The sequence below is a fragment of the Pseudopipra pipra genome, chromosome 13, assembly GCF_036250125.1.
Source record: "Pseudopipra pipra isolate bDixPip1 chromosome 13, bDixPip1.hap1, whole genome shotgun sequence".
In the NCBI taxonomy this organism is placed as follows: Eukaryota; Metazoa; Chordata; class Aves; order Passeriformes; family Pipridae; genus Pseudopipra; species Pseudopipra pipra.
In genome coordinates, this window is record NC_087561.1 from 11,770,261 (window position 1) to 12,752,333 (window position 982,073).

Here is a 982,073-nt window from a genome sequence, read left to right on the forward strand (position 1 = left end):
AAAGCAGTGAGGACCCCTCTGTATTTACCCTAAATTATTTTAGTTACATGTACACAAGAATGTCGGATGCCTGAAAAGCTTGGGGGCAGGACCTCACCTCCCTGCTGCCAGCTTGAGAGGGGTAAGGGCATAGAGGGGACAAGCATTGCCCAGAGTTGGTGGTGATACTGGAAGGTCAGCAGCTGACAGGAGTGCCTGTCATCTCCAGCAGCACTTTTCATGCCCCGATATGCAGATATAGGTAACATGGATAAGCAGATGCAGGGACTGAGATGGCTGGTGCCTTTGGGTGCAAGGTGAGCACCTCCCAAAGATACTAAGAAAGCTGCTTAAAACTTGTCTCTCCAAATTGATTTGGAGAGGGAGGTTCAAACTTTGGGCTTCAAAGTCCTACTATCTGTTGAGGATCATGAAAGCTGTGCCCACACTAGGGTCACTAGGGTGCCCATAGAGATGATCCCTCCTCCCAGATCATCCAGCCTCCCCAGGCAGAGACTTCACCCCTGGGGAGCACAAGAGAAGGCAGAAACCAGCACAACCCACCTGCCTCAGCCAAGTGTCTTCACTGCCAAAAATCGTCCTTCTCTTGAAGGAAATGAACAGCAAAAAGCCTTTCTTCCCCTTTTGAGAAACAACCAACTTTCTGAGTGCTTCCTAGCCCCTGGCAGCCCACAGTGCTTCTCAGCAGCTCTCTACCTGTCTTCATTTCTTTGAAGACAACTTGCCACAAAACTTTCATCAGCAACAGGAAAAAAAACCACCAGGGAATAGTTTGGAGTGATTTAAGGGCAAGTATGAATATACAGAATAAGAACCTCTCTCTGTTTCTTGTAGAACAGTAGGAAAAAGGCATGGAAGTGCAACAGAGAGAAGAAAGTCTAAGCAACCTTTTTTTTTTGTTGTTGTGGGAGATGGTAGTGAACAAACCTACCCACTACGAAGAGGTTTTTCCAGGAAGTGTAGGTTGCTGCAACCTGTATCCCTTGAGCAGTGGGCGCTCGCACAACAGTTCTCATGCTACTTGCAAGCAGCTCATTTGAAGGAGCCCCAGCCAAGTGCAAGGAGGATGAATGAACCCTACAGCCCTGAGACACCCCGACCCATCAGCAGCACCTCACCTGGCACCATGAAGATGTTCATGGGCTTCCTCACCGTATTTATTGTCGCACAGATGATCGGGACCGTGCTCTTCTGTTTATATCTTCACATGAAGATGGATAAGGTAAGTGGAGAAAGAAGGTTGCCTGTTTCTGCTGGATTGCTGGCACGGTTTGACTTCAGCTGTGGTGAGGCTGCTCACCAAAAGGATGAACATGGCAGAAGACGATGCTGACCACTGGAGGGATGCAGCAGTAGCATTTATCTCACCCGTGTTCTCATTTCTGCTTTAGTTTGACGTGAAGATGTACACTGGGGAAGGGATCTGTTCCATTTGTTAACAAAAAGAGAATGGATCACTCAAGAAGAGCCGTTAAGAGCAACCCTGGCAGCCCATGGCCAGTCCGGGGACGGGAGAGTGTGGTTTAGGCGTTCAAGTGGATGTTTTAGGCTTGGTGGTGGTTTTTCTGGGTTTGTAGCACTTGGCACGCACTGTGACACTAATTGTGAAGATGAAAGGTCCAGAAATGAAAATTTTTTTAGAGTTTCATGTATGAATTTTACCAACGTCTCACTTCAGATGATATCTTTCGATTCAGGGAAGAGAAGACTGGACCTTAGTAGTTTGTCATTTTTTGAAGAGACGCGGTATCGGTGATCCTGTCCCATACCTGGGACAATATTTACCAAAAAGTTAGAGTCTGAAAAGCTGTTTTTGAGGTTGCCATGATTGCAGCCACACTGCATAATGCTTACAATCACCAATCTAAAGCTACTTTCCTCCAAATCAGAAAAGACTGCCAGCTAAAGAAATATGTGCCTAAAACCCAGACCGAGTTTTTCTTGCCAGATGCACCAATAAGGTCGTCATTACTGATTTTTAAATGTATTATCTCAACTTAAATTGAAATTTAAGTGGGTGATTTCTGATCTTCAAGGATGGAGAACAATCCTGAGCTAGAGGATCTTAAAGGGGGGTGGCAGGGAACTTTGCTGCACAGAGTTTGCAGCTTGGGGCAAAGGAGTGAGTAGAGGGTCCCCAGCAGAGTGAAATGTGACTGCATGGGGTCACCACAGAGGATTAGAGGCAGCTGAAATGCAGTCACAGGTGGCAGGAGGATTTCAGCTGCCTTCAGAGCTTGTGGCAGGACTTCAAACCCAACCCTCCACATCCCAGTGCTGCTTGTGCTGAGCGCTCTGCCCAGCCATCTGTCTTCGTGTCCAGCTGCATTTTCTCTTTGCCATTTAGCTGACTGCTAGGTTTAAAAAGAAAAAAAAAAAGAACAAAACCAGGTATAATTTCACAAATCAGTATTTTGATGCATTTATTTGTTAATTTATTGGTTTCTCATTTTTTTTCAATCTGAAACTCTTGGCGCAATTCAGCCCCAACCCACAAGTAGTTTTGTTTTCTTGGCAGCTCTTTTTAATCAATAAGTGAGTAAAAAAATGTCAAGCCCCCTGTGTGGGCAGGGAAACAAGGGGCTGAGCAAGCAGCCCAGCTGCTGGGGCTGCTGGGGCTACTGGGGAAGCAGCTGCAAACCCTGAGTCCCTGGGCTTTCCTGAGATTTCTGTGCCTTTTGGAAAAGGCAGAGAGAGACATTTAAACTCATTATTAAGGTGATAGAAAAATAGATCCTGAACAATCATCCTCTCACCCAGCATTGCTGATCAGGATGAGCTCTGTGGGTGCAATTCCCAGAGGAGGTGCAGATGCTGTGTTGGGTGGCTGGTGGGAGCTCTCGGTACCCACAGTTTGTCTGCTCAGCTCATCCCAGTGCTGAACGTATGACCCTGAGCTTCCCAGGCTGTAATTTATCCCTGGCAGGAATACAGCATGGCTCTGCTGGCAGCTGTTGCAGGTTTCCCACTAACATTCCATTCACCCTCTCTTCTCTCTCCTGTTGGCAGATGGAAGAGACGTTGAGCTTAGATGAAGATTACATCTTCCTGAGGAAAGTACAGAAATGTCGGACGCCAGAAGGTCAGAAGTCGACATTACTGGACTGTGAACAGATTTTAAAGGGTTTCCAGAATCTCCAGTACAAGGTACGTGCTGCTCTGCGAATAAAGAAAGGGTCTCTGTTTAGGAGTGGCTGTGCTGGCCAAAGCAGGCAGGAAGGGGACATTTCTTCCTCGTTGTCACTGCGTGATGACAACAATGACCTCAGCTAAACCTTCAGGTTTGCATCAGTGCCTGACTGACTACCAAAATTGTGTCTGAGATGAGCCCTGCTCAGCAGCCCTGAAACCCCCTGCTGTAGGGGCAGGGATGTGCCTGGCAGCACTTAAAGCTCTCTGACATGTTTTTAAATGAAAAGATGTTTGTTTGCTTCTTTCTTTTTTTTTTTCAAATAGACTTTGCCCTTGACATAATTTTAATTGCATGAAAACTAAGATCATAAACAAACCCCCTGCTGCAAACAATGATGCTAGGGGAGGAAGGGTTCTGTCATTTTTGACACCTTTGCTAGGAGATGTCAGGGCCAAACAGCACCAACTCGAGCAGTGACCATACAGAAGCTTTCAAAATCATTTATTTGTACATCTTCAAAAAAATATATATGTTTTTACTGTTGTTACAGGACGGAGCCATCGAGGAGCAGCCCAAGTATGACATGCAGAGAGGTGAGTTTCTTGCTGTCACCAGTGCACCCATAGCTTGGTCTGGAAAGGGATTTCCTTCACCCTGCAGCAGCTCAGAGTATGGCATGGAGGCAGGGGACAGATCAGGGTTTGATGCATCCCCATGGGGGTAGGACTGTGCACAGCATGGGGCTGGTGGAGGGGGGCACTGGGCATGGGTGTCTCACCAGGGCAGGCAGTTCTGGGTGGCACAATGGCTGAAGTTGATGAAACTGAACCCAAAACTAAATTCATGGTCTTTCTGCATTGCAGGTCATGAGCACCATGAACATCCCCATTTGACACACAAGAATGAGACGTCTGTGGCAGGTGAGGTGTGGGCACATCCAGATCCTGTCCCAGCAGTGGGAAAGGTGGCACTGTCTCCTCCATGGGCTTTATGCCTCAGAGGCTCTGCCTCAGAGGCAACTGCATGTCTCTGCTGAGTAGAGGCCAGGTCCTGCTTTACTCAGAGCTGGGGTTGGAATCTGGAGACACTGTATCTGAGCTGGAATTGGACTGTAGAGAAACATAATAGTGGGAGGTGCTGCAGTCCCTGTAGAGGAGCTGTGCTGCCCAGGGGGGACAGGGTGCCAAGGCGTTAATAACACTGGCCTTTTGGAATTGCAGCAGAGAAGAGGCAGCCAATTGCAGTCCACCTGGCAGTTCAGCAGAGCAACAATGCAGGCTCAGGTAAGACAGACCCGCTTGGTCTGACCTCGGCCAGGGAGCCAGTGGGACATGGCAGTGTGCATCCCCAGTCCTGCCCTGTGGCTCTCTAGAGGCCAGGGACAAAGCAACTCCAGCATGAAAGTGTGCCCCCAAAGCACAGCAAACCTCTCTGTCACCACCTGCTCCTGTGCCACATGGGGTTCACACATCCCGTGCCAACTGTCCTCAGTAGCTGTATATATGTGCCTTCCTAGCAATGCACCACAACAGCTTAATCTTTACAAGTGGTAAAATTTTTCTCATCATATTTAAGGAAAAAACTTCCCACTTTTCTTTTGTTCTTCAAATTGAGTTCTTTTGCTCTCCTGGCCACACCTAGCTGGGGTGGCTGCTGAAGGAGGGCTCTGCTGGCATATTGTATCTGCTGATTTAGGCAAGCTGCACTTATTCACAGCCATGGCCACGCTAGATTTGCGAGATCTCCCTGAGTCCATTTGCACTTGTGTGTCCCTCTGTATTGACCATGGGGGCTCTCACTGCTCTGTCCCCCAGCATACCTTTAGCTAAGGGACATCCCTCAAGAGCAAGGATTACCAAAGTGAGTATGAGCTTGCAAGGCCACTCTCTCCATCTGGCAAGGCTTTCACAATCTGAGCACTTCTGATTTAATTCTGGAGTAACTGACAGCAATCAGCAACTGCTCTTTCCATCTCTGACGCAGCATTTCACCCAGAGCATAGTTTATCTGTGGAAAGCTAAGATAAGATCAAAGAAGTGAGAAACTTGCTGCATTTTAAAACTCCTTGCTCAAGCACTTGTTGAGTCCATAAAGCAAGTTGAAATAGCCCAGAGAGCAGCAGTTGCCTGGTGCTCAGCTCCGTGTGGGCAAATGTCCCTGTGGGATGCTCAGTCTTGGACTATGGGCTACGTGGCTCCCCCAGGATCACCCAGGTCACCCTGCAACAGGGACTGGGACTCTGGGCTGGGGCAGTTGAACTCATTATTTCTCTTGGAGCCAGGTTGCTCACCCTGGCTGCTCTTGCAGGTGTCTCCGTAGGCTGGGGAAGGCAGAGGTTCAAATTCCCTCCCGGAGGTCAGAGCTGACCTCAGTCCCTATGGTTTCCCCATCTCTTTATTGGCTTACCTGCATCAGCTCTGTGAGCTACCAGGATGACACCAGTAGTGCCCCAAAAGCCACGGCAGCAGCTGGTCTGTGTGAGCCGTGGTCCCGGTGGTGGGAAGCAGCACTCACTGTGCAAAGCCCTTCCAGCTCTGCACCCAGGCAGGGATCAGAATTGTGGGGTGTTCAGTTTTGTGCTTCCTTGGTAAAGTCTTGCCATCTCCAGAGGCCAGGTGGAGGAGGGACTTTGGAGGAAAGGCTGTGTGCCCTGGGATGGGAGGTTCTGAATAATGGAGTTGCAGTATGCTTTGGCAGCGCTCTGAGGGCTTGGAGGTTGTATCCCTGAAATCCATGGAGATAGCAACCCTACAGGAGTTGACACAGGAGTGTGTTTGGTCTGTGGTGGTAACCATGTGCAATCCTCCTCCCTAAGCATTTCCACTTGGCCTGATGAAGGAAGCAAAATGCTCCTCCACTTGCATATCAATTCAAGGGTGTCAAGGACAGTGACCAGCAACATGGGTTAAACCTGCCCTGGCCCTGGGGAAAGGGACCTGCTCCCATGGGCTGGAGTTGGTGTCCTGGGGTGTGAAGGACCCACCCCCACACCCCACAGACAAACAGAGGCTGTGAGGCCAGATGTCTGTGGGGGGTCCCCGCAAAAACTGGATGTCTCCTTCTCCCAGCTCACCTGCAACACTCTCTCCACAGTGCTACAGTGGCAGGAGACCATGTATGGCCCCACAAACATCTTGATATCCAACCACGAGGGGAAACTGAAGGTGAAGGAAGCAGGGCTCTACTACATCTACTCCCAAGTCAGCTTCTGCACCAAGGAACCATCCTCGGCACCCTTCACCCTCTTTATTTACTTGCATCTCCCCAAGGAAGAGGACCGGCTCTTGCTGAAGGGACTAGAGACACAGGGCACCCGGAGTGACTGCGAACTCCGGTCCATCCGGGTGGGAGGTGTCTTCAAGCTCCGGGAAGATGACATGGTCTTTGTCAACGTGACAGACTCCACAAAACTGAACTACAACCATGGCAACAACTACTTTGGCATCTTCAAGCTGTAGTGAGGAACCCAAGCTGGGGTTCCAGCCCAACTTTGTTGAGCAACGTGCCTTTCCCTGTTTCCCTTTATTTATGTTCCTCTGCCTCTTTGTTTTTCTTGTTTCTTAATTTGTATATTTTGTTATTTATTAATGAGGGCCAGGGGGCCCTGAGAACACAAATGGAACAAAGTTTGAGGCTGTTGTTGTTTGCTTTTAGCTTTCTTCTGCCACTGCCAATGATTTGGTACACGATGGTGCTGGGTGTCTGGGTCCACACACCCCACATTCCTGGCAGGGTCACTGTCCCCATTATGTCACAAGAGCTTTGTTTAGCAAACTACCATCAACGTTTCTTTCCTAGCAACTGTAGGATGGCTTGGGGCACCTCAGCCAAGCTGTGTTCATGCATATCTCCCGTACCAATCTGCTTACCAAACATCAACGGAAAAACATAAAAAGGCTTAGGAACGTCTTCTCTAAAGGAATCAGTCAGCCCAGCACTGCCCTTACGTTCTAGCTGCTGGTGATGCATCGTTGCCACCCTGTCTGCTGTATTTTGAGAACCCTCTATTTTCCATCCATGCCTACCTATGAAACTCAACCAGTCTTCCCAGTGTGTCACTGCCTTGGCCGGGTTCATACTTGGTGACAATTGCTCCACATCAGAGGAGTGATTGGTGGCTGAGGTGGGACTGCTGATTTCAAGGCAGAGTGAGGGTAAGGCACCAGTGGTGCTCTGCTCTCGGTGACCTGAACCTGCTCACCAGACTGTCCTTCCTCCTGCCTCTGCAGGTAGAAAACCCTCTGCCTGTGGACTGTTTCACTCCTCTGTGGAAGGGGCATTGGGCAGCGCCTCAAAATTGGACCTGCATCTTCTCCTGAGACCCCTCCTACCCTAAGAGGAGGACCAGAAAAGCACAAGGGTGGCAGGACCAAGCCCTCCCAAGGGGCATGTGCAGAGCATCTTCTGGCTGTCCTCACTGAGGATGTGCCAACAGTGGCACTTTTCCTGAGCTCCAGGAGAGCAGGACCCTGTCTTTGGCAGGGGGTGGGGTACCTGGTGAACACTGCACACTGGGGTCTTCCAACCCTCTTCTGCAGCTTGGCATGTGGGGAAGGTGAGCAGGGCACAAGGATGCTGATGCAGCATTTTATTAAAGTATTTGAAGATTACACAGGTGGCAAGCCCGGGGCATTGTGTTATACTGGTGACACTTGTCAGAGTCACAAAATTTGGAGAGACTCCTAGAAATCAACAGGAAGAGCTTCCAGATTTTGGCAGTCCTTAGGCTTTTCTTTGCTCGAGGCTGCAAGTCTAGTCCTAAGTGCCACCAGTGATGGGATGGACGGGGCAGTCTTTGCACAGCTCATTGCAGTGCTGGGTGCCCAGCACAGCCCCTACCATACAGCTCAGAGACGGTCTGGTTTCACTATAATTTAATATGTATTTTTTGGCTGTTCTCCAAAACTGCCTAACTTCATCAGGGAGTGGACAACTCTTGTCTGACACCATGCAGAAGGAATATTTATTTAACTAAAACGGTCTTATATTTGTAACCAGAGAGAGATTGCATGCTAGGGGACTATGCTGCAGCCTATTTCAATATCCATGGTTTCCCCTTCCCCAGTGTGGGGTTTTGTCCACTGATCACCCAGCTAATACAGTTTATGAATTAAGAGATAGGTGGCCTTGTATGTTTCAAATGCTGCTCAGCCTTCCCCATCCCAGGCTGGGATTTCCTGGGGTCCTGCTTGGAGCCTGGGGACTGAGAGTGGGGCGGCACTGGGGGCACACTGGGGACAGCCAGTCCCAAAAGCCTCCAGGGGCAGCCATCTCACCATGCTCCTTGGGGCATGTTGGGGTGCCAGGGCCAGGCATCACTGGGGACATTTTGGCTGGAGGAGGAAGAAGGGAGCCCCTGCCCTGGGAAGGCAGCAGGGCACTGGAGGTGCAGCACCAGGCACAGCTGTGGAGCAGAGCGGTGGGGAGTAGTTTAACAGGATTGAGGACACCTGACTGGAAGAGGATTATTCCTGCCTGTCCTAAGGTCATGGAGCCTGCACGGATGTCTCTGCTTTGGAGCAGAGGATGGATGCTGCACAAGCTGGGATCCTGTGGCTGCTGTGTGTGGAGCTGGGCAGCTGCTGCCTCCCCTGGCCTCCTGCGGTGTCGAGGGTCTGACCGCATTCCTGCTGCTGCTGAAACACAGCCAGGCAGTGCTGGCACGGCTTGAGAGCCCCAAACCTCCACAGGGGAGGTGGAGTTGCTTGGTCACGGTGGGAGTGTGTGGGAGCCACAGGAGAATCCAAACTGGCGTGGTCTGAGACAGAAAAAGCTGGGAGTGAGCAGATGGGGAGGGGAGGGCCATGAGGAGCATGTGTGTGGCCAAAACCTTCAGGAGCAGAAAAACTGTTCGTCATGAGCCAGGAGAAACTGTGATCAGTGCACAGCCCTGGAGCCCCTGCAGCCCCCAGCCTCAGTGGGTAGGGGCACCTGCTGGAGACTTTGGGCTGGGCTGTGATCCCCAGCCCAAATCACTGACAGGGGATCCAAGAGCTGCAAATCACATGGTTGGGGGACACAATTAAAGAGGGGACAAAAAACAGGCATAAAACAAGTCCATAAACTCTGCAGCAAGGGCAGCAGGTGCCACCTACCCTGCCCGTGGGCTGCCTGCCTGCCCCTGGCCCCTGCCCATGCCGCTGCTTTTCCCAGGGCTTTTGTTTCTTGCTTCTGTTTCTTTGCTTGCCAAAAATAGCCTGTGGGATTCAGATGTGAGGTAGTGTGTGGGAGGGGAGGAGATTCGATTGCTGCCATCCAGCTGTGCCCTTCTCCCGGGTGGTTTGTTCTCCTCCACTGCCCTGCCCGGTGCTGTAGCAGGCACAGGTTTCCTCTCCCCATGGAAAGTTTGAAGGTTGTCGATTCACTGACTGTTCCCTTGACGTCGGGCCTCTATGTCAGTCCTTGGGCTGTGGATTTTACGGTTTCCAAACTGATTTTTGTTCTTCTCTCTGAGTAAAGAAGGGGAAGAGAGGATGATGATTATGTGGGACACATCAGCAGGACTGGCACAGGGGGTGATAGATGAGCAGTGGCAGGAGTAAGCAGCAGCACAGTCATCTGCTGAGAGAGGTGCTTACATGGCTGAAGACACACTGAACTTGCTGGAAATACATATACATATACTGAGTTTTGTACAAGAAACGAGATTTTGGGCTTTCTTTCTTCAAAAAAGATTTGTATGTGATTTTGCAAGCAGGGTCTCTCCAACTTGGGCCACTGAGCTCAGAGCTGACAGGCAGCAGGAAGTGAAGGATGCCTGTCCGGGGCTCTTGGGTCTGGATGTGGTCCTGCTCTGCCTCTGCAACAATTCTCCCGAGTGCCACTTGGGTTCAAGTGGGCTGTCTTGCAGAATCCTACAACAGTTTGACTTGGACAGGATCTTAAGGATCATCTACTTCCAACCCCCTTGCATGGGTAGGGACACCTTTCACTAGACCATGTTACCCCAAGGTTCATCCAACCTGGCCTTGAACACTTCCAGGGATGGAGCATTCACAGCTTCTCTGGGCAACCTGTGCCTCACCATCCTCACAGTAAAGAATTTCTTCCTAATATCCCATCTAAACCTGCCCTCCATCAGTTTCAGACTTGAGTGTTTTTCCATGATGCACCCAAGGCCAGTATTTCTTTTTTTCCATGTTCTATTTTCCACTCCAAGTGCTGTTTGGAGAGGAAGAGCAGGGTCCAGTCCTCTTGCTCTCAATCCTTGTGCTTTGGTTGCACACTGAGAGTGTGGCATGTCCTACCAAAGAGTTAAAAAAAACCCCAGTGTGCAGGAGAGTCTTGTCCAAGTGGTAGACCAAAGGAAATCCTGTCACCACACCTAATCCCCAGAAAAGAACACACTAAACTAAAAAAAAAAAAATAATCTCAAACAGGCAGGAAGTCACTTATCTACAGCAGCTGGCTGGTGCAGCAGAGAGCAGCCTGTTCTCCATAAAGCATCCCTGTGAGCAGAGTGCATGCAGGGCCTGAGGGATGAAAGTGTATCTTCTTCCCCTGGGAGCAGGCGCCCTTCCCTGCTGCAGGTCTGGGTGATGGTGGGAATAAACAGCCCAAGTGCCAGCATCACCCTTTGCTCCTGTATCCCTACCAGCATCCAGTAAATCAGAGGCAGGACAATGCAGCCATGGGCATTTTGAGCAAATCAGCGATGCCCAGAGCAAGTCCTGGCTTTGCTTTCGCAATGGAAACAAAGGAAGCAGCACCGAGGGCTAAGAAGAGACTTTTATCCTTCTTTATTTGTTGAAAATGTCAATTAAAAAACTGTTCAAAATAAAAACATGTTAGAAAAGTTGAACTTGCATAAGTAGTTACAGTAAATAAACCTACATGACAAAGATAAACTGGAAGGCAGCTGACACAACATCCATCTAAAGACAGACTCACTGGAACCTATTTACAAAGCACTGTAAACAAAGTAAATATGGAAACATTGCTGTCCATCCGGCATGGCTTCTTTTCCTTTTTATTTTCTTGTCTTTTTTTGGCTTCTAGCTCTTGACAAAACGCTTGATCCAAAAAGTCCCAGTGTGCCCTCCATCACATAACATCTCACAAACATGCATATGTACACAGCACGGGTTTCAACTAAACCTGGGGGCAGTGAGGACACATTTCTACCCTCTCCTCGGAGTGTAAAGGGTCCTTGGTTTGCTTCCTTGCACTGGCTGCATGTTGCAAGCCCAGTTCCCAGCCCAGCTTTGGCCAGGCAGCAGGACCAGATAGTGCTGAGGTGTCTGGGCATGGCATCCCAGGGCAGCAGAATGTGCAGCAAAGGTCCTTTTCCTGGAAAACGATTAACAGGAACACTAGGGCTCAACTGCTGACCAAACCACTCAACTGTGTGCCTGGGTGGGGATGTGGGGAGCTGCCATCCAGCTGGGATGCTCTGGGCATGGCAAATGAAGCCAGACCTCTGTTTTGTCCTAGAAACAGCTTAAAGAGCATTTCTTATTACACTCCTTATGATCTTCTTGAGTCTATTTCTCCCTAAACACCATTTGCTATGTCCTGGCTGAATTTTAATGGCAAGGAGGGAGTTGTAATTATTGCCTCTGTTATGTCCTTCATGACCAACGTAACGGTGTGACTGTAATGATCTGTGGTGCCTTTGCACACCCTGGGACCATGCTGCCCAGTGAGATAAATAAGACTTATCATTAACTTTAACAGAAGGTTATTTTTATAATGCTGTTAAGGAAGGAAGGAAAACATCAGTTCTAAACTAGGGTATAACACCAAATAAGATGAAGATAGCTGATACATATGCATGTTGCCTGTGTGCTGTGTTCGAGGAGCTGTGCAGGGATCTGGAAGGGTGTTGCACATCCTTTTCCCAGAAGCGTTCCAGCTCTTGTCAAAGCATAAATACCTTTCCTATTCCAAGAGAAAGTTCCTTTTCTCTAGCAGAAAGCCCCTTTGGGGCGATGGGGGGAGAAGTGGCCATTGGCTACATTCCCAGCCTTTGGGAAGGAGTGATGGAGAGCCTAACGTGGGCAGGAGGGAGCAGGAACCAGCACATTTGGGGTTGTTTTGTTGTTGTCAAGCAGTGTTTACATTTCATACAGAGAAAAGCACATCCTGCAAGGGGAAGCGCAGCAAAACTATAATCTCCTAGGATACCTGGACACTCAATGTGAAAACAAAGCAGGGGGGTAGGAGTTTTAGGTCATGCATAAGAAACGGGATGGGGGGCAGAACAGCGGTTACCTGTTGTGCTAATCACGAGCTGTAAGGAGGCAGCACTGTGCAACACACCTTCCCATGCGCTCTGACAGGTGCTCCAGGTCTGACCTCCCCAGGGAGTTCAAATGTCTTCATGTTAATTGCACATTTTAATCAGTATCAAGGCCACACAGGAACCACAGTATTGCTGGGCTCTAGTTCGCTACAGTCAACTAATGGGGAAAAAGAAGGTGAATGGGAAAAGCTTCCCCAGTTGTGATTATCTGAAAAGAGGAGCATGGTGCTTTTTGGTTTCTGCTCAACGCCACCTCAATAATGTTTTCATTCAATAAATAGGTACCGGTGCTTTTGAAAAGAATGAAAGCATTAAAAAGTGCCTTAAGCTTCCTCTAGGAAACTGCTGCCCAAGCCTTTGTGAGCAGTAATCATCAGCAGAGTTTGTATTTGCTCCCAGTAGCAGGTACGATGAGGTATTAGTTGCTGCAGATGAATTGTGAATCATGGACCGCTTGCTTACTGGTTTACTTGTTTGTTTTTACTTGATTGTTTCTGCTTTATTTCCTTACTGGATGGAAGAAAAACTATTTTTTTTCTCTATGACTTTTTTTTTTTTTTTTTTGGTAACAAAATTCCCCAAACCAACAAAATAAGGAGCAAGAAGAGGCAAAGGATCCAGTTCCGCTTCCCAAAAAACACCTGAGGTCACACACCACTGCCAGCAGCTTCTCCCCAAATTCAGGCGATCAGGGACGACTTGCGCCCCGTGTCCTCCCTGCCACACTCGTCTGTCTGCTTCAGCAGCCTTCTAACCAGCTTCTCCAAGTCCTTCCTGGATTTTAGCTCTTCCTCCAAACACTGTTTCATCCTTTTGTTCTCCTGCAAGGTGAGAAATAAAGGAATAAAGACACAGTTAATGCCCAGGCACTTGATGCAATGAGGTCCTTCCACGTGCCTGCCTAGTGCCTCAGAGGTGATGAAATATCAGGGACATTTGGTAGGAGCTTCTGAGGATGAGAATATAAGTGGACTGGACCACAATTAACCCAAACAGATCCTTACTACCTCACAGACCTGCAAAAAAGTCTCCTGACTTTAATCAGGAAGAAACATCCTCCCTAGAAATGTAATTTTAGCCTGGGTTGAAGAACTCTCTTCTCCTGGGGTGGTTTCTCCCACCTCCAGGCTTGGTGCTGGAGGGTGGAGGACATATTTTCTCTGAGTCTGTAAGAACTGGTATTCACCAGACCCCTATATGGACAGTCAAGTTGAAAGAGCTTTTAGAATAGGGGGAAAGTTTCATGTTACCACAAGAGCAGCTACTCCTTCCCTCCTGTGGTTTTTGGTGCTCAAGTAATTGCATGGAGAATGAGAGGAAACAGCCTCTGGTTGTGCCAGAGGAGATTTAGATTGAATATTAGGAAAAATTTCTTCACAGAAAGGGTTGTCAAGCACTGGAACAGGGAGGTGGTGGAGTCACCATTCCTGGAGTTGTTCATAGAATGTGTGGCTGTGGCACTTGTGAACATGGTTTAGTGGTGAACGTGGTTCTGGGTTGACAGTTGCACTAAATGATCCTCAAGGTCTTTTAAAGCCTTGAAGATTCTATGATTCTGTGATTGAAGGAGCTAAATCAGAAGAAAACTAATGTTCATTCAGGGAGCTGCAGGGTGGGACCAGCATCAGCAGGACTTTTCCCGGGCACTGACCAGTCAAGGATGACCCAGCACAGCCTGACTGGCTTTTGCTCAACTCCCAGCACAAACAATCCCACTCAAATTACCTGCTTTAGCTCTTTGACTTCATCTTTCAGTGCATAAACTGTGTCAACAAGGCTCCTGAAAAAAAATGAAAAGAAAAAAAAGAAGAAGAGTTGGTGTGCAGGAAAACAGTGACAGCACAGGAGCTGTCATGACCCAGGCACTGACTGGGAAGGTGCTTCCAGCTTCTGCTTCACAAGCATCAGGTTGCTGCCTGTAAAGGGACTCTGGAAACACAGCCCAGGAGCATTGATAGGCCACTGGTCCAAAACTCAGGGCTCTTTTCTCAAACTTCAATACCTTGTTCTGCTGTCTTTAAGTTATTAACAATGGTCTGTGGTTTTGGCTTCCTTGTTTATGCTACAGCAATAAATAACAATGTCTTTAATCATGGACATGCCTGAGAATCTTTTGTAAAGCAGCTTGATTCCTTGAGGTTATGCTGCAAAAAAACAAACATGAAAGGAATGCACCATCTGGGTTGGAAAGGGAGCAGATCAACAGAGTCACCCAGATGCAGAAGCTCTGGAACAGGCTGGGAGCACTCACAGGCAGGGTGCCAGGCAGGCTCCCCCGGGGCAGCAGCAGCCCAGCATGTCAGTAGTTAAAAAAAAAAAAGAGTCACTTGTTTGGTTCTGTCCTCCCTGACCCCATTAGCTACATCCGGATAAGTCATAAACTGGGGATCCAGACTCCCAGAGGGAGTATCCATAGGGATACAGCCAGGTCAGGGCAGTTGGGAAGGCAGCTCTGCCCTTAAAAGGGACAAAACAGCAACTGAAATTGCCCAGTGGTTCTTTGCCAGAACTAAGGCAGCAGTCAGGGACACCAGCCCTGCTCCTCTGTGGGGACACAGAAGGACAGGGCATTGGTTTTCAATGCCTTTCCGAAAAGTGACATGGAGATCTGCAGGTGGAGGGCAACCACACTTACTTTTCCTCTGTCACTGTCTGGCCATTGCTTCGTGTTTCCTCTATGATGATTTTCTCTTCCTCAGGAAGAAGGACTTGGGGGATGGAGTCTTTACGGGAGCCTGTGTACAAGAATTGTTCATCAGGAAGAAAAAGGGGGAAATTTCCCTGGTGCCCACCCTGCTCTGGAGACAGGAGCCCTCGTTCTCTCTGCTCCGCTGTGAGCCTGGGGCAGCCTGGAGACATCAGCTCCCTGCCATGGCTAAGTGCAGGCTTGTACATCCCCGAGCTACAGCAGCAAGTGGAAAGTTTTCAAGAGTGCTCAATGCATCTAAAGTTACATCATGACTTATAAATGAAACCATTCAATTAGGGGCAAGAGCTCCCAGAAGAACTGTGGCCTCCCTTTTTTAAATGTACCATTATTTGACAGGTCAGTGATTTAATTTGACATCTCAGCAGCAATGATAAATAGTTATATTTCCAGAGTTGAAGATGTTAGGTTCTTATGAAGCTGCTTGTTCTTAAACATGCAGCTGATTGAGAGATAATATTCATGCTTCCTTTCTAAAGCTATAAGCAACCTGAGATTACCATCAGGTAATCACTGGTGAAATAGCAGTGTCTCATCTGCCCTCCTACCTGCTTCTTCTCTGTGTTTAGAAGAAAAACAATGGCAGCTAAACCACCAGGCAGATAAAGCTCCCTTATCTCGAAGACTGAGCACCACACAGTTTCCTAGCATGAGCCTCACTGCTGTATGATGCAACATCTGTTTTTTCCCAGAGGGGTTATCAGTGTTGTGGGCAGAGTATGAACTAAATAATGTGGTTGTGTGCCCACCTGAGCTGAGAGCTTGCTGGAAGCCTGCCCCAGTACAGTATGCCTCGATCACCTTCAGGATCTGAGCATCTTCCTCCAGCGCAGCAGTACCTGTAAAACATTGCAAACAGCAGCTCACACAAAAACCAAGGTGCTCTGGCCTCATCTCTCCCAGCCTTTGCTCCCAAGCCCTTTAAGAGAAGATTGTGTTGTTTCTGTGGCTGACACTCTATCTGGGACTTTGTTCAATTCTCTTTTGAGGTTCTTTGCATTTTTGGGCCTGTGTGGCACTGAGCACCATGACTAACTGGTATGAAAACGCACTTCTGGCTGATCATTTCATCAAAACCCAGGGGGTGATGCCTGACTTTGGGTGCAGGCAGTGCTGGGAGATGGGCAGGCAAAGCAGCCCTGGTATGGGGGCTCTGGTACATCAGCACCAGAGCAGGACTTGGAAACACGAAGACTTAATTTCCAGCTCCCTCTCAGTGCTGTTTTTCGAGGGAGAGCTGCACACTGCAGCTTGACCATGGCCTGGGTGCCCATGGCCCTTCATGTAAAGCCCCGGAAAAATGTCCCAAGTGGGCTTCAGGGAGCTGTCAGGACATCCCTCTTTGCAGGTGAACACCCTGGCAGGATTTGGGCTTTTTTTGTTCCCTGATTCCCCATGTAAACTATTCTAGGACTTGCTGGCGTGGCCAGGTTTGCCCCAGCTCTTAGACATATTTTGGCCACTTCTGATGTGCAGTTTTACTACAGTTTTTAACTACTTGGGAGTAGTTCTCTGGCTTCATACCCAGAACAAGACCACCCACAACCTGTGACCTTGTGGTAGCAATCACGAGGAGGGTGGTGGCATGTGTAGCAGTCATAACTGGGAGGGGAGGAGGGGATCTGTCAGAGGCTGAGGACCAGTGCACCTCCAGAAGCCTCCCCTGCTCAGCAGCATGTGGGCTCATCACAATGAGAGCACCCTGCCTGTAAAGAAAGGGTGTCCTCAAAGTCCCATGGAGATCACTGAAAACACAGAAACCTCCAGAGATAAAAGAAAAATAGAATCATAGAATGATTTGGGTTGGAAGGGACCTTAAAGATCATTCAGTCTGAACCCCTGCCATGGGCAGGGTCACCTTCCACTAGATCAGGTTGCTCCAAGCCCTGTCCAACCTGGCCTTAAACACTGCCAGAGATGGGGCAACCACAGCTTTTCTGGGCAACACTTACTTTTCCGAATAACAAACTCTTCATCAGATGGCTTTCTTTCAGTTTTCCTTTTTGGAAGAAACTTCTTCATTGTTTTTGGGCTTTTGCTGGAATCCTACAGAGAAACAGACACTTGTGTGTACCCAGACCCACAGGCAGCTCGGACAGCGGAGCAGCGCAGCCGGTGCAGTTATCTCTGTTACACACAACATGTTAGAGAACTACAAAGCAGACAACGATAAAGTCGGGGAAAATGATGGGGTTTGCCTTTCCTGTGTGCCAGTTGTGACCCACTGCTTCCTGGAACAGCAGTGGGAATTGTACCTGCAGGGTTGGGCCAGGACAGGCTCCTCTAGCAAATTCAATCTGTGTCTAAAATCCTTTAGCCAAAGAATTCAAACACATACTAAGCACTTTTAGTCTGCTTACCAACTCTGTGGTCTGTGCTAGAAAACCCTAAAGTATTGTTTATTCCATTGACTTGATTTCTAATATAAGAGTAGGCAAATAACACTGTTTCTAAATGCCCACAATTTGTTTGAGATTATAAATCCCCCGAACACATACACAGAGAACGCACAAACACACACAAAGTTAGTGTTTGCTATGACTCCACGAGTAAGAAACACAAGCTTTTATCTCCTTCACTTTCACAAGTCTTGCTGATTTGGAGAGAATTAGTGTATTAGTAGATTACATGCAATAGGGATTTAAAGCAGGAGAAGAGGCATGCCAGGAAGTTTAAGTACCATAATACTAAATCCTTCTTGAGAGTTATCACAAAATATATTTGCCAGTTGCTACTGACTCTCACAATAACTTACTGATACAGCCAGGCAAAATTAGGGTCATGCAAGCATAAGAAGCATGAACAGGAACGAGCATTCTTTGCCACGATAAGCCAAAGAGATGTATCTACCCTTACCTTTAAGATATAAGACATCCTCTACAATGAATATGCAAAGAAAGAGAAGATGAGTGTGAGAGACTGATGATTTTATTGACCAAGTCCATTAAATTCACAATTCTAAAACACATTTAAATGTTAGTCTTGCGATTAATGCGGCAAACCCTCCGTGTACTGGTTTTAGAGCACTATCAACATGCAAAGGAGCACGGTGTCATGCAAAACTGAAAAAAATTACATGTGAAACACATGGTAAGTGGGCATTAATACACTCTAAACACATAGAGAACATGCCTCCTGTTAGTAGTGGGTGTCTGTGGATGTTGGTTGCCTAAAATGATGCTTACAAATGCCAGACCCCCGTGTGTCTGGCTCCATCCAAGCCCTGGGGAGCAGCTTGGGGTCTGGTCCCGTGCTCAACACCAGTCCTGCTGGCCTCAACCCCAGCCAGGATGGCAGGATGCTCTGCCCACCCTGGTGACAGCCTCCCAGGACTGCATCTTCTCAAAGGGGACCTGCCAGCCTCGCTGGAGAACTGACTACATCAGGCATCAGCGCTGCAGCATCTCCCTGCTCTGCTGGAAGGATGGGGAGCTCCCTACACACCCTGTGGAGGGTCCCATCCCTGGGATGTTCTGTCCAGGGAGCCACACAGCTCTCCTGCAGGTCTGACCAGCAAAATCCTGAAGTTATAAATCTTTCACTTAATGCAAAGCAGCCAGTTTAAAAAAAAAAAAAAAGAAGTGGTAGAAGAAATTATTGGTAAATCTTTTTTCCTTTGCTAACTTGAATCCATACACATTGTTTTACCCACAGAACTTACCTGTTCTGTTATTTCAAATGATTACTGGAAACAGAACAGGAAAAATGACCCAATTTCAATGGAAATAACAAGAGTGAGGTGCAGTACGCAAGCAGGGTCTGGGGTTTCCTGAGCACAGCAAGGTATGAGGAAATGCACAAGACTATGCCATCCCATCCTACACTACCAGAAGCCAATTAAAGTAACATGGATGTCTGAAAATCTCTAACCTTTTAATCAAACTCTCCCACTCACTTCCCTGCAAATAATCTTTAAGTTTGTATTTCTTTATTTTATCTTCATTATAGGAAGGTGACTTGCATGGAGCTGTTTGCATAGTTTGTTTTGTGCCCTACTTTAAATTAAAAAAAAATAAAATACAGTGGAATAGGGATTCCCCTTAGTGATTGAGCACCCCAGAGAGAGGGACGAGGCAGATGAGGATCTGCTTGGGACAACAGAACTTATTTCCCATTTGTCATCACAGACTCATGTCCATGAGTCCCTCCCCTGAGAAGGGGCCTCAGATTGGACTGACTGGGTACCAGGCTGTGCCTGCCCAGATCTGCTGGACATGTTGGCCTTTGGTTCTCCACCAACTGGCCAGCACAGCCTGTTCCCATGAAAATGATATTTTTGGTCCTTTGACAACTCACAGGATACCATCCAGCATTCCGCCCCTAGGGGCTCCCCGCCTGCTCGGCCTCTATGGCAAAAACTTCTCCCCTGGTTTCCACACAGAGAGTTTAACTCCTGCTATGTGTGGCAGGGGACAAGAAACTGCAAAGGACTGTAGTATTAATCATATCACTCAATCTGTGGTTTTTCACACAGAAAAATTTCTCCTCTACCTCAAGCCTCTTCATATATTTTAATTCACCGCACAAGCAAGAAACGGTTTAGTCTCTGTTTGGGACTTGGACCATGCAAAGACTACAGGTCATTTTCAGTCTTCTCAGTTGGTATTTGAACAATTTAATTCCCAAACTGAAATGCGTTCCTTTACAAATTTTAAGAAATAAAATGCAACAAAATACGATGAGGCTACCTAAAATCTCTGCCTGAATCAGTGGACCCACAGCCCCCTGGCTACTGGGCTTTCCATCCCTGAGTGCTGGTGGGGTGAGGGGGTCCAAGACCCCATCCCCATCCCCACTGGGAGCACGGGCAGTGACGCTCCCAGGGCTGCTGTACCAAGAAAGGCAGCTGACTCAGATCCAGAGTGCTCACTCAGTACGGGGAACATTACCCAAGTTACTGGTGAGTAATCCCAAAAGTTTAACATGAGGTAGGGAAGAAGAGCACCACATTTGTGGTGTGGGGTGAGAATCAGAGCTGGGCTGTATTTTGGGTTTCCCCACACCTCCTCTGAGCTCCGAGGCTTGGGGTTCCTGCAGGGGAAGTGATCCCTCAGGCTGCTGCCTCCCAGCAGGGCATCGCTGTGTAAAACATCGGGTGGGTGGTGAAGGAGGGTCAAGGCCCATGGCTGCTGCAGAGAGCCTTGTTCCAGCCACCAAAACAAGGTGAAAGACACAAGAAACATGAGCAGGCTTTTTGCCTCTTCCTCTTGGTGCAGCTTTGCTTCTCAGTCCTGCAATGCTGAGCCACTGGTACGGCTAGAGCTGGAACACATCCCGGCAGGGAGACAGTTCCCAACCCACAGCTCAGATCAAGGCAGGAGGAGGAGAGGAGACAGCTCCACCATGGCATTGCCAAAGGACAGCGCTTGATGGGACACCCTGCTGCAGGATTGGTGACATGCAGCAGCTGAGGGCACTGGCTACAGCAGCCAACAGCAAACATCCAACCTGCAAACACACGTGCTCATGAGTCCCTTGTAGCACAAAGCCCAGTGCAGCAACCAGCATCCATTGCAGGACTGGGGCCAAACCTGGCAGTCATTTCTCCCAGCATCCCCAAGAACCCATACTTCTGTGCCCTCGCTGTGGCATAAGAAAACTGGACATAAGCTCTAGGGATTGTGTGAAATCAGGGTCCTGCACAGGCAGGTGAGATGATTACCTCTTTGTAACTCAACGCTGCCGACGGTCTGAGCGGAGGAGCAGGACGGAGGCAGCTCAAGCTCCAGGGCTTGAGGATCTTGGGCGGTTCCAGAGGTCCACGGATCTGCCCAGATGAACTAAATGTCTGAGAAAATAGATGAGAAGCAAACAAAGACTGTTAACCACCAAACAACGTACAGAAGCAGAGTGGAACGGACAAGGATTCACTGTGAACTCTGAGATGTCTAAGTTGCAACAAAAATAGGGCAGGATACATGTAAAATGGTACAAGGGTGACATGGTTACAAACAAAACTGCAGGACGTGTCTTACAGCCGTGATGTTACCTCAGTATCAGAGTGCATTGCTGAAACAGAGAGCTCAGCCTGCACTGAGGAGCCCGGGCAGCAGAGAGGGCGGGGAGGTGACACTCACCGAATGAGGGCTCCAGGACTGCGTCTTGGAGACGGTGCTGCACGTCCCTTTGGTCAGCCTCTGCAGGTGGTCAAGCCATTCGTGCAAGTCCTGGCTGGTGCTGCAGGACACAGTGATCCGCTCTGTCATGTTCCCTGTGGCAGAGGGTTAAATAACTGACTTTATCAAAGGGTAGAGACCCAGGAGGAAACACGGGGTGAGATCAGCTCAGTGCAGCAGCAAGCGGCTCCTCAGTTTGCTCAGCCCAGTGACTGCAAAAAGGCCAGGGCAAAGATAGAAACATAGAATCATAGAAATATTAAGGTTGGAAAAGACCTCTAAGATCATTGAGTCCAACCATTAACCCAGCACTGCCAGGTCCACCACTACATTGTGTCCCTAAGCACCACATCTACAATGATGATGTGACTGCCCATCCTGCTCCAGGCAACCACTGAAAGCCAGAGTGGAAACTGCACAGAAAGGCTAAGGGAACTGGTGAGATGAATGTTTGAGAATTACATTATGTTGAAAGTAAGAAAACATGACATTTCCCTGATTAACAGAACTCTGACACCAAATGCCACCAGCACAGACAGCTGCACTGCAGCTCAGGCACTGAGCATGAATGACTGTGTATAGGAACAAGATACATTGAAGAGTAAAAATGAGGAAAACTAGGAAAGCTTCCTGATGATCAGAGCTGCTAATCTGTCAATAAATGAGGTGCTCAGAGCAGCACAGGACCAATGCTGGACACAGACGGGCACACAGCCCAGAGCAGAGCTACTGGGGTGGGGCATTTGTCCCATACAAAACCCTCCAGTCTCCAGAAGCAGCCAGAGGCAGAGCACAAGGGCACTGGGAGGAGGCTGCTCAGAAACTCAGACAACACATGGTAAAAGAGCAAGAAGAAGATCATGATTCCGGAAGGAGGACCAGTACTTCCAGTAGCAACTGTTGTTTGGACTGGGAGGACGGCTCCAGGCAGGGGCCCTACTGACCTGCAATTTCAAACATGTGCTCGTTCCCTTCAGCATCTTCCAGCTTTGTCAGCGTCATTCCTGTCAAAGGCAGCTTTCCCTGGGAGAATTGAAGAGGAGTCAGTGCCTGCATCTGCTTCCCAGCAGGTGTTGTTCTGCTTGTTCCTGCTGATTCCTTTCTCTTTGGGAATCGCCATTTAAAACTAATTTGTGAAGCCTCAGACTGCAGGAAGAGTCTCCTTTAATGTATGGATCTAGATTTCCCCGCACAACTAGGTCAAACCCCGCAGATGCGGCTCCCATGACAACTGAGTCATCCCGGCTCATCTGCCGCCCTTTCCCTTCACTCAGAGCAAACCCTTTTTACAGTTAAGTCAAAAGGATCAACTTCCCCTGGTTTTTCTGAAAGCCTTCCCTGTCCCTCTGATTTGCATGCTGAACTGCCTGCTCACCTTACTCCCACTAGTGGGTCAAGTCAGAAAACCCAGCGAAATCCTTCCCAAATCTTTCCCATCTCCCTTTCTGTGACAAATGACACATCGACACAAGAACAGCCTTTTCCTGACAGTACTGATGTTTTCAGACAGCTGGAGAAAAGTCAAGCTCCCAACAGCCTGATTCCAGCCATTCAAATGGTAAAACATGAGAAATGCAGTTTTGGGGTACCTCATGGAGTGGAAACTTTGGGCTCTTTACAGGAGGCTTTATAGTAGTGAAATATTCGCTGAGAGTCGGATGGCTGGTTGTGTGGACAGCTGGATTAGGACACTTCGCATTCACAACAGCACAGAGGACAACATGCGGGTTGTTTTTTCCTAATTTCACAGCATTCACTTACCAAATGCTGCTTAACCACTTGGCAGGACAAAGGCACTGAAAGTCCCCATGGTAAAACCAAGCCCTGGTTCCCAGCATTTGCATCACAACAGAGAGTTTGAAGGATGCAGAGGATTTGAATTTGATAAGAGCTATCTGATTTCCTTTTTTTACACCAAATGCCTTGCAACTTCAAATTAAGCATGCCTACCTGATAGATGAACCCACTCATCCGTGGGCTTGCAGACAGCATCAGCAAAACGTTGGAAAACAACAAGAAATACCGCTCTTCTTTCTCCTGCAGGGATAAGAATTTAGGTTAGTCCAGTCTGCAATGCATCACAAGCACCTGCCTCCAGCAAACTGAACCTGTTGCAGCTGGAATCACAGCCTGTCAGATCACCCCCAAACCAATTATTTGGGCTTTTTTTCTTTACAGCATCTTATTTCTGTACTAGTTTTTCCTGCATTAGATTTTTGTCTGCATCCTGCTAATCCCCTTCCCATCATTGCAGAGCATCTCAGAAGACCTTATGTCTCCCAGCATCTCACATCCCAAACCTGTATTACAGGTCTTCCCAGGGAAAAGTTGCTACACCAAGAAATTCAGTGATAACAGGCACTTTCCCACACCAAGCATGCAGCATGCACGGCTTTAACACCACTGGTGAAGGTGGTGGCAAGCACTGGTGCGACACATTAGGATCAGTAGCACAGGAATCCCTTCAGTTAGTTCCAAAGCACATTCAGCTCTGGACTGGGACATCACAGCAGCCACTGTGCTGTGCACAGGATGCTTTCAAGTCACTCTCCTTTCTCAGAATAAGTCATGGGGGAGAAAGAGGGAAATTAATGTGCTTTATGACACTGAGATACTTTTTTTGCTTCAAAAGTGTGACACTAAAGGCCTGAAGCTAAGCTCCCAGGGTGCCTGACTCACTCCAAAGATGTGCACAGTCCCATTGCACAGCTCTTCTCCAGGTAAAATTATTTATCACCATTATTTGTCAGCAGTTTCCTGGCCTGGAGTGAGAGGAGCTGTTGCCCCACGTCACTGATCCTGAGAGCAAGGGGGTATTTGGACACAATGCCTTTAGTCAGGAGAAGGACCTGGCTTCACTCACCTCACTTCCTCCACACTGCACCATAACCTGGGACATGTAGATGATGTTTCCCATTGTTTTTATGTCCTCTCCTTCCCAGCGCTGGATGGATTCAGAAAGGATCTGCAGCTCGAGCTGTTTCCTCTTCCTCAGCTCCTGGCATTGTGACTGGGAATCACAGCAAAGCCTCATTAGCTGAAGGGCAGGCACAAACCCAAACCACTCCAGTTTCAGCAGCAACACTCACACAGCCCTGTGGGCTCAGGGCTGGTCATGTCAGGGATCAGGAAAGCCTCTTTTGGCCCTATTACACAAAGTTTGTTAAAAAAATCACACCCTAGTGATTTATGAAGTAATGACTATATTCAAATGTCAAAGAAATTGCAAACTGCACTGAGTAAACTTTTCTTTCCAAACCAGCCCTACCTATGAGAGTACAGGGTCACATTTTCCAAACCAAGACAGCTGCAGAGTTAAATGTCTCTAATTTTGCTACTGCTTAGAGAGATTTTGCCCATTTTGTCCAAACAGCAGAGTTGTATTTGCAGCAATGCAAAATCCCCAAGAATCAGATGGGTGGATATTTTCTAACCAAAATCTGCAAACCCAAAAGCAGGACTTGGTGGTGCTGTAGAGTCACACAAAAATAATCTACTGAAAGTGCTGTAATTGAAAAGACCACACCAATGCTCTGCAGCTGGGGACTGGAGGAGCTCCATGGAGTGGCCAGTCCCCCAGCAGCTCTCAGCAAGCAGAGGACAATGCTGGCTGAACAAAGACAGTCCTGCAAATCCAAGCAAAACTTCCTTTAACTGACCACTCTGCCAACAGGGAAAACTGCTGCAAAGCCAAAACTAGGCTCAGTTTTCCCCAGCTGATTGTTTTTTTCCAAACCCCTTTTTCTGACAGAGGTTTTCCTCCTTTCCACCTTAGTTTCATACAAACTCTTTGACTATCCAGGTCTTCGAAGAGAGAGGCTGCATTGGGTCTGTTCTGGAAACACACACATTTGAACCAAACTGTGGGGGCTTCCTCTGGTTTTACAACTGTTGCATGTTTTGATGGTGTCTCAAGTGTCCCAATCCAATGTTCCCAGGATGCAAATCCAAATAAAAGCCACAGCAGTTTGTTTCAGGGGCACCACTGTGAATCACGGTGGCTCTGTGGTCCCTCCCTGCCCACGCTTGGGAGCCTCCCTGGTCCTGTAACAGGACCACGTGTCCATGGCAAGGGGCATCTCTGGCTGTGTAACCTCAAATCCACACTGAACCTCTTCAGTTGTGTCATAATGACATTAAATTACTCATCACCCAAGTACACATTTCAAGTAAACCCGTTCATCGCTTACGAGATTTCCTAAAGATTAATGACACCTTGTAATTTAACTGAGTTATTCCCCTGTTAGCTACCAGAATAAATGGAAAGGGAGACGAGTTTTTCTAAGTAAATGCAACATGATCGCCCTTTCCTGTTTTCTATGAACTTTCTCCTCTCCATTTTTCATCTGCACTGCTAAACACTGAAAAATGGCATCTGCTGTGCTAAGGAAGGAAGTTGGACCACATCTGGAGTGGTTATAGTGAAAGGCAGTGGCTACAAAGCTTTAGAGAGAGACTAAAGCTTTTTTAATAACCGAAAAAAGCTTTTCCGGGTAAAACCTTTGTGCACATGGATGGCTTTCCCCCCTCTGTTTCATCTCAGTGCAGCAGGACTTTGAGGGGTGCAGGTAACACAACTCACAGAAATAGGTTTGTCATCTCTGACTCATCCCTGTGCTCTGTTCCCCACCAATGACCATGGCACCCAGAGCCACAAATTACCTGCAATGTGGTCAAAGTATCCCAGTGCCCGTGAGCAAACCTCAACAAAACCAAGAGTTACTCAATGGCCTCAGAGGGGAATTTCCTGCTGCACCAGCAGTTCAGTCAGTCACAGCCGTGTTAACCTTTCCCAGCTCACCTCAATGAGCAAGGGGTGGTCCAGTTTCAGGTGGAAAATGATTAGGGAATGGAGGCAAAAGGAGATGAAAGGGACCCCGCTGCCACCATTGCCCACACATGGCTTTCAGCAGTGGAGAAGAAAGTCAAAGATTTGCCATCTCTGCTCTGGGACCACAGAGCCAGAGTGCAATTGCCAAAACAGACATCCAGAGGAGCAGCTCTAGGCTTGAAAGTTGAAATTAGTATTCTTTATAACCCATCTTTTCCATTCCAAAAGACCTTTCTTTCTAATGAGGAGACAAATGTCAGGCTTGACTCACTCTTTGTGAAATGCAGCCCTGAAATGGAGCGCTCTATTTTAAGAATTGCCACCTACCACAAGGGACTTGAAGGATGTGACAGCTTTCAAAACCTCTTCATGATCTGGATGCGCCTCCTAGTGAAGGGAGAGAAAATACCTCAGCCAGCAGCAGCAGCAGGACCCACTCTGAGCATCAACCCACCCTGAGCATCACATACCCTGAGCATCAACCCACCCTGCGCAGCACCATTGTCCCAGTACACCAGGGCTGTGGGGCTGAGGGTGCAGGCAGCACAGGCTGCAGGAGGGGGCCACAATCCCCCAAGTACCTTCCCCACCATCCACCTCAATGTGACATGGCTGAAAGTAGCTATGCAATTCAGCAATACCAATTTAATGAGTGTAAAGTGGTCAGAGCAAGAGCAGATATTATTTTACTCATAGCAAATTTGACTTGGAAAGAAAATCAATGAAAACGGGCAGAGGTGCAGGGTGGATTTGTGGTTTCACCTTCAGAAAGAAAACCATTGGTGTGCAAGGTATTCCAGCCACTGCCCCATCAAGGGTGGAAATCCATGAGCATCAACGGGAGCTTCACCACCAGGTTTAAGGGAGGGCATGTTTGAGCAGAGAGCTCAGGAAGGGGAAGTGCAGGATGCTGTCCCTTGTCTCTGACCACAGCTGCATGTCCAGGGCCCTATATTCTAAGCTCCTCGCCACCCAGTTCTCATGTCAAGCAAATCCTAAGGTATCTAGGTTGTGATGGAGCAGTCCCGCAGCCTGGAATTGCTCAGCCTGGAACGTGGGACGGGGGCTGCCCTGAGCGTACCTGCCCCATCACCAGCTGTGCAGCAGTGCAGGGAATGCTATGGTACAATACATCCACACTGCATACATCTATACTGCATTCATCCATGCTCTTCCCACGGCATCACAGCTTAAACCTCAGCCCTACTGATTCATGCAACAAAACTCCCACACTCATCTTAGAAACTAAGAGAAACAGGTGATGTGTGTGTCCCCAAATCCACTGCTGATTCCCATACAGCATCCTGCAAAGAGCACACTGTCCCTGCACGGGCATGGTGGCTGCAGCTCAGCTAAGCCAGGTGAGAGTGGGACAGGTAGGTCTGTGTGTGCCTACCCTGCAGGCTCTCATGGCCTCTCCTATGCAGAAATACCCCTGGCTCAAGCACAAAGGTTTTAATCCTTTGGCTGGGTTGTGGATTTGAACGGTCACGGATAAGTGTGCTGAGTAATTAACTGGTAATTAAAACTGGAAGAGGGGGAAAAGCAAACCTGGTTAAAAATAGACTATTACTTCTGTTTTCTTCACCCCCTTGCACCACCCCTGAGATCTGGAGAGCTCCAGCAGCAGAGATCTCTACATTCCCTGGGGGAAGAAATGTCCTGAAGCCAACCTGCCACTTGCCAAGGAAGTCTCTGTGCCCCTCGGCTGCTCTCCCTGCTCCCAGGACTCGCTCCTCCGCCCCCGTGTCTGTGCTGGCTGCCAGATGCACGTCTGTCTGTGCAGCTCTGCCTCCACCCAGGAGCACAAGCCTGAGGCGAGGGGTAGGAATGTGCCTGTGAGCCGCAGGAACGAGTGGCCAGGCTTAGGAATCTCATCAAACGATAATAAAACCCCTGATTTATTACCCGCTGTGCAAACAAATACCAGCTGTAGCCCAGCCCTGAACTCTGCTTTTACTTGTGCTGGAAATGGCCCATCTTTGAGGAAGGGCTGAGGTGAAGAGCAGGCAATGCCTTCCCACAACATCCCCTGACTCCTCCACTGCTTTCCCACTTTTAACCTGAAAGGTGGATAATGTCCCGGGGAAGTGGGACATCTCCTTGGAGAGGTGGTAAGCACTTTTAGCCACATGGTGCTTAAATACCAAAGGGCAGATGTCCCTCTTGCAGCTCAGGGGGCAGCTCTGGCAGCACCAAGGGGCAGAGTCTGCCCAGCAGCCCCACATCCCACCTACCTCCATGTGCCGCTCCAGCTCCTGCAGAAGTGTCACGTATTTATCCAGCCTCAGGAAGGGTTTGCTGAGGCTCGTGGTTAGGATGAGAATGCCTGGGTTGGCCGCACCCTGGCCCTCCATGAACTTCTCCAGCTCATCACTATAAATAGAGACAACAACAACGACAAAGACGAGGAGGGCTCGCACCACTGAGGGCTGTGTTCTGCTGCCTCCCACACTCTCTCCTGATGGCCAGGGCTCTGCTCTGAGCTGTGCCTTTTTAAGGGCAGCCCAGCCTCCCCTTCGAGCACCCCCCATCAACCCAGCAGGGCAGGCAGAGAGCTGTGAGCTTCCAGCCAAGCAAGACCCTGCTCCCCAGGGATGCAGGGGAGGATGCTGTGTGGCTGCAGGTGTTGGAATGCACAGCCCCTGGGATACATCAGTGCCAGCAGCTGGTCCCTAGGCACAGTGAGATGGCACAGGGCCAGGTGTCTGGTGGACAGTGCAGACTGCAGAGGCTGGTGCTGTGCTGGAGGATGCTGCAATAATATGCTGGAACCCTGCTGGGAGCCATGATGCAGGTGTTAGCACATCCATTGCTCCAGAAAACATGGCTTGTGTGTGTCAGCACATTTGCTAAAGCTGATTCTTTGACTGATTTAAGAAAAGGGGTCAGACTGAGGAACTACATGAATGAGTCATTTACTGGAGCCAGGCTTTTCGTTACGCTGAATTAAAGCTGGATTTCACCACCTAAGTTCCCATTACAGAATGGGAAGACTTAAACAGTGTGGATGGGATCCTGGCTTTCTCCTTGCTGCAGGCAGGACAGCTAAACTGCACTAGGCATGACACAGTGGTAGCCTTTTGGCTTGGCACATCACACAAATTTGAGTGTCTACTCAAGTGGGAGAAAGATGCTGTTAAAGTGATCTACCAATGACCATGCATATCAACCATTTGGTTTAAGATCAATTAATAAACTGGGTAACTCTGGGTGACTTGATGACTACCCTCCTTCTCCAATAAAGTGCCCCTCACTGTGGTGCCACAGAGGAGCACCCTCCCACCTGCAAGTGTGTGAGCAGGTGGGAGGACACAGCATGTGGAGGAGCAGGTCTGAAACAGCATCTTGGTCCTTCAGCAAGTAACAATCACAGGAGATGCTACTGCCAGGGCTGGGGTTGCCTGTTTTACCTAAGGTAGGATCCTGTATGTGCAGACAGGACCAGCCCTGAACACAAGTGGCAATGAGTTGTCTCCATGCTGGAGCTGAAAAGCTTTGCTGAAGAGCCCAAAGCCCTAGCAGTTTTCCCAACAGCAGGATCCCATGTTATCCCCTTGCCCTGTTGTCAAAACACATCTCAACATCCGTGGCAGGCCAAGTATCAATAAGAAAAGTAACTTTTTAAAGGAGGGATTTCAGTCTGAAGCTCCTCCTCCACCACTCACCTGTGCTGGGTGAGCACGTTGACGGCCGACGGGTGGTTCGCACAGTACGTCAGGTACAGGGAGCGGAACTGGGGCATCAGGTTGGTGAAACAGCCTCCCACACGCTGCTGGTTCTCGGGGAGCCTACAGACACCAACACACTGCCACACTGAGCCTCTTGATCTGCACCCTGCAGCTATGGCAACCTCAGGGACCTGTCCAGGAACCACCCGCTGCACGGGGACATTCCCAGGGCACTGCAGAACCCAGCAAAATACCCACACCTGCCACTTGGGGAGGAGGAAAAAGGAGACCCTCGGATGGGTCTGGGTTTCTGTGGTACAGACAGTGAGAATCACAACCCGTTATCAGCCTGGGGCAAGGTGTGACCCAGCCTGACCTGTGCCACCAGCAGAGCTGCAGCTGGGATGCTGCAGCCCATTGTGTCTGATGAGGATGCGCTGGAAGGAACTGGGGGCAATGTAGGGATGGTCCCACTCTCTGGGCTGCCCGTGAATATGACAGAGGAGATGAAGAGAGAAAGAGAAGCTACAGCCTGAATATATTTCTAGTATTCAGTTTTTTCTCTGTCTCGTTTCAGCCCTTCCAAAAGACAGGCTGGGCTAAGGCTAAACATGTCTGTCAGCTCCCCTGCAGGAAATTAGCACCTCTAATAATTTGCTCTTTGCTTCCTGGCAATTCCCATCTTCATGTCTGCCAGATCTCCCACCCTGCATGTGCTTGCATCTTTTGTGTCAGGTCTAGTGACATTCTCATTCAGCAGATGCCTTAGCATTAAAAATGTTGGAGTTCCTTCTACCTTCCCTCCTGCCAAAGCATTACCTGCCACCTTTCTTCAATCCTGTTATTTTATTCTATATTTAAGAAGTCTAAGACAGCACCCAGGAGGAAGATTAATGAACATGTCTCTCTATTATTTTTAGCTGCAGTTTAATAGCTTAACAACCTCAGTGCTATGGCAGGAACTTACTTTGCAACTTCTTCCAAGGCTTGGTTCAGCGTTTGCTGGAATGCAGAGATTTCTTCCATGTTTCCCAGCAATGCTGCAATGTCCACGGCGCTGAGCCTGTGAGAGTCAAATCACCAGTCAGCATCAGAGATGTTGCTCTCAGGAGCACCCCCTTCATATTTGTAAGTGGTCCTTCCAAAAAGACCCGAGAATTTCTCTTTCCCCAGATATGGGACACAGGAAAACACAAAATTCATGATCTGTGAGCTACAGACCACAGACTCCTGGAGAAGATGTCTGCTGCCACAGATTATCTTAATTGGATTTTAATCACTTAATCACACTAATCTTCTCAGACGTTTAGCTGTCTAATAGGCACAGACAGATGGGATTTCAGCCAGGGGTGGGGAGGGCTGTGTGTGCACAGACACAGAGACAGCTTTGTCTTCAGGGATTCATTCTGTGGGTTTCCCTATGGGAGGAGGGTCCTATACAGCAGCACCTCAGGTAGGGACTGCTTTGTTCCTCGAGTGAGGCTGGATTTTTCCTAGCCAAAGCTAATGTATTTGCTTCTGTAATCCTCAAAGCCATCCTCATAGTCACCCTCATACCACCCTCATTTAGGCCATTTGCTGCCTACAAGGCTGAGAGCATGAGAAATTTTCCCACATGAAGACTTGGGGAAGGGAGAAGTGATTTAAATACAGAGGCCTTAGGACACCACTCTCCCATCTCCCCAGACTGGATGATGTCTAAACACCAGCTCTCCACCAATGACGCCCCAAGGCTGCCCAGTCCTCCCTCAGAGCACTCAGCCGGAGGGACCCCAGCCCCAGACACAGTTCATGGACAGGGCACCGCTGGGAAGAGACAACTGCAAAGCTGAAGCAGCGAGCAGGAGGTGAAGTCAACTGCACTGGGTCTCCTATGCAAGGTGAAACTATCAAGAGACCTGCTGACAGGCAGCAGTGTGCTGGATGGAAAACACGTGGCCTTATTTCCGCGGGTAAGCCTGGACAAACCCCCCAGTCAGCCCAGTGTTGCTCAGGCCACAAGGGATGGCAGCGTGTTCTTCTCAAGTACAGAGGTACTTGGTGCCAATGGCTGCACAGACAGGGACACAGGGGAGCCACTTTTTGCTGAGCAGCACTTTGGATTCCGTGAGAGGCAGTCTAACCACAGAGGATACCTGTCGTCAGGCATGAAATGAAGAGATGACTGGGGCTGAGAAGTCACAAAAAGGCAAATGACAAGGGGAGAAGCCATGCAAGGCACGCTGCCAGGGAACACACATGCTGGGACAGGCACACATGAGCTTGCAGATGGGTGGGAACAGCCAGCCCTCTCCCAGATGGAAATGCCCATTTCTAACATAGCCCAGTGTCTGCATGACCACTGAGGAATGGGAAAGAGCAGAAACCTGCAGAACATGGGCGGGTTTTCTGGTTCACAGAGAAGTTGTGAAGCTTTGTAACAGCAGCAATAACAGTCCCTAAACATTCAAAGGTAGGAAAGTAATGAACTATGATGGATTTTACGGTGTTCTCTCCACCTCAGATGCCCTTATATCTTACTTATCATAAGACTGGAGGGGTCTTAAGTAAGTTCCCAGAAGTGACTGTAGTTCCTTCGCATAATCTCGTTCTGTTTCCAGAATATTTTGCAACACCTAGGGTGAGAGACAGAGCACTGAGTAGATCTTTGTACTAGAGACCAGTCAAAGGAACATGACATCAGCTTCCAAATGTGGAAGTGCAGGGAAGTGTATTTTAAGTCCAGAAATTACACTTGTTAACGCAGAACCCAGAATGCTCAGCAAAGTCCTGGTGGGCTAATTTTGGGATTTTACTTCGCAAACTCGGCAAGGCCTGGAAAGCAGGTGTTAAAGGCTGCTCCTTGTTCTCTGGCAAAGCATGAAGACAATGTCAGGTCCAACCTGAGTTTAGTATCTGACCCTCAAGAGGCTCATGACCTGGCCCTGCACGCACAACTGGCTGCCAAGGTGTGCAAACAAACAACCTGTGCATGCACTCTGGGAGCACTGTTTGCACCAAGGCAGCACAATTTAAATGCAGGAGTGGCTGCACCAAGGATGGCTCCTGTAGCAGCTCAAGCCAGGGCACAGCTCACTTGCCACTTCAGGGATATGTCAAGTTGGGTTTGCTCCTGCTAATCCACCTCAGCAGCCAATTCACCCCTGGCTTCATGGCAGGAAAACCCAGTGCCTGCACCCTCCCAGTCAGCACTCCAGTTTCTCAGTGTGGATGAGCTTTGGAGACAGTGGAGGTGGTTCCCAGCTCTCTGGACATACTGTTACTGCTTTGCTTTGCTTGAAATATATTTAGACATGCTGATGAGCATGATTTAGCTCCAGCACTGAGAGCCAGGGATGCTCACATGCAGGCATCTTCACTCTCTTACACCACAGGGTTTACTCCAGCCTGGACACAGGGGGAAGGCACCTGCCCCACCTTTACCAGACCTCCTCACTCTGGCAGCAAGATGTAGAGGAGGTGATGTTTCCCCACCCCTTCTATAGCCACAGTTCATGGCCTGGCAGGCTGTGAACCTGCTCCAAAGCTGAGCAAGTTACAACCAGGCTGTGAGCTGCAGTGGCTGCCTGTTCTCCAAGGGCTGCAGCTGCTGGCAGAGGCACAGGGCAGGCAGCTCGGGGTGTAACATCTCCAGCCAAACCCAAGAAAGGGATCAGAGCCCTAATTTGGCTTGCTTACACCATGACACTATCTCCCCATCTTTATCAATGGGAGACAGTCCCAGTCCATGGTAAGGACTGGACCAAAGACACTATGCCTTGTTCCCCCACACTGATCTCAAAGCTGCCACCTCTGCTGAACTATCTCAGTCACCCACTTCAAGTCTCTCCTTTTGACATCTTGCAGCAACTTCCATTTGTGGTTTATTGTCTCGACAGCCTTGAATCAAGGGAATGGAAACAGCTGCATTTAAACACAGAGTCACATCCCCGATTGTTACAAATTGCTTCAATGATTTTTAAGGGAAGAAGCCAGTTCAGAAGATTAATAACATGCTACTTATTAAAATGTATGATCAGCACTTTAAAACTTACCACAGGGTAATAATTCTTTGTCAGCTGAGTGCTTTCAAGTCCTTTTAATGCTTTGGGAGAGAGTGGTTTATCTGTACAAAAAAAAATACATCAATAAATTACAATGCACAGCTCTCATTATTCCAGGAGGAAAAGACACTGCCACATCATGTCCAGCAGACATAACTTCATCCCTGTGAACACAAAACTTCAACTGCAGAGTTTGTTTCCCTGCTTCATAATAGCTAGGATCAAACCAGAGGCACGCATGACGCTGACAGGGGCTGAGCGAGTCACACCAGAAGCTCTGTGCAGCCTCTGCCAACCAACTTACAGGTTTGCTCCAAAATCCCTGGCAGCAGCCCAGCGTCTAGCACTGTTTGGAGCTACAGTGTGACTTCACCTGGCCCACAAAATTTGGGTTTTAAAACTGTGTGTCTGTAAGAAACGACGGTTACCATGCTTTGCTCCAGGTGATTCACAAGGCACTTGAAGCCAACCCCGATCAATATGCTGAACTGTGATCGCTGCAGTCACTGGTGATGCAAAATCCTTCTCTGAATGAAGGTAGATTTCAATGAAAAGCTCCCACAAACCTGGAAGTCAATTCTCATTTGGCATTTGCTAAATCCCTGTGGATGCTTCCAGCACGGTATGTGCGCACGCACACACACACACACACACACACAAGTCCCTGCTCCGTTTTTCCTTCACTAGAGAAGCCCATTCCCTGCCAGCAGCACAGCTTTCCCAGCTCTCCCAGAACCACAGTGGCACCATTATCCCCTCTAGAATAGGCTGCCCAGGTTAGGCAAGGCTGCCCAGCCCTGGCCACACTTCACACCACCTACTGAAACCCCTCTGTGCCCTGCAGAGCAGCCAGGCTCTCCTGTCTCCCTGCAGTCACTCACAGAAGGCAATTACTTTCACACCGATAGCAGGGAGAAGCTTGATATTGATAAATTTAGCCCCTGGAAGCTGCAGTTTGATGTACTGTCTAATTATTGCTCTTGTAGTGCTTCCTGTCACTTCCAGCCAGGAGCTCCGTGCCTCATCTAGAGACTCAGAGGAGCTTTCCTCCACACAGATAGCTAATTCCACCCAAAGGGCACATTTAGGACACAGTGGAGGTACAGATACTGCTGAAAAAGAAGTAACTCCATTTAGAGTGATAAGTCTCACACTGTGGAGGTGAGGAAAGCAGCTCCTCCCCCCTGGCAGTGCTCCTGGGGAGGGTTCACTGATAAGTCTCTGCATATATCACTTGGAATATGGCCACATTTCCTGAGCATGGAGACACCAGGGGAATGAACCCTCCTTCCATGTGAAAAGGATGCTGGAGAGAGGATTTGGAGAGAAAAGCTCTGTAGATGTAAAAATCTGATGGGCTCTCACATCAGGATCTGTGGGAGACTTGCCCTTCAGTGAGGTGCTGTTATCTCATGCAGCTCTCATCTAATTTTCCCCATAGGACTGAAGTTTTCTTTCCTTTGTTTAAAACATCTCTCTTCTCCCTTCACTAAGTTAATTAGCAATTCCTGGGTTGTGCCAGACAAGCCTTCAATCCCTGCTGCAACGTCCTGCTCTAGCTCAGACATCATTTCCCAGAGGGAAACAATGGGAGATGAGATAGTCTAACAATGATTTTTTCATTTAGAATTAAACAAAAACTGACCTAATTCTGAGCACTCAATCATTAATTTTTTTCTTCCCTCCTTTGTCTGTTTTGGGTTTTTTTGCAAGTGTGGGAGCAAGGATGTCTAATGGGGGCTGCACATTTTGCAGTTCTTTGCAGACCACTGCTGGCATCTCAGTGTTTGAGGCCAGGGCTGACCCTGAACCATAAAACCAGCACCAAGCACACAACTGGTCTCTGTCCAGGGTAAGTCCTCAAGGCACATTAAGGAATTAAGTTGCTTTTTGTAAAAAAACAGTTCACTGTCACACCATGGTCTCTGAAGAACAACAGGCTGAGCTACTTGAATGGATGTGTAACACCACGGGGCACTTGGCCAAGGTCTTCATGTCATTCCCCCCCATGCCTGGGTATGATCACATCCCAGAAAATGTTAAGGACACTCAAGACAAAGCTCAATAAAGGCAGATGTCATCAGATGGATCGTACCCTCCCTCTTCCTTTCTCAGTATCGCAGCAGAAGAGGCATCAGGGGCAAAATGTACCCTGAGGAATCAGCCACCACTATGGACAAAAACAGGCACTGTTCCCTGTGGCCATGCAGTTTTTGTTGGATTGCACACCACAATGGTGAGCATCCCTTCCAGTGCTGCCAGAAATGGCAGGATCAAACACAAACACATCGCCTGACCGAGGTCTCTAACAAAATGCTAATTCTGTGCTCAGACACTGGAACGACCTGACAGCTCCTCAGAACAAAGAGGAACCAAGCAACTGGTCAACCTCATCCTCTGGCAACATCCCTGCTTCCGTGCTGATGGGGCTTGGGGGAGCAGCAGAAAGGCACGATGCACTGGGAAGAGGGTGAAGCAGCTCTCAAACAACTCATCCAAAAGGCTTTACCCTTCCGGCCTCATTCATCCTTCCATTAGCCCGGCTGCTGTAAGAACACAAATGGTCCTTAATAAATAGCAGCAATTTCCCAAAGGCACAAGGGTCCTCACTGCATTATACTGCTGTCATTCAATCAGCCCTTGAAAGCAATTTGCTTACCGGTGGATTTGATTTCTCTGACGTAGTTGCTTGGGAACCAGCCTGTTTTTCCATTCAAGGTCCCTTCCCACCAGCCCCCTTCTTCAACCCGGGTGACATAAATAATGTCTCCTTTGTTAACGGAGAGTTCATCCTCATTGGTCTGCTTAAAATTGAACCTGGCCTTTACCACCAGCTGATGACTGCCATTCTCGGTCATCTCCTAAGGAAAGAAGCATGGAAAAACATCAGTAAATCCTCCAAAAAGGCAGAAACCACTAGGACAAGCCATTGTTCTTCTTTGTTGTGACAGCTGTTTTTTCAGTATTGCTCTGTATAACAAGCAATAATGTCTTGCTGTTGTGTAAACACTCCCTCCAGAGGACCACAAGGTCCCTCCCAAGCATTAATTTAGTTTCCCAGTGCAATGGATGGCAGATAAGAATCGCTCTCCTCATGTCACACAGAGGAGCACTGTGGTTTGGAGAAGCTGCAAGACTCCCTCCAGCCGAGGCAGCAAAGCTGTGATGGAGATCAGGGGAGAAAAAGCTCCTCTGCTGTTCTTGACCCAGAGGTACCACTCATACCCCTCTACTCCCACAGCCATCAACCCCATAATCAGATGTTAAATAAGGGATACCACAGGCTTGGATTGCCTCCGTAACACCCTCGCTGACTGTGAAGTTGTGCCGTTGGACTCAGTCTGGGGGTCTCCAGCCGTGGAGCTACGAGACGACAGATGTGAACATGGCCCTTTGGGTGGCTGATCTGGTGAAAGGAAACAACATCTGAGTTTTACCCAACTGTCCACCATCCCTCCACATCACAGCAAAGCAAAGAGTAAAGCCTGTAAAGAAAACAACAGGGCACAACAGCTGAAAGAGCAAGATGGTATCTCCAGCGTGGGTACTGCCAGTCAACAGCGAGGATGTTTTTCTGGGCTGGGATAACCCTTCCATCAGGGAAGAAGTTGAATTCCATCCTGAGGCACTCCTAGGTTGTGCCAGCCACACATCCAATTGCAGGTTTTCTTTTAAATCCCCCTTAAAACTGTAGAAAAGTAGAATAATACTCAGCCCAATGATGCCCAACTGGGACTGCTTCTGGGATCCAAGTAAGCACTGTTGAAGGTGTGTCACAGTTTAGCTCTCAAGTGCTCTTAGGTCACCTCTGCAGCTGCAGCGTGGGCTGTCCCACTGAGTGGGGAAGAATGCTGAACAGCTGGTCAACACAATCGCTCCTCTATTTAGAGGAGTCCTTCTGGGTTCATTATCCAGCTGAAACAGCCTAGGCACTATTTTGATTACTGTTCATGGACTGTTGCCATTAGCCATGTGAGAGAGGGATTCAAGCCACACTGAGGAAGGACAGGAGTGTCACCCCCAGGAGATGGACAGCCCATGGAAAGGCTCAGATTATCTCAGCAGCTCTTGGAGTTGCCTCCTTCACACACTCAAAGCTCCTTGCTTTGCAAACCAGTCTCCAGGCTTGTTCCTGCCCCCACCTGCCTGATGCTGGAGGCAATGCTGCTGCTCTGACACATCTGTTTTTATGATTAGTGATTTGTTTCTATATTAATACATGAAAAGTCGCCAGAGGGTAAAAAATTTCCTGGTCACAACTACGCAGAGGCTGAGTCAGTGTCCTTTGTCACTAAGAGAAGTTTCAGCTCCTGCAGGACCTGGCAGTGCTCAACCCCAGACTCCTGCTTGATGCTGCAGAGGGGTAAAACCACGGCATTCAAGCCACCCAGTAATTTCCAGTACTTCTCTGCTACTGTACCCCACACCACACTGTGGGACACGACTCAGATCACCTTCTTTCTATGTGACATGGTGGTCAAAAAATGCAACAGCAGATATTAGCGTTCCAGTAAACTGTGAAGGACTTTTAAGATGCGCCTTATAGCTTTGCTTCAGATTTTAGAACATTTCTGTGTTCCAGAGCTGCTGGTTTCCACCTGCAGTGTGGACCTACCATGTCCATGGACCTCAAAAGCAGGACAGACAAAAGCAGTCTGCAGGAATCACTGTGCTGGGTGTGCAAGTCCCTGGGTCACGTTTGGAGCTCTTCCTTGAAAATGCTGCAAGAGGAGAGGGTGATCCAGCCACCAAGTGTGCACAGGAATAAGAAAACATAAACTCTAAGGCTGCTGTTCCCCCATTCTCCTCCTGTCTGAATGTCAACATGGAAAACTCATTCCAAAGGGGAAGTTTGGTGGGAGTTACAGGAACTCAGCTGGGCTTTTATTCTCCCCAGAGGATTTTTGTTTCAGTAGGAAAACACCTCATCCTTAGACTGGACCTGGAGCAACACAAACTGTGAGCTCTTGGGGAAAGGACTTGCTTTGTCTCTCTCCAACCCCTTGCACAATGGGGACCAGGTCTGTGACTATGACTTCCAGGTGCTGCTGTCTTACAACTCCCAGCCATGCCATACCCACACTCCAGTCTGCCCAGTCCGTGCTCTAGCGATGGACAACATCCATGATAAATCCTGTGTGCTGTCAGTGAGTCAGTTTTCTCTTTTGCCCTGCTTGTTACACAACTGCCTTATGACCACATGGTGAATTCCCAACTCCCTGGGCTGCAGCAACAGCAAAACCCCTCCACATGGAAAACCCACTTTGCCAACAGAGTGGGTTTTTCTCTCTGAAGCATCCCGGGATTTGAGCAGGAGTGGTTTTGGCTGCTCCTGGCGACTCACTGGCCAGAGGGGTGGCTGGCTGCCAGCCTGAGATGTTCTTCCCCTGATTCCTTCTGGAAAGGGAGGGCGTAAACCACAAGTCCAGACTTCGCTTGTTCAAGTCATCAGCCACAGTCCCACGGAAATGACTCGGTTACTGTAGATTTTATGCTTCTCCCTGCCCCTCCCAATCTTCCAAAGCTTTTATAAATATCTGCAGCAACCTAGAAACAAATGTAAAACTGACTTTGACAGTTTGGCAGGGAAGTGTATCATTTATATTGCATCATGACAGTGTCCTATTTTATGCCTGGTCCAGCTTGGAACACTGCTGCCATATGTTGCTTAAACTATGGTTAAAATAGCTGGGTTTTCTGCTCACATTCCTACACTATTTTTGGCAGATGAGCCTTGTCTGATCCAGCACAGCTGGTTTTCCTCCCCTGCCCTCTCTTGCAGATAAAAGCATCAAGCTCTGTATTGCTGTGTTTTGATGGACAGCTGCTGAACTACGAGTTTATCAGCTACAAACGATGCCTCCAGTTATTTGCATAACAAGATCCACGAACACACAAGGATTTGGACTTCAAATGGATGCTCAGAAACACATTCCCACGGCGTTTCCTTAGCTGACACCTACTCCCCTCTGCCTCTGACGAGGGTGTTGGGATGCAGCAGCGCTTCGAGTGCCGGGATGTGCAGGCATGCCAGAGCCTTGGCCATGGCAGGAACTGCAGTAGCCAGCACCAGGCTTGTCCTGATGCTCCATTCAGCCCTTGGCCTCTGACGAGACGGACAAACCGGACCATCTGCAGTGGCGGTTTGTAGGACACAGACTCCTGCTCCTCAGGAACTCGGCCAAGCCACCAAAAAGCAAACGTTTTAGACATGTATTTATTTTACCCTGTACTTTTCCCAAGGGTGCTCTCTGCCTGAGCAGCTAATTATATCGCAGGCATTGCGCTTTTTAACATTTCAACAGAGAAAGCATATGTTCAAACAGATGTTTGCCATGAAACCAGGAGGATCCCAGCTTCCCTGTAACCCTGTCAGTAACATATGACTGGAACTATTTCCCAGAAGCCCTGTCTCAGGCTGAGCTGGGACATGGGTGGCTGCAGAAATACAGTTGGGGCTGTAAATAAGGGGACTTTCTGAGAATGGCACAGTGGCCTTGCCATCCCATCAGCACACACCCATCACACCCCTCTGGTCCAGCAACAGGCAAGCACAGAGGCAGGAAAGCTGCTCATTCTTTTTGCTTTCAGAATAATAAAGCAACTGTCGATCACAACAGCAGCACTTGCAAAGGTTGCTCCCGGTCGAGGTAACCTACATTTTATATCCCCATCACACTGAACTGCAAGAGCTTCCACACAGGGTCACAGGGTGCTGTGGGAAATGGAGCGGTGGGAGGTTGTGAGAGATGCTGAGGCTGGGAGGAGATGATGTGCTGAGGCCAGATTACCATCCCCAGACTTCTAGGAAATGAGCCGTGGACAGAGCCGAGTGCTGGCTGTAGAATGGCAGCCTAAGAACCTGAATTTCTTCAGAGCAGCATTACACACACTTATCTGTGTGTACAAGTCATATGTGTGTGTGTACATATAAATACTACTATTATTATACATTATATATTATTACTATACACATATTATTACCTATGTTGATGTACAATACATGCATGATAGTTTATACAATAGTTTATATAATGTATAAATATAGTATTTATATATATATGATTTTATAAGGCCTTGCATCAGAACAGAAAAGAGGAAAAAAGCAGGAGAGGGTCTACTCCCAGCAAAGAGTTTGTTTCACTGAACACCTGAGCAGTTTCTGTACTAGCAATAAAGAATCCAAAAGCAAAAACTCAGTTGAAAGAGAAGTAAAATAAGAGAGCAAAACAAACCAAAAGTAGCCAAAATGCAGCAAGCAAAGAGGAAAACCTTCCCATGAGAGGAAAATAATGATTTTAAATTCTCCTCTCTTAAATCACCTAAAATGTGACCTGCAACAGGGAAACTGAACTCTTCTCCTAGGGCTGGACTTCAGTGGGTGCGCAGGACTCTGTCCCAGTCCACCTGTATGACAGGGGGCTATAAATGCTTTCCACCTTCATGCAGATCTGTTCCTCATCCCCTCAGAATGAAGGTATTTTCACCTCTTCCCCAGAGCAGCACACTGCCATTGTCCCCCCCATTGAACTTCTCCTTTCACAGCCTGTGTGACTGAGTATCAGTTTAAAGCAGCCTGCAGGGAACAGTTACACATCTGGGATGGAAACAAGATCAGCTGATTTGTTTTGCTTCAGCAGCCTACTCCTGCTCCCAGGGATGCAGGACAAGCTATCAGCTTGATTTCCAGATCCAGGAGCCTACTCTATGGAACCCGGGAGAGGAGAGAGAGAAAAACATCAATACAATTGACTGAGCAACTGGCAACAACGTTTGTTTTGACATTCAGTAAAGATATTATGCAGATGGAGCTGTTTTTCTCTTCGGCTTTAAAACACACTATTTAAAATCTGATATTTGCATTTTGGGAGGTGCATGCTCATTTACACTGAGGCTCCCTTACAATGACCTACTTTAAAGTCCCTTAATACTGTCAAAACTGAGCAGAGGTCCCGCAGTGCAAAGTGATAATCGAGCTCTGCAGAGTGCACACAGCACCTGTGAAACACCACGTTTAAACACAGAGTTGGTAGAAGCATGAAATGCCAATCCCACCATCCACCATCAGCCATCAGTGCTGGCAGAACAATTTGCCAAGAAATCATCATAAACTAGGAATTAGCAAAAAAATAAAAACCAGCCCTGCACACACACGAGAAAGAATTTGAAAGGATGACAGAAAAAAAAAACCCTTTTCTCTTACCTTCAGTAGCTTTATTTATAGTTGTTAATGTGCTCAGGACCTTGGAGAACTGGTCTCCGGTGTACAAGTCATGTGGATCAAACACCTGTGAAAGAGGAGCTTGGTCAGTTGAGCCCAAAACATCTCACTCTGGCTGCCTGAGCCACCCACGCTGCTGGAGGATGACAGTGAAGATTAGGCAGCCCGTGTGTCTCTGCAGGGAAAGGGTGATTATTCAGGGCTGACAAGTCCCATTTCCTTTACAGCCAGAGAATTCCTGGGGCATCTCTGCGTGGGAAGGGCAGGGGGACCCGGCAGCATTCGGAGTATAACGCCGGGGACAGGGAAGGAAGGAACTGGTGCTGTCTGCAGAGCAGGGACTCCTCTGAAAATCACCGAGAAGGTTATTGCTGGCCTTGGGGGAAGGAAAGATTTTGTTGCTATTTTTGTTATCGAAAGCTGAAGAGATTGAGGCTGTACATACAGATCTATGTATAAACACACACATATTTTCCACAGTAGGATTAACACACAATTTTCTGCTACTGCAATATGGCATATATAGAACACTTACACATTTCTACAGGAAGCCAAAACCAGCTATTTTATATACAAAAATTCCACCCTAAATAATTTGGTGTTGCTAAGCTTCAACAGCAAAACAGAAATACAGAGCTAGCAAGGGCTTATTTTCCATGACTGATAGCCTGGACCTTGTACACTGAGCCCTTCAGAAATCACCACCTGCACAATGAGGGGCATCCTGAGTTTCCAAAACACTGCAATCCCCTCTAACACCTGAGAAATGCCCTCAACTTCACGCAGACTGTACAAATCCTACCATTAAGGAAGCAAATATAAGAGATACAAAAAGTCCCTGTTAATGGTACCACCATAGCACCATCTGCTAATCCCCAAATACATGTTGTCTTGCAGATGGAGACCACAGATACACAAATCCAATGAACACGGAAGATGATTTTAAAGCTGTCCTGGCAGACACCATCTAATTAGAAACATTTCCAATGCACTAAAGAGTGTATCCTGCTAAATAAGGACACAAGTCTTAATTACCTTTAGGGTAATTCAAACTGCCCTTTAAAATGGCCCTTTCTTGCTTTCCACACATAGCTTCTTGAGTACCCTTGTCATATTTCAAACAGGAAAGGGACTGGCCTCTTCCACAGCCCTGGATGCTCACGGCATCTCCTCCTCTCGACAGACACACCAGTGCAGCACCAAAGCCCAACACAGGCAGCACAAACACTGCTCTTTGTTGAGAATATATTCTAAAATTGAGTCAGCCACTCAACACCAGGAAGAAGCCTTTACCCAGAAGAAATTTAATCCACGCTCAGAGGGGGAACAACCTTGTGTCACCACAAACATTAATACCAGTAGCTCCGCAGCTTCGATCATGTCCACTGCTCTGCACACTTTGGGGACACCCCCACCTACCTTGGGCTGTTTTTAAGCTGATCTGTCACCTGCACTTGCTTTGGTTTGCTCCTTTGGACCACGCGGACCCCATCCCCTCTGCCAGCTGGTGCGTGAACTAGTTTTGCTGCCCTGCAATTGCAGGCAGTGCTATCTGAGCATCGCCTCCAGCCCTGAGCAGCAACAAATGTTTGTGTCGCCACGGAAAGGGAGACGGTAATGGAGAGCCCCGGCGTGCACTGACCCGGCTGGCAGCTGCTGGAGGATGCGATGTTACAGTTGCACAGGAGGAAAGTAAACAGCCGGGGTGGGATGTTTGCGTGCATCTCTCTGGTGTGTCATTTTCTCAGTCATACCCTTTTTCTTCCACTTCGGTAATTCCAGAAAAACAAGTCCTGCCTTGAATGAAGGGCTTTTTTTTTTTTCTAAGGACCAAAGTAGTAAAATACATCCTGAATCCTTCACTGCACAGAATAATGCTGTAAGTTCAGAGTCATCAGGCTGACAAAGTCCACAGAGAAACGGTGGAGAGAAAGATATGCAAAAAATTCGAGCACAAAACCAAGCAATAACATGGAGAAACTGTCTGGAACAGCTACTGTGTAACAAAGACAATGTGGAAAACTCTTCTGGATCAGCTACTGTAATGTAAATATATTCTACAGCTTGTTCACAAATAAATTCAGTGTACAGAAAGGTCCTCATTTACGAGCTAAAAATTACTTTTTCCAGCACAATCCATCCATAATTCCATTCCTAACTAAAAAACAAGCTGCACCTAGAAGAGAAATAAAGGGAGAAAAGCCTTTTTTCGCTTTTAACTCGTGGAAGATCTGGTGGATGTAAATAAAACCGCGTTTAAATCTACGTCTGTCATCTGAAGATCTCCATTAAAATGCGTTCCTGACTTTCAGAATCCCAGACCGCAGCTCCCCTCGGTGAAAGGCTCCGGCTGCTCCGTCGGGAATCGCACCGGGAGAGGGAAGCCCTGCACTGCCGCACCGCCAGCGCTCCGCCAAAGGCAGCGGCGGGGCGAGCAGGGGCCGGTGCTCCGCGACCAGAAGAGCACCCGGCTATTCGGGAAGGGCGGAAAACCAGACTCGCGAGCAGCCAGCAAGTTACCAGCACCCAAAATCCTGGTCTCGGCATGGGAGGTGCATAAAAGTTCGGGGAAGCCGGGCTGTGTTTCGAGCCCGAGCCGTCCACAGTCAGACAAAAACCCTGGCAAAGCCCCAGCTGGTGCCAAGCCCGGAGCCCGGCGCGACTGCCCCCGACCCGAGGAAGGAGCCGGAGCCGCTCGTCCCCCACCCGCTCCGGCCGCCGGCGATGCTCAGGGCGCCCGCTGCCCTCGGCTGCTCCCGCCGGACCTGCCCGTGCGTTCCGCGGCCGGAGCTCCGCCAGCCCCGGCCCCGCGGAGCCGGGCACGGGCACGGGAACGCCGCTGCCCCCGCGCCGGCTCCGGACCCCCCGCGCCGGTACCGCGCTGCCTTCACCCCTCCAGCGCGGACACCCGCGGGGATAACACCCCGTGGGAGCTGCCCGGGGACACCCCGGCTGGGGACCCCCGCCCGGGACGGGACGCGCTCGGTACTCACGGCGGCGGGCGGGCGGGCGCGCAGCCCCGGGGCATGGCGGCGGCGGCGGCGGCGGCGGCGGCGGGCGCTGCTGCGGGGCGGCCGCTGCGGCTCTGACCCGGAGCCGGATCGCGGCGCGGGGAAGGGAAGGGAAGAGAAGGGAAGGGGAAGTGACAGGCGGTGCCGCCGCCCCGCTCCGCCCCGCTCCGCCGGGCGATGCGGGACCCGGGCGGGCCGTGCGGCCGCAGCTCCCTCCGCCGGCCGCGGGCGGGAGAGGGGGAAAGTGGAAGGCAAAGGGGAAAGGGAGGTGGGGAAGGGAAGAAGGGAAAGGCCGGGGAAAGGGAAAAGGGTAAAAGTAAATCAGGGAAGAGAAGAGAGGGGAAAAGGGGGAGGAATAGGAGAACAGTGGATTAGGAAAGAGGAGTAAGAGAAAAGAAAGAAAAGAAAATGATAAAAAGGAGAGGAAAAAGGAGAGGAAAAAGGAGAGGAAGAGGAAGAGGGAGAGGAGAAAACGGAAGGAGGAAAGGAAAAAAGAAAGGGAAAAGTAGAAAGGGGGGAAGAAAGGGAAAACAGGAAAAAAAGGAAAGGAAAAGGAAAATTAAAAAGGACAGGGAAAATGAGGGGGAAAGGATGGGACAAGGAAAGAATATCCAGGCTGTTGAAACAGTAATTGCAGCAGGTTTGCAGCACTGGGAAGAGAAAAGCTGCAGAAGGGCCCATGGATGAGGCACAGTTAGTTTGAGGCAGTGAATGTTCGGAGACGGCATGTCCTCGCCGCGGCGAGCACGGCGCCTCTGCTGCCTGTGCCCATCTGTTCGGGGAACATTCTCCTGCAGGGAACATGAAAATCCCCAGACGCCTCAGCACACCAGCGGGCTGCAGCATGAACAGGGAATGGAGCACTGCACTGACATCCCTGGTGAAGCCTGGCCGTAGATCCCAACTCCATGCAGGGACACGGGGGTCAGGCACACACCCCACACCTGGACCTGGGGGTCTCTGGGACACTGCGTCACTCTGAGAGTTCAGACAGACCCATTTCCCAGTGCTTGTGCTGGTCGCTGCTGGCCAGGAGCTCTCGCTTCTGATGTTATCCACCTGGGAAAGGTAATGCTGCTTTGGAGTGAAGCCAAAGGACAGCAGGTTTTGGGAGAGCATGGATGGATGGGGAGCCAAGAGGGTGATGACTTTTTATCTGCTCTCCCACACCCTCAGTCCAGGTACAAACAGTTTGGTGAAGGTTGCAAGCACCTCCAAGAGCAGAAATAGCCTCTGTGCTGCCCACGAAGGCAACAACCCACGGCAGGCTCTATGATCATTTGGGCCAGGTTTAATCCAGCTATTGATTTATCAGGCAGATACCGTTCTTAGCTCACAAAATTCAGCACCTTGCCAGAAGTTTTGTGGTGTTAGCAATAAAATTCTGCTGCTGAATGGAGATCTTGTGCTTCTTCAGCAGCAAATGATGCTTAGCTATTGAGCTGCTGTTACATGCACGCTGATGTCAAGAGCAAAAGCAAACAGTTCTCATTTGTGTCCTCAAGAAAAAGCTAGGCCAGGAGCTTTCTATGATTTTTCTCTCCTCGTGATCTTTTCCCTGTCTTCTACACTAGACTCCACGTGGTCATCAGGACAGAATCTTTTGCCTTCCGCTTTTCCTCAACCCACTTGCATCCAGTTGGCACTGCCTGAGCAGTACTCACTGGACTAGCTCTTGAGTCAGATACACAGCTCAGAGGTTGAAGCCAAAGTGTAAATTAAACACAGATTATCTGCACTGTTCCTCAGTCCAAACCATGGAAGAATCCTCTAAGGACATTTAAACTCCAGAGAGGTGCCCATGTGCTTTGCCTAGTCTTCTGGCTCAGCAGAGCTGGATTAACAGACATTCTCATAATTTAGATTAAATTCTAGCACTGAAAAGCAGTTGGAAAATTTTGGACATGATTTCATTGTTTCATCTCATTACAGCACTTGCCTGGTTAGAAGGAGGTGGTGATTCCCCTGCTTGTCTTCTCTTTTAGGACTAACACAAGCGAAACAGCAAACGTTCGCAGGCTTGGGCTGGACTGAAGCTAAGGAAGAGTTTGGTTATTTACACCCTGCCACAAGATGGATTCTTCCAGCTCACACCACCAGCCTGTACAACTCCTTCAACTTAATGGAGCCAACTCAAAACAGGAAGGTCACACAGTGTCCTTCTTCCCCTATGTCCAAGTGTCCACTATGTCCAAATGTTTCACTGCTCCTGTAAAATGGGAGAAGTTGCTGTTTGCCTCACTGTGTCTTTCTTCCACTTCCTAAGATTGAGTTACCAGGACAACAAAGAAGGGTGGGAGGGAAGTGCATATGTGTACCTCTTTGCATTCCCTCCTACTGGAAGAGACTGGCAAGCAGTATCTGTTCAGTGGAAGGTGAGACTTGGGTTTCAACTAAAAACTGCTGAAAACCTTACTTTCCACACTGACCACCTTCCCTGCATGCCAGCAATGCCTAGTGAAGGGGTGTGTATTCAGTTCCAAACAGCAGCTGCACAAACATCTACTACAAAAAAAAAGTTGAAGGCAGGGTATGAAGGTAGCCACTGCTTTGGCAAAGTACAATAAAGCCACGGGATGATAGGATGGGATGCTGATATCATGTTTGAGATTCCCCAGGATGAGGCTGTTCTGTATAAGTCAGCATCCAGGGGAGAAGTTGTGAGTTCTCAATTTCCTCAGAACATCCTCTTTTGCTCACATCTGCAACAGGAACAGAATCTTTGACCTTAACATGCACTCGTCAGTCTCAAGACAGGAGAAGTGGCTCAGGTCCAGTCCCAGGCTACTTCTTCATATCTGAGGAGTGAGAGTTTCCTGTGGTGTTTGGAGAGGGGCAGAATTGGAGAGAATCAGCAGGGTTTTATTGTCAAATCCAAGGTTTGGGTAAGCAGCAGGATGGCTGTCAGGGAATTCGAATGTATTAAGCCAAGATCTTTCCTGATGCTACTCTTTTCTCAGGCTAGGTTGCTGGAGCAGAAAAGATTCCCTATCTTATGCTCATCATCCTTAGATGTAATACCCAATCTCTGCAACTTCAGTGCTGATAGATCTTGGAAGCAGAAGGTTCCCTGCCTGTTCTGATATTCCAGACTTGCTTCCAGAGTAAATGTGCTGCAGAGAACCCCCCTCTGAAGGACAGTGGCCCTTCCCAAGGCAAACTAGGGATCAGGCATGAGGGAGGAACATCTGTAGGTATGCTGCTTAGAGGCCCCTTGCCAAGGGGGTCCAAACAGGGCAGCTTTTAGAAGGAACAGATGGCAGAGGGTTTTCCTGTCTCCTCCTGCTTTGCCTGCAGAGGACTCAGAAAACCTGGCAATACAGGAGAAGAGTCAGAAGGAAGCACTCTGCCTGTGCCATGTCTTGCCCACCATCTCAGCTGTCCTACCTCAAGCCTTCCTCTGCCTGAGGCTACAGAGAGGAGCCAGGAAAAAGCAAAATTCCTGTCTTCACTTGGCATTCTAATATAACAGTATTTTGGGGGGGGAAAAAAAGATGAAACTGTTTTCATTTCACTGCAAAATTTAAACTTGAGCTCGAGAGATTTGAGCTTTTATTCAGCTTTTGAGGTCTCCTCTGACAGCAAACAAGACAGGGGCAACCACATGAGTGTGAAGGAAAAACTCACTAAGGGCTCAGAATATTTCAAAGATGAAGTAGGTTATAAATCAGAAGAAAAAAAGAAGTCAGAAACCTTTAATTTATTAAAGCCAAGGAAGAAAATGCATGTGGAGGACCAGAGCAACACCTAGAGCTGGACACATAATGCTGCTAGTTCTGTGTATCTGAAAATTGTGGAGTGCAATATTGCAGAATGGACTCTCAAAACTACGAGATGTTACAGCACAGCAGTTGAGGACTGTTCCTTGTCCTATGTTTTAGCTCTTTAAAATTCCTTTTTTAAAAATATTTTCCACCACAGCCATTTTATGATTAGTTTGCAAATAGAAAAATAAACTCTCAGAAAAATGGAGGAAATCACATGGTCAATACCAGAGGACTGGCAACAACTGATTTTGGATGTGATAGGCCTTCAGGGATTCTATATATATCTGCACTTAAAACTGGGCTGCTGCAGCAGGCTCGAGAAATGCATTACTGGGAAACAACAGGCTAGAGAGGCACTCCTGGAATGAGCACATTCCCATGCTGGTTAGCTAAAACCCTCTGAAGAGAAGAAAGGCTCTTTGCTTTAGACCTTCAAAGAAAAAATGCAGGAACAGAGCTACTGTGGGATGGACTTTTCTCACAGTGGTGCATGAGTATTCTATGTAATGCCCAAGGATGCTGTACCTGCTTCTGGCAGAATTTGTATTCAGAATATACTTTTTCCCACAACCTTGAGCATATTTCAAAAAAGACAGTGATGATTCTTAGTTACAGGTTTCTTTTTTACTGCAGGAACTTAAGTGTGATACAAAAGTCTTTAAATTTCAAGTCTATAGGCAAACAGTAAAAAATTTGATGGCAAAATTAGCTGAACTCTGAAGTGATTCATGTAGACTGATCTTGCAAACACGAGCTGTGCTTAAGCATAAGAATCAGCATAGATAGGATTAGGAATAGCCATTGAAAAGGTGTCTTTTCATTTCATTAGGATTGTTTTTACGTGTAAGGAACAATTTATTGTGTGTTTGGCAGAATCTCACACAACAGTTGCAAGGGGATGAAAAAATACTGCAGTATTGAGTATTTCACCCTTCTATTAAAGCAAGGCTAAAATCTGCAATTCCTTCCCTCTAATAATGAAAAAAACCCTACATAAACAGGTCCAGGTTTAAGTCTGTTTAGACAGCCCTCCTGTTATTGCTGCACGTATGTCTGCTTGAGCATTTAGGTTTGTCTCAAAAGACAAGAAGGAATCTGTTAAGCTCACAGTCAATGAACTGTTTCCAAATTCCCTAAGCAGAATATTAAACTACCTATGCTTTGATTTACATTATTAATACAAAAGATGAGGAATGGATACTGACTTAGTCCCTCTGATATCTGGCTCCCTTTCCCAAGGCTGATTAAACAGTCAAGTTAAGACAACAGAAGAAAGGACCCAAGCTGACTTACCTCCACTTTCAGGAGTGCGCAGCCTTTCAAGAACTCTTGAATATTACTGATGCAATCTGCTTCATTTTTAGGCTCCAGGCAATACTAAAGAAAGAAAACCCACTGAGCTCATTGCATTACCTCCCGTGTCTCCTGTGTGGAGAGGGCCTGCATGAATATTGACATGTGCGTTTTATACTGAATTAGGGAAGCTTCTTCAGGGGGCGGGAGGGGGTGGCAGGCAAGCTGTCGAAGCAGGAAGAAAGCCACTGGAGGAAGTGATGAATACATCGAAATGGTCGGCATCTTGTTTTAAATCTCCACATATGACAGTGCCCTGAAGTGACAGTGGGAAATTGATGACCTTTAACAACACACTGCCCCAAACCATCACATGTAAACAGAAGATAAGGAGCTGGCAAAACTGATCTTTGCATAATTTAATAAAGGCTCCTGTTTTATAGGGTGGATAACCTGTTGTGGTGGTGGTTTTTTAAATGAAACAGCTTCTCTTTTGTGTTGCCAGTTCCTATCTGTCATTGGACTCCTTTCCTTTTTTTCTCCTGCAGTTTCTTATCATGCTTTTGGACTGCAAATACACACCTCATGAAACTGTAACAGGAGGCACTCACATGGCTTCAGTACCAATGGATTTGCTGGCTTTGGGACAGATCAAACAGCCCGGATGCAAGGGTTATTGTTTATTCCTGCCCTAATCTGCTTCTCCAGTGTATTTCCTGACTAACAAAGCATTTTGCAGTAAGACTTCTGAAAGAGTGAATATATTTACAGTCAAAATTAACGATATTTACGTAAATACAGACAAACTGCATATCCTTCTATTCAAAGCCAAGATATTCTGATCTCTGGTAGGTCCAGTATTTCCTGCCACTGAACGAACACGTGTAACCTGGCCAAGTGCAACCTCGTGGGGGTTTTTTTCTGGACGTAGAGACAAAATCAAAGAACTAAATCTACAATCACACTTTACTGTGTTAGAAACTTAAATGTAAAACATTTATCCCCCATGAAGCTCCTCTCACCAAAGGAAACCAGACCCGAAATGCCCAGGGCAGTGTTTCTCTGAGCAGGGCTCTGTCTCAGGACAGTGAAATGCATTGGAAAGCATTACCTTTTCTGCAGATCCCGGAAGAAGTCGGTTAATGAGTTTACAAAGCACTGTTCCATCTTTCAGAGAAGTTTTCAGGAACTCCTCTGGATCATCTACTATTTTCTTGGGGGAATTTAAGACTCCCAATGAAATAAGCCACGTTACAGTTTGTTCTTCTGGATTCATGGTGGAGAGTTGTGCCGCTGGCGCCGTCCTGTGCAGCAGCGCACTGGAACCCACATCCGTGATTGCATCTTCCTGCCTCTGCTGCTGCTTGCACAGCTCAAGTGTGAAACTACTTTTTTTTTTTTGGCTCGGCACAGAAACTCACCAAATCTTAGGAACCAGTAGTTCCTCTAAGGTAAGAAACTCTTTTAAAAATAAAATAGTTCTTTGCACTCTGTTAAGAGACAGAGCAGGTAGATTTTTAACTACATTTTCAACATTATTGAGAAGTATTTCATGTGAATACTTATTGCACCAAAAATATCTCATCTCGTGATGTGGCAGCTGGCACCTATCACCTGGTAAACTTGGTCTGAACTTGGGGTTATTACCCAAAGCAGTTTTGTCAATACCGTAAATAATGAGGTATTCATTGTTAAACCTGAATTCACAGTACTGATGATTTGAAGGAATGTCACACTAACCTTAAGTAAACATTTTCAATTTTATGTGGCAGCCCTAGTTAATAAAATTGCCTTTTACAACAATTTTTGATTATCTGGTTTTTAAATTCTGATAATGCACTTTATACACAAAAAATGTTTTTTTTAACTATTGTGTACAAGTGCACAGATAATACAAAATGGTTTCCTTGGAAGATCTTAATCTCTCATAACATCTGGACAACTTCAAAAAGATCAGAAATTTAAGTGATCCAAAGCTGAGAATGAAACTTCCCAACTATTTCACTTGTCCTATGAGGATGTCCCTTTCCACCAGCTCTTCAGGATCCATTGTAGGCAGTACCATCAGTTTTCTACCCTGCTCGGGGCAGTACTAACCATCACTACTTATCACAGCAATTCAGAACAGTCCAGTCATCTCAACTGTCCTTTCACCACAACAGATGGAAAATGAAGCAATTCTGTTGACGATGCCAAAGAAGTTGGAACATCATGGATTGAAGCAATCCAACAGGAACAAATTATCCTGGAGACCAGAATTTCTCGGTGACAATGTTCTGAGCCAATTCCTCACCCTGTTACTTGAACGAACTGTTTTCAAGGCATCAGTGTTCCCAAATTGTTTAGGCCTGTGATTTAAAGGGTAGGGAGAAACGGAAGAGCAAAAGGATAAGCTGTACACCGTGAATGTGCATGGATTTGTGTCTCTGCTTTCCAGGTGTTATGATTGGTACTGGGACCTACCTAAGGGCCATTTTTAACAGCCACCAGTAAATCAGAACTGCCCTTTCAGGGTTAGACACACCTCTGACCTTTTCTAGGACTTGAGATGAATTCCAGTTCTCCATTGTGTGGAAATACTCGTTAGCACAAGGCTGCACCCAGCACAGCATGAACAGTAACACTGGATGCGGCTCAATCACAACTCACTGCTCTCTCCTGAGGCACATCTACAACTATCAGTGTGTGCAAAACACTTCAAAATTATGACTAATTGCAACTTTAGTTGTTTTTTCTTTTTCCAGTTCTGATGAGCACTACTGTTTTCAATGTTTTAGTGTTTTGCAAAATGGAGACATGCAGTTTCAGTTTTCATAGTTTCTTTTTCCAAAGCCGTAGTGGACAAGGTAACTGCTAACGCTCACTGATCAGCTGGGGACAAGCACTTTGATACAGAAGACACTTCAATCACCTCATCAGAACACAGCAGTTTCTTATATAAAGACCAAGAGAGATACTTCCAACACTCAGAAAACTGCACACCGGCTTCATACCTGAACACCAAAGCACCTCACCCACCCCTTCTCTAAAGCAAACTTTTTGTGTTGAAGGGCAGGTTTAGTCTCAAGACTGTTTCACATTCAGCTATCGCAGATGTTAGTGGTTGCAACCACAATTAAATGAAAATACTTCCCACATCTTGAACACTTACCAACTGCTTAAAAGACCTGCAGATAGGCATATTCAGACAGCCCCAAAATTTATGGGGTTTGTGATTAGCCACCTGAAGACCAACCTTCCATCTTCTATAAAGGACTCATCTAAATACATTGCAGCTTGTTCACCAACTTCCACAATGAAATTAATTGTGGCAAACCCAGAGTATGAAGGTAAAGCAACTCGGGAAGGAACAGTGCCTGGTCTGGTCTTTGGGAAGGCTTCAACTTTGGTTATTTGCTGACAGGGACAAATCAGTGAATTGTCAATCATCTCTTGCAGAGTCAACTTAGTTATGTAATTTGCAGCCTGATTTACACCAGTGATGACTAAACAGCACAGTGTTATTTATAAGGTAAAAATAAAAGGGGGCATGTGTCCTATAGCCAATTACCAAGCAACTCTGACAGCACACACATCAGAACAGCACAGCAACGGGACCAAGTTAAGAACAACAGTCACACATTCAAAACCCATTTTGAGTGGTTCTCCTCAAAGTCACTCATGTTTATGTAATTCCCCCTTTTTTTCCCAGCACAGAGAGAAAACACCCAGCACAAAGACCATCACTGGAGTTATCTGTGTGCAGCAGAATCTACTGATACATTTCAACTCGTGGCTTTCAGTGATAAAGTTTGACATGCACCACTAATTTAAATCAGGGGCACATCCTCATTATTTAGCATTTGAATCAGGTATTATTTTTTTTACGATAGCTGCCATGTTGCCATTACATTTTACATAGGATGATCCACCTCAGCATAAACAACAGCATCCAGACTATAAGCTACTGCTGAAATAAGAGTCTCTTAACAGTACAGCATGTTATTCTTTCTTGCAGAAAAGACACAGAGACCACTTTAGAGCAATAATCCTCCAAGATGGAACCCTCGGAATCTTTTCCACCATAAGTCTCTGAGCAATACATATTTTTTTTACTTTAGCAAAAAAAGCAAAACTGATGCTGGGGGTTTTTTTTAAACAGTAAATTTATTAGCCCTGGCAAGTACTGCAATTCTACCCATCTGCTACGTACTTGCAGTCTTATTCCTAAAATCTGCAGCCCATAACTGAAGTATAAAGTGATATCCTCATCCCAAAACCCAAAGACTTAAATCTGTAGACAACGTATGCATGCTTTTTCTTCTTTAGCTACGCGTTATGAACTGAGTATTTCTTAAATGAGATCACTTCATGTCTATCATGAAAGTCAGTATAAACTTTATTATCAGTGATTAAGTACTTCAGTCAATCTGAAGTTAAGAGTTTTCTACGTGAAGTACCAGTGCCTGAGCATTCTTCTCACATACACTGGCACATCAACATGTATCCAAGACAAAAACACATCAAAACCTAGGCAAAGTTTTGAAGAAAGCACCTACTTGCAAGGGATGCAGTGCTGTCTGGAGTACATACACCACACTAATTATTCTGGGGATTTATCACTAACATTGCCTCAGTACATCAACACCTCCTTCCTCTCATCCAGAAGGCCTGGACAGAACTGTTAATGTAATAATATAGAACTTCTAATGGTTTCTTGGTGAAGAAGCACTTGTAACACTTTAGTCCTCTGTGTTTTAGAGGACCAAGACTAATTTCTGTACAACTTGCTCTTTTTTCAGCATTAAATGGCAAGCACACGTGTGAAGGGAACCCGAGTACGTCTCTGCTGCAGAACGTACTGCCGTGTGGGCGCTGACCAGCCCGTGGGCTCCCTCTGGACTCTGGGATGATGTCAGCTATGGCACACAGCAGTTAGCTTCCACCAGAATTTTTCTGTATATCCAAGAGTTTAGTAGTGCTACTTTCAAAGGCAACTCCTGAATGCTAACACAACCCTCTAGAACCAATGGTGGGCAACACCACACTCAAAATCCAGGCTGTAGCAGTTGTGTTTTGTTATCCTTCCATTTTCCAACGCATATCCACTGCTGCACTGCCACCTTCTAGTCACCGTAACTGAAAAAAGGAAACACAAGTTAGTCTCCTCTTGAGAGGCCAGGAGACAAAAAAGCTAAATCATTTTTAAATTATTTTTATATACACAATGAATTCATTTGGTTTGTATTCTAGCTGTCCCAAGAATATGAAAGTACATCAACAGCCATCTCACATCCACAGTTTTAAACCATTCCAGAGATGCCTGAAGTCTAATACAATCCAAAGACCTCTGCAGAGATCAATTCCTGATCCAAAATTATACTCAGTATAACTGCTCACCCTGCACATTTAACCAGACTGATTAAATGTCTATACTGACACCTCTTATTAAAAATTCATATTTTCATGGTCTGCTCTTGCAAAAATTCATAGACTAAGTACTCTCTGCATATGATTTGAAGTGCATTTGTAAATGTTTTTGCTCAGCTGCACTCAAATGGGACCCCTTTCTGCAGATGAGTAGTCTCTCACTGCCATTCCTGACTGGTCAGCTTATAAAGCCTACTTAAACCTCCCCCTGCAAACTTCAAACAGAAGTCAAAAATATTAATTAGACATGAAGATGTTCCATCCAAACCTACAAACACAATCTTTCTTCCAGCTACTACACTGCTGTAATATTTACCTTATGCACTGGCACAGGCACCACTCATCTCTGCCATCATCGCAAATGAACCAGCATTATTCCAGTGGTATCTTCTGGAAGTTATCACCCTGCAACTAAGAGAAGATATAAAAAACTGAGAAAAATACATTTTACAGCATATGTCAACATATAATGCTTCCCCCCATTTCAAAAGATGACAAAAGCTTGGGTTTGCAGATTAGTCTGTTGCAAGTTTTACTACTTCTTTAAGTGGTGGAAGGTTCACTGGCTTGGAATGGACTGGGATGCTTTAGAGATAAGTTGCATGGCTTATGGATTCTCACTCCTTTTCAGTGGTGCACTGCCATGTTAAATCCATAAGTTGAATGACAAAATTTACTGAGGACTAAACAGTAGTACAAAGGTTTTGGGTTTGTGGTTTGGTGGTTTGGTTTTTTTTTTTAGTTGGAGGTCTTCATATTTACTATAGTCAAGAGCATCTTTTGAACTTCATGGCTTTACCAGAGCCATAACAACTTGCCACAGGTTCTGCCACATGTACCGGGTATCCCTGCCACGCAGTGTCAAACTAAACAGAGTCAGGCATCCAACTAAATGTCAAGTTTGCAATGGCTTGATTCAAACTCCCACTAGTCAAGCTGGTTGTCAATCTAAACCAATTTCTGATTTCACAAGGCTTTAATTTTGCTAGAATACTGTATATGCAGCCTCTTTAAGCATCTTCACTGAAACATACTGGGCACAAAATACCCCCTCCCAACCCTACGTGGCAATATTCTTTCTACAGCGAGCTGCATTACACCTTTAGTTTCAAAATTGGTGCCATAAATGCTTTTATCCAAGAAGAAATGTTGAATTTGGAGAATTTCTAACGCACTGGAGCATTTTTTTTAAATCTAGACAGCACTTCCATTGCCATGACATGCAGCTTGTCTTACTGTACTAGAGGAAGGTAAATTGGTTTAATTTTGACTTAGACTGAAAAACTAGTTTGCTTTGCTTACCATCTTTGCTGTTTCACAGGCATTTGATGCTTTAAATCAGCTGTGGAATGCTGAAAGATTCACTTGTTTTTAGGAAGCCATAAGCCTTTGAGAAGTTGGAGAGAAAGACTTCTTTGCTTATCTTATTTTCTCCTTTGGAATCAAAGATGTTCCTTTAAAAGTGAAACACTACAGAGTTGCAAAAATTTGAAACAGTATGAGTAAGCATCGTTTTGCAGCTTCTTTGATGGAATTGGTCAATGGTTTGTGGGGTTTGTTTGTTTTTTAAACAGTAGTCTGTAGCTGACTTACATGTACATGACTTATTTGGAAGGGAGATCTTTTTAAACTCCCTATGAAACAGGAGGAAGGCAGAAAATAGTATTATCCACTTGCTTTTTCAGATTAACTGAATGAAATCCTCTTTTCCTTTACACAAGGATCTGAAGGCATTTAGTACTGGGAACACTGTGACTTCAAATTCTAGGCACAACTGAGCTTTGTGTGGAATCATCCCCACCACCCTCCAAATCACAAGCAATACTTTCAGAATGAGATGCTGAACATGTAGAACAATCCATCTCCATGTCAGATGGCTGGATGTTGTGTGGAAGATCTTAAGAATTGCTTTTTCCATTCATGACGAAAATCAGATGGGAAGTGTGGCATTTCAGGGAAACTTTACTTTGAAAATTACAACACTAGTACACAGCTCAAGTTTATACATTTAACATCTGCTTTCTGAAAGAAATGTTAACAATTTTGAAATGAAATTAAACATTGTTTGAACTTTGCTTCACAAAAGCATAAAGTCATGGAGGGGAAAACTTAACAGGCAACAATAAAAAAAGGTTAAAAACAACTTTTTGTTTTAGTAGTCCTCTGGTAGTAAAGATAGAACAACTTCCACGTTTGAGAAGTAATCTGTCTTGGTCCAAAAGTTTAAGAGTGTTTTTAGTATCTGCTTCTGCCTCCACCCCTATCGGATCTGCTTCCGCCACGGCCACCGCCTCTGGGTGCTCCGCGGCTTGAACTACTGTAAGAATCTCGAGGAGGTGGGTAGCCCCTTTCCATGGAGGGGGGCAGACCCCTGTCTTGTCTTCCGACACGATCACGGCCACTTGAGTAGACATCACTTCTGCTGCTTGAGTAACTTTCTCGGCTTCCATATCCATCTCGTGTGCTGCCGTAATCATCATACCGACTGCTTCCACCATATGATGGCGGGGGCCCTCGTGCAGGTGGAGCACTACGTGAGTTACCTGCAGGGTCAATGGTCAGGTAATACGGCAACACCATGAGTTATATAGAACAATTTCAATCTGAATTTACAGAACTGCTGTATTTAAATGTTTACTGCTACTCTTTTGTATGTATTGAGATGTTCTTAATAGAATCTGCCACATTAATGGTACTTAAAGTGGGGACTGAGTATCAGGCAGTGAGTGGATTTAAAGATTCTGAAGGAATGAAGACGGTGTTTGTTTATTCAGGCAGGCTCTTTACTGGGATTTCCAGAACAGCTTGTTATTTTAGAGAAGAAACTCAGCCATATTTTCCAGAGACAGTTGTAATTCTGAACTGTAGACTTTGCTTCTTTAGCTTACAGCTTATTTAACAAGATGATCAAATGATAACCAACAACTGCACTTTCACTGTAGGGGGAAAAAAGTGTGCCACTTCCCCCTAAAGCAAGCAACCTAGTAAAAATCAGATTTTATGACACCTGTACAATTACATGATCCTCAAAATGGATTCTTACCATAACTCTCATATGAATCTCTGTAGGAGCCTCCACTTGGATGATCCGAGTAGTCTCTGTCACGTCCACCACCGTATCCATCACGATCGCTATAGGAGGAAAGACTACTAAGACTTAGTACAGATCAGTAACATAACAGCAAGAATAAAGTGACAAGGAGAAAAATCCAACAGTAGGTACCTATATCCCCTGGAGGGGTATTCATCACGTGAACTGGAATGACCATAGTCACGGTAAGCATAGTCTCGTGGAGGTGGTGCATAGTCCCGTGTGTCCCTAGAACTGGGGTAATCTCTGCTTGAATAACTACAAAGAACAAGAACTGACACATTAGCCATGTCACATTGCAAAAGATCGGGAATCAACATTCTTCTCTGAATAAAAAAAACCACCCCACCAAAAATAGGAAAAGAATTTACCCATCTTTAGTGCTATAGCCATCATCTCTTGGAGACATGTAGACATCTCTCCGTGATGGCATTGGTTCTCTGCGTGGAGGACCACCATAACCATCTCTTCCACGTGACACAGGAGCTGAAGAGAAGCAGTCCAGATCTTTAAACTTAATTAGCATTTAGTCAGACAAGAGACTCTTGGCAAGTATTAGCAGATTGTTTAGAGCAATTTAAAAGTATCTCTGTAGCCCACATTACAGCACTTTACATTTCTGCTTGTACAGTTTAAAATCAGCACTAAAAGGAGCATACTCAAATCACACCAAGTTGTTCCCAACAGCTACAAAATTATATTGGTATGAAATGAATTAAAAATTAGAAAAATATACCAATCCCACTGTAGGCTGAAGTTAGAATCAGTAATTTGCATCAGCTTCTGAAGGAAAACTGGTGCTACAGCTGACCAAGCAACTAATTAAGTCAAAGTCCTTACCTCTTCCTCCCATGCTACTGCTACGCACTGGTCCCGAAGGTGCCGATCTTTTAGGTGGAGGGCCTCCACTTCGTGGAGGTGGACCTCTCTTCATGGGAAGTGGCCCTCGAGAAGACCCTAGAGGAATAAGCCATGAACCAACTTATTATTTCTGTGATACTCAACTGCATGACCCTAAAGCCTGAACTACAGTAACCTAAGTGCCATTATTACCACTATGTGATCAACAGTAAACCGCTAAAATTAGATCTCTCAAAGCCTTGTCTTCTAGCCCATACTAAATGCTACTGGCAGAATTGAGAGCCAAACTTTCCACAGCCTAAACTCCTGTCAAGAAATTGTCTTTTAGAACTTATCCAAAAGTCACAGGGTGTGACAGAAGGGGAAAAAAGACAGCTGATATCTGTAATCAGTCATAGCTTAAATACTAAACAAGTTACTGTTCTCAGAAGACAAGAGCCACCTGGGAAGATGTACTAGGTAAGAGCCTACAGAGAGGGAACAGAGGCACTACCGAGTCTGTAGAACCTACTACACAGACTCTGCAAGAGAGAAGTTTCACTATTTCCAGGGTTTTTTTCTGCATTACAGCTTTTACTGTTATACCTCAGGCGCTGCTTGCTTGTTCTTAGAGAGCTTTGTTTTGATACTGAAGTCTGAATCAATAGCTATATCTTAAGGAATATCCAGTATCAAGTAATGTACTATTGTTCCACTTCAGAAAGCTTCAACTCAACACACTATTTCGTAACAACAAACAAGGCTTAGCTGCCCTAACTCCCAATATGATTTAGAATGATCAGCCCTAGAATTTTCTAAGTTCAGTCCTCTTGCTAGTAAGAATGAAAGACAGTTCCCTTTCCCTGGTGGAAGAGAATCACTTTTTCAACTTGAATACCAGAAAGCTTCCTTTCTCATGTGCAAGGCAGGAGTTTTGTTTTTCTTTCATAGGCAAAAGTCAAGTGGAGTGTTAGTTGTAGAAAGGAATCTTCATATTTGAAAGCCTTTTCTTAAGGTGTACTTGCCTAATCAAAAATTTTACTAAACTGTTGAAATCATATTTCATCATTTTAATACAGAACAAGGAGTGCACTATTTGGCTGTTTGACTTTTTTTTTTTCCAGTAGGATTATTGTCATCTTCCAATGGGATTGTCTTGTATGTTGTCCAAGTATATAATGAGAGAGGTCAATACATACCCAAGTGACTCCCTCTTGAAGGTGGTCCTCTCGCGCCACTTCCGCCTCTTCCGCCTCTAAGGCCCCTGGGAGGACCTCTGCTTCGGGGAGGGGGTGGCGGCCCACGCCTACCACCACTCTCAAAGGATGGCTTGGTTGCTTGTTCCACTTTAATTGCTTTCCCATCTAATGACTAAAGAAGAAGCTGCTTTACTTACTGCTCAGTCATGTTTGTATTTCTTAAATCAAGCCCCTCTTGCTTCACTATTATAGGGCTTCCATTTTATAAGTTAGAGCAACTCTAGAACTGATTTCAGTCTTCAGTATTAGTACTCAGCAGCATGTTGGGCCTAATTTCAATTTCTACAGTACTTCATTCTTGTTGTATTGATGAAAAAAAAATACAGAGCAGCATCAGAAAGGACTTTCAGTGAAAACACAAGTGTCCAATGATTACGGCAGCCCCACGTCATTTATTCTGTAAATGAAACATGATATATGATCTACAATTTACTTTCAATTGCCACGTACTTTCGTATCAAACTAGGACTGCACCAGTAGTTACAGGATTAAGCTGAACGTAACTTTAGCTTCAGTTGGGATTTCTGGCAATGGGGAGGCCGTTTAGTACATTTTCTTGATGTCCTGATAACACGGTGATCACTGACGCATTTAGAAGTAATTTCAGCATCTACACAGCAGACTGAGTATGACAATTCACCCCTTCTTTCTAGTGTTTCAAGTTGGGTTTTCAAACAAGGTGACTGTCACAATTTACTCTATTACTTGCTTTCCATGTGGTTGGGGTATTTTTGTTTGTGGGTTCTGTTGTGTGGTTGGAGGGCTTTTTTGTAGGACAAAAAAGGGAGCTTTTTCTGGAATACAGATCTGCAATAACAGGACCTCTGCAGCCTGCTGTTATACCTCGAAGGTGAGCAGGTGGTAACACATGTTGAGTAACTCAATTAATCAAATTTCTGTATAATCTTTCAGGCACCACATGTTTGGCAATTACGGTAGAAGTAAGATCACAAGCTCTGCTGAAATTAGGTTACTGCACACCTATCCTGGCAAACGTGGTTTATTTGCCCCTTTTAGCAGTTAAATATTTAACTCTGCCTTAAAAACTAATTAATTATCAGGCAGAAAGTTTTGTTTATTGCACTTCTTTGCTGCAATAAATTAACACAAAGAAATGCTAGTAGTGTCTTAATCTGCTCTGACAGTATTTTATTGAAGCACAGTATCTTTTTTTGTTCTCCACCAAAATCTAGCCCTCTCTGAAACCATCCACTGTAGTAGCTCATGTGTTTTGCCACCACATGTAGTCGTAGCTACTGTTTGAAAAATCTGTGTGTATGTACACAGGTCCAACTTGATCCATTTGAGGGAGAAAAATAAGGAATACTAGCAAAATCATATTGGTCCTGTCTTTGACTTAATGAAAATATTTTACTTACAGAAGGTTCCTCAAAAAGCCTTTTGGCATGGCAAGCTGAAACATTTCAGCAGCATTAGTACCTCTAATCACTGGAACTTCTCAGTTTGTATCATATTGTTTTGCCATCATAATTCATACTGAGAGATGTCTCATTGTTCAGGATGAGACAGGAACAGTGGGCTTGAAGCCTTAAGCTTTGCCATCATGTCCACTGCCATCCTCAATGTCACAGCACATTCTTGACAGCTTGTTTGAAGTTTAGAAAGCAAACACCATCCCCTTCTGCTAGCATGGGTTCTGAAAACCTGCATGCTAGGTTCGAGTTCTTTTTTTTTTTATGTAGGAGGTACAGTTTTACTTATTTCTCCTCCTATTCTCTTCTGCCTTGCACTTATGCATCTGCCTTAGGCAAAGATGGGTTTCTTTGCAGACTGCTTTACACAAGCAGTTTTAAAAGGTATGCCTTAGGTCCAGAAAGACCTTTCATTAGGTCCAAGAATAATTTTTTTGTTAACCAGAAGTTGTCAAAGTTTGTCCTATTTTAAAGCAGAGGGGACAACATTTTACAGGTTCTTAGCTCAAAGACAAAAGGTCTTATCTCACCAAACAGATAAAACACAGTCCATCTCAAAATATGGAATTTTTTTCAATGAGCTGAAAGCAACAGCTGTCAACACGAACACTTATTAATTCCTGTTTAGAACCCTCATTCAGAGTGTTACAGTAGCATTTTTAGTATCATATGAGCACCAGAAAGTTGAGTCACCTTGGTGCTAAAACACATGAAAAATAATTTAAGATACAAATCGTTTAAGGACAGTAATAGATTGGCAATCAAAGTCTCCTATATGTGGCATGAACAATCTGTACAGCTTTGTAAGGTGAGCCAGGGAACCTTAACCAAACACAATTAGAGAACTGTCCTGCAAACTGTTCCACATTCCAACAGAAAAGATGAATGAAATTTGTAAAATTTTGGGAGTGGGGCAGAAATCAAAGTATTTCCAAAAATTTAGATGAAACTGGACCTAACACCACACAGGGCTTTCCTCTCCAATGGATCATTTCATTGTGATGCTGCAGTGACTCCACCATTTCCACATGTTCCTTGATGCCACAGAGTGGGTTTCCTTTCACCATATATATTCAAGAACTGAAGATCATCTCTTATCAGGCTAAGCTTCTACATTGTATATCACTTCTTCTCCAAAGGAAAAGGAAAGTCTGTCCAATTAAAGGAAGACAACCTTCTGTAGTGCTGAGTACATGTTACACTGTTTGGACTGCAGTATTTGCTTCCATCCTTTTAACAAGACCAGCTGGCTTGACAGGTCTGCACTAGAATTAAGTCTTTGGCTTGTCCTGCAGCTTTCCCTTAAGGTCATATCCTCTCTTTACTTATCCATTTCTTCCTAAGGATTTAAAATCAGAAGACTGTGAGGAACAGCCTACTGCACCAAATGACTTGGGAGTATCCAGCACACTTGTGTCCAGGTAAGCACATGCATTTCGTGACATCAGGATGCAGACTGCCACGAATTAAGCTTCTTCTTAAAGAAGGCAGATAATCTGCTGTGATAAAGTACTTGTAGATTTCTTCTGTGCTGCTCAGACATGCTAACATTGATCCAATTCTGCAGACAAAGTAGTTGAAGTGAAAAATCTCCATCACACCTCCAAAATAATTCCGCTGATCTTTTTCAGCAGGACTGAAATGAATTCTTCGACAAGCAAGCTTTGACTAGTCTATGCTTGTCCCAACTGGGAATGAAACACAACCTCCTTCCTTTCCCCCCCACCCGGATAGGTGCAAAATGCTGGCTATACAATTTTCATGAACACTTGCAAAGTTAAAAAAAAAAAAATCAAATGCCAATTCACTCTTGCAGAATCTATTGAGTCAGTCTCTTCGATTGGCTACAACTTTGAATTCCCCTGGGATGACAGATTGAGCACGCAGAACGCTTTCCCCAGGCTGGACAGGTCATCTAATTCCTTATAGACTGCTTGAACTGCAGTCTGCACAGGGCTTCTACTGCTGCTTCTTAAGTGCCTGAAATCCTCAAGACTGCTCCAATCCATCCTTTCCAAATGACCAGAAAAACTTCAAGTTGTGATGTATGACAATGCTCTCTTCCCACAGCAGGCCTCAAACACTACTCCTCCTCAAACTTTGAATGCAGAGTCTTTTTAGATTACAAGCAGTATCTGTTGTCCAGAAGGCTTTCTGAAGATGAGTGTGAGAGACTGAGAGACCACCTCATGAACATCTTTCATATCCATGGCCAAAGCAAGCCGGACCAGAGGACATTCTAGGCCACATGCCAATTGAGAATGTTCTTTTCATACATTATTTGCTGTTCAAACTTCATGCAGATGAAGATACTTCTAGATTTATAGTGTTGAAAACAAAACCACAAGAACCATGATCCACAAGGCAGTCCTTTGTAGCATTTCTTGACAGTGATGCAGATGGTGCATTCCAGAACAAGCAGACATTACCTCAGCCACAAACACTGTCTCATTTAGCTACTTTGCTAAGCATTACTTCCCCGAATGTTTCCAACGTGACCAAACACATGGCACAACATTCAAGAGGTAGAACAGTTGGTGATTATTTTCAAAGGGATTTTCATTTGCAAGCTGCACTCCACAAACACTTAGGATTAGTGACTGAATTCCTTTCAGTCTGACAATTACCTATTGGTGCTTAAAGTTACCTTATGTGAGGATTCAGGGTAATGACTATTTCAGAGGACATTAAGTGTCTGAACACAGCAGTAAACGAGTCTTGAGAATTGCAGCAAAGTACACGACGGAGAAATAAATTCAATAAAAGGAGCACCTTTAAGGATGTTTAGAAAGAACATTATCTGAATTTGTTACTCTCTGCCTTGACAAAAACTACTAACTTGTTTAAAAAGGAAGCAAGTCTTCAAGGAAAGTAACACTGTCATGAGGTTGTCCTAAAGCACCCAGAAACACCAGTACATGGAGCAGAAAGCCTGCTATAACTCAAACCAAAGAAATTTTACTATTTGTGTTCACCATTAACACTACAAGCTCATTTTCTTATTCTTAAAGTTGCTTTACTTACTGACTTCAGTAACGGACATTTTTCTTTCACTTCAATGTCTTATGCTAACCAGACAAACAGATATCAAAATCCCAAGAGTTATTTAATCAGTTGAGGCTTGTTCACCTTACATGAATGTCATCTCAAGAGACACTGCTGAGAAGGCCAATGCAGTCAGACCTCAACACAACCATTCAGATTACGCATGGAGGACCAGAGTCTGAAATTCAAATGAACTAAGATGCCTTTCACTGCCTGAAGAGACAGTACCTCTATGAAGATAAGGAGCTGATGACCTTCAAGTTGCCAGCTTACATCTACCTTTTCAAGCACATGCCACAACAGACACGGATCATAGCAGCCTACAATTCTTTGACAAACTATCCTGGTATTGATCTCAGAACTTTTGCTCCAAATTCCTGTATTTTTAAAAACATTACATGTACATTACGCTTTTACTTCCTTTTAAAGTCATAACATTGCATTTTAGGGTGTAAACAAACAAATATAGTTGCTGGCTAACTGCAAAGCTCTTTCCCATTAACTGGAAAGATGCCCCTCACATGTGCCAAGCAGACTGATGATGCATCTCACAAATCCAGGTTATCCACAGAATACCAGAGAGCTCATCAATGCTCCAGCACAGCAGAAGTCATATTCAACCCATGTTAAGGGAACAATTAACAGTTTTCAGGTAAGTCACTTCCCTGAAGTGTATTTTACAAAGTACTGCATTAAAGTACGATTTAAAACAAACAAACAAACAAACATTAGAAACACACAAAAATGGAGAGCTGACTACTAAAAAGCCCTTTATCAGGGACTAAAAACAATAAACAGTGTAACTGACAGCTAGACTTCACTTTCTACTGTCAAAGCCATGACCAGGAGAAAGCAATTCCAGCATCATAGAGACTGGGACAATTTGCTAAATGTGACATTCTGACTTGTCTCCAAGATCTTCTAATCCATTGTTTTTCCAGCTTTTATTACAAGTTAATTTACCCCAAAGATTTATCCTGCTGGACAGTAGCAACAGCAACGTGTTATTGTAAAAGGTCTTAATTCCTACCTTTCCATTCATATCTCTGGCAGCATCTTTTGCATCTGCTGGACTCTCAAATGTGACAAAGGCAAATCCTCTGGACTTGTTCGTTTCCCGATCTTTCATCAAAAGGACTGCAGAAAGAAAATCACGTTACCCTTTCCCAGAACTAGGCAGGAACATTTCAGCTTTATTTAATTTTTTAAGCTCAGAACTTCTTAGAGGACATGTAAGCGCCATCATTTCAGATGATCAACGCCAAAAAAAGTCATCACAGCTGTGCTGTTGTTCATTTTTATTATCTTAATAAAAAATTTCTCTTTACCTTCCACAATGCGTCCATATTTGCCAAATACAGCCTCGAGAGCTTTCTCATTAGTCTCTGTGTTCAAGCCCCCAATGAACAGCTTCCCAGGACGATCTGCTTCAACCATTTTGATGCCGTAAATGACCTACTAAAAGAGTAATGATGTTATTAACAAAACATCACACTACAACAGAGATTTCCATGCAACTTCATGGAATATAAATGACTTTTTTCCTCAAAAGTACGAGCAAATTTCCTTGAAGGAGATGTTAATTAAGAAGTATGACATATAAAGTACATGAGAAAAATTTAATTTTTTTCTGAAAGTAGTATTGCCCTCAGTTACTTCTTCACATTATACAGTGTCTTTCAAAAATATACAGTTAACTTTGAAAAGTGGAACAAAGTACTGTTAAGATCAAGCAATATTGGTGAATATGAAAACTCTGTTTCAGAGGTGCTGTTCTTTTTACCCTTGATGTCAATCCTACCACTCCTTTCCTTTAAATCTCATCGTGGATTTTTCAAGAAATTTACTTAATCTGTCCAAGTAATATTAAATTATTAACTTTTAAAGGCATCTTGGGCCAGTATTCCCAAATGAAGCCCATCCTTTGTATTATTTCAAGTATTTCGAGCCTAGGTCCCGGCCTACACAACGTATGAGCCTGAACAGACACCAGACGACCACTGCAGTTCTACACAGCAATGCCACGGCTAAACCAAGGCGGGGGCGGGAGGGCTTAAAAAAAAAAAACCAAAAAAACGAGCCGAAGACAAAGCCCAAGCTCTCAGTGCCTGGCAGGGCGCCCGGCGCCTGTGGACCAGAGCTGCGCGCTTGGCTCCAGGCCGATGGAGGGAAGCCCCCGGCACAGGCGCAAGGGGAGCGCGGACAAAGCGCTGCCGGGAGCGGGCGGCCGGCGGGGCCGGGCCGGGCCGGGCCGGGCCGCACGGGGCCCGTGTGGGGCCGCGCTCCGGGACACGGGCCCGGGGGGCCGCCGGACCCTCCGCGGGCTCGGGCACCGCCACAAAATGGCGGCCGCCGTTGGCAGCAGCTTCTCTCCCTCCCCGCGCCCGGCGGCCGCCTCGGCCCTTACCCACCCCACGGCTCGGCCCCGGCCCGAGTCACTGGCCCCGCGCTCCCGCTGTCCCCCACTCGCCCTCCCCGGGGATGCGGAGGGACCCCCGACACCTAAAATGGCGGCCGCCGCGCCTCACGCCGCCGAGACCCCCCTCTCCCGCCGCCGCCGCGCGGACCCCGCCGCCCCACGCGGGGCCGGGCGAGCAGACAAACGGGCGCGGCCGCGCCTCCGTCCCGCAGCGACGGGCGCGCCACGCGGCTCCCTCCACGCGGACCGGGCCTCTCCCCGCGGGTCCCCGCATGGCCCCGCGGTGCCGCCCGCAGAGCCCCCAGCCCGCACTCACCTCCGCCCGCGCCGAGCCGCAACTGCGCAATGGGGACGAACAAAGGCGCTGCGGCGCTTTATAGCGATGACGTCACTCGCCCGCCCGAGCCCCGGATGCGGCGGCGCCGGGCCCGGCAGGGGGCGCGCGCGGGCCAGCGGGGCCGGGGCTGGGTAGGCCGGAGGGGGGGCGCTGAGGGGGGATCTCATCAATGCATGGGAATATCGCCAAGAGGATGGTGCCAGACTCTTCTTAGTGGTGCCCAGCGGCAGGATGAGGAATCGTAAACTAAAACACAACAAGTTTCACCTCAACATGTGGAAGAACCACTGAGAGTGGCAGAGCACTGGAACAAGCTGCCCAGGGAGGGCATGGAGTCTCCCTCTCTGGAGGCGTTCCAAACTCACCTGGACATGTTGCTGTGTCACCTGCTCCAGGTGACCCTGCCTTGGCAGGGGTGTTGAACTGGAGGATCTCCAGAGGTCCCTTCCAACCTCAGTGATTCTGTGAAGGAGCGGATCTGTCACTGCTTTGGAAGCAAAATCACTCACAGTACTGTCAGAAGTGTCTGTGCAGGAGCTTAACCCAGTTCAGCTGAAACAGCCTTAAAGGCATTTTTAATTAGTTTGATCAATACGTGTCCATGTCAGTACCCCTTCCTTGGAGACTTACAGCAAACCAAACCAAGTGTGATTTAAAATGAAATGTGTTTGTTGATAGCACAAAGTTTTGCACTGGTTCAACTAACTCCAGTTTTAAATTATTTATACCTGAAGTTCAGTTGTGGAGATTTTCTTTGGATGGCTAAACCTGATAGCAGAAAAGTTAGGGGGAAATACATGCATGCAAAAATTGGCTAAATTTTCATAATATGAACTTGTAGATTATCTAAACATATTAATAGTTATCAAGGCCTGTTTTCTTGGTCACCCAATCTAATCAACACCCAGTCTTCTAAGTTCTCCCTTGCATGTTCTCTTGATGTTTATTTCTGGGATGTGCCGCAGGGTCTGCACATCCCACAAACACTGCCCAGTGCTGTTACAGTCACAGAACTGCATAATTGCTCCATCCTGATAACAGAACATCAGACTCTATTCCTATCTTCAGTTTTTCAGTCTCCTCTGTCAGCTACTGATACTCAGCTGCTCTTTGTGTTAGGGAAAGCAGGAAGCAACATCGTTTCAGACTCGCTCATAGTTGTGTTGAGAACACAAAGGAAGGGAGCTCTCAAACACTGCTCTAGACTGCAGTACATTCTTGAAGATGATCTCCTTTCCAGCGTGGATGTTCAGAGTTTCTGGATACTGTTACTGTGCATGGGAAAAGGGAAAGATGACCTTCGTAATGAAGTGGGCGAGCACTGCCCGTGATATCAATGCAGTTGCTGAAGAATGGCATTGCCAGATTCTCATCCAATTATCATATGAAAAAAAGCTTCAAATTCTAGTTTCAATACAAAAGAATTTAAACTTCAGAGGCTCCCTGGGATGCACAGTGAAAACTAAAGCGAATTGTTAGTCCTGTAAGAAACACGGTAAAAAAGGTCTCTATGTCTGTGTGGTCTCTGTGTGCTTCTCTGACCCACAGTGTATCTGCTGACTGCCTCACAAGTAACTGGAAAGATAAACATGTGCAAACTGAAGTCTGTTTCTCCTTCTGTGATTACAAGAGTAAAATATTTGGTAACTCCAGGCTTCATTTTATTAACATTCTGTACATGTAGCTCGTGTATTACCACGTACTGTACATGTAGCTCAGTGGGATCAGCATGAACATAATTATGTTTGAAACAGGATTTGCACATTACTGCTGTAATTGTATCAGGGCCTAATTCTTCTGTCCTTTGTCCTAAGAGATATTTTCATCAGGATTTTCATCAAAACCTAGGTGCATCCTCAGTGCAAACTGGAACAGAATTTTACCATGTCTCCCTGCATAGAGCATGTGTAGTCTCACTCCAAATTCAGTGATACAGATCTTTTCCTAGAGGATTAGAGGATACATAACTCTTTAATTCTTACAATTCTTCCCCCTCCTTTCCTTTTTTTTTATTCCCATAAATTGATTTTTTTGTAGAGGAACTACAGAAATCATCAGAGAACAAACTGCAGTCTGAAAGGAAACTAATCCCTCTTTAGTAAGAAGGTCAAGGCTGAAGAGCTATGACAGTTTCTTTTGCAAGTGATTTCTCAACTTTGAATTTTCTAAAACGAAATTAAGGTAGTAATATGAGGTCCTAATACTGGCCCCTATGGAATGGGAAATGGACTCGGATGGGACAACTGGGGAGATAGAGACCCGGAAAATTCCACCAACCTTTACACAGAGGACAGCTGCTCTCTAACTAGCACAGATATACTTGCCCATGCATCATCACAGCTTAGGAAGTTTTCCTTACATTTTCCAAAGCAGAAAAAATGCAATTAAGTATGTTACTTATGTAACCCTAAAAATGAGCCCACTAGATGGGAGGGGTGGACAACAATCCATGAAGGGTAGCATTTGCTGGATTTTCATGGTAGCTTTTGACTAAAATGTCACTTTCTCAAATGAATCCTAGGATGTTTAACAATGTGGTTGATTTTAAACTACAAACTTTTTCATGCAGAGGACAATATTTTGGATTTCCCTTGTAGCATGCTGCGTATTATCATCAAACATTGGCCTTTTACCAAGTTCATCATACTTGTGGTTTAAAATGGATAAAGGGTTTAGGAGAGCTAGATGATGGGGACTAATGAATACATAAATAATCTGATCACACAGGACTCACTCAGAACGAATAAAAAAGGAAATGTAATTCCCTTGAGATATAGTCAAAAACTAATAACTGAAAAGATCAGTTTAATACTTTCGTGACAAGGAGCAATTTTGCAGGCATTGTCAGTTGATTTATAGAAATTCAGCAAAAGTGAGAAAACGCAGACTAGAGTGAATGAGAGCAGCACAAAATAATTGTTTCTGGCACTGACTTTCTCAGCCATTTCTAAACTGGAACTCCCTTATGTACTCCTCCCAAATCATCTGTTTGGGATCTCATTGTGGCCCCTTTCAGTTCATCAGTATGAGGTGGATCACAAGTCCCTAAGACATAGCTGGAGCTGCCTGAAATGACAACACAAATTTTCCAGGCTCATCTGAAGAGGCACAAGATCATCTTGTTCCAAAGCGGCTGCCACGGGCAGGGACACCTTCCACTAGACTAGGATGCTCAGAGGGCCGTCCAACCTGGCCTTGAACATTTCCAGGGATAGGACATCCACGGCCTCTCTAAGCAACCTGTGCCAGGGCCTCACCACTCTGACCGTCAGGAATTTCTCCCCGATATCCCCCCTAACCGCGCTCTCTGCCAGTTTAAAGCCGCTCCCCGCTTGCCCTGTCACTCCCGAACCTCGGGGTGCCCTTCCCCAAGATGGCGCCCAGCGCCTCCCGCCCTCAGCGCGCAGGCGCCGCGGCCCCGACCCGGCCGTGACGCGGCCGCTCCCGCCTTCGCCTGGGCTGGGGCCGCCTCCGCCTGGCGCTGCCCGGGGCTGCAGCCGCCTCATGGTGCCTTGGCCCCTCCAGGCTGCAAGATGAGGCTCTTGGCTGCCGCGCTCTTGACGGTGGCGCCGCTCTGCGCCGCCTTCTACCTGCCCGGGCTAGCGCCCGTCAGCTTCTGCGAGGAGGGCGAGGAGACCGAGAGCTGCAAGGTGAGAGCCCCCACGGGCGGGCCCGGCGCGGGCGGTCCCTCCTCAGCACCCGCTCGGGGCTTCCGCGGCCAGGGGGGACCGCCGGGTGTCCCCCACCCCGCTGCTGGACGCCCCGGGTGTCCTCCCGCAGGGACAGCCTTTGCTCCGGGAAGCCAGACATCCCCAGCGCGTATTTCCTTGGTTCTCTTTCTCCCGCTGAACTTCCCGGGAGGATCCTTGGTTCCTTGTTCCTGGAGTGGCCGGGGCCTGTCAGGAGCCAGGGGTAACTCCGCTGCGGGATAGCAGCACTTGCCACTAAGCTAAGCGTTTCGAATCAGCCACGCGTTTGTTTCTGAAAGTCTGTGTTTTCATACTTTTTCTTCTTTCCTGTTTCAGTCGCTAATTGAGCTCTTCGTGAACAGGCTGGACTCGGTTGAATCAGTTCTGCCATACGAATATGATGCGTAAGTACACTACAGCAGGCTTCCAGGAGTGTTTGGAAAGGCTGTTTTCTGTTCTCGGCTCCTGATACCGTACAGGTGTCAGTATTTTGGCTGTAGGGATGGAAGAGTAAATCCAGGTCTCAGCGGCAGGAATGAAGTACAAGAGAGTGGGAGGGATGAAGGCCACACCTGTGCCACCTGACCATCCTCTGGTGTTGTTAAAATAAGGCTGCAGGGTTTCTCATGGGTGCATTCTTGTGAGCTGAGTACAGGATTAAATGTTGGCAGTTTAATATATTTGAAAGTTCTTCCTGTTATGCAAATCTAAGGAGCTTTGAGTTTCTTTTTTCTGGTAACTAAAGCCCAGAGACTAGTCACTGTTAGTTCTCATTTTTACACCAAAGCTCTATAGCTAATTCTTGGTTTGTTGTTTTGGTTTGGTTTTTTTTTTTATTCTTGTCTGTGAAAATTGTTACCTGCTTTTGCATGTATTTATAGGCCTACAAAGCAGTGATACACATGATTTGCAGTCTTGCTGTTGGGCACACAGAAAAGAGAAACTTGCAGGTTGTTGTAGATCTTACCTTGTGCAGTGCAAGACCAGAGATTAGCTCAAAAAGCCCACAACGTCTCTATTTACATTAAACTCTAGGAAAGCTTGTGAATTTAGGACCACTGATTGAGAAAAAGTACTTATGCACCAAAGATGTGTGGGTTTGTTTTTTGTTTCTCCACAACCTACTGCTGCCTCTGTTTAATGGAAATCCAGATATTTGGCATAATTTAAATACTGAAAACATCTTTCTCATATTCAGCAGTTTTGGGCTGCATGTAATTGAAAAGAATTTGTGAATGACGTTTGACAGGTGATCTCAGAGAAGGCATCTCCCTTCTTTGAAATGTTTCACTTTAAATACTAGTTGTAAAGACTCCTTTAAAAGGGGTGTCGTTTTTCAGAAACTTTTTTTTTTTGCAAGAGAAATGAATAGTCCGTAGCACAGCCTCTTTTTTTTTTCCACCAATATGAAATATTCTATTATTTGTTTAAATTGCCATTTGAAAAGGGTGTGTGGACTGAACATTGTGTATTTTGTTAAAGATACTTCAGCTATGAAATATCTTGGTTGAAACTGATCTTAAAATAGATGCCAGATTTCTTTGCAAAGCCACTAAGATTTTTTACTAGCAGTGGATGAACTGTCAAAAGAATCATGAAAACTGCTATGTTAAGGACATAACTTAAGAATTTGCTTTAGGCTGATATTTACAATTATATGTCAATAAGAAATAAAGGTAACTTTTGCTGCTTTTTTTCTAGTTTTGACTTCTGTCAAGATAAGGAAGAGAAAAGACCCTCAGAAAATCTTGGACAAGTGCTTTTTGGGGAGAGAATAGCATCATCTCCATATAAGGTTATTTTATCCCTTGCAGTTGATCCTATTTAAATTTGATAGCTGTCATTCTGATGGCTGTAATCCATAGACATAGCTCAAGATTGATGACTGTGTAATTATTTTTGTTTATATTTTTAATTTAAGTTTTACCGTGTTTATGTAATAAAAACAAAAGTCCTCCCAGCCCAGAGGCATCTTGGGGTGGTTAATTAAAGTTGGGAAACTGAGCCAGTAATCATCCTTCTTTCCTATTGCTCTGTGGTAGAGAAGTCCAGAAACTGTATCTTAGGCAGTTATTTAATAGCTGGATTGTGGTGTGTTACATGATCTGAAATCATTAGTTTATTGAGTGTAATATTGGAGGCTGTAAAGTGGTGATTCAGGAACTGCTTTATATATGTGATAGTACTATTGTGCAACTTCCAGAGTAGGAAGGGGAAGTCAAGTTGGGGCTCACTTGCAGCTTTTTCCTGCTTGGACACACTTATCATCTGTTGCCTAAAACCGAATTCTTCATTATTGATGCATATCACTTGAAATCTTCTGTAAAATGAGTGTATGCAAATACTTTTTAGATTAAGTATGTGATATTTTTCTGTCTCATGCCCTGCATTAGCAATGATTAAATGTAGCATCTCCAAAAAGCTCTACTATCAACTTGAGACAGCTATTAGCAATGGAGGAGCTGTGGTCAAACAGTGGCTCTTAATGTTTGAAAGCTGGGTACTGTTCAAGTGCAGTTGAGACTGGGATTTGCCAGTGAAGCTGAAAACTGGGCTATGTTTGTGTGTGATGGTTGCTAGATGCTCCAAATCCCTGTGAGGAAAAAGAGACAGCAGTTTCTGAGTCTGCTGCTGCTCAGTCATTAGGGACCTGGTCACATCTCATCAGTCTGCTAAGCAGGTGATGCTCCCTCCCTTGTGTAAACTGCTCCTGGAAGTCTCCTTTGATTCTCTGAGCTAATATAATTTTAAGTTTTTTGGCTGCTGGTCACAAGAATCTTAAATTATGTAGCATGATGGATCATTTGGACTGGATACCTATGGAATAGGTTAGTATTATAACAATTACTTGTTTGAAATGGCTGCACACTACAGCAATTAGGAAATGCTGTTCCTCGTTAGCACTTAGGCCTTGATACCATTACAATTTTCAGTTGTGTTTTAAGTATGTTTGCTCAGTAGCAGGTAAATCCTAACTGGTTTAGAAGTTGAGATGCAAATGCGTGCATGTTTGTGTTAGGTGGTGTCTGTGCTTGAAGCTTAGATGTTGTGCAACTTTTTAGATTTTTGGCAGCCTTGTCTACTAACTTAGTCATGGGGAAAACCAGCTAAAATTAACGTGAAGTGTTCAAAAAGGATGTAGGGAAAGTCTGGTTTAGCAGATGATAAAATAACCAAAATAAAACAAACTGGTAAAAGAAAAAAGCTATAACTTTTCTACTAATTTTACATTTTCAGTCCTCGGGGTTTATCCAAATGTAGTTTATCTGGACTACTGAAGAGATTTTTAGCAATGTAAAATGGGATTGCTGCTGCTGGATATATGTAAATCTTGACATTGAAGTTAAAGGCATTGTATGGGACTTTGATAGTCAGGAAGTGAAGCAACAAAAAAAAAAAAATCAGCTTTACCTGAAAAAAATACTCTAAAATACTTTTGAAGCAAAACTGGAATGACTCTTTTCGTGTGCTTTTTTTAACAGTTCACTTTTAAAAAGCAAGAAACATGCAAGAAAGTTTGTACAAGGTCATATGATCCAGGAAACAGTGCTGATAAAAGCAAACTGGCTTTTTTGAAGAAAGCAATGCAGTTGAATTATCAGCATCACTGGTAAGCTGAGATGTGTCCTTGAGGTTGTTGTTTGGGGTTTTTTTTCTGCTTTTTGACGTTGTTATCTATGTTCTAAGTGGTTGCTTTCTTCCTTCTATGTGATAGTTGTCCTCTGCTATGCATCTTGTGGGCACTGGTGAAAACTGTGTGCGTTACATGAATGTGAAATGTCAGTGGGAAAGCAGGTGCATCCCTTTCTGAGGACGTGTTCTTTGATGATTTCTGTCTAGGATTATCGATAACATGCCTGTAACGTGGTGCTATGATGTGGAAGATGGACAAAAATACTGTAATCCAGGATTTCCAATAGGATGTTTTGTTACTCCAGATGGTAGAGTTAAAGATGCTTGTGTTATAAATGTAAGTGATGGAACTTTTCTTGTTAGTATAGATGTGGCTTAATTTGTGGTTTTATTTTTAAGCTTTCTTTTCCTGAGAAAGAACAGGTATGTTTGTAAACATGGTTAGTGTTCAAAATGTGGGCGTTGACAGTGCTGAGTGCTGCTGCTGTATGCTGTGTCTCGCTGATACAATTGTCCAAATAAAGTGTATATCTAGGTCTTTTGACCTATTTATGTTTTATAACTGGTGTGGGTGTTTAAAAGCCTTATAAAATTGTGGGTTTGTTTTGAAATTTCATGTGTATACATCCTTGTACCTATTCATTCTTTGTCCATGTCAGTGTGCAAGACCTTCTTTTCATCACTTTCAGATGGAAGCTTTCTAGTGAAGACCTAGAAATGAGCACAGTGTTCTAGTTGCAAAAGTTAGGTCTAGCACAGTTTACAAGTTAAATGTGTCAGGGTTTTCCCAGATGGCTGGAAGATAACAAACACAGCTGTGACAGGGAAGATTATATTGACAACAATTGGAAATGTGTCAGTCATCCTGGGAGTTCTGTGGTGAACTAGTACAGTTACAGATAATAGTGATAAAGTTTTATCTGTCCTGGAGGAAGGGACCACACTCCTCAGGGAGGAGGGAGCTCTCTATGACTCTGCTCTGCCACGTCTTGCTGCTTGTGTGCAGTGCAGTCAGTTCATTTGTGTGCAGCAGGTCTGACGCTGCTTTGAAGTGTTGCATTTATCATGCATGCTCAGTGTACTCTGTCTGCAGTCACCTTCCAACTCAGTTACTCCTCAGGCTCCCCAGGCTCTTGAAAGTGATCTGTGGATTGAATAACCTGTTCCAATTTGGTGTTTAACTTCATTATTTTGTATGTGAGGTGTGTGTTAAATTGATACTGGTGTATGTTCTGTTGGGAGCTGTCTGTTACACAGAAAGCAAAGTCAGCAACGTGGATGAAAAGCTGATTTTTTTTTTTTTACTGGGAGGCCTTCATACATTGGTATCAGTGACTGAATTTCCTAGAGAGAGCCTATGGAGCTTTTAATGGGTATCCATGAAGTGCTGTGCAAATTGTGTGTGCTGGCAGTGGTGTGGGGGCTCTGCCAGGGTACCCAGTGTCATTTTGGTCTGTGAATTCTAATTCCAGTGGGAATGTTGCATGGCGTAGTGCCAGAGGGATGGCTGGCCCATGGGCAAATAAGAAGGTAGCCCCATGACTGTCATCTCTGGGATTTATACTTTCACAAGTATACCCAAATACCTCTTCCCACAGATATAATTATCTCTTTAAAATGGGGCCAGGAGAGGGGTTGTTAACATGCAGTGGCACAGCTACAGTTCATCCTTGCAGTTATGCAGCTGCTGAGCTACATTATTACTTCAACTGCTGCTTTGGAAATGGAGGATACAGAGACCTAAAGATGGGGTTATAGAATGACATGGGGATGATTCCAGTCTTCTCCCAATGAGAATCTTGATCACAGTGAAAGAAGAAGAATCCAGATAAATTTAATGCAAGACACCTTCATATTTTGCTGCTAGTGGGCAAAGAATGGAATTTGTATGCCAATTGGAAAATGGCTGATATACACAATAAATATAGGGATTTTTTTACTTGGAAACTCAGCTAGCAGTCTGTCATCCTGGTCCTCTAATTCAAATTAAGGTTTTTTTTTTAAACAGGACAGAACTGAGGAGAAAAGAAAATCCAAGTCAACTTAATTGACTCTGGTATCACCTCATATTTCTGAAATCTGAAAGCACAGGGATGACAAAGTAGAAAAGCTGCTGAAGGTGAAGGGTAGTTTTTTGAAGCAGAACATGATTTGTAAGCTTTGGTAGCTGGAACACAGGTGTAGAAATGGTGAATCTGAATTACTTGTACCTTTGGCAGCTTTTTTGGTAAAGACATTTAAATTTTAGTAGTAACACAGATGTGATAGTTTCTTGTGTGGGCTTTTATTTATAGAACTCAGTATCATATATAGAAAAATATATAAATATTTTATACAGATATATTAATGTTGAAGTGTTTCCTTCATCCAGCATCAGTCTCATTTTAAAGTTCTTGACTGCTTGTGCCCTCTCCTGTTGGAGAAGTTTCTCAATCTCTTGGTAATGTTTTGTAGTCAGAGTTTAACAAGAAGAACACTTTCTACCTCTTCAACCACGTTGACATAACAATCATGTACCACAGCGGGAAGGATGAAAACTGGCCTGGTGCAAGACTGGTGATGGCAAGACTGAGGCCACAAAGGTAATTGTGCATTAAAGCAGCAGCTCCTGGTACTCAGGAGTCCTGACAGCACTTCCAAACTTAGGGATGATATTTGGTGTTAATAAGTTTTGAGGAAGTCGTTATTCCGACTTCTGGTAAAGCTTTCCTTATGCTGCTTCATATCTGGAACTGTAGTTACAAGGACACTTACACAACTGTAAATGTCATTTAACTTTGTTTTTAAAATGTTCCCTAAAGTCCCTCCTGATGGAAAAGCTGCTTATGCAGACTCTTAGAACCTGACACAAACAATAGTCTTGTTCATATGTTGATTGATTCGTGTCTGAGTGTGCATGTTTTCAGATACACTGAGAAACATCCCTTAACTGAATAAGTTTCCCATGTTGTGTCTATGTGTCTCCCAAATGTACTGTATGAATGTACAGTATTTGTGTACAGTACAGGTGTACCTTTTCCTGTGTAAGTTTGGATACTGAGGTATGGGTGAAATACCAAATTTATACTGGTGTTCAGAACAGCAAATGATGACAACTGATATCTTAAGAAGACTAACTGATTTTCTTAAACAGAAGTTTAATGGTTTCTGCATTGACCAGAAAGGAGGTGCAACAACTTAGAGATCAGGAACAGACTGAAGCAATTACTTTGGCCTCTAGTCAGTCTGTTTATGCACAGTTCATACTTCCCTACATTTGAAAACTGCAGTCCAGTTACAAAATTTCAAAGTAGGTTGGTTTTTTTTTAGCTAAGCTATTCCCTCTTTTCCACAGAGGTTAAATACACTCTTAAATTATGCTACCAGAGTTTCTCAGTCATACAGACGTGTGGTACAGCGTGACTCAGATTCACTGGTCTTTTCTGTTGTTATGGTATTGTGTGTTTTTAGTGAATTATAATTGCTATACAGGTTTATTCCTTCCATTTACATTTGCTCTGAGGTGGTGGCAAGAAGAGTCTACCAGCCTTCTCCATTTTTTATTAAAGCTTTATCAGTTGCATCCTAAATGGGGAGGTGAAAGTAGCTGATCTTTGAGGTCCCTTCCAACCCAAACCGTTCTGTGATTCTGTGAGTGATTGAAAAAAGTGAGCATTTGCCTTTTCCCTGGCAGTGCAGACCACAAGGGGGCACAATTAGGTTGCACATAACCTTAATTTTGTCATTCTCTGTCCTGGTGTTTTACTTGGTGCTTTGCTTCAACCTTGAAGCTCTCCTCACGGGGCAATATTTGTGGTTAGAGGACCCTAACCTTGCATGGAAGTTTTTATTATCTTGTGGCTTGGCTTAGTTGTGGACATATAATAATGTATGGTAGAATTGTTAATCTAAATTGGGTAAATACAACTTGCCCAAGAGGGTATGAGAGGAAAGCTATTTTCCAGTGTTAGAGGGGGTTTACAGGAGTGAATTCAAGAAAACCTTCAGGTTTCTTAGCCTTTGTGCTTCTATAGCTGCAGTGTTTCTCAAGTACTGCAGAGAAGGTGTTTCATATTTGAACTTTTAAACCCAAATCCACCAAAATAAAATAAACCCCCTTCTCCCTGTGAAACTTGAGAGGTGAGAAGCTGTGGGAGATGGAGAGATTCTCAGCCTTCCTGGCTGACAAGCACACGCTGAGGTTCAGTTGCCAGTAATGCAGTCTTGTTAAAATGTGCAAGGGGGGTATGATGGCAGAGAAGGGATATTTTGTGTTAAAACCATCTTTCCAGGAAAGGATCTCCAGACTTTGCAGCCCACCATTTTATCTTAGGACCAGGATTCATTCTGATCATGGCAGAAAAGGGGACAGGGTGGAACCACATCTTGTGACCTTTAGAGGTCAGCGGTTCTCATCCCCCACATGTTTAGCAAACAACTTCACCTGTAACCTCAAATTGCATAGGATGGTATATGCAATTTATTTAACTTTTTTCCCCATTAGCTACAAACATACAGATGAAAACAACTTAAGTTGTGAAGGTCCACCTATGGAGATTCCCGGAGAATTCACCAATAAACTGAATTTGATCTACACTTACTCTGTGACATTTGAAGTAAGTATTGAGTCTGTTACATGAATATGTATTTCCCCAAAAGAATGAAATCAAAGGAATTGAATAATTTGCTAATAGCTGTAACTGGATTAGAGCAGTGTAAATTCCATGAGGATGGTCTTGTGAAGTATTTTTCTTAAATTCTTAGTAGGTTTTCCATCACTGTAGTTTAAGTGATGCTTTGAATGTATAAATAATGACTTTGCCCTCCTCCCCCCATTTTATTACTAATAGAAAGGTAGTAGATTGAATAAGTGCAAGTGTTATCTTCCTTGAGGTAAACTCTGCTTTCAGAGTTTAGTCAGGGTGCTGAGAGTCTCATGTTAAAGAACAGTTTGTATTATATGTCTGGGGACACTTTTGTGTTAAACGTTGATTGTAAAGCATTTTTTCTTCTAGTGAAGTTGAAAGGTTTGTCTTATTTTGTGTTGCTTTTATTTTATTCACAAGGGGGTTTTTGGAGTAGGCAGCCATTTATCTTTTAAAATTAATACTCTGATGATTACCAACTTTATTCAGCCTGTAATGACTTAGACAGGAGGAAATTTACTTTCTGGCAAATGGGTGTTTACCCCAGCATGGAAAGTGAACCTTCTCTGGGGGTGACAGTAATTTGATTCAAGGTACTTCAGACCTTGGTACCTTGGTTCCAGTCTGTCCTGAAAGCGTGGTTGTTTCTCTGATGTCAGATGCCAATCTTAGAGGATTTGGCTTGAGACCACCAGCTTGTTTTGTACAGGCAGTCAGGCAGCCATTGCAGGGGAACAGCTTTCATCCTACCAAATTGAATTTGATTTGAACCAGTGACCTTGAGGTGCAAGACTCCATATCCTGTTACTTTTCCCTTGAGACACCCAATCCTCCTTAGACTCTCTTAATTTTCCTACATGAATGAGCCTTCTGTCATTAACATTTGTGTTTAAATCTTGATGGTAAACTGCAGTTTAGAATTTCAATGTGAACTTTGTCTGGTTAGTCACGCAATGTGTTGGGTGTTTGGGTACCTACTCCCTCTTTCTCCAGCATGGAGCAGGTAGAGCTCAGATCCTGTGAGTTTAGATGCTTCCAGCAGATGGCACTTCAAAACTGCTTATTCTGTCGGTTATCCCTTAGCCTTGATTTGAAATAATACCTCACGTTTTACTTTTTATTAGTGGTTTCAGAATAACTTAAAAGGGAGTGTTTATCAGCAAGAAGTGTTTTTAAATAGGAGAACATTAGTTTCAGTGAGCCTGAATACATAAAGCAATTAAATATGTAACTGTTTTGTGGTCCTTTCCAATTCGGCAGCTGACTTCTGGTGAGACAGTGGTGGTGTCTGCTTTAATTAGTTGAAATGGGCAAGGTATGTAGCTCTGTATATGTGAAAAGTATACATCAGCATGGGTCTAATGTTCAGTACACAGGTGCACAAAAATGTAAACATGTAACAAACTTCAGCACCACACTTCTGAAACCCTGGATCAAGTAGCCGTGAACTACTGATCCTCTGCTGATTGGGCTGACAAAGAGCAACTTAGGGCAATTTTGGCCACCTTGTTGTGTTGGTGCACTTCTTCATTGTCATGTTCTTGATCCAGAACTTAAAAATTCTAAGCTGGTGATACAGTCTAAAATTTTGAGAATGAACTGTACCAACTTACCACCTGGTAAATACATGAAAAATTCTGCAGAATATTATGCCAGTCAGGGGATGAAGCTTGGTAGCAGGACAGAAGGTGTGTAAGTCCCATGAGACCAGCTGTGGAGGACAAGGCTTGTGGGTCAGAAAGAGTCCTCACTTGTGCAACTTTCACATAAATTTTAGAGAAGGGAGACAGAAGAGAATAAAAGCATCTTTTAGGGTGAAACTTCTTAAATCCATCACAGCACTGTCTGGAAATGAAAGTTATCTCTCGTGACTCAGGGTGGAAAACAATGTGTATCAGCCAGTGTTATGGCAGAGTGAAGAAGCCTGTGCTAAATGCATTGAAGGTGATGAGAAAGAAAAAGTTCGAGGGAAAACTAGAAATATGTTTATGGAGTATGTTTGACAAAGTTGAAGTTTCAAGATCAGTGTGCTGTACTGAGGGAATCTCGTAGTAACGGCATGATAGTTTTTCAGCCTGTATTTGGGATCTGCAGGCAGCTACATCCTGAATCATAGAAAGATGAGGCTTAGTGAAGCCTCCGTTGAAGGTAGAAGACATGAATAGGGAATTTCAATAACCAAGGTACTCTTTTAGAGGCTTAAGAGATGAATTAATGCAAGAGGGAGGTCTAACATCCAGGATTGATGCCAAGCTTAGATATGAATGCTGACTGGAAGGTTTATGGGAAAGATTTGGTGTGCTTATTCCTTCTTGGAGACTGCAATGAACTTGTACTTCTTTCTATTAATTGCTGTTTCATTTCTTTGTAGGAAAAGAATAATATTAAGTGGGCTTCCAGGTGGGACTACATTTTGGAGTCCATGCCTCATACAAACATCCAGTGGTTTAGGTAAGATCTGCATTTTTTGGGGGGTGAAGTCTTGCTGGGGAGCACAGAGATTTCTTAGTAGTGCTTCTAGGGATTTACAGATATATAAAATGTCTGCTGTGGTAGAACAAAGTCTGTAAGTTTTTAGGCAAGAAAACTTTTGTTTTCATATGTGAAGTAAATTTCCATCTCTTGGGAGCAACTGTCATGTTGAATTTTGTAAAAGGGTTGCATCATTATTGTGTTTTACTCTTATCACCTCCATTCTGGAGAACTTCTGCTCCTTTGCAGTGTTCTTATTGTCACTGTCTGGGTTTCTCTGACTGACAAGTGAGAGGTACATAAGTGTAGTGTGTGTTTTGTACTCAGCTGCTGCTTACAGTAAAAAAGGAGGTCTTTTTTTATGAGTAAAAGATGTATGTGAAAAGCTCTTTTTTATTTCCCTCCTTACCATGCAAAAGTAAGCACATAATTTGTGTTGAAGTGTTAATGTTTTGCAATGGAAGTGTTTGAAAAGGCTAATCTGATTGAATTGATCTCTACAAAATATTAAATGGCATGATGTCAATTTAATTGGTTGATAGATACAAAATCTATGTGACAGTCTGCTTTAAGAGCTGTAGCTGTTTCACCAGGGAAATTACTTCTGAGGTATATAAGGAGGAAAATAGAGAAAAGCAATATGTAACTGTCTTGAGAATTAGCAATGTATCATGAAATACTGTTCTTGTCACTTCTGTCACCTAAGAAATCATACAGGTATACAACTGAGAACAGTTTCTCTTCTCTGGGTGGGAAAACATTGAAAGGTCTGAATATCTAAGACGTTTCATCAGACCTGAGCTGTACATTTGGTGTGAACTGAGTGCATGTCCTGAAACCTGAATAACTGGATTGAAAGTTTGACTTTTTCTTTATTTACAGTATAATGAATTCCCTCGTAATTGTTCTCTTCTTATCCGGCATGGTGGCTATGATCATTCTGAGGACTCTTCATAAAGATATTGCAAGATACAACCAGATTGACTCTTCAGTGAGTAAAATTTACAGCTTTTACATGAGCACATTGCTCTGGTGATAGTGATGCATTCTTTCTTACCCTGCTTTTTTGCATGCTGTAATTCTAGTGGTAAGCAGTCCTTTGACCTGAACTCAGTATTCCTGGGTTGAATGAAACCTGTAGCTTTTAATTTTATGAGGAGGAGAGTGGTCTTGTGGTCGTGTGTTGGTTTTGGTTGGTTTATTGTGTGAGGGGCAGTGTCTGTTTTGAGTGACTCTATTGAAGAGCCTTGTTCTTCAGCAGTGGTTCCTTAGGATCCCCCTGCCCATGCCATCCATCTTTTCACCTCTGGGAGTGGGACAGAGTGTTGGTATTTGTCCCTCATGGTTCCAGGGAGCAAACTTTCTTTTGTAGTACAGAGACAGTTTCATTCTTTCCCAATATTGTCATTGAGACTGATGTGCTTTGAAATGGAAGCAGAAAAAGATAAATGCTTGAACTAGATTGAAGTTGAATTAAATGGAATGCTTTGTTTTAGTTTAAATTTAGAATGATGTTCTGTGGTTTGGCTAATTACATTTGGTTTTTTCTTGCTTTAAGAGATGAGGATTTTCTTGATAAATCCTGCCTTTTTCACTGAACCATTAGGGGGTTATGAAATCAATGAGTGATGAATCAGATGCAATTAGTCTGGCTTTGGATCTTAACTGGAAGTTAATCAAACTTTAAATATGTATTTTGCATCTTGTTTGTGTTAATTCACTACTGCATTATGTATCTTTGCTAAAGACTTTGTTGATTTTATACAGGAAGATGCCCAAGAGGAATTTGGCTGGAAGCTGGTTCATGGAGATGTGTTTAGACCTCCAAGGAAGGGAATGTTACTCTCTGTCTTTTTGGGCCAAGGAACGCAAATTTTCATTATGACATTTATTACTTTATGTAAGTAACTTCATTAAGGTGATGTGTTTGAAGCGTAATAGTGATAAGAAAGATGCAATATTATTAAACAAATGACAGAAGCCTTTAAGTCCTTCCTTTAGTAAAATAAAATATTAATGCAGTTTCATAACACTAATCTGGATAGCTTCAGTAATGCTGTTGTGTTGTCATTGAAAACATTGTGCTATCTGGGCTAATTCAGATTCTTCATGAGTACAGAAATCAAACTTCCTTCTTACAAGTTTCTTTTTAAAAAACAGAAACAATTTGTCATGCTGTAAATTATATAAGGGTCCAGTAATGCAAGTTCAAAGACATGTAATCAAAGCTTTAATATTCTGGGAACACTTTCTATCCAATATGTTTGATATGACAATCTGCAGCCGTGCAGAAATAAGAGCCAGAGTGCACACCAATGAAATGGTGCTGACACAACACTGAGATAATGAGAGCCTACCTCAGATAGCTATAAATGCATATGATGATGTCATCTGTTACAAGATGGTGTTTTCTTATCTGTTATCTGTAAAGTTTATGACCATTCCTTTTCTTACTATATAATTGATTTAGAAGGTACACTGATACTACACAAGAAGCATTTTTCAAATTTTGTTCTCCAAGTTTGATTCAGTTTTCTGATCTTTCATAGAGGAGCTGCTTTTTTTTTTCTATTTATTACATGATGCTTTAAGATTAGTAGAATTTTCTTGATAGGCTTGTCTTTCAGTGTTGGTCATAACTCTGTATCTTAGTTAACTGAGATAGTTTCCTGTGCAACCAGTGTAGCATAGAAAGAAATTGGTGGTGAGAGAAAGTCCTTTATAAAACCAACTGTACACTGGAGATTACTGACAAACTCCTTTTTTGCAAGTATCTGTAGGCTGATCTCTACAATTGGTTCACACTCAGGCAGCCTTCTCTGATTAAAGAGGCTAATTTTCAAGATAGAGTGTTCTTAAGTCAAACATCATGGTCGATGGTGGCATTTTACTTTTCAGCCTTTTGGCTTTGAGAAATTTTCTTCTGAAGAGGCGAGGTGGAAAGAATGCTTTTGAATGAAACGGTGCTGTTAGAGGTATGGTCAAGCTTATGCACACAGTCTTCATTTAAATGTCTGGTAGTGAAAGGGATAAACCTTCACAGTGATTTGTTACAGGGGAATTTTGACATGTGTCCACAAATAACTAAATCTTTTTGTCTCTCCAGTCCTGGCTTGCCTTGGTTTTCTTTCCCCTGCCAACCGTGGTGCTTTGATGACCTGTGCTGTTGTATTGTGGGTCTTGCTGGGAACTCCAGCTGGTTACGTGTCTGCTAGAATGTACAAGAGTAAGTATGTGCATTTATTTAATGTGACACAACATGTTAAATTCAGGATTGCTGGGCTCAATATAAACCTCAGATAGGAGCTGGTGTCTCAGACAACAAATCTGCTTCTTGCTGCCATTCTGTAAAACAGTTGGAAAAAGTCTTGAACTTGAAATTGTTTTTACTTTTTCCCCTCAGCATTCAGAGGTGAGAAGTGGAAGACAAACGTCTTGCTTACAGCTCTACTTTGCCCTGGGTTAGTATTGTTTCCCCTTGTGGGAAGGAGTTGGGGAAAAAAAAGTGAATTGTTATGAAGCTTGTTTGTGTGATTTTGTTTATGGTTCTCCAAACTGCTGTTCCCTTTCTGTACTGCCTATGTGTGAATATGAAGAAAAGAAAATTCTGAGGAGTTGGAGCCTGGTACTCTAGAACACAGGTTCTTAGCATCTTGTTTTGCAGTCAGCTGTGGGGGTAAGAGGAATGATGCAAGGTAATGTCACAGCCTTTGAGAGTCACTGCACCAGAACATTAGACACAGTGATGGGGTAATTCCAGTCTGGTACCATAGCACTTGGTATGTTCCAGGTGATTCTGGTTGTCATCTTCATACATAAATGTAGGTAATGTCCAGTTCCTTGGTTTCAGCTTTGGGCACTGCCAAATGTCCTTGGCAAAAGTGGAGGAAAAGATTATAAATTTCATAAGGTATTTCTTCCCCCCAAGAACCCCAGAATGAATAAAACATGGCTTGGTTTCAAGTAAAGTAGAATTTCATCAAATGAAAGGCAATGTCTTCGATAACAACCGAGTGTAGTATTTCTATAGAAATCTTACTTCTAAACAAAATGTGCTTCAGTCTCCCTGCTGTCATTTAGATATTATCAGGAGGGAGAAGAAAATATATATCGATGGGAAAAAATATTGTGCTGGTCATGTAAACTCCCAAATAAATTGAGTTTCACAGAGGAAGTGAAATGGCTGGGGCTGGTAGAATAGGAACAGATGTCCTGATTACGCTATGCTAGTTCAGTGAATTTGCATAATATCATAAACAGCCCAAGGTCTTTTTAGTCTCAGTAGACTGATGGGAGTTCCTATTTGCAGTAATTTTTTTTCTAACTTTGGAGGGGGTAAGTGGGGTCTGTGTTACGAGCTTGGCTGGATGATAAAGATTAGCAAGACTTCTAAAATGGATTTGATTTCTATTTTTTGTTCAACAAGATGCTTACAGCAGGGGTCGCTTGGGTGTGCTTATTGAACAGGTCTGTTCCCCCAAACTGTTTTGGCAAGTCTCAGGCCTCTCCTAGGAAAAAAAAGGAGGCTGTCTATTGCTCTAATCCTCCTTCCTTCCTTTTTAAATTTCAGTGGAGGATGCATGTTCACTTCAGGGCAGTTGAAATTCTTCCTCTGGAGCACCTTTTTAACAAAACCCAGACAATGGTGCGCTTTGCAGGGGCCCTTCCTGAGGCTCAATTTTCTGTGGTGCATCGTTGAATCTATGAATAATGGCAATTCAAGCAAGCTTTTATTTTATAGGGGGCTCTTTTGCAGTACATTTTGCTTTGTTCTCAGATTGGGATGTTTGGAATCTTCATCATATGTTTCAGAGTTGTTTTCTAGTGTTTTCCTAGGATGTTTAGAAAATGAGGCAGATGTGCTTAACAGGGGAGGAAAGAACAGGTCTGGAGACATGTCATGACTGAAGCAGTGTCTATTTAAATTCTCCAAAGGTGTGGGCTCCTTAATATGTGTAAGTCCATGCTTATACAAAGGTTTCTGTGTAGGGCAGAGCCCTCTCTAATCCCCCTTTTCCGCTTGTGACACAACCTGCAGCAGCACATACATTTATTGTGAGAGTGACATGTGGCTGCCTAAATATGAGATTTTGATATCACTGTATTTATTCAGAAGGAATTTACTATTTACAAAGGACCTAAATAGAGAAAATATATCTGGTAAGAACAGGAAAGGTGGTTCAGATAAGAGGGGTTTTTATTTATTTATTTTCCATTTTTTTATAGATTTTTGCAATGGAATGTTTCTGTTACTTTTTGATTTTGTGTGCAGAGTCTATTTAAATATTGGCTTTGCCATAGATACCTGTATTACAAGCATTGGATGGTGCAGGCATTTTTACTTCAACTACACTGTTGGTGAAAGGAATTAGGACTGTTGGGGGATTGGAAAATTGCTAGAAGCTACATTTTTCTTGTGCAGACTTTCAACTGATTTATGTTTTTTAATACTAACTGATACATATATTCTTTTCCTGAATATTTTAATATCTTTTCTGATCTTTCAGGATTGTCTTTGCTGATTTCTTCATTATGAATCTCATTCTGTGGGTGAAAGGATCCTCAGCTGCCATCCCTTTTGGCACTTTGGTTGCTATCCTAGCTATGTGGTTTGGAATTTCAGTCCCACTAACCTTCGTTGGTGCCTATTTTGGCTTCAAAGAGAAGGTAGGGGTCCAAGTACAGATCTGAAATACACCTGTCCTCTGTAGTTGAGCCACTGAATCTCTAAGCATACAGGAGCTGGTCAAATTGAGACATCTATGGCCCAGTGATTGTAAAATGATGTTTCACTTGGTCATGATTTTGAAATCAAGTATATGCTTGTAATGTCACACTATTTTTTTTTCCTGTCCATTCACTAGAATCAGAATTTCACAGTGCTCTTGGAGGTCTTGCATGCTTTTTTTGCTGCAGCAATACCTCAGTAGTTTCATTTTTGAAATACTACTTCAGAATGTCTTCAGTTTGTACTTCACTAGTTTGAGATAACGCCAGACAACTCAGAAAAAGGTGGTGGTGTTGGATTTTTTTAATTTTAATTAAGGACTGAACAGATTTATTTCCTTCATGTTCTGACTTGCTTACTGGCCAATAGTTGGAATGTCTAAAGCACACGTGTTTTTTCCTAATGACAGGCATCACATTTGTAGGTTTTTTTAATTTGAAAACTTATGATGGCATATGAATGAAAATACAGCTGTGTTTATCAAATCTTTAGATGCCAATATTTGGGAAAAGTAATGTTATTTATGGTGTAACAACGAATCATTTGTTTATGTTGTTTTTCTCTGCAGCCTATTGAACATCCCGTGCGTACCAACCAGATTCCTCGCCAAATCCCGGAGCAGTCCTTTTTCACAAAGCCATTGCCTGGTATCATCATGGGCGGTATCTTGCCCTTTGGCTGTATTTTCATTCAACTGTTTTTCATTCTGAATAGCATTTGGTGAGCATCACTATTTTTTTTTCCTCTGGTTTGATAATACACACAGTGAGTTTGGACATCCTGAACCAATTAGTCTAAGGAATAGTCCAGTTCTAAAAGTTTTGACCATCGTGCAAACTTTTGTGGAATTTCTGGAATCTGTATATTTACTTCTGTGCTTAGACCTTATGAAACTAGTTCTTTTTAATGACAGCTGCAAAGTGTGATGTTAGAATCCTGTTACCTTGTTTTATCTTGCTGGTTCAAACAGCACAAATGTGGTTTCATAATGTTGTGGTTAGGTAGAGCCTAATCCACTGTGTAACTGTATTATGATTTATGAAACTAATACGATCTAGCAGGTTCAGCTGTTAGATCAGAATTGGGTCAAGATCTTGGGATTCCATGTTCTGCAAAACAAAAACTCTGCTCTCCAGGAACCATCCACTCCACTCCAAAATCTTGTCAAAACCTAATCAAGCAGGTGCATGAAAAATTAAACCAGTGCAATCTTTCAAACTTTCACAATGTGAAACATGAAATGTCAGTACATTGTTGTTCAATGGAAAATGTTGTCCTGAAGGTGCCAGGTTTTCATATGGTGTCCTCTGTTTATGTCAAGAGATCTTACAAAACAGTTTTCTAAACCAGCTCTAAATGCAAATATATTAGTTTAGCTTTTCGTATTTGTCTTCAACAAAAATAGAAACGTGTAATATAGCTGTGCTGATAAATGTAATCAGGTGACAAACTCTAGACTTTTGTAGCTGAAATTAGCAAGTTCCCAAATTGTTTCTCATTATTTATCCTACAGAAGGGAAGTATGGAGGGAATGTGCAACTAATACTCCCTCTGTCTAATCCTGTACTGCAGTAATTGTCACCTTCACCCAAGAAAGTTAATTTGGTTATTTCCCTTATCCCTTACCAGATTAAAAATAAATTAACATATTTCCCTCATGTTTATTTTTGTGAGTGATTTTGTATTTGGTTAGCACTGGAATTGGAGCCAGACTTGGCCTGGGGATAGGCTGGGAGGGGAGGAACATCTGATTGGATGTAGTGATGAGATGCAGAGACACCTGGAAAGCTTAGCTGCAGTAGGAGGAAGGAAGTGGGTGTTGGAACTAGGGAAGAGTACAGGTGATGCAGGAGTCAGGGAGGCTAAAGGTCCTCCTAACAAAGAGACCTGAAGTGATAAACATCTCTGGTGGAAATTGTCCTTAACTCTTTTCTGTGAAAGATAGATGCTGATTTCAGGGGAAGTATAATTGAAGACTGTTGCTCTGTAGAGCAGAGGTTTTATAACTGTTACCTTAAATAAATGTGTATTTAGTGAGTACATTTGGGTAAAGAAAACTTTTTATGAATTAGTCAATAAAGTTACCCTAATGGTGTGGGTTTTTTGTGTTTGGATTTTTTAGGGGTTTTGGTTAACTTAGCATCTGGCAATGTGACACTGTCAATTAACTCAGAACTTCAACCAAAAATGGGACTCTTGTTTTCCTTTGTTTTTCATTTTAGGTCTCATCAGATGTATTACATGTTTGGATTCCTGTTCCTAGTTTTTATAATTCTTCTAATTACATGTTCAGAAGCTACAGTTTTGCTGTGCTACTTCCATCTGTGTGCAGAGGTAAAAGTTACAGTTTTGCTGTAGATGCCACTTGTAGCTGGGAGATGTTAGAGGTGAGGTATTCACATGTACTGTGAAGGGCTGGACACTGAATGGATTGCACTGTCAGCCTTGACATGCCTGTCTTAGCCACTCTTCTGAAATGTGCTTTTTGCTTCAAAATCCACCACTGGCAACAGATAAGCAAAAATAAACAGGCTTGATCTTAGAATAATTTCATGTTCATAGTGGAAGCAATCAGGTGACTTGTAGGAAAAAAAAGTACCTAGGTGCTATGTAGGAATTTTTTTTAAGATAAATTTTGCAGAATCAAATGTGTTTCAGAAGACAATGTTATTTTTTAACCAGCTTATTTATATTTTGTTTTCTACGTGGTGACTCTTGGTGACTGGTTTATTGTTTCTTTCAGGATTATCACTGGTGGTGGAGGTCGTTCTTGACCAGCAGCTTTACAGCAGTTTATCTCTTTATCTATGCAGTTCATTACTTCTTCTCCAAACTCCAGATAACAGGAACTGCCAGCACCATTTTATACTTTGGTTACACAATGATCATGGTCTTGATTTTTTTCCTTTTCACAGGTAAGTACGGTGTTCAATCTAAAGCGAATGCAGGGGCTTCTGCTTTTGAAATGAGAAGCACTGGGTGAAATTTAGACTCTCTGAACCATGAGATACAATCTGTGACTCTTCAGTCAGTGTTACTTTTATGGTTTGTGACACCACACATCACAGGAAGGTACTCTTTATGGTTTTTTCCTAACTTGAAATTACATTTATTTATAGCATAATTAATTTTCCTTTATTGAATATTATATTAGCAATGAGTTCAAACCATTATATTTTTCAAAGGGCTGTTCTTGTTCACTTTGATATCAAGTGTTAACTTGATTTTGGATTTCGTAATTGGTTCTAGAAGTTGTGTAGTTAAAGATAATTGCGCTCTGCATATGGCGGATAAAGAATGTTTTCAGCTTTCACTCTCAGCAAGTGAAGGAGGCTGGTGCTGGGGAAGAAGTGGAGTTTGAGAAGAGAAAGTTTTAGTATTGTTAGAAGTGGCCTCACCTGCTCACTAAGCACCACTTCTTAATGGCAGGAATTTACCTTAACTGGAGGAACCTGTTTGAAATAGGGCTCTCCAGTTTTAATTGTCCAACTTCTCTGCTGTTACTCGTGCAGACTACGTGTCTTCTACAGAATTACTCCCTCTAACATTCATAATCACTTGACTGAAACTATAATTTCGAGGTTGATTTGATGAGAAATCTGTGCCAGATTTACCATGTGTTAGAGGAAATTAGAAGCTCTTTGAAGGGTACTGGCCCTTAAAAATAGCCAGGAGCATTTTATCTTGGTGTTCATCGTACTGCTGCTGTTGTATATGTAGATTTAACACATGAAGTCAGATCTTTTAGGTATCACTGCTTGGCATGAAGTACAGCAGTGGCAGAACTGGAGAAAATGCTGGTTCATATGACTGGTTGTTCGTAAAACCAACCTTTGTAGTCACTCCAAAGACTTGTGATAGAGGATTTCACTGTGGATGTCCCGATGGTTTATATTGTTACTTCTTAACTTCTGACTGATTGTTGAAACCTGTTGTAATTGCTTTGTGTTCACATTATGAAATGCATCCCTTAACTCAGTTAAATGCAGTTAAAAAAGAGTGACTAAAATAGGTAATGAAGGTAAGTCTTAGCTTCAGACCAAGTCAGTGCAGCAGTGAGAAAAATCTCTTTCATCTTTCTTTTTTCTAATGCTGGTTGACACGAGAAGAAAAAAGCACTGTTCATGATAAACACTGAAGAAAATTACTGTATGTGTTTGAACAAAGCAGTTACTCTGTAGAAATTGTATCTAATAACATTAACTGGCACTTACTGATAGGTTTTTATTTGTTATTTAGATATGTGTCTCTTCAAAAGAAAGCCAAAAGGAGTTTTTAAAAGAAGTGGGTGGGGAAAAAAGGGGAGGATTTAATTATTCTATTTTTTAATTATTAGAAGACAAACATAGAAGTTGGCATATTGCCAGTTAAAGCCCTGCCTAAATCCTGGTGAAACAGACAAGCTCCAGATGTCTTCTATAATATATCTCTATCTATATGAAAAGAAAAAAAAAACAACCCTCAAACTATAGTCTAAAATGTTTTAATTACTTTTAAACTAAAGCAATATGTTAATATGTGTCTGGATTTTAGCATAGGTTAGTTGCTATCCTGCCAATTTCAATTTCACTTACAAGATGCAAATTGGTAGAATTAAAAATATCCCTTTCATATATAAAATGATAATTGAAATTGTCGTGGCAGCAGCTGAAATGGCATTAAAAGCTTCAGATGTGCTGATCCTGGAGTTCTTGATGTGGAGGCCAGTGAGGCCCTAGAAGTACAATAATAAACTGTGCTGCAGTGTCTTCTTTTTATTTTGAAATAAACCCACAATAGTGCTGACTATGCTGCATTTGTAGTTCATGAGGAAAGCTACTACATGGTCCCTTTTTTTTTTAACATTTAATAGAACAGCTACTCACTAGAAAGGTAATGGGTATAACAGATATGGAGTGTATAATAAACCCTTGATAATGTAAAATGTTGTGATAAAATTTTCCATATTTAGTTTGATGATAGATTTTTGGATCTGAAATGCAAGCTATTCTAGACAGATGGTACAAGCAAAACACAGCTCCCTTTGCTTTGTTTTGTAAAATATTCCTTAATAGCCCTTGCTTTAGAAAATAAGGGTTCAGTCCCTCATGAGTTTCTGGAGGTGAAGGAGTTTGCTAATGTAATTTTACACACTGTTTGCATTAATAGAGTTCCCAAAATGGGACCTTCATCTGTTCCACTTAAGTTAGCACTAGGTATTTTGATTTTCTCTATTCTTGCCTGTTAGGTCTCAGCAACTGTGACAGAAGTATAAAGGGCAGTGTTAATACGTCCTCGGTGGCAGCATGTTGTGTTACCCTGGGCATTACAAAAGAGATCATAGTGAATAAGTAAATAGGAACTGAGTGCTTGTATGGCAACAACGACAATAATACAATCTGACCAGTGAAATCTAATAATTAGTGTGCACCCCCAAACCAGACAATTTTGTTTTAATGTACAAAGTGCAGCTAATCTTTCAAGAAATAATAAGGGTGGGTGAATGGGGATGGCTACATGATTACATGCATTTTATTCTCAGAGACGAAAAAATGCTGAACATAGTCAAAGCATGTTGCTTTACAGTGACCTCTATTTTTGAACATCATTTTCACTTGTGAGTTAATGCCATTTTCAAAATTGAGTTTTGATCTTCTGGGTAGATTGTGTTTAGAATCCGAGATTCTGAAGCACCCACCACTGAGCGGTGATTGAAACCAGTATGATACAGAGAGCTTTTAAGGTACATAAGAAGTATCAGCAAAGTGCAGAGTGCTTTTCTGTTTGCTTTCTTACAATCTGCTCGTGCTTTGAATTCTTTTTTCTTCATTAAACAATAAAGCTAGAAGGGATGAGTAGAGCAGAAGAGTCTGCTTAATGTATTTTGACATTATTCTGTGCAATAATCCTTGGTTTTAATTTTGAATTTAAACCATGTTTACTAATACCTTTCCCTTACCCGGTCAGATGCCAGCTTTCTGTGTGTAACATCATCTTTCTGTGTATCAGAAAGTGGTAGTGTGTATGTTGTGGAGTATTCAGCAGTCTATAAACCTGAGGACAAAAAGATCAAAAAACAGCTGAGCTGTTTTATACTAAGTATAAATGGATTTTTGGACATATCTGGCTTCTTGGCTAGAGAAATTGCTTGAGACATCTTCACAACTGTGTTCCTGAATTTTAAATAGCTCCTGCAAAAGATCTTTTAGCATTACCTCCCTAGGATGATCAGTGGTGTTGGGCAGGCTGCTCTGCACTGAGATAGCAGCATCAGTTTCCTAGAGTAGTAGGGATTATTTGAAAAGGCAGAATCTTAAAATGTGCAGGTCACCCACTTAGGGAAAAATAAAGGTCTACCCCACAACAGTAAGTTCTTCAGTGCAGGCCACCAGGTGCTCTTTCATTCAGTTTAAGCTGGTGAGTGCTTAGGATTTGTTAAAATAAACATGAGCCAAGAAACTAATTTGTTATATTGGATTAAACCAAACAAACAGATTTTATAGGCTCATTAGAGGAATTGGTGTCAGGCTTGGTGCTGGGTCATTTCATAGAAATGTGCATCTGAAAGCTGTAAAAACTTGGCAGTGAAACGGAGTTTAGACCAAGCAGAAAATAATTTTAGAGGTCTCAACTCTTTCAGCCAGTGGTGTCTTTGTATTTATTTGCTTGTGGGGTTGGGGTTTTTTTTGTGGGTTTTTGTTTGTTTGTTTGGGTTTTTGTTGGGGTCTTTGTTGTTATTGGGGGAGAGGTTTAAGTACTTAGTGATAGAATTTTTTTACAGCTTTAACAAAAACACCTTTTAGGTATCTGTCTTCTATCATGTGTTCACTGATGTCTGTCAGAGAGGCTGGGAGCTGCAGAGGTGGCTCCTTGTTGACAGTGCTTCAAAACTTGGATTTCAGTTTGAATGTGTTTTGAAAGAGACAAATAAAAGCAAGATCCTAAGGTGGCTCTTATCTAAAGCTTACCTAAATAGTCCTCCTGTTCTAATGAGAGGCTCATTTTAATACAGGATGATTCTAATTTCAGTGCAAGATGTGCTTAGAAAAATGCTAAAGACTGAAGAGCTGAGAGTGCTCTTCAAGAAAATACGTTTCAAGTCACGCTACATGAGCTGGCAAGGTTGGATTTTAACCAGTGCAACTACTAATGGCAGTTGTATTGGGTAGAGGTGCACGTGTAGGAAACTGATCCTGCATTTAACTGTTTTAATATTGGCCTTAGTCAAGGTAGTTAAAAAGAGGAATCTGGGAACCTGTTACACTTGTAAGCACAAGCCTAAAGATGTAGTATAAAGTGGTTTCCCACATAAAGTGCTGAAATCTGGAGCAAGTGACAGATTTGTGAAACGGGTTAAACGTAGAAAACATTCTGACTAGAATTTTCAAACAAGCCACACTAGTTCAGAGCTATTTTTCTTCCCCAGTTATTATTCATTTGCAGATCACTTCGATTGGGGGATGTACTCCTGTATAGAAAATCTGAAGGTTTTTGACTGCATTACCTTTTGTGGGCCCTGTAGTGGTTCATGGAATCAAAAGCACCCCGAGGTCTGAGGTGGAAAACACTGAATTTCAGTGGAACCAGGCACTGTGCTGTTTATGTTCTTAATAAAAGCAAAAGTTAAGCTTTTCATTTCACTACATAAACAATCATGTAGGTAAAGCAGCTGTACAGGGAAACCTTATAAATAATGTTCCCTTAGCTTACATTCATATCTATCCAATAATAGTGATTTTGTAATAGCAACACGATTCTGTGGTGACCTGAGCCTTAGGAAGCATCTAGTCTGTTTGGCCATGTTATTTTAAAACTAAAAAAAAAGATTAAGTGTCTAGTCTATAGAGCTATACATGTCTGGAGTTTGTAGGTTATATTTGTTCATGTGAGGGAAGAAGAAATTACAATGCTGGTAAGCCCCAATTATTGATGTGGAGGTAACAACTGAAGGAATCTGTACACCAGAGAAGGTTCTGGCCACATAAGGCTGTATCTTGGTGAAGTGTGTTGCTTTTCTCTCCCCAAGTTCATGATTCAAATCTGGTACATTGGCAAAATTCTGATAAAGTTTAAAAAAGGAGCATGGGGTAGTCAGTCTTGGATTTGCTAAACAGACTTTTTTTAGGAGGGGAAGTTGAAAATCAATGTTACTGAAACCTGTGAAAATCTGTTTATAGACGAAATGCTTGTTCACAGTGTGAAGTCTTCAAGTTCTGTTATGACTGAGGCAATGTTTTGTAGAAAACTGATGTATTATAAAGATTCAGACTAACAACGATTGGAGGAAAATACTGTGGATTTAGAGTGTGCTCCCATATTAAGTTGTGACATGCTCACAGAACTGTGGTAATTCTCATTCCTGTGTTAGTTGTACATTTTTGTTATGATACTACACTTTTGTTCTAGAACAGCAGATAAATTTTTAAGTTATCTCATCTGTTAAATATTTAGAAGAAACATTGCTTTCAAAACCATAAAAAGCTTTGAGTGGGCTATATTATAGAAACAACTAGAAAGCAAATGCTGAGAACCATTATTAGGAAAAAATCGTGAGAGTAAGGCTTAGAGTAACAATGCTGATATTGGAGTATTTGACACAGTAGGAAGGAGTGAGAATTGACCATGAACTGCAAAGACTTACTGATGTCAAGCCTACAAAGGAATTATATTCCTTTTGTGGTTGGTGTCTGATCTCCTATCAACAGCCATAAATCTGTTATCTCTTACTGTTTCAGAGGATGATAACTGCAAACTTGGAGAGAAAGGGTAATCTGTGCCATATAATAGTAGGCTGTCAAAAAGCCTTTAACTGCAAATATACATGGTAGCACTAAGAATGTAAGAATTGGCATGTAGATAATAAGCTTCCCAAGATGGGTTTCTCACTTGGGAAATGTGTGGATGTGGTCTGAAAGAAATATAACTGATGTAAAAAAACACAAATGCTTAATAAAGAACCATCTAGTTAGTGAATCAGTCACAATTAAATGGTGAAAAAAACCTGGAGCAGACAGAAAAGGGTGAATGTAAAACTGGAGGAGCTGAGCGCGTGATCTTGCAATTGGCTGCAGTGTAGCTGGTAAGGGCTATCACAGGGCTGGCATGTGGCTGTGTCCTTGAGAGGGAATTCACCTGGAAGTCAGACCTCCCTTTTTTCTAGCTGTTAAGGCTTACCATCTCTGTGGCAGCTGACCCCTAGGTAAAGGTGTGAGGAACAGTGCATCACTTTCCTTAGAGGCTGAAGACTAAATAAAGTGACTGGGTCTCTGTCTCCTTGCATATGAAGTTCTTAAAGTAATTTAAAAATAAATGTGACAGATGATGTCCTTGCACTTACTCTGTTATAAGGACTGTAGGTGAAAACCACAGGCTTGTTCATTAGTTAAAGATAGAAAATTGGTCTGTACTAATCTCACACAGTGTTTTGGTTTGTCCCTGTTAGTCTCACTTGCTGCTTGCTCCCAACTGCTGTGGCACCCAGAGCATTGTTTTAGCAAAAGGAGGTAACAGGATATACAGAGGAAGAAGTTCCCTGTTCTTGAGTATAAATAGAGCACGATGAATATAAAACTGGGCCAGGTGGATTTTTCCAAGGCTTTGTTAAGTGTTTTAATTCACGGGTGGCAGTGAAGTGTCAGACTCAAAAACCCAGGTAGGGGCTGACTGTGTAAAAGTCAGTGTCTTAACAGGTGCCTGTGTGTCTGCTGGTGGTGGTGGCATCACGTTTAGTGGTTTAAATGGATGTCAGCAGCCTGGTCCTAAAAGTCATCTTTGCTCTAAATAAATAACTTAGGGGGATTAATGTGTGTTGTTAAATTTAAGAAGTGCTGTTATTCTGGGTAGTTAGCTGGATTACAATGTTATATTCTGTCCTGCTGGGAAGTACTTGTTAGATTTCTCTCTCAGAACAAACTGTAAAATAAACTAACCTTTTTCACTTTCTCATTTTAGGGACTATTGGATTTTTTGCCTGCTTCTGGTTTGTAAGTAAGATTTACAGTGTTGTGAAAGTGGACTGAAAAGCTTCAAAGTGTCTTTTGAACATATCTCCCTTGCTGTTTGATAATTTTTACCATGTATTGAAAAACATCCTGTGTAATTATTCTAATTTGTAAAAGCTGAAGACCAGACTACAGCATAAAATACGGATTTTAATGGAAGGAAATGGCACCATTGCCATTTTGATAAAAACAAAAATGTTGGTATACTCATTGAACATGTTCATTGTAATAATTCAGAAATTATATCCAGAATTTGATTTAGGACAAATAAAAATTCTGTGAACTGGTTTATTTGAAAAATGTGTGCAGTCCTCCAGCTGAATTTTGTTGTGATTTGGGGGGGGGTTTTGTTACCTCTTTTGGTTACCATTTATATACCATTAAAGCATAGGACTGTCAAGTAAATCTATATAAAATGTGAATTTTTTTAACTTAACTATGATTGTACATATTATCCTGCACCTTTACAACTAGGTATCTTCTTACAAATGTACATGCATTTAGTTTAAGGTAGACTTTATTAAAAATATCGACACTGGTTTTTGTTCAAATAAAACTGCACAACTCTGTCTGACTTGTTTCCTTTCTTGTTAATTAGGCCTTCACTTCTTGGACACAGATCACATTAGTTTGACCAGTTGATACTTTTTGAGATGTGTATTGTTTATAAGCAGTTTGACCGTGGTTTTGGCTGCAGATTGTCCGTGCAAGCAGGACTGGTGGGTCACTTGAATCCATGGCTGGAGGATGGGCAGGGGCCTCTGAACTTACTCAGCTCTGTGGTTACTCTGCTTTCCCCAAAATATTTTTTGCTGGACAAACCATCATTTTCTGTCAAAGATCAAACCCTTTTTCCTTCTTTTAGCCCTCTGAAACATCCATCTCCTTGTTCTTCATCCTGTGAAGATTGATGCAGCTTGTTGGGAAGTTTAGCTGTGAATCTAATGGGTTTGGGGAATGGGTGTTTCATAAAGGTGAAGCCTTTTTCCTGCTCTGCAGAGCTTGTGCTTAAGTGCTGGATTACATGAGATGGAGTATCTTAATAGCCTCTTCAGCTTTAGAATTGCAGGGATTCTTCTCTCAGGAATGTCAAGGCTTTAAAGAGGCTCCCCAAAATCTCGAATTGCACTTGAAGCTGAGCAGAGAGTCACTGCAGACACATAATTCCAATGGCAGTGTCACGGATACCGTTGGAGATGAGTAGGGGGATGTTCACTCGGATTAATGGGTGAGAGACTCGAAGCTTATTAACTGGCATATGGAGACATTCATTGCTGGAAGCTGCTTTGCACCATCTAAGCCTACAATTTAACAGGACCCAGAATGACTCTGTATCTCTTCATAGTCATATAAATCCCAGGTAATTGTAGTTAAATGTTTAATACCCTTTCCAAAATGTAATCTTTGGTATGAGGACTTCAGGTCTCCCCTCTGTGTAGTTATTCCTTCCAGGTTACTGAACGGTTGGGACAGATCACCTAAGCTGGGATGAGTACCAAGCCACATCTTTTGAGCAGTGCCTGTGGCATAAAAGTGAGGCTTTAGGCAATTTAATAAAGAGAACCAAGCACTGGTGTACCAGGAGGAGCTGGTACAGTAGTTTCCAGTGAGGTTCAGGTGTGCTCTCGATGGCAGCTTGGCCTCGCAAATATTTTCCCCTCCTACCAACAGAATCTCCATTTCCCTTCTGTTCTCTCCCAGAGGTGGGAAACAACAGAGTTGCCATTAGAGAAATCAGCTTGCGGTTGGTTATGAGCTGGTTTAAGAGCACCAGTCACTCTATTAGAGGTTTCGTGCTCTTGAAATTGGTGCTGCTGTGTTTATAAAGGTCCTTCCTTATAAATCTTATATTTAAAGTTTGGGGAGATTTTATTGAATACTTAAAAAAATAAATTGTTACATGAAGCTGCTTTTTAATTTTTCATGTTCAAAGGGAAATGAATTCATGAGAGAATTGGAGCTACAGTTGCCATAAACTCCCAGCAGGATATTTTGCCGGATTAATAAATATGCATTTCACAAGAGGCAAAGTAAAATGGGTTGTAAAATTGTATTTATGGTGCTTTTACTGTGACTGCTAGTGAGCTAAAAAGTAGAAAGTGGGTTTAAGAGGTTTCTGAAGCTTGCTAGTAGTCCAGAGTCAAAGCCATGAGGTAAAATTTGGTTGTCAAGCTTTTAGCAGAGAACTTTTGTGTGTGTGTGTAATAGGCCCTATTTGTGTAAACCTGGCATAATTCATTGTTTTAACATTGTTTTCTGATATCTTTTTTTGACCAAGGAAAACCTGCCAACTGTCTTTTGGCTTGGTAGTAATAGAGAAAGCCCCTAGGCTGTAAGTTAAATACAGATGGTTCTGAGCACTTACCAGTTGAAAGGTGGTGTAAGCCCTAACCAGAATGTAGTAGACAAACTTCTTAATTTTAGTTTTATTGAGCACAGGATGAGCATTCTCAGCACCTTTGGGAGGTTTTTAACTATGAGTAAAGGTCTTGTCCACTCTGTTGAGAGTGATGGGTTTTGAAGATGAAATGGTCATTATGGAGACATGAATGTTCTAAGTACATGGATTATCAGTAACTGGTGCCTTGATATCTAATCTGTTTTATATTAATTTATGAATAATAGTTGTCACATGGAAATAACCATTATTTATCTACTCTCATGAGAACAGGCTTAGTAAACATACTCGTTGCAGATACTTGAGCCTTCCTTCTCTCTCTAAAAAAGAAAAAAATTGGGCTAAGTTTCACCTTTTCTGAAGTGTGTGTATAGACATCTACATTGCATTTTTGTGATGCTTCCAGTAATAGATGAGGTAAAACATCTCCCGTGTGAGACTCTCTGGTAATAACCACCCAAATCCAGCAGACTTTGTAGAATGTCACGTTTGTCATATTTTAAGTGAAACTTGACAAGTTACAACAGAACCTCAAAGGCAGGAGGGATTTCTGTGCTGATGTTTTACATTTCATTCCACTTGCTTGATCAGTGTTGAACAGATAGAGCCTCATCGTCATTCCCGAGTGGAAGTGCCAAGAACATGGAGATGTACAGCGAGGAGGGGAGTCAGGTGCAGTGTGTGGGGGGGATCCACGCCCACACCTGTGGGAACCTCCTCGAGGACTGGGAATGGTTCTGCTCTGCGGGAGCTGGGAACATGTGGCACATTCCTGACGAGTTGTGATGGAGGGATGTTTGATGAACAGCAATAAACTCGTCTGCAGTGGCTTGCTTGATGTTCCTTATACCAGTTGTGCTTTTGTGTTTGGTAACACATTCCCAGTTCACATTTAAAATCTGTCTCCTAATTAAGTTATGCTGATAGCTCAACTATTTACAGAGATCTGTTGCAAAGGACGGGGAGAGAGGAAATCTAAATCAAATTTAGATGCAATTAAATGCTGGTGTAGACATGGGATTGCTTCTGGGACCTGTGAGATCTTTAACAACATTCACCACCTGAAGATCCAGCAGTGAAAATCACCCATGAATTTAAAAAAAAAAAAAAAAAGAATGTTAAGTGTTTTGCATTGTAAGATTTGGGACCAAGGTCTGTGACTGCTGAAGTGAATGGGAAAAGTTTTCTCATGTCGGTCACAAGCCATAAGAAAAGGATGATTCTTGGATGTGTGGTGTCCAGTGTAGTCTTACACCAGACGTCCCACTGTCCAGTCCCATTCCCATGAGCTGTATCACCAAAACCAATGAATATGGCATTAAAGTTCAGTATGGGGGTGTTGCTGTTTCTCTGATGACTGTGATATCACTTTGCATTTTCACTTGCAAACAGGACTGAAATCACTGCATTTCTACAGAACAACTGCTGCTGCTTCCAGGCTTAAGAAGGGAGAGATGAAGCTGCTGTGCTCTTCAACTGCAATTGTAACTTTAATTCAACTAAACTTAGATTTAAATCTTAAAAACTTAGAATCTTAAAAATGTTTGCTAAACTCATGTCGTGGAGCTGAGTGATTTCAATATTCCTATTTTTTTATTAAATATGATCTGACCACTAATCATTATTTTTAGAAAATATGTTTTGGGCGGTGTGGGTGGCTTTGAGTTCTGTGGCCTCAATTTTCCCTTTCTCTTTCATGCCTGAGGACACCACTTTGCCCTGAGGAGAGCTCCTTTTGCCAGAAACATGTGAAAAAGAGGGTCTGACCTCATTTCCCAGAGCTCTCCAGTGCACTACTGCAGGAACTGAGCCCAGAACAGATCCTGGGGAGCACAGCCCTTGCTGCAGGTGTCTGAGGGACCATGTACATGAGAAGCAATCAAACTGTTTTAGCCTCTTCATTGAGACCAAAGTCACGATTTGCCCACGGTGTGATTTAGTTGTGGAGGACAGTCAGTTTTATGGCAAAGACTGGCTGGGAAAGGGCTTAACAACAGCCTAGGCTTTCCCTAAGATAATAAGCAGCAATGCAACTCTCCTGGAGACATGGTTCATCCTTCTTAGTATGGCTTCTTTGCACCCGGGTGGGATGTCTTTGACTTTGCTGGGATAAAAGCAGGATGGATTTCTTTGATGTTCTGTTGAGAGATGCTGCAAGCCTGTACCCAAAACTTCAGGTCAGGGTCACCATCTATTTTGGCATCCAAAGTAGCTGTGGTTCAGGAGTTCACAGTTTGGCACTTCATACTCCTAATCTCGGTGCCTCTGAGTTACAGCCTGCACACACTAATTAACTTTGCTCATACAAACTGGGAGCCCTCAGACTTTCTGTGAAGTTATTAGTGCCAGGGTTTTTATAGATAACATTAGCGTCTGCAGAATTTACCCAAGGTAATTTATGTTGTATTTGCAACTTGGGGAAAGCTCTTAGATGTCTGACATCATAAAACAGTAAAACTGGGAGATTTATTACAGGGACAGAGAGAACAGGGCCCTTGAGCTGCTTTGTTAATCATAAAACGTCGAGTTAATCAGACATGCACATGTGCCTCCCATATTTCCTGGTTTTTTTCCCTCCTGTGCTGCTCCTTGGCAATCTCTGCAGTAGATGAAAAGTCCTGGGAGCCCTGGCAGAAGTCCTTTGGACTCCACAGGATGAGAATTACATTTGTATGTTCAGGGGTTGCTTATCTCCCTCTATTAATAGAGAAGAAACATATGCAACTGAGCTCTCCATGAGGCTGAAACTTCTCCTGGAGAAGGGCAATACAGGAAATCCCAGGAGCACAGCTGGGGAGTGGATTGAGAGCTGATGCTCCTGGACTGCATTGGAGCTCTCAGTGAGATGTCAGCACCTCAAAAACACTCATCCCAAAGGACGGTGAACTGCAAGTAAAAAGATATACAGTAAAGAAACCTCACTTTTTAGAAAGGGAACAGGAATGGCTGTGCAAGGAAAGCTGGAGCTTGGTGGCTCACAAAAACCCCAGCAGGTGGGAGCGTTGGGGCATCATGGCCAGAGCCTGGTCAGCAGAAGGGAGCTGGGGAGGACAGCTCAGAGCTGGGTGTCCTGGCTGTCTTAAATTTACTCACTAAGACTCTCTCTCTGCCTGGAAAGCTTTTCCCACCGCTGACCTGAAATCCCTGTGACTGCCACAGCCCTGCCTCATGGGCTTTCTGCAATACTGATCCGAGTGATATCTGGGTATTTTAGAATGGTTTGCAGGGAAACACTGTCACCTCGGAGGTGCTGTGACCAGCAGAGAGAATGGTTTTCCCAAACTCTGCAGAAGCTGCAGCTGCACTTGGCTCGGCTCATCCAGCAGATGCTGCTCATGCCTTTACATTCACAGGTGCTCACTTTGTACAGCCTGGACGTGCTCCCGAGGTTAAACTTAATCCAGATTAGGAGAGAACCCATCAGATTGGAAGGGGCCAATATGTGGTTTTCCCTGCAGGTTAGCATGGGGTACTTTTCCCAGCAAATTTCCTACATTGCTGGCCCTGGGTGTCTCAGGATACTCTCCATCCTGCCTGCTATAGCTACTGTTTCTCGGTCTGCCTTCTATTTGCTGTGAATATGTGAGGTGCAGCAACTAGAGGTTTTCTGATGCTTCCAGGCAGCAGCAGGAGAGACCCTCAGTGGCAGTGGTCTGTGAGCAGAAAGAGAACTACTGTTAGCATTGCAAGGGTCCTGGGATGTTCAAGCAGGGTGAAATGGCTATGTGTGGCCAGGCATCCCTCTGGGAGCAGTGCGGATGGGAAGTGGGGTCACACAGCTGACTGTGAGTCCTCAGGAGCCACACATCCTCAGCTGGCTTCCAGCTTTCTCCTGTCTCTCCAAACACCTCCTTTGGAGGCTGCATCATCGAGGAAGCTTTGGTTAAGAAGGAGGGGGAAAGAAGGCAGATGCTTTATTTGAAACAGCTGCCTGTCATCCTGTGTGTGCTGCAGGGTGAGCTTGTGCTGTGGGGAGTCTTGTGGGAATTAGGGAAGCTGAAGCAGAGGTAGAGTAAAAGCAGGTAAAACGATCTAGCACGTGTCTCGGGGGGCTGTGTGGACAGCCTTGTGCAGGGCAGGCTGGGGGAGCTGTGCTGCTCCAGCCTCCGAGTGGGAAAGCAGAGAACTGGGGGAACTGGTGGTGATTGTGCAGCTGAGGGTGGTTAAACAGCACAGCCCGTAAGACCCTTTAACTTTCCAGGGTCGTTAGGGCTTTCAGGTGTGGTGAGGAGGGGCGTTAAGCAGCAAAACTCATAAGACCCTTTAACTTTCCGGGGTCGTTAGGGTTTTCAGGTGTGGTGAGGAGGGGTGTTGGGGAAGGCTGCGTGTACTGGGCTGTTGGCTGGAGCTTCTGCTGGTCCTCGATCCCAAACTGCAGAACAAAGCGTGAGTTAAACAAACCATAGTTGCTGAACTTCCCCTCTCTGAGGGATGGGGGGGAAGGGGTGTCTGTGGCAGTAACTGCAGTGATATTGCCTTGGGGTAGAAGTTTTTGGGGTAGAAGTTTTCTGGGCAGAAGTGGGCTGTATGGTCATGTGGGAGGTGGGAGCTGGTTTCTGAGGCTCCCTTGGAGCATGGAGTGTCTCTAGGCAGGACAGTGGCTGTGCTGTGGTGTGTCCCAACTGGGTGTTCCACAGGCTGTGATGTCACTGTCACAGCAAGCTGTGACAGACTGGGTCCCTCCAAAGGAGCTGGCAAGTATATGCTGTCTGGAAAACAGCAAGACCCTGGTGCTGCAGGACTCTGAAGTGGGGTAACAACTTTGTCCTGTGCTTAACAGAGATCAAATGATTTCATGGTGAAGTGTCCAAATAGGGAAATTTAAAGCAAGGAATGAAACCCTGTCAGTGTCCCTCATCAGCTGAGTTTTTCTGTTTGGGTGCCTTGGGTATAAAACCAGGAGGATGGCACCTGTCCCATGGCTGCAATGTTTGCCTCTCAGAGGTGGCTGGATGTTGCACTTGGTGCCAGGCTGGGATTGCCCAGGAGAGGCTACTGGGGCATGTGTTCTGTTTATCTTCTCTCCTGTCACCTTGTGGCCTGTGCTGTGTCTGGGGGAGACATGTCTGTATTGTGTTTGGGGCTGGACTTTGTGAAAGGGCTGTGGGCACAGAGACCCCGTAGGACAGTGTTGTGTTGGGTGATGTAGGGAGGAAGATGTCTTTTACCTCCCAAATTTGTGACTCAGCCCCAAACCAGCCTGACTAGAGGTGTTCAGACTTCAGAAACAAGCTCCCTGTGTACAAAACTTGCACGTCAGTGCTGATCCACTTACCCAGCTCCTCGAGATCTTGCCACAGGGAGCGTGGAACCAGGCTTCTTTGCCTTTTCACCTCCCTCTTATTCCAGCTCTGAATGGCTCCCAAGTTTCCTCCCGTTCTTTCCCTTAATGAGTTGTGCTGCACTGGGACAGACGTCTTGGCTGAGAGTGTCTAATTGCTGGAGTAAGGATCAAACACCCATTAGAGTGTTTGCTACTAATTAATTATTGCTTGTCACAGCTGGGAAGTGGAAGGGCTCCACTGTAGTGTAACAGGCTTACTGGAGCTAAATAAGTCCCTGTTATTTACCTGAAGGCTGGTGGTTACTCACTGCTTATAGTGCTGCTCTTCTGGGTACTTGGGGAGGCCTGAGCCTGTGTCTTAGTCTTCCTTTTTTCCCTGGTTGCGTGGGGTTTGTTTTTTTGTTTTTTTTTTGCAAAGTCTTGGTGTTGCTTGCTCATTCTGAATGTTTTTAGTTGGTTTAGAAATGGATGGTGTCTCCCTTACTAATCAAACCTTGCTGTGTAGGATACCTCAAAGAACTAATTAACCTGCCAGACTGCTCAACAACATTGCAAAGAGATTTCTTGTAACTAAATACAGGACATATCTGCTGGCTAGTTTGCTCGGTTTTAATTTAGAAAAGGTGGAAAGCTGGTGGGGAGAAGAGGAGAAATCTGTGCATCCAACGGGAGGGACTGATGGTTGACAACCAAGCAGTGGTGATTTATGGCTGGGTAATTTTCCAGCTGCCATAGTTTGTGTTAGCTCAAATGAGAATTGATGGCAGTTTGAGTTAATAGCTGATGCAGTGAGGGCCTGGCACATGGTAGCTTTGATCTCCTCTGCCACAGGAGCAGACACTTCTCAAACCACCCAGGCTTGGCTGCAAAACCCAGAGGAGTGGGAGGGCTCCAGCTGTGTGGAGGGATGGGTGACTGGGAGAAAGGGAGGAAAGTGTGAGTGGATCCAGACAAGACTCCAGCTCATGCAAACACATCAGTGTGTGGTCCCCAAACTGGGTGTTGCACTCTCTGTAAGGTGTTACTGTTTTCTCACTGAATTAATTTTCACAGTTTTAGCACTGATAAACAGAGGGTTTTATTCCAATGTTGTTTGTTTTCAGTAATTAAGAGGGCAAATAAGACAATTTCTGGGAAAGTGCATTTCTTATAGCATAAATAGTCTTTGTTTTGAGATTTTCCCATGTCAGAGTTCTTCAGTGGCTCTCATTAGGAAATGCAACTCATGCCAGCCTTTGACAAGTGTCAGTGAGAGGAGTGCAGCCTAGCAGGAAGAGCCTAAAATATTTCAATATCAATTATTTACCTCAAAAGTTTACTCTCTGAATGTTTCTTGCCAGGGTACCTGACTAATTACCATGTTATCAAAGGAGTGTGCAAACCTGTAAGCCGTGGTGTTTGGAGTGGCTTGACAGATAAGCCTTTCTGACAGGAATAGCTGTAACTTGCTATTATCAGTCTGGTTCACTTTTGAATTTTGAATTACTTTTTTTTAAAAAACCAATAGTTGGTTTTATGTAAACTGCTCAGAGATTAGGAGTTGATTTCAAAGATCATCCTCTATAAAGTCCCTTGATCATATTTTATGGTTCTTCTGACTCACGGGTGTAATCTTATATCCCTGGGATATTCATGACATGCTCATCTAATTCCCCATGGTTGCTAATCTCACTTCTGTACCTTAAAAAAAAAAATACTAAAATATCTTTAAAGCAGGACTGGTAAAAAGGCAACTTTTACAGCCAATCTTCAGCTCCAATTGCTCCTGCTGGGGAAGTCATAATGATGAATTTGTGACATAATTTCTGTGGCAACATGCTGGGATTTCATAAATGGGGATGGTGATTATAGAGCAGGATCAGGTGAAGCTGGATTGTGATGGAAAAAGCCCCAATTCAAATGCAAATTGTTCAATAATGGCATAGGGGATACCAGAAATTACTGGCAATTTATTTTATTTGGGTTAAGCTCCTCATTCAGTCTTCTGCAGTTGTAAAGTCACTCTTTTAAGGATGTGAGCAAAAGAAATGGCTGGAAAACATATTTTTCTCCTCTCAAGAGAACAAAATTGTCCTAATTTAATAATAATTAATCAGTTAATGTAATTAATAAGGATGTTCTCTATTTCTATGATTTCTCCCATTCAAGACTCTCCAAGTACTTCACAAACCCTAATTGATTCCACCTTACTACTCCCTGTAGCAGGACCACATAATTTACCTCATTTTCTGGAGACAGGGAGGTGTGTGTGCCAGGCAAATTGATTTAACCAGGTTAAATGATTTGCCCAAGGCCCGACAAGGAGCTGAAGTCAGGACAGATCTGTGTTTCAGAGATCAGCCTCTACCCAGTTGGATTTTGTCTGTGGGACAATGGGTGCAGCTCTTGCAAGGCCATGCAAGTGGTGGCCGTGTAGTTGCAGCCTCTGAATAAATCCAGAGGATTTCTGGTGTGTGGTACATGGAGCTGGGAATAAGAACAAGTCCCATGGGCACACATCAGCAATGAAACCAGCTAAATTGGCTTTTCATTAGTTATTCTCACTGAAATTGGAAGCAACTTGGTTTGTTTTTTGGATTTTCTTTTCCCCACCTTTTTTTTTTCCCTTTCTTTTTTTTTTCCTCCAAATCACTTGGAATTTAAACTCTTTAGCTGAGGATTAAACTAATTGCTTCTGCAAAATGCTGTTCCCACACCATCTAGTGTACATCTGTTAACTGGGGAGGGATAACTGAACCAGCTGCCAGATGGTCTCTTGGATTTGGGTGGCTGGGAGCCAGGGAGCTGCCAGTTGGCGGTTTGTGGGGTTCTAGCAAAGAAGTCACGCTACGTGCACATTCCCCTCGGTTACTCTTCTCTGCCTTAATGAAGATACTGACTAATGCAATAAAGCAGCCATTAGCCCCCTCCCTGCACTCCCTCCTCCCCAAAAGGGGTGAGTTTATAAGCCTGATTTGTCTGACTGAGGCAGGCTTTTCCAGGAGCTCGGGTTCTCCGCACGCTATGTGTGCAAAGGCACTTTCTCAGGTACACCAGGTATTCAGTCCTGTGCCTGCCAGCTGCCTCTTTCCATGCCATAGTGGAAAGATGCTCTTGCCACAAAACTGCTGTTTGAAAGGGGGTTTTACCTTGATAGGTAGAAACCCAAAAAATCATTGCTTAGCCTTGAATATTGAATGACACATCTATAATACACATCACACTGACCATTTTAAAAACTTCACCCTGAGGGCTGGATGCTGTGCTTTATCTTTTAAAAGCATGTAATATTTACCTGTGCTTGGAGGAGGACATAGCCCTGCTCTGCTGAAAAGAAATGTTATGTCGTAGTCTGAAGAGACTGTTCATAGTAGGGTAACACTGGTGCCCTTGGCCACAGCTCAGAACATCTTTCCCAGGACTGGGACAGAGCTTGGGATTCCTAGAGGTGACAGCTTGGTGGTGTATTTTGCATGGGACTGCTGCAGTGGGACAGCCATGGCATCCAGAACCCAGCCCAGGCACAGCCATGGCATCCAGAACCCCACCTGGGCATGGACTTTGCTCTGTTTCTGAACATTCAGAGGTAGACAGGGATGGGAATTCTATCTGATAGGTGCTGCAGTCACTCCCATGTGTGGAACAGCCCCAGTCTGAAGCACTTTGGAGTGGGAAGGGGCACCCCATGCTGCAGGTGGCAGAGAGCAGCACCCTGAGCTGGTGGCCAGCTTGGACTGAATTCCACTTAGACTTTGTGCCAGGGAGGTTTCCTCTTTAGGACACATGTCTTTGCCTGATCTCCATGAAAAGCCAAAGCTGCCTGCTGGGGTAGTAAAGGACAGAGCTGGGGGCAAATCCAGTTTCACAGTGATGTTTTCCTTTTGGCAGAGTGTGTATTTACTGAGAAATATTAGGCTTATGTGACTTACACTGAGCACTGCAGTGTACTCAGCTAAATCCCCTGCAGTGTAAGTACTCCCCAAGCCACAATGCCATTACCTTCCTACCTTGGCTGATGAATCCTACCCTCTGCCATATCCTATGCACTTTTCTACTTAGGAGGCTGGGCCATTTGGCTCCATTAATGGTGGGTTTAGATGCATTGCAAAGCAATTGCTGGTGCTTTGAGAGGTGAATTTATTTTTTCTCAAAAGGAGTTCGGCAGGGGGCAGAAGTGGTGTGTGCCCTCAGGGCTGGTCAAACGCAGTTTGCAAACCTCTCCAGGGTGGAGTGGATCCCCTGGCATTGCAAAGCAGTGACTGTTTCCCTGCGTGGTCTGTGCCCACAGGGACAGCTGAGAACGTTGTCTGTGGGGAGCTCGAGCTGCCCTGGGCACGTGGGGGTCACAAAGCCCTTTGCTTTGTGTTGGAGAGATGCTTGGCCGAGCTGTGCACAACCTTTGTAGGGGCCTTGCCCATGTGGGTGTGGCATCACTTAGTGAACGTTTGCACAGCTCCCGGTGGAAGCAGGGCTGGGATCTGTGAGGCACCCTGTGTGGGCATATGAAACAGTCCTGATGCTGTGGAACTTTCTCCCAGCTTGCTGTGGTGCCCTGGGCATGCTGCTGGCGAGCCCCTGACTGTGCCTCTGGTGCAGCATGTGAGCACAGGGCGGGCAGGGGCTGTGTGTGATGGGAACAGCACAGGGCTATATACGGGGATGTCTGTGCTGCTGTTCAAACCCACATCCCGGAGGAACAGGACATTCCCTGCCAAGTACCATTTTCTGGGGGAATGACACCCTGTCCTGAGGGCAGGAGCAGGCAGCTGCCTGGGCCAGAGACTCAGGATATGTGGGGCACCTATGCCTTTTCCTTTGGGTCCAGCTTTGGTGTGAAAGTTCTTCTGGAAAAATACACCTGAACACTTTGGGTTTGGGCAGAGACCTGGGCAGGAGCAAGGAAGGGAGGAAAGGGGTCTGTGATAGATATTTGTTATCAGCTGGGGGTGTTCTTGCTCCCTTCGAGCTCCTTCATCTGCCCCAACCCTGGGAGTGCCACAAAGCTGGTTTATGGATGCAACCATCACGGTGTCCATGTGTCACTGTTGTCTGTTGAGTGCTGCAGCTCTCCTGGGACCACATCAGACTATGTCAAACTTGCTCACAGCCCTCCTGCTGAGCCCCATGTTGCCCGTTTGGCTTTGTGCCTGCTTGGCTTCTCAAGTACTTGCAACGCTGAGGGAGGACAAAATGTGCATGTGGCACTGGAGGAAGGAGATGAACAGAGATTTGGGCTCAGAGGGGAGTTTTGTCTGCTGTCTACACGCAAGGATGCGGTTAAGACCTTGTCTGAAATTCCCAAGGAATATAAAGTAGAAAATAGCATGGTTTTGTGGAAGTGGAGAAAGTAAAGCAAAACATCCAGAACAGGATCCATCAAGAATACAGTGCTGCTGCTTAGATGCTCAAAGGGCAGGGCCCAGAGGCTTTCCTTGGAGCAGTATTAGATATATTACCCAGTGCAGATACAGGGATGTATATGTTCCATTAGTGCAATCACACTCTGCCCATCCCTGAGAAGGGAGCTGGTACATCCCTGTCATTTGGAGCCACTTCTTGGAAATAGAAGATGAAATGTGGTGCAAACCTTTATGGCTGTTTTTAAGGATAAATCAAAGAGATAAAGGTAAACCGAGATGCTGAGAAGGTGCACATATGGAAGAAGCTCCTTTATTGAAATTACAGGCACACAAATCCAGAAAAGCCTTGTGGGTTAGGTCTAGGTGCTGATTTTGGTAAGCTTCTTAATTGGCATGATCCCTCCTTGCCCGGGTTGTGGGGAAACTGACCTTCAGAAACCCAGGTTGGGGATGAGCGTGGCAATCCCTAGGGCTGTGTGGTGGCATGCCAGGGGCCCTGCAGGAGAGCGAAGGAAATGGTCAAGGGCAGATAACAAACCCCAACTCCCCAGAGTCTCAATTTCCCAAGGTAGTGCTGAGCTGTGATGCTTAGAGAGGGCCCTTTGAAAATGACTGGCAGTGAAACATTAGCTTTGGTTTCTGTACCCATCCACTGCGTTTTTAGGAGGGTAGCTGTTTAACCTGGTCCAGCAGCTCAGTTTATTGCAGCCCTTGAGTAGAGGGGATCCTTGAGGGCTGCAAAAGCCATGGGCAGCTTGGAAACACCAGCCTGGCTTCAGGATGGCATGTGGCTTTGCAGGGAGCCATCCTGCTGCGTGGGGCTGCGTCACGTCTTCGCACATCCAAGTCATTAACGTGCGAGGAAATCTGGGAGATCATCATTCACGACTCCGTGTCTCTCATAATGGCCTTGATTTCTCCAAGCTCATTTGGAACGTGATTGGGGGTCGGATGAGAAACGAAGGGAGATCAGAGTCAGCCTGAGGGAAGCTCCCATTTACGTGCATTTCTCTCTTTTCAAGAAGAGTTCTCCAGCATGTGCAGCAGAAAGAGGTCTGGGCAAAGAACGCACCCTCAAAGCAATTCCAGTTCTGCCTTGGGGATGTGCCTTGCATTTCATACAAACTGAACTGGGTCCAATATGCTCTGCATGTTAGATCATGGCTCCGTGAGCACGTTCATATGTGAGACTAGCATTAGTAGGCACTCGTGCTTCAATTTATGCTAAAAGCCAACAGATGGAGAAAGTAAATGCCAGGAAACCAGGCCCCGATCAGGTGGCTTGAGCTGTGCTCATACTGTATTTAGACAATAGGCTGTATTGCATACTTGGAGTCTGATCTTGTGAAAATGAAACCCTGCTGGTGCTAACCCACAGAGGCTTTGCACACTGGGAAAATGGCCAAATTCCTCTGGAAAATGGTGAACCTCCAGCTGGGGGAATTAATGAAAATTCACTTTTGCCAAAAAGCAGAATTTCATCTTTTTGCACGACAAAGATTGGCTCTTGCTGATGGAGATTCCCCCTCTCCTGCCACCCCATCTCACTCACATGCAGGAGGGAACATGTGGCAGTCAAATACCCAAAACTGCTGCAGGAAACACAAGTAATTCGTTCCCTGTATCTGTAAGGGCTAAGGTGAGAAGTCAGGGCTTTAGGCTGCAGCAGCAATGGGTAGGCTTCATCCTCTGAAACCCTTCCTAGATACAAAGAGTCACCAGGGATGTGATTGCCCAGGGCATCTGGGGCTCTGTGGGATGTAAGAGCAGCATGGTATGCAGGCTTATACAGTCTATCTTGAAGTGGGGGCATGGATGAGGGCATCTCTTCTAGCTCCATTTCCTATGATTTCTGGCACCTGCTCCTCAAGCTCAATATTGGGCTACTTGGTCTCAGCTGCTGGAGAAAGTTGCACAGCTCTGCTGCTTGCAGAACTGGCCTTGTCCTGGAGTTTCCTTGCTTTTCAGAAAGCTTCATAATGATTTGGCTGCTATCAGTTGAATCAGGCTTTGCTGGGATGCTTCCTTAAGTGAGACTAGGCTTTTCCTCTTTGTACCACGTGTGTAAGTGAGCTCCCAAAAATCCCCTGCTCTGTCCTATCCCATTGCCCAGGCTGGCTTCAAGGAGACCAAATTCAATGTGCATGAGGCAAGGTCTCTAGAGGCCAACAGCTCCTCAATCCTCCGTGGTTCAAGACTTGCAGAGAAATTTAACCTAATTAACTTTCCCAGGCCACTTTTCTCAAGTTTTCTTCTCTAACTTTCAACACCTGGTTTCTGAGGTAGGTGTGCAGTTCCCCTCCACTAGCTCAGCTCCTCTCCACCCCTGAGGGATCTCTGCTGGTAGTGCAGGCAGAGGTAACCAAGGACCTCAGATGGGCACCAATCCAGGCACTGTTTTAAAGTGTGGTAAAGAGCATTTCAAGAATTTTGCTCTTCTAGCAGAGCTGTCTGCCTGTTTCTGAGCAGTGCTTTTTTAAAGCTCTGATTTTCTTCAGTAGCTCAGTGGTTAAGTTCCTTCACAGTATCTCTTAGTCAAACTGCCTGACAATCACAACTGGACAAAGTGAGGACAGTTTATCTTCAAATACAATAATTATATGCAGAAGAAAAATAACTCAGCATGTTGCTGTGCTGTATCTTGCTGCCCTGATTAAGGAGGGCAGGCAGCAGAATGACCTGGAGGATGGGGTGCTGCTGTACTGGGGAGGAGGGCTCCTTTGAAATCCAGCCTTTGACCTTGACCCACTGGATTTTAGCTTATCCTGGGGAAAAGAGGGAAGTTCAGGATCTTTACTTATTTCTAATGTGAAAGGGAACACAATGATCTGGGATCACTGACCACATATCATTTGAACGACCTTCAAGAGGTTGCATTTAGGGAAATCTGCCTAACTCTGGAAAAAAACCTCCAGTATCTGGCCCTAAACTTACAGCCTCCTTGAACAACATTGCTGAGCTCCCTGAAAAATAACCTGCAGACAGATTTCTTTGCTTTAGGGAAAAGCACACTGCAGTGCTGCTGTAGCTGGGGGTACATGGATTTGTTGCCCTAGTGCAGCTGTGTAGCCATCAGCCTTTCCTTGCATGGCTCCAGCAGGTTGAGTTTGCCCAGCTACACGTTTTTTGCTCACTGTAATGTAAGTTTGTCAGCTCGTCTTTAAAGCTTAAGGATGGGGACTTCTGGCAAGGGATGGAAATGAGTTTTTGGAGCCTGGTGCTGCTGGCATGCAGAGAAATTGAGTGTGGGTGCAACACTTTTGGAGGGTCAGGGTGGTCAGGTGGGAACTCCCTGCATTGTCCCCCTCTGTATGGAAAAGCTTCCCTGCTGCTGCCCGGGTGTAGCACCTTGCCCCGGGGCTCCCCTGCAGATCCCTGGGCACCGAGAGCTTTGCTGGGGTCACAGCCGACCCTGGCTCCAGCTGCCCACACCCCAGGGCCGGACACCCCACTTCCAGCTGAAACACTGGCCTTGGGAACTGCCTTGCTGGATTTAACAAATATGGGCTGTAGGGAGAAATGAGAACTTCTTTAACCACCTGGGAGAGATTTGGGTCGTGCTTATGACTTGAATGTTTACTTGATGAGGAGTGAATTGCTGCAGTCCTCTCGCAGCCCTTGGGAACCACTTGTGAAATGAATAGCAATTGTTCTCTGCTCAATTAGTCATATATAAGCAAATGCCTCGTGGTGGCCGTCCCCAGAATGGTGCATAATTGATGCATTTCACTGATGGTTACACCAGAAGGATCTCACTTTCTTTGCTTGGCAAAGGAGGGGAAAAGATACAATACTGGTGGAGTTGTCCTCGGCCTCTCGAGAGGGAGCGTGCAGTGGCTGTATGGGATGCTATTGAGCCCAGCCCGGTGCTCTTGAAACATATTGAGCTTATTAGAAGTGCATGTTGACTCTGGGACTTCAGTATGACTGCGTGGCAAAACAGTTAGGCCAAGGAATATGTGATAATGTTTTTTATAAATGTGATAATTAGATAAAAGAAGGGGGAGTTGGAGTTTAGACTCGAAGACACTAATTAAATTCACATTGACAAATCAACATATTGGTCTCATATGGATTAAAGCAACTTCTTTTGTTTAGATTACACTAATTAAATTCACACATTTTGCCAATTCATAACAGTTACCTTGAAAAGCAGAAGACTAAAGCAAAGCTTCAACATGCATGTCAGTGAACGTGCTGAAGTCAGAACATTTTTGTAGAGCAAATTGCTGAGGATTTTAAGAAATTTTGGGGCTAGCATTTGTGAGATTTTTATACCCTCACAGCCGAACGCTGTCAGAATGATGCATGCTCTTACTTAAATGCTGAGTGCTTAACTGCAGTTTTAAATTATGCTCAGTGATGAGGTAATAAAGTATTTCAGTAAATATGTCTCAGAGGAGAACTTGGGAAGGAAAGAAACACATCTATTCCCAGTAGCCAGTCTGTTCAGGTCAGTATTTAAAAACCATAGGTCACACGCCAGAGAATTATGAGCTGCTGCTGGCAATATTTTTGGAAGTTAGGACTTCATAAATATATCAAGTACTTGACTCAGGGCTGCCCCACAGCAGCCACCACCGAGCCACAGCCAGGGGATGGGAGTTTTGAAAATTAAACTGATATTTGTGTTCAGCAGTGAGTTTCTATTGGGTTAAATCTTAAAAAACTGAGCTCACTGATGTGCAGGTCACCCAGAAATGGGAGGGGTGGTGTCAAACTGGGCACACCCTGTGCTGGGCTGCTGGGGGCCCTGCTCCTGCAGGGCAGATAGGTGCCTTGGGAAGATGGTTTTTAGGGTTGCAGGCTGCAGCTCCAGCTTCCCCTGGCTGGAGGGGACACCAGCAGCATTGCAGGGTTGTGTTTTGCACTGTACAGTCCGGACAAAGCCTGTCTTTCATCTTTAAAGGACCAAAAATCCCAGCATAAGCGTTACTGCCTCATCTCCAAAGCCTTAGGTGTGAGGCCCCGCAATAATCCTGAGTCATCACCATCTCGCCATTAGTGAATATTCTATTTTCTGTCAGTAAACACAATTTAACCACTTAACAGTTAAGCTTCTTAAGATTCATAGCTGATGAGGGAGCAATTAGGACAGGATTTTAATGAATACACACAAACTGGGGGGTTCCCGCTGGGGGAAAGGAGAGGTTCGAGCTCATCTAGAAAAGCGTTCAGGCACGTGGCAGTAAAATGCACTTAAACAGGGACTCTTTACTTTAGGGCTAATTATACTAATTTTTGCCACGTTATCTGTTTAAAAATCTGCCTGTCAAATGGGCAGCTGGACCCGAAATCCTCTGAACTGGGGAGGTTTCTACTGCAATGGCGTGCTATTGCAATAATTTACTTTACTTCCCTGATTAGAGGAAACCTGCTATCCGTGTTCCTCCCGGAAGGCTTGATAGTTACAGAGTTTGATCACAAGTGCGAGGAAAGTTTTGGGGCTTTATTTTTAAGGTTGCACTTTAAATGTAAGTGTTTCCAGCTGCAGGTGGAAGGTGAGCCTGTGTGGGACAGTGGGAAAGCCAAAGGAAAGGGCTCTGTGAGAAGCGGGGGGCTGTGAGTGGCGACCGCACTTTTCACCAGTGGTTTTTAATCTCTGCTGTTGTGATTTTTTAATATTTTTTTTTTTTAATCAAAGCACTGAGATACTGATGGATGGAGAGTGCTATATAAATGCAAATTTCATTCACTGTCTGCTGTCAGCTGGGGCGCAGGTGAATCGCAGTTCCCAGGCGCTGGAGCAGTGCGGGAGCGTTGGAATGAATGAGCATCGTGGGGGATAAAATCAGCACCTTTGGGGCTCTGCTCTCCCTGTTCTTGTTTAAATAGCCTTGGGGACAGCTAGGCAAAGGCGTGTGCCCAGGTGTGGCCCTGCGCCCCTGGAGCCCTCCCAGCCCTGGTGTGGGTCATATCCGCAGGAATGCCTGCAGAAGGGAAAGGGGATGGCACAGTGGCTTTGACCTTGAGGGCCCACTGGAGTCCAACACGTAACAGCTACAAGCCCTTGTCACCTTCAGACTTCTTTACAGATGTTAATTAATTAATCCCACCTAATTTGACCTCTTTGTCAGTGACTTGATCATCACTAGCCACATTTAAGAGTGCTTGGCTGCTTCCACCTATGTAAAGTGAGGACCAGCAGCAGTCAGGGCTGGTTGCTGGGAATTGTCTGATAGCAGTCTTTATTTTGGGAAAAACATTAGTTTACTGCAATGTAGGGTTTCTGTCACTGGTATTTGCCCAAGGTGGGATTTCTGGGTTGCTCCTGCCCTGCAGCTGGGACGACTGTGCTGGCACGGGGGCAGAGGCATGGAGGTGGCACTGGGTTCCTGACTTGGACCAAGGAAGGGGCAGTGCCTGCACACAGCTCTCGGTTTTCTGGGGCGGGTGAAAGTTTCTATTTGAGCACTGAAAGCTCCTTAAAGCCTCCAGCTTTGTCTCTGTGCACCGCGGGGGCTGCCGCCGGAGCTGCAGTTCTTGCGTAGCTCTGCTGGTGACAGTGTCGACTGAATAAAAACCCACCGCGGCTCTCGAGGGTGGCGAAACGCTGAGTGCCTCTGTCCCAGCCCTGCTGGGATGTCGGGATACAGCTGTGTCCCTGGGGCGTGCGTGGCTGTGGACAGAGGAATGGCAAGGGGAGCGCCTGGGCTGTGGGATTTAGGAGAGCAGGTTGAATTCGGGATGGGAGGAAGGGTAAAGTGTAGGAGATTCAGCTAAGTTTTAGCTAACTATCCAGATGCTAGATTTGCTCCAGCTAGGTGAAACTCAGACTGATACCACTGTGGCTAGTTTAAAAATGCCCATTGTCCTGGAGGATGGGACCTCAGGTCCTTAGCCTGTATCCAGCGAGGTCCCTTGGGAGCTGGGCTGGTTCAGACCTCTGAGTGCAGGGATTTTTGTGAGGCTGCACTGACCAACCACCCTGAGATGGTCATGTGAAATTGGAGGTGGCAACTGGCCAAGGCAGCTGCAGATCTGGAACCATCCAAACTCTGGACAATAGGAATGCATTTTTGTTTTTTCTTTTGGATCACAGTGGATACAGAGCCCTGTACAGAACAAGGGACTCGGGTGGGTCTGCACCTTTCCCAGGGCTTGCTGTGCCTGTGTACCTTGGCAGCGTAATTACATCTTGCAGAGGATCTGTCACCTGCCATGTCCCCAGTCTGCAGACACTCTGTAGGAGACAGCCCACCACTGGAGAAACAAGCTGGGCTTTTACTCCAGTGGTGACCAATGTCCCTGGAAGGAGAAATGCTCAGCTCTGTCTAAGGTGCATCAGAAAATTGCATAATAAGTGAAGTCAAGTGGAAACTTGGATTGGAAGGGATTAGTTGATGAAATAAATAATTGCATACTGCCAGTCTTCCTTCATGTGAGGGTAATGAGTGTGTAATTCAGGTAATGAGCAGAAGCCAAGGGCCCACCCTGCCCACGGGTGGGCTGCAAGAGCAGAGGCCTCCTTGGGACACAGTCTGACCCTGGTGCAATCACTGATGTCACACGGTGCTTCCAGTCCTCTGGAAAATCAGCTACTCTTAATTGTAGCCTGTCCCATCCTATGGCAAGTGCCCCATCCTGCTGGTCACTCCTTCACTTTAAAAATCAAGAGCACCCACTGTCAGACATGAGGATGATGGGCCTCATTGCACCTCCAACCTCTGCTGCCCTTGGTGAACAGCTCGTACATTGCAGGCACCCTCAGCTGGCACCTGTGGTGTCCCCAGACTGTGTGGGTGCCAGGGATGCCACACAAGTCTCTGCTGATGAAGAGGGGCTGGGTGTGCTTACATGCACAACTCATTTTCCCCCAGGCTTTTTAGCTGCAATATGGCTCTACAGATAAGTTTTCCTACCCTAGAGGAGCTTGGCAGGTATCTCAGATGTCTTTTGGGCAACATAGCAATTCTCTTTTTTCGATATTTGCAAGCTTCCAGCCCCAAAGCTTCCTTTCTATTTCAGAACAAGCTATGCTCTGGGAAAAAAAAAAAAAAAGAGACCAACAGAATAATTTGTTTAAGACTCAGATTCACAGCAGCAAGTAAGATATAATTGTACCCTTTGATCTTCAAAGATATCATCCAGTGTCTGCTGAAGTCAGTGAAAGCCACTCTGTTTGACTTCAATGAACATTTATAATATACAACTCAGAAATATCCTTCCATTTTATCTATACATGTCTGATGCCTCTCTGGTGAAAATAAACTTCAGTGTGTAAGTTTGGGTGTTTTAACATAATTTTATGTGGCATGAAAGTGTTTCGTATTTGAACATGAAAGGGATAAAATTTGTTTGCCCTGAAAAACACAACTGCTATTAAAGAAACGTGTGGCATCAAGCCCACATCACCTAATAGGAGTTTATACAACACTTGTAGCTGCATCAGCATTGCTGAAACAAGTGCTCAGTTGCTAATGAGCTGCCAGCCAAGCAGCAGTGCTGCCATCTGAAAACCTTTCTGGTCCTTGGCATCTGCCTGTATGAAAGATCTATGATATATAAGCCCAGAAAAATATCTTCATTATGTCAGATTAATTCTGCACATGGTCCAGTGTTTTAGCCTACTGTAAAACTGGAACTATCTCTATGTAAATGCACTAAATAATTATCTGAGATTTGCCTCGATGTGGGGGTTTGGCATTTTCCATTGTCTTCTTCATCCCTACATCCATCCTCAGCAGCAAGTGTTACAGACTAGTCCGGAGGGGAAGGTTTAGTACCGTGAGGAATTTGTAATAGAAATCAAATATTAGTACAAGCAAGATGATATCTCGCCCAAATGAGACTTGATTACATTATTAATCTTGATAGTTATACATGATTTTGCGTGCATGTGATTTGAATACTGGATTAAAAAGCCAGGAGATGAGCCACTGAGACGATTTGCTTTCTTGGGAGTCCAGGCAGAAAGGTGCATTTACCACTGAGTAAAATTTTCATGGGCTCTGGTGTAAGTTTGGAGGATTTCATCCTGCTTGGATGCTGATGGAGGCCTTTCCCTGCAGGAATCCTGGACCAGAGCTACCCATCATTGAGGCCACACGCAGCAAAGCAATTCGGCACGTGCTTGAGCAGCCCAGTCACTGAGGGGAACTCTCTGGTGCAGTTCAGCACGTGCTTGTGCTTTTGATAAACAGGAATGGTTTCAATGACACATTAATGATTACCAGCATTGTGGTCTCAGTACATGTTCTTCAAACATGTCATCACCTAATGGGATATTCCCTTTTGTGCACAGCCATCGCTGTGGTGTCTCATCTCTTGCTTCCAGCCCAGCTTCTGCTTCATCCTCTTTACCATTATTGTTTGTACACCCCTTTCCACCTCATGGTGTTTTCAGTCAGGGGAGCACCAGGCTGTGGTCTCACTCCTGGGGTGATGCATCCCATGGGGTTGGTGCTGTGGGAAGGTGCCCTCACCAGAGTCAGGCTCTGCAAGCTCAGCCAGGGCTCCCCTGGCACTGGAACCTGGAGCATCTCTGGCCACGGAATGGTCTGTAAATATATATTAAGGATCTTGTAGACTAGATCTCAAACACTTCAAAGACCAAATTATTTCACGTTTGGAGTGTTTGACATCTGATTTATTTTTTTGTAACAGACTTTTTATTCCCTAATTTTTGTATGAACTACTTGTAATGGGAGGGGTGGGGTGTGATAACTCAGTGCTTGATCCTTATATTTACTTTTTAGTAGGATTGCTCTAGTTCTCCCACCTGCTTTTTGAAGGCTGCTCATAGGGCATGCAGTTCAGCAAAGCAGAATGTTGCAAGAAATGATAATTTTTTTCTGTAAAAATCACTGAAACAGCATTTTGAGTGCTGATTTATTTATTTATTTATTTTAATTACACCAGGATAGTTGCCATTCCTCCTTGTGCTCTAGAGACTGTTAGGAATCTGGTGTGATAGAGAAACAGCCACTAGAGAATCTTTGGAAAAGTAAAGACATGCCTGTGTTCGGTGTGTAGGAGTCATGTATAATAGAGAATAATCTGCTTTTGGAATGGGAATTACTGGCATTTCTAAAGAGATTGAAGTTTTGGACCATGTAGAGGGAAGAGCAAGTTGTGATCATAATCACTAGCTCTGAATTTTGCTTTTCAGGCACTTTCTAACTGTTAGGTTTGGGGTGGAATGGTATTAACACAACCATGTCCCTGTATGGGATGTGATGCAGCAACGCTTCCAAGAGCTGAGCCTGAGGCTTTCCACGGGATCATACTTAATAAGGCAATGGCAAGCAATTATTTTAATTTTGATTTAAATCCCTGAGAGTTATTCCACTGTTTCCCTACTCCTTAAGACCGAAGCCCACCTCAGTGCAGCCCACAGTGATGCTGGCCCTCTGACAGCTCCTTCTTTGGTGACAGGCACTGCACGTGTGTTTTCCCCAGCAGAAAGATGCAGGCAGGAGAGGGGATGTAAAAAGTTCACTACATAAAGCTAGTGAGAAACCACAAGCACAGGTGATACTGCAGGTAGCAGTGGAGTATGCACAGCTGAGTGGGTTGGATTTGGTGCTTATGGATAGTTTTGTGATTGGTGTTTCATTCTTGCTGGTTTCAGAGGAATTATTCTGGGTGAGGGATTGTTATCATTTAAAATATAAACTGAGGTGAGGGCAAGGAGAAGAGGATGGAGTAGCAGGCACTGAGGGGAAAGTGCTCTCCATGGTGTGGGAGATTAAGGGGGCAAGGCGAGGAGCCTGTGTGGATGGAGTGCCTTGCAAAGTTTAGGTGCCAGCATGGACATGAGATGTTCTTATGTTAGGAGAAACCTTGGGAACCAGGTACAGCCATGGTGAGAGATGGGCACTGTGATGGAGGCCGGGCCTGTTGGTGTTTCTGGTGTGTCAGTATCAGTTCATGCCACAGAAACCTAACCCAGCATCGAAACCGGAGAGTGTAAATGCCACTGTGTTCCCAGGAATGTTTTGGAGCTCCTGCCGTTAAAGATTACCAGATACAGCTGGGATCAACTGGCCATAGTTCAATTTTAATGGTGCAACAGTGACAACCAGTGGCCAGCTGGGCTAATCCGGGACAAGTGCCATCCCTCCAAACCAGAGCTGGGTACTCTGGGGCTCTTGGCTCCCGGAAGGGACTGTACTCACACTGTAGCTCTGCTCAGGTGGTGGGAGATACCCCACCAGAGAGGCTTCTGAGAGTGGCAGTCTTTGACATTTCCATCTTCAGGGTCACGATCCCAAATTGCTAATGAGTGAAATGTTAGCATAGCAGTTTGGGGCTGAATTTCTGGTACCGGCTACTCAGCTGCTGGAACAAATTTTAGGACAATGTTTGATGTAAATGATTGGATAGGGCAGAGCACGGGTGGGAGAAGGGCTTGGGCTAAGCCTCTGATGGTGCCATTTTACATTTGGAGTTGTGCTTTCCCTTCAAAACCTTTATTTCCATATTGCATCCTTGTGTGTTGCAAATGGACGTGACCTCAGATGCAGCACAAAGAGTACATGGTTGAGCATCTGATGTAAGACTTTGTTTTTCCCTCCTCTTAGCCTCAAAAAAATCACTTAGACCCCAAAGTGCTTGTGTTGCTCTTTGTGGGCAGAGGACCCCATTGTTGGCCAAACACTTTTATCGTGGGAAAAGCAGAAATCCCACAATGTGCCTCCACTTGGACACTGTTGTATCCCACTCACAGCATCCCAAGGACTCAGTGCCGTGACTATCACACCATCTTACTGCAGTCCTTCCCCTCCCAAGAGAAGTTTGGGGCTGTGAGGGAGCTGGCAGGGCTTAAGGTCCTCCTGCTCTACATCTGCCATCTGTTTTGGGCAGGCCTTGGTCCCTTTCCCAGGGAGGTGGCAGCATCCCTTCCCGGGGCCACCACAGGGCAGGCACATGGGGGAGGGCAGCCTTTGCTTCTCCCCTGCACGTTTGGCAGTTCAAAGGCTGCTGCTCCTCATCGCTGCTCTCAAATCAGTGGATGACACCGATGTGAATATCTGGTTATAGCACAGAGGGAACTGCGGCTTCGTAACGTGGGTTTGAACAGCTCAAGGATTGCCAGTAAGGTGCCATTTGCAAGACCTGGATTGATTTTTGAGAATTTAGGATGAAGGTAAGCCCCTTGGGAGCTGGCACATGCGGCCCAAGGGTATTAACCCCTCTTGTGTGGTGGCCGGTGCTGGACCAAGCTGCCCCATGGGCATCTGTGATGCCCCTGAGACACCAGGAACCACCTTGGGCCTTGGTGGGAAAATTTTGCTGAAAACCAAAAAACTCTAGGGAAAATTATTTGATCTTTCTTGTTTCAATGCAAATATGCTGTGTGTCTCAGTTTGGGGCTTCTTGGGTGAGTTGCAGCTACCAGTGATGTGGTGCCGCTGTCAAACTGCAGCGTGGGCCAGCCTAACCAAGAATAACTCATTTGATTGAAGTTTGCAGTTTGTAAGATCCTAAATTCTTTCCTCGTTAGCTGCTTTGACCTCTGGCGCCATTTGAAACAATTCTGTTGCGTGCGTTTTGGATTTTTAAAATTTAATAATTGATTTAAAAGTCCAAGAGTTTGGGGAATAAGAGCACCCGCGCACGACGCTGGGCTGTTCCCTGGCGGGGAGAGTCCAGGCAGAGCCCGGCCGACAGCGCGATGGGGACGCAGAGCCGGGATGGGGCCGGAGAGCCGGGATGGAGCCAATGACCCGGCAGCGATCGCGGTCCTCTGCTCCGGGGTGCCCTGGGTAGGACCCGGCTCTCCTCCTGCGCCTTGTTTCTCTGACCAGATTGGGCTAAAAGTAAAAAGTAAAACAGGAGGTGAAACCCCTTACTTCTGTTTGTTAATCTTTCTTCTTCTATCTTTCTCTTTTCTTTTTTTCCCCCCTTTTCTTTCTTTCTTTTCTTTTTCTTTTTTTTTTTTTTTTTTTTTTTATTAGCAGGGCTCCTTTTTTCTCTCTCTTTTGCCTCAATAGAAAGAAAAAAAGTTTTGTCAGCACTCCTGTTTCTTTTGTTGTTTTCTTTTTCTCAGAAGTCTTTTCTGCTTTTATCCTAATCCCAGGCATGCATGAGGGAACAGTTGTGCTCTGTTGTTTGTCTGTTCTGGTAGTTTTGAACCAGTAGGGCTCCCGCTTTGTTCTCTTTATTTTCTGAACACAGAAAGGTAAAAGAGTAGGAATAGCGATTGAAACTCTTAAGAAGAGAAACCTTCGATATTTATTTAGATTTAATTCATTTTTTGCCATGTTGGTAATAATTAAGGGATGATGACAAATAAAAAAAAAAAAAGAAGGGGAAAAAAAAAAGAACGGAAAGGAAAGAAACCTCTTCTCCCTCCTCTGAGATCAGCATTTTGCTACCCCCAGAGCATTTTTAACTTGTACCCCTCGAGACGCTGTGTTTTTAACTGTGTTGTCCAATTTATTCACTCTCTGGAACAAGACAACAATTTAACATATGCCAGGGTTGTGTTTTTTTTCCCTGCACACAGAATTTCTCCTTTGTAGAGCTGGCTTTATGATTTGAAAAGCAGCGTTAGGCTGGTTTACCTGATGCGATGTCAGCCTGATTTTTCAAGTCAGGTCTGGGTTATAAGCCTTATATTTATGGCTTTACATATGCTCTGGTGCTTCTCATTTTTTTGGGGAGCATGTTGTAGAACTGTCACTAAAGCTTTTTTGTGATTTTGTAGGTATTTCTTTACTAGTTAGGCATACTGGCTGATAAATTGCCTGAAATGTTTTAACAAATTAAACTAAAACTAAGCACAGATCCATCTGTTTCTGTTTCATCCCTGCAAAACAAACCTTTTATGATTTTGGTATCCAACATGTGCTTGTTCTCTGTTGCCATGGAGATGCTGTAGGCCCGAAATTTTTTTTTTTTTCACAGGCTCTTACGATGAAGTTTTTTTTGAGAACTGTTTTGATTAATTTTTCCTCCACTTCAACTTCTCTCTCACTTAAACTGTTTTCCCCTTTTGTTTCCCACTTGATTTATGGCAGGTCACTGTCATTTAAATAGATGCGCGTTTTGAAATTCCTTCTTTCTGTTCGAATGCAAAGAAAAAAAAAAAAGATAAAAAAAAAAATAACCCATGCAAGTCATGCTCAAAGACTTGGTTATTGTTGCTTGTTGGATTTCTGCTCTCTGTGGTTGTCGGGCCTAATTCAAAGTAATTCAGGCTACTCAGTGGGGGCAGTGCATAGCTCCACAGGAAATTATGATAGCAAAAGTCTTCCTGTAGAGCTCTACACTTGGCACTACAAAGTGCCTCGGGCTGCAGTTACCTGAATAGGGTTGAATTAGACCAGACAACCGCATCATCCCACTTCTTAATCTATTAGAGCGATATACAAGTGGCAATTGTTGATTGCAAAAATGGGATTAAGAGGCTCTTCAAGTGAATTGATTTTCTTGTGAGAACAAAAAGAGGAAAGAGAAGGCTCGTTTGAATCACACAGCCAGAAAGTTCGTGAATGGGTTCCACTCCAAATGTTAGAATTAAAGCGACCAGTATTTCCCCATGGAGCACGCAGGTGAGAGGAATAAAGTGCTGAAAAATAGAAAATTATGTCTAAAACTTAAAGTTTGCGGTGCTGTCACCAAATCTCAGCTCTCCCCCTGCCACCCCTCCCTCTCTGCTCCCGGCAACAACAACAAATCCTTGTTTCAGCCAAAGACTTTGTTGCTCTTCACCAGCCTCTGCTTATTATTCTTTAATCTTTATTTTTACCAATGTGTTTCACTTATTTATTTTGCTTTAAGTCAGGGAAGAAAAGGGGAGAACAGCTGCTATGACTCTTCCTGGTTTTCCCTGAAACTTTCTGCTTATTCCTTCCCCCACTAAGATCAAAGCAGTGCTGTGTCTCTCCCAAGGGACCTCCAAAATGTGGTGCCTGCACTGTTCCAGAGTGACTCCTCAGGAGTTTCACCCTGCCCTGCCAGTGCTTGCTTTTCCCCTCAGGGCTGCTGTTTTCCCTACAACCACAAGTTTTTTGTGGACAAGTGTCATAAATCTCCCATTAACCTCCATGTATTATCCACTGGGAAGAGCAGAGCCTGGTGTCTGGTCTCACTGGGATGTCTCCTGCTATTTATTTTTGGATGGCTCTCAGTGATGCTGGAAATCCTTTTACCTGAGCTGAAAGGCAAGTTAATGAGTGTGCATGTGGTGGGTACTGGGCTGCAGGGAACATGGTGGTGAAGGCATGTCCTGCACTGAGTGTAGCAGAGAACAGCACTCAGACAGGGCTCTCTGTCAGCGGTGTGGAGAGTAGAAATGACACCCAGCCAGAAAAAGGAGCTGCTGGAGCAGATGGAGGGAGCCTGGTGCTGTCGTTGGCATTGGGAGGGGATAGAGAGGATGGTCCCCTCTGAGACACAGGGATGAGAAACATCCCCTCCCACCGCAGAAGCATGACAGCTCAACCTGGGAGCTGGCACCAGGGCAGAGGTGCAGGGAATGAGCCACTTAAAAGCGGCTTCAGAGATTCTGGGGAGGGGAAGAAGCAGCTGAACTAGACCTTGCTCTGTGAGTTGGAGGGGATGTGTCCATCCTCATCACGTCAGCGCCAGCACAGCTGTTCAGGCTTGTTGTGGGGTTCATTTGCTCTTTGTTTGAATTTGTTGTCATAGGCTTGTTTACTCACCTGGCCTGGTAAGTGGCTTGATGAGAAGTATCTTGGAGCAGAAAGGGCTGATGGAATCAGTGTTGTGAAGTGGGGGGGGGGGCACGGCCACCAGGGAGGCTCTCACCCCAGTGCTTTGGGAAGGGGTAGAAGCAAATTTGGAGTAATAGCACCATTTCAATATTTTACTTTTATTTCAGAAGATAGTTATATTGTTGCAAAACCTTTCCTTTTGTGTAGGCAGTTGTAGGAAGGGCCTGGGTTTCTATGGCACGAGAGACCCTCTTATACCCAAAGCACCCTATGTGCACGTTCACAAGTGCTGCAAATCCAAATGAAACAAAAGACCAAATGTGTCTCCCACAGGAGGTTGAATTCATACTTCCCTGAAGCCTTCACCATGAGCAGCCACTTTAAGTCTCTTCCCAGCACATTCCAGCCCTTCCCACCTCTCACCCAGCTCTAAGAGTTTTACAGAGTGTCCTTTCCAAACACCCATGAAAAGGTTTCCCCTTTTCATCTCTTCTGCCCCACGAAAGGATTTGCCCCAAAATCCCAGTCACAGGATTCCGGGAGCACCCACCACGTGTCAGCATCCATGGGCAGCAAGCAGGCACGAACTCCTCCTTTGCAACAACATTGCTTTCTCTAACTGCAACGCAGTAATTGCTCCGTATTTAATTACCCGGGATTGCATCAGGTCTGCGTGGCGTATTTGCGTGCGCGCTATCAATTATGTCATAATAAATGAATTTCCTTTTCAGGATTCCCTGCAGCCGATGGCTGGGCTTCTGTTCCTCCTTGACTGTTCTGACTTTGAACAGGTTTATTCAGCTGTTGTCTGCTAAGCCCTACAGAAAAGAACAATAGCTTCTGATCTGCCTTTTATGGGTTATTGGGAACTGGTGGTCCGCACTACAGCTTTGGTCAGTGATTAACCAGAGTGAAAACAAACTACACAAGGCTAAGTTGATGTTGGAGGAGGAATGAACCCACTTCATTAAGGCTTTAAGAGGAAACCTTTTCTTCTTCAATGCTTGTTCACAACTTTTCAGGTCTCTATTTAATCACGTAATTCTCTCTAAGTAGGAAGAGAAGCTTGCCTCACAGCGAGAGGTCTTTTGCCACATGACAACTTAGAAAGATAAATTATATATAAATATCTTCATGGTTTTGTGGAAAGGAAACCAAATTCAGTTTTACTGCATGCAGCTAATTTACCAGTTTCTTAGGTGCTGTGGGCTTCCCAGTGTCCCACTGAAGGAGAGGAAATCTTTGCTGCAATTGCTTTAACTTTTGGCGTGTGTGTGTGTAGGGTGAACAAATCATATCTGATCAGGGCCAGACACTGGTGGCCAACAGGGGCCAAGGGCAGATGAAGAGGCAGCAATAATAGCAACCCTCCTTTACAGCACCAGTGAGCCAAAATGGAAGTGTTCCCCAGGGTGGGATTTTATTCCATCTCCAGAGAAATGACACCCTCCTGTATCTCAGGATCTCTTTTTGGCTAGCACCCCAGGGAGCTGAAAGGGAAGGCAGGAGATTTGGGGTGAATAAATTTGGGGTGAATAAATTTGGTGCTGGTGAACATGATGAGTGACTCCAGTCCATAAGGTCCAGCCCTCGTGCTGTGCTGGGCAAGTGCATCACTTTGGGGTGGCCTGTGGGCTTTTGTTTAGCATAATTTATTTTTAATTTTTTTTTTGAGCATGGCAGTTAATTATGGTTTGGAGAGCATGTGACTTCGACCTAAAGCACAGCAGTAATAAATCAAGCCACTGGCTCCTCTGGGGGTATCCAGCACCAGCAAAGTCCACTATTACTACAGCCTCTGTATTTTCAGCAGTGCAAGGCAGCAGCCCCTCCTGGCTATCAGTGTATACTGGGAGGGATATCATGTGCACTGGGAGGGATAACCCTGGGAAATGCCAGGGAGCTGCTTGCTGGGCACCTTCAGCCTTTTTACCAGTTTCCAGGACAGCAGAGATCTTCATCAGACAGATGCCCGAAATGCAAAGGGATGTGTTAATCTGGTGCTTGTGGGATGGGCATGGCTGATCCAGGCTCCTGCTCATGTGCTGGGATAAACAGGGGTTGGCTTTGGGGTCAGGATGGAGCAGGTTGTTGGTGGATGGGTGCAGGTCACCAGGTCTTCTACTTTTTCCCTCCAAGAGCTCCAGTGGAGCTGTGTAGAAGATCCCTCTGAGCAGAGGAGACTGTACCACTGGGCACTGTGCTGCTGGCAGGGCTGACCCACCTGGGTGCAGCAGTCTGCCTTCTCTGCAGTTCACTCAACACCCTGAAACTCCCCATTCAACATCCCAAATTCAGCATGAATCCTGGATTTGAGTGCTCAAAATCCCCAGCTGTGGCTGTAGGGAGACCAAAGGTGGCTTCCCAAGAGCAGGGGGCACACAGCACAGGGTGAGCCCCTGCATCCACCCCAACACCTACAGCTTTTTGAGGGCTGGTCCCTTCTCCTGCCAGCTCTGAGACATGGTCCTATTCCTAAATATTCTTCCCAGCTACCAGGAGTGGATGTATCATTCCCTCACTACTTGCCCCAAGTGATGTACATTGCTCCTCTGCTCCCTCTTTGTAGGGAAAGCACAGACCTTGATGAAAGGGCATTTGGAGAGAAGCAATCTCTAGTCCCAGTGAGGCAGGAGGGCACCAAGAATGTGAGTCTTGCCTGGGGCTCCCTGTACACTTGGAGAAGCCATGGATAGGGTTTTTCTGTGCTCTTGATTGCAGCAGTGCACCAAGGAAGGATGGACCCACCTGGGGTAGGAACAGGAAAACCATCAGTCCCCTCTTGGGGGAATGGTGGCTGCAACTAAACAGGTTGGAAGATATGGGAACAAAGAGGGTAAAACATCTGTAGAGGAGGTCTCCCACTTCTCATGAAGGCAAGAAAAGTAATGGGTGATGGTTTCCTCCTTAAATTGAACAGCAAGGGCACAGTTTTCCCTCTAGAAAGGCATTGTGAAACACGATTTTCCATAAAACTAGCAGTTTGTTTTCTACAGGTGTTTTGTAAATTGATTAATTTTGGGTACAAAAATGTTTAAATACTTCATTAGTTGAATTCTTTGAACTCGAATTAGAGGAGCTTGTTGAAATAATTTAATGAAGCGCTTTGGTAGGAGTGGAGGGGGAGGAAGGCTGGGGCTCTGGGGTGGGAGCAGCCTGGATTTGCAGCAGGTGAGGATCTGGCCCAGTGCACGGTTTGGCTATTAAATTACAGCACTAAGCTGTCTCAATTAATAATTAAAATCTATGTTTAAATAATTCATCAAAGGAAAATGCTTAAATTGCAAACTTGAGATTTTTGGGGTGAGTTCAGACTCAGGCTTCAAATGTGGGAGAAATTCAGATAGCTAATGCACCAACATGAAAACGGGATTTCAAAAGCTTCAGCTTTTGTGTTAAAATGATGAAAAGAGAGGTAGGAAAAGAGACTGCCGAGCTCCTCAGAGTGTTTGTGAACAAAATAGCACCTTTTTGGGGAAACAAAGGCAACCCCTCAGAGTCTATCAAACAGTTTATGCCCCAACTGCTGCAAAGATTGGGCAGCAAAAAGTATGAGAGATCCTTTAGATGATTCCTCCGGAGGGAAGGCTGAGCTGCAGATCGAAAAGAGAACACGAAAGGCAGATGTGCCTTGGAAAAAAAGGATTATCAGACTAGTGCCCATTTAGGAGTCTGCAGCTGAATGAGGAGGAGAAACTGAAGCCAAGTGAGACTTCCCACAGTGTTTCATATGTGGCAGAGAGGTCTCCTTGGAGACAGTGAAGGGTCTCACGGCACCAACCCAAGCTGTGCAGCATACCTGGAGATGCAGGAAGATGTATGCATCCTTCCCCCAGTGAGGTCCAGTGCCTTCCTGTGCTCATGGCAGCTGCCACTGGTCAGTGTCTGTGTCCCTGTGCAGGGGGGATATCCCACTCCCAAGCAGAAAACCCATCTGTCTGGGCTGAGTGTCAGCTCATCAAAGCCTTGCTCTGGTCTTAGACACCCAGCCCAGTAACAGTGTATCCTCTTTCAGAGCAGTGGAAGCTCCAAGGTTGAGGGAAGTGGGTTCCCCATCCTGAGCATTGCTCCTGTGCCACTGTCCTGGGGAAGGGAGGCTGACAGCAGAGTTCTGATGGACACAGCCACGCTCCTGGCACGAAGCCCTGGGGTGGGAAGGATGAACTGCACTGTCTGAGGCCTTTCTGGATCTTGCAAGGTGGAGAAGATTGTACCAACTCATGGCAAATGGGCTAGTTTGGATCTCCTTAACAAGATCTGCCCTAAGGGAAGCTGGCACTTCACCAAAATAGCAGTGGATCCACATGCTCCTGGGCCGTGTCTGACTGATATCAGGTGATGTCCAGGGTTGGTTTGGGGATCAGAAATTGTGTCGTGCTGGATGACTTTTGCTCTCAGATGTCTCTGCTGTGCCAGGGCAGTGGCAGAGCTGCCTCAAGCTTGCACTGTCTTTGCTTTGGCTGGACAAGCAATGAGGTTGGGCTGTCCCAGTATCTTGTCCCAACGCTGGGGATGGCACAGCCTGGTTTCACCCATCCTGCATGAGCCTGGTGGGCTTCTTTGCCTTTGGATGCTTGCAGGGAGACAAACCTGCCTCCTGCTGCCAAACCCCAAATCCTCCTCTCCTCATGTCCGCCAGGGATGGGGTTAGGTGTCAGTGACATGCTGTCAGCATTGTTTCACTCTCACTGTAGGGCTTGGCCACATGGATGTCTGCCTGGTTTGACTCCAAACATAAACCTCTCCGGGGCTGAATAGAGGAGGTTCCGTGGTGCAAAAGGCTGGCTTTCCCTTCACACATGAGGGGTTCGCTCCAATATGCTTTGATGTCCTGCAAAGAAGCTGCTGCAGCATCAATGGCATCTAACACAGTGACACATGTAGGGCCCGAGGGCCCCGGGAGCAGGTTTAAATAGGACCATTGAATCCATCCGCCCGTGCACACGTGACTGTCGGTGGCAGGAGCCCAGCGATCGATTGAGCTGTCAATGTGTGCCCACGGACCCAGTTTTGGACTTTCTGCCCTGTGCAAAATGATTGGTCTTGGTGCACTGGGCCTGATCCAAGCTTTGGAACAATATCTGGCTGCTCAGGGAGTGACCGGGGGGTGCAGGACCTGTTCAACGAGTGTAATTACTGCAGCGTGGCTTTCTCAAATCTGTTGAAAGGAAATAATTTAAACTGCAAATTGTTTCCCTCCATAGCTGAGCACTGCACAAAGGAAAACGTCTCCGTTCAGGGTTATTATTAGACCCCGGGGCTTTGGAGATGTTGTTCCTAATGGAGAGAGAAGTAGGCAGTGTTTAACCAACAGAGGAAATAGTGTTTAACCATAAGCATGTCTCTCTAATTTCTGCTTGCAGTCCTAATGACGAGTGGGTCTGAGCATCAAAGGCAATTTTGCTGATGCTGAGACCACAGGGATTTCATCCCTTTTACCAGGGGACATGAAAAGGCACTGTTTTCCAAGGATGGGTTTTTCCCCAGATTGCTGCTGATGGTCCAGACTTCTCCAGATGGAGATGGCCTTGGAGGCTGTGGTCCAGCCTGAAGCATGAGGGCTGTGACCAGGCAGCTCTCCCTGCAGCCTGCACACACTGCTGAGCTCTCCAGCAGCTACCCAATGCCATCACAGTCTTTTTGCACAGCGAGTACCTGAGCAAGCCTGGCTGGTCCAAAGCTACCTCCTCCAGGAGGAAATGTGAGTTTGTATATGACACAGTGATGGTGATGGTGCTTTTTCTCCTGTGTGGGGATGTTTGCCCATATGCCAAGTGCCTGTCAGCACTCTTTGGAGCACAGAGAAGAGATATTTGGAAAACTGGACCCATGCACTCAACCCATGAAGTGATGCCCGAGTAGGGGGGCAGGCTCTATGGGGGATGAGGTTATGACCCAGGTTTATTAAGGACATCAGGTGTCTGTTGGTTTTGGATACTCATTGTGGCTGCAGGACCTCACTTTTCACCTGGGAACAGTTGGACAGAGGCTCTCAAAGGAGAAGGGTATTTTACAGCAAGCAGCTCTTTGTGTCTCTGCAGAAAGCATGTACTGGGAGGGTGGTGGAGCTGCTGCTCCTGGGACATCAAGACTCACTGGTATGCAGAAGAGTGAGCATATATCAGCTTTGAACTATGCTGGGTCCATGAGGTAATGTGCCATCTCTGTTTCTTCGTGAGTTGGAGCGCTTTTAATTCAAAGTTTGCCTTTGCAGAACTTCTTTAGCAGATGTACACAGTGGAGTGTGTTCGGGGAGGGGTTTGGATGATGCTTCTCAGAGAGACTATGGATGATGTTGGGCTTTTTCTACACTTGTGGGAGCCTTGAATCTTGCTGGGATGCTGCTGAAGTGAGGCCTGGAAGGTGATGCCAGGGTCTGTGGGACCCCCAAGGGACAGCGTGCTGGCGAGCCTTAGGAGAGATGACCAGGGCAGCTGGGGCAGTGCAGCCAGTTGTGATCCCTGAGATCAGCTACTTGCTGAGTGGGCAATGGTCTTGGGCTGATCCTGACTCCTTGCACAGCCAAGGAGAGCTGTCTTGGGGTGTCAGCACCCTGAGGATGGCCCTGCCTTAGTGTCAGATCTTCATCAAAACCCGCTGCCTGTGCAGAAATTCACAGATCTGATAGTGGGGATGCTGTCGGGAGACCCTGCCCAGAGCTGGATTAACTTCAAGCCCAAGTGGGGGGGTCGAGGGGGTGGGGGGATCACTTCTCTGGCCACGCAAGGCAAGCTTCTGGCTCTGGTAACTCAGGATTAGTGCTCCACAAAGGGAGGGTAGGAGCATTATAGTGAAATGTAGACTCTCCATAGGAGGCACCCATACATCCCAGCGGTGCGGGGAGGGAAGGGGGGGAAGAAAGGCATCTGCCAAGTTTGCCGAGGGAGCCAGATCGCCCTCACCACTGCCCAGATGCAGGTGTCAAACCTGAATAGAACGGGTGGAAAGCACGGCGTGGGTACCTGCAGGTAACACCCCGGGGCATGCCCTGCCTCGGTCCCACAGCACAGAGGAAAGGATGTGTGGGAGGTGGGAAGAGAAAATGTGTTTGCCTCTGTGTGGGTGTATAGGGGTAATGTCTGCTGGGAACTGTAGTTAGAGAATGCACGGTCAAGTGTGAAACAAGAAACGAGGTTAATGCTGCACAGAAGCTGGCACTGGTTATCTCCACACCCCTGTGTGATGAGTACATGCACTGTGATGTGGGCTGGTCCCGTGTCCCATGGGCACAACACCCACCTGCACTCTCCACGTGGGCTGGGGGAGAGGAGTAGGATAAGAGTTTGTCATGAGAGAGTGTTTTTCCCCCTGTTCTCAAAGTTTAATTTCATCATGAGAGTGCTTTTGTTAGAAAACAGGTGGGGAACTTCTGCTGGGTTGAACGCTGTTGTCCTCTTCCACTGCTCCTTGCAGGTTAAGTTTCCATCAGCCTCTGGCATAACAGGTGAAACACGGCATTCCCTGTGGAGATGCTCAGTGCTGGTAATGCCTTGCTTGGGGAGCTGGTGCCTAAATAAAATCTCCAGCTTTCTGGAGGATGCTAAAAGGGTGAGGGCTCTGACTGGATGGGGATATGAAGGGTGCACAACTTTGCAGCTGGGATGGGAGGAAAATGCCTATGAGCACTAGTGAAGTCTCCTCGGGTGCCTCTCTGCACCCGCTGCTTCCTCCCAGGGCTCTGGGGACACTGGGAAGCAGTGGTGGGGCTCTGGGGAATTAGTTAATTGGGTTTAACTGCCTTCATCTTCCATTGGAAAAATGGCACGCACAATCATGTATGTAATTATCTGTATAATTATATAGGTATACATATATGAAGTCAGAAGACTTTTTGTGAATAGGGACCTTGGAGGGTAAATACAGGACTGAAACCCAAGAATCTTAATTTTGCCTCAAATTTTGGCTATACTGTTTCTATAGAGACCAAAAGGAAGCTTTGGCTCCCCCACTCAGCTATTAAAGTTTAGTGCATTGAAAACTGTCTTCATGCTGTGATACCCTTTCACGGAGTAGAATAGGGTCTGAGCTAATCCATGAAAGTTGTCATGCTATGAACTAGTAGTCAAGCTTTTTCCTTTCAATTGAGTCTAAAACTATACTGTACTTCACACTTGATTGGCCCTTCAGATGGCAGGACTCAATATCCCTGCTGGAAATAAGCTCGTCTTCACACAGTGATGTTGAACGTGGAAAGATCTTGTTTCTGTGGCGTAATTACAGGCACTGCAATATGAAAGTCGTCAGGATGAGATTTTTTAAATTTATTTATTTATTTTTCCTGGTCTAATTAATATATTTCAAACTTTGCTTTCTTCTCCTCAAAGACTGGCGAGGTTTGGGTGCGATGCTAGCAGCACGCCGAGAACTGGACCCGAGCAAAGGCTCCCACTTGCTGGGGAGCTTTTCTCTCCTCAGTGTTGCACGTACAAACGTAGCAAGGCAAAGTTATCATCAGCACACCCGCCTCAGCCTTCCCCCATTGAGTGTACTGTAGCAAAGGTAATGAATGGGTCTTTTTTTTTTTTTACTTTCTTCCTTTTTTTTTTCTTTTTTTTTTCTTTTTTAAATATTTTATTTATTTATTTTTCCCTCCCATCTATCAGGATAACTGTATAAAGCAGGGTTTTTGCACTGGGGGAATTTTTCTAATGGAAATCAGCCCTTCCTTTGACCTTAGCTGCTACTTGTGCATGTTCACAGGGGCTAAATCGATCGTGAGGACAGTGGACCGTCATTAAGGTGGAGCAGCCGCAAGACTCTCGATTAAGACTTCACCAGTGAAAAGTTACTGTATTTTTATGATTAAATTTTTTAATGGGGGAAAAAATGCCTTGAACTGTATAGACCAAAAGGGGGCACCAAGGTATTAAAAAAAAAAAAAAAAGTGGTGCTGGTTTTGGTAGTTTACCTATACAAACTGTGATGGTTTCTGCTGTAGCTTTCTTGCTTAGTGTAGTTCCTAAACGACAGCAAAAAAAAAAATCTCCTCAAAGTTTATGTGAATTTCCAGTATTTCCACTCTGCTGCTGTGACCACTTTGATTCAACGGGGGAGGCTGCTTTGGGGATTTCTTCTGGGCTTTTTTTTTTTTTTTTTGGGTTAATCCTCATCAGTTAATTTTTTATGATTTGGAGAGTTTTTTAAATGTAGAGTTGGGTTGTGTGGGCTTTCTTAATTTAGAAGTGATGCTTTAGAGAATAAGCACCAGATTAATTTAGTTACATAAATCTTCAAAGTGCTCTCTGTCTTTTCTGGAGTGTTCAGTGTTGCCTCTCTCACCACTTTTAAACACAAGTCTGCTGTTTGCTTTTGGCTGCATTTAGCCTCTTCCTGGGTGTAAGAGGATTTCTCCTTAGCTGGCTGTGGGATGAAACGGAGGGCACAGGTAGGGACAGCGTTAAGCCCCCTCTCTCCATTTGGGAAGCCAGCTTTAATTACAGCCTCATTTATGGGTGTCTCAGCCCTGCATCGTGGTCAGGACAAGGCAGAGGCACTGGAAGAAATTCTGCCCTGTGACTAACAGGACACCAAAATGTCTCTTCTCCCACCGCTGCGAGAAAGGGATGAAAGAGTAGAACAAACCTATATTTCATCCATTTTCCCTCCCCGTCCCACAGCCAGATTTGGTTAAAAGCTTTCTCGGTGTGAAAGGCTGCGGCGCAGGAAGGGCGCAGAGCAACTGTGCTCTCGAGTCTGGGGGGTTTTCCTCCTCTCCACTACGAGGGGTTTTATGGTGCACGGTGCACATTTATAATCCCCATTTTTTACAAGCATCGAGCACGTAAAATGCCAGTCAGATGGTTGTAGCTATTTTGTAATTGCTGGGGTTTTATTTGTGCCTTTGTAGCTCTGCATATACAAAGTTCTTTCGTAAAATTGTCAGATCCTATTATTTTTCACAACAAATTGGAACAAGTTTGTTTTCCTTTTTTTTATGAAACCACCTTTATTAGTTTTTAAATAATTTAGAAATGAAAGATGGGGTGTTTTCAAGCACTGAATATAATGTTTTATAGTTTAATTTGTACTGAGAGCTAAGCCTTATTTTTAGTTTTGTTGTGTTACCTAATTTATTGGATCGTATATTACATAATGCAAGGCAACTGAATAGCTGAGGTTAATAATTTTGATATATGTGGCTAATTAGTTTGGAGGGATCTCAAATTTTTTTTAAAAAAGCAGAATCTACATATCTAGTTTAGATTTCAGCAATAATGTTAAATGCAGCAGGTATCTAAATTGAACTATTCATACAAAATTGTGAAATTTACTTTTAAAGCATTAGTAACTTGATATTTTTTAAAAAGGGACTTATCCTTTGGTATCTCACAATTTGTTCACAAAAGGATACACTTGTCTTATCTGTCCATCATTTATTAACAACACCTACAAAACTGCAGGGCACGAACCTGGTTTGTTCTGTGGTTTAAGAAATGGCATTTTGATCCCATCAGCTGCCTCCCAAGAAATGCAAAGTTGTTGCTGTTTTGGCTGCAAGTGCTTTGTAAGGAAGTGTGGAAACAAGGAGAGACTTTAAATACCATAAACTAGCCTGAGGAGTTTAGTTGGAAAAGTCATTTGTTGACTATCTAATTTTCCTCTTCCAGTTTTGTTGCAGTTTTAAATTACTCCATGCTTTGAGTCTATTATTACTTTATTCTAATTTAGCTTTTTCAACTAAATGGTTCCAAATAGTTTTTGAATTTAAAAAATTTCCTTCTGTTTTTGCAGTTTACTTTGAAAAATGATCACTAAACAGTGTTAGACTTCAGCTATTCTTTACATGATAATAATAATAATAACAAGAACAATAATAACAACAACAACAATAATAATAATAATAGTCCTCCTACTGAAAGCACTAAAATATTGTGCCTTTACCTTCTTCTGTACTGTTTGGCTGATTGTAAATCTACCTTACACAACTCCAATCATATTTTAAAGGAATGCCATAATTTATTAAACCAGTTAACAAAAATGTGTAGGTAAAGAAAACTCATTCAAATGTGAAAATGAACCACTTCAATCACAAGCTACAGAAAGCTGATTTATCAGGTTAAATTCCCTTTCTGCAATGAAAAGCATTTTGCTCTGGAATAGACTTGCAATCTAAAATATTTTTTTTTCTGAGAAGCAGAGAGGGGAAATAAGAATAAAATAGGAAGCTTTCTTAGATTTGTCTACATATCTTGCTACAACTGCAAAATAAGGTTTTGTCTCTTCATTACAGAGGTAAGCATTGCCTCTTTTGCTCCCGTGCAACTCGGATAAATTGAAAGTGCAGATGTATAAAATGTGCAGGCAGAATTTGAAATCCAATTTCCCCCCCTTAATTTACAACTGTAACCTGTGGAAAAAAAGGTTTGAAAATTGGATACTGCAAATGCTTTCAATTTTATTTTTTTTTCCTATCCCCTGTGTATGTGCTTTTTAAGGGATGGGAGGACCTGCTTTGGGTGCTGCGTTGTCACCTGAATTTTTGTTGCTTGTAGCACAGAGAAAGGAAAAAAAAATCTGCCTTCGTGCTACTCCAGTGGCATTGGCACTTCACTGAATCCAGCTCCCTTGCAGACGGATGTATCAGTGGATGAATTTGCTGCTGATTTCCAGTGTGCTCTGCATGAGCGGGAGCAGCTTTTTGTTTTGTTGAAAAACAAATCAAGAAGCAAAAAAGGCAAGAAAACCATTTCCAACTTCTCGTTTGGTTAAATGCCTAGGATACAAGTTTTCTGTGCCCATGGCTGTGTGTTGGGAGGCTATGAACCCTGCAAAAGCTGGCAAAGCACATCGTTAGAGTCCTAATCCAGCTGTATTTTAATTTTCCGGGCACAGCAGAGCACTTACTTGCCGTGTCTCTCTCCGTCTCCCTCCCTAACGTTCATGCAGAAAGGAAACTTAATCTCTCCAGTGACCCTGCTTCTGTTCTTCAGCTCATAAAAGCCAAAAAAAGTCAAGCCAGAGGCTCCTAAATGTGGCAGATCCTGTAAATTACCCTGTAGCACTGACAGGATAACACCTTCCAGGGAACAGCTTTTTGCCCAGACTCTGAGTTTTATTCCCTTTTGTGAGTTTAAGAGACACTCTCGATACCCAAATGCATGTGTCCGTATGCACAGTATTTGATCTATAACAAATTGTTTTATTATGCACAACGACTGGAGATAATTATGATGGAATACAAATTTTTAAATGAATTCCAGGGTGTTGGATGCCTCATTACCTAGGCAGAGAGGAAAGCTGCTTTATTTCTGGCTGCAGAAGCAGAGACACAATTTGATCAGTACATTTAGAAATAAAATCCTAATGTCTCGTTCCAAAGTGGGCAAATTAAATGCACAACAGAGGAGCAGTTTTAACACTGCCATGTGTAATTAGCGACTCAAATGTAGGCAGATATCGTTAGATTTTTTTTTTTTTTGCTTGCTGCTGATTAACCTAATATTGGTAGGGAACGAGGAAAGAACTGGGTTCTGGCGAGGTGGTTAGGACAGCAGCCTCGAGTACGAGCTGGATTCGGTGGTTTTATAAAAATGTGCAAAGTAAAAAAAAAAAAACCAACGCCATTCCTTTCTGCTCCTTGCTTTGACACCGCCTAAATTAAATGCAGAGTTGCGTTGGCTTTGCACGTTGTTTTTTGCTCGTTTGACATTTAATACTGTTGTATCAGGACCGCTCATCTCAGCCGAGATACTGAGGGGAAAATACGCAATTTAGACCAAATGTGCGAGGGACCCGCCGAAGCCAATGTCTGTGCGAGCAGGGAGGGAGCTCGCGTGGGCTGTAAAAGGCAGATTGCCCCCAGGACGTGGCTGGGCAGTGCTGCTGCCAGCACGGCACTGGGACACGGGCAGGTCTGTGGCACCGCTCCCTGAACAGGCTCTTCCTTCTGTAATTGGTACTTCCTAACGCAGAGGGGTAAAATGCGCTCTCTCCATGAAGCTCCCATTAATCTGGCATATAAAGTATATTTTTAAAGTTTATTGTAAACAGCAGAGTTCTCCGGGCTTTTTTTACTATCCCAAGCGCTGCAACGCTAGCACATTCAATAAATGTCATGTTATTGTATGTCTGAAGTTCAGAAAAAAAAAAAAAAGGGTGAGGGGGGGCGGGTTACTTGCAATCTGTAATTAAATCCAGCGGGAAGTATTTCCTGAATGGCAGAGACCTTTCACACTCTGTTACCTAATTCTTTACAGGTGATTTTTAGCCCCCCCCCCTCCCCAATCCTCCTTCCTTTTTGGCACTGGGAAGTGGTAGTCATAGCAAAACTGGCTGGATTTCGGAGCGAGAAAATGCTCTCTGCTGTCTGATAGTGAAATTGGTTAATGTTATGGTTAGCTCTCAGAGTGAGAAAAAGTAATTTCACATTTATTCTTTCCTCCACAAGAAGTAAAATATGACTGGAAGTACTGGCAGATAATTATTTTTCTTCCCAAATAACCTTCTTTTGGTTCAAAAAGAGCTGGACGCAACACTGTACGTTCCCCTTTTGTGCTAGAAATGATGGAGGGCAGCGTGGGGAAGGGGCTGCTCCCCCGCCTCTGTTTTCCAGCCCTTGGGTACCTCCAGCCCCGTGGGGCAGGGGAGGTTCTGCCACGGCCGTGGTCTCTTGCCCATGTAAACCCTCTCCCCGGCACAACAGGGAGCAGCCCATGCACAGGGCGGCCTTTTCTCTCCCGAGGAAGAGTCCGCCTCTCCCCTTCAACCTGCTTTGCTGGAAGAAGGGCTTTCCCAGGCGAAATAACTCACTTACTTTGGGAGGAGTCTTTTGTGGCCTTGCTCTCATATTGTTCTTTCAAAAAGTGGCCCTTTTTCCCCCCCTCCCCAAAGAATAAAGTGATGCAAAGGAATACAATTGGCACAGCAATGACTTGGGCTGTTACATGCAGGTCTGATTTGATACATGAGATCAGTTGCTATAGTATAATTCTCCTCTGGTTTCCTTCCAAGCTTTGTGCTGAGCTTCTCTCCCAGTGTTTTGATAATATCTTCTGAAAACTGAGCGACTCAAGAGTCAGTTAAAACCATATTTCTTCCAGGCAAATAAATGTATAAATGCTCCCCAAACGCGCTTGCAAGCAGAAATGTCAGCTAGTGTTCTCCAGATATTTTGATGTTGATGAAATAACATTTTGCATTGACAAAGATGGAAATTTAAAGTAATGACTTGGTGCAACAGCCTTCAAAACAGTAGATAAAATTCAGCAAAATTTCTTTACTCTTGATGGGAAAGATTGTTTTAATTTTAAAACATCTAAATTAAAAAAAACAGTTTTACTCAGTTTAGGAATGTTCCTGACCTCTTGGGAGCATCTCTTTTGCCAGGCTTTCACCACCAGATCTTTGAGGCAGTGGTTGCCTCAAATGCTGCTCCTCTTGTTTTGTGTTGGACACCCAAGTCCATCACATGGAGGTTACTGCAGCTCCCTGGCTTGGACGCCTCAAAACCAAATGTGAGAGCAAATCTGCCCTTTGAAGTCAACAGCTCTGGGGGAAACCAAGTCATAACATAATTTTTCATATAAATGGTGCAGAAATTCCTTCTTGCCTCAACATCAGCATTACTACTTGCTCCATGGCTGTATCTGTGGATGGTGCTGCTAAAACAGTACCAGGGGTTTGGAGAAGGAGGAGATCTGGTGTTCTTCACTTCCCACATGGAAACCAGGAAAACTGCCACTCTGGTATTGCCACAGCTGAGTTGATTTGCCTCTTGGGATGCTGGTGAGTCCTAGAGCTTTGTAAGATCATGGGAGGAACAGAATGTCAGTGCTGAGCAAGGAACTGCTTTATATTGACCACTGCAGGAGCAAAACAGTGGCTTGTTCATACCAACCATGGCATGTGTGTGCAGGAGGTCCCAGGGGAGCTGGCACATAGTGGGACAGGGGCAGACACTGCTTTCCCTGCTCTTGCAGCTCTGGGATGTTTATAGTGGTGTGCAGGAGTGAAATCCATAGTGTGTGTCCCTGTCTCTTCCACATGGTTACACGCTTTCTGGAGGGTACATCAGAGCTGTCATGTGGTGTCTTGCCCCACAAATGGTCTGTGGCCTGCAGGAGGCTTTGCCTGCAGGTTGGGCTGAAGATCAGCCAATAACAAACCCCATCGGTGCTGTATGGGTGGAAACAAATGACAGTCACAAAGCCCAAATGAGGGTGACTTCTCTTGACCTGCCCATGATTTGGGTAAACAGTACTTCCTTCTGGTCCCCCAAAATGCATCTGCTTCCCACCCCTTTCCTTGCTGGCTACAAACCAGAGTGCCTGCTATCTTGTGGAGCAACTGATCTCTTTGTTGTCACTGCAGAGCCCGAACAGCCCAACTAACAAATGTAGGACTGGGTTTGGGTACTTTGCTATTATCTGTTCTTAGCACAAAGTGGAAGTACCTTGTCTACACCAAACCTTACTCATTTATACTTGGCTTATCTGCAAATTCCATAATTTACATACACAGAACAGTGATTTTTCCACTTTTATTAGCAGTGACTAATAGCAGAACACTGCAGTGAACCCTCCCCTTACTCCAACTTCATTACTTTTACAAAATAGACTACAGCCCACTTACTCGAAGACGCTTTGCTCAGAAGAATCATTGATGATTAAAACCAAGCTACACTTGTCAAAATAAATTAGTGGAGTGCATTTTGAGAGGCAGCAGCCCTTCCTCCTTACGGTGGTTGCCTGCCTTGCTAATTTGCACCGCGCGGAGACTTGCGGTGGGACGGCGGCACTGGCGGAGGCCGCGCGGTGCCACGTGGCAGCTCTGCAGTGCAGGAGGGGTGTGCAGAGCAATTTGTTTTCTCCTGTGTTTCATCGTACTTTACCAGTGTGACATCAGCTGTGAGTGTAATCAAACTTCATTGATGCAGGAGGTTGATTCACTCATTGATTTGCAGAGCTTGGGTTCCCCCAGGATTGCCTCTGACTCGCGTGGTGTCTCTGGGTTTAGCACATGGATGTGGAGTCAGCTGGGGGCTGGATGGAGATGTGGGGAGCTCCCTGTTGACTGGGAGATGAGGTGGCACAGAAGTGCCTTTATTTTCATCAATGGTGTGGAATGAATTGTACTCATGAAACTTGCTCCAGATCTTCCACAGGGTAATATGTAAACAAATGGTTGCACTCAATGATCTTAGAGGTCTTTTCCAACCTTAATGGTTCTGTGGTTCCATGGAGAAACAGAAAGCAGCTGGAGACAGCTAGTGAGGGGGTGATGCAGGAACATGCCTGGAGGGCTGTATTTGGGACATCCTTCAGTTCCTGTGGGTGCTGTGGGTGTAACTGGCTCACTCACTTTGTTCCCCCATACCTAAGAATATAAAACCCTTTAGGTTGGAAAAGATCTCTAAGACCACTGAGTTCAACATTAACCCAGCATTGCCAAGACCACCATTAAACCATGTCCCCAAGTGGCACATCAACACATCTTTTAAATACCTCCAAGGACAGTGAATCCACCACTGCTCTGGGCAGCCTTTTCCAATGCTTGACAACGCCCCCAGTGAATAAATAACTCCCAACATGCAGTCCAAACCTCCTCACATGCCACCTTTCCTTTATAACATGGCTCATCAGAGTTGTTTTTTGGAGGAGCACTCGTTTTGATTTCCAGGTGCAGTGGTGGTGATACAGAGATAGGTGTGTAAAGGACTTGGTTCTCAACTACTAGCAGTGTGTTCACAGCAGTATATGGGGACAATATTATAGGCAAAGCAGAATTTTCCAGACCAAGCTTCCTTTTTGGACTAAAGCAAGGGAAGATGAATTAACACCTGCAGGTATTAATTATGCTTTCAGTGGCTCTTCTAGGGCACAGGCTGAAAGCACAGAGTATCTCATAACCTGAACTGAGCAGTCAGGAAAGAGGGGCCAAATCTGAAATATCTTTTGACACTTAAGGCTTTAAAGTGTTGGTGAAGGAGGAAAAAGATAAAAATTATCACCACCTTAACTAAAGGAGGTGGAAAAGGTGTAGGCAGAGAGGTATTTTGGCATTTCTTCTGTGTGCATGGAAATGGTAAAATGCTGTGAAAGGCTGCCACGGGATACAGTGAGGGTTTGACTTTCTGCTGTGGATTAGATCCAAAATGCTGTTCCTCATTATCAGGCTCGCAGTAGGTGAGGGTCTGTTTTCCAACTGCCCTAGTAATTTGGGTGGATGGCATTTCTGTGAGAAAGGGTCTGTTGCAGGCAGCGAATCCTCAGCTGTGGGATCATGAGCGACCCCACAATGCCAATCCTTGTGGTGCACACCTTGATAAGAAGACTCTTATTCCCCTGCAGGGAGGCTCCTCTGGAGGAGCATCCTGGATGTACGGGATTCAGCAGCCTCAGTCTTGCTGCAAAAGTGATGCAAACCCTGAGGAATTCAAATTGCCTGTCTTGGAATAGGGCACCTAAAGTGATGGGTTGGGTGTACCAACTCCTAATAGAAAGAAATAGCAGATTGCAAGCGTTTAGAGGAACTGTATTTTATGAGGCAAAATTAAGCCCTTTTTTTAAAAAACAAAAGAGTAGTAAAGCAAACATCATGGGGAATGGAGTAGAGGTAATGCAATAGCTTAATTGAAAAATTAACTCGAATTGGTGGAGATATGACTGCTGCTCTCTGGACTTAAATTGGCTGGAGGAATGTAAACAAAAGACAACGAGAAACAGGATTTGGTTGAGGAGAGGTGCTGCATTGCTGCAGACACAGCAATGGTGTATCCCCTCTGAGGAGCATGCAGACGGTGGTACGGGGTGGAGAGCAGGAGGCACAAAAAATCATTCTCAGGAAAATCCTGGCTAATACATTAAAGAAAACCAGCCCTTCATGTGTGCTCTCTGTAGGAAAAAGGCGATGGAAGAGATGGGAGCCTTTGGGAGTGGTAGACAGGACTTGGAAGCATAAGGTGATGTAGAGTGCAGATGCAAGGGGTGGCCAACGCCCTTCCAAAATCCCCACCCTGGTGAGCCAGCCAGCCACGCCAGGACCCTTCTCTCAGTGAGGTGGGATTTCACTGAAATGCCACTAATGCCCATGAACCACCAGATCAAACAAACCTTTATTTTTCCTCCCTCTCAAACCCCAGTTATCTATTGGAACCAGATGCATTTTTTTCCGCAGGAATTTCCAAGCAGGGAAGGCCAGGCTACCTTGTTGCAGTCAGAGAGGTGACGGTCTCCCCCCGAAATTTTTGCTTTTTCAGGCATATGGAAATGCAGCCTTTTTCCTTGCAATGAGAAAGGTTTGCCAGGAGAAGTGTTCAGCGGACACTTGTTGTTGAGCAGAGCTGGGATCACTTTGAGGGGCTGAGACACAGTGCCCTGTAAACTTCACCCACTGTATTCACTGAGACGTCGCAGCTCCCTACACTGAATTATTATGTTCTCCTTTGTGTACCTTAGTCACGTTTATTTTTTTTAATCACATGGAGTTCGTTTTCAATTTTTTTAAATTTTTTTTTAATAATATTTATTTCATTTAGAGCTGTTTCGAGGTGATAGACACCTTTCTAGGTAGCGGCTTCTTACAACGTATAAGCCCGTTTATCAAAGGCAGGATTTGCTGCTGTTGTTTTTCTATTAGGGAGGAATTACACTAAGCCTGTAGCAGACATTTTGTGTTACCATGGCAGCCCATATTTCCTACAGGGTTGTGACCTCTAATGACTACAGTGGAAAGCTAGGAAAAATGGGGACTCTTTGAAGATTAGTAAATAAATGCATACTTATGCAAACTATCCAAGAGATGGCTAAACTATAAGAGAGAGAATGGCACGATTCTGAACACTGAGTAAATGGGTCTTTGTAAATACCTGTGTTTTTTAAAAATCACCTTTCATTTCTCCATGCTTTTAAAAGGCTGTTTTGTTTCCATCAAAGTGGCACAGTGAACACGTTTTCTGCATAGGGCCTGTATTATTTTTCATGTAATGAAACAGAAATACAGAGTTCAGAATTTCAGCAAAAGATGTTTCCTACAATCTAAATCATTCTTTTTTTATAGCCTTTTCAAATATTATTGCCATCGTGATTGAATTTTCAGTGTTCTTTTAGTTCATCATTGCTAGATAAAATAAGGCAGCAGAATGTACTGAACTTTTAAACAGACGTCTCAGTGGGAGCTGTCTTTATTCTTTTAAAATAGCGTAGTAAAAAAAAAAAAGTCTCTGTTTTTAAAAAGAACAGATTGATTTTTACGTATGGGATTTAGTAAAAAGGAAAAATTGCACCTATCGAGTAGTACACAGTACTTGTTTTGGACCATTAAAATATCTACAAAGGTGTTTTATAGTATTTGTTTGTGAATTTTAAATGATCCTGCATTGTACTCTGCAGTGATCTCCTAAATTGTATAAAGCCTCAGTAGACATGCTGGTACTCTGTGCATCTTCAGTTAATGACCCTTTTCATGTAAGCACAGCTGTTGCAATGTAAAAAAATAAATTAGCAAAATGTGCCTTTTCTCCCTGCATCTTGCCTTTACTTTTCTGTGGATTTCAGCATTTTTCCCGTTCAGTCAGTAACTTTCCAGGCTCTGGCAGCCCAGATATGTGGTACAAAACTCTCTCCCATCGATGCTGTCAGCAGAAAAGGAGCAGATCAAGGTCTTACAAAACAAAACCAACATTGGCCAGATCCTGAATCTCTTCCTCTCCTGCCAGGAATAGTAGGGTTGAGACAATGCTACTGCTCCTTAGGATGGAGGTTGTTTTGACCCTTTTCTCTTCTTTTAGAGAGTAAAACAAGTCCTGCTTCTCTCTCTGCATGGCTGTTAAAGCTTTTCCTGGCAGCTGAGTTCTTCCAACACGAAGGTTTGCCTGCTAACCAGCCTCACCTGAGGTGTGGGGTGTGTGCAGACCTGCCCTCTACTTGATCCCAGGCTATTTGAAAATCCTGCTGTTGGCTTCTTGGGCTCCCACAGGATGTGTTCTACTTTTTAAAGCTCAAAAAAAGTCCTGAAAGACAGGGGCCGAGTGCATGGCCCCCATCTGTGTGTTGTGGGTCGCTTGCCTCAACCATGAAGCAACCCTACACCCCCACCCATCCTTGAAAACGTAGTTTCCAGCCCAAATTATTTGACAAATCTGACCCAGACTAGCTAATAGTTTCAGTGTGACCAAAACCACGTATCTGATGAATTTACAATTCATCTGAAAACTCTTGCTTTAGTGAAGTCCAAACATAGAGGGGAAGCTGGTGGTTAAGGCAGCAGGGAGGAAGAGAGGAAAAGAAAGCTGGGGAGGAATGCTGGGGAGGCTGAAATGGCATACTGACGTGGCAGAGCTCTTTGGAAAGGGGTCTCCCTGGTGGAGGACCTGGTGGAGCTTCAGTTTGCACATTCTGGTTGGGGGCCCCCGTGTCCTGGTTAAGGGGAGACCCCTCCACTCCTTCCAGTGGTCCTGTGAAACTGTTCTGTACTTCCTGTGGTTAATATTTTTCTTTCTGTTTTGTTTTGAAGGGGGTTTTTCACTAGTCCTTGAAAGCAAAATGTTTTTGTCCCTGCTGACGTGAGGTCAGAGAGATGCTTGTGTTAAACGAAAAGGACAGTGGGCACTTCTGAGAACAAAGTGGAGGGATTTTACATCTGGTGGGGTGGAGCAGCACTAAATCACTGCTGGTTTTTTAGTGTGGCAGCTGGGCAGACCATTCTGTGATCTCCCTTCTCCCAAGTCACTGTCACTTAGAGCCACTGCCACCCCCAGCACCCTCGTGGGCTCTCTGCAGCTCACCCTGCAGAGCTGCCTGCTGGGCAGCAGCAATTTGGAGACGTGATGGGACCATCAGGAGGGCAAATTGAGGACCTTTGGGAAATGCAATGGCTTCTGCATGTCCTGCTCCTGGTTTCTGCCAGCTGAGAGCCTGCAGGTAGAACAGATGGGGTTTGGCACAGGCCTGTGCCATTGCTCTAGAAAAGCAAACCATTGCTCTAGGAAACCATACCATTCCAAAAGACAGCAAAGTTACACCTTTAGGAGCCTAAATTTCTGCCTCTCCCAGGGCAAGCCAGTTTGCTGCCAGGCTCCTCCAAGAGAGCTCCTTGAAGTCACCACCTTTACACTAAATGGAGCAGAAAAGCCCTGTGTTGACCTGGAGCTGTGTTGCCCATGTTGTATTTCTCCTATGGAAGCTGGTTGTCATGGAGTCAGTTCCAAATAGGATTAGAAGTTCAGGTGAAGAACAGACAGAATGGTGTTTTGCAAAGTCTTAAATCTAAAGGAAAATGGAGGAGAATGTTGGCTCCAAACAAGGCTACACTCAATGAAAATATTCCTCAGGGCTTTTCCACAGAGCTCTGTGGCAGTGAGAGAAACACTTGGCTGCTGCTGGTGTTCCTGGTCACGACTGGAGCAGTTCTGGAAGTCAGCAAAAGAACCACATTCCTCAGCCCAAATTGAAAGACTGAATGTAACTGCATTATCTTTTATTGCCCAGAGTACAGAGGAGACCACAGTGCAGCTGTGGCAAAGCTTTCTGCTTTCCAGAGTGATGAAGGAGAGCAAGTCTCTGAATGCCAGTGGGATTTAGGTGCTTCGTTGTCATTTCAACCTTTGAAAATCTCACTCTGATTTAGCCAAATAAACTGTGCCAATTATCTCACAGAAGTTTAAAAAGCCTTTCTGAGCCACAGAAAATGCAACATATCCCCCTTGCACTGTTGTGAGGACAATTCTGTAAATCTCTTTAAAAAAAACAAACAAAAGAATTACATCAGAAGAAATAGATAGATAGATATTTTTTATCATATGTTTTATATATATAAAATATATACAAATATATATATATATAATATATACAAATTGTACCCAACAATGGTACATTGTGCATTGCAGTGGCCTTCACTTAGGTCTTGTAGGAAATTGCCGTACTCTCCTGTGCTTCCAGAGTTGAGAAGCATTTAAAAACCCCAAATGCAGTAATTCAAAACGTCCCCAGCCATTTCTATCAAACCATCCTTACACCCACAGTCACCCCACACACCCTTTCCCACCCAGGCTCACCCTAACACCACACCTGGTGCTGCTGCTGGGGGTGACTCGTCTGATTTTCCTTTTTTCTGAGGCTTATGGGTTTGTCACTTCTCCCCAGACTGAAAATCAAATATGTATGTCCAGTGTGCTTTTTATCTAGTTAACTAAACACAAATAATGTGTTCTGCCTCTTCACTTTGAAAGCTTTCAACCTTTTGAAAGCTCTTTTATCTCTGCCTGTATTGTTCTTTAGCAACCTGACAGTTGATTATTAAATGGTTTCTCTCTCTTCTTTATCCTCTGCCCATAGTATTCAGTGATTTTTCACTGGGCATCACTCCCCAAAGTGCCTTTGTATATTCAGAGCTAGGCAGTGTTGGATGTTGATATGATTCTGTGATTCTGAAACAACACAGGTACTTGAGAAGGTGTTTCTTCTTCACTGGGGCAGTTAATTTGATCTGGTGACTTGAGATTTGTCTCCAGCCCTGCTGGAGAGAAGTTTTGGAGAAATGTCATCAAGCTGAAGTGACACATGCTTACTCCCAGCCTGTTTTTTGGCATATTCTACTTTCTGTTCCTACGTCACCAAAACCCCATTGCATGTCTCTGCTGCCTGATGAGATTTTTATTGCTTTAACATGGTTTATTAGCTGCTGTGGGGGGTGTCTTTGCCTGCCTGTCCCCGTGACAGGAGTGTCCCCATTCACAAAGTCACCTTGTGTGTACAGCAGTGCTCTGCTCTGCGCTCCCATACAAGCAGCAGGACACTGTGGAGGGCATTTCTGGAGTTCCACTTTCCAGTGTGGGACTTTTGACCAAAAATGCTGATATTCCTCTTATGCCTTTGTGCCTGGTCACACTGCAGGCTGGTGCATATCTCCTTGCTTATTTGCCCAAATTAGGATAAAGCCAAGCTTTCTGCCTGAAATACTTGTGAATATTAAAAAAAAAAATATTTCTCTATTTTAGATATTTTAGTGATCTTATTTTTCTTTGTACATCTCTGTTGCTGGTCTCCAGCTTTTTCTGTTGTGTTGAGCCCATTCATTTGAACAGTCATTTCTTGCCATTAATTTTCAGTGAATGGTTATTTTGGTTATAATTTTGGTTATTAAGGTTATATATGGTTTGCTGATAAAACTATAACTTTAATGACTAATAGCCTTTTGCATATTAGACCTTGAATTTTAGCTGAATTAGAAGCAAGTCAAAAGAAACAACTTTGCAAATATCAGGCTCTTTTTCAGCCATCTCCTAGCACAGGAGTTGCTAACACAACTACCACCACATAGCTGCATGTCAAATGTGGACAGAAATATTTGTAGCAATGATGGGAGTTGGAATGATGTTATGGAATTCCTGCTATGCTGAGACACTAAAATATGGTTTAAATTAAAACTGAAGCTAAGCGTATTATTTACTTGATGAGGTTTGTTCCACTCCTCCTCTTGGGATACCTAAAAGCAGGCTGCTATTTCTTCTTTTTTTTTTTTTTTTTTTTTTTTTTAAATTCCTCTGAGATGACTGATGTCCTCTGAATCAAAATGACACTCAAGATCTGAGTTGCATTTGGTCATGCAAATAACACAGTGGTTTTGCTTCTGTTCCTTGAATGACCATGGGTTGTTTCTTATAACTGGGAAAGGGCAAGAAGAACCCACAGGGAATTTCAGCCTCTCAAGCAGATGTGGTATCAAGAACAGGGTCTTTTGCAAACACTGGGTTTTCCCCCCTTGTTGGGACAGTGCAGCATTCCTAGAAGCATCGTGAGTGCCAGAAAGGACTGGCAGTTGGAGAGTTCCTAACCTGACGGTGGGATCTGGATTTAATTTGCTCTGCTTTCAAATGTATGCAGTAATTGGGCTCTTGTAAGTGCCTTGGGTAGTAAAAAGTATCATTGCATCTCTGTCTGGCTTCTTTAGGAGATTTTTTTAAGGCTGAGACTAGACCTTCTGACTTTCCAGTCTGTACAGGACACAGCAGAGACTTCGTCCAGGAGACTTCCTCAGCTTCGGCTCCACTGTTGTAAAAGGGAAGTGGTCCTTGGGGAAAGAGTCAATTTTACAAATAATTTTGCATGGTCCCTCCAGAAGCTGATTCACTGCTCAGTTGCCCTCCCTTGCAGATGAGCAGCTTTTTTCCAGTTTACAGCTGCCATGACCTTTGGGGCTGAGCTGTCCGTGCAGGACTGCCCAGGCAGAGATGGGTGGGTGTGCAGGGTGGACTGGGAGTGCAAGGCATCAAGGCAGTTTTGTGCTTTGCTGTGCACTGGTTTTGTGCAGTATGTTCAGCAATGAGTATTCCTGGGTGTCAGATCCAAGAACATCTTGCTGGGTTCACTCTGATGGACTATATCTGCAGGAGCCATCCCTGGGACTTCCTAATGTCTACTGCCCTCCTGTTGTGTTTTAACAAAAATTTGAAGCATGCAAATATGTCACGTGTACAAACTTGGATGCACTGTGCCCTCACTGCCTAACAGAGAGGTAACTTTTTGTTCTGGCTCTTGTAATGTTAAGCATGTGGACACATGGTGTGAAAGGATTTTATGAGCAAGCCTGACCAGCCTGACATTATAGTTCACTTTTCTCAGTCTAGAAATGGTGTGGTTTCTGCCTGCGTGAAGCCATTGTGCAGTGATGGCCATGAACTCGCTGTGCTGAACATCTCCCTGGCACACTGTTAGGCTTTGTTTTGGATGGTACTGAGAATCCTCATTCACTTTCTGGGCTCAGACCAAGCAAGGAAAAAAAATATGGCTTTCTTCTGCCATGTTGTTGGAGAAAAATGTTCCAACAGGTTTGACGTGAAATCACTGGAATCACTTTGTTGAAAAACAAAGTAGAATATTTTGACTGTGCCAAGTCACAGGTCTTGTAAACAGAAATTATTGCTATCTGTCTTATAGGACAAAGAGAAGGCAATCCAAGCTGTAAATAAATTACGACTAACCTGGGGTTTAAGCAGGACTTGATACACAAAGACTCACCATTCTTGGCCAACCCTGAGCCCTGGAGTCAGAGACTCCAAAACAAACCTGCTGGCAAAGCCTGACTGGAGACCTCGGCACTGGCCAGGCCGTCACAAACCGTGGGCTCTGCACTGTGTTGATTTGAGAGCCAGAAAAGGTCACATAAGAGTGTACAAAATGCCTGGCTGATATATTTCTGGGCAAAGGAAGGGCTGGGGTTTGAGGCTGAGCTCTGTTGCCAATGGTGGATTTGGGGTTTCCTGAACCCCCCTGTTACCCCCAGCAAGGAACCCCCCACCCCAAGGTGCTCCCCAGATGGGCTGTGTCACATCAGGGACATCTCCACACTGGGCACTGAGCCCAAAATACCAGTGCTAGACCTGCCAAGAAGCACCAGGGTCTCCTGCTTAGGGTGAATATTTGGTGTGGTTTTATGAAGTGATGGAGCTGTAGCTGCTGGAGATTGTGACACCTTTTGCATGGAATGGGCTGTGTCCATAGTCCTTTGCTTTGTCTGTCTGTCTGCCCTCAGCAGTCCTCCATCAGCAGGTAGACTGAAAACTTAGAATTTATGTTTTAAAACATCCGGGTTGTGATGTATATATTTCTTTCACCTTACAGTGATGTTTCTAATCCTGTGGCTGCTACTTATTGGTTAATAATGAAGTTTTCAGAATTAATTCAGAACAGTGGTACTGTTTTATTACATTCCTTCCCTTTCACACACCATCTTGCTCAGTGGGGCTCTCTGCTGCCTGCACTGCTTGTAGCAAAGGTGACAAACCCACATCTTGAGAAACGTGGAACTGTTGTGGAGGATGGATCTGTGGCAAGGGACAACAGTGCTGACTGCGTGTAACTTGGCCTGGAAAAGATTCAGAACTATCATCACTGAGACCAGGAAGAAGAAAAATAAGTAGAAATCTTTTCCTGTGAAAACTAAAACTTGTTTCCAGGCTTGATAATTTTGCAAGGAGATGCATTTGCAATTCTACCTGGAAGCCAAAAAAGAAGTTAGTGCATGTGCATCACCAAACCCAAAGCTGCAGAAAAAGGAATTGCCGAGATCAAGAAAAATGAATATCAAAGAAACATAAAGGTTATGCTTGGGGTCCTGTTCTAGGTTGGAATATTTGTTCTTTGGGTGCAGGGCACAGTTGGTCTCCTCTCCTCTGCCCTGTGCTGGGTTCCCATGTAGAGCAATCCCTTCTCATGACAGGCAGCAAGGGCAGGATATCCAGCAAAGAGCTGAGTGCAGGCAGGGTGGGGGGATGTTTTGCCCCAAATATAATAGAAAAAGACAAAATTTAAAACAAAGATTTTTTTCTTTTTTTTTTTTGATTCACAACAACTTTTTGTCAATGAGTTCCAGGATGAGAACTGGTTGTGGGAAGCAGGAAGACACAGATACTTGTTTTCTGGAGTGGTTCATTTATTTTCCATAACCTTGTACCATTCACTGTTTTCAGTGGTTGGGGCTTTTAAGTCCATAAAGGTGCTGTGTTATCTGTGTCTCCTTGACTTCCCATCTGGAAGGAAAAGCATCCATCTATGAACTGATGGAGGCTGATTCACATAATTGCCTGAAGACCTGGCAGACCTGACCACTTTGACTAATAGTCATCCTGATTAGATGCCCTTCGTGTTCTCCCAAGAGCTTGTCAACCAGAGTTTTGATGAAGAATCACAGACAGGGCTAAAGCAACACAGAGGTCCTGCAGCAGCCGTGCCCTACTGTGGGCTCCAGAGCAGAGGAACTGAATATGAGACATCTTCACCTCTTTCTTAATCTGTGGTTGGGCAGAGGCTGAGCTTTGGAGGAGATGCCTAAAAATGGGATCATTGCCGTCAGGAGTTTCTACCAACCCCAGCAATAGCCTTCATTCTCATCAGATAAAGTCCTTCACTGTGCTGAAGACAGGTCTTGGTGGGTCACCTTGAACCATTTGCAAGGAGAAATGCATGAAACTTTCTTTTGGACTGTATGGTCTCTCACTCCTTCTCTGCTAGATCTACATGTGTCTTGTGAGAATCTTGTCAGACAGCCTTGACTCTATTTTTGGATCTCTAAGCAATAGCAGAAGCAATGGTGTGTTGTGAACATGCCCAATATACCTTGTCCTGCATGAGAGTCACCTATTTAGTTGAGGGTCTCAGCTAGGAAGGGACTCTCCAGGGAACCATGTGGGACTAACATTCTTCTATTCTCACTGGAAAACTGTAAGGAGGTTTTTTCCATCTACCAAACTGCTTTTTTTATGAACAGAGGAACTGTGGAGAGAAAGGAGCAGCAAGACATCAAGACCATGGAAAACAGAATGGAAATCAAGCAGCCCCTGAGCTTCTGGGGTAGGATTTGTCTGCACAGGTGGGCCCAGGGCTGAGGACCAGTGGTGTCTGTGATACCACCAGAAGTCCCTAACGCTTCCAAAAGTTGTGAGAACTCCACAAAAATAGTACCTCCTCTAAATTTCTTTACACCAAGGCAGCCTGGGGTCCTAGCCTGCCTTTGTTGGGTATTTATGAGATGCTCCCTGCTCTCCCAGGTAGTCTGACTGAGTTCAAAGGCACTGCTGCAGTTGCCCAGGTAAGGATTATTCTCAGGAGTAATCTCCACAGGATCAGACCCTAGGTGTGCATGATAACTTATTTACACTTTGATTTATTTCTATTTTAAATGCCCTCAGTTTAAGCCTGTAGGTACATTTACTCAACAAATTCTGCTTGCTAATGTTTTCTTGGCAAAAGCTATTTTGAAAGGAAAAAAAAAAAAAACAACCCCCTAAAAGCACAAAAATGGATGACTGCCACAATAAAAAGGATCACCTGGAAGGCAACATCTTCAGCCAGAGCTGTCCCAAGAGCCTTGTTTCTGTCCTAGCATGAAATAAAAGCCCCTGTGGACAGATGGGCTCTGGCTGCGCCTGTGAAAGGGAAAAAAGCCTGGGTCTGCTGGATCAAAAGGAACTGGAATCTCTGAGCAGCAGACAGCCTCTAAACCCAACCTTGCTTGTTCTCCAGTGCTGGCACCATGTCATATGCAGCTGTGGGCAACTGATACAACCCTGCCTTGCTGTCCATCCAGGGACGAAGCTCTTTGCAAGGCTCTGTCACCTTTGTTGTCCCTCTGCTCCTGCACAGCAGGGACCTCTTGTCCTGGGAACCCTTCACTCCACTCCAGTGGCAGTTAATCCTATAACTGGGAATTAGGAAAGCTGCTTTCCACGCGTGGGCAGACAGGGACAGGGTGCCCAGGGGTGAGTGGGACTGTCTTGGCACCCCCGGCCTTCTGGCATGGCAGACCAGGGCTCGACACAACCCTACATGGGCCTGCACAGACTAAACCTAAATCGACTCTTTTAGTTTAAAACCATTACCCCATGTCCTGTCACAACAGGCCCTACTGAAATGTTTGTCCCTGTCTTTCTCATAGGCCCCCTTCAGGTACCGAAAGGTTGCAATAAAGTCTTCCTGGAGCCTTCCCTTCTTCAGGCTGAACAACCTCAACTCTCTCATTCTGGTCAAAGGAGAGGGGGAGAGGTGTATGGAAGGTGCTTTGCATGAACCACTGAGATCTAATTTAGCAACATCAAGTGCTGCCCAAATGGCTGAGACACTGTCTTTTAGCTGCACAGGGAACCCAGCACCCAAGTGGAGTGCCCATGTCATAGCCAGGAGGGATATTCCAGTACTAGATGGATCTGTACAGTTCTGAGTCTGTACACAACATCCCCTTCCTGAATGTCTTCAGAAGTTTGTTTCAGAAATGCAGCTCAGATGGCTGCATTTGGAGGATGAGTCCTGGGACAGCTCAGATTTTGGCAGTTAGTGTTGCATGGATGGCTGTAAAACCTTTAGCCTCTTGTCTGGGATTTTGCAATGGGCAAAGGGACAGTGGTAAGAAGAGATACCTCCATTTGATGATGATGATGACAATAGTAATAGATCAGAGAATAAGAATAATATACATAATAATAATGTCTCAAAGTGATATTCAGAAATAATACACAGCAAATTCCAAGTCAGCTTCCCAAAACCCTTGACTGCAGTGACAGCACCCCAGGCAGCCATGCTGGGGACAGCTGGGACAGTGGCATCTGAGAGAGCAAACCTGAGTGTTCACAGGCTCAGGAGAGAAGGCAAAGCACCTGCAGTGCTTGTATTTCTGAGCACTTCCCTCATGATGAGCCAGTAAAATACAGCATATCTTCTCTTTTTCAAGCTGCATTGTGTTCAGTGAAGGAAGAACCTTTTCTTAAAAGGGAGGCTGTGTTTTCTGAAGCCGTTTGTATGTTGGGGTGTGTTGCATCAGCTGAGAACAAATGCTGTGGGTAAGGGCATGTGATGTGGCTGGTGTGACCAACGTAACCGCATGAGCTGGCTGAGGACAGAGACAGAGGCAAAAGAGCACTTTGAAAGCTCAAGGAAGTCAAAAATCATTTTTGAAGGGACACAAAAATAAAGCTGGCATGTATCTGTCTGTCTGGTTTTAATCTACTTCCCAAGATGAGACTCTGGTTGGTGATTTTGGGTTGCTTTTTTCTGCTCAGCACATTTTCTGGGGGATTAAAAAAGCAGTCAGAAAGCGATGTTTCACAATAGTTATTCCTTTTCTTTGTGAGTTAGAGTTTGCTGAGAGTTTATATGCTGCTTTTCATTCAAAAAAATGGTTAAAAAAATCAAACTTTGTTGGTTATTTTGGCAAACAATTATTTTCCAGACAATTCACCTGTGTATTACCTGGACTGGTCAGAAAACTAAATATCTTGAGGGTTTAGAAAAACGATTACGAACTTGATCATTCATAAATACTTTTCTTATAAGAATATAATTTCTGTAGAAAATATTATTGACCAAAAGAAACCCTAAAATCCACATGGATTTTTTTTTTATTTACTCTTCTAATATACATGCAGCTATCTTCTTGCATGTCAAATATACATGATCATTTTGGATGCAGTTGATTTATTTAACATAGGCAACAGAAATGTTAGGGAATTTTTAAAGATGGTACCCACGTCAGTATTTTGGCTTCTAAACAAACGGCCTCACTGTTTGGATGTGCACACATTTTCCACATTTTCTCATCATGTTTTGTCTTCTGTTAATAGTCAGCTTCTGTTATTGATGGGAGGCAACATGGGCAGCACCCTGACAGTCTGGCTCTTTATTTGGTTGTGTAACTCCAGGCACTGCAACTTTGGCCGTGAATGTTTGGCTGTCACCCACGTTATGCAGTGAGCAGGAATCTGAAATTATGATGACGGGTATTTATTGTTTGTGTTCTGACATTTTTTCAGGATCCAGCTGAGTGCTGTGCTTGCTCCTTCCAGGCACAGCTTGTACATATGGGGAAAAAGGGGCTTTGCCCTCTGCATCCTTTAACCAGACGTGGAGCAGGAGGGAAAGGGGAATCAGCTGGACCAGCCGTGTCCTGGCCATCTGCAGAGGATGGCCAGAGAGGTGCATGGATTTTAGGGAATGATTCAAACATTACTCTTTAAAAGGAGGTGCTCAGATTTAAGGGAATGATTCAAACATTACTCTTTAAAAGGAGGTGCTCAGGCAGGGATTTTGGAGAGTTCATTATGGACACAAGGAGAGGAGTTCTGGATGTTGTTAGGGATTTGCAGCAGCCCCCCTTCCTGGGCAGGAATCCCTGCAGGGTTCCCCGGGCGTGGGCTGTGGGGGGAGACCTGTCTTGGTCCATGCTGCTGTCTGATAAGCTCTGTCCCAGCTGGTTGCTTTCACAAGAGTTATTTTCAACCAAGCAAGAGTATTAGGCAGCCAGATTAGGGTCTAAGGTTTGGCTATTGTATCTAGAGCAATTAAAGCAATTTCATTCTGCAGATGTTACGGGAGAACAGCCTGTTGGCTTCATCTGGAGCTGTGCCTGTGTAAGGAATCTCAGACTTTTGTGGGTGAGATTCGGTTTATTGCTTCTCTGTCCTCTACTTAGACACCTCCTCGAATCCTGTGTCTGCAAAGCATTCACAGCTCTAATCTCTTGATGTTGTCCTCTGGCCAGCACTGGTGCTGGCTGTGGAGTTTCCAAGGTTTAGGAGAGTCTTGAATTGGAGTTACACTCTCCTGTCCACTCTCGGGAGAGGACATGTTGTCCACCAGCCATTTGCACATTAATGCTAAAGAATACAAACCTGGAAGACCATTTCCAGGCATTTCTTCTTCTGATTTCCCTCTGAGTTGTAAGTCCTGCTTCTGAGGGGCAAATGGACCTAAATCCTGGTGTAAGTAGATGGTTTTTCTTCTGGGCTGGCAGCCCTCCTAAGAGGGCTTGAATTCCACATGCAATCCCTTGTTTTGGAAGGGTTACCCTGAAAGTCCAGGTTACTTCTAATAGCTGGGCAGCTATGGACCAGGTAGGATGACAGTACTCCTCTAGAAATGTCCCACATTCATGCTTTTATGTGCAGTGCTGTTGCAGAAATGCCTGTGGCTGTTGTGAAAGAGCAGGAGCAGCGATGGGAGACAGGCTAAGCCCATGTGCAGTCTTAACTGTAATGAAGCAGTATCTGGGGCAGAGCATGGCCCAGGCTTGGTCCTGCGTGCCATTCCCATGGTCCTGCGTGCCATCCCTTGGGTCCTGCGTGCCTTCCCTGCTCGCTGCTGCATGACTGCATCAGGGCTTTTGGTACGTGTAAGTGAACCCACAGCCATGGAATATGCCTCTCCTTAAAATTAATCTCAGCATAGGGGTGGTCTCCCTGAACACATCCTGTGCTTTGGATGAAGCCCGATTTTCCCCCTGTTCTGGGATATTTATACCTTTCAAACCACACACTGAAACGCCGCTTAGGCTTTCAAAAGCCGACCGCTGGGGAGGTTGTTTTGGTTTCCCCAGCGCACAGTGCTCTGTCTGCCTCTGCTTTGTCTGCCCCTCTGCCGCCCTCCCCAAACCCAACCCGGCCATGTGGCCGGGGATTCATGCCTTGGTTGGAGTTCTCTCATTTAATTTTCATGCATCATTTATAGCTTTCTGTGGTGATTTCATAAAGTGAATGTATGTGGTTAATGCAGGGGGCTGACTGGGAGCTGGTCGTGCAGCTGTGACAGAATGGTTGCTCCCTGCCTTTGTCATTATTTTCTGTACTTGGAGTGTGTTGGTGAGAAACCACTTCTGGACCAAATATGCAGACTTGAAACTCAATTGCTTTCCTGAGGAAAAAAAAAAAAGAATTGCCTTCCCTTTCCTGGAAATCTGGAAAATTTCCCACACACGACTTCTGCCCTTCAGGCAGACATCATCATGGGCTGAAACCAAGCAGGGAAACCCAGAGGTGACTAATTTAAGAGAAGTGCAGGGCTCTACTCCTGTGAAATGATGACAACTCCTGAAACTAAGCTGAAAAACAACACCCAGCTGCCAGCAGGAGTTTGCACAGGAAACCTGCCTTCTGGTGTGGGCAGCTGCACTCACAGCCCTTGTGTTGTCCCCTCCTTAGGGCACATCGTGTGGCCTTTGATGAGCAAAAGTAGGCCTGAAGGGGACCTGGTAGAGAGATTTTGAAGTATAGTTGAGAGCAGGTGTCCTTCCTTCCCCACTCTTCCCCTTTTCTTGGGTCAGCCCATTAATTTCACACATTTATTTGATATGTTTAATAGATCTGCTTAAGCTGAGTGAGAGCATGCAGCGTCTACATTTCTGGTTGCTTGCATTAAGTTGTTTGCTGGGTTGATGTGTATCATGTCAGGATAGAAATGACTAACGAGGGGAAGAGAACAAGCCTGTCCTTATTGATTTCCATCTGGTTTGACTGGTGGCACTTGGAAATGGCACAAGAACTGTGTCCGATTTGAAATGCCACATGTTCATGGGCTTGTGCCACCACTGGGAAGGTGATGGAGCAGCTGAACAGATGGCCTTGAGTAGGGGTGACCAACCGACCACCATGGACCCCAAAAAAGGTCTATATACAAGTGGACAAGTTTGATTTGTTGTTTTTATTGGGCCAGTTCAGTGCAAGTCCCACCCCTGGGGTCCATGAAGTTGGGCAGCTCTTATGAAAAGGACCTTAATGCTTGCTGGGCTGAAGCTCCAGAGAGGATGTGCAGGGTAAAGTGTGGTGAAGGATGGAGAGCATGAGTCCCTGAGAGCCAGGATGGAAACTGGAAGTGATACTTAGAACGTGGTTTGCACCCAGGACAATGCCTGACTGGAAGGTTTAAACCGAGAAATGCACTAATGGCTTTGAAGATAACTCAGAGGCGATGCTTCAGCCATGAGATTTGGGAATGGGTATCCTTTTGGGAAGGCAAGAGGTTAGCAAGTACATCCAGTCTCTCTGCTGGATGACATGCAGAAAAAGCTGGACTGGGATCCAGAACATAAAGCAGTGATAAGGAGACATGTTATGACCTTGTCTGCTGTTAGCGGCTTACACAGCCTGCCAAGGAAAAACCAGCCTGTGTTACAAGAGCCATATGGTATTTTACTAACTCAGTGTGTAAATCCCTAATACAATTACAAGATCCAACTTCCATGCAGAATTAGAGCCTTTATGCTGCTTTATCTGGAGGAATTTCTGGATCATTCCAGATTGTTGATATAGGGAAGGAATAAAACATATATGGATGGACAAAAGGGCAGGGATCCATCAGCCTCCTGGTCTCTGCTGTGAAAAATCCTCTTTTTGGCTCTGGAGCTGGCCCTTGGCTGTCCAATCTCACAGCAGCAGATGTCTGTTTTATTAGAGAGTTTGTGCAGGAATCCTGAGCAAGGTCAGGATTTCCATAGGATTTCCATCCCCAGGGTAGGGGCCAAAGGGAAGAATCTTTGTACTCTCAGCCTCCTGTTCCCTGTTGGATTTTATCTGGATCAGATGTGAGTGCAGGAGGGAAAGGGGTGCCTGTGGTGTATGGGGGTGGCTCTGAACATGCCAGCACTGAAGGTGCTCAGGCCCAGAGCGTGGGTTGCTGGTGGTGATGGACATTGAGAGAAGGTACTGGAGAAGGTCTTGGGTGAATTTGGGGAGATTCTGGCTGAAGGCAGACGTGTGATGCAATCAGTGGAAGTGCAAGAGCAGGATCCTGCAGGTGGTACAGTCCAGACCTCATCCCGGGGAGTCCTGTGTCCTTGAGTCCCAGCGGGATGGGCTCATCTTGCTGGGATGGGAGACACTGTCTCCACAGGCATATTGGGTCTTCTGGATGTCCATGGTAGCCCATGTCAGGCTGGGGTGAGGGTGATGCTGGACCACTTTCCCCCACTCCCTGCAGCTCTGTGCATGGCAGGCACAGGCACTGGACTGGGGGCAGCGACTTCTTTCTTGCTGTGACCATTTGGCAGCAGGTTTCTGTGCACAACCTGCATTTGTTTTGATGGTTAGAACTGCAGTAATGCATTGGTTACCTGAAGTTTTCATTGAGATAAGACTTTCAGAAGCTTATTTGTTGGTCCCTCGTATAGTAATTACTGCTTGCTCAGAGATTGGCTTCTCTGAGCCCATAGTCAGACTATCTCACTCTTTTATTTTAAAAAACTTGAGAAGTTCTTAAGTGCTCTTACAACCCTGGAGCAATTTTAACATGAGTACAAGTATATACACATACCATCAGGGATGAAATTGTTGAAAGCTCATTCAATGAAATGGCCAAAACGGTGGCAATAAATTCAGAGGAAGTGGACATTATCTGCTGATTGACCTTCTTGGAACGTTAAACAGCTTTTGCTTTTGCCTTGAGGCATCTGGCTGCCTGACATGGCCAATTATCCTATGATAACATCAACTTCATTGGGTCTTATTGCTTCATTATGAAACTGCTTTAGCTGATAATGCATTGCGATTAGCAGGCAAATATTCTTGGGAAGGGAGATTACTCCTCACCCACTGTTTGGCCTCAGAGCAGGGCAGTTTGTCTGCCTGCAGCACAGAAGGCAATGATGTGGGGAAGGTCCTTTCCAGCTCCCAGGAGCTGCTCTGGCAGCAGTGATGCTGCTTCCTCTGCTTCCCTCTCTCAGCTTCCCATTGCCTCCCTGGATGTTTGGATCCCTTTCCTGCCCAAGTGAAATAATTTGTAACTATTTTTATTTATGGCACAAAGAGTGCCAGCACATAGCCATCACTGGGGGAACAAAAATACCAGTAGTTTGTTGTTGTTTGCCTGAAGCATGGACTCCTTTCCTGTCATAATCAGAGATGTGCATAAGACTTTGTGCCACAATCCAATCTGGCACGTTCCTCCTTTTTTGTCCACATCACTAGAAGGAAACAGAGCCTCTTCACAGAAGCTCTTTATCCTTACACCCATCTTCTCCTCCTGACCCGTGGTGGATCAGAACTCATGGCCATGACAATGACTGGTGGCAGTGCAGATCCAGCGCTTGTAGTGTCGCTGTGAACCCACTGTGATTCTGCTCAGTGCCCCATTCCTGGAGTCCTGCGGCTGTGAGAGACTCCCCACTTCCACCGAAAAGGGGAGAATAGTCCCTAGGGAGGGTGAAAGGCATGAAAATACTGATTATCTTTTGCAATTCTTTTTTATTTTCTCTTTGGAGTGGCCAGACATGTGGAGAGATCTGGTGGAGGTGCAGCTTGTCTTGAGGAGCAGTGGGGAGCCCGTCCTCCCTCTGCCCCCCACTGCAAGTGTATCAGCACGTTATGGGTTTCGGTGTCATGTGATAAGTTATAGTGTCTGAAGCGTGCATGCATGGTGCCTGTGGGAGTCAACAGGGAGGTTTTAGGGACACAAACACTCTTACCTGGTGAATATACTGCAAGTGCTTGCGTTTGCTGGGCACCCTTCCTGTGCACCAGCCACTGGGACATGCTGTGGACATGGAGTCACCCAGCAACAGGGTCCTGCCCAGGCTGGAGTCTGCCTGTGCCCCCATCCCTGCGTGCTGCCCAGCTCCTGGCAGCACCCATCCTGCCAGCAGGGCTGGGCTGGAGCCGTTTTGCTGTTGGGGCTTTGTCCGTGGCTGGAGGACAGTGAGGGTCCAGATGGGAGCAGCTGAGGAGGGGAGATCAGAGGCTTAAGGAAGCCAGGGGAAATCAGCAGGCCTGGCACAGCTGAAGAGGGAAGATCAGAGTCCCGGAGCAGCTGTGGGGGAGATTGGATTAGTAGTTGAGAGATCAGAAGCCCGGACTGACTGGGAAGGGTGGAACAGACAGGCGAGGAGTGAGGAGATCAGAAACCCTGCTAACCCGTGGAGCGGTTCAGGTGGGTCATGGCAGCTCACAGGGGTGAGACCAGATGAGGTGAGAGCTTTGCCAATGCTGCCTACATCTGCTGGGCTTTCATATGAGTCAGTGTATTGGATTTGCATCTCCCCACGAGTGCACTGTGTCCCCAGATCAACAGCAGGAGCTCCCACCCTGCTGAATCCACGCAATGCTGAGTGTGACATGGGTGATAACACAGCAGCTCTTCCCAGGGATGCCATCTGGGTGAGTGGCTGTTTGCAGAAGGAAAACACCGTAGCAATTACACTGTATTTCAGTCAAGAGTTCCCAAGAGCTGATAAAATGCTGCAATCCCTGCTAGGACCTCGGCTGCATTGCTATGTAATGCTCCCTCCCACCTTCAGGCACCCTCCACCAAAGGCTATGTTTGGCTAAATAGAGCCTTGACATCCTGCTCCTGCCCATCCAAGCATGGGAACACAGCAATTGTAAGGGAGAAGGAGCTGTTTAAGACAGATAACTGAGGAAACAGCAGCTGTGCTGTAGCAGCCCATGTGCAGCTTCAGAGGTGGCACACTGGTGTCACCGTGCAGGTACCACCACCCCTGGAGCCCACCCCTGGTATCATCTCTGCACCAATTCTTGGAGCACCAGCTCCAGACAGACACAGTACCTGTGCTTGCAGCTGTCTCCCTCCTGCTGTGATCTGGGGGAGCCCCACCCTCGGAGAGCAGCCCCCAGGAGGGTGAGCTGGGGCACAGAGGGGTGAGGCCTGCCTGGCAGAGGAGACAGCCCGGGGGGGAAAGTGGGCTCCTGCCTCTGCTGCTGGTAGTTGGTCAGCACTTGGGAGGTTTGTGCTTCTCTGGCTGGTTTTCCCAAAGGAGAAATAGGAGTGAAGGTGGAAGGAAAAGCTTTCTAGAGAAGAGAGCACTGACCACTTCTCCAGGCATGTGCTGATCTGACATTAACTGCCTATTAATATTCCCTTTCTTGTGCTTCTTCTCCTCCTTCCCTCCAAGCGATGTGGCTTTGCCAGTGCTGCTTGCTTGGTGACAACATCTGAACACAATACAGAGGTGTTGGGTCACCTTCCAGAGCTGTAGAGATACTTGGTGGAGGGGTGACAGGGGGTCACTCAGTGCTGCCCCCAAACCCACTGTCCCCAGTTTTGGGTTTGGTTGCTGGTTAAAGGGACAGAGCTCTGGCTGCCTGGTGCTCCCACCTTTGGAGGTGTCATCTTGGACCTTTGCCATGTGGACCTTTGCTACTGCAGCTGGTGAGGACAGTGTGTCCTGGGCTCCTTCCAGCTCAGACTTTGGTGTCCTCCAGGTGCTGGGCAGAGCCGTGCATGGCTGGATGGAGGCAGATTTATGGAGCATGACTAATCATTTCGTTGAGCCTTTCAGGCCCCGAAGGTGGGCTCAGACTCTGAGGACACAGGGTCTGAAGGAAAGGGAGTGAAACAGGACCATTCAGAGCACTCTTGGGTTTGGTTTTGCGGTCACAGGCAAGACACAGATGAACCTTGTGTGGAACTTCTGGGTATTTTCCTGTCTCCTCACCTGCTTTCTTCTATTTCCAGTTTGAGTTCGTCATTTTGTGATGTTTCACTGACAGGGCAGATGTGCCTGTCTGGGATGGGGGGCACTGCAGCACAAGCTGAGCATCCCTGTGCTGGCACCATCCCCACTGCCATGAGGCACATTGAAGCCGCAAACTCAGTGTCTCCCTACCCTGGAGGCAGACACAGCTCCACTCCACATGCCTGGGGTTCCTAAAGCCTCAGCAGATCCTGCCCCATGAAACCTGCAAGTACCAACTGCTGGGGCTTGGGATGTGCCTGCAGGACAGCTTAAATGGAAAGCTAAGACAAGCTCATGCAAAAAGGTAAAGCAGAGGAAGTGGAAACATGTAAAACCTTTGAGCCATGTTATTTGCTAAGCTGATAAAAGGTAGAGTGCATAAATTTATGAAAAGGGGAAATCCCTGCTGTATTCATATGGGCTGCTCATGGTTTCACAGTTAAGTAAATATAGTTGAGAATAAGACCAGTTTAAAGGGAATCTGAGAACATAATGAATCTCAGAGAATTAACTGAATAGCTTTCTTCTGAGATTGCAAAACCACAGTGTAATGTAATGTTTAAATACCAATGTGGCTTCAGTATTACATAAAATAACCAAACAGAGATAAAACCACTGTTCTGTCCTAACATCAGCTGGTAATCTTATTACTGAGTTAATACAACCACATGTATTATGATTATCATTTTCCCCTAACTTGACAGGCTAGGTGAAGGAATAAAAAATTGTCAGAAAAAGAGCACACACTGGTTTTGAAGCTCACCAAGCTGCAAAGCCTGATGCAAAGCCAAGCCTGGTGACCCGGGCTACACTGTGCTGCCAAAATGTTGCCACCCCAGAACTGGATGGGGCAGGAGGGAGACCTTAATGTTGGGGTGTCTGGAGGAGTTTGGAGGATGCTTCATACTGCTGGTGGCAGCCTTTGTGTAGCATGGAAATGACTGTGTTTCTGGGTAGGGTGGTGAGAGAGGTGAAAGTGTGTAGTGGCTGCTGGTTTTCAGAGGGAAAGCCCAGTGTTTTCAGTCTCCTGGGGTGCACGTGGCTTTTGAACTGAGTCAGGACATCCCAGAGGCAGAGACTGGTGCAGAGATTGCCTTTTGGGACATGGTGTGTCCCATGATGGATCAATTTGACACTCCATTGCATCCTTTTACATGGTCTGAAGGGAAAAAAGTGAAAAATTTACCATGGTTTTGTGGCTTTGGTCTATCAGTCGTATTACTGGGAGACTGACAAATGGCCCTACTTTGGCTGCCAGCTTTCCCTGTGTAATACACCATGCTAACACAGCCTTCCTTGCTGCAGCATCCTGGGAGGATGGAGATGGACATGCAGGAGGAGCAAATGCTCTCCAGACCCATCCACATCCATCCACAGCATCTCTGAGGGCAGCAGAATCCCAGCACGAGGAAGCCAGGAGGAAGCAATGAGCAGGGGGAAATCAGTTATAAATGAGTAACTGTAATCAAAATTAACTACATGCTTTTTCAGTGGAATTTCTGCCCTAATGGTCCCCAGTTATATCTGTGATTTGGGGTAAGAGCCATGTGTTGTGGTCAAACCAGGGGCTGTGTGGCTACAGCTGGCAAAGGGAACAGCACCAGGGATGCTTGTTCATGGCATCTGTAGATGTGGTGTAATCAGGATGCTGCCATGGCTCCTTTGGGACCATTTTTTCATGTTGTGTGGGAACAGTGGCCAGTATTTTCAGTGCTTTGGCAATTTCAAGGTCTCCCACTGGTACAAATCTTGTGGCTGCCTTGGCTGGGGCTCAGTGAGACAGGGGAGCCCCTGGTCACACACCCAGGGGTGTTGCAGATCTCACGGTGTTATTTACAAAAGATGCCAAGATGGCTTGGCCCAGGGAAAACAAACACCTTCACATCCGTGCTCATAGCTGAAATGATTTGCTCAGCTTTGAATTATAGTCCAAATGTTTTGAACTCTGGGATAATGCTGCTCACCAAGCCCAGTACCTGAAAGGCCTCTTTTATGTGGCTATTACTTTGGTGACCAAAGTGCCAGGGTTTTACAAGAGCTGCTTATCCTTTGATAAAACAAAATCAGTGAATTTATGCTGACAGCTTCAGATGCTGTGGAAACCTGAGCAACTTTCACCAGCATATGTTGCTTGCTGGATCCTTCCTTAAGAACAAACCACAGAAGCATCTTTAGTAATTTAATGAGCAATAAAGAAGACTATAAAAACCCAAGGATAATTAAATGCAATGATAGATTTTAGCACCCTAAATGGTTACCAGAAGTGCTTAATCAAAACTAAGGTTTCTGCTAGGCAGAATGAATGGCTCTTTGTTGCCCCATAACAGAAAACATTTAAAAATAAAACGCAGATAAAGATTTGGGATAGCATTGGAATAACAGAATCATTAAAAATCATCATAGACTGATGCCCCTCTGATGCTTGAGTAAAACAAATAAAACAAGGCAAAATTAGGGAGCTGTTTTGTATATTGCTTTGATCTTTGCTTCACCTTTTGAAAATATTTATGAAGGGTACTTTAATAAAATTTGACTTGTCAGTTTTTGATTAGGAAAAGGAACAAATAGATTGACAGCGTTAAAGGTTAGTCAGGGATGTGATTTTTTTTTTTCCCTTCAGCCTCCTGATCTGGGGAGGTAAATCCTAGATCATGAAACATTGGCTACCTAGGCAGAATGAAGGGTGATGTGTGTGTGTGCTGTCAGGATGGAGTGTACTCCAGCCTTGCTGCTGCTCTCGTTTCAACAGCACAAATAGGAAACTAAGAAAGGCACCAGCATTGCCACAAATTCTTTCTTAATACAATAGTCTTTGGGAAAATCAGTGGATTAATTACACATTTTTATGCAATAATGTGATGCTAATTGTTTATACTAAACCACATTTGCTTATGTAAATTATCTTAATTGGAAAATTCCTTAATTTAGAATTGTGATAGAGTGTTAAATGAGGAACTTTGGAGAATGTCGAGGCAATCCTGTGCAGATGATGGTCTGGTGTAATTCAGGGTGACCTAATCATTAACTCTGGCACTAATTTCTCAGATAAATACTAAAGTACTTGAAACACAGGGGCTGTAATTCTAACAGTTCGTGGCCTGATCCTGCCCTCACTTTTTCCCAAGCCTTCCTTGTGACCATGAGGGAAGGAATGAGGAGGGGGGCCTGACCCTGGACCTCTGCTGGTGGTACCTGTGTAAGCACAGCATTTGTCATGAAAACATCTTGTTTGCAAAGAAATCAAGAGGGATCTTTGCACTGGGTTTGGGTTACTGAGGTGTCCTCTGGCCAGGGTGGCCTGTTGTTTGTTGCTGGAAATTTGTAGCACCCAGTGAATAAAAAATTACTTTGGAGAAGTCTTTGAGCAAATTACCAGGATAGAGCTTAGACCCACAAAGCAGGATCGTGAACAGCCTTTCCTGCAGGTACCAATGCTCTCAGCACTGTAGCTGGTGTGAGGTGTGCATCCAGTTGTGTTCCTCAATCAAATACCGTCACTTTCTCATCTTTAGTGAGCAAAAACTCCCAGCAGCAAGGAAACTGCAACCAAATTCTGTGTATGCCACAGGTGAGGTGTTTGGGCTCAGTTCTCCTGATCACCCCTTTACAGCTCACTTTGTACCCAGGCTAATTCCTACAGAGGTACTTTCCCAAGGCTATAGGTTGTCCTGGCTGATTCAGGATAAGATGGGATATGGTCAGAAGACTTCTTGGAGTAAGTTGATATAGTGCTGTTGAAGGTATCAGGAGAGCCTGTTAAATTGAGACACCTAGGGGAAAATAATTTTTCCTGTATGAAAAAATGCAGAGCAGCCTGGCTTGGCTCAGAAAGGGCAGATTGTCACTGGTGGAGGTAATTTTTCTGCAGGGAGTGTCTCTGAGCAGCCACTGGCATGGGCAGCCAATATGGCCCCTCTAATTCCTCCAGAGTATGGCCTCATTGCCCCATGGATGAGGCTGTTTGTCCTCCTTGCTATGCTGCAGACTTATTTGGCTCTCACCCTTAGGATTCTGTCACACAACATGCTCTCACCACACACATAGGATTCGCAAATCTTGTCCCACCACCCCAATGGGGCAGGATCCCTGGCTATGGGACCCTTCTGCTTCCCCAGGGATGCAACAGGACAACAGGACACAGGCTTAAGCTATTCCAGGAAAGGTTTAGCTTGGACATGAGGAGGAATTTCTTCACAGAAGGGGTGATTAGACATTGGAACTGATTGCCCAGGGAGGTGGTGGAGTCACCGTCCCTGGAGGTGTTTAAGGAAGGACTGGATGTGGCACTCAGTGCCATGGTCTAGTTGACATGATGGTGTGAGGTCATAAGTTGGACTCGATGATCTCAGAGGTCTTTTACAACCTAATTGATCCTGTGATTCTGTGAACTTGCAGGAGGTGCATCCCTCCATCCTGGTGCAACGTGCAGGACACCTCAGCAGCCCTGACTTGGCATCTGCTTTCAGCCACCAGCACACGGCATCACCAGGCTGGGGAGGGGTTTGGAGAGCTGGGGACCCTTGTGACCCCAGGGAGGGCTCTCCTGCTGCAGCCCTGACTGCCGTGGGTGCGTGCTTTGGTGCCGGGGTGGGTGCCGTGGGTGCGTGCTTTGGTGCCGGGGTGGGTGCCGGGTGGTGCTGGCACTGGTGCCGGGGTGGGTGCCGGGTGGTGCTGGCACTGGTGCCGGGGTGGGTGCCGGGTGATGCTGCCCGGGTGTGGCGCGGGCAGAGCGTGCCGTGGGGACACATCCACCCGCTTTGTTCGAGGTGCGGGGTGGAACCAATGCTCAGAACTTCAAAGCTCCCCCGTGTCATCCCGCCCGGGGCCGCCGTGCTGCAGCCTTTTTCACCAGCGATTAGACACGTAGGTAGGTAGATAAGCGGAAATGCTGGGCCGTGCCCCCCTCGTCCCCCCCGCCAGCCCCTTTGTGCTCCCTGCCACAACCCCGGCCAGGAGCAGCCCGGCCTTTTTGCCTGTATTATTCTCACCATCTCCCTGACAGGCGTAGTAATATATAGAGCTATCTCAAGCTGGGACTGTTTGCATGAGGAGAGATTGAAAAAAAAAATAAGAATGAGATTTGAAGTGTCTCACCGGAGCTTCATGCTACAAACTGCTGCTTCAGGAGGGTGTGGGGATGGAGGAGCCAAAATTGCAGCCAGGGAGAGGGAGGCTGCCCGGGCTGCCCATAGGAGTAGGGAGAGCTGAGCTGCATCGTTGTGTATGTGTTGTCATCACTTAATACACATTATCCAGGAGAGTGGAGTGTGCTAGTGATCAGATGGGACTCTCCTACTGCTGCATTTAAAATGGTTTTTTTACTTTGACTCAGCAAGTCTTCTGATGGGGGGATGAGCATCACCCTTTAAGAGCTGAGATCTAGTTAAATATTTTCAGCATAAAAACCCCAGGCAATGTCTTTGTAGCCACAGCAGTGATATTTCACTGTATCATATTCCCAGAAGAGTTATGTCCTGGATCACTATCACTGGTCACAGTCTAGCCATAATTAAAGGGGGGTGGGGGGGGGAAGCAAATATTCTTTTTTTGTTCATTTGTTTTAGTTAGACTTTTTTTTCTTCATTTTGCTTGTGGGGATTCACAATGTATTTTCTTAAGAGTGTCTACTCTTACTGCTATGTAAAGATTGTCAGTCTGGAGCATCATAAAGAAAATGTATCTGAAACACTTGCTCAGTGGAGTCTCAGAGGCACTAGGCTGTCCAAAAGTGTTAATGCAGGCAAGCTGCTACTAAAGGAGCTTTTGCAGCTCCATCAGACGTATTAATTTTGAAGGGTGTTTCTTTGAGCATTAAGCCTTTCTCATGCTACATGCTGTTGGCACTCTTTTGTCTTACAAACCTTTTAAAATTTATCCCAGGACACTTCAAGTTGAGGCTTTCTCTTTTTTGGGGGGGCGGGGGTTTTTTTTGACACTGCCTGTTTTCTGTCTTAACTCGGTAAACTAAGAATGGATGAAGGGCTGGGTGAGAATTTCAAACTCCCTACAGGATAGTTTGGGAAAAGATGATATGGAAAGAGGAAAAACAAAAGCACATGTTGCCAAATGTATGCATATTTTACATCGCCCGTTTTGTATGGTAAAAGGGGCTGGTTTGTGTGTATTTTCAAGACGTAGAGGGATTAAAAGTATTCAAATACTTTTGGCAACTCGGGCACACTCTTTTTTTTTTTCTGTCATAAAGCACTTGTTCTGTAACTGATTTGGACAGTTATTAAAGAGTAGTGAGTTTACTAGTTATCATAAACAATTTTCATGGTTACCAAGGTGATGTTACTAGAAAATTCAAAATACATTACAAAGTAAGTTTCTTTGGAATGAAAGCAGAGGTGTATTGGGTAACTGCTGTTTAAATATGTGATTTTTAGGAAGATTAGGACTTGATCTGGAGCTGATGCAAGCCGATCTAGTGACCCTGCAGCCAAGGATGCCCGTGGCACTGCACCTGCTTATGGTCGGGGGGGGGGGGGAAATCTGTCCTTTGGCTCAAACTCATGTCCATTCACAACCCACATCTCAGCACATCCCTCTGAGGATGTGAACATCCATGCAAACCACCCTGGCCTGCTTGTCCTTGTGAATGATTATAAGTCCCCAGTGGAGGACACTGGAGTCAGCTGGAGCTGCTGATTTTGTGGAGCTTTAGATCCAACCCCTGGACCAATGCAAATATTTCTGGTTCGCACCGTCACGAGTCCTGAATGTATTTTCTGGTTCTGCCAACAGCAACAGCAAATATCACAGATATATATAGGTACATATTCAACAAAAGAAAGAAAACTGGTTTCCTATTGTTGTACTTGATAAATGAGTTATGTTATGGTAATTCATACTGGTGATGGCTTTACACTGAAAGAGGGAAGGTTTAGATTGGATATCGGAAAGAAATTATTAACTGTGAGAGTGGTGAGGCCCTGGCACAGATTGCCCAGAGAAGCTGTGGCTGCCCCATCCCTGGAAGTGTTCAAGGCCAGGCTGGATGGGGCTTGGGGAAACCTGTTCTAGTGGAAGTTGTCCCTGCCCATGGCAAGGGATTGGGATGAGATGATCCTTAAGGCCCCTTCCAACCCAACCCATTATATGAGTCTGTGATATTGCCAGTTTTTGAGGTTTGTTGGGGTTATCATAAAGTTCTGGGCCATATATTAGAATCTCCACTTTTGGAGTCAAAAACATGATTTGGAGAAGCAAAAAGTCAGAAACTTTTAGAAGAATTATATACATTCTTCAGAAGGAGCTGTGTGATTTCTAAGCTTAGTTTATCAATCAGGAGATGGGAAATTAACGTTCCCAAGACCTGAACTCCCCAGCCTCCCTAGTGTCTCATGCACATCAGGCCGTGGCTGCTGCAGATGGATGAAGAAGAGGCTGCTTCCACGGGTTGTTCTCTTAGAGGGAAAATCTCAGCCTCCAGTGTAGTGGTTGGTGTCTGAGAGAACCTGGAGGAGCTGACATGGAAAGGCTGCCTGTTCAGTGTCTGCTCTATAAATAGTGCTATTAAATCTGACTTTTAAAAGCACTGAAAAGTCCTGTGGGACGAGACACGCAGCCAGGAAGCACTTATGGCTGGGGCGTGTCCGCCTACCAAGGTGAAATGCTGAAGCATCTGCTCCTCAGCTGCTCTGAGGGTGCTGTAAAGCCCAGAGAAATCACAACCCCTCCCATCCCTGTAACAGGACCTCTCCTGCCTGTCTGCTGCCAGGGTGGTGGGACAGCTCAGGAGGGCTGGCAGGCACCCACTCACATCTGGGCTGTATCTTCAGCATTCAGGTTCTGGCCCCCCAGAAGTTGGTTATCCACACTAATCAGCAACACCTTGGTTTAATATACACTCAGACAGGTTTTCCATGCTTTATATTTAAAATGCAATATGGAGAACATATTAATGTTCTTGAGCAAAGTCTATTTGGGAAGGAAAATGCCAACCAAGTGTGACAGAACCCATGTGAAAAGGAAGTAACTCCTTTTTTTCCATCTCAGCAGAGCTGTCCCAAGGCCAACATGGTGAGGAGCATTGAAGGAATTAAGGCAAATCTAAAATATTCAAGTTCACTAATTAAAAACATTGTTACATCTCTCTGGTGGTAAAATAGCAAGCTGCAATTTCTGCTCCTTTCTTCAGAGGCCCTGCGTTGCCTTGAAGGGATTGAGAGGATTAATGGACTAGAAGGTAACAGACAAGGGGTGCAGAGAGCTTCAGATAGAAGTGTGTGACCGAGTTATCAATTTAAGTAAATATGAAAACATCAGTAGTGCATGAAAGTCATATTTTAACTAGAGACAGACCTGCCTGTTTGGAGTTAGCAGTTTGCTTTCCAGCTTCTTTACACCTTGTTTTTCTCAGACCTGTGTTTTGAGTATTTAGAGCTGCAGGACCCAGTCCTCTGTTGGTTCTTTAGGAAACACCCCTGCATCAGGTGGCAAAAGATATTAGAGGGAGAGAGATGGACTCGTTGATCTTCATACCATCCCCTTTCAAATGGGGAAATTTAGGAGTTTCTTCTGAGGGAAAATGCTCACAGATGGAATGATTGTTAATACACCACTTTCTGAGGGTAAACAGTTTCTTGTTGTTCACCTGGAATTCTCCTTTATCTCACTGTTTTGCTTCTCTCTCCCCCCTGGGGAGCATACACGGTTTCAGTGTTTATAGTCTCTGAGCTGAGCTCCTGAGGGGTTGTTGCAGGCAGGTTTTGCTGCAAAGAGCCCGAGGGGATGAGCGTGGGCTGTGGGTGCTGGAGCAGTCCTGTCCCCAACAGCTGAGCTTCTTGGGAGCAGCGACCAGAGGTGCTGAGGCTCTGGGTTTGGGTGCCCCTGTGGGGAGAGGGACTGGAGAGGGAAGAACTGCCTCCTCAGGGAGCACCACGATGGGGAAAACTTGAGACTGTCTCCAAACCCCCTCACCAGCTCATGCTGGGGGACACGGTGCCTTGTGATGTCCCACTGTAGCTCCGCAGAGGGGCAGCTGTGGAGACAAGGTTTCTCAGGGTGACAGCTCAGCAGAGCTGTCCCAAGGGCAGCATGGTGAGGAGCATTGCTGCTGGGACCCTGCTGCTCCCCTGGGGGACCAGGCACACCTTGGGATGCACAGGCACAGCTGTGGTGGCTTTGGTTGCCACCACATGGTGTTGTCACCTCCTGACTCATCTTTGGTGCAGCTCAGCAAAAAGAAGGAATGAGCCTGGGCTGGTCCCAGCCCTGTTGCCAGCTTCTGCCTGGGAGGTGGCTGTTTCTGTGCTTGCAGGGTCTCATAAACTGAGGGGGCAAAGCCATTTCTTTCCTCTCCATTCCTGTGCTGCTTCCTGAGGCCCATTTCTCCAGCAGTCAGCTCCTCCTGCCCCCCTCTTTCCCTGCTTTCTGGCAACCGTGTGGCCAGAAAAAAGCAGTCCCCAGATAACTATTTGGTATAAGCAAACCATGCGGCTTTAATGGAATTACCTCAGCCCTGCTAGTAAATAATTTATAGGAGGCAGTAAATAAAATATGTTTCTGTGTTCCTAAAAAAAAAGTTGTAAGGCAGCAATGCCCACTGGGGGGGGGTTAACCCAGAACTTGCCCCACCGCAGAGATCCTGGCCAGGAATGGGACCTGGTGGGCAGAGCATCCAAGCACAGAAGAACTGTGGGGAGGGGGGGTTCAGAAAATCTGTGCTCTGGGAAGGGGTCTGGGAGTCAGTTTGCTGAGTCTGTGTGCATCTGTCTGTCTGTCTGTCTGTCTGTCTGTCTCTCCATCCAGTGGGGCACTTCCGAGGTTGCCTCCTGGTAGCCTTGACCGTGAAACCCGAGCCCGCACCGCTTGACCTGAATTTCCGAGGCACCCGCTGCAGCCCCGCAGTGTCACCGAGCCCCGATTGAAAACCGACCTCTGTCACTAATGGCATTAACGGGAGCTGCGGGGCCAAGGCAGGCAGCAGCCTGGGGGTGCCAGGAGGACCTGGGGAGAGATGCTCGGAGGGGGATACAGGATGCCTGGGGGGCGAGGATGAAGGATACTCAGAGGGGGATGGATGGAGGGGTGCAGCGCGGGGATTGTGGGATGCAAAGAGGGAAGGACGAAGGGTGTCTGGATGGAGGGGTGCCCGAGGGGTGCATCAGGGTGATGTGGGATGCCTGGGTTTGAGGATGAAAGGTGCCCAGAGAAGGCTAGATGAAGGGGAGTCTGGAGGGGTGCAACAGGGGGATGGATGGTGGATGAGGGATTCCTGGGTGGGAAGATGAAGGGTACCCAGAGGGTGTTGTACGGAGGGATGCCTAGAGAGGGGTATGAAAGATGCCTGGGTGGGAGGATGAAGGGAGTGGCATGTGTGGAGGGTTGGCTGGAGGGGTACACCGAGGGGGATGAGGAGTGCTTGGTGGGGGAGAATGAAGGGTACCCAGAGGACGGTGACTGTCGGGGTGCCCGGGATGGAAAGGTGTGCACGGGGAGGGGTTCAGGGCTAGCTGCTGTGGCCCGCCCCCCTCCGCGACTGTGTCCCCCCTTGCGGGTGCGGGGCCGCCCCCGGCCCCGGGGATGCTCTGCCCGGCGGCGCCGCGGCCGCGGCTCGTCCCGGTCCCGCCCGGCCCAGCCCGGCCCTGCCCGGAGGGAGCCGCAGCCGGTCCCCCGCTGGCGTGGGGGAGTTCGGGCCGGGGAAGGCGGCAGCAGAGATTTACGATGCGGGAGGACAGAGCGTGAAAGCAGTATATCATCATCAGGTTGGGCTGAAAGAAAGAAAACATATCTTCAACAAAAAGCGGGGCTTCGCAATTCAGCTGCGTTGTTAGGACAACGCAAACTATCCTTGAAATGATTAGTTCCACTTCAAAGGCATTTACATTCAACAGGGGCAGACGCAGCCTCTTTTTATGTCGCCAGAGGAGGAGGAAAAAAAATAATAATAATAAAAAAAAAGGCAAGGAGGAGGTGGGGAGGCTTTGTGCTAAAGAGAGTCATATGTTTGCGTCTTCTATTTATTTTTCCTCATTCAGGGGACACTTGTGTAAGACAAACAGAGTGCTCGCAGCCGCGGGGCTCTGGGGCCTCTGGCCGGGGAGGTGGGCGAGGAGTGGCCGGGCAGACGGCTCGGGGGCTGCACTCGGACTCCCCCAGCCCTTCCAAATGGGAAGCAAAAAGACAACAGGAAAAAAAAAAAAGAGAGAAAAAAAGAAAAAAAAATTCCTTGACCTCAAGAGCTGTCTTTCCTGAGACATCTATTATTAACTTGAGGAAGCGTGACATATGTTTGGTTGGATCACAAAGACTCGGGGTATCCTGGCAGACTTTGGGAAAGATTTGAAGACTGAGATGTCTCCACTCTGCTCGGGAATTGGCTCCCATGTGATGGCCTAGGCTGGGAAGAAGTTTTTGCATCTGAAATCATGTATCTAAACTGCTTCCCAGAGGCCTCTGCATGGGAAAACACATTTGCTGTGTTTCAGGTTATCCTGAATGGCACAGGAAAACATAAAGGAGAAAGATTCTAGGATTAAGGCAGAGGCAACATTTACCATCTGCTTATGGCTTTCCCAAAACCCAACCTATCTCCCTTTCCCCTGATTCTTATATCCAAATGAACTGAGACATCTCTCCTATTTCAAAGCACATCACTTATTATAGCTCCCAAATTACCTGCTGGTAGTGTTCCCATCATGCTCAGTGTTGGAAGTCAAAAAAGCAAGTATAAAAAAAATTAAAATATAAACTATAGGACCTATGTGGAGACTTATCTGTCCTAATGGAGGAATTCCCCATCACCTGAAATGTGTTACACCAACACATGTGCATGTGTTTGTGTGTTTGTGGGGAGGAGGCTTTGCTCTCTCTTTCCATTCCTGTTGCTGGTTTCTGCCTGACATTTTGTAGCTCATCCTTGGGTTAGAACTCATCATTCTGTTGGAGAAGGAAATTGAAATTGTAAAAGATCCTGGGCAACAGTTTTCTAAAATATTTTGTCTCCCACAGCTATCTCAACGCATATGAACTGAATTATTCTCAATACTGGTGCTGATCAAAAATCTTTCTTTCAAGTCACTTTTGTGGGGAGGTTAACACTTTGCACATTTGAAACCTAACAACTCTATCTGTTTGTTTTTTTTTTTTAAAAAAACCACAGATTTTTTAAGGTGTTGTGAACATTTTAATGCCTGCACCCACAAATTCTCTGCTCTAGCTCTCTTGGGAAGCCAGAGATGAAGTTGGCCCCAGCTTTATGAAATAAACAGCAATGTGCAAGTTAATGTTTGAAAATGAAATCCTTATTCCAGTCAAGCTGTAGCTCAAGTCAAGGTTTAACTATTCCATGATCCTTGTTTTAGGTTATGAACATGCATGTGAGTCATTCCTGATCAATCCAAGAAATTCCTTTCCTTCCCCCCCCCCCCTTTCCCCTTTTCCTCTCTTATTTTTCGTCAGCCTTTTTCTCATAGGCATAGGGAGGCTCAAACAAGGAGACTTGGAGATGTCAGCACTCACTTTCAGTTAGTTTCATCCAGGTTTCGGTCATCTCAGATATTTTGTTTGCTCTGGAGAGCTGTGACCCAGAAGGACTAGTTTGGTGCTGGGTCTTTTTTGGACAGTCTGGGTTGAGAAATCATGTGCTGCAGCCACCAGCACACAGAGATTAGAAATGGGCCTTTCTGTGACATCAGCGCTCGTGGTGGTGTTGGTGACCAGGAGAAATGTGGCCAAAAGTGTGGCAGTGGCTTTAGAAAGAAAAATGGTAACATTTTTTTATTTTAGAATGTCAATGCCAGAGACCTGGTGCTTGGGAAAAAGGAAGAAAGAAAAAACTACAAAAATCCTAATAAAAAGAAGATACTCTTGAAAATTAATAAAAAAGAGATGGTCTTGAAAATAATATTGAACTGGGGAGGGAGATGGGAGAAGTGCTGGCTGCTACACTGTGTGAGGGGCACCAGAGCTCTAAGATGAAGCTGCCAGCACTACCAGCTTGAGACACATTAGCCAGTGGTGTTAGTTTTCATTCCTAAAGATAAAGATATGTTTTCAGTCAGAAAAATGCATTTTTATTGAATTCCCTGCAAGCCTCATACTTTTAAAATGTGTTTTCCATTTCTGACTTTCTTGTTTTATGAAACACTGGAAACACGAGAGCTTTTCAAATATCCCCGAGAAATATGGGAGCTTTACATTTGTTCTGTCATTTACTCTGTCATTTATAGAGGCGTTATCAGGAAACGAATGCTGATGTGTGTTTTAGTTCTACAGCATCTTCTGATGTGGACCTTTCCCTTCTTCTGAGTTTTATTGTCATTCTGACACCCTGTCCCTAAAATATTGGTGAGGTTGCTGAGGCTTCTTGGCTCCAGGAGGGAGGGGAGCGTTTCCCCTTGGGACTCCCAGGTTTGGTGGGTGCTTGCAAAGAAAAAATACACCAAGCAGAGAGGGATTTTTGGGAGGCTGGGGGCTCAGCAGGATAAGGCTGAGTGAGCCAGTAACATCTTGTGTTCCCTGAGCTCAGGAGTAGTCATTTTGGCTTGTTTACCTCAGCTGATCCATTCCTGTCCATGGTGTTGACTAGGACCAGCTTTGGTTTCACAGGTGGGTGAAGTGGCTGTGGCATAATCCAAGGTGTGTTTTTGAGGAATAGGAATGAGGCAGTGGGTGAGAAATGTACCTAGTTACTCCAGGTCCCTTTGCAGATCACAGCCTCACTGGTAGCGATGCAAAACTTGGGTGAACAGGAAAATCCTCCTGGATTTGGAGTTCAACCCAAAGGCCTGATGCTGTGCTCTGGTGTCCTTGCACAGGGCAAGCAAAGACTGAGAGGACCAGCGTGGAGGGGGAGTGGGCCAGGTGAGGAACGCCCTTCCCCATGTGGTCTCTTCCCCCCTTGTTATCCCCTTGTCTTTCCCTTTCTCTGATTTTTGTGTGCGTGCGTGTCTCCCTCCCCTCCTTCTTGTCCGCGCTGCTCCTCTCCCATTCTTGTCTCGCTCCACCCTCCGTTTCTCTTGTCTGGCTGCCCTCCACCCCTTTTGTCCTGCTCGGCTGCTCGGCATCGCTTTTGTGTGCTAATAGCAGCCGACTGCCACTGTCTCAAAGGATCCCAACGCCGCTGCCATCGCACCCCGGCTTTTAATTCCTGTGCTGAGGACCAAGGAGGCTCCTCCGTAGCGGCCCCCTCGCCGTACGCCGTGGCCAATGCCCACTCCTGGGATCTGTTTGCGGGTCCCCTCTCGCAGGGTTCAGCATCTCGGCCGTGACTGCCATGCTCTGGAGAGGACAGTCCTGGCGGCCAGTGCTCCATTCCCCCCCCAGTTAGCTTGGAGAGCCGATGGGGAGGGTGGTGGCAAGGTAAACTGGAGATGCAGTAAGGTCTTCCAGGCTGTTTTGGGCCACACTGAGGCTTCCTGGAGGTGCTGGCACTCATGTGGCAGGAGGCATGGGGAGGACTTTTGCCTCCATGGTGATGTAGGTGCCCCTCTCTCCGAGATTCTCCAACCCTTTTGTCTCCATCCCCACCAGAAGTATTTCTTACTTTGTGTAACGTTCTGCTTAAAACATTCTGTGGGAGCTTTTCTTTTGGAAGTATGGAATTTGCTGATTAGTGTTGCAGGAGCTGGTGGCTCAGAGCAGGCTGAGCTGGCTTTTCCTGTCTCTGACCGCATCCCCATGGTGTGCAAGGGGCTCATCCTTGGACTCCTCGGGGCAGGAGCACTCCCCTCCATTTGGGAATTGGGTGTAGGTGGGGCAGCAGGTGACATTGCGCATCGGTGGCTCATTCCTACCACACACTTTGCCCCTCACCTTCCCAGTACCTGCCTGGCAGCAGCTTTGCCAGGTGCTCCTCCCTGAATCCCACAAACCGCAATTCTCACAGGAGCCATAGTTGCCCCTTTTCCCCCGTGGTGACAGCATGCCACATGCTTTATTGCTCCTCTCCCTCCTGGGAAGCCTCTGATTGCTCTCGGGAGCCGCCACGCTCGGCTGAGCACATCCCACATCCATCCCGGTGCGCGGGCGGGCGGGTTCCCCCTCTTGGAGCAGGGACAGGGACGCAGGGCTCTGGTTTGCGTGGCAGCGTTTTCGTGGCTGGATAATGTTTGCTGCAACTCGGTGTCACATTTGTTTTTCTAAGAGCCACATTCTCTGCCCTGCTTTTGTCCCGGAAAGCTCCAGGCTGTGGCTGTGTGTCTGTACCGAGTTTGGCAGAAACCTGCCTCGTCTTCCCAGCCGCAGGAATGGCAGGATGCTGTGTGGGGATGCTGCGTGTCAGCCAGGCAATGCTGAGACCTTTAGTACTGGCTGCGAGGAAGGCAGCAAGGGGTGATGGAACCTGCCTCTGGTAAATGCAAAAGAGTGGCAGAAAATGCTAAGGAGGCTAAAAGAAAGCAGCCAGTTATCAGAATGATTCTTTCTAATGAAATAAACCAGTGTCTCTTCTAAAAGGAAAATCTGGAAACTCAAGTGGTATTTCTCTGTGGCCACATATTTCCTCTGAAACTGTGTAGGGTTATTTGTAAGTAGTCCGTGCACTGCAGCTGCACTTAGATTTAAAGGGGGCAAGAACAAGAGTGAGTAAATGAATTTTTCCTAATCATTCGCCCTTTTCAAGGCTTGTTTGAAACATTTTTCCCTGATACTGTCTTCTTTTCTCTGAAGAGCACAAGTGAAAAAAAAATAGCAGAGATAGAAGGAATAAATGCTAATGAGATGTCAAATTAAGTATTTATATTACACACTAATGGATCACATTTGCACACCTGGGATAAACATAGCTAGAGTAAAAATAAAAATATTTATGTTTATAAATGTATGTATAGAGGTATAGACTGGGATATAGGTTGCTTGAGAGTTTATGGATGTGTGGATGTGCTTTTGCATGTACAGGTAGGTGGAGAGAGAGAGACAGAAATCCACCTGTGTGCTGCTGTAGCTTTTCTTTGCAGATGGGTGGGCTTCAGTGAGCAAGTCCCTCTGTCCCTGATCCACCCTATGGGTTGCTCTTTCTTTAAAAGATAAACAAAGCTCCCTTAAAACCCACTGTAGGTTGAGACAAAACCAGGCAGATGCTAATGAACACCAAGGGGTTTGAGAACCCCGAGGAGGAGCTGTGTGCAGGTTTCCACAGCACGCTGACCTTTTGTGTGAGTGCTTCACCCTGCCACAGAGTCAGCCTGCGTGACCTTCTGGAGCGTGCAGGAGTTGCAATGTCCTGGAGAGAAATCCTGTCCCTGACGAATCCAGCGCAGCATCCCCATGCCAGCCAGAGACAGAATAGGTAGCACTCGCCTTTCTGGAGATCACACACCATCACTGCTGTCAGAGAGGAATATAAAAGCCTGTTTTTATTAATCTAGTACAGCCTTCTACGTATTAAAAAATAGTTGTGCTATTAATAATGAATTTGTCACGTTTCTCTGTCAGTTCCAATTTGTGTTAGTTCCCAGCTGGCAGCAGGCTTTGTCAGCAGTGCAGTGTGAGCTGGCAGACCTCTTACCTGGCACCTTGGCATCTCTGCTCTGGCCCATGCCCTGTGGGCAGCCCCCAGGACACCTGGGTGTTGCCTCCCAGGGGCTCCATCCCTCCCACCTTCTGGAACACTGCCCTGGTTTTAATGCCATAAGGAAGGGGAAACTGGCTTGGCTGGCAAATGCCGTCTGAAGGTGTTTTCTATTCCTTGGGAGAATAAAAACAATCAGAATGGTCAATACGCAGGTTTTTAAATTAAATGACTAAGGGTTTTTTCACTCTGAGCAGTTAAGTAGTTGAGCATGGATGTCACTAAGTAACTGGTAAGGCAGTTACTTAAACATTCCCAAATAAATCTGCTTTTCCTCCACTGAGACCAGATTTGGCTTTGAAGTGATGGAGCACAGGGGATTGCATCAAACACCTGTTATGGCCATCAGCATCTCTTGGCAGCAGCCATACTGGCAGTGGGAATGGTGAGCTCCAGCCTATGACTGAAACATCCCATCATGTTGCCCTCCTTGGAGCAGGTCTGATGGACCTGATGTGTTGTGGGACACTGTCCAGAGTCCTGGGGAGCCCAGAGTGGGTATGTGACTGCTGCTTGTCTTCCTCTGTTTCAGCATTTGCTGTAAGAAATGGCATGTACCTCTGACTTGTCATTTCCAATGAACAGCCCATTAAGTCTAGAGTTGTCTCTTTGGTTGTCTCTTGCCATGAGATTTTTCAGTCTGGTTTCAGAAGGAGGTGAGGCTCTCTCTTCTGAGCCGCTGGTCTGTCCCCGTTCCCCTGCTCTGCTAACTCTGAACCCATAAATCGGAGACTTTCATTAACTGTGCTGATCCCATGAGTGGTTGATATTGCCCTTGAAATCACAATTCAGGCTGTGCAACTTTGTGGGAATGGCTTAAAAACCTTGAAACGGAGAAAAAATATTAAGGAAAAAAAAAGAAACTGGACTGAGGTTTGATTTTCTCTGGATTCATTGAACCCACAGGGATAAAGTGCAAGGGGATATAATAAAGGGGTGATGAGATGGCATGTTCCCTGGTACCTGCTGCGATACAGCCTGGAAAGGCACCTTCAGCTGTGGAGGCAGTGTGAGCTCAGTGGCTGTGCTCTGCTCACACCATTTTGGCTGTGCCATGAGCACCCTCACAGGCACACCTATTACTGCACCCCACCCTTGGCACAGCCAGAGTATGGCAGCACACAAGGCACCATTAAACAGACATTACAGACCCCAGTTCAGTAGAAGATGGGGAAAAACGCTTGAAAGTGACAGTGTGGATACACACTGAGGGTGTTTAGCAGGATGTGACAAAGATTTTGAAGGAAACTTCTGTTATTGAGAGTGTTGGTTTATTTTCTCAACGGTCATTGTTTGCTTGCTTGTCAAAGTCCTAATCAAAACATTTGCTTATCCGGAGAACAGGCTCACGAATGCCTCGATGGGGAGCATGGCATAGGTGAGATGCTGGCAGGGTCCTGTGCCCCTCAGTGTGGGGAGTTGTGGGGCACTGGTGGGTGCTGCTGGGGCAGGTGTCTCCCTGACCATCCAGAGTCCTAGCAGGGAACCCCACAGGGAACCTGATGGATTATGGCTTATCTGGGCAGCTTCAGCCCTTCTGCACTGCTGTTTGCAGCTCTGCTTGGTGAGAGGCTGTGGCTCCCTTCCCAGCAAGGGGGGATAGGGCGATGGCCTGGGGGCTCCGTGTGAAGCTATGGCGGGGGGATTGTTCCTTTCCTTGAGCCTCCCTAGGGCTGGCAGCACCTGGAACACTCATGATGTTGTTGTCCCCCTCCCTGGTGGGGTGAGGATGGAGGAGCTCCCATCTGGCAGGAAGGGGAGGGGTAAAGTCCTCAGAGCTCTCGTTGCTGTGTTTTTCAAAGCACTAAATTCTTTTTGCAATGCTGTTCTGTGTATGAGGTTTCTTTTTCCTTCCTAGCTGTGAGCTTTCTGAGCTTTGCTGCTATTGCCTGTGCCACATGCCTTTAAATCATTGCTCATGCCCCTGTGTTTATAGTTTTTGCTCTCGCTCTGTGCTGTTATAAAATCTTCTTTTGTTTAAGACACCAAAATCTACCTGAGGGCAAGTGCAGGTGCTGAGGCATTGGCTGCACAGCAAACACCCACCCCATTCAGTCCTGTGGGCACAATGGGCAGAGGCAAAATTTCCCCTTGTTTTTAGAGAAAAGCTGCTGGAAAAGGAAGAGGAGACCAGTGAACTGTAATTATAAGTGTATGTTGCTGTACATGTACCTGTGTGTTGAACCATGGGTGCCAGCCAAATTGTTCTCACAAAGTTCAGCACAAGACAGGCCAGTTTGGAGCTGCTTGAAACTGGCATCATCAAAGAGCTGTGGGACTGAATATAAGCAGGAATGGTAGGAAAATATTATTCTGAATTGTTAACCTGAGACAGAGATGGATATGTGGTAGAGGGGTCACGGCCACACCAAGAGGGGATCCCGGCAGTGATGCTGCTGTACCTCTGGGCTCACAGGATATAAACAAAAAAAAAACTTGGAGAATTATTTTTCTTAGACCAACTGTTAAGTGAGACCTGTGTGCTTTTAGTGAGCCATCCATGACAAACCTCTTTGCAAAGATCTAGACAATAACAAAAGATTCTTCTTGAATGACGGTTTCAAAGTTACCTTTGTAGGGAAAAAAAATCTACAAAATATGTGTGTGTCTGTGTACACATATCCATTCACAAAAAGCCCAAAGCTCATCTATAATTTGCTGGAGAAATATAAATGTGATGGTTGATCTTTCTTTTTAACTGAATTGAATATTAGCATTCTGGGCTTGACTTTTCCATCTGTGTCCTGCAAGAGATTATACAGAAACCTTCTCTGACAGCAATGTGAGTGAGCCTAATGAATGTGTGTGTTCAGTCTAATAAATTAATTCCATTTTATTTTTAAAAATATGTGTTTTTTCAAGAGCTTGGACTGAAGCACTCAGAAATTCTTATTAATCTATCACAGTTAGCTTTCTATTTAGTGTATGATTGCTGTTTTATAGGAAATGCCAGTTAAATATTATGGCTTTTTTTTCCCCAAGAATGATTCCTGGGCACCCACAGATGCTTATTCCAAATGTACAGGACTAAATAGGGGAAGAATTTTTCCCCAAAACACCAATTTTCTGAAAAAAAAAAAAAAAAAAAGCAGAGAAGGTTCTGAGAAGCAATGCAAGATGCTGCTTTAAAATTCAGTTATTGTCCCAATGATTGACTGCTCTAACTGTATCCTGCCAGTAATGGCAGGATTTTAAAATATATATTTGTGATTAGTTTAATTCATGGAGCCTTTTTCCTCTGAATTGATTTGATGAAATGAACCAGGCAAATAATAAATTTTTCACTGGAATGAATCTGCTTAATCAATTTAGACAATCAGTTTGTTCTTTGCTTAATAACATTTGCAAAAAGAAAACACAATCTTTCATTAACAAGGATGGCCAGACATTCGTAACGAGAGGTGGCACCTAACATCATGTTATGTCTTCTGTAGGAACAGAAAATGGGATTAAACATCTGGTACAAATACCTGGCTCTAAAATGCCTCTCCTGCTATTCAGTATGGGATTTAACACTGAGTAGCAGGGAAGAAAACCCTGGCACGAGTCCCATTTTCATCCCTGGACATTTTGCCAGGGCAGGAGTTAACGACAGGTACATGGGTCCAGATCTGAACCTGCCTAAAAACCCGTGGAGGTTTCCAGTCTGCTTTCAGTGGAAGCTTAGGGAATAACACAGAGACCAAATGTGGTGTCAAAACCCTGCATTCAATGAAGTTCTCTCGTTTGCTTGTTAGGGAGGGAGCTTAATATGGAGAGTTATTAAATATCTGCTTCTTACAATGGGCTGCAAAGTAACAGCTCGCCTGGGAAGCCTGGGAGTTCAAGGCACCCCTGTTCAGGGAAAACAAACACTACCAGCCAGAGAGTGATTACTCTTGTACTGCAGTGCAGAGAGGACTGTTTGGTCTAGTAATTTTAAAGACATTATCTCCTAATGTTTTATTTTCACTGTGTTCTGGATTTTATGTTGATTTTAATTATACCTCTTAGGAATAATATCTGGTAAACTAATTTTGGTGAATGGCAATGAAAAAGCATTATCCACCTACGGTAATTACACATATTTCTTAGTCCCTAGATAAAATAGTTTTACTTAAACCCCACTACAGAATTTATAAACTCGTTTTTACAGAGTCTGCCAGTGGAGTTTCAGATAATAGAAATCTAAAATACTAATCTCAGCATCCCAGATGGCCGCCTCCAGGAGCAGCATAAACTGTTTCCCCCTACAAATTTCCTTTTGCAGCTTTCTCAGAAAAGCGCAGCAAGCCAAAGCAAAGTTATTCAATATTTTCCCTCATGGTTGTTATTCATTTAGTAACTTCAGTGTTAATCCTCCTGTCTTTTAAATCAGAAAGGGGTTTTTTTGGCACTGAGTTTTGCTGCTGAGTTTTGGCTGTCAGATTGCTCTCCCAGGGTGTGGTGGAAATGCCCAGCTGCATTTTCTGTGATGGGCATTTTCTGAGGCTGCTCAATATACAGGAGAATTTTAATCATCCCTTCTTACATCCAGTATAATAACACACTGACATTTTGCCTTCTCTTTATTAAGCAAAATGTCCCATTTAATAAACCAAATGCTCAAAAACATTATTTCTAATATTTTTTTGTGAAAAACATTGCCAAGTAGCGTCCTCTCCCCATGTTTGCATCACATTTGGAAACAGAAGCTGAGGATGAGCAGTTGATTTCACCTGTGGGTGATGTCTGCTGACTGATAGCCTCCTCCTGGGACAGCCTCCACCTCTCTCCACCATTGCCTTCTCCTTCAAGCCTCTCCTCAAAGCACATCTTTCCCCCAGCACCTTGCAGGTAGATGCATGTGGAAGTTCTAGGCTCAAATGAATAATAAAATGGAAGTAAGTCCTAATGCCTGTATGATGGGACAACCTTTCATGCTTCTGAAGGACTGCTGTGCCTCTCTCAGCTCTTGCTTGCTCCCAAAAGCATCATGTGGGTCTCTGGGGTGAGAGGTAAGGATTTTGGGATGATAACACAGCTGTGTGATGTTTTCTGCAGAAGGATTATTTGTTGCCAGAATTTCCTTTCGTTTGTTTGTTTGTTTTCCTTTTCTTTCCCTGAAACCCTTCAGGAAAGCTGGGTCAGGAAGCCCGAGTTAAGACTCTGGCAGACTCATTTAGGGATGTCATGGAAATGATGTAAAAGATGCACAGCAAAATTAGGGCGAGCCAAAGGCAGCAACACATAAAGGGAAATGAGGGTCTTGTGCTAGCAAGGATATCCCAACTGGTGTAGCTGTGTTAAACCTAGCCTGGGGGAAATCCTGGTGGCTCTTTAGAAATCTGCACCCAGATCTCCACAACTTCTGCTGCGGGTTAAGGTACATTTACATGTTGTCCAACCTGGCATCCTCTAGCTGATCACCTCTATTAAGGATTTTTCCCTTAGCACTGATTAATGCTAAAACCAAAATTCCATTAGTGTCTTTGCATTGTTCTGTGCAAATTCACTTTATGGTCAGATTTTACCCCTCTCTTGCAAACTGTGGCAAATACCTGCAAGCCAGACTCCTACACGGGCACGAGCTGTTCAACTCTGCTGTTTTATTTGGCATCTCTGCTGTGTGTCGGAGAAGGGAAATGCAGGGACACAATACATCAGAAACAGCTTCCCTATTTAGCACTGTGTTAGGCACCATTTATGTTTTAGGCTAAACTTGGACTATTATATGGCAGCAAAGCCTGCCTTTTTGCAAGACTGGGTTTTGTAGTCTGGGAGATCAAGCACTGAGAAAGCACTGCTCCTAATTCTTGCCTCTGAAAAGTCCCCGTCAGCTCACATTGTACCTTCCTCAGGGGAGAGAATGCTCTGAAACAATCCAGCTTGAATCTTTTCCCTCATCTTTTAGCTTTAAGCTCATCTTTACCCCAGAAGTGGCAATGCTGGCAATGGAAACTCCCCTTCTTTGCCCATTCTGATGGTGTTGGGGCTGGGCACACATGGGGGTTTTGGAAAGGTGGGAAGGTGTGTCCGTGCCTGTTTCTGGGGCATACAAAGAGCTTCTCTAAAGCTTGATTTTCACCCTACTGAACCCAGCAAAAGGCTGCTCCTGATTAAATGGGAGAATGACCAGGTCTATGCTTTTAATAGGCATTTTATGTAGTGATTTCTATTAGATAGAAAGCTGAGAAGATGTGACACTACTTGTCACCAGTGATCTGCAGTACCTGATGTCTGAAATAAAATACTGGACTGAAGGCAGTGACTCCTTGCGTGATCTGCTCAGCCAAGGACTTCCAGTAAAGAAAATATGGTGGGATTTTAGGTTTGGTTTTGTTTGGTTGGTTGGTTTTTTTCCTATCAATTCAGTCAGACTTTTCTTGAGCTGTTTCTGCAGTCTTTGGATATATTTTTTGGTAATAGTTGAATTATCAGATGTAAACATATATATGAGATAAAGAAAGATCAAGAAATCTCTAAGACGTAACAGATGTCTTAGAAATTACTGAAATTATCTTTTTATCAGTTTAGTAATTTATTTTGCAATATTTGATTCATAGAATTAATGTAGAAATAAAGGTAACAAGTAATTGTGAAACAATCCAACAGCGAGTGTGTTCCATTACTGAATTATGTAGTTTTAGAAGAGCAGAATGCAGCAAATCTACAGCCTGTACAAATCAAACCAGTCAAAAATTGTAAGCCAAGAAATATTTTGTTCCAGTTGTTGACTGTGAAAGAAAGAAATAAGGAATTTTTAGTGTGCACTGTGCTCTAAAGAGATTATATAAGCTTTAATTTTGAAGGTAATTTGTGCTGTTGGGAAGAATTGCTGTTAGGTGTTACACTGCTTCTTTTTGGTTGAAAAATGAAGTTCTTTGTAATAATCTATTCCTTGTATTCTATAGTGAAATTATTATTTAAACCCAAAGCTGAATACAGAACAAGATTCTCCACAGACAGAAATTAATTTAATTTTGTGGTTGGTCTCTTGTTAAGTGTGAGGAAGCTGTGTCTGTCCCAGTCCAGGGACCTGGGACTTGTTCTGGTGCTTAGGCTCAGCTTTAGGGTAGCTTTGCTGTGTGTATGAGCAGAAGAAATGTGCAAATAACAAAGATAAAAACCAAACCCTCTTCTGCCTGATCTGGATTAACTGTCCTCCCTGGGAACCCAATGTGTGCCTACTTTCCTTTCATCCTCCAGGAATGCCTTTTGAAAAGTCTGTGTATTTAGGCATCAATTTGGTGTAACGTGGGGAAGGGGCTGTTTAAGAGCAGCTAATTGAACACTTCTGCCTTTCTCAGCCAGCGTAACATTTCTCAAAAGGTACTGGAAAAGATATTGAGCCCTTTGCATGTTGAACATGTGTCCAGTTACTCGTTCTTGGGGGCTTTGGGTGAGCCAGTCATGAAAAAACAACAGCATGCAGACTTGCCATTTTGTGGGGGAAATGTAAATTCTAACATCAGTAGTTTGCATCTCGGTACTTCGTGGCTGCAACGTTAATCATCTGTTATAGTATTATATTCTTTTTGTTGTGAGTTTTTTTGTGGTGGGTTTTTTTTTTTTGTGTGTTTGTTTAAGCACCCAGAAATCAAATATTAACCTGATTAAGAATTCAGTGTTACATGTAAGGCGGAGAAGAGCTGCAGGTGGTGACAGGCAACTGGATTGTGTTTGATCTGGCAGTTTTCATCTATGCCACCATTTTATTCCTGCTGTGGGACTGCAGCAAAATGGTGGCCGCTTGTTCCGTACCTCGGTGATGAATAGGGTGTGTGAAATCCCGGCTCCTGCGTGCCAGGGACTGCGCTCACTCTGGAAGAGAGCTTGCTGAAAGATGTACCCTTGCTGCTGTGTGATGTACAAAAGGATCTCCTACTGGGGAGCTCCCGGGATTGGTGCAGAGAAAGAGCTATATTAATTCTTCTCATGGGATGAGGATTTAGGAATTTCATCGTCCAGTGAGTTCCCCCCCCCCCCCCCCCGCCCGTCTCATTTTTTCTTTGGGTAGGGGCACAGAGATAATCTCCTCAGAGCATATGTACAGGGATGTCCTGCCGTGGTGTCTCTAAGACAGCCAAGTGCCAGGGATGGCTCCACCTTCAAGTAGTCCCAGTCCTTCTTCCTATATGCTCTGGAAGGAGTTTTACTTCAGGATTTTGCTTGGAAGAGGATGGCTGTGGAGGGAGATGGCAGGTTGTACAGAGCCTGGCTCCCACAGCAGGTATCCCTGGGATGGCTGTGGTCCTGGCAGGCTGTGAGAGCAGGGACATCCTGGAGCTAACTGGGAACCCAGTTTGAAAAATCTTTTCCAAGCAGAGACTTCTGCAGCTCCTCTGCTGACTCAGGGGTGGGTCAGCCCTTCCTTGTCCCTTCCTGACATCCCCTGAGAAGGTGGCAGCAAGGTTTTGTGTTTCACAGAATCACAGAATGGGTAAGGTTGGAAGGGACCACAGTGGGTTCTCTGGTCCCACTTCCCCGCTCTCATCCTAGAGCACATTGCACGGGATTGCATCCTGATAGTTCTTAAACATCTCCAGGGAGGGAGATTCCAAGCTTCTTTGGGCAAACTGTTCCAGTGTGTGGTAACCTGGACAGTAAAGAAGTTCTTCCTCATGTTCAGGTGGAACTTCTGTGCATTGTTTTCTGCCCATTGCCTCCTGTCTTATTGCTCAGCACCACCAAGAGGAGCCTGGCTCCATCCTTCCTACAGCTGTGCTCCGTGCTAGTTTCTTTGGCTGACCACAGCAATCTCCATCGGCCAGGGGTGTCCAAGAGCATCTCAAAACCATCACCTGGCAACTTCTCCAATGACCTCCAGGACAGAATTGGGGTGCTTTGGGTCTTTTAGGGAGTTAGGCTGGGCTGTGAGGTCATGTAGCCTGCTCTTTTTGTGGCCAAAACCCAAGTTTGTCCTGGCATCTTCTCTGCTGAAAAAGAACCTTTCTCCTGAGTGACTGACTGCACGTGGTAACCCCTGTGTAGAGGGAGGAGCTACGGGATCTCACAGCCATGACTGGAGAAAAGGGGACCTTCTGGTCCAACTGAGGTGTCTCTTGGGGGAATTCTAATTCTTGTTGTGACCCGAGCCAAGTGCAACTATGGGCCAATAATGCTCAGATCCCACTGTGTCCTGTCCAAGCACTTCTGTGGGAGTCATTGGGTGTGTGTTGGGTGTGTTCATTTATACAGTGAGATGGATGGATTGGGGCATGGATTTGCTGTCTTCCAAGCTTAGAAAGTACCAACTCTGAGCTGACTAAAATAATAGTAATCCATTGGGATTGCTGGTTCACTAGTAACTTAAAAAGGGATTTTTGTGCTGGGACGAACTTCAGAAGAGAAGCTATTTCAGCAAGGATTTTTTTTTGACTTCAAGTTTTCTGCATGCCTCAGCCTCACAGTTGTGCTTAAAACTGTTGTGTATCGATAAGAGTTTCCTTCCACCCATAATCTCTTCTCTCCTTCTGTTCCCTGCTGTAAACAAGCCATTAAAAATGTGTTTATGACATCACAGTTGGTGACCATGGAAATGACTTTGATGTTAGAAAGACAAATATAGCATCATGATTTCACGGCAGGATCAAGGCAGGAGAAGACCCTTGTTCAAATGGCGGGTAATTAACAAAGGTGGTAGAGGGGAAGCTCAAAAAAAAAATGTGAAGAGCCAATTGACTTAATATGATACACTTTAAAGTTTTTTCCCAGTGCAAAAAAAAATAAATTTCAAACATCTCTTTCAAATGAAAAAAATTGCAATGCTCTGACTGTACTGTTTTTTAAATAAAAGCCTATAGGGTAAACAGAGAACTGGAGGGGGGAAGCTTTGGAATAAGAATTATACATATGCAAAAACTCCAGAAGGCATCTTTGAAGCTGAAGTGGTCTGTGCTTAAATCAAGCTTGGAGCATAGGGGCCAAACTAGACCAAGAGGCTAACATTCCTCCAGAGTCCTGCAGGTTTTGAGTACAAATGGGTGGAGCTGGGGTCTTTATCTGGTAAAATCCCCCTGCCTTGCTGTGTTATCCTCAGGGTCATACTTGCCTGCAGCCAGACGCCTCAAAGGAGTCAGGGGAGCCAAGTCTGGCAGCCAAACAAAAGTCTTTGGCTTCTGATTTTGCTGTGACTCCAACTCCTCCTCAATCTATTAGGCCAACGCTCCTGGCATAGCTGCATCCATCATTTACACAGGCTGTTGAAAATAAGCCCTTGTTTTCACATAGATTTTATTAAATTGTTAGTGTTACACACTTCAGAGGCAGCAGGACCCAGCCTGCTAGGAAAGTATTGTCAGAATCATTTCTGGGCTCACTTTCTGAGCAGTTGTTCCAATATATGTAATTATGAATAAAATAGCCTCTGAAAAGACCTCCTTGGATTCAGAGAGAGATGAGAACAATAGGGTAGAGATTAAAAAAGATGGTTTTTCTCAGCTAATTGTTTTTAATAAAATGGTAAAAGTGAAGAAAACACCAGGAAACTATAATTAGGATGATAATGCTTTGTTCTGCAGAAATATGTGCCCTGTTGCCTCTTCCATTACAGAGCAACAAAGGGAATGAAGTAGAAGGGAAGGGGAAAATGGGAATGAATGGGGGTTGTTAAATATTGGATTGGAAAGGTCAATAATCTTGTCTTGAAGGTAAAGCTGATATAAAAAGCCCTGCAGCAAGGCTGCCCTGAGTGCTGCCCAGCCTGCTCAAAGGGTTACCCGAGTGCTGGGGCTGGTGGGTCTCCCCGGCTGCCCCATGCCCTATGTCCTGGCTGTGAGCACAGCTTGCAAATGCTGCCCGGGGTTTCCAGGTGCTGCTGCTGAAGTCCATGCTTTCTCCTGTGAAAGGAAACCCCTGAGGGCTGGGGGATTTGTATGTGCTTCACGTCCAACTTCTCTTGCAGCTGGAGGCTCAGCCCAGCAGACAGAGGAGGACGCAACCCCTCCATGGCGGGTCCCAGAGCTGCCGCCTCTCTCAGCTCTGCCTGACTCTATGTGCCCTCTCCACCCCACAAAACATTCCCGATCCTGTTAGATCCTGTTATCACAGAGCTGCCATAACTGTTTACAGCAAACAGTATGTAGGCCTAAAATAGCCCCTTTCTTGGCTTTGAGTGATGTGCAGGCAGACCAGACTTGCCCAGTGATGCCATGTGACAGTCCTGAGCCACCGTCAGCCTCTCCCCGAATCATCAGGGATTCAGTACATTCTTGTGAGCAGATTTGGTGTGTGATTCAGTGTCCAAGCCACTGGAAGATGGTTTTGCTTATGAACCAGGTGGTGTTGTTTTGTCTTTGCTCTAACTGTGGAGATTTTTAGACTGGCCAGCACAGGGCCATTGGAGTGGGTGCTTGTGCCGGTGCTCTTGCAGCTGCTCTTTGCTTTTGGTGAGTTTGCTTGTGAATGAAAACTCACCCGTGTGCAGCTATTAGAAAGGCTTTTTCCTGCTAGTGCTTTGCTGTATTAACTCTTCTTTTACCACTTTGGGGTATGAAACCTGCACTTTTGGGACAGGAGAGAATGACTTTGCCATTTCAGCGTGGACTGGGAGCACTTGGGTCCTGGTGGTGCCACAGCCTTTCCCTGGGCGGGTGCCTCACTGGTGACTCATTTGCCTTTCCCCCACCCTGGGACGGTAGCAAATTGCTACAGAAACCAGTGATTCTGAAAGCCCACGTGTGCGTTTGTGGTCCTCACCTGAAGGATAGAAGCCAGGGCTGTTGTTTTTAATTGGGCTTCCCAGGGGAGGTTGTTATGCCCCCAATTAACCCATTGCATAATAACCTGTGGAAATAAGTGGCCTGGCCTTGGGATGGGAGAAAGGCCCTCCTGGCCAGTGTCTGTCATTTGCTTTAGAAGGGCAGGTTGTGTCTGCCTTTGGGGACATCAACTGTGGTCAAGGTAGCAGGGAAGCAGGGTCACCTCTGGTGCAGTGTGACAAGGAGGGCACAAGGGCAGGGGATCCCCAGAGGGCTTTATATGCAAGTATAGAGAAATTCAGTTTTCCTTGGGCTAAAGGACTCTGTGGTACCTGGGCAGCTTAAATTCATAAGGGAGCAAAAGCTGAGTTACTGAAGGGGAAAGGAAAGCTTTGGACATGTCTGGGGTTCGTTTTTGTTACACTCATGTCTGGTGTCTAATTACCACTCCAGAGCAGGAAAACATTTCTCATCCAACAGCCCCCCTGCTTCATCTCCCCCAGTCAGACCAAATTTCACATCTATGAAATCAGTAAAGTAAATCAGAAAATAGTATCTTTCCCTAAAGAAGAAAGAGAGAATCCTTTCAGCCTCATACCAAGAAGCAAGAAAGGTCATAAAATTGAAACATTCTAAAATACTCCTGGATCACATTTAGCAGCTGTCACAGAGCAGCAGGGAAGTGCAAAGTGTAGTTATTGCTTATTTTAGGTACTTTATGTTGTTTGTTTTGTTTCTTCCAGACTGAATAGAAAATGATGCAAGTTTGCTCTGTGACAAAGGAAGAAAATTTATACTGATAGGTTGCTGAGGTGCACCTGAGAAGCCAAGCTGACAGGGGAGAGCTAAAGTCTTTCCCTATGCTGGCAGACTTTCTTGACTGAGTCATGTAAGAGTATGAAACCTCTCAGTCCTCTGCCAGCAAAGTGCTGGTGATTTCAGATATATTGTTTGAATCCATCCATCAGAGGACAGGCAGAGACCACCAACACTCTCGCCCCAGTCTTTTTCAAAGGGAAAAATGTTGGTGGATTCTCACCACGGTGATTATAGGGGATTATTCTAGGATTCTCAGAAGAATCTGAAAACCAATCTTTCTAAGTTATTTCTGAATAGCTATTGAATGGATAATTTCCATACCCATTATCAAAATGATGTGCTGGCGGTGAAATTTAGCTGTATTGTATTTGATCAGTAATTGGTGAAATGTTTTCCTAGGGTTAAAAGTAGTGTCGGCAACAGCTCTGTGTAGGGATTTACAAGGTGTTTAGATACATTTTTATGTATTCAGTTGCTTTATGCTATCCAAATGCTTTGATGGTGTGGAGAAAGCTAACGGGATTTATCCAAGTATTTAAAGACAAACTGAAAAGACTTTTACCTTCTAAGACCCAAGTTCAGAGTTGCATTGCTTCTGTGAGCTGTTGATGACACAACTAACATTTTAAACAATGTACAATGTTAAAATCTTGATCATTAGTGACTTGCAAGTCTGGAGAAAAGAGCAGGCTCAAAAGCGATCAATTAAATGCACAGATAGTAAAGAAAACATCAAGGATAAAAGAGTAAAAACTTTCCTTATCTTAGATTTTCTTTCAGTCTGTGGCAGTAATGACTAACATTACGACGTATCTTTGGTTTTATCTTGGATCACGTGAAATAAGAATTTGGTAAAATGTCCCCCAGTTTTTCAATTGAAACAAAGAGAATGGACTAAGATAGCAGAGAGTGGGGGGGAAAAAAGTATATAAGGAAGGAAAAAACCCTGTAATTTCCAGTTAAAGGTGAACTGAAAAGCAGAGCTCTCATTTAACCCTGGTTTTTCTTTTCAGTAATGTGACAAGCACAGGGTGGATACCAGTGCATCAAGGCAGGGACAGGCAGGAGACAGGCAGCACATCGGCCTGAGCTTTAAAAATGTTTCTATGTTGCAGTAGGGAGCCGGGGTTGAAAGCAATTTCCTGGAATTACATCTCCCCTGTGAGGTGCTGGCAAAGGGACAGAGCTGAGCTGCTTCAGGACTGAGAAGGGCAGTAAGACAAAATCAACACATCCATCACAGCACAGAGATCCCTCCACGTTCTCAGTGGAAGTAAAATATCTTTCCTTTAATCTCTGCATGGCCAGTGTGTGTTGGTTCACTGCTTTTCTCTCCTGCATTTTGGATCCAACACTGCTGGCTCTTGCTGGTGTGTAAAACCATAATGTGTTGCTGTGTGGATGGAAGGTCAAGGTCCTGGAAATGGCAGAGCACCCCAAGTTCCCCACTTGAGGCATCTCTGTGGCTCTCCTTCTGGAAAGAGCTGATTCTTAGATGAATATTAACTATTTCAGATTTTAAATACCTGCTGAAAAAAAAAAAAAAAAAGCCCCTCTGATTGTTAAATCCGCTACATCCTAGACAAATATTTAAGTGATGTTTGATTTTAGGGCAGTCTGTCTGTCTCTCCTGGGGTCCTGTGGCCCTCTACAAGTTCTGGGTGGCTGAGTCCTACAGCTGGAGGGGGTGATGCACAGAGACTATGTGACTTGCCTGAGGCCAGAAAGTCTGTAGCTGTGGAAGGAATTGGAACCTGGTTGCTCAGTTGTTGGTCTGGCAAAATGGATCTGGGATCGTTCTTCCTCTTTGAGCAATGAGAAAATTTAATACATTTATAAATAACCAAATAAAAAGGAAGACAAATATTATTTTAATATTCCCCATTATAATATATAGCTCTTGCAGCCACTGTAAGCAATGAAGTCAGATATTATAGATTAATGGAAGCTAAGCTACCTAATTTACCACCAGGCTAGATAGTGTAAAACAAAGCTTTGCATTAACTATCTAGTGATTTTAAAAATGTTTCAGACTGATATCAACACTTTTTAATTGCATTTTTGAGGTGAACTCACTTAGATTCAAAACACTGTACCTGCAGATTCTTCATTCTCTTATTTTAAGGTGTATTTAGTGATGACATTTCCTGTGACAATCTCCCTGGTTTTGTCTTTGGTGGCTCTCTCATACTGCTCTGCTTTTCTGGTGTCTGGTGATCCCTGTAGGCATTCCTGTGCCAGGGCTGGCCCCTTCAGAAAATAGTTGGAGAGGGGAAAAAAAATGCAACTCATCCATCTTGGATACCTTGACACACACATAGCTGAGGGGAGCTGCCAAGGAGAAGCATTTCCATACACTCTCCTTGTCAGAAGAGTAAGCAGGCTGAAAAAGTTGGATGTGCACAGTAAGTGGAAGCTGACCCGGGCAGCCTTGATTTACATAGCACACACTTGGGACCTGCTCATTACCACAACATCCCCCTAATCATCACCTCTGCATGATGGGCACAGGGATGTGAATATGCCCCGGGATCCCCAGCGCTTCATTTTTCCAAGCAGCACCCAGCCTTTTGCAGTTATTGTGATATGACAGATGCACATATCATTGAAAGCAGGTCTTGCATGGCATTACACAATGTAAATCAATAATGTGAAAATACAGCCGTTAACACAATGTACAGTTTTGCCTATTACTACAATGCCCTGCTTGTTCCAAAGGAAAAGCAATTTTATGCTCCACTGAAGCATGGTTTGCTTAGCCTTCAACTAGCGGCAAATGCCAGATACTGCAAAATGTTATTGTTACGCAAGCAGTGTCCTGGATTTATTTATACGTATCCATGCAAAGACTAATTTCAACAAGGACTAGGACTGGAGCCCCTCTGAATATGGGCCTGAACTGCTCTGACCCTGCATTTCCAGCTCTGCTGCCTCCTCCTGATCCAGCGAAGCTGCACAGTCCTGTGCACCTCACTGTGCCTGCCCTTCTTTTGAGCTGGGATTAAATTCTCCCGGGTTTTAGGATATCCTAGCACACAATGGCACCTCTCAACCCAAAAATCAGCCACCCCAAATATAGCTCTATGTGCCTGGCTCACACACTGCTCTGGTTGCTTTCCCTTTACCTCCACCATAGTATTCTTTTTCTTGGATATGGGACTTGGCTGCCTCCGTGCATGGCAGGAAAGTCAGCACTTCTTGGGCACTTCTCATCCTTGTTGGCTGAGCTGTGGGGAAACAGTAGCATGAAGCCTCTGAACGCCTAATTATCGATACAGGCCTCATTGGCTGGTCCCGGTAGAAGTTAATTCCCTTTAGCTGAGGACACAAAAAGAAAAGCTGCAACAACAAAAGAAGAGATCTACTCAGATCACTGGGGTAGCAGGGAAGAGGAGCAATGCTGCTGTGTAAAGGTAACCCCTCCTGACCCTCTCTCAAGGCAGAAGTTGCTCCACATTCACTTCTGAGCAAGGAAGCCTTGATGAGTTTAACCTGTGGTAGAAACAAAGATCCCAGAAAGACATGTTGAGGTGGAAAAGCCATAATTCCTGAGCTTATCAACTCAGTGGGGAGTGAAAGGGCACTATCACTTACTCACTGTCTGTGCAGCCATCCTCAGGTATGAAAACTGTCCTGTGCTCAACTTGGGACAGGATTTGGATTGTCCTGTCGTGCTCAAGTGTGATCTCCAGGAGCAAGTGGGCAGGGATATGGCTGCACCTCACAGCTTGCAGCTCATCTTCCACATTTTCTGGTGGAATTGGTTTCCACTGGAAAAAGTCAGATTTGTCAGAGACAGGCTGTTTAGCAGAGTCAGATTCGTTATCCTGAGAGTATGAACAGGAACATGTGGAAAATGAAAATGGGTGGGAATCCTGACGGGCTCATGTTTTACCACCTCTTTACACTCTAGGTCTCCTATGTGGAAGCAGCTGGGTAGCTCTGAGAGAAATTTTCTTGTTCATGTTTGGGGGAATTTCTGGGTCATGACTTATCCCTGAGTTGGATGGAAAGCGTGTCTCAAAATTGTGTTTAACTATTGCACAGAACAGAAATTCTGGCATTGCTCAGTTCTGTCTTCTGCCTATACGGTGAAGCTGGGGAAGGATTAAAAGCTCCTGCCAGTTGCACTGTGCTGGCATCCAGCCATTGCAGGTATGGTTCTTAATGAGAGCTTAATTAGGAATCGAGGGGTTTGCTAGTGATAGAAGGATGCAGATGCCAAGTTCTTTCAATAGAGTGGTGACTGAGGCTCCCCATGCCCATGCTGTGGATGGAGGGGCTGGAGCATGGCATGGCCATGCTGTGTACAGAGAGGGGACAAAGGCACAGCTCCATTCCTCTTCTCAGCAGCACAGTGTGGAAATAACTTGAAAATTAGGGGGGTTTTTATCTGTGGTCTTGCTTGGAGCCTGGCCCACTGATGGGTAGCCTGGCCTGACCTGCTCAAAGGGTGTGTGGCAAGCTCAAGGAGGTTTCATCCAGGAGAAGCCAAGCATTGGGGATCATCCCTGGGTTTTCTAAACCTTTTTCTTTTTCTCATTTGGACTGATGTCAACTTGAAAAGCAAATGCAGCCTTGAAGTGGGAAGTAGGAGTGTCTTTTCTTTGAAATGTCCGCACAAAATATCTCTTTTATTAAAATATACCCTCTATTTTTTTTATCTCTGGAAACGTTTCCATGTTTGGCCTGAATTCAGGAATGTTTTGGTGCCTGTGCCCCTCCCTTTGCCGCTGCATATTGTTTGCTAGGATGAAAACCGTGCCCTTTCTGTTGTGCCTCCTTGGTCCTCCCTCAGCGGGGCTGGGTCAGCAGCCGCTGCCTCTCACCCTCCCCCTGCCTGCCTCTCTGCCGGCTCCAGCACCCTCTCTGATGCTTCCAGGTGGGCTCTGCCTCACCACAACATGAAGGTGCAGGACACTGTGATTGCTCCTGGGATTTGGTCCAGGCCATGGTGTGGTACATCAATGCTGCTGGCAAGCCACAGCTTAGCATACGGAGGGGAAAGGGAATCCTCCTTCCCCTGAGGCTGAAGCTGCCCCTCCATGCCTGGGGGCTCTTGCTTGCAGAGAAGAAGGAAACAGATCCCCTCGACTTTAATATTTCTATTATACAGCCTAGATTAATTTTGATTTTCTCTTTTGACTCCTTTGTTGTGTTTATTTCAAGGGATTTCTGTCACCTCCCTTCTGCACTTCAATGTGCCTGAAAAATTTCTGTCAGGAGTGATTGTATGTGACTTGAAGAAAGTGCAATTTTTAAGACTTGAATTTACTTTAAAATCCCCCCTGCTTTATATTCTTTTTTTTCCCTCCAAATTAGCACATCTCCACACTGAAGCTTCCCCATCTGACAATGCTCTGTATGTTATTACTGCCACAAGACCTTTCCACCACTGGGTTTCTCTCTTTTCCATTTCTTGCTATGAATATGAGATTTGCAGGGGATTGCCTTGTGCTGAATATTTGCATCACGGCCCAGGATGCTTTGAGTAAGACTTCAGGGAACTGAAAGAGCCTTGAGATCAAACCAAAATACTCCAGAGAAAATTCCCCAAAGCCATAGACAAATATTTTCAAACATGAATATTTCCACCCTGGCAATTCTCTTTAAATACATTATTGCAACAGACAGCTAGACAGACAGACAGGCAGACACTTACGGACGGCTGACATTAGCACGTAGCTTCTGCTGTCACCCGCAGACGGGCTGCATGGCTGGAATGATGATTTTTCTGTCCTGACTTTGGGGAGTTTCACATATTAGACAGTACTAAAAGAATTTTTAATTGGACTCATTTTACTTTTTTTTTTTTTTTTTAAATCAGAAATGAGACAATGTGTGTGAACCCCTGTGGTTACTGTAGTCTCAATCAGCTGCCAAATAATATTATAGAAGTTGTGATTGGATTAATGAAAAGCTTGTAACAAAATTATGGTTGTGAGGAAATTATCCTATTGGGGGCTTTAATTTAAACTGGTGGGACAAAATTAGTCCTAAATTAAAGAAAACTACTAATTGTGTAGATATATCACTTGATTGATAAACGCACCAGTAGGATCCTGCTCCCAGGGTGTCACTCTGCTGTTCATAGGGTTTTTGAGGGAAAATGCACTTGGCAGCCTTGCTCCACTTCCTTTTTGCTTTTTCCATGGGTGTCCCGGGCTGCTGTGGGCTGTGAGCTCTTTCTCAGCCCCGTTTCTGAGGTCACCGAGTCCTGGAGGTCCCAAAGGGGAGGAAGGTTTGGACCAGCCCAGGAGTACTCTGTGCTTCCTTGGGGATCCCACCACCTCATCTGGGATGATCCAGCACCTACATGGGTGGGACATACAGACACCACTGGAATATATAGATGAGGTGAGGACTCATTCCTCGTGTCCCAGCAAGTGCTTCTCTTTGGTGATGAGTCATCTAAGCCATGTTCTCCATCAGCTGCTGATTCCTTCCCCATGCCATGGGTTTGGGAAGTTGCCTGCAGGGCACAGGCCCCGTCTCTTGGTGCTGCCCCAGCAAAACGGGATCCCCAGCTCATGGCCATTCTTCATTTCAGGGCAAAAAAGGGTATTGAAGCCCTGTGTCCCTTTTGGGGACACTGTTCTACAGAAAGAGTTTTTTTATTCTGCTGGAATCAAGGCCAGCCACAGATCTGTAAATGCAAAGCCATGGCTGCACCTCATGCTGGGAAAGGGATATATTGTTGCGTAACTGTCTGTATTTCATTCACTAACAGATCTCAGTTTTCCCCATAGCTGGGAAGCCCCGAATTTGCCTTTAAATAACCACAGAGTTGCTAGAGGCAGTGAAGCCCATGGGACACCACTCAGGAGAACCTGGGATGGTTTCCATCACACTTTGTACTGCTGATCTGGACATGGTAAGATTTTTTGGGCCACACAGCATTAACTGTTGTATGCAGCTCCTGAGCTGTAATATTACTGGGAAGTGATATAGTGGGATGTAGCAGGTATTTTGGGTACCAAAACCAGATACATCTTATCAGAAAAATCCCAGGAGGGGAGCCCAATGAGGGCTGAGAAGAGACCCCCCCCCCTCTGATGCAAATGACCTGCAAAGCTGAGTCACTTTGAGACAAGACTCCTGATGCCAGCAAAGGGTGTTATTAAGCAAACATTAACCTCCCTGCACTTGGGGACTGGTTAGACTGAGTTTTCCCTCTGTTTCTGAGCCCTTGTTAGATCCCAGTGTTTTGCCTTTGGATCAGACCACATTGCTGGATCAGTTGCCTAAGAAAAAAAAGCTCAGTTTCCTTCTGAAATTTTTCCTCTCCTTTAGGAAAACATTTCTGTCACTTGCATCTGTCATTGGCTTTCAAGTGGTAAATCCCAGGCAAATAAGTCTGTATTTAAAGCAATAAATTCAGTGCCTTTCCTCCGAGGCTTTATTTTCTCATTTAGTGACCTCTTGTTTCCCATGTCTTTGACACTTCTCCGATGTGCATTAAGCAAATATGCAATCATCCTTTCATTCTCTATCTTTGCTTTCATTATGATTTTTTACACTTCATTACATTTCCCTCTATAATTGCAACTCTTTGTTGTCCCAAAGTTTTATGGCTCTTTCCTCTCTTCTCTCACTTCTTGTGTTTCTTTGTTATTCACGTTAGCTTTTCTTGACACTGTGTTCCTAGTACATTTTCTAGATGTCAAGCAAACTCTTAGGCCTAAACTCATTTATCTTTGAACACTTTCCATTTCCACTTCAGTGCTCTACCCCAATGAATTCCATCCAGAACTTCCTTTTCTTCTAAAATTGGCTGTGCTGCTTTTATTCAGCGTTCTTTCCTTTTTAGGCCTAATTATAAATCCAATTGTTCGGTCCTGAATGCTTCCACGAGCTCCATTCATTTCCGAGCACAGTTCTGCCATAACTGCTGGGGGAAGTTGCGTGACTGCCCTTTCAAAATCCTAATATGATCTAGATGAGAAAGAGATGTTATTTCTAACTTAAATTAAACCCTAGCGCAAGATCAGGCTGTTAAGTCTCTCCTCTCTGCTCTCCTGTCGCCGCGTTTGCCCACCCTGGAGAGTTTAGAGGATGCTCTGTGGTGGGTTTATGGAGTTTTCCCAGCCCCTTGCAGTGCCCGGAGAGCTGCCGGGAGAGCCGGTGGGCACCGCCGTGCCTCCCGCCGGCTTCAAGTGCAGAGGTCTGTTGAAATCCATCAAAAGCAGTTCAAAGTGGCAAATGGCTGATTCCCACAAACATAAGCCACTTCTTTCCTTAGGAATTTTTACTGTCTGCTTGAATAAATGGGTGCTAATTTGTAAGCAAAAAGTGCCAACCTCACTGGCTTAATTTTGAGCATCTTTGGGATAAGTGGTCAACGGGAAACGCTTGGTTTTTTTGCTGCAGCTCTCCATCTGGGATTGATTAGCTGTTTTGGCTGAATTTTGGCTCTGCAGCTGGGCAGGGGTTGGCACAGTGTAGCTAGGGCTTGTGTGGGAACAAACCACCTGTGGTTTGTGAAGCTCACTCTGCTCCCAGACTCTATGGGACACTCAGCTGCTCAATCTCAAGGCAAACCATGCCCACTGCTCCACAACCAAATGCCTAACTCATCTCAAGTCTTACACACTCAGATTTTAGGAGCAGCTAAATGACATGATGGGTTTGATGTATGTCCAGATACCCTCTGTCAACATTTGCCTTTAGGTATGTTCAGATATTTAGATGTTTCTTAGGTAACTTCATCTGGGTTGAATGTTCTCAGGAGGGGAACACACAGGTCTGGGAGCACAGTCTGAAACAGAGAATAAATGGGAACATGATGTTCTTCCAGCGCAATTATTGGCAGGATTTGCTAAGCTTTCAAATGGGCAATAGAACTCTTCTTTCTCCTCCAAAATTGCCCTTGGAGGGAGGTGATGACAAAGAGACTTGCTCTTGTCCACTTACTTACTTATTTAACCTGATTTCTTTCTATTCTTTGAGCATCTGGAAAAACCATGAGTCATGTGATGACAAAGTTCATCCTTTGTTCTGAGATGAAGAGAAGAATGTCAGTGACTTTGCAGACCTGGGGCACTCTGTCAACCCCAGCTAACGTGGGGGCTGCTCTGCTTTGCTCTCTAGGCATCGCTTTCTCTCGAAAGCCTGAGAAAAAGCAACCACTGCTGCCTGTGTGTCTTCTTGTGACCTTTCAGATGGGTGCTCAGGCAGTGTCAGTAGGCTCAGACGATGCACAGTGATGGACCTGCAGGAATGTGGGTGATAGCAGTGACACTGAAGTGTGTATATAGGATCATGAACTCCACTGAGAGTCGGTGATGTGGAGATCTGTCCATGTTGCAGGACCACTGGTGCAGCTGCAAGCAGGTAAACTGTTTGGTCTCTGATTCCCACCTGTAAAGCAGAGCAGATATTGCTGGCTGCAGAGTATGTATGGCGATACAGCTGTATGATTTATAAGCTGTGAAGGTTTTAAGATGCCTCACAAGTTGCTCAGTGTTGAGCTCAGTGGTTCAAGGAGGACTTGCCTTAGTTCAGCTTTGACGGTGCAAAGCAGAACTGCCATGAGTGGAGAGGGGACAGACACTATCAAGATGCACAAACACCCACATCAGGGTTTGGCACATGTCACTGTGTGTCAGTGCCATATAGCACACAGTTATGGAGGGCTTGGGAATAAAGCTCCTTTGGCCTCAGAGGAACCCCATCACCCACCTTGTGGTTCATTGCATTGGGCTCTTGCTTTTTGTGGAAGAGGGGTTCAGACTGCACAGATACCAGATAAAGTCTTACAAATTACCTGACCTTAGAGCCTGAAACCTTTAGAAATCTGTACATTGATTTGTTAAAAAGTTTGGCATTTTGTTAAAGAACTTTCCTAGGTAAAGCTATTGAAATGGTGGCCTTCACCAGCAATTGCTTTGTTATGGTGTGGCAACTATCCCCAGAGGGTGCAGGGGCATGGCTGGGGTATTTAGCTTGTGTCTGAAATTTTGTTTCCAGTTTGCACAACCATTACTTTTTGGAAGCTTTAACACATCCATGTATGATGTCAGGCATCTTTCTCCCCCTAAAATATCTGACAGAGGGAGATAGAAAGATCTCTTGCAGCGACTTCTCTGTATCAGACCAGTCACAGGAGATGACCTGAAAAAACTAGCCATGATATACCATATCATGTAAATAAATAGATCTTGCAGTGTTTCTAAGCATCTACAGTCAGCTGTGTGCCAGAGGGATATGACTGGATTATTATAGTCTGTCATTTCAGCATGAACTCAGACTATGTTAAGTGAGTATTATTTAATAGTCTGGATGAAGCCTTTGGAGCTGTTATTATCTCTCATGTAAAAGCATGCTAAAGCAATTTGAACAGGAAAATCATCTTGGTGATGGGCTGTATCCCTTCAGTGGAAAGGCTGAGGGGTTTGTACTGTGCCACACCAGAGCCACCTGCCCTTTGGAATGGGAACTGGGAGGCATACAGACCCCCAGGATGGCACAGGGAGGGATGTCAGGCTGCTGTGAGGAGTGGCCAAGCTGCTGCCTGGACTGTGGCCATGTGCTTAGGGATGCAAAGCAAACAGCTCTGCTTGGGAGGACCAAAAAGTGAACAAGTTTAACACAAACTTTAGAGCTGCTGTCAGCAAATCTGCACGGGCTGAATTTATCAGTCGCCTCATTGCAGTGTGACACGGCTGTGCTGCCTGCAGGCTGCAGATGTGTGGGGAGCCAGGAGCCCTCTGTGCAGGGAGAAGTTTCAAGGTCCAAAGAGAAACCTCTGGGGAGCCACTGGGTTTGGAGGGTCATGAGCCATGGGGAGGGGCCATACAGCCACACGGTCAACAGGCAGTACAGAGCCGTGGAGAGCGAGCTGGGAGGAGGGATAAAATCCCACACAGCACAAAGCTGCTTGGTGGGGATGCTGCTCCAAGAGATCTTCATGTCAGGGCAAAACAGGCCTTTAAATTTCCATAGAATTAGGTTACGTTTGTGCTCCTTTTCCATCCCTGTATCCTGCACCGTGCCTGGCTCCAGTCACAGCCGACAGGCCACCCTTGGAAGCAGGCAGCAGTCCCCAGCTGCCTCATGATATTATTATTTTTTTATTCACCTCTATAAAAGTCTGTGATTCATTAAGTGCTTGTCATGTTTTGATACGTGGATCAGGAACTAATCAATAGCCAGCCAAATTTAATAAAAAGGAGCTCTATTCTTGGGAAATGAGCTTGTTACCATGCCAACTATCGATCTTTCCTGACAGGTTCTGTAAGTCACAAAATGGGGTCCTGATGGGTAGGTTGGTCTCCCTCCTAGGCTGCCAGGAAGGGCACTGGTTGCAATATCTGTATTTAAAAGACTTTGGGGACAAAGTCTTTTTTAGTACTGTCTCCGTGTAATTCTTTGGCAAAGGTTCTAGATTGCCTGGAGCTAGCAGAAATCATCTAAAGGCTTTATTTTTCTTACTGGCTTTAAGATGGTGGAAATAAAAGACAGAAGGTAGCAGAGCTCTGGTTCTGTGCCCAAGCCTCAGAGAGTGAGGAGGGATGGAGCCCAATGCCAGCCCACGTGCCCTCCTTGCTGATGCATGATGTGCCAACCATCACCTGGTCCGTCTGCAACAACATCCCAGCATTTTTCCTCGCAGTGCTAACAACTTAACATGAGCCAAATGGTGTTAAAGGCACTGAAACGATCCCCTCTCACGTGGATTTCTCCAGATGACCATGGTAAGCAGGACAGATTTACATTCTGAGGAAATGTTCTGCAGAATCCCACAAGTCCCAGAGTCATTCCACTGAGCTTCCCTTACTGATGCTGAGTCCTTAAATTCAAAGTCTTGGCATTGCAGCTATTCTCTGGCATGGATGACGCTGAAAGATTTGGGAGCAAGAGCTGAATATGGACAAGGAGGAAGGGGTTTGTCGAATGGAATTAACGCGTCTCCAGGGTTTTGATTTGCCTGATCTGTTTCCATGTTCCTAGGTTTTTATTTCCACTTTTTTCTCCTTTTATTTCTCAGAGGGAGGGTGGGAAGGGCTGGCTGTGTGGGGACTCTAGTCATGTCCTTACTCCTGCCAGTGACTGCATGCCAGCCTGGCACAAAGAGGCGGCACTCTTCAAGTCCAAAACATGCCATTTTTGTCTCCTACTTCAGGGCTTGGTCCAAAATACACTGGGATCAGTGGAGGCAGATTTCAGTATGATCTGGCCCTTTCCCAGTCCAAGCCGTTTAAATACAGTGGCCCACGTCCTTCTCCAGGACAGCCACTTAGGTCAGTGTTCGAGGTTTTAAGAATGGATGGTGAATTTTACTTGTGGCAGCAAAAGATTTACAGGCTTAGAAAATCCAATTCTGTGCTCAGTACAGTCCCTGAGACTTTCCTAGAACAGTTTATCCAGCCAGAAGTGAGACAAAGATAGAATTTGATGTGGAAGATCTCGCCAAAGTCACCTGGGGAGAGGGAGATCAGTGTAACTCCTTCATGGCTTTTCCAGATTGTGTACTGTAAAAAGCTTATTATGATTTGACCTTGACATTAGCCCTGCTTTGAATGGAGGGCTGGACTCAAGACCTCCAGAGGTCCCTTCCAGCCGACATTTTTCCATGGTTTCATCTCAGAGATGCGACGTAAGGTCTAACCCCAAAACGAATATGCAATTAGCTTTTTTGGATGTTCAGACTCGGAGGGCAATAAGAAGGGACATCAAAACCTGAATATTTCTCTGAATTATTTGTGTATCTGAGGTGCCAGAGCAGTCCTAGTTGCTTGTCTGTGCAAAACAGAGGTTATTGAACAATGCCGTTTTCTGCAGAAAGGTTGCCAGCAGCAAGCTCCTGCCCTTATGTCAGCTCTTGGCATTCCTCCTCCTTGGGTTTAGCTCATCTCAAACTCCCTGTTTCGAGTTTCTTTCCTTCAAAGATTTTTCTCTTGTAAAAATCAGTGGACATCTCCATAGGGTTCATTAACATGAGTCGTTTAATGCAATGTTGTTGTTGTTTAATGTTTGTCCTTTCAATATACAACAAAAGTGAAAGACTTCAGTAAGGTTTGACAGAACCATGGAATTGTTTAGGTTGAAAAAGCCTTCTAAGATCACTGAGTCCAACTGTTAACCCAGCACTGCCAAGCCCACCACAGAACAATATTCCCAAGTGTCACATGTAGGTCTTTTAAATACCTCCAGGAATGGTGATTCCACCACTGCCCTGAGCAGCCTGTGACAGGGATTGGGAACCCTTTCAGTGAAGAAATTTTTGCTAGTATACAACCTAAACCTCCCCTGGCACAATTTGAGGCTATTTCCTCTTGTCCTGTCCCTTGTTATCTGGGAGAAGAGACTGATGCCCACCTGGCTACAACCTCCTTTCAGGTAGTTTTAGAGAGGGATAATGTCCTTGCTGAGCCTCCTTTTGTCGAGGCTGAGCCCACCCCAGCTCCCTTAGCTGCTCCTCATCAGACTTTTGCTCCAGACCTTCCCCAGCTCCGTTGCCCTGCTCTGGACATGCTCCACTGTGAAGCCCCAGCCTCTCTCTGTCCCTGCAGTGTCTGCAGTGCCGTGGCACGGCAGCGAGTGCGGTGCAGGGGCAGGGTGGGGCAGCTCTTTCAGCTAAATGCGTGCGTGCCAGATTGAGCTTGAAATAAAAGTCTTAAAACTGAGTGAAAATTGTTTTGGGGAATGGATTGCCGGATCAGATCCCGGCAGCCTGGGCAGAGCCTGGCAGGATTTAAGCTCAGTACCGATTGTATATGCTGTTTCTCTTGCAGTTTGTACTGGAGCCTTGAAGACAAATGAGACCGGTTGGGTGCCAACAGCAGTGCAAGGCGGATGAGAGAGAAGGGCCCCTCCGAAGCCGCAGGAGGAGGAAGCCGGCAGTGCTCCTGCCGGTTCGCAGAAGCAGAGATGTGATTCGTGCAGCCCCTGCCCCGCTCCACCAGTTCAGCTTCCTCCTCTCCACCAGCAGACACAGAAACAGCAGGCTCAGGAGGAACACAAGCAACGGGATAACCAACTTGGAAAATACCTTTTGCTTCGGAGAGAGGGCTGCCAAAAGCAAAGCCCAGCTGGACAGCGTTAGCTCTGCGGGCAGCTGCCTTCCCCGCCTGCCGGCAGCGAGAGGCTCCGCGTCAGCACGAACCCAGCGAGGGGAGAGAGACCGAGCTCGGGGCTGCCAGAGGGTTTGTGTTTTCCCATACTCGAGGAGCCTGCTCTGCAGTTTTTAAGATGTATCAACAGCCTCACATCACATCGTGATTTGGCTGCGAGTTGAGCCGAATGTGTATTATCTCGGCGGGCTCATGGTGTGCCTCTCCTCCCCGTCTAATATATACGAACGTACAGCGAGAGTTTTACGGACAAGATAATGTGTTTTGGCTGCATGAGATAGTTATGCTATTCCTATAGGAGAAAAATTTAATTTTGCTCTGAATTCCACTATAACCAGACAGCTCCCCATTTATATCCTGGGTAATAAATCAAAGCAACATGAAGTCTCGTGCACAGAACTGAAGTGGTTTCTTAAAGCAAATTTGGCAGGAAATAAGTCATCATCTTAAAAAGCCAGTCAACTCCTCATATCCAGTATATCACCAGCTCTCTGCTAAAATCTGCAAACAGGCACGAAAAGTCATTTTGTAAAAGAGAGAAGTCTGTGAGATAGGCCATATGAGTCTGTTATCAAAATCACACATATTTTTGTCAGAAAAATCACCCCATGAGTTCCCTTTGACTCACGGGTTTGCAGTGCTCAGGTACTCGAATATCACAAGGGCCATTAGTTTGGCTTCCTACAAAAATAAGGTCATGTTGGTATCACATCTTCCCTCTGTGCTTTTCCTCTTTCTTCTTGCCTCCTCAACTGATGTTGTTATTTTTCTCTTAAGTTTTTTTTTTCCAACGTTCCTTTCTAGTTTCTATTTCTATCGTGCAAACATGCCATGGCAAAGCGATGTAAGCAATGCATAATATATTTAGAGTAATGTATGATTCATTTACTAGCTTTCATAATTAATGTGGCTGTGTTTTACATACACAGTATTTCCTGCATGCATTTTATGATGTGAACACTCTTCAAAATCTAATAAAATGTAATCCGTTAAAAACAATAGTACTAGTCCTGTGATGAGATTTGTGTGCAGTTTTGAGGCAGCTGCAGAAAGAACTTGGTGCCAAGTTTCTATTCTAAACACCAATTTTAGCTGCTGTTTTATGCAGCTCCTAATTCTCAAGGTGGAAATTATTATAATTATATATATTATTATAATGATACCACAGTTGGTCTGGGTATCATCTGCTTCCATACCCTGAAAACTTTCCAACCCAAATAATTTTTCTATGTGCTCTCTGGAGTTCAATAACAAACACAAAATGATGCTGAATTTATGAAGAAACCTATAAGAACTATACAGCAGCATCTGTAAAATATCAACTAAATAATACCAACATCTGTACCTCCAAAAAATTCATTCTTGCCTGGGGTTTGGTGAAGCTGTGAGCACACACAGCCTTGTCCTCTGGACCCTGTTTCCAAAGATATTTATACATCTAATTGCCATCAATACCAGCAAGAGTTGGGAACTGTTGGTGAGCTCAGGCCAGGCACTTTCTTTACACATTATTCTCTTCCTAGTTAGGACTTGAGGACCCCATGATTTTACACCCCATGGAGAAGAAAGCCAACATAGCCATTTGTGTGCTGTTCCTTGACACTGTTCCAGGCAGATGGATTTGGGAGCGTTTAGTTTCCTATCTTTGCTCTAAAAATGTGTGTAAAATAATTTCCAACAACAAAATCTACAGTTATGAACAAAGCAATCTCACAAGAATACACTGAAAATTCAAAATTGATATAAAAATGTATATAATTTTCAGTGTAAAGCTAGAAATCCTGTTTCCATCTCTCCAGCTACCACACTGATATTTTGCCTGCTTTCCTCCAGCTGAATCCTCATTAAAGCCAACGGACAAAAATCATCACAGCTCGATGGCAGTGTGGGGTTGGGGGTTTTATTTTTGCCTGGGCTCTGAGCCCCAGGTTGGGTGAGGGCAACCGAGTCAGCCCTGTGCTGCTGGTAAGTCACCACACCTGAACAGGACCTCCCTGCTGCCTCGGCTGCCAGCAGGTGAGGATCATCACTGCTTGAGTACATTAAGCCTGGCCTTGGGACTTATGGGACTTGCAGAGAGTGGTAGTGTGTAGTAGGGGAAATGCAGTGTTTTTTGAATGCTGCTGGTTGGAACAGCAAGGGGACAGCTGAACCTCCTTCACAGCTCCACGCCACTGGCTTTGCTGGACTCACATCAGGCTTTCTCTGAGGTATTTGACATGCAGATTTTCAAAGGTATTTAAGCTCTGCTTTTGGGCTTTTCTGTGTCCCTCCTGGTGGATAGTTCCCTGCTGTGGCAGCTGCCTGTGCTGCATGGGCAGCTTCGGTGTTTCTCCATGAGTGGGATTTGTGCAAACCTACAGGTGATTTGTGCAGTGGCTGGCGCTGCTTCCGGATGGGAAATATGTGTTCTTGGGAATGGCACTTGGCAGGGAATGCTGCTGTGCTGGGAGCCACCTCCCTTCCCCAGTGTGACACTAGAGGAAAGGTGGAACACTTTTCATGTGGAAAAAGGAGCTAAAGACTTTAAGGCCTCAAATCCTACCTTTTAGATAAATCAATAATGCTGTTACTGTTGGGAAACAAAATCCGGTGCTGCAGCAGCACAAGTCTGAAGCACTGTATCCCTGTCTAGGGTGAACCTCTTGCTCCTTGTGTCATCTCTTGGGCTGGGGGGTGACACCCACCCCAGTGCACTCAGCCTCTCATTTGGCCACCTCTTGCCCTGCAGGCTGAAGGGGGGTGTCATGGCAGTGGCAAGGGACACCTGCACTGTGCCCTCCTAGGAGCCTGGGAGGAAGGTGATAAAACTGGTCATTTCTAATGCTTTCCAGCTCTGATTTCTGGAGCCGGATTTTTTCTTCCCCTTGCATTTGAGGAGGTTTATTTTAGTGTTGTGTGTACTGCTTGGATCTCTGGGCTGGAGGCTAGCTTTTATTTTTTTGCCACATCTTGGGGCAGTTTTGTGTGCATATTTTTACTGAGCTGGAATGATTTGTGCTTGTTGGCCTTAATGAAGATTCAGCTGGACAAAAGCAGGAAAAAATATCAGCCTGGTATCTGGAAACAGAATTTCTACCTTTACACTGGAAATTATATCAATTTTTTGTATCAATTTTGAACTTTTAGTTTGGGTTTGGGGTGGTTTTTTTGTTGTTTTCTTCTTTATTTCTGCTAAATTTCTTCTTTTATTTCTGCTAAATTCATTACTTGGAGAAGAAAAGCCATGTAAATATATCTTTGTGCACTATAAAGATTCAAGAAATGTAAAGCTATGGAGGGGGAAGGGATCAAGCAGCAGTACTATTTTGAATCACCAACATTTGAAAACTGTGTTTTAAGTGAATTTTTTTGATATTTGTGACCTGGTAATGACTTCCACCTCTGGGAGGCTTGTGCAGATGATGTTAAAGCTTTCCCGGCACCTGCATCTGTACCTGTTTTGCTGCAATCCCAGCAGGTGCTTCTGCCACAGGGTCCTTTCTCCTTCTGCCAACAAAGCTACAGTGTGGGGGGGGGAGGCTGTTCCCCCCCCCGTAGGCAAAGCCCCTCTGTCATACCTGTGCAGAGCCCCTGGGGGTGGCAATAGTGGCAATATTTCTGACTCAAGGCATGTGACAATGGGAGCTGCACTGTGGCTTATGCTGGCACAAGAGAGGGGCTTGGCCTCGGTGTGGGGAGCTGCCCCTCAACCCTCGCCTGCTAAGTGCCACATCCCTCTCCAGTTTCAGGGCCTCTCACGTCCTAAATGGGTGAGAACCTCCCAGGACACGTGCCTACCCAGGTGGCCTCCTGTCCCCAACAAGTGACCTCCAGCTGGGAGGTCTCTGCCCCTGCAGCCACCTCCTCTCAGCATGGTCCCTACCCAAGCTCCCAGAGGGCACCGGCTCCAATTCTGCCTTCTGGCAGTTGGGTGAAGGGGCAGAAAGTCCCCTTTGGGGGAGGTTTAGGGAGGGAGGAACAGCGATAGTCTGCCAGGAATGCAACAGCAGCACACGTGCATGGTCCCATCGCGTGACCCGACACTGCGGCCAGAAGGGCTGAGGCGTGATCAATGCGTCGGTTTTGAGACGGGTCAAAGACACAAGTTTTGGGGGGAAATGGAGAAATGCAGGAAAAATACTGGACCTGGGAGACCTGTCCTCTGCCTGATGTGGAGGAAAACTCCCAGAGGCATTCAAAGGAAACGGCTAATTACCGCTCGTGTGGAGCGGGGGACACCACACGATGGGTGAGGCTGGAAGCTGCAGCCCCCTTTGCGGGGTGAGGAAGAGCAGAGAGGGGCAGGGGGCTGGGGCACCGCCGGCAGCATCTCCTGCTCGCCCCCCACCTTCACCAAGTGCCGTGCCGGGGGTCCTGGGCTGGGGTGACTCTGGGGCTGTAGGGTGCTCCGGCCACGCTGCGGGGGAGCGGGATGGGCGCAGGGGCTTTCAGAGGGCGCGGAGCGACAGCGGGGATGCCCGAGCGCTTCTTCCTGTAGGGAAAATGGGGCGAGCACGGCGTGACTCCCAGCATCCAAAGTGCCAGGTATTGAAAGGATATAAAATATACATATTTAATTCCCCCCCCTGCACTGGTAAGCCCCTGGTTCATTTGCACCTATAATTCTCGTTTCAGGGCGGCTGCGATGCAGCAGCCGCTGCCACCTCTGAGTTAAACGAGAAATAAAATAGAAATAAATGCCCACATCTGTCCTTTTTTTAAGGCAAACGACAAAATATTTTCGTGTCTTCCGGTCCGACCAGATTCACACAAAGACCGTGGGGAAACCCCAAAGTCTAGGGGAAACTTGCAGCTCTCTCCCGCAAACGAGGGGTGCGAAATCTTGTGAGATAAAATTATGGAGCAAAGTGGAGGATCTCTGTAAACAGGTTGAGCATCGAGAGCCTTTGTGCCCAGGTCGCCTTGGAAGGCGGAGGGGCGTCGGGGATGCCTGTCCCTCCCAGCTCCCCTTTCTGTGGTCTCTGACATGGTCACATCAAAGGACCTGCCGGAGAGATCTGTGCACAACCGAGACACCGAAATTTGCGCCTGGGAATAGAGACAAAACCAGACGATACTGATATATTTGAACGGTGAAATATTGGATGTATCTATATATGCGCGATGCCAGAGGTTTGCACAGTTTGTCTGGAAACGCCCGGAGTTGGAGGCGGAGGAAACGGAGGGGGGTTTAATAAAAACCATTTGCCACTTGTCTTCAATTAGGGTCTAGAAATGTAACAAAAATAAGAAATGCCTATTTTTTTTTTATCACTTGCCGTCGGGAACAAGAGGTAAACGCGGCTCCCCTGCAACGATTGCGGGGCTTCGTGTAGAAGGGAGAGAAGAAATACAGGCAGTGTTGTCGCGATGCAGGTCGGCGTGGCTCGTGTCCCGGCACACACCTCGCCGTGTTCTGCTGCTTCTCCTCCCGGAACCGGACCCCCGACGGGCCGCGGGACCCCCGCGGGGCTCAGGAGCGGCGAGACGGGGAGATCCGGCTCCGGGGGCCTGGGGGCTTTGCTGCGCGGCTCCCCTGAATCGGGCGTCAGAAGGTGGGCACGTTACAAGGTGGGGTGTCCTCATTTTTTTCCCCAGTGCTAGCGGGGTAACCCCAAACCGCCGGGGCTTCTCCCTCTCCGGGGTGGGCAGCCACGGAACATCCTGTCACCCTGTCCCAGGCAGGTGATGGGCACCTTGGAAGCCAATACCACCGCCCGCGCCCCGATATTCCCCTCATCTTCGTGTCCATGACAAATAGAGGCAACATGAGACAGGAAAGAGGGAGGAGGGAGAGAAAGACACGCACACAATAGCCAGGCAAATTGTTAGCAACTCCGGCGTTTGGGGAAGCCGGTACTGTAACTGCGCTCTCATCAGTCACCGCTCCTGAAGTGATAGTAAAAATGCATCTAAACATGCTGCGGTGTGATATATAAAAGCACAGCGGGATGAGCTGCTTTCCAAAAAGGGACCTGGTGATTGGATATGCCTTGGCATGATTGACAAGAGCTTAGTTTGGTAAAGAGAAGACACGCAAGCTTTCACAGCGGGATTTCTTTTCTAAAATATATCACACTAGCCTTTGAAAAGCGCCGCACACTATAAGGGAAATAAGGTTGCTTTATAGTGCGCTGACATTTCTTTAAAACACAACTAAGATCAAAAAAAGAAATAAAATGTGTTCCAAACACAATGTTTTAATTAGTTTATTCTGTGCATTTGCTTTTATCTGGTGTATATATCACGGATCCCCACCCTTTAATTAAAACAACTGGCTGCCTATACAACAGCAGAGACAAATGCTTAACTTTCTCCTTTGTAGCTACAAGCAAACTCAATTTACTACGGCTTTCAGAAGAGTTTTTAAAATAAACGTGGATGCCTTGAAAGCTATCGGGGAACGGGCGAAGGTAGCGGGAAATGGCTGTTTCCTGGCTTTGAAAACTTGAGAGGATGTGGAGTCCCGCGGGCAACCCTGCCCGCAGCCCTGCCCGCAGCGCTCACCCGCCGGCCCTGCGGGCTCACCACCCCACCGAGGGAATTGAAACGCAACGAAGGCACAGAGCTGCCTTCATCTCGGAGCCGCAGCTGAAGGGCTGCGATGAGGCTTTCCGTTTGCTTGGTTGCCTTTTGGATTTCTTTTGGTTTCTCTCTCTTGCTCTCTCTATTTTTCCTTTTTATTTTTTTTTTAAATTTTAATTTTGGTGTGGTCCTCATCGAAAACTAGCTTGCCGCAAGCTCTCTCCCCCCCGGCACTGCCCGCTCCGGGGTTGATCACTTGAGGTAGCTTTTCCACCGCCGTCTCCCCTGCCTTTGCCCGACAAGGTTCTCGTTATGGAACTGATCCTCCGGGTAGAGGAATGAAGGTCCTTTAAAAGGCATCGACTCCTTCACCCCGTGGCAAGCACATCGTTTACAGGCGTGTTAATCGTACCGCCGCTTGTTCCCCGCGCCCGGGGTGCGCTCCCTGCGCGCCCGCGTCCCGCAGCGCGGGGCCTGGGGATGTTCGATAGCAAAAATAGAGAAGTGAGGGTGAGACCCGCCAGGGGTCGTCTATTGGACCGAAATGTGGGGATCTAGGCAGCAAGAGGGGAGCTGGCTCTCCCCGAAGCCCCGCAGTCACAGGCAGGGGGTGAAGCACCCTGGTGCCAATCCGGACACGGGCATGGGGGACATCTGGGCAGAAGCCTTCGCCCTCCCCTCCCCGCAGCTGTGATTCACCCGCTTTGGCCCCAAAGCTTCGAGCGGGTTTTACCGGTGAAAACAACTCCCATTGCGGGGCTGTTTAACCCGGGGAAGCGTGCGAGGGCTGAGCCCGGTTCCTCCCGGGAGCCGCGGCCGCCCAGCCCCTGCCATATCCCGTTGCGCCGGAACGGCCCGAGCCCGTCCGGGCTGCGGGCTGGAGGCGCCGTCGGAGCGCTGCATTGCCGTCGTTCACGAAGGGAATGGGGTAGGGGCGAAAGGAGCGGGAGCGGGTCAGTCCCCGCAGCTCTGCGGCGGCATCGCTTCTCCCGGGGAGGAAATAAGATAAAGGAAAAAGGAACGGGCCTATCACCCCAAGGGGACCGGGGGGGGAGACGTGTCCCGGGTCGGAGGGCGAAGGGGAGCTTGGTTCTCTCCCCGATACCTTGGGGAAAATCCCTGGAGGTTGAGGGGAGAGTCGCTGGGCGATGTGGCCGGAGACAGGGTGGCAAAAGGCGAGCAGTGGAAAATCGTCGTTTTTATTGTTTTAAAAACGTTAAATCGTTCAACACGTTGTTCCAACATATCCTCGGGGCCGGCGAAATCGTGTTCCCGTCTTTATGGGATGGTAGCTGCGGTGGACGCTCTCGGTACCCGCTACCGGTGTGCCGGAGCCGACACTGGGTGCGTGACGCCCCCTGGGCCGGAGCCCACCTGCGGCCCCCCTCTCGGGCCCCTGCCCCACCGGGCCACCCCGCAGGCCGCCGTCGGGGCGGCACTGAGCGGCTCTGTGCCGGGGTGTCCCGGCCGGTCGCAGCTCTCAGCCCGGGGCCGCGGGGAGCGGTGGCTCCCGCTGCCGACCCTCCAGCTCCGGGCTGTGCCCAGTGCTGGGGGAGAAGAACTGGAAGCGAGAGTAAATCCCACGTTCTCCCCTGGGGCTCCCGGCAATGGAAAGAGCCCCGACACAACTCAAGAGTGTCCCCGCAGTCGCCCCAATGACCTGCTGCAGGCTGGAGGGTGTCCCCAGGACGGGCTCCCCTGGAGCTCGGCAGCTCCCCGAAGATGACCCTAGGCAGCTAGAGACCGGTGTTTAGGGCCCGTGGGGGTGCCGGTTCAAACGAGGCGATTTGCCCCCGGGGAGCGCGTTTGTTACGGGAGTTTACACCTGCTGTGAGGTCCCGGGGAGAGAAGGGCGGGCCCGGGGACGGGCTGGGGCCGCGTTGATGACAGGGACAGAGCCCCACGTCCGCCGGCTGCCCCATCCTCCGCCTAATGGGCAGGATCCGGAGGACCCGTCCGTGTCCGGACAGGGGCGCGGGGCAGCTCCGGGGGGTCTCGGCGGCCGTCGGGGCCGGTCCCGGCCGCTCCGCAGCGCCGCCTCGTGCCCGGCCCCGCAACGGGCCCCGCCGGAGCCGCCCCCGGACGGGCAGGGGCGGAGGCGGCTCCCGCAGCCCCGCTCCCGGGGTCGGCAGACTGCCTGGGGGGGCGGACGAACTGGGGCAGGGGCTCCTCCGGGGCTCCAGGGACAACCCCTCCTGCCCTTCCCCTCCCGTTATCCCGATCGGCTCCTCCTGCAAGTCAAATCCCAACTCAGCACGGCGGGGCATCTCCGTCCCACTGGTGCTCGCCCTCGGGTGGGGAGGGTCTGCTCAGCCCCTCCCGGCCGCCGGGGAAAGGCCCAGGGCAGGAGGGGGCCGCGTACTCCGGGTGCGGGCTCGGAAACAGCCGGGGCGCGGGGGCAGCGGCCTCGGCACGCTGGGGAAGGGGCGGCTCTGCCCCGGCAGCTGATGCCGGGCAGGCGGCTCCCGAGGCCGGGATGCCTCCCCGGAGCCCGGGGCTTGCGGTTGCCCCTCAGGGCTCAGTCACGCAGAAAGGCTGACTAAAGTCTGTGTCCCCCGCAAGAGTGGGACAATAGAGCCACCCTCCGGGTCACAGGTCACCTCCTCGCTGATTGAGATATTCGCCACTTCCCCCCCACTCCCTCTGCTCCTCGAGGCGCGGGGGGATATCAAGGGGGCGGCCGGAGGGTGAGGATGCTCTCGGCCGGGCCGGGGTGCCGAGGCCCCGGCTTCCCCCTCTGTCCGCTCCCGGGTCTGCACCGTGTCTCCTACTAATGGCTTTGGGGGGAGGGGGTCAGGGGTGGGCGTTTCCTCCTTCCAGAGGGTGGCCTTCTCGGGATCACTCCGGTGCGTGGCCACCCCAAGGTGCACGGAGCGGCCCCGGTTCCCCTCAGGGCTGCGACCTCCGCTATCTCCTGCCCCTGGGTTTGCCTCGGCCCCATAGGAGCGACAGGAGCTAATTTATTCTGCAGCGCTTCGAACTGGTCCTCGGAGTGTTTTTTTCACTCGCTTCCGAGCCCGACGCGTACTTCCCACGCCGCTGAACGGTGATCTTTATTTTTTGGGGGGGAACTTCTCCCCATCACCACCAAACATGTGACAAACTCTGGTCCGTGGGCGAGGGTGCCAGTGCCGGCCCGGCTCCCCGAGCTGCAGGATGGAGCCTGCTGGCACCTACATTTCCTCGCCACTCAGGTCTTTCTGCCTGCCTCCGTCTGGCCTTTGATATTCCTCGCCCCCTCCCCTTGCCGAAGTTCAGACCTGTTTACTCCAGCCCGTATCTCTGAAGTTCAAATGTACATGTGCTTCCCCCTCCGCTGAGTGACAGCTACAATGGAAATGTCTCGTTCGCTCCTGGTTTGCATATAATTACACCGGAGATGCAATATGTTTATGGCAGGAGAAAAACTACTTGTCTTTACGCTTGTTAGGGATATTCATTTAACCGCGATATAGTGCGCTTTAAAAGCTCTTTAGGGCGGATGGAATATTCCTCTCGCCGCCGCCGGCTCGCAGCTCGGCGCGGGGGATTTCTGTTGCTGTTAGCCCGGGTTTGTTTTGCCTTTTCCTCGCGCCCTCGGTGAAAGGGACGAGGGAAATCCATGGAGCAACCGACCTCCCGCTCCTAGGGCCGCTGCCGAAATTTCACCTGTCCCTGCCCCGCTGAGAATTCCGCTGTAACGAGTGGGCACCCATTGCGGACCTTGTTTTCCTCCTGCGCTGCAGGGCCCAGACCCTGCGGTCTTCTCCGTGGCGAGGCTCCCCGCACCGTGGCGAGGTGCTCGGACGGGGCAGTGTTAAGTCCAGGAGTCCCCGGGCCAGAACAGCACCGGGGGGACCCTGGTCCAGGGAGGTCCGGGTCCACCGCCTTGCGGGACACAGACGGGACCCGAGCACCGGCGGGGCTCTGGGCGCGGAGGGACCCGCACCGCTTTCCAGGGGTTTTACGTTTTTGTAGCTGTTACATTCCCAAATCAACCAAAAGAAAAAAGAAAAAAAGAAAAAAAAAAGGAAAAAATAGGCGGTGGAGGAGAATTACACGATATCTGTTCTTGACGTAAAGCAGGGGGGTCTTTCTCCGCCTTTCTCTCGCGTTGGGAGCACGGCGGGAGAAAGGAGCCTGCGAGACTACTTTTTCGGTTGTTGTTGTTTGCACGTTTGCAATTGAGATAGATTTAAAAAGGGGGAAGATGCGATGTTCTCCATGTTCTGGAAAATAAATTGAGTTCGGCCAGAAATACGCTGAATAAAAATGGAATGTACTGAAGTGGTAAATACTATATATATATATATATATATATATATAAATTCCGAACGCACGGGGGGAGGGGAGTGGAAATCATAGGCTATACCGACAATCCCTTAAAAAAAAAAACCACATTTTATGGAATTTTTGGTCCCCGAGCTGGCAAATTCCAGTCAGGAAGCGATGGGATGTAAGTAGTGCCTGTACACTGGTGCGGATGCTACCGGGTGCACACGCTCAGGCAAAGTTGGCAGAGAAGAAACGGGAAACGTATAAAAAAAGATTTATAGGTTAACTGATGTAGCCCGATCCTCACAGTACACAGCAGGCAAGGCAGGGCTGTAACCACGAAACCCTCCCGATACGGCGAGTCCTAGTCCAAAGCTACGACCACTTCTTTTTATCCCCCCAGCCCCAAGCCCCCGGGATGTTTTTCCCGAAGCCCCGCGGTCCCGCCGTAGCCGGCGCGCGGGGATTTTTCCAGGCGAAAAAACCAACTCAATTTTAAATTTTTTTTTTTTTTTAAATGTTCTCCCGCCGTGGAGCCACGCTCGCTCCTTCTCTCCGAGCTGGAGTGTTTCCTTCCCCAGCACACCCCCCAGCCCGGCCGGGGCAGCCGCAGTCCCGCTTGGTGTGGGCACCTGGGCGGGCACCGCGGCCCCGGCGCCGCCGCCCTCGGCCCGGCCCGGGCCCAGCGCGTCCCATTAGGGACAGAGAACACACAGTGCCACACGTGAGGCCTCTGCACAAGCAGGGGTCAGTCGCCCTCGGTCGCCCCAGGTCGGCGACTTCAGAGGCGCTGCCCTCCCCCGTGCTCAGCTGACGGGATAATTGAATTATGTCCCCCCCCCCTCTTTTTTTCCCCTCCTTTATTTCTATTTCTTTCCCCCCTCCTTTTTTTTTTTTTTTTTTTTTAATTGAGGGGTTTGTTGTTGTCGAGAAAACCCAACACGTGCGGAAGGTAATTAATGACCGCGCCGCAGCCCTCCGGAGATAGGCAGGTAGAGCCTCAGCGGAGCAGCGAGGGGGGTGCGTGGCCTCGCCCCGCCGTCCCCGGGGTCTGTAGGTCGGTGCCCTGGTATCCCCGGCCATGTCCCGGCTTCCCCGCGCCCGAATTCCTGGACGAGCCGCGGAAACGGCTACGATCCTGCAGGGCCCCCCACTCCCGCCTAACAGCCGCGGGGTGTAGCGGGGGGAGCAGCGAAGGCGGCCCCGGCCCCCCCGGCGGGTCCCCCCCGGGCGGGTCCCCGCGCTCCCGCCTCCTGTTGTGCTGCGATCGTGCACTAACGGCAGCGAGGGACTCACCTTCCAACTTTGGGACTGTTCTTGGCGGCTGTGGCCTGGGAAATTTGAGTGTTTGACGGGCACTGGTGTTACCTCTCGGGGAGATTTTATATCGGTGGCTTTTTTTCCCCCCTTTCTTTTTTTTTTTTTCTTTTTTCCTTTTTTTTTTTTTTTTTTTTTTTCCGCTCCCTGCAAACCCTAAAATAAAGAAGGCGAAGCCTTTCCCGGGGCTGATTGGGGGTAAGGATGTGAAAGGGCCGCGGTTATAAAGCGCTGCTTGAAGCGGGCTCTCAATGCGTCTCTGAACTTGATCAGATTTTACGTTTCCTGCAGAGAGCCGGCGGCGAGCCTGAGACCTGCCCAATAGCCAGACTTGGGGGCTCAGCAAACCTCAGGATATTACAATTACAGCCATCTTTCTTTCTGCCTTTTATTTCCACTCTTGCTCCCCATAGTTCTTTGCAAGTGCTTTCCAGAACAGAAAATGAGTGGATTTATAGCGCTGTCTGCAACTGATAATTATTCCAAGGCAGAACGTTGCCTTTGCAAAATAAAATTAAAAAGAAAAGAAAAAGAAAAAAAGGAAGGAAAGGAAAAAAAGGAAAGGGGGAAAAAAAGGAAAGGGAAAAAAAAGCAGAGGAAAAAAAGGAAAGAAATAAAGAGAGAGCGGAGAAAACCGAAAAGATAAATGAGTGTAGAAAAAAAACCGGCTCAGGAGCCGCCGTTCTGGGCACGGCTCGGCGGGTCGGCGGGGAGCGGGGGACGGAGCCCCGCTGTCCGCGGAGCGGGGTGTGACCCCCCTCCCGGTCCTCCGACGGGAGCGAGGGGGGACAGACGGGGCTGGGCTCTGCCGGCGGGGGGACCCCGGCCCGGTCACGCCGCGCCCCCGGGGCTGGGGGGCAGGAGCGGGCTCTCCCCGCGCTCAGCCGGTAAACATAAAAGCAAATAGAAAAATAAAATTAAAAAAATAATAATTAAAATAGAAAATAAACTGGAAACAGCTACGGCTTTATCTCGTGGGGGGTTTTTTAATTTATTATTACTATTATTATTTCGTTTTTGAATCAACGCGGCGGCTTTTCAGAGCGGCTTTTACGCTTCCCCGCCGCGCCGCCCGGGGCAAGCGTCCCGCACGGCGCGGGGCGGCGCTGGGAGGGCACGGGCGGCGGGACGCGGCGGGACACGCGAGGAGGGGGCGGCGGGGCCGGGACGGGGGGACACGTAGGGCGCGGGGGCTCCGCGGGGCTCCCGCCGCCCCCCGGGCCCGTCCCGCGGCCCCCCCTCAGCCGCCCCCGCTCTACCTGCGGGGCGCCCGAGCCCAATCAGCGGCGGCGGCGGCGCGGGGCGCGTGCCAATCAAGCGCGGCGCGGCCAATGGCGCGGCGGGCGGCGGGTCAGGTGACCGGCGGCGCGCGGCTCCCCATTGGCGCGGCGCGGCCTGGCCCCGGAGTTGGTTTTATGTGCGAGGCGCGGGCGGGCGCCCCGTCAGTGCCCCGACGGCGCGGAGCCGGAGTGCGGCCGCGCTGCGCCTCCTCGCCCTGCTGCGCCGCCCTGCCCGGCCCGGCCCGGCCCAGTCCGGCCCGGCGCGGGGGGCGGGCGCCTCTGGGGGCGGGTGGCTGTTTTGGCGCTGGTTGTTGGTTTTTTTTGTTGTTGTTGTTGTTTTGGTTTCGGCCGGGGGGTGCTTGCCTCGCTGCCCGCCCGCGGCCGGGGCCGCGCTTGCCCGCAGCGGGGGGGTGGGGGGGTACGTTTTGGGGTGGTTTTGTACTTTTTTGGGGGCGGGCGGGAGGAGGAGGAGGGGGGGCGGGCAGGCTGCCGCCGCGCCGACGGCCCCGCGCCCATGACGATGCTGCTGGACGGAGGGCCGCAGTTCCCGGCGCTGGGGGTGGGCGGCTTCGCGGCGCCCCGGCACCACGAGATGCCGGGTCGCGACGCCGCCGCTGCCGGTATGGGGCTGGGCCCCTTCGGGGACTCCTCGCACGCCGCCGCCTTCAAGCTGAACGCGGCCCCGCACGACCTCGCCGCCGGGCAGAGCTCGGCGTTCACGCCGCAGGCGCCGGGCTACGCCAGCGCCCTGGGCCACCACCACCACCACCACCACGCCGGCCAGGTGCCCTCGTACGGCGGGGCCGCCGCTTTCAACTCCACACGCGACTTTCTGTTCCGCAACCGCGGCTCCGGCATCGCGGACGCCGCCTCCGGCACGGCGCAGCACGGGCTCTTCGGCGGCTCCCCCGGCGGCTTGCACGGCCCCGGCGGCATCCCGGACACCCCGGGATACCTGCTCTTCCCGGGGCTCCACGAGCAGAGCCCGAGCCACACGTCCCCCAACGGGCATGTGGACAACGGGCAGATGCACCTGGGGCTGCGCGGGGACCTCTTCGGGCGGCCGGATCCCTACCGGGCCGTCTCCAGCCCCCGCACGGACCCTTACGCCGGCGCCCAGTTCCACAACTACAACCACATGAACATGAATATGGGCATGAACGTGGCGGCCCACCACCACCACCATCACCACCACGGCCCCGGGGCTTTCTTTCGGTACATGCGCCAGCCCATCAAGCAAGAATTGTCCTGCAAGTGGCTCGACGAGAGCCAGCTCAGCCGGCCCAAGAAGAGCTGCGACAGGACTTTCAGCACCATGCACGAGCTGGTGACCCATGTCACCATGGAGCATGTCGGAGGGCCGGAGCAGAACAACCACATCTGCTACTGGGACGAGTGTCCGCGGGAAGGCAAGTCCTTCAAGGCGAAATACAAACTGGTGAACCACATTCGGGTGCACACGGGCGAGAAGCCCTTCCCCTGCCCCTTCCCGGGCTGCGGCAAGATCTTTGCCCGCTCCGAGAATCTCAAGATTCACAAGCGGACGCACACAGGTAAGGCCCGTGTCCATGTGTCTTTCCCACCCGGGACGCGGGGCTTTGTGGGGCTCCGCGGGGCTGCGGGGACGGGCCGGCCGAGCGCGGGGTGCGCGGCGCTGCCGCCGCTTTCGGCCTTCTGCGCGCCTCTGCAGAGGGAACCATAGAAATGCTAATGAAATCTCATTTTCGGTGACTTCCGCTCCTTTTTTTATTTTATTTTTAGGCCTGATTGGCATCTATCCTAATTAAATCAGCGATACTTTTGTCAAAGTATTTTTATTTGCAGCCCTGAGTTTCCTTCAGCCCTCCCGCACGGGTGGAGGGGAAGAGAGGGGGAAGGCTGGAAGCAAACGTATTTTGGCTTGTATCCTGGAGTACGTCTTGTAAAGCTGTCCGAGCCGCTGAATTTATCTCGGGTCTTCTCCCTCTCCGAGCTCGCCCAGCCGCCTTCCCTGCCGGAGCCCAGCGTGGGCCTGGCGGGAGGTGAGTTAAAAGTAACGAAGGCTGATCCAAATTTACCCAACACGTAACGAACCTTTCTGTCCATCTTCCCCTTCTTCATTTGTTGTGGTGCTTGTGCATCCCTAAGGCGGGGTGAGCGGGGCAGATGTTGTCCTGGGAGGAGGCAGGTGGGGATGGAGCGGGGAACGGCCCGCCTTCACCCTCTCTAAATTTCACAGGTGAGAAGCCTTTCAAGTGCGAGTTTGAGGGCTGCGACAGGCGCTTCGCCAACAGCAGTGACAGGAAGAAACACATGCACGTCCACACCTCGGACAAGCCCTACATCTGCAAGGTGTGCGACAAATCCTACACCCACCCCAGCTCACTTAGGAAACACATGAAGGTAAATCACCCCAGTGCTCCAGTCCTTTCCTCCCTGAGCAGGGATGCTGAGCCGCTGCTGTGCTCAGGGCTCATTTCCCTGGAGCAGGGCAGAGCTGAGCTCCGTGCTCCTGGCATGGCCCAGGCAGTCCCCAGTGTCTGGGCCGTGGCTGGAGCACAGCCCGGGGAAATGGCGTAGTTTCTTTTTGTGCTCCCACTGGTGCAAGTGCTGCCTGGTTTGCAGAGTGTGGCTTGGTGCTGGAAGGCCGTGCAAGTGCAACCTGGCCTGTGGCTGCAGGCCCCCATGCTGGGACATGGCAGCCCCTGTGCTGGGATGCTGCAGCCCCCCACGCCAGGATGCTGCAGCCAAATGCCCAGGAGCCGAGGCAGGCATTTGCTGCTGGTGCTCAGTGGCCAGCCAGGCATGAACCGCCTGATTGCCGGGCACGACCGAGCTGCTGGACCACATTGTCCCTCTTGCATGGAGGAACACCCCAGCCTGGCTGAGCAAGGTGGTGGGGACCCTGAGCTCGCTCCCATCTCTGCCTCTTGGTTTTAGGTGCACGAATCCCAGGGGTCGGACTCTTCCCCTGCAGCCAGTTCGGGGTACGAGTCCTCCACCCCCCCTGCGGTGGGCTCCGCCGGCAGTAAGGACTCCACTAAAACGCCGCCGGCCGCCCTGCAGAGTAACCCCGGCCACAACCCTGGACTGCCCCCCAATTTTAATGAGTGGTATGTGTGAAGGCAGCTGCTGCCCGGCCACAGACTGGACCAAATGCATTGGGAACGAGGAAAAAAAAAGGACGAACCAAGCCAACTGCAGCTCGCTCCCATGGAAATGGAGTTTCCACACCGACGACCGCATAGGGCTACACCTAGTTAACTGCCAGGATCCAGAGGGGGGTCTTTTATTATTATATTATAATTATTACTATTTTTTTGCAAGCCCAGACGCTGGACTAGCCATGTCCTTTTCTCAGGATTAGATTTCTTTTTTTTGTTGTCATTTTTTTCAGTCGCAATCGTTTCTTTGATTTTTTTTTCCCCCTCCTTGCCCGAGTCCTTCTTCTGCCAATTCCCCACTATTTTTTTATTCCTAATTTGTTTTGTTTTTCCTTCTTTCGGTGGGATGTTGACATGAGGATGAAAATTCTCCTTCGCCTTAGTGGTGATTGTTTAAACTTACAGTCTTAAACCGTGCCAAAGTCCTGTTATGTCTTGAACTTTCCTTTCTAGCTCTCCTGCTGCTTCTTTCTCTGATCTCTTTCTCCTTCTCTCTCTCCAAGCATTACACTTGTGAATGTATTCTCGTCTGATGGGGTCGGTCAGTATTTTTCAGGATGAGGATGTGGTGTTTATTCTGCCCAGATTGTGACGTTTAGTATAACAGTTGCCTTTTTGTAATAACTTTTTTTGTAAATACATACCCATGATGCCATATTTATCGTTCGTAATTTAATTATTGATACAAAGTGCCGGGAACTGAACAATATTTATGGGGGAGAAAAAATTGTTTTCTAACAAAAAAAATACAAACAAAAAAAAATTCCAACTCTGTACAGCTTTTGGTTATAACTGCTTTAGCATTAAAAGTTTATTGTTTTGGAAAGAGCCGTTTTTGACCTCCTCCGGGGGACGGGGCAGCCGCGGGTGCCGTCGCGGGCCCGGTTGGCGCTGCCGCCCGGGCCGGGCCGTTGTTTTCGAGCTGGCGATGCCGGGTGAAGCCGCCTCCTCGCCGCCGCTCTTTTCTCGTGTCCCTTTGTCCCCGCCCTCCGCCGCCCGGCAGTTTCGCTCCCCCGCCACCTTCCCGAGCCGACCGATCTCGGGGCGCGGCGCCGCCGAGGGAGAGCAGCGCCGGGGGCAGCGCGGCCGCCTCGACGGGGAGGTCCCGACGGTGAGTACCGGGGCGGCGCAGTGCCCGGCGCCGCTTGGATGTAGCGCTGGGATGTGGGGGCCGGCCAACCTTGCGGGACCGGCACCGGGCTGCATGCCGGGGGGGGACCGGGGCGACCTCGCGGTGGGCAGGACTTTCTCCGTTATCGTCTGGTTTGTTTTGTTTTCCTTTATTTCTGACTAGGATGCGGAAAAGCCTCCCCGTCCTCAGGAGGAAAAGGGGTCGAGCGGAGACATCTCATCCGAGAAACTTCTCCTCTGGCGCCACACAGGAGCTCCAAGCAACCAGAGAGACGGTGGAAACCGTCCCTCCTCGGCAAACCTCTGTGTCCCGGTGGCCTCGGCGGGCCGGACGGAGGTGCCGCAGGGGATACTCAGGTCCTCCCGCCCCGGCGGAGCGCGGCCGGTGCTCCCCTCCAGCGCGGCCAGCCCGGGCGTGCGGCTCCGCAGCTGCATCTTCCCTCCGATCCGCACCTCCCCTGACCGGGGGAGACCCCAGACAGGCCCCCTCTTGAACTTGACTGGGGGCACAGGGGAAGGCCGGGGTGGCCCCTCCTGCCTGCCGCAGGGGCCGCTCGGGCGAGTAACCCGCGGAGCCTTGCATGCTTTAAAATTCACGTTTGAACAAATCTACCCTCTCCTTTTTCCCAAGGAAAAAAAAAAAGGGGGGAAAAAAAGGTTTCTCGCACAGGAGAAAGGTGAATCGCAGCCTCTGCAGCTGCACATCTAAAAAAAAAAAATAAAAAATAAATCCCTCCAGCTCCTCACTGGCCACTTAAAATAGTTCCCTTCGAGGTGTCCCAGCTGGACATGGATCTCTGCTTCTTTTTTGCTGTGAAGTCTTTCTCTCGCTGTGCGCAGAGCCGAGCCCGGGGCTGGACGCGGAGCGCTGCCGGCCCGGGCCCTTCCCGGGGGGCGAGCGGGGCCACCCCGCCCCGCGGCGGGCGAGGAGCAGCGGAGCCGCCGGGCGCCGTCGGGTTTTCCTCGGACACCCACCTGGGTCGCGTCTGCGTCGCTCCGGACCGCGCCAGGCTTGGAAACGTGCCGGTAGGCTCGGTTTCGTTACTGCTTTGCTCGGACCCGGGGAGGCGCGGGGCGCGCAGGGCTCCGCGGGGGCGCAGGGCTGGCGACGGCTGCTGCTGTCGGTCCCCAAAACGCCGTCCCAGAGTGGGGGGCTCTGCTGTGGCCGGGGTTGTCCTTTCTGGCTCCGCAGTGGCTCTGGCTGGTTCCCGGGGCCCTCGGGCCGTGCTGGCGTACTTGCCCTCCTGCCTGCCCCCGCAGTTGCTTCCTTCCTTTGACTGGCAGCACTGCCCCTGCCATTTTTATTGCCAGGAATTTAAACCAGCATCCTGGCTCATTTGGCTTCCCGTGGGTCGCCAGTCAGTCCCCCACCCTGGGACCTCCCCATCCAGGCAGGGCTTGCTACCAGTATGGGGAAGAGTGGAGCAAACTGTTGATTGTACCCCACTGAGGTCCAGGGTCCCCCCATCCCACTCTGCAGCCCCCCCCAAAATGGGGCATGGATGGGCAGGTGCAGCTGGGGTGGGGGTGTGTGTGGTATGGGATGAAGGAATGGATTTGGGATGGATGCAAAAAGGGCTGAGGACCTCTTTGGCTCTGAAATGCTTGCAGAGCACAGAGTTCAGCACCAGCACCATGAGATGGGGCAGGAAGGCCATGTCCCTCGAGCATGGTACACTGTGCTGGTGGGTGCTGCTGGCCCCGAGACTTTGGGGATGAAGGCCAGGGAAGAGCTGTCTCACCCTGCAGCTGAGTCCTCAGCTCTCATGGTCAAATAAGAAGGGCTTTTCTGTAAAAAGAAGCAAAAAGTCTCTGTTCCTCACCCGTGCTAATTGCAGGGAGATATAGAGAGTCCTGGAGTGGGAAAGGTCCTTTTTCCCAGATTTCTTAGGCTGGTTTTGTGAGCTGGGGAGAGACAGCTCATGATTTTCAAAGCCAGGGCCTGGCAGTAGGGACCTGTGGGCATTCCCTGTGCTCACAGCTTGGACAAAAGCGTTACAGAGCCAGCCAGGGCAGAACAGCGCTGGCAGGGCAGGTGCCATGTTAGCTCAGCTTTTAGTGTGTCATAATAATGGGACTTGTGTCACACCCCAGAAAAATCCCAGGACTGGTCACAAAAAGGGGACGTATTCTGCTGTCCTCTCCCAGACTGGCAGTTCCCTTGAAGTTGCTGTGCTTGCTTGTATGAGCAGGATTAGGTGGATTTGTCCCCACATAAACAGAACTCAGGATGGTTTTCTAAAAGGGGTAATGTTGATTCATTGTGCTATAACGAATCTAAGCAGAGGCAGGCGATGAGCTGGAGCCATTCCTTCTCTACCACGCTTTATGAGCCATGAATATTTTGATTCCTTTGGTGTCATTGTTTTTGCATATCTGTCTCTGTGTCTGGTGTAATCCTCTGAAAAGAATATTTTTTTTTTCAAGCTTTGTGCGTGCCATTAGCAGCTAGTGGTTGCACACAGTGTGAAGGCAGAGTCCTGAAGGCATTTTGATCAGGTTGTGTTCAAGTATCTCAGCGTTATGACACCAGGAATTAAGTTCCTATAGTAACTCTGTTGGCTGTAAAGCTCCAAAGCAGTGGATAGGGTGTAGTATTCTGTGTTTGCATTTTATTTTTTTAATATAATGTTCCCAGATTAAAAGCACCACACACTAACCTTTCTCCTCTTATAGCTGAGCCTAACTTTCACGACTGTTTCATAAACCATCCCTGTTATTTATGCTGTTAGTATGATCAGCTGTAAGGAAAATATTTCTGCAGAGGTGCACTCTGGGTCTGGAAAAGTAAAACTCCAGAGAAAACTAATATTCTTTGAGAAATCTAATTTTATTATAGAGTGTCCAGAAGGAAATAGTTCGTAACGTACTGACTATGACTACTCTGTACATCCCCTGAACTGAAATGTTTGGTTAACCTTTCTATGCCATTTGTATGGGATAAAAATATAATTTATGTCTTGCAAGTGCCTGCTCACCTGAACGTAACTGCAAGCAGTAAAAATACTTTTGTAAGAGCTTACAGTGGTGAGAATGGCAAAGCAAGGACCTGCCCTGCAGACTTGATAGGAGGCTGTTTAGGATGGCTTTGCAGACATCTGTTCTGCAGGAGTCGTGAAAAAACCCTCTGCAGGATCCGGGGGAGGCACTTGACTAAGGAGGCACAGGTATATTTTAATATTAAGATGCTAATTTTATTCTCAGTAAAGAAGGTTGTGTGCTGCTTAGGTTTTCTTTTAGCTGACACTTCAGTAGTGTTTCTCCATTTCAAATGTTCGTGTGAAAAGAAACTTTATTAAAAAGGGCTGGGGGAAAAAAAAAAAAGAGTTTAGCTGAATGATTTTGTTTTGGCAACTTGTTCAATAGTGGCAGCTTTGAAATTGCCAAAGCTCGACTTTGAAATGGTTGAATGGCTGATACGTGAAGTTTCTGTTGAGGGAGACCCAGCCTGCATGCTGGGGATTTTTTCCTGTGCATGCTGAGCGAGGTAGCCTGACCTGGGACATTGGGGAAACTTGGAGAGGGGAAAAGTCACCGGTGGTCCTGCTGGCTGGGAGGAGGCTGGGGAAGCTGCAGACGCTTAATGGCAAGGATCATAAAGGATACATGCAGAATAGGGCTATTCCCTTGTTTTTGCTGTTTTTCAGAGCATCATATAATCCCAGTTTAGGCCTGTGCTAGTCCTGCAGCTACAAAATGGCTCTTGGTGAGGTTTTGGGGCACTTGGTGTGGTGGAGCAAGGGGCTGGGCAGAGATTCCGAAGCTTTCCAGGCGGCTTTGCCCTACCTGGCTTCCAGTACCTCCATCTCTGTTGTTCAGGCAGAAACTGGTCTGTGGGCAGGACGAAAGTGGAACATCGTCAGGGTTTGGTGTGGGGGTAAAAGGTGTGTTGCTCTGCAGCCTGTGCTGGGACTGTGCCCCAGCAGGTGCCGGGTGTCACCGCTCCCTGTGCTCCAGAGGGAGCTGGGTGGGATTTTGGAGCAGAAATGAGTGTTGGGCTTTATTCACAGGCGGATACCTTTAGCTGGGAGGGTCACAGCAGGGGAGAAAACACTGGGATTTTGGTTTCTGCTAGCCATGGGCTCGCTGTATTTGTATGCCACAGAGAATAACCACTTTGGAAAATGTACCTGCAGCCAGAAAGGCTCAAGAGGCAGTGCGTTAGCATATAGTCTTTGCTTTAAATAAAATCACCCACTTATTTATATCATCTTTAAATTCCCCTCAGTTTCAGTAAGACATTATTTCAGTGCAAAATCTGGTGTTTGTATTTTTTTTTAAAGTAATTTTTTTCTGCTTTCTGTAGTTTACATAGCATGATTCTTCTGTTTTGAGCAAGAAGATATTGTTTTTTCATTCACTTTTTTCCTTATTTTAATTTTTTCCTGTTTATTCTTTAGCTGTGTTAATAGAATGACATTGAATTTAAGCTTTCCACCCCTTCAGTGTGTTCTCACTGAAAATAAACATTTTTTTTGTTTGCATTTAGCACCCTATTAAATCCATGGACTTGAACTTCTCAGGGATTATTGATAAACTCAAGAAAAAAGTAAAGCTTGTGTTGAGATTGGTGAAACTCCTTCTTAACTATAGGAAAAATCTTAATTTGGACTTAAATATTATATTTAATTAAAAGAAAAATCTTTGTGCAGCAGATGGTGTGACTAAAGTTTCTCTGACGTATGTTGAGTGCAGAATTTGCAAGGACTGGACTCTGGTCACTCACTTGGTACAAGGGCTCCTGGTGCTGAGGAAGGCAGATGTTCCCCAGAATACTCATTTTCCCCATAATATTTACTTTTACTAGAAAGAAGATGCTGCAAGAATGTGCTGAAACTGCCAATCATAAATATTTAAAAATCATGTTCCAGGCACACTTGTAATGGACTTGCTCAATTTTACAAGATTATGAAAGGAAAAGAAAGTACACAATTTTTTTTCTTTTTCTGCTGTTTTTTTTTCAGTGCTGTGAGCCTCACTGTCCAGATTTTATTTTGCCTCTTTTTTCTTTCTTTTTTTTTTTCTTTTGGTGACACCTACAAGGCTAAAGGGGCATATATTTGTGTTTTAAAGTGGAGCTCAAATTTTTGTGTAATTTCATGATTCTAGAGCTTGACTTACATTTTTTAAAATGAGGCTATTTGCCAGTATTGTAAGAATTGACAAAACTGCAGCAGTAAAATATATATTTAATTTTTAATCTTGCAGAAGTATTTTAAAATAATACAGTAAGTGGAGTGATTTGCCTTAATGGCTTGGCACCACTTATTTTGTTTTTAAAATGAGATACCAATGTATCATTGCAATCTGCTCCTTTTTTTCTGTTTCCTTTTCATTCTTTGCTGATGCAGAAGACAGGCAAAGGACCAAAGGAGTTGAAACTGCCCCTCGAAGACCCTCCCTGTACCTTCAGGAGGACACTGGACTGAAATTAAAATAAAACCTCTCTGTTGCTGAGGACTTGATTTCAGAGGAGTTCCCTGACCCTTTCAAAAACCTTAAGCTGTAAATGTTTAAAAAAAAAAAAAGGAGAAGAAAATTTAAAAAAATTTTAAAACATTAGCTCCTTTTTTAAATTATGAGGTGACATAGGGAATTTTAGGAATTATGATTTGATAAAGAACTTACTGGGTCTCCAGCTGTGGGGCCGAGCTCTGCCAGCCTCGCCTCGCAGCCGTGGTCTCTCTGAATGTTTAATACACCAGAATGAGCCCTGCGAGCTATGCCATGATGTCTGTAGTCAGAGGACAGAGAAGAGTACAGTGGGCTCTTCTAAGCCTAGTAGTCTCAGGCTGTGATCAGTTTTTTAGAAATTTATAACTCAAACTCGAGAAATTTGTAACACAAACTTGAGCAACTGTAGCATTAAAGCAAAGTTCTTTGTTGTAATTGAATTTTCATCCAAGTTAGGAAAAAAAATTGTTCTAGAGAGAACAATAGTTTGTATCAGCACCTTAGTTTTATCACACTTATATTTCTAAATTTCATAATTTTGCTGTAGATTAATAAATAGTTTCTTTCCAGATTGACCATAAATTGCACTGAAAGAATTAAACCAGCATAAATGCCCCCTACAAAGTTTTAAATCACGTATGGATCAGTGAAACATTAATGTCCTGAAAATATATTTTCTTCTTTTCATTAATTTTCTGTTCTTAATCTCAAACAGTCTTTTACAAAAAAAGCTGTTTGTCAGTAGAGCAACACTAGTAAATTGTGCTCTGAGGAGAAGCTGATGCAAGGAAGGGGCATTGGAGAAATACTGCATTTCATAAACAAAATCACTAGAGCATTAGGAGAGCAAACATGTGGTTTTATGAACATAGTTATAAATATTTAAACATGCAAAATGAAAATGTTACTAAATATCTGGTTTTCATTATCTTTCGATGAACATTTTCATTCTTGGAAACATTGCTAGCTGTCTGCACAAAACAATCACCACCCCCCTCCCCAGAATGAATGATGTGTAATGTGAAAACGTGTTAAAATGCACAGTTGTTTGTAATATCTTCTACCAAAGTGGAAGACATTCTACCAAATTTGGTATTCTACTGAATCCCAAAGTATTCTTGCCCAACAAACAGGCAACCATCCTGCTTCTGTCAGCAACTCGCTTGCTAGATGTTATGAAAAATCTGAGGATGGTTTGGAAAATATAAGATGTCACTCAGCGAACTTGGAGTCGCGTCCTGCCATCCTTTCTCCAGTGAAATTCCTACAGAAGTCAACAAAAGATGTGGCTGCTGATTTTATCATTAGCAACGTATTATTTTGAAGTGTCAACAAGTGTGGAAAGCGTTCTGTGTGCCTCTGTGGAAGGGTCGGGAAGTTTGGGGTGGGAAGCCTGAGGTCCACCCCTTGGCCAGGCTTGGCGTGGGTGTGAGGCTGCACCTTTAAACAGGATGGTAGCAGGCAGAGGGAGGCACAGGTTGTGCAATTTAGCTTTTGTGAGTGGAGGCCTGTGAGAAAGCAGAGGCCACGCTGTGCATCACTGTTCATAATAAGGCAGGTGTCTGATTCCTCAGACCCAGCGTAGTCAGCCGTCGCTCTTGGCTTCGGTTCTCCCCCATCCGTGCGTCCCCACCAAGCTCCGACTGTGCCGCGTATGTCATGAAATAGGATGCCAGATGAAATATTTATTTATTTTTTTAAAGCACCGGGAAACCCATTTTATATTAGTCACATATTTAATCTTGACTGTGGTGAGGCTGTGCCATGCTGGGTGGAGGCACGGCCTCCGTGCGCTGGCACATCGGCACGCACGCGCGCGCTGTTTACTATTCCTCCTGCAGTTGCTCCCACCAATAAATCTGCACTTGCTGTAGCCAGGATGGAAATCTTTAAGACAAAGGACTTGAATGGGCAGTTTTTTATTGCTGTGATAGAGTAGAAGGCCCCAAGCTGGGGGCTAGTGCATGCATGAATGCTGCCCCCCTTGGCTTGGTACTGTCTCCTGCGAGCTCTATACCAAGTACCAGAGACTGTAAAGGGGAGAGGGCCCCAAGGCTGGTATTTCCCTATTTCAATTCTTGCTTCTCTGACTGCAGTAAATCCCAAAGAAATGATGGCTGAGAAGCAAACTTGGAGCAAGAGTGTGGAAGGGGAGGCTGTTGGGTAACGCAGGGGATGCCTGAGAGGGCAGCACAAAAACGTGGGAATGAGGAAAGGAGGAACAAAAGAGATGTGGGTTGGCGAAGGAGGAATAGTCTAGTGAAAGGCGGCCGGGCTGGTGCAGCAGCAAGGAGCTGCTCCTTGTCCCTGTGTGTGAATACATCCAGCTGAGCCTTTTGCATTTGCAGGCTGTTCAGGCAGAGCCCCCACAAAAGTGTGTGAGTCTCTGGAGACGTGCACAGGATTTGCCCTGTGGGAAGCAGCGTGTGGTGCTCGGGGTGAGGAACCCTCCACGCTACACAAGTTTTGGCTCCCAGGATGCAGCTGTGCGTGGCTGTTGGCCGGGTGCAGTGCGTGGGCACCGGCGGCGCCATTCCCGTGCCCGGGCTTTGGGATGTGGCTGGTGACGGAGTCCCTTGGCAAGCCAGACCCGAGCTGCGAGTGGGGAGGAACAGGCTGGCTTCACGCAGGCAGCTTTGTGCCCACCAGGCTCAGGACCAGAGGGACCCTTGGGGAGCTGTTGTTGCCCTCCTGCTCCCCCATGGCTCCCACTCCGCTGTGTTCCTGGAGGCCACAATGGGGTCCTGCCACGGGGGAGGGACTGGGGCTGGTTTCTCAGCAGCAGGAGCGATGGTGCTGTGCTCTATCCACTTACGTCAATGCAGACCTTTCCATGGACTCCAGTCTGGGTTGGATCAAGCCTTGCATGATTGTGGCCCTTGTGCATTTCAAAACTGTGTTAATCTATATCTGGATCCCAATGGGGGCACTATGGATGAGCTGAGCTCAAACAATCCTTGGCAGGAGGGACGGACTGGAGTTGGCAAGGATTTTTGTCCCATTATTGGTTACTCGGAGGAAGGAATGTACGCACCATTTTAATATATGACAACTTGAGGTCTGTCATCTTCAGCATATTAGAAAAGCCTCATTTTTAACAAATCCCAGAGTGTTTACTAGGCATCGTGATGCAGCTGGATTGAGACTGCAGGCTGGTCATGGGCAGAGGCGCAGGGTCTGCTCTGTGTCTCTTTAGGCATGGAGCAACTTCTCCTGCTGTTGGGTTGGCCCTGTGGGAGCCAGCAGCAGATCCTGGAGCTGCTCACCTCTTGCTCCCATCAGACCTTGGCAGCAGGAGAAATGGGAATATTGGGGCAGAAAAAAGCAGTTGCAGTGCAGCCTGTAGAGCAAACCATGCTGAAAGCTTTCCCCAACTAGTTAAATCTGCCTGCGTGTTCTCAGCAAGTTTAGCCAGGGGTTATTTACCAAGCTCAGAGGAAACTTGCCTGTCTGCACTAAAATCTCCAAATCATGTCCCAAAGACCCTGAGAGAGATTTTTCACACTCTCAGTCAGTTTGCTCTTTCCTCTAGTGAAAATTCCAGATGGGTGCTTGTGTTGAAAACTGGTTTGTATGAAGTCACACTTTTCGGCTTTCTTGTTCTGGGTTTCTAAAGTAGGAGAATTAAACTCATAAAGGTTTTTCAAGATTATTTAAACTTGTTGTATCAAGACCAAGAAATTAATCCAGATAACTTAGAAATGGCTAGGAGAGATGGAGAAAATATGTTTGGTGTTTTGTGTTGTTTGAACATTTTTTGTGGGTTTTTTTTGGTTTGTTTTTATTTTTGGGTTTTGGGTTTTTGGGGGGTTTTTTTGTTTTGTTTTTGTTTTGAAGGTGGAAGGAGTTTTAAAATATTTTTTTTTTATTTTACCAAGAATTATTTGTATTTTTATCAACCAAGAAACCATCCGAGCACTTAGCAAACTGTTCCTTTCAACAACATCCCCATAAAGTGAGAGTAGAAATAATCAACAAAAAGAATAGGTGTCAGTCTTAGACAGCCAACTGTGTTTCTGGGTAATCTAATGCCTTTTTAATATCTTGCTTTTAATGCAGCTCAGAGAATGGTTTGATGGACAAGGCACTGATGCTCAAGAGCCTGAGTTCAGTTGTTAGGGTTATGTCAAAAATTATTTTTCACAGACAACTGTAGTTGGAGCGTCAGCTTCCATTAAGTATTTTAAGGCCTCTGAGGTTCAGTGCTAGCAGACCATGTTTTGTAGCCTTTGGTTTGCTTCTGTGGCGACAAAAACAGAAGGTCTTTGGTTAACTTCTGACCACTGACATATTAAATGAAGATGAGCATTTGAGCAACATCAGTGATTTCAATTGACTCATCAATTGCCATTGCATAGCAGTCCTCATGTTTCACTTTGGTAACAAGCTGATCTGCCACATCTGATGCCAGCAATTCAGTCCTTCAAACAAATGACATGTTTGATAAAGAAATCTTTTAAAATTCATTATGCACTTTGGCTTTTGTCTTTCCTTTTAATACAGCATCTGTTGCAGCCGGGATACATTCCTTGATCGTTTCTGAGTCTGCAATTATTTTTATGCCTGCCCAGTGTCCCGGAGATGTGAAACGAAGCTGCCATGCTATGCTGCTGAGCCCTGAAACTCTACACAGACATTCAATTTAATCTCTTGGAACAGACTGCATTAAAGTAGTGTCATCAGTGCACACTTGTGATAAAAAGACGACATGAAGAAAGACAGTGAACTAAAAGGCCCTGCTTTTTTTCTGGGAAGAAAATGGGATATCTGTCCCTTCATTTGTTTCACGGATTCCTTGCGCAGCCATTTAAATTCAGCAGAAGTCTCCAAATGTCTAAACTTTATCCTGAGCATTTTTTTCAGTGCTGGAAAGGAATACAGTTAAGTGTTCCAGGGGGAATTTTATAGAAAATGCTATATGCAATGTTAATTACTTGGGATGGGGTCATACATTTTTCCATACAGAGCCAGTAGAGAAACAAATACAGGACTCGACGAGAAGTGATCTGCAGGGATCCACTGATCAGTGGCTCCAAAGGCTGGCAGAAGAATCACAAGGTCTTTAACCCAAAGTGCCCCCATGTGCCTTCATCCTGCTCCATGCCGGAGCTCTGTGAATAGCTGGAGCTGGAAGAAATGACAAACTTCTTGGGTGCCACAAGAGATTGCATCAGCATTACTGATCCTCACTCGGCTCGTTACTGAAAATGCATCAAGCAGCTATTTGGGTCAGACTGCTAAATTTGTAGACACGGAGTGTCAAGAAGCCTTTTTGTCAACTTGGTACCGTTTAGTGTTATTTGTCCTCAAGTTCAAAGCAATCCTGGCCTCAGACTTGTGATATTTTCTGCCCTTTCCCCTTTCTGTTGGCTCAGACCTCTTCCCTTTGAGGTCAACATCAAAATAAAGATGTATGTTTCCTCAGCCTGACCATGGCTCTGACTCTTTAGATCAGCAATCCTATAGTCCATATGTCTTCCCATCTGTCAACTGGCATTTGAAGCCAGCTTGCTCCTCTATTCTTTCAGACAAGTGTGAGAATCAGGAGTTTCTTTAATGACGGTTTCAGGCCTTAAAGCGTTTGCTAAGATACTACCTATTAAGATCCCTTGATGGCACCTTGAATAGAGATCAAAAGCAACTGAGTTCACTCCACAAATCTAATTCCGTCAGTCAGTTTAGGGCATTGAGAGAGGGGTGGGGAGGGCTCGGGAGGGCACCGCGCTCCTGCAGTTAGGAGACAGGCTTGGGAAGTCTGAGCTGGCGCTTCGAGGAGTGACAGAAAGCAGCAAACAAGAGCACTGCTAAATCCCTCCAGTGGTGGCTGCGCTCGAACTGCCAGGGCTCCTCAGGGTTGAAAAGCAGATCTGTACATCATGGGTTCATGGCTTTTCTTGCTCTGTGGTCTGGTGACAGCTTTTAGGATCTGAGCTGTGCCTGATCCAAACAAGCACTTTTTGGTGCTGCATTACTAGTACCTGTCTGTCTACGCCTTTGGCTGGGAGATGATTCAAAATCTGTTTGTCATAGAAACAAAAATCTGAAAGCACAAAATATTCTTCTCATTAATAATTATTACCAGGCTACAATTTGTCTGTTATACTTTGGAGAGCTGCTAATAATGGGGATCTGTGTGCTGCTTCACCACTGGGACTGCATGAAAGGCAGTTGGAGAGACGCTGCCCACACAGCATTATCACAGCTAAGTGGCCACTCTTTCTGAGGGCACAATTTGACTTTCAAACTCCCCTGTTCTTAATGCTTGTCAGGAGATGATGCAACACCCTTGGAATATTTGGGAAAGTGTTTGCTCCGGTGGTGCTTTTCTCCAAGTGAGTAGTACCATAGAGGAATTAGTGGGAAGCTGTGGGCATTAATTCAGGCCCAAAACCTGAAACTCAAAAGTCTTGTCGGCTGTGGGGGCTGGAAAGTGGGAAATGTGGTGGAGAGCATTCCCCAGGGAGCCTCCACAGCTAACAAACGTTTCTGTTTGTTTATGGGACCCAAATGTCTGAGAAGAGTTGGAAAGCCCCAGGATGTGGCTGAGTGCTGGAGGATGGTGTCACACTACTGACTGTCAAGTAAAACTTGACTCATTGGAGTCAAGGACACCATATGTCCTTAGATTTCTGTTGAAACCTGTTGAAGTGTGAGCATGAACCTGAAGTTCAGACACAGTTTTTCTTTGGCCTCAGTGTCTTTAACTGCAGTCATAATGTCACTTCTGCTCCCTGAGGGAAAACAGCTGCTCCGTCTTCTTGCTCTGGAGCCTCACTGCTTTCAAACTAGGTGGTTCATCAAAATTTGGGACATGCAGATTGTTTCCTTTTAAGAAGGGAAACAGAAATTACTTTGATACGATTATATGTTTTCACCAAGAAGATGCACCAGCTTCTGGACACTGCAGAAAGCAAAACATCAAGAGTCAGTTTGTTTTCCCACTCCAAGCCTCTTTCAGCCAGCTCAAAAGTGATCTCAATCTGAGATTGTCATTGGGCTTATTTAAATGCGCTTGGCTTTGTGCTCTTATTCTCTGCCTGTACTCTTGATCACCCACTGTTTTTCTTTTACAACCCCCACACAGTCTATTCTGTCTCTCTTTTACATGATGATACTCTGCCAAATTTGTCTTCATCACAGTCATTTTTAGTGTGAATCCATATCTGCCTTTTTAGGGGGTAGTAGCAACAGTGACGTAAACTTGTGGTTGAAGCAGAAGCTGCTATTGAGTTGGACAAAATAGGATGAATGCTGTATAAAAGCCTTCAGAGAGCTGTGAAATCTCCATCCTCTCTTCCTTGTTCTCCTGGGAACACTTGCACAAAGAGTATTTTTAATGTGAAGCAAAAAGGATTCTGACGAATACTCATTAACATTTTGTTTCTGCAAAGATACATGATTATCACAAGGCTGCAAGGGACATGTATTCAGTAAAGCTCTTAGATGTATGCTTAGTTTTATGTATATGCTTAAATCTTCCTGATGGCCCCTGCTTTGCTGAATAGGCATATTAACCAAGACAAAACCAGGTATTTGATGGAGCTGATTTCTACTGCTCAGGTATGATGCAGTGGGCTGTGATATAGGTCTCCAAACTCACTACATAATTGTGCTCTGTGAACAGTGAATCCTCTCATATATGTTGCAGCGAATTGGTTAAATTACACACCCACGATTCATTTGTATCCTAATTGTGAACAACAAACCATAACAGCAGGATTCAAGAGAGATTGGAAAGGGAAAAAACATCAGAGCCATCATGTGCTGTAGCTTGTTTTCAGCACGTGCCTTTTTCAGTGGGAGCACAGATGGAAAACATCCCGGCAAAGGTATTGCTACTCCATTACCACTTTGGAAGCTACCATGAATAAAGATCTGATATGGGCTGCAGTCCTTGTCAGACACTGGCTATATCCCTCAGGGCATATGCAGGCAGCCCCATTTCCTGCTGCCTGTTCCAAGCTGCTTAAACCCAGAACAGCTTGGTCAGGAAGAATTAATGCAGTAGCATGGTGGTGAGTCTCAGCTATTATCTTGTCTGAGGGCAGGAGAAAGTGTGTCTGCCTGTGCCTCTTCCTGCAGACATGTCACTGATATGTTCGTCTGCTGCTCTGAACGCCCTGTGGAAGGTGAAGTGCTGGGATTGCTTGGCTGTGTCATTAGATACTGCCCTAGATTCACTTAAGAGTAAAGATTTCCCATTTGTGCGAAAGAGGAGCATGTTTTGGCGGACACAATACGCAGCGGAAGTAACCAGACATGACAGAAGGGTTTCCAGACTTGGCTGGAGTTCTCATATCTTGTCACAGGGGGAACCATACACTCATTTTTCATGAGGTCCCCATTCTTCCTTTCAGCGGCTGTAATCCACTTTCTGTGCTGCTCTTTCCATGTGAAACCTTGGGTTCCTTTTAGCAGCTGTTTGGGTGGAATATAATGAAGTCTAACAGTTGGAAACAAAAAAAAAAAAAAAAAAAAGGTGGCATGGTCATAGCTGTTTCTTTCATGAAAATGAAATGGTCTGAAGATGGCTGTGTTTTATGTAGCTGAGTGTCATTTTGAGTCACTTGAAGCATACTGAAGCTTTGACACAATGTCACCAGGGACTGGAGTTTCTGTCACTGTGCAATGGATGGTTTGCTAAGAAGTTCATTAATGTACTACCTCTAAGTACTGCTGGAGCCTCAGGGTGTGATCCAGTGTGGACTTGGAAGTCCAGGTGTCTCTCCTGGAAATGAGAAGCTCCAGGTTCTGGTTCTTAATTACAGGATTTTCTGTTTTACCTACAAAGAGCGTTGAGAAGCAGAGGGCTGGCTCGAGGATGTCCATGACTACAGTGTTTAGGTGCTACAACCAAACAAGCCCATCAGGGTGGTGATTAGGCACTGGTTCTGAACCTCAGGGCAGGAGGGCAACAGAGTCAGGCTCCAATTGCTTCAACACAAATACTAATTCAAGTGGGCCTTTTGTCCCTGGAGGGCAGGGTGAGCAACTTCAGAATATGACAACTACTTAGTAATTGTCACTAAAAATCAGTCACCCAAGAAGAGCACTGTCTTCCTTAGACTAACGGGCCAAAAAAGATCCTGGTTTAACTTCAGGAGGGCCAGGGGAGTTACACTGCTGTTTTTTACATCCCCATTAATTTTGACTGTGCTGCAACAACAGGTTATTTAGTAACCTGTAATTGGGGGTATTTTTTCTAGATGATGGAAAGGTAGCTGTGTAATTAATGGACTGGGTAATATGTTCTAACAATAAGCCATACTGTGACTTGACTGTTAAATAGAATAATACTTCAGCAGAAAAAAACCCCAGAACATTTGCATTTAAGTCTGTTAGCGGAATAGAGCTCAGTATTTCTAAGAAAGCTGCATTTGACCTTTGGTGAAGACTGGAGATGGTAGCACCTGTTAGCAGTGAAGCAAATGAAGATGGTGTATCACTGCTATTTATATGACAGAGGCCGGGCATTATAAACATGTCACTTCTTGCACATCCTCAAGTGCACAGAGCTAGTCTAAAAAATGTGGAACTACAAATGGTTAAATCACACCCAGCATTTGACATAAGTACTATTTCTCAGCACGTAAGTAATGTGAATGTTATGTTGCACAAATACTTAGAGCTTCATTTACCCTCATCTTCTTTTCATTATTTGCAGGAGGTCTTGTTCTCTGATGGTGTCCTGAAAAACACAAAGTGGATATTATTCTTATCTCTGGTGCTGATATTTACTGCAGATAAATAGGCTCAGTAAAATGGGAACAAATGTTTGTTTCATAATCCTCCTGCAACTGCAGACTTCATTATATATGAAGAACACAGAGATTAAGTCTGCCATTTGCCAACAGCATGTTTTCAGTTTCCATTTATATAGTATTCACATGCAATGGTATATTAATATTAACTTGTACCTGGGCTGAAAAATATTTTTTTCCCTTCTTTGGTAAGATATAATGATTAATTATTGGTGTACACCCTCTAGCCTTTCAACCTGGCTGGGATTACCATTTTTTTCCCCATGCTATAGTTTCTAAAGTATTTTTTTCTCCTTAGTGGAGATGATGTTTGTACTGCAGTGAATTGGTCTTTACTTTGCCTCCTTAGAAGTTTTATATTTTTTAAATGTTTTCTGTACATGTGGCTGAGACCCCATTTCTGAAAATGGATTTCTTTTTATCACAAAATGCTATTATATCACATCTTAAGAGTTAAAGTTTTATCATAGTTAGATTCTATTTTCAGATAACATCGTGTGGAGACCATTTTCAAAAGCATTAACTCAAACCACAAGGATGCACACTGTTTTAAAATATGAGAATTCACACATGCTTTTTATTATAATGCACATAAAACTGGAGTATAATACAGTAGGCTTTGGCAATAAAACAGAGTAGTCAATATATAAATTTTATGCCTGGTTCTTTAAATGAATGAACTGCTTTTCTTGATGAATTGAGCATGAATGAGTAAAACCACAATGATATGATTAGATACTAAATCAATGGTTTTCTGGCAATTCAAAAATTGCATATCTAGTTCAGTGTTCCTTTTTTTTTTTGTTCCTGGGACAACTTGATAACCTTCTTGTATTAGCCAAACCACTAAAGAGGCATTGTCAGTCTCTTCAAGTTCACTATTGTTCTCAGAAAATCACTTCCTTAAGAAATATCCATATGTTGAGGGTCTCGTTTGTGCTTTGTGGGAAACAAAGTTATGGGTTAAATTCATTTAGTCTGTAACTCCATTGAAGCTATATTCAGCTGGCACAAATACCTCCTGATGGTTATAGTGTGTGTGTGTGGGTGAGTATGGCTTTGCCTTCTTTCTGCTGGCACAGGAAATGGGGAGCAGTCTGTAGTCAATAGGAAGAGTTGCAGGTCGGGGAGATTCCTCAGGGCTGAGATTTCGAGTTGAACCACTTCATACATTTGAAGCTTGGATTTGCATTTAGGAATATAAATGAGGTCAATGATTTTCTAAATGAGGTGAACAGCCAGATGACCTCCTTATGTAGACAGAGCCCCATATGTGTTTGTGGCAGGGAGAGACCGTTTTGATCTTAGAGGCACTGGGAAGAGAAAACACAGTTGGAGAGCTGGCATAAGCTAGACAAATCTCCAGTGGCTGGCAGGGAAGGAGTTAATCAGTCCCTTGGTACCAACTAGAGCAAGTCCTGTGCAGCAGGTAGTGATTTGTAGGAGAGTAGAGATGGGCCAGCTGGGAGAAATGAACTGATTGCTTTGGGGTGGGTGGGGGCTGTATAAAATACTGCCTTGGGAGAAGGGTTTGCTGCAGGGGCAGCTTTGCTTGGGGAGTTGTGTCTCAGCTGTTGTTACAGATTTAGGCAAGGTAAGCTATGTTTTGCACTTTTCTGTGAAGTCCTGCTGGTGCATCTAAAAGGGCTGAGGTGCTGCTTTTACAGTGAGGAGCTCCCTTATTTAAGGTGAGAGCAGAATGGTGGTGGTCCTCAGGCTCTGTGATATCTCCTTTTGGTGTTGCAATTCCTGTCAGAGAGGGTGGATTAGTTGGCTTGGGTGATGGACTGTGGGAATGGAGCTATGCCAGCAGCTGGCTGAGATAAACTCTCATGGGAAAAGATGTTTGTCCTGATACTCTGTTCTCTGACAATCTTCTGTAGTTGCTGGTCCTGTGCAAAAGTGATGTGAATTACTGATCAAGTGAGTGATTCCTAGAGGGGCAGAGGAATAGCAGCATTTTGTGTCCAGAGGGATGCTCTGGTGGGAGGTACAGCCCCTCCATACAAAGGATGAGTGCTGTGAGGAATGGGAATGTTAGCATTTAAGGCTGCAAGGGGTAAATCTGGCTAAGATGGTGAACCCTCCAAGGTGGAAAGAGCAGCTGCTGTAGAGGTGGTTGGAAAATGCAGAGTATTATGTGAGTCTCTTGCCTGGGCTGCGGGACAGGCTTGCTCTTGCTGTGGCAGAAGGGTCGGGGAAAACAGGGCAGCCCAGGGTGTTCCAGTGTGTGCAGCTGTGTTGTGGCTCACATCAGAGAGGGCTGAAATGAAGGGAGAGAGAAAACAAGCGGTGGAATTGAAGAAGGTGGCAGCACTGCCACAGTGGTGAGCTGGTGAGTGCAAGCTGCAGGCGTGTCTCAGATGGACTGGAAGAAAGAAAAGGAGACATGCGGCGTGTAGGGGAAAAAAAATGAATAAATACAAAAAATTTAAAAAGCTCAGTCAGAGAGGTCAGAGCTTGAAATGAGCCTGCCAGGAGTGGGGGTCCTGTCCCGGGGATCCTTAGCATCCAGAATCTGCCATGGCATGCACAGACCTCTGTCTGGTCCCTTTTCTTCCTCGCTAGCGTCTTCCCCCTCCCCCTCCTCCTTTGTCAGGCAACTCGTTAACACTTATTAGCAAGCATCTTCAAAAGGCCAGGAGGGGGGAAAGGATGGGAGAGGAGCTGAGATGGCTAAAGGAAATGATTAGGAGATTCCTTTTCCTTTCTGCCTATTCAAGCTTTAATGACCAGCCCTTGCTCTGTCTGTGCCCTGCATTGTTATCCAGCCCTACCCCGGGATCGCAGCAGCCCTGCTACCTCCGGCACCGACCCGCTCTGACATCTGGGGCACTGCGAGCGCCCAGAGCAGCTAACCTTTCTCATGCTGAGGGTGCTTACTAGGGCTTTACTCTTCCCTCTGCCCTTGGCATTGGTGCCAGTGCTGTGCCAGCACTGGTTGAGTCTCCTGCTGGTTCAGCCCTCCGAGTGTACCTTCCTAATCAGTGTCATCAGCGCTGGGCTGCCGCGCTGGGTCTGCCCTTCTGTGATCCTGCCTGGAGACTGATCTCTATTTATGTCTAAACATGGCTTGTAAATCCCGGGTATCCAGTGCCAAGGACTAAGAATCTGCTAGGCAGCAAATGGGCTGGTTTAGTGGCCAGGATTGTGTTTGCCTGAGGTGGAGGAGGGAGGATTGACTAAAGGTGACAGAATCCGGCCCATAGCTTTCTATTTCTGCCTCGTAGTGGTTTCCACTTGAGCTAGTTATGTTAGAGCTGAGCCCTAATCCCATCCAAGTGGATGGCAGAGCTCCCATTGGCATTGGTAGGACTAGGCTGGATCAACAGAGGCTGTTTTGGACTGTTCTGTTGTGGAACATGGGTCATGTTTGTTTTGCTCTGTCCATCAGTGTCTTCACCCTTTCCAAGTTACAGTACAGGAACAGAGCCTGGGATGGTTTCTATGCATTACTGAACTCTCCAGAAAAGAATTTTTCTATCAAAAGATTCCTGTAACTTGGTCATGACAAGCACCCCTCCTCACCTCCCACCTAGTAGACAAAAAAAAATTGAGGAATTTCCAGAAGTTGCTCTTCCCCTGAATTACTAGTGTAGATATGTATTTAAAATGACTCCATGGCCACCTACTAGTGACCTGGAAAGAGGTTTTGATGGGGCTTGGTTATACAGATAATAGATATGATTCTTATTAATATAAAGTCATTTGCTCCACAAGATGCTCTGAGGGCTCTGGATCACTCTGTCCAGATGTAAAGTCTTTGGAGCAGTGACTCTGTGTGGAGACAAAGGCTTGCTAAAATCAGATGTTTTACTACTGAACCCAGTCTGTCATGGTTTGGGGCAGCAGGGAACAAAATCTGCCCCACTTGTTGAATTTTGTGTCAGCATTAAAGATGAGTAGAAATTTGCAATGCAAGGGGGGGGGAAGGGAGTGAGTGATTTAGTTTGGTCCCTCATTTAGCTTGTAGAACAAACCTTGGGTAATGTTGAAGAAAACCAGACTGAAGAGATGCTGGTGACTGGGGTGCTCCTCACACACAATCTGTGCAGTGCCTGCTCCAAGTGCCGGGAGCCTGCGTTCACACCAAGGCTCCTTCTTTCAACAACTTGTTATTACAGTCTGCTGAGAGTGTGAGAGAATCTCCTCTGTGTCAATAGCTGAAGGTTTAATTTCAAACACGGGGGAGAACTTGATTTTGGTATGAATACTGGAAAATTAGAAATATGCATGGGGGAGAAAAAAGGACAGAGAAGAGCTGGAAAAAAACAGATGGATATTACAATTTTTTTAGTGTTTTTCAGTGTTTGTTCTTTATCTGGTACTTATTCCATGCAGCATTTTGGAAAGTATTTGGCAAATGTATAAAAGCAATCTGTAGAATACTTTGTAGTCAGATGCCATAACCTAGATTAATTTACTGTGTTCAGAAATAAGTGCTAAAGAAATACACTGGTTTATGTGTCAGTTAAAAACTTGTTTTGGGAAGGAGTTATAGCTGTAGAATACAAGAAATATTGAGGACAGACAGTGCAAAAGTTTTATAGCTTCTTGGTATGAGAAGAGGGGTAAATTTCAATTATGCATTTTATTAACATGGCCCTTTTAGCTCTTATAAAATGGTAACGATGTTAAAATCCCCTCCTGGGAAATAATGTCACATGGCTTGCCACTGATAGAACTTGAGGATATTAGGAAATGCTGATAGAGTTAACCAGTTGTTAATCAGTTTATTTGCAGCTGAGTCTTGAATCTCACTCCACCTGAACTGGAGATAACTGGATGATAATCTTGACTTGGAGGTGGGCTTGTCGTGAACTTGTTGTCTAACTAGATCTGTAAGGAATTGTTTTATTCCTTTGATAAAATCAGGTCAACTCATATTCAACTTTCATGTAGTGGCAGGTCGCCAGGTGGTTGGTGCTGAGATGTTCTGTGTGGGGTCTGAGCGAGCAGCACTGGTTAGTGCTGGGCACCAATGGCTCCTGGTCAGCTTTCTCACAGCTCTGATGCTCTGGAGGGCACTTCCCTGAGCTGAGGCCTCTGGGGAGTGTCTGTAACAGATTTGGAGGATCTGGTGTCCCGGTACAAACTTCTGTGGGGCTGGTTCAAACAAGGAGCTTCTGTAGCTCCTGGAATCTGGACCTGGCCAGCCCTGGTGGGCCGGGAGAGTGTCCCTGCTGTGACATACCTGATGACAAATCCCCCTGGGGAGATGTGGGGGAATATGGGAACACTGTGGGACTCTGAGCCAGTGAGGTCCCAAAGGCTCTGAGGTTTGGCAGTTCTGTAACATCCTGCTGGTAGGGCACCCAGGAAACAGCAGCACCAGGAATGAGTATAAAGAGGCTGTGGTGCCACTCCTGATAGGATATTCCTTCAGAAGTGAGAGAGCCCCACAGGATTTGCTGTGAAGCCTCTTCACTGCAGGTCATATAGTTGACAATTGGTTCATCACAGTCCTGCCTCCTGCTGCTTGTGGTGGAGGCACCTGATGTTGGCTCCCTGTGTCTTTCTCCTCGAAACATGAACTCCCCATAACAACTGGCAGCTGTACTGACTAGCTCAGCTTGTTGTCTTCTTGTAAGTACTAGTTTTCCCCCACTGGAAAAGGAGTTTTGGTGATATAATCCCAATGAATGAAGGGGTTTTCTTAATTAAAGTAATAATCTGAAAGTTGTCATTGATAAGTGTGTAAACAAGCTGATTGCAGTAGGCGCATGAATAGCTCTAATGAGCACGTGTGGGTATTGAATTAACCATGGTTCACAAGCCATGCATAGCTATATGGTTATTTACAAATAACCACTTTCCCCTTGTGCTTGACTTTGCCTGCCACCCCAAAATCCTTGTCTTTTCAATGTTGCATAGCAAAAAGGAACCCGCTTCTCTCACGAGAAGAGAGCTTTAAAGGCAATCACTGATTTTAAGGTGGCTGGGAAGGCAGCCTGTGCTGGTGGTATTTTTTTTTTTTCCACTAAGTGAAGTGCAGCCTGGTGGATACAGCATTGAGTGTTCATCATTGGCCTCTCCTTGCTGGTGGGTTGGAGGAGGCACTCCAGTGCTGGATGTGGTTGGAGTGCCCTGTCTGTGAAATGGAGAACAATGGCTCTGCGAGGCTGTTGTGCTGTTAACGAGCTCCTCAGAGGAAGGGCCCTACAGAAGTGCAAATCATCTTCTTAACTTGCTGTTAATTATTGATATACTTATTCATTGCAATAAGCAGGATGGAAGTAGCAGGGTAATGGTAGGCTCAGCTGATCTGTAAGTGGGTGGAAGTACAGTGGCTTCTTGTGACTGTCCCAAGGAGATGGCCACTGGACCTGCAGCTCTGCTTTGTTGATGCTGGTGAGACTCTGGAGGAATCTTCCCTTTCCAGGCCTAAAAGCATCTCTGATTTGATTTTAAAAAGGGCTCGAGTGTGTAACTTCCATCTACTGAAAGAGAAACAAAGTTCGAGTGCTCAGTGTAATATGGATGATCCTGCCTGCAACTTAAAATAGCAAAAAAAAAAGACACCAGGTGTAGTTTAACTTCGAGAGAGTTTAAATACAGCTGCTTTCCTGATCCAGAGAAGATCAGAGTTTGTGTTGCTGTGTACTAATGGCACTTTGACTTGATCTCCAATTTTAGTAGCAACTCATTTTTCTTTGCTGTCATTTCAGGATATCATATTGTGGAGTGGAAATTCAGCCTCCTGTTAACCACTGTGTTGCTGCAAATAGCCTCCTTCCTTTTGAGTGCCCAGATCTAGCACAGAATTAAGGGAGAGATGCTGAATCAGTGACAAAGACAACTGCTCTTTGTTTAAACAAACTGTGACTTGCAGCATGAAATAAACAAAAAATAGGGATATTTATTGCATGTCTGCTTCTACCCTAAAATTGTGACTTAATGGTTCTCTGTTGGGATAACAGTAAATGGTCCAAGAGGCTGTTTTTAGGAGATGACTTTTGGGGGATCTACTATGGTTGGTTGTGTATCCATCCTTCTGCAAATTCATACATGTTGTGCTTCTGTCATGGGATTTATGCTCTTCTGGGTCTGCATGATCATTAAACAGACAAATGAACCACCAGGGTAACCTTGGCTCTGAAGATATTTGTGTTTATCAGTATCTGCTTTTATCTGCAAAAACTCAGGGAGGAGACTTCTGTGGGGCTAAATGTGTTCCCTTCCACAGCTTGCATTGTCTGATGTGGTGTGTGTGCATATCCCATGTGCAGCCCCTTTCCCATGTCCCTTGGGATTGTACATGCATTCTCTGGTGAATGCTTAGAGCAGCACTCTGGTGTTGCTGGCAATCTTGTTACAGTGTTGGTCCTGCTCTTCCTCTTCCTACCAAACTCTTTTGAAAGAAAAAGAGCAAAACAACACCACAAATTCAAACTCTGGTAGGGCTGTTTGAGCACAGCAGAGTGTGCTTTGTGCACAGTCACTTCCATACACATTTGAGTTAAAATGGGAAGTCCCAGGTGGAATTTCTACAGTGGTGTGTGATCTGCCTGGATCCCTTTGCTTTCCAGACAAAGGAAAGGTGTAAGGCTGCCCTGTTCTCTGTGAAGCTGCCTCCTGGCAGCATCCTGCCTGTTCAATTTTCACAAGTCCAAACTGGCTGTAGGGAGCAAGATGTGTGCTAAGCTTGTTGTCCATTGCCCTGCAGGGTTTGGACTTCAGGAGCTGTGGGGAGTTACAATCTTTGGGTATATTTCTTCTCTCAAGCAGACCGAGGTTTGCTGGAGATTTCTGGTTTCAAGGTTTGTCAGGAATTGTCATTTCACATTGCTAGCAGAGGGTCTGAATATATGCCATATAATTAACACCAGGAAATTCTGACTCCTGAGGCTATAGGGTTAAACAAATATATGTCCCCATTAAACTTGAATAATAAGAGGTTAACTCATTAGGAAAAGAACACTCTTGATGTGTTTAATGGAGAGAGAGAGTATTAACTCTTACAGTTCCTTGTGAACCCTTATCTTAGTTTAAGTTTCCTTTTTGAGCATCAGTTTTTCTACTATAGAGTATTTTATACCTGAAAATTTATGTCCTGTGTATTCTTTATGACTTGTCTTTTGATTCCTGGGTTATTGATGTGCCTGGATCCTTTGGGGTCTTTAAAAATTATGCTTTGGTGCTGGTTGGTGCATAATTAAAAATAATATGCAGTGCAGAACAAAGGCAAATCTTGAAAATCACTTATTTGAATATCCAGTAGCAACAATTCACATGCCTGTGTTTTTCTTATTTAATCCTTACAGTCCCTGAAAAAAAAATACATTGTAGTACCAGGAATGACCTTACAATAAGTCATGAGCAAGTGGCCTGCAAATATAGCATTTTTATTAGAAGTCATTTAATTGTAAAAGCACAAAGAAAATAATTTTTAAGACCTTGTATTTTCCAGTTCCAGACTCCAGTTAATTTCCAAGAGGTGTACCTGGCTTGTAAACCTCTGCTTGGAGTTGTTTTGGGCTAGGGGCTTGCTGGATGTGCTCCCACTGGGCTGATTGCAGAGTTCAGGACTCACTGATGCTTATTATTGTAGAATGGGCTTCTTGGGTCAGGCAAAAGATGTCAAATTTCAGAGGAAAACAGGTGAAATACACATAAATTAATATAGCCACTGCGAAAGCTTGCAAGCCTAATAGCTCTTTGATTGTGGTGTGAGCAAACCTCATCCCAGTGCCCTTGGTGTTCCCCACGTGCAGTTGTACTTTGAAGAGAGCATGTATTCTTGCCTGAAATTATCATTCTGGCAGAGCTGATTGCTCCCTCTACCCTGGACACTGATGGCTCCAGCTGACGATGCACTCCAGGGTACAGTTGCTGGCGGAAGTAAGAGATACATCACTTTCATCATAGAATCACAGAATGATAAAATCAACCAGGTTGGAAATGACTTCTGAGATAATCAAGTCCAACCCTTGATCCAACACTGCTGTGGTTACCAGACCATGACACTGATGCCACATCCAGTCTCACCTCAAACACCTCCAGGGATGGTGAATCCACCACCTCCCTGGGCAGCCCATTCCAATGGCTGATCACTCTCTCTGTAAAGAATTTCTTCCTAATATCCAACTTAAACCTCCCCTGGCAGAGTTTAAGACCACGCCCTCATGTCTTACTCATAGCTGCCTGGGAGAAGAGACTGACCCATCCTTTCAGGGAGTTGTAGAGAGTGATGAGGTCTTCCCTGAGCCTTCTCTTCTCCAGGCTGAACAACTCCAGCTCCCTCAGCCTCTCCTCACAGGACTTGTGCTCAAGTCCTTCCTGAACTGAGGGGCCCAGAACTGGACACAGCACTCGGGGTGTAGCCTCACCAGCGCTGAGTACAGAGGCAGAATCACTTCTCTGGTCCTGCTGCCACACTGTTCCTGATCCAGACCAGGATGCCTTTGGCTGCCTTGGCCACCTGTGCACACTCTGACTCATGTTCAGCTTCCTGTCAATCCAAACTCCCGAGTCACTTTCGGTCCCTTTCTTCATGTTTGAGAGATTCTCCTGAAGAATTTTTCCTCACTCCGGGCTGCTGTAAGTGTTGCTCTTTTAAATGGGCTGAGTCTGGGTCCTTGGGAACTTCAGGCCTATGGTACCAAATCCTATTGCTGGTCATACTTCTGTCAGAATAATTAATCCAAGTGTTGGTCCAACCAAGGACAGAAAAGTGGTCATTTGCACAGATTTTCTTGAACTGAGAGACTGACTTTTTCTTTCCAAGATTATTCTATTAAACAACAGGAACAGATTTAATTAAATAACTGATTTTTGATAAATTGAGCACAGAGATAATCTGATTGTTCTGTAAGCAAATAGGTAATTTTTCTGCATTGTTACTCATATTCTGGATCTTTTGTAAGAAACATCTGGATCTCTCTGCCCATGGATTTCTTCAACCTGGCAGTTAAAAAATTCTAGAGAGGATTTGATGTTAGAGGCCCATGGGGTGAGAAGGAAAACCCAAAATATTATTGACCTTTGGCCCACTTAAGAAATGATATTTGCTTATGGAACAGCTACATGTGTGAAGCAGCTCTAGCTGGGAACAGTTCTAGGCATGGAAAAGACAAAGTGTAGCCTCAGTCTATGTAATAACACTTTTCAAGGCAGAAATAATAATAATTTATAATGCATGCAGCTGTATAAGCTCTCAGCAGAATCAATTATGGAACATTTTATTTTGTGGATCACCTGAGAATAGTCTATCTTCCCAAAGCTTGCAGAGAAGAGATGCAAGAAGTCTGGGAAATGCTTCCAAGCAAGGAGGTTTCCAATAGCAAATAGTAAACCAATGATGTCAGCCCAAGGCAGGAAATCAACATTTTGGCTCCTGCATGCTCCATGGCTCGGCCTCTTTCCTGTATGTGGGAGTGTGCATGTATGTGGAACTGTATAAATAATCAGACTCCACCATGTTTCATGTGGTGAGGGACAGCCTTGGAGTGACTGGCTTCTGGGATGAGTGGGTGCTTAGCATAAACACTTGTGTGTTCTTAAAAAAGCTGAGGAACCTGTTTTTCTTGTGGCATGATCCAGAGATCCAAGCTGTTCCATATGCTGCAGCGGGGTAGAGGAAATTACACCTTTTTTATCTCTTTTGTTCAAAGTAACATACTTTTGTTGAATTTACTGTCTGTTATGTGGGCAAATTAATCTCTATGTTTTTGTCAGGTGTTTCATAGGAGACTTCTGCTGCAGCAGCCCAAGCATTTAGATTTCTGTCTTTATTGGCCTGGTTTCCACTTTAGCAAATTCACAGCTTGTGAGCTATTGCTGGAAAATTCAAATGTGCAAAACATTAAGGGAACACTAAGCACAGCCATCCCTGTAATTTGTGCCCTGTCTTTGCTACTAATAGTGTGTAACATCTGACTACAGTAATGCCTAGAGCATCAGCTCCTGTTGTGCTGGGTGCCATGTGGGTGGGAGGGGGAATTCCTGCCTTTTGGGGTCTTGAGTGGGAACTATATGAGACAGGGGCTTGGGAAATCGCCACAGTGGGGAAAGAGACTTGGTCACACAGCAGCTCAGTGGCAGGACGAGGAATAGAATTAGGTCCCTGCTAGGATATTTAGTCACATCTAAACTCATTTTTCATGCTGCCTCGAGGCAGACTAGGTGACTTCTTACAGTACTTTTTTTGCTCCATTTTGTTACAAGCCCATGGATGAATTAGCTGGTACCTGCTAATTAGTGAATGCAGACAAAGACAAATCCTGCTCAGACTCACCTCAGCTTGCCTGGGGTAAACTTAATGCTGACCATGACTTTTCCTTGTTTCCACTGGCCAGTTAGATGTTGTGCCAATCTTGATTAACTTGGTAGTTTAAAAATTGAATTCAATTAATTTCATCATAGAGACAAGCCCTCTGGCCATGCGAGTTTGCAGGGAGAGGCACAGAAATTAGGCTTGGATCACTACCTGCATTTCTCTGGAGTCTTTGAAATCCTACCGTTAGTTCATAACCTGAAAGTACAAAAGTAAAGCTGATAGACATGGCAAAAGAAATCTCACTACTGTGTTTCATAGAATGTCATGACAGAGAAGCCATGCTTAAAGTGGAAATGCTGAGTTCTTGCTATGAAAGAGAAAACCTCTTCTGCAGATCCAACACGTTAGTAATGACAAACAGATCTTCCAAGGGATATTGATTTAGGAAAAATAAGAGGGATTAATACAGGCATTCATCTTTGCTGTCAGTTTAATATCAAGATAATTTTATTTGATAGTTCAGTGTAATAAGCTCCCCTTTTCCTTAATACATATTTGCAAAAAGTAGGCAATATTGTAATACAGTAATTAGCCATATTTGCCTTTACTATGTGTGAATAAGATTAATATACTAGAGTGTTCAACCTAATTGATCTATTATGTGATAGGGACTCAGAACCAGACTGCAAATTACAGTTTAACCCCCCAAAGGGCTAGACTTGTTTAGAAAATGTGCGAGTCTTTAAGAGATAAAATTAATAGAACTGACGTTGACCTAAATATTCAGTGTTATTAATTGTATCAGTGGATTGTGCTGCTTTTATGTGTAACTAGGAAGGCAGAGTGTTTAGAAAGGAGCAGGTTTATGACAGCAGTGGAAAGGGTGGCTAACAGAACATGACAATTATTGCAAACCAGGTTTCCTGGTTAAAAAAAAAAGTGATTGTCGCAGGCCCTTAAAATTGCTATTCCATGTGGTTGTGATTAAACAAATCATCCGTGCAGCGTGTTTGGAACATAATGGCTCTGTGGGAAAAAAAAATGTAAATCAGGTTTTTGTATTAATGAAAACAGTTTAATATGGTTTTAATGACCCATTTTTCAGTCTTCACCAGAAAGTAATTACCAGTTAGATAGTTAGTGCTCTGGGCTTTGTTCTGGCTCTCAGAACTCCTTCAGCGGGTCACCCGGGGGAGTCCTGCAGTGCTTCACGGGCAGCCCTGGGCTGGTGACCCAGCAGCAACGGGGCCCTGTTCCACCACAGCTCCCTGCCTTCTGCTTCCTGGGGCACGAGGGAGAAGGGGGGGCTGTGACTCAGAGTTCCCCACTCATTGCTGATAAGGCCAGAAGTAAAGCCATAATGAGAGGCAGCAGCTGCCCCTGCAAACCAAAGCGGGGAGAGCTGGCGATGCCTGATTAGTAACTTCTCTCTGGAAGAAGGCCAGGGACTGGCAGCTTCGGGAGAGAACATTTGGGCACGGTGGCAGGATGGGGGGCAGTGCACAGACCTGGATGTGGACAGTTTTGTTCCTGAGGGAGGGTGACATCCAAAGGTGTCCTGACAACATAGCCAGAGGGTTCAAATGGCCATAACTCACTCATCTCCAGGAGAAATGAGAGAAGAAATGCCAGTCACTGAGGAAACTGAGATCGGGACCCAGGATTTGTGTGTTCTGCCAACTCAGTAAACCCCACTGCCTCTCTGGTCTTGTGTATGGAAGCAAAGTTCTGACTTAATGACCGAGGTCTTTGAGTGTTTTTAATGCTTGGAAAGGGTTAGCAGCCAGTGAATGTTTATTACCAATGGGATTACTGGATTAGCTTCTGCTGCAATGCTGCCCAGCACTGGTGTTCTCCCTCCAAGAAAGGCACTGCAGTGGGTCCAGAGCAGCCAGCAGAGCAGGTAAGGCACCCCTGAATCAAGCAAATTAAGACTCTGTTAGATGCTCAGGGTTTGCACCTAGTTACATGGGAGCAGGTATTTCATAATAAAGGGCTCTTTGATCTTCCAAGGAAAGGCACAATACAGAGTCCAGTTCCTCAAGGTAGGAATACACAGGGCCAAAAAGGTACATCTTTGACTTTAGGAGTGGATAACATTGGAACCACTTGCTGAGGAATGTGGTGATTTAATAGTCACTAGAATTTAATATCAAGGCGGAATGTTTTCCTCTAAAAACCTGCTGCACGGGGTCAAAATGTGCTCATCCTGTTGCTATTGGATTTGGAGTAGGATGGGGTTTGGAGAAGTCCTGTGTGCTGCATTAGAGTGAAACCCAGGCTATTGTGATGGTCTGTGTCTTGGTCTGTGCATTCAGAGCTCATCTTTCTGAGCCTCCTGATGGAGAGAAGGCCAATGCTACTCATATTCACATGGACACGAAAATATTTAAGGTCCAGGTGAAATGCAAAAGTTGCAACATTTCTGATTTCTGAATGTTTCTAGGTGAGTGGATTTGAGTGTGCTTGCTGAAGCTTAAACACATCTAAAATGAAGTAAAGGCAGGAATCTTCTGGGTACTGGCTCTGCCACTCCCAGTGAAATATAGGTTTGTTGTGTAATGTCTAGTACCCTACTGGAGGTAGTTCAGGCTGTGGATAAGCTGGATATTTGGGCTGATGCAAAGCTCTGTGTGACAGTATCTGCTGTGCCTGCAGGTCAGTGTGGTGAGACCAGCAGGGCAGCACCTGCACAAGCTGTGCATGTTGTTGCTGCAGGTGGCTGGGCAGGAGATGTCAGAGCTGCTGGCCTTTTAGCTTGTATGTCAAATATAATAGTGGGGGAAATGCTTGGGGGAAAGATGTTCCTAGCATTTATTTCAACTTGGAAAATTCGTAATATGTGTGTGAGACAAGTCAACATAAAGGGGTGAGACTCTATAGCATCCCGATGCTATTGAGAATTAAAGTAGTTTGAGGGCAGTGAGTGAGAACAGAAGGAGATTTTGAGGGAGGTGAGGGTCCTTTAGACTGTATTTATCCATTGTAAAGAAACATATGAAAGTAAACAGGAATCGATTTTTGAAAAACCCCTCCCAGGTCACCTGCAAGGGAAATAATGTGGCACAGCTCAATGCCAGGCACTGCACACTTTGTCAAGGACATAAAGAAACCTGATGCTTTATTTTTATTTTTGAAGTGGAAGTGGTTCACGAGGTATACCAGGGAGATGATTCAGTGCTTACAGTTGTGACATGTCAGAGGCTCATAAGCTCAAAGACGAATGTCTTTATTGTGTTTTCCTTTTCATCTTCCAAACTTTGAGCCCCTATGTTCCTATCATTTTCCCTTTCCAATGTGAAATAAGGAGCATATTCTAAACAATGGTGCTCTTTTGATACATGCCATAATAAAGAAACACTGACTTGGAGAACAGCAGATCATAGCTGTCCACAAAGAAGTACAGAGAGGTGCAAATCCTTTTGGCATGGCACCACAGCAGTTGTTCCTGCTGGCTGATGGAAAGCCAACAATTATTTTTCTCTTCTAACATAACAGGGACAAAGGAGCTTCCCTTAGCAGCCCAGCTCTGCCCTAATTTATGTTGCAGCTTTTTAGGGAAAGGAGCAAAAGTCATTTTAGGAGCTATTGAAAGATGTCTCCCTCTTTTGTAGCTCCTGTATGTTTTTGGCAAGTGAAGTGGAATACATTTGTGGGGCACATCAATGGCAGCAGCCTGCAAAGGGTTCAGTAAGGGCCTAATCACCTCCTCAGTGGTGGCACAGAGGATCCTGCCTCTGAGATCCTGCCAAACGGGGGAAGGTAGGAGACACCTCGGGGACCCAAGGGAAGGCTGCTCAGTGGATGGCTCTGCTGGGCTGGTGGGTTGTTCTCTGCAGAAAGGGAGGTGACAGGGCCGGGTTAGGAAGCTAGAGCCCAGGGCTTGTGGGTCTGCATATGGGATCATGCTTTATGTCAGACTCTTCCTGAGACAACTCTGTTCTCTGCCACTACAGAGACCATGGGGAGCTGGTTACAATGCTGCTATGGAAAGGCCCTGGGGACTTGTCACCCCTGCTCCTGCAGGTTGAATTGTGACTCAAAAAGGGCTCCAGTCTGACCCCTGGGAGCTGTTGCATGGCCTGTCTTTGGAAGCACTTTGTAATTCAGACTTTTGTCTGCCTCAAACAGAATGACTTTTGCTGTTCTGTTGTGTGAATGTGATGGCAGCTCCCTACTGAATGCTGTACTGCGTTGGGGGCCTTAAGATGTGTATCACATGTGAAGCAGAAGCTGTTAAAAGAAGTTTTGTGGGGGATCTTTCACATGGTTAGTAAGAACATGTGGCAAGATCCAAGCTGAATGACCCTAATCAAGCATCAGTACTGCCAGTTGAGATTCCTTGTGAAATCCCTCAAGGGACAGATAATTCACCAAGGGTAGACAATTTGCTTATTTTTCTCCTGCATATGGCTCAGGATGAAGCAAGGACATGCCAACGAATAGCCCTTGATGTAATATAGGGGCAATGAGGGGCTAGAGCCCACAGGTGGCACAGTGTTGTCCTGAGCACTTACAGGGTGAAGAAATCCTGCAAGTGCCCAGCTGGACTGTATTGCTTAAAACTGGATTGATCTGGGAGGCCTATTCTGATTGGGACAAAATATTTAAGAGTTGACTCCTGTGTATCACAAGTTGTGCTGCCTCTGCATTATAACCATGAAATCATCTCGTCTCCTCTTGTTCTCCCTGAGGAATCTCTGGGTTTCAAGAAAGATTTTGTGACTCTCTGTGACTGTCTTACATTAGGGACAGGAGTGCTTGGGTCAAGGGCTGTCTTTTTCCTATGTGAGGGTAAGAATATTCATTGCTTAATGGCTTCAGTTTCCGACTGAAACCTCTTTAGGCATTACTGCACTGTGAATAAAAAGTAATGACCCTGGCTGGACATAAAAAAGCCTCAGAAATTCTGATTTTTCTGCCAGACTGATCTACATAGAGTCCCCTAACCCTGGAAGGCTGGCTGGGAGGGAGTATTTCCATAGCCAGTGAGGTGGCTGAGCGTGAAGCACACGGCAAGCCTTTGCAAAATGAGTGTTTAACTCCTCCATGACCTGCCTGCTAACACTGTGTTTGACACTTGAATAAGCTGCCATAACCAGTGCAATGTCTCAGTCATATTACACCAAATGTGGCACCACTTTCTCAGGCTCTGTTGTTCCTGCTGGCAGTGCTGTGCCCATGACTCCTGATATGCCATCCATTCACACTGCTGGGACTACCAGATTTTGTCAAAGGAACCTAAAATGAATGTGCCAGAGCCTGTGGATGGCTGGTAGATACTGGTATTTGTAAGCTCGTAGTCTGAAAACCTCCTTCAACTTTTTAATTTTTTTCTCCTCCCAATCACAGTGATCCTTTCTTCTCAGGAGGCTGCATTCATCCTTTTATTTGCCCTGTTTAAGGCTGCTTTGTCACTCTCTGACATCTATCCTTCTGTTAGGCTGTTCCTTGTCTCCGCGTTTGATGGCCAGATGGTTGGGATAAGCTCTGTATCTGGAAGACACTTGGGGACACCAAAAAGCGGGATTCTTAATTTTTTGGCTGGACAATACTTGATTTATCTTGTTCCTGTCACTCCAGTTTTAACTGGTTTTTAATGTCTGCTTTCTTTAAAAACAAACACTGAGGGAGGGTCAGGCTCTGAGTTAGGTCCCTGTGCTGTGACTTCACGGGACTGTTGCCGATTGGTGAGCCCAGTGCTGTGTCCTTTGCTGTCCCTCAGGCTCTGGGCCATGCTCACATAGCTCAGTAGTCCTGCCTGTGCCAGGTCTGTGCTCCCCTGACTGTGTCCTGGGAAAATCCAGTGAGCTGCTGTGGGCGGTGACGCACAGAGCTTGAGGGGGAAGGGGTAGGCTAAGTGAACACTATACAAATTAGAGACAACTAAGAGCACCCCATTAGTGGTTCGTTATCTCGCTAGCAATTCTCCAGGAATCACTAGTGAACCCACTAGATCTCATTTAATTGTGTATTTGGGTCTCAGGTTTGAGACAAAGTCTGGAGAGAAAAAAGAAGCTGCTGCTAAATGGCAATGCTTATGTGACAGTAGATAAAATACATATGCTAATAGAATGCTGCCAGGCAATGTAGCATTCCTGCTTTGCAATGCCAAGAAATAGATAATGGCTTTGAGGTAAAGCTTTTGTCTGTTTTTTCAGGTTGCTAATTCCAGGGATGGTCAGGCTGACTCCCTGTTTTACCATACAGTGTGAAGGGCACTGGCTAAGTGGCATAGTGTTTGGCATAATGTTATCTCTGGCAGCCTAAGGAATGGGAAACCTTTCCTAGCACAGCTACTAGTCCAGCTCACAGTGTGAGAGGGCATCTTGTGTGGTCTATAGAGTGGGAGTGCTTAGAGTGGTGTATGGGCTGCATTAGGGCCGTGGAACATCATCACTCTGAATGGAAGAAAGTTTGTTGGCTTTGGGGCAGCAGGCTGGGAGTGGACAGTCCTCTGACAGCAGTGCCAGGGCTCAGATTTTGGTGTGATGTCTAAAAGCACTGCTGCCTGGGCTTGTGCATTCTGTAGAAGATATCATTTTGCTTAACAGTTCTGCTAGTACCTTTTTGCAAATAAAACGTTAATGACTAGAGTGGAAAATACTTTAAATTCTTTTTGATAACTTCAAAAATGTTTTCAGTAGCAGCTGAGTTGTCAGAAAATATTTACATAAGTGCATCTGTGAACCTCGCTACAGTATCTTAAGATCTGCATCAGCTTTGTCACTTCCTTACAAATAGCTGTGAGCGATCTATTATGTAAAAAGGTTCAGTTTAATTTACAGGAAGCCTTACATTTTTCTCCAAGTACTATGTTTAGTTTATTTAAAACTACTGTGGCTTTTTTTTTTAATGCTTCGCTGCAGAAGTCTGAATGATTTGTAGGGAAATGTAATACCTATTTGTTAGGCTGGCTGACTTGGGAGGAGAGATTTGAGCATCTTGTGTAGGTGAGCTGTTCCCAAAGCCTCCCTTGGAACTCCTGGCCCAACACTGAGGTGTTAAGTTAAAACTTCCCCTGCTGATGAGCTCTGAGGTGATACCAACACCAGCAATGCCCAGACAGTGCATGTTTCATCCCACTGCAGAGCTCATGGAAGCCTTCAGGAGTGGGGATGACTGTTCCTGCTCCACACCTGGAATAGGCAATTCTGTTTGCTCTGCTGGAAAGAGTACTAACCCGGCAAATTCCTGCTAACTTCAGTGCAGCTTTTGGAAGTTTACTTTGTCCAAAAAGATTTCGGTCTTTGTGTGGTGACTTTAGTAAAAAGTAACAAGCAGTATCTTTGTTCCAAGGCCTGATGTTGGTGCTGTCTTAATGCTGTTTTCCAAAACTGCTGTTACTAGTTGAAGACTGGGTATTTTGATTCCAAAACAAATGGCTGATGTTAATGTAAATCAGCTAAACTGACTTTTAGTCTCTCCCCTGCTCGTTTAACTTGAAAGATAAAGCTGTCCCTCGGTTGAAGTGGTCCAAAACAACAAAATTGAGTTACATTTGGACCTTACATTGTTCTGAATGTGAGTTTTCTATGGACCCAAACAATTCAATATCTGTAATTGTGTTATGTAAATTTAAGCTATCCAAGTTGCAAAGCTTCCCTCAACAACCAGAGGCTTGTTGGCACATGTCCTTAATCAGCCGAAAACAATCAGGGACACTTCCTGAGGTTTCTTTGTTCTTCCACACTGTAATATGTATTGTGTGTGGTCACGTTCTCTAAGTGTGTGAAGGCTTACTCACACTGTGGGAATTTCTCCTCTATCTGCATTGCTGATGTAACCAGCTATTCAGACATATTTCTCCCTTAAGTGTAAAGCTAGAGACAATGATGATAATGGGAACAATTATTTTTTCCTAACATAGTGTCCCAGATCTGACTTTTCCTGGGAGAATACAATGTTTCTCTCCTATTTTATTTTTTCCCTCCTAAATACTAGATGATATATTACCAAGGAGAAGACTGGGAGAGATGAGTGATCTTTCTCTCAAACTTGGTAATGAAAGAATTACATGTTGCTATCTAGATAATAACTGAAGCAATGCAGCAATGAAGGCAGACTTTGAGCTGGTGCAGCAGTCCCTGGAGAAAGAGAATGTATCAGCAGAAATTTCTGTTAATTTTCATGTGTACTTTCATTCAGTGGGGGATTAAGATCACTCTATGGGCATGCTGATACTGGATAGAAATTTGCATAGGAAGGGTGATTTTCGTAGTACTACTCTCTAGAGTTACTTGAAATTTCTCTGAAAAATGTGTGCTAGTCTTCGAAGGCATTTAACAAGAACATGTTCTAATTTCTGAGGAGGAGAAAACAAACCTATATTAGAGTTTGTGGCTTTGGTGGTGTGTGTGTGTGGGGGTGTGTGTGTGTGTTTGTTTGTTTGTTTGGGTTTTTAATTTTTTTTTAATTTTATTTTTTATTTTTAAAGAGGCCTCTCCAAAGAAAAAATCTGCAAACTTAATCTTCTCGAGGTAGCGTTTGAAAATATTTGGTTTAGGATTTCTTGCTGAAAAGCCAGAAAGTTGTCAGAACAGACCAAGTTGAAATGTCAGACATTAATAGGGAAATTGTCCTGTACAGATTCAGTAATCCAACAGAGTTTTACTATTCCCAATTTTCCAAATACAGCATCTGGCAATGTTAGGTAGCCCTATGTACTTTTTTTATTCCTAAAAATAAGGAAATAAATGCACTTTCAAGACCGAGAAGACAATAGGAAAATATAGAGCTTAGTGATCTAAAACTTAAGAGAGTGGCTCGATGCCACTGGTGAGAAGAGCACTGACACACACTTTTAAAATGTTCAGTGTAATCTCAGTTTCTGTGGCGCTTATTCTACTAGATCCCAAGGGTTGCAGTGGGAGGCACTTCCCAGTCTGCTCCAGAAGGTTTTGCTCTGGTCACTGTGGTGACCTCCAGGTTAAGGCAGTAGCATTCTGCTCTGCTGGGAGAACCCTGCTCCCTCCTCCAACACTTCTGACCTTTTATGACTAGTTCTTTTAAAACATGGCCAAAACCGCATCTCTCGTCACATACTGAGAACAAATCAAATTTGATTGCTGTCTCATGAAACTATGCAAAGCCCACTGGATGGGAATAGAATTCAATCTGCAAGTATTTTTTAAAAAATAGTTGGAAGAACTTGCTGCAATTCAGGCAACTCTTGGATTATGAGAAAGGACATTTTCCAGCCTAGTAGAGCCATCCAGTTTGGCGAGACTGCTGCTCTTCCCCCGTCCCAAAGTGTTGGAACTTCATTATGAGTTTTCATTTTCTTTATCCTGCACAAATTTCACAGTTCCCCAGAGTGCATCTTCCTGTCTAGCCTTGTTGCTGTGCAAATGTCTTCTACCTCAGCTTTTCTATTAGACCCAAGGTTAACTCTTTTAAAGGTCACAGTTCCAGAGTGCTGCTGCTCTTCAGCTGCTCTATGTTAGTGAGTTTGCTCTCATTATTTTTAGGCTTAGAAGTTCTAATATTGTTCTGTGCACCTTCAAAAGATTTTTATCCCTCCTCACTCTGTTTTAAGTCTTAGAGTACTTTTGTCTCTAATTTCCCAAGAGAAGAAAAGATTTTCAAGACTCTTGAAATATTGATTTAGGTTCAGATATTAAATGGATAAATGTTTAGGTAATTTACTATGTGTGTGATTTATCCATTTATTTCATACTGTGAAATTAAGCAGGAATTTCAGCCTACTGGATGGGAGAGCCCTTTTCCCCTATTCCAGATCCTGGGCGAGATCAGTCTGGATTTTCCACCATTCCATATTCTGGCTCTAACCTAGTCCAGATTTTCTCCCATTCCCTGTTCCAGCCCCTGTCTAGTCTGGGTTTTCCCCCATTCCTTATTCTGGGTTTTCCCCAGTCTGGATTCTGTGCCTGATCCAGTCCCTGTTTTCACCCATTCCTGTTTTACTCTACCTCTCCACTACTGATTGCCTCAGTTTACCTCAAAATGTTCATTCTCTCCCCTACAGATTAACTCAGATTATTCCTGCAGAATATTCTTTCTTCCTTACAGATTACGTCAGATTTTACCACCAAAATTTTTACTACCTTTCCCCTACTGATTACCACATTTTTATCTCAAAATGTGCATTCTCTCCCATGCAGATTGGCTCTGAGTTTAGCCATTAGGTTTGGTTTTTTAAGTACCCAACTTGTACTGCCTTGATATTTCCAGAAAGTTTTGAGCAACTCTGTTCTTAATGTTGCGCTCTCGGGCAACATAACAATTGTTCCTCTTCTATTCCCAGTGGTTGCAATAATTTTTTTAAAGTTGTGACCACCTGTGAAGCACACTACTGCTACTGGGTGTACTTCCATGTAATGTTTTGGGGTTTTTTTTAAGTGTCTGTATAAAGATAGATGTCAGTGCTCTCTGAATTTGAATATGTTAAGCGATTTGCTTTTAGTAAGCCCATCCTTTGGCTCATCTTTCTCTTTAGTAAGGCTGCCTTTTTTGGGCACTTGCATTTCTTGGTGCAGTAAGTGCTGTGTAGTCCCAGTCTGGTTCTGTGTGAGCTACTCAGCAGCCAGGTTGTTTTGAGCTCTCCTGTAATAAGTAACTCTTCAAATAGTAATGCAGAAGCCTTTGTATTCCCTTATTCCCTCATGGGGGCTGTCCTGAGACACCTGGCGCCATTAGGTCCATTTTTCTTTACAATTTAGCCTTTCATTTGGCCTCTTTTGGAGAAGAATTCTTTCCCCATTTAATAGTAATTACATGGTAATACACAATTAAACTTGTATTTATGGAATGCAAATTATCAACAAGAACTTTTAAGTACCTCTATCCTCACTTCATGTGTCCTGCACAGCTCAGACCAGGCCTGCTCTGCTTTCTTCTTCCTCCTGAGATTGCTGTTGACTGCCCTTTGGGTGGTCTTTTCATCATTCTTCTTAGCCTCCACACCTCCTGCAGCAGCTTCTCTTCCATCACCTATCAGACACTTTCAGGTTGCTGTTTTGCATGATTTTTTAATCTCTGATATTTTTGAGCCTTCTTGCCTCTTCTGTATTCTATCAGCTAGAATCTCAAGTGTCTCATAATCACGTCCTGTGTTTAGAAACAGCATAAATCTTTTCAACTTAATTCTTTGCAGTGACCTACAAAATTAAATACAAAGGTAGGGCTAAAGTATTCCACTTATGAATGGACTTGGTGTGTCCTAGGAATTGACTGAAGTGAATACTAGGGTTTTTTTTGTGGTTGTGTGGTATCTTTTGAACATCTACTTAAATATGAATCTTATGGGAATCTAAAATGAATGGGGGAATGAACAACAGATCGAGTATTTTGCTGTGTCGTTAAATAAGTAGAAATAATCATGGGTACCAATTTGAAGCTTAGCTGTTGCTGCTTAAAGTGATTTTGAGCAGTGATGTGTGGATTAAATCATGGGATGGAGACTTGGATCTGGGTTCAGTTCTCAGATCTACCACTTCATTGAGTAACTTGTTCAAGTCACTGAACCTTCTGGTGTCCCACTTCCCCTTTGTAAAAAGGGGACGACAGTACTGCTTTTATCTTGGATTGCTAGGCCTCTGGGGCAGGAACTGCCTGTTAGTTTGAGTGTGTGTAGCATTTTAGCACAATGGGATCCTCCTCTTAGAGATAATAACAACAACATGTGCGACATTCCCAGAACACCATTGATCTTTCATCTTCCAATGCACTGGGGTTCCCAGATTGTTTTTTAGATGTGAGAGATATTTTTTTGTCCTGTGAGAATGCAGACATGCTTTTTGTCTTTCTATCTTTTTGCCAACTGAAAGGAGGGAGGTATGTGGGGTAAACATGGTGGTATAGTGCTCAGTTTTCTGAAAGGTCTCCTTGAGTAGGTTTTTAAGATGACTTGCCAGTTTCAAAAAAAATCCATCCCAATAACGGAAACTCCTTGTGATATATGGGGAGAAATGCTTCTTTATTCATGGCTTATGGTGCACTACATGCTGAAGTGCAAGTCAGAAAGACTTTGAGCCTTGCTGTACTGTAAAGTAAACTTAGGTTATATATAATATTCCACAATGTTGAAGACAGTCTCAGAAAATAAAGGCTTTACAATAGGGGGAAAGAAATTATTGTCAAAAATCAGTCAAACCCAGGAGACTAATATCTACAGAATAATATGGCTGTGAAAAGATGCAGTGGGGGGAAATCCTTATTTATTATAAATGGCATTGGGTGGACTGTAAGGAGAAAAATATTTTAAAAGAAAAGTAATGGTAAAAAGTTGTTTTGGCTGTCTGTTACACTCACAAGAAGTGGGAAGCTTCTTGTGGCATAGCTGACTTCAAAAAAGTATCTCAAACTAGGAAGCAGAACTGAGCTAGAGGGATCACATCATTAAAGATTGAGAAATTCAGCTGGTCTGTAGATGTACAACTTCTTTCCACACCCAAATAGTGGACCAGCATGTCTAAAGGGTGTAGGTGGCAAAGCTCCCTTTCAACAGAACTGTTCCTTGTGCTGTACAGACTTCTGCTTTGAAACTAAACTCAGCAGACTATGGAAACATCAGTTATTTTGTTCTGCATCTCTTCAGGACACTGTAAGATTATTAGCTTCTCCTTGAAGCTGAGAAGCTTCTCTGAGCAAAGCAAGTGAAGTTTTTGTAAACTCCATGTTTTGAGCTAATTTAGAAACTTATTCTAACTAGTATTAACACAAGACACTTGGATTCTTTTGAATCAGAGAGGTTTATCAAGAATTGTAAGATGGCTTCAAATAAGGGTTTTTTGTCAAGGAGAGATTCTTCTCCAAAATCTTGCATAGAGGATCAAAAAGAAAATGTTTAATTGCCTAAGTTGCCACTAGCCAAATGCCTTGTTTCTAGCACTGTCCTTTGAAAAATGCTTCTGAGGCAGATGTGAGAGCCCTCTGAAAGATGTGGGGATACTGGCCCTATTTGAATGTCTTTTGTGTTCCAGTAAGAACAGGACAGTGTGAACTTAGAAACATGAGACTTATTAGTTTTTCAGAATACTTGAGTATATATGGGTAGAACTGCTTAACATAGACATAATTCATCTGTCCTGGAAAACCATAAGTCACCATTCTGTAGAATGAGAGAATATAGCTAAACACACTCTGTAGAGGAATCTGTTGCATTGCACAAGTGAGCAAATTAAATTTCTCTAAATTCTCTGTTCTTGGAAATTTCTTTGACTAAACTTACTAGCTGCTCTTAAGCTTTCCTCTAGATTTGTACCCTGGCTGCTTACAAAGCTGCTGGACTCCTAAATCCTGGAACAGTGTGTGCAAATGGAGATGCTCTGAGTGCATCCTCTTTGAAAAGGTAGCTGGCAGCTGTTTGTGTTAATCATGGGCTGAAATATGTGCCAGTGTTGAGGTGCAACTGCCCTAAGAGATGTGCCATTATGCAATATTACTGGAAATGGCTGTGCAAACACAGGGGATGATAAAGCACCATGGCAGAACAGAGCCATGTTTTCATGAAGAAAAACAGATTCCATCACAGTCCCAGACCGCAGTCAGCAAGTGTTAAGACAGTGTGTTGCTATCGGGTAGAGTCGTTCTAGCCAAGATGCAAGATTTAGCAGATGTTTAGCAAAAGGTTCCATTCTTCTTGCCACAGACACATGTGGAGCTGTCAAGAGTCTAGTAAGTATTTTACAAGTTTTATAAGTCATAGTTTATTGAGCTTGGGAAAGAATTTAGTATGGCATTGTGATCTTGGAAGCTGTTTTTCTCTGAAATAATATATTTTAATTTGTTTTTTTAAAAGTAAGCTCTGCTTTTGTGATAACTACTAAAAGAGAAGCTAAGTAAGTTGGGGGTTTTTATTTTTGTTTTAGTTTTTTTAAATGTTGCTTCTCTTCCTCTTCGGAGTGTCCTCCTGTAATATTCTCTTCAGTTACACAGTGTTTTTTTTCCTTTGAGTGATAAACAACCAGAAGGCTGAATCAGCACTTCGAAGCAGCATGGATCTGGCTTAACTTTGCTCTGGAGAAAGTTCTTTACCAAGTCTCATAATGACTATGGAATGGTACAAATAAAGGGAACGTAATTTATCAACCATTGTTGGCCATGGAAAGCGATATATTTAGATTAGCAGTTTATGTAAGTGAAGGATTTCTTAGGACACAAAGCAGTGCTGCACATCCCAGGAGGCATTTGTAGGGAGGGATTTAATTTGGTCAGGGATATGCAGCCATGGAAGTCAGTACTGTTTCTATCTACTGAACACAGAGGCTCCTAATAAATATGAAAAATTAAGTGTGATAATCTTATAATAGTTTGTGAGGTTCAGGCTGTAACTTATGCTACTATTTAAAGCACAGTAACTCAGAAGTGTCTCACTTCCCATTGAAATTCTGTTGATTTGCATAAGTCCTAGGAAGTTTACTGCTCAGCTTGATTGCTGAGGAGCAAGTGCTCTCCATCAGCCTTACTGGTGTGAGTTGAAGTCATGGGAATTTGTGTGTAAAATAAAAGCAAAGGACTGGAGAGACATTGTAAGGAATGACAAAAGGCCTAATGTAGACACATAAGGCTAACAAGCACTTCTGCTTCTTAAATGACCTTCACAAAGACTGACTACCTTCTCAGCATTCCTCTAAACGGTTGAGAAGTAGTGCAATCACTGTTTTGGAGACTGAGACACCAGTGAAAAAGTTTTCATTCCCAGAGGGAAAACCGGATATAGAGCTCAAAGCTCCTGATGGCCATTCCTCTGCTTCAGCATTGACAACACCTTCTCTTGGAGCTTTTGCTGAACTATAAACAGGAATGAGAACATGGAAATGCATTTTCCCCACCAGCATAGCTGCAAACAGCAACTCGATCTGTACTCTACAGTTGTGACAGGGCTGAAGAGGTGGAGGAAAAGAAGGAGTTAAGATACTTGCTTGTACAGTCTCAGTGTGATATGGCTGCCTCACTTGTGTGGAAAAGCATTAGCACTTATGCTCTCCTTTGCATATGTCAGTTCACAAGGCAGTAACACCACAGAGGAGCAAAACCAGCTGGCTGCTGAGCTGCATTTCTTAGTGGGCACAAAATTTGGAAAGGCCAAAGTGAATCCGATCCACTAAGTTGGATTTCAGAAACAGGAAACTTCACTCACTCCCAGTATGGAGGGAATGTGGGGTTGCCTGATGGTGGAACCTGGAGCAGGAGCAAGTCCAGGGAGAGTCTGAGGCAGAGGTGTGCTGTTCAGAAGCATGATGAGTAGCACCACAGCAATGTTTCCTAAGGAGCTGGGGGAGCAATAAGTGATGAGAAATGCTGAGAATCAGGCATGACAGTTTTCAGTGGCCGAATCCTCCTTGATTTAGGGTCTGCCTTTGTTACATTTCTGTTTCCCCAGACAAGGTATGACACATGCAGAGATTCCCAAGAGATCTACTGTCCATCTTGAATATGTGAGTAGCTCTCATTATTGTTAATGGGAGTTGCATGTGCTCAAAAAATGAAGACTCCCTTGTGATGCCTTGAGATGGAAGACTAATATCTAAATGATGTGTAATTATTTGTGCAAATGGTGTAACATGTGATGTCTTTATTAGGTCATTGTTGCTCAGAGAATTGGCCTGATAACATTTTTCTTTAGGAAAATGACCACATACAAAAAGTAACAGACTATTAATTTCTGCTTTGTGTTACTTGAATGCTGTGTGCTCCTTTCTTGTCTTCTAAATGTGTGTGTGTGTATATATATATATATATATAGTTCCCCTCACACAGCAAAGCATCATCTTTTCAGATCACTGGTTCTTAGAGAAGAGTGAAGTATCTGTGTCCTGAACTGCTGGTCTTCAGGGAGCGATTTAGGAAACTGGGAGCTCTGGTGACCTGAGCATAGACTGCAAAGAAAAAATTAACACTTTTACAGACCTGAGCATGGCAAACAGCCATGTGGGAACTGGGGAGGTCCAGGATCATGATTGTACTTCTTCCACCCCATGCCTGATAAAAGGACCATCTTTTTTCTAACTCACCATGTTACTAGGAAAAGGAGCCAGAGGAAGAGGGAAGGGTCACTTTTCTGAGGTAATTGCTCAGCACAGTGGTACCCTGCACATAGCCTATGGCACTGTGAGTTTCTTGAGAGCATGAATGATAAGTAATTGCAGTTAATGTCTGTATAAATTGGGGGGGAAAAACCCTTTGTAAGTTGCATCAAGTGAAAGTACCAATAAAGACATGGAGAACCTTCCATGGAAGAGGCAATTTGTTTTTTGACTACATAAAATCTTTAAAATATCTGAAGCGAAGGCATCAACTGAAGTTGTTGTGCATATTTGTTTTGGACCAAAGGGCACTCCTTATTTTACAAAGTGCATCCTCTTGAGGATGGTCTTAAGAGCAGGGCATCTCACTGAAGTTTGGGTAGTAGCTGGCATTGACAATAGCAAGTTTGGTTCCAGTTAAAACGTTTTTCTAACTTCTAAAACTTGTAAGAGAGGGCAGTCTGACCCTTCAGAAATAATATGGTAACATGCTGGTGATCAGAATTAGCTGCTGGTATAAAACTGAGGAAAATAATGCCATTCTACAGAGTTGAGCATGCAAGGATGGCCCTCACCTCTTTGAATTGAGGCTTCGCAGCTCTCAGAGCATTTCCTTACCCTGTTGGGATGGTACCAGAGACTGTCCCCAATATTAATCAAGTGTTAGGGTTGCCTCAAATGAACTACTGAAGTTTGCCTATGCAACTCTAAGTGAGTTCCCTTATGGGTATGAGTAAGGCTCATGTACTCTTGCTCTGATGTGCAGGATCAGTGCACATGGACAGTGTGAGCACAGTTTGCCACACAAACCCTGGGCTGTGGACAGGGGTACTGATTTTCTCTTTTTAAATGCTTCTGGCTTGTAAACACTTCACAAGTGTAAGTCTTCATGACAACAGGGAGCTGAGAGGGTGACACTGGCACCATGGAGACACTAAGGCAAGGAGGCTGAGTTCAGACATGAGGATGTCAAATTCAGAGAACATAAGACTGCAGAGTTGTGCCAGTGGTAATTATTTTAATTATCTTTTTTAAAAAAATCAGTTAATAAACCTGTATGTTAAAGGCCATCTGTGTTGTGGACAAAGTGGCTCTTTTGGGTAGAGAGAGGGTTTCCTCTAACTCGACTGGTGAAAGCTCTGTGTCTTGCATGAAAATTGGTATAGCCAAAAATAAACTGGTTGGGTGTAGTGAAGAGAGATGCTCTGCATTGCCTTCTGGTTGGTGGGGGTGCTTATGCACCAGACTACTGCAAAGTTCTGGTGTCTCATAAAAACTCTCATCCTTGACTCTGTTTCATGATCTGTACTTGAATGGAGTTGGATTAGTGAAGGATCTCTGCATGGCAAACAACTCTGGAAAGCTCTTCCTCGTGCAGTCAGGCTAAGTAGCAATGTTAAAGTACCACATGTGAAGTATCCCTAAGGAGAAATAAGATAAAATTATCCCTGTTTGGCTATGGCAATGAAGCTGACTTCTGGTGATCTTTAGCTCCATGTGTGCTCTGACTGTGCTCAGGGGGCTGTCAGTTGAAACACAAGACCAATGTGGCCAGAAGGTACAACACACTTTGCAAAGAAGAAACTTCTGGGTTGCAGTGCTGCTGTTTGAGGATAGGACAGGACAGTAAGCAAGCAGAGATTGGAAGGGCTACTGACCCTCATCCTTGGGGATATAAGAACAAATGTCATTAAGTATTGTAGGAAGCTTGTTTGGCAGTGGGGATCCTGGCATCGGCACATTCAATCCCAGTTCGTTTCAGAGATGGGATGCTAAGTAAACCCAATACGGGGTATGGCAAATCCTATACCTTTTGCCAAAACAGGCAAGACAAATGAAGCTGTCATGCCTTGCCTTTCCTTCTTTCTCCTCCAGGAGGCAGATAGGTCCAGCTTTTGGATGGTGTCCTTCCTTACAGCTCGTGCCCCTTGGCCAATCATGCATTGCTGATCACCATTCAGGTAAAGGACAAAGGAGAGAGTTTAGCAGTCAAGAGGATACTGATGAGAGGGGAAAATGCTTATTTCAGAGGCCTTTTTAAGCACTCTTCTCTTTCTTGACAACAACGGAGTTTATCATGCTCTCCTTTTATCCCTCCGTATAGAGTCAGACACTGTCTATTATGAAGAGCTCTTAGGAAATCCTCCTCTCCTCTTTGTTAATCTCTCTTCTGGCTTGTGTGTGCCAGCTAGAGGGGGACTGGGGCATCCGCATGACCAGGTGCTCTGTTTGGCAGAGGAACGAGTGGTGGCCAGCACAGACCTTCTCCCTGGAAATGGTATCAAAGATGTGGGTTTGAAACTTTAATAAAATGGAGATGAGGGTGAAGAAAGGAGACGAAATACCAAAGAAAGCTCACCACTGTGTTTTGAAATGCCGACTGCCCATAATATTGGCTTTCTCTTATTACATAATCCATCCTGGACTCTTCAGCTTTACAGCTGCACAGTTAGCTGGAAAATCACAGAATTTCTTGGAAAGTGGCTCAGTTGTTCTCTCCTTCCACTCCTGCCTGCCTATTGGTGAAGTTTACTGCCGGCAGTTAACATTGCATGCATGCCATTTGTCTGATACCAATGGCAAAGCTTAGACTTAAGGTGATACAGCTGCTTTCAAACTTCTGCTCCCTTCTGAGGGTTGCTAACAGACTTTCACTACATCCTACATACACCGCTTTTATTTGTATTTTTCACTCCTAAAGGCCACCACCCCAAAGTGAGGACTTACCTGCAGTTCTTTTACCCCAAGGAGTTTGCAGTTGCATAGGCAGGTGGGCAAGATATAGGACAGGGATGAAGTTGCTTTTGTTTCACAGTGGGGATTTGAGGCACAGGGAGTTGAGAAGGAGCACTGGGACCAGCCCTTTAGAAATAGGGCTTTGTGGAAGACTTGCAGCTGAACGTAATCAATAGTGTAATATTCTGGCTTCTTTCTTGCAGGGATGAAGGGGCCTTTTTCCAGGTTTCAACTGCTGCCATTTCCCCCTGACTGCTTTGTGACCAGTCTGTCTTGCTGTGTAGCTCTGCCAATTTGTAGCCTTTTAGTCACCCATTGGTTACCTATAAAATTCTTGGCTGTCTTGGAATCAGATCCCAAAAGATTTAAGTTAGGTTAACTGTAAATTCTTGGATTGGGATACTTTTGTTTTCACTGTCAACAGTGCCAGCAACTGTTATTCTGAAAAGACATGACTCAACGGAGTCACAGTACTTAATTCTACAGTCTGAAATGTTTCAATACACTTTTCTAAGTCAACATAAATGTTTTGTTTCTGGGCAGCTCAGCTATTATGTGTAGCTTCTTGTGATTTCTTACTCCATAGGGACATGAGCTGGGAGACAACTGTCCTTGTTCTTTGTGTTTGGTGGGCCCTGGGCAGACTGGCTCACATGAGGCATCACAGATTACCCAAAATCTGGCCATGGGCAGGAACGGGGCATGGATTTTCCTATGTTCCTTGAATTACAGTAGTGAGACTGGTGAGAGAGATGCATTTGCATGTATGCACAGTGCCTGAGCAAAGTATCTTGCATTTTCCAAACACCACCTTTTTTAGTGATCTCCTACAGAAATGGCATTTTTCATTGGAAAATATTCTCTGTACTTCTACATAGTCAATACAAACTTACGGGAATTTGTTCCTGGTAGAGATAATGGTTCTTCCCATTTTGAGAGGAGAAGGAGAATATCAAATGTCATAATTGAAATTCTAGTGTTGGTGCGTTAAGTACAAAAATGTCTTAGGTCAATAAATGTGGGTTTAGAACTGTAACACTCTCAAACTGCTCCGTGCTGTGCACAGAAAGGATGTGAAATGGCATTTTTATCAGTCAGAGAAAGCTTAGTTTAATTGGCGCCAGTCAAGTTTCTGTATTGTTCTGCGTAATCTGAATTAAACATTGGTTTCACTACATATGTGGCTTTATCTTCCTTGAAGACATAGGGTGCTCCGTCAGACAGTAGCATCAGCTTTGAAGTTAAGTTATTCATAGCTCAAGGATTGATTCTGACATTAACACTGTTTCCCTACACTCCTTGAAAATGCATCCCACCACCCCATTCTTTCAGTTCCTGCTTTAGTATTAATGTTAAATATCTGCAATTTCATAGTGAAAAAAAAAGCTCCTCTTCCACTCTATAAATAAAAGACTGAAAAAAACCAAAATTAGAGGGATTAACAGGAAATGGTGGTTTTTAAAGAGTAACTTCTTGCTCATGTTTGTGAGCTACCAGTTATCATACGCCTTCATGTAGAGTTTTGCCATCTCTCTCTGTGAGGAGGTTCAGTCACTTCACTCCAGATCTGGGGCAGAAGTCCATGCAGTGGATAAACTGAAGGCTTAACCATACAAATATTTTGCTTGGACCTTGCAAATCTTTGTTTCTTACTGACATATTTGGCTGATAGCTTAGAGTCACTGACTTAAGTAGCCTTTGCCTTTAGCTGGTAGGTACAATTGGGTTAAGTGACATTTCTTGTCTCTCTCTTTTCTCTTTTTTTTTTTCTTTTCTTTTCTTTCCCTTTTTTTTTTTTTTTTTTTAAGGGGAGGAAGCATGACTTTATTCTGAACTTTCTTCTTCTTCCTTTAAGGAACTTTTTGTGTGAGAAAGACTTGATGTCAGTGCACAAAAAAATGACTCAAGATTTGCATTCTTTTGCCACAGGAATAAATGAACAAAGTTTGCAACTGAAAAGGCATTTTTACACCTTTTGTTGTTTAGTAACATAGAAATCCCATTATGCTTCATGCATAGCCCTGAGGAATGTGCAAACAAGTATTAAATCAATGGCATGTCTTCACAGCTTCTTTTATCATGAGTATTTAAAACTGAATATTCAAACATTCATTCATATTTCAAACATCTGTCTCAAATAGTGAATTTGTGTTGGAGTATGTTTTATTGCCAATAGATAGGTTAAATGTAAAGCTTTTAAATGTTTTATAAGCTGCAGATGCTTAGCTGTGGTCTTGTAACAGTGTTTCCAGGGGTTTTTCTTGATGCAACGGAGTGGAAAATCAGCAATAAGCTTTTAAAGGTAACCAGGGGAAAAAAGGGGGGGAAAAATGTACCCACCTGAAAGAAGGTAGGTGAAAAGTTGGTGTGTAGTTTCAGAGAACCCATCTCTTCAGTCTGTAATAGTGGAGTCTGCATAATTTATGGACGCGGTTAAACATCTCTCTTCCCCAGGTAAGCCACACAAGCATCATGCTCCCATTTAAGGGTACTTACCCCATGAAATTTGACAACAGCCTTATCAGTGCTGAGGTTGTCCAAGATAGATAACCAAGGTCTGATACCATATGGGCTCACCCTTCCCAACACATCCTTTCTCGTTGTTGTGTGGGAGGGTTTTTGAGAGCCTTGGTGGCCCAGCAGGATGTGCAGGTTGTGCTCTCCTGCGTGTCCCTTGTGTTCCCCGTCATTGCTGCGCCTGCCCTCGGCAGCAGTGCCTGTGGACCTTGTATGAAGTTCTCATTCCCACTTCAGCATATTGCTTTCTTTTGGCTCTGCTTAAAAAGTCCTTCAAAAGGACACAGAAAACAGATGTGCTCCACCCATTCTTATGCAGAACATATTAATATACTTCATGTTAGGGGAAGGCAGCGCAAGGCGGTTGCTTCCCTGTCCAAATTAATCAAATTTGACCTTTTTCGAGCTCTACTACCTGTTTTACCTGGACTGATCACAGTTGTGAAAGCCCCTGGTGCAGATGTGCTGCACTGGTGGAAGGTGAAGGTGGCTTTGGTGCTTGAGCAGGGTTACTGTGTGAGAAGTGCATCTGTGCTAAGGGTTCTCTTAGAGGCAAACATCCCCATGTTGGAGAGATGTTCAACATTATAATTAAAAATACATAACTTTTTGTGGTGAAAACATTTTTCAGTAACAGGAAAGCTTTTATTTATTATTAAAGCATTCCTGGTTTTGGTGAGATTTTTGCTGTCTCTCTGGTGTATAGGCTGTAGATTGTATCAAGGAAATACAGGAAGACTCCAGTCCTTTAAAGACTTTTCATATGTTCATATTGTGAATTCTGACTTTCAACCATAAAAAAACCTTCAGAACTATGACTTTAAAAAACAAATTAATATTCAAAGAAACCAAATAAAAAGCAAAGAGGATGCATTCCTTTTTTTTTTTTTTTTTTTAAAAAAAAAAGCACCTCTTTTTTGTTGAGCGCAGTATATCTGGAATTATTATACTGAATACTTTATAGTTCGTTTTGCCAAAATAACAAATTAACAATGTCTTAACAAGGCCTCTCCTCTGGCAGTATTGTCCTGGGAACTAGATTTCTTTTTTCTTTTCTCCCCTTTTTTTTTTTTCATTCTTTTTCTGTCTAGGCACTTAAAACTGTTTTTTTGCACCTCTTTATGTTGTCCACATCTTGTTTGCAGTTAAACTTCAGGAGTTGACTTCCATTTTTATGGTTGCAAGTACTTCAGCATCTGAGCATGTGGCCTGCTTCACTTTACTAAAGGATGTTGGCAAAAAACTGTCTTGCTTGGGGATTTGCCTGCACGTGTATTTCAACTTTCAAACCATAAGGCAGTGTGGAATGGTTCAGCAAGGTTCTTAAATTTAACCTCCTCCTAATTGGTTTAAAGTAGAGTGGAATAAGACTTTAAAGAAAACCGTTGTTTGTTTAGTGTTTAGCTTTTTGTAGGCTGAACTGACTTAAGATGGCACAATTAACAGTTTTAAACCAGTATAATAACTGTATGTATAAATAAGCCATGCATGCAAGATGTGATCCCCAGTGCCCCCTGCCCTTGTCTGACCAACTGTCCCATGTGGCAGTGGATGCAGCATAGGATGTTGTGTACAAGTGTTCATCTGTGGAGCCATGGCCCCCAGAGCAGGATGGAAGCAAACCCTACTAAGATCTTGGTATTGAATGAAACACCTAGATGAATTAAAAAATAAAATAATAATAATAATAATAACAACTTTTAAAAGTCCATTGTTATTTGCATGGAAGTGAAGAAATGGAGAAATTTCGGTGTTGGAAATGTGTAATATTGACATGATCTCTACACGAGGCACTGCAGTAGTTTCTAGGTGATCAGGCTTTGTCTCCCAGGGATCTACTCTTTGATCCAAGTATTTGCACCCATGTATTGCAACTTCGTAGTAATCAAGACTTCAGTGCCCTGACAGATCTGATATGTGTTTCCTGTAATTGAAATGGAACAAATGGAAAAACAGGTAAATGCCTTCAGGTGTGAACTGCTCGAGGAGGACTGAACCCTGATAGGAACATGATATATTTTGATGGAGGAACATCAGTTTCCATCTCAGTCCCTGCAGTTCAGTGGTCTCATTGAACTCCCTGGTTCTTTGAGCATGGCATCTTCCTGGGTTTCTTCTGGTTTTAACCTGTGACAGTCCTGTCCTGTGCTCCATGTATCAGTACCAAGCCCTGCTGCTTCTATCCCTGTCCTCATTACAGCATCCCTGGAAGTGTTCGAGGTCAGGTTGGATGGGGCTCTGAGCAACCTGGTGAAGTGGAAGCTGACCCCGCCCATGGCAGGTGGGGCTAGAACGAGATCCTTTTTAAGACCTCTTCCAACTCAGCCTATTCTGTGACTTTTAGGGACTTCACCATGTCATGGTGGCTCTTCCAGCCATTGCCTGGCTGCATTTCTCTCATGAGTTTCATGCCTCAGTCCTCAGGTAATGCCCCAGCATCACATCCTCATTTGCAGTTTAGCTTCCAACTTCTCCCACTCAGTGTTCCTCTCTGATTTGTTCTCTCCCAGATGTAGTTCTCAATGCCCATATTTTCTGCAGACTGTTCATGTTGTGCTGGTACCAGAAGCAGCAGGATCTTGGGAGTGGTGACATCCTGAGCCTTGGCTCTTCTCTCTGCTGCTTTGGGGAGCAGGGGAGGAGGACATCCTGTTGAGCTAGGCTGGGGTCTGCTCTGTGCACGTGGTGTTTTAAGAGAACTGTGCTGACTCTGTCTTCCCCAAAGATTTACAACCTGGCCAAATGTGATTTTTTTTTCCTGCCTTTTTTTTTTATATTAGTAAAACAACACAGCAAAATCCCCCTGCTGAAGTGTAAGGTACTATTCTGTTGGGAAGCTATCTGTGCCTTGAGGCCATCAGCATGAATTTGTTATAATGCCTGTGGAATGATGTGTATTCCTCAAGTTGTTTTCTTTAAAAGTACGTTAATATCTCTTGCAGAAACTATCAAAGCAGAATGCAAAAATGTAGTCCAAAAAGATACCTGGCATGAAACTTTGTCCAAAGTTTTGCAAAGCTGCAAGTAACTGAAAACAGAACTTGTAATAGCTGTCATTGCTAGCTTTGTCTTTAATAATAGTTAATGCAAACAGAAACTGCTGCAATGTTTTTGGAAAGATACTCAACCTTCTGCTTCAGCTTTTAAAGGATTAGGAAAACACCCATGGTGGGAGGCAGATTATCTCACATCTGTCTACTTCAAGGCTTCTTGTGTCTTTCTCTGAAACATCTGGTACAGGCTGTTGTCAGAAGAACAACATAAACTAATTTATATGTGCATGTGTTTTTTATACCTCGTTAGCATAGGCTGGCACTTTTTTCAGTGAATTTTGGGTGAGTTGGTAGGTTTTCTTGGGTGAATCAAAAACAAAGGCTTGTTGCAGCCCAGAACACTTAAGATCTTTCTTAGCTTTAAAAAGATCTGTCCAAATAGCTGTTCTTATTTTTTGGCAGTTATTTGGCATCTGAAACTGTAATATCTTTTTTTAAGATTACCTAAATCAAGAAAAATTTGTCACAGCAAGCAGTTGTGACTTTTTGTTTTGAAATAAATAAGTTGTTTTTTTTTCTGAGGCTGAAGGGCTTAATTTCTCTCTTGAACATATTTTAAGCATGAAATATGTACTAGAAGGAAACTTTAAGAAATGTAGTGTATTGATGTGTGATTAAGGATCCTGAACACTTTTGTTGCTGGAAAAGCTAATAGTAGGCTGAAGTTGGTTGTGCCAGCATTTTGATTTTCTGAAAACGTCTCAGCTCTAATTTTGCATGTTCCCTGGCCTTAAGTAGTGACCATTAGAGATGCACCTCTGCTGGATGGCCACAAACCCTTTGTTATGCTGAAGTGGAACCATGTCTTCTAAATAAAGGGTCTGACTATGGCTGGACACAAGGGGCAGCTTCAAGAGGCAGAGGGGGCTCTGCAGGTGAGGGTCCAGTTGTGTGGTTTAGTGTTAAAAACACCTGGAATTAGAAATACCATTAATAGACAGGACTCACTGGAGCCCTGCCTGTTGGAATTTGGAGTCTGGTGCTCCTGAGCCCAGTGGAACCAAACAGCATCTCTGCAGAAGTAGAGGAAAACAACACAGTGTCTCAGGTGAAGGCAGAGTTTTCACCTGGAGAGTTTTGTTGCAGGTAATCGTGGAAGCACAATAAAGGGTGGTTTTGCAAACCCAGCTCTTGATACAGACATCATCCTAGTGCTGGGTCCTGTTGGCCTTTGAAACTGGTGCTCTTTTTCCCAAACAGGGTAAAAACCTCAAAATTTTGAATATCTTTAAATAACTTTACTTATAGGCATCCCTGCCATGACTAAATGTACAAATCAAATGTGACAAACAGTGAAGCTAATGAGTTAGCCACTTTTCCACTCTCCTTTTGTGCAGAGAAGTGATAAAGACAAATATGAAAGTACAATCTAAGGTCCTTGAATTTAATAGTAAGAGGTAATTTTTAAAAGTAAAAAATTTGCTCATAGGGGTTTTCTTTCTTCAAGCTTTAGTCTCCTATCTGAAAGGCCAACCTCTATTTGGATGAGGGAATCAAACTCTTTAGTTAATGTAAACGGATGAGCTGAATTTGAAAGGGATTGAGGGAAGGGGTGGAACATCTAAAGGTTACATTGTCATTAGTTTTATTTCAGTTAAAATAATTGTACATGTTTAGTTTAAAATGGAGAGGGAAAAGTACTTTGAAATATAATTACATTTAGCAGTCTTGTAGCTTTGTACTTTGTACTATAAATTGCGTTCCCAGCTGTTTTTCATCTCCTGTAATTTAAATAAGTAAACCTTTTGTTCTTAAACTCACTTAGTTCCTTCTAATTCTGTTGATGGACATCCATTTCTACTGCTTTATTTTATGTTAATATTTAACAATGGCATGCAGTTACCCCCCTGCCGGCCACTGCTCCACCTCCTTTGTTTCTGGAAGGCCTCTTTTTGCCTTGGTCTTTAGTTTTATAGAAGAATCCAAACTTCCTGTCCCTGCACCTAGCAGGAGTAAGGTTTCTGCATAAACTGACACGAAATCCCTCGGAAAGGGCCTAGCCCCCAAGCAGGGAAGGTGGTGCTAGGCTGTCAGCCTCTTTTGTTGGTTGCTCAGATGGAAGTATGGAGTGGATGATGCTTTGTGGGCCAGAGTAAAGCTGTGCCAAGGGAATGCAAATCCACTAGGTGTGCCCAGGTAATTTAAAATGCTCACGCTGGCAGCTTTTCTGCATGAGTAAAGCTGCTTAATTAATGCGTTTTCTCCACTTTCTTTTCTTGACAAGTTGATTCGAATTGAAACGGTCTGTAATAAGCTTGTCACGGGTCTTGGGGACAAATAAACCCTCTCCTACAGGTGGAAAATAAAGAGTCTGTGCACTTTGTGTTTCTCTGTGACCAGAATGGTTGGTGGCAGGTATGGCAGACTGGCTGACAGGGTTAGTCAGACTACAGCCCCCACTGACAACCCACACTGTGGCTTGGCTTCTCACTGGTGCCTAGAAAGTCAGGTGCAGGACTTCAGGCAGGAGAATTGGCATCTGTCGTGGCTTTTCTTCTTCCCCTACTTTTACACAAGGACTTTGAGAGTAGTGTGAACGTAGTGGACACTGTGTTCAGCAGTTCAGTAGTGGGCACAGCAGCTCAGGCACTGCTCCTCTGGTCTCCCCCTCCTCCATCCCTCCAGAGAAAGCTTATTTTTAACTTGCTCAGCCTTGCTGTTTGACAGAAGTGAACATGGAGGAGACCTGAGCCCAGGATCAACAAAGGCAGCACTGGGCATTTCAGCCACTGCCTTTGAAATAGGCCTTGACAATAATGGAGTTGGGAAGCCCCACTGTTCAGCCTTCTTTATAGTGTTAATAACTGTCCAGAAAGAAGAGAAGCAAGAAATTGCTCAGATTTCATCTCTCAGATTTCATCTTGCATCTAGAGTGCCGCAACAAATCAAACTGAAATGGGCCCCTCCATGGCTTCTGCACTGCCATGCCGAGCTGTCCTGGGCCCCTTCTCCCCCCCGCTTCGAGCTGAGTGCTCAAAGCAGGCTGGCTGGGGGCAAACACATGTGCTTCTCAATTGCACAAGTGTCCTGCTAAGGACGGACTCAGAAATGAATTGGTTTATAGAGTTTGCAGTTGGAGGCTGAGGCAGGTAGCAGGTGCCCGGTGACACAGAGCGAGGCCAGAAGAGATGTCTGCTCTGCCTGGTCACCCACCTTGGCTGTCCCCAGGACACATCTTGCTTCCTTTGGATGTGCAGGGGCAGTTCTTGCTAAAGGATCAACATGAAAATGAGACGAGGGCTTGGGGTGGCCATCTCTTCTGGCCCAGGCTTTGGGGGAAGAAGGCCCTGCCAGTGACAGCAATGTTTGGTCAGTGCTGATAGCAAGAAAATATTGCTTATTGTTTAACAAATGCAAGCTCTTTGGTGCCATTGACAAGTGATGCTATTTTTTTTATGCATTATCATATTAGTGGAGTTTGGAGTTGCATGCCTAGTCCTCAGGGATGCGCTGGGAAGAGTGCTCAAAGTCCAGGAGGACAAGCACAGGTATTATGTATTGAGTTACACTTTAATAACTGATAAGAGTTGCAGAAATATTTAGCTTCAGGAAAAAAATCCAGCAGTGAAATATACGAAGGAGCTCATAGTTTTAAAGCAGAACAATGATAATCCAAAGATGTTGCAGCTTTTCACATTCGTTGTCTACGTAGTAGGAAAAACTCTGACACCTGCATTGATTTAAAGGCTGCTTGGACCAATAATCTCCACTCTCTCAATAAATTGAAGCAGCTGGAATGCATTCTCATGTTGCAATAGACAGTGCATGGTCTTCAGCAATTTCCTTATTATCTTTCGTAATTAGCAAATCAAATTTTTGTCTTTAATCCTCTTGCATCCAGGGATATTTTGTGCTCAGAAGGCTGGGAAGTATGTAGGCAGATTGTCTTGCCGGTTGGAATTCCCCAGGGCACTGGGGGAAATACGGAGGAAGAGGGGCTTCTGGCCCCAGGTCTGATGGTAGTTTTTTTGATTGTCTGAGTATTTGGAGCTGCAGTGTTACAGCATCCTTTCCCAAGAAATGAAGCACAGCAGAGAGGGAACACATGCTATTGTGTTCACATCTGGCATTAACATATAAAATTTGAGGCATATGAAGTTTCTTCCCATACAACTAAATTAAAAACCTGTGGCATAAGGTAAACTGACAAGTGCAAAACTGCTTGGGTGGGACATTTTAAATGGTTACAAATGTCTCCTGAAAGCTGTTTCTGGAAGAATGTTACTGAGCAGGCTGTCTCCAGGCTCACTGCTTAGCAATGTCAGAGAGGGCTGCCCTGTTGCCATAATTGATATAATTTTTGGGGAGAAATATCTTGTTCTGGTTGTGAAGACAACACTGCTCCACAGAACCTGGGGCAGAGTCCAAGCTGCAGAGCTGAGTTGTGCCATGTAAAATAAGCACATCTTGGCTCTCTTTGGAGAAGAGGACTGGGCAGGCACAGTTCACTGGGTAAACTGGTGCATGCTGATAGCTATTGACTTGCACACACATTATCTCTGTGTTAGGCAACATGTTTCTCATTTGGATTTGCAGCTCGTGGGATGTCTCAATTGGGGTAACACACTAGACTGTCCGCTCTGGGGAATTCTTTCTTGACTTAATTCAGTGTTTCATATTTCTGCTGAAACAGGACCTGGTCTAAATAACACAGATAGTTTCTGTGTGACACTGAGGCAGGTCCACGGTAATGCTGCTGCACTGTCTGTCCTTAGATGTAGGGACTATGAGCTCTTATGTTTTTTGTCATCTGGACTGTCAAGGGGTGTGGAAAAAAAAGTAGGAAGGAGCTTGACTTCCAAGGAGCTGTCTGCTGACAACATCCCTTCAAGGCAATAGGAGCTGGAGTGCACAGCACTTCTGCAGCAGCAGGTCTCCCGTGACGTGTCAACACCTTCCTTGCTTCAGATCCTGGGTCCTGGGCTACACCAACCCCGACTGCTAATGTAAGCAAAAGTTACGAAGGATGTTGGGAACTACAGATAAACTTGAAGTCACCTAGAAGTACTGTAGCAGGATGAAACCATCTTGGTCTCCCCAGCACTGAAAATCTACTGCTGGGGTAGGGAGAAGTTTGACCAGTCCGTGTCCAGGCCTGGGTTCCTGTTTAGATGAAATTTGCTTGCAGCCCATCTGGTGTTCAAAGAGCAATGCAGTTTGTATCCTAATGGCCATAGTTGTTTCCTCCTGATGCTGGCCTCCACCGGCCCTTGTCTGTGCCGTGTTACTACACAAGTGTTACATCTCTGTTGATATCTTTGCTGATTTCATTAGCAGCCCTGCCGTTTATAGTACTTATGTTGCAAACATGGTCCTACATGAAGGCACTTAGAAAGATATGTTATGGCTGTAGAGACCCAAGTGATCAATAGCTTTTAGATTACTGTGTCACTAAACAGCAGGCTGAGACATGGAAAGGCACTGTTACTTTAGGGATGAGAGATTTTTAGAAAATAAATCAATAGTGAATACAGGCTGATTGGTTTCCAGTTCAAATAATTCCAAGAAACATGGAGCCCAGGGGAAACAGTGCCATTCATACTTGGAAATAAACAACACATGCTTGCTTTCATTTATGTATTTGGGTCAGTACTCTTAGAAATGGAGAGGGAGCCATTGGACAGGGTATTAGTGTGGAAATGGGGAACTTGAGTTCTCCTTTGAGTGCTCCAAGAGACCTCTTCTCCCTGCCTTCCCCAGGTTCTCTTTGATGCCGACAGCCCTCACTCTGGTTTTGCACACAGAAAACCTTCAGCTCGTGGGGACTGGCTGGTGTGATCCCCAGTTGGAACCCTAACAGAAATGTGAGTAATGACATCTCTTCAGGAAGGTGATTTTGCTTTCAAAAGGCTTTCCTTTTTAATGCCCAAGTGGCCATGGGCTAAATGAGGGTTAGTGGCTGTCAGGTGCAGCAGTGTGCTGGATGGCTTATACACAGGTATGACATGAAGCTGCCAGAGAAGTGGATGCTGCTGCCTCTCCAGGAGGCTGCTGTGACATCTTGCACATGCAGGTATGTTTACATGGCATAGGGTGGCTCTGCTGGTGTGCAAGACCACTGCAGCAAACCACTTCCTGCAGTACTACTGCTCATCCCTGCTTCCTGGCCCTGTCCTGGAACACATCCCTGGAGATGTGGGGTGAGACTGTCAGTGGCTGGTGACTAGAGGAGCACAACTGTTCCTTGGGAATGGGGATCTTTCTGAAAGTCTTCCAGCACTTCAGGGATTTTGCAGTATTCACTGCCAGGGAACAGTCCCATGTGAGCTTGAGGTGCCTTCAGTTACTTCTTGTTCTAGTCTAAGACCTGTCTCTTACTCAGTACTGAATCCTCCCAAAAGCTCTCTTGTGGGTGTGCTTCAAGGGCAATTTGCTGACAATGCAGTTACCTGCTACCTCTGGGACACTGGACATAAACTGAAGGTTACTGAAATTTTGCTAGAGTGCTGGTTTTATACATACTGTTTTACTGGAGCACTGCTTTTATCTTGGAGTGGGCTGCCAAGTCCTAGAAAGCTGCCACTGGAGATGTACAAGTTGTGAGGACGTTTCCTAGAGCTGTAGCATATCTCAGCAGCCAAGGACTGTCTCCTGTTCATCCAGTGGTAGCTGAGGAAGCCAATGGCAGAAGACCAGTTGGAAAAACTTATTTGAAGGAAGAAGTGAGAGATACTTGAAAGTTGTCTATGTGGCTTTTTTCTTCCTTGTCCAAACAAGAGAAGGAAACTGTCTACTCTAATCTGACTTGTCCATCTTTGCTTGGAAAAGGTGCTTCATGATGGCGGCAGAGTGGGGGATAGTATTTTTGTCTAATGTTTGTGATACCTGGAGTTAAGACCCTTTCCTGACCTGGATATGCACGTGACACACAACTACATCACCGGGTCGGGCTGTTGTCTGTATGCAAAGTGGGGAAAATGTTATTCCCTAGTCTCAAAAGAATGAAGGATAATTATTTTGAGGGACTGAGATAAGGGAAACTCTGTAAGCATCTAAGACAAATAGATCTGCTCCCACTGAATTCAGTAACAGAACTTTTAATGGGAGCAAGATCCGGGCTCCATCTGATAAAGAATTTCATCTGGATTGCATATGGGGGCAGGCATTAAAGGACCCATCTAAGGATCTCCCCTCTGGAGTACATCTATAAAAGACCCTCTGTAGTTGTGTTCAAAGCTCACAGTAATGCCAGTCTCCTCAGGACCATTCACTTAGATCATTCAGAAACTCTTTCTTGTCTAAGCCCTGATGCTCTCCCCCAGTTGAAGAATGTGGTTGAAACTCCCATGCAGGGAAGACTTAAGATTTGTTTTTTATTTGAACCCAAAACATTAACAAATTGGACACACGTGCTTTGAGACTAGAGCCCGCTCTTATTTAAGCCAATGCAAAAGTCTCCTTGATCCCAGCAGGATCAAGGTCTTGAATATTGCTTGTACCTTTTTAGAATATCTGCCTCTAAATGAAACAGACAGTGACAAACTCATTCTGGGTATATCCTCCTTGACTGATTTGCAGGCAGAGAGGTTTGCAGACCTTCCCTCTTGGGATGGGGAAGTTCATAGTCTAATTGCTGAGTGAAAGACCAAGGGCAGGTATCACTGTGCCTTCTCTTGTGGCACACTCTTTAGCATGTGAAAGTCAATGCTGTCATTTAGCCTTTCTTTTTAGTGCTTAAACATCCTTAATACTCTTGTGAGACTGTTGCTCCAGCTAGCCTAGTGCTTCTGTTCACTATCTGTGATTTTATTCCTCTTCACACTAAAGTACTGACAGGTGAGTATTATATGTGTAGGAAGCTATTCAGCAGAAACATATGCCTTGAATATGTTAAAATTCTTTGTAAGTCACTTGATCAATGTGCAGTATTTGTGTCCTCTCTGTATCTTTGCCCTAAATTCATATTCATCAACAGAGGTTGCTTGGTACTTAATGGGACACTTGGACACTGAGTGAAGGGAAGGGACAATACAAAAACAGGGTGAAGAATGAGGACAAATGTAGATGAACTTCCTCAAACAGGCACAAAATGCTCATTCCTGAATAAAAAATGTGAAAAGGTCAAGTGCCCCCAGAGGTTTCTATTGTGACAGGCACTTAACCCCTTCACTCCTGGTTATCTGCTTCATCTGCTGGGCCACTCAGTGCACAAGTGCCATTAGCATCACTGGAATGTGGGGCTGGGAGTGTCCTCCCTTCCAGGCAGCGGGCACTGGGTGAGCAGGAAATAATCCTTTTGGACACTGACCTTGTCAGTAGCTGTGTCTAGAGATAATTATTTCCTAACATGTAACCTTTTCATGGTCAATTGCTCCAATATATTAGACAGAATTGTGATTTCCTTCTATCTTCAGACACACACAAGGTCTTGTCCTTCCTGCTTCACTTAGTGAGTGTGCAGACAACCCGGTGCTCACTGACCAACGTTGTTTTTATTTTGCTTAAAAGAAAAGGAGTTTTGCTTTTCTTCTTGCCATTGAGCAGAAGGGTATATGCCCATTCCCATTTTTTCTTTTTTGGCAGACAGGCCCTTTAAGAATCTAATACTAATCAGGCAACTGTCAGTGTTTAGCAGTCTCCTGCTCCGTCAGATTTCTTGCTTGCTGACTGATTTTGGTTTACCTTTTCCTAGCTTGTGACGCTTCAGTGTGCGCCCCTTGACACCTCACCAAGGCATCTGAAGAGGCAAGATCAGCAGAGTATGTCAGTACAGCCGCTCAGAAGGCGTCAGGTCTGATACCTCAGGAACATCAGGTTGAGCAGCCAGGAGTGAAGAGTTCTCTTGCACAACCCCGTGAGCCCAGTCTGCTCCCACCTGAAGTGCAATCCACAAAGGCAGCTTTGGTGGTTGGGACTGAAGAGCGTGAGGGAGGACACTGTTCCTCCTCCTTTATTCCAAATACTCCTCCTTGTTTACCTGTGTTGCAGCTTGTTCAGCAGAGACTTGGGCACACTATCCACAATCTTTGTCTGAGACAGTCCCTTTTGGGAACATACTCTTCCTACGCCTTGGAGACAGCTTGTGTGGACTGCACTGAGGAAATGATGACACAAACCCAGCGTGTGCTGCTGAGCATGATTTGTAGCCAATATTTTTACAACCTGCTTCTTGTTTTGTAACAGTATTTAATTGGTTTTTTTAAAAAAAATTCAAAACTAGGTCAATTTGCCATTGGGCCTTGTATGACTCTTTAGCTAAATCTCCAGACTTTACCTAGAAGTTAATTTGAGCCAGACTTAGGAAAAATATATATTAATATACCCAAAGTCTCACGTGAGAAACTTGTAGGCAACGATTTGGGATTCAGAGCCGTATTCAAATTCCTAAGACTAAATTCAAAGCCGTCGTTTAAAAGCAGGCTTGCACGTGCTGTCCTGATCTTTAATTAGGCAAAACTCCCACTGACATCAATAGGAGTTTGACTTGAATAAGAACTGCAGGATCAGGTCCATAATTTGGTACCTGGGATTTGATTAAGCAGCTAAATTACTAGAACAGTTTCCCCATGTGTATAATTGCCTAATTAATTTTTAAAATAGCGAAGTTCAGCACTGAATGTGGTGTACCTCTTGCCACACGAAATGTATGCTGTTTAATCCAAGTTGGTGGAGCTATTTGCTAGAGCCTGTGGAGTTGAGTAGTACTGTTTATTTAAAGTTCCAAAATAGCCACCATTGTGTTAAAATGTCATATTCCAGAAAATATGCTCTTGTAATAGAGTTCACTTGTAGTCTAGTTTGGCTATTAGCATTCCAAATGTTTTTTAAAGAGTAGTGCTCTCTATATCCTAATTCTTGAGTTCTGGCTACTGTGATTCATTTTGCAGGTGAGAAATCACTCTGGAATCTGATGAAGAACTTATTCTCTAGCAGAATTTTTAAATTCAATGCTTTGAAAAGTTTTTTTTTTGTCTTATCAATGTTCTTATTTGTTTTCTTTCTGGTGCCCCAGCATAATGCCTGTGGTAGACTGTATGTATCAGAATAAGTGTGTACTGTTTGCTTTTTGCTGAAACTTCAGTCTAACACTATGGACTCTAGGTGATATATTTGCTGCAAAAGGACTTTCTTTCACAACACAGAAACTTTGTTTGTTTGTTTTTTGTTTGAAGCAGATCTTGTTCTGTAAGAGGAATAGAGAGATTATATAGGGGTTTCCTAAGTGGAAAAATATTGTAGAAGGAATTGCAATGCCAAAAAGTAAAAACTGTTCTCCCTAAAAGTATACGTGCATGTGTGCATGTGTTTGTATGTGTGTGTCTTGTATATAGACATAAACAATTACACTTGTAGTTGGCATAATGCATAATGCCTACTCATGCTGTTGACAGTTACTTAATAATGCACATTCTGCCATTCTCTCCAGCTGAATTCTTAAGGCATTACCATGGGAATTTTCCCTTTTTGGGGATTGCAACAGAGCTCTAGGACTAGCTGTTTTTGTGATGTGCTTCTTGACTGGCTGGAGTAGCCTTTATTCAGGAACTCCATCCAAGCATCGCCTGCAGAGAATGAAACCATCAGCTGTCCTCAAAGAGGAGCTCCACGCTGCAGCAACGCTTAACGGTGAGCCTTGTGCCTTTGAGTCTTTCAGGGTAATGGGATCTTGTATTTTAGCATGCTCAAAGCATGGCTAGGACGTTAAATTCCAGCATATCACTGTATGAAGTGGGATACAGTCAAATGTACTTTTCAGAGAGGTAGCCTTTAGCAACCATTGTGCTCCTTCAAGGATCTAAGAACTCTCGATAGGTAAACAAGGCGAAACTCTGAAACTGCAGCCACTGCAGTCTGAAATTGGCTGAGGTCTGCAGTCTTGCTGTCTTTCCAAATGATAGCTTTTCTTCTGTTCTGACAGTGTCAGAGACTTGCCCACAAAATAAGCAGTCCTGTACCCTTGAAAATTAGCAATTGAGTCCAGTCAAAATAATGAGATGGTCCTAAAAATGGGAAGATTATCTTTCATGTTTAAATTGAAGTCCTTTTAAAGGGACAGACTTTGCTGTATTGGTTTGCCAACTTTGATTTTGCGTTTAGCTCACGTCTTGAAGACTTTCTGTGGGGATTATAGAAAGGAATAGAAAAGGTGGAAACTCAGCTTTTGTTAAAAAACGAAAAATAGATAACTCTGTCTTGCAGCCTCTTGATTTCTGCAGCTAAAATTCTCTGAAACATTTGGTTTAGCATCATTATGATGACTAGAAGTGATGACTATGGGTTTGGAGTCCTTTGTGTTTTAAATAAAATTTGGAGATGTCTTGTGTGTGTGTGTGTCGTGTTGTTCCCCCCCAGCGACTACTGAACCTCATTAAAATTGAGGAGACTCCTCAGTTATGAAAATATAAACGGTAAGAAGGGAGTGCAAAGTCTATTCGTGATCATTTAGGCTGTAATTTGTCTTCCAAAGCTTTGGGAAGCGTCGCCCCCCTTCACTCTGTGGCACTCTGACCTCCTCTAGTGGTGGCTGGGCTGCAGAGAACCTCTGTCAGCCCCGGCTGGGGGACACTGGCTCTGGGATCTGGTCACCTGGAGTGGAATCTCTGCTCTCGGGGATCTACCGGTGCCAGAAGTTTCCAATTCTCCCAGATTCGGCTGTGTTTTCAACTTCTGCCTTGATTTGTTTTCTTTTGGACGAAGCCAGAAACTTCTTGTCTGTGTGTGTCACTGAGAGGAGCTGGAGAGGTGTGATGGTGGAAGTCTGACAGCTCCTATTAGCCATGCTTAATTTTAGTCTGGGTTTCTAAAATATGAAATCAGCAAAGAATAAATACTAAGAGGGTTTTTTTTCTTTCTTTCTTTCCCCTCTCTCTTTTTTATGTGCAAACATGGGGAGAAGAGCCATGTTCCAATTTTCCCTCAAATTTACACTCTTCTTTTTATAACTGTGGATGCTTGAAAAATCAAGAGTAACGCCACAAAGGGGAGATCTCTGTTTGTCTCGTTCTCCTTATTGTCTTGGCTCACTTGACCCTGTTGGGGATGTGCCCTTTCATTGTGTGCTGCTGTTGGGCCTGGGAGAACAAACAAAGGGAAATGAGCTCTGTGTGAGCCCGCGTCTTGATCAGGGAATGGCTGGATTAGCTGGACCAGCCCTTGACTCAGTGTGGCTGCCTAAGGATGCAGCTCTAGTGTGCCAGGGAACTCAGTTTTCCTTTAGCACTGCTTGCCTTCAGTCTGAGTGTTGTGTGGAGGGTGCAGGCAGTGCAGGGGGTGATTTCCAATGGGTGCAGCCTTTTTGAACTTGAGGAGAGAGCAAAGCCGAACTGAAACTTTTAAGAGCTACTGAATCCCACTACAACAGGAGAGCAAGAGATGTTTTCTCCAGTGGTCCCTTCCACGGGACATAAAGCGAAAAGGTTTAGTCCAGTGGTCCTCACTGCTGGCTCTCACGTGCAGTGCTATTACCCCTTTTGCATTCAAGGAGGTGCAGATGTTGGTAACCAAAATTGTGTGGAGCAGAAATGGCAGGACTGGATCTGGGGCAGGGGGGCTCTGCCTCCCATCACACTGGATTCTTACTTTCAACAGAAATAACAAAAGCTCAGCTCCAAAAGGGTGGTATATAGTGTCCTTCTCTTACCCTCCTAATGCCCTTCCAGTTGCTGCCCTGGAGTGGTTTGTTTGTCAAAGGGCTCCTCTCTCACTGGCAGTCCTTTCTCCTGGGTCTTTACAAAACCTCAACACTTAGTGGCTTTAAGCTGAAAGGGAATGTATTTATATTAAATATTAGGAAGAAATCGTTCCCTATGAGGGTGGTGAGGCCCTGGCACAGATTGCCCAGAGAAGCTGTGGCTGTCCCATCCCTGGAAGTGTCCAAGGCCAGGTTGGACAGGGCTCCGAGCAACCTGATCTAGTGGAAAGTGGGGTTAGAAATAGATGTTCTTTAAGGTCCCTTCCAACCCAAACCATTCTATGATTTCCTAGGCAGTGAAGGCATTGTTGTTTTAACACTATAAATGTCTCCTCAGGCTTAAGCAACTATGTGGTTTTTTTTTCTTTTAGCTGAACCTTTTTTGCCTAAGTCTAGGTGAAATATTTGATTTATTGTGTTTTAAAAAGTAATGTTAGCTGCTGATTTTGCTGCTGTACTTTCTTTTACCTCAGATGATTTTTAGATGCAGAAATGCTGGAAATAACAAGAATACAGCAGATTTTAGCTATGTATATGACTGTAGGGAAAACAGTTTAGTATGGGGCATGAAAATAGGGGCCTCACTGTGCTTTTGTTTCTTTGGCCTTGCAGCTCAGGAAAAGATTTAATACAGGAACAGAAGTGAGGTAAAGACCATGAAAGACCCATGGTGTGTTTAAAATCTGCCCTAAAAATAATCACTTGTGGTTTGGTGAGTGTGTGGAGGTATTTGGGTAAAATCCTGTGCCACCACCTAGATCAGCACATCCCAGTGGGGTGGTTAGTTGGGTTAAGGTCATAATTTTTGTAATGTACTACCTTCCCCCCATCCCCCCCCCCCCCAAGTTTCAATTTTTTTGGAGACTTTTATGTGCTTTAGTGTTCTTCTAGAAGTTTAAAAACAAACAAACAAACAAAAGAGAACAAAGGTTTGGACCCAAAATACAGATAGATATAGTTTTCAGAAAATTCATGGTGGTTTTTGGGTATGTGAGATTTGGTCATACTGTCAAATGACTTCAGGTCTTAAAACTACAGTGGTCCTAGGCTTGCTTGTTACTGGTAGTTTTGGTGGATTTTGGACAGAGCTGAGAGCTGATACCTTTGAATCCCTGCAGCCAGCATCTGCAGGCTAAAACTCTGGGTTATCTGGTTCCTAAACTACCTCATCATCCTGCATGGATGTGTGGGGATTTTGGCTTTGCTGCATCAGTCTCTTTGAGAGAAGCAAAAAGGAAGATTAATTCCTCTAGAAAAAGCTTCCTCTGCTTTGCTTCCATATCAATTTCAGTGACTTCAGATCTTTTTCTTTTTTTTTCTGGGAGGGTGGAGGGAGTGTTTAATCTGAAGATTTATGGAGCATGGGAACTTTTCTAAGCCCCAGGCAAAAACTAAACATTAGTATATTGCAGTCTGTTTGTCTGGAATATTTGAGGAACTTCATTTTTATCTTAGAGCAGTTTAAGACTCTGGAGAGATATACAAATCTCTTCCTTCTCACTATGAAATAAACAGGAGCAAATATGTGTTTTGCTGCATTCTAGTACTTTTTTGTGACTCTTTATCCCACTCTTGAATACTTTACAGTTGGATTAATCCTTGGAGTGCAGGGAAATTTGTGTTTAATTCTATTGTGATCACCCTATCTAATCACCCCTCCAAAACAGGCAACAGGATTCTCCTGAAACGAATGAATCTGTTTGAATAAGGATGCTTTTCCACACAATCTGCTTTGTTTTCACTGAAAAACGGTAGTGATGGATCTGCATTGCTGTCACCTGTGGTGAATGACTTCCAACCTGGTCAGACTGTGTTTAACTTTAGTTTCTGTTAGGCCTCTGCTATACTGGGGAACTCTGTTATCACAGTTTGGTTCCCACATAGGTGTGCATAAACCTACGCTTTGATAAGCTAATTTAGACAGTTCTCTTGCTAAAATGTTTCTCCACATCCTTTAATCAGCTGTGTGTCTCTGCTTTCAGCTGCTCCGAATTTAAAGATCTGATTTCTGTTCCTTCTCCTCTGCCTGTCCCCTCTCCCTTGCTATGTTCTCTGGTTTTCCTTTAAATATCTTTGGGGTGGAACTATCTGCATGTTTGTACATTACTGAGGATCTGGGAGGGCCTCTGGGTACTGCCTTAAAAAATGTTAAATAATAAAGCCCAGAAGAGGTGTTGCTTTAGCAGTTGATGGGTGTACCAGTGAAGAAATGGAGAGCAGATCCTAGTTAGTCTCTCCCCTTGCTTAGCCAGCTGGGGACATGGGAGATGCTTTGAAGACTCACTGTGGCAAAATCATCATCATATTTCCTTTATAAATGCATTGATGGTTAGAATCTGTGTCCCTTGGATGTGTTGGGGTTTTTTTTCCCCCTAAAAAATGCTGCCGCTGCCTTCTTGAAAGCTGTGAGAGATCCCCAAAGCTTGCCAGGGAGAAAAGGAGAAAAGCTCAGGGAGCTCTCAAAGGATATAGCTGCTTTTCCCTCTAACCTCTTACAGTCTCTACCTTTCCTCTGTTCTTTTTTCTTTCTTTGCCAGTAAGGCGCTGTGTGCAGTCTTCTGTGAACCTTTGTGGGCCAGATTTCTCCCAGGTGCCTTTTTTCCTCCTCAGTAGCTGCAGAAGAGGCAGTGGATCTAAGGGGGAGATGTGTTTTATGATTTATGTCACTTTATAAAGTGCATTTCACAGCAGGATTGATAGAGCTGGAGACTGAAGTCCACCCAAGATTGGGGATGCAGAGGCAGGTAGGGGATGGATCTGCTCCTGGTGACTATCCCGGTGTCATGGACTGAGTGGGGACACCTCTGCTTGCTCAGTCCTTGCTTCCCTGCTGACTGCAGCAAGAGCTGGGAGGTTAGTATTAGGTGAGCCCAGGACCTCTCTGTGCTGAGAGCTGTTTTGAGAGCAGTGGTGCATTTCACACCTCTGATATCTCTCCAGAAGCCTTATGCATGTGGCCAGGCTGTGTTATCAGCTGGGCTTATTTTGACAACCCCACCTCTTCCTCCATGGGCTGCCTCCTGATGGCAGGGGTGTCAGCACAGTTTCCCAGTATGAGGGAGCTGGGTTTTATTCTGTGTTCCCTTGGCACTCGTGTGCTCCGTTAGAGACTTCACACGGGGCTCTTTCCCACGGTTCTCCCGCGCTGGTCTCTGCCTCTGCCCCTTTCTTGCCTGTAGCCTCAGGGCTGCAGTTTTCCAGCCATCCACTTATATGGCCCTCATTTGTCTTAGTCTCTTTGGCACTTATATGGCTCCCATTGGCCCAGGACCTGAATGCCTCCCAATCTTTAATATATTTATCTTCACACATGCAGACACACACGCATACCTGTGAGGCCAGGAAGTACCATTGCTCCTATTGTACAGATGGAGAACATTAAATGGTAATTGGCTAAACTGGGAGCAGGTGGTGGTGGCCGTGGAGGAAGGCTGCTTACACATAGTACAGAAAATGACATGACATGACAAGAAATGGTTCATCAGCCACAGTGCAGCGCTAGAAGCACAGGTCTCCTCACTCTTACATGAGCCTTGTAGCTGTGGAATATGAAATCCTAGTCATGCCCTATCCCTGTTTTGGCCTCTTCGTTCTTGAATCTTGTTTTTAAGTATTTTTGTCCCAGTGATACAAGTTCAGATGTAAAAGCTTCTGTCAAATTGCCCATCCAGAATGTAGAGGGAGGTTGCAGTCCTCTTAGTCTGACACTGAAAGCAAAGGATCTTTTAATGGCAGGATCCTTCCCTCTTGCTCACTGGGTTTGCTGTCCCTGGAGGGGGTTTGACCTCCCACTCTTTTCAGTGGCTTCAAGGTGGGGACGAGCCCAGCACTCTAGAGCACAGCCATCAGCTCAGGATTTGCTTTGTTTTGCTGGAGCACTCTGAGCAGACTGCTGGGGTAGGAATTTTTGGCAGCTCATATGCCGCAAGGCTGTTCCTTAGCAGTAGCTTTCCGTTCGCATTTCCCAAAGATGGCAATGCTGCCAAGCCTATCTCCAAATGCTTTGCAAACGTGAACCATTAGCAGTGTCTTCAGCACAGAGACAATGCTTGCTGCATTTAGGGAGCTAAACCAAACCCCACTGGGGGTCAGTGGTAACCCCATTTTTTTCAGTCAGTGGTGTCTTCTCCTGTGCTTAAAGCTGAGTGAGTGCAAAGCATCTGGCTGAGCTGGAGCCACATGCCCAGAGCCACTGTGTGGGAATTGTGAGGGGAGAAGTCAGGTGGCTGGTTCCTGGGCCTGTGCCTGGCCCATAGACCACAGTGCCTAATTAGTGTGGCAGCTGTTCTCCGTTAGCAATGCTTTCCTTAGGCGCCTGCACTAATGTTCTTGATAGCAGCTAAGGAGAAAAAGGAGGAGGAAATTGCATCTATATTTAATTAATACTGCATCCATATTTTATTGTGGAGAGCCCTTAGGTGCAAGAAGATTCTCAGTGAGAACAATTGCTTTGGAGTGCTGGAGCTATTGTGTGGTGGCTGAGGAGGCGAACTTTGGTTTTGAAAACTAACCCAAATTTCCTTCCAGGGTAACCTGGGAAAGCCCAGAATCCCTCTGCTGCTCACTTCCCAGCCTCTGTCTGAAAAGCAACTGACAAATTTGCTCATAATTCATATTTGATTAGCTTTAATATCTTCTAATATTGTGAGTGAGCTTTGGGGGGCTACAGACAAATGTCACACTGATTATTTTTTCCTTTTGATAAGCTGCCAGGCTTGGAGAGGTTTCCTTTTCCATTCTCTGAGCTTACTCCCCTCTTCCAGCTGCGTGCTGTGTTCCTTCTCTTCTGGCTCTGAATCCTGGCAAGAAGACACACTGTGTTGTTAAAATGGCTGTCGTGTTCCCATTCGGCCGAGCTGGATCATTGTGGCTGGTGGTGGGTCTGGGGTGGCCCATGAGCCTGGCAGGCTTGGTAGAGCTGAGCATGTGAGAGATGGCTGATTGCTGGAGCAGCCTTGGCTGCTTTTGTGGCCACCTCGAGGCATCGCTGGCCAGTTGTGTGGGTGAGAGGCTGCACCACGTAACACAGAGGGAGCTGGTGATGCTTTGGGGTCAGCGCGAGCGTGGCTGAGCAGGAGGTTTGGTAGCAAAGCCCTTCTCACTGGAGACCTCAATCCTGCACATGGATGGCTCACCACTGCTGTCCTGCTGCAGCAGCAAGGCACAGGCTGACCTGCTGTCAGCACTCGCCCTTGTGTCCTCATTAAGAGCAGACTTGGGCCAGGAAGGAGACATTTTGTAGTCCAGTTAGAGAAACATAAAAACACCCTTTGAAAGACTGTGTTGTAATAGCCTGAGACTCTTAAAATATTATGAACACACCCTTCATGCCCCATTAGTACCATTGTTTCATTCAGTCAGCACGTGGTACAGTCCTGCTTCTACTCTGCAAAACACATTCTCCTAAATGTTGTTGTATGCTGTGGTTTCCAGTATAATAAAAATATGCAAACAATTGTTATCCAAACAAAACTAACTCTGATTTAATTTTTAAATCCTCCTCCTTCTCCTTTCACTGATGCCACAGTTTCTCCTTGGTAGTATTCAAATTTCAGAGAAAGGAAAGCTGAAGTCAGAAGTGTTTACAGAAAGGAGTATTTCTGCCTTTCCACAACTACAAAAGAAACATTTGTTGCCTCAGATAACTCCTAAGCAAACTGCTGTCAAAACAATTAGTGTTATTTTTCTATTATCCTCCTATTTGAGAGCAAATAGCCATTTCATGAATATGTAAATTATCTTGTAGGTGCGGAAGATAAGTGGATGGTGTATCTCGCAAATGATGATAAAGCTTCTATTGTATACAAAAATTTCAAACAATGATTTTTCCCAAGTATTTAGGGTCAGGCGATTGCAGTTAACTGCTCACAACTGGACCCTTTGCTTTGATAACTTAAAGGTTTAGCAAAGATTGAACAGTTGAGTAAATCAACATTTTTTTTCCACTTTTTTTTTTTTTTATGTAAAAGCAGGCGGATGAACAGTCAGAACCAAGTCCCTACAGTAGCTGAACATTTAAATCATATTGTATTTCTGTATTAAGTTTTAAAGGCTAACAGAGAGGTTCTGGAAAAAAAGAAAAGAAAATCACTTCTGTAAGTACTATAGAGTGGTATATCTTTCTGTTATTAAATCCACAGTATTTTTACAGGTAAATTAATACTGCATGATTCCATTTAAATTGGGCTGTCCACAGGACAAAAATTATTTGTGAATTTATCTGTCAGTAGGAACAGCAAGTTACTAGATAGCTGTGTTTATTTATGTTTTAAATCATCCGAATATTTATTTTGGTGAGATTATGCTCCTTTAGGCTCTGGAGAAGCAGCAGAGTGCTGGTTTTCCTTTTGGAGATGTGTACATTTAGGAAAAAAAATTCAATATTCTGCAAAGTTGAATGCACCATTGTGCCAGATAATTAAAATGTAAATTTAAGTATCTATGCCTGCTTTGTGATTTTTTTAATACTTTTAAGTTAGTTGTCTTTTAAAACATGTGGTCAGCTGTTGTATTCACATATGGTCAAATGATCAAAGTCTGAACTCCTCTCTAATTGTCCCCTGCTGCTTGTCTGCTCTGTCCATGATCAAGGCCTCAGCAGGTGATAAGAAAGGCATGAGAACAGGCTGGAAGGAGAATGAACTACTGAGGGGCCCAAGCTGAAAGAAATAAAGACTTCCAGTACATCACCCTGACAGTAAAGAACCAAGAAAAAGTGAAGTCTGGTTAGTTCTTATTTTTTCTTTCTTTCTCGCCTTTTTTTCCCCTTGCTCACCAATCTGCATATATTTTTTTAAAGGCAAAAATGCAAATATGGTAGTCTCTGTGTATTCCCAGCTCATATAAAAGACAGAACCAAACAACCTACTGCAGACATGTTTATTTACTTGCAAGGAGGAGGAAGCTGCTAAGTCACACAGTTTATAGTATTTCACATGTTTGTGGAAATCATTGCAATTCTTTTCACTTGTGCTTGTCATTGTTTGCCTGGAGTTCACTTTGCCAGATGGTTTTTTATTGTCACTGGTGTCCACACCTCACTCTTGCATCACTTCAAGACCAAATGGTGTGAAGAGCTTTAATACTTAGAGGATTTAGTAAAAGTAAATCCACACTTTGTGCGAGGTTCATTCTCAGCTATTCAAGCAGGTCTAGCACTGATTCAGAGAGGGACTAGCTGACTCAAGGAGTGAAGAAAGGGTGAAATAAATGGATTGTCTTTGCCATTCCTATTTGTCTCATGTTCTCTTGCAGTCAAAATGCTAGTGGAAAATTAAGGATCGATATCAGATTTAGAATAAGGAGTTAACAGTTAAAGAAAAGAAGGTGCATTGTCAGATTCTCCTCTCCTCCCCCCAGTCAGTGTAGAAAGCAGTTGGCTGCATTTCTAAAGCTAAATTTCTTAGGCTTGCAGTAATGTATTTGTATGCATCATGTTTTTGGAACCACGTGAGGATTAATTTTTTACATGAATTTGCATGCAAATAGAGTACTCCCTTTTGGCTTCTGTAGAGTCGTTTCTTGATGTTTGCAAACACTGTCACTCAGATGCAAAAAGTGCCATTGCCCCATTTTACAGATGAGGAGGCAGTGGCTGGCTGAGAAAGAAGTGAGTAATGTACAGACTGTCATTCAAACATGTAGGGTTGTGGGGCAATCTATATTTCATTATTAAAACCAGGATTGAGTGCCTATTTCTCTAATTTTGCAGGTAGCTCAAGTCTGTCCAAATGACTGCAGCAATAAGAGTGGACACAGACAATGTGTCTCTGAATGGATAGGGAGTATTTTAGTAGGGGGCAGGTGTGAGAGGATTTAAAGGATATTATAGAAAAATCCTTGTGGTGGTCAGGCTATTATATGGCTGCTGTAAAATAGACAAACAGGTTAATGAGTATAACCACAGAGAAAAGAGCACACATCACAACTGCAGTCCCTGCAAGGAGGCAGAGCTGTGTTCAGTGTCCTAAGTTTTTTTCTGGGTTCTCCACGTGGGCTGTGTGGGTTTTAGGGAGGACATTTCTTGGAGCGGGTTCATGGTAGAAGGGGTGACGTCTCATAACTTTGATGCGCAAGGAGGGTGGTGGAGCAAGAGGATTACAATCATGTCTCTGCACAGGGCAAAGGGTGAGAGAGACTTGAAACAAAGGGTTTGGAGCATTTTGACCGTGAAGATTTGTGGAAGGGAGGGCCCCAGTCCTGCTGGGAGCTCTGCTGGAGAGCGTCTGCCTCAGCAGTGACCCACAGAAGTGAAGTGCCCCATGGAAATCTTGGCGCTTTCCTTCCCTCCCTCCTGCCTTCCCTTCTGGAGTGTGAGCTGGTTCCACTTGGTCATGCTCAAGTGACTTCCTGAGCTGGGGTCGGTGGAAGTGCACTGCTGAGGAGGCAAAGTGCCTACCACAAGCTCTGCCTAACGTGAGAAGGGGCAGAGCTGTTTGCTCCGAGTGCAGCAGCAGAGAGGCTGCTGAGCGAGGGCAGTGAAGCAGGGTGTATAAATGAGCTTAAGAGGCAGCCAGAGGTGTTATGAGTGGTTGGGTGGGGAGGTGAAAGGATGTGGTGACAGACGAGAGAGGAGGGAAGAAACAGAGCAGGCAGGCTTGTTAGGCAGAGTGGTCTTTTCCTATTGCTAATTCTTTGTAGAAAGCTAATAGCTAATGCAGGGAGCTGTATTCCTTAGGCTTCATTTGCATGTTCAGGCTCTGCCTTTTATAAAATGGGTGATGCCAGGCTATCAGCCTATCCAAGTTCCTCTTGCTTGTCCATCCTACACCCAGTGTAAATGGAACCTGGATGCATAATGCTGCATTTCTTGCTATTTGCTTTACAGCCCACAGTGGCTGGAGTAGGTTGAGGAAGGAGCCCAGGCCTGGCTGTTGCACTTTTCCCACTCCACCTTGATGACTGCTGAGTAATTGCAGCTTCTTATCTGGGATGAAAGTAATGAAAGATTTTGTTTTTATGGAGAATTCTTGTATTTGCTCTGCTTCTCTCCAGCATTTCTACCACACACATTCAGCTTGCTGTTAAATACCCCTGCCTAGGGAAGGCTGTATGATACTGTTTGGTCTGTAAGCTGTATGTAGGTATCTGAGGCAGGGAGGTTGTTAGATGGAACAGTTAGTTCCTGCTTGGTGACTTTGAGTTTTTCCTCTCAATGTGGGTTTGACTCCAGCTGCTTCTGTCTCATGCCCTTCTGAATACAATTTCCAAAAAGGAGGGATGTGCACACAGTTGCCTTCCCCTTGTGCTGGTATTTGAGACAATCTGTACATGAAGTGTGACTTAACAGACCTGAGTATTGGGAATTCACCCTTGCCTGCTTAGGGTATCTCACACATCCCGTGTACTATTAGGTGCATCCCTCTGTGGGGTGCTGCTGGCTGAGGGATGATATATAACCCTTCTGTCAGGATTTGCCATGCTCTAATGACCTTCCTGTAAATATTTATTGTCCAGAACATCTAGAAGTAGGAAAGAAGATCTACCGTGATGGTGGACACACAATGGGAACAGAGGCAGTCAAATTTAACCAGTTTACACGTTTTATCTTCTGCCATTTGGTCCTCTGTTTCTTTCAGAATAAAATTGGCAGCATCCAAAGACAGCTGTTGAGAGTCACCTTTGCATCTGGAACTTTCTAAGCTGGTCTACCTTCAACACAGTTGTTTATTTCTCATAAAGAAAACTCAGCCTTGGCTGTAGACATTAATGGGAAGGGAGAAGTGAATTCTGTTTCCTGAATGGTGGTTTTTGTGGAACTAATTGATTTGTTATATATACAACAATAATGTTCAGCAATACATTGAAAATCCTCAAATTGCAGTGGGAATGTTGGGAAGCAACAAATGGAACTGCCTTTTATGTAATACTGCATTAACTTTATGGACATAAATGGTTCACAGAGGAGTTACTGGTCACAGTAGCTGTGAATAAGCTCACACATTCTTGTTTTTATATTGGTTCAGGTTCCTTTCCTGGCAGAAGCTAGTCTTTCTGCAAGCCCATGGAAAGTTCTTGTGCAAAGAGCTTTCCACACCTGCTGCTGATGCTAGGTAGTGTCATGCTATTTTCTTGGAAAATGTTATTGGATGCTATTTTCTAGAATAAACAAGCTAAAGTGGTCAGAGAATAAAATAGATTCCTCCCACTTCTCTCCTTCCCCCATGTGCTCATAGCAAGTGGTTGAGGTAAAAAAATAAAAAAGATAAGTGGTTGGATCCCACTCCTACAAATGATCAAGAAAATGACAGAGCCAACAAAATCAATTTCTAGCTTTAATAATCCACAAGCCCAAGGAATTCTGCACAGTATTCCCCAGGGTCTAGGCAGGCGTTTAATCTCTCAAGTTCTATACAGAGGAGGTATGTTGAAAAAAAGAAGTTTTTGGCAGAGTCACGTGATTCAGGAAGTTTGGGATCAACAGGAGGTGTGTGGTTTGTTTTCTCTCATAGTGGTTTCGGACAGGAGTTCTGAGGAGTGGGTTTGGTGGGAGGGAGTGAGCTGCTCCTGAGGCTGATTTTATGCTACTTTATGGGTAACTGAAGGGGGCAGGTCCCAGCTCCACTTCCTTGGCATCCTTGTGTAGGAAGAAGGGTTTGGGTTATTTGCCAGTCTCCCAGGGGGTGTCCTGAGAGCTCTCTGCAATAACATATTTTTGAGGGAGCATCTTGGGCTAAGCAGGGCAGGCCCTGTGTGCTGTGTGACTTATTTCTTGTAGCATGTGATCCTGTAAGATGCTCCTCCTGGCTGGACTTCGGTGGGAGACAGCGTAAGCCCACCCTGTCCGTGCACAGGGCCTCCAGCTGACCACAGAGAACGGGTGGTCCCTGGTTTGGATTGGATTGTGAGGCAGAGAGAAGCAAGAATCTTTAGCAGAGACTCCCTGGGAGGATTTTGGCTGGTGGAGGGAGGAAGGTGCTTTCTCTGCACTGTGGATCGAGTGGTGGGGGAATGAGGAAAATAGCCCTGATGTGCATAAATGCTGCCTGTCAAAATGAGTTTTTTCCTCTGCAAATCTACTTAAAAATAATTGCCCGTGTGCCACCCTGAAATGCATCTGGCAATTAAATGATAAGGTTAATATGTTACATGCATGGAGGCCAGGAAATTTGGAGGCAATGTTGCCATAGCAACCATATCTTTGCCCTCCTGGGCATAGGCATCCCTGTGGGGTCAGTCAGGGCACGGTGTTGGGGGTGGGAAATGCCGCCAGCGTGGTAGCAAAGGGGTGGGAAAAGTCATAAAATTGTAAAAATAAACCCAACTCTTTCATCTCGTTCTGTGGTGTCGGTGGAAGAGCAGTAAAAGGTGAAGCTCCTCTCCATTATGTGTGTCAGAGGGAACACTGTGGTGCTTGCTGTTGGGATGTGCCAGGGACCCCGTGCCTTTGGGAGGGCAGGGCTCACTGCTGGGTTCAGCCTCCACATATTTCAGCTGCTCTCTGCTCCACAGGGACACCCTATTAAGCGGGAAAAGATGTTTTCAGTATCAGGCCAGTATCCCCCTTTGGCTCCTGCAGCTAAAATCCATAAAGAAGATGTCTGCTCCAAAGAATATGTACTCAAACATTCAAATATTTGAAGAGCAAGATGTTGACTCCAGAAGGGTTCTGCTCTTCCACAAACTTTGAAGCCACTGAAGTCTGGGAATTACAGAACGTTTGCTTTTGTGCATGTGTGTGTTTGTGAGCACTTCCACTGGTGCCAAGTGGCTGTGCATTCCTTCAGGAGCTGGCAGCTGAAGCTCTGCCCTCACCTCTGGGCCTGTGACCAGGAGCAGTGGGGTGCCACCACCATTTGGGACGAGTCCTTCTTCCTCATGTCCACAGTGTCGCTGCCTGTGACTCCACCACTTCCAAGTTTCGTTAGTGCACGAGATTTTAGTCTATCAGAAACCCCAATGGTGAATGATGTGGCTTCTCTCGCCCACAAAATATAAAAGGAATTTGGTGAGGAAATCAGAAATGATGGCTTGCCTTTCCCTGCTTTAATGAACTGAGCGCTTAAACCTCAGTAGTTTTGCAGAGATGATGATTCTTGTTTCAGTATCTGGGACTCCTTAATAATCTCTGAATCTATTGTTTCACCTTTGTGAAATGGTTTGGTTTTCTGTTGCTATCTTCTCAGAACAGATCCATGCTTGGGTATTACCACAAAAAACAGGTAACTTTTTAAAATGAAATAAATGTCAGCTGGTTGCTGGCAGATACTCTCATCTGGAAAAGGCTCTTGGCTCATATGCTGGTTGTCCCTGCTGAGATAAAGTGAGCAACTGGAGCAAATGAAGCACTTGTGAAGTATGTTACAGCTTCTCCCTGTAGTATGCAAATGAACTGCAAATAATCTGTGTTCCTGCAGGAAGTCCTTTATGAAAAGCAGTGGGATGGAGAAGGAAATGGAGGGCCTTGGTGCTGGTGAGATTATTTTCATGGAGGGCAACCTGCATTTGCTGTGTGGGTGGGGTGGGATAATACACGTCTGCTTCCCATGGAATGCTGTGGCTCTTGGAGGCAGGAGATGAAAGACATAGAATGATAAAGTGGTACATCTCAGGGCATTTTATTTTATACTAAAGCATCTTTTTTTTCTTTTTTTTTTTTTTTTTGCAACAAATGCATACCAAATGTCAAAGGGAAAGGCTATTGTGTTACGATGCAGACATCGTGCAATAGTTTCTATTGTACTGTCATCCCAATATCACTTCAGTTTATTTGAATAAATTACACATATTTGGCAATTGTTTCGTATGAATTTGACATGAGAAATCTAGCAAAGGTATGAGATGACTGTACCCTGAAAGGCAAAGTTTATGGAGAAGATATTTTCTATATACCATTGTTCAATGTTGAAACATGTTTCTTCAATTTACATTCCCTTATTTTTAAGAGTGCATAAAAACTTAGTGTAACATTGGGAACTTGGGGCAGATATAACTTAAACAGATTAACTACACACAGTACTTTGTTGTTTGATACAGCAGCAGCTGCCATAGCAACTGCAAGATGCCAAACTGTTATGATACCTCCAAGAAACTGGTTGGCTTTTAAAAGAACAGCATGTGAATTTGCAAGTCAACTTTATTCTACAATAGTCATGACTTTGGGGGATAAATGGTATCTCCAAATGCTTGCTTCTCTCCCTGTTGGATCTTCATGGTTTATTTTGATGATAATATTTTTTCACTTTGCTGTAATTTTTTCATTATAATGTAGGAATAGAATGTATTTTAAACTGCTCATGATTAGTTCTATATACCATGATAGTGTCTAATGACCCTTACAAACTTTGAGATCTTCTTTCTGCCTCCAGTTAAATAGAGAAAAAAAAAACAAGGAGAAGGTCAGAGGCATTTTTTCCTGCTGTTGTTTTGTCATCAAATAATATATCTCAAATGGAGGTGAACCTACCTTCCTAACAGCCATAACCAAGGCATTGTCCCTACTTCACAGGTGGGTGTACTGCTCCACTGAGGAGTTAACAGAATCCTGTGAGACTGAAGATGAATCAGTTGAGAGGTGAGAGTAAGTCTCATGAGAGGTTAGGAAAATTGTAAGTCCCTGCGAGCAAAATTTTTAGCAGTAGGTGACAAAATAAAACATGGTATATTTTGCAGCCAGGTCCTGGTCCTGCCCACAAACCAATATTACAAAAACCCAGCTGTATTATTGGTAGTTCATTTGTGTATAGTATTTGGCCCCCTACACACCCAGATGGTTTAGTTTTGTGACTCCAGATTTATTCTCTTCTGTTTGTTTGTAAGGGTTGTGGTGATGTGTCCCAAATCCCAAAGCTGAGAGAGTTGGAGTTGTTCAGCCTGGAGAAGAAGAGCCTCCAGGGAGCCTGTAGAGCCCTTTCTAGTGCCTGAAGGGGCTCCAAGAGAGCTGGAGAGAGACTTTTTACAAGGGCATGTAGTGACAGGGCAAGGGGGAATGGCTTCAAACTGACAGAGGACAGGGTGAGACTGGATATAGGGAAGAAATTCTTCCCTGTGAGGGTGGTGAGGCCCTGGCACAGGTTGTCCAGAGAAACTGTGGCTCCCCACCCCAGGAAGTGTTCAAGATCAGGTTGGATGGGGATTTGGGCAACCTGATCTGGTGGAAGGTGTCCCTGACAATGGGAAGGGGGCGTGGAACTGGATGATCTTTAAGGTTCCTTCCAAACTAAACTATTCTATGATTCTGTGAAGTCATGTTGGGGAACTACAATGTGTGTGTGCAAATAAGAACAAATCAAGAGACTTTCCTGGTTCCTATTAATAACACATGTAGAGCATCTACAGACATTCATGTTGGCTCTCAATGTGTGCATTTTCTTAGAATTTGTTCCTTGCTTTACGAGGCCAACAAGTCTTAGTTATGGTACAGGACATCAGGGAATGCACTGAAACAAAACAAAATGATTGTGTCCTCAAACCACTTCCAAAGTGAGCCCAAGAAAAAAAGTAATAAAAATAGTCAGATGGGGGTGTGCAAGGGGCTAAAGAGAAGTTTGGTCTATGGATCTCTCTCAGGAAAACAGCTACTGAAGTGATGACAAACTGTTTGTTTGCTTGATGGTTTGGGAGACATTGAAGGCAAATGATGAAGTCACTTTGTAGATGGCTGGGAGCTCTTCCTAGCAGGAGGTGCAGCAGGGGGAAAGCACAAAAGGGATTTTGTTTGAAAATGTAGAATATGGGCTGTGGACATGTTGGGGAACAGAAGCTGTGTGTAAAACAAACTTTTATCAGCTGTTGCTCTTATTCATTGAACTTGCTGTGAGGAGGAATCTATGGGTCTCACCCAAAGGTGGCTGCGTTTTGAAAAAGTCAGAAATATGGTATAGCTGACTTCAGGTGGGTTTTCCCAGTCTTGCTCCCTGGTTAATCCCTGTCTTCTTACATGAATGGCTAGCTCTTTTCCTTCTCCAGGGAAAGGGCTATGATGCCGTGGAGAACTGCCACACCTGCTGGGAATGTATCAACCAGAGACCTGTATCGGGTCTACACTGCCAACAAGTAGTACTTGACAGAAGTAGGAATGAGCTGGGGAAAGAAGGAAGCAGAAAAGCAGCTATGTTCTGGTTACTGGACCTGGGTGGTATCTCTGACTTGGGAATTCTGAGCCCTACTTGCATCTTTACAAGGAGTTTGTATATCTTTGCCAGCCTTAAGTGCTCACAATTCATGAGTTATCCCTTAGAAAGGTCATGAGGATGTTCTTATGTTTGGGCTGGGTGGGAGGCTGATTTCTGATAGGTTTTATTACTGTCTTTGGTAATCTGATTTTCTTTGAGCTTTTACATGTAATTTGCCCATATTTATTGCTAGATTTTTATTTGTCTTGTGGTTGCAGAAGTCTTCAGGTTACACTTAATATTTATGATGGGAAATGGGCTGTTTGCAAACTAGTAACAAACTGTAATAATGACTTTGCTTTCCACTTGAAACACTAATCTGAAGCTTGGATGACCACAAAATTCCCATGTAAAGCCACTTAGATCTTCAGCTGCATTTGTTGGATCTATTTAGATCCCTGCTTGGTTTCTAAAAGTGGCAATAATGTTTGTGAACATCCCTAGCCACTTCCTCCCACACATTGCCTGGTATGGGCTACTGTCTGCTTGGATATCTATATACAGCACAACTGTAGGTGTGACTCTTTGTGGTTTGACCAGTTTCCATAAGTTAAAGTTACAAAGGATGACCACAACGATAATTTAATAGGAAATGCTGAGCTTGTGGTGAATTTTCTAGAGAGATCTGCAAAGAAAATATTGAGCATTTGAAAATTCAGGGGTAAAAATATACATTTTGAGGACTTGAAGCCATGAGAGAAAAAACAGTTTGTAAACTAGGACTAATCTTGGTCAGTGTTGTAGAAATACAAGTTTATTTATTTATGATAAAAAAGTCTGTGGTAATGTGAGAACTCCTGATGTACAGATCTTGAAGTGATTTGGAATCAAATTGTGGACAATCATTCCAACTTTCTTGGATTTGCCTCAATTCTTCCACAAAAATTTTACCTTTATTTTTCTCTATTGGATAACATTTTAACACAGTTGAATTAGGTTGTTTTATTGTGTTTGAAATGTACACTTGATTTTTGAGGCTTTCAGAAAAACTTATGGACAAGGAAGTGTAATTAATTAACTTGGAAGTGCAGCTACCAAACAGAAGCAACATGGTAGAAGTATTTGATGGGCTAGCAGAAGGCAGTGGCTGAAGCAGGGACTTGGATCAGAGCTGAAGAAAGTCAGATGGACTTAATCCTTTCCCTCTGAGCAGCACTAGGAACTGAGTCAGGAGGCATTAACTGCAGCAAAACTTTGTCAATATGTCTTCAGACAATAGGGAGCCTACAGCTATCTTCCCTCCCTGTTCCATCCTGTCCACTCTAAGACCAAGCCTCTGTTTGACTCTTCTTCCTCATGGACTACCCTGGTGTCATTTCTAGAAAGTGATTGGAAGACCTCAGTCCAACTCTGTCTCACAGCATTTCCAAAGATTTTCTCCTCCTCTGATACCAAAGCACAGTACCAGTACAGACAGGCTATGTCTAAGGCATACTTTTCAACAGTCATCAGCCTTTTTCTGTGTGGTGGAGAAAATGTAAGTGAAATGTAGTATGCTGACTTCTCCTGGAGCATGTAAGGCATGCTGGTTATGTGATTCTCCTCTCCTGTCCCTGACTTTTGCAGTTGGTGACTGGATTATCTTTGCTTTCCCCTAATCCCTTTGAAAAATTTGAGTGGATTTGATTTTGACAGCCACTGCTGCTGCTGTTTCTCTAGTAGAAAGCCATTTAAATATCCCTTTTATTGTTTTTTGGGCTCTGCCACCTAGATGGAACTGGTGGAAAAGACATAACTGGGAGGAAGGATGCGCCAGCAAGAGAGCAAAAGGAGAATGCTCATGAGGAAAGCCGTGTCATCCTGTACCCTCATTCATCCCTGGCATGCTTTGGCTGAGGTTGAACAAGTTGCAAGAATGACATGAGAGATGGCAATTGCTCACACAAACATTACTGTGCCAGGGGTTTTCACCCGTTCCTCTGTATTTAACATCTGCTAGTAGGAGAAACAGTTGTGAGGAAGGAGATCCTGATCTGAGAGCCGGTACAAGGGAGACATGGGGGTAGGGATCCTCTAGTATCAGTTACAGCTGGAATCAACCTCCAAGGAAAGCAAACAGTGGGAATAAAGGTCACAGAGGAAAGTAAGGATATCTTCTTAAAGAATGCCTCTGCTGCACAGGATAGTCATGTGCAGTGCTGCTGAGCATCTTGAAAAGCAAGCCAATAGCGTTAGGGTGGGAATTCCCACTGCATCCCCCTCCTCTAGCCCCCTCAACTCTGCCTCAAGATCAAAAAGGCAGCAGCAGTGCAGCCTTCTGTGTGCATGAGAACAGAGCCTGTGGAGGGGAGCTGCTACATGGGAAAGCTTCTCTCTGAAGATGCTTGAAAAATAAACAATGGAATATCAGCACAGTGTGAGGTGGTTACCTGGGTCTGGCAGAGAAGGAGGAGAGGAGAAACCATGTGTGCTTGGAATAGACAAGAGCCTGCCTTCCTCTCCTTTTGAGTGTCACAGTCTTCATTTCCATGAACTTATCAGACCTGTGGCAGCATTTCCAGGGAAGGCAGTTTGGTGGAGGCAGATGCTGCAGGCAATATAGCGTTTGGGGGATTACATTTTGTCAGACTGTGCTTTCTGCTTTTTGAAGGCTAAAACACCCCAGCACAAACCATCTTGCAGTTTGCCCTGGGGAGCAGGACATTAATGGGATGTGCCAGCAGTGCTTTCTCATCTTGAACACATGATGGAAAAGGTTGTGAGAACTCGAGATTATTCTGTCCCCCAATTGTTGGCATTAGCCTGACCTCTTGCTGCACCTGGCAAAATCTCTCTCAGTGGTGCAGTTTTAGTGTAACAAGGTGATAGTTAAGGAGACCAAAGTGGTGAACTGTTCTTGAAAGGCACACTGATGCTGAGTGCCTGTAAGGATATTTACAGGGCTGTTTTTTTCCTCTTTCTCTGTCTAGGTTTCCCGGGAGGCTGTTTTGCTGCACGTCTGGTGTTCCTGACCCACCGCATGGGAAGCCTTGAGTAATCCCACACTGCACTGAGCATGTTTGAGAAGTTTTGTATGACAAGATCGCTAAGTGTCCTGCCCTTTGCTCTGCCCCCTCTCGTGTTTGTCACATCTAATAATGGACAGAAATGTGGTGTGTGCCACTGAACACGGGGAATTTGTTTGTATTCCATGTTTGCCACAGCCTTTTAATTTGAGGAGGGAGCGTGGGAGCAAGGAATGGCTAAAAACACTTCTCTTTGGTACCTCTCTGCCGTAGGCCACATACAGCTCTTAGGGAATGATGGGAACTTGAGCTGAAGCGTTGGTCTTTGCAGTGGCAGTCGTGTCTCAAGGGGCAGTCTTAAGTGCTTTAAAATGCTGTATCTATTTCAGTGGTTGGTCAAGGGTGGATAAGACACACTGCTGTCTGTGCTCTGTTATCTGTGGTGGGGTATTGAGCACTGTAGTTTCCAATGAGGATGTTGTCACATTTTATATTGTAAGGGAACAGCTGTAGAAAGATCAATCAGACTGTCTCCAGCCCTCAGCCTATGTGGGGTGCTCACACACTTTTTGTGGTCTGTGCTTGTGTTACTGCAAGGTACAGGACTGCACTACTGCAATCAAAGCAAGCTTTTGTCTTTAATCTCAATATGGATACATTTTGGGCTTGTTCCTTGGAGAGACCCCATTTAGGCAGCTAAAAATATTAAGGTGTAAAGTACAGGAGAATCCTAACTTGGGAAATCCTGATGATTCTTCCATGCTTACCTATCTCATTGGTTATTGAATGTGTGTATCTGAGCTGAGAGCCAGCCTGAGGGCTTTCCTAGTTTCTGTATATTTGCTCTCTGTTTCTAGATGTAGCAAGTTCACTTGTTCCCATCACCACCTCCCATCTTTTCTCCTTCCTTTTTATTTCCTCCTTGCATGTTCAAAACATGCAAGGAATAAGTGAGTGAATAAGTGCAGCACAACAGGTCTTTGGGGAATGTGAATATTCCAGGGCTCTTTCCTCAAGATGTGTGAAACAAAACAAAAATTAAAGAGGCCTTTAAACTAGTTCTGTCACAGGGGGAAGCCGCTGAAAATATTGGTGGGTTTTTTATGAGGAGGAAAGGGGAAATTAAGATCTACTTGGAAAGGGTGGGAAAGATATGGTGGGGAGATAATTTGTGGGCAGCTTCAATATTAGCCATTTTGGCAGGGTGAGATCAAGATTAGGTTCAAAACTTCAGTTGTCTTTATTGCCTAGTCCAAAAGAAAATGGGGCTGGTTTAGCTGGGATGTTGGCAGGAAAGGGAGACATACATAAGAAATTATTTCTCATATGAGGCCTTTGTTCCCTCCTTAGCCTGTGTAAAAGGGGACAAGGTCTACTTTTGGTTATATATGAGTATGCAGCAATCAGCAGGGAAGCTTCCACAAGGCAAATAAAGTCCCTGACACATCAGAAAGGCATCTGCTTTGTTCTGTAGACTTTGTAAGAAGTATGAGAGCTTAAATGAGACATGGAAATTAGGTGAATTGTACCACTAGGATAACATTTTTGAGAAGCATCTGGTTCAGGATTGTACAACGTCTAGCACGGGTGCTTTCTGGGAAAATTCTCCATCCAAGGCTTGGTTCCATTTGCTTTATGTCTAGCCCCTTCCAGGAGCATATTGCAGAGATTTCTGAAATGGTGGCAATCAGACAAGAGTGGGATTCTGGAGCACGAGAGCTTTGTCAGCATGATATTGCACCCAAGTGGGGGAGCCCTGCTGACAGGATAATTTCAGTGCTTCTGGGACCTGGCTAACATTTCCCAAGGAAGTTTTGTGTATGTACTGGCTCTGAGCACAGGATGGCTGAGGGCAAGAGGGCATACCAGGATTAGTGCTGCCCTTGGGTAAAACCTGATGGTTGCCTATTATTCAGAATATTTTAATAACATCTTTAGGGCATTTTTCTCTGAGATGCACATTTTTGGATGACTCTTCTTATCTTTATTTATGTTTTCCTAAGCTTTCTCAATAACTTTCTCACTTCCAGCCGGGAAATCAAAATACAGTGAGCTTTTATTTATTTGTTTGTTTTTTTATTTTGCCCCAGGTGGTTGTTGTGGTCTAACTTTGTTATCTTTGCTGCACTTCATGTGCCAACAACTTTTGAAATCAAGCTCTTTAATTGCAAAGATGCAGAAACCGAAAGACACCACACAAAAGCACCAAAAATATATGAAAAAACCCACCAGTTTTGTAATGCCCATGAATACCCGATAATGCAGCAAGGATAGCATTTGCCAAATGGCTGGGAAAATTGGTAGGAAAAGGAATGTCATTTCATGGTCCAAGTTGGTATTACAAATAGCCTCCCTTTCAGCTTTATACCTTTGATCATCAGAGCTGTTAGGCTTTGCCCACAAGCTTCTGCAGCGTGCCAGCTTTACTCATGGATAATCTGGCTTCATATCAAACTGAGACTTTTTTTTTTTTTCTGGATGATGCAGATTTTTTTTTTTCTTCATAAATTGGATCACTATTTTGGAATGTAAAGCCTTTCAATAAAGGGGAAGGGGAGGGAAGGTTTAGAACTGTGAGAGTGGTGAGGCACTGGAACAGGCTGGCCAGAGAAGCTGTGGCTGCCCCATCCCTGGATGTGTCCAAGGCCAGGTTGGATGGGATATTGAACAACCTGGCCTAGTGGAAGGTGTCCCTGCCCGTGGCAGGGGTGTTGGGACTAGATGATCTTTAAGATCCCTTCCAACTCAAACCATTCTGTGATTCTAAAAGCAATGTAATGATTCATAAACTTCATAGAATCAACCTTGGCACGTGGGCATTACGTATCAGCACCCTCTGCCAAAGCCTGGGAAGAGGTTTCATTCTGAACTGGCACTACTCTGCATCATGAACCAAATGCCCAGATGTGACTGTGTCCCCAAGAAGTTAAGGGAGTTCTGCTGGCACCCACCAGCTCAGAGTCTGGCACACGGAGCCCTTGTTTGAGGAGAGTGATGAACACAAGGAGAGTAGACAGAAAAAAGGCTGCATCAGTGCATTTAGATAAGAGAAAAACCCTGCTTTAGCCCCAGAAATGTTTTGCTCAGATATTTAGAAGATTTCAACAGCAACTTTCTTCTGGAGGGCCAGTGTGCTGCGACTCAAAGGTGAATATATGTTGCAGCTTGTACAGAGCTGAGCCCTGTGTAACACAGGTCAGTTTGGAGAGGAGGAGAAAGATGGGCCAAATCTGCCCTCTGGTTTGAGTTGCTTGTTGTCCAGTTCTTATAGTAATATCTGCTAAAACTCTCTTTCTTGGTTTTAGTATTATCAGCAAAATGTGCCAGGCATTTTGTGGTAAGATGATGTTGGTTTGACAAAACTCATGGGGATTTTTTCAAATGGTGCTCTTTCTGCTCAGTGTTTCTATGTCCTGTGGATGCACAGGGATTATACTCCATAAAACTATTCTAATGTTGAGCAGAATGTGGATGGGATGAGGAAAGGAAAACTTTGAAGCAATGTGTTTTAAGCTCATCAAAAGCTTGGAGCCTGCTAAAATTTCCATTTTAAAAAATAGGATAAATACTAGACATTTTATTCAAATTTGGGATGAAACTATATCAACATTTTAACATTTCCCATGGTGGTTGGATAATCTTCTTGACCAAAGAAAATGACCTAAGTATTCTGGCACTGTTACTTTGGTAGAAATGGAAAGAAAATTCATATTGGATCAAAATAATTGATAATGCAATCAGCATTGCTGCAAAAAAACCAAAACAAACTTGGAGAAAGACTTCTTACTTAAAATTAACTGTCTGACTCTGTCTTTTACCAGTAGCTTGGGGAATAGCACATAAGGTGGCTGTTAGGCAGCCAATTCCAATGGTCCTGGTTTGGCTGCATTGGTAATTGGGGTGCAAGAATGGGGTGGCCCTTCCCAGGGAGTTGTCTGAGACTTTAGTGCACCATTACACCTTTTTTTATAATACAATTTACCCTTTTGAAAAGTAGATCTATTTTTTTGAGAGGAAATACGGGTTTTTTTGGTTTGCATTTTGTAACTTGTCTTCTCCTCCAAAGGAAAACTTGGCACTGTGAACTTGCTAACTCCAGCAGGCATCCAACACGTGCTTTGGAGAAGGTGATTATTCTCTGTCACTGGGGCAGGTGTCTCTTCCTGTGAAGATTTCTGCTGCCATTAAGGAGTGATGTCCTAAAGGGGTTTGTATTTTTAGCAGCCGTGATTTATGTCCTGGAGGCTCTGTCTTTAAATCATCCCTCAAAAAGGGATAGCTTATTTTACAGAGGAACCCATAAAGTAATATATGCTTCTGGTGTGACTTGCTTTAAAGCTGTGCATTAATTCCTGAGAACTGAGGTCAGCCTGCCTGTGCTGAGATCTGCACAATGACATTTCCATGCTGGGGCTCATTTCATGCTGAGGTGAGAAGCAGGAAGTAATGTTTACCATATGAAATTACACAGTGCTAATAATGATAATAATAATAATAATAACCATTTAACGGTAATGCAGCGTATTTTAAAAATTATTCTTTTTCTTCCTTGATTCTCAGAATACTTAATAAGACTTCCAATTTACAGAAAAGGTAATGGGAATGCTGATGAGAATTTAGATTTTGTAGGAATCATACAAATCCTTGGTTGCAACTAGATGGAAAGCTGCTGTGTTGCTTTGGAGTTCTTGCTCTTGATCTGGAAACACACTTGCTCTGCTGGTCTGGAGACACCTCTGCAGGGTGGGGAACCATCTGAACTTTCCTTCCCCACCTCAGCTTCTGTAAGTAGTAATGCAGATCAAACTGAGAATGGGGAGGAGGTGGCCTGTCTGTGGCTCCACTGTACTATTTCCCTTACTCCTCAGTACTCCCTGCAGTGCCATAATTTACAGCTTTCCACAGTCTGACCAGGACACAAACCTGCTTCCGTGTTGGAGATTTATAGGTAAGTTGTAGGTACCAAAGCTTAGTGCTGTGTACTTTTCAATGGTGTTAGGCTGGTGGTTATGATTCAACAAATAGAATTTAGTTCGTTATGGGTTTAAGAAAATGGTGGTGTATCTCTGATGTATAAGTCATATATGGAGGAGTATGAAAAGGCTGCAATTTTTTTCATGTGTAACTGTGGAGGCACGCTTTGATATCAGAGAATTGCTTTATAAATGAAGTTGTAAGAAGCATTTAAATGTCAAGTATCCTTCATCTCGTTCATTCAAATACAGAATATTTATGAGGATACTGTTAATAAAGCATCTTTGCCTCTCTGACAGAGATTGGACTTAGGCAGAGTCTTTAACAGTGGAAAGGACTAAGAAAGTGAGAAAAGGATGTTTTCAATGAATTACTTTGAATTTCTCTTGCATGCCCTTTTCTTTCAAGGGTTTTGTGAATTGCTCCAGCAATTTGCTAAGTATTAAAGGGAACAATGAACAGGGCCCTCTTTTTAGCAAGACAAAGAAACAAAGGTTCTAAGATTTTTCAGATTGCTTCAAAAATAGCTTGATGAAGATGGACATTATAGCAAATGAAATATTTAACTAGAGTGACCCTCACTGAAGTGATGTCAAGGGTAGTAAGTAATACAATTGTCACATTGTATGTAATCACTCCTTTGTAAACTACTGAGGCACAATTATTTTAAGTAAATTGAAATGTCTAGTATGAACAATGCTGTTTTTCTTTAGCTAAAAATAGTAACATCAAATACTTATTTAATCTTTAAAATGTTGCAGACTTTTAACATGAAGACTGGATAATTTCATTCTTTTGGTTGTATTCTTTCTAGCTAATATCTTTCCTCTGAAGCTTTCTTAGGATACAAGTATTTACCAGTTTCATCTCAAATGATGGAGAGTTGTTATCCACTTAAGTTGATTATCCCACTGAAAAGATTAAAGAGGTTTCATTTTTTGAATGGTACTCTTGAGACTTGGCTCAAGTGTTTGTGATTTGGAGTAGCTGCAAAATTGTTCTGAGAAATGTGATTCAAGAAAAAGCTTCTAAATTACCCGGACATCCAGGAAGCAGCTTTGGGTCCTGAGTTGCTCCTGCTGATGCAGAGAGCAAATATTGCATCCCTTGTCCTGGAGTGGCAGCATGGTTTTCCACATGGCTCCTGGGGTTTTCCTTGCCATCTCCAGGGATATGTCAAGAAAAAGGTCAGGCAGATACCACATGAGTGTTCAGTGCAGTCAGGGCTTCCTGTGAGTCACTGAAATATAATGCTGGTGGTAAAGTCTTCCCCATAGATCTTTTCTTCTTAGGCTGCACTATCTGTAGGCTCTTTGGGTGGGATTTGCAGGTGCTGAGCCTAAACACCTCTTCCCTCAGAACTCTGGACTTCACTGTTATGTGCAGCCTCCCATATCCTTCATCTTTTAGCCCTGATGTTCCACTGGATTATTGCTTTTCAGCCTTTGAAAGATTTTCTTCTTTTCATCAAACATGAACAAAAATATTGTTGAAAGTGCTACACAGAGTCAAGGCTATCAGTGCTTCTATTTCATTGCCAGGTGTGCAGCACAGAACTGTTTAAGATCCATCAAGGAAGATGCACAATTATTAGTAAATCCTCTCCTTGTATTTTCAGAGAGGAATCCTCTTGTAGTATGTCAGCATAATTAAAAGAATATTGTTCTTATTTATTAATTATTCTAGAGCTCTGTTTGCTTATGAAGCTGTTTCTACTCTTTTGAATCAAATTATTCATAAATAACACGTTTAGCACATGCTCTGGAGGAAACCAAGCCCTTTAAGTCAAGAACTGAATAGCGTTTTGGCTTTGGTCTAGTACCCAGTGTCAATGCCTGTGAAATTGCCTGAAAACTCTTACAATAAATTTCCTGAATATATCCACAGCAAGCTGGAAAACAGTGTTGTCTCACAGATAGATTTACCAGGGACTAACTCCTCACACTGCCCTGCTCCCTTTGGCAGCAGGAATCGCAGCTTTGACCTTTGACTGTAAAAGAAAGAAACATCACTGTTTGAGCTTGGAAATAAAGAAAAATCTAAGTGACAACCATCATAGCATTTGATACTTTCTTTTCTCAGAGGCCCCATCATCAGTGGAGAGGTGAAGTACCAGTCTACAGAGCAAGTTCTGTTACCACAGGAGAGGCCCTTGATGTCATTCTGGGGACTCCATCTGAAGGAAGGACATGTAGCTGCTACAGCTGCTCAGTAGAAGAGATTTCCCTTTAAGGATCATGGGGAACATGTGGACCAGCAGCTCTCCCTGAACCTTTGCCCTTGTCTCGTGGACTTTTTGTGATTCCTGTTTTCAAGTTAGCAGGAAATGTGCACTGAAAACACTGCACATCAGCTGGGAAGTCTCTTCCCTGATGAGTACTGAGCTGGCAGCTTCTGAGCTTTCCGTGTCAGAAGCAGAGCTGATGATAAATGACCAAACTTGGAGTGTCTCCTCTCTACCTGTGCATCGCCACTGCCTTTGATAGCCCACACAGAAGGTCTGTGGGCTTTGGATGACTGGCTACAAAGGCCAGTGCCTGACCTTGATGAGCTTAACAAACCCAGATCTTCTGGTGTTTTAGTGTGACCCTGAGTTAGCGGGGCCCTTCTAAGCCCTGCTAGCTTGAGCCTTGCAGTGTCCTGACTAATCAGATTAACCCAAAAAATTGAAGCTTGTTCTTTCTCCTCACAGGTAAAGAATACCTTTTTTTCATGAGAGAGATTATTTTCAAATACCCATTTATGAGCTTGGATTGAATAACTGGAAAACATTTATAGTCTCATTATCAAACAGAGAGATGAGCCATTAAAATGAAAATTTTTAGATAGCAGTGTAATTTGATCGAAGGGCAGTATGTGCTGCTAGATTCTGAGTTTTTTCCAAAGAAGTTGAAAACATGTCAGATCCCAGCCTGGATCTGTATTTATCCAGATGGAAGTCTCAGCCCTATGTTACCAAAGCTTTTGTAAGCTTTTCTTACAAGCATATTAAACCCTAATGTTGCCATATTTCATTTGGCAATAATTATGTCCTTTGCCTCTGTTCTGGATAATATTTAGCTTTATCATCATTATTATTACTTACTATTGTTCTGCTGGGAACACTAGTTTGCATTTAATTAGGGATCACTTGCAAATAACCTTTATGGCCCTGATTCAGCAAACACTTCTAGCAGGTGTGTAATTTCAAAGCAAGTGAATGAGCCCATTTAAATCCCTGTGGCTCATATCCTCAGTTATATTTTGTGCCTAGCATCCACTGATTGCATGAACCCTACACCTAAAAAATGCCTACATGCAGGTTGGGACTGTAAATGTTGTTCCAGCTCCATGACTTACCCTATAGGTGTGATGCTGAGGCCCCAAATTGCCAAGCATGTCATATCTTAGGTTAGCACCTTAAATGAGTCTAAAGCTGCACCTGACAATCCATTAGCATTAGACAGGACTCCAGGACTCAAGACTTCTTAGAGGGGACAACTAAGCTTTTTGTCAGCTTAGCACCAAGTAAAACCCTCTATCTTGCATGCTTCCTTGGCCCTATATAAATTTAGGTAAGGGTCATCTGTACCAGAAGTAAAACTTGGCTAAATGACATGCCATGGAGCAGGGCATGCCAGGCACATTCACAATATTGTATAATTTAGTTGGCTGGTTGGAAATGCGTAATAAAATACAGGGTGTTTGAGTTATTACTTAGCTGCCTATGTAATTACTTCTGTTTAATATTTAATTGTGTTGATCTTTCTGTCTTGTCTTTGTTGCACACAGAAAATAGGTCCCTCTTTTTGTCTGTTCACAGGCACTGGGCTGCTGCATAGTGGGCTCTGCGGATAATCTTCCTGATTGTTCAAATGTCACCGTAAAATATTTGGCGTCTTGATAACTCTAAAGCTATCAAAACAGATTGGATGGTAACAATTAAAATTATGCTAACATCACTAAAACAGATATAACGGAGTGATGCTTGTTAAGCACTTAATGATCCCTTTCTCCAAGGAATTCTATTTCTTTATGCTTCCTGATTGCTTTACTGCATCCTGCAGGTTTTTGTGCACTGCTGCTCTGTGTAATACATATTCAGACCCTTCTCTGCAGCTCTCATCATGCCAATCAAGTATGCAAATGGGGGTCTGTATGACTGTGTGATCAGAATTTCTTGGTTGTTTGCAAGCCTGTAAATAATGGAGTGAATAAGGATCTGATGTGTAACAGTATAAAAGTAATCAGACCTTGTATCTGGCTTCTAGTAAACATCAGTATGGCCCTGATCCAACTGCTGCTGTAATCAATGGGAGGTTTTTATTGACTTTAATGGGAGTTGAATTAGGCCTTGTCTGTGGTTTGAAAATTCAGCTGCAGATACTGGGGCTGATCCTTGGTTGGTGTAACCTTTGTGCTCCTGGCAATCAGACAGACGATCTGACTGACCCTGCTGAGGATGTGGCAGGCACCCTACCCTGAACTCCTGCTTTTGCCCCACACACACTCCAGCTTTCTGGGAGGAACTCTGTGATTCGTTTCATTCAGCTACTCACTTGAGAGCTTAAACGGCTCTGTGAACAGTGTTTAAAATGTGCAATTATCTTTGAAAAAATGTTTCACTTGAAAGGGATTCTGATAATCATTATTTTGAACTTTAGTAGTTTGGCACTTTCGTTGTTTATAAAGGAACAATATCTGTTCCTCTTACTTTGACTGCAAGGGAAAAATAAGCCTAATTAGCAAACCCAAAAATTAACTAAGTTGATCGGGAAAAGCAGTTCTTATGAATTTGCAGATATTTCCCTGCAAATGCTGTTATGAAATTTTTTAAAGGTTTTATGAAGTGTCCTTGCTTTAGAGCTTTGTAGGGATAAATGGGTAGAGAAGATAGTAACTGTGGATGAAAGGATCTTTGAATGTAGCTTTGTGGATCATCTATGCTATGAACCACTTAGAGCTGTGATACCCTTCCTGTTCTTAAGTACTAAAATGAATATAAAAGACCCTGTAAAATTCTTTGTGCTGATTCTTATTCTGGCTTCTCTGTCTTGAATGGATATAGAAAATACATCCTTTGGGAAGTCTTCTGGCCAGGCTTGAAAGCATTCTGGATTGATATTCTGGAGCAGCTCCAAGAATGCTTGGCCAGTATGTGATGGCAACTGCACCTACCCTGAAATTCAGGAAGGGAAATGTGTGCCTACCTCTGAGTTGTGTATGTGTTTATAGGCTTGCTCCTCAGCAGTGACAGTCAGCACAGTGCTGTTTCCTTCAGCGGGGTGATGCTGATTTATGCCAGTGGAAATCTGGGTCTCCAGCTCCTTATGCATCCACAGGATTTCAGTTCATGGTGATATTTAAGAAATAAAGCCAAACTCAGCCAAAACACTGAGAAGAACTGAAGAGGGGTAGAGTATAGCCTGACAGGTCTGCAGAGCAAGTAAGGTCGTAGAGATGTGTTACTTTAATTAAACATCTGTGCATTGTCACCAACTCGTGTTCTGTAACTCTGCTGGTGAGTGGAAGGATTCCCCAGTGATTATGTTTACTTTTTGTTCATTCGTATTTGGGCTTATAAATTGTTTGAAAACAATTTAACTCTTCACATAGACATTTCATACAGATGGAGGCTTCTCTGTGCCAGAGAAAATACAACCAGAATTTACATTGCAATGTTGATTTTAAAGTCCTGAAGTGTGGAAGCCTCCAGAACTGCCTGTTGCTAATGTGTGGAGCAATTCTTCCATTTGTTTACCTCCTCGTTTTCCACATTATTTTTACTAGACAGATATTTTGTTGCCTCACATCTGTTTCCTGGGGAGGAGTTCATTCTCTTTCCTATCAGCTCCCAGTGTCTGTTTGTCTTTTACCTCCTTGTGGGACTCCGCTTAGTACCTCTCCCTGACCCAGTCTGTTTGGTCTTGCTCTGTTACTGTTAAAAGTTCAGACCACAAAGACTTTGCCCTTGTCATCTTCATGTGCAATTAGCACAGACTGCCAGACAGTAGCTGTAACTCCTACTGCTGCTAAGGGCACTGGGAGCCTGGCCATCGAGTTCAGGGGGGTTAGCGTTTGGGCACATTAGAGCCTTTCACTGCAGCGTAGCCTACAAGTAATTTAGAATATTAGATGGACAAACATGTCATGATTAAGTCCTTAGGAGTCTGTAAGAAGCTGTTTTTACACAGCCATTCCTGGTGTGTTGAGATTAAATGTCCTGTCAGACTGGATGTGTGTACACTTCCAGGCGTGGGCTGACCTCTCCAGTAGCTGTAATTAGAAACAATTTTCAGATTTATATGGTGAGTTTTATTTAATAGTCTGCACATACAATCCACCCAGAGAAGATATTTTTTTTCTCAAATAGAACTTGTTCTCTCAAATGCAACTACATCTCCAACTGTCTTTAGAGTGTTCTGCACTGTCTGTGACAGTCATGAAATAAATGCAAAGCTTATAAATTCACCTTTTTCCAGTTATTAAATGTGCTTTACTCATTCCAGCCTGTTGCTGTGGAGATAGGTACAATATAAGAACCTTGGCACTATGACAGGCAATTAAAATACCAAGATGTTTAGCCATGTATGAGTATTTTCACACAGTGAGACCTCTAAGCTTAGGCTGCCGCTGACATTGTTAGTTATTGAATCGATTGCATGAGATGAGGTTGACAGGTGTAATTATATATTTCTATGGTCATTATGTATGGCCTGTCATAGAGACCAACATGCCTGTAAATTTGCACTCATTTAGTAGTCATTTATTGAGAGAAGTATTGAAGTTGGCACGCTGTTTACAAGGGAAGGAAATGTAAAACAAAACAGAAGTCCATTTTGAAATATAATTGATTCATTAAAACATTGACCATTACTTGCTTTTAGTACATGGAAATATGTCTTTCCATATTTCCTACAGATATCTCTGTTATTTAAGCATGTTCTTGCACCCTGATTTTAACAAAAGAATAAAACTCGTGAGTTAATGGGAACCTTGGTCTCAGGTCTTTAGCTGCCATATCCTGGAAGAAGTTATGGAGCTTGCTGGGACCAGCTGAATTTGGGGCCACTTTTAAATATCTGGTTTACTTGTTAAAACAGCAGAAGGTCTTTCAAAATAAACTTTTCTCTGTGCAAACACTTCAGCACCATCTTCTTCTTTGCTATAACTGTTCTTCAAAGTGTGTTAAAAATGATACAGGTATTTTTGGAATATTTCGAGGTGAGACTTGAGCTGTTCCTGAAATTCCTCATTCACTTTTCTAGATAAAAATTTCTCTGTGTAGTGACATCACCTAGAACTTTGCTATATTATTTTCCATATAGTTCTCCCTGGTGTTTTGTGCCACCCTGGTGATATGAATGAAAAACCTCTGGTTTTCTCAAAATGAGAGGAGGCAGAGAGAAAGTAAACCTTGCACTCAGTTTATTAAGAGATCCTTGAACTTTGGCTGAAGTTAAGGCAGAAATTTGACTCATTTTCCTTAGCCACATCTCTCTGCAATAGAACTATTACCTTATTCACAGGAGTTTTGATGTCTGAGATAGATATATGACATGGTGGGTTTTTGGGTGAAGTTTTTGTTCTTTTGTTTCTTGGATTGAGGTTTTTTTTGTTTTCCCTTTCTTTCTGTTGCATGGTCTTCCCCTCATCCCCCACCATCCCTTTGGCCCACCTCACATCTTGAAATCTGGTCCTGTAAAAATAAATTTGGGTTAATACTGTCTTTTGCTTCATTCTAAAGACCAGACTGTCAGCACTTTTTACAATAGCAATAGATGTGAGAATAGCTGCTGCTTCAAGATGGGAGTCTCATTTTCTTTGTTATCGTGGTGGATTAGCCAAATTATGAATATTTAGAAAACTGTCCCTTGGAATCAGTAATTAAACTAGGTTCAAGCTCCAAACAGTGAATGCAAATCCATTTAAAAAGTTTCATCCCAAAATTTAGAAGAATTTTTTTTCCCCAGTCTCATCTGCCTAGCACATATTGGTCATAAGTTTTCCAGTAGGAAGCATTTGGGTTAATATCTGGCTTTCTAATCATGTGCTTGGAAGGACAGCTTTTGTTGCTGTTCCAGAAAACTTCCCAAGCGTGCAGTAAAATGCTTGCTGTTCCAAAAAAAAATATCCTGAATAAAGTGATGTCTGGTGAATTGCGTTTTTGTTGTTCTATCACTAAGCTTGAGTTTGGGGGCTTTTTTCTTTTTTTTTTTTTTTTGGTCTTGCAATGAAATTCCATTCAAGTAGAAGAATATTTGATGTTGGAAGAGGTCTCTGGAGATCTTCTGTTCAATCCCTGCTCAAAAGAGGGTGAATTGGAGCAGGTTACTCAGGACCATATCCAGTTGGGCTTGGAATATCTCCAATGATGAGGAAAGTTCACTTTTTTAGGAGTCCTATTCCAGTGATCAATTACTCTTACATAAAAGTTTTTCAAGTTTAAATTATATTTGCTGTATTCTGGTTTGCGCCCATTGTCTGTCTTTCTTTCACTAGACACCATGGAGAAGAGTCTGGCTCTGTCCTTTCCTCCTCCTATCCATTTATAAAATTGAGTAAGATCCACCTCAAACCTTCTCTCCTCTATGTGGAACAATACCAGCTCTCTCCACTTCTTCTATGACAGATGATCCCTTAAGCACTGTCTGGGAGCCCAGAGCTGGACCCAGCACTCCAAATGTGGCATCACTTGTGCCAAGCAGTAGGGAAGGATGACCTGCTTCTACCAGTCAGAAAGACTCTTCCTCATGCAGCCTGTGCTGTTCTTAGTGCCTTTTCAGCAGTGGAACAGTCTGTTAGCTCAGCAGGGACCAAAGGTAAGGACCTTTCCAACTGACTTTGACTTCTGGTTTGGAGTTTAGGAAAAGACACTTCTGAAAGAATTCCTATTGCCATGATAGGTACCCTGTCTGAGCAAATCAATGCCAGGAACTCCCACTGATTTCAGTGTGGCTGGATGTTAGCTTTCCACTAGTGTTCATTCTTTCTTTTATCATTTTGGGATCCCAGGTAAACACCACCCATAACTTTCAGTTTGATCTGATGATTTTGTTTTAATCCTACATAATTGGCCTTTGTCTGTCTTGAAGTTGAATTCTGTGTCAGTTGAGCATTGCTGCATTTTTTAATCTTATTTTTAAGTGATAGGTGTTTATTTTAAAGTAATTAAAGGTAAGTAATACTTCTACAGAGACTATATAGAGGAAAAATACCCATTTTCTATGTGATTGAGAGACCAGTTATTCAGTAAAGGTATTATAGCTTTGTACAAGGCTCTGTCCTGTCGAGGAGTCTTTCCTTAGTGACCCTCAGTGACAGGGTCTGATTGCAGCAATGGGGTTTTATGAACACTTTGGAACTAAAAACTCACTGTGATGGTGGTGCTGGGTCAGAGCACAGCTGCAATAGCTCCATTTCCAGCCCATGTGCAATTGCAAAGCCTGGAATCTTTTCACTTCCCTGGTTTCACTTGTGCACCAGCCCTTCTCAACCCTACAGTGGAGGATTGCTGTGCTGCTCTTTCTCTTGCCACTCTGTTACAAGTTCTTCTAAACAATGGGAGGAAACAGGATTACTGGGAGGAGCTCATGCGTTTTGCAAAGCAGTAAGTGCATTTCTTCTCCTTGCCTTGCCCTCCTGGCCACACTGGTAGCTCTGTGGGTTTTTTGAGGCTTTTTGTCCCTGAAGCTAATGTTTCACTTCCCGGTGTTGTTCCAGTGCTGCAGTTCAGAGGTGTCCAAGCACCCTTGTCTTGAATTAGCTGTTGGTACAAATGCCACAGCAAATATATATTTTGGATCAGCATAAAGACAACCAGACTTCTTGAACAGCGGTTTCAGGAGGAGACTTACAATGCCTTCAAACAGCTGTAATTGTGATTTCTGTTTTCAAAATATGTTTTGAGAATTTGACTATTATCTAATAGACTACACTCATCCTTCATGAGTTTCAATGAAATTACATCAGGACTAAATATAGTCTAATGTATTATGCTACTCTTTGCCAAGGATGTCTCTAGCAAAAGTACTCTGCAAATCTGGGAAAAGAGGTTCCATCATAATCAATTTGGTTTTTGTCTTCTACTCACAGGATTTGCTTACAAGAACCACTACCTGACACCAAGCTGCTACGTGGGTCCTTCATGCACTGTTTCAGAAGACAGGAATTGCAAACTTGTGGCAGTTTTCTTTAAAAGTCAGGAACTGTATGAATTCTTTCATCTTAGTGGTAAGTGTGACATTGTCAGTAAAGTCAGGGACAGAACTGAGTAAACAGATTCACCAAAGGCAGTGTGTTGAGAAGGGGTAATGCAACAGCTGCTGCTTGGAATTTCCAAATCTGTTAGCTGTGGCAAAATGACTTTAGGGTCAAATCATGCTCAGCAGCAGTGGTCTGAATCCTCATTTTAGGTTATGTTAGGAAGAAGGGAGTAGTAAGGACCTGAGGAGGGGAGCAGCCCCCAAGGAGAAAAGGAAAGGGAAATGGAGTTGTGAATCCAGGGGGGCTCAGAGGTAGGTATTTTGAGTTCAGGCTCCACCAACAGAGCAAGTGGGACATTGTTTTCTATATCAGTGTGATGCTCATGTATCCCTTCTAAAATATGTTCCTAAAATGCTTACAGAATAACATTGGGGGGCTAAACCATTGATGAAGGAGAAAGCCTAAATTCTGAGCCCAACAGCCTAAAAAGATTTATGACCAAGCTTTCATTTCCCCTCTGGAGTTCATGTGCAGCACAAGGGGGCTGTGGAGAGGAGCAGGTTGGAGATCTGTGATAGAGCAGTGGTGGGTGAGGTGCTGATGGGTTTCAGTGGAACCCTTTGGAGGCAGGCTCTGCCTGCAAAGTGCAGGGTGGAATCAGTCATCTTTTGAAAAGAGGTGAGCTGGGAGATCAGGGGCTGATGAATGCCAGTGCCCTAAGGTAGACCTGAAAATTTATAATGAAGAATTGCAATGGACATGAGGGAAAAGGAAGGGTGCATCTAGTGGTGCTTCCTGGCATTGTTTGTTCTGCGTGTTTCATTTGCTCCAACAATGTGCCTCCCTGGTGTTATGACAAACTGCTTCCTCTGGGCAGCTTGGCTGTCTCTTCCCAGATGGACTGCACACCTCATTACCAAAGAGAGGGTACTGTATTTTCCTAATTTGCAGTTTTAATGTCCTCCTGGATAGCCCTAAAACCAGTCAAGCCCTGTGTGGAGGACAGGAAATAGAGCACAAGCCTTCGCAGGCCAGTCAGGGGCACACATCCACTTACTGTCACCACAGTATGGCCAGCTCAGAAGCAGCAAAGATATTTACTCGAGATAGGACATGAGCAAAGGGGAGAATTTGCTTTTCCCATATACACTCACTTTCTGTTTTCATACACTATTTATTTCTGACTTTAAAGCAATTCCTTGGGTTTTGTTCTGGCCTTGGCCATGTGGCCCCAACTGCTCCTGTAACTCCTGTTGCTGATGTTCTAACATGATATGGCCATAAACTGGATCTTTCTTTTCTTTTAATGTACCTCTTTAATTGGTCTAAAGACTAAACTTCTGAATACCATTGCTCATTTGCACACTGAACTCAAGGGTAGAAAGCAAGTTTGCTTATTTAATATTTGCTTTGATTTGGTGATTAGTCATTGCTCTTAATTATTCTTTACCATTTCCACATGAGTAATCAGGAAATGAACTGCTGTCTCACACTTTCAGCAAGTTAAAAAGAGCCTAACTATGGTATTTCCTTATTGACTTTTTACTTGCCCCTGTGCAGAATGTTTTAAGATGTCTCCCCTCTTGAGTCGCCCACCTCACAGCTTGAGTAATGCCACAGCTTTTAAAAATGTTTCCCTTCTGACTTGCCGAGGTGATGAAGACAAGTAAAGTCATCCAGCATAAAAGGTATACATGAACAAAACATGTATTGAAAGTGTGGGTCAAGTTACAATCCAAACAAGAAAAATATTAGAACCAGTTTTGGAGACTGAGGAGACCAGTCTTGTGGTACACATCTGCAATGAGAAATAATACCATCCTGGGATCCTGTGTGATGTTTATACACTGATAGCAAATCCTCTTAAAAAAATAAAAATAAATGGCTTGCTGCCCCTTTTTCTGCTGATGTTTTCCTTTCATCTTTTCATTCCTTTTCAAATCGGTAATGATTGTAAATCGCTCCTCGCCACAGAAAGTGCTGCTTTCCAAGAGCAGTGATTTGATTCTTATAATCTTATTTATTAGTTAAATTCAATAAGTGCCCAGCCTATGCTCTAAATGCTTTTAAAAATACACTAATAAACAGGCCTTGATTGCTTTTTGATTGAATTGCAGATAACTCACTGACGATATATAAATATCATTAAGTTAATCAGCCTTCCCCCAGAGGTGCTTCCACTGCAGACTGTACTGTGTCTGAAGATGAGCATGATGGTGGCCTTCTCTATACTCCTGCAATCTTGGGCTTTGGGGGCTTTAACACACTGGTTGGCTTCACTGCAATTACTTGAGCGATAGGCTGTTGTGATGGAGATTTATTTGTGCAAATAGTAAGTGTTGTCAGAGTTGGACCAGAAACTGCTGGGGCTGGTGTAATCTGTGGTGCTGAGCAAAGAAAAAGGGTATGCAGATTTTTTTTCACTTAATGTACTTTTTCTGCACGTTTTCAGATGTGAATCCTGGTTTCTTTGAAGTCATGGCCATTTTGTCTTTAAGGGTTGGGACCTGGGCACTGCAAAGCTGAACTGGAGTCATCGCTAGACACAACATAGCTGAATTTGCAGCACTTGTATGTGTACCTCGTTTCTGGGGGTTTGAAGAGAGGTTAGTAAAGAACTGAGTGGAACTATGATACTCCTGTCAGGGCTAGGAAAATGCCCAGGGAATATCCTACAAGACTCTTAGCTTAGCCAGCTGTAGAGTGACACAGCAAGAGGGAAGGCCCAGGAATTCCTCTGCATTACACTAGCATGTTTTAAAAGGCTCCTGGGCCTTCTGTAAGGCACAAGGCAGTATTTTCTGTTTGGATGACACAATAGCCACTGACTTCTCCAGAAAGTGACATCGTTTGACCCGTGCTGGAGGTCAAAGCGAATGTAACACAGGCAGACCACATACCACAAAGGTGATAATCGCTGGTGTTCCCAGCATGGGGTGAGGTAATAGGAAAACAACTTCAATGTTGTGTAGCTTTCTAAATCTTATAGCTCCTGAAAGATTACATCACTTCTAAAGGAGAAGAAATAAAGTACTTTGCAAAGGTTGCTGTGGACATATTTTCTTTTAATAGCAAAACCTAGATGCTGTCTTGCGTTTATTGTATTATTTAAGTCGGTGTATTACTGGCATGATATTGCTTCTAAAATCTATTTCTAGTCGGGTTACCTTAGTCTAATAAAGAACTTAAGTAATTTAAAATCAAAGGGAGTCCTTGTTTAACTGGCAAACAGCAGAGGGGTGAACTCTTAACATCACTCTTACATCCCAACTTGAAATGGAAAGGCAGCTTATAAGGCACATGGACTTATGTGTGAGATGAGAGTAGGCTGGTGCTGGAGCTGTGTTCCACTGATAATACCTGTTAATCCATCTTTTGAACTGAGACTTTCCTGGTCATGCATCAAACCCTGTGACTTCCTGTAGGTGACATAATACTATCCTGGCAATTTGTGCTCTGCAGCAAAGGCGACCCCCAGGTAAGACCTTAAAACTTTTTAGTTTTAAGGCTGAAGTTTCAGCTGTGACTCTGACTTGCTGAGAACTGGAAGTGCTGTCTTCCTACTTCTGATTTAAGGGCTGGTGACTTCCACTTCAGATGGTTTGGATGTGATGGCAAAAGGCTAAGACATTCTTACAGCTGCCTTGTCTTGCTGCCGAGGTGGGGTGTAATTGGACTAGTTTTTCAGTGGTTCAGATGCCAGCTGGATGTGGGCTGAAGTTCACTGCTATGATTTATTTCAAAGGTTTCCAGAGCTGGGCTTCTGGGCCTTATTTAGGTATTGAAGTCAGTTCAGTGTTGTTTGGGTTTTTTGTTTGTTTGGTTTTTTGCTGTTTGTTTGTTTTTGTGGGTTTTGTTTGTTTGGTTTTGTTTCTGTTTTTTGTTTTTGTTTTTGTTTTTTTTCCCCAGTGTATTTGTAGTTGATTCAAAGATCTGGGGTGAAATACTGGGAGGTGACTGACCTTTGAAGCCCTAGTTCTGTGTACCTCATGTAGCAGGGCTGGAAGGATTTGTCCTAATGGTTGAGAAGAGTGTTTCTCAGGGCTTGGACTTAATGCTTCTCTCAGCTTCTTACTAGTTTAAAATTAGGAACTTTGAGCACTTTAATTTCTAATGTGTTTTTTTATCTGACTTGAAAATATGACTGCGAACCAGCCACTCTTCTTTTTTTTTTTATTTTTATTTTTCCCTAAAGGAAAAGGGAGCTTTTAACATGCTCTCATGTGGCTCTGATTTACACTAGAATTTGCAAATTAAGGCTGGTGTGCTTCTAATCTGCTGCTGTGCTCCTTTTGGGAGCATGTCTTGTGCACATGTGGCATGGGAAGATCTGGTGGCTCTTTCTGCTTGAGGAAAGCAATGAATGGCAGCAGAGTGCTCATGATCTCCCAGCAGACTCAGAAAGGCAACAGTTTGCCCATTCTTATTTAGAAGTACTCTTTACAACCATTATAATTGCAAAATACTTTTTTTTAAAGAGAGAAACAAATGTTCAAAAGAGAGATAAAACAGTTTAATATAAAACAAAAATGAAACTTAGTTCTATTTTATATCTATCTGTTGAAAATTGTGCTTGCTACTTTTAAATTCTTTTGAAACAGAGAAATCAATATGCCAGGCTAAGAATAATCCAAGAGGCACCCAACTCTGGGGCTTCTCCTGGTGATAACATCTCCCACCTCTTAAACCTGGAGACACATACCATGACTTCTCCCAGCATAAGTTAATTTGGACCTTCCCTGATCAGTACATAAACCTTCCAGTTGGGGAAAAAAAAAAAATCTAAAACTTCAGAGATTTCTATCCACATTGTGTAAATAGAAATGAAATATTTTTCACAGTATTGCTTTTAACTTTTACAGTGAGAAATGCTCCCAGAACCAGAGGGCAGGATCTCACACACAACACAGCTTTTTCTTTTTCTTTCTCATTTTAAAATTACTTAGATAGTTGCAGGGAATAGCTTAAAGAATACAGATTAATGGAAACAATATATATGACATGTGGCTTAACGTACCCATAGGCTCCTTTTTAAGGAGTAAGAGCTAAATAAAATTGGTGTAAAACACCAAGTGGAGAAGCCCTCCGTGCCTCACCTTCCTTCATGTTAACCCAAGCAGCCTGGGGCTCTGATCTAGCTGCACAACTGGGTGGTTTGTCTTGTCCTAATCCTGCCTTACCCAAAATGAGCTTAGTGACATCAGCAGAGCAGTCAGCAAGGTGTTATCCAGTGACTTGGATGTTGGTGTGTGGCTTGTGTAAGGAGTTGGGCTGCTTTGATTTGTTTTTCCAAACAGAAAAAGAATTCCCTTTGAAATGCTGGGGTTTTTTTCAGAAGGACACTGAAATACAGCACTATCTCTGTGTGATCAGCAGCCACAGTAGCTTTGGTACCAAATTCTGATGAAAAACAGATTTTACTGCAACTGATCCACTACTAGAAATGTGAATCGTATCTCTTTCTTCCAACCCTTTTTTCATACCCTTTCTGGCTCTGCATACTATTATCTTGGTTGACAAATACCCTCAGACTGTATAAAATGAATGCTTTATGGGATTTGTGGTGCAGCTTTTGGGAAATAAAAAGCATATTTTTGTATCATCCGTGCAAAGTACGTGCCTAGATATGGACAGATGAGCACGTGACGTTTGCACGTGTTTTAAACATGTACATGAAACTTGATAAAAATTAATTATCTGCCTTGAGTGTGGTGCAGGGGTGTGTTTACACTGCACAGTGATGGAGTCTGTAAGGAGGGTGGTGTTAGGGAGTCTGGAATTCCCTCTGCTCTCCTTATTCCTCTGGAAATGAGTCGGTATTGATGGCAGTCCTACCAGCATAGGGGTAGGGGCCAAGTGCTGCACATCCTCTGCTTCTTTCTGCCCATTTCTGGTCTCTGGATGAAGTCTGTGGTGCTTTCTTTTGCTTCTCTGCCGTGATAGGGAAAGATGACACAAATTCATGGATGAGGATTGTGCATGGCTGTGCTCCAAGTGACCTGGTGGCTTTCCTCACACTGAGATGTTCTGGTGCTGTCTAGGCCAGCCAGTTGGATTTGCTGAGTCCCTTTGGAACTAGTGGTCCTATGCACTATTTTACATAATTATCCATGCTTGAAGAGCCTAAAAGTTGTTTTGTAACTACAAGCTGTAGTGGGTGCAAGTTTTTAAAGATGTGAGTTAACCTGCCTGGTTTTCAGTGTTTTCTAATGAAACAGAAGTCTAAGAGATCTTTGTGGATGACTAGAGCTTATCCAGGTTCTTTATAGCTCCCTGAAAACAGAGGTAAAAATACTTATGTTTTTCAATTTTTTGTTTATTCATTTTATATTTATTATTTAATTTTATTTATTCTCCATATGTAGCTGACTAAACATGTGTTCTTATAAAAAATCAGCATTTTTTGTGGATTTTTTTTTTGTTTTTCTGTTATAAAAATGGTGGGAGTTTCAAATACTTTCTGAGCCAAAGGTCTTATTTGACTTTGTGACCTGGGTGTAATTTAAAGTGAATTATGATATTCTGTGACTTCTTAGATTTTGGCTCATAGTCTTTAGATGCTTTCATTCCTGCACCTGTCATCCATTAGGAGACCTCCTTCTGTGATCTTTCATCATTCAGAATATATGATGATTTTCTTAAACACTTGAGCTAATTGGGAGTGACTCTTGCTTTAAAATATATGACAATATTTGTAAATAGCAGACATTAGCCAGGCTTGAAATAAGTACAGACAATTTGACAAAAAATTGTTAAATTTGACAAAATTGTTAAAAAATGCAAAGGCATTATGGCTCTAAATGACTTAGAAAAGTAACCTGTTGTACACAGGACAGGCTAAGCCCACTGTGTTCTTTGAATAGCTTGGTGGTACAGTGTCAAATGCTCTTCATTACGAGAGAGATCTATTGATGTCAGTCCTTGTCCTTCAACATGCTACCTGCCTTTACACTTTAATGGCAAAGTGCACTGATTATAGTGTTTGATAGTTTGGTAAAAAGAGCATAATTTTAGTATAATATGAATAAATCCCTCCTAATTTGAGATCCCAATTACTGTGTGTACTGCTCTGTGTAATGACATGAAGAGATGGAAACGAGTTTGTCCTTTAAAATCAAGGGAGATGTGAGAATACACAAGTCCCACAAATGTTTTCATTAATTGAAATAGCTGCACATTGCTTCTTGTTGGAAGTCAAGCTCAGTACTTGTTGTTTTTATACTTTCTCATAACCTAGCTTGAATTTCCATAGTCACATCACAAGAGAGTTCCTTCAGAACCTTGAGTAGATGGTTGGAAACCCAGAAACTAAAAGAGAGGCATAGTTTTGGTTAGAGCAGTGATGTCTCACACAATGTGAACTCATACATGGTTTTAAAAAAAAAAAACCATGAAGAGGTGAACCATAACATCTGTCATGCCTAGGTAGAAAATTCTGCGTCAAGCATTGAATTGCATCCTTAAATGTGATGTGGGTTTAGGCCAGAGTTTACATCTCTGATGGGCTGTATTGCTGTGTAGGTATGACCTTTTTCAAATGCCACAGGACACTAAAAATGCCACCATTCCCTGGTGGATTTTCCTTGGAGATTTTTGTTAGCTTTAAGGAGTAAGATGTGAGGATAAAAATCTTATTTAAAGTTTTTGAAGGTGCAGGCCAATCTAAAATAGAATTGTGGAGAGGATCATGTAGCTGGTAACAGAATAGAAATCTTAAAGTTTATTCCCTTGACAGAAATATAGGAAATTTTTTGGAAGGTGATTTTTGACCCAGTAACTACTATGTCTCACTTGTGAAAGAGTATTTATGGACTCTTAAATACTTGTATCACTTGGCTGCTGTACACACAAACTGATTCCTCATGCTAAAAAAAAAAAAATCCTTTCTTGAACTTTCTTCATGGTTAAAGTGCTATTCCCTACTCAGATATTCCTTCAGCCACCATGCCCATGGAGTTCCCTATGAGAAGTCACAGATAGATTTATCATTTGTGGATTTTTTTATGGGAAGAGTCATTAACTTGATTACTAATGAAGCCAAAACATGCAAAACTTTTTCAATTGTGTGAACCAATAACAAAAGTTTTGCAAATAACTAACTTGTGTCCAACCCAGATAAAAAAGAAGCTGAAGACTGAAACCACAAAGCAAAAATTTTTTTATTGGAAAAAATAGCTGATACTACAAAAGAGCTTATTGGAAAAAATTACTTGAGTGGTGATTTGTTGAAGATGACGTGTATGGAATTAGGAAGTGAAGTTGGTAAAGTGAAAAAAGCTGCTAAAACTGATGAAACCCCAAAAGTATTTGCTGCACTATAGCTGATGGTCCAGAGTTTTATCTCCTGTGACTCCAGCTGTGGAAAAAGTCCTTCAGTGAAACACATGGTGCTTTCTACCAGCAAAGGAGGAAATCCATTTTGAGGGCTGAGAGTAATGAAGTCCAGCGATTACTCCATAACAGAAAAAGACTTTAAAGCTTGAGCGATAAACAGCCTTAAATGTGTGTTTTTAGCAGATGTATTTATTTGCTCTGTGTCTTACTGGGGGGCTGGTTTGGCCAGCCCTTTGGCAGCATATGGGTATATGTGCCACAAATGAGATGGTATTCAGGGAAAGGCACCATTCCAGATCAAACCAGCATCCTGGAGGCTCCCCAGAACAATCCCATCATTCCAGGCTAGCTCAACAAGGCCTGGATGCCCTGTGAGTACAGCTGGGATACCTTGAGGGTGCTTCCTGTTTACAAGGTGGTAACCTTGTTCTTGGCTAAATAAACACTTGAGCGTTTGGGTTTATGCAGCCTGAGTTACAGTTGTTAACAAGAGACACCCCCGAGCTATACAGTGGCTTTAGACTGTGATCAGATTTTTTGCTGCTGTTTACAGGGTTACACAGAGCATTGAGATGGCCTCATTGGTAAGGAGCATGGACCCGAGCACAAATCCCTCTGTGCTGCCACAGCTCCCTGAATCGCTGTGCCCAAATCGCTGAAGGCATTTTGGTACCTGATTTTATGAGGAGCTAAATGCAGCATATTGCTGCTTGCAAGGGCTGCAAGAAGATAAATGTGATAAAAAAGTAGGGGATGTCTCAGCTTCAGGTGGCATACCTGAGGCACCCAGATGGTTAGTTTTATTACATTGTGAGATCTGACAAATTTGCTGGAAGATAGTGTAATTTGAAAATGCAGTGTGAAATCATATAAGGTGCCGAAGGCAAGAGCTGATGTGGGTCATTCTGGGTGCATCTCTTGTCTGGTTCTTGCTCAGGTCAGTGCTTCATGCAAGCTCTGTATGAACCCAGAGCCCTGAGCATCCTGAAGCTGTGTGAGCTCAGGGAATCAAAATTTAAGTCTATTTTCAAAAAGTGGCAATTTACATTAATTTTCAGACCAACTTTTGTGTTCTTAAAGGGGCCACTTGGCTTCCAGAAGACAAAAAGAGCAAAAGGCAGGAGGACTGGAATGGGATATGGACACAGAAGAACCAAACAGCTGCATGGAGTTGGGAGAGCAGTTTTCAAAGGCTAATTCTGCAGTCAGGGGAGATGGAGGTGCCAAATCTGTAACCTTTTATGTCATTGGGATGAACTGTAATGAGTTAAGGCCCTTTCATAGCGGGGCAAACTGAGCAGCTCTGGCTTTTGGCGGCTTTTGGCTATGACAGCTTTTAAGACAGCAGCTAACAAATCATCCCTGTAGTGCAGTGGGGCAGCAGGGGAGACTCACTGGGTTTGAAGCTGGGTTTGAAGCTTAAGTGACTCACATATGAAACACTATCTGCATAGCTGAAATCTCTCCTTCTGAGAGTTGTGACATGATCACACTTTAAGCTTGGTACTGTGCAAGAAAAACAGCTGCTCCGTAGTTTGCTGGTACTTTGGCACATATCTGGGATGGATTTTAGCAAATGCAGTACCTGTATTTCATTGCACTGGTTCACGTGTTAACGGTTTTGTTATTCATGTCCCATGTGCTCAACAGACTTAAAAGCAAGGCATGAAAATGAGACATCTTCCCATTTGGCTTGGACATTCATTTTCCAGCAGGATGCTGACCAAGTGATCTTCATTCTGAAACACACTGAGAGGTGCATAATGTGATAGGCACTAAAAGCTGGGGACACTAGGGAGTGGGAAAGCTTGGGACGTCTAGAAAATAATCAGCCTCCTCCAGAGGAGGACACTTACATCAGCAACAGTTGTGCTCTAAGTCTAAACAAAACATGTGCTTCTCTTTCTCTCTGTTTTTCTCTTGCCCTCCCTCTTTGCAGGCTTTAAAAAAAAAGAAAAAAGGAATTGCTAATAGTTTAAAACAGATTTTTAGCCAAAATTTTTAAGAGCTGCAAACAGACTTACTGGCGGGTTTTCAGATCTCTCATGGCAATCGAAAGCAGCTGATGCATGTTTTGCAATGTATTTGCAGGCTGCCAGAACTTATGACTCAATTAATAAAACAAATGTGCCTATCGACTGCAGCATAACACTTTTGACCTTAATAAAGTCCTAAATCTTCAGTGAATCTGTTTCAATATTTCAAATGTACACACAGCTAATATTTGCACTTACTTGCATGATAGTTTATTGCCTTGTCATGCTACTAGAATAGCCTTTGCTAAACTTCTGACCCTTGCCTGCACACACCCTTTCCAGATGACCGACAATTTGGAAAACCTTATCAGACAGAAGGTTACATTTCTGTGCCCTGTTACTTGCTATAACTTCTGTCTGACTAATTGCCACTTAGGACAAGTCAAGATGCTCCCACTCCTTGCACAGTGCAAACACTGGTGACACAGGAGGTTTTGCCATCTCTGTGGCACCCCGTTTGCAGGACCAGTTTCTTTCTAATTCAGTAGAGTAGAGTGCAGCATCCCATCCTCAGGCCTGTGCAGGCTGGCAGACTGGTAGAAGACATCTGGCACTCTTTTAAGGTCAGTATGTTTGATCCTCAGCTTTGCAGGCTTTTCTGGAGCAGGGTGACCATGATATTTTAAGGCACTGTGGGAATATTCCCTGTCAACTCTGTGATGTTTCTGAGTTTGAAGCCCAGTCTCCAAACAATTTCTTTTGCCAGTGGAGAGACGGGATCTAACCACAGATCTAGAGTAATGCTGACTTGTTTTTCCGTGCAGGCAGCTGTTGGCCTTGCGTCTGCTCTGAGAGCACTGAAGGCATTCAAGAAGGGTTTCTTGGCATTTTGAATAGGTACAGAAATGGAGTAAAAAAAGGTACTGCTTGGAAAGACACCTCCATGGTTTTAGGTGATTTGTGTGTTTTTGTTACTTTCTGAAATGAGATTAAAGATTGAGAGGAAGGTACAGCTCTTGTGAGGGGTCCTGTCAGCCTCTTTTGCTCTTTTAAACCTCCTTCTACCTATGAGTGCTCAGCATGTAAAAGGTGAGGAACATCACTGATGTGCTTCTCTGCTGCATCACTTGAGTTCTGAAGTCATGTCAGTGCAAAGTGCTGAGGAAGGGTGGTTGGCCGAGTTGTTTCTCGAGATCCAGACATGCCTGCAGCAGGAGAGGGTACAGAAGTTTGTGCTTCCCCAGCTGCACCTCAGCCTTTCTCTGCTGTGCCCATGGAGCAACAGTGACTGTAGTTTCCCTAGGGATACTGCTGCCAGTCCTCAAGGCAGCAGAGGACATCTGAAGGGGAACACTGATGTGTTTGCTCCACAGCCTCTTCAGATGGAGGGTTTGTATGAACTTCTGGAAGACAACTTAATAACTGAGTAGTCAACATCAACACAGACTATTAAAATCTGAATTGTAGAGTATCCAGTCTCTCAAGGACTTTAATAAATGGAAAGATATTTCTTCCCAGGAGAGCTGAGCAGGCTGGAACAGAAAATTGAGTGTAGCAACGCTGCTGTCTACACTTTCCTTTGTCTCTTTCCGCTCATGGTAAGTGCTCTCCTTACAAATCTTCCACTCTAACTTTTATGCAAATATGTGAAATGGTTCAGCTTTCCAGGGATCCTTACAATGTCAACACAGTCAGACAGTTCACTGGGCTTAGTATATAGTTTTCTTGTTAACTTGTTAGACTGCTTAAAACTACTTCTACAAATATGAATTAGCTTTGTAGTCAGATCCTAAGAACATTTTAATGGTCTGTTAAACGGGAAGGAAGGTGATTTAAGGATTGAAGGAGGAACCTAAATGAGTTGCAATACTGTGAGTTGTTTCACTGTTTTGATTTAAATCTCATTCTTGCCTTTTTCTGCACAGGCTGAATTGAGAGTACAGCTCTCATAGGTTTAAGCTGACTTGGGAAGGTTGGGTGAGTTTGGCTCAGATTTAGTCTTTCAGGCTTGCTAAAACCAACCTCTTGCAATGTCCTTCCCTCCTTTTATTAAGGAAGAAGAGGCTGGGCAGTGTGCCATGGGTTTGTCTTTGGCTGTGCAGGATTTTCTTATGTTACTCTTTTGTCCTAAATTGTAAAAATGGCATGATCAGGAGTGATGGACTCAGCACCCCATAAGGCCAAGGAAATAGGTGGCCTGCAAAGAGTCTGCAAAGAGTTTGTTTCTTTCTGAACAAAGTGGGGCAAAATGGAAAACTGGAAGTTTCAGAAACATCAAAGTGGGTTTTTTTGTTTTTGTTTTTATTATTATTTTAATTTTACTGAAAGAACAGTCTGATTTGAAGACAGGAAGAGAGGGTAGTTTAGGAGGCAAAACAGGGAGATGAACTTACTCTTTTACCTTGTTTTCTAGGAAAATGAGAGTTATGGTTATCCAGTATGTAGGTGAGATCATACCATAATTCAGATCTGACAGGATTTAGTGTGTGTACAAACCCCACTGCTTCCCTATCCTCCTCCTCTGTATATTTTGAATGAGAGAACAGAACCCAGATGCATTTTGACAAGACTGGTTTCAAAAACAATGGATTTCTATATGTTTTGATAAAAGTGATATATAATTTGACATTTTATTAATTTTTTTTAAATTAAAGAAAAAAGAATTAATGCAAAGTTAATTTCCATGTAAATTCTGAACACAGTGTTTCCGCCACGTCTCCACAGGGTCCTTCTTAGGGATAAGGGACATTTGGGTGCCACCTCCCCCTCAAGAGGCAGCTGCCGTATGCAAATATTCGGGAGCCATGAGCAATGCTGCCCTCTCGTGCTGACACCAAAGGGAGCCACGGGAGCGTGCTCCTGACCCTGCTCCCTGTGAGCCTGGTGACCGTGTGGATACAGCCCTGCCGGTGGGGTTGCCATCTCCCTGTACAACAGTCTTTGTTTTACTTACTTTAAATAAAGGCAGAAGCGACCAGAGCAGGATGCTGAATGCTCACTGTGAGGTGTTACAGAGTTCAGTTTGTCCTAATCCCAGATCGTTCTTGCTTGAGGGAAACCTTGGTTCTGAAAAGAGAACAATAACCATTATCTTTTCTCTTTTAGCTCCTTAGCAGCTTCGACTATAAGTCCTTTGGATCTCATAAATAGGTGTACACGACCAAGCACAGTGCATCCAGCTGGGGACTCCTAACAGTCTGGTAATTAAAATACAAACATTTGCAGTGCAATGAATTGATTCTACTGTCTCAGGCAGTTAAAACCTTGAGGTGGTTTAAAGGGAAGGGCTGAAGTATAAAATAAAATTGCTGCTTTTCAGATACAATAAGTCAAATCAGTCCTGCCAGTTGTAAGCTTCCATAGGTGTCTGCCTGGAAACTCCCTGAGCAACTCACTGCTTCATTTTTACAAGTTATGTTTTCCAGTGATCCTGAACTCTTTTTAAAAGTAGGCGTGCAGTAATTTATGTACGTCCATGGAGCTGACAATTATAAATTTTAAATGGTATTTTACAAACTAAACAACTACTTAAAAAATCCCCTGAACTCTGTATTTAAAAAAAAAAAAAAAAGGTAAAAAGTCAAGCTTGATCCATAAGCTGACAATAGTAAGGAAATTCAGACATGAGCAGGGAAGTGTTCCATATGTTCTCCAATACCTAGGCACAACTGGGCGCCTCTTTAATGATGAGCTGAATGCTCCCTGTTGTTCCAAGGTACTGCAGAACATATGGCGTGTTTTCCCCCTTAACTGTGAATTTCCGTGCTTTTGTCAGTAGGTGTCTTAACTCTATTGTGTTTTAATATAGTGTTTGTGCCTCTGAGCACAGTCCAAATTTGATCTTAGGCAAACAGGAAGGTGGATACAGCTGTTGATTATCTCATATTCTTCTTGAAACTGTATTTCAGTATATAATCTATATCTACATAGACACACCTTGTAATTGTTAATCAACCCTCGTAGGGTTTAAAAATCATTTCACTGTGCTCCAAACTTAGCATGGATGATAAATGACCGTTTAGTTGCCAATATAGCACAATATTTCAATTTCCTGCCTTCACAGAGGTATTTCAAAGGTTGAATGGAGTTCATACTCACAGTATGTGTTGCCTAGAACTCTATGATCTCTTGCTGGCAAACTTTAACCAAAACCTTTTCAATTAACTAAACGCATTCCTCGTGGAAGTCAGCCAACCTAAAGCTGGACAAACAGAGTTTCAGCAATGCTTTGCAATAACCTCCCCCTGCTACTGACTCCGGGTAAGGAGAACCAGAGTGAGTTTATTAGTTGATGTGTAAGTTCTGTGATTGATAAAAAGATTCATGTAACATTGAACTAAATTTTGCTCTCTGACAGTTATATAATTCCAGCGTAGCTTCCTTCAGTTCTGTTGGAATCCTGATTTATGTGGTGTAAACGTGAAAAAAGTTTAGCCTGCAATCAGCAGAGCAGAAATCACACTAATGAAAGCACAGGGTACTGAGGTATTAAGTTTAACCATACTGGAACAGAGCCTGAGGTTTGGTTCTGGTCATATTTGGTAATACTCACATGGGGGATTTGTATCAGTAGTTAAGCTGTTGATTGTTGGAACTATAAACAGAAAGGGGACTGAGGAATACTAGTTTCTTATGAAAAGGTAGGAGAAAAACCCTCTCACAGCTTTTTAGGTAAAAGAGAGAGCCTCTGCCACTGGAATTCCCTAAGAATAATCTTGGAGGAATATTCTGCATAAAATACTACTGTGTGCTTGCCTGGTGCCTCTACTCTTGTCTAGCACATCTGTTGTTCACTACTCTTGGAGACAAGTGACTGGGCTGGAGGGACCTTTTGTCTGAACTGGTGCATTTTTGTGCTCAACATGTGCTGCAGTGATAATCAAGAATATTTAAAAAAACAGCTTGTTCTAGAGACACAGACAGAACTCCAAATTTTCTTCATAGAAGTCCTTATTAAACTCGCTTGCATTGATCTGAAAATGTCAGCCCAAACAGCTCCTTATTCAAACAGTATCTCTGTCTGAATATTTGGGTGGAAGAGGACATGAGGATGTTAAATTGTGTGCATCGTTTGAGGACGTGCCTGTGTCTCCCAAATGAACTGCTTATCACTTTTGCTCTCTCTTTTAGTGTCATAACCTGGACCTACCATGGCCTATGGATTCAGAGTCAGATGGTTGATCTCTTTAACCTGGAACTGGACAGGTAACCTGTAGCTCTCTCTAGAGGGCTACCATGCAGCCAGGTTTGCTGTCCTCAGCACCGACTGGTCTCTGTGTCTTTATGCTAAGGCATGTTGTCATTATCCATTGATGCCAGAGGGGTTCCCTGTCCTTGTGTCCCCATGCATATACATGGACAGAAATGGTTTTCATGGAAGGCCACCATTTGGACCATGAAACATTGCTTAACTGTGTGTAGTAGCACCATGCAACCCCTTGTGTAACTATCCCTCATCCCAATGATTAACTATGTCCTGACTAGCAGCTAGCTCAAATGGAAGGTTCTCCAGCTGCCTAGCATCTAATTCAAAACACTGAAAAGGGCTATTTTGCATCTATTTTTCACTTTCTGTACTTTCCTGTTTCATTCCCTGTCTTAACTTGATGCCTCTAGATGCTTCTGGCTTATCCCACCCAACCACAATGATTGTCCTGCATCTTTGTCCCAGGAATGTTACCTGTGCTGGTTACTACAGCACTCGAAACACTTCATTGTGTGCTGCCATCATCTTCCCAGCCTGCAGGCACCGTGGGCTCCTCTCAGCTAGTGGCCACTATGTATTCTACTCCCTTCTTATTTTGTTTCTTTGAGGGCATGTGCCTTTTGAAAAGCAGAAATCACCACAGAAATTGGCCGAGTGCTGCAGCAGGACATGCTGTGAGTCAGTTCTTTAGTATGTGAAGAAATCAATATGTGACACACACACACATGCACACACCAAAATAGGCCTTGTTTTGCCTATGGAAAGATAATTTGCCTATTTTCAGCTGGAGTCTGTATGAGGCACTCTGAGTGAGGGCCACTTCTGATTTTGTGACTGGGTCAGCAAATATATTGCATAAAAGACAGCTACCTAGAACTCACTGGGTTTTTATTTACTACCACCATTCCTGTTTTCTTTTAAAGAACCTTCTTGTGTAGTTTAAAAGTGGAGGAGAAAAGAGAAATATTTGCTTGTTGCTCTGCAGTGGTGCAGCTGGCTCCCAAACCAGTGAGCTGTGTCTTTAAGGCAATACAGACCCAGTAAATACTGTGCTCTCTCATTGAATAATGCAATGAATAATTACTTAAAAGACCACACAAATGACTAAAGCACAACCCTGTGCTGCAGGTTGGATGCAGCTGGGGACAGGGCGCTTTGCTGGAGCCCAACTCAATTAAAGTGAGGAAGGCTCTACTTCTGGCTCATTTAGAAGTGATGCATCATGCTGTTCATGGTCTGGAAGGGTCATGAGGCATTCCCAGGAACTTCAGGTATCCTCATATTTTCAGAGGTCACTCAGGGCTGCATAAGACATCAAGAGGCTTTTGATGCAGCATGTAAGAGATAGGGAGGAGTGTCAGTGCAGGAATTTCTCCACTTTCCATATGGGCTCACTGTAAAATCATAACTTGTGATCAGCCCCCAGCTACACCACCCTAGGGAGCAGTTGCTTGTTCCAGCTGGCTCCAGGGATCTCTTGGGTTTTAATTTTTCTTTTATTTTCCACTCCTTGATTTTAACCCTTCTATTTCTCCAAGACTCCCGCACCCCAGGCAGCTTGTATCCTCATAGTGCCCTCCATGCTGATGAAAAAGAACTTAATTTTCTCTGCAATAAAATTACTCACTGCTATTAGCCATTGAAATATTCTGGAAATCCATTTTTCCAGTTACTCATTTTTACTTACTGTAGTTATTTTGTCCTTCACACACACCACCCTCCCCTCAGCCCAGCTCATTTCTCAGTCACCACAACTTTTGAAACACACCTGCATGATGGGAAGAACCTTCCATGGGTTGTGTTCCTTCCCCTAAGATAGGTTTTCACTTATTTCTGAATTATACCTGTTTGGCTTAAATAACCCCTTGAACCTTGCTGTTTTCCCATGCTAATTTTATTTTTCTTGCCTTCCGTGTTTCTTTGAAAAGCTGCGCATTCCTTCTGGGACTCTATTATGGTTGCTTAAGTAGCCTCCATGCTGAGTTGAAGGATTTTAATTTCCTTACTTCTGACTTCGGGGCCTTTTTGACTAGCTTCCTCATTTTTTTTTCCCCTTTAAATCCCCTTTCTAAAGCTTAATGTCACAGTGCTAGGTTTTGTTGCATTCCCCCTCCCACAAGGACACTGAACTTAATTACACTATGCTCCTTTGTACTTAGTGATTCAGCTAGAGTTAGTTCTTCAACTCTGCACTCATTTTCGCTGCTAAAGGAGAACCTTATTTGTTTTATGTTTTAAGCAAGAAAAGTAACTTTCAGCAGTTATCTTCGTTTACAATCCAAATGGAACATTTCCAAAAAGAGCTCTACAGCCCAATCAATGTTGCTCTCATCCAGTGCACTCCTCTAAGATTACATTTCCTTGTCATTGCTGGACTTGTTGTAGGAGAGCTGCTACTACAGATTTTGGGGGTTGGGTTTGGTAGGGAAGACTAAGAACTAGAATTACTGGGTAATTAATGGAGAAGACTGTCTCTTTCCCAGTTCTGTGTCTTAGTATAGGATCCTTCTCATGGGTCTCTTGACACCTGGAGATAGGACAGTATTTGTTCTGTGGTAGTCTTGGAGTTTAAAACCATTGCCATGACTCTAAGGATAATGTCTGATATTTTGGAAGTGACTGCCCTGTCACACAGTATGAGGTTTATATTATGAACTCCTCACTTTAAATCCTACATTGCCAGTCCTGCTGCCTTCACCTCTATGAATCCCTGGGATGGAATTAGAGATGGGCAGGGTCCCCAAGGCAGTGGTTTCCAAATACTTTGCCTGCACACATTAAAAATGTCAGGAAAATCTCTTACTGCTTGAAAGACTGGTATGTGGCTCATCTGCTTTTGTCCTTCCATCCTACCTCGCCAGTGTGTCCTATTGAAGTCTCTAGACTGTGGATCAAGCTTTTTTTGCTTTAGCTGCCCTTCCCCCTGTGCCCCCAGCAAAGTGCTCCCTCTGTTCTTATTTGGGATGTCCTGGAGTTCAGCTAAATGGCAGTGTAAGGAAGAGCGATTGCTGGCATTTGTTTGACCACTGCTTTCTGTTTTATTGATCACCTTTTGTGATGCTGAGTCGCATCCCTGGATGTCCCCTCGGGAGGGACGCCTGCCTCCTGCAGGGCTCAACTGGAATTTTTGCCCTCTCCTTCACAACCAGATATCTTGTTACCGACACATGGCTGACAGCATGCTGTCACATGCTTTGTTTCCCCCTGTTTTCTAGTTTAAATAACACCCTCGTGCCTTGTAGGTTTTTTTTTTAATAGCAAAAGTCTGATCCTATTTAGCTTTTTTCCTTCCCCAGAAGTCACCCAGTAGGCAACTTGGGGAAATCCTCTCTCTGCACAGTTCATCACCTTCACACACACTGGAAGATTTTCATATTCCTCCACTCTAGCTGGCCCCAGGAGGGTTTTCGAGAAGTCTGTGAAGGTGTCATCTTCTCACTTACTGCACAAACAACTCCCAGATACCTTTGTACAATCACTTCAGCAAACAACCACTTCTGGAAGAGGAGGGTCACTATGGAGCACTTGCAAGGGACCCCTGGCTAAGGGAGTAGAAAGTGTCCAACTTGTTAAGACAGACATTAATACAGGACATCCAGACGATGGTCCTCCTTGGTGTGTTAAGAAAATGTGAGTCTGTCTTATCTGTGTGCAACTGAACACCACAGAAAGGACTCACAGCTAAACCTCAGCATGAGGGAATTGCAAACAGAGAATTTATATAATTTGTTATTTTAGTGAACATTCCTGAGAAAGGTTGGCCATCCACTTAATTGCAATCCAATGAGACCCTATTCCTGGTCTAAGCTAGACTGGAAAAAATAACTTGCCCACTTCATACCAATGATCCAATTAATTTAATGGAAGTTTTGAGCTTATTCAGGTTGAAAACTGGGCAGAGTTGTCTCACACACCAGACAGAAGAATGAAAGCCAGCAGCAGAAATTTCAGTGTATAAGCAGACTCAGAGATCCCACTACAGGTACTTTGGAAGTAATCTCAGGCTGCTGAATTACTTCACTACAACAATTTTCTACAATTGATAATTAGCATGTAAGAAATTACTTTTGCATGTCTTTATGACATTTTAAAGATTTGCCTTCCGGGATGTGAAATATGGTCAAAGTAGCCAGGTTGTAATTTCATCTGCTGTCAGAAAGATATTTTTGCAGAATTTCAGGTGGGAGAAATGCAAATTTAGGGGATGAATAGTAGGAATAAAAAGTTCTGTCTCATATGTGAATTCTGAGAAGCATTATTTTGCTAATGCCTTATATTGCAAGGTAATTATTGTAATAATTTGGTATATGGAAGTGAAGAAAGCTTTAAAACTGGAAGACAAATGTTGCTTAAAGTCACATTCTGACCCTGTTTTCTTGCCAAAATTGTCTTCCCGAATTTTCAAGACAGTGGCAAATGCTTCCAAAATAATTCAACAGAGTAGACATTACCTGCTTTTGGAAGGGAAAAAATGCACTTAGCAGAGCAAACCTTTATTTAATTAGCCACAGTGTAAAGGTTTCTTGTATTCCTTTGCAGTTACACGGCCATGAGAGACTGTGGAGTACCTGAAGGGTAACTCCTACTGGGACTAATTCAGTCCAGACAGCTCCAAGTATGTTCATTAAGCTCTGGCTGGGTTTCACACAGGTGGGGAAGGTTAGAAGGCAACAGATAGAGAATGGTACTGATTGTGTTAAGCATAAAACACCATCTGTTTCACAAGTAAGAAGGGAACAAAATCGACACGTCTTGAGGAATACTATCCCGCTGCTAGAAGTCAACTCTCTTTTTTTATTTATTTTTTTTATTTTCTTGCTACCTTTTAGAGCCTCAGTATAAAGCAGCTCAAATGTAGAAACTGTAAGTTCATAAATCAGGGGGCTGCTGAAAAGATGCCGAAATTTAAACTACCGTGGGGGCTTTCAGACCTGTAATACGTCAGGAAAAGAGGGAATTTTAAATAAGTGTTATGGTTGGCAAGAGAGAGGGAGAGGATAGAATGGGGTTTAAGGCAAGAAGTTTTAAAAGAGAGCACTCCAGGCTTGAAAGTCAATTGGTGTAACAGTGAAAACACTCTACCTTGACTACTGTTTTCCTTTTCAAGAATTGACCAAGGAAAAGGGGAAAAGTGTGTTGGAATGGCACAGTAACTACATCAAAATATTGAGTACTTTATTGCTGAATTAGAAAATTTTCTTGAGGGTTGCTAGTGAAGAAGAAACATTATGAGCAAATGTAAGTGTCTGAATGCAGATGTGTCTGAGTGCTACAGAGCTTTGTGGACACTGTGAGCCTTGACTGTGGCCACATGGGGAAAGAAGAAACTTTCCTCCTTGCCCTGCTTGCAGAAAATTCTGCATGAAATAGCTATGGGGGTGGGAGCAGGCAGCTGCAGTGTTGGAAATGTCTGGTGCCTTGGAACATCAGAATGCAAGACCAAGATTTCTGCAGATCCTGAAGATGATGGTGCCTCAACCCTTCAGAAATCACCTGTCCATGTAAAAGGGCTTTACTTTGAATCCAGGGACTGAATTTGTAAGTTACAGTTTTTTGTAATTTTGGTTTACTGTACGTAATCCCAAAATCTACATTAGTAGTAGTCAAAGTGAAAGAAGCCAAATAAATTGTAAATCTTAAGTGTCACAGATGTATCAAAACTTCAGTGGTATTTGGTATTTTAGTTGAAATCCCAAGTCTTGAAATACAGAACCATATTTCATATAGTTCATATGGAAAAGGAAGTCTCCCCTTTCTCTTTTTCAGCCTCTCTCTCACTCTCCCTTTATCCCTTTTATTTTGTTTTCTGTGATTTTAATATAGTGCCATTACCTGAACAGGGCTAATTTCCTGACCCATTAGATCAGTAATGGTTTTGCCAGTTCTTTAGCTTATAAATGCTGACCTACTTTTGACTTGTACCAACAAATGTTCACATTAGGAACAGGATTTCAAGGATATGAGCCAAAGTTTTTACAGGAGAGAATGAGTGTGGACACATCTCCTGTGCCCAGCAGAGCATTTGTGCAGGTGGAAACAACCTAGACTGGCATGAGTCCCTCTGACACACAGGTGATGGACAGTGGTATAGAAAAATCCCATAACAAATGTTTATTGGTCATTCCATCTTTGCTTTCCTCCCTCCTGAGGAGAAGCAACATAGATATTCACTCCATAACCTTTGCAAAAGCATGTGCTCACCTTGAATGTTAAACACATGTGAGCCCAAGGAAGGATGATGTCCGTGTCCAGCCCTTGTCTGTTCCAGGCCCTCACTTTGTGCTATGGGGATTTCTTCTTCTCTAGCACAATTTCAGAACTCAGCCATCTTTGGATCACTTTGAACCAACCCCCTGTGTCAACTAGAGTATTTCTAAAGCTATCAGGACTATATTTTTCCTTACAAACTGTTTTAGAACTCAGGATTTTTTGGTTTACAGAACATTTTAATGATTTGTGATTCCCCCTCACTGGTCTGCACCTGAACATCCTTTACCATTTACAAGGATCTGTTTGAGGACTCCTAAACCATGGCAGCTAAGGTAGAATCATATGTCCTTATATGGGGAGAGTGGGTGTCTGCTTAGGATGACTGAAGATGAACCTACTGAGAGCAGGACTGCCGTGGTAGGATCTGTCAGGGATGTTTGGATTGGAGTTGCTTCTGTGTAGCAATCATGAGGTGGAAGAAAAGACAGCTCAGCAGCTTTACAGCCACTGAAGAGAATCACCAGGGAGAAGGTTTGTGCTTACTTTTCCAAAAAATACCATCTTATATTTGGTTGAAACCAAGATCTGAATCTTTTTTCCTGCTCCTTCTGCCTGTCTTGGGTGCTTTTAACTAGGGTTGAAGGCATATAAGACTGGACTGAGAGCTGCTGGTGCTTTTGGACCTCCTGACCTCCTGTTCAGGTTTATTAATGTGAACTTTCCTGTACTTCTCAACAGCTTATATTTTCCAGCCCAGACGTGCCTATGCAATTAATAGTAGAGGTGACTCAAAATGCCTCAGTGTCTTCACTGAAGTGGCATGAAGCTTTGGTCACATTCAAAATGCAGTCAGGCATCACCTTTTCCAGTACTCTTGTGTCTCCAGTCAACTTTGTTGGGTCAGTGTTCAGCTGTGGCAGGGGTCACTGATGGGATGAAAGGGGGTGGCCCCAGCCTGTTGGCATAGAGACTGCCACAAGGGTGGAAAAATGTCAACCAGTCCCAAAAGCCTGGACTATGCCACAAAAAGGTCCAGTCAGTTTTGCAGCAGCTTTAGCTTGTAAAACTCCTATGTCATTGTGCAATCAAGCAACCTCTTTGTGACCCCAAGAGTTTATCGCATAAAGTACAAGATATTAAGTTCATTACCAACTGCAAGGAATTTGAGCAAACAATACTTAGCAGCACTTAAAAGATATTCTGTAGCCTAAAACAGTAATCCGTCGGTATATAACAACCAGCCGTGGAACATATGTGTGTGTAACAGTATCAATATTGAAAGCCCCTACTGTGATGAGCCATAGCAAAGCATTTTTAGTCGACATACTTCTGGGATCGCTAATGATTAATTAGTGTGTATCATAATGTAAAGCAAATGTCACCCCTGCTACCTGGGGCTGCTGTCATTTGAGAGGGGAAACTATTTCCAGTTGAAGACTGGCTGGAAAACGCAAACAGCATCTCAGCCTGCCATCTCGTGGGCAGAGTCCCGCCGCTCCCATGGGATGGGAACGCGCTTCTCCCCCGCAGCATTCCCGGCTCCCGGCACCCCTCGGGAATACCTCACAGGTCTCTCCACGGTGCAAAACGATTTAAAAGGAGAAAAATCTGCGACAACAAATGTTTTGTCCTCCATCCCTCTCTGGAGAGTGGCTGCCTGAAAGGGAACGACCTCAGAGGGTTGCTAATAACTAGACAGAGATTTCTGACACTGCGTGGCAGAGCTGTGTAAATAAAAAGCAAGGATTAGGTGCCATATTATTACTGATGATTTCTCCCCTAACTAGCCTCGTTTTTTGGAGGTGTTACAGTTGAAGCAGTTTGCAATATGACCACATAGAAAAGGTTTTGCCATTCACTGAGGGAAGTCTAAGATTTTTCTCTCGTATGAAAATCACATTGTGCTTACACTTGTGTTAATTCAGGGCATTGTTGTATCCCACCCACCTCTTCCTTTTTATTCCTCAAGAGCTACAGGTTTTCAGCATAGATAATACTATTTATAAATATTAGTGGCTCGTTTTTTAAAGTAGCTCCCTGGAAATAGTTGCTAACCAAGAGGAGATACTGCAGGTTTAGTCCCACAGCAAGATCTGCAAAAAGAGATTTTTCTGTTCGTAATGAAGGAACTGCCAGGGTATATTTCTTCGCAGGCTCAGCCTAGAAGTGTTGGCTTACTGATTTTTATTGGAAGCAGTGGTGTCACAACTGAACTAATTGAAGTTTACTATCCGACACCGTTTAATGCAAAGAGCTAAACTGATGATTTCAACTAGTGCGTTTGTCTTCAAAACTGCTGCATTAAATTTTGTAATCGTACTGTCAAAACCAAAAAGCCAATAGAGTATTACAGCTGTGGATCCCTAAATACTGCAATCAGATATCACTAATCTGGACAATTTGTGTAAAGTTAATGCAGTTTCAATTCAACTTCAATTTGAAAAGGGGAAGATTTGTTTGATTTTTTTTTTTGTGCGTGCAAGTTGAAAAGCGTGCTTGATTTCCGCTATAAATTGTATCCATGCCTCATCACTCCATATTTTTAGAGCAATGCTGACATCCTAAGCACAGTAGGATCTATACTTGACATTTTAAAAGAGCTTTTGTAATTTATGTGGATGTTTGATATAACATATTTTTTCAATCTGTATTGTGGGAGCTTTCATTTCTGATACATTCTAGAAGCAGCTAATTTTAAGATGTAAATGGTATAACTTGCATTTATTTTCCAATTCTCTGACTAAACTATATAATGATAATTTATTATGCAATTAATAAATTTATTTTGTAAATAATAATGGCTGCAGTGGACAGAATCTAATTGTCAGAGTGTTACCTAACTAATTGTCAGCATAGGCTTGATTAGTTTTGGTCTTTTGCTACTTACCGTAGCAGATTTAAAAACTTAGATTTCATGTTGCTATTTTTTAGCAAATAAAATTCATGGAAATATTCCATTACATATCAAACGATACCACGGTTGCCTGGTAAATAAATAATGCTAAAATGACAGGCTTGTTACTGAGCTATACACAGAGAATGGCAAGGGCAGGGGGATGGGAATTGGTGCAGCCAAATTATAACCGTCTCTTATCTTACGATCCTGACTATAAACAGTGAAATTTGAAAATTTTTGAGTGGGCTGTTTTTGTGAGCTGGTACAATTTTTATTGTGTTTTTTTTTTGGTCTTTGCTGACATGTGCTAAAGGGTTTCTCTGCCTTAGACTATGGGGCAAAGGGATAAGTCTTTTAGCTTCCCGAGGGACAATTTTTACTGCCTTGTTTACTGGGGCTAGAAATTTCCCCTGTGGGGAAGGCAAAGAAATTCTGAGCCTTGACTTGGACATTTCCTTGCTGAACAAGCACACCTTGGGAAGCCAAACACAGGGGTGCAGTGCCCTCTGAGCCTGGGGATGGTCCTGGAAGGCAGAGATTCCTTGCTGGGCATTCTCACTTTTTTTTTTTTTTTTTTTTTTTTTTTTTTATATATTTTAATTTATTTTATTTAATTTATATTTGTGTTCTGCTTTTACATTCTTATTTTTGTAAGAACTCTGCAACCTAGAAACTGAAAAGTCCAAGAGATCCTTCCCTTCCCCTCATATCTTTTAATCCTTTTATAGAAGGAGAATGTGTGGCTTGTCTAATGTGTTGTTCCACAGCGTAGATTTTTTCCTCTTAAAATATCTGAGATATCTCTAACATTAAAATCTCTCAGAAAGAATGCACAGGGAAGATCAGAGAAGTTTATAACAGTTGTGGACTTTCTAGTTATTCTAACTCTACAGTCTTGACTTTATCTACTGTGCAATTTAGAGGAAGATTTCCAGAATGACAGCCAGGAGTTCAGGAGTGCTTTTGAATTCACAGCACCAGGACGTGAAACTGTTCCCTGATTCTCCTCTAGAATCCAGGCTAGTGCTGGGAGATGCTTTTTTTTGTTATTTGCACGGGGGATGTGGGGTTCTCAGGGGATCCCAGGGCACTGTAGGCTGTGGGAGTGGAGCTGTGATGTGCTCTCCCCTGTGTGCTCTTTGTGTCACTGGTGGGAAAGACTGGGGAGCTGGCAGAGGGAGTTGATCTAACAGGGAATTGCAGTGTTGGTGATCCACAGACAGAACCTCATCCAACAAGACACATTTTGATGGGAACAATCGCTATCAGAGTTACACTCACACTTCAGTATTTTGCTAAGTTGTGGCCTGAGAGCTGCAAGAGAGAAAGCTCAGTATCTGATGATGCAAGTACAGCTCAGCTCTAAGGACAGGGCAGGGCAGGGACAGGGTGATGATTCCTGCCTCTGGAGCCCGTATCACTTCTGCCCTTGTGATGGCCTCATCTGCCTCGAGCACACGTGTGCAGGCTGGGTGTGTGGGGCTGCAGATGGATGTGTCCCACCCACGTGCTTGTAACATGCTGTAATATCTGTCTGGTGGGAATAAAATCTAAGTATTGCTTATATGCACACAGACATACACAGCCTGTGATATGCATCTGTTCAGAGTTATTCAGCATATTCTATTAATATTTAAGGTGTAATTATATTATGAATGCACTACATAAAGAGATTGCAGTGTTAGCTTGTGTTAGTTGGATGTATTCTCCTCCTGTGCATTCAGTCAATCTTCCTGCCATACTCCCAACACGAAAGAATACAGATTTCTCTCTCGAAAGGCCAGCTTTGCAGAGAGTGTGTATGTTTAATAAAGTGCATTCACTGATTTTGTGAAGACACTACACAAGGCTGAATGCTGAGTTTCATAGACATATAGTGGTAAAATTGCCTTGCCTATTATAAAGATAAAAATATCTTTTTGTTCAAATGTTCTGCTTGCTTCTTTACAAATGAAGGAGTTAAATACTGAAAGGCAGGTGGATGCTGTAACTACTTTAGAAAAAGATGAATAGGGCTGATGGCTAAAGCTACAGGGAATCTATTGAAGGTCCAGATGCAGACATGGCTCTTACTCCACACACAGTTCAAAGTGGGGTGAAGCTGCCTGGTTAATTGGCTATGAAATAACTAACCTCTGGGAGAAAATTGCCCTTGTACTTAATTGCTCGTGTTCAGGGTAACATGTAGCCACCTGGCTGATTAGTGCCCTTACCTATATTTACACCCACTCGCCTTTAAATGCAGGCAGTATTGTCAGGGTGGCTGTATGCATTCATCGAGTGGCCCTCGTGGATTAAAGAAAATATGACCACCAAGGTCAGTTTTTTTTTTCATTCTTTTTTTATCTCCTTCTGAATCCCCCATTTCTCACATAAGAAAAGCAAATTCAATCCTAAAGTAAATCTGCTGGCTTTAACAGAACAGTAGTGGAATGAATTTTGTCCCAGTTGTTTGGTTTGGTTATATTAGAGAATCACAGAATCATCAAGGTTGGAGTGGGGAAGTAAAATCTGACAGCCTAATGGAAGTCAGGAGGCAAGGCTGGTGAACGAGTTGAAGGAAAGAAAAATGTTGAAATAGAGAGAGGAGGATGTGGTGTTTTGTCATTGAAAATTCTATGACGTTTAGAGTATGTCATACTCTAAATATAGACCTTTAGAATATAATATAAATAGGTGTTTGTCCAACTTATTAGATGGAAATGGTTTTGTGCTATTCTGAGTGCTCTGAGTACTGTGTTCCCTGGGACCTGGACCTCTTCTAGCCCATTGTGCTGAGTACCTCAGTGTCTAATTGACTTTGGTGCTGGCTGATTAGCATCTCTTGAAATCTGGTCCTCTGCTGCTAAGATGGTCAATTTGCAGGAAGGGGAAGAGCCTATGGCATGAAGGTGTCAAAGGATAGTTTCTTCAGACACCACTTTCCCTGTCAATGCTTTGACAGCCCTGTTTTTACTGTTGCCTTGTTAGTGATTTCCTTTCTCACTTGTCATGAAATCTCTGATGTTTTCCCACTTTTAGAGGAGAAAAATTGTAATTCACCACCTTTACCAAGGTATGATACCCTGGCAACTTTTGAGTCCAGGAGACAACCTGACCAAGAGTGTTACGCAAACCTGAACTGAGAGATTTCTGTGTGGACATACAGTTACTTACTGAGCAGAGTTTAAGGCTGTTCCTTTGTTCTCAAGACATACCTTATTTATTGAGAGGCAGCTGGATGGTATAGATGCCACAGGTGGTCACACAGAAGAAGTGATGGAGTTGTTGATGGAAGCAAACCCATGGGACAAACATTTTTTCCACTTTGCTTAGCCAGCTGAGAGTCTGGCACTTTGTGTAAGTTTGTCATCCAGGGTCTTCACCTGTGAGCCCTCCACCTCCTGAGAGAAATTAATCTCTCCTGCTTTAGGTGGGAAACCTGCTGTCTGTCTACAGGAAAACGGAGAAAGCATAGTCCAATAGCTTAGCTCAGACATCTGGGTTTTCCACAGCCCAGTGTTCATTGAGGTTAATTCATCCTAAATAATTCATCTGTCCTGCAGCTGTCTGACTGGGAGAGACATCTCCTTTTCTGTATCATAGAGAAGGCCTTATAGTCCTGGTTAGATTGACAGTTTTCTAAACACTCTGGTTCTATTTTGGGGAGATCAGAAGGTTTAGGTGAGTGGTTCTGCCTTGTGGATCTAAAGCTCTCATGCTCTAAATCCTGTAGAACAAACTTCAGTTTAAATTTTTTGTCCTTCCTATGTGAGTGACTATTATTTTACTCTTTAATTTACTTATTTGAGAGAAATGTAAACTATGTAAAGAGAAATGTACACTATTTCTTTTATTGATAAAGATCATGGTACAATTGGAGGTATAGGGAAGCTAAAGGTAAGATTTACTGCACTAAAATGCAGCAGATCTGTGAGAATTGTGACAGGAGAGTAGGATTAACACATCACAACTCTAAGTGATAAGGACCTGACAAGGGTAATTTCCTTTACACGTTTGTACAAGAACCTATATATAGAGAACTTGAACTCAAGAGATAACATAGACATGAAAATATACATAAAAATGGTATTACAGGAAAAGATTATGTTAACAACTATTTCCCAGTCCATAAAATGTGAGGAAAGTGCATAAATTCGTGGGCTGGAATGAGAAACTGTCTCCCTTAACTCTATTGTGTTATAATGAGGACCTTCCACTTGTATTAAAAATGGAGCCTTTAGAACCTAGCAACAAAAAGAGTTCATTTGTATTAAAGATTTGTTTAAGGATGGACATTTTAAATCATTTGACCAATCTGTAGAAGATTTTAATATTCCTGGAGCTCAGTTTCCCCGTTTCCTTTGGATAAGACATGCTGTTCTTTGTGAATTAAAAAAAGGTATAGAAATGCAAATGTAACAGATTGAAAAATTGTTGTACAAAGAGACTGTCTCACTAAATTGATTTCAAGGCTATATAGGACATTGTCAGTATCCTTAGTCTAAGGCAAATTGGAAGTTAAAGAGAAAAATGAGAGAGATTTAGGTAAAGAACGTAATACACAAGAATGGAAACAGACAGTTTAATAAAATGGATTTCTATGAAAATAAGATATCAAGTTGTTCAATTTAATTACATCCTATTCAGAGAACCTATTTATGCCCTCTAAAATGGCAGAAATATATAAAGAGATTGTTACTATACTATAATAACAGCAAGATACTGCATAGGGGGTAATGTACATACACTTAGGTATTGTATGGAGATCAAATGTTTTCAGAGAAGGTTTCAGAAATTCTGCTATGCAAAATAAGATCTTTTGGTGTGTTTAGACTGAATTATAAAGACTTGTTGATTACACAAGTGGGAGAGAAATGTTTCTTGATGTGTTTTAAGTGTGTTTAACAATTTCTTTTTGTGTTTAAACATGAAAGCATTAGGTCAGAGGAGAAAGATGGTCTGTGTTCTCTGTGGTAGAATATTTAATTTATCCTATGCCTCAGCATTTTATTATTAAATATCCCACAATGGTGGTGGGCAGAATAAAATAAGTTAAAGCTTGTGAGGCACAAAGGTCAGGTGGAGGTGAAGGTCATATAAACATGCAGGCAATGAAGATGCTGGGATGTGGCCAAGACACAGCACTGACTGTATGAAAAGAAGTGAAAATCTCAAAGCACTGCAATACTATTATTGTGCAATTTCTCAGGGTTTTCATAAAATAAAATAGTAAAGAAGCGCTGAAATAATCAGCAGAGTTGAGAATATCTTGACTCTTCATGGTGAGGAATGGAGTTGGTGCTGTGATTGCTACAGAGTGGTTCACCTGTGTGAGAGCTGGTCAGTCATTCCTGTCACAGATGGGTATCAGCTCACAGGGGCAGAGCAGGTCCTTTCCCCATTGCTGATTATGTGGGGAAGGTGAGCTGAGGTTTCTCCTGGGGATTTTTCCTGTGACAAAGTGTCAGAGTCCCAGAAAGTTTAATGCAGTGATAAACTCCCTCTGAGCCATTCCCTTGTGACTGTGACCTCTGTTGGGTCTCCTTACCTTTTCCAGCGTGGTGGTGGTACGAGTGTGATTAAGTCCTGCAAAGTAAGATTGTCCCTAGTTTCATTTTTCTGTTGACTAAAAGTGGCTGTACCAGTGAGATGACGACAGTGTTGTCAAGCAGGCAGGCCCTGCAGCCTTGTGGAGGGGTGCCACGTTTGTCTTCACTGGATGTGGTAGTTGCAGGTGGTGAAGACATGCAGCTCACACCTTCTACCTACTTTGTGCCAAAACCTTATGTCTTAGCTCTGGGACTGTAAATTGTTCATTCCACACATTCAGTGGGATGTTTTTTGTGCTGAGAATTTGGGTGACTGATCCCTGCAGCGTGTGTAAACAGACAGCAGCAATGTTCCACAAGAGCTGTAAGCAGTCTGGCCCTGTTGCAGGACAGAGGTAGAGCTACACAAGCCAGTGTCTCAGTTCAGCATTTGGAGTTCTCTGTGCAATTCTGAGATCTGTCTGGTGGAAAGCTGAATTTTGCTTTGGTATTTTCTGCTTATAATCTTCTTCCAATGAAATTGCAGCACTGTCAGGCATATGCTTACCTTCCCCCACCTAATTCAGCAGATGACAGTACTATTTCATAAACTCTTTTAAAATAAAAGAAGATATTTTTATGTTCTATAAAGCTTGCTATTCTCCAGTCAAGGTTGGCTCAATTCTCCTCAGTCCTAAATAAATGTATTTTTTTCCTCAAATAAATGGAAGACCAACAGTTTAGAGAAGGAAACAAAAGGGAGGACTTCAAATGTAGTCTTACTAATGAGATAATCAGCATGTTTGAATGCTAATAAGCACAAGTTGATAACTGGATCATCTCCTTTCTATTGTCCACTGGGAAGCTACATTTAGGAAATTAATTCAAAATTCGTATTTAACTCACTTTGCTTATGAATTAATGTGCATATTTAAATCTACCATGCAACACTGTCTTTGACATCTGCTTTTTTTTTCTGTCTCCTTTCTCCATTAATGATTACTATTCTCTAATAAAAATTAGAGGATGGAGGAAATGCTACTGATCATGAATTCTAGCACTGTCATGCAAAGATTGCCATTAGAACCTGCAATAACTTTATTTAAAAATAAAGGCCCGTAATTCCTGCTTTCGCATCTGAAGTATCTGTTGTCCCTCTGTGCCAGCAGTAAAGTGTTTCCCTACTGACTCACATGTCTCTTTTGCGAAAGGACTGGCCTTGGTTTCTGGGAAGGAGTGTCAGTTGCTGGGCTCAGGTGAGAGAGGGGAGCCCAGCTGCTGTCAGCTGTCAGGTATCCTCACAGCCTTTGGAAATGTGAGGCCAGTCATTTCAACTCCTTGCATTTGCAGGAAAATGCTTGATGGTTGTTACTTCAAGTCTTCCACGCAAGGATTGTTCAGGAGGCTCTGGAGAACTCAGCAGAGCAGTCACGGGCAGCAGCCTTGGAGAGCCGGAGGCTGCATCCGCACGGCTGCTTCCAGCCCTCATCTTTCCAGCTTCGGAGCACGGGGATGCTCTTGTCAGCTGCGTGGATAACCGTGAGTAGAACGAGGGATGTGAACCTGAGAAACAGCTCATGCACTACAAATAAGTAAGGTACCTTATTGCAGGAGGTGGAGCAGAAGGAAATGGCCCATGTACAAACGCACAGGATGGATTGACTCGCCCGGAGTGTGATCCCACTAAGCGCATGTCAGCTGAACGCCAAACCTCCTGACAGGTCTCCTGGCTTGTTTTGCCATAGAAAACAATTTGGCTTTTCCTATTAATTTTTGTGGTTACCATTAAAGGCAGTACCCCAACTAACATTATATCAGGCCCAATTACACTAGTGCACTGCTTCTATTTTTTTTTCTTTCATGCTGTGGCATTTCCTTTCCCTTGAAAACACTCTTTCACTCAGTCTAGCAATTAACTGCTTGAACAGTATAATAAGGAAGCAATTAAGAGGTGACAGAGAAAAATTAACACTCCATTTCACATTAAAGGCCAAGTGAGTATCCTGGCCATTGTGAGTTAAATGTGTCTTTGAAAACCTGTAGTTTGGATGTATTTTCCTTTTGAATAAGAAGCCAGTTCCATGTTTTTTAGTCTAGAGTCCCAATCTGAAAATGGATGATAACTAATTGGGTGCTGTCTGCTTAAACAGGCTGTATTAATTGCAGTTTGTTCTCCTGTAAGTGTCAAGGAAAACAAAATCTTTGTAATGTGTAGGCACAATGTACGCAGCCTTAATTTGAATATGCATGTACCAGAGCAAATAAAGCAAACTACTGCATGCAATGTTGCCATGGCAGGCAGTATTTGCATAATAAATAACAGCTATCATGAGACTTTCTTTATGAAGTTCTCTCCTGTGTTGTCAGCTATAAGAGCCGGCAATAAAGGAGCCAATATTGAGAAAGTAAGAGTGTGTTTTGCTTGCAAATGCAACGCCCCGACCACAGTCATTGTTAGGGATCCGTGATCCTGGTGCTGCTGACAGAGCACAGGGAGTTGCATTGCTCTGCACACTCGAGCACATCAGCGATGCAAAATGATGCTCCAAAAGTGTTCTATGCGAGGGAAGAGTTTCCAGATCTGTGCCATGGAGGCTGCAGGGTTGGCACAAGGTTGTTAGCTCAGACTGCCATGCAGCATCAACCCAAGACCCACAGTGGTATTTGGTTGAAAGTTGGACTGGATGATCTTGGAGGACTTTTCCAGCTTTAGTGATTCTGTGTTCTATGATTTGTGACAATCTAGCAAGTGGAACACAGCAGGGAGGGCCCAGTGATGATGCTTTTTATTTTATAAACAGCCTGACACTCCAAACTTTTGTGGAAGTTTTTTATCAGTCAGTAAGATCAAGATGTACTGAAAAAGCTCTCGAACTGGGATGTGACAGAAAAGTCATGTGCATGTTGCTACCAATTCCAGACGAACTGTGGCTGGTCCCCAGCATTAGGACTGAGTGTCTGTTCTGCCTTGCAGAGCTCTGGCTTCAGAGACAGTGGTTTCTGCTCTGTGTCTCCTACATGTGTCTTTCCTGCCAGGTCCTCCATGACAGAACAGATGAGGACAATCCACAGCTATTTGCCTCAGTTCTGTGCCAGGGGAACCCTGCCTTCCTTTGGATCAAGGCCTCTTTGAAGCTCTCGATGCTGTTCTGTTCCTCACTACCTGGAATACAGACCCTTCAAGCAGACCTGGTTAAATGTATATGTATATATTTAATTCCATCTTCAGCTGAAGAGTTTCAAACCTCAGAGCATGGCAAAACTTTCATGATCAAATCATAAAGCTTTGTGAAGCTTCTTTGCTCCAGGAGTTCATTACAAATTGTAAGTACTGGTTCACTGGGGAGTCCCCGAATATTGATAGTCAGCTTGGACCTGGTTTCAAGTGAATGTGTTGTGGAATTTGATATTGAAGTCCATGACTTTGGTGCAATAGCAGCTGAAAGGGAGAGGTTTCAGCTAGATTTTGCTTTGAGTTGTTTATTTTCCTTTTGTTGAAATGAATGGGAAATTCAGGTGAAGGAATTGTTACATTCAAAATATTAGGGAGAGCAACGGGAAGGTCTGAGGTGGAACGTAAGAAGGGACCTTAGGATAGAATTAAAAGTGATAATAAACCCAATGCTGAGACTGTGTGCTTGGAGGGGGATGAGTGTGGAGAAATATGGCTGTTTTGGCACGATGTATGGACATGTGGGGAGCATTATGGAAGTGAAGGAGAGGACCAGCTTGAGGAGGCTTCTGCAAGGCTCACTGCATCTGAGGCAGATGCTGCTGCTGGTAACCAGCCTGTTCAGAGGGAGATTTGGTGAGCAATCCAGTTTGTCATTTAGTTCTTAAAGCAGGGGGAGGATGGTAACTTATACACCAAAATAATCAGACTGAAACCAGGGTAACCCCTCTGTTCCTCTTTGGTTGTGAGTACACAGCCTTCCTGTTCCTGTGCCAGAAAGCTATACTGAGCCATTCCAGGCTCATGGAAAGCAAAGCACCACAGTTCTGGAAAATCTTCAACAAACAAACAAATGCTGTCATGGTTTGTATTCATGGGTTTAATGAGCTTTGATTAGGATTTTAATTGAGCTAGTAGATGTGACTTGACTGAATGCTCTTAGGTGTGGTTTAAATAAGGAATTAACTCTTTCACCCCCTCCAGACCTTTTAGAATAAAATTTAAATGCTGAAGAGGTAGTACTGGGTGATACTGGTCTGGTGTGTGGATTAGAGAATTATTGCTAGTAACTCCTTGACATTTCCCTAACTTATTAAAAAATAATACAATGCTGAGACTTTCAGGAGGCTTTTCAGTGTGTCTATCAGTTACTGATATGAAACATGTCCCTTGATTTAGTTTGACTTTGGAATCTGATAGGGATTTTTGTTTTATTTTTCTATATCAGCTGTATTTACTTACAGATGTAGTCTCTTCCCTTTATTCTTATTCTCTTTAATAAATGGTAAGGAATAAACTGACAGTAGATATATCAGAAGTAAGCAATCAGTTTCAGGTTTTATTTTGCTCTGAATGTCAGAAATTATGCCTTTATCCGGATCTATTTTTTTGCTAATGGATGGATCATGTAATATCTATAGTACCTAATATCTTCTCCTAAACAGAAAAGAAAAATGTCTCTTCAAACAAGTAACCCCAGATCTCATACAACAGCACAGCATGTGTCAATTCACACTGTGTCATGTGACATGAAACTACTTAATACAACCTGACTTGGAGTGACATTTGTATTGCCCATATCATAGAATAAAAAAATAACACTTACTTTCACAAGTGAGTAATTATCTTTTCCAGTTGATGGTATTTTGCTATTTGCAGGTCAAAATGAAACACAGGTAAGGGTTTGTGAGCTACCTTGAAAAGAAATGTTACAGTGGGGAAGAGATTTGATAAGAGCCTAACCATGCTGGCAATGCAAGCAAAAGAAATGGTTCTGTTCATGAAAGGATGGCTCTGTCTTTAGATGTGATTTGAACTGAAGCAGGGGAAAAGCCAGAGAGGAAATCTCAGCTTTTGAACAACAGGCTTGTGAGCTAATTAAGGCCGAAGGACAATTTTAAGGAAGGAAAAGAAAACATTATCTATTGCCAGGGACCGAGGGCACATTCGTGTTCTCCATTCAATCCCACACATCACACCACAGGGGAGGGGTAATGCACAGACACCCCAAAGATGTGCAGATCACTGGGGAAGGAGCCCAATGCTGGGTGCTCTCCTCCCCGTCCCACCACTGTGCTGGAGCTGCTCATGTTGCCTGGTGAGAGGACAATGAGGTCTATTCCTACCCTGAAGACATTGAAATTTATGGTTTATTCGTAAAGATCCTAATTTGGTCCACAGTTAAGAGCTGTAAGTCCTGTAAATGCTGGACAGAGAAGTAGCTTATGAGTGTTGAGAGACATCCACAGCCTCTGATAATTTCTCTGCTCGCAAGAAAATCCCCAATCCTTCAGGAGGCTTTTGTATTTAGACTAGATCTTCTTCATACCCACAGGAGACCCTTTGCAGTAGCATCTCCTGGTGATATGCAGTTGTCCCCCATTACAGTTCATCATCTTCTCATTGATCTTAAAACACCTCCTCATTACTTATTCCTGAAAAAAACATCTGCAACACAGGTGTGTGCCAGCTTGCAGCCCTTATCCATCAATCTCCTTCTGCATGTGATGCTGTAGGACATTTTGCACAAGCCCTTCCCTGTATCCCAGGGTAACATGTGGATGTTGCCTTTCAAAAATGGCCATGGAAATAACCTGACAACTGGGAAGACAGATGGCAAAAATGTCCTGCTGTGGACAGTTTCCCTGCAAGAATTCATGTGAAGGGCAGTGAATGACTCCATTTTGGATGACACTGGCTGATTTTTGACTGTGTTCCTTGGCAAACTCTCCTCCTCTTGTAGTATCTTAAGCCCTGAAAAACAAAAACCACATTCACACTCTGATCCTTTTGGACAAAACCTTGTAACTTCATTGGTTTCCACAAAGTTACGTAGCTCACAGCAAAATTGCACCACACCTATTGTGCTGGTACTCGTGTGTTTCTTTGACTCCAAAGTACGGAGACATTGGAAAGATTAATTGTAAATTTATTCCAGCTGTTTTCACATTTTTTTTTTTTTTAACAAAGCTACAAAAATAAGCTTGCAGTGAATATTTCTTGTTCTCCTGCCATGGCCCCATGCTGCCACTGCCATGGCAACCACCAAATCTCCTCTCCTTCCCTTCCTTCAAGCCTTGTCTGCTTAGCTGGGGAGCCTCTGCCAAGTGATACCCCAGCCATGGCAGTGCCTCTTTCCAGTCCTTCCTATTTCCTGACTGTCCACTGTAAGACCCCCTCTATGGTAATGAGATGGGAGCATGTCTCCCCTCTTCATCCCAGTTTACTCCAGGGGAATAGTCACATTTCTGCTGTGTGAAGTTAAGAAGGAAGGACACAGTAGTTTAGGTCTCCCACTAGTTAGGTCTTCTCCAGACAATGCTTGGGAGAGTCTGGATGATACTTTGTGGACACGTTTATGTGCATGAGCACTACACATCATTCCTCATTGAGAACACAGTTTCAAAACTTATAAATCAAATTTTGAAGCTTTAAAAATATAACACATTTATATAAGGGATATGTCTTTTTTTTTTTACGAAGGGAGGAAAGGATATGTCAAATCTTAGAAATGAAAATAACATGACAATTTTGCAAACCACCATGAAATAAGGATTTATTAGTTTGTTGATCTCCCCCAGGGACTTGAGAGCAATAAAAGCAGGAATTGTGCTGACTTGGGTGGAAGTGAAGAACATGTTCTACTTAAAGGCAAATGGTTTTGTGGCACAATCCAGGGATATAGGCTGGATGAGCTCAGCTGTCACTCAATCCGTTAATCCCTCAAATCTGTAGCGCTTGAGGATTAATTTCTCTAAATATTGTGCCAAATATAATAGTCTCTCTATTGCTCACACTATTAGACGTGTATGAACTACAAGGATCCTTTTGTCTCCATAATAGGATTCATCCCTAATTCCAAAGTCATAAAGCATGAATTTAAAACAAAATAACTTAGAAAAACCCCACAAAACATTTTCCACAGGTAGAAAGATAACAGCAGGACAGCTGTAAAGCCCTAATCCTGGGCTCTGCTCCTGCCCTTTACGCCAGTCCTACAGCAGACATAGACCAGGGATAGTTGCACTTGCTTGCTTCTGCTTTATCTTGGTATAGAAGATTTCCAGGGTGACAGAAAAGGGACAGTGATGCAGGGCCCTTGCATTACCAAAACTCGATTTGGGGATGTGGGGATGAGGGTGCTGGGGTGGAAGTGACACCTGGATGGGGGGCACACAGCGTCCTGAGAGCTCGTGTTCAGGCAGGTGTGTCACCAGGTCCCACAGCCAGCCTTCCAGCCAGAGCTCTTCAGCTCCCAGGTGCTTTCTGTCTAGATGTAAGACCATGTGTCATCATAGAAAATGGCACTTTTTCCCCTTTGTTTTGTTTTTTTTTCCCCTGCATCCAGTTTTCCTTATCCAGATCACCTTCTGCTGGGCTGCCTTATATCCTTTCTGACCTTTGTGATGTCCACATTTTTTTCTGGAACCCATTGATATTCCTTGGTATAGTCAATGGTAAGGTGTTGGGCTAGGAGCTGGTCCCTGTGGGACTCTTGGAAAAACTTTTCTCATTGAGGATGTCCTGCTGTAGTTGGGGTTTCAAACATGCATTTTTGTCAGTTTGGTGTCCTTGTGTGCTAATTTCTACCAGGTTGCCTTGGGGTATTTTCAGTTTCTAAACTAGAAAAATCTTCTATGATACCAAGTCAAACAGCTGATGCAGTATTTTCTTTCAGAAAACTGCATTTCACTGAAGTAAAAGATGTACGTAGAAGTGATTACACTCAAAATAATCTAACCAATGTGAAAACAAAGTAGGGAAATAAATTGGAAGAGGCAATGAACAAGTTTCAGTTTTTAACTCTAAAGGACCTTTTCTTTTGAAATATTAGCTCATTTATACTGTCTGAGAAGCCAGATTTTGAGATAAAGCATCCTGGTATCATGACTCCAAAACATTTTAGGTTGGTGAGTATTATTCTCACTATCTAAACTTTTTCTCCCATTTTGGAATGGCAAGCAATGCAAAAAATAAAAAAAATAAAAAAAATTAGAGTATTGACAGCTTGCTTTCTGGTTAGAACTCCTTAAGTCCAGTATATTAACATTTTCATTATAGCAATTGAATCTGTAATTTTACTCCAAATGATAATTAATTAGCTTTGAAGGTGTGAAGTGAAATCAAAATCCAGAGTGAGTTAAGATTTTCACACTTTTGTTTTTAGGTGAAAGTGAGTTTAAAAATAGAGGAAGATTGGATGCAAATGGCTTCAGTGCTGTAGTTCCTAGCAATCCAAGAATAAAAGGATATCTTTCTATAAAACTGATCTAATGGGATTTGAAAAAAAAAGGTTTTCTTTATTGGAACATTAACTAGGTTCTTTGAAAAAATGGAAAGCTGAAATTTTTGGTCTGTCAGCACCCTAGTAAAGATAGAAAACTTGTTATATGTCTGTTAAAAGTATAACAAGATCCTGTAACTAGAAATGGAAGAAGTCAGCGAAAACTAGAAAGAAAGCAGGATGATTTTAAAGTGAGATTAATTAACCATTGAAGTAGCATCCCAAGGGGCACAGTACCTTTTCTTGCACTTAAAGTTCTTAATTCATGATGGGATATCTTTTTCATGAAAATTCTGTAACAGTGAAAATTGTTCAACAAGATCTAGGAGCCACGGGATGGAAGGCTGGATTGTACAGGAGTTCAGACTGGAGAGGCTCCTGATGTTCTCCTTTGGGTTGCTTGGCACCTCTGGGTTCAGCCTTCATGGAATGGGTAAGAGCTGTGTCTGCAAGCTGGAATCTGTCTGCTCTGGGAAGCAAATGTGGGGTACAGGTGTGCAGAGTACAGATGTGCTGCTCTGTGCAGGTGGAGCACAGTGGTGCGTTGTGAACTCCATCTGGAGTAAAACACATCCAGAGAGGTTGCAGGATGGGGCAGGTTTTGCCCTGTGGTTTGCACTTGTCTAGTTTTCCTCATCCCTTCCCATTGCTCCCACACCTGTGAGCGACTGCTGCTTGCAAACCTGCTGTTAAGCTCTGCTATAGCTGAACCCATGTTAACCTGAAGGCATTAGAGAAATTGGTTGAAATGCTCAAATCTTTCTTGGAGGTCAGGAAAAAGAGTCTTAGGAATGACAAAGAAGAAAATAGGAGTCAATGAGACACACAATGCTAGGGGAAAAATATTCTCTTTTACAAAATCCAGTGACTGAGGAAATTCCCCAGAGGAAGGAGGGTAAGGTGCTTCCTACATGACAGTGAATGACAGCTTTTTTGTGTGCTGTGGCTTGACAGTTACATTTTCTCCCTGAGAAGGAAGTGAGAAAGAAAAGACTCTCTTCTCAGAACATTCTTATATGCCAGCTCTTCTCCATTTCTAATCCATGTCTTCCTCGGCTTCCACTGAATCCTGAACTGGCCTTTGCTGTTTTGAAAGACTAAAAGACCGGGGAAAAGAAGAATGGACCAACTTTCTGCTTCCTGCCCTAAAAACAAGCACTCTCAGTTCCCTCTGTAACACCTGCTGCTGCAGCCCTTGGGTGATGGATCAACAGCAATGGGATATGGAATTCCTGGTGACATCAGGAGCTTCCTCATGGAAACAAATCCATGCACTGTGGTGAAACCAAGAGGTGCCTGGTGCATTTGCTGTTTCATGGGATTATGGGCTGTGGGTCTCTGCAAGCAATCCTGGACAAGGGAAAAGGGAAGACACAAGCTAAAGCAGAGTGTAGGATACTTTTTGAGGAGTGAGGTCCCAGTCACCCCATGGAGTCACAAGCCCTTCTCAGGCTCCTGTGGCTAGCTTTGGTTTTCCAGTGGTAGCCCTGCTCCAGGAGTTTCCTTCTGGTCTTTTCAGTCTGTGTGAGGTGGATGAAGCTGCCCTCAGCAGGAGGACAACACAGACTCTCCACCATCATAACCCAGAGATGGAACAGGGATGTCCCAGGCTCTCCATCCTCCTGTTTCAGGCACAAGGCACTGAAAAGGGAGAATAACTGGATGCAGTGACTGATCCTGGAAATTCTGACTTCCTCTGTGTGCATTTACACGTTTACAGGGTTCAGGCCTTCGTACAGTCTACAACCAGTTCTGCCTGTCCCACTTGATGTCACTCTATCCCATGCAAGTATGGAATTTACCCTGACTAATACCTTCTGCAGTATTTTTATGTTTCCTTCTGATGAATGAAAAATTGATCTAAAAGGTGACTACATGGATTGTAGCAGGCTAAATAGAATGTGCAATTTTGGAGAACATATGAGGCCCCTAAGGGAAAAGTCATGCGATCTCAGAGCGAGGTTTGGTGAAATAGCTTAAATAGTTGGTTTCTTGGAGGTTACAGCTTCTTAGCAGAGAAATCCCTGGACACTCTGCCTCCTTCCCTCAGCTCTCTAGTTTAACATCTTGTTTGCTTTTGTCTTGTATTATTTTTCTTCTCTTTTTTTTCCAATGAGCCTTACTTGTTGACTTTCCTGGTGGGTTTGATGCCTGATTCATGGCTTATGGCTCGTGAGGTGCTGCAATGGGGAGGCTGGTGCAAGTCTTGTTCTTTTAATTCTGTTCTCTAAATTCAGCTTCATGGGGTAACTGATAAAAACCACCAGCCTTCCCTGGTCTCATGATGGCCTTGATCTTTGTGTTATTTCAGTTCCAGCCCCATAAACCTTCGAGCTAACCTTGCAGCTGCATCCTGCTAGGCTCTCCCACACAGGTCAATCTCATTTCTAGTTTTGATTGTTACAGTTTAAAGATAGAATTTCCCTTTCTTGCTTCACAGCATTCAAATGCTAATTAGATCCCTTAAATGTCTAGGAAGTTATCCCAGTTTACACATACATGGTTTATTAACTCATGTTCATTTCAAACCTGTTCTTTGATGTAAGCTAATGGAATTATTCTTTTAGAATCACTTTAAAAGGTGACTTCTCTTTCTTTCCCGATGGATGGTGTTTCTCTGAAGCACATTTGTGAGTGTTTGCCTTTGGAAAAAATACCTGCTTTTCGTGGGCTAACATTGAGCACTTCTGGCTGTGCATGCAACAGATAAACAGTTGCTTTCTATTTGCAGCAACTTACTTTTTGGTGTTCACACTTTTATTCTTTGCTGAAACAAAATTTATTTTACCTCCCTTTCCTTAGCTGCACAGCTAATAGGATGGAGCAGATCAGATTTGCAAAAATACATCTGCCTAGAGAATATGGCCATGTGAGCCAGCATTTGCTTCCAGCTGTTTTCTTGTCATTAGCTTTTAATTTCAACAGCTACCTGCTTGTGCCTCTCCTCTTTTTTCCCCATCTCAGGTATTTTGCGCTGTTATTGTGATTGTCAGTTCTGTTCTGCTTGAAATGTTTCAGTGTATGTTGCCATGGTTACAGGTGCCAGAATTGGAAATAAATGAAGGGGGTATCAAGACACCGTTGTGACTCTGATGGAGGCTTAGCACTAAGATGTTAGCTATTATTTTGCTGGATTCCACGATATTTGATGATGGATCCATTTTAATAGAATATTTAAATGCTTGCGTGAATATAGATTGCATTAAAATGGAATTATGTAGAACTGGATTTAAAATGAATTAATTTTTTATTTTTTTTAATGAGTACAGAGCCTTTGGGACAGTGTGCAAGTGAGTGAATAGAGTGTCTAGAACATCTACTGCATGAATGGTATGAACACGTTTGATTATATCTACCACTGGAGTATGGATGAGTATCGAGTACATTTCTTCAGAAAACTTCAAAGAGATAAGAGAAAAACTTTTTAAGGAAGCAAAAAGCTGCTTCAGAATGGTTTCTTATACCTGGCTGAGGAAAACACTTAGAAATTAGGTGAATGCTCTCTCTCTTTTATGTTCTATGTAGTAGTAACAAGTGCTTATAAAGGCTTGTGGGAATCTGCTGATGGAGGTGATGTGAGAGTTTCTGCAAAACCAGAGTTCCCTCTTCCATTTTTCATTTTATAGGCTTGAAACAATCCAAAGCTCAGCAAAGTCAGTGGAGACATTCTCAGTGACAACAATGAAATCTGAATTGAATCTTAGGTCAGTTTTTTTGGCAACATTTTCCCCATGTTGTTTAAAGTGATTTCAATCTGGTTTAAGTCCTTTTTTTCTTTCAGATTGTCTGCATCAGTCAGTCCCTCTCAGTGTGCATCTGTGTGTAATGTGTTTCATGTGTTCTTTAACCAGGGGGATGGGCAAAATATGAGGGCACTGCTAAAGATCTAAAATAGGCAGTAACATGTCACAATTGTCCCAGAGAAAGTTCCTGCTTTCATTTCCCACTGAAGGGATGGGTTTTTCCTTTATTGGTGATATCTGCCCCCAGTGAAGTAATCTGAAAAGCTCTTGCTCATGTGAAAAGAATTTGTGTACATGTGTGAATATTCATACATATGCCTGTGTGAGTATACACATCCATATATTTATGCACCTGTATAGTTACGAATGTGTAATTAAAATCTTCATATTTTTGAAATAGCTTTAAAATTAAGCTGTGGCTTTCTGTTCTCTGAAACGTTACTTCACGGCCAATTGAAAGAGGGCAAGCAGTGTGGTATTCTTATAGTGTTGATTAGTGATTTTAACAGTAACATGACATTTTACTAAACATTGAGGTTTTTACAGTAACTCCTTTTATCATCTCTCAAATGCAGGAAACTGGAGCAAGTGAAGGCAGTTACTGTATTCATCCTTTCCCTGAATTTGTACCTTCATTTCTTACTAATCTTTCCTCCAGAAAACTCTCACTGAGGGTATTCTGCCTTTATCCAGGCCAGAGCCTTTCAGAGTACATAGGTACTGAGGCTTTCACCAGTGCAACCAGTTAGAAATGTAAAGTTCAACTTCTTAATTATGGCTGTGGTCACCTTTTGTATACCTTTGGCATTTAGGGAAGGACTGGAGACTGTACTGTTTCCCCTGCTTGAAGGAGCTCATGCAGAGTCGCCGGGGTAACTCTGCAAGGCACTGAAATATGCTTTGCAGCCACCCCATGAATGCCTCGCTCATATCTGTGAATTCTGCTCCACCAGCTGGAGACCTGAAAGCTAAACACTTAAAAGCCTCCATCCCTTTGTCAATCTGGGCCAAAATTTCTAACTCTGTATACTGCAGAGACCGTGTCTGGGGGAAGCTGGGGAAACAGCATCTTCTTTGTTTGAACACTTGCTTTGTATAAGCACTCAGCAAACACACCAAACTTCCACAAAACAGGGTGTCATATTTGCCTGTGATTTTGCAATTGCCTGTCATTAGGTTGAGGGACATACGTGTGCAGAGGATAAAAGGAGCTGCATCAAAATCAGTGTTTACACAAACTCTGTAAACAAAGCAGCATCTGCTTGGCTCGCTGCAGCCTTTCCAATTCATTGCGATACCTAATTGTTGTCAAACTGTTGTGTTTTCCTTGACACTGAATATAATTTACAGGAAGAGGTAAATGTAACACCCGTTCATCTCCTGATGAATGAGCAGAGCTATCATTTTATGCTTGACTTTAAAATTTAGACTATGGTTTGTACCTGATGAAAATCAGCTCGCGGGAATTATTTGGCACAAACTCCAGAACTGTTGCTGCACAGGACAACAACGACCACTAGTGGCTAAAGGTATTTTTTCAAAAATTGCTAGAACTGCGAGGGAAAAGCCGTGGATTCAATACATAAATTAATGCAACAGATGCCATTGGATGAATTTAATGCATTAAGACGTAAAAACATGCCAATGTTTCTGTAAGGTGCGCAGACTGTTCACAGCTTTGACTTGCCTCCTTTTCCCAGGACTGCTCCAGGGTATCCCTAAGTTGGCTGCTTGCCCTCTGGTCAGTACTAATGCAGACTGATCCAAGTCTGCTTCTCCCTCCAAATCACTCAGTTCTGCCCCTACTCCATTCGTTTTCAGTTCAGCTCCTATACTGATGCAAGTCTCAAGCACAGCGCAAGGTCTTTGGCAGCAAACAGCAGAGTGGCTTCCAGGTATTGCCCTGACATGGAGAATCCAGGCCTTACCCCTCATTTAGGTGCCCTGCATCCTTGGTACTGCAGTTGTTGCTTCTCCTGTTGGTTAACATCTTCTGTCACTTGTCTTTCATGCACTTTCTAATTGGTTAATTACTTTATCCATATGCTAAGCATGCACAAGAGCACCAGTTATTAGTGATACCACATGTTCAGTTCACTCTATACATTTTCAATTGCTACATTTAGGCATTTCCTGGTCTGCACATCTTCCTGGTGCAATAGCACAGGTGTCTCTTGTAGACCTTTTGTTAATTCTTCAATGGGCTGTAATTAATCTGCTCGTTAGTCTGTTCCCTCATTGCTCATCATTTGTGCTCACAGGCTCCTCAAGCCTTCACTTGTGCAGCCACAATAATTACACATCATCTTTTCCTGGGTAAGGAAATGATGTCCAAGTCTGTAGTGTTTCATGGACAGATGATACAGGTTACAAAATGTTACAAGGGCTTTATCTCCCCAAGCTCGGCACTATTTGATCCTCTCCTGGTTTGCATTTTTAACAACATCTGTGGTGATGCTGAGTCCATCGTGGCACAAAGTCAGCTGTTGAAGAGACCACAAAGCATCCAACCCTTTTTGCCTCTCCTTAAGTGACTGCATGCAGTGCAGTGCAGGGCAGTTACTGTTTATATGTCACCAGCTCAAAATTTAATTTCTGCTGCCCTCCTATGCCCGTTTTTACAGTGTAAACTTAGTCAAAATGAAACAAAGTGGCAAAACAGTAATAGCAGAATAAAATATTACAGAATGGTTTGGATTGGAAGGGACTTTAAAGACTGTCTAGTTCCGACCCTCCTGCCATGGGCAGGGACACATTCCACTAGACCAGGCTGCTCAGAGCCCCATCCAACCTGGCCTTGAACACTCCCAGGGACAGGTAATCCACAGCTTCTCTGGGCACCTGTTCCAGTGCCTCACCATCCTCACAGTAAATGATTTCTTTCTAATAGCTAATCTAAATCTACCATCCTTCAGCTTAAAGACATTATCACTTGTCCTGTCACTCCATGCCCTTGTCACAAGTCCCTCTTCAGCTCTCTTGGAGTCCCTCTAGATACTGGAGCCTTCTCTTCTCCGGGCTGAACAACCCAAACTGTCTCAGCCTGTCTCCACAACAGAGGTTCTCCAGCCCTCTGAGCATGGCCTCCTCTGTGCTTGCTCCAGCAGGTCCATGTCTAGAGTGTATAGAAATGCACAGAGGACCTGAGTTTTCTCTCCCTGTAAGCTCTTTGTGGTTCCTGCTGTTAATCCAAATACTAGACTGCACACTGAGTTTTCCACTGCTTCATTTGGTGTGCTGGGGGTCTTCAACAAGGAGAGGAAAGTCACTTGATCCATAGAGGAGCTGATTTCCCCTACCCATGCAAATGTGTGCAAGTCACATTATTGTTAATGAGCTGCAGGCAGGATTGGAGGGGGAGTGCTCTTCCCAGTTCACTTGACGAGACAGTGTGTAGTTATTCTGAATGGTCTCTGCAATGTATAGTTGAAACCAAGCCAGGGGCATAGTGCCAAAAGAAAGGGGGGAAATACTTAAGGCAGACAGTTTGCCAGTAGCTTAGCAGCTGTCAGCTAGTTGTTCTAGGAAGATATAAATATTTAAGATTAATGATACCTGGCTCTAACTCTTTCTGTGTATATCATATATAGCAGTATGTGTGTCGCTATATGATGAATGTGTTGTATTTAGAGAGATATAATTATTCATTTCAACTGCTCAACAGTGTGAGCAAAAAGATCATCAGCTGAACACCAAATGCAAAAGCTACATCCTGTATTTACAAGAAGTTAATTCTTCCCACTTGGCTATGAGGAAAAGTAAAGATGGTTCTCTGATGGGCTCCAGAGGTCTGCATTGAATTCTCCTGTGGGGAAACTCCTTTCCAGGTAACCCCAAATTCTCCTTTTACAAAAACACTTGCTTTTAAACTCAAAGAATGACTAAGTGTTTAATGCGTAGCTGAGAAGGCTATGATGGAATAAAGTGGGATTTCTTCCTCCTTAAGGAGGCTATTAGGATATATACAGTAAAGTATAGATAGCTATATCTATCAACAGGGTATCATTTCCAACACTAAGAGACAACTAAGGGAATTTCCCCTTATTCTTCTTTGATTTTAATTGAAATATAAATTTTAAACACCTTCCACTAGTTGGTCAGAAGACAGAAAGAAAAGTCACAAAGACCACACAGAAATTTTCTTTACAGCTTTTTTTGACAACAGGGAGAGTACAGGAATGGTTGGGCCCATAGTCTAGTCTCCATCCTTTGATTTATGGGTTGCTTGTTCTTGTGTCTTTCTGGCTAACCAAAATGGGAAAAGTCTAATTCCTCCCTGTGAGAAGTCTCCAAAATCTTGAAATGGACAGTGATTTCTGTTTCTGTGTTAGCAGGGCAAATTTTGGGTAACAGTCCCATTCAAACAGCCACTGGGATGAATGTGATGGTGTTAGCTGGCTCTCCAAATGTCCCACCTAGACTGGAAAAAGTTGATCACTGGTTCTGGCTCAAGGAAAATCACCAGCTTGGGAGCAACTGCAGTGGCCTTTATAGTTCTGCACCTTCAGGAGCTTCTTTTCTCATCCCATTCTTCTTTCTGTCAACTGGTAAAGGGGGTCCAGCTCCTGGATCTGCAGTTAGAGTATCCCTTTGGATGGTGCAGCTGAGTGTAGGAGAGACATGCCCTTGTACAGGCTGACTGGCAGGGGTTAGCTTCTGCTGCAAGACACACTTAGCTATTTTAGATATGTTATAATAACATGTGGGACACAAACAAATGTGTCCTTAGCAGAGAGAATTCAGCTCAGTTTCATTCTTCCGCTAAGGGACAAAATCAGAAAAAGTAATATCTTATTCTAAATCCATTTTCTTTTGAAAGATTTTGCAGGAGAACATTTCACTGCTTCCAGTGATTGTCCCAAATAACTGGCAGCTTGGACATGCATCTGTTTACAGTTTGAATGAGGCTGGATTGTTTCTGTACCAAAACAGGTCTTCACTCCTTGAATTAAAGTGCTTTTACATGTTCTCTCTTATGGTACTGGTTTAATTTGTTCCCTGAAGCTAGTCCTATTAGGGGGCTCTTTGGAGAGCCTGTGTTAATTTGTTCTTAGAAATTTGTAGAGATTTATCTGAAAATCAACCTAATTGGATGCTGATCCTTCCTGTGCCAATGTACTGAGCTCTGATGTGCATTAAACCACTACGTCAAATAAAATATACTTGGGATTGAGTCATGCTAAAGGCAGCCTTTTATCTAATTATGTAAAATTTGATCTGTAGGAACCAGTCCTGATGGCCCATCTAATCACCCAGCAAAAAGGGGGTTGCTTACACCTTAAGGGTAAAGGGATGTGTATCAGTGCTTGGTTTGCCAGAACATCTGAGCAGACATTCACAGGTTACTGGTTATGTCAGGAGCTGCAGGTTACACCACTAAAACTTTTCTGCCTCCTTCTCCCTCATGGTCTGGGAAGGTGCAAAACCACATGGCTTATCCCAGCTGAAGAGAAAAACTTAAATGCCACAGGTATTTCTCCAGAAGTGTCAGTTATTCAGATGGCCTCTTCTAAGAAAGCTTGGTGAGCTTGTGGACATTTTGTATATGGAAAGCAACAGAAAATCAGTTACTTAAGTAAATAATCAGATGAATCTGGGTTAGGTGCTGAGAGCTAGTAGTACAGCCCAGGGAAAGCATCTGCACCCTGAAGCCTTATCATCACATCCACGAAAAGAAAGATGTTTTTCATTTTAAATAACTTTGCACATGTAATTCTTCTAGTTTTCTTTCCTGCTTCTGTTCTGTTGGTTTCTGTCTGGAAATGCAACACGATTTTGGTCATTTCAGCTGCATGTTAGTAGGTGGCAGTCTTGATCAAGTTTTGAAACAGTGAAATTTCTCTCCTTCCTTCCTAGGTGGGCCCTGAAAATGATGCAAACCTTCTCCTGCTCAGGATGGGTTACCTGGGGTTGGTGCTGCTGGTGGTCTCCAGGGAGAAGATATACACACAGGCACATATGTGTGCTCGGGTCACTGGGTTAAATTAGAGTTCCCTAAATTGCCCTTGAGGCAGAATTAAAATGCTTTGAGTAAAGGAGTAGGCAGGAAGAGCAGATGTGTGGTCTGGCAGGGATACCACAAGTGATAAACCCTGTAGTGCTGCCCTTGTCCATGGGATGGAGGAGGGAGGAATGGTGCCTATGCCTGCCCATGCCTCCATGCAAGAGCCCTCAGACACCTGTGGGGCATTTCAGCTCACCTCTGCCTCAGCTGACTCACTTCTCAAGTCTGGAATTTCTGATTTGACCTCTATCTCTGGAGGAAGAAATGGGAGGGCTTTCTGATCTGGGTTAAAAGCCCTTCTGTGTTTCTCCTTGGACTCTTTCCCAGTCTGATTTGTCTGTATCAATAGGCAGGTCACCTTTCTTTACTCTCAAAGTTGATGGCCTTATGTCTATCATCCCAATATGTCTCTCAAAAGTTAGCCAGGAGAGATGACTTGCATGCGATTCTACCAAAGAAAGATATTTTTAATCACCTCTATTACAGATAAATGGAGTAGAATGTAGGTGATGGATAATACATTTCTTTCCGAGAAACTTCATGTAACTGGAATATCACTCCATTAAACTGGACTGAATGTTTTAATAGTCATCTAGTGAGTTGAAGAGAAGTACTATTTTCAGCACAGTATTAATCTAAATGGACACTTTCCCCAAGTTTTAAAATATTTATTCCTTTGCTATCTTTCAAGTTCAAGATATCTGTAGTTTTAAGAACAGCTTTAATCCACTTCATGAAGGAAAGGTTTTGGGCATGGAGAGATCTGTGGTGTACCTGTGGCACAGCAGAGAAGCCAATCCTGCTCTGCAGGGAGGAGGAACCCCAGAGCTGGTTTGTAAAGTGTGTGGCTCCTGTGGTGTGGGGGCAGAAGGCAGCTGGAAGGCAACTGAGACTTTATTTTCATTCCTCTTAACAGAACCTCCTGTTGGAAGCTCTATCAGAAGAAAGGATTGAATCTTATCTATCTACACTCAGGCAATTGCCACAAGGCTGTTAAGAAAGATTTCAAGCCATTAGGGATATGTGGCCTGGCCTTTCCTCCTTGGGCAGCATGAGAGTAGGAGCTGACCTGCTCCTAAATTCCCCTCTCCTAAGCTGGAGTAGCTGCTTTGTGAGTTTTTTTCCTTAACCAGCTCCTGAGAAGTTTTGTGCCATCCTCTGGTTGCTACAAAAACTAGAGTGGGGTACATAGGGTAAAATAATAATGGGCAAATGAACAAAAAATATAGTTATGAATTCCTCCTTGTTGCATAAGCATACACTCGGTTGCTATATTGTTTCTGTGTATTGTTTTTCTGTGTATTCTGCTATATTGTTCTGCTATATTGCACAGCACTGCAAAGCTCTTCTCACTCCAAAAGGGTGATGGGAGTTACTGAATGATGGAGAGAGGCAGATGGCAGAAGTCTTTTGAAAAGGAAGTATCTGCTTCTAAAAATTAAGCAGAAATCGTGAGAATGATAGTTTCTGTTAGTTTCTGTCTTGCTCTCTTTGTTTTGGGAAAGAAGTACAGGAAAGGTTTCCCACAGAAACATTTTAATGAGGGTAGCTTTTGATCCTTCTCAGACTTCAATAGATTTGTGTGTGTGTGTGTGTGTTTGAGCAACATGACTGTTGGTGGCTTTGACAAGCAGGAAAAACTAATTTCAGGTGTGTCTTTTCCTATCCCTGAGAATTTTACTTTAGGATAGAGGGAGGTCCCTTTAGCAAAGCAATCAGGGTGTCAGCCTGGCCCTGCAGAGCAACCAGCAACACTCAGCAGTGGTGCATGTGCCTCTGGGGTACCAGGGATCTGGTAGTACCCCTCCAGTGAGCACTCTATCACAGATTTTTAAAATTATGAGATGAAGAGGTAGGAACAGAAGGACCATTTGTGCAATGAGAGCTTAGCCTGGTGAGCAATGCAGAGAGAGAAACTTCTTGGTGAAGATTACAGCCCTGGGCTGTGGTACTGGATCTGTGTAAACCTGTCGTGTTGATGGCCCCCACTGTACACGAGTAACTTCTGCCTGGCTTTGCAGTCAGTGCCCAGGTTGTGCTGTCTGAGATAAACAGTCAGAATTTATGGTTGTGACGCAAGAACTGGGTGGTTAAAGTTTTATGGACTTCTTGTGGGAGCCAGAGGAACAGGGTAACCATAAATCTTGAAGGCAGTGTCTGTAGCCTTCTGAAGGGAAAGCGTGTCAAGGATTTCAGTGAAGTGATTTCTTTTAATACCAGTAATTATGCCTACAGCATACAAATCAATCCTGCATCTGAGGGCTCCTAAATCCCATCTGTGGCTGTGCCATGCCTGTGCAGTGCCTGTGGATCCACGAGATGGCACTTGGTCCTCATATTACTCTGAATTTGCTTTTTCCTCTGCTCCAACTTGTTATCTGTTGTCAATGCTAACAGTCTGGATGTCTGGGTGTTACTCTTTTCATTCTGAGTTAATCCTTTTCTTTTTTAACTTGCTATTAATTTGGAAATATTGTAATGCTAAAATGCTCTGAAAGCAATTAATAGAATAGATTCTGCTGTGACCCACATCTGGTGTTATAGTTATTTGTAAAAGACACCCCTTTGGGAAAACTTGCACCCAATATATAAATATTGTAATGACATCTAATTGGATTTAAAAAAAAAAACTTCCAAGCATTTAAATTTCCTGCTTTAATATTCAGCATCATGGCATGTGTGTGATTACAAGAATGTATATAAATCCAGAGTGATGGGGAATTATTCCAAACCACTGAAAGCTCCATCAGGAAAACCACAGCAGAGAGTTGCTGCTGACTCTGTTACAGTACAGAGAGCAGCCTGGGGTGATGGGGACTGTTCTCTGTGAACCCTAAAAATGAATCCTATCAGATGTAAGGTGCAAGATAAAAATCAGTGAGAAAACCAATACAAATTGGAGTAATAAATTCAACAACATAGGTTCATCTTCTGATACAGATAATAAAATAGATAAGCTAGAGCAAATGACACAAGTTGTAGAAGAGACAGGAGATTCTATTGGGCCTATCCTAACTGACTAGTCTACATAAAACTACCTTTGAATATTGGATTTTCATCCATTTGGATTTTTTTTCTAAATGTCTTGTTTTTAGCTTTTGGAGGAACAGAGGCTGAAGGTGGGTATTTGCAGCCGAGATTTCAAAATTGTTTTTCTTCACCCTCACAGGGAGTTACAAAGGGGAAAAAACAGTTCCTCTTCTTGGCAGTCCTAGCCTCTTCCAAGCCAGCTTACAGCCCTGTATCTGGCTCCTGTCCCTTAATACGAAGTCCTAGCATCATTTCCTTGCTGTTCATTCCAACTGTTTGGCATCTGCTTCTTCTTCCTGAAAGGCGGCTGTGGCTGAGTCAGTCCTTGCCTTGCTGTTGCTTTGGACTGAGTGTTCCAGATTTACACACTGAGTTCATTCATTGGTAAATTCTCACTACTCTGGTTGTTGCATAAAGGTCTCTTCTCTTTTTCCTTGATTTAGTTTGGCTTTTCATGCAGTCCTCTGTAATTTCAGAATTTCTTTTCAGGAATTTCAGGCTGATGCTGTGGGAAAAATGGACCACAGAACCTTCTATGGAAAAAAAGGTGCTTAAACTTGGTAGATGTTTCTGGAGACATCTGTCTTTACTTTTCCAAATGGCTCCATACTGGTACAGGTTTTTTCCCCACTGCCTGCAGGTCCTCCAGCAGGAATATTATTCTGCTCATATCTTTCCCCACCCGATGAATTTCTCAGTTATAAATGACACTATGTATGTTGGAGACAGTCCACCTCATGTTCCTAGTGACCCTTGTGCCTGTGAGAGGCAATGAAATTACTCTAAATTGAAATCAAAGCTTTCCACCTTGCACAATAGTGTTTTATTGAAACTATATATCTACAAAATGGTTTTGAGTTGCCAAAATGTCTTGTGCTGCTTTTCATTTCAACTCAGACAAACAAGTCCAAATGCCAGGTCTGACTGTACTGCTAAGTTTTAATTTCTAACACTTTCCTTCCATTTTAATTGGGAAATTTCATACTATAGCTTTAAGAAGCCATTATTGAATTTGAAATAGCATAAGTTTTCTGGGAAATTCAACAACCTAACACTTCAGTCTGCCAGAACAATCTTTCTCCTCTTTGGAAACTGCATTTGCCCTTCTCCATATCAAATTTCTGAAAAACTATGCTCCTGCCTGGAATTAGTGTGCTGATTTGAACACAGCTCCAAAATTTGCTCATGCTCCCAGTTCTCCTTGGCATGAGTCAAGGCAGATTTTGCCATTTTGCTGCCATAAGGTGGCCTATGCAGACAGGCTGGTTTGTTTAGCACAGCATTCATACTGAATGGTACCAGCAATGTTAAGTAATGAACTTTGCTAATATGTTGGGATAAGTTTTGAAGACGGATTAAACCAAGAAGAGCACAAAGTAGTGTTGTATAAATATTTAATGTAAACTTATGGATTACACTGTTCTGGAGACTGCTATCAGAGGCACTTTGAAGCCACATGTGGCTTGTGATACTAGACAGAGCCAGTTTCAGCCAGAGATGAGTTCAGGCTCCTCTAATAAACACCCCTCCAGGGATCACTTTGAAGTGGTAAAATTCCATGACTAGCTAAAAAAATCAGAGTTCTGCAGCCAACAATAAGTACTGTTGTATTTCCTCTCTGCCCTATTGAAAAGGACATAATATGTATTTTTAGTACCCTTCTTCTCTAAAATGAAGATAACATAACGTGATTTTGGGACAAAAATGACAAGTGAAACAAAGTGTTCTTGAAGAAAGGGAGCCTTTGGAGCTGGCAGCAGTCTCCAGATGATCGTAGAGCAGTGGGTTTGGAGGGAAGCTCATTGTACCAGCTGCTGGTGGTGACGTGTACCTGGGCTGGAGCAGCCGCTGCTCAGCTCCACGTTACACAAACTGATCAATCCCTGCTGCGAGTGCTGGAGAGTACAGCACGTTCTCTGCTTGGGTTTTATGAGCTTGTGGTGCTGGTACGGCCATGGAGCCCCCACCTGCAGCCAAGTGTGGGAAGTGCCTGCTTATTGTTGCTCCTCTTCCATAACTCTTTACTTACCCCTTCCCATTTTGGCAATTGGATTCAAAGTGAGCTCCAGGGGTAATGGCTGTGTAAAGTGGGAGCCACGGAAGTGATCTGTGAGCAGGAATTTCCCACAGAATAAGGAGAGGCAGGTGAAGACTGAACGGGACAGAGAGCATTGAAGGGGGAGAGGAGAAGATGAAGAATGTATATACCCACTGGAAGAGGGTCTGGGTGGCCTGTCCACTGCACTAAAATCAGCTGTAGAGACTGTTTCTAGCACTCACCACTTTGGCAGAGCTTTTCACCCACCAATGTAGGATTTCTGGAGCTGTGCCAATTTTTCAGGTGGGAACGATGAGGCAGAGAAGGGAGGCGACACTCTGGAAGCCAAGGGTACAGCTCATGCCTGCCAGCTCTTGTTGCATCCTCCCTTATCAACCAGGAAACACAGCCAAGGACAGAAGGTTTCCTGCAAGGAAGTTAGGGCTGTGTGGCTCCCTGATTGAAGTTGTATTTGTGTAACCAGTTAGGAGCACTTTGGGATAGCATCTCTGCCTCTGTAAGCCCTTCCTCAATAAGAAAGAACTCCAATCTTTTTAGGGTCCCAGACCCCTCCCTGCATGGGGGTGCACCCCAAACCAACCTATAGACAAGTCTCCAATGTCACAAGCAGGTTGTCCCAGGTTAGGCTCGCCAGTTCACCACTGGCAATGGATTGCCCAGCTGAATGTTGTGCATCTTGTACAAACCTTTTTTGGGAAAGAGTTAAAAGTAGCAACTTGCAGTTAAAAGAGTCTTAGGTAATTGCCACAATGGCAACTTAGAATCTACATTTCCAGAAAGTTTTATCATGCCAGAGACATCTGTGTTTTGCACTGTACTGGGTTTTATTTTCAATCATTTTTCTCATTTAAAAAATGTGTGTATCTCATTATGTCTTCATATCTGAGCCAGCATTTAATTCTCTGATTACATATGGTTGGTACAGCATGTGCCATTACACCCACCAAAATAATGACATGACAGTTCCCTTTGCAAAGTAGAAGACTAGAAATAACTTTCTGCTGAGAGATGCTATTAATTTTTCTCTCTTTTTTTTCCTAATAAAAGTGAATATATAAGTGGCCATGATTCAGATCTCAGAAAGTGTTTTCTGACTAGTCTGTGACTTGTCATATAAGGGCTGCACTGCAGCTTTGATATTTATGGTATATTGTACCCACGTAAGAGTTATTTTAAAAGGCTACAAGAAATATCTGCTTCTTGTTTTATGTATTATTTATCAGCCTCTTATTCTTTCCTTTACGCCACAGGTTTATTTTTTTTTTAATCTTTCTCCTTGATGTTACAAAGTAATAGGCCTAATATAATTTGCATTGGGAAGATGTTCCCATGCTTGGCTGTGCAGGGAGTCAGGATCCAAGTGGGCTGTGTCAGGCTGGTCCCTGCGGCCAGCCCAGGCTGCTGTGACATGGCCACCGTGCCACCCAGCAACATGAGCTGTAGATGGCTCTGTCAGCTCTTCCTTGGGAAGCCATGGCTTTATTACAGCAACTGGATTTTTCCCAGTCATTTTTCAAACTTTATTGCTGCTGTTCATCTTGCGTTAATTTCTTTTTTTCCCTTTAACGTTTCCTCCACCTCAGGAAAGCTGCCCTTTTCTTCACCCAGAAAATTTCTTGTGGTTTGTGAAAAGGACTCAAGGTCAGTGTGAAAGCAGGGAAAGGCAGCAGCAGCAGGCTTTTTCCCTGCCTGGACAACAGAGCGTGAAACCAGCACTTCTGGCCCAGCAGCATCAGCCGTGAGGGCCAAAGGAGCTCCCATTAGCCCAGGGCAATAAATACCCATCTGCTATACACATGTGCAGCAAACTCCTGGTGATGCTGATGTGCAACAGTCCCAGCTATTGTGGAGGTGGTTTGTGGGTGGGCAATTTCCCTTCACTTAGGGTGGAGGAGGAATATTTAATAGAAACACAGAAATAATTAAAAAAAAGTTAAGTCTCTTATTCCTTCATTTTTCTTGTTAATTATGTCTCCTGGCATGCACTCGTAGGAGAAACCAGTCTGTCAGCTCCTGCATCGGCTGCCTTGTGCCTGATTAAATTCATGGAAGATATTAGTGTTGCTCATCCCAAACATGGGACAGATCCTTTATGGAAAGGGCTGGTGCAGAAGAGCCACAGCACTACTGCTTTGTGCTGGGGAGTCCCAGCAGTGCTCTGGGGCTCAGGTGGGCAAATGGAGCACAAGGGCCCTCTTCTCCATATCACTCTGTTCCCTGCTCTACAGAGTGATCAGTGTGTTTTGTCAAAACTGCAGTGACCTGCTTTGTTGTGTTTGTCTCCCTACTGTAGTCTAAGCATTGAATGTTGCTCCTGGTGATAATAAAGAACCAGCTCTACATTCACCCCAAAGGTATTAGTTACAATTTAATAATATTTTTCCCTTATTGCTTTTCCCCCCCCTCTCTACATGAACTCTGATGACATCCTTTTGAGCAGCTGTTTTCCTCCATCACCATTTTATCAGGTCCCCTGTTGCTTCAGAGCAATTCTTTGCAAACCCATTGCACTGATTACCCAGGGTCTGCATGTGAGCTGGTGATTGCTGTGCCGTTCAGGCAGGGAATGAACTGTTTTCCAAGGGAAAGGCTCAGTCACAAGCATGAATCACGTGGAAAAGACACATGCCAACCAACCCAAAAGTCACTGCAAGTCTCATCAGTGTTGTTTATTCCGATATACTTTGGTGAGTGGATCTCAACACGTAAGACAACTCCAGGAAACAGGTGGGTGTTTGTTCAAAGGAAAGTAAAGGCCAAATGTGCTTTTCAACAAGGTTCACCTTTCAGGTTGTCAGCTGCTGTGATCTGTTTTGTAGACTGTCCCTGCTCTCTGAAGCTGCAATACTCTGGTTTTTTCCCTGATGTCAACAATGTGCCTGGGAACATGGTCCCATATCTACCACTTACCTCATTTGTTACAGTCTGCAGTGAGGCACCCTTTTTACTTTTTCTAGCAGGTATTTTTTAAATAAAAGAAAAGGCAGACTTCTTAGCAGAGCGTTATTCATCAATATTATTAGATTCTCCCTTCCCTCTCCTGAAGCTAGGAATAGAAACCTATGAAATTACTGTGGAGGATGCGCTCTTAAAACAAAGCGCCGAGTAAGGAGGATGGAAAAAACATGTAAGGCTGAAATGCAGAAAGAGATTTTATGCTGCAGTGGAGGGGGAATATTACATTCAATACTTTGTGTATAAGCTGGCAGGACCCTAGCAGGGGAGAAGCATGAGACAGGCAGGGAGGGGATTCCATGCCCTTGCCCCACCACCAGTGCCGAGGGCTTGTTTCTTCCCTGCATGAGGCTGGACATGTAAGGGGAGCACCTGGCTGGACCTGACACAGCATAGCAGGTGCTTTTTAAAAATATATTGGATCTTTTCCTTGCTTTCAAAGCAGAGACTTACAAACACTGAGAGAAAAGACCATGCCTTCTTAAAGTCTTGGAGGAATATTTTTTTGTCACATTGCAGGGACACAGACACCTTGCACCAGTATGGCTGTTTGCAGATGGTGTTGTGTTCCAGCTGGTTTGCCCAGAATGAATCAGGGAGTGCAGGCGGCCACAGAAATCACTGCACTGGAAGAACCTGATGCTAACAGCCCACTCAGTCAGCAGCATCCTTCCCAGTTTGATCCTGGAGGGCGTTTGCCTGCTGGCCCAGCCTTGGGAAAGGAGCTTGGCCCTTGAAAAGTGCTTTTACAGAGTATTCATTGCTCATCCCTCCTGATCAGGTTCACATTCTTCCTCAGTGGGAGACTTGAATAAATTAAATCTATAGTTGAGGGATGTACCCAGGCTACTGGGAGTTTGAGGAAGAGCTAGCTGGAGGGAGAAGTACTTGGGTCTCCATTGCATCTAGTCATGGCTACAGGCAGCTTTCCAGTAAGAACTTATGGCTCCCTCTCTTTGGGATGGGCTTGTTAGCCTTGCTCCAGCCAGAAACAAAGCTGGGAAACTTCTGGCTGTGCAACGACTTGTCTCTCATTTAGCAAGGAGAGAAATAAAAATGCAGACCCCACTCCAAGCCCACCAAAATATACACGCAGATGTGAGGGATTTAACAGTAGGTGTTAAAGCTCCTGTAGTCCCACCTGTGCTGCAGTTACGAACTGATGGGTCTTGGCACGAAGGAAAACTGGAAAAATTACGAGGTGCAAGTGCCATATGTAGCAGAGAGCTGGTACTCCAGACAGCTCAGGGAGAGCAGCTTCCACCCTTCAGCTTTGGCCACTTCGCTTTTTCACCATCTATGACATTGTGGAAACACAGCTGCTGTTATGTTTCTGCTGCAAACACATAGCTTGCAGATGTACTACTGCCTAGAAAAGTCCTGGGCTTCCCAGGAAGTTATTGTGCTGGCTTTTTCCCACCTCTCTGGCACGGGTTAATAAGGCCATGGGGTGCTGGATGAGAAAATTCAGAGCTTTTCTCTTTGCGGTTTTCACAGGCGCAAGGTTCACCTGTGGTTCAGTGTTTAACTAAAATTAAGGCTGACAGCTTTTCCCTATAAATTAAATTAATGAGATGTTTGAACTACTACTAAATCGCTTGTGCAGATCTTTGCTGTTTGATATTGTCTCTGTGCTTTCTTCCCACGGACTCTCTCCACAGCCACGCTCCTGCACATGCTGGGATTAAAGGAGTAGTCATTACTGGTATTGTGTGTGCTGGGAGATATGGCCACACAGAGTTTTCACACAGAGCCGCTCCTGTGGAGGGAAAAAAGTTTATTTACATAAAAAAAATAAAATAACAACAACAAAAAAAGTCTTGCCATTCTAATCTGGCAGAATGCTTTTGTTGGTGCTAGTCTAAGGGCACTGAACAAGAGCAGTGCTACTCCTTGGTGTTCATGTTCTAGGTAGTTCTTTCCACTTGGCCCATTTCCACAAGTTTTTCACTTGGACCTATTTAACTCCTGTTGTGGCTACTCACAGCCACCTCCCTACAGCATCCCTCACACTCTGCATTTGTCATCACTTCCAATCCTTTTCAGTTAAAATGGGCTGGATTAGCAGAGGCAGCTGATTAAACTAACAAGCTCATTTAGGCCGAAATGAGGGATATATGTAGCCAGCAGTAGAAGCCCTCTGTTAGAGCAGTAGTGACTTGGGTCTATTTTCCCATGCCACCAGCTGCAGGAGCTCAGTGGCTCAATCCAGTCTGGAGTCAGCTTGGAGAGGTATCAGGACCTTGATGATTATGGGAAGCTTGATGATTATGGGTAGGTCTGCTCCCTGAGCAGCTCTGGAAGTGTAGGTAAGGTGGGTGATAGTATTTCCATCTTAAAGAAATGCAGTGCATGGAGGAAGAGAACATCTGTTTTGTGGAACAAGCAGAGCAAGTTATTTAATGAATATGAACCTTGCAGGAGACAAGCTTTTTAAGAGCAGAAATTGAAGTTAGTTTGATTTGGTAAAGCTCCCTGAGTGTTTCCTTTGCTATATCTTTGCAGAGAAGGACTTTTCTTCATTATAGCACAGTTCCCTGCAGCAAAGAGGCATCATGACCTGGGAGATGTGGTTGCCCAGCTGAGGAGAGGAGAGAGCATATTAGCTCTTTGTTGCTTGAAAATTATTCTTAGCAAGTATCACTGTCAGAGAAGTTAATAGCTGTAAAACAGATAAGAAAGCAAAATGCAGGTAATGAGGCTATTTTACACATACATCTTCACAGATTTTTAGCTGTGGTCTGATACCTCAAGGAATCAGGCATTTCAGTGCTGTTTGTGGCCAGAATGTGAGGTTTGTAGCTCAAATTATGTTTGTTTTAAAATATATCAAATTTCTTTTAGCTTCATCATTCATACTACTCACGCTGCATGTCCACTGCAGTTCAGGAAGGATGTGGAAAACAGTGTTAAGTTACCCTCTTTTTCGACCACCTGACCCCTGGTTGCATCAGTGCAAAAACCGCCCAAACATGGAGTGAAGGTAGAGAAACATCAGTGTCTCTTGTCATAACTTACCCTCCTTAGCAAGCACTTCTGTCTCGTCAAACTGAGACATTCTCTGCAAATGCCTATGAGTTAAAGCTGGTTACTCCACTCTCTTCCAATAAAGGTAAGATTCTTGTAAGGGGAAAAAAGCCATGAGCATTGCTCAAACAAATACAGAATTTCTTGGACCACTGGCAGCATTACAAAAGTTATGCTGAGCAGTGCATTGCCAAACAAGACTGAAATGTAACCAAGTATAGTCATTTGTCTGATGGAGTGATGTTGTGGCAGAATGATTTAGTGTCCAGGATTCCCCAGCTGCAAGGGGCTGAATTGGACTGAATGTAGAGTTGTGTGAATTTCCTCGCCCCTTTGCCCAACAGATAAATGTTTCCACGGGGAATCCAGATGCTGTTTTATAACTGAAGCATGTGACATTGTTTGGGAAAACTTAGAACTCTCCTTATTTCTGAATTGTCAAACAAATAGTTTAGTCATTAAGTTGTTTCTAAAATAGCAACTATTTCCTTGTCTCTAGTACCATATTCTGTTTAATAAATGCAAGCACAATGCAGGGAGTGTCAAAAGAAGCAGATTAGAGATTATTTAGAGAAAAATATCCATAATGCACTGAACCAGTAATGCTGAAGACAAAAATGAATATATCATATGGACGTGGCACACAAACCTTGCAGCTCTCTGTCTGTCAGGCTGAGAGTGGCAGAGGAGGGAGGAGATGGGCAAGGGGACAGGGACAAGAAGAGAGAGGCTAAGGCAGGGGAGGATGGTTGTGATGGAGGAGCACATGTGGATTAAATTTAAGAATATAGTGCATTTACTTGGGTAACTCTTTGTGTGAGTTGTCTCTACCTGGGATGTCCAGTTTGAATGTCACTCCAGAATTATGAGCTGTCCAGCTGCTGCTTAAATATTTCAGGGTATTTCAGGCAGATTTAGGTAATATTGGCCTTTTGGGCTGATGCAGTGTTTCTTCAGGATTACCAATGAGTTTTGTGTCCTTTCCTGTTTGCGTTTTCATCTGAGATTTACAGCAAACAACAATGAGAGATGCCAGAGGGCAACTTTTCAATTCTTAGCAAAATAAAAATATGCGCCAGGATTCATGCATATATTCATGTGGACACCTGTGTTATTGAAACACATTTCCTTTGCTATTTGTGATCTATTTACTTGAACCATTCTAAAATTCAAGTAATGCATAATACTGAAAAATCTCCTGTGGAGCTGGGTAGGAAACAGGAAACTTTATTTTGTGCATGGAAATTCTGCAGTATATATTACTTACTTTTCCCTTCAAGCACTTCCAGCATGGAGCCTTATTCTTGGCAGGCTCTGATGCAAACCCCTAAGGGTCTCAACGTGCTCTGACCAGAGCAAAGCCTTAGGGGTCAATATTTGTTTATAAACCATATTCCTGGGCAATTCCATTTTCTACCTAGTACTAAATTTATCTTAAGGTCTTGTCTGGTTATTTAATATTTTCCAGTTGGCTAGAGGAGCTTACCCTCCTCACAGGCTCATGTTGTGAGTGGCTAAGTCTTCTAGGGAGATATCAGCCCTCTAAGAACCTTCCCAGCATGACTTAGAGGAGATGATGCTTTACTGCTGTGAATGCCTGACAGACTGTTAAGACAGAGAAATGCAGTGGGGAGGAGAAGACTTTTATTGTGGTGTGATGTTTAGTGGGAAGCGTGGTGAGGTCCTGACTCACTGCTCAGACACCCTTCCATTTATCTCCTCCTATTTAACATATGTCCAAAATGTAGCTCTAAGCACATGTGCAGAACTTACTGCTGCAACACATCATATAAGCCTGAACCCAGTTTGAGATGAAGAACAGGAGTGGAGGCCTTCAAGTCAGAGCCAGGGAGGAATATCAGGGAAGGTTAACAACCCATATCTGGATACATTTCTACTTTGGTATCACTTTGTCACCTGTGTCTTCCTGGCACAGGTCCCTGACATAAGGGTTTCGCTTCAAAACCACATTGCCATGAGGAGCTTGTGGTGCAGCTCAAGCTCAGCTGTTCAGAACTAATGAAGATAATCAAGTTTCCATTCTGTGAAATTGCAGTGCACTGGGCCCTTCCCACTGATGGAATTGAAGCCTATGAAAACTTGCCCTGTTTGCTGCCAGGAGGCTGAGGCAATGGCACTTGATCTCTTCCAGCCAAGCCTAGATTTGAAGTCTCTTACCTGTGAAAAATAATCAAAATATTAGAAGGTTCTGTGCTGATAATTGATTGCTCCAAGAATATTTTTCCCAAAGCTTAGACCAGTTCTAACATCAAGAAGTTATAAGGAAGTCTAAGTGTATTTATGAAGTGAAATCATTAACAATGGATTAGCCAGTGGAATCCAATTTCCTGTTCCATCAGTGATGCTAACACGGACTGAAATTTCTTTGATGTATCGGGCATCATTGTCATTCTCTTAACTGAGAGAAAAATCATATTTGCCATTCTCCAGTGACTGCACTTCACAGCAAAAGCTGCGTCTTATACAAAGGATCAAGCCAGAATCTTAATGGAGAAAGTATTTACAAGAAAATAAATGTGCACATAAATATTTCACAGGTATCTCATATATGCGTTGTGTTTCATCATATTTAATGTATGAATCTAACTATTTTACTTGTGCGGATTTTTCCTCTTAAGCAATGTCTTGAGGAGCTTAATGTAGAGAAATAAATTTATGTGAATGTCAGTAGTGCTTTATAAGAGAATATATGGAAGACATAGAGGAAACCTTCTCCTAGGAGTTATTTTTCTTGAAGGAAATAACAGAAAAATCCTCTCTTTTACCATTTTGAAAGTATTAAGTACTAAAATCCAGGTGTTTGAAGATTTGGTCCCTACTTTTATGCCACTCTTTCAGCCCTGCTGTGGCTTTCCCTGTCCTGTGAGAGGGATTGCATGAGCCTCACAGAAATGGGTTTGACTGGCAATAGCAGGGAAGTGGCTGTAGTTTTGGTTACCCACTTTTACTCCAGTGGACCAAACTACCCCAAGCAAAGTAGGGATCTGAATTAACCTGAACAGCAGTGTCTCCTGTGGGTGTGGCTGCCTTGCTGCTCACAGCTCTCTTGTCCCAGCCCCTCAGGACATACACACAGCAGCAGATGATCTGGTAGGGATCCTTGAGGCTCCTCTCTCTGGGAAAAACTTACAGTTTCATTCTGCTCTTGCTGTTTGAGTGCCCTCCATCCTTCCCACCCCCAGGACCAAATTTTACCATCTTAAGTAGTCTTTAATAGAGGATAGATGTCTGTAGATCATAGATAGAGAAGTCTATATGAAGTGTGTGGTAGTGACTGAGGCAAGATGCCCACTCTTCATAGTTGCTTCTTTAGCTTGCTGAGCACAAAATAAAACCAAACTGCTGTTTGTTAGGTCCTGAGAGGGGCTTTGGTGGCTCATTGTGGTGCACTGCCATCACAAGGTCACTGGTTTATAATGTGATGCTTCAGGGTGTTTTATACCTCTGCAAACAGTGTGCTTATTCACATATGCTGCTGGTTAATTTTTTCCTCTCTAAATTGTTCTCTGCCAGAATAAAATGTTTTGGGAAAAGCCCCAAGAGCTGCTGATGGCCAGGAAAATCAGCTGCTGTGCACTTGGGGGATGTGCTAGTATTATTCCATGTGCAGCCAGATAGGTACTAACTGTACCTCACCAAGGGCTGTTATCAGAGCTCTTTCTGGAAAGAGAACCTTTCTCCAGATATCAGACCATTGTCTCAAAACGAAAATGAAACACTAGATTTTTGATCCCAGTGATATAACAAGACAGTGATTGATACCAAGTGAAAAAGCTCTGACACTTTATTTAGGGAAAAGTAATTTTTGGAAATGTTTTTTTAAAAATAATGTCATGGAAAGTTTAAGTTTAAATATAAAGCAAATGTGACTTTGCTGTAGGCTTTTAATGAAATCTGGTTCTCTTTTTCTGTCAGTTAATAGCTCCCAATCCAATCCATTTCTGAACCAGCTCAAGATACCAAAAGATAATTCAAATAGAATTATAGACCTGATTGCATTTGGACTTCTCTTGAGTTTTAATACATGCAACCATGAAATTTTCTCATCATGTAAACTCTGGAGAGGAAAGATAGGTTGTTGTTTTTTTTTAATGCTGGTGCTAAAATTATCTGCTAATTTTGAACATTTCTGTTATGATAGTTGCAGTGTTACCTCCCACAGCCACGTCTCTCACCGACACAGAAGCTGGGGAACCACGTGGCTGTGTTTGTAGTGCACCAAATCAGCGACAACTGTGCATGAAGGAGACTTTGCTCTAATAAGCCACAGAGTTTGTCTCTGTCACCTCCTCCATGAGTGGGCTGACATCAACAGAGGGCTGGAGGAGATGGTGGTTAGAGGAAAGATTCACTAGAAGATGTCAGTCCTTAGTGCTTCTGCCTTTTAACAGGATGATTAAATAAAAACTGGAGCTCTAAATCAAGTTTAGCAGCCAACATGGGCTTTGTTCCTCACCTTCGCTTAGTATACAGTGTAGACAGCATGTGATGCCAGGTGACTTTATTATCTGCTTGGAATAGCACTCTGGTTTTCTTTTGCAGAAATCCATAAAAATATCACCCGTACACTGACAGGCAGGATTTAGCTTTAAATTCTGCTGTGGAAATAGCTACTCAAATGCAGTTTCTGCAGAGCTTGGGTCTTATACTGCCCTTGTGGTGCTGCTGGACACAAATGCAAAATCATCATCATCAATTATAGCCCTGGTGAAGGTGTTTAAATACTGCGCTGATAGCATGGGGCTGGGTTAACTTCAGCAGTTGAGTCATCGTGTCTCTAATATGAGATCACTGTTCTCGTTTCCAGTGTGAGGCCACAGAGGCCAAAGAAGCGAGGAGGGCCATCCATCAGGCACCCCAGCCTGCTGCTTGTGAAGCTTTTGTGGCCAGCATTCCTCCGGGGCAGCCCGGGAGTGGCTGGGCTGGGCTGGGCTGCAGGTGGCGATGCTCGGCAGGGAATGCTCAGCTCTGTCTCTGGAAGGGAGGATACATTTGGAGTCCTGGTGCTCAGACCTGGGCTGGAGATGTGCAGTCCGGGTCCTTCCTGTTCAGGGAGGGGTGTGGGAGGTGCAGGCATGCACTGCAGAGGGGACAGTGGTGTGGCACAGTTAAAATCAAAAGAATGGAAGAGAAAACTGTGATGAACAAGGAACTAATGAAAGGGAAAGAGGTTGTCAGTGCAGAAGCAGGTGTGTATGAGATGAGCTCAGAGAGCAGTGTGTTTTCCCATCCAGGTGGTGTGGGGACAAGCAAAGAAAGGATGTTTCATAGATGGGATGCATGGGCTGGAAAACCAAAGTGTGCTGGGCATGCTCAGGAGAACAATTGTGAGTCTGCACGAACTTCTGCATTGGAGCAGCACCTTCCCTGTGTTTAATGCCATGCTTTGGGGATTAGGAGTCCTGGATGTGATTCCCCACTTCTCCAAAGGGAACTTGAGAGCCTTAGGTGAAAACAAGTTGCCTTGAAAAGCCCATCTTGTAATTCAAAAAGAAATCTATTCCTTGCCACTAAGGTATTCAAATGAGAACATGCCATATGCAGATTTCCCCATGGGATACAGCCAGCAGATGCATTGGAAGCCCCCCCACAGCCCACATTGGCAAAACAGATGCTCATAAACCCAATAACAACCATTCTTTGGAGTTATCTGAAATTCAGGCCAGTCTCTGCTTTGCCTGTATAACCAATGAGTCTCTGGGATGTGTCTGAGAGGAAATCTCAGATACACAGAAAATCTGCAGCAAGGCAGGGACTTGCATTCATGTCTCTCCAACTTCTGGTGGTGCTGTAATGAGTGGATTGTTCTGGACTAAGAGCAGTGAAGGAGCATAACATTTAAATGTGCACTCCACTGGGCAGGTGGAGTAGAGGTTGAATGTATGTGGTTAGGTATTGAGTTTTAGAAGAGGGTCCCTTGCTGAAGGATGGGGTGGAGGGAGTTGTCTGATTTCTTTTCTTTTCTTCCATCACTTACAGAATATCAGAAGGTCACAGGTAGGAGGAATTCTTCTCAAGGCTGAGACTCAACTCTAAAAGTGATTGTTTTGTTTTGCACATCAACATCAAATACTATGCAGATAAATTATTCTGTCTAGAAAAGCATCTTCAAAGAATAATGCTTCAAGACCATGTGCATGCTCTGGCATTTCTGAAGTTGCCTTCATATTCGTCAGACATTAGCAGTATGACAAGTGACTTTTTGTTTATTCAGTGTTGCAGAAACTTCTAACTTTAAGGACATTGCACATCAGTAATGTCTGGATTTCATAGTCCTCCCAATTGCATTGCATTTTGCTTGTGTACTTTTAAGCCTTTTATTACAGAAAATGAGGACTTTAACTTTTGCTGGGCAAACTCTAATTTACAAATTCTGCAGGCTTTGTTCCTTTACAAATCAAATGAATGAATTAAATTGGATTGAGACAATAAACATACAAGGGATGGGAGAAGACACCATCTTCTGAAGTATAGCCTTCATCTGGCTTAGCTGCATAAATGTGCTGTAACAAATCAGCTCCCAGTGTTTGCTGTGCCACATCCCTAAATGTCATTGCAGTGAAGCATGTGACCTACCCACAGACTCACCAGGCTCAACCTTTAGCTGGTTTTAAGGGAGGTAACAGATTTCTGATTTGAGCAGGTATTTTGTTTCTAAATCAGGAAACTGTCTTCCAAAGTAGATCTTTGATATAAGGCGAGAATAAAGGACATGGAGGTGAAGGGCAGGGCAAACTGATCCCTTCCCCTCCTTTCCTGAGCACCCAGCAGAATAAAGCAATGTTACCAAATCTGTGCTTTTGCTCTTAGCATCCTCCTGCTCTACACAGAGTGTTTTGGCTGTATTTGAAGTATCCCACAGATTTGTGCTGCCATCACCTCCCAAAATGTCACAGAACGCCCATGCTTGTACACGGTGATGAAAGCACAAGCCAGGGTTTATTCTTGCTCCCAAAGAGGCAAAATCAACTCATCTTTGGGACTGAGTGAGAGCCATCAGCAGCTCAGGAACTCTTTCAAGTCTGGTCAGAGTTAGCAGAAATCCTGCCTCTCTGCTTCTTGTCTCTGCACTGGGGAGAGTGTCTTTTCTACAGCTCTGACATTAAGATTTTCTCTCATGTGGAGCTTACATATGAGAGATAGAGGATGCAAGTTACTGATTTCCAGGGAATACTGTACTTTGTGTTCTTTTTTATTATTATTTTTTGAAGTCAGTTTTCTCCATTACTCTGACAGCAAGTTGCAAAATCTTTGCCACCTTTTCCCTCCCTTCTTGCGTACGGGGAATAGGGACACCAACAAAGTTTCTACTCTGTAGTATGATGGGTTCTTTACTGCCTGACCAGGCAAAAGCTGTCCTGGCTGCTTCTCAGCTGGAGATGGCACCTCTGCAGGTAACAAGGGAGCAACCAAGGGAAAAGATTTCCAGTTTTCTAGTTGTGGTAACTGAACTTATTCTTTGTAATCCTGAGCCCTTTGCTGCCTCTTCCCTAAAGTTCAGTGAGATAATTTTGTGAGTTCTCTCAGTTTAGTATGGTGTACTGGTGTAAGCCTGTTGCCCTGGGGTTCTGCCAGCAAAGCTTTATCTACCTGGGTGGGCCTTGTAACGGCAGGGAAGGAGAGCAGCACTGGGGTCTGAAATGCAGCTGACAGCACATCTCTGGATAACATCCTTCTCTTCCCTAGTGAGATGTGGAGCACACAGGTATTGGTAGGTGGGAACAGCTGCAGCGCTTTCTGTGGGAAAAAATTAATACCGTTCAAAATGAGTTGTGTGCTTGAGATAAACTACCTCCTGCAAGTGCCTTGCCTCAGAAATTGTATAGCTTGTATTTAAGAGGATTGACAAGGTGTTCAGTCTTCTGCAAAATAGGGAGAGATTAAAACTTGCAAAGGAACTACAAGTTCTCATCTTTCTTGGCGGTCTGGATTTCTCTAATCCTTGTCTGTATTTGCTTACATTTAATTAGGGACAGGCCCCGAAATGACTTAGTGGGCTGTGTGCATGCTGAATCCACAGCTGAGACAAATTCATTTGTCACGTGTAATTCTTGACCACGACCGACCACCTTGCTCCAAAATGCCGATGTGCAGGACCACCAGCAGGCTAGGGAGGGCTGAGAAAAGTGTGCTTGTCTCTGTGCAGGCTCTGCTGGCTGCCTTTCAGGGATGGTAGAGGGGCTGCTACTGCCTGTGCCATGATGGGGCTGGAGCGGTTAGTGCTTTGCACTCATAAATTTCTGTTCCAGATGTAGAAGTATCAGCCCCATCTCCTCCTGTGTCACAGTAAGCATCAGAGTGGTGCAAACCCCTTCTCAGCATGCTCCTCACTGCCTTTGCACATGCACTTTTTGAAAAACTTGCTGGTTAAGAGATCAGGTTGGAAGTGGTTGTCACTGTAACACCCACTTTGTAAAAATGCTTTTGTCATGAAATCATGTTTGTCAATGAAACTAAGCTGGAATTAAACATTTGAGTTTCTGGAGTAAATATATTGGCAAAATGATATGGAATTAACTGATGGAGACATGGTGATATGGCATTTTTATGTTGTGGTTTCCATAGATACACATGTGATAGTGATTTGCAAACAATATAGACCACCTGAAATATATTAGTCAGGAATAATAATTACATTTAAATGTATTCTGCACAAAACCACTCCTTAAGTATTTGTTGAATGATGGAAACTAAACTGGTTTTCAAGGATCACTGCAGCTTTATCAGTTCTAATCTTAAATTTTTCCTGAACTGGGGGGGAAGGAAAAGGAGGCACAGAAACAGAGAAAGCCCCTGGCCCAATGTCTGTGCCTGTGTATGTGATATGGTCCAGTGGGTGCAGTTCAGTTTGGGGCAAGAGATTGGGTTGTGTACATGTCCCATCAGCAACAGAACTGGTTGTATCCAAGTTGGGTAAGGGAATGACAGATTGGTTGGGGAGATACAGCCTTGAAAGTGTACTGAGAAAGTTCAGCATAAAGCAAATAAGATGAGCAGACAGATCCATCCACATCAAGCTGAGAGTCTGAAGGTGACAGATATGTGAGGTTGGAGGGTGGTTCCCTTCAGCACAGGAAGGTTCCGTAGTAGTAAGAATTTGTAAAGAAAGGGCCATTCGACCTAAAGCAGCACTGTGCTGATGACAAGTTTTCCTTTTCCAGAGACATAGTGTCCAAGTGAGGCCAATGGTTTGGAAGAGTCTGGCTTCATCACTGGGATAAAACCAAGGCAGAGCCCTGCACCCACTCCACACTTGGGCGATGTCCCGATCTCCAGAATGCTCCAGCCCCACGGAGAACAGCGAGTACTGGCCATGGCTCAGATCCAGTACCGACTGTGGAGGCTGAGCTCTTACAGAAATCTGGATCATCTTGTGTAGGAATAATTGAAACAGTCGGTATTATTATTTTCCCTCCCCAGCTCTTCTTCATATCAAATATGTATTTCCCCCCTCTATGTTCTAATTAAAAACCAAAGGAGAGGGAGAGAGGAGGAGGAAACTAATAATGCCAGTTACAGATTTGGCTTACAGAAAAGAAAAGCACACTCTAATGCTTTTGAGGACAATAAGGAGGAAATGATTCATGCTTAATAAACCTCTTTGCTGTTAATCTCTGTTAACCTAAGGGCTCTGTTATTTTATTGAAAAGTCTCCTCACTTTCTCTGGTGTTGTTGAAAAGAATGAACTTTCTTTTTTTTTTTTTTTTTTTTTTGCAGAGGCTATTTATTGAACCTGCTGCCTCTGGAGCAGACTGGGGTGCTGTGCAGACTGGGCAGCCTAGTTGCTGTCGTGGTAGGAATATTTTATCACTGTCATGATCATTCCCCTCACCCACCACAGCACTGGGAGGTCCCAGGGTACACACAAATATCGTGGACAGGTTGGTCACAGATTCCCAGGTCTTGATGCAGGAGGGCTTCTGGGGTCAGCTGCTCATTAAGATGATTGGGAACTGCTGTCAGAGGGATTTCTGGGTGGGTTCCCATCATCTGAAGGGCTGAGGATGAGTCTGTGCTGAAGAGTTCAGGAAAGGACCCCAGAGCTAAGCATCCACCCCCCCTCCTGCCACCTCACTGGGGAGATAAGAGTACAACGGATGGATGTGATTAGCACACTGTGTTTAAACCCCCTATTTTTCCTGTATGATGCACAGTCTTTCACAACGTTCTCATCCCATGGAGTAATGCCCAGAAATTGATGTTATGCTGCTGTAATTGGAAAGGAGTGGGACGCTGCAAGGGGCAGAATGGATATTGCTGAGAATCCCTCAAGCTTAATGTTTTTCTTTCCAGCAGCATCATCTTTTACCCTCTCCTTTATGCCTGGGCTTCAAATATCTGAAGGTTTGGTGGTTTTTTTCAGTTATGATCTGAAACATTAAATTCTGCCACTTTTTTTTTTTTTTGAAGCAGCTGTCTTGGCAGAGGGTGAGTCATCCCAGCTGCAACGGATGGCTCAGGAGGACATGGATGCCATTGTATCATTGGGAGCTGCAGGTGATCCACCAACATCTTCTGATGCTGCTGCACGTGCGTGCAGCTGATTCAAGGTGAGTGAAGGTGTATTTGAAGGTAGGAAAAGAGCAGGAAGAGCAGCACCAGATGTGGCAGAGGATGTGTAAGAAGAGAGAAATTATATTTTGGGGAAGACCTAGTGTCAGGACCAACATCTAACACAGCAGCCAGATGTCCCCTTGGCTCCTGAAGCAATTCCTGAGAAAACTTGTTGCTCTCTCTTAATCTGGATGACAGTGCTTCCCTTCACTGTAACCTGAAGATCTTCCCTTCTGGCCCAGTAGGACCTAAGTGTGTCTCTGACTAAGCTGTCTCCAACCTGTGAAGTTCACGGGAGGCTCAAATCTTGACTTGATGTTAAATCCTCCAAAGGACACTTTCCCATGGTTTTAATATATCATGTTTTACCTCCAGTCAGGAGTTTTATCTTATTATTTCTGCGAATCAAACAGTGTGTCTGAAATCCTTTAATTTTCTTTCTGACAGAAAGATATTTGAAAATCAGAGATAGATAAAAATTAAAGCATGACCAGTATCTGTCTGGATTGTAAGTCCTTTATAAGATATTCAGAGAGAAGTCTGTACAGCTACCCAGCATTGTTCCCTGTTAATGCAATCAGTACCCTCCTCTTGCAGTGTTTCTCTGGGTGTGTTACTCTGGTTCTGACCAGTGAATTTTCAAATAGTGTTTGCATAAATTTGCCTATTTCCCACTATGTTTATTTGATAATTATTGTAGTTATCCCAAAATCAGATTTTCAAATACAGCAGTCTCTCCCCTCTGTGATTGCTATGGAAATTACACCCAGGAAATCAAAGCTTTCAAAGGTAATTTTACTTTCATCTCTTCTTTTTGATGAGGTCCTAATGCATCAAAAATCCACACTCGGAGACATCCCTTTCAAACATTTAAAATACCAGGAGGCCTGCAATGTACAGAAGGAGTGCAACCAAAAGCATCACAGAACAGCACTCCCTAGAGCTTGGAGCGAGTACCCAAATTATGTCAAAACTTGGGATGCTTGGATGGAGTGCTGCCTGTGTGCAGGCACCACTGCGGGGACTGAGCAGAGCAGAAGCATGTCAGGGCTTGATTGAAACTGGACAGAAAAGGTCCTACAGGAGCACATTTTCCACAGGAAAAGCTCTGAGCTGAGAGGATTCAGTGCTGGGTTGCCAGCAGCCAGAGGTTATAACCCTCTAGAGGCTTTCTGTAGCTGGGGGTATTAAATAATGTAGCAGTCTCATGGAAGTTTTTTCATGTGTTGAAAAATTCTCCAGACCACTACTGGTAACTGCAATGATGAGAAAAACCCAGACTTGAGTACTAACACTTGTCATGACAAAGATGAATTAAAAATGTGCATGGAGAATCAGACTTCCTGGCAGAATATGACATTTAAACGTGTTTCCCTCCTTCAATTTAAAGTACAAGAACTAAGGAGATGCAACAAGGCACTCAGCTGAGGTTCAAGGAACTGTTCATACAAAGGATCAATAGATCCAGCACTGTAGTTAGTGTCATAGTAAATGCTGGACCAGGGAATTATTTTGATTCATCACTGTGGTAAGTGAAGCATCAAAGTGTGACAGAAAATTCTTGTATTTTCTTGTTTCTTGTGTAACTGAAATATTTCATTTTTAAAGGCAGTTATGTTATAGATTAATATTCTGTTCTTGACAGGTATTGCAAATGGTTTATTAATTCAGTGTTAGTTTTACAGGTTTTTGGCATTTTGCATTTGCTCAGTCTCTGATCCAAAGGATATCTGTGCCATGGGGACTCTTCCAGTAGTGTCAATGGCCTCTGAGCCATTTGACAGGAGCATTAGGGAGCAAATGTATTTACTGGCATCACAGAGAAAACTACTATTGGCTCCAAAGAACCAGTTGTAGAATTGGATCCATCTTACTTTAACAAACTAAAAGATGTAAGTTTAAATTTACTCAGGGTAACAAATTGGATAACCAACATATTATATATTCTCCGCCACTTGCTTCAAAAGGCTTTAATGGTTCTGTGTTCACTGACAGCAACAGGGGGCTTCAAAAGATCAGCCTGCAGAATGTGGCAGGCAGCTGGAATCTGAATTAGTGAAAGTACCAGTGGAAAGCTCAGAATTTATATCAGATATGATGCATTACAAGTGGGATTTATAAAAGGATTACAGAAAGCAGTTAGTTAAAGCCACTGGCAGTAAACAGGGATAAAAATATTTATCTAGCTGTAAAAATATGAATAATGGAGTAATTTATGTAGTTATGTAAAGAAGCTGCATACTTTTAACTGACAACAAATAACACTCTTAATATCACTAATATTTTACAATGTCCAATGTATCAAAATCCTTCCATGCCTTTTGCTTCCAAGCAAAATCCTCTTGTATCTAATCAGTGAATAATACAAAATTTCCTCAAGCTACAGACATGCTCACAAGGGGGTAGATCACCCAACAGTGCAGCTCTCTGCCTTTCTGCCTCCCTCCTCCCTGGGAGATCAGTTCCTTTCTTCCCTCTGGGAGGGTATGTGATGCCAGTTACTATGCAGCTGGCTGCTAATATTTCCTGCATTTTAATGTTGCTCTTCCAACAATTGCATTTCTTCTAATTTAGCTCTTTGTGAACAGTATTATTTTACAGGAATGTCAGGTTCTTTTTTTTGGAAAGTGGTTGAGATTTTAGACCTCCAAAACCCCCAGACTAATACTTGAAACTTTTTACAGAAAAGCATCCCGCTTTTTGACCCAGACCTCACTGCAGGTACCTGCTGCAATATCCTACCAGTTCAGCAGCTTTGCCACATAATCTAGAAAGCAATTAGTAAATGTAAAGTAAACACTTACTCCCTCAATAAAAACATATTGGTGACCATGACTAGCATTAGAAGTTTCACTTTTTACTCTTTCAACTACCTGCTTGCCAGGAATAGCTTTCAACATGTTGAACATCTACAGTTATGGTTCCAGATGTGCTGTTATATTTTATCATGGAAAAGGTGCAAGTTCCCCTTTTGTAGCTCTGTAAAACTGTGCCTAACTCTGCCTGGACTGACAAAGCCTACTGGTGGGGAACCATCAGCTTGTTTTAGAGGTTCTGTGCCGTCCTCTGAAGTCCAAGGCACAGTCCTGGAGCTAGTTTCTTCCTCATGCAACCTCATGGATTCCAAGTGCCACCAGGTCTCTTCAGCATCCTGCTCCTAATGTGCTGGGTGAGATAAAAATATTGTTCATTCCTTGTTTAGGCCTAAGGAAGGAAAGCTCAGAGGTTTGCTGCTTTCTCCTTTTACTCTCAAGTCAGCTTAAATTTTTAAAATATTCAGCAGAAAGGATAAAGCAGCACAGCTGGCCTTGATCCTGTGTGTTGCTGGATTCCCATGGTAATTGGTCATGCTGTACAGAGTACATACATACGGACTGAGTGTCTCCCAGCAGCTGGTCATTTCCTAAGGTATCCTCTACTGGTAGTAATAAATTTAGCCCTTAGTGGTGGTCCAGGAAATTGGTGTTAACTCTGATTTTTGGGTGGCCAGTTCATTTCCCTCCTGTGTCAGACCACCCCAGTACTCTGATATCTTTACTCCTCTCTCTCCCTCTGCAGCAGCTTGGTCCCACTACACGGCATCAGCAATAATTCTCAGTCAATATTGTGTGAACTCTATCTTTTATGGATCACTTGTGAGTCTTATGTGAGGTGCTTTTGTGTTTTTTGGTATGTGCAATAATTCATCCCCTCCTGACATTCTGTGGGGTTGAAGTTTGCTCTTTGTCCCAAATCTCCAAGAAGGGTTTCAGCCTTTGTGATCAAGGAGCCAGCACAGAGCTGGGCACCTGCTCAGGAAGCAAAGAGCTGCAGAACTCTGATCGCTCTGCCTTTGGAATTGCAAAGTGATTTTAGTGCTTGTAAAAAACGGGTAATTTATAGAACATGAACAGTGGCAATCAAAGAAAGTAAATACAGTATTAAAATAAGGCCAAAATATATAGTATTGAAAAATTGTTTTAGCTCACTAGTTAAAAATTGTGTGTTAGGACTCATGAAAGAGAAATAGAAAAGGGATCTGGGTGTGTAGCGAGGGATGGATAGGGAGTAGTTACCAAGAGGTTTCCCAATTGGTAAAAAGACATGAAATATTCTCATAAAAACACTGGTTGCTAAAATGGGAAGGAACTCTTTCTGTTGCAAAAAGCCTTTTTGCTTCTTCCAAATAGGGGAGGGAAATACAGTGGGGGAAAAAACTGGGATTTATTGTACAATTGTTTTGAAAATAGAGTTGTTTTTCAAGATATGGACAGGAAATAGAGCAGAAGTGAGTTAGAAAACCATGAGATCTCACTCCCCTGGATTCTGTTGGGGAAATTCTTCAAGGTTTCCTATCTCTACAATTATTTTTGATCCTTTGTAACCTGGTGGATTTTGGTTTTATTACAGCTATATTAACATGCATTCTTTAGTCATAATATAATGATTCACATATTCTCAGGGTTTCTTCAGACCGTTACCTAGAACTAGTTTTCCATCGTCATGGGGGTGTATTAAACTTTGTCAAAGTCATCACCCTGCTTTCTCATGAGCAGCAGGGGAGAGAATGTGCCGTGCAGACATCCTGTCCCAGATTAGTGACAGTGTCGACCTGCTCAAAGACTTGTCTTTGTGAATAATTTTAACACAACAAGTAAAATATTGGGTAATTGTTCCTCTTGGGTATGTTTTTTGAAGTGTTTACCCTAAATAGATGCAAAAATACGGCACGATAAGAGATAATGGTGGGGAAAAAAATCCAACCAGAAGTTACTAAGTAACATCTAGTACCCAATAACTTCACCCTATGTTTCTCTTCCAGGTTGCTCGGGAAATCTAGCAGCAGTTCCTGAGCAGGAATTTGCTTTGGATGAAACTTTTCTGGGTTTGCTCCCTAACAGATACCAACTTCAGGTGGTCAAAATGCTTGCTGGTTCACAAAGGGTGAATTCAGGGATTTCTGGACACACAGTTTGAAAGGATTTTGGTAAGACTGAAACTCAGCTTTCCAGAAGATGCTTTTTCACACAGTTTGTGCTTTGCTTATGGATACTATTGCCAAAGCAAGGTGAAAACTCCAAACTCAGCAAGTTGCGAGGAAAAAACCAACTTCTATTCTGAGGAGTGTGTGCATACAGTTAGAGTGAGGCTTTCAGGCATAAATTTAGTTTATAGTGGAGACGTGTTGTTCTCCAAGATTGCTACTGCCTATGAAAAAAACACCTGGCCTTGGCCACTGACTCAACATATGGGCTGGGGACAAATGCCTCTGCAGTCTCATTCACTGAATTTATTCATTAATTCACTCTTATTTTCTTGAGGAATCATGAAATTCATTTGTACTTTCTCATGAAGCAGAGACAGATTTGTCAAAAGAGCGTGAAAGATGCTGAAGTTACTTGTCTTCTGAAGTAAATGTGGTTCCAAAACAAGTTTCTATCAAGCCTTGGGGCACTGCTGATTTCAGTGCAGTCTTTGGACTAATATCTCATGAACCACCATAAGACATTAATGTTTTATGCCTTTGGGAAACTCACAGCCAGCTGGCCTTGGTGCATGTCCAACTTCTCTTGTGCTGGAAGGAAAATCAGGACTGCAAAGTGCTGAGTGCTCCGGGTCTGATCCAGCAAAGGTGACACTATGGGGTCAGCTAGAAGCCTCTGATATGCTGCACTGTGGGTGTGGATTTAGCTGTTTTCCAGCCTTGAAGGAACATGCACCTGGCTGGACTCTCATCTCTTGGCTTGCACCTCGGTTTGGAGCAGCTCCTTCTTTCCTGGGTTCTCCTTCCCAAGCGCCTTGCACCACAGGTAGGACTGCATGAGGAAAGCTGTTTAGGAATTACTGGGGAGAGAGACCCAAAGCAGGGATTTAGACTGGCCTGAAAAACATCTGTATTGTTTTAAGGTTTGATCAGTTTGTTCTGGTTACATTTCTTTTAATGGAGGATGCAATGGCATGCTGGAAAATGATGCATTTTAACAGCAACTGGAAAATTAATGGGAAAATAGAGAAGGGAAATTTGATAAGAATGAAAAAAAAATCACAGCCAACCAAATATCAAAGTATCTTTAATTTTAAGAAGCATAGCACACATGAAATAATAGGGAAGAGAGTATACCTGCAGTGATGGTTGGCTGATGAGTAGCAAACTCTGGAGCTTCCAACTTATTTGCCTCATTATTTCAAAACTCCCTGAGACCTTAGGTCAGACATTTGGCAGGTTTCAGAAGAAGAAAGAGAGTAACTTTAAATATCCCAAGTGTGATACTCAGTCACTATGGGGGTGGAGTCCCTCATATACTTCTCTCTTCAGCCCCTTGGTGATGAAATGTGCTGCACCACCCCAGTCAGCATCATCTGATGTTATTTCTCTCTGCCTGCAAGAGAGGATGGCTGTCCTGCCATTATCTGCCACAGCAGCAGGTTTAAACCATTACAAAGTGCTTTTGAAAATGCTGTTCTCAATAGTAAACAATTTGGAGTTACTACTTAGGCTATTAGATACCCTTGGGCTTTAGGCAGTACAGGGATACCCATGTTTGCTTAGTCTCGCTGCGAGACACTAAGATTTCTGTGAAAGGCACTTCAAACTGTTGAAAGAGTTTTGTTTATAGTTTCTGCTGAGACTGGAAGACAGGGAAAGAAGTTTTACGAAATATCAGTTCTTCAAAACGGAATATGAACTCCCTCTTTGTGGTTTGTGAACTAAAACTTCTAAACAAAATGATAGTGTGTTTTTGTAAGAGAAATAGGAAGTGCATTTTCAAATAATACAATATCTGGGGCTAAAGAGATTAGGTTTCAGTGCTTTTTTTCATTTGTTTTGTTTTTAATCCATGCAGACACTTCATTTCTATACAGTGCCCAGCACTCTGGTCTCTCACAGCAAAGCCACAATGAATGTTGCAGAGCATCAGAGCACTCCTACAGATTTCGTGCTCAGTCACTTTTTTGGATCAGACTGGAGCACTCTGTGCATATTCTGACAAGCTCCTTTTCCATTGAGAGAGAAATGCTTGGGGCACTGTGGGGGCAGATCACCAAATGTCTTTTTTTCCTGGAAACTACAGAATCATCCCATTTGATTCTTAAGGGGCAGCAGTTCCCCCTAGTGTAAATTCCAGTAGGTATATAATCTTGCTTCAGAAATCCCAAGCCAACATCCAGCACTTGGGGGAGAGGGAAAATAGGATGTTGGGTAGGAGGTAACTCCAGCAGAGACAGGGGAGTTGCTTGGGGGAGATGTGGATGTTACAGGCTATGGACATCAACTCTGTGAGAACAGTGGCCCTTGAATTCCATTATGGATCAAGGGAAAAGCCCCTCTCCATGCCTTGACACCTTCATGTTAGCTTTCCAGAGCCTTATCAAGCAAGACACAGATCTCAGAAATGTCTTCTGCTGCTGTGCAAGCCTCAGGGTGACTCAGCAATGCAACACAAGGGCTTGCTCAGTAAGGACAGATTGTTCTCTGTTTCTAAGTACATTACTTCTTCTTTATTTTTTTTTTAAAGATCTTCTAATTTTGTTCTCTTTGGTATTGATCCTTTGCTCTTTTATAAGCTAGATTCATCCTTTGCTTCTTGAGAAGTAGAAAAGAAAACAATTGGAGCCTGAGCTGCTCTGTGGTCCCACAGCCATGTCTGCTGAGCTCGTTCATTGGCTGACAGTTGTTTTGGGACTCTTGATTGCATTTTTTAGGGCTATGATTTTACAGTATGTCAGAATCTTACGTCAATCTACCTTCTCTGCAAACCACTTGTGTACAGTTGGCCAAACAGAAGTTTTATATTTTAAGAAAAAAAAAAAAAATAATTTTTTTAGTGATGAGATTCTGTTGCCAGCTCCCCTGTCATTCTCCTGTCCTATTTACTGCCTAGACTTGAAAAGCATAACGATTTTTGAAGGCTTTGTTTTTAAACTCTGCTCTTGCTTTTCCTTTGTGACTGCTTTGACAGACTTCTCTGATGTATATTTCAGTATAGGTTCATGTGAAGCTAATGAGAAGGCAGACGTTTATTTACAGAAATACAGGCTCTATTTGTAAAATTATTTCCTGGTAAGAAAAACAATGCTTTCCAATTACCTTACATGTTAGGAGGTTTTTTTATATGTTTCTTTACAGCTTGGTCTTTAAATTGTGTATTGTTACAGGCATATAAAACTGCCAGTAAACCCAAATCCCACAACTATAGAGATCATTATAAAACACAAAAAGATTCAACTGTTGTTTTAAGTCAAGAAATGGATTTGCACGTAATAAAATAAGTTTATAAATATCTACACTGATTTACAGATCTGACTAATAAGTAATAAATAGAAAAAGATTAAGTTCATAAATTCTCATGCTACACTTTGAGATGCCTAATTTACATGAAATAAAATTTGAAGCTCTCTTGTTCTTAATTTTACAGTCTCGTCTTCCATACAAGCCCCAACCTTTGTTGCATATGTCCTTATTAGATTTATTCTTATCACTTCATCTTTTTGTTATTACCCTTGACATTGTAAAATAATTGTATAAATAGAAGAACAGCTACTCTGTTGCGTATGGTCACAAATCAATGCTCTATACAAAAGCCTACCTCATCCAAGTTCAGCACAGAACTCTGTTGTGTTTCAAACTGTGACTGAGGCCCCAAGCACTCTGATGTGAGAGATTAAACTGGCTTTTTGGGAATGGGATAAAATACTGCCCCAGAAGCTGTAGATGTGGGATGCTCTTGCTGCAGCTTGTGAGGACTCTCAACCATCTTCAGCACTGCCTACCTGTTCAGAAGGGCAGCAAATACATCAAGATGTAAAATTTACTTAAAAAATGGGCTAAATACCAAGTGAGTGGTAAATTAGTGGTAAATTAGCTTGTAGTGAGAAGTGCATGTCCCAAAATCTCTACAGTGCAGCCACCAGCACAAACACTCCTGTCCCTGATCCTGTCCTGCCTGCACTGGCCTTCTGGCTGGCTGGGAGGGTCCCTCCTGATGGGCACCTGGATAAGTAACAGGTTTTTTCCCAATTTGGGCTTGCAGATCATGTGACAGGACCTTGTGTGAGTCACCTGGTGAGAGAAGATAAGAAGACCTGCAGTGATCTGGGGTCCCTCGAGCTGGTGTGTGGGACCAAGTGGTGGTGGTGGAGAGGAGCCCTGGCAGCACACTGGAGACGAGTGAGTCCTCTGTGCTGGCCCCTGCTTGCTCTCCTTCCTTCTCCTGCTAATTCCATAAAGCTGACAGACTCTGAAAAGTGAGTAGCTTCAGTAACCAATGTACCCTCTCAGAGAACTTACTGGCATAGCAACTGGTGAAACTTGGCTGCGTTCCTGTACAAGACTTTGAATGAAATATGTTATTTTAATTTTTGATTCACTTTGAATGAGAATTACTCAGTCCCATTAATTTTCTTCAGGGAACTGGTTTCTAAGACTTCATCTACTAGTTTATTTCTAAACTAAATTTTATCAGGCTTAGTCTCTACTCGATGCTTTTGAGGAAAGTTCCTTTCCTTGTTGTTTTATCTAAGATGAAAAAATATTTCCCCCTTTTCCTAAGGAAAAATAACCATCCCGACCTGCATTGTGTGATTTTAGTGGGAGAGCAGATAAGTATTTTTAGCAAACAGACCTGGAAATCTGACTTAGAAATGTGTGTAAATCAGGATCCAGCGCAAACCATCTGCAGAGCTGCCCAAGCAGAGCAGCAATTGGTGGGCACAGCCCATCCAGCTCAGCTCCTGCATTTGCATTCTGTTCACAAGAGCCATGCAAAGGAGTCTGTGCTGCTGGAGGGATGCAGATTGCCAAAACATCTTGGAAGCCAAATCCATAGCCTGTCCAAGAGGGGTAAATGAGAGCAGGATTTGGACTTCTTTCTTTCAGTTAATCTCTCCTTTTAGAGGAGCTCTGTGTTTGTCTGGCTGGCACACTGATGTTCAAGAGCTCAGCACTACTTGTTGAGGATGTTACTATTCTGACAGCAGCCTATAATTACTGTATGTCATGCAGGGCTGTGATAGATATAACAGTACTGGAGTCTAGGGGCTGCTGAATTCATGAGCCACTTGAGGGTATCTTAGCAGTAATATGATACTTGGTGTGACTAAAGCAGGGCAAACACTTCAGAACAGGCTTAAATAAAAGCCAGAGAGTTGTCCTGCTGAAGCAAATGGAAATATTAGTGTGCTTATATAAAAATATCCATACATTTGAAGGCTTAAATATCAATCCAGTTTAAGATTTAATTTATATTCACATTGTGGTATGTTAGTGTATGCAATTATCCATGCTCAGGATATCTCTAGCCACATAAGTCAGTGTGCATAATGGTGGTCTGTGTTAATGCAATAAATGCATGTACTTATACCATCAAGTCCTTTTTCCTTTGTTTGTGTAAAGGAAGCTCTGAGAAAGACAGTGGATGTAGTATTAACATGATTTTCGGTTTATCCACTTGCCTTATTTATGTTATTTCTAACTTAATCCAGCTTTTGGACCGTAAAAAAATGTGGATGATGCAGGTCGCTCTAAAGTCTGCTGTGTGTCATTGCATTAGGTCTGTCCCCAACAGCCTCTTCCACATTTTCAGCTCAACGATGCTGTTGCTTTAGGCTGTCATTAGTTGATTAAACCCTGATTTGTCTGGAAAGGTGAGTCACCTGTAATCAGCACAGTAAATGAAAGACCTACCTGATTTGCTATTGAGAAATAATCACAAATTCAATAAATGTTTAATTCCACATTTACAAACCCTGATGCTTTCAGCTCTCTAAACGCTGTTCCCTGTCAACCACAAAAGTATTTTCATTTCCTGGAGTATGAATGCAAACAACTGTGCGAGGAGGTAAGGCAGGCGCCAGGGCTGAATTGCTCTGTGGTAGGACACAGCATTTTTAGATACCATTTCGTTTCGTTAGGAAACCTGGGAATTTCATGTTTCTAAGACATTTTATGGAATACAACAGCTCACAAGCATCATATCAATTGTAGTTGATGTCCTTAGAGATTTGGGCAGACAGTAGGTAAAATAAGTCAGCATCCACCAAGTTTCCAAACTCTAGTGGTCTGTATTTGGTGGTGTCCAGGTGTATTTGAAAGGAACTTTTTAGCCCCTTAGGAAGCTTTGGGGAATGTGCTGCTCTATGAAATTATATGGCTCTCTTGTCATTGAGAGTTTTATCCCCAAAGAAAGACTCATTGTGAAGTCAGGAATGTCGTGGGGCAAGAAAAGCTCTTCACCAGCTCACCCATTTTTGTCTCATGTCTCTGCAGACACTGACCCAGGAAAACAAATGGGAACTGGTCTGCTTTGTGTTGTGCTTTTCTTTCTAGGCAGAATCCACATGTTGGCCAAAGAGGTCTTCTGAATGACTCAAAAAGGAAAAAGACCAGCAAGGTCATTTCACAAGCAAATTCCCTTGAGAGTGTCTCTAGTGTACACCTCTGAAGTTTCAGGAAAAACAACAACCAGACAGTGAATTAGAGAAAGGATTTGGTGTGTGCTTTTCTGTGTAAGTCTGAAGTGGACTAATGGTAGTTCTGAGGTCAGGAAGAAAAGGTGAAATAAGTGACAAAAGTGCTCTGGCTCTGCAGGGGCAGTGGTTCCTTAAGTCTGTTTTATATGCATCAGAAACAAGTTTCAGCCATTGAGGCTGTGCAGTAAAGGAAGAAATGCCTTTGTGTGAGATGTGTTCTCTCCCTTTGTTGTATTGCTTAACACTGTCATGTTTGAGGAGCTTTTTTTTGGGAGGGAAGTAAAGAAGGAGATGGGACTGACAGCTAAAGGATTGATGCTTGTATGTACTTACTAACACACAGCAATATTACCTCCAGTGATATTCCTAGAGCTAGGAAGTCTAGCACTTAAAGGATTTTTGGAACAATGGTTTCTTACAAAGACATAGAGGCAACTTTTATATAAAGCATGCTTGAGATTTTCTTTTCACTTGGCACATGCAGAGCCCATTAAACTCAAATTGATCCAAGGATAATGATAAGAGCACAAACAAAACAAGGAAATTGAGGGATATGCTTTTAACTTCAGTGATCTAAAGTGTCAGAGATAAATAATACATAAATTGGCATGGCTTCCTAAATCTGACGTCTGAGTCTGATGGAGATTTTAATGCTGAGAAATCACATGTGCCCTGTGGAGGATCTGGAGTCAGGTCGGCTGTGCTAGGGAGAGCTGAGGTGATGGGGAGTTCCTCTCCTCCATAAAGCACTGGAGGAGGCTCAGCTGCTCCTCTGGACAACACATCCCTTCAGCATCCTCTTTTGCCAGGTTCTTGTGTTAGCCCAGCTTTAATCATCTACTTGCAAGAATTAGTGGAGTCTCTTGCAGCAGAGGACTCATGTAGCAAAGCAGTGGGGAGGGGATGGTTCCCTTTGATAGGCTGAAATCTCTGTGCTGGAGAAGTAAAACAACTTGAAGGGGAAGGCAGTGTTTTCCTCTGGAGGTTCTCTCTAGATAGAATAACAGGATCCTGTGTCACTTTTCCCAGGCTTGTTGATGGCAGGAACTGATGGGGTGGAATGACTGAATCTAAAGGAGGCAGTGTTGTGGCATTGAGGGGCCAAGGTAGTGTGGAAACGTGCTGGCACCAAGGATGATGAAGGTAAGAAGGATGTGGGAGAGGCAAATGTGATAGAAGCCCCTTGGAGACAATTTGCAAGGAAAAGAAGAAAGGGGAACACCAATGTGTGTGTGGAAAAATGAGGAGTGAGAGAGTGTGTCCAGGATGGGTTGAGCTCCCCTGTATGTGACTGTGGAGCCTAGAGAACCCGGGCCCAGGGTGGCACTGTCCTGGTCATAGGTGTCTCCTCTTGTCACCTGGCCCTGCTTCCCACAGCCTCAGCCTCATCCCATTCACAGCACTGAGGGGACGAGCTCTTCTCGCCGTGCTCTGTGTCCTCAGCTTAGCAGCTCCAGTAGCTGGTCAGGGGCCAAAGTAATTTGAAATGAGTCTTTTCCATTCAGCTTGCTCCAGCAAGGTTTGACGGGTTGCACAGAGACCCTGCTGCTGGCAGCCTCATCCATATTCATAACAATGATAACTTCACACTGGCAAAAATTGAATTGCCTGGTTTTTCAACCTTTGATAGATACAGTATGTGGCTCTGTTTGATTCTAACAAGGGAGATAGCACACATCCTACAAGCTGGTGGCAGTCTTATATTGATTTTGAGTAATTCTGATTTCTCTCTTTTGACCAAATATCACTGTTGTGATAATTAAAGTACATTTTTGCATTCTGTGGCATGAAGCCCTGATTTTCTCTGCACTGATACGCTGAGTTCCCACATCACATGGGAAACTATTGGGAAATCCATAATTGCAGAACTTTGGCAACCTTTAAATATTTCTATGGTTCCTGGGGGGAAGGAGTTTCCCACTGGTTGATGGAGTAATTATTTCAGTGACCAGGGTGAACATGATTTTTGAAGCTGTTTGTTACTGCATTATTTGTATTTAAGTTAATTTTGTAGCTTTTAGAGTACAATTTCCATACTAGCTCTTTGTTGTTTTCCAAAGCTGATTAATGAGAGGCATTAAAACTTTGGCTAATAGTGCTGGTGGAATGATGTGGAAAACTCTGCCACTGCTCTTCTGTGACTTTCAAGTGAATGAGGAAAGCCATATTCTCATGGCTTTCTACCTTCATGGTGGTTTGTGTCTGGCTTTCATTTCTCTGTCAAAAATAGTGTTTTTACTGGTAAAACATCCCTAGAAAAAAAAAAAAATCAGAGTTATAACAGACAGCTGTAGATTTGTGCCTTAGGTATATTTATGTGGAAATGAATGTGCTGAGACTGTAAATGGCCCAGCTGTGATCAGCTGGTGCCCAGCTGATTTTGGGTGTCTCCGTAATGTTCCTCATAGTCAAGATGGGCAAAAGATTGCCTGCGGACAGGCTGGAGGGACAGAGGGAAGGACTGAATACTGGTGTTTATATATGTGTGTAGAAAGATGCTGAGACTTCTCTTCTAGAACTTTTCCATGAACAAAAGAGGACAAAGTTGACTGAATAGGTAGGTTATGAAATACCGCTCAGTTTCCCAGCAGCAAGCACATGACAGTAATTCTGGAGAGAGCCCCAACCTGTAATGCTTGCTCTGAGGCTGCTTGTGCAAGGGATGTGAAATAATGCCAGGTATTGGAACCCACTTTCCTTTTCTGCTTGTTTCTGACTCCTCTTATCTTCTTCAAAGAGTGCCTGTGCAGCACAGGGGGTGGATGTCTCTGTGCCATGTGACTTCTTGGTGCATTTGCCACTTTGACCTGACAGTTATTGGAGTTAAAGATTTAGAGCTTGGTACTAGTGCCAGGTTTTTTTTGCCCATTATAACTCTAACCCAGCTTGATGAACAAACCTCCAAATTTGTATTATACAATGAGTCTCAGCATGTTTGTTTTCTCTAGGGAAATAAAGACAAGTATTAATGTCAGACTGGATTTGAACTGAAAGCATCACACAGGAGCTGTTTTATGGGATAATACTCCAGTGTTTGGTTGTTGGGTGGTTTTTGTTTTTGTTTTTTTTTTTTTTTTTGTTTTGTTTTTTTTTTTTCCTACACCCTTCTGCTGACTACCCACAGAACCAAATTAGGACAGCTAGAAATTTTCTGGTTGAAAAAGTTCAAATACAGTTACCTTCACTATGTCTCTATGCTAATGCCAAAAGCACATGAATAAAAGCAGGAGTTGAGGCATAAACCTGGAGCAATTCACACTGTGGCAGCTGTAAACAAAGAGGCAGACTAAGTGTTGAAAGGCGGACACTTGAAAGTGTGTCAGGTTTAGCCAGGATGCAACCCCATGGGGAAAAGTTACTTCATTTTGGAGGGCTGTGTGCACAGATTGATTTTTTTTTTTTAATTGGGACAGCTTGTGCTGCCAGGGGTTAACTCATTCACAAGTCCATGGCCCACTAAGGAGTGTATTGTTGTGGATTTAGAGGCCAAATGCTCTACATAATCAAACCCATCTTCTCCTTGCTGGCAGCTGCACTGAGGCTAACAGTATATAGACTTCAGTATGGTTGTAAAGAAAAAAAGCCTAATATGGACATGGGAATATTCTTGTTTGTTATGGTCACCTCAAATAAATTTGCCACGTGGAAGTGCTGTGCTGCTCCAGCACTAGCAAGACCAGTCCAACACAATACTTACTCTTGGCCCTCCACAAAGGTAGGGACACACTGGACCCAAAGGTACTTCCTCATCAGTCTTTCTTCATCGGTCACAAAGCAAAATGCTTTCTCACCTGGAAGAAGCTGGGCTAGGCATTAAGTCGCCTTGCCTTTCCCCCACCTAGTTGTGTTGAGGTGTCTGGCCCATCTCCCTCCTTTCTCTCCTCTGACTTTTGTGCTGCTGGATTCATCTTGTCGTGATGCGATTTGGGATGACTCAGAGCAGTGGCATACAAGATTAATGGAAATGTTCTGTAGTCCCTTCAAGTCGTCCTGGTGAGATAATACAGTGCAGATTGATTTGCACCATTCCTCTCGCCTGTCCCTGCTTCCCGAAGGCTTTGACAGGACGGCAGGCTCGCCTGTGTGCTTTATTTATTTATTTTAAATGAGGAAGGAAGGATGTTAAATATCCCAATTAGTATTTGTTATTTGAGAGCTCAGTTATCTCACAGGCCAAAAATGTAATTTTTTTTATTTTAAAAATGTTGTATCCATGTTCTGCTGTGTCTGTGTAAGCATAGATACATATGTAATCACTTAAAATTCACAGTTACTTTTCCGTGGAACATGAAAGGTAGGAAAAGTGCATGCCCTTAGAACCCTGGTTTTCTGCTGTTTCTGTAGCATCCCCAGTCTTGACAACACTGTCCTGGTAGTGAATGTAGCTCTGCTTTCATTTTGTTTATGCATGCATATGTCCATACCTCTCCATCATGATATAATGAGTTCTCTTACACTGTAGCTTCCATACAGTTGCTAAAATAAGGAATGTTTTAACTAAACACTGAGTGTAGACTTGAGAGTCCCCATGCTGCTCTGCTGTGCCCCCTCTGCTCTGCCCACCCTGTGCTTGTTTGACTGGAGACCATTTTGTCTCCTTGAGTGTTTTGTTCCCTCTTGGTCCTTAAAAGCTATGCAACACAGACTCAAATCTAAACATGTCTAGCAGGACCGACTTGAACTCCCCAGACTTCCCTTTGTAGCACCCTGGGGGCCAGGTTTTGTCCCAGGGAACTGAAGAACCATGAAAAGAGAGACAAGAACCACATATTAAAGTTCTTGAATGGACAATTCTGCCTACAATCAACTGTTCCCTTCATTTTTATTTACTACTGGTTTTTCGTTGTTGTTTTTTTTCTTCTTCTTTTTTTTTTTTTTTTTTTTACTTTTAGCTGGCACCACTGATTCTTAACCCTTTGACAGCAGCAGCCATGTCTGTCAACAAATGTGGTGTTGGGCTGCAACAGACAGCCACACTCAGATGTTTTCCTGGATACAAGCCAGGCTTCCCATACTTATCTCAGCCTCTCCATCAGCATCCCTGATGCTTTCTGCTTTTTAGAAACCACTCTGAAAATTATTAGAAAGGTTTCCTTTTTAATTGCCTAATTGTTTGACTGAGATGACTTTTCCACTGGTCAGTATCCCAGTGGCTAAGAGCTCCCACCTCTGGTCTTTTCCTTCTATTTTTTTTTTTTTCCATAAAATAATTTCAGCACCAGCTCCAGGTGACTTTTGTCACAGCCTTATGAGCAGAAAACACCCTGTCAAAATAGGTCTAATCTCGCTCTTGGGGATGATACTCTGCCAGTGCTTCCTTGTGAACGCAAGTTAATTTGTTTTTCCCTTCTTCTCCTGTCAAAAATCTTCTTCCTCACTCTCAAGCCTACATTTAGTGTTTATTTAAAACACCTCTCCTTTAACAGCTATGTGGAAGCTACAGTTTGAGACTCATTATAACGTGATAGAGGGGTATGGACATATATACACACCAGATCCACATATGAACAACTCTAGAAAAGAAATAGTGAGGCAAGAAACAGTACAGCAAAGACAAGTGGGAGAACAAGTGACTATCAAAGGAAGGATTTCAAACCCTGTGGAAAAGATGTGGCACTGCTGTGGTTATTCACAGCTGTGGCCCCCGCACAAGCTCTTAAGGTCAAAGAATCCCCAAGCACACAGAGTGATAGGTGGATAATCAGACAGCTTTGAAGAAGGTGTAGGAGCCAAAAGAGTGACCTGGGCAGCCTCAGAGCAATTCAGAAGGCTTCTGGGAATAGCTCCCCTTTTTTTAACTTACTCTCATGAATTTTGGCTTCAGGAGTTTGATTTGTGGTGGGGAAACTGCTTTTTCAATGATCAATTTAGAAGTCACCTTTCCCTGCTTTAATTCTCCTGGGGAAGCAAGGGAAGGTCTTTGGGTTATAGTTAGAAGCAGGGGAGACCTTTTCACAGGTAGCTGGGGCTACTGGTTTTCACTGCCTTTGAAATGTTCCTTCTTAGGTCTGGAAGCAGTTTTAAGGGCAACATACCTAACACAAGAATAAGTCAGTTCTAGACCTGGTTTAATGTTGGGAAGGTATTTTTTTGCAAGTCTTTTCCTTCAAATGTTCTGCTGCTGTGGGGGTTTGTACCCCCATGAAAGTAATTGATCTGCACAGTAAAGGGGCTTTCCTTAGATGCTGTTTTGCAATAGTAGGGTAAAATCCTTAATTTTTTGACCTGGCGGGTGAGAACAAGCTGTGCTATGCAATGAGTAGTGTTTCTTACAGTTAGAATTGCATGTGCACACATGATTACAGCATGTAATGAGAAAATACTACGTTAAACCCAACTAATGAACCTTAAATTTTCTATGAGGTAAGACTCAGACTAGCAGTCTCTGCATCAGAATTGAAGAATTTTTACAAGTATGAGAATTTAGTATCTTCAAATAAATCCTCATTACAATCTGCATGTTTAAATCAACATCTTCAACATCTTTCTTGGGTCAGTGTACAAAAAAAAAAAAAAAAAAAAAAGAAAAGCAAAGGCAATTGCAAATGACTACCTGAATATCTTTAAAGGATTAAAAGAATTAACTCTTCTATAAATCTACATTTTCTCTTTCTCTGTTGTCCCAGTTTTTTGCTCACATTTCACCAAGACTTAAAGTGGGTCCTGACAGCGTTACCTTGGTGGCACCTCCACATGCATGAGACTCTGAGCTGTTGTTCTGGCAGCCAGAGCCCAAAGTCTTGCCAGCTTTGAGCTGCTGTAGGTGCCTGGGTGATGTCCTGGGGGCTCGTGCAGCCCAGGTTTTGGGGTGCTGCACACATCATTTGTGTCCAGGGAGAGAGGGCAGGGGCAGGAATGGTTCTTGGGGAGGTGGTGCTTCCTGCATCCCCAGGGAGGGGAGCTAGAGCAGAGAGTACAGACGAGCTGCCTGGAGCCCCCAGGGGTGGAGTTTGCCACTGCTGCCGGCCCCGGTGGTGCCCGTGTGTCTCACTAGTAACATGATCTGCACGGTGAAATCTGCCTGTGACCTGCAGATCTCTGACAGAGCAGGGAATTGCAGAGACTGGCCTTGTCAGAGCCCTCCTGCTCAGAGCAGTGGTGCAGTGGAGATGCAGTTCATGATTTTCCTTAAGCTCCCCATGAGCTTATTTATATCACTGGCCATTACAATATTCTGTATCAAAAAGTTGCATGCTTTAATTATAGGCTTTGTCAAATGTCATCTTCTTTTGTTTGCTGTAAACGTGCTGCCAGGACAGGCATCTTCTGAAATAGCAGGTGTTTCAGAGGGGAAGGAATACCCAAAATGTTTTTGATGCTCTGTTTGTGTTTGCATTGGTGATGAGAGTTATGCAGAACTGATAGATCCAACCAAGGTTTTTCCAGTGAGTACAGTGAAGGCTGCAGGAGCAAAGAAGGAAAACACTGGACATGGTGTGAAGACATTTCCCATTCATTGCATGAGGACAGTGGTACCAGTGGGAATGGCTGCCATGGCAACATGATAACTAGCACATCCCCAAGGAGGAGGTTCCCTCTGCAGCATCCCAAGGTTTCCCTTTGCCTCCTGCAAATGTGAGAGCTGCTCTTGAATGCAACTGAAATAGCTGTTGCTACTGCAAGAAAAAGAAAGCAAACTTACCTAAAATGGGAGGCACCTGTGGAATTTGAGCGTGGATTGTGCTTGGAGAAAAGTGGAACCAGCAAGGGGGTGAGGAGCTGCCACTGATTTTGGAAAGTGAGAGCTGAGTGTTGCGTGGGTGTGACAGGACTGAGCCCTTTGGACCTGGAGGTTGAGGTCCTTGTCAGGAAAGTAGACATTGTCCAACAGGACATTGGTACCAGTGACCTGGAGACACAGAGGTGCAGTGGGGTGCAGGCATTTGTGGAAATGCTGGAAGGGTTCAGACCTCCAGCAGTTTTGGGCATGAGGGAGTACTGATCCCCTTCACCCCCAAGCATTCACAGAAAGTGATGCTGCAGTGCTTCTGTCATACAAATAGCTGCACTGGTTGCAGTGTGAGCTGGGTCCTGGTAGGAACTGGTCTTTAAATCATCTGGTGCATAATTGATTGAAATGGAGAACTTTAATTAGTAGACCTAGAAAACTTCCAGAAAACATACAGAGTGCTTGCCAGCAACTGGAGTTGTTCCTGGCAGCCTCCTCACAAGTTTGTACCCTTGTTGAGGCAGCAGCATGGTCCCAAAACTAGGAAAGAGGGCGTAATTCTGTACAGAACTGCAGCTGCCTGTGCCTCCCAGTGTCATGCAGGAAGTGCACGTTTCAGCAGTGCTCTTCTGCCTGATGGGATGTGAGATTGGCAGGGTCCCAGACTGGGAAAGACCCTGTAAGAGGTGGAAGTCATGACATCCTAAGGACATCTCCTAAGCAGGTTTTGGAGGTGCAAACAGTGCCAGATGAGAATATTCCTTCCAGCATCAGATCACGGCAAGCAGTCTGCTCCCTCTCTAGGTTTTGGTGTACAAGTACCTCATGTGGGGAGAGGTGCTTCTGTTCTCAGTTGCTTTCCTCCTTCCCTGCTTCCCAGGGAATCTCAGGGCAAGCTTATATAGAGTGATGTCACAATGGTGTCTGCAAAAATAAGAATTCAGCCAGTTTTCCTTTCCACAATGCATGTTGCTTTCTCTGGGCAAGCAGCTCAAGACTAGTTTGGTGGAGTGTTTCTAGGTGGGTGTATGTGAGAGTGAAGTTTGAACCAAAATTCTTAAGTTAGCCTGAAGTGGGAATCCTGGTGGAGGAGGACAAATGAAGATAACACTTTAGCTTTGCTATAGACAACTGGCTTTTTTTTAATAGATGAAAGAATATATTTCAATTTCTTAACTGAATTTGTTGTTGCAGAAAGTTGAGTTTTGTTTGGAAAGGGGCATTCACCAAATTGTGTTATTATATTGAGCTCACAGGTAGTGACTCACTGGCGTAAGTTATTTCCAGGAAACAAATGGTGGGAATGGGAAAGGTCTGTTTTTTCTTATACTGTGGAATAAAAGAGTAACCTTTCTGCCTGGGGGTACTTTTAGAAAAGCAGATAAAACCTGGTGAGAAACATTTAAATCGATAAGTCGTGTCTTTAAGCTTTCCTTTGGGTTTCTGTGCTGTAGTTTCTGAGGAAGAGTTTGGGCTCTGAGAATCAAATTACTTCCAGCAACAAAGATTTGAAGTCTATTTTAAGTTAACCAAAATGCTTCCTGCATGCCTCTGCTGGAGAGGTCCCTACATATTTGACTCCCTGTGGGAGGAAGCTGCTTAAGCATACGAAGCAAGAAGACTGGAATTAAGCATTGGATGCAAATTTCCAGGATCTTCCTCTAATAGCCAGTGGAAGGAATGAAAAACACTGCTCTGGCATTAGACTGATATTTGGGAAAGGCTGAAGGGTCTGGTCCAATTGTGAAGTATTTCTTCTACTCAGACTTAAAAAAATTACAATGATTTGAAATCACTGACTCATCAAAGAAAAAACAATTCATATTTGCAGATCTCTTTGCAGCATGGAAATCTTTTATAAGAAACACATGAACAGTCCTTACAGCTTATGCTTCCTTGCTAGGACTCAAATAGAACTAAAAATAATTTACAACTTGCAACAAATCCTTTCAGTAAAGGAGACATAATTTTTAAAGATTAGTATTTCTGTTTTGGAACAATTATATAACTTTGTATTATAGGGGATGATGTGATTGTTTTTAATGTGGCAACACCATTTAATTAAGATTTAAATAGATGGTTAACAGGAATGGTATTGTAGACTTCATCAAAGTAACAAAGGGCACAATAATATTTTTATTTCAAAGTGATTTGTTTTGATATCTACCCAAAAAATAATTTCACATGTCAGAGGAAAGCATTTTCACTGTGCACTTACTGTATTACTCCTTGTGTAGTAAAGTGTGGTTCACAGGACAGGGACCTTATTTGTAAACCCAACACAGATACAAATCTACCAAATCAGCAAATTGCTGATTTGTGAGACTTACTGCTAATGCTGGAAATTTGTGAGACTTACTGCTAACCACTGAGAGCTAAAAGAAGAGCAAACCTAATTTTCATAACGTGGAGAATTATAGACATGGATTCAGTGGGAAAGCAGCATCCAGCCCCTCTGCCCTGCAAAGGCTCATGCCTTCCCCTTGACCCTCCACTCTCAGAATGCCAAAGCCAGCTGAGAGAGAGAGGTTGTTCAGCAAGGATGCTCATGAGATAAGGAAGATGAGAGAAGCAGTACTTATCTCTCTTTACTCAGGGAAGCAAAGGAAACATGAGGATTTAACCCAAGAGCAGGACTGCATATGTTTAAACAAAAGTCTACCAAGGAAGCAGCTGTCACCCACACCACCTGCTCTAACCTGTATCCACACTGTGCACATGCTGGGTGAAAACCTGGAGTAGGAGGAAATTGAATGCAGAGTGTTTTCGTAGACGGGGTTTATTTATTTTTCTTCTACAACACAGCTCAGCTAAAGAGGCGCCATCAAAAAACCCCATCAAACTTTTCACATTCAAAAAGGAGAAAGCACCACATCTAAATCACATTGAAATGAAATTTCTGGAACTTCTTAAGGGAAAGAATAATTTTGATAAGAAAACTTGCCTACCAAAAGGGAGAGGCCGTGCTGGCCCCGTGGCTGACCTCCAGAAGAAGGTGAGAGCAGCCCTGCTGAGATAAGTGCCCTATTTCTGGGCATGGCTCAGCAGCAAGGCTGTTCTCAGCCCCAGAAGAAGATTTCCAGGAAGCAAAGGTCACAGAGGATAAAACAGTGGTTTGGGAGCTGTCACTCTCTTCAGTCAATGCGCTTTCTGCCACCACACTCTTCACACTCACATGCAGGTCAAGAGCAAACCTGAGTTCAAAAGTTGCTCTTTTCCAACAGGGGTGCATTGGAAAAATGGGCTGGGATTCATCTTGTCCAGCATTAGCTAAAATCTAGTTTCGTTAATACTCTGCAGGAAGAAATCAGGATTTCAGGAGGGCCAATCAGCCCACACATTTATCCCCACTGACCTTCATGGGAGCGTGAGTAACTTTGCTGAACCCAAAGCCCGAGTACTGCACCCTGGGCACACTGGCATGCTGGTGAGTCTGGAGCTTGCTCCTGCACACTGGGCTTTGCAGAAAGGTAATCTTGGGTCCTGCATGCCATGCTAGGACATGGGTGATAGCATAGCAGCACCTGCAGAGAGATCAAGCGGGCTCTTGGGCTATTTTTGGGGATGCTGGCAATGATTCCCTGCTTGTACTGAAATTCCTATTTGCTCCAGCTATGCTACTGTTTCTTTGTTTTTAGCATGTGATCACTGTTGGTAGAGGGTAGATGGGCAGTGTGTAATAGGTTGCACGCTAACACTGTGCCCACAGCATGGGCTTGGATTGAGAATGGAAAATCCCTGGAAGTGGAGCTGCTTGTCCCAAAACCAGCATGGACTAAAGGTACACCATGGGTAAGTGAGGACCCTGTGATCAACAGCAGAGCTGGGAGCATGAGGCAGCTTTTCAGGAAAATACTCTGTGAAATAAAACAACAGAGGCAAACATCACTTGAGACATGGCATTTATAATTAGCACACTGCAAAAGACAGGAAGGTGTTCCCTGTGCAAGATCTAATATCATTAAACTTTACCCTGGCAATTATCAGGGATGCTGGAAACAAATTCAGCCTTTTCTGGGAATACAAACTCCTACCTTAAGTTCTCATTTCCCCAAACATACAAAAGACATGCTTGGGAAGTGTAATTAGAAAACCCTGCCAGGCTTAAAAGGAAATTCTTTCACCCACAAATGTGCAAGTGCATAAGCTGCTCCATTCGCCACAAGGCTCGGTGTATTGAACAGTTTCATTGCTCAAAGTGATAACCAGACCATGTTGAATTCACTATGGGACCATAGAAATCTGAAGGAAAATTACCAGTATCTAATCCCACCTCAGTCTGTCTTGCTTATTGCTTCTTAAGGTAGCTGGCAATGCTCTTTTCTTGTTTAGTATATGGTCCCAACAATGTTGTCACCTCTTTCTCTTTCCGTGATCTTAGTCTAGCTGATTTTCAATTTTTATTCCTTGCAGAAGAGTTGACTCATAGGATTCTGGTTGTATCAGCATCTCCAAGGTGTTTAACAGCAGGAGCAACTTGAATATGGCATGAAAGTTAATAGCTGATGAAAGCATAATTTAACATAGTGTTAAGAGGCCAGATTCTCCACTGATACAAACTGAGGAGAAAATGAAATTGCACTGATTTTCACCATCTAAAGAGAGGCACAGTTCAAATCTCTAGTTAAAAGTATTTTATGTAGTTATAATTTCACACTCTAAGTTATTTGGAGACAGGGAATTAAGCAACAAGGCCAAGCATTTTCCAGAAATAGATGCATCAGTGGGAGTTGCAACAGGATTTTTAACGTAATTACTGTTCTGCCTGGGGTGTCAGGTTCATCAATAAAAGCAAAGCTTTTCTATTGTATTGGAACACATAAAAGAGAGCAGACCACACATTCTGCACTAATTGGTCGAACTAGACATCTTGCAGAAATACTGAAATTGTGAAGAGTGTGCAGATGGAGGGGGTGAAACCTGCAGGGCAAATCTAAGTAAGGACTGTGTGGTTTGACCCCTTGCTTTTCCTTAGGGGGCACCAAGAATTGATCACTTGTGATGAGGTGCCTCATCCCTCTTCTGACGGCAGCAGATGGCCAGGGTTGCTATATCCCAGGTTAATCAAAACTCCATTTGGAAATGGCAGTGTGTTTGAGGAACAGTCCAGAGATGGGATTGGGCTGACAGAGGAGACAGCAGGACTGAATGTGCCATGAAAATCCACATGGGGTCCATGGAAAAATCAAAGGAAAAAAGTTCTAGGAATGGAGGCTGTGAAATGAAAGAGAGTGGCAATTTCCAGGCATGTTAGTCTGGATTTGGGGCAGGAGGCAGACTGATCCCCTAGGCTTTTTCCAGGGTATGGATATTTCCTGCAGCTTTTGCAGAGATCAGTAATATCACAGAGCAGTGTTGTAATATTTAGGACCTCGAGTTAGGGATGTGACATGTTATTACACTGTAATTACAGAGAGTCACACTCAGGGAGTAACCAAGCCCACAGGCTACCAGGCATTAAGGAGGTGCATATTTTCCTTCTGCTTTTCTCTCCCCTGGGGAAAACTGAGTCCCGGCCAGGTCCTGGTGTGATGGGAGATGAACATGTGTCCGAGTCCTGCTGTCAGTGACACTGCTGATGTTACTGCTCAAACGAGGGCTGCCCCTTCCGGCAGTGATGGGGAGGAGAAGTGGGGGAGGAGGCTGCTGCAGACGCCTGATGCCTTGTCATCCAGAGCATGTGCAAGGCTGTTGCTACTGCAGGTAGCAGCAATGTGGCAGTAAAGTATATTTGGGAATCCTTGCTTTAGTGGGGTGTTTGGGATCCTGCATGGTTGGCTGTGTTTTTTGGGCTGTCCTGGTTTGGCCCTTTGGAAGAGGTGTTTCCCTACAGAAAACCTGGGAATTTTGTGTTTCAAATATTTATACCTCTTCTTCCTTCAGTTCACAGAATCACAGAATATAGTAGAACCTTATTTTGGTCCTTTATTCTTGTGGAGAAATCCTTCCTCCCTCCCTCACCCCCTTTCCATCTTATTAGTTCCCCAGTGGCTCTTAAGGGCTGTGGAAAGGGGAGAGATGAACAAATATCAAGGCAGAGTTTTATATATCTGGGCTTCGTGATACTCTGTGTGTGTTGGTGAGCTGCAGGGGAACGTGCTGCCATCAGCTGCACTCCCAGCACACAGTCCACGCTGCCTGGACATGAAGAAATGTTACCAGGAGACCTGGCTATAGTGCTTGAAGGAGAGTTTTATAGCATGTATAGATGCCTTAGTGGTTTTCAGTAAAGCAGGCGGCCGCATAAGCTTAGTTAATAAGCTCCACTATAGGTATGGATGACTCATTGGTAGCTTGCTGTTAAGTTCTGTGCCTGATTTTAAAGAAAGCTGTTTAATTCTGTGCGTGATACCCCCAGGATCACGGGGTGAGATGGGTTCACGGCTGTGTCCAGTGGGTCTTGCAGCTTGCTCAGAATGTCACTCTCATGTGTGACAGCTTCCCGAGAAAGAAAGGGATTTATAACATCATCTTGACTTTAGAACAGGAAAAATGGCTGAAATCAGGGACAATGCATTCCTGTACTCATCTTGCAGAAAGAAGGATTGGAAACTCAAGAACTAGATCCACCACAGGTTGTGCCTACCAAGCAGTGCAAGACATAATGGGCTCTGGGGAGTTGACTCACAGCATTTAGTATCACATTTAGTAGCAATCAGTGTTTGTGCAGTAATGAAAAGTATTCCAGAACTTTTCCTCTGGGGTGCCTGTCTCATTTTAGGCTGCATAAATCCTCTGCACAGGTTTGCAGTAATACTTTGGTTAACTTTCTGCAGGTGATTTAAAGTGTGTGCTTGACAAGATTCCCTGTACTCTGTTTCCCTTGATGCCTGAATGTCCTTTGGCATTCAATAAAACCTCCGAGTGCTTATGTTAATTTGATTTTCGCAATCAAGCCACCTTAAATTGCATTTACTCCTGTGCAGTGAGTCATGCTGTAATGATCTGATTTGTAGATCAGGTCCAAGTTCTTCAGGGTATTGTGCAAACATGAGACAATTTCCTTCTCAAAAGTCTTGGAGGGCACTTTCTCTCTGTCCCACAGTGAAAAAGAAAGGAAAACATTTTTGACTACCAGTGGAAGCTAAAGCGTCCAAGTGTATTTAAAATTAAAATTTACAGTATTTTAGTCAAAGGAATACAGGCATGAAAAATTGTCAGGGGAAATCTAGGACCCCAAATGGGTGAAAAAAGTCAAGTTCTCACACTACTGATGCCACGGTGGGAGTAGAGATGACAGAAGTTGTCACCATAGTTTGTGGACAAGGAAAAATGCGTGTTAAAAAGCAATCCAGGGAAACTGCATCGTGTCATGTTTACTATGGATATAACACTTGTATTTCATTCTTGCCCCATGTACCTTCTCCGGTGTTAACAGAAAATCTGCCGTTGTTGGTTTGGCGCAGTCCTTCAGTTGACAGCTCCTGAGTGAACAAGAGCAGTAATTCTAGTGTATTAATTATCATTATCGACATTTTGTTTCTAAACTGCAAATGCACATCTAAAATGTAATTCAAATGACTGGATTGGAAGCTGGAGGCAACAGAGCCAGCAGTGCTAAACCCAAGCTAATTAACTCTGCTGCCAGACAGCCCCACTAGCTCAGGCAGTGTTTCCTAACCATGGAGGATCTGGTTCATCTGTGAAGGAGAGGGCTGATAAAAACATGGGAGCTGCAGATCACTTGTGGGCTGTGTAGGAAGAAGACTGAAGAGTTTTTAAGTCCAGGCAGGACCACTGTGGTGCCACATTGGTGTCCTGCTGCCTGCAGGCCATGGAATGCCCAGCCATACAGCACCAGCACTGGCCAGTGCCTCCTTCACTGTGCACAAACACTATCTATGCTTGGCTTGCCTCCTGCCTCCTCAAGGGTATTGGTACACTATGACCTTCTTTTCATGTCCAAATCATTTGGCATGGTTGGAATTTCTGCCTTTCAGATTACTGAAGCAGGGAACAAAGTCCCTGACAGTAAAACCAACATGCTGAGGAGTTGTTGCTCCATTGGGAGTGATGTACACACACATTGGCTGCTCCCAGAAGCTGAGCTGCCAGCAGTGCATCTCATGGCTTCAGGAAATCATGGTGTAAGGTTAGAAATGTTTTTGGTCTGGTGTGTTCCCCCTTTTAGTGCTGTGATTTTGGTCATGGACAGATGAAGTGATATTGCTAGTGGAGACCTGCAGGTCAGGCAAGGACCAGTGAGTGGCACTGGCTCACAGGGGGTTGCTTGTGCTTCTGATGGGAAAGGTCTTCTGTGAGAGCCAGTGACTCTTATGCAAGCCACAGAAATGAAAATTATTTATTTTTGCAGTGAGTTTGAATAGAAATACCACCGCAGGTTCCCTTCTTTCACCTTGCTGAATCGGCAGACTATTCTTCCTAGGAAGACACAGTGAATTTTTCTTTGCCTTATATACGTGAGGATGTGTGATTTGCACTTGGAAAAATATTCTTTTTCTCCTTTCTCTATAGACTTGTTTTTCATAAGCACTGCTCACTTGCAGCTGTATCAGATGAACAGCTGTGGTCCTTTCCAGAATTTGCTGCTTTGGGAGCAGTGACCTTTCGCATTTTTTTCAAGTCACATTGTTCTTTTTCCATGATAAAGCCTTGGAAATTCATCCCATATTGTAGCAGTCCCTTTTGGTTACTTTAATCATAAATGCAGCAATTTCATTAAATTACTCATTCTCCCCCATTTTCTTTGTGATTACCAGCCATGTCAGTCACAGCGACTCTTCAAAGAGGGAGGCTGAGGTCTACATCAGATAGGACTTCTTTGTATTTATAAAGCAAAGCAAAAATTCTAACAGGTCCACTAGTCATACCTATTGATTTGGTACTTAATCATATGAACACAATGAATATTCAGTACCTGCATGATATAAAAAGAACAATCAGAATAAGCTATTATAGGTACTGGAATCTCATTTAAAATCTAATTAGGTCTAGAACAAAACTAGAAGAGTCTTGTCTGAGTATGAAGAAATGGATGTGTCTATATAATGATTGAAGTGCCTTCTTTTTTCACCCCTCTCTTGGCATGTGTTAAGAAACTAGCATTTTTTTTCAGTTCCCACTTAAAACCATTACTCTGGCTGGTACCCTCATGCTTTAACTTACAGATTAAAGTTGATCACTCTATGCTCTATAACTATGCACTGCTTTATGCAGAACATGGTTACAGTCATAGTTTTAGGGGTGGTCAGTGCAACTCAAGCAGCAATTATTTTTTACCTGTCCCTGTTCCACTGCACTGACTGTCCTGAAGCCTTAGGACTAATTGCCCACAGTGCTAAGAGAGCAGCATTCTTACTGGCCACCACCTCTGGTGGGCTCTAGGCTAGACTAGGTGCTTGAAGGAGGTAGAAAGAGTTGTTTCAGCAAATATTGTGTTCATTGAGGTCTGTCTGACTGCAGCACCAGGGTGTCCCTTTCCCCAACAGCATTTGACCTCTCTGTGGGCAGCAGTGCCATGGGGAATTGGAGCATCAAGAGCTAGAACTTGGGCAGGCACTCCTAAACTGAGTCATCAGAGGTCCTTGGTGGGCTCTGAGACCTCTCCTTGTAGGCAGCTGCAGACATGACCACAGTGTGATGTCAAAGTTAGAAAAAAATAGTCATGGAGTAGTTGAAGTTGTTATTGCTCACTGTTAGAGTCAGTGAAGGCCTCTTTCCTGCAGCTTTGCTCCATGAGTCTCACAAACAATCAGCAACAGCAGGAACAGGATGACTTCAGGTACAGATGTACCACGCCAGCAATCCATCTGCCTGTAAGACCTACACAGAGTGGGACTCTACCAATTCCTTTAATAGTAAAAAGAGTGGTAGATAGGAAAATCCTATCCCACATTTGAAAGCCACTTTGGGCACTAAGATGTCCTGTGAGAAATCATGGGGAATAAAAATAGGGTCTTGCAGGCTTTATTTTAAAATATGTCTGCTCAGCCTCAGATTAGGACGGAGCCTGCCTTGCCATTTATAAAAAGAGATGGATGTAGCTCTCTCAGTGTTACACACATGCCTGACTGGTTGCATAAAAATAGATCAAAATTTGGTTCAGCAAATTTATATTTTGTGGGAAAATGGAGTACCACGAGTATATGCTCATACATAGCTATTTGGGCAATGAATAAAAATGTTTTTCAGAACATGTATTGATTGCCTCAGGGGCAGATGAAGAACAGAACAAAGAAAAATAAACAGCTTTTAGCTGTGTTCTGCAAATAGGACATGGCTTTTTGTCTGTAGGGTATATCTTTCTGCTAAAACAGTGCCAGCAAATTGAATCTGTTGTTTAATGCCTGTTCTACTTTCTCTCTTTCTCTTGTGCTTTTCTTGGTGCACTCCTTTGCCTTTTTTTTTTTTTTTTTTTTTTGGCATTGGTGATGCAGGAGGGCAGTCAGAGACCAAGACAGGAAAGGCACTTCAGTTTTTATGTAATGTAAGTCTGTAGTTGTCTCACAGAAAATGTTTTCCCTGCTTTCATTGCAAGAAAAAAAGTTTAAGCTTCAAGTGCTGATTTAACTCAAAACTCCTCTAACTTCGGGTGTCTGTATCTAGTCATTCCTATTGCCAATAATGGGGATCTTGATTCATGAAGGGCTACAGCAAACTGCTTAAATTTAGTATCCTCAGGAAATTAATCAAGAATTAAAAGCTTCTTCAGACGCCTTGAGGGTTTCAGACCTAAAAACAAACCTGACATCTCTGACTTCACTTTCCTGCAGTGAGATTGTCTCTTCTCTCCGGGTCTTTTATGCCTCAGCTCCTGCCCTGTGCCTCTCAAGCATGGCAGCAACAAGGATAGAGAACAGGTCAGCACAGACCAAGAAACCCACCCAAAACCCCCCTCCCCAAACCAGGGGGAGGAGGAGAGTGTGTGGTGGTGTTTCTCCTTGAAAACCACTCGCTATGCTGAGATGCTGCAGTGATGAAGCCATGTAAAAATACCTGTGTGGAGGATGGCAGGAGCAAATGCTGTGGCTGTGGTGTGATCTGTCCCCTTTTGGGGGCTGAGAAGCCCCTTCCTCTCCTGTGCTCACTGTCTGGTTACTCTGCAGACTGGACTGCTTCCAAGCAGTTCTTGTCTTCCTAAATTTTCAGCCTAATTGAATATCTCAGCCTTACTAAAGTATTCCTTCTGAAAGAAATTCTGAGCTTGGAAGCTGTCTGTATTTACCAGGCTAAGATTCTCACCAGAAGCTCAGAAGCTCCTGAATTTACATTGCTTTAATTGACCTCGTAGTTTCCAGATTTTATCATCGTGCCAGATGAGTGCTCTTTGGGCTTTTCTCCCCCTATTAATAACAAAATTGAGGAAAACTTCAGTTACTTCTGTCACTTTTACATAAATACCATGGCTCGGTTCTCACTGGTGTCTTGCATGAAGGCAGATTCGGGCTTGCTCGGCTGGGCAGAGTTGAGCTGGTGAATTATTCACTTCCCTTTAGCAGTTAGGCTGCTCTAATCCATGCTTGACTTCTCATGCTGAGGCAAGCAGAAGATGTGAACGGAGGTCACGCAGTGATGAACTTCTGGCCAGTGTGCCTCTGTGGTTTGCTTGGCATCAGTGAACACAGCTTTGAGTGGCTTCAGACTTTTCTCACCTGGGAGGGGGCAGGATGGACTGCAGTGGTCCTCCAGATCCTTGAGGTGTGACCCAGAAGGCCTCATAAAGTCCATGCAAATCTTTTCTCTGAGTACAGTTAACTTTGGATCTGACACAAATGATGATAAAGGTGCATCATGCACCTACACATTGCTGCAGGGCTCAGCAAAACAACAGTCAGAGCCTGGCAGAGGGGAGTTGAAGGGCTGCAAGGCCTTTCAGCTTTGCCACCCAGTTTGTGGAGGGATAGTTAGATGACTGTGGTCGATGTGCTCAAATTACACTGCTGTCTTTTAATCATCCATTATTCAGTGACTACACACAGGTTTTTCTCCTTCTGTGTCATTTCCAGCCCATACCACAACCCCATGTTCTTCAGGTGACAGTTTCAATGTAATTCTTTAAAGTTCAGGTCATGTAAATCGACTCTCCAGTGAAGTTCATGAATGGTACCATGGGCTAGCAAACCTTGAGGTAGGAGTTTGCCCAAGGAGCTGGCTGAGTGCCTAAATGTACACCATGCTAAGTGGTAGTTTCCTGGAAATACAGGCCTGGATACAGAAATGACCTTCCATTCATGAATTCATCTCGTGGTTGCTGAACATTTATAGCTGGAATGATCTTTATGCTTTGAAAACCTGTTCCTATCCCACCTTCGACATTTTTTGACAATGCAGAAGCCAAGGCAGCTGTTCTAGGAAAAGTGTCATTTACAATAATATAGTTGGGCTGCAAAAGGCTTGGCCTGAGGCAGTGTTGTAATGACTTCAGAGCTGCCAACTGCAAATATCCCTACCCAAATTGGCTGTCTAGAATTGTTATTCCAAATGTAAGGAATTATATTTACATGTATATTACTTCACATGTAAATAGAGAATTAAAAGCAAGTCATGCTGATACTCTGTATAGATACTATATTCACACAGGGACTGACTAGTAAGGACCCCCTCCTTGCTAGACTTTCCGAATATAGTAACATAATTCACTGTCAATATTACCTTACAGAAGTAAAACCCAAGTTGTGCACAACTTTCCCCTGTAGCAGTTGGCTGCTTCCGCTGTTTTAGCACTGCACGTTGAAGTTACCAAGATGTAGTTTAACCTCCATACCGTAGTCAGCCAGAAGTCCCAGGACCTCTCTTTGCCAGGGAAAAATTGCAGTCATGAAAAACATGAGATTTATCCCTGAATTATGGTATAGTCCAACTCATCTGAGATGAATGGGTTTAGTCAGAATCTCTTACACCCGTTTCATTTGATGGTAACCCTTTATAAGATGCTGAGAAATGTACCAGAGACTTGCCGTGGCCAGGCAAGAGGCTAAATGAAGGGAAGAATTTTAGCTTCTAACTAGATTCTAACTATGATGCTTTGAGGCTTTATAAAATTTTCCAGCGATAGCCTTATTTGGCCTCTGTAAGTGGAAGCTAGGCAATCTATCTGTCTGCTCTGAAATGTGCTTATTGATTTCAGCAGTTGTACTGTAATTGTTCTCACAAATCAGCTAATTGAGATCCCTAATGAAAAGTGACTTAAGCAGAAGTAAATTTTGCAGTTGCCTCCCCCGTGGACAGCAGCTGACCAAATCTGGCGTTCCTTTTTAACCAAATACTACTCTTTAAATGCATTTGACCAAGTGACCAGAATTAATGAGGTTTATCACAGTGCTTGATGATCTCATTCATCTCTTGCAAGTCTGTTTTATAAGGCTGAGCTGTGCTGGTGTCATTGTCCTCTTCCAGAGAAGTGCTTTTCATCCTGCCCTGACAAGGGCTCCTCTGGACAAAGGGCAGACCTCAAACATTGTATGTGAAGATGCCAAACATGCTCTGCAGTCATGGTCTCATGACTAGAGCATGGCTGTGTTGTTCTCATGGCTGAAACACGAGATTCTTGATGCCACGGTGTGCACAGTATTGGGCTTGGGGAGGGCTGGGTCTCAGGTCGAGACAGGACCATACCTGAAAAATGCTCCTTCCAGTTCAAGGCATTATTTCCTGATGTTCATGACTCCTCAGTGCATCTCTGCACCTGGAGAATGTTCTTTCTTGATGGACCAGAGGGCATATCCCTGTTGCTTTAGTGTGCGCTCCCCAGGCTGGCACCTGCAGCCAGCCTGTGTGGTGCAGGCACTGGAGGGGAAGGTAGGGGGGAGGCATCATTGGAGCTTTGTGTTCAAAGCCTGAGATGAGGCAGTTCTGTTTTGCAGCCATTTCCAAAGGAATTTAGCATCTCTGTCCTCTAGTTTATATGTTTGTTTTCTGCCTTCGTTTTGCAGCTTTCACTGGTAGGAGAGGACTCTCTGAAGTTCATCTGAAGACTCAAAAAAAAAAAATATATTTTGTCCTCTGAACTTTCAAAATCCAACTAAAGACTTTTAGCTGATTATCTCAAGTCTCTTCTCTCTAATGACTTTCCAGTTTCTTGATGTTGCATGGAAATCAGTGGATAACTCTCTTTATTAGATATAATTACCTAATGATTGTTGAGCTTGGGAAATCACTCAGTAAATTTTGTTCTTTATTCTTCCATTTCGTCTTAGAGATTTGAAATGTAAACCTGCAATTCTCTCATAATTACTGCATCCTGTTGATTTCTCTTCCCATTTTTTTAAAGATAAGCTTGTGCTTAAATGGGAGCCTTTCAAAGAGGGAAATAGCAAGTCCCCACTAAAGATTAAAGTGGGAATTTGAATGCACAAATATTACTGACTAAGGGGAACCCTGATTTTCAATTAAAAATTCACCACTGATTTAGCAATTTTTTTTCAGAGATGGCAAAGGAGTGAGGGGTAGGGCATTGGCTTTAACAGGAAAAGAGTCTTTCTCTTGGTTAGATTTTGATATTGTCTCTTCATCTCATCCTCAAAAGGACGAGTTCTTTTCCAGGTAGGGTTACAGTGATAGGAATTTTCATATCCCATACTTAGCTGCTCTAGATCTTTTTTTAACACTGATTAACTGTTTTGCTAATTATAAAGAGAGAATTAATATGTGAGGACATGCAGAGGAAGAGACCACCTTGTGATTTTATGAGGCTGCCAATGTCTTGCAGCCCTGCCTTCAGTTGCAGTGCAGACACTGGGATCCCTGTCTGTGTCACAGAGCTTTTGCTGCCATATCTTGTCTTTCTAGTGGATGAGGAGAAATCTATCCTATGGCTTTTTAAGGTCCCCAAAATAGTTTTAAGCCATTTTATTTCTCACAGAGAGGGGCATTGCTATTGTGCCCGTGATGTCTTTTATAGTATAGTGTTACTGGGGCAACCACCCGCTGTCTGAGCACCAGATTTTGTCACAGGGCTGTTAAAAGCTGGGTATTTTGTCCTGTCAAGTTGCAGTCCAGTGGGTCTTTTTATCTTTCCTGTAAACAGCAGTTACTTACAATTTAATTCTTTAGTTCCTTAGGATCATAGAATAATATAGGTTGTAAAGGATCTCTGGCTTTGGCTTTTATTCTAGTCTGAACAAAGTATGTTATTTTTTTTATCCCAAACAGAGCATATAACTGCATGTTCATGTTCTCAAATAAGCAAAAAGTTATTCAGTCAACTTGAGTGAGAAAGTAGGTCTGGATCTCAGTGCTGGATTTCCTTCCCTTGTCTATCCTTGATGCCTCTTGTTCCCTTTTGTGAGTGCTAGCTTTATCACATAGCAGTCTGACAGCAGGGACATGCTGAGTCCCTCAGTTTGATGTTTCCATTGCAGTATTAGGCTGAATGGTGGTTGGCAGCAAAATCCATCTGTATTCCTTCAGAAACTCATTAAAACCAAGTAACTCTGAACTGCAGCAAAGTGATTTCTGTTTGGACTACATTGCCAATTTAACAGATGTGTGAAAGGAAAAATGATTAAGTGGTTTCTTGTAAAGAAATTCCTCTAACTAGGCACTTCTAAAAAATTTCCAATACATGTTCATTTATTCAATCAACTTCATAGGCATAACTTCTTATAATCATGTACTGCATGCCTAAAAGAGAGGACATATATTTTTTTTGACATCATATTTTCTTATGTGGCTCATTATAGTTGCAATATTTTGTGTATGTGTTTAAAACAGTGGATTGGGGGTACTATCATTGCAATATTTCAGGACACAGATTGGTTGAGCAATGCAGCTGCTTCTATTGGATCTAGCTGGGAGGGATGAGCTTTGCCTCCTCCACTTTCTCCTGGAGCTACACAGACCTCAGTCTTTCATTCCCCACAAGCAGGGAGACTCCGGCCCGAATTTCTGGATAGCCACATGTGCACGGTGCTTGGTATTGTAACTGCTTTATCCACTGAGAATACACAGTTGTCAGGCAGTGGATTTAGGAATCTTAGTTAAACAAGTAACTTCTTGGCCAGGGTTTGGCCACAGCTACCTATTCCGGTTGAGTTCAGACTCCACTGAAATATTTCAGATATTGAATTTTTTTTCCCCTCAATCTCTAATTATGAGGTTTTTGCTCTCAAGTGATAGAGAGGAAGGAAGAGCTGTTCTGAACTCCCAGGCAAGCCCGCTTCAATCTGGACTCACAATTTTAGCTCTAATCATAAAGGAATATCTACTGTGGTTTTATTTTAAGCCCCCTTTGTGGAGGTGGCAGACTGAAACTGCGTGAGCCCTGACACTGGAAAGGAAACAATACACCTCGTGCAGGCTGCTCTGTCAAACGGATGTGTCAGGCAGGAGGTTAGGACAATCCCACTATCACATTCAGGGCCCAGATCTCCCCTCGGGCAAATTCACAGCTGCCAGCCAGTGTGCCCAAATGTGCTGCCAAAAGGCCAGATGCTGCTAATCAGCATCTGGGCAGTGGGACCCCCTGAGCCGCCCTGGCTGCGGCGGCGGGGACCTCGCCAAGGCCCTGCAGAATGTTTCTGCAGCACCGGCAGGTTTTCCTAATTCGCTCTTCCACGCAAAAAATCAAACAGCAAAATATTTAGTTTGACAGGGCAAACAAATGGTGTTTTACTGGAGAGATGATACTTTAAGCATATGATAGCCATCTGCCTGTTCCTCGCCATGATCGTCGGGGAGTTATAATTGGACACGCGGCTTTGACACCTACAGAGACTTGCTGGCATTGCCACCAGGCAGTTTTAAGTGGGACAGAGCACTTATGAGCATGCATTTTCACTTGGCTGCCAGCCCAACAGCTCCGTTAAGGATCACTGAGTGATCAGGCACAGAAATGGTTAATAAAGATTCAGCTTAGGTTAAAGCTAGACATACAAACTGCACACATTTTGTGTTGAGAGTTAATGAAGATTCTTTCTGGATTAAAACAACATGTATTGTTCTGTATGCAATTTTTTTTTTTTTAATTTCGACTTATTGGTGTTCGTAACTGAGGTCTGACTGCTTTTAGGACCAGGTAACAAACCTTTTGGTGTCAATGGGGGTCTTTTCACCCACTTCATTTTATCACAATCCATCTTAGAAGACATGGGCAGGAGAGTGCAGGCACAGCCATTCATTACTGGTATGTTAATGTACTGTTCATTGTGCTATACAGCCCACTGGTGCTCAAGCTACATCTCCTCTAATTTAAGTTCTTTTCTTAGTAAAAGAAAATAAAGTTTTCACAGCTTTTTTTCCACCCCACCATTTCAAAATATCAATTTTTAGCCCAAACTCGTTGCCAAGCTCTATTTTGATCCTGCGGTTTATTTTTAAACTGGAGATTGGTACATTCGGGAATCACAATTATGTGAAGATAATACCAATAATCTTGTTCTGTGGTTTACCCACAGAAGTTCTACATGTGGTGTTTATCCTCTTGGTATATAACGCTAGTGACAGCAAACAGCCCTGATAAAACCTGCTGTTTTTGCAGGCAGCTCTGCAAAACACAGGTGTGAGCAGGAGCGTGTAATTGATCTGTCATGGGAGTGTGTGGGCGGACAGAGAGGAAGGACAAGGGGTGAATAGAAGCTTGAGTCTGTGCTGCACATTAATGGCTGTAAGAAACAGAATTTAAAATCCTGTTCCAAAGCCCTGGAGGGGCTGCCAGGCTCCTGGGGATCATACACAGGGTGCAGCGTGTATTGTCACATCCCTTCGCTTGTGGGGAGGGTGGCTGGGAGCAGCTGGAGCCAGCAGAGAGAATGCCACACTGGGAGGAGAAGTGGCAGCAGCTGAGTCCCCTCTGCTTCTGCTGGCTGCACAGGGGGAAGAAGCAACTGTGCAACATCCCAGATCTTTCCATGTGGGTTCCCCACTGTGATGCATCTGGACACAGATCTTTGCAGCCCTTTTTCCTCATGCACAAGTGAAGTTTTAAGCTTGGAACACAGCTTGGAACAGATGTTAGTGGCCCAGGGCTTTGTAGTAAATCTTAATTTTCCACAGGCAATTTCTCTCTCTCATTTCAAAAGGTCACATAAGACGGTGAAGGAGCTGACTGGCTGCAAGCAGCACATCAAGGGGTGCAGTGCCATGACAAGGCACTGGTGTGGCTGTGGCATGTGCAACTTATCCCCTTGGATTCTGGATGTGCCTATTCCAACTGGAAAGGCAAGTGGCACTGTAGGTCTGGCATTTGTAGTAGGTTTGGAGGAAATGAGCTTTTAATATGGTGTGCCTGGCTGATCTTCATTTAATATTGACAGGAGCTGCTTTAACAGTGCATGGTGGGCAGTCATTTCCCATCGGGTATTGCTGATAGGTCTGAAATGTGACCACTCTGCTGACAGTCTGTAAGTCAGTGGTTTGTGCCCAGGCAGAGGAGGGTCAGTACAACCTTGGTTTAAATGCTGGATCAAAGCTATGCCAGCATGAAGAGACTCGGAGGTGCTGCCAGGGCTAAGACCCAAGTTCTTTAGTTATTGATGCATTAATTCTTGAAAGCAAAAGAAAGACATAGTCCTGACAGGAACAGACCTGAACTCCTCTGTTTCTCTACCAGCAGTGATGTGAAGCAGGAGCACATCTCTGTCCCTTTTCTGTGGGTGGACACTAGTGGGCCCATGATTTGTCTCCAGCAACTAAGGGTCATGTAGCGTCAACAAGACTGCAGATGCCAGGCTCAGGCTGCAAAGTCTGGTTTTCTTCAGGTTCTGGTTTTGTTTTGTTTTATTTTAATACAGATTAGATGATTCAGGAATGGTTAAGATGCATTTAATTCTATACTCTCCAGAGGACAGTCATCAAGGGCTTTCTCAGGTTTAGGATACCGACTAATCCTAAATCCCAAGCCTGCTATTGATTCCCTCCTTTGCTGTGTTTTGCTGTTTTGTCCCAGACACAATTTAGCAAAGGAATGATCCTGTTCTGATTAGGTACAAAAATGCCAAGCAAACAAAAGTGCAATCACAAAGGTGTATCATGGATTGGTTTTCCTTTGTTGAGGGAACAATGATTTTTGTCCATGCATTTCAAGGCACACTATTGTCTATGAACAATTTCAGAGAGAAATATTTGATACTGCAAGGGGGTTGGTAATGACTTAATCAAAGGCAAAAATACTCCTTTGCTCCAGTTAAATGTTCATATAATTTTGTTCTTATTAGCATTGATTTTCCCCAAACCTTTAGCATTTTATTTATGAAAGGCAGCAGTATTGGGTCTGGCTGATCTGGAGTTCATTTCCCCACGGTAGCCCTCACAGTGCTGTGCTTTGCATTGGTAGCTAGAAGGGTCTTGATAACACACTGGTGTTTTGGCTACTGCTGAGCACAGCACCAGCACTGTAACATTCCTTGCTTAGTTGAGGGCAATATCCTGGGAGGGGACCCAAGTGGCTGACCCAAAGGGATATTCTCTACTGTATGATGTCAGCTCAGATATAAAAGCTAAGGCTTCCATCTACAATCACATGGCAAATTCATTGTGCCCCCATCTCCATCCTTGTGGAGGACAAGAGAAATCAGGAATCACTTGGTATGTGGAATAACCACATCTACCTGAGCAGACAAAAATGCCTCTCCAGCCAATCTACCAACAGCTGTGCAGACCATCCCTTCTGCGCCCCCAGCTCCTCCCAACCCCTAACAAAGAGCTAGGGGTGTTCCTGGTGTTTGCCTGACCTAGTGAGTGTGGTTTGTGCAGGATCCTGTGCCATTCTGACAGTTTTTGTGGCAGATGAGAGATGTGCTGAGTTTCTAGTCAGATGATGGTTTATTTAAGTCAGTTGGGAGTCTCTGACATTCTCAATTACAGCTTGTTTGCACACACTCTTTGCAATTGAAATGCAGTTTGCAGCCAGCACACCTAAGGTCTGCTCTGGGACATGCCACAGTCTCACTGCCAAAGCTATGAAAGTATGTGGCATTTGCAGTGCTAATAGAGAAAGCTTGGAAAAAAATGCCTAAACTTTCTTCAGCCCTTTTAAGTAGTGACTCAGTCACCAATACTTCCCACAGTTCTTCATTGATGTTTTAATTACAAACCAACACCGGCTTAGGCTATCTAAAAATAAACTTCACATTTTCATTTAATTAGTTGGACTATCTGCCTCATTGCCATGAAAATTATATAGGAGAAAATATTTACTTAAAGGGTTTTCCTTGATATGATCTCTCAGATATCCCAAACAGGTAGGCAATAAATCTCTATAAAAATATGTTAAACTATAAAAGGCAATGCGAGAGTGAGTTTGGGGCAGGGGGAGCTGGATGCCTGTGGTTATTTCCTGAGCTCTGACACTCAAAGCCCTGCCTCACCAGTGACATAGCCTGTCTACATCCCAGCCTTTAAGCACGGGATCTCCCTCCTTGTTCTCCAGCCTTCCCTTGACAAAGCTCACATAAAAAAATCAATGACTGTGACATGGAATTCTTGCATTCAGCCTCAAACCAGAGCCTGCCTCAGGGACAGTATTCAGGCAGCAAAGTCTCCCACTTGTGTTTTGAAGCAGAAATGGGACTGCAGGTAGAGAGATCTCTGCCAGATCTGTCTGTGCAGCTCCAGGAAGGCTGAGGAGTTCCCATGCTGCCAGGAGCTGGAAGTGCTGAGCTGTACCAGAGCACTTAGGCTGGCTCAGGACCTTCCTCCATATCCTGAAATTTTTCCCCCAAATCTCTTTGCTATGGCTACAGCTTTGCTTTTCACAGAGAAGGATTAGTATTTGCAATCAGCAGCTCAGACTTGTTTCCTGGTCAGTCTGCTGTAATTTCTTTCTCTATGATGAGATTCTGGCATGTAAATAATATTGTAGGTAATGTCTCTGACAACACTGCATGGGGTGCTGGGCATTGCAATGGACTTGTCATTACAATTTTTCCAATGAGTAGCAGCTTCCTCAACAAAACATTGTTCCCCTCAAGCATCTGAAAAAAAAAGAAAACTGGGACAGTGATGATTTCTTTTTATGCTGAAATATCTATTTTTAATATTTTGGGTTTTTTGAGTGTGTGGTAAGGAGCAGTGATTTGCAGTCACTTGAAGGAATATTGCAAAGCCACTCATGAATAATAGTCTTTCCACTCCTTGTGAAAGGAAAACACTGAAACAATGCAAATGGAATACAGTTCTCAGGGACATTAGGCAGGGTAGAACATGTGGATGGGGATGTGGGGGTGGCATATGGATCAATGGATGTGTCTGAGAGGTGTTGTCTTGAAATCCTTGGAGGGCTGAGACTGTCCAGCCAAGCATCACTGCCTCTGCTGTGCAGTCCAGCTGAAGGCTGGAGACACACACAGTGGCTTGTTGGACTTAGCAGACACCAGGGTGAAGGATTTGCAAGGATAGTTTTTGGCTGCACTATTTTAATGTAAACTGGGAATTTACTTGTTATATTTATGGATAGTAGAATTCCAGGATGTAAATCATGAAGCAAAAAAAAAAAAAAAGGACCTATATTTGATAAGCAAACAGTTCATTGAATATTTTGCCCATCTGAATGATGTTGGACTTGATGATCCTTGTGGGTCCCGTCCAGCTCAGGATATTCTACATTCTATGTTGTTGGCAAAACTAAAAAACCTCGGGTAATTTTTATTTCAGTTTTATGATGAACTATCCCAATAATTGTATTTGACAGCGAAAAATCGATACAGACCCATATAAGTCATTAATGGCAAGGACTGTCTATCTTTACTTAATGCATGTCCAGTCCAGCTCCCTGAAATCCAGCTGGTGGAGACCATTTTGGCAAGATGCTGTAACAGAAGCACAAGCCTTGCCTACCATCAGCCAAGAAGAGATGCTTACCAGAGGGCAGGGATGCTGCACACACCTGTGAGCCCAGGCAGCCCATTAGGATGGAGGGCAATGATGCCACTGTGCCTCGTGTCTTGAGCCACAGCTGTGTGAAGCTGCTCCTTGGAAGAAGAAGCCCTGCGTGGATGACAACCCTGCAATGCACTTTGAGGGAATTACAGACCAGACCTTCAGGTAACACTGCCCCTTGAGTGTTCAGAAATCATGGAACTGGCTAAAAATGATACCTTTACTTTTTAATGTGAGAAGGAATGGCAACTGTTCTACTTCACCTTCTGCTTTCTGAGCCTCTAAAAGTGACTGACCTACTATAATTAATTCTTTTCTTCTGCAGGACTTTATTAATAATAAACACTTCTGTATAGAAGAAAGAAAAAGAAGTAATGTTCTTGGGGCATAACCCAGTATCAGGTTCTACTGTGCAAATTGCCAAATCATCCTGAGATTTTCATTAAAAAGCACAGGGTTAGCTATCCTAAACGCATAATAATGTGACTCCATTGCTTATCCATTGCTCAATTAATCAGCATCCATAATTAAACCTTGAGAGTGGGGGTTTGCATGAAGATCTCCAAGAAAAGCTCTGCAACATCCTCCTGCAGTATGGATGGGTCCTGCACCACCTCCCAGGGCAGGCTGGCTGCTGGAGAAGGAGCAGGTTCACCCCTTATTTCTGATTTCATGCACTCAGTGATCTTGGCTCCTTTGGCATGTTTCAGGCTGTACCTCTTCTTTTCGGTCTTTTCACTCCCATTCCACTTTGCACAGGGCTGCTGAAGCCCAGCAAAAAAGGGAGCATTCTCTGCAACACGTGCAGAGAAAACCCGTTTCTCCTTATCCCCACCAGCACCAACCTAATCATTTTCCTCCCACTTGTTTTTCCTCGGAGCCTGCGGGGTGAGGCGGGGGAGAGGCAGGGAGCCATCCCTGCATTTTCAAAGCGCTGGTGCTATTCCTGCCATCCAACTAATGTGGATGTGACGGGAATGAGAATCACAGAGCTCTGTCCTCACGAAGTGCTTTGTAAATGAATCGCTTTGATCTCAGGCGGATTTCCCTGTGCTATTTTTAGATGCAGTGAGGATAACCGAGGGCTGTCGATTCTAATGCAGACAGAAAGCAGTTTCAGATGCAGTTTTCCTCCTGGGGCAGAAGAGAAGAGCAGAAGGAGGAAAACAAGGCAATCTCCACCAGCATTTCTAAATCTTCTGGAGCAGACAGAGATAGGTCGTTAAGCCCCTGAGGCTAGAGAGGGATGTTCCCCAAATACAAAATTCACTAGATAGCTGGTGATTCTCCTTGCTGCTTTTTGTATAACTCACCACTCTGCTAGAGTCCAAAGTCAGGACCTGTGATGAAATTAATCTTTGCAGCGTTGTGGATAGAGATGGCTAATAGCTAACCTTTGATTTAAAAATAATTGAAAAATCTCTTACTTTCCCTGCTTAAAAGACATATGTGGAGATCTTAGATTGCTCAGTTTTGATCATGCCAATTCCTGCTTTTCATTTCACCTTCAAAAATAATAAAAAACTTTAACAAAGCAACAAAGAGATAAGCAAATCAAGCCTTTCTTCCATAGGGCAGGAGTGTGGCGTTTGTGTGCAGATTTGCACTCAGGCTCCTAAGAAGAGCAAGAGTGAAAATATGTTTACAGGGAAAAAGCACTTCCGCGTGTTTTTTCCTTCTTCTTCTCTCATCTCCCGTTGCTGGGGAAACCGCCATATCCGCGGTGCTCAGAGTGGCTGACTCACCCAGCCCGGTCCTCCACCGCAGCATCGTGCCTTGAGCTACAGCACGGGAACAAAGGAAACAACAGACTTCAGCACTTCAGCGTGAAATACATAAAATTTCCTTTTCCAGTGCCTCCAGGACACGGCCGGTAACAACTGGCTGTAAGTTGTCTCTGGAGGCTGTAGAAAAGGCATGGGAGAGGCTTTTAGTTGGTACCCCAGGGAAGAAGGAGGCAGAGCTACCTGGAGCGATGGGGTTCCAAGCCCTGCAGCAGCTGGCAGACCTGCAGGAGGGCGAATCCACAGGGAATCCCACGGATACAAACGTTGCTGAAACTGTTGGAGAAAACCCCTATTGATTTCCATTGAGCTTACTAACTTCCTACTTTTCCATAAATATTCACAGGAACACTAATAAGCTCTTTTACCCTGCTCCCACAGCTCTCTGCATCTTTTGGAGTGGAGCTCAGTTCTGCCCTGCTGTGAGCTCTGGGGCCTGTAATGGGTGTTGTTTATTTTCAATTGTTATGTCCATAGTGCCTGTGGTTAAAGGATGTTTTTTCCATGGCAAAATGCAATGATCTGTTAGAACAAATCAGGACACTAATATACTTAAGCTTATAAATCCCAACAGCAAGGTCAGTCAAATACACTAAAAAGTCAGAAGCTTAAAAATAAGAAAATTAGGATCTACTTGGGTTTTGTAATGCATTTACTACAATTTTATTCAGTTTTTCTCCTCTGTTTGGAGAGCTAGAATTTTAGCTGCTACTTGGGTGCTTCTGGTTTTCATGCTTTATATCCAGTGCCACAGTTTTGGGGAGGGGGGATCCAGGAAATGTGAAGAGACTGCAGGAGAGCAGTGAACACAGCAGGACTGGCAGCAGCCAGAAATCAAGCTTAGCAGGGTGCCATTAGGCTGGTGTGTTTGGCTCCTGGTCTTGGCAAGCTTTGGGAAACTGAGCAATATCTGGAAATTTTCCCTGCTCAGGTTTCTGGGCAGCCTGAGATTCACAGATGTTTCTAACATCTGCACCTGAGAGCAGAGCCCTGATGTTACAGTTGCTGAAGTTTGAGACAAACACTACCAGCTGTTTACTTCCAGTTCTTTAAACACAACCTTAGCACCCTATCCCCTCTTTTTCCTTCTCAACACTGAAGTACAAACCAGTTTTTCAGACTGTTAACCTAACAGCTGAAACAAAAAAAGATTCTGATTTGGAAAAAGCTCCAAACTTGCTCTCTCTTTAGTTACTAGACCCCACATGTGTGCAGCCAGATAGATCAGTAAACCATCCTTCCCTCCCTACCCCACACTCCACACCTGAGCAATCTTTCCAATGCCTTTTTTAATACCTTTTCCCCTTGTCCTATCAATATCTGCCTGTGGTAAAAAGTTGCTCTCCCTCTTTTATATAACCTCCCTTTAAGTACTTTAAGGCTGCAATGGGGTCCTGCAGGGATGTTGCATTTCACAGGTTTGATGTTGAAGGAGAGACACATTGGGAAGGACAGAAATCCACCCACACAAGCAGAGCAAAAAATTTTACTCTTCAACTCTAAATTTTGCACCTGCAATATTAAATTGGATTTTTGCACCTGCAAGTTGAAGGCTTCTGTCTTTTTGCTGATTCTTGGCAAGTCCTGTTCAGGAAGCTGTGAGGGAGCTTGGGACAGGCACATCCTTGCAGCTCCAACAACCCCCCACCCACACAGTCCCATCCCTTGCTCCTTCCTTCCAACACCTCACATCTCAGCCTCATTTTTAATGTGTCTGCAACAACATTCCACTGCTTACTGTGCTTTGGAGAGCAGATTTTTTTTCCTCCAGTTTCTAGGCAAGGTGCATTAGCTGCACTGAGACACATGTGAGCTGCTGTTCTGGGGCCAGAGCCCCTGCCCGAGCAAGAGCCTTTTGCCATAGCTCAGCATCATCTGCAACACACCATGAAGTGACCGGGTGCAACAAGAGAGATGCCAGAAGTCAGGGCAAGAGAAGGGTGGTTTTAGCTCAAATAATGAAGCAGCATTTAAAGCCTAGTCATAAGCCAATTCTTGGTTTTCACAACAGAAGTTTGGATTTAGAGGGTGGACTGTCTCCTGAATCCTAAAACCCATTTCCTGGTGAATTCTTAATTCTGCAAGTAGGTCACGCCTGCTGTCTCCCTTTGGGAATGGTGGAGACTTGACAGGTTTAAATAATAACTCTTATCTCTTCTCTCTTTGATGTTAGATGTCACTAAGTTGTTCCCTGCCATCCGCTTTTCATTTCTTCTCTTCAATTCCTGCAAAACTCTGCTGAACACACAAGTTAATGAAGGATAAGATATTTCTAGGTCCCACCAATTTTTGTAGCACATGGTCTCTCCCCCACCCCCAGCATGACCCATCGCAGTGGCCTGGCATGGGAGACAGGCTGGAAGAACAATTATGTCCTGTGAAGTTGTGGGCATCCAAAGCTTGTCTTTAAGCTACAGTTTCAGTGCAAAATGGCCAAACTTGACAACTCTCTGCCTATCAAAGAAGCCGCAGTCTATAGGGCATGGCCAGGTGTTGGGCAAGAGCATCTCTGCAGAGTGTGGAGGCCACATCCAGCTGCTGGACACAGAGGCATTGGCACTTCCAGTTCCACCACAATGTAAGTACAATGTCTTACTCTTGTATTTTACCTGTATGCATTCCACTGAGTCTCTGTCACAGAGGTTTCAGCTTCCACAAGGAGCCTTATAAAGACCTTGCCCTAATTATGGAGTAATTCCAGTGACATTTTAAATTACGGGTGAGTTTTACATAATTCTTTTGATACGTGTTGTTATGACATGTAAAATTTTATCTTTGCCAGATGCAGTGAATTATGTAAGATCTTTGTTTTGCATTTGTCAGGATAATTTGAACCACTGCACATTTAACAAATGCACTTTCAAAGGACCCATCCCCTGATGCAACTGCGATAGCACACGTAAGCTTCATAAACTCTATTAAATTTCTATTAAATTATATAAGCTAACAGACAAGTTTATATGACAGTGTTCAAACTCCAAAGTCAAGTGTGCGAGAAGCAGGAAAAGCCTTATCCTGAAATGCAGTGTCTTTCCTGGGCTTCCAGGGATGGCTCATTATATGATCAAATGCTGTTTTTTTCCAAGGCGGCCCTACCTGCCTGTCTGATGCAAATCAGTGGGCAGCAATTCAAGAATCTGTTTTCTTCCCATCATCCAGTGTGTGGCCCCAGCCCTTGTTTACTGCATTCTGTTCAGCCTTGCTGCAAAGATGAAATACTCTTTCCACTTGTTTGGGTTTTTTTCTGTGACACTCATTACTCTTGTCATGTTTGTTTATTCCACATGCAAACTATTAATTAATTTGTCTCTGTGAAGCCCAGTAAGGCAGGGGAGAAACATTATCACTTCATAGATAAGGAACAGAAGCACAGAAAGATTCGGTCAGGAATGTGAATTAATTTGGGGTGTTCAACTTAAGATGCTCAGGAGCTGATATATCTGTGCATTTATGATTTATTTGCTTGCTTTAGTGCCAGTGTGTCGTTGGGCACCGCCAGGGCAGGACTGCAGTGGGCAGCTGGACTGCCTGGTCACAGCAGAGGCCCAAAGCACTTCCCAGGGTACAAGACCAGAAACAGCAGCCAGATGGAGGTGAATGGAGAAAGATCATAGAACCCTGGAATGGTTTATCTTGGAAGGGGCCTTAAAGATCATCTAGTTCCACTCTCTGCCATGAGTAAGGAGACCTTCCACTGGACCAGGTTGCTTGCAATCCCATCCAACCTGGCCTTGAACCCTTCCAGGGATGGAGCATCCACAACTTTTCTGGTAAGGATGGCGGGATAAATGCAATGTCTTCTTGATCAGGCACACAAGGGGAATTTTAAAGAAAGGGGCTGAAGGAAAACAGTGATGTGGCTTTATGGGGACTTCTGACAACCCTTTTAGTGAAAAAAAGTTTTCCTAATATCCAATCTAAATGTCCCCTGGTGCAACTTTAAGCCATTTCCTCTTGTCCTGTCACTCGTTACATGGGAGGAGAGACCTCTTTTCAGGTAGTTGCAGAGATCTCCTGCAGCCTGGTCAAAAGAGCAGCAATTCACCCATCTCCCCTCACTTGGACTGCAGCAAGGACTTTTATCAGGCAGGAAAGCACAGGTAGCCACAGGAGCCCAGCTGCAGGGTCCACGTTGAGCTCACCAGAGTCTTTGGCTTCCTTTAGACTATAATTTGCCAGCTTCCAGCCCATAAACAAGAGACCTGAGAATGACTCTGGAAACTTTCACCTGTCCAAGCTCCAAGAGTATTTATATAATTTAATCGATAAATTGCATTGATGTATTTGCACTAAGTAACTCCTTGAGATCTGGATAATAGATAAGGGTGTCCATGGGGCTGTATAAACACATCATAAATAAATGTAGCTTGCAAATCAATTGCCAGATATGATGATTGATCTCCTTGTAGTAAAATAATGTGATGTCTGCCCATTATGGATTTTTAAAAAAAATCTGACCTAAGAGGTTTCAGAGTAATTTATTTGAGGAAGGTTGCCCTTTAAGCCAGATCCTACACTTTTTAAAAGGTCATGGGGTTTAAATATCATGGTTACTTACAGAGCATGGCTCCCTAAGTGGTCTGACAGCTTCTTCATCAGAATATGTTAAGGTCCTGGTCAAATAAGCGCCTGGCCATTGAGGCTGAAGGCTGGATTCTTTCAGGGAATTTCACTTTACCATCCTCTTTGGCTGCTGGTGATGAATGCATGAAGAACTGTAAAGGTTATCCCAAACACCTGGGTACATTAACACATGTGAAGAACAGCACATTTTCCTTCATCAATTCACTGGCTGGGTCATTTTCTGACATCAGTGAGAGAACTGGGAACAGTATAATGTGTTGTTTTACTGCACTGCATTCCATGCTAGCTTTGTGCAGGCAGGAGACAAATCTTTCTGATTGAGATACCTGTAATCCCAGGTATAGTGAGCCCCTTTTTCAGGCAGCTGAGCCAGATTAGACTGTGGCCATCAGATCCATTACTCAAGCTCAGGGCTCCCAAGCTGTGCACAATTGAGCTGACTTCCAGTGTTATTCATCCCCTGATGCATTATTATATAGGAAGGAGAAAATCCTTATTCTAATTAATTATTCTAATTGATTAACCTGTTCATCAGGTTCTCAAAAAAAGGCCAAATTTCCTTGTCTCTTTATCTTCTTCAGCCCCTCTGAGCACATGCAGTGCAGTAAGTCGGGGCCACATGGTCCAGATGTCTCTCTGTAATCTGCAGTTCCACTGTTCCACATGGTTTTTTAGATTTTACTTTTAATAGGAAAAAGGACTTTAAAAGTAATCCATGTGCAATTGTTTTTCACGCCTAAAATGTTTTGCCTTTGCCTTTTTTACCCATGCTCTCTTTTTCATGCACTTTTAGGCATGCATCACTTTATTTTATCGCACAGCATTCACTTTTAAGAAGGGCAGATAGTACTTGAGTAATTTGGATTAGGATGTTTTTGTTCTAAGAGAATTTATGGGACACTGGAATGTACATATTTGCTGCTAAAGTCTTAGTTGATTCTGCAGATAAATTCACAGTGATGGCCTGAAGTCCGCTTGGGCACAGATGAGGTATTTGGCAGGGCACTGTTATCCAATGCATACGTGAACTAACAAAGCCATCTGATTACAAATTCAGATTACAAATCCAGCTTACAAATCCATGGTTTCCTTCTTGTTATAAAGAAATTACATGGATTTATCCCACGGTTTGGACAAAAATAAAACTGGTTAAAGCCACCGCTGCTCAGCCGCTCCCCTGTTTGTTCCAGGATGCAATATACTTGGGCTTGATGAGCTCATTCGTTTTGGTTGACCTTTCTGTAACTGCAGTGATTTTTCCTCTCAGATCCATTTTGCAGGAGGGCAATCACAGCAGAGATCAGCTTCGGTGGTTCAGAACCTGGTGGCTGGAAGTTTTATTGGCATTTAATGAAGACTTTTGGTACAAGACAAATGCCCAGATCTGTAGGCAGCCCAACTTTCAAAAACTTCTTCACCACTTTTGAGTCATCATTAATGCCATCCCACTCAGTGGTTATTCCTAGGCCTACTCTCTCTTCCCAGCACTTTCTTGCACATATACATTTAATTTCCTTTAACCCTTCTGGTGATTAACCTTTTCCCCACCTCTTGTCTCATCTTGCCTGGCAAGCTCCATCAAGCTCCAGCTCTGTAGTCTTTGTCAGCTGCTTAAACCCTTCTGCATTTCCACGGCAGTCTTCAAATACTTGAGATCTTTGTGCAGCTTTTTGTGAAGTTTTAGCAGCTGTCTCCTCTCCCTGTTGCTGTGGCTGAGGGACTGGAGTCTGCTTTCTTCTTTTATGCCCTTGCTGAGCAATTCTTCACTGTTGCACTTCACCCTGACTGATCAGAATCTTTCCCACTGCAAACTTTGATAAAGAAGTAAAAGGGTTATTCCCTTCCTGCTCACAAGATGAGTCAGCCAGTAACAAGGGGAAGGTTGGCTTGTGAAAGTGCTTGCATGAAAAAGACTAGTAGGGTTTTCATCTCCTAAACATTTTCCAGTTTACTGCCTTGGCAAGGTGGATTGCTGTGTGCTCCAACCTCACTTCACACCACAAGGTGTTCCTTGAGCTTCCTGGTGCTGGCCCCATTCTCACCAGTTCAGGCTGCTTGCCAGGGGACTCTAATATGACAATCATAAACTGATACATATAGATCTATCTATCTATCTCTCTATCTATCTGTATATATGCATGTATTTATATATGTGTCTCTATGTGTGTTTATATTTTTCCTGCATATTTGTGTGTGTGTTTATGGTAATACATTTCAATGTGCTTGTGTGAAGACATTTTCCTCCTCAGCAGAATTTAAACCCTGAGTGGCCTGCTGTCTGTCTGATGGAAGAATTCTGCCTTTGTTTCTGTTGAAAATGACAATGATTTAGAGCTGGCTCAGTAACCTGTCACGGAGGGATGTGCTCTGCTGTGGGTGAGCAGCTGCCAAAGCTCTGCTGGAGCCAGATGTGTAACTGGGGAGGCACAGTCCCCCGCTCTGCAAAGTGCATATTGTGAGGGGCCACACTGAGAAGGACCCTCAGCAAGTGACCTCCTGTGGGGAAACACCAGTGAGACGCTGGCTTTGCCTGGTAGCAGGGATGCCACAGACCTGCCGTGGGAGGCTGACACGTGCCCAGCCTCCATATCGTGCATCTGGAATGTTGATTAAGTTTGCATAAAAGGAAACAAGGACTAAGCATTAGTGACCAGGAAGACAAGATTTGTTATGTGTCCGTAGGCTGAGCCTTGGGGATCATCCAAGCAGAAGAGGACACTAGCTGGTAAGAGCAACATCCATATTTCTGACTGCATTATGATTTCCTTTGCTCTTTGTTTTTCTCAGTCTACCCTGAGTAAGTGATTATAAGACCCACTGATTGAAACTCCCTAGTTAATCTTATTATATTATCTAATGCAAAACCTTTGTGGTTAATGCAAAGTAATATTTTCACCAACTCTGAAGCAGATGAATTACCAAATGTTGCCACTACTTCCAAAGGCAGTAATTGTTCTTTTAAATTAAGAAAGTAAAAGAAAAACACCCCTTTAAAAAACAACAAAAGTTCTGTGTTTGTTTAACAAGAAAAGAAGTTTAATTTTTAAAGATTGCTTTATATTATTAACTCAATTATCAGAAGAGATGGTTGGATGAGCAGACAATTAAAAGAAGGAGAAGCTCAGAAGGAAAAGTTCATGAGTACATTAGGAAGACAATGGAGGAAAGTAAAACTATTTCAAGTACTATTTGAAGGAAATCATTTGAGAAGGAAATAGGATTAATTAAGTTTTGAACCAGTTAATTTTGATATCTAAAAATATTTCATAGATTAACACTGTTACTTATGCATGAGGTAATGTCTGAGGTCCTTCAGCAGTAGAGTGAATTGCTGGTGTAGATAAAGGAACTTCAAACCAGCATGGGACTCCAGACTTACCAGTCCTTGGTGTATTCTGCAACTGAGATTAGGATCAGGCCTTGAGACATCTGCAACAGAGGAATTTGAACTGTGTCTCGTTTTGCTGTACTGTCGTGGGTCAGGGTGTGAGCTCAGTCCTGCTAAACTCAGTGAATGGCAGTAGTTTTGTTGTGTTTCATGTAAAATGTGCCCCACTCTCTGACCCTCAGGCTCCATCCTCTCCTTCACCTCCCTTTATTGGCCTTGTCCTTTTCATCATAAAGGAAGTGAAACTTTTACTTCATTGCTCTAAAAAATCTTTGGTAGAGCATTAGAGTGATCTGGAAGAACATGGGGTGAAGGCACTGTCACCAGAAACCCCCCTGAACAGGAGTATTTCTCCTTCTGGCATTTTATCCCTATAATCCCTTCCCTAGTGCACACAGCACTGGGGATGCTCCAAGTGTCCTTTGCAGGGTTTCTGAGGACAACACTAATTCATGTAAACTCTTTTAAACCCCTTCTTTTCCCTGTTCCTTTTGAGAGGGTGTCTGAAAACTTCTTTCTTCCCCAGATGTGTCTCCCCGAAGTTCTGTTTGTAGGGCTGATCCTGAGCTCACAAAAAAGATAGTTTTCACTGAAAAAGATAGTTTTCACTGACTTTGCCTCAGACCTCAATAGGTTTTCCCTCAAGTTAGATATAATACTGTTTGAAAACACTAAAAGACCTCTGAGTTCTTGTCTGTATGAAACTCACCTGCTGCAAAGGTTTGGACAATGGAGTCTCTACCCTCACTCCAAGTGCTGGGCCCTGCTTTGCATAACCAGGTCCAACAACTGAATTACATCAATATGCAAAGGAAGGGTGAAAGAATGATCTGCTCACCCCACTGCTACAGGGGCTTTTGTTTATGTCTTAGATTTCTTTAAGGTGTGGGTGAAGAATCATGACAAATTACTTTTCAGAGCTTTGCAGTCTATTCACTAATTAATTACTTTTAACAGGTGCCAGCCATGGTCCTCCCAGTGCTGCTGCTGCCACGGCCGTTCAGCCACAAGAAATAGCATTTCACTGTCAGTGCCTGAGCAGTTCTTTTCTCTGCAGAGCCCCCAATATCACCCCAGGCTCCCCTGGGAGCCTGCTTTGAGCTATCTCCACGCAGGAGCAAAGACAGAGTGTAAAAGAGCTGCCAGTCTGCTGTGTGTTCCCCAAAGAATGCCATCGACAGCTCAGATCAGCCCTGATCAACATCTCATCACATCTACCAGCTCTATGTGTAACAAATGCCAGGACAGGGAGAACTCTTCCTCCAAATACAGATGTGATGGCCCTTGGTGGTGGGTGGTGTTCTGACCATGTCCTTGGCAACAGGACAAGCTGAGAAAATGAGTGTGACAGACAACGTGTGATGCTGAGAAACCCGTGGGACATGAAAGCATTCATCCTGCCTTCCAGTTGTTGAATTTAGGTGAGACATGCCAAACATATCTGGGGAAAAAGTTAAGCCTACGAGTGCTTGAAAGTAATTTTCCATATGTGGTATTTAAGAATCTTAAATTTCAAATCATTAATAATGATCTTTGAAGGGAACCCTATAAACTGTCTTCTAGTTCCTGATGAAATGGAATAATTTATTACATCAATTTCTCTGATTAATGTAAAACATGTTTCAAATTTGGGGTTTCCTTTAATATTTAAACTTCCCCTTGAGAGGAGCTGCCTAAGGCGACTGCCCCCCAAACTGATGTGGCATGTCCTCAAAGCAGGGTAAGCTCTGCTACTGGAGCCAATCAGCAATAAAAGCCATTGTACAGCAGAAAACCCAGCTTGTTTCAGGAGGCATGAACCAAAAGGCATTAACCAGGAAAGGACAGGGCCCCACAGCTCGGCTCACTCATGCCAGGGAAGAGAGTTTCTTAAAAATTTACTTGGTGAATGGGGAATTTTATGTTCTCAAGAACATCACCCTTCCAAAGGAGCTGAAAAAAGGCCAAAGCTGGTGTTGTTCAGGTTAAATTGCATGGCAGGTCTTTTCCCTAAGAAATCAAATTATTTTAAATAGGCTTTCTACCATACTCATATGTCATTTTTGCAGAGGCAAAGTCGGACAAAACCATGGAAACTAAGCTCCAACATTTAGAGTAGCCATTCCCTGAGCTGCATCACACTTTCTGTGTGCTTCATGGACCACGTCAAGCATACAGAAAACTGAAGGATCCATCTGTGTTGGTCTTGGCTTGACCACTCAAGTTGCCCCTCTCTGGTTCAGGAAAACAGAGGAAAAATACAATGTCAGAAGGGTCTATATCCCAGGAAATGCTAAGTGATGGTGTAGTGCACTGTAGAGCCCTTAAACATCTGCAGTGATAAAAAAATTAGAGCCAAGACAAGAGGGAGTCTGTTTTAGAGAGAATCATTTATTAGAAGATAGGAGGTTGTTACGTACAGATTCTGTTCTGCAAAAGTGTCCTGGTCAAGGATATGTCAGGGAGACATTTAAACCCATTAGAGCTGGCTCTGGTCTCCACACAGAGATACTCAAGACACAGCAGAGCTCTGCCAGACCTGGCTCTCATGCTGGTGCTCAGCTGGGGAGAGGCCTGGCGTACCACAGCATCCCTGAGCTCATTACACCGTCTTTATCCCACTGGAAAACCTGGCCTGTGGGCTGGAAACCAGTGGTGGGGACACCAGACGGTGCTGCAGAAGGGGCACTGTTCTTCCCTGGGCTAACCTGGAGATATTTTCCCGAAGTAGGGAATTGTCTTCCATCGTGCCAGCGATGAACATGGCTGAGCAAGTGGCTACGGAGGTACAACCATGCTATGAGGTAGCATGAGGTAAATTAAAAGGAAAAAAGAAAGATAGAGAGAAGAGCTCTTCCCACCCTCTCACACCCCAAAACCAGGCCAAGCAGCAGTGCCTGAGCCCCCTGCAGAGGCCTCCAAGAAAGCAGCTCTGACAGGTGGATCACAAAAATGAAGCAATTTTGTCTCATAGTAGTTATGCTCCTAGTAGTATTCCTCCCAATTTCATGGGTGACCTGTTTTCTTTTGGGTTGGCAGGTAGCATTTGTCAGCCTCTCATAATGTCTCTGCACAGCCCCTGTGGAGGCTCAGCACTTTGCCAAGTGAAGCCCAGGTGCATCAGAAAGCTGCTGTGATGGATTTACACCTCCTGAGCCAACTCCAGGACCAAGGTGTGCTGCTTGGATTGTGGGCAGCACTGCTGGAGAGGCAGGGCCAAGTGAAATTGCAGGTGAAAAGTATTAGTCACCTGCTTGGCCATACCAGAAGGGCCTGAGACCATCTTCTGCAGATGGTCAGTGGCTCACAGACAGCCCATGGGCTTTTTCTTATTCCAGGTGTGCATCTCACTGCACTCTGCTGTTGTACCTGTGGCAGAGCAAAGCAGGTTCACCAGTGGGTATAATTTTTCTTTTGTTAGATAACCATCCAAATGGACATCTTCCCAACATCTAGCAGGTTTCTTAAAGGAAAGTATTATCCAGAAGACATCTGTGTAACTTCTTACTTTATGAGTGCTAAAAGATAAATATATATTTTGGAGTCTGACTCCTTAGCCTGGTCCTCTGATGAAGCCACATTCTTTTCTTGTCTTAACTTCACTGGGCTAGAAGGTCACCTTCACTCACTGCCTGTAAAGTCACATTTAACTCTGATTTTCCTTATTAAATCCTAGTTTTGGCTCCAGAGAGTACATGTAAAGCCCTGGGTATAATACCCCACTTTCCTCATAAAGTACATGAGCTTTTGTCTACTATCAGGACTCTATCAAGATTATTGTGCTTTCAGTCCTCAATAACCTGAGGGAAAAACTACTGTTGGAACAGGTTTGAAAGAAATTTAATATAATTGTCAGAAACATTTGTTTATGGCTCATCTGTCACCACATCTCTCTCATCTGTCACCACATCTCTCTTCTCATCTCCATCCAAGAGTGGCCTTTGTTAGCTTGGTATATTAGAGAGCTTTGGAACTAGAGATTTGGCAGTGAATGCTCACAGCTGACACCAATGTCAGTACAAAAGATGGGTCAGACTGCAGACCTCAGAAGGGATGATTTGTGGGACCAACATTTTCCTTTCACTTCAGATGACCTTCAGGGTTGGAAGTACTTGGAATGGAGAATAACAGGAAGACTGCAGCTATAAAGTAAAGCAGCAGAGCTCCAGTTATATTTAGGATAGTAAACACTCAGCACTGAACTAGCTTTGCTACAGATATGCCTGTTTTTAAATCAGGTTTTATGTTCCTAAGGCACTCAGATTCCTTTTTTGGAACATGTAACCCAATAAATTTGATTTTTAGGGGTTGGAGAGTTAAATGTTTCCCAAGGGCATCCCATACTTAAGGAAACAGATGCTCCAGACCCACTGAGTTATCGAAATCTCTGGAGCAATCATGACCACAACTTCAATTTTTTAAGATTTTCTATGGCACTAGTTGTGCTCCCACTTTCTTCACCCTATGGAAAGGGGCAATCTGGGGCCCCCTGGGCCCTCTGAAGGTCAACAGGTGGTATTTGGGGACAGCAACACCCTGCTCCAATATGGGAGCTCAGTAGGCCAGAGCTCTTTACCTCTCTACTATTTGCCACAAAATGATGAATCTGGGGGGTTTGATCTGAAACATAATCTCCTTCCCTCCTCTCTCAGCCCTAACCTTAAAAAAATGCCAAGCACTGACCCAGCTGGTTTAGTTTCAGACTAACATTTCTGGTTCTTCAGCCACCCATGATGAAAACTTGTCCCTACTAGGACTTCTTGAAAAACCTTGGTGAGTGAAACTCACCTGTCAGAGCTTCCTGGATGTTGTAGATGAGAAAAGTTTTCATGGATGCTTTTGGAGAGAAAAGGCAGGAGAGAGGGATGTTTTCTCTCCGGAGCATGTGCACAAAGGCGGAAGGTATGGGAGCTTTTTCCCCTCAAGACCAGATAAAGCTGGCTGATAAATGTACCTGCAGTGATGCACAGCAAACACTGGGCATCATCCAGGTGCAAGCAGGACTGGACTTCCCGGATCTCTTTGGGACCTCTGTGCTGGGGGCTCCGAGGAGGTTTGCTGCGAGGTAGCGCTACGTGGCTGCACTATGGGAAGTCTAACAGGGAGGGCAGACACGGAGAGGCTGGAAAAGCTCAAAGCAGAGAAGTGCAATTCACTGGGGCTCCAGCAGCGCACGGCAGAGGGGTCGTTACCAAGACTTTGTGGCACTTAATTGTCACTGTGTTTTGAGTATCTCAACTGGGCACACAAGACCAGTTCTAAAAATATCCAAAAGAAAGAACATGTTCTAATTTGTATAGTGTATGGCATTACAGGGGAATGACCCATCACACAGAAAGATTTTGAACATTAATTACAGTATCTTTTATAACTTTTTAATTTAATTGCCAACCCTTTTCCCTTTAAATTAATCATGGATGTACAGCATTTAATCAAATAAGCTTTTTAAAAAAGTACATCTTAATATAAATAGTTTATTCAGTGCATGGTTGTGTATACAACAAATAATAAACAACTCTTTTGTACCAGGCAGAGAGCTGCCTGTACAGAACTAATTCAGTTTTGGAGCACAGAATCCAACGATGATTAATGCACAAAATCTTACACATCATGCAACTCTATGCCAATATTCCAACTTTCTCCCATGCAACAGACATGATGACCTAAATGGAAACCTAACTACATTTTTTAAACAATTGTTTCCAATAGCATGTATAAGTATATGTTGTTTAGGGGTAACCTGTCCTAACGCTTCCTCCTACACAATATTCACGTGCCCGTTACAGTGAAAGGACTTTTACAAATAAGACATTTCTTATAAAAAAATTAAGTCACCTTAATTCCACAGTTTCTGTCTTTAGAAAAGAAGCCACAACAATAGTTTAACATGACACACAAAATGGAATTAAGAGAAATCTACACTGGAGGATAATTTTATCCCTTTCTGTTAACTTCCACTTGGGATAACAAAACAATTCAATTCCTACAGACTGGGGTTAGCACAAGAACTTTACCAGAAACTACAAATCTATAAAAATTTATATTTCATTGTGTTTAAAACCACAAGAACACTGTTTGCTTGAGCCTGAGACACCAACTCTCAGTTCCAACCCTGATTTTTTAATTATTATTTTTTAAAGACATAGCTTTAAAGACCCATTGGAGTTCAGAAATCAAAAAGCACTATTCCAAATTAAAGGATACATTTTTTTTTATCAAGCCTTAGATATAAAACGGTAAGCCAAGGAAACAACAGAGTTTACATATTTGTTTTTTGTTTGCCCCTATAAAACATACAAGCATTAAAATTTCCTTTGAAGAGCAAAAGTGGTCTTTTTCTGAGTTGGAAAGCAAATTCTTATCAGCAGTGAATGCTGTGAAATGTTTTTGTTTCGGATTCCACAAAGCATAGGAGAGAGAGAGAAAGAGAGAAAGAAAAAGTGAGAGAGAGAAAGAGCTGGACATTTCTTCTCCGAGATTTATTCCGCAGTTATGTTTGCTGGCTATCCAACTGCCTTGTGATATGCACAAGCATATTCTACATAATTGGGGTATATCCTTTGACAACCAGTAGATCTAATGGCTGATAAACGAGTGACCTATGCAAGTTCAGTGGCTTGTCCTGGGCAATTGAATGTTTGGATGAAAGACTGCTAGTAAGAATTCAACTGCATCCAGAGGTAAGGTTCTGTTTAGAGAGCACTTGGCTTGCCTGAACCTGGCTACGTTGACTCATTTTGGCTCATGGATTTACCCCCATTTAGCACTCCTGAAACACTTCTGCTCTTTGTTGGGGTCCCACTTCCCGATCTTGAGAACTCTGTGAGATCGTGGAGAGAAGGTTCTTTGTACATTGCCACTGCAAAGCAAAAAAGAGGCAACACATCAGCACATGTCATGGGCTACTCAGTCTGTGGGTGCAAAGTCCAGCTGTGAAATGTTGGGATTTTTCATTTGAAAATATGCAATGTAATGAGAGAATGAAAAACCATGGCAAGTAGAACTCTCCATTTCAAACAGTCCCTGAGGGTCTCTGAGGTTGTCTTCAACAGATTGACATTTTAGAGAAGGGAAAAACCACAGCTCCTCCCTCCCTCCCTCTTCCAGTTAAACCACCCACCTACCAGCTGCAATTAGAAAATTCTACAAGATAGACCTAAGCTAATATAAATCAACATTTCCTTATTAATCATGAATTAGCACTGTTGGCAGCTGTGATTTGACCTGTTACCTGTACATGTAGCCTAAGCAGGTAAGCGTGAAAATGGATTTTGAGTCTTTTGTTTCCTTTGTTTTCACACCCATTAGAAGTGAGGATCAACCTTGGCATCAGTTGCCTAGCACCTAGTCCTAAATGTAGAATGCCAGACTAGACCAGCATCCACCCAGGGTGATGTACCTTTGAAATATCCTCTCTGATTTCAAAAGAACACTGCCTTAAAAGGCTACCTAAGAGCATAACCCAGAAATGGAAGGCTTCATTCCTCTTAGGGAAAGAGCATATGGAAGTTAGTTCTTCTGGAGAAAAGGAGGCACTTTTATACATCGACTGAGATCTCCCTCTTGGCATTGACCAAAGAGGGAGCCAAGACTGACCACAAGTCTGATTCAGATCCCTCAGTTAACTGGGATGACTGTATGTCCTGGTTTTTAATACCCAGTGGTATATGTAAGCCACATGCATTATTACCTTTAGTGTCATATGCTGATGCCACTTTAATTGCAGTTAAACAAGCACAGCACATCTGAGCTTTATCCCAGGCAAAACCAGACAAACAAGCTTTCTGTAACAGGAAGCACAAATTGACAAGCTATACAGCAAGTCATTAATGGCCTATGAGCAGATGTTTGGGCCATTTCAGGATGAGCCTTCATTACCTATAACAGGGACAGTGTTGACTTTGGGCACAAAGAAACCAGTAATGTTTCTGGTTACCAGTAACTGTATTTGGTTAAATTAGAGAAATGCTGAGGTAATGCAGAAAAACCTGAAAAAAGCAGCTCTGGTTAGATTAACAGCATGTTACAGAACATTATACTCCTGTTAAATAAGTAGCCAGACCCTGCAAATACAAATACACAGCAATTAAACACCTCTAACACAGGTCAGTGTCAGTTCAGACGGATGGAGTGAACCCAGGCAATTACCTTTTAATGGTTTTGGAAGGAAGTGTGCTGCAGGTTTATTTTTCTTCACGTGGTTTCCTTTCATTATTTCTCCTTCTTTGTTAAGACCCAAATACCAGCCCCGACCAGACTGTTGCTGTCTGTAGATCATTGAAGAATATGTCACGTAGTAGTTTTCAAATACTGATTCTTTGAACTTGCATTCAGGTGTAAAATGTTCCTGTAAGGAAGTAACAGATGTGCTGAATCTCGCATCAGTTAATGAGAAAGCATCCAATAACCATTGTTTTCCCAATAGTTAAAAGACATACCTCTCCAGCTATGAAACATGGGTCCTAAAAGTATTAAAAAATCAGTAACACCATTTGAAACCTGTGAAATGATGCTGTGAGCAGTTCTAAGATCTTTTTGAACGATGAGTATAAAGTCTAAGTGAAGATTTATTGATCGATGCAGCTAATCAATGTTGGGCAGATGTAGCCCTGATGTCAACCCCGTGGGACCAGCTGTGGTCAAGCCTCATGGGCGGGAAGTGAGGCCACGTAATACCTTTGTTAACTGCTGGCCTTCACTGTTTACGAGGAAAGTGAAATAAAAATTCAAAGCCAATATGCCATGAATAAATGGTTGTCTCTTACTAACCCAGCAATATTAAATTAGCTCGTAGCAGCTGCCTTCTTGGTCTAATCTACGCTCTTTCTCTGCCCGGCGTATCATCCATGAAAGCCCAGCTGTCAGAGTCCCACTGCAGACATTAACCTCTGCTCCAGGACTGAGCCACAGCTGGAAGCCTGCAGGATCGAGCCTTAGTCTTCATGTTGAAATGCCCTGCTTCTTTTTGGGAGATGGTATTGGGCTAATAGAGCAATAAACCAGGACAGAGCCTTTTTCTTCCTGCCAGTGGTGTGGCTGGCTTTCCCTGTGCAATGATCCTGACTGAACCAGTGTCATTGCACTATTGCCCAAATTCAAAAAAAGATACAGACATGAAACACGGGTCTTAAAGGGATCTCAGACCAAACCACAAGTCTTGACAGCACTACTCAGCTGTTTCCTAAGGCTTCTAAGTGGTCCAGGTTTTTTAACATTACAAGTTCTGAGAACATCTCACTTATGGAGTCTAGATGTTCATAAAATATGAAAGAGGAAGGGTTGGTCTGGTGATGCAAATGTTAACATCACAGTCCTGCCTGTCATCACACCACAGAGCAGCCAGTTGTTTGCTGGTCTTCCCTTGTGAAGGCAGCCAGCTTCAGAGAACTGCCCTTGTGCTACAGAGGCGTGAAAGAAAGGAGGAAAAATTGTGCTTGTATAATGATTGTCATTTTGATTTTTAAATATTACAGGAAATTAAATGCCTCAGAAGCTTAAGATGTTTTTATCTAGTTCCTCAAATATTCTTATGTGAGAAAAAGACGGTATTAGAAAAAAAAATAGAAACCCACCACTGTGTTTTTTCTGCACATCTTTTGCCATTTTGTCTCCATAGGAGAAAGAAAAAAGCTCTCATACTTTGACTGGCATTTGCTTCAACAAAGAATGTGAAGTAAGCAATTTTCTTCTCTTTTTCCTTCAAGCTAATTGGCTGTTATTTAGTTAATTGACAATTGGTTTCAATTGCTGTCAAATGGGGACAGCCACTGCATTTTTGTAAGATTTCTGCATAAAAGCCTTCCCTCGCTGTTGGTGCCCAGCACCAGCCACAGTAACAAAGACTATTGCAATTAGCAGCAAAATGGAAAAACTACAGTGCTCTCACTGGAAGACTGTGGTTTATGTACAGTAATTTGGAGCTGTTTTGGGTACAAAGGCCTGCTTGTACACAGCAGCAGAGGGTCAGATTGCAAACAGAACCACAACATTTACCCTGGCTCTCTTAGGAAGCAAGTTAACCTCGGTATGAGCAGCAGCTCACAGAGTCCCTTGGAACAGAGGGACAGAAAAAAAGACACTAAAAGCTCCTTCACTCCTGTTTTCTCCCTTGGCCCTGGTGGAAGTACTGTGCAGCTGAGTTTGCAGTTGAGCCCATATACAGCCAGACCAGTCCACATGGTGCAGCTCAGTGTGCCAGATATCCTTGAGAGCATCACAGGCAAAATCCTCACCCTGAAACTCAGCAGGAACTACAAAGGGGTGGATTCTCATGACAAACAGTGGGGCACAGAAACAGACACATCTCTTTACTGTGCTCAGTTATCATGGCAAATTCCCTCCCAGTTTTTCTGGCACTAAAGCAAGACCACCTCATTTCTCTGACTGGCTTGGCACAGAATTGTGCCCCTTTCTCTTAAATGATACCTGCTTAATTCCTTGGCCATGGCTGCAGCTTCAGAAAGGTGCTGCACAGAGGGAAAGGCATCCTTCTTGCCAAATAAACAGCTCCCACAGAGCTCAAGTGCTCTGCCTGCTCCTGAATACTAAGCAGCTGCTCACCTTTTGCAAGAGTTTGTTCCCACCCGTCACTTGCCTTTAGTTTAATCCAACGTGTGTCTTTCCCACTCATTACAAAAAGAGCCAGGGAGGAGAACTGCAGAGTGAAGCTTTGAATAAGGAATGGTAGCATGGGGGCATTACAATTAAAAGGTACTTCCCTAAGCTTGGCAAGTCCACATGCCAACTCAACTGGGTATGGACAGAACTTCTATGAGCACATCAATTTGAAATACAGTGCAGAGCAGTAAGTGCAAATTGGCCATTATGTTATCTCTGCTGCAAATTCTTTATTAATATACTGAGGAAGAGCAAGCTAAAGGTGGGAGAGGGCTGACTGCCCCAATTAACACTTATCTTTTCCAGCTCATATAGTCAATCCTATGGAAAATTTATAAACACAAAGAAGTGTTTAACTCTAAGGTCAGTTTTTTCCTTTCTCTCAGCTGTCACCTTTGTCCATTTTTGCAAGGAAAATAATTCAAATGATTTCCAGGAAGTCCCGTGTTATGAATAAATTGTTACACAAAACAGATGAAATTTAAGTGTTTGTGTGGAACTATTCCAATCTCAGCTTACCTCAGAAGTCAGGGATGAAGGTACCTACACGACAGCAAACTGCGCTCACTCAAGCCCCTCACACATACACCCTAACACTGAATGAATGAATGAATGAATGATAAATAAAAGCTAAAGAAAGTGCTGGATTCACTGTAGTCATGACTCAGCCACGCTTAAGTAAGCAAGAAGATGAACTGTCAGGAGCTGCTGCTTAGTTTTGAGCTCATCAGCTGAACTATTGAAAGGTTCCTTCATGAACAAATCTGCAGCTGCATTAAATATGTGAAAAATAATTTAGAAAGAATAATTTGGTGCATGATAATATGGTAAACAGCCTTGTAGCATATACTTAGTGGCTATACTTCCAGGAAGCTGACTAGATTTTATCTAAAATAATCCAGTCTTCATTACAGGTATGCCAAGCCTGAAAGGTGAAATACCGTAAAAATGAAGCTGGAATTCTTCTTGTTCTAATAGTGCAAAAGCCATGTTTCAAGCCAAAGACCATCCAAATTATCAGCCATCACACCTTGCACACCCATCACACACTGCAGGATTGCCAGTTAATTATCTTGTGCCCCAAATGACTGTGATGCAGGAATTCAGACTCCCCATAAGCAGAAGACAGGAAATCTGCTTTTAAGGAAGGTATTTAGTGTCTTCAAGATTCTGTGATATCATAGGAGCCTCTCATCAGGATGGCTGTATGCACAGGGCAGAGAAGGAGGATGAAGATGTTTGTTCTCTGCTATTTATTGCATACTGTATTTGCATTGTGGATACCATCAGCAGGGGCCATCACCAAATACTTCATTTTAAGTCATTAGGTCAAGATTGAGTTTGTTCAGTGGGTTCAGTGTCCTGCAGCTGCCCTACAGCAGCTGATTAGAGCAATCATAAATTTTATTCAGATGGATTTAGTGCTAGAAGCATGAGTAAACAGCAAGAAAAGAAAAATTAACTTTGAAAAGTATTCAGGAAAAGTATTGAGGACTTGGGAAACTTAGAAAATGTTCTTACATGTTGAGCATGTAATTATACTCCTTGTGATCAATGACTATGTCAGCATATGGGATTTATTCTTTATTTTCTCCACTTAATGAAAATTGGATATTTTTTTCTTCCATATCCCAGTTTCTTTCAGGACTATAATGTAGCCCAGGATTCCATTCTATAATCATGAATTTTTGAAGGAGCCTCGTTAAGGCTCCAGAGTAGTGATTTTCTGTGCCACTGAACCTGCCCTTTTTTATTAACAGAGATTGATTTTCTCCATCTTGGCATGTGAAGTTCCAGGGTGTATCCTCTGGATCATCACCCTGCAATGTGCAGTGATATCAACACTACGAAATGGGAATACTTCAACTTTAATATTATCAAAAATAACAGCTTTTAGATCACCAGTGTGAGAAGACCCACTGAAAAAACTGGTATTTCCTGAAGCCACCAAAAGCTGTTTGCTATAGCAATGGAAACTGCAATTATCTTAAAACAATTTATTTTGGATCAGATATCTCACAGTTTCCACAGACAGGTCCAAATCCCAAAATATTGTCCATTTTGCTTAAATTTAGTTATTTTGAGGAATCCTAGTGATGTTAGTGGGAGCAACTCACAAATTATTAATACGTACAGATCCTGTGGGGATTAGGAAGACTGTTTGACTGTAATTCTGACTGTAATTCTGACAACAGTTGCCAATCACAGCAACAGAAATGCTCTCTAAAAAGCTGTGGGGTTTTGAGGGCAGATGTATCAGCTCAGTGAGGTGGCTGCTCTTCTTCCAGGAGAGTTGTCACAAAGACATTGTAGGTAGCCCCAAGCCCTCAGGAGGTGCTGTAAGGCTGAACTAACTGCTGCCTGAAGAAATTACCTACTGCTGAACAGGAATTTGTGGAAGACTGTAATTCCCCTTAAATTCCCTTCAAGACATGTGCACTGGCTATAAGACCACGGAAGGAAAAAAAAATTAGATCAAAATTTATACAGAGGAGTAACACTAAATTATTTCGTCAGGTAAACAACTTAATGGCAGGAGTGATAGGAAGTCACAGTTTTCCTGGAAGGTGATCCCAAACTACTCCACAGCATGGAACTGCCTTATTGCTAGTGGAATAAACAGGAATATATCAAGTCACACATTGTCAGTGGTGTGAAAACTTATTTAGGACAAAGCTTTCAGAAAGAAAGCTCCCTAAAATGGAGCCCAAGGAAGCAGCTGGATATCCAGCACCTCCAAAGTAAGATTTCAGGTTGTCAGTAGGTATTCTCTGAATCTATGAGAAAAGCATTGAAAAGATCCTGTAATGATTCCCTTGACATTGTTCCTTTGCACAGCAAATCAAATGCACCAACTCAGGGAAAAATGCACACAGTGAACTGAAGTAGAAAACATACTAATTACAAATACAGAGAGCTAGAGGTGTAAGTTTTGTACATTACTCTTTTTCTATCCTTATCAGTGAGTGACTAATTTGTGAAAACGTGTCCAAGCCATCTTTGCTCAGATTTTTAAGTGGCATTTAGGCACATAAATAACCAACTATTTCAAGCCTGGTGCGTCACCTCTCAGTGTGCTCTGCCCAGGGAATGGATGTACTGCCTGATGACCCCAGGGAAAAGACTCAATGACCATAAATATTGAAATTTAATTGAGACAGGAACTATGCATGATCATATTTTTGTTCCCTGTCTTTTGATGATGCTTCACTTCTAAAACTGTGTTGATTAACCAAAGCCTTCCTTCACTGAGGCAAGAGAACTAAGGTATGATACGTACAGAAAGGAGACACTCTTCTGATTACTGCACAGGAAATTAATCCTGTTCAAAAAAGCCTGTAATGTGGTTAAAGCTTCTGCAAGATGCCACCTCACAGATTTCAAACACAGGTCCCTTTTCTAATCTGTTCCACAAAGTTATGAGGTGCAATTTACTTTGCATGAATAAAAAAGGCAGAAGATCCACTTTGCCCCAAAATGCTTGTCTTCTGCTTCATGTGCAGATGATCCTGCAACCACAGTACAGGGAAAACCTCTGCCATTACTTGAATGATCAAGTCTTATTTGAATACTTTCTAGTGCTCGCACCTACCTTTTTTTAATTTCTGCAGCTTTAGGACACCAGACTTGCTAGTCCTAGTTCAAAATCAGAGAAATTCAAATAAAATAAAAGGAGGAAACTAGTCGTTAAACATTGCCTGTTTAGTGAAACTTGGGAATTTTCACTAAGCAGTAAGTGCCCACCAGGTTGTCTGAGGACTCTAAACCAGACTAATGGAGAAGATCAGCAGATGTGTTACAATCCTACTATCACCTAGAAGACATTTTAAAAATCTTATTTAATTTTTATTGTTTCCCACATACAAAAGGCCTGCTTCCAAATCTGTAAAGGAAAGACTATGTGTTAATTTGCAATTAGGCCTCTTTGGAGCGAGATCTTCTTATACCAGAGTAGGCAGAGATTTGTGTTTTTTTGTTTGTTTTTTTTTTTAAAGAAAGATTAGAATAACTTCCTTGATGCCTGGCCAAAAGTTGTTTTGATTCATGGACTACCCTGCCAGGTTTGGTCAAGGACTGGTTAACGCCACTACAGTCTCTGGCTAAGGCACTTCCCAGATGAGAAGTGGGATACGGAAGTATCTTGCATGTTTTCTCTGTATTTCCTCACTCTGATCAAATATTCTTCTCTAGGTATGTGCCACTGAACATTTTTGGGTGGAGAGCTTGCTGGACCTTGGATCTGACCTGCTGCAGCTTCTCATGATCCTTCCACATAACTGAGTCAAGCAGAGGAACTAAATTTTCCTGGCTGAGCAAAGCACCAAGAGCTGCCCCTGTATGAGATCTGCATGGTGAGAAAACAGGGACGCTGGAAAAGATGTGCTCCCTGAAAACATGTTGGGAGAGATCCTGGCTGCTCATCCTGTCTGAGAGATTGAGTGATCACTGGAGGCAGCTGCAGCAGGTCACTGTCTATACACAGCACATAGGTAGCTGTGTGTAATAAATACCCAGAGCCCACTGAAGCTGGCAGATCATTTCATCAGCCTTGGAATCGTGCCAACTGGTGAATCCTGCTTCCATTCAAAGCTACAAGAGAACTCCCTTTTCCTCTCACTAGGCTCACAGTTTTCCCCAGAGCACCCAATCCTTTTCATAATTTTCCTAAGCTCATTATCTCTGTTCCCTGCGACAGAGGCTTCCACAGGTGAAGCTGGCACTGCGGAAAACATATTGAAGATGTGTCTGTTGTTGTTTTTTATCATAAGCACATTTTTGTCTTGTTTTTTTTCACAGCTTTCTTCCCTCAGCTTTTAATTTTGGAAAACGGCACATAAAAGTACCTGGTCTGCCTCTTCTGTGCCATTCATTACCCCACATCTCTTCATCATGTCTCTGCTTATTTATCTCTTGTCTTAACCAAGCAGGCCTAATCTTTTTAAATCTCTTCTCATATGAAAGTTTCTCAGTGCCTCTAATAATTTTCATTACCCTTCACTGAATTCTTTCATTTTTTTTCCCCTCTATCATTTCCAGAACTGAAAAACAACATTTAAAAAGAGGTTTTACCATTGAGTTGCATAATGGAGGTGAGATATTTTCAGTCATTTGTGTTATGACAAAGTAAAATGGTCTTTGCTGCTTAGCCTCACTATTGTGCATTCTTACTAAAGTTCTCTATCTTTTCTGTCTCTGATAAATATGGTCCAATTTTATGGTATTTCTGACCCTCTGGTAAGTCAGTGTACCCAAGCTTAGATATTAAAGGAAGGGAGAAGGAAGCAAAAGGCAGATAGGACATCTTTCTTCCCCAGAACTAGAGCAGAGAGCCCCAAAAATGCTAACCAACCTATACAGCATACCCGTTATTACACAGATAACCTGCCAGACACTGCAATCAGATTTCTAGCAGTTATAATTGACATCAAATCTTGGTATTGTCAATTCTCACAGATACTCTCTGTTGAGCAGAATGTCCTCAGCTTAAGTGCGTCACACATGGCTTTTTTTAAAAGAACAGATCTAAGTTGAAAAACTCCTTCTAAAGTGTGAGGACCATGTTCTACTCCCAGTTACAGACAGCTCTGCATCCCACTCATTTTAATGGCCAAGCCCTGAACCCATTGCCACTCACTTAACATGGCTACTGGCATGAGATGCTGAAGGCCTAAGAGATGCTGGAGCCTTGGCATCACCACAACTGCCTTGTTTTGAGGGAACTACTTGTGGTTTGTTCCTCTGAGTTGCTAATTGCCCTCCAGCTCTCCCTTTGGCTTTGTGTGCTACCACCTCAGCGGGACACATGGACAGAGACACCGTGCAAAGCCTGGCATCTTCCACTGAGCAGCACCAGACTGCAGCAAGAACACACTGAGAAGTCGCTCCATCCGGCAGACAAGTGTGGTGGGAAGAGACATCACTTTGTCACAGCCTGGCCCTGCAAGGGGAAGATGTCTGTGAGCTGGCAGGAGCAGCTGAGAGAGAAAACACATTCCTGTCCCAGTAGCCCTTTTACACAATTACTCTTGTGTTCGTCTACATGACTGCTGTCACAGGGGGAAGCCCACACTGCTGCTGCTGGGGCTGCAGAGCACAGGGCAGCAACCAGGGGTTAATTTGCTCCTGCACAACGTGGCTTGGCCAGCATTTGTTAAAACAACACCTGGGAGCAAGGGGCAAGAAGGGTAGAGCAACCTTTCTACTGCCACACTGAGCACCTTGGCTGTACCATCCCAAAATGCTGCTTGCAGCTGTGTGGGCTGTGAGGGGCTGCAGGAGGCAAGTAAACCTGGGATGGGGTCCAACAGGCAGCAACAGCACCTGTCTCTGGACACTCCCAGCCTCAGAGAGGATGGGCAGTGATGCTGGAGCATTGCATCACCAAATGCTCCCCTGACACTTCTGTAGTCCAGCTTTCCCAGTACCAGGGGGCTCCCCAGACAGGCTCTGTGGAAGCAGTAGGGCTAATTAGAAGAGTGTAGGATTTACTGCTGTATCCTAGATACAGGACATTAGCTCTGGGCTAAGGAGATGGAAGAGATCTCCTTCAGACTGACACCCATGAATTCATGCAGATTTATCTTAAAGGGCTGAAAAACAATAATCTAATCAGTGTTTGCAGCAAGCTCTAAATCTGTCTGTTTAATTACAAGCAGGGACATGACCCCTTTTGCAGTGGATGCTCCTAAAATTCTATGGAGAATCAAGAAAGCACACAAAGGTTTTTCTTTTTGGGGGGAAGAGCAGCTGAATGAACAAAAGTCAGAAAAAGTGCTACCATCCTTCCTGTGGGAATAGGTTATAGCTGGGAATGCTGTTTCTGTGGTAACCTGCAACCTGGCTGAAAGCCTGTCTGTACAACTGCTGTGAGTTCAGGTGGGTAAGTCGATGTGGAACTGATCCCATTGTTCTTTGCTCCTCTGGTGAGGTGCCACTCTATGCTTCTGGTGGCAAATGCTCTTTCACCCACAGGCTGGGCAGGTAGCTCTCCCAAGCACAGTCTCTGCTCAGTTCAGACCTCCCCAAACTACCACCAGCCACTTTGCTGACACTGAAAAAGAAAGATAGGGTCTGCCCCACAGGAAGAGATTAGAGGCTGCTGAACGAGCTCTTTTTCTGCACACAAGAAATTGCCTCTGCTCACTGACTGCGAGAAGCTGCAAGTGGAAGATAAATAACAGCACGAGCTGCAGGAGAAGGAATAATGCCACACTACATCAAACAGGTCCTTGTTTCACTGTCAGCTTAGAGTCTGTTCCACACGAAAGGACAGCCCTGCCATTTGGCCTGGGTATTTTATTAATGTGGATGCACATTTATGGTGCCGTGGATTAGCCGATTACTCTGGCGTTCAATACCGTCCTTTTACACTGGAGTTCTAGGCAAAGAAATTTGTCCTGTTATTCCCTGTGTGCGGTTAACAGCTCTCTCAGATGGCTGCTGCTCTCTCCCCAGACATCTCTGTGCACTGACTGCTCTGGAACCGCTGCTGTAGAGGTGCTTCACCTATACCAATACAGCCAAGCATGTTTTAGGAAGCCACTGTAAAGCATTGTAAATTACTAAATGCAGTATCATCTTTGGACTGGCATTATATACTAAAAATAGTGAGCAGTGACTCTTTCACAACCTGATACAAAATGTATTATGGCCAAGGGAAATACTACCCACACCTTTACTGCATTTTGGTCAGTTCTTAATGTTCAGGTAGTCTGCAAAGAAGCACAGACATCTTGCTTTAAGAAATCTAGGCTATGTGATATTTGTCATTTTACTACAAAGTGTAAATATAAAAGACTGAGTTTAATAATAATAATAATAATTATTATTATTATTATTATTATTATTATTATTATTACAGGTTCAAGAAACTGGTGAGCTCCACCCTGACCAAACCAGTACCTCTGTCTGACCAAACGGTAATAAGACCTTTTCAAATGAGCTTGATTTACTGAAATCCATTTATTCATGAATGCTGTGGATGGATGCTTTTCAAACCGTGGTATTTTGACTGTGCCAGGGCATTACTGGCAGCCAAGCCCTGCTTCTTGATACAGAGCAGCGATGCTCTTCGGAATTCCTCCACCCTCATAGCTCCCTAAATGATGCTATCGACCATATGCTGCTAAGAGGATCTCAGAGGGATGTTTGTATTAGGTGGCAGGCTAATTGTGGCATTTGAGAGATTTCAGATGGCAAAAACTTTTAATAACAAGATAATAAAGATTATACAAGGGAGATGAGATGTAAGAGTGATCCTTTATTTGAAAGCTGATGCTGACTGGTAGAAAACATTTGTTTCAGCAGGTAAAGAACCAGCCGAAGAAAGGATACTTATGCAGAAAACAGGCTCAATTTCTCTCTGTATATGATGTATACACATCTTATAAGCAACATTTTCAGGGTCCAATTCATGAAAATTGTAGTTTGGGGAAGTTTTCCAGCACCTTGCACATGAAGAACTGTGCAGCAGAGCAGAGTCCAGCTCCCCTGCACAGGCACAGGTAACGGGAGTGCAGACATACTGGGTCGTAATTCAGGGAAATCGTGCACTAGCACTTAAATCACTGCATTGCTCAAACAAGCAAGTTGGCACCACGCAGGTTGAGAAATGGGAAGCTTCATGCTACAGTCAGCACTCGAATCACAGTGTGCTCTCCAGTAAAGCCTGAACATGTCCCTGGGAAAAGCTCAGACAAGGAGGCAGCAACCAGTCCCTTCCTCCTCTCATCGTCCCCTTGGAAACCAGCCCAGGCAGAGCCCCAGGAAAACATCACTGAAACATCAGATAGGCCCACAAAGCTGCCTCCAAAGTACACATAATGCAGAAAGAAACAAACCTTTCCAATACCTCACTTTCATTATATGGCTGTGATAACATCTAGAGACTGGACTGAACGTTACATGTGCTCTTAACAGTCCTCCAACCACTGTCCTAATGAAGTTAAGAAAACACGCTGTCCTTTTCGGTGATTTATGGCAAGTTTTCTCTGAAATGAGTACAGAGTCTAATAGAAACCCCTGTCCAAGAGACCCTTCCAAGAGACAGCCTGTGCACACAGAGAAGCTTATAAAGCTCTGTTTTCTTTCCCACACAGTGATAGGGACTTTGTGAGGGTCTGTCATGTGGCTCTTTTATGACTCCCTGCTGCCCCTGGGCTGTGTAACAGATTACTCTGGAGCCAGACTTTTGGGAGACACCATGATGCTGTTGTCTAAGCAGCAGAGGAGAAACAGGTCCTCGGCAAAACACTTGCAAACCTAATTTAAACTTGGAAGACACCCAAATGTCTCTAGGAGGTGCCACTTAAACCCCTAACCTAAGATAGCCTGGACTGCAATCGCAGATTTCTGGGAATACTGTGGAACAGTTGTTTCATGAGCCAAACACTGCAGATCTCTGTATTATAACATTTCAACAGGAGAACTGTTATGAGTTCTCACACAGTGAAAATATCAGCAAAACACTAAGTTCAAACATAAGTATGACCACTCCCTGACTTACACATCAGCACCAGCAAGTCTCTCAGGTTTCCTGAAAATCTGAGTCAAAGAACTCTTTCCATCTCTATCTCCATCTTCATCTCCATCTCCATTTCAATTTCTCTGACTGTGTTAACTGTTGAACAGACAGGGAGCTCCCTGAAAGGATTTAGAAGGTTTCTAGTGAAAACTTTGTTCCTGAATCATACAAAAAGGTGAATGATGTGAGCACTTTGATTTTAAACCCAAAACTTGTATCCCTGCCCCAGAAAGTCCGTTTAAGCACAGTTAAAACAAAGAACATCTGGTACTAGATTAACAGATGCCGTGCACTGTATTACAAGGAGGAATCTGAAAGTCCAAGGCTTAGTTGGAAAACTACTGCCGCCTTTTTTCTTGAGGTATCTAAAGTGCCTTGGATCAGTTCTGCTTCTAAATTCTGGTTATCTACTTCCAAGTCAGCAAATAATATCTGGCTGCAGCCAGCCAGGAAGAGAGCACAGCGAAACCATCCTGCAATTGAAAGTAAAAAGGTGAGTTTGTCCCTCAGAAAAGGTGAACATCTTTCAATTTCACCACTGGTTGAACTTCCATTTCACTGTCCAGAGGACCTGTTGTTACTGTAACCTAACAAGGAGCAAAAAAGGCTGAGGCAAGAAGGCACAGCAGACCAAGGATTTAGGGATTTGCTGACAAATCCTATCACCTGCCTACTGAAGTCTGTACAAAGAATATGGGCTGACAAGTTCAGAAATGCAGTTTTCCTGCAGGCATGGGGGCAATGCTAATGCGGTGTTTTGGTTTAACCCCAGGTGGCAACTGAGTACCACACAGCCACCTGCTCACTTCCCCACCTTCCTGGTGGCACAGGGAGGAGAATCAGAATGAAAAGAGAAAGTCAAACCTATGGATTGAGATGAGAACAGTTTAACAACTGAAAAAAAGTATAACTAATACTAACAAGAAAAAGGAGAGGGTTAGAGAGATTAAACAAGAAAAACAAGTGATGCACAATGCAGTTGCTCATCATCCCCTGACTGATGCCCAGCCCGTCCCCAGGCAGCAAATGTCCCTGTTTCAGGTAACTGCTCCAGGTTTATATACTGAGCATGACATTACATGGTACAGAATATGCCTTGGCTAGTTTGGGTAAGCTATCTCAGCTATGCTCCATCCCAGATTCTGTGCACTTGCTCACTGGCAGAGTATGGGAAACTAGAAAGTCCTTGACTTAGGGTAAGCACTACTGAGCAACAACCAAACCATCAGTGTGTTATCAACATCATTCCCACACTGAATGCAAAACAGCACTGTACCAGCTACTGAGAAGAAAATGAACTCTGTCCCAGCCAAAACCAGGATAGGGGGCCAGGCATTTCCTCCCAAACCCAAAATTGAGCTGAGGAGGTGTTGCCCTGTTCCTCCTTCAGTGTTACTGTGGGGGTGAGTCCAGTCTGTGAGCTCTGCTGGAGACCTCAGCAAGACTGGTCCATCCCAGTACAACACAGCTCAGCAGAGCAGTGCAGGCTGTCCCCAGGTGGCCTCAAGTTGCTGACCCCATCACCACATGACATGGGTTAAGTGAGCTTTAATACCAAGTACTGCACAGCAGAGGATTTTGGTTCTGCTCTTCTCTAAGCCAGGGAAAGTCTGCCTCAGATCAGCCTTTGGCACTGGGAGTCTGACTGCTGAAATGGAAAGAAATTACCTTGGGCACATCTCAGATAGAGTTTTTGCTTTGCAATATTTGCAGGGATTTCTTCCCCCTTCACTGGAATAGCCCCCAAACCTTACAGTCTTATTTTGGCAAAGCTCCCACTGAAATGAATCACGACTTTGCCTGAATTAGTGCTGCAGGACTGAGCTCTAAATTATTAAAAGCGAATGATATGTAAGAATTTATGTCAATTTTCCAAAACTGCTCAGCAAAGGTTGACAAAAATCCTTCTTTGAAACTAGAAGGTATGTGACTGAACTCCATATCTGCTTTGAAATCTCAGACCTAGCTTTTCAGTGAAACACAGTGCCTTTTAAACCTCATACTTTAATCACTGTTCTTCAGTACAATGCTGAAGTCTTGCCTTGTTTCTTTGGTTCAAGTAAAACCTCGACCATTACCAGCTTTACACTCTAAGTTACACCCTTGTATTACAAGCTGACTCCCTCCTTGTGGAGAAAGCTGTATGTTCATTCCTTTTTCTCCCTCTTACAAAATATTCTACAGCCTGAACAGGCAGATGTACCTTCCCAGAGCGACCTGTCGATATCCCAATACCCCTTCTTGTTCCTACACGGCACCTTCAGGGGAGTCAGACTGAACATCACATATTGCTTTAGGCATTCTGTCTGCATTTGTACAATTAGCCACAGGTACAGCAGCATTTGTAGCATAATGGGAATTAACTCTTCCCTGGATTTGGATTTTTTCTCTGTGCCACCCTTGCAGCCCAGTGTGTTTAGCTAAAGTGGAAGAAAGAACACCAGACTGGGGCTGGCAGAGCTCTGGGCCTCCAGATCTGCAGTGACTGATTTCTGGGGTATGTGACTTGCAGGAAACCTTCAAGAGTGACCCACACCCTGCCCCTTGATCCCAGCCTCAGCCCTTTGCCATGTCCCCCAGAGGAATGAGTTACTTGTGTTCACAGCAACACCACTTAAAAATTATCATCTTATCAGGGATTCCTGGACTTTTGTTACAGTGTGGAATGTTTTTATAATTATTCCTAACCGGCTTTGCCTAGGATTAACTGAGTATACAGACTAATTATTTTTTCTTTCTGTAGGACATAACAGTTTGTCTGCTGGTCTCTTCTCTTTTTAAGCTCTGATTGGTGAGATTCAGCTCTTCACTTCAGTGTCTCCCACCACTGGATGTTTGTTATTGAAAGGTGGATTCTGTCAGACCTGCAAACACATCCACACAAGCACAGAATGCAAACTGGAAAATGATGTGGAAGAAAAAGATTAATTTCTTCCCCTAGATTTTGCAAAGCCATTACCTGGTTTTGAATGACATTTCCAATTCAACACTGGGAACTGCTAAAGCATTTACATAAGAATGCAAAAATGCACACATTATCACTGCAGGAAGCACTTAAAATTTAAGATAATTATATAGTATGGAAATGATTTCAAAGGCCTCAAACAAAATAACAACTAATTCTAGAGAGTCACCCTTTAAGATGATTATTACTCTGCACTACGGCTGATCTCCCACTAAAAAAATCCTTCTCTTTACAATTATATGCACATTATAAATTCCTACTTTGTTCTTCCACCATCAAGCTCCTACAGCTGCTGCTGACAAATCTGCATTCTCTGAGAGCTTAACTAGACAACCAAAATATTCACACTGGGAACTGAGGTAAAACACAATCAGATGCAATCCTCCCTTCACCCTTGCCTTACAGTGAGTCCTCTTCTCTGGGCTTCTCCAGTACTGGTTTGCAACAGGGGCACAGGGAGGATTCCTCTGAGGAACTTGGTATTTCTCTGCTATGTAACAAACAGCAGAAGAAACCATCCTACACTGGACTCAGCAACATGGGTTATACCTAAAAACCTCTAGCCAGGAGCTGTAGGGGGAAACCCCCTCTCTCTTTCATCAGCACTGCTGGGTATGCAGTGAGAGAAGCAGCCAGTAAGTGGGGATGCTACTTCTCATCTGTGCAAAGTAATAGAAAGCAGTAAAAATGTATTCAGTCAGCTGCTTTCCAGACAAAAAAAATCACGTTTAAACTGAGGAACCTGACATGGAAAGGGAGAAGCACACTTGTATAGGTGAAAATATTTTGCCCCACCAGCCTCTGTCCACCTTCTGCTTTCACTCCCCACTGTTGCTCTGGTTCCTCCCTTCTGCCCCACTGCTGCCAATCTCTTATGTTTTCCCCAAGTGTTCCAGGGGAAAAAAAAATATTCTGCCTAGATCTATTGCTCAAGGCAAAGTCATCTGGGGAAAAACTTATCTGCCAAACCCTAATATGTTTTTATTGGATATCTGCGAAGAGAGATTTACAGAAGCTCATGCCAAAGTAAACCACTATTTTTTGTTCCCCCACAGCAAGGGCAAAAGTACATACTGAACTCATAGCAAATGAAAAATTCTTGTCTCAGATATTATGGAGACTTAAGAAAATCGCATCACAAGGCTCTGACTGAATGGACAAGAGAAAGTGTTTTCTGAGTCTAATTATTGGAAATAATTGCAGTGATAAGAGCTGAAACTTCCTCACAAACTTCAGCCTGGAAAAGAAAACTGATAGATTTAAAATCTCAAATTCTGACAAAGTACAGAGCAGATGAAAATAGTATCTGGTAATGGGAAGTGCAGCCAACTTACTAATAGGTGTAGCTACCTGGGCTACATGACTATCTCAAACAAACCATAGCATCGGAAGTCTGAACAAACCAGAGATGTTTGATTGGCAGTGGGGTTCCTGTGGAAATTTAATTAGGCTTGGCTAGAAAACATTTCAGTCAATGTTGCCATGAATTCCCATCTATTAAATAACACTTTGCATGAGTAGAATGCTGCCAGCTTTTGCAGAACACCCTAAAGATTTGTGTGAAGAGTTCCTGGGTAACTGAGTGGGCCAGTGTAGGGCAATGGCATTCACCACAGTTATTTAAATCACCCAAGCTACAGCATTTCTTTCTTATGGTCAGTTTGTCTACCCCAATATTGCACTCCAGAGACTGTTTCTGCTAGAAGGAAATGTGCCAATGAAGCCTCTTGCTCTTCAAACATAGACACAGACTTCATAGACAATGAAGTCCTGCTTCCCTAAACAGCAGCTGGCCCCCATGGCAAAAATTGCTCGGGTAGACATCACCTTCCTTCCAGGTTGTCCCCACTGCTTCAGTCTGAGTGTTTGTTTCAAGAAGGCTGAGACTGCTCTGACACCTCTCCTTCCATGAACCTGGTTTTCTGCTCCATTTTTGGGGGCATAGAAACCATCACAAGGAGCAGCCAGAGACACTTTCCTGCCTGCCTGTACCATGGGGAGCAGCCATGTAGGCTGGCACTGAGGTGGCCCCTGCTCTTGGCATGCCTCATCCCATGCAGGAGCACAATTGCCTCTCCCAGTTTTCTCAGATGAGAGAAGACAGGAGTCGCCAGCCTACAATATCACTTCTAAAAACAAGCTTGCCAAACTCACTCAAAAATGAATTATGAAAGTCTAGCTTAAACCAACCAGCTGCCTACCCAACACCTGTCTAGACTGAGAGGGAATTACACAGAAAACAAGATGCTCTGTCTTTACAGCAGAGCGCATATTTCATGTATTGTTGTCACTGAAACATTATCATTATTGAAAAATACAAAAGACCTGTGCCAAAAGATGGTCTAGATGTCATCTTCTGCTGCAGACACAACCTCGTCTGACCTTTCAAATCAGCCAGCACCATTTGGGGTCAGGACACTGCAATTGCCAAATTCAAGCTTGACACTTCCCAGCATTGCCTGGGACAAGTCTCTTGGTGACAGCCTCATTTCTCAGGGACGTACTACGGGGAGCTGAACACATTAAAATGAGCTCTATATGGAATTATGAGCACTATATGGAATTTTCTATTTTGTAAGACAGCAGTGATTACAACTGTTAGAAGTAATGAATGTTTGCGCTCCATTGTGAAAATGAGGACTACTAAATAATATCTGAGTGTAATCACATTTACATAGTTGAAGTGTGCATAGAAAGAAAAAATAATCTTTTAAGACATTCACCTTTCCTGTTCCCAGAAGCTGCAGTCAGTATGATACCAGCCAAGAATGCAAAGGGCTGAATTACTTCTGCAGATAGGAAAAGGATTTATATATTTTTAAATAATTCACGTGAATTATATAAAAAAGCTTATAACCTAATAATCAAATGAGATATAGAGTACCTCATCATTGGAGTTTTAATATGACATATCTCTAAAATACGTATATGGTTCAGTGATTTACTAGTAACCTACTTTTAAAACACAGGTACACCAAGATGCAAAGCACAACAGGTCTAAAACCCCACTTTCCATTCACACTGCTGAAAAAAAGAGGCAACTAAATTGAGTTGTTTTTATCATCCCTTCATAAGTATTAATCTGGTAGTGGGCTGCCTTCTACTGCAGCATATAAAAAAATTAGCCTTTCATTGTCAGAGACCTCTACAGTATTATTGTTGTTAATTTACTTTCTGAGTTTTCTGGGTGTGCTGGGTATATCCCAGACATGCAAGAAGGACCTACTTGCCCTAAGAAACTCCAGATCAAAGAATAAAGATGAAAAATATTCATTAGAGGCAGCAGGAAAGAAGGAGTCTTAGAGATAGGCAGCAACAATGTAATGTTCAAAATTTTTTTTTAAAAAATAAATCCTTAGAGCTGAAGTGCATTTTAGATTCAGTAGCAACTTCAGCACTCAGAGTAAATTCATGGAAGTGCTGCCGTGCTTTAGGAATGTGTTATCCCTATTTATCACGAGGCTTGGCTCCCTGCGTTCACTCCTTGTTTTCAGAAACAGGACTTGTCTGCCAGCAGCACCTCCCAGCGCTCAGATGATATTCCCACATGAGTGATTTCACAAAGAAAAAAATGAAAACCCAGCTCTTACATGTTTTGCCCAAGGCTAATGGGGAGTTTATTGCCCAGCGTGGATTAAAACCCCAGAACACTTCTTGACCACTACTGTTTTTAGTATAGACTTTTCTTGTCTCCGCTGACTCCACCGAGCTCTCCTGCACACTGAGGGCAAGGTAAGTTTGGAGGCTCTTGGTTTATTGATTTTTAAACACATAAAATGTCCTGAAGTAGCCCCAGTATTTGTAGAATCCTTACCATTTCCTGCTACATTGCTAAGCCTGTCTTTCGTCTTTTTCTGTAAATTTTATTACACTTGGAAGATGCAACAGGAATTACTGGGACTAGCAGAAATCCAGTCTCAAGTTCCCACAAGGAGTATGGTCACACCTCTCTTTTACAAAGTCAAAAGGCTCAAGATTAGCTACTAATGAGGGTCTAAGCCTCCTGCCTGCAGAAAAGCAGTGCTCTTTCCAGCAAAGAGGAGACTGCCCCTGTTCACATTCACATTCCATTTACCTCTGTATCATAGATTTCAACTGAAGTAGCTGTATTGTCCTCTGACTTGGAAAAGATACACACCAAGGAATGCAGGGGCGTGGCCCATCCCTGGAAGTGTTCAAGGCCAGGTTGGACAGGGTTTGGAGCAACCCAGTCTAGTGGGAGGTGTCCCAGACCATGGCAGGGGGGTTGGAACTAGATGAGCTTTAAGGCCCTTCCAACTCAGGCCATGCCGTGATTCTATGATGATTCTATGACATCTTCAGACTGACTCCTCTGCAAATTTATTACTCCTTTCTGAAGTGAGAGTTTCCTGTAATAACACTTTGGTGACCTCTACCTGCAGTGCCCAACTGTAAAGGCCAAGTGGGCAGTGAAACTTTTGAGATAATTTTACCTGATAAAGCTTGTTTCACCCTGAGACTGGCTGCACAAACAATGCACAGCTGGAAACAGCACCTGGTTGGCATCAAAAGAAAATTGGGCTACAGCAGCAGCACGGTCCTACCATAGTTTCAAAAATTAATTAGGCACTGTGCACTACAAAGCTTCTCCATCCCTTGACAAAATGAGTCCATGGTATGTTGGGAGGGAAATCAGTGGGAGGATCTGTTGGTGATCACTGTATACCAGTAAAACATGGTTAATGTACATCAACAGTTGCCCACTGCACCAGTTACAAGTAAGCTACAAGTAAGTCAAGTACTTTATTTGTGTAATTACAAGGAGGCAATCCCTGGGGGTCATACAAATAATTCAGTATACTAGCTAAAAATGAGGTTTCTGAGAACATTTACACTAGTATAGTCTGATGGGATGCAGAGTTCTGGAAAATAAATGCCAAAGGGGAAGAGAAAACAGTTAAAGCTAATTTATTTTTTAAATCAAGTGAATATTAGCATTTTTCCCCCTATATTTGCTCAGCTTTAAGAAATAGCTTCTTTGCTTCTTCATTGCTATTTCTTCCATCTTAGGCAATATATCCCCATTTGAGGAACTCTATCTAAGGCTCAGCACAACTGCTAAGGAGTGAAATGCAGTTATAAGAAAGCCCTTAAAATACAGCTACACTGCACTGCATGTGGGAGGCACCTTTGTCCATCACCAGAATGGACAGCCTTTTCAGGGAGCTTCTAAAAAACAACCCTTGTTATTAAATTAATCATCTTCTGTCAAATGGCAGAGCGACAAGAGAGAAAATTTACCTGGGTTATAACTCAGCAATAAAGGTATATAGAGAGGAGGAGGAAATTAGGTTGTTGCACACACAGCAATAACATCGTGAAGCAAAATCCAATATTGGAAGAGATAAAAGTTTTCCATCCCAATATTCCTCCGTGACAACTATGAAAGAGTATTCATAAGAACAAGGGGAAAAGATGAAAGATAGCAGTAAAAAATGCCTTTGAAAAGTGAGCTAACAGGTAATTAATACCTCAAAAGAAAGAAGATCAGAAAACTTGCCCAGATACAGATCTCAGTAACACGCTTTGGGTCCTCCCTCTTTAGTTTTGCTACATGCTCTGCAAAGGTGACTCAAGGGGCTGCCTCTTCCCATGGAAGCCTCCCCCTTTCCACCCACCAAGCAAAATAACAGGTAGATGGGGGCAAGCGGGGTATGAAGGTGGCAATGGCAGTGACAAGCCAAGGCAGAAACAAAATGTGTAACAGTGACATGTTTTGTAACAGCAATGACAGATTTTAATAAGCAAGCTATTCTTCAGTTTTGATTTGAGGTGTATATAATTAGGCAATGTGGGTGTTGAGTGATAAAACCCACAAGAAATACACAAATCAGAAGCAGCAGTTTTTTGAAACCCTGGCCTGTTTCACACTAAATGCCATGACCTATTTTTGTTGTATTATTAAATTTGGAAAATAAAAGGAAAACTTTTTCATCTCTGCTTCAACATGGGAAAGATATATTGGGGACATATGACACTGCTCTTCAAGGTCTCTTCTTTCAAGACCTAAGAACTTCTATTTGTACTTTGATTTCTTTTACTGTTAACTGGCTTCTTCCTTGGAGACATGAGATCTGCATTGTCTTTTCCAGATTTTACAGTGATCACTTTCACAAACTTTACCACAAACTCAGTTAGATATTACCCTGTTCCAGATTTGAATAAGAACAGGGAAAGTTAGAAAAATTCTCTGACTGCTGAGCAAAAGCAAGAATTTACAATGAATTTCAGGAATATCCTTTTGAAGGAAATATGACTGCTGAAAAAATAAGGACTTTCTGATCCTCTCTGAATTTTCAGGCATTTGCAAACATGACAAGATTCTTCCATGGGCTACAAAAGTATCCAAAACAACTCATACTCCTCACTATCATCAGTAATGGGCTGAACATGGAATCAGTAGAGAAACTGCACAATACATGTCTGTATCTATCTCAGGAATTTAATCAATTCCTTTTAAAATAAGCTAAATCATCTTAATTAAATTTATAATGTGAAGTACTTTGGTGTGCAGGACAATGTCTTGTTCTAGTATCTTCACAATCTTTCATATAGGCCTCCACTGGCCCCCAACTCGTGAATTACCTTTTTTAGAGCAAGTTATCATCTCTCAATCATATGAATGTTACGTAATGACACATCTTGATCTACAGTGTTCTCTATGAGCAAAAGCACAGTATTATAATTTCCCAAGAAATCCAGTCCATGTGCAGCAGATGACCAAAGATAGTTGTTATTGAAAACACTATCAAATACAGATCTTGGGAAACATAATTTGCCCAAATCTCTTGTCCTACAGCCCGCATAGAAGCACTGGCCAACCTTCTCCACGTTTTGCTCTATCCAGTGTGTCACACTTACTCAGCACATGCCATCCCCAGCAGGGGCACAGCAGAGCCTGAGCTGCCATGAGACCTGCAAACCCTTCCACAGGCTTCTCTGAAGCCCAAGCATTCCCCAAACACTCAATCATTCAGTTTTGCAACACCTCTATCAAATGATAAGGTATTGTTACAACCAATATAAACAAATCTAGTCCCATGGGAAACGCCAGGACTACAAAATCTGTTCTTATTTCAAATCAACATGAAAAACATCAAAATCTTGGATCTTTTCACAAAACAAAATATCAGAAATCATCTCTTGTAGAAATCTCTTGTAGAAATCATGCTACATTTAGGCTATTATACAACATGAAGACTGGAACTGTAATTTCAAATTTTTTTTCAGCCATAATACAAATTTTAGAAATAAAACTTCTACCTTTTCTTCTGGAAACAGCTATCTCCCAGCTTTCTCTCCTGAACCCTATTTTCCTGAAGTCTTTGTTTATCCTTATGAATGAACAGCCCTGTTTTACAGATGTCTTTATACAGCACCTCATCCAGAGGATCCCTGATCCTGCTTCCCCAAGGATCTTCCTAAAGTTGTCATCCCTTCAAATTCATAATAGCAGTGATTAATAAGAATATAAAACCACCAGCAACAAGAGCTTAGTGGGAATGCTATACTTCTAAGTGAAAGCTGATTAGTCTCAGCTGTTCCTTCTGGCTAACAGTGAGCTGTAATACTTCCTGATTCCATCTGCTTTACTGCTTGGCCTTCTGTAGGGAAAAAAACCCCACTTTTATTTTTATGGCTGGAAAGGCAAAATATCAGCATTTTTAGTGACCCCAAAGCTATAAGGAACTCAGGAGGATGCTACTTTGCCAATAATCTCCACAAAATTTTCCTTTTTATTATGCTGCCTTTTGACTAAACATGCAATTGCCCCTGGGGAATCTGACAAATCCCCATGTCCCTCTGCCAGACTCATTTTCAGACCCAGTATTACCAGGACTGATGTTAGTGGCCCCTCTCAACCTTAGCAACCTTGCAGCTGTCTGTCAAACAGCTCCCACATGGGGATTGCTCCCAGTGCTGCCTCCTGCCTTTGCCATCTATCTCTGTATCCTCTGCACTGGTGTGGGATGAACCCCAGCTCTGCTCCCAGCCTTTCCAGCCCAGGAGGAGTGTGAGGTGGGGATGGGAACCTGACTGCCAAAGAAGGAGGTTTCCTTTCACTGAAGCAAGCAACTCTGCTCTGTTGCATTGAGGACAGCACTAGCTAACCAAATGTTTCAAGGACTTTGCAAGGAAAATGTTATTGCAGGACAGAAGAACTGTTTTGGGGGTAAAAGACCCTTTTAACCCAGTGTGGGAATGCTGCTGTGGGCAGGCACTGGGCTCAAAACGCTGCCATATTCAGACAGGCTTAGTGACCTTCACAGCTATGCCTGTGAGGTGCCGCACGCACGCTGGCAGGAGGATGCTGCAAGCAAAAGCTGGGAGCAGTAGGAAATGGACTGCTAAGTGTCTCATTAAGTTCCATTAAAGGGTCTAACCACTACCCTTGGATTGACTGTCAGATGGAAAACATCTGTTTTATTTAATGATTTCTACTGGTGCTATTCAGATCCTAGCAAGTTTGAAATGTTGCCCCTTATGCACTTAGAGCACATTTCCCAATTAAGAGCAGAGTGGTTCTTTTTATAGTAAAGTGGGGGATTTGCAGTAACTCTTCTAACTCAATTGTAAGGAAGATCTCCAGAGGCTGATCAACTTTTTCATAGCAAAAATTAATCTTGGTAAGAAAAAGCAAAATCTTAACCCACACAGCAGTTTCCCAGATGAGCTCTGTCCTGGGCATGTCTTCTCTTAGTCCTATCCACAGTACCTCACCTGAAGGTTGCAAGATGTGTCCAGAAGAGTAATGTGCAGAAACTGAGGCACTTCTGATTATCACCAGGAAAAACAAGGACAGATTCATGGAATTACTTACGAAGAGACTGACCTGAAAGAGTGAGTGTATTGTCTGATATGCAGGAGACTCTTTCCTGCGGGAAAGCACTTTCAGGGAGGTCGTAACTTAGCCCTTATCACTTCTTGATGTAAAGAGAAAATGCTTTTACCAGTTAATGGCTCAGAAAAGTGCATGACTGGTTACTGTAACCACAACAACATATTCAAAAGCAGCGAGACAGAAAATGAAATGCCCGATAAGCATATGTTGTTTTTAATAAAAAATGATTTAGTGTTAAGTGGACCACACTGTTTCCAAGGTTGCTCGGCAAAAGCAGAACATAGGGGGAACCAGCATTCTCAGAATGCCTATCTCTGCCCCATCCATCACCAAACGCAGCATCTCCTCAGCCTTCTCTCCCCTGTGCATCCTACCCCATGCTGCAAAATACGGCTGATACTTCCCTTTCTCCGCCTTCCCTATATAAACTGTTCAGCTCTCCCAGGCCCAGCACAAGGCTGTACCAAATTCAGTGCTTAATGTACTCCCGGGGTACTTAGAACTAAGATCATTTGGTCAGAATTGAGATTTGGAAAGGCAATTTTGTCCTGGCCTCACATTAACTGATCATTTATTACACTGCAAGATCAGCCGTGTGTTATCAATATTAAGAGGCCTGAAAGCCCCAAGAGCAGACGTACCACAGACTGACAGTAATTTATTGTGTAGAACAGCTGAGATGAGATTGGAGGAGAAGCGCTACCATCCAGGTGGCTTTCTGAGTACAAGCACAATGAATCAGCCATCAGCAATTTAACATCCTTCCTGTGAAATCATGCAAAAGGAGGGGAAGTTGGCCCTCACTCTGCCTGCTGCTCCCCCTGCTCCCTGGGAACCAGAGAGCAACACGTCCATGACACACGCTTCAAAATATCTTTGCCTTCCACAAGGTTCATCCTAAGCAGGGCCTAAAAATACCTTGTTTACAGGCTGCTGCTGAAACAAACAAATTTCCCCTTGTTTCTACAGCAAAACCTTGCTAGATCCTGCTCATGGCACCCTTGCTGTGACACCACATCTAAGCACAGAGAGATTAACTCAGTGGGCAGCCCTGGTCACCCCCAGGTTTTCTGGTCATGATATACGATCTTCCTCCAGTTGCATTTTGTTTTTTCACTTTGGAATAGGTGGGTAAGTTACTCTAATGTGCAAACCTTAGGCAGGAAGCAATGTCCAGAGTAAAAAGCAGTTCTCCTGGCAAGCGAGATCTCAAATAGGTCTGAGTCAACAGTCCAGGAACCACCAAGCCATGAAGATGCTGCTTGTTCTGGTTCAAACAACAACCACCTCCTTAAAGTTTTCCCTGCAGCAGAAATGCAGTTTGTTTCTTTCTGGGAATGATATAAGAAACATTAAGCTCAGGCAAAGGCTTGAATGGGAATGTGAATCCAGGTCCAGAGTGAGGGTTCCTACAGAGCAAATGGGCTGAACGAAGAGCAGAACACAAACAGTGACAAACAAGTATGAGATAGAATTTACAGAGAAAAATATGTTGTTAAATTACCACCTTCTTTAGTGAGAGCTGAGCTGGTTTAACCTCCACCAGTGCCAATATACCAATCCTAAACATACTGCTAATGTAATAAGAAGGGATATAGGACTGTAATAAAGGCTGAGTTTCCCTGAGCACTCCCATCCAGCTGAGAAATGCTAATGCAATGTTTTTACTTAACCCCAGTACTTGGACCCCAATTCTGAGAAGGCGCAAAAGCAACTGCTGCTTTCATAAAATCAAGTCTCTGATAAGATGTTGCAGGTTCCACACCATTTCCTAAAAGGGAGATAAGGACAGAGTTTGGACAACTCACATCCTGGGCAATGGTGACTTGGAAAATTCAACTCTGGGTACAAAAAGCACAAGTTCAGGTAAACTCATCAGTTGATAAGGAAAAGTAATTCTAGTACAGAGATGAAAAGTATTTTAAAGTCTCATAAAAACAATCAGAACAAAAAGCACTTAAAACTTTGTATTGAATCTAGCTATATCTTTGTCATCCTTGCTTTTAGGGCTAGACTTGTACAGCTCAATAGGTCAGACCAAAGGCCAGACAGGAGCACTCTGGGCTCTGAAAGTACCATTACTTTTACAAGCTGCTGGATCATCACTTGTGTGGTCAGGCCAAGGACTGGAGGGATGTCACCCACGCTGGCAGCAGCACAGACCTGCAGAGGAGTTGGCTGTGCTGGCACCAATGATGCAGCACAAGTGGTGGGTGGCTGGAACTTGCTGGGGACAACCTGTGTGTTTGACTGCTCCCCTGTAGACAAGCCCTGGGGCTCGTCCACTTTTGTCTACTTACATCGTCTCTTCTTGGTGAGACCACAAGGTCTGGGTGTACAGAACTCTGGAAACCAGGCTGCAGACTTTGAGAAACACTGCCTACCTTCACTGCAAGATTAAGCCAAGGAGAAGCTCATCTTGGGCAGTCTGGGGCATCATAAGCTGACAGCAGCATTGCTACACTTGGCTCTGTGGTTGCTCCTTTCCAACAGGTAAAAAATAACAGTAATTTTCCTGAAGGTTTAATAACTTTTTTTTTCACAAGCTACAAATGTCGAGACAAAAATCAGCAGGAAAGTCCAAATCCTTTGTTATCATGGACTAACCTTTTGTAAAAGTGTTATAAATGGATCCTTACCATCAAGTGAAACTTGGTTCAAGGGGAAGGTTTGATGGTGTACCTAATTTAGGTTTGAGGAAACTGTCTCTGTGCTAACTCTCTCCTCTCATATTTCACACCACTTTGACAATCTCAAATATTTTCACTTATGCTGATGCTTTTCTCCTTGGTGTCAAAAAATGTTGGGAAAATTTTAACATGAACCTTCAAATTATTTTCAAGTTGAAGATTATTCTGAAAGGTGTCCAGTTGCCCACAAAAACACCCCCAAAATATCTGCCATTACTTCCACAGCTGAAGTGAGGTTAGAAACTTTAGGGGACATCTTTGTTAAGCTTGGTAGGGAAAAAAAAAATCACTACAGTGAAAATCATCTGTCATCAGTGTGTTCAGTGGTAGCTGCTGGGATCTGAGCAGCGCCTGCCGTTTTGGAACTCATCTATTCCCAGCTTGCTTAGCCACCCCACCAGCAGTTTTCTAGCATAAAAAGGGGCTATTAAAGAGTAATTCCTGCCTTTTGGAGGTGCCGAGACTCATGTTCATGGGACAGTTGCTGGTGAGAGCTGCACTCAGCCTGCTGGAAGGGCTGTGCATGCCAAGGGCACACGAGACACTCGCGGACAGATGGAGCAGCTGCCACTGGTCCCTGCCACTTGCTGCTCATCGTGAGCCCTTCCCACTCCTCTTGTTTAACCTCCAGGCCCTCTCAGAAACACAAGTGCTGCCTCACAAGGGGCGGGTTAAACGGTTCTGCAAATAAATAAGTAATGAGTGCCCGTGTTGCAGGGCCGTGGTTTGACTTGGAGGCAGCACCCCCGGCCTGCCTCTGGGACCTGCTGCACGTGGCAGCAGCAGGTTTTTGAGGCTTTAAGAGTAACAAAACCCTGCTGACAGTTCAAACACTCCCTCTTTGGCCCTCCCGTAGAGCTGCAAAGAATTTTGCAAATGTTTCTTTTCAGCAATTCTGCCACTAAGTTGCAGAATTGCATTGGAAAGCAGTGTTGCATTGGAAAGCAGAAGTCTCTCGCTCAAAAGGAACTCATTTTCAGGTAAGAAAATTAATTTATTACTGAAAAGTCAGATGCAGGATTTGCAAGTTTGTTTTTTCTTAGTGGGAGAAAACTATGCAATGGTCTTGCTGCCACAGAATGGTATAAAAAGTAGTTTAAAATTTCCTGTGCAAAACTGTATTGCAGACCAGAAGCAAAAATATACCCATGTGCACCAGGAGGTAATATACATATTTTGGAGAAAGTTTATTTCCTCTGAGGGAAATCACTGAATGTTTTAAACTCATGAAGAAAGAAGACAGAAAATGTGGCCCAACTGAATCCTCATTACTAATGTCTGCATTCACCTGGCTCACCCATGCAGGACTCCATGTCTCAAAGGGTTCAGCCTCCAGCCCAGATACTTTTCCCACCACTAACTAATTCTCTCCCAACACTACTCTTTCCCTGAGTAATTTTCTAGATGAAAAAAAATTTAAATTAATACTTTCCCAGCTATACTTAGTTAAGAATAATCCAATCTCAGATGTGATGGATGGCTGTCTGATCTGTAATATACTTGCTATATCATATGCTATATTATTCTGCCTGCTTTCTTTCCATATTTCTGCTGCTTTATTAAATCCTTCTCTCTCTCTGCCTTTCCCCTTTGGTAATTCTCTGCTTAGTTTCCAGCCTTATTTTTATCCGTGGATTTTTCCATGACTCCTTTTTTTCGCCCCTTGAAGAAAATAACAAACCCAACAGTGTCCAAGACCCAGTCAGACTTTCAGACTTCGAAAGCTCACACACCCTGGCTAGCAAGCAGCACACTTTTTGCCAGTTTTCACATATTTTTTAACAAGCTGGCTTTCAAATAAAACCGACGGCATTTCAGTGATACAACTTCTTTTTGGCAGAGATGATTGCATTCCTAAGCAGTTCATCCAAAGGCTTTGCAAAGGCAATTCAAGCACATCCTTTCACCTGGGAGAAACGGACTGTTATTTCCCAGAGGTAAACACACTCTGATGCTGATTTAAACAGAGCTCATGTAACTGTGTGTTCTGCTGTGAATGGCTAAGGATCACTAGGGCTTACACTACATAGGCTTCCTAGCTATGACAATTTTAAATTATCCAAAGTGTATATAGGAGTTGAGTTGAATATGCATGCCTGCCACCCCCATTTCAAATTGAAAATTGCTTTTTTTATAATAAATGCTTATTTCAAGCAGAGTATTTGGAAAAGAAAAGCCCTTTCAAGCCAGGGTGTCCTCTGAAGCAAGTGGGAGAAGAAACAGGTTTTAGAACCACTCCTTTTGTTCCAAAATGGGAAATGTATTTTGTTATTTTTATAGTCACACACTTGCCATTGGCTCCAGCAGGCTTTGAACCAGGCTTGTAAGGATTCTGGGAATAGGAAGGAAGGGGGAGATGGGATGTAAATCTGTCCTCTCTACTGGCAAAGAGAGGGATGTTATAAATTCTGGGGGGAAAAAAAGGAGAAATGTAATAAATAAAATACTGAGAAAAGTGGATGTTAAAAGAGAGGAAGTGACAGGAAGAAAGGAAAATAGAAGTTAGAGTAAAAACTAACAAACTGTTTGTAAAATAGATGCAATAAGAGAAGAGGGAGCTACTGAAGTTAGGGAAAATCACGTACAGTCTCTGGTACCATCCTGGGAGAGGAAACAGCCTGTTTGGGAGGCAGTAACTCACCCTTTGCTCCCCCTTGCAAGGTGAGGACCACGGCAGGGAAGAGGTTTAGGTATAACCAACAGCCACACCAGCTTTCTGCCCCCTGCTAAGGCTTCAGTGATGCAGGGCAGAGTGTATCCAAAAATCCACCTCACATCCATGGAAACCGGTATGCAAAACCCAGCAGGAGCCCCTGTGATCTGAAACGTGCCTGCAGTCCCACCAAAGCCAGGCCAGTGTCCTGTCCTGTGGGCAGGAGCAGAGCCCAGTGAACCTTCAATGTCACTGGTACAGGACTTTACCTTCTCTCCCCAGTATTAACAAATCCTTAGACAACTTCACACACTTAGTCTCTCCTTTAAATGTCTTTAGGTTTCCTCCTGAGTTAATGAGAAACAATTTCTGAGCTGATCGTCTAAAAAAGGGCCCCTCTTCAAAGCCCTTTCCAGGTGCCATGTGCACACAGTAGCAGATCCAGGTTCCCTCTTTAGATCTCACTTGTCTGCATTGGAGGACTGCTCCTGGGAGCTGTTTCAAAGGCTGAAGTGTCAGCATCAGAAAGAAAAGAGGTGTGTGGGTGTGAAGCTACTAAATGCAAAACTGTCACTCTCCTTTCATTTACAACCCTGAATATGCATGCATACAAAAATGTAGGGCTTATATTATAGTTTTTACTCTTGTAGCAGAAAAAGGAAAAAGAGACTAAAAGATAGGACGAGGCTGTGCAGGTCAGAATTGTTTCTCGGTTAATCTTTTTCATCAATAATAATTCCTGTCAATAAACCCTGCCCTACCTTGAATGTGATTGTCTTTTATCATCTCAGGGAAGGGCACCATCAACAGACAGACACATCTGGGTTGCTGACTGGTCAACCACAGTAACAAACAACAGATTAGTGTCTTTAGTCTTTTACCCAAATAAAAGCTGTATAGAGAATTACTGATGCCCATCCTAGAAGAGCACTAGCTTAAAAAGCACCTCAGGGTAAGAGAGGGGATTCTGAGGTGTCTGGGTGTTCACAGCCTGGGCTCTGCCCTTAGGTCTGGAAGTTCCCTGGGGTGGGACAGGGTACCCAAACAGTTGCCCACTGACAACTGGGAGGGCTGTGTTTACTGGATCTACTGAACTCATGCCCATAGTGGGAATCCTGTGCTAAAGAAACAAGAACACACAAAGGTGCCTGGGACACTCTGCCTGCACCAGCCTTTCATAATGTAAAATTTTTGGGAAAATGCATTGCTGCTCTTTAAGCAAATCCATTCCTTACCTAGTCTGCACTAGCCAAGAAGGATGAAAACTTATCCCATCTGATGGGAAACCTGAATTCTGCCCCTTGGTCACCCTGAGTCTGTGTTTTAGCAAGAACTCTGCTGCCTGCCTGCCATGTCACCTGGTCAGGGGACACCTGCTCACCATCTCAGCAAGACATTTGCTAATGCCCCCAGGAGAGCTCAGATGCCAGACACCACCACCATGTTGCCATAATGCTCTGTGACAGCTGAGGATCACTGAGCTGCTAAAACACTCCTGTCCTTGGATCTAAATGGAAAACAGTGGTGGGGCAGAGGTAAAGCATGAAGGACTGAAGGTGGAATACATCCTTAACAGACACCCCCAACATCTAAATGAAACCTACTACTTTGATACTAGGTTTTACTTATAAAACCTCCAGACACTGCTGAGCGACTAAACTTGCAGGCATTTCTCAAATGAGGCAGGTGTTGAGCTTACCAGCAAGGATGCTGGAGGGTGCAGATGGAGATAGCAAATTTCATTTGGAGGATTTTAAGAGCAGACACATGCCCCCTGGCACGCAAAGCCAGTGCTAAACAAATGGTGTTTGTGCACCTTGATGAATTACATCAGTGCACCTGTGTTAGCAAAGAAACACTTGCTACAACCAACAGACTAATGGTATCATCCAAATCCCTGAAAGATAAAATACACATGGGGTAAATGGTTCCATTTCTTATTCTGCAACACACTGCATTATAAAAGGATTTCTCAGATGAGATTTTTTTCAGTATAATGCAATAGGCTACATGTGGGGGATGGAAATTAATGAGAATGTCTTTCCTATTGCAAAGAACTACAGCACTTTGACTGATCTGCTGGGTTTAAAGGAAAAGCTAAGTGTTTAAAATACACACACAAATACAGGCTTTCCCAGTTTCAAATCCTGGAAACAGAAATGCTGCAGATTGATGCTGTTCTATTGGCCCCCTGCTTGTAGGAGCAGGACCATTGCTGGGAAGATAAAGCACACAAAATGACTTGAAAATGCTTTTATGATTAAAATTCTTGCCTGCCTTACAACAGATCTTTGCTTATGACTGGAATCTAGTCTTTGTAGTAATGGTGAATATTACTAACAGGTTCCTACATGGTTTTTTTTATTACAGACATTGCCCTAATCCTGATTTTATGCCACCTTTGCCTATTACAAGCACCAATACATGTAAATGGAGCTCTGGCATGGCACACAGCCAGAGGAGGGAACAACTTCCAAATAGATCAGCTCGCTAGATGCAGATTGCTTATTAAATATTGTTGTACAGTAGGTAACATAGCCAAGAACACTGATTTACAGAACTCCTGGCCTCTGGACAAACTCAGTATTTCAACAAGACTTCTCTGACTCTGACCCTTCTTCCCACAAGAAACTGCAACACTGTGGCTGCATTACAGACACAGTTCTTGGTTATATGTTTAGTGGCATCCAACACCTTGGAGACAACCAACAACCCTAAAAGCCACAGGACTGGGCCTTAAAAACTGGCACTTTCACAAGCAGTCACTTGAAGTGACCCTCATTTCCCAGGGGCTAAGCACTGCCCTAAGCATTGATGGTTCCCTACCTGAAGGCAGCCCAGTGGTTTCCCCAGTGGCTTCCCCTGGGTTTGGTAAGAGTTGAGTTCCTCTGCAATGTTTCTTTCCTTATGGCCAGGAGCAGGTCAGCTTCTCTTCCTTACTCAGCTGCTTTATTTCATGAAAATTGCAGGAATGTAGTATCTCTGAAAACTGCACTCAGTCTGCTATATATTGTCAGAACTGGTTAATGCATGTTAATGTTATTAGGAGTAGAGGCACATATCAGATGCCCAAACCAGCTCACAAACATAGTATATACACTTCAAGAAAATAAAAGATGAAATGAGGATGTGAAAGTTTTTTTAACTGACTTTTTTAATCTGTGCTTGAATAAACCCACAACTTTTGAATCACCATGGTTTATAAATCATCTACATTTTCTTTCTATACCAATTATTAAATACATGCACACTCCAAGGCCCTGCAGAATATACTTCACTCTTGCACTGCAGTAAAAAAAAAAATCATAATACATCATCTGTTTGTAACAGGATTCCTTACAATTGAAATGTTGTACTCCAAATAATCTCAAAATCTTTTCTTAGGAAGCACTTCATAGGAAAATTGTTTTATTTAAGAGAAGTACACGAACAGGTGAATCTAAATTTGCATCACACCAGATGTCCTTGAGGTCCTATAACCACCCACACTGACAAAATAAAAGCGACTTCTGAAATGTAAATATCCTCTGCCTGCTGCCACTCAAATTCTCCTCAGAAGTTGGAGGAGAGGCATTACATTAATAGAGAAGTTTTAATAACCAAACAAGCTAGCACAAATTTAATAAGGCACAAAAAGACCTGCAGGTTTTCATCTACTACCCATCTTCTTTGCACTGACAGTGTGGAACACAGGATCTCCAGATCTTGGGAGAGGTTTCTTGCCCCATGCCCTGGTGTTAACAGCTCTCTAAGTGTGCATAGGTGGCTGGTCCCTAAAGAGGGATTTTATTTTTTTCCAGGCTTAGATGACTGTAATTTTGAACTGTCCACACATTTGCATGTCAAGGTGTTTGCTGAATGAGATGCTCTGGAGCCCACATAGGACAAAAGCATCATAATACCATCCAGGAAAAGGTCACCTTAAAGAGTAATAGGATTTTTGAGTGGTTGCTTCCCTAACCCATGTGACATGCTCATGGATAATCATAGAGAGCAAAAGAGATCAAGGGGTGATGGAAAGGAGCTGGTGGAGAAGGGCATGCCTCACCTCCTGGCAAAAGCTTACAAACACAGCCCTGCAAGTGAAAATATCGTTGTGAAAACCTGACCTTGCTGGAGTCAGCAGTGACTGTGACACTGACAGGCCCCAGCATGGCCAAGCACAGCATTTCATCCTCCTGTGCAGAGGACATGAAAGTGTTACTACTGCTCTTATCCCTTCCCCAGGATGCAACCAAATCCAACAGGAAGAGTTCAGCTATTTTTAACCAGATTCTCTTTCTGTCCTGCAAGACCTGTGTGGACTTACGTGCATCAGAACGGAGTTGGTCCGTGGACATTTGGGGCTTGCTTTGGCTTGGCATGGAGAAGATTGCTCAGCTGCAGCATTTAGCTCCTAATTTAATCTCAGATCTTTCCCCATCTCCTTTTTCAAAAATGCCTGAGCTGCTGAGATGTCAGATTTTGCTGCAAGCCAATTTCAGAGTTGTTTGCACATTATGCAGAATATAAACCCATATACAGCTATTTCATCAGTTTGGAGAAGAGGCTGAAAATACTGAAGTTTCCTTCACTGAAGCCTCTGTGAGAAAATGTCAGGCCACCAGGGCTCAGTGTGAACCTTTCAGCACTACCTGTGGCCACGCATTTTGGTATATCCCCCTCACCCTCCTCTGCAGCAACACCTCTCTAGGAACAGGCACGAATCAGGGCAGCCTGGCTCACACCCATCCCGTGTAGTGGCAGCATCCTCAGCACCAGCCAGTGCACTGGGCCACCTGAAACCTGGGGACATGGAGGAGGCTCTGTGAGAGGCCAAATACTTCACAAGGGGCAGCTCACACATGCTTGAGAGATGAAATGAGCTCTTTCAAGCTGTACCACCACTCGGTGCAGTGCTCTTTGTATGGTACTTGCTGTAACAGACGGTGTCACACAATACCAGGTGCTGATAAACACTGGGTAAGTGACAGACTGACATGAATAGTGAGAAATGCTGACATGACTTTTCAGGAGAAAAAGCAAGGTGTGTAAAATGAATGCTTGGAGAGGTGGGTACCAGGACTGTGTGAAATGTGCCCCTCCACAGGCTCTCTTTGATGGTTCCAGTTTGGTATTTTCATGTCCCAGTTCAACCCTTCCTGCACCAGCAACATCCTCTGAGGCAGTGTCCAAGGACATTGCTCTGATCAGGAGGCCTTCCCAGAGCTGCTGGAATTAGAAAAGGACTACAGTCACTGCTGAGTGTCTGACCAATGCTATTCCAGCTGCAACCCCATATCCTTTACTACTTGAACATAAAACCACACCATTGGTGAGACTTGGCAGGCAAGGTTATAGCCTTGGAATGAGGTCGACGGATTCTCAGTGTGGGTGTGAATGATCCCTGTCAATGTGAATCACAGAAAGACTGGGTTCTCTAAGCAAAAATACAATTCTTTACTCATAATATCTCAATTTAGAAATACAGCCTGACCACAAGGCCAGCTCTCATAAGAATATCTACTAAACAGTCACGGCAGCTTCTCATATGTGATAAACTGGAAGAAGCTTTCAAGGAGGCTCAGGTATTATCTGGTGACTGCTGGCCTGCTTGCACATGCCTTTTCAAGCAGAACACTCCATTTCTAACCAGCCATAGCAAAGCATTATTCACACCCAGTCTTTCAGAGATGATGCAATCAGCCTTAGGGGCATGATTGCCTCCTAAATCTCACACACCAGTGTGAGCAATGGACTAGTATCTCCACACCAGTAGAAAGTGTCAAGGAAGAGTTGAATGAGTAAGAACAAATAAATCATGAATTGAAATTTAATTCATGCTATGAAGCTAAAACACAGAGCTACCTTTGTGGTGATTTCTATTTGAAAAAGGAAAAGAAAAAAACCAAGTAAGCTGTTTTAAATCCAGATTGAGCCTGAGTCAAAAGTTTTACATCTAGACAGATCTGGACTGGGAAAAAAGCCCTGAGTTCTGGCACGTATCTATTTCTGTTGTTTGTTTGTTGGAAGCTTCCCTGACCCCTGCTCCAAATCTCAGATGAGGTTTTATTCCAGGTTCCAGTATATAACTATAAGGAGCTCCACAACTCTGCTTAGCAAAGGTTTGGATGTTGTTCCCATTTATTCTCTATATATGGATCTTTATCCATATCTTCTGTATAACATATATGTTCCTTATCTTTATACTAAGAAACAAAAAATTGCAGCATCAGGTTGGTAATGATGCAAAAATATTATTTCAGAAGACTACCAAGAAAACAAAATTTAATCAGGGTTTCAGGACCTTTAAGATTAGAGAGAAATTAAATTTTCTGTAGTCTTGCGAACCCACTTTTCAGAAAGGTGGAAGGAAAACATATCTACCCATTTTTGAAGTAATCAGTATTAACTCACAAAACACTGTTTATAAGAGTAATATGGGCTATTTACACATCCCCTGTATTTACTGCTCTCTTACAGAAATGGAAACTTTTACCTCCAGCTTGAAGTGCTTTGATTTTGGTTTAAGAACTATATGACCTGTAAAACCTCACACAACTCTCTACCAGCAGAGCTTTAAAGATGCCAAAACATGAGTCAAAGGAACAAACTCTTCTCTTCATAATGTGTGTGACCTTGCTGCAGCTGACACAGTGATGAGGGTATGTGGAAGGGACAACCTTAGCATGTTCAAGGCATGGGGAGTTTTCTATTCTAAGTTACTTGACATTTGTTTTGAGTAAGAGTAGAGATGTTCGGATTTGGCCTTACTGCAGCAAATAGTCTCCAGAGGCATCAGCATAATGATAACTTAATTTTACCAACATTACTTGACTCAGTAAAAAAGTACAGGTTGAATAATTGCCATATCAAAAAGTAAAGGCCATAACTATCACAATTACCCACATTAACTCCAACTGTTTCATAAGAGAAGCAACTGCTGTTTAGAAGACTGTCAGAGCCAGAGGGAAACAAAACAGCTCAACAACAGAAAGCCTGTTATTAAATGAGAGGTAAAAAAAAAAAATCACTTGTCTTCTTTTACTATCAGTCTTGCAATAATAAAATGAAGAGCTGCAAGTGCAGAGGGTTTGCTGTTGGGTAGCAAATGAAGCTCCATCAGATGATTCCCAGCCAAGCCAGGGTGGCTGTACCCATCTTCTCCCTTAACAACACAAAAGGAGGCTGATTTCCTGAGTACAGGTATTCCCAAGCCACTTGCAGATTAAGAGTGCCTCTTTCTCAGCTGAAAATTCAGGATCCTTCAGGATTCACCATGGGGAAATCACTGTATGGCCTCTAAACACAGCCCTGCCTGAGCTCTGTGATAGAGATGGTGATAAATGCGAGTTTTTAGTGCTATCAGATCAATCTGCTCAGGAACATAAATCATCAGTGCAATGGCTATTGGCTGATGAGCAGGGAATACCCTCTCCCAGCCACTGTTGCTGGACATAATTTTATGAAGAAAAAGATTATTCATTGTTTATTCGTAAGAGCTACAAATTATTTATAATAAATGCTTGCCATTCTTGTACTGTTCCTACAAGCATAATTAAAGGAAATATAAACTGTTAGTGCATCACTTAGAGAGTACAGGTGTTTTCTGGCATCTCACTGATTAGAAATGCAAATTTGGAAAACAATTAACTAACGTGATAGAAATCAACAATGTGTATAAAGCCCTTTCAGGTCTTTTCTACCACAGCTGCAATCATTTCCCCAAGAGAAAGCCTCGGGAAGTCTGTGCTGAACCCCACTGCCCATGGTGCAAGCTGCCAGTCTCTCTGTCTAGAACACACATTAAGTCTTTGTTTCACACAGAGGCAGCTAAAGCATAAATTAAAGTCAAGATTTTCAAAAATAGGTGAGTGATGCTGGCTCTGGTTTCATGATGCCCAACAGAAGTAACACAGTCATCCCTGCTCATCCGTGACACTAGGTATGCACTGCCTTCCACAGAAAGGTGTCAGGAAAAAACAGCCTGTACTGGCTGGTGAACCTTATCAGAGCACTCCTGGTGCTGTGACAGCCCTGCAAAAAGAGCCACTGCCAATGCTCCCCCGCACCTGGAGAACTAGAGATTTTCACAAGGGGCTGCCAAAAAACTTCAAGTTCTAAAAGCAAATGCCCAAAAGCATAAGGCATTTGAAGAGACGAATTATTAGCGAACAAAACAACACCTGGTTCTGCACTTGCTTGACTACTTCGTAGGAAAGCATCAGTCCAGCTACTGCATGGCTCAAAATGAAGCCCTGGGCATTCAGCTCCAGAGAAGGATCCAAGCCAAGGGCTCAAGTCTTGCCCATAACACCAAACAAACCCTCTGGGCATCCAGGACTGACATCTGCTGCTCACCCTATTCCTGATGACCATTCCAGTCTCCAGGCAAGCAGGGACTTTTTTCAGTCATTAAGTTTCACAGACCTCACAAATGCTCTGTTCATTTTTTAATGACACATAAATTTCATACTGCAAATCAATGACTGTCTTGTCCAGATCCCAAAAATTTTACTCACATAAATTAATTCTTCCTCTGGAAGGCAATCAATGGAACTGCTAGCTTGAGTAAGGATTACTTACATGAGAAAGGGTATGCAACATCAAGCCCATTAAACTATTGGTGAAGGTTTCACTTCATCAGGTGAAGGGAACAGATCTGCACTTCAAACTGTATCTGTTTCACTTTATTAGAATTTTTGAGGTTTTTTTGTTCTGTTTCAGATCATTCACTTATTTACTCTGAGCTTATTGTGCCTTCTGTCAGTGTCAATATGGCTCAGCTGGCAGCAGATGATCTGCTAGATCCGAGCACACTGGTGTGAAAGAACGAGAACAGAATGAGAATTGATGTGAACTTTTGCCTGAAACCCAAACTGAAACCTTCATATTTATGAAACTCTGTTTCTAATTTGTGCACCAGCTCCACAAGAGATTCTCATTTTAAAAATACTTGCAGTTTAGACTAGAAGGTCTTCCAGTTTAGCTGGAGGACACGAATACTGGCAGGGTAAGGAACAGCCCACTCTTTGCAGTTTGCTAAGCCCATTTTGTTAAAACATTAGGTTCTGGAGCTGTCATTTAAGGAACCACATGCTCACAAGTCCTTTGAGGTTTGCCCATTCCCAGTCAGCTCAAATGTAAGGTCCTACCAAGACTTGGATTCAATGCTCTCTCATAACAGGATTTTTTTAACATCTGAAAAAGCTCTGGGGATGAGGATGGAGGGTCTAAATTGATCTCTCATTTATGTGCATTCAAAGTAATCAGAATAAGAAAAGGGAAAGACTGCTTTATAAAGCAGACAGCCTCTTGTGCTGTGCTTCTGAAACAAGCTCTCTGATTTTTAGATACCTCCTGAGGCTTTAAATAAACAGAACTGTACTTCACCAATTATTATGCCCGTTTTGCTTAGCTCCCCAGTGGATTTCATTTTAGAAGAACCGTACTGCTCAATATTCAGAGCTCTTTGGGTAAAATTACAAAAATGAAAAACAATGTGATGGCACCTGTAGCATCCACAGAACATAAAATATGAAAGGCTTTATCAGTTCAATTATTTAAACCATCCAATTTCCTGGTAAAAGCTATTCTATTGACATTATATCCAAAGACTCCCTAATTCATTCTAAATTTTGGATTCCTTTGTTAATCCTAGATTGCCTAATGGAAGCAGTTCAATATGGAAATGCAAGTTTCTTGATACAATTTTCATTCAAGGGACTTTTTTCTTTCCCGAGCCCTTTTTCTGTTTTCCATTCAGGAATTCAGCAGCTTTAACTCTGAGAATTAGCTTATCTGTGGAAAAGTTAGTTTCTGAAACCAAGGCTTCAAGGGCATAATTTAAATATGACAACTTTTCCATTTCCTTTCTCCCTGCATAGCTTCTGTACCACACACAAAGTTTATCCTGCTTCCTAGGACTCACACAGGTGTCTCTGGTTTCAGTACCAGGAGTCATGCCAAGAGGATGGCATTTAGGCTGTGATTGAAGTAACTGAGTTCCCTTTGGAAACCCCTCCCCGGCTGTGCTGCAGTTCCCAAAAGCAATCATAAAACTCAGAATCTGGGGTATAACGACTCCTTTTTCCTCCCAACTGACTCCCCATTGTTTTTTCTCAATAGCATTTTCTAAAGAAGCCTTTTGACTGACAAGGTGAACTTTTACAGTCAAGCAGTATTCTCAGTCTTTGCACCTCATCCCATTGTACATACGTCATTGTACTTTGCAGCATTTGGCTTTCAAGAATTTGCCCAGGTGACGTTTGAGCCCACAAAACTGATGGGATCCTCGGGATCCCATAGCAATGAGTTCCCCAGCTGAACAACGCGCTGTGTGGAAAACGCTTTCTGCAGATTTAATAACCGTGATGAGTCCCTGCATTTCAGTGTCACCCTGGGTTAGTTCCTACTCCAGCTCTGAGTTTGTTTTCCAGTGCCAACCCACTCCTGTTGGTTTGGGGAGCCCTTGGAGGCTGTCTTTGATTGCCCCAGCATCCTTGTTTAGACGTTCATCTTCAGATGGGCGTTTGCAGCCGGCAGCAGGCTGCGAGCGCCGTCGGGGTGAGCCATCTTGTTGGCGGGTTACAGAGCGAGCGGAACGAGGCAGAAGCTCTGCTGAGTCACTGTGACAAGAGCTGCTCATTAGCTCAACCTGCAGCACGAGAAGGAGGGGAAAGCCCTTCTGGGCTTCCCAGGGGAGGCAGGCAGCTTTCTAGAAGGAAAGCAAGCTCAGGAAATAAGCTGAGGTTTCACAATGGTATTTTCTTTTAATTAAGCCACATTCTGAAGAAACAGGGTTGGTTTGGAAAGTGATCTTGCTTCTGATCTTGAAGATATTTCACACATATTAGGAAAAATAAACAGCCTCAAAATTCCACATGAATACTAACATCCCTATTTTCCTAGCGAACTGAGCCCAGCTCTACAGGAAGCAGGCACAGATGCTACTGGTGTGCATGGACCTCTGCACCCCACAGGCACCTACACTGCTGCTCACAAGGTGTATCACCTACACCAAATTTAGGAGAGAAAAGTGGAACACTTCTCCTTGGCTCTGCTGAATCATAGCAACGTAATCTGTCGTTTGGCGATCTGAACACACAAACCCAACAGAACACGCCAAGAACCTGGCAGTGCTCTTACTCTCACACTTTGCAACTCATGCTGTCTGCTCAAGTCCTTATCTGCTTACCACTCTTGCTTGCCAAACATGTTTTGCAATGTGACAGTGAGGAGTTGTGAGTATCCTCAAAGTCCTGGAACTCAGTATTCCTTGTTTGCTGGCCTGGGGCCAAAACACAATGCTGGAAGGGCTTGGTGTGATCCAAGGTGCCAAACTACGAGACTTGAGTTCAGCTCCAGATTCTGCCAAGGCTTTATATTTTGGCATCACGGCAGTTTTGTGTCACAGTGACCCCAATCAGCAGAGCAACAGACTGAAAAACTGGGGGTTATAACCTGCACTGCCATTTCATCCACACTTCTGAGCTCACTGAGCCCCAAACTTCTGCTCTGAGCAACACCTGAAGTTTGAGCCTATAAGGACTTTCTGCCTTTTCACCCAAGGATTTTAGCATTGATTAGTAAATGACTAACAAAGAGACTGGATGTAATTTTAGTCTTTTATCTCCTTTGCATGTATATTATTTATCTCATAGGACATTTAAACAGCAGTTTCACTGCTGATTTTTAACGGCGTCTCTGTTAGGAAACCATTGAACAGGTGTCTAACTGCAGGTCTGTAAGGATCTGTGCAGTGGACAGCCCTGAAGCATCACTCTCTCCTGCTTGGGCTCCTCTTATGGAGCCTCATCTGAGGAGGTGCTGAGTCTCCTCAGCTCCCGCCACCTGCAGTGAGAGATGAATTCACATCAGCATCTCTGTGGATTTCAGATGCCTGGGGGGTGACTTGTAGAGAAAAGCAGCATAATAGCTTCAAGACTTTCAGCTTACTGAATCTCCTAATAATTCTCCCATGGGAGGCTTATGCCCTCCGCACTTCTCTGCTGGAGACAGCAGGCAACCTGTCTTCAGAAATCTGGAATCACACTGATCCACGTAGAGACAAGCTCCTGAAAGAAACAGCACACATCTCTTGACCCCACCACTCATCAACAGCACATATCATTTGGACCAGCCAGATCTCATTCAGGGAGACCTGCTGCAGGAAACCACTCTGCTTCCCCAGGGACCTGACCCCCAGGAGTGTCCCACATCACAGAGCGGGGCCAGACAGGCGCAGACAGCTCAGCCACAGGCTACGGGTCTCTTCAGCAAGAGAGACACAAATCCATGAGCAGTGGGCTCTGCAGGCATAGTTCAGCTCACAGCTAACCCCAAAAACTCACGGGTGGACTCCCTGGTAATGCACTGAGCCCATGAGCACAGCCTGAGCCAGGGAGTGTCCATTCAGGAGCAGTATCAGGAGCCTGTGATGCTACATGAAGACCTGCCAAGCTTCCCTGTGCCAGGCACCAGCCAGCATTCACCTCTGTGCTGCAACACTGCTGTAAGACTGAACCAAAGTACACTGTTTGCATCCACTGAGCTTAGCTGCTGGCATCATTTAGAGCAGTGTCCATGGCTGAAGGTGTCAGGAAACATTTATCACCTCAGGCTGGTCCTACAATGCCTGGGAACCTCCTCAGAGCATGCTCCTGTCCCAGTGTTGATCCCACACCTTGCCTGTGGGGCAGTGGGAGCAGTCAGGGCTGTCAGCACACATCAGGTCACAGGAGGGCCAGAGCAGCCCTCCACACTGTGAGGATGTTGCACGTTTATCCAGCACAGAACAAGTTGTTGTGATGAAAAGAAAACGTGCTGTGGCTGTACCTAAGCCCCTGCCATTGAAAAGAATGAATTGTGTTAAAGTGTAGTCTGCATTTGAGCATTCATGGTAAAAAATGATTTATACTGACATGCAAATTTAACTAGATGAAGCTTTTGATTATTTCCCCTATCTCTTGGTTTGTGCTATTTCTCTGAGGTAGAAAAATGCTCTTTTTCAGTAATTCATTATAAATGCCCCAGCCATTCCTATTAGCTACAGCAGGTCTCCACTGCACTGCTCAGTATTAAAATATGCACAAACTTCTCTTCTTTCCAACTCACCAAAACCAATTTTTGAACCACTCTGAGAATTTAATCACATTTCAGTTCTCTTGGCTATAATCAACATGCATGCTTCACACAACATTTACTTTCTGTGCAGGTACCAAACTTATATATGACAATTTATTTTACATAGAGGGGACAATGTTAGCTGAATGCTCTCTTAGGGCAAATTGTATGTAAAACTCTGCACAGGGTATTATACCAAAGTACTCCTTAAACCCATGCTAACTGCATCAAGTGACATCAGACAAGAAATGGTAAAATTAAGCTGCATACAGTAGCACTATTAACTCAAAAATATTGGACATTCTAGAATAGTTAAGAAAGCTAGCACAAACAAAACTTCCTAACAACCATCCTACAAAAGACTGAATGCCCTGAATTTCCAATAAAAGAGTTGAAAGGCTGTAGGACAGACTGGACCCTATCACACACGGTCAGGGCAAAGGACCACTCTTAGCTAAGGGCTCTCTCCAACCTGGGAGAAGCTGTAAGCTTACTTGCCTATGACATTTTTAAATTAAATGCTTTGGTAAAACACAGGAACCCAGAACAAGACAAGATGGGAAACAAACCATCTTAACAAGCTGAGCTGCATAGCTTTTGAGACCGGCCAGAAACATGCAATGAGCAGCACAAATTTTACTGTTTCTGACAATGTATCCAGGCTAAACAAGTGCACAATTACCTTACCTGGGTTGAAATGTTCTACAGGAAAAAGATGCATTTCACTGACAATCATTAAATGATTTTTAAAACTCTAACATGATGGTTCATGGAAAATACACAGCTAGATGTTGGCAGGCTGTTTTTTAAAATTGCTGTATTTTGGGTTATGTTTCAGCCTATGCAGAATCCAAGCAGTACAATCAATTCTCTTCACCTACATACACACCTTCCCCTTAAGGAACTTCACTCAGCTGCTGGTCTGTATCACTGTGAGCCTCCTCTGTCACATCACCACCGCTTTAATGAGAAAGCAATAGCTCTAGGACTACACGTCTGACAAACAGATCCTTAAAATATTTTCCACTCTTTTGTTCAAGACAATGAAAGAACACAAGGAATTCATAGAGGATGAAACCTGAAAACTCAAGTATAGTGTATATGGTGCTCATTTGAAAGATGTGGTCATTCATAGAAAGAAAAATAAGATAAAATAAAAGTCACCCTAAAATACGAAAGGGCATGATTCCTGATGCAGTTACGTAAGACAGCAGTGCCATAACACTGTATAAGTCATCTTGCAGCAGCATGGCACTGGTGTAAGGAGGGATGAATCAAATCCCATGTTTCAATTTTAAATGGCTGCTCAAGCACCAAGAGCTGCAGCTTCAAATTGCTCCGAATAAGGTCCCTGCAAATAAAATTGAGAGGGTGGGTTCAGCTTGGGAGGTGCAGTCACACAACTCCCATGGACTTTGGTATGAAACTGGCTGTAGAAAAAAACCATTTCAAATGTGGTATTCTTCTGTGATATGGAGACACATGTTACAGCCAGTGTGGACAGGATCCACACACTGCTTGGAGCAAAATGGGCTGCTGGGAGGACCAGGGTTGCTTCCCTTCCCTGCAGTCCAGGACTTTCAATGCGCTTCTGTAACAAATGTAGATATTTATATATTTAACATAATATCTTTCTTTTGCTTAGCTGAGTTGCTGCCTTGTCCCCGAGGAGCTTTTATCATTACATTAAAAATCTTATTTTTGCTCTGACAGATGCCACAAACTATCCATAAACTCTGGCAGCCAACTACAGATATCCGTTCTCTGCAGGTTTATTATACATCACTGATCCCCCCCCGGAGCAAATTCACCTCATTCTTGAGTACAGTCACTGGATCAGAAGCAAACCACACCTCAAGCTATCTCTGAGGTTGGATATCTGGATCCTCCTCTGCACAGACACAAGTGATCATGACATAGATCACAATATTCTTTCTCCCTATTATATTGCACCATCAATGCTAATTTCGTTTCTCTCTGGAAATGGTGCATGCAACTATCTGTTATAGTTATTTACAATTTAAGTACATTTCTATTTCCCTTTGTTCTCTTGCTTCAGGAATTTGACAGTGTTTTGGGGGGCTTTTGCACTTGATCAATCCCATGTTGCCATCTGTCTGCTCCTGACAAATCCCATTCAGGAACACATCCCTCTGTGGGCTTGGAAACCCTCAGGATGTGTAGATGGCTGTCACTTACTAGAGCTGATCTGTTCCCCAGACTCCCTGGTGGCATTCCTTGAACAGGTGAGTGTTCAGCTGGTATAAATCAGCCGAGCTCTCCTGGGACTCATTTATACCAACCAAGAATACAGCCCAAAATATAGAGCTCATTTCCCATGCATCAGACTGTCAGACTATATCCCTTGCTGAAAGGACCATTATCAGCAAAAGAAGTGCTAGAAACAATTACAAAATAGTGCTGGAACCGGATTCTGGCAACCTTTTCGCACAGCAGGTGAAGTAGGGGAAAGATGCTCCTCACCAGGCCTTGTTGACACCCTGGGTTCATTGACAGAGACATGAGTTGGTTTTGCCCACCAAGAGTTTCTTGCAATTATTATGAAGGACAAGACAACGAAACCAGAAAGCCTCAGAGGATAAACCCAAAATTATTGAAAACTTGGGTGCCAACTTTCTTTGGAAAAGTAGATTGAAATTCAACAGACACCTGTCTTTGTGAAGAGTATTTAAAATATGAATCTGGGACATAACAACACAACAGAAGTCTGTTTAAGGCCTTGCCAAGCCCATCAAGTTCAAGAATATAAGAATAAATGTAAGAAAATATAGTTGCCTAATAAAAACCCCAAAACGACCACTGTTACTAAGGGGAAAATAGAGATATATCACCAATTAATTTTGCAATGGCATAAACTATTAAATTCACAGATACTAAAGGATTCAAGGAAGACACTATTCATGGTAACATAATCACATGAGGAACTAGCCCTAATCAATGCAAATAATAAAAATTACAACTGAAGTGAATCTCTGAGCTCTAAGATGTTTAGATGCCCATCAAGCAAAAAGTTGGACTTAATCCAAATCAGAGTTATATTCTGTCCCTTCTTCTCATGTCAAGGGATACCAGAAGTGATACTTCATTCTCTCAGTGGTCACGACTCACAGTGAGAAGTTACTGCTATATTGTAGGTTAACAGGGGCAGAATCCACCCTCATCCCATCTTCTTCTTTGCAAAAACAGATCTGGTTTTCCCAGAATGTATGCAGTGAAAGAACTGACCAGCTCAAACTAAGCACGGCAATGAAATTTTGCTTTATGCAGCAACCTCCCTATCCCACCTTGAGACACAACTTGAGGTAGAGCTCCCTGAGGTGGGACTGAGCCCACAGAAGCCAGCACAGCACGACCTGGTGCTCTCTGGGGGAGTGAGCAGCCAGAAAGGACCGTGACTGCAGACACTGATGTGAATAAAACCACAGTGCAGTCAAAGGTACATTTGCAGAGCAAATGTAAATGACACTGAGCAGTCACAGGACTGTGACTACACAGGATTAGCGGACTTTGCACGTTCTGGCTGTGTGGCTACAGCCCTACAAACAGGTCTGTGGATTAACCACACTAAGCAAACAGCCAGACTAAAAAAGAAAGCAGAGTTCGATGCCATTCACTGAAATGTTACTTTGTCCCGCAGCAACGCCAGTTCTAATTTGCTTTGGCTGTGCAGATACAGGAGGAAAAATATGCAAAGCTGCCCCTTGTCCCAGCTGTCAGGATTGCAAAATAAATGAGAGATTTGAATAATTTTACTTAATTTTTATCAGTATTAAGGGAATCATTCATAAAAGAGAATAATTTGCAGAAGATAATAAATTACGTTTTCCTCTATTTTCCTCCTTGGGAAAAATCTATTAAGACTTTATAATTAAAACTCCTGAACATAGTTCAACTAAATGTTTTTAATTGAAAACTGGACTATTTTTTAGAATGTCTTTTTTTCTTCTTCTTTTTTTTTTCACAAAAACACTGTTTGCTCTTGTAAGAAATGTCACTGAAAATTATTTACTGACATTCTTCATCAAAACTCCTAATAAAACAGTTCTTTACTCACTCAGCAACTTGAAATCATAAAATTTCTATTTGAAAATCCTGGCCAAACAAAAAAACCTACTTTCTCTAATCCCTTTTAATAACAGTAACACAGATTATATAGGAGGATATAAAATGTGTTCAGGCATGCATGCGATACATGAGTTGTCCCTTGCCCTCCATAACCTGCTCTAGTTAGCCCAATCAGTTCACAGTGACCAAGAGAGAGGATCCTTTTTGGTTTTGGTTTTGGGTGTGGTTTTTTATATATTTCACACTTCAGGATTATTAGTTTGCATCAAGGGCACCACAGTTTGATTTCATTCATCCATATGTATTCCTAAGGGAAACAGAATAATAAGCTAGAACCAGACCACCACCACTGCACTGAATTTGCTGTCAAATCTCATGTCTACAGATTATAAGCAGATTCCTTGGAATAGTAAATTACATATTTACTAAGTTCTTGACACAATTTCACCGAGAACAGAATTAAAAATGTTTACTTACTGATGTATATAGGTATCCTTCACTGTTCATTGCCAGATATAATTTTGTTTGAACCCCCTGAATCGCCACCACTCGTAAACCCACAGGTATGAGGTTAAACAAAGCTAGGAGAGAAAGGAGATGGAGAGCAAAATTAATCCTTTAGAGTATGCAGATTAGATAGAAAATTAAACCATAATTACCAGAACCAAATAAAAAAATGTCTATTCACGCATATATTAATTTCTGTGGGTGCTACTGTCATGTTCTTCTACAGCAATTTCCACTAATAGCTCAGAAATTACATGAGGGTATCAATGTATCTCCCTCATCCTCAAGATGGTGAATTGAAAGTCCTGACAGCTAAAAGGACTTACCTGTCTCATGAGCAGAATCCAGGGTCTGCTGAGTAGAACTGAACATACTTAATTTGTTTGGGTTTTTTTTGACAGTAAGTGCAAAAAGAAAACAAAAAGAAATCCAGAAGCAAACAAAAAATTTTTCAAGATGATATTTTTCTTTTTTTAAGATCAAATTCAGTAAACATTGTGACCAAAAGGAAGGAGGAAGATGATTAAAAACCATCATTAACATCTCAAAATGCTTCCACTCAAAACTCAGTGGGGTTTTCTTTTTCCTCTTTTTAGAAGAGAATGGGTTTGAAAGAGTTAAATAAATTCAAAATGAAATTATAGCATATTCTTTAGATCAAGCCCTGAATCTGTGCTTTCAAAACTGAACTGCTTCAAATGTTCTGCTTGTGTTTATGCTTGTATACATGGTAATAGTGGCAGTATTTATAAGCAGAGAAGTGTCTCTTCAAAAAAATGAAGATTCTGGTTTGTAAAGTGGCAAATTAAAACAAAAAAAAGCAAAAAAAAAAAAAAAAAAAAAAAGCAAAGCTCTGCCATAGCTTGGATTCATGGATACATTAAAACTGAACACAAGCAATAAAGTGTTGAATACAGTAATCCATGTTCACTGTGTAGGATTAAAAATAAAGGGGAGTTAAGAAAAGTTATCATAACCCAAAACATCTCCTTCCAGTCTGTAGTATAAATGCAGAGATAGGATAAAGTAATGCCAAACTGCCTCTCATTTCCAATGATTTATTACTTGGCTGGAAAACTCTGGTCTGCTTCAGGTTGAAGTCTGATATTTATGGTCACTGTCTGAAGCCAATTTAAAACTGAATTATGAATTTGTAATATTTTTATTCTTTTCAGAAGTATAAGCTAAGAGTTATGACCCCTTATAATCCTTTTTCAGCCCGAAAATCCCCAAATGGCCATATTTTATTAAAAAAGAAATTTACAGTTGGCCAGCATTTAATACAGATCCTAAATTCTGGGTGTGGGATTGCCAAATGCCCTGAAGTTGGGCACTGCATTTCCTACAACGGTCAAATGCAGCAGAAAAGGTGGAAATATCCAGAACTAACAAATTAATGTAGGATTTAATAAAATCTGTGTTTTTCTTTCCCTCTCATATGGGAGAGTGTACATGCAGACACAAACACACACACACACACACACACACATGCAGACCTTCCTCACATTTGTCTCAAGTACAAAATCAACATAAATTACTTTCTCTCTTCACTAAAACAAAACCCTTTAATTCTGTGCAGTATTTTGGAAAAGAATCTTAGATTTTCAGTAAGGGAAATGGATTTTTCATTCGTTCTATCAAATGCTTGAGTTTATTTGGAGGAGAAAATATTCCCTTTCTGACTCATTAAATATTCCCTTGGAGAGCCCTCTTTTGCAGCTCAACCCCAAAAAGCAGCATCTGATCTTTGTGTAGGCTGAAGAGCACAATTTAAAGCTCGGTATCCAGGCAGAACCTGCAGGTCTCTTTTGAAAGATGATTTCCTAATGGCACATTTACAAGTAGGGCAGGTGTTTGGGTATTTTCAGCACAAGGGTCTGAGCACAGATTCCACTACAAACAGTGCTACGAACCTGTCAGTAACCAGCTGAGGACAGGGCAATGCCTGGGACAACTGAGAAGGCACAGCTACCAGGAGCCACAGATAGGCTTTAGTAAGGGATTCCTGGCTGTGCTTTGCTGGGCAAAGTGAGCAGATATGAGTCTGAGTGACTCCTGTCAGAGGAGGGCTGGGGCACCCACTGCAGTGGGTGCTCAGCTGCTTCCCTAAGCAGCAGAAGGTTTTCCTGCCGTAAACGTACACGCTCTATTTTGAGGCAAGACGAGGGTAAGGCACACTCAGAAGCTGGTTTAAACTTCAGTGGGATGAACAGCTGCTGTGGCACAGACTGCTGGAATTTGAGAAAGGGCTGTTGGGGGGGTGATGCTGACTCTGCTGAAGCAGAGAGGGACCGGCTGTTGGAGGGGTGCACACTCTGTCCTGTGCCAGCACAGCCACACATCCCACCCCAGCTGCTGCCTCCAGGGAGAGGGGACATTAGCACTGCACCAGAAAAGGGACTGTCCCCTTTAGCAGCAGCTATTATTCTCACTGTCCCTGCACAGCAGCAAGTCCAAATCTGGCTTCTGGAACAGTGAGTGTTCCAGAAGTGGCCTGTCCATGTCAGCGAATGCTGATGGCACCCACAGCAGAGCCACACAGCCCCGTCTCTCCAAGTCCCCAGCACCACAGACAACAGGATGCAGGTGCTATCACATTTCTAGGGGATGATCCTCATGTGGGCAGGTATGACAGAAAGGGTGGCAAAAAAGCCACAGGAAAATAAATTACTTGCTACTGTAATCAGTTGGTGTCAGCATAAAATAATGCAAAGCTATTTGCATCCTAGTCTTTCCCTATTACATTCGTGCTGTTTAAAATAAGGATTTAATATCCACCCTAATGAAAAACTTAGCGATGCCTTAGGGAGAGATGATCTTTGCCACGGCCCTTGTGCAATACAAGCTGACACAGAAATAAAGCTGCAAAACAAGAGGCAGCAGCCCACAGTTGAATTTATGAACGTATACGTTGTTGTGAAGTCTGTGCCAGTCTTGGCTTGGCCACCTGGACTTTTGTATGCTTTCTGCAGAATATTGTTTCCTATATTTCCTTATTTTATCAGTCTTGAAATCTTTTTGTCTTGCCAAAACTGGGGAATAAATTCTGCCTTTATTTAAACTCTTGCCCTATTTAACATACCTAATGAGTAAAAACCTGTTTCTCAGCCAGGAGATCCTTTCCACACGGCATTTCCTCAAATCACATGGAATCCTGGCTAAAACTGAGGCCTGATGAGTGCTATGGTTCCTTAAATCCGTGCTTCATTTTCTGCCTAAATTTTGCTCCAAACTCTCATCTTTCTTTTAAGCTCCCTGCAGTTGTGGATGCAAACTTGTTTTTGTGAGCCCTGCATGCAGCAGCGGGTCTGCAGAGCTTGAAATAATTGCTCCCAAGTCAGGAGCTGAAGGAGAGTTTCAGGCAACTTCCCACCCAGCTCCAGGTAATAAATGATGGAGAAGGTGGATCCTGGCCCCAGGCTGCTGTCGGGAGCACAAAAGACAGCTGGTTATGGGGGGCTGCAAGTTCTTCCTGTCCTACCATACACAGGGAAGAATAATTGCTTTTGGAGGGGGCTACAAGTCCTGTGACTTCCCTGTAGTGCACAAAAATGGACTAAATGAGAGATATCTCTGCAAACACTGGAAGAAAGGATTTTAGAGGGTCTGATCTGCTAAGTATTCATGTTAGCAAGGGCTGGGGGGAAGCACCTTATGTGGACTCTGACCCGCAGCACAATCAGTCTGTCTGACTAGTTCTATTAAAATATTGCAATTAAAATTAATTCAGGACTGCAGGACACCAAGAGCCATACACTTACCTTACATAAAAGAGGAGTATGATAATTTTTTAATGATAAAACCCTCCTCTGTTCTGTTCAGCTGCAATCAGTTCTGGGATATTTCCATTATATTTAAGTATTCAGCATTTTGGAAGGCTGGTATACAGAAACAAGGAGTTTTTATGATTTGCATAGTAATCTATCAGGTTATGGTCAATTTAAGGACACAGTGAGAACAAAGATATCTTAGAAAAAGACATATTTGTATTTCCATAAATTTTATCTTGTTTCAAATCTCAGAATCCCTATTAGAGGGATACCAAGCCAAGTATTTGGATGAAACAACAACAACAAAAAAATCAATATTTGCAATTTCAGATATTTGCTTTGCTAAATTAAAAGTTTATAGCAATATCACACTTGGACGGAAGGAGGAAGCTTTGCCTATTTCCTCATCTTTTTTTTAAAGATAATTAACAGAATTACCCCAAAATCCTGAACGATCTGCACTGACTTTTAAAATCTTAATATCAGGTCATTTACTTGAAAGTAAAGCACTGTTTAAGGTCCATAAGGACCATTCTTAAGGTAAATTTTGTGGCTGCACTAGGAGAACTGTGTAAGGTGGCAGTAGCCATCAGCATTGCACTGATGTGGTCTCTTTAGGTGATGATGGGACCTGGAGCCAGACCTCAGGTGTCCCCACAGGTCCTCACTGTCCCTTATGGCCAGCACCTCCAGGGGCTCCAGAGGGGACCTCCTCCCACAGGGAAACCAGCCCCCTCCTCTCAGTGAGAAGGTAACACAGGGATGCTAAAAGGATTGAAGAGGGTGTGAGAAAACAATGGGAGCAAGTGATGGGGCAAATAAGATACAATATCTTCTATTGCATCAAGTGCTCACCCTGACACATTGGAGTGCCCTGTAAAATGAAATGATGTTTCACCTGCAAATGCTTTTCATTTGAAATTATGCCACTGAAATCAGTGCTTTTTTATTAATTAACAAGGAAGGTCTGTGTGTGGATTTTTGGTTTGTCATCTGAGTGGCCTGAAATACCTTCTTAAAACTCCTTGCATTCTTTACAAAAATGTAGTTTAAGCTAAACAGTACAACTATGTGAAACCCTTAAATATTTTATTTACACACACCAAATCTATTCTCTAGTCATCTTGTCCTTGTTTTCTATTAATTCTCAAAGTTCTAAAAAATTCCCAACAACCAAAAATGCCCAAGGCTTCTTCACAGAAAAGCTGAGGGAAATCTGGTGGAAAGTTGATGGTATAATTAAGTTTAGAAGAAGTAAAAAATAATAATAATAGAGAAATGTGAACTTTCAAAAGATGATGAACTCTCATTGTGTGAAATAACATGGCTCTGTTTGAATGAGCCCCTGTTTAGGAGTGGAGATAGCGTTATTCTATTTCAGGCACTCTGAGTAGGCGAGCAAATTTTCCCCGTTGGAAAAAAAAAAAATCTAATAAAATCCAAAGGACAGCCATGAAGTTCTCTAGATTACCATGGAGATAACATTTGCTTTGTTTGTCACATGTGTCATCATTACCTCCTCTAGTTCATTATTTCTATAAGTGATTTTTATCTGTATTTCTCTCAGACCCAGTAAGTCTGAAGGGCTTCTGCGCTGCGAGCACAGCGTTAGTGCCACTTTCACTCACTCAGCCATCCCAGGACAACAGTTTTGATCGGACCTACATGGGAGAAATGAGACACCACAATTCACAAACACACCATTTGTTCTTGTGTCACTTACTATAACTACTGTCTTCCTCTTTTGTTCCATCAATTGTTCCATCTGCTTGCAACTGCAAGTGGTATCCTTGCCTGCTGTATAGCTTTGTTACTATACCTTTAAGCTGAGGCTCTGTAAAAGAACAATAGTGAGATTAATGTGGGAAATCCTGATGTGCTGTTCCAAACAAACAGGATGTTAAAAACGAATCTTCAGGTTTCTTCTCAAGGCTGAGATAAGAAAAAGACCCAAAACAAAGGCAGAGAAACCGGCTTTGCAACACTTTTCATTCAGGCTGAGATCAAATTTATGTTTATGAAATCAATTGCCAAAATGATTAAATATCACTTTCAACTGCAATGTAAATAGCACAGTAAAATCTACTTCCAGTGAATACAGATTCCAACAGTGTCCTGCTTGGCCTCAGGAGCTCATCCCTATCTCATTTAAGATTAGAAACGAGCTGGCAAAGAATGTATTCTGTCTTTTAAAAAAGGTGTGAGTTCTTAAATGGAGAGGAAAAAGAAGACTTTATGATAGCACTAATATAAGCCACAGAGACAGTTGAGAGCCTAAATATATAGCAGCAAACGTTTAGCACAGGAACTGCTGCAGCTCTAATAAACAAACCCCATCCCTTGCTGCTCCAAAGAGTATAGAGCCTCCAAAGCGATAAACTACTCAATGAACATATGGAAAATGGAGGGGGAAATCCTGAAATCCAGCAATGTGTGGAGCTGCAAAATAAATATTACCATAAGGGCTGAGGTAATTACCTCCTCAGCTAGAAGAAGAAAGATCAAAACAACACAGAGTTTGGATAGATTTCTTTTTTTCATAACCATCCTCAGATTCACAGTCGGAGAGTGAGATATCTCACAGGGTTTCATATCATTCCAGACCAAAAAGTATACAGCAGCAGGGCATACAGTATGCTGTCAAGTGTGTCATTTAAGATATCTAGGTAATGCATCAGGAGTAATTACAAAGAAAGGTCTACGTCCACTGAATCCCAATGACATCTGCATTGTAGTCGTTTCACACAATTACGTTTCTCAGGAGCTGATGCATCCCTGCAACTCGCTCCACAACATCTTACTTTATTCAGAGATAAACATACTGTGAAGATATGTTGTGTCATTTCCACCAGTCTGGAAAGTGTGTCTGGATAAGACTCCTTATGTTTGTGCTCAAAGACATTAGGGACTCTGCTACTCTACTTCATTTTAGTGGGGGTTGAAGGCAAAAGCTTACAACAGTTTGCATAAGCATATTAGTTCTTGTTAGCAACCTTTAATGAGTGTACTGATGGATGCACAACTCATATCTACCAACTTTTCTGAAAACAAATTATTCCAACCCTCACTTTGGCTTTTTAGTCACAATCCATCCCAAAGCTGTTTGCAAACTGTGAGTAAGGCAGCTCTTCCGTGGCTGCTGAGCAAGGTGGACAGGTGGAGCAGTTAATGGCATTGATGCTCCAGCACAGCAAAGCAACAGCAACATTACCAGAGGGTTTTGCTCCTCCCACATACAAAACAACCCACTCAGATCAGAGACTGTGTCTTTGTGCCTGATCTTTTGCACCTGTGACACAGAGAACATTGTGTCCGCAGGGCAGCTGCAGGTATGGGATTCCTAGAAAGGAACAGGGTGCTGAAGCAGAACTCCGGAAGGTGCCAGTGAAAGCAAAAAGCTTCATCTGCAATCAGGAGATAAAGCACAGCACGGGCATTCTGAGGAGGACAACAAAAACAGATCCCTAAGACCACTAAGTTATTTAACGTACAACTGGAGGAGATGCATGTGTGGGAACTTCCCCACTGGCATCTCCCCCACAGATAAACGACATGTGTATTGCATATGTGTATGTGTAACACAGAGACAGACACCCGAATTACCAATACATGGGTGCACACAGGTGTGCAAGTGAGACAGACAGCAACAGTGGGTGTTACCCGTATAAACCAGACGAACATGACTGGGGAAGGGACTGGCATGGTGTACTATCAGACGATACAAGCCACAACTGGCAATACCTGCACATTGATTTTACCAGCTCTGAGACACCTGTCCCCCCTTTCCCCGCACCTGACACACATCCCGGTTTCCATTAAATTAAACAAACCAACCCCCCAAAGATATACCCCTTGCCAACCTGGTCGCCTTCTTCGCCTTTTCTTGGAGCCAAAGAGTTTGACCCTGGAAAACACATTCAACTTGTTCTTGTCGCAGCTTCCCTTGCTCTTGCTGGGGCTGTTGACACACTTACAGGCATTGGACTTCTCCCGCTCCCTGGCTTGTCTCTTCTGGCGGATCAGGGAGCTGGCGATGGCTGCAGCCATGGCCGCCACCGCCCCGGCAGCACCGGCGGGTCAGGCACGCGGGGTTTGCTGGCCGGCCACGCGTGCCACAGCCAGCATGCTGCTCGGCCCGTCCCCAAGGCTGGGGACGCTGCCGGGCACCTTGGCCAACGCCACCCACCGCCAGTCGGCTTGGGAGCCCAGGAGGTACCGGCGGGATGCTCGCACCAGAGCCCCAGGTCGGGGTGCAACAGTTTAGCTCAAGCGTTTTTGTCCGCTGAGATCTTCCCCTTTTTTTGACTTTCTGATGTTGTTTTATTCCTCTCAACTTCTAGCAGGGGAAAGTTTGCAGGCAGAGGTGAGCGTTTCTACGGAGATCACGCAGATCACTTGTAAGACATCCCTCCGAGCTTCTCCAGACGCACTATTTGCATGCAGACATGGCACATCCACTTGGTGCAAGATCATTGCATCTCTCCTAGCCCCAATTTCTCCAGTTAACTTTTCTCCCCACCCCGTCCCCTCCCCATTCAAATCCCAGCAAACACCTGTTAGACTCCAGCAGGGGCTGTCCAGTTGCAAGGGGGTTTCTGGATCCTTTTCCCTCTTCTCCCTTAAGAAGAGATCCGGAGCAAGTGGTGGTGGAGACACTGGGGTGAGGTGCGGATGCCCAGCCCCTTGGCCGCCGGCTGCTGAACGCCTCGGGAAGCCTCTTCGCCTTCGCTCCTCACAGGTGCCGCCGCCAGCGCAGATTCCCCTCCACGGGCACGTTCGGCTTTTGCATCGCAACACTTCCTACCAGACGGTAAACAGGCAGCGCTCCTCTGACGCCTGGGCGCCGGCAGCCCAGCGCCGGGACTGCAGCAGCAGGAACAGCAGCAGGAGCAGCAGCAGCAGAATCCCTCCGGCAGCGATGCGGGCACCGCGCACACCCCACGAGCCGTGCGCTGGGTACAGAAATGAGGCGACGCAGCAAGCCCCTTATCACCACCCTCCCCTCCTCCTCCTCCTCCTCTCCCTCCTCCTCCTCCTCTCCCAGGCGAGGCAGCGAGCGGGAGCCCTGCCCGGCGGCGCTGCGTGCGGAGCTGCGGAGGGGCCGGGCAGGAGGGGGCTCGGGCCGGGCAGCAGGGGCGCCCCAGCCGCCCCCCGGCCGGACCCGCGGGCCGTGGGTACCTGCTTTGGACGGAGCCGCCTCCTGGGGAGGCGCAGACACCCAAACAGACGTGACTGCGATGAGCAAATAGGTGGCTCCTGGGCTTCGGCAGAGGAGGGAGGATACCTGGCTCAGAGCAGGATGGGGTTCGGGGGGACCAGGCAGGTGGCCTCCATCCACAGCTCTCCCCTGCCTTTGCCTTATCCTTACAGGATGGACCTTCTGATCCACTGATTTATTGGATCTCTTGCCACTCCTTTCCCTCACCTGCTCTCAGCTCCAGTTTTGTAGCAGACTAGAAAATCTTCAGAGAGAGCAATTTCCTTGTCATTGCCACATTCTCCTTCTTCCCTTTGTCCCCCACGGTGCCTCTGTGTTCCCCGAGGCCAGGCTCTCATGTCAGATTGTTTTATTCACCTCCAGATAAGTGTAAGCCAGTTATAGTGGTACCAGGGCAGGGAAAAGCAGCAGTGCCAAGATGCCTGGTCAGAGCCTGGCACTGCACTGTGGTTAATGCTCTGCACAGTGCACACTGAACCCTGCCCACATCCATGCCCCAGGACAGAGGAATCAGAGGTCCTGGAGGTCCCTTTGCAACCCATCTCCTGCTCTTCAGTATGCTTTCAACAGCTGGAGCTAAATCAAAGCCAATTCAGGCTGGAAACAAAACAGAAATCTGCAGCCCTGAAGGCAAACAACTATTGAAAGAATTTATCCCGAGGCTGAAGGAGTTTGCAGCCACTTGCAGGCACTGAGACAGGATAGCATGTCCCTGTGGACTGGTTCCTTGCAGAGTTGAGCTCAGTGGGGACTGCAGTGGCAACAGGCTTTGGTTATCCAAGCCTGAGACCTACATCCTGTTTGCCCTGGGCCAGCTCTCCTGGGGCTACCGAGACAGCATCGATGCAGATGGGTTGGTGTGACAGCACCAGGTTCCTGATGTGCTTTCAAACTCAGCCAGGCTTCTTAGGATACCTGCCCCTTCTTCCTCCTACATGTTCCCTTGGCAAAGGCAGGTCCTCTCTTCCCTCTCTGGGGTCACACACTCTGATCCCAGGCAAGTGCAGCAGAAACCATGCTGCCCAACATCTTCACTTCAGAGAGGTCAGTTCAAAAGAAGTACCTCTTGCTGTACCTCTGCAAACATTACAGTCCTTCTTTCCACTAGAAACAGCTCACAACAGGTCCAAATCTCTTTCTTCCAACTGGGAATTCCTGCCCCAATAAAACACGTTGTATGTCCTGGCCCTAATAACAGAAATGCCCACACTGTACAAGTTTTAAAATGATGTCTGACTGCAAGTACAATGTTTGCCATCACAGCCTGAGACCTCGACAGCTGACATGGTGTATTAAATTGGGCAGCCCCATACACCTACCCACAATACCTCTTTTCTGCAGGAAGTGTGTGTGAGTACATGTACACCGACGTGTTCATGTATATATACACACCTTTGTTTATGAGGCAGTTCATGGCATGCACATATACATATTAAATACTCCTAATTTCTTACTTGAGTTTAACAGTAGGGTAAAAATAGCTGTAATTCACAAGTTCCACCACTATCCTCATCTGCCAGTCCACATAAGACATGTGAAATCCAATTCAGGAGACAGCCAGTTGGATATTATTAGCAATAACTCATCCTACTCAATTCACCGGTAACGTACTATGAATTTTGCCATCTTTCCACTTCCAATACAGTCATGAGTGAGACTTGTTTTTCCTGAGACTCACCAATTACTTCATAAATATTCCCAGTTTGGAAAGCAGCGTTTGATCTTCAGATCAAAGTGAAGCTGCCTTATTGTGATCTGTCCTATAGGTCACATTTCATTTTCACAATGACTAACCAGAACTCAGAATTAGGCTAACCTTGAAAATCCTGGGGAAAAGCAGTATATAAAAGCACTATTTAGGATATCTTTCTGCCAGCATTCCCGCCTGTATGCTTAACATCCATAATGAAAATTCATTTGCACAAATGTTCCTTGACAGATAACTAAAGAGAGGAATAAAAATAGCATATATGCATAATCAGATTTAAGTTTCAAAAAACAGTCCTCCAGTTTTTTTGCATGATCAACCTCTCCAACTATCGGTACTCCTACAAACATGTCTTCATTTACTATAAATGGCACATGAAAATGAAGATCTTGTTGGGAAAACGTTTTTGGTACAGGACAAGTCTTTGGACTACTTCAGCGTTCCAGACACAAAGATCTCAAGGAACAGCTTTATTTTCTTTGAAAAGCAAGAGCTGTTCACTCACCACTGTGCTAAAAAGGTAAAATAAAATAACATTCCAAGTGACTTTTTGAACATAGAAGACAACCCTACTCCTTGAACATACATTCTCTTCCTTTGCTTATGACAATTGTAATGGGGCACATTTAAAGCTAAAGGGTAAATTGCCAGTCCCATTTCAATCAAAAATTAAACACCTCTTAAGAAGTCAGTATGGGGTAGACTTGTACAGTTACTGTCAGAGACAGCGCTGTGATCTCCCTGGAGCTGGGATCTGACCCAGAAGCAATTCCACTGTTTTGAAGTAGACCAAGATCTCATCCACTTTTGATTTACAATTTTTCCTCCCAGATATCTGTTGCCTTTGCTTATGATTATTTCCATGATTCTGATCATTAAAACATACTTGAACCTTTAGGAGTTGCCTGGATTGGGCAAAAGTAAAGCCTGCAATTTGGTACCCAAACCAGGACTGGCCCTTTGACTAATACATGGTTTTCAATCAACATGGTTTTCAACCAACACAAAGTGTGCTGCCCTTGCTTCCCAACTCCTGCATAGAAAGGCATCAAACCCCTGCCATTGGCCCAAACTGCAAGCAGTGGTGGCTCTTTCACCAAATTAGAGGAAAGTGCAAACGTTGTGGGCTTTGCTCCATCCTCCTTGAACCATTTTGTGCTGTGGCAGCAGACCACTGCTGTTTGCCATGAGTTTGAATCTATCCTGAGTGCAAAATATTTATGTCAGGTCTTATCTATACAGCTGCACAAAACAAACGCTACACAAAAATCGAGACCAGATGAAAAATCCCAAGCCAGCTCCAGAGCTCAGTGTCGTGAAACAAGCTGCAAGTATTGACAAACCCCAGAGGCTGTGCAGCATGTCCATAGCCCACTGCAGCCTGCGAGCAGAGAGACTCTTTTCCCCCACTGGTGATGCTATTTCGGCACATGAATGTCAGCAGATGTGATCAGGCTGGAGAAGGGAACGGGTGGAGGAGAGACAGCACTTGCCATCTGCCTGTTCAAGTGCACTGGTGATGGGCATGAGCCCAACATGTGACTCACTGAGGGACCCGAGCTCCTCCGTGCCCTGTTAGAAGCATTAATGATTCTCAGGACATGTTGCCATAAAGTAGGGACTTACTTCCAGCACCTTGGGTCAAAATATCCTATCCTCAGACTAAACAGCATGTTCAATTGTTTTCTCTTCCCCTATAAACAAGTAGGAAAAGATTTATAGTACGTCTTATTTAAACACACAGTTGCTGGGCAAAACAAATGCTGTATGAAAATCAAGGCCAGAAGAAAAAAATCACAAGCAAGCTCCAAACCTCACTCAGTCCAGCATAAGCTTCAAACCACTCCTCTACAGTTACACATTTGAAGTTGCTTTGGTGTGACAAAATAAATTCAGCCTGGCATGGGGTGTCAGGAGTCCCTCCCGAGGCTCCTTTGTTCTTGCTGGGGTAGCACACTGCTGCTGTTACAGAACAAGCAGAAAAAAAATGAATCTTAAGGACTCAAACCTATGGACTATTTTCACTGCCTACACTCTCCAAAAGTAGAGAATTATTTTCTGAAAAGCGCCACCAGAACCCCTTCTCTCTCTTTTCAGGATGAGATAAACAAGACTTCCTCCAGTCAGGGATGACACAGCAGCACTGAGGCCCCCAGTGATTTTTTGCTCTTCTAAGTAAACAAAATTACTATTCACCAGGAAGCAGAGCTGTTCAGACCCAAGTCCCGCATCACTTAACTCCTCCGTGAAATATCCCATGGAAATGACTCAGCCTTTCCTCTGCAGCCAGCTCCAGGCTGGACACACGCGCTGCAGAACGCTGAGTGCCTGGGTGCTCTTTGCCTGAGGGATGAGCATGGGCTGCTGGCCAGTTCACTACCCCTGAGAGCCCAGTTTTCCCCTAGATGTGGGTCAAATAAGAGTCAGCTAGAGGTTTATTTCTGAGTGCAAGGTGGAAAAAGGTATTAGTGGAAGAGCTGAGCCTTCAAGCAGCTCCAAACCAAGAGCTCAAATTTGAGGATATTTTAGTAACAGACCAACTGGCCTACCTTAAAATTAACCTTAATAGTAAAGAATGGCTACGATGACCAGCTGCAAAGTGAAGTATTTTTATGCTGAGAGCATAAGGGTACTTGTAAATAGCAACATGGATGTTCCTATGTGTGTCTGTGCCATGGTGCTTTGCAGAAATGCACTGAACAGCCCTGCTCAGAAACATGAAAAAAAAATCAAAATAATTTGCTGTGACACCAGTGCAGACATGCCACCTGGACTCATTTTGCTTAAAAGCTCACTTCTTCTTCAAGGGATTAATTGGCTGATTGATTTCTGTCTTTTCAGGATACAGAATCATGAATCCCAACACCAGAAGACACACCAGTACAACTTCTGCACAGGACTGGATGTGCCAAAACTGGCCCCCATCCAGCAAAGCAGAGAAACACATCCCTGACTTCAACATGAGTCATCTCACTAGGACTACTAAGATATTTAAAAAATAATTATGCAGCTGATGCATTACAAAAGGTTCTCACATTCTAATCCCATTCTCTTATCTACACAAGTTTGCTTGGAAAAGGTCCTCTGACTCTGACAAGAATTTGGGTCTTTTCCTCATGACTTACATGACCTGCTAAATGCTCAGGATGGCCATGACACCACATATCAAGAACACCAGCTTACTCTCAGATTCTCAGAGAAAACACTAATAGAGAAATCCTGTTCCTTCCCCTTTCTGCCTGTGAATTCCAATTCCTTTACAGCACTGTCTCAGTCAAAACTTGATTTGATCTGACCTGGTAGTGCAGCCATTTTTGGAGAAGGAGAGCATCATTTGAAGGTAGAAAAATGGAAATATTTTTGCCTAGGTTAATCCATATTCAGCCATCCCAAAATGTCAACCACAAAAGATCGTCTATCTGGTGCATAAAAGATCAGTGCCAATCAGCTGGGAAAGGTCACAGAACAAACAGAAGAGATCAGGTCCCACAGCTCTGTGGGCTCCCAAATTGGGAACATGTTATTCTGGTGTCTTGGGGAGCCCAGTCTGAGGCAGGAACTTGCAGCAGTGACCAACAGACTTCTCTGCCCACCACAAAGCCATAGCAAACTATACTCCCACATCAGTATGCACAGAAGTATCTGTTCATTCACCTCTCAGCATGATGACTCTTGGAAACATCAATGTAAATGACAGCTTATCATCCCTGAAATATTTACATCTCAGCATGGGACACACGAAGTGTGGGCTATATGCCACTGTCAAACTTAACATAAGGCCACTTTACACATGACAAAACACTGTAAATAGCCTTTCACAGAGCCAAGGCAAGTTGCCTAGAAATTGCCACATTACTCAAATAAGATCTTTTCCCACCTTTTTATGGATCTGATGGTTCAACCTTTGTCAACAGCTTGATGAAAACAGACTCACTGGGTCTCCAGTGAGTTGGAGCCTCTGAGAGTTCTCTCTCCCTCCCACTGCATCCAAGCATTTTGACCAGCTTCTCACAGTCATTGTCCCTGCTTTGCTCAGAAGCCAACTTCTGTCCCACTGCTTGACTTGACATAACTACAGAGCCCATTCCCCTGTGATCATGTGATGGATGCCAAGCTTGCTGTTTTCTGTTGCTGTGTTAATGATGTAAAACTCATCTGTTCTCTAATAATGAAACCAAATTACCTGGGCTGGGGTCAGAAGAGCCTGGCAATGGTTTTCTGTTACTTCTACCTGACTGCCAAGATCATGACACCACATTTACACAGACAAATGAGAATGGGAGCAGAGCTGGTCAGAAATGAAAGGGACTTTGAGGAAAAAGTGCCATGTCCTGGATGGAAGCAGAGCTCTGTAGGAACTAGAGTTAGACCCTGTACTGGGTCACTGATTCTTCTGTAAATGTGGAAGTGGAGCCTTGCTCACTCGTTGTCATGGAACTGGTACCAGTTTATCAGAACAAAATGCTGGTCTCAGTTTCTGTAACCAGAAGGAAGGAATATCCTTGAGGATTAGGAAAAGAGCCATGAGCCTGAACTTCCATTCTGTCTCAGTTCACCAAGTAATACACATGGTATGAACGTATACATGACAAGACCTAAGATCAGTGATGCAAAAATTAGGTTTATCTAAGTTCATCTGACCAAATATCTGGACTGTGCAACAAAGAAAGAGCAGAGAAAGGCACCTCCTGGTGGCAATTCATTCCCATACAAAAACCCCACCACTACTTTCACAGCTACATGTAGGAAAACACTACCTCTGCTTTACTGAACTACTGCTGAAGGGTGATTCAGACTGTAATCTACGTGATGAATTTTTATGACACATAACATTTGCCACCATCAAAACTAAATAATTACTTAATAAAGGTCCATGTAGCTCAGTGTCTTGCTTCTGGCAGTGCTCAGTAATACATGTGAACATAAAACCAGCCCGAGTAGTCGCACAGTCGCACTTCCCACACACACACCTTCCAGCAACTGGCCTCATGACAACTCCAGGCCTAGCAGGAGCTGCTGCTGGCAAGAGCAGAGTAAAGGTGATGCCTAGAAATCACAAGGGGATTTAGAGATGAAAAATACAATGTATCATAAACAAACCGAAGGGAATTCATTACCACAGGTTAGATGCACTGTTTTTGCAAGCAACAGCAAAAAAAAAAAATATTGGCTAGCAAACAGGAATGAGAACCACAAGCCAGCATTTGCTGTATGTGATTTAAATAGGTCTGAAGACTAGAAAAAATGTGTATGCAAATTCCACACAAGCAAATTAGAAGAAATTCAGAGAACTCAATTCAGAGAAGGAAGCTAATAGCAGAACATCTGCTGCCGCTCCCAATATTCGCATTAGATGGCTGGGTACATTTCTGGGAACTCAGACCTCAACAGAAAGCACAGAAAAGTTCTGTTGCTATGCAGAAAAACATTGCTTAGAAATTAGAGAACTAGATATGAAGCTGCCCAAGTTCAGCACGGCTACTGCTCACTTAAGTCCAGCTGAACTGCGATAGGGACACATTTGCTCATACAGAGACTCCATAACTGTCCACCTTGTAGCTACATTTCTTCCTAAAACCACCACAAAATGAGTACATTAAGCTGCACAAGTATATACAAAGATAATACTGTGATTTTAATTAAATTACCAGTCCATGTGTATGGCCTTTGCAACTCCTCAGTCACACAGCTAAATCATGCTGAGCTAAATTCACAGGAGACAGACACCCTATTGAGCAGATGATGATATATCATCAGGATTTCTGTTCTCTCCCTTCAACCCTCATCCCCCTGTTTATCATTCTAATTTTCCACCTCGTCCTCCCAAGATCTTCTTTCCTTGTTTCATTAAAAATTACAACATGCTTCTAATGAGCAGTAGCCACAAAACCCATCAGTATCTCGATGTCCTTATCCTTCAGCTGAGGTCAACTTTATCTTGTTTACAAACAAATAAAGCTAGTTTAGCTTTATCTACAACACAGCATGTCAAGGCTTAGGAACTTTTGCTGGGAAAGAAAGAACAAGGAGCAGAATTAGATTCTAAGGCACAGAAATAAGCCTGCTGAATTGTAAGAATTTATCCGGGCTGATCTTTCAGTGTTATCATTTGAGCCATTCCACTCAGCCCATTCCATGTAAACATAATGAAGGAAGACCTCCCTGCATTTTCTGCTTCCTATATGGGGCAGTTATGAGAGAATAAAGTGTCTTAATTGTAAAAGGGGCACCTGCGTATACAGCTGCTGAGGTGATGTAGCCATATGGAATTAATTCAATTCCACAGCACTCTGCAAGGCCTGCAGGGATGCCCAGGCAGTTCCCCTCATATGATGGGAGCAAGATATGGCTCCCAGAAGTTGCTGGCATCTGTATTTCCTCTGGACTGGAACTGGACATCTCAAACCTCTGCAAATATGGGTTCTACATTCATACAGGCACAAATACAGACCTTTTTTTTCTGCCTTTCTTCTTCCTGACTCACAAATATGAGCAAATGCAGAATGTTTCAACGGCGGACAAAAAACAGGGAATCAGAGTAGAACTGTTAATCCTGGAAGAAACTTTCACCTCCCACAGTACTTTCTTTTTTTTCCCAGCTCTGTAATATATGAAACATCTTACTCAGTAACTATATTTTTAAACCATTATTGCCATAAATTTTAGCCCACTTAAAAAGTTCTGATAGAAAGTCTTTTCAGGAAGTTTTCAGCAAAATATAGAATTTCCTCTACAGGAAGCATGCAGTAAAACATGAATTTGTAAACAGTTACAAACCAAACAAATGGGACAGATTTCCAGTACTGAAAGTACTGGAAACGAATAAAACTACTAAAACCAGAAGCAAGAGGGACACCTACAGTTAGTCTGGGTAACTGCCCCAGCAGGGTCGTCCACTTTGCAGTTTTGTTTCTGTCACTGGTGATATTTAATCACAACAAACGTCCGCGGTGCCTCTGGCTGTAATTAACAACAGGCTTGAAAGGGCAGGGTTGAGGCGACCAAGGAAAGGCGTTGAAATCTTGCACTGAACGCGTTCGTGTTTACTCGGCACTCGGTGCCGTCCCCCTCGCTCCCGGCCGTGCCCGCCGCGGGTGAGCGGCCGCGGGAGTCGGCTCCGGGAACCATGGAATGGGACAGGTTGGAAGGGAACACAGTGGATCATCTGGTCCAACCTCCCTGCTCAAGCAGGGTCATCCTAAGGCACGTTGTACAGGATTAAGAGCCCAGACGGGTCTTAATAGCGCCGGTGGAGAGAACCTGCCGCTGTCCGCGGTGCTGAACCGCGCCGGGGCCGCTCCTCCTCGCCCAGCCCGGCTCCACCGCCCCGCACACCTTCCGGCTCCGCGGCTCTTTACAGCAAGGTTACAATCAAACATCAAGGTTCGTAATCAACCGTACATTGTGGCTACGCAACGTACTCCCCAAAATCTAAACTACAGCAAACTCTTTTGCCTGTTTCAGGCTCATCTTTACCGCCATCGTGCTATAAAACTTTGCGCTTTTGCAGAAGAGAAAGGCAGATCTGGATCATATATGAAGTGATTATATTCTGTAAATGCCAAAAACATTGCAGACTGCTTAATTCACATTGTACACTTTACTATATTTAGAGTTACTATATTAATTTAGAAGAGAAAAAGAAACATGGATGCCGCGTGCATTGTCCTAGAAGTTGATTATTAATGTTGTTATTTCTAATACAGAATGATATATGGCCCAGACAGTTATTATCAAACTCTCACAGTTAATATCTAATGCTCTGTACACGCTGCCTATCAGATTATTTTTTGATATTGGGTTATTTTCCAAGAGATTTGCTTTTCTCTTCTAGCCGTAGGGCGTTGGTTCTTACAGTAATCTGATCATTTCACGTACCACATGCAGAGAACACACTTTTTCATTATTAAAGAAAACTAAATTACACCATCATAAGCCTTTAGCTAAAATATTTGCAAAAGAATAGAGAAATTAAGATGGTTTTGTATTAAAAATGTTTTCAAGTTATTAACACCATAACAAGATTGCCTTCAGTTACGGTTAGACACAGTACACTGACGAAAGGCAATTAGGAAAGAACTGGAATTAGCAGGTGTTTTCTCTAAAGCAAGGCTTATACCTGACAAAAAGCTTGTGTACAAAATTAACTAAATATGTGGCACAGATGCTTAAAAGGCCATAAAATCAACCTGTTTGACATTTGAAATACACATTCAATCAGGACAAATTTGCCAGTTCAGCAGCATATTCAGTATATTTACAGTCCCAATCAGTAGGAATTAACAGTAACCTGCCTTATCCTTCTTAAATAACACTTTTTTAGAGTTACCAGAGAAATTCCATGAAGTCAAAGAACAACCACATTCTTAATATTAAGAAATATTAAACTCTAATTTCTTTATATAGTTTATAATCTCTACAGAGGATTAGTTGCCAGGAAATACCTTCTAATTTTTTCCTGTTAAAAAATATTGCCTAAATACATCTTACCTGAATAAGACTTTCTTATTCCCAAAGCCATGCTGCCTTACAAGCTGCTCCTACCCAGGCAATTGCAGTCTACATTTGAAGCAGACACACAGGGAGTAGATCAGAGAAAGTTTAAGGCATATTTAAAGTATTCTCTAAGGTACTGGCCAGAAACATCAAACCCATACTCGCGGTATAGAGAGATCATTAATGGGCATTAGTGACAGACCATTATGACTTTCAGAGATCATTAAAGATTCATAATGTAGCTGCATTGTTCTGGCAACATCTAACCATTTCTTGGACATAAATGTACATTTCTCCTACATGATTTACTTAAACTTATTATTTTTGAGTGTCAAATTTTATTTTCTGCCTCCTAGAATTACAAAGAATGGCTGTAACAGGATCCTGTAGTGCATTACACCAGCCATAGGAGCCTGGTGCTTGGTTTATTTGATGGCCTTTATTGTAAGGCATTTTGCAATAGGAACAGCTCAACAACATCACCAGGTAGAATATGTATTATACTTTCTTTCTACTTTAAATAAGCTGCATTATCGATGTATCACAAATGTTGCAAGTACAAAAAAGCACTTAAAAGAATTAAATCTGCTAACAATTCTGAAGTAATTAGATTTTGAAATTGTTAAGCTTTACCTCTGCCTTTCAGAAAAGTTCATAATTTGATATTTGGATATAGTGAAAAATATTGCAGATATTCTAGTTTGGGTCAACCAAGCCAGCCACTCCTAACGCAGTTTTGACAAGCGAAGAAAACTCTGAGGTTTGGTTTTAAAGATGTACAGTACTACAAACACTGTGGTCCAAAACGTGGCCACAGTTATACTTCAATTGTGTTAATCAAGGGCTGGATTCAAATTTTCTCTTGCTGAACCTGACTGAGACCTTATTTAACTTATCTTTCCTCAGCAAAGCAAGTTAAGCCTGCCCTCACATATTACGTAAATAATGCAATTTAGGCAATTTAGAAGCAGAGTCAGATTTCAAAGTCAAATACTGTCTTAAGTGTGATTTTCTCATTGTGGAATCATATAATTACAAGTAGTAGAGAAGAGCTATTTAAAAAAGCTCTGACTCTTCACCAGGGGTTGCCACTCCTTCCAAGACATGTTTACAAGTCACATGTGCATGAGCTTGGTTTATTTTGTGGTGGAATTTGCTCATCCACAATGAGCAAATACCAGTTTGTCTATTGGGAGGAAAATCACCAAACTAGCTCAGGAGCAGTAACTTCTCAATTCCTCTAACTCAATCACTTGCAAATGCATGAGATTTGCTAAGGATCAGACCCTTAAAGTCATAGACAAGCAAACACCTTCCAGATGCTGGGCTTCAGCTATTAAAATGAAGTTTGGCAACTGAAGTCTCCAAAGCATTTTAACATATCTTAGCATTTATGTTGTGCTGAATCTAGACCTGAAAGGTGAAGCTCACCAATTTACTACTAGTAAACAATTTTCCAAAAATAATAGTTCAGTGTCTACTAATACACATTACTGGTTATGTATTTGGAGTTCACAACAACAACTGTGCAGAAACATATCATGCCATGAATGTCACAATTTTCGAGTAGTCCTTGTTTGTTATGCCATGATTGCTTGTAATCAAGCTGTGAATATTGGTTATATCCAAATACACCGTACAATTAAAAACAGCCTTAATTATTGTTGCCAGAAATGAATGGTACCACACCAGGAAAACTGCAATGGGCCGAAAAAACAAAGTTGATTCTTAGATCTCTCCACTGGGAAATGGCACCATTTTCAGGAAAAGTCAAAAAGCCATGTGGAAGAACGTCTGCAAGTCCATTTCTAATTGCCTGCTGAGTTCTATTGATTTCAGACAACTGACCTTGAGATGATAGGTTTTATGTCACCCATGACAATTATTGACAAGCAGTGAAAAGCCCAAAGTGGCTTCTGTCTTGCAATATAAACAAGGTTAATCTGCTTGTAAATGTAGTTCTTTTCTCACAAGCAACAGTGGATTCCCAAAGCCTACATCAATTTGTAAAAAAAAAACTTCCTAAAGTTTACATGGATCTTATTATAATGTCATTATTCTGTACTCTCCAGCTACCTCAAGAATGGTTTAAGCAGTTCAGAATCATTCTTAAGGTTTTACTATAAAATTGGAGTTGTATATTGACAAAATCAACCTTGTTCAGCTAACCTTTATCACCATCTAGTTATTCATTGCATATTAGTTCAGTTTGTTGTTTTTACTAAGAAATGGAAAATACAGCTCATGTCTAATCTCCACTTGGCTCTGATCCCTTTATGCCTATTATGTGCCCTCAACACCTGACTGGAACCACCTGGTACAAAGGAACACAGCTCCTCTGAGATCCCTGCATTTAGACCAGCTAAGATCTTACCTCTGCTAGAGTATCAGTTATCTCTGTGGGGTGTCTGTTTAAAAAACAACTTTATAGTAGTCCTTTTGCAGCACAAGTAGAGTTTGCAATAAAACAGCCATTTTTTATTCTTCTCCTTATGTATCAATACAAATCAAGCTGCTGTTTGCCATTGGAGGACTCACTGGAGAACTGGAGGTTGCCACATTATAAAAACTGCAGATGACTGATGTGTTGTGCTGGTTTGGGCTGGGTTAATTTTCTTCATGGTAGCTGGTATGGGGTTGTGTTTTGGATTTGTGCTGGAAATGGTGTGGATAACGCAGGGATGTTTTTGTCATCACTGAGCAGAGCTTACACAGAGTTAAGGCCTTTTCTGCTTCCTCACCCCACCCCACCAGTGAGTGGGCTGGGGATGCAGAACTGGGAGGGGACATAGCCAGGACAGCTGACCTAAACTGACCCAATGGATATTCCAGATCATATGGCTCAGCATACAAACGTGGGGGGAGAAGAAGGAAGGGGTGGACATTTGAAGAGATGGCATTTGTCTTCCCAAGTAACCACTACATGTGATGGAGTCCCAGCCAAAACCAGCACATGAGTGGAAAACCAGGATGAAGGGAAAAAATCCCCCCAGTTTGGAAAGGGCATTTACATTTCTAACCATCTAAAGAAAAAAGCTCAAATTATCCCTCAAAAAAGAGTCCCTTTAAGGCACGATTTGATCGGTTTATCCACCGTATTAAGTGCCACATCTGTTCTCTTTACAAGTGACCAGAACAGACAATTTGGCAGGTTCCAGCAGGATTTGTGGCCTCATGTTATCTTACTGGCTGGTTTGGGAATAGTGCAGCAAGGACGGTATCAAGAACTCTCCTCCCAGAAAACAAAGCCACACTACCAGCACAGTCCTTTACCTTCTGTGCATGTTCTCCACAACAGACAAACTTTCTCTCTTTTGCATCTAAGCAATAATGCAGGCTGAAGTAAGGGCTCAAGCACTGCCAAAGAAGCTAGCATAGGCATTCCTACTTTATAGAACCATACTTTGCAGTTTTGAACTTACCTTGTCCAGAAAAAAAACAACAATCAGGCTTGACCTTATTCCCTGGAATCCAGCAAACAAAATCCCCATCTAGCTTGTCTGGCAGGATGAGGCCAATCACTCAGGCTCCACTGCTGCTGCTGCTGTTATGACCAAAGAATCTCAAATGCAAAATATGGCTGAGCAAGCACAGCATTGCTGTCTCAGCAGTTCTGGAGCGACATCATGCAACATTGAACAGCAGCTACAACAGAAACTTGCCAGGGAAACACAGATGATGACTATAAGAAGGCTCCTGCCTCCTTGTAGACGGGGTGATAAGGAGAAGAGAGTACTCTGAACTCCTGCCCAGCCAGAACAATACCCATTTGGGGTTCTTGAGGCTGTTGCTCTGCATAGACTATTGTCTTATTAGTGATCATTATATTTTCATAGTTCCATTCAGCTGTATATATTTTACCTCCAAAGCAAAGTGACTCAATTAATCTAATTTTATAATTTTACATATGTTTCGGATTAGTAAAAATATCATATATTTGTATGGGAATTCTTTTTTACCTCTCTTTTTGACCTGATTGCACTACCCTGTCATGCAATTCAAACTAAGGAAGAAACCCGTTAAACAGTGAAACTTTAATATTTTGATTCAGGGAATGTTTCAGTTTCTACTTTCCAACGAGGAGCTGTGCAAATTCAGCACAGCAGTTTCGTTCCTTGGCTTCATCTGCCACCTGGTGGTACAGTCCCAGGGAGCAAAAAGCAGCATTTTTATCGAAGGACCCAGCATGTTCCAACATGCACTAGGAGTTAAGTGCTGATTGTAAGGGTGCAAGAAACAATGAGCAGACCTGCAGTTGCAAACATCTGTGCAGTTCAAGTCTACACACAATGTATCTATCATGTTTTAAAAGTGTCCTGCAACTAAACCGATGTTTTAACAGAAAGGGCAAGCTTTAAATTCAGATTTTTAAGCTTATGAAACTAAGCACCTGCAAACTCGCAAGTGTCAGAAATTGTCCCAACAATTTATAAAATTTTTGACAAGTTCTCGAGCCCAACAGAAGCTCAAATGCAAAATCAGGACTTGAAGTCAGACACAGCATTGAAAACAGAAGAGTGTGAGAGATGCTTTGATACCTGCCTGCAAATAGCTGGAAATGTCCTACTGTTATGCCATAAGAATAAAGCAGGAAAGACAGAATCAAAACAAGCTTAAACTTCTGAAACTACTGCACTCTTTGGAATATGATGTTTATTTTATATTCTATCCAGAACATTTTAGCAAAGTTGCAAAACAAAGTATGCCAAAAGTAACTTCTATTTTCTCATTCTGAAGTCAGCAGCCCTTGTTTGTGCTGTCCCACAGGACAGGATGACACTGGAGCTGCCCTGCCAGGGCGACCTTTTATCTGTGTTGTGTCACTTTGCAGCTCTGAGTGGGAAAGTTAATATTTATTAGCAGGAACTGGCTCTTTGGTGGAAACCTAAAGGGCAAGTCTACTTGTCTGTGCAGGGATACTCAGCCTACCTTGGGTCTAGCAGCATTACTCCTATAAGCAGACAGAATGCTTTGTCAAGCATTCCCAAGACACCCAAGAAAGCACTGAAACACCCGAGGACAGGCATCTTGAATCATTTCCACCTCTGATATATGGGGGAAATGAGGCAGATCTACATTGGGCTACTGGTCCATGCCACCTTACAGCTGTGCCACAGCCATGTACCAAGGAGGCAGTGGAAGACCAATATTTGCAGAGGTTTTGGCAGGATGACTGTGTAGCAGCTCAGAGTAAAGTCTCTGCTCCTTGCTTGGCTCTTACCACACCCTCAAGGAAAAACACAGAGCAAATACTGGAAAAAAAAAAAAAAAGACCTACAAGTATTCTTATATTCACCTGTGCATTTCCAGGAGCCCTGTGGAATGACATTCTTCTGATACCTGGAAAGCAAATTTCAAGGACAGTGGCAAACTTCTAACTCAAACACAGTTTTTACTTAACTTGCCAAAGATGGAAAAGGAAACACAGTAAATGTCTAACCCAAGCCTACTCATGAGAGCATAATTCTAACCCACATCGAGCACTCCAGGTGCCAGATCAATGCTTAAAGCTAAAAGGACTGTTTTCCTTATTTTCCATTACAGACCAAATCTAAGACCATATCCTTCACTAGTTTGCCTGTTGATGGAAAAGAGTTGGATGTTGCACCTATGTTTGTGATGGGATTTGCAAAAACACTTAAGAGAATTGGAAGCATAAAAGCCATTACATTTCCCTGACATGCATTTATTGACCTCCCTGAAGTGCTTTTGAAAACCCCCACTGAAAATCACATTGAGACAATGGCAAGGAAACACTGGGCAGACATCAGGGATGAGGGGATCAGCAGAGACTCCAACTCCATCCCCCTGGGATGAGGTTCCAGCAGCCCAGATGAATTGAGTCTGGAGGTGACCACCTCCCTACCTGAGCAAATCCAAAAGACCCTGGTCCAGGTCAGACTCAGGCATGAAGTATGCAAAGCCCTGTCCTGGCCAAGTGGCAGGCAGCCCAACCACAGTGGCTGCAGCGTTCAGGATCAAGCAGATGGTTTGGAAATGACAGTGCCTCCTGCCAAGTCCAACCCCTTCCGACTCCTCTGTTTCTGCATTACCCATGCCATTTGCAAACACTCTGTGCAAACAGAGCTCACAAGGAAAGCTCTTCTCTCAGCAGCCTGCAAGCATTTACAGCCAAAATCAATACACACATCAGTGCTCCTAAAACTAATTTCATTTATTATAATTAAATAAATTAGCTCTAATAAAATAATGATTTCTCTATTTACCAGGGGAAAGTAATGGGTTGAAAGTAATTTAATTTGACACAATTTTGGGGTTGGGTCTAATCCCTCAGATTTTATTCTTAATTTCTCCTGATATTTTAAAACATGGCAAATTATTGTTATTTTTCTGCGATAACACATGAAAATAAACAGCTGAAAACACTGATCTAAGCCCTCAGCAGACAAGGATGAGAAGACATCCCTAAATGTGAGTCAGATGAAAAAATGTCCTGGACTGTTATGCTTCTCATGGGGAGTTGAGCACACAGGAAAAAGTTTGTTAGTAAAAGATGCTCAGTGTGTTTATCAGAACTAGAAGGATAAACCTTTAGCAGGCAAAGCTCTAACCACTTATTTTGCAGACATCATTTTAGCCTACTTTCCTCATTAGGGAAAAAACCCCCACGATTCAAGCACTCAAAAAAATCTCAGTAAAGCATTTGCCACTAGAGGAGGCTATTCCATAATTTTTTTTTCCACTGACACAGCTGCACCAGGGAAATTTCAGTGGAGTTTCTGCAAAATCACCAGTACTGTTTTCTAGCTAGTCCTATTATGAACTCCTGTGGAATCAGCAAATTTCTCAATAGCTGTATTTGTACTTACTCTTGAGCCAAAAATAAAAATAAATCCACAAAACCCACAGAGTTCATAACCTAGGTAATTTCTGTCCATTTTAATATGATGGTGCTTTAGAAGCTCTACAGACAGTGAAAGGGAAGATGTTGGTGAACAGATCAGGGGCTTTCATGGACTCTGGTGATCTGTAAATATAACAATCCCTGGCAGAGAAACTTCAGCTGGATGAATTATCAACGAGGCCCTATCAGCAGCAAGTGCATCAGTTTTCTTCACTATTTCCTATCGTTTTTTAAAAAGTCTTTTGAGCACCTGAACTTCATCTTCAGACCATCAGACTCTGAGGGAATGAATCCTAAATTTTGTTACCTGCACAACTGCAGTCTTGCCTTTTGCTCCAGATCTGAATAGAACCAAATTTAAAAACATCCCAACTTTCTACGAAACAGATTTGCCCTTTCCAGGCTGGTTTAGGTATAAACAGATATTAAGGGAAATGGGCCATGTAATTCTATTGGACAAATATCGAGCTCATAAAACATCTCTGGCTGATGGTCCCAGAAATAGATGCCCTTTCTCCATCCACAGAACAAGCATATCCCAGAGGAGATCAGCACAGCTATGGGAGAAAGGTTTGTCCAACAACCCCATTTTTTGATGTATCTATCATAGGCTGCTGTATCCTATGGTACAATCTTTAGAGACTCCTTCTTGTCTGCTCTTTAAGTTGAGCAATAGAGGCTCGAGGGACTTGTTTTCTTAGGCCACAATGCCCTATATTCAGGCAAAGCTCATGGTCAGAGAGAGTGACAACTGAAAGTTTCATCCATGCTTCCAGAACCCACTGGCTACTCAGTGGAACCTTCTGTGCTGTTCCTCTGTCTTCCAACTTATAAACTCCAAATCTCACTCTGCATTATTAAACATTCCCACTTCCATTTCCTGTGCAAATAAGCACCTGAAAAAAAAAGCAATTTAATTTAATTACAATTTTTTAATTAAGGAACTGTGTAGCTAAATTCACAGATTATAGTGGTGAGAGCTCTAACTCCACATCTCAGCATTAGAGGGAGTCCTACTCCCATTTAATTCTCTTTGCAAAGCCAAGGAGAAAAGTTGGAATCACGGTTTTAGTGAACAGCATCCCAGCATTCAGTCAGCAGCACTAGAAAAAGGAAGAAAAAACCCCAAGAACATATTTCATGCTTTGCAGTGGACCCACAGCAGCATAAAATTCTGGTCCCTCTTCTCATATCAAGCATTAGCATTCCAGCTCTAAGTAACCCTGCTCTGAGCTGCAGCACTTGAAAGAAGATTCACGTAGATACTCAGGTTCAGTGACCTTGGAGATCCAAAAGCTTTTACATCAATGGGCTTGGAGAAATCCATCAGACCTGGGCAGAAGATAAGAGTCATCCATGTGTGCTTCTTGGATATTATGGTAATGGTTGACACACACAGACACCCACGGATAAATGGGCAGATGACTCCAATGACATCATGTTCTTCAGTGCTACAGTAACAGGGGCAAGAAAGTAGACAGGCAGGCAGGAGACAATCCAGTCACACCTGATCTGTGCACTGTGGCTTGAGACATGTCACCTTGTTCAATATAGTGGTGCACCTGGACAACTGCTGAAGGCGTGAACAGATTCAACCAAGGGGTGTCTTTGGTCAGCAGCACGTAAATTTATCAGGCTTGTTACTTTGTTTTAACACTTTCACAGAGAAGAGGATTTATCCCTTTACCCTGTTATTATTAACACACAGAAAGGTGTTAATTCATATGACATTTTGAAATTTTCTCTGTACCTAGAAGCAAGCAGTGGATGGGGTAAATGTTAACTGACTATTGATGGTAAGTAAGTACTATCAGATATGCCCACTGGATTACTAAACTAGTTTTTCTACAGCTTCTTATGCTGTCTTTTATGTTAATCACCTTTCTTGGAATAAAAGGTCCATCCCCTCCAGATGGTGTCTAATAGAGTAGGGTATTCAAGCATTTTTTGGAGCCAGACTCTGGTTTTCAGTTTGCCCACAGTGGTAATTCCTTCCCTGTATGTTCTGATTTGACTTGGCTGGGACACGACCCCTCTGGTGTGGCCATCAGGGTTTAATTTTTGGGAGAAACATTCAAACAGAGCAATGCTGCTGATCTGCCTCTTCACACAACTCTAGACCTAGCCCAGGAGGAAACCACCTCCACTGGAGTTCACCCTCATGACCCTTCAAGTGACCCTGACTAGTGCCACCTCAGGTACCAAATGGCTTCCTGGTGCATAAAATATGAAGCTTCTCCTCCATCGACTAGTATTCTAGGAAAGAGTTAAGGGATATATCTGATTCCAAAGAATTCTTCCTGTTTTGAGCACTGGATGTCTTTGAAGTGGGTGGAAGCTGACTCTGCACTGCCAAGTAGCTTGAGCCAGGCTAAACACCGTAGCTGACAGGAAATGGAGAAAGAGGCCCCATATTCGGCCCTTGTTCAGCACTCAACCTCTCGTGTTCCAGACAGCGCTGTCATATGGAATTTACCCAGGAATTTGCTGCCTTCCAAGGTCTGAGAGTTTATTCTATTAACTCAAATTTTAACTTCGCTACATAGAGGGCAGGGGATGGTGTCTGTTCTCTCAATGCTGATGACATACCACTCGGATTGATGGGGGTATGCACTTTCTGCTGTTTTTAGGCTCTTGCAAACTCAAAGATGGGATAAACAACACTACCCACACTGGATAAAATAAAGTAACACTGAACAGAACAGGTCATATGAGGAAATTGTGTGGGCTGCTCATTTTTATAATCTATTTCCTTAATTTAAAATACACAACAGCATATTCTGTGCATCAGTGCATCTGTCACTGACGAAGGTGATGACTTGAACATACGACTGGTGTACAGTAATAATAACTTCTTTTTTTGAAATCCAGCTGAAGAAGTCAATGAGGAATTTGATTACCTACTTAAAAGTGTGGCTAAATGCCACAGGAGATGGGCTATTTTACCCCACTGTGAGGAAAGAATCCAGGCATTGATGATACTCTGTCTAGTTCTTTTTTACCCAGGAATATCTATATATATTTGACTAAATACACAGCACTGACAAGTTTTCCCAACTCCTTTCAACTTTAAGTCAGAGAACTGATGAGAATGAAGATGAAAGATAGATTACTATTTAGCTCTTGTTATGTCAAGCTTAACAGTCTTCTAATAAATGAATGTCGAGAAAATACATATTACTAACTTTTTAAGCAGCAGGCTGTGCCTACAAGAAAGTCAGGAACTTTCATTTAACTCAACAGAGAAAGAAATACTCTGGAATAGAGGAGGAAGAGTCAGTTCACTCTGGACTACCCAGGGTGGCCAGATGAGGCTGTGTGAGCTGCACAGATCCCCAATGCCACACACTGCAGGGACTGGGACACCCATGGCCCTCTGCACCCCACTTCAGCAGTTGTGGGGTGACTCTGCAGCACTGCACCAGGATGATCTCTATACCAATGCTGCTCCAAGAAGACAAAATATCTATTTTCCTACCTCTGCTGCTGCTAAGATGGTATTTTAAGAACCAGGCTACACTTATTCAGTATAATTTGGGAGACGGGATTAAAACCACATTCTTTTTTGTGCTCCACTCCATGCTTTGCTGGGCTCTTCCAATCAATCTGGGATTAAAACCACATTCTTTTTTATGCTCCACTCCATGTTTTGCTGGGCTTTTCCAATCAATCTATGAAGCACCCAGTGTTTGTTTTTATCTCTGGCTGCAATTAAACCTACAGGAAACATGTGATAAATGTAACCTTCCCACAGGGATTATTACTCTGCAAGCCACTGACTAACCACCAGATAAAACACCTAAATGACATCAGCATCAATTTTTCACAGAGCAAGACTAAGATGAACATCTCACAATAATAATGTTAATTACACTGGGTGGATAAAATGAGAAGAATAACGCCCAGAGAATTCAATGAGGGATGCTAAGATCTGTAATGCTTAAATAACCAAATGCAATTAAAAGAGTCACTCTTTAGTCATCAGCACTTTTGCATCTCCACTGTAGGACATAAACACTGGAGCCAGTGCACGGTGACAAGGGAACAGATTTCTGCTTTGCTCTACAGCTGACAAGTCTTCATCTGTGGGACGTTTGACATTTAATTTTTTTTTTTTTTAAATAAACTTGGCAAAACTGGACAATTAGATGACTGTAACAATTAGTAGCTATTTCCTAAAGCAATCGTTTATCCCATCAGATCTTTTATGGCTTTTAGATGCGACCAAGAGGATTTTAATGTCAAAAGGCATTAGACAAGAACATACCTGAATATCCAACATCTGTTTGACTGAATGCCACTGAGCACGCCTAGGCTGGGTTCAGCATGGATGCCTTTCCCTGGGGAATTGTGAACAGCGGTTCTTAGGATCAGGGGGCCTCAGAGCAGATCTGCTTAGTCTCAACTATACCAGAGCCAGAAAACCTAAGCAGAGAAACAGCCTAGAAGACTGACCCATTTCAAGCCTGTGGCAAGCTCACCTGAAGTCTGTCAAAGCCAGGAAAACTCAGAAACACCCAACTGCTCCATGGATTGGAGTCACCCCCAGCACAGTTTATAGAGCTGTCTGTCCATGACAACTCACCTTGAACTGTCTACTAAACAGATCTGTAAATTTAGCCCTTCTTCTTAATCATTTCATATCTACCATTAGCAAAATAACTGTGTCATTTTGGCTGGACCTTAAAGGCACGTCCTCCACAGATAAAATTCTCTTAACCTCTTGGTCTGCATATCTCAAGTTTTACAGGGATCTTGTCAATTATAGTTATTACTTAGGGCCAGTTAAGCATTGGTTCCTTGGATAAACATGCCCTGCTGACCAGTAATTTTGAAACTGCTACAAAAAGCCACAAAACTATTCCACAAGCCAAGGGCACATGGGAATATTGAATATTTCTTTATTACAAAAATGAGATTGGCTGTCATTCACCAGAGCAAGTGCATTGGGAAATGACCATTTCCCACTCACCAGCACCTTAAATAACCTTGTTACTACAATGCAACATGTAGTTCAGCTCATCTACGTGAATTGTTGAAATATGCACATATTCTTTAATTACCAGAATACTTCCATTATTTTTACAGCTAACTTTGAAATTGGTGCTAATCAAAATCAATTCCAGCACACAGCTCACACAGTTACTTCTTGGGAAAATATCCTGACTTTATTACTGTTTTCAACCAAAAAACAAACAAGGTCACTATAATTTTCTGGGCATTAGGCTGGTTACCATGCATCAGTATACCCACAATTCATTTACTAGATCAAATTGTTGAATGCTAAACAAGCAGGATTTCTCAAGTTTTCCGGGTCTATATGTTCACAGACTAAAAACAAAATGAAAAAACAAACAAACAAAAACCAAAACAAACAAACAAACAAAAAAGGTCAACACCTCATTTAGGTTTCTACAATCAGAAGTTAACCTGGTTACGCAGTGACTATAAAAATTAGCCCCTTATCTTTATGAAGCTCAGTTAAAAACCTCACAGATGCAAAATATGAAGCAGAAACCTGTTGTTAGACTTACAAAATTACCTACAAGTGCTCTCAGCAAGATGAGAGTACAAATCAATGATGGCTATGATGAGAGCCACATTATGACTGACCCTGACTGCTGACCCTGACTGAATATAAAAAATGTGAAGAATGTGAAATACCTTCCTTTTCCTTCTATTCTGTTTCCACACAATGCCATGCAAAACTGAACCCATTCAGCTTTCCCAACTAATTCATTTTTTCAGCCTGAAATCAAACAGAAAATTTACTTTCTCCTTTAAATGAAAAGTTGTTTTAATGTGGTTTCAATGTTTTTCACACAATCTGCAGCACTTCAGAACAATATCTGAATTTGAATTTAAAAGCCCAAATATCTTGCTTTTATGCTGAAGCTATTTACTGAACATCCTTCATTCATCTCCAAACTGCAGTTCATTGTGAAAAATTATTTGTACCATTTTCTTCTTACCGTTATGGCTGATCACTCAGGAAGTTGCTTTTCCTCATGAAAATTTTAGGCGCCTTAATAAAGTTAAAGTTACGGGAGTAATTTGCAAGGACCCCCATGTTATTAACCAAAGGAGACCATGGAGGGAAGAAAATCAAGTTCCTTCTCCATGGAGGGAAGAAAATCAAGTTCCTTCTCCATGGAGGGAAGAAAATCAAGTTCACTTGTGCTCTGGTTTGGCCAAGGGGATCCAGACAAGCAGGGGCAAAGCCAGTAATAAAATCCCTGTATCCAGGGGTGCAGTTAACACACTCCTGACTATATGACATGCTTTCCCTACTGCACTGCTGCTTTTCCAAAAGCTGACACTATCAGCCTGCTGCTTCTCCTGAAGAGCCACGAGGAAGGGCCTGTGACAAATCCAAACACCCACCTTTTTTCAAGCTGATAAAGCCACTCTCCATAGTGGTAATGCCTACCACAGACAGAACAAGTCACCTCCAGCTTGGTACACTCAAAAGAAAAATAAATGCTCTCAGCTACCAAACAGAGACTGTTAAACAATGTGATCTGTGTGGCCCAAGAGATGAGTTACAGGAGAGAATTCAGTGCTCATTCTTCACCATTTCCAGTGTTGTCTGCTCATTTCACTAAACAAGTCATAGCATGGAAGGGAAGCAGTGGAAGTTCTGCAAAACAAATACTCCTACAGCTGTCACCAGCTTCTAGGCACCCAGATAAAGAAGTAATTAGTTTTCAAATTGCACATTAATACTTGGAAGGGATGAAAATATCATCTTCATCATCAAATACTGTAATATTTGTAACATGGTAACATCTAGAAGCCACAAACAAGTTCGTAAACTGAATCTGCAAAGGGATGGAGACAGAGATTCTGCTTTGAGCAGATAATTAGCATTCAAATTGACAAATGATTGTTTCTGCCATCAATAACCTGCCTTAAATTGTGGATGGAGACACAAATAACTAGAGACAAAGCTCTGGATCTTTTTGCACTGCTCTGGTTTTGCATGCTGCAGTCTAAAAATTAATGAATTCACTCCAGTGGAAGAAATACATATCTACTCTCAGCTGAAGGGGGAAGGATATTGTAGTTTCATCCAGCCTTTCCCTGTATCTTGCCTCTCCTAAGCCTTTTTGAAGAACATAGAGTGGCAAAGGTGTGGTATGCCAGGTCACAAGACATTTCAAAACATGGACAGACAAAAGAATCTGATGAAAAAAAATCCACTCTTCTTTTTGCAAATTAAAGTATCTGCTAATTTAATTTTGGGCGAAATTCAGCTCTTTGTAAAGGTTAATATTTTATTTTCCATTTTCAGAACGTGGAAATGGTGTTCAGTGGATATATCTAAATGAAAGGTTTCAATTTACAGGTATTTTCCCCCAGGATTTCTTTTCAAATTAATATTTTACCAAAAAGTCACTAAGTATTTTAATTTCCTCAAGCCTTTTGCCTAGGTCCCAAAGATGATACAGTAAAAACAAATTAGCAGTTTTGCTACCCTTAATATATGTCCACAGTAAGTGATGGGGCTGAGCTAAGACTAAGTGTCAGCTACCTGTGGGTAAGAAAAGCTTGTAGATACAATGGCACAGAATGATCACACAGTCATTTCCACAGGGTGGTAGCAGTGGGGACTAAGGCAAAAGCCACCTCAGACAGAATTATGTGTCTTATTTCTGTTGTTGTCAACAAGACCTACATGGCAGTGAGATTTAAGCTGTTACAAAGCTGCTGATACGTATCTGCAGCTTATAAACAACTGGCCCCTTTCAGAAATAAGGAAGGGCCAGAGTTTTTGTTAAGCAGTAAAAATCAATAAAACATGAGAAGAGACACTGAGAAAACTTATGTTCCAGCTACTATAGCAACATCTTTTTAATCAATAGGGAAAATGCAAAGAATATACAAAGCAATGGACAACACAGCTGCAATTACTGCTTCATATGAGACCATGCTTCATTTGCATTGTGACATCCAATCAGTCAGAATTAAATTTTGTGTGCTACCCTATGTCCCCAGATCTCTCCTTCAGCTAATCTGTCACATCCTTTACAGAAGTGTTACAAATAAGATTTATCAAGATGACAAATAGCGCTTTCATTCCGACTGGGCACCGCGCTCGCCGTGCTCTGTGTACAAGCAGCAGCTCAGCTGCTAAGCAACAAAAAGAAGCAGAGAAAATAAAAGCCCCCCTTTGCCTCCCATCAGAAGTGCCCATCCTTTGGCATGTGGGAACGAGGAAGGGAGTCAATTGCACCACGGATGAAAGAATTTTCCTGCAGAGTCTCAGGGATGGGGGAAAAAGTTGTATGCATTTGCCACTGCTCTGATTAACAACAGCCTATGATTTGCTGGGTCCTACAGCAAGTTCCTATGTTCTGTTCTCTTCTGTTTTTTTTTCGAAGCTGACTCATAAAATAACTGCTGCCTGGGGCAACACAATGTCTGCTGTGGCCCTCACCAACACACTGCTCTGACACTCCACACTTTGCCAGTGTTCTACCTTGACACTTGTGTACTCTCGATCAGTAGAACACACAGACACAGAGCTCAGCAATCATATTTCAGAGTAATCTACTTCTGAATGATTTTTAAATTACTGTTTATTTCAGATTTCCTCGTCTGCAATTCCTGCCAGAATTTACCAGGCAGCACATACTAAACATTCCACTTAATATTGATATTCTGCTTAGTACTATTTTATTTTCACTAACCCAAGCACCGAATTTAATTACCAGTCCTGCTATATATCTTTATAACAAAACAAAACCATGTTTTGCTCTTCAGCCAACAAGACTCTTAGCAGGGGAAGGGTTTGAAGACTGCCATAGTTTGATTCTGCAAGTACAAAGCCAAAACTGCCCACAGCAACAGCCTTTGACATAACAGATGTAGGTTTATAACCAAAATAACTTGATCTGCATCACAATGTCCATGATGGTCAAGTGAAAAACATGCAGCTGGGTTTATGAACAAGTTATGGCGAGTTTTCATAAGCTGATAGATCTAAAGTTCCTCACTGCACTTGGTCTTTGTTCCTAGAAAATAAGGATCAATTAAGTAAATTTATTCCATTTCCTTTGAATTTAAATAAATTGGATGGCATCCTTGTACTTGAAATTTCCTCCACTTTGATATAATTTATACAAGAATCTATGATGCATATTTACTATTAGTTTCTTAGTTCAGCCTTTCTTAATGCTGTATTAGAAAGTAGACTTATCAGAGGTTACAGATTTAACTCCAGCAGAGCAGAATAGATGGCTCTGTCTACAAACATTGTAATGGATGGGGTAATTTAGTAAAACAACAGGTTAGAGACACATTTAAGAACCTGAATATTACCTAAAGAGCTACATGAGCTCTACGTATCTTTTACATGACGGTTCTTAGCTGCCTCCTAACAACAGAAGTACCGATTTATTCCTTATTTCAAACACTGAACAGCACAACTGGTCTGAGCTCTTCCCTTGGCTCTGATCTGCACTGCACCTCAGCACCTCCCAGTCTTTGATGTACTTATCTTTGCAAGATTCCTTTTAACCAATTTTGCCCTGGTTACTGTATGTGGGAGATATCTGTTATCCTACACAGCTCTCCAAACAGCCAAACTGCCTGACTCTGATCGCTGTCTCTGAGCAGCAGCAGGGCTGCACTACCCAAGGTGAGTGGTGATACTCAGAGCTACAACAAGATGAAGAGCCCTTGGAAGCCATGCAGACAGAGAAGAGCTAGTAAACAGGAGAGAAATATGAAGTTCAGAGCATAGGCCACAGCCCCTTGAAGCCAGTGATACAAAACCATAACCACATTCAAAATAATCAGGACTTTAATTTTCAAGCACAACCTTATTTACCTACATTGGACGTGTATAACATCTACCAGCTAAGTAAGTGGGAATTTTCTGCAAAGTTTATCACTATTAGGAATAACACCAAATAAAGGAATTACCATATCAGGTAGAAATAGAGGCCCACTTACCGTAAATACTAAAAAGAAAAGTGTATGTACTCTGCAGTAGATACCTCCTCTTCTTTCCCCTGCCAACTCTATCTGATACTATGAGAGTGGTTTAAATACTAAAACATCTGAACATGAATCCCTGCCAAAAGCTAGCTGCAATTAATCTACAACTAGATATTTTGATCACTGGCACTTCCATGGAGACACATGGATACCAGAAGCCCAAGTAAACCACATCCCAGCTATCCCTACATGAACTCCAGTTTCTAGAAGACACAGCTCAAATTCACTATTTTTAATCCTGTATGTTTACAGAAAAAAATGGAACTTCACATAAAAGTTTAGAAAACCAATGTCCAGCCACAAATTGAACAATTGTCTTGGCCAATACAGTGTCAGAGTTGGAGAACTCGAATTAACAAATCAGTCATCAGCTTTAATCACAGACTCATTCATTTGTCAACAACCAGAAGTACAATGACACAAACCTCATCCAGCCACCCAGATTAACACCCTCCTGCATCTCAAGTGCCCAGGCAGCAGTCATATGAGGGCCAAAGCCTCTTACAGCTGGGGAACTACAAGGGAACACCTGTGCTCTAAGTTAACTTTAGGCTCAAAAGCAGCCTCCAGCCCAGATGTGCACCAGCAACATTTCTGGCACCCTCTGGCCACACTCCAGGGAGACCTGATCACACTCTGAGTCCTGGGAGAGACCCAAGGTCCCACCTCTGCAGCCTGAACTGGTCAGCACGGCTGGAGCTGAGCAGGATTCGGCTCAGCCACACAGCAGCTGTTAAATGTTTGGCTCCTCCTAACCACCACCTGGGTGATTTGGGCTAGAGCCAAATTAGGAGCCACCATGGCAGGCAGAAAGAAATCACAGAGCCCAATGTACTAACCATTTCAGGATGAAGTCTTCAGCTCATCTGAATGCCCCAGCTTTCTTCCAATAGATGCTGGATCAAAACCCTCCTGAGGACATCTGGCTTGACTTTGCTGCATGGCCTGCATCAGCAAGTAGCTAGAGAGTGTCCTTATTGAAATTTCTACATATTAAAAGTGCCAGAAAGATACCTTTGAGTCATGTTGATAAATCCTTGTTTAATAGCTGTCAAGGGAAGATGACAGATTAGCCAGAGGGGGATCTCTAGGCATCCAGCACTCACAGGCATATCATGTACAATAAAATGCAGATGTAAGGAACGATCACATCACATTGCCAGGCAGCATCATGTCTGCCCGTAACATATGGATATCAGCCTGCATAAAAAAAACCTTTATGGTGTTATCACAGGCAGAGTGAAACTCTGCAGCCTGTTTTGGCTGGAGGAGTCAATAGCACCATGCACTGCCTCACCATGAGGAATACAAAACACAGCCTGGCTCCTGGAGAAGAGGCATCACCAGACTAACTCCAGACACAAGAGAGGTACATGCTGTTACTTTATTTGCCAGTGTAACATAACTGCTGCCACAAAGGGGTTTAACTTACTTCTTTTGCCAGTTATCCATCATACACAAGCAGTTACATGAAGCAGGTTAATTCAAAATACTAATGCTTTGGCCTTTAGACTGAACACGTAACAAACTCCCAATTTTTCCTATTCTGCTGTCACTATCCTCTTGCATCTCAAAGGTCATATAACTTGAACTCCAAAATGGCTTTTATTCAAGTATCTGTGTACCACACTTGGGCAACTTTTCCTCTTATTCTGTATCTTTGTCACAACAGGCTCATGGTCTTGCATACAAAAGGATGGAGTCCAGGTGTAAAACCAGCAGATAAAATCTTTACAAACAGCATACAAATTCCTGGTGGGTCATGCCACAAACCTCTGATGTATAGCAAGCTTAATCTTCCTGAATAATTGTTTTCCTTCCCATCTCACACTGCTGTATTTTTCTCTATCTTAATTTATTTTAATAAAACATATGTTTGTTTGGAAGCAACATATATTATTGAGCTGTTCCTGGTTTAGAAAACAGAGTCATTAACATGATATAGCACACAAGTGCATCTCTAGTTCATGTTATTTTCTGCTTTGTCAGTTTAACTCAGTCTGTTTTAAATTGCACAAGCTATTTTAATGGCCTTTTTGCAATTCAAATCTGCATTCTGTAAGTATAACTGAAGAGATAACAGTTCATTTTCAGTCTTGCACTCAAATCTGTTGAAGAAGGCCTTAGCTGAATATTGTTATTTAAACTATCTTTCTGATTGTATTAATTTAAAAAAAATAATTTAAAAAGTTAGACATATCAAATGCAGTGAAAAAGGATGAGGCTTGATTTGCAGCCTTTTCCATGGGCCTGAAGGAAGCCAGGTTCCAAGAAGATCAAAGAGATGGACGTTTCATGACAGTAAATTCAAACTGAAGCTGAAGGAATGGAAATATCCCAAGCCTGTTGTGTCAGAGTGACAACTGCACCAAGCCTCTGTGAGGTCAGACTCTGAAAAACCACCCTTGGTGAGTCTCTTCTTGATTTTTCCAGTTCTATATTTTTCCTCCCTTATCCACATCACACATGGCAGAAGAGTTTACCTATGTTTTGGAAAATCTGTTTTTCACTTACATGTCTTGGACATACCACAGAGTTGCATGAAAGTGGAAAGCACAGTGCAGAACAAAACCAGCTCCCTCCTTGCATATATTCTGTTTCTTTGGCAGAAGCCTTGGATCAACTCATGAATCACAGAGCATTTTGTCCTAATTTAAAGTGATAACTGCAAAAGAAATTTGTAATTTATATAAAATTGCCTTGGGTAATAATAATTTTCCTGACTCTGCATAATGCAGTGTTAGAAAAATTACTACATGTTCAGCACTGCAGGGCCAAGGAAGAGCTGGTGTCAGGGAATGCTGCTGAACAAGGCTCAGGAAAGAGCTTGCAGCAAAGGGAGCCACCTCAGACAGTGCAGCACGTGGGGCACTGGCACAGCTCTGACACACCACTCCAACCCAGGACTCCCCAGTTACAGCAGCTGCCTTCCGTGGACTGTGGGAATCAGGGGTGCCTATGTCACTGCGAAATCAGTATGCAGGTTAATCACTGGCCTTTGGGTTACTGACAGACTCTTGTGCCAGGTGCCAGAATTTTGATTTATGAGACTCTATCAGTGACTAGAATTACTGAATCTCGTTAAGGGCACGCAGCTCAACACCTCTGCCATGATGAGCCTGTATCGGTCCTGCTGAAGTGCCAGCCATCAACAGGGTTACAGAAAGCACGGGACAGAGCTTTGAGACAACAGTCACACTGGCAAGACAGGCAGCATGGCAGTTTTGCAGAGCATTGGGCAGTTCATTGGCACTTTGAGCACTGAAGGGAATAGGTTCTCCTGAGCCACCCTCAGCCTTATGACCAGACCAATTCACAAGGCTCAAACTCCCCCAGCCCACAAACTGGCTCACACCTCCTCTGCCCCCTGTGAGTATTGCTTAGCTGCAGTAAAAGGGTTTAACAGAAGAAATCAAACCTGTTACCCTATAGTCTTCTATGAAAATGCCTTCATAGCTGTATTTTCAAGAGGCAAAAAGGCAGGACAAGGTTTAGTAATTATAGGACCATGTTAAACTTAATCTGGGTTACTCTGATTTAGAAGATTATGATGAAAACATGTATAATTGAAAAGTGCCCTCGTACAGCAGCAGGGCTCCTACACTCCCTGGATTCCCAAGGTACCTGTGGATGGAGAAAGCTTTCATGTCAAGACTCTCATTAGACATGCACAAGGCTTTATAAAAATAAAGTTTGCTTTTGAATTCTGAAGCCATAAAAATATAATTAGCAGAAAAAGAGGGTATAAGCAAACCTGCTTGGGCATTTATGTATTTAAACTGATGTGTGCTTTGAGAACCACAATGAATCAATGACGATGTTGTGCCCAGCTTGAGCACTGTCAAAGACACCCAGGCTTTATGTCACAGCTCACTGACACCCATTCCATCCACCTCACACCCACGGCTTAAATCACCCTGTTGCTATAATGGGCCATGGAAAGCAAGTCTGACAGTAACAGTCCTTTCAGCTTGAAGGGTCAGAGGAGGAACAGGTCCAGCCCTGGCTTTAGGCTGGACCCTTAGGGCCATGTTCTCTCTGTGCCTGCCTGCACAACAGCCACCAGGCCACACTGTTCCCACAACAATGTGCCAGTGGTTTTACATCCCAGCTTGTAAATTTAAATGAGTTTCCATTTTTCAGAGTTAAGAGAGTACTATTCTATAGAGTTTGACCTTAAAAAATATACGTGTTAACAGTAGAGGAAGAGAACAGCTGCTGAAATTATTGATTTTTAATTAATGTTCATTCTTAAATTACTTGTCTTTTTAATTAAATTGCTAAGTTGGAATGCTGGAGCATCCCTAAAGGCCAGTACATTTTTCCTATGTGTCTTTTACCTTCAATGTCTTATTCTTAAAGGTAAGTTGTACATCTTTAGAACACCTGTTAGACTTCAGAATGTAACCCAAATTTTTGATAGGCATATGTTTCAGGAAGATGCAGATGATAATTACTGGGCCAATGGCATTCAGAACACTCTTTCTAACACACTGCAACAAGGGCTGTGGATCTCCAACCAGCAGCCTGAGAACAGACAGAAAATCATGTGTTTTAACTGACCCTCACATAGATTTATTACTTGACAGAGAAATAACATTTGGGATTATCTGCTTAGATTGTCATATTTTTGGCTGAGAACAAAACAGATTTTGTTACATGAGACAACACTATCCTATGGATAGATATTACCATAACCCAATTATAACAGACACCATCATCCTTTTTTTTTTTTTTACTATCTAGTTTAGAATATACTCAGTTTTAAGTAAAAGCATATACTCTTTACCACTCTCAGGTACGGAGCAGGCTCTGCCACCTGAGCTAACCTTGTAAAAACCTTTCATTGCCTACATACAGTGTTTGAGCCTGAGATGTGTGTTATTTATTTCTGCCACAAGTAAACGCAGAATGATCCTCGCAGCAATCCTGAGCTGAGTCTGCAAACAGAACCAGATGATGTCAGGAAAGGAGACAGAAGTCTTGCCAGGTGGAAGGAAATACTGCAAAAAAGGGGCATTTATGGCATTCTTTAGCTATGAAGTGAGCAATATCCTTTAGTATGCTTCAGGAAAAACAGCATGGGTTAAAAACACTGCCTTTTCCTGCAAACCATGTCTTGCTTCTCATCCATTACTGTTGCAACAGCACTAATGTTACACTATGAATGTGTTAAAAAAACCTAAATTGGATAAAGTCATCACAGTAATATATCTGAAAACAAGTGGGAAAAATAAAACCACTGAAGGCCAAAACATTACAGATTTAAGGGGAGATGGCAGAGGAACTTTCTCCAAAAGCAAGGCTCCCACAAGTTTGCTCTAGCATGACTACATTTTCCTCTCTTCAGAGCCTTATACCCTGGTTTCTTCCATCATACTGCCCTCCACTTCTGCCCAGTCAGACACTGCTGTAAAGATGATTCACTCTTGTGATACCAAAGAGGTAAGTTCTCATGACAGCTCTGCTCCAAAATGTGGGCTTCCCCCCTTGGTCCCCAGGGATCTCCCTGGAGGGTTCCTTTGGTAGCTTTCTCAGTTTTGGTCCAAATTTCATGACCATACAACCCCCAAATTACATTAATTAAAACTTCTACCTGGCATCAGTGGAAAAAAATCTACATGTCTTGTGCCAGTGGGCTACAAAACTACAAATGCTCTGCTTCTCTCCAAAACAGGATTTTAGTTTTCTGTAGAGAGTTCTTAACCTTAAGGACCATTTCTGTCCATGTGAGTTGCATTGCCCTCCAGAACCTGCACTTTCCCTCTCCATGGCCAGTGTTGCAGCCCACTGGTGATAATTAACCACAGTGGTTTGAGTCCTCTGCTCTTCCCCTTCAACAGCAGCTTGATATCCCATTTCCTCTCATTGGCTTTGCTGCTGAATAGGCAATTTTTCTCCTGTAATTTCTCATTTTTTTCCCCTGACTCAGCCTGCTGCAGCATCTGAGCAGTCATTTACTAGAGAGTTCTTTACTCCTAAGCTTATTACCTTCCATTTATCTGCATTGAGATGTGCTGCCCTATTACAACACAGGTACTCAAAATTAATCCTCCTCATGTATCAGATTAAATTGTTTCTCATTATCTGCTTGACTCTCAATTCAGTACCATTTGTAAAACTAAAACCTACTTTTCTATATTATTAATCAAGACATTTTTTTGTGACAAAAAGCCATTGTGTCGCAATCTGAATAATCTAAAACAGTTCAAGTAATATTTCTCCTGCCAGCCAATCTTGAATGTTTCCCTATTTTTCTTTTCCTTCCCTCCTGAAGTCCCTCTCTGTAATCAGCCATTTGAAACATGAATTTAATGCACATTTCCCTAACCTGTATTGTTAGGTTAGGGAAATGTGCGTTCTCATTCTTGATGATCAATATTTTACATGATCAGATCAATCACAGCATATGCATCTGCTCCAGGAGACTTGATAAACCAATTTCCTATTGCTTTTTTAAAATGGATTTACAAGGCAATTTCCTTACTTGGTCATTAGATGAATCAACCTTCCTCTAACCTTACAGATACAAGGTTATTTATTTGAATTTCTTGAGCTTTATTTTGTTGCAGATAGGGGGTATGGCGTTTCAAACAGTGTAATTTTAAAATTAATTGTGAATCACCTTGCAAACTGCCAATGTTTGAATTCTATTTGAGAACAAATACAGCAATAACCCTTTAGTAAATATGCATATTTCCCTACTTTGATTAATTGCCTTTAATCACACCACTTGAATTAGTTACTCACAATTCACCACACCATTAAATCTGAAATACATGTCTCCTCTTTCCCCAACCCTTCCCTCCTTCTCACCCTACATAACCCTGATCTAAAGGCAACTCGATTGCTTGGAAGATCTCTCTTCTGGCAGCAGGAGTGACACAAAAGCCAAGTCTTCCTCACATGCCAGACAAGCAGAGAGATAAGTGCACCAGGACAGCAAGCTTGGAGGAGATAAGAAATTCCTCTTATGGGCAAACCTGCAGGAGATTTCAAGGGCCACAGTATTCTGATAACATTCCCTGTACATATGGTGGTCTGTAATAACAGAGACTATGATTATGACCTTGGAGAGAGGATAATTCTCAAGTTATATGTCAGACAAGACCCGGGTTTGAGAAGCTGTTAGGGGAAAGCCTGATGATACCTTTGCTCTCTGACTCCAGAACTTACAGGAACGTTTTCGGAGGATTAACATTTTACTCCTGATTCCCATTCCCTCCACTGTATTTATCCACTTCTAAAATGGAGGAGAAGGGAAGGGAGAAATAAAAAATGACACATACTTGAAATTTAATTTAAAAATGGCTTTGTTCCAGAAAAAGAACAGCCTTTGTTTATTCAGTGTCTTAGTTATCAAAAGCACTTCAGCCCAGACTGAAGGACAGGTCTGTCTGTCTCTAGATACTTCAGCACGGGAGGACTCTCACTGACACACCACCCTTGAGCATTTCCTGGAGCATCCCTTCTGCCAAAAGAACTCTGCAGACAAATAAATGGGTTTGAAATTCTCTGACAACCATTTTCCAAATTTAGGTTCATTAATTAACTGGAAATAACTCCCTACTGGGTTCCAAATGCTTTTTGGAGTAAACTTCATTAAGAAACCAACCCCAAGCCTACATGAGTACTCAGGGGAGCTCTCCAAGGGCACTGCCAGAGCTGGTCCAAAGGCTGCACACCTTCCTAGTGGATGGGGAAGCCAGAGATGTCCCCCCCTGCTGTTCCTCTCTTCCCCATGTAATGCTGGTGCACACACTGTCCTCAGACAGATGCTCTACAGCTGTAGCAAACACAGCTGGGGAACTTCCCTTCTACAGAACTCCACAGAAATCAATATTCCATTAACACACCATGCTATTCTATGTATAATTTAATGAAAATATGCTTTTGTTTAAAAATACCAAAACCTAGTCTGCCTAGAAAATACAGTTAAAACATGCACAAGACAAAGGAAATTTAATGGTAAGTGAAGATTACATCAACCCTTTTTTCAGAAAAGTTTTCTCTTTTGAGAGGAAAACAGACCACCAAGAAGATGGTGCCCCTTGAAGATGAAATGACTTTCAAAGATATATATTTGAGTGAAACAGAACACTGAGTTTAACAGTACAGTCTGGAAGATATCCTGTGGCCTCCATTAATTCAGATGATCTAATGTCACTTCTGCCTTGAGTCAGGCAGCCCACTTGCAATTCAGAAAAGTCTAATCCTCTCAGGCTTGAAATCCATGTAGAAAAAAAACTTACTACTGTGCCTGGTGGGAGGCGTTAGTTCCACGCTTCCTGCTGTATTACTCTTCTACACAGAATGCTGCTCAATGCATACACAATTCATGCATAGAAAGATCTTTTCTCCTTGTTGAATTCCCACCTCCCACTGTTTAATAGGAGACATGAACTTACAGCGCTTATTATGAAGTTGACACTACTCAACACTCTTTACACCTAGTCACAACACCTCTGCATTAATTGTCCTAATCAAGCGATTTTGCCATGAAGAACAATTTGATATACTGTGCAGAGTATCTAATCTGGTCTCTGCATTGACATTTTCCTTCATTCACTGTGAGAAAGAAGAACATTTCCCATTATTCAGCATTAACAGACTTAATATAGAGGCTACAGAAAAAAATCTTAAGACTGTCTTATGCCATTTCATATATTTGTTATTATTAAGGAAGCACAGAGCCCCAAACCACCTGATTTTTATTTGCCCTTAGTACAGAGGGGACTAAAAGGTGATGTAACATTCTTAAAAGAATAACTTAAGGTCACAGCAAGGCTCCTTCTAACTATCAAAATGTATGAATGACCTAACACAAGTAAGAACCAAGTGTATTACTTTAATGAAATCACTTCCTGAAGGGGACATACACTGTCCTGGGACAACAGTAATTAATGTTGCAGGGTAGCTCACCCAGTCAATAAACTGCAAATCTTTTAAAGCTGAAACTATGCCAGTGAGAGTCAGCAAGCACAAGCATCTTCTCTGTGAGGAGAATGTTTTCTACTGTTTCCTCCTGCTCATTAATCTTTTAACTTCTACTCCACAAACCCAACAATGAAGAAGGAAATAAGACCACTGCAAAACGCAGGAATTCCACTGATTTTTGGATTTTTCTACACATTTTAATTTCCTAGCAATTACTTTGGTTATAGTTTGTACTGTGTTTTTCATCGATGCCCTTCTCTCTGCCAAACACTGTCACAGTGAACAAACTCTGCAGAGGTATGAGCAGAAGAGACTTTACAGAATATCCTTCCCTGAATTTGTTTATATGCCATATAACTCAGGCTTCCTGACTGGATAGGCACATGGAAACATCAAATTTGGCTATCCTTTACCTGTGACATGATCCTTTGTTAGCAGTGAAAGAGATCAAGAAGTTCCACTGGTTTTCATGATTTCAGTCTTCAGGTGGAAGAGCTACTTTAGAGAAATTGTGAATTTTTGTCAAGGAAAAGTACGTTTTAGTCCAAAGAAAGATATATCTTTGGGTTGAGGGCAATAAAAAGAGTAGAATTGTGCATCAACTATTAGCATAATAAATGACTTTTAAAAATAACACAGATGGAGTCCTCCTATGCAGAAGCAGCATGAAAAACAGACTGATCAATTCAGCCTACATTGAATGTTATACTTGTATTACACTTCACTTCCTTGCCTTGCAACCAGACCAACAAGTGAAATGGCATCACAGGGTTACCCTGAGAGGACACAACAAGGGATTGAGCTGTGTGAACTGTCAGCTCATTTGTTGTGATGGACAAATTCACAGATTCAAATCCCTGAGTATCTAAAGTTTTACCCTATGCAAAGCTCTGATCCATGCCCAAAATACACTTTTCTCCAACTTTCTAAGAATTTTTTCCATCATTTTGGAAAAACTCTCATTTCTTCTCCTAGTTGTAGCATTCTTGTTGAAGACAGATGCCCTGTAAGATATGCTGATATATTTGTCTTCAGAGAAATCTTTACGAAGAGAGGGAAGGGTTTAGAACAATTTCGCAAGAAGATTGGGATAACTTCACAACTTGGTCTACAATCTTATTATTACAGAAAATGGACAAGACAGCTTATAGTGAGGAACCTCAATATATCATGAAAGAATTCCACATGGGAAGACCCCAGTAAACACTCCTGCAACTGCTCAGAAGACTTTCACATGGTTACAGAGGAAACACTGACCTGCTCCCACAGGTTCTTAAGCATTAAACAGGGGTGGTAGTGTAGCCAGCTATCCTCTTAGCTACATGTCCCCTAAACTAGGAACTTCCTTAGAGGACAGAAGCCCAGGAAGCACAATTAATAAAAGTGATTGAAAGACTGTGCACATCCCAAAGTCATCTCAAAGCCAGACACCATTTAAGAACAGATTTTAAAGACAGGCTAACAAGTTCCTAACTATTTTTTGATCTCCCAGTATCAAAGCTGGAAAGCAGAGCAGTGAATCCATAAAACTATACAACTAAAAAAAGAAGAAAAAAAAACACTTTGAGAAAAAAGGTTGAAAGTATTTTCTTGACTTGATTTAGACCCCAAATGGCAGAAATCAGTTTATGAAATGCAAAGCTGATAAGGAAATGTGGCCTCTGTAATTACATGGCACATTTGCACAGTCACACCCTGTTTTTAGCAAACCACATTTCTTCTTTTACAAAATAAAAAATATTTTTGAAAGCAATTCCCTCCTGAGTCTTCAGGGTTCATGTTGCAGATACTATTAAAAGCTGCAGAAGACATATTCCAGATAAGATCTCAGTTTTGCACGTATTGATTCCTTCTACACCCCTCTCACTTGTTTTGGGACGGGCTGCTGGGAAGAAGTGCTATTAGAAGTAGCTGAAGCAGGCAAAGTCATTATTACTTGTTCTTTTACAGGACCTTCATTGCAGCTAAACTTAATGGAGTGGCAGAGCATTCCTAGAACATTTGGCAGCACTACATATAAAATCAACCTTGAGCATTTAGTCTCCCAAGAAGTTAGAAAACAGCATTAGGAGCCAGTTCTCAGCCAACACTCACTCCACTTCTGCAATTCCTCTGATTCACAGCTTCAAGAGCCACTGACTTCAAATGGGGCAATGCCGACTGGGACAAGTTATATTATGCAAAAAATAACAAGTCTTGTTATTACAATGATGGAGAAATCAGATGTCAACTCTCACAAACTCTAACATTATTGCCAGTAGATTTTTAAAGACCATAAAGAAGCCCTAAACTGTTTGAGAATTTGCTCTGCAAGTCAACTGCAAGAAGCAATCTGTTTTGATCCTTCCCAAGAGTCCCATCCTAAATCAAAGTAGTACAACTGAATCTTTAACTAAAGCTTCCTTTCTAGCAAACCTATAGCCCTAGAAGTCTCTTGAGAAATCTGACGTGTGAGTTTGGATTTGCATTTTTTTTCTGTATAAACCTTGATTTATATATTATTAAAAAACATTCCTAAATATTTGTGTCCTTAAAAGTGTTCATCAACTCCAGGGGAGTGAAAGGTGACGAGTGTTTTACTGGGCTCTCCTCTCCTTCCCAAAGCTCTTCCTGCCTCCCAGACAGAATGTTTTCTCTAGAAATAAAGCGAGATGGACTTCTTAGATCAACAAAAGACTGAGCTCAGACATCGAGTTGGAGGGAAACAGAATGACCTGTGAAACACAGGTTATACAGCCAGATTGCTGGAAATAAAACAGTGAATGAAGGTAGAGAGTTTGGCACCTGAATAAGAAACAGCTCCTGTAAGAGAAGAGAGCTAAATATAGAACTCCTCTGCAACACCAACTGAAGTCACTGGTGCCTTTCAAAGGTATGTGATGAAATCTTTGGGGATGTATTACAGAACTCAGATGGTAAATTGGCCTGAAGCCAAACACCTCTCTTGCTGCATACATCTCAGGATGAGTGGATTCCAATTTTACCCATAAATAAAAGTCTGGCCAAGGACTTACAAAGAAAAATGTCGGCAAGCATCCATCTCAACATCATTCTGCTGGAAACAAGCTGACTTTAAAAGCTGGCAATAAAACTACTAAAAAAAACCTAACTCCAAACCACACTGCTAAAAAAAAACCTGGCAGGAGTGTTGGGGTGGCTTTTTTGTTGGTTTTTCTTTTTTTTTTTTTACAATGTCCTTTTGAGACATTAGTTTATAAAAGGCACCTTTTCAATTCTGTTGAGGCAGTACAAATTCTGCTATAGGGGAGATTATATCGAGAACAAGTTTTCATAGTGCTACCTTGTGATTTTCCTCAGTCTCTTGGATGAACAATGACACCCATTTTATCATTTGCATGTGCAAATTAAAGAATCTGCCATAAATACACCTGATCAGAAATAAACTGGCAGCATTCTGCAGGTGTCAACACATTCATTAAATATACATAAGGATACGAACAACTACTTGTGTGATTGGAATCCACTCTGTGGGTTATTAAATAATTTCATGCATGTGACAGTATGTACAGAGCTGTGAACATGCAGCTGGAGAAGCAGCTGCTGTGCTTTGTAAGCAGCTGGCTGGTCAGTTCATGGGGGCTGATTTTCACAGACAGAACTACCCACAGAGAACAGACTATGTTTCTCTGGCAATGCTGGCATAATAAAGGTGATGTTACTCAAAACAAAGTTGTAGCTAACTAATCTCCTTTTCTTTGGAGATCTTTTGTCCTCTCTAGGTAACTTCCAGTTTCCGGTTTCCATCCAGAAGGGGCTTCCAACTCCTCTCTAATGGAGTATCCTTCTAATTGTCAGAGCTCAGGGATTCCTATTTCAATTTTGAATCTTGTCTACAGTCAACAAGTTCATCCAAAAGCACTCTGCTCACCTGTCCATACCAACACCTTCTTTCCACTCTCCTTGCAGACTTTTCTGCCGCATCATCAGACTCACCTTCTCCCATTTCAACATTTCCTTCTCTGATGCTTTATTTACACTCAGAACAGGAGGCATCCTGAGCAAAGCACATGCCTGAGTGTACCAAAGAACAAGCACCCAAGAGAAAGCTGCACAAAGAAATTGCCATCCTTTAAAACAACCTACTAGGTTTTGGTTAGAAGGTCATCACTATTAAAGAGGAGTCCACGTTAATTCAGGAACCTTCTGGCGACCTGCTTAGTCTTCCCCAAGGCCTTGAAGGCATCTGGCTCAGCAACCTCACAGTCAAGTGATTTTAAGTAACTTTGTAGTATCTTATTAAGAGGGAAACTCCAAGGGGCAAAGGAATTTTTGAAGCAGAGTATCTGAATTTTAGAGAATATCTAACTTCTGCTTGAGTGGCAACTGCGTATCACAAAGAATATGTTCTTCAGCACCAGCAGGAAAGCTTGTTTTGACTCAGAACTTCCTTCAACTTAGAAATAACTGGAATTGCATTTTTCAATATATCCAAAACCATATCACACTGACTGTACATTTCACTGCACATATTACTAAACACATTACAGTGAATTCTTTTCAGTTAAACCAGTAATTACCTAAACATGCTCCTTTGTTATTAGTACAAAGACCAGCAAAATTTCTCATCACTTTTACATTTATCTAATTTAACATCCAAGAGATTAAAGAAACCACTTACTTGCATTTGGCAGCTCAAGTCTCATTCAAATTTTTGCTTACTATTGGTTTTACAGTGTATTTAATCTAAATTTATCATAAGAGGGCCAGTCATATGAACTCTCCTGGATTAATGCTGATAGCTCATCGTGTGTGAAGCTTAAACATTTTCTACTAACAATATTTGAGAGACACTGGCAATATTTGATGTCAGCTTTGCCACTTGTCTGAAACAAAGAGAATGATTATACTTACCAGAGATAAGAGCACCTAATAAGCAAAACTTGGTCTTCAACTACTGGCTCAACCTAACTGGAGTTGTAGAGGAAGAGAAAGAGGAGCAGGTACCAATTAAGCAAAGGTGCACAATTGAAATAAACTCTAAATTTTTAACAACTCTTGCAATTAAGTGTTAATTTGGGATCACTTGTTGCAGAAAGGAAAAATCCTAGGACTGTTGTGAGGAAAGGCACATCTAGGGAACAGAATGACAGTCACCAACAGTGTGATTTATGCTGTTAATGGCTTTTTCAAAAGATGGAAAACTCAGCATTTCATTCACTGCAGTCTCAGATTCTTCTCCTGCTGATGGTCCTCATGGCTGATCCTTTTTCTGCAGCCCCATCCACCTTCACAACATTGACAACAAAGTCACTAAAGCCTCCAAACCAGTGATGTCCATGAGGGCAGGCAGAAGATACGAGTGCAAATACCCCTATTCCTGAAGTCACCAGCCCACAGTTTACTGGCACTGGAGCCCTCCACGCCCTGAGAAGTCTAAAGACAGTTTATGATGCATCTTCAATGGAGGCTTAAAGTACCAGCCAGCTGTACAGAGCAAGTTCTGTTCATTTGGGGGTATAGACATTTTTTCAGTCTCTATAGTAAATCTTTCATCCTCTAAGGATGTTAGGCTCTAGGAGTAGCTAAGCCTCTAAGCTTCCCAGAAAGGTTGCAAGAAATACAGCTGAGGAATGAAATGCACCTCTTCCACAAGAGTCAAGGACAAAGAAACCTGAGAGGGGTGTAGTGTAACAAGAAGGAAAACCAAGCATAAGGAGAAAGGTTAAGATGTTATTTACAAAATACTGGTTAAGAAACCCATACCTCCATCAAAGCAATTAAGAGAAAGCAGTGCTGGGCCACTCCATTTGTCTTTTGTGTGGGGCTCTGGCAAAACAATCATACAATCATAGAATATGGTTAGTTGGAAGGGACCCATCAGGATCATGGAGTTCAACTCCTGGCGCTGTGCACGATACCCCAAGAATCACACCAAGAAACAGGAGGCTGAGACGTGTATGCAACATTGCACTCAAGTCACCACTCTACACCTTTGCTCTTCTGACTTCTCTATGCCAAGGGCCAGAAAAAACAAATTAAAACCTGACTTAATGATGCTGGCAAAAATTTGAAGAGTAGCCATTAGGTTTTTATTCTGTTATAAGAGCTAAATTTGACCAGATAGCGGATAATAGCGAGAACTAACACAGCTGCATCAATAACCTTTCTAGAAGGGACTGTTGGGTAATGTGGAAATGTCAAGCGTGAAAGACAGCTGGTAACTAAAGACTTCTTGCGCATTAAGTTGTACATACTCTTCATTTTTTTCCTTGCTAAATCAACATGCAAGAATTATTTAGCGTGCCTGAAAAACATGGCAGACAGCTTCACATCAGGAGTATCCAAGATGCCTGGAAAAGATTTTCTTTGGTTCCCTCATTTTCTTTACAGCACGAGTTCAGCATTGTGCCCCTGAAGAGGATGGGCAGCCATGTGCTGGATATACTGCAGGCCAGAACCTTTGCAGGTTTATGCGCCTTGTAATCTCTAGGGTTTAACCTAACTCTTTGTAATCTGTCTTTTAGAAAAAAAAATAAAAATCTATCTCACTGTTTTCAAACACATGGTAGAAAGAATCAAACATGCACACTGGGATCAATACCCAGAAAACACCTGTTAATTCTTCCTGAACACCATTGCTTGATAATACACCTTTCTGTCCTGGAGGACAAGAGCTGCCTTAAAAGATGTCCAAACATTTTGCACTGTCCTACAAAATCTGGAGGGTTTTTTAAGCATATAAGAAAAATCAAAGAGCTTGTACACAGCAGGAATATTCTGTATATAGATACAAGTGGGCAAAAAACTGAATATGAAACAGTCTGAGCACTGACTTTTCCCCAAACACTCAGATACTACTGAAAAAGCATTCAATAATTTTACGTAAGTGTTCTAAGAAAACTCTGGCCTTTTGCAATCTTTGGTGCCTACTGAGGTCTGGGTAAAGCTTCTTCAGTTTCTTTAGTTTCACAGGTCAGGACATTTAAAAGAGAACAAAAAAAGAGACAAATGTACTATCACCAGAAGTTAACTGCTTATGCAATCATAAAAGAACAGTAGCTCACATTACTGCATACTGTGCTCACCACATATTTGAAGTAAAATGCACTGCTGTGAAAGTTATTCAGCTTTGTTCAGAAAGCAGCCCCAGCCCTGACAGAGCAGGATCCAGAACAAGGAGGAGTATCAGAGAAAAAGACAGCGTTGAGGGAACACATGGAGACCAGACTGAGTTGGAAGTAAGACTGATTCCTCTCCCTTTCCAGACAATCTGAGATACAAGGAGTCTGCTGGGTGAACCTTGCTGTTTATTGTGGCTTTGCTTTTGTGCACTCAGAGGTAGCAGCTGCTGAAGGCCAAGACTGCTGATGGGATGAAGAGCAGAAACCCCTGAGTTAGATACAAGCTGAGCTAACCCTGGCACTGGAAACCACAGGCAATTTTCTATCTAAGCTCATTATCCCTGAGATGATCAACAGCCCTGAGTGGTGCTGCACTGGGCTGCCCAGGTGTGGGGCAGGGGATCTCTGCCATGTGCTCCCAGCACCATGGAGACTTGTCTAAGTGCTTTTCTAAGGGATCACCTTGGGAAAGGAAACAACTCTTCAGTGATAGGTAAAAAGTTTAACTCCTCCTTGTTTACAGAGCTGTCCTAACCTAGAACAGCATGAAAGATTTGGCATGATCTCAACCCAAAGGCACTTGGTATTTAAATACTACAGACATTATCACTGATAAAGAGTTGTGCAATAATTATGATGGACCATGTAGCTGAATACAGTACAAAGAAAAACCTCCATTATTAATAAATAACCACATCTTCTTATTTAAAATGAGGACAGATTGAAGAGTGAAGTCTCATGCTTTCTCAGGAGAGTCATGGGATGAAAAAGTAGCAAGACAAAGGCCTTCCTCCAAACAAGGAACAGTCTTTGTGTGAAGCTCTCAGAGTGTCCTTTAAAGACAAGATGAGAAAAGAATATCAGGGTGACTCATTTGGTCTAAATGTCCTACTTCAGCTATGCTAAGTGCCAGATACTCTCTCAATTTATTTTGAGATTAGAGCAAAATAGCGAAAGGCATAGATAAAAGATTTCCCTCGAAGAGTACACAGGTAAGGTAAGGGATAAAATTTCTTTTTAGGTTACCATGACCTGTTCAGTGGTAAGGTCAGCTCCAGCATGAGATTTAAAAATCATTATCTTGAAATAAAAGTTCTAAAACTGTTCCTAATGCCACTACTTACTTAAATTTCTCTGATGCTACAGAGTGCAAATTTGGCTAACAGTTACATAGCTCACAATTACAGCTGCACCTTTGAATTTTACCACCAAGAAAACAAACCACTTAACTTCCAATCTGTTGCTTGTGGCGAGGTGAGGTGGTAGATAAAAATACTGTGAGGACTCTTTAGTGCCTCCCCTGGTGTCTCTATTACCTACAGACCTGGGACCAGCTACTTGATGACAGTGTGAGGACAGACACACAGAAAGGCAGGTCTGCATATGTTGGAAAATATGATCTAATTATCAGCTCCTCTAAAGACAGCTGGGTAAGAAGTGACTGCAAGGTGAGCATCTCTCCATCAGTGCCAGGCACCTGCTGAATTCCCCCTCTGCGAGGTGCTGGCCTGGGCAGCAACAGCCTGGAAAGAGCAGTGACACTGTTAAGTTTTAAATCCTTCTGTCAGAGAGAGGGTGCTCGGCCTACCTTTATTATTGATATTTTATGATCATGTCCTCCAGCCACATTATTCTAAGATCTTGGTCTGACAGACAGGCTAAGGTGTGCACAGTATTTCCTGGATGGAGATGGGTGTGCATACACAGAGAGAAGGATCTTCCAGCTGTAAACCTTATTTCAGGTCACATTCAGCTGACAGCAAGCACCACAGATTTTTGAAAAAGTCCAGGTAGGTAGGAATAACCTGGCAGGTGTATTAGTTAAAAAGCATTGGCAAAACGACACAATAGGATGCAGGAAACATGGCTGTGTATAATACCCTGATGTCTAAGCCTCTCAGGAGGTAAGTAAAACCCTATGGAAAGCTCTTGCACTGTGTCCTGTGAGGTGGCAGGTACATGTGAATTCAGGAGCAAAAGAGGTTTGCAAGCCTTTGGAAATGTTACTTTCAGTGACTTTCCTTCAAAGCCTCAAGTTCCTTCCTCAATATATCCTCTGTAATTACTGAAGTACCCAGTGACAGAAATGTTATAGCAAGAATTGGAGTCTTCCTGCTCACAACCTTAAACAAAGAACCTTATTCTTTAAAACATGTCCAGCCACCTCAAAAAGAGATGGTTTTTATATGGCAGCACAGAGCAGGATGTGCAAGCACCAAGCACAGAGACAAGTACCTGGTGAAAAGTAACTAAGGTGCAGAAAATAAAAGTAGTAGGGGGTAATAGTTTGGGAAAAAGCTGAGATAGGAGCCTAATAACCTGTCACCACTCATGCATTGCCTGCCAACACTGGCTGCTCCTGTCCTCCTGCCCCCAGTCCCTCACCATGTCACGCTCCTGCCACAGCTGGCACTGGGCTCACCCAGGGCTGAGCCTCTCCTTAACTCACATGGTGAGAAAAGAGGGTGTTTGGTGGTGGATCTTGCCAAACTACAGGTCAACCCACAAGCACGTGGTGGGAGGGGAAAGGGGGGAGGACTGAAGACAGCCGGCAGTTCAGCTGGCACAGGCTGCCACTGCTGAAGAGAAAGACAAAAAACTCAGGTTGCATCTCTAAGTCCATGGAATAGTATTGAATTCCCACTCTGCTGTATTTCTGCATGGCTAGAAGTGTCACCTCCCAGAACCTTCCAGAGAGAATACAAGTCCCTAGTGCTCAGCTGGTTCAGTGGGGAATTGTTATTGTTACTCTTTCTGATGAGATGTCCAAACAGTTTTGAGAATCAAGGAATTCACTTCCCTCTTGATAATGGAAAACATTAAATTTCCCAACTGCTTGGGACTTAAGCAGTCCTACTGCTGACGACTGTGATGACTTGCATGTTCAATCATGAATCGTTTTGGCAGTAAGGACCATATTAACTCCTTATTAAGGGAGTAAGGAAAGAAGAAATCAAACTAAACTCTGTGATGGGGTTCTGATCTCATTTGCAGACAAGCAAATATTGAGTAAATCTTGGATTTTGGTGGAATTACTCTGGATTTTCACTGTCTGAGCCTGAACCCGAGCCAGGCCCAGACTGTGTTCAGGTAAGCTCATTAAATACATCCCAACCCCTTTGACTCTGCTGGGAGCGCTCACATGTTTAAAGTTAATCGCGTGCTTAAAGGCTTTGGAGGATCAGGGCAAGAGGGCTCAGCCACTTACAGGACTGAGCTATTCTGCTTTATGTGCTGAGCATCTGAAGAAAATAAGAGTGTAATTGTCACCACTGCCTCCCAATGCCCTGAAATTGAAGGTTATCAGTTAATCACTCAAGTCAAAGATGGTTTCTCTTAGGGGGAAAAGGCCATTATACTAGTGGCAGCTTCAGACCTTTGACTTTATGTCTCTGTTGCTCTCTTTAGATCATCCTTCACTACAGATATGGTGCCATATCTGCAGCAACTCCATGTGTATCCAGACAGACAGGATACAGAGCTTTTTTTCATCTAATATTGGACAAGCATCAGGCATTGCTCATTGCTGCTTCTTGGACTTGGGAGCAAGGAAAGGTGAAAGCTTCACATTCCCCACAGGAGGACCTGAGAGGTGCAGGAAAAAGCAGAGTCAAGAACAAGGTTTTGCTGAGGCAAAGGGCAATAAGGAAAGCACTGACGCTTGCTATATCATCATTAGGCTGCAGGCCCAACATCAGGCATTAGCAGATTGCCTGCCTTCCCTGGGATGAGCTGCTCAAGGCCAGACAGCTTAGCTGCAGCAGGAAAGGGTTAAATACTCCTGCTGGCAAGAGCAAATGGGATACCAAGTCTTCACTTTTCACCTCTGCTGAAATCAGAAGACACGATGAAAAACATGGAAGCTCATGAAATGCTTCTAAAGAGGATCATGTAACTGAGTAGGAGCCCCTACTAAGGCACCAGTGAGTTCCCCTCAGATGGCTGCTGGTCCAGGTTAAATCTGAGGCTGAAGACACCACAGTGCAGATGCTGAACCTCCTCACTGGTGTCTCACTGCCAAATGTGCCCAATCTGAATGTCTCGGACACAACCAGAGCAGGTGGCTGTGCCTCTTTCACGTGGCTCATCTCTATTATTCTGCACTGGAACACAAAGTCATTTTTAGTTCTGAACAATATGTAAAGTTTAAAAACCTCTCACAATTCTCCATGATTTCAAATACAGGTTCTCCTCCCCCTTCTTCTTTCTTTTTTCTCCTCTAAAATGTAGAAGTACACATGCATTAACATAACTAAATGAGCGAGCAGGGCTAATAGGACTGATTTGGTCTAGAAGAAAAGGATATAATTAGAGTGCCAAGTAACAGTACTATCTGTGGTGACACGACTCTCAGAGCACCAAAGGGACACTCAGTAGGACAACATAAAGGCTACAAATTTCTACTGGTGACAAAACTGCCTGTGCACATGGAGTAGGTGGAAGAGGCAGCCCCCCACATAATGTGCTCAAACATCCTACCTTTTCCTTGCCCCCAGGACTGGCTCTGCCACTAATCCCATTGCTAGAGATGAAGATAACAAGCCATTGTCAAGGGCAACCACAAAGCTGCTTGTTTCATATTAGCATCCTTAACATTTTCTATCTAATCAGATTTCCTGTTGGTTGAGGAAAGCTGCCTTTCCTCATTACCAGCTGCTATCCCAGATTTCCCTCTCCCCATCCCCAATACGTGTTTTGCCATGCTTTTCTGCTTTTCTTTGTAAAAAGGTTATGTATGCCTGGAGGGAGACTAAATGTTACCAAAAAAAAAAAAAAAAAAGAAAAAAAGAAAAAGGCAAAAAAATCCCACATGAAAACAGAACTGTGGGCAAGTGGCCAAGACTCTTGATTGTGTGACTGTGACTAACCAATGGGTGTTTTTAAAAAACATTTCTCATTTTATTTCCTCCCCTGGATGTAATAATACAACTCAAATTAGTTTTCCAGGAGCTGACATCTTTTTATGTAACCATGTTTTATACAGATAGCAGCAGCTTATGTTTAAACTATTTAAGAGAACAAATAGCTGCAAAATGTACTTCAGATGGCCCTTCTACTGCTAGCAGTGTATTCCTGGCTGGAGGGAAGCTATAAAAACACCCCGTATTTTGCTGCTGCTTGGATGTAATTGTAAACAATGCCCAATGCCCACAGGACTCAGCATCTAGGTAAGGATGTCAGCTCTGCTTGTTTTATTGCATTTGAGAGATCCACAACATTGTAAACTGTAGAATGACTTTGACAAAACAAAGCTGGAATGATGTGGAATAAAGCAGCAGTTCAGCTTTTAACTCAAGTTTCCCACAGCATTAGGAAAGGCAGCATCCCATCTGAACTGCAATCCAGACTGACAGACATCACTCTGCTGGCAATGGGCTCAAATGGAAATTTCCACATTTTGGGAAGATAATATTGTTGTGATTTCCTGTTGTTCTCCTTCTGTTCCCTTCTACCACTTGCTACAGTTACTGGACCAAGGACCTTCTATGTGTACTCCGGGTTGATATCAAATGTACTGACCCTGGATCAATCCTCCTAAGGTGTATTTGAGGCATATGGGTGCTGGGAATAATGGTGATACTGCAAGCAGGCAGGTAGGTGTCAGGAAAAGAACAAGAAACCAAGGCAGGTCAATTTAGGAAACACGGATCTAATTTTCTCATTTCTGATTTTGCTTTTAGAAATCAACCTAAGCTATGAGAAATGAAACAGGCTGAAGATATGAGAAGTGATGGGCCACTAAGCTCAGTTACCACCGTGAGGTGGCATTTAAGTCTTTCAGCAAATACCAGAACATTCCCCAAAGACCCCTACAAAAAGCCTGGAAAATCTTTTACCTGGTATCATCTTACATGCCTAGGGGGTTCAAATCCTGAAGTGATAAATGTGGGTCTCCGAGCATTAACCCTGTATTAAAGAGGTTAAAAGATGCAGAGAAGAAATCCATCATCTAAACAAAAGAGTTAGGCAAGGAGTTGCAAAGTTCAAAACATGCAGGCTTAACTACATGTTCCCATGTCATTACTCAGCAGATAAAAAGGTAAATTTTTATGCTCTCTGCAGTCTTTCAAGTCTGCAATTTTCCATAAAACTTCCATTGTGACATTTTACTTGGAGAACTTTCCTAATAGCTTCTTAGTTGTCATACTTTCCAATACCTTGAAAAATGTGTAAATTACGCCACAGTAACAAGTTTAAACATTTCTTTTCATTCATCCTACCAGCACAATTGAGCCTGCTAACTGCTGGGTTCACACTGGAAGGTATTCTGCTAGGATTTGTTTCAGCCACTCCAGTAACTTCAATGGACTGTTGCAGTGTTTGCATGGAAAGCACAGTTCAGATAATTTCACTCTCAAAATTTTTCAGGCTTCATGCCAACAAACCACTGAGGATGACACACATCAGTCCTTTGGTGGGTCTAACACCACTGCCAGGCAATTCACAGGTGTTGAAGAAAAGGACTAATGCAGCCCAGGCAATTTGAGCTACAAGAGAGGACAAAAGGATTCCTAAACATATATTTTTCCTCTCATGCTAAGAGCAATATCTTTCACAGAAACACATATAGAAATCACACAACAACAAAAATTGATACCCCTATGAATTCCCATCAACTCAGATAGTTGCAGGACAAGCAATTACAGCCACATCTTCTTGTGTCTGTCTAGCAATGCGAAATTCCTAGAGGAGAGGAGGAGGGACAAAAGAGGGAAGAGAAATTAATCCTTGTACACTGCAATAAAAGATGACAGGCTTCCCTCTTAGAACTAAACATTTTCACTGAGAACGAATAACAATACCATATGCCATGCAGGAAGGAGTAACACAGCTGTCGTTGCAGACAGACAGTGTGGAGATTTATGGAGAATCTAAGAAGAGGAACTGTTGGCTTCCAGGCGGCAATACAGCAGAATTGGTGCTCCCCAGGTCTTCACTCAGAGCCTGCACCGTGTAAGATTTTCCTGGCAGATCCTGAATTCCTCAACATTGAACCAAACCATGCCTCCAGGAGACTCATGCTCTGGAGAGAAAAGGCCCAGCATACCTCTGCTTTCCTTGTTCCTCTTGAACAGGCCATTAGTGCGTAAATTGTTGATTTATTCACTGAAAATGAGCAGGCTCAGCTAAGAGCTAGTCCTCAGCAGGAATCCAGCTCCCAGGATAAGTTCCACTGAAATAACCATCAGCTTCTGCTGGAGTGACACATTAGCACATGGCAAAAAATGAAATACAGCATGTGAGTCAAAGATGCCAAGTTTAGGGCCCTTCTTTTTACGGATCACATGGAATCTTTCACCAAATATCAGTTGCTCAGCACCTATAGTAGCTCAGTTGTCATCATCTTCCTAGAGGAGCTTGACATGAACAGTTCTGGGCTCATAATTTACTCATGAACACCACAAACCCTGACAGATGATAGGAAATTCATGACATCTGCTAATCCAGAAGCGTCCTATAGGATTTGCCTTTCCTTCACGTTTATTAAGTTACAAAATCACAACCCCTATCAAGTCAGCCCTAGAACTGAGAGGACAATGAGACTTTTTCAAACCCCAATTTTAATATTCAGTTATATCACCACTGAAACAAAAAAACCTCTTCCCACACCTTACAGCAGTGTGTGTGTCAGACTTAGCATTTCTGGTGAGATGAAAAAGAAATACTATTCTAATAAAATAATTTTATTGTAAAAGACTCAAATCTCCCAGACGTGGTGCAAAGAACATTCATGAAAAATCTGGGGTATGTAACAGGAGAAAGCAATTGACTGAACATTTAGGGATAACAGTGACAGCTCAATGACTGATGCCCATCATTACAGAGAGAATAATACAAGTGATTTGTCATAAGAGCTCCAACCTGTTCACTCTGCCATTCCTGTAGACTCGACTGTGGCAGAATCCAGCCCTGAATATTTAATCTTAAAACACATCTACCAGCAGTAGCATTATTTGCCTTGGCAGGTACTGAAGCTTATGCAAAAAGTAGAAGGCTTACCACTTGGAATATGAGGCAGTAATGCAAAACACATATGGAACAATAAGAGAAAATATTAAAATAATATAATTTAATATAGCTTAATCTTATGTACACCAGATGAATGAGAGATACCTCATTAGCAATTTCATATTAGTAAACACAGCACGAGAAGAGACCATACCTTTGCTTTATCTGAAAAGGAAAACATTCTACTTATTTTTTTTCTGCTCTGCATGCATTTCATTTCCCAAAATGCAACCAGGCGTGCATTACATACAAACTTCATCCTGCTTCACCCGTGTACAGCTGCCATGAGCATTCTTTAGCGCTATGCAGAAGCCTTATGGAGTGAAAGGTGTTGGGGACAAGCCGAATCTTAGTCTAAGTGCCATATTTTCAGCAGAGTGCAGCTTCAGAAATGTTACTGGAAAGAACCAACTAGTAATTGATGCCATTTTAAGTAGCAAGCAGCTTTTGGCAGCCAAAAAAAAGGGCAGTGTGTAATGATGAGAGAGCTGAAACAAACAAACTTTATTTAAGAAAAAGCAGCGTCATTTCTCTTCTAGAACGATACCGTACGTGGTTTATACTACAGTGTCCCGTGATAGCTGACTCAGACACTAACAGGCAAGCAAAGGGGACATGGAGTGCATCACGCTTCCTGCGTCAGCGGCACTGCACTGACACAGGCTGGAAAACACACAGCACGCTCTCGGGACATACATGGAAAAGAAATAAAATAGAAACAAACAGAACATGGATCCATAGTGCCACAAACCTTCCGGCTCTGTGTTCTCTTTGAGGTGCACTTGCTTCAGTGGGCAGCAGAAGATTTCGTGACACTTAGCACGAAAAGGGGACTCTTTTTTCTTTAATTCCGCAGATTGGATCGAATCTTGCCGTAACATAATGTACTCCTGTGTGCCAGGGGGAGCGTCATCCATAACTGTGGTCACCACATAACAAAATGAACTCAAGTTAGAGCTTGAGGAAAGCAATCTAGGGAATCAAATCAACTACATAATGTCAGGGTGGGGAAAAGAAAGGAGGGAAAGAAAGGTTTATAGGAAGGAAAACAAACCTTAAAGTATCTTGGTCATGGTGGTAGAAGGGTGGGAAGGAACATTTACTTTTATAAACAACGCTTCTCATAAACATCAACACTTTATACTGTTTCATGCAGCTTTAATAAATAGAATAACACCCTGCTCAAAAAAGCAACAATGTTCCCTCCTCTGTCTTTCCTTTATTCTCCTTTAGTACCTATATCTATTCTGCATGCAGATTAAGAAAACAAACAAACCAAGCATGCTTTTACAGCCTAGCCATAGGCAATGTCTACATTAACATCAGTGAGTAATCGTTCCACATCTGCAGGTAATGCAGCATCAGTGTATCTATTCCCCAAAGTACAAGAAACATGCCTTTATCAGGACACATAATTACACACAGTTCCTTAGAGCAAGGATGATAATCCAATGACATTTGACTTGATCATCATTTTCAACGGATAGAAGAATAAATGTACAAAGAGAAAGCACATTAATCCTTTTGATGGTTTTCTTGTAAAACAGCAAGTAATTTTTAAAGTTGATCTTATAAATCAATAGTGCCATTAATAACATAAATGATATGCAGTCTAAAATGTTTTCTGAATGGGGTCAGACTATTAAATGGCAAAAAGATAAAATATATAGCGTACAGAAAGCTCCAGCTACCTCAAAGTATTACATTACCAGAAAGAATTGAAACACTTTTCCACTATCTAAAAAATGAAGCCTTAATAACAGAGATAGTGAGATTCCTCAGCTCACAGCTTTAAGGCACAGATCATCTCACAAGAACAAAAATTAAATGCTTTTTCAAAAGACAGTCTCTAACCACCACTAGTTATTTATAGCATGATGCAGAGACATAAAACCACAGCCAAAACCAAGACCTATGGCAAAAAAAAAAAAAAAAGCCAAGAATTAGGAAAATAAAAATCCAATAATAAGGAAAGTAACTATTAATAGGTTCACAGATGCACTAGCATGCATTAAGTAAGCTTATTTGGTTCTCAAAGTGTTGGCCATTAATTCTAACAATCTAACTGCTTCCTAAATATCTGCCAAGGTATAACCATTTTAAAAACCTGCCACATTTAAACATGGATCCCCTCGAACAAATATTAGCCTCTTGCATTTTCATGCACTTGATTATTTCTCTAGTAAGAGTCATATCTAGATGAAAAACTCGACAGTCTTTCTATTCAGAGTGGGCAGTCACCTTCTTTCAAGACCTCATTAATCCACTGGAGAAACTTGGTGCCTTGGCTGTTGTTGCTTCATTAGACTGCATGCAGCACCAGTAATAAACACTAATAATCTATACAAGATGTCATTAAAAGGGATGCATATAGGCTAATAGGAAAGCACAAGTTCAAAAAAGAGCAGCAGGCCAATGGAGCACAAGGTCTGTGTTGCCATATAATTACATCCTTAACAATACCAGTTTTACTTTGGTTTATGGGAAGGGTATGGATGTGCTCATGAAACGTACTGACAGCCTTGAGACTGAGGGGCAATGGCTGGGAGTGATTACTAAGAGTCAACATCCAAGACCAACAAGCCCTGATGGGTCACTCCTCCAAAAAGCCACCAGGAGAGAAGGTGACCACCCAAAAGGTATGGCATAGGGACATGCCAAACAAGAGCTGTTTGGCACTGAGCTGTGATTTATTTGCCTCTTTAAGCTCAGAGCATGCAGCATCCGCAAACCAACTCCACAGACTGATTCCACTCATCAAGTATTTGACAAATAACTGCTTGACATCACTAGGGAGGCCCACCCTTATCTCAGGCAAGTTCACTAAGACAGGTGGAATAGGCACAACTGGTCCTTTACCAGTCACCTACACGCTCATATCACCACGTGCACACAGATTTATTTAAATGTGAATATACCACAACGAGACCCATACCTTCTATCAGTGAAGAACATGGCAAAATCAACAAAGGCACATTGAATTACTAGACCCAAGGACAGCAGGTGTAAATGAGTCTTGGTTTTGAGGGCCACCGTAGCACTGACATCTGGAGCAAACCCCAGGAACCACAGCAATAATGCAGCCTTAATGCTGGAATGATGTATGGATAACTTAATTGATGTCAGTGTTCTGAAGGAACAGCTAAAACCTTTTCTTAACATGATGAATGGCCTCAAGTCAGGCTGAGAATTTATTACAAAACGAGGAACACCCTCTGACCCCAGTGCGTCCTTCTCCCTGCTATGATGACAGCCAGACACTCTCGTGGAGCCACTGAAATCACAGCTGCAGGACCTCAATTACAAGCCCCAGGAACCAATCCACAGGCAAATTTCAACTACACAGAATCTAAAGTAAAAAACTTTAAAATCTTGAGGATGTCCATCTCTGATGACTAAAAATAATCAGTGCACAACCATGAAAGTATCACTATTAAATAACTGAACAAACACTTTAGAAAAGGGAGAAATATCCTCAGGAATCTGCTATGACTTTGCTAATGGTATAAACCCCAAATTTATAAAAGAATCACATATACATCACAGTAGGAGAGAAACCATAAATTTCAGGGAATTAACGGAAATCCAAAGCAGTATTTACATGCTGTGCTATGTGGAGCAGAGGACATTGTACCAACTGCTCCCTCCATTGCAGACTCTAATTGCAGGACCTATGATATGCTTACACTGCTCTGTGTTATGCACAAATACGTGAGTCAGCTTCAAATCAGCTAATCTGGGTAGTAATCACAAGCCAGCACCAAGCTCAGACTGGGAGCAGAAGACCCATGAGAAGCCTGGCAGATGCTCAGCTTCACTCCATCATGTGGATGCTGTCCTCGAGAGCAGTTAGGAGAAACCTTTACTGAGGCACATCTACATTTCCTTGACCACCTTCCTGAAGGCAGATGTGTAACCATCGTGCCAGCCTCCAGTCTTCAACTACATCTCTGTTGTTGTATTTCAGCAGCTAATTATTTTTTTTTCCGTTTCATCCTAATGTACTCCCAATCCTCATGGGTAGAACACCTCAGTGCTCTACATTCCCATCTTCCCATGAATAAAACAGGGACAAGGCTGTCATGGACACAGGTCATCAACGTACAGCTAAAGAACTTGTATATTCTCAGATGGAAGATCATAAATAAATACTTCACAGCTTAAAAAAAGAAAAACCAACAACTTTTTTCTTCCCCCCCTCACAATTTGATGGAGACCAAACCTACAGCAAGTGTGTATGTTTAGCAGTAAGTATAAAATAGCTACAGTATCTATTATGTTTCCTACATCAAAACATTCTCCTTGCTAAATATCATCCTCTAGCATATTCTTTAAATATCACCCTGTAGCATATTCTTTCTTTTAAATAAAATAATAATAATTACATTAATAAAAACCTGCTGTCAACAAGCCAGTGGGGAAAAAATTCCTTCTTCCTATGAGCTTTATTGAGAGAAAGTGATCTTTAGGATGCCAGCACCAGGATGTTTTTTGAGATAAATTCAAACACATTTACTTTATATAAACACACCAGCTAAACAATTCACTGGCTTGTGTCTTTCTTTTATGTCCAACTGCATTTCGGTCCCATCTAGAATTGCCAGAAACCATAACATCAACCTTGTCCATAGGCCTTGGCTCAGGTTCCAACTGATTAATCTTCAATGTAATTCAAAGTTTAATAAAACTGTAAAGAAACATCTTTCCCCCTCAGTTTTACATGGACAGGCTTCAGCTCTGTTAACTAAAGGCTGTAGGAACTACAGAGTAAATAAAATCCAAGCAACACAAATCCTCATGTTTCTGTTAACTGTTGTTCTTGTATGTACGACACTATTTAACACAAAAAATATAATTCCATAAATCCATTCCCTCCTTGAATGAACATTGCAGGTTATTACCTGAAAGGTGAATTTCCTTCCTCCTTCGGTTCCCTAAGTTTTTCTAGTCTAGTTAGTTTTACATGCTGTGAGCCCCAGGATACTTATACTTGCAATAAATCAGTTTTCCTGGAATTTTGGAAGGACTGAAGTCGTGGCTCTACACTAGAGCTTCAAGCCACGGAGAGCACTAGAGTGCCTCTGAAATCCCGCATACACAAAGTGAAGAAAATCCCTTTCCTCTGGCACAAAGGAGCAAGTTGCAAAAAAAACCATTCCCCAAAATTACTCTTTTTGGAAAAATTGGAGCAGCAGCACAAGCCTCCCCACTGCTGCCTGCCTGCCTGTGCTAGGACACAGAACAGCGATGCTCACTGAGCACCTCCTCCATACACAGAAAGGAAAGAAAGGTCATAAGTGAGGTTACCCAGGGCCCTGAGGCTGTTTAGAGTTATGCAGTAAATATTTTTTTTCCTTTTAGGGGAAAACATTGGGCTATCAAGTTGCTTTCATCTCCTTACAGGAACAAAACTAAAAAACCTCTCCAAAATAACTTGCTTCAAGAGACTGCCCAGGACAGGGAAGGGTGGGAAAGTGAGGTATTTTTCTGTAATAACATTTTCCCAGTTGAGACAGTTGATGAAAAGCTCTCCAGAATACATGCAACAACAATTCCCTTTGCTTCTTTTCATCACTGCTTTGTTTCCCCCCTAATTTATCCCAGTTCAGGTGTGATTTCTTTGTTAGCCACCTGAACAACATAATAAACTCAGGGCACAAAAATACATACAAGCTAATTAAAAAAAATTAATTCTATTCTGGGATTGTAATACACTCAAAACCTCTTAATGACTACACAGTCTATCTGCACCATTAGCTATCCAGCTTTGCCAAAACCTTGATGAAGTATTCTTACCAAACAGCCCCGGCACTTCTGCATCACTCAGAAGTCTTATTTTCAGCTTGCAGCTGTGTGCTCACAACTTAGAAGTCTGGTTGACTCTGACTTGCAGTTTTCACAATGAAGACAGATATCACATGAAGTACAAGCAGCCAAGTCTCTAATTTTTATTCAGAGCAAGCCATTTCTGGAATCCCTCCTTTTGCACCACTCTTTTTTTCCCCAGTATAACACCAAAATCAGGCACCACACCAGAAACTCACCAGCTCATTCCAAACTAAAAAAAAACACAAACAGCAAAAATACCTTGTGAAGACACAACTTTCTTTAGATGATATTTCAAAATTAAAACTTGGCTCAAAATGAACTCTCACTACCCCTGGAGGCTTCTGCTTGATGGGGTCCATGACAGAGGACAGCAACAGCCCAGCTCCTTCACTCCTCTCACACGGAAGCACCGCCTGGTCTTTTGTTCTCAAACCGATACTATAAATTTCCTCTATGGCAACTATTTCTCTGTGCTTATTTTTCAACTGATATTAAAAGGACAGTTTTACTGCATAAAAAAATAGAGCATAAATTTTGAGATTGGCAGTAGCTGTCTCTAAGAGCTCAGATACTCGGGGAAGCAAAGTCCTTGCTCAACAGAGGGCTTTTACTACTTGAACTAATGATTTTTCAAACTGCTGATCTAAATTAGATTACAGTTGGTTATTAGAAGTTGAGGCCTTTGGGATTGAACAGTATATGGTCCAAGAGCTCTCTTCTATGCCTGGTGGGAAAGGCAGGGTAACTTCCTATTTATGGCATAAATGTCACAGGAATATTTAAAATTCACCACTGATGTCCAAATAATATTCCTTATGGTAAAACCAACGTCAAAACTCCTGCTGGGATTTTTGTGTAAGGCAGAGATTCCCAAACACCTATATAGGCAGCTGCAGCCTGGAGCTCAGCAGTTACCCAGCCCCTGGGAAAGATTCTCCATCCCACATCAAATACAGGGTTTGTTGGTTGTTACCCCAGCAGCAGTCACAGCCAGCCATGCTACAGCTTGAGCCTTGCCCAAACATCCCCAAACTGCTACCAAGGCTGCAACACAAGCACCCCCAAAGATTTCTGTCAAATCCTAAAGCTACTTGGGGCCCTCATTCCTAGGTGGAAATGAAGCAGTGAACAGAAATCCCCTCTTCAAAAGTCTGTGGGAGCAGATGGAATGCTGCAGTCCTACTCCCAGGGCTTGGTCCAAGCACAAGTAAAGCAGGACGTTCAATATGGGCCATCAAGTGCAACACCTTCACTGCCAATAAAGTAGGAACAAACTTCACTGAAATCTCTTGCAGTTCATACACAGGTGGATTTCTCCTCTCCAAGACAGCACTCCTCCCTGCTTTAGATGGATTGCTCATAATTATTTCACAGTCCCTTCCAATACAGTCAATGAAATCCTTATTAGAGAACCAGGAATAAAGTGAGCCAAAATGATATGGTTAACACCTACTTTAGGCAAAACATTTCATGCTGAATTAATTCTTCAGGTTTGCACAGCCCCACCTTCACTCTCACATCAATGAATTTCCCCCATGGTTTTAGATAGTGATTTATTTTCTGATTTAAAACTACTTTCCATCATGAAATATTTTCATTTTTTAAACAAGCAACTGTTGTCTTATGATCAAAACTGAAAGCTGGCAGCTCTTTCAAACATGTTTCTTTCAATATATGTGGGAATTTTGAAACTTTTTGATCTGCTGAAAAATTCTGAAATATGCTCTCTTTGGGTCAACCACACAGAATATTTTTTTCAGATCTTCCAAAAATATTTGCACAGAACACTCCCCCTTGACCTAAAAGAGTAATTGGATTAACTGCTAGCAGTAATAGGCTGTTATCCTCTAAAAAGGCTAGCCAAGATAAGGCTGCATTTAGATCTTTGTGCATAATAAAGACAATGACATCCAACATCAAAAATTTGTTGATAAATGTATAATAATAAGAATGTATCTCCTCTTTCCCCGGTGGAAATGGCACTAACATTTCTGCACACAGCCTTACTTCCTAGCTATTCCAGGCACCCTTCTACTGTCAAACAGCCTTTGATTCACTCTAATCTGGCCATTTTTCAGTGATGCAGCTGCCTGTAACTGTGACCTTACCGTGCCCACATGCAATGAAGGGAACAGAAGGCCCAATGTGAAAACCAGACCCACTTCTTAGGAGATCTGCTGCCTTCATGGGCTCTGAGTTACAGATCTGAAGAGAAAGCTTCCTACCCTGGTACAGCCCTCAGATTGATTGATATTTATTGATTACTTACTGATTTTTTTTTAGGTAGGCAGCAATGAAGTTGCAACAAGAAATCCAAGGGCAATCAAGAGAGACTTCAGGGCTGTGGGATGACTGGTTAAGGGATCAGGAGCACAAGTAGTGTTCTCCACTATCCCTCCAGTTGCAGGGAATAATGAGGGTAGAAACAGGAAAAGCCAGCATATCAATACTTTGCTCCAAGCCTGGTGTCAGCAGCAGGATGTTGTGTCAGTGGAGGTTTAGGTTAGACATTAGGAAAAATTTCTTCACCAAAAGGGTTGTCAGGCATTGGAATCAGCTGCCCAGTGAGGAGGTTCAATCACCATCCCTGGAGGGATGTAAAAGATTTGTAGAAGTGGCACCTGGGGACATGGTTTAGTGGTGAACATGGCAGTGCTGGGTTCATGGTTGGGCTTGATGATCTTAGGGGTCTTTTCCTACCTAAACCATTCTGTGATTCTAAGAGCTTGGTTTGGGAGAACTGCAGTTTCCTCTCCCAGTGCTGCTAGGCAGTGCTGTCAGCCTTCTGCATCTGAGCTGTGATAAAGAGCTCATCAAGGGTAAGTAATAGCCACAATTGACTCTCCATTGTGCAGACCCACCACCTTTCCCTTTCCAGCCATCAGAATCTGTGGGTTTGCTATGCAAAACATGTGCCCACACTTATTTAAACTCTGCAGCTCAGTTCACTGCTTTACTGTGCTTGCCTCTGAATGAATGAATATTGCTTCCCTGCCTGTTCCAAGTGGTTTCCTGCTTTTCCCATCTGCCAAAATAAATGCAAGCTGGCTGCTTTCCAAACAGGTGGGTTGATCCATGCACCACAGCAGACAAGACAGTAATTTACAGTGTACTATTCTTCTCTCTAGAGTGTGCATATAAGGAGCAACAGGCACACAGAGTAGCTTATAGCAGAGCTGGGAGCACACCAGAGGGTTATTGGGGATCCTTCATGAGAAGCAGAGCCTGGATCAAGGGAGGATACTGAAACAGCAGGACCTGCTTGTCCAGCTTCAGAAGCTAAGCCATCCAAGTTGCACAGCCACCAAAGATGTTGGCTCTTCGGATCAAGTTGTGGCTGCCATCTAATGCACCAGCCCACAGCTTGTGGATCAAACATTCCTCTTTCTGCTCCAACAACACAAGGAAGGAAGCCTTGTGGAATACAGGAGATGGACAGCAACTCTGGATGGAAATAGGAGTTTGCTCAAACCCCTTACTCACCCTGTCTATCACAAAACCCACACTGACCAGCTCACAGCAGTGTCACACACTGCACAACACTGAATTTATGGTCTCCATTGACAAAGAGTTTGGGAGGAAAAGCAAGGAACGTTGCTGTTTCTAAGAGAATGTCCTTGCAGTGTGATGAAAATCAGGCATGCAGAGGAGAAAGTGCCAAGAGAACTGCTAGAAAGGTCCAAGGATGAGTGGGAAACTAACAATTCAGAGAGCTTTGGAGAGCTATAGTTTGCTGCTTATGAAATATTAGAATGCTCTTGTGCATTGTAACTTTAATAAGAATTTAATTATTAATGTAGCCCTATTTGGAGCTAGGAGAAAGTTTCAAATGACAAGGGAAGTAAAGAGAAGTGAGAATGCCTGTACTTTTTTCTTCCTATTTATGCAGCAGCTATTGACAATAGTTGGGCTACAAAAGGAGACATAACTTCCCTAGTGTTGGGGGGAAAAAAACAAAACAAAACAAAAAAAATCACAAAGAAAGAACTAAGAAAAAATCAGAATCCTCCTGGAAGAGAAAAACAAGGAAGAGTGGCCTGAAAAAGGCAACAAAATAATCAAGCAATCGACTGCATCCTTCCTGGAAATCTGAAAGGATCAGCCATACCTCTTGGGAGCAGGAGATGAGCAGCAGTAAAATAGCTTATGAGTCTGCCTCAGAGATTCACCACTGCTGCAGCTCCTGGACATTTCACTTGGAAGAAGCAGCCAAGAACAGAAGCACCATTCATGAAAGGGTAGGTGACACCTCCCAATGATTTGCCTCATTTACTAAGGATTAACAAAAGGAAGGACTCAAGAAATTGAGTGTTTTAAAATTCAAACTCATTACAGAAAGAGCTGCTCTGAGAAACGGCCTCAGAGGAGATATTTCAAAACAAAGCATGGAAAACTAATCAGCAGGAGCAAAAATCCTCAGTGTGCCATGGAGAGGTGCACAATGTGTTCTCACAGCCCTAGGAAGCAGCAGAACCCTGTACACTGCTCTGGATCAGCACCCCTGCCCAAAGAGGCACATGGCTCTGACCAGAGCTGTGCACACAGCTGTCAGACGAACTGCAGAAAAATCCTTTCAGAAAAGATAAAACAACAAATCTAATTTAACCTGAAATATTCCTCTCCATTTTAAGGGTGGAAGTTATTTGCAACAGGTTAAAGGCTTATACAGACAGGGTCACTATACACAAACACACATGTACACAAAACATTTTTAAAACAGTCAAATGAAAGGCTGCTATATTTTCTCATATTCTTTTCTTGGGCTGAAGCTGTAGTTAAATTCACTTCCATCCACAAATGATCTTACACAAATCACTTGTTGAAAACCCCCAACATTTTCTCAGCAAGCTCCAGCACCCTTGAAAATACTACTCAGCTGTAGCCTCAATGAAGTCATTGACACAACCAAGAGACCTCTGCCTATACAGCCACTTCTATTCGCCACTGTGTTACCTACTGCAGAAGCCACTGCTGGAGCAGCTTTCCTCAGCCCAGTTACCAACACTGTGACTGAATAATTCACATCAAATAATCTGATAATTAGTCATCTTTTTCCCCCCATCTGGCCCATGAAGTGTTAAGCCATTATATCCACTTGAACAGCCTATCAATGGAGGATGATGTGCAACAACACTCACAATACTGCATTTCTGCTCTCCTGAAATAAAAGGTCTGCATTTCAAAAGCCTTCACTTGACACAGGTTTAGAAATTTGAAGATATTTTTCCCCTCTCTGCACTTCCCTAAAGCCTTTCAGACACGACACAAATCCATGTGCAATTACACAATGTACCTACAACATGCTGCATATACACAGAGGGGTTTCACTTTTCACTGTTAATCAATTTAATCAGCACTGAACCACATTAGCAGAAGATTAAACTACTTGTTTTTCTGTTACTGTCCACCTTAATGACCACGCTTGTAGAGCCCAGCTACAGGTTCTATATACTGAGATCTTTCTCAACTACCCAACAACTTTCTTTTGCACGCTATTGTGGTACTTCCACATATTGGGCAGCACATCTGCCACATAATAGAGGCCTAACTGCACCAGAATTGTAAAAATTTTCACACAGTATGACTTTAAATGATATTATTATTTTACTTAAAGCAGTAGCTTTCAATTCATTGAGACAGCTGCTGCACCATATGACAGACAAGATGAGAGAGGTGATCAGCGCTGGGTCACAGACTGCAGGAAGGATTTCACCACCTTGCTGTGAACAGCGAATGTGCAGTGACTTGGTTAAAGACACCAATCTGACGGATCAGGGAGCATGTGAGGAGGACTTTCACTGACCATTTATTAGCTTGAACAGACAGAAGTTCGCAGCAGAAATTGGAGCAAACTTCACCTCAGCAAGCATGAAGCTACCAGCTAGCTCCTCCCTCTCCAAGTGGACTCTGCAGGGACACGTCCTGGCAGCAATCTTCTCCCTGCCCTGCCCATGGGTGGTGGATGAGCAGGACCTTCTCGGTTCCAAAAAACAGAGAAGCCAACCTCCCCCAACTACACACAGACTGATAGTGGTACCAAGACAGGCTGTGTAAGCACAACAAGATTTCTTTGTTCCTCCCACTGTTTTATGCTGCCTTTGCTCAGACAGGAGCACTGATGCTGCACAGCGGCTTAATGCACTGAGCAGGTGTGCAAGCAGTGAGGGAAGATAAACTACAGAATCTGCCACGGGTATAGCTTAGAGCACAATCACAGTGATGTCTGTGTGTGCATGGAGACGGCTGTGCACACTCCCAGAACAAAAAACGCACTGGCACAGTAGACCTGATCCAAAAGGAATTTCGATGCTATGTGTTTGCATACTAGCAAAAAAGAGTTAAAACCCAAGAGGTACTGTGCTTAAGCCAAACCAAAAATAACTCAGATCAGTGACTCTGGTCCAGCAGATCACTGGTCTGCTCAAAACAGCCCAGCCAAGGCCAATGTGTCGTGCAGTTGTTCACAACTGAGTGACACATTGTCACCAATGGGAAGGGCACAGTGACAAGGTCATAATAAAGAAATAAAATTTAGATCTTTTACAAACCAACACACATTTCCACACAACTTAGCATGAAATTCAGATGTTTCTACTGGTGATTTCCATGCCCAGGTGGCTGTTGCTCCCTGAGCTTGCACAGCTACCACCCCCTGCCAGCCATGGGAGACAGCTCTGCACCGGGAACTTCTACAATGCACATACACACGCATACATAAATGCTCAAGCTGCAATGCACTATTTGGAATCAACTTTTCCAGAAATCAAAAGGCAAAATGATCAAATATGGCTGTTCTGCCAAAGCAGAAATAACAGTGGAGTTTATTGCCTTTGTGTATTTTTATACCACATTGCATAATATGCTCGCATTGATGTTCAGCACCGTAAATGACATAAAAAACAACCCAAGGCAGCAAGCACAGGAGAGCTCTAAGAAAAAAATCATCACATTTCACATTCCAGTGCACGAAGTATATGCTGCAGTGCTCTAGCTTACAACAGTCTATCAAAGTTAGCAAAGACAAATGTGTACCTTAGAAAAAAGACATTGTTTCAACACTGAGCTATAAATTAGCTTCTAGTGTTTAGGATGTAGGAAGTGGTCTTTATTGTAGTAGAAGAAAAAGCCACTCATTTCAAACTAAGGACACGGCATACTGAATATTGAAGTTGGGAAGCTGCCTCTGGGGATACCACACTCCCTTTTTTACTGCTTTGAAATCATCTATATTAGAGACAAGTCACTATTTGTATCATTACTGTATTTATGCCTACTGGGCCTTTACATAACTCAAAATAAATTAAAACATTTATTCTGGAAGTTGATTCACAAACTTTAAAACATGGAAAAGACTGTGCTGCTGTAAATGTCTGGAACTTGTGAATTCAAACCAGCTCCAGCTGAACAAAAAAGAAAGATCAAGAAAAGCTCCAGAGTAATTTGCAGCTGCTGAATATTTGGCCCTTACAACTGTCAAAACAAGTGCTCCAGTACACAGGGCCTGCAAACCCTCATTACTGAGCACTGAGCTGCTTTGGACAGTTCAATTTTGCAAACCGTGTTCTCAGCAGTATTTGCACAGTTCCTAATCACCAGTAGCAGGAGTCCTTCTACTGCTTCTTGCCCTGTATGCCACACAAGCAGCTACAGTATTTTTAATATTAGCCCCCACAAATCCACTTGCATCTTAAGTGACTGCTGGAGAACTCAAAATTAATGTTTAAAGGCTTCTCAAAGAATTCTTTTAAGAAACGAGGTCTTTGCGGGTTGCAAAGAAACCCACCTTTCCTCTTACTTTTATATTTACTAATCTGTAACTTCCATGCTACCAATGTACTCTGCCCCTGAACTGAAATTCTAAAGAGCATTTTGCAAAATTTTATTACCATTTTAGTCCACCTTTATCTATTAATTTCACACCAGATACATAACTGACACAGGCTAATGTACTCGTTGTTGCATGCACCTGATTGGCAACACACTACAGAGAAGGGGAGAAAGGCTGCAGATGACAGATGTGCTATCCCCCACTCCCCAACAGGTCCTACCTGTCTTAGTCTTTTGGGATCAAATCCACGTGAAGCCCTCTCTGGATGGAAGAAAACAGTGACTGTGAGCTGCTTCTCCTTGTCCTGAACTGTCATGTAGATGTGGGATTGCGGATGTCCTGCCTGCCTGTGGATCTCCAGGCTACTAAACACAATGATCAGAGATGACTCACTGTCACTCTCACATACATTAAATGGCTCTGTCAATTTTCTGACCTGAATTATTGCTGTAATTGTTGTGTCTCACAGCTGAGGAGCTGACACTAGGGTTGACTCAACCACTGGAGAGCTCCCGAAGCCGTGCTGGGTCACGCTGCTCGTGTCACTGGGGTTCAGACCTTGCCCTTACCCAGCAGAAGTCATTTTCTCCCACCAGGTAAGACAACAAAAGAGAGCCTCCCTTGGCCATATCTGACAATTAAGTGCTGAATTTTCTCTCCAGGAATGTTTTGCGTATCATATATTAATAGAGTCTGACTAAGAGCTTTAACTTCACATCATGTCTAGACAAGGTGTCCCACTGTGGGCAGTAGCCTGGAAGGGCACTTTAAACAGCTGTGGGTGAACAAAACATAAACTGTGTGGAGAACTGACAGGTTGTATGTACACTGCATCTCATTTACTTATACTCCAGAAAGTGAAAAAAACAGGAATTTGACTGAAGTTTTAGGCAGAAATTGGCCAATCCCCCAGGCTGGCCAGAAAACCAGGGACAACCCATGTTTTCCCGAAGTTGGACATCAGGAAGAATTTCTTCACTGAAAGGGTGGTCAGGCATTGGAACAGGTTACCCAGGGAGGGGGTGGAATCACCGTCCCTGGAGGTGTTCAAGGAAAGACTGAATGTGACACTCAGTCCTCTGGTCTAGTTGACAAGGTGGTGATTAGTCAAAGGTCAGACTCCATGATCTTGGAGGTCTTTTCCAACCTTATTGATTCTATGATTGTATGAGAAGTTGTAGATGCCTCATATCCGGAAGTGTTCAAGGCCAGGATGAACAGGGCATTGAGCAACCTGGTCTAGTGGAAGGTGTCCCTGCCTATGGAAGGGTGTTGGAACTAAAGGATCTTTAAGGACTCTTTCAACCCAAATCACTCTATGATTCTATGTCCATCTCTCAACCACCTAGAACAAATTAAACAGTCAGAAGACAAGAAGTGAAATAGCTGAAAGTTCTACATTAGCTTTTTGAGGGCAAAAATGTAAACAGGTTCTCTCGAGTCCAGGTGCACTCAGCAGTGTCCGTCTACGCCCTGGCTGCACTCTGACAATACAATTCCCCTCAAGCACTCACCTCCATGTAGGAAAGTGACAGTCAACACACAGGACAAAAGCACCACAGTTGCAAAACCACAGTAAAACTGATGCTGTAAACAAAGAATGCATGGTAAACTATTTATACCCCACTAGAGAGTCTCTACCAGTTCTCAGCAACTTCAGGTGTTTGCTTGCCCTTGCCACTTACTTGTTAGGTGAACACTGCATCTAGATGTAAAACTGCATCACTGCTTCCTTTCATTTAAATGATCTGCTTAAATTGAAAGCATTTAACTCCCTTTCAGTGTCTTTTATTATGCTCTAACACGCTGTTGTGTGATTACAGCGTTAAATATTTACTTGACATTATCTTGCATCTGGCAAATGTATTCTGATACTTCCAAGCAAGTCCCATGCAGGATTAAGTTATCCACTGGTCTTTGCACAGTTGTGATGGATCCCATTTATTTTACCACTGCAATTCTCTCTGAAACATGTCTGCAAAGTCTAATGAGTTTTCCAACAATTCTGTTATGACAGATGAGATTTGCAGAAACCAGACTAATTTCTAAGTTTCTACAGAAGTTAAGACTTTTTCTGCCTCCATTAGGCTTTCTCAGTTTCTATGCTATTCAGACCCATACAAAGGCTGGCTGTTACTCTGTTAGTGCTGTCAATTTGTAGGCACCTTCTCAGTTTATTCTCTTTCTTATTGTTAATTAACTATTTCATATTGCAAATTCCCATTTTTAAAGATAAGGTGCTGTTGTCACAATAGTCCTGTAAATGAATTATTATAACTATAATGCATTCATAAATAACACATTACAAGACTTAAAATACATATTTTTTTACAGCTGCTGCAACCCTAGCTGGCCTATGTGTAATAGAAATTGTGCATCCATGAAATTAAATGGAATAAAAAAATTAATTTTCAAAAGCTTAGTTCTCTGAAAAAGTTATTGCCTCTAATTCTTTTTTGTCAAATGTTATTTCTTTCTGATGCTAAATTAGAATACTAAAATAAATAAAAATGACAGCCTCTGGGTAGGGAACTGAAGCAATGAAGAGCAACGAAATTCCACTGAAGGTCAGGGGTGGGAAGGAAAGAGGAAAGGGAAGGCAGGAGGAGGAAAAGTAAACCTACAAATATCTGCTAATGAACCTGTGGCAGGATAACAGCATCCTCAGACAAGTCTTCAGTAAAACATTCCAGAGTCAACTTCTCCATGAATTTCTTCACAGGCAATTACAGGCTGTTTCCCATGAACCTGATCAGTGTTCCAAGAAGCAGCCCATAAGCCTGCCCAGGAGCTGCAGGAGGCTAGAGCCACATGTACACCTGACAGCCTGTCATGCCCTCAAGTCCACCCCACCTCTGCATCCCTTGCAAGTGGTCCTGCAAACCCAGTGTGGGCAGAGCCAGTGCCCACAGATAAGCCCCTGACAACATCTTCTCCTCCCCAAAGGCAAGGTCTGGTAGGAGGAAAGGGACCACAGGAAAGGTTTTCTTTCTCTTCTACATAGAGCAAGGGCAAAAAAGGACTGCATGGGTCTATGACCATAGCCTCGTGAAATGTGAGAGGGGGCAAGAGCTGTGTATAATGACACACAATCTATTCTCACTGCTGGCAGCAACACACCCACACTGAAAGCTCGGAACCTAATGGGCCTCAAAAGCAATGGGACACATCTTCAGGATAAGAATTAAAATGCAGGGTCTCAACCTCCAATGATTCCTACACATTTTTAGAACTGGGAGGGCAAAATACCAAGTATGGTTCATCACTAACTGCATCTCCACATTCCACCCTCCTGGAAGAGCCAACAAAGCCATGTGCTTTCATGTGATGTCACCAAGCCTCCTGCAACTAATTAATCTGTGCAACAGTAACAAACAAAATCCTACTTCATTCTAAGCTTTGGTTGGGTTCTCATAGTCCCATGAGAGCCAAGAGGATTTTAATTTGATCTCAGACCCCATGTAAGGAAATCTGTCCAACTGATTACGATCAAAAAAAAGCCAGACAAGGAACTGTGTGCCTTTGCAGAGCCAGGCTAACCAGCACAAAAGGTCTGCACAACCTCCCCCCTTCCAGGGATTCAACATAGATGCTCCAGCACAAAGTCAAAGAACATTTTAAATATTTCTATCACTTTGCTGTACCCTTGATGGCTCACGCTGCAGGCAGACTCTGCTCTGCATGCATTCCCTACAGCACTGCACAGATGTTATTTTTCCCACTTATTTGCCATGAAGATACTCTTCCAACAACAAAACAGGGAGTGAGAGGTGCCCAAGAACAATTTTTTCAGTTTCTATAAAATTAAAAACTCAAAAGGACACTTTTTCTCTCAAGTTGCAGTCAGACAACCTCACCTTTTTTGGCCGACCCAACCTTGCATTCAGCGAAACATTCTGTAAAACGTCTCCCTGGTTTCTCCTGAATGGCCTTTAAAACACTGGCACTTGAGACTGCTTAGTCAGCACTACACACGAAAAGCTATTAAAACCTGAGCCTTAATAACTAATCTCTGCTAGCCACTCGTCCCTGTCCCACGGGGCAGTAACACAACACATAAGAGTTGTTCCCAGCACTGACTGCAGCATGGACAATGTTTGAATTTCCTTCATACCTAAACCAGCAAGATTTTAATTTTATTTTTGGCTTACTCTTCATCACAGGGCTATTAAGTCCTGGTCAGATAAGGCCTTTGCAGGGTATCCAAAGCTAAGTCACCTAAATGCACACCTCCGGCTCACAGCATTTTGCTGTTGCTGCTTCTGGCATATGGAGAGTTTAGATGAAAACAAACAAATACTGGGTAAAAACTATTCCAGAAAAAAGCTGAATATTTATGCCTTGCACACAGAAACCTGACTGGCAAGTGAATGCTTCAGGTAGAGATAAAAGGAGTGACAGAAGAGTAACCTTTATCTCTGCAGTCTACATTTAATGAATGCATCAACATTTGCAGATGATTAGGGCCAACCTAAGTGCTTTGTTGTTCCTTTGTTGCAATTCTGAAGGGTTCAGACTTTATTTATTCATTTTCTTCTTTTTTTTCCCCTCTCCCCATAGTTGCAACTAAATATATTTTTTGGCTTTGTAAAGACCTATTTCCATTTATAGAATCCAGACGACATGCTGGGGATGATATTTCCTAGCTGAGGCATCTGCCTCCTTGACAGAGGGAGAGATAATCACATTGGGTGAAACAGCCTCGGCATCTGTGACAAGCTTAAGATGTCAGAAATGAGAGTATCGCGTCTTGTCCCTCTGGATATTTTTTTCCTGGGAAATTTAGCCCCATCTCATGTGAAATGCAGCCAGCTTGCAGTGCTGCTCTGCTGCCAGCGACACAGAGCGAGAGGGGGGAGGGAGGGAGGCAGGGGACCGTTTCACTTCTGAGGCTGCCACAGTTTCTATTTAATTGCTTGCTTATTTATTTAATTATGGCAGCGACAAGAACTTCTGGTCAAGCTGCCAGCATGCTTTCCCTGAAACAATTCACTGCTCTGAAATTACTTGTGCTGGACAATCCTCCTTCCCCTCTGGATCTTTACCAAGAGTAGACAAAGCACAGAGCAGCCTCATCTTCTTCTGCATCCCCATCAAGAAGCAGCAAGATGTCACAGCTGACTAAAGCCACCTTGCCCCAGGCAGCAGAGGCAGAAGGTCCAGGGCAAGAAGGGTTTGCAATGGGACTGAGTCTGAAGAAGTATTTCCAGGCAGATTGAATCCTCAGATCCAAACAAATGCCCCCAAGACACATGTCACTGTCTCCCAGATCAGAACTAACCTACAGCACTTACCCCCTTCACACTGATTTAAATCCTGCTTTTTAATTTATAGATCAAATGTTTTGCAGTCACAAATCAAATTATGCTGATCAAATTAGTTAGATCAAGGTACTACTTGTCTTTTGAGATGAGCCATTTGATGCTGTAAAATGCCATCAAGTGAACCTTTCTGAAAGTAAATTCCTCCTCACAACTAATCTTTTTCTTGCCAGATGCTGATGTCAATGCTCACAAATCATGGAAAATTTCCAACAGATGTGCCACCTTCAGTGAAACAAAAACAAGGAGGTTTTTTGAATTCAACAATAACATTATGCCATAAGTGATTGCTTAACGCAGATGAGTGTTAGTATAAATATTTTAAGTAATGTTCACATGGGGATTTTTTACCAAGGAATGATGTTTTCCTTGAATTCATGTTTAAGTTATTCTTTTGTAATTACTTTTGTAAGGTACTGTCTCACAAAGAAACTCCCTCAGCCTGTCCTGAAAGGAGTCAAGCAGTAGTCTTCACAAAGTTCAGAGCTAATGACACTAATAAAACACTTTTTTCCCCAATATTATTTGTTATGAAACTCAGAAACAGGCCCTGGCTTAGAACAAATGAAAAAGTGTCATAGAAAAGAAACCTGCTGAAACAATAAAACGTTCCTTGAATCCAATTCCATTTCCTTCACAGCAAAAGCAGCAAAGGCAAGAAATGCCAATACATAGAAGATTTATAAGGTGATACTTATAGTTTCTGCAAAAGAGACGCATAGTCTCTGGCAAATGTGAGCTCTGGTCCAATACTATTACTCAAAGATTGTACAGCAGCCAACTAACACACAAAAGTGCTCCTATAAAACCCATCAGGTAACCAGGGCTGGCAGACAAGCAGAGCCACAGACAGCAGACAGCTGCTGTTTGACCAGCTATAGTCTATTTATTTTACTGCAAGGTTATATTTATTGTGTAAATGCTACTACAGATGAAGCAGCAGATGAAATTCCATCTGAACTGAGTATCAATCCCCCACCTCATCTCCACCCACTGCATGGCTACACCTCTCCCACTCCTTGGTGGGCACATCCCTGCAGAAAACCAGGAGGACCAAGGTGGCAGCAGAGAACAGAAATGGCAGCAGGTTTTGAAGAAGAGCCAGATGATGCTGAAAACCTGTTCCTTGCTGTCAGAACTACCTGGATAATGCAAAATTCTATAGACTCCTCACTAGTCCTTCCCTACTACAGTCACAACTCTTTCCCCTGGAAGAGTCCTCACTATTCCTGCCCCACATTTTTGTCCTGGACAGTGGATCCTGTAACAACAGGCTCTCACAGCACTTGCCTTTTTCTGACATTCAGCTAGAAGCTTCTGCAGGAAAAGGAGACTCCTGTACTGCCTGCCACAGATATGCCTATAAACAACATATTTTCATCTCCTAGAATTTTCAGTGCCATATTTTAGAGGTTAATTTGAGCTCTGCACAGGACTAGTGGTCTATATTCACAAATTTAATTACAACCTTGTCAACTTATTGTACCTAAAGGAAAAGATCTAAAATCTCCCCTTGGAAGCACACATTAGTTGCTACTCCAGTCCTCCTCCAATCCAATCTAAGGGTATTTAAGTCCAAAGCTCTACAGCTGGGAGATGAAGACTTGAAATATGTTTGAAAAATGTGCCAATCATTTTTCACACTCTCTTCATCCTTCACCAAAGAATGACAGCAGAGTAATCTAGCAGAGGCCTTTACAGCTTCTGGTCACTCTCTGTGACATAACTTTGTAAGCTCTGCTGTGTTGTCTTTACCTTGTCAATTTGGCTTTGCTCACTGAATACACTCAATGTAAAGTGTGAATTATGCACAGCATGAAATCGATGGGGGGATCTTTGCTGTGAAACACTGAGGCACCAACACAGCCAAGTACTAAAACATGCAGACTTTTCCTAAAAAAAGGGCATGCATAGATATATCCGTATCAGTAATTATATTAATATATACAATATATTTTGTGAGGCAGGCAGAAAAAAAACCATATTGCATAAGCACAATGAAGTACAAAGGTTTGTTGTAAGTCAGAGAAAGGAGATATGTACAGATGTACCTACAGGGAGTCTAAGGAGAGGTGACAAAATGTGAGAGGGGAAGTGGCAGAGCACTAATTTGAAATGTTTGAGGGGTAGACTCTTACAAGAGCTTGGAAAGATCTATGTGAACTTACTGCACAGAAACAGTCCTAAATGATGATTCACCATCCATTCTGCTCTTCAAACATACCACAGCCAGTCCCTATCCCACTACATTCCCTCTGTCTACTGCTGTGGGAAGAGTCTTGATGGCTATGCCAAAACTTTGGGAATTCCTGATGGTTCCCAAGGCTCCTGTGACTAAGCGTTCACTCTCCCCACTGCAAGAGATCAAACCAACACACACAGTCCGGAAGGGAAGCTGTGGTCAAGTCTAAATCCTCAGAGGACTGTGGATCTGGTATGTACCACAATACATAGTTTAAATGCAGATGCTTTTGATCCAATTACTTGAACCTTAACCCAGTAATTACAGTGTATGTTTCTTATTCGCTGTGCTCAGATCTACTCCTTGTCATCTGCCAATAATTTAATGATTAAAACAGAGACCGTGAAAATATTAATAAGCCACAACCAGCTTCCCTGTTGCACAGCCAGAAACAGAGTGGCAATTTGTTTCCCAAATACATTTGCATACTGGTTTTTGCATAGTTTGACCACCCAGGTGCATGGCAAGTATTGATAACTATCAGCATGTTTCAGCATGCCCCACAACCTGTATATATATACATACAGCTCAGATGTTAAGATCTGTGCTGAAGACTCACTCCCTGGATGTCATGAAATCCCTGCAAAGCAATTACAGAAGCAAATAAATTATTAAGAGAAAAAAGTGACAGCTCTGGGAATGGATGCAGATCCTGGTGTGAATCTAGGTTGTTACTGACAGAAAGTTATTGTTCACTAGGTGACTGGTAATGCATAAGAGATGAGAGTTTGGTCCTGCTCTGAATACCCCCCTCAGCAGCCATGGAAGGAAGGAAGGAAGGAAAGAACAACACAAGTTACCTTCAGGGTTTTGGTAGCTGTTCATTCCTTCAGGCTGCTTCAGACAAACTGCCAAGCCCAGCTACATCTGCCCTTACTCTGGCTCAGGAGCTGACCTTCCAGCACCCATCCTCTCAGCTGCTTCAATGCCAGATATGGAACTTCGTCCCCCATCCCCAAGGAGTACTGCCACCATCTTCTCCCCATCTCCAGCCCCACTCCATGGGCTCTGGAAGCACAACTTGGCAGCAAGTGAGGCTGCCACACACTCTTTCCTAAAATTAGTTTTCAGTTTTCTCACATCTGATTGGAATTAAAACTTGCAAACTTCAACTGCTGTCCTTGGCACTCCTAAAATCTATTTATTATTTTGTTTGTTTTTTCCTCCTTTCACTCTTATTCTCTGCACCTGACGCAGGACTTGTCAGAAAGGACATAAGTGGGAGAAAGCACTTGACAGAAGAAAAATGAAAACATTAAAAATAAAGTTTTTCTACAGAAAAGCAAAGTTTCCAGCCCAAGATTCTGCCTTTCTTTTTGATTTTTGTTTTTTAAATGAAGTCTTTCCAAGAAAACAGACTCTAGTCACAAAGCATTTGCTTAATTGCAAACCTGGGGTGTCCTGGAGCAGAATAAGAGACAGAGGAAGAGAGAGCAAAAGAGGGAAAACTCTGCCAGAAGTGGAAGAGATCTCTCAAATATGATTTCATCTATCAAAAATCCCAGTATCAATAGTGCTGCCCTGAAAGCAAGCTGGTGTAAATGATTCTCCAACTTCTACGGCGTTTCTTTCCATAAGATCATTAAACTGCAGGTTCAAAGTTACACAGTTTAAATCATGTCTTTTTGCAAAAAAAGTGTAAATTCCAACCAATCAAATTGTGATTCATTATCTGTCATTTTCAGTCAATATATCACATCTAGCAAATATTGGTTTGCATTTAAGATTACAGACTTTGCGGTTGTATTCGCCAAAGCCATTCAATAGCAGCAATCATAACCAAGAAGTGATAGGCAATTTTTCCAGTATACACAAAATAATCTTTGCTAATTTGACTCTAAACTACTAAAGTTTCATGATTCATTTTCACACACAAAATTGCAGGTGTTGATTTGGTTTCTTGGTCACATTATTCTTCCCCCTCTGCATCTTCTCCTTTGACTATTAAACTCTTTGATGGTATCCCATTCTTTCATTTTACTTTCCTTATATTTTTGGTAGAAATGCAGATTTCCCTTCTCCATTTTTACATGCATCTTTTAGCTTTGATTCTCTTGCAAAGTGCCTTTTCATCTGTTAAATTCTTTCAACACGTACTCCTGTGTGACGTCTGCAAATCCAAACCTGACATCCTGCTTCACAAAAAAACTTCACAATGATTTTCCAACACAGTCAGGCAGCACCTCTCCTGCCCTCACCAAAGGAACAATCTTCCTACCAGCTGCTTTATGTGTGCCTTACCTCGGAGGTTTCTCTTCACAGCCTTTATTTTAATCTCAGCTCTCACACGGACCATGGTACCAATATACCAGTCACCACCATGTAAAAGTGTATTTTTACTCATCCAGGTCTTAAAGGTTTTGTGTAAGTGAATTTGTGACTCAGTATGAAGTGTCCCTGTTTGTACTCAGCAACTGCAGATTGGATTTCTGCTTTCCTTGGACCTGGGCACTGCAATCTCATTTGCTGTAGCACTGCTTTGGTTTTCCCCCTTAAAACTTGTACACTGATTTGAGGAGACTCTTCTTGGTAGTAAATTAAATTGCCCTTTTTTTTTTTTTTAACATTAAGTGACGATTTTCTACTAAGCCTTCTCAGTTTTGAGTCTCTGATTTTCATTATGATCTCATTTTAAATTAGGAACCCGACATGCCCTCCAACTCCGAACACATCACCCTTGCTTCTCTTCTTTACATCTCAATGTATACTCGGACAATGGTTTGGTTTTCCCAGTAACCATAGGTTGCTAACCAATCCTAGTGCCTCAGGGTCAGTGTTATTAACAAAAATGTGTCATTCACAGAACCTCCACTCAGCTGCACAAAGGGTTATCCGTCAGGCCCCTCCAGTTAACCCCCACAATTTGTTCAGCTTGCGTTCTCAGAACTACCACTACATTTCATCATTTTTTGTCATTTCTCCCATTTCCCTACTGCATTTTGTAATTTTTCATCTCTTCTCTGATTTCCCTACTGCACCTGCACTAAAGCTTCTGCTTTGGTAATTTGCCATGTGTGCAATAAAAAAATATGCCTTTTTTTCCCTTGAGGGGAAACTGGTTTTGGCCTGGCAGGCATCACATGCACAGCTCCTGACAGACAGGAGGGATAGGATGCCTGACATGACCATGGGCAGGGCTGCATTTGCTCAGGAGCTCAGCTCATTGCCATTAAAATTACAAGAGAGTCACTGTTGATGTGAAATGACCACCCATGGTTACATGTGTAGAGCCAGCACCCTCACTGGTGGGATTGTTATTTTAACACCTGGTGTCTGTTGCTACATGGTTGTTTAATTAATAGAAAGGATGACACGCAGTCTGAGGAAAATTAAAATTCCAATTCTGCTATTTTGTGTCATTGTACAATATGGCAGGCTGCTCTTTGATTTGGTTTCTAGCAAAGCAGGCTCACAAACTTCCTTCCAAGCCATTAATTCAGATATGCAATAAGGCTAACACAACTGCACTGACTCATTAAACAATTTGATGTAACCTGCACTCATTAGAGCAGACACCATCTATATCCCTGTGACTGCAGCCTTGTTTTCAGACACCATCAGAGAAGACCTGCTGTGCCAAATGCCTCTTCTGTCTCAGGAAAACTTCAGAGAAATAGCGAAATGGGAAACCTTGATTTGCTCAGACCTTAAAATCCATTCAAATACAAGAATATTTTGAGTCTCCTTTTTCATCCAGAAAGAGGTTATTTAACTGGATGAAGAGAAATTCTACAAGAATACAGACAGGTACCTCAGTGATAGGCAGGGTGTACTGCCTCCTATATTTGGTGGAAAGGATGGTTTAACCATGTGGGAAGGAATATACAGGAAAGACAAATTATGAGTGGGACACAGCTGAAATAGTAAGAACCAACCTGTGACCTTGGTGTACAGCCCAGGCTGCCACCAGTATAAAACCCAGCTGTGGAGAGAGAGATGCTGCCCACAAGTATGGAGAAAAATCTTTCTGTGCTTAATAAAATAAAAAGGACACTAAGAGATGGTACAAAGACAATTGAGGCAGCATTTAGCCTTTAAGCAGGGACATTTACAGGTGTTCCAGTCATCAAGCTTGGGATAATTAAGCCTGGCCCTTAACTACATAAACCCATTTCAGTAGCTGGAGGTGAAGCACAAAATCCTTGAGCAAGACTAATTCTGAGTCCTCCATCAGAGAAATTAAATAGCTTAATACAAAGCAGCTGGTATTCTCTTAGCACACTTAAAAAAAAATAAATGTCTGACTTATTTACCTAACAAAAGGGAGAGAGATCTGCAGCAGACTTTTGACCCTCTGCTACACAGTAAAATCGACTGCCTAAGAACAAGAACAATAGAATAATCTCTGTGTATATCTGCTGTTTCCTAAATATAAAACTGTTGAAACTCAGGTTCACACTCAACATTTAATAATGCGGTTACTGCACTGACAGCACTGCAGGCTTGCAGCAGGCTGGTGCCCTCATTACATACCTGCCTGTAAATTAACTCAGAGTTCCCATTAGATGAAAAAGTTTGTTAAACTGAATCTATTTATTTATTTATTTATTTATTTTCATTTCAAGCCACTACCCCTCATGTAACTAAGCCACCAATGCTGGCAGAAGCACATGGAACATGCATGAAAGGTTTTGGGACTGGATCCAGAATTTTCCTACTCCCAAAGCATGTCTCTCATTTGAACTAAAGGAAACTCACTTTAGCTGTAAGTGATAACATATCCTATATATCCTCCCTGTGGGCTGGCCAATCTCTTGCAGAAAGGCTGTACTTCAGGCCCATCTCCACTTTTTTTTCTTTCTCTGCCCAAGACATATCCTTCCATGTATTCATAGAAAATGATTTGGTTTCAAAGGGACTGCTCAGAGAGAAGTAAGGAGAATTTCAACCAGCATCTTTATTTCTGAAAACACTTTTAAAGTTTTTCCTCAACTCTTATTTAGAAAGCCTCCTGAGTAACCTGCTAAATAATTAATATATTTCTTATTTTGCTACTGTAATGTGAATACTTAATATGTTCCTTAGGAACTACTGTATTGTGATGTAGAGGGGTTTCAGGGAGTACTTACACGCTTGCACAGAGACACCTGTACAGGAGGTCAGGGTGGCTCACATCCCTTTTACCATCATCACACTGAGAAATTCTTTGAAGTTTCACATCCCCTTTGCAAATGATACCAAAACACACAGTCTAAAGCCGCCAGCTACTTTGTGAAACCTCTCAGTCTTTTTTTCACCTTGCTGGTTGCCATTCATCTCCTAGTCCTGTGTTGCCAGCCTTGTCTCCCTGTGCTCTGCACGCAGACGATGGCCCATGTCTCCTTCCCCTCTGTCCTGGGCCACCACACCCAGAGCCACGAGCTGTTCTGTGGCAGATGGTGGAAGGCTTTTGAATCTTTGCTCCTCTTGAGCACTTGTATTCCAACACTATCTCTGTAGTCTTGATACCTATTGTTGTAATGGAATAGGTTTAATAAAATTCAGATAAATTTCTCAAAAGAGCCTTTGAGATAGAAGGCTAGTGTTTCATGTAGCAGTGGTGGTACTGTTTCAGAACAAGTGCTGAAGCACCAGCTTCAGGCTGATGCCTGGGAGCAGTGATTAGCTTGGTACAGCACTGCCCTTTGATATGTCCCCACCACCAGCCAATTTCAACCAGGGGGACGTGTGGCTATCTCCCAGTGGGTGTACCTTCCAAACACTTCAAATAGACTCCTTCTTGAGCTCAAATTCTCTATACCAGGTACATAAGCACATCGATAGACTGACAATTATTCAACACTTTCCAAGTCTGTAATCTTTCCTTGTTCACCAGTATTTCTCTGACTCTTGGAGTTCTTCTGCAGTTTTTCACCCACAACAATCTCTTCCCCAGCACATGCCAGTCCATAGCCTTTTATAGCTTACCAGACTCTGAACAAGTTTTCCTAATGTCTTGGAGTCTCTGGGTTAACATCAGAAGGAACCAAGGTGGTGGTGACAGCAGGAAGCAGGAAATTCTCAGCCAGAAAAATTCAGCCCCTTTTGACAGCTTTTTACCCTTGAGCTCAGGCACGACAGATCAGAAGGAGAAAAGGCCCAAAAGATTCAAAAGCATAATACTCTCAAAATTACTTCTTACAATTAAGCTGCATCATCTGGGAGACTACCAAACGTTTGCTGTAGTACTGCACCAGACAAAATCCAAAGCATCAGATACAAGCCCTGAAACAATGCAGCCTGTGTTCTTTTCAAAATCCATCTTCCCTTCAATCAATGCTGTTATCAAAGTGATTAGATTTTAATATTATTTTTTTTAATTTGTTCCTATTTGCTGCTAAATTTCAGTTTTAATTTTTAAAGATTTTCCTGTCTGTGCCAATTACAATTGTGACTACATCTTGGTTTCATTTTCCTTCCGCTTTCTCTCCGGCCAAGAAAATCCATATAATTTAGGTTAGTTAACATTTGCTGTTTTCTTTCTGTATACAGAGAGTTTTTAGGCATTAAAACATAGAAATGAATAAATGAAAGAAGGACAGTGAATACACAGTATTATACAATATCTTAGTAAACCTTTGGCCTTATTTCAGTGAAACAAATGAAGAAACTCCTCCAGTCTCTGCAGAAATTTGGAAATGAGCAAGCAGAGTAAGAGTCAGCGGTATTTTAGTCCTCCAGGCTTGGAGTCTGACCAATGAGTTGCCTCTAGGTATGTTCAAGGAGCCCCAAAGAAGTATAGATTTAACCATGCACTGAGGGGATGGATATGGTCTGTTTGCTGTGCCCTTAGTTTTCCAGGAGTTCTACTGCAGGAATCCCTGATGGAGGGAATATGCATTTTCCACCACTGCTATTTTTTCTCTCGTTTATCCGTCCTATTTTATCTTCAGGGAAGAGGGATAAACCTGTAATAGCAGCTCTCACATATTTCAGCTCCCCACTGGATGTTCCTTCCCTCTTCCTCACGGCACTGAACACTGAACTCGACCTTCAAAACTCAAATGTGGATGATGTTCACTTCTTAAATGGAGCAATGGAACTCCTCTTCCCACTTTCCTCTCTCCATTTTTAACACTCTTAATTTCAATGTCATCAACACTTGCCAAGCATTCAGAAGGTATCAGCATAATAAAGTATAAAGCTAAAATTCATTATGGTGAAGAACTGATAGCAGTCAGGATGTTTTTATAAAAACAGGTTACAATCAAGCCAATCAGTCTCAAAACTACTGTACAGAAAAGCATTCAATTTTTGACACCGAGAGGAATTTTCCCCGCCTACGTTGCTATCCCTGAGGGTGAAGGAGACTCTTGGAAAAATGGAACAGAATGTTCAAAACACTGGCAGACCACACGCAATACAACCATGCCTTCAAAATCATCAACATGCCACCAAACCTGCACATTAAAAGGCAGGATCTATTTAAATATTGTCATCATAAAGGGGATATATCTTCATTTTGTCCAAAAGGCACTTAAACCATGGCAACATTACATTTCTAGCTGTAGAATGTGCTCCAATCTGCCTTACTCTTCAGTGAGATTGAAGGAATTAGCACTGCTCTGAATCACACGTTACGGATGAAGTCCCATTAGACTCCTAAGAGGTTCATTACAGTTACACATTCATTAGATCAGTAAGGAAACATATTTTACTTGAATCAAGGTTTCTCTTCAACAGAGGAGCACTAAACGAAAAAGAATTAATTTATTTATATGTTTAAAAAGTGAAATAAAAGCCCATAATTATCAGGGTTTTAATGATATCTGTATCAAATGACTGTTTCAACACAACAGACCTGCCAAAGGGCTTACAGTAGGAGTATCTTAATGCTACAGCATACCATTATGGAGTGCAAAGAAAAGGGCTGAGGGGATCCCAGGGCAAGGACTGGTGCTAGCACATTGCTGGTGGTAGGTAGGAATTGAGGAAATAACTGGGGTGTCAGAAGAGATGCAGGCAGAGCCCTGTAGGCACGAGACAAAGGAAAACAGGACCAGGGAGGACAAAACAAACAGCCTGGCACAACAGCCGAATCACCCTGGTCTCGGGGGGCTTAGCTGCCAGATGTAGAAAGAGGAGAAGAAAAGGCACCACATCTCCTACCTTGACCTATGGGCTTCCACCTTCTCTCCATTCAATCACTCCTGGGCTGACTCAAGCCATGGGGAAAAAAAAACAACCTTATCCAGGATAACTTGCCATCCAAATCACATGTCCATCTCACTTTAACAAATATAAACGCTCAGGAATGCATTCAAGCAGCAACTGGAAAATTTTCGGAGCGGGAATACCCAAGAAACATGAATACGTTTTAAGTCAGGCAGGCCAAATTCTCATGCTCTCATGTCCTGCAAATGTCTGGATACCAGCATGTGTTAAGAGGGTGCAGGGCTGCACCCCACAATGCTGCCTGTGAGCTCAGCCTGTGCAGATGGGAGAGGAACCTCAGCAGGGTGTGATGGAGAACTGCCCGGGCAGCATTAGCTCCCTGTATGAACACAAGGACACGAACATCCTTCTGGGAATTAGCATTTACGTTTTATTTGTGGTTTGGTGTTTTGTTTTTGTTTTTTTTTTTCAGGCTGCTCTAGGCAACATATTTGTGGTTCACTGGACACAGACTTCCTAATAATCATTACCGTTCCTGGTAATTTTTAATGAGTTGATGCAAGGCAATATCACTCACTTCCCTCTTAAAAAAGAATTTATAAAAAAGATCCATATAGAAATAAAAGCCTCATAAACAGAGGAGCCACATGCCATGATTAAAGGAGCCATCTGTTTCTTTACAGTCATGCACATCTCAGACAAAAAGTACACACACGACATATGTCATTACTTCCAGTTTCCTAATAGAAAATATTTGTCATGATTCCCTCCCACAGGAAGCTTCACCACCAGCTTGCAATGCCAGAGGAACCCCTCCCACTAAAGCTCTGCAAGACGTGGATTCAGGTTTTTTCTCTTCCTCAGTCAACCCAGCATAGTTTTTCATGCCTCTGTGAATCCTTTGCAAACATATTTTCTGCAAGATCTACAGCTGGGGACTGGCTCACTGTTTTCTACCATCAACAGGAACTGCACTGCTGAGCTCCACACATATACTTGTGTCTTACCATTTAAAAGTCACTTTAGGAAATGAAGCTGTTCACTGGATGATATACTTTTATGTCAGTGTATTGTAGCCCACAATTTTTTTTTTCTTTCATCTACTTCCAAATGGCTCTGACAAAAAGCAGACTGATGGAAACGCAACAGACACACCTAGACATACTCCTCAACATCAACTTCCAGGCAGTTACAGAAAAATAGTGCAAATATTCCCACTTTCCCCTCACCAGCAGAAGTAAGCAGCAGCACCGTGCTCTCTCTCCTTTGCTCTTCATCACACACATGCAGCCAGCTGGAGACCCAGAAGTTGGAGATCATACTTCAAAGTAACACCTCTACACCAACAGCACACAGATATGCTCTTCCCTGTACTGTATTAACAAAGCTGACAGGCTAAGATGCATGTTTATAAAGCATTCAGAAGCATCATCTGTAGTTGCATATACCCCCAAAGTGGTCTACTGGAGCAAAAAATGACTCTTCTGGGCCAGGTTTTGGAAAAAAAATATTGTAGACACCACAGCTGCTATTTGATGCTCCTCTCCTGCTGGAAACGTTTGCACTGCACAGCTGCTTTTATCTCAAGGCTCCCTCTACACCACACTTGGGAGCATCCCACCTCAGCTTAAAAGGCTTGCTCAATCAAATGTCTCCCACTATTCCCAGAAGATTTTTCAGCTCTATGGCATGTTCAATTAGCATCCAATCAAAAGCAAACCAGGATCTGTAAGACAATTGAAATAATCAGTACTTCTTTAATCTCACCAACCACCAAAGCCAATATCTTGCTATAAAGTTACAAATTTACACATGCTACCCATCAAAGCAGCTCCTGCCAGAGAAGTCAGTGCAGCATCTGTAGAAGTCAAAACTGCCCCAGCGATGCTGCCCTGGAACACGAGTGGGAATGCTCAGGAGAAGCCATCAGGAGACCACTTACCCTGAAACATGACTGGCTTTAGTCCTGCTCTCTTCTACTTAGCCCTGACAGAGTATCCGTAAACCATAAATACCAGACCAATGACAAAAGCTCTCAAAAAAACCTCTCCTGAAAGGATATAAAATTCTTCCATCTAAAACATCTCCTCCTCCTTTCCCTGCCTTGCCACAGTTCAAAAACTGTACAGTTCAAGACTACCTACTGTGCCACTGAGACATCCTGAAAGGATTTCTTCAAAAAAATCAGAGTAGCTTAATTTAAGTTTGTCTGACCTGGGTTTTTACCCTTGCTCTCAGTCATGGAAAACCTTTAAATAGGAACAGGAAAAAAAAAAAAAAGAAAAGTAAAAGTTGTCTGGTTCTTCAGCTTTTCTCTCCACAGGCCTGAATGCTTTTGTTATAAGCTGTTTATCAGAGGCTAGGAGAAAACCTCTGAAATTGAAACACTGGCAGCTCTGCAGCTACGCAAAGGGAATATTTCCTTCACCCATTGTGCTCTCTGATGTAGATCATTATTTCTGTGCGTAGACACGGGTTTCATTATTCGCAACACTCTGCGACCCTGAGATGTTCTGTAAATTCTCCATGTCAGTTGAGTAAAAAACACTGTCTTCCTCATGTCTATCTATATTCCACTTCTGTGACATCTTGCATTACTATGCAGGATTGCTCACCCATGGCAATCATTCCTTTGCTTTGATCATCTACGGAATGCCTAATGATGAAAGATGTTAAGATGAAAAAAAAATAATAAAACAAAGCACTTTATCCTTAATTCAAATGCTGTATTAACATCGTACATTTTTGAAGTACATTTTTAAGTCCTGTAAATATATGCATGTATGAAAAAGCATCTATATTTTTATCTAGCCTTCTAAACAGAAACTTGTAACAAAAGATATGCACTGATGCTAACATCAATACCAGATCTGTGTTTCAGAGGCACAAAGTCAGGACATACCTCATTATTACCACCTTCCTCCAGAAATACATTCCTAAATAGCTATGTTCACTGACACCTTATTTAAAAAATAACTGAGTTAAGCCTCTGCTGAAGAGGAGGGCAAGGTGTAATCTAGATTTATTGATATTTCAGCTGTCCTTCTGCAATTTTCACATGTCATTCTGCCTTCTAATGAATACACTCTAGTGTAGAGTAGGTAAACAAATATACCCATCCTCAATATCCCTTATCTACCCAGGAAAATCTCTCTTCAATACATTTATGAAAATAAAATCAATTGTATAAGTATTAGAAAAAAGCAAATACATGAGGCAAGAAATGCCCAACACTTAGACAAGAAAGGAACAAAGAATCAGTGAAGTATGTAATAGAAAATAATTTCCAGCTTTTAAGCCTATCTACTCACACACAGATTGTTTTCCCTTAGCTTCCCTTTCACTACTTGTCTATCATAGGATCACACTTGGTGCCAGGACAAAAACCCAACAGGGTAAACTCTGTGCAGGCACTGATGCAGCAGCAGGACAATGCTGTGCTTGCTGGTGCTCTGCACTGCTAATTCTCTAGGCGAGTGGTTGCACTCTTTGCAGGTAAATGAGAACAGAGGATGGCAGACTTATTTGTACCAGCGTGTTCTCCTGTCCTTTGCATGTTCCCTGTGCTGGCTCCAGCTCCCATTACTGTAAGTCTTGCCTCTGCGATTCCAGGCACCTATGGAACCTCAACTATCTCTAAACAACATCACCTGAAATCACAACACTGAAAGAGTCAAGTCAATTTTCTCTCTGGCTTGGAAACACACTGCCAATTAAATAGCAGAACAATCAGGAGTACTAAATCCAGGCATAAGGGTTATTTGTTTGAGTAAAGAGTTTTAAAATTATACTATTAGGAGTTAGATATGATATTGAACCAATTTTCAAGTTACCTTGGATTTCTGCACCAAGGACAATGTATAAATCTAAGAGCAAGAATGAGCATAAGATAACAGTAGACTGCTCTGTCTGAACCTTGGAGACAGATGCTGTCCCTGTCCTCCTTGGAAATGGGCTATTTCAGGAGGAAATCAGCTTACTAAATTTCAAACTAATGCCCAATTCATCAAATGTCCACAGAACAAAACCAAGCATCACCAGTGTCGCTGTTATATCCCTCAGCAGTGTAAGCCCAGAAGGTTTCACCTGGATGGGCCAGGAGACAGTGACAAACCTTTTCTCTCCAGACATGGTTCCCTCGAAGCAGGGCCAAGAGGACAAGGGGAAACAATTTTTGGTAGAAAACCTGTAGCTGACAAGGTTCCCCCGGGGGGACATGCTCACTGACACGGATGTGGGCGACAGTTCAGGGTCCTGACTGCTGTCATCCTCCCCTGCACACAGCAGCACCCAGGGCTGGGCTGGACCGGCCAGGGCAGCACAGTGATGTTCTTCCTCGGTGCACATGAGGAAACTTCTTCATCACCCACTAGCAATGTTAAGGTTTTTCCTGGTGATTGATTCTGCTCCACTTTCATGCTCTCCCTGACAAAGCAGTTTTACTAGCCAGCAGCTATCCACATCTTGAGCTAATAAGTGCTACATATTAATTTATTTCTATTTATTAAAGCTCTTCTAGCAATAGTAGAGGTTATTTTAAGACTTGGAAGTAAAAAAGCAATCATTCGGTCATAGAGAGGAGTGTCAGTAAACTGAGATCAGCTAAGGAAACCAGCAACATATCAGAAAAGCTCTTTCTGGATCCTTCCACTGCTTCTTGACTAACAAGCCCTGGCTGAGATGAGGCACAAGCACACATACATGGAAGCAGCTGTCACTTACTACTTACACAAGTTTTGAAATTCTCTTTTAATGCTCTTTCTTTACAGTGGGAAGAGTCATCCAACAAGCATAGTTTTTCACCATAAACCTGAAGCACCTACAACATAAAAGCCTACCAGCTTGGACCTGCTAAATCATCCAACCTGACTGCAGCTCCTGTACAGGGACGAAGGGATAACGAACACGTCAAACTGCTTTATGGAGTGCACAGATTGTTCTCTATTACATTACCTGGAGGACATAACAAACCAGGGAACTGCAACTTGACAGAAAATGTACACAATTAAAACTTAAAACTCCAGGGGGACGGATAGGAAATGCTTGGCAAGGAGACATACTTCACTGCTATGTGGTGCAGCTCTTGGCTCAGTTTCAGCTTGAGGGAAATACTCAAGCATGGGCATCTGTTTATTTTAAAGATGTCAAACCAGCAGCCAATTTTATAAAACAAAAAGCATTCTGAACAGAAAGTACTTCAGGCTAACCAACATGCTGCAAAATTTCTTCTGGATGATTAAAAAGTTCTTTATAAATGTATCTTCTCTATCTCCACGTCTAATTTGGTTCCAGGTCTTAAAGTGGCATTTCCAAGAAAAAATAAAAAAGCTGAAAAGATGCACGATGAGTTTTGGCAAAATAAAAACTTCTATGCAAAACTGACCTGATTCTGGAAGAAACAAAATGTGAACACAGCATGATATAATTGCATGAATTTGTCATTACACAGTCATTCTAACGACATCTGCTTCTTTCTTTGCCTCACTGATTTGCGCAGTATAAAAAGCAGACGGCATTACATGCTGGTCATTCAGGAAGGTCACCACCTAACTGTGATACATACTTCCACCTTAATTATTTTAGGCTTATTTATGACATACCAGAAATTCATTACTATACAGAGAATGACCACATTCAAAGAAGCATCAATAGCCAAGTTGAAATACTTTTAAAATGGGACTGAAAGAATAACTTGAAAACAAACATCATCAGAAGGGTTAATTTTCTATCAGAACACTCAAGGGGTTTGCACTGGGATTTCTTTTTTACTGTGATTTATCACTTTGATTTTGCCTGATGTTTCCTCATCTCATTTTCATGCATCACTGTATCCTATTCAAGAACAAAGTTTGATTCCACTGCTTCTACTGGAAGGATATTTTAGTGTGTCATGCTCAGAATCCCATGTACTACAAAGAGAACACAAAAATCATCATAGAGTCTCACTAGCAGAAGGGTTATTATTTATTTCTCATGAATTTGTTCTTTTACTTATAATTAGATTGATCCTGCAGTCAGGCAGACAGTAGTCTGCTCTAATCAATAAGTCTGCACAAAAAACAACAGAATTAGGCCAAATACAACAATGAAGGGTAGAGAAAATTACATTAAATAGGTGCTATCATAATTAAGGACTGAAAGATACAATGGCAAAATTCTCCTCTCTGACCTATGTTACTGATGAAAGCACAAGGTGTACCTGTACTATAATTTTGGAATGGCACTGCCAGTGACTTTCTTGGATCTCCCCTGTGCAAATAAAACCCAGAAAACCTAAATGGCAATGACAGTTCTGTAAAGGAAGAGAAAGATTTTCATTACAGCTTGAAGAGAAATGAAGTGAACATAAAAAATAGAATAATAAATTAAACTACATGGCACATATTTGAGACTAAAACGAAAATCCTCAAACTGATAGTCACCAGTCACGATGTCCAGGGGCCACAACATTCAGCATGGCCCAAATGCAGCAGAAGACAGACTCCTGGACCAAGTGGTTTGATACAGTCTAGAAGGAGTTCTGTGGAATTTTGCCACCGAGTTATGTTTTACTTCACATGACACACAGACCAATAGACTGAGGGAAGCATCAAAACTAGGAGGATGCCTCATTCTTAAATAGACCACTCTAGCCCTGCCCACTCCTGCATGCACCATTAAGAAGTAGAAAATTATTCATATTTCACTATGAAACAAAACACTACTAATTGATTCTGAATAGATACAATATGGAAATTGCAATTACAGTAACTCCAGCTGCTGAGACTGAATGTGAACAGCAGCCATGGACTCCAAATCCCAGTCTAACATTGCTTTCCAAAATTCCCCAAGAAGACTGATAAACATAGACAATCCTGCTGTGAGACTTAAGCATATTTCCTAAAAATAGCTCTGTTTTCATTTGTTTCTTGCTTTTTTTTTTTTTTTGATTTTATTTTTTACACTACATGCATTAATTGGAATAATACAAAGTTTAAATACGTTATGTGCCAGACACAGTAATTACGGTGCCGAGACTCGCAATAAATCTTTAATGCAAATATCTTTATTGCAATATCTAAAAGTATGATATGTATTAAGTTAAAAATATAATATGGAGACAGTCATAGAACCATAGCATAGCTTGGGTTGGAAGAGACCTCTAAAGATCATCTGGACCAACTCTCAAAGATCCTAAAGCTGTTCCAGCCTTGAAATCTGACAAGAGGAAGGCACAAGAGGAGAATTCCATTTTCAGTAAGAATTAAAAGGGATTACATTTCTTTGGAATGAATTTTCCACTTACATTGAAACATCAATCACAGCTCCCACATCCAAATTATCTCATTATTGATACACTGTTTACATAACAATTAAAAGCAGAAGGTATATTTTCTTTTCCAAATATAGCACTGCTGTTGTTCTGTTGGATTTTTTTCCTCCTCCCCCCAAAGATGGCCATAAAAAGAACTACATATATTTTTATAATTAGATACAAAACCAAGACTCACACATTTATTGGTTTCTTTTAAGAGCCATTAGGTAAAACTTCAAGAACAGAAAAGAAACACTAGTTAAAGTTCCATCAGACTGAACTTATACTTCAGTCAATTACTTAAATAATCCATGCCTTTTTTTAACCTGAGGGCTCTCAATCCTGTCACTACATTCCATAAGCACTGATGATTATAAAATATTAGTTCTTAACTGTTCTTATTAATATTAGGCTGAACCAAACCACAAAGTTCAAACTTAGATTAAATGGCATTAAAAGAGAGCGTGAATCTTTAAACTGCACAGGCATTGATCTTTGTGTTCAATACTTCCTTTATTTAAAGACATTTAAAAGTATAAGATAACGGGAAGTCTTTCCACTGAGAAATGCAGGCTATTACTATAGAATAGACAGTGAAAACCTGCCCAGTTTTCACATGCTTCACTGAGAAAGTGCCAGAGGTAATGAAGACCCATTGCACAACCCCACCTGCCACTGAAAGAGAGCCAGCATTGAAAGGGATCTATTTTTAGAGGGAAGCTAAAGGTCAGCTAGCTAAGGCCTTTAGTCATGCAATGTCATCCCCACGTTAAGCCTTGAGATGCTTTTGAGCAAGGCATTTGCTATACAGTAAATGGCAAATTTTTTTTCCAAGACATTACATATTTGCAAGTTCACCTTCAGTAAACACTGCCAAAAGTGCTCTCAGGAAAAAGAAATGGCACAATTACAACTTGAGAAGGAGTTAGAAAAATGTCTGTATAAATATAATGAGAACTTCTGGAATGGTGTCATGATCCTGCTCTAATGAGAAAGCAAGAATTAGAGGATAGATTTTTAGGAAAATATGCAATATTTGAAGTTCTTGAAGAGACACTGAAATGTCATATGGTCTACAGGATGCCACAGAACTGGGGCAAAAAACCACCCTGGGTGTATAAAATGATAAAGCCTCATGCTACATACCTGTACCTACACAACACCCTCTTTGACAAGGCGTGGATAAACCTAAAATCTCACAGTTGCCTGGGACCAGGACTTACACTGCATCAGCCTGCCCATGTAATGACACTCAACAAAGCCCTAAGGCCTGCATTCCTCTGGCTCTGAGCAGCACAGGGATTTCAAGTAAGTGTACAGTCTGGGACTGGCTGAGCAAATCACAGCACGTGCAGGAAGGCCCATGCACAGAGTGATGATATCCACTGACTATGATGTGAGTGGCTGAATAACTCCAAAGGCTGAATTCAGCGATAGGTGAGCCAAGCACAGTGTCAAATGGGAGGTGTAGCTACAGCCTTACAGCACACCTCATGGAGTGGAGCCCAGGAAAGGCAAGTGCCAAGGGCCAACTCGTGGGAGACAGGTGTGGAGCTACAGCTGAGGAGCAGCCACCAGTCTGTAAATACTGGCAGAGGAAGGAAATGTCCTCCAGGACCATGCAAACCACATCTTCTCTGTTTGTCCAGCTTGATGTCCGACAGCTGGGGCACAAGCTTCTGTCTTCCCCCATGTACAGGACAGAGGGATTGGGCCCTAAGATTTTTATACATTATTTAACCCCTCTGCATTTGCAAACAAATTTATTTCCCCGCTGTGAAGTGCTACTTTAGCTCTTCCATCTGAGGTTTCACCTGCGATGTCTGAGTTGAAATTAAGCCACTCTTCAACTCCCCAAAATGAGATTTTTTGGCAGGAGAGAACAGCTCACAAAATCATAAGAAAAGAATCCTCCTCCTCTACAGTAGGTCTCTCTCTTCACTGTGTAGGTGTGAGCCCCCTGTGCCAGTCCTCAGCCATCACCCTGGTTCTGTTATGGATAGATACAGTTTGTTACAGGAAATAAATCTCAAGTATTTCTACTACTAAGATCCACGTCTTTGGCTGACCAGGGAATGATCACAGTCCTATCACAATGAATGAGATGAACAACGGCACAGAAGGTCACTACTGATAAACAGTTGTGAGTTCACAGAAAAAACAGCTTTCTGCAGTGCAAGTCAATGCACTGTCGTAGATGCTTGTATACAAATGGTATGATGGAATGGTGGGGATTGAATTCATGTTTCAATTTGCAAACTAAACTTGTACAGCAAACTTGTAGAGAATCAGAACATCGTGGATTTTGACAGCTTTGTCAAAAGGAAGAAAGAAGAGCAGAAAAAAAAAAATAATCAAAGAACACAAGAACGAAAGACTGACCCTGCTCATCCAGGAGCTTTTCCAACTGGAACATTACCAGCACGGCTGTGCTGGCACCAGTTGGAGGAGGGTCCAACTCCTTCTTCCTTTCTGAGTCCACACAACTAAGAGGAGCAAAAATGCAGTCCTTGAGGATGCAAATGAACGGCAGGAGAAAGAAGGCAGCCTGTCAGGTGGTTTATGTAGAGCGGGAAGACACACAACACAGGCAAGAGATCTACAGCACCTACTGCTTTCTGCCCTGCTTTCAAAGACCTTCTCTGCCAAATAATAAAATGTCCATTTTACTTAGTAACTACCCTCACAAAGTTAAAAAGCTTGTTCAAGCTCTATAATGCAGAAAGCAGGGCCAATGAACTGCAGTGAATTTTAAATGCTTTTAGTGACACAGGGAAGAAAAGCCTGTACTCTCTTCTTAGAAAGACAGGGAAAGAAAAGAGAAAAAAACTAAAGATGTGGTTTGTTGTGCAGCATTTCTTGCTTCACTGTTATTGTTATTTCTTATTGCCTAAGGCATTAATTTATACTAAGTGAAAAAATGGAGGAGTAAGGCACAATTTTTATTTTTTTTCATACATTCCCATAAGTTACAGTCACTGATGTTGCACAACTTTTGTCCCCATTATTCAGAACGGGCCTTCTTGCTCTTTTATCACACTACGTTCTGTTTCATCAGAAGCTGAACAGCAATTTCCTTCATAGCTCAGATCACAGACATAAAAACGTTCACCACCATCAGAATGATTTACAAAAGGTACTGGTCCTCTGCATCCTCAATACAGACACTGGCCTCCTTGTCTCCTCTTTTATGACAGGTAGAAAATGAAGTAATGAAGTAGAAACGAAGTAATAAAACAAAGATAAATCATTCATCTTGGGAAGGTCTGCATTAGACCAATTAAAATAATGTCTTAGACACAGTGCCATAACATATTGTACCTATGGGAAGAAGCTACTAGCATGAGCAAGCCCTGCAATTACTATTTTCTTCAATTATATCCCCAGAGATTTCTAGCTCCAACATAATAAAAGATTACCAAATTAAAATATACCAAAAAAATTAGTCTATTTTTTCCAGTAAACTATTAAAGGCGATGATAGTGACAAATCTCTGCCTACAGAGGAAGCTCACACACATCAAGACAAACACCAGATACAGTGGGATTATTGAGGGTGAGGAGGGTTTGCAGACCTGGATGCACAGCTGCAATCCACATTATGAGCCCGTTGAGGGCTCCCTATGAGGCAAGGACTTTCCTGAAGTCGGTAAAAAGGCTGGATCCTGCACTTCCATGAGCACCAGAGACGCAAAAGCTCCTGCTTAGCTCCCTCTCATGTTGTGTTTGATGTCACCGGGCCAGGCATCTCTCCCCTCCCTGCTCGGGTCAGGGCTGAATCCATCCCTACTGCACCTCTGAGGCCCAGGGGCTCACAGCCGAGCATTATATGCCAGGATCCACCATTACACTATAAAGAACCAAATAAAGAGGATGTAAATACTCAGCACTCCTCAGTATCAAACCTCCACATTGCTCCATTCTTTGTCACGTTCTCAGCAGCAGTTTCCTCTGGAGTTAAATCACAGGCACGAGAACATTCACTGCCAGAGTGATTTACAGAGCTGTAACACAAACAGCAGCCTCTGTCCCTCCTGCTGTGGCAGCAGCACAGGGGGAGAGTCAGAGACCAGAGCATGAAGACAGTTGTTGAGAAGGCAGACTAGGGATTGTCTTAGGCAGGCAAAACCCAGCACAATTTCATTCAGCTCTGCACTCAAAGTACCCTACTAGTCCATTTCAGAGCTGAGTCTGCTCCCAGCTACTTGGATATGGGCACCTGCTACCACAGATTTTCCTCTAGGCAGTCAGTCTTATGCTCCCTGGTCTGTGGATTCTCCCACGTGTCTATAAATCAATCAAAATCTGGTTTGGAATTTTGTTCTTCTCTCATCTAGAGTCCTAGACTAAAAATAGCACCCATCCCCTTCACATATGTTGATCTTCAAACAATTTTATATCACTGGTATCTAATTATAGTATAACACTGCTTGTTACAATTACATGTCGTTTACTGTTTGGATGGCCAGTGGGAACTCTTTTCTTATTCCAAATAAAATCTCCACCAATAACACACTCAAGATCTCAAAAATCTAACAGAAAGACTAAAGAAAACAGGGGATTTGGATTTTTTAGCTTATAATTTCTGACCACTTCAAAGGTTTACAACAAAATTCGGTGTCAAAAACAAAGAACAAGAGTTGAACATGGGGAACATTGCAAACCACAGAAAATCCGTGGTGACAGAGTTAACTGAAGCATGATCACACAGGCTATCAGACAAATCTGGATCACTTGAATGGACTGGTGCAGCTTAAAGGGGTTTTTCTTTCATTTATAATTAACCACTTGGTTGTCACATCACTGTATCCACATACTCTGGTTGTGAATGTTTACACTGAAATCTCTGTAAAAGACACAGAGACTGTGAGCTAGAAAAGGTGAGAAGGGAAGTTAATATATCTACATCAGTGAGATGCTCAGCTCTGCACCATGAAAGCAGCCAGAGCAGAGGGAGAACCATTCACCAGCAAAACAGCCACCAAGGTGGCAGCTGCGTGTGCTTCCCTGGGTGCCTTCACCCCAGGCTACAGAAACCTTATTTCAGGGTCACAGAGCACAGTGAGGTTTTGAGCTGTGCAGTCTGATTTCTGATAAGAGTTACAAGGATAAATTTCTGCTATGAAGAGGGTATTTGACAAAAGTCACTAATGGTCCCAAAAAGCAACAGATGACACAGAGACTGGTCTACGTGACTTGTGAGAGATTTTCCAGAAAATTCTCAAAGATTAGAAGACTTGTCATGCTGGTAGCAAAGCTCAAAATGGAAACTGCATTAAGAAAGATAACAATAAAGTATGAAACTCCAGTTTAAATAATGAGCAAATGAATTTAAGCAAATTCAATATAGCCTATCCTGATCTACTGGCTTCTGCCAGTAAATATAGTGATTTTATGGAATGCCAGAATAACTGAGGTCTGAAGGGACCACTGGAGGTCATCTAGTACACACTCCACTAATGCAGAGCCAAACAGATCAAGTCACACAAAGTTTATACATTTAGGTCCTCGTCTACTCCTCTTAGAGAAAGTGATTTCACAGGAGTCAACTGCAAGCTCAGGGTTTTTGTAATTTATTTCTTTAAATGCTGAAAATGCGGCTGTGAAGACTGAAGCTTCAAATAAAGCCAGTGAAATGTCTGGTGCTTCACAAACAAAGCTTTCAGCAAAGCAGCCAGTGCATTCATATCTCAGTCCTTGAACAGGACAGCTGTATAAATCTAGTTTCTCTAAACTGGATGCCATATGGGCATCTACTTGTGCACCTCAGAGATTTTTAAAATAGACTTTATTTTCTTTTTCCTATTAAGAGTATTCTACAAAGTGTAGTTAAACTCATTTACAACTGCAATCAGGGTCCAACACTGTGTGTAGCAAAATCTTTAACCCCTACACAAGACAGGACTTGCAGCCTTGGAGAGCACAGACTCATCTCACTGGTCTGAGAGACAGGAATGGGCATTTTGGAGACTTCCTGACATCACAGAATGCCTGTCCCTCATGGACTGCACCACAGGGAATGGACAGCACTCCCTCATTGTAATTAATGCCAGAATCCCAAGCTGCCACCCAGGTCTGCTCTCTGGCAGCTATGGGGAAGAGGGGTATTGTGGGGCAGCGTGTAACCTGCCCTCACTGCTGGTCAGTTGGATCAGTGGTGTCTCGTGTTGTCACAAACCTGTCACATCCCTTCTTCTTTAAGCCTTTAAAGGAAAAGCTGTCTGCTTAACAAAGGGACCAAGGTTTATGCTACTGTAAAGCATCCATGGGGCAAAAGTCCAAATAAACACTACAGAACTCAACCACAAGCCCTGAGGCTGTAGGATAATAGGCTTCCTTAGCGCCACTGCTGATCTGATCCATGTTTCTACAGCCCTTTGCAGAACGATGGAACATTGCTCCAAGAGTGTAGGATTTGGCTCACTCCAGGCCCTTTGCTTTAGCTCCTGGCAGCTCTGAGGCATTACTAATTTTGCAATAGTTGCCAGCACCAATACACCAACCAACCAGTGGGTTGAATATTTTAGCTGTAATAAATAGATTTGAAGAAAGGCTTTCTTTACTGACAACCTGCTTTATTTTTGCCAGCAGGCATGAATCAAAACAGAGTCACAGTACCCTAGCCTGACTTCAAAGGATATGAATATTTAATTTTTTGCAGCTTTTTGCTTCACTGTCCATTGTACTGCAAACATACCCCCAGGCCCCCAAAATCTCTTTCATCACTAATTTAACTTTCTCTTTTTAAAGATGACAATGCAGAGAGGATGAGATGCATTTCCAGCAAAGGCCAACCTGCCATGACCTTGTTTATTTTCCAGAGCATGCCTAGCCTGTGGACAAACAGAGGGTTGCTCCACAGGCAGGAAGCTGAGCTGGGCCCAAGCAGAGCTGGAGGATGCAATGCTCCTGGACTCCCAGTGCTGTTTCCCAGACAGAGCCCAGGCTCCAAAGGTCAACACACAGCAGCAGGGGGGAGGCAGCACATGACTTCTTTTTGCTCTATGGCATAGCAGAGGACTAGAGATCAGATCTAAAATTTAATGCAACGATGCAAGTGAGGCAATTAGCAAATGACTAGGCATCTGCAGACCAGCAGGCCCCCTATTAACCAGCTAAATACATTATCTTTGTGAAGATCATAGATTTTTCCCTTAAGCTAATTGTGTATAACTCTTGCAACTTTTCATATCTTACAGCAGACCTGGGCTCCAACCCTGCAAGGTACCTAGTGCCCTTGCTCCACTGACATCCATGGGAAGCCACATGCCCCAACCTTCCCAGAAAGAGCATCCTCAGGCTCAGAACCTCAAATACCCTTTCATTCATTCATGTCTATTCAAGGGGGAAAATAAAAATGGTTTCACTTCTGAATGGCCTAACAACAAGCTCTAATTAGCACTGTCTCTCCTATTCTCTCAAGTCTTGGTTTATCTTTACTCTGTCCCTGTTTCACAATCAGGAGAACCTCAGTCAGTCCAGGCATCAGCCCTTACAAAATGCTAGTGCTTACCATGGAGGGGGACTTCAACCAAGAAACATAACCAACATCAGCTAAGCTGAGGTTAAGTAAAAAGAAAATTATGAAAACTTTCTTGTCCTCCTGTCCCACCATTTAAAAGTTAACATAAAAGATCATGTGTTTGCATTAAGTTCTCAGAACTTTTATTCCAGTTAAAAAGATGGAAAGTATCTCAGCAGTGGTGACTAAAACATCCACAATGCTTTGGAAAGCCAGCAATGACCAGTATCTGACTTTCAGGCGCTGAACAGGCTTCAGCATGTTGACTATATCCAAAAAAACAGGGCTGGCAATGAAACAGTGACCATTTGAACAAATTGGCTCACGTTTTAGACAGATGCGATGTCGACTATAATGCCACATACAGCTAAAATGACAGATATTTTTCAAGGGCTGCTTTCTACAGCAGGAAAATAATGTGATCCGTGCAAGACAGGAGATAAGGACAAGCTTTTCAGTGAAAGAAACCCTTCTCTGTCATCTACCACACAGCCTGGCAGCTGCCCACGGGGGGAGAGGGGTGACAATAGTCATTAGCACTCACAGAACATGCTGCATCAGTGCACCTTTCCTCCCAAAGGGCTCCAAGGTATTGGGTATCTTTTGAGGCTCACAAATATCCTGAAACCACCTATTTCAGCCAGTGGGCGTTTTGCTATCAGATAACACCCGGCCCAGGTACTGCCTTACTGAACCCTGCCCAGCTATGCCAGTAATGATGGGAGCACTCAGCTAAACTGCAAAAGTGTGGCCAGGAGTGGGGGCAACATCACAAAAGCGGGAAAGCCCTCAAAAGCAAGATATGGGGTTTGTATTAAAGCTGTGCATGAAAATTATGTAACTGCCCCATGAAAATATCTGAGAGCACAGAAGGAATACTCCCTTCTGTCTTGGGATGAAAAGCTAACATCTCTACACACATCACCAGTCTGGAAAGTGTAAAACCAAATTTCAGTTCAGGTCGGACAAAAATGCCATTTAATTTTGACCCTATTAAAAATAAAAACCAAAATACTGAAAAAAAAAAACCCTGCAGGGCTGGTTTGTTTGCTTTCAGCAGACCTGAAATGCAAAAGAGGTTACACTCATCTCTCCCTCATTTACATTTCAGTTACATTGTTACTTTCATCTATTTTATAAGAAATGTAGGCCCTTTTCCAGGGTTCTTCACACCCGTCCTTTATTTGGTACATCAATCATTTGTCTCCTCAATCAACCCCACCTACTGTCACCTTGAGCCCTGGAGGCAGATGACAGTACTGAGAATTTCAAAATGTACTGTTCCATTTTCTGTAGACCACATCTAGATTCCCCTGGATAGCTTCCAGCTGATCTTGGGCTCAGCCCCAATCCTTCACCACAGGCCACTGTTCCGGGGCTCCAGGGGCCTATTGTCCCCTCTCTGAGGCACATGTCAGGTTTGCTGCAGAGGTGCTGTGTGGCTGGGACCAGCTTCTGGACAACTGCATGTTACTGAATAGTGGACCTACTATCCTTCAGGGACCTGCCAGATCAGGCTACTCAACTATGCCGGGAACGTGGACGGCTCGGTGTTTTCAAACATTTGATGTTCACTAACATCAGTGAGGCTAAAGCAAACTGTGTTCTCAAAACGAGTATTGATCATACAACAGTGTTCATCTGGAAACAGTCACGTTATCTGATCATTTCTGCTCTTCCCTTTCCTCTGTGGATAATTTTGACTTCATCTGCGAAAGCACATCCTGCCCCATTAAGACATTTAAAACTGCAACATGACACACAGCTCTGAACTGTTGCAGAACCCAAGTACTCAGCAGAAGCACAGAGCAGCGTCTTGTCGATATTGATTTACAAGCACTGCCCGTGTCAGGAGCATTTCACAGAGGCTTGAAATCCCCTACCCTGTCTTCTGTTTTTGTCATATGATAAGACAACTAGTAAGGCAAATACAGTCCTCCTCCATCTCAGTAGATGCAGTTATCACATTCCCACTGTTGCCCTTCATATTTTACTAACGTGGCAAGCTCTACGCCTGTCCCAATTGCAAAGAGCTGGACAAGACCTCCCTTAGGCAGGACAAGACCATTTCTGAGGAAGCCTTGCCACATGGACAGATGCTCAGAGCAGGTAGAGCTGAACCTGCCAGCTCTGCAGCAGCTGTTTTAAGGTGGATTTCTCGGCAGTGACAAAACATGCTCTCACAGCGGGACAGGCTCGCGGTGTAAAATGTTTTGCCACCCGATGGCCTCAAGCCAGCTGGGATGTACACACTGCTCTGTCAGAGTTGGTCTCAGCAGCTCACCAGTCTGCCAGGTGGGCTACAGAGCAGGGAAATATATTGCAGATCCAAGCGGAGAAGGACATTGAGAGATCAAGATTAATACTCTTTTCATTCAAATTTCATGTATCGAACTAAACACCTCATCACCACATGGTGCTCAGTAACATTACAACAGCTAACTGTGCTTTTGTGCTTTTCAAGGAGGGAACTTAAAAAGTACTTTTATTAAACACAGTCCAGCATTTGCCACTGTACCACACCTTGACATTTCCAGAAGGTCACAGATGAGCATATCTTTAATCTAAAACTATTCAGTAAAAACACCACTCTGCACTGCATTTGTAACATTTAAACTTTCTCCTGATCTCCCTTATGAGATCAACATAGGTTTCAAGTAATTCATGTAACTGAAAGCAACTGATGCTCTGTGGCTGTGCTAGGAATTAAGTTACTCTGTGGGTGCTGACTGGTCTGGTAAAGAGAAAATTTCATACAATTTAGCATCAGCAAACTGTAAATGTATTTAATTAGGAGTTTGCAAACAGCCCCATTAGAAATAGTGGCAATACGGTTCTGTGTAGCATTGAAAAGGTGCTAAGGGTCACAAACCCTTTCTGAACATGGTTCAGTAACTACTCTAGAAGTCAAAATTTAAGATGGTATGACAGAAACTGAAGGCACTATGATATTCTGATAAAATAACATTCCTTCCTCCAGCACCTCAGAAGCTGTCATCATTACATTTCAGTCCAAGCAACACTGGTGATTTATATTTACCAAAGATGAAAGCCAAAGACAAGGCCTCTCTAAACTTTTTCTCTTTCAACTTATGCAAAGGCCAAATTCAACTTCAATCAGACTAGCACAAGAAAGCTCTGTCCATCAGCTGTCAATGCAGCTCAGCCTATAGCTATCTTTTGAGTTTTGCTTTCACATTCTATTGATTTGTACTGGCCTAAGTCTATGAGTTTCATCTCCTGGTCTGATCGTCTAGTTTTAATATTTGTCAAAGAAAAATTCACTAGAACTGGTACAGACAAAGCCTTAGATGTCAGAAGCTGAAGACTTATAACAACATGAAGATAATGAAACACACTGAAAACTGTTGTTAAATCTTTTAGCATTAAGCTAAAATCTTTATACACTTACAGAAAGCTACAAAACCCCCTACAATATAACAATCAGGCAATTTTAAGAAATGAACAGACAAAGGCAGAAGCACACAGAGCATCAGAAGCATCCAATCACAGCCCCAAGAATAAAAACAAGATCCCTTTTTATGATACTGATTACATGAGCTATTTAAGTCTGTTTGGCCATCACATTAAATCTAACCATACAGATCAATTCATGTCAGCATTGACAGAGAACAACAAAATCTCTCACAGGCATTTCTTTTGCCCCAGTGCTCAAATCTCAGCTAGAGTTTTCTTTTCTTGGATCAAAAAACTTTTAGGCAATTCCAAGTGTTTATTCTGTCTCAGAAATAAACTACATTGTACTTTCACTAAATTACCTTTATATTCATTTTCTCTCAGCAATTCAGCTGAAATGTAGCATCAAGTGAGCAGTTACCCCTCCACTGACCATGAGGTCTTCACGTGATTTTCAATGACAGAAGCACCTCAGTTTGGAAACTACCACACAGATGACATGATTTTAGGATTTTTGTACCATATATCTGAGTACATATACTCTTAAAGTAATTAAGAAGGCAGTCCCAGCAAACAGGGAGCTAAAGTTTACATGCCGCCAGCCCATAATAATCAGTCTAGCAAGAGTCTTCTATCCATGTCCAGCAAGTAAAGATATCTTCAATCTATAGATGTCCAAGTAAAGCACAAAACCCAGTGGAGAGAAGTGGTCCTCACCCAGCTTAAAGATTCAGTTCATACACTGCACCATTTGTACCCTGAATATATAAGTATTTCTTCTCAAGTTTTCAAATTTCCAGAGAGCAAGATAATGCTGACAAAGACAAGAAATCCACTGTGCACTTCACTTCTAACACCTAACACTTCAAAATATACTTTCCTTACTCTAAAGCTTGCCTCTCTCAAGTAGTAATATGCACCGAAATCACAGCTCCTGAGTCTGAATGGATTCTTGATTGAGTTGTACAAGATGGCTTGTAGGCTTTGCTCTCAACTTCCTACATCTAACCTCAGGAAATTCCCACACCGGCTTAACAATAAATTGAGTTCTTTGTCACACTTAATGAAAGAACAGCCACAGAGTTAATTCCTGCCTGCTTGGCCCACAGCCAATACAAAGCAAAGAGAAATTTGGGGGCATCAGCATTTAAGCTGATTTTCACACAGTTGCCACCACTGTATATTTAAGCAGAAGTAGCTCAGGGGTTTGTTAAAAAAGGATCACCTTGACTGAATGCAGAGAGTTTTACAGCTTCTGAATATCTCCAGAGAGCTCAAGGAAAGTCACCTGAATCCCTGCCCCACTTAGTGTTTTAGAAAAATGAAAAGGAGGGAAAAACCCTGAGGCAACCTCAACAAGGCAATATCTAACTTGCTTATGGAATAGCAATATCAGCCACTACACACAAAATGCCAGGATTCATGCAAGGCTCAAGAATATTGAAACACTTTTCCATAAGCTGCAGGGTGTAAAATAGCAAAAAAGCCCTGCCCATTGCTGCTCTGCCGAAACACTGAACTTGGGAGATGCACGTACCTGGCCTATGGGCTTAAATTACAAAGTAATAAACATGTAGCAAAACCTACCAAGTGAGGTAATGACATTTTTCAGGCAGATTTTCAGAAGTGAAAAAACTAAACAGGTTTGGAAAAAACCTGCAGCAGGAAGTAGCACTTTAAATAAACAAGAAGTGAAGTACGTGAAAGGCTCTAATCCATTTGCCTGTTGAAATATTACTCACTGTATGGTTCATCTCAAAGCACAGGCTTTGTAGTTTATCCTCCTCAAATCACTCCCAGATAAAATTAGTCAGGTGATTTGCAGGATATATTGATTAGAGAGGATTTAGCTAAGGCAACATAAAAACATCCAGCTTTATCATTCAGTGAAAATGAAAGAGAAGAAAGAAAGCCTGCAAGCTATTATCATTGTATATGAATTAAGCTTTATTAATGAACTAACTACACAGAAAATGCTAGATAAGAGTTAAAATAATGGGGTTTCTCTGTAAAAAAAATCTGAGAAAAAAAAGGCAATACAAATAAAATAACTTTTCAGTGTTTGCTTGTTTGTTTTTTTTTCTAGTGTCTCTAACAGGCTGAATTCTTACCTGAACATTCTTGAAAAACCCTGAGATGCTCAGTTTTCTCCTCCAGTTCACAACTTCTTCAGCCTTTACATATTAAACATCCTCAGCCTCCTTCTATTAAATCCCAGGCAACATGAACTACCCAGACTTTTCCACTGAACAGTGGTTTTCCTCAGGATTAACTTTCAAGTGCTCCAAAGACAAAATATCCTGATTGTGCTATGCACAGACTGAAAAATCAGGGATTCTTCTGACATGGGGAAAGAGAATTGGGCACCCTCAACTCCCCCAGCTGGGTGGGGGCTCTCCTGGAGCTCCAGCTTTGCATGAGACCTTCAGAAGAGTGTCCTGGCAGCAGCTCGACAGATGGTCTATTTTATCTCTAGGCTAACATGTCCTTCATGTTACAACTTTGTGAGAACATATGTATGCTCTGACATACTGTAAAAATCAAAATCCTTCAACCTGAGCATATTGGGTAAAAGCAGCCTGGCTCCCCATAAGGTGGTCGAGCTTAAACCTACATGGGGATACGACAACAGAATCCTTAATGGAATTGTCCATAATGCTTGCATGGAAATGAAAAGAATAACATACTGGATATGATTTAATACCCCATTCCTTACACCAACAAGTGCTTGTACTCCCTCAAGCAGTGGCACTGATAGCGAGGCACTCATCAAGATCCACGGCAGCTCACAGTCTGTGCCTGGTAGCATTTAAAAGTATAATTTCATGTGAAATGACTGTTAGTTGAGTTCCCTCCAAATGTCCTTGAGCACTGTGCTTCACAAACCCCCTCACATTGGACACCCTTGTCTCAGAAAAGCTGTGGAGTGCCCCCAATTCCTGACCATGACGCAGGAGGTGAAACAAGAGGAAGGCACAATCCAGAAGGCCAGACAGGAAACCCATATAGCAGAGGTCCTAATATATTTACTCAACAGGTAACAACTCCTCCGAGATTTGCTGCATCTTAATATTCTGGGCAAGACACACCTTCTCAATGGCAGAATACACTGCATTCTGGAGAAAAGGTAGGGAAAAAGTCCGTGTACCACACTGTTTGCCTAGAAATCTGCTTTGGTCAAGGCATAATTTGGATTAAATCTGCCAAGTAGCTTTAGGTAGCAAAAAGAAGGGGTTCAGCCAGGCTGATAAAAGAGCAGTGGCGTCAGCAGCCCTGTTCTCACCTGCTCTCAGCTGGAGCACTCAACTGCAGCACAGTATCCTGCCTGCACTCCAGCAGGTTTATGGCCCAGGAAGGTGTCACGACCACACTGAGCCACAAGGGAAGTGAGAAGGGCAGTTTTCAATCTGTCTACTTGACACTGCTTTACTTCCTTAAATATTCAGCTGAGCCCAGACTGACTCCACCACTCAGCAGCCAGATACTTTCCAGGGATGCAGGAGAAAGGCATTTAAATTCCCTCAGGCTGAAAAGGGAAATGAGTTCAAATCCACAATCAGAGGTTCATCAACTCATCCAGGAACTACTGGGAAAAAGTGTTATGTCCCAGATGTGTTCTTGTTTTATGAATCATGATTCTCTAGCAACTAACTCATTTCAAGAAGATAAAGATGCTTCAAAGGTTTTTATTTTTATTTTTGGTTTGAGTTAAAAATATATATTCTTGCCAGTGAGACATGCTGACAAATTTTCTTTTAGTTTCAGAGCATATCTGCTTTGGTTTTATATGCTATTTTAGATCAAGCACAGAGCCAAAAAATAAATACAATTATGTATTCCACTCTATGCTAAAGTTTCATTTAAAGTCAAAATGGAAAGCATTAACAGATAGGCAGGGTAGAGCACTGAAGTGGAAGATTTAAAGATCCAGGAATTCTGCTTAGTGGGCACATTTCTATATTTTCTTGTTGTCTTCACAGCCCTTCCTAAAATTCCTATTATTGGCAAGAAAGTTCTCATGAGAACAAACCAATTTCTGACTGTCATGTTGCATTTCTGAGAAGACAAAGACATCAACTTGTTTCTACCATATGTGAAGCCCAAAAAAGAAATTGGAGGCCAGCAGTGCAGCCACCGCAAACCCACTCTGCAGTGACCTCCGTGAGCCCCCTGCTTCAGCAGTAGGCACGGGAGGGGACAACCAAATCTTGCAGAAAACCTGTGAAAACATGAGATCTTCTTTCTATTTTTCACAGAAGATGAACTCATTATTTTTTATACAATGCAACCCTGTTGCCTTTCCTCCATTTCAATTTCACAATACCTCAGAGGAGGAACAAAATGTAACCCTTGGGTTCAGTTTTACCCCAAGGTAAAATTGTTTCCCAGGGAGACTAGTTAAGGTGATAAGGTTTGTTTTCAAATTCAGCTAAAAAAAAAAGAATATTTTTACTTAAACTAACTTACAAGACTGTTTACAGCCAATGGTGTTCCCATATTTTGTGACTCTATTGAAAGGTCCAAACTCTTTAACAAACAAAAGTTCTCCTCATGTCAGTGGGAATACTTGTACAAGTAAAGCAAGCAGGATGCATGAACCAACAGAATGGTCTTCATCAAAATGACTCCATTTCTATTGCTTTATGTTTTAAGCAGGCATTCCATTGTTTTACTAAAATAAGTGTTTCAGGCTTAAAAAAAAAACCAACAAACCTCACACATCCCTTGATTCCCACATGAAATGAAAATCTCTCCTAATCTCTGAAATCGCTGTTTGTTAAGATTTCATTAATTTAGGTCAGCCAATTGCTTGTAAAAATTTAAAAGCTCGTTGCAGACTTTCTGCATATTCAGCAATTAAACTTCTACATTGCACCTGGCCATTTCCCACCTTGCACTCATGGAACAGATCCGGTTTTATGGAAGCACAGCATGTGGTGTGTAATTACTTCCGAGAAGTCAGCTAAAGCAGTTGGTCTCTTTTACAGTCCAATAACTTTCAATCCTGAAATCACTTTAAAGAAACACTTTAAATGAAATTAAAGAAGCAATCTGAGCTTTCATGACTTGAATTCTTTTTAATTGCTATGGTTGCTGAAAAGCAACCCGTGCTCCTTCCATTGTGGCATCTCAGACTGAAAGCACCACCTGATTCCCTTGCAGAGCATTTCATTAACCTCATCCCCCTGTGGCACTGAAGCCATAATCCTACATTTACTGAAGGCAACAGGAAACTTAATTGTAATTGCAACTCAGCATTGAGACCATCCTTCCACCACTGGGAAGCTACTCACCTGGATTATGCAGAAGAAGAGCTCATGTCCACAAGGTCTGGAATGAATTATTCTGCTGGACATACCAGCTACAGTTTTGGAGGCAGTATTTCAGAAACAGGGAACAATAAAGCACATCTACAAGATTATTCACACAGTGCCTTCATGCTCCCAAGAATTTGAGTGTGCACAATCATATATGTTACTACCAGTGGGCATAATGAAAGGGATTTGGAAGGTTTTGGATGACCCATTAGCAGTGTTGTTCTCTGAGTCAGTCAGATTTCTTTCAGTCACTGGAAGTGCTAGTAGAGCACATCATCACTGCTGGTTATAATGGTCTGACACACACCCCTGTTTCTCTACATATATATACTCTTGAAGATGCCTCATTTCTTTTTCTTTCTCTCCCCCTAATTTCCTTGACTCAGTCACATGAGCATACTTCTACCCTCTCATTGCTTGTCAAAAAAAAAATAAAAAAATTACAAAGCTAAGGAACTCACTCATGGAGGCTCCACAATGTATTGCTGCAACTCAAGCCATCATTATTATTCAAACTGGTCTGTATAACCATGTTATCTCACCAACTCTGTTGGATTCCCAATCCCTTTTTCTCCATTCTCCCTTCTTTCATCCACTATAATCCCACTGTTCTTTTCTCCCTGTTAGCAGGGATAGTTGTTTACTGCACACATGTATAATATGCCAAAACCCATACTGGGCTCTCTCACCAGTCCAGTAAAATGAATTCTCTCTTTGCCTTTGATAAATTGGAAAAAAGTAGCACATAAAATATAGTCAATCACAGCAAATGGAGTTAAAACAGTGAGATTCTTATATCCCGACTCTTATCTGAATAAGTTTAATTCTACAGAGAACTCTATGAAACTGAGCAAAGTTTCAGTAGATCAAAAATGGAATTCATTATGTGAAAAGATCAGAGACACCATATGACTGAAAATTATTCAGACAAATCCTCGGGTAAAAGCTTCAGTGGAAATTACTACAGATGAACGTTATCCAGACTAACCCAACCTCACACACGGGCGAACTCTGCCGAGCTCTCACCGACTCAGCACAAACATGAAACAAAAATAGGCAACCCAAGGGACTAGGCATCAGTTTTTGCAAATATTGGGCAAGGGCTCAGTCGTGTGGCTTTATGAGTTACCACACACCAGTAGAACTGCTCTAACAGCTCTAACAGGAGCTCAGCTGCTGGCACTGTGACTTCTCGTATCACAGGACTAGAGAAGGCATAAGCTCAATCACATTAACTTGTATTTCCTCTGGGCTGAGTTCATATATTGACAGCTGTGCTGGTTTTGGCTGGGATAGAGTTAATTTTCCACACAGTAGTTGGTATAGGGCTGTGTTTTGGATTTGTGCTGGAGACAGTATTGATAATTCAGAGATGTTTTTGTTCTCACTGAGCAGCACTTACACAGAGCCAGGGCCTTTTCTGCTCCTCACCCCACCCCACCAGCAAGTGGGCTGGGGGTGCACAAGGAGCTGAGAGAAAACACAGCCAAGACAGCTGACCCCAAGTGACCCAAGGGATATTCCAGACCATATGGCCTCATGCTCAGCACGTACCAAGTGATCATTACCTGTCATAAAGCCCTGCTTTCCTGGAGATGGCTGAACACCTTCCTGCCCTCAGGAAGTGGGGAGTGAATTCCTTGGTTTTTCTTCTTTGTTTGCACATGTGGCTTTTGCTTTATCTATTGACCTGTCTTTACCTCAACCCCCGAATTTTCTCTCTTTTACCCTTCTGACTCTCATCCCCACTCCCACAGGGAGTGAGTGAGCAGATGTGTGAGGCTGAGTTGCTGGCTGTGGATAAAGCACAGCAACAGCCAATGTGGATCAACTGATCTAAGATACCTCAAGAGCTCATGCAAATCTGTTCTCAAGATAAAATATGAGCAGCACGGACATGGTGAGTTAGCTCTGGGTATTATCAGCATTCACTCACTTGAAATATATTAATAGCTCTTTTATTATTTATATATTATGAAGACTTCAATCCATATTATGAATTATGAACCTAATTCTGTTCCCAGTAACATTAATGGCAGACAAATGTGTCTCTACACTTAATATATTCTTTTCAATGTCATTAACTTATTAGTGAATATCAAGTTCTGCTGTCACTACAAAACATTTCACGTTATTCTACAAAATGATCTAGTATCTCAGACAAGAAAGAAATGTGTACTAGGAGAACAGCCATCTCTCTTCTTAAGGGCCTAAGATGGAACATAACTCTGATGTCAGTCCTTTCAACATTAATTTAATTTGCATCCATATTTTGCTCCAGTTCAAGCAGATTAACTAACAAAAGAAGGCAGAATATTGCAGGGAATGTTTCAGGAGTGACATCGCTTTCTGCAAAGTGAACTAAAGCAAACAAACACAATTAAAAACAAACTAACATCACAAAAAACCAAACCAAACAAAATAAAACAAACCACAAAAAAAACCCCACAACAAATCAAACCAAAACCCTTGTTGTTCTCTAAAAATGAATTCTGGATGGGCCCACCTATGAGTCCTGATCCCTCCTAATTATTAAAAACTTCACCAAGCTCAAAATTTTAGGGGGAAAATAAAAAAATTCCAGACCACTCAGTATCATAGATCAAGGGAAGCAATCCTGTCACAGTAAGAAAAACCACAAAGCATCCAGGGATTTGATGAGCATGAGAAATCAATCGTGCATCAAGTCGATTGATGCGGTTTATTTTAAGTCCTTCTTTTCTGATTTATTGCCATCCTTGCCACCAATTTGCATAGATAATAGAACAAGACATCCTCTTAAAGTCTTAATCAGGAATTAAAAAGTAATATACTGTTACATCTCTTTCTGCTCATCAGTAAAGCGCACACATTAATGTTTAATGTCAGTTTTCTTATAGGGATGGTACTGGATTGGAAAGAGGCACTTTAAACTGCTTTGTGACATCACCGCCAATTTGTTGCTGTAATAGCTGCAAATCAAAAAATAAATCCTTCAAGGTAAAGCAGGTTGTAAACACGACTGTTACAAGAACAACAAGGCTGTGCTATATTTCTGAGAGCAGCGCAATTTTCTTTTCAGCATGGCAAATGCTGCTACAACTGAAATATTCTTTCAATGCATTTCCAAACTTCACCAATATTTTGTTAAAAGAAAGATGATTTTTTCCTACTTTCAGTGTACTGAAGATGAGTGGGTAGTTTGCTGTTCAGTAAAGTGATTTCTTTGACAGGTACTTACATCATTCACAAAACCACCATAAATATGCACAACTGTTTAAAAAACAGTAGAGAAACAACAAAAGCCGTGCCTCAAAGAGCCAGAGAAAAATGTTACAAGAGCAATAGTTCCAACAGAAAGCATAAGAGTAAGTGGAAAGATGCAGGAGAGCTTGAAGAGATTAGCACTGAACTGCTACCTCTGAGTGGTAACATCAAAGTGCCACCTCCTGAGTTCTGCACAAAAATGGGAGCCACCTTGGGAGGAAAAAGCTCTGAAAGAGAAGCTCAGATTCCACATTGCCTTCAGGAGGTGTGTTGGGAGAACGTGCTCACAAGGAACCTGAGAAAGCAGAGCAGGAGAAATTATTCTCCATTTTTCATGGAGGACAAAAATAGGCAATGAAGTAAAACACCAGGCAGGACTGGCTTTTAACCATGTCTACAGGACAGTGGGGTGGATCAGGCTCTGGATCACACTACAGAAATTCAGCACCATACACCTTAAAAGGAGTAATTTCTCTTGAGAATATGAGCCAATCCATCCAATACACTGTGTATGAGACCCTCAGGTCACAGACTGCTGGACCCCAATTCACACAGGAGTTGGAAACATAACTATGTCTTTGTACTTCCCCCTCCTAGATGAGCTTCTTTGTCTTCCACTATTCCTGTTTCCACAAACTGTTTTCTTTCACCCTCCTCCCTTTTTGGTTGCTTCTATCACATCTTTGCTCAGGGCACAGCAGCACTCAGATTTGGCTCCGTGATAAAGCAGCAGGGCAAAGGCAAAAAACATTAGATATGACAAAGAAATGCAAGGCTGAGCTCGCAGGACCAAACGCTGAAGCCTCAGAACTGTTTTCCAAAAAATTTCCCATGTATTGTAGGTCTATTTTGGAGAGGGTTTTGTCTTTGTAAGAAGAACTGTGGCTCTTTGACTAACAGACCCACTTCTTGGATTTCATCAGGCTCTCAGAGGATAAAGCATGGTGACAGCCATGGCCACGAGACTCTCAGTCTTGCAGCAGTGACCCAGGCTCGGCTGCCAGCAAGGTAACCTGAGCTTAAAGCTGTGGGACTGGGGCATCAGTGTGCCCTGCAGCTGAAGACACAACCTTGTAGTCATCCTTATCAAAACTTACTCAAGTCAGGAGAACTGTTTATATGCTTAACTAACTTCAGCCATGGCTTGTGAAACTGCATCTTCTACTTGCTAAACAAGGAAGACGTGGGCTCTGACACTAGGAAGCTTTACAGGTGTTGTTTCCTTTAACTGAGCTAAAATAATAAAGAATTAAAGTTTGCTGAGAAGCTTCTCCCTCAAAAAGAGCCTATATATAGATGAAAGATGAAATCTGCTACATGTCTCTGTGTTAAAAATAACTGCAATATTAAAAATTAAAATTATCCTACAAAGAACTGTCATTATTAGCAGTTCTAATGCCAAGTTAGAATTTAAATCCAATCAGCAGAGAACAACATTTGGAAACCCTTTTAAAAATGAATAAGACAAAGATTAGCCACTATAAAATACAGTATCAATTGTATGAAGCGGAAATTATCTGCCCCCCAAAAAATCACTTGCTATTAGTGACATATAGCCAACATTCTGGAGCTGAAACAAGAGTATGGCATGAATTTTTACAATCAAAACAGCTTCAAGTCAGTTCCCGAGACAAATATATTTTTAGCAGAATAATGTATGATGCAGGTTTTGTTCAGTGAGGTTATTGACAGAGGTTGTTAAAATATAACCCTCAAAACATTCCAAGAAATGCTAAATAGGAGATTAGCTTCCAACTAGTAGAAATGCTATTGTTTCTGGTATTTCTTATAAAATGTTTACAATCTGTTAATCAACAGAGTGGACAGTAATATCATCTGAATCACTTTGTTAAAAGAATTAACCACATTGGTATGAGGATATCAGTTGAATTTAGGCACTCTGTTTTCATAATGGACACCCGCTCATCTAACACTGCACATCTGCTGCAAGGCCCAAATTTCCCCAAAACCTTGTAAAAAACCTAAATTACAGGGCAGGAGAGTATATATGTATATAAAAAAAAAATCACATTTAAAGCTATATTACAACCACATTTACTGGGATCCTCATAAGCTGAAATAGACAACTATAAGAACACAAGCGTGTACAACAGTACTGATGGATTTCGTCTCCCTCCTTCCCCTCCCTTTTTTCCATCCCTTTTGAGTACAGACCAATGCAGAGGAGATGGGTAACACCAGAAGGTGATTGCCACACAAGTGCCAGTGGTCCCTTCAATTCATCACCTTTAGAAGCAGCTGCATTAGCAGGCCAGATGTCTGGTTCTAGTTCTTTGCCACATAGTATTCCTAATGTCTCACTACAGGGAATTTCTTCCACAACTTTAACAGACTGTCCCTCTTGAAACTAATTTCACAGAGTGGAATGTAAATCACACTCTCCTTCAAATAAAATACCTTTGGAACAACGCAGAAGGAGAAGAACAACTAATAAGTGAGACTGAAGATAAAAACTGTAAATTTTTCAGTGGAGAATGATAGCACTTAGTAAAGATAATTGCACACATTCACCATAAAATGAGAACTTGAAGAGAACACTGTAAGTCACAAAATATTTGGATTTAAAGTATTAAAAATTTATAGCTTCTGAGGATCTATCAGCTGTAAAAATGGTGTTCCCTATTTCCTTCATTGTAAGTTAACCTATTTTTATATGTAAAGCTTATGCAATTTGTGTAGTTACAAAATTGACTTCTTTTTCAGGCTGTTTCCACTGCAGCAGCACTCAGTCTTTTAGCAGCACCACAGAACAGACATATGACTGAAAATGAAACCCAGCCATAGAAAGACGTCCAGGACTTTAATTACTGTAAATTACATAAATCCGCAAAATTAAGGGAAACTAAATAGCTTGACATAATCCTCTGGTGTAGATCAGGCTGGGTGGAGGAGGCTGGGGGGAGCAAGACAAACATCACCTTCCATTTAACCTTTTTATCCTAGAGTGCCAAAATTGCTTCACAAAAGCATACTTACACAATGCTGTAATATTTTTTACACCTTTTCAAGCTCCAAAGCAAAGGCAGTTAAGTAGGTTGGAGGTTTAGGCTTTTTTCAGAAACCTTTTATACACCCAGGAAGGTTTTTTTTTCATCTCTTATACACTGGAGGTATTAGTCTGTTTTGTGTGGTCCCTGCTAATACGAAGTATGAGACTTCTTCCTGTCAGTGGAAAACAGAATTTAGCTTTTGGACTATCTGCTGCATCTTTTCCTTTCTCAATAATAATATGATCTTGAGATGCTTTGGGGTTTACTTTATTATGCCAGGGATATCTAAATTGTATCTCTTCAGCTACATGCTAGATAAAAATTGCCCAGTACAGTTTTCTTTGCCTGTCTTCATGGTGTTTAATACATCAAGATGTCTTTATCTTTAGGATAGTATAGTTGGTAAAAAATTATTTTCCCTGTGAGACCATGTTATTACTTCATTATTGAATTCTGACTTTGTGTGAAGGCTACTATGCAACTTCTCCAACAGCCTAACAAGAAAAAAACCCAAACCAAACAGAGGAAGGTATTTCCAAGAGAATAAACAGCTCATATTTATAATAAATCTAAAGATATTTACTTCTCTTTATACTTACCATATCAGCTACAGTCTTTCACTCTCATTCAATTACATGAGCCAAACTCTGTACTACCAATATTTTCAGAACAGTTCTAAGGAAGAGGACATTTCCAGGAACCCAGGTCAGTTCTACACTCCCACTACCACTAAGCATATGTGTTCTGGTTTTCCAGGTCCTAGCTTTGTTCATTTCTAGGGAAAAAATCCCTAGACCACCACACCTCATTTTATCAGAAAACCAGATTAACTACATGCCACAGGAACTGGCTGCCTCTGCTTGCAAACATTTGATGTCTGGCGATCCATGGCCCATTGCTCTCCACCAGGAGTACCTTTGTGTAAACCTCTTGTTGCAACGCTTGTGAAGTGCTGCTGGGTAACACTACCAGACCACCACAGCCCTCTTAAATTGCCAAGGCAATTTAAGACCCTAAAGTAGCTCAGACAAAGGTTATTTCACTTTCAGCTACAGGAGTGCTGGGTGTTGCTTTGGTTTGGTTTTAAGCCAACAGCGTTAGAGAGAACAAATCAGCACAGAATTACCTACCAAACAGTTAATAGGACTGTTAGTGATTTAGGAAGTATTTTGTATTGCTCACACCACAGTTAGAGCAAAAAAAAGCCACAGTAAACCTGAACTCCCCCTCATACTTCCCTGACCTGGCTCAAATCTGCTCAGCCGGGAGGCTTTGACAGAAATGTGGTGGGAGGAAGAGCAGAGCTTCCAGGCAAAGGCACTTTTTCGAGGAGTTAATGAAATTTGCAAGTATAATTATTTTTAACCTGGGTGCCAAGTTCTCTCTCCATTCTATGAAATCCTGGTGCTGTGATGCTACAAAAGGAACACATGAGCCCTCGACTCTCATTACAGCATCATTATATAATTCACAAGTATCAGTCCCAAATCTACTGAAATGGGTTTTACCTCAGTCAAAGAGTACCAAGGAACAGAGTAACTATTTAACTGTCCATGGCAGCTTAAGACCTCCAAATCTGGCCTCTAACTAGCCAGGGAGGTAATAAATTCCAGCACAATCACAGACTGCGTAGAGAAAGCTCTTGCCAAGCCAAACTAAATAGGAGGCTGTAAGAAGACCCACCAGCCATAGGTTGCCAAGGGCACACCAGAGCTGATCCACATTCACATGTCACCACTACTGTCTTTGGGCAATATTAGGAGAGAAAAATGGCTAAGGGAGTAAATCACTGAAATAATCTCTCAATCCATTACTTGCCGTCTCTTCAGCATCTTCTCCCTGTCCAGAAGCAGCAAATGCTGCTCGACTGACTCAGCTGTAGAGCAGACCCCAGCATGGGGAAAGGATTACTCTTCCTGGGCTCTACAAAAGCCTGAAAAAAGCCAACTCAGAAATGAAAATGCTAAATAACCACTCACTTAACCACTGGTTTTGACAGAGAAATAAAGCAAGTAAAATCAAGAAGGAAATACACACTTGCAGCTTCAGTGGTACATCCTGCCCTCACTGAGCAGCCCAGCAGCTCTGTCTGCCAGGTTACTGGGCTGGATTTAGCAGATGCTTGAAGTTCTCTCTTTTGGGGCAACCCACACAGCTTGACTGCCTTTAGAAAGGAGTCCAAAAACTGCCCAGTCTGCTCACAGCTCTTGAGCCCTGCCCTGTTTGAGTCCCAGCAAGCGGCTCTTGCCCTTCAGTGCACCACGGCTCCCAGGCTCCTGGACTTTTTGGGCAGCAGTCCAGATGAGCTTGCACACAGACAGACACTTCATGGCTGGTTAAAATCTGTTATAGGGTATTGCAGTCTGGCCAGAAGCATTTATTAAAAAAAAAACTGCTGTAACAGCAAATACACATGTATTTAGATTCTGTTCCAATTTTCTCCTTTTGTTTGCCAGGCACGTCGGCATGTTAATGCTGTATTACCCACAGGGCATATCCAGCAACTCAACAGCACAACTGCAAGGAATATTTCATTCCAGGTTAGAGATTTCCAAGAAGTTAAAGAAATTCCTATAAATTTCCTTAAAGTAAAACTATGTGATTGCAGACAAAAGGCAAATTTAACACAAGAATGAAAAGCTCACCAACCCCACAATTTGGTCTCCTGACATTGCCAATGGTGGCAACTCAGGGTCCAGCCTAAGGACAAGGCAAATGTACACTGAACATCCCAGCATCCACACAGTCTCAGTCTCATCCTTTCTTAAAAGCAATTCTGAAGACAGGTTTCCTCTTCCACATTCCCACGGTAGCATAAAATAAATGGATTTGTACTAAAATTAAAGCAGATCTGCCTAACAAATATCCGGCTTTTGTTTTAGATCATGCTGTCAGTGCTTATCTCCAATTAACTGATACCAACATCGAGTTTAGGATGAGACTTAAATGAAATGAAGTCTGCTCTGTCAGCCTACTATTCAGTGACATTCACATGCTTTCTATTGCCTTCCTACAGTGTGCACACTGCCTTATAATATTCCAGAGAAAAAATATCTTAGAATTCCTGACCAGGTATTACCAGTGGTCAGAAGACAGGAGACAGCACCCTCAGTTATGGCAGGCTGACAGCAAGAGCCTGCCCTTCAGCTAGAGGAGCTAGAACATCTTGAAAGAGATATTTAGATGTGCAGAAAAAATAATTTGAGCAGTTTGCAAAAAGAAGCCATCAACAAAAAGCAGCAGTTTCCAAAATCACTGGCAGCAGATACCATGTTAATAAAATTTACCCACAAATGAGCATCTGTAATACAAAGAGAAAAAACAACAGAAAGGCTTCTGGGGAAGGAAACTCTTAAAATACATCTTTATAGTCCCAGGCTTTTGTGATCATGTCTTGGATTAAAGGTTAGACTTTTATCTAAATACCTGGGTCTGGATTTATCCTACTGGCAGACAAACTGAAAGCAACTGTTCCCCATCCCAAAATCAGAAGCTGACAGCTCTTTCCATTGTTTTGCATAACAATACTGTGGAAATGAGCTTAAAGTAACATTTTCACTCAAGCTTTTGTTAAAGAAGAATGGTAATCATTCCTATCCTGCATCCCAATCACTCACTGCTTCTCAACTTCATTAACAACTCAAGATTCAGCAGACACAGAAGTCCTACAGAATGAAAAGACAGGCAGCAAAAATAAATATATCCAAACCATTATGAACCCTCTTCTCACTGCCAAATAAAAGCTAGAGAGATGAGCCATCATACACCAGAAGAGGCCACGTGGTGATGGCACTGTATTGTGACTCATAACCACATACTCAATTCCAAGTGACACAAGACTCCTTGGGATGACCTCAGGCAAGTCATCCCATTCAGCTCTTGAGTAGCACGAAAATGAGAAGATGATAACACGCCTGAAGCCTCCCCGAGATAGCACAAGGGTAGATTTCTGCACATGAGATACCAAGACACAGTGAAGGGGACCACAAAGTACTTGAACAGACACCTCTCTGTGGGGAGGGGGGAAACTACATCATAAACCTATAACTGGCAAGTCTAACAAAGTTAAAACTGATTTGTCCTGCTTAATTTAAAATCCCTGAGTACACTCTTATGATTCATAGTTAAGGCTATGCTGGCACTGTCCCATCATTCAAAGCAATCCCAATTGTCCCATAAAGATGACTTCAGGTATCTCATCTTTACACAGCTGAGCCAGTCTATTTTTAAACCTAGTTATCTGCAGGCAGGATATTGGTATAAAACTGATTAAACATAATTTCATACACAGAAAGGCAAACGATGAATCTGGTAGAGAAACAAGTCGGTACAATGAATACACACATATAACAGCAGAACAGAGAATATGCAGCTGAGTGTTCGTTTAAGTGCAGATTTTAAATTTGACCTTCACAATATGCAACAGAAGTGGCACACATACACAAGCATGGCTTTACAGAAAGAATATTTATCCGTCAAGTTCAACTGAGCTTCTATAAATAATGCAGAAGCAAAACACTAATTGGCCTGTTGCAGAAAAATTTTGCATTTCACAACTCACTGCTCTTCCTGTATATTATCTAGGGGTTTATCCTGACTAATCCAAGAATGCAGACATCTGTCCAAGGAGCCAGTACATGGCTCCCAGAAAAAGTACCAACTTTTTCTTTTTTAACCTGATTTCCTGAGAAAAAGAGATTAGACATTTTCACTGTCCAGCTATCCATCCCTCTATTACTTTGTTTCTCCTATGAAGTTTTTTTGCAAATTTCAACCATGTTTTAAGACAGGAACATGCCCCCAAAACATTACTTGCAAAAGTACAACCCAAACCAAAACGAAAACAATGCCTCAATGATGCAAAGGCAGTCATAAACCACTCTTTATTCATTTCAAGAGGAGACATCCAGCAGTCCCGACTTGTACTGCCTTGCTAACCTGTTCTCTCTGCCAAAGAATGGAGAAGCCAAGGTGAGGGAGAGTGCAAGGAGATGAGGAGTCTAAGAACAGAGGCTCCAAATCTGCCAAAAACCCCTTCACTACTTCTGTCCCTTACAGAACAACTGTCCTTTCAAGTACAGAAAAATTATTATCAAAACTTCAAGTTCTGACCTGACTCTTGCAAAAACGTTTTTCGGGTTCCCCCCCGTCAACAGAATACATGCTCAAAACTAACCTCATTCTTTCAGTTTCACTTTTTTCGTAATTATAATTAACTCAAACATATTTTCAAAGGCCAGAAAAAATATTTATGCTGTCATAAGAAAAGGGTCTTATCACGAGATGAGACTGAGAAAATTTTTCTCGAAGGCCAGACACACAACTGAATACCTGTGTATCAGTGAGGTACCGCCCATCGCCTGGAGCAGTACCTGCCTCAGAAAGTGCTCTGCCCTCCCCACCAATGTGAAGCAAAACAAACTCACTGCAAGAGGCATGTTAATATGCTTGGTTAAATTTCATGAATGCTTCAGAGAAGGTATTTAACCTTGTGTCCACAGAACAGGCATCCAGCCAGTTACCGTGACTCAGGGGACACACGGTTACCCTGTGCCCTGCAGGATCCCCACCCGAGGTCACGCTGGGCAAACGAGGCACGTCTGCTTTTTGCACTACGACTCTTGTCTTCTTTTTGTACACAAGGAATGTGCCCACACTTGCTGAGCTTGTTAAGTGGGCAAACATGCAAAATTCCTCCAAGTTGATCCAAGCAGTTTACTCGCTTAAGCTCATTTCCATGACTCAGGTGGAAGGGTTTTCCTTCAGGAAGTGATCATTTTAAAAGCCATCCACTTTTTTAAGTGTAATACCCCAAAAATGAGACTCCTTTACTACTCCTCTCCTCTGGGTAGTATACGTGGAAGAGGATGGGCAGCACAGATGGGTTGCATCAAATTGCTGCAACAACCAGATGCCCATGTAGAAAGGAGTCTGCTAACTTCAGCAGCCCACTCCTTGGCTAGTTCCACTGATAACAGCTGACATGACAGTTCTGAAGCTGCCTCTGGGTCTGTCACATGGTTATCCAGCTGATGAGCTACCCAGGCTGCCCTAGCCTTTCAGATATAACTTTTATTCAATTTGCCTCTCTTCCAGGGAAAATGATGCATTCTCCTTCACTTACTGCACAAGTTATTGTATAAGTCCTTCAATAAAAATCTCCCAATGGATTCTCTATGGAGAGATAAAATGAAATGTTTCTGCTTGCTTGGTTTGGTTTCTTCTTGAATCTCACAGAATAATTTTAGGTAACATTTTTGGAAGAGGTTCTCTCTGACTGGACCAATAATATCTTCTAGATATGAAGACAAACGTTATATTTAAAGAGAAATTCACCCAAAATCTCTAATACAGGCCTCTGAAAAAGCTGGCATTTAGGGAAGATCAGTGGAAAGGCTTTATGAGCCTGAATGAAGTTATTTTGCTGATTCCTTTTAGCAGCTTGAGCACACTGGTTCCAAAGCTTCAATTGAGAAGAATTTGTATCAAAGCATTGCTGCTTTTTAAGCCTGCTTTCCACAGAGGAAAAAAATCAAAGAAAACAGTCCTGGAGGGAGTCCAGGGTAAAGTTTATGTTTACAAACATGATCCTGCCTCGGTGTTTGTTTACTTAAGAGTCCCTACAAGTGTGAGTTTTGGACAACATTCATAAACCTCCAAATCTTAAGGAAAAATTACGAATGCTGAACTAGACCCAACCATTCTGGTAATTTAAAATTTCTTTTTTCATAACATAGGTCATAAACAAACAAACCAATGACTGTCAAGAGGGGTTTTTTGGTGGACCACAGTAGGGGAAATGCCTTTTGCTTGAGCATGACCTTGACAACCTCCTGGTTTGTGCCTTGTGAGGCAGATTCAGCTCATGAGCCTGATCCATTTCCCATTACTCCAAGATGAGCCTTGCTTAAAACAGATCTTCTTCATGATCTTCTTCAGAAAGGGAAATTTGATCTTACAAAATAGCTAAAGAAATAGCCACTGCCATTCTGAATTAAGGTCTTTCCAAACCAATAATGATAAAGATGTTCCTCTTGTTTCTTGCATAAATTTCTCTAGATACCGACATGAATTTCACTCTCTCCCAACCTTGCCTGTTCAGTGATGCTCTATTTCCCTTGTGACACGCTGATAATCCACTTGCTTTCTCAAAACTTCTTTAGAATAAGAGAAGTGATGAGATGTAGCCTGTCCTCTTTTATCCCAGATGCAAGAAAGGCACGAATGGGGCACACAGAGACACACAGACCTACCCCAGCATCTGACACAGTGACTGAGGACTCAGCAGACAGGAGTATCACTGAACAGACAGATGGCATCTAATACACTACATTATTAACAGGGATTTAATGACCAGCATAAGTGATTATATGCCAGGAGCTTGTTCCAGTCAGGCTAAACAGGAGCAAACCAAGCAAATCATTCTGCTACTAATGTAAAGGGGCAATGCTATTTACAACAATTTGTTAAGACTTCACCCTAGGCAAAGAAGAATTAAGCTTCACAGAATAAAACACAGGGCAGCAGGCAGGCTGGATGGAGGGGAAGCAGAAAGCTGACTGAGAAAGAGAGACCACATGTCCTTGAGGAAGGACAGCATGTATTGGTGAAGATAGACCAAGTGCTAATATTTTCTAGAAGTCTATCCAAACTTCTGGTCTTCAGAGGTTGCTTCCCGGATGTTCAGAGTCAGTTCCTCCTCTGAGTCACCAGATAAATCAACATCTTGATCAAATATTTAACATCCCTGAAGTGCTACACAAATATACACTAATTCCAGCTACACTCAAGAACCAAGGTAAGGGTGATTACTTCCAAACAAAAATGCAGAACTACAAGACGGAAGGGTCAGCAACTTCATCAGGTCACACTGCCAAGGCAAGTTTACTGCTGGAAGGTTCTGGCTCTGGATTCTGTGTTTAGTTTGATGGATCGTGAATATTCAGACTGTTGTGTGTGAATGAGTTCCTTTTTCAGGAAAGAAAACATCCTATATACTCTGAATAATTAAAGCAACAACAAAAAACATGATCTGCACGCATCCCCCAAAATGCAGTGTTTTATGCTTCTCCACAGCACGCCTCTATGGCTCTAATTCTGCTCAGCTTGAAAGCCACTAAACTGGACCTGCAAGACTGTGATTACCTCTGTCTAGCCTATCTGGCACAATAAACTACAAGAAACACTGCTCCTTAAAGAATATTGACATAATTGCTTAGGGACAAATAAAAATTAGATGTCTGAATGCATTAAGGCAGCTCTTTGGCATATATTCTCAATATGTCAGTACTTCTGCTTATATTTTCAGTACAGATGAAGTTTAAGTATCTTAAAGCTGAGGTTAATATACTCACAATGAGAGAAAAAAACACAATTACTTAAAATTATATTTAAAAAAATACAGTTAGAGCCATGAACTACTTTTAAAGAACAAGGGATTTCACCTTTTGTGCTTTTATCAAGTGCTATATATAAATGCCATTTTTGTTCAGTGCATTAACAGTATCAAATTTTTCTATATAAAGGTAATTTGGGTAGGCTCTTTTCAATATAAAAATGCGAAAGATCAGTATTTCCAAATTTTGGTGCCACATGTGGAAAACAATCATATTCTCAACTTCATCTTATACAGTGCTTCCTTTTACCATACACTTTTACTCCTCCTGTCTGCCAACTGCAGTGTTTAGTCTATCGGGGTATCAAGTCATACAATGATGCACTGTCCATTCTACATATAATGCCCATAACAGGCACTCCTGGCACTCTCCAAAGTGCCAGTAACTTCAGTGCCTTTCTAATGCAAATGGAAACAGGATATGACGAAGAAACAGGTGAGAGACAAGGAAAAATTAGTATCATCTGTTGTCAGGAAAGGATATTGTTTTCACTCCTGCACTTCTACTTCCTGCAGTCTGCGAAGGGTTACTTATTAAGTATGCAGAGACCCTGTGTCATATCAGATGGCTCAAGCTTCTGGGTGATTTACTGTGATTGTGCTAATTATCTCTTAACAGTTATTGTAGACTCATGTTCAAAGTCCTAAATAATACACAGAACTCACATTCAGCCCAACTGCAAGAGATCAATTAAAAAAACAAACAGAACCCCCCCCCATAAAAGCACACTGACAAAGTTACCCTTATTTCGATACTTCCATCAGTCCATCACCTGACTCAGCTCTGCATCACAGAAAAGCTCAGGGGAACAGGACCTTCTCCAGTGAAAATGGGGGGTCAGCAAATTAGTATTTCAAGGGCACAACCTGGAGAATACTTAACCCATCAGCTTCATTCAGCTCACAGTAAGAAGTACTTTGTGAGGTCACAAGAGGCTCAAGGCCAGCTCAGTGGGACCCCATGGCTGGGCAGGTCAGAGGCAGAACAGGGGACTCACATCGTACAGCATTGCTGGGACAGACACTGGCTGGGCTGAAATGGGGTCCTGCACCAAGGGTGTGGGGAGATCAGGATGGAGGCTGTGGCAGGGCTCTTTTTAAACTCACTCTGCAAGGCTCAGAAGGGGAGGGCAGGCATAAAAAGGCAGTGTCTTTCAAAATCAGCCTCACCCTCACAGCTCAGCAGTGCTGCAACGTGCTTTTGGTAAATATTTATTTGGATTATTTTTCCTTGCTCAGGGCTAGTGAGGGAGCATGTGCCATCATCTTGAGGACAGATTGGGAATGAAAACCTACCATATTCTTCTCTTCCCTTTCAAAATCAGATGATCAGCTGTGGCTTTAGTCCTGCCAAATTTTGTCAAATATAGCACAAAATTATACAGAACCATAGTAACTGCACTCCCACTATTGTTCTGATTTAAAGAGGAGTTTGATTACATTAGGTAAATATTTGTCCTTATGTAATAGCTCCCTCCGACATTCTAAAAATTTTCCGTCTCCTAGAATTTAACTGAAGAGGGTGCTTTTATATGTCACTGCTCTGCCCCAAAATCAAGCATACTCTATTATATCGTGAGTATTAAACTGTGAGTAATGTCATTACAAGCAATAATAGTTATCCAGACAATTATGTAGTTGCAACTGCAGTTTTCCTATTAAATCTAGAAGCTTTAAGCAAATTCAGAGTCAATAAGAACTGCAACACCATCTCTGATGAGCTAAATAGCAGTTATTTATTCACAGATTGTTAAATTTTTATGGCCCTGAGATTTCCAGGAAGAAAGCAACATAGAGTTGACTCCCCATCTAAATACTGGCTCATTCTTCATGTTGATATAATTATGAAGTTTCAGTCATTGCAAAGCTGTTCACACAGCTTTATCAGCTACATGCATTGCAAAATATATGCTAACTGCAGTTTTTCCATTATAAAACTCTCTAGTGAAGTCACTGTTCTATTTCCAGCTCAGCTCTGGCAGTGTGCGGATGCTCGCTGCTTAGTAAATAGAAATATTTTTTTTTTAGGGAAAAAAAGAACATTCTGAATAAAAAAGCTACAGGCTTTTGATACCCCTTTCTTCCAAGTAATTTTAAATAAGGTAATGCAATAAATGAATAATGAAGAGGAAATAGAAGCTTGTGTGATGACTCAACACACCAGGAGTCATGAGGAAAATGCCAAATTCTTGAATACATGTTTTATTATAATATACAGGAGTGTACACACTGAAAAAACTTTCACCTTTTAAAATAGGTGTTATCAACAGCCTAGGAAGCATTAATCAGTATTCTTATCACTTGGTAATTATATTCCTCCTAGCACATAAAATGCAAAGGGAAGGAATTTAAGACCTTCACTTTAGGCTTGGAAAAGAAAGAACAAAGTAAGCAAGCTCATTTTCCCTATGCCTTCCTCATTCCAGCTGGAGTCTTAACTTCTTTGGTCAATCTCCAAGATGAAAAAATCTTCAGCACTGTGCAAATATATCAGCTCGTTTTCCTTTGAATATTTGCTCAAATAAATTATTTAATTTGCTTTGGCTGTGTTTATAAGTATGTTCTGTGAATCTTGGAGGTAAGGTGATTATCACAAACATTCACTCAAACAAAGGATTTAAAACAAGCTTGTTGACAGTTTTCTTCTGGAACACTGAATAATTCTATGTGAAACATGGTTATTAAAAGAGTCCAGATCAAACAATCAGAAAACTTGCCAGCACTTACTGTATCAAACTGCACCGTTCAAAGGGCTCACTCCCCATAGAAGAGTGTTCTAGAGAAATAGATGCATACAACTTCCTAAATCCTATTTCAAAAAGCACAAAGCTCTGCACATTCAGGAGCCAAGTTGTCTGTCCAGGTCCTCAATCAGCACTCTCAGTGCAACACCAGTTTCAGTGCACGACATTTCCCACTTCCCAAGAGCTGAATGTAAAAGCACAGCAATGTAACCTTATGCAGGAACACAGCCCCCACATGTTTCTACCTTACCTAAACTACAGCACACATAGCTCCCAATAAAATCTGGTGCTTTGCTCAGCAACTCCACCGCCCAAACATTACTCTCGCAAAACTCCCTCTGCCCTCAGCCAGAATTTGGTCCAAGGATGAAAATATAGGAAGTCATGTGGGAGATGCATGCACAGACTTCACAGAGAGACTGAAAGAAAAAATATATTAAGAGGTACATCTGGAAGGTAAGAATAGACTACTGCAATGCCAAATACTTTTTAAAATAGAGCACACTTGTTCTATCCCTTTCTGCTGCCAAGAGGAATCCGCAGCACAGGACCGGAGGCAACAGGGACAGGTGTTTTCTCTAAAAGTAGAATTCATTCTTTTGGCCACCTATACAGCACGTTTGGCCAACGTGTTCAAATCCAAGTGTGGGATCCTTCCAACAGCAACATTCAGTCACTGGCAAGCTTTGCTGGAAGCTCTGCGGTTGCCTTTCGTATGATCAGATGAAAAGCTGCTTTCTGAGCTCCTGTTTGTCATTCCATTTTTCTTCTAAAAATGTACTATTTAAAATTATCTGGAAGAGTTACAAATTACTCTAACCAACTCTTTCAGCATGCAAGAATATGTGACTGTAAGGAGATTATATTTTCATACAGCTGAGCAGTTCAAGCCCAACATTTAAATGTTGGTATAAAAATATGTGAAACCAAATTGTGTGACAGAGTTTGCTTTGTCAAAACACAAATGTCTCATAAAATATGCTGTCTAGCATCATAAGTAGTAGGTGATATTTTTCAGATGAACTTTTGCAAAGAAAAATACCTATTAAAATTAACAAAAGATATTAAAAACTTAGATTTGACATTTTAATTGTCTTTTTATTTCAAATGGCAACAGTTCTGGGGTTTATCTATATTTGGTTAAAGACCAGCCCCAAAATAAAATAAAAAAATTAGCTATGCAAAAAATTTTGTTCAACCCTTCATAATTTCTTAAAGTTACTGTTCCTTAGCTGAAAACAGCCCAAAACACTCTTGTACTTATGCAGTTCTCCTACTGCCTTTTTTTCTCTCCAATCCTTTTCGACAGTCCACAAACTAAAATACACCATTTGTTTTGCTCTAGTCCAAACAGCCTACACTGATACATCAGTAGCTTTTTTGATTTTACGTCTCCCCAGTAGCTGTCATCTTTTGGCAGCTCATGTGAGAAGAGAAGTTGAATTTATTGGAAAAGAAACTGTTCTCAACCATTTGTACACGGCCATACCAACACTCAAGCAGCATTGCTGCCTTGTAGGAGGACCAAGGCAAGATGTAGAGGCAAAATGGCTTAACAGTGTCTGAAAAGATGGGACAGGAGGAAGGAAGGGACATAGGAAAACCTGCTAGACTGTACTGAAGACATAAGATGTCTTTAACCATGTATTAGGTAAAAACCCAAAGGACTAGGAAATGGTTACCACCCTCTTCCTGCCAGGATGGACACCCACGTTTCCAGAAGAGGAGCTGACAGCAGGCAATCTGCTGGAGGAGGATAAAAAAGCACCTTCCCATGGGAATATTTTCCACTTGGGCACCAAGGCTGAAGCATAGAGGGACACAGAATCAGGGGAAGGAAAGGTTGCTCGGACACATCATGCTCAGAGGCAGGAACCTGATCAGCAGGAGCTCCTGCTCATTTCTGCACATCTATCTCCCTGCCTTTCTCTAATCACAGTTCCTCTGTCCACAGCTATTAGATCTCAGTTCTTGAGAGGCAGTTTTGATGATTTCAGAGAAATTAAAGCAACTGATAACAAAATCTGGACATTCACTCCAAGTAAAGAAAAAGTATTAGGTTGTAATTGTATCAAATTATGATCAGTTTTACCCCTCTAGGAAAGATTTCACAAATAACCAAAAGACCTGCAAGTACAAATTTTTGAACTCGAGTAGGCTATGAAGTACTTAATTTGTTTGAAAGTGTGGAGGCTTTGATCTTCTCTTGCTTTGTCAAAGCAAGATACAAAGCCCTGGATCTATTCAGTTACATCCTGGTCACCCATAATAATATGTTTTTGTCAACAGAGCAGACATTAGGTGACAATACTCTTGTTCTGCACCAGCCTTAAAAGACTCATGTTACACATGATCCTGAAAGCGAAAAAGATAAAAAATAGGAAAAAGGAAAAAAAAAAAGAGCTTAAGCAGAGATACAGCTGAGCTTCCTAATAACCCTTACTATAATCTATTTACACAGTTCCTGCAGAGACACCTTGGATGGACAACTGTTTTCTTTCCACGGTGCTTTATACTTCAAGTTCTAGCCATTTACCTCAGCAACTGAACACCTGTACACAGATAATATCAGAAGAGATCAAACATTCTCAGGTGGACAATTCCAGATGAAAAGCATGTAGTGACAGATTTTGTGCTGTATTAGCCAAAAGTGAGAAGCAGTTAACACTTAAACCTTGCTGTTATTAATTATTTCACTGAAATAAGTCATTTTCAAATCCATCTATGACATGACCAGCATCAAAACACAAAAAAGATGACATCTGATTTCAATGATACTCATCCTGCAAATAAATAAAAATATTATTTCTTGATAGAGATGGCAGATTTCTATTTTTACAAGGCAAATGACTATGAAAATCAGGTGAGCTATGGCTCATGTACTATATGAGTGAGAAATCAGCAGCCTGAAAAGGTGCTGAGCATCCTTAATGCATTTTGCATTGCAAAAGTATTCAGCACTTCACTGAATCAGGCCCCATGGCCAATTAAGAATTGCTGATTGCAAGAAGATGATCTGAAACCCAATAGCCACCACATAGAGAACAATTCCTCCCTTTTCACACTAAGCATTTTGCCATTTACAGTAACACCCATCAGGCTCAGCTGCACCCAGTGTCCAGTGCAAAACTGCAACTTTGTCCCTAAGTGAGAACTTCACATATTTTCTCACAAGCAGGCACAGGACCCAGATGACCATGCTGCTGGTCCCTCCACCCTCCTTTCAAAAATAAGAGGAAACTGCACAAGGTTTTGTCCTGTCCAAATTCAGTGAAGTCCAAAATTGTCCCTGCTGATGGAAAGCCATCCTGTGATATCCCAGGAATGCCAAGGGGGACAACAGCACAGACCCAGCTGCTAAGATCCATCTTTGAAGGATTCATGGAGGCTGTGACTGGCACAAGGGCACCGCACTGACTGTTTGACAATTTGACAATTGTTTGATTTTCTCCCCCCGAGCCCAGGACTTGCAAAACCAAAATCCTGACTACAGGTAAAATAGCAGCAAACAAGATGAATCTCCAAAGGAACACTTCATATTTCATTAAAACACTTTTCCTTTTGGCAAGTCTGTATTTTCTAGAAGACATAACCCTGCCTTGTGACAAGGCTTCTGTCCAGCTCAAACCTTTAGCACATATTGCCTCTGAAGCAGCAAACAGGTCAGATATTTCTTATTAGCTGCCAACCTGAACACGTGTGCAGCTCGTCTCTGCTGACTATTCAAGACTTCTCTTCAGTCACCTGACTCATCTATACAAGAACTACAGCAGCAAGTTGCACTCTAACCATGAGCTCATTCTGATGTTCAAATTCAGTTAAAATGAATTATTAAACTGCTGAAATAAAATTAAATAGAAGTTATACAGCAATATTTCTTGCTGGCCCTACAGGCTGCACTCTGTCTTACGTTAAACAAGCCCATAAAATATTTAAAGTGACCATGTCTACACAATTACACATAATTCAGTTGAGAAGAATATACTGCTAAATGAAATAAATCATGTTGGCATATGTGTCTATGCAGGACTAATATCAAATATAATTAAAATACTTCCTTTTTTTTTCTATGAGAAATCACCAGGCTGACTGCATTTGAACAAGAGTAGTTCAACATATTTGTTTCACAGTCCCCCTAAACAGACTGCAAATATAAGGGCGAGATCTCAAGCAAGCACTTGAGCATTTAGAAGCACATCTTGCCTGAAATTCAAAACACTTAAGCTGTGCTACAGCCCCAACACGCTGCCAGGCAGTGTGAGCACGCTGGTGTGCACCTTCAAGACTAAAACAGTTTGAAGCCTCTGCACTGACGTTCTCTGAGGAGCTCAATCCAGACAACGTATTGAAAGACATGGATAGCTTTGATTTCACTATAAGCCACATCAAACAGGCATATTGACTTGAAAACACACGAAGGCGACAGCAACTTTTCAAAGATTTCTAGTTTTTTATGTGACAGCAAAGAGCAGGTGATCAGGTTTCTCTTCCCCAACATCTCCCATTTTCTAGGGCAGTGCCTTCTTCATCAAACTAAGGATGAGATCAAAATGTGGTCAATATAAGACAGTTCTTCACAATTGAGAGCAGGACAGGCATAATTATCGTGGATCAACTGATGACCAGAACATTTGTCAATAAAAGCATCTCAAATTCTCTGTGTGATCTTAGTTTTACTCTCAAGTCCATAGTCTTTACAAGACCAAGCCTAGGGGCTGTATTTTGAGTACAACAAGTTAAGGAATACAAGTGATACAGTATGCTGTGTGACAAGCAGAGTATTACAAAAATTTAGAAAGCAATACCAGTTATTTCAAATCCCACTAAGACTGTGTGAACATACAAAGAAGACAATTGTTCCATCCGATCATTTGAGAGATTGATTCAAATTACTATTGAAATGCTAAAGCTAAGATTTTTTTCACATCCTCCTACAATTATTTTCCATTTATTTATTACTCCTTTGGTGTGTACTGGTAGTATAAATTTTTTATTCCAAAAAGTTTCCATTTTTTTATCTTTAGTAGAAAGGCTGTGCTCTCTCAAGAGACTCATAAAGCCTCCTATACTATATCAAAACACAAACAAATTTTCTATTACTATGGAAATTGAAGCATCACTTTGTTATTTATGCCACACTGTAATATGTGTTCTAAATCCTGCAGCTTTGTATTGCCCTTCTCCTTTGGTCCATTCAAAAGCCCACTCATGCTATACACATGGAAGCATAAAAACAACTAAGAAAGGAAACTAAAAACACTCACCTGCATGTGCACATACTCCATCACTCTCACATGTAGTCTCAACAATCCTTTGTCTGCTTAAAACCTCAGTGTCACCCTTTAATTACAAATTGAGTGAATAAGGTAGGTTCTCATTTCTTCCTACAGAACAAGATCTCTGGTCTCCAGCAAACCCTGCTAGATTTGGAATTAATTTTCTCTGGGACAATTTGTTAAGGAGCTCCAACTGCCAGTCTCTTCCCAAAGAGTCCAAGGTGCCAAGACCAGGGGATCTGGAAGTCAGCATATGCTGTTGTGCAACTTGGAAAGACAAGCTCCTGGGGCAGGTATGACACAAACCGTTTAGCCCATCACAGGCGAACAACGACACTCCAAGTGCCACCTGCAAAACACTCCATAGTTTGCACAGGGAAGGGCTCGCAGGTGTTACCAGGTCTCTGCGTGAGACACGGCTGGGCAAGCAGGTGCCTGCAAGCTGACAACTCCAGATGGCTGCAGAGCAGCCAAAAGCACAGAAGACAAAGCTTCGCTTGCAGAGAAATCGCGGCCTTTCTGTTCATGCAGGAAAGCAATTCTAGGGCCTTGAGGCTCCTGAGCTGCAATGGGACACAAACTTGACAACCAAAAAAACCAGCACAGCAGACTACAGGAAACAGTCCTTTTGGTTGTCCCCTCACCTTATTACATTTTACTCATCGCTCAGATGTGTTTTAGTGATCCCCAGATCAGCAGAAGCCTCTCCTAGAGCTGCTCCAAAAGCTAGCTGACTCCAGGCTCCCTGTAAGCCAACTAGCCAGTCTCCTCAGTGACTCAGTAACACTCTGTGCCCTTCCATCATAGGTAAAAGACCAAAAAGCAATTTACCAAATAGAAAGAAAAATATTAATTTCTCTCATAATGGGTTAAATAAAGAGCAACTGAATCCCATTCCCATAGGGAAGAGCTGTGTGCTTTGGATTTTTCTGCATCTTTGCCCTGCCTTTTAACTGCCCAGTTATTTTATATAACCTCAGGGTTTTCTGTTTTATTACGTTAAAGAACGTATTTTCCTTTCAGTTCAGATTCTTTCCCATTTAAGACTATCATCAGTCATATTGATTTTTCATGGATTAGCTAGACTGAGGAAACAAATAATGTATTATTCCTTACACACAATTTTTCCAGATGGCTTCTTTGCCCATGGGCATGACATGGTAGACCCTGTGCTGCACTTGTTGCTGACTGATACCAGTGCAATCTCATATACCATTCTTTGCTTGCCCTGCACATGGGGTCTGCTGGAAATGCAAGCGGCTGCAGCGATCCAGTGTCTATTGTATTAGAGGAAACCACAGCAGTAAGAGAAGTTGACCAGATAGTTTATATACAATGTGACCCACTCTGCATGCAGAATAGCACCATTAACACTGTTTCATACACAACTTCCTCGTGCCCTAAGCAAGAGTTGTTTTGGTTTTCTGTGAGAATTTGAAATTTAATCCCGGTAAAACTCCAGACAGAAACATAATATTAGAAATTCCCTGATCTAGAGCATGAAATTGTCTCAAAGACATGACACATTACAGACTGTGTCAGTAAGAAAGGAGAAATCATTTCACAGTTCAGCATGACTCCAGCTGTTTAGGAAACAAGCAATAAATAACACAAAGTGGTAATAGCTTCAGAAAGGTAAGGGACCAGCTGAAAGTGGATGTGCTGAATAGTGAAGAAAAGCACATTTCAGATTCAGGAAGGAAATGAGACTCAAACTGCAGGGAAGAAAGAGGGCAGGAGATGGTCTGATACTAAGAGACCAGACAAAGAACACAGCAAGGACAAAACCAAAGCTGTGGCCCAGCTGGCTCCCCACTGCCCTGCCAGCAAGCCCAGGGTGGAAACAGCACATCAGAACAGCAACTGTACCCTTGATAAAGACCTCAGGGGCTACATACAAATGTAGGCAAATACAAAATGAGGTCTACTGAGAACACGTGAACAAATATTCACTCCTGGTGGGAAGCACAGCAAATTTCCACAGGCTGAGCTCATGGCACACACGTTCTCTGAAAGATCACTTGCAACAGGACCCTTGCATTTTCCTCTTCCGCAAACACAGCTACTTTGCATGTCACGGGGACAGGAAATAAAAGGCAAATGAAGACTCAGTTTTACAAATCTCCACACCTGTGAACAATTCTTCCTCTCAATGAAATCTCCCTTACTCCTGAGGTTCACACAACAGCAGACTTGTAGGATTGGGTCCTAAATGATTCATAAGGACAAGAAATACACAGCCCACAGCGGAAGTGAAGTTTTTCACACAACTTATTTTCATCTCCTGAAGCTGCCATGATATCAGTTTTGCAGAGCAAGGATGGTTCAGCTATATATTGGGTTAACAAAAGGATGGGGGACAAGGCAAAACTTTTCTGTGCAGTCGCCTGTGGAGTTTGTCCTTCACTTTATTAAAACTGGAAGGATATTTATAGAATAAAGTTTCACTTCAAGCCCTGTCACATACTGTATTACTCAGAAGGTGTCAAAAGTGCAGCAGCAAAACTGAACTGAATTAAAATCATCTTTTGAATCATTTGATGCCTGGTGAAATAGAAGAGGATATGATGAGCAATGACACCCTTTGGAACAAAACAAGGTGAAAAGAATTTTAATCCATTTCTTTAGGGCTTATCTTCCATTTTGAGTATTTTGTGAAGGAGTTGATATAACTGACTGTAAGGCACAGACAACTCAGCCAGGGATGGAATCTGTAGCTTACAAAACAAAAATAGTGTTTTGCTTTCCACTAGTTTACATCATCAAACAAGTCAGACCTGTGACTCATATACTAGTACACTGTTAAAGTGTATTTTCAAATATACTCCCACCCTCACTCTGTCCAAGGAGTTTTTCCATTCCACTTAAGTGTTGGAATTGATTTTTCAGTCACAAAAGAAGATGCAAGAAATGTAAGAGTATGAAGAAGGAATAGTTAGGGAATTTGAAAGAATGTCTTAAAAAATAAATTCACACATGACGACAATTCTTTCTGTGCACGTCTGTCCAGCAGACACAAGACAGTGAATAACCAGGTAGCATTTACCAGCCTGATCAGTAGCAACTAATCTTCCCAGTAGCAAAACACATACAATATAGTGTGATGCCTGGCAGCAGTAAATTTCAAGTATTTAATTCAGAGAGCTACATAAATAAAAATTCAAACACAGTCCTCAAGTTGAGCTAATCCTGATACAAGTAGAACAAGGAAACAAAAGTGTTTCTTTTACATCTATTTTTAGGGCTGCTCTAAGCTATACCACATGCCAATTACTCAAAAGTAACAAGTCCTTTAGGAATCAGAGCAGAAGGCACGGCCAGAAGACATTTTCTAGAAATGAAAGAGAAATTTTAAATATCTCCACACTGGAATCTGCAGCCTAATAAAAGACTGGGGGAGGAATAACCATGATTTTCCTGAAAGAAAACAATTTTAACTTTTCAGCTAGGAAAATTTCCTCAAATTTTACTGTTCAGAGTAGGGAATTAAGTGAATTATTTCCTGCTGCACTGAAATACTTTTCCACAATCTTATGATATTTTGGGTTGAAACAATTCATACTGTATCCCATTGCTTTCTTTCTGCTATGAGTGTATTACTGAATGAAAATAAGTAGAAGCCACCACTGTTTCAGCTGGTCCAGAACTCCAGCTGTCACAGTGCACATATCTTTTCCTCTCATCAAACCATATGGATCTGCCTGGTGTCAGGGCATTATGGAAATCACAAAGTGGCCTTACAACTCCCTAAGCCTTCCTCTGGGCATGGCTTAAATTCCTGAACTGCAGCAAAGAAACAAATACACCACGGTAGGAAACAGTTTGATATCAAAATGATTTGTAAGACTAGTTCTGTTTGCCCCACATACTGAACCAAAACACTTCCATTTCAGAACTGTTGAGATTTTTGGTTGTTTGTTGAGGTTTGTTTTGTTTGTTGTTGTTTTTTAAGAAGAAGAGCTAAACTAGACATTACAAATTTCAAAACAACCTCAGAACCTTTGTTTTCTACATAAAGCAATTTCATCCTTTTTATATTTGTGTCCATAGCTTGCTTGTGGGTGTTGGGAAGGCTTGGGTACATTACCAACCCATGGAGCAAGAGAAACAGATGCTGCAGACCTGCCTGAAGTGGTCATTGCTCAACAGATGCATCAGCCTAGACCTCAAGGTCTAGTCTTTTCCTTCCAAACCTTAGTCCTTAATTTCAAATGAAAAAAAAAACAAAAAAACAGCTGAAATGACAGAATTTTCTACCTGATGGAAATTCTAAATTCATTCAGCTGGGCTATCCTCCCTGGCTGATCAGTGTTCCCAGCTCCCTGCAGACAATTGGTTTCCCTGGATTGTGGTAGAAAAGTTTCCCAAATCAGCCTGCAGCCTTTAGCATTAGACACTGGACTTGTACCTGACAATGAGCTGTTGTGGAGAACATGAGAAAGTAAATTCCAGGTTAGAGGTTAATGACAGACTTACTCTTATTTGTAGACGCACTGGAGCCCCTAGAAGCAGGTCCACGGAAAAGGCTTTTGACTGATGGACCCAAAAAATATCTCAGTTCATTGCAAGCCTGACCAGTGCACAGTACTTTTTTAAAGACTTCTACAGAAATGACTTGAACACATTTTCATTCATTAAGTGTCATCAGAAACAGTAATTTCTACTTAAATTCATAAATCTTCCAACCAAAAGAGGTGGAAAAATCCTTTTATTTTGTCATTTTCTTGGTTTTATTTTGTGATCTGTTATGCAGAGTTCAGAAAGGAACATAATTAAAAATTTACTCTTCAGAACCAAGTTTTCATCTTTTTTTTCCCCACAGATCCAGTGGAGAGAGGAGGAGGAGGAGAGAGGGAAGAGAAAAAAATAATAAAGACAAAAAAATAGACTTCCTGTCACATAAATAATGAAAAAGATGCTCAAAGACTGAAAATTTCACTTGCAGCTTTTGAAGTTATTTTTTACTTCTTTATATTTTGTTGCATGCTCTACCTGCTGGGTTTTTTCCCTTGGTAGCTTGACAAGTTCTTTTTTAAAAAGATTTTTAAAAGGCAATTCAAGAAGTTTTCACTGATCTTATCCAAATAGAAGAAAGATCCTTTTCGTTGACTATGCAAACTGCAATCCTTTGAACAAAAGGCACTTGCTTCACATGATGCCAAATCTTTTCTCAGCTGAGACCTTACACAATGCAGGCTCCATCCACAATAACACAAGTGTAGTAGGGGAGGGAAAGTTAAATTTAAACCAATCTCCTCCTTTGGCCAGGTACACCATACAGAAATCCTCTTTTTGTCATTTATGCATGAAGAAGTTTTGTGTATTATTTTTCTGTGAGAGCCAATGCCTGGGTGCAGGCAGGCAAAGTGACAGAGTGGTGCCTGTGTTGACATAGGCAGGCAGCTCTGCCAGCCAAGGAGGCAAACAAACCTCCCAGAGCTCAAGCTCATTTCCTCAGAGCTTGCTGTGTTATCCTCAAAATGGTTACAAAACAAAAGCAAATCTCCGGAAAATCATTCAGCTGTAATCTCTGTAGACATTTCCAGCATCAGCCAGCCAAAAGGCAAGAGGCTCACCTTTCTCCTCAGCTTACCTTCTCTCAGCTGTCCTTTCTACTTGCATTGTTCCCCAAACTCTTAACCCCTTACAAACTGCTGTGCTTTCCACAACCGAACACAAAACATATATTTGTAACTCTTCAGACAGGTACATCACAGAACCACTCAGTGTCTCCCTTGACCACACATTACTGGCACGCTGATCACTGCTCTGTGTCAGGAAGGTGCCAAGCAGACCGCAGGTCTAAATGGACTCTGAATCTTTCTGTGTGTGATTCAGGTCTTGCACAGTCTGTGGAAGATGTGCCTAGCACAAAGTAAAGAAGTCTGACCTATATGAAATTAAGGAGTGAGCCTTGCAGAAAAGGGCTCGGTGAAAATACTCCATGCTTCCTATACCCTGCAAAATCTGGAAGAAGTCACATTGCAAAGCACTGCTGCTCTCAGCATTCAAGCCTCCATCCTGTTGGTTTTATCTTTGCTCTATCTCCTGGGAAGAACTTGGAGAACCTGTTGCACTGACCTCTAAATCCCTTGCCACTTTCTCTTTTAAATTAAATCCAAATTAATCATGTTACAATAGCCACAAGGGTGCTGAGAAGACCTTCATTAGCCAGCACTCCACAGGCCATGCTGCACAGGGGTCCATAGCATTAACTGCGCTCCGAGCACACCCACACGCTCAAAAACAGAAAAGTGGCTTGAATCAGCAGTTCTCACACCCAGATAAACACATTTGTGAGGTAGATTACATACACATTGATACATGCAAATGCTTTTCTTTTCCTCTGCTTTCTTCAGTCAAAAAAGAACACAAGCCAAAAAGTCCACAAGCCTAAATGTGTACTCAGCGCATTAGCAGTCTGCCTCAGATGTCTCCCAGTGTAAAGAAAATGGAAATTAAAGGTTTGAAAACCATATCTTTTCTAAGTCAAATGGGTTCCTTTAAGTCACTAATAGCTTTGCAGAAAATTCCCCTGTGAAGATGAAGGGAGTGATATGTTAGAAATACTGTTCTGAGCTAATTTATGAGTCCTGCATGTGGCCAGGCTGTAGAAACGTTTTCCTCATGATTAAACAGAATTACTATAAGACTTATTGTATGTATATATCACTTCCTAGTACAAAAGTCTCCATCTTCCTCATACAGCAGTAACACAGTGTCATCTCCAAGCAATAAAATGACGATTCAATAACTCAACTAAGAGCCTCTATGAAACAGCAGTTTTAGGGGTGCTTTCAGAACCAGAACACTGTGTTTGATGGTGTGGTACATGCCTACAACTTTCCAGATTATTGACACAAAGCTGCTATTCACACCAAAGCCTCCCTCAAGCACTCCAGCCTCATGGTTTTCCAGACACACTGCATAAATCCCAAGTAACGCTTTCCTGTAGCAGTCACAACTGTGAGCAGAGCATCTTTTTTCAGTCTCTGATTTACAGTACAGCATCACTTTAAAAAGCCTTCCACACTTTTGGGACACATGAGAACAGGCTTGCCTTTTTTTTTTTTTTTCTCCTTTAAATACCAGATATAGCAGCATCAAAGACATTACATACACATAAACACACAGTCCACCCCCTCGCCCCAAGAGGCCATAAGACCTAAAATATGAAGATTTAAAGAATGTATTCTATTACCAGCTAGTGATTCTTGATCACTACATTTTAAGTAAATCCCACAAGTAATAAGCAGTAATATAACATAAACCAACAATCTCTGTGGCATCACCATTGTTCATTCTTTCCTTTATACGTCAGCATCGCAATCATCATCATCGTGAAAGCTTTGAGCTCAGCTTATCATTTGGATGGGTGAATGGTTGCACAGGGAAGGATTAACATACATTTGAAATGCAACAGTAAATGCAATTTCAACTTGAAGGCCTACATTTGCCGCCTTTCTTTCTTTCAGCAAGATTATTGAACAGGACTCAGCAGTGCATTTTAGTTTCAACTTGTTCCCATTGCTACACCTCTGTCCCTTGTGGCACATGTACCCTCAGAGGGTAAAAGATCAACTCCTACCATAAAAGCTTGATCCTATTTGCAACTAACATACTTTCTAACCTTCGATGAGAACACACAGAACTCGGAAGAATGGCAGGATCTGCTGATTTGCTCTGACATGCATCATTGCAAACCCGTATTTAAATGGGCCCTTTTCAGCTTTTCAAATTGGTTCTTCACCTGAGCAAGCTCAGTCTCGGAGAAAACCAGACACCTCTGCAGCGTTCACCTTGCAGGCACGTGTCTCCCACGAGCATAATCAACCAAGCCCATGCTAGAGCAGTGTTCCGTGTTCCTAATCAACTGCAAAGGAAACAAAGTGCCCTTTCCGGGAAAGGCACATGAAACGTCTCAGAGACACCAAGCTATCACAAGTATCTGCTGACTAAATTAGCTGAGCTCCATGTGCTATTAACAGGACCCATAGAATTGCTCTAAGTACCATGAAGTAAACACCTACCCAAAGATAAACAGAAAAGGAAAACGGCAAAATGCAAGACATTCGTAATTCACCAACTGCTTTCAATGTCACAGAGGCAGTAATTTATCACAGTGTTGGAACTGTCCTGTTTCTAAGTAAAAGCAACAGCATTCAGATTCTTGTAGATGATGGAAAATTTCTAGGCTATAAGGGAGGAAAAGAGCTATTTTGTCTTTTCTGACTCTGAGAGATGGGGAAATGCATCAGACTCCCTCTGAGAATTCTGCTGGAGCTCAGGTGGGCTGGGAGGAGGAGAAAGACAGCTACAACTTGTGTTGTTTTCCCCACAGTTTTGCCAGGTACAAAGCAAACCAGCATGAATTAAAATTTATTCTTTCAGTCAAACCATGTTCTGAGATAGGTATTCATGAACCTCCCTCGTTTGTGATGCCTGAATGACCCATAGAGAATTCATGTTTGTCAAATTCAAAATTTTACTTGCCTCTGACTGCAGCCTGGATTGTGTGAGCTCCACAAGCTTTTCCTGAGTGCCAGAGGTCCAGAAGTCATTGCCAGCAGCTTTGTGTTACCAGAGGTCATACACAGCCCTCTGACTTTTACAGAGCTGCCAATGGGCCTCCATATTGGCAAAATCCTATAGCCCTCTGCAAAGTGAAGACATCCATCAGGTTCTCTTTTCAGATAGGAACGAGTAAAGAGACCAGAAATATTTTCATAACCTAGATGAGCAACTCAAATCTCAAACTCAGTCCAAGTACTCTGATTACCATGACAGCCTTCACACGGTTCAAATGCTTTTCACATTTTGTTCAGACACTGGATCCACTGCTCCTTTCAACTGCAGGTTCTATACCATTTTAATCCAGAAAACTCAACAGTTAACTCATAGTTAACAGTTAACTAGACATTTAAGCATGTTGATCCAGCTTCATGTATTGGCAAGAATGGCATTTAAAAGTCTGTCAGCAAAACTTTCAAATAAAGATGCAATGCATTCAATCCTTGGATTTTCACCAAAACATTGTAATGAATTCAATCTCAATTTAATTTCAATTCATGAGATTAAAACAGTACAATCAATTTAATTTCTCTTCCTTAATTTCCACACCTGAAGTCACAACTCAATAATCACAGGAGCAGGCACCATTCACTATTGCATCCCAATTGTTGCTGAAAGCAGGATCCAACAGCAGAAATACTATTTGATTACTTTGAAAGGCCACATTCCTCAGCTCAGTTCTGTCTGGTAGGTACTTCCATCAATGCTTCCTGCTCTCCTGTGCCAACAACCATTGCCCTTGGCAGCCACCTGCACCAAAATCCCTTCTGGTGGTGGCACTATGAACCTGGCACAGCAGTATGTGGGCAGTGGCAAAGGACAGGGAGCTTGAGAGCTCCTTGGCAGTGCTGGAGAGCAACCTTCCCTGCAGGAAGGATAAGGCATGCTGGCAAATATGCTACAATAGGGATAAAGAGAGGATCAAATCCACTCTGGCAGAGGCAGAGTTGAAGGTACAGGTACCTGACCATGGTGACAGAAACTGCTGCTGTAAATACTTGCCCGCTAACCAATTTCTTGGGAAGCACAGCAGGAGAAGAGGAAGGAAAAGCAGGAATTAGCAGACTGCTCTGAAGGCAAACGTCTATTCAAGACTGCTTCTGTGTATATAAACCAGACGCAACAGAAAAGGCTTTTATTTGGTTAATGCACTAAGAAGTGGATGCTTTAATTATTTGTGATTTTATGATGTTAATCCTGCAAGAATAGCTGGACTGGAGCTATTTATCATCTGGCACGCTTTACTTTGTTTCCATAGAAGGAAATGAAAAAGGCCAGGAAGGTTCAGCCAATTTGTCTTTTAATACTCTTTATTGGTTCATTAATGATTAATTCTTTTTAACACTCTGCCCTAGATCCTAAATTCACAATAGCTCAATGTAGATGAAAGATTTCAAATCTCCATCTCTCCTCCCTCTTCTCTTCTGCTTCCTGAGCCTATGTAAAAAAATATGTTGCCATTGCTCAGCACACTGCCGTCAAAGGAAATCATCCAGGACAGAAACAATCTCTGGAAGATTAAGTGGTGCAAAGATGAAACAGGCAAAGATCACAACCAAACCTAGTCCTAAAGAGCCACAAAGAGTAAAGGACCCACTCAATAATGATAATATCTGCCACCACTTAGTCACTAAGTCTACAACTTACTTATGCCTTACACTGCACTACTGCAGCACTGCAGCATTCAACTGTGCTTAGTTACTGAATTCTTCTTTTTGAAGGAAGACAGATTTATATCTTCAGCAAATTATTGAGAACAGAAAGTATAACTGTTCCACAACCAGTAATCAAAAAAAAACAGAAATCAAAGAAAACTCTTAAAAAAGAGCATTCTTCATTTGAACATTTCCTTTGTATTAAAGAAAGCTCCAGCCCTGGTCACAGTGGTCTTTACGAGTTTCACAGCACTTTAATAACAATGCATTGCCAATCCACTGTCCTAGATGCTATAATATGCATAAGAATATTCTGCCTATACCAATTTTCCTCCAGGATTTCAGTTAATCTCTTCACAGTCTTTCCTGAAGCTGTAAAAGAATCAGGTGAACAGGACAGGAGTCTCAGTTCCTGTTCCTACCACAACTATCAATACAACAAAATTTTGCATCTCACTTCTGTTTACAGATAAGGAAGCAATTAAATAACCACCTTCACAGTGTGCTTTGAGATCTCTTGAGGAATGATGCTATTTCTGTTCAGTATTTTTACTAATCTGCTTACATGCTCTTGATAGCTGTCACAGTTCAAATACATATTTACCTCTAAGTACACTTAAAAAGACTGTAGCTTTCTCATTCATCTCAAATAAAGAGAAACGTGCATTTCCACCCCATGCAATTAACCCAGGTGATGTATTCAGCTGAATCATAGCAGCTTTTTTCTAATATAAAAAGGAAAAAAACCCCACAAAACAAACCGCCAAAACAACAAAGCAAAACAACCAAACAAAAAAAACAAAACAACAAACAAAACCCCACAAATAAAACCAACAACAATTGAAAAAAACTCACGAAGTACTTTAGTTCCCTAGATAGAATAGTATTTTTGGCCTAAGGACACTGACATCACCACTCTACAGTTTACTCAGAAAGCTAAAAGCTTGGGTACCACAGCCAGGACAGCTACTCTGAACTTCAGAGTTAATGGGGAGATCTTTGAGAGGATTTAACACTTGAGAAGCTGGTTGGTCTCTAGCCAGGTGTCTGAATGTCAGCAATTGGAACATTACCTAGTCAGTATTGCTAAAAATACTGTTGCCACAATGACATGCTGAGTATTCTGCACTCAGCCATATTACTTCAGACAGTTTCACGCTGGCATTAACCATAAGCAAACCTGTGCAAGAAAAAAACAACATTGCCCAAATCTTTTTGTATCTCTGTCATCACACAGACAATGAACACTGTTGAAAATGCCTCTAAAGCTTAACAGCCCTCAACAATTCATTGCTAATTCTGCTTTTTTATTCACTTCCTCCTACCATGTTGTGATGCTCATCACTATCAAACTGGAAAGGCTGGAAACTATGACAAAAATTACTGGGTTTAAGCAATCCAGTGCTGGTGCTGGGCACCAGAAGGGTGCCAGCAAGCACTGCAGGCTCTCTTCTCCAAAAGCTTTCCAGTTTCAACCTATGGAGCAGCAGCCAGCCTGCCCTATTCCATCCCTTGTGCAGCAAGGGACCTTTAAAGTCTTAGGTCACACTTTTCTTTCCATTCTCACCACTACAGACACAGACTTTCAAGGCAGTAGCATAGCACACTACAATAAAAACTTTATCAGCATTCATAGATATACCAAATACTAGGCTTTATTACTTCTCAAATGTTTAGTAGACATTCATTTCTTTAACATTATGGATTATTACGAGTTTTTTGGGAAATCTCTTTTGTCTGATAAAGTATGTAATTCCCTACAGAAGCAGACAGAGCCTTACACTGGTTTTTCTTGAATCTTAAACTTCTCACTCAGTTGGAGGTGGTGGTGTTGTGCCTTTTTCTTGTTTGAAGGTTTTCCATTTTGTGGCTGCACAAGAAATGCACTTAAAGGCTTCTGACAAGGACATGATGTGCTTTTATTGCTTCCTGTACCTTACATCTTCATGGATAATAGAGATGCCAAGTATTATTATACATTGTTGTAGCTACAAGGCCACTTCTGTAAGTTTTGGTGTTTGGTTGGGTTTTTTTGAGGTTTGTTTTTTTGGTTGGTTGGTTGTTGGGGGGGGGGGTTTAAGAACAGAATTATGTCATTTTTCCTGTATAAAAAGGATTTTCAAGACCATCCATTTCTGTTTTACTAAGCATTCCAAGGGCATGAAAGTTCAACTTTCTACTTAACAGTTCACAGGCTGCCTTGGCGATCCAGAGGGTATGAGAATCCTGAAGGAGAGATCCCCTGAGAACATCACCATGTCAGGTTTACTGACGTGTGTTGATCACTGTGGGTGCTGAGAAATCCAGAAGTTCCCCAGGGACCTCAAAGCCTTTGTAATCTGCTCCACACACAATGCAAAGCACATACAAACATCCTGCAGTTCCCGTTCCCAGTCATCTTTTCATTAAACATTCCCCAAACTTTTTGCACCATCAGCCCCTGGGAATGGCCAACTTCAGGAGCTGGCAAAGCTGCCAGATTTGTTTTGGCCATTACGGGCACAATGCCAACAGCAGCTCCTGATTACAGGCAAAGATTCAAATCACTCTGAAGTGGTTTGAGTGCCACAACCATAGTCCTTCCTGCTTCTGATTACACACACAGAAGTCCCAAAGGTTCCAGTTCCACGTGAAAAAAAAAAACCAAACCAAACCAACAAAGAAAAGGGCAAGGGGGGGAAGAGAAAAAAAATCTGCTCTCTATGTTATTTTAAGCAACTGCATGGTCCAAATGACTTCAGAGGACCTACTCACGTGCCAAGCTGGACATATGCTTAAATACTTCCCTGAAATAATGCCAGATACTACCTCACCAGCATCAAACCCTCTGCTCTCCTCCCATGCCCTCACACACTCCATCTCCTCCTGAGGTGCTCAGAGCCTGCTCTGATAGGATGCTCCTGCAACACGAGGACAATGGTGTCCACAAGGATTATGCTCTGGAATGTTATAAGATCCTTGTCCAAGTGCACACACAACCCAAAGCGTGCCCAAGCCTGATCTCACAGCTACAGGCTCTTTCCTTCGCATTTCCATGGTGGAAATAAAGATCAGAACCTCTTCTTGTGTTCGCCAAATGTGACATAGCATCCTTTCCTCTGAAAGCAAACACCTGAATTTTAGTCTGGCACAAACACACCTGCTAAAACCATTTCATGTAGGTCAGCTCAAGGAACGCTCCTTCAGTTAACTCTCACTTGGCTGGAGCAGCATGAACTCGTGTAACATGCTGGATCAGCCCCTGCTCTTACTCCACAGGAATTCAGGAGTAACAGCATTGTAAAAATCTGGTCTAGAGATGGTGGCAGATTTCATAATTATGCTTCTGTATTTATGCCAGCTGCATATAAAGATACACTCCCCCAACTTCCCAGTATTTTGAAAATGTCAGTAAACCTTAAGCTTTATAGACCCTCTGAAGTGCAAAGTGAAGCGTATGCCTGCTTTTGTTTGGATTCATTATGCACTTTCCTTATATATTCTAAAGAGCTGAAAAGGCATCCAAGAGAAACAGCTTGTAATCATCTGATATATCCATGTGATCTCCCCTCTGCAATTTGCATTGGCTTTGAGTTTCCAGATGAAGACGTCGGACGAAATAGTGCTAGGATTAATTTTAGCCTCCTCCTCAAGATGACTCGCTGATACCAGAATAAGGTTATAATACTTGACAGAGCAGAATATTTTCCTTGCCAACATAATCTGTTTCAGACTTCTCAGGACTGAAATAAAGTGTGCAAAAACAATTCCAAGCAAAGTGGTGCTGTGAGCTTTGAGAGCAGAGAAAGAATTAAAACAGCTTCATTCTTCCCAGCTTGCAAATCAGGCTTCAGAGCGTGCACCTGCAGGGCAGCCTGCACGGCACAAACCTGAACACGACAGCATCTCCTTTAAATGAGACATTCACTAAAGCTCATCATAATATGTTACAAACAGAGTTTTGGTACGTTGATAGGAAAAATTTCTCTAGTTTTTAACTTCCAAGTACCTGCAGTAATAGACTGTGAAAGCTTTAGTATCACAAGGAGGGAAGGCATTTTTACAGTGACAGCCTTGCACGTTTCAGTCCAAAGCACTACAGCAGCCCTTACAGAACTGCACACAGTCCATTAATCTTAGAAAATAGTCCAGAGTTAATACAGCTTCAAGACTACATTACCTTGATTTTTCAGAGATGTTTGTTGAGAACAGCTCTAGAGAAAGCAGTCAAGCCCTTGTGAATCCCTACCACAAGGAAAAAAGGGCCCAATTCTGCCCTCTCTTGCACACTACCAGCCTGCCTGCAGCCCCTGAACAGGCTCACTTTGAGTTCCAGTCATGCAACTTTCAAAAATTAGCTCAGGGTTCAATAAGTTTCAGTGTCCTTGTCAGCCAAAATACTATCAGGTGTGTTTGTAAAGAGATTTTTTTTTTTCCAGACGATCGTCAGAGTAAAGCAAAATTAACTATGGTTACATGGTCATGATATTCTGGCAGTGCAATGAAAAACTGAAGGAGTGAAAAGTGCTAAATGCCACAGCTGCCAAGACAAGAGGTGAGCCGAGGGTGAGGGTGTTTTTGAGAGCATCCAAAGTGCACCAAGGAGTCTGAAAGCTGAATTTTGTAACTGCCACAAAGCTGAGACTGAAGGGTTTGGCATGTGCCAAAGTCATTGCCTCAGCTCACAGGGCAGCAAGTACCCGCTGTGGTGGCAGAAGTGAGACTGCTCACTCTTCACTGATGTGGCCTGACCTTTTCCTCTCTGCTACAATCGACTCACCAGGAAAACTTTTGCAACTTGTCCTCTCTGCCACAGAAAGAGCAATTAGCTTACTTGGGTCAGGTCTACACACAAAAAAACAGCAGCACTATCTCCATTTCCACAGGTACATTGCCTTGACATTTCTGTGTGGGAAGAACTGTATTTTATACACTCTTCGGAGATTTCTAAATATTTGAGGCATATATTCTCTGCATATCACAAGACGTATTTACAAGCAAGTAAGCTAAAGGGTGTGTACAAATTTCTGCCCAGACACTCCCAGGAAAAAATACAACTGACTAAGTAGTGCTTGAAAATACACTTAATTATGCTCTAATACTTAGATTATTTATAAATGACACTGATATATTTTGCATAAATACACCATAAATGAATTACAGTAGAAGCTAATGCAGACCATGACTGTATTTGTTGCATTAACTTTCTCTTGGCTTGTAAGTGGACTTGAGGGGATTATTTTTTGAAATGTTATGCTCAAATGAGACTTTCCAACAGTCTACACTTTCAGCACTTGAGAGTGAATAGGGGTGAAACCTGGGGCAAAAGGATCCAGAAGCAGAAAAATATCCCAGCTCAACCCGAGCAGCACAAAATGCTGTCTTACCAACAATGTGAGCAAAGAGGGAAAAGTAGCTGATGAAATCAGCAGATGAATTTAACAGAAAAATACATCAATAGCCTGGGAAGTCTTGCCACAGTGACACCTGTCTTGGAAAGCTGTGGAAGGGATGTGGAAAATGAAGCAACAAAGGTCAGAGAAAATGCAAGTCAGCCTTATGGGCAGAGATAAACAAACCTGCACGGGGAGCATGAAATGACCAGGGTAAGGAGATGAAAACACAACCAAAACCAGCAGAAGTCAGTGACTCTAGCACGTGATAATAGCAGAGACAGGCAAATAGCATTGCCCTAAAAATGTCATGTTTGGGCTGGCAAGGACCCCGAGGGGGGAGGGAGCTTTCTTGAGGGCAGTCTTGCTCACAAGCTCACAGAGCTGGGGCTGCGGTTCCCCAAGCAGCCCCAAAGGTGCCACGATGGTATGTCACACCCGCTGCTGCCAAACCCATGACATTCAACATCACCTCTGCTCCATCAGGTCAGGCACTCCTTGCTGGGTGCCCAGCCTCGGAGGGGATGAGGGGCAGCTGCTCTGGGGGGTCACAGAGGCACAGCTGTGATCACAGCCCGTCTCACCAGCAGCCTCTCCCCTTCCCACAGCGCCTGGGAGACTCCACACTGTAAGGGACAGCAGTGACCTTTTAGGGCAGACAGAATAAAAGACCTTGAGTGTAATCCTAGACTTTTACAGTCAACACACTTGTCTTCAGAAGCGCTGGGATTTCATCCATGACATTCAGTTGGCCCTGGTGCCCACAGCTCACTTCCCAGGAACAGCCACTTCTGTTGTAGAAGCAGCACTGGGGCTTCTACAGAGGAAATACTCAGAAGTCCAAACACTTCTGACCAAAATAAGCACTGATCTACTCAAAAACTGCTACAAATGAGATTTGGTTCATGTTTTGTTTCATTTGTGGTTTTTTTTTTAAACCATGCGTATTTAATACCTAAAGTTCTTTACAAAGTATTTTAAGAATTAAAAATCAAGTTCAGACAGCAGCAGGTTGATCTTCGGAAACCTCCAAGGAAATACAGCATGCACTAGTTTGTCTTTCTTGTGAAGTTAAAAGATTTGGACTGAGAATAAAATGGCATTTGAGCAACTACAATCTGTCCAAATACAAATGATTTGTGGAACTGTGAAAAGCAATAAAGGAAAGGTTGGAATCTCACAATTTTATAAATACAGTAAACAAAGATAAATGCAAATGAGGAGTTCTTGAGTCAGGGAAATAGTGGTTCAATTAGTACATGAAAGCACTTCTGCATATGCTGCAGAACACAGACACATGTGCTTTGCTTTGTGTATGGGACACAGTTTGTCTCTAAAACCTCTAAAAAACAGAAGCTCGGGATTATGAGAAGCCATTAAGAATTTAAGTTACAATACATTAAGAGATGAATACTGGCAAAACAATAGCAATTGCATCATTTGTTTCAGTACATTAAAGAATACAAATTAACTTAGCTAATAAAAATCAAACTAATACACTCTCTTATTTTTATGCCTTACAGTTGAAAAGAGATGTTATGAAGGTTAAAGAATTTACCAAATAAAATGAGGAAAATATGCTGCAGCTCTCCTACAAAAGAAAAACTGTCAAGCCATTATTTCTCCAACCAATTAATCACATCAGGAGGACACCACATGAGCTTTTAAGAATTTTCATCACTATACACTGAATACCAAATTCAATTAACTCTCCTGCGTTTCTGATAGTAGGGTAGGAGGTATGATTTTGCACAGCGTGGTGTAATTCTGTCCTATTATTATATACATGCCTTTTTCTTTTTTTTTTTTGGAAAAAAAAATGAACAACCGAGTAAACTATCAGTTTTCATGGCCTTCACTTCCTATTACTCCTTCCAAACTATTTAATATCTCCTAAAGTTAGTTCTGAATGGAAATTCAGACTAATTAAACTAAATTAAAAGAAACTGCCAGACCAATAAATCATGCCTTGCTTTACATACCCCCTCATCAGAAGTTACAAGTCTACTATTTAATTTCCAATCAGTTAATTATTACTGAAATCCATTATGACAAATTGTGCACACATAAATGTAAAAAGTAATATCTGAGTAAAATCTTATTTGAGTAATAGCTGTCACCGAAGTAGGATTTGTCTGAATTTTCCTTCAAATTTGTACAAAAACTGTAATTTAAGCTTTCATAAAAAAAAAAAAAAAAGGAAAAACAACAAAAAAAGTCTTTTTTCCAAAATGAAGTTACAAAACTGAAATGGTCAGCTGACTTTGCTTCTTATTATGCTCAGCAATTCCACAATTTTGAAAAAAAAAATTACATTTCCAAAGTCATAAAACTAAGTAATGCAAAGCAGTTAATTCACCTATGAAAACATTTCAAACGTCCTGTATTTTAAAATACTGTGCAGGAAAGTATGTGCAGAATTCTACCATAAAGAAATATCAGAGAAGGAAAAAAACCCATATAAATATCCTGTAACATTGACAGAATATATAAACAGAACTCACTAACAGAATAAGACTGATTCGGTTACAGAATAAAAACTTACTGAAAATGGCCAATTCACTTACATTTTTACTTACTGAATTCTTGAAAACATCTTGTCATGAGCAATACACAGGCCAAGAATTCATCATGCAAATTCAATTAAATTAATGACTTTAACTGTTGTACACTTTTTCCTGAGAAAATAAAGCAGTTTATTTTCTCAGTGGAAAAATAAAACCTACTTTTCTCAAGCATGCAATTATTTGATCGGTTTTTATCTCGTCTCTGAAAAAAGACCCACAAAGAATGGAGAGAAGTTTCATTATAAAAACAAACTGTTCCTGCTCCCAACCAAGAAACATCTTTTCAAAATCTCAAAGACTTTTCAACGTCACTTAAACAGACCTACAAATAAAATATCAATTTTAAATGGATCACTTGTAGCATCTCTCTGGAACTATTTCTTCATCTATGTTTACCTGCTCCCAGACAAGTGAAAAAAGGATGTGTGTGTTTATTATTGGGTAATTAAATTAAGCCATCTGTGATCAAGCATTCTATAATTAACATATGTTTACAGATACAGTGTCATCCAAATTAACTACACTCTAATCTCTATAAATGTGAATTTTAATCTTTTTATTAACTAATCTATTGAGCACATTTTCCAGGCTCTTAACAAAAGGTCATTTTATTAGCAGTGAACTCTAGCTGTAAGAACACTTGACACTGTGCTGAAGTGCTCCAGTTACTTGCCAAATACCAGCTCTGACCCTTAGAAGAGAGGGAAATAAAAAAGGGAAAAAAGCCACTTTCCATTTCAATAGTTTTACAGTAGACAGACTCTTTGTCCTTGAAAAGCTTTTTACATTTTTCTGTCCTGTGCAAACTACCTGCTACGAGCACACCAAAGCTCAGGATAAAATGCCGACTCTGTTGCAGCTTTACACACAGCGGGACGGAGCACGAAGCCTGTGGGGCGAGCAGCTGAACTGTGCCACTTCATTTACTCTCAGGCAGGACAAGAAGCCTTACACAACGACAACACAGTCTCTAAATGCAGGTTTAGAGCGTCATAAGACACAACTGCATCCCAGTTTCTCCCAGGTCGACAAACCCACCCATATACCTACGCACACGCAGCAAAGCAACCGCGTTGGGGACTCAGCCTGGACCTGAGGGCTCCCTTCTCCTCATATTCACTAGTCTCTCCTTGATGATATGTGCTCAGAATCTTGGCTGCACTACCAATGATGTTTCAAGATAAGCTTCAAGGCATACTTTCCCCCCTTGTTTAATTTGCATAGGCAGCACTTTTATTTACTAACCAATGAATCTCCAGGGCAGAGCTTCCCAACCACAGGACTGGAACATCTCCCTTGACGAGAAGGCAGCCATACATTTCATGTGAGCAACTAGGCTCATACCATACCCACTCCTGTACTTTTCCTGCCACCTGGGCACAGAGAGGTGGCAGTTCCTAAAGTGCCTCTGCTGCTTCTTCAAGGCACAAGCTTCAAAACAACCCTGCCAGGCTGTACAGTCTCCATTCCATCCTCATTTACTATAACTTTTTTAATCACAGTCAGTGCAAACAGGACTAAAGGGAGCCCCATCTACAAATGACAGGGCTGAATCCAGATGTCTCCAAGATACACTCTTCAAAAAAGCAAATCATTATATCACCAGATTAGGAGATAAATAGGTGTTTTTCTGCCATTTGCCTTAGGATATGGAGATTAGGAGCACAGACCCACACCCAAAAATGTGTCTGGATCACTGGTCAAACTAGAAAGGAAGAAAGAAGATGATGTGATCTCTGCTGAACTCAATCCAATACAGAATGCTTCTGTACCAGAATGGTGTTTTCAGTTGAACCTACTGAGACCCCCTGTTCTGCATAAGTTTGGCCATGAGTCTTTGAAGAGCAGCAATGTTTTCCAAAAATACACACACTGAGGAATGCAGCAACCCACTGCAAGTGAGATCAGAAGCCAAGGTGTCTTCAGGAAAACAGATGTAGTAAAGACTTTGAAAATCAAACAACTACATCTGGTGAACAGACAGGAGTAATTCAGAGGGCTGAAGAGAATGAAGAAAATAAATCCATTCTAAGGGTATTTGAAAAGTAGAAGAGGCAAAAAAAAAGACAGGAAAAAGTAATTTTCACATTAAATCCCACCAGCCACAACCATTAAGGAAAAAGCTTGCCAAGCACTTCTCCCTGTTTTCCCAGCCAAAGCTGGTATAAGAACAAGACCCAGATCTCTCCTTGTGAGATTCCTCTCTTGCTTTGCTGCAGTCTCTAGACTTCGTAAAAAGCAGACATTTTAATTTAGTTTTCAATGTCAAATAACTGATTTCAAGTGCATTTCCCACAGCAATCCATACATTCTCTGGCTTTCTATTTTTAAACGCGTGATAGCTTGCAGCTCTTTGAGCCTGCAGTATATATTATACTGCAAAATTACCATGTCAACAAATAACTTTTCTTTACTTGTAAACAGAGCCTTTTTGTGAGCTGGCAGATGTCTGCCAAATTACATTTTTACTCATTGAGATGTTCATTGGGAAAAATATCAGTAAGATACAACCCTCTTGTGCAGCGAGCAGCAACAAAAGACTTGATGGAAGATGACTACACCAAAATACTCATATCTTAGCAGTAAAAGGCAGTTCTGAGAACTGGTGTGCTAGCAAGGGATCTCAGGCCCTTGAAGAGAGCAGTTGTCTGATAAATTCCTTACACAGGGGACATGTAATTCAAACCCAATCAATAAGTAGGTGCCAAATTTTCAGAAAATGAGTCTGGGAGTACACACAAGGTGGGTAGATATGTGCTGCTATGCTAGCACACATAATGAGGGTGCAAACACAAAGACCAGTTGAATTCATGCCTTTGTAGGCAGGTAGAGGTCAAATGATACCAAAATGCCAGGTTGCTTGTCCCTCGTTCAACCTCGTTCAAGGTCAGCTCCTGCTCATCAACTGACCCCAGAGGGTATGCGACACTCAGCTGCCTTTCCAGACAGGCTGGGAGCAAACCCTCTGCACTTCTATTCCCTTCTGCCATGTTTCTCATCCATCCCAAAGCATTCCTGGATCTTGGCCTCCCCAAAAAAGCTGGGGCATTTTAAGGGGCCACACCAAGAGACTGCATTTGGGGCTGCTCCAGGATCACCCCCATATCTGCCCTGGTGTATCTTTCACTTAACATGGACACAGCTCTGCCTTGATGCAGCACAAACACTGGGAAAGACTTTAGCTTCCCCCAGCTAAAATTAACCAGACAATAACTTATTCATTACTGGGGCAATTCAAGCCACTACCCGAAGAGCCACTGTTTAAAGTGGTCACCAGTGTGTCAGCTTCATTTTCTCTTTTAATAGCTGTGCTCTACAAAACACACAGAGTTTTAAAAAAGAACAGGTAGGTGCACATACCCAACTTTAATCCTCAGCACCTCAGGAAAGGATCAAACCCACAAACTTCCAAAGTAAGAAGGCACCATATCACTCCTGAAATGGAGTCCATCAGTAGTTTATACCATAAACAATTTAATCCTCTGGAGAGGAGCCTTTTGTAGGCAGGAGTAAGATGCTGGTGCTCATGGGCATAATTTCTATTTCTGCAGATAAAACCGGAGGAGGCAGCACAGATGTGTAAGTGTGGTGGTGGAAGCACCTGAGCTCCTGGGGACAATATATTCAGAGCCCTGCAGGGCTCCCCACAGCTCTCTTACCCTTCCAAAGCAATAATTTATAAAATCCATGCAGGATGTCATGAAAGAGCCTTGTAATGGACACTTCTTCCCACAGAGAGATGAAGAGCTGGGAGGAAAAGGGTGAGTTTTCCCATGGCCCCAGCTTGACAGCTCTGATGGCTGTGCAACACCCTGATGGTCCTCCAACCCCACTGCGATGTGCTCCTCATTTCTGATGCTTTTTATCCAGAAGGACTGCAGGGCTGTACAAAGTAAACAAGAAACTGTTTCATCCCCACAAACGCTTGATCGTGGTGTGTCCCTTGAAGGGAGGCCTTCAATAAAGAAGTTTCACTGATTTGCATCAGCAGCAGCTAGACAAAAGTGAAAGTACACAGAATTTCTGCTGGTACAGACAGGACTGAGAAAAAACACCCAAACCTTTGAAAATATGAACTGTCACGAACAGGTGCCAATAGGACAACAAGGATGGGCATATGAGGGGCAGGCCAGAACACATCTACGTCCTGCTCTCAACCCCACAAACCAAGAGGATAGGACATTGATGCTTGCTATAAAATGACAAGAAAGAGGGCAACAAGGCCATGTGGATGGGGAGGAGCTATAGTTGCTGCTGGCAGAGCCAAAATCAGAACAAGTAACTAAAATTGTACAGCCTTTTTATTTTTAAACATACGCATTGCAATGCCAGATTAATTAAAAGGATCAATTTTCATCATATGCAGGATCTGTTTACTGCTGTGTTATCATGGCTATATACAGCACATGTCTTCAGCATATTGAAAAGAGATTAACTGCATATGAAAACCAGCCACAGAAGACTGAAAAAAGTAAATGTGAATCAAAAAGGTAAGTTGTATAGCTTTGACAGCACAACTAAAAAGCTAAATCAGACAGTTGGCTATAGAGACCAGTCTAGAAAAGAAGCTAGTCTATGGTAAAAAAGAAGTCAAGTCTCTCTGTGGACACTTAATTTCTTTATGCACTCAACAGCAGCTGTGCAAATGTAGCACTAACACAGTAGAGAAGATAGAGGAGCTCAGACACTGTTCCATCAGAAATTCTCATTAAACTGGAAACTATCAAATGGAAGCTGAAGAAGTTTATGTCACAGCAATCCCAACCTTGCAACAGATACTAAAATGTAATATCCTTCTCCTAATATCCTTCTGTGAAACCCAGGTCTTGCAGCAAACAGTCCAATCCAATAACCTTCTACTGAAGCACCAAACGAAATCCTCATGTACCAGGGAGGACAAAGCAGCTTTCTGAACTAAACAACAGCTACCCTCAATTTGCATTTAAAATTCTCTAATCTAAGTATGATCTGACTGTAACTCCTGAAGCAATCAAACCTCATGTATTTTGATATCATTTTCTAAGTGAACACGAAAAAAGCACACAGACAGGAGAGGGATGCCACCTTCAACCAACAACTATCGAGCTGATTTTAAAACAAGGACAACAATGAGATCCCACCAGTGGGACTGAAGTGCCTCATTGAATCACACATCTATTCAATAATGCTTCAAAAGGGGAAAACACGTGTCTGAAGGTAAATGGTAAATCATATTACAGTTAACAGAAATGGGGTCAGTCTAAATAAAACTTCAGTAGCTTATAAAGTTTCCTGTATTTAGCCATCTTAAATGTAAATCAGAAGTCTGTCTTTAGCTTCCACAGATCAACCTGACAAAGAACATAATTAATAATTCTCTAATGCATTTCTGTCACTGTAAGTCAAACACTAACAGGAAGCTCAGTATTTTCAAAACTTCATCTTTAGTGGTCGTTGTCTTCATGTTCACCACAATTATTTCTTCACCACAGATGTGAAAGTAATAAGAGACCTTGTGGGCATTTCACTGGCAAAATTATATTTGCTTGTTCTGAATCAGCCCTGTGTCATCTTCTGCACAAATGCTGGACTAGACTTTCCTACACCAGTGGAGTCTGCCTTAATCTCCAGTGCAGTTCCCTGACACAAAGAGAATGATGATATCGAGGAGAAGTGACAGAATCTGGTTTATAACTATAAATACTTTTCTCCAAAATGTGTTTTAAGCACTTGGAGGGTAACTCAAAATCCCGCTTTAATGTTAGAATTTTATCACTGGTAGCAAAGCACTGCACTTTTATTAAAAACCACGTGTTCATTCAGTTACTTTTTTACTAGTCACACCTTCTCGTTCTTTTTAAAAACAAGATTTCTCAAAGTTGTCAATAGCTGTTCCAAATATCCTCCTTTGCTGAATAAGCCTCCCAGTTTCTATATTCAGAGCACAACTGATGCAGAAGTCTCAACACCCACTAAACTTGAATAATTTATACTCTTACAATCTTGTATGGCAAGATACAAAGTGACTTAATCATGAGGTATTCATAGCATTCTCCTCCACAGAAGTATGAAACTTGGTGAAAAATATCATTCCAATGCAAGTCCTCAGGCAGTGTGTTCCACATGGGAGACTGACTTGAGTTTTCATTAAAAATTCAGAGCCACAGACAAATAAAATACTTTTGGTTCTGTACGACTGCTTGCCTGGGCAGTTGGACAGTTCATTATTAAGCACACTCCTTTTCCAGATAAGGCTGAGAAAACACGATAGATTGCTTTAATATTAATTCATGTGTCTACATGGTGCCTATTGCATCTCTTGAAACTTTTTAAGTCCAATTAAAACTTAAAATGGCCTTTCACTGCTTCAGTATTTACAATGAACATACCCACATCATGGCTAAGCATCACTGCATGGATACTGCTTTCTAAAAAGGAAAACATGGCACAATAGCAGGACTCATATGTTTCCTTGTTTCAGCTTTATCCTGCTTGTAATTTTTACAAATATATAAACAAAGGAGGCAAATATGTCTGTTGTGTCCTCAGATAAAAGCCACTGTAACAGTTTCATGAGAGCCACAGAATTAATCCTGTCAGTTTTGGTTTTGGATAGAGATGAGAAGGTGCTAACATTCAAACACCACTAATTTTCACAGAATCACAGAATTGTTTAGGTTGAAAAAGACCTTTAAGATCATTAAGTCCAACCGTTTACCCAACATTGCCAAGTCCACTGCTAAACCATGTCCCCAAGTGCCACAACTACATGCCTTTTAAATACCTCCAGGGATGGTGACTCCACCACTTCCTGAGCAGCTTGTTCCCATGCTTAACACCACTTTCCATGAAGAATTTTTTCTTAATATTCAATTTAAACCTCCCCTGGCACAACTTGAGGCTGTTTCCTCTTGTTCTATTGCTTGTTGCTTGGGACACCAATCCCCACCTCCTTTCAGGTAGTTGTAGATAGTGATAAGAACCCCCCAAGTCTCCTTTTCACCAGGCTAAACAACCCCAGCTCTCTCAGACTTGTTCTCCAAACCCTTCCAGTCAATCACAGGATGAATTTCTTTAGTACACCCTTAGTGTCAATACTGGGAAAGTGTATTTACAATCTTTGAGCATTCTTCATCCTTCTCCTTTGCCCTTCTCTGCCTTTCTCTGGCCCCTTTCCACCCCTCTCTGCTCATCTCTGCCTTTCTTCTACCTTCTCTGACTCTTTTGCCCTGCTTCCTCATTCATCTCCACCCATCTTCTCCACTGTTCTCTGCCCCCTGTCCACCCAGCTCTGTCTGCCTGTCTTGGCCCTTCACTGACCTTCTTTTGACCTTCCCTCAGAATTGTATGTCTGCAGCACAATTCATACAGACACAGATTCTTTTCTGTGGAAGTTGGGTGCCAAGTTGTCTTTGAGAAAAACTCTCTACAAGAGATGTTTTTCTCCTTTAAACATTTGAAAGGTTTATGAAAATGAGAAGAGATTAAAAACATATATGTGATTGCCCGTTACATAAGTAGTTTTTGAAAGCATGCAGAGGTTAATGATATCTCAGTGGAACAAAATGAAGCAAATCATTTGTGATAGTTACAAAAAAAAATTCTTAAAGCAAAATGTTTTCTCATTCGTTTCTTGTTTAAAGTGATTTCACCTGCCTTATGAACATGTAATTTATCTGTTTTAAAAAAGGATATTGATATCAAAGTGCCCCAAAACAAACAGAAAAAACCCAACACATCACAAGCCTGACTAACCACCCAACAAATACATCTGAGACAATGCAGTTACACGGATAAGCAACTGGACTGAGAGCCAGGGGGCACGAACATAAAAACCTATGTCAGGGCAAAGGGTCATTCTAGTCCATCCTGCAGCAGCAGCAGCAAGCGACAGGGGAGAAATACGAGCAGGAGGATGCACAAGCTGATACCCTGAGGATGCACAAACTGATACCCTCGTGGTGCCCAGCCATCAGTAGCTCGTCATCTCCCTTGGCAGCAGCGTGTCTCCACATTTAACAGCCTCTGATCAATCTGTATAGCCTAGCACTAAGTACTGTCATCAACAACAGCACACTTGGCCTTTTTTCTTCTTCCCTGCCCTCACCCTGTCCTTTTTTCTGTCCTATCTATTTAAATTTACCTTTTCAAGGCAAAAACCGTGTCTTACATTACTGCATTCATATAATATCTAGTTCCGTGCTGCCTTGATCTCAGCAAAGGCCTCAGCTAGAACCTCCAGTGAGGCACATGTGTTAAGTGAGCACAGTAAGGGGCTGAATGCACTCGTCACCACAAGGCAGTGATTTCCTGAGAAGGAGCAAGTACCCAAGGTTTGACATAAAAGTCAGCGGCTGGTCTACACAGGGAATTTAAGCTCTCTTTCTTATGGACTGCATGCAAGGCTATTTATATTTCGATTCTCAGTTAATATCACGGCTTTGCGGTTTCCCAAAGCACGTTATAGCATTTCTCTTTTGCTGTGACATCTGGCAGCACATCTTCAATATTCCCTGAGAGCAAATACGGCTGTTGGTATTCGGTTCAATATCTGTATTACAATCACATTGACTGGTCTCCAATTGCTGGTCTGCAAGTGGTTCCACCAGTTACCCTGAAACTATTTTCACAAAAGAAGGTAAGAGCAACAGAATCTGGCTTCAAACTCATGAGTACTTACTGGGTAAGTAAGAAATTTTAAGGATTGACACCTAAATGAATAAAGCCACTCAATTGACAATATCCCACCAAGAGCAGTGTCATCGAGGCTTTTATAAATTAAAAAGCTTTTAAGCAATCAGCTCTAATTAGCTGAACTCAGTTATGCTACCCACTATTAAGGAATAAAGTAAAAACTCAGTGTCTTACTTTAACATCTGGTGCGCTACAAAATAGTGTCTTTGACAAAAAAAAAACTACTCTGCTCATCATCCAAAAGGCCCTTCTCCTTCCCTATAGTTAAAGCCACTGGTAACTGGCTGTTATCCCACACTAGGTCAATTCTATACCACACAAGTAATAGCATAGATTCAACACCAAAAGGCTAATGGAGTCCCACTCTTTCAAAGTTAATAACAGAAGGGTGCAATGTGGCACCTCCAGGCTTGCAAATCAGGAGGCTACAGAGGGAATGGACCAGCTCAACTTTTATAGAGGCTGAAAAGAGCACAAAGTCAACACTGGAAACCCCCCAGGATTATTAACCACCTGTCCACAGAGCAACAGCACTTCTGTGGGATCCAGTTGCAGACATGCCAGCAACAGATTTGCTAATTAAGTGGCAATACATACACAATAATTATAGCTATCACATCATCATACATTCTCCCCTAATTATTTCTAGTCATAATTTTTACACCTTCAAATGCAACAAAAATGGCAAAGGACTTTCTTACAGTTCTTGCCAATTTTGCACACGTGAATTTTCACAGTTCACTGGAGAACTACAGTCAATGCAATCTGAGCCAGGCCTGAACCTGGTTACATAAACGTGCCCTTGAAAGCACCTAGCCAAAAGGTTTTATTTATTCAGTTTTACTGGGATGTGTGTTTATTTGAGAATAGGAATTTCACAAATATATATCCTGGCTCACTAGACTTGCAATGAGTTGTCAAATGAAATCCATTAAAAGTTATATTTAAACTGGGGCTTCCAGTTGCCCTCCATACAACCCTTCTTAGAAACTGAGACATCAGTCTAAGCCCCAACCAGCATCACTGCTGTTTTTTGCAAGGTTTCCTTGTACATGTATTTCTGTAATAGTGGAAAACACAGTTCAAACTTCCAAGCCATCTAAAGATGAACTACACTAAAAAAGAAACACATCCAGCTACCTACCCAAAAGCTAATGAGTCAGTGTATCCCAGTAACTGGCAATTTACTCTGTTAAACATAAAAAGGCAATAAAGTCTTGAGAACCCAAAGCAACAAAAGAATTCACTAAATGTGACACACTGATTCCTATTTCTACTAAAATAAATTATCACCTAATCAGCTTGAGAGGTTGAACCTGATGAGTGATCCATGCACATTTTTTTAATTAAACAGAAAGTTCTGACCCACAGTAGTCAACAGAAGACTAATTCCCAGCTGCAGCAATCAGCAGCAAAAATACACGAATATGTCTATCAACCTCTGAGCTATAAGACTTATAAGCAACAGTTTGGCAAATTGTTTAACCAAACATATTTTCCTGTTTAAATGCTACTACGAGTATACGCCTGTTTCTTGAGCTTTACAAGACTCAAGATGCATTCAACCACTTGTGCATTCTCCTCCATGGGTATTCTATCACCCTCCAGACCATGCAATTGTAAGGTATACATGTCAGTGAGAGGATTTCTCTTACATTTATATCTATGTAGAAGAAACATTTATATCTACTTGGCTCACAGACCTACTTTTCACAGACCTACCAGGAGATGAAATGAAAACGTGATCAGAGAGCTCACTAGCTTCCATGCACCTTCATAGCTGGCCCAAACAACATGAAACGATTGCCTTTAAGTCTGAGTAACACAACTTTTGCCTCAGGATGTGCAGCTCCTTTCCCTGCAGCAGCTCTGCAGTTTCTCCACTGCTCAGGGGCAGCTGCACTCTGGGTTCCCAAGTCCTTCTCTATCAATACCAGTCCTACAGGAATGCGGATGAAGTGAATTAGGGCATCTAGGCAGTATCTTAGGGATACACAGAGCACAGTCTTTCCTGACAAGGGCTCTCAGGAGCTCAGCAGTGGTCAAATCCTGTCATTGGCACACAAAATTCCCCACATCCATACCACTGCTCTCTAGAGGGAACCAAGGAAGAATGAATCCCTCCTGTCTGCAACTTCTTACAAGACGGACAGCATGCACTAGGAAGATAACCCTTCCCTCTCTGAGGGCAACATTTGGATCTAAGGGACTTGCCAGGGGATTTCATTGACACAAGAGAGGGCCGGTGGTTCACCACCACTCACCGCTAAACCATTACAACTCATCTCCCATAACACAAAGCTGCAACTGTTACAGCTGTGTGAGAAAATTCTCACAGCTCAATCATTTGAATGAATGCAGTCCTGACCAGATACACCAGTCCTACAACACCCCTTGGCAAAAACATCAGTGTGTCCAGAGCCTGCCACCGTACCCCACACAGTCCTGTTCGCACCAGCGTCACATCCCAAAGCCCTGACCCCAATTTATAGGCACGACCTGTGAGTCTCCGATAACGCGTCACCAGCCTCAGTCACTCCAGACTACAAGAAACACAAAATGAAGAAATTAAGCAAATGCATCTCAGCTGCTGTGGGCTCCCTTAGTGCTTCCTTATCAGCAGATCTCCCTTGCTGAAGATCCCTCCAAGCACTGCTGGCTTAGGCACATACTGAAACGCAGCTCGTCCTCTATGAATACGAAGCTTTCCGAGTCCTTTCGGATGAGGGATCAAAAAGAGTAAGGGGAAAAGTAACAGGAAAGAAAAGCTAAACCATGATGAGATCCAAATACTGCCAAAATCAATAGGAGCCTCTCTATTAACTTCAGTAGGTTTTTGATGTAGCACAGAGAAGTCAAACAGACTGAATGGCAAGCAAATCGATTTGTTAGATGCTCAGATACCATGGTGAATGATGCCTTGGGCAGAGACTAGAGATTACTGATCTCTGCTCATTATGGTTTTCATATATTATACATCACACAGACACATATGCAGATTTCCTAAACAGTACTGAAAAGAGAAAACACCAGAATAAAGGCATTCTGTGTTACCTCATTAAGCATGTCAAAAATACTCAAGAGAAAATATCACCCTTCATCTCCATTTTTGCCTCCAATATTAGATGTTCCCATTATTTTTTAAATAGCAATACGCTGGCAAAAATACAGAACAATTGAGACTTTTGCATTGAAAACATTCACTAGCAGCAATTTCTTCTTCTGAAACTGCAAAAGCATCGAGAAATTGAGTCTAATTTTGAAGGCACACAGAATCAGAATCAAAATATATCTCACCATTTTTTATTTCTTATTCACTGATCTTAGCAAGCACATATTCCCTTTGAGTATTTTAAAAGATTTCTTTTTTGATGTTAAGGAAAAACAGGACTACAATAAAAGAATAATTTCTGCAGTTCTGAAAAGGACATTTTCAAGTATGGCATGGTAATAATAGAAGAAAGAAATAAGCCAGTCATTACAGATCTTGGTCACAAACTCCAGGCAGGAACGGCTGTACGTCATTATTATTGCTAATTGTACTCCATCCTTATGGTTTGTTGTCTTATACGCTGTTATTAATTTTACTAAACTCATGGTAACTCTCCCCTAATTTTCTCTTGCTCAGAATAAACAGAAAATTGAAAAAGTTCTAAGCTGATAAACTTTGGTTTCAACTGGAAGGATCACTCCTATGGTTATGATTTTGCCACCATTGTTGGCATGCATTTCAGGATTGGGCATCTTGTCTTAAAGACAAGATACAGGTGCAGTGCTGGTGATACACTAGAGAGGAACAGCACTTTTGTTTACATAACGTTGCCAAGTCAAGCCAATAAACTACTCCATCACATCATGGCCTCTTGCTCATTTAATAAGACAGATGGTCCTGCTACCACTTTTGCTATTCCAAATGCTAATTCTTTTGCCTTTCTCAAAATGAGGATGCGAGCCTGAACTGCCTAAATTGTCTTACAGAGTCTGACTCTTATTCACATCAAAGACTGATTCACAACTTATGAAAAACAATGCTTGCCCCATTAAAACTTTGTTTTTCTGAATCATTTCTATGTCCCATTCATTGATTTTCATGTCCTTCTAACACCCACAGCACTGTGGCATGCAAAGTGTCTGATTCACTGGCTTTCATTTGCTCATGAATCACTCCTGTCTTTGGGGGCCACAGCACCAGAGCACTCCCAACACATATTTTCACTTTGCACTTGTAAGTGACCTCACAGCTGCTTGCAGCCTCTCACAGCATGAAGGGAAATGGTTCCTCTGTCAGCAGTGTCTTCCCTGCCAGCTCCACAGCTTCTCCCACCGGCTTCACTCCACAATTACCCTAAGTCACTCCATAACCAGAAGATTCCCGCACTTTTCCCTCATCACCATTATTCCAATTGTGCATGCACACACAGATCTAGATCAAACATGAACACAATTGCCTATTTTACACCATGTGTAAATCCTACAGTCGTGGAAATGAAGAGTGAGGCAACATTCTGGTTCTAACAGCACCAGCACGTCCTCCTTGCACAGAACAGGTTTAGCACCATAGATCCACTTGTAACATAGAGTGCTGCAGGTTCAGTCAGTAAAGCCAGAGCAGAAAAGACAACGTGCACGTGATGTTATATTCAGTCTGTTCAGGAGTGGCAGGTTTTGTACTGCCTGAGAGTGTTTATGTGAATCCTACAGCCTCAGAGATGAGGTGTTTAAATGCAAGCAGCAAATTCAGCTGCAAGTATTTGGTATCAGGTTGATTTTTTGGGGTTTGGAGGGGTTGGGAGTGGTGTTTGGGGGATCATTTGTTTGGTGTTTGGCTCGAGGGTTTTTTGTAGTTTTGTGGGGTTTTTTTTTTATATAAATTCTCTTCAAGTCAGGTTCCAAGCTTGTGAAAAACCTCCCAGAAATTTGGGAAGTCTAATAAGTGGAAACTATTCTAAAGTGCAAAAGCTGCACTGCTGTGCCCCAGGTGCTCCTTGAGATAGAATCGATCCAGTAAATTAACACTGGTATCTAGTCATACCAGCACTTCTCACTGAGGCACAATCTCTCCTATAAAATAGTCCACACTGCTCAGCTGCACTTGTCCTGTAATTGCCACAGCCCTTCTGAAAAGCCAATGACACCACTTGTTTAGCTCATCAGCCCACGGCTGCAGGCTTTTTTTTTTTGTCTCATCTTTTCCTTTTTAATTGAAATACTTTGGACACAAGTAGCTCTTCCTGCAGAGGAAATCAATTATGAAATAAATCTATTATTCGGATCAGCCTATATTAGAAAGGACTACTCATCATATATATGATATTTCCAGATTACATCCTAGCATGGCTCACTGAGTCATCACTTCAACATTCTCACTAAATCAAAAATTAAACAAAGTGAATCAGTCAATTAACAGGGCTGCTTCTTGCTCTGTGCACATATAATCTTTTCGAGTCCAATCCTTAACTTAATTTGGAGCAGGCAGTGCTCAGTGTCTAGGAAGAAGCATTCACCCTGCATAGCCAGCTCCACTGTTACAGTACAAGACGTCCAGCTGTGTGTCTGAAATCTCTGCTACAGCAATATAACCTCGGCCAGTCAAAGGTCAAGCCTCAAAGCCATTCATTTCCATCAGGGAGACAACCCAACAGTGTTCAATATAAGAATCACTACCAACAACCAAAATTCAATATTCTGTTTTACTCCTTCCAGATACGGAAGACATTTTATCCCTGAACTTCTGCCAAGCATGGAAGAGGCACTGGGAAACTCTTCATTTCACCATCTATTTGATGAACTGGCTACACCCACAGCCATAACAGAAGGAAGATGCAAAATGCTTTGATCCTCAACAGACACAAAATTGAGTAACTTGCTGATTAGACACAGTTTTCAGCAGGTATACTTTAAGGTAAAGAAAGGGAAGGACGGTTAAGTGCACAGGAAAATACTTTGCCCTTAGAAATATTTTCTATGTCTCCACTGGAATGTCTGTCTGTATCAGTACAGAGATGGACCCAACTCCAGCAAATGTGATGATATATGCAGCCTCTCTCCAGTTACAGAAGGGTTAGATGTTTATTTTTTAAAGCAAAATGACTTCTAGAAACTCCTTTTAGCACAAAAAGCTAAAACTCCTAAGTCACTATCCACCCCTCGTGCTTTTGGGGGCCTGTGCCAGTGCTCATAAAAGACAGAGACAAGCCCTGGCACATTCAACACAAAGGTGCTCTCCTTTCAAAGTAATGGCCACACTGGGTCAGAACAAAGCTGCATTCAATATCCAGCTCCTGAAGAACCTGGGCAACAGCCAAAATTCAATTTTATTCCTCAGCTGAGGTACAGGCAAAGGAAGTGGATAAATATTCCCGTTCCTCAATAGCAAAGATAAGATTGTTTCTCCCTCTTACACATAAGTGTTTGTGCATCTGCTTTCCAGCTCAAAACATGCTCTGCTTTAATTCCCCATTCCCTTCTCACATGCACATGCTCCAAGAAAAAAAATTCTGAACTACTGATGAAAAGAGCTCTACTCTCATTAAAGTCTGCATAGGAGCTTTGCAATGGACTTAGATGGGATTAGAGCATTTATCTAGATTAACAATGCTTAATAGCACAGCTACCAAACAAATAGCTCTACACACAGTAGAAATGACGGCTGTATTTTTCTTGACTGGTCACTTTTTCCCCCAACACCTCTCCGTTACCAGTGTCTGCAGTGCCCATGCACTGTCTACCCTGAAGTATATTCCCACTTTTCCCCAGTTTCTGGCCTGTTTGGCTGGACACAAGTGGTGCTGACTTGGAGATGCAATTGCATCAGGCATCTCACCAGCTCTCTGAACGTAAGAGATGAGGTGCAATCCCCCTCTCTCACTGAAGGTGCTGGTTTGGGTCCTTTTGCTTTACACAACAACACTTTCCTTAAAATTGCAAAAACTTAATGTTTTCAAGTCCCACTGACTTTGCTCAGTTCCATCTTTACATGGATGAGAACATTTGACAGACCATGTAATCACACACTGCACTGTCCCTAAGAAGCCAAATGAGGATGTCATATTTTCAACAAATGTAGAGGTTGAGTATAATTTGTTATAACTACAAAACTGAAAGCCTAAGGACTTATACTTCACCTTGCATTTACTAAGAATTGCTGCTATGGTGAATGTTCAGCAGTGCAAGCTAACAAGGGAGACAAACTCAACTAAGAAGGCAGACTTACTTAGCTATATTTGCATTATCTTCTTGTACTTGTTATTGCTTAGATAAATCCAAATAATTTAACTTCAGATATTTTTCCACCTCGGAAAATGACTGCAGATATCCATCACCAACCACAGACTCCTGTGTTTTGGACCGAGTGTTAACAAAGGCAGCATTTTCCTAACAAAAGCTATTGCTCAAGCATTTCCACTGGTAAACATTTGCCAATAGATTTGTCCCTGCTTGTTCTTTTATTGTGCCAAACTTCCTGGATGTACTTTTTATGTCCATATCCACATCCACCAACTTCAAAGACACTACCATTGCAGAGTCAGGTGTGCACAGCATCCTGTGCTTGAATGCTTTGCAACAAAGTACTGATCATATCAAAACTATTTTTCCTTTTAATGCATGTGTTTCAGCACCTCATCTTAAAGTCCTCTATCTACAGCTTTGTCAAAACAGCTTCAGAAGAACTGCCTGCTAAGCTTTATAATTATGCTAAGTACCAGAATCTAATAATCCATGGGCATATATGAACATTATCTGAATTATTAAGCTTACACAGGTCTCAATGCAAAGTAGAACAGATGTCTGTATATACAAGCTGCACTACTTTTACATAATGATGTTAGAGCAACAAAGTCACTTGGTCACTCACTGAAGCATATGACCAGTTTTTTAAAAATATGGACCCAGCCAAAAGAACTTTCTCTCTTTCAATTTCAAATCATTTGAAAACCAAAGATGTGTAAGACCCATTTTGTGGCTAAACACTGTTTTCTTCAGATATTTTACTTACGCTGTAAAGATGGTTCTGTGTCAAATTCACCTTTTGCTCAATAGAAGGGCAGTGCAGAGGGGCAGCGAGTTCTGCAGACACCCACTCCACTGTTTCTCATGCCCTGGTGGTTCTTCATCTCTGTGTGACAGCACCAACCATGCTGGGCACCACTCTCAGTTCACCCTACCACCATGAGCTTTCACCTCTGCAGCTGCACTACTAGAGTGGTGATGTGAGGATGAATTTAATACCTCAGCTGATCCCAGTCATGCTCGTCAGAAAGGCTCCAAACTAGGCTGTGGTAAAGAGCCAAAGCAGCTACACCTGTGCCACTCTGCACACAGCCTGTGCTGTCCAGTAGAACCTGCTTGTGCAGGTACCACGCCACAGGGATGCACATCAGATTGGGAACCTGTGAACCAGAGCCAACTGCCCAAATGAAACCATTCCCAAAACTGTGCCCATTCAAATATAAGGCAGAACCTCCAGCAAACTGCTAGATTGAGGAGCAGCAAGAAGACAACTCAAGTAATAGCACTAGTTCTGTGTAATAGATTTACAAATATCCTCATATCTTTTTATACAAATAGGTATTTTACTTTTCTGGTATGAATTACTTTGATTATATATTACTAGCTACTACACTACCATCCCAATTGGTTTTCCTTCCACCTTCCTCTCCATCTCTTTGCAAGTCATCTTCTCTCTGGCAAATATTTTTGAGAGTCTTCACCAGGTTTTGAACATGAATGTATTAATGTAATGAATTGATTTTTTTTTATTACCTTAAAGACATCTTCTACATCTGATTAGTTCTCTGTACTTAATGTACAAAGAACATTCACATATAATCTAGACATGCAGGGCATACAGACTAATAATTATATAGTAAAGAGTTCCCATTCAAATGTGTGTCATTCACATTTAAAATTCTGCTCATTTTTCTTAACATTCTATATTAAAGCTGATTTAAATTATATACTAATACTGCCTTGTAATTACAAGAGTAAAATTTAGTATTTATTCCAAAGTTAATGAGTATCCATAACTTATATTAACATGGAAGCAATAAATTACAGTAAAATATTTTTTCCTGCACTAAAAAACCTAGCAAAAATTCTATTCCAGTAAGACAGGTAGTTAAAATTCTCGGATTTAAAAGTTAGTGCCACACACAGGTGACAAACAGAGTCAGCTCAGGCAGAGAGATGGCTCTAGCTGATCTTCTACTCTCTCTGATGCAGAGAAGTACCATCTGAACATCACTTCCATACTTTCTTAGAGATCTTCAACATCCATAAGTAGGGCATAAGAAATGCAAGGTTGTTTTTAAATCAAGACATGAAATGCAAACCCCACAATGAAACATACTGCCTTCTTCCTAAGAGCAAGTACCTCCTCCTGCCAGAAACACACTCTAGGTGCAGGTCTCAGCAGCAAGGTTTAGCTCAACTTCTGAGCAGAACAAGATTGAATGAGACAAACTTTGAGGGCTACTGCTCTATGGAACAGGTCGGTTCTCCTGAAGTGAGACAACTTACATAGATCACACAAACCCACCCAGGATTTCATCTGGGGCTTTGTTTTCACTATAGAATATAAATCACTAACATTATGAAGGATCCACTATGAAGGAGGCACCATTTTAATACCTCCACGAAGGAAAAATAAAACAAGAGCACATTTGACTCCAGTTTTCCCAGGCTTGGACAGTTGCCTTACAGCCGCTGGCCACAGTCACATCTGTGCACAGATTAACACAAGGCTCAGATGCCAAATAAGCCTGCTCAAGCGAACCACAAGTGGTAACAGAACAGCAGAGAACAGAAAATTTGTCTGATGACAGCCCAAAGACAGCATGGCAGTTACAGAAGGTACTCTGAAACACCAGCCCCTCTTGGAACACATATTTAACAACCACACGGCATCACCACCAGAAGGAGAACGAGTGTTCTTAACATTTTCAGAAGGTACACACCTGTATTTCTAAATAAGTGCGATTTGTTTATTCTACGCAGATGTAATTAACACCTACACAGTGGATAATATACTTCACATCTGCTATTGGTTACTAATTTAGCCAGTCTCTGAAAAAGAAGGCATGCAAACTGGAAAGCCGGACTCATTACCTTTACGACAAAGACCACCAGTTGATTCCCACCAGGACTTGGCCTTATTAACCTTAGTTCTAAATTACAAAGTCACAGATGTACTCATCAGTTGCTTGATGAAGATTCATTTGCCAATCTCATCTCACAAAAGGAGTAATTAACATGCAGACATTACAGGCTGATGATTTGAATTGTTATAATGCAGGACTATGGACAAATAGCAAGGCACCTGCATATCTCTAACAACTAAAGGCTCTCTCAAAAGTTCCAATTAACCAGCATAATTGTAAGAAATTAAGTAAAAGGCACTGAATTGCATCAGTCATGGGCCTGTTGCGCACAGTCAGACAAATAAATTTAGTGCCTCCAGGTGCAGCACTGTTATAGCCATGGTGGTTTGAGGACAGAAAGAAATATGTCATTTATTTGGCTATTTTATTAGGAAAAATTGGACAAGTCTTTGGCACATAATCCCTTCACCAGATCTGACAAAAGTAGAAGCAAACTCCAGGCTAAATACAGGTTAGAGACAACTGCTCTTAATTAACCTAATTATGCTATTCAGTTAGACAACTTTAGGGAGAGGATGGTTAGCACCTGTGGAGGAAAGAAGGGCATTGAGGGGGAGAGATTGAAAGGTTCTCAACTGTGGAGCAAGGAGATAGGTATATGAGGAAAAGAGTCTGCAGAGAGTGATCTGAGAAAATAATAGATCACAAAGCACATGGACATCAAAGGCATGGGCATTTCCAGCCACACTCTGGTTCCAGAAGCCAAGGCTCTCTGGTAGGTCCAGTGAAAGAGCCTGGATTTGGTCAGCCTGCACCAGCTCCAGAGCTCTCCTGACTACCAGGGACACTCATAACCATGACAGCCTCTCAAAGGGAGGTCTGAAGGCAGACGGTGTGAAAATCCCCGAGAAATTCCAGAGGAACACCCTGGGATCAGCTGGGGTGTGCAAATCCAGTGGTAAGCTGGCACCGATGCCCAGCGCAGCAGCCTGTGTCCACAAAGCCAGCTCCAAATCAACTTCAGGGCACTGCTGCTATGGGACTCATGAAGCAGTGACTGGTTGGAGATGTTCCTCCCCAGGGCACCACTTCCCTCTCCTTTCTTTTGCCAGGTGCCTGTCCTGGTCTCTAAGAGCTACTTGCCCAAAAGTTTCTTTTTATTATATTTTCTAGACTGTTAGAAGGACCAGAGACAACACAGGATATACAAGACAAGAAACCCACTGGTGCCCTTATCAAGTGGTGTCACAGACACCCAGAGACCCTGTTGAGCAGCGGGTTTGATGCACTGCTGAAAACCTTGGTATTTAGATGTAGGAGGGTTTGCTTGAATAGAAATTTTAAACTGCGTCTCTCTGCTGTAATAAGATCAGCAGTACCTGTGTCGCTTTGTTTTCCTGGCACCTTTAGGGGTACATCTGCACTGCACCACACATCACACTGCAGAATGCTGCAGGCAAGTGCCAGCTCCTCTCCTCTCAGAATCAGAGCTGTGTATTTAAGTTGGAGGAAGGGCTAAGCCAAGCCACACAGCAGTGAGGTGACAGACACTCAGCCTCCAGGCCCTGAGGCAGTGACTGCACAGAGCTGTGTTTTGCCTTGCATATGTGCCAGCCCATCCACAGCTGGACTCACAAATGCAGAACATCCTGGTGTGTCTTGCAGATGCTTCCTCTCCCTTCTAACAGAAGGTACTTCAGCATCCCATGGTCTGGGGATGTCCCGTACATTTGCAGGCCTTTCCCAGCACGATCATTCCTCAAAATCCAAATACATTGGTATAAAGCAACAAACCCCACAGAAATATTGGCTTTGTAGTCAGAATAAAGTTACATAGGAAAAAACCCCGTGTATGTAGGAGGGGGTCTTCTGTCAAATACAACAGTTAATACTTCTCCAGAGTCTTTGGTATTTCTCAATTTTCTGTTTTACCGTTATCATTTAAGAACTCACAGGCATTTGCAGAGGACTAGTTCATCTACAGACACTCTCCTCCCCCTGTTTTCCTTGCAACTATTTAATAGTCCAAAGCACTACATGCATGCATTCAATAACCAGGTAAACACAGTGTATTTACAGAGCAACTCCCTCACAGCACTACTGAGGACTTGTGGATTTTGTCCGAGCATATTTACCATGGACAGAAAATTAGAAACTTGGACAAGTAAAATGCACTAGATCACTAAAGCCCAAGGGAAAAAAAAAAAAAAACAAACCAGAACCATCATAGAAACTTCACAGGGAGATTGGTTTCCAAGAAAAGGACATAATGAATATGTGATAGTACTGGAAAAGAAAATAAGTCCCTTGTAAGGTATACTAAACTAATCTCTCCCCTTCAATGAAAAGCCCTAAGATTTCATGCTAAGATTCTTCAGCAGCTAAGCTTTTCTAAACATATTCAAGAGTAGAGAGGATGCTATTTTGAAAGATGCCTAGAAGGGTTTTCAGGAGACAAAGACAAAAAAAAAAAGTCAATGATGAGCAGTAACTGTATAATCCTGAGTCTGTATTGCCCATCTGAATGTCAGCTGATAAATCTACTGTTCTCCTCTGACGTTTTGGTTTCAAGATTGCCTGCCTACTCAGTGCTCAAGCCACACATTTTGTTCAGCTAACCCTGATCTCTGGAGAAGTTTTATCAGTATCTTCTTAATAGCAATACTGCTATGTAAAAACACAACGAAAAGTGAACCGTTTGAGTGTTACACAGATAGATTTCCTTGCATAAAGGAATAAAGACAGTCTGAGAATGCATATGGTCATTGACAAGTTTTTCCGCTGAAATGAGAAGCACCAGGTTGTGCAGACCTTATTATTAATGAGAAGAATTTACTTAGCTAAGCAGCCTGGAAAATCTAGCCTTTTGGGGATCTGCTTTCAGTGTGAAAGCACTGCGGTGGAGCCTGTACACATGAAGCAAAGAAGAAAGCCCTGAAATATTAAATATTAATTATTAAATAGCTACTATTCAATTAAGGAAAGCTTTCAAGCAATACATGAATTACACTGAAAAAGGACTTAACTGTTTTAAAGACAATTGTCAGTATCCAGTGGCTCTGCAAGTGCAGAAATACACTCCACCATTTCTTTTGCACCAAACCAGAGCACAGAATATTTGTTCATTTAACATATGCATGTAATGACTTATAGAGTACCATGACTACAGAAACGTGTGTCGCCAATTTAATAAAAAGAAACCAACAAAAACAAAAAATAAAAGCACTGAAACCTTCAGAAGTACAAGGTATTACATTTTGGTAACAATTTAAAAGCTAGGAACTTAAAAGTTAGATGACAGTCAACTACAATGGCCAGCTCTTTACCTCTATGAAGATAAAAAGGTTGGAAGATAAATCTGATCGAAGTGGTTTTATTTACAACATACCTGTTTTGCTCAGGCAGAGAATTCAATGTGCCATAATCTTTTGGGCGTTGGATAAGTACTGTTTAAAATGTCATTTCTGATAGGTCATGTACAGTTTCATAGGGGTTTTTTATTATTACTGGTCCAGATCAGAGAGGACTTATAAATCATCTCACCATACCCCCTGTATACTACTGCCCATTCAGCCAGTAAGTCCTTGAAGAAGCCCATTAACTTGGATTAAGGATGAACCACAGAAGATTAGAGCGGTGGAGCCCTTGGCCAGACATACTGGCCACACCACCTTAGATGGAGGATGGCAGGGCCAGCTCAAACCTATGGCCACTGAGGACCATTCACTATCACCCATCATCCTTCCTCTGACAGTTACCAAATCCCTGGTGATTAAGAAGGTGAATAACACCACCCAACATACCCAATACCCACAGTGGAACCCCAACACAACATTTCGTGCACCACAGCGACAGATTTGTGAACTGCTCTGAACATCACATTATCCTCCAATTTTATTCTCAACCCCATCTGCTATAAATAGCCAGTACCCTAAAGCTAGGTCACTGCTGCCTGGAGTATGGCAGGGGAAAATGTATAAATATTGACGTAGGAAAAAGAAATACAATTTTATTGGAGGAGTGGGTCCTACTTGTGATGCCTCAGGAGCCTCGGTGCTATCAGTGTTTTATGGTGTCAAACCATAATTTAAAGGTTGAATTTTATGCCAGCTCACCAGCCCTGTCAAGGCCTCCCATCTTCCATTTCAGCCTATTAATATCACAAAAAGTCAAGAGCCTTCTTTGGCCTTATCACCACTTCTGGAAAGGACTTGTACTCCCTCCGTAAGCGGCTCCTCCTGATGAGACTGTGAGAGAAGATGCTCTACATGCCAGGAAAGCACAGACTCCTCCACCTCTAAATACAAAGTCCAGCACTAGCCAGCAGGATTTGTGTTTTGAAGTGATGTATTTTCAGAAGAGACATGGTTCTGTGATTCAGAAGAGCCTTCTAATAATGAACTGCATGGCCCATAGCTATTTCCATTTAGTCTTTTTTATTTAGCACAAAAATTTCTTGAGAAATTATGGTTTTAAATAACTCAGGGCAGGGGAAAATAATCACAACCAATTCACCTATTTGCCTCCCAGTAAGCATCTACTTCATAAAGGAGAGAATATAAAGAAAAGTTCTGTTCCACCTACTAAAATGCAAGTTTTGCCATGGAGGCAAACAGTAGATAGCATGAGCTGAGCTCAGTACATCACTAACTGACTATTTCTTCAAGAGAATTATGCAGCTTTCGTATCAAGAACACACAGTTATAGGTCTCTGCAGGAAATTGGTCAGAAATACAATTAGAAGATAATGTAATAGAACAAATATGTCTCATGGAAAGGAGGACATAAACTTCAAATTAACCAGTGCCTGAATTTACTTTGCTGTTGATCAAATTTCTTACAAGCTTAAACCACCTCTGTTCAACAAATCCAGCCCAGAACTGCAGGGACATTCAAGCCCTACCTTTAGGGGAGCCAAAGTTTGCACCCAACAGGAGCTTATGGACAGAAAGACAAAGCTGCTTGCATATTTTTAATCCAAAAAGTTCTATTCAAGATGTTCAAACAATTCTCACTGGTATTCAAGTTATCCATAATTTGTTACATCAGCCCAACCAAGAGAGCAGTAAACTGCAGCTGGGGTGGCAGGAAGTGGTAACAGACTGAAGAAAAGAAAGCCTGTATGGACCCTTAGAGAAGGTTATCTGTCCTTTCACTGCATAAATGTGTATGCAGAAGGAGTGCAGGCTCTTTAGGCTGCATGCCTGGAGGTAAACCCCATGAAAATGCCTTCAGGCACCAAACCTGTGCACATGCATAATTTATTTTTTGCATGAGTGAGTAGTTTCAACACCTCTGGTGTTTGCCAAAGAATCCAAGCATTAAAAATTAAAGCAAAACGACTACTCTCATCCCACAGCAAAACAGCACAAACACGTGTCATCACTCATCTCTGTGGTTATGGGCACTGAATAATCCTGCATTGGTTCTAAAAGCAGGACCAGCAGTCCAAGGAGAAAAATATCGCAGGTAGTACAACTAGAACCAAAGTAAAAAATGGTATTTAAATGCCTCCACTCTTACATGAAAAACTACCTCTTACAGTAATCAATAGGTGTCACGTTCCCTCAAACTGGCAATTTTCTGCAGGTCCAAAAGGCAGTGTTGTTTCCTGGTAGAAACCAAATGCCACCAGTGCATCGGCATTGAAGGGGGAGCTTCACTCTGAAACATTTACCTCTCTGTGATCAAAGTCTTTGAGGCTTTTAAAACCATGGACAGATTAATAAAATTGACCAAGGAGGAAAAAGAACTAAAATAACTCATTTGTTCTAAACCCAGTGGCAAAAATCAAACCAATTAAAATCATGATCTGAGTCAGTTTTAGTCAATTGTTAGGACCTCAGGAAAAATGCTGCCAGAGCAGAGTTGCAGCTGGTTTCCAATTCAGTTGTCAGTATGAGGAGGGAAGGGGCTGGAGGAGATGGAGGAAGGCATTAACAGTAACAGAAGCAAAGACAAGAGACCTTGGTCCACACCATGGGCACAGGATCTGCATCAACTTCCCATGACTATCTGAAAGCAAGCCTTGCTCAGGGCAAGAATAAAACCAGGAGGATGAGAGAAAACTTAAAAGGAAACAAAAAAATAAAGGTTCATAGACACTTAGTCAATAAAGAATATTTTTCATAGCAGTTTAAACCAAATGTTGTCAGAAAAAATGTTTTCAATGAGCATGTGGCAAAAGCACCTTTAACAGACCACTGTGGATGTTTCATGGACAGCAAGTCCTCTCACGAACCAAGCAGAGCAGGAAGGCTGGGATTATTAACACTAAACCAAACAGAAATATTCCACCAGATTGGTAACTGGCACATCAAGCCATGGGATGAGTCTAATAAGGACACTCTAAGTATCTATATATCATCTACATTACAGAATCACCTCAGCTGGCTCTGTCGAGGACAATAAGATGTAGTTAATGTGACAACAGCAATATCTGCAAGGGGCTGGAGGAGACAATGCAATAACTATATCAATACCAAGAAATTAATTTTGCCCAAGGCAATGTGCTTATTTTACAAGGCACCTTGCAACAACAGCAACGTGCCAGTCACATTAACAGCATGGATACATCAGCCACAGGGCACTTACCTGTCCAGGCTGGGCCACCAAGTAATACCAAGAGAAAAAAAAACACAGCACAATGCTGTTCTGACAGAATGTGACCCCTGACAGAAGCAGTCCAAATTAAAAACAAACAAACAAACAAACAAAAAAACAAAAACACAACAACAAAAAATTATCAAACAACAGTAACAAACCCACCACTATACGACAGAAGCTAAAAATAAGATTTGGCAACACTGCTTTTCATCAGCTCTTCCTCTGGGCCTGAAAGGGAAGAGCTTGCAGCAAGCGAAACCTGCCCTCACTTTGGATTCAGGATCACAAACAACTCGTCAATTCCCAATAGTTCACATGCGGCTTCAGCAAAGATATCATTTTCCTGGGGAGGAAAAGCAAGGGCAGTGAACTATTACAACTCTAAAAATATCATGGAGTGATGAACTGGAAGGCTGGGTCCTTAACAGATGCTGATTTTCCTGCCACTTCTCACGCACATGTGCTTGCTTGGGCAGCACAAGCAGCCGTTCCCCTGCCTGGCAGCAGACACTCTGTGTGAGCCATGTGTCAAGACACCAATTGCCCATTATGGGGATAAAGAAGGACCTTTTCTTTGCAGGAAAGCCTGGCAAGGTGCTCATTCCCTGTTTGTCGAACTCTCCCGTGCTTTAGGCAGACCTAAAGTAGGTCCTTATGATTTATGCTCCTTACAGGAGCACAGGAGGGATTTACATGTTTGTCATCTCAAGCTGCATACGGCATCCCACAGAGGCAGAGAAACTGAAAAATGACCAGTTTTCAAAGTTAGCCAAGGTGTAGGAAATAATTAGTGAACCATATTAGCCTACTGAAAGACATGGACTACTGAGAGCCTTTGCATTTTGAGACTGCCTTCACACATACCCTTCTGTAACCTCTTTTCCAGATGAAGGTGAAAGGAACAAGACATGACCTGTTTCCTGTAGGACAGGCTGAAAAAAACCTAACCTGCATACATGCAAAGATGAGTGTTTAACACCACAGCACTCAGAGAAAAGCCTGTTACTACAGAAGATGGGAATTTAGCTACCACCACACCATATCAAAAGAAAGCTCATGAAGTTTTGGCCTTCTGCTTTAAGATCTGCCCCATGCCTTTCTCATATGCCTGCCTGTCCTGATCCATTAGCTTACGTCAAAGCCTTGTTACACACACACAGAATTTTAATTGATTTACTCAAGTCATTGAGCAAGGAATAAATTACATCTTGGAAAATAAAGCTGAGCAGACGAGGGCAGCCTGCTTCATTGCTGTGAGATTTTAAAGTTCAAAAACAAAGGCAGATCTGGTTTCATCCCCCAGTTCAATTGTAAGCTTCAAACCACCTGGTGCTCTGAGATGCTATGTTAGCTGGGCCTAATCATCAGCCAACCCACTGATTTTTCATATCAGTGCAGCCAGGGTATTAAGCCTACAAATACAGTCATGCTCCACAGAAAGATCTTGTTTATCTGGCAATAAACTTAAACTAATCACAGTAGTATTAGCTTGAATTTATAAAGCATCAGCCATTCTCTCTACATGGTAAAACACAGAGACACTCTCTAGCACATTGCAGATCTGAATACTGAATAGAAAACATACACAAAACTAACATTTCCGTACTTTGTGGTGGTATTAGACAGATGGAGTCAAAAATTGATGCCACCACCTTCTAAAGACTATTCACACCATATTTATCAAGATATTAATCATCAAGACCTTTCAGTCAATAATCCTTATGCTTGTGAATAAAGGTAAAACATAAGTAAGAAAGGATAATAATAAAGATGAGGATAATGCAGGAGACTGAATTATATAGCATAATTCTCAAATCCAAATTTTGAAGCACAAACTACCATAATACAGCGGAATTGAGAAGTGGCAGCTGTCTCCAAGGCCATCCAGCACAGTACATGGTAAAACTTCATCCCACACTGTTTCAGTTGCAGCATCTTCCAGGCGATCTTTGGGGAGGCAAACTGAACACAGGATTCTGCTCCCTTGTTATTCACCAACACCGTTTTCTGCTGTTGCAAGATCAGGTTTCAAGAACCGAATTTGTTTCTCTTATGTACTTCTTTGGTCTCTATTAAACTTGCTGGAACTATCACAGCAATTTATTCTACACACAAAATCCCATCCTGCAAAATCGAGCCTTAATACAAAAGTTAAGAGTTTATTCTAGCAATTGTCAGGCTTCTTTTAAAACAAAACTTTGATTGAACACAAAAAAACCCCCAACACTTTTTCTAAAGAAAAAACGAAAAGGACATCAAACATTTAAAATATTCATCACAACAGCGGTCAGCACTATGAAACGCAAAGCATGTCATGCTCCCACTGAGGATATTATTCAGCAAGGCTGATACTGAGCAGCACAAATCATGTTTCAATCTAACCTGACAAGACAGTACTGGTTCAGGTTCTGTCCCTTATAAGGTGCCACCCAAATAAACACAGATGAGCTATCGAACTCTCTTACCAGTACCTATTCAAACACGCGTCCCATGCACAGCAGTAGTTTAAAATCTTTAAAGCAGTAATAAAAACAGTTTGACTGAGAAGGCCAAAGCGCTTTAAGACAAGACATATAAAAGAATTGGGTGTTTCCCGCTGAGCGTAAGAATTTGCTGATGAATTAACAGCAATGATATTCACAACTTTATGAAAAAAGAGTGCTGCATTATCTTTTCTTAGTGACAGAGGTACTGCCTTGACAAACACCTCATTCACACACATTTGAATGAGAGGGATGAAAGTGTGCTATGTTTTCTTGATTTCTTTTATAAGCCTTTTGTCACTCACTCAGACTTCCTCATCCACACTCAATTGCTCCTTCTGAAATACATTTAACGTAAGAATTTGTGATAGTGGGAACATGACATGACAAGAATATATGACATTAGCTGATAGGAGGCCCAAACCAGAGTGCTAACAGTTTTTTTGGTAAAGGAAAAAAATGCTTGGCACCTTGCAGGACAGATTGTCAAGTCTTTTTGCAGTGTTTTAGTCTGTCAAACCTGTGTGCTTTCACACTACAGCCTGATATTACTGCTAAGAGTTCCAAAGGCAGGGCTGTTGGGGATTTTTTGCTTCCAATACTAACATAGAAGTTAACCCTGTTCATGCTATTAGGAAGCTCAAGTGCCTAAATTTTTTTAAGCTGCTTTATCAGTGAAAGAAAGATTTTGCCTTTAAATCCCAGATAATTAGTAAATTTAGTCATTCCAGACCTCACTTTTGGGGGTCACAAGGCTCACTGACACCGGTGCCACATGTGGGCTTTCACAGGACTAGTTATTAAAGGACAGCACTTGTCTCAACCTGGTGCTAGTCCAGGACAGATTTTTTTTTCCTATGGTAAATGAAAACCAGGAAACTTAAGCACAGGCAGAGCATAATTTGAAGACTTCATATAAACAAAAAGTTTCATTTTTGTGTGTTTGAACAAATATATATAGATTTTAGTAAGCATCACAAACATACTCCCAGTTTAGTAAATTGAAAAGGTGAAAAATCAGACCAGTTTTTTTAGATCCTTAAACTCTGACTGACTAGATCATTGCACATCAGAGTTGGGTCTCCCCTCTTCTATTTCCAATGTAGATATTTAACTATTTATTTTTCACTTGTAAGCCCAGTTCTGCCTCTCTTGATTATATTTTCAGCCTCTCCTGCCACTTCACAATTTGTGCGCTTTTCAGACAATCTGAAAAACACCCAACTGGTAGAAAACATCCTTAGGCAATGAACTCAACCAGTTAACCTGGTCTGCAAAGGTATTTCTCTTTATATGCTCAGTATTTGCAACAGTTTCAGCATCTCAAATGCTAATGATTTTGCCAGCTCCTGCCAACAGCGATGACAAACACATATCTTTGGTCCCCATATGGAAAGCCCTGGAGATGCAGCAAATCCACGAGCTCCTTTTCCTCCTTCTGCCTCACTATCTCCACCTCTATATCACTGCTAACTTCATCTCTCCCTTGGACCCCGGTTCCCCCAAAACTCCAACTGATCACTTCCTGCCTTAGATATTCCCATCTCTTCTCAGCACTTCACAAATCCACACTCCACAGTGAGAAAATACCCAGCCAGGCTATCATTACACTCCCGGAAACAGTGATAAATTATGCCCATAATATCTCCTCTTCCATTACATTTTTCAGCTTCCTTGTGCTCTCCAGAGCCTTTTCAAAGCTAATTTTCTACCGTTCAAAGTTTCACGGAATTTGCTTTCTCCTGTCACTCCATCATACTTTCCCCTCCTTCCATTCTCATCCTGGCATCTCTTATTCATTCCGCAAATCACAAAGCAATTGGAAGTTCATCCTTCACTATCAAATGTGCAGTGAAATAAAACCAGACACTTCCAGTCCAAAAGGCACATACACAAACCCTCCCTACCTTGCTACAGAATTTCCTACCACCCTCCATACCATTGACTTGAAATTGTGGTTTTGGTTGTTGTTTTTTTTTTCTTTACTGTTATATCTTTCAAAATCTACTCCTAACATTGTTCAGAAGCGCCTGAGTAATTTTTCTGATCATACTCAAAAGTCTTGCAAAAACATCCCAGTTTTGACAGGAGGCCTTTTCAGACCAAGGGTGGAACAAGGACACAGATGGAAGACTTGACAGGTCTTTTCCCTTAAAATAGTTCCAGTGTGCTTATTTTTCCTGAGTAACTTCAAAGAAGTTTTGCATATGTCCAGTGGGGGAACAAATTCAAATGTTTAAACATTGAAAGTTGCCATGAAAATAATTGACAATTTTCACAGCTTTGCACAATCCTACTCTCCTCTACATTCATTCATTGCTGCCACTTAAATTAGGCATCCTTAGCAAGAACCTCAACTGTTTTTAAATGAACTATTAGGAAGAAGTACAAATTTACCCTCCTCCTATCTTCCATGCTGTTCTCTCCTTGTATATGAGTTACTGCATTACTATCTACAAAGCTTTCCCTCCTTTTGTCTACCAACTGGGCACCCTCTATGAAAAGACTATTGTTTATATCTTTGTTATTCACAACACCCCAGAAATCACGTGATAGAAATTCCTCCCAAAGATACAATTATACGAACAGAACTTGAAAACTGGTTTTTCCACTGATATTCTGAAAAGAAAAAAAAAAAACAAACTCAAGCAGCATAAAACCCAACCCCAAAACAAACACCTAAACCCCTCTTCCAGCTAAAGAAATCAAAGATGCTGCTTCCCAGTGGCCAAGTAACACAGGTCTATATGCTTAACAGGCTAGGTACCTGCCAAACTCCAACATTAAAACAGACACATTCCTTTATCACCCTCCCTGGCCAGGAAATATCCGGACACTGGAGTGGATCTGAAACAGGCCACACTTCATCCCAGAAATCTTTTCTCAGCTCCTGGGACTCGCTGGAGTCAGACTGCTGACTTCCTGCTGCTGTAGCCTTCCCATTATGTCACCGAGAACAGACTTGCTCTTTGATCCCTTTAGACTTATTTCACTTTCACCACCTTTTATTGACTTCTACCGAAATAAATAAAAAAATAACATCCTTTCCTCAGAAAGCAAACGTGGGGCAGAGGGGGAAGAGGAGAAGAGCAGCAAATGAAAGTCATTCCAGTTCTCCTCATCCAATCACTTGAAAACAGTTAGCTATTCTTGGCAAGCTCTGAACGTTCAGTCACTGGTATGCAAGATGAGAAGAAAAAGTAAAGCAGAGCACATGACAAACCTGCACTGATTGTACATCAGTATGGCTGCAGAGACCTTTCTCCTCTTTACAGTGAGAAGAAATACTACTTCAACACCTGCAGCAGAGGGTAGGAAGGAGTACCCACACCACCTGAAGGTCTCAAACAATTACAAATCATGATTCCCCCAGGAAATGCATAGGCCTGTGATTCCCACCAATATTACAACTCCCAGAAATGCCACCACATCTTTATTTCACTAGGAAAGACTTTCACGGTTCAGGTATTCCAGCTCTGCACCCCACAAGAAGTGACAATGGTTTGCAGTGTCAATTGAGACCATCACAGTTTCTTATTCTCTTGCAGCACTCACAGGAACAAAGTGTAAGTGACAGAAGTTCAGAGCACTGTGTATAATTACAGTTAAAAAATTTATCATTTTCGAGGAGCACTGTAGCACAAGGTGGGCAAACTGAGAAATAAGAGCAACATAAGAAATTCCTATGTCCACTGAACATAAAAGATAGCTGCACAGAACTTCACAGCAGATGTAAAATCCAAAGCAAAAATGTTTCTGTGTAAGCAATTTGACAGCACATTGAAAATGTATGGAAGTAAATCCAGCCTAAGATACTTGAACATTGTGGCCAGTACCAGTGAACTACTTAGAGATGCACGTGGGGAAAAAAGAAAAAAAGGTACCTACCATCTTTTTGATAACTCCTGAAAAAATGCCTGAAAACCCAAAATCAGAAGAAATCTCTCTCTCCATGTGTCTGCTGGGCAGGTTAAAAGCGTGCAAGGCTGGGTGTGAACTGATGAGGTGCTGTGGGTTACCTGGAGCTCATTCTACATCACTCCCTTCTATTGGCTCTCTTCCCTGCCCCTCTCCTGTTAGCTTTCCTTTCTGGTTCTTTCATACTTTCTTTACATTGTATCTTTCTTATTTTATGCAAGAAAAAAGAATGTCCTGGACTTTTTCCCTTCATTTAGGGAAAATCAGAAATTTCTAAAATTTGAGGAAAAAGTCATCTACAACAGAAGAGGAAAATCTCTGAGGATTCCTGATTCCCCTTCCCTGGAGATACTCAAAAGGCATTTGGACACAGTCCTGAGTAATGTGCTCAGGAGACTCTGCTTGAGCAGAAAGGTTGGACTACATGAGCTCCAGTGCTCCCTCCCAACCTGGACCATTCTAGGATCTCACACCCAAAATTAATGGAAAAGTCAAAAAAAACCAGATGAGTGCTAATTACCACTGGATTTGAATAAACAGGCTGTAGGGGGCAGGAGAAAGTGGTTCAGAACCCCTAAACTTCTATATTCAACTAAATGAATAAAACCTGTGTGCACCTGCTGGAATTGCAGAGCTGATGGCCATCACCCCCTCCTCTGTTCAAGGAGCTGCAGTCCCTGGGGAAACCACTGACACACAGGAACAGTTACCTGCTTCCAGGAGGAAGAGGGAACTTTCTAATTCCTCTTCCTTGGCCCATTCTAATGAGAAGGGCAATCAGCCCATTACCTTCCTCACCAGATGCTGAGGCTGAGCCACAAGCCCTGGCTGTCACCACATCCCTGTGCAGCTGAGTTGTGTGTTGGTGCCCAGGTGTCATCGTCAGGGGCCTCTGTGAGGTGGGAACAGGGGCTGCCCCAAGAGTTCCAGCACATTCCAAACGGTTCTGGAAGGTTCCACAAAAGCCTCACCCAGCCTGGCAGCGACAACGGTGGTGCCTCTGGGAAAACATGTTGGAAACCAAGAAAAATACTGGGGCCTGTGGTCTCCCTACAGGGGGAACAGGTGGAGGACACCAGAGCAGAGCAGGTGAATATGCCTCAGGGAACCACAGCCCATGGAGAGCCTGTGCTGGAGCAGGTCTATCCCAAGGACTACAGGTCATGGGAAGGGCTCACACTGGGGCAGGGGAAGAGTGTGAGGAGGAAGGAGTGGCAGAGGAGAGCTTCCACAGACCAACCACCACCCCCATTCCCCACAGTGCTAGGGCAGAGGAGCAGGAGTTTGGAATAGAGAAGTAAAGATGACCCTCGGGAAAAGCAGGAGGAGTGGGAAAGATATCCAAGTTTTTGTCTTTATTTCTCACCATCCAACTCTATTTTAATCATCAGTTTTTCCCAAATCAATGTTGTTTTGCCCATGATGGTAATTAGTAAGTGATCTCCCCATCTTTATCATCTCAGTTCATGAGCTTTTCTGTCTCATTTTTTCCCCCTGTCCTGTTGAGGAGTGTGAGCAAGAGAGTGCTGGGTGACCAAGGTCAACCCACCACATCAGCACTTTCTCTCTTGGCAAAGTGTGTTTTAAGGGGATGGAGGAGGGAGAAGATTAGCAGAACAATCAGATGGGTAATGCTACTACTGCTGATGAAATCCCACCTCCGGGATGCCAGTCTCAGTTGTTACAGCTTACACAAACAGGCAGAGGGAAGTCCACCAGAGAAGTACAGCACTGTCTGGAACCCCTGTGCTGGCATCCAAGAGTGATGAACAGAGATGAAGTCGTCACATTACAAAAGCCAGCAAATGCCTATGGACCACTCCGGTCAGATGAGAATTACATGATGCATATCTCTGACCTGATCCCGCTAACACATCCTAAATTGGGTGATAACTAAAAGGACAGGTATCAAAAATATCAAGCACCTGTTAAACAATTTATTCTTAAAGCAACAAGCGGGGCCTTATATCAATTATGTCAACCTCAGATGAAAAGCATCTAGAGATTACCTAGGCCACAGAACAGAGTGATCTCTATAAATACATCTTCATTTCACTTACAACCACAACCACAGTATCAAAGGTAGTGAACCACCACCAGTTCAGATTTAGTTAATCTTGAACAGTGTACGTGTAATGCAACCCAGACCAATCACAATTCAACTGCTATTTCAGGCATATCTCTTCTTCCTGCTTCATTTCTGTCCCTCTGCTCCCTCCCAGCTCAGAGTGATGCTCTAATTATTCAAACAACGTAAGCAGCGTTCAATCCATGCCAGCCCTTTCTTCCTTTAGCACTGACCTTGCCTTATACATCACTCTCACAAAACTAATTAAGTGGAGAACAGTCCCCCTTTACACTCTCTTCATGAAAAGAACTGAATTGCTACCTGCCCGAGGGTGCAATTCAAATTATTTTCACCTTCATTTCTCTCAGAAAAACAATACAAATATTGAGCAAGAAAACAGACCAGGTAATTCAAGGAAATCCTTTACCCAAGATACCACACAAAAATAAAAGGATTATTGTAAATAACATACTCCTTTAGTTGTTCCATTTTGTTTTTAAACATGTCTTTTCATGTAAGCTTGGCCAAGACGGGTTTTGGGAAAAACAGGAAATTTTTTAGGCCAAAAGACAAAGTTGAGGAAAGAAAACCACTGTTCGGGGTACAGAGACCCTACAGACAGGCTCAACTAAGAGAGATCCAAGTGCCTAAGAAAGCTTCAGTCCCACAAAATATATCTGAAATCACTGAATCTGTGAAAGCATCCAGTAATCAACAGGGAAGTTCCTCTCCAACATACAGAAACACAAAAATCGTGGTCTGAAAATGCTCAGCTGTAGGTTGTCTATGATGCCAAGCTTGTCCTCCCAGATTCACAGATGTTTTGTTTGTACACAGACTAAGCACACATATAGATTCAGAGAGGATATTATAAAAGCATAGATTCACTGCTTGCAGTGAGGAGACTAAGAACAGGATTTGCCAAGTCTTTGCTCCTGAGAAAGTGGTCCATATATCCTGGATCCATCTCTTTTCCTCAACACACTATAGCAATAACATGAAGAACAGAAGAAGAAAATTAACATTCATTTGACCCAAGGCTACACTGCAGCACAAAATTCCCAAAGCACTGGGGTAAGACCAGTGCCTTGCAGGAAATCACAGTAAATGGAACAAATACATTTCTTGATGACAAGTCTCCGGCATATTGTGGGTGGCCACAGACCAGAGATGCATGATTTTGCACGGGTCAGGCATCTGCTGTGGATGCTGATGTTCACCCCTTTGCAGTCCCCTGCAATGCTCCACGGGGCTACTCATCCTCCAGGCTTCATCTGCCCGGGAGTTTTTCCTCTGAAAATGAGATTTGGCATCTGCCAAGAAGCAACTATTATTATGTTTTCCTCTAGAAGCAAAAAAAGATGACTGCCTTTTACTACCTTCCATGCAACACGAGTTCTTTGGCACAGACAGCAGCCATGTGAGAACCAACACTATCACAAACATGAGCTTGGAGCTTGTCCCTGAAAATCCTGCCTTACTGTGGATTTCTTCAGCTAACACTGAAAGCCATTACAAAGCATTGGCACAAATGTGCTGGCATCTTGATATCAAGGCCACTTCCACTTTTTAATTGCTAGTGTTTTACTGTCATATATGAGGGACCATTGTCTTTGGATTTAGAGGGAAGGATATTTCTTTTATAAATTTATCCTTCATAAAGAGTTACTCTAGTTTGTGGTACCAAAATAAGTCACAGATAATGAGTCATAACAGGAGGTAGTTACTGTAAATATTCTAAGCATGGACACATTAACAACCACCCACTAATCAGAGGCGATGCCACAGGCAGACACAGAGAACTCCCACTGGTGTCAATGGGAATTTTGAATGGTTCAGGACCTCAGCCAAAAGCTGAGTATCTATTGTAACCTGAAGCATTACCATCCAGGATGGGGTGGGTAATGCCTCAGATTTTGGCTGTCACTTTCCAGTGGGCAGTGAAGGCATCCATTCAAAGTGAATCTGCAATCTCAAATTTCAGACAGGAGGCACGGGGATTTCTAGTGTGAAGTGAATAAAACAAAAGCATTGAGTTTAATTACTCATTCTTTGGTGTCATTAAACGTTTATAATACAAACACAAGTTCTGACGCACAAATCAATAGCACCAATTGACCACAAGAAGACCCAGTCTACTGCTGCCAAACATCTGCCTGAAGGGATACTCAAGTTCATACCCTAAACTGCAGCTGCTGCTGAAGTTTGGTGGGGCTTATCTGACACGCAAAAGAATTGGCACCCAAATTTCTGACAAAACGACAAAGAAATGCCCTGCCTCCCACCCGAGCTGCCCAAGCAGCAGTTAAGGCTGTTAGTGCTGTGCTCCCTTCCCCCTTCTCACACAGGTCTGGCACTTGCTGCTAATTTTGATTCCGTGGACTCAGACCAAGACGTGGTCAGCTTACATGCTGCTCTTCTTCAGTCCCTGAAGTAAGTTACTTTCTCATGATTCAGTACTATAGAAATATAACTGTTGAGATCAGCTTCTTTATTTTTGTCGGCTTTTCTCCAGACCTTTCAATCATAAGCTGCATTATACTATATTCCCATAATGCCAGGAAAAGCAGTAATAGATACCTCAAAATTCTGACTTCTATTTTTCCTGCCAAGTGATTTCTCTAAGTGCTTTGTTTTCTGCTGTCACTGAAACAGAATAGTACCTGTACTTCCAAAGTCTTCACTGTTACTGTCACTATTTCAATACACTCCTCTCAGATTAGAAGCTTTCAGCTTCAAATATACTCCTATTTAGCTTTCTGGAGAAGAAAATATACTCTGCAGTTTCTCACTGCTCATGGCTGAAATTACCAGACATTTGGACAAAGCAATCAAAGTTTCTTGTGGTGACAACATGGTGACAGGAAAAGACACCCCGTGATGCCCTGATGGGGAAGCCAATAGTATTATGATCCCACAGGTAAAAAGAAAAACAAATGCAGATTAATCCATTCCTCAGATTTAGTTTCAGACTCTCTGCTCTGTCTCTTGGCTTTCCTCAGAAGAGTCACACAAACTGCACAGCAGCCTCTGGAAAGAGTCTGGCTGAAATACCAGACAGCACGAGCTCTTTAAGGCCCAGATCCAAAGGACAAGGATTTCAGCATGTCTCAGCTCCCTTTCTAATGCCCTGTATTCTTCTACTGCCCCACACCTCTCCCCCAAATAAAAGGTTAGCAAATATTTCATTCAAATGTGTGTTGACATAGCCCCAGGGATCTCTGGGGTCACTCCATATACTGTTCTCAAAGCACAAAGCAAAAACATTTTCAGGGAGAGCTGGGGAAAGTCACCTGTCCTACCACACACATGGCTCTCCCTACACCAGCTATGTGGCAGGAAAAGAACCTGGCTGGTGGGAACTGTTCTGCTGCCTGGGGGAATTTCCTGAGCATATTACTACAATGGAAGAAGAGCTGTTACCAACCACCAGATGACCACTGCAGGATGCTGAGCTGGTGTTACACAGATTCTCATACTCCTGCTTAACCCCAGAGCAAATGCAGACTGAGGAGAGACACGGAAACCTACCCCACGCTTGAAACCACCAATATAGAGGGGACAAGGCTGCTCTCTGGAACAAGTTGTTTGCTACCACAGACACCACTCTGGAGCAGCAGCAGCAGTGCTGCCAATCTATCTGTTTAAAACAGCTTGCAGATTACACGGGCTTATGGCATCCTGCACCTCCCTAACACTCACACAGTTAAAAAAAAATGGAGGAAAAAAAATCTTATAGGCTACATTCACAGTTAATGCAGCATCTTGCAGAAAGTTAAGGTGCACGTCCCTAACTTCACTAGGTTAATCCAGGAGCTTTATTTAGATTGGGATAGTTAATTCTCAGACATCCACAGCCAGTTTTAAAAGCAGCCAATTTCTGAGCAGAGCAGCCATCACTGGGTTTTCTAGGCAGGACTTGTAAGTGGAACCAACAGACTCTGAAGCAAGCAGTTACCTTCCTCTTTGGCTTTGGAAAAGAAGTGAAAAATCACAACTATTTAATTAAAAACGGATTTTGGTACTTCTATTGCACCTGTGCAGCTCCACTGACGCCACCACAGGCTTTATGAGAGAGGGTAATTTAACTGAAAATACCCACTGCAAGACAGTAAGTACTTGCTCTGGATTGTGCTGACTCCTACCAAAATCCACAGCCTTTCAAGGTTCTGTATAAGTCAAGTTTTTCTACAAAGGCCCACCACAAAAGCTGATTGCAGAAAGTGCCATTTAACAATTTACACAAAGCAGCCCTTAACATTTGGGCTGAATATGGCCCTCCTCAAGTTCTGTAGAGAACTACAGCAAAGTCTCATCTGATCCACGACCTGTAACGCATAAGAAAGCTTCAGGAGTAAGAAAAGCTGACACTGCTATCACTGACAAAGTACTCCACATTTATTATGCAAATATAACCCTGGGACACCTGCACTTACAGCAGGTATTAAAATTACATCATATATCTTACAGAATGTAGGATACATGAACATATCACCACAATAAGCTACTCTTACATGAAATGTGATTGTATTGTTCTTTGAAAAAGGGACTAACTAACTCAAAAACACAGATGTTTCTCTCAGGACTGAAGTATTTCCAGTGCCACTGTATAGCTGCAGAAAAATGCAGGAAATGGTGTACCATCCTTTCCAGACAAATTACTGTTTCATTGTATCAAACAAACAAACAAACAATATCAAACAACAGCCCACCCATCACAGCCTGTTTTTACTATGCTAAATCCAAATCAAACGTTCTCATTGAGAGCAATAACACTCGAGAACACCAAAAGGAAATTCAGGTGGTTCAGAGCAAAAAAAACATTTCCTATTTTCGTCTACAACACAGGAGGCCAAAGAAGGCCATGCAGCCTATATATTAACCGGTAAATGCTACCTCCTTATCATCGTACCTGGAGCCTTTTAAAAGCGTATTTCACAGACGTTAACCATTACTCACTTTCCCACAGCAGTACCAAACCACCTTATAGGAGTACCGGCTCCTCCTGCTGTATCTAAAACTGCCTCTTGCCTTGGTGATAACGGAGAAAGTTTTTATTCAAGCTCAAGGAGTGTACCAGCGTCTCCTGGAAGCAGAGGATCAGCATCAACTGCTTTTCTTGGGAGTCTCAGAATATACACCTTCTGGTACACTGTCACCACAGAAATCAAAGCCTCACATGTCTAAGTCGTTACTGACTCACTAACAGCAGATACAAATGCCTTTGTCCCAATGTTTTGAAACATACATGTGCCACAACCTGTACACAGGCAATTTCAAACGTGAAGTCAATGTGTCATTAGAACTTGTAATCATAGCACAAAACGGAATATGTACGCTTGACTTAAAGAAACAAGCTTTCAAGCAAGCATAGCATAAGTATGGCAAATCTTTTTTGTTTAGGATTACGACACAGTTCTAAATCATGCAAAGTAATTCCTCAGAAAGACAGAAATCTTTTGTTCTGCACTGCTTAATAAATTATTTAAAGCATAATTTAGGCAACAAGGCCACCATAAATGAAAAAAAAAAACACCACAACTCAACTTCAAAGAAGATAATGAAAGGCAAAAAAATTATTTATATAGAAAAATGTAAGGTTTTGCAATGCAACTGAGTGGTGAACTTGTGTTGCTGTGAAAAATAATAATAATAAAAAAGATCCAATGCAAACGCTAAGGTTTTGGTCAAAGGATAACATAGAAGTGGAAAGAGAGTTGGGGGAAAAAAAAACCACATTAAAAAAAAAAACAACCCTCAAAAGTGTTAAACAAACTTTTTCAAAATCAAGAAACCAAAAAGTTTTTTTCTAAAGAATAGAAAGGATGAATTGTTTTGATTTGGCCTCTCGGGCTGCTAAAAAAGTAAATGCCAGGGAAGTGCCCATCACGTTTCATAAAACTAGTAAATACGGAGCAGGTTTTCCCTCTTTACGGGAGGCCCGGCCCATACCCTTCACCGGGTACCTCACCAGCCCCAGCCTGCCACCCAGATGGACGTTTGAGACGACACACGGATTTATGTAGGAACACACAGGAACACCGCTCTGGAGGGACACGGAGCGCTCCCGCACCAGCCCCTTCCCGCACGTCCCCTACAGCCCCGCGCTGGGGATGGGGGCTCGACAGAGGGGGGCACCGCCACCTGTGCGTGCCCCCTGAGCGGGCCATGCAGCGCGACAGGGACACCCTGCGTGCAGCACAGCCCCCAGGCCATGCACCCCGCCCCCGCATGCCCCCAGCGCCCGCCGGTCCCGGGGGCGAACCGGGGGGGGGGAACCCCCCCGAGCGCAGCCCCAGCTGGGGGGTCACCCCCCGGCCCCGGCGGTGCCCCGGCTCCGCGTCTCCATGGCGATGTCTCCCCGCTCCGCTCGCCTCGGCCGGAGCCGGGGCCGATGCAGCGCCGAGCACCCCCCGGCCCGCGGCAGGGGAGCCGCACCCCCCTCGGCGGGGAAAGGGGGGGCACTTACTTTCGGCGGTGCCGCATAGAGCCGGGCCCCCACGCCCCGCCGTGCCGGGGTGCCGGTGCAGCGCCCCGCACGCCAGGCACCGATCCCCGCCCCGGGCTCTCCCGAGCTGCGGGGCTGTCGGCGGAGCGGTGCCTCCCTCCCAGCCCGGTAAGGTCGGGCTGTCCGCGGTCGGGCCGGGGAACACGCCGGTTTATCGGGGCGGCTGCGCCTGCCTTACCCTTGGAAGCATCTTTCTCTTCTTTGGGCTTGATCACCTTCCCGCTCATAGACCCCAGCTTGGGTGGGAAAATCCCCGGGAGCGTCGCGGATTCCGGCTGGACCCAAAGAAACCTCGGGCGGGGGGCAGCGTGCGTGCGTGGGGGGGATCCTCTACGCCGAAAAGGCAGAAATAACACCAACAGAAGGGGAGGGGGGGAAAAAATGAGGAGCCGGAGAGCTGCCCGCTCCCCGGCGCGGTGCCTCGGAGCCCGGCGGCGCCGCCGCGGTGCCTGCGGGAGCGGAGCGGGGAGCGGAGCGGGGGGCTCCGGCAGCCGCAGCACCGAGCCCCTGCGCCGCTCGCCGTGCCGGAGACAAAAGCGATTTTCCCTGTGTCTGCCTGGCCCCGGCCCCCTCCTTCCCCCGCCTCCCCGCCACTGCCTCCCCTCCCCAGGGCCAGGGAAGCGCAGCCGGTCCTGGAAGTCCCACCGACCGGGGGGAGGGGGGTACTGTGAGTTGGGGAGGGTTGTTTGCTTGGCTGTGTCGGGGTTTGGTTTTTGTCTTTTCGCATCCTCCCTTAATAATAACGGGATGGAGCAGCCAGAGCTGCAGCCGCGGATAGGAGGAGAAGGAGGAGGAGGACGCGAGTCCCCGGCACTGCAGAAGAGGCGGCAGGTTTACGCTCGCGGCAACAAGGAGCGCTGGAGCTGCCCCCTCAGACCCCCCGGGTTCCACGCACCCCCTTCCCCATCAAATAGTACGCGGGGGGGAAGGAGGGAGAAGGGGGGGAGGGAGGGGGCAACACGCTCTCGCTGCCCTCCAGCTATCGGACAGTGTCCCATCGACAGGCTGGGGGTGGCGCAGAGCCGGACTGCCCCCCCATCTGCGGAGCCGCTCCCACCCCCCTATCTCACAAGGGGAGGCTCCGGCCAAGGGGCTGTGGCCCCTGGCACCGCCCGGTCCCGAGCCCGGCAGCCTGTTGCTGCCGTCGCGGGAGTGCAAAGAGTCGGCCTGGGGACATGGAGCGAAAAGGAGGGCACTGCATTCCCTTTAACCGGGGACACGCAGAGTCTATGCCGTCCCGCTCCCACCTCTACTGCTCTGCCCCGGGGCGTGGGACGGCGCTCACCCCCCTCCCTGCCTCCCCTCCATCCGCCCTCGGGGAGCAGGAGGGGACCCCCAAGAGCAGCCAAATGTCCCCTCACCTGTGCTACAAAACGGCGTGTCCCCCCCTCCCCCTTTGGCGGGGGCAAAACTTCCTACGAGCGGGGCTGCTGTCAGGGGAGGGAGCGCAGGCTGCGCAGGGAGGGAGGGAGGGAAGGAAGGAGAAAACCAATGCAGCTGGCGCCCCTTGGAGCCTGGCCCTACTCGGTAGCGCCCAAAATAAAATGCTGGGAAGGGCGAGCCGTGAAGTGCCTGGGGGAGCCCGTCGGTGTGGCAGCCGGACTCTTCCAATCTCTTCCTCCCCCCCTCCCCAAAATGGCCCGTTTGGAGCGGGGGACACAGTGGATTTCTCAAGACCAACAGGGAACAAGGTGGAGCTGGGCACCCCCGGGGGAAGGCAATATGGTCAGGGCACGGCCCTCCCCGTGGCCTCTGGGCACTCCTCTGCACATCCTGCCCCCACGGCGGGAGAGGCAACGCGCACACAAGCGCAACCCCCGCACCGGGGGTCTCCGGGAGAGGCAGCAGCCACCGGGGCTGCGCGGCCTCTATTTTTAGCGGAGCCGAATTCCTGCCCCTTCACCCTCCGTTGCTCCAGCCCAGCGCTGGGGACAGCTGGAGGCAGATCGGCTTACGGCGACCAGCGGGACCGGCCGTCTCCTGCTTCTGCCCCGAGCGAGGGCACCGGACTGCCAGGAGGCAGGACATCCCCTGATTAAGTGGAGGATGAGCCACAGCGTGGGATAAAGTCTCGTTCCCACTGCACACAGGTGGCTGGAGATCAGGTGCGATGAGGAAAATGAGGGCTGTTTTAGCTACGAATGAAGAGCCAGGATCACGGGTGCCACCAGGAAGACTTTAATGCTTGCACTTATTAAAGATATTCTAATAAAAAATACACAAAACTGAACCCCAAGTCCTCAAGCAGAGCTCCTCCAGACCTCCATGCATCTGTCTGTACTATCATCGACCTCTGCTCTGTTTCTGGAACCAAGAAATTGTCCTGGCAGGGTCAGCTTTGCTTTATAGAGATTCAGGATGCCCAGAGAAGTGATGGATTCACCATCCCCGGAGGTGTTTAAAAAACACATAAATGTGGCACTTAGGGAAATGGTTTAGCAGTGAACATGGCAGTGCTGGGTTAACAGTTAGACTTGGTGACCTCAGTGGTCTTTTCCAAAATAAATGATTCTAGGATTCAGTAAGCCATCAGATGATGGTCGATTTGGGGTGCTCTCAATGTAAGTGTTTTACTTCAGCCTTTTCTGTGATTTCTTTTTTAAACACTTCAAAGACATGCCAGGAGGATCAAAGACTTGATCTTCGTTTTTGTTTGTTTCTCTCCGGTCAAACATAGATCACTGAATCTAGAGAGCTGGAAGTGGAGTGGGGAAGGAGCGATTCTGCGGTTCAGCTGAGCCAGTGCTGGCAGAAGGAGGCAGTGAACCCCAGCAAGGAGATTTCAGCTGTCCAATACAACTTAGACCCTAATTTTCCAAGGCATTCGCAGTGTCTTTGCTGAGAGTCACTGGCAATTCACACCTCTGGTCTGAGGTCTTTCCAGCACCGGAGGCCACTGATAAATGCTGTGCTTAGTGCTGACAGTGAACTTGCATTAAGTAAGCCATTCTCACCTTTGCCAGGAGACCTGTTAAATTTTACAGGAATAGTTATTACATTGACCAAATGAGGCCCATACACTCAAACTAAACGTTGGAAGGAGGCAGCAGCTCAGCAGGTTGCAGAAGAATCATACCTAATGGTGGGCAGAGAGAGCTTAGCCTGCTGTTTTAAAGTGAGTTGGTTTTCCCCTTTACTAGTTTTCAGAGCTTAGAAGTGTCAGTTAAAACAGTAATAAAACATGATGTTAGGCATGCAAAATATAAGGGGATTTGCATGAAGGCTTATTGCAATCCAAGTACAGTTTGCACAGCCTTTAATTTTAAAGCTACCTTGATGGCTCAAGTATTTTAGTGGAAATGGTATTTGTGGTCAGGGCACTGACTTAAGTCTTCAGTTTTCCTCATCAGTTCTTTCCTTTGAAGTGAGCATCTCTGGATTTTAGGTAAATCACTTCAGGTTTGGCTTTGCAACAAAATTTCTTTAACTAACTCACAAATATTTAAACATAAATCTGAGTCTTAGCATCTTGGTATATCAATTCCCAGCTATAGTAGGGAAAATTGTCACCTCGTTGCTTCACAGCTATGATACTGGAAGTTGAGAAGCAGTTGGATGCAGTGGTGACAGAAGTGATACACAACAAGCTACATACCACAGCCAGACTTACACAGAAACTTACCTATACATGGTCCTGACATGGATCCTGTACCTCTCACTGACAGGATTCTGTGAGTTTCTGAATTAGAAGCAATTTCTGCATCTCCAGATAAATCGGATACCCAGAGGAAGATTTAGTGATGTTTAATACAAAGAAATCTGATGCATCCTATGCAAATGTTGTTTAGCTGTTCTCTATCCACCTATGCGGCTTGGGAGGCTTTAAATTCAAGACTGTCTCTTTGGGGGAGCACAATTTAAAGTCAAATATAGTAAACTGCTTAATTACACACCTTTTGTGTGCCTCCCAAGACTGTGATGCAGTCATCTAAACTGAGTGGCAACAAGCCAGGCAGCACAAGTGGTTGGAGCATCATCTGTACCCTTTTATGGTTCATGAGCTCTCCTTCCCAGAGGGACAAATGTAATTGCCCCAGGCACAGCAAGGTCTCACAAGCTCCAAGTGTGAAGTGAAACATGAGGCTTTTGCAGCAGAGAGACTCACACAGCAGATCATATTTGGGCTCTCCAAATACTCAGAGCTCACGGAGGCTCTCTAGAAACAGGCACAGCAGAGCTGACATGCTGCACGGAGCTGTGCCTCTGCTGAGGGTATTTATTCCCCCAGGAATATCTCCCAGAAGGTTCTGACTTGGCACAGGCTTGGCTAAGTCGAGTATCACTTACAATATGAAACTGTAAACTGTAAGTGCTTTTATACAGCACAACTATTGCTGCTTAATGTGCAATAGCTGTACAGTCTGTCTATAAAACACACACTCAAGTCATGAACATGCTTTTCCTATCCTCGTAAAATATCTATAGAGACTTATATCCCCTGAGGAATTCTGGAACTCATGCAGATGCGGTAGTGACATTGCTGTTCAGTGTACTTTTTTCTTGGTTCTTTGGCTGATGCTCAAGTTGAAATTTTCTCTTTTCTGCAGGCAGGGGTTTGTAAAAGGTCCAGGTTCTACTCTTTTATATAGCAGGTATCTTACACTGTGCCTTTAAAGCAGTCCAACAAGTCTAAATTACCATTGTCATGATGGTTCCTGGTATGTTCCCAGTTAAATCTGAAGTAAAACTCCCCCTACATTCAAGTGGAGCAGGATTAGGCCTTAAATTTAAGATTCCAGACATGATGAAGTCTCACTAATACAAGTACTTACTCCTCATTTCAATTTATATTTCAATATTCATAGTGGCATCTAGAGGTATCTATTCCATTTTGATAAAATAACTAAATGAAGCGGGCATGTGTCTAGTTTTGTTCCCACTATTTTGAAATGGTGCCTATAAAATCAGTCCAAATAGATCCATTGCACATCTCCTTATTGCCTGGCCTGCCACTGTTTCAATTGGAATGCCAGGGCAAACTTCTTTACTAACAGTTGTGTGTTATAACAAAACCCACAAATATTTACAGATGAGATAAATACTAAGCACAGGGCCAAAACACAGCCTATCATCTAGCAGGTACATCCCTGTTCTGACAAATGTTTAATTTGGTCCCCATCTTATTTTTACCATTCCTATTCCTACGCAGTCTTAAGTGCTACACAGAAGATCTTTTTTGGGCAGACAGCTTGCTGTGCACAATTTTCCTCCTTTTGATTGCCAAAACCCAACTGCTACACGCAAATAGAGTTCCAGCTAATGGATTGTGTGGAGATAGCAGTTTAATTTCTCTAAGTAATTCAGTCTGATAACAGAGACACCCTCAGAAGACACTACTGGGAAGGGATAATGATCATACATCGTGTGGCACGTTGAACCTGGCTGGATGCCAGGTGTCCACCAAAGCTGCTCCATCACTTCCCTCAGCAGGACAAGAAAGAGAAAATATAACATTGGGATAAGAAGAGGAAGAGTTCATTCACCAATCACCATCATGGGCAAAACTGACTCAACTTGGGGAAAACAATTAGTTTAATGTCTTAGCAATCAAATCAGAGTAGGATAATGAGAAGTAAAAAATAAATCTTAAAAACATACAAAAAAAGTTTTCTGTCTCAAAATCCTACCCAGATTACCTCTAATAGATGGCTGCTTGTCAGCCTGCCTTTTTTTGAGGTTGCCCCTCTCCTCACTGTTTAAGAATTCTCATCTCCTTTGCACCAGCAGCATCATCCTGACACCAGAGTCTCTAGACATGCAATAACCATTTATCACCAGTACACTAAAACTGAGTAACACTGGAAACATGAAGGACATAGTTTCGCAAGCATATGACGTGGCAATGTTGCCTTGGGAGAATGCAATGAAGGTGCACCCTTTTCCTTCACCTCATCCAGCCCTGCTCCTGTTTGCATGAATGTGCACACAGGCACAAAGCAGACAAAGCCAGGTCCTTGCAAAAATGACAGGTAGTTTGTTCCTTCTCCAGGGGAGACAGTGGGGACCATAATCAACTTAAATAAAGTTACTACTCGATAGCTTTTGTTAGGCACCTGTTAGAAGGTGAAGTGAAAGAAAATGAAGGAAGCATTTGGTATCCTAACTCAAAGCAGATGTCTTGACGTCAAAAGATTTTTGCCCAGGGCTTCTCCAAGGCTGGTGAAAAGTTTGTGACAGCATAAAGATGAAAGACCTGGGTGTGGTTCTTGTGCTATTCAGAGCACTAGTCAAAAGGTGAAGGTGGTCTCATACCCCTCATGAACATAATAACAAGAAGCACAAATCGCTATCACTTGCTACTTTTTTATCGTGTAAAGTAAAAGGAAAGTGCCCTCCTTCACATAGCTCATCATCCTGCACATTACAGCTTTCCTCTTACAACTCCTTCTAGCTGCTTGGTCAAGTCTTAAAACTGGAAAGGTTTTGAAGTCGAGCTGAAACAGGAGCTTTGATGTTTGACTCCCCCAAGCTGCAGACTGGCAGTGGTGGCTGATCTCACCCAGCCTTTGTGGATCTGAGAGAAAACAGTATTTGAAGAGGCTGGGGAAGCAGAATGTGCAGGATACTAAATGTGGTCCTGGAATCCAGAGGCAGACTCATATGGTCATGAAGTCCCAGTGCAATGGGTTAGCTGACATTAAAAACCTTGGGCCATTTGGTAATAGACAGGCAAAAGACTGCAATGAGCATTTCGTGACTGATCTGAGCCTTCCCTAGAGTTACACTCGAGTTTGAGACACAGAGAGCTAATAGAGCAACAGCAGGGAAAAGAACATACAGTAATATTTGAAAGGAAACTTGCCAAGCAGAGCTTTAACCTTTTTGCAGGCTTGCATATGCAATGATGTCATAGGATAACATTTTCATGTCTGACTTTTTCCCTAAGTATTGTAAAAATTAATCAGCGTTTGATTTTTACAAGCCTGAGACACAGAGAGGGGAATGTAATGGGTAGCTTTTCAGGCCTATTTTTGGACTCAAAGAAATCTAAAAAACCAGTTATGCTTAAAGTTCAGAGCGAATCCTTGAAGGAAAAACATAAAGACATTAAATGAGTTCGAGAAAATCATCTTAAAAGAAAGTTCTAAGTGTTGCAAGAAGCCTACAATGTGTAAGGCAAGCCATATTGTGCTAATTTGAACGTGCTCTTTCACACTAAGCAGCATTATAATTGTATAGCCACAAAATAAGTTGCTTACTCTGATGTGAACCTGTTACCTCTCTGCTACTTTCTGATCCTTTCCACCATGGAATTGCCTTCCCCTTTAAAGCTCTGTGCAGTCCATCCCATTGTCTCAGTTCTCTTTAACTTGCAGCAATTTTAAGCATCATCTGGTGGAATTTTTCTGCCATTTCCTTCACTCAGGCATGATCCAGGTTCAGCACTCACCCAGGATCAGAAGATGAAGCCCACCTATATTACACTGGACACTTCTGTACTATTTCTCCTCTTTCCTCTGGTCATGGCACTATGGCCATACCAAGCAGCTTCTGTACGTCTCCAACTGAGCTGAACTCATAGCTACCTCATAAACCTCTCATGTCTTAATCAGATGGCAGCTGGTATTTCTCATGTGTCAACCAAGTTTTGATCTGAATGACAGGCACAGTGCTGTGGGAGGGCACAAGCAAAGAAATGAGAAATACTTTCCCCTTTTGTTTTTTACAGAATTACATGAGTCCCCTTGACCCACAAAATTCCCACAGTGCAGGGGGCTGGCTGTGGTAGTGGTCTAGTAGGTAGCTTGATCTTTGAGGAGAAGCAAAACTTCAGCTCTGAAAGTCAAGTGTCACATGACCTGGAGATTTTTTTAAAAAAAACAGACTTCAGGTACGTTGGAGGATTTGGATTTGTTCATGGCAGAGCTTTTAGCTACAGCCTCTCTCCTTCAAACTGGTATCAAGTGCAGGTCCTTGCCTCAGCAGCCCAAGAGGATTCTGCCTGCTCAACCACTGTAGAAAACCACAAACACTTTACAAGATGTTCCCTGTTCAAAGAACTGTACTTGAAAGTTGTAGTTTTGAAAACGAAAGTATTTTAAACTTTTTTGTGTGTATTTAGAAATCTATTTCTAAAGCTCTATACGAACTGTGTTGATATAACTGAATTTTTTGACATTTTCCCCTGTGTCATTTCAAAGCAGTAGCTAAACAGTGTGTTCAGATCAGGAATGCAGTTTGCAATAACCAGTGTGCACCAACACATGGCATTTTGGTTGAGGCAGGAATGCACCTGGGCTCGGTGCTGGTGACTACAACTTGGTTATTCCTTATCATGCCATTCTGTTTTGGCCTTTTCCTGAGGTATTGCTAGATACCACCTTGGAGCACCACTAAGAAACTGTGCTTTCAGCTCAGCTCCCTGTTCCCCATTTCTCTCCTCCAAAATTATTCCCAGGTGTATATCCTCTCTACTTTCTGGTGACACCATGATGGCTGCAGATGCATTATTTATAGCCACAAGATTTGGCTTTCTGTGCTTCCAATCTGAATGCTCCCTCGGCATCTTTTAATAGCTATTGCTATTTTGTATCCCTTTTTGTTTTTCTCCAGGGAACATGCCAGCAGGGATGGGGCTGAAATCCTTCTGGATCAGGAGTGGAGACAAATTCTGCTCTGTTTGTAAACACTCCAAGGCTAAAATTAGCAGGAGTCAGAATCGTTTATAAACTTCAAGCTCCCCCAACCGTCTTGAGGAACATCGCAGGCATACCGACACATCTGCCGCCGATTTAAATAGCTCCCGGCATCACCTTCCCTGCGAGTGCCTCCCGCGCCCGCCCGCCAGCTGACTGCTCCCCCTGCCAGCCCCTCGCCTCTCTTTAGGCTCCTTGACTTGACAACACCACCACCACTGACCGAGCACATTTTCAGGTGGAGGAGCTATCCACGTCCTCCATAACACCTTGCAGAGACTGGAAGAAAAGCCTCGTTCAACCAGAATATTAGCCCAGCACAAAGGGGGGGGGTTCAGGGTCTGATCAAACATTGGAAGACCAGGAAAACTCTCACAGCATGAGTGGTTTTTAAGCAGGCTTGTGCTGTGCAATTTCAAGTTTGAGGGAAAACTAAGCCACATTGTGTATAGCAGACAACATTAACTAGGATGCATAAGCCCCATATGTGTCTCTCCTTTCAGCAGTTACAGGCAACAGCTTATAAAAGTGACCTTGGCTGTGTCTGAAGGAAAACATGACAATAGAGAAGTGGGGTTTTTTGAGTGGTTTGCTCAGTGTGTTCGATAAAATCTATGCTTCTCAGAACAGGCTGCTAACCAAATGCTGAACAATCTGAATATGTCATGTCAACAGTTAGTCTCAAGAGTTTGTAGATCCTGACATACCAACTTGACTTTTTTTGTTTTGCAAAGCACTTGAAACATGCAACTACACATACAGTGCTTTTTTAAAAGCCATAGTGAAACCACAACATCTTTTTTTTGGCCATCTATTGGCTTCATAAAACTGAAGGAGATTAAATTATACACTAAGCAGGTGGTGTATTCTAAAAAGAAAGAAACAAAAAACAGCATTACAGCCCAATAAAGTAAACATCTTAAGAAAATGTCAGAACAATACTACTTGGAATTCTATCCAGTGGTGGAGAATATGTCCAGGAGTTTTTTTGAAAGAGAAAATCCATGACCATAAACCTGAGGTTACAGAAGGAACTCACAGAAAGAGCTGAATTTATTTAAGAGAGAAAAACAACCGAACCAAAAAGTATAACTCCTCTGCTTGGTGTTATTGGCTCAACATGGGAAAACTAACATCTCCACCTCCACCAAAGAAATAAATAGAATTCCATGAGAAGGGATTGGGAGATCTTACTGAGCTTATTTCATACAACTAATACAATTGGTACCACTGCTGGGGTTCTTTTTGAGAAAAAAAAAAAAGGAAAATATTAAATTAGATGTTTGTAAAGAGCAATCAGGATATTCTGGACACATGACTTTATTAAATACAGCTGCTTACCACCCTTACCTTACTGCCTACCCAGTGCTTTGCTTTGAAAGTCAGCCCCAGAGTGCAGGGGAGCTGCTCCAAGGGAAAGAGCTTCACACATTCCTGTGTATAAGGGTTTACAGCTAATTGCAAGACCATTGTTTCTGCCTAATGGTGCAGCTCAGCCCACACCACCATCTAGGGTGCACCCCTCTTGTGTTGATGTGAAGGATGAAGGACTGGGGCGTGCTCTGCTTCAACTCCCTCCTGCAGGAAGCATGGTAGAAGAAACCACCGTGGTGTCAGCCCGTGGCAAAGATTGTCCCTCTTGCAAAGCCACCACCAGCAACAGAGGTGTGATTAGGAATGAATTGCCTCAGGTCAGTCCTTGAGGGATGCAAAGCTGTGACTCTGTTGGCCCTCTCGACAGTGCATATGGGAACACCTGAGTTGATGACAAAGCGTATACCATCCCTTGGGCAGGCACACGTTGGGCAGCAGGACACTGGGAGCTGATGTGCGCGATACTGCCCCAGGAGAACGTGGCAAGAGACCAGCACCCACTAGCCCACCAAAAGCCACAGACCTTATCAATCAGGCTTTCTCACAAACCCAGAGCTGCTATGTTTGGAAAGCATCAGCAAGTCCTTAAAAGAAGCAGTAAGAGTCAAAATATGTGACATGAGGCACTTTTGAAAGACCTGCATCCTTTCCATTTAAAGTGTGGTTCTTCTCAACATCTCCATTTCTCTGCGCTCAGCAGAACATGCACAGCATATCATGTCTACAAAATACTTGGCTGCAATTTGTATCCCCAAAATCTTTCCTGTGTGAAAAATATCCCATCCATTTAAATAGGAGGATTATAGGAGTAGGAGGAAGCTTAGCACAAACAATAGCTCTGATCAAGCCCAGCATGCACGAGTGATTTGTGGGAAGTGCGAGACATATCAAAGATGGCAGGTGCTGCTCTTGCTTGCGAGCTATTTATACTCAGGGAGTCACTCTCCAAACACTTCTTGCTTTACTGTGCTTCTAGGATTCCTTTTCAAAGCAGGAGGAGGATGTGGAGTACAACTGCATGGGCCAAGTCTGTAATTTTATAGATAACAGAATAAAGTATTGCGTAAAAATCCCGCTATAATATACAGAGAGGAGTAGCCTGATATGACCAGTCAGTTTCAAAACAGGGAATCACAACAAAACAGGAGATATTGGGGGAGGGGGGTAAAGACACAAAAGGAGTGGAGGGAAAGCAAATAAAACATTTTCCTCTTGGAAAATGCTAATCTTAGAGATCCAGGCTCTGACAAGGTTTTGTCTTTTATTTTTTTTTAACAAAGGAATCACTGCCTCCCACAAGAGGTAAATCTGTTTTGTAAATGAGACTTGGATGCTTACTTCTGAGGGTTGAGTGATGAACATGCATTTGGGGGGTTTTGGCCTCAAGGAGGGACCCCAGGGCTTCAGTTGGCTCAGGGCTTCAAGGGAGCTGGGAGTGCTCCTTGGGCAACCTGCCAGCCTCAGGGCATGGCCCAGGGCTGCAGCCCAGCCATCTTGCACAGGAAACTCCTCTTGCACGTTTCCCCAAACCACCACAGGACCCAGACACAGGATGAAGACTTTCAAATTCAACTGGAAATAAAGTCTGAAAACCATAGAGCGCAGACCATCAGGGACATTGTCAGAATCAGTCTCAGCATTCTCAGCTGATCTGAGATGTGGTAAAACCCAAGATTAATCCTCTCTCTTGGACTGGGGAGGAGCAGAGGCATCACCTCAGTCTGAACCCTGCATCCACACTGTGAACACACAGGTAGCTGCGACTCAGATGCCCTTTCAGCAATAACACCCCCAGCACTGTCATCCTCACTCGTGTGTGTCTGGAAATAATTGTTTGTGAAACCGCTATTTCTGATTCAGGATTCCAGTTGTGAGTGTGTGGACAATGGAAAGGTTAGCACCCATGTTATTTACATCTCAGTTCAGAGGCACTAACAAAGGTTAAAGAAAGCAAGTCAAGTTGAATGTCACCTATTCTTTGTAGTTCTCATCTTAAGCCTTTTAGCTTGGCAGACCTCCATTAAAATGAAGGAGAATTTCTGTGCTAAAGCTGGAAAATTCACCAAAACCCATTCTCCTTGTGTTTTGTTTTTACAGCCATGTAGTTTTCAATTGCTCCTCAGACACAGATCTTGAAGGTACGAATTGCCTCACTACCAATTATTTTTCTTGAAGTACCAAGCATCACTGTCACTGTGTCACAACTAAAGCAATAATGCAAGTCTCAGAAGTGATTTAGGGAAATAAACCAGATCTGATTAGCAAGCATCTTCTTTAAAGCAAACTACCACAAGTCATTAATCATAAAAGTTTCTAATTTCAGAAATGAGTTAACTGAACTTTAATGAGACAAACAGCTTTTAAAAGCTGCCACCATGAGACCACATGCATTAAACTGGGAGAGTGTTGCAAAATGACTGATTTCATTACCAATCCCATGAAGTACTCCACCAGAAGCAGCTTGAGGAATCTACAAAATCTCCAAATTCCTTTCAAAAATTCTACTTATATATGGTACTTGGTATTCCAAGACATCCACGGTACATTTGCATATAGAGCTGAGATCACCACCATAGTATGACAGCAGATACTTTTATAACTATTAAAGCAGATTCCACACCACATTCCAAATGGTTTCAGCTGGCGGGAGCTGTCACCCTCACCAAGGAGCACAGTGATGCAATGATCCTCCCAGCAAGAAGGCTGTGGGAGGCAGAGGAGAGCTCCAGAGCAGCCATCTCATGCATGATGCTCTTATAGTCCCTCCTGTCCTTTCCTCTGGCTCTTCAACCCACCAATTAGAAGGGTAGGGAGAGGAGGGGACCAGGACAGAATTGCTCCTTCCTGAGTGTAATGTTAGAGCAAAATCCTTGTACTCTTGGTGCAGAAAAACTCATAGACACCAATAACGGAAGACACACATCAAATCAAACCAAATACTAGTGTTAAGAATGTTTTAGTCACTGTGGGAAACAGTCAAAGAGGAAGCTTGATGTCATTGTCACATTTGACCTAAGCATAAAGTTACTCTGAATGTGACGAAAGTTTTCCTGAGAAGTATTCAGCTGTAACAATAATGCAAATGAAACACACAGTCCTGGAGCAATCCTTGTTTCAAAACTACACCCCACTGACCTTCACACAAACAGATGTTTATAGGCAAGCAACTTACTGTTGTCTTCTCGTGACAAAAGCTGAAGCAGACAGACTGTTGTGTAAGGCACAGACTGGAAGCTGCTATTAGCAAATGACAGCACCATCCTGTCGAGGCAGGTGCACACAGAGAGCTGCCAGAGCTCTGCTCACATACAGCTTCACAGGCATCCACAGCATGGAGAACACACTGCCTGCACCTTGCAGTGTCACCTAGTGTCTGGCACCATAGCCCTGCAGCCTTCCAGCTTGGGGCAATAGCTTTGCTCCCAGAAGGATAAAATCACCCCCAGCAACCACACAGACAGGCGCTTGCTCTGCCTGCCTGCAGCCAGCAGTCACTCCACTGCCTGCCCTCCTGTCCCCCCTCCACTGCCCAGGCACCTGGTTGTAATGAAAACCTGTAGTGGTTAATGCACCAATTACTAATCAAAGCAGTTGCTGTTAAGCAAGAAGCCAAAGACATCAGTAATGTGCATGGAAGGGACAGATACTTTATTCTGGAAGCGAGCTGGCCTCATTGAATGCCCAACTTGCAAAGTGGATTGGAATCAGCAACATAAGCGATTTCATCCCACTGTATTTAAATGAATGTGACTATAAGCTGTTTAAGAATCTTTTTACTGTGTTAATCAGTACAACACAGTCATATTTGTTTTCTCAGTAAAACATAATTAAAGGAAACAGCGGCAGCTGATAACTTGAAAAAAGGGAATTGAATCAACTAAACCCCCTTCCTTGAGCAAAAAGTTAGAAACACCTGTATTTACGGATGTTTAGTGTGGCAAGATAATGCTTCTCGGGAAACAATTCAACTTCTATTCCTGACATTGATACACTAAGAACAGTTTCCCTTAACAATACCTAGAAGAGCTACTTCTTCCTGAAGAAAGGATGAACTGAGACTTCTTCATTAATGACTTGTGACTCATTTCCTCAACACCTCCGGTAATGAAGTACTGCTGTGTTCACTTCTATGAGTGAAGCACTCCTTCATCTCTAGGGCTATGCCCAGTACACAGTTTCAGGTTTTTCTCTTTCCTTATTTAGCCAGAACTTAAAAATGCCATCACACTATATGGGTAGTTTTGGTCCCCAGGAAAAACAGGTTATTCCTAGAAGAAGTATTCATTCTCCAAACTCACTGTTTCAGCTGTACTGGGAATTCAAGATGATCATCAAAGACGTTGGGCCAGCACCCACCAGAAAGAAAATAAGGTTGGAAATTTCTGAAAAGGCACATGGACAAACACAAGAAGTGTTGTGCAACCTTGTCTTTTCCTGGAGCCACTCAGAAAGTAAGACAGAGTGTTGCCATACCAAGAAAGTATTTTATGGCTTTTTCTATGGTTCTTGGTTATCCAACAGTACTGAAGTAACTTCCTATGGTCAATAGTGCTCTCCGCTGTCTGGTCAGTTCACACTTAAACAGGCAATAATGCTTCCCAGACTCCAAAAAGAGCCAAAACTCACTTCATGAAGCCTGAACAGCACTGTGCAGCCCAACACCAAGAACTGAAAGCCCCGCCTGTGAAGTCATTACTCACAGAGGAGGGGCTGGTGCTTATTCTTTCCCTCGAATCTATCATTATTTCCAAACACTGTCAGTACATTTCTACTTGGTTGTACAGTCATGAAAGATCATGTCAATTCTCCTGCTTCGCTGGATGTCCTGAACCCAGCCTGCTATACTATGTGGCCTTTGGTCAAATCCAGATGCATGCATAATTAATGTGCAATGCTTTAAATGGCTATCTTTTAAAGAACCTACTTTCCATACCTGACCACAAGGTCTTATTTTATATGGTGTGGCTACTTAGCTTGGACTTGCCTTAAGCAGGAATGAAGAAAATGGCTTCCCACCTTTAGAGAAAGAGAAGATACATCTTTAAACCATGTGAAATATGTCTTAGAAAGTGACTTAACAGTACTGACAATTGCAGGATTTTAATATCACTGCTTATTAGTGGAATATAGCCTGCTGATGACACTTTGTGATGAACACTGCTTACAGCTAATTGCAAGACCATTGTTTCTGCCTAATGGTGCAGCTCAGCCCACACCACCATCTAGGGGGCAGGCTGGCTCCCCAACACCTGAACATCTCCATCAGCCAGAGGCTTTGAACCAAACTGATGGAAAGAGTCAATGGTTCCATGAATTATCACAATATTTGGTGGTGCGTAAACTTTGAACCCTCGCAGGTCTAACCATAAGTACCAAGGTTGCTTACACACAGTGTGCTACACCTCAGAAAGGGAGCCCTTACCTCTGAAATTAGTATTTCATGACTTATTACCAGATGCTGCCATATCTCAGTGTTACAATCCCCCAGCACCAAGAAACTGCCTCCTCCACCACAGCTCTGAAAAACTGGGATGAAGCCCTCCTGCTCACTAAGCCTCCATCATAATGCCAAATTAGTGAATGTAATTCTTCATATTCCATCACTTAGTTCAATCAATATTTTGCTGGCTGCCCAACTTCCATGGGAGAGTTTCTGGGCCAGTTCATCCCTGTGCTGGGATTTCTGGAAAGAGGTGCAATTATATTTGAAATGTAAATGGCTGTTTCACTGCCTGGGACCGCAAGATTCAGGCTTGCTCTGTGCCTAGTAAAGCAGAGGCCATAAATGCCCTCACCAGGCTGGGATTTATTTTTAATTACACAAAGGCCTCTGATGCTGAACGTCAGCTTCTGGAGAGCTGCTATTGTTGTGTCTTATTTGTGATGCAGGTCCAAACCTTGCAGAATTTGCACAGCTGTCCCTGTTGCTCACCTACCTGTGTGGGAAACAGCCATGCTGGTTCATCTCCCACCAACTACCATTAGAGGTCCAATTCTCCTGATTTAGAGAAGGGATGGGCAGTATCACAGTGGTTAATACTACTTATTGATTGCTTTCATGTCTTTTCACCCAAACTAGATGCCTTCATTCTAGACCGCAGCCCTGTTATATGCTGTTGTATAAATACACAGAAAACAAAGTTCCATCAAAAATTTTGGTATTTTATAAATTACCCATTTATCTCTTCTGTCCCTTCTCTATCTATTTTCTCCTACACTGTTAACTAGATGCTAGAAAAAGCAGAGCTGGACCTGTGCTAAGTCTGAACCATATTAGGCTTTCAATTTTAAAAAAATGTTATATCACCTAACACCAAGCAAGATGATGCTCTAGAAGCAGAATGAAGGTACTCTAGAGGTGCTGAACAGATCAGAAGAGCATGGTCTGTGTTCCCAGACGTCACAAGCATTCAGGCCTGAGGTCTGACCCATCTCAGCATCCTCCCTGTGTTCTATTAACGATGCCTTTGTCACTATAGATTAAACAGCAACAGATCAACTCTCATGAAAGCCTCTTGTTCTATTCCCTTCATCCCTTCCCATCTTCCACCAGTACATTAGCCAGTTGCAGATGCAGACCTGTGTTTGCTGGGCAGCAGAGCCGGGGCCCTGAGGATGCTGTCTGGAGACTGGGGGAGGCTCATGCCCGTGGAGCACAGAAGTCCCTTGGCCCAGGGAAACACACAGCATTTGGCAGCTGCACAATGCTGAGTGCTCTTTGTTAGCTGCTTCTTGAGGCTTGGATTGTATGAAATATTAATTATGATTCTGAAAGTTCCTAAACGTCCTTTCAACCACAAATCAAGCTGAAGATGTAAGATCTGTTGCAGAATGACACAGCAAATAGAAAAAGGAGCAAAAGTCTTACTCTGTTGGATGCACAGCTGTGTTTTCTTTGATTAGTCTCATTTTGCTGGGCTGCAGAGAGACAAACCCATCTTTTGTACAAACTGGCAGGTGTTTGTGGCAGGGACCACACTCCTCTCTCAGCACAGGACACACCAGGTCTGCTCAACACTGAGGGCATGAATGTCTCTCTAGTTTCAGGTGTTCATAGCATTGCACCCGCTGATTCCTGCTGTCAGCAGGAAAATCCCAATTACACCCATAAAGGGAAGAACATCCACACAGAGAGGAAAAGGTGATGGGGTGGGTGCTCCTGTGCTAGCTGTGGGAGAGGGGGAAGGAGCCACCTATGCTCTCTCCTTCATCTGACATACTGGAGCTCAGCAGCCACAATTAGCACTAGATTAGGCTTTTTAATGGGCTAACTACCTGTCACGTATGCTGGACCTGACTTTCAGGTACCCTAATCACAGAGATGAAAGAGGTTTTTTTGTCCATCTGTCTCTAAGGGAGTTTTGCATCCATTAGCAATTACGATAATGGATCTATTTCCAGAGAATTAATTGCTCCTTTGCCCAAGTCCTAGACAAGTTTGCTGTAAAAATTAATTACTTGGCATATACAATACACTTAACAGTCAAGTAATAAGCTAATTTTCAGAGAATCCACAGAGGGCCCCCAGTCTTCCACCTTCTCAGAGTAGTTTCTGAATATACAGTGAAAAGTCAGTTAGTTGTATTGCAGTTCCTTTCCTGTGGTACTTCACAGCCCCAAAACACCTGATCTGGCACTTGAGAGCTCAAGACCCAGCAAATAGCCCAGGAAAGTACAGAGGTATTAAAATAAACCACATCTGCAAAACAGCCATCCCAGTCAAACAATTCCCTCCTCCCAAAAACGCGGACATTTCCCTAAGTGGCAGCATGCATTATGTCTGAAAATGGATGAGGATAATGCCAACAAGCAGTGGAGGATCAGAATGGACAAAGCACACTGCTTTCCTTTTCTAATTCACATCTTCCTCCTAGGGGGGTTCACCATTTACACCAGGGGTTGTACCAACAGGTACAACCAACAAAGAGATACCTTCATTGTCAGAAGATTGCCCAGCACTAAAACTCTTAAGCTTCACGTCCCTTTCTGATTCAGGGACTTGATGTTGCATCTCCCCACATCCCAGGTGAGCACCCCATCCACTGCAGAGGTGGCTGATCCAAGACAACAGCTCTGGATAACTGTGCTTTGCTTTCTAAGATGACTTGAACTCCCATCCCTGCCTCATCTGCAGGAATTTCTGATTTCTGCCCAGCTAGTGAGTTCTGTGAAACCTGGAGCAAGCCAACATTTTGCAGCCTCTGCTGTTTTCGCCATTTTTTTTGGAACTGACCAAATTGTCCAACAGCGAAGGACAGCAGGATCACAACAAGATTTTTTCCTTAGGAAAGCAGACTGAAAATTGGCATAGAATGTTTACAAGCAATCTAATTAGCTTTCCTGAACAAGTTACCACCCATCAGGTAGCCCACAGTGATTGATGCCCTGTGCTCCTTTTGCCTGTCCCAAAAGCAGAGTGAAACAGTTTTACTTACGTTAGCACAAAGACATTGGTTTTGAACAAGATCTGAATTCTTTTGCCAAATATCCACAATAAGCAAAGCTAAATGCTTTCTGTGCATGCATGAACACAGGATAGCTAATCTACTTAGGCTTGTAAAATGATCACTAAAAGAATAAGGATGCTTGACCATTTTTATTGCTATTTATTGCAGCTATTTGCAGTCCCTGCAAATTCAGTTTCTTTCAGTAGCTAAATATTAAGGGTCTTTTTATAGCTCTCATGAACATATGTAGTACTTTGCACAAAGCCCATACAAACAGATGCAAAGGGATTGTACTTAAATAACAGAGATGACCCGATATGTAGATGTAAATGAAAGGAGACAAGCTCGCAGAGACAGAGGCTGGGAGCTAAAGCAGGAGACCACAGTTGGCAAGGACAGCAGCCTCCTGGGGCAGCTGGCCCCAGCAGACCTTCTCAGAGCTACTACAGGGCTTTGGATGTTTTGTTCCTATTCATTTAATGAGAACTGAGCATCCAAATACCAGCATCGGAGATCTCAGGCAAGTTGTGACATCAACACAGAGACAGCTTTCAAAAGCCCTGCCCAAAGTATGGAAATCACTTCTGCACAGGAGGAGGTCATTGGTCAGTTCCCATGGGTATCAGTGGGAACAGCAATGAGCATATTTGAGGGGGAAAAAAATAAAGCCAACAAAACCCACCAAAGCAGAAAAACAGCGCCCTCCTGATAGAAAAAACTACAATTTTTAACATAAAACTTCTTCCCTTTGCTAGTGTGTTTCATGACTGTTTTGCTGGATGCATGTTTTTAGCAGTAAGGCAATCCACAACAAATCAACAACCATTCTGAATGTTAGTATAACTTCTCTTTAGGAAATTAATCTGTTTTAGAAGTACAGAACAGTCCTGGCTCAGTTATTTTCTTAATCTTCTTGGAGCCCTTAAGCATGCACAATTCATACAAGGAAACAGCATTTTTAATTTCTTGTGGACATATGTTATACAACTTCACAGAAGAATGCTGGAAATGATCATCTACAAAGAGCATGGGGCTTCCATCTGGCACCGTTTTGATTCGAGACTGACAAAAATATCTAGCAGAACTGCATAGAAAACACTGAGATTGCTAATGGCCCAAATGGTATCTTCTAGGGGAGAAGGGGGGAAGAAATGGAATAAAGATGATGAAAATCACACTATCTGCAAAGAGACACTTCAAATAGAAAAAGGAAGATTTGTGGTTTGGCGTTTTTGGTTTTTTCCCCTGTGGTCTGTAAGTGTGCTGATTCCTGCTGCAGGGAGCCATGCAAATCTTTTCTTCAAGTTTTATTCACAGGAGGTGGGGAAATAACAAATGCCAAAGGAAGACAGGTCAGGATTAAAAGCAAGAAATATATTGGTTTGGTCCCAGAAAATTCATATCCCACTAGAAATATTCACTTCTGCCTCAGCTGGTGCCAAATGCAACTGATATTTGCATCCATTTGATATAAACCCATAAACTTTATCAGTTCAATGGAGAATTAAAAATAATATTTTTTTTTAGAAATTACATTTTAAAATACTTTTAATTTAAAGGAAAAAAAAAAGAGAGAGATCACATGGGAGATTACCACATGGTCCTAGTACCCAGAGTTAACTGCTTGAACTGGAACCTGAGTCTGGAACAACTGAAAACAAACAAGTATGGACAGATACCTTTTAACTCTCCCAGGGGAAGGTTTTACACCTCTGTGATTCAAGACAGAAATGGGATTTGGGAAGAGTTTCCTCAGCACTCCCCTCCAGCCAACTGCAGTTTTATATGCTGGGAAATTGATTAATAGGCTAAATTTCTCACAAAACAGAGAAAAAAATTCTGCAAAGAATAACTTCCCACAGTGAAAGCCAGTGTGTGGGCTGCACCATCAAACTTTTGTAGACTTGCAAACACTAGCCAGACTGGAAAGACCTTTTACTGTAATCCAGGATATTTATTTTTGAGGAAACACTCATATTTATTTCATATTGTGTCTTTAAAAGGAAAAATGATCTGGGGACGCCAGGTAGCCTGTTATGGCTTATTACATCCATTTTGCATTTGGCTGGAGTGATGAGAAGTTTTTGTAACATTTAAAGGGTTTTTATTAACTTAAGACCTCTCTCTCCCTATGAAAACAATCAGGCAAAGCAATTCTGTAGCATGACCAGGTGACAGGAAGGACTGTACCTCTGGTGCTCCAGGGGTGATAAGATGAGGAGTGTACCATCCTTTCATCCCCTGGATGTGCCTGGTGGCCTCCACCATACAGTGCTGGGAAAGAAGGGAAATCTTCACCTTCCCTTGCTTTTTGCTGCTGAAATGCTGCAAGATCCCAGGAGCAGGGAGCTCTAGCTCAGAAGTGGCTGTTGCATCTGTCACTCATGGATCATTTGCCCCATCTGCTTCTCACACAGGAGTCAAACCTGAGCATATCCCAGTTACTCTGATGCAAGCATCCTCCTTTAGCTGTGTACTTTAACTGCAGCATCTCTCCTGCACATCTCCCACAGGCATTTGTTCTGTCCCTTTCTTTGCACACCACATGTGCCTTATTTCCTGCCGAGGGGCTCAGCAGCAGGACATTCAGTGCCCTCCCACCAGACCTACACTCTTGACATACAGATATTTCTGTGTTTAGGAAACATGAAACGCACTTTGCAAGCCCAATTCATGCCAGAACAAATCCCTTTAGCATCCTTTCCTTCAGTGATATTTCTAGGAATGGCACAGAAAACTATTTAAGGGCTTTTCATCGTTGCTGTTTCGATCACAAACCCATCCAGGGCCTTTGGCCATGCCACTATCCTCTCACAGGTGGGAAGTGGGTCAGTATCTCAGCAGCAGAAGGGGTAAACCACTTCCAGAGGTCTGAAATGGAAACAGCTTTATAACTTCCCAGAACTGTTCTTAGAGACTTAGCTGCTCTGCCTTGGAAAAGTTATTAGCCAGCCTGCAAGTGTTGCTTCAGAATATCCAAGGAAATGTAGACCAGCTTTAAACATGTTTAAAGGAAATATTCAGCTGTTAAATGCCTCAGCTGTCTACCTCTCTGCAGAGAAGGATGCAAATTTCTGAGCCTAGGCACTTTCCAAAAAAAGACAGTTTTGTGCCTGGTAGTGTTACTGCTGAGTGCTAAGAAATACTCCTCTTTCTCTGAACCATGAGAAACACAATTCAGGGGAAAACTTTATCTTAAAAAATAAACTAATTTTTCATTTGGCTCAGTCTGACAGGGCCTGCACCTCTACCTTTCAGCCATCTAGAAGGTCTTATTTGTAGACATGTCCATGTCACAGAAATGTGGAGAAAAGGCTGTAAATCAGGTATGGCATTCAAGGTGATGGAGCATTTCTTGTCATAACAGTGGGAAATGAGCTCTAGCCCAGCAGAAGGGCACACAGGTGGTGTGGAAGGGGGAAAGCAAAAAGGCAAGACAGAGCAGTCTGGTGCCAATTTTGGCACCAGAGCACCAACAACTTCACCACCTGGCACAGTCTCTGTCAGTCTGTGCTGCCTTCCTTTTGCTGTACAGTTGTGGCAATAAAAGTAAGCAATTCTTACTTCAGGGTGTGCAGCTCCTGATTTTATAGAGCTACAGATTAGATCTATATAGACTAAATGTTGATAGATCCTATATATCTCCCAATGGCTCCTCAAGAAGAGCAAATGCCTTTGAGATTTCTGAATGAATATGTTTTAGGACCAAAGTCATGAGACTGCAAAGTGCACACTGTCTGTGCATGGCATGTTGTTGAGGTAGGATCTTACAGGAAAAATCCTCTAAACTGTGTGAAAACAAACTTCTTAATTGGTGAAAACTGCAGCTGGGAAACATCCCAGACAGCTGTTCTTCAGCTATCTGGAGCCCCGCCAGGTCTTGATATATCAACTTTGAGCTGAGAACAAGTGTGATAAATTCCCTCCAAGAGGGTAATGTTTTTGAGTTATAAGCACCTAAAACCAGGCATATGTAATGAAATTGCCTTGTCAACCATAACTGGAGTATCACTGGTATAATGCACCATGTCCACCCCAAAGCTGATTGGGTCCTGCATCCCACTGAGTCAGGAAAAGGCTCCTGTTGCTGTCAGTAGGCACAGGGCATCGTTAGTCTGGGGTGTCCTCTCACCTCCACTCACCAGGCTGTCACACAGGAACAGGTCCCACTTCATCCATGACTCATGCAGAAGGACCCACTCCAGCTCCAACAGTAGCAGCAATGTTTGGGGCACCACTGTTCATGTTTCCACTGCGACAGTGCAGGATGATAATTTCTAAACATTACCTTTTCAGCACACGCAGAAAGCTCAGTGTTAATCTCATAACATTTGCAAGGAAATCTTTTTAATCAGTAATGAAAACGAAACATTATCCAGCCTTTATTGACCTGCAATAACAGAACACTGCTGCTACATTTCCCCCGTGCTTCTTGCACAGGTTCACTTGACTCGATCTGTGGTTGGTGTTTATTCTTAGCTCACAAAGCTCAAAGAGTTTATATTATTGATTTGCTGTATTTCAGGTTCAATCCCTTGGTGCCCCTCAACCCGAATGAATTAAGTCAGAAAGAGTTAACACCTTTACTTCCAAGGCACAAACACGATGGTGGTTTATATAACCCACACATCACTCTGCCAGTGTTCAGCACATTAACTGGGAAGTGCCAAATGCTGCAGCAATATCGATATTTGTAACAGCAAAAGTATTCACAAACAGCAGTTTGCTCCCGGCAGAGGAAAAAGTGACTTATTCAGAGAAGGAGAGTGAAAAGGCACAGCAGAGAAATCCACCAGTGTGGGAATAAGCCTTCCCTCACTAATGGCTACACAAGCAGTTTGTTACCCTGTGCGCAGGTGCAGCCTCTGCAGCACCACGCTGAGGTCATGGTTCCTAAATCCTTTTTCCCAACACCTATTTATTTCATATACAGTTGGTCTACAGGTGAAGTGATAGCACATGAGGGCAGGGGCTGTCCCTTTATCTGGTGGTTACATGACATTTACTCACTATCTCTCAGTGCAAGAACCAAGGAGCATCAACTGAAAGTACTAGATAGAAAGTTCAAAGCAAAGAAAAAGAGAGGCCATTGCCAGCAGCAAGAAGTGCACCTGTGGAACGCTTTGCCCTGCACATTTGTGGATGCTTATAGCTTACAGGGATTTAGGAAGTGATTGAACAAATCCATGGGGGGAATCTCTATCAGGACTATTTTAAAAAGAAGCCTCCACCTCAGGAAGTCCTTGAGCCATTGATAAGCAGAAGCTGGGAAAGGAGCCAGGTAAGTGCCATTGCACCTCTATCTTGCACTTCTCCCCAGAATTGTTTTTGGTCCCATTGCTGATGGCGCTCTGCTCTGATATAGACTCTCTGTGCTTCAGTCACATTAAAAACCTGCAGCACCAGAGAAAACCCATAAGTTCTGTGTGTTGCAGAAGCTAGGCAACTATTTCTTCCCTTATTTATAGCAACTGAACCAATGAGCTCTTTATTAAATAGAACAAAAACCACCCAGGAAGCCAGACTGAGTGGGTAAAGTCTAGGTAGGACAATATGGAAAGGATCTGTGTTTCCTTCAAAAAACTGTTAGCAGAATTTCATGGGTTTATGCCCCCCATAGACCAGACACTAGAGCACATTGGACCTTTCTGAGATTGTGTTTTGCTTACTCTTAACTATATTTCAAGTTCATGGAATTGCTAAATAAAATTTTTAAGGTTGGAAAAGACCTTTAAGTTCATCAAGTACAACCATCAATGATTTCTTTACTTTTGGGATGGCCATCATTCAAAGCACACTCCTCCACCAGTTTTGGCCTCTCCCTAGAAAAGGAAATCTGTTTTCCAGCAGAAGAAAGCATCCTCCCAAACATTTCCAAGTGAAAAGGAGCTGTGATATTCCCTGTAGCACAGTATGCTCTGGTCTGGCAACTAAATAAGCAGCTCCTCACACAGAACTTCTTATGGCACATTTGGGCTCTGCTTAGGGCAGGACCAGCTGCTGAGATGTGCTATCAACACATAATATGTGGTTTCATTCCTTCAGGCTCTTTCTAACCTCAAAATGAGCAACACAACTTTCTGCATAACCTGCTTCCCATAGGATGGAGGGGTCTCCAGGGTTGAGAACACACTCCATCAGTGTCTGTGGGTGCTGGTTTGGCAGCAGTACATGTCATCACTTTCCAAGAGCTCTGTGGCACAAGCCCTCTCCCTTGGGTTTCTGCACTGGGTGAGCCTTTTCAAGAGCATCCCCCTCCCCTTCTCAAGTGGCTTACACAGTGTTTATCCTCAGCTTAGAGGAACCCAAAGGCCCAGTAAATGTTTTACAATTTCTGCATTATTTTTGTCTCAATATGTTGCATCCCTGAGGACATGACAAGAGGAGCTTGAAGAAGATTTAATAAGGAGCACAGAAAGGGTGGGAACGGACTGGACCACATCCTGCTCTGCAGCAGCTATGGAAAAATTTTCCCAGGTGTCTCAGCTGCCCGAAAATGTTACTCCTCTCACTCTTCAGAGCACCAAGCACCAGCCTGGGGCAGAGCTGCCTCTTGCAGCCACAGGAGTATCCGAAATTGTACTGATCACAGTGAGGTGGGAGAGCAGATAGAGAGATGTCACAACTGCCTTTATTTTCCCTTTCTTGGGAACTTTTGCCATGAATTTGAGCTAAAACCTTGTTCTATTGAGTTTGACCCCATCAGTAACAGCCACTGCTATGAACCTTAGGTGGTATTAAGCTTCCTGCCTCCTGTATCCCAGCACCAGGGCTGCATGCCAAAGCCACCTCTGTAGTCAGACAAGTTGTAGCCTTTCAAGGATATTCCCAAGAAGAATATACCTTAAGAAGAAAATATGACTGAAAAAGAAAACTATTGCACTAAAAACAGAGCCCAGGAATAAAAGAAACTCTGGCTAGAGCACAGACAGGAGAGCATGCAGTACTTCAATCACCATGGCTTCAGCAACAGAAATCTTGAAATAACTACTACAGTGGCTCATGTACCATTAATGTTAACCATTAACCATTTTTTTTCTCCATGCAAAAGCTTAAGCAGAGTGCTCCAGTGAGTGTTTGGTCCATAATCATGATCTTGCCCACCCACTGCTTAATGCCTTGCGTCATTTCACAGGTTCAGCTTAGCCCTTTTCAATTCCTTGCAGAGTAGGTCAAGAGAGGGTGTGTGCAAACATGAATAGCCAGCCCCTGCATTAATGCAGTTGCCTAGGTAAGGGTTTTTCAAAAAGGTTTGTGCTGGGGCTGCATGCCCAGCCACAGCAAATTTATAGTGACCACAGGGTGACAGAGCACTAAAATATTAAAGTCTTTGTATTGTGATTGTACTTGGAGATTGCTCCGTTGGCTCTGAAAAGTAGCTGTGACTCTATAAATAGTAAGTGCTTTATCATTTCTTGCCTACTTTAAACACACTGCTATATTTCAATCATGATTCACAGTAAATCAAATTCCATGTGAGGTACGGTAGAAATGTTGTGTGTGCCAGAGATGCACCCTAAGCTCATATAAATCAGCACAGCTCCACTGATGTCTAAGGAAAAGACATCAGTTTATGCCAGCTGAGGGTCTGCAGGGCAGTGTTAGTGTCTTTCTTGCAAGACCAAGATACGAGTAAGTAAAGAGGGAACACCAAATTATTCACTGTGCTCCTCACTGTCCTCCTGAGATCTACTGAAAGAAGCTCTATAAAAGTGCTCATCCTCTGCGACCTCATTCGTTCCGATAGAAATATTACAAGTGTTGTTTAGAACTACTTCATATTTGCCATAAATCTCTGTGCTATGTAACAGTACATTTTGTTTAGGAATATTACCTGGAAATTAGAGACCCAGTGAGCCATTGATTTTTAAAACGCCACGGATCCAGAATTTCTTCACAGCAGGATGCAAATAAACTCAAAGTAAATTAGTGCTTACCAGAGGGGAAAAGGGAACAGGATCTATATCCTAGGTAGCATTAGAAAACAAAAGATTAATGAAACCCTCACTTGAAAACTCTAATGGCCAAGTAACTAAAAAAATGTACCTGTAAAAGGTAATATTAATTGAAGAGCTATGGGCAAATACACAGCTGTTACAGCACAAATACATTTTCCTGCTCTCTGCAACAGTACAGCTTGCTGTGCACACCGTGTCCTTCCGAGCTGGGATTATAATTGTCTTTTTAATGCATAGTTGCACAGTGTCTTAGGTCAGAGGGAAGCACTGCATCATCCAGCCTGGCTTTCCACATAACACAAGTCTTTGCATTCCACCCATTTACCTCTACATTGAACCCAGCAACTTGATGTAGGCAATATTTTTTTTTGTCTTGGCCTCAAACAGAAGTTCTTGGGCTCGGACAAAGCATTGCTATATTTCCTCTGAGGATGACTACCCTTGGTGTCTCAGAACAAGTGGAAACTCTTCTGTGTAGCTGCTTTCAAAGGACTTTGAGGTACCAAAAAGGTAGAAGCAAAGACTTGCATTATCCCATTTTCCTAAGTCCTGGTTTTCAAATACACTCTGCTGGTGGCATCAAAGCATCCAAGTCTGCTTCTGCTCCCACAGGAGAGTGCAACAGGCACTGCACAGGATTGCCAGACAGCACAGCAACACGTCCCCCAAAGGGTTAAAGCAGCACCACGTAAAAGCAGGCAGAAGAGCTAAAAATAGAAAACAGTTCAAAAAAAGAAAGAAAAAAGAAAGAAAAAAACCTTCAACACATCTTAAATAAATCCATTTATTCCAGGGTTTCATAGAAACCATATAGCTGAAATTGCTACAGGATAATTCCTTATAAGCCTTATAAGAAATGTTGCTGTCCCAGAGCCCCAGCACAAATCCTGGCAAGAGTATTGGAGATAACAGATTGGATGCCATGGAAACCGAGACAGACCTAATTTGAGCAGTAACCATTGCCGTTATTTATTTAATTCTGATAAGCCATCTAAATGTAGAATGACTAAAGGTTCCTCTGCACTAAAAATAGCAGGCTTGTAATATTTTAAATCTCAAATCGCTTGTGTTTAACAATATTTTGGGCATCTGACATTAACATTACGCGTGCACTTTTGAAAGCTCAAAATAAACCCCGTTCTCTGTCATACTGTAAGAATGAGAAGAGTGAATTGTCCCTTCCTTCCTTCTAATGTTAATGTTATACGTCAAGGATGCCTTCCATCAGCTCAGGCTTCTCGTGGGAGCTTGGATGTCCCTGCTGCCCGCTTGTCCTCCCCCAAGCTTAAAGCAAATGTTTGAAAGAAGGCAGAACTGGGCCATAGGAACCAAATTCCCCTTCTCTGGTTGATACCAAGGATCTTCTGTGATTGTTTGATCTCAACAACTCCATAAATAAAGTACCTCCTGAGGCACATCACTTCTGAGCTGGCTGATAGCTTCCATCTGTTTTTGCAACCCTGCCTTCCTTTCCTGAGCTAGAGAAGCAAAAACTCACAGGTGTAAATTTGCAATTTCTGTGGCTTTGGGATTTTGCAGTGCTGCCAAAATGCCTGGAACCAGGGAAGAAGCAAGGCTGCCACTGGAATGTCAGTACCACAGGAAGACCAAAGCAAATTTCCTCATGTCTCTGGCTATGTTTTCCTGCCTTGTAATCTTCACTGTTTCCACAGCAGGAATAACAACTCCATTTCTCTTCTGGTTTGGATTTTAACCTTAAAGTGTAAATGCATCTGTATTCCCTGGGAGATTGTACACACCATGTACAACAAACAAAATCCTAGATATATTTTGGTTCTCAGGAATTCTCAGCTTCTTTGTCTCCTACCTCTGGAGAGATCAGGAGGAGCCCTATTCCTTCTCTTACACACTCGGTTCCTCACAGCATTTATCCTCTGGTGGGAAAGGTCCATCAGCCAGAGTATCAGGCACTCACTATGTCTCAGCATACCATCTTCTTGGAAACTCCCCTGTCCCCCATCATCTGCCTCAGCTTTTCATTTTATCACCTTTTCAGCTGGGAATTCATGATGTGGATGGTAAGGATGAAGCAGCTGCTGACAGCACTGTGCCATCCAGAGAAGCCCAAAGCATCATCTGGGCTAAGGAAGCTACAAGGCTGGATCCTCTTACCAATTAACACCAAAGAGTGCTGATGGCATCAACGTAGCAGCCACTCTAAAGCAGATAAAGATCCTGGCCCTGAGGCTTAATGACAGTCTGGATTTTGTACAGAAAGGGACGAAATGACCAATTGTCACAGGTTTGAGAAGAAGTGTTGGAATATTTTCTGCATCTGTTTCTTCCGGGATGGGGGGAATTAGGAGGGGGGGAAGGAGCGGAGCTGCTTTCGGTTTGGTTTTTTTTTCGGCCGCCTCCTCTATTTCCCTGAGGGGAAGTTGCTTTTTTTTCCTTTCCCTGCCGGGTACCGCAGCGGTAGCGGCTGAGAGAGAGAGAGACCGACGCGTCTGGGAGCGAGGTGTTCTGCGCTCGGGGCGTGGAAATTTCAGCCAAGAACTCTTTTTTTTTTTTTAAATGGCCAAGATATAAATCCTTGAAAATGGCAGGTGATAATGGAAATGCTGACTCGGGGCTGCATGGTCAGAGCTGCCTGACCTCAGACTGCGCCTGTGGGAAGAAGGACCCTTTCTGCGGCCGCTCATGTGTCTGCAAGCGGCTGTTGAGCTGCTTTGGCACGAGCTTCTTTTCCCCCCTGGGGAATTAGGACTTCATTTGGCTTCTTTTGAAAGTTTTGGTTGCACCATTTGTTATTTGAGTTTGTTAATAAAGAGCTGTTCTCTTCCTTTCCCACACTTTCACTTGAAGCCTCTTAATTTCGAAGTCGAAATCTTGCTAAACTAAGACACCAATATTCTGTCCCATTTTGCTATTAGCTGAGCTGGGTAACCATAGCCAAGCCTTTCCCTTCTGCAGCATGGGGCTGAAGGGTGAGTTGTCAGTGTTGTTTTCTTCAATGATTCAGAAGTAGGACTTCAAGAAAGATATTCTGGGCAAGAATCAAAATGAGTAAGATTCACTTTCAGGATCTGTCACAACTAGAGTCAGCATAAATTTAGCTTCCATTGCTCTCATTTAGAAATAGGGAGCAATTCTGGGCCTTCAAAGACCTTTTTCAAGGGATTGCAGCTCAAAGGGTTCATGCAGGGATGGACAGGCACTGATACACTATATTAGTACACCATGGTACACAACTCTATCTATATGTGGCACAATAAGAGTGGAATTATTTTGAAAAAATACACGTTGCCATTACAGCTTTTTACCATGTCCCTGACTGTGCTACAGGACTGTTGCCAGTTTAAGGCTTTAATGGTTAGCAATTACTTTCAGAAGTGAAGGGTTCATTCATCAGCTAGGGTTTAATCTCAAGCATGCTTTGACTGCACAGTGAATATTCCACAACAAACTGCTCATGTTATCTGGGTAAATGAAATCCTGATGGGCAGGCTCAGGATGAAGAATCAGATATGGTGCTTTCCTTCAAAAACCTGTACAAGGCTTCTAACAACCAGGTTTTAGCTGTTGCAGGAACAGTTTCTAGTCCAACTTTCCAAAAAGCAAAAGTTGTGGGAGGTAGAGGGTATGTGTGATCTCACATCCTGGTCAGCTCTCTTTTGTCATTAGAGTCTGAAAAGATCTTCATCTACTGAAGAGTATCCAACAGCAGCTTTTCATAAAGGAGATCTTTCCTGAGTTATCCAACTAATAGCAAGAATTACCTTCTGAAAGGATTTTTGTTCAGACAGTGTCACAGCACGATAAAACACTGATTATTCATATATAAGGAAGATGCTGAATAATTTCAGACTGAGATTTCACATAATAGGTATCAGACTGTCTATATTTAGCCACCCAAATCTATACTTAACTCATACGTAGAAATGGCCAAAAGGAAATCGACCACTGGGAGCTGGTTGTTGCAGCTCAGATTATTATTGGTATGAGTTTGTTGGTACCATTTAATTTTTCCTTTCACTTTCTGATCCTCCTCCCCTCTGATACTAAGCTTCTTCCCCATGGTCTTCTCTGCTTTTTAATAAGGACACCTGACAAGTGCATTTGGCTTGCAAGGCACTTGGACAGCATCATCTTTCAGACTTCTAATGATACCCAAAAACTTCAGGGACCCTAAAAAAGTTGATGTGGTCCAACTACTGTACACCCAGCTCCTTCCAGCTTCTTTGGAGACCCCATCCACCACACACCCATCCATACTGAGATACTCCCAAGACACCAGAGAAGAACATGGGTGGCTTATTTGACCAATTCCTTGAATTACACATAATATTGTGTCCTAAATTTAAATAGAAAAATCTGTGACTGTTGACTTCAAGGGACTTGTCTCTGTACTCACTAGTGCATGCAAGATGAGAACCTGGTCATCATCAGTATAACAACACCCTGCTGTTCAAGACAAAAACCTTTTGCCACTCTGCTTCAAAGCTGAAACAATTTCAGCAATTACAGCAGAGGACATGGGAAGAAATTGCTAATTCCCTTTAATTCTTGAGCTGCCCTTGACATTCAGCAGAAAGACATGAGGGTACTGAAACAAGTGTAAATAAGGTTAACGCATCAAGAGAATTGCTCCTAAAATTGAAAAATGTAGTCATCTGCTGACAACAATCTATTCTCTCTGCACAGAGTCATAGCAGGGCCACTGTGACTACAGCTACGGTTGAGTCAGCATTTCCATTATCACCTGCCATTTTCAAGGATTTATATCTTGGCTATTTCAAAAAAAAAAAAAAAAAAAAAGAGTTCTTGGCTGAAATTTCCACTCAGGCTCCTTGGGCCTGATCACATCTCTGCTCTCCCCCTTGTACTATCAGCTGTTCCTGCACAGCACAAGTATGAAACACTCCAGCACAGAATTGCTGGCGGTCGAATCACTTTGCACAACCAGGACCAACAACTGAAGGGGCAAGAGATCAGAGAATCCATCCCTGCAAAACCACTGCCATTGCTGAATACAAATTTCAGAAGCCTGCCAGAGCTGGAGATATTTGAGTTAGCTGCCAGTAATGAAGTCTGGCAAATGCCTCCCCTGCTGTGTCGAGTAGTACTGTCACAGAATCAGGCAGGTTATAACCTGAAATCATAACTGTTGGGTTTGCCGCCAAAGTTTTCCCCTTAAAGTCAGCTCTAAAGGGGTTTACTGTGTGTTTGACTCCTGCTTGCATCAGACAGGCAGGCTGACAGGATAGATCTTTTGAAGAAATTATTCAGTGACTACCAGTTTAGCCATGGGAAGAGGCACCTTTTATCAAAAGAGGGAGCAGAAGAGTGGTTGTGTGCACATCAACTGCCTCACTACCGCCCTACAGAAGCAGAGGGAGGTTAGCTCAAGATTTATGTTAAAGTTCTCCATCTGGCTCCAAATCAGACCACAGACTCACTGAACTACACTAGCTCAGTGAATTGTGAGAGCCACCAAAGAACACAGTGGAAGTTACACAAAGGTTCACATTAATCACGGTTCTGTATTGCCAGCCTGGCTGCTAAAGGCAACTTCTACTCATAGACATGCTCCTAAAGACCATGAGTTAATTTGACAAGTTCATTTAATGTTATTCATTCACATCCTACAAGCTGACTGTGTGTAGTAGTAGCATGTAATAGATACAATCAGAGTAGCATAAATGAAACTGTCTTCACCAGGGCCAGTTCACTGTGAACTGGTCAGTTTGGTCTGTCTTCATGTTACAAGACTGTTACAATGTCCTGTATGTGACCAAGCCCTCCAGAGTCTAATCTGGGATGGAGAGAGCATTTTTCCATAGCTGTTTCCCCATCTCTCCCTGCAGACATCAGCTAACCTGTGTCCTGGGGGGGCTGCAGGAGCTTTGGAAGCAGCAACAGCACCTGCCCTACCTGCTCTTCTGGGCATCCCCACCCTGGGGGACTTTCAAGACTCCTACCTATGGGGCAGCTGAGATCTATAAGAACAACTTTGTTTGGTGGTGTTTACATGAAGCTTGAATATGCTTTGTGTTTTCACTGTTTTCTTTGTGCAATTTTTTCCCCAAAGGAGAAGGGTTTGTGCTATTGGTTCTTATGCAGTAGCCCTGAGTTCCTACATTTTGTTCACCTCTTTCTTATGTTCTCTACTGCCTTATGAAGCCTTCAGAATCACGTCCATTCCTCCAGGCTGACTGCTTCTTTTCCTTCTCTGCTCCATTGTGGTTCTCACTTACCTTCTAATGACATTCAAAAGGAAGTGCCATGCTGTCAGGCTAATCAATGCTAATAATACAGTTTAAATGATCAGCTAGTCTTCAGAGACTCTATTTAGTTGTTTTTTGATAAAGAAATTAAAGTGAAACAGAGCTAAAGTTGTAGACCTCAGAATATGTTCAGGTAGATGGGGTATATATAATTTTGATTAGGAAACACCTCACAGCAACTGTTTATGTAGATGTTTAGTGTGCCTCAATGAAAAGTGTAATTCATCTTTTCTCTGGCCTTTCCTAGCTAGAACTAAATATTGCCATTGGGATATTTTTAATACATGGAAGAATGTATTTAAGTCTCAATGGGAGGCTTCAACATAGCAAAATGCTTAAGCCCTTGTGTAACTTTAAAAGGACACAAATAGTCCCACTGAAGTCAATGGGATTTAATACACATATTTTAGAGCCAAGTTGAATCACAGCCTGAATAAATGTTGGTTTCATCTTACAGAATTGTGTGACCTGATACCCTACTTCCAGCTGTAGCCCAGTTCTGCTGACTGCTCTCCACTGTGCACAGCCTAAACACGAAACCCAAATCCTGTCTCACCTGCAGCTTAACAGCACTCAATTTTTTAAAAGTCACATTCACCCAGCATCTTATCTTTTTACCTCCTCTATTAGAAGTAGCACTTGATATGGTTATTATAAAATGAGATTCCAGGGAAAACTATTTGCCAGTCCATTTACTTTATGCACTTGCCAATCATTAATGTATCATCACCGTCATGATACAGCAGGTCCTCCTCTCTGTATCTGATAGTTCTCTCCCACAGGGTTTTTTTCTATCACCAGCATGTCCCTGCACAGCAGGAGGCACAGCAAGGAACACAAACACAACACTGTAAGGACAGGAAACCCACAGGAGCTCTTGAGAAGAAATTGCAGCCCCAGTGATTTGTACCTCCAGGGGTAGACATGGTTCTCATCTTATCTGGGGGATGTCACTGGTCATACTGGGAGCCTCTGCACCATTCTGGATGGGGCAAGAGGAGGAGATGAGCTCTCTCCCAGGCTCCCAGGCAGAGCAGAAAAGATATGATTTAAATAATTAACTCCCTGCATCTTTGAAAGGGTCAGATGAACCTACGATAGGATTATTTTCTGTAGGCAAAGTTTCTCTGTACCCTTCAAACCAACACCATCAGAGAGAGGTTTAACCACAGACAACAAAATCTCACAGCTGTGTCAGACAAGAAGCTTCATCCTTACCCTCTAGAGAAGGTTTTCCAAGCTTTTGTTACAAAAAAGGGAACAGACGAGCTAAGCAAACCTGCTTGCTTGCCAGTTTAAGGATTACAATTCAACTGAATGCCATGGCTCTGTACACCAAAGCAACTGAAATATTGACAAGGCTACTTCCAGGACTGATAGCATTGCTAAAAAAAAACCAACCACAGTAAATAGGGCAATTGACTGGAAGCTAAAATGGTGTATGTTTTCTGGGCTAAAAATTCCTTCAAAGGTATTTATTAATTCATTATTCAATGATGACGTGCATAGTGCTGCGTGCATTTAAACATGAGGCACTGCTGTAACTGCTTCTTGAAATTCTGATTTGCTTAAAATATTTAGTCCGTTTTCATGCTAATTAAGGAGCAGTCAAGAAGGGAAGCCATATAACTGTGAGAGAAAAAAAACAGATCTTCTTATTAAAATGAGACTTGCCCCTTCCGCCCTTCCCCACAGCTGAAATCTTACATGACCTTATAAATACTCTCATGTATTTTATCCATTTGAAATAATCACAGCTACAGGACAGCACAGACAGCACAGGTCAAGAGGTGAGGGATGTCAGCCATGGTCAAGAATTAGAGGTGAGATACAAAATGCAACGCAACAGCTGTCAAAAGGAAATCAAGCTGCTTGGACTCTGCCGCGTTCCAAACTAGCCTCTTTTGCTACTTCAGTAGCGATAATTGTACATCTGGCAGTGAGAATTTGAGCACAGAAGCAGCTCTCCAGTCATTTCACATTTGCAATTGTGACTGGAGGATGCCAGAGCTGGCTGACCAGCTGGGAAACAGCAGGTTTTGCCAACAGGATCAAAAGACTAATCTTTCTGAACACTGTGATATTATTACTTTCGAGGTCCAGGTTTTGGGGGCTCAGGATTTTCATCTCTCTGTTGAATTTCTCCATCTGTTTGCCACCCCACCCACCCTCTTCCTCAGGCAACAAATAAAGTCATCCACAAAAAGCTAGTCAGGGAAGAACAAGGGGCTGGCAGCTGCAACCTAAATCCCAAATTTTGTGATTGCAATTCATTTTGGACCCATTCCAATACTTAAAGTAGCATTTGTTTAGACAGTGCCTTTCTTAGGGTTTCCAAGGCTGGTTCAGACAAATGTCCCTCCTTGGCTGACAGAAGATTGACCATAGCATTGCAGCAGATCTGCCTGGAGGTTGGTACAACAGAAGAACTGCAATTCAAAGGACCATGGTAGGAAGGAGGCAGAGTTCCCATTTAATTTTACCTATCTGGCTTAAAGCAATTTTCAAAATGTTGCCCAGAAAATGGTGGAGAGAGAAATAAGTAAAACAGGTGAACCAAAAGAGAATGATGTCTGGGAAAGCTGCTGCTGCACTGGAGAGAACACTGCCCTAAGAAACTCTTTCTTTGCAAATACTTCTTGCAGCATTTCACAGTTCAACAGAAAGTATAAGGAGAACTACTCCAAGAGATTTTGCTGCAGTGAATTAGTACAAGGAGACTCCAGAGAACAGACAGGCAGCTGTATCTTCCTAGATTACTATATTCCTAGAGCAGTTTGCAAGGAATGTGAAATGGATCTGGGTGACTCTTCCCACCTGTGCAAGTTCCACGAGCAAGTTCATTACTTCTTCCTGCTCTACTATTCTGTTTTCAGTGAGAAGCACTGGCAACACTTTAGTGATACCTAATCCTCCACACACACACACAAATGGCAGAAAGGAGTTCTTTCTAGAACAAGTTTGACTCATCCCGGTGAGTCAGGCTATCATTCATTTAAGTTTGTCTGATAACTTTGAATCTCCAACTTTGGTTTGGTGCACAGATCTTTTCATTGGCAAGTGCCATAAGTTAACCCTTTACCCACTCATTAATAACTGTGATGACCTCCTAAAAACAGTGTGAGCCAAGAACTCACACTGCCTTTAGGAGCTATAACTGGTTCTTGTCTTCCCTGTGGTCTGTAGACCACTGTGAGCTCTGAAAGTACATCTGTTTGTGTAGGAACTCAAAAAGTACTTAATATCTACAAGTCATCATTTCAGCTCTGATTCTTCTCTCTGATCTCCAAATAACTATCATATGATCCACCAAAGCAGCTGCCTGACTGCCACCCACCAAAGTTGACCCCACTCTGAACCTGAGGGATTTCACTGCATTTCCATTTTGCTGGTGCTGTTCTGCCTGCTGAAATTTCTCACTGCAAATTACATTTGAGAAGATGTGCAAATATTTTAGGTGCACAATCAATATGCTGTAGATGACAAATTACAAAGTAGGAAAGGAATAGCTGGCCATAAAGCATGGATTCAGTTTTGAATTAAGAAGTCTAATGAAGTGACAGCTACCATCATGTGACATAGACATCTGATTCACTCTGCCAGTGACTGCATTATTTCAAAATAACATTTATATGGTATTTGTCTTACCCTATTCATCAGCTCCCATCAAATCAAGAGTATCCCCGCACTACAGATTCTCTATCCTTAAAATGAAGCTGTGAAAATTAAAAGGCTAAAGAGGTGAAAGTTACATTATGGATAATGCAAAAATATATGTTAATTATCCATGAATGGAACACTGCAGTGATGCAGTTTTGCAAACAGTGGTCTGCATCACCAAGCAGCGAATAACATGTGGTGTGATGCAATAGGCATGTGGGGAAAACACTTTGCAACGTTTTAATAACTATTTTCCCATGATCCTGATTTTTAAAATGATCTGACTAGTACAGTGAATCAGATGTCAGAGGAACTGTCTGTGCTCATTCTCCTGGTGTTCCCAGGATACCCAGATTCTACTCTGCCTCTGAGTCCAAGCAAGAATACTATTGCTTAGCATGTTGGCTTAGCATGCCAACTTGCCTTCTCATGCCTGTGAAGGGAATGATGCTTCTGACTTGTATTCACCAAGAAGTTTGAGCTTTGGGGGATGATATAGCCCAGTGCTGCACTTTTTCCAGAGCAAGCATTTTGTTTGTGCCATAATAAGTCTGTAGAACTGCAAATCCAGCTGATTACCTGGAATGTTAAGACACTGATAGTGCTATTCTATGAAGCCTCACCTATGAGTCTGAATTCAGTCCCACAATAAGACAAAGTTTGCACAGACTTTGGCAGCAGTTATAGCAAGTCCTCTGCTTGTTTCCACAGCAGCTCTTGCTAGGCAGCCTTGGCATAGCTTTATACAGAATTATGAATAAAATTTAGGGATTCACCTTTCCCAAGGTATAAAATTCACGATTCCAGGTCTTCACCTACAGCTTCAAACCTTTCCCCAACCAGGTGTAAGGTAGTCCATAGCTTGAACTCTCTGGAATAGGGAAAGGAGAAGGGTAGTGAAAAGGTAAAGGAATCCAGGATGCACACAGGCACCACTCTGAGCCTGTCAGAAGATCCTAAACATGATATAGGAGCCTAACTAGCAGCACTTCAACTTCACACACCCACCAGGGACAGTGGTAAAAAGTCCTCATCTTAGGACACCTGAAGAGCTGTGAGGAGACCGAAGCCACATGGCAGAAGGCTCCAGCCATTTCCACCACCTGTAATCATAGTTCTCTGGGAGGTGTTCCCCTTCCAGCTTAATATTTTCACCACTCCAGGAAGAAGAAAACTGGAGATTTTTGCCTGGAGAATTTTTCCCCAAATCAGTTTAACTATAGTAGCTGACCCCTAAATTTATTCTCGTCCTCTTCAACCTCGGTTTCAGACCAGGACCAGCCTATTGAGGCCTGATGTCTTAGAGGACCTTCCATGCATTTTTCTGACAGACTTTAGATGAAGCTTGCATTTCCTTCCATTTATGCTGGCTGGAAGAGCCAAGGCCATCACTACATGGTTTTTACATCTGGAAGTACTGAGGTGAACAACCAGATTCAGAGGTGTTGAAATGAGATGCAGAGAGGCATTTGCCTAATGAATTTGATGGAGCAAGTATGAGAAAAACAGATGGGTTTTGAAGTCTGCTCCTCTAATGGATGAAAAGGTGCTGGAATCTGGCTGTTTTAAATCAGAGAGAATAAAAAAGACTGTAAAAATAAGTGTGAATGAATGATTGGCCTGTCTCTCTTCTACATAAAAATACCATTATCTCATTTCACGTGCCACATGTTATTTACTGACTAGGTCACTGGGAAGCCTGTGTTCTCCATCCCAAATGCTGCTGCTAATACACAAATGCTTTTTTCCAGAGGGTAGATTGAGGCAGGAGTGGCTCTCCCCAGCAATAGCTAACACTGTTATTGGGGTCAAACATCTATTTAATCTGCTGTGGCTGTAGGCAAGCAGCTTATACCAGCACCTAAAACTCTTCCCAAAATAGCATCAGATCCAGACTGAGTGGAGGTGTTAATAGCTTTGAGCCAAACTTTGCCCTGTTCATGCAGGAGTGGTTGTCCCAATGGCCCTAGAAGATTTTGTTAGTCTAGGGGTGAACTTGGACAAACATGCCAATCTCAGTACTTTGCCCCTGACAGACCCCACATCATCTGTCTGTTCTCCAGTAAATGCCATGTCAACCTTCTGTGGGTTTTCCTATCAACCAAACAGGGACAGGATCATGCCCTTCTCCACCCAAGAAATGGCAAAGACCATCCCTTACCAAGGGTTTGCATGAATTGTCATTTTATTAGGTGTGACAGTGCTAGAAGTCTTGAACTGCACCCTTTGCAGCTGAATAGGCTCTCCCAGGGTGAGAGGTGCGGACTTTTTCTATCCCAGGACAAGGGGAGACAAAACACTTCCTCAGTATGTGGGGATAAGACAGTGCATAAGATGTCAGCCAGAAAAGACTGGAGTCCAAAGCCCTTCTTCCTGCATTACAGACATACAGGATAAAGGATCAAGCTGAAAAACATCATTCAGCAAATAATACAGGCACTGGGACTCAGTATGAATTTCAAGACTGAGCAAGGCTGGCTGAAAAGTAGTGTATTAAATTATTGAGAAATCAAAACAAGGCTGAATCTGCTGCAGTCCAGCCCGGCTGTCTCCCCCCACCTGTGTCTGTGCTGTAGAGGGAGGCAAGGGCAGGATTTGGTGCCAGGTCTCACTGGAGCCCTGCATCCCCTGGGCACAGACCCTCTGCAGGGCCAGCACATTTTCATAGTTTAGGAATGGTATTCCCCAATTAAGTGCTCCCACTGAAAATCCAAACCATGCGCTGCTCCCTCACTTTTCCCTCCCCCTGCGGCAGGCTGGAGAGGAGAACTGGAGGCACAAAAAGGTAAAGATCATGGGTTGAGGTAAGAACAATTTACTGGAAACAGCTATGAGATAAGAAAATGAACAGTAACAGCTATAATATGTTACAACATATGTATCTGTACACAGCTGTGTACAGGACAGGCAAATGATTCACGTGCAATTGCTCAGAACCTGCGTTACCCGACCGACAGCTCCAACCACAGGGGCCCTTTCTCTCCTCCTCCCCTGGCAATGATGTGAGGTGGTATAGAATAACCTCTGGGTCCTAGCCATGCTCCTCCTGGCTACTGCAAAAATTAACCCTGTCCTGGGCGGAATCAGGACACAGATACAGGAGGTGCTCAAAAAAGCCATTGCTTCTGCTGTTCATCACTGCACTGACGGGCAGCTACTACTGGGGGAGATACAGTTCTGCATGATGGTTTCAACATCACCACATCAACATTCTCACTACAGAATCTGCTGTTGGTCTGCTCCAGCTTCTGTGTCTCATGCTGGGATCAGGGCCTCCAGGCAGTGGCTGCAGATGCAGACAAGCCAGCAACAGAGACTGTCAGCACCACTTCACCAGGAGCCTCACATCCTCCTCCTGGTTGTCATTTCTCATTTTGCAGCCCACTGGCCCAGACCATTTGCATCTGTTGTCTCTGCAAAGTAAGTACAGAGCCAAGCTTTTGGCCACAGGAACAGTGTGGCCAGCAGGGTGATGGCAATGATCATCCTCCTGTACTCAGCATTGCTGAGGCTGCACTTCAGGTCCTGTGCTCATCTGTGGGCCCCTCACTACAAGAAGGTGCTGGAGCATGTCCAGAGCTGTGAAAGGGTCTGGAGCCAAATTCGCATGAGGAGTGGCTGAGGGACCTGAGAGGGCTCAGCCTGGAGAAAAGGAGGCTCAAAGTTCAAAGGCTAACCTTGCAATTCAGAGCCGAAGGCATATCCCCACTGGAGAGAATCTTTTACCTCCATAACCACTCAGAGGATGTGGAGAGATGCAGAAATTAACACAAATCTCACTGCGTAGGGGAACTTGCACTGTGAAAACAACATCATGCCTAATTCTGTATTCTCCCAGGTTAAGGCAGATAAAGTTCAGCTAGCAATCCAGCTTCAACCAAAGCAAGAGTCCTTGAAAACTAGACTCTGACTCCAGCAGAACAGACATATTTATTTATAGAAATAGAAAGTTTTAGGCTTCTAAAAACATTTCTCAGTAAAAGGGCCTTGGATTCCACTGCATGATAAGGGAATATAAGGAATAAAAATAGGTAGAGAGCCCTGGGGTAAAGGAAGAAAAGTGAACATTAAATCTGTTTGTGAAAATACTTTTCCTTTAAAAATAATCTCTTTCAAGCACATTGGCAGCAGTTTGTTCAGCAACAAACCCAGCAACCTTAAGGAATGGACAATTTTTTGAAAGATAATTAAACAAGAGGTCAAAACATGTCTAGCTAAGCAGGTATGGCAATTACTTAGCCTCAATGCTTAACAGTAGCTGAGAGACAAATTTATACAGCACCCTTCTGGGCAGTTTAGGCTTTCATTTTCCTATTCCAGTGGCTTAAACACTTCTACACTAGCTAATACCTAACCTAAAATGAATCAGCCTTTTCTCCTTGTAGGCAGGCTAAAAAGACAACCCAAAAGGTTTCCCAGGCTGTGGGAAGCTGACACTCCAAAACCTCTCCAAGCCTTTGACCTCCCCAGGTCCTGATTCTGGAGATGATTCTACCCATTCTGATCCAGACAGTCTTTAGGTCTTATTACTTGGCCTAAGAAACCAGATGCAGCCACCTTAATGCCCCTCAGAGCTTCCATCAGCATTGGAAGAGGCACGAGGAGAGCTCCTGTCCTTTCCTCCTGACACCAGGGAAGAAGAGTTGAAGCTGGTTGAGGAGCAAAGAGGAAAATGGCAGATGGGAAATAGGAACTAGCACAGGGGGATAAATCTGCAATCACACTGCCTTCACTACTTATTAATTAGTCCTGCTACCTTGGGATAGATAAATCATTGAAATATTGGGGCAGGGAGGGGGCATTTTGGACCCTATTTGGAGGCCTCAACGCTGGGGTTTGTGGCTCCTCATGGAGATGTAATAATACAGCACCCTTTTGTATTGCATAGAGAAATCTACTTGAATCACTCCAAGCTATCAAGCCAGAGCTAAGCCTTCACATTTGTCTTATTCCCAAGAAATATTCAGCTTCCTTCCCCCCTCCCCCAAGAATTACATACATCACAGCTTTGATCTCGAGGGGAACGAGTGCAAGATAAATGCTTCCCCTGATGGTTAATAATGAAGGCTTAGAAGGGAGCACTGGGCAGCAGGTAATACTAGATGCTAAATGGGCTGCCTGCTGTAGAGGCAGTAGACCAAAATGCTTGACCTCGTCTTCCCCAAGGCACCTGCCATTAGTCCCGGATTCATGGCTTGCCTTGTGTTGCCAGTCAAGAAGATAAACCCGTGAACACCAGCCTCTTCAGAGCAGCAAAGTGAAGTGCTGTTATGCCAAGAAAGGCAGGCAGGATGATTCAGAGTTGCTTTTAAATTACAGGCTTCCTTCAAAGTGCCAGCCATCTGCAGTCACACAAGCTGCAAGACAAGCGCCTAGGGGAGACAACTCAGTTTCTTTACTAAATGAAGTGGAAGAGGCACCTTACTCACTCTCACCCGCTCTAATTGCTGCTGTTTTCATCAATTTTTAGGCCTGAATGTTGAATAAGAAATAGAGTTCCTATTTTAAAACCATCCTCAGCTCTTCACTCTGTGCAAAGTCAATGGGAAATAGAAAAAAAATCAAAAGTTTTGATTCGTCAGATTCCTGAGGATGCTCATTGCCTTTCACAGGGACCCACGTGGCAGAATGGGTTTCTGTCTCCATGATGCTGCTGAAGACACACAGTTTCCGCAGACTGTCGGATTTCAGGTGTTCAGACAGAAGTGGGCAAACCTCTGTGACTAATTCAGAGGGCTTTGGGGACTCTTCCCCTGGTACAGGGTAAAATAATTGCTTTGAAAGAATTGCTTTGAACCTCCAGCCTAAACTACACAGCAGGAGCCACAGGTCATCCCAATACACCATTTTTTAATTCCACATCAATGCTAAATGCATCTAGAATTCTGCAGCAATGATACTTGACCATGACCTCTATTATTGTGCCAGTGACCATTCACTTATATTTCCAGTGTGAAGATGCTTGCTTTCAACTTCCAGGATGTCATTAGAGCTTTATCTGCTATATTGAAAGGGCTCCCCTTACAACCTTTCGTTCCAAATGTGGAGAGTTCAGACTCGCCTTGGTTAACACAAAACTGTTATTTTAATAGCAAAGCAAATTGCTCAGGTTTCTCACAACTTGGCATGATAATGAATCCTGCCATTATTTTGGAAAACCTTCTTATAGGGGACCCTGACTAACCCCAACCCTTTCTGTAACTGCTGACCTAGACAGACTCTTCATATAGCATTCCACAGAGGGAATGTCCCCTTCCCAGACTGTGTCCCCTCAAGGACCACACTAACATTTCAGCTATAGGTGAACTCATATTCAGTAATTTTTTTCTACTGACCATCCTTTGCCATCTCTCCCTATGCTGCTGTCCTGATTTGTGAGCTGGAATCTCCTTGCCAGTCCCACTTCCAGTCATCTGATAAGTATCATGAAAAGGGAAAAAAACCCTGAGCTCTGGAGAGCATCTACAGTGCCAGCAGCTAACAGTGATCATTCAGAGAACCATTAGTTAGACAGTTTTTAATCCATCTAAACCACAAAATGTTCATTTTTACACTCTCTAGTTACTTAATATGAAGAGCTCTGAGGTACCAAATTATATGTCTTGCAGAAGTCTGTGTATATTCTATTGTATCAACCCACATATTTTCATCAACTAAACTTGTAAATTCACCCCAAATATACTACATTGATCTCCTTTAAATAGATAATAGGATATTATCTATTCTCAAACAGATTCCTTAACCCAAGTAGGAATGAAGGAAAGTTTTCCTCCTATAATTCACTATTCAGTCTAATTCTTTGAGATTTCTTTCAGATAACATCAACAATCCATAAAATTCGTGATGCTCTCCATACATTCAAAATCCAACAGGTTTAGTCACTGTTGTATTTGCATTAGCTTGAAGCATAAACACCAAAGACTTAAAAGAATCTCTATTTGGAGCAGGTAAAAAAAAAAAGGACAGAAAAAGAAAACAGCAACAAAAATAACTCCTTCCCTCTGCATCTTAATGCAAACCCAAATTCATTTTTATTTCAAAACACTGGTTGTTTTCTGCTGTTAAATATACCACAGAGGCCATAGAAGATTACAGAGATCTGCCATATTCTATGTAATGTAAAAGAGAGAAACGTTTGAGGCTCCTGACAGATTATTCACACATTCAAGCATCAGTAGAATGACGATGAATCAAATTTGCAGGATGGTAAAAACAATGGAGAGAAACTATGTCTCCTTATGGTGCTGCACAGGCCTATTTTTCAGAAGAGCTTGTTTTAGTTCAAAGTTTCCTTTTATAAGGAATAATTAATCAACAATGAGATATAATTAATGTTAATCATGTAGGTCAGATTCTACTGAACATTTACATATCTTCAGGTGGTTGAGAAAGTGCTCAAGGAAGACTCCTGCTAGAATAAATCTTTTATCAGAATGTGCTGCTGTTTCTACTCCTAGAGGTGAAACAGCAATCAGCTTAGCTCACTGAGCTTCTATTTCTACAGCCAAGGACCAAAGGCCTCAAAGACATGCAATCCGCTCCTCAAAAGATCAAAAGTAAAAGACTGAGGTGCTCTGGGGCTGACTGCAAAATCAGAGATGTGTTCCCATTCTCTACTTCATTTTACATGCCACTTTCAGGGACTTGGACCATCTCTACAACTGGCAATGGGTCTTTCCACACAAGAAACACTTCCCTTAATGACCACAGAGCAGTTGCCTGCATAAACCTTGCACTTTGTGATCACAGACACAGCTTTGCCCCCTCCCAGCCCAGTCCCAGGTTGTCTACTGTTCCATCCAGTTGCTTTTATCATGTTTTGCTTTTAAGTGCCTTTTTAAACCACTTTTCCTCCATCTGCTCCCCCATTCCCACTGCTACTGGGCAGTTCCTAAACTCTTCTTTTACTCTCAAGTGAGAACTTGCCTCTAAATTCTAGCCCATATTTATTTTTTACTGCTTTATCTGCTCTTAAATAACTGTTCCCTTCCTCCTGCAGGATATAAAATTCAAATTTAAAAAAACCCACAAAACAACAACAAAATACCCAACAAGATCTTGTCTCAATCTTGTAGAGTATCTCCAACCTGCAAGCTATGCACACACTGGAAAAAAGTAAATTTGCTCTTTTCAGCAGTTATGTGTTTTGTAGATTTTAAGAGAGAATCGGAGGGAAAAACTGATATGGACAAGAAAAATAAAGACCTGTGCCAGCTCAGCTTGCTTAGGCTTCTACAGAACCTGTGCTGGAAAAAAGGTGTTACTCAGATTTAACTCTGAATAAATTACCTTCTGGATGGCTTAAATTCCTTCTCTTGATAAAGAGAAAGCTTCCCTCACCCCAGGCAGGATCACTGCTCGGTGGTGGTGGTTTTACAGGAAGCAACATGCAAAAGAAATCCACAACCAGATCTTTCTATGCTGGAGCACACAGGGAGAGGTCTACTCCTGGGAGACAGGGATGGGAATATGGGGATGGTGACTGCAGGAGTTCTCACACTGTCTAGTTGGGAGCAAGTAGAAATCCCACTTCTGTGTGGGTAACTGATATTTAAAGCCTGCAGAGGTGGGATGCAGTGCATGAACCTCAGGGCTACAGCAGATTTCCCTACAATGTACTTCTTTCCCGAATTACTTACTTCCCTTCTGGTATGTTTTAGCTTTAGTGGCACACATTGCAATTTGTTTCTGATGAGTTTGTCACTGTTTAGAGCAACAGTGAAGGCACAAATGGCATTTAGAACTTTCAACAGACAGATTAGAGGCATTAATTAAAACTCATTTGATTTCAGGCACAGTAATTTGTTTTCCTTTATTTCACTATCAACAATTTTGATGCCACCTTATCTTTTGCCATGAAGTCTGACTGCAGCAGCCCTTTTAGCAGAGGGCTCAGTTACCAAGAATCTAGTGTCTTCTAGCACCAGAGAGAAGGAGACCAGGCCATTTAGATGGCAAGACAGAGGGAGTGTCTTCACAGGCTGAACTAACAGACTTAAGAGGGAGGGTTGAACATACACTGTGCAAACAAGCTAAGTGGCTCAGGTGAAGACAAGGTGCATTACCCAGATTTTTCATAGATAAGCAAATAAATTCCACACTTGTGAGAAAGACCTATCTCATTTAATGGATAATATTTCCTTTATCAAGCTTTTTATTGCTCCATCTCCCAGAGAATTTCACTGGCAATTCAGTATAGGGGAGCTTTAATGCATGACAGGAACACACTGTGTCCTGTACAGACCCTCCAAAACCACTGCTGCTCTTATCACAAGGGAGTTAGACTGAGAGAGGGGTCAGGGAGCTGAATCAGCTCCCTACAAAACCAGGGCTCTCTGTCCTGGCTCTGAAACTATTTCATTGCACTGTCATTCCAGTGCCTCCATCTCCCCTGCCTCTTCACTGTGAATTCTCGTTGAAGAGGTTTCCTCTCCCTGTACATTGGTACAGATGATCTCTGTGAAGCCCTTATTTCCTCTGAATTTTGTATATATTGATGAGGTGCTGGCACACACACAAAAATGCAGGACTTTCCCATAAGAATAACTTCTAAAACATTCACTGCTAAAACAACCTGCCATGGTCCTTCTAGTCGTGGTTAACCCCACAACTTTCACAGAACAGAACTTCTCAGAAACTTACAAATAAGACCATTTTCTACCACGAGATAATTTTCTTTGGGAAGTCACATTTTAAATGAAGGTTTTCACCATTCCCCTCTCCCCAGAAGCTATCAGCCACCTCCCCAGGCAAAGCAATGGCAGCTCCATTTGCACTACCAATTCAGGGGGGTTCTTTTGCAGCTGACAATTTGATGAAAATGAAATTTGAAATCCTGTTCATTAATCGCATCTTCCTTCTGCTCACTACTGTGTAGAGAACTATTTTTAAGTTTTTAAGCTCTTTTTCTTTCTCTTTTTTTTTTTTAAGAAAAAGTACAGGTAGTTCAATCAGCGCATGGCAAGATAAAGTTTCTCCAGATTTCCAAAACCTCTCAAGTTATTGTCCTCTGAGATTACAACAAGTGGTTTCCTACATAGCTAAGGCAAGGGAAAAACAGAATTTAAAATAGAACAATAAGCCTCCAAGGGCCCCCCATCTGAAATGAAGACCATGAAGTACATGAAGAACTCAATTTGGGGAGCAACTTGGTGGATCTGCCCAGAGCAATACCAGCATTGCTCCTACAGGATCAAGCCATGAGAAAGAACCACAAAAATTTGTAGGGCAAAGGAGGTTCGAGGAAGGAAAAAAACCCAAACTCCATTCTAACTGTACTACATAGAAGACAAAAGTGCCAATCATTTTTCCAAACACTGTAATCTGAAGTGGCATTTTCTCTTTGTTTTTAGTCGAATGGATTGTTTCCCTCCTTAGAACGGGGCTGAGCCTTTTAACATCACTACAGAGTCGAGACACTGCTAATAAATATTTAAAGTCTCAGAGCTTTAAGTGAAAGGAAGGATTTGTTGGATAATATTTCATTTCCCCTAAACTGTTTATTCACCATTAAAATTGAAAATTTTAATTTTATGGGGATTGCTCAGAGAACTGATGTTCAGACACTTCCCCACGGAACCCAAGACCCAGGAAGGTAGTCTGTAAATAACTGCCTTGGAAATAAACTTCTGTGAATTGGACATAACCCAGATCAGATTTTCAAGTGTGTTGTAAATTACCCACAGCCAGGGCATAGGTCAAACATATTTACTAGCGTTGAGCTTCTTTCCTCAGATTTACCTCCCAGGAGTATCTGAAACCAGGAGCAGAGAATACAGAGGCCTGAGGTTCAGTTTTGCTCACCTCCAGCCCCAGGGGGTTATTTATTCCCATGCTGACACAGCAGTTTTGTCTCCTGGCCTTGCACTGGTGCAAATAACCGTAACAGCAAGAAGCATTGTTTGAATTTTTCTATTATATTAATGCTGAAAAGATTTTTTGTGATTAAGGACTGCTTATGACTAAGCTGACTTGAACAGTACTATGATAGCCTTAGAGACATGCAGGAGATCAGAATTATATAGGATCAGATATGGGAGAAAGAAAAGAAGAGAGGGATTGCAGCAACACTCCCCCCAAGAGGGGACAGAGGGAGCTGACAGATCTCCTCAAAAGGAGTGAGTAGTGGAAAAGTGGGATAACTTGCTATTTTAGGTGCCATTTAGCAGAATTTGGCCCTAAACCTGCAAGATCAAGATCGGTTCTTGGACAACTTGAGCAAGATTGTGTTGAGTAAGATGGGAATTGTGTTCCCATCCTATATTCCTTGCATGGTGCAACATTAGCTGGAAAACTCAACACCTTGAAGACAAACACTCGGGTCTATATTGATTATAGGAAGAGCATATGTAGCATTTACCTGTCAAATCAGGATTCATTGCTGAGAGCTGTAATGCTTTTTAGAAGCACACATCACAAACTCTTCATGTTTCCATGAGTTTGACACAGGTTTAAAGATAAAAAGCTGATGTGAAGAGGCACCCATCAAAAACCCTTGGGAGATGCTTTTTGTGATTTCTGAGATAATCCTCTGAGGTTTCAAATTATGATCTAAGCCTGAGCTGTAGAACTCATGAATTTTTTCAGAGATAAGCCTAATTTAGCAAAAGTGTGTCATATATTAGACATTGCATCTTTTAACTGGTGGTATTTCCATGTGAGATATTTCTCTTAAGAAGTTTACAGTAGGCTTCAGCTCAAACAGTTGTATAACCTTAATTGCAAAGAGTGCCAGACCAAGACAGAGAATTTCCTCAGATAGGACAGGAATGCTGCTCTTTAGCAGCATTCTTTGTATTAGATTAAATGCAAAACTTTCAGGGCATCTGCAATTTCAACTAAAAGTTCAGCCAGTGCAAATCTGATGAAGCACCACTGCACTCGGTACCATCACCTCAGGTTGAAGCCCTTATGTGCCCCTTGCATCCTTTTGTCCATCCATCCTCTTACTGTCAAGGCTCCCAATATCTTCTGAATGAAGCACAGGTCTGACTTTATAAGCATGAAACAGAAATGGACACTGAGGTGTCATTTTCCCATTGCACTCAGAGTGTAGGTGTGTACAATTCCCATGGAGTCAACAGAAGGAGAAAGCCCAGCCATATCCCCAGTGCCTCATCTCTGAGTCTCTGAGCCTCCAGAAGTGTGTCTTTCCTGCAGCTATAGAGTCTGTGGTCCCCGACTTGGCTATTCAAATTAGGAGACTAAATTCAGGAAGATAAACCCAAGCTTCTGTGCCTGCATTGCACCAAAAAGTGGAAAACTCACCTGCAAAGAGTCACAACAGATCTTTATGTCAGCAGGTTCCCTCCTCCATCTGGGAGGTGACTGCACCTTACACCAGTGAAAATCACCCCTCTAAAGCAATCCTAGGTTCTCAACTGCCATCCTTCCTGAATTTTCAAAGTAGTGCCCAAGCTGTGCCGAGGAGTTTGGCTACCTCTCCTGGTGGATTTGGCTGCAAATTAACCTTCATAGCAGAGCCCTGTTGGCTTTGTGAGAACTGGCAAGTCAGAGCATCCAACCATCCATTAGTGAATGCTGTTAGCAGGAGAAGCACTGCAGGGCACTAGGTCAGGGAATAGAAGAGAAAACCCAAGTAGGTCACACTCACTAGAAATGCCAATTCATTCTTAACTATTCATCTTATCATACACCTCTGATGGGCCTGGGATTTCAGGAGAAAAATTAGTGTCTCCCCCTGGAGCCAGAGTGGTGGTTTCATTCATCATATGTGTTGATGAGAGCAGACAATGGAGACTGTGAAGTCCCTTTCTCTGAATCTTAACTATCACTGCCTCTTGCAGCAGGTCCAAGAGTCATGAGGAGGGCTCTCATCTTCTCCAGTTCCCTCTCAAGTCAATCAGCTGGAAGGGGTGTTCTAAGATCACATTTATTAAGTAGAGGATAAATTTCAAGTGCCACTGCTTCAAAGTGCCTGTGACTCGGGGAGCTGCCTAGTGGAATCAATTAGGGATGCACATATTAGAAATATCCCTCTGTCTTCTCTGCATATCCTCCCCTCAGATATCAGTGTTGATACCACAGAGAGTTTTGTCCCTAAAGGGCAAATTATAAAAACAGTAGAAAGAAAAGGAGCTGGTAAAAGTGAATAGGACACAAGGATGCTCTTGTACAAGTAGAAGATAGAAAATTCAGATGGTTAAAGCAAAGAAAATGAACAAGGGAATACTCACAAATGTTGACATAAAAAAATGGTCAAAAGGACAACACTGAATGTTATTATTTTAAGATTTGTGTGGAGTTAAGTGGAAGGGCTTTGGCTATGGTGGTGGGTTTGGATGTGCTAGCTGAGACTCCTTTCACCCCAGTTTTAATATCAAAAAATAAAGTTTGTCTTATAGTGTGAGCTGTCAATTGAGCCTGCTTTTCAACAGAAAAGGAGAGAAAGAGAGAGACACCTCCCTCCTCACATCAGAGCAAGGCAAGATTAATCCTTTCCTGTCAGTGAAGAAGGAAACAAGCTGAGCTGGATGCAAGCCTGGGGCAGGACAAGCCTCCATCCCACACACGTGCCTGGCCTGACAGGGGTTGTGTCATCTCGTGCCAATACACAGTGTCAACCCAGCTTTGCAGCTTATATTTAATTTAGTTCTTGCTCTATACATTGATGTTTGAGCTTGTTAATCTACCTGACCCATCAAAACCTGCAAGAGCTGCTGCCTCCTCTGAGCTTTTTCACTGCTTTATCCAGAGTTTGAAGTGGAGATGGTGAATTCTAAATTTAGAGTGACTTCAGCAGCACGCAGTGTCTACTCGTGCTTGCACTCCACTGTCTGAAAAGATGATGACCAAACCAAATCCAGATTTCCTTTTAATCTGGCCTATTTAAATCAAACTGGAAAGAAAGATACTAAAGCTGCTACTGTGAAACGTGCTGCTCCATGAATTAGTAACTGTGTTTATCTTCTACATTGGGGATTTTTTGCCCGTGTTGCTGTTTTCTTACTGCCACTCAAAGCGAGGAGCTTTTATTTGAATGAGACTGTTTCAAAGCACCTTTACACTCATGTAGAGTCAGGGACTTATTTACTTTCTGACAGTTATTTACTTCCCGTAAATATTTCACAGCCACAGGATCTCCCAGATGAAAGCAGAGTTTGCTCTGTGCTCCTGTTCTGGAGTCTAATTAAAAACGGAATAAAATGGGAGGGACAGAGCTAAAGTGCTAACTGCCATGGATGTGTCTAGAGGGAATTCAGCAAGGGAGCCTGCTTCTTGGCACAACTATTGAAGCATAAAAACAGAGAAAAAATGCCCAACACAGAACTGAAAGCCCTGAGATGGATGAGAGGAGAGGCTTTCAGAGACAGGAGAGCTGACACTGCTCCTGTACAAACTGTCTGCTGCCATCACTGAAAAGTTGGTCCTCGTTGCTATTTCACATCACCAAAGCCAGACCCCTCCTTTGGCCTAAGTACTCCTCACACAGCACAGAACTGAAGTCACCAACAGCATCTCCATGTGCCTGCATCCCCACCAGCCCAGAGCCACCATCACAGGAACAAGGCTTCTGCATCCTGGAAAGCTGAGGGCACATCCTCGCCTGGGGCAGGTCACTAATGCCACTGATGTACAAATACACCTTAGTACCTATAGAGGTTATAGGACTTTTAGCAGAATTGGTACTTTCTCCAGCATGTTAATCACTACAACAGAATGTTTGGCACTGCAAAGGACTCCATGCCTGTGCTACCTTTATATTTGGATAATTTCCCACACTCACTGCTCCAGAAAAAGCCAGGGACTTCGAAGTGATCAAATAAAGAATAAGAAAACAAAGATCAAGCATTACTTTCCCTGGCTTTTTTTTTTTTTTTTTTTTTTTGTCAGAAATGCCTTGTTTGCTGTTGGTTAAGGAAAGATTACTTACCACAGCTGTGTAGAGGGCAAGGATAAATTGCTAAGGGCTTTGAGTGAGGATTTTTCACTTAAAAGAGTGCATTTGGAGACAAGGGAGATTATGAAAAATCCTTTAACATGATCCTCAAGCTATCAGACTGTTTAACATTATTGATCAGTGCAGCCAGAGCACATTTTAAAAAAAAAATCTATCAGATTAAAATGGAAATAGATTTCTTGTTCTGATTTCTCATAAACTTCATTTCACTTTGCATCAGGGATCTTCTCTGAAAGAGGAGCAAGTCCCCAAGCCAGAGGTGGTGGCCCTGGCAGGAATATGCTGCCCTACATCTCTGCCAGCTCATTCTGCCTTGGACACAAACACAGGCCCAGCAACCACATGTGTGTGATGGTTCTGTTCGAACAAAAAAAGGGACATTTTTCAATAAAAGCCCTAAACCTAACACCTCAAATGAAAAGAGACATCTCCTAACAGCTCATTGCTACAGAAATCCTATTTAATAAGAAGGAACATGATTTGGGTGTGTTTTTTTAAGTACCCTTCTTTTTTAATACCTTCTTTATAAGTCAAAATATATGCAGATTTGATTGATGTCATCCAGCTGAACAGCAAAGCTTTCATCTCCAAAGTGCCCATGATGGGGATCACAATTCTGTGGATTTTGTGTGCAAAATAAATAAAAAGAAGGACTTTTCCTTCAAATTACTGCCCCAGAAGTTGTCAGCAATAGTAGTAAACAATAGAAATTATTTGTATTAATAGCTATGTTTATTCTAATGATGTTGGCATTTTCTGTGAAGATTAGTTGGCAATAATGTTGCAAATACTATTACAAGGGAAATATGCACTATAAACCTAAAATAATTTGACTGACCTATGTTCTGAAGTAAAATATTTACGGTAATGAGATTCTAATTATCCCTTGTTATGGCAGACCATTCTCCACACTCCTCTTTATTGATAGGAGATGTATTGTTTCAGCATTTTAACTCAATTTATTTTCTCACATTTGCATTTTCTTATGCATGGAAAATGAGAGATGATCATTACCTTCTTCACTTTGCATTCAATTTACATCAACAGCACATTACCTCATCCTAACTCATTTATCTACCACGGAAATTTGATAACAAAAGCTACTGTCAGTGATGAATAAAGATTGTTTCAAATGAAGCAAGAAGAAACAAGATGAATTATAGGTTTCAGGACCTTTTGTTTGCTCAAGAAAGGGAAGATAAAGGATTTTTTCCACCTAGGCAACACGGATCTCACAAGGCTTTAACTCACATTCAGAATCTTCTATTTACCTGCAGCTGATCAGTCTGTGTTGTATACAAAAGTAACTCCAAATACCCATGCAACCATAAATGTCTCTCCCATTTTCTTCATGAAGGAACATTCTTAATTTTTTGGACTGAGTGCACAGAATTTATGGTTCATAAGCTCAAGCAAACACTTTAACAACTACCCAAAGGTTATTGTAACCTCATAGAAACTAATAGCTCTCCAGCCTGGAAGACACTTCTCTGGGTGGTGTTTGCCTGCTTGTGAACACTCACAGCACCATGAAACACACTGTTGGATACCCTTGCACTGGCAGTAGCAGAATATCCACCTTGCTTTGCTGGAAACTAGTGAAACCTGCCAGATCCCCTCTTCCAGCTCCCCTGCTTTAACAAGCCATCAGAGCCTTGAGGTTCTTGCTGCTTTTCCCAAGCCTAGTACTAGAGCTAAGCCAATACCAAAAGGCAATAGCATAACCAGCACATTACAAATGGAGTTCTGCTTTAAAACACCTCTGCCTAAGACTTTTTGGTAGCTGGGCAAGCCCCAAATGTGCACAGGTACAATGATGGATTCCAGTTCTGCCCTGTGCATGGTGAAGTGGGGGGAGAAGCAGAAACTTGGAAGCAGGTTTTGAGGAACAGGTCATTGATGGAAAGCCCACAAGCACTCCCTGGAGTGGGAGGAATGATTTTGTCTTACATTCCTTACAGCTCCCCAAAGGAGGGAGGTCAGGGGACAGTTTTGGCTTTTCCAGAAGTTTATGTTTCATTTATTTATTTTTTTTTACAATAATCAGTGTTTTCCCAAAATAGGTCTTTTACCTTGAAATAGGTCTTCATACTGAGGGAAAGTCAGAAGAAGGGAAGAGATGGGGTTTAAAAGTTGTAAGTAACCCTCCACTAAATATGAATGGTTTCATGCAAACCCCCACCCTTTCTTTTCTGTATGAAAACCTACTATTTTTCCTATTTCCCTCATCTTCCCTTCCTTTGAGTGTACTCTTTGGCCAGTGTGGATCAGGAGCAGCCTGTAGACCTGCCCTGGGCAGCGGCTTCTCTACAGCCAGGAGCCTGCCTGCTCTCCCTGCTCCAGAGTGTCACTTCTCAGCACATCCCTACACCAGCCAGTGTCCGAGCCACCGAGTAGCAGGTTCCTTCCTGCAGCCTCAGGTACAGGACCTAGGAAATTCCATATGTGTCCAGGGTTTGCCCCAGCAGACCTGGATAATGGACCAATCACCTCACTTCATCCAGGTTTTTAATTAGGTAACCCATCCTGGCTGACACAGCCTTGCTCCAAGGCTGCCTGGTCTCTGAGAGGGAACATTATCTGCAGGGTCATCTTCAAGGGAATTGCACCTGCTCTTTTTGATGAAACATGGACTGTGGTGAAGTCTTTGAAAATGCTACTGTTGACTTTCAAATGGTCAACATCCCCTGGGTAGGAATGGGAAATTCAGTGCCTTAAAGAGGTTCTCTGAAGCTCAATTAATTTATTCTTGAGCTATACTCAACCCCCAAACATGGCAGTAATATCCCACACAGCAGAAGACGAGCCCAAGGACTGCAAAAACCTGGCTTGTTTCTTGCACGTGGACGTGCCCCCTCCAATAGCACCCAAGCTGTCATTTCAAGCTTCAGCAATGGCACATCTGGGGACCTTAAATTAAAGGGTTACCCAGAGTCAATAAACAGGCACTTGCACTTTGGAACTATTGACTGAGCTCCACCACACGAACAAGTTGTCAGCGAGAGGTTTGGGCGGTGGGAAGAAGATGGCAAATATCCCCCTCGTACTCTTCATTTGTCTTCTGGCAGCTTGTCTTGGTGATGAAAGTACAGGTGAGTCCATTTAAAACCTAGAAAATCCTTCACTTTTGGGTACTGGGTGTTACAGACACTGGCAAAGAGACAGTTTGTCACTTGACAGTGGGACAGCTTGTGCAGTCTTATAAGAGAGGACAGCTCAGAGGGATTGCTGCATTTCATAGCTCCTCCTTAAAGCTCTGGTTCTTTTCTTGGGAATGAAATAATAGTTTTTATGCTGATTTTACACAGACCGTGTCACAGGGATTAATTTTAAGAATGGAATTTTTCTTAGCTTTTTTTTGCAGCTTTTAAGCTTTCAGAGCTTGATTCAGCCATTTTAGAATGCACACACACACACACAGAAGCTAAAAAGGGGAGAGAGTTGCTCATGGAGTAACATCCACACATCTTTGTGCGCCATCACTTTGTCCTGGAGTACAAACAAGTGCTCACATCCATAAAACAGTCATTGGATTTGCCACTGCAAGGATTGTTTAAAGCTAAGCCCAGCGTGAATTTAACAAAGACTGTAAGATGCAGCCAAAACTGTAGACAAGATAGAGCAGTTGATGGATGTGGGCAATCACACATAGTAATGCAGGCTGTTGCTTGATTTATCTGTAGCAGCAACAGTTCCAGCAGAGTCTGGTTCACATCCAGCGTGAGTTCTTGTTTGCTGCAAGGCCGGTCTTTCTTCTTTCATTAAAGCATTGCTAGTAGCAGGTTAAAAAAAGGCTCTTTCCAAAATGTTTGCTAAGCAGTGAAAAGTGAGCAGAACCTCATATTGGTACCACCACCCACTCAGGTGTACCCACTATAAAATACAGTACTCAGCTGGCAGGACAGGTGTGCCCCCCCCAACACTTGGCCCAGAGACCCATCTCACCCTATCAGATACTGGTTCAGAAGCTGGTAAATCATGTGTGAGTGTATTCTTAGTGTGAGGATGGTTTCCAGACAGGTGAGTGCCATTCCTGTCACCCCACAGGGCCTGCAACCTTCAGTCCAAATCAAGTTTTGATTGTAAAGCAGCATGTGGGATGAGTAAGCAATGGAGAAAACCTAGAGGGATATGAGGGAAGGTAAAACTTCATTCATTAAAATGAGTTCCCTCCATTAAATGGGTTAATTACAGCAGGTGCTTGGCATATCCCACTGGGAAGAGAAGAAGGAGCATGTCTGACACAGCTGCCTCACTCCATGCAGGGCAATGTGCAGCTGTGCCCACACCATGTTCCCTGGGCACTGAGCATGTGGGGAGCCCAACAGGGTGACAAAACCAAAGAAGGCTGCTCCATCATTCTCACCTGAGCCTTTCCAGCCCAGCTTGGGGTCAAGCTGGAGGGTGAAGCCCATGCCAAGAGGAGAAGGGGGCAGGTCTCCCCCAGCCAGGATGTGCAGCCACACAGCTGGGGAGGCCAACCTGGGTGTACATTCCTGTCCCACATGTAAACCACAACCCTGAAGCTGGGAAGGGACCAGCAGTGTTTAAAACAAGCCTGGCTTCATCAGAGGTCAGTGCTTTTCATTTTAACCAAAACCACACTGGCATGAGGAAAGCAGAGGTGCAACCTTGCTGTACAATGATTAAAAGCTGTTAGTTCAGTATCTTGCAGAAAGATCTGACAGTGAAAGGGCTTGTTACACTGTCAGCGGAATGGTGTCAATCAGACCAACCTGCCTGGGGCTCATGAGAGCTCAACAAAGCTGATGACCTGAAGGCTTTGTGAGGTTGGGGTCTGCTCTGCATCGGGTGCAGGAGTTAGCAATGAGATGGGACAAGTGGCTGGTACTCACTCCTCACTCTCCTGTATGCCCACCTGGCTGAGCTTATGCTCTCTTTAGCCCTCAGAGGGATCAGTCCAACAGGTGCCCAACACCCTACCAGCACAGAGCCCTCAGGAGGGCCCGTGTCCCGAGTGGCCACCAGCAGCTCCAAGAGCTGCTCTACTGTGCCATCTGGTGACAAAAAGGGACACGCTGCAAGTGCTAAGGGAGGGTGGAGAGAGAGGAGAAGCTGGGGAAGCAAAGTGGGGAGCTCCTTCGGGTGAACAATGTGTTTTAAAGCAGTGGGATGGGGTAATAAGAGTCCTCAGCAGAGATGGGGTTCTCTGTTAAGGGAGTCAGAAGCAGACTCTGGCAGGAGGCTGCCACAGGATGGCAGCTGCTGTTGTCTCTGCTGATGGGACGCATGGCCCAGGAGCTTGGCCAGCCCACTGAAGGATGCACGCACCCTTGTTGACATGACAAAGCCCAGGGGGTGAGGAAGGCTCATGCCACCCTTTCTGTCAGCAGGAAATGGTGGGACCCAGGCGCATGGGCAAGGAGGAGGAGCAGGGAGAGAAGTAAATGGCCCGTCCCTTCCAAGGGCTGCAGCTGCTTGCAGAGGCAAATGGCCTTTCACAGCCAAAACAGGCAGAGGCAGCTAAAGCAGGACAATTTCTGTGTCCAAACAAGACCTCACCAAGTAGCAGCATGAAAAAGCCTACTATTTTCCCCTCTCAAACAGCTTATTCCAGTCTGTGCATCTGTAATAGGAGCTACACCCTCTGCTTTGGGGTATTTTAACCATCAAACTTCAGGGCTCCCAATCACTGTCTTGCCATCAGTCATTTCTGTCTATTGACTATTTTGACACTTGATTCTCCAGATTTGATGCTTTGGATTGCACTTAAGTTGGGCACCAAAGAAACATCAGGTAGATGATAACACTCAGGAAATGTCCTTGGCCATGGGGCAAGAGGAAGGTGGATGCCTGAAAAGGGCTTGCTTTCTGATAGAACAAAACCCTGACAGTCCATCCCAGCTGTACCACACGTGCTGCTCTCCAGCACCTATTTCTGTTCAAATCGCAGTCTTCATCGAGAACAAAGAGGCAAGCTCGGTTCTGCAGAGGCAAAAACGAGCCAACTCAAACAGACTAGAAGAGTTTATTCCTGGGAACCTCGAGAGAGAATGTATTGAAGAAAAATGCAGCTTTGAAGAAGCCCGAGAAGTATTTGAAAACCAAGAGAAAACGGTGAGTGTCACTGCTGCAAAATGGTAACACCTTGTTCCCCCCTGCCCACACCTCTGCAAGCCCTTCAGGTGAGTCCCAGAGGGGGAAGAGGAATGAACAGCAAGGGGAAAACCTGCAGGGCCGAGAGCAGCATCTGGCATGGCTGATTCTCATTCGTGATCCATCTCTTGGGCTGGGGAACTGCTTTAAAGGCTTTGTGGGTCACCACTGGGATTATGGAGGGTGGTTTCCCTGCAAGTCTTTTCCTTCAGTTTTGGAGTCATCCCTGTACTACTTCAGCCAGACAGTGCCCAGAAATTAGAAAACAAAGGAAACTTCTTTTCTTTTTTTTTTCTTCCCTTTGCAGATGGAGTTTTGGAAAACATACGTTGGTAAGAGCTGCTTTCTTCCTGTTCAAATGATTAATACTCATCTCTCAGTGCATAAATAGAAGATGTTATTGTAACATATGTATTCCAGCATCCAGCAACTGTTATGTCTCAGAGCCATGCACCCTAAATTCTGCAGCCACCAACAGCCTGGGTCTGTCCTGGTGGTATAGAAATGGCAAGCCACAAAAAAAAAAAAAAAAAAGTCTTAGCATTTACTTTGTTCAGATAGGCTTTTTGGAACAGATTTCCAAAACCTCATGGAACAAAACCAGTTCACACAGACCACGGGATCCGTTGAGCCCAGGTCTGGGCTTCTGCTTTCAGCTGTTATAGAGTAAAATACCACAGCAATAATTAACACCCCTTCAGCAAACAGCAAATGCTCTGTTCTCAAGCAGAGACCTCCAGATAAGGCCCAGCCTCATGAAAGCACAGCGTGAATCCCTAGAAATGCCATATTAAAGTGGAGCCTCGACATGATCATAGAGAACAGCTGTTTGCAATTCACACCATTGCTCCCAAACCCTTTCTTCACTGTTTTCTTTTTCCTTTTCAGTCTCCACCTCCAAGGACTCCTCAGTCCCTTAACAAAAAGATTTCAATGCCCACTACAACATCTGAAACTAATTTTAAGGACATTTCAATAAATGAACTGCTTCGTAGATTGGCGAAGTGCCCAGAACATCTCACTAAAAAGCCTTAAATAATTCAGATTATTCAGTCCAGACTATAAAATAAAAAAGTTACATTTGCATTGTAGGATTGTCCTCTGAAAAAACAGCTGATGAAATTCAACACTAAGTTTGTTTCCCTGCCACAAATTAGCTCATAAAAAGTAAGGAATGCCATATATTCCTCTATCATCTAAAGTGCCTGATTTACTGTACAGTTTACAAGCTGCTATTCCCAACATGTGTAGCCCACAGGAGCTCATCCCTTGGACAACACCTAAGCCCCAGTTGCCTTCACCAGGGAGCAACAACTGCAATCCTCACGTTATGTGCAACCCCCAACACCATAACTTAGACAAGACAAAACCATTTTGTTCCTGTTTGCAGTTTTACATTCCAACCCATTCCTGAAAGCACCATGAACTGCCACACTTACTGGCAGGACACAAAACTCAGCAAGGCCTTCCCCTTCCTCTGTGTCTTGGCATAAGCATTTCAAAGGGTATTCCCTGCCATTTAATATCACTGATTTACTCTTTCACAGTGTTAGATCACCAGTTTTACAATAGTGAGTATTTTTGTTAAAGTTTCAGCTTATCAGCTGTAGGCAACTGTGAAAATAAAAGCTCTGACATGGAAGGGAAAATCTCGACCAATTAATAGTACAAGACTGAGAAAGAAAGAGCAATGATGAAGGTTCTCAATCCTAATGCACAGAGAGGTCTCCAAACCCAAATGGACGGATCCAAACTTTCACAGAACAGACAGTACTGTTAAAATAATCCAGATTAAGATACTCTAACCACTCTTGAGGAAGCAAGCCTTCTAAATTTGTCTGTCTAACCTGGCCAAGACACGAGGTCCTGTTGAGATGTTGCATGAGGGTGACTGAAGAGGGGTTCTACGGAAAGGAGCAGAACTGACCCACATAGGACAGGGTACACAGTTAGGACTCTGGGTAAAGAGCCAATGATGTTACCCCAGCGCTGACATTGTCAGCACACTTGGGTGCCAGGATCTGACTTATTTTTCATTACAAAGAAGGAAGCAATGCAATGTCTTGCTCATCTTTAGTAGGAGGCTTGCATAGAGCAAGGCTCCAGCACATGACTGGCATGAGCCATGGTGGACACTCATATTTGTTAACTCTCCTGTCTTCTCTCCAAGATGGAGATCAGTGTGACCCCAACCCATGCAAAAATGGAGCCGTGTGCAAGGATGGAATAAATTCCTATGTATGCTGGTGCCCAGCTGGGTATGAAGGCAGAAACTGTGAGATAGGTATGTACTGGGGGCTCATCCAGTGACTGTTCTGCTCTCCTTGAAATCCCATGGGATCAAAGCGGGCGCAGAGTTTCATCCTACTGGGGAGTGTTTCAGACACATTTTGCTTTGGGCACTGCAGAAAAGCATAAATTGAGCCTGCTGGCAATGGGATTGCAGGGGGACGTGCTTGGGGATACAGGAGCAGATATTTCTGTCCTCTCCAGCCCTTGGTCACGTCCCAGGTCCACCTCTTCTGAGCACCTGCTCTTATGCAGGGTTCAATGGAGACTCAGGCTCAAGGTCTTTTGTTCAGCTGTGGCTGCCAGCGCAAATGTTGACAGACAGACCTTCCTTTATCTTCCCAGCACAAGCCTTTCTGGGGCTGTCAGTGTTCAGGGACAGCATTCTCACCCACTGAAAGCAAGAGTTTTCCACTGACCCTAATGGGGTCCCCATTCTCCCACTCCCCCTCTCCATTTCTCCTGCCAGGATGGACAGCAGGTGCTGAGCGGGACAGGATTATCTCAACCTCCTCTCCACAGCACTCCACTGAATTCATAATTATAATTATCAGCAGCAACCTTGATTCTGAAGGCAAACAAAAGGCAAATATTTTCCTGATGGGTTGAGGAGTTTATGAAAACCAAACAGCTGATAATTTAAGCAAGAGGGATATTCAGCTCTTATATTTATAATATAATCAGGGGCTGTGCAACTTGCATAATGTGCTAGACTCACTGCACTAATAAAAGATTCTCTTTCTAGTTGTGATTCTGCTCTGGCAAGAGAGGAGTGTACGTTAAAAAGAGCATTTCAAAGCTGCATCAAATTTAAATAGTCTCATTGCAGATTTCTTGTGGAAGTGAGACAGGAGCAAAAATAGAGCTAGAAGTGAGGCGTGAAGAGGAGCTCTGTAAAAATAGTAAATGATGGCATTAAAATGGCTACAGGAAGGGAGGTGTCCTTGAGGAAGTAGGAGTGGAGTTAATCTGCTGTGAAGTTATTTGAAAACTCACTGAGAATTGCAAGGGCCTCTGCGGATTAGTGGTTTCGCACCTCCAAGAGATGGTGTTCCCTCCACAGAGGAGTGAGAGGTGGAGTGGGAAAAGGCAGGTGCAAGTCATGGGAATCTTGCTCTGCCTCAGGCTGGGACATGTTTCATCAAACATCCAGCTGAAATAGGTCTCCCACGTCAGGCTGCCACGATTTATTGGTATGTCAGGAAGAACATAAGGCTTTGTTGGAGACTTCAACTCAGAGCCCAGTGATAATCCCAGGACAAAGCCCTGCTTGGGTTCAGGGTTTGCTCCCATCTGACACATGGTGTTCTCTGCAAGCATCCACACTGGGACTGGATTGCTGTAAGCACAGGGGGAGGAAAGCAGAACAACAGCAGGGAAATCACGTGGCTTGTAACCAAATATTTGCAGGAGTCCTTCAGGGTCAGGCTGCCAAATTTCAGAGAGCACGCAGTTGTTGGAGGCAGGAGACTGTGCCAGGACTCTGGGGGCCTTGTATAGGCTCCTCAACCTGCCTTCTTGAAGAGTTGCCTGATGCTCCTTCATTATGAGCAGGGATGTGATTTGGAAGGATGATCTCCTTACAGACAAACGTCTGACCAGTTGTATTTGGAAAAAACTCTCACAGTTTCATTTTAATTTCTTTCAGACTTCACTTGTGCTATTAAAAATGGAGGCTGCAAGCACTTTTGCAGTCATGACCCACCACAGAAGGTTGTGTGTTCCTGCGCTGCTGGCTATAGACTTCATGAAGATGGAAAGTCCTGTGAACCTACAGGTTAACTCTTAAACTATTTTTAAGAGATTTGGGTTAAAGTTTTCAAGGTCTTGCCCTGGATTTAGATACATGAATCTCATAGAAATGCAATATCCTGTTGGAAACCAGACTTGTTTTCCTGCTTAGCAATTGTAAACAGCCTGACCTGACCCTGCACTTTCCCAAAGGCAGATGTGGGGTCAGGCTCAGAGGATTCAATTTAAACATCTTTTTTGTAGCCTATGTGGGTGGAGAAGGAGGGTAGTTGTCCAGGAATTTGTTCATAATGCAAATGTTTGTCTTAGGTGGCTGCTCGCACAAACTACTCTCCCACCTGCAGCCACATTATATTTCTAGATATGGATCAGTAGTTTTCTGGAGGCAGAAAAGTGATGTTCAGCTATACCAGCATCCATTCAGCCAGAGCTCACTCCCATGTTCTTCCAATAGGAGCTACTGTTTGGTTACTTCTACGTTGAGGATGCCTTGGACTTTTTCAGAACAAAATATGATCTTTCTAACTGCAAATCCTTCTGATAGGCCATTTCATGGCTGGTCATCACCCAGTTAAAATTATCTGAGTTGGGTGGATACAAGTAAAGCTTTGTTGTGGTCTGTCCTCCCAACAGTGTGTATTTGCACCCAGAGACCCTCAATAACAACTAGTCAAACAAGGTGGTTTAGCTGTGGTATCAAGTGGGGTGGAAGGGAAATGCATTGCTTGAGGCTGAAGCTTCATAAAGGCCTAAAGAATAGCTGGTTCTTGCTATATTCCCCAGCTTTACCTTGCTCCTGAGCTGTTACAATAACTAACTACACAGACATGTGCAGACCCAACCCACTACAACACAGCAAGTTAATTGGGCATGAACATCTCAGAAACACATCTGGCAGAGGAGAGAGGAGACTTTGCAGACAAATATTTTGTCATCTAAAGTCAATTTAATATTTGATGCTATCATATTTCTAACACCTGAGCGTAACAGGTTTGCACATCTGAGCTTGCATGCAGGTACCTACATGGGTGAGATAGTTTGCTAAGATCTGACAGCTATAGCCAGGAACTCTGAGCTCTTGGAAGTGCTGGCTTTCAGGAATCAGTGTAGGAAGTATCTTAGGCTGGGAGTCCTGTTAACAGAGATAATTAAGATCTCAGGCCTGTGTTGCCCAACATGCTGTATCACTTTCACTGGACCAGAAAGGTTTACTGTTAGCAATAAGATCATCTTTCAGGTTGGGTAACTGCCCTTCCTGCAAAAGCTTAGCTTTTGTTGGCTCTGAAACCTTCATTTCCTGGCCTAACCTCAGGGGTAGCACTTGCCATCACTCAACACTTATTTAAGTCCTGTTCCTAAAGCAGGCTGTTTACCAATAAAGGATGAAATCTCCATAGGCCACACTCACATCTGATTTTACACTAATGTTTGTTTGCTCAGTGCTGTCAAAAGCTTTTCAGATGAAAGACAATGCCTGATGCTATTTACTATTTTGACTGCCACTATCAGCAGGAATTCAGCACACACTGCATAGGAGAGAAAGGGAAAGAACTCGTCTGAAACAAGCCTGCAGATGAGCTCTTCATTAACAGAGAAAGTCTACAACCATAGAAAGAGTTTATTAATGTTTTCCTCACCTTGGTGCCAAGCAGGATTATCTGTACAATTGGCAGATCTTATTTCCTGTCCTCTCCCAGCTGGACATTTATTGTTCTGGAGTCACTTGCCATAGAAATGCCAGCCAAGTGCCCAGCTGCCCGACATGAGCCTCCCAGGTATGCACCACAGTATCCCACCAAAAGAAGGCACAGCTGCCCCAGCCTGTCAGGCGTGCATTCTCAACAAACAAGCTTTTTTCATTTTTAAAACTGTTCAGATGTCATTTCTAAAGCCCAGAAACAATTTATGCTTTTGCTACTTTTACATATTACCCGCACTGCAGCTCAAAGGCACAGGCATGTTTGCACAGGGTCAGCCCACTGACATGTGTCTCCCATGTCAGTCCAAAACAGGGTGCTGAGATGAGGCAGCGTTTGCCTTCTCACCTGCTCCTTCAGTTGCTGTAACTCTCAGGATGACACAGCCAGTCCTAACTGTGACTGTTTTGCTTGCAGTGCCGTATCCCTGTGGGAAGATCACGGCTCCCGAAGCAAAGAGCAAGCTCACCCGATCCATGAACACCTTTGAGAATTGGAACATAACCGGCGATGACCATGAGGATGCTCAAGACGAGGTGCTCGACAACATCACAGAAACCAGCACTGCTGCCACCACAAAAATCACACCGATAATTAAGGAGGGCACCCGGGTTGTCGGCGGGACAGACAGCATGAAAGGCGAGGTGCCTTGGCAGGTACCAGCTATTTCTGCAACCCTCCTGTAACCCTAGCAGTCGCTCTGCTAACTTATTTCTTTCTGAAGGCAGGATCATCTTACTTTTAAATACCCAAAGCCCATCTCTGAGGTTAGAATAGCACTAGGTCTCAAGTTTAACAGGAACACAGTTTCTTTCTGTACATGGTTTTATGTCACAGCAAAAAAAGTTGCCTGGATGGGGGTCTACCCTGGCAAAAAAGCCACAAGAGCTTTACCTGGTGGGGCACAAAGGATTTGGTTTTGAGCTACAGCAACAAATTGTCCAGTAGTCCATGAATTTACCAAAATTAGGCTGAAGACTGAGGAAGGGGAGCTTTGCAAGGAACAACACAGCTCAGTTTTTAGCTCCATCAGTTTCAGCAGATCATAGAATCATAGAATGGTTTGGATTGGAAGGATCTTAAAGATCATCTAGTTCTAACCCCCTGCCATGGGCAGGGACACCTTTTGCTAGTTCAGGTTTACACAAACGCATGGGTGTGATATCCTCCTGCTTCCACAGGTTCTCCTGCTGGACAGTAATGGTGAGGGCTTCTGTGGCGCATCCATCATCAACGAGAAATGGGTGGTGACAGCAGCACACTGCCTGGAGAAAGGCCTTGACATCTCTGCTGTGGCAGGTGAGCACCTCAGGCAGCATTGGGACAGAGAGCAGGGGAGGGACATGAGACAGGACTTGCACAGGCCAGGCCAAGGCATTGCACAGAACACTGATCCACACCATCCTGGTGGGCAGCAGCGTGGCACAAGTTGCTATAGGGCACAAGGGCCCCAGTTGCAGGTTGCAGCATTTCATCAGCCTGGTCCCTGCAAGTACCACCACCTCTGGTGGGAGCAGTGAGCTGGGTCTGGCCTTGGTCCCAAAGCCACAGAGCTGCTGGACCATATTGTAGACACAGTTCAACCTGACCGCAGGCAAGCTCACCTGAGCCAGACATCCAGGATGCTTTAAAGCCCTACGGACTTCAGTTAAAATTCTGCCTCGTGAGCTGGTGTGGTGGATGTTTATCTCTACTGGCCACACAGGCCTCACTGGAGAGTTCTGATCTTGGAGATCACACTACATTTTCACACAACTCTCAGAGAACTCTCAGGATTTGTGTGGCTGCTTCAAGAGGAGCATCAGTCACCTGACTACCTCCTTGAAAGGAAAAGATGACTACTTTTGCTCCTAACTTTTTAAAAGTAAATAGAATTTATGCACTGAGGTAGAGAAACCGGGCTGGCATGTGGGAAAGTGTGCTTGTACAGCAGGATCTCTGGGGAGTTAGACACAGGCCCTGTAGCGAGGCTGCACAACAGGTTATGCTGCTACTTAAAAAGACAAATGTGTATCTGCTTGAAAAATGGTGTTTCCCCCTGACTGGTGGCACCCAACTGTGCCAGACCTCCTGCTAGGAAGCCTGCTGATAACTCAGCATGGGGCCTTGGTGAGCATGAAGGTGCCACATTTCATAGCTGCGGCAGAATCAGCTTCCCCAAACTATTTGTTTCTTCCCTGTATAAATATCTACATAGGTTACACCAATAGGTACAGGAGGGGAACAGTGACATGGTTAGTAATTGCTACCAGCAGTACTGAGAGGAGGCATGGAAGATCCATGCTTTCTGTTGAAGCACTATGAAATGTAGTAGTGACAAAAATAACATTTTATCTCAGTCTTGACACACTGAGTTTAATACCTCCACAAATGAGCTCATCAAAACGGCTCCAGCTGCATCTTCATCTTCCATGCTAACAAGGTGAAGCTCCTGAGTGTGCCTGGCTGGACTCTGGAGGCTTACTGCCATGGGGCTGGGCACTACTGCCAGGTCCTGGCAGGATGAGGCTCACAGCTTGCACACAGCATTTTTTGCTATCTATTTCCAGGCAGTTTTTGCTGGAAAGCTGAGCACAAAGTCCAGCCTTGCACCTCTTAATGTGGAAAAGCATAAAATGCCCAACGCAAAAACAGTTTCCCCCTAAAAAGCACATTTCCACCTCGACAGAAGTTTTGTGTTTGCTGCACATGCATGCAAACTGCCTCTCCTTTCAGGCTCTCTCCTGAACATCACACACTCCCTCCATTTAGGATGTGTTATCAGCCAAGTTCCCTTGCTCTCCCTTCACACCACTCTGCGGCATTGCTGGGTTTCCAGGGCAGAATTTTGGCCAGACAACAAGTCAAGAAAGCAAAATATGGTTATGCAGGGCTCCAGGGACTATTGAATTTGTGCCTGCACCACATACACAGCACGGGCAACATCAGAGTTCTTCACATCCATTTGTGCTTTGTATATAACATCTTAGGAGGCCCAAAAATCTATAGCAGGAGGTGGGAGAGGCATTTCCCTCCCCTGTACTTCTTTGCCTCTCCACTTCAATCCCTGAAACACATTTTTAGGTCCCCAGCAGTAGCAAGCAGCTGTAATGTAAGAAAAACCATCTGAAAGTCTCCCCCACATCTGTCTTGCATTTACACTGTACAAACACAGCCTGCAAAGGAGCTGACATTCACACTCTGCCGCAAAAAAACCCCTCCCAGAGCACATCGGCACATCGACAGCACCAGCCACCCCTCCCACCTTCGCCAGCATTAGCGTGACCGCGGAAATCCACCTCACCTCTCTCGCAGGCTCCGTGCTGCTCCTCGCAGGCAGCCGCAGCAGGCACAGGACACGGACAGGGCCAGCGGTGCTGCAGATATTGTTCAGAGGAGACGGTATATTCCGGAGATCACAGCAGACCGTGTAGAAGCCCCGCAGCAGGGGTTAAACGCACCCTGCGCCTCCGGGGCTGCGAGAAAGCAATCGGGAAAAGTCATCCTGCTCTCCAGCTTTCAGCACAGGCAGCACGCGGGCGGGAGAAGGGATACAGCTACAGGCAGACCCAGATCTGCCCATTCGCCGACCTGAGACCACGGAACATTTTCCTTTCCCTCTACCTGTTACACAAACCGGGAGGGGAGGTAACAGGCTGCCGCAACTCAATCACAGGAACCTGAAGCTGCCGGCAATGATTGCGAGCAGCTGAGCCTCGGGCGGGCGGTGGAAACTGTGGCACCTGTGAGCACCAGGATGTGGCATTTTGTAGCCTCCTGCACCCCATTCTGCCCCGTGGCTGTGTGGTTTTAGAAAAGGGAAGGTCGGGTTTCTTTTCCTAATAAATTATCTATTTTAAACCAAGATTTTTCATCAAAGGGCTTTGTTCCCTTTGATACAAGAACAACATCCCCTCTTTGAGGGTGCTAAATCCCCAAAACAGCCACATTGCTACTAACTCTGGCAAAACATCTGGATCTTTGGCACATGATTGGACGATGTGTGCCTGGTGTCACACCAGTGGGTTCAGGTTCTGCCAGCTGCAGGGACAGAGAAGGCACTGCTGTGAGGAAACCTCCAGCACCCTTTGACAAGGAGCAAGTAGCCTGGCCAGTACCAGTCTCCCAGCAATCCGAGGGCTCAGCTCTTTGCAGCCACTTGGCTGGGCTGGAATTGCATTGGCATGGCCTCTCCAGGGCATGATCACCGGTCCGGCCATGGAGGGATCAAGCCCAAGTCACACTTGTCTCTGCAGGTGAACACAACACTCGAGAGGATGACCACACAGAGCAGCGGCGTAAAGTGGTGAAAGCCCTTCCCCACCCCACGTACGACGCCTCGATCAACGAGTACCACAACGACATTGCCCTCCTGGAGCTGGACGAGCCCCTCGTTTTCAACAGCTACGTCACCCCCATCTGCCTCGGCAGCCGGGAGTTCACCAATGTCCTGCTGAAGCAGGGCACGGGGACGGTGAGCGGCTGGGGCCGCCTGCACTACCGCGGCCGGCCGGCCACCACCCTCCAGGTCGTCAAGGTGCCCTTTGTTGACCGGCCGACCTGCCTCAAGAGCACCTCCACCACCATCCTGCAGAACATGTTCTGTGCAGGTTACCCATCTGGAGGCAGGGACACCTGCGAGGGGGACAGCGGAGGGCCCTACACCACTGAGATCGAGGGCACCTGGTTTCTCACAGGGATCACCAGTTGGGGTGAGGAATGTGCCAAGCCAGGCAAATATGGCATCTACACCAGGGTCTCCAAGTATGTGAAGTGGATAAAGCAAAACACGAAGCTCACCTAACCCGAAGGAGTGTTATGCTGTGCTGGGGAGGCTACACTGTGCTGGGGGATGGACTGGTTAGTTGAAGAGAGACCCATAGCAATCTCCATGTTTTTGAGAAATCACTGCAGTTTAATAAACATTTCTAAATGAAATAACCTCTGCTCTTGGAAGGCAAAAGTTAAGAGAACACAATGAAAACATGGTAATAAAGAAATAAAAAGCCCTTTTAATGGTCCATGACTGTATTCCTGAATGCACTGGCACTGCTGAGGTGGTGTAAGTCCCCAAATCCCAAATGCAGAGGCTGGTGTGGATGAGCTGGGGACTGGCTCACACATACCCCGGGCCACTATGCCACCAACATTGCCCACAGCTGCCACACAGCACTGTGGGCAAGGGAAGCCCAGCAGGCACTGGTGCCTCAGACACCAGCACCCACCATCAACCCAGTAGTAGGAGTCCATGAGGGAGGTGAACACGCACAGCAGTGCACCCACATTGCTCTTGGCCAGATGTTTTCACATGAGCCAGGCTGAGATGGATCACAGGCAGCAGAAATGCTCCTCCTGCTCTAGGACAGCATAAAATTGACTGCAAAAATTACCTAAAATATGTATAAAACTCATCTAAAGGTAGTGGTGGGCTTTATGCTAATGTTTTCTGCTGAGCCAGGTTAGGATTATAAAAAGAACTGCTTAGTGTCCTGGTGTTTATATTAATCATGTTAAAATAGAGACTGCAGCAACAGGCACTGCTGATAGTGACGGAGACTGTGTGTTGCCCTCCTCAAACAAGCTTGTGGGATGTCCCCTGAGCATGGACAGCCTGGGACACCCCAGAGGCAGACAGTTCCCTGGGAGACACCTGCCCCATGCCCAGGGTGGGCACTGGCACTGAGGCACAGGCAAAGGGAGGTGGCATTCCAGGGAAAGGTGATACTGGGCAGAGGTCCTTTGTCAGGGTGATTCAAGTGGGTTTAATTCAGTTCTCAGCTTCAAGGGAAGGGAATAATCCCAGAGGAAGGGAGGTTTACCTCTGATCAGTGCTGGTTCACCTTGTATCTCTTTCCACAGAAAAATCCAGAGGTGCATGGGGAAACAGCATGGCCTTTGGGAACTGCACTAGGATGCCTGGCATGGGCAGCTTGTGCACAGGCTTTACCACGCTGCAGGCACCATGCATGGGACACCAGCACATCCCTAGAGGCAGAACTCACTGACAAGGGTCTCCTCCCTCCCTGCTGGAGAGATGTGTCCCCAAGACCACTTCTCTCCCACCTGGAAAAGGGCTGTTGTTGCCCACATAGCCCCTGTGGACCCACCCATGGGCACAGCCCTGTGGTCCTCAGCCCAGAGGTCCCTCCTGGCAGCGCTGCCCAGTGCTGGAATGAAGGGAAGGCTGGGGATGGAGATGCCCTGAGCCGTGCTGGGATGCAGAGGAGGCTGGGGATGGAGACACCCTGAGCCAGGGTGGGATTTCAGTAGCTGCTCTTTCAGACGTCAGTATGAGCACTTGGATTCCTCTCCCAGTTTCATTGTCACTACATCCAGCGAGAAGCTAATCGGATCATCTGCCACTGATTTACCTTGAAATCAAAATGCATATAAGAAGGTTTTAGTTGTTCCAAAGAAATTAAAACCAACACTGTGAGAATTCTTTTTTCTCTAGAATTATAGCAGAGGCGTCTCTGAACAGAATTGCATATTCTCATATGGATTTATTTAACAAGTTTTTAATCTTTAAATATAGATTTAACATATTTTTTTACAGGTACATATACAATATAGTTCATTTAAACTTGCAGTCAGAGAAAATTCTCTACTGTAATTTATACATATACATGAAGAGCCTAGTTCAACAGCATACTCAGGGTAACATACCATGTCATGTGCAAAGTTTTAAATGTTAAAAACCTCAGACTGTACATTCAGATTCGCAGAACTTATCAACCTCATAAATTAATAAAAGCTTAGATTTAAAACTATGGAAGACAAAAAAAGATTAAAACCATTTAATATGCAATGTGTGCTGTGTTTGAGACAAATATTTACAGTTGTACCTCAAAATGTGTACTGTTACCACAAGAATTGTTACCACTATAAACAGCCCTAACAGTAACTTAAGACACTCCTATTTTTTCACCTAACAAATGCATTGTGACCAGTTTTAAAGTAGATGAAAAGAACCTTCAGTGGCTTAAAACCCCTCTGCTGTGATTGCCAGTGGCTGAAGGATACTGGGATCTTTCTAGGTCTTGTGGTGTTGCTCAGTTCAGACTCAGCTGGTCATGTTTTTGAGGGTGTACGGGGGTTACCCGCAATACTGGCCACCCAAAGTGGAGGAAAGTCCACTGTGTGATGGGGAATCCCCAGGCAACCACAGCCATCAAGTAGTTCCACAATTCCTCCATACAAAAATGGTCACAAAAACCCCAAAACAAACCCCAGTATGTTTTAACTTAACTTAGGACTGTGTTTAAGAATCGGTTCACAAACGAAAGTCATAAAGGTCCCCCTTTAGTCCACAGCATAAACATTTCATTTGGATGGGACAGAGCAAATTCACTACTGCATGCACACTATTAACCCTGCTCTCCACATAGTCAGGTGCTCTTTGCACATGTCTGTGTAAAAGTTCAAACCACCTGTACCTACCTATGTTCTACAAAAGCGAAACTAGATGAAGAAACACAAAATTAAATTATGAGTGTTCAACATTCTTTTTCCTTTCTCAAAAATTCAATAGATACATTATTGTTAAAGATGCTGAAAAGTACAGTCTTATCACAAGAACATCCTTAGTGCAAACATGGACATTTAACTTGGATTTATGGCACGTGTTCCAAAAGTACATACATTAATGTAAACTTCAACACTTGCTAGATACAGGTTTCAGCCTTGGGACACTTTGGGACCCTAAGTGATTGGCGACAACCCTGAGTTGTCAGTTTGACCTGATCCAAACCTCACTGAAATCAAGGGGACTGACTGCAATGAGCTGGAGTCAGACCCTAAGTGCAAAAAGAGGATCTTTAGCATTATTGCATCTTCACGTGTGAGTCAGCCAGAAAATGCTCTTACAGAACATTACATTCACATAGCTGAAGTAGATATTTAAGAAAAACCCACCCATAAAATCAATCAAGCAGGAGATACAGCTTCTTTGTTTGGTTTTGTTTTTTTTTTTCTTTTTGGTTTACCAAAACTCAACTCCTTTATTTGCAGCTTCAATAGTTGTCAGCTAGTAAGTAGGCAAAGCCTACTTTAACCTGTAGAGGAAGTTTCAAGCATCTAAACAAAGTGTCAGGAAACTGTAGTGTACTTCTCTGATGAAACATGATGGATGTCATGGAAAAGCAGCAGGTAAAATTAATAAAATACCATACTTTCCACAGGCGAAAAAAAAGAAAGAGCAGAGAATGGCTTCCTTTATGAGTATGAGAAGCTGCTTAGGACCCCAGTCCTGTTCAGTGCAGATGAAGCTGTGGAGGTCTGTGAATGTGATGAATAGTACAGGACAACTCCAACTATTGTGCTATTTCTCTGTAACACTTAGTTGAAAGCTTCCAAAGAGCATCGAAAATAGGATGCTACTAGTTCACCCTTAATTCAAGGGGAACTAAACTTTCTCGTGTTACACAGGGCAGCATCTATAAAGTAATGGAGAATGATGTTAATATTAAAGCATCTGATTCCAAGAAATACATTGTTCCCTGTAATCATGTAACATTTGTAAAACATAAAAAAAATAAGCGAACTCCTGCAGTTCTCCCTAAAAGCTGAACTCCCACTGGCTTCAGTGAGAGCCTTGACTAAGGCAGGACCACAGGGTTTGACTCATTTCCATCATCTATCACTTCATTATCACAGCAAGGCCAGCTGATATCTTCTCTAGACTCCTTATTTTGTCAGGCTCAAAATGGTTTTCTATGGTGTTACTAAATATCTGTTCAGTGAAGCTGGCTGGGATCTCAGGTCACAGGAGGAGACCCTGCTTTACGTTTCAAAGGCCAGAAAGAAATCAGCATTGCCTTTAATGGACCCTGCATAAATACAAAAGCCTGTGGCTGCAATCATTAAAGTGCATGAGTGATAGTGCAAACAGCTGCGCTGCATCTGCAAACTACAAGTGGCATTTTAACCAGGACTTAGACAAAACTTGCGTGTTTCAGCCAACATGCTTATGCCAGCCCGCGAGAGCTCAAGAGTTCAGCCACATACAATAAATACCCTGATCTGGCAGATTTGAGCCACAAAAGGGTTGCCTCAAGCTCACCACAGTCAAGAGGATGATCCCCAGCACACTGGCCAGCAGGAGCAGAGGACATGCAAGCTCGGTCCTTCAGGCACTACCAGCGGGGGAAGCCTTTGCTCAGCTTTATGGCATGAAGAGCACACACAGGGGATCCCCTTAAGGCTTGGAAGACATAATTTGGCAAGTAGGCTGTTAAAGCAAACTAGGAGAGGGTCTGGTAGAACAGGTGTCCTCCTTAAGTCACAGAATTATAGAATCACAGACTGGTTTGGGTTGGAAGGGACCTTAATGATCATCTAGTTCCAATCCCCTGCCAAGGACAGGGATGACAGCCACAAATTCAGGCTGCTTGGTGCCCCACCCAACCTGGTCTTCAACACTTCCAGGGATGGGGCTAAACTTAGTGGGTGCCTGCCTGTGGCACAGAGCATCCTTCCATGCCTGCTCTGAGTGCTTTGGACTCAAGACAAATTCTGCCATAACACTTTTTTTCTGTTTAAAAGAACTTGAAAGTTGTACCAATGTTTCTTTTATATTTATAATAAGTAAAGGCATCTATCACTGCTTCTACTTTTCATTCTAATCCCTTTACTCTGAAGTTCCTTCAGACTACTCTATTTCAGGCTCTCTTTAAAAGAAATCAGTCTCACACAATCTCCATGCAGTGAGTGGAAGTTAGACACTCGCCCTTCTCTCTGCCCAGCTTTTAAAGTTCAGGTGAAAAAAGTTAAACTCTGATGTGAAAATCTGGGACCAAACAACATGTTTCCTTTAGCTTGCATCTGTTTACCACTGCTGAGAGAAAAGATTAGCAGGGACAGTGATGAGAGGGGAGGCTGCACTGCTGCTGGACATGAGCACTGTGTCACTGAAGAGAAAACAAGTCACATCTACTTTGGGTTACAGCAAGGACCTCATTTCTGCTGACCCCACTCTCCCTTTGCCATGAAGCTGCAGCACAGCTGAGAGCTGAGATGTTTCTTCCTTCACTGATACAGACACTGCCAGTGCTATAAATTGTAATTTTGGCACATCATCCACCAAGGGACATGCAGAAATGTTTTGTCTCCTGCCCTACTGCAGAAGAGGAGTTGGGATTGGAATGCTGCAGCCCTCATCTTCCCAGAAATGAAGAGATAATTCTACATCTTGTTAATTCATAGCAAAACCAAGTCAGTAGACCAGGCAATGCCTGACAGCTCTAGCAAGGCAGCTGGCACTAGCAACACATGGGTGAACCTCAGCAGTAGCTATTTTCTGAATATTGCTCTTTCTGAGCAGAGTTCTCTCCAAATTTTTCTCATTTTGATCATTTTGAGATCTGTGTGTAATCCCTTTCAATACAAAACATTTCCTATGGCACAAAAAATCCACGGTGGATTTGCACAGAAGAGTGAATAAATCTATTCAGAAGAAAGCAGCAAGGACTAAACTCAGAACTTAACAGCTAGAGGCACACCACAAGGAAAACTTGTTTTCAAAATGATCTCTAAGCCAGCTGTCTTCCTCCCAAAAAGCCTCTGGCTTATCTCCAGGCCAAGATTTACAAGAGGATGGTGGATTTGCAAAGCTAGAGATGGCCAGGCAGTAGGGCATGGACCTTTGCTAAGTTAAAATGGGCAGCAAAAAGTTCCCTGTAACTTCATTATGATTTGTATTGGCTCAACACAGGAATAATTAGCAGGAGGGAGAGGAACAGCTTGTAAGTGTATCAGACATCTTGTGGTGGGAGGTTTTTTTTAGAGCCACAGCACAAATTTAAGAAAAAAAACGTGAAGGTAAGAAAACAATGTAATCTATTCAGCTAAAGGCTTTGCACTGAAAAAACATCCTCAAACCCAGATTTGTATGAATTCTGTTATGAGCTTCTGTAATTGGACATATATTTTTATTTATTAGGGGGACCTGGGGAAATAACAGATGCAATGCTCCCCTGAAGGTACAGGAACTGCCTCTACCCCAGCGCTGAAGTGACTCCAGAATGCTCTCAGCTCTTAGGGACCCCACAACATGTTAATCTTGGGGACCCCACAACATGTTAATCATGTTTACCCTGCTTACATGTAAAACAGCATTTCAGCACAAGCAGCTCATAATACAAGAGGGTTCCAGTGCTCCCTCCTGCCCTTACTTTGCTCTACAAGCTTGGCTGCCTAATTCTCCCTGTGCTATATTGGAGCAAGAGCTCCATCTTCTGAAGAAGCAGAAAAGAGCCCAATCCAGACTGCATTCCTGAGGAGTCAGTGGTACAGTGTCACCTGCAATGTGAAGTGACCAGCCCATAGAGGAAAGAGAATTGCCAAATGCAAAGGTACTGTCTTAAAGTCAATTTTCAGAGTGCAAGTTGCTTATGGCTATAAGGACACGTTGCTGAAAAGCTCTAGGAATAGCTCTAGGAAATAGCAAGAAAACATCCTACATCATTCTGCAATCGAAAAGCTCTAGGAATAGCTCTAGGAAATAGCATGAAAACATCCTACATCATCCCACAATATTGCCTGGAGTGCACGTAAAATTAGAACCATGCCTTGAGACTGCAGGCATGATCAGCAACAGCAGAAGAGAACAGAATTACCTTCACAGGGAAAACAGAGCCTCAGTGCTGCAACTAAACCGTGGGACACGACTGCAAAGCACCTGGGCAGTGGTGTGGGACTCACAGGAGGAGCTTTCTGTGATTTCACCTTGTGAAATTCTCCTTAGTTTGTACTCAACAACTTTGTAGACCAGTCTGGAGCTGTGAGTCTCTGGCTTTCAGGGATATGACCACTGACAAAGTAAACCAAGGTTCAAAGTTTGCCAGCACCCTGTTTTTGAGTTGCATTCACAGCTGGAGAACCTTCCTGCACAGAATATAGTGGGATGGGATAGCTATACATGCAGAGAAGATCAAGGTAGACATAATTGCATCTTGAAAACAGGGTGCCAGCAAAATTTGAACACTGGTTAGCAAACTACCCTTTACATAAAGTCAGAAAACCTCCAACCTGTGAGATTGCCCTTTAACAAAGGGGATAAAAAAATACCTTCCTGTATAAGAAGGATTTCACTGAAATATACTGGAAAACCATCAAGAGCTGTCTGGAATTTTAAGCCTTTCAGAAGGCTTCCTTCATGTTCATCAAAATAATAGATTTTGACAAAAAGGAAGTATTTAAAGATAAAACTCCTTGTGAAATTTGCTTCCTATGGTCATAACTAGCGTATTCTTTTCTTTTTTTTTTTTTTTTAACGGACTAAGTCTATGTGGGTTTCCTGAGCTGTTCCCACCTAAAACCCTGGTCTCCCATTTCCAGTGAACAGCATGGTGATGAGGCAACACATGGAGCGGTGATGCTGCATACATGGCAAGGGCGACAGGCTGCTCTTAAGGCATTTTCTTGTGTCATCTGTTATGCTTCCCTACCTATTTCTATGTACATTTACAGCTAGAAAATGTGAAATATGGGTTTTGAGACTAGAAGCCTTCGGCCAAAAGCTGGTAACCTGTTTATTATAAAATTTATCTAAGGATGGGATTAACCAGCAGGCAGCAATGAGGGCAGGAGTGAGGCTGCAGGGATGAAGTATTGCCTTTAGAGTGCTGGTCACGATGTCTTTTGCAGCAGGAGGAGGTTTTGCCTAGGTGCCTCCTGTTCACACGGGGTTTGGGCTACAGCAGCGAGTAGGCAAAACAGTCACAGGAATCCCTGGTCAGACTCCATCTCTTCTCCTGGATCTTCTACTCAGTGCTCTTGCAAAGAAATCTACGTTTTTAAATGCTTGGTTTTAATTTACTAGAGCCTAAAGTCTCAGAAATGTCTTAAGTGTTAAGAAACAAAAAAAGGAAGCTTAATTTACTACTTTTACAGGCTTTTTGGAGTAGCTGCTTGCTTTTCTATTTTTCCTGCAGAGGCATATGCAGCCAGATCTAGTACACCAAGTGTAATGCAAATGGCTTAAAAGACCTGATTTGAGATATGAAATATTTCTGCTAGGCGTGCTATATAATACCTGCAACTTTGGCATTCCGAAATCTGCAGTCACCGACTACTATCTGCAGACTGTGGACAGGAATCCAGCCTTCTTTTCTTCTGTTTAGGTTTTTCACCAACCTTTGAATGACAACAGCATTAGTAAAAGAAACCAACCAACTCAGGAGCAGTTTGATGTGGTCACACTCTACACAACTGGGAGTGCAACCAACAGTTCACTCAAACCAGGGAGGCATTTTAACAGGAGCTGGGCATGCATTTAAAGTATTCCTCCCACCTAAACTTAGGAACATAATTAAAAAGCCTACACTGGGAGCACATCTGCCTTGGGCAACTCTCTAGTCAATGGAGAGGAACAGGACTCTCTCTCTCCTTATCCTGCCTGAGACCTCCAGAGATGCCAGCGAGGAAAACCGGGTACTGATAGAGCCAAAGGCAATTATATTCCTCACTCCTCTGCTATTCAGACTGGTAGGATGAATTTAGTCAGGGTACTATAAGCAAATTAAAGCCAAGACTTAGGCAGCTGGAAATACTCATAAATGACATCTCTCTGTCTCACTCATGCAGTAAAATTTGTACAAACAAAAAAAATTGGTGTGAGAAATCTCTGACTGGCACTGGTCGAAATCCCCAGGAGAGGTGAACATTCAGTAAACCTGAGATTATTTGCATCTTGCTTTTGCTATCAGCAAACTGAATTTTGCAAAATGCAGCAGGAGTAAATGATCACTGCAGATCTCTTCCAACTGAAATATTCTATTTTATCCTTTTCGAATTTCCCTCAAAGTGTGAGAGCTGTAGCTGTCAGACAGGAATCCTCCATGGGGCATTCACATCTGTGTATCTATGGGCTAGTGCCTGCACAAATCTGATCCAGGTTCCTGCTAAAATCCCCCTCCCCACACCCCAAACAAGGCATTAGCACACTGCTCTCTCTCCTACTGAGACCCCGGGCTGGCTGATGAGAGCTAGTCAGAATCAACCTGGAAAGGAGAGACAGCCAGGAATCTCAGCCAAATTGCTGCAAATCTTGGGAGAGCGAATGCTGCCCTCCCAGACAAGGAGACTAATGGTTCAACAGGCAGGAGGCCTGGTATAGTCATTCCCCAGGCAATGCTCCCAGACACAAGGAGAGAACCAGTTGTAAGGTGTAAGCTTGCGAGCCACAGCTTTAAATACAACAAAGATGGTCCGCAGTCATCCACTAGTTTAACACTTGTACAGCTGTTTGAGGGAGGAAAATGTCTTGCAATTACTCAATATTGCCATTAATAAGCCCAGAGGAACAAAGCCAGGAGCTGGGCTGGGGTGTGCAAAGGGCTCGCACTCAAAGCACCATCTGAAAAGTGGGAAGAGGGGCTGTGAAGATATTGGTAAAACCCACCTCACCCAGACACCCATGGCAAGGAAGTCCTGACATGTTTTCCCAGGATGGCATCTAATCTTGGCAAGGGAATGAATTCTCCAGCTTTCTGGAATAGTCTAAAACTTAATCAGAGGCTGCAGTGGGTGTATCACCAGGCAAGTGACATTTCAAGGGAATGCCTTGCAGGCTCTTAGAGATAAGGCACAGTAGTCCTAAAATACCTACCACTGTCCCTCACCATCTTCATGCACGAGCTGAATTTCATCTCCGTTTTTCACCAGCAGGTCCTCTGATCCTCTCCTCTTGCAGTCTGCAAGGGCTTTGTATTTTCCTGGGGACTGTGGTAGAATGAAAACCTTATCTTATTTAGCTGCATTTCATATCACGCAGCTGTTATTTCTGACTGCCACAGGGAATGTGACAGAGCCATATCAGCTACATTAATTAAAATTATTTCAAGAAACTGTGGCTGAGACATCTCCTCATTCCCCAAAGTGAGATATGGAAATTTTGAGAGATGTGGACATGATACATCCATTATCCAGTGAAGACAAACAAAGCAAGATGACTGAAAATGGCAGCACCTCAAGCTTTGAGACTATTGCATATCTACTAACCAGCTGGTTCCCATCCTCCTCTTCGGTGTCCGAGCAGTTGGAGAGGTACTGGTTACCCGACCACTCCTCCAGCCCCTCACAGATCTCCAGGGACTGAGACATTCCTGGCCAGCCTGCAAGACAACGTGCAGCTCAGTTTGGGGGAACCACAGCACCTGCAAAGCATGCCCTGAAGGGAGGGGAAGGGTCTGTACTTCGGTGGGGCTTGTTCTGGGGGGACACGAGCCCACTGTCCAACATCACCGGGCTGGTGCGCTCTGAGTCGTTCTCTTCTGAGCTTATGGAGGCTCTCTGCTGCTTTCTGAATGGTTGAAAAAATAAAGAAGCAAATCTTAGTTTTACTTTATGAATGAATGAATGCAAACTCCACTAGGTTTTGTAAAATGAAGTCAGAAATAATACTGATACCCCTTAATCTGTGTTTCTATAAAGGTTAAGGACTTCAGTGTCTGGTTTTAATTTTTTTGGGATGGGAAATAAAGTTGCTGCAACTTCTCTACCCCTGAATTTGAGCACTGGTTTTGATCTTTGTCTGCATTTGCCAAGGAGCTGCAGCTCAGGCTGTGCTGCCAGGCTCGAGGGTGCCCCTCAACGACCCTGCCCCCAGACCACTGCCACCAAAGGGTGAGTAGCAGCACATCCCTCCTGTTCCCTCCCCAGAGGTCTCAGACAGAAATAGGGAGAAAATGGGTACCCCAGGGAGCCCCCAGTCCAGCTCCTGGCACTCACCCATCACTCAGCTGGGAGGAGAGCGGGATCTGGTCTGTGCCTGAGCCGGGCTGCTGCTTCTCTACTGCAGGGAGGTCAAACACCAGCTTAAAATCCATTTTTTATTAGTAACTGTCACACTTGATGCATTACTTTAAAAATTACACCTTTTTTACAACCCTATTGATTTCTCTTCAGAGAAAAACAGACCTATGGACTCTTGCAAAGCACAGACTTAGTTATGATTAAGATGGCATGTTAGAACAAATCCAATATTGAGCATGCTACTGAAGACCATAATATGCTTAAAATTAGGAGTCTGTTATGTATCTTGTTGAATTAAGCCTATGATAACAAACGTGAAATAATCCCCAGGGTAATGATGGCCAAAAAAACATACTTCTGTAATTAATTTTCACACAAGCACCTGGCCTTTACTGCTCCAAGTTATGTTATTTCCCTGTAATGTAAGGCCTCACTCTAGTATTTTGCTACTAGGTTTCTGGAAATCAATTCTCTAGTGAGAATTAGTGGATTTGAAGACTAGCAATGAGAAAACAGGAAAGGTTCTGCTACAGAGTGAATGCCACAGAGAAATTGGTCAAATGTACCTTTTATAAGCTCCTGCTGCTTGAACAAAATTTTTCGTATTTCATTCAACCATGCCATCTTCAGATCTACTGTTTGGGCCTGGAAGAAGAGAAAACTTTCAGAATTTTGAATTAAGATTTATGAATAAAATCTTACTTTTCCATGTTGTAATTATGTGAAATCCTCGTTTTTCCAAAACCACCACTACATTTTAGACTCTTGATCTTTTAAAATTCATGGTTCCCATTACATCCAGGCAAAGCACAGTGGAAATTGTAGACTTATCACTACAATGCAGGGAGAGGAGTGCAAGCAAAAGCACCTGTGTGCATGCATCTTATCTCTTTCACAAAATACCTAAACACCTTTTTACAAAATACCTAAAGGGCTGTAACTGACTTTTAAACATATATTTACTTGGCTACATACACTTGCTTTATGAATTTAAGTTGGTTACTGTGTTATAACATGGAGGAAAAAAGCTAGGCAGAAGTCTAATTAAAAAAAAAATCAACTGACATTATACTCATAATGAGTTTTCCTCTGAACAGCCTTTTAGGCAAACATTTCTCCATCAGAAATTTCAATTCAAGATGCTACAAATGGAAAAAAAAAAATCAAGAAGGAATCAGGTCAGTGGGGCTCCTATTCTGTAGATGAGTGAAAAGATTACTGGGAATAACAGGACAGAGGCTAAAACTTTGCTCTGGGGGCAGCTCTGACATCTTAATTGTGCAAGAGCACATGTGGCCTGTGTCCATCAAAGCACTGGGTCCATTTCCAGCTCAACTCACATAAGGTATTAAGCACAATAAAAACTTTTTTGCAACTACAGGTCTATTTAAGATTTCATCTGGAATAAAAGGGGCAATTCTGTCTTTATTTTTAAGTGACTTTTATAGTTCTGGAATGCACACCAAGGACCAGCCAATGGCACAGATCTGTGAGCACTGACATGGGCAAAGAGAAAGAAGAAATGCAAGTTAAATGTCCGATAATCCCATCAAGATCAATGGGACACATTCTCTTAACATTGTTGTGAGAATGCACAAATATCCAGATTTTTGAAGCTACAAACCTGCACAACATAGACCTCTTCTCGCCCACTGTACCAGATCTCAAATTTCCGATGATCTCCTTTCACATTCTCAGTTATTCCAACTGCATTCATCTGCAAATCCAAATGAAACAAAACAATTAAACATACTACAAATCTCTCCCTCTTCCCTAGGAATCCAGCCTTCTGGCAGCATGCTAAACCTGTTTTCACCCAATTTAACACATTTCATCAATTTTAATTTCAGTAGCAACTGAAAGTCATTATCTGACTTATCCCCCCTGACTGTCTGTCAGCTTGCTGCATTTGGTTAAGCCTTCCAAAACCAATCAATGGACCTTAGGGAACTTTTCATTTTGGGAATCCCTGGAACTAACTGAAGCATTGTCTCATACCTCTTTCAGCATGGAATTTTGCAGATGAGGGATATGAAGCTTTATAAATACATGACACATTATTTCTGCCATATTATTCTTTATTTACTCACTAAATTCTCTTTTCCTCTGTCAGTGATAATTAAAACCCATTGTGAAACCTTTAGCTCCTTTAGGAGTTTCAGTTCAATGTCTTTTGGTCCCTTGCCATTCCTGTAGTTGTGACACCACCCCAAGGTTTCCAAAAGAAGGGTAAATTTTTGGATATTCAGCCTGAGCTGCCACAAATATGAGAGACAGTAAATCCTGGTCAGAGGGAAGAAATAGAATTTCAGTATCCACTAACCTGAATGAACAGACCTTAAATCTGTCTATTCCTGGCTTTCAGGACACATACAGGCTGGAAGCTGAATGCTGCTGTACCTGGGTACCCATTATCACTGACCACTTTTGATAATTTGGATGAAAATACCAAGGGCCCAAATCGTTCAGGATCTGCACATTGTGACCTACCTGAATGAGTAGCTCAAACTATGATTAGAAACCAAGAAACTCTTTAGCAACAGAAGACCTCTAACCCCCCCTGCTGAACATGCCATGAAGATGAAAAATGCTTTAATACCTGATATCACATAAACCATTCCCTCACTTAAAGCAGAGTTTGCTGGCAATTTATCACTGAACAAAGGATGGTCAAAAATAGCTCAAGTCTTCTGTGTTTTGAAACAGATGTAATAATAATGGTATCATCTATCATAAATTATTCAAGCAGACTGGGTTAGATAAATCCAGTATAAACACAAATGAAGCTTCAGAAATAACATCTGTTTAACATTGCTGGTCCTCCTTGATAATATGTGCATCCTCAGATCTTTTGGTCTGAAAGACTATGATGATTTACAGATTAGGTCACATGAACAAATGTTCTGTACCAACATTTTCCATTGTTGGTGCCCATTTTCAGTGACTATGAACAGCCTCAGGAAATAGGAAGCAAACTGCTCTTAGAATCATAGAAACACTTAGGTTGGAAAAGACCTCTTAAGACCATCGAGTCCAACCATTTCCCCAGCACTGTCAAGTCCACCGGTAAGCCACGTCCCCAAGTGCCACATCTACAGTCTTTTAAATCCCTCCAAGGATGGGGATTCCACCACTGCCCTGAGCATCCTGTTCCAGCGTCTGACCACTTTTTCAATGAAGAAATTTTACCTAATATCCAACCTGAACCTCCCTGATGCAACTTGAGGCCATTTCCCCTTGTCCTATCGATGTCACAATGTCTTAGAAAGTTGGAAGAGGCTACATTCTGATTTTATGAAAACTTAAAAAACTCAAAACTTAAAATATATGAAAGCTGTTGGAAGGGCAGACTAGAGAGAACTTCATCCAGTTTCTGCAGTTCCCAGTTCTGTGCATCTTGTTTATTGACAATTTATACAGAGTGTCCCACAAAACTGCCCAGGCATCAAGATATTAGAAATTTTAGATGATCTACTGTGATGAGGCAAAGAAAAAGTGCTAGAAATAGACAGATTTAAGGTCTGTTCATTCTGGTTAGTGGATTTTGAAATTCTATTTCCTCTCTCTGACCAGGATTTACTGTCTCTCAGCTGTTGAATTGCTGCAATGCAGACTGAGGTGGGCTAGTGCAAAGCTCTGGGATGGTGTTCATCTGCATCAGCTTCCACGTGGCACCAGGCAGGCTGATTTACCTGGCATTGCAGTAACCTGCATCCTCTAAGTCACTGAATCTCAGCTGAAGAGATATTTACCACTGGATATTTTACACAGTATGCAAAATATTATCCTGAGGGGTTCTTTATTTGTGGTTTTACAGATGCTCCATTACACAGCTTCTACCCGACAGCTTGTTTCAATTCTGAATCCCCAAAAAACATTGTCGCAAAGAAAAATAATTTCCTGATACTTAGGAATGTGGTTTAATGGTGGACTTGGCAGTGGTGGTGATGATCTTAGAGGTCTTTTGCAACCTCAACGATTCTGTGATTCTATGATCATGAACCAAACAAATGCCAAGCCCCAAGAACATGATTTTGCCCTCAGTGTAGCAATTCTCAAAACATATGTGTGCAGATGTAATCCTGTCACATCCATGCATTCTCAAACTCCAACCTCTCGGTCTGTCAACACAAACAACTGGAAAATGAACCCTCTTGAGGCAAAGAAAAACCCTGGACACATTGCCAGGACTCCTGAGCACAGGATTTTCTCCTCTGAGCTGGATTTCCCCCCCCCCCCCATACCTCTTCAGTTCTTTCAAAAGCATGTTATGGTAAAACAAGTACTGCAGGGAAAACAAGCTCTCCAGAAAGAAAATTATGCTGTTTGGGGAAAACATTAAGTACCTAAACATATGGCCTGAGATTTGCTTTTAATACACAATTTGTAACGCGTGCTGGAGCTGAACAGACTTATCTACTGTTACCTTGTTTTCTGACTACTCCTGGCATCTCCCTCCCCAGACCCCACTGAGATCAGGGACCTGCACCAGCGATCTGCTCTGCTTCCAAGTGCCCATTTTTTTCCATTCTAAGATATTCCCATATTGGGGTTTTATTTATTAAGAAAAACAATGCAAAGTAGTGAGAAAAAATGCTGATGTTAGAAGTGCTCATCACAAGCAGTATGCCAGAAGGTCTCTTTTAGAGGAGCAGTTTGGGAATGTTATTGATAATAGTTAGCATTTAGAGGCTTGGGACTGTTGTTTATGCCCCTCATATTTTGCCATAGGCTACTTTGTCATCTGATAATTGTCCTTTTAGCTGCAGTCAGAGCCTGCTGAAGGAGAAAGGCAATGGGGGAGGAAGAGTTATCACTACATCTTCCTGCCTGGCTGGGAAATAGGGCTCAGGGGCAGCCAGGCAGATCCCTGCCCAAGGGGCCTCCCTGGGGCACAAGGAGCCTCCTTGCTGTCCCAGGTGGGCTGGGGAAGATGCAAAAGACCTCCCCTCTTTCATGCCCACACTCCTGGAAAGTGGACTAGGGGAGGGGGGCAGGCACACTGGTATCCCTGGAACTTGCCCATAGCTCCATTTCCCTGGCACATGCCATCACATACATGAGTCCAAGTCCACAAGCTCTACCAGCTGCTGTCTCAGCTGTGGGAGTTCTCAGAGGTTATACAACCAACATCCTTTCATGGGCATGGCACATCCCTACGAGGCATTACAGTCCTTGACAGCAGAAAACAATCAACTGTGTCAGGGGAAAAATACTGTCTGGGTCTGCAGAATTACTAGTCTACAATACACATGGCAATGCAAAAGTAAAATGTCCTTACTTTCAAAAAATGCTTAAAACTGTAAGATGAGGTTTTGTCATATCCATCTCCGTGCTCCTCTCGCTTCTTGCAGAAGACCAAGGCTTTCTCATACAGGAACAGATGCCTCTGCATCGGCTTGAATCTGGCAAGATCCTTCATTTTCGTCGGGCCTTTTCGGTGTCCTGTCCAAACGCTGAAAGATCCCTGCATCAACACTTTCCCCAGTTCACTCAGGTCACCCTGGTGAGGGCAGGACAAGTAAAAAAAGAAATAAAAAGACGTCAATTAAAACGTAAGAGGACTCTCCAAACAATGATGGGTGACAGGGCCAGCTCTGTTCCAAGGCATGTCCCTCTAAGAACAGGTCTTCCTGGAAGGAGCAGATGATCTTTTGGGAGTGATGGCATGGTGCCAGGAGAGAAGGAGGGCTGCAGCTAGTCTAGAGAAATTAGAGGAACTAAGAAGAGAGGAAAGGTTCCTATGGAAGATCAGGTCAAGGGCTCTGGTTACTTCAGGGGGAGAGGGCAGATGAGATTTGAGCCTGAACTAAGGTGTCAGAAGATGGAATTCTCCAGGAGGCCAGGACTGGGACCAGCAGCTTTGAAAGCCAACCCCTCACCCTTCCCTGAAGCCCTAGGAAAGACAACCACTTCCATGGGAAAGGATCAAAATCAGCCTCAGAGAGTAGTTAGTGAAATGTTGAATGTGAAATGCTATGAAGACACTCCAGGTGAATTATTAGGTCAGCCATGAGAACACTTAGGTGCATGCTGAAAAAATACCCTGGAAAACCACAAGGTGGCAAGTGTGGGCACTATGCAACTCTGGATATGTCCCTCAGATGTGGATATTTTCCAAAACCCTGAAATCAGAGGGAAGACTGTCACCTGTAAGAGCTTCCTGATCCCATTCACTTTGTAGCTGTTCTAGAACAGTTTTCAGCTCATACCCTCTGGGACACTATCCATTCCCAATGCATCATCCAGTCCTGTGCAAGGGCACTCATTACTCAATTCCACTCACATCATATCCTGTTATTGAAATCTGATGCATAGAGTCGTTGACTGACTTCAGCAAATCCAACATTGCAACCAGAGCTTCTTGAAGTTCCTGAACTCCATCACAGCTCGTGCTGTACTTTAACAGCTCCTGAAAATAGAAATGGAAGAGCACGTATTTGCACTTGAACAAAGCAGATTTTTTCCACCTGGCCCAAAGTTACCAATGCTCAGCAATTTACACCGAGTTTCTTTTTTCAAATGTCACTGGAAAAAAGACTCCCTCTAAACCACAGTCAGTACGAGGTGTGGAACAGATCACTGCAGGATGGCCCATTTTTTCTGAGTTTCCTTAAAGATGTTGTCAGCTTTTAGAGCAGCATCTGATTTTTTTTGTTGTGTTTTCCTGCTTGGTAAGAAATGGGAAATAAGGCTCAGGTTTTTCATTAGCTGCCCATATGTCATATATGCCGTCAAATGATGTTGCAGCAGATGATTGCCTTCAGCCTGGCAGAGACAAGGCACAGAATTTATAAAATCCAGAGTCTTCAAGTCAATAAATGGAAGACATAATTTTACCACTGAGATAAAATTAGTTTTGTTTCACTTAGAGCTGCATGTGTACTCATTCAAGAGGCTAGAAGGTGGGGTTCAGAAGCTACTACCCAAATGTTATTCCCACCTTACAGAGTGAGAATAACAGCACTGCCCTGCCTCAGATGGGGGACACAAGAATAAGTGCATTAAAGATTACAAGCACTGTAAACACCTGAGGAGAAAAGAGATACACTAACATAATATATTTCATTCATAATATTCTCATGATCATCCCTGGTTCAGTTTTCTTAGAAGTGCATCTGTCATTTTGCATCTCTGAACAGATTCAAACAGTTTTTCTCCCCTTAAAAAACAGCTTGTTAAAAGCACTTGTTCCTTTTTCAGGTATATGAATACTGGTCTTCACTGAAAGTCACTTCAGAGGGCCAAGATAAGCAATATATCATCTAAAGTTTGGTGCTGATTTACAGGTAACCTTTAATTGAAAAAATAAAACAAACTGGAAAACAAATCTAATCTATCTGCTGATGTCCCTTCAGAGCAGAATATGAAATACCTTTAGAAGTAACTGGTATTTTGTCAGGCGCTGCACTGGTTTAAGTAAATAGGAATCCAGTCCGAGTTTGTGTTCTAATTTTCTTTGGCATTCCTGGAACACAGAATTCAGATTAAGTAAGTTTGGCACCAACTATAAGTAGTTATTCCAACACCATGACTGTGGGATTTGCTGACTTTGAAGATTTCATGTCAGAATGTTGTATGGTGCCTAAAACTACAGAAATTTAATACCAACATGTAAAATAATATAATGAATGGATCTGCCTTACACTCCTTGTGTATTAGAAACTCCAACACCTACTTTTGTGAGGTTTCATGCAACGGTAGACAGAATACAACGAAATTGTGGGATGTTGAGGAGGGTGTTTAGGACAAAGGAGTGTCCCAGACAGTGCCTTCCTTGGTGGAAGAAACAGCTCACCTGGAAGAAGGTGCTTTCGGAGCACTGCCTCCACAGGGACTCCGACCGGGGCTTGTTCTGGCAGTACTTCTCATACATCTGGAAATCCTCTCTCTTGTAAGGGAAGCCAAAAAGTAAGTCACATTCATGAACCCAATCCTGCTGGGCAGCCAAATAAGACAAGCACTCGAACTGTAATTTTGTTTTTATCTCTGCTGCCGACTTCAATATCTAAAAGTGACAGAGTTTGGGTAAAAAAAAGCATGGCTGGGAATCACAGCAGAATCATGATGGCTGCTCTCCCCCACCTGCTGCTGGCCAGGCACCTCTGCTCCCAGGCTGGCTGTTGGTACTGCAGATCAGGAGCCTCTTACTCAGCTGACACAACTGAGATGTTGCAGAGTGCGACAAATCAGGAGAAACATTGGCCTTTGAGTGTGCTTTACATGTGAAAATGAGTCACTCACCCTGTCTAGGAAACAACATCCCACTCTCTCGGGTGCTCCCAGGCAGTTTTCCAAACTGTGCAGGAAAATTCTGCAAGAGATGGAAGAAGGGACAAAAATGCAGCTGTGAGCAAGGTAAGGTTTGGGTGTTTCATCATTACAGGAAATCAGTCTAATACAAAGGGGAACAGAGCAGCATCATACTTGTTGTGGAAGTCGTATATCTCGGACATGTTTCCGAAGAGGACGTCCTTCCTGTTCCTCAGCACGGGAGGCAGGAGGATGAGCATGGCAGGATTATCCATCTCAGCTCTGTAGCCCTGCAGGATGCAAAAAGGGCTCATCACTCAGTTGGTAAGGCCTTGGCTTGGCATCTCCTCAAAGGCAGATGAAAAGGGGACATGAATAGACTTTCAATACCATCTGCTTTGGTTCAAAGTGCAATGTACATTTTATTTGCTTATTTTTGTCTCTGAATCACTGTCTTTCAGTCCCTGGGCACATGGGATTGCAGTCCAGCAGGGAATGGCTTGGGACAGCTCCTGTGGGGCTGGCAGCACTGCACAGATGCTCCCAGTTCAACAAAGGCAAATCTCAGCCACCTTCTCCTTACTATGGCCTGACTGCAGGGTCTCAGAGGAATACTTGTTCGGGAAGAACACATCTGCTGCTCTGACCATGGGAAACAGTCATAGAGTGACAGTGTGTGTGTACAGGGTATGCAGTTACACACAACCTCACCAGAACCAGTGTAGGAGGTGGCTCCTTACAAAGCAGAGACAGCTTGAGATCAAATACCAAAATCAATGGGCTTTTTGCTCTTGTACAAGACTTGCTGAGCACCAGGGTCTTGCTCTCATCAATGCCTCAGGAACTCTGTGCTCTGTGGTTCCAGCTGCCTCTTGAAATCAGGGCTCCCAAACCGGGAGAGACACCACTGCACTACAAATCATTGAGTGGAACTAGGAAACAATGTAAAGCTCCCCAAAGTAACATCCCATCGCTGCAAAATCATTCACCAGGTATGGCAAACATCCTAACTGCAGTGTAGGGAAAGGCATGGCCAGAGCTCAGGACCATCACTGCAAAGAGGTCCCCAGCTCAAGTTGGCCCTGCCGGTCACCAAGGACTGCACAGAACAGAGGCCCTTTTAACATGAGCAGCAAAAACATATTCAGTATGTGCAGCATATTTTCTTTGGCTTTCCAAATTAATCTCTCACACTCACTATGGCTGGAATCAATATTCCTTATACTAAGCAAGCATTTTGTAGTTGATTGAGGATGCAGTAGATGATAAGTATGTGGAAAATTAGTAATTTGTATTTAAACCCTGCAAGCAGGCTTCCCCCTTGAAAGGAAATACTATTTTCAGAAAACTGTCCATTTTTCTCTATCTAGACTTGATGAGCACAGTAATAAATTTTGTACCTGCCAACTGCTTCATCATAGAGAGTGTGGTTTAACAAAAAACCCAATCAGTGCATGTAATTACCTGCAGTCCAACAGATTTATATCCTGCTTGCTCCTGGGTGAGAGAAATGCAAGGGGGGGAGCTATTTAACAGCCAACTTGTTTTGGCCATCAGCAAGAGTTATTTTGGAATAAAGTAGAAGTGTCTAGAATGGCAGTATGAGAAATTATAATCTGCTTTCTAAAGAAATGTGCTTTATACGGTCTCAAACTTCACAGTATTGAGACAGAATCCTCCCAAGAGTAAAACACAAACTTCTTTTGTCTCCTAAAGGTAAAAGAAATTAGGGAACAGTTAAAAGAAACAGCTTTTTGTACATTTTTCCCAGCACTGCTAAGACTAATTACCAGTGCTTTTGTGTACAAACAGAAGGCTTCTCCCTCATTCTAGATGAAAAGTTCATCCTGACACCAACTGTTCTTGCAGATGCCTCCAACAAAAAAAACCTAGGGAGAAAACTTGAACATTTATGACTAGCTTGGGATCTGACAGTCTGGCAGAAACCTGCCCCATCACATATTTGCTTAGTTTGACAGAGTGGCAGGTGCTCTTTTGTACAAGTCACTGCGGAACCATAAGGAACAACCTGGAGAAGTCACTCACCGTCAGAACAGTGAAGAGTTCCTCTACATACACTCTCTCAGTTTCTATAAGCTCATTTATGACATGGCTAAAACAAAGAAAAAAATAGAAGCAGATTATTTTTATGTCCATATAAAACCAACATATAATCAGTGCAGTTCAAGGAACCAAAAACGCAGGGTGATCTCCTTAACAACCAACACGTAAAACCTCAAGAGATGACACCCAGGTCAGGTTAGAGGATCTCAGGGGTGGAGCAAGGACTGGTCAGAAATAAACATCATTTTGAGGGATGTAAACGGGATGAAAGCTTACCCTTTTAGTATATCTAAGCTGTCATCACTGTCTGAAATAAAATACTGCAAGGAATTCCGTTTTTCCTGATAGTCGTGCATTACTTCGATCTGGAAGAGAAATGGGATACACTGGGAAGAGCTGCCAGAAGGGCACTGCAGGGGCTGGACAAGCCCAGCCCCTGATGTCACCATGGGAACTCTTTGGAGAAGGATGAAATATACTTCCTTTTAAGAAATCCTTGTATAAGAAACCTTAAAAGGGCACAGCATATAATGGGTGGCCAAATACTCCCAGAAATTACTCTGCTACATAAAATCTGAAAATACTGGCAACATAATTCATTAGTGCAGAGATCAGAGAAGAGTTTCCACAGGGGAAATATCTGTGGATGGGAAGATTTCCTAATACACATCTCTGTTATGAGAAGAACAGGTTCAGGGAATAACACACAGAAAATCGATATCTGTGACTTGGAAAATCAATCCAAGATAGATCTCAGGTGTTGGACTAATCCAACAAAACCACATGGATATAAGAGGTTTTGGGTTTGTTTGAATATTTTTTAAAGGGAAAAAAAAAAAAGAAAAGGAGAAAAGAAGAAGAGCATCTCCAACTCCAAAGTACAATCGATTTTTAAAGGAGTTTTAGTTTTTCAGTGTATGAAACTCACTCAGATTTCATGAATAATTTTTACCTTGCGAGAACTCGGAGTTTTTCTTGATGTTTTCTTCCCAGGGAGAGAAAGATCAAATGAAAATTTCAAACTGGAATTAAAATCCACACCTTGTGTAGAAAAAAACCACAATTACATCATGTACATCTGTAGCGAAGGAGATGGTTCAGACAGAAACTGATAAGTCACAAAGAAAAATGTTTATGAAAATATTTAGTTACCTCATACCAATAGCAAACTGACAAAATAAAGGGTATTTATCCCAAACAATACTAATACCAATTAGCACACATCACAAGGTCATAAAGGCCATAAAGTAAAAAGTAATCAGAAAAAAACCCAGAATGTCCATTAAGTGAACACAATAATCAAAACCTATCAAATTCCCTGAAGCCTGAGCAGATGATAAAAGCAAAAACAGTAAAAGCAAATAAACTACAAAAAGGAACATCGCCTACTCATATCAGCCCTTCCAGAGACAGGAAGAAGTGAGGACTTGCCAGTGGTCCTGCTTAGAGACTGCCACTGGGAGGAAGGGAACACAGATATGAAGCCAGATGGGAGAGGGACACCAGCTTCTGTTGCAAGAGTGACTTTACTCTGGCACTTGGGCTCTGACACAGCCTGTTGTACCACTTCTGTACATCTCACTACACTTCATGGCTCATCACAGGATAGATTTACTCTGTCCCCTCCCTAAGAATGGTTTAAAAATTAGAACCACATTTCTCAGATAGGCTTCAAATCCAGGGCAAAGATAAAAGAAAAAAAGGGTGTTGGGGGAGTGGGGCGGTGCAGAAATATAAGAAAGAAAGAGAAAGAGGGCAAAAGTGATGTGCTCAGAGTTGGTTTGGTTTCAGTCCACACCATAAAACCCATCCATCTCAAAGCTCTTCCGATGGAGCGCAGCATGTGCCTTTGACATTGCACATCATGCCAGCAGGCCTGCAGCATTTTGATGTTTGGTATCAAACAGAGGCCCTATTAAAAAGCTTTCTTGTCATGATCTATCCAAAGAGGAGCCTTTTGTCTTTCCCCTCTTGCTGGCTATGCTCATTCCAACACACCTGATCATCGCTTTCAGGAAGAGGATTAATGGAGGGATACCTATGCTTTGCAGGTGACTGAGTGCCTTTGCTGGAAAAATGTGCATCCCATAAAGGCATGAAATAAGTCCAGCTGAGTGATGATGGTTCTCACAACATCCCACAGGGGTGGCCACCCATTTACCCCACCCTTTAAGTCAATAATTTGTCTTTAACCCTTTCCTGTTTCTAGAAAGCTGGAAAAACTGAGTTAGGTAAAGAGGACAGTGCTCTAGTTTAAAGACTCAGAGCTTTTTTCCTGATTGAGGAAAGGGCTTCAGAAGGCAGTGTGGACTAGAGAAGGTGGCATCAGACTAGGAAGAGAAAATCTGGGATTTATTTGCTGCACTGGCCTGCATCTTGAGTAGCTTAATTCCTCTCACTGCACCTAGCTTCATTCCCATTCCTTCACTAGCTTGGCTATTTACATTAGACATTCCCTGAACTGAAGCTGCTTTTACAGCTGTATGACACCTGCTAAAATTCACCATAACCAATATTTGTTAATTCATCATAAAAATTTTGTGTTGAAACACAAATGTTCAATTACTTTTATGTAGTCAGATCACTGAATTCAATATTCCCACATAACTTAGCATGCCCCTGGTTTAAAATGTATGGACACTACTTTGGAACCTCTTTTAATTCTGTCTGATACATACAGGGTTGCCAAGGATGAAGGTTTTAATGTCATCATTTAAAGCTAACATGGTGCCACATCCCATTATCAAAATTAGGGCAGAATATTCAGTGATCTCAGTTGAATGAGAATCTGTACCTTTATGGGCATTAATTATTCCACAATTGGGATTTAGGGAAGATACCCTCAAGGAATCAAAGGGAGTTAAGCTCCAGCTCATTTCTGTTCATGAGATTTGAGCTCTTCATTTCTCCAAGCTCTTTTGCAAACATCACTCTAACTTTACGTCAGTTCCAGCTCAAGACAGTCACAGAGAACAGGCATGCTAATAAATTTATAAATCTTGACCTTTTTTCCCTGTAGTACTTAATTCACCAGTTTCCAGCCCAGCAGTATGCTAGGAAAGCAGAACTGGAGGTATGCACTACTTATGGCTCTTTTTTCACCAAGTAGGATGTGAAAATACTTAAAAAGCAACCAGCCCCATTCTTCACCCAAGTGTGAGAGGTTTGACACAAAAATTGGAAAGATAATAAATCATCTGATATATATTTAAGACTATACAACAACTCTGTAACCACCAGCAAGGTTCAGCTGGTTTCTCAAAACCATCCTGAGCCCTACTCTTCCCGTCTCAAAGCAAAATTATAGCCGAAGATACCATAAACTCAAAATATTTTACCATGTTTAGGTGAAAATAATGGTGATTTTGATCTGGGTGGATTTTCTGGCCGAGGAGCCACCAGCTGGACGGGCCGCACGTGTTTATCCAACAGCTTCTTGAAGCAGGACTGCCGATTCTCAAACATGCTCCGAACGTTCTCAAGCTTGACCTGCACCGACTGGATCTGGCACTGCAGAGAGTGAAGAAGACTCTTGTGATCAAATAAACACCATTATTTTGCACTTTGACCCAAACCAGAGAAATTATAAAGGTGACAACACCCCGTCAGAGTCCAACCTTGCTTTTTACTTGTGTAAGGAACTAGAGGGGTTGCTTACCTTCAACTCAGATGTTAAGACTGACTCGAAATCATAATGTAGGGCTTGGGGATCATAGTTTAAGTAGGCTGAAGAGCTTTCAAGAAATCTTTCTATGTCCTGGAGAGCTTTCTGAGCGCCTTCTTTAGACTGGCACTTATCCATTTGCTGGTTGGCAAGCAGGTAGGCACCTTCGTCACAGCACTGCAGAGCCTGGTAACAGCACAGGGCAAGCACAGGGAGCCAGACCGTCAGCTGCACCCCTACTACAGCAAGGTTCCCATGAGGAATGTCATTTACTGGATCTATGTTTTCAACGTGGAGCTAACTAGCACTCCTAAAGACCTCAGCAGTTACTGTGGTTTGATTAGAAAGTAGAAAGACCACATTTTTTCTGGAGGGTGATTGCAGTCCTCAACATACCCAGCCAAGTTATGCTCCCACTTGCACCTGGATAAAATCAGTGGTATAACAGACACAGAAGCACTATTCAGTGCATAGTTGAACCAAATGATAAGCAGATCTTTATTTATCTGGCTCAGAAAGCTGAAGTGGGCACTGTGGAGTTTACAACAAGACTGGCATATTTCTTGAGATAAATAAAAGCCTGGCTCTGTGCAGACCTCAACTGAGAGGAATGATCAAAAGTAATTGCATTCATGTTTTTAAAAATAATAAAGATTTTAAATTGCAGTCTAAAGTTCAACACTTGACATGCACAGGCAACAGGCTGGGGTTCAGTTGGCACTCACACACTGTGGTGTGCACAGGTGGGCGAGGATGCTCCAGCCAAGAACAACAGAGAATCTCCAATGCTGTGAACAGGAAGAGAGACCACGGAGAGCAGTACCATGTTGTGCTCCAGCAAAGCCCACAGGCTAGACCCCTGACACCAGCTAGGACTGCAAGGAGCCCAGGAGAGGCTACTGCTGCACAGCTCAGAGGCTGTCAAGGAACTGTCTGTCCCCACAGACTAGTGCAACACTGAAGTGGAGCACACAGAGAGAAAAAACAAGTTCTCCAGTTCCCCGAAAGAGTGAAAGGGAACAGGGTCAAACTTCACTGTTTCTCTTAATGGCTTCAAGCATATTACAGCCATGTGCCTTCTGGCCTAATTACCGTGAATTTCCCTAAATGAATATTTGATGCTGATTAAGATATCAAGGAGTGTTGGAACCACATGACTCCACTTCCATGCTAGCACACAGCAGCTGTGCCTATCTACCAATCTGTCACTTTATTTTACACCAAGCTACGTTCATTCTTAATAAATCACTCAGAAAAAAAGGGCTTGAGTTTATCTGAAAGCATTACCTCTACTTCACTGGGTATAAAAACCTCCAAAGTCAATTAATACATGGATGCAGCATGAAAGCACAACCAAGAGCAGCAGCTGAACTTTGGTGTTCTGAATTGCCCTCCAGAGATACCCATATCCTTCTGCTGACTTCACAGCACAAGTAGATTCCTGTTTGCTAACTTCCCCAGCTAACTGAGGGGTGAGGCACTCCTCCAGCCTTTAGGGAACACTTTCCTACCATTAACTGAAGCAAAGCTGCAAATTTCAGGTGCTTCCAGCTAAGAGGTAGAGAGGATAACTCCAAGGAGAAGCTAATTATCTGCTTCTCAGAGCACTGTGTCTCTGAACTCTACCTGCTGAAGCCGGGTATGAAGATCCAAGGTCTTCTGCAGTTGCATCTGCTTCCTTTTGATCTCATCAGACAAGACATCAGAATGGTGCCGCAGCTCATTGCATTGCTGGCAGATTAAGTTGAGTGCGTAGTGATGATTTGCTGCTAGCTGGTGTCCATGCAGTATCACCACCTGAGCCTTCCCTATCAGATCCTTCAGTGAAAGGAAGAGAATGGATTGCACGCTTACTGAAATAATGTCAAAATATCTACATATAACAACATGCACTTTCTTGTTTTACCACACTTCAGGCACACATGGAGATAAAGGCCACTAGGAGTAGACAGAATGGGTCAGTTACGCAGGATAAAAGGGCACCCATCCTCTCGGGAAAAAAAAACTTTTGTTATCCATAAAGAGGATGAAGAAGAAAACAGATTTCTCCAAACTAGCAATGCTGTGAGTGCCTGCTGTCTCCAGGAACCATGCCCTGAATAAAATGCAGCTGATGCCCAGTTTAGGCACACTATGCTCACAAGCATCGAAGAGAATTGGAGCAGTTTAGGGTGAAAACAAACAAGGCCCTTTGTAGCAGATCTTGATGCACACACTATCTTTTCTGTACACCTTGGTCAGTGTAATGGTTATGGTTTCTCCAGGGCTGGTTTTCTGCTGAGACTGCTTCCCTGCTGCACCCTGCCTGCCTGACCTTTTGTTTCTCCTCCCTCTCTTCACAAACACTTCTTCCAAATGGACAAGAAGCTTTAGGCCTTTCCCTAAGACTCTTATTTGCTCATTTTCTATGTCCAGATCTCTCAGGATTTCTCTGCTGACCCTGCCCCATGTGCCAAGCACATCTCTTTGCAAAAGTCACATCCTCAGTTGGGATCCTGTGAATCATCACTCTTCTTTCCCCTACATCTCTTAGTCTTCACCCATATGTTAAGTCAGAGACACGTCAGGATAGCAAGTTCTTTTTGCCTCTCCATGTGCCTGGTAACAAGTCTCTATTAGCACAGCTAAAGTACTTAAAATACAAATAATTTTTCTTCCAGCTCATTAAATCCCACGCCTCCCCCATGTTCAGACGTTTATCTGTTCCGGATTTTCATGGTGGCTCAGCAATTTATTTTAACTATGATAATTAAATACCCTGTTTCTGGCTTTCAGAGTGATCACAGCACCGCTGCACAGAGCAAAGACGTGAAATCGATCCTTCCATACAGCCACTTGCCAACAAATTACACCAGAACCGGGTAACTTCAGGAAACACCTCCTTCCACAAACACAGAATGTGGCTCTTGTGTTTCATTAGTGCCTCTTTCTGTGTAAGATTATCTCACCTGAGCCATACCATCGAAATGATCCAAGTCCTTGAGCCTCTGCTTCACTTGGGCAACACTGTCCCCAGTGTCGGGAAGCTCCGCTTGCTGACCCATTAAAAATTCAATGGCATTCTTGACCTAGACACAAAGAAGAAGACTGCTGCAAAGGGATACAAAGCACAGGCAGAAAATCATTCTGAGACCAAAATTAATCACACTTTAGCTAAGATTGCTAAATCCAATAATAAAACTAATGTCCAAGAACTAATTTCTAAATTCAGAGATGCTTCTATCAGCAAAATCCATGCGACTGCAGGGTAGGGATACCTAAATTAGCTCTAAATGAGGAAGCACAGTGGTCTCCCCAAGCTAGCTAGCCCTGCCGGAGTCAAGGAAAAGCAGTATAAATTAAATACTCCCAAAATAAAAAGCACAAAACTTCTCTCCCCTCCATTTCATCTCCAACTCTCCCTTCTGCCAGTGGAAGTGCATCTGGTCATACCTCTTGAAAACTTTGCTCAAACTTCCACAACTGCAAATATTGTTCCATTTTTAACTGGTGTTTTTCCCAGAAGCCATCAAAAGCAGTCTCCATCTCACGCAGCTGACCAAGTAACCTTGAGCACAGAAAAAGGACAATATTGGAACAATTTGTAAACAGAGGACAAGCAGAGATGGACAAGCTGTAGAGATCACCTTTTCATGTCTTCTGAAACCAAGGTCTCAGAAGAAGACAACAGACGTGTATATATGACTTGAGAAGATATCAGAGAGAATTTTAATGAAATCATCACTGCAGATGACAGCACCTGTGTGAACCAATTGCTATCTCCATTTATCTGAGTAATACCTGGGAGCCTGGCACTGAAGAACCCTGCATTTGCTCCACAGCCTCATTGTAACAGTGGGGATAAAAATCAGAGCAGGTCCAAACCAACTGATAGAAGTCAAACAGCAACTTAACGGGCTTGGAACAAAATTCTGGTGTCTTTGTCTTTGGTAGATGACCTAAACAACATATCTACACCTAAATAACTTGAATGTTTCCACTGAAAAATCAGGGAAATAAGAAACACAGTGCACTTACCGATTCACAGTCTCCCAGTCTCCAGGCCTCTCATGGTTCTGGTCCTGACTGCATTCCCCAGTGTCAGGCTCTTCAAAACTGCTCAAAAGCAAGTTTCCCTCTTTTGTGACTGCTGTAATATCTTCCTGTATAACACAAAACATTTCTGATTCAGGCTACTTATTTTGAGGTAAGGATAAGTAATTTTGTGTTTCTCCTGCCTTAGTTTCCCTGTGTGAAATGAAGCACCAATATCCATCAGACCAAAGGACTCCCAGAAGATGTTTTAGTTCCTTTAACATGGAATTAGCCCCTGGAGCTGCAGGAGGCCACAAAATTATTTGAGAGGCAGGAGGACAGCACTGCCATGGCTCTCTCCTGATGAGCAGGTGGGGGTTGTATGAGACATCTATCCACAAGTTCAAGTCTTCAAGCAAGTAGGCTGGGCTTCTCCATCGAGGTCATGACAGCAGGTTGTAGAAAGAGCACCCCACTGTGGGACAAAGACTGAGACCACATGGCATCATCACTTACTACAGCCTCTACATACAAAATCAACACTTCCAATGCAACACCCACTCGTAGACAATTTAAGCCCTTGGTGTGTTCATTAGCATCAGCTGAGGTGCTTTGTGCTTTGCTGGGCTCAGCCCCAAAGCAAACAGGTGTGTTTAGTCAATTATTTTCAGGAAAAAGACACCAAACACAGAGATGAGAAAGAGGGAGAAAATGCATGTAGATGATGAACAGAGTCAGAAGAGGCCCTGAAGGAGGGACCTGTGTATGGCCCCACTGGACAGGCAGGTACCGGAGGAGTAAGAACCCATCCTAAAAGATAGTCAAGTCTCCATTGCAAGAGAAACAACAGCAAAATGACTTCAGGGAGAAGATACAGAAAACTCAGACTTGCTTAAATGTCTGCCTGCCCCTGATAACTCATGGCAACCTAAACATAACAGCATCTTCAGTGCAGCAGCCCAGGAAAACGACACAGCTGCAGGAGCGTCTCCTCTACCACATGCAGTCAGCTGCCGGTTTGCAACCCTATCACTAAAACGTCCTGGAAGATGACTGCAAGGCAAAAACCCTATCTCCTTTTGATACTACCACATCCAGGAGACTCAGAAGGGAAGAGGAATTATGCAGCATGCTTTAGTCTGCAGGTGGCTGTTATTTCATCCTCTTACATCTCCGTCTCCAGAGCCCTGCATTCCTCTTTTGATTCAAAGCTGTTCATTATCCACAAGGCAAAGTAGCCTGACTGTCAAACAGGTGTTAACTTGACTTTTTCCTGTTTAGTATATCAAAGAGGTTAATTTCTTAGTTACTTTGTTTAATTAGTTTCTGTCACTTTTTTATTGTGCCTGCAATCAGCTTCTGTTCAGTATCACAGCTACATAAATTATTCTGATCAACTCATTATTTGAATTCAGCAATCAGCTGTACCAATCCTGGGGTTGTCATGAGAGAGATTAGGATCCAGTGTCTTGCTGTCACCACAATCTGTGCACAGTTTCTCATCTGCTTTCATCTTTCATGGTCTTAGAAGGAACATAAGAAAAAAGCCAACAGATCTCATCTCATTTCAGTCAAAAGCCAACGGGCGGTTTTGATATTTGAAATTAATGGATGAGGAATTAAAAGCAAGAGATGCCTTGTACTTAGTGATGCTGTGCTTTATATGCAAATGAAAACACATTACATGTTTTATTTCTCCACAGGGGCAAGTGGGTATTACTGGCTGGTTTATACACAAAAATACATCGTGTAGTTGATATTTGCCCCCTGCACTTTGGCTACAAAGTCCTCAGCATGAAACTTAAGTCAGTAAGTCATACTGCAATAGATGTAGCTGCTGTTTCATACTACTCTCCTCATTTTCAAAGAAGAAATAAAGGCCCATTGGCAGTATCTATGATAGTTCCTATATGTGCACACATACATTTATGCCTACACACAGAACACTTTGGATGTCATTTTCAGTATTTCTTACAGACAGATTTCTGGGAACTCGCTGTCAGGTGAATGATAAATGATTATTAATGAAAACAGATACACTTCTTTGACTTTGGTAAATAAAACCTGTCAGAAAGCAAAAGACCTCATTCTTCAGCCACACAGAATGACTATTAACACAGGAATCATTTCTGAAGTGAGGGTTTGGGGACACACCCATACTGCTCCCTGAAAGATGCAGGAGTACCAAAGACAACAGCTTGATAAAGCAGCAGCTAGTTGCACTAAAGCTTCCACTGACTTCTTTAATAATATTAATAACAATCAAAAATAGTTGAAAAAAAAATTAAAATATTAATGAAACAAATGTTCAGGCAAAAGATGAAGGCTCACATGAAGACAGGGATTGCGTTGTGAATGTCTGTACCATGTGCTCACACAAAATCTTCCTCTTGGATGCTCTCCAGCACAGTTCCCTTAAGTTCCCTCAGAGAAGCTGCATCAGGCAGAGGGACCTGGGGACAAACCATCCCTCCAGACCTGCTGATGAGCTTTGTGTGCAGCTTTTTCCAGCCACAAGGGTGAAGCAGAGGGGATCCCAACTGAGGGCATGAACATGCAGGTGACAAAGCCTCCCACCACCCTCCTGGCAGCGAGACGTGCTGAGCGCAGGGGAGGAGCAGGCTACAGACACCGACTGCTGCAGCCAGCAAGGAGGCGGCAGCTGAGACAGTTTGCTGGATGCTGGCAGGGTAACTTGCTCAAGTGGATGGCAAATGTATGGGCAACACACAGAAATAGTCATGCTTTGTTCTGTTTTGTCTGTCAACACGTACACATGCATGGGAGGGAAGGAGGAGTGTGCAAAACAAACAGGCAAAACAAACAGGCAAACACCAGAAATCCCATCTTGCTGTGCAAACAGCAGAGCTGCTGGTGAGACACACCTTGAGCTGGTAGTACTTCTCCGTGCGCAGGGCCAGGATGCGCTCGATGGAATACATGTCGTCGGGCAGCTCGGTCTCTGCCAGCTCCATGCCAAAGGACTGTAACATCTGTGCAATTTCCTTCACGGTTAGTGCAAAACTCTCTATGGCCTGGTGGGAGACGATAATTGCAATCAGCCTGGGATTCAGGGTATTCCTACAGCTCATTAAGAGTGTGTGAAGAGCCAAGGCTGAGATGTGCAAGGGAGCCCAACAACTTGCTCGGACAGAGGTGGGTGGGATGTCCATGGCAGACAGAGTGGACATCCCATGCTTGGCCAGGTGGCTTGCAGTGCAGACTGAATCTGCCATAGGATTGTATTGGGCAGAGATACTTCATGCTTTGCTTTCTGCTGTTCTTGTACACTGAGATTGTTCCTACCACATACTGGAGATCTACAGCAGAAGCCATCCCAAGATCCATCTCACATATTCCTGTAATTCCTCTTCTATTATCCTTCTCCTCTGATTAACTCACACAAGCAACCATCACCAGACAGTGGGGTTTTGGAGTTGTATTTGGCTTCCTGGTGATGGATGTTTCCATTTTTGCAAGCCCAAATGGTGGGTTACAGGCAGTCTGGCACCACAACCACCTCATCTGCAGATTCACCATGAGGACAAGGGATGGAGCTAAGCGGGGTGCCAGAGACAAACTGGAGAGAGTGGGGTGGAAATAAGTGCTGTTGGTAGCTCCCCAGCACTTCCCTGCCAGCCAGTGGGAGCTCTGGACAGCAGATGGCTCCCACACCACTGGACAAGGTGGGGGTCTCACACCTGGTTTGGCGCTCCAGCTCCGATTTTGAGAACAGGGTAATCATAGAATCATGGAACCATTTAGGTTGGAAAACAAACTCAAATGTAACTGATTGCTGTTATATATTTCTTTTAAAAGCATTTATTTTCCATGGAAATTTCAGGAAATGTTTCATGACCACTCTACAAGGGAATTTTGAGAGCAGTTTTTCAGATGGCACATCTACTGTGGGCAGCTATGGTGTAGAAAGTATGTTTTTCTTACATTAAAATGTTTTGTCATTCATTTTGTCATTTTTGTCTCCAAGTGTGAGAGTCATGCCATTATCACTTTAACGCATCTTGAAAAAGAACAAAACTAAAAGCAAAAAATCTTCAAAAATCATTAATTTGGCAGTGCATTAGTGTGAACTGTCAAAAAGTTAATGGCACAAGCAATAGCTTGACTTATTCCAGCTACAGTCTTGTGCTTTTGTCTTCATACTGAGCTCCACACCTGCTGGTGTGAATGATGTTGCAGGACAAGGGGAACTGGGATGTCTGGTATATTTTCCATTAATGCTTTAGTTTGTTGGGAAGGTAATTGGGAATCCAAGCTGCCATTCATCTGGGAGGCAACATCCCAGGGAAAACCAAGAGTGTGCAGGAAGCATAGAAATATATGGCAAGGAACAGCTCAAGGAATTAAATGCCTGATTCCTGGCAATATTGAAGGAAAATTCTTGCAAGGAAAGGAAAAAAAAAATAAAAGGCAATTTTCTGAATCCTCTGCATTTGGTCTGTATGAAGAATGCAGTTTCATTGCCCCAGTTCCCAAACACAGTTCTGATATTAATCACATGAAGCAACCATTATGAAAAAAGAAAAAGCCTATTTTGTATCTCCCATTAAGAGAATTTTAATAAAGATTTATGAAGACAGGTCTTCCGGGAGCAGTTTCAAAAGGAGCCTGAGGGATTTAATCATCCAGTTCCCTAGTAAACCCATCCAGTTCTTAATGCCACTTGGCTCCCTTGCATATCTCATCCAGCAGTTATAGCTGGTTTCAGGGGTTACTCTCAGCTCCCCACTGCTCACTGCCTTACTGAAAACCTTTCTCAGTCACTCCCAAACACCAAGAGCCCGGTGCCCAGCCCCAGTACGTACAGTCCTGAAGATGACCCACTCGCTGTGGCAGTACTCCAGGGTGCCCCCAAACTCCGGGGTCAGTTGCTGCTCATCAATGTACGTCAGCAGGTCGCTCACCGAGCTCAGCATAACAACCTGCAGACAAGGCAACCCCGTTAGCTGGGGGATCATTGCTTCTACCCAGGTCACAGAGACTAAGCCTACCGATCTTTTATGCATCTAAAAATTGGGGTTGCTCTAAATATTGTTTTAGAGCATGGCTTTCTTCTTATGTTTATGGCTCAACACGGCTTTTATTTGTTGTATTTGACCACTTCTGTAAGCCAGCCCTGATCTCCCAGGTGCTTTCTTCCTTAGTGCAAAGCACAGTGAGATGCTGCAGTATCTGACTGCAGAACAGAGCTGAAAGCAAAAGTGATGCAGGTTTAAGCAAGGGATGACCAGAAAACTGCAAAAAAATACATACATTTCAATAAGTTATGGAACATTGACCAGTTTCACATAAATATACACTCATGAGTTTTTTGTGTGTCTAGAGCTGCAATGGGATATGTCAGGAATTTACGAAACTGTGCAAATGACAAACATTTTAGAGAGAAAAATGTAAAGTTTGTGAAAATCATACTATTTCCTAAAGGAAAACATTGATTTCTTTTGTGTTTGTAATTGCATCAACCTTAGATTCTATAAATTTACTTTTCTTCTCTTAATTATTCTCATTAAATCCTATAATCAAGGTGATTTGAGAACTCTGGAAATTTTGACTTGAGAATATAAAACCATTTCAGCTGCTATTTTAGAAACAAATACCAAAATAATGTTGGTATGGAGTCTACACTGAGATGAAAATGGGTGGAATTCATAGCAAAAGCTTCAGTAGACCTGTCTTTTGACTTTTCAGATGTTAAGCAAATTCCTGAGTATGGATTTATCCTCCCCAAAAGCATGCAGCCTATATAGGGGATGAGGACAAGCTGAGAAACTCATCACCCACTACCATGGGCACGCTCTGTGGAGAGCAAACTGTGCTCAAGAGAGCTGGAAAATGCTACAGGAGAGACTTGGTGGAAATAGGGCATTTCTGGCAGAGGCACTGTGGTTACTCTTCACATAGAATTACAGAATGGTTTGGGTTGGAAGGAACCTTAAGACCATAATGTTCCAACCCCCTGCCATGGACAGGGACACCTTCCACTAGACCAGGTTGCTCACAGCCTGGCCTTGAACAATTCCATGGATGGGGCATCCACAGCTTCTCTGGGCAATCTGTGCCAGCGCCTCACTACCCTCACAGGGAAGAATTTCTTCTTAATATCTAATCTACATCTCCCCTCTTTCAGTTTGAAGCCTGTCCTATCACTTTAGTCCTTGTCCAAAGTCCCCCTCCAGCTCTCTTGGAGCCACTTTAGGCCCTGGAAAAGGGCTCTAAGGTCTCCCCAGAGCCTTCTCTTCTCCAGGCTGAACAACCCCAACTCCCTCAGACTGTCTCCATAGCGGAGATACTCCAGCCCCCTGAGCACCTCTGTGGCCTCCTCTGGACTCGCCCCAGCAGGTCCACGTCCTTCTTATGTTGGGACACTGTCAGCCCCTGACCTGAGTTGTACAGGCAGCCCCTGGTCACGCACAGGCACAACAACTCTGCACTCGTACCGGTAACTTGAGCAGAAAATCCTCCTGGCTGAACCGAAATCCAATGTCAGTGAAGGTGCGCTGGAAAAACCCCGTGGGACGAAGAACCATCACTAAGTGCAGGTTCCCTGGGAATGATGCCTGTAAGGAAATAGAGATGTCATTCACCTTGGGGATGTGGCAGATCCAACAACAGCTTCCAAATGCACTGAAAAGAGGGGATTTTTACTATTTTAGTATTGCTTTTGATTGCTCCTGATGGCTTTTCCTTATTTTTAGAAACAGGAAGGAGACACTGTAAGCAGTTTAGAGATACAAGGCATTAACTGCAGGAGGGTTGTCCAGCCCCAGTTCCCTTTGGAGCAGGCAGAAGTTCAGCCATGCACCTTGGAGGGACACTTATTATAAACTTTAATAATATATATACTGTTCATCATTATAACTTGGAGAGTGAAATTACAACTTAGCAGGGAACAGTGGGCTGGAACATCGAGAGGAATGACAGATTGAGGAAGCAAAATTATTGCCAAACTTGCTAATCATCCCATAACTGCATTAAGCACACTCGTCTTGTCCTTGGTAATTACCAGGCAACATTTAATTTGTGGCAAGAATTTGGAATTTCCTGTCTACGCTGCTGGAGCCTTTTTTCAAGCATATGGTTGGCAGGTGCATTTTCAAATAGATCTGTGAAAAGGGTGCTTGAGAATGAAAAAGAATTTTTAAGACAGTAGGAGTCACATCATTAAATTATGGATAAGCATATGATGCAAAGATTTGAGTTAATTAAGACATATGATTTACTCTGGGATCCTGCCAGGCCAGGTTACATTTCTCCATATATTCCTCCTTATATTATCCTCCTCCATGAAACATCATAATAGTATCTATACCAAGGATGAGAATAATGAACATGTTTAGGTATTTTGCACTTTGGGGCACTTAATCTGTGCCTCCAAAACAAAGATCACCCCCATAAACATGCATTAGTGTTGTTCAAAACAGCCATGATTTACTCTTGAGATCTGACATCCATGAAATCATTTGCTGTCACTCATTTGCTATGTTTTCTTTGGTAGGAAGGCTCAGGTTGTGGCTTCCACTGCCCACAACTTCACTTAGAAATGGACAGTGACTTTTAGGATCATATAAGCCACATAAATTCAATATATTGATCTGGTGTTATTTTAAGTAGGAACAGAAAAAAAAATTAATGTGAATGAAATGCCAAATTTATACCCTTTGGAAGTCAACAAGAATGGTGCCAGGGACAAGGATTTGGCACTAGAAACAACAGCAAACCATTAAATAACAGAGACACTTGTGCTGGCTCCAGGCCCTGGGTCCTGTGCTCCTGCTACACAACACTTGGGTAGCACGTAACATCTCCAAAAAGTCTGCTGTCCCCAGATACACAAGCATGGCTACAGCCATGGCAGACTCCAGGAATCAACTTCCATTCCCATGACACCTGTAGATGGACCAAAAGTCTATATGTGTCCATGGAGTCTCCAGACCTTTGCAGCTCTGAGACAGGACTTGCCCAAGAAAGTGTGGGTGAGGACCTGCAGGAGATGCAGGTTCAGGTCCCTGCTTAATTAGCTCTACAAGGAAGCTCATCTCTCCTGCAAGACAACCCCAGGCAGGCCCTCCAACAGCACAGCTAATAGATGCAGCTCAGGACTTTTATCTTGATCCTCCCATATTACTAGAAAGAAAATCATCCACTGACTACTGGATATCTCAGAGGAGTTAGAGTGGTTCCTCACTTTGAGAAAAATCTCTGCCTGGGATGCAGCAACCTTCACTGAGGAAAGGCACCACCAGAACTGGCACTGGTTTGTAGACAATGCTGTAAATTCTCAGTTCACTAAAAATGTCTAATATTTCACTGAAAAGTCTCTGGTAAGCTCGACACTCATCCTCCAGCGTGTCCCAGAGAAGCAGATTGCCTTTCTCACTTCACTGTGCTGGCTCTCCATTGGAGCTGGTAAATACTCCTACTGCTCTTTCCAGGCCTGTTGGCTGACCTGGCTAGTCCTTGGCACTGTCATGCTCTGGCACATCCCACAGCACTAGGACATCCCATGGAAAGACCTGTCAGTCTGTATTCATGGCCTTGTTGTGCCCGTCTCTGCAGAGCTGTGAGTACATCAAATGTTATTCCCTCATGCCCACCCTTATGTCCCTGTTTACCTCATTCTACATCCTCATCATTTTCCAGTGGGCATTTCTCTGCAGACAGGACAACAGTAGCATCCCCCAACAAGGTTTCAAAGTTCTCACCAAGAAGCCACAATGAGCTGCAGACCTCAAAGGGCAGGATGCTGTTCCTCCAAGATAAGCCCTGTGCTCCTGCCATTAATGGCTCAAACTGACTTGAACTAAAACCTTGTGAGGGCAATGGCCTTACATTGCTTTAGATCTCAGAGGCTGCAACTTGAGGTCCTTCTGCATGGTTGTGAGTTCACTGCATGTGAATCCAATGGTGAAGTTCTACAGAGCTTTGGGAAAGTTCCTGTTTCTAGTTCAGAAACACAACTGCCTGTTCAGGTCTATGAACTTTAGGCTCCTACTTTGATCCCCTTCTGAAAAAATGCATTAGGAATATCTTTGAGAAGAACAAGTCAGAAATTCCTCTTTCCTTGATCTTACCTCATTATCTCCCTTCATTCCCTGTTCCCTTTAACCCCATGCAGCTCTTCAAGCTTTGCCATCTCCTACTCCTTCAAGTCCTTTTTATCATGTACCCTTTGGGTGCTCAGCAAATTCCCTGGAGAGAGGGGCTGGGTGTCCAAACCATATTCCCCCATGGGAACCTGCAGACTTTGAATGTCTTCTCCTATGAGCCCTTGAGCAGGAAACCTACAGCTCCAGGAAGATGGACCAGCAACCAGGTTGCAAGCAGAGCTGCCTGCCAAAACTACACTGCAACAGTGAAAAGGTGTGAAATGCCTGTCTGAGAGCAAAGATGCCCTTGGACCCCTCTGTTTTCACAAATGCAGGATGCCAACACATTCCACCTGGGTTTCCAGGACAGGTGATTTGATTTCTGCTCAGTTTAGAAAGCATTTGGGGATTTTTCAGCTGATCTTATATACATAGGACCAAGGTCAGCACTTACAAGTAGCTACAGAACAAGAAACACAGCTTTGCAAATGATACCTAATGCATTTCAAGCATGGAAAAAAATGAACACGCCAAAAAATAAGCTTCCAGAAAGACAGACACCAATCAAACTATGTCCTGTGCCCCCCTAGAGGCTTAAGGGAAAGGATGAAATGTTAGAAAAAAATCACATAGACCAATAATCCCTCAGATATAGCATTCCTGAAGGGACTATATTTTTTTTGATCATTGCTACAATTCCAGAGCTGAAGTGTAGATAAGTTTCCTGCAAACTGAAGTCTAATGCTACTGAAGACACTGCTGCTAAAACCCCTTTTCCACAATGTATTCAAGAAAGCAAAGACAAAAGGGTCCTTAAACTTGCCTTATGCTTTATCTTATAATTTATAACACTGCAAAGAATTGTGTGCATTTAATAAACTTTGGCTTATGTAACAAAGCACCTAAAGAACCCTCTGAAGCCTTTGCCCTCTGCTACTCCTCTGCAGCATATCAGGAAAGGCAGGAAACTACCGGCGCAATTCCACTAAATCAGGCAGTTGGCAAAATTTCACTACTGTTAACTATCTCACTGACCAAAGCCCATGCTCACAACATCCTTCTCCTTCCAAGGACACAGATATGTGTACCTTAAGGCCCCAGTTCAGCAACTTTTTTAAATGCACACTTAACTATAAGCACCTGATTTAATCAATAGGGACAAACTGGGCTAATAAAGCACAAGAAAGAACATGCACTGAAAGTATCACAGTTATTTCCTCCTTAGTGAATATCTCATCCTGACACATTGTGATTTCCCTCCCAGTTTTAGTTATTCAATTTTCAGAGAATATTCTTCCCTGCAGTTCACTGGGGCATCCCTGAGGTTGGTAATCAATAAACATAAAGAAAAAGTAGTATCTGCCAATGAGTTTGCTTCTGAGCACCAGAGTCTAAGGCCAGTGGTCCCCATACAGGTGCTGAAGTTAATGACTTTCTGCTGTCCCTTAAAGGAAAAGCATGTCATGCAACAAAATGCCAGATACTGCTAATGTGAGCCTTTAACTTCCCCCAGAGCGAGAATGAAAATCCCAAGCGCTCTGCTACCTTTATGTCAGCCGGCTGCATAATTAACCCCCCAAAGATGCTGTCAGCACCGCTGGGGCACCGACCCTTCCCAGGGCCCCCTCGCTGCCAGAGGTTTTCCCTTCCTGCAGGAGCAGTGATAGAGCCCTTCCCCGCGGTTGGAGGGCGCCGGGAGCAGCACTGCAGGGCAGCGGTACCCAGCTCCCGGCTGCTCCCGCACGGAGGATGCTACTAAAATTCCCCCCGCGCTGCTGGATTCTAGCCGCTCCGGTCAATATTCCCGCTCCCTCCATCCTCCCCCCAGTCCAAAAAGGTCCCTGGCCGCCGCGGTGCGGCCCCCCCCCGTCCTTGGGCGCTGCAGCACGCCGGGCCCGGAGCCTTACCGCATCCCGGCCGGCCCGCCGCCCGCCCCGCCGCGGGCCCGCCTCCGCCATCGCCCCGCGCCGCCGGGAGCGGATGGGATGGGGATGATCGGGATGGGGAAGGGATGGGAGCCGCGGCGCTGCCCGAGCTCGCCCCGCTGCCAGGGGGGCGGGCAGGCAGCTGTACAGGCAGGCAGGCAAACCCTGCCGGCACCCGGCTGGCAGCCCCGCTCTCCTCCCCAGTGCTGGGTTTGCTTTTAAGGTGGAATGCAAAAAATCATCCTGCAGACGGGGCCAGCTCTTTCCTTCGAGGATTGGGCTTTCAGCTTAGAGCTTTCATCCTTCCCTTTCCCTCTGTCATTATCTCCAAGGTACATTTTCAAGCCGTTTAGTATTTTAGGGGGAAACTAAGGAAAGATGCTATGGCCAAAACCTGAGGCTTGACCCCGGCAGTAGGGCATCACTTCCTAAAGCCAGGAGTACCAGCATGAGCCTGGTTTGCCCATGCAATTAGAGACATACACAAAGAGTTAAATCAAAAAATCTGTACAGCCTGATATAAAAATTTTTCTGGATCAGATGCACAACCGCAGAGCTGCAATTGCATATACATATGCTCAAAAAATAGGACACACTCTGTATTTCAAATTCAGCTTCTTTGCACTCCTTTATTCCAAAATTACACAAAGATCAGAAAAAAAGATTTCTCTTATTGCAGCATGGCTTATGGTTTATGATTGGAAAGAACTGAAGATTTAATTTTTTTGTTTTAGCTGCACAAAGGCAAGTTGAGATGCCTCCTGGACACAGAGACAGCTCTTTAGGGCCAGACTCTATTTTTAAGGCAACATTCCCAAGTCTTAAGATTTAGTGGACACAGGTTTCCTGCTTCTCATCCCTCTTTTCACAGATCACCTCCCCACCATTTACATGGACAGCCCTGATACTGTGGGCAAAGTCACTTCTCCACCCGGACACACAGCACATATAGCTACCCAAACAGGGTGTATGCTTAAAGGTCACACAGTAATTAAATTTACTTATTAAACACAAAATTAATGACACTTCTCTAGAAGCTACAAATTAGGACAGGATTTTTTCACATTTGAAACTTCCAAACTATGCAAAGCAACTACATCATCCTTAAAGGGTGCTCTTGGTACTAGCACCTGTTCAAACACTGGCAGCAGAACTGAGTTTTGATGATCACTTTAAAGAACTACTTTTTAAATGCTGCTTCTTCTCTAATGGTATGGTAACCACGCTTGGAAATTCCATTTATAACATTCAGAAAAATCAGAACCCAAAATCCTGCCAACAGTATCTTATGCACACTGCTAAAAGGGAACCCTCTCTTCCTCCTATGAGATGCTAACCAGCAAAATGCCATCAAAGCCAGCTATTTTTTACACTGAGTTCTGCTGTACCAGTACTAACTATCTGATTTATCTGATCTGACCAGAATCAGGTAAGTGTTTTCTTCCTCAGAACGTACCATTTACTTCATTCTCTATCAGATGGATCAATGCCTTTAGCTGTTCAATGATTACAAGCAGAAACAAAGGCAATACAAACACACCCAGATTATTTTCATTGATTGGGAAAGGATTTATCAATTAGCTCTACCTATCCACGTTAGTAGATCCATGCAGCTATTAACATGACTTTTCAGTACCTCCATGCACTACTGTAAATCCATGCTCTCATTCCATAAGACACAATGCATTGCTGAGTTGCAAAAACAGTACTTTTGAGATATGTTCAGACAAGATATGTGCTGATCATGGGTAGCACATAAACATGTGTACTAGATCATTTAAAACACATGAATGAATACATACACTTTTAAAATAGATTTTTCCACACATGTCCACATACAAATGCTTGTGAAGCCTGTTGTGTGAAGCCTGTTTAAAGAACCTAAAACTTTCAGTCACCAACAATTAGGTAGAGTCTCACAAATAGCCAGTTTCTAAAAAGAAAGTATATGAAGCCAAAGTTTCCACCCATCAGAAGCATAGAATGTGGCACAAAATACATTTGAACCACTATGAAAAAGTACAAAACTAAGCAAATGAATCAAACAAGTAAATTAATACTCAAACAGTTCATTTATGCACTCAAATTAATTACAGGGCCATAAAACAAAATACTACCTGGAGAGAAAGCAGGAGCATCATTGCTCCTGGTTCCCAGTGTTTTATGGAAGAGATACATAATGGACATGGTGAGTTACTACATTAAAGGAAATTAACATTAAAGAGGACTTACTGCTATTTTTTGAAGAGTCATTTTGACTGATGTCCATGTGTCCAATCTTCTATCCAGAATTAGGATAAATTTGGTGTCAGACTCATATTGACTGTGGGATAAGAAAATACCAATAACCAGATCATATTTTGAGGAAATGTGACTCTGTTCCCCCTCCCCCAGAAAAACCCCAAAGTCAAGAACATGGAATGTAAACCACATTTTGGTACCTCCACGGTGGCTGAAATTCCCTTCGGAAAAAACTTTCCTGCCAGACTCTTTCCAGTGGTGCTCAGCAACAGGACAAGGTGTAATGGACACAAAGTGAAGCCCAGAGAAGTCCATTTGAATATGAGAAGAAATTTCTTTATTCTTAGGGTGGCAGTGCCCTGGAACAGGGATGCCCAGAGAGGTTGTGGAATCTCCTTCTCTGGAGATACTAAAAACCCGCTGGGGGTTTTGAATATCTCCAGATATTCCAGTGCAACCTGCTCCAGGTGAATCTGCTTCAGCTGAGGGGTTGGACTAGATGATCTTCAAGATCCCTTCCAACCTAAGCCCTTCTATGATCTCCACAGCTCCCTTTCCCACTCCAGCCTTTCTGTGATTCAGTGACTGTGGTAGCCCAGGGTTAAGCATCACTTTGAATTGTGTGGGAGGTGAAGACAGATTGCTGGAGATAACAGATTGCTCTTGAAACCCAAACTAGTCCTGAGAAGGATGCTGCAGAGGTCAGAGGCAGCTGTGCTCCTGCTCAGCAGCTCTGGGGTTGCCAGAAGCCTCCCTCTAGCTGATGCCCCAAGACCCTCCTGCCTTCACTGCCCAGCTCTTCCAGCTGAGGGAGCTGCCTGCTTCCCAGGTTTCATCAATCAAGCGATGACTCCTGGCTTGTTTTGGCAAAAGGCAACAGAAGTGACGCCAAGCCAGGGAAGGGCAATGCCAGCTTGGCAGAGGGAAGGGGGGAGCTGGTGCTGAAACTGGTTGTTGTGGCTTCCCCAGCACCTCCCGCAGTCCCACTGGGGAGGCAGAGATTGCTCGGAGGCACTTTCCGACATACTCTGGTTTAGCTGGCAAGCACAGGCTTCCTGACATCCCTTTTGACACCCAAATCCTTTGAGTTGCTTTGAAATCCCCAGTCACACAAAGCGAGCCAGCCGTACCGGGGGGGTGCCCAGTCTGGCAGGGGACCCAACGCCCGGCTGAGCTCCTGTCTGTAATTCAAATATTCCTTTCCCAGGTTAGCTGGGAACAGCTCAGCCAGGCTCCAGCTGTGACAATACACACTCCCAGGCAGCCTGAGTTACAAACTGGAATCGTGTTTGCACACAGGTAAGGGTACACCAGCCTGTAACCACGTCCTGCAATGCGAGTGTATTTACAGGATACTTAAGTAATATTTACAATATTTATTTTGCGGATGCTGAAACAGGATAGCCATGTCCCACACCACCCTATCCAGGCGCCTCAGTGCTGGGGAGAGGCTCCCAGTACTCGTGCTGGCTCCCCAGAGGTGGGTCATGTATCTGCATTGGGCACGGCCCTGTGTAAGCAGCCTCCTGCAAGCACCGTCTTCGCTAATTCTTGTGTTTGGCAAGGGAAAACACATTGTGGATTACTCAGAGAAGTATCACATGGCAGACAATATTTGGCAACTTCACTACAGAAGAAAAAAAAAAGACATTTGAAGCCAGTGCAGGAGCTTTCATTCAGTACACATCTTGCTGCTCTGGTCTGTGACAGCCACAACTCTGACAAATGTATTTCAAAGGAATTAGCAGTTGTGCTCAGAGGGATAAAAAATGAAATTCCCTTTGGCTCATAATAACAGTTGACTGAAGATATGTAGAGGCAACCCAAGCTGTCCTACAAATATATCTTATGGATTTGTAACATCACACTCAAAGTGCAAAGGTTTCATGTGAATTTATTCAGTGCCTTTGAGATATAGCAGAAAACAGCAGAGAAAATGAGTATCAAATTTTACACATGGGTCATATACAGAACTTCTGCATGCAATAAAGTCTGAGGTTATACATTGTGAACATGACTTTTCAGCCAAAACCTTTACTAGCTAGAATAGTTTTGGCAACATGCAGGTTTCTGTTGGTTCTGTTCACCCCCACCACAAACTAAATGACCCAGGTGGGAGAGGGGCAAAGGATCCTTTTGTCTGAGGCAAAAGTAAATGCTTTGGTTATACAGCACAGAAACAATTCCCCAACTCCCCATGATATTAAAAAAAACCAAAAAAATAGTGTTTACAGAGCACTTCATCATAATAAACCCTGAAGAAAAAAACGAGAATCCAAGTAATTTGGAAAAGTCAGCCAGACTCTAGTGCACTGCCAGTTAATAAAAATACGCCAAAGCAAGCTGCTTACTCAGGGCAAGGTTATATTCAGAGAGTAACCTCTAAGCATGCTAATTTACATTTATCAGTTCCCTTACAGAAACAAAGAAGAAAGTTCCCAGCAGTCTAACAGCCTTGGAACCTACTGTGGGAAATTTTAAATTTATTCTGGGGCCAGTGGAGCAAGTCTGTGACTATTTGCAACCTCGGCCTTGCAGGTTTATCAGATTTCCAGGCCTGCAATATACCTTTTAGACTGACAAAAAAAAAAAATCAATGCTTTCTACCAAGGCTGCAAGGGGTGTTCATTTGCATCCAGCAGCAGAAAGATGGAGACAGATAACCGGGACAAGGATTACTTCTCTCTAGGTGCTTCTTAGTTTTCTTTTTCTTCTGAGGTATTTTTTTAACTTATCTTTAACTTTGTATGTGTTGCAGGATGCACCAGACTAAAAATAAAGACCTGGGGTGTTTTGCAGGAAGACTTGAAATTGGATCCCAGAGTCTGCAGTTGTGAGATTTAGCACAGGACTGAGAGACTCTTTGCCGCTGGTGGGATCAGGGCACACCAGCACGACCTGCCTAATATTTAAATTCAGAAGTATTTATAGCCAACAGCACCCTTCACTGTGCCACTGCTATCAGTCACAGCTTTAAACCACTTTGCACCTCACTTCCTAAGATAAGTGAAACATGCAGAGCTCGTCTAAATACCAAAAAGCTGGATAGTCAAAGAGTAGAATAGAATAGAGTATTTCAGTAGGAAGAGACCTACAGTGACCATCTGGTCCACCTGCCTGACCAATTCAGGCTGACCAAAAGTTAGACCATGTTTTTAAGAGCATTGTCCAAATGCCTCTTATACACTGGCAGCTTGGGATATCGATCACATCTCTAGGAAGCCTGTTCCAGTGTTTGGCCATCCTCTTGGTGAAGAAAGGCACACAGCCAACACTATATATAAAGGGATTTTTTTAGTTTTCAATGACAGCATTATTTTTCTTTTACTTTAATGGTAATTAGGACAGTTTTTTGTAATAACAATCTTACATATATCACAATTACCTGTGCCTCTCCTTCAAGCACAGCCTGAAGACAGGCAGGGAGGTATTTTGAGTTGGATGTGCAGGCCACAGAAGGTGGGGACCTACTACTTATTTTCCTTTACAGCTCTTTCACTCAAGTGCTTTCTGCAGCTGCCTCCTTGCCTGCAGCACGGTTGCCAGGAATCCTAAAAATTAACTTGCCTACAGGACTCACCTTTCTCCTGGCTCTGTTATTAATGCTCTCACCTTGAGGAATGAAGAGTAGCTTCACTCCTTTATCTAACAATTATTTCCGGGAGAAAAATGCCTTATGAAATTCAGCTTCCCTAAGTACTACAATTCTGACAAAGCTTCCAATGAGGCTTACTCAGACTAATATCAGTGGGACACTAAACAATCTTTGCTACTGCTTGCATGGGAAAGGCACAGTGTGTGTGGGTTTGAGATGCCCCTAAACATCCACAGGTCTGTGGTAAGGAAGTGTTGGTGTACCCACAGCTAACTCTGACACACATGTCAAATATTTACCTATTTTAGGGACTTCCTGGGCCAAAATCTGAGCTCTGGTCCCATGATGTGATGCAGCTGAGACATGTGTACACAGGGGTACCAGAGCTGACACATGCCTACCACCCTCACCTAGGTGATGCTTTTCCTTGCTCACCAACACTGCAGCCTTTTTGGCTCTAAAGGGCTAAGAAGCACACATGTTTAGATGTGTTTATTGGGGCAGGCTGTTATGGTGGTAGGAGGAGCAGAGAAGGATGATTAAAGTGATTCTACTTAAACATACTGAACGTGTTTGAATCACCAGCAAGCTCACAGCTCTCATTAGTTTCTTGATTGAGTTTGACCTATTATAGGGACAGCAAGACTGCTCATCAAGCTAATGCCAGGGTGTTCACAGTCATATGGAATAAGAAACCCTGGAGAAACCAGGCAGAGCTGGGAAGTGCAGATGCACAGACATGGGCTGCCTGCACAGGACGAAGGAGAAACCCCCCTGACTGTCACACACCACAGCAGGGTCCTGTCCTGTTGGGATAGTGCTCTGCAGGCCAGGAGCCCACAAAACCTCAGAGTCCATCAAAAAGAGGACAGAGGAACCAGATGCTCTTTTTTTTTTGCCACGCAGAGGTAGGTAAATGCTCCATACTTCTTTCAAGGCAGCCACTGATGGAAAGCTCCCATCTAGCTGCTGTCAACCTGCTCTCCCTGCAGGAAGAAATTTGCCAAAACAGGCATTATTCAAGAAAATTAAGCATTCCAAGTAACTGAGTCACCAGGCTCAGCAGCAAGAAATAGTAGGGCCATTAATCTAAGTATGCAGCCCTGTATGAGGCACAGGCAGACTGTCAGCAGCTTAACCCCAAGACACAGGTGGATAATGGGAGCTGCTGAGCCATTGCCTGTCACAGGGACCCCAAACGGTTTGTTCCTGTAATTAGTCTCTTCCTCTGGCTTCATTTCTCTTTTTCCACAGTAATGACTCTCTATTTGTACATGTCAAAATATTATTTTGCATTGGCATGGCATATATTAAGTGGTGACACATGCCAAAGCTTGAGGAAAGCTTGTTGTTAATTAGAAACTTAATAAACTAAATAAACTAAACATTCCAGCTGACAGGTCATAGGGATGATGTCCACTTCTTACTCTGCAGTTAGTGACACCTTAAGAACCACACCTGGACACCTTAAGGGCTTGCATCATTTGACTTTTCCATCTTCCTTGCTCTGAGAGCTGAAGATGCCCCTCAACCCCACATACGGCATTACCCTTCCCTGACCCAGGCAGGACTCACACCTCTGCCCATCACAGACAAGAGCTAGAAGAGAGCCTCATACCTCGGGATTGACGTCAGGTATGTTAAGACTTTAGACACAGTCTCCTCGGGCACCTCGTTGAAGCGAGCATTGTCGGGGAGGGTGATAATCCAAGCCTTGTCCTTCCCTCGGCCACCTGGAATAAAAACAAGGATGTCTCCGTGGTTGTGCTTTCAAAGAGGGCCAACAGCAAAGACCAGAGGTCCACCAGTCACATCAGAAAACACACTGCCATTGTTATAGAGGGTTTTTTTTACATCAACAAGATAGCAAAACACAGTCCAAGCACAACACACACAGGCAGGTGGTAGAAACAAAAGTATTAGTTACCAGATATTTCCTTAATTTACTGAGCGTACTTTATATGGGACAGCAAAAGAAGTCAGAAATACAAGGACAAAACAGCACACTGGTATGGAAATATATTTCAGAGCAAAGCACTTGTTAATGCATTGAGTGTTGGAAGATAAGACTATTTTACAGTATGGCACGAGACAGAAACCTAATCTGCTCTTTCAAACTGTTTCAATGTTTTATTAACAGCATTTCTAGTGGCACTGGATACTACCTGATGGGTAATATTCCTTGTGGAGTATCATTTTGCCAAATAGTGCAAAGTTTGTCTGGAGTATTTAATTACCACACAGATGAGAGAGAGAGAGAGACCCTGGAGAAGTTCTCAGTACTCACCAGACAGAAAAGCAAACTCTTTCATCAGATCATCACTGATGTCCTTTGCACAGAAGGGTATGGCAGTTTCTGGAAAAAGGGAAAAGCAGCAGTCAAAAAGAAAGCACAAATCCAAAGCAAACCCGTTTATCAATGTGCTAATCCAAAGGTGGAATTTGAACCAAATGCAGCTTCCCTAAATTATACATGAAATTTTGTAACAAGGGATACATGGATCTTACAGAAAGCAATGTTTCTAGTAACAGTAACAGGCCAAATGCCACATATGAGTAACACATGTATTCTAGTAAATGTACCATGGGAGCAGTGCCTGCAAGCTTGAGTGCTCTCCCCTCAACCCTCAAAGGGTCATATCCAATGTAAATTTTTATATTTTGGAGTTACTAATTTTACTCTCCTATTTTACAAAGTCTCCCAGTGCTTCCTAGCCTTGTCAATGCAATGGGCTGCGGTTTCTGCTGGGAGCAGCAGTGTCCCAGGCTGCTGCACTGGGAACAAGGTTGGGCTTTGAGACTGTTACAGTCTTTAATTTTGAACAAATAAGCTTCTGAAATCATGTGTTCACCTGGCACTGGGCCATAGGCACTGGAGAGGCTGTTGGTTTTATGTTCAGTTATTAGATTTCTTTTTAATTAAATAATGGGAGAGGCTGTTTTAGTACCATATTTAGCACCATGATCATTTCAGTGTCAATGAAGCACATCGGAACAACATACACCACTTAATCTTTCCCTGGGAGAAGGAAACAAAGACCAGACTGACTAAACACGTGAGAAGCTTATAGTTGATAGACATTTTTCTGGATTATCTATATATGGAATGATAGCCAAAAATTAAACATCCTTGTTCCCACAAATAAATGTTTTAAACCACATCTATACAGATTAAAGTCCTTGGGCTTTCTGATAATGAAATTTTAAACACTGATTATTTCACAGAGTTGGTCCTAGGGAATAATCTTCTGGCTGTTTTAAATCAGATGGGCTGCATACTTCTGCATACTCCAACATAATCAATATTTATTCTATTTCCCATTTCCCAAAAGCTTTCTGGTCACTTCTACTTTATCTCAAGATTTTTCAGGCCTTTACTGGGCTGTATGGTACTGCAGCACAGCAGCCCAGATGCGCAGGAGGGGGGGGGTTACTCTGCCTCCCACAGCTCCCACCAGCCATGGGCTGCTTTTTGCCCTTCTATGCACACGCTGCTGTTTCTCCTCTTGTAGATAAAAACGCTGGTTTTTTTTGTTAAGGATCAAGCCTCAGTCCCACTGGCATCTACAGAAACATTCCTGATTTTAACCCTAGAACTGGTCTTGGTGAGAAGGAAGTTTGCCTTGCAAAGATATTTCATATATTTGTCTCCTATTCAACTGCTTCACCCAACTTGAGGACAAGCAGCGGCAAGAGATTTCTTCTCTATTCATTGATGTTTTTACCAAGTCAACAGTTTCATACTGATAAAATTCACACTTAATAACTTAATGAGCTCCAAGACATGAAGTAGATGATATTAAACATGCAGGTCTTTGGAAACACAAGACAAAAGTCCACACTGTGCAAACATATTTGACTCAAATCAGTGCGGGGCTGCTCAGCAGCCTGTCCGTGTTCACAGACAGGCTGAAGCCTGTCCCCAAAGCTCACCCTGCCTACCCCTGGCTTTCCCAGAAATGCAGCCACCAGCAAAGCCAGGCATAGTTTTGCCATGTGCTGGAACACCCACGAGTGACTCAAGTGCTTGACAGTAAAAGCAAACACAGCTCCAGGTTGATAGTAAATGCAGCTTTTGTGTTGGTTCTGCACTGATATGGGAGGGACGTGCCAGTTAATTGAGAGCTGATCAGGAAACAGGTTGGGGAAAGGGGATTAACCTTTGCATACCACTTAACAAAAAAGGTTCACAAGATATTTTCTCACTGAGAACATAAAAATCTGCAGCCTTCAACTACAATGGAGACAGCTATGGTTGGGAAAAAATGAGCATTTTTGCACAGATGTTTTCAAATTTTGCTTTCCAGAAGAGAAATATAATCTCAAAAGTGTATGATCTACTCCCAGAGTCTGGTGCTTCTTCTCTCACATCTCTCTTACCTATAATTTCCCCATGATTGTCATGGAAACTGCAAAAACCAATGGATGTTTTAATCCTACCTGTGCTAGGGGCTGCAGTTGGACCTGCTGTGCTCTCTGGAAACATGGGCACAGGTGGCCCCCAACCTCAGAGCCTGACAGCTAAGCACAACACCAGGGTCATGATGGCAAGTGGACCTGACATTTTGGGGTTTGAGGTACAAAGCATCATAGGAAAACATTTCCCACCATGCTCAGGAGTCATGGTTTACTTGCTCCCCAACATTTCATTCCACTGAATGTTTCATCCTTGACTTTGGCATAGAGGTGGACACCCAGACTCCTACCCCCTTATGACTTTGAGTATCTTGCTTCCCAAGGGATGACAGTTTTGGAAGAGGGCACTCAGCACCTGCAGAAAATCAGGTCCTTCTGAGCAGTGCCAAGTTGAACAAAATAACTTATTCAAGGAACGAGTAGGTGGGAGTACCTTACTGCAGGCAGTGCAGACAGAGCAATTCCCTTACAAACCCTCCCCATCTCCTGTGAGGTAGAAAAATGTAACAGTGAAAGAGGAGAAGGATGGCTGCCCTTTGGCAAGGTCAAGGCACTACAACAGCCTGATTGTGGTCCGATTGAAGCCACTCCTTGGCCAACTCATCCTTGGCACTCGCTCTGTGTTGGCCACCAAACTCAACCTCCCGGGCAAATATCAGGGAAAATCAAGTGCTGGCAACAAATTCACAAGCGTGTTGCTGTGCCTGAGGCACATCAGTTGGATGCTGAAATAAATCATGTACAGAAACATGACCTTTGTCCTCAAATATTAATCTCTGGAAAAACAGCAGTCAAAGGCAGTGAGGCACCAAAGATATCCGCCTCTCAAACAAGGCTTCAGTTGATGTTCTTGAGCAAACTGGGGATTTCTTCTTTAAAGGGCACTCTTGGGACAGTACAGAAAAGACCCCGGGGCACTGCCCAGCACTGGCTATGAACAGTACAGCTAGCCTGCATGTCACTTGGCACAAGGCAGAGGAAGTTAAAGTTTCATGGAAGTCCAGCCATTTCTTTCAAAGCCAAAAGGAGGCTTTGTGATCATCAGCTATTACAAAATCAAGCCTGAACTCCCCATGTTTCAGCATCCAAGAGTATATAAACTACACTGCTGTGCCACACAGTTGGTATGACCTCAGGTTTTACTAAAATCCAGCAGCATCTGGATGGGTAAACTGTTATAACAATGTAGCATCATTTTTATTAGGTTCTAAATTGGGCATTTATAAAATGCTGCTGCAATTATTACATTCAGAGACTCTCCTGCAGGGAGATCGTTGCCATGACGCAGAGTTTTGGAGGATGTGTGAAGCCAAGCAGGGAAAAGACAAAGGGGGAATTCAGAGCTTTCTACCCCACTGAGTAAAACTAACGTGGCTCAGCAAGGAGCCCTGCTGAATCTGCCCTGTCCCCATCTCCCGGTTTACACAGTCCAGAACATTTGGCTGTGTCCCCTCCACAGGGCCGTATGTCGAGGCCATTGCACAGACTGCAGTTGTGAGAATGATGCCTGTTGTCAGCGATCTCCCCTTTCCAGGCAATTCAAGCATGGAGGGACTTTCATGCACAGTGGAGGTCTGTAGTGACACTCAGAGAGAGGACAGCTACTCTCCGAGTCCAAATTCCTCTTGTAACACTCAATTAAACTCTGAAGTGCTTCGGTCTTTAGCACCTATTGTTTTCTTTCCTTTTCCAAACTTCACAGGCCCACAGCATCTGCTGACAGCAGCTGTGTAACACATCTGCCAAGCTGATGTAACAGCGCCTTACACTCACCACACTGGCCAAATATTGTTTGCTGCTATAAAATCCATTTGGAGATGGCTTTGTTGTGAATGAAGAATAGCAGCTTTTCATGAGGGGGTTGCTGCTGTAGTCTAGGAAACAAAACTGAAGAAAATCAAATGAAAAGGGTAAAGGATCACACTGAGCTTCTCCATGATCTGCCTGTTCTCAGCTGCTTGTCCATTTGGACAGCTGGTGAAGCAGCATTTATTCGGTGTTGAGGAAGCCTGCAAATCAGCACATTTGTAACCTATTTCCACGTCCCTCTGACTTTCTGGGCTAACTGGGGTCACCAGCCAGCGTCTGTCTCGGGTTGTCCCACTGCAGGAAAGCCCACCTGCCTGCAGCATCTCCTTTGAGACTAATTACAGCTGTAACACAGACCTACACACATCGACAGTGTTTGCAGGAAGCTCTGGGGCTCAGGGAGCTTCAATGAGCAGGGCTTCTTCCAGCTGCCACAGCTGCCACATGACCCTGTCAAAAGGCCAGTGTCAGTGCCAGCCTCCCTGAACAGTCCATGCAGCACAAACTAGGCTGAGTGTGAGGAGTAAGCCATTCCCATCTTTGCTTTGCACAGGAGTCAGAACCAAACTCCCTTCAAGCAGAGTGCCCCAACCATGAACCCAGCACAGTGAGGAGAGTGGCCCTTCCAGCTTCTCCTGCTGGAGCCGCTCGACTTTGCAAAATTATATATTCATTAGGGAAAAGAACAGAAGCACAGCCCTATTTCTGAGGAGAAAGACCAATGCACCACCTGGGATCTGTCCTCCAACTCAGCCCTGATTGCCATACACACTCCAAACTCCAAATACCCTAAAGGAGTGACCCTGCAGCCCATCACACACAGCACTCTTTTTGGATATGGGGAACAGTTAAACTTGACATTTAAATAGCTGTAAAAGGCAAAGAGCTCCTCCAAGAAGAGTGACAGAAAACTATCCTACAGGGCTCCTTGCTGTATGAAAACCTGAGTCTCCATCATCTTGGTGTGCTGGGTTTGACTAGAATAAAGTTAATTTTCTTCAGCGTAGCTGGTATGGGGCTGTGTTTTAGAGCTGTGCTGGAAATGCAGTTGATAATTCATGGATGTTTTTGTTATCACTGAGCAGGGCTTACACAGAGTCATGGCATTTTCTGCTCCTCACCCCACCCCACCAGCAAGTGGGCTGTGGGTACACAAGGATTTGGGAGGGGACATAGGCGGGACAGTTGACCCCAACTGACCCAAGGGATATCCCAGACCATATGGCCTCATGCTCAGCATATAAAGCAGGAGAAGATGAAGGAAGGGGGTTGAGTTTGGAGTGATGGCATTTTGTCTTCCCACCCTTCCATGTGACAGAATCCTGCTCTCCTGGGGATGGTTGAACTGCCTGACCAGGAGAAGCAGGGAATGAATGCCTTGTTTCGCTTTGCTTGGGTGCAAGGCTTTTGCTTTACCTTTTAAACAGTCTTTATCTCAACCCATGAGTTACTTCTCTTTTACCCTTCCCATTCTCTCCCCTATCCCATGAGGGGTATGTGAGTTAGTGGCTGTGAGGTGCTGAGCTGCTGGCAGGGTTAAACCACAGTGTTATCCCAGATAGTGAGTGGCTGAGCCTCACCCTGTTTCCTCACTGATCAACTTCAAAAAAGACTTTGGATTCAATACAATACACAACACAATACAATTCTGCCTTTCCACACACCATGTCCAGAAATCAGGACAGAGGGAGTTAATAGGAAAAAAAAATATTATTTTACACTGTCTGCAAACGGACTTTGCACTACACAAAGCTTGTGCCAAATGACAAAGTGCCTGTCCCTGGCTGAGGGGAAGGAGAGGGGCAGGAGGACAGAGGCATCCAGGCAGCTGCCCTTATTACCCACACACTGCTTCAACCAGCACCTTTTGGGAGATCTGCCCCACCTGTGTGGTCTCCAGGTGGTGGCTTCCCCAACAAACTTACACTTGGAGTAGGATCCTAATACTCACATGACCAGATCCATGCTCCTGTCTCTCCATCCTGCTCCATACCTGCCCAGGAACAGAATACAACACTGTGTACAGGCAAAGCAGGTGTTTACACAGCTTTTGTGGGAACTGGAGCCAGGAAGGGTTGGTGACCAGCCAGGAGGCAAGAGGCTGATGGAGATACCGAACAGCACGTGTATTAGAGAACGTGTGGCAGAGAATAGGACATTGTGCTCCTCAACAAGGACTGCTGTATTCACCAGAAGGTTATTTACAGGACCTGGTCTGAGCAGAGAACTGATAGCCAAGGTCCTGAGGCTGCTTCCTGGCTCTGAGACTAAACTCTTTGGTAGCTGGGAGAAAATTGTGTCACCATTGGCTTCATGTCCTCATTTGTGAACAGAACAGGCACAAGTGCCAGCAGAATACGGCATTACCAAAGGGTCATGAGCATGTTTGATGTCAAGAAGAGGAAAGACCCCTGAAGCCCCCATCCATTCATCAGGCTGATGCAGGTGTCCATGTCTGTACAGGCTGTGTGAGAGCTGGCACCAAAGGGCAGCTGTTAAAAACCCTGTTGAACTAACCATTGGATGGTGTTGGACTGACCTGGACAGGTGGGTAAACCACGGGACTGGTTTCTGGGTATACCAAAGAACTGAAGATCTTGGGATCAGCCATAAGTCCACCAGCCAGGACTCAGTGGTTTCCTCCCCAGGGACTTCAGACTCAGGGATGGTTTTCCCCTACAAGTGACTTTTCAGTGTGAAGGGTCACAGTGGCTCACAGGTCACATACCAAGGACTTCTAAAGATTCACAGGGCAGAAAAGTAGAGGGACCTGCTAATAAGAGTCTTTTCTACTCATTTCCACCGAAGTCATGCAAGAAGAGCACATTGGGGTTAACCTTATGCTGCAATTACACCTTTATAGCCAAGGGAACAGCCTAGCCGCAGATTAAGACCTGTGATGACCTTCTCCCCATGTGAAGAATACCCTGCAGTAAAGCACAGCCTGCATCAAATAAGTGTCCTTCTCTCCACACCTGAGCTCAGCTGCTAAAGAAACTTAAGAGATTCTATTGTGTAAAGTGAATAGGCTGCTGTGGGTCTCTCCTACATCTGCATGTGATCTCAGGTATGCTGCAGAAGCTAAATATGTCATCATTAGTCATTTCTAACAGCACCTCCAAGCTGCACCACCCTCGTATGCACCAAACCCACATTTAGCTGGTTGTGCATCCTGCCCTGACACACAGATACTTGTTGCTGGGGGTACCTGCTGCAAAGACAAGGCACTGTTGCTGTCCAGGGCAGCCACACAGAGCAAATTCTCCTTCAGCCATCTCAGCATATGGATAACAATTTCTGCCACTGCACGAACACCTGGCACATTCAACAGTCTGTAATTCCAGGTGGTGCAGCCATTCCCCCTGCCAAGCAAGCGACACAAAAGACCCACTGAAATATTTATGGCATAAAGCTTCAATACCTTTGACTGCTACAAATCCCTTTGTCTCCCCTGCCCATGGGAACAGCTCACACCTCACTGGAGCTGAGGGCTCACGGGAGCATCTTCTCCCCTGAGCCCTGGGCTCAGCCTGCAGGCACCTGCTTTCTATCCACAGCCAGTCAAAAACAGATTTTCATCTGGAGGGACAGATTAGCAATTAGATTAGGTTTATAAAAGCCTATTTTTCTGGAAGAGGTGATGTATTGATCCTGAGGAAGATGGGGCTCCAGGGTCAGTTCTGTCAATAGCCTGATGGCAAACTTCCACCTGCCACGTAAATCTCTTCATAAATCCTCAGCCTGGCAGAAGCATTCCAAAAGCCACTGCTACAGGGTGGCTGAGTTTCCACCTCTGATGTTTCCTAGGAAGAGTTCCAGCACAATACAGGGACAGGGGAAGGCAGAGCTGCAGGAAGAGCTGCACCCTTGGAACATGATGGGATTTGTGGATGACAGTGTGGTGCAGGTGCTGGCAGCACACCCTGGTCCTCAGGCTACAGGTGGCAGCAGGTCCAATCCAGGAGCTGCCAGGAGCCCAGTGATGCTGGCAGCCAGGCCTGGGTGGCCTTCAGAGAGTTCACTACAGAGGCAGGTCAGCATCAAACACCTTTTTTGGAGCCAGACAGGACAGACACACAGCAGCAGCCACCACGCCAACATTTCAAAGGGACCCAGCCCCTGCAAAGCCATGTCCTGCAAATGGCACGAAAGCCCCAGGGGGGTTAGTCCATCACTAGGCACGATGGGTTGGTCACCACGCCAGGTTCAAGGGCTCCTTCAATTATCCTTTGTCAGACTGGGAAGGATTTTTAAGGAAAGGCTCACTCTGTTTGCAAGCTCCTTCTTCTACTTCTCCCCAAGCACCTGCTCCAACGCAGTGTAGGAGGCAGGATACAGCACCAGATGGTCCTCTCTTCTGACCCAGGGCTGTGCTTCTCTACCAAGGCCTTCCGGGGCTTATGTGCTTCAGCACAGACACACATCCCCATCACCCAAACCTGGGGGTGTGCTCAGCTAAGAAACTATACAGCAAAAAAGCACGAAGCTTCTGAAAAACTAGAATGACCTTTCCAAAAGGCTTAGATTTATATACACTGAGGATAAGAGGAAAAACGCAAAAGAAAATCCTGTGAAGGGAAAAATGAAACAGGGAGAAATTGTTAACTCAGTGCAGTCCAGGTTTGTGGATCATCATCCAGGCAGCATGCCCATCCCACAGAGGAATGTCCTCACAGGATCAGCTGAATCACAATAGAAGCTGATCCCTGTGGTCAAAGAGGGATCAGACACCACCACATCCAGGCATGCACAGAGTGACCCAGGATCTGGCTCCACGGCTGAGCTTGCAAGTCCCACGGCTGGAGGCTCCCACTCCTGGGCATTCCTCCCGTGGGGAAACACCAGCTGTGAATGAGCAGGAACACCCGGGGCACTGGCATGGCACAGCTGCAGCCACTCACTGACACAAAACCAGCCAAACCTCATTCCTGCTGACCGTGGGCCATCACTGCCAGCAGAACAAGGTGCAGCCAGCCAAGGATCCCAGAGAAGGTGCAGCCAGTTAAGGATCTCACATTCATAGGAATGTCACCTTCCAATAAGGTTTTTGGGAACTGGAGTGAGCAGGAGGGTTCACAGGAGCCAGGACTGTGCCATGCTGCCAGTGAGGGGGAGGATGCTCAGGGGAGGTTAAAAGGTCCAGGGCGTCCCAGTGTGGTGAGGACAGTGGAGTTTCATGAGGGGGGATCTCTTCCAATCTAGATTTAGCAGCTGACAAATGGTGGCAGCTTTTCTAAGAAAAGATTAAGCAAAAGCAAACTATATGGCAACAAGGCTTACGTGTTACCTCCTGTTATGCTCTGATGTTTTCACGTCCAATCAGAAAAACTGTATTCTGGTATCACACCAAACTAAGCAAAAACTGGGAAAGATAAAAGCCAGCTCCACCACACATGAATTCGTGTCTATTGCAAGAAACGTAATAAAAGGCTCTCAACACCCACTCCTGTGGATTCAACCACAGCGTGGGAGTTGAGAAAATCTAGTTTCTTGCATTTCTACTACTTAGGAGCTTCAATGTACTTTTAATTTTCTCCTATTTCCAATTTCAGTCTCTCTTCCCTTACCAAGGGAGCATATACAGGTGTTTTCATATCAGCACCAGAGTGTGTTTGGCAGCTGTGCAGGAAAATGCACATTTAGCCTCTGCCACCAGCACACACCTCCCTAGCCACCACCATCAGCCCTCAAACCAGAGCCCATTCAGCACAAAAAAAAAAAAAAAGGCCCAATAACAACATACAGACATCAGTAACTTTCCCATCATCATTCAATACCATGCAAGTGCTATTTTTTTCCAAGATGAATTCCAGCTTTGGGCACAAAGTAACTCTGGGGAGATGTATCAGCAGTAAACCCTTGGGCCCCCTACCTATCTAAGGAACCTGGGATTAAGTTCACTAAGGTCACTGGAACAATTTCTTTCACAGCCCATACAGCCAGGAAACTAAATCATGCAGCCAGGTTCCCCCAGTGGCATCACCTGGAAACTCAGCTGCAAAGCGAGGGAAAATAAACACAATTTTTCCTGAAACGAAAATGGAAATGCCCAATTCTGGCATTCCCCCGTTAAGCAAAAGCACATCTCCAAATACAGCTAATGGCATTCCTGCAGCAGGAGAAGGCCAGTGGAATAGAAAGTGAGGGGGGAAGGATATCACTGGTGCTTGCTGGCTATCTCACACCACCCAGCCCTTGGACAGACATCCCTGGAGCAGCAGGATAACTGTGCCTGCACTGGGTCCCCGGGAACAACTCTGCCCCAGGAGACCCTGAGTCATCTCTGATGTATAACCAAGTCCAGCGTTGCCTGAGAGGAAAAGGGATTCAGAAAACAAGGCAGCCCCACCCAGTCACTTCCACCAGTGCTCCTCACACTCCAGTTCCTCTGCCCACCAATTTTCCAATGACCTTAAATTTCCCTACGTTAGGGAAGCCGGCAGATGAGATGACTGAGGCTGAAGCAGTGGAGCAAACTGAGGAGTGTGGGACCTGAGCTGTGCTCAGCCCATGTGCCAAACGACCACCGTCACAGGGACACGTATCCAACAGCACGAGGTTGTCTATTTGCAGGATGAGGCTGAGGGCACTTTCCTGGTTTGTGGCTCCAGGATTTCCTTGGAAATCCTACCTGCCAAAACCAACTTCAACAAAAGGCTCCTATCACAGCACGACCAGGGGTAATGTCTGAGTTCTGAACTCCCCATCTCCAGGCACACAGGAGAAGCTCCATGTCTCCAAGTATCCTCCAGTTCAGCAGCAAAAAGAGCACTTTGGAAAACTCTTTCTTTCCTCCACCATGTTCTACAATTCGGTTGCTCCCTCCCACACAGCCCTGCTGTCACTCCACTTTTGTCCTGGTACATGAATGATAAACCATTAAACTGTGGTTGTAGCAAATGCAATGCAGGGAGAGGAAGTGCATCCCACATACTACTGACTGCTCCCAGACTACTACTCCTCCGTGGCCCACCCAAAGGGGGTCTGGACTGACGGCAGCACAGAGCTTTTGGAGGCTGCTTTAGCCCTGCAGCTCTGCAAGGGAGTCCAAGCCTTTTTAGGGATGAGAATGGCCATAAAAGGCTTGGGTTTTATACAGGCTTCTATCTCACTGTAAGGGAGATATGGAGGAAATCTCACCTTCTAATAGAAATGACCAACAAAATTCCAGTACTTCTGCATGAAGAGAAATGGTTAAAACATGGTCCCAGATTAGGCTAGCTGCTCAGAAATCAGTGATGAGTAAAACAAAACCATCTGATTTATTTTTAATCTCATGATCTGGGGAACCTTACTCAACTTTGTCTCTTTTTCAATATCTCATTTTAAGAACCTATACAGATGCCAAATCACGCGTCCGGATCCTGCAGCTATAACCACACAAGTGTGCCTTTGTGGGGACATTTCTTTTTTGTATGAGCATTACACAAATGTCATCTGCTAAGAGCTGGTCGGGAGACAATACTCATGCTCACAGGAAACCTGCTACCTGCTTTCACCCGGCTCCCGTTACATCACACATAACAAACGTTCACCATCTGCGGCCCCATCCCTGTGTCACCCAGCTCCTCTCCAGCAGCGTGGGTGTTCCATGCTGACACCAGCACAAGGAGGATTTAATCACATCCATTCAAGCAGCATCCTCTGCTAATTGACCACAACCATCCCTCCCTACGTTTTCCTACTCTGTTTGCTGTGTGCAGTGAACAGGGTCCAGCGGGCAGGACAGCCGGAATAGAAGGTGCTGCTGGCATCATCTCAGAAGGGCACATACACAAGCAGCTCCTGAGAAGCAGGTGGCACATTGGTTAAGTCCTCACCTGTGACTTACCCTCTGATAAATTCTTCCTGAACCCCAAACTGTGCTTTTCAAAGAGGTCAAGGAACCTGGAATTAGCCTGGAAGCTTTTTTTTGGGTCAGAGTCTTTTTTGTGCCTGGCATGGCTCCAAGTGCTCTGCCAGCTGCAAACAAAAAAGGAATGATACCTTTTCATGCCTTGGACTCCTGCATCCTCTAGGAAGGCTGGAGTCACCCAAAGTGCCACCACCCTTCCTGGATTAGGAAAGACCTCATTGTAAAAATACCTGTACTCCCCACAGGAAAAAAACGTAATGAAAAAGTGAGGGCTCCACACAGTTTCTAAGCAGATCACTGTCCGTCAAAGGAAACATCGCTGAGGCAGCTACAGCTTGAGGAAAGGGATCAGATTGCATTTGCTTCTCACGTTCAGGGTGTGCAGCCATAGAACCACAGCCACATCAGTACAGTGCTGCATTCCCGGCATAATCTGAGATTCAGAGGTGTTTGAGGACCAAGAAATGAGGAAGGGAAGAGGGCACGTCTAACAGAGCAACACACACCTTACGCACATCTACTGTTTCTCTAGTTCAGACCCTGTGAAAGAACAGTCATTGCCATCAGGTTGAGATGCAACTTCCCAGGGAAGAGTTCTTTAGTTCTGGCCATGGGAATCTGAGCAGGGGACTCGCGCTGGTGAACACTCTCCTGTCACCGGCAGCATCTCCCATCTCCAAACCGCACTTCGAGCTACGCATTCCAGTGACACGAAGGGAATGTCAGCAGCGCAGTGGGACACAGCTTCTCATTAAAAACCGGGGCCGTTCCGCACCGATCGTGCCGTCCATTGAATACACAACAAAATAACACCTCGAGTGCTCGGGAACCCGCGTGCGACGAACCCTTCCGACGTATCCCCGTGCCTACAACGCGCCCGCCTGCTCCCGGCGCCGGCATAGAGCCGAGGACCGGCCAGGGAGGGATGGGGCATCAGTGGGCTCCCCGGCGGGACCGGGAGCGACAGCCGGGAGCCGCTGCTCCCACGGAGGGGTGTCAGGGGAAAGCCCTTCGCCCCCCGCCCGCCGCCTCCGACACCGGCGAGCCCCGCGCCGGCCCCGGCACTCACCGGCGGCGGCCTCCAGCAGCGCGGCGGAGCGCAGCAGGCGGTAGTAGCGCTCCATGTCCCCCGCCGAGGTGCCCCCCGGCGGGGGCCCGGCCGGGGCCGGGGCCGGGGCCAGGGCCATGCCCCGGGCAGCGCTCCCCGCCGGCACCGCCGCCGCTCCGCCGCCGCCGCCCCGGGCCCGCGCGGCCGCCCAGGCGGGGCCGCCCCTCCGACCGCCCCCCGCACCGCCCCGGCCGGCCCAGCGACCGCCCAGCGACCGCCGCCTTCGGACCGCTTCGGCCTTTTTTTCGCTTTTCTTCCCTTTCCCCCCCAGCCTTTTTCCTCTCTCCCCCCTTCTTTTTTTTTTTTTTTTTTACCTTTTTTTCCTTCCCCCCCCTTTCCGTCTTCCCCCCCCCTTTTTCCTTTTCCCTCTCTTTTTCCTTTTTATTCCCTTTTTCCTTTTCCCCATTTCCCCCTCTTCTTCTTTTTTTTCTTTTCCCTTTTTTCCTTTTCTATTTTTTCAGTATTTTCCCCTTCTACCCCCTTTTCCCCTCTTTATTCTCCATTTTTCCTTTTTCCCTTTCCCCCTCTTTTTCCCCCGTTTTTCCTTCCCCCTTTTTTCTTTTTTTTTTTCTTTTATCTCCCTTTTTTTATATTTTCCCCTTTATCTCTTTATTTCCTTTTTTCTTTTTTTCATTTCCGTTTTTCCTTTACTCCCCTATTTTCCTTTCTTTTCTTCCTCCCCCTGCTTTTAATCCTTCTTCTTTTTCCCTTTTTTTAACTTACCACAACTCCCAGTGCCCCCTAGCACACCACCCTGCAACTGGATTTTTCTCCCTGCCTCAGTGCCTATAACGTTTCTCTAAGGAGAAAAAAAAAAAAAAAAGCGTTTCCATCCTCTGCAAGCAGCATTCTAGCAAATTCCTTGAACAATTTATGACAACTCCATTAAGCCATACTACAGCCAATGCTGGCCAGAGCTCTAGGCATCGTTGTCAGTTTCCCCGATGCTGAGGTTCAAACGATGCCAGCTCATTCTCAACAGGAGCCTGAGCTGCCCAGGAAGGCAGCACAGAGAAGTGGATGTTCCTGTTTTTCCAAAACAACCTCTTAATTATGCTCCTTACTATAATAACAGCCTTTTTCCAACACTTTAGCAGTGAGAGCTATTAATTTAGAACCCAAGGTCTAACAATAAAAAGCAGCATCTTTTGGTAGACCACAGCCCTTCTTACACTAATGCAGATGTCCCCTGATACTGCCCATTCAGGCAGGACTCCTTGTTTGTGACACAGCAGATCCTCACCAACAGAACAGATTGAATAGACGATTTTCTGTCTGGTCATAAAACACATCTTGTGTGACAGGGAGAGTTCATGTGCAGTTACTCATCAAAAAGTCTGGCTGAGGTGCACAGCAATAAAATGTGGTTTTAAAATAGCCATATGCAAAGCTACAAGTAAGGAAAGACAGCCACACCACATTCCTGCTGTATTCTTATTGCAGGGATGCTATTTGCCCTAAACTGCCACAGCTCATAGAGAAACAAGGCCCATCCAAGTGCTGACTGTCTCTTTTTTGCTCTACCACTGTGCAGGAGATGCTGAGGAGGATTCACCCCCACTGAGTACTGCACACCCATGTCTGGCATTGGCTTCGAGAAAAACAAAGCTACACAGTAGAAGATGCAGCTGTTACCCCTAAGGTTCAGCAATCAACCCATTTCTCGCTCTTTGAACAGAAGACAAAATCATTAAGACAGGATCTGGATCAGGTCTCTGCAGCCAACACACCCTACTACAGCCCCAGATGGGCTGGGCTGGGCCACAGCACCAGATACCTACCGGCAGGAAACCTACACATCCCAAAGCTGCACCTCCTCCAGACACTTCAGGTGGTGCAAGAAAACCTGAGCCAGCTCTCAGCATGGAAAAGCTGTGTTTGCACAGGCTGGGGGGCAATTGCTCATGGCTTTTCCTTATGGCCACAAAGATTCTTGGTTTGGAAAGCTGGCTGCTACAGTCCCTCACAATAAATGCTCAGCTATCCCAGCACAGCATTCCATGGAACCATCATCCAGCTTCTTGGGTTTTACACTGGCAGATGATACTCAGCGTGTCTATCTCCTTCAGAGAGCCAAGCATTGCTCTCTGCCTGCCCAGGAAATGATAAGCTGAGACAGAAGGAACAATAAGATGGATAAAAAGGAAACAATGACTGCCAGAAATAGAGGTGTTTCTTTTCCAGAGATTTTCCATCCTAACAAGGCCTCTAACAAGGTTCAGCATTCTAAGAGTGGCACATACACACCTGTGTGCAAGGGGAAAGAGCTGTTTCACACAGCTGGGGAAAATCTTGGCAGCACCTGCAGCACCTCTCTTTGCAGAGATTTATTTCATGTGGGTTCAGTTCCTTATCCTTAAGTCTCATCTTATGGAGAAGGTGTAGGAAGAATTCCAACTAATTTCATTAATTCCAGATTGGAGGCTGGGAAAAAAAAACAAACCTCAAACAAAATTCAAAACCTCTTGAATTTGAAAAAAAAAAATAATATTTTTTTTCTTTTTCTAGGTTAAGGCTAGAATGTTGGGTTGTGACTGGGGCCATTATTTGAATTTGAGAAATCACCCTTCAAAAATACCTGTTTAGTCAAGTGCTGAGAACAGGAAAAACAGAGCTGGTTAAATGCAATTTGGGGTCAAAGTGATGTCCAAGGGAATTGCTCACCTCTGGAATAAGCACAGTGACAGCAAAGTACTTGTGCATAAGACTAATTAAGTTCGGGTTGATTTTCATAAACGGGAATTTTAGGATTTCTTCTGCAGACAGCAGCATCACTCTCAATCCGGGGTACTGTCCAGTGTGGGCTCTTTCCAAACTGGTCCAGGAGAAGCAGATCCTTCATAACCTGTCAGAAATCCTGGCCCCACTGAAGCCAGCCAAACACACATGGATTTAATCAGGATGAGGATTTTATGTCACCTACTTGAATGTGAAAAAAAGAGAAAGGACTCCACTCTGCTCTCCCACTCTCTCCCTGGGTCAGTCAGACCTGCCTTATTTGTTGTTGCAACCCCTAGTTTTGGAAGGAACAGTCATACAAGTGCACACACACCCTTTCTCCAGGCCACAGTGTATTTTCCAGCTTAGCAGGTTATCCCCAGACGTGTGAAGATTTCAGAAGCAAAGCCCAATCCCAGCAGTGAGAATGCTGTGGATGCACCTCCTGCAACAGCTGCTGGGGGACAGGGAGGGACAGGGACACCACGACCCCTCCACGTGCCAAGAGCCCTCACATGCCAATAGCCTGACCTGGAAAAAACTGCTGTCCTTGTTAAAAATCACCTTACAACATGACATTGCTTCTCCTTTCTAACAAGAAGGTCTACACGGGTGTTTTAAATGCTAATTTTGGTGCTTTCTGAAATACCCGGTGACCCGCAGTTGTCTCCCATCGCTTACATTTACAGTTTTTGTCCTGACAGCCTGGGTAGGCAGCTCAGAGTAAAACCCCTTCCAGCTCTTCAGATGATTTTCACTACCGCTCACTCGGGCTATTAAGATTCTCAATGCGTGTATCTGGTTTCCAATAGTACAAGCTGCTTCGGAAAGGTTAGACTTTGTTTTAAATAGCTCAGCCATCTGTCCTGCGGTGGCTGATGGGAGCTGCAGGGACCAAAGCAGCCAAAACAGAATTTTTCAAACTGTCAGTTTTTCATTACAAACATTTCAGCTCGAATCAGACCCATGTCCTTAAAAAAAAAAAAAAAAAAAAAAAAAGTTAGGTCTATATTTTTTCCTTGAGTATTATACAAACACTGCAAGTCGTGCTTAATTTAACAGCTTCCTTGCGTTGCTGGAATTTCATCAATGCAAATATCTGGCCTGAACTTCACCAGTGCCAGGCACTCTGCAAAGCACAGAATCAGCCACATTTGTGTGTTTCTTGGCTTTGAACTAAGAAATGCTTATTTATTACAGGTAGCCATGACACACAGAACCAACACACAGCAGTAAGGAAAACACTTCATGTATGGAAATCAGGCACACAGACCTGCATTTTTCTCAGCCAGTTCCTAAATGTCAAAGCTATTCTGCAAAGTTAAATCAATTCACCTATTCTGCAAAGTTAAATCAATTTATTCAACTAATTCACAGGACTCACTTTCTTAATTTGACATTATTTTTGAGGGAAATGGGTTTAGAGTGCACAGGCCAGCTATGTGCAGCAGCTGTTACAGCAGAATTGCTAATTCCCACATTGGTGGGAAAACAAAAATACATGAGAAGAAATTTGTATTTCCTTAGGCAAATGCTGCTCCACATCAAACAACCAAGAATGGCCATCATCTACCCCTCAAGGAAAATGCCAATGATCTCCCTAGTACTACCCTGGAAAGGGCCATGTAACAAACTATCACCCAGGAGTATCCAAGGAGACAAGACAGACAACAAATATATATTAATCAGAACAACATACCAAAGTTTATTGATTACTTCAAACAAAAGTTTCTGTAATGAAAAAAGAGCAAGTTGCATTCATAAAAGGTAACATTCACATTCAATTTCCTTTATATAAAGCAACATAAATGTATAAAATTGCATTTAAGTGAAAAAAATGTAAGGTTGCAGTCCTTTTTTTTTGCAAGAAGCTGAAAATGTATCTGCTCATTGCCTGTATATAATTTACATTTTCTATATACTACATGTTTTTTAAAAAAATTCGTAGCTGGGAAATTGGATAAATGCTGCAGTATTAGGTAAGTTTTTCAACTGTGTGTATACAAATTCAATTTGAAGCTTTTATGCAATTCCAAGTAATTTATAATATTCTCATAACGATTAGGATTAGTGTTTGAGAAGTCGCTATGACTACACCAAGCTCCACTGTTATCATGTAACAGTTTTAGAGGGAATCTTAATTACTTTCCTTATCTTTCAATGTCACTAGTCAGTGATTAAACTTCAACGAATTATTATGAGAAAAACCCAGCCTTTTTTCCTTCAAGATTTTCCACTGATAAGCCTGTACTGACCATTTAGCTCACCGAGGAGCACCGTCACAGTGCAGTGGGTATCGTGAAACACGAACAACCACCACAGCACTGCTCTCGAATTATCACCACTTCAGCATCCTGCTGCCTTACACCTTACAGTCACTATCACTACTTTTTCTTCCCCTCTCTAACCTCAAAAGGAGTCTCCTGTTTCCCCTGATTTCACAAGCCACCCACAGCAACAGGAATTTCATTTTTGCCATTACATTACTGAATGATGAGGATCAGCTCTTCTGCAGGTCCAGGGCAACCTGGTGGTCCTGGCACCCAGCACTACACCAGTGCACTAGCTGAAGATCCAAGCCCAAGAAAACTTGCATTTTCCTAAAAGAGCTGCTGTTCAAGAAATTTCACATTAAATCCACCCCACCAGTCAGCACACACACCTTGGGTTTGAACATACAGCTACTGCAATCCAGTGGGGACCAGACACTTGGAAACAAGAAGAGATTTGGTTCTCAGAAGGCTCTGTCTTCAAACAGGCTGCAGAAATTAGCCTGTTTAAGTGACTATTTGGACAGTTCACACATACATGGCAAGTTTCACTCTTCCCATTAACATCACCAGCAGAACCTCCAGTAGAATTCCAGGGGAACAGACTTGGAACCTCAGAGTAGAGCGTGACACAAAACAGAGAAGCAAGGTGTGAGGCTTGGGACCATTCGGGCTTGGAATGGTTTTGAATCACAGGAATTAGGCATTTTAGTGCCTACATTTTAAAGGTTATGTAAACACAAGTCAGCAACTGTATATTTAAGGAGAAAGGTTAGATTTGGCATATAGAGCATATCTTCATTGTATTCATTGTATACTTGATCTGTAGGCACCACATTTTAGCAAGAAAACTTGAGAACGGGACAAGGTCTGCAAGTTGAATTCTAAGTCCGTGAATGAGCTAGGAAAAGGGAAAAAAAAGAAGAAGAAAACAAAAGCTTTGCCCATGGGACACATGCTGGCAGTGCAGCTCCTTACTTGCATGCAGCAAGGAGTTGAGCCGCAGTCGCTGACACGGTGCAGACACCACTTGCGTTGAGGCCAGTGCAGCGTGTATAATACAGTGGTCCTGTCCATCCTTCCCCTCCCATGCTGGGTGATGTCAAAGCAGCCACCGGCCACAGGGACTGTGCACACCCCTCTCCCACTCAGGTAAGGCCCATCCAAAGTCCTTGCGACGCGCAGAAGAATTTGCCAGCAGCTGATCTGCACCAGCTGAAGACGGACCACAGGGGTGGCAGCCAGAGAGCGAGACTCGATTCTTCCAAAAAATCAGTAGTCTGCAGTTTAACAAAATTTGGTGAGGGGAACATTCCATCCAGTCCCAAACTGTTTCATTGTATGTAAATGACATGAAGCCTGAGCAAGCGGGAGCCAAACCCAGCAGCATCAGAGCTTGTTGCTTCTGAAATGAGACTTGAAGCTTCTCACAGTAGTTCCTCTGCCCCACTCCGAAGAGCGCCGGGGCCGGGGGAAATCGGCACGAGGGAGGGACCGTCACACCAACCCACGGTGGCACACAGGGTGCTCTGTCACTGCTTATGACTTAACACAACAAAAAAAGCTGCTCTTTCCACATAGGAAGTATCAGAGAAAAAAAAAAATAAAAATATTAAGAGTCAGGCATCTCACCTCTGCTGTGCATGACCTAAAGAGAAGAATTCCTACGACCATGGTACAGGTAGATTTCAAAAGAACATGCCAATTTAAAAACCAAAAAAAAAAATGTAAAATGAAATCGGGTTCATGTACTCCTTTTATTTTTAAACTGGCTTCTTTTTTCTTAGTGCAAATAACTCAAGATGCAGTTTTATACGCCTGCAGGTTCACAGGCACATCCTATGTCCCTGGGATCAGCCAAGGACTGCACCGTCACTCAGGCCTTTAAAGTACTGCACAGTGCAGTAATGTAAGCACAGCCACAGGAGCCTGGGCAGAGAGGCTCAGAGTCTGCCACAGTCCAACTTTTGGGATTCCTTCCTCCCCCACAAAAGCTTCCTTCCATCATGAACAGCCACAGAACAACCTTTTCTTCACCCTCCAGCAGGAATAAACCCATCAGCAAACCGGCCACGGGAGGATGCTCAGGTGCTTCCCAGCACTGCAGGTCTCCACACGGACACCATCACTGTGGGCAGCCCATACCTGCTTCCAGCCATACCTGGAGGAGGGATCAGCAAAAGATTTCTCCCGAATTTTCAAGTAATTCTGCCACGTGCATCTGGCACCCACGGCTGGGAGGGGGCAGCCCCTGCTGAGGGATCGCAGCCCCAGAACCAGGAGAGACGCTCTCAGGGCTGCATCCAGATTCCATGGGAGAGGAGCAAGCTTTTCCCAGTGCCTTCAGGGAGTCGGATGGGGCTGTTACTGGGTTTAAGTCTGTGCTACTTCTTTGGTCAGGAGAGCAAGAGACTTGAGCAGCTCTCTGCTGCTCTCAGATCTGCAGTGGGCAGAGGAAGCCCCCGTGTGAAATGGGGCTGGCACTGCACTCTTGCATTTTGATTCATGCCATTTTGGATGAATTTCTAAAGATGCTTTCTCAGCCTCCAATGACGTAGAATTTGGCAGAATTGTTGTTCTGGGAGGGTGGGGAAACCACAAGACCAAAGACAAACAGGTACCGTGGGGCCAGTGCCCTGGGCTGCTGCTCTTTCAGCATGGCTGCTTACAGTCCTTGGTAATATCAAAGAGAACTGTTAGGTTAAAACCATGGGTTTTGTCCTACAGCATGACAATACGCAGTGTTTGTATGGAGCACTTTAAAGTATCCTGAGAGGATATCTTTCTGCCAGATTAGTAATAGCATCTTCAGTCTTCACATAACCATTCTCTATACGTTTGTATGAGACTAACACAGGCAGATCAAAGGGGCCAGCCTGCAAAAATCAGAAGGAAAACACATATATATTACAACTGTTACATTTCCGAACTCACAAACCTTTTCCTGGGTTATTTTTAGAAGAAAATACTTAAAATTTTATAGGAGAAGAAGAATGATTAGGCCATGATAAAAGTGCCCAATGCAATTCACAACCAAGTAATCGGATGATAAATAGATTTGCAAAACCTGCAAAATGCTGCGTGAAGTCTAAAAGTGACATCTGCCTCACTGCCCCCTGTGCCTCCCATTCTGTCCCTGTCCAGCTGCCTCCCACACCAGTCTGCACCAGTGTATGGTGGTGGAGAGCACCACCTAACGTCAGTGGAGAAGGATCAGCTGTGCAGGACAAATACCACATGCACTGGAGGCCCTGCAAGCCTGGCTGCTAGAGCTGCCATGCCAATCAAACTCATTTCTTTAGCAGCAGCTGTGGGTACAAAGGTAGGAGAGGCTTGCAGAACATCTGCAGCCTTCTGTTTGCAGGCGACACCACACATTACATCCCCCCTAAAAGCGGAGTTGTGAATTCAATTGGGCACTCTTTTATTCTGCTATTGGCTTGCTACAAAGTTTAAAATCAAGTCAACTTGTAGTAGGATGCTCTTGGTGTGCGTATGTACATACAGACACCGAGACATGCCTCCGTCTGTGTGTTGACACACATAAACAAGTACACGTATTTAGTGTCAATCTATGAAGATGAATTAAAATGTACTTATTTCTATCTGACAGAACAGCATGCACCCTAGAGAAAGGGATTTTGGTACGATTCAGATGCAATACTGGAATCAGTTTAACAACTGAGATTTGAATCTTTCAGTGTAAATTTATCAGTGTTAGCTTTCATAACCACTGTTAGCACAATCCAGACCGCATTCTCAGATTAAATTTTCTTTTAATGTTAGACTAAAATATCAGTTAGATTGAAAGATTTGTTTGCATACTGCAAATATTTCAGTTTGAGAGTATCTGTAGAGATACAGTATTCTGAGAGGTTGGATAGTACAACATCCCCAAATTAAAATGCATCCCAAGCATTGCATCTCCATTCCACAAGGACAAATACCCCACACCGATAGTCAAGAGGATTACAAGAACCATGGTTTAATTGATTTGGAGAAGGTTACATTTGGTTAATTGATGTCTTTTAAAACCATCCCAACTCCTTCAGACAGGGTACCTTTACAACACATTAGACTCATCTGAGAACGTTCTTAAAAGAAGTGGTCTGACAGAAGGTCTGGCCGACAGTGAATCAGGTGCCTTCCTGCTGCTCTGCAACAGCGAGGCAAGGAGACTTATAGCACATGCAACTCTTGCCCCTGCCTATTGTCAAACAATGCAAGACACACACAACCCTTTTTACAGCTAAGTCATATCATAAAGAATTATTAACAGTGGCTGGGTTTTGCAGTGCACAGAGAGTATTCAGAAACCGCCCCTGCTTCCCAAAATGTTTCACTTCAGGTTTGGAGGTTTATGTTTTTGAGGGAGGAGGAAAACATCCCTGATCTCCACATAAAATAGTATTTTTAAAATAGGCAGTAATAAAGGAGATCTGCAGTGAAACTAAATGCTAAGGACATGTAATCAAGGTACTTTGCTGTGGGTGGCCCCACCACTCCCTTCATCAGCAAATCCAAGACTATCCTTCTTTGTGCGAGTAGCACTAGCAAGTGGGATGGACTGGGCAAGGTGGGCACTAGGGAAGCTCCCCACTCAGTCAGACAAGTCTGAGTCATTTGTCAAGTCATCCAGAGGACAAACAACATCAATTCCACCTTGTCCCACTCGTATCTAATCCACTAACACACAAAACTGCAGTGAGAAAAGAATGTAAACCAGCTTTGCCTGTGTCCACCTCACTTGGACATCCTGAGCACGACCAGCTCACCCACCTGATGTGCAGCAAGAGACCGAAGGGGAAGAGACAGACAAAATATTTAAGCAAAAGATTTAAATTAAGGTAACATCTAGGGAAAAGCAAGGTTTTGCTGTGTGAGCAAATCTAAATGTGTGTTTTCAGGAGTTAGGCATTAGAGGGAGGAGAAAGGCAGTTGAGCAAGCAACACATAGCGACTCAGAAAGGAAATCACCTTATTCACTCCAAGAAAAGCTGTGATTGCTGGAAGTTTGAGAAAGCATGAAGATAGTGGATGTTCCTGAGGAAGGAAGGCGCTTCGTTACCTAGTTCACAACAGCACAAAAGACAGAAAATTGCAGTACAAGAAAGAGAAAGGTAGAAACCAAGGAAAACACAAATGCGCCTTGCAGTTAAAAAAAAACCAAACAAAACCAAAACAAAATAAAAACAACCATTGCATTTCCACACAGAAAATTTAATAGAGGCTGAGCAGAGCTGATGCACAGTGTTACAGGAAACTCGGGGTGAAATCCTGTCCCACTGAGGTCAATAGCAAGTGTCCATGGACCTGGACTTGGCTTTGGCTGCCAAGTTTGGGTTCAGGCACCTAAACAACATCCCAGTCTTGTTTTTCATTTAATGCTCCCCTGGGGACACTGATGTTTATTTTATTTTATTTCAATATTAAGGTCAGGATTCTCAATAAGGCCTTAATTTGAAATCATCTACCTGATCTTAGATGCCTTTACTAATAAGGCAACTGACTTTGATGTCTGATTGATGACGCAGATATCCAGAGCTGGTATCTGCTTCAGGGACTTATAATAACACTCTTACTCAAAATGTACATTTAAATATGGCTCAGCCTGTGTTTAGTTTGGGATGCACATCTGAAGAAACTTTTCTAGCTGACACTTACTTTGCTTTGCTAAATGATTTCACAAGAGTCTTTGTTAAATGCATATAAAGCACTCTTGAAAGCAAGTATTGCAAGAGGAGATGGATCTTTGGTCAACAGCTGAAGGCAAAAATGGATCACCTCTCAGGTGACTTGAGCTGGGGCTTAGAAACCCCCAGGTCACCCTTCCAGAGCACTGTCCTCAAACTGTCATATATCCACAGCTGAGAGCAACTTGCTCCCAGCTGGTTCAATAGGGGTGTCAAGCTAGAAACTATTAAATCATGTTTAAGTGGAAGAAGTTACACAGACCCTTACAAAACACAACCATAGTTCTTTTACCATCTCTATTGTTTTCAACTATAATAATGCTCCAATCCTGGAAGAGTTCAAGGCCAGGTTGGATGGGGCCCTGAGCAACCTGACCTAGTGAATGGCATCCCTGGCCATGGCAGAGGGGTTGGTATTAGGTGATCTCTAAGGTCCCTTCCAACTCAAATCATTCTGTGATGCTATTAATGACTCGGGGGTGGGGGATTATCCTGCTGGCTGTTGGTGGGGGCTGACCCTGCACTGTGTCCCTTCAGCTGTGCCCTACTGCTGCCTAGGGATGTGCAAACCCAATGGCAAGAGGCCTGGGCTGGCTGCAACACACCATGTGCTGACCCGAGGCAGGACTTGCTGATGCTGCAGGGGGAAGAGAGGGGCTGCAGGAGAGGGAGGCACAGAGAGGGGGGAGGCACGGCCAGGGTGAGCAGGGGCTGCCAAGGAGATGGTGCTGCAGGGACACTCTGCACCTCTGGGCAAGCAGAGAGCAACAGGCAGGGGAGATCAGCACGGTGAGTCATGAATCTGGCATTGCTGGCCTTCACCATTTGCAGGAGCAATGAAGAAAACTTTTAGGAGAAGGTTTCCACTTCTAAAAGGAGCCCTCCTCCTCAGCAGTGGAGGAAAGCTGTTATGATCACTTTCAAGGAGAGCAAACACCATGGCACAAGCCTTCAGTTATTTACGGAGGGTGGGCAAATGTGACAAGACCTGACCCTTCTCCCACTGCACCAGCACCTGAGGACATACCCAAGGAGAACATCCTGGCTGTGTTTTTTGATATAAAAACAGGTAGGGTTTTTTTCAGGTGGGTTTGATGATCAGTTCAGGTTGGACAAGGGTTACTGTACTTCTATAAGAGACAGCACAATTCCACCCAGCAAAGGCAACTAAGGAAAGGGACAGGTTGAGTCTCTCTTCACTACAGATCTAGGCAGTATTTTTAGATTAACTTCTTGCCATTTTTGGCATGTGAAAAAGCAAGACAAGACTCCAGAAAGCCTTCCTTGAGATGTGAGTGGTATGTGGTACTGTTACAGGTTGATCTGGTGCTTAAGAAAGGTCTTCCTAAAAATACAGTGGAATACATCATCTTGTTCCTTACCTGATGATTTTTCTCTTTTATATTTTTTAAAACTATTAGAAGAATTTCTGGGAAAAGGCTGATAAAGATCAGGAGAATTATTGCCAGCCATGTGGAAACAGAAGTCAGCATATGAGCAAATACAAAATACATTCTTTGCTGCTTCAAGAAAGGCCTGAAAAAGAAAGGACACAAATAAATTCTGGTTAACACAGATTTTCCAAGAAGGTCAGAATCAAAGGAAACTTCAGATCAAACTATCAGCAGTTACGCCTCCCTTTCAGATGGATATGGACACAGCACCCACAGAAACACACTGTCCATCCTTGTCCCAATCTATCTCCTGCCTTCAACTGCGCTAATTCTAGAGGATTGTCATGATTCATTTTGCATCTTCTGCATCTGTGAGGAGGGGTTTGAATTTTGCCACTATCACTGAACGATAAATTATTCACCTTATCAAAACCCAGATCATTTTATTTCAATTTCGGGCTTTGCTATAGCTTCTGGTTTGGTTTTGATGGTGGAAATCCAGTGTCTCTCAATCACAGCAGGTTATTTGCACCTTCCTCCCTTCCTTGATGAGGGAGAGCAACTGACAGATGCTTGTGAAAAACACCTCATAAATAAACGATGACAAGGATCCCAAAGAAGTTGTTGCTTACTGTTAAGTCAAAAATATTGAGCTATGCAAGTTAAACAGTAGAAAGAGTGTTTAGTAGAAAACTCACACATTTCACTACAGATATGTGGCTAGATTGCAGATCTGGATCTGTTGGTTAGCAACACTGAAGAGTCAAACAAAGCTTTTTAATTCCCAATTAAAATACTTAAATCAGTTCCACATCTTCATTAACAGGTTGCTGGAGCAAGGATCTAGCCAATAGCCCATGGCACAAGCCCATGGGAAAGCAAAGGCATAAAATGGGGAACACTGTCTACTGTGAATGTCAACTGAACATTTACTCCAGCACATGAAATAGAAAACTAGTAATGTTTGTAATGCACTATTGTTTGCCTGCTTTTGCAACATATTAAGCCTAAAATCCTGGTTGCACTCAAATCAATGAGAATTTCTTCTCCTATTCAGATCCAGGATTTCAGCAGCAGGATCTGTGATTTCTCCTGTTTATTTCTCCTTCTTAAGCTGTCCCAGAGGGCCAGGTCCTCTTGCTCCACATCTGCCTCATCTGTTCCTTCCTTTCGTTTCACCGGATTTCTTTGCACCATGAATTTTTCCTGTCTTTCTCATCCACGTGCACAAACAGATCCTAAAATGTTTACTCTAGAACCTCCCAATGAAGACAAGAGCCTTAGCAACAGAAATGACCCTGAGCAGAAAAGCAAATCACCTTCTGCCAAAGCTGAGCACCTGGATGGCGACCACGGCATTATCTCTTTCAGGCTATTCCCTTTGGTGGGCTGAGATATCTCCTCAAACACATTTCATGATGCAAGAGCCCTCTTCCAGCACTGGCCTTTAGAGGGTGTTGGATGGAGCTATCCACCCTTCCTTCCTCAGGAGGGAAAGGAGCATGATTGCACATACCTTGCCATCTGTAAACCTCTGGACATCCCAACGGAGGGGATGCTGCAGCCACGTCCCCCACAAAGCCAGCACTGGGCATTTCCCTAGGAAAGCACCATGGAAAGAAGATATACTTGCCAAATGACTCCTCCCCAAAAGAATGAGAAAAACACGTAGAAGGCAAGGGATCCCCAAATCACAAAGTGGTTCATCCACGTCCAGAATCGGGTATCTAACGCTAGCTGTGTCAATAAAAAGAGAGATGGAACAGGTTTTAGATGCAGAGTGTATTTGATTGGATTTATATGACATTTCAGACTGGTTTCACATTAAGGTTGAAGGTTCTCCAAATTGCTACCTCTATGCATATGGACACCAGGCAAAACATTTTCCATATCCACAGGCTGGCACAGAGACAACAGGGAAACAGCAAGGTTCTAATTGTAACTGACACTTTTTAATAGAATAAATTTGATGCAACCTCTGATGCTACAGGAAATAAATGTCTAAAGGTTACAGGGATTGTAATTGCCTCTTGTCACCACCTGCTGTCTGAATCAAACATAAAAGACCTTTTGTAAGGTCTTATGCAAACAGTTTGTTCTGGAAAGCTCCATGAGACAAAGCAGATTTGCTATTGTTATTCACATGGGCTTTTCTGATTGCTGCAGCACTCAGCCTTGTCTGAAACAAGGTGGACAAGCTCAAATTCTCTATTACTCCTCTTCTCTTGCTAGAACTGAACACCAAGGGGTGAAAGTGTGGGGAAAAGTCAACTATAACAACCTGGAGTTCTCAAAAGAGGGAGAAAGTAGAAAAATAATTTAACCAAAACATAAACACTTAAAGACCACAGACTATACAAAGGACAATAAGCAAGTTCTGCCTCTATGGAAGAAGAGAAGATTTAAGTGTGGGGGGAAAACACACTCAAAGAAACTTAATTTTCAACACATTCACTTCACGATTTTACGGCACATACACAAGCCTTGGAAAACATCTGCAATGAGTGACTGGAAAAGGAAGGAAGATCCTCACCTTCAGAGTGACGGTGAACACCAGCACGGTGAAAACAATCGTCCCAAAGGTCCAGTTCCCAAAAATCTGAAAAACACGTTACATTGCCACAGGTGTCTCGGTCCATCTCCTTGGACAGGCACAGAGACGACGATGAGGACAGGGGTGCAAGCAGGGACCGGAGGGGAAGGGTGGGATGGAACGACTGCTACGGGGGACTGATGCTTGGAAGACTTGCCGGCCACTACGCTACCCTGTGCCATGCAGTGCCACACAGATGGGTGACCCAGAGCTGGGACAGTGACAGGAACAACCTCCTACTAACAGCAATGTCAGTCGAGGATACAAGTCATTGGACCACCTGCTTTTCATGATTTCTTGGCAATTTACTCAGTTTCTGCTTTCTTGCAACAACCATCATCTCTTTGTGGTCCCATTTGCAGAATGCGCCAATGGGTGTTTTTCCACCTGGTTTGGTTCAAAGATACTAGTGACTATGCACACAAAGAAAAGCAGATACTGTATAGAAATCCAAATGATGGCAATGAATGGGAGGGATGCTTACCAAAGGCTGTCAAGATCTGAATGCATACATTGAAACAGAAAGTGAAATGTAAAAGTTTTCAAAAAATGCAAAAAACCCAAAGTCAATAGGAGCGAAAAAGGAATCAAACATACATGGATATTATGAACAACTGCTGGTAGCAGTTCTTACAGGCATAAGTGTTTACAGAACAGGACATAACCACAGATCTTATTTTAGTGCCACATAGACTTGACCTCTGAAGGCAGTTGCAGAACATATCACTGCTTCATGTTTTATTCAAATACAACCAGAATGGCTATAAATACAGAAAAGCACTGATTTGACAATACGGGGGCTTGACTACACATAGCTGGGGCCATAAATGTTGGCATTGATGCAATGCATGAATACACATACATAAATTTCATCAGCTTTTCTCCAAGTGTTAGCCGCTAAAAAAAGTTAGGTATTTTCAAGGGTAAAATACCCTTGGTGTAAAGAAGTTTTCCATCAATTGAGATCTGATAATATGCTGCACACTCCCTTGGGGAAAAGGTCCTGAGACAGCTCAGGTCACCACAAGTGGGAGCCTCCCTGCACTAATGCTTTGCTCTGTATTCAATTAACCAGCAAAACAAAAAGAAATAAGAAAAAATAAAAAAACCCCTCAATCTTTTTTCCTCCTCTTTCTGTGCAAGTTAACCCAGAGCAGCTCCCACACCTCATTCACGCAGCGATGCAAGCGCTTGTCCCGACACCAGAGGCACGAGCAAGCAGGGACAACAGGACAACAGTCTGCTCATTCTGCAGCAGTGATGACTTCTGCTGGCTCCAAAACAGCAGCAATAGCCCAGCACCAGCCTTCCCCCATGGCAAAGAGAAATGGGAGGCTGAAATCACGCCCCAGAGCAGGTACAGTGCACAAGCAGCCCTACACCATGTCTGTGCTAACAAACAGCATCTCATCAAGGTGGGCTAATTCAGCTGCCTGTAACCAGCCAAGCACATGCTGAATTTCAGGCAGTCACTGGTGAGAAGGACAGACACTGCTCCTGCCCTGGCTCAGCTCCTGGGATCAGACAGGAGAGGGGATGAGCACAGTGTAAAGCTCGCTGGGTAGGCAGAAAGCTGTGTGTAAGACTAGTCATTTTACCTAGTGAGTATAACCAGCTCTGCCCTGTTTCCATGGCGATTTGGAAAACGTTTTATTTCAAGCATTTGCTGCAGAATCACACCATAAGCAAGGCTACACTGTTGGACAAGACTCGAGACACACTGCACAGATTAAGCGCGTAGATATTCCCTGCCAGGCGTATCAAAGAGGCAGTGCACAAAAGAAACACTAATCTTCCTTTTTTTGGTGGCGTTACCTTTCCGTTATCTTCCAACGATGAATTCTGAAACAGAAAATAAACCCCAAAGAAAAACACGAGTCCTTCAAAAGCGCCCAGAAAGGTCCAGTACAGGAACGGCCTCCACTGCAGCATTGCATTATCTGAAACCTTCCTGCCAAGAGATGGAGCAAGAAGACCATCACCATCACATTTAGGAAGCACGGCAAAGCTCCCTGCAGGCAGGTGATCAGTGAGCTTTGGAGCAAACCCTTGCTGTACAAGGCAAGGAAGTACCCACATAAACACCAGCCAGTGTACAGGACATAAAGAACATTTGCTATATGCAGCTGCTGATCATGAGAAATCACAAGAAGTTCAGCACATGAATTGTTTTGTTCTTCTCCTCTAGGTAGCTTGGATGAAAAGCCCAGTCAGCCCAAAGCCAACAGATGTAACACCGTCCTGAGCCTCTCCTGCAGTCCCCACATCATCCATGGTATCTGATACTAAATGATAAATTTTTAAATCAGGGTAAGGCTAACGAGCACCCATATGGGACGCATCAAATCTGTGATGTGTTTCCCTCTTTTTGTAGATGCACAAGCTCTCCTTTTTTGAGAAAAGCTCTGCAAGTCCTGTTCCTAAAATGGTGTTTTTCTGCACAGACTGAAAATAACCTCCTGAATTGTATGGTGGGTGTTTTTATCACAGGGGTTGTAGCAAGAGGTTCTTGGCTGAATATAGGATGAGATCAGGCATGGAGCAGCAGCAGGAAATAGATGGGCCATGAGCAAAGCTCTGCACGGACCACACGCAGGGCCTGGGGAACAGAGGGTGGCTATCAGGACATGAGAGAGTTAAACAGTTCCCTGCATCATTGTCTTTTCAGATTACTTTCTTTAAAATTTGAAAAATGATGGGGGATAAAATCACTTTTATGTCAGAAGCAAAAATCCCTGTTCTTATCTCATTTTTCTTCCTAACTCTTAAAGCAATACATTCATTTTCAGCAAGATGCACCTTGCAAACTGGTGTGGTGCTGGACTCCTGTAACTGCAGTTTCTAAAGCAAAACCCTACTGAATCCTATGCATGATGATACAGTGACAATTGTGGTATGCTCTAACATACCATAGTTTGGCTATGAGAGAGGAGCAAGGATAAACCAGACTGGAAGGAGGGTTTATTGCAAGGACCAAAAATACAACCAGCTTCCTCCCTGTGAGCACTGTTTTGCATTTCCATTTATGTCCTGCAGCTCTCATCGTAAACAGGCTTTTTACAGCGCCTCAGACTCGAGATCTGCACTGCAGCAGCTCAGCACTTCATACAGCAGCGGCACAGAGGGCGTTCTGCATTCAGCAGCACATGCACAGTCATGAATATTCAAACTAAAGCTGTTTTCCCTCAACAGGCAGACCCCAGAGATCAGAGAGCCCACCAGGCGAAGGCACAGGGGCCTGCTGTTATTGCTCTCTGTTGCACAATATTCAATTACCAATTTATTTAAAAATACACGTGGTGGCATTTTGCCATAAGAGCAGAGGAACATACAGGTCTAATTAATCATTGCTCTGAGTGCTTACTTTAAAAACGCCCAAGCCCCTTCCCAGCCTTACAGCTCTTGTTGTATTTGCTGATTTTTCTCTACCTAATGTAATTTTCATGCAGTATTTTAGGCACCTGCTAATTCCCTTTGCTGTCTCTGCACAGGCATCACTCTTGGTTAGAGCATGGCCGTGCCACACATGGCCCCTCCATGCCTGAGAAGCATCATACAGGGTGTGACAGGGGTGACAGGGCTTGCACAGGACACTGACCCCAAAGCAACCCTGACCTGGTCTCTCTGCACGGGGCTGAGCTTACTGCTAGGCAGGGGAATTAGCAACAGCGATGCATGAACAGGGGCTTCCTCAAAAAACCCCAGATCTTTCCTTAGTCCTTGCTGAAGGGCTGCACACAAGTGCCTGTGTGTGGGCAGAGGTGGGAGGAAGATGGGACACATCTCTGTTTCTGTGGGAGGTTGGAGCCTCTCCCTGTTGCAACGAAGGAAGGAGAGTAAACAAATAGCAAAGCAGAGAGAGACAGTCTAAACTGTCCTTTCCCCGGGCAATGTGGCAGAAAACCACACTGAGCATGTGGATCAATGAGCAGAGCTCTATGATAATATGGTTCTGATACGGGGACTTGGCCTGTGGAGGGGAAGCCTGGGGGACCATATCCATTTTGACAAGCTGAGAAGCTACCTGCCTGAGCTGGGTTTCAGAAACATTAACCTTTCTGAAAATTAATGGATGTCTTTTCCTCCTGAAAGCCAGATCTCCCCTCCATCCACTACACGCTCTATCACGTGCATGGCTCACGCTGCCTGGCTCAAAGGTAATGTGAAAGAATGATCACTCACAGCTCGATTTGCCTTACGGATGGAGAATTCTTTTATTCTTTTATAGAGACACACTTGCTGCAATTTGCTAGATCAGATACTGTCAGAAGAGCATAAACAAGTAGAAATAGGTGGTAACTGGGACGCTGCTCAGCTCAAATGCAGAAGCAGCAAAGCCAGCAGGGACAGAAATGGCCTTTTCTGCAGTTCATACTGACTCCATCGCTGACATGGGACAGGGACACCTGCTTACACTCCTGCACCAACAAAACTTAAACCATGGGTAACCAAGTTGTGTGGAGGCTTACCCAGTCCAGTGCTACTTACATGTACAGCTGAGGATCCGAGGTCAGTGTGTCGATGCTGATGTGCTGCTCCAGGAGGCTGTAAGCCAGGATAGGTAGTGATGTGAAGCAGATGTTGTACATGGTCAGATAAGCAGCATCATACAGTGGCTTAAAAGAAGAAGAAAGGGTAAAATGAGACACACAGAAGTGCCACTTTAAAAGTCTCTCCATAAAGAAATTAAATGTTTCCAGCCCTTATCTCCTGCATACCCTACAGATTCATCCCTTTGTCACAGCCACATAGGACAGCTTCATTTGACAGAATGCTCATGCTCCGTGCAATGCAAGAGGGAACAAGGCACCCACAGGCTGTGTGGCCAGGAACCTGCTCCCACTGACAGGAAGTTTTGTAACTGGCTGGTCTCATCTCCAGCACATTCTCCAGAAACACATGACTAAACAGTCCTTATCACAGCTTTTCTGTTGCTGCTCTTGTGCTGCCATTTCTGTTAATATACTTGATGCCTTCTGTGGCTCTCTAAAGACTAGACTGTTTTAGAGGAACTATAGCTCCTTTTTTTAAAACAAGGAAAAGGCAAGTGGTTTTGCCAAGGCAAGCAGAGAATTATATCATCTACTCTTCCTCAGCATTATTTTTGAGCCCAAATAGACACAAAAGCCAAAGTTTTTGTCTCCAAGCACATGAACCCACTCACCAGATGAATGTGTCCCTCTGACACTCACTTGGACTAAGCAAGGCTCTGATGACACTGTGTGTCTTTTTTTAAAGCTGCCATAAAAGAAGGAACTGTTCTTCCTTTTGAGTGACATTTTTAACACAAGGAAACGCAGCAGAGGAGACAAGATCAGGAAGCCCTTGAAAACTTCTTCTCTTAAGAGAAGCAGAAGTAGCAAAATCGGGTGCTGACAAAACAGCTAAACCCCTCTTTCATTACTTCAGGAAGGGATCCAACTTTGTTTATGGCTGGTGGATGGGAAAGGAAAGAAAGCAGGTTTCCTCCTTTTCAGTCATGGGTCTCACAATATTATGTTCCAGATATGGTGCTGAGCACCAAGGTCAGTTCCTACTGTCCTGTAGAGCAAGGTCATGAAGGGACAGGATGCCAAAAGCCAAGTGTCTGCTAAGGAAGGCTCATTATGCCACTTGCTTTTTATCCTACCTTTATAGACAAATTACTGAAAATTACCTGCTGTGAGAATCCACAGAAGAACTGGTATAAAAATTGCGGTAAAATGAAGCAAAGGTTCTATGGAAACAAAACACAAATGATCAGCAGGGAAGCACTTGACTTCTCAATCTAAATCCAAGTAGTTTTTCCTGTTATCAGACATTTGCGTCTGATATTACAAAATCAGACAAGGCAGGGCACTTGTTCTACCAAGCACAAAACTAATCTAGTGAGCAGCTAGCATCTGCAGAAGACACTGGAAGAAAGTCATGCTCATATTCCCTTGTAAGCCTTGTTTTCAATGGACAGGCACATGGCAGACACAGCCTGTTCTAGGGAAGGAAAACAGAGCTACAGAATATCCTATTTTTTCCCTGATTATTATTTTATTCTATTCCCAAGAAATGCAATAGTATAAACAAAGAAATAAGCTACACCCCCCCTTACCTTATAGAAGAAATACTGTACAAGGTGTGCTATTCTCACATAATATAAATGCCCATGTGCTAGTAGCAGTTTTCTTAAATGTTTAAACTTTGGCACAGCATAGTCGCTGTTTCTGGAAGCCTGCCGTCCTTCTTTGCCTTTTATACCTGGAGACAGAAGCATGGCAAGGAGTTAATCCCTAAGGGGCTGGAATCTGGATGCTACCCACTAGGTTTGCTCACATCACTCAGTGTCTCAAGGCGTGACAAAGGCTGTGTTTCCCTGAGCGTCCCAGGAGACCAAAATACTGACACGCTTGCCATGGTGTGGTTTTGGCTCCACAACACTCAGACCTGCCTCTGGAGTTTTTCAGCTATATTTAGGCTGCTGTCTGATTTCCTGTGTAAGAGCGTGGTGAAGAGTATCTAAGCAAATCTGATAAAAGATAAGGAACTGGTTTCCCCATGGGCTCTCCCACATCTCACACAGCAGAGTTATTTCACTGCAGATGCTCAGCCTCCTGAGACATCCCCACAGAGAAGGGCTAAGGACACACAGGGTTTTTTCACTCAAAAGCCACAGTCAAACGAACTGCACTGGACCCTATTCATTAGAGGGCACCACAGCATTTCCAACAGCCCCAGTTAAAGAGCCTGCCCTTTCTCTTCCACTGATGCTTCTTTAGTGGCATTACAAAAATCTCATGTATCTCTGACACCAACGAGCAGACAGGAGGGTAGTTTCCAGCCTCACGTGAGTTGTATGGACAGCACAGACACAACATAACTGGGCATCAGCCCCTGGGAAAAATGTGCAGGTCCCCAGTGCTAAGTTACTGAGTTACTGTGACCAGTTAATGCTAAAGTCTGATACTTCCATGGCACTGACTTTGCAACAACTCCCACTAATCACCCACCAGTTTGCTGCCTGTGCCTTTGTTTTCTGAGCCCCAAGCAACCCTTACCACCACAAATTTGGCCATAGAGTTTTTGAACATAATCTGCAGCACATCACTGATGAAGAGAATGGTACTATTACAGCTGAGCAGCACATGATGATCTCATCTCTCTCTCATTTTACAGTGGAGGTGGTAAAACATTGGCACAAGTTGTCCAAAGAGGTGGTGGATGCCCCATTCCTGGGAAGATTCAAGGTCAGGTTGGACAGGACTGAGCAACTTGAACTAGTGAAGATGCCCCTGGTCACTACAGGGGTTGGACTAGATGGTCTTTAAAGGTCCCTTCCAACCCAAACTATTCTATGATCTCAAGCACTGATCTGAAGTCAAGCCCTGGCTCCAAAGAAAGCAACAGCAGAGTTTCCACATTTTTGAGTAAGATAAGTTTAGCTATGTGCAATCAGAAACACTGACTGCACCTCAACAGTGAGCCCCTGCAAGAGCAGACAGGTCTGGGGTATGAGATGTGTGTTATCAGGAGGGCTTACCTATTCCAACATGTGCTTCCAAAATCATACTAACATCATTTGCACCATCCCCTATGGAGAGGGTTATCGGGCTTCCTTTTGTGTTCTTCACCATTCGCACAATCTAAAATATTTTAAAAAAGGATAGCAGCAGAATCCAAAATTCAGTTAAAAAGCCTCCAGAGATCTTCCCACCATCCCACTTGCAAAAAAGCCCCCCGCCAAGAAAAGCAACCAGGCTTCTACAGCAGCAATGGAATACCTGGAGAGATCAGGTTAATAAAACCCTCGTTCAGAGTTCAGGTTAATAAAAATAAAAAAAGGGGAAGTAACCCCTTGTTAATTTCTTTGCAGTCACAATTAGAGCAAAAGCCCAGATCCAGCTGCACAGGGCTGAAGGACAGTATTTAAAAACAAACCCAAGCAGCAGCATCCTGCTCTTCCCCTCTGCCAGACCCTGCTGTCCCAAAGGTGGGACCTCTCACGTGTCTCAGGGTGCAGAAACACACCACTTATCAGGCTGGGACATCCATCATCTACTGTCATGAGGAAGTTATGGACTTTATCTGACAAATTCAGAAAGGAAAAATAAGAGCAAACGGGGGGGTTTGTTTATTTCTAATTGCCCTGGGTTTGTGGCTTCCTGTGAGCATATTAAACAAAGGGTCTGTGTTCAGATTTGAAAGAATGGTGCGTTTTCATCACGCTCTGAAGCTCAGACAAGGCTTATACACAGCCTGGAGAAGTCCTGGTTGATTAAGATGATCAGGTCAAGTCCCAGCTGATGAATTCAAAGTGCGTCACATCATCTAATGACGAGCTTCAGTCAGTTAGAAGTAAATACCTGTGCTTTCTGCAAAGGAGCCATCCGGCAGCAGAGGACTGCAGTGCACTTCAAGCAGATTTGTAGAAATATGTTTTTGTAATTGCTAGAACCAGAGTCCTGAGAAGGGTTGAGTATCAGCGACAGCGTCGAGCCATCTATAATCAGTCCGTACTCTTGACTCAACGTCCAGCTTCTGGGGCACAACAAGGAACACGTTTGAAACAAAATCAGACTAAGAAGTCAATCTAGCTGCTCGTATCATCTTAGTGAAAAAGAAATTGCTTTTGTATTAATCTTCTTTTCATCCATTCTTGAGGGCTTAGCAATCTTAAAAAGCTTGGATTTAACATGCACCCTTCTCTAAAGGAACTGTGTATGTAATTTCAAAAGTAACTAATATTAGAGATGATGAGCAAAGCAAAGGAGCCAGTTCCAGTGTCTGCAAGTAGCCAGTCCCCAGGGCCACAAGGTCCTCTTTCTCTATCAAATTTGCATCTGAAATTCACTACGGCTGAGTCCTCTTGCTCACTTACCTCTTCAGGCCTCCCCGGGTTTTGGGAACATCCTGAATCAGCTTTTTATGGTACTCCATCAGCAGCTCATGGAGCCGATCCTCCTTCCTTTCGCTCTCACCCACAGTCCTTGCTGTTAGCTCCAGCAGCTCAGTGCTGGTCTGGAAGAGCCTGCAGGCGTAGCAGGTGGATTTGGCAGTTTCCATCTTGTCTCCTGTCAGCACCCAAACCTTCATGCCAGCTGCATGCAGAGCTTCAATTGTCTCTGCCAACTGCTCCTGCAGCCTGCAAGCACAAGGGAAACATCACTCCTCAGGTTGGCCTGCACCTAATCCACATAACCCTGATTCCACAGGTAGGAAATACCAGCTCAAGAGAAGTTAATTGATTTTGCCCATGCTGGGGAGATCACTGCCACAGGAATAAGGATTAGAAATCAGCAATCCCAAGTTTTTGTCTGCAGGCAAAAAGAGAAATCACTGTGTTTTACTCTTGACTCTTAGGTCTCACAGTAAGAGTTTAATTCACACTTGCAGTTACTATAACTGCATGTGGAACTGAATTTGTTTTGATGTGCAAATTAATGCTATGTGCTTAATTCACACTCTAGAAGTACAAGTATTTTCGTAGTTTTATTAATAAATCCCAATTTCTGCTACACCAGCCAATTTTAGCAACTAGGGCACTGTGAAATGGGCTGTGCCATGGTGTAATTCATTGCCCTGGACACTGCTAGCATCTGCCTGGCTGCTCAGTTCCACCACAGCGAGTCAGGGCCACAATGCAACATCACAGAGACACCACAGGTACTACAGTGCAGGTGGTGGGGTCACCTCTTTACCTGTCTTCTACAGCAGTAGCCCCAATCAGGTGCATGTCTGCTTCTGTGTCGTCAAAAACCTTGGCCATCTTCTCCTCCCTGTCCTGCAGAGCCATCTTAGCTTCATTGAGCTGTCTGTCAATTTTGTCATACTCCTTTTGAGTTAATTCTTTGAAGGCCACACAGAGTGTTCGATAGCCATCCTGGCGTGGGAAGGGAAAGAAAACAAAGTGGACAAGTGCCCTAAAACTAGATTCTCTACAGCTCCTCACTTTAGGGTTAATGCTTTTGTCCACCATCAGTGCTTCTGGCAGTACTGACCCTGAGGGCAAGGACAATTTGCTGGCTTGAGTCAAAAGAGAGATTTTCTCAGTGTTTATACAGTAACTTCATCCCCACAGACTAATCATGGTTCTGCTTAGAGGGTAGAGAGAAATTAAGAGAAGGACCAGAGCTGAGAGCGTGCACCCGGCAGGGAGAGCAGGGACCAGGTGCCACCACGACTGGGACCAGGCACTTCTCCCACTGGACTAAACAGCCTGTTGTTGTTACTTCTATTTTTAACTTGCCTGGGAGATGCTTGGACACAACTGTGATGGAGACCATATAAGTATATCAAATAAAGGTGGAAGCCAACGAAACAGAAAAGGAAAGACGCCTAGCATCAAAACAATGTGAAGTGACACTCAGATTTTCAACACTTCCCTCCAAAGCAAGGTCACATCCCTATTTTTGGAATAAAGCTTTCCTGATCCCAGGAGCCAGCCAAATTCCATCCGTGTGCTCACCATAGCATTGCGGTCCACATGGACTTTTGTTTGTTGGATTTCTTCTTGCTGCACCCTTGGAAAAATAGAGGAGTCTGCTCCTTTACAGAAGAGAAGCAACTTTCCTATAAGGAAATTACAAATAGTTTATAGCATTCATAAGCTGTAGAAAAATTTAACAACGTCAATAGTGAGCAAGTGATGCTGAGGGAGGAAATCTGGCAGGACTAAAAGAAGGAACTTCTAGAAGCCCAGCTGACTACCAAAAGTGGCCTTACACTAGCCTGTGTAAAATCTTGTTTGACCCCAAGCTGGGACATCAGGTGTCCCTACCTGCTTCTAAGCAAACTTCCTGTAGCAGGCTGGACAAAGCAGTTTATTTTTTCCTATTTAGAAGCCTTGGTAACCTTACCAGGGAGGGTAAAACCAGCATCCCATACCTTACAGGACTGACACTCGAGAAGGATGGCGACCTCTGAATTTTTGTCTGTTATCCCCATGAAACCCCATCCCACTCAGGGGACATTCTCACATTTCTCTCTCTGTACTTGTTCCAGCCTGGAACAAGACAGGCAGGAAGCTCTCCATGGGTCACTGTTCCCTCCCCTGATCTGGTGCTGGGTCCCAAATGGCTGCTATGGAGGAAAATTAACTCTATCCCAACCAGAATCAGTACAGAATTTAGTTAGATCAGCTTAGAAAACTAAAAGCTCAGTCTCTCTAGATTACAGGAATAAGAAGAATGTGTTTTATATCCGTGCACATATGTATGAGAGTCCACAAATGCACTTGGATTGTACCTGTGGTGGTTCTCACAATGACACTCATACGGCGACGGACAGGGTCAAAGTTCAACACGTGGAGAAGTTGGTACCTTAAAAAAAAAAGCTTTGACTCAGTAAAAGAAAACCAGAAAAATAACTATTTGAGACAGAAAATCACTAACAATGAGCTGCAGAAATCAATACACTCTACAAGAGGCACCACCCGCTGGGGAATGTACTTTTTACAGCTACTGCACATGAAAATGGAGAAAAAAACCTGAACTCCAGTGGTGCTCTGAGCATAGGGCTGAGGGTGTGGGTGCCACCACTGTGCCAAGTCCCCAGGGTGGGCAGAGGCTCAGCAGTGGTAGAACCACATGGCACAGGCAGCAACACTGACTCTGTCAATTAAGTAAGAAGTTTCACCGCAAAGGAAGTAAGAAGTGTAACTTGCTTGTGAAGGCAAGTTCTCAGGGAGCACTGGGATTAGGTCAGTGACTCTCAGGTATCCACCAAGTTGTGAGCACAGGGTAAAATCTAACTATTTTCAGCTTGGGAGGGGAAAAAAGGTTACAGGGAAGGGAGATGTATCATATATTTAGGCTTACAGTATCCTGCTGTGAGACCCAGCCACTGTCCATAAGGTCAGCAGCCACCCAGTGAATACCAGGAGCCATCTGCATGGCTGGGCACGGATGAAGGATACACGCAAAGGTCTGCAGGCACTTAAGGGACCTGAATTTAGACGTCAGTAAACCACCCGTGGATTTTTGTAAGTGAGCCTTTCAGCCTGCACCTCGCTGTGCTGTGCTTTGTAAAGAGGACAGGACTTTTCAGGCAGGTCAGCATGGCCTGACAGCCCTCAAGGAACAGCTTTGACCTTGCCAGGTTGACCAAGCTCACTTAAGCCGTTCGGGAGCGGCGCAGAAGAGCAGCCTTGTTCCTCGGCAGCCCCAGCAGCACTTACATCTCAGTTTCATTCTTTTGGTTTCGTATTTTCATGAAATCGTTTTCAAGTCCTAGAAAAGTGAAACCATACCTGTCAATAAACAAAAGGACAGAACAACATTGAAAACACCCATTGGCACATATTATGCATTAAAAATGTTCTCGTTTCGCCTTCTGAACTGCAGAGGAGAGTAAAGAAGTCAGTGAGCCCGAGCTAAAGAGCACGGCTGGATGTTTGCTTACTGCATGCACAGCCTGCTGTGATGTTCTGGCACTGCTCCCATCACCTGGAGAGCTTGGGCACTGGAGCACAGAGACATCAAGAGCTTCTGGACATGGTCCACTGGGTCTCTGGCAGATTTACAAGCCATGAGCAAGTATATACAGCTGCAACAGCCTCATCTAAAACCTAGGGCCTGGCAATAGCATCGAATCCCTGAATGGTTTGGGTTGGAGAGTATCTTACAGATCATCTAGTCCCAACCCTCTGTTCACTAGTCCAGGTTGCTCAAAGCCCCATCCAGCCTGGCCTTGACCATCTCTGGCAGGACACAAATGTGGGGTTGACAAAAGTAACCCACCCTATGGTTTGCCACTGCACACCAAGGAAACAATTTTGTTGCAATATGCAAATGGTAACTGGTCTCTGTTTCGTGGGGATTAAACTACAAGGCCATGAGGGCTCCAGCAAAGGAGGGAATTGAAAACCCAACATCTTCAAATTCTTACTTTTCTGCGCCTTTCACCAAAGCGATTTCATCTGGGGAAGAGGAGATGTAGGTGTATTTGCGCTCTGGGTGTCCTATCAGCCCATCCACCTGGTCTGCTTCCTTGATCTGAACCGTGTGGCACAGGCAGAGGGCCCGCAGGAACAGCTCCTCGCGGCTCTAGGCAGAAATGAGGCAGGGCTTGTTACCAGCCCACCTTGCAGTACTTGGTTGTGATTTTTGTGTACACATATTTAAAAACCAAAAAACTCCAAACCCTACACTCCCTCCCAGCTTCCGTTGTATTCACCCAGCCAGGAGCTGACCACTAAACCCCAACAGCCACCAATACACACACTTCTTACCTTTTCTGCCTTGCCACAGTATTTTGGGAGTCCATCAGTCTGAGAGAAGCCATCCACCTCCGACATGCAGTCTTTGTACTTGTGCCCATCTATGCAGCACTCGATGAACTCCATGCTGTTCTCTGTCAGGGTGCCGGTTTTGTCCGTGAAGACGTACTCCACCTGGAAGCAAGCAGGCAGGCTGCCTCACTGCACCTCCAGCCCCATCTGTTGGGGAAGGAGCCCCGCCAGAAAAAGAGGCTGGGGCATTTCACTGCATCTGTGCCAGTGGTGGAGAGTGGTACTTTGCTGCTATCCTAACCTGACCCTGCAGAAAAGATGCAGGTGCCCCATTTCATCACTGTGTAGTTCTTCTACTTTGCTCCTTAGAGCAGCTCCTTTGTTTTTCAGCCTGTTTCATGGGTGGCAGGAGGCAGCTTCTGAAGATTTAAAAATCTGTTTCCAGGCTCTTCACTTTCCCCTCATCCTCTTTCTTGGGTACTTTGCTATAGCTCCTTGTGCTTATAGAACTGCTACTGCAGGTCTACTGCCTCCTTTGGGGGATTTTCATCTTGGTGCTGTGTTTCAATTAGTTAATTGCTACTTCAAATGTATTTTTACTGTTTTTTAAAGCAAAATTAAAAGCAGGAAGCACTACACGTGCCCTCCATTCAGTCTCTCCTGGTGCAGATAAGAAAGGGAAGCCTAAGCTGCCTAGGTGCCCCAGCAGCAGAGCAGCTGCAAGTGCTCTGCGTGCCCAGGGAGATGACTGGGCAGACATTTTTGTTAATCCTCAAAGAGACAGAGGAGTTTTAATTTTTAATTGAAGCAGTGAAAGCAAACCACCCTGACACGCAGAGTGCTGCGCCTGATATTCCCCAATATGGAAACAATTGGCGTGACCCAATTCCTGCTCTTTCATGCACTATTTATATCCTTATCTGTTTCACAGAGCGAGGGGGAATCACATTAAATGGAATGTGCCACCAAAGCGGGTGAAGCTCTGCCCTGAGGGGACCACAACAAGGGTTCCTAGCAGGGGGGACATTTTCACCCACACTTTCATCCAAGCAGATGCAAACAGAGAGTGTGTTCTGACCTGCCCGAGCTCTTCGTTCAGGTCTGAGGTGTTCACCAACGCTCCCTCTTTTATTTCTTCATCGTACATCTCCTTGTCCCAAGAGATGAAGAAGGAGCCCAAGAACTTCTGCATCTCTACTGTAACATACATGGAGACTGGGATAATAAAATTGAAGAGAACCATAAATGACAGGAAGTCCGTGAACATCCGCAAGACCTACAAAGGAAAGAGAAGATGTAGTCTGTGTCCATCAGGAGTAACTCAAGGCCAGTTTACAGCAACACCTCGGGGATTTTAGACAGCTCTTCTTCTAAGGTTAAACAGAAAAAAACCAACCCAAAAATGAACACAGCTAAGATACAGGGCTAAATCCCATTTTCCTTTGACACAAAAATAAAAGAAAGCTCCATAGTGACCAAAACAATGTTTTATCCAAGCATATTCCTCTTAACAGTATGGCCTGCAGGCCCATCCCGATCCCAAGTAACTGAAAACAAGGAGCAGGTGTCTTGAGACTAGTCAAGTTATGGCAAGGGTACAACTGACTCAGTGACATCCCTGTAAGTCCTGCTCGATAACTCATCAGATAACAGATCTCTACACACTTGCACTCTATCTTTCAGGCTTGACTGCCCACGTCTCGGCAAGTTTAAGAAACTGGTTGATGTGGCCTCAATTTAAGTTTACCTATTCAAAGCTGAAAGATAGCTCCAGTTCAGATAAGGACCCAGGTTAAATCAGCTGCACTTCTATATTATATAGTATTTATTTATGCCTTGCCCTGCTCTACACAAATATCACTGTGCACAAGCATGAAAGAGGCAGGAAAGAAACGCAGACAGCAGGAGAGACCGAAGGAAACGACAGCACTTTCTGCAGGCAAACAGGACTCACAGGGCTGGCAGCAGGCACCACAATTAAATAAAACCGTCAGAATAGGTAAAGCTGGAGGAGGTGCTGAAATACAAATCCACTTACCTTGAACGTCTCTCTCTCTTTTTTAGTCTTTTCATTGTACCAAGGCTCATCATTAAATGGATTACTCTGCCAGACGTATTTCAGAGTCGTGCACACAGTGGCCTTGCTCAATAGGATGCACAAATACACTATCAAGAAAGCGTTGATAGATCTGAAAAACAGGTTTCTTTTTTCAATTCTTGCAGCTATTTTTACACAGAAAACTGTGTAAATAAGCAGGAACAAGACTTCCTTACTTTTAAGAAAGGAAATACAGAACAAGTGCTTTTGACACTGCTGATATTCAGGGTCAGGTTCATATATTTTAACATCTCTTAATTTTGTTTTTAAATTAAAAAAATACTAAATTATGCTGCTGCTTGCAAGATATGCTTTATCAAATACCCAGATTTTCCTATGCAATCAGAGAGCATCTGAAACAAAAGGCAGTAGATTAGGGGATTATGTCTGTACAAGTCATCCATTAAAAACAAAAGCAAACCCAACAACTCTTACTGATTTTTCCTGGAATATAAATACTCACTTTTCCACTGCAGACCGTTTCTGAGATTTCCCTTGGTAGTTCAGAGCCATTTTCGTCTCCATTCCAGTATAGACTGCAACTCCTGCAGGGTATCAAAGCAGGGCTCATAAGGGATTTGCAGCCCCAGAGGGACCCAGCTGGCACTTGACCATAAGGGGCATCGGTGTTTACATCAAACTCAAATCCCAGCTGAAGGAAGAGGCATTACCCAAGGACTGTTCAACTACAGAAACCTCTGAGGCTGCCAAGTAATGCAACTGCATGTATCCCAGAGGACTGAGCAGGAGCCTATGGATCACATACAGTCAGAAAAACCATCAGTCTTCCATAACAGCCATCGCCCTAAATCATCAGTGTCTGGAATTCTGCTCCTAGCACATTTCCAGCAAAGGATTTGGGAACGACTCCTCGCTCACTGTATCTCGGGCAAAAAGAAAAGCTTGCTCTGGTGTATAAATACAACCTGCACAGCCTGGCAGCACTGTAGACACAACCACTGTCTCCTAATTTCACCCTGTCCACTTTGCAATCAGCTTGCATGCCAAACATAGCTGTTTAGCCCAGGCAGACAGGCTGTAGAGAAGTATTTTCCCTCTCCAAATTTAGTAATGAATATCTACATTTTTCATTATTTATCAAAACTATTTAAATTAATAAGTAATAAAAACTGTTCACCATAAATCTTCTTGGTATTTTTGAGGGTAGCACCTTTCAGCAACAGGTTTTCAGGACCCAAAGACCTAAACATAAAAGAAATTATAACATTACATTACTCAAACTACTTTATAATTTAGACTCAGAGACAGATTATAAAGCTAAACAGATGCTCTTTAGATTTGAGTACATGATTTGTATGTAAAATTGGGCCTTGCTTGAGTTTTTTTTTCTCTTTATATACTTACATTTCAATTTCATCTTACACAGACTATCCCTGATGCTCAAAGTCCCACATTTATTGGGGGATTATCAGTAAGGCTTTTGAGGAATAAGTGCAAAATGTTCAGATCTCGTATGTTCCAGTACTTAGATGAAAATCCGATTTTAAAAGCATCAAAGCACAGTCAATCAATGGCACCATCAAAGCTGGTGGTCCCATTTATGTTTTTATTTCTCTCCGAAATCCCCAATGACACTCTGTTGACCCCCATCCATGACCCTCTCTTGCTTCCAGGGTATGAGTAGATCCATCACAGCACAACAGACATCCAGCATGCTCCAGTGACAGCTGACTTTTTTTTGATGGCTTATGAACATTATTTGCTCATTTTTTCCCTGAAATGCTCCGATAGATGTTTAAGTTTTTGCTTTCCTTTGAAAGAAAATATTTTGTGATTGTCTGGTAAATTTCCCATCAGCAGGGCAGGACATTACCAGGTGGTCCTGCACTGCTTCCCCAAGAGGGGCTCAAACAAGTAACAGGATGGCATAAGGGAGGTCTCCTTTTATAATGAAATCTTTGGAATGGTTAAAGAAAAAAAATTGCCAAATGATGGCAGCACAAGTTCAGATCCTTGAAATTTTATGTAGATGTCCAATCCCTCTGAGGAGGGCCAGCAGATGGCTGTAAGACCAACCTGGCTACGGGCTCCTGGTTACTTCTGTAGATGATAATCCTTCCAACAAATCTGTAATAAAAATATGAGAAACTTCTGTTACAAACATTTTATAGATACTACAAACATACTAAGAAAAATCACTGACAGGAGATGGAAGCAAACACAGAAATGAGTGCATTTGAGAGTTTAACGTTTCAGAGGGGTTGCACTCAAGTACAAGGAGAAACCACACACCCCCAGGGCCAGGGGTGTCCCTACATGCCCCAGCACATCCCCATTACAGACTGCAACACACCCCAGCAAACCTCCTTCAAAGGATTTGACCACAAAGACCTCTTACACCTGGAAGTCATTTGGCCCAATGTATTTCACCTGGGAGGTAGAGTGGCTAAGATAATCACATGGACCATTACTACAGCTGAGCTGACAAAAAGAAAGCTCATTACACCACAGCAAGTGTTGCAGGACAGAGGTTTTCCTGCAAAGACACTCAGCCTTGAAGAAGTGTGGTGTTGACTTTGCCATCCTCATATGGAAGAAGCCTAGAAGCTTATCACTGCCTTCAGAAACCTTTTGATCTCAAACTAAAAGAAGATGGCCTTTGCTTTGCTGAACTGTAACTTAGCAGATCTCCCAAATGACGGTGCTGAGGTGTCTGCAGGACATCAGGCAGGATGGGCAGGGAGGGATGCAGGAGGGGCAGGGAGGGATGCAGGAGGGGCAGACTCACTTGTAGAGGTCAGGCTGTGGCTGTTCACACTCGATGGTGGCAGTGAGGGTGTCGATGGCTTCATCTGTACAGAGCACGGTGGTATCCCGCACTGCATAGTGAGTCTGGGCAGGGGAGAACAGGCAGTGTCACCACAAGCCCCCAGCAACAACCCCATCCCCAAGTTTTACACTCTGTTATTTAAAATGTCACCATGCACAGGCTTGTTAGCACCAGCAGTTCACCCAAGCCCTCACCATGCTCCTACAAAGCAGCTGAAGCATCTCTCAGTTGAAGAATGAAGTCACTAAAGCTTAAGAAAAAACATAGTGGCAAGGAGCTGCTGAATATCTCCCAGTAAGACATCTACCAAAAGCAGAACATCTTTGGTTGTTCCCTAGGAATCTGTCCTGGTTGAGGTGGGGGGAGGATGCAGGTGACCCCTGAAGAAGGGGCTCCCGGGGACCACCTGCCCTGGCTCCTGATGGTAACTAGACACCAGCTCCAGCACCCAGGGATCAGGCAGAGCACAGGCAGACTCCAAGCTATTTTTAGCAGCTGCTGCTGCTGCAAAGGTTCATCTCTCATAATTAACTGGAAAGCCCACAAAGGATCTGCTCGCTGCCTTTCAGGCTCTATTTATAGGAGCTACTCAGAGCTCCAAGTCACGGCGGGCTGCACGGCACGCTGCCTCCATCCATCTTCATAAACAAATTCATTAAAAAGCTTCCTCCACTCCTTACGTTTGCGTCCCCCTCCTCGTGCATCCCAGGGAGCACCATTACATTACACACACTGTAGTCATGGCATCATAAATAGCCACCTTCACGCCGTTTTGGTGACCTGCCTGGCTGTTCGTATCGAAAGCAGACACACAAACGCACACACCCCTCCAGTATAAATCACAGCTTTTGTGAAATACAACTCGAAGCTGTTCCTGCAGTGTCCAGTACCAAATCCAGCCCTTGTGTGGGGTTTTGCATCTGCTGCTCCCAAAACCACAGACACTGTGCAATTACTGAGTGATACTTCAAAGCTGTCTCCTAATCAATTCCACAATCTTTACATCCTCTAGTGTATTTAGAAAACACTTGTTCTTTTAGCTAACGTATGACCAAAGATTTGAGCTTCAAAGACAGAGCCCTGACAAAATCTCTTTTATGGTTCTGTTCCAGTTTCACTTAATCAGGCACCTTTCCCATATTTCAACCTGACATGCCCCAAATACCAGAAAAATCTCCACCAGGATGACAGCAGATATCCACGCAGACAAGGTTTGGTGATTACCCAAGTGTGCTTCCCTCACCCTCCTTTTGCAGCAAACCCTTGTTCCTAATGTTAGACCTATTTCCCCAAAGAGAACTGGCTTTTCTATTCCTCTTTCCCTTCAAACTCATCTTCATCTCATCATGAAACAGGAGACAGCTCCCAGTCACCTACAGGAATTCGCAAACCAAGAAAAACACAACACAGTGCTTGATATAGAAACTCAGCATCACACTTACAGACTCACAAGTTACTAAGACCCAAGACTCTGCAAAAGTAATGTGAACTCATGCATATAATACACCTGACAAAAATAAGCAGTAGCCTTTTTAATATGGTTATCTATTTTTAGCCTCAAGCCACTTCAAAGCTCCAACTCCTTTTCACTAGTGGAACCAGTACAGTGCACCAGCACTGCATCAGCTCCTACACAAGTTATCCAGAACCAATTAATAGCCAACAATAGAGATGAGCCACAAACCCCAGATAACACTTATCAGATCCACAGTGGTATTCCTAATGACTTCAGAGTGTGCCAGAATGAATTATGTAATTTTAAAGTATCTTCCAGTCTTACTACTGCAGCTGCTAGTATCTGTATAAAAAAATTATCAAACCCAAGTGCAAACATTTGGTTGCACTTGGGTTTGATAATTTTTTATACAGATAATTTGATAATTTTTTATACAGTTTTTTACTGTTGCTTCTTTCCCTAGATTAGAGAGTAAGAAAGAAAATAAACTGAAGAGATTCATCCTGAGCAAGACTAGTATTAAATTTCACTTCTTGCTTCAAGGAAAGGGAGAAAAAATATCCCAGAAGCGACGCTTTTCTCACGCTGGTGAAAAATTCCCCAAATGAATCTGGACATACTGCCTGAAAAAGTCCCCAGTTTCACTGGAAATGCTCGGTTAAGTAACAGGCATGTTGGCAGGTACTGAAAAGGGAGCTGAAGAGCTGCAGGCACTGCTTTACTGATGCACCAGACCACGCAATGTGCAGCTGGAGCAGGGAAGCACTAACATGTTCCTGTGGTGGGCAGTAAGGCAGTGAAGCTGCATTGATAAATATCAATACAGTTTGGGGCAGTGCCAGCAGAAATGGCTCTTGGAGACAAAACGCAGCACAAACAATCCCTGAGGGCTTCAGTGCTGACGCACTGGAAGCAGACAAGAGGGAGGAGCTGTTCAATGCAGCCATGCAGCCACAGGGATGGGCTCCATGGGAGCACACTCCAGTTAAGCGCACCCTTCTGTCATGGAAGCAGTGGCACCTCCAGGTACCAAAGGACCACCTCCCACACACTGCCCCATCCATTCCTGTCACCTTGAAATTGGACTCGCCATCAAGACTCGCTGTAGTGACATAACAGGTCCCATCAATGCTGCTGGAGGCCAAAAATATCAAGTCACAGGGGAAAGTCTCATCTGCTTTCACTTCTACTATGTCACCAACCTAGAAGATGGAAAATATTTACATGAAAAGTCCTCTCAGTTGTTATGAGATGGTTATGATTTAGCTTCTCTCAAAGCCTAGAAGAAATCACCTTGGCTAAAAAGGTAAATTGGGGTTCAAGAGGTGTTGGGTCCTTAAGCATCACCCCACAAGCCCTACAGGGTGATCCAGCCCATCACCAAATCAGAGCATCCACATGGCACAGTTACTGTTTATTTCTCTGCTAAATCTTGATGGAGCAAGAAACTGTACTTGTCTGAAGTGTGGCGTGATAAATTAACGTCAAAGCTAAGTGTACTTTCCTGGTGTCCTTGGGAGAGTTGGAAATAGAAGAGGACTGCCTGTCCTGGAGAAGTGCAAAACGCTGACAGATCTGTCACTTGTCAGCCCCAGTTCAGCTTTTGTGAGACAGCTTTTCAAAAGCAATCAAAGGCAGCTTCACTCCTTAAGCAGGAACAGCTCTCAAAGCATCTCATCTGAAAGTGAGCAGGCTGGGGCAGCTCTAACCCAGTACATCCCTCCTCCCCTGTCCCTGTCTCCTTACCACACAGACCTTTGTGTTCCCATCAGCTCCAGCGATAACCACGTGCGAGTTAACAGTTACCTTGATTTTTTCACTCTCTTTCCGCACTTGCTTTGCATTTTCGACAACGAAGACATTGCTCTTGTTCACTTCATTGTCAGCTCTGTGCCTCAGCCAGTCCTCGTACCCCTAGGCACACAGACACAGGCAACAAAGCTCATAATGAAGCAAGTAAACTAATGAAAAAGGATGAGTGAGGCTGTAGAGGGACAGATTAAAACAATGAATATATCAAGCGGTCCTCAGACCTCCTTCATGCCTGACAAAACATCAACCGGAGTAGCTCAGACTGAATCAATTTATTTTAAAAACTTCATATGCATATTTGACAGATTCAGAACAGATTAAAATAACACACAAAAATAATCTATATGCGGGGCATGCAATGAGCAGCCAAACTACTGAAACACACTTCTATTATTCTCAGCATTAGCAAGAACAGGCTGATAATACGAATAATACACTCAGCAGCCTGCAACTCTTTCCTATGGTAACGCAGGATGAGACTCTTCCTCTTCAGTCTTTACTGGAAGAATAAAACATTGAGATTTGAAGCAGATAGATTTTATTCTAGCGCTCTCTTTCCGGCCACTGTAGGAGAAACTTCTTTTATTATTCAAATCAGGAAATTTTAAATGGCACATGTGCATATGATGGGAGGAAAAAGGTCTTTTTACACCGCAAGATGAGGGAGGATTACATGTGTTCAGGACTAGCTGAGTGGTTGAACAGAACCTGTCCTTTCCACCTACCAACACGGGAGCAGAGCGTGGGCTATACTTGGAGCACATGTCTGCAAAGACCCACAGAGCATTTCTAAAAAAGGGAAAAAACATTCAAGTAACACCAGAACTAGAGCAGTAAGCTTTACTGACCCTCAGGGCCTGCTTACAACAGCACATGCAGAGATGATTTACGCTGCCAAAACAAGAGACACCAATAACCACTCTCGAAATGCAGTCTCTCTTGAGAAGCACCAGTGCACGTGTCTCACCCTCTAAGAAGGGTTCACCTAACCTACCAGTCCAAGTTGGTGACTTCTGAGTATATTTAAATACATGTTCATCATTTTCTCTACATGTCCCAAAGAGCATCTTCTTCTCCCCACACTGACATCTGTACCTGTTTGATAGCTGTGACAGTGATGACAAAGAAGAGCGGGAGGCCACTGGTCACTGGGCTGGTTGGGGTGTCCACTATAACCTGCAGAGAAAAAAAAACATGTACTGCTGACAGCAGAAGAAACCAAAACCCAGGTAACAGGGGAAAAAGGGGCTCATCCCACTGGAGGCAAGTCAGAGCCCAGCAGAGTAGGAAGGGATGGAAGGGCCTTGTCCTTGGAAGTGTTCAAGCCAGGTTGGATGGGGCCCTGAGCAAACTGATCTACTGAGTGGCATTCCATGGCAGGTAGGTTGGAATTATATGATCTTTAAGATCTCTTCCAACCCAAACCATTCCATAACTCATTCTACAATTCCAAGGGGCACATGAGAAGGATCAGCACAGGCCTCCCCACGAGTGCCCTTCTCCATCACAAGGAGACTCCAATACTTGCTCCTGAAGATCATGGGATGGCCTCCAGTTGGAAAAATCCTACCAGAAGCAGCTTAAAGCCTAAACCTGACCTTGCTCTAGCAGGAAACAAAAGCTTGAGTGAATAGGCTGCTGGAGATGGGCTAAATGCAACTATTCAAAGGGTGAATGCCAGCAAGCCCACTCCCACCACAGGGTGTGCTGGAGAGGACCACAGCAGAGGACGAGGATGGGGCAGAGGCAGCAGCAATGAATGAAGTGACAACCACCCTCATTCCTCACTGAGCCACAGGAAGGTCCTTTCTCCAGTTTGGCAGTAGAGACAGGGCACATCTGAACCTTAAATCACTTCTGGTTATGAAAGGGAGGACAGTACAAGTCATCTTGAACCACTGACAATTGAAGGTTAAAAATAACACACATCAGTCCAAATTACTTATTAGATATACTGCAGAATAGAACATGAATATTTAAGTAAAACAGAAATCCATGCTATGTCTTTCAGCTCTCAAATTGGGATTTCAGAGCACAATTTAAGCACCATGACCACACAGGGGTCTTAGGGCACATAGGTGAATCCTTCCTGAGCTCGCTCAGGTGCTCGAGCCAGCCCTGTGGCAAAGAACAAGCCCCATCACCATTAAATAAACCTTCAGGCTGTGGGAAACCACTGTTTCTTCTGACTGCATCCAGACTTGGCCTAAAGGGTAAGAACAGCAGAACAGGCAAGAAACAATGTAAGAGGAGGACAAGCTGCACCCTTGCCCCACCTTCCAAACCAGGGTACAATAAATTGGCCCTTTTTCCTGCTGTCCTCAGAGAGAACGGGAGCACAAGAGGCAGATGATGAGCTCTGTGGTGAAAGGGATGGGGAAATTCAGCAGAAAGGCTTTGTGTCCCCACAAAGGGACTTTGTCTCTTGTTTGTGCTTCCCTGACACACTCAAAAACAGCAGCATCTGTATATTTATTGTTTCAGACTGCCCATAAAATGCCATGTTAAAGACAGGACTCCTCTTACTGGCTACGTGGACATTTTTGACTATGAAGTGCTGTACACTGCAATATTACCCTGCACTACTGAACCCAAAGAGGAAAGTCAGAGGATACTGAAGTGGAAGAGATACAACATAAGAAGTAGCTGTATAAGTGGCGTATGAGTAAAGTAGCAGGAGGGTAAACTAAGATAAACACCACAAATATTTCCAGGAACACAAAGCCCTGGCTCACTCTAATGGGTGTAAAATGTCTCCAAGCAGAAAGTCTGGTAGAAACCAGACTTTGGAGGAACAACCTCGAGCGAGGATAGTGCCAAGTGTCACAGACACACTGCACACAGCAGACATGATGGCCTGTCACTGGGGTGACATCACTGAAGTTTAGGCCAGTCAGACAAAAGTTATCTTGCAAAAATTGGACAGGTCTTGAGAATCCAAGAGGAGCTTTGGCTGAGAAGGGCAAAGCAGAGGACCTCCTGTTGCCCAGCAGAAGAGTTTTCTGCACTGGACAAGATACAGTTGCATGTATTTATGTAAACAAACAATATGATTTCTGTCAACACAAATATCAGATGAATTCCCTGAAATAAGCAATTTATGTATTTGGAGATTGCACACCCAACACATCCCACGGCTGGATACTGCTCTTCCGCTCAGTGGCTGGTGGAAGGCTGAGGAACACATCAACAATGAGCCAGAACATCAAAGGCAGACTGCTCTGAAGCTATTTTTGAACTGGTTTAGGACTTCAACAGCTTTATTTGGATCCACTTAAAAGTGACAAAATCCTCCTGTTACTTAATAGATTCTTCCTAGGTGATTCCTTAGGAGATTGAGAATCACACTGTAGAAGTCATCTGCATCAATCAAAAGGGACACTTCTCATTCCTGGTACCTCCTAAATTAGTTTACTGCCACCAGCTTGGTCTGTCTACAAACACACTTGGACTTCAGACACTCCAGACCAACCCCTTCCACTGGGAGTTTCCTTGCAGATTCCTGTGAGTGTTGCAATAGATGAAACAAAGAAACAACTATTTGTATCTGTAACCCTGCTTGTCTGTAACACGTGTTCCACCCCAATGTACCTATTTTGTCTTAGAGAGACAAAAGAGCTGGAGTCACAACGTAATGTTTTAATAAAGGGTTTCACAACAGGTAGAGTAGATGCACCAGGGAATACCCCAAGTGCTGTGATGCTTCACTCATGCAGCAATCATGTAAGACAATTCCATTCATTTGAATAAACTTAAAGATAAGCACAAACATTTAAGCAATGGCATTTTTCAAGGTACAACCCTTGGTATTTTAAATGAATGGAGTGGCCCTGGCTGCTTTTTTAAGGCAAGTGACATCTCCAGAAGCACCTGGGGGCAGCTGGTTACTCTATACAGCAGCCAGTGGATCAGTGCTGTCAGGTTGGGTTTGTTATTTTTTTAATAGACCATGAGGGCTGCTTCCTTATTTTAGAGGCGCTCACAGAAGACAGTGAAGGAGGAACAATCAGGCTCTTCTCTCACCTGCACACACCTGTGTCTAAAATGGGCAAGGAGCTGGACTGCAACCCGCTCTGTAAGTATAATCAGGAATATTCCACATTCTTCGTGGCCAGAGGGTCAATAGATAAAATGTAATACCGCGTCACTAAGTGGCCAGCTACACAAAAAGGACATCCCGACTCCAGGGCATCGCTTCAGTTCAAGGCAAATTACAAATTGGGTCTGACAAAATGGAGCAACGCCAGCGAAATGAAGAGATGGAGGCAAGCCAGCCGACGCCGGAGTAAATTGGCCTCTCATGTCACACTGCCAGGAAGAGCCACACACAGCTGTTATCTTGGGATCCCCCGTTTCTGCAGCAACCACAGAAATGACTATAAATCATAACTCTTTACTGTAAGGATAAAGATTTTAGGCACTCATCTTTCAAATAAGCAGCCTAGGAGAGAGTGATACCCCAGTCCTGAATCACCAAAACCCTGGAGAAGCCACTTAATAGAAGGATGTCTGCAGTAGCCACACAATGCCACTTCATTTGCTGGGGTACAGCTCTGATGCCTATTTTCAGCCCTAGAGCTGGCTGTCTGCTGAGACCCAGGCCTGAGGATTTAAAAGGTGAGTAAATGCACTGTGGTGATTCTCTCAAACTCCCTTTGCCCCAATGCATTTTGACAGCTTGCTTTTCTTGGATGACAGAACAGATAAAATGAGTATTCAGGCTTCCCCAGGATTTGCCCCTTAACTCAAGCTACAAAGCAGAGCAGGAAAAGTTCATTCATGTAAAAAATTTTCTGTTTTGTCCATGCATAGCAGCTTCCTGAAACTTCATGTTACTGAATCTCATCCTACGCATTTTCTAAATTCTACTAAGTACAACCTATCTCTCCTGCTTGCCCTGAAACTCATGATAACTGAGACATACAAATATCATGTGACTTCAGAAAATAGAGTTATGCAACAGAAGTAGTAACTGTGACAAAAAAAATAGATTCTGCAGCATCAAGTGTATTTTCACTGGTTGATTGATCTTAACAGCTAGAGTTAAGACGGTTCATCAATGTTCCAGCAGTCATTCAAACCTCATCTCAGATAGGCCTAGATATTTTAATTATTATTATATACTGGATGGTGTGGTAGAATTATAACACAGCTTCCAACTAAAAAAAAAAACAAAACCACTTATAAGCACAAACAGAGTCAGTTTTGAAGCTCAATTCTTGTTCAAGCTGTGCTTACCATCTGTACCAAAATAAAACCCACTCTCAGCAGCAAAGCTCTTACCTGCACGAGGAAGATGATCAGGAAATAGAAGTTGGCAATTCTTCTAAACTGTTCAAAAAGGTTCTTCGGGAGGAAGTTCCAGAGGGTGTACTGTGGGGAGAGAGGGGGACTCACAAACGAACCAAGGTATGTGACTGAGAGGGACTAGAGCTACAAAATGTAAAGTATTTGCACAAAAGAAGAAATAAGTTCTCCCTTTAACATGCCAAGGAGAACCACAGCAAGGCAGTTGAGTAGCTCCAGGCAGAGGTCCAGGTCCCAGATCTAAAACCAGGAGCATGATGGACCTGGATGCTGACATGCCAGTGAGCTCCTGCTTCAGATTCCAGCTCCAGTTCTCTCTGCTGGAGCAGAGTAGGAATAATTGGAAGTGCCTCACAGTTGTGTGGGCATTTGTGTTTCTTTGCTTTAAAGTAGAAAACTATTTCCCTTTTGTCAAAATAACCCAAACCACACATTTGGAAAACGGTGAAGGTAAAATAAAATAAAAACAACAGGATCTACTTCAGCAGACAACTTCTAGAAAGGCATTTGTAGACATATGATTTCATTAAGAAATAATGCACAGTGGAGATTTTTTTCCAAATTCCCCAAACCACCTTAGAGATGCTTTTCTGTTAAAAAAAAAACAAACAAAAAGCCAATGAAACAAACAAAACCAAACAAAAAGCCAACGAAACAAACAAAAACCAAACAAAAAGCCAACGAAACAAACAAAACCAAACAAAAAGCCAACGAAACAAACAAAACCAAACAAAAAGCCAACGAAACAAACAAAACCAAACAAAAAGCCAACGAAACAAACAAAACCAAACAAAAAGCCAACGAAACAAACAAAACCAAACAAAAAGCCAACGAAACAAACAAAACCAAACAAAAAGCCATGCTGCCCATACAAATCTGGTATTAGGTCCTGCTTTATTATAATTTTAAGAAGGCTGCTGAATCATTTGCTTTAGAAAACATGGAATTTAGGACGAACGTGTAAAATAATGGGTCTAATATCTATCTTTCAATCTGCCTGGAATAAAAAAGAATAAGCAGCCAAGTCTCAAGACCAGTATCTACTTAATTATAAAAGAAACTGGTCAGGTAAGACCACCCATGCCTAGCAAATATAAATGGAAAAAAAGAGCAAGGACACAACATTCAAAAACAAATCAAGGAAGAACTAAAATTAGTGCTCAAACAAACCATTTGTCAGAGAGGGAACTGGAACAGGGGGAGGTGTCCTCGCTGAAGGACCCCCTCCTGCGTGCCAGGGAAATGTCAATGGGAATGCTACACAAGTTAAACATGGCTAGACTTAAAACTTTTTCCCAAAATAAACTCAGACAGCACAGACATATAAAAACAGATAAGAGCCAAGATGTATAAAAAGAGAAAGGAGAGGGAAAACACGCTTTACAGCGCAAGTACAGCAAAATTGAAGCCTGAGTGTATGCTGAGCATCATGAATCCTAAGCAGTGTGATACGTATCCAGCTGTGTTGACAATATGGAATGCCACTTGTTTGATATTTTACTCGAATTGGCCTCAAATCTTTTGAAATAGCTTCATGAATGTCATGGAAAAAAGCTAAGCAGAAGGCAGATGGGTGTCATCACAGTTTTCCACCATAAACAAAAGCGGCATTAATACCATATGAATGTTTCCCCCTTTCCATCCAAAGGGATAAACAGAGCATGGTTATTTTTGTCCTATCTCAAGACAGAAAAATCCCATGGAATTAAAAAAAAATAAAATAAAATGGGGAATTGTATTTTTCAGTCCATTTATAAAATAAAACAATTCTCACTCCCTTTTGCAAATCTGATTGCTGTTACCTCATACTGTATTACATCTAAATTGTCCTTTCTTCCCAAAGCGAATGCCAGAAAAGTTAAAAAAAAAAAAGACACCACCAAAAACACCTACCCCAACCCCCCAAAACCATTGTGTCCATATGCTTTGCTCTCATCCAGCCTAGAAGAAAGGAACTTGTACAGACCCCCACTGGCATTGATAGAAAGAAAAAAAAAAAAAGCCAAAGAGAGTGACTGGAGCTGCATGTAAGGTCTGTACCACACTGCTCCACTTGCAAAGGGACCTTTACATCCAACCCTGAGGAACTCAGCGTTTCAAAAACCACCACCAAATAAAACCAGGGTGAATACAGGAGCAGGGAATAGACGTCCACTATGCACATAGACAAGCAGAGCGAGCTCACCTTGGAGGAGACAATCCTGTTGTCGCAGAACTTCTGTGCCACACACGCCTCTGTTTCTGAAACAGGACGGTGCCCGACCACCACGGTGCGTGTACCGACCCGCTTCTCCTCCCCAGCACACTGTCAGGGCAACCAGGAAAGGGAAAAATTAGCTTTTAACTCAAAAAAATTAATTATCTGTGTTAATAGCTTCCAGCTTCTCAATGCACTCTGCTGTTCATTGGAAATAAGGCAGCTAGAAACCCAAAAATTCACTTCTATGCCCCACTCAAAGCACAAAGAAGAACACATAAGGTCATTTAGCAAAACCAAGACCATGCTGAGCCTGCAGCCCAGCTCTGCTCAGCCATCAGCTCCCAGAACCCCAGCCTGTCACCAGGACAGGTCGCTATGCCGGACATCTGCTGCCTATACTTGCAGCCTATACCAGGCAATTTCTCCTTCTTGAAGGAGAATATGTATCTTTATCAAGAATTTGAAGTCAAAAGGAACATATTTTATCATCTACATATCTCTTCCTAGTTCTGACCTGAAAGTCCTTCAGCTTTGGGTTTATTCACCACACGTAGAATGATGGAAATTGCAGCCTCCTTTACACACACATTCTCCTGTCCAATCCTCAAGTCCATGCAAAATGTCTCAACACCACACTGGTACACACGGACTTTGGATTTAGCTTAGAAAAAGTCTACTTCTATTTAAAAGACAGATGCCCATGGAGTGCTCTGGATCTGGCTCCACATCTCGGTTGTCCAAAGGGCTCATCACAGGCAGCTTGTCAAGCTGCAAACAAAACCCAGCCAGAGAAAAGGTGCTCTGAAAACAAACATGTTAAGACAGCAAAGCCTGGGACTAACTGCTGCTTGGGGAAAATGTAAAAACCAAAAATTTAAACAACTAAAATAGGTGTACCTGGAGCAGCAACAACTGAATTGATCCTGCTGCACCAGAAGTAGGATCTCCCAAAGGAAGTAGCTTTCTTCCCCCTGCTCCCCACCCGTGTCTACACCATCTTTAATTAAAGAAGTATTTTTACACTATGCCTAAACCTGGTTTGCTGTGCTGACTGCTCTTGCTACAGCCATCCTCAAACCTCCAGCAGCTGATGCTTAGAGCAGAAGATGGAAATTTCTCACAACCCTGCACCATATCCCTGCACCTCCCAACACAGATCCAGCAGCAGCCACTAGCACCTCCAGCAGCTCCCAAAAACAGATAAGGCAGGCACACACTCCCAGCTAGGGAATGCCACCACTCTCCCAGCCTCATCATCACTGCCTGCAGCAGTGAACAGCACAACTTCCAAAAAATGTTCCCTGATGTATCTGCTGCGTTATGGAAGTGGATCTCACCAACCTGCACTCCAGGAGCGAGAGGCAGAGCCATTCATCTGCACCACTGCAGCTCCAGGGAGTTGAGACAGAGTGTCCCCAAGTGTGAAGTCCCCGTCGTGTCCCTGTGAAGGATCTGGAGCCAGGCGTGCCTGGCGAGCATCCCTCCAGCACAGGGAGGAAGCGACAGCTTCCCCTGCCTGCACCATTGGCAGAGCAGGGGGGAAGGAGCAGGGGTGAGGATTTGCCAAACACACGTATTGGCATGGAAACCATAAAGTTCTGGTCAAAGCACTACTGGAAAAATATACACGAGCATTTACTGACTATCCACAGTTAGCCATAGAAAGCATGGAGCACATGAAGCCCCAGAGCAGAGGAGAACCCAAATCCCAGATGTGGTGTGTTGGCTGACCAAGACTCACCGAGTTAGCACCACTAACTCCTAGGTGGGCTTTCACTCTCATCTCCCTTCAGTTATTTATTGGAAGCATCTTTTACAAAGAATGACTGTAACCCCATGTTAACAGTAACACTCTAACTCCACAATGCATCCGAGCCCTCTGAGGTGGCAGGAGAGGGAACAGTCATCATTCCCCGGTCTGCCCAGGCTCCCACCACTCACAGCATTTCATTTCCCACTCCCTCAACCACCCCACGGTGTCACACCATCCTACACCCCACGAGAAGCTGGAAGGCTTCACACCACATCTTTCTCTTCTCCACTTTCCAGAAAGTGAAAACACACCACGATGACGCCTGAGGCGAGAGGTGTTGGCTCAGCACAGCAATTAAAAGCTCTCATTTTGACGAACCCACCTCGGACCTCTCGCTGGGTCGCTAATAGATTGCTACATCTTAATAACAGCTCTCAACGGAGACTTACAGGGAGATTTAGGGAATAACTGCCAGGCTTTGAGGAAAATTATAAAATATGCAGATTAGCAGAGAGAGGATTTAGATTACCTTTTCCAACCGCCTTTCATCAAAAATTTTAATTCTGATAAAAAAAAAAAGAAAATATTACTTGGATACAATTCAAACAGCTGTCTCGTTGCCTGGTGGGGTTCTATAAAGCCCAGAGTCCACAGCTCTGCAGTGAGCTGGTGAGGGCAAATGCCAGAGTTTCTCCTGCTGTTTAGAGCCAAGTCTGCCAAAAGGATTATTCAAGAAAATAAACAATTGCATTCCCCTCATATGCACTTTATCACCTCCCTCGGCCTGAGGCGTGGTGTTTGCATGAGTGCTGGGAGAACCAGAGCTATCTGTAGGGATTAGTAATGTCAGACTGCTCACAACCTCAGGACAGTGCCAGGGGAAGCCACACTGCATCATCCCACCAAGGCTTGACAATGTGGGGATGTTGGTAGATGACCTCAGATCCATCTGCTGTACCATGTCCCTGCGATCCAGAAGAGCTCCCAGTAACTGGCAGACACACAGCAGCAGCCCAGGGGACACTGCAGACACCAGGAACTGAGAGGAAGGAGGGAAGGAGGTATTTTTGAGCAGAGTCACTATCCTGTCTGCATCATCTGCAGACCAGCCTCAAAGACGTGCGTCTCTCCCGCAATATTTCAAGCTTCAGTTCAGGGCTCCTGGTCCACTCCCCCAGTGCCTAACCAAGCCCATCAACGAGTCAATCTTTCAGCAGGGCATTCAAACCAGATTTCTCCTGAAGGAGCTCAGCTGGAAGACAACAGCCAAACACAAATCATAAGAGATAAAGATGAGGCTAGCAAGGCTGTTCTGCCAGGAACATCCTTCAAGTTGGCAGCTCACTTTCCATCTTCCTTCTCCCCCTTGGGCAGGACCAGGAGTCCAGTTGCAGTAATAAATAACCACATCATCACCACTGATGCAGGCACACTCTGCTGCATGGGCAAAGGGCTGCTGCTGCAGCACAGTCCTCCTCAGATCATGGAGAAATTCAGATACAGAACGAATTTCTGTTAAGTAATTTGATGCAACCCAACTTTCCCCTACTCTCACCTTTTATAAAGCCCGTGTACTGCCAGGAGCAGCAGCTCTGAGAACAAGGCATTAAGGATAATGACTATTTTCTTACGCTGTCCAAATTTAAAAAGCCCATCTACATGCACCCATACACCCATGGAAGGTCAGTAGAAGTTTGGCATTGCACTACAAACTTTTTTTTGGGGAAATAAGAACACATATGATTTGAAGGCATCAGACCAGGTCTAAAAATACCCATGGATGCAACTTGCAACTAATAAATAACCCAAAATCATCTATGACTTGAAGCTTTTGGAGCATTACATAGAGACAATGGAATTACATCTGCAGCCCACAGCACTCCCCAAATTCTTCACCTCAGTTTGGCAACCCTTTGTGCCTCTTTCCCCTCTCCATCTGTGCCCTTCTCCCACAGAGACATCCTGCTCCAGCACAATGGTTGTCCCCTGCCTCAGACAGAGGCTCCTCTTCACCCACTGTCCCCAGTTTCTACGAATCCATTACAACATCATTTACAGGACCTGGATGGTCCTTGATAAAAGTTGCAAACCTGGGTAAAAATTAGCAAGCCTGGATAAAAATTAACAGAGTTAGTCTGAGTTCAACAGGAGAGGTGAACCTCTCCAGCAGCCACTGCTGACAAGGAGCCACTCTGAGTGGACTATTTCTAGGGCAGCTGTAAAACACAGTGTATAATTATATGCCCCATATGGAAAGCAAGTTGTGTGCTACCTGCTGACCCTGTTTCCAGAAAAAAAACACACAGTGGCAGAAGGAAAAAACCCACCAGCATTTGATTTACTAGAGCTTCAGAAAGCACCTAAACCAGAACTAACTAATAAAAAAAACACTGCTTTAATGTTTGCTGAAGATAGCTTCAAGCCACAAAGTAAACACAAATAACTCATAGAAAACATATCTAATAAAAACCACAGGCATTTAAAAAAAAGTCATCTGCTAAAACCAGAGATAATTATATGGTGTAAGCACAAAGTTCAAACATTTGAATGAAATCACAGCTTATATTAAATATATGCCAAAGAAAGATTAAATCACATTACTTGGCTTCAATCTCATGAATAGTTTAAAGTCTACTTTCTCCTATATTGTTCCATTTATCAAAAATGTAGTAGAGAAGACGACCTGATTTACAAAAAAAAAGCCTGCAAAAATAACACCATCTCCCAAAACAGTCTGTTCTAGCTCCTGTTTCATTTAGCCCCAAAAGAACAAAGAAAAACGCATGCACAATTTTAAAAAGCCTCCATAAATTTACCATAACCTCCCCAAAACATCCATCAGCCTTGGGCAGTCACTCAGCACACCAACTCCACTGCCCAACTGATACATTTTTAATTGAAAATTTTTCTTGCTGATTTTTCTAAGACTCCCTGTTTTCAGTGATTTCTATGCAAGTAAAGGCGATCCTTTGAGAATACCCTTAATAATTTAGCAGTTCAGACTATGCTTACCCATGCTGACCCCATATTTAGGCAGATCTCCTGATTTAGAGAGAGAATTCCATCGACTGGGATCAACCCCACTGCTCTCCCTGAACCTGCAGGAGAGAGTCAATAACATGCACAGACCTTGGAAAGGAAACAACCAACCAACATTGCATTTGAAACACCAAGAGCTCATAGGTCCAAGAGAAAGGGCTGAAGGTGTGGGCTGCTTGAAACTCATCTCTCACTGGACAGGACCTTAGCTGCTCAACCCTAAGCAAAATAGGGAAGGCTGGTACCTTGGGAAAGCAGAAAGTTGAAGTTTAAACCTGTATCCCTTCTCCTATGCTGAAGTTTCTGCTGCTATTTCAACCAGAGACAAAACACAATCACCAAGGAGTGACTGCTGGGATAAGCCAGGTTCGGCCGCGGTGAGGGGGCAGCAGGGGTAACCATGAGAGACCCCAGACCAACAGAACAAACAACAGCAAAAGAGGAGTCATGAGAAAAGGACCAATACCTGGCGTTTTTTAAAATCACCGTCAACACGTGAAGAGGTTCAACATCCAGACCTTGCCCTCGGTCCCTGTTGGGGATGACAAAGCGGTAGATCATGTGCTCTAGCAGAGCATCATTGACCCAGATCACACCATCCTTAATGCAAGTTCAAGTACATCCAAGCAAGGGACCCCAACGAGAGCCTGTTCCCATGTCCTCTCTGCCCCAAGATTGTTCTGCCTGACCATGTGGGCTCACAAGAAGGTCACTTTCATCAAGGACAATGGGCTGGGGAACAGCAGAGCCGAACTAGGCTGCACTTCCTGGAAAAGCTGACTTAGCCAACAAAGCCACTGATAAAACTAGAGAGAGACATGGCAGGGTGGGGAGAACAGGGGAAAGAGCTACTTGAAAGGCTTAATAAGGGTGGAGAGAGGAAATACAAGAGTTTTTTTCCACAGATACTGAATTTACAGGAGAGCCCAGCCCCATCCTGGACTTGAGGAGCACTGTGCACAGGGGTGACAGCTGAAAAGACCTTTTTTGGCACCTTTTTTTTTTTTTTTTCCCTTCTGGAAGAAGTCTACCCCCAAACCACACAGTACTGCATCTTCCCATCAAACATGCCACAGTGTCTGTAATCACAGCTTCTGTTCAGCAGCACTTTGCACAAAGTCAGGTTCACATATGATGTAGAAAGTCAAACCCAGACAGTATTGATTGGGCCAGTATTACTTCAGTGCAGCTGTTGTGTGGAAAATCTGTTGCTCCTGTTCAAACATAAGCACCGACCTTTGGAAGTTTTCAGTATCTCCATTCTTTTTTCTCTACCCTGTTGGCAGCCAGGGTTATGAAACCATTGCTCATCTTGAAATACAGGCAGCAGATCTTTATTTTTGGCAGTCCAAAAGAAAAGTTCGACCAGCATGCTGCCAGCATATAAAATTCAGGCTCATAGGAACACTTCAGGCTCGAGAATAGAAAAAAGGACTTTGAATAAGAGCCAAATGTTTTGCAGAGGTCACAAAGCAAATACAACGAGGTCTTCCTGTCTTCAAAACTCTTCCTCCCTCCTTTCCCCAGCTCAAGCTGTGCACATATGTCTGTTCATCGGCAGCTATTTTAGCAAGGCAGCAAGCTCTCCAGAGCAGTGATTTGCCCTGGCAAAAATTAAAATAAGAGCAAAGTGGAAAAAACCCTCCAAGTTTGCAATTGTCGGTGCTTGCATCACCCTGCAGAGCTATAATTTGTTGGTTTTCCTGTTGTTTTCTGGTCCTCTGAAAGCATGAGCTCTTCAGTTATGGAAACAAAAAAAACCCCTAAATGCTATGTTATGCATCCCTGCTCGGCCAGACATTACTCTGACCTCTGCCACCTACAAACATTTTGCCCCTTTTTAAGTTTTCCCAGCATTTCAAAGCCAGGCTGCCAGCTGACTGGCGAGGAGCCCATTTCCCAGAGCAGTTTCCTCCCTTTCCCCTGGGAAGCAAGCCTGCTTGGCTGTCCACACTCTGGGGACAGAGTTGCACACCCCCCTACCAGGGTGTACCTCACCACAGCATCCCAGAAGCATGGGCTGGTACACAGGCCTGCCCAGCCACATCCCCTCAGATCAAGCTTTGCCCCAGGGAGGTTGTCCTATCTCCCACACAACAGCCACCAGCAGGGATGAGAGGGCAGGTCCAGGCTGCAGGAGCCCACCAAGTTCTGCACCAGCACCATGGGGTGCTCTCAGTCCCTGCAATGGGTACCCAAGGTCCCAGCCCCCCATACCACACTCCTCACTTACACTGATTCAGATTAAGTTTTTCAACTCCAAAAATGTAAAAGTCATGGTTTTCTAATCCTCCCCTTGCTGTACTACAGAGAAATGTTTCCACAGAAGCAGCAGGAGATAAAAGGGATAAATCACCACCTTCACCCCTTGCTCCACAGCCAAAACCAGCTCCATATGCTCCAGAGCCCACTGGAAATATTTTCATCTCCAGATACTACAGTGACCAATAGATTCATTCTTGGGGCTGCAGGCACAATTGTACCAGGATACAGGATCATTGCAATCCACCCAGTCAGGAGAGAAATCCTCAACATGTTGCCTAGAACTGTTTATCTTCAGGAAATCCTTTGGCTCATGTTCCTGCTGGGCTGGGTAAGGCAGCTGCAGAGCAGCTCCTGCGGAGCACAGGCTGCCCAAGCAATGCCAGCAGCACAGCAGCCTGGATTGGCAGCAGGAGGGAAATCTGCTTATCCACAGGGACATGGAGCTGAGGTTTGAGTTAGCCCTAGCATGTTGGCCTTGGAGCTCAAGGGGTTTCAGTGTGGCCAATTGCAGCACCATCAGCTGCAGAAGCGAGCCCATCCTGTGCCGGAGAACAAGACAGCATGCCAGGAAATGTCTCAGACATCTCCATCCCATCCTATCAGAGGCTATCCCTAGCCAAGCACTGGGACAAGCACATTCCTGCTCTCACAGTTATCAAGACAAGCTCCTTCACCCAAGGTTTCCTCTGTCTGTGTCACTGCTTCCCACTCCGCGCTTACCGGAATGGGACTTGTCGAGTGGGAAGTCCCACTTCCATCCATTCAACTGCACTGAAAGAAACCACCCCATGGAAATTATGTACTCCACAATATTAATTTGGCTGACACAAGGACAACAGCCCTCTGGGCATCTCAGCTAATTTTACTGTGCATCCTCCCTGAGCAAACAATATAAGAAAAGGTGAGCTGTAAGGAAGGAAGAAAAAACAAAAAGAACAAAAACCTCCCACAACTCAGAGTGAACAAAAGTGGCATGCAAAACACCACCCAAAGTAAACAAAAAAAATATATTAACTGCATTTTATGCTTGGCTTTGCAGCCCCCCCAGTGCAGTCTGAGTCCCTACAGACAGCAGCTGCTTGGCTTAGCGCAAATGCTGGGGAGGAATTACACAGAAATTATAATAAAAGATGGCAAGGCTGCTCACAAAGTGGATTTTTTCCCCTGCATTTAATTTCCCGGCAGTGAGTTTGGGTTTTTTTATTTTTTTCCCCTCTTAAGCCAATTGAGACTCCAGTGACAGAGCACAGTGTCGCTGCAGTCAAGCAGTATTTAATTTGTATTACTGCTGAAGAGATCTTGGATTGCAATGCCAAAGAAGCGCTTCAAATTGTCTAGTCTTGCCTGTTGCACATCTTACTCAGCTTTTCTAGGTCCTTTACAGTACAAGAAAAATAGGATCCCTCTGTTTTGCAAATCAGTGTGTTTGCCACAGTACTGCAAACAAATTACATCTACCAAGTGGCTGATGCCTCTGTTTCTCACTCTAATAGTCTTATAAAGTCTTGTTAAGGCATACAGCACACTTTAAGACATGCAAGATGTAAAGACTCTTCAGAAATACACCGCAAGAAATTACCAAGCCCTCCACATACTGCCCTACAAAAGCAAAGCTGGGGTCCTTTCACATATAGATCCTGCAAAATTCAGCTGAAAACAGAGCAAAAAGCCAACAGCAAAGCATTACTCAGCCAGGGCCACAAAGGAGGTTAACAGGAATCGTGTTCAAGTCGTGAAAAAAAATTATGAGCCTTGCTCTCAAAATACCCAGCTAGGACAGCCTCACAGGGGCTTACCCTTCCTTCTGCTGCAGGAGGAAAACAAAAAGCTCTTTACAAACAGCCAGATCAAAAATAAGTGCATTAAGCTTTCATTAAGCAGAACAGGACAAATGTCTCTGAACTACAAGCACTATCAATTAGGGCTGGATGTTCAGAGCAAGTATGCTTTTAGACTAAATGGTCTCCAGTTGGAATTCCATCCCAAAAAATGTAAGTGAGGTTCTGGGAAAAAAAAAAAAATCACTGGAGTCAGCAAGATGCAACAGGTGCCCACAAGAATGGACAATCTGTGAATCATGTGTGCAAGGGATTGCATAAGGAGCTAAACATTTTACAGAGTATTGGTTCTGATCAGCACCCATGGCAGCAAGCACTCCTATGAGAACACAGAAAAGCATGGAGGGGAAGAGAAGCAAAACCTAGGACTGCTTCCTTCCCATCAGTGAGCCTCCAGCTGCTATCCCCACCCCACTGCCCCGTGTGCAGCTCAATATCCAAATGCACTTTGCAGCCACCAAAGTGGTGCCTTGTGCCAACCACTGGCCTGCAGCTCCCTGGGTTTTGGCCAAGCCCAAGAAAGAGCCCATAAGCAAAAATAAATGTATATACTTAATGCATCTCTATATATTGCACATATGCATATTTGATGTGCATATATTGCATGCATGTATATTTAATGCATATATATATATATATATATATATATACACACTGAAGTCACTGCAGCCTCTGGGCAAAACAGGCTTTTCCTGACCCAGCAGCTGTGCTGCTGCCAGGCAAGAATCAGGTAAGGGCAGAGGCCGGAGGAAACCTTTTAAAACAGTTTTACTGTTTCCCCAGGCTACAAGTCAGCAAACCAAGCTTTAAACCAGCCTGCCACTTACTGCCACCCCCTGCAGTGCAGAGGCAGCACCAGCATCGCCCTCCTACCACGGAAGGGTGATGGCAATCCATGTAAAAGCTCCATGCACAAGTCTTGGAGTCAAGTTTGCAAAAAAGCCAAAATACTAACTGCCCAAATCAAATGTTAATCAATTAAGGCAAGCACAGTGAACAAGTCATTGGTGTGAGGTTGGACAAATCAAACCAATTCAGCAAACTGCAGCATGATGGTTACACTCAAAGCAGTTGGGGCTGCCTGGTGGTGGTGGAGACAGCCTATGAAGAGAGTACAAGGAGTCATAGGAGAGAAAAACTACGGGAAAGAGACACAATAATTTTAAAATAATAATAATGGCTTACAGTCATCAGCAACACGAGCATTTCCAATGAGTAGGACACACTTCCTGACTGGCACAGTATCCCTAAAGGCAGGACAGGGTCTAGTACAGCCCACTTCACAGTGTCCTTCATATTGTGCCCACTGCTAACAACAACCCAGCAGTGTGAGGCTCCTAAGTAACACAATTCATCACAACTGGGCAAAAAATCAGTCACAGTCCAGCACACCAAGCTGCAGAGGACCAGCCCTGCCTGCAGCCCAGCATCTACATGGTCCCCACAAGTTGGAGAAAAATGCAAATCTCCAGGCAAAAAACAGAAAACACTGGAAAAACACCAAACCCTGAACCTCAATATTGCTTGGTAATTAAAGTAGGGGAAAAAAAAATATTGTCTACTTGCAAGAAATGAGGTAACTGCCAGGGCAGAGCTGCAGGAGATGCATGCCAGGTTCTCCTGGCTCCCATGCAGCATCACCTTCAAGCCCAGGTCTGGATGCAGGTCCACTGGCTGGGAGGGCACAGGCAGGAAAAACCCACAACACCCTGTTTATTGCACTGGCAAAACATGCTTGAGAAAAACCAGCCTGTCTTTCCCAACACCAGACCTCGGCAAGCACGGAATTATTTCTGAGATGAGCAGTGAGAAGGAGATTTCAGTCTAAATGCAGAAGTAAAGCATTTTCTAAGATCACCTCGGGATAGCCTGTCCTGGCACAGGGCAAGAGCTGCTGCCCTCTCCCCTTGGCAGGGCTCAGCAGGGGACACTCTTGGGCAGAAGGCCACTGGAGGGACTGGCTGAGCAGGAAAACCTCCCCACTGCCATCCGGCCTCAGCACCCACCTCCTACACACAACTAAATACAGGAAACTCCCTTGAAAAATCCCCTGAGCAAACGTTTTCAGAGAAAGGCAAATGGGTTAACAGCACAGTCCAAGTTCTTGGAAAACTCCCCCTGCCCAAGCACCCCAGCCAGGCTGGGCAGCTCGGTGGCTCCCTTACCCCTGCGATCTCCAGTGAAAAGATCTCGGCCAAAGGGATGTTCCCCCACTTGGCCACCCTGGCATTTTCTCAGCAAGGATAGCAGGTTCAAGTCTCCCAAGGGGACACAGAGTCCCCCACCTCAAGGAATTAGCAGCCAAAGGCTATTTTTCTGCTGCACACCTCGGATAAGAGACACAAGCACGGTGCCATGGGAGGAAGATGCTCACAGGAACCCAGCCTGCATTGCTAAAAGCGTGATCACTGGCAGACAACAACTAATTTGGGTGGGAAGGTCTGTAAGTCAGAACTTAGAGACCCCACAAATACTCTCCACCAGCTTTGCTTTTAACTAACATAAAAAAAAAAATAAATCTCTCCACTAGAGAGAGACAGTTACAGCCAGAAAACAGCAGTTTTAATCAGAAAGGAAGTGCATAAACTAAAGGCAACAGGATGAAATTAAAGGCAAGGCTGAAAAGCTTGCTATTAATAGACAGCTTGTTAGGTTTTACAACTTTTATTGTTAAAATTAAATTGCCATGCCTTCAGCTGCAACTCCAGTCAGCTCAGCTCTGAACCTTCCCCGCACAGCCCAGACAATCATCATTATTCTCAGCAAAATACCAACTGGGGACAAAAATGGTATTGAGTGAAGAATAAAATACAGGCCAGACACATGTTATTCTCCACAAAAAAGTTTCTGCACACCACAGGTTTAATTGGCAGCACCATTTATCATTAATGTTTGACTGGTGCTTTCCAGTCCCTCCTTACAGCATTTTCTAACTTCTCCAACCTTCAGTTGCACACATGAATGTTTCCATGCAGCTCTTTATCCCAGGGTAAGTTTTTTGTTTGATTTTTCTTTATTTTTAGCCAAATGCTTGAGCTATTTCTGGGAATAAGGTTATAGTTAGGAGACATTAAAGAGGAAACAGTTACAGGAATCGAAGAAACTCCCGTGTCTCCACATTCCACGGAAGTTGAGAAACTCCTGCGTCCCCATTTTCCAGGGGAGGGGCATCAATAAGGGACTGCATCCCTGGGAGAAAGTCTTTTGCAGCTATTTGAGCTTGTCTTCTCTGTCATCAAGCATAGGCTGCCCTGTGGTTGCTATAGGGGAACTGGTCCCAAGTGCATGAAACGCTGTTATCATGTTAAATACACCTTACAAAATAAATTCCAGCAACTTTCATGAAAAATTCAAGTCACTTCGTTAAAATTCACACTCTTTTGAAGTGTGGGATTTCTCCAAGCAGAACTGCCACCTGGTGTCACAGAAACACCCCAGCCCCAACCTTTGCTGCTTGCAGGTTTTTGTCACATTAATGAAAGCAAAACACTTCTTGCAGAAGTTGTCAGTCAGGTACAAGGTATCTGACATGCAGCCTTACTCACAAGCTGTTAACATGACTTCATTTAGGGGAAAAAGACAATTCTCAAGGCCACCAACTCCTGCCTATGGTCTTCTTTGTTATTAGAGTAAGAACTGCAATCACACATTAATGTTTGATTCACACTGTCTTAAAAAAAAACCAAATGTGAAAGAAAATCACAGATGTGCTCCACGTCCCAAAATAGACATTATTAAATATTTGCTGCAAAAACTATAGACATCCTCCACCTCAGACTCAGACATCTCCCACAAGTCATACTCCAGCATCCCCCCGAGCTGGGCAGGGGCCAGGTGAGCAGCAATCAACAGTGGTCAGCTCCCACACTGCCCAGTGCACTCCAGGAGCTCTCTCCACCCACCCCTGTCCCTTCTCACCTATTTCTCATCACCAATGGGGAATTCATTTCCCCTCTAAAAAATGACTTTGGGCCATTTCCCATTTTCTGTCATTTGAATAGGTCTCAGTGGGGATATTTTCCTGCAGGGCACCAGTTAGGACCTGCCCCACAGGGTCCCATAAACAACCTGGGGGTAACCCCATGGTTGGCAGCTGCAGATTCCAGAAGACCAGCAAGGGAACATCACTCCAACTTACAACAAGGCAAAGGCACAGAGTCACAATGTGGGTCCAGCCCAGGGACAAGCACTGCATGACCATCTAAGATGCACCTTCTTTCCACAACATCAAGCAAACATTCTTGAGAACCTGCAGCTCACAAGCCCAGCACTTGCTAAACACCAGGGATTTACCAGGGTACAGGCTGCAAAGAGGATCAGGCCCCAAGGTATTAATTAAAAGGGAATAAGACAACTAAGGTCCTGTTGTTGGGCACTGCACAAACACACAAATGGAAGAATTTTGCTCCCAATTACAGACTGTTTGTTGTTTTCTTAATTATCCTGGGTTCTGAACAGAATAGCAAAATACCAGAGCAAGGAACTGCACTGACTGCAGAGGCAAGAGATCCAAAAGGGAGTGCAAATATCAGTCCATGAGCTCAGCCAGCACCAGGTACCCCAAGAGGAGAGAGAACACCTTGGGGTCTTTCCCTGCCTCCTGCAGCCTTCCTGCACTGTGAGCAGGGTGACAGCTCCCAGGGCTCACTTGCAGACCAGCCTTAAATAAAAGCAAATGGAGGGGAAAACTGAAATAATGAGGGCACGAGTAACTTCTCTTTCTGCATTTCTCATTTAGTTCTTACAACAACCCAAACCAGCCCCGCAGCACTGGCAGAGCTGTGGTGCAGAGCTGTGGCCTGCAGGTACAGCTGTCTGCACGCTTCGGAAGAATCCAGGAAGAGTAATAAATGAGAAAAAGCACCTTGTCTTTGATGCACAGCACAGGGACCAGCACTTCCCAGCGAAGTGGAAGTGGACAGAGCTCACCCCAGTCCTGTGAGGAGCCCAGCAGAGCAGACTGACCCAAACCCTCCCCGGGCCACCAACACACTTCCCCACTCTACTCCCGCATCCTCCCCGCAACAGCTGTACGAGCAGCATGAATCTAAAAATAAGACTCCAGTGCTAGAATCCGTTTCCAAAAAAGAATTAAAGTTATATTTCAAGTTGACAGTATCTCCTAAAAGTGGATTAACCACGGCAATTCAATCCCACCTCCCCGCAGCGATCCCAGTCCTACTATTCTTTTGGCAGGGATTATTTCAGTGGTGCAAACTGAAGTTAAGAATCCAATTTGTTTCTGTAGAGCATCAGTCTGTACCCCTGGGTAGCAAAGCAGATCCACACACACCACTCTACCCTTCTTGCTCTTTTTACGACCCCATGTCATACCCAGTCCAGGATAAGAGTTTATAGGAGGGAGAAACAGAGCCACAAACAATCATGTTGATAGGGCAAGGCACATCCATCGTGCCTAAACTGTGAAACACAGCTGAAAACAGGACTTTTAATATCTGTTGGTATTTATGAGCCTCTGGCAGAGACCACACAGAGAAGAGGTTACAACATTTGTCTGAGTAGCCCTATGGGATCCTAAGTGTCAGAAAATCTGCAGCCTTCAGTAACTGCAGTGAATTTTCTGCAATGAAGACAAGCATCTCTTGAAGCCCAGTGCTACCCACCCAGGACCGAGGGCAAGACAGCAGCTTGGGACAGCTCCATGGAGATTGCCATCGGTTGTCCCCTCCTCCCATGGAGCAGGAAAGAGGGGACCAATCCAAACCTCCCAGGGCACCCTGCAGGGCTGGGGACAGGGCAGAGCTGCAGCAGCATGGCAGGAGCTGCTCCATCAGCCAAAGGCTGATATGGCCACTTGCACCAGCTTGATAACAAACATCTCATTGCTACTGAAACACCACTTACTAAGCCAAGAGGCGGAAAACATGTCTAAAACCCCTCACCAACACTGCAGATGCCCTGCCATCCTATTCTGGTTTCCAAGCAGAGCTGTTTCTCTAGCCAGAAAATTACCTCTAACCTTCCAAACAGGTGCCGCAACAGTTCACCCCTGCACAAAGCATTTAGAAATACCTGGGTTCAGTGTTCAGGACTGTTTTTCCTCTGTCCCAAAGGACAGCACACCCCAGCAGTGATGCACATCCACTTCCCACAGCAAGGGACTGCGAGAGGTGGCACAGAGGCTGTGTGGGGGCCCCCAGGCAGCACAGGAGTCATACAATGAGGGGCCCCTGGGCAACAGAGGGGTCACACCTCACACATAAGGAGGGCACTGGACCCAGAGCCTAGTCAGGCAGCTCTGTGGGTACCCGCTCAGGGGAAGCAGCCACCTAAAAAAGCTTTTCTCTGAACTCAGTGGAGATGCTTCAAACCCCAAAGGCCTTCCAACAGGACTGAGAAAAAGCCTCCCACAAGGGTGGGGTAGGAAGCACATAACACAGGGCAGAGATAAATTCAGTCATCAAAGTCAGAAAAGCAAGGCACTGAGTTCAGATCAGATATATTTGACCCCGAGGCTGCAAAACAATGGTTGTGGTTGGTTCTCCACAGGGCTAACCCAGAGCCTGCAAAAGAAACACAACCTACAAATGGGAAAATCAACCAGTTTTCCCCCCCATGAGCACTGCAGAGCTACCTCCAGACTTAAAAAAGGAGATTTAGCGTCCCTTGTCCTGCAAATCTGGAAAATCTGGCACACGTAGCAGCTCGCTCAAAACCAAAAGTGAATACGAGAGTGCATCTCCCAGTGGCTCTGGCCTTATGGGCAATTACGGGCAGAGCCCATTATTCCGGCAGGTAACCGGGTGGTGCCTCAGGAACCAGCTCCGGAGCCTCTCAGGGCGTTTGAGCTGTGCTAACACCACACACCGCTGCCTGCTGCTTGAACTCCAGGAACTTTGCTAACTACGCACTGCGCAATCAATGACACTGCTGAGTAAACAGCGGCGCCTGAAATGATGTTAAAACACTGCTTTTGCCACATTTGCTGTGGAAGAGGAAAAAATGAGTAATTACAGCATTCAGGCCAAGCAATGAGGTCACAGTGAAATCTTCAAGTAGCTTATGTGGCATCGGGAAAGGTTCGGGATGGATTTGGGGGGCAGGAAGCGGGTGGAGCAGCGGCGGGGGCAGCACACCCCGCATCCCGCCCGGGGAAGAACCACGCGGTTTGCGGTGCGCGCTGCCAGGGCGGGGAAGTCCCCTCCGCTGGGTTTCGGGGGGGGTAAAAAACAAGGTCTGGGCTCTAGCAGCAAAGGCAACTTCTGGAGGGCTCGCAGGGACGGACAGACGGACGGACAGACGGAAGAAAGGGAAGCGGGCCGGGGCCCCGCGGCGCGGGCGGACCGCGCCGGGAGTGGGATGCGCCGCTCATCCCTCCCGGAAAAACAAACCCAACACAAGGCGAAAAATAATAACAATGAACTTTACCCCCGCCCGCCACCCCGGCCCCGCACTCACCAGGCGGCTGAGGCTGCGGCGGAGCATCGCGGCGGCGCCCGGCCCCGCCGCGCTCACCGCCGCATCGCCCGGCCCGGCTCAGCTCGGCTCGGCTCCTATTGCGGCCGCGGGCCCCGCCGCCGGCCCCGCTCCATGCCGCCCGGCCCCGCCGCCCGGCCCGGCCGCGCCGCTCAGCCCCGCTTTGTCCCGCCGCGCCCCGGGGGCGGGACCGCCCCGGAGCAGCCTGGGAGCTGCAGTACCGCCGGCGGCCGCCGGGGGGAGACACCGCGCCCAGGGCCGGCCCGCGGGGACAGAGCGACAGCGGGGGACAGAGGGACGGGATGGGACAGAGCGACAGCAGGGGACAGAGGGACGGGATGGGACAGAGCGACAGCGGGGGACAGAGGGACGGGATGGGACAGAGCGACAGCAGGGGACAGAGGGACGGGATGGGACAGAGCGACAGCAGGGGACAGAGGGACGGGATGGGACAGAGCGACGGCAGGGGACAGAGCGACGGCAGGGGACAGAGCGACGGCAGGGGACAGAGCGACGGCAGGGGCCGGGGGCAACCTCCTACCCGCGGCACGTCGTGCCCTGTTAAACCCTCCTGCCCACCTCCGCCCACGGGTGCGATTTGTCCTTAATGCAGCTTCCCCCCGCTGCACGGTGCCACGGGCATAGAACGGTTTGGATTGGAAGGGAACTCAAAAGCCATCTAATTCCACCCCTCTACCGTGGGCAGGGATGCCTTCCACCAGACCAGGCTGCTCCAAGCCCCATCCAACCTGGACTCGAGCATCTCCAGGGATGGGACAGCCACGCTTCCTCTGGGAAACCTATGCCACTGCCACACCACCCTCACAGGGCAGAATTTCTTCCTAATACCTAATGCAAACCTGCCCTCTTTATGTTTGAAGAGGACTAATCCCTTTTGTGACCTCCCAAGGGGTCATTCTTCCAGTCCTATCACTACATGCCCTCTTTAAGAGTCCCCCTCCAGCAATCCTGTAGCCCCTTTAGGAACTGGAAGGGGCTCTAAGGTCTCCTCGGAGCCTTCTCTTCCCCAGCTCTCTCTCAGCCTGTCTCCATAGTAGAACTGCTCCAGCCCTCAGAGCATCTTCATTGCCTTCTCTGGGCTTGACCCAACAGGTCCACATCCTTCTTATGTTGGGGGTCACAGAGCTGAACACAGCACTGCAGGTGTGGGTATCGAGAGTAGAATAAAGGGCAGAATCCCCTCCCTCAACCTGCTGGTGATGCAGCCCAGGACATGGTTGGCTTTCTGAAGTACAAGAACACAGTTTTCCCCTCATCTGGTACAAGAAACCCAGCCACTGTCATGATGCTCAAGCAGCCATCATAAACATACCTCAGAGCATCTTCCTCAAGTCATGACTGACCACAGAAGGTATTTAGGGTCTCTGGGCACTTTTCCCCATTGCAACCTCTTCCCAGGCAGTTCACTGCCATGGGTGGCTCAGACAGCTGTCAGCTAGTCCAGCCTGTTCCCTGGAGCACTTTTGCAGCCTCTGAGCCCACAGCTGCCCAGCATTCCCTGGTGCCTCCAGCCTTCCCACAGCACACAAGCTAAACACATCCTCTTCCCTCTGGGCTAGGACAGCGCATGAGTGGAAGCAACACTCATCTGAAACATTTCCTCCAGGGACCTTCTCCCTAGTTGTGCAGCCACAGAACATGAGAATATTTGTTTCCACATAAACCACCAAAACTGAGAAAGACAAGATGTAACCTAACAAAATATACATGGTTTTCATTATGTTTTTGACATCCTTATTGCCTGGTAATAGAACAGTCTTTTCTAGAGCAATATCCTCTGCAACAGCACAGGACAGGGAGTTTTCTTGGTGCTGTCTCTTGCTGACAGCCCCAAGCACCTCCAGGAGCAGGCAGGCTCCTTGACCCCAGCCCCCAGGGGCCACTGTCACTTCAGCAGTTTGCACTGCTCCTTTTTTAAAGCCAGCTTCTCCTGGAAACCAAAAAAACCCACCTTGTGGCACCACGACTGGGCCTGGAGAGCTGCTGTCAGGTTCCAGAGACCTAGGAAACACACAGATTTTTTTTCACTTGGCATTTTTAAAGCAAGAAGAGCATCATATTGATTTTACTAGGGCTAAAACCAGTCACATTTCCTCTACTCAAGCACCCACTGTCTGACAGTTTTACATGGTGTGATATATCTAAGCTCGCACAGAAAGCCTACCCCAGCACCAAAATAGCAGTCAGGTGGACAAGCAGGAGCCTACTGGGATTTTTTTAACCCCGCTTATCCCAGGGCAGCAGTAGATGGATCATAAAGGCTCTCACATCCCTGCTGAGCAAGGCAGCATTCCCTAGGGCACAGCCAGTGCTCATCTGAATCCCAAGTGCAACCTTTCTACTCTCTGTGCAGCTGTGCTGTTACTCACCTTTCCACACAAAGGCCTAACCACAACAGAGGAAACCAGGAAACAATGCTAGGCAGTTTGAAACACATTTTAAAATAATGAATGGGAATTGTTAAACATCATAATATAATACCTAACCAGTTTAGCTCTAGACTTCCCTCCCCCACAAAACAAAAGAGAACTAAACTTAGACCTACACTACCCTGCAGCTTTTGCACTGCTTCTTGGATACTTTTCTGATGTTTTTTGAGCCTGTTTGTGTTGGTTAGAAGAGAGAGTTGTTCTTTTCAGACATTTTTTTCCTGTTGCAGGGCTCTGGTAAGTGCTGAACAGACCAGCAGTGCCCAGTGAACCACCAGCCTTTGGAGCCAGGCATGTAGATGTTTCCAAAGGCCAAGGCAGCCTGACTCACCTAGCCCACAGAAATGAACTATATTCTTCTCTTCAGGATATTCCTACAGGTACAGTTGCTCCTCACCTTTCACCTGCATTAACTGGTAAGAAGGGGAGTTGGTCTCACCAGCAGAAGAGAGCATCCATGCAGGATTTCACTGGAGAAATCAAGGCAGCTATCATTTCCCCCCTCCCCCTGTTGCTGCTGACACAGTGGACTCGGGCAGTGAAACCCCTATCTCAGCAGAAACCAGCCCCACAAAGAGGAACAACCCTGACTGGGCTTTTTCACACCCTGGAATGGCCTGCGTGATTCCACTGCTGATTTGGTAGCAATTGTATCAGTTCACAGGTCTTTTACAAGGGAAATCTATTTTTAATGCCACAAACAGTCTGTGCTGCGTGGGTAACACATGGCACAAGCAGTACCAGAAGGGTCTCTTGCACAGAGCTGGCAGGGACTCCATCCTACATTCAGCCATGCCCTGCCCATGACAAGGGGACCACAAGGGGCAGGTCCTTGGGAGAATTTTGCACAATACAGCTTGGTTGGGACCCATCACTACTTCAATTAACATCAAAAACAAGTTATTCAGTACATCAGCCAAGCTCTCAGCAGACCACAGCCAGGGCGAGAACAGAGTGACCCAAGGGATTGCTGTGAGCCACTCACAACTTCAGAAAGTCCATTAAATCCCCTCACAAGATACTTTTCATGTCCTGTGAAAACCTTTGTTTCTACTGTTCATGGCGATGGAGGCTTTTGAAGCTCAGTCCCTGGCAGATGGCTTAGCAGGAGGCGAGAGCCAGCCTGCCCACTGACCTTGGGACACACACTAACCCTCACTATGTTATTTGTTTTGTTGGGGTTTTTTTGTTTTGTTTTGTTTTTTTTTTTTTAAAACGCTTATTCTTGCAGTGTTCTTTGCTTCTTCTGCCATCGTGTGGCCACTTGGAGGATGAAGAGCAGTTGGTGGCAGAACATGCAATCGGCTTTCCATGTCTTCAAACTGTTTAATGGATTTTTGTAGTATCCGGTGGAGTATGAAGTCAATGGAGATGTATTGCATCTCTTCAAGGTCCATCCACTGCCTGAGGAGTACTACAGGTTTATCCTTAGTGTTGCTACAGCTTGAGGTAGATCTTGTTAATCCAACCTTGTAGACCAACAGCTAGTTTATTGTCAGGGCATGACCTCCTTATTGACTTGCTGCTCCTCCTTCTCACACCGAGCAACAGGATCAAGAAGGAGGTACTCACTGCTGACTGACACCACAGCTACCCACTCTCGAGGTGATTCTTTCCCCCTGAGAACCGTTCCAGGGCCATCTCCATCTGGGAATGTGAGTTCTTGCTCAAGGCTGCCACAGTCTCAACACTCTGAAGAGACTGGCAGGGCTCTGTCCTTGCCCACAGGTACATGGGCCCTCAGGGGGAATGCCAAGGAGGAGCTGACACCACCACTTTTTTCCTCCCCTTTTCTTGAATGGGGCAGATCTTTCACTGATTTGGTGGCATAGGTTGTTTGATCAGAAATGGAAATTTTTTCCCCCCAACATATCCCAAGGCAGAATTCCTGTCTCTTCACACCTGAGACTTTCAAATCTACCCTGCCAGCACAGGGCTGACCAGGGGCCACAGGATCAGGAGCACACTTTCTGAAAGCAGCCAAAGCCACATAAATTCTGTATCTGCTGAAGTCCTATGTATAGCCTTTAGCTGCTGACATCTCTGGGCATTGCCCCTCAGCAGGGCAGGCTGCAGATTTCATCCTCCCCTCATGCCTGGCTGCCTGGAAAAAACAGGTTCCACCTGGGAGTGGCCAGCAAGTGCTTGGGTATCCAGGGCATTACATGGAGGGATTGCATCAGACTTGCAAAACACCTGTGAGGGAAGGAAGCCAGTAACTGTCTGCAGAGGGGTCTGCATGAAACCATGCCTCACGACTTCCCTTGGAACCTGTACATCCTATCCCCCCTGGATCAGCAGGGCTTGACCAGCACTAGCTGAGCACATCACTCAGCACCAGTTTCCCAAGTTTTGCCTCACACCCTGTGCCAAAAACATCTGCTTCAGACATATGATTTCCTCTGGGAAGTCATAACCTGCAGCAGGGACATCCTAGGGAGTGCTTCTGGGCTTCCCCAACCTTCCTGGAAAAGGGAAGGAAGAGGCAAGTTCATAGTCTGCACTGAGCACTACGGAGTTAACTCAGCAGCAGCACCACACTGCAGTGTCCATCACACAAGGGGACTTGCACGTTTTAGATCAGTTTATCGCTCCACCAGCAGCTTTCTTTGCTGAAACAGGGCAGAGATCTCAGATGCTGGTTGCTGCAGGTGTCTGTAGCACTAGTACCTGCAGCCTATGAACACAAGCCTAGCCGGAAAAAAAAAACAACCAACAAATGAAAGCCCTACAAAATCACACCTAAACCTCTCCTACAGCTGCACTATGCATGGAAGATGCATGTAAAGTCTAATCAGAGGAGAGCTCAGGCAGAAAGCAAGATTTATGCCACTAGGTCAGGAATTTGGGCTAGAGTCTTGCTAAACTCACCTGCACAGAAATGTAAGTGTAGTTTCATAAGGTGAAAGTTCTCTTACATGCAAGGCCTGAGCTCTGATTGCTGCAGATGACTTTAAAATGAAAAATTCTGGTTAATAAATTGGCTCTTGATCCCATATCCAGTGATATTCTGTAGCAAAAGCCCTTTTAATTAATACACTGATAGTCTTTCTCAAGAGACACTTTCGCCTTATAGTCTGAAATAACCTATTCAAATATGCAGAGACTTACAGAATGATAATTTATGACAGTGAAAGACTACCAATTTTAGTTAACACAATTTGCCTTTTTAACAAGTAAGCTTTTTTTAAATGGGGGAAAACCAGCAAACATGTTTGGTACATAATGTGACAGATTTATATACCTCAGACTCTGGCACATTTCCTGATGTCCTGAGACAAACATATCCATTAAATAAATTTGGTTATATCCTTCCTCCTTTTGCCAGCAGCAATGTCTCCAACAAGGCTAATTTAGCCTAAAAAAGGAAAGTTTTCATATTTTCTCAATTTCCAGTACTCATTATCTTCTCTTTCCCTGCAAAGTCTTGATAGACTCATAACAATGAAAAGCAGCTTAGGGAGTTACTTTCACTAAATTCAGCCTTATTTTTTTAACAGTTCTGCAGAACACATAACAGCAAACACTCCAACGCTCACTTTTAGTGCAATACAACAGAGGATCTACAACTGATAACAAAACTCCAAAAGAAACCCATGCATGGTTATTCATTATTCAATGTGTTGAGAGCTGCCCAGTATCACATGCCAGCTTTTCTCAGCTCAATATTTCGAATGTTCCCAGGAAAGTCAGTTGTGCCCTACTGTGCTCATTTAGAAAAAGCAAAAGTGCTTCTCAACACTTGCTTTGTCTATCTCAGCTAGGAAAATTCCACAAGGACATCCTGGCTCCTAGCCCACCCTGGTCAGAGTCAGAGGGTAGGTGCTGCAAGCACAAGAAAGTGTACATAGCAACCAGCTTCTCAAGCTCAAAAAGCCATCCACCGCATGCTTTTATCAACCCGAACGCCCATGCCCAGGCTTAAAATCCACTTAGCTTGCTTATACATGTTTATTTAAGTATGTACACAGTGTAACCAGCTTTCAGACAACAATGTAACCTGAAAAAAGCCCCACCCCTTAGCGCTGCCTAACCAGCGTATTTGTGATACCTCCAGCCCTATCCCAAGGGTTGACAAAGCTAAGGAGCAGGGACTGCACACCTCCCCACCAGCCACTGCTGCTGTGGGGCAAGAGACTTGTCATTAATTTCTTTACCTTTGGCCAAAACCAGAGAGGAAAGACCTTAACCACTCCAAACTCCAAAGTCTGTCTCCTAAGAAAATCCTGCTCTTCCCCTGGCTGTATATATATGCCCTTGAACAGGTGATGGGATTTAAGGGTAAGCTGGTGGGGAACAAGAACCACCTGCAGGCACCCCACAGGATGTGATCGGTTCCATTTGCCTTGCAAAACACCCATTAGCCTGGATCACTTCCACTTGCACTCACTCACCTTTACAGCCTTAAGTCAGTGTTCAAAGTCCGGTGTCTGAGGTGCTCTCCAAAACTACTTCCTGGCTCCTTCTGTAAATTTGAGTTAGTGAAGGAGCAGACAAAGAACCATCATGTTTTTCACACAATCACAAGTCTCTGTCTCTTTGTTGAGTTTTTTTTCCCTCATGGGGCCTGGCTGCTGCTGGGCTGTGCCACCCCACAGCTCCCTGATGTGTGGAGCACCCCAGGACCAGGCTCACCTTCCTTGTCCTGCCCCTCCGAGCATGGAGATCCACGGTCCAGGTGCTAGGAAGGCTGACTCCAAAAGGATGTCTCCATCAGAAAACTGGAAACAATGCTGAGACCCACAATGGTTCACACTCCTCTGGAAACACTCGTATAGGGGAAAAAACCACACAACTGAGTTTTTAATAATAAAATACACCAGTGGATGAATAGCAGGAGAGATACCTGTACATCTCAAGATCAGCTTGCCATGGGGGATCTCCTGCCCTGTCCATGTCCTTGGGACAAATCAAAGGTTCTCAGAGGAGATTTCAGAGTCAGATCACCTTCCCCATCCTCTCCTGGGGGTAGAGAGGAGCAAAGAGATGTTATAACATAAAGTATAATCGCTGGCTAAGCCTAGCCAGTGGGTAGAAAGTGAAGTATAATGACGTGGAAGAAAGCACAACATGCCTATGGGTGCAGCCAGAGGGACTGGCAGCTTCATCACGTGGTCCCATCTTCCAGGCTCTCCTCCAGGTCTTCCTGCTCCCTGGAATTCCTCATGGTGTCCTGTACACTGGAAGACTTGGCAATGTTTTTAGCACTGATGAAGCAATGATCTTCCCAGCTCTCTTCTCAGAAGCACAGTAGCCTCTCTGTTACTCTTCAATTCCCTGCTCACCCATTCAAATTTTGATAGCAATAACAGGCATCAGGAAAGAATCTGATTGTGCAAAGCAAGGTTGGTGTCAGGTGATGAGACCAGCCATGCCCTGTGTAGGTGTATGCACACAGGTACTCACTGAAATGTCTCTTCATCTCTGCCTGGCACCATACAAACCACCGCCAACTTTTGCAAAGCTCAGACAAACACAGCCTCCTCCCTCTGTCCCTCTATCCCTCCATCCTCCAGGCTCAGAAGGACATATGCCATGGAGAGAGCTGCTGGTGACCTTGCTGGCAGCTGTGGGTCTCCAAATGAGCTCCACCAGGGACAGCAGGCTGTAGAAATGCAAAACTCACACACCAGTTTACAACAAATGCAGCCACAGCCCAGGCTGAGGCATCATGAAAACACTGGTGGGAGCAGGCACCAGGTTTTGCCTAACTTGACCCTCCTGAGAGCTCCTCTGGGAACCAGAAAAGAAGGATCTGCTAGATAATATCAAAATGCTGAAATGCGAAGCAGGGTTGTGTCACCCAGCTGGCTCCAGTCCTCTCTGCAGAAAATTCTGTTGATAGCATGCACAAGAGATAGAAAATGTATCTCCCTGGAGCATTTGCTTCTCAGCATATTTGGCATTCCAGCACATTCCAACAAACCCAAAATTCACAGGAGAGTACCACTCACCACTATCTTCTTTTTGGGGCTGTTCTTCTCAAGGCAAGCACCACTGTTGGGCGGCCCCACGCCTGGCCTCAGTGCACCACCAGCAGACTGGACACTCCAGGACCACCCTGGGCAGAGCTGCACCTCATCCCCCTGACAGAAGGCAGTGCCACCAGGACCATGCCCCCCAGAGACCTCCTGCCCTTGCTGGTTATTCAGCTATTGGGATGTAAGATGAATAAAAGGATGAGAAATATGGAAAAAAGGACTCTGCCCACCCTGCCTGCCCCAGGCATGCTCGCTGTGCTACAGCCACCGCTTCTCAAACGTGGCAGGAGCAGCCCAAACAATTATCCAGTGGCATGGATTAGCCATTAATTAATGTATTTTGATATATCTTTGATCACATCTCATTTCTGAGATATTTCTGAGATGTTTTGAGATAGACCATTTTTAACACAGAGTTGTTGCTGCTCACTTTCTAAAGAAGATAAAAGTCATATTCCTGGTTGGTGCAGACCAGAATTGTCTCCTGGTTGTAGTAGGGATTGGCTGCTCTCCACCCATGGAAGCACTAGGATAAGGAGATTTGATTCTGAAATGTATTTTAACTGTCTGTCTGCACTACAGGCTGGAGATCATTATGTCAGGGGAAACGTGTTTGATCAACCTTAATGGTTTCTTACAGCTGGCTCTCAGGGAAAGTTTCCTTCAGCTGCCCAGCAGCACCAGTTGGGCCAGTTCTGCCTTTGGACTTGCCTCGCTGGCTGTCCTGTCTGACTGTGGGTGTCACACAGGGCTGTGTCCCTGCATGGCTGCTGCTGCAGGTGCTGAGGAGCTGCAGTGCCGGGAGCTGCGGGGATCACCAGAGGGAGCTGGCTGCAGCCGTCTGTGCCAGACAGTCCCAAACCCGCTCAGCTCCCGCTCCCCACATGGTTCTGGAGCCATGGCGAGTGGGCCATGGGCTGTTTTGGGATTCCAGCTGTTTGGGAGTGCTCGGCCTCCTCCCAGACCCAGTGGGTGTGTGAGAAGGGGCTGTTAGAGGGGATAGTTTTTTAATGTTCCTTTCCCATTAATCCTGTGGAGATTTGTGACCCTGGCTGGTAGCCTGGACTGGCCCCCTGGGGGCACCCATGGTCCTGACCCATCCCAGGAGAAGGGGCTCCACAGGTGCAGGTCCCTTCTGTACACTCCTGCCCACAGCACTGACATCGCAAGGAATTCCACCAGACAGAGACAAGGGGTTTACTAAAAGTGATGTATTGACAGGCCAGTATTAATTTGTGCTCTTATTATTTACAGTTTATTTACAGTGAATCCTTATAGTCTCTGACAGTTGAATCCAGCAGAGTTAGACAAAACTTTATAGCAGGCAGGTAAGGCAGTGTAGCCAGTCTCTCTTCTTTTCCCTTTTCAGCCCTTCCAGGGGATTCAGTGATTTTCCCTCCCCATGAACCACAAAGACCTGTTATCAGTAATCACGGGAACAGAGGTGACTAATGCACAGTTCAGGTCCTAACACTCTTGCAGGTGTTAAGAGAAAACCGTCCCACTCCTGACTTCACATAAAGTGTTTCCAGGACTGATGATTGGTTTCCCAGCACATACACCCAACTGGAGCCAGGCAGCACAAGCTCAGTCCTCTGGCACAGCTCAGTCCCTGTGACAGGCTTGTGTCACAGATGGGTTGTGTTGAGATGCAAATGTTGCTTGTTGTCCTGTCTCAGAGCTGAGATGAGCACAGAGCAGTGACTGCCTGAGGCTGCAGGGTGCCAGGCTGCCAGTGACATGGGAGGATTTTGCATTTCCTGCAGGTCACCACTGTCCCTCCTGGGAGAATGGCAGTATCAGGAAGAACGATCCTGGGGAAGGAGCCTCCAGCAGCCTCTACCACCAGTTGCCACTGAACTTAAACTTTCGCTGACAGGATGCTGCATGCACAAACACAGGCATAACCCTCCTTCCCTGTGTGAGGGGAGTCCTGACAACACTGCCAGATGTGGCTGTGGGCTGGATGAAGGTCTTCTGCAGACCACCTGGGACTGCCCTCCCATCTTCACCACTGGGAAATGAGACTGTTCCAGGCAGTAAGCAGGGGCTGACTGACAGGCCAAGTCAGCCCCTGACCTGTGAAGATAGCTTTCCTGGGACATAGGTCAACTCAAGATGAAGGTTTTTTCCCCTGAGACGTTTGCTCTGATCTTCCTCTCTTCCACAGGCTAATCTGGGTTTAGATGGAGTCTTCCACAGAATACTAACAGGGGTCAGCAAGTGGCTGGCTGTTCCCTTTTCAGATGGGTTTGCAGCCATCTGCCAGAGAAGCATCTTACAAAGGGACTTTTGGCTCGTCCCTGCAAATGCCCTGTTTCCAAGCCACACCAAGGACAATGCTGCTGTTCATGCCCCAGAATCTATTGCCCAGGACTGCCAGCCCCGGAAAAGCACCCCAGCAGCCCTGCATGAATCCCACTGCCACTTCAGTCTGGGATCTCACTGCCACTGCAGGCTGGGTCCTCTAGGACCACCCATCCCCTAGTTTGTGCCTTCCCTTCTCAGGGGGTGATGGCAGATGGCTGCTTCCTCTGCTCCTGCCTCATCTTCAGAGCCAGCATCGCCCGGCGGTACAAGTCTGCAAGAAAGGGAAGCAGTTGGGCACTGACCAGGGGCCAGCTCCAGGACCCACCTGGCACCCTGTGCTGAGTGAGGGCTGCAAGGACACCCCAGCCTCCAGCACAGTGCATTCATTCCACCTCACGGCAGAGGCAGCTGCATCTGCCTCCCCAACAGCCACCACCTTGCCCTGCAGCAGCACTTGCTTGTGCCCATGTCTCCACACCAAGCACCCCGTGGACAAGTGTCCCTGCACAGCTCACACCCCATTGCCAGCAGCCCAGGCTCCTTGATGCTTTCAGCAAAATCTGTCCTAGGAAATACCAACCAAAGGTGCTTGAGACCTCCTCATGCTGCTGCTCCACAGAAGATTCCTGCGACTTAATTTTATTCTTGATTTTCTTCTTCTTTTTCTTTTTCATGCCCTGCACTGGATAGAGAAACACAAAATTTCAGGCACCACACCTGAGCAAGGATACCTTTGTCACTGAACCACCTGAGAGGACTGTTGGTGGCGGGTCCTCAGTCCTTCATTGCTTCCATGCACCATTCCCTACAGAGGTGCTCAGAGATGTCTCTCCTCTTCCCCTTCAGACTCCTGTGACCTTGCTCTGCACTCTGCTGGTCTGCAAGCAAAGCTAATGGAGGTGGCGGGGACCAGTGGTCCAGCATTCTGCTGTATTACCAGGTTCCAAACCCTACCTGTAGGGTGGCTCTGGGGCTCCTGATATGCTGGTGCCAGCAGTGCTGGCAGCCTCCCATAGCCCCCTCTCACCTGGGTGGGGTGTGGCCATCCTGGTGGGCACAGGCTCCTCCTGCCCGACCCTGTTGGGGAGCAGCAGCCCCCCAGCGGCCCCCGCATGTCTGTCACCCCCTTCTCCTGGTCCCTCCGGCTCCTCAGCTGGGCTCGGCTGCCCCAAGACCTTCTTCTTCACCTTTACCTTTTTCTTCCTCCTCCTGGTGCCCTTAGTGCTCTCCTCCTGGGCAGGGTAAGGAGGATGAGAAGAAAGTGGAGGAGCCCCCCTTCCACCCCGTCCCACCCCTGGGGTCTCACTCACTCACCAGGGGCAGGAGGTGGCAGACAGGGCGCAGCGGCCGGTTGTCCCCGTTATTCCCCGCACCTTCTCGAGCATCCTCCCCTGGGGGCGGCCGGTCCCTGGGGCGAGAACACGATGGGGTTGAGGTCGAGCGCTGTGGGGAGGAGGACGGGGACGGGGACACGCACCCGCGGAGCCCCTTATGCACCTGCGGGCGGGCCGGCGGGCGCGGGCGGCCCTCGGGGCGGGCGGTGCGGGTTCGGCGGGCGGCGGGGCCGGAGCGGCGGCAGCGCGGAGGAGCCAGCGCAGCCCCTGCAGGGTGGCACGGACCGGGCCGGCGGGGGGGCCCCGCTTGGCGACACAAGGCTCCTGCGGGCAGGCGGGGGGTCAGCCCGGGTAGCGCAGCTCCGCAGGGAGAGGGAGCGGGGAGCGGGGCCAGCCCCGCACTCACGATGCGGCAGGGAGAGCGGTTCTCGTTGACCAGCCGCTCCAGGCACAGCCGCTCGATCACCTCGCAGGGCAGCAGCGCGGCCGCCGCGTCTTGCTTGTTGGCCAGCCTGGGGCATGGGGAGAGCGGAACGCGGCCGTCACCCCGGCTTCTGGGCGCCTCGCTGCGCGACGGCGGGGGAGGCTGGTGTTTTTCTCCCAGTTTGGCTGAGATTAGGTGAAGCGTTGCCCCAGCCCTTGCCTGGCACTGTAGCCCCCTCCTCATCTCCCCTCCAGGGATGCTCCCATCTCCCAAGTGCCACTGTGGTCCTCATGTCCCAGCACCCCTCGACAGCACCCTGGACGCCACGCCCCCGCAGTAGCCCGTGCACGCAACCCGCAACCCCAGCAACAGGTTCCCACTCACCCCCCTCACCTCAAACCCCAAAGGTCACATCCCGCTGACCAGCCTTACAGTAAGAGAGGCTTCCCGGAGATGTCGGGATGGCTCAGGACGCGACTCAGGACCTTGCGGGCCTCTTCCATCCGTGCCAGGTCACTGGAGTCCAGGACGAAGAGGAGCCCGTGGGCCCCGCTGTAGTGGCTGCGCCAGGAACTGCGGGATCGCTGTCCCCCGGGCAGATCCACCAGCGTCACCTCGAACCTGTCCACCCGCAGGCGGGTCTGACCGGGCTGTGCGTCGGGCAGCACCTCCCCAGCCAGTGCTGTGTGTGGGGAGAGGGCAGAGAGCTGGCAGAGGAACCCGGGAGCTTCCCTGCGGCATGTGCCTCCTCTTCTCCCAGCCACATCCCTGCTCCCGCTCCCAGAGCTGCCCGCGGCACAGCCCGTGCCTTGCACACTTCCCCAGAACAGGGGCTGTATTTTAGGGGTATTGGATACTTGGTTGCAAAGGACGATAAAGCTGCTGCCTCAAGCTGAGGCCGGCTCTGGTGCAGCTCCTCACCTTTCTCTATGTCCGTGATGACAGAGGTTTTCCCTGCATTGTCCAGCCCCACGACAAGGAGGGTCACCTTTCTGCAGAGTGACAACAGCAGCTGAGCATCCCAGAGAAAGGTTGTGCTCCTTGGAGAGTGGTGACCTCTGCAAGCCCCCAGGCTCCCAGACAAGGGACCCTGTCCACAGTAGCTGCACTTCAGCCAGGAGAGGTACAGGACAGTGACACAGGCTCTGGCTGAGCTGGGAGCGAGGGTAGGGATGGGCTCTGGTGCCTGGGAGAGGGTGAGGGAAGGCACAAGTGCCTGGAGCCACCTCAACACTGTGGGACAGCCACTATGCAGAGCCTTCAAGGTGCTTCCTATGGCAAGAACTTATTTACATATCATATAGGACTAAGCAATGGTGTGCACAGGCCAAAATGATTATTCCTTATATGCAGTCAATGATTACTCCTTCCTTGGCAGTAAATTATGAGTACACACAACTAGGGAGAGGTAGCAAGGACATTTTTACAAGCTTCTACCTGGACTCAGGTAGTTTCTCCTGTTGCCAAACAGTCCTATTTGGTCTCCAGCAATGTGCTCCACCAAAGCACATAGAGAAAGTCTTCCCTATTGTTGACAAGCCACAGTAGTCATTTGCAGTACAGTTTTCTTCCTTACACGTACAGACCAGGCTGTGTGGGTGGCATGACTCCACCTCCAGCATTTCAGCAGATAAGGTCTCCTCTCGAGGGAGAGGACCATAAACTCCCCTGCAGTGCTGTCCCAGGGCAATTAACCTGGGTCTCCGGACACACACAGGCACAGCAGTGTTTCAGTGCATCCTCCCCATTTTTCCTGGGGAGCTGCTGGCTTTGCACAGGGGACATCCTGCTGGGAGCATTCCCTGCATGTGCACCCCTGCCCAGTCTGCTCCCCTGCCTGCCAGCTCCTGCCTGCTCAGGGGACAGCAAGGACACACATGTGCCTTGCTCAGCAGTCCAGGGATAGTTCCTGCAATGGGCACCACTCTCACCCTCTTACTGCGCTGGTGCCCTCACCACTGATAAACACACAGGTAAATGTTGTGCCCCCTGGGAATCCCGAGGAGCAGGCACAGTGACCTACCTGATGGGCTCCTGGATGGCCTGCAGCCACGACCAGCAGTGGGAGAAGAGGTGGAACATGCTCTGCAACCCCGTGTGGAGGGATGGCCTCTCTTCGGCACCTACTCAGTGAGCAGCCCAGCGCGTCCATGTGCTTCGTCCTCCTGCCTGTGCTCTCTCCCCATGGCTGGGAGCATCTCATCCCAGGATGCCCTGTCCCATGGCCCAACACTGCTGCCTCCAGCCTGGTATGCACAAGCCAAACCTGGGGATAAAATCCATCCCTCTGGGCAATACCTCATGGGCATGGACCTGCTGGACAGACCTTGCCCTGACAGCCCCTTGCATCACAGGGGTGCCAGTCAGCCTCTCACCTGCTTGTCCCCACCCTGCGACCCCTGCTCACATCCCCTTTGCGTAGCAGCTGCTTAAATCTAATCTGGATTTAAATTACTTACTCTCACAGGCCCTTTAATCCTGGTGGGTCGGCCCAGGCCAGTGGCTGCTGGGACACTGTGTGTCGTGGGGCTGTCTGCTGCACTGGGCACTGCATCACCCACCCCACTGCACCCCCATGGTGCTGGGCAGCCTCGTGCTTCCCTCGCTGGCATAAACAGCTTTTGGTGGAGACATCACCTGATGTGGGGTTTCCAGCTGAGTTAATTCCTCTTCTAAGGAACAGCGTCCCTGGCTCCTTGCTGCCTAATCCCCGTGTGGATGTTTCTCTGCAGCCCCTGCAAGGATCATGCGCTTCATGATCCAGGGCCCACTCTGAGCTGGGCTGGGGGACATCACTGCTCACCACTTGTATTTCATGCCCTAATGAAGCATGAATGCCCCCTGAATGGCAGCTGGTCCTTTGCCGCTTGGGACAGAAACACTGGCCAGCCCCATCAGGAGCCTGGCTGGGAGCAGGGAGGTGGTGGAGACCCTCAAACAACAGTGGAGGAAAAAAGCCCCAGCTCCTTGATTTGTAACTCTGAAGCTCTTATCTTGCTTCTCAGGTTTCCTGGTGCTTTTCCCAGCAGGAGCTGCCCTCCCTGGCATGCTGCCGCTGTTGCGTGTGGAGGAGAAGAAATCATACAAGGATGTCTGAGCTGCAGGAGCTCTGGGTGGGGGAAGTGGGGTCCAGAGGGACAAGGAGAGCCTTCAAAAGCCGTACTGTGGAGCAAACAGAGGAAGCCCACTGGCTCACATTGGTCCATGCTAAACCACCCAGTGCCAGCAGCACTACCTTGACCAACTAAATCCCACCCATGAGCCAAAGATGCTGAGATGCTGCCTCGCATCCAGTATGGCCCCAGGGGTGCAGGCCTGGGATAAGCACAGCCCTATGCACCCCTCTCCAGCACCATGTGCTGTTGCAAAGCTCAGCACCCACCCTGGGCAAAGGAGGTGCCCCAGGGCAGTGCCATGGGCAGGGAGCCATGGGTGGTTAATGGTTGATGGAGGAAGTTTCTGTTCTGATATCACAGCCACTTGCCATATTTTCAGTAACTGGTCACCCCTGTGCTACTGATGGCATGGCAGTGGCTGCACATCAGCTACCCTATCCTGGCCCAGGGACAGAACCCTGTCCCCAGCCTGATGGCCTTTCCTGATTGCTTCTGTGCCTGTGCCAGCAACTGCAGGGACCAGTGTCAGAGCCAGGTTTGCAGGCAGCATGGGGCTGGGATGCTTTTTGGAGAATTAGCTGTACTAGGTCTGAAATTACTTGTTGGAAGACAGTGCCTGCTTCTGAGCTTAGGGGTGGCACTGCTAGCGGACAGCCTGGCAGGGGATAGGAGGAGGCATGACCACAGCTGCTATAAATAGGGAAGTGCCATGTGTCAGGCAGCCCTGGAGGCAGCGGCTCGGGATCCTGAAGGGTAGCAAGAGCTCATCTCCCTCTGGTAACAATGGATTTCTAGAGATCTCTGAGCACTTGGGGTACTACTGCTTTAAACGCAAGTGTCCAAAATCCCTGACCAAACCAGTGCCAGGGACAGGGAAAACCCCCGGGAGCCTGAGGTAGCTCCAGTTCACTCCTCCCAATGCACACACACTAGGATCAACAGCCAAGAAAACCTCAAAATTCACCCCAAACCTGATGAAACCCACACTCGGCTCTGGAGAGGTGGTGCAAAGGCCAAGCCTGCATCGATGGGCATTCTGCTGTGCCTGGGCTCAGGTTACAAGTGAGTCACTGGCCCTTTGCCCACACAGATGACCAGACAGGGTGCAGCTGGAGACCCTCTGCCAGGGCCATGGGGACCCCCCAGGCAGCACCAGTGGGGACCCGCAGCAGCCATTCTCGTTTCCTTGGTGACTGTTGCCAGGTGAGAAACTCTAAGGCAGAATTTATTATCTTGGTGGATAAATGAAGATGTTCCTCACCAGCGCTATGCCCGGACTGTGCCCCGGCACGGTGCTGGGCTGGACACTCTGGTGCCACCAGGAGCCCCTGAGGGGGGGCTGTGCCTGAGGTGCTGGGGCTGCCTGGCCCCTGGCATCGCTCCCCAGAAGGTGGCACGTGCTTTGGGGCTATTTCTGCCTGCTGGAGTGTCGCAGGCGAGGGAATGAGACGAAACCAGAGGGACCGTGGAGAAGCGCAGATGGACGCGGGCTGGCGGGCTGCCCTGCCTCGGCTTCCCTAGACCCCGTGAGTACGTGCCCGAGCCAGCATCGGGTGCACTGGGAACCCTGCTTGACACCCCTGGGGCAAAAGGCAGAGTGGGAGGGATGGCTGGGAAGCTTTCACATGGGGAACGATGGTTTGCAAGGGAACATGATGGGCAGTGCAGAGCTATAGGGGCTTATAGGGGCTGACCACAGCCTTTACTGAGGGCCTTGAGCTGGGGTGACACCAGAGACAAGGTGATGGCAAAGACCAAAAAGTCACAGCGGAAATATTAGCAAGCTGTTCTGCTTTACTTGGAGCTGCATCAGCTCTGCCTAGAAAGGGATCTGTGGGGGGCAAGGTCACTCATAGGCTTTGAGGAGAGACTCATCTTTCTATTTAACATACTGTCTGACAGCACACTGAGGTGGTAGATATGCAAACAACCGCATTGTCCCTTTAAATCCCAGCATGGCACTGGTGACTAACGATAACCCTGGATCATACCAGCTCCTAAATCCCAAGAGCTAATTACAGGCAAACACCCCACAGTCAGGCTGGGAACACAAGATAATTACAGCCTGTGACATAGAGACCTGTTGGTGAGGAATTGGGGCACCAGGCAGGTTTGCTGGCAAAGTACCAAGGAGCATGGATGGTTTGCATCCCAATGCCAGCAACCATTCCACAAGCTATTTTGGGTAAAGGAGATTGTTTTTCCAGAGCATTCTTTGCTCTCCCACACCAGTACCATCACCCTGTGTCAGATGCAGAAGCAAGCAGGAAATGTGCAGGGAGCTGTTTGCTCTTCACCCAGTTTCTGGCAGGGTGCTTCCCAGCCAAAGCACACACAAATTCCTGGGAGAGGTTTGGATTTGAGCACTCTCTTTGCTCTGCTCCCTGCTGCAAGACAAGCTGCCAGCTTGCTCCTGTGCCATACACACAGCTCTAGGAAGCCTCTGTGATGGCTACAAGCCCTATCTGGGCTTCTATAATGGTTTTGCTGAGAGCATTACAGTGCTCCTTCTGCTTTCCTGCATGGGGAATAGGAGAGTGTAAACCAATCCTCCTGCCTGCCAGAATGCCTGGGCAGGCACAGGCAGCCTGGCTGGGTTATAACACTGTCAGGGCTGTATACTCTTACAACAGGGGGGACCCAGGGGGAATCAGTCAATTAAAGGTAATTTTAACCCTTCCTGCATGGTTTAGTGTTACAGCATTACCTGCTGCCTGAGCTGGGACTGTAGCCAAGGAGGCATGACTTCAAAATGTGTATTTATAGCAAAGACCTATAAATGCATCCAAAGGTAACTATGCTTTCTTGTTAAAGAATTGAAGCTGTGAGGCAGCAGTGACATGGCCCATGCTCTGCAGGCAGGCATCCTGGCTCTGGCAGCCCAGTGTCTGGATCCCAGTGGGCTCAGCACAGCTTCCAGTGAGATTTAGAGAGATGAGATCCTCAGCACAAGCATCTGTTTTTCTCCCAGGAGGACCAGGGACCGAAGCTGGGTGAGGAACTGAAGCGGTAAAAGCAGTCACATGATGAAGCGACTGGAATAAATATTTCCCCAGCCGGAAACTATTCCACAGACTGCTGGGGCAGGGAAAAATACAGCTGGGCTACTGAGAAAGCAATGCAAAATCCAAACAGTTTAGCCCGTGGAAACCAGTCATTTGCAAAGCTATTTCCAAACTAAGTAAAAAATTCCTAGCTCATGGATTCCTCAGAATCTCCCAACCCTGCTAGTCAGGATGGAGTGGCTGCACTGAGGGGGACACAACTGTGTCCCCTGCTCACAGCATGTCAAGTGGGGGGGCACTTTTTGATTTCCACTTCATCCAGCACACTGGGTGTTTGGGAGATCAACACATTCCCACCATCGCCCCACGCGACAGCAGCTGAATGTTTAATCCCCTGCACAGATCGTGTTCCTGAGGTGGTTTCAGATCTGAAGCAGGGAAGCTTGGCCATCCCCACACCCCGAGCAGCTGCCTCCACCTCTGTGTGCAGGGCTATATTTGGAAAGGCAGCAGTGTGCTCTTGGCATGTCCCAACAAGCACCCTGGGAGCGATGTCTGCTCCAGGTCCTAGTGCAGTGAGGAGAGGAGAGCTTGGGGAGCATGCTGGCAGCTCTCCCCACCTGGGCTCTTTAAGAGCTCTGGCTCAGAGCTCCCTGCCTTTTCCAAACAGCTTTTCTCTTCTCCTTTTACAGGAGCTGAGCCACCAGACAGGCATGTGTAAAGCAGACATGGCTATTTCGAGAGTGAGAGCTCGTGAAGGAGCCTGTTCCCACCCCACATCCACAATCCCGCACACAAATGCCCTGCCACATCCGCAGGCATCCAAGGGGCTGGAAAAGCTGCACAGCAAACCCTGCATTTCCCACAGTGGGTGGCCACCACAGCCACTGCCCTTTGTGCAAATTGTGTTGTGTGAACACTGAGATTAAAAAAAATAATAAAGGCTGGGATTAAGATATTAATGAAGCTGGGAAGCTCTCCAAGACAGGGCAGACACTTGTGGAGACAGGAGAATTGACATCCACACATAGTGGTAGGACTCCAGCCAGTGCCTTGGGCATTCACAGGTAGAGGGAGACTCCTGAATGCTGATGCCTGCAGAAAAACATGGGGAAGGGACTCAGGTGACACTGTGCCACTCTTGTGCAGGGAAAATTGGTTTCTCCTTCCCTCTGCCTTTTTCTCCAGTTCCAGCTCCCGACAGTGAGGTTTGGAAAAAACATGAGCTTCTAGGAGCTTCTGTAACAGAAGTAACATGCAACCCACCTAAACTCAATTTCCTAAGTGGTCCTAGAGATCATAGAACCACAGAATCATTAAGGTTGGGAAGATCCTCTAAGATCATCGAGTACAACAATTAACCCAGCACTGTAAAGTTTACCATTAAACCATAGCCCCAAGTGCCACATCTAGAGGTTTTTTGAGCACTTTCAGGGATGGTGACTCCACCACTTCCCTGGGGAGTCTGTTCCAAGGTCTGACCATCCTTTCAGTGAAGATTGTTTCCTAGTATCCAATCTAAACCTTCTCTGCTACAACTTGAGGCCATTTCCTCTTGTCCTGTAGCTTGTTACTTGGGAAAGAGAGCGACCCCCACCTGGCTACAACCTCCTTTCAGGTAGTTGTGGAGAGCAATAAAAGCTCCCCTGAGCCCCCTTTTCTCCAGGCAGAGTCCCCCCAGCTCTCTCAGCCTCTCTTCATCAGACTTACCCTCTAGACCCTTCACTGGCTTTGTTGCCCTTCTCTGGACATGCTCCAGTCCCTCCATGTCTTACTTGAAGTGAGGGGCCCAAAACTGACCATGGGATTTGAAGTGCGGCCTCAGCAGTGCTCAGTACAGAGGGACAATCATTGTCCTCATCCTGCTGCTGCTCTATTGGTGATACAGGCAGATGAGAAGCCAGAACAGTCCCCCTCTGTTTGGTACCTTGAGTTATATCCTGATGGGCACTTCCAGGGCAGTTTCACATCATCTCGGATGTCACTTAATGGCATGAAGCTGCATCAGGGTAGGTTTAGGTTAGATATCAGATAGATATCTTCACCCAGAAAGTGGTCAGGCATTGGAACAGGCTTCCCAGGGAAGTGGTCACAGCACCAGGCCTGACAGAGCTCAAGAAGCATTTGGACAACGTTCTTAGTCACATGGTGTGATTCTTGGGGCTGTCTTGTGCAGGGCCAGTAGTTGGACTCGATGATCATAGTGGGTCCTTTCCAACTCAGCATATTCTATGATTCCACATAACTTCATCTCCACCAGCCTGAGGGCTGTTCTGCTCCTGGGAGGACTCAGAACAAGGGTCAGCCAGCAGGTACCCAGGATCCAGCCACTGAACATAGGAACAACAGGGTAGGACACCCCAGTGCCCTGCTGGCTTGTGACAGCCATGGGTCAGGCAGTTGCTCTGTGACAGTGGTGTCCCAGGGTGTCTGTGCAGCCCCAGCCGTGCTGGGCTCACAGGCGGAGGTGTAGGCGTGGAGCTGGCAGGGACAGGGAGTGGCAGGGCAGTGGGACAGGATCCCTGGCTGATGCTATCTGTGACACAGATCACTTTTATGGCCTATCTGCTGTTTACAGTGCTGAGCTGTGGACAGGTGGGGTCAGGCTGCAGAGGTGACTCACAACGTGAACAGCCCGCTGCCTCTTCGTGCTTGGGTCAGAAAATAGGATAATAACTGGTATGGGAAGTGCTGTGATGCTTTGTCTCTCCATTCCTCTTGATGGCTGCTGGGGTTTATGGATACAGGACTGGAATTCTTGCCTGCTTAAACAATTGCTCTCAAGTATTTCATCATGAAGCAGGGGAAATTAAAAATACGATGAGTCGAAGCACAGGCGTTGCTTGGCTGAGGGCTTGGTGACCTGCCAGGCTCCTGGGGAATGCTTTTAATTTGGGTAAGTGGAAGTTTCATAAATGGTACAAAGGGCGCATTGCTCTTGCTGCTCATACAGAGCTGTGGGTGCAGCTGGCAGCACCGCATGATGTGCCACCACTGGCTGAGCACCCAGCTGGGCACAGCTGCTGCTGTGCACAGCTCCCACCCCAGCTGGCCTCTGGCTGGTGGCAGGCTCCTCCTGTGTTTTAGACACATCCCTTCACACTCTGGAGGTTTTTTTTGGAGAGGCTGTTTTCCAAAAACAGCTTGAAAATATGTAACTATCATGCCAGAACTGAGCTGTCACGTAGATCTCCCGTCCCCGCTGGTCAGGCCAGTCCCTATGAGCTCATGGGGTTTGTGGTTTCCTGAAGCAGCTGTTCATCCTTGGAAGGAAAAGCAATGAGCAGCTGCAGAGACAGGAATTGCTTCTGTGTGGGAATTGCTATTGGGGGAGACACGGCCTCCAAGGCCTCAGGTGGTTTTATTCCCAGCTCTGCTGCTGATAAGACCAAAAGCCCTGGTAATGCTTCCAGCCTGGTAAAACAGGAAAAACTCTTGTGCATGGGATTTGGGAGTTTTTGTGCTTTTGGCTTGCATGGGGAAGGTGAGTGGACACAGTTTTTCTGCTGCTAGCATGGGCATCTCCTTGTGAGCTGGCCTGGCTGCTGAGGGATGAGCACTAAGTGACTTTTAAAAGTTACCTAAAAACTCCTGGTCTGCCTAAACCAGGAAAAACTGACCAATGTCAAACACTCTTTGCCTTGTTCCATCTCTTCCAGCCAGCCAGTGTGTGCACAGGCTGGACTGAGGGATCTGACAGGCAGTGGGTGCTCAGGCAAAACAGTGGGTGTGCATCCCTGCCCGTGTCCACACTGATGCTCATGGGGAAAAGGTGGGCAGGGCTGGTGCTGGGGGCACTGCGTGTGTTGGGCAGAGCAGGGACCACCATGGCCATCGAGGTGGGGAGCAGCCCACACAGCCTTGTGTTCCCACCACTGTACATGTGACCAAGGTGGGACAGACAAGAGGCATGTAGGGCTGAGTGGTGGGCTCAGCAATGGGAGGTTTGGCTCTGTCAGCAAGTCCATATAACCCATCACTCTGAAGGTGGGATCCTTGAAGTTGATGGGAAAAGCAGTCTGTTGCTCATCTGTAGGCCAAGGTGGTCTTCACTACATCTTACCTGGAGGCAGCAGCATTCAGGATACAGGAGCCACATCTCCCCTGTAACATCCAACCCAAATCTCGATACAGACTCCAGCTGCTTGCCGGACCTGAAGGGGTGTCCCTGCCACAGCTTGGCTTGCGAGATACCAAGACGCTCCCTCCCTTGGCAATACCCTTCCTCCCACGTGCTGCCCCACATGGCACAGGGCCACAGGCTGGTGGGTGGCCCGGCCTGGCCCCACATACCCTTCCTAGGGCTGGAGATTGGGTCAGGCCCCAGAGCTGGGGTCAGGCCCCAGATCTGAGGCAGCAGTGGGTACAGGCAGCTCTTTGGCAGCTGGCTGATGCAGGCAGGGCTGGCACCCACATTGGCATCCCCTCCTGCCCTACAGTGGGACCCCGCTGTCCCTGGAGCTGCCTGACAATTCTTCCCTGGAGGGACCCTGCATGTTACTGCACCTTGGGGTGTTGGTAGCTGCCAAGACATGATTGGGTCAGGATTTGACTGAGAGGTCCTGAGGAGGACCCCAGAGACCCCAGAGCACATGCAAGTTGTAGCATGGGGGTTGACAGGGCTATAGCTGGGGGAATGGGAGTCCCGGGGTGGGTGCTGCAGGAGCAGGGGGATCCTGGCCATGTTGGGAGTGTCCTGGGGTGGGGTTTCCCTGCAGAGACAAGGAGTCCTCGGTAGAAGATCCCTGTCAAAGGCAGGGCTGTTGGGGCAGGGGCACAGGTGGGGATGTCCTGGGGCAGAGGGCTCCACGCCTGGTGGGGATCAGAGTACAGCAGTTGCAGGGGGCCCCAGCGCAGGAGGCTGGCGGGCAGGGTGGGGCTGGGATACCTGGAGGGGGGACTCTGGGCTGGAGGGTCGGGGCCCGTCGGGGCAGTCCCGGAGCGGTGCCGGTGCGGTGCCGCCCGTCGGGACTCGGTGCGGCGGGGGAGCCCCGCCCCGCCCCGTCCCGCCCCGCAGCGCCGCTCTTCTCTCCGCTGCAGCCCGGGATGGCGCCGCGGCGGGGCTGAGAGCCCGGGCCGGGCCGGGCCGGGCCGGGGCCGCGATGGACAGCCCGAGCGGGGACCGCCCGCCCACCGCCCCGTCGCGGGCGAAGCTGCCGCTCAGCATCGTCTTCTCGACGGCGCTGTTCTGCGGGGAGGGGGCGGCGGCCACCGTGCTCTGCCTCTCCTACAGCCACTCCGACGACCGCTTCTGGCTGGCACTCACCATCTTCTTCGTGCTCTGCCCCTCCGTCCTGGTGCAGCTCACCCTCACCTTCGTGCACCGCGACCTCAGCCGCGACCGGCCCCTCGTTCTGCTCATGCACCTGCTCCAGCTTGGCCCCGTTATCAGGTGAGCACAGCCGGGGGCGCGGGGACCCCCCGCACGGGTGCGCGGACCCCTGGCAGGTACACGGAGACCCCCGGCACGTCCGCGGGCACCGGATGAGAGCGGGAACCGGTGCCGGGCAGGACGGGCGCCCCGGGGATCGCCTGTCAGCAGCCATATGTCCGGTGTGCCCGGAGCTGCTCCTGCCGGCTCCTCGTCCCTCCTCCCCGGAGCTGCTGCTGCTCCCGGCTCCAGGGGGTCCCCTGCTCTCCCCTCCCTCCCTTGTGGTGCAACGGGTGCTCCTGCCTGCTGGACCCCTCTCCGGGCAGGACGTGGCTCTGCCAGCCTGTTGCATGCCAGCTGCTGGAAAGGCACTTCGCAGAGTCCTGGCTGCCACCAGAGGCTCTCCCAGCGTCTGGGGTTTGCCATCTCCTTTCTTGGAGCACAGATGGGAACCCTGACTGGATGCTCGAGGGTGAATAGGAGCACCCTCAAAGAAGGTCCCCAGACCTGGAACAGGTGGGATTATGGGACATGGAGGAGACGAGCTGGGTACAGGATTGGGGCTGGCATGGGAACTGGTGAGCCACTGGACCATGTTGGGAAGATGGCAGTGAGGGGGTGGATATTGCACAAGTTGGAGATGTGCTGATCTCTCATTCCTTGGGAATGCTGCAGTACTTCCTGGGCTGCTGTCACCCTAGCCACCCTTCTCAGTGAGAATGCACAGCAGGAGGCAAGGCAGAGCTGCCATCTCCAAGGGTGGGCCAGGAGCCACTCTTTGGGGCCCACAGAACTGCGAAAATACGGTGGCCTGCACCCCATTTCCTCCATCACCGGAAACAAGCAGAGTGCTGGAAGTGTCCTTGTCACCACATCCAATCTTCAGAGGTTGCTGGGGGGCCTCACCTCAGTGCTGCCAGCCCACGGTGGCCCGTGGTGGTGTCATGGGTCTCACCACACTGCCCAAGGCTGTCTGAGATGGTTATGGTGGAGCTTGGCTGCTTGCAAGAGCCAGCTGGAGCTGCCCGGGGTAGACTGCCTCAGCAGTCTGCTCAGGCCGGAGATGGAACCCAGCCTGCTGAGAAGGTCTGGCAGGGCACTAGGAGCCAGCTGGGACTGCACTTGAAGCCGGGCCTTTGAGATGAAACCATTTTCCCATTCAAGTTTGCAATGAGCCATGTGCACTGGCCTGATCTGCCGAGAGAATTTATCCAAAAACCTCATTCCGTTTGGGTCTGATGCAGATAAATTTCTGCTGCCCTAATGATATCCTGTTGGTCCCAGGGCTAGCTAGTCCCCAGGCATGAGCCAAGCCTGTCAGATGAATCCTCCTCTGCTGATTGCCTCTTGCCATGCCCATCTACCCCATGGCTGTGTGTGGAGGGGCTGGGGATCCCCCACCCTCGCAGTGAGGAGCAGCACAGGAGAAAGTCACATCCCCACCCACATGTGAGGATGCTCCGCGGAAAAGGACCTGCGGAAGCGCTGTCTTATCTGCCCATGTCACACACAGCTTCACCCTGCGCTCCCCTTCCTGCTGTCCCCACCAAGAAGGAAGCGTGGAAGCCTTCTTCTGCTCAAGAGCAGAGATCAAAGACAACATCAGAGTTTCTCTTCCCTCTGATTAGAGGAAGAGGTTTTTACCAGTTGGGAAAACAGAGCCCAAAGGCGATTAACACCTTCCTGTAGCTGTAGCTCCCAGCAGAGCCACTGTTTCTGTACCCTGGATGCTGCACCTCTTGCAGCAGCTGTTTCACCTCACGAGTTGCCCTCGCTGGGGCAACTGTTGCTCCTCTGCCTCATATGATTCATCCAGAGTGCTGGAGCAGAGGAGCAGCCACGAGGCACCTTCATGATCCGGGTGTGACTCTGCCATCATCTTGCCATCCCAGGGCCAGGAACTGCCCACAGCACTGCTGGACAGTTGCCCAAATCAGTTGGGCTGCACTCAGCAGGAGGACGGTCTGGCCAGCACCAGGAAAGAGTCTGCTAGATGTGCCAGGAGTGGGGCTGGGGGCCAGCAGGGGGGCTGGCAGGGTGGCAGCTGGTGGGGTGACAGCTCCTATGTCTCCACAGGTGCATGGAGGCCCTGCTGGTGTACTGCAAGTCAGGGAAGAAGGAGGAGCCCTATGTCACCATCACCCGCAAGCGCTGGCTGCGGAAAGGCTACGAGGTGGAGATGGAGCAGGAGGTGGGACACTCGGAGCGCCGGCTGGCCACGCACCGCAACGCTTTCAAACGCATGGCTGTCATCCAGGCCTTCCTGGGCTCCACCCCGCAGCTCACCGTCCAGCTCTACATCAGTGTCTTGGAGAAGTATGTCCCTGTTGCCCGAGGTAAGGGTGCCTGGTATGTGGGCTCCCTAGGAACCCCACCAGGGCACAGTGCCAGCTCCTTAGCTGTGTGTGCCAATGTGGCATCCAAGCAATCCAAGCGGTTGTTTCTGGGATCACAACTGCCACTGGACTCCCCTAAAGGTGGAGCATAACCCACAGAAGTTGGGCACTCATCAGCTCTCTGCTTTTTGGCTTGCAGTGGGGATGAAGACAGGGGGAAGAGTTGGCCATGACTGAGGTGCCAGGCTCTGCTCCCAGCCCCGATGCTTGTGGGTATCTGCCCTATAGAGCCATGCCATCCCCTCAGTGCCCTGTCCCATAAAAATGGCAGGTGCCTGCCCCAGCCTGCTCCAGTCTCCATTAGTTTTTTCTGTCTAGCTACAGCCTCTGGGTTCCCTACAGTCCTTCCACTGGATCTATTTCTCTACCTTTCCCAACAGCCGGAGCTCCTAGGCCAGCACTCCCACTCCCAGGCTCCCTTGCGAGCTCCCAGGATGTTTATGTGCTTGGAGGTGGATGTGCCAGAGCAAGCTTTTAACTCCCACTTCTGCATGTTACCAAGCCAGGCAGAACCTCCTGCTGCCAGCAGCTCCCCTCAAAGTCACCTCATCATGGGGACTGTCACCACCAGCTGTGAGCTGTCCCAGCAGTGCTCACACTGAGCCTCCTGCTGTGAGCCCCAGGGTTTGGCACCCTGCACTTCTCACCCAAGATTGGCACCCCATGTTTCCCACATGGAGCTGGCACCCCAGGTTTTGCACCTCAGGCAGCAGAGAGGCTGGACACACAGTGCAGTCCCTGATGCTGCCTGACTCCCCTGCTCTCTCCCTCTGCAGCCGTCCTCATGGCCATCTGCCTGGTGTCGGTCACCTACGGAGCGCTTGTCTGCAACATCCTGGCCATCCAGGTCAAGTACGATGACTACAAGGTCCAGCTGCGGCCACTGGCCTTCCTCTGCATCGTGCTGTGGCGCAGCCTGGAGATCTCCACCCGCGTGGCCGTCCTTGTGCTTTTCAGCACCGTCTTCAAGCACTGGATCATCCCCATTGCCCTGGCCAACCTGCTGGTGGTCTTCTTCTTGCCCTGGGTGCAGTTCTGGCGCAGTGGCACCCGCCTGCCCGACAACATTGAGAAGAACTTCAGCCATGTAGGCACAGTGGTGGTGCTTTGCGCCTTCACCCTCCTCTATGCCAGCATCAACATGTTCTGCTGGTCGGCCGTGCAGCTCAAACTGGCCGACCGGGACCTCATCGACAAGTCGCAGAACTGGGGCCGCCTGGCCGTGTATTACGTGGCCCGGCTGGCCGAGAACACAGCCCTCGTCATCCTCTGGTACTTCTTCAAAACAGACGTCTATGAGAACGTCTGCACCCCACTGCTGGTAGTGCAGCTGCTCCTTGGCTACTGCCTGGGCATCTACTTCATGCTCCTCTTCTTCCAGTACCTGCACCCCTGCCGCCAGCTCTTTCGGCACAATGTCGCCGACTTCCTGCACTGTGTCTGCTGCCACCGGCACCCACCAGGGACCCCACTGTGCCTCGAGGCACCCTTTGAGCCCGGTGTGAGGCACAGCATTGTCTGAGGCACAGCTAGCACCCATCTCTTCCAGCTGACTACAGGCATGGGGATGGACAGCACTGGGCTGCAGCAGCAGTCAGAGGATGCTCGCAGCATGAGCCAGGCACTGCTTGGTGCTGCAGTGGCAGCCAGTCCCAGTGTGTCTTCACAGTGACAGGGGGACAGGAATGTGCTCACCTGCCCAGGACCATGCATATGAACATGAAGGAGGGTTGATTCGGATTTGATACAAGAAAGGAGTTTCTTACAATGGGAGTGGTGAGGCACTGGCACAGGTTGCCCAGAGAGATGGTGGACATCTCATTCCTGAACATATTCAAGACCAGGTTGGATGGGGCTCTGAGCAACCTGGTCTAGGTGAAGATATCCCTGCCGATGGCAGGAGAGTTGGACTAGGTGGCCTTTAGAGGTCTCTTTCAATCCAAACTGTTCTGTGATTCTACGATTCAAGGACTTGTGGGGTGCCCAAATCACCTGCAAGCTGGCTGCTGTGCAGTGCACAGCCCATGGGGTGCCCCTACACCCCCACCTGCTGCTAGGATGCATACTGTGACCTTGGGCCATGGGTGCCATTGGGACTGTTTTAAGCAGTAAAGAAACTTTGCTGTGGCTGCGTGTCTGGGTGCTGGCAGTGACTCATGCAGAGGGTGGGGACTGTCCCGCCAGGGCTGGCATGCATACACACACCTGCTGTCCACATAACCCTCATGTTCATGGGCACTGAAACGGGGCTGCCCCAGCGGGGCATATGGGGATGGGGGGAAAAACCCTCAGTGGAGCTGGTAAGATTCAGGAGCATAGTGAGATGGGGGCTGGCCTCATCCTGCACTTCCGTCAGCATGGCCATGGCTGGGGGCCAGGAGAAACCAGCATGCCAGCAAAGAGCAATCCTGTCCAACCTGTTCCTCCAGGCTCAGGGCCTCAGAACTGACTGCTGTTCCCAGCTGGAGTGCCCGGCACTGCAGAGCTTGGAGCCTCCAGTGGAGGGCAGGCCAGAGGGGAAAGGTGGCTGGCAAAACAGCAGGTATGCTGATGGGACCCAGGCATCCTGGCCCCAAACTAGGAGTGTGACCCCACTCCTCCCCCAGTACCCATTTATAGGGTCAGGTCAGTTTGGGTACAAGAACGAGGACGCTCGTCCCCCCTCATGCTCACAGAGGTGCAGCACTGCTGATGCTCAGTTTTAACTCACCTGTCCTGTAATAGATCCCTGGGCCAGATTCTGGCACTGATGCAGTGTCCCTAGGATGCTTCTCCTCCTTTGGTGGTTTTTCTGTAAAACAGAGGCAGTGGAGGGAGGTCAGGAAACAGCACATTGGTTGAACTGGTCACAGGATGGATCCTCTGCAACTTCTTCCCACCAGGAAATTCCTACCTTAAAAGAAGCCCATTTTTGTCCTCAAAGATTGCAAAACCCCAAGAGGAGCAGCCTGATGCCCTCCCGCACCCAGTCATGTGTGCCAAGGGGACCCTCAGCTGGGGACCATCCCCGGCCGGCACAGGGGGCTGGTTTGGGGTTGGCCAATGCGGTCAGCCCTGCCTTCCCGGAAGGTGGCCTTTGAAACTACCGGCATTTCCTCGAAGGCTTCTCAGGGGAAAGTCCCCGCGGTGCAGTTCCCGCAGCCGGGATTGCCGCACCGCCTGCTCCCTCCATAAAACGTCGGGCAGGCAGCGGCAGGCGCAGGCAGGCAGCAGCAGGAGCAGGGACATCGCACCATGGGCAACTGGCTGGTCAACCACTGGTTCTCGGCCGCCGTCCTCGTGAGTGTGTGGGCTGGGGGGCTCACAGGGGTAGGGCAATGTGGGGGGCTATGGGGGCTACGGGCCCTGGGGCGCTCGTGGGAGAAATGAGGGCTGACAGGCTGTCCCGGGGCTGGGCTCTGGGAAGAGACAAGAGTCCCTTCTGCTCAGCCAACCTGTGTACCCAGCCAGCCAGGGGAAGGATGGGGGTTTGGAAAACTGAAATCTTAAGGGAAATGCAACTCAGAGGAAAGGGAGGTCCTGGAAAACTTAAAAATGCTCCTGGTTTGCCCACTTTGGCTGGGAGCCTCCCACATGGCTCTTCTCCCTTCATGAGAGCAGAGAATCCTGTGAGAGCCCACGCCAGGGTGAGGAGATGGAGATGGTCCATAGGGACCATCTGCCAGTGCTGTGCTGTGGCATCACTGGTGTAACAGAGCATGCCTGGCCAGCACCCATCGACTGGTCGGCACTGTATGGGGAGCTATGAATACATGGGGAAATGGGAGTTTACAGGAAGTTGGACTATCTTAAGTTACCTTAAAAAAAACCCCCAAACAAACAAAAAAACAAATAGAAGGCAGAGTGTTTTTTGGGGGAGCTCTGCAAAAAGTCAGTGGTTGTGAGAGGGGCCAGTGTGGGGTGCAGTGGGGTTAGGCAGGGGATGGTGAGGCTGGGTGAGCCAGCTCCCTGTAAAACTTCCTCCTCCCAGAGACTTCCCTGTGCAGCCCCGACCAACCTCCAGACCTGCCTTCCCGTTACACGGGTGTTGCCTGCTCCTGCCTTTCCTCCTTCCTCACGCATGGGTAAAGCACAGGGCTGTGGGTGACAAGACAGTAATTTTGCAAGACTTCCACACCTCTGCCCACCCTTGGCCCTGTGTCCCAGCCCTGTGCGTGATGCTGCAGCTCATAAGGAAACAGGACGGGATGTGCTGTCCTGACACCCTCTGGCTGTGCCTGCACCTCATTGCTGCAGGGTGAGGGGCTCCCAAGGCCAGGGCCCTTCATGATACTGTGACTTTTCCCCACAGGCAGCCTGGCTGGGCATCAACATCTTCCTCTTCACTTACTACTTTCTGTTCTTTGACCAAGATGACCGATATTTCTACACCAGGGCCATCCTCGGGGTAAGGTGCTCTCTGACAGCACCCTGCCTGCCCAGGCACATGTGCATCCTGGAGCCCTCCTGCAGTGGGGTGGGGCTGCAACATCCCATGCCCCTTCCTTGTTCTGTCCTCTTCCAGCCCACCACCATTCTTTCCCACTCCCCAGCCCAGTATTGCTCCTTGTTGGTCCCTGTCTTGATCCCTGTCTGGTCCCAGCCCAACAACATCTCAGCCCAGTCCAGCACCACCCCCTCCCAGTCCAGCTCAGCCTCTCCCTTCCAAGTCTCCATCCCAGTCCAGCATTGCTCCCTCCCAGTCCCCAGGCCAGCATCACTCAGTCCCAGCTCAGCATCATTTGGCCCCATCCTAACCCAGTCCCGGTTACAGCACCAAGGGAGGTGCTCACCCCTCTCTTCTCCCCAGTCTGCCTTGGCGTGGGCTCGAGCATCAGCCAAGTGCCTCAACTTCAACAGCATGCTGATCCTGCTGCCCGTCTGCCGCAACCTCCTCTCCTTCCTCCGTGGGACCTGCTCGGTGAGTGCCCCGCAGTGGCATGGCCAGCATGGCCGTCCCCGTCCCTGTCCCTGTCCCCATCCTGACACCACTGCCTCTCCCTGCAGTGCTGCAGGCGGACGCTACGAAAGCAGCTGGACCACAACCTCACCTTCCACAAGCTGGTGGCCTACGCCCTGGCCCTGCTCACAGGTATCACCAGCACTGGGCTGGGGTATGGGGGGACGAGGGGATGGCCATGTGGGTGACTGCCTGTCCCCTGTCCAGCCGTGCACACCATTGCCCACCTCTTCAACCTGGAGCGCTACAACCAGAGCCAACAAGCCACTGACGGCAGCCTCCCCGCTGTCCTCTCTAAGATGCACCTGCAGGACAACAAGTGGCTGAACCCCATCCACTCTAATGAGACAGTGAGCACAGCCTTGGCATCCAGCCCCCTGCCACCACCTGTCCCCTGCCCCCCTAACCCATCCTGCCTCCCCTGCAGACCGTTGAGTACATGGCTTTTACAACCATCCCGGGGCTGACGGGGGTCATCATCACACTGGCACTCATCCTCATGGTCACATCCTCCACCGAGTTCATCCGCAGGAACTACTTCGAGGTCTTCTGGTACACACACCACCTCTTCCTTGTCTACTTCGCTGGCCTTGTCATCCACGGCATTGCGTAAGACTCCTCACCACTCCCCAAGGCAGGATATTGAGGGGCAGTGGCTGCAAATCCCCTGTGGGCCACCCCAGGAAGGGTCCAGTGGGGTTGTGAACTGCCATTCCCATGGTGGGCTAGCCCAGCTGGCCTCGTGCAGCGCAGCTCAGCCCTGGCTGGGAGGCAGGATCTGGCCCTCGGGCTCACCCCTCACCTCCCTACAGCGGGCTGGTGCGTGGGCAGACAGAGCAGAGCATGGCAGAGGTGGACCCCCATCGCTGCGCCCAGTACCTCACACAGAGGGACCAGAACTGCACCCACCACTGCTGCAAAGACCCTGAGTTTGGGAGCATCCCTGCTGAGGTAGGGTAGCACTGGAATGGGTGCGAGGGGAGAAGCTTCCCCATGGGAGGCTGCAGCCCTGGTCCTCCCCAACCCTTTGCCTTCCTCTGTCTCCACAGTCCTGGAAGTGGGTTCTGGCCCCCATCATCCTCTATGTCTTTGAGCGGATCCTCCGGGTCTGGCGTGCGCAGCAGAAGGTGGTTGTCAAGAAGGTGGGTGGTGCAGGAGCCTGTTCCTACCCCAGCTCCTTTCCTTGGAGTCACTGGTGCTGCAGCTTCTCGCTGTGGTGGCCGTGGGGAGGTGGGCAGGGGTGGTGGCCACAGCCCCTTCCCAGGGACAGGAGCCAGGCTGGGTGCTGAGCCCTGTCCGTGCCCCCAGGTGGTCATGCACCCTGCCCGTGTGCTGGAGCTGCAAATGCAGAAGAAGGGCTTCCGCATGGAGGTGGGGCAATACATCTTTGTCAACTGCCCCGCCATCTCCCCGCTGGAGTGGCACCCCTTCACCCTCACCTCTGCACCCGAGGAGGACTTCTTCTCCATTCACATCCGGGTGGCTGGAGACTGGACAGAGCGTCTCATCGACACCTTCCAGTCAGAGAACCCCAGGTAGGCTGGAGAGTGCCCCAACAGGCCATCACAGGGATTTGAGGAGGCCACACCTCTCACCCAGGCCCTCCCTTGGCCAGGATCGAGGTGGATGGTCCATTTGGCACTGCCAGTGAAGACGTGTTCCAGTACGAGGTGGCCATGCTGGTGGGAGCGGGAATCGGCGTCACTCCCTTCGCCTCCATCCTGAAATCCATCTGGTACAAGTTCCAGCAGGCTGACCAGACCCTCAAGACCAAGAAGGTACAGAGTGTCCCATGGGAGCAGCTGTGGGTTTCTCCATGCTGAGCTTCCCAGTACTCGGCATTGCATTCTCCCACCCCTCTGTCTCTGCTTCATCTTGAGCAACTCCTCTCCTCCCACATCCCAGATCTACTTCTACTGGCTCTGCCGGGACAGAGAAGCCTTTGCCTGGTTTAACGACCTGCTTGCCTCGCTGGAGCAGAAGATGGCCGAGTCGGGCAAGGCGGACTTCCTCACCTACCGCCTCTTCCTCACTGGCTGGGACACCAGCATTGTGAGTTGACCAGAGGCTGTTGTGGCTGCAAGAGGGGACACGGAGTGGCTGAATTGGGCAGGGCAAGCATGACAATGGCTTTCAGGCACAAAGTCCGGGCATGGTGTTTGGTGGGATCAGCAATGGATACTCCTCCACGGTGAGGGACTGGAGGTGGGCTCAGGGGTGGTGTCTGGGGTTCTCACCATCCCTGTTCTGCCCAGGCCAACAACGTGGCACTTCACTTTGACACCGCTACGGACACGGTGACAGGCCTCAGGCAGAAAACCATCTTTGGGCGGCCCATGTGGAACACAGAGTTTGCAGTAGTGGCTGAAGCCCACCCCAGGTGAGAGGTGGGCACAGAATTCGGAATGCTGAAGCGGGGATGCACCCCTCTCCTCCCTGGCACTCAGCACTGGGCTGGGCAGTGGCTTTGGGAGAGGTGTGCTATCCCCAGTAGGGAGCCTAAAAAGCTTTGAAATCACTTTACCCTGAGTCGCCCACCTGGTGCTGACATCCCCATGCTGTTTGCAGGTCGGTGGTTGGTGTGTTCCTCTGTGGGCCGGAGGCCCTGGCAAAGAGTCTGCAGAAGTTTTGTCACCAGCACTCCAGTCTGGACCCCAGGAAGGTCAAATTCTACTTCAACAAGGAGAACTTCTGAGTAGCAGCGAGGCTGGAACCCCAGTGGGCAGGGACATTGCCTGTCTCACCTCACCTCCTGTGCCAGAGCAAGGCCAGGGATAAGCATCTGTGCATGCACTGAAGCCAGGCAAGACACAGCAAGGTACTCCTTTCTCCATGAGAAATTCCTGGTTCAAAGACTGCTGCCTGCCTGTCCTGGTGTACAAGGGATCCTCATGGAGCCAGTGGGCTGGCAGCTCTACATGGCCCCTTCACTGACAAACCAGAGACACATGCTGCAATGATGCTGCCAGAGCAGTGGGAAGCAGCAGGAACGCCCAGTGGGCTGGGAAGAACCACAGGACACAGATGGGACACAGGCATCAGGGGCCAAACATGCTCCTCCAGGTTTAAACAGTTCTTTGTGTAAAAGATTAAATTAAACTTGCTTTTCTTTGCAATGAGAGTCTCCGTGGCAAAGCAGCCCATGCTCTGACCTCTTGTAGGGCTGTAATAAAACAGCTGGTTGATAGCAAACCCTCTGAGGTGCAGGGTCAGACATCCCTCTACAAGGACTTGCTGCCATCCTGCCACCCCCAGAGCCGGGCTGACCCAAAGCCAGGCACCCCAGCACACAGGCCAGCAGCAGATGCAAAGCTCACACATACCCTGCTCCAGCATATCCAAAAAAGAGGGAAAACTCCCCTCCCCGAGCTGGCTGGCATGGTAAGCGATACTGCAATCCAATATGAAGCCCTTCCTGCTCTGCCAGCAGAGATAGAAAGCCAAGCTCTCTGTCCTGCCCTTCCCCTACACCCCTGCGAAGAGCATGGAACAAGAAATTCCAGGACTAGCTCTTGCCCTGGTGCTGTGGAGGAGGGAGGATGGCAAGTGGTTTGGACAAAACTGGAGACAGGCAAGACTGCACCCAGAACCCAAGAGTCCCACTGGCCTCCATGAGAGACCAAATAAGGCAGCCAGAGACATGGCTTTATTCAAACCCTCCTCCCACTTTATTTCAAACATCATAAAATATACACAGAGGAAAAAAAGAAAAGGATTAATTGGAGGGAAAAACGTTGAGGGGGACACAACCTCTCCCAAAACGCAGTATCAGCTCAGGTACCAACAGGAAGCAGCTGCCATGGAGCATCACCTCTGTCCACCACAAGCCTGCCAGAAGGAAGGGGAGGAGACTGAGTCTGGCATGGAGAGAAGCAGGACAGAGCCCCATCCTGGGCAGCTCTAATTTACTGGAGGAGAAGGAGAACAGGCACAGGTTGAGGGTCAGGTTAAGGATATTACCTGTCAGGGTGCCCCTGTGGACTTCTGGATCTGCTCCTTCAGAATGAGGATGCTCTGCCGCTGCTCCGGGGGCAGCATGGCAATCTGGTCTGCTGTCAGCTGCAGGACCTGCATGATCAGTGCTGCCTGTGGGGAGAAGGGAGTCAGAGACATGCCCTGCCGGAGAATCCATGGGTTACCAGAGCCAGGGAGGGGCTGTCCCTGCCACAGAAAGGCACACAGGAAGTTTTGCTTCTGACATCTCACCCTTCCCCTTTTCTTCTCTCACCTTCTCATGATCCTGGGGGGTGACCTGGCTCTGTCCAGGGCTAAAGCCTCCAGGCTGACCAGCTCCTTGGACTCCTGCCCCAGGAATGCCTCCTCCCTGCAAGCCTGCCCCTGCCATGTTAGGAACCTGTGGGAATGAGAGAGGGGGTGAGGACCGAGGGGTATCTGGACTCAACCATAAAATTCCAGGAAGGTAATGCAGATGATCTGACGGATGCCCTCGGACAGCCTGAAGATGCCTGAGCATGATGAGAGACAGGCTACCACATTTTACATGCTCTTCTCTCCCTCCAACTCCTGCGCTCCTTCCTGCACGACAGGAAGAGGTGGAGAGAAGCTTGAGCCTTGTCCTGTCCCCAGCAGATGGGCAGTGCCTGGGGAGATGGGACCCAGAGCCAGTGTCCCAGGCCTTATGCTTCCCAGAGGTGTTGCTCTATGTGACACCTTCCACCCAGCCCCAATCTACAGGATGCCGTCGGTGCCCAAGCAGCTGAGCAGAGACGTGTGTACCTGGCGGGGCCCCTGTGGGCCACTGGCTCCCATGTTAAGTGGCCCAGGACCCTGTATCCCACCAGGCATGGGGCCACGTGGGTTAGGACCGGGCCCTCGAGGCTCCAGGCCCCGGGGCTCCAGGACCCTGGCCTCCATGGCCCTGGCTTCCAGCACTCGTGGCTCCAGGACCCGCGGCTCCAGGCCTCGTGCCTCCAGTGCTCGTGCCTCCAGCACCCGGGGCTCCAGCCCGCGCGGCTCCAATCCTCGTGGCTCCAGCCCTCGGGGATCTCTTCCAACTGCGGAGGAAAGACAAGGTAAGGTGCTGAAGGGAGCAGCGCTGCAGGGAGTGTGGGAGCGAGCCTGTGCCTCCTTTGTCTGGGGGATAGCAAGCACCCAAAAGGTGCAGGGCTGGGGGCAGAGGGGACATGCCTGGAGAAAGTCCCTTGCACCCTGGGACGGTCCCTCCATGCCTGGTGTCAGTCATTTCACTGCCCAAACCCCCTTCCTACACCTCAGGTCAGGGCAGCTGGCTCTACTCTTCTTGCCTGCATGCTCTAAGCCACCCAGTATTTCATGCCCCCTCTCTCACCTCGAGCGTCCATCAAGGGCCCCCGCGGCTCTCCCATCAGTGGTCGGGGTTCTCCCATGGGTCCCCCCCTCATCTCATGGGGGGGGCCACGGCTGTCATGACCAGGCATATGGTGCATAGGGGCTCCCTGGTGGGGCGGCCCAAGGTAACCTCTGATGCAGAGAGACGAGGAGAGCAAAGCAGGAGGAGGAGAGAAAGCGAGAGAGTGTGAATCAGACGCTGGCTTGGCACGGTCTGGGCAGAGCGCTGGGATTGCCCCCGAAGCCGGCCGCAGGGGAGGAGGGTGAGGCTGACACAGGGATAGGTGCTGGTGGCCCCATGCCACAGGGCAGCTGCCATCACCCCGGGGATGTCCCGTCCCCGGGGAAATGGGCCGGCCCCCACGGTCGGCAGCACACAGGCCTCCGACCAGGCAGCAGTGACTCCCGGAAGGCTGGTGCCATCCCTGTCCTCAGTGAGAGGTCACCCTTGGGCAGGGGACAGTGCCAAGGGTTCCTCTCCTTCCCTCTCCCCTCACCTGGGCTCCACTTCTCCAGTGACTGAGAGCAGGGTCCCTCCGCGAGGGTCATTCGGGGCATCTCCCAAAAGGCCTCGGGGTGGCGGGCCACTAGCAGGTAGAGGTCCACGCTGCATAGGGGCCCTCGGGTCTGGCATGGGCACTGCCAGGGAGACACACAAGAGCTCGTGAGGATCTGCATGACCAGTGCCGTGCCGAGACCGTCCCCGGCGCTCTGGGGCCAGGTGTGGGTCGGCTGCACTGCTGGGGAGGCAGCCCCACACCCAAGGCTGGAGCACACCAAAGCCCCTTTCCTGGCTGCTGATTTTATTCCTCTCTTTTTCCTCCCTGGATCTACCTCAGGCTCCTTATGGCACAAGGGGTCAAACTAAGCGTGGGTTCTCCCATGGCAATCCCTACAAGCGTGGGCATCAACACCCTGCTGACATGGGGCCAGGAGTAAAGCAAGACCTGGAAGACTCCTGGAAGTGCAGTGTCAAAGGAGGCTGGACCCTAGGCAAAAGCCCTCTCCGAACAGGCTCTCCTTTTCCACTGGAGGCTCCATGCATGGCTCTAGACCGTTCTCTCCTGCGGCCCTAAAGGAAATCCTGCCTCCTCCTCCTCTTAACCCTGCCAGGCTACAGGGAGTGATATGCTAGTCCCCAGGCCTCAGCATAGCGGGGTGAAAGCTGCTGTCTGCACACTCCACAATGAGCTCCATGGGAGGAGGGAGCTGGCGGGTGCTGGGATACCTTGGACGCGTTCGATAGACGCAGGCCTGGCAGGTCCCACGGGCGAGAGCTGCAGGTTCCCTGGGCAAGCAGCAGGAAAAGAGGGAAAGAGCAGACACGTAAATAGTGTGTGCACACATGCACCCAGCCTTGGGGACAGTGCTGCCTGCAAGATCACACTTCCTAAAGTCCCCAGGAAAACCTACAGAGAAGATGCAGCAGATCTGGCTTTATCGACCTCTTCCATTAACACCACCTCTGTCACCACAGGCAGCACAGCCAGCGTGGCACAGTCCTTCCCTTGTTCAGGGAGAGAGGCAGGGAAGGAAGACAACCTGCCAAAAGACATGGCACTCTGTGGGGCCACGTTGGCCCCACAACACACAACCAGTCAGCTCCTGCTTCTGCCCCTGCCCACAGTTTCTGCTCTCCAAAACCTTCGGGTGCCAAGAACTACCACGCTGTTCTCAGAAAGACATTGCCCACTCCAAAGAAAACAAGAGTCAACTACCCCTAAAGCCAAAGTATCTCAGACCAGGTTTACCACGTTCCTGAAACAAGGCCTAGGATACAAGTCAAGACAACAGGAGTGTCAGGTGCCTGCATGCTTTGTTACTGGGAGAACAAGAACGCTCAGGTCTCCCTAGCCCTGGCACATGGCAACACGTGGACCATAAGGAATCTGGCTACGGGGCTGGGCCATACAGACCGTGCCTGCGGAGGGAAAGCCGAGCCGTCACTCCCCGGGAAATTCCCAGCCAAGCCTCAAGCCAAAGCGGAGGCCCAGCTCCCTCTGCTGGGCACGGCGGGGGAGGACGCAGTGGCCGCACCAGCTGCTTCCCAGCACGCAGGCAGCAAAGGAGCAGGACAGGGACCAGAGAAAAGCAAGCTCTGCCTGCCCGCACAAGCACAGGTACAGACAGGGGCTCGCAGAGATGGAAAACACAGGCACATCCCGCTCGGCGGGGCTTGGCAGCTCTCCCTGGCTTCCAGGGCATGACTGCACAGCATAGCACAGAACGAGCTGGGAGCAAACCGGTGCGCGGGCTGAGTCCTGGGAGCCAGAGAGCTGCTACCCCAGCCTTGTGGCTAAGCCTTGTGCTACCACAGCCCAGTACTGTGGAGCTGCCCCAGGGGCAGGCACAGCCAGGTTGCAGGTGGCTGGCAGGGGCTCTGGGTGCTGCGCTGCTCAGCACTCACAGCCTGGGCCCCGCTGGAGGAAGGCTCACCCCACACACAACACCAACCATGTCTGTTTTACCTTGTCCGCGCTCCAAGGGGACAGGCCCTGCGCCCGGCATCCCAACCTGTGGCTGCAGCCCACCTGGGAGAGGAGAGGCAGAGATCAGCCATCCCTGCACCACTAACCCATTCCTTTGGCCCCAAATACCTTCCCCCTCCCAGCTCCCGGAGGGGGTATCTGCAGGTTTATTTCCTTGGTGTTGGTCCCCCCCAGAGATAATCCAACATTCCAGCCTGCCCCTGGCAGCAGCCACAACCACAACGTGTGGTATGGGACCACATGTGCACCGGAGGCCAAGCCCTCCGGTCAGGGGGAAGGCAGAGGGGGGGTGTCTGCAGGACCTGTGTGCCCACAGGTGGAGTGGCTTGGCCCGAACTCACCTCCTGGAGCCATGGGGCCGGGTCCCGGGCCCTGCACAGGGGCTGCCATCTGCCCTGGGGCTGGCACTCCCCCCTGCATGGGTGGCTGCATCAGAGGAGGAGCGCCGTTCACATGCATCCCACCCTACCGGGAGAGACACTGGAGTTTAGGGATGTCTGGTCATCCAGGTATGCACCCCAGCTGGAAGAGCTGGAGCTGGCACTGCCCATCTTCCCTGCACAGCTCGTGTTGTGCAGGCTCTTACTATGGGCTGTGGCTGGGACGAGGGGGTGTTCTGTGGGTTCAGCTGCGTGTTGGGCCCTGGCCCAGGCCCTGGTCCTGGTCCAGGTCCTGGCCCTGGCACTGGCTGCTGGTTACCTGGGATCAGAGGAGGAACACTGGTCTGGCGATGCAGGATTTTCTAGGGCGAGAAAAAGGAGAAAGAAATTCTTTCCCACTCCCACTCCACACAGGCTGCCACTGACACACTCCCCACCCTGGATGAGCAGCAAGGGACGAACCAGCGCGATCTCGGGGTCGACGATCCTCATGACCACCTGAGCCTGCAGCAGGGCATAGGCCAGCTGGGGGTTCTGCAGCAGCATGTTCCTGGCTTCCTGGGGGCTGTTCTGGACACACAGCTGAGAAGACACGCACGGGTTAGAGCTCTGACAAGGTGTGACAGGGCAGTGGCAGTGGGAGCTGTGCCCTCCTGCACTGACCTTCATCTGCTTCATGAGCTCAAACATCTGCTCGGGGGGCAGGCTGGCCACTGCCCGGCTGATGGACTCGGGAGCATCCTCGGGATTCACAGGGTCCCCGTAGGGTGACTCTATGATGGGGGCACCCGTGCCCAAGCCTGAAACACAGTTGGTGACCTTGTATGGCAACATGAACCAACAGTGGGTAATGGGGTCATGAGGAGGGGAGCACCACCCCACTAAGGGGAAAGGGGGGCAGTGAAAACAGGGAGACATCAGGAGGAATTTCTTAACAGAAAGGGTAGTCAGGCATTGGAATGGGCTGCCCAGGGAGGTGGCAGAGTCACCATCCCTAAAGGTGTTTAGGAAAAGACTGGATGTGGCACTTAGTGCTGTGGTTTAGCTGACAAGGTGGTGTTTGGTCAAAGTTTGGACTTGATCTTAAGAGATCTTTTCCAACCTAAAAGATCCTGTGGTCACCTTGGAGTGAAAACACAGCACTGAGCCCATGCACCCCTCCGGGGAGCCACTCACAACATCCCTTAGAACAAGTCAGCTCTCACAGCCACACAGGTGAGCACCACCTTGCTCTGCAGCACTGCCAGGGCCAGGCCCACCCCAGAGTTCAGACTCACTCTTGAGCTCCTCCTTGTTCTTCTCGCTGGCGGCATTGTCGACGCGCAGGGCCCTCCCGCTGAACTCGCGCCCATTCAGGTTCCTCATGGCGCTCAGCGCCGTCTCCTGGTCCTGGTACTCACAGAACCCATATCCCTTGGGCTTCCCCGTCTCCCTGTCATACACCAGCCTGCGCAGGGAGGGGAGGGACACCACTGTTGAGGGCAGGGTGGGCACCCAGCAGCGCCCACAGCTACCAAAGCAAGGGAGGAGCTGCTGGGATACACCCTACGGGTGTGCTGGGAGCGGTGAAGGCACTGATGCCAGGCTTAGGCTGGTTAAGTCATCCCTAAGCCAGAGCCAAAGGGTCTCCTGGCTTCTGGGAGGGGTGTTCCCAAAGCTCTGGTGTGCAGGAACTCTGACCCCACCAGGCAGCTCGTAGGGGCACAGGATGGGACTGGATGCTCCTGGAGCTCACAAGCTCTTAACTGAGAGCTCTTCAGGATCTGGGAAACACCCTTGGGAGACACTGGGGAGGGAGTGAGGAGCACAGAGCCTTCCCAGAGCCTGAGCACTCCTCTGCCACAGCAGGGTGGCCCCTCCAGCCCATGTCCCTCTGTTGTGCTCCGTGTACTCCATCTCCAGGTGACCAAGGCACAGCCCCTCAGCCCCTGAGCACACCTGGCACAGCCTCACAACCCCCAGCAGATGCTGCACTGCTCTGCTCAAGGTGTGCCAGGGCAAGTTTGGACTGGATATTAGGGAAAGCTCTTCACTCGTTGTCAAGCATTGGCACAGGCTACCCAGGGAAGTGGTGGATTCACCATCCCTGGGGATGCTCAGAAGGTGTGTGGATGTGGCACTTGGGGACGTGGTTTAGCGTAACAGTGCTGGGGGAACGGTTGGACTCGATGGCCTTAGAGGTCTTTTCCAACGTTAAGGATTCCCGACTCCGCGGTTCCCAGAGCCCGGTCTGGGGCCGAGCAGGGGGACGCAGGGGAGGCCAGCGGCCGCTCTCACCTAAAGCTGACCACGGGCCCAACCTCCGAGAAAATGTCCTTCAGCTGCTCCTCGGTGGCCTCGTATGGGATGTTCCCCACTGCGGACACAGACGGAGCCGCCGGTCAGCGCGGCTGGGACCGACCCAACGGCGAGGGGCGGGGGGGACCCCGCCTGATGCCCCGTCCCTTCCCCGTCCCCGCCCCTGTGCTGTCCCTCAGTCCGGCCCCTCTCACCGAACACGGAGCGCAGGGACCGATCCACGGCCGGGTCCCGCACCGACAGACCCGCCATCGCGCCGCCGGCCACTTCCGGTCCGCGCACACACCGGCCCGCCGCTTCCGCCTCCGCCCGCAGAAACATGGCGGCGGCGCTCTCGGAAAGTGCTCCGGTGGGAAACGCCCGGTAGGACCGCGACCCCCGGACCGGGAGCGGGACCCCGACTGTGGCCTTGGGGAGCCCTCCTGGCACAGCCAGTCAGGAGGTGCCAGCTCCTGGAGCAGCCCCGCGGCCTCGGTGGTGCAGTTCCGGGCACCGGCCCTGAGGCACAGCCCCTCGGGTATCCCACCCCGGGCACCCCATCCCCGAGAGCCCCGATCCCAGGGCACCCTGTCCCGTCAGACCCCCGGGCACCCCGCTCCCAGGGTGCCCAATCCTCCTAATCCCCTGGGACACCTCACCCTTAGTGTACGCCCCCTCTGGAGTACTCTACCCCCCAGACACCCCATCCCCTGGGGTGCCCCGTTGCCAGGCACGCCATTCCATCCCATCCGTATTGCCCAAACCCAAAGCATCCCATTCCCTGGGACACCACCCCCAGGACACCCCACCACCTCGGTCACCCTGTCCCCAGTGCCCCCAGCCCCTGCCCCGGGCAGCAGCCAGGGCTCCGATGTCCCTGGCACCCAGTGAAGTCCCTTCATCCTGGGGCTTGGCAGGATGAAAGCCAAGGACATCTCCATCCCCATCCCTGCACTAGCCACGGAGCGGCGGCTCGCCCAGCGCCTCAGGTGAGGGGAATGGGAACGAGGGGGGAACGGGAGCAAGGGGATAATGGGAGCCCTGTGCTGCTCCAGCAGGTGATGGTGGGACTGGCTGGGAGGAGGGTCACGGGGCCAGTCCCGCACCAGGAGGGTCTGCAGAGCTGGAAGGGCCTGACCAGGCCTTGGCCTTGCAGGGAGCATTTGGAAGAGAAGCAGCTGCTGGACAGGCGCTACCAGCTGCAGCAGGTGCCAGGGGGCTGCGTGGCCCTGCCCGTGCTGGAGGAGAAGCTCTCCCAGCTGTGCCTTCCCCCGGAGATGCCCTGTGAGCTGGTCTGGATCCAGGTCGGGAGAGCCCCCTTGCCCCAAGCCCTGCATGGGGCGATGAGGTCTCAGCCCCACCTGCCACATCCCTGCAGCAGGACCCTGTCCCCTCCAGGGCATCCCGGCGACGGGCGCCTGCCCAGAAGCTGCGGGAAGAGCTGCGGCAGCTGCTGGATGGGAGCTGGTCGGAGGAGCTGGAGCAGGATGTGCCCCATGCCTGGCAGCGGCACGGGGACCTGGTGCTGCTGAGTGAGGACAGCTTCAGGGCTGCACCGTGGGAGAGCCTGGGTAAGGAGGAGCAGGGTCTGCCTGCCCTGATCCTGCGCACAGAACCTGTTCTGGCCTTTCCCACATTTCCTGGGATGGGTGTGTTCCAGGTCCAGTGCTCTGGGAGACGGTGGCCTCGGTTTTGGGTGCCCGGCGGATAGCCAGGCGAGGACGGGTGTTGCCAGACGGGATGCGGACCCCCAGTGTGACCCTGCTGCTGGGCCAGGACGGCTGGGTGGAGCACGTGGACAATGGGATCAGGTAGGCAGGAGCCATGGTGCGGGATGCGGCCGGCACAGGGAAGGGGCCACCTTCACCATCCCGGCGGGGTCTTCCAGGTACACCTTCGACGTGACCAAGTGCATGTTCTCACCGGGAAACATCACGGAGAAGCTGCGGGTGGCCTCACTGCCCTGCTCCGGGGAGGTCCTGGTGGATCTTTATGCAGGTAATGGGGATGGAGAAGGGCTTTGGCAGGGTGGGCAGGCAGAGAGCAGTGATGCAGATGGCATCCAGATGTCATTTCCAGCCTGGAATGAAAAATACTTAGGCTTAGAGCTCCCACCCTGTTTGTGAGCCCTCAGCTATCCTGGCACTTCTGTCCCTCCTGTGTCCCAGCTGCCTTTGGACACTTAGGATGACCTTGCACTCAGGCTCTGCAGAGCACCACTGCTTGAGGGAATCATTTGGATCCAGGGGAAAGATTTGCCGCTGTTTTGTGCTTAGGAAAGTTAGTGCTTCCAATTTGTGCCACACTGAAGGGGTGTGGCACCCACAAAACTGCTCTGGATTAATTAAATGTTAGTCTGGGCACTCCTGCACAGAGTGGAAGCAGGGCAGGTTTCGAGCTGATGGCCACAGACTGAAGGTAAAATAAGCTCCTCTAAACATTTTTCAAGACAGATTTTGCTTTTGCAGAGGAGGGAGGGGTGAACTTCCATTTACCGAGTGTTTGGGCTCGTTCCAACCCAGAGCAAAGCAGTTTTGGAGAGCTGGGGTGACAGCATATACCCCGCCCTGCCTCCAGGGAGGAGCATGGGTCTCCAGCAGGTCCTTGCCCTCAGCCACTGCCACCTCCTGCCCGCAGGCATCGGCTATTTCACGCTGCCATTCCTGGTTCATGCGGGAGCCGCCTTTGTCCATGCCTGTGAGTGGAATGTCCATGCTGTGGAGGCTCTGCGCCGGGCCCTGGCACTGAACGGGGTGCAGGATCGGTGCCACATCCACCACGGGGACAGCCGGCAGGTGAGCACTGCTGCCCGGCCGTGGGCCCCCATCTGCACCGGGCATCCCCTCACCTCCCCTCTCCTTCCAGCTGGAGCTGCGGGACATGGCCGACCGGGTGAACCTGGGGCTGATCCCCAGCTCGGAGGAAGGCTGGCCAGTGGCCTGCCGTGTCCTCAAGAAGGACACGGGTGGGGTTCTCCACATCCACCACAACGTGGAGACTCCCCCTGCACCGACCCCGGTCCTGCCAGCTGAGTGGGGGTCTCCAGAGGCACAGCACCCAATGGAGGACACTGGGAACAAGACAGTGGGGGCCAGGATCAGACCCGAGTGGCAGAGGTGGGCTGAAACCACGGCAACGCGGATCCAGGGACTGCTGGTGGAGCTGCATGGGCGGCCATGGCACACCAGAGTCCTGCACATCGAGGCAGTGAAGTCCTACGCACCCCACGTCCATCACCTCGTGTTGGACCTTGAGTGCCGGCCAGCACTGCCCACATAGCTGGGAATGGGCCCTGTCGGGGCTCCAGCTCCCATGGAATGGTGCTATCACAGCACCAGGAGCAGTGTCCTGCTGCCAGCCTGGATGTCCCTTATGTCCCCTGCCCAGCAGTGCATCCCTGTGCCCAGAGCACCCAGGGATGTGCTCCCTTGGGAGATCCCTCCAGGATCCAGGTCGAGGATGCAGTGAGATGGGGCTGAGAGCTCCCTGTGTCCTGCCCCGACTCTGCCAGTCTCTGCCCAGATTTTGGACATGTGGTGGCACTTTCAGCCCTGTTTCCACACAGGAGAGAACTCGGGCTGAAAAACCTCGGGTTCCTGCTGGGTTCATTTCGACAGGTTGGGGACAGGCTTTGTGCTTGTATTTACCAACGTGCTTTTTTATTGTACTGAAAACAGGGTTGTTTATCTTGGCTTCTTCTTAATTTTTCAGAATTAAAGATGTTTCTCATACTTCTTGTTGGTGTCCAGTTAAAATGTGAACACTGGTGCAAGCATGGGGGCCTGGGAAGGCCGGGTCCCAGAGAGGTGTGTGGAGGGGCTCAGAGAGCAAAACCTCTGCTGGCATCCTCTGCCTGCAAGCCCAAAGCCCTCTAAGTATTGTGTGTGTACCCCTGATGGAGAGAACCTCTGCCGCATGAGGGAGCTCCCACTGGCCCTTTGCCGTCCCCATGTTTTTTCTCGTGTCGGTGTCTCATCTTCTGTAGGGCTGGGAGCCTCTGGCTCTCCAATCCCGTGACAGGGAGCCCCGGGGTGCGGCCGAAAGTGTGGGAAGAGCTGCGTCCTCGCGTTTGCTCAGGGCTGCTCCCAGCTGGCTTCCCCCGCAGGATCTGTGTGGCAAGAAGCCACTTCTCCACTGGTGAGAGCCCCACGCCTTGTCCTGCGGCGTGTGCTCGCGGTTCCCGTGTTGCCTGTGCCGCCGTGGGCTGTAACAAGGGCCCTGCCGTGGCCGTATCTCTGCCACGAAGGACAAGGGCAGAGGCTGGAGCCTTGCGGCGGGAGGACACCACGGCCGCGCAGCTGGGGTTTCAGTCCTTCTCCTTGGAGACCCCGGGAGGGCGCCCCACAGTTCTGGTGGCGGTGGGCTCTGTGCTCTTCGGGAGCAGCTGCGCTCCCAGACAGGGCCGTGGGGCACCGGGCCCTGCCCAGTCGTGCGGGAGGAAAGCGTCCCGGGGCGCGGGGGGGGCGCAGCTCAAGCGGGGAAAGGGCTGGAGGGTGCGGGCACCGCCTCCCGCACGGGCCGCCCCGTCCGTGCCGCAGGTGCGGCGGGCGCGGCTCCTTTAAGGCTCCGGCGCCGCGCCCCCCCCCGGCCCCACCTCCCCGCTCCGGGAGGCGCCGGCCGGAGCCGCCGCAGGTACCGGGAGGGTCGTGGGGACCGGGGGTCTCTCCACTGGCGGGGGGTCGGAGGGTACAAGGGGTTCCTCCGCGGACGGGGGGCACCGGGGATCCCTCGGCTGGGGGGATGCCGGGGGGTGCCAGGTGTCCCTCTGTGGTTGGGGTGTCGAGCCGCGGTGTCCCGGGTCGGGGCCGGTGCTTGCCCGGTGCGGGTGGCCGCGCTGCGAGCGCGGTGCCGGCGGCCCCGGACCCCCCCCGAGAGAGGAGCCCGGGGTCCGTCCCACCGGCCCCTGTTCCCCGGGGCGCGGCTGCGGGGACGAGGAGCTCCGTCTCGGCGGTGCCGGCTGGGCAGGGGGCTGAGCTACAGCCCCCCGAGCAGGCGCCCCTGCTCATTCGGGGCTGGAGCGGCCGCGGCCACCCAGGTCCCGGTGCCGGCGCCTCCGGACCGGATTCTGCCCCCGTCGCGGCTCCTGGAGCGTGTCCGCTCCCGGCGGCTCCGCGGGGGTCGGGCAGCTCCGGGCCCCGCTGCGTTCGTGGGAGCGGCAGCCCGGGGCGGCTCCTTCCTGCCGGGGCTGCCCGCGGGTGCTGGGCGTCAGCGCGGTCCCACGGAGCCGGCTGAGGTCACCGGGGCGGCGGGGCTGGCAGGCGGCCCGAGCCCAGCCCAGAGCAGGGCGGTGGAGGCGGCGGGCGGACCGCTGTCCCGGGTGCCGTGATCCGGTCCAGCCCGGGGAGCGCGCACGGAGCACCTCGCGGGGCGGGAGCCGCCGGGCTCAGCGGCTGGCATGTCCCTAGCACGGACACATCTTGCCAGGGCCGGCGATCCCCGGTGCAGCGATGTCGGAAGCCGTGGATCTGTCCTTCCTGTCGGACGTGGAGAGAGAATTGATCCTGCAGGTCCTGCAGCGCGACGAGGAGCTCCGTAAAGCAGAGGAGAGGAGAATCAGGTGTGGACGTGGCTGGGGCTGGGCAGGACCTGGTTCCCTGCTTTGCTCTGGAAGTGGGTGGAGGAGTGAGAGTGCTGGTGATGGGGGTTCCCCCGGGCGGCTCTGACAGCTCCCGGTGTCGGGTCTGAGCAGGCGCCTGAAGAATGAACTACTGGAGATCCGGCGCAAGGGAGCCAAGCGGGGCAGCCAGCGGTACAGCGAGCGGACCTGCGCCCGCTGCCAGCAGAGCCTGAGCCGTGTCAGCCCCAAGGCCAACACGTGCCGGGGCTGCAACCACTTGGTGTGTCGGGACTGCCGTTCCTACAGCCCCAACAGCTCCTGGCGCTGCAAAGTCTGCACCAAGGAGGCGTGAGTACCTGGGGACAAGTGGCATAGACCTTCTGCATGTGTTTCCTGTTCCCTTCCTCTTCCCAGTCTCCCCAGCTTGATGCCCCATGTCTGGCCTTTCCTAGCCTAGCTGGTCCTCTTCACTGCAGGACAGCTGGCTCTGCTGTTGCTCCTGGAGTGGGTTTCCATGGTTGGGTGACAGAGAATTGAGTCACACCCCAATCCTGTGTCTCCTCCACGCCCTCCTCACTCCTTCCCCCCCCTTTACTTGACTCCAGCATCCCCCAGTTCCCCTTGCACAGCCTGTGTTTCAAGTATCCCAGGTTTCCTCCTTCTTGGCCTCCCTTGTCCTATAAAACCTGTCTTGCTCCCATGTTTACTGGGGATGTAGCTGAGCCCGTCAACTGCCCAGTGAATTGTCTCTGCCCAGTCGCCTGCTGATCACGCCCACTGTGTCTGGGTTCTCCTTGGGTGGTGGGAGCACCAAGGGTGGGTTGGGGTGCAAGGATCAGCCCTCCACTGCCCTTGCCTGCCCCCCACCACCTCCCTGCCCTGCAGTGAGCTGAAGAAGACAACGGGTGACTGGTTCTACGACCAGAGGGTCAACCGCTTCGCCAACCACCTGGGCAGCGACATGGTGCGACTGTCCCTGCGGCACAGGCCGGCAGGTAGGGGTGCCACAGCAACGCCTCGTCCCACAGCTCAGCCATCTGGGATGCTCCCCCTTTCCCCAGTGCACCTTGCACAGTGTGGAGCTGGATGGGAGCAGCTCCTGCTTCAAGCAATGGGCTTGGAGCAGAGGTCCTCCTGATGCTCTCTCCTTCCAGCCAGCAAAAGAGAGACTGTGGGACAAACCCTCCTCCAGAAAGCTCAGCTTGGTGAGCCCAAAAGCTCCTCTGCAGCCCGGCAGCCGAGCCCCCCTGCACCCCGGGAGGGATCCAGGTAAGAATCCCTGCTGTCCCACCTGCTCCAGGCACCAGCCCTCATCTGCTGCGGGGATGAGAGCGATGCCGCCACCCTGCTTGGATTATTGGTGGCACAGAAGCTCTCTCAGACCAACTTCCTTGCCAAACAGGACATACCTGTGGTTTTGTTTGTCTGCAGTTTGTTTCCAGATGCCTCAGACCCTCGGGATGGCAAAAGTGACACAGAGTCCATGGAAAACATGAGCCTGGATGGCTACAGATCTAGTCCTGGTGATGGGGGGGGCAGGTGAGGGGCTCCCCAGATGGGTTGTCCTTGGCAAGACTGGCTGGAAAAGAATGAGGACTTTCATCTGAAGTGTGTTTTCTTGGTCTAGTGAGGGGGAGCTAGCTCTTTTGGCTAGGCTGAAACTTGTCCCTGGGCAGGCGTGTCCTCTGCTCCCAGGCTGGCGTGTTATAGGGAGCTTATGTGCCTCCAGGGAGCCTGTGTGGAGATGGTACTTTCCAGCCAGTACTTGCTCTCCCAGCTGGGCTCATGGCCTGGGACAGACCTTTCTGTGTCCTCTGCAGGAGTAACTCCCTGGAGAGAGCCATCCCTGGAAAACAGGTTGCTGCACCAGCAGGACCTGCTGCCTCCAGCCTGACCCTCCCTCTCCGCTCCAAAAACGCTTACTCCGACGGACGGGTGTGTGACGCTGCCCCAGCAGGCCCAGCCCTGTCCTGGGGCATGGGGCTGGAAGTCCTGTGGGGTGCCCAGCCCTGCCCTGCTCTGACAGGACCTCTCCTCCCCAGGATGCCACTGCAGGGACCCGCAGCAGCGCCTTGGTGGACGAGCATGAAACGATATTCAAGAAGAACCCCCGGCGGGTGGTGAGGCCTGCAGGTGAGAGCTGCAGGGGTGCAGGGGGTTTGGGTGCCAACATGGCCAGGAGTGGGCTGCTTCTACCTGGGCTGAGGTGAGCTTTTGGTGCGGATGGGAGAGGCTGGGGCAGTCCCTTGTCTGAGAGAGCAGCAGGGCTCTGCTAGTCCTGCTCCCTGCTGCTTCCTCCTGCTCACCACCTCTCATGCAGACTACACCAAGTCAGTGATTGACCTGCGCCCCGAGGACTTCATGGGGGATGGTGGATCTTTGGGGGACAGGAGCAAGTCGGTCCCTGGCCTCAACATGGAGCTGGTGAGACCCTTGGAATGCCGTGGTGGAGGAGCTGGGTATCTAGCCGGCTGTGCCCTGCTGCTCCCCACACAGTTGACTTGTCTCCCTCCTTGCAGGAGGAGGAGGAGGAGGACATCGATAATCTGGTGGAGATCCATCGTCAGCGGGTGGCCCGGGGCAGCATGCGCAGTGGCACCTCCTCAGTGAGTCCTCATGGGGTGGCCATGCTGTGCCCTGCTGCAGGGAGGAATGATGGACAAAGGCAGTGCCAATGGGTTAGGTGGGAGAAAGGCAGGGTGGTGCAGAGGCAAGAGCCTGAGGCGTGGGGGCTTCCTCCCCTTGAAGGGAATTGAAATGCAGAGACCCAGCTCTCTTCTGGGGAGCCTCCATGCATGTGGGAGGCACTCAGTGGCCATCCCCAGCCACAGAGGGTGAGAGGGGCTGTATGGAGGAAGCATGTGAAGGAGTCTTGCTGAGGATGAAGAGGGACCATCAAGTGATGGTGTGCCAGCTGAGCCCTGCCATGTCTTCCAGAGCACGCTGGGGAGCATGGTCAGCATTTACAGCGAGGCCGGCGACTTCGGCAGCGTGGCGGTCACTGGAGGCATCTCCTTCTCCCTGAGCTATGAGCAGAAGACGCAGACCTTGTTCATCCACGTGAAGGAGTGTCGCCAGCTGGCCTACGGGGACGAGGGCAGGAAGCGCTCCAACCCGTGAGAGCCGGGGGGGGTGATGGCTGGTGGCACCACTGGTGGTGCCCACCTGGGTTGTGGGGTGTCCGCCAGAGATGGGAGCTGTAAGTGGGGGGTCTTGGCAAGGCAGGGTGTCTGGGGTTGCCCTGAGGAGCTCAGGGGGGGTTAATTGTGAAAGGACCTCAGTGAACTGCTGCTTGCTCCTCCCTGCAGGTACGTGAAGACCTACCTCCTGCCTGACAAATCCCGGCAGGGGAAACGCAAGACAACAATCAAACGCAACACCATCAACCCCCTGTACAATGAGCTGCTGAAGGTGAGCAGGGATGGATTGGAGTGCAGGTAGTCAGTCCTGGGGATGCTGCTGGAACAGGCCAGTGGCAGGTTGGGCTCCTAACCCTGAGGCAGGGTATCTACAGAGAACTTGTTCCAGAGACTGCATCCTGAAAGCTGGAAAAACCCAGTCCCAGACTGGGTCGCTGCTCTGGTCTGGCTGTGGTGTCAAGTCCCAGTGCTGTGGTGGGGTGGAGGCACAGCTGCAGATGTAAACATGCCACAGGGCATGTCCCTGGTTCCTCTGGCATTCCTCAGGGGCATCCTGCTTACCCCGGTATTTCCTTCCATGGCCAAGGCTTCCGGGCCCCTGGAAACAGATTACATTGGTGGGAGAGCAGCACAGCTGCAGAGGCAGAAGTAAGGCAGTTCTGGGCCCCAGGGCAGAACAACTTTGCACTGTCCTTCACCAGCCCTGCTGCAGCCACTTTGGGGTGGTGTAACTGGCTGACTCTGTCCCTGAGCCTGGCAGTGCATTGCTGAGGCCAGGCACTCTCAGACAGGAGGAAATGGGAGCTGTGGTTTGGTTTTTAGGCTCTCACAGCCAGGTTTACTAAGGTTTTGTGCTGTGACCCCCTGAGGCCCTGTGGGCTGGCAGAGCTCTGTGTGTTGTGGGACAAGTGGACAGGTACCTGGCTCTGAGGTCTATCTGTCTGGAGACCATGGGCTCCTGCACCACTGCCCCAGGACTCTGCGGTTCCAGCAGGCATGGAAAGAAGAACAGACTCCTGTGTGCATCCATTGCTCCTCAGACTTGTTTTCTCTCCTGATCGAGAGCTGTGGCTGATGGTGTTTGCCAAGCCTGTCCCTGCCTGCTGCTGCCTGCTCACCAGGGGTTTTTCTGTCTCTCTCCCTAGTACGAGATTAGCAAGTCCCTCCTGCTCACGAGGACACTGCAGTTCTCGGTCTGGCACCACGATCGCTTTGGCCGCAACACATTCCTGGGGGAGGTGGAAGTCCCACTGGATGCCTGGAACTTTGACAGCCACCTGGAGGAGTTCCTGCCCCTGCATGGCAAGGTGTGCCCCTGCTGGCCGCAGCTTCCCTTGCCTGGCCCTGGTGAGGGGTATAGCCCTCTGTGGGCAGAGGGGTGTGGAGATAGCTGGGAGCTGCCAAAAGGCTTGTGCCAAATCAAATCTTTGGAGAAGTGAACAGCCCAGAAGCAGGCAGCAGTGCTATCATAAAAAAGGGCAGATCTGCCTCGAGCCTAGCTTCCCACCTGTTCCTCAGGTGATTGAGCCAAAATAAGATCCCAAAGGAGCTGGGGTGATCTGGTGATGCTGGGGAAGGTTTGCAGGCACTTGTGCCAGCTCAGCCACATCTAGGAGAAGCCAAGCCCTTTGTCCCAGCCTGGGGAGGTGCTGCACACAGGCCAGGCTGTCACTGTCTCTGCCATGGCCTCTCTGCAGTGTTTGGTAAGTCTCATGTCCTTTGCAGACTGGGGCAGATGCTGCTGGTCTCCACCAGTACAAGGGAGAGTTGGTTGTCTCCATGAAGTACATCCCATCTGTCAAGCACCCCGGGGCTGGGAATGGCAGGAAAGGTGAGTGCTGGAGCTCCAGGATGTCTGTGCAGCCTTGCAGGATCTGCTCGTGGCCACGTGATCTGGCTCTGGTTAGTGTTGCTGCAGCCTTCTCCAACACCTGCAAGGCTGCTCTGGGTCAGGGCAGACCTGGCTGTCCTCAGGCTGGCTGAGCCATCCCAGTGCTTCCTTGGGGCTGGACCAGGCTGGACCTGCATGAAGCAATTGTCCACCTTTGTCTCAGCAGGCAGGGCCAGTACGGGAGAAGGAAATGGCATCCTGGGCTCTGTACCTGCCCCTGGGATGAAGGGTGTTCAGCAGGACCTTTCTTGAAGTTTGCGGTGGTGGAAATTTAAGTTGATTAATTGATGTGTTGGGTTTTTCCTAGGCAAAACGGGGGAAGGTGGTGAGCTCCAGGTCTGGATCAAAGAAGCCAAGAACCTCACAGCTGCCAAATCTGGCGGGACCTCAGACAGCTTTGTCAAAGGGTGAGTGAGAGTCCTGAGTAGGGGGGCAATGAAGGCACTGTCCTCCCTGGCTATATTTCCAGTGCTGCTGTGGGGACCTGGAGGGAGGGCAGGGTCTCTCCGTTAGCTGCCCTGCACTGCCTGTGTTGGTACCTTGAGAATCACTGTCTGACTAGAGACAAGATGCTCCTGGTAGCAGGTGCTCTCCTGGATTTTGGCTGATTGAGAGGTTGTGGTGGAAGGCTCTGTGCAGGGCAGGGCTCCAGTTGCCCTTCCCAAAGGTCACCATGCTATGGGGCAGCATGACCAGGGGCGAGGAGGCTCCAGTCCTTGCCCTTCCCAGACCACTTGCAATCTGCTGAGTGACTTTTCAGGAGGCAGGGAAGAGACCACCCCTTGCAGAGTGTCATATCACCCCTTCCTGAGCCATATCAGGGAAGGTGGAAAGAGCAGCTCCAGGCCAGGTCCTGGGGTGCTGAGGTGCCCCAGCCCTTGGAGCAGAAGGCCCACGTGCTGCTAACCCAAGGGATTGCTTCCCCCAGCTACCTCCTGCCGCACAAAAACAAAGCCTCCAAGAGGAAGACGCCTGTGGTGAAGAAGACCCTGAACCCTCATTATAACCACACCTTTGTCTACAATGGTATCAACCCCGAGGACCTGCAGCACATCTGCCTGGAGCTGACAGTCTGGGACCGGGAGCCACTGTCCAGCAACGACTTCCTCGGGGGTGTCCGTCTGGGGGTGGGCAATGGTGAGGAGCCCTGTGGTCCCATCAGACCCTGGGGACAAGCAGCCTTTCTTGGGGCTGCTGCACTGTGAGCTGGAGCCTGCTCTGGCAGTGACTTCTGCCCACTTCCATCCTTTCTCCCAGGCATGAGCAACGGGCAGGCTGTGGACTGGATGGACTCCGTGGGCGAGGAGCTGAACCTGTGGCAGAAGATGTGCCAGTATCCGGGCTCCTGGGCAGAGGGGACACTCCAGCTCCGCTCCACCATGGCCAAGCTGAGGCCATAGGCTGTGGCACCAGCACCTGGACTTGCTGCTGGCAACTGCTGCTCTGGAGCCACTCTTACTGCAGGGCTTGGCAGGGCTGCCAAACGTGGGTTGTGTTATTATTTTTTCTTCTTTAATAAACATGACCTTCTCTAAACAGGCTTGGGCAGAAAGTCTTCTTGGCCTAGCTTCATTTAAAGGGTTTTCCTTTTGTCATAAGCCTTGCACCACATTTCAGGCTGAACTGAAGTCCTGGTGGACCCTCCCTTTTTCCCCTTGAGGCAAAATGCTTTGAAATGTCATTGGGTTTGTATTTCTTTCCATTCTTCTTCCTCCCACCCTTTCTGTTTCACAGTCTACTCCCTCCCTGTCCTCTCCATCCTCCTAGCTGTGCACAGCCCAGCCCCAGCCCTGGCTGCAGGGACCAGGATGGAACCATGTGGGGTCAGCTTGGGGGGGCCAGGGGTCATGGTCCCCAGGAAACATTTGTTTTCTGGGCCTCTCAGCAACACATCTGCCAGCACAGACTTTTTATACAAATTTATTTATTTCAAGTTAATATTCTACTGCCAAAGCAGTTCCCAGGAAGGGTGCCCTGTGGGTGGTGGGAGGGGGAAGCAAGTGGCAGTGGGGAGGGTGAGCCCTCAGGGTGGGCTGCATTCCTGGCTGGCTGCTACAGGCTCTGCTGAATGTGGGGCCATTTGCTTTTAATAAGGGCTTTCTGGATGGGAGGGTTGTGCACAGGGTGAGGGTGGCCATGGGGAAGCTGAAGCTGCTGTGTTAGAGGCTGTTGCACTGCTGCCCCACCTGCTCTCCTCTGCTCTGGCTCCATGTCTCCCCCCTGCCCTGGGATGTGAGCAGGGCAATCCGGTGTCTCCCGCCACGGTCCTGGCCAAGCTGAGCCATCCAACCCCTCAGCCAGAGAGAGCTCCTGTCTGCTGGGCAGTGGGGACACTGCTGGCACACGGCCGCTGTCCTCATCCCTGTTCACCTCTCTGTGCCAGAACAGCCAGAGATGGGCTCCCCTTCTCCGGGGGTCCTTGGCACCCTGTTTCTCCTCTATGGAGGGCGACTAGAAAAGCAGAAAGGAAGGTGTCCATCCTCTGAGGGCAGTGGAGGGAGGGTGTCCCCGGCGCTCGCTCACTCGCAGGGGTCCCCGTTCTGTGCCCGCCGAGCCGCCTCCCGCTCGCCCAGCAGGTACGTGTCGATGAAGACGAAGAGCTCGTCGGGGCTCACGGGGGCGATGTAGCGCTCGCGGTCAGTGCCTGCCTTGTCCAACAGCACCGCGTTGAAGTGGGAGCGGGTGAGGTGCAGGAACTGCCTGGGGGCGCAGGAGGGGTCACCTGTCAGGGCTGGGGGGTTGCACTGAGGGCTGAGCCTGCCCACTTCAGGTCCTCCTGAAGTGGGGGCTCCCACTTCTTCCTTAGGGCTGTGAGCACTGTGGGGCTCTGGTGATGCTGCATTCAGACTTGCTGGGGGGTCCTTCCATTGCACAAGCCCCTCTGGTGCAGGAGGAAGGGACTATCCACGAATCCAACTGCAACCTCACGCTCTGCCATCCCCACAGGTGTCCCCATTCCCGGTGCCCTCGCACAGGCACCTGGCTCTGCAGGACAGCCTCCCATCTGCCCTACCTGAGCTCCTGGATGATGCCAAGGGACAGCTGGTGCTCCCGGATGCGTCCCACCTCATGTGGGGGCTGCCCCACCAGCTCAATGATGGTGACGTGGCGCAGGTCCAGCCCACAGGCGGCTTGCTGTGGAGGAAGGAGGCAGTGAGGGTGTGATGGAGGCAAGAGGAGGGAGGGGAGCAGCAGGAGGTTCTCCTCACCTGCAGCATGGAGATCTGCATCTTGTAGTAGCGGTTAGAGGGGTCGGGGGCCGAGATGACGAGGAGGCGGCGTTTCTCGTTGAACTGATCCAGCAGGCTGGCGGCTGAGTTCACAGCTGTGTTGATCTGCATGGCTGGGGCAAGACAAGGGTGTGGGGAGGTGCCATTGTGCCCCCCATCACCCCTTCACCCTGCTGGGCAGCATCCCCTCAAACTGCCAGGCATTGCCATGGGCAGGTCCTGCTTTTTCCACACCACTTACGTGTGCAGAGGGGCTGGGAGCCCGTCCACTGCTGGGTGGACTGGCAGACCCGTAGAGAGGTGCCCTGGCGCTCGTAGCCCCCATCACACAGGTACTCGCAGGTGGCACCATAGTTGTTGCCGTCAGAGGTGCAGGAGATGTACCCGTTCTGCGGAGGCTTCAGGACAGGGCAGCGCCTCACTGCGAAGGGGGGAGCTGGATGAGAGCTGGGGGTGATGGAGCACAGCCCTAGCCATGGGGTGTGGAGCCTGAAGCCATGGGAGAGACAGCTGGGAGCCCCGGGGGAGCCCACTTGCCTTGGACACGGACACTGAACTTGCAGCTGGCTCGGTTGTACGCCTGGTCGTGGGCGGTGTAGCGGATCACATGCTCTCCTTCAGGGAATTCAGAGCCTGGCTCTGGGCCCCGCAGCATCACCCTGAACCCAGCAGACGGGTTTCTCCATCAGGGCCCCATGGCCTCCAGCCCTTGCTGGCAGTGCCTGCGGCACCTCCACCCTCACCTCTTGATGACGCCATCAGCAGAGTCCTTCACGCGAGGAGGGTCCCAGTAGACAGTTGCAGTCAGCTTGCCTGGCTCAGCTATCCGCTCCCGGGAGTCTGGACAGCGGATCTTGGGAGGCTCCAGGTCTGCCCACAGGGAGGAGAAGGTGTTGGGGAACCTGTGGATGCTGGGGCTGGGCTACAAGAGCCGGGCACCAACCCCAGCACTGAACCACCACAGGGATGCTGCACATAGCCAGGCACTCTGGAGCCATTGGGAACTGCTGTAAAGCCAGCACTGGGTGCCCCAGTCCTGGGCTGGTGCCTGCGCTTCAGGGCTAATGGCACCATGGGGAGCAGAGGGACCAGGGGTCCCATGATGGGGAGGTGCAAGAGCTGGCACCTGGCAATACCCATTTTAGATGTGGGGTGACACCTGCAGACACCCCAGGGATGGAAGGTGACAGGCCCTTGCGTGCCTCAGAATCGTGGGTTGAAAATTTACCTACACAGATTGGCTCGGTCCCACTCCAGCGCCCATCCTCCATGCAGATGCGGCTCCGGTCGCCCTCCAGCTGGTAGCCAGGCAGGCAGGTGTAGTCACAGCGGGAATCCATCTGCACTCCTGCTGAGCACACGTAGGAGCCCCGCAGCACTGCTGGCAGCACGTGGCACCGGATTTCTGGGATGGAGAGAGCAAAGAGGGGAGGGAAGTGGCAGCCAGCCATGTGAGTGGGCAGAGCACCCAGGACTGGCCTCTGAGGGGCCTGTGGAGGTGCTGGCAAGGCAAGAGCTGGGCACACTCACGTCGGCAGTACGCCATCCCAGACCAGTGGCGGTTGGGCAGGCACTGGACCATGCTGGAACCCACCAGCCGGTACCCGCGGGTGCAGCTCAGCTCGCAGCGTGTCCCCAGGCTGCTGCGGTAGGAGCTGCCCCGGGGTGAGTAGCAGGTGGCATCTCCGCGGTGGATGTTGAGTGTGGCACACCACTGGGGCACTGTGGGAGAGGAGGAAGGTGAGGGAGACCCCCACTGTGTCTCAGTTTCCCCACGAGGACCCAAAGGACAGGTTGGGTGCCATTACCTCGACGGTAATCCAGGGCAGGCTCAGGGGGTGTTTCTTCTGCATAGACCTCATTGGTGTGACTCTCTGTGTAGTAGCCAGACCCTGGGGAGAAGGAAAGAGACAAGGGGGCTGTGGGGTGGTTCATGGCTGCAAAACATCCCCAACAAGCAATTCCATCTCCAGGCAGACCCTGTCCTATATCCTTGGGGCTGCTGTCAAGGGTTAAGCCAGGCACACTGCGAGCATAGTCCCCAGTGACATGGTTTGTGCTGGCACCAGCCACAGACTAAACAGTGGCAGAAGCAACTGTGGTTATGGCAGGAAACGGGTGCTGGCACGGAGTGGGCTGGCACCGACCCCCAGCTTCGTGCTGCTGGGAAGTCCTTCCACACGCTCCCATGGCCCCGTTCCTGCCACGGGGCATGCCAAGGGAAGGAAGAAGGCTGCTCTCTCCTGCCCATTCCCTGGCCAAAGCAAGGGATGAGAAGCACTCTGCCCAGCCCCCTTCAGGGGGCTGGAGGGGATGCAACCCCTTGCCTGTGCTTCAAGGAAGGATGAAGCTACTGGAGAGGCTTGGCCGGAGCTGCTGGCCTCACGCCATCCATGCTGCGCAGAGGGGCCCCCCGGATGGGGTGAAGACAGCCTTGCGCCATCCTTGCGGGCCACCCTCTAGCCCACACTGTGTCTTCATGGACAAGGGACATGCCAGTGGGGAGAGAGTCGTGCAGGGGGAGAGGTCTGGCTTCCTTACCCGCGGCCCCTCGGCGCCTCGGCCGGCCGCGGCATTCCCGAGCACTGAGCTCACGTTTCCGCCGCGTTTCCTCTGGCCCCCGCCAGCGCTGCCCCCTCCTCGCCGCCAGCCCACCCCACCGCGCTCCCCCTCTGGCATGGCGGGGATGCTCAGCCTGGGAAAGGACCCCAGGAGAAGCGGCAGCCCCACTGTGGCTGCACCCAATCATCTCCTCTTCTCCCTGTCCTGTGTTTTGGGAAGGGGATATCCGCCGGGACCAATCCAAGCAGCAGCCCAGCCATCACGGAGAGGAAACTCCATTACAAATCTTTCAGACGCGAACTTTACTACAGAGTGACTCCCTACTGCTTCCCACAAGTCGCCCACTCATTGTTCACAAGCCTTTTGTCCTGATGCCCTTTCCACATTGCCGTGGTGCCTTGGAGAGCAGAGGAGCAGGGGGCGAGCCCCGTGATGGTACCCGCGGGACTGGCTGTGGGGATGTGTTGGTGACCTGGTGAGAAGGGTTGTTTCCCAGGGGCATATGCCAAGCTCCCCCCTGGGGCCCTGGGGACGGCGTGCACTGTGTCCCCACAGGCAAACGTGCCATTTAATGGGATGTTCCCTTTTTATGGAGGTGTTGCCTTTTCCTTCTCACCTGGGGTCAGCTCACAGCCCCGGCTGCGCCGGGCAGGAGCATCCCCAGCCGGGCATGCTGGCAGCAGGGCCAGGGGAGGGGATGGAAGCAGGGAAGGGGAAAACCCTCCAAACAAGGCTTGCAATCCTTGATCCAGCTGCCTAGCAGTGGGGCGGTTGGGATTGAGTGCTCCATCCAGGCAAACATCTGCTGGCCGATGGCTCCCGTGGGAGCCGGGAGTCAGGGAGAAGCTGCGCTCCTGCAGGCAGGGCTATGATGGAGAGGCTGGTTTTCTGCTCCTCTCTGGATGCCTCCCAGCACCTACTCAGTTCCTCTCTGCACTCCTCAGCGCACCCCCTGCAAGCACTCAGTACCCCCAGGCACTGATGCTCTCCCGGCATCGCTCGAACACCCTCCCTCCCTCCCTCCCTCCCTCCCTCCCCAGCACGAGCCCCCGGCGGGACAGGGACCCTGCAGCCTGCCATTCCCGGGAGCCCCGCTGTACCCGCACTCACCTTCGTGCCACGTGGATGACACCAGCCTGGCGAGGACAACCAGGAGGACGGGGGCCGCCTCCTGCGCCATGCTGGGGGTCCGGGGGCCGGGCAGCCCACCTGCCGTGCTGGGTCCAGGGGCAGCCGCGAGCCCTGACGAGGATGGAGAGGGGCTGGAAGCAGGACGACGGCCCCCTGCGTCGCCTGGGCACCGCACAGACGCCTGTCTCTCCTGCCTGGCTGTGGTGCTGGTGCTGAGCAAACTTACTTTCCCCCTTGGCTGCCCGTCTCAAACATTCAAAAGCCGTGAGTCAGGCCCAAAATGATGAGATTGTAAAAAATTACAAGTCCTAGGATTGCCTGTTTTCCAATGCTCCTCCTGCTCCTCCGAGGCTTTAAAAAGTTGTAAGAGGTTTTTCTTTGCAAGCAGAAGAGCCAGGAGCCTGTTTAAACACAGGAGAGAGCCAAGCCAAGCCTCTGTCAGCCCTGCCGGGCTCCGGGAATGGGGGGGACAAGCACAAAACCGAAGGAGCCAGGACCCTTTTCCCACCTCTTTCCAGCAGGGAGGGAGACTCCGCTGCAGACGGCGGGCTCTGAAACTGCTCATGAGGCAAGCGCTTCCAGCTGGGGTCTGTTTTCCAGCTGAAGTTCAGCCCCTGCGAGGCAGAGGTAACGAAATGCCTTCGTTAGGACCCACCGCCCCACATCCCGGGGGGTTGGGGTCAGGCGGGAGCTGGAGCCACCTGGGATTTGGGCTCTGGAACACGGGACTGCATGGGCAAGGAAAAACGAGGGGTGAGCCTGGCACAGACAGGTACGAACATTGGAGTGGGATGGTGAGGGGGGGAGGACGTGCTGCCTCAATGGGCTAATTATGTAGCGGCCAGGCCAGTGAGCGCACTGATTAATAACACTGTCCCGAGCAGGAGAGGGCTGCCGGGAGGGGCTGCTGCTGCCGATTGTGGGGAGCCCACGGCCCCCTGCAGCCCGGCAACATCTCTGGGAGGGGATGGGGGTGCTCACCCCACGAAGGGCAGGAAGCCCGTCGCTTGTTGGCACGGTGGTACTGCCATGTGCTGGGCCACGAGGTGGCTCTCCTGTTGGACACCTGGACAGGAGGGGCCCCCCTCTGCGGCTGGGGCTGCATCGGCAGCCGCTGGGGCAGGAAAGCAGGAACTGGTTGGCATCTGGCAGAAGGTGGCTCGGGGGAGGCGGAGGGTGTCACGGCGCAGGCAGGAGGTGGCACCGGGGAGGCAAGAAATGGTGGCATGGATCGGGCAGGGGGTGGCACAGGGTGGCACGGGGCAGGTGGGAGGTGGCAGGGAGTGGTACGAGGCGGGCAGGCAGCGGCATGGTGCAGGCGGTGGTACCGGACAGAGCGTGGCAGGGAACAGGCAGGGGGTGACACTGGACAGGCAGAGGGCGACACCGGACAGCGGGTGGCACCAAGAAGGGGGTGACACAGGACAGGGCGTTGCACCGGAGGGGTAACACGGGACAGGCACCGGACAGGGGATGGCAGGAAACCGGCAGGGGGTGACACCGGACAGGGGTTGGCACTGGACAGGGGTGACACGGGCCAGACAGCGGGCGGCACCGGGCAGGGAATGGCAGGAAACGGGCAGGGAGTGACATGGGGCAGCCAGAGGGTGACACCGCTCGGGGTGTGACACCGGTATCCCGAGGGGTAGGAGCTCCGCTCTTCCTACGCGCTCGGCCCTTTCCGTGAGCGCTCGGGCCCCTCCGGCGGGTGGGGCGGGACCGGCCCCGCCCAGGGGCGTGTCCGGGGCGTGTCCCCGCGGCCCCGCCCCGGCCCCGGTCCCGGCAGTCGCCCGGTGTCGGCCATGGCGTCCCCGTCGAGGCGGCTGCAGACGAAGCCGGTGATCACCTGCCTCAAGAGCGTCCTGCTCACCTACACCTTCATCTTCTGGGTGAGCGCCCACCCCGCCCCGCCCAACACCCCGCGACAAGTCGCGGCCGCGCCGCTCTGTCGTGACAGTCGGTAGCCACGGCAGCTTTCCCCTCTCCCCAGGTGTCGGGCATTGTGCTGCTGGCCGTGGGCGTCTGGGGCAGGGTGAGCCTGGCCGTCTACTTCTCCCTGCTGGACGAGAAGGCCACCAACGTCCCCTTCGTCCTGGTGGGCGCCGGCACCGTCGTTGTCCTCCTGGGCACCTTTGGCTGCTTTGCCACCTGCCGCGGCAGCACCTGGATGCTCAAGCTGGTGGGTGGCCCCAGACAGGGCGGGATGGGGTCCCATCCTCTCCTAATCCATCCTGACCTGTCCTGATCCATTCCGAAACGTCCCATCCTTCCCTACCCCATCCCTATCCCCTCCCATCCCAATTTGCCCTGTTCAAACCCCATCCCTACCACATGCAATCCTGTTTAAACTCCCCCTGTTCCAGCCCCATTCCGTCCCATTTTACCCCATTCCGTCCCATCCTATGCCATCCCATCCCATCTTACCCCATCCCGTCCTACCCCGTCCAATCCACCCCCTCCCATCCCACCCTTTCTGCCCGCAGTATGCCATGCTCCTGTCCCTCATCTTCCTCATCGTCCTGGTGGCCGCCGTCGTGGGTTTTGTCTTCAGGCACGAGGTGAGTCTGGGTGGCCGCTGCCATCTCGGAGTGAGTTTGATGCTGTTTTAACCCAAGTGCAGTTGCAGGTGTCGCTGGAGGGACAGAGGTGCTGCTGGGAGTGGTGCTTAGCTTAGCAGAAATGGTATTAAAACAGCCCAAAGAGGAGCTTGGTCCCTGTAAGGACCCAGAAGGATGACCCTAGTTGCAGGATCAGCCCAGCACAGCACACTGCCCCTCCACCAGAACTGGCAGAGTAGCCCTGGACTGTAATTTCTGGCTCTGATCTATCTTCTGCAATAATTTCAGTAATTAAAGCTCCTCAGAGGGTTCCTGTGCCACAGAGCAGCCTGCTTGGGGGGGAGTTGGCACTGCGCAGGTCCTTGTTATTACATGCAGCATCCCTGCTGCCACAGTGCATCCAGCTGCCCTTTAATACAGCCTCTAATTGCCTGGTGGCTGGGAAGTGTCTGCTGGCCACAGCCGGAGTCATTCCTGCCATCATGGAGCGGTGACTAACACAGGGATGTGGGTCCCAGAGTGTGGGAGAGCACGGCACCACCACTCAGACCTTTCTCCTGCAGATTAAGACGAACTTTGAGAGTAACCTGAACCTGGCCTTGAAGGACTACAACGTGACTGCAGATCGGCACAGCGAGGCCGTCGACACCATCCAGAGGACGGTGAGTACTCCAGGCTGGTGTCTGGCTGGCATCAGGTGGGAATGCTCCCCTTGCCCCAGGGTATCCCCTGGGACCCCCCACGGCATCAGTGTCACTGTCATATGTGCACCATCTCACGGACGCTGGATGAGATCCTGCAGTTCCTGGAGAAGCAAGTTCCCTGGGAACCCATGGGAGTGGTGGTGGGACTAGGGGATCAGTACCCTGGTGTGACCATGCTCCCCAAATGTGCTTCCCCCTCCAGCTGCAGTGCTGTGGAGTGCAGAACTACTCGGACTGGGAGAGGACTGAATACTTCAGCCAGAAGGGCATCCCCCAGAGCTGTTGCAAGAGGCCAAACGACTGCTCAGAGGAAGATCTGAAAGACCCAAACAAGGCCAAGCTGAAAGTGTTTGTGGATGTAAGTTAAGCTCAGAAAAATCCCGCTGCCAGTCCTGGAGGCAGGGATGGGCAGGTGGAGAAGGCATAGTCTGTCCCTGGGAGGCTTGAAAGGAGAAGTGTTCTATCAATGCAGCTGGTCTGTGGCCCAGAGACTCTCCTGGAGTGCAGGTAGGGGAAGGGTTTGGAGTCCTCTCTACTGTCTCAGGTCCCCCTACTCCTTCCTTGGAGGTCAGGGACCAGCTGGACCCAAGCACTGGCACTTGGGGCTGTGTGTTTTGGAGAACAGGTGAGTAAGGAAGTAGTTTCCCAGTAAAGTTTATTTCAGTAATGGTGACACCTCCCATTGGTGCAAAGTCCTGACCGAGTGGTGAGCACAGGTGACCTCATCCAGCAGGGATGGTTGGATGATGCAAGGCATGTTCCTTTGATGAGTCACCTTGCTCAACTCAGTGCTCCTGCTGGGAACAGCCCAAGGGCCATGCTCCTCTTGAAGTGTCTGGGATGAGAGTCTGTCTGGGGCAGCACTGATAGGGAAATTGTTTTGCTGAGGTCAGGCAGCACAGGGGCAGCCAGAACCCCAGATCTGCCTGCACAGGAGCATCTTCACCTGGAGCTGTGGGTGCTCTGGGGAGGTGCTGCTTTGTACTCCTGGGAGTGAAAAGCACTGGACCCATATTCTTGCTTTCCCTCCTCTGCAGGGTTGTTTTTTCCTGGTAATGTCAACTATGGAGTCCAAAATGAGCATTGTGGCTGGAATCTCCTTTGGCATCGCGTGTTTCCAGGTAAATCTCCTTTTCCTGGCTCAGGAGGAGTGCAGAATGAAGCTAGTGTGTCTCTGGAGGTATTTAATTTCAGTTCAAAGTCTGATGTGTACAAAAGGCACGGCCAGTTTCAGTCAGGGGAGGAGCAGCTATTCCGCAGATTCCCCTTGGGTTTAATCTCACCGCCGTGCAGGCTTGAGTCTCTTACACCCAGGGCTGAAGCACCAGTTCTCTTTCCATGAGCCCAGGTTATTTGGGAAGAGCTCCCCTCCAAAACCACTGACTTAAGGAAAACCAAACAGAGACAAACAAACTCCCTGTGCCTGCTCTTGTCAGGGATCAAATTTGCGCCCTTTCTTTTCCTACCCGCCAACCTCTCTTGTTATCAGGGAGGAGTTTTGGCATTGCTTCTGTGTGAGAGGGTCCCTGTGAGTACCTGTGGGGCACCACTTGTGCTGGTGGCTGACACCCCACGTGCCACTCTGCCCGGCCATTGTGTCCCCTCCCTCCTGCTCCGCAGCCTCTCCTTTACTTTATCCTGCAGGACACTTCCTGCGGGAGCCGCAGCAGCAGCCTGCTCGCCAGCCCTGCTCCGGCAGGCTTTATCCCGGCAGGAAACGAGAGGCCCCTGCCCCCAGCTCCGCCAGGCTGGGTGTTGGGCACGCTGACGCTGCGGTGGGGTTTCCCAGCGTGCCGAGGGTTTTCCGATGCACCGCTGCGGGAGCTGCAGGATGTGCAGCCGTCCCTCCTTCAGCTGGATTGTGGGAGCTTGCTGGGCTCTTGGTGCTAAGCAGCTGGCCTTGGCTTTGGAGGGGCTTGAATTCCCCCTCCCCTTGACCCGGCACACAGAGGCCATAACATGAGCATCAAGGCACTGCTGTCCAGGACCACTGGCTGCCGGTGCTGGCATGGGGAGAAGGAACCCTGCCAAGATACTCTGCTGTAATGAGTGTGTTGCCGTGTGTTTTCCGTACCGGACGGAGTGAACTGGGGGAGAGGCATGAACTGACAGCCCTTGGCTGCGGTTTGTGCTACCAAGTGCTTTGGGAGAGCCTGGGAGATGTAGCTGCTCTGCTGTGCCCCACTGCTCCTCCTTGGTTGGGCTGTGCTTGCTGTGGGGTCACTGAGATGTGGCCGACACACAAATGGTGAACTCATACACACTCCCAGCTGCAAAAGTATCTCAGCTGATGGCAGGCTTGAGAATTATGACCAGTTCCTAGCTTTTATTACTCCTTCAGCAAGCCTTGCTGGCTGTGTGGCTGACAGGGACTCATTGTGCTGATTTGCCTCTAACTCCACTTGTGGAGGCCAGGCTCGTGCAGGACCTGTCCCTGAATGTCTGCATGGGTGCTGGGGGGCTGTGTTGTGATAACAGAGCATGTTGTGATAACAGTACCGTGTCCTTCAGATGCTGATGTGAGAACAGCAGCCTTGTTTCCCCACTGCCCTTGTAACAGGGAGAGGTACTGCTGTTCTCTGGTGGCTGTGTAATTGGCTGTGACTCTTCTGATATCTGTGTAATCTCCACAATTACCATAAAACAGTAGATGCTTCATGAAGCAAAATGTAACGGGATGGGATGTGGAGCGTCTCTTGTGAGGAGCTTGTTTGGTTGGTGCCAGCCAGGATCCTCTGCTTCAGCCACTTTCAGTGATTCCAAAGCAGGGCACAGCAGCCCCTGTTGTGGTTCGTAAACACCACTGTCCATCCTTGGGTTTTATATAACTCCGGAGCAATTTGTCAGGTTTTTCTCCTCAGAACACCTCATCCTGGTTTTGGCTACCTCTGATACATGGGATTTTTTTCTCTTTTTCAGTTGATTGGCATCATTCTCGCCTGCTGCCTGTCCCGGTACATCACGAACAATCAGTATGAGATGGTGTAGCTGGCTCCCAGCACGCTGTGCCTGTGGCTGGGTATGTCTGTGAGCTTAGTGGGCTGTCTCTGTATCTCTGGCTGCTGCCTGGTTGCCCCTGGGATAGGGGCACCATGCGTGGGGCATATGCTTAGAGGCAACCTGCAAGCCTGTGTCTCCTATGTTATTTTAAGCTGTGTATAAATCCATCCTGTCTTTTATCTCTTTGCTGTTGTGCGTTGCAGGGAATGCTCTCCATGGCTGGGGAGGATACCTCCACCTTCAGTTTTCCTCTGGATGCCACATTGTGAAATCTTGCTTTGAACTGACTGATCTTCTTCTCGACTAGCTCATAGAAACGAGTGCACCAGCTGTCCTGGTGTGCTCAGGGACTTGTCCTGACACTACTCTGCTGTGCCACCACCTGGGATAATTAGTGTAGCTGTGGTGGTTACAGCCAGCACGTTCCTCCGGGCGCTGCAGCTCTTTCCTTGGCAGTGCAGAGTGCTGTGCCATGTTGAACCAACCCTGCTGGTGGCCTCGTGGGACTCACAGTGCTCATCTTCAGTGCCTCCATTGGGAAAGCGATGCTTCCCCTCCCCTCTGGCAGCCCTTTGAGATCCCCTCACTCTCCGGATGTGGTTGCTCTCGAGATGAGGCTGTTGCCCCATTAAAACATGGCCCTGCCTGCCTGAAGCCTTGGCTCAGCCAGGTCTTGGCTTGTTGCCAAGCTCTCTCTCATCCCTACCCTGGGTTTTTTATATTTTTTATAGCTGTACTTCTTGAAGTACAGGCTGTAGTGATTCTTTGTAAGCTGTAGTGAGATTTGGTGATGTAGCTCCTGGTGCCTTTACCTTGGTAGGTGTCCTTGCACCGAGTCAGCTGTGACTTGACTGTCAGTATTATATGCTGCTTCAACTCATTTTATGTATTGAGTAGAACTCTTTTGTCCTGAGACACAATAAATATTAAGATATTTTACTCTATGAAACCTCCTTGACTTTTCTTTCATGTCCTAGAAATTCCTCTGCTTGAAGAGCAGCAAGCCCCGCAGGGGGTGATCCGCTCACCCCGGGCCAGGCAGGAACCTCTGGCCATTGCAGTTCACATTCCTCCAACGTGCACTAGTGCACTTGTGCTTGCAAATAACTTCTGTAATTGAATTTTCTTCATAACAGAGGTTGTGTAACAGTGCTGAAGCAGAGGGCCGGGAGCATCCCAGCCCAGGAGCCAGGTGGGTAAGTTCAGCCCAGTGCAAACACGTGCATCCTTGGCTGGCCACTGTCTTGGAGCGAAGGGCAGGGCAGTGCTGGGCAATCCCCAGCTGCTCCCCAGGGCAAGAAATGTGGATTTAAGCTTTTACGTTCCTTTGTTACTGCTCATCTTGTGGCTGTTTCATCAGCAAGCCTTTGCCTTGTCAAGCCTGATGCTGCAGTGATGTAGTGAAGTTCCCCTCTGCCAAGCTTGGGGGATTTTTGAGTCTTAAGCACTGAACTCAAATGGGCTGTGTCTGGCTGGATGCTGGGCTGCCTGTCCTGTTCCTGGAGAGGAGGCAGGTGTAAACAGAGCAGTGAAGCCATGGGTAGCAGTGGTGGCCCTTTGTCAGTGTCACCACTGTGGCAAATGCTGCCTTGGTGCTGGGTGAGCTGTCCCAGCCCAGCCGCCCCACAGTGCAGACAATCACCCGCTACAGGTCAGCCTCCCTGCTGACGGAGGAACCTGGAGGGGAACACCCAAAATCCTTGTGTTGCACTTAACCCAGGTGAGTAAATCAAGACTGTTGTCAGCTCCTGGCAGGCTGAAAGCCTCCTGGCTTGGGATGGCAAGGCAGAGTGCGTCAGAGTGTAGAAACTGGGCCGGAGATTGGCTGATGGCAATTAACGGATGGATGGAGACAGGGAAAGGACACGTGAGAAACAGAACCATATTTGGATAAACCCATCCTCATCTGAAAGCCTGCACAGAGGGAAGGACCTTGCCCTGCCCTGGCCTGTGCCTCTGCCTCCACAGGCAAATCCCTTCCCAGGGCAGCTGGATGACGTGATGCCAGGTGGACAAGCAAAATGCCAGCAGAGGGTGACATGGGGAGCCTGGAGGTTTCTGAGCTGCTGCAGGAAAACCAGCATGGATTGTGCCAACCTGGGGAGTGTGGAGGCTTCTTCAGCCTGCTCATAGGCAGTGACAGCACTGTGGCCATCAGAGCATGTGGATCTTACCTGGTTGAATAGCACCTACGCAGACAACTCACTTTTATTTGGAGAGATGTTCTGGAGGAACAGGCTTGTGCCTTGGGAAGGCAGGCTTGGGACACTGCTGTCCTAGCAAAGGCATTGTGTGCACCTTGGTAACCTGTCTGGACCCACTGAGCAGGGAAAGAAGGGCTCTGGTTTCTTGCAGCAACTATGGTTGGGTGGGTTTCACACATCCCCCACTGTGTTTGAACCTTTCCTCTCTGAGGAATAAATGTCTCAGGGGACTTGTCAGGCTTGGTGTCCCCAAAGCTGGTTGGTGTCCCTTGGGATGTCATGTGGAGAGTTCTGCTGCACCATGCTCCCAGTGTTTTAACCACATTGTCACCACAGCCATGAACAGGGATGGAGGGAACTGCTCTGAAAATATGCTTATGTCCCCATGGGAGATGCAGGAAGATGAGGAGGGTCTGGCTCTGACCTCTCCTCCGTTCTCTGTATGTACGTTCTGGCCATGACAGTGTGTGATTCTTTGGTGACACAGAGAGGGTTTCACCTGGTGATACCTGCGGGATGTCAGAGCTCCTTGGCAGCAGCTGGCTCCCTGGGATGAGAGCTTGAACCTGGGTCTGGTGTGAGCCCCCAGGCTATGGGCAGAGGAAGGCTGCACAGGGGTGCACAGGGATTTTGATGTTAGCCCTCAGCACTGCTGCAGGCACTGTCCTGCTCAGGGCAGCTGCAGTGTCAAGGACTTTTTCCCCTCGAGCACCAAGTTTTGGTAGCAGAGCTGGGGACAGCTAGTCACCCTTGGGTACTCCACACCCTTTGCTCCCTCTCACTTTGGATGCTTGGTTCCTCAGGGAGCTCCTTGTGCCAGCTCCTTCCTCTACCTGTGCTGAGACAACTCCAGAGGGGACTGGTGGCACCCCTGAGCTGTCAGTAACAACTACTGAACACATCAGAGCATGCTGGAACAGGGGGTCAGGACATGCTGAACAACCACCAGCACCATCAGAGAGCAAATTAGGGACCTCTGCACGTTCCCAGTGAGGTGAGCACCGGCAGGCCCAGTACCTGAGTTATGGATGCTCATGACGAGGCAGCCAAGCAATTAGATCACTTCTCAGACCCATTAAGCATCAGACTGAGACTAAAAGACTTTCCATTTTCTTTGCAATCACTCATACAAGACATTTATTGTTTGCCTCTTGCTGCTCAGCATGGTGGCAACGCACTCGAGTGCAGCCTCACCCAGCCCCGCCGGAGCAGTGCAGGATGCCGAGGGATACACACAGTGAGGGTGCCACAGTCGGCAGGTTTGCACCTCACTGGACATTAAACAGGTAGTGACCTGTGTGTTGGCTGTGTCAGGATGCACCTGGCTGGGTGGTGGTGCGGCGGGCGGGTGTGGGGCAGCACCCGAGTGGTGGGTGCTACACCCTGCCCAGCATCCGCGCAATCCACCAGTTGCAGGGCATGATGATCCGGCAGATGACCCTCCCGCCCTGGTAGCAGTAGGGGTAAGGGTAGTAGCCCAGGAGGGGCTCGCAGACCCGCCGGCAGTAGCGGTTGGCACGGCGGCACTGGGCACAGCAGTATCCTCGCTCGTCCCACAGGGGATGGAACTCCAGCCCATTCTCTGACTGCGGGGAAGAGGGCAGCGTGTGGCTGAGGCACCCCAGGGGCATGGACAGGACATCCTGGGAAGGCAGCCAGGGCACCCCAGAGGCATGGGCAGAGCACCCCAGGAACATGGACAAGGCACTGTAGAGGCATGGACAGGGCATTCCAGCAGCATGGACAGGACATCCCAAGAAGCATAGCTAGGACACTGTGGGAGCATGGCCAAGATACCCCAGGGTTGTGGCCAGGGCACCCCAGACCATGGGCAGGGCACCCCAGGGTGTAATTCTCTCACTCACATAGTCATTGACGGGCAGGTCCTCCTCAGTGAGCTGTCGTGCCCGGCGCTTGGGCCCCAGCTGTGCATCCTTCTCCACCTCGTGCTCGCTCCCCCCATCCAGCCAGCTCTGGTTGTCTATGAGCAGTTCAGGGTCTTCTTCTTCTGCCCCTTCAAGGTTGGCCAGCTCAGGAGCTACAGGAAGAGCCCAAATGTTGCTGTCAACAACTACAGAGCAGGGGGACAAAAGCTGCAGCAAGAACTAATGTGTCTACCAGAATTTGGTGCCAAGGTACAGAAAATACCCACCAGGAAATCAGTACTCCATTTCCTCCTGCTCTCACTCAGCCTGGGAGAAGGGCTGTAGGAGGTAATGGCCCATGGGTGATGGGTGATGGGTGTCTGTGGGTGCTTTTGGCATCTCCTGCATGAGGCTGTGGGTGTGTAGAAGCACATCCTCATGGTGGGATCTGCTGCTGTGAGGTGGATTTGTAGATACAGCACTCATAGCTTGGGTAAGACCCACAGCAGCACTAATTTCCTTTGCTGGGGGGAGATGCCAGGAAGCCTCGGATGACCCAGTTGGACCCACTGACCTGGGACACAAGTGCCGCTGCAGATGGGATCTAACAGCAGGGACGAGGGAGCAGAAAGGAGACAAATCAAGGATACCAGCCTCTCTCTGCACCAAGGATCTCTGATACCCACCTGCCCTCAGGACCACGGGTGGCCAGTACCTGTTGGGGACATGATGTGGCTCTGTGGCTGCAGAGCAGAGGGAGTTTTCTCAGTAGGGAGTTTTAAACTAGCTCATTCAGCTGGAAGTGGGTTAGAGAGAGTGGGTAATTACACCGGCAGATCTCAGAGGCCACAACCTCTGTGAGGGCTGTGTAGTGAGCAGCTGGAGGTGGCAACCCCGCCGTGTGATTTAGATGCAGATGTCTGCTCACACTCTGATGTTCATGCGGTGTCGAGAATTTAGGCGTCCCAGTTTCCAGCAGCGCTGGTTTCTTTGCAGGTACAAAGGATTGGGTTTTTTTTTCCCTTGTTATGAGGAGGGTGGCCACTCTGCAAAGTGCAGGTCAGTGGGGAGCTGGCAGAGACAAGCAGTTTGCAGAGAGAAACTTCAGCCCCTGCTATTACACTGGCCGAGATCTCCTGTGGTCATGGGCAACACTGTGTTTGTGTCTGAGATGTACAGCAAGGCTGTGAAAATGGGTTCCCACCATGTCACAGTGGGGGACATGGCAGGGGGGCCATGAGTGTGTGACAGAGCTGCTCCTGGTGAGAGGGCTCAAGAGCACCTCGGGGAGGAGATGGCTCCTTGTACCTGCTATTGGTGTGGGGTGGATCCAGAAGATGGTCACATTTCTGCAGATGTCAAAAATTTTGGAGCTCTTCAGGAATTCCTTGTTCTGAATGGGCTTTTCCCCAGGCACCCAGACTACAGACTGCTCAAAGTAGGTGGTGGTGATTTCTTCTCCCTGGAAAAAGAGCAAGATTTGACCCTGGCATGGTCATCCACATGGGAGACACCCTCTCCCACCACTGGCTGCTTCTACTTCCCTTGGCTTACCCAGAGGCACCTCTCCCCTCCCAGAGAGCATCTGGACTTTATCTGCCTTGGCTCATGGTGCTCTCTGGGTGCACACAAAGTACCCAACTGGTCCTCACATGGGGAGAAAGCAAGCCTTATCTTTCCTGTCCACCTTCAGTCAAAACCACTATGCTCTCTCCTCTCCTAGCTGATCATCCCAAGGCCTTCTCCTGTGCAGTCCCCACTGTCTAGAAGAGCCTTCTGAAGCACCCCGACTCATTCAAACACAAGATTAAAACATCTCCTCTCTGCTTTCCTCTTAGTACTTAATCCCTCTCTCCTTCTGCTACTGATTTTGTGATTGAACACTTTAATTTATTCCTCACAAAAATTCTTTGCACGGCTGTATTCTGTAATTTATACCACATGTCTCTGTTGTTGCATTAGTCCATGGTGTGTTTTGGCACGCACTTAGGGAGGGAGATATATAAAGATTATTGGATGGATCTGCACTGAGCTCTCTGCCAAGGCAACGTTGTCTGTGTTGTTGGTGGTAGCCCATAGAGCAAGCTGGCAAAAGGCATTTTTCTCTCAGAAGGTGTCTGGAGCTGTATATCTCTCTCACAGAGTTTTTTTCTTATGACTTTGGGAAGACACAGGAAGGAGCCAACACAACCTGACCCAGTCTAGGTCGTTTTTGGATTCTCTGGTAGAAGCTGCAGGGTTGGGGTGGTGCTGCTTGCAGCACCTGGCAGCGTGCAGGCTCTGAGAAGAGATGGCTAGAGCTTAAATCTACATTTATCTCACTGGGTTTTACATTTCAGCTCTCTACCCGGGGCGATGCTCTGCTAAAGCCTGGGAAGTCATATCCCTTTTATGATGGTAGCTGAAAAGATCTATTAGCTTCTTAGGGCATAATCAAAGAATCGGTGTCTGGGAATTTGGGTCATGATTCAGGGAAATGTTTCTGCCCACGCTTCGTTTCAAACACATGTCCTGCTGGTGTTTTATCTGTGGCAGCATCCTTGGGGGGGATTCAATCTGCTAACACCCGTCGTCTCTCAAATGGGGAGGCAGGAAGGCTGTGCCACCACAGGGGCCTTGGGGATGGGGACAGGGCCAGGGGACAACTGCCATCAAAGGACTGAGCCATCACTCTGGGGTCAGAGAGGGGTTAAAATAGGGAGTCCAACACCTTTTTCCATGCAGCATGCAAAATGTGAGGCTCCTTGCAGCAGGATGCAGTGGGCAAAAGATAAATTGATGCAGGAAGCAACGAGGCACCTCAGTGGGAGGAAAGTACATGCAGGGAAGTGGCCCCAGCCTGATGCTTCCCACTGCTCAGGTCTATACACCAAGAGTTTTCTCAAATTGCATTTCTTAGAAGTGGCTGCTCTTTTAAATCCCTTACTTCTGCCTCATTCTGCTTGAGAACACGAGGCTCAAACCTGCGAGAAAACAATTTGATTGACTTTTTGCTGCCTGCTAATCCTGAGCTGCCTTGCGACCTTTTGACTACAACAGGATTATTGTTCTTGATCTCCGGTATTGTGCTGAGAGGTTTTTGTCTGTCGCTGTCTAATCCCGTCTCTTTTCACTTGTTTTTATAAGCAATCCTCTGAAATAAGAGCATTTTATGAAGCGATCACAGCTCATTATTTCTTTATTGCAGCCTCTCTGGGAAGGCTGGCACAGATGGGAGGGTGGCAGGAATGGCAGCCACTCTCCTATGCCAGGGAGAGGAGTGAGTTTCACTGGGGACAGAGGTGCCCTGTTTTATTCACCTACCTCAAGCTCGGGGATCTTGGCCTCTGTCGTCTCAGGTAGGACTTTAGTCTGAGTTTTGATGAAACATTTTTGAAGCCCCACAAAGAAGATGCCGGTTATTCCCTGCAGGATCAAAGCAAACACTCAAAAAGCAGTCAGGGCAAAGAGGAGGACAAATAACCCATTGTACAGAAGGTACAGCTGGAGGAGGACTTAGTCATATTTTTGATGTTGATGTTTTTGTGCCACCTCTGTTCCACAGTGGTGCTAAGATGCACTAACAGGTTCTCCTAAGCGATATTGCATTTTATGGTTTGGGAGAGCTGGGATTTTTGTAAATATTTTAAAGCAGGTAGTCATAAAATTTTACTCCGCTCCCCTTCTCCTTATAACTATCATGAGCTCTCATTATCATAAATAAAAATATGCAGAATAGTATCTGACCGTTATGGTTATATGAACATTCATCCCCCAGTTCCTGCTAGGCTATTAGCTCAAAATTTTGCCATATGTCACTGCACAGGGTATTTCCCTACAAATTTTAATTAGGTTTCAGAGAGAGCCTACAACAATGTCATGAGGTTTTAATGCTCTCCAGACAGATGAATGTACTGGGCTTGGATAGACTGATGATGATTGTGTTCCTTTGCAAGGGTAAATCCAATAACCAGATCTTGCTTGAAGATGTATGAACTGAACCATGCTACTATAAATACCAGTGGAAGCTTATGTAGGTATACATCTCCTTTCCTTTGAGAGTATCCTCAGAGAGTTTGAGCATTTCTCTCCCTGATGCAGGAGCAAATAGTCCTGGGACTTGCTTCAGTGATTCCACAGCACACTAAGGGGTCCCATCAGTCCTGCTGCAAGACTGGGGGGTCTCAGGGACAAACTGCCACACTCACATTTTTGAAGTCATGGATCTCCAGGATTTCCTCGCTGCCATTCCCGCTGGTGAAGGTCTCTGTCCTGGCAAGGGGGTCAATCTCCATCACAATCTTCTTCTTCTCACCATTGCTGAAGAACGTGTGTTCCATATCATAGACCTGTAAGGGCCAAAGTCACACAGGGGTCAGCTCAGCACCCCTCCCAGTTTCACATGCTGCCCAGTGGGTGAACAGGTTGGTGCTGGGTATCCTGCCATGGCTGCTTCCTCACACGGCAGCGCTGAGCCAAAGCAACCTTCTGGATAGCACAAGGAGAGGCAGCTCCCTAGTGTGAGGGCTCAGCAGAAGGTCAAGATGCAGCCAGAATGAGGGGTAATTGTCTGTCAAGCCTGGGATGTGTCAAACCTAGGAAAAGATGCTCATCCCACACTTGCACCAGGAGCTTTGCCACAGCTCAGCTCTTGCTCGTGCTTTCTGTGGCATGAGCCTGGTTACATCCCAGGCGGGACTGAAGTCCTGAACCCAAGGGGACCTCATTTTCCCTCCTCCCTGCCTTGCTTGCTGCATCACTGTCTCCCTGTCTCTCTTGCTCCATCACTGCATCCCCGTCTCGCTTACTCCATCACTGTGTCCTCAGCTCACTCGCTCCATCTCTGCGCCTTCTGTTTTTCCTGGAAAGGCAGAGGTAAGAGCCTCTCTCTGCCTGGAGTAGATCAAGGATCGCCTGCGGATCAAAGACCTCCTTGAGGGCTGCTGAAGAGCTTCGGGGCGTAGCAGCCGGCTTCCCGGCGGCATTCCTCCCCACGGGGAGCCGGGGTGAGCAACGCCGGAGGGAGCAGCCCTCCCCTCCTCGCAGGTGCTCGCCGCACTCAGCCAGCCCGGCAGCCCTCCAGTCTCTGCGGATGCCTGACCCTTAAAGGATGAGTAGTGGCAGATGCTATTTGAAGCACAGAAATTATCCTGCTGGCGCAGCGTGAGCTGGCGAGCCTCAGGGAATCTTGTTTTCCCGATGCTGTGTGGAAGCAAAGGGCTTGTGCAAAACCCCTCAAGTCCACTGGGCAGGGAGGAGGGATGTAGGCACGGTGATGGGAAAGCCCTGTTAATCCCCTGGCATGGCCATGGAGCCAGGGAAGGAGCACCGTGGCCCCATTGGTGTGGGGCAGGGGCTCTGCCTTCAGTGCCAACCAAAACCCCCTTTCACAGTCTCCTGATTCCTGCACATATCTTCCCATTTGGGGGTTTCAAAGTCTCTTAGCAATGTTTCCAGCATCAGCATAACCCATTTTGCATCCACCTGGGCACAGAACCGGCTGTGGGAACTGCTAGGTGCCTTCACCCCTGCTTAAAGGTTAGAGGAGTGATATGCACCTTGGCAGCGATGAGCATCTCCTGTTGGTCTGCAAGAAGCTTTTACAAAGATATATAGCTCTCAATGGATTTTATGATATGGTAAAAACAGTCTGAAGCCTAAAATGGCTGTAAGGTTGCTAGTTTTGACTGAAAAAATATGCATGGCGCCATGAATCATTTCTAGGAGGGCAGGATCCCAGGTGGCACCTTACCTTCGAGTGCCTCTCCATTTACAAATAATTACTTTGGCCACTGCAGCGTCCAGCTAACCCACTTGGGCTTTGCCAGCTCTGTGCTATTCAGGGAGCTGTGAGAAGTTTTCTAGGGCTAAAAATGACACTTTCTGGTGAATCATTGAAATACGCCCCCCTGCGAGGCTGCAATGAAAACCCCTTGTTAGCTGCATCAGCCACTGTGCCCGCTGGCGCAGGTGCTGCCTTGCAGGGGGCACAGCCAAGTCCAAGGCAACCCCTCAGAGGGACAACTTTTCTTTCAAGTTTTTTCCCACACTCTGGTTATATTATGGGAGCTTGAAATGTTTCTTGTTCTTTAAAGAGTTTAATTCCCCTTATTTTATATTTTTGAGTGTTAGGAAGTTCCAGCCTCCCCCCACGCTGCTTTTCCCCAAGTCAAAGCAGGGTCAGCTGGAGAAGACATTGCCCTGCAGCCATTGGGACACAGCAGTGCTGGACACTGGGAGTGTCAGCATACAGCTCCACTGCAGGAACATCTCTGCTTTCCTGTGACCTCACACTCCACTTGCCTGCCCATCAGGTGTGGGGGAGGGCTGGATGGACTCCATCCTTCACCAGTGCCCGCCAGTGAGGATGCCAAGGACTGGTGTTCTGGATATGCTTTCTGAGACTGGCAATGTCTCTGTGCTGCCAATGGAAATCCTCCCCTCCAGGGGTTAACAACCTCTTCCCCTCATGGCTGGCATGACCCCTGTTTTTCTAGGAACAGTAGAGACTTTATAACCATCTTGGCAGGATCCTGGAGGCACATCTGGCTTTTATTGCTTTTTCTTTTATTTTGGGGGGTATTTATTTCTATTTGCTGATAAGAAGACAAAGTTTCCAGCAAGCAGGGTGCTTCCTCTGCCCGGCAGGAGGGCAGCCTGACTGGGCTGGAGCAGCTCTGGCGTGGGGCAGGGAGGAGAGAGGAGTTGCCAGCATGGGAAACAGGCTGCCTTGGCTGCACATGGGAATTTTGTAGACGTTCTTGAGAGTTGTCAAAACCTGCTGGCGCCAGGGTGCAAAGTGGGGCCTCCTGGATGAGCATGGAAATTCAAAGGAAAGGAGAATGAGGGGTACTAGGCAGGCTGTTAGCTTCAAGGTTAAGGGATTTACTTGGGGTACGGGATAAAAAAAGAGTTTTGGCAGAATTGTCAGGATGTTGGGTGGCAGCAGGCAGAGATGGACAGGAGATGCACAGTCCTGCTGCCACCCTGACATGCTCGGCACTTACAGCAGTGTCCGTCTGGAGCTGGGAATAAACGAGCCCAATCCAGTTAGCAGGAGCTCCTCCAGAAGCTAATCTGTCTCATCGTCCCCTCACATTGCAGATACATTAAAGTAAGAAATATAATCCATGACAATCAATCACCACTGCATCCTGGCTTTCTCTCCTCTCTATGCAGTGGCATAATGACTTTTCCACCAGTTTCTGGCAAGATAATTGAAATGAAATGGAAAATATTTTCTTACTTGTCATAAAATTTGCTGCCGGTGAAATAAGAGTAACTTTAACTCTTCGTGGCGTAGCTCCCACCCCTGTAATTGTCAACTGGGGAAAGAATGCGGTGGCAGGGAAAAAAACTCAGCCTGTATTAAGTAAAAGCCAGTTATGAATAATACAGAGATTTTTAAAAGTGCCATGAATACTTGTGGTCTGAGAAAATGCACTTTGTGAAGTTGCTTGGGTTTTGGGGGATAGTTAAAAGTTTCAGGGGTTAAGGGGAGGAGGACAACTCTGTCTGAGGAAACAAGGCTTTGAAATGCTGTATCAAAGAGTTTTTACTTACTTTTCTGGGTGTTGGGTTCCAGAGGTATTTGACACCAAAAAATATCAGAATAAGAGAAAGGAGCAGCACACCGAGGAGCAGTCCACAGAGCTGGTACCTGGGGCAGCTCTTCTTCCGTGGCTTGGCTGCTTCTGCCTAGTTAATGACAAAACAGTGATAGCCCGGGTGTGCCGAGGATTCGAGGAGGAAGGACACGCATGTATCAGACATTTGTGGTGCTGCAGAGATGCAGGGTGGCAAGGCAAGCCATGAACTTACGTCCAGAAAGCGGCAGTGCTCCGGGCTCTCCCGAGCCGTCCCTCCCATGGTCTCCTCAGTGTGCGACGACGCCAGCCCGCTCCGAGGTGGAGTTAGGCTCTGTCTGCACACGCGGTGGGAAGGCTGGGTCACGGCCGCCCCCATGGAGGTGCAGCCAGCTTTCCCCACAGCCTGCGGGGCCCCAGGCGCTCCCACAGCGCTCCTGTCTGCAGGGCACAAGCCATTCCCACGCTGCTGGAGACGAGCCCACATGAAGCCTCACAGTGCGGTCGGTGCCTGTCACATACGTCCAGGGTCACATTTTTGGTTTAATCTCTGCTTCCTCCGTACCCTGTTGCCCATGCACCAATGGCTGGAGGTGCCCAGGCTGTGCAAATGCTGCCAGTCCCCCCATAGCTTGGGGACGTGGGCACTGCTGCAGTCGGGGCTGCTTACCTCTGTTTGTGCACGTGAGTGGGGCTGTGCAGTGGGTGCAGCCCAGGAGCTGCCAGTGGGGTCACTGCGTGGCAGGGGGACACGGGCATGGTGGGGGGAGATGGGAATGGTGAGGGACCAAGTGTATGTGGGCACATGTGTACGAGCATGTGTGTGCAGGCACACGGGCACGGGTGGGCATGGGTGTGTATGTACACGCATGTGTGTGCACACAGGTGTGTGTGTGTGTGTGTGTGCAATGTGTTTGCACGGACATGGACACGGGTGTGCACGTACACACGTGTGAGCACATGCGCAGTGTGTGTGTGCCGTGAAGCCTGATCTCTCCCAGTGGAGGGCTGTGGCATCCCACGCCCGCCTCGTGCAGAGCCTTGCCCCAAATTCGGCCTAGCCAGGAATTTCCTGACTAATTTTTTTTTCTTTCAATACGCTCAAAAATTTCCCTGTGTTGAAATTGTAGCGTTTCTTCGTGGAAATGAACCCATCTCAAGAAAGGCTTTCAGAAATCCGGAGTGAGGCTTCTAGTCTGAACATGATGAGGCTCCCTGGTGTAGAAGGGCTGGCATGGAACTCCTTTTCCAAGCTGTTTACTCTAATAAAAACCCAGAGCGCATCATGTACTAATTAAAATTGCACAGAAAAAATTAAAATCCACATCAAGTTTTGCTCAGGATGAGAAATGGAGACAGAAATTGCTTTTAGCAGGTCCAGGGCTGGCTTTGCAAGCACTGGAGACATCGCTACCTGCAACCTGGGGGTAAATCCTGGAGGGACAGAAGTGGAGATGCTGAATAGCTTGGGGAGAGCATTGTGCACTTGTGTTTGCCAGAGGAGTGTGCCCTGGTGTGTATCTGCTCCCTGCAGAGGGGTTTGGGCTCCCTGGCCCTGGAGCAGCAGGAGCTCCTCACCCCACAGCCCCTTGGTAGTGCCACAGATGTAAAACACACCAGGGTGTCTAATATTTGAGATGCCAATAACAGAAGGGAATCATATTGATGAGGTTATCTGGAGGAGGAAAAAAATCCCTTTTTAATGGAAATCAATCACAGGCAGCCTTTGAAAACATCTGAGAGATTCTGGAAATCTAAATGCAGCAAATCTGTGCAGACACCAGGTTTGTCTGTCTCCACTTCTCACTAGAAAGTTCCATCTCAGAAGCTTTTGTTATTCACTGGAAACTGACGTATTTGAAAACATTTTCCTTTCTTGTCAAAATTAGAGTTTCAGAGGAAAACTTTGGAACAGCTCTACTGAAAGATGGTTCTGATTACAGGAAAGAATTACAGCAGTGGCGTTAAACAGACGTAATTGATCAGCAGAGCAGGGATCTTCACCATATCCCCCACTCAAGGCACAGGAAACACTGCAAATACCACTCGTAAACTAAATTAGGCATTATTATTTTATTACTGTTGTAAGGTAAATGTCAAGCTTTTTAATGGCAATCACTGTAACTCCAGCAGGAGTCAGGTGCCTGAATTAGTTGGAAGAGGTGAGAACCTCCCAGGGCCGGGAGTTAATAAAACTCAATAAATATCACCAGTCCCTTCCAGCGCTTGGAGTGCAGGGGATGGAGCAGCCGGGGTGAGTGCTGGAGGGGTGGGGGGATCCTGTGGCTGGGCTGAAGACCTAGTTCTGCTGCAGCCTGCAAAGCTGGGCACTGCTGCCCAGGAGGGATGGGGAGCTATGGGAGTGGGCATATACAATGCATACATACACATGCACACGCACGCACGTGGAGCCCCAGAGCCAGCTCAGCACTGCATATCCTAGCTCCATTCTGCAGGGAGCAGAATGAGATCCCTCAACACTGCTGTTCTCCACAGAGAGCATTATGAATACTCAGCCTTGAACAGGGAGGGGTGACATCAGCAAAACCCGGTGCAACCCCAAGTGTCCTCCGCTCAGCAGCTGTGGGTGTGCGACAGACACTGGATCCTGACAAGGAGACAGATAGTTGAGATGCAGAGAGTGACAGAAACTGCAGGATGACACTCATCAAGAATGTTTCCCCCCCCCCCCCCATTCCCCAATGCTCAGAGTTGAGGGGTTTAGAGGAAAAAAAAAGTTTTTTTTTTTTTTTTACGAAAAGACAACAATTTAGGGGGAAAAACCCTCAATCTCTTTAAGATGACAATCAGGTTCCCTGTATAAAAAGCAGTTCTGATGAAAATTTCTCATCAATGCCAAAGAAGAGGGAACAATCACTAATTTTCCTTGAAGCTAATGAGCACAAGTGCATATGACAGGGGAGAATTTAATCTGATGCAAACTGAGGAAGAGAAGCAATACTGATATTAATGTGTGACTAATTGATACCCAGAAGAACATTTGAAATGATTAAAAGGCATTTGATTTTTATACAGGACAATAAGAGGCTCATTGGCTATGACTGGTGCATCCTTTCAGTTTTCTACTCCTTGTTCCAATTTGCCCGGAAAAATCCATCATATCCGCAGCGTAGCTTGACTGCTGCATAAAATCTCTGTGCCTGGAAATGTTATACCAAGAAATTCCTCCTGGACAGCACAAAGGATTGTACACAGTGTGAGCGGGGGCGAAAAGCCTGGCAGGAACAGGTCCCCAAACCACTAAAAAGCAGCTCCCAAAAGCAGTGGGGCTAGGGCAGCAATCTCCAGCTGAAACCCCCTCGTGATTAATATCATGCTCTTTTTTATAATGAAAAACCCATTAAGGTCAGTGGCAGCATCTCTGAGCAGCACTAAATTGGAACGACGGAGACAGTAAAGTTAAAAATGAGGCATAATATTAATGTGGATAGTGAATTAATTGGGCAATTCCATGGGCAGTAAGTAAATTATATCATTTACCGTGGGATGCTGCTCTCTCTGGCGGATGGTGTGGTGGCCATGGTGGCACCTGCTCCTGGACAGAACCAGGGGAGTGACACAGAACCTCAGCACCTGAGGGACCCCACTGTGTCCCCCTCTTCATCGGTCTTTGCCCCTTCTCCTTGTTTTCCACTGAGGAAAAATGCCTCTTGCTTTGCTTTTTTAGGTGCTTAAGCCCCAAAACACATCCAGAGTACTGGCTGACAGCTTGTTTGAGGTGATGCATTCATGGCACAAGGTGCCTGTCCTTTGATCCTCAACTGTGGTCCAAGGTGGCTGTCCCCCTCTGCAGCTGTACCCACAAAGCCTTGAGCAAGCTGCCAGTGGACTTATGGAAATGCTGTTCCCCTGGTTTGGGTGGGTCTCTCAGGAAAGGCTTCCTCACCATCAGGAGATGTATAGTACCACTACACAGCCCTTGGTCATCTCCTGCTACTTTTGTGCCTTGGACTGGGACCAGCTGTGGGAGCAGAGGGCAGGGATTTGTACCAGAATGAAGTATTTGCGTGCATGTGGCTCAGGCTGCCGGCTCCCTCTCTACTTCCAATATCCCAGACAGCAAAACAGAGAAAGGGAAAAACCACATATAAAAGAAAATTGCTCATTAGCCAGTGCCTGATTACACAGAACTGTCTTTGCTTCAAACCATCCTGGTTTTTGTAACATTTGTCAGATGAGAGGACGAGCACCTCCTCTTACCAACCAGCCATACACGGCCTTAACTGAAAGTTTCAGTAAGGGAGGTTTCAGTAATTGGCCTATTCATCATTCATTGTTTATCTTAAGTTCACATCATCGCAGGGAACTCCAGAGACATCCTTGATTTAAGTTAAGAAACTTAATCATTATGATAAAACTGCTCAGGGAGCTGGAGTTCGTGTTGGAGACGTGCGTGGCCATGTGGCACTCCAGCAGCCGCTACTCACAGCAAATTATTCAAAACTGACAAGGCTTTTTGGAGAGAAAAGAGAAAGATAAATTCATGGTGGCCGTTCTGATGGAGGTGCTCAGAAAGTTATTACTGAAGACACACGCTTCTCCTTGCTCACAGCCCGTGAAAAATCCCGCTCCTCCGAGCTCAGGGGACGGCTGCCTCATTGCTGCTGCTGCGACTCCCTCGTCAACAGAAGTTATTAACAGCGCTGGAGAATTTTATCCAAATGCCAGTTTCATCTTGATAAATAACAATTTCATGTCTCTGTTCTACCAGATGACTACACGGTTTTATTTCAAACACTTAACTTCTTCCAAAATGCTTCCCCATGTACAAGGTTCAACTCAGCTGCAGAATACGTGCTGAGCAGTTTTTATTTTCACCAGGCTTTGAATACCTGTAACGCAAAGACCAAACCCATAATCCTGCACTATTGTAAATCACTTTTCCCAATAAAGAGCTGCTTCCTACTGGGAATGCTAAAATGTAATTGAAAGCTACGTGTGTGTTGGTGTCACACTGAAAAGACTTTCATTAAAAATAGTTTGAGAGTTGTGTACATCTGAAGGAATATTCTGCAGCTCCTCTTGGAAGTGCAAGAAAGGAAAGCAGGAAGAGGATCACCTGGGAGTGATGGGTTGGTGTCTCCTCTGCCCTGCAGTGATCTCCCTTCTGCCGCCCTTTGCCCAAAACCACTGTACAGGGGTGTTATTTGGTTCCCTGTTCATGGCAGCAGATGATGCTCGGAGTGGTGCCAACGCTCTTCTGGCAGCAGTTAATTGCCAGCCTGCTTCATTAGAAGCTGGTAATTTTGTAATGACTGTGTCTGAGGTGCAGGAGAAAGAGGTGGATGAGGCCAGCCTGGTTGCTCAGGTTGTTGCAGGTGTGGTACTGCAGGTCTGGGGGTCCCTTGCAGGATGGAAGGATACTCTGGGTCCCTCCAGCAGCAGCAGTAAGCCCAATATGGAGAGGCACCAGGTTCCCCTTTGAGGGACTGCCAGGTCCCTCAAGTTCTCAGTTGAGAACTTTACAGTGGGAAAGCTACAGGGAGAAGAAAAATTTTGGTAAAAATTACTTCATTGCACTGGGATTGTGTGAAGAGAATAACTAGTGTATTATCATTGCTTAGCAAACCTGAAACATTTAATATTAATATACTGAATGTTTCCTGCTGAATCAGTTCAGTATTGCATAGGCTTCTGCCTTATTTTATTGTCACCTGATATACATATTAATGTTGTTTACTTACTAAAGCAACAAGGGCAGATTTAAAATTACTCCCAAATGCTACTAATCAAGAAAGAATCCATTAAAGTAAAGCATTTCAATGCAGTTCATTTTTCTATGAATGTCATTAAATCTCCCATTGATGGCCTTTGCCATTAATTGCTCTGTGTTGCTGCAACCACCATTTTCCCTTGTCCTCTGAGACCACATGCAGCCACAGTCCAGAGATGGGAGGATGAATTCCCAGGTGTACTGGGTGTATTGAGGTTCCCGGGAAGATTCTGAGGCTCAGGAGTTGAGGGTTTGCCTGGTCCTTTCTCAGTGGTGTCTCCACGCAGCCTTGCCTGTTTCCCTGTGCCTCCAGCTCCACTGCTGCCTTTTTCACAGCTCTCACATGTACAGTCAAGCTGTTCACAGCCCCAGAGTCCTTTTGGAAAGAAAAGCAGCTATTTTAAAAATCAATAAAATAAATAAAACGATCTAAAGTCAGCATGATTGCCCACCTCTGGCTCCAACAGAAAGAAGAAGCGGAAAGCTCTGTAACTCTTTTGGGGTTCATCAGCTGGTGCTGGCTCCCCTCTGGATGCTCACTGGAAGCCAAGGGGCCCTGGGGATGCCCAGGTTGGGGGGCACTCTAGACAGCTACGCTTCCACCTGGGGCATCAGGTGTTCCTCATGAGTAAAGGTGGTTGGAGCCAATTTGCTCAGCTGGCTGGGAAGCTATATAGAGGGTGGGGTGGCTGCAGGCAGGTTTGGGCTCTGCCCTTGGCTGCTGGGGGCAGGAGGGCTGCAGGGCTCCCAGGAATACAGTATGCTGAGGATCAGCATGAAGAAACTGGGACAAATACAGAAAAAAAGGTAGGCAACAGAGCAGGGGGGAGGCTCTGGTGCATGCAGGTGAGGTGGGAGCTGCGGGGTCATGGCAGTGATGTGTGCATTGACCAGTCCCGTTCCTGTAGGGCAGCGGCACCTGTGTCAGGCTGGGCTGTGTGCCCATGGGGCGATGATGGTAGGGGAGGGTCTCCTCCTTCTCCTCTGCAGCTTTCTCTCCGCCTCAGCCATGTGTGCTCGCAGATGGGCTGCCGAGGGGGTGCAGAGGGGAGACGATGAGCATATTGTTGCTGCTGTACCGCGGCACACGCCGCTCTCTCGCCTCCGGGAGGGGTCTGGCTGCCGGTCCGCGGACACAGCGCTCCTGCCGTGCTCCCTCCAGCCCGGCTGTAGGGGCAGCCCTGTCCTGAGGCTACTACCTGACTGGTGTTGGGCCGGAGGGTTCCCAGTGCTCCCGACTGTGTCTGGTGGTACAGGGAGCTGCTCTGGGTTGTTCCAGGAGTTGATGCCCCACTGTGACTGGGGGTGCTGTCGAAACCTGGGTGACTCAGCTACTGCTCTTTTGGGAGGTGCCCAAGTCCCAGGGCACTGACCCTGGGTGAGGTTCTCCTAGCACCTGTCCTGGGGTCTGTAGGAGGGCTGACTTAGGCCCCTGTGGTGCAGGACCACTGGTGTTGTGCTTGGCCCCATTCTGTGCCCCCCGAGTTTGCTTCCCCTACAGCCAGGCTGGCCACAGCTCTGCTCTTTCCTTGACTTGGTGAGTCTTTGCCTTTGGGATTGCCATCACACATATCTGCTGTATGTGGGGTGTCTGCCCTTGCCTTCTGCACAACATACACACAAGGGTCTGCTCCGGGGGGCTTGGTTTGCTGTCACAGCCTGGCTGTGCCCCACAGAACCCACTGAGGCTGCGTCCGTACCTTTGGAGCAGTCTGGGAATGCAGAGAGCATCTGCAGTGCCCTCTCTCTGATGACACATCCTTCTCTCTCTCACTCCTGCTCTTATTTTTTCCCTGACATTAGGGCTTGAAGCTCCATCCCACCTTCTTTCTCTCCTACTGCTCTGCTCTCCCATTGCTATACCTGTCAGGTTCTTTTTTGCCTCCCTTCCTGCCAAGGTGCTTCCCTTTTGTTGAATTTTTCTCTTTCTTCACTTTGTTCCTGCTCTCTCTCTCCTGGTTCCTGCTGCCTTCTCCTTGCTCTTTCCCTCTCCATGTCACCTGCAAAGATCTTCTCTTCCCACTGCACCTCCAGCATCTCCCCTGCTCCCCAGTTCTGCAGCAGAAGGGGCTACGGACTCTGGCACTGGGGTCTGCACCCTGTGTCTATCCCTGGTGAGGTCTTGGCTGGGAAGTGGAAATTCCCAGGAGAACCTGCTTTACTTTGCTGTCAGTTGCAGTGATTGGTTTCTGCCTTTTTACAATTCTTTTTGTTCTGTGAGAAACTGCTTGCTAAAGAAAGCACATTTTTCTTGCTTACTGGGAGTTCCTGTTTGTCATTTTTATAAATCAGTGTTTATTGGCCTAATTATTGTAAATGCAGAGCCCAATAAAGGTGACTGTGATTGCAATATCTGATAATGAATTTTATAACAAACCTGCTGAGCCTGAAAGCTGCCAGCAGGAAAGACATTATGTCAGGTTAATGACAGAGAGGAGAAATCCTCCTTGCTAAGCTTTTTTCCCAACATGTGAAGGATCTCTGGTGGAGGCTGCTGGGGGTTCTGCTGGGCTGGAGCACCTCAGGCTGCTGGCATCTGGCTCTCCAATGCTGCACCCCAAAGCTTTTGGGGCTCCTTCACTGCTCCCCCAGCCTTGCCCTGATGGAGGGATGCTTTGGGCAGGACAGAGGGCTGTGAGGAGGCTCAGACCTCACTCTGGGTGTGCAGACATTTGGCACACCCAGAGGTGCTCATTTCTCTGCTCCTGCTCCCCCCCATCTGACTTAATCCCACCATGCAAATGCTGAACACGAGGCATAGGGAAAGCAGCTTAAATAGCACCTAAAGCTAGCTCAACTCCAACTCCGAATAGATTAATTAAAAAAAAATCAATTTTGCTCTGCGGGGGTAGGTTTTTCATGGAGATGCTGGTGTCTGACCTAACCTCAGGACCTTACAGGTGCCCTGGAGGGGGAAGAATCCCCTCCCTGCCCTTACTTGGCCAGGAGTGGGGCTGCTCCTCTGTCACCCCACCTTTTCCTATCCATGGTGTCTGCTGGAGTGGCACAGGTAGGAGTCATTTTTCTGGGAAAATCAATGATGCTCCTGCAAGGTCCTGGTGCTGTGAGGATGTGGGGGATTTGTGGGCTCCTTTTGGGTTGTCTAGACAGCCGGGTGTGATGGCACTGCAAGTGCTCCACACCCACATGATGCTCAAGTGAGGAACTTGGGGCTATGCTGGCATGTGGTGTCTGCCCTCTGCTCTAAACACTGCCTGACATGGTGGCCTCAGGCTCGTGCTTTGTCTTGTGATGGTCCTGGGAAGAGTCAGTGGCAGCTGCCCATGTGTATACTCCCAGGGCATGGCTCTTTGCCAGAGTTTGGACCTGGATCTGCAGTTCAAAGCTACAAGTGTTGGGCTCTGGGCTTTTAGTCCATGCATGGCAGCTGTCGGCTCTGCTGAGCCCAGGTCTGCATGGCTCTGCGTCTGTCTGATCTGAGAGCTGGCTCTGCCCTGCTGCAGGAATGGGGATGATTTCCTAGACCTGGATTAGACCCAGAGTCTAATCAGAGTGGCTTTGTGAAACCTGGGCTTGGAGTGTTTGATTTAGTTCACTTGCCTGCAGTAGGAATTGAGAGCAAAAGGAAAAGAGTAAAGACTAGAAGAGAACATGTTTTCTCTTAAATAATGCAGAGAAACATGGAGGAGGATGTACAAGTGTGATTTAGTCCTTTGCCCCTATGTTTTTTCTGCTTGTCACCAGTGCACCCCAGGAGTGTCTTGGGGGACCAAGGGACTTGTTTGCCCATTGCACTGTGTGATGCCCATGCTGAGCCTTCTCTCCCATACTGTGAGCAAGGAGCTGGAGCTGCTTTTTTTTGTCTTTAATATTTGGTTGGCAGCTGCTGTGTTTGATGCGACTCAATGTGGGAGCAAATTGGATTAACTGAAACATATTTACTGGGATAAGCAGCAAAAAACCCCCAACCTGCACAGGGGTTGTTTGCAGAAACTGGTGTCTGCAGATGTGGCTGAGCTCTCTAGGGGCTCCTAGTGGAAAACAAAGCAAGACCCTGGGAAGGAAAGGGGGATGTGGGAGTCAAGAGGGTCACAAACTAGGTGACCCATCAGGATCTCCCTGTCAGCAGTGTGACCCAGTGATTTATTGGTGTCACCCACCACATTTGCAAAACCACTTGACTTTAGCAGATAACCCTTTCAATAGTGCACTCAGCAAGAGGAGGACATGGATACCTTGTGAAAATGCAGTGAAATTTGGGATGTTTGTTTGGATGGATGAGCACCAAGCACCGGACTCACCACACTGAACACAGCAAGTGTGGTTTGGTGATCTTGAACAGAATAAATTCTTGTCTCTGCACCTGGAAATGACCCTCCTTTGCCCAGGAGGGGACAAGGCACAGGAGAGATGCAGATAGAAGTTCTTGCTGCTGGAGGCAAAAGGCTGGGGCAGAAGGCTGGTGACTGTGATTTCTCTGCGTGCTGCTCAGCCTGCTGCCAGAAGCATTGCCAGGGCAATATCCTGCCCTGCTCCCTGCTCAGCCCACAGAGCACGATTATTTCATTAATCTCATGTCATCTCCTCCTCGGTTGATCCAGCTGCAATATTGCAGAAATAACTCCCTGCTGCTCCCCGAGGAGGAGCAGACTTCAGAGGCTGGGAGAGTTCTTCCCTCTACTCCCTGCTCGCAGTGGGCTGTGGGCCCCAAAGCTGCCAGAAGGCTTGAAAGTCTTTGATTCCTTCTAACTCCTATAGTGAGGGATGCATAAAAAGTGGCTCATGCAAAAAAAAACCCCCAAACAGTTATTATAACCATCAAACCCTTCAAATTCCCAGGGCAACTTAGCGAGGTCTAGATGAAGTCACGTCCCCATCCCAGACTCTGAAATGTCACATTGCATCGGCCAGTGGCTGGCAGATGCTGTCAAGCAAGTGGTGTTGCAGATCATTCCCCATTCTCTTTGTGCACCTGGTTTCCTTGGATGCTCATCTGGTTTCCCCCCTGAGTTACTTCCCAGACCACATGCTGCTCCCTCTGTGCATGCCATCCTGATGTCATGGTCCCTCTGGCTCTTGCCCGGGCAGGAGCTTTCACGGGGTGCTGGTTTGTGGAGCCTCATTAGCTACAGATAAATGAGGAGTCAGGTGAATTCTTACTCCAATTCTTAAAATGCTGTTTTAATGCATAATATATGTCCAGGGGTAACTCTGTTTCTATTTAAATGTGTGGAAGAGCGCACTGCTGAATTTTAAGTACGTTATCACAGAAAACAATGACTGTGCCGAGTGAGTGACACGTCTAATGAATATAGCAAGGGGAGCAGGGCTGGCATTACCACCCCCTCGTGCTGGTGCAGCCTCCGTTAGCTGCATGAGGGATGTTTTTCCCAAGCATAGTAGTGACAAATTATATGATCAATACTCAGGCTGATCTGCGGTCTAATCTTGCTTAGCCCCAGTAAGCCCGGGATTGATCCAGATCTAATCTTGCTTATCCTGGACAAACCCAGGAGCAGATCCAGATCCTGAGGTAATGCATCCCATGCAAATCCAGAGTGGCTCTATTGATTTGCTGGCGTTGTCACTCTGGTTTCCCCTCATTGCAGAGGGGTTTATCGGTGTTATCTGCCCCTTGATGTGTAACGCAATCAAAGCAGTTGATGAAACTTGATGAATCTTGATTAACTGTTGGCAGTGAGTGTTGGGCGTCTCCAGCTGCAGGACTGTGGTGGCTGCTGCAGCTGGGAAACCATGAGACTTCCTATGTAAGAGCAGTACAATAGAGGGAGGAGGTTAAGTGCTGGCTGGGAATCAAGGCACCCTCTGTTCTCATTTCACCTGAGCTGAGGGAATTTTTCTTTGCTGCCAAAGGTGGTTATGGAGTCAGGGATGCCTGCAGAAGGTGCAGTCTGTGTTGGTGAGGCTCTTGCTCCTGCTTAAAATGCTTCTTGGTCTCCTCTCAGTCCCTGGAGGTTTCCACCTGTGACTTCAGTGAGAGAAGGGCTGTAACATCTGATGTCCCCTGACTTTGCTGCATTGCCCTGCAAAGGCTGGTCCCTGAAGCCCACCATCCTTGTGTGCAGCCCATGGGCTCCAGCTTGCACAGGGCCGCTGCTCCTGTGGGTCAATGGGCTTCTGCCTTCCTGTGACTCAAATAACTTCAGAAAGAAAAAAAAAAAAAAGTAATTACCTTCTGGGGTGGAATTTCTCAAGCCTTTACTCAGCCCACCGGGGAATTTGTCAGGAACATGGACTGTGGTTTTATTCAGCGATTCCTGAGTTATACCAGCACTGGGAAAATGGCATGTCTTGCAGCTTGATGTTGTTGTGATGTCTTTGCTCTCAGGTTTGAAAGAAAAATACCAGACCCCCAAAATCTCTCTTCAAAACATAAAACTTGCCCTTAGCTTAATTCAGTGGAGACTTGAGCAGCTGCTCCTGCATCTTGGAGAGAAAAAAGGCCTTGTGCTATTAACATGTCTAAAGAAATTGGATGTAGAAATATGAAGGTCCCTCGTCTTTTAAGAGCTGTACTCTGTGCCTCCGGCTCCTGGCTTCTACGTGAGCTGTGTGGCATTGTGGGATGCAAATAGGTTTCAGGAGCTGACCCTGCTAGGCTGAAAAGGGGTTGTTGTGCCCCAGAACCTTGAGGAGAGGTGCTGTGAAGTGATGGGGACTCTCTCCCATCCTACAGCTTTTACAGCCCCACACAGGTGTGTTGTCAGAGGCTGTGGGACTGAATCCGGGAGGCTTGATGCCAGAGCTGAGCTACAGCTGTGTCTGCAGCCTGGACCCATATTTTTCAGAGTGCTTTGATCTGAAAAGTGCTTTAGCAGTGTAAATATAATGTAGAAGGTTTTCAAATGCCCCAGAAATATTCTCCAAGAAAATATGCTGCTTTCCCCCCTCCTTTCCCTTGAACAGGAAATAATTCCAAATTCATCCAAATGTGCTTTTCTAATCAAAGGGGCCACTTTGTACTTCTGAATCCAAGGGGAGGGGATTGGAGCACAAATAAAACAAAACTCCTTCTCAGTGCTGCATTTGTGAGACTGATCTCCCATGGCTAAATCCATCTGTGTTTCTCCTTTGGTGAGAGCAGGAGGATCTTCCCACTGCAGCTGGGCACTTCACTTCAGATGCTGAGCTGGTGCATGGGGAGAAGGATGAAGTGCTGGAGTAGCCCAGGTTTCTATGGCAGTGTGTGCAGCAGCCGCTCTCCTTATCTTTCCAACTTGATCGGGAGAAATTGCTTTTGTCAATTTTAATTTCAGCTGAGCTGAGCAGGATAAACAAAGGGAGGTGCAGGAGAAGCAGATGGTTTGTCACAGAGCACGGAGCAGTCAGGAAGACTGTGCAGCTTTTTATAGCATATAATGGCCTTTCCTTGCATCTAGCTATCCATCACCACGTAATTCCCAAAATAAACTGGGATTGTGCAATATATGTGAGGTATGCAAATGTCACAGCAGGTCTGGAATATTCAGCCCACAGAAGTTTTGGCAGTGGTTGGGAGGACCCACACAAAGCTTTCTGTTGGTTGGTGTCAGCTCCTGGTTTGGAAAACCCCTGAGGAGGCTTGGGCTAGGAAGGGATGCTCTGCTAAGCCTGGGTGAGACCTTCTTCTGCAGCCTGGGAGATGTGGCAGTGACACTGATGCTTCTTGGTGTAACTAGGTTTAATAAGGGGTTTGTGTCTTACCCTACAGTTCTCCCTTCTGACTATACCAACCAGGATCATGCAGGCCCCCTGGTGACTCCACCTGTCTCAAGTCAGGAGGGGGCTGAAGAAGCAGGGGAAGGAGACATCTCATGGCCCTGTTCTGTGTTTCCTTGCCTCACATTAGTGGAGCTTTGTTAGCCACACAGGAATTGTTTGGAGGGGGGAGAATCTGTGCTTGCTGCCTACAATGACCTTTTACCTGGACTTGGGTGCTCCCACTACAGGGGATATTTTGGCCATGGGGTGTCTCCTCATGCCCTCCAGCTGCATTGACCTCTCCCCTTCTCCTCCAGTGCTGATCCCAGGGTGCCATCGTGCCTGGGAAGGTGTCCTGGGCTCATGCCCTATGGCATGTGCAGGGCTGGCAGGGGGCTGCCTGTGGCTAAGATGCCCCAAGGCTGCTGCCATGGCACTGTGTCCAAACCAGCTGGGGAGACGTGATCTTTCCCAGAGCTGGTGCACTCGGAGCACAGTGCAGATTGGTGGATATTTGTTTCAATAAGAACCATGCTGGTGTTTGCAAACCCTTTTAAATTGCTCTCAGCAAGAGCTGCTGCGTCTGGAGCAAAGTCTGCTTCCAGAAAAGCCTGTGGAAAGAGGAGGTCTGGGGGGCGGCAGTAGGAACCTGAATCCTTGCCAGGTTTCCATCCTGCAGAGCCTGTCGGGGCCGGAGCAGGGATGTGCTGTGGCTGCTGCTTCCTTTGAACAACGGGTAGGCAGTCCCCACTCTGGAACATCCCCATTAAAGCATCCCTGTGCAATTTCAAATAATGAGCAAATATGAAGAAAATCAAAGAGTGTTTGAACTTCGTTAATGAACAGAAAGAGGGCTAAATGTTTTCAATAAACTGTTTGCTGCAAATTTGCAGAATACCTAAACCAACTCTGTCCGTTCCAGCTCAGGTTTTGCAGTGCCTAAAGCCATGAAAATCTCAGTGCTGGAATGATGGGAGCAGCCAGAGCCCGGTGGGCGAAGCTGCTGGTGGTGGCTGTGACTTCTGGAGATAGGAGACTTAGCCAAAATCCCAGTAAGTGTGTTCCATTTCCTGGTGTGAGCAGGAACATCTCTTTAGGGAGAGCAGCAGGGAACAGCTCGCTGGTGCTGCTGGCCTCGACAGCAGCTGGAAAAAGGTCCTGGGCTTGGAAGAAATCAAAGTTCAAGGGAGGCGCTTTCGGGCGGACTGGCTCACAATAAAGAGGATGGTCCCCATGGCATTTCCGTGCACTGCAAAGGAACCGTTTAGCATTTATTTCCCTTTATTTGTTGTTTACAGGAGGCTGAGAAGTGGTGTTGCTGCTTCGTAGGGTCCACCTGAACTCCCGGCCGTGCAGGCAGAGCCGGGGCTCCCAGCCCGGAGCAGCAGCGGGCTTTGTTTGCGAAGGCAGCCGGAATTTCAACAAGCTGTGTTTTCATTCTTCAGGGCTGGAAACCTGATCTCGGTCACGGGCTGGCTGCTCAGGCCTTTTCCTACGGACAGACAGACAGGAAAGGATAGCTGAGCCCCCGCCACTGCACCCTCCGAGCTTAACGCAGGCTCGGGGTGCCTTGCGAGGGTGGCTCACACCGGTGGCTGCCTCCACCGGGACCCTCGGTTGTCACTCGGTGCCAGCCCTGGCTCCACAGCGCCGTCAGCTGATTAGCTCGCCAATTAAAGTAAATCATGATGACAAGGCTGGGGTATATGTTAGATCTCTGCCGTGGGGGGTGTGTTTTCACGTAGTGTATCACGTAACTCTGACGCGTGGTCTCGGTGTAATTGTGACTTTTCCCTTTGAACGTGGTGCCTGCCTTGAGTTTAATGGTTACTTATTTCCTGTTTGCAGGAGAGCTTGGTGCTCTGAGTAAGTCACAGCTTGGCTGCATGAGGGTCCTGGATGCTGCGTAGAGAACCAGGGAATCATAGAAAGGCTTGGATTGGAAAAGAGCTTAAAGTTCGTGTCGTTCCAACCTGCTGCCATGACAGGGACACCTTCCACTAGATCATGTTGACCACAGCTCCATCCAATCTGGCCTTGAACACTTCCAGGGATGGGGCATCCACAGCTTCTCTGGGCAATCTGTGCCAGGGCCTTACTTCCCTCTCTTTTAAAGAAATTCTTCCTTACATTTAATCTAAATCTCTCCTGTTAGTCTAAAACTGTTACTCGTTGTTTTATCATTATCTGCCCAGGGAAGAAGTGTGTCAGGAGGATGTGCATGTGGAGCTGTGCTGTGGGCAACTGCTTTCTCTGGGATCCTGGCATGTTCCCCACAGGTTCCAAGGGTGGATCTCTGGTCCCAGCTCTGCACAGTGCCCGGATATCTGTCCCCAGGCTGCTGCCACTCACTGCTCTTTACCCAGAGCTGGGGTGATGGTAGTGGGGTGTCTCCATGCTCCAAACCTGTCCTGGACATATCCATGTGGCACCTGGTGCTGCTCCTGAGCGTGTCACACATTGGAGCAGGTCTTGCTTTAAAGGCAGCTCCTCCATCAGGTAGGATGCTGTCCCTCCTCAAGTGCCCTGCCTTGCTTTCAGGGGTGACTCAAGACTGCAGAAACACAAAATTTCCCAAAATGCTCTCAAACAGAAGACTGGTCCCTTGGTCTTGTTTACATCACCTGTAAACAAGATGAACCCAGAGAGCAGATGCACCTTTTTGCTGTTAATAGATTAAAATTATAGATGATCACAAAATAACGGTACAGAATAAATGCTTAGCTGATGTAAATTACTATTTCCCCCATTTCCTTCCATTAGCCACCAGCCATTTACCCCAGGCAGAGCTCTGTCCCTGGGAAACACCCAAGCTGGATGTGGTAAGGCTGGGTAAGTGCTGGGGAAGATAGCACTGCTGATGGACTGAGATGAGATGAAGTGAGAAAATCAGAGGGACTGGGAGATGGAGGATGCTACCTGTCATATTATCTCTATTTCTTAAAAGAAAAAAAAAAAAAAAGAGGGAAAAAAAGGCTGAAAGCTGTTTCTGCCTTATTTGTGGTCTTCTGTTCTGAGTATCACTTGCTACAGGACAGGATTTGGCCTGCAGAGCAGTAAGGAAAGTTTGCAGCATTGGCAACAACCCTGTGATTCAGGAGCAAGCCCTTAAACAAGATTATTACTCATTTTACCAGGCACAGCTATCCATTATGGTTAATAAAACACTGCATAAGTGATTCTCAGCCTGACCCAAACGATATGTCTTGTGGCCCAGCTGGGCTTACTTTTATCCTGAGCCTCATACTTAGGATATGTTGGTGTCCAGTAGACACTGAGATGTTGGTACCTGATGTAATGGACAGACAAGATCTGTCTCTTACTTTCCAAAGAGAATGAGTGGTGTGAGATGCTGGATATGCATGGCTGCCACCTCCCTGCTGTGTCCTTTTCTGAAGGATAGGGTCCATGTCAGCTGCGGTAGCACATTGTCTCAGGGTTCTGGGGAGAAAGCAGATCCACCCCAGGCTGGGCACCCTGCACACCTGCTCCATGGCAGGTGGGTGGCCTCCTGAGGGACCATGCTTCACACTTTTGCACTTCTGGAGATGCAGCTGCTGTTTCGGGTGCCCAGAGTGTGGTGTTTCATCAGCCCAGAGCAAATGAGGTCAGCAGGCTGGGGAAGGGGAGGAGGATCAGCCTGTGCTGCAGAAGCAAAGCTTTGTCCTGGCATTCCTGTTGGAAATGAGGCCCAGGAACTTGTTTGTGGAGGTGCACCTGATGCAGGGATGGTGATAAGGCTTCCTCCACGTGCTCATGCTGCTGAGCACCCTGTGCTATGGGAGGACAGAGCCAACAACCCTGCCTGTACGTTGCCTTTTGCATACAGCATTCCACCTGTTCTGTGAGGCACTGGGAACAGCTCGAGGAGCGCTGGGGCAGTGGTGTGAGCTGGTCCCTGCCAGGATGCTGTTACCCCACAAATAAGGAACAAGCCCTTGCTCTGAGGTGTGCTAGTGGCTGGCTGGGGGGCTCTGCTCTAGGCCATCCATCTGGCATCTTTTTGAGACACTGTGCTCATTTTTTCCACTGTGCCAAAACAAATCCTTGCAGACTATTAATCACTGGCTTGGAACACCATCCACCCAGGTTCAGTTGTGATAAGATATGCCAGCCCTTGTCTGACATCGTGTAGCCATTTCAAGAGGACATAATTACAGCGATTGTTAGGCATTTTTCTAGCTTTTTCTCCCTTCCCTCGCAGGTAATGTTATGTGACAAATCACTTTCCCTGACATCCCACATCACCGAGTGCTCAGCTCAAACACCGCTGGTGTCCCGGCTGTGCTGCAGTGTGGGAACATCAGGCTCACTGCAGACAGCACAGGTGGGGTGCCAGAACGTGAGAATCTCAGTTTGATGGGTGAAAATGATCCACGTGGTGATGCTGGGGCTTTGACAGGGGTATTCTGCAGTTTCCCTATGTCTGCAGTTGCAGGAGTAGCAGGGGGTGCCGGAGAGGAGGGAAGCACACCATGACTGGTGCCTGGACTGCTAATTGCCAGGTGTAGGATAAGGCAGGCAGTGTTTGAAATGTCAAACCGTGGGATGCTGCAAAGTCAGTACCAGTGAGGAACCAGAGCCAGATTCCCCAGTGTGGGCACCTTGGTGGGATGGAGCTGTGTCCTGGCCCTGCAGCTGCTTCTCATCTGGTGCTATGTGTCTCCATCAGCAAGTCTGGAGCTGGGGCAAGTTGCACCAGCTGAGGAATGCTGCTGAAATCTCCCAGTTGGCATTCAGCGTTGTGGCAGGAGGCTGTATATCCCAGAAATGTGCTCTCCTGCCTGTTGGCATGCTGGGCAGGAGGCTTGTGGCTCAGGGGTAAAGGCAGATGAATGTCTGGGAGCTGTCAACATTCTGCTAGTGCCAGGTACCTAATTTGTGCTGGAAGATGGAAGAATTGCGCTCTCTCTGACCCCTTGCATGGGGTCAGCAGCAGATAAAGTAGCATGCAGGAATAAAGGGGAAAAAAGTAGAAAGAGGAATGTAGAATAAGTGATTTAGTTGTGTTCATGACTGTTTTGAAAGATGGGATGGGCGTTGCTGGAGCAGCTGTGTGGAGTTGGCTAAGCTCTATGTGCTCTCTGTGAAGCTGTTCAGACTAGAGGCACTGCACTTCTCTGTTTCACTAAATCACTGTCCTTCCCCAGGTGTCTTTATTCCCCGACCTTCGCAATCTGTTTGTCCACGCGGGGACCCGGGGACTGAATTAAGACGTGCTATTTGTAAGCAGGGTAGAAAGAGCAGAGATTCTGCCATCACCCGGGATAACCTTCTCCAGCAGGCGGGTCTCCTGCAGAGAGAGGTTTGGTTGCCTCTTAATTCATCCATGGCAGTGTTGCCTTGTAAACCCTGAGGCCGTCTGTTCTTCACCTGTGTGGGGAACAGCACGTGTGGTTTGTAATCCAGGCAGGCGTCCAACGCGCTGCGCAGAAGGTCCACCATGGAATTGTGCACTGAGCTGCACTGCCGTGCTCCCCCGGCTCGGCTCCCACGTGTGCCAGTGGCACACATTCCAGTTTCCTTGTGCTTCATTTTCTACCCTCCCTCTTCTCTCCTCCTCCCTTTTAATCTTTGCTTAACTTGTTGTGCAGGCAATTGCAGGGCATTTAGTGCATGGTGATGTGTGTTTGGGGCCTGAGCTGGAAATACAGCTCGTTATCTGGAGTGGATAATATTAAGCACTTCTCTCTGTTGGCCATTTGATCACAAGGTTATCCTGTTTGATGGTTTTATACCCTGGAATTGATTACATGGGAAATGTTTAGCCAGCATGCCTGGAACCTGTGTCTCCCCACAGGCTGCCAGGTGCAGGTGAGCTACAGCACTGTGGGGAGCCACTTGTAGGGGGTGACAAGCAGCCCTCTTCAGACCCTCAAGTCAGCTTTTCTTGCAAGCTATGGGATTAAATCAAGCTGCACAGTGTTTTGGTGTGATCCTGCAGCAGCCAGTGGGGCACAGGGTCACAGCCAGTGAAGTGGGGAAAAAGGCTGTATCACTTATTACAGCCCCCTGAATGGTGCAGCATTTTTTGTTTCAGATCTTGAAGGCTCCAGAGAGACCTTAGAGCAACTTCTAGTACCTAAAAGGGGCTACAAGAGAGCTGAAGAGGGACTTTGGGAAAAGGCATGGAGTCACAGGACAAGGGAGAATGGCTTCAGGCTGACAGAGGGTAGATTTAGATTAGATGTTAGAATGAAATTCTTGCCTGTGAGGGTGGGGAGTCACTGGCACAGTTACCCAGAGAAGTTGTGGATGCCCTGTGAGTGTTCAAGGCCAGGCTGGATGGTGCTGTGAGCAACGTGGTGTAACGAAAGGTGTCTTTGCACATGGCAGGGAGGTTTGGAAAGAGATGATCCTTAAGGTTCCTTCCAACCCAAACCATTCTGTGATGCTGGCTGCCCTTGCCTTGCTATTGCTCTGTGCAGGCTGCAGAGAGCCAGCCACTTCCCAGCTCCTTGCTGTGCCCTGTGCTGCCTTTGTTCACACAGGATGTGCCTGCTTGGCTCCTTAGGTACTTTCAGAAAGCACCATCCAACTATTTCTCCCTTTTCCCCACATTTTGCTACCAGGCAGGCTGTGTACATCGGGAGTGGGTCCAGCGGGCTTCCTCTGGACTGACACCAGTGTTGGAGCGGAGAATTAGCCCTGCACCTGTCCCTTTTTCAATATAGGCTTTAAATCTGATTATAACTGCCTATCTGGCACTGCATTATGTGCTTCATGATTATTCAGCATTATGTAATCTTTGATAAAAGATGCTGCATCAGTAAAAGTGAATTAAACTATTGAGTGATAGGAGTTTATCGAATTCCTCGGAGTGATGTTGTCCTCTCTTTGGCACTTTAACCTCTCCTGTGGAAGGAGCGTGCCAGACGCTGCCCTTGCTAACAGCCAGGAAACCCTGCTGACTTGGGTGGAATTGCAGGAGTACAAATAAAGTTAGATTTCAGCTTAGAAAGACAGTTTTTTATAGTCTAAAGACTCAATATTTTACAGCAGCGGTCCCTTATCTGCATTATGTGCAAACTGCTAACAGAGTTACACAGACAGATGTCTGCAAGTTCTGAAGATGCTCAATAAAGTTTGGCTCTCAGAGGGCTGATGGGCAGAGCTGGCCAAGATCTCTTCACTCCAAACCCTCTTGAGAATGGGCACTGAATTCCCACAAGATGAAAGGGAAAAAAAATGGGTTTAATTCTAATGTCTTATTTTCCAAATTCTCCCCCAAATATAAAATCTCGTATTTTTCTCCAGTTAGGCCTTTCCTTTTTCCTCCCACAGTAGATGTCTGATGGCTGAATGGTCTAGGGATTTTGCTCTTAGTTTTCTTATTTCTTCATTTCCTTTTTCTATATTGCAGGTTGGTTTTTTTTTTTACTTTACTGCGATATTAGAAACATTGCTAGGAGAAAAAAAGCACAAATCTAAACTGTAACTCCTGACACCAGATGCTTTGAAAAGCTTTCAAGTTGTGCAGAACTGGATAAGCAAAGAAAGGAAAAAATAAACCTACATCATTTATTTTATTTCACCCAGGAGCTAAAAGGAAAAGGTGCTGGAAAGGGGAAAAACAACACTTCAGAAACGTGAAATTAAAAGAAAGGTTTTGAAAAATTAAAAAGATAAAGTTCCTCCTTGATGTTTAAAACAGATTTCAAATTTTCAAACTATTTTGTGCACGTTCCTGCAGAGAAATGGGATGCTCAGGGAGTTTAGAGGGCTTTACTCCCCCCATGCTGTAGCAGAGGATGTGAGTGATTGTTTGGGTACCACCAGCAGGGTCAGGATCCATAGGGGCCTTGGATAGGGAGGGATGCAGAGTGGGCATTGAGCCCCCAAAGCCCACCGTCCTCTGCAGTCTCACACCCCAGGAAAGGCAGGGATGCGAGCAGGAGCTGGTCAGGCAGGAGATGTTTGTGGGCAAGGGCCCATCCCCTGCTTGTCCTTTTCCCTCATCCCTGAACAAGGAACGTTTAATAAAACCCCTAGGCTTGCCAGCCCTCTTATATCATAGTTTTAAATATACATGTTTCAGATGCTGAGATTTACTCGTTGACAGGTACAAGAGAGACAGCTATAAATGCTGGGCTGGAAAGCAGACATCACATTAGCGCTCTAACAAAGGGCTGCAAGCTGCAACACTTGCTTTTGATCAAAAGCTTTCCTTATTCTACAGCGTGGGCAGAACCAATATCTCCATTCCATGCTGCCTGGACCCATCTATGAGGTGGGTGACTGACAGGTCATGGTGCTGTCCCACTCCTCAGCCTTCAGGCTGGCCCTGTGCCCACCCTGGACCCCCAGTCTGATGCTGAGGTCATCAAGCTGGCTCCGAGGGGGGTGATGCAGCTCCACAATGGCAGCAGCACTGGAGCATGGTACTACAAAGTGGGCTGCTGTCTTGTATGGAGAGCTCTTGCAGGTGGTTTGGCCAAAGGAGGCATGGGGACCACTATGCCACCAGCTCCCTCCCTCCCAGCCAGGCCACCAGGCATTGATGCTAGGGACATCATCAGGTGCATTGCAACAGGAGTGCTGGGCTTTGGATAAACTAATTGTGTTGCAAGGAGTGGAGCGAAGGTTTTAGATTTCAGAGCCAAAATGTGGCATCTTTATTAATGTGTCTACTTGAGTTCCCTGGGACGCGATGTTTTCTCCTCACCCTGGCCATCCATCTGAACTGATAATAGGACTATTAATCCATTTTGTTGACAGCACGCACAGACCTCCAGTGAGGCAGGAGATGGGGAGGGGTGGGGCTGCAATTGATGCTGTTTTGTTCCAAAGGGATCTTGTCACAGCCTCTGGCAAACTGAGCATTAGCTGGAGGTGAAAGGATGGAGTGTTAACCAAGGTTATGGGTGATCTGCAGCTGGCCAGCTGTGGCCTGGCTTCTCCTTGGTCAATTGGAGAGCATCCTGAAAAAAGCCACTGAGATAAGAGATGTTCTACAGAAGCCAAACCTGCAGGAGACCTTGTGCTGCAGGGCATATCCCACTGTGCAGGTTCTACACTCAGCAACCTCAGACCTGTCATTAACACACCTCTAATGCCCCTCCATACCCGTAGTGAAGTTTCTCAGAATTCAAGGCCTTTTCAGCCCTGCCTGGCACAGCATCTATCATGTCAGTGATTTTCTCTACAGTAGGAGAAGTACGCATATATAATAAATAAAAAAATGCATATCTTTTATATATATGTTATATGAAGAAATATTTCAGTGGAAAAAGAGCTGGGAAATGAGGTGCATCCCTGCCCAGCTCTTACTCCTCTGCACAGTCCCTGCCAGTGGCTGATCCCAGGCGCCTTTATATTCAGACTGATCCTGTCTGGTTTTAAATATCTCAAGCCACAGAACTTTCTCCCTCCAGGGAACCACGTCGCAGCCTCATAATTTTCGCTGTCAGCAGAGGGGATTTTTTCCCCTGTGACATTCAACCTAAATGCTCCATTTCTTCATTTCCTGTCATCCCTTCTGGTGATGCCCCTTGTACTCTATTAAATAATTCCTTCCCTCCCTCTCTATTTACTCCAACCAGATCTGTAAGGCTCTTAGTTTGTCTCCCCATGGACAGCTCTTAACCAAGCAATATATATATTTAAGCCTTTTAATCTTCTTTCAGAAATCAGTCTCCCTGTGCCTTTGATCATTTGTGTGGCTTCCCTCTGAACTGCCGCCAACACGTCTGTGCCGAGGGAGCCCTTCGCTCCCGCTCCGGCCACACCTGAGCCTCCCAGTGCCTCCCTCTGCCCTCGGATGTGCCAGGCCCAAACACCAGTGGCTGATCCATCCTTGCTGGCTTTATGCACAGCATCCTCCTGCATCCCCCTTGCTGACCCCCAGGCCCTTCACTGGGGAGTTGCTCCAGCACTTGGCTCAGCCCATCCTGCTGTTGGCTCCTGCTTGCCTTTGCCTTCCAGCCGCGCTCACTCACATCTGTCCAAGGCACAGCTCCTTTAGCTGCTTCCTGCCCATATTTCTAATCTCACTAGGCCCTTTTTGTGTTAATTTTCTATGCTTGCTGGAGCTCACAGCACCTCCCAGTATAGCATTATCTGCCAAATTCATTAATGTGTAGTTTACTCCCTCTTTCCAGGTCATTAATGAGGGTATTAAATGAGAGCAGCCCTAACCTAGATCCCTGCAGTACCCCATAAACACCTCCCCCTGCTTCTAATTACCCTTTGTTTATGATCCTTCAGCCAGGTTTTCAATCCACATGGCACAGTTCAAGTCATCAGAATTAATTTTTCCATGGAAGACTTCGAAAAGGCTTTGCCCCTTTGTGCTGTCCCCACCTGCCGCTTCCCCATGTCCCACCCCTACTCCCCCGTGGGTCACAACGACCCGACGATGCTGCTTTCCAGAGAGGGTAAGGAACACCTGGCAAAGGCTTTTTCCTCTGCCGGGGGATGGCGATCGTGGATGGATGCTGTCGCGGGGAACGGTGTCCCTGGAGGCAGGGGGTGTCCCGGTCACCTTCTGGGCTCTCTTCCAGGCGGTGGCGGCCCGTGGCCGTGCTGTGCCGCCCGAGGGGCTCCGCCGTGCGCGGTCCGGGCCGGTCCCGCCGCAGCGCCCGCGGGCGGCCGCGAGATGGCACCGTTGTGCCTGGGAAGGAGCGGCGGGGCCCGACGGCGCGGCCGGGCCGGGCGGGGCGGGGAGCGCCGGGCCGGGCCGGGACACCGCGCTGTGCCCGCGGGGCGCGTCGCCCTCCAGGTGTCGGGTCCCGCTGCCAATCGCCCCGACGGGACTTGTGCCGCCGCAGATCCGCCAAGCCTCTGCCCCGCTGCCCTTCCCGCCGGCCGGCCGCTACCGACCGGTGGGCTGCGGGGCGGTTCGCGGCGTGGGTGCGCAGGCACCGGCCCTTCTTTAACCCCCTGGCGGGGAGTGGCGCGTTGGGAGGTTTCCGAGCCAGGTGTCGACGGCGCCCGCGATGCGCCGGATTTGCGCCTCCGCCCCGTCCTGGTGACACTTCCCCTGGGCCCCGTAACGAGACCCCGGGACCCCGCAACGAGACCCCGGGACCCCGCGTACGGCGAGCGCGGAGTCTCGAGGTGAGGCACCGGCACACGGACAACGAGACGCTTTATTTCATTGTTAGGAAGACGCGGCACCGCGGGGATTTGCCCAGGGTTCAGCAGGGCGCAGCGAGCGCTGCCCGGGCTGGAGCCTCCCGGGAGCGCCCGGCGTTCCCGGCTCCCAGGGGTGTCACACTGCCCAGCGGGGCGGGCTCACTCCTGCCAGAGAGGGAAAGAGACCGAACGGGCCTGGGGGCGCTCCGCGCGGACCCGGTGGCCCTCCCGCTGCCCGCAGGGACCCACCGGCGCCCTGCGCGATGAAGAAGGAACAGTTGGTGACCGCGGCCGCGCAGA

At 44.8% G+C, this 982,073-nt stretch overlaps 18 protein-coding genes, 9 long non-coding RNA genes and 1 other non-coding gene across 59 annotated transcripts; 15 read left to right on the plus strand and 13 right to left on the minus strand.

The window, feature by feature from the left end:
• Positions 1-343: 343 nt before the first annotated feature.
• Positions 344-6,770, plus strand: CD40LG (CD40 ligand). The gene is made up of 6 exons (XM_064670049.1): positions 344-1,222; positions 3,010-3,147; positions 3,684-3,726; positions 3,997-4,053; positions 4,354-4,416; positions 6,227-6,770. The coding sequence occupies exons 1-6, from the start codon at positions 1,067-1,069 to the stop codon at positions 6,589-6,591; spliced, it is 822 nt and encodes a 273-aa protein (XP_064526119.1). The 5' UTR covers positions 344-1,066; the 3' UTR covers positions 6,592-6,770.
• A 6,072-nt stretch (positions 6,771-12,842) lies between these two features.
• On the minus strand, positions 12,843-51,387 carry ARHGEF6 (Rac/Cdc42 guanine nucleotide exchange factor 6). Of its 3 annotated transcripts, XM_064670050.1 has the most exons (22): positions 51,149-51,386; positions 50,038-50,121; positions 41,949-42,033; positions 37,024-37,151; positions 36,405-36,606; positions 33,737-33,807; positions 32,223-32,317; positions 30,670-30,765; positions 29,700-29,822; positions 28,269-28,407; positions 26,359-26,418; positions 24,064-24,210; positions 23,151-23,237; positions 22,145-22,223; positions 21,162-21,295; positions 20,747-20,872; positions 17,941-17,961; positions 17,037-17,130; positions 15,834-15,923; positions 15,013-15,112; positions 14,103-14,157; positions 12,843-13,198 (listed from the first exon to the last, which is right to left on the minus strand). In XM_064670050.1, the coding sequence occupies exons 1-22, from the start codon at positions 51,311-51,313 to the stop codon at positions 13,058-13,060; spliced, it is 2,322 nt and encodes a 773-aa protein (XP_064526120.1). In that variant the 5' UTR covers positions 51,314-51,386; the 3' UTR covers positions 12,843-13,057. The 3 variants fall into 3 exon arrangements, with proteins under 3 accessions (XP_064526120.1, XP_064526121.1, XP_064526122.1); XM_064670051.1 differs by lacking the exon at positions 17,941-17,961 and having other exon boundaries at positions 51,149-51,387; XM_064670052.1 differs by lacking the exons at positions 50,038-50,121; positions 51,149-51,386 and adding an exon at positions 44,960-45,092.
• A 3,633-nt stretch (positions 51,388-55,020) lies between these two features.
• On the minus strand, positions 55,021-56,864 carry LOC135421497 (uncharacterized). The gene is made up of 3 exons (XR_010434030.1): positions 56,749-56,864; positions 55,763-55,857; positions 55,021-55,155 (listed from the first exon to the last, which is right to left on the minus strand). It is a non-coding gene; the product is annotated as an uncharacterized LOC135421497 (long non-coding RNA).
• Positions 56,865-57,390: 526 nt separating this feature from the next.
• Positions 57,391-67,958, minus strand: RBMX (RNA binding motif protein X-linked). 5 transcript variants are annotated; one of them, XM_064670059.1, is made up of 9 exons: positions 67,850-67,958; positions 66,443-66,569; positions 66,145-66,251; positions 60,577-60,748; positions 59,378-59,494; positions 58,909-59,023; positions 58,670-58,795; positions 58,490-58,578; positions 57,391-57,989 (listed from the first exon to the last, which is right to left on the minus strand). In XM_064670059.1, exons 2-9 carry the CDS (start codon positions 66,549-66,551, stop codon positions 57,682-57,684), a joined length of 1,143 nt encoding a protein of 380 aa, XP_064526129.1. In that variant the 5' UTR covers positions 66,552-66,569; positions 67,850-67,958; the 3' UTR covers positions 57,391-57,681. The 5 variants fall into 5 exon arrangements, with proteins under 5 accessions (XP_064526129.1, XP_064526127.1, XP_064526125.1 ...); XM_064670057.1 differs by having other exon boundaries at positions 58,490-58,593; XM_064670055.1 differs by having other exon boundaries at positions 58,490-58,593; positions 58,909-59,044.
• Positions 66,322-66,395, minus strand: LOC135421750 (small nucleolar RNA SNORD61). The gene has a single exon (XR_010434183.1). It is a non-coding gene; the product is annotated as a small nucleolar RNA SNORD61 (small nucleolar RNA).
• Positions 67,959-71,300: 3,342 nt separating the features above from the next.
• Positions 71,301-98,566, plus strand: LOC135421495 (transmembrane 9 superfamily member 2-like). Its single transcript, XM_064670053.1, has 17 exons — positions 71,301-71,520; positions 71,896-71,963; positions 73,261-73,354; positions 75,042-75,169; positions 75,400-75,529; positions 77,647-77,774; positions 79,676-79,787; positions 82,189-82,268; positions 83,172-83,280; positions 84,057-84,189; positions 85,396-85,515; positions 85,693-85,750; positions 87,797-87,956; positions 88,586-88,737; positions 90,240-90,351; positions 90,761-90,932; positions 97,948-98,566. The coding sequence occupies exons 1-17, from the start codon at positions 71,404-71,406 to the stop codon at positions 98,013-98,015; spliced, it is 1,941 nt and encodes a 646-aa protein (XP_064526123.1). The 5' UTR covers positions 71,301-71,403; the 3' UTR covers positions 98,016-98,566.
• A 6,473-nt stretch (positions 98,567-105,039) lies between these two features.
• On the plus strand, positions 105,040-208,378 carry LOC135421498 (uncharacterized). Its single transcript, XR_010434031.1, has 2 exons — positions 105,040-105,148; positions 207,041-208,378. It is a non-coding gene; the product is annotated as an uncharacterized LOC135421498 (long non-coding RNA).
• LOC135421196 (uncharacterized) lies at positions 123,512-127,249 on the minus strand. Its single transcript, XR_010433896.1, has 3 exons — positions 127,195-127,249; positions 124,788-125,029; positions 123,512-123,776 (listed from the first exon to the last, which is right to left on the minus strand). It is a non-coding gene; the product is annotated as an uncharacterized LOC135421196 (long non-coding RNA).
• Positions 189,957-219,560, minus strand: LOC135421499 (uncharacterized). Its single transcript, XR_010434032.1, has 4 exons — positions 219,437-219,560; positions 199,357-202,664; positions 196,899-197,074; positions 189,957-196,796 (listed from the first exon to the last, which is right to left on the minus strand). It is a non-coding gene; the product is annotated as an uncharacterized LOC135421499 (long non-coding RNA).
• Positions 219,561-221,232: 1,672 nt separating this feature from the next.
• ZIC3 (Zic family member 3) lies at positions 221,233-235,895 on the plus strand. Of its 3 annotated transcripts, XR_010434033.1 has the most exons (4): positions 221,233-222,290; positions 222,956-223,119; positions 223,657-226,037; positions 234,969-235,895. XR_010434033.1 is itself a non-coding variant. In XM_064670060.1 (3 exons), exons 1-3 carry the CDS (start codon positions 221,252-221,254, stop codon positions 223,837-223,839), a joined length of 1,386 nt encoding a protein of 461 aa, XP_064526130.1. In that variant the 5' UTR covers positions 221,233-221,251; the 3' UTR covers positions 223,840-235,895. The 3 variants fall into 3 exon arrangements, 2 of the variants coding, with proteins under 2 accessions (XP_064526130.1, XP_064526131.1); XM_064670060.1 differs by having other exon boundaries at positions 223,657-235,895; XM_064670061.1 differs by lacking the exons at positions 222,956-223,119; positions 223,657-226,037; positions 234,969-235,895 and adding an exon at positions 222,562-222,949.
• Positions 235,896-276,250: 40,355 nt separating this feature from the next.
• On the plus strand, positions 276,251-286,997 carry LOC135421501 (uncharacterized). The gene is made up of 2 exons (XR_010434034.1): positions 276,251-281,543; positions 284,372-286,997. It is a non-coding gene; the product is annotated as an uncharacterized LOC135421501 (long non-coding RNA).
• Positions 286,998-437,227: 150,230 nt separating this feature from the next.
• LOC135421512 (uncharacterized) lies at positions 437,228-461,045 on the plus strand. Its single transcript, XR_010434038.1, has 3 exons — positions 437,228-441,553; positions 443,174-443,637; positions 457,004-461,045. It is a non-coding gene; the product is annotated as an uncharacterized LOC135421512 (long non-coding RNA).
• On the minus strand, positions 444,567-757,923 carry FGF13 (fibroblast growth factor 13). 11 transcript variants are annotated; one of them, XM_064670076.1, is made up of 6 exons: positions 757,733-757,923; positions 558,046-558,213; positions 502,697-502,807; positions 497,174-497,277; positions 450,344-450,542; positions 444,567-449,054 (listed from the first exon to the last, which is right to left on the minus strand). In XM_064670076.1, exons 2-6 carry the CDS (start codon positions 558,209-558,211, stop codon positions 448,918-448,920), a joined length of 717 nt encoding a protein of 238 aa, XP_064526146.1. In that variant the 5' UTR covers positions 558,212-558,213; positions 757,733-757,923; the 3' UTR covers positions 444,567-448,917. The 11 variants fall into 11 exon arrangements, with proteins under 11 accessions (XP_064526146.1, XP_064526145.1, XP_064526141.1 ...); XM_064670075.1 differs by lacking the exon at positions 757,733-757,923 and adding an exon at positions 692,713-692,795; XM_064670071.1 differs by lacking the exon at positions 757,733-757,923 and adding an exon at positions 691,530-691,852.
• LOC135421511 (uncharacterized) lies at positions 625,777-627,350 on the plus strand. The gene is made up of 3 exons (XR_010434037.1): positions 625,777-626,014; positions 626,317-626,385; positions 627,237-627,350. It is a non-coding gene; the product is annotated as an uncharacterized LOC135421511 (long non-coding RNA).
• LOC135421513 (uncharacterized) lies at positions 683,739-685,310 on the plus strand. Its single transcript, XR_010434039.1, has 2 exons — positions 683,739-683,864; positions 684,448-685,310. It is a non-coding gene; the product is annotated as an uncharacterized LOC135421513 (long non-coding RNA).
• LOC135421510 (uncharacterized) lies at positions 691,370-701,336 on the plus strand. The gene is made up of 2 exons (XR_010434036.1): positions 691,370-691,459; positions 699,905-701,336. It is a non-coding gene; the product is annotated as an uncharacterized LOC135421510 (long non-coding RNA).
• Positions 745,547-759,437, plus strand: F9 (coagulation factor IX). The gene is made up of 8 exons (XM_064670070.1): positions 745,547-745,686; positions 748,509-748,672; positions 749,019-749,043; positions 750,882-750,995; positions 752,649-752,777; positions 754,867-755,105; positions 755,631-755,748; positions 758,685-759,437. Exons 1-8 carry the CDS (start codon positions 745,620-745,622, stop codon positions 759,230-759,232), a joined length of 1,404 nt encoding a protein of 467 aa, XP_064526140.1. The 5' UTR covers positions 745,547-745,619; the 3' UTR covers positions 759,233-759,437.
• Positions 759,438-760,698: 1,261 nt separating this feature from the next.
• On the minus strand, positions 760,699-820,329 carry MCF2 (MCF.2 cell line derived transforming sequence). Of its 4 annotated transcripts, none has more exons than XM_064670066.1 (30): positions 820,194-820,329; positions 807,332-807,400; positions 806,663-806,777; positions 801,441-801,531; positions 794,635-794,754; positions 793,003-793,119; positions 791,062-791,211; positions 788,180-788,304; positions 787,595-787,709; positions 787,111-787,230; positions 785,789-785,980; positions 784,157-784,348; positions 783,837-784,008; positions 781,451-781,539; positions 780,775-780,863; positions 780,481-780,547; positions 778,609-778,724; positions 778,426-778,495; positions 777,980-778,072; positions 777,557-777,649; positions 776,468-776,593; positions 775,463-775,684; positions 771,806-771,898; positions 770,748-770,826; positions 770,158-770,221; positions 769,623-769,729; positions 769,429-769,541; positions 769,037-769,149; positions 767,462-767,562; positions 760,699-760,799 (listed from the first exon to the last, which is right to left on the minus strand). In XM_064670066.1, exons 1-30 carry the CDS (start codon positions 820,309-820,311, stop codon positions 760,714-760,716), a joined length of 3,417 nt encoding a protein of 1,138 aa, XP_064526136.1. In that variant the 5' UTR covers positions 820,312-820,329; the 3' UTR covers positions 760,699-760,713. The 4 variants fall into 4 exon arrangements, with proteins under 4 accessions (XP_064526136.1, XP_064526139.1, XP_064526138.1 ...); XM_064670068.1 differs by lacking the exon at positions 760,699-760,799 and adding an exon at positions 760,931-762,863; XM_064670067.1 differs by lacking the exon at positions 760,699-760,799 and adding an exon at positions 760,931-767,214.
• A 4,302-nt stretch (positions 820,330-824,631) lies between these two features.
• Positions 824,632-880,207, minus strand: ATP11C (ATPase phospholipid transporting 11C). 5 transcript variants are annotated; one of them, XM_064670086.1, is made up of 30 exons: positions 880,077-880,207; positions 863,748-863,867; positions 861,539-861,628; positions 857,351-857,431; positions 856,250-856,357; positions 855,517-855,645; positions 852,946-853,049; positions 852,234-852,284; positions 851,335-851,399; positions 850,660-850,741; positions 850,137-850,287; positions 849,177-849,374; positions 848,099-848,260; positions 847,756-847,913; positions 847,046-847,117; positions 846,115-846,188; positions 845,336-845,439; positions 844,569-844,750; positions 843,749-844,012; positions 843,234-843,408; positions 842,411-842,513; positions 840,986-841,131; positions 840,557-840,616; positions 839,389-839,516; positions 836,716-836,851; positions 834,841-834,906; positions 833,941-834,044; positions 832,296-832,449; positions 829,282-829,376; positions 824,632-828,096 (listed from the first exon to the last, which is right to left on the minus strand). In XM_064670086.1, the coding sequence occupies exons 1-29, from the start codon at positions 880,101-880,103 to the stop codon at positions 829,284-829,286; spliced, it is 3,387 nt and encodes a 1,128-aa protein (XP_064526156.1). In that variant the 5' UTR covers positions 880,104-880,207; the 3' UTR covers positions 824,632-828,096; positions 829,282-829,283. The 5 variants fall into 5 exon arrangements, with proteins under 5 accessions (XP_064526156.1, XP_064526157.1, XP_064526154.1 ...); XM_064670087.1 differs by lacking the exon at positions 829,282-829,376 and adding an exon at positions 830,198-830,288 and having other exon boundaries at positions 826,431-828,096; XM_064670088.1 differs by lacking the exon at positions 824,632-828,096 and adding an exon at positions 830,198-830,288.
• A 9,514-nt stretch (positions 880,208-889,721) lies between these two features.
• ARL13A (ADP ribosylation factor like GTPase 13A) lies at positions 889,722-894,675 on the minus strand. Its single transcript, XM_064670420.1, has 6 exons — positions 894,617-894,675; positions 893,451-893,585; positions 893,026-893,409; positions 892,150-892,681; positions 891,416-892,067; positions 889,722-891,106 (listed from the first exon to the last, which is right to left on the minus strand). The coding sequence occupies exons 1-5, from the start codon at positions 894,673-894,675 to the stop codon at positions 891,786-891,788; spliced, it is 1,392 nt and encodes a 463-aa protein (XP_064526490.1). The 3' UTR covers positions 889,722-891,106; positions 891,416-891,785.
• Positions 894,676-896,783: 2,108 nt separating this feature from the next.
• Positions 896,784-908,608, plus strand: XKRX (XK related X-linked). 3 transcript variants are annotated; one of them, XM_064670097.1, is made up of 4 exons: positions 896,784-896,912; positions 903,948-904,106; positions 906,162-906,421; positions 907,258-908,608. In XM_064670097.1, exons 1-4 carry the CDS (start codon positions 896,800-896,802, stop codon positions 908,001-908,003), a joined length of 1,278 nt encoding a protein of 425 aa, XP_064526167.1. In that variant the 5' UTR covers positions 896,784-896,799; the 3' UTR covers positions 908,004-908,608. The 3 variants fall into 3 exon arrangements, with proteins under 3 accessions (XP_064526167.1, XP_064526166.1, XP_064526168.1); XM_064670096.1 differs by lacking the exon at positions 896,784-896,912 and adding an exon at positions 896,923-897,235 and having other exon boundaries at positions 903,755-904,106; XM_064670098.1 differs by lacking the exon at positions 896,784-896,912 and adding an exon at positions 896,924-897,235.
• Positions 908,609-908,737: 129 nt separating this feature from the next.
• NOX1 (NADPH oxidase 1) lies at positions 908,738-914,536 on the plus strand. 2 transcript variants are annotated; one of them, XM_064670093.1, is made up of 13 exons: positions 908,738-909,760; positions 910,773-910,868; positions 911,271-911,381; positions 911,468-911,552; positions 911,628-911,770; positions 911,848-912,029; positions 912,233-912,371; positions 912,470-912,562; positions 912,729-912,955; positions 913,036-913,198; positions 913,326-913,472; positions 913,676-913,800; positions 913,989-914,536. In XM_064670093.1, exons 1-13 carry the CDS (start codon positions 909,716-909,718, stop codon positions 914,113-914,115), a joined length of 1,683 nt encoding a protein of 560 aa, XP_064526163.1. In that variant the 5' UTR covers positions 908,738-909,715; the 3' UTR covers positions 914,116-914,536. The 2 variants fall into 2 exon arrangements, with proteins under 2 accessions (XP_064526163.1, XP_064526164.1); XM_064670094.1 differs by having other exon boundaries at positions 911,848-911,972.
• A 529-nt stretch (positions 914,537-915,065) lies between these two features.
• On the minus strand, positions 915,066-922,238 carry CSTF2 (cleavage stimulation factor subunit 2). 3 transcript variants are annotated; one of them, XM_064670090.1, is made up of 15 exons: positions 922,110-922,238; positions 921,895-921,973; positions 920,895-921,064; positions 920,281-920,417; positions 920,080-920,199; positions 919,824-919,979; positions 919,579-919,702; positions 919,217-919,279; positions 917,977-918,036; positions 917,246-917,387; positions 916,729-916,880; positions 916,158-916,435; positions 915,649-915,774; positions 915,381-915,506; positions 915,066-915,248 (listed from the first exon to the last, which is right to left on the minus strand). In XM_064670090.1, exons 1-14 carry the CDS (start codon positions 922,234-922,236, stop codon positions 915,384-915,386), a joined length of 1,857 nt encoding a protein of 618 aa, XP_064526160.1. In that variant the 5' UTR covers positions 922,237-922,238; the 3' UTR covers positions 915,066-915,248; positions 915,381-915,383. The 3 variants fall into 3 exon arrangements, with proteins under 3 accessions (XP_064526160.1, XP_064526161.1, XP_064526162.1); XM_064670091.1 differs by lacking the exon at positions 917,977-918,036; XM_064670092.1 differs by lacking the exons at positions 916,729-916,880; positions 917,246-917,387; positions 917,977-918,036.
• Positions 922,209-925,625, plus strand: TRMT12 (tRNA methyltransferase 12 homolog). Its single transcript, XM_064670099.1, has 8 exons — positions 922,209-922,278; positions 922,812-922,883; positions 923,051-923,198; positions 923,276-923,465; positions 923,555-923,705; positions 923,783-923,892; positions 924,532-924,689; positions 924,760-925,625. The coding sequence occupies exons 1-8, from the start codon at positions 922,235-922,237 to the stop codon at positions 925,171-925,173; spliced, it is 1,287 nt and encodes a 428-aa protein (XP_064526169.1). The 5' UTR covers positions 922,209-922,234; the 3' UTR covers positions 925,174-925,625.
• A 1,699-nt stretch (positions 925,626-927,324) lies between these two features.
• SYTL4 (synaptotagmin like 4) lies at positions 927,325-934,018 on the plus strand. The gene is made up of 16 exons (XM_064670089.1): positions 927,325-927,451; positions 927,584-927,799; positions 928,337-928,446; positions 928,606-928,720; positions 928,883-928,990; positions 929,272-929,386; positions 929,494-929,584; positions 929,772-929,875; positions 929,971-930,057; positions 930,389-930,567; positions 930,760-930,862; positions 931,737-931,898; positions 932,317-932,422; positions 932,790-932,889; positions 933,411-933,619; positions 933,740-934,018. Exons 1-16 carry the CDS (start codon positions 927,342-927,344, stop codon positions 933,880-933,882), a joined length of 2,058 nt encoding a protein of 685 aa, XP_064526159.1. The 5' UTR covers positions 927,325-927,341; the 3' UTR covers positions 933,883-934,018.
• A 376-nt stretch (positions 934,019-934,394) lies between these two features.
• SRPX2 (sushi repeat containing protein X-linked 2) lies at positions 934,395-939,950 on the minus strand. Its single transcript, XM_064670102.1, has 10 exons — positions 939,385-939,950; positions 937,521-937,604; positions 937,243-937,434; positions 936,941-937,117; positions 936,456-936,582; positions 936,250-936,371; positions 935,954-936,133; positions 935,692-935,825; positions 935,496-935,617; positions 934,395-935,182 (listed from the first exon to the last, which is right to left on the minus strand). Exons 1-10 carry the CDS (start codon positions 939,452-939,454, stop codon positions 935,002-935,004), a joined length of 1,389 nt encoding a protein of 462 aa, XP_064526172.1. The 5' UTR covers positions 939,455-939,950; the 3' UTR covers positions 934,395-935,001.
• A 1,191-nt stretch (positions 939,951-941,141) lies between these two features.
• On the plus strand, positions 941,142-946,616 carry TSPAN6 (tetraspanin 6). Of its 2 annotated transcripts, XM_064670100.1 has the most exons (8): positions 941,142-941,294; positions 941,396-941,584; positions 941,889-941,963; positions 942,527-942,625; positions 942,870-943,025; positions 943,705-943,788; positions 945,587-945,686; positions 945,871-946,616. In XM_064670100.1, the coding sequence occupies exons 1-7, from the start codon at positions 941,208-941,210 to the stop codon at positions 945,653-945,655; spliced, it is 759 nt and encodes a 252-aa protein (XP_064526170.1). In that variant the 5' UTR covers positions 941,142-941,207; the 3' UTR covers positions 945,656-945,686; positions 945,871-946,616. The 2 variants fall into 2 exon arrangements, with proteins under 2 accessions (XP_064526170.1, XP_064526171.1); XM_064670101.1 differs by lacking the exon at positions 941,889-941,963.
• Positions 946,617-948,970: 2,354 nt separating this feature from the next.
• Positions 948,971-957,612, minus strand: TNMD (tenomodulin). Its single transcript, XM_064669464.1, has 7 exons — positions 957,537-957,612; positions 957,279-957,413; positions 953,924-954,064; positions 953,040-953,141; positions 951,045-951,198; positions 949,737-949,909; positions 948,971-949,457 (listed from the first exon to the last, which is right to left on the minus strand). The coding sequence occupies exons 1-7, from the start codon at positions 957,582-957,584 to the stop codon at positions 949,248-949,250; spliced, it is 963 nt and encodes a 320-aa protein (XP_064525534.1). The 5' UTR covers positions 957,585-957,612; the 3' UTR covers positions 948,971-949,247.
• Positions 957,613-982,073: the final 24,461 nt, after the last annotated feature.

Coding starts and splice junctions, on each gene's coding strand:
- NOX1 (XM_064670093.1), top strand. CDS start 909,716: ATGGGCAACTGGCTGGTCAACCACTGGTTCTCGGCCGCCGTCCTC. Junction 910,869..911,270: donor ACACCAGGGCCATCCTCGGG/GTAAGGTGCTCT, acceptor TCTTCTCCCCAG/TCTGCCTTGGCGTGGGCTCG. Junction 912,372..912,469: donor TTGGGAGCATCCCTGCTGAG/GTAGGGTAGCAC, acceptor CTGTCTCCACAG/TCCTGGAAGTGGGTTCTGGC.
- RBMX (XM_064670055.1), bottom strand. CDS start 66,551: ATGGTTGAAGCAGATCGTCCTGGGAAGCTGTTCATTGGGGGCTTGAAC. Junction 59,495..60,576: donor TTCAAGAGGGAGTCACTTGG/GTATGTATTGAC, acceptor TTATTCCTCTAG/GGTCTTCTCGAGGGCCACTT. Junction 59,045..59,377: donor CAGTAGCATGGGAGGAAGAG/GTAAGGACTTTG, acceptor TTAAGTTTAAAG/ATCTGGACTGCTTCTCTTCA.
- CSTF2 (XM_064670090.1), bottom strand. CDS start 922,236: ATGTTTCTGCGGGCGGAGGCGGAAGCGGCGGGCCGGTGTGTGCGCGGA. Junction 920,200..920,280: donor AGCTCATGAAGCAGATGAAG/GTCAGTGCAGGA, acceptor GTGTCTTCTCAG/CTGTGTGTCCAGAACAGCCC. Junction 919,980..920,079: donor TCGACCCCGAGATCGCGCTG/GTTCGTCCCTTG, acceptor TTCTCGCCCTAG/AAAATCCTGCATCGCCAGAC.
- FGF13 (XM_064670071.1), bottom strand. CDS start 691,578: ATGAGCGGGAAGGTGATCAAGCCCAAAGAAGAGAAAGATGCTTCCAAG. Junction 558,214..691,529: donor AGAGAAAGATGCTTCCAAGG/GTAAGGCAGGCG, acceptor TGGTGACCACAG/TTATGGATGACGCTCCCCCT. Junction 497,278..502,696: donor AGAGGAAGACAGTAGTTATA/GTAAGTGACACA, acceptor TTTCTCTCCTAG/CTTTGTTTAACCTCATACCT.
- TRMT12 (XM_064670099.1), top strand. CDS start 922,235: ATGGCGGCGGCGCTCTCGGAAAGTGCTCCGGTGGGAAACGCCCG. Junction 922,279..922,811: donor GCTCCGGTGGGAAACGCCCG/GTAGGACCGCGA, acceptor GGGGCTTGGCAG/GATGAAAGCCAAGGACATCT. Junction 923,466..923,554: donor TGCACCGTGGGAGAGCCTGG/GTAAGGAGGAGC, acceptor GGTGTGTTCCAG/GTCCAGTGCTCTGGGAGACG.
- ARL13A (XM_064670420.1), bottom strand. CDS start 894,675: ATGTTCCACCTCTTCTCCCACTGCTGGTCGTGGCTGCAGGCCATCCAG. Junction 893,586..894,616: donor GCCATCCAGGAGCCCATCAG/GTAGGTCACTGT, acceptor GTCACTCTGCAG/AAAGGTGACCCTCCTTGTCG. Junction 892,682..893,025: donor TCCGGGAAGCCTCTCTTACT/GTAAGGCTGGTC, acceptor CCCATGCCCCAG/GCTGGCCAACAAGCAAGACG.
- ATP11C (XM_064670084.1), bottom strand. CDS start 880,103: ATGCTCCGCCGCAGCCTCAGCCGCCTG. Junction 841,132..842,410: donor GGAAGCACATGTTGGAATAG/GTAAGCCCTCCT, acceptor TTCTGTCTCCAG/GTATAAAAGGCAAAGAAGGA. Junction 832,450..833,940: donor TTTTGGGGAGGAGTCATTTG/GCAAGTATATCT, acceptor TTTCTTTTTCAG/GCCTTTCTTGAAGCAGCAAA.
- ARHGEF6 (XM_064670050.1), bottom strand. CDS start 51,313: ATGAATCCAGAAGAACAAACTGTAACGTGGCTTATTTCATTGGGAGTC. Junction 24,211..26,358: donor CATCCTTCAAGTCCCTTGTG/GTAGGTGGCAAT, acceptor TGTGATTCCCAG/TCACAATGCCAGGAGCTGAG. Junction 21,296..22,144: donor GCACATGTTTGAAATTGCAG/GTCAGTAGGGCC, acceptor CCTCTGCCACAG/GGAACATGACAGAGCGGATC.
- TNMD (XM_064669464.1), bottom strand. CDS start 957,584: ATGGGAGGGACGGCTCGGGAGAGCCCGGAGCACTGCCGCTTTCTGGAC. Junction 951,199..953,039: donor CCAAGATCCCCGAGCTTGAG/GTAGGTGAATAA, acceptor CTCTTTTTCCAG/GGAGAAGAAATCACCACCAC. Junction 949,910..951,044: donor CCACCCCACACCAATAGCAG/GTACAAGGAGCC, acceptor CTCTTCCTGTAG/CTCCTGAGCTGGCCAACCTT.
- ZIC3 (XM_064670060.1), top strand. CDS start 221,252: ATGACGATGCTGCTGGACGGAGGGCCGCAGTTCCCGGCGCTGGGGGTG. Junction 222,291..222,955: donor TCACAAGCGGACGCACACAG/GTAAGGCCCGTG, acceptor TAAATTTCACAG/GTGAGAAGCCTTTCAAGTGC. Junction 223,120..223,656: donor CACTTAGGAAACACATGAAG/GTAAATCACCCC, acceptor TCTTGGTTTTAG/GTGCACGAATCCCAGGGGTC.
- SRPX2 (XM_064670102.1), bottom strand. CDS start 939,454: ATGGCGCAGGAGGCGGCCCCCGTCCTCCTGGTTGTCCTCGCCAGGCTG. Junction 937,435..937,520: donor TGCCCTGGATTACCGTCGAG/GTAATGGCACCC, acceptor CCTCTCCCACAG/TGCCCCAGTGGTGTGCCACA. Junction 935,826..935,953: donor CTCCCAGCCCCTCTGCACAC/GTAAGTGGTGTG, acceptor GTCTTGCCCCAG/CCATGCAGATCAACACAGCT.
- XKRX (XM_064670096.1), top strand. CDS start 903,817: ATGGACAGCCCGAGCGGGGACCGCCCGCCCACCGCCCCGTCGCGGGCG. Junction 904,107..906,161: donor CAGCTTGGCCCCGTTATCAG/GTGAGCACAGCC, acceptor ATGTCTCCACAG/GTGCATGGAGGCCCTGCTGG. Junction 906,422..907,257: donor GTATGTCCCTGTTGCCCGAG/GTAAGGGTGCCT, acceptor CTCCCTCTGCAG/CCGTCCTCATGGCCATCTGC.
- SYTL4 (XM_064670089.1), top strand. CDS start 927,342: ATGTCGGAAGCCGTGGATCTGTCCTTCCTGTCGGACGTGGAGAGAGAA. Junction 927,452..927,583: donor GCAGAGGAGAGGAGAATCAG/GTGTGGACGTGG, acceptor GGGTCTGAGCAG/GCGCCTGAAGAATGAACTAC. Junction 932,890..933,410: donor TCAGACAGCTTTGTCAAAGG/GTGAGTGAGAGT, acceptor TGCTTCCCCCAG/CTACCTCCTGCCGCACAAAA.
- LOC135421495 (XM_064670053.1), top strand. CDS start 71,404: ATGAGGCTCTTGGCTGCCGCGCTCTTGACGGTGGCGCCGCTCTGCGCC. Junction 83,281..84,056: donor ACAACCAGATTGACTCTTCA/GTGAGTAAAATT, acceptor GATTTTATACAG/GAAGATGCCCAAGAGGAATT. Junction 90,933..97,947: donor GATTTTTTTCCTTTTCACAG/GTAAGTACGGTG, acceptor TTCTCATTTTAG/GGACTATTGGATTTTTTGCC.
- MCF2 (XM_064670066.1), bottom strand. CDS start 820,311: ATGGCCCTGGCCCCGGCCCCGGCCCCGGCCGGGCCCCCGCCGGGGGGC. Junction 787,231..787,594: donor TTGAGCAAAGTTTTCAAGAG/GTATGACCAGAT, acceptor CTTTGTGTCTAG/GTCAAGAATGCCATTGAATT. Junction 770,222..770,747: donor GCAGCAGGAGCTTATAAAAG/GTACATTTGACC, acceptor ACCTCCCTGCAG/TAGAGAAGCAGCAGCCCGGC.
- F9 (XM_064670070.1), top strand. CDS start 745,620: ATGGCAAATATCCCCCTCGTACTCTTCATTTGTCTTCTGGCAGCTTGT. Junction 755,106..755,630: donor AAGGCGAGGTGCCTTGGCAG/GTACCAGCTATT, acceptor CTGCTTCCACAG/GTTCTCCTGCTGGACAGTAA. Junction 755,749..758,684: donor TGACATCTCTGCTGTGGCAG/GTGAGCACCTCA, acceptor TTGTCTCTGCAG/GTGAACACAACACTCGAGAG.
- CD40LG (XM_064670049.1), top strand. CDS start 1,067: ATGAATGAACCCTACAGCCCTGAGACACCCCGACCCATCAGCAGCACC. Junction 1,223..3,009: donor TTCACATGAAGATGGATAAG/GTAAGTGGAGAA, acceptor TCCTGTTGGCAG/ATGGAAGAGACGTTGAGCTT. Junction 4,054..4,353: donor GAATGAGACGTCTGTGGCAG/GTGAGGTGTGGG, acceptor TTGGAATTGCAG/CAGAGAAGAGGCAGCCAATT.
- TSPAN6 (XM_064670100.1), top strand. CDS start 941,208: ATGGCGTCCCCGTCGAGGCGGCTGCAGACGAAGCCGGTGATCACCTGC. Junction 941,964..942,526: donor GTTTTGTCTTCAGGCACGAG/GTGAGTCTGGGT, acceptor TTTCTCCTGCAG/ATTAAGACGAACTTTGAGAG. Junction 943,026..943,704: donor AGCTGAAAGTGTTTGTGGAT/GTAAGTTAAGCT, acceptor CCTCCTCTGCAG/GGTTGTTTTTTCCTGGTAAT.